The sequence below is a fragment of the Lissotriton vulgaris genome, chromosome 7, assembly GCF_964263255.1.
Source record: "Lissotriton vulgaris chromosome 7, aLisVul1.2, whole genome shotgun sequence".
Classification (NCBI taxonomy): Eukaryota; Metazoa; Chordata; class Amphibia; order Caudata; family Salamandridae; genus Lissotriton; species Lissotriton vulgaris.
In genome coordinates, this window is record NC_141695.1 from 604,346,284 (window position 1) to 605,499,716 (window position 1,153,433).

Genomic DNA, 1,153,433 nt, shown 5'->3' on the forward strand with positions numbered 1-1,153,433 from the left:
CTGAACCAATGGAGTGGTAACAGCCTTTGCTCTGGTGGAATGAGTATGCAATCTTTCTGGGGGCTTCTTTTTGGCAAATCCTAAGACATAAGACAATCCATCTGGAGATGGTAATTTTTTGCTTCAGTTTACCTTCCTTAGCACCACAGAAACTGAAGAAAAGTTGGTTATCCAGTCATTAATCTCTGGCCCAATCGATGTAGAAGATGAGAACCCTTTCTGGGTCAAGGAGATGAAGCTGTTCTTCCTCCTTCCAGGGATGAGGTGGTGCGTACAAGGAGGGCAAGATTGTGGATTGTTGTAAGTGGAAGGGCACGACTATCCTGGCCAAAAATGAATTTTGCGTTTGGAGGACCAGTGTGTCTGGTAAGAATGATGTATTTGGTATAAGACAGAGAAAGCCTGAAGTTTGTTAACTCCCCTGGTTAATGTTATGGTGGAGAGAAATACTGTCTTGATGGTAAGTAAACAAAGAGGAATACTGTGACTTGGAGAGATTGCTGATTAGGCCAACGTAAGAATGCAAGGCTAGCTGGACTAGTCATTGACAAAACAGGAGAACATACAATAACTGTGCATTCAAGCGTTGAATGTTTCAGGAAGAAACACCAGACTAATTTCTCCCAGTGTCTTCAGTAAACAGATTTGGGTGATGGATGCCTGGCTGCTAGGAGGCACCAACCACTTTGAGAGGGGGCAGATCTAACGCCATCAAATGTCGCTGCTCAATCTAGTTATGCATGTTAGGGTACAAAACTGGGCCCTTCTTTGGCAAACGGAATCTTCCCAAAGGGACAGGTGGATCAGATAACACATGGTTATGGCCAGAAGTTCTGAGTCCACACTCTGTTCGCCCAGTCCAGTGCCACTAAGATGACTTGGGCCTGGTCCCTCTTGATTGTTTTGAGTACTCTGGGCAGGAGAGGCATACAGGAGTCAAATGAAACTTGTCTCCCTAGGCTCTCATCAGCAGATACTGACAGCACAGAACTGATGGCATTGAGCAGTTTCCAACAAGGTGAACAAGTCCACCTGAGGAATGCCCCCACTGGGCGAAGAGGTCCTGGACTATATGACAGAAGACGCTATTTATGGTCTGCAAGATAACCCTCAATCAGGCTTTTGGCTCTGACATTCAGAGAGACGCAAGCTGATTGGTGGTGATCCATATCACTTGAGGGTTAGACAAGATCACAGTCAAGCAAAGGAGGTGATACCCTACTTCCCCCCCCTTGTTTGCGGACATATTAATTCACTGTTTTCCGTCAAGATCTGAACGGACCAACCATGGATGGAGGGGAGGAAGGCTTTGAGTGACAGCTGTTTTGCATACAGTTCTAGCAGGCTGACATGAAGAAACTGTTTTTCAAGAGACTAGAGGCCTCTTATCTTCAGAATCTCCAGATGAGATCCTCACCCTCCAGTGGAGAAGTGTGGCTCACTGGTTAGAGGTGGCAGACCCGGACGCTGAGATCAGACCCGGGACCAGGGTTCAATTCCCGACAGGGCAGGGTCTTGAGCCCAAAATGTCCACGGACTCGGTAATTCTCGCTTCGGTGCCTACTGGAATCACAGGTTCACACTCTGCAACTCTGGGCAATAGCTTGCTTAATCTCCACTACGGCCCCCGCGGCGGGATGCCTGGTTTTCACCTTGGGGATACCCAGTAGGGGCTATCTCACAGGGAAAAACCAGGACGGGTTCCCAATGCAAAGCGCTTTGAGACCTGGCGGTGATATTGTGCTATATAAAAACCCATCCATCCATCCATCCATCCATCATTACCATAGCCACGGTTGGTGGGAGAGTGATGGCCATGCTAAAACTCCAGTTTGTTTCATTCACCCACCAAACCACCTCTTCCGCAGTGCTCAGGGACATTACAATAGAGTGACAGATCTCCCCCATACTGTGGCAAGAGCCTTTGGAAGCACCACTGAAAGGCCATCACCTGCCAACATGCATGTATGACCAGGAGAATGCAGTAAGCCAGCAGACCCAGGAAACTCTCAAACTTCGCATGCATTGTTGGACTAATGGGACCATTCCTGAACGTCAGCAGTCCTCTTCGGTGGAGCAAAGGTGCGGAGAAGAGTAGCGTGCAGCACTATTCTTAGGAACTGAAGTTGTTGGGAGGGCCTCGGGTGAGATTAAGGCGTGTTGATCAAAAAGTGCAGGTCGAACAGCAGGGATACTGTTGCTGCAGTCGTGTAGCTTGAAGGAAGGGAGTTGCCTCTTTCTATGAGCTGAAAGATCCACTGATCTGAAGGAATGGCCTTGCAGGCCTAAATAAAGGACACCTGCCATCCCACAGGCTCCAAGCGGGCTTGAGGAATCAAACTAGGTCGGCTTGCCTGGTGGAGTGGGACACAAGGAAGAAGAGAAGGAGAGTTGCTGGGTGCATCCTTGCCTCTTTCCTCTGGCTCTGCCTCTATACTGTTTAACCAGCAGGTTCTGCTGCTGTTGGGATTGGGACCGGTAGAATTGGTACAGCTGAAAGGAAAATCCCTAGAAAATATTGAAATTGGGATAATCCTTCATAGGAGGCAGCGATTAAACCCCAAGGAGCAGGTTGTTGCTTTACTGGTCTTGAATCTTCGCAGTGCTAAATCTGCCTTATCCCCAAACAGGCGAATCCCATCAAACAGGAGGTCCATGAGGTTGGCTTGGACATCAGAGGAGTAGTTCAAAATATGGAGCCAAGCGTGCCTGTGGATCAAGACTGCAGTACCCAGCTCAGGCTACGGTCTTGGTGGTGTCTAGTCCAGATTTAATTGTGTGAGTGACACATTCAGGCTCTCCTGGACCACTTCTTGAAAGTGCACCTTCATCTCATCTGGTACGTGAAGCACCATTACCTGAGCCATATTGCATAGATTGTGAGGGGGAGCGCTAGGAGGTGAGTCGCATTCAGGGACTTTAATGTCATACAGCCTGCAGAAAATGTCTTTTCCCCCCAGGACTCCAAGTGCTTGGACACTGTCTGTAGGGACGGTTGGAAAGGTCCCAAACGAGTTTCCGGATGGGCATCCATGTGACCAGGCTTTCAGGTGAAGGATGGGAAGAAAGGAATAGAGGGTCTCCCAGGGCATGACAGCAGAGAGGAGCCACAAGCCTACTGACAGCTGGAGCGGAGGTGGGACTCTCCCACGCCACCAGGATGGGATCCAGGAGGGATTCATTGATAGGGAATAAGGGTCTGCCTGTAGGAGGGCTTCTGTGAGGATATGGGACTGGACTTCCACTTTCTGGAGTTGAAGACATCACCTCTAGCATGGGCGGACCAACTGGTGAATCCATTACTACCTCAGAGGATGTGTCCAGCCCACATGCAGATAATAGGCCCATTCCCTCCTGACCTGAGTCATTGCTGTCATCGTCACCCAAGGCATACAAGTTTAAAGGGTCTTAGTCCAATCTGATAATGTCATTAATCCTGCTCCTATATTCCACTCCATTCATAAATCTCAGTGTTTCCTTACCTGGTCTCTGTTATGGCGCAAGCGTGGGGATAGGCACCTTAGGTGGAGCCAGACACACAGTAAGTGGATGAAAAGTGTTGTACCAAACAGCCATATCAAAGGAAGGCTGATGGTCAAAGTGTAATGGAACTGAATGGCATTGGGGCCAAAGGCATGAACAGCTGAAAGCTGCACGGCACCATGGGCCCTGAAGGCGCACCGACTGGCATCAATGCTTTGGCAAAGATGGAATACATGCCATTAAGAAATGCTGTCAGATCAGAGTCGGGGACTCTGGAAAGGCTAGCACCAGTGACTCAGAGAGGAGGCTGCAGTGTCAAAGGGTCAGAGAAGGACAGAGGTGGAGATTCAGCTGGCTCTGGAGCTAGGTCCAGTGGGGTCACCTGGAGCGGGAAGCTCATAATGGGATCAACCGACTAGAGCTGCCTCAGAGTTTCTCGTTCCAGAACAGGGCCATAAATGGTTTCACCTCCTCCTTCCCCTCCTTAATGCCCTTTGGGTGCATGCGCCAGAACGCTTAACAAGATGGAGTTGTGGTCCGAACGAAGGCACCAGAAGTAGATGGAGTAGGGACCAGTTATGGACATCTGTCCATGATAATCATTAAAGGGCTTCAAGCATGATCCCCTAGGAGATACCGGTAGGGCTGAAGAATACATGTCACATAAATAAAAATCTGTACTTATGTGTTGGCACTGGGGTGAGCACTATATGGCTTCAGTGACCTCATCTGATGCCATTTCCTGTGTGGGTACGAAACCAGCTCTTCAACAGTCCCACTATTCATCATCTTATTATGGAACTCATTGACAACAAAATTAGCACTGATGACGATGCAACCCTGGAGAGACTAAGGGCCTGATTTAGAGTTTGGTAAACTTATTATTTAGTTACAAACGTGACTGATATCCTGTACGCCTTATTAATAGTGACATAGGCAGATGTGACATCTGAAACGTTTGTAGAGAGTAACATATCTGCCAATCTCTAAAACAGTCCCTATCAGAGTTTATTAATCTGGAATATGCCACTACCTAAGAGAAACTGAGTGTTCGTTTTACTGTGGAACTCCTCAATTAATTCACCAGAATGAAGTCAGAAATAAAAACAGTTGCTGACATGGAGATGAGATTTATTTTTCATTTTGTCACATTGTTGTATCAATCATATAGGCCCATAATAAAGCAAGCTCTGATGGACATAGCATGTATCACAAGAAAGACTGCTCACCGCACACACCTCAGGATGAAACTGCTGCTCCGTGCGAGTGTGACAGTACTGGCACCCATCTCCATGATCACACTTACTTGGGTCTCCCCATTCGTCACCATGTTTCACGCTTGGGCACGGGGATGACCTGTTGAACATCAGTCAAGTTAAAAGTCAGCAGAGTGCAAGGTCTGATGCAGGTGAAAAGTACAAAGTGTAAAATCTGCAGGTAAAAGAATGTGCCAAACTACCTTCTAACACAAACAGCAATAGCAACAACAGCACCTGTGTGCTGTCAGACATTAGATGAAGTGTTTTTGTCTAACTAGTCTTGCCAGGTGCTACATTCTGTCCTAACGTTCATTGAAATCCTAATTCATGCGTTCCCTAAATCTCTCACCGTAGCTTAAAGAGCTCCTAACCAATAACAACAACCTATATTAACTCAGTGTTCCATGTTTTGCCTAAATGTGCCTGACAGTTGAGCTCATCTTTGTCATTTTCCTCTCAAGTTTATCTCAATCAATCTAACTAGGAAGCCGTCTTGTCCAAGCTGCAGCCTGATATTTCTATGGGCTGTTGAAGGAGCGCTAAAAGTAAAGCCAAAAGCTAGGCAGATTTCTAGGACACTTCAATGCTTTATGATCATTTGAAAGCCAAACAGGGACTATCAAAATAATACCTACCAGTGAAACCATATTTCCAATGTGGGTACTTCAGGTAGATCCACATGCTGTTTACAATATGTTGCTGTATCTAACGGAGAATCCAGAACATGTTTGTTTAGTCTCACGCTTGTCAAGTGACACCTGCTTCGCTACCTTACCAGAAGCACTAAGTTGTTTTTTTTACCAGCATATTAGACATGGTACAAATATCCAGTGCATCTTGGCATGTCTGATATGCTTTCTGCAGCGAGAAGTGGATGGCAGCAGCAAGCACGAGCTAAACAACGGAGGTGGCATTGGTACTTTTTTGGGGCAAACAACAGTAAGTAGTAACAACCCAGAAAGATGCGAGCACTAAATAAGTAAACATAGCTCAATGAATATCTCAGAGTTCAGGCATATGCATGGAGTGTAAAGCCGTTTGACAGGACCAGAAAAAAACGCAAGACTAGGTAACAAGTATCTAAACCCGTTTTACCTTAAAATCTTTGTCTTCGCCTTCTAGTGGAAGCATATTTTGGGCTTGACAGAATCAAGGGACTGCAAGGTGCTTTGTGTGACTGCGTGCAAGGACTAACGTCAGGTTGTAGTGTATTTATATAGTCTACTACAATAGAATACTGCCTCAACACAATGACCAGAGAAGTTACTCTGCTAAGGAAGGATCCTTTTTTTAAAAAAAAAAAAATGTTTATTAGATTTTCAAATATAAATATTTGGATGGTCATTAACCGGGACTCTTCAGATGACAACACAGCACAGTGGAACAGTCACACATAATTATAACGGCCATGCTAGGACCTAATACTTCTTTTTAAAAGTATTTTCAATCCTGCTTCACAACGTAAATACTTAGTAAAGGTGCACAGCGTTTTCCTCAACCATGGTATACGAATTTAAGGTTGGGTAATAAGATTCTCACCCAATTACTTCTCCCCTAACTTCATTCCTCCTCTTCCATTGCTCATTCAGAATTCAACATGTCTGACCACCCTAATCTCTTGGGAGTCTTTTTGTAATTAAACATTTCAACTCATTTTGTCGTTTTAATTAATTGCATCAGAGCCACACGATAAAGGTAAGTGATGTACACTTGGGTAAATTCTGCATAGTCTGAGAGGAAGTCACCGACCTTCCATCGGGAGTCAGTTGAGATGATTACAGCAGGTCGGCACCCTTCATAAGGTGTGTGTCCCCGGAGAAGGGAGCTGGATAAAGGGGAGCAACCTTTCTAAGACAATATCTTGCGGTAAAATGTAAATAAAAACAAAGGAAAGTTTTTTTGTCCTTGTAATCCTGGTCCTACTTCAGGGGAATCTCCACTGAAAGAAGTAGTAGACAAAATAGAGGTTGGATTGATCGTAACTGTACACAGGCCCTAAACAAACTTAAACAAGCCCTGGGTAGTAGACCTAGAAATATGGAGACAATTAAAAACTCACACCATAACTACAAATTGGTTCTTAAGGCAAAAAGATTTAAGCTCCAAGAGTTAGCGTGGGGTAAGTTATCCAAGGCAGCCGATACAGCGAATAGTAAGTTATTCTGGAAGACTGTTAACTCACCGTTCCTAAAGAATGATTCATTCCCTGAATTAATCTTGTATGTAAATTGTGACGAGTGGGTGAAACACTTCTCTAGTATTTTTAATCAACCTGAGTGCGATTTATTTTATTTGCCAAATATAGAAAGAAGTCAGTGGCCGGTGTTGCCATTAGATATCACCATTGAGGAAGTCCATGATGGATTGACCGGTAGTAGGGGTGGTAAAGCACCAGGCCCAGGTGGGTTTCCCATTGATTTGTACAAAAGCGAAATAGCTCTATGGAGCCACATTTTAACCAGAGTTTTTAAACTTAGCAGCAACGGAGACCATACCGCCATCATGGGGTCAATCTGTGATATTCCCTATTTTTACAAAAGGTATTAAAACTGAAGCAAAAAATTATCGTCCTATTCGCTCTTGGATTCCTCAGTTAAAGTGATGAGCAAAATACTATAGGTGAGACGAGAGGGCTGGGTTACCGAAAATGAGATCCTCTCTCCAGTTAAATATGATTTTAGAAAAGGGCTGGGAACCCTTGAGCAATATATTAACTTAGAACTCTTGCTAAGTAAATATATACACGCTAAAGTGTGAAGATTATATCTGTGCTTTGCAGATCCTAGCAGTGTGGTTGACCTGGTTGACCACTCTATTTTATGGCCAACCTTGCCTAATCTAGGTGCCCCCAAAGAAATAATTTTTTTCTTAGAAAGGTTGTATTAGAAACTCTCCAGCAAGGTGCGACATGGTCAACGGGGAGAGTGTACACCTCACTTTGAGGTCAAAAGAGGCTTTCACTAGGGATGTGTTTTGGCACTGTTACTTTTTTCCCTTTTTATAAATGAAGTAGACCAAGCCCTTAGTTCGGTACAGGCAAATGCACTACAAATAGCTGGCAACCCCGTCCCCGTCTTACTTTATGTAGACGATGCGATGCTGCGCTCCAGAATCCCAGTTGGCCAACAGCGATGATGGGAAATGGGCGAACGAATTTGCTAATGTACATTCCAAGAGGGTCAAGAGTGCCCATGGGATCTTTAGATGTGCAGCCAAGCTAGGCAACTGTCGTATTAAGGATATGGTTGACCTATACAAGGCCAGATTTGTCACCATAGCCCTTTTCCGGCGGGGTTTGGAGCCATAATCATATACAGGCACACCAGCTTGAAGAAAACTTTTTTAAAATGCCTATTGTGTTCACCCCCATCAGCCTCCACCGAAATTACACACTGTGAAGTAGGCATTAATTAACTGAACGGATCTTATTGCCTTGCGGCCATTACTTGTACGGAGATCCATTTGGACTAAAGAGGAGACCAAATGTACCCAAACCATCATTAAAGACGGTCTACTCTTGGATAAAAGTTACAATATCCCCTGGCTTCAATATATACGGGATTGGTTTAGTAATTTATTCAATCTTCCAATCCAGGTGACCTTGGCTTTGTGACATTTATATCTAAACAGGAGATTAAAAACACATTTTTAGCCCATCATAAAGAGGTTTGAAGGAGAGTGATTGGGAAGTAACCCACTCTCGTATTTTATCAACAGCCAGAGGTCGGAAGAGGTTTCCAAGATTACGTGACAGTAGTGACTAGGCCATCACATCGCTTTGTTTTGACTAGTTTGAGATTAGGCATAGTACACCATTTAGTTTGCTTTCCCACCACGAAAATATGTCAGTCGACATTATGTCCCTGTGATGGGATATCCAAACAAAGCACCACCCATGTTTTGCTATTTTGTAAGTTCTATTCTTTTTTAAGACGATTTTATCTGAAACCTACATTCTTAAAATTCAATGTGAGAAGAACCCATGCTGCAATGAATATGTATTGATTACCCTTAATGACCCCAGATTATGTGGCTTCTTATATTCTAAAATCAATTGATGCTAGGAAATATATCATACTTGTTAATTAATTGCTTGTGCATATGATATTTTTATAAACATATTGCTGCTAGGAAATGTATTATGCATTACAATTAATTGGACTGTCATAATCTTTGGATGTTTTATTCATGTGTGTTTTAAAATGTTTTTGCTTTTATGGTTGCTGCAGAACCGAATAAAGCTCTTTTTACTTCACTTGACATTTCAACTAATTTTGACATTTTAATTAATTGTATCAGAGCCACACGATATAGGTTAGTGATGTACAGTTGGGTCAATTGTGCATCCCCTTCATGGCGTTAGGCAGGGTATCAGCGGTTATCAGTCAGAAGTTATCTAGGTCTCAGGGCTCCCTGCCGTGTTGAGCCCGCAAGAAGGTCTGGAGCATGGTCGCCCAGCGTGCCATGTACTCCTTCGCCCCCTCATCTCTGCACATTCTTTTCAGTTGCACTTCTTCCGCAGGCACTTGCTCCATAATGTCCAGGTGCCATTTAGTGAGCGCCGGGAGACCGCCAGTGTATTGCTATCCGGCGCTTGGCCAGTAGTAAGCCTAGGGTTGTAAATATATGCAGATTTTTCCGTGTTTGGGCTTGGGATCTACCAGGGCTTTAAATGGGCAGGTATTGTCCGGCACGGCGTACTTGCTCGTCTTTAATTTGTGTGCGTGAGTACCTCCACTTACTCAGCAGTCCTGTAATACATTTAATAGGATAGTGTTGGCACGTCTCAGGAACACACAGGTACTCTGAATAGTGAGTACCTGCACTTTTCTATATGCATTTAAAGCTCTTGGATCTATGCCAAAATGGCCTTGTCATATGGTTGACGTGAGTCTAACGCAAGTCACACTTTCAAGCTTTAGGACCACCTCGCTCCAGTACTGCTGTATGTTACTACATGTCCAGGTCATGTATAGGAACGCGTTCCTTATTCACTGCAGCAGGGACACGGAGGTGCTGGCTGGGTAGGAAGGTGCTCTGGAGCCTAGCAGGCATCAAATATGCTATAGAGATATCTTAAGGGCACTCATTTGAAACTCCATTGCTTGCAACCTCCCGCACTTGCGCAAGCCATTGCCCACCTGCGTCTGTCAATGGGGACGGGAGACCGTCATCCCAAGCTCGTTGAGCCTGCAGCGTGCCAGTGATTTATCGTTTCCCAGTACCCTGTATAGATGGGACATCAGCCTCCTCTCACTTCCCCACCCCTTCCTCCAGGAGAATCTCCAGGGTGGCGTAGGGGTCCAGCATCTCCGGAAAGCCGGTCCACACCTCAGGCCATACCCATCAATTTGGCAAACTCCAGAAACTGCCCTGCTCCGATCATGAACGTCTCTGCCACTCCTCGAAAGTAATACTCCTAGTCTGAGGATTAAGATCTCACATCACAAGGCACCTCCATCTTCCATGCAGGGTCAGACTGGGATCACAATTCGACCCGGGCACTCTCAAAAAGTGGCCCACATTCCTGAATGGATAATTTTTTGGGTAGTTTTATTTAGCATGAACTCGGTCCAAAATCATTGGAGTTATTACCATGAGCACCAACTACATTGCACATGTTTAAATTCATTTTTATTTTAGGTAGGGTTAAGTGATTAGCCCAGTATCACTGGAAGTTGAGGTGACGCCATAACTCAAAACGTACAAACGGGTTTCTACATCAGGACCTCTGAGACCATAACGCCACAACTTATGCTTTGTTTTCCTCTGGGAAAGGTGATTTCACAGCGAAGGCTAAGCAAACACTCCTCCTCCCCTCCACCAAGACCTAAACGACACTGGGGCCGAGGTGACAACACATGGCCCTCAACACGGCCACTTCTCTTAGTCGCTTCCTCCCCATCCCATTATAGCCTTTGGGTAGGGCCTTGCAGGCGAGGAGATCCAAAAAAACACGAGACTGCTACTCCTACTCCAGCGGGGCTTAGGTGAGAATGCCTCCCCTCCCCCCCCCCCCACGCCCCCCCCGATTTACAGAGGCCCTCAAAAAGCAGCCCACAGGTGACCCTGAAGCACCGAACCATCGCCTGACTGCCCGCCTTCCCAATCAGACCTGGTTTCCACGCCGGCAACGACATCGCTTCCCATATACACATCAACAGTTGCTCCGATCGATTGGGCGTGCACTACTAAAGAACATTTGTCTCTCTCTCTCTCTACCGTTCCCCACGCAGAGTCACCTGGTTTACCAGATTAGGTGTTTGTGGGGGCTGATGTACTCCTCTTATGGGTGGATCAGTAAGGCACCACCTGGCAGTGCCTCTTTCATCAGTGTGGTTTCCCATTCGGGCCCTCAGAGCATCACTTCACTCCATGCTTCAGCGGTGAAACTATATAATCAAGTTCCAGATTTGTGTATAGAAGTCTAACCCAGTGCAAAAAATGTATTTCAAAGTTCATTGCCCTGAGGACCTAAAACATGAATTCCCATCCTAAGGAATCAAACACTTTTTCAATATCAAGTGCCACAAGGGCACACTGGTCTTGGTGTCCATTCAATTCATGCCATGACATTGCCAAGGCGCTGTATACTCATGATTGTACTGCTGTCCAGTCTTAAAGCTGCATTGAAACTCATATATCAGAGCCCCCCATGCTGGGCATCAGTCAGTAGGCCAACGTTTTGTCGAGGATTTTTGTATCAGTATTTAACATGGACAACGGACAATACACGTCAGATTTGTTTTGAGTCGTTGCCGTGCTTTGGCACCATTACAGTGGTGGCCTCTCTCAGAGTGTGGTAGGCGATTATTGTCCTACAATACGGTTGGTGTAATTCAGAGGGAAAACCATCCCCACCACGGGTCTTACCCGTAGGGATCGTTGGGATCGCGGTCTTCATCTCTCACATTGGATTTCCAGTACCAGCGCATCAATGTCCGTTTAGGAGAGCCAAGCAAGCCAGTGACCCAAAAAATGCCCTGATCTGTGACAGGTTAGGAGGTGCCGGCCTCCTATAGAGGCAGATTAAATAGTCTGCCAGGGATTTATTTATACAAAAGGGGGTGGTGATGGACGGAGCATCTGAATCAATCAAACACTCGCACACAGTCAAAAGATCTGGGTTTAATCCATCACCGTTCTTTAGCCCACTCTGCCACCCCAGTTCAGACATGGCTATATGCAAATCAGTCTGACCCTGTGCCTCATGGGAACAGTCCAGCCCGAACTGCCAAGCCATGTCTTCCCTGGACCGGAAACAACCTTCCGAGGACCGGTTTCTGGCATTCCAGCCGTCTTCAGCCCGGCTTGCTTGAATCCAGTGGCAAAGTGAGCAAGGGACTCACGTCTGAGCATACCCTGCCACACTTATGGCAGCCAAAAGCGGTACAAAAGGGGCTGGTGATGGACGGAGCATCTGAATCAATCAAACACTCACACCCAGTCAAAAGATCTGGGTTTAATCTGACCCTGTGCCTCATGGGAACACTTATGTCCATCACCTCCCCCTGTTGTACCGCTAAACTGGTGATGGTTTCCTTGATTAAAAAAGCTTGCTGGGGTGGCTCGAGTTTTACTGCCACCGCCGAAAAAGCATGGAACAATCTACCATTCCACCTTAGAAATGAAACTAAGCTCCTCTCCTTTAGGCGAGGAGATGAAAACCTGGTTATTTACTTTATAGTTGTTTCACTCCATGGGAACCATTAGGCAGTACTCAGCGGCAGGACCCCTTAGGGTAACAGTCGCGCTCTAGAAATTTTAACATAACATGGTCTGGACGGCAAATATGTTCTTGAATATTTCGAATCTAAGGTTGTCAGAGTCTACTTGTTTTCATTTTTGTGACCCATTCTGCAAATTTAGTGATTGAGAATGAAGATCCTATTACTGTATGTCTCTGCATCAAATCCCTACTGGGCATCGAAGTCTCCTATGTCTCAAAGTCATTGTTTCGCTAGACTTTGAATTATGTCTCTTTGTGGATGTCAACCTGTCTCTCAGGGTGCGCCTGGAACAGTTACTACAGTGGTGACATTTGTCTGGAATGTGAATGTTGAGAAGTTAAAGTATGTACAGATCATGGGGATCAAATGTTGCCTTTATTCTTCCACAGGTAGGACATTAAAGAAATAAAGATGCATTTGTATTAGCCTAAAATAAAAAAATTCCTATAAAATAAAGACAAAAAAACTCTTAATGTCAAAACATGTCAGGTGAAGCAGTTTATAATAAATCTGAAGAGGGGACCATTGTGCTTAGGCATGTAGTTGGACACGACTTGATATAGATGGTGTAATGGTGTCCCTAGAGGAACCACAAATGGACTTAAGCTCTGGAGCAGTGAATGCCTATTCCCTGGAACTTTATTACCAGATACAACTGGAACAAATCACGAGGAACCAGTGCACACATGGTTGTACGACCTAGTGCTTTTGCCTTCCCAGGGGTTACGAATATACACTGCACTTGGTCAGTGGCCAACAGGGGAGAGGGCCCTTGAATAACACATTGTGCTTCTTCATTCAGTAAAAAGGTGCTTGGAAGCATGTTCAGTTTCTAAGCTACTCGCCTTAAAAATAAAAATTATCTTCGCAAGTGGAAATGGGGTCTTTACTCTACACACGTTTCTTGCAGGATTGCGAACCGACAGCAGCATTCAATGAAGACAAAACGTACAGCTATTCCACAAGCAAGGCACACAAAGAATGTGGGCAAGCTGGTGCAATCTACTGCTATTACTACACATATAGCTTAACTCTTTGCGCATATTAGGAGAGGGGAGATTAAAAATGGAAATTAACCACAAGTAATACAAGGAGAATATAGGGAAAAAGCCATGTGGAAACGTTCTACAGGAAAATGTCATTACCATGCAAGCATCTGTTTGTAGCATGTAGCGCTGTAGTTTTGCAATGTTTGGAAATTCCTGCCATTTAGTGTTGGATTTGGATATGATGAGTTGCTCTTCGAAGAAGCTTTGTGTCACATGAAGTTGTAGGACTCCTCCCTTAGTGTTCCAATGCTCATGGACACCGAATCAACCTGTTGATTGTTTTCCACTCAGCAGGTGAAAGTGGAGTGCCGAAAGTACTAGAGATGTGTCCTGCAGTTTGTAGAAAAAGAAATTATGTTTGTATTGTATGAAACGTGCTATCATCTCTCTTCCAGGGAAGAAGGTGGGTGCATGTGAATCTACGGCACTACATGCTATAATCAGATGCTTAGAGGGTAAGGAAATTTTACTTCTAAACCTACACTGTAGGTATATGCACTGAAGTCATGACAGTAGAATATTTTCACCTATTTGAGGGGACCCAGGTACACTTTCTTCTTGAAATATTTAGAGTCAATCTGCAGATGGAGGTATACACCTCAATCCCAATAAACTAGCAATACTTCCATAATTAGCAAGGCAGGGCAGCTTTTACTGTATTTACTGAATTGGAAAAAGGTATTTAATGGAGTGAGACCACATTGTAGCACCTAACTGAAGGCAATGCAGTATTTGAAATAACTCTATAACCTACATATAGAAGGAATAGTGAAGTAAGAGTGCCTGGGAGGGCCAGAGTGCAGAAGCTGCAGAGAAGAAATGCATTGCTGCTTCAAGATGTCGATTCAGAAAAGGGGGTGGTGATGAACAGAGTGTCTGAATTAAGCAGACCACTCTTACCCAGTCCAAAGATCAGGGCTTGATCCATCACCCTTAAAAAAGGGTGTTGGATCTAGCCCTGATCTCTTGACTGGGTGAGAGTATTCTGCTTAATTCAGAAACTCCCACCCTAAGGCTGGAAGGGTATACTCAGATGTGAGTCCCTTGCTCATTGCACCATCAGGATTCAAGCAAGCCGGGCCGACGATGGCTGAAATGCCAGAAACCGGTCCCCGGAAGCTTGTTTCCTTCCCAGTTTAAGAATTGGCTTGGTAGTTTGGTTTGCCCTGTTCCCATCATGCACTGGGACAGGAACAGACTAATTTGCATATAGCCAGGTTCTGAACTGGGATGGTGCAGTGAGCTAAAAAACGGTGTTGGATAAAGCCCTGATCTCTTGACTGGGTGAGAGTATTCTGCTTAATTCTGAAACTCTGTCCATCACCGCCCCTTGTTAAATATTTTGTCCACCCTAAGGCTGGAAGGGTATACTCAGATGTGAGTCCCTTGCTCATTGCACCATCAGGATTCAAGCAAGCCGGGCCGACGACGGATGAAATGCCAGAAACCGGTCCCCGGAAGCTTGTTTCCTTCCCAGTGTAAGAATTGGCTTGGTAGTTTGGTTTGCCCTGTTCCCATCATGCACTGGGACAGGAACAGACTAATTTGCATATAGCCAGGTTCTGAACTGGGATGGTGCAGTGAGCTAAAAAACGGTGTTGGATCTAGCCCTGATCTCTTGACTGGGTGAGAGTATTCTGCTTAATTCAGAAACTCTGTCCATCACCACCCCCTTGTTGTTAAATATTTTGTCCACCCTAAGGCTGGAAGGGTATACTCAGATGTGAGTCCCTTGCTCATTGCACCATCAGGATTCAAGCAAGCCGGGCCGACGACGGATGAAATGCCAGAAACCGGTCCCCGGAAGCTTGTTTCCTTCCCAGTGTAAGAATTGGCTTGGTAGTTTGGTTTGCCCTGTTCCCATCATGCACTGGGACAGGAACAGACAAATTTGCATATAGCCAGGTTCTGAACTGGGATGGTGCAGTGAGCTAAAAAACGGTGTTGGATCTAGCCCTGATCTCTTGACTGGGTGAGAGTATTCTGCTTAATTCAGAAACTCTGTCCATCACCACCCCTTGTTGCTTCAAGATGTCTGCAGCTTCTACTTCCCAGCATGTACTGTCTGGCAGTTTGCCTCAAAGCCTTAGTTGTTCTTGAATAATGATATGCTATATATATCATACTGAAAAATATATTAATTGCATTGACAAATGGGGCAGAGAGAGGGTTGGTTATGGCTTTATTTAGGATATAAATGATGCAGAACTGGGATTACAAGTAACATTTTGTAATGCATCGCAGGATCCTCACTGATTTTTTTTATTAAATCGTTTTTACTTGTTTTTAACAAATAAACAAATCTGCCAGGTCATACAGCAAGGTTCAATAACAGAGCATTTTGAATGCCATTCAAACATGTGCATTGTGTATTCACTGGGGCTGTGCCTGGTCAGAATGTTTCTGTGACGTGTTCCAGTCTGGCTTTATTCAAAATTGCAGCACTGAAACAGCCCTGCTGCAAGTGATCGATGATGCGCTGCATATACTGGATTCGGGGGAATCGTGTCTTCTGATTCTATGTCAGGACTGGAGGCGAGGATTATGCTCAATCTTTCTTCGCTTTTAATCATCAAATTTTCACAGCAGCTATCATTAAACTTAACAAAACTACATTTCCCATAACCAGGAAATATAAACAAACAGTCTCTGAATAGTCCTTTCTCTGTGTTCACGACATCCAGCCAATAAATCCTGCTGGTCCTTTCTCAACTTCCTCTTTCTTCGCTGCTCGGCAGCTGGAGTTAAGTGCCCTGATTTTCTCTTATTGTGGGGGACATTGTGGGCGTATTCGTGCAGCGTTTGAGGGGATTGTGTTTGCCTAATGTTTATTTAAAACGGCACAGATTCCCTCGTTGGGCCGCGGGAACGCTAGTGCGCTCCTTATGCGGCCTTGCCTTTCCCCTGCGACCACGGTGCGGTCCTCCGCCCGTCAGAGGGCGCTGTGTCCGCTTCGTGACTCAGTGTTCTGGGAGCACGGTGTTTCAATCAGCAAAGCTCAGCGCTTCCACCACAGCTACGTCTGAGCCTGGTAACTGCCTGCAATGGCCCGGTGCTGCGGCCCGGGTCTGTATACATTTTTCCCCCTTTTTACCGCGACGCCCGCACTCCGGGTAGGTAGTGGTGCGAGGCACCAGAGGTGGTTTCCCTGAAGCGCCCGGTGGCACGGGTCAGTAATTGGTAGTGTGGGGCTTTGGGGCCTGATCCCGCACTTGCACCTGGGCAGGCAGGGTTTTTTCCCCGTGATATTGTTGGGTGTGCTAGGTGCCTTAGGGGTTGACAGCCCCGTGAAAACGTGTGCCGCGGCCACTGCACTCCCTGAGAGACCCTCAGACAAGAAAGGGGTACAACTTGTGCCAGGGACTATTGAACTCCCTGAGAGAACCTCAGGCAAGGAAGTTGGGACGCTGTGGTGCGTGCTATCTGCCTGGGTGTGCGCTGGGCATTTGTGGAGAGATGGAGCAGGACTATTATGAGGAAGAAGACTCTCTGTCTTACCTCCAGTGGGATGACGATTTCTATACTATTCTATCTACCGGGCGGTCAATGAACTCATGACCCCCATGGAGCAGTGCTTACCTGATAGGATCGATCAGATGTGCACGAAGATGGCGCAGATAAACATGCCGGGGACATCTCAGGCGGCTGTGGGGGTACGGGCCGCAACGGATGGTTCAGGTTCCCCACCGCCTAAAAAGCAATGCACAAATGGGGTGGACAAGGACGCTTTTGAGCATCTAAAACAGGCCTTCCTAGATCATACTGCCCCAGTGGTTCCCCCCTAGGGCGCTCCCCCTCCGGCAGAGACCCCTCACCCAGCCTCTCCCAAAACGCAGCACATGGACTCGCCTGAAGTATCTGACTATGAGGCAGGCTCCTCAAGGTCATGGCGACCGTCTGGGTCTGCGGACCTGCCTAAGACAGGTATAGCGGACATGCTGGATCCGGACGACATAGTACATCCGCGATCGGCGGAATGGGTTCCTGCGGAGAAGGCGGCGTTGTATGTAGCGTCCCGTCTCTGTAAGCCTTTGGAAAATGAGGCCAGAAGTGGGCTTAGAGCAGAGTGCCCTCGCCCCACTCTGGATGGCAAAGTTTTGTTTAACCCAGAGATAGAAAGCAAGATGGCCACGTTCTTGGCGAAATTCATTAAGAACCCCAAGAAGGGGATCGATAGATCGTGGCGAGCATGCCAGGATAAATTACTGAATGCTATTGGTCCGATGACCAAGATATTAGACATGGCTGAGGAGGCGCGTAGCTCAGGGGCCCTGATCGATCCGGAGGGTTTGTCAGCATGGGCGCAACGCGCCATATGCTTCATGGGAAATGCCAACTGTGCGCTCGACAGAGCGACGCAGATCCCTTTTAATTAAGGTGGACCCCAAGTTGGGCGATCTGGCCTGTTCTGAGGCAGGTGCCTCAGCGCAAGGGGGTTGGTTTGGTGAACCCTTCAAAAATGAGTTTGGGAAATTTGTTGCAACGTTTACCTCACTCGATAAGGCGCAGGCCAGCATTAAAAGAGTCTTTAACCCCCCGGTTTTCCGCGGGGCCGGTCGGGGCAGGAACCGCCCGCCCGGCCGTGGCCAAAATCAACAGCCCCAAAGCAGGGGGCAAGCCTCTGGATGTGGCCAGTACCAGAAGGACCAACAATACAATAACTTCTACCCAACCAGGGGTCAGCGGTTCCGTGGCCATGGGAATTACAGAGGTCACGACGGAAATTCCACAGGTGAGTGTCGCGCCTGCGAGTAAGGGGCAGGCTGGCGATGTTTTTCCCCGCTTGGGAAGCGCTTACTGGCGACGCCTGGGTGCTCCAGACAGTGAGGGGCTTCCGGATAGAATTTTACGGTTCGCCCAGGCAGGCCGTTCGGCCACGACCGATAGTGTTTGGTGCGGCGGATGCCGCTTAGGTGGACAAAAGTCGCTGAACTGCTCCAGGAGGGGGCGATATGTCGCACGGAGGTTCACCCGACTGGGTTTCTCAGCAACATATTTTTAGTGGACAAGGTGGACGGGGGCAAGAGGCCCGTGATCAACCTGAGGGAGTTCAACGAGTGGCTGGGGTACAGGCATTTCAAAATGGAGGGCATGCACTTGCTCAGGGATGTGCTCCAGCCACTTGATTGGATGGTCAGATTGGACCTGAAGGACGCGTACTTGGTGGTACCGATCTGCAGTTCATCTGGCAGGGACTAGCGTACGAGTTTTGCAGCCTACCGTTCAGCCTTTTCGCAGCACTGTGGTGCTTCACCAAGGTGCTCAAGCCGGCGGTGGAGTACTGGAGATCGTGAGGGGTCCGCTTGATCGTCTATTTGGACGATATGCTCATCATGGCTCAATGCCCCGAGCAGCTGCAGGATCATCTGTGGATGGCAGTCGACCTACTTCAACAGTTGGGGTTTGTGATCAACGAGAAGAAGTCTCTGCTTTCCCCAACCCGGCAAGCCACCTTTCTGGATTTTGTCATCGATTCCGTGGCAACCACACTCAGTTTGCCTTCTAGGAAGGTGGCGAAAATACGTCACGAAATCCGACAAATCATGGCCAAACAAGGAGTTTCATTAAGGCAGATCGCCAGGTTAGTCAGACTTTTCTCGGCTTCCATTCAGGCGATTTTCCCGGGGCTGTTACATTACAGGGCCTTGCAGCGTCTAAAGGCGCAGCATTTACGAAAGAGCATGACGTACTCACAAGTGGTCCCTTTGACGGACGAGGTACGAGAGGAATTAGAGTGGTGGCTAGCGCACATGGAAGCCTGGAACGGAAGAGCAATCTTCAGTTCAGCTCCCGACTTGGTGATAGAGTCGGACGCAAGTCGATCCGGTTGGGGAGCAAGGTGTGGTGAATTCTCCACCGGAGGAAGTTGGTCTCGTCAAGAACAACGGCTTCATATCAACTGCCTCGAGCTTCTTGCGGGCTCCTTTGCGGTTCGGTGTTGGACCAAGGACAGGGTCCAAGCTTCAGTCCTTTTGAGGATGGACAACGTGTCAGCGGTCAGGTATATCAATCACCTGGGCGGGACACGTTCCAAAGTTCTAGAGACTTTGGCGTAGCATTTGTGGGAGTTCTGCCTCTCCAATCAGGTGTCTGTCACAGTGGAGTACCTTCCGGGAGTCGAGAACTCTGTGGCAGACTGGCATTCCAGTCATCTGCGGGATGCCAGCATTTGGAAACTGGACCCGGAGACCTTCCGGAACCTACAGGACCGCTGGGGTCCTTTCTCCATCGACCTGTTTGCATGTCGGTTGGACAGTGTTAGAACCGGAGGTCTCTGGTTGGCAGCTCCACGTCAGGGCAAGGGAACTACTTCTTTGAATAACCCCTGCTCACCCTCTAGGTAGTGTGGCGCGAGCAGACAAGGCTAATCCTCAGGGCGATAGTAAGTTTAGCATTCATGATCACACACAGTAAACCCACTGACCCACCACAAATGGACACCAGTCATATGGTTGTATCAAAAATACGTATACTTTATATAAAAGATAGATTCAAGCAGGATTATCACAAGACCAGAATAACGTTTAGTAACTCGAGGTCACCAGATTACAATAGGCAAACTTAGTCTTTCAATGTTCGTTGGTTAGCAAGTTACGATGACAGGGAAATAAGAACGTTGCGGACCCTGGATCCGATATGAACTCGAGACGGAGTTCAAGTGTACCTTGCTGGTGGAAGTCCGAGGCGTTTCAGGCGCGCCTACTTGTGAGGGCGGACCCCGAACGAGGCCGACTGTTCTCCAGAGGATCTCTCCGGCTCAATCCCCCTCGAGGAGCGTGGTGAAGGAGCTAGACTGTGGAGGGTTGCGGCGATCCGGAATCGGTACAGCTCACGGGGCGAGGCGCCGTTCAGGCCGGCGGGGCGTACTACTTCTTAGCACGCAGGGTCTGACTCGTGGATCTGTGAGGGGATTCAAGTTATCAGGCAGACGGGTGCAGCACCGAGGCTTCCGGTGCGGGGAGGCCTTTCTTGAGGTGTGGCACGAGCCTTGGTATGCAGGAGCGCAAAGCGAGACAGTCGGGTACGTTACGACGTACGGACCGTCGGAGGCTATGAGATGCTCTCCGTGCAGATTCCGGCTGGAGAAGATGAGAGGTGCGAAGCTCGCTCCGTAAGCGGCGAGGTGACAGGAGAGCAGGCGGCCCGGCACTGAAGCAGGAGCGGCTCAGGAATGAGCGGGACTCTCTACGGCGGGGCGACCAGGCTCGGAGCTGTCACGACCTGGGAGAGGGCGAAGGCACCAGAGTCACAACTCTGGCGAGGGAATAAGAACTGAGGCCAAACAGCAAACGGGCAAAAGCAGATAGAACCCAATGGTCCTAGGGTTCCGTTCAGGGGGCAAGCTCTCGATCAAGCCCTTGGAGATCGTTTCTGGTACAAGTCTACAAAGTCCTATCTGGTCCTTTCCTCTCCGTTCTCAGCAAGGAACCACTGCAGGCCAGTCTTACAGGATACAGACTGGTTCCCGTCCTTCAGCTTCTCTTGGTCCTTCTAGTCAGGCAGAGGTTCGTCGTGGTCAAAATTGAATCTGATTTGTAAGGAGGGGAGCTCCTATATTTATACTGCATTTCTTCTGTCTTTGCAGGCCAGGGGGCCTGAGCCTGGTTCAACCCAGTTCTGAAGTACTTTGTTGACAGGACGCTGCAGTCTTCTTTCAGGGTGCAGGGCAGAGACATCAGACGCTCCGCAGGAGGTGGAGCCAGCATTGTGGTGGTGGAGCACAACCCTATTCAGAGTCAAGGACTACTCCCCCCACCCATCCTGGTGTAAGCATCTCATTCACTCTCCTGAGCACCCGACTATCCCCTGGGAATCTCCCAGCCCTGTCACTCACACAAACCAAGACAGCAGATACACATCCTGGCAGAGGCGGGCTGAACAGTTAGGCGAGCAAAGGCTAACTTTCTAAAAGTAGCATTTCACAGGATATTAAAATAAACCTTACTAAAGGAAGTATTTTATTATTCTGAGTTCAGGCATACTAAACTCGACCTGCTACCGTGTTCCCTGAGCCTACCGGGACTATAGCGTGTAATAGCTCCGACAGCTCATCTGGCCTAAGAGAACCAGTAGCCCTTCAATAGTGAAGAACGAGAGAGGCGGTAATTCACTACTAGGACAAGCCACACTCTAGGCCTGTCCTACCTTTCGCTACAATGCACCCTGCCCGTAGGCCTACCATAGAGGTGACTGATATGAAGGTGAGGGAAGGTTCCTGGGACTGACAAGTGTGGGCAATTGCAGAGTCAGCGTGACAGTGCAGGACTGTACGCGGGGTCAGCAATGGCAGACCCGGGACATATCTTACGAGGCCGCTTCTGTGGGTGGCGCAACCAGCGCTGCAGGCCCACTAGCGGCATTTGTATCTACAAGCCCCGGCACGCCTCGTGCACTTTACTGGGGACTGATAGTAAACCAAATACTCCAATCGTGGACATCAATTGTACATACACTTTACATTGGGAGCACTTGCACTGCGGCACGGATTGGCCATGGCGCAGTGCCCTGAGCATCGAACACCAGCAAAACATCTGAGGCACATCAGCAAAAAGTGGAAGGGAGACTCATGCCAAGGTGCCAGGTCTAACAGACAGCCAACTCCCCCGGTTCTTCAGTTGGAGGCCGGATCCGTTGGCGGTGGCGTCGGATGCCTTTTCTCAGGAGTGGAGTCAGGAGAGAGGTTATGCGTTCCTGCCCTTTTCCATGATAACTTGAGTGGCGGCGCAGGTTCGCAGACAGAAGGCCTCAATTGTGTTGATAACACCGCTTTGGAGGTCGCAAGTGTGGTTTCCGGTTCTACTGGAACTTTCCTGGGATTCTCCAATCCGACTCCTCCAAATTCCTCGTCTCCTGTTGAGTCGGAGGGGACTCCTCACCGGTTGGTGAAGGAGGGCTCGCTCCACCTGATGGCATGGCGGATTACAGGCAACGTTGGAGACTGCCTGGACTTTCGAGCCACGCTGAACTCTTATTGTCCAGAGCGTGGGCTGACAGCACCTTCAAACGGTACAGATCAGCCTGGACTCGTTGGGTATGTTGGAGTATGCCACGGGAAGTGGATCCCGTGGTCGCTGATTTAACTAACATCTTAAACTACCTGGCGGAGCTGGCTCAGAGAGGGTTTGACTATAGGTCGGTGAATACCGTTCGTTCTGCTATCTCGGCTGGGCATGCCCCGGTAGACGGTGCTGCAGTGGGTGAACACCCTTTTGTGTGTAAACTCCTTCGGGGCATAAGACTTTCTCTTCCCCCAGAACCCCGGTACTCAATCCTGTGGGATGTCAATCAGTTCTTAAACCTCCTGTTGTTGTGGCAGCCGAACCGTTTCCTTTCTAGGAAAGAGTTGTCAGCCAAGTTGGCGGTGCTGCTTTGTTTGGTTTCGTGCAGAAGAGTTTCGGATGTCCGGGCTTTGGACATTTCCGCAAGAGTTTTTTCCCCAGATGGGGTTACCTTCACAGTGAGTAGACGCACAAAGTCTAATATGCGCACGATCTCTTATCCGGCTTTTGCGGAAACACCAAAACTTTGTGTGGTACAGTGCTTGAATGCCTACGAGGAGGCCACGGAGGAAGTTCATCCCCCAGGCGAACGACAACTCTTGATTGCCCTTAAGAAGCCTTTCAAGGCGGTCTCTGCACTCACCATCGCCAGATGGGTGCGGTGGGTAATGCAGGAGGCGGGCATTAACTGACCTGTTTTTGGTGCGCATTCTACTAGAGGTGCGATGGCTTTGAAAGCTTTTAGCCTCGGGGTGCGCCTGGAAGACCTTATGAGGGCAGCGGATTGGTCGTCTGACTCCACCTTTAAGAGGTTTTATTTTAAGCCGCCGACTAATGTGGCTCAGGTGGTGGTCGACAAGCTTTGAAGGAGCATAATCCTCGCCTCTCGTCCTGACATAGAATAGAAATTTGCCTAGCCAACGAGTAGGTAAATTTCAATTCTATTAAGGACGCGGAGGCGAGGATTATCCCTCCCAGCAAGCGCGTGGGTTGATGTCCCGCCCCGTATGAATGTAAGTAATCCGTTTTGCTGGCTTATACCATTTGTAAAGATTTTGTACATATTTCTAATGTACTATAGTTATTTATATGGGATGGAATGTTTCATGGTCTTCAACTGTTTTTGATGCATGTACTCCTGTTGAGGGGTAGTATGTGATCATTGTGGTTTTCTTTCAGGAAATGAGAATACGAAGCAATCTGGATGAGAAAGGGAGTGATCCTCCAGCGAAGAAAGAGGAAGTTGAGGAAGGACCAGCAGGATTTATTGGCTGGATGTCGTGAACACAGAGAAAAGACTATTCAGAGACTGTTAGTTTGTTTTTATTTCCTGGTTATGGGAAAGGTAGCTTTGCTAAGTTTAATGAAAGCTGCTGTGAAAGTTTGATGATTAAAAGCGAAGAAAGATTGAGCATAATCCTCGCCTCTGCGTCCTTAATAGAATTGAAACTTACCTACTCGTTGGCTAGGCAAATTTCGATTCTTCTTGACCTCTCTGCAGCCTTTGACACTGTTAATCACAACATCCTCCACTCTGCAACAGAAAATGGGCGTGGAAGGCACAGTGCTTAAATGGTTTGCCTCATTCCTCTCGGACAGATCCCAAATGATCAAGATTGCGAACAGTCTCTTGTCTCCACTGGTGGTTGATCAAGGCATCCCTCAAGGTTCTATCCTTGCACCCACTCTGTTCAATCTCTATCTGGAACCATTAGGGAACCTCCTAAGCAAATCTGGAATCCATCTCTATGCAGATCACACCCAAATCTACCTCAGGGTGCCTTCCTCACAAGATCGCTCTCTATTCAACTCTACTCTTAACTCTATTCACGACTGGATGTCAGTTCACCAACTCATTCTCAATCCCTCCAAAACTGAATTCCTCCTCCTATCTACCTCCCTCTCCCGCCTCCTGTTCAATCCTGGATGGATCAGCTGAATTTACTCAACAGTAAACCCATATTTGTCGACTGCGCTAAATCCCTAGGTGTCATACTGGACAATAGACTCAACCTAATCTCACACATTAACTCCATTGCCAAGAACGCACATTATCAGCTGCGCCTTCTGTGGGGGTTTCGTCGATTCTTCCCGGAGTAAGACCTAAAAACCTTGGTCCAATCGCTAGTTCTCTCCTGACTGGATTATTGTAATTCTCTTCTGACTGGCCTACCAAAATCTCACCTCTTCCCCCTCAAATCTGTCCTCCATTCAGCAGCCTGCTTCCTTTCAGGGTCCAAACGAAGTGACCACATCACTCCTATCCTGTCTTCTCTCCAATGACTTCCCATCGAGGCAACAGCTATTTACAAAACGGCCTGCATCACCCACAAATCCCACAAATCCTTGCACACTTCCAGCCCTTGCTATCTGGTGAACAAACTGAAACTGTCTGGAGACTTGAGACCTTCTCGGAATGCCGAAAAGTTTCTGCTTGAGCCCCCCTCCTTCAAAAGGGAAAAACGAAGTGACCACGTCACTCCTATCCTGTCTTCTCTCCAATGACTTCCCATCGAGGCAAGAGCTATTTACAAAACGGCCTGCATCACCCAGAAATCCTTGCACACTTCCACCCCTTGCTATCTGGTGAACAAACTGAAACTGTCTGGAGACTTGAGACCTTCTCGGAATGCAGAAAAGTTTCTGCTTGAGCCCCCCCTCCTTCAAAAGGGGGAAAATAAATAAATAAATAAAAAAATCGATGGCTCAATCGTTCTCAGGTAATGCGGTGAGAATCTGGAACTCGCTTCCTCCATGCCACCACCTCCGTCCAGATCTTCAAAGCTGACCTCAAATCCCTTCTATTTCAAGGACACTTTCAGGACTAATTCCTTCACTCTCAGACCCCGCCAGGAAGTTTGTTAGTCATTGTAAATTGCTGTGTTTGATTTTGTGTCAACTCATTTATGGTCTTCGTAACGCTCCTACTACAGGGGGATAGGGATATGGATATGGATATGGATATATATATATATATATATATATATATATATATATATATATATATATATGAGTCCCAGCCTGTCAATGAATGACAGGCAGCAGCAGGGTGCAGACCTCACAGCGTCACAGCAGACAGTTAAAGGTAAAGCTCTCCAATAATCCAAACTCGAGTGAGTAGCAGGTTCAAAACATTTAATAAGAGGTAACGCGTTTCACTCCACTGGGGAGCTTGATCACACAAAAGCACTCATAAAAGTGAGGATATATATACAGCATGTGGGAGGGGCTTGATTGGGGAAAGGAAACGCCCAAAAATAAAAAACAGAAAAATAAATAAAGCAACAGTGTCTACATTATCCTACATGTTTGAGTTCACATGAGAAACAGCATGTACCACATGAGATTTAGCATGTTAAAGGTAAAATAGTGCAATGTGATAAGGGATAGAGTCTAAGAAGTGAATGTCAAATAAAACAGAAACAGCGCTGCTCAATGAAAACTGATTGCGGTTGAATGACATGTAAAATAACATGGGGATCACGACATAGTGCCATAAAAAAGTTACATGGGAACAACAATAGTAAACCACAGGATCAGAGACGCGCTGAAGACAATAACGGCATAGTGCCCGAAAAAGTTATCTGCACATATTAGTCATTAGAACATAAAGGAAACTCATCACAAAGCAATGAATGGTCATACGAATAAGGGTAAACGTGGCGTGGAGTAACATACTGCATGAGACATGTGGGCCAAGATAAGGGCAAATAAGGAGAATACAAATTGCTAAAAAAATATAAGTGAAAAAAGTAAAAAAAGAAAAAACAAAGAGCCCAACCACAGATGTGAGAAATAGCAAGTGAGAGGAGAGGGAAGACAACAGAGCAGATAAACAACAAAATAATATATGGCGGCGTCATATGAAAGTGAAAAACATGGCGACAAATCCTAGTCAAGAAAAATTGTAACAAGAGTCTTGATTCAAAGGTTACGCCATGTTAGACATTTGGCAAATAGGCCAACAGACAAACAGTTACGCCTAAACTGAGCAAAAGAGGGAAAAGCTAGAGCATGGATAGAGCTACAGAGACCAGACCACCAAACTGTAGAGAAGAAGAAGCATTACAGGAAGCTTTTCAAATCTTCAGTCAAGTTGAGACCATTAGGGGCTTTGGTGTCGAGGGACAAAATGAGTTGGGTTTCACGCTGCCTGAGCATTTTTTCACGGTCGCCTCCCCGGCTAGGTGGAGGCACTGAACAGAGAACCATGTATTGGAGGTCCTTAAGTTTCTTGTTGTGGACCACCCCAAAGTGTCGGGCAACCGGATAGCTGCTGTCACTGTTGACAATGGCCCTGATGTGCTGCAATATTCTTTGGTGAACTGGCAGTTTGGTACTGCCAATGTATTCTAAGTTGCATGTGCACTTGAGTTTATAGACCACGAACTCTGATCTGCAGGTGAGGTATTCCTTAATGGGAATAGGAATGTTACTGAAAGCAGTAACGTAGTGAGTGGCATTGGTGGCAAAATTGCAAGCACGGCAGGAGGTGCATTTAAAGAAGCCCATTTTGGTGGTTTTGTTAGGTTTAGGAGGATTTTCAGGTGCAATTCTATCAAGCGCATCACGCATGGATGGTGCACGTCGGAAAGTAATGGTAGGAGTTTCACTCAGTAATGGGCCTAAGACTGGGTCAGTCAGAATGATAGGCCATTCAGTGCCTATGATGCGTCTGATTTTACGCTCTTGTGAGCTGAAGGTAGTTATGAGCCCGACAGTGCGTTGGGAATCATCCTGGTTATCATTAGTGCCAGTAGTGCGGAGCTCTTTGGGCTTAAGTAATAAGGCCCTATCTAGTGATGAAGCTTTGGCCAAAGCTTGATCCAGTATGGCTCTTGAGTAACCCCTTTGCAGAAAGCGTTGTTTAGATTCCTCGAGGCATAAGGCAGAAGAATCAGGGTCACTACAGATTCTGCGAATGCGAATGAATTCGCCAAATGGGATACTGCGAATGGTATGGGCAGGATGGGAGCTATGTGCGTGCAGGATAGAATTTCCCGCCGTACTTTTACGATGTAGTTTGGACATGAGGGTGTTGTCCCTGATGAACAGTTGTACATCCAAGAAATCAGCTTCGGTACTGCTAAGGTTAGCAGTGAACTTAAGGTTCAGGGTGTTGTTGTTACAATCTGATACAAATGAGAGGGCTTGGTCTTGGGTGCCCTTCCAGATGATGCAGATGTCGTCTATGTAACGCCAGTAATGCGCGATACAAGGCGACCAGTGCGCATGTGTGGCTCTGAGCTCGTGCTCCTCCCACCAACCAACATGAAGATATATATATATATATCCTACTGGCAGTCACCAGTAGGGAGTTATAGTTAGGATTATTTTGAATAGGGAAATCGCAACATTCTATTGTGAATAACTTTGGCGCCGGTTGAGGAATCTGCCTGAAAATTTCCTCAAATTTGCCTGGCGCCGCTCCGGTCCTTCCCTGAAAGTTTGGGGGGGATTCGTCAAGCGGGGGACGAGAAAAAAAGGGGGGGTCCCAAAACGTGTTTTCCCCATGTTCATTTCCATAGGGCGGTCGACCTCACTTTTAGCCCGAACGGCTGAATGGATTTTCACCAAACTTGGCAAAATTGTAGGGACTGGTAGCCCGATGTGCCTTTGCTATGTCTCAAGATATGTGCTCCAGTGGATTTTGAGTAATTTAGGTTAAAAAAAATATATATATGTCTATAAGAGCGCCCCGGTACGCGCACCGGAGCAAGAAACCAGCGCGCTACGCAAGTTCGCGCGCGGAAACCTGATTGGCTCTCGGGTGTCTGTCAATATTCCAAACAGTCCGGAACAGCCGCCATATTGTGTCTCGGTAGGATCGAGACACAAGAGGTGGAAAAAACAAAGGGGGAAATGACCAATAGGGGGCAGAGTAGACCCCCCCCCGACCCCTTAGGTTTGATGTGGGGGCCATAAAAGGGCCCCGTGGGGCAAAAATAATTTTTTTTTCTCGATGTGTGCGCGGGGGAGCGCCCGGTACGCGTACCGGGGAGCGTACCATGGGGGAAAAAGAATGACAGAGTTTTTAAAAAATGTAGCCTTTTTTTATAAATTGGAGGTAGTTCTGAAAAGAACTGTTTTTTTTCTTCTTTTTGTTGTTTTATATATTTTTTTAATGTTTTTTGAACATTTTATACTTTTATTGGCTTTTATGAACAATTTTATATTTTTTTGTTATTTTTATGGGGAGAAACAAAAAACAGGGAATTGTAAACGGCTCAACTGGAGCAAAAAAAAAAAAAAAAAAATCAGGAAAAAATAGTTTTTTGAGGCAATTGTGGTTGTCACCAGCACGGTTGATGAGCTTTATGCTTTGCTCACCATAGGTGATGGTCTTACCACAAAATATACAAGTGATCTTGTATTGCCCAAAATGGGGTTGTATGTTTGGGACCATCTCCCTTGTCACTGGTCCCGATGAAGTGGGTTGCTTTCTTTTGGAGGTGCTGGCTGAAGATTGGGGAGGGTTTGTGGCCAGTTCTCGGACCTCTGCCGCAGCATAGTTTTTGGGATGCCTGCGCTGCATGTAGCGAATCATGGTGTTATTGCCAAATGAGTATTTTTTGTTAGGGTTCCCCCTTGAAAGTTCCATGTTACAGATTAGGCAAGTCACCTTTGGCGCATTCACTTTTTTGAGGCCACTTGGGAAGGAAAAAAATCCCATACAATGTGTGGCTTTGGCCTATAGGGGGTATTCTCTTCTGACAGGAATGTCCTCCTACACTCCTCCTCCTCCTCCTCTTCTTCCTCTTCTTCATCTCCACCAGTGTGGTGTTGTGGTGGTCCTCTTGGTGGTGGTGGTGGCTGAGATGCTCCTGAAGCCATTTTTCAGTCCAAAAAAGTACAGAGAGGTCTTTCAACAGGTCTTCTTCACTCAAGGTACAAAGTGAGAATGAGGAAAAAAGGTGGGGGCTTTCATCATTAGGAGAAAAAAACTGTACACGCCCTGGGGCGCGCCGCAAGACTGCGCTTTCCGGTGCGCTCACCGGAACGCGCACCGGGAGCGCTCCAGGGCAAAAAACAAAAAACAAAAACAAAAAAAACATTAACAATATACATTAAAAAAATAGTATTACATAAATATAGATTATAGGATTCATTATAAAAAATATTACATTTCATAGCTATAGAAATTTGCTATTAAAAAACCTTTGAAATTCACTGAAAAAACCAAAGGTTTCACACCAGTTCTAGTTGGGAATTAGCATTTAAAAAACCCATTAAATTCACTGAAAAAACAATAGGTTTCACACCAGTTATAGTTAGCTGGAAATTTTACTGACATAAAACCATTGCAATTCCCACGTTATAGTTAGTTGGACTCACTATAACTTGCGCGCCTGCAATGCACTGCTGATGACGTCACATATTACATCACTCATGACATCACTGATAACACCATCCTTGTGACAGGCTGACAGACCTCCTTTCAGTGTAATGTAACCCTTGAAACACATATTCAAAAATAGAAACTAACATTTTCACAAAAATGAATACCCATATCAGTTACAACAACCAATTCAGTAATTCCACCATCTATATACACATCCACTCATTCAGCAACAGTTCTATATAGTCACTCATACATATACTCACTCATCATATGTAGTGATACACATATATATCCTGTTACAAACCGACAGTCTTCCTAAAGTTACTCACACACACTCACACATGCAAATAAACTATTTAACATCCATTTATTTGCATATAGAGCTATACACACACTAGCACATTACTTCTAAGGAAACTTACACATACTTACTCTCTTAAACAATCACTTATAGAAACACATACTTATTTAAACAGGAACTCTTACAATCTCTCACTCTCACATATACTCACTTATATACATCAATACTCACATATACTAGATTAAAACATATGTAGTTACTCATAAAGACACTAGTGAGGCAGGCATTCAATCACTAACACACATATATACACACTCGTCCACCCATACAGTCCTGCACATATGCTGTGTTCAAAACACATACAATCAGTGAATCAGTCACCAACCCATGCAGCCACTTATACACAAAGTGAAACACTGATACATATATTTAAATATTTAAAAATTACTCACTAATATATGTATTCACTAAGATACACTTAATAAGCCAGTTAACTAATCAATATTTAATTAAAAAAACATTCATTTACACACTTATTTAAACATTTATTCTTCCATCGACCTTTACAAATACATATATAAAACCTATTTATTTTTCAGAAAGACACACATTCACTGGATGGTGTTATCAGTGATGTCATGAGTGATGTCACTGACCATGTCATGAGTGATGTAATATGGGACGTCATCAGCAGTGCATTGCAGGCGCGGAAGTTATAGTGAGTCCAACTAACTATAACGTGGGAATTTCAATGGTTTTATGTCGGTAAAATTTCCAGCTAACTATAACTGGTGTGAAACCTATGTTTTTTTCAGTGAATGTGTGTATATATATATATATATATATATATATATATATATATATATATATATATATATATATATATATATATATATATATATATATATATATATATATATATATTCACTTAAAAAACCATAGGTTTCAGGCCTTATATAGTTAAGGAATTAGCATTTTAAAAACCTTGTAAATTCACTTAAAAAATCATAGGTTTCAGGCCTTATATAGTTAGGAATTAGCATTTTAAAAAACCATTGAAATTGCTCCTATATAGTTAGTTGTACTAACTATATTAGTTGTACTAACTATATTTTGCGCACCCGCAATCCACTGCTGATGTCACATATTACATCATTCATGACATGGTCAGTGACATCACTAATGACATCACCGATGACATCTCAAATGACATCACTGATGACATCATCCAGTGACTGTGTGTTTCTGTAAAGTTTAAATATGTTTTACATATTGAAGAATGAGTGGATGTATAATTGTCTGGATGAAGGATTTAGTAGGTGCATGACTGACTGTATGAGTGAGTGATTAAATGTGTCTTACTAAATGCATGGGTTAGTGACTAAACTGTCTGAATGTGTGCATCAGTATGTCTGTTGTTGTGTAAGCTGCTGCATGTGTTGATCAGTAGCTATACGAGTGGCTACATGGGTTATTGATTGGTTGCCTAAGTATTTGAATGGGAGACTGAGTGTGTGGGTGGCTGGCTGGCTGGCTGGGAGGTGTGTGACTCTGTGCATAGATGTGTGAGCAGTTGATTCACTAGGTTTATGAGTTCAAGAGTGCATGTGGAAACAGCTATATGGGCGATTGACTGTGTGCATGGGTGTGTTGGTGAGTGAATGGATATCTCAGTGCTACATGTGCAAGTACATATGTAAAACACAGTGCATGTGAGAGTTGGCATATATAAATGACTATACATGAGAGCCAGTGAATGTGCGAGTGGCTATATGGATCATTGTGTACTTGTATCAGTGATTGTTTAAGGGAGTAAGTATGTGTTAGTATATGTTTGAATAAGTAAGGTGTTGTGTGTATAACTGTATAGTTGAGGAAATGGAAGTGTGATTGATTCTTTGCATGACTAACTAGGTGTGTGAGTAACTCCATGGATGAGTGGCAGTGTGTGAGTGTCTGTATAGGTGTATGAGTGCATATGATAGTGTTGTATTGATGAGTGACTGTATGTATGAGTGATTCTATGGGTGAATGAGTGAATGTGTGTGTAGACCTAGGAATCAGTGAGTGCGTATGTAGTAACTGGTATTGGTGTGTCAATGGTTTCAAGAATGGTAGTCTGTATTTAACACTGGGTGCATCAAAGGTTATATTAGAGTGTGAGGAGGTGCATCGTATTATCACATGAATGATATAATCAGTGATGTCAAATGATGTCATCAGGGATGTCATCAGTGATGTCATTTGAGATGTCATCAGTGATGTCATCAATGATGTCACTGACTGTCATGAATGATGTAATATGTGACATCATCAGCAGTGGATTGCGGGTGCACGAAATATAGTTAGTACAACTAACTATATAGGAGCAATTTCAATGGTTTTTTTAAATGCTAATTCCTAACTATATAAGGCCTGAAACCTATGGTTTTTTAAGTGAATTTACAAGATTTTTAAAATGCTAATTCCTAACTATATAAGGCCTGAAACCTATGGTTTTTTAAGTGAATTTGCAAGGTTTTTTAAATGCTAATTCCTAACTATATAAGTCCTGAAACCTATGGTTTTTTAAGTGAATTTGCAAGTTTTTTAAATGCTAATTCCTAACTATATAAGGCTTGAAACCTATGGATTTTTCAGTGAATTTGCAAGGTTTTTTAAATGCTAATTCCCATCTATATCAGGCGTGAAACCTATATTTTTTTTCAATAAATTTCAAAGGTTTTGTAAATGCTAATTCTATTAGCGTATAACGTTTATATATGTTATTATCCTTCTGGGACCACCTGAGCAGCCATCTTGTTTCTCAGGAGAAGTGAGGCACAAGAGAGCACAAAACAAGAGTGGAAAACGCGAAAAGGGGGCAGGGTTGAGACGCCCTGACCCCCTAGCCGTTCTCAGGGGGTCCCAGAAGGACCACCAAGTGCAAAACATTTTTTTGAATTTTTTTTAAATCGCTGGGTATGTGCACGGTACACGTAACCTACGCGTACGGTGCGCGTACCCGCAATTTTTTTTTTTTTTTTTTTGCCCTTCGGGGTCCTTTTGGGACCCCCTGAGAAGGGCTAGAGGGTTTGGGGGTCTCTACCCTGCCCCCTTTTTGTGTTTTCCACTCTTGTTTTGGGCTCTCTTGTGCCTCAGTTCTCTTGAAAAACAAGATGGTGGCCAACACTTCCTGGTTTAGACAGTTTGGAATGTTGACAGTCGACTGCCAGCCAATCAGAAACTCGCTCGCGCATGTAAGGGTATGCGCGCGTACGGTACGCGTACGGTGCGCGTACGGTGAGCGCATATATATATATATAATTTGATCAAATTCAATTTTCTCAACAACTACTGGAGGGATTTTCACCAAATATAGAAAAGGCACTACTGCATACCTGTCCCTACCATTTTCCAAGTTTGTTGTAATTCCGTTCAGCCGTTCGGGCAGTAGCCGTGTCTAAAGGTCCCATAGAAAATGCCATTTGAAAAATTTCAAATTCAATTTTCTTAAGAACTACTGGAGGGATTTTGACCAAACATAGCAAAGGCACATCTGCATACCAGGCCCTACCATTTTGCCAAGTTTGGTGTAATTCCATTCAGCCGTTCGGGCTGTAGCCGTGTCTAAAGGTCCCTATGGAAATTAACATGGGGAAAACACGTTTTGGGACCCCCCTTTCGGCCCCGCTTGACGAATCCCCCCATAACTTTCAGGGAAGGAGCGGAGCTGGCCTACATTCTGGAAAATTATATGCAGATTCCTCAATCGGCGCCAAAGTTATTCCCAATAGAATGTTGAGCGCTAATAGATATATAATTTGCTCAAATTCATTTTCTCAACAACTACTGGAGGGATTTTCACCAAATATAGAAAAGGCACTACTGCATACCTGTCCCTACCATTTTGCCAAGTTTGGTGTAATTCCGTTCAGCCGTTCGGGCTGTAGCTGTGTCTAAAGGTCCCATAAAAAATGCCATTTGAACATTTTCAAATTCAATTTTCTCAAGAACTACTGGAGGGATTTACACCAAACATACAAAAGGCACTGCTGCATACCAGTCCCTACCATTTTGCCAAATCTGGGATAATTCCGTTCAGCCGTTCGAGCTGTAGCCTTGTCAGAATGTCCCTATGGAAATTAACATGGGGAAAACACGTTTTGGGACCCCCCTTTTTTCTCGTCCCCCGCTTGACGAATCCCCCCGAAACTTTCAGGGAAGGAGCGGAGCGCAGCGAGGCAAATTTAAGGAAAATTACAGGCAGATCCCTCAATCGGCGTCAAAGTTATTCCCAATAGAATGTTCGGAATTTCCTATGGTAACTAGGTCCTAACTATATATACCTACTGGCGACTGCCAGTAGGTAATATATATATGCATATTTTTGGCTATTGCTCCGGGGTCCCCGCACGTGGGCGGGACTATTCAGTGCTTATGACTATTGATGAGTATCCCCTGGAAGAGAAGGAGAAATTACTTACTTGTAATCCTAGTTCTCTTCCAGGGGTATAGTCATTCATCAAAGTCATAAGCAGTGAATTATCCCCACCCATGTGCGAGATCCCCGAGTGTGTGTGTGTGTATATATATATATATATATATATATATATATATATATATATATATACACACACACACACACACACACACACACACACACACACACACACACACAGGTGTATGCCCAGATCATAAAGTATATAATGCTTCCAAACCCATACACCTACATATGTATGCATACATACATATAAACATGCAGTCCCAACAACAATCCAAAAGCAGGGCAAACAGCCAAAATTACATCAGTTTTACTTGTATGAAAATAAGCCTCTCAAAACTCCTTGTAATAGAGACCATACAAGAATACTTTATTTTACAGAAAAAGGAAGAACATGTAATTGCAGGCAGTTTGGCCCATAGGCTGCATAAGAATAACTGTCCTGGTACAGAAATTAGATCAGGCACCTCACCTTTAAGGTTTCCAAGATTCTAAACACTTTGCCTTTAAGAACTCCTGGGAAAACTCTGCTCCCAGCATGCCCCACAGGTTACAGTTAGGTCAGTTCTTTTTGTAACAGCATACTAAACTATTTAAACCTGGTACTAACATTGCTCTCCGGGGAGGAGGGTGGGGGGCTTATGACTTTGATGAGTATACCCCTGGAAGAGAACTAGGATTACAGGTACGTAACTTATCCTTCTCTTCTAGGGGATACTCATCAATAGTCATAAGCAGTGAATAGAATAGCATGCCCATACCCCACACTTCGCGGACGAGAAATCCAGCATTAGGAATACAAAAAAAAAACAATGATACAGTTTAAACAGACAATAAATCAAACAGATTTCCCAGAGATGCACTACCAACTAGAGCATCTGCCTGAGCATCTGAATCTAAGCAGTAATGGATAGAAAAGGTATGAACAGACCGCCATAATGCCGCTTTGCAGATTTCTGCTATGGGAATGTTCCTGAGGAGGGCCGTAGTAGAGGCCTTTCCTTTGGTTGAATGTGCTTCAGGTCTTCCCTGAAGAGATGTATTAGCCAACTGATAGGCCAAAGAAATGCAGGAAACTATCCACCTTGAAATGGACCTTTTAGAAGCTGCTAAACCTGTACTAACAAGACCGTAGTTGACAAACAATTGGTCCGTCTTTCTTATACTTTTGGTCTTGTCCAGATAAAACTTCAACACTCTCTTAAGGTCTAACAAGTGTAGGGCCCTTTCAGGAGGAGTAGAAGGATTAGAGAAAAAGGTAGGAAAGGTGATCCCCTGATTAATATGGAAATCTGAGACCACTTTCGACAGAAAACTAGAAAGAGTTCCGAGAACTACCCTATTTGAATGAATAACAGGGTAGGGTTCCTTACAACACAATGCTTGTAACTCGTGGACTCTACGAGCTGACGTAATAGCCACCAAAAAAGCTACTTTCCAGGACAAGTGTTGCAGGGAGGACTTGTGTATTGGTTCAAAAGGTGCGCCCATCAGTTTGGTAAGGACCACGTTGAGCACCCACGAAGGAGAAGGGGCTCGTACTGGTGGATACACCTTTTTTAAGTCTTCAAGAAAATCTTTCACCACTGGCATCTGGAAAAAAGTAAACCCTGCGTGAGTGACTTCCTATATGCCGTAATTGCTGCCAAGTGTACCTTAACAGATGTGAACTGCAGGCCCGACTTAGCCAGGTGTAGGAGATACGGCAAAATGACCTGTTCTTGTCCTCTAACCGGGTCATGACCATTATTCAAGCACCATTTGTAAAAATGCTATCACTTAAAAGCATAGGCAGCCCTGGTAGAAGGTCTTTTAGCTTCCTTAAGGATGTTCATACAGTACGCTGGCAAGTCTAAGTGTCCATACTGCAAAAATTCAGGAGCCATGATGTCAGCCTGAGTGAAGAAAGGTTGGGGTGAAACACTCTCCCCTGACTCTTGGACAGCAAGTCCGGACGGCAAGGCAATCTCCGGTGTGGAACCCCGGAAAGTTGGAGAAGGTCCGGGTACCACCTCTGGCGTGGCCACTCCGGAGCGATCAGAATCATCCTGGAGTTGGTCTTGTAGAACTTAGTGATCACTGCTGGAATGAGAGGCAGTGGAGGAAAAGCATAGAGTAAGCTCTGAGAGCATTTTATCAACAGAGCATTCCCGCTTGAACCTGGTTGGTGAAACATGGATGGATAGACGGGGTATTTGGCGTTTGTTGCGTCTGCGAACAAGTCTATGTCCGGTACTCCCCATATTCTAAAGATCTCCTGAGCCACTTCGGAGTTTCGCACCCAGTTGTGCGCTTCTACGAACTCTCTGCTTACGAAGTCCGCCTGGACGTTAAGAACGCCCGGCACATGGACCGCAGTGATGGTGAGGAGTTGTGCCAGTAGCCATGGTTTGTGCCTTCTGGGACAGAATTCTGGACCTGGTGCCTCCCTGCTTGCGCCGATAAAACATTGTCGTGGTGTTGTCTGTCTGAATCAAGAGGGAGCTCGACTGAAGGGACAGAAAGAAGGACTTGAGGGCTAACTGAACGACCCTCAACTCCAGCAAGTTGATATATCCCCTCTCTGTGTCCGACCATAGCCCTTGAAGGTGATCCATATGAGCACCCCAACCTTGTAGGGAGGAGTCTGTAACTATGGTCAGAGTCGGAGTCTTTTGATGGAAGGGAACACTTGATTAGATGTGACCGCTTTGTCCACCACATGATGATTCCCTGGAAGACTGGGGGAGAGTAATCCGATCCTCCCAACTGCATGAGGCTTGCACCCTCTCATCTACCAGAGCCTGCTACAGGGGACGCATGTGCAATCTGGCATTGGGGACGATGAAGATGCAGGAAGCCATGGACCCCAGGAGCGAGGACAATTGTCTGACCTTCGGGTGGTGTGACTGCAGGAGATCTCGGCATTTCATCTTGATCGATGAAAATCTCTCCGCCAAAGGACACACGTTAGCCTCCATGGTGTCTAGCGACGACCCTAGGTACTGAATTTTCTGGGTTGGATTGAGAATCGTTTTTTTAAAATTTACTCGTAGACCCACCACATGATGAGTCCCTGGCAGACTGGGGAGAGTAATCCAATCCTCCCAACTGCCTGACTCTTGCACCCTCTGATCTTCCAGAGCCTGCTGCAGGGGACGCATTTGCAATCTGGCATTGGGGACGATGAAGATGCAGGAAGCCATGGACCCCAGGAGAGAGGACACTTGTCTGACCGTCGGGTGGTATTATTGCAGGAGATCTAGGCATTTCATCCTGATCGATTAAAATCTCTCTGCCTAAGGACACATGTTTGCCTCCACGGTGTCTAGCGACTACCCTAGGTAGTGAATTTTCTGGGTCTGATTGAGAATCGATTGTTTGAAATTTACTCGTAGTCCCAACTTGTTCAGTAATTGGAGACTGTAGGAGAGATGCGACTGAGGTAGAGATGGAGTGGAACTCTTCAAGAGCCACTTGTCTAGGTACGGATAAATGAATATTTTTCGCCTGCGGAGAAAAGCCGCCATCACTGCAATGCACTTTGAAAATGTCCGTGGAACTGACTTGAGACCGAATCGTAGGATTCGGAACTGAAAATGGCGTAGAGCAATTTGAAAACAGAGAAATGTTCGATGTTTCCTGGACATAGAAATGTGGCAATAGGCGCCCTGCAGATCTATGGAGCAGATCCAGTCTCCTTGATGTAAATGCGGGAAGATTTGGTGTAGGGCAAGCATCCGAAACTTTGCTTTGCGGATGTATTTGTTCAAGATGCGTAGGTCCAGAATTGGTCTGTACTCCACTGATGGACCTCTTTTTTCGACCAGGAAATATCTAGTGTATATCCCCTGGCGCCTCTGACGAACAGGAACATATTCCATGGCTTTTTTCTGCAGAAGACTGTTTACCTCCTCGTGTAAGATGTGATGACACAAGCGGAGTCCTCCGCTCTGAGGAATCGATGGTGGTGGGGTCCTGAAACATAGCAAATATCCATTCTCGACAATATTCAACACCCATTTGTCGTTGGTGATATGTTTCCACTCCTCCAGATGATATGCGATACTTCCTCCTACCAGAGTGGCAAAAGCATTCAGAGGAAGTACTCTCTTATTGTTTTGATGGCTGATTTGAGGTAGAGGTCTGCTCCTGATTGTTCCCTCTTCCTCTCCCAGGTCTCCGTTTATGGAAGTGAGACCTCTAATGCTGCTGGTGACCCGGAGACGACCACTGAGGGGTTTGAACCCTCTGTTGGAAAGGGCGTTTATCGTAGGAGCGAAAGCGCCTGCGAAAATCCTTACGCTTCTCCAGCCCCACAGCGTTCAACGTGTCCAATTCTGCTTTCATCTTCGCCATTTCGTCGTCCGCATGCGGCCTGAAGAGAGAAGACCCATTGAAAGGAAGATTGGTTATGAACTTCGGGTTTAAGGCCAGTCAAACATAACCAAGCGGAACCCCACAAACAGATATCATGAGCGTACACTTGGGCAGCTAGATCAGCTGAATCAGCGGAAGCACTAATCACCTGATTCGCCAGTAGACCTCACTCTTGCAATATTTCTCGAAAGTCCTGCTGATCCTCTTTTGGGAGCTTATCCGCAAAGAAGCCCAGAGAATCCCACTGGGATCTATCATATCTCCCCAGCAGAGCGGAGGCTCTGGCAACCTTCATGAAAGATGCTGAAGTGTTGCACATCCTTCTACCTAAAGAGTCCATCAATTTCCTATTCTTATCCAGAGGTGCTGAGGAGGAAGATATAGATGAGTGCATCTTCCTAGCCGCTGCCACAATGATGGAATCCGGAGGAGGATCAGATCGAAGAAATAACGGATCTTGGTCGCGGGCCTTGTATTTCTTCGCTATCCGAGAGGGCACAGAACCCACTGTTACTGGTGTCAAAAAGGTCTGTGTAGCAAGTTCGATAAGGCCAGGGACAAGAGGAAGCAAAAGCCGGACTGAAGAGCGGTGATGGAGAGAAAAAAAAATTACTGAGGGGGAAACAGTCGGGACCGACATAGTGATGTTCAATTTATTCGCTCCTCTACAGAGAACCTCATTGAACATGCTGAGATCATCAATTGGTGACACTCTGGATGGAGGTGCAGTCGTAAACATTGGAGAATGATCTCTGAGTGAAGACCTGGTGGAAGAAGACCAGGTGGGAGACCTCGGTTGCCTTCTCTTCGGAGAAGAATGAGATGAGTGAGATCTGTCCCTTGATCGAACATGGCGGACATGTGGAGAGCACAATCTGCACGGACTCCTCCTTCTGGAAGAAACCACAGTCGGTGATCTTGATCTTCATGGTGTTCTTCTTGGAGCCCTTGTTATGGGATGGAGAATCCCTTGACAGACAAGAAGGAGAATACGTACGGGAAAAACCCAACCCCAGGCTACAAAGGGCATTAGAATTCCAACGCTGTGCCTCCTCACCAACCACCGAAGAGCCCTCCGGGGAGACCTGGACAATATGTAGTCCTGGAGACGATCCAGACCTTGAGGTCGATCGAGAAGCAGCTCTAACCTTCTCCGAGGCAACAGCAGGCTCTTTATCTCTCGACATCGAGGGCCTCGACGTCGATCTGTGCTTCTCCCTCGACGTCGACCTGTGCTTCTCTCTCGACGTCGGGCGATGCATGGAAGGAGTTAGGGACCTTGCTGTCCTCAACGGCGACCTCACCTTCCTCAAAGAGGACCTCGACGTCGACCGTCTATGGTGTTGTGGTGACTTTGAAGGAAAGCCCTCTAGCCTCCTCGACATCGACTGGTCTCGAGACCCCTTTGCCGTCAGCAAACTTCTCGACGTCGACCTACAGTTAGGCGGAGTGTGCCTCAACGTCGATGGGTGTTTAGACGTCGATCGACCCACATCTTGAACATACCTCGAGCCTGAGGCAGAACGCTTCGCTGTCGAGGCCTTTCTCGACAATGGAGACTCACGCCATCTCAACGTCGGAGACTGTGTAGGCCACTTCTTCGACGGTGATAACTACGTCAACGGTGAACACTCCGGAATCTGCCGTTTCCTCGATGTTGTAGAAGCAGAATGATGCTGGCGTCGATGTTCCTGACGAGAGGAGGGCTCTTTGCAAGCAAGGTCACTTTCCAGCCGGGCTGTTCCTCTCTCAAGCACAGCTTGAAGGCGAATCCTCTCTCTCTCGCGATGTGTCCTCGCAGAAAACTTCTGACAATGATAACAAGAGTCGATCTTGTGACTGGAAGGAATGCAGGCGATACACACAGAGTGTGAATCTGAGATGGCCATCTTCTTTCCACAGGCTGGACATTTGCAGATAAGAGCCAGCATTCTGACAGGAAAAAATGAAGATGTTCTGTCAGAAAATGATGATAAACCGCTGCCAGCACAGGCAAAACTGCAAAAAAAACAAGAAAACCAATTCCTGACAGAAAAGTCAGAAAACTGTTGAGCTCAAGCTCAAGGATCCTCACAGAAAGAGCGGGGGGAAAAGAACTGACCTGTCACTGTGGGGCATGCAGAGAGCAGTGTTCCCTGGAGTTCTTAAAAGCAAAGTGTTGGAAGCCTTAAAGGCGAGGTACCAGTTCTCTTTTCTGTACCAGGACAGTTATTCTTATGCAGCCTATGGGCTAAACTGCCTGCAATTACATGCTCTTCCTTTTTCTGAAAAATAAAGGATTCGTGTATGAAACCATAACAGTGTATAATCTCTATTACAAGGAGTTTTGAGAGGCTTATTTTCATACAAGTAAAACTGATGTAATTTTGGCTGTTTGCCCTGTTTTTGGGTTGTTGTTGGGGCTGCATGTTTACATATATGTATGTATGCATACATACATATGTAGGTGTATGTGTTTGGCAGTATTATATACTTTATGGTCTGGGCATACACCTGTATGGACAATGCTACTTACCAGTATGCATCTGTACTTGGCATGTAGAGCTGCAGAGTTACAAACTGTGCATAGATCGCCACCTAGTGTTGGGGCCGGATGTTTGCAGTTTGTTGTTGTCCTGAAAAGTTCTTTGGAAGTCACGAGATAGGTGACTCCCCCTTTGGACCACATAGCGCATGGGCATCTGCTCCATCCTCAGATTGTTTTTCGCCATTAGGCAAATTGTGGAGCTTTGCAAGAAAAGGAAGGATGTCCATGTAATCTGTACCTAATTAAGATAATACTGGAACAGACAAGGGTAGCCGGGGAGGCGGGTGGGCATGTGTAGACACCCACGGGTAGTTGCGCGCTTTAAAAGTCGCATAAATAAATAAAATAAAATAACTCTGCAGCTCTACATGCCAAGAACAGATGCATACTGGTAAGTAGCATTTTCCGTTCGAGGCATATGAGCTGCAGATTACACACTGTGCATAGATTGGATAGCAGTACCAACTCTTAGCGGCGACGACCCCTATCTCTTGCAGTAGTTTGAAATAATGTTTTGAGAACAGCCTGGCCCACATTAGCTTGTTGTTTGGTTTGCACATCTACACAATAGTGTTTTGTGAATGTGTGCGGTGTAGACCATGTAGCTGCTCTGCAGATGTCATCGAGGGGAATGTTCCCTAAAAATGCCATTAAAGCCCCTGTTTTCCTTGTAGAGTGGGCTTTAGGAGGAACAAATAACGTACGTTTAGCTTTGTGGTAACATATCTGTATGCATTTGACAATCCTTCTAGCTGTCCCAGATTTTGAAATGGGATTACCTTAGTGTGGAGGTGACAACAAAAGGGTTGTGTTCTCTCGATATAGTATAGCAATTCTCTTTTGACATCTAGGGTATGAAGAGCTCTTTCTGCTACTGTCTGTGGCTGCAAGAAGAAAACGGGCAGTTCCACAGATTGGTTGAGGTGGAAGGGAGAAATTACTTTGGGCAGGAATTTCGGATTAGTGCGTAGAACGACCTTATTATGATGCATTTGCAAGAAAGGTTCTTGAATGGTTAGTGCTTGTAGCTCGCGAACTCTTCGCAGAGAAGTAATCGCTACTAGGAACGCAACCTTCCATGTTAAAAATTGTAGTTCACATTTATGTAATGGTTCGAAGGGAGGTCCCATTAGCCGTGTGAGAACAATGTTCAAAATCCACACAGGTGAAGGTAGTACTGTGAGAGGTATTATTCTCTTAAGGACTTCCATAAAGGCTTTAATAGCAGGCACTCTGAACAGAGATAGATGCTGTCTGTTTTGCAGATATGCTGCTATTGCAGCCAGATGCAGTCTAATAGACGTGTAGGCTAAGTTACATCTTTGGAGATGCAGTAAGTATCCTATGATGTGTTGAATAGATACGCCTAGAGGATTAATATGGTTGTGACAATATATTACAAAACGTTTCCACTTAGCTGCATAACATGCTATAGTGGTTGGACATCTAGCTTATTTTATGACATTCATGCAGTCTGTAGGACGGTTAAGATATCCAAATTCTAGGATTTCAGGAGCCAGATCGCAAGGTGAGCTGAGCTGGGTCCGGGTGCCTGATCTCTCCACGGTTCTGTGTTAAAAGGTGTGCAGAGAGGTATCCTTTTTGGTGCGGTACTACAGACAGTTGAAGCAGTGTGGTGTACCACAGCTGTCTGGCCCACGTTGGAGCAACTAGGATGAAGGTCAGAGAATGCTGCTGTAGTTTGCGTACTACTAGTGGCATGAGTGGTAGAGGTGGAAAAGCGTACCCAAATTTGTTTGACCAGTTCATCCATATCGCATTGCCTTTGGACAGTGGGTGTGGATATCTGGTGGCGAAGCTTGGGCATTTGACATTTTCTTGGGTGGCAAAGAGGTCTATCTGAGGTTGTCCCCACATCTGAAAGAATGGTTGAAGAACTTGCATATGAAGTTCCCACTCGTGGGTCTGTTGTGTCTGACGACTTAACAGATCCGCTATGGTATTGTGTACTACTGGAACATGCTGGGCTAGAAGGAATATGTTTTGAGATATAGCCACTGCCATATGTCCTGTGCTAGTTGGGAGATTTGCAGGGAGTGTGTTCTGCCCTGTTTCTGTATGTAATACATGGCTGTCATGTTGTCCGTGCGGACTAACTTGCTTTTGGAAAGCTTTTAGTGCTAGGAATATAGCTAGTAACTCCAGATGATTGATGTGGAGTAGCTTTTGTTGCGGTGTCCACCTGCCTTGCATGGTGTGTTGCAGTTGGTGGGCCCCCCAGCCAGAGAGCAATGCGTCCGCTGTCAAGATTATCTGAGGAACTGGCTCTAGGAACGGTCGTCCCTTGGAAATGTTTTTGGTGTTCCACCACTGCAGAGAGCAATGAGTCCGACAGTCTACCAACACTAGGTCTGTTAATTGACCTTGAGCCTGGTTCGATTGACGTGATAGGCACTCTTTTAGAGGGCGCTTTTGAAGTCTTGCATGGGGCACTATGAAAATGCAAGAGGCCATCATACCTATGAGTTGCCTGAGCACTGGTGCTGGAAGGGAGTGTTGTGGCTGAAACTTTGTGAGAAGAGTTTGCATGCTGGCTATCCTTACTGGAGTGAGATAAGCTAGCGCTGTTGAGGTGTTTAAAGCAGCACCGAGGTACTGTTGTACTTTGGATGGTTGCAGATGAGACTTGGTGTGGTTTATTGAGAACCCCAAGTTGTGGAGCAGTTGGATCCTGGCATGAGTGTATTCCACATACTGGTTGTATGAGCTGGCTTTTATGAGCCAGTCGTCGAAGACCTGGATGTGCTGTCTTTGTAAATGTGCTGCCACTACTGCTAGGCACTTGGTGAATACTCTTGGTACTGTTGTGACTCCGAATGGGAGTACTTTGAATTGATAGTGCTGCCCGTCTATTACAAATCTGAGAATCATCCTGTGAGCCTTGTGAATGGGAATGTGGAAGTATGCGTCCTTGAGATCTAGAGTAGCAAGGAAGTTGTTTTGTAACAGGAGAGGAAGGACTTGTTGGAGTGTGACCATCTGAACATGGTGTGACTGTATGTATATGTTTAGCGGTCTGAGGTCCAGAATAGGCCTTAGAGGCCCGTCCTTCTTTGGGATGAGAGAATATAGGGGAGTAAACCCCTTTGTTTTGTTGGTGCAGAGGAACTGGTTCTATTGTACTTTTTTCAAGCAGAGATACTACTTCTTGCTTTAACAGTGATAGATGTTCTTGTGACATTGGACGCTGTTTGGGTGGTATGTTGGGGGGGGGGGGGGGGGGGAGGTAGATGTTAGTTCTAGACAGTAACCTGACTGAATAATTTGCCGCACCCACCTGTCTAATGAGATGTTGGTCCAGGCAGGAAGGAATTGCTGCAGTCTTCCCCCTACAGGAGTGGAATTTTGGAGGGGAAGGGGAGGAAAGTCATTGGGTAGGGGTGGAGGCAGAGCGAGAGTTGTTGATTTTGCCTCTACCTTTGTTGTTGTTACCCCTGTAACCCCCTATCTGGTAGCCCTTAGTGTATGTGGATTGGCTAGGGGTTTTGTAGGAAGTGGAGGGGCTTTCGGAGGAGTAGCCTCTTGTGTTGCCTCTATATGATGAGCGGCGAAAAGAACGTCTGGCAGCTTGCTGCTGCAAGGCTCCCATAGATTTTGCTGTGTCAGTGTCTTTTTTCATTTTCTCTAAAGACACATCGACATTAGGGCCAAATAAATGTGTCTCATCAAATGGCTGATTGAGGATGGAATTTTGTACCCCAGGTTTAAAACCTGAAATTTGTAGCCATGCATGTCTCCTCAAAAGGGTACTGGTATTGCCTGCCCTCGAGGCAGTATCTGCAGCATCTAGGACACAACAAATGGAAGTATTAGTAATATTTTTACCTTCTTGTAGGAGTTCATTGGCCCTATTTTTATATTTGTCTGGTAGATGCTGCATTATGGACTCCAGTTCATCATAATGTGCCATGTCAACAACGCTTGGGTATTGGCAATGCGCCAAATGTTAACTGCCTGTGACGCTGTTCGTTTACCGGAGGCATCAAGGAGCTTAGATTATTTATCTGGTGGTGAAGCCTCCCCTAATGTTTGTCAATTAGCACGTTTACGTGCATTAGACACTACTAAAGAATCTAGTGGTGCTGGACCTCAAATGTAAGCTGGGTCTGTAGGAGCAGCTTTATATTTTTTCTCAATGCGAGCGTTGAGGACCCGAGCCCTGACAAGATCTTTAAAAACCTCTGTTGCGTGCTTAATGACACCTTTAAGCATTGGCAAAATGGCAGTAGAGCTTTGTGTGTTATCAAAGTGTCTAATAGGAAATCTTCCTCCACAGTATCGGTGTGCAAGTCAACCCCATGGTACTGGGCAGCTCTCCGGACTAGTAGGTTAAAACCTATAGTGTCCTTTGGTGGGGAAGGTCTAGAAGGATATACATCATCTTGTGGGACGTAAGGCACATCAGGGGTGTTATAATCATCCCATGGATTAGGTGATTGAGGGGGAATATTGGTCCCTGCTGGGTCATGTGTACCCCCACCTTTGTCATCAGAGTCTGTATCCACATCATCATCTGGATTAGTGGATGGTGTAGGTGAATGATGTGGTGGAGGTGGTGTAGGAGAAGGAACAGTATGGGGAGGTGGTGGAGAAGGGACCCTTAATGGAGAGGTTGCAATGTCTCTTCTTTGGAGGAGGAGAAGAAGGTGCCGGCGCCTCTAGTGGTCTCTTCTTGGAGGTAAGAGGTAGCTGGCCAGTCTTAGGATCCTTTACAAGATTTTTTCGATTAGGGTCTGGTGTAAAAAGTTCTTCTGTACAGGGCAGATCCTTTGGAGTCGAAGTTTTCCGTTCCTGAGGTTTTTTCGGCATTGAGTCGGTAGCTGGTCTAGGGTCTTTTGGTTTAGAAGCGTGACCTTTCGAAATGTCTTTTACCGGAACATGTTTTTTCGGTTCCGGGTGTTTCTTCGGCTCCGAAGCGTGTGAATTGGGGCCTTTGGGCAGTTTTTTACTGGGCTCAGAGTGCGGTTTTGGCATCGATGAGTCGCTGCCAGTCTTTAGCGCCGTGTGCTTAGGTGTCGGAGCAGTGGTCGGCGTGGTTGAGGAATATGGCTTCTTCTTCGGTGTCGGTATGGGATCGGCACCGGGAATAGGCTGACTCGAGCCCGAGCCACCTGAAGGCTTAAGTAGGCTTCTTTGCCAAGCCCGACGGCGGGGCGTGGGAAGCAGTCTCTCGGTGTGCACCCGGGCTCGAAGGGGAGGGTGTGACCAAAGCCTTTTTTGGGGTGTCGAGGAAGGGTTGGGGGTAGACGGTCTTCCTTACGACCCGTTGAGCTGGAGTGATGTCCTCGACGTCTGAGTCTTCGGCATCAGAGGAGCTGGCACTTTCAAGATGTCGTCGGGGATCGAAGCTGACGAGCGAGCCATTATTCTTTGAGCTCGTAGGTCCCGAATAGTCTTCTTGGAGGGGAAAGAGGCACAAGTGGAAGAGTCTTTGGCCTCGTGCTCCAGTGAGAGGCAAAGGTTGCACACCTCACGTAGATCGGTGTGGGGACCCTTCAACCCACATTGAGGACACTTCTTAAATGGCGTCCTTTCCATGAGCCAGAGAGTAAGGCCTAGGTAGGCCCGAAGGCCTTCGTCAATGACCGGAATCGAAGACTTCGAAGTGGTGAAGAATCGCATCGAAAGCGCGATCGAAACAATACCATCGTACTGGTTAAGGATTGCGCGCCGAAGGAAATTCGGTTCCAAACCGGAGCGCAGGAAACACATCCGAGCCCGATGGAGGAAAAAAACAATCTGAGGATGGAGCCGATGCCCATGAGCAATGTGGTCCAAAGGAGGAGTCATCTATCTCGTGACTTCCAAAGAACTTTTCAGGACAACAACAAACTGCAAATATCCATGTGAATCTATGAAATACACTAATACTGGAGAATGACAGTTTACAGGTAATTAACTTTTGTTCATATGAAAGACACCAATACTGGAGAACCACAGTTTACAGGTAATTAACTTTTGTTCATAGTCATAAGCAGTGAATTATCCCCGCTCACGTGCGGGATCCCGGAGCATATAGCAATAAATGTGTGTATGTACATTCATACATACATATATGTACATACATACATATATGTACATGACTATGAACAAAAGTTAATTACCTGTAAACTGTGATTCTCCAGTATTGGTGTCTTTCATAGATTCACATGCTTGAATATTCCCCGTCGTAGAAGTGGGAGTCCCACGGTACATAATGTAGCAATAACACAACCGTAGTAGAAGTAAGACAAAAAACATAGAGCTTTATAGTCACTTCTATAACATATCAAAGTCCTTATGAATAATCCAAACTCCAGCCAATCAGGCTCTAGCACCCTCTAGAATGTTCTCCTCAGAGGCTCAGGCCCTCAGATTTTCGTAGCACAAGAGTGACAAAGTCAAGTAGAAGAGGAGAGCCTCTGAGGGGAGGAGGGTGGGTCGCATGTGAATCTATGAATGACGCCAATACTGGAGAACTACAGTTTACAGGTAAGTAACTTTTGTTCTTCTCTAGGATTGGGGTGTCTATCATAGATTCACATTCTTGAATAAGAGTAGTATGCAGTGGCACCAGAATAATACATAGTACATATGAATCAATATAGTAATATACAGTACGAAGAGATTGAAACATAACTAAAGAAAAATGGTCCCTTGTATACAGGAGGAGGGAAGCAACAGAGGCTCACCTTACTTAAAAAGATTACATAGAACTGCCCGCCTGTGTTGTCAGCAGCTTCCAGACAGGCGTGCCTTGTAAAGGTGTGCCTGCTGGACCATGTTGCAGCCCTGCAGATGTGTTGAAGAGGAACACCAGCAAATAGCGCAGTAGAAGAGGAAACCTGTCTGGTAGAATGCGCTCGAACAATTGCAGTACATGGTTTTCCAGCTTGCTGATGGCAAAAAAAAAATTGCAGTAGATATCCAGCGTGCAATAGTTTGTTTGGTGACTGGATGCCCCTTTCGCATCCGTCCGTAGGCTACAAAATGTTGATCAGTCTTACGGATATTAGCCGTTCTTTGAAGATAAAATTTGAGGCATCTTTCGATATCTGAAGAATGGAGAGTGCTCTCCGCTGATGTTTGAGGATTAGGAAAAACTTTTTAAGATGGTTGGTTCATTAAGGATGAAATCCAATGGCCCCTTGGTGCGTAACAAGACAGAGTCCTTGGAGAATTGAAGATAAGGCGGTTTAGTAGTAAACGCCTGAATGTCACTGACTCGACATGAGGAAGTGAGAGCAAATAGCAGCGAAGTCTTCCAAGTAATGAATTTGAGATAGACTTTATGGTTTGGCCTAAAATGGGGCTTCATGAGCTGTGTCAATACAATGTTTAAACGCCAAGGAGGAGGTGGTCGACGAATTGGTGGGACCATCCGAAAGAGACACCTGAAGAATTGCTGAATTACTCTAGAGGAGTAAAGAGAGTTGGAACCATCCTGACGAAACCTTGAGATTGCTGCCAGAAAAACTTTGCCAGATGTAAAAAGAAAGGCAAAAGTTGGTCCGGCGTGGAATAAACAGGATGTATTTGAGCATTGTCAGACCATAGACAGAATCTTTTCCATTTGAGCTTGTATGTCTTTACAGAGGAGGCTTGCTTAGCCTTAGCAAGAACTTCCCTACAGTCTGAAGGAATGTTTAAATTTGCTAATTCATAGTGCTCAGGTTCCAAGCTGCTAAGCGAAGAGATGCTGGGTCGGGATGACAAACCTGACCCTGATCCATGGTCAAAATATTCGGAAGCGGGCAAAGCATGATCGGGCCGCACTGCGACAGGAGCAGGAGTTCCGTAAACCAGATTTGTCAAGGTCACCTGGGAGCTATGAGAAGAATGTGACAGGGTTCTTTCCTCATTTTGCGAAGAACTTTGGGGACCAGAGGAATCGGTGGAAAAGCGTAGGCATATATTTTTGACCAGTTCATCAAAAAGGCATTCCCACACAACTCTGGTTGGGGAAGCCAACTTGGGTAAAATGGGCATTTGCGGTTCAGATGGGTTGCGAACACATCCAGATTTGGAGGCCCCATAACCGAAAAATGCGATTCAGTGAGGGTTGATGTAATTACAACTCGTGATTGGTCGAGGTCGACCTGCTTAGGGAATCCGCAAGAATGCTGGACGCTCCTGGAACGTGAACTGCCGTGAGGGTGATTTGATGTTGGATTGCCCAATCCCAGATTTGTTGAGCTTGAAGGGATAGCAAGATGGACCACGTTCCCCCTGGTTTGCTTATGTAGTGCATGCATGTTGTGTTGTCCTTCCGGATCAACACCAAAGCTCCCTGTATGATGGAGCGAAAAGCCTTCAGCGCCAGAAAAATGGCAAGTAACTCCAGAAGGTTGATGTGCCAGGTCCTCTGGTGGATGTCCCACCTTCCTTTTACTGTAAGATCCTGAAGGTGTGCACCCCTCCCTTCGAGAGATGCGTCCTTTGTTAGAGTGAAACTTGGAGCGTCCACCAGAAATGGACAACCTGAAGAGACGTTTTCCTCGAGAGTCCACCAAAACAAAGCTGTTTTCATCTGAGAGGTGACTTTGATCATATCCTTGCAGGATCCTGAGACGTGAACCCATTGCTTGTCCAGTTCCTCCTGGACTGGTCTCATTTTCAGGCGGCAGTGAGGGACTAGAGGAATGCAAGAGGACAACATACCTAGAAAAGACTTCAACTGCTGAACAAAAACAGACTTTAACCGGAGGGAGGCCGCTAGGTTGCAAAGTCGTCGACGCCTTTCTTGTGACACAAAGGCTTTTGCCAGCTTGGTGTCTAGGATGGCTTCCAAGAACAGTCTGTTTTGAGAGGGGAGAAAATGAGACTTGTCCATGTTGAACGTGAGGTCCAGAGACTGGAAGAGGGACCTGCAAAATAGAGTGTCTGGATGCCTGTTCGAATGACCGTGCCTTCAGAAGGCAGACGAGATAATGAAAAATGTGTACTCCTTGTAGACGAAGATAACCTGCCACCAGTGCGAGGACCTTGGTAAACACTTGGGGCCCGGAACGAAAGCCAAATGGAATGACTTTGAATTGGAAATCTCTCCCGGCCACTCTGAATCTGAGGAATTTTCTGTGTCTCGGCAGAATGGAAAGATGAAAATAGGCATCTTTAAGGTCCAATGTTGTCATATACTCCCCTTGGGATAGTAAAGGAAGCACCTCCTGAAGGGACAGCATGCACAATGTTTGCTTTTTGATGCATTTGTTTAGGGCGCGTAGGTCCAGAATAGGGAGCCATTCTACCGACTTTTTCGGTATAAGGAAGAACTTCAAATAGAATCCTCTGCCCTTTTGTAGTTTCGGGACCACTTCGAACGCGCCTTTTCTTAGTAAAATTGTGAGTTGGCCTAAAAGTTCTTTCAGATGGGCAGGAGGAGGACCTTTTGGCGGAGAGTTAGGTGGGATCTTCACAAACTCCAAAGCGTGCCCTCTGCGCACAATATCTAGAACCCATTGATCTGTAGTTATCAGTGACCATCTGGAGTAGAAGCGGTAGATTCGACCTCCAACCTTTGAAAAGGTGGGGGTGTCAGGGATGGCGGATGGAAAAAGTAATTGTTTCTTGGAGGAGTCCTTTCCTCTGTAAGAGGATTTACTTCTGTATTGTCTGTAAGAAGTGTTTGGCTGTTGTCTGTACGATTGTTGACTCTGGGAGGAGTAACGTTGTTGGCTTTGAAAAGAACTGTACTGTCGGTACTGATTGGAACCTCCCCGAAAGGAAGATGAGGAGCCACAAAAGGGCTGTTTTTTTATATTGAAGAGTGCAGAGAGCACGAGCAGTGTTGGTGTCCTTTTTGATCGTCTGAAGGGCATCATCGATGTGTTGGTCAAACAGTGATTCACCGTCATAAGGCAGGTCCTATATTTTCATCTGCACCTCTTTACGGAAAGAAGTGGCCTTTAAGCAGCCCTGCTGCCTGAGGACTGCCACACCCGCCAGTAGACACGTCAACAGCACAATCCGTAATCTCCGAAGAAATCCTTTCCCCGGCTTGAAGAATTTTTATCGCTTCTGCTTTATAAGGTTCTGGTATCAAATCTACAAGGGATGAAATGTCTGACCAAATTTGTCGATCGTAACGGCCGAGGATAGCTAAAGAATTGGCCGCTCGGACCGTAGTTGCCGCCACAGTGGAGAACTTCTTGCCAATAGCGTCAAGGCGTCTACTCTCCCAGCCGGGAGGAGCTGATAATAGAGAGGATTGATTTCTGGCCCAACTTTGTGCTGCCTGAGTAATAATGGAATCAGGCTTCGGATGTGCAATAAGACGAGCAGGCAAATTTGCTTGGGGTTTTGTATTTTTTATCTAGTTGTGGCAGGACAGCAGGCATGAAATTAGGGTTTGGCAAGAGCTTGAGACCGTCCTGCCAAATAAAATCGATGAGGGGAATAGCACGTACTTGTTTCTGTGGTTGCTCTTTAAAATCATACAAAAACAATCCTCCTCTCTGGTGACAACAGGAAGGTGAAATCTTTTTGCCGCCCTTCCCATGAGGAGATGAAATTCACCTATGTCCACCGGTGGAGAATCCAGAGGAGCTGGAGTAGTGGGAGATGGTGTTTGAATCTGATAATTGTCCCATTCCGAAAGGAGGGATCTATCATCCAGCTAACCCTCTTCTCCGTCATCATCGTTAGCCTCATCATTATCCTCCTCAATGACATAAGGAGCGTCCTGGTGTTGTACTCTGGACGCCGATGTAGAAAGCGTGGCAAGAGATTCTGCAGTAAGGGAGGTTGAAGAGGCGCTTGTGGTGCTGGTGAAGCCTGGACTGAGTTTGGAAAACAACGGTAATAGTCATCCAGCATGAATTGGAGGTTGGAAATAAGCGACAAAGGCATCTGCGCCTTAGGAAATTCCGGTGTAGGCTGCTCGGCACGAGGTAGAAAATCCTCGTCTTCCTGGTCATCATCAGAATCCTGGCATTTATTTAGAAGCTCAGAGGGACTGAGAGCAGCTCGAAACCTGTCATCCTCCTCCGATTCATCATCATCAGAGTCAGAAGAAATAATCATCATCTTCCAGCAGAAGTAGTTTGAATTGGCATCAAGGTATCCAAAGAGGAGTATCGCCGTTGAAGTAGAGAACTCGAAGACTTCAAATGAACTAGATCCATGGATGCAGTCGTTGATGCGGTCACCGATGATAGAAGTTGTTGCAGAAGTTGAAGTTATCGATGTAGAAGCAACTACAGCAGTCCTCGTAGACGGAGGAAGCGACGATGAGCTCGTCGACGAGATAGTCAGATTTTGAGGTAAAAACTGTGCAGCTAGAGTCTTGGACGCCTGAGAGTCAGACCTCGGGCGTAGAAGGTGAAGATAGACTCTGAGGTGCAGAAAGCACCCCTTTTGAAGTCGAAGGTCGGTCAGTGGGCTTATCAATATGATGTTTCTACGCCATTTTATTTTTAGGAGAAACCTTCTGAGACTCACTGGCTCTCTTCAAGGATGAAGTAGTCCTGACTGAGAACACACTCTCCACATCTGACAGGGGTTCTCTGAAGTCTTCAACTTCTGCAGTCACAGAAGGAGACGCCTTTCTCTGTCCTTTAGTGTCTTTTGGGAGAAAGTCCTGCAAATTTTACAATCCTTTACCTGGTGTTCAGGGTAGAGGCAATAAATGCACTTTTTATGAGGGTCCTCAGAATGAAGTCGCTGTTTACCACAAGTCCCACAAGGTCTGAAGAGGGACTTCTTGGCTGTAGGCATGATAAAAGTTGTTCTTTGAGAAGAAAAAGAGAAAACTGAGCAGAGCTCAGGGAGACTCCCTTCACATGAAGTGCGGTAGAAAATCTGAGGGCCGGAGCCTCTGAGGAGAACATTCTAGAGGGTGGTAGCGCCTGATTGGCTAGAGTTTGGACTATTCATAATGTCTTTGATATGTTATAGAAGTGACAAGTTTTTTCTCTCTATAAAGCTCTATGTTTTTTTCTTAATTGTACTATGATTGTGTTATTGCTACGTTGCTATGATATGTACCGTGGGACTCCCACTTCAACTACGGGGAATATTCATGCATGGATCAGTCACCCCTCTAGCTGGGTGCCCTATACCAGTGGTGAGGGTACACATGCATGAGCCCTGTACCCCTACAGTGTCTAAGTCAACTCTTAGACATTGTAAGTGCAGTGCAGCCATTAAGAGTATATGGTGCTGGGAATTTGTCAATACGAACTGCACAGCACTATAATGGCTACACTGAAAACTGATAAGTTTGCTATTAAACTTCTCAGCACATTAAACCCACACTGATGCCAGTGTGGGATTTAATGAAAAATGCACTCAGAGGGCATCTTAGAGATGCCCCCTGAAAAATGACCAGCCTCTGGTAGGATCCCTGACTGGTACACACCAGCCTGCCACGAGACATGTTTCTGGACCCCTAGGGTGGGAGCCTTCTCTCCCTGAACCCAGAAACAAAGCCGTTCCGGGGCGGGGGTGTTCACACCTCCTCCAGGCCAGGAAGAACTATCTGTGGCAGGGGAGCTTCATAGGCCTGGCAGCCTTTGTAATGTGACCCCCAGCCTCTCCTGCTATCAGGAGCAGGCCCCCTACCTGTCTCCCCTCCTTTTCAGCGGAAAGACAGGAGGGGAAAATTAGCCAGCACAGAAGGTGTGCCCACCTCCGCCAACCCCACCCCTCAGGTGGGGGGCGTCGAGGTGAAGCCCACTCTTCAGTGTCCGCCATCTTGCAGATGGCAGGCCTTCCCCAATCAGGATTTGGGATTGTGCTCACTCCCCAACATGGGGTGAGCACACCAAGGGTGTAGTCACCCTAAGGTCAGTAGCCCATTGGTTACTGACCTTAAGACCCCTAACCCCTGTGGAGAAGTGTGGCTCAATGGTTAGAGTGGCAGACCTTGATGCAGAGCTCTGGCCCGGGACCAGGGTTAGATTCCCACCTCAGCGGGTCTTGGGCTCAAAAATTCCTCGGACCTGATATTCTCGCCTCAGTTCCTAGTCCAATCATGGGTCCCATGCTGCAACTCTGGGCAATAGCTTGCTTAATCTCCACAACGGCCCCAACAGCGCTAGGATGCCTGGCTTCACCCTGGGGGTGCCCAGGAGTGGACACTTCACAGGGAAAGCCAGGAAGGGTTCCACAGCGGTATGAGTAATAGCGCCACGAAACCGCTTGGTAGCAATGCGCTCTACAAATACTTTACATTTACATTTAAAACACCCCCTAAATACAGTATTTAGGAGGCAGCCCTGAACCAAGAATTCAGACCAGAAAAAACTACAAGAAAAGAAGAGGGACCGAACAGCCATGCTAAAGCTAACAAGAGGAAGATTCCCACTGACTTGGACCCAGCCCTACCGGCCTGCCTCCACCTCGTACCTGCTCCTGCGAAATCCCGGTGTGTCCTGCAGCCAGCAACCTCGTAAAACCCCGGAGGACCTGCGCCTGCCTTCAACCACAAAGACTGTCTCCCATGAACACCGAATTTGTTCATCTCCAACCACTGGCTCCGGCCGGACACCGCAAATCCGCATCACTCTGCACCCACCGTCCACGGCCCAAGCTCGAGTGGGCAAACACAACAAGGAGGTCTGTCCGTCGATCCTGACCCGAGATAGGGCAGCCCTTGACCTGCCTCAAGCCTCCAGTCGACTCCTGCAGCCTAAATCCGGAAGGTCCCCCGCAACCGTGACCAGGAGCTGATATGGAGATCCGACCCTAAAAGGCACCCCTGCACCAGACGCCACAAGGCCTTGGGTGGCCAAAGCGACGGTGCCTAACCAACCCCCACATCCCAACTTACCTCTCGAAGTGGTGGTCGCACCCAAAAGACCTTCGTCCCCGAGCCTGCAGTGCCTTTGCAAACCGGAGGTTCCCCACTGCAAACAGGACGCCCAACGTTGAAACAGCACCATGCATACGGCCGCCCTAGTGCTGCTGAGGGTGCACCTTTGGTGCTACTTCGTTTCCCCATTTGCCCTGAGCTAAAGTCCAGGAGCTTTGCTCCCACAACCAAGTGACCTGCTCGTCAGCAGCCACCAACCAGAGGCCACCAACCAGAGGCACCCTATTCCCCATTGGATAACATTGGGCCTTAGCACTCTGCACCCGGCCGCCCTAGTGCCACTGAGGGTTTAACGAGAGTGCATCCCTGACCCTGGGAGACCTCTGAGTCTACCCCCAGAATCTCAACTCCTACTACTGAATACTTACCCTAAAACCGATAACACTATTTTCCTCCATAGAATAACACTGACTGTTTTTCTTGGAAAAGTTTTAAAGTATGGAGTTTGAAAACTTAAAGAAATTCTTTAAAATTGCACTATTTAATAAAAACGCTTGAACTTACCTTTGTACAGGAAATGTCCCAGTGTAGTATCCAGGTATACTACACGGTGTAAGAAAAGTACCTTACCTGTATTTTACTAAAAGTCCTATTCAAATTATATGTACTGTATTTACAAAGCATTGCATTTCTCAATAACAATACTGTAAGTCAAAACAAAGTGCATATACAATTACAATCCAAACTGTATTACAACTGTATATTTACTGCAAAGTATGATTCACTTACTTGTGCCAGTGGTTCAAGGAAATAAAATAACTAAAAGAATATTTTGTATACAAAAACAATTGGTCTGTCTTTGTGTGTGTGAAATTATTTGCTGATTGAGTGTGTGCAACAACTGCTTAACACTGTCCTCTCATACTGCCTTACTGCTCAACCACACTATCCCAAATAGAGAACAAGGTTCTATCTACTTTTACCTAAGCCTTCCTTTTGGGTTCCACTGGACTCTGCACACTATACCTCACTTTGGTATAGTATATACAGAGCCAGCTTCATACAGGTCTGGTTTCCGAAGAGGGGGCTCCTATCTCTGTCCATTTTCTTCTGCTTCTTTTCTTCCTCCTGGTGTAGATTCTCAAGTTTCCCTCTGAGAAAAATGCTCTTCCTTTCCTTAAGGGCTCTTTTTGGTTCTTTTGACAACATTTACACTCTTTAACGGAGTGTGAGGGACGAGGACAAACAAAACACACAGAATGAGAGTCTGAATACATCTAAATGTGTTTATATGTGATGTGGGACATGTAACAAGCATTTACAATGCAATGGTTTTGCCTTTGTTAAAGTTAGAGCTATTGGCATTGCTCTTGACACTCTGAAGCTCCACTCTGCATTCTGAAGCTCCACTCTGCACTCTGAAGCTCCACTCTGCACTCTGAAGCTCCACGCTCCACTCTGAAGCTCCACTCTGAAGCTCCACTCTGCACTCTGAAGCTCCACGCTCCACTCTGAAGCTCCACTCTGAAGCTCCACTCTGAAGCTCCACTCTGAAGCTCCACTCTGAAGCTCCACTCTGAAGCTCCACTCTGAAGCTCCACTCTGAAGCTCCACTCTGAATCTGAACTCTGAAGCTCCACTCTGAAGCTGCACTCTGAAGCTCCACTCTGAAGCTCCACTCTGAAGCTCCACTCTGAAGCTCCACTCTGAAGCTCCACTCTGAATCTGCACTCTGAAGCTCCACTCTGAAGCTCCACTCTGAATCTGCACTCTGAAGCTCCACTCTGCACTCTGAAGCTCCACTCTGAATCTGAACTCTGAAGCTCCACTCTGAATCTGAACTCTGAAGCTCCACTCTGAATCTGCACTCTGCACTCTGAATCTGCACTCTGAAGCTCCACTCTGCACTCTGAAGCTCCACTCTGAATCTCCACTCTGCACTCTGAAGCTCCACTCTGCACTCTGAAGCTCCACTCTGCACTCTGAAGCTCCACTCTGCACTCTGAAGCTCCACTCTGAAGCTCCACTCTGAAGCTCCACTCTGAAGCTCCACTCTGAAGCTCTACTCTGAAGCTCTACTCTGAAGCTCCACTCTGAAGCTCCACTCTGAAGCTCCACTCTGAAGCTCCACTCTGAAGCTCCACTCTGAAGCTCCACTCTGAAGCTCCACTCTGAAGCTCCACTCTGAAGCTCCACTCTGAAGCTCCACTCTGAAGCTCCACTCTGAAGCTCCACTCTGAAGCTCCACTCTGAAGCTCCACTCTGAAGCTCCACTCTGAAGCTCCACTCTGAAGCTCCACTCTGAAGCTCCACTCTGAATCTGAACTCTGAAGCTCCACTCTGAAGCTCCACTCTGAAGCTCCACTCTGAAGCTCCACTCTGAAGCTCCACTCTGAATCTGCACTCTGAAGCTCCACTCTGCACTCTGAAGCTCCACTCTGAAGCTCCACTCTGAATCTGCACTCTGAAGCTCCACTCTGCACTCTGAAGCTCCACTCTGAATCTGAACTCTGAAGCTCCACTCTGAATCTGCACTCTGCACTCTGAATCTGCACTGTGAATCTCCACTCTGCACTCTGAAGCTCCACTCTGCACTCTGAATCTGCACTCTGAATCTCCACTCTGCACTCTGAAGCTCCACTCTGCACTCTGAAGCTCCACTCTGAATCTGCACTCTGAATCTCCACTCTGCACTCTGAAGCTCCACTCTGCACTCTGAAGCTCCACTCTGAATCTCCACTCTGCACTCTGAAGCTCCACTCTGCACTCTGAAGCTCCACTCTGAATCTCCACTCTGCACTCTGAAGCTCCACTCTGCACTCTGAAGCTCCACTCTGAAGCTCCACTCTGAAGCTCCACTCTGAAGCTCCACTCTGAAGCTCCACTCTGAAGCTCCACTCTGAAGCTCCACTCTGAAGCTCCACTCTGAAGCTCCACTCTGAAGCTCCACTCTAAAGCTCCACTCTGCACTCTGAAGCTCCACTCTGAAGCTCCACTCTGCACTCTGAAGCTCCACTCTGAAGCTCCACTCTGAAGCTCCACTCTGCACTCTGAAGCTCCACTCTGAAGCTCCACTCTGCACTCTGAAGCTCCACTCTGCACTCTGAAGCTCCACTCTGAAGCTCCACTCTGCACTCTGAAGCTCCACTCTGCACTCTGAAGCTCCACTCTGAAGCTCCACTCTGAAGCTCCACCCTGAAGCTCCACTCTGCACTCTGAAGCTCCGCTCTGAAGCTCCACCCTGAAGCTCCACCCTGAAGCTCCACTCTGAAGCTCCACTCTGAAGCTCCACTCTGAAGCTCCACTCTGAAGCTCCACTCTGAAGCTCCACTCTGAAGCTCCACTCTGAAGCTCCACTCTGAAGCTCCACTCTGAAGCTCCACTCTGCACTCTGAAGCTCCACTCTGAAGCTCCACTCTGAAGCTCCACTCTGCACTCTGAAGCTCCACTCTGAAGCTCCACTCTGCACTCTGAAGCTCCACTCTGAAGCTCCACTCTGAAGCTCCACTCTGAAGCTCCACTCTGCACTCTGAAGCTCCACTCTGAAGCTCCACTCTGCACTCTGAAGCTCCACTCTGAAGCTCCACTCTGAAGCTCCACTCTGAAGCTCCACTCTGAAGCTCCACTCTGAAGCTCCACTCTGAAGCTCCACTCTGAAGCTCCACTCTGCACTCTGAAGCTCCACTCTGCACTCTGAAGCTCCACTCTGCACTCTGAAGCTCCACTCTGAAGCTCCACTCTGGCGCTCCACTCTGAAGCTCCACCATGAAGCTCCACTCTGAAGCTCCATTCTGAAGCTCCACTCTGAAGCTCCACTCTGAAGCTCCACTCTGAAGCTCCACTCTGAAGCTCCACTCTGAAGCTCCACTCTGAAGCTCCACTCTGAAGCTCCACTCTGAAGCTCCACTCTGAAGCTCCACTCTGCACTCTGAATCTGCACTCTGAATCTGCACTCTGAATCTGCACTCTGAATCTGCACTCTGAAGCTCCACTCTGAAGCTCCACTCTGAAGCTCCACTCTGAAGCTCCACTCTGAAGCTCCACTCTGAAGCTCCACTCTGAAGCTCCACTCTGAAGCTCCACTCTGAAGCTCCACTCTGAAGCTCCACTCTGAAGCTCCACTCTGAAGCTCCACTCTGAAGCTCCACTCTGAAGCTCCACTCTGAAGCTCCACTCTGAAGCTCCACTCTGCACTCTGAAGCTCCACTCTGAAGCTCCACTCTGAAGCTCCACTCTGCACTCTGAAGCTCCACTCTGAAGCTCCACTCTGCACTCTGAAGCTCCACTCTGCACTCTGAAGCTCCACTCTGAAGCTCCACTCTGCACTCTGAAGCTCCACTCTGCACTCTGAAGCTCCACTCTGAAGCTCCACTCTGAAGCTCCACTCTGAAGCTCCACCCTGAAGCTCCACTCTGCACTCTGAAGCTCCGCTCTGAAGCTCCACCCTGAAGCTCCACCCTGAAGCTCCACCCTGAAGCTCCACTCTGAAGCTCCACTCTGAAGCTCCACTCTGAAGCTCCACTCTGAAGCTCCACTCTGAAGCTCCACTCTGAAGCTCCACTCTGAAGCTCCACTCTGAAGCTCCACTCTGAAGCTCCACTCTGAAGCTCCACTCTGAAGCTCCACTCTGAAGCTGCACTCTGAAGCTCCACTCTGCACTCTGAAGCTCCACTCTGAAGCTCCACTCTGAAGCTCCACTCTGCACTCTGAAGCTCCACTCTGAAGCTCCACTCTGCACTCTGAAGCTCCACTCTGAAGCTCCACTCTGAAGCTCCACTCTGAAGCTCCACTCTGAAGCTCCACTCTGCACTCTGAAGCTCCACTCTGCACTCTGAAGCTCCACTCTGCACTCTGAAGCTCCACTCTGAAGCTCCACTCTGAAGCTCCACTCTGAAGCTCCACTCTGAAGCTCCACTCTGAAGCTCCACTCTGGCGCTCCACTCTGAAGCTCCACTCTGAAGCTCCACTCTGAAGCTCCACTCTGAAGCTCCACTCTGAAGCTCCACTCTGAAGCTCCACTCTGAAGCTCCACTCTGAAGCTCCACTCTGAAGCTCCACTCTGAAGCTCCACTCTGAAGCTCCACTCTGAAGCTCCACTCTGAAGCTCCACTCTGAAGCTCCACTCTGCACTCTGAATCTGCACTCTGAATCTGCACTCTGAATCTGCACTCTGAAGCTCCACTCTGAAGCTCCACTCTGAAGCTCCACTCTGAAGCTCCACTCTGAAGCTCCACTCTGAAGCTCCACTCTGAAGCTCCACTCTGAAGCTCCACTCTGAAGCTCCACTCTGAAGCTCCACTCTGAAGCTCCACTCTGAAGCTCCACTCTGCACTCTGAAGCTCCACTCTGCACTCTGAAGCTCCACTCTGCACTCTGAAGCTCCACTCTGAAGCTGCACTCTGAAGCTCCACTCTGAAGCTCCACTCTGCACTCTGAAGCTCCACTCTGAAGCTCCACTCTGCACTCTGAAGCTCCACTCTGAAGCTCCACTCTGCACTCTGAAGCTCCACTCTGAAGCTCCACTCAAAAGCTCCACTCAAAAGCTCCACTCTGAAGCTCCACTCTGAAGCTCCACTCTGAAGCTCCACTCTGAAGCTCCACTCTGAAGCTCCACTCTGAAGCTCCACTCTGAAGCTCCACTCTGAAGCTCCACTCTGAAGCTCCACTCTGAAGCTCCACTCTGAAGCTCCACCTCCGCTCTGAAGCTCCACTCTGAAGCTCCACTCTGAAGCTCCACTCTGAAGCTCCACTCTGAAGCTCCACTCTGAAGCTCCACTCTGAAGCTCCACTCTGAAGCTCCACTCTGAAGCTCTACTCTGAAGCTCCACTCTGAAGCTCTACTCTGAAGCTCTACTCTGAAGCTCTACTCTGCACTCTGAAGCTCCACTCTGAAGCTCCACTCTGAAGCTCTACTCTGCACTCTGAAGCTCCACTCTGAAGCTCCACTCTGAAGCTCCACTCTGAAGCTCTACTCTGCACTCTGAAGCTCCACTCTGAAGCTCCACTCTGAAGCTCCACTCTGAAGCTCCACTCTGAAGCTCCACTCTGAAGCTCCACTCTGAAGCTCCACTCTGAAGCTCCACTCTGAAGCTCCACTCTGCACTCTGAAGCTCCACTCTGAAGCTCCACTTTGAAGCTCCACTTTGAAGCTCCACTCTGAAGCTCCACTCTGAAGCTCCACTCTGAAGCTCCACTCTGCACTCTGAAGCTCCACTCTGAAGCTCCACTCTGCACTCTGAAGCTCCACTTTGAAGCTCCACTTTGAAGCTCCACTCTGAAGCTCCACTCTGCACTCTGAAGCTCCACTCTGAAGCTCCACTCTGAAGCTCCACTCTGAAGCTCCACTCTGAAGCTCCACTCTGAAGCTCCACTCTGAAGCTCCACTCTGAAGCTCCACTCTGAAGCTCCACTCTGAAGCTCCACTCTGAAGCTCCACTCTGAAGCTCCACTCTGAAGCTCCACTCTGAAGCTCCACTCTGAAGCTCCACTCTGAAGCTCCACTCTGCACTCTGAAGCTCCACTCTGCACTCTGAAGCTCCACTCTGAAGCTCCACTCTGCACTCTGAAGCTCCACTCTGAAGCTCCACTCTGCACTCTGAAGCTCCACTCTGAAGCTCCACTCTGAAGCTCCACTCTGAAGCTCCACTCTGAAGCTCCACTCTGAAGCTCCACTCTGAAGCTCCACTCTGAAGCTCCACTCTGCACTCTGAAGCTCCACTCTGAAGCTCCACTCTGAAGCTCCACTCTGAAGCTCCACTCTGAAGCTCCACTCTGAAGCTCCACTCTGAAGCTCCACTCTGAAGCTCCACTCTGAAGCTCCACTCTGAAGCTCCACTCTGAAGCTCCACTCTGAAGCTCCACTCTGAAGCTCCACTCTGAAGCTCCACTCTGAAGCTCCACTCTGAAGCTCCACTCTGCACTCTGAAGCTCCACTCTGAAGCTCCACTCTGGCGCTCCACTCTGGCGCTCCACTCTGGCGCTCCACTCTGGCGCTCCACTCTGGCGCTCCACTCTGGCGCACCACTCTGAAGCACCACTCTGAAGCACCACTCTGAAGCACCACTCTGAAGCACCACTCTGAAGCACCACTCTGAAGCACCACTCTGCACTCGGTATAATCTTCATGCCTCCTACTTTCCCTGCAGCCAACCATCTCCTCGGATGACGGGCTGCCGGCGATACCTCCCTGCAGCTTGGTTTGACCTTCATGCCCTTTCCCGGCGGGTGCCCTCAATCCCGGACCAGATTCGGGGGCGTTCCCGAGAAGAGGCTTTCGGCTGACGTAGCCAAAAGCCAAAGAATCTCGGGAACGCCCCCGTGTCTGGTCCGGCATTGACGGACAGGCCCCTCATCCAATGGCTAGGCTCCATTTATGGAGCCAGCCAATGAATGACGAGGGCCGACCCAAAGCCACACTACAGTTCTCATTAGGTTTTTGCTGCGCAAAAAAGATGCGCAGAGCGCATCTTTTTGGCGAGCTCCACTCTGAAGCTCCACTCTGAAGCTCCACTCTGCACTCTGAAGCTCCACTTTGAAGCTCCACTTTGAAGCTCCACTTTGAAGCTCCACTCTGAAGCTCCACTCTGAAGCTCCACTCTGAAGCTCCACTCTGAAGCTCCACTCTGAAGCTCCACTCTGCACTCTGAAGCTCCACTCTAAAGCTCCACTCTGCACTCTGAAGCTCCACTCTAAAGCTCCACTCTGCACTCTGAAGCTCCACTCTAAAGCTCCACTCTGCACTCTGAAGCTCCACTCTAAAGCTCCACTCTGCACTCTGAAGCTCCACTCTAAAGCTCCACTCTGCACTCTGAAGCTCCACTCTGAACTCTGAAGCTCCACTCTAAAGCTCCACTCTGCACTCTGAAGCTCCACTCTGAACTCTGAAGCTCCACTCTAAAGCTCCACTCTGAACTCTGAAGCTGCACTCTGAAGCTCCACTCTGAAGCTCCACTCTGAAGCTCCACTCTGAAGCTCCACTCTGAAGCTCCACTCTGAAGCTCCACTCTGAAGCTCCACTCTGAAGCTCCACTCTGAAGCTCCACTCTGAAGCTCCACTCTGAAGCTCCACTCTGAAGCTCCACTCTGAAGCTCCACTCTGAAGCTCCACTCTGAAGCTCCACTCTGAAGCTCCACTCTGAAGCTCCACTCTGAAGCTCCACTCTGAAGCTCCACTCTGAAGCTCCACTCTGAAGCTCCACTCTGAAGCTCCACTCTGAAGCTCCACTCTGAAGCTCCACTCTGCACTCTGAAGCTCCACTCTGCACTCTGAAGCTCCACTCTAAAGCTCCACTCTGCACTCTGAAGCTCCACTCTGCACTCTGAAGCTCCACTCTAAAGCTCCACTCTGAAGCTCCACTCTGAAGCTCCACTCTGAAGCTCCACTCTGAAGCTCCACTCTGAAGCTCCACTCTGAAGCTCCACTCTGAAGCTCCACTCTGAAGCTCCACTCTGAAGCTCCACTCTGAAGCTCCACTCTGAAGCTCCACTCTGAAGCTCCACTCTGAAGCTCCACTCTGAAGCTCCACTCTGAAGCTCCACTCTGAAGCTCCACTCTGAAGCTCCACTCTGAAGCTCCACTCTGAAGCTCCACTCTGAAGCTCCACTCTGCACTCTGAAGCTCCACTCTGAAGCTCCACTCTGCACTCTGAAGCTCCACTCTGAAGCTCCACTCTGCACTCTGAAGCTCCACTCTGAAGCTCCACTCTGCACTCTGAAGCTCCACTCTGAAGCTCCACTCTGCACTCTGAAGCTCCACTCTGGCGCTCCACTCTGGCGCTCCACTCTGAAGCTCCACTCTGAAGCTCCACTCTGAAGCTCCACTCTGGCGCTCCACTCTGGCGCTCCACTCTGAAGCTCCACTCTGAAGCTCCACTCTGAAGCTCCACTCTGAAGCTCCACGTTGAAGCTCCACTCTGAAGCTCCACGTTGAAGCTCCACTTTGAAGCTCCACTTTGAAGCTCCACTCTGAAGCTCCACTTTGAAGCTCCACTCTGAAGCTCCACGTTGAAGCTCCACTCTGAAGCTCCACTCTGAAGCTCCACGTTGAAGCTCCACTCTGAAGCTCCACTCTGAAGCTCCACTCTGAAGCTCCACTCTGAAGCTCCACTCTGAAGCTCCACTCTGAAGCTCCACTCTGAAGCTCCACTCTGAAGCTCCACTCTGAAGCTCCACTCTGAAGCTCCACTCTGAAGCTCCACTCTGAAGCTCCACTCTGAAGCTCCACTCTGAAGCTCCACTCTGAAGCTCCACTCTGAAGCTCCACTCTGAAGCTCCACTCTGAAGCTCCACTCTGCACTCTGAAGCTCCACTCTGAAGCTCCACTCTGAAGCTCCACTCTGAAGCTCCACTCTGAAGCTCCACTCTGAAGCTCCACTCTGCACTCTGAAGCTCCACTCTGAAGCTCCACTCTGCACTCTGAAGCTCCACTCTGAAGCTCCACTCTGAAGCTCCACTCTGAAGCTCCACTCTGAAGCTCCACTCTGAAGCTCCACTCTGAAGCTCCACTCTGCACTCTGAAGCTCCACTCTGAAGCTCCACTCTGAAGCTCCACTCTGAAGCTCCACTCTGAAGCTCCACTCTGAAGCTCCACTCTGAAGCTCCACTCTGAAGCTCCACTCTGAAGCTCCACTCTGAAGCTCCACTCTGAAGCTCCACTCTGAAGCTCCACTCTGAAGCTCCACTCTGAAGCTCCACTCTGAAGCTCCACTCTGAAGCTCCACTCTGAAGCTCCACTCTGAAGCTCCACTCTGAAGCTCCACTCTGAAGCTCCACTCTGAAGCTCCACTCTGAAGCTCCACTCTGCACTCTGAAGCTCCACTCTGAAGCTCCACTCTGAAGCTCCACTCTGAAGCTCCACTCTGAAGCTCCACTCTGAAGCTCCACTCTGAAGCTCCACTCTGAAGCTCCACTCTGAAGCTCCACTCTGAAGCTCCACTCTGAAGCTCCACTCTGAAGCTCCACTCTGCACTCTGAAGCTCCACTCTGCACTCTGAAGCTCCACTCTGCACTCTGAAGCTCCACTCTGAAGCTCTACTCTGCACTCTGAAGCTCTACTCTGCACTCTGAAGCTCCACTCTGAAGCTCCACTCTGAAGCTCCACTCTGAAGCTCCACTCTGAAGCTCCACTCTGAAGCTCCACTCTGAAGCTCCACTCTGAAGCTCCACTCTGAAGCTCCACTCTGAAGCTCCACTCTGAAGCTCCACTCTGCACTCTGAAGCTCCACTCTGAAGCTCCACTTTGAAGCTCCACTCTGCACTCTGAAGCTCCACTCTGAAGCTCCACTTTGAAGCTCCACTCTGCACTCTGAAGCTCCACTCTGAAGCTCCACGTTGAAGCTCCACTCTGAAGCTCCACTTTGAAGCTCCACTCTGAAGCTCCACTCTGAAGCTCCACTCTGAAGCTCCACTCTGAAGCTCCACTCTGAAGCTCCACTCTGCACTCTGAAGCTCCACTCTGAAGCTCCACTCTGCACTCTGAAGCTCCACTCTGAAGCTCCACTCTGCACTCTGAAGCTCCACTCTGAAGCTCCACTCTGGCGCTCCACTCTGAAGCTCCACTCTGCACTCTGAAGCTCCACTCTGAAGCTCCACTCTGCACTCTGAAGCTCCACTCTGAAGCTCCACTCTGCACTCTGAAGCTCCACTCTGAAGCTCCACTCTGCACTCTGAAGCTCCACTCTGAAGCTCCACTCTGGCGCTCCACTCTGAAGCTCCACTCTGCACTCTGAAGCTCCACTCTGAAGCTCCACTCTGAAGCTCCACTCTGAAGCTCCACTCTGAAGCTCCACTCTGAAGCTCCACTCTGAAGCTCCACTCTGAAGCTCCACTCTGAAGCTCCACTCTGAAGCTCCACTCTGAAGCTCCACTCTGAAGCTCCACTCTGAAGCTCCACTCTGAAGCTCCACTCTGAAGCTCCACTCTGAAGCTCCACTCTGAAGCTCCACTCTGAAGCTCCACTCTGAAGCTCCACTCTGAAGCTCCACTCTGAAGCTCCACTCTGAATCTGCACTCTGAATCTGCACGCTCCACTCTGAAGCTCCACTCTGAAGCTCCACTCTGAAGCTCCACTCTGAATCTGCACTCTGAATCTGCACGCTCCACTCTGAAGCTCCACTCTGAAGCTCCACTCTGAAGCTCCACTCTGAAGCTCCACTCTGAAGCTCCACTCTGAAGCTCCACTCTGAAGCTCCACTCTGAAGCTCCACTCTGAAGCTCCACTCTGCACTCTGAAGCTCCACTCTGCACTCTGAAGCTCCACTCTGCACTCTGAAGCTCCACTCTGAAGCTGCACTCTGAAGCTCCACTCTGAAGCTCCACTCTGAAGCTCCACTCTGAAGCTCCACTCTGAAGCTCCACTCTGAAGCTCCACTCTGAAGCTCCACTCTGAAGCTCCACTCTGAAGCTCCACTCTGAAGCTCCACTCTGAAGCTCCACTCTGAAGCTCCACTCTGAAGCTCCACTCTGAAGCTCCACTCTGAAGCTCCACTCTGAAGCTCCACTCTGAAGCTCCACTCTGAAGCTCCACTCTGAAGCTCCACTCTGAAGCTCCACTCTGAAGCTCCACTCTGAAGCTCCACTCTGAAGCTCCACTCTGAAGCTCCACTCTGAAGCTCCACTCTGAAGCTCCACTCTGAAGCTCCACTCTGAAGCTCCACTCTGAAGCTCCACTCTGAAGCTCCACTCTGAAGCTCCACTCTGAAGCTCCACTCTGAAGCTCCACTCTGAAGCTCCACTTTGAAGCTCCACTTTGAAGCTCCACTCTGAAGCTCCACTCTGAAGCTCCACTTTGAAGCTCCACTCTGCACTCTGAAGCTCCACTCTGAAGCTCCACGTTGAAGCTCCACTCTGAAGCTCCACTCTGAAGCTCCACTCTGAAGCTCCACTCTGAAGCTCCACTCTGAAGCTCCACTCTGAAGCTCCACTCTGAAGCTCCACTCTGAAGCTCCACTCTGAAGCTCCACTCTGAAGCTCCACTCTGAAGCTCCACTCTGCACTCTGAAGCTCCACTCTGCACTCTGAAGCTCCACTCTGCACTCTGAAGCTCCACTCTGCACTCTGAAGCTCCACTCTGCACTCTGAAGCTCCACTCTGCACTCTGAAGCTCCACTCTGCACTCTGAAGCTCCACTCTGAAGCTCCACTCTGAAGCTCCACTCTGAAGCTCCACTCTGAAGCTCCACTCTGAAGCTCCACTCTGAAGCTCCACTCTGAAGCTCCACTCTGAAGCTCCACTCTGCACTCTGAAGCTCCACTCTGCACTCTGAAGCTCCACTCTGAAGCTCCACTCTGCACTCTGAAGCTCCACTCTGAAGCTCCACTCTGAAGCTCCACTCTGAAGCTCCACTCTGCACTCTGAAGCTCCACTCTGGCGCTCCACTCTGGCGCTCCACTCTGGCGCTCCACTCTGAAGCTCCACTCTGAAGCTCCACTCTGAAGCTCCACTCTGAAGCTCCACTCTGAAGCTCCACTCTGAAGCTCCACTCTGAAGCTCCACTCTGAAGCTCCACTCTGAAGCTCCACTCTGAAGCTCCACTCTGCACTCTGAAGCTCCACTCTGAAGCTCCACTCTGCACTCTGAAGCTCCACTCTGAAGCTCCACTCTGCACTCTGAATCTGCACTCTGAATCTGCACTCTGAATCTGCACTCTGAATGTGCACTCTGAATGTGCACTCTGAATCTGCACTCTGAATGTGCACTCTGAATCTGCACTCTGAAGCTCCACTCTGAAGCTCCACTCTGAAGCTCCACTCTGAATCTGCACTCTGAAGCTCCACTCTGAAGCTCCACTCTGAATCTGCACTCTGAATCTGCACTCTGAAGCTCCACTCTGAAGCTCCACTCTGAATCTGCACTCTGAAGCTCCACTCTGAAGCTCCACTCTGAAGCTCCACTCTGAAGCTCCACTCTGAAGCTCCACTCTGAAGCTCCACTCTGAAGCTCCACTCTGAAGCTCCACTCTGAAGCTCCACTCTGAAGCTCCACTCTGAAGCTCCACTCTGAAGCTCCACTCTGAAACTCCACTCTGAAACTCCACTCTGAAGCTCCACTCTGAAGCTCCACTCTGAAGCTCCACTCTGAAGCTCCACTCTGAAGCTCCACTCTGAAGCTCCACTCTGAAGCTCCACTCTGCACTCTGAAGCTCCACTCTGAAGCTCCACTCTGCACTCTGAAGCTCCACTCTGAAGCTCCACTCTGCACTCTGAAGCTCCACTCTGAAGCTCCACTCTGCACTCTGAAGCTCCACTCTGAAGCTCCACTCTGCACTCTGAAGCTCCACTCTGAAGCTCCACTCTGCACTCTGAAGCTCCACTCTGAAGCTCCACTCTGCACTCTGAAGCTCCACTCTGAAGCTCCACTCTGAAGCTCCACTCTGAAGCTCCACTCTGAAGCTCCACTCTGAAGCTCCACTCTGAAGCTCCACTCTGAAGCTCCACTCTGAAGCTCCACTCTGAAGCTCCACTCTGCACTCTGAAGCTCCACTCTGAAGCTCCACTCTGCACTCTGAAGCTCCACTCTGAAGCTCCACTCTGCACTCTGAAGCTCCACTCTGAAGCTCCACTCTGCACTCTGAAGCTCCACTCTGAAGCTCCACTCTGCACTCTGAAGCTCCACTCTGAAGCTCCACTCTGAAGCTCCACTCTGCACTCTGAAGCTCCACTCTGAAGCTCCACTCTGAAGCTCCACTCTGCACTCTGAAGCTCCACTCTGAAGCTCCACTCTGAAGCTCCACTCTGAAGCTCCACTCTGAAGCTCCACTCTGAAGCTCCACTCTGCACTCTGAAGCTCCACTCTGAAGCTCCACTCTGCACTCTGAAGCTCCACTCTGAAGCTCCACTCTGCACTCTGAAGCTCCACTCTGAAGCTCCACTCTGCACTCTGAAGCTCCACTCTGAAGCTCCACTCTGAAGCTCCACTCTGAAGCTCCACTCTGCACTCTGAAGCTCCACTCTGAAGCTCCACTCTGAAGCTCCACTCTGAAGCTCCACTCTGCACTCTGAAGCTCCACTCTGAAGCTCCACTCTGAAGCTCCACTCTGAAGCTCCACTCTGAAGCTCCACTCTGAAGCTCCACTCTGAAGCTCCACTCTGAAGCTCCACTCTGAAGCTCCACTGTGCACTCTGAAGCTCCACTCTGAAGCTCCACTCTGCACTCTGAAGCTCCACTCTGCACTCTGAAGCTCCACTCTGCACTCTGAAGCTCCACTCTGCACTCTGAAGCTCCACTCTGCACTCTGAAGCTCCACTCTGCACTCTGAAGCTCCACTCTGCACTCTGAAGCTCCACTCTGAAGCTCCACTCTGCACTCTGAAGCTCCACTCTGAAGCTCCACTCTGAAGCTCCACTCTGCACTCTGAAGCTCCACTCTGAAGCTCCACTCTGAAGCTCCACTCTGAAGCTCCACTCTGAAGCTCCACTCTGAAGCTCCACTCTGAAGCTCCACTCTGAAGCTCCACTCTGAAGCTCCACTCTGAAGCTCCACTCTGAAGCTCCACTCTGAAGCTCCACTCTGAAGCTCCACTCTGAAGCTCCACTCTGAAGCTCCACTCTGAAGCTCCACTCTGAAGCTCCACTCTGAAGCTCCACTCTGAAGCTCCACTCTGAAGCTCCACTCTGAAGCTCCACTCTGCACTCTGAAGCTCCACTCTGCACTCTGAAGCTCCACTCTGCACTCTGAAGCTCCACTCTGCACTCTGAAGCTCCACTCTGAAGCTCCACTCTGAAGCTCCACTCTGAAGCTCCACTCTGAAGCTCCACTCTGAAGCTCCACTCTGAAGCTCCACTCTGAAGCTCCACTCTGAAGCTCCACTCTGAAGCTCCACTCTGAAGCTCCACTCTGCACTCTGAAGCTCCACTCTGCACTCTGAAGCTCCACTCTGCACTCTGAAGCTCCACTCTGCACTCTGAAGCTCCACTCTGAAGCTCCACTCTGAAGCTCCACTCTGAAGCTCCACTCTGAAGCTCCACTCTGAAGCTCCACTCTGAAGCTCCACTCTGAAGCTCCACTCTGCACTCTGAAGCTCCACTCTGAAGCTCCACTCTGCACTCTGAAGCTCCACTCTGAATCTGCACTCTGAAGCTCCACTCTGCACTCTGAAGCTCCACTCTGAAGCTCCACTCTGCACTCTGAAGCTCCACTCTGCACTCTGAAGCTCCACTCTGCACTCTGAAGCTCCACTCTGAAGCTCCACTCTGCACTCTGAAGCTCCACTCTGAAGCTCCACTCTGAAGCTCCACTCTGAAGCTCTACTCTGAAGCTCCACTCTGAAGCTCTACTCTGAAGCTCTACTCTGCACTCTGAAGCTCCACTCTGAAGCTCCACTCTGAAGCTCTACTCTGCACTCTGAAGCTCCACTCTGAAGCTCCACTCTGAAGCTCTACTCTGAAGCTCTACTCTGAAGCTCTACTCTGCACTCTGAAGCTCCACTCTGAAGCTCTACTCTGCACTCTGAAGCTCCACTCTGAAGCTCCACTCTGAAGCTCCACTCTGAAGCTCCACTCTGAAGCTCCACTCTGCACTTTGAAGCTCCACTTTGAAGCTCCACTCTGAAGCTCCACTCTGCACTTTGAAGCTCCACTTTGAAGCTCCACTCTGAAGCTCCACTCTGCACTCTGAAGCTCCACTCTGAAGCTCCACTCTGAAGCTCCACTCTGAAGCTCCACTCTGAAGCTCCACTCTGAAGCTCCACTCTGAAGCTCCACTCTGAAGCTCCACTCTGAAGCTCCACTCTGCACTCTGAAGCTCCACTCTGAAGCTCCACTCTGCACTCTGAAGCTCCACTCTGAAGCTCCACTCTGAAGCTCCACTCTGCACCTCCACTCTGAAGCTCCACTCTGAAGCTCCACTCTGAACTCTGAAGCTCCACTCTGAAGCTCCACTCTGCACTCTGAAGCTCCACTCTGAAGCTCCACTCTGGCGCTCCACTCTGGCGCTCCACTCTGGCGCTCCACTCTGAAGCACCACTCTGAAGCACCACTCTGAAGCACCACTCTGCACTCGGTATAATCTTCATGCCTCCTACTTTCCCTGCAGCCAACCATCTCCTCGGATGACGGGCTGCCGGCGATACCTCCCTGCAGCTTGGTTTGACCTTCATGCCCTTTCCCGGCGGGTGCCCTCAATCCCGGACCAGATTCGGGGGCGTTCCCGAGAAGAGGCTTTCGGCTGACGTAGCCAAAAGCCAAAGAATCTCGGGAACGCCCCCGTGTCTGGTCCGGCATTGACGGACAGGCCCCTCATCCAATGGCTAGGCTCCATTTATGGAGCCAGCCAATGAATGACGAGGGCCGACCCAAAGCCACACTACAGTTCTCATTAGGTTTTTGCTGCGCAAAAAAGATGCGCAGAGCGCATCTTTTTGGCGAGCTCCACTCTGAAGCTCCACTCTGAAGCTCCACTCTGCACTCTGAAGCTCCACTTTGAAGCTCCACTTTGAAGCTCCACTCTGAAGCTCCACTCTGAAGCTCCACTCTGCACTCTGAAGCTCCACTCTGAAGCTCCACTCTGAAGCTCCACTCTGAAGCTCCACTCTGAAGCTCCACTCTGCACTCTGAAGCTCCACTCTGAAGCTCCACTCTGCACTCTGAAGCTCCACTCTGAAGCTCCACTCTGCACTCTGAAGCTCCACTCTGAAGCTCCACTCTGAAGCTCCACTCTGAAGCTCCACTCTGAAGCTCCACTCTGAAGCTCCACTCTGAAGCTCCACTCTGAAGCTCCACTCTGAAGCTCCACTCTGAAGCTCCACTCTGAAGCTCCACTCTGAAGCTCCACTCTGAAGCTCCACTCTGAACTCTGAAGCTCCACTCTGAAGCTCCACTCTGCACTCTGAAGCTCCACTCTGAAGCTCCACTCTGGCGCTCCACTCTGGCGCTCCACTCTGGCGCTCCACTCTGGCGCTCCACTCTGGCGCTCCACTCTGGCGCTCCACTCTGGCGCTCCACTCTGGCGCTCCACTCTGGCGCTCCACTCTGGCGCTCCACTCTGAAGCACCACTCTGAAGCACCACTCTGAAGCACCACTCTGAAGCACCACTCTGAAGCACCACTCTGCACTCGGTATAATCTTCATGCCTCCTACTTTCCCTGCAGCCAACCATCTCCTCGGATGACGGGCTGCCGGCGATACCTCCCTGCAGCTTGGTTTGACCTTCATGCCCTTTCCCGGCGGGTGCCCTCAATCCCGGACCAGATTCGGGGGCGTTCCCGAGAAGAGGCTTTCGGCTGACGTAGCCAAAAGCCAAAGAATCTCGGGAACGCCCCCGTGTCTGGTCCGGCATTGACGGACAGGCCCCTCATCCAATGGCTAGGCTCCATTTATGGAGCCAGCCAATGAATGACGAGGGCCGACCCAAAGCCACACTACAGTTCTCATTAGGTTTTTGCTGCGCAAAAAAGATGCGCAGAGCGCATCTTTTTGGCGAGGCAAAACCTAAAAAGCAATGGCATTTCTGTAAAATATTTCCCCTCTGCCGGAAAAAACATACTGAAAAATTTGTCATTTTAAGTGAAAAACGGACTTAAAATTGGGTAAAGAAACCCAGAGAGTGCTCTGTGATCCACTTTCTATGAGCTGGAAAAACAACTCGGCGGATGAGAGGCTAATTGCCAGTACAGTGCTTCCTGGGATGTAGAAGCTGCTGAAGTCTTAAAGAAACAGCACTTTTTTTCTCTGCAGCTTCTGCATTCTTTTACTTAACTTTTCTCCGTCTGTATGTAGGTTATTTCAGATTATATACAGCATTACATTCAGTCAGATGTTGCAATACAATCTTACTCCATTAAAAGAATAAATTTTTTTCTGAATCAGAAAACTACAGTAAAAGCTGTCCTGTCTTGCTGATTATGGAGATATCACCAGTTAATGGATATTGAGGCGACATTGAAGAAGTAAATAAGAATGTGGGCAAGTACAATGTGATGGATTGAACGCCCTTTTGCCATAGAGCAACGCCAAGTATCTTTGGACCATGGCGCAGAACATGGTCTTGCGCCATGTTTACATGCAAAAACCATGATTACAATTATTATTATTTTTTTGGGGAATTTTATATAGTGCAAACTAGAACGGAGACATGGGGTATCACAGAGCTTTACATGGGCACCAGATTTGTTACATTTTGAGTGATTTGCCCAGAATCACAGGATGTTGAGCGTCGTTGTCGAGACTCAAACAGGATTTTATTGTACAGCCCTGGCAATGAGTTCTTGATAGGATACATGGTCATCTGGGAGAGATGGCTTGCCAGGGTAAAGGTCTGGGTCATTATCTGCTGGAGGATCAATTAAGTAATCCGTCCATGGATGAACACAGGCCAAAAAGACTGCTGGCACCTGTGTGGGCCTACTCCGCTCAGCCCCCGGAAGATTCTCCCCGTACCTCTGACACAATCCCGAAAGTTGCTCACTCAGGGTCTTATCTTATCTAGATTAGACTACAGTAACACCCTTTTTATGGCCGCGCCAGAATCCACCATTAATATCCTTCAGCGCATCCAAAACGCAGCAGCTAGGCTGTTGACAGGCACCTCCCGGAGAACATCGGCTAAACCAGCACTCAGAGCTCTTCATTGGTTGCCTATCCGGGAAAGGATCAAATTTAAGGCTCTGTGCATCACCCACAGATCCCTTCAGGGCAAAGGGCCCCCTATGCTTGGGAAAATGCTCTATCCCTACAAAACTACCAGGTCGCTGCGCTCATCCCAAGGTAACCTGGCCACTGTTCACAGAGTTAGGAAGGCCCAAACTGGAGGGCGACGTTTTTCGGTCACTGCAGCAATCTTGTGGAATTCCCTGCCGACAAGTCTTCGATCCGAACCGACCTACATGAAGTTTCGTAAACTCCTGAAGACACACCTCTTCCCACAAAAGCCATAAGTTCACCCGTCAACCCCCTGAGCTTCCCCTCAGACTTCCACTGCACCCACAGCGCTGGGACGCTCCCGAGCAGCCATGTGCTTTATAAATCTTTTTCATTTCATTACTGGTAAATGGGTACCCCCCATCATCAATATCATCATCATCAAGGTGAGATTATGGAGAATCCTGAGGTGTGATTTGCAAAGGATTTGAAGGTGTAGAGGGGTTGGTGGAGAGGATGGTGGTGGTGGATGAAAAAGACTGGTAGCAACAGACTTCTTTTTTAAAGGAATCTTAGAGTGTCCTCATCAGGAAGCTTGTATTTCTGAGGTAGTTTACTATGAATACAACCTATTTCAGGGTTAATATACAGTCTCTTGTTTGGGATCTTTTTTCGGTGGAACAATGTCTAGATCCGGATCCAAAGAGGCGTCTTTTGGTTTCAGTGCCGGCATGGGCTGGCCTTTCGGTACGGAAGATTTCGGTTACAAAGACAGTTTTGTTTTCGGTGAGGACTTTGGTTCCGAGACGGATTTGTATTTGGAACCGAAGGGCTTCGGATACGATGAGGATTTTTGCAGACTCAGAACCGAGCCGGAAGGCTTAATTAGCTGTTTTGGAGCCTGGCCTGGAGGCGGGGAGTCAGAAATGTACTCTAGGTGCCGACCTTGGCCAGAAGGCAGAGGTGGTGCTGAAGCCTTACATTTTTGTGGGTGAGTTGGTGGGGCAAGGGGTCTTCCGCGCTCACATCAACTTGTCCCTGTGGCAGTTCTTCTGTGTTGAAGTCTATCTGCATGGAGAAGGCTTATTCCTCCTCCGTCGCTGATGCACCAACATCTTCTTGACCGGAGTCTTCACCAAAGATGTCCGGCGTGTCTTCGATGCTTTGACACTGCATCTCTTGACGTTGAGCCAGATGATCGCGAAGAGTTTCATTAGATTAAAATGATCTGGCTGCGTAACAGTCGTCTTCTTTGTGCTCTGGAGACATGCACAAGTTACACACTTTGTGTGAGTCAGTGCCCGGATACTTCGCGTGGCACTGAGGGCAGAATTTGAACGGTATCCGTTCCATTGACTGAGAGTGGACCCGAAGCAGTTAGGCCTGAAGGCTGCCCAAGAAGCTTTCCGATCGAAAAATTGACCGAAACAATAAGCGAAGTGGGAAATGCATATGAAACAATACCGACAAGGATAGAGAGGATTGCGCGTTGAGGGGAACCGAAGAACGGCTTTGAACTGGAGTGCAGCAATACACGTCTGAACATGGTTGCAAAAAAAAAAACAATCTAACAATGGAGTCGACGACAATGCGCACTAGCACCGAAAGGAATCGCCGCCTTACCTTGTGACTAGCAAAGACTTCTTCGAAGAAAAACAACCTGCATACATTCGAAACCCAACACTAAATGACAGAAGTATGCAAAGCAGGTGTATCTACAGCACACATGCCTCGAACATGTATTTTCGGAAATCTGTAGTGGCAATAACTCCTGAAAGCCCCAGACCCCTATATCATAGGTAGCTAACCCTACACATAAATAGCCAGCAAGTGGGCAAGCAGCCTTTTGCTCAGTTTCATAGTTTGATACCAAAGGAAAAGACTATGTTAGTATTCCTTGTAAACTGATTTTATCTGTTGTCAATCTGCGAGTGTCAGGACCCCCTACAAATTATAGGTTGCCCCCAGATATTTGAATTTAGTCACATGTTTAACAGGCGTGGCCTGGAGCTTAGACAGGTCTTGGGCCCCGCCTATGGCTGGACATTTGGACATTACACAAATATTTGGTAGTGTTGATTTTCATGTCTAGTCCCTCCATAAAGGATGTAAAGTCATCCAAAAGACGCTGCAATGCTACAGGTGTACACACATGATGAAAATGTCGGTATACAATGGGGCTGGTATTGGGCCCTTTCCAAATCTGGGGCATGTCCCTGCACCTTAGAACTAAATCCCTTTTCAGGTGGTTTATTTAGAAGGAGAATAAGAATGGTGGAAAGAGTCACCTTTGCCTGACACCCCTGCGCACCCTAAATATTTCGGAACCCTTTTCTATAATTTTCTCCAGCTCACTACCTCTGCAGCAGACCTAGGGTGGATGTGAAGTGAGGCCGTCAACTCTTTGAGGGATCTTGGAACAAGCTGCATCAACCCAGCCCCTGATCCTACCAGGCCCGCATGAGTCGCCCTGTGTAGTGCGCATGACACCACTTCTGAGTGCTGAATCCTTTTTGAAACTGGCTGCTTTGGCCTCGGCTTGGCAGTTCGGGCTGGACTGTTCCCATAAGGAACACGGTCAAGACTGATTTGCACATGGCTGGGTCCAACCTGGGGGTGTGGTGTGAGCAAAAGAATAATGGATTAACCCCAGATCCTTGTGACTGGGGGTGAATGTTTGCATTGTCCAGCATTCCGTCCATCAATTGTTTATTTTGCTTTGGCCTTGGCCTCTAGGCAGGCCTCGAATAAAGCATGATTGTCCTTAACCAGTTGAGATGTAAAGGTTTCTACATTAACAAACTTCCATTTAATGCGAGTGCCCTTGCTCTTGTTTGCATTAATACCAGTAATCCTCCTAGAACTACCTATCAACATCTGTGACGCTGCGACGACGACGGAGTAACGAGTTTCGACGTCGAACGCTGTTGATGCAGCGACGACTGAACACTGTGCCTCGACGTCGATCGCCGGGGCGACGACAGAGTGATCTGTCTCGATGTCGAACCCCCACCTGGCGCCGACGGAGACCTACCTCTCAACGGTGAACGTCGCCTGGTTAACGTCAACGGGGGAACTGATACCTTCAACGACTATGCCTTTGAAGTCGACGGAGAACAGGTTGGGACTTCTCTCGACGTCGACCGGGTTCTTTTCTTCTGCTGCCTCACAGGAGACCTACCTCTTTCAGAGTGGCCATAAAGACAAATCCTCTCCCTCTCCTTGATGGTTCTCCTTGACGGGTTCTTTTCTTCTGCTGCCTCACAGGAGACCTACCTCTTTCAGAGTGGCCATAAAGACAAATCCTCTCCCTCTCCTTGATGGTTCTCCTTGACAACTTCTTGCAATAGTGGCAGTTGTCTGAAGAGTGAGACTCAGGGAGACAGAGGATACACACAGGGTGTGTATCAGTCCTGGCCTCCTTCTTGCCACAGGAAGGGCAAGGGTCGAATAAGGAAGGCATTTTTGACAAAAATAAGCCTTTTCTGTCACACAAAAAAGGCAGCACTTGCACTCTACTGCCAAAAGACGTCGAGTGAAAGTGAAAAAATTGAAGTTCAGATAGATATTTTTGACAGAAAGTCAAAAAAGGCAAGAGCTGAAAATCATGGGTCCTGACTAAAGGAGCCAGAAAGAACAACTAACCTGTCACGCCTGAGGCATGATGGGAAGCTAGGGGTCATGGCTGCCTTAAAGGCACGGTGCCAGTTTTGTTGAAAATGCTTTCATTTTCTATGCTATTGGTTTACAATGCAGCCTTTAGGCTAACAATGTCTACTTCATTTGCAGTTTTTATGCTATAGGAGTGTTTTGCTCAATAAAAAACAGAGTTCAAGTGTTACTTGCCCTCATGTGTTTTTATATGTTTGCAAATACAGTCTTTATATGGGTAATTACATTGTTTAGTCTCCTATTGGGAGCTGCATTAGTATGACAAAAAATGATATATGTACATACATATATGTAGAGCTGTATATACGTGATTTCCATATATACTTTTTATATTATTTCCGGGGTCCCCGCACATGGGTGGGAATATTCAGTGCTTATGACTATTGATGAGGATCCACTGGAAGAGAAAATCAATTCCAGACCCTGGCCCCTTGCCCACAAAAAAGGGGGGGGAACCATTCATAGAGTTGTAGTGATTTGCTAAACACAAATTAAACATCAAATTGTTACTGTTGCTTCCAAATGGGAACAATTAAGAGAAGGGTTCCTTTTGCAATCAGTTATGCCACACACATCTTCTGAGGTCAGGGTGAGGAGATGAACATTGAAGTTGCCTTCCCAGATCATACCAAACTCCTAGAGTTGAGGTGGTCCAGATCAGGGTCCAATTTTGACAGGATACATCTTCTATCCACTGTTGGACTACTGTTGTAGACGTTCACAATACCCAGTTATGAACCGGAGGAGAATTCCAGACCCGATACCTGATAAAAAGAGATATCTGCAATGTACTAGAAGAGCTTTCCATTGACAATAGTTGATATGGAGGTTGCCAAGTCCCCTTTTGAATGCCCATAAGAGGAAGGAATAGCTGGTAGATGGAGTGTTCTGAACCTGTTAAAGTGAGTAGACAAGACAACCCATGTCTCCTGCACACATAGGATTGAGTGGGTGCTCACCAAGTCAGTCCACATATGGTTCTCAGATTTCCCCTTGATTCCAGCCCAGAAAGGAGAACTTGGCAGTATTAATAATTCCGAATAATCCTACCAGGTAGTTGTGTGACTCCAACTCGTATTGCGGTTGAAGCCAAATAATCGAGTCATCAAGCAGATACAGATTGGAATTCCTGTCCCCTCTGAGTGTCATTGAGGTTAGGATCTTGTTGTGGATGAGAAAGTGTGGTAAGTCCACACAAGAATCTGAAGGCTGGTATTGGAGATGGATACAAGGGTAGGCATGGCCCAGGAGAGGGGTGATGAGTACCTCCCAAGGTAGTGGAAAAGCTGTGTTCATGCAAGATGGGTATGGGGGTTCTTTTACAAGCTCCTTCTTGAGTTCATGTACTAGAGATTGCGGAATTACTTGCGGCCTGCTGGAATTATGAAGTAACTTCTGAGGAATGATCCACTGCATTCACTCAGATGGCTGTAAACGGTATTAATAGGGACTTGTAAAATTCAGAGCCAATGGAACTTCTCAGAATACAACCAGCTGGTGCACCATGGCTGCTTGGAGTTGGCGGCAGTGGGTTTGTATATGGGGGTGGTGGCACAGGTAAAAATTCAAACCCCCACATAAAAAGGGTATAATTGAGCTGCCAAACGGAATTAGAAAAATCTGGGGAGGGTCACATAGTGATAGTAATGTCACTCGCCTTTTTGCTGGGTTTTCCCTAAACTCAAAGAACTCTAAATGTGTAGAGTTGATCTGTCATGTACATGCAGCTACCCCAAGCAATTTCCAAAAAGCACTCCTGTAGAGGATTTTGTGTTTGCCAATAGAAACGTAAAGCGGAATAAACTCGACTTTATTTTTTGGGAAATGTTAGGGGCGTGCCACCAGCTGCATTGCTGCTTCCAAAGTCTTAACTTTGCAAGTCCACATGCTCAGCAGGGCTATTGAAATCTTCACAGAGGAGGGATGATGGATGGTGACTACTATGGGCCTTTGAAAGTCTGAACAAGAGTATTCTGTACGAGGATGATGGTGCCCAAGAGCTGATCCGGGGATGGCGGGTTGTTTAGCAGATTTCGGCAATGTCGGTGAATAGGTTGCCATAACTGCAGATGGTCAGATGGTCAGGGCCAAGCAGATGTAGCGGGGATAGCGTGATGGGTCAGGCAGTGGCATCAACATAGTTCGCAAAATGACCAGAGGGTAGTCGATGTACAGCCGGTGGCCAATATACCAATTCTTACTTCAGGGGCTCCTCACCCCTTTGTGGTCGAGCATGCTCTAAAGGAGTCGGGTGGGGGGCACGAGCATGCTGCACAAGAGTTCCGAGGGGTTCAGGGTTGGTTAATGAGAGTTAATAAACTGTGGCACGAGAATAACGAAGGGGCCTGGGCTGCTGAGACTTCTGGGCGAATTAAAGATCATACAGGAACCTACTTAAGCTTAGCAGCTGACGGCTTCTGGACAGTTACACTGGAGGTGAGATCCACCGGTGCCGGACGTTGATGAAGAAATTCACAGAGGCTGCTTCCTTTGCACCCACTTGGTGACCTCTTAATGCTTTATTGGTGCCCTTGCGATTTCCTTAATGCTCTCTTGGTGAGCCTGGTTCTTGACACCCACTTTTCTAGGTATACTGTCCGCTGCTGGCAGAGTGGAGCGGACACCGAAGCGCAGACAAGCCCACTGGCCTAACGCTAGCTTCCTCTGTGTAGTACTCTGTGCAGCAGCCTAGTGCTTGCTGCAGAACTCCTGTTCAACTTCTTGGCTCCAGCATTCACAACAGGATTCACTGCGCTTCCCGGCGTTCACAGCGTCAAAACAATGCTAGTGCATAAGAAGTCACTGCAGCACATGGAGTGTCAGAATCGAAGTCTAACTCAGACACTCTGTTCATCACCACCCCCTTTCTAAATCGTTTTTGGCCACTATAGGTGTGGCAGGGTATACTCAGACATGAGTCCCTTTCTCACTGCTCCATCAGGATTCAAGCAAGCCGGGCCGAAGAAGGCTGAAATGCCAGAAACCGGTCCCCGGTAGCTTGTCTCCTTTCTGGTGAAGAATTGGCTTGGTAGTTTAGTCTGCCCTGTTCCCATGATGCACTGGGCCAGGGACAGACTGATTTGCATATAGCCAGGTTCTGAGCTGGGATGGGGCAGTGAGATAAATAACGGTGATGGATCAAGCCCTGATCTTTCGACTGGGTAAGAGTGGTCTGTTTAACTCAGACACTCTGTTCATCACCACCCCCTTTCAGAATCGAAGTCCAGGCATCACATTTCACAGCTCACAGACTCCCCACATAGCCAGTGTCGCGGTGCGGTGAGGAGCACGCCCCGGCCTGTAGGCTGCACTCAAACTATTTAGACTGCGTCAGTAGGTTGAGGACTCCACCCCTAGCCACGACCTAGGCCAGCTGCATCACCTGGCCCAGTTACTGAGCAAAGCGGGCCTTACTGGCTCCAGGACAGACGTTAGGCTGGCTTAAACTAGCACCAGTGCTGGTGTTGAAAGTCATATATGAAGTCAATGAGCAGAGCAAGGCTCAGCAACTGCCTCCCGACCCCCATCCCCCGCGCCTTGAGACCCTCACGGGCTGCGCTATACAAACCCCTGATTGAGTATGTAGCATCTCTGCTATCTGGAGTGGAACAGACAGCTTACCAAGCAACCAACCCATCTGGTACCATACCATACCCTGAAGTAAAATGAGCTATCCATGAGCGACTGGGCTTTCATACAGAGTATTACAGGGCCAAATTCCGAAGAGAAAAATGGAACCCCCAAGATAACCCGGCACCCTACTATCATATTCAGGACTTGGGGAAAAGAGGGGGCCACACTTGAGGATGTCATGGACAAAATAATGTAGGAACAATTCCTGGAAGCCCTTCCGGGGTCCACCAGAACCTGGATAAAGCAACATTCCAATGTGACTGTCAGCATGGCTACTGAACTAGTAGAAAGGTGTGGTGCAGCGGCCAGGGCAGCTGACTTCGGAGCACATGGTTCACGGTTCGATCCCTGGCTCCGGCGGCAGCTCAGCTGCACCATGTGACTCTAGGCAATAGCTCACCTAATTTCCATGTCAGCCCCCAGCGCTTTGAGATCCGTAAGGATAAGTAGTGCGCGCTTTACAAATATGGATTTATTGACCTAGCATGCACTTTTAATAGGTCTCCCGACTTTAGGGTCACCCAGCTGAGAGCAGGACCCACTACAAACAATTGAAGGAGTTCCACTCCTAAGCCCCTTCCGCAGTCCCTTTCTGAGCCCTGGGTACCCTTTGGACCCCAGGGAAGGGACACTAATCAGAACCTCTGTGCTTCCACTCAGCGGACTGGGGACATATAGCACGTAACCTCCGGCAGAACGCATGGAATTTGGATATTCGAGAGGACATGTTCCCTGGGCAGGGGGTAGTCCCAGCAGATAGAGGAAACTCCTAAAAGTAAATGGGGTGATAACAAAGGTGTTTGTGGATTCAGATTGCAGACACTCAGTTATAAGTAAGGAAAAGGTGAATATCGAGCAGTAGTCATAACATGTATTCATGGGGACAGCAAACCCTACCCTGTAGCTACAGCCACCTTTAATTGGGGAGGTTAGCATGAAAACTTAAAAGTAGGGGCAATGCCTCAGATGGTAGAAGAGATGGTAGAGATGGTAGAAGAGATAATAGGGACCAACTATCCTGACTTCACCTTATTGCTAACCTCCACTGAAGGACAGGTGAGAGAGTCAGTGTGGTGGAGGTAGGCCCATTTCCGGGAGGAAGAGATAGAAGGGGGTAAGAGTCTCAAGAAATTCACACAGAGAGAAACGCCTACATAATAGACTATATGTGTTGGCGAGTATTTCTTATGCTTCCCGCATTTGTTCCTCCACAAAAGATACAGAGGGTAAAGCACCTCGTTTCAGAGCTGACTAATTTTTTATCACTGATGTTTACTGATCAATAAGTAAATATTGCCACGAGAACTAGAACAGCAGTTGCAGGCCTTGGAGTCGTGGTCTGACCCCAAGTGCCAAAGGCATACCTCAGGGGGATCCGTCACAGACATCGGCTTGTGACAGTCCCTACAAGGCTTAAACCATGTAGTTTTCCCTTGAAAACTGGATTTTAAGACTACCTTTGGAAAAAAAAGAAACCAAGGAGTAGCTTCAGATATGCATTTACAGGCGCAGAAAAAAAGGGACTGATCTCAGCTGGCATGGGTGGTGCTTATATGTGGTTCTTCTTGTAACTTCTTTAGCGGAATGACGTCAGTACAGGGCAACACTACGCCACCTACCAGTGCAGAGGAATACTGCTCGAAAAGTGTCTGGATATAGTCGGCACCTGGGGAATATTCACAAGGTGAGGAAGAAAACTAGTTACTTACCTGTAACTACGGTTATCCAGTATTGGTATCTTTCATAGATTCACATGCCTGAATCATTCCCCGTCGTTGAGGCGGGAGTCCCACAGTAAAAATATATACAATAGCAGTGCCTAAAAATTTCTTGTAGTAGGCTGGAAAAGCCCAAAGGCCTAACTAGGCCTCAAAACTTAGCAGCCTATCTACATCATTATGTAAAAAGACCTGAAATAGTAGCCTCAGCCAATCAGCTGTCTTCACCCTCTAGAACCTTCCCAGCTCAGGCAGTTCTCCTCAGATTTTCCCAGCACAAGTGAGAATGAGTATCCATAGAATAGAACTGCCCTGCCGGGAGGAGGGTGGGTGCATGTGAATCTATGAAAGATACCAATACTGGATAACCGTAGTTACAGGTACGTAACTCGTTTTCTTATCCAGTATTAGGGTATCTTTCATAGATTCACATGCCTGAATCAGAGTAGCAAGCAGTAACATCATGTCTGTCGATAGAGGAATGTGGGAGACAAAGAAATCATATATCTATCCCCACTCAACCAGGAAGGTAATAGAGTACAAACTTGTAAACATAACCCATGCATTAAAACCTTCATAAAAACATCATTGATAGGACAGCATTATAAATACTTAAACTTTACAAGAAGAATAAAAGACCATAAGTTATCCAACCTTAGTGAAGAAGATGCTGCAGCACCGCATCACCAACTGCTGTATCATCATGAACCGCCGACTGCAGACAGTAATGTTCGGTAAAAGTGTGTACACTTTTCCAAGTAGCAGCTCGGCAAATGTTCTCCAGCATCACTCCAGCGAAAAGGGCCGTAGACGTTGACATTGTTCTCGTGGAATGCGCCTTGACTTTCCTTGATAAAGGTTTGTTGGCCTTGTCATGACAGAAAGTTATTGTAGAAGATAACCATCTAGCTATAGTTGCTTTTGTGACAGGTTGACCCAAGGTGGCTCTGCCATAAGCAACAAAAAGTTGTTTAGATTTGTGGATGTCCTTTGTCTTCTAAAGATAAAACCTCAGGCACCGTTTCACATCCAGTGAATGTAAGACTTTCTCCGCAGGAGTTTTAGGATCCGGGAAAAAGGTTCTGAGTTTGACCGGTTGATTGATGTGGAATTGAGTTGGTACTTTAGGAATGAACTTTGGATTGGTTCTAAGCGTAACAAAGTCTTTAGAGAATTGCAAGAAAGGGTGAGTAATAGTGAAGGCCTGTATTTCACTAACTCTGCAAGCTGAAGTAAGAGTCAGCAAGATAGCCACTTTACAAGTTAGAAACTTTAGTTCCGCTTTATGAATTGGGTCAAAAGGCCTTTTTAGAAGCTGAGAAAGAACAATATTAAGATCCCACTCAGGAGGAGGAAGACGAACTGGTGGAAAAGCTCGGAATAGTCCCTTAAGGAATTGTTTGATCAACGAGGGTGAACATAAGGATGGTTTGTTGGAACTCTTCCTGAATCTGGATATCGCTGCTAGATGCACCTAATGGAAGAAAAAGCTAGACCAGCCTTAGCCAAAGACAGTAGGTATGGAAGGATGGCTTCAGGAGGAGCCTGAAGTGGGTGAACATCATTGTCTCCAACCCATGAGCAGAATCGCTTACACTTAAAACGTTTTGATGGTACTTTGCGCACGTGCTTGCGACAAGATCGCCCTGCAGTCCGAGGAGATGTTTAAGTCCTTTAACTCTAGAAAGTCAGGAGCCAAGCGTGCAAGTGCAGCGATTGAGGATCCGGATGATGGATTTGACCTCCCTCTCTTGTCAACATCGACACTGTCGGTTTGAGACGAAACGGAGGCTGTTGAGAGAGCAGAAGGAGCTCCTGAAACCAAAATTGCCTTGGCCAATGGGGAGCAATGAGGATGAGAGTGCAGTGTTCCCTCTTCATCTTTTGCAGTACCTTCGGAATGAGCGGAATCGGAGTATAGGCGTACGCAAACATTCCGGTCCATCTCATCAGAAGGGCATTTCCTCTTGACCCCCGTTGTGGGAACCTGCTGGCATAAAACAGGCATTTGCTGTTCTGTTGTGTGGCGAACAAATCCAGCGTCGGTGTCCCCCAAAGTCGAAAGATCACCTCTACTTGATGTTGTTCGAGCTCCCATTCGTGACAGCCTGTGAACGTTCTGCTGAGGCTGTCTGCTAGAGAGTTCCGAACGCCTTGTACAGGCTCTGCTCTGAGGGATATGCCGTGGCACAGGGCCCATTCCCACATCTCTTGAGCCTCCAGCGACAGGGTGAGAGATTTTGTTCCTCCCTGTTTGTTTATGTAGAACATGCTGGTGGTATTGTCCGTACGCACCAGCACGGACAAATTCACAATCCTTGATAGGAAGGCTTGTAGGGAGAGAAAAATGGCCCTCAGCTCCAAGCTGTTGATGTGCTTCTGTTGGTACTGGCGAGACCATCTTTCCTGGATCTGAAGGTCTTGAAGGTGACCTTCCCAACCTTCCATGGATGCGTCCGTAGTCAGGGTGAACTCTGGAATATCTTGGAGAAAGGTGAGGCCCGGCGACAAATTGTGCGCCTTCGACCACCAAAGAAGAGCATGTTTCATTTTGGCAGTCATTTTGATGCGGTCGTCGAATGATCCATCGACTTGCTTCCACTGACGTAGTATCTTCTTGCAACGGTCTCATTCGGAGTCTCGCCATAGGAATGAGGCTTATCGCAGATGAGCACATCCCTAGTAGGGAAGCGAATATCCAAACTGAAAGTGACCTTCTTGCGAATATTTGTCTTGCTAGTTTTAACAGCTTGTTTTGCCGCTCTTGTGTCAGGTACGCCTTGCACTGGCATGTGTTCAAGACTGCTCCCAGAAAGGTCAATTCTTGACGAGGTTGAAGCTGAGATTTTTTCGAATTGAGGGTCAGTCCTAGATTTGAGAAGAGAGAAAGCGTACTCCTGACCGCTTCCATTGTTGAGTTTCTGGTTGGACCTTTTAACAGCCAGTCGTCGAGGTATGGGAAAACTTGCATTCCCTGGGACCTCAACATTGCTGCCACCAGAGTTAGACATTTGGTAAAGATGCTGGGGGCCGATTTTAGGCCGAATGGGAGCACTTTGAATTGAAAATGGACGCCAGCCACTTGAAACCTTAGGTACTTGCGGTGTTTCGGGTGAATAGGGATGTGGAAGTAGGCGTTTTGCAGATCCAGAGAAGCCATAAAGTCCCCTTCGTTGAGACAATTCAGAATGTCCTTCAACGTTACCATGCGAAAACTCTGTTTCTTTAGATATTTGTTGAGTTTGCGCAAATCCAATATTGGACGCCACTCTTCTGAATTTTTCTCTATGAGGAAGAAGCGAGAATAAAACCCTTTCCCTTTCTGAGAAGGAGGGACTCGTTCTATGGCATTCTTGTGTTGCATCTTTAAGGCTTCTTTGAAGAGTAAGTGAAGACGAGGGGGAGGGGGACCCCTGGGCGGCGTTGTTGGAGGCTTCTGCAAAAACTCCAGAGTGTGTCCATTCCTGACAAGATCCAGGACCCACTGATCTGAAGTTATCTTCCGCCATTGGTGGTAAAAGGCGGAGATTTTGGCGCCCACGGGAAGGGAAAGGTGAGTGGCTGACATCCGGCAAAGCTCATTGGCGCTTGTTGGAATCTCGCCCTTGATTGCTCGAGCGTCGTTTCCCTCCTTGCCGAGAGAAAGAACCAGAGGCAGGCTGCCTGTAAGATGCTTGATAGTAAGGTTTGTTGTAGTTAGATTGATACTGACGATTTTGTTGGTTGGAATAATTGCCTCTGGAGGAGTAACCACGGCCTCTTGCTCCTCTAAAGGATCCCCTTTTGTATTGCAGGGTACTAAGTGATTTTGCTGTGTCTGTATTAGTTTTTATAGCCAGCAAAGCGTCATCGATGTGCTTCCCAAAAAGTGAATCTCCATCGAATGCCATGCCCAAGATTTTGGTTTGGACTTCAGGCCTGAAGGTGGTAGCCCTGAGCCAACCTTGACGCCGAAGTACAGCTGCTCCAGCCAATTGCCTGAAATCGGTGTTTGAAATGTCCAGGGCGCAATCTATGATTTCTGAAGCCGCCCTTTCACCCTCCTGCACAATTCTGCGTACCTCCATCTGATGATCCTCAGGGATCAAATCAAGATATTCCGTCAGATCAGACCACATTTGTCTATCATAATGAGCCAGGATAGCCAATGAATTAGCTGCTTTAATGGAGGCTGCTCCATTTGCCGAAAACTTCTTTCCAATTGCATCAAGTCTTTCGCCCTCCTTGTCAGGTGGTGTTGAAATGGGAGCAGAAGGATTTCTGGATTTCTGCTGCGCAGCATGGGATATGACAGAATCAGGTCGAGGGTGACCTATTAAACAAGATGGAGTATCCGATGGTGCTCGATACTTTCTCGATTCTTGGAAGAACTGCAGGAATGGAAGCGGGTGTTTTCATTATGTTGAGGCCCTCCTTCCAAACATAGTCAATAATGGGAATAGCCCTGGTAACTCTGCGATATCCCTCTTTAAAGTCATGTAAAAAGCAGTCCGACTGCTCAACTGTGACGGCCAATTCAAATCTATTAGCAGCTTGCTGCATAATATTGTGAAAACCGCCAATATCTTCAGGTGGAGAATCTTAAGGACGGGGCGCAGGCGGCGAAGGCATAGGAATGACATAATCCTCCCAAGGATCCACAGGTGTTTAATCCGGCAACTCGCCTTCTTCCCTGCTTTCTTCGTCATCATTAGAAGAAGTATCCGTATCATTTTGAGGTGCTGGATCTTGTCTTGGCGACAATGAAGCTCGTGGTGACGGAGGTCTTGGCACGTCAACTGGAATATGCGACCTAGCGGGTGCAACCGTGGTTGGTGGAAACCTCTGGCGATAATCCGCCAACATAGCCTGCAAATCCTGAATTAAGGAAGTTGGCAAATGACTAGTGTCCTCAGACCGAGATGGTCTAGTATGAGGGGATTGATATGGCGTGGAATAAACGTCATGCGTATAATGACCATGGACATCATCTTCATCATCCTCTTGAAATTTAATATTTAATTGAGAAGGGTGACGGGCAATCCCAAAAGGACCGTCATCCTCTTCCCCTTCATCTGACTCCTCCTCCACATATGTTTCCAAAATGTGCGATGGTAAGAGAAATGTGAGAATAATCTTGCCTCTGATACGTTTTCATCTGAAAATGAGTGTATTGTATCTTTGTCGGAGGTGAACTGTGCAATAGATGAGCAGCTGTTACAGAGATTTCCGTCGACGGTCCTGTCAATGACAAAGATTTTGCCATCGACGGGGTCGTCAATGGTGTCTTCGTCGACGAACTTCTCGTCGTCGGGACCGTCGAAAGCGTCTTCGTCGACGAGTCCCTCGTCGTCGGGACCGTCGATGGTGTCTTAGTCGACGAGTCCTTTGTCGACGAGCTCTTCGCCGACGAGGCTGTCGATGATGTCTTCGTCGAATAATTCTTTGTCGACGAGGCCGACGATGGTGACTTCAACGACGAGTCCTTCGTCGACGAGGCCTTCGTCGACGACAAAGTGGAAAGTGTCTTCGTCGACGATGATGTCGGCTTAGTTGACAGAATGGTCGTCGACGGACCAGAAGATTTAGTCGACGAAGCCGTCGTCGACGGAGACGTCGACGATGGCAACTTGTTTTTAGTCAGCAATGTTTTAACAGACATCAAAGGTGAGGTAATAGCCGAAGTGGTAATTGTGGAAGTAGATGAGGAGGCAGAAGTCAAGGTAGTAGTAGGTACAGACACCAGAGAAACAGTCTTAGCCTTGGTTGTACTCACAGTTGTTAACACGTTTACTGCTAAGGCAATATTTTACTGCTCATTTAATTTCCATTGAAATCAATGAAAAGTGCATGACGAGTTACCCTTGTCATTAGCAGCCAAGAGGTTAAACCTGAAGAAGCCGATGCACTCTTTAAGGGTTCTGAAGTTCTCTGAGAGGTTTTAAGATTTTTCTTTCTCTCAGGAGAAGAACTTTCTTTGGATCTAGCTCTCTTGCTGGAGGTAGAGGCCTTGTCCTCATTATCAGTGGAAGAAGACTTCAACCACAAAAGAACCCTTGCCTCCCTATCCCTGATAGTTTTCTGAGGGAAGGTACGGCAAAACCTAAAGTCCTTCACAATATGTGAAGGGTGCAGACAATAAATACAGTCAGAGTGCTGGTCATCCACATGGACCCTCTTCTTGTAGCAGGTTCCACAAGCTTTGAACAGAGCCTTCTTTTCAGACATTTTGAGGAAAAAAGATCAAAAACTGAGTAGGCACTCAGGGAGACTCCCTTACACACGAAGTGCGGTGAAAATCTGAGGAGAACTGCCTGAGCTGGGAAGGTTCTAGAGGGTGAGGACAGCTGATTGGCTGAGGCTACTATTTCAGGTCTTTTTACATAATGATGTAGATAGGCTGCTAAGTTTTGAGGCCTAGTTAGGCCTTTGGGCTTTTCCAGCCTACTACAAGAAATTTTTAGGCACTGCTATTGTATATATTTTTACCGTGGGACTCCCGCCTCGACGACTGGGAATGATTCAGGCATGTGAATCTATGAAAGATACCCTAATACTGGATAATCTGTGGTTAGAAATATCCTTTAGAAATGTGTATCTACAGCAAAACAAGCTACAAATGGGTGGCTCCACTGCACAACATTTGACTTATCAGAAAATAAAATTCTACCGGATGAACATCCTTGAAGAGTAAAGGGCATGGCTGCACATATATTCTTGTGTGGAGTATTCCTGCACAAACCCCCATAGAGTTCACATATGTACTCACAAGTTTGGATGAAGCAGATACTTCAATCGTTCTTAACTAGTTTTCGATTAGGCACAAACACTATTTGTGCAACACTGGTAACACTGGGTAATGCAGATGAAGCTTCCTTGACTATACTTGTGACCTAGAATCAAACACATAGCTCTCAGACTAATTTTAGTGAGCCTGAATGAGCATCTCTACTGGTAACTCTTGTACCTCTACTCATTACCCTAGTTATGGCAGGTAGACTCTTTACATCAGTACTGGTAGAACAAATGAGTATGATTCAAAAATATGATCTTGTTAGGAGCTTCCAGAAACAGCCCTCCCTTAGTCATTCTGGCTCCAGATGACGCAGCAATACTCCATCTATCTGCATTGTAGCTCCTGCATCTGAAATTCAGAGTGTGGTGGTGTCCATTCTCATGAGGCAGATATGCTCTACCTAGCTTTAATGAAGACACTGAATTAAGCAGACAGGTTTCCCTATCTCTTCTGTGAAAGAAGCAAACCAGATTGTGCTTGCAATCTGGATCATACAGATATGCGCTTTCCACACTGGCTGGGCTAGATATGGTAGATTTGACACTCTTACCTGTACTTATGTTTCCTTGGGCTTCGCCTTCTGTCTTTGCTGTTGTGGTAATAAGGGCAGGCATATCCTTGACGACAAAGCCTGGGTGGTTTTTTACATTGCTCAGTCTTGTAGTTTCCTAAGACATATGTTGTGTCTGCAAAAGAATACACATTTGCATATAAATCAAAGGAGTACAAGACAAAAATGGAGGATAAGAGCTTAGTAGTTTTTAGGAGACAATAAAATATACTGATTCGATACCGGGGTTGTACTGATACTGAATATTATGTGTTATTAGCCACTCTCAGTCTCATTGCACCAGCGACCCCCCTGCGAGGGGTGACTTGATAGCACTGTCGTAAGATGTACTTTGTAAAACACCAATATGTTTGACAAAAAAAATTATATACTGGTTCTTACATTTTGGACTTTTCAGTAATGGTTTTACAATTTTCCAAATTTGGTGTGCGGATTTTCCAGGCTGAGTCAAAGAAGAACACAGCCTTTACTGCTTTATGAAAAGCCTGTGATCAGCGTCCAGAACGTTAAGCACAAATAGGCTTGAGGAAAAGGTTTGAAGGGCAACACAAATGGCTTGATTCACCAAAAGACTAAAATGTCCTCCTGTAAGTTCCCATCTTTGTTTGAATTAAGTTTAAGATATTTTGGAATTCACAAAGGTTACCAGGAGTATTCTTGGAATCTGCAGTGGTCACAGTCTCCCCAATAGTACTTCTGAAATTCTTTTGTGAATTTCTCTTTCACATGATCAAACATCACTTCCATGTTCAAGTGAAAATCTATGAGAAAGAGTAAATCTACTTACTAACTTTTCGTTTACTCCATGGAGAAATTATTTTTTTCCCTGTGGAAAACCCACACCCCAACACCACCAATAATTTTGGCATCAGTAAATCTCGGATTCAGGAGAGAGAATAGGATGAGGAAATGTTTGAGAATACTGATAATATCATAACATTAGTGGATGAACTCATACTTTCCATGACATCTTCACGCTTGAATGTACTGTCCATCATCAGACTTGTAGTAATACGTATCGTGTATGTAAACGGGTAGGCTATTTTTTAAAATACAGTAACATCATCACCCTTCAACATAAACCACTTAAATCTTTGATGTGTTGCTCGTTCCTATGAAAGAGATCGGATGTTTACAGACATTGACAAGGCTCTATAAGGCAAACGGAAACACACCAAAGAGCAGATAGGCCTCTGTTGCAAAAAGGTATAATTAATATAAAAGAATTATCTAAAACAAACACTATAGTACAGAATGCATGTAAACATGGAGATTCTGTCTTTGTACTAATTTTATAAAAATATAAAAGATAATTTTTCAGAAATATCTCATTTCTGCTCATCAGTGTTAATCAGGAAAATAGAGCAGAAGAAAAAATCATTACGTTTTTGCTCTTTAAGCTGTAGCTTTAATTATGCTCCATGTCCTGCCTTCCATCCTGGCTGCTGCCCAAACAGTAGGCATTGTGAATTCAGAACTTATTACCGGTGAGAAGTTAAATTATTTCTTTATTTTAGGTCACTACAAATGTCAACAGTAATAAGGAGATTAGAGACAGGCTTTTATACATGGATGGCAGGCTTTCGGGTATTGTATATAAATAAATTAATTTAAGTGTATACGCAGGTTTGTGAGAGCAAAATACATGTTTGCATTTGTAAATCAAATAGTTATGTTTTTAATAAAACGTAAAGGTGCAAATGGCACTGTATATGAGAAGATGACTATTTTGTTGAAACATTTTGGAACTACAGGTTTTTCACCAATGTCTGACCTTGCGAAACGAGCGATCACTTTTATCAAACAGCAATATATTCCCAAATTAAGTATGTTCTTGCTTTGTGTAAGGAAATACCTCTTTTTGTATTGTCACCCCCCAGGTTTTTTGGATTGATGCTGCTGATAGTGTGACTCAGAGTGCAATGTGGGCTACTAATCAGGCCTCAGTGACTGAGTCCTTATCCTTATAAAATGATATGGGGCAGATGAACGACCATTCCATTTGGCGACACGCAATTTGCGACTTGCTAAAAAAAAAAAATACAAGTTTCTTACCTGTACACTGTGGTTCTCCAGTATTGATATCTTTTATAGATCAACATGCTTGAATCTTTCCAGTCATCATGGTGGGAGTCCCACGGTAACAGTAGAAATAGTAGTACTGAATACATGACATAGACCTCCATAGAGAAAATTCAATTCAGCACTATCAACCTCATTTTATAACATCCAAAGTTCAGCCAATCACAGCAGAGACCTCAGAGTACCTTCTCCACAGAGCCACCACACCGTAGATTTCGAGCACAAGTGAGTGTGTGTGTATATATATATCAGTCTTTCATCTGAAACACCCCTTTCAAACAGATAGATGAACGCGGACCCAAGGTTCTTCGTGCGAAAGTGTTTTATTGATCACCATGCATCGCAGCCAGGACGCGTTTCAGCCCCACCTGGGCCTTGATCACATGATATATATATATATATATATATATATTACTCCGAGGTAGAATAGTGAGCCTAACCTGGGGCAAGAGCGGGTCGCATGTGAATCTATAAAAGATATCAATACTGGGGGGAACCACAGTGTACGGGTAAGTAACTTGTTTTTTCTCCAGTATTGTATCTTTTATAGATTCACATGCTTGAATCTGATTAAAGAGTAGTATATCTGTATATGAATACAAACAACAATGAAGGTGGGAAGCGCATAATCCCACCATGACAGTATCAACAAATCCTGTATATATCAAACCAGAATTCGCTTAATACAAGAATAAATAACCATAAAAAAAGACTTCATAAGAATACACACCATAAGTAGATAAGGAAATCAAGATGGCTACAAGCCTCCTACCCTAGGCAAAGAGATTATGGAGAGCCACGTGTCCAACGGCTATATCTGCCTTCTAGGCAGTAATGCTTTGGGAACATGTGGGTCCTCTCCCACTCTGAATGATAAAGGCACCGCGCCACTTCGAACCGGAGATATCTTCGATGCTTGGGGTAAATGGGGATGTGAAATTAAGCCTCAAGAAGATTGAGAGACGATAGATAAACCCCTTTTTCCATAAGAAGAAGAATGTCCTGCAGAGACAACATCTTGAAAGATTGTTTTTTGATCAATTTGTTCAGTAATCGGAGGTCCAAGACCTGCCTCCATTTTACGGTCTTCTTTTAGATCAAGAAAATGTGGGAATAAAATCCTCAATTGCGCTGACGTAGGGGTACCTTTTCTATGGCGCATTTGAAGAGAAGAATTTTTATTTCCCTCTAGAGATCTGGCAGATGACTATGTAATACCTTCGGAGGAGGGGGTAGTTGGAGGATACTGAACAAACTCTAGGGTATGACCGTGACGGAAGACATCCAAAACCCATCTGTCCAACGAGATGGACTCCCAATTTTTTAAGAATTTTGAGCAGGTTGATCTGAATTGTTGTGGGACTGTAATGGCGGGGGCCTGAAGAAAATCTTTGCCTCTTCTGAGAATCCAGTTTATTTCCAGCAGATTGCAGACTTTTACGACCGGCAGTTCGCGAATAGGACTATGCAGTGCCAGACCTGTAAGGATGGCTGAACGCCTGATAGGATGTTTGAGGGTACAGTTGGAACCGCTGTTGGAACTGCAGTCTGGATACATACTGCCCTCGAACCCTGCACCGAAAGGACTGGAAACGACGTTGTCTTAGCGTTGCCAGGGATTTAGCCGGGTCGGTGTCCTTTTTTTTTTATAGATTGAAGAGCTTCATCTATATGATTTCCGAATAGGCATTCGCCGTCAAAAGGCATATCTAGCACCTTAGCCTGAACCTTAGGACGGAAAAGTAGTTGCCTTCAGCCAACCCTGCCGCCTCAACACAGCTGCCCCTGCCATTTGCCGGAATGATGTCTAAGAGATATCGGTTGCAATCTCTATCATCTCAGTGGAAGCTCTTTCAACTTCCGATAAGATATCCCTTGCTTCTTTCTTCTTATCTTCGGGAAGATGTTCTAGGAGCGAAGAGATGTCCGACCACATCTGTCGGTCGTACCTCCCCATAATGGCCATAGTGTTGGAGGCTCTTATATAAGTGGCTGCCTTGGGGGCAAACCTCTTCCGTATGTTGTCCAGCCGACGTCCTTTATCCGGAGGTGTAGAACATGGAGATGCCGGATTTTTAGCTCTTCTTTGATCAGCCTGCATGATTACCGAATCCGGTCTAGGATGACAGACGAGGCTGGCCAGTGAATTATCCGGGGCCTTGTACTTTTTATTCAGCTTCGAGATTACCACTGGGATAGAAGCTGGTGTCTGCATCAGTTTTAGACCCCCCTACCATACGTAATCCACTATAGGAATTGCCCTAATGGATCATTGGGTGCCTAGCTTAAAGTCATAAGAAACACTCAGTTTGTTTAACTGGCATGAGTAGATCAAAGTGCCTCGAGGAAGGATCTTAAAGGTCATGAAAGCGCCTGATGTCAGCAGGGAGATGGGAGTCTGCAGGAGGGGGGGTTGGAGAGGACTGTGTGGGAACCACATGATCATCCCATTCTTCCTGTGTGTCATCAATGTGTATCTCTCTTTCTCTATCTGTTGTTGGTCCACATTTTGTGATTCATCAGGAATAACGACAGGAAGAGGCAAAATCTTTTTTATCTCGTGGATCTAGGAGTCATCTGTCCTGTGAGCCCCACCGGGGCCTGCTGAGGCGGTGGAGGATGGTGGGTAGCATTTGCCTCGGGAAAGCGTCTATAGTAGTCATTTAACATGTGAAGTAAGTCTGTTACGAATGACACTAGAACATTAAAGGATAATTCACTAAAATGGTGAGGATCCTCTTCCTCATAGGGATAACCTCTTGGAAAGATTCTGGCTGCTGAACGGTAGCCGAGCCAGTGAAAGAGTACTCTCCTGCAAGGTATGAGGATGGGTTAATGTCCTCTATGTCCTCATCATCATCAAAGTCCTGACATTTGACTTTTAACTTTGAAGGACTATATGCAGGGACAAACGTGGTGTCCTCCTCAGACTCCTGGAAGTCAAGCAAACGTGTAGGTGGTAGCTGATATTTTTTTGAATTGCCCTGAACTTTAGAAAGTTCAAAATTGATTTTTTCTCCCGTAGATGGTACCATTGACGGTGCCGAAAAAAACCACGACCGGAGGAAAGGAAGACAACGTCGCCGGAGTGGTCGTAGACAGAGAAATTCTCGTCGACTGATGAAGACCATCGTCAGGGTTAACTGCGGGCCTGTCGAAGCAGCGACTGTCAACGTTGTTGCCGTCGCTGTAGCAGCCGTTGACGGCAAAGCAATTACCTCAGGTCTAACAGGAAAAGCTCTCATGAACGACGCAGTCAATGGACGAGAAGAAAGATCCATTACAGGTGTTAAAGAAGCAGAAACTGAAGCAGAAGATGTTTTTAGAGTTCCTTCCGTCTGCTTTCTGTGACGTTTCTCTTCAGATCTTTCCTGCTCCTGTGATTTTGATCTCTTGGAGTCCCCTTGGTGAGAAGAGGAGCTACCTTCTTTCCTTTTCCTGGAGAAAGAGTGGGGCTTTTCCTTAGTATCAAAGCCGGACTCAGAGCTCAGAGAGACTCCCAATCACGCAACGTGCAATAAGAAATCTGTGGCTCTGTGGAGAGGGTTGCTCAGAGGTCTCTGCTGTGATTGGCTGAACTTTGGATGTTATAAAATGAGGTTGATGGAGTGCTCAATTGAAATTTCTCTCTATGGAGGCTATGTAATGTATTCGGTAATACTATTTCCACTGTTACCGTGGGACTCCCACCATTACGACGGGGAAGGTTCAAGCATGTGAATCTATAAACGATACAATACTGGAGAATGGAAGATACAACTGTGTCTTAGACACTGATTTTCAAATGGGTCGCAATGGACCTGCCTCAATATTCACGAGGCAGGTTGCAATTTGCGACCCATTGGGAATGGCCAGCACTTAAAGGGATGGTGGCTTGCTGGGGTCAGCAGACCACCATGTCTGTGACAGCTTTTTAATAACTCATTTTTTTTTTTAATGAAGCCGGTTTTCCTTAAAGGAAAATGGGATGAGTTTCAAAAAGAAAAATTAAACTTTTCAATTATATTTTTTGAGAGTAGGCTGTGGTCCATGAGACCACATTCTGTTAAAAAATATTTGCATCCACATTCGCAAAGGTGAATGGTCTACCACCAACTTTCCGTTGGGGGTAAAATGTGAATGTTTTGCGACCGCATTTCGGTTGCAAAACATTCGTATATGGGACTGCGAGTTGCTATTAGGAAAGGACGCCCTTGGCACGCCCCTTTCTAATAGTGAGTCGCAAACCCTAGGGTTGGTATATGCCACAGACCTATTTAGTGGTCGCAAACGGGCCGACTTTTCATTTGTGACTGCTAAAAGGGTCCGTCTGGCCCTTGCTGAATTGGATTTTACCATAATTGAGCTAACCTATCTGTAAACCCCTAGTAAATAGCGCCCAGGGTAACCGGGCATGTATGTCACAAAGTCCGCCCAGTGATTGCAGCACCCAGCCTGCCATTTGCCGACTGACTGCTAGCCAGACTTTGCCATTTAAAGAACTGACAAAGCCAGACTTCCACTTGGAATATGTGAAGTCACCCCTGTGGCCTGCCTATTGAGTCCTAAGGCAGGATACAACATATTCTCCAGTATTAGGGTGTCTTTCATAGATTCACATGCTTGAATATTCCCCGTCGTCGAAGTGGGAGTCCCACTATAAATAAAATAGCAATAAAAGAATCCTAATAAAGTATGTATATATAAACATATCACATAATTTGCAACACCAGAAATACTTATAAGTACCTAGTTAGCATAACCACATTGAAATACATAGAGAAAAGAAACAACCTGTATAACATATTCATGTCATTATGTTAGTCCAAACTACGGCCAATCAGGCGCAAGCACCCCTCCAGAACTTTCTCCTCAGAGGCTCAGGCTCTCAGATTTTCTACTGCACGTCGTGTGAAGAGTCTCTCCCTGAGCTCTGCTCAGTTTTCTACTTTCTTCTGGTTTTCCAGTGTTTCAACTATGTCTTCAAGTAAGAAGTCTTTGTTTAGACCTTGTTCTTCTTGTGGGAAGTTACGGCTCAACTCTGAGGACCCCCACAAGAAGTGTATATAAAGCCTCTATCCTGACCATGAGGTAGGCAAATGTAAAATCTGCAGGTCTTTTTCCACAAAAACCCTTAAAGATAGGGAGGGTCGTCTCCTTCTTTGGTTGCAAAGATTGAAAGACAAGGACTCAGTTCTATCTGACACAGAAAGCCTGGCGTCAGGTACTTCTAAAGCCGCTTCTAAGCATAGCAGGGTGCAGGATCTGCCTTCCCCCTTCTTGAAGAAAAATAAACTTTCTCTCATGAAGGTTCCTGCGGTGTCTCTTACTCCTCCTGCTACGCCCCGGAGATCTGACTCTCGGGCGTCTTTGGCTTCTTCAAAGCATGTTTCTGTCAAAAAACATGCAAAATCCCATCGACTATCATCCCGACAACGAGATCTGCCGTCTCCGGCTCGTCGACGACAACAGTGACGACGACTTCTGCTTCTAGCTCGTCGACGTCGTCTGCATCGACGAAGGTATGCCTCAGTTTTAAAACTGTCTTGTCGACGATTCCTATAGCCTCGACGTCGAAGAAGAGTATCGTCGTCGTCAGGATCTTCGTCGACGAAGGTTGTGAAGAGTGCCTCCGCGTCGTCGGTGGCTCCGTCGACGAGTGCTCAGTCGACGACTGCTTCATCGACGGCGGGCTCCGTCGACGACACCGGCTCTGTCGACAGAGGCTCCATCGACATCTGTACTGTCGTTGACGACGAATTCGACCCCGTCGACGGTGGTGCCATCGTCCTTCGCATCGCTGCCTTTGGTGCCACTTTCTTCATCTGGGTCTGGTTCTTCCACTGTCGACCCTCTGCATCAACGTGGCCATGTGCCTTTGGACCAGATCAATATTCCAAGTACCACACAGCCTCCATCACCCCAGTTTGCCACAGGTTCCGAACAGGACTCTAGTTCTGAGGAGGACGAGGACGAACACTTCCGGGCAGCACAAAGCCCTTCTGAACTTGTCATAAAATATCAAGATTATGGGGATGATCAGGATGGTTCGTATTTACAAGAGGAGGAACCTTCTACTCAGGTTCCTACAGCGACACTACCACTTTCCCTCATTTCCAATCTCCAATATATGTTGGAAGATTACTACAGGCGATTTCCGCCATCTCGCCATGGCTCTCCTTTGCCTACAGCGCCCGCTCCTGCAGCAGCTCCTGCTGCTGCTCCGCAGCCACCACCAGCAGCGCCATCTGTTCTGGTTGCGACCTCTATTCAGGTCCATGCTACAGTGTACGAGGAGGATGATGATGATGTTCGTCCAGAGCGAGAGGACAGCGAGGTTCAGGATGACGATGATGATGGCAATATGGCAGATTGGGACGATTACTAGATCCAAACACCGTCTCCGCCTCCTGCGACTTCGCAAGTTTCTACCAGCTGATGGATAGAGCGGCGCTCCGCTTTAAACTTCCTATGGTCCAAAAGGACGAAGACTGTTTTCTTTACGACTTTACAAGTCAACCTTTCAAACAGGTCCGGACAGTCCCCATCATCAATTTTATTTGGAACAAGGGTGTCAAGTTGATGTAAACGCCAAATTCCATCCCGGCACAGTTACCTCGTTTGGAGAAGAAGTATAAGGCCCCCCATGGTTCTCCAGCTTGCCTAGTTGCCCAGATTCCGTGGTCACACAGGCTGCCCAGCGCAGTTCCAGAAACCCCTCTTCTCCAATTACATCTCCTCCTGATCGTGAAGGTCGTCGCCTTGATGACATTGGGCGAAAGTTTTCTACTATGGCTTCCACTACTGTGAGGGTTGCGAATTCTCTGGCCATACTAGGACGCTACGACCGACAGATGTGGTCTGACATGTCTGCCTTTGTTGCTCTCATTCCTGAGTCCTTCAGAGCAGAGGCTCTAAAAATTCTTCAAGAGGGGGAGAGAGCATCAGAAGAGATCATTAACTGCTCGATAGATATCGCCTGCACTGGCTTCCGTCAGCACGCAGGGGCAGCTGTTCTGCGGCGGCACCGAAGACACCGTCCGCACGATGAACTCCATCCACTCCAGATCTCCGACCGACCCCTGTCCTCACCACGTCTTCAACAAGGCCGACGCTGTCATCGCACCCCACCTGCGGGACATCATCAACACCTCCTTCGACACCGCTACCTTCCCGGAGAGCTGGAAGCACGCCGAACTCAGCGCTCTACTAAAGAAGCCATCAGCCGACCCCACCGACCTCAAGAACTACCGCCCCATCTTGCTGCTCCCGTTCCCTGCCAAAGTCATCGAGAAGACCGTCAACAAGCAGCTGGCCGCCTTCCTCGAGACGAATGGATCCCTCGACCTCTCGCAGTCTGGCTTCCGGGCCAGCCACAGCACCGAGACCGCCCTGATCGCAGCCACCGATGACATCCGAGCCCTGCTTGACAACGGAGAAACAGCAGCCCTCATCCTCCTAGACCTCTCCGTGGCCTTCGACACTGTCTGCCACCGTCACTAGTGCAGCGCCTCAGCAACGTCGGAATCCAGGAGAAGGCACTGGAGTGGATCATCTCCTTCCTCGCCAGAAGGACACAGAGAGTCCGTCTCCCCCCGTTCAGATCAGAGGCCACCGAAGTCATCTGCGGCGTCCCTCAAGGCTCCTCGCTTAGTCCAACCCTCTTCAACGTCTACATGAGCCCCCTCGCAGACATCGCACGCCAGCACAACCTCAACATCATCTCCTACGCCGACGACACCCAGCTGATCCTCTCCCTCACCAACGACCCCGCCACCGCCAGAGCCAACCTTCACGAAGGGGTGAAAGAGGTAGCCGAATGGATGAAGAACAGCCGCGTGAAACTGAACTCGGACAAGACGGAAGTCCTCATCCTGGGATCTTCGCCCTCCGCCTGGGATGACTCCTGGTGGCCCCCCACCCTAGGCAGCGCACCCAAACCAACAGACCACGCACGCAACCTGGGCTTCATCTTGGACTCCTCCCTCTCCATGACCAGACAAGTCAACGCCGTCTCCTCGTCGTGCTTCAACATCCTGTGCTTGCTACGTAAGATCTTCCGGTGGATCCCCACCGAGACCAGGAAGACGGTCACCCAGGCCCTCGTCACTAGCCGTCTGGACTACGGCAACTCCCTCTACGCCAGAACCACCGCCAAACTCCAGAAGAGACTCCAGCGGATCCAGAACGCCTCAGCACGACTCATCCTGGACATCCCCCGTCGCAGCCACATCTCCGGACACCTGAGAGACCTGCACTGGCTCCCGGTCAACAAGAGAATCACCTTCCGTCTCCTCACCCACGCACACAAAGCCCTACACAACCAAGGCCCAGGATACCTCAACAGCCGCCTCAACTTCTACGCTCCCAAACGCCAGCTTCGATCGACCGGCCACGCCCTCGCCGCCGTCCCCCGCATCCGAAGAGCCACCACAGGGGGACGGTCCTTCTCCTACCTCGCCGCCAAGACTTGGAACTCCCTCCCGACCCACCTCCGCCTGACCCAGGACCACCTTGCCTTCAGGAAGCAACTCAAGACCTGGCTGTTCGAGCAGTAGCGGACCCCCCCCCCCCCCCGCCCCCCTAGCGCCTTGAGACCCTCTGGGTGAGTAGTGCGCTATATAAATGCTGATTGATTGAGGGCAGGCTTCGTTCTACCTCTTTTCGGCAGGAGGTTCAGGCAAAAATCCTGGACATGCCGTATGACGAAGAGTCGTTCTTCGGTCAGCACGTCGATGAAGCATTGCAGACGATAAAAAAGTATACAGAAACAGCTCGTTCCTTAGGCACTTTACAGTTCTGCAAACAGCCTTTTCGGGGTGCGCGCGGACGCAGCACCACCTCTTCCTCTTTTCGCGGTGAATCCAATCAGTACCGTTCCTACGGTCAAGAAAATCAGCGGCACTTCTCACAGTCGCAACAGTCCTCCCGCCAGCAGTCTTCCAGATTGTACCGAGGAAAGTCTTCCTGTAGAGGCTGTGCTTCCAAGAGACAATGACTTGCCGTCCCCGCTGAAAGTTGGAGGTCAAATCTCCCTGTTATTTTCTCAATGGTCCTCAATCACCTCGGACCGTTGGGTGCTGGACATTGTATCAAGGGGCCATGCCCTGGAGTTTGTCAAGCTTCCTCCTCACACTCCTCCGACTGGTCTGCCTCCAGCGCACCTCAAAGAACTTTACCAACAGATTTGCATCATGATCCAAAAAGGTGCCATCGAAGTGGTTCCCAAGTCTCAGAAAGGGATGGGATTCTATTCCCAATTTTTCCTCATCCTCAAAAAGGCAGAGTATTTGGGATTGGGCACTTCGGCACCACATTACCCTGACAGCAGTTCACCTACCAGGCGTCTCCAACATCCTGGCGGATTCCCTCAGCATGTCCGCATCCTCGACTCACAAGTGGGAGCTGCATCCGCCGACCCTGGACTTCATCTTTCGGCATTGGGGTCATCCGCACATGGATCTCTTTGCGAGCCCTGTGAACCGGAAATGCCCGTCCTTTGCAAGCTCACTTCCCCATCCAGAATCGTCCGGGAATGCCCTTTTGATGGACTGGTGCGAGCTATTCGCCTACTCTTTTCCGCCGATTCCACTAGTTCCTCGAGTGTTATCGAAGATGCAGAGACAGCCATGCCACATTCTCCTGATCGCTCCCAGATGGTCTCGCCAAGCGTGGTTCTCGGACCTGCGGCTTCTCTCACAGTGCGAACCCATTCTCCTTCATCCCTGAGCGTATCTCCTCACGATGGACGAGGATCAGATCGGTCATCCAGACCCCTCCTCTCTCAAATTAGCGGCCTGGAACCTGAGCACCTTGAATTTGCCCATTTGAAAATTTCGCCAGCATGCAGGGACATTCTTGCCAATGCCAGGGGTCTGTCCACAATAAAAACCTACAAGCTAAAGTGGAAAAGATTCTGTCACTGGTGCACAGCTGCCAACATCCATCCTGTTCATTCCACTCCGGCTCAGTTACTGCCGTTCTTTCTACAACTGGCACAATCAGGACTTTCCCATTCCACTTTGAAGGTTTTCTTGGCGGCAATCTCTCGCTTCCGGCAGGATGGCTCCTCCCCTCTCTGATCCTCCAGAATCATTCGTCAATTTTTCAAGGGACTGCTCAGGAAGTTCCCGCCCATTCGACGTCCTTTCTTTCCTAATCCTCAGTCTCCAGCGGAGCAACGTTTGCATTCACTGGACGTTAAACGAAGTCTGAAATTTTACATCGACAGGACGGCACCCTTTCGCAAATCTGATCAATTGTTCGTTGCTTACGGACGCATGCGCAAGGGGCGTGCTGTTACCAAGCCAACTATTGCTTGTGGATTTCTTTAGCAATTTCCTTCTGTCATGAAAAAGCTGGCAAGTCTCTTCAATCATCAGTGAGAGCTCATTCCACCAGGGCGATGTCATCCTCTACTGCCCTGTTTGCTGGTGTGCCGATTCACCAAATATGCCGAGCAGCTACGTGGTCCAGCAGGCACACTTTCACGAGACATTACTGCCTTGAAACGATCAACGAAGCCGATACGGCAGTGGGCCAAGCGGTGCTTCACAATCTTTTTAACTAAGGTGAGCCTCTGCTATCTTCCCTCCACCTATATGGTTTATGTGATGATAAAAGATAACAATAATAGCATAACATAGCCAGATAGCGATGATAATGTTATCTTTGCATTTTTCATACCTATGCTTTGCTGATTTGCTCTTACAGCCAGATGTTAGTGCTCACTATTCTATTCAAGCATGTGAATCTATGAAAGACACCCTAATACTGGAGAAGAACAATTGTTACTTACCTGTAAACAGGTGGTTCTCCTGCATTGGTGTCTTTCATAGATTCACATGCAACCCACCCGCCTCCCCTCAGAGGCTCCCTTTTCCTCCTAGACTCTTTTGTCACTCCTGTGCTACGAAAATCTGAGGGCCTGAGCCTCTGAGGAGAAGGTTCTGAAGGGGTGCTTGCGCCTGATTGGCCGTAGTTTGGACTAACATAAAGACATGGATATGCTATACAGGTTTTTTCTTTTCTCTATGTATTTCTATGTGGTTATGCTAACCAGGTACTTATAAGTATTTCTGGTGTTGCAAATTATGTGATATGTTTTTATATACATACTTTATTGGGATTCTTTTATTGCTATTTTATTTACTGTGGGACTCCCACTTCGACGACGGGGAATATTCAAGCATGTGAATCTATGAAAGACACCAATACTGGAGAACCACCTGTTAACAGGTAAATTGTTCTTCGACGTGCAAAACATTTACCTTTACAAGTTTTAACAGTAAAAAAGCTGAACCATCATTTTTACTGTGGAAAAGCTTGCTTGCCCAATTGGCGAGTGCAGAGTTACACACTGACCCTTCAACTGTGCTAACTCTGGAGTGGTGCGACCAAAGTGGGTCATCCAAGGTATCCAACACATTGTTACATTAAGCTTGGGTCGAAACTAAGTTTGCCATGTGCAACTTTAGCAAAGTTGCCACTTTGTTGCCTGTGCCCATATTGGTTGTGACAAGGACTGCCTCACCCCCTTTGTGGGCTGACAAATAGTTGCAGCAAGACCCCCCGTTGACCTTATCGTATCTACAGCATCCTTTGAGCATTTTCACATCCTTAAATCAGGAACAGTTACATAAGAAAACCCTGCAAAGAATAAGACTGCCTAGAACTGACTCAAGACTGCTTTATCTGCTGAGGTAACCGTCCAGACGGACTTCCTACTGGAGTTGGTCGCCTAAAGTGACTCTAAGTGACCTCATTATGACTTAACCCTAACTTTTTTGTGAAAAAGTTTTTAAGAGTCAAATTTATTGAATTTGTCAATGCTCGTTTGCGGTTTAGTGAACTATCTTTATTTAATATACCTCGTAGATTCTATATCTCTGGACCCCTTAAGTGGATTTTTTTGTTGGTGTCTAAAAATACATAAAAATACAGTCTATTTTTATAAATCAGTGTGGAATTTTTTAGTGGCTTGTCGATTTTGTCTTCATTTTGGTGTTGTTTCAATGCTTTACACTTGTTCCTTCTTGTGAGCCTTGCTGCTCAAAGCCACAGATACCAAGGTTGAGATAAAGCGGATGGTAAGTGTATGACAAAGTGAGATTGCACAACCACTCAATATATAATACACCCCATTTCATCAAACTTTACTTCCCTAAACTGAAGTGCGAGTTACTCATCGGCAGTAAAGCTCATCTGGTAGCGACTATCTGCCACAGATTCCTTACCTCTGAATATCCCCAGGCGTCACCCTGGATCCAGAAGATTTTCAAGCAGTACCCCAGCATGTCAGTAGGTGGTGTCGTTCGGCTCTGGGTTGGCCGCATCTGCACCAAAGGTGTAGGGCATGGTATCTATATAGGCGCCACATTGTCGCTCTGACTTCAGTTTCTTTTGCAACTTTCCACACCAGGAGCGCAGAGCCACGATGAGAACTGATCACTGATGTGGGAAAGACTAACGCCTGAAAAGGGTGTGCCTTACTCCTCCACCTCCCTGCACCAGTTTGCATAGCAGGAAGGATGGGAGTATCAGTAAGGAACGAGCAGCTACCATATAAGGATTTACTTAAGCTAAGTAACCTGTTTATTTTTATTGAGATTTATAGCCGCAGATTCCTTACCTCTAAATAGATACCCAAGCAATACTGATTCGTAGGTGGGTCTGCGAACCCGATTAAACCAAAAAAGTCCTGCATGAGTGAATGGGCGAAGTGCCCATCACGACGAGCATAACAGTGCAGGAAGTAATGTTTTGTGAATGTGTGCAGTGATGCCAATGTCGCTGTCTGACAGATGTCCAGGAGAGGAGCGCCGCGATCAAATGCAGTGGTCACAGGCTCGTCTCTGATAGAGTGAGCCCGCAAACCTTTAGAGGGCTGTTTCTTGGCCAATGAGTAGCAATTGTAATGCACAGGACATTTTATCTTGAGATGGTATGCTTCTGCACAGCCTTCCCTTTTTTGGCTACGACAAAGCCCACAAAGAGTTGATCATCCACCCGGAACTCTTGAGTGGACAAGGTAGAATTATTAATGCTCTTTTTGGGTCAATATGGTGGAGTCTCACATCTTCTTTGGAGGGCAGGGGCAGAGCACAGAAAGTAGGCAGGTTAATGCTCTGGCCTACTTGGTAGGGGATGACAACCATCGGAAGGAAGGAAGGAAGCCCGAGTCTGGAGGACCAATTTGTTTGCGTAAGAGGAGGTGTAGGGAGGGTGCACAGACAGGGCTTGCAATTCACTGACCTTCCTGGCCACTAAAAAGGCAGTTTTAATGGACAGCAGCTAAAAGGGAAAATTGTGCAAAGGTTCGAAAGGCCCACGCATTAGAAAAGTGAGTAGATGGTGGAGGTCCAATTGACACATGATAAATAGTGTGGGGAAGACGTGTTGCAGACCTTTAAGGAAGCTGGCTACAACAGGGGATTTGAATCAAGGTGGTTGGTATGGCAACCGCAGAAAGGCAGAGATAGCAGAGTGATACCCTTTTACAGTGGCAATAGCACAGCCGTATTGGGCTTAAGATAGGACAAAGAAAAGAAGCTTGGATAAAGGTGCAGAAAGCTACTGAACGTTGTGGGAAGCACAGCATGACACAAATGTATGCCAGTGGATGGTGTATATTGACTTGGCGGAGGTATGCCGGATGCCAGAACAACATCATAGCCTTTGGTTGGAAAGTCAAAGGCTGTCAACTGTGGCCAGTCAATCTCCACGCATGCAGGTGAAGGGTGTGCAGGTTTGGGTGAAGGACCCTGTACTATTGCTGAGATGAAGATCCTCCCGAAGAGGCAGCTTGACTGGAGGACCGATGGTCATGCTCAATAGCTCTGGATGCTAGACTTTCGGTATCCAATCAAGAGCCACAAGAATGACTTGGGCCCCATTGTTCCTGATCTTCTTTAGAACTCTAGGCAAGGGTGATATTGACAGAAAGGAAGGCGTACAGGAGACTGGTGCTGCGCTCGAGACAACAAGCGCCTTCAAGCATGAGTCACCTTGAAAACTCCAGTGTGCAAAAATGCTGACATTGCAAGTTCTCAACAGTGCTGAACAGATCCAACTAAAGCTCTCTCCACTGCTGAAAGAAACCTTGCACCACCTCCAGATTGAGACGCCATTTGTGATCCGCTAGGCATCTTCTGCCGATTTCATCTGAGGTGGCATTCAGAGATTCCACCAGGCGCTGCACCACCAGGGAAATGTGCAGACGTACCAGCCATGTCAAGAGGCACAGAGCCTCTTAACACAGGGTCCAAGGCCCCAACTCTCCCTGTTTGTTGCAGTACCACATGGCGGTGGTGTTGTCTGTAACACCTGCACTAGCTTTCCATTGATCGAATGAAAAAAGGCTTTTAATGTCAAGAGAATAAAATGTTTATGTGGAGCTCTGAATCCACTGGAGACTTGAGTTCTCGAATTTCCACATCTCCCGGATGGCTGGCTGAGGGCAAGAGTGATTCATCTGTCACACCATTATATCTTGTTGGGGGAAGGGAAAGGCGTCTGCCACTGACCCAATCATGGTTCGTTAGCAACCCCTGCAGGACCTTTGCAGTTCCCTCTAGGAACTGGACCATATCGGAGAGATTCACACGATGCTACGGCTACAGTGCCAGCGGGCATGTATTGCCAGCAGGATACAGGAGCATCAGTCAGTCTTACCGAAATCCAGGATAGAGACGGAAACATCGGTATCATAACCTGAATATCCTGGAATCTCCGCTCTGTAGGTTAGGCCCGTACCAGAATCATGTTCAGAACAGCTCAGATGAAAGGGAGCGCCTGAGAGGGAGTCAGATGTGACTTCGGCATGTTGGTGGTGAACTTCAGTGAGTGCAAGAGGTTTGCCATAGTCTGAAGGTGGTTGGCAACAGCCACTCGTCCAGGTAAGGTAAGACTGAAATCCCAACCTCCACGGATGAGCTGCAACCAGCCCATCACCTTTGCTGTACTACCTTCCAGTCTTACCAGTGCCCCCCTGGTGTTCACAAACTGAAAGTGCTCTTGGTCCACCATGAACCACAGATCGAGTCTGTGGGCCGGCAGGATAGGGATGTGTAAATATGCACCCTGCAAATCCTACACTACCATCCAGTCTCCTGGGACTAGGGCAGACAAAACTTGGGTGAGCATGAGCATTTTGAACTTCTCCTTTTTCTTTTGGAAGAACTTTTTTATTGGTTTTATGGAGCATAACATGTTGGAGCCTGCAGACTCGCCCACACTGGGGGGCAATAAGATACCAACCCTGTTGTTTGCAGATGGCACCTTGTTGATATCAAAGGCCCCAGTTGGACTACAACGCCTTATTGATAGATTTCAAACCTTCTGCAACAACCGGGGATTGGTAATAAACAGCTCGAAAACCAAATGTATGGCCTTTAACTGCCACAGGTCATTTAAGAACGGCCCTTTGCTGGGAGAGGTACCCTTGAAAAGGTGGACACTTTCAATTACCTTGGTATAAGGTCTAATGACCAAATGTCTAGGAGACCCCACTTAGCAAAGATGCTGACGGCAAACAAGCGTGTGTCCGGAGTAATAGGGAAGGAACATCACCTTTCACACACTAGGCCTATAGCTCCCGCCCTTCAAGTATATGACACAAAAGCAGTTAGCTCAGCTCTTTACGGAGCAGAGGTTTGGGGCTTTGACAGACTTGAAAAGCCTAGTCATTTTTTTCATTTCAAATAACTTTATTTCGATTCCACAAAGAAATCATAAAAGTATACATCAATATAAAAAACACAAACTGCAATAAAACCACGGTACATATTTACATAATTCTGGTTTTCAAAAACATTCAATATCGGTTTCTAATAACAAGAGCTGATCTAATAAAACTCAGTACAGCATTACAAATGTTTGGAGTTGACCAAGATCATAAATATTCATATCCTTCTTTATAATAGCATGATCCAAAGGATAGTAGTAATGGTCTAATAAAGGTGCATTACAGGGGCAACAAGGTAGCTTCTCACACCACCCCCCCCTGCTTTGGAAAGGCAAAAAGGAAGTGTAGAGTACTAAGGCGAAACCTTGTCAAGTAGCAACGCCATTGCCAGAGCCTAGTCAATCGGAACATAAATTTCTAAGAGACCTGGTTATGGCACCTAGATATGTTCCCCTCACTCCTCTACTGTTGGATATGGGCAGACGGTCAATAGCCGACATAGCTAGGCTACGCCCTGTACTTTTCTGGGTCAGCATTAGGCGGACTCCCGAGCTTCTTTCCTATGCTGATGCCCTTACCGAGATCCTCCACATAGAATCTGGCTGCAAAATAGGTTGGATGGCTGGCACCAAAAAAAAACCTTGACAGCCATAGGCCTTCGAACCTGTTGGGTCATCCAGGAATCCCAAAGGAGAGAAGAATTTAAATGCCTATATTGGGATTGGGTGGACTAACTGGAGATTTCCAAGCCTAACGTGGGCAAAATAACAGCAGAATTTCTTTCCCACAAACAAGACACCTTGAGCCCTTCTGTGATACAACCCAGGTACCAAGAGATAGAATGTTGTATATACATTTTAGGTTTGGAACTCTTCCCGTTTGGGAGGCGACAACAAAGTGGGCCACCAACAATGGAAAAAATTGTCCATGGTGCATGACCCTTATAGAAAGCATTGCTCATCCAATGTTTGCCTGCCCGGCATATAAAACACCACGGGCTAAATGGCTGAAAGCACTGTCCGCAATTGGGCATATAGGACCACCAGACAGCACTACGCATCTTCAGATATGATTATAGGCCGTTCTTTGAATGCTGTGTAGCAAAGTTCTTGGGACAAGCATGGCTCATAAGGTGGAAACGGAACAAAAGGGGGTGGTGATGGGCAGAGCATCTGAATCAAACACTCACACCCAGTCAAAAGATCTGGGTTTAATCCATCACCGTTCTTTAGTCCACTCCGCCACCCCAGTTCAGACATGGCTATATGCAAATCAGTCTGACCCTGTGCCTCATGGAAACAGTCCAGCCCGAACTGCCAAGCCATGTCTTCCCTGGACCGGAAACAAGCTTCCGAGGACCGGTTTCTGGCATTCCAGCCGTCTTCAGCCCGGCTTGCTTGAATCCAGTGGCAAAGTGAGCAAGGGACTCACGTCTGAGCATACCTGCCACACTTATGGCAGCCAAAAATGGAACAAAAGGGGGTGGTGATGGACAGAGCATCTGAATCAATCAAACACTCACACCCAGTCAAAAGATCTGGGTTTAAGAACGGTGATGGATTAAACCCAGATCTTTTGACTGGGTGTGAGTGTTTGATTGATTCAGAGGCTCCGTCCATCACCACCCCTCAACATCGGTATAATTTGAATTGAAACGAGGATAGACACAAATTCATTGTCCAGCGTAAAACCTATTTGCATTCTCTTGCACAAGCACTTTATTTGTCAAACGTCCGCTGTTATGTTAGGGACATTTTAATAACACTTTAGCACACTGGTCCCTCACTTATATTGACGATGAATTGATTTGTTTTTATACTTTAACTGTAGAAATATATTTGACAAATTGAAATGTGCAACTGATAATATTACCACGTTTTTAATACTTTGAAGATGATGTATGCTTTATCGAACTTATGGCTTCAATGACCATTATGCTGTATCAATTGCTTATGTAAATTGGAAATGCTGTATATTTGCACTGTCTTGAGAAGAACTGCAGTTACACAGAGAGGGTTCCTCATAATCTTGATTCCTTCTTCCCAAATATGGTTGATTATGGGAATGGTGTGGACCGATTTTCTGCTCTGATCTTTAAAATCGTAGAGAAAGCAGTCGGACTGCTTAACGGGCATAGGGAGGTGAAAACGTGTCGCTGCCCTTTCCGTGATGGCATGAAAACCTCTGATGTCTTCCGGAGGGGAATCAATTGCCTGAGGAACTCATGATGATGGCGTAGGGATTACATAATCCTCCCATTCATCCATGGTTGTCGGTGATTTTGGGACTGAATTTGGCGACTGCATCCTCATCATCATCTTGTACTCCTTAGTCTTGTTGGTGCAGGTAAAATATCCTGAGACCTAGCAGCTGGAACAGATGAACTTGAAGTATACAAGACAGATGGAGAAGAAGGCTGTCTTTGAACGAGATCAGCTGCAGTTGGGAAACTAATATGGTAATCCTGCAGCATAACTGCCAAGTCCTGTACCAAGGTCAAAGGCATCTGTACCACCGGTTCCGGACGAGGAAATAAAACTTGATGCCTTTGCACTGTTTGATAAGGCTCATAATACTCCTCTTCCTCATCATCCTCTTTATATTCTACATGAAGCTGAGAGTGGATGCGTGCAGGTCTGAACAGCCCATCCTCAGATTCCTCAAAAAAATGGCTAGGAGGCAAGGGAGAAATGTACGAAGGGTCGTGGTAGCCCCGCATAGATGATAATTTAGATGATAAAATAGGAGTTACTTGTAATGGAGTGGTCCTTTTCCGCATGATCGTCGACGCTTTGACCATGGATGGAGACGTACAGACAGCTGAAGCTGCCATCACTGTTAGCATCGACGTGGTCATCGTTGATGTCATTGACAATGATGTAGTCTTTGAAGGGGGCATCGAGGAGAATGGGACCGTCGACGACAGTGGGAGCGTCGACGAGCGAGAGGCCATCGCCGATGGTGCAGTCGACGAGAGGGATGTCGACGGAGGAGAAACTGTAACCGTCGGTGGTATCATCGACGGTGTCATCGTCGGAGGCGAGTTGACCTTAGTCGTTGAAGGAACAGTCCTTACCAGTTGTTCCATCAACGGAGATAGCGTCGACGAAGTCTGAGGTGGCTTAGTTGTCCACTGAGCCTTTTTTGATGATGACAAAGATCTGACAGAATCTGACTGAGTCCTGGGCTGTTTTAATGCCATTTTAGGTGGCATTTTTTATTTTTCCACAGATTTTCCTTCAGAAGAGAAAGAAGGAGTAGTTTCTGTCCTGTAACTCCAGTTCTGTAGTAGGGGTATCTCTGTTATAGTCATAATCTAGTGAATAGTCCCGCCCATGTGCGTGGACCCCGGCAATCAAAAATAATCTCTTAAGTTGTCAGAATAATGCAGAAACTGCAAAGACACTTAAGAGAGAATTTAAAGACAAATAATGCAGCCTATATCCACAGGCTACACTGTCCATTACTTCAACTAGAAATTCCACCAAAAATCACCACACACAGCCCAGCCTGCTAGTTTCTACCATAGAGAAACCTGCCTCCCCCAGTCAAAGACTCAGGAATGATAGAGAGGAAGGTAGGGACAGACAAGCCCCATAGGCTGCCATTATGTGGCTTAAATAGGATACTGTGCCTTTAAGAGAACTTTCCAGAACTTCTCCCAGTATCCCAGAATGCATAGCAGGTCCCTCTACTTTCAGTTCTTTTTGAAGGCGAAGCACGCCTGACCTGTCGCATTCTTTACATGATGAAAAATCTCCACCGGGGAGGAGGGCGGGCACTTATGACTATAACAGAGATACCCCTACTACAGAACTGGAGTTACAGGACAGAAACTACTCCTTCTGTAGTAGGGGATCTGTGTATAGTCATAATCTAGTGAATAGAATGGCAAGCCCATCCCCACACCTAAGCGGCGGTGGAGAATAAACACACAATGCCACTATTGTGCGAACAAATTCCGCAGCGAAGCCTGTCCAACCTGAGCGTCTGCCCTGGCGTCAGTGTCCAGGCAGTAATGCTTAGCAAAGGTATGAACCGACTTCCAAGTGGCTGCCTAGCAGATTTCAGCAATCGGCACGTTACGGAGCAGAGCCGTCGTGGCAGCTTTGCCCCTGGTGGAATGAGCCTTAGGCTTACCTCCTATGGTCTTATTAGCCTTTTGGTAACATAATTGTATGCAGGACACAATCCACCTAGAGATGGACTGCTTAGAGGTCGCCAGACCTGTCCTGACCAATCCATAATTGATAAACAACTGGTCAGACCTACGAATATCTTTGGTTTTATCCAGATAAAATTTCAACACCCTCCTAACATCCAGAGAATGCCCGCTGGGGATGAAGGGTTCTGAAAGAACGTAGGCAAAGTTATAGTCTGGTTAACATGAAAATCAGAAATAACCTTGGGAAGGAATTTAGGGTGAGTACGCATAACAACCTTGGCAGCATGAAATACAGTATAAGGTTCATTACAACACAACGCCTGAATTTCACTCACCCTGCGGGCCGATGTAATGGCCACGAGGAACGCCGCCTTCCAGGACAGGTGCTGCAACGAAGCCTTATGAATAGGTTCAAAAGGTTCCTTCATCAATCCGGACAGCACCACATTCAATTCCCATGAAGGCGAGGGAAGCCTGACAGGAGGGAATACTTTCTTCAATCCTTCCAGAAAATCTTTGATCACGGGGATCTGGAAAAAGGAAGTCTGTGAAGGGCATTTCCTGTAGGCAGTCAATGCAGCCAGATAAACCTTAATCGAATGCACATTAAGGCCAGACCGCGCCAAATGTAGAAGGTAAGGAAGGATGACATCCTCCTTACAGGTCGTAGGATCATGGTTCTTAGACTGGCACCAGATACAAAACCTCTTCCACTTGTAAGCATAGGAAGTCCTAGTGGAAGGTCTCTTGGACTCCTTCAGTATGTCCATGCAATCATCGGGCAGATTCAGATGGCCATATTGCACTATCTCATGAGCCATGCCGCCAAACTCAAAGACGAGAGGTTGGGGTGTAACATCCGCCCCCCGAACTTCGTGAGAAGGTCCGGCCTGCACGGCAACCGAATGTGAGGAAGGAGAGACCAGTGAAGCAGGTCCGTGAACCACCACTGCCTGGGCCACTCCGGGGCGATGAGTATCATCCGAGCTCTGGACCGGGCCAGCTTGATGAGCACCGCCGGAATCAGGGGAATGGGAGGAAAGGCGTACAGAAAGCTGTTCGTCCAGTCGATCCATAACGCATTCCCCAGCGTCCCTTGCTGGAAGTACCTGGAGGCGAAGTCTCTGCACTTTCTGTTTTCGGCGGTGGCGAACAAATCTACGTCTGGAGTTCCCCACCTTGCGAAGACTTCTCCTAGTACTTCGTCGTTTATGACCCATTCGTGGTTTTCCTGAAGCAGTCTGCTCAGTGCGTCTGCCTGAACATTCTGCACACCTGGTAGATGGGTGGCCGTTATCGTCAGTCCTCTGGCCAGGAGCCAGTGCCAGATCGTCTGCGCCTCCTGTGACAAAGTGCGCGATCTCGAGCCCCCCTGCTTGTTGAGGTAATACATCGTGGTGGTATTGTCCGTCTGTACAAGCAGAGAGTTGGTCTGGAAGGACGGAAGAAAGGCCTTCAGCGCCAAGTGAACAGCCCTGAGTTCCAGGAAATTGATGTGATACGTGGCCTCCATCGGTGACCACGTGCCTTGAATCTGTAGAATCCCGGAGTGCGCTCCCCATCCCAGAAGAGACGCATCCGTCACGACAGTCTGCGTGGGAATGTCCTTGTGAAAGGGAACCCCTCTGAGGAGATTCTCCGCCGAACACCACCACTTCAGAGACTGAAGAGCATGCAGCGACAGTCGAATCTTGTCGTCCCAAGATCCTTTCCTCTGATCCCACTGGTCCTCCAAGCACTCCTGCAACGGTCTCATGTGTAGTCGTGCGTGTGGCGTCAGGAAGATACAAGAGGCCATCGATCCCAGTAGAGAAGACACCGTCCTCACTGTTGTAGATGGAGTCGTCATAAGAGCCTGAGCCTTCCGAAGGAGTGATAATCGTCGCTCTTCGGAAGGAGACACGCTTGCTGACAGCGTATTGATGGAGGCTCCCAAGTACTGTATGCATTGGACCGGAGTCGGGACAGACTTGGCCATGTTGATGTGCAGCCCCAGTTTGTTCAGGAGAACGCACGTCTTCTGGAAGTGTGCTCGCGCTTCCGAGAAGGAGGATGCCTTGATCAACCAATCGTCCAAGTAAGGGTATACGAACACCTTGGTCTTCCTCAGGTGTGCTGCTACCACCGCCATGCACTTCGAGAACGTCCTCGGTGCAGACTTCAGTCCGAATGGGAGTACTGTGTATTGATAGTGATTGGTGCCGACTTGGAACCGCAGGAACTTCCTGTGTTTGTGTGCAATGGGCACATGGAAGTAAGCATCCTGTAGGTCTATAGCGCAAAGCCAGTCTCCCTGTTGCAACTGAGGGTAAATCTGATGCAACGACAGCATGCGGAACTTTTCCCTGCGAATCCATTTGTTTGCTTGTCGCAAATCCAGAATGGGCCTGAACTCGTTCTTGTCCTTCTTGCGAACCAGAAAGAACCGGGAGTACAGACCTCTTCCTCTCTGAGACCGAGGTACGTCTTCTATCGCCCTTTTCCTTAACAGGACATCCGCTTCCGCCTGAAGCTCGCGCAGTTGAAACTGCGAGCTGACCGGGGGAATCGCTGGAGGAGGGCTGGTGAACCGAAGACTGTATCCATTGCAAACAATATTCAGCACCCACTTGTCCTGAGTAATTTTTCTCCACTCTGCCAGAAAAAGTTGTATGCTTCCCCCTACCGGAGTGGGTAACGGATCCGGGGGAAGTAAGTTCCTAGGGCCTAGACCCAACCTGGCCCTTGGGCGCCGGAGCCGACTGCTGGCCTCCCCTGCCCTTCTGCCGCTTCTGGAACGGCTTACGGAACTGCTGCTGCTGTTGCGAGTGCCCCGAAGCCTGCCCTCTTCCTCGGCCCTGTCCGCCGAACCGCCGCTGGAAGGGGCGGTACTGCTTCTTGGTCTCCTTGGGCTTCTCCAGGCCCACAGCGTAAGTGTTTCTGCCTCCGCCTTCATGCGGGCCATTTCATCATCCGCATGCTTTCCGAAGAGGGTCTCTCCGGAGAACGGCAGATTGGCCACCCTCTGCTGTGCGTCCGGTTTCAGGGACGTAAGCCGGAGCCATGCGTGGCGCCGTTGGTTGATTCTGTGGCAGAATCCGTGAGCCGCCAACAGGGAAGAGTCCGCTGCCGCGCTGATTATCTGGTTGGTCACCAGCATCCCCTCACTCAGGACTTCCATGAAGTCTTCACGCTGATCCCGAGGAAAATGCTCCGCAAAGCGCTCGAGGGAGTCCCAGAGGGCGCGGTCGTAGCGGCCCAACAGAGCCGTGGCACTCGCCGCTTTCATGGATGTGGCTGAGGTTCCACAGACCTTTCTCCCCGCCGAATCCATCCACCTTGACTCCTTGTCCGGGGGAACCGTGGAGGACGGAGTAGTGGCATGCTGCTTGCGGGCCGCCCTGACGATGACAGAGTCAGGCGGAGGCTCCGCTCTCAAAAAGGCCGGATCCGAGTCGGGAGCCCGGTACTTCTTTAGCAATCTGGACGGAGCCGCTCTCGTCACCGCCGGGGTGAGAAACAGAGCCATAGCCTGTTCTTCCAGGCCCGGCACCAGAGGCAGGAGAGGACGAGCCAAATGTTTTTGATGGAGTCTCGAAAATGACCGACGTCTTTGGAGTAGGCACCGTCAGGGATATGCCTAGCTTCGCAGCGCCCCTCAACAGGACGTCCTGAAAGGCCACCAGGTCATCTATCGGGGACACTCTGGTGTCCGGCGACCCCGATAGGGTTGGGGAATAATCCCTGGTTCCAGAGGACCTCGTGTGGGAGCGAGATTCGCGCCTCCTATGGCGGTGTCTCGATCTCGTGGATGATCTGCGCCGCGATCTCTCCTTCCTCCCAGAGCGAGAGCGAGACCTGCCCGCTCGCGGGCGTTCCTTCGGTCCCCGTGGAGGGGTCTTCCGTGGTTCCTCACGGGGTTTTATTGGATCCTCCCTGGGTTTCGGTTTCGGAGTCCCCTTAGGAGGAACAGGCAGGGAAGGCAGGGAAGTGGACCTCGGAGGAGGAACCTTCGGCTGCGGGGTAGGCCCATGTGGAGGGACCGGAGGTGGAGGAGGGTCTCCTGAAGGCAGTGGCGGTTTGGACGGAGGGTCCTCCTTAGGAACAGGGGGAGGAGTCTGAGTCCTTGGCCGAGATGGGGTGTACACTTCCGAGTACACCGAGCCCGGTGACCCTTTAGGCGAAGGGCGAGGAGAGCCATCCCCATCCGCAGGCGACCGCTTCCTCTTGTGCCCCCCACTGGAAGCAGCGTGACTCCTGGGACTAGAGTCCCCTTTTCGCCGTTTTGGAGAGGGTGACCTACTCCTCGACGCTGACCGCTGTCTGCTGGACGCCGAGCGACGCTTCTCCGGCGTCGAATGGCGCCTCCTGGACTCCGGCGTCGATCGCCGTCCCCTCGGCGTCGACCCTCTTCTCCTCGGCGTCGACCGTCGACTCCTCGACGTCCACCGTCGTCTCCTCCACGTCGACCTCCTCTTCCGCGTCTTCTCACGTCGCCCTCTCGACGTCGGGCGGTCCGTCTTCGACGACGAACGTCGCCGTCGTCTCGATGCTCCCGACGTCGAGGAGCCCCTCGACGTCGATCGACGGTGTCGCCTCGACGGCGATCGATGGTGTGGCCTCGACGGCGACCGACGGTGTCACCTCGACGGCGAGCGTCGGTGCCGCGTCGACGGCGAGCGCCGATACACGTCACTGTGCCTTCGGCGTCGGAAGATCTCGACGTCGACGAAGACGATGACGTCGACGGTGGCTTCGACGTCGGCTTCTCCTTCGACGGCGAGCCGCGACGGCGTCTCGACCCGGAGCCCCGGGGAGAAGGGGAGCACGCCGTTGTCATCCCTCTCGACGCCGTTGTCGATGCCATCGACGTCGACGGAGAATGGGACCGTTTGCTGGACTTCCTGCCCCCGGGGAGCCCCCCAGGGGCCTCAGCAGAGGCAGAGGGAACCTTCCCAGGCTGCCTAGACCCACCTGCAGCCCGCAGACGCCTATCCTCCAGGCCAGCCAGCCTGATCTTCAATCTGTCCCTCAAGGTCCGAGCAGTAAGCTGCTGGCAGATGACACAATCCTCAGGGACATGATCTTCTGGAAGGCACACGATGCAGACATCATGGGGGTCGCTCTTGGCCTTCTTCCTCTCACATGCTGGGCACTTAACAAAAAGGCCAGGCATTTTGGAGCCCCAAAACGCCTAAAACAGCACAAAAAGGAGAAGAGAACACCAAGAAGTAAACAGCAACACTTTTTAGAAAGCAAAAGTGCAAAAACAATTCCAATAAACCCTTGAAAAAGGGAGAGCTCAATGCCAGGGTCCTGTAAGCAGGAGCCGGAAAAAAGAACTGAAAGTAGAGGGACCTGCTATGCATTCTTGGCTACTGGGAGAAGTTCTGGAAAGTTCTCTTAAAGGCACAGTATCCTATTTAAGCCACATAATGGCAGCCTATGGGGCTTGTCTGTCCCTACCTTCCTCTCTATCATTCCTGAGTCTTTGACTGGGGGAGGCAGGTTTCTCTATGGTAGAAACTAGCAGGCTGGGCTGTGTGTGGTGATTTTTGGTGGAATTTCTAGTTGAAGTACTGGACAGTGTAGCCTGTGGATATAGGCTGCATTATTTGTCTTTAAATTCTCTCTTAAGTGTCTTTGCAGTTTCTGCATTATTCTGACAATTTAAGAGATTATTTTTGATTGCCGGGGTCCACGCACATGGGCGGGACTATTCACTAGATTATGACTATACACAGAGATCCCCTACTACAGAAAGCTCTTTTTTAGAGGTATAGTGGCTAACCTCATTGTGAGACTTTTTAGATGTCTTGCCAGCTCTTTCAACTGGATCTTCAGATCTACCCCTCTTCTTAGATGCAGGTATGCTATCTCCATCATCATCTTCAGACGCCACCTCAGATCTCACTTTCAATTTCTTCAGCCATATCAGTAACCTTCCTTCTCTAAACATTAAGGTCTTTGAAGAAAAGGTTCTACAAATTCTACAGCCGTTGACCTTATGTGAAGGATACAGACAATATATACACTCCTTGTGGGATCTTCGAAATGTAACCTCTTTTTCCCACAGGAACCACAATGCAAGAACAATCCTTTCTTTGTAGAATCAGACATTCTGTACTCACAGTATTCAGCAAAATTGAGAAAACTGAGCTGAGCTCAGGGAGACTCCCTGTCACACAAGTGCGGTAGAAAATCTGAGGACTTGCCTCTCTGTTGAGTGTTCTAGAGGGTGTTGGAGCCTGATTGGCTGTGCTCCAGATTTGGTTCTTTTTACAAAAAGACAAGGATAGGCTAGTGTAGTGACTTTACTGTTCATTATAGCCTATTGTATGATATTTTATTACTGTTATGTATATATTTTATTTGCACCGTGAGACTCCCACCTCGACGTAGGGGATAATTCAAGCATGTGAATCTATGAAAGATACCCCAATACTGGATAAGATGAATTTGCACAAATACATTCTGTCGCACAGAAGGAATCATTATTTCCACTCTTTCTGAATTGCATTTTAAATACGTAAGGCTGCAAATAATTACCTTTCCTTCTGTCCATCATATGTGGGCATTAATGCTATCTGGGCAAACACTGTAACCTCCTTAGAACCTGCTTATTATCGTGAATACTGCAGTCTAAACTTAAAAGATCAGTTAAATTGGTTTGGTGAAATACACAATTTAAGCAGTAGAACGTGATAACAGCAAATGCATAATTTTGTAGAAAGCGCTGCGGCCACAAACTGTGGAATTTCAATAGACTTGCACATAACGTTTAAGTGATTACAGAAACAAATTTTTCCGGATGAAGGAAGAGGGAGCCCAGGCAGTCTGCTAGAATACAATGTGCCATTAGAATGCACAAATGGTTATAAAACACTTGCTATAGCACTAAACATTCACTCCGTTCAGTAACGATTTTTGCACTGAATGCGAACTGCGCTCCGGCCAAAACCCCATGCAAACGTTTCCTCCTAAGGAAACTGAAATGAATACTAAGCTTACCTTGCCACCGAGGTTCCTCCGTGAGAATTTTCTCTATCATGGCATGGCTAGCAGCAACTGCAGACTGTCCTTCTATGCTCCCATCAACCGCTGGCTGTCCGTTCTGTAAAGCATCCATTGCCTGGAGCTCCCTTGAGGGGACAAAGCAAATGTCGGAAAGGTGAGGGCTGCCCTGACTTTTTATATGTATTCAACAAAGGAGGTAAACAGTCACTCATCCTCTGCATCAGGTCACACAACCAAGATGTAAGCAAGCACTGTAGGGTACACCGCATAAGCAGCTTTATTCAGCACAGTGGCGTCATCTCACAGTTCAAGAGCATTTCTCGCCATATAAGACTAAATCGTGTAACTGCAATGAGAAGGCTGACAGCCCCGAGCCATGCTTGGCAGCGCACCTGATGTCATAGACAGGGGAGCGAAGGTCATGGGGTCCATGGGCGAAGGCACAGTGCAGTCCATTCTTAGTACAGTTCCCCTTAGAGTCCGTTTCATGGATACATATTCCAGTTTTGTAATAGCGGAGGTGGTATCTTCTCTCTGTGTCACCCGTGGTTCTATGCAAGAAAGGACAACTGCAACACAAGGGGAAGGGAAAATAGCACGAAAAAGCTCATTACTACTAATCCTAGGTTGTCACAGTGTAAATATTTATCACAGTCAAAGAGCGAATTAGTCCACCATATGCAGGATCCCTATGCACTTTAACACAATATAATTTTCTTCACAAGCATTTTTAAAAATTGACATAGCTTATATTTACGGAATTCGGTTTATTCTTTTAAAAAGCATACAACTAATGACAAATAATGTCACTAATGCGAAAAGAAGAGCCGGCGCCTTATTATACTACTTCACATAAAAAAGGAACAAGTAAATCTAGCTAGAAGGGTACCAGCTTAAAGAAGCTGGAAATAGAATACTGCACCTTTATGGTAAGTAGCTACTCCACTTTCCCACAATAGATTACATGGGCAGTTGATTGTTTGTTTTTACAGTAGGATCATAGTCCTGTAAGTCACAATCCTGATGGCAATGACTTGGGAGGAGTGCAGAATGTTTTTGACATCAATTATCGAGAAATGTGGTTATCAATATCATTTTCGTCTATATAATGCAGCCTTCATTGATGTCAAAAACTGGAGTGATCATAAAAAGGTAGAATAGGTGAGCTAAATAAAATCATACGGAGGCAGGACTCTTTGGCATCTGGCCTAGAGTCCAAATCCATGCATTAGTGCCTAAAGAGTGTTGCATATGGACTGCAAGGTTGCTGCTTTATACGGGTCAAATGAAACGTGTTGCAAAGGCCTCAGCTGCACCTTTCTCTCGCTTAGTACGTTGCTGGTTTTCCGAGAAGAGGCATGTTTTCATTTCGGCAACTCAAGGGGACACAGGAAACTGTCCAAATTGTACTGAATTATATTGAAGCAGCCAGATCAATACACTAACAACTGTCTGGACTTTCGTGATATCTGCTTAAGGTATAAGCATTGGACTCTTTAGAACATTTTAGGGAGAACACAAAATCTTAGGAAGCAAGGGGAAGGAAAGAGAAGAGTGGCATGAAAAAGAAATTGCATCTGGTTGTGGACTTCTGACAACCTTTGGCTAAAAAAACAAGCATTTCAATGCAATGGGTCCCGCATTTGTGAGCATTTAAGCTATTGGCACTGTAAATGACAATGCCTTTTATTTATGTGTTTTTAAAAGCATCACTTATATCAAAGGCATTATTATTTTTAATGCCACAGGCTTAAGCTCTCTCAAATGCAAGAGCACTTTAATGGTGGCCACGCCCCATTTATTTTTTATGCTGCTTTCATATCCAGGTTACATTGATCAGCGTTTAAACAAAGGGGTGCAGCCAACATTAAAGTGAAAGCGTGTTTGGTGCATTCAGCCAAAGTGATAACAAAATCATTTCAAAAGCTTCTGTAGCGCATACGGTAAAGTGACAGCAGCCAGCACTGGTAATTAAATAAAAAATAAGCATGGGCGCCAAAGTGAGAGCGGACCACGTGTATATTTAATAATTAAGTAAGTGCGGCTGCTAACGTGAAAGCGGATAACGCCGTCTATTAAATAAGTTTGGCCGCTATAGGTAAAGTGGACCGCTCTGCAATTTGAATTAATACATTAATATTAAAATAAAAGCAGGCGGGTACTGGGATGTTGTGGGGGGGAGCATTAAAGAAAATAGTGCTCACCGACTTATAAAGCAGACCATGTAACAACACCACTAAAAGGTTTAGTTGTTAAGGGAAGTAACAAATGCAGACAAGGCGATACCAAGGAGGGACTAACAAGCTTATTAACTACTCAGAAACCAGCGTTTACGAAGGACAATGACACAAGCCAATAAAAAATCTGGGCTGGGCTTCAAAGCCACACTACACTACTGCATGCCTCACAGCAGCGCAAGCGCTGCCTAGGCTCGACCTAAAAATAGCTGGCCTCTCTTGGGACCGCAGTTAAGTGTGTTAGAAGGCTTCGGCCGGGACGAGAGAGGCATACGTCAAACACAGATTAAAATAAACAATGTGAATTCCAAGCCAAAGAACTACAATAAAAATCACGGGTTACAAAACACAAGTAGCTTCCATACGCAAGGAAAGAGGGCATGAATTGATGGGGTCATAAGCAAAGGAGAGAAAACTTTGGAAGAAAACTAAAGTACTGGTAAAACTAGGGATAGATTTATACAGCAATTCGGCAAAGGTCAAAGTTAGTGCTCCACCAAGATGGGTTCGAGTTCTATACAGGCTGCTTTTGTGGTTGAGCTAAAAAAATAACACTACACTCCCATATACAATCACTTAAAGGAAAGTCCCTAAATGATCACCCAGTGATCCACAACAAACTTGGTGAAACAGGACGGTTCAGATTCTATCAGGACCAAAGTAATTCGAGTTTTGGCGCACTGCTGAAAATGAAAATTGTGTGTGGTATTCCCCAGATTTTTGCAGTGACTGTCTATGTTGGCCACAGACCTCTATACACTTTACCTCAGCTAACCAGTGGTAAAGTGATTGTTCCTATGTCTTGTTCCACCATGACCATACATTATTGGCACTTTGTGCTTCTTGGAGGTATTTCCACTTAAAACTTTTTTTTTAAATCATACTTTCCGTTCTCTATATTGGTTTTTACTGATTAGTTTGGGGAGTTTAAACGTTACACCTTGCCTCTAAGTTAAGCCTGTAGGGTCTCTGTGCCATAGTTACCAGGGAAAGGAGTGCAGGCTTATTTAGTGATCACCCAGAAAAGGATTGTAGTTATCACTTGAGGTGGGTACTTACCCCTATCAACTAATAATTCCATTTCTTTCACGCACTTGCAGCCGATTGGCTAGCTCTTTAGCTTTTTCACACAATCAGTCAGAAAGAGTATGTGTTCCATTTACTCACAAGCTTCTGCTGTCGCTAGTGTGGTTAGGGACCTTCTTTGGCTGGTTATCTGATTCACAAGAACAAGGGTTCCAAAGTAGCCTCACTGCCCAGGTAGACAGAAAAGATTACTGGCTTAGTCAATCAATCAGACTGTGGTGTTTCTTTAACACAAATGTCTTCTACAAATTAGATGTTGATTTGTTTTCCCAGGGATATGCAGGACTAGCACCGAAAAACTCAACACTACAAATAGCGGGCTGTCTTATTGCCAACACATCCAGATTTAAATATTCATCTGAAAACCAATGCAAGGACCACCATTGTTGCCTATGACAGCTGGTCTTACCAAACCACAAAAAACCTGTGGCCTACCTCTAAAATTATTAATGACAAACGCCATACGAGGCTGGCGCTTGTCCATTTTGTGAAGCTGGTCAAGATTCACTGGAGGAATTTTTGACCTAAATATGGTCTTAAATTCTTTACTCCGTTCAAGACAAGATTTTATTTTGGCCCAGATCTGCTTGATTTGTAAGATTTTGGGACCATAAGTCCCCTCCCTGCCATTAATAGAAGCATAGTGTAGGATTTCACAAGACTGGATCCTTTATAAAGGCAGGTGTCGCCTAGTTACATTCAAGCTTTGGAGATCAGAGAAATTGGCTATACTTAAGAGAAGGGAGTCACTGATCTATATAGTTCTGACCAAAAACTTGGTGCATACAAAGTTAGTGAATGAAGACTGACATATCATCCTGTTAAATTAATATTTTTTTTTTTTACATATTGCGAATTTCTATTTTTTTTAAACAGTTATTTGGGTTCTTTATATTATTTTTTAAAAAAATCATGAAAGGTAAAACGTGCTACCTAATCCAACAATAAACGATATGCAAATCAAAATATTTATGTTTTCATTAAAAAGAGCAGGGTTGAAATATGAAAATGAAAATAGAAGTCATATTTCCCTTTTTACTACAAGACCCGACTTCCAAAAAAAGGGTTTGCTGGGGAGCAACAGAACAGCAGCGAAAATTGGAAGTTCAAAACAATAGAAAGACTTGGAGTTGGTGGGAAAGGAAAAGGGTGAGGAATGGAAGCCATAACGAGAGAACAAGCAGTAACTCGGACAATAGGTTTGATACCTGCACTCAAGTACACAACAGAGTAATAAAAAACCTGTTATAGGGTAAAACAATGTAAACAAACAGTAGCAAACCCAATAGGACTAGCATTGGTTAAAAGGATTTTTGGCTTTGCCAGTGCTCGTATTGTTTCACCCCTGTTTTTGTGAAACTTTATTGATGGAAGAACTGCTGGACTCCGACAAATATAAAAAATTCCCTAAAAGTAAAAGTGTTTTCAAGTTTAAAAAAAAGTAAATTGCCATAAAATAGCACCTCATGAATTCTAATTGAAGCAAAACACCATGAGGAGGAAGATAAAACGAATATACTCCTCGGAGTTGATCGAAGATGCAATTCACAAAGTCTTAAAAAGCCAATGGTGGAAGGTTTCTCAGACAAGGAAGTCAACGGTTGAAGAAGGCTGATCCAAAGTCCCTCCGAGTATTTATAGTATATGTTTTCTGTACACATTAAACCTCAAAATAAGCAAAGCAGAGCACTGTGATGAGGATAGGTCTTGCAACGTGAGACAAAGCATTTTCAAGAGAAAGTCTATTAGTCGTCATCGATTCGACTTCGGCCTTACGAAAAGCATCACAGTTGTTGGTGCTGCATCTCTTTACACTCTTGAGCGTCGTTTGTGGGCGAAGGGATGTATCACCAAGAGGGAGATCAATTAAACAGGAAGAAACAATGGGTTTAGACTTGAGAGAAGACGTAGGGAAGAGGGAGTGGGGAACAGAGAGAGAAACAGCGAGGGGAGTGATGGAAAAGAGGCACAAAGTGAACCCAGTTGACAAACTGAGGGCGGATAGAAACAATGGGCAACGCGGCAGGACAAAGACGAAAGGGAGTGAAAGAGATGGAGAAGATAAAGGGAAAGAAAGGCAGAGGCCGAAAATATGAGGCACATAAGTGATACAATGTTTCAGCAGGTAGACTATGGAACAAGACAGGTGTTGATTTACTGGGACAAATCACAGAAGGAAGGTCAAAGAGGTGTGCACCATGCGCGCAGTGACAAACACTTCAATAAACAGGGCGTTCCCATTGCAGGCACGCTACTCATGCCCAGAAACACCTTTCAAAACACAGGCGTTGTCAAAATTGGCATTAGTAGATCACTTAATAATAATTAACCTCCGAAAGGCACTTGCTGCCATGTCCGGGACTTCATAAAGCAGCAACGTTACTACCACCTCGGTGCAACTCAAGAATGGAAGATTGAGCAGGCGAGGGTATTACTCGATCTGTTCTAAAGCCCTGGCGGTCACAGTTTTCATCTGTGTTTATCCTATTTACCTTTCTTTCTTTTAGTAGACTCGCCCCCCCCCCCATGACCCTTTCATTCCTTAATGGCTGCCTTAATGGCTGCATCTGCATGACAACAGCGGGGAGACTGGCAAAGTTAAAGCGTTTAAAGGTGTGAAGTAAAGTTAACCCCAGCCCCTCTGCCCAGTCCAGGAATGAACAGAGTATCCTGCAAACAAAAAAGAATACAACCACATCACGACAGACTTTTGCAAAAAATGTAGGGGAGAGATGATTCTAAAGTGGGATATGCTATACATAGGGTTGCCACATTTTCAGATGGAAATGGGGACGAAGCTTGTTAGTGGATAGCAATTTATGAACAAATCTGCTGTTAGTCTTTTAAAAAAGAAATCACTCACATCTCAACTTTTTTTTGCTCAGGCAATTTCATTTTAGTTTATAATGTCATCAAACAAAAATGACAGGGGTTTAAAATGAACACAGTGTAGCGAGTGTTAGAGAAAGTATAGTAGTCTTGAGGAGTTCGCAATGCACACTCGGATATTATAGGCAATAATAAGACATCATCTGGAGCACAGTGAATGTGAAGCTGCAATTATGTGGCATAATGCTGCACATTTTGCGATAGCATTACTATATTAGTTTGTAATTTTGACACTTTTTAACACGGTCTAAACATTGATTGCATCTCATTAATACCAGTTTAAAACCCAAACACAGAAATAAGCAACAGAATGGTGACCAGTCACCATTTGCAAAGGTCCTCCCACTGCGTGGCAACATGTTGCTGCGTTATTAGTGACTTTTGAACGTTTAAGCTAAAAACATTTTTTTTTCTGTTAACATCTGCAGATTGTGAGGCAGATGATACTTTGTGGCAAATGCAGCAAATATTTAACTATGCGGAAAAAAACACAGCCATACAGTTGCATACCTCCAGTGGCTCTGGATATATACCTGTATTAACTGCTTGATCTTCGTATTTCGAACAAAAATAACTATGAGCTCTTTTTAAGTTCCAAGATTTTTTTTACTGGCAGTTACTTCAATATAACCGCTGTTTAGGTAACAGACTGGCCAGGTGGCAATCCGCTGGGAAATTACAGCATGGAGTGAAACATGGATGAAAGTGTGGCAGAGCTACTGTGCAAGAGTAACAGGCTATAGGAGTGAGGGAAGGAGCAAGGGGAAAGGTGAGTGTATGAGGGAAATAATCAGTGAGAAAAAGTAACGCTCAGCAAGAAAGAGGAAGGGTGGACACGCATGGAAGAAGGTAATAGACGGGAGAGCTGACAGTTGAAGATTAGGGCATGGAGGTAAGGGGTGCAACTGCAACTGCGGACACTGCTGACATATTGAACCAATATTGCTCATTATAAAGCATACTCATGCAGCTCTGGTAGCAAAGATTGACACTCTAGTGCTTGATGTAGGATTAACTCGGATCAGAAGAAACTGGCAGTTTTAGTTTCAGAAGCCAAAGAAAAACTGACACGAGATCAGAGTGCTCTGGAAGCACTTTGAGAATGTGCAAGACAGAATCTCATTCCTTGAGTACTGGGCCGAAAATGAGGAAGGAAAAGGTATGAGGACCAACATTCAGATAGGGGGCCTCACCGAACAAAGAGCTTTAGCACTGAATTTTTTTTGGAAGGGTTACTAAGTATAACACTTGCAATCTATTACCTGACACAATTCTTCTCAGTTAAACAGGCACAGGCCCATATTATAACTACTGCCATCCAAAGGGCCAGCCAGAGCTATAATAATGTCATCTGATGCTACTACAGAGTTTGCTCAACTTTGTTTCACTTGCCACAAGAGAGCTAACTGTTATACTGCAGACAAAGTGGCATAATCTTGCAATGTGCTAGGCGAGATGACCCCAGCACTGCCAAAAAGTGGGCAGGCAGGGCGATTTTCTTCATGTTCTGCTCCTTGAAGAGGCCATGCAATGCACTATAAGTGAGACTTTCGGCATGATGTGCAGCATTTTTCACAGAGTGAAGGGTTAACTGTAATCATAGTCATGCTATGAAACAGACCATGGCCATGCTGTGACAAAAGCCTGGCTTCCAGTTGACAGGTTGTGGTAGGCAAGCATGCCTAGGTAGGTGTATTGAGCCTCCTATAGGAGACCTTTATTGTTATAGATTCAGCCTCATTATTGAACATTAACCCTTTCCTTGCTGCCGTCGGACATTGGCCGACGGCAGCACCTCCCCCCCAGTGCTAACATCGGCCGACGCGGCCCCGCCTGCGCACGGAAACGCCCGCACCGCGGCGGAATTACTGCCGCGGTTAACGGATTCAACAACATGCAAGAGAGGTTTCTGCACAGTTTGCATCCTGAAGAATTATTTCTAGGTGCCTGTAAATATAATGATCCTGAAAAAGGAGCCATAGTGAAGGAAAGCAATTGCACAGGGTCAAACAGTTTAGACATTATAGATAGCCAGGTTCTTTGGGACAGGGCACCACCATAGCTCCAGACTGGCCTGGATGGCCCATACACAATTGATGATACACAAGTACTGATTTCTGCAGATTACACTCCAATGGTGCAACAATAGAGGAGAGCATATCTGGAAGGTAAGAAACAACTCCCTGAATTACACCTCAAGTACATGTTTTCATTCTAAGCGGACCTGAAAGACTTGTACAATGGGAAATTCGCATCTATACTGATACATCCGCAGTATGGAAATGGGCCGAAGCTCCGACAAACTCTGGAAGCCCTATTTATTGGTCATCCCAGAACTGATTGAAATCCCGACCGCAACGTAGGGGAAAAACACAAAAGGTTGACAGACCATCCGCTACTCTACACAAGCTGAGAGGGCTGCTGCAGCAGTGAAGGCACTCTATGCATCGCTGGGCTTATCACCAGTGCCTTAGGAGACAGCACATTGGTGATTAGTGGCAACACAAATGACCCGGAAACTTTCCTGAATATGGGACTCGTGGCTGAAGCTCAGTACATATGCAAAATAATAAAGCCCACTGGCTGCTCTTAGTTTAACTGGCCTGGGTTATATTGCCTTTTAAGATTCACTCATGGAAACCTCAGGTGGCTGTGCTGTGAGATGCAACATTTTGGGGGGCTGTGAGGGATGCCAATGTGGACTATTGTAGGGAAAGTGGAGGTACATTATGGAGAGTGCTGACTGAATTCTAAGTGTTAAAGCTAATGATTCGGGGAGTGTGTATCAGCATAGTAATTGGGGCACGAGTGCTGCTAAAGAGGGCTCAAACTTTAATCATGACCTCTGCATCAGGGTCTGCCGCTCTAATCATTGAGCCACACTTCTCCACAGAGAGTGGTTTACTCGATGGCAGCCCTCCTAGATGTTTGCCAGCAGTGGCATCCTTGCCCTTTTCAAATTAATACAATTTAATTTTCTTCATCAAAACTATTTCACCCCAAGGAAGCTCGAAAAGATATGGAGATTAAAGATTAATCTTTAAGACATGAGGGTCTAAAGACAGATTTGATCATCATCTGTCTGTAAACTGAAAGACTTTCGGATTATAGGCCACCCTCAATGACCGGCCCTCCCAACTGCATAAAAGACTATACTGGTATGTGGTTAACAATTAAATATAGACTGTATAAGAGGCAGAATATAATCAAGGGATGGACACACACTACTCACCGGAACAGCAGATACACCGTTGAGTTTGATAGACTCACGACCAGTGAGAGACCCAGTTTACTTGGGGTCGAAATCAGTATCCTATGGTATTGCATAGTTGTGATCACCCATTAAAAACAGGTTAAAGCTGACCCCAACACAGTTTTTTGCATTGTTTACTGAGGTATACATCTTATTGTCTGCACTTATAGAAGGATTGGCTATGTCACATAAAGAGTACATTTTAAAATAACAATGTATGTCCTTTAAGGTGATATTCATATGCACTGTAATAACATGATTGTTTTAAACTTTATAAAATGTGTATTAAAATACCAATTATTTAGAGCAATATAGCATTGAAGACAATGCCCTGGAGTGTCTTACCTTTTTTCTATCTAAGAGGGCATAAACAGTCCACATCCCCCTATTTTAGTTATGTTTGAGACCTCTCACTTGCAGATTCCCACAGGGCTTTTCTCTGAGCCCTACATTGTTTACTCTTTATCTTATTAAGTTCCCTTTATTTATACAACCCTTTAGTTTCTCTGCGATGTCCTACACAGATGATATCATAGGATCATTTTCTTCAGCAATGATCTGGGGTCTGCCGAGAGAAATTATGATCTTGCTTTTTCACAGTTGCCTCCTGGATCAAGTCAAATCAAAACTCAATAGTGTCAACACAGAGGGCTTCATCTTTAGGGAACCTTCCATGAATAGATATAGTCTTCACTTTGGTGGGGGAGCTGGACCCTTCGCCCACTCAAGGTTGACTCAGCAAAAAATCCCAAATTCATTTTCAACGACTTTTTCTCATCGTTCAACAGATCAGGCACATTTTCTTCTTGTATTAACAGCATTCTCATGCTATGCAAAACCATCTCTTCTTGCAATCATAGTACTGCTATCAATTCAACTATTTTCTCACAACCAGATAATGGAAGTCTATCTTGGGCTTCCGGCTTTCAAATCATTCAAAACCCTCCTACAAGCCTCATCTGAGGCCTGCCCCCTTTCTTCACAATCTCCTCTCACTCACTGTTATACTGTCTATTGCCTTTGATTGTGAAACAATGTGACTTCAAAGTGTTGTTCCTAGATCTTGGCACTCTCCATAAAGCAGATTCTCTGCTTCTTCACCATTGTATCACTCTATATATTCTTTCCAAAATCCTATGCTTTACAGTAGTCAACTGCCTGCATTCCTAACATTAGGCAAGTACCTCTTGGATGCTGATACTGCTCCTTTCTGGCATCAAAGCATTGGAACTCTCTTGCTCCCGAGCTCCAGAGACTCCAGTCCTCCATAAAAAAAGTGAGTTTTGCATATTAGTGCAGTCTCAACCTCTCCTTCATTTACTGCTCAGCCCCAGGCTGGTTGATTAGGGAAAAAGTGCACTTCACATATTAATTTTAATCATTCATTTCATTCAGTAGAATAAAAACTATAGAAGTGTGCTTAAACTGCACTATTTGCCACAATTTTTCGAACCACTCTGTGAGGTGGGACGATGGAGGAACCCACATATCTTCTAAAAGTATTTTGAACGGCTAATGGGTTGAAGCCAATACAATTGACCTCAGGTGTTTTACAGTGCATCATATGTCATTAATTGTTGGCAAAACTGTAATTATAAAAAAAATTCATGTGAGAGTAGGTAAACTCATTAAATGTGTACTAAAATACAACATTTAATAATTGTTCTACTAGAATTCCTTGAAGGAAAGTCCTAAACTTCCTGCAAAACTTATTAAATACTATAATGAATACATTAATGTTAGAGCCCAGCGTGCTGTGAATTGAGCTGTAATGTATCGGCAAAAAAATAAACCCTATGCGTTATACCACCACAAGGACAGGATGACCCACCAGCAATTTTTAGTCTGACTCTGAATTTGGCTCCGCCTCCAGCATTTGAAGTGTTAGCCCCCCCCGAAATTTGGGTCTAGTTGCGCCCCTGAGCCAGACCCACCGCGACTAAGCGGCGTCCTGCAGTCTGATTTCAGCAGCGCGTGCACTACCCTACATAGCTACCTTAACACATTCCGTTTATTTTACAGGCAGTGCTGCAAGCGCGACCCCATATAAACCGATACCTCAAACATCTGTGTTACCTGGAAGGCTTTGCCGAGAGGACAGTGTAAAGCTGCTTTATTGTGTGCGGTCTAGTCTCCGAAGGAACGCTACCACCTAGCCAGTCTGCCCAGCAAAAATCCAGCCTTCCTTTGTCCTTTCTACCTGGAACAACATGCATTTGCAGAGCAATAGGTCCGGTATTTACTAGTGTTAAAGCTATTGTCCTTTAGAATGGCAATAGCTCAAACTCTTGTAAATGCGAGAACTATTGCACTTCAAAGAAGGGCTGCAGCCATGTCCGGGGCTGCTTGAAAGTGAAAGCGCGCATGGCACGCTGAAAGCATGTCGTGCCTGCAGTAGGAGAAATCCATTAAAGAAAAGAGTGCTTACAGACTAAACAAGGCATACTGTGTCTGAACCTGGGTGGCAAAGTGAGCTAAAGAACGATGATGGATTCAACCCAGATTGTGATTGGGGCGAGTGCCTGAAAAGTTTCAGAACTCCCTTCATCATCTCCTTGTGTTTGATTTGTTCGTCCTAATTGGGTAGGGTATGCCCAGACATGGGTCCCTTGCTCACTTTGCCACTGGATTCATTCTAGCCTGGCTAATGAGGGCTGTTAGCGATAAACCAGTCCCAGGATGCTTGTTTCGGGTCCAGGGAAGACATGGCTTGGCGATTCAGGCTGGACTGTTCCCATAAGGCACAGGGTCAAGACTGATTTGAATATGGCTGTATCTGAACTGGGGTGGCGAAGTGAGCTAAAGAACGATGAAGGATTCAACCCAGATCTGTGACTGGGGAGGAGTGTCTGAAAAGTTTCAGCGCTCCGTCCATCTCCTTGTGTTTGCTAGGTAACAAATGCAGACAAGGTGATAACAAGGAGGGACTAATAAGCCTAACAAGCATTTGCAATGCAATAGGTCTCGCATTAATTAAGTTTGAGCTATTGGCATTGGTAAAAATTGCAACACCAATTGCAAAAAAGTCTATAAATTGTAGGCCCCCCAAAAAAATTGTATTTATTTTTGTAGCAATGGTGGCATGCTGCGCTTTAGATGAATATGTTTAAAAGTAAAGTGCGCCATGCTGCGATTGCTACAATAGTTAATTGTGGATGCGTTAACAATTGATGTGTGCACTGATGGCTGGTGGTGTGCGTGCCTGTAGAAATTGTGCACTGATGGCTGGTGGTGTGTGTGCCTGGTGGAAGTGTGCACTGCCGGCTGGTGGTGTGTGTGCCTGGCTAAAGCGTGCACTGACGGCTGGTGGTATGTGCCTAGTGAAAGCGTGCACTGACGGCTGATGGTGTGTGTGTGCCTGGTGAAAGCGTGCACTGATGGCTGGTGGTGTGTGTGTGCCTGGTGAAAGCGTGCACTGACGTCTGGTGGTGTGTGTGTGTGTGCATGGTGAAAGCGTGCACTGACGTCTGGTGGTGTGTGCCTGGTGGAAGCGTGCACTGATGGCTGGTGGTGTTTGTGCCCGGTGAAAGCGTGCAGGGACGGCTGGTGGTGTTTGTGCCTGGTGAGAGTGTGCACTGACGGTGTGGTTGTGTGTGTGGTTGTGTGTGTGGCTGTGATTGTGTGTGTTGTGTGTGTGGTCGTGTGTTGTGTTTGTGGTTGTGTGTGTGGTCGTGTGTGTGGTCGTGTGTGTGGTTGTGTGTGTGGTGAAGTGTGCGGTCGTGTGTGTGCTTGTGTAGGCGAGACCTAAAAATGAACCACAAGCTCTCAGCACAGCAACAGGTAGCCGTGCAGGACAAACCGGGGATTTCAGCCCATCACATCGATCCCCACAAACAAATGCCAAAAGTGGCTACATCAGAGCCCAACAGGCACCCGCCAGACAGGCGAGGAAAAGCAAGAAGCACAAGCAATGGCAACCCCAGCCAGCAAACTCTGGTAAGGCAGTCTGGAGCAAAGCGGACCACAGAAAAAGCAAAGTATACACCGGCCAGAGAGAAAGCAGCACAGACCTCTGACCAGGTAATCCATGGCATAAAACTATGCCCACCCCAGCCAGAGGGAAGCACAGCAGGACTCCGGCTTCGCATCCCAACCCCAAATCCTCCCAGCCAGAGAAAAGGACCGCAGACCACCAGCCGGACATCAATTAAACAACTGGTAAGTGTGAAAAGGGCATAATTGAGGAGTCAAAGACCAAGAACGAACAGTATGTATCAAACAGGCGGACACACATAGACACCGGCGGACGGGCGCCCAGCAAATAACCAGAAGGAGAAACAAGTCAAAATGCACATGAAAAAAGACATCTGTAGGTTTATTCCCTTTTAACGAAAAAGTCTTCAATCCATATATGTTCGCGCAGTGCAGCTCTTATCTGACTGCGTACTGATGACCCAAAGGAGGTTGTTTTAAGCGCAAGAGGCTTGCGATCAATTTATTTAAGAGCCTTTCAGGTTCACCCAAATGCTAATGAAGGTGTGTAGCACAGTTATGCCACAGTCACACAGTTGGAAAAACTAGTGCCCCGCTATGCCCTCTGAGCTGTCACAATGCACACACAACTATCGCTGTAAACGCCTCTGATGTTTTAAGGGTGAGACACACAGACAATGCTTTTGACCGGTTCCATTTTAATTGAATAACATTCCTATTGGAAGGTGGAATATCTCCAGGCTAATGTACCTGCTGAAGAGATCTGTATAACTAACAGCGTCGAATTCTTAGAGTGCCCCATTGAGTTGACCTGCCTGCTGCTGAGGTTTGCGTGGGTTGCATGCTGGGTGATCAGATGCATATGTAAAAACTGAATCAGGTTTCCTCTTCAGCCGCAGGGTTGCAATGTTGCTTCCTTCTACACTGTATGTGAGGTTTCCGGTCACCGCGCCTACCCAGACTACAAATCCCATCACCCTTTGCGGTGGGACGTATATGGGGGGGAAGCGCCCAGGCATCGGTGCGCGTAATACTGAGTCCGTCCTTTGTTTTCTTTACTGGTTCCGGCTGTTCGGCGTCTGTGGGAGCGGCTGCTTCTGCCACTGTGTTCAGCGGTTTCGCGGAGACGTGGAGGTGTAGATGTACTGTAAGGGGTCTTTGACGTTGGGAGCCGTAGCTCGCGTTAATCCCCCTCCACCATTGTGTTTTGTTCTTCGCACTCTCGCATCGGCTGATGCGAGTCTGATTTTGTCCGGGAGTCTTGCTCTGCTTGTAGAAGCACTGTGGCAGGTGCTGACTGCCGCGTTGGAGATATATAGTCCGTGGAATTGTTCGGGGACTAACCAAACGGAGTAACAGCGGGGCGTGGTGGTGTTCCACACGTCGCCGTGTGTTAGGAATCCGTGTGTCTGGGAATAACAAGTCTGGGGCAGTGAGGTGGTCACAACCTCCCGTCGCCGGATACTTAGTGTGTGTTTTGGATCGTCGGTTATTTGCGGAGCATAGGGGTGACATTAACTTCATGCTGCCGTTTTTCTACATTGCTGTTTGGATGGCTAGGCAGAGGAGCATTGGGGTGGACGCAACCTCATGCTACCTTTTCCTATGAGAAAAGTACTGTTTACCATCTGCACTGTTATAGTGGTATTACCTTTCAGAGTGCTACGAGAGATGCATCTCCAACTCCTAAGGGTTTTATAAACTGGGGACAATGACTGTTAAAGATTCCTAATAGGATACTACAATAAGGGGACAGATTATAAGTTCATTTCCTCATAATGGGGTGTGTGAGAACAAGTATACTGCATACCTAGATTGTGTATAAGGCTGACATGAAATATTATAACATGTGGTTTTCTTTGTAGGAGTATGAACTGGGAGTTACGTTAGTGCTGGAAGAATGATTACAGCTTGACAAGGTAGAAGGTGTTCTAGCGAGAATTATTGAGTGTAGGATTGTATGTTGCCTAGTACTTATCCTTTTACTGTGTTTTGTCATTTCAGAACCCTTGTCCCTGCTGTCCCCTTCCCGTCCCCGGTCTTTCTTGTCCTTCATTTCTCCCTCACCTGCTGGTTCGGACACCCTGTGATTTACATATCAGGGTGTTGGTAACAGCTGGAGGTGGAGCCAGTTACTCATCAGCCGGATCCTGCAAGGCGGGCCTTGACACTGTATACCTAATAAGAATCTTTGGATTGGGGAACAGGTACGCTTGAAGCACGTGGGTTTTTAAAAAATGGACAAGTATGGACAATAATGTATGTGTCTACCGTCATTCTTAAAATATATACTCTTTTACCTAAACAACAGAGACGTATACACTGATGCATGGAATGCACTTACTATCCTTCCCCAGTCCAGCAAGTAGAAGGGGAATCTTACCTGACTCTGCCTCCTTGAGTGATCCCTCCCCGCACCTCTGCAGTCTGATCCCAACAAGGAGCAATCTATTAAAACCAGGGCGTTTCCCAAGAACCTGTACCTGGTATCTGGGCCTGCAGTAGCTGCTTTGAGTGCCAGAGAGCTGGACAGCAGCGGCACGACAATATCACCCTCGGACCAAAGTCTGCGAGCAGCGTCACAGATACAGGAGCCTCAGTTCATGGAAAGAGTAACTGACATACGTAATGCCTTCTGCGCCAGGACTGCCTCATGTGACCCCGCGGGACAACCTTCATAGATTTCTTCTAGTAGTTACTGATAAAGTAGCCCAGACGGTTGAGGCATTTATGTGTTCATTGCAGAACGTTTAAATGTCTGTCTACGCTATACATCCCAACCCGACTTACACTGAGTGAGGTTAGGGGAGCCGGGAGCAGGCTCCACCCCTTTCACAAGAGTTCAACAGTTATTGAGCAGAATAAAACAAAACGGACAGCAGGAAGGTCCATCGGAGCAGCTCTACTCAAGTCTGCATGGCAGCGTAACTAGGCGCCCAAGCAAGCTCCGCAGCCACACAAGTGGTGCTCCAAGGCCTATGAGCGAACAGACAACAAGTCACGGCGGTGCCCGGGGGCAATATGCTCACGATTCTGCAGGCTGAGGGGTGATATTTTCTGCCGAAGGGTGAGGCTGCAATTTCAGATCGCGCAGCACTGTGCTTGCTGTGAAATGTGCATTCCGTGTTAGACGAGCGTGTTCAGACCCTGCCTTGATGGGAGCATGCTGGGAGTTGCCCGAGAAGCAGCAGCAAAGAAGAAGGGAAAAGACAGGAAATGGATAATGTAAGTATAAAAAGAAAGGCAGGAGCAGTGAGTGAAAGAAGAGAGGAGGAGGAGGTGTAAAGAAAAGGAAGATGGGAAGACCAGGATTACGCAGGCAGGAAAAGAAAGGAGACAAGACCAAGACAAGCATTGGCCGTGCGGCTGCCACGAGGCCGCGAAAGAAAGTCTAGCAATAGGCAGAAATAATAATTTTAACCCCTTCCCTGCTCATGACGAGCTCAGCTCGTCATGAGGCACAGTGGAGCTGTGCTTATGACGAGCTGAGCTCGTCATGAATCATGCAATAGTGCAATTTCCAGCACAGTAGGGGAAAACCCTTAGCAGCCAAGGTGTAAAAACAGTCCAGGAACCCTCCAAACTAGGTAATCTGCTCACGATGGATCCCGCGCCATATGAGATCGTTATTTCACTCGCAATTATAGTGTTTAAAAATTATTTATTATTACCACTGTTAATCACAAGGTGTCAGCTTGTAGACAAGCGCACATGGAGAAGGATTACTGAATGAACAATAAAACCAGAGAATGATCATGTTCCTGTGCAGTGCGACTTAAAATGTTTTCAAGTGCAAAGCCAAACTATTTGGAGATGAAATTAAAGCTGAAAGATGCATGATTTTCTGAAGCCTTGTATTCCCATGCGGGGGAAAAGCCATTTTGTCTGAAGCAGAGGAATAAAAGCGCAGCGCCCGCCTGGTATGTATATGGTTGGGAGACAATCACACGCCATATAAAACAAGCAATGGCCGCGCAACAAAGAAATAACAAGCATTGGCGGCCGCGAAATGAAATTTAAAAAAAAAACGCGAGTGGTGCGCACGCACGTCACCGCAAGTGCACGAGAAACGCGAGTTGTCGCGATCAGCTTGCTATAACGCTTATGTGCGCGCACTCTTGTGCGCGTTCTAGCAAACTGTTCGCCCGCAAAAGGATTTCTCAGAGCCCCACTAAAGGTCTTGGCCGAAGCCGAAACCAGCGCATGCGCTGGATCAGGCCGAGACCTAAAAACGACGGGCAAGCCAGCGTTTACGAAGGCCAATATCACATGACAATGACAAATATGGACAGAGAGATGAAGGGGCTTCAAAGCCAACCTTCGATGTTGCATGCCTTGCAGCAGCGCCTGAGCTGCCCAGGCTCGATCTAAAATGGAACAGATGAGTGTTCAAGAATGCCCTGTAACATGCTTAGGAACATTTCTATAGGTAACAGTAACTCAAAGAGCTGAGGTGGTGACCACAACTAGGAAAAGTATTTTCAGTATAGATGTTGAAGTTGTACGTGGATTCAAAGGTACAGCAGTATGGCCTATCATGTCTAGTTCGTACACAAATCAAGCCTCAAACTAATGAAATACTTGTGATTGCAAAGTGAAAACCGAAAACATTCACCACTACCGATCTCCTTAACTCACAACCACTACAACCTTTACGACATACAACCTTTACCTGGTGATCCCAACAGTGATTTAATCTGCGGTCTATTCCAGGTCAATTCTCTCCTCTAGAATGTAAAAATACTTCAAAAATGGCACTGCAAGCCTAAGGAAAAACATGAATTATCTGTTGTGAGGTGCGGCAACAAAGAAGATGGCTGCTGTTACACCATTTGTATAACATTTTTTTTTTAAAGCTGGGGTTCCACATGCATTTTTAGGTTTCGCCTGCACAGTGCTGTGCTTGAGAAATCTATTATCTATACTACTATTATAAAGAGAGAAGTCTGTCTTTTGAGCCAGGTAAACTCGAAAAGTACACCACCAATCTAAACACCCAAGAGATCTATGAAAACCTCTGGGCAAGCAGAAGGACATAGGCGATATAAAAATAAAAAATATACGTCATTTAAAACATTTAAGAATAAAAATAAAGTAGTCCCTAGAAAGTAGCGCCGGCCGCGACGTCTGCGTGATGACATCGGGAGCGCGGGGAGGAGCGGCGTTCAGGAGCAACAGGAAGAGCGGAGGACATGAGCGCGGGGAGGAGCTGTGGAGGACAAGCGGAAAGGAGCGGCGAGAGGCGGAGGAGCAGTGGCAGCGTGGGGAGGAGCGGCGGATGAGGTAGCGGACAAGCGGTCAGGAGCGGCGAGAAGCGGAGGAGCAGTAAACAGCAGCGCGGGGAGGAGCGGCGGATGAGGTAAGTCAAGCAGCCGCGGGTGTGCAGCGAGGGACGGGCGGGGGCCATGAACAGTGAGTGATAAAGGGTGCGCAGCGAGGGACGGGCGGGGGCCATGAACAGAGAGTGATAAAAAAGCATTTTACACAAAGTCGGGACGTCGGGGGAAACAAAGCGTGGGCAGTAGCGGCCGCTCTGCTGCGCCTCTCCTGCTGCCATGCTGCCCCCAGCCCCTTTCTGCCCCGGGCAAGGCCAGGGCGGGCTGCTAGTTTTTAATATAAACTTAAAAGGGACGTACATCTTGTCTTCTCTCTTTGCTGGCTTTTCATTGGTTCCTGTGCGTACCACTTACATTTTCTACATTTCTATTGGCTGTAGCATATCTTACTGCATTTACCAAAGCTTGTTACTTGTCTGCTTCTCTTATCAGTTTCCCGCCACCGAAATACTGGTAACATCCACTTTGGTGGAACTGCCCACAGGCCCCCAATATCTGGGACACAAAAGTTAAAGGAGGTGCAACTGCCCCAACTGCATTGAACCCAGTCACTGCCACGCAGCCTTGAGCCCTCTCACAATACCCCAGGAAGGCCTCTGCTTTTTTTAGGACCCTCACATGAAGCACATGCACAAGCATACATGACAACCAACCCCGAAGGCCGAACTGATTTACATCCAGACTAAAGACCCTAAAAACATAGCCACAAATACCCGCCCACGCCCAAACCCTTAATAACCCTCCCCTAGGTCGTCGCAGAGTTTACAGTTAGTTAGCGGGCCCTAAACCCTTTTTATTTTTTCCACCACGAGGCAACAAGGGGAGGCCAATCCCCTCCCAGGGAGAAAAATAGACTCAACTGAAGTTTGATGTGATGTCATCTTATAGTGAGTTTACTTTTTTTTGTGCTCCTACCCCCTTGTAACAGACTCAAGACCTTTGTAATTTCTACCAGTAATATGCATATAATCTGTAAACAACGATGTACAATGATCCTACAATGTGGAAAACCCAATAAAATGGTTTAAAAAAAAATCCACTTTGATAGAACTATATTTTCATAAAGTTTTGCCTGTTACGATTGCAGCATATTTTTATGACAATTTATCACTCAGAGATTAAGTGATTTGCATAGAATCACAGAATGTTGCGAGGCGCCAAGGAGACTCAAATCAGGATCCCCAGCCCTCGAATCAGCAGCTTTGCCTGCTGTGCCACATCCTCTCCACTCCTGTGTTATCTGTCAGGGAGCTCTTTCCTTTTGCCAGACGACGATTGATGATGACAACTCATTACATAGACGAAACCGATGCACTACCAATGCTTGTTTGCAGCTGCCTTGACTGGAGCAATAAAAAAGTATTACATAATGTTGGCCTTCGTGCTTGCCGTGAAGTCAGAAACTCAAGTGGATTACAGGATAGCCGCTGAAAGCAAAAGGATAAATTCAGCTTTGAGGTGACTATGTTACTCTTAGTTCGAAAGCTCTACCTGATTATCAGGATATGGATATTCCAGCAACTTACGCTTTTATTATGAGCTGCTTGAGAACAAGGGGGAGCTAGGCCCAATGGGACAGGACCCAGGTAGGGCCTTAATATATTTGAAAAAAGAAGAAACCTGGTGTCCTAATTATTTATAGATTCTTTTTATGACAACCACACTATTTTCATTTAGTGATTGGGTTATTTATTCACCCAATTTTTAACAGCTCTTTCTCTTTGAAGGACTTTTACATCCGTAATATGGAACACCACAATGTTATATACATATTTACATATATCACAATTTGCACAGTACTTACACCAATATACAACACTAACATTTTCATGACAAAAACAATACTTTACACAAAACTTTATACAACCATAGATACATCAAGACAAACCAATGTGTTACACAAACTCAAGCGATGGCTCAATTAGATACCATTAAGCATTCTGATACTGAAATCTGAACTTAATCCTGAATCAATTCTATTTCTTTTTGATCCTTTATCCACTTTTGCTACTTTATTAGCAACTGCCGACGCATTTCAAGCCTCACTGGTTCTCTATGGGGCTCTCATCAGGGCATCTTATTTTCACCACATTGGACACATCTACAATATAAATAAAAATGGTGCTATCTTCTGGTGGTGCTACTTTACATTAACAGACATACCTTCCACAAACCTGTCTCGTGGCGGTACGTTGTTTTTTGTGGTGGGTTTTCTTATGGGCACAAATTGATACTGAATCTGTGGGAAAACCGACAACTATCTCTATAACCATGAGACCCTCGTTTCTACGGACTCGCACGGAAGGAAATCACATGTGTGTGACATACCTTTAATCAATAAAGTGAACCGGTAGTGCATTCGTCAACTCTGTGTTATCCTCCTTAGTTCCGCGGAAAGCAAGAACAGGCGGATTTAGTTACAACCACACAAACTTGAATTTACAAACTTAACGATTGATTGACGATTATGTACTCACCTTGTTATTCTTCCTAACAGCGCACTTGCGTCTCCTCAAAGTCTCACAACGGAAGGCGCCGTATTTTTTGGTAAAACCAAGAACGTTATATATGCAATACTATGCCCCTGTGCCAAATTGTACATAGGCAAAACTAACCAACAAATCAATCAGAGGATAACACAACACCGGTCCAGGCAAAAAAAAAAAAAAAAAAAGTGACAACAGCACCAATGGTAGAGCACTTTGTGAAGGCGGGGCATTCTGAACGGGACTTTGAATGGACTGTTTTAACTGCAATGAATGTGTCTAAAAATGTGGCAGATGTCGAGTCACTTATTGTTGAAAAAAGAGGCATATTTGATTAGGAGATTTATTAGTGTTCAATCAGGATTAAATGAAATGTCAGAACTTTCAAGGATATGACGTGAATGTGATATAGAGTTGCATAAGCGGACATACAACGATAATTGAAAATGATCGTTCAACTGTAATCTGTATTATGCATCAAACAAGCTTCTTTGTCAATATTTTTGTGAATAATTTTGTGATCATGTGTCTGTTAAAATATAATCCGGAGATGGTTAAGGTTAATCTTTTAAAATAAGGGTTTGGTGGTAGGTGCCACTTGAGACAAAGAACAGTGTAATTGCTCCTTAAAAAAAAACTTGATTCAGAGAGACATGGTGGCGTAAGTCGGATAGGCCAGATACGCCATCCAGCAGAAGGGTAGTCCTTTTGATATGATCAAGATGCAATAGATGAGGACATTATTGTAACCCAAAAATCTTCATGAACACCCGATAGTCTAATTTTTAGGACATTCCCGCAATGTCTTTGATTCGCTTGAAGCTGTATTTTCGAAGAACATTTATCTCTCTCAATGTCCATAATGGCTAGACCGCCTTACATTATGTTATTTTATTTTAAAAAAGTATGATGTGTTCTTGAGATGCACAGAAGTAGGCAGGAAATTGGCAATTGAGCGTGTGAGGAGTCACGCAGAATGAATAGAACACTACAATCCCCAGAAGGCATACCGGCGTTAGATCCATTTCCGGGGGACTGAAAAATACGGCGCCTTCTGTTGTGAGACTTTGAGGAGACGCGAGTGCGCTGTTAAGAATAATCACAAGGTGAGCACATAATAGTCAATCAATCGTTAAGTTTGTATATTCAAGTTTGTGTGGGTGTAACTAAATCCGCCCGTTCTTGCTTTCCGAAGAACTAAGGAGGACAACACGGAGTTGACGAACGTACTACTGGTTCACTTTATTGATTAAAGGTATGTCGCACACATGTGATTTCCTTCCGTACGAGTCCGTAGAAACAAGGGTCTCATGGTTACAGAGATATTTGTTGGTTTTTCCCACAGATTCAGTATCAATTTGTGACCATACATAAACACACCACAAAAAATAACGTACCGCCACGAGAAGGGTTTGTGGAAGGAATGTCTCTTAATGTAAAGTAGCACCACCAGAAGATAAATATAGCACCCGTTCAGTTTTTTTTCAAATTGAACTTTATTGTTAAAAGACAGTAACGAGAAGTACATTCACTTAAAAATTTGCAAACATTCGTGACAAGAATTTTCAATTCTATTAAGGACTAGGAGGCGAGGATTATGCTTTTCTCATTTCTTTAATGAAATGCTCAGCAGCCAATAAAATGAACAAAAAACTACATATCCCATGAACACCAGGGAGTAACCATAGAGTATAGCGTATAAAAGGTCAACACATTAGTCTGTCTTCCTCTGTCTTTGTGGAAAAATGTCCAAGTTAAAATAAAATCCCAAATACAACAGGAACAACAATTCCAAACAGGCCGCTGTCATCCAGAGGATCCTGAAGAAGGCAGCCGAAGAACCATGGGTCCAGAAACCAGGAGGAGCAACAGATTCCGCCGAGGAACAAACGACATCACTTCTGGTCTGAACCTGGAAAAAAGACACAAAGCCATAATATCCAAAGTAATAATACTGAACAGCAAGTCAGGGAGGGAGAACAAGGAATGAAATATTTGTAACCGCGTGTATACAGTCATAATACATTAGCATACAAATATGAAACACGGGTGGGATAATCCTCGCCTCCTAGTCCTTAATAGAATTGAAAATTCTTGTCACGAATGTTTGCAAATTTTTAATTCTATGTCAGGACAGGAGGCTCCGATTATGCTTTTTTAAAGCTGATCTACCACCACAGAAGCAACACTATCAATTGGTTTAAAATAAAACGTCTTAAATACAGAAGCAGATGACCAATCTGCAGCCTTCATGATATCAAACAGAGTAACACCCATGGAATAAGCTTTGGATGCCATCGCTCCACGTGCAGAATGCGCGCCAAACACAGAAACATGAATTCCTGCTTCAGACATAAGCCACCGCACCCAGCGCGCCAAGGTAGCTGGAGAGACAGGGCGAAAAGGCTTTTGTAAAGCAATCAGAAGCTGACCCTGCATGTCTGAGCGCAAAGAAGCGGTACTCACCTCATAATCTTTCAGGCATTGAACCACACAAAGGTTGGGGTGAGAAGGAAAAGAAGGATAAGAAATAGAAGGAGTATTAGATTTGGTACGTCTGGAGAGACGAAAGGAAACTCCTTCAGGAGTAAAGCTGCGACCCGCCAGATCTAAAGCGTGTACGTCCGACACGCGCTTACATGAGACCAAACATAGCAACATCGTCAGTTTTGCCGATAGTTGCTTGCGAGACAAGGAAGAATTGGAAGGCCAGGCCTCCAAGAATCTGAGGACAACTGAAACATCCCACAAGGTAACATACTTAGGAGTGGGAGGTTTTGCAAAACGAACTCCTTTAAGTAACCTGGAAACAAAAGGATGTTCACCCGCGGGTTTCCCATCGATGTGGGCATGACCCGCCGAGATAGCCGAACGGAAACCATTGATAGTCGAATAAGCAAGACCAGAGGTGGCTAAGGAGGCCAAGAAATTAACAATCATACTGATATCTGCTGAAACGGGATCAACTTGTTGTTGTGAACACCAATCGCACCAACGCTTCCAAGACCCCTTATACCGTTTGTGAGTATTGGGAGCCCAAGCCTCACTAAGGAGCTTGGAAGCGTCGCTTGAAAGGCCCGGGAGCGACCAGCGATCCCCGAGATCCTCCACGCGAGAAGGGGGAGGGAGCCTGAGAGAATCAGGGGATGAGGATCTCCGAGAGGGTCCAATAGGAGATTCCACAATGGGGGAAGGAGAAACGGTGGAGCCGAACACATTTCTAGAAGGACCGGAAACCACGCTTGAGCCCTCCAGAGAGGGGCAATCAGAATCAGATCCGTCTGAAATCGTTTGGAGTAGGCCAATACCCTGGGAATCATTAGAAATGGAGGGAAGGCATAGCAAAGAGTCGATGGCCACTGCTGGAGAAAGGCATCCGTGGCCAGAGCCTGAGGGTCCGGCCTCCAACTGTAAAAGTGCGGAAGCTGCGCATTGAGGCGTGAGGCAAAGAGATCTAGTTGGCAAGGACCCCAACGCCGATGGAGAGCACGGAAGACCCGAGGATGCAGCCTCCAATCGCTGTAATCCCGGAGATGTCTGGAGTGCCAGTCCGCTATCTGATTGTGGCATCCCGGAAGGTACTCCGCAATAACAGTGATCTTCTTCTGCAGACAGAAGTGCCAAAAATCTTTGGCGATCTCCGCCAGGACTTTGGACCTGGTTCCGCCTAGTTTGTTTACATAGCGGACTGCTGATATATTGTCCATCCGGAGAAGGACACAACAACTGGTCTGCAGGGGGGGAAAACATTTGATCGCAAAGGAACCCGCTAGGAGTTCCAGACAGTTGATATGTAGTGTCAATTCCTGAGGGGACCAACGACCCCCGGTCGAGACCGAGCCGCAACGGGCTCCCCAACCCCACCGACTGGCATCGGATTCTATCACTAGATCCGGGGACACACCGAAGAGGGCTCGACCATTCCAGGCCTCCATGTGGTCCAACCACCACTGCATCTCCCAACGGACCTCCTCCGTAAGAGGAATCTGATCGGAATATCCGAGGCCTTTCCGGAGATGAAGAATTTTCAGTCGCTGCATTGCCCTGTAATGTAGAGGGCCCGGAAATATCGCCTGAATGGACGACGCCAGCAGACCTACTACACGTGCCAACGACCTCAACGACACAGTCGGTCTGGAAATAACAGATGTCAACTCTCTCTTGATATAACGCATCTTTTGGTTGGGCAAGAGAAGTTGACAAACCACCGAGTCGATCTGGAAGCCCAGGAAATCGATACGCTGGGCTGGAACCAAAACCGATTTCTGAACATTGATTAGAAAACCCAGAGACTGTAAAAGAGTGATGGACAATTCCAGATGTTGAAGAAGTTTGAGTGGACAATCCGCCATAAGGAGAATATCGTCCAGATAAATAATCAACCTGACACCCTGAGACCGAAGATGTTCCACAACCGGTCTCAACAGCTTCGTGAAGCACCATGGTGCCGACGAAAGACCGAACGGGAGAACCTGATACTCGTACCAGACTCCCTGCCAGAGAAACTGGAGAAAACGGCGATGTGGTTTGTAAATCGGAACCGAGAGGTACGCATCCTTGAGGTCCAGCCGGACCATCCAATCCCCTTCTCGAAGGAGATCCCTCAAGAGATGGATTCCCTCCATCTTGAAATGTCGATAGACGACTCCGCCGTTGAAGTCTTTCAGGTTGAGAACAAGGCGAGCACCGCCCCCTTTTTTCTCGACCAGAAAGACAGAGCTGGCAAATCCCTTTGGATGACGGGCGGTTGGAATAACCGCCCCCTTTTTTAGGAGAGAGTCTATCTCCTCGGAGAGACAAACCTGATCCTGAAGAGAAAAACGTAAACAAGGAGGGGGACAAGTCTGATGCATCGGGTGATAGAATTCTATTCTGAACCCCTGAACAGTTTGAAGCACCCAAGCATCGCTGGAGAGCATGCGCCAATTCTGCAGGAAAAACTGAATGCGACCCCCCAACATCACATCGCATGCACGAATCAGGCTCACCTGTAGAGTGGGTATCCTGGTATTGTCCCTGCTGACCACCGGAACGTCCTTTGCCGTACTGGCCTTTTCCTTTTCTGGAAGGATAAAAGTTGGCTCTCGTTGAGTAACCTGCGTCGTAGGAACCTCTGTGCTGAGAGGAATTGCCTCTCTGGGACTGATTGGCAGAACCACGGCCGAACGAGCGTCCCCTACCTCGTCCGGCCTTTCCAAAAACCGGACGCATGGCTCACCGCAAGGAGGCCTGCGCCTTGTCAATGCCACTGAAGGTGGATACAAAGCGCGTGAGTTCCTTAAGGAATGGCTGACCAAACAGGAGGCCGTCCGCCTCAGGGCCCGATTCTGAAGTGGCTAATTCAGAGAGTCTAGGGTCAAGCTTCAGCAGGATGGACCTGCGACGTTCTGCAGACATTGCACAATTGGCATTTCCCAATTGGCAGATCGCCCGTTGCGCCCACTCGATCATCTCCTTTGGATTCACAAGGGCAGAAGCTTCCTGTGCTCTGTAACCTAGATCTAAAATCTTAGTGAGAGGCCCAAGCAGGTCTAACATCTTATCTTGACAGGACCGCCAAGATCTATCAAGGCCCTTCTTCGGGTCCTTGGCATATTTTTTCAAATACGTGACCATCATGGGGTCAACGTCTGGTGTCTCAGCCAAATGGGCAGACAAATCAGGCCTCGGGCACTCTGAGCGCAAACGGGCACGAACTGAAGCCTCAAAAGGCTGGCGGATATGCGCCTCAATGTAGGCAGCTACAGCCGGAGAAGGCATCCTTGAGGAAGAGTTCGGATGAATGATGTCTGCAGGCTGGAAATTGAGCACCGGAGGACGCTCGGGAGCGTCTACAAAATGTTCCTTACAGACCCGTTTTTTAGGTGGAGGAGAAACATGGTCTGATGATTCGGAAGACAGCACGTTGTCCGAATCAGCATCGTGAAGACAAGTAGTTGTGGATGGCACAGACGCCAAACTTTTCGCTAGACGCTGAAAGTCAGTCTTGTGAGGGTTAACAGGAGACTTCGCTGTTTTCTTGGAAGCAGGCAACCAGCCCTGCTGCTGTGCATAGAGATTGAGATGACGCTTCAAAGGATTAATAGCACGTACTAGTGCTTTGTTAACGGACTGTTGAACACCCTTATCCAACTGTTCAACTAAATCCTGTTCCAAGGAGCCTTCCTCCTCATCAGCATAATAATAGTCGTCTTCAGCGTCATCATAATAGTCAGCCATTCTACACCAAAGGTAGAGGTAAAATGCCCACAAGACGACTAGAGAAAATATGGAGTGTTGGAAAAACACAAGTCAAGGGGGAGTGTATAGACCCCAAAGCAGGCTCAGAAGCAGGAACAAACCTGACTTACTAACAAATAAAACGTGGAGGGAGCCAAAGCCTGCACCAAACAACACTCTAGGCAGAGCCTATGCCAGGAAAAAATACAACCAAAGTCCTGAAAGACCTCGGCGTCAGACGGGGTTAATTTCAATGACAGGCCGTGGGCAAGACGTCAACAAACGCCGTCACTCAACCAGCTGAGGAGAATCCAACCGGAAATGGGACAGCGCGCATGCGAGACTGTCGCCTGCCAGTGAAAACCGCCGAGGAGCGCTTGCGCTCCAAAACAAACGGAACCCCTGCTCCCGCTCCACAATAAGCGCGCGAGCAGCTAGGAAGCGCTCGGCAACAGAAACGGAGGTGAGACACACGCTCCGGTAACAAGGCAAACAGCACGCTAGAAGCAGCGAAACGCGCGTAGAAAAACAACGGAGACCGAGCCCCCAGACGCGCGACACACTGCGCAAAGGCAAAGCACAAAGCCACAGTAAGCAACAAGGCACAATGCAAACAAACAGTAGAATGCCAAGAGTAGTAAATATAATGCACTTAACTGGCTGCGGAGCAGCAAAGAAAGAGGAAGACAGACTAATGTGTTGACCTTTTATACGCTATACTCTATGGTTACTCCCTGGTGTTCATGGGATATGTAGTTTTTTGTTTATTTTATTGGCTGCTGAGCATTTCATTAAAGAAATGAGAAAAGCATAATCGGAGCCTCCTGTCCTGACATAGAATTTTGGTCATTGAGAGAGATACATGTTCTTAGAAAATACAGCTTCAAGCAAAATGGTTCACGACATTGGCAGGTATGTGCGCAAGTGCCAGTAAGGGGCACAGGAATAGAGCGAAAAGGGTAGTAGGTGTAACAAGTCATAACTTGTTTTATTTATTTATATTGTAGATGTGTCCAATGTGGTGAATATAGGATGCCCTGATGAGAGCCCCATGGAGAACCAGTGAGGCTTGAAACACGTCGGCAGATGCTAATAAAGTAGCAAAAGTGGATAAAGGATAAAAAAGAAATAGAATTGATTCAGGATTAAGTTCCGATTTCAGTATCAGAATGCTTAATGATATCCAATTGAGCCATCGCTTGAGTTTGTGTAACACATTGGTTTGTCTTGATGTATCTATGGTTGTATAAAGTTTTGTGTAAAGTATTGTTTTTGTCATGAAAATGTTAGTGTTGTATATTGGTGTAAGTACTGTGCAAACTGTGATACATGTAAATATGTATATGACATCGTGGTGTTCCATGTTACGGATGTAAAAGTCCTTCAAAGAGAAAGAGCTGTTAAAAATAGGGTGAATAAATAACCCAATCACTAAATGAAAATAGTATGGTTGTCATAAAAATAATCTATAAATAATTAGGACACCAGGTTTCTTGGCTGCTAGGGGTTTTCCCCTCCTGTGCTGATGATTTATGAATACTATAGCTTCATGACAAGGTCAACTCGTCATAAGCACAGCACAGGTAACACCCATGACGAGTTGAACTTGTCATGAGCATGGAAGGGGTTAAGAGCTGGGCAGAGGATATCTCAGTTGGAGATACTGCCAGAATTTAAGTTTAACCATTTGTTGGCACAAAAACTCATAATGGCTGATAGCTAGGGTGGTGCAATCAGTTGGGAACAGTATCTCCTCCTGCAGTTACTGGCCACCTAGGAATCAGGGTCCTAGTCGTGTGACAAGAAATTGGCTTTAAAGCTGTTAAAACAGAACGTTGTGGACTGGCATCGCAAAATGCGACTTGTAATTAGTCAAACATGGCATTCTCTCCTTAACCTGCACATATGCACTGTGCTGACATGTCTCTTCTTAAGAAAAGGCAATTAGTGTGCTTTTCTGCCTGCTGGTTGGGTAGGATGATCTGAATACTGTAAACGTTTATCGATGAAATCTAAAGCAGCTACCATACAGGTAACTGCATCTTACTATCAGCTGAAAATGAAAAAGGAGAATGCAGCAGCAAACATCTTATATACGAAACGTTTTTAAGTGTGATGCTGGTAGAATACATATAAGGGCAGCCTACATAACTTCCAAGCATACATCTCCCAACAGACACATGCCTGGAGAATGCCACTCAAACAACCTAAATGAAATGTTCTCAGACGCTGCACTGAGGTTAGGAATTGATATAAAGCGTAGCCACTGGTGATAAAGTTGGCATTGGTGGTTTTAGCAAATTTTCCTTCAGCATGCCTCATGGTTTCCACAGGTTTATCTGATCCCTTGTACTACCAAATGCAATCAAGTTGACAACGGCATCTTCAGTAATTCCTCAGCCAGCCTCATTGCCTCTACAAGTAGTGTAAAGTTGATCTTAAGGATGAAGGTTCCCGATTCTATTGAAACGGAAAAGCACAGCAGGCCTGACATTCATGTTGAGTAGGGTCTCCTCAGGCCGGGATGGAGATATGGGTCGGAAAAATGTTTGAAGGACAAGCTCATTCAGGGAATTTTGACAGAACATTTGGGGCAAATTTAAGTGAGTCCTACGGTACACCATGCCCTGATGTAATATACAGTTAATTGTTCTGAAGGGTAAAGGGCTTGCAGCTCACTTAAGCACCATCACACAGTTATGGATACTGAGAAAACATTCCTCCAAGAGAGGCAATTCATGTCACCAAGTCAGTGGCTCAAAAGGTTTATGCATCAATCTGCCTGGAAGTTGACACAGACCAACCAAGAGGCAATGGGACACATGACTGGAAAAAACAGAGATGCAAAAGGTCCATTAGGTCTTTCAACACTCATTTTCTGTTGAAAATGTCACCTCCAGATCTGTCCCGACAGGAGCCCATGACCACCAGGTAGGGTGTACATGGTCCACCTGCATGTGATCTCATCATCTATCAACCTAATTTCTTTTGAAAGGAATCCATGGCAGACCTCTTACATTTCCTTGTACACTGAGCTTTGGTGGAGGAATTTATGGGAGCTGTTAAGACATCCAGGGTCTCAGCATAGGGCACTACTAGGAGGAGTAGTCACTTTTAGCTCCTGCTGGACATTCAGAGTCAAAAGGCAGCTAGAAGTATCAATATTCAGTATACGGTGTCAAGCATCTATGGAAGACATGGATTCATGGCGAGTCCTAGCTACCCCCAACTCTCTTTGGCGCGATCGAGTATTTTTGATCTTCTACAAAAAAAAAGTGGGAAACCAGGGAGATAGTCTATGTAGCTCTTGCTGTGCAGGTTGGAGATGGTAGTACCAAGCCTGCAGTATAGGTTGCAGGTCACAGTTGGCAAACCCTGGCCTGGACTATAGATGACTGATGGATGGGCTCAACACTGTCCGCCAGGTGTGCAGAAGCAATCTGAGTGCGAGTGAAGGGAATTAGAAAAATACAAAGTTTCAAAGTGACTATAACGGTCATGAGAACAGATGTCTATTTGGATGCCAACGATGCTACAAAAGACAGACAGGCATTTTCTGCAGGTAGACTGGGCAAAAAAAAGATAGTTTTGTGGATTTCCTACTCATGAAAATGCCTGTACAGGCTATCTGGTCAGCCGGTGCCCACCCCGCGATGTGAGAGACCAGCATCACATGCTGTGCTTAACTGCCCTTCCCTACAACAACACTACCAACTGAGAGAGAAGAAGGGAATGGATTGCACCTTTTTTTTCGAACAGAAGACTGCCAATGTTTGATTTACACCCCCTCCAACCTCAAAATAATTGTAGGAAGGCTTTTACTTCAAGAAGGATAACTTTCAGCTCCAGTATGTTTAATGGAAAAATCTTGTCTGTCCCACAAGCCACTGCTGAAAGAGTTCCTCGCAGAAATCCCATCACCTGTACTCCCAAGAGTTGGCTGTAATGGGTAAAGGTCTGTGCTGGCTTGCCAAGAGAGAAGAGGCAGACTGGAGTATACCAGAGGTATTCTCAAATGGGTAGTCAGCATCTAGCATTACAGCTAACACCACGTTTGTATCAAATTACAGCTCTTCATACCACTGTCCTTGATCAGTGAGGAAAACAGTTACAGTGATAAGAGATCTGACAATGTGGACAGAGTGCTAAAAAGCCCCAATGCACTTAAAGTCCCGCTTCTCAAGCATGAACTTTGGGGGCCATAGCACACAAGCGTTACAGAAAGACATATAACTTAAATAGATTCCCACTTGAAAAGATCTGCCTCACTCTTGACCAATCAACCCTTGACTATATTCCAAGAGGCTTGACAAACAGCAGCCTTATCAGAGTACTTGATGTTGATCACAATCTCAGTCCTACTGAAAACCATGTGCAGGATACATCCCAATCTCCTTTCTTTACTTGGGGACCAATATCCTCACTTGTGTTCTGGAAAACCAACTAGTTTAAAGAATTCCCTACTTAGTCTATCAAGGCCAAAATTAGTTTATGCCAAGCAAGAGCATACAGCACTGTATTAGATGCAGGCTAGAGACTCCAGCTTGCAATAAAGAACTCCCTGGTCCCATTGGAGCTGGTAAACTTTCCGAAGGTCTTTGATTCCCTTAACTGGAGCTTCCTTGGCCAGGTACTACATAAAATTAACTTTAGCCTTCACTTCCTGTATCATATTAATATGGTTTACAATAATCTACAAGACTAAATTCGAATTAACACTGTCCTGTAGAGTACTTATTTTTTTTTAAATATGTGGATTTCATGCAATGCTTTGGTGCAGGAGCGGGGGCACAGAAGACCTTGTATACCAACCAACATGAGGATGATGTGCATATAATGGACGGAGCACAGACTGATAGAAATCCGAGAATTATATTGGGAAGGCTACAAACTGGAGGCACACTGTAGTAAATAGATATATGATATGTGAGAGAACTGTGGCAACTTGCTTCTGACCAAACTAACTAATCAGACTAGTAACTTATATCTTGGGGGCAGATTAACTAAGATATTTTGCTGTTGGAAATCCTTAAATATGCAAAAACACCCACTTGCAAAGCAGACGTTGCAATTTCCAATGTACTAAATCCATTTTATGAGTCAGAAGCTTTCTGCACTGTTAAAATAGGTTCTGTAACCCACACCGAATCGCAAGTTGCAAAGGGCATGCCTTCCAAATTCCGTTTCAATACTGAACACATCAATAGTTTGTGACCCAAATTACATTTGCAAACCCATTGACCAGTTACTATCTCCTCCAAGGATGTGGTAACTGATTCGCTAAGGGGAATGGAACTTCTTGCGACCCGTTCACCTTTAGAATTGCGGGTGGCAAATTTGGGGAAACAGGCAGTGTCTACTGACTGTGCATCCTGATTGTAGGAGGTTGGACTTCTCTTTGTAGATGTACCCCCACTTTTTGCCCCGATTTGAACTGCCAGATGCTCGTTTTCAACTCTAACAGTGCACTGAAGCCTGCTAACCAGGCTCCAGGGCGGCTTCATAGAGGAGGTGACCTTTGACAGGAGGATGTGAGGCAGAGTAGGCCCTGAAAAAGTAAAGCAGTCTCGACTTATTCCTCGCGTGATAGGCCAAGAAACTGTCCCAGAAGTGGGCTGAGTCTCTTGGGAATGCTCGCTGGGATGAGGAGGTTGGAAGGGAGGGTAGGGAGCTGGACCTCTCTTTGATATGTCCCACCCCCCTCTTTTGGCCCTCATGTGAACTACTAGATGCTGGTTGCGACTCTGACCATGCACTGAGGCCTGCTAACCAGGCTCCAGTACCAGTGTTCTTTCCCCTAAACGTACATGTTCAATGTAATTCAATTGGCAAGGACTTAAGCACCCTTGTAAGTCCCTGGTAAATGGTACCTATAGTACCCAGGGCATGATACTAAAGAGGGTCCTTATGGGCTGCAGCATGTATTATGCCACCCAAAGGGACCCACACAAAAACTACCTGCAGACTGCCATTGCAGGATGCATCAAAGGGAGCAAGCCCTTCTGAAATCCAAACATTGCACACTCGCTGTGTGCAATGCCCAAGTACTCTACATGTCTTATATTTAAGTCACTCCTACAGCAGGGATTAAAGCCCTAAGGCAGGGTGCATGCATGAGCGGTTATGACCCTGTGATGTCTAGCTCAATTAGCAGATACTGCAATTGATCAGGCAAACCTTCTAAGGTATATGTATTGGGAACTGATCATTACGAGTTCCCCATTTGGATGGTGGTTTTACTGAAACTAATGGTGTTTGGTATCAAACACCTCCCCTTAATAAATCCATACAGGTTCCAGTATTGGATTTAATACATCATGCACTTAGAGGTGCCACCTGAAAGCCTACCAGTTTCTAGTGTGCTGGCTGATGGGTATCTATCAGTCTGCCACCACAGGCACGTTTCTGACCCCCTGCACAGAGAGCACTCGCTCTCAGAGGTCAGAAACAATGCCTGCTCTGGCAGGAGGTTTTACACCTCCACCAGCAGGATGGCTAGTGTTTTAGAATATCAAGGTCAGAAGATTCAAAGCCTCTGCTGCCTTTAGTATGCAAACCCTGCTTCCCAAAGACCTGGGGAATGCCAACCCGTGACCTGGGGCTCATTTGGCTCCAGAGTAGCCGGCAAAATCAGCTAGTAAGGAAGCGTGCCACACTCTCAGGCCAGGTACAACCCTGGGTGGGCCACCTGAAGTTGACAGCCATGAAAGGGTTTTACCATTGCGAAAGTGGTCATATAGGGGGTGTGGTCATATAGGGGGTGTGGTCATATAGGGGGTGTGGTCATATAGGGGGTGTGGTCATATAGGGGGTGTAGTCATCCCAGGGGTAAGTATCCCATTCTGTGATATCCTGGACTCTAATTAATACCCCTAACTCCAGTATTTCGGGGTTCTCCTGAAACCAGGAACTCAGACTCTTCCATCTGAGAACAGAAGGAGGCAAAGAAGAGCCAACACCACAAGAACTGTGGACAAACACTGAAATTGGTGCCAAACCTTGCCTGGTTGCTGCTCTCTCGACAATTGCAAGAAAAGGCTTGTCCTGCTCCTGAGCAGCCTCCTCAAACTCTAGGAGGACTGTACAGTACTTAGTCAACCAAGCAGCATCTTCCTGCATCTGAAGGCACCAACAGCATCGGCTCGGTTTACAGTTTTGCTGGTCTTTGGGTCCACCAAGAGAGCAACTCACCATGAAGAGGTCATCGGGAGTCCAGGCGGTCACCCCCGTCGCTTCACCAAGTCTTGAGAGGCTGAGCCCTCCCGGAGCCTCCCTGCACCAATACCCAGGATACCGGGCCCTAACAAGCACCAAGGCATGTTGTGCGTCCAGCCCCAACACCACCAACGCCAACACCGACTTGCTGACCAGTGATGACAGATTCTCCAAGGTAATCAAAGAGTATGGCCCCGCAGTCTTGCTTTCTCCCCCTCTCCTGGTCACCGAAACCAAATGAGAGCCTCTTGACTAGAACGACACACCAAACAAAACACCTCTGTACCTGAGCCACCCAGCTCGGGCCCACGTAAACCAACTATGTCGCTGTGCTCCAGAGACCCTTGGAACTTTTGTTTCCTTTTTACATTTCCTTTTTTCCAAGCCTTATTAATTTTTTTCAGTCCAACATATTCAATAACAAGGCTGGTCTACTTAATTATCAAAACTCATTTCTTCCTAATGTAGGTCCTGATGAGATAATGTGTTTTCACAACATATAATGTTTTATGTTGGTGCCTGAAACATGCAAGGCATGAAAGAAAGTATTTATGCAAAGCTTTAAGCAACATTTTATGCTGTTTTGCATATATCCATTTTATGACTCAATTTTTTATTTAATTTTTTTCATGTACAGTGATAGATTACAAATGTTTTGGCAGCGTTTACTATATATGGTTCAGCAATATCATGTCAACTTTATTACCCCGTAGATCACCCTCTCTCACCTCCCCCCACCCTCCTCATTATATTTGTGGTTCCAACCGTTGCTTATATTTCCACCCCTCTTACGGGCTGCTTTCAGGGGTCAGCACTGTACATGGCAGTTCACATATTTTCCCTCGGGATTAATTCCATTTCCCCCATATTCGCGTCCACTTTTTAGGGCAACCCCGATGTGTGTAAACTGCTTTTTTTGCTACCATCGCTACGTCCATATCATTCTCCCATTGTGATGGTGCGGTGTTACCCCCGAACCCCAGTTCCGTGCTATATTTTGTTTTGCAATAGCCATCCCCAGTGTAGCCCACGCTTTATGCGCCACGTTTAGGTCTGTTGGTTGCCATACATTTAAAATGCAGCATCTAGGGTATGCCTAGACCGCCACCCCGCTCACTTCCTAGATCTGGTCTAGAACTTGTTCCCAATATGATTGTAATTTTGGGAAATCCCATAATATATGGAAGTATGTGCCGGTCCGCTGCAACGCAGGCAAAGTGAATCCGGTGCGTGCTCCAGTTTGTGTATCATGGTGCGGGAGTAATATACATGATGCAGGACTTTGTGCTGTATTAATTTCAAACGAGACAGGATCGCCACCTCTCTGGCCGTTGCCAATGCATCAATCCAGTCCGAGTCTTCTATGTTCCCCAGTTCCACCTCCCATTTCCTACGTAGGGCTACCGTAGGATCTAGGAGGTTGTTTACCAATTTTCAGTACCTTTGTGATATGACTTTTTTGTCTAGGTGGTCTGTGAGGAGTCTGTCCTCAAGTGGGGAAGCGTCTGCCAATTTAGTGCCCGGGGGGATAGCGCCTTGGAGCGCATGCCTGATTTGGGTGTGTAGGTATAACTCTGCGTCTGCCATTCCGTACTTTTCTTGGAGTGCTGTGAATGGTATGATTTCTCCCCTTACCCACAAGTCACCAATATTTGTGATACCTATTAGATCCCGGTGTTTGAACTCCTTAGTGTTCGCCAAGGTGCCCAGTCATCGTGTCTCCAAGAGTGGGGTGGCCAACGTAGCACCCCTTCCCATCCCAGCGCTTTCTGGGCCGTGTGCCATATTTTGATCGTGTGGGCAGTGGGGCCTGTCAAGTGTGTGACGCCTCTTGTTTGTGTAAAGGGCTCTCATCAAACGATCTACCGGTAATACATCCCTGTTTAGTCGGTAAGCGGGGTCATCGTGTGGTGCGTGCAGCCATTGATTGACAATCACTAGCTGTCCAGCCCAGTAGTACAATTTGACGCTTGGTAGAGATATGCCGCCGTCATACCACCTTCGTATCAATTTGGATTGTGCTTTGCGAGCAGGTTTCCCATCCCATAATAGAGTAGCTACTTCGGCATTAACAGCCTTAAAATAGGAGAGTGGGACCGGGAAAGGAGTATTTTGGAGTGCGTAGAGGAACCTAGGGAGTGCCAACATTTTAAAAAGTGCAGCCCTACCTAGCAGAGTCAGTGGGAGGGACCGCCAGTGGGAAACGTCGGATTTCAGTCTGTGTAATGGCTTCATCAGGTTTTCTTCCATAAAGGTGGTATCCTGGGGAGTGATATATATCCCTAAATATTTAAATCCTCTGGTCACTATTTGAACAGGACAATCTGGGAGGGAGGGTCGTCGCTGGGCCGCGTAGCAAGTAGAGCAGTGACTTTGACCAGTTGATTGTGTATCCGGATTTCTCCCCATATACTGTGAGGATTTCTAAAAGGGCCTTCAGGGACTCCGTCGGGGATGTCACGTATATTAGAACATCGTCGGCATGTAAGGAGATGCGGTCTTCCCAGCCCGCCTCCCATGTTAGCCTCCGGAGTAGCGGCGTCGTGCGTATCCAGGCTGCCAGAGGTTCTAAGATCAAGGCAAAGAGGAGCGGCGAGAGCGGGCAGCCCTGCCGCGTCCCTCTGCCCAGCGCAATCTCCCTCGAGATATGACTATTTGCGACCACATGTGCCAGGGGTGCTGTATAAAGTAGCTGAATCCATCCGCAAAATTTGGAGACAAAACCCATCCTCCATAACACGGCAAATAAAAATGGCCATTCCACCTGGTCGAATGCCATCATCGCATCCAAGGAGAGGATGGCCGTATCATTTTGGAGCAACTGGGTGCGGGCCAGAATCCTGTTGAGGCGCCGCAAATTAAGGGAGGTGTTGCGACCGGGCGTGAAGCCCGATTGGTCCGGGTGGACCAGCGTCGTTAGCTGGGGCTGTAGACGTATAGCCAGTGTTTTGGCCAATAACTTTGCTTCCGCATTTATTAATGATATTGGTCGGTAAGAAGAGAGCTGCTCCGGGGGCTTACCCGGTTTCTGTATCGTCACAATATTAGCTAGACTCTGATCCCTGGGTAGTGTCCCCTGTGTTAGGCAGTCGTTGTACATTGTTACCAGATGGGGGGTTACTTGTTCGCTACCTTTTTATACAATTCCATGGGCAACCCATTGGGTCCCATAGCCTTACCTGTGTGTAGTGCCCCCAGTGCTTTTCCCACCTCCTCTGCCGATAAGTCGGCTTCCAGCGTTTCCATATCTTCTATCTGTAGTGTGGGTAGTAGTATGCTGTCCTGGAACTGCCTACAGTCCTCCTCTGTTGCCTGTATTCGTGGTGTGTAAACTTTCTCATAATGTGTTGCTAGCTCCTCTACAATCAGCTGAGGATCAGTTGTAAGCATGCCGTCCTCTAGTGTCAGTTGGGCTATCCACCTACTCGCCCTCTCCTTTTTTTCCAGCCATGAGAGCATTTTCCCAGTGTTGTCGCCCAGTTCGTATACTTTATGCATTGTGTCTGGGTGTCTTGCTTTAGCCATATCTTCAGCATATGCCCGTAACTCCTGAGCTTCTAGTGTCAATGTCTGCGCTGTGGTTTCGTTGGGGTCTAGCACATGCGCCCTCTCCGCCTGCAGTGCCGTTGCTTCTAGGGAATCAATAATTCGCCTTTGTTCCCGCTTGTGCCGGGTGAAAGTTGAGATTGCTTGCCCCAGAATAACCGATTTATATGCCTCCCAGAGCGTGCACGGGGAATCTACTGTTGCAGTATTTCAGCAAAGTAAAGGTCTGTGGCGTCACCAGGGCCTTTGCAATTTTTCGGTTCTGGAGAAAGCTGGGGCATATAGGGGGTAGATGCGCTGTCTCTTCGGGAGGTGAGTGGTGTAAGTAAGCTGTATCGGGGAGTGGTCTGAAATCCCCCTAGCTACGTGGTCAATTGCTGTGATGTTCTCCGGGGGTATCGCCAATGGGAGTGTGTAGTCTATGCGGAAGAGACTATTATTCGCCCCCGAGTAGAACGTGTATTGCTGTTCCGTGGGGTGTTTAAGTCTCCACATGTCAGTTAGACCCATGGCCCCAATAAAGTCCCTGAGTGTCACATACTGCATGTAGATCCCCACCTAAGATCAATTCGCCCTCGGGCAAGTCTAGTAGAAGTTTACCAAGATCATGTAGTGTTGCCTGGTGAAGTGTCGGGGGAATATATACTGAGACCATATTGTAGATGCGCCCCTCCCATTGACAAGTGAGTGCAGCGAACCTCCCATTATCGTCCGTCCACGTTTTTTTAACCACTAATGGGGAGCTCTTGTGAATCAAGACACCCACCCCCAGGATCCCGAGGAGAACTCCCATGTGCGGACATTTTGAACCCCCATCGATTTAGTGCCTTACAGGCCAGCCCTGTCAAGTGCGTTTCCTGAAGCAGTACAACTGTGGGGGCCTTCCGCTGTAGATATTGTAGGACTAGACCTCTTTTAATTTTGTGTCCCAACCCGTTTACATTCCATGACACCACTGTCAAGGGGGGTAATCATATGAGGTGCCCGGGGATCATTTCCCGTCATTTCGGCGCTCTGCATAGTGTTTGTGGAGTAGAGTGTCATTTACGGTGCCTTTGTCAGTAAACCTGTCCCCTATTAGTGCATCCAGGGCCCATTGCCATCTCAATATCGATCCGAGGAGAGACTGTGTAACTTTAACCTGTAAACCAATTTGCACAAACTTTGCGTAACTTTAAACCTGTGCCCCCCACCCTGCCTCCCTGCCCGGCGGAACCAAAACCATCCACCTCCCCAACTGAGCAGAGGGCTTCCATTCCCGTGTAATCTGCATAACTCGTGAGGGTAAGACCTCGTCGACCGTAAGAAGTCACCCCTCCGGAATTAGTCCCACTATTGCATTTTAGGTCCAATATCTCCTACCTCTTGCAGTCTTCATTAACTGTCCGGTTGTATCCACCTTACTCTGTGGCAGACTCCATCTGTTGCATTCCACCCCCTCCACCCCCGTTAGAGCTAACCCACTGGTCGCGGTCTGCATGTCCTTTCAATGTGGCTAAGACCACCAGTTTAGCTGTAGTTCCTCGTTCTTGCAGCAATCTTCCATGTTGTCCTTCCTAGAGTGTCCATCCACAATGCGGTCTCCCCTCCTCAGGTTCACCGCGGGTCGTGCCTCGATTTATGGGGCCTCTTGCCGGCCGCCAACCCTCCAGCCAGTCCCTCGCCTCACCTCTGGATTCAAAGAACTATGTCTTCCCTTCGGATTCTACTCTGAGCCGTGATGGAAAGATCATTGAATACCTGATTTTCCTGCTTTGAAATTCTTTTTTCACTTCCAGGAAGCTCCTCTGTTGTTGCGCCACTGCCGCTGTGTAGGTGTCTTCCGAATTCTCGAACTTAATCGGTGGGGCAACTTGCGCAGCCTGTAAAATGGCGTTGCAGTCACAAAAGTAAAAAATTGCGCCAAAATGGGCCGTTGTGGATTCCCTGGGCGTGGTTTCCCTCCTGGCACACAATGGCCTGGCCCGTACCACCGAGAAGTAATTAGCTAGGCCTCGTGGTTTTAGTTGGTTTTGAATGATGTCCTCCACAAAGACCTCAAGGGCCGGGCCCCCGGCTGTCCCTGGTACGCCAACCAGGCGTACATTATTGCGTCGGGATCTACCTTCTTGTTCGTCCAGCTTGGCCTTCAGCACGGTATTATCTTGCTCCACCTGGCGCACTCTGATTTGCAGGTCCGCTGTGTCCGCCGAGAGTTACTTTGGCGAGGTCTGCTTGCATTAAGGAAATGTCCATAGAGATTGAGCTCATAGAGGATTGCATCGACTGCAGTGTCGCCATTACATCTTTGAGGAGGGTGATTTCCCCGGCGTCCCCCGGGCTGTGTGGCAGTTGTGCGGACAACTGCGGCGCGTTCCCCTTCGCCGTTTCCGTGCCGTCTTGTTGTAGGCATATTTCTCCAGTTTGGGGGCCTGTGGGTGCGCCCTTGACCCCCTGCCGCTCATTGTTGCTCGCCTTAGGGTATTTTCTGTCAGCCAACCTGGGGTGTATGATCAGGAGTCGGTCCCCTAGGCGTCTAGGTCCCCCGCTCTTCAATGACCCCCTCCCGGGACCAGAGCCGGGCAATCTCCTCTTTCTCCCCCTTTTGCAGATCTCCGCCAGCCTCTTACCTACTGGGGGGGGGGAAGGGAGGATGGCCCAATTGTGCCTCGTGTTCTGGGCTCTGCTCCCCAGCTGAAGGTCTGGTTTGGAGTTCGGCAAATATTGGGGGGCTTACGCCGATGGGTCCTCCAAGTGCAAGGCCGGCGCCAGGTTATTGTTGTGAGTACTGGATCCCCCCCCTGCTGATCAGTCTGTGTGCCGGTGCTTCTCCTTTGTGCCTCGCAGGGCTGTTGGTCGCAGTGGTCCCACGGCCTGCCCTCCGCTCGCTGCCTATGTTGTTTTAGGCCCGGAAGGGGGGGGGGGGGTATGTCCGGCCGCCCGCTCCCCTCTTACCTTCCGGACAGCCTGCTCACTGTTTGCGTGGCGCTCCCGTGTGCTCTCCCACTGGGTGTGTTCCTCGGGGTCCTGGCGTCTGTTACGGGCTCCACTGTTGACGCCGGAAGAAGACGTCTCCACAGCCACGCCTGGCCTCGAGCCTCGGACCTAATTTAGTCCCCGGCCCTGGCGGTTAGGTTAGGCCGCAATTCGCACTGCGGCGGATCTTCGTGCTGGTGGGGTTCTCGGCGATGCAAGTTGGCTCCTCTTGCAGCGGAGGTGCTCCGGTCGTGGATCTCTGTGTCAGGCGCCAGTTTAGGACAGGATTACCAGACGGATTTCGTTGGGAGGCTTGTTGGGTCACGGAGCTCTCCTAAGCTGCCATCTTGCCTGGTTGCTAGCCACGCCCCTTAAATTTATTTATTGAGCCATACGTTTACATCTAAATAATAACATAACATAAAATACGAAAAAGGTAAACATCTCAAGTTAAATATTTAAACATACATAATCCAAGAGGGGACCAAGATATATAAAATGAGAAGACAATATCAGTCACTTCTTAATAAAAATTATGCAAACATACCAGGGAAAGAAAAACATAAAATACAATAATCAATCCCAATGAAGACTGTGTAGGAAGGTGGATATCTGACTATGGTTACCCCCAACTTTTTGCCTGGTGTTTTGCTGATTTTCGACTTAGTTAACCTGGGACCCTGATATTCAGGGCCCCAGGCCGGCTGTTCTCTCTCTAAATTGACTCACATGTACCTTAGGTGCATTTACCAATTGGTACTGGGCCACCTTATCAGTCCCTGTACAGTATACCTTAGGTATCCAGGGCATAGGTGTACCCAGGGCCTACCAGGGGCTGCAGCATGTATTATGCCACCCCTGGCTGGCCATCTAAATCTGACACAACTGGCTGCATGACAGCTGGGGCAAGGTGGTGTAATCACCCTTTGCTTTAGATATAGTATTCCTACATCTAACCCTAAAATGGACACATGTATTCCTATCAGTCACTCCTATGGCAGGCCTTAACAATCCTGAAGGCAGAGTGCTTGGAATTATGTGAGAAGGTGCTCTGGCATGAGCTGAGCCCGTTTGCAGCTTGCGGAACCAAGTCCCAATAGCTGTTCCATGATAACGCGTACCATATACTCTTAAGTGCATTATAATCCTCGCGGTTATTTGTCAACTTTGGTATCGCTTTATCAAAACATGTCGAGTAAGGTGTCATACGAATTGGAATACTAACCCCTCGCCAATTCTGGCGACGGGGTTAGCATTCCACCCTTCTAGAGGGACACGACATGTATGTAACTGTGAACCCCGGTTAAAGTTAACTCTAGCCTGAGCATCACAAAATGGATGCTGCCACCACAGACACAAGTCTGACCTCCTGCTGCTGGGAGTCCTTCCAGCAAGGAGAGCTTGGACAAAGGGTTTCCTCTCAGGGGCGGTGCTAGCACTATCCCAGACAGGGTTTTGTGTATCCCAGGTAGGCAGGGCTGAGAGGAAGGTGACTGCAAGTAGCACCCCGGTGCTCATTATGCATCTGCCGGTTTGAACCAGTTCCAGGGGCACACCAGCCCCTGAGCTGGGGAAAGTCCGGGCAAGGGAGAGGGGTGTAACCACCCCCCTCCTGGTCCCACTCATGGGCAGGACCTAGTCGCGTGCCTGCCCCTTTTTTTAGAATAAAGGTAGGAGCAGGCCCCCTTCCCAAATTGGATAGTTCTGAATCTTGACTACTCTCCACGAAAGGACTCTTGACTATTTCTGAAGACTTTCCCTAGTGGCTAAGGAGTAGCCACCCTGCACCCGCAGGCACCATCTAAGCATCACGGTTTGCTGCACGTCCATCCTCCGGATCAAGACTGCCCAGCTCGACGAGACCCGGATTCCCTGGCATCTCTGACCTCTACCTGCATCATCAGCCCAGCTGAGATTCGTGGGTGTGACAAGACCTGAAGGGACCGGCCATCTTCAAAACTGCACGACGCTTATACAGCACGACTGCCGAGGGATCCTCGAGTGAGTGCTTTAGGGTTTGAGAAGCCCTAACCCTGAGCATCTCCAGCACCGAGGTCCAGCCCCCCAGCATCCACGAGATCTGCGTTGGGGCCTTCTGCTCTTTGCTGCTCACCGCGTTGTCCGGTCACTTGCCTGCTGGCTAGTGGCCCTCCTGACAACGAACCACGACGATTACACCGCTGGTCTGGTTGCTCCAGACGGGCCCTTGCTCCCTTCCAAGAGAGGAGCACCCCGGAACCTCCTGGTCCACTCCAGACGCCATCTTGACTCCACCGCGTGGGCTTGACTTTGCCATGGTTTGTTGCCCCAATCCTGGGCCAAGCATCGCCGACAGCAGACACCTTCGTGGGACAGCTCGCACCTCCAGCCTGGTCGCCGACAACGCCTCCTGGTCTGAGGGACAGCAGAGTCCAGCACCGCCCACTCACCTGGTCGAGGTGACTTCATCCGGTGCCATCCTGGTGCCCACCTAATCACTGGCTAGTGATTAAGAACTGGGTCCCCTCTGCTTTCAGGTCGTCTCCATCTTCGATCCAGGCTTGGATCACTCCTGACATCTTCACTGGTCGCCTGCCAGCAACTTCTTCTTTCAGGCTCCATAGACTTCAACGAGGATTCCAGACGTCTTTTGAACCCTATGCAGCCGCAGCCCCTGGGCTAGGTAACCTGAGCATTTCAGTGCTCCAACGTAGGTTCACTATCTAAGTGTCCAGATCCTTTCAGTTTTCAGTCTATCTAGTCGGATTCGTCCGATAACAGTAACTTTGTGAATACTAGTATCCATAGACTTTGTCCTGCATCCCGCGTGAGAGGGCACACTCTGCACCCGATCTCCCTAGGCCTTCTGCTCCTAACCTGAAGGTTCAGTAGTGTAGTCCCAGCGATCCTGAAGCCTCTGGATCTTGTTACTTACCTGCTAGTATTTCGCATTCCACTTTTAGTGTATATGGTTTTTGGTGCCCCTCGGGCATTTGTGTAAATTGTGCAACTTAAAGTATTTTCATAAGAGTTTTGTTGTGTGCTTAGCTCCCTGACTCATAAAGAGATCAGGGTAGACTTGTTATAAATAAATATCCTTTTATTTTCATAACAACTTGTGTGGTGTCCTTTCACTTGGTGTTCAAGGGGTATATGGGATGGTATAACAGCTGGCTTAACACGCCCTCTAGAGTTTAGCCTAAAGACTGCTCTTGTCCATGCTACTAGGATAGCTGGTCTAGAAGGTTGACTTACAACCAATCATCAATAAGGGTTGTTTGGAATGATACACAGTGATCACTAGAATAGTGAGCACTACATATCAGGCCAACTTCTCACAGACTGGACCACACCTTTTTTAATTTAAGCCAAACAGGTGGACCTCTAGCCTTGGCTACTGTTAATTCCATTTCATATAATTGTCAAAGTAGAACCCAAAATTCATTAATACTTGGACTCGTATTTGGAATCCACACTCGGGCAATACATAAACGAGCAGAAGCTATGAAAAGAGAAATGAAAGGTCTCATACTAACCCATATCTCGTATAACCCCTAAAACTATTTCCTTCTCTGCAATCTGTACATCATGCCCAATCATTGTTATAAGTGCAGAAGTTACCTCTGCCCAGAATAAATTCAGCCTTGGACATGTCACAAACATATGCTTTAAGTCTGCAGCGTACAATTGACATTTTGGACATTTTGATTTAGCCAAAGATTGGGTAGTGGCCCATTTAGATATACATTCAGGAGTATAGTATAACAAATATTATCCAATGCTGTTGGAGTTTTACATTAAGTGATGTAATAGCTGTGTCTATACACTCCAGCGAGTCCTGTAGTCCCCCCCCCCCCCCGAGTGATCTCAATTTGAAAAATCCAACTAAGTTTCTCTGAAACCAATAGTCCATCATCGCTAGCAGGTGCCAACAACTTCTGATAAACTTTACCAATTGTTCCTCGGCCAACAGTCGTTAATAGTGTTGGTAATACTTCTGGGGTGTTTGTCAGCTCTAAAAGCCTCTGACCCCGTACAAAATAGTCCCTTACAGGCAAATACTTAAAGAATGTATTCTGTTGTGATCCAAACTCCTCTTTCAAGGCTTCACACGATCAAAACCCCTGTCCATCAAAAAGTTGACCCAATTCCAAGACACCCCTGCACTGCCAGCTTTTACCAATGGAGTCATGAAATACGCTGGGCAAAGTGGGATTACCCCATTATTTCATATACGAATGCAACACTGGAACAGAGAATTCCTTACCATTCCTGCCATATCCTACTGATGTCCCTTATTATCTTAAACCTGACCCGTTTGTAGTAGTTCGGGTCTACTGTTTTATAAAGAAGGAATCCAGTACCAAGTACACAAGCCAATTGATATGGTAGCCAAATGAAGTTAGTATCAGGCCCATCAAGTAAACTTTGAATTTGGCCGTCAAATGCAGCCCAAAAATAAAGTTTAAAATCTGGAATCTTAAACCCCCCCCCTTGTTTATACAGTAATTTAATGTACCCAAGAGCTCTTCTTGCACGTCTGTAGCCCCAAATAAAGCTACCTATTACGCTATCTAACTGCTTAAAAAAAAAAAAAAAAAAATCGAGCAGAGAAACCGTAAAGGAATTGTCTGAAAAAAATACAACAAAATGTGCTAAGATGTTCATTTTAACTATATTACATCTCCCGTATATACTGAGTGGGAGCCGGTGACAAGTTCGTAATTTTTGTCATAATAGTTTTGAGCAGTGGTTCTTAGTTCAAAGAGACCACTTCTTCCGCTCGACTAATTAGACATACTCCCAAATGTACTGCTGTTGTGATTCCTAACAATTGTGTAACCATTGCGGGCTAATAGTTTAGAATAGTTTGAATTTTGTTCACATTTAGTTTGTAGCCTGAAACGAGCCACAACGCTGTGCTTCTTGCGCGATTTCAACGATATCCTCATCTGGACTAGAAGAAAAAATGGCGATGTCGTCCGCAGTTAGTTTAAGCTCCATACCACTGAGCAAAACTGGACAAATCCTTGTGTTTTGCAACAAATGTCTTCTAAAGGGCTCAATATGCAGTGCGAACAATAATGGGAATAGCGGACATCCCTTCTGCGTACCCCTTCTAATAGTAAAATGAGCAGCGGTAAGGCCATTCAGCTTCAGAGCTGCTATCGGATTGTTTTTGAATTGCTGAGATGAACCTTTGACCGAGATCGAATGATGACATAATTGGCCATAGCGCTCCCCAGGCATCTCAAAGGCCTTCTCTGCCTCCAACATTAACATCCCCATTTGCTGATTTAATTGACCAGAAGTACGAGTTACTTACCTCCGGTAACGATGTATCTGGTAGAGACGATTCTAGCCGCAGATTCCTTAACGTAGAATTATCCCCAGGCGTGAAACTGGATCCGGAAAACCTTTGCCACAGCATCCCTGCACGCAGGTGGGGCGGAATCGCGCGACTCCGCCCAGGCGTCGTCTGCGCACGTGACATCAGCGAGGTCATATAAGTTCCACCCCGGCACGCCTACGTCAGTTTTCTTCTGAGAACTTTTCCGCGCCACAACACGGAGCCACCAGACAAACTGTGGGAAGATGGGAACAGTGTGTGAAATAGCAGAACATTTGGAAAAAGGGATGGTGAGGAACAACACCATAAGGAGTAGCGCCAGACACTGCAGAACCCAAGGGCAGGGAAAAGAATAAAGGACAGAGCCCAGCCCTGAACCACCACCCTGCCAGAAAGTAGACAGTACCCCCCTTGAGACAAGGCACACATGCAAAAGGTCATGAGGACCTGAGCAAGAGTAGAACCCCAACCAGGAATGACGAAGGGGAGTCAGTTACAAGACAAACAGGGAACAAAAACCCTCCAAGGCAACCCTAGCATAGAGTGAGACAAATCCCCCCCCCCCCCCCAAGGAAAAAAGGGGCAAAACACTGCCGGGTGACCCCAACCCAAGGGGGGGGGGGAGGAGGGGAAGGACCCTAGTACAAAGAGGGAGGATGGGAAGGGACGAGAGCAAGGCAAGCCCCAATCCCGAAGCAACCAGGACAGAGGGGCACAGGGGTACCCATAGACCCATCCTTTACTTGCCAAAGAGGAGTAAGTAACAAGCAACAAGATAAAACATCCTGTCAGAGAGTGAAGAATGCACTCATAGAAACATAGCCATCCACCAGAAGGCGATTGTAAAAGGCAAAACCAAAAAGGTCCTCGCAGAACGGGGAGGAAGGGCGGGCCGTGAAGGAATCTGCGGCTAGAATCGTCTCTACCAGATACATTGTTACCGAAGGTAACTAACTTGTACATCTGATAGAGACTACTACACGCAGATTCCTTAACGTAGAATAGATACCCTTGCGATACCGACGGGGAAGGAGGGTCTGCGAAAGGACCCCACCAGCCTGGACATAACAAAGGATCCAACAGGGGACCAGTCCAACAGACAGAGCGAGGAGCCCTTCTCCTCAGGCAAGTGGAACCCCACAATCAGAACACCCCCGACCCCAGAGGGGTGTGGGAAGAAAAGAGAATAAGAAGTCCGTTCACCCCCAACAAAGGAAGCAAGGGCAAGGCCAGGGGAGGCCGAAGCACCCCCCTCCCCCACCCCCAAGGTAACCGAATCTCCAGCCAATTCCAGGTAAGGAAGAGGAGAAGAAGGGAAACCTAGCGGGCCCAAGGAAACGAGGGAAAAGAAGGCGAGCCCACCATAGCCGGAAGTCAAGAGACAAGACAGAGTGGTGCCGGCAGCAGAAGCAGCCGGAAACAGGAAGAATAGCCCGGGGCCCCAGGAGACCGGGCAGGCTACACCTGAAAAAGGGGAGAACATGAAACCATGTCAGCCTCAAAGACAGGCCCCGAAGGCGAGGAAATGCCCAGACATACCACCATGAAGGGTCCACGCGCATGATCTAAAGAAGCATCTGCAACATACATAAATGCCATGGAGAGCAGAGGCCCGAAGGTGACCACAACCCCCTAGCACAGCGCAAGCTATACAACAGCTACCACTACCACAAATAGGGTACGTTAAGTCCCAAGACATGGGAACCCTCTTTGGAAGAAACTTCTGCAGCAGAGGAAAAAACGAAAGAGCTGTGGGGCAGAAATCCCCAGCAGACAGCTTGACAAGCAGCCCAAGGGAAAACCGAAGACCTAATCTCAGGGCCAATCAGCGCAGATAACTCAAGCACAAACACACACAGGCAACAAGGGCCGTCCAGCAGCCAACACGCCAGTCACCGCAAGGAGGACTCGAGTGGCCATAAAACACACAGCACAACAAGGCCGACTCGCCCAAAGGAAGGCCCAGGAACCAGATCAATTCACCAGTCACTGAGGGGGAGAAGAAGGAGGAGGACGATGCCCCGCCAAGAACATCTGGATGGCTGAGTCTGCCGGGGCATGAAACAACAGGGTGCCTTCGGAGGGAAGATCAACCAGTCGTTCCCTAACATTCTCAGGAAACGCACTGTCTCGAAGCCAGGCGTGGCAGCGAAGGGCAACCGAAGAAGCCCAGGCACAACCCAGCACCTCTGAAATGTCCAGAGCGGAGCGAAGGATGAACGCCGCCAGATCCCGGCCATCCAACGCATGATGCCGCAAGTCAATCTGAAGTCTCCTGTGAAGCGGCGGATCCCAAAGACTAAGCTGAGTCCCACAAAGAAGAGGTGGCTCTGGACAACACACATAAGGTGTTAAGGGCCCGCAGAGCAGCGCAGGTCGAGGCGAACATGTTGCGCCCCCAAGAGTCCAACCAACGGGCCTCCTGGGACGGTGGAGATAACAGCGGCGGCAGGGAGGGAAAAGCAGTCTGCAAAAGTGGATTGGAGGCAGAGGAGTGGAGGCAAAGACACGCCGGGTCACACGTTGCCGGAAGGTGCCAGTGCAGAAGGTGATGGGGCACAGGTTCCCTGTGGCGGGGCGCCCCCAAGTCCCCATCAGGGAAGAAAGGAGCGAATACTCAAAGGGAAGCAACAGCTCCCTCCCACCAGAGCCCTGGTGGAGCACCTCCAGAAGATGAACTGCAGGAAAATGAGCAGCCGGATCGCCCTTGCGCAAAATACCCACAGCCATGAACACAGCGCGAGCTAAGGCCGCACCCGTCTCTGTAGGGCCCTGCGGCAGAGAAAGTAGCTCCTCCGTGGGCGACGGCTGCAAACTAAGGCAGCCGTCCACGAAGCAAAGAGGGGCAGGCAAAGGCCAGACCTAAAAATTAGAAGGAGGGACCAAGGAGTGGGGGACCTGGTGCTCCTCCGGCGAAAGCCGCAGCCTCAGAAACGGAGGGGAGCCGCCTTTCAATGACGCCGGGAAAAAAGCCACCACGTGGCGCCACATCTCCAGTGAGGACGACACCATAAGGCACCCAACCTCTGGAGAAGAGGGAACGTCTAAAGACGAGTCCGGGATCCTATGCCTGTCTGGCGCCGTAGAGTCCGCCGCCTGAGGCAGGACGTCATCACCATCAGGTGCAACGGGAGACGCCGGACAGGCCTCTTCCACGTCACACAGCACCGGAGCTGCCGCCTGTGTGGAGGGCCCAGAGGGGGGCGAGGGGTCCCCTTACAGCCTCGACCCATAGCGGGACGAGGGGGATCCACCGACCCCTGAGACGCCGCCCGGGCCAGCAGCTGCCGGCGCTGTAGCGGCGTCACCTCAGCCGTAGATAAGATCGCCGCCTGTCCAGAGGGCCGAGAGGGGCTTGGGGAAGCAACCAGAGCCCCTGCAACCTCCTGCGACACCACAGGGACTCACGCAGGAGTTTGCAGCGAAGCAGAGGCGCCATGGTCCGAAGGAGGGACCCCCGAAGGGCTGCACCCCAACGGCACCACATCCTCAGCGACACGGCGGAGGGCCCCGCGCAATGCAAATGATCCGCCGATGTCCCAGGGGGGGCAGGAGGAGGAGAAGCCAGCGAGGGCTGCAAAGCCGCTGCATATGACTCCATCCGGGCTCTCGACGCCCCCTCACCGGGAAATGGTGGATAGGAGGACGAGACGCAGGGTCGCATCACCCGCGGAGACCCCATGGCCCCAACAGCCCGGAAACCAGCCCTCGAAGACAAACTGCGACACTTACCCACCGGGGAGCGACGCTCGCGTGGCACAGGAGAGGGATGAGGACGACAACGGTGACCGCTTCGAGAACCTTCCGCCGAAGCTGAACAAGTGGAAGAAGGCGACCTGGAGAGACGCGCCGAGAGCAGTTTCATCCGGCGTCCCAGCTGCAACTTCGGCTTCAACTGTTGGCACGCCTCACAATTAGGGGAGCTATGATCCTCCCCTAAACACCACATGCAAATGAGGTGAGGGTCCGTCGCCGACATAAGGTGTCTACATGACGTGCAAGACTTAAAGCCCGAAGGCATTCGCACACTGTTCCACACAGATACCACAAAGGGAAAGACAAAGGGGCCCGAACAGGCCCAGAGCAGAGACCGGATCCGCGTTGCACGCGGAAAAGGAAAAAACTGACGTGCAGGGTTGCTGTGGCAAAAGTTTTCTGGATCCAGTCTCACGCCTGGGGATAATTCTACGTTAAGGAATCTGCAGCTAGTAGTCTATCAGATATGTCATATGCAGAAATTTCTGCATTAATATGTGCTGCTGTGTTCAGCCGGGGACGAAACTATGTTGTTCCAACACTAACTGATGTATAGTCGGGGACAGCCGAGAAGCTAAAATGTTCGAATTATTTTTTGCGTCAGCGTTAATCAATGATATGGGGCGATACAAGCCCATTTCCTCTACCGGTTTCCCCTTTTTAGGGAATACTATAATATTAGTAATTTTCCAGGTGGAAGGAACATCCTCGTCTTTCATGATAGTAGTAAACAATGTAATGAAAACTGGTACCAAAATGGCCTTAACGTTGTTATAAAATTCCAATGGGATAGTATCTTCACCAACCGCCTTACCAGTTGGTAAATAAATCAGCGCTAGCTCAACCTCCCCAGATTCAACATCTCTTTGCAAACATTCATAATCCATTGGATTCAAAACCGGTAGCTCAGACTCCTGCATATAGTCCAGAGTTGATTGTATACTAAGGGGCACTGATTCGTCACATAAGTCAGCATAAAAGAGTCTAAATTGTTCTACTATATCCTCTGATCTAGTCTAAAATAGACCATCTCCCCCTTTTATTGTTTAGATATAGGATCTGGCCATTTGATCGGCAATCTGAGTAGCTAACAGACAACCTATTCTTTCTCCATATTCATATTGTTTAGATTTATATTTGTGGTATCTAGAGGCTACTTTATCCACTAACCCTCGATTAAGTTTGGCTCTAACTTCCACCAGGCGCCAGTATATTCGTTGTGCCGCCGCATTTAAGCACAATAGCTCGCATGTTGTTGCTGTAGCTCTATTAACAACTTATGTTCCAGCTCCTTCACCCTATTAGCCTGATGCTTCTGCCTTAAAATAAACTGCAGTGTGGCCCCTCTGACAAACGCCTTCAAACAATCCCATACCACTGCGATAGCTGCAGTTCCCCTGTTATTCTCTAAGTATTCCCATAAAGTATCCTGCATTAATTTCCCATACTCAGGGTTACTTAAAAGATGTCTAGGAAATGTAAATTCCCTAAGTGACTCCTTATCGCCCTGCAAGATCTGTGTGGTTATCAACTAATTGTGATCCGATGTTATCTTTGGACAAACTTTGATAGTTGATTTATCCAGCATAGTTCTTTTACCAAAAATCATATAAATCTAGGAATGTTTATGCGGGGATGAATAGAATGTAAACCTGGGGTCAGTTGGATTTAGGCTCCTCCAAGCATCCTCCAACTGATGCAAATGAAGGAGTTCTAAAATTGCAGCCCTGGAGGAGCCAAGCAGGCGTTCGAGATGGCCGCATAGTCGCTCGGCTCCGTGAGCCCTTTCGCCCCACACGACTATCCTGGCGTTTATCCTGATCTGAGAGAACATACTTTGATAGGAGAAGAACTGCGAACACCTACCGCATGTTCCCGGAGCTCCGGTGTGCAGCGGATCCTTTGAATAGTCCCCGTCTGCTCCGCGGCCTAAGCGGCTACGAGACCGGGGCGTTGCTTCGGTGGAGTGTCCGGCCACGCCTGTAGCGTCAACGGCTGTTTGATGGCGATGAGGAGCCTGCCGTTGGGTGCCGCTGATGTGAAAGACCGCTTCTGGCGGTGAAGACCAGGTTGCTTGTTGGCGACTCGTGAGGAGCAGTGGGGAGACATTGGACCGGAGGGGGCGCTTGACTCTTGCTCCCCCATCCCCAAATTCTGTTGCCCGGGCATAACCAAGGTCTACCCCCGATATAGGCGGGCGGCTCCCGGCCGGGACTTTAGCCTTTTGGTGGCTCTCCTTTCTGGGGCCTGGCCCACAGTTTGTTTGCCCTGGAGGCACGCTCCGTGGAGCCCTCATGGTGAGGCCTAGTCCCCGAGTGTGGTGAAGAGGGACGGGGCCGGCTGGATCAAGATGGCGGCGGATGCACTTCTCTATGACCCGAGTCCTGATCGGATGGCTGATCTGCAGGTGGGGCTGAGATGCTCGCATCATACAAAGGAGTTCATTTCCCGGGACGTGATAGCTGCTCTAGCTGTTTTGCACGAAACTATGCTTTGCTATGCCCGAGACTTAGGCGGAAGAATGGACGCCATTGTGGTTTCGCCGTCCTTGGCGGCCCCGCCCCGACTCCACGGTACTGCCGATGAACTTGCTGCTGACCCACTGGAGGAAACTTCGGCTTCACGTAGGCACGGGGGACCGCCTGAGGTCTGTGCTCCTGTGCGGGCCGCCTTGATTGCTTATTTGGATGTCACCTTGGGACATTTGCCCGGCCGGCGACTGGAGATGGAGTGCTGTTTCTCTTCTTGGAATGGAATGGTCGTGTCGCAGCAATGGATGGATTGTGTGACTTTCCTCTCCTGGTTGGTGCTGTCGCCTGTGAGCTTTGGGAATCTTCCGGGACCGATATTGAGATCATTTGTTCTTGACTGTTTACACTTTGATGGGCTTGGATTATCGACCTCTTCCATGGTTGCGTCCCAGCCGGACCCACTTGTACTGTACGGACTCTTAGGTTTGTGCTCTAAATTGATCAACGAGAGGACTTCTGCCTGTGTTACTGCTAGACAGGGTCAGGGATGATGTGGGTCATGTCTATTGGTGCTATTATTGTTAGACGGTGCATTGGGTATGTTCAATTGATATTGTATCGTGTTTATACTAGTGGTTGGTTACTCTCCAGTATAGTATTGCTTCCATTCTGGGCTTTCCGTGGTGTAGGGGTGAAGGGCGGGGCTGGGCGACACGATGAGGGCCCTCCTCCGCTTATTTTCTTCGCTTTTCTCCTTTTCTTTCTATATTTCGGGTTTCCATTAGGGCGACAGGCATGCGGCTGGGGGGGTAGGCCATGACCTTCTGCGGGTGTGCAGGGTGGGGGTAGTGGGATGGGTTTTTGTTTGTTCTTTGTTTCTATGGCCCTTTAGTCTTTCTTTCCCTTTTTTAGTGTCGTTGTCGTGCATGCTCTTTGCGATATGTTTGGTGTTGAGGGGCGGGGTTAGGTTTATTACCCGAAGGGGCTGTTCCCACCTTTCTCCTGCTTTGTGTATCCTTCCCCCCCCGATGACTCCTTCGTATCATTGCTGTTTGCCAATATCCTGATTTGCACATTGTGGCAGGACTGTGTAACACCTTTTTAGTTTCTTATTTGAAAAATGAACCTCTCGAATCCGGATTTTCAGCTGTTGTGTATGTATACAAGCTGCGCACTGTTATCCTCTCCCCTGGGGGCCACACTGCTTTAACCACGCATAATGCTTGCTTTACTTCTGTTTAGCGGCCGGCCGGGATGGTTGTAGGCCCACACCTGTAACTACATGCAACATAAATAAAGGTTCAAAAATAAATAAATAAAAATAAAATTGCAGCCCTAGTCCTACCCATTCTAGCACATTGTGCTATATTGGTAGTTTCGATCTTATCAAACTATACAATTAAAATCCCCCATTACTATCAAATCGCCAGCCCAATCCAACAGTTCAGAACATATAAAAATGAACAGTTTCCAGACAAACCATGGACCATAAATCACACATATAGCAGTTTTTAGTCCCCTAATTAGTAATTGAGCGATTGCCCATCTGCCTTTAGAATCGGCTAGTTTACGTATTATTGTTGCTCTACAATTTTTCGACTTTAATATAGCTACCCCTCGAATAGAGACTACCTGAGACGAGCATACCAATAAGTCAAATGCAATCTGTTTAAGCTGCTTTCTATCCCTGAAAGCTATAGGTGTCTCTGTAAGACCCAGTATATGGGGTTTAAAGGCACAAAGCTCCTCCATTACTAACCGTTGTTTCCTGGCCTGATTACGCCCTGCTACGTTCCAGCACATGTATTTAAAGTCAGACATTAGATCCTGGTTGTAAACTAGCTTTATTTGCTTCCCCCCTTTTTTCATTGACCTTTCCCTTTTGTACTTCCAATAATATTCTAACTAAATATATTAAAGTGTGGCTATTTAACCCCCACCTCCCCCGCTAACCTCCCCCACCCCACTGACTGCTCCCCCCAGTCGATCGGCAACAGCCAACTACTATTCTCTGCCTACCAAACACCCCTCCTAACCCACCCCTGTGCCTACAAGAAGGAATCACCTCCTTCATCTGCTGTCCTCAAGGACAGCTTTAATAAGGCCCCCCCTACCCTGAGCCCCACCAATCCATACCACCTACCGCCCCCAGTGGTATGTGCAAATGTAAGAAGGTAGGTACAGTTACAAAGAAAAATAAGAGACCAGAAAAAACTATTTTAAAAACGGTAAGAGTTACGAATCCGGCATAACCAGATAGCAAAAGTAAACATTAAGTGTTCATTTAATCTCCGTTACCCATGCCGTGCCATCTTTACTTTAGGCAATCATTTTCTAGAGTCCCAATGCCACTTAGCTAAAGCGGTTTTGGCCTCTACTTCAGTAAAAAAAAACATGCGGCTGGCCATTTTTTATAATCTTAAGGCGGGCATGCTCTTGCAAAAACACTTGGGAGCAGACTGTTTTAAGAGGATCCATTAGTTGCCGCAGCCTCCCACGTTTATACACTGCGAGTTTGCACAAATCAGACCATACGAATATGGAGATGTTGTCCAACTTAACAGGAGCTGCAGGCCTTGCCTTTAAATAGATTACCTAGAATAGTTAGACCTAGCCTGTTTCCCGTGCTTTATAGTCAGAGGCAGTCTATGCGCCCGCTGTACTTGAGTGTTCATATCCCAATCCGCCAGATCTGAGAATGCTTTTTGAAACAAGATAACAATATTGGCCCGTGTGCAGAACCTTCGGACCCTTCCGGAATGCCAAAGATCCTCGAGTTTTGATGCCGTTGGCGATTTTTGAGATCTTCAATTTTGCTCTGCATAAGCATATTTTGGGATTCCTGTATCTTTTTGTTACAGTCATAGTATGTGTATTAAACTCTTCCACTGCTGTAACTCGGTCCTGCAGTTTCATAACCTCTGAAGAGAGCTTGGTAACCTATGAAGTGACCTCCCCCAGCGCTTGTTTTATCTCACTACTGTCCGCCTTGGCCTGTCGAGAACATTCTTGAGCTTCCGCTCTCTGGGTAGTTAATGCCTGCAGTATTATAGACAATGATGGTTCCTCACAGTCACTCGAGTGAGAGCCCCTTTCAGCGTCTGCCGTGGGCGCGGTTATAGATACAGATGCAGATGCAGCTGCAGAGCTACCGGTCTGCTCCGCATATGAAGAAAAAGTCTCTGGTGCAGTGAGAATCCTAGTTGCTGAAAATACTGGAGTTGTTGAGATTGTTACTGGTGGTATGGTAGACATTGCGTGTGATACTGAAGGACACGGAGAGCCCCCATCCAGACTGCCTCTGCCCCCATCAAAACTAGCAGGACCATCTGTCTGTGGTGTAGAACCCACATGATTGGATGGGTTTCTTATTTGCACAGCATCAGCTTCAACTACCGCTCTGGCCGTTACAGCAACCTCCGTATTGCAGGTATTAGATAGTCTCGAGATGATAGCTTTAACATCGCCCTTTGAGACCACTCCCATACGCAAAGGGCTGATACCAGTACCAATACCAGGCTTTGTGCTGGATGCCACAGAGTCCTTTAATCGTCCAACAGCAGCAGCAACCTGTGGTTTAATACCACCACCCCGGCCCTTGCCTCCTTTAGTTGCTTTAGCCGCTATCGGACCTTTTGCTTTTGTACCTTTGCCCCCACTTAGAGGAGGCAATTGCAAACAAAACAGGTGATGGACCGAATGTGGATCAATGTCACACATTCATCCCAGTCCAAAGATCTGGGCCCAAATCCATCGTTTTTTTGCACTCCACACCACCCTGGGTTAGACAATGGCGATATGCAAATCAGCTCTGACCCTGTGCCCCATGGGAACAGTCCAGTCCGAACTACAAAAGCCATGTCCTTCCCAGAACGGAATCAAGCATCCGAGGACCGGACCGGTTTCGAGGTAACACCTCTCATCAGCCCGGCTAGCTTGACTCCAGTGGTGTGGAGTGCCTGGGAGCCACGTCTGGGCATCCCCAGCGCACTTATGGCGGCAATTGCAAACAAAACAGGTGATGGACCGAATGTGGATCAATGTCACACATTCATCCCAGTCCAAAGATCTGGGCCCAAATCCATCGTTTTTTTGCACTCCACACCACCCTGGGTTGGACAATGGCGATATGCAAATCAGCTCTGACCCTGTGCCCCATGGGAACAGTCCAGTCCGAACTACAAAAGCCATGTCCTTCCCAGAACGGAATCAAGCATCCATCAAATTGTTTTTTGTAATTTTCTCCCCGAGTGTACTGGGGTAGCTCAGACGTGGGTCCCAGAGCCTCCACACCACTGGAGTCAAGCTAGCCGGGCTGATGAGAGGTGTTACCTCGAAACCGGTCCGGTCCTCGGATGCTTGATTCCGGTCTGGGAAAGATATGGCTGTGTAGTTCGGACTGGACTGTTCCCATGGGGCACAGGGTCAGAGCTGATTTGCATAAAGCCATTATCTAACCCAGGGTGGTGTGGAGTGCAAAAAACGATGGATTTAGGCCCAGATCCTTGTACTGGGGTGAATGTAAGACATTGATCTACATTCTGTCCATCAAATTGTTTTTTGTAATTTTCCCACTTAGAGGAGTGCATTTCTGAATGCAGGGCTTCCCCACCTTAGTATTCTGGTTGGTCAGGGTGACTTGCATCGCCGCCCTGTAGGTCATTCTGTGCATTTCCCAAGCAGATTCCAGTTTCAGATTACTCTATATCCACAATATCAGAAGATTCGCCAAAGATTAAAATGTCCTTAGTCTGATTTTCAATGGGGCCTGATCGTTCCGCTATCTCAGAAGTGCCAGCACCAAGCAAATTTCTATCCTCTGTGTTTGCGCTGTTTAACTCATATTGCATATGTATCTGCATTAGATTCTGAGCATTCTCCTCGGAATTAACGGATTCACAGTGGGTCCCCCTGCTGACACCATTATTACTATTATTATCACCTCCATCTGCCCGACTCATCATGTTCTTAAACACACTGACCAAATCTCTTTCTTCGCATGTTTCACAATCTTCTTTTTATACAGAGCCAGATTCGGACGCAAGAGGAAATGGTAGCACAGCGGTATGAGGAGCAAATCTTTCCTCCCCTCCCCAGCCTTCCTTAACTGCTGCATTAAGCAGATCAGCCATCACAAGACCCAGGATGGAGTTCTCCGACCCGCAGGATCGTAGCAAGCTAACTGCTCTACCCGAGCGCACAAGCCGTAAAATCGGTTTGCTTAATTGCGAGTCAGAGCCTGGCCCTGGCCCAGGGGCTGCCTCAAATTCGCAGTGAGCCCGCAGTCCCGGTTCCATTACTGCCGCTACTGCCATCTCCTCCACTGCCGGCTGCAGCCGGGGCCTCGGTAACGCCGCGTCCCTTTACAATGCGTTGCGATCAATACCTCTCTCTTGAGCTGCCACCAGCCCCCCCGTATACCTCCGCCTGATGCCTTGAGCGGGAGGGTTCGGTGTCGCAGGAATCGGCACCCATATCGCGCTCCAACGTGCTGCACGTCCACGAGAATTAGGTCCCGCAGTTGCCCAAACCGGCACATTAGCAGTAAGTTTGCCACTCTATACTTGCTCTATGCTTGCACTGTACTCGCCGATAATATTCCACTTGAGGGGGGGAGGTGGTGGGGGGGGGGGGGAAGAGACACAAAATCTTCAGGGAGCATCCTCAGAAGGGGAGTTGATCCTCCATCTTCCTTCCAACCAATAACTCAAATTATTTTAAATGTTAAGTTTTTTTTTCTTTTCTAGTTTAAGAGCATGGATTTCACTTACTTTCATTAGTTTTATTTAGGTTACTCATATAAAGCAAGATCTCTAGAATGAGACCAATTATATGCATTCAGTTCAATTGCGTCATAATCAGACTTACCAGCCGGGGATGGCGTAAACTCCCAATGCCAGGATCCATTTTAAGGATGTTAAATTAGCCTGTCTGCTTTTTGGCCATATTCAGTATGTCATTATCTTTAGCGGAACTCGTTAAAGTGTCAGTTCATCTAAACAATGACTTTGCTAAAGCGTAAGGCGAAACAAATCTGTTACAAGCCTCATGATATATAAACTTTAAGGCCTGACCATGGATGTTTAAAATAAATCTGCAGTTCAAATTGACATATGTTCATTGTGAGAAGTTGGCCAGATATGCAGTGCTCACTATTCTAGTGATCACTATGCATCGGTCCAAACGACCCTTATGGTGATTGGTTGTAAGTCAACCTTAGACCAGCTATCCTAGTAGCGTGGATACGAGCAGTCTTCGGGCTAAACTCTAGAGGGCGTGTTAAGCCAGCTGTTATACCGTCACATACCCCTTGAACACCAAGTGAAAGGAAACCACACAAGTTTTATGAAAATAAACAGTGTATTTATTAGAATCACAACAGCCCTGTACTCTTTATGAGGACAGGGTACTAAGCACACAACGAAACTCTTAGGAAAATACTTCAAGTGCACAATCAATACAAGTGCCCGAGGGCACGGAAAGTTAGTGGTCTCGGGCGGACCCGATAAGGCAAGTCGGAAGCGATAGGGACTCGGGACCCTTAAATAAGGAGGCTATGCGGGCACCGAAATGCCGAAGTTACCTAGCCCAAGGGCTGCGGCTGCACAAGTCTTTACAGACGTCGGGAGTCCTCGCTGACGAGCCAGGAGCCGGAAGGAAGGAGTTGCTGGCCGGCGACCAGTGGAAATAGTTCGTAGAGATCCAAGCCTGGATCAGAGATGGATGACACCTGAAAGCAGAGGGGACCAAGTTCGTACTACTAGCCAGTAGTCAGAGGGTACCAGGAGGGCACCGGATGGTAGTCACCTCGACTAGGTGAGTGGGCGATGCTAGGCTCTGCAGTCTCACGGACCAGGAGGCGTTGTCGGCGACCAGGATGGAGGTGCGAGCTGTCCCACGAAGATTGATGCTGTCGGCGTCGCTGAGCCCAGGATTGGGGCAACAAGCCTTGGCAAATTTCAGGGCCACGTGGTGGGCCTAAAATGGCGTCTTGAGTGGACCAGGAGGGTCCGGGGTGCTCCTCTCTCAGAAGGGAGCAAAAGTCGGTCTGGCGCAACCAGACCAACAGCGTTGGTTGTCGGACGTCGTCAAGGAAGGCCACAAGCCAGCGGCTAGTAACCAGACAACGTGCTGAACAGCAAAGAGCAGAAGGGCCCCACGCAGATCGTGGAGATGCTGGGAGGCTGTACTTCGGTGCTGGAGCTGCTCAGGGTCGGGGCTTCTCGGACCCCAGAGCACTCACCAGAGGATCCCTCGGTGGTCGTGCTGGTTTAAGAAATCATGCAGGTTTTGAAGATGGCCGGTCCCTCGAGGTCTCGTCGCACCCATGGGTCTCAGCTGAGCTGATGATGTGGGTAGAGGTCAGAGGTGCCAGGGAAGCCGGTTCTCGTCGAGCTGGGCAGTCGGATTCCTGAGGAAGGACTTGCAGCAAACCGCTGAGTTCTTAGATGGTGCCTGCGGATGCAGGGTGACTACTCCTTAGCCACAAGGGAGAAATCTTGAGAAGAGTCTTGAAGTCCTTTCGTAGAAAGTATTCTTGATTCAAAGATGATCTAATTTGGAAGGGTCCCCGCTCCTGCCTTTATCCTAAAGAAATGGGTGGGTATGTGACTAGGTCCTGCCCTAGGGGTGGGACCAGGAAGGGGGGTAGTTACACCCCTCTCCCATGCCGGGCTTTCCCCAGGTCAGGGGCTGGTGTGCCCCTGGAACTGGTTCTAGCCGGCAGATAAGTAGTGAGCACCGGGGTGCCACTCCGCAGTCACCTTCCTGTAAAGCCCTGCCTACCCAGGATACACAAAACCCTGTCTGGGATGGTGCGAGCACCGCCCCGGACAGGAAACCCTTTGTCCAAGCTCTCCTCGCTGGGAGGACTCCCAGCAGCAGGAGGTCAGACTCGTGTCTGTGGTGGCAGCATCCATTTTGTAGAGCTGAGGCTTCAGTTAACTTTAAACGGGGTTCACAGTTACGTACATGTCGTGTCCCTCTAGAAGGGTGAAATGCTAACCTCGTCGCCAGCATTGGTGAGGGGTCAGCATCCCGATTCGTATGACACCTTACTCGACATGTCTTGATAACGCTATACCGAAGTTACCAATGGTACGCGTTATCATGGAACACCCATTGGGTCTTGGTTCCGCAAGCTGCAACCGGGCTCGGCTCGTGCCAGAGCCCAATTCACACGATTCCACGCACTCTGCCTTCAGGATTGTCAAGGCCTGCCATAGGAGTGGCTGATAGGAATTCGGTGTCCATTTGAGGGTTAGATATAGGTATACTATATCTAAAGCAAAGGGCGAGTACGCTCCGTTGCCCCAGCTGTCGCGCAGCCAGTTTTGTCAGATTTAGATGGCCATCCAGGGGTGGCATAATACATGCTTCAGGCCCTGGGTACACCTATGCCCTGAGTGACAGGGTCTGATAAGGTGGGCCAGTGCCAATTGGAAATGTACCTAAGGTACATGGAATCCATTTTAGAGAGAGAGCAGTAGGCCTGGGGTCCTGATTGGCAGGGCCCCAGGTCAACTAATTTGGAAAACCAGCAAAACACCAGGCAAAAAGTCGGGGGTAACCATAGTCAGGTATCTACCTTCCTACATTCATCATGCTGGTTCAAACCAGTTATGCTTTGGATTAATAGAAACTCCCCAAAGTACGGTAAAACTCAGTGGTCAACCTTATATAAACTAAATGATTCGTTGAATTAAAGAGGCCTTCTCATCAGGTTATCACAAGAGGTCCTGAAAGACTGTCATGGCATCCATTCTTATGCTAAGAGCAGATAAAGAGAGGAGAAAAGCTGGAGCTCCGCTGAAGTGTGTTTTCCTTTTTAGAGAACATTGTCTCCTGGCTGAAATCTGAGAACCACAGCTGATCTCCTGCAATAAAGTATGCAGTGAGCTGAGGCCCAAAACTCAAGGCAAGTTAGCTACTCCACGCCAACATAGTATAGTGCGTAGAAGTAGCCTTTAGGGTGTTAGGTTGCTAGGAACATTCTAATCATATTTGAACTATTCATCTTAATCTTGCTTTTAGCATCATGCATTTGTACTATTTTAACTATATTCTGTGTAGTTATTACTCATGTACTAAGCAACAGGTTGAGCCTGTTGAAAGGAACACTTTTAAAAGTCTATAGTATCTTTCCTTGGTACAGTGCTTGAGTGAGTGATAAAGAACGCAATTAAGTTTTAATTACCACTGCATTCCTCGCTCTTTTATGGGACTGTTAGTAACACAAAAAGCACAGACACCACACCAGCAGGTATGTGCAGTGGGGTTATGTAGGGCTACAATAACCTAGAAGTCCCCACTCATTCTATGGTGCACTGAACTCAGTCCAGGCACCAATGGGTGGGAAAGCCAAACCATGAAGAGCTCAGGCAGAGTCCTTATTTATATAACATGTTGACCAACCCAATGCTGCTCCTATTTATGAAAGAATTGAAGACATCTCTTTAAAGAACACTATGACAATGTATTTACAGTCCACAAAACAGACACCTCTCCAATTACTTGCTAACTTTATGCTCATCTTCGACCCTATATTAAGGACCACTAAAAATGTTACTCCTTTGAGTCTAGGGGACTACCATCCCCAGCCGCGGACCGTGCAGGTAAGAGCAGTGGGGCCGGGTGAGAGGGGATTTCAACAGACAATGACTAGGGAAAATTAAATAATTAATTTTCCCTCTACATTGTCCATCGAGATCCCCTGAGTTGCTCTTTAACCACAATCCCACACCCCAAGCCCCCCCCAACCCCAAGTTCCCCTAATATCCCACTGGAAAAATGTTGGGCTTTGAATTATTAGTCAGGAGAAAGACTTTTTGTGCAAGTTACTAAAATTGAACCGGTTCCAGAACATCAATGCTAGAGAGCAATACCCCCATGCTGTTGGAACTCCACTGGCTTATCATGGCAGCCAGTACCATCTACAAAACCAGCTTCATCATCTGCAAGCCATCACAACCAGCATCTCTGCTTATCTTACAGAAAAGCTCACCATCTCTGATGGCACTCAGGACACCTGATGGCAGGACATCAAACTAAGAAGGGTTGAAAGAAATAATTAAAAAAAAAAGAATAAACAAGGCAGAAGGCCTTTTCAATCTGTGCACCTTGGATCATGACCAATATCTCTGTATCCCTCAGGACCGGCCCCAATGCTGCTCCAATTTAAGAAACAGTTGAAGACCCACCTGTTCAACAGTACCTTGCTGTTCCATAATACAGCTACCTCTCTTCTATCACTCATGAACTTATGCTAGTCACTTACTTTATACAGTACTGCACTGACTTTTGGCTAGGTTTGAGCTATACAAATAAGACATACATACATATCTACCTGGCAAAACTGTAGCCAGGAAACCTGGCCTCAAACGCACCATTCATCAAAAGATTGGGGCTTCTCATCACTACCCTGTACCAGGGTAAACTAGCTATAAAAAATGGAAAGATAATAGTGTTACCGCCAAATGGTTGGCATGCAACGGAGGCCAAACAAATGGAAAATTCCCTTCACTGCGCTGCAGAAGCAGGCTTTGTGCACACGCCAGCCTATCCTGCCAGGTAGCGCAAATTGGTTCCCAAGATTTGAAGCTCTAATACCATTCAACTACTGCTCACAGTCCCCATTTGCGATAGTGGCCGGAACATCATTATCGCCTCCCCTTGGTCAAAAGATACAAGTTCAGTCAGGTTTCAAACTGTGAAAACTCAATATTTGGAATATGGTGCCTTGCTTAGCTACCCCATGTGGATTAGCTAGATCCCACTTCCGTTAAAGAGTAACGAGGATACAAAAACAAGGGCAGTTGTTGATGCAATACACATTTTTAAAGCTACTACGCATACTTCTTACATAATAATAAAAGTGTTACGATTTTTTCTAAAAGAATAATGATACTTGGACAATCTATTTATTGTGCAGGATAAATTTGCACCCGAGCTTCACGTTTTATCCAACAAAATCCCTAAGGAGCAAATCTTGACTGTTCAACTGCTGACTTAGCCATTATTACTAGTCTGTACATGGCCAATTCATTAAATTGCGCCGGGTCTGATGCATGGCCATATACATGCCAACAAGCTAGAGACAATCCCACTATCCTTAACCAATTGTGTCAGGTCTTGAGGCCATATGCATGCAGTATGCAAATATCCATAGACCTGGTTGATTCCTGGCACGTAGCAAAATAATTGTTAAACAAATGCATTCTTGTGTTATCCTTTTCATCCAACCAGAATTTCCTGTCCTTACTGCAGTTCAATCGTTATTCTCGCCGCTCCTGTCTGGGGTTTTTGGCAAATCTTGCCTTGCTACCTTAATTAGCGCTCAAAGGATTGCTACTGCCCCAATATCACTGAGTGTCATGATGATGACCCTGCACGAGTACAGTTGTCCATGCCAACCCTTTCAAGAAGCATTAGGCCTTCATTCTCCACACCTGACACAGTCACACACTACTTCCCGTCAGTCCACTCAACCGCTTACGTTGCTGTATACCTCTCCTTTCTACCATCTCCTCTTTTTTCGACCCTTTCCTGTCCATCGACTGCTATCCACTTTATATGGGCCTCTAGCCCGTGTTCTCAATGTTATTGGTTTTAAACGGGTCCTGCGACTTCCCACAACACGCTAATTTTGTTCTATGTACTAGATTTACGCGGCCGGCCCAACAAGGGTTGTAGGCAACATGCTGTGTTCCAATTAGTTTATTAATGCCTTTTTCTATGCTGGGAAACACTTGAAAGCAACGTGGCCCGCCCTAAATGGGTTGTGGGCTTAACGCTGTGTACATCTGGACCTATGTTCTACTCCCGATTTAGAAAATAAAATAGATTTCAAATAAAAAGACAACATATCTCTAACTTTCGACTTTTTTAATTTCCACCCATAAGGGGAAGATGGTGGGGGCTATTATTGCAATCCCTCTATGATCAAGTATTAATAGGCATTGCTGATTCCCACATGCTTCCTTGTTTTTTCCTGGCACTTTTGTACGTATGAACTACACGAGAACTGTTCAGCCACATTTTGAGCTATTTCAGCTTCCTTTTTTGGGTTATAGTTTCATGCCTGAACAGAATACAAATTATATAATTTTGCTGTTGCTCTTATTTCTGTGTGCCGCATCATGTGATGTAATATGATGCACTAGCCATGTAAAGGTCTTGAAAGGTTCCGTTCATTTACACTTCCCTAAATAGGTCATTCGAGTAGTAATGACTAACTTGGTCCCTAAAAGTCAAAGCTTAAAAACGAGATATTTGGCATTTGAGTGAGCCTGCAGTAATATCTACTTTCTTAGTTTCCAGGGACAGCTGCAAGGCTTCCTACAAGGATTGTCTAAATGCCTTTGAATTGTGCTGGCACTAGAGAACTGGCCTGATAAAAGGGTTTCAAAACAAAGTTAGTTATACTCACTCATCTCCTTCTGGGCATAGTCCGGTGGTTTCATCATATTTTGTGCAGTAGATGTCAGGGCTGTAGTTAAAGGTCCCATCGCGGCGGCGTACTGATCTCCTCCGGCGTTGGTTAACAAAGTGCCAGTGAAAGCAGGTGTAGGGGCGATGCTGCGAACACTTGTGCTGCACAAATAGAGGACACTGCTCCGTGCGGAACTCCTTCAGGTATCTGCTGGTCAGCAGAAGAGGACAGTTAGAAACCACAGCATTCTTTGCAAACAAAGCCTCTTGTCCAAACAACCTCTTGAGAAAACAACAACTATATGTATGAAGTGTGAAAGAAATCCTGTCACTGCCATGTAAACTGTAAATTATCTTTCAACCAACATCATACAAAGACTGCAACCGATTACATCGATCATTTAATGCAACAGCAATGATTGAAACTTGATAAATATTTGATCTTGTACAAAAAGAAACATAGTAATATATAAGCCGCTGTAACCCATGCTGCTTCATTCTTTAGGACTGCGAGGAAAAGAAAAACAGAAAATCAGATGACCTGATGACATCTACAATGCCAACAAGCATTAGCATAGCAAATAGGTCTCGCCTTTGGGGCCGTATAAGTGTTTAGCCATGCAACAGTTGATGTTGTTGCATCAAGGATATTATGCTGCATAACTAATACTTATAAGGTCTCAAAGGCGAGACCTATAGGTTATGCCAATGCTTGTTTTGTTTAGCCTGCAGTTTTTTTCCTGTTGTGCATTTTAAATGTTGAGCCATTTGTGGGGACTTCATGTTTACGCTGATGTTCCCCAGTAGAGTACCGCATTCGGCCGTCTTGTGATATGCTTCCTAGGAGTAGCCTCAGCAAGGTATCGGCAGATATGAGCGAGAGAGCGGGAAAGAGATGTTTTTTCATGGTAGAAGTGTGATTTTATTTCCTCTTTGTACACAGGTGGGTATGTGGAGTCACTTTTCAGAACGTGGGACATAATCGATATTTACCTTCGGTAATGTTTCCTACCCCCATAGTGGGTTGTCAGCATTCAATAAGTGTACAATCTGACTTTGGAACTGGACAGCATATGAATGACTTCCATGATGTTGCATCAAATTATAGCAGAGTGTAGCGACTGATTTAGTCCCACTTCCTTCTATTAATATACTACTAGTTCAGAGAGACCACCTAGTGGCTTTCCCCACCGCAAAAAAAAACCTGGGACATGTCCGTGTCCATGTGATGGAAAATCCAAACAGAGCATCTGCCATTTCTTATTATTCTGTAATTTTTATACTGGTTTTAGAAAGTTTTATCTGAAGCAATTGTTTCTAAATTACAATATGTGCAATACAAGAGCCGCGATGCAACTGTTATTTAATTTAGCCTCCCCAGACGTGTGTTACTACCTGGCCACCTACATTTTAAAATGTACATCACTAAGGAAATCAATCATAATATGATTGCATATTATGAATGTGTACTATTTTGTGTGTGACCCACCGCTGAGTCAAACTGTTTACATATGTATTTATTTGCTATGCACTTTATATTGCATATTTGCACTTGTTGAAAGTATCATATGTATACGATAGGATTGGTATTTTGCACTTTACACTAGCGTTTTTGCACAAACTTTTCTTACTATAATAACTGCTGCTACAATGTTTATAGTGACTGAAAAGCCTTTTTGCACTCAAATGAGACATGCTTTGTATAATAATATAATGAAAAATGAGTTTGGTGTATAGATATTGATATAATTTAAACTTTCATCATTTAAAACCTACATAAATGTGATTTTGGAATTGTATTTATGTATGTTGCTATATGGTTGTACTTGTACAAACCGAATAAAGCATTTTGAAACTGAAACTACTAGTTCAGAGTTAGACAAGTTTCAGACCAGTGATTTAATAAATAGAAATTATGAGCACAATAAATTAATTTCATTGCCCGTTTGGTGCAGGAGTATAACGGAACAGAGAAGACAGAATTTTGTACAAAAAGGCCAACACATATCCAACTACTTCCACATTTTGCTGTGTGTACATAAGAAATAATTAAACAATGCAGGCTACCCTGAATTCACATTTGCCCCCTCTCACAGAGAAATTGTGTCTTTGAGTCCGATGAAAGCAAGAGGCTTTCACCCGAAACTTTCAACTGGCACCAAAAAACAGGAGCATTTAATTGACGCCATTCATTCAGACTGCGTGTGGACTAGATTATATAGAAACATGGTATTTACCCAGCCTGGTCAAAAGCAAAGGTAACGGATTTCACACAATTTTGGGGGAAGATGTAAATTACGACGTAGAAAATGTATTCCACTTTTCGAATGGGAAATGCTTTACTTAGTTTCAGACAAAATATTTTTACACTTTATTTGTATTACATAAGTAGAAAAAAAAGTTCAAACTGCGCTACTTTTATTTCAGTGTCGTTTGTGGATAACTTTGCACTGGGGCAGAAGCGTGCACATTTATTTACTCCATTCTTTGCCTTGTAAAATAGGAAACGCAGAAATTGCATTTGCTCCACTATGCCAAAATAAATAAATAAGAGAAATAAGAAAAAAATTACTATGAAGCTATTTCGCTTGGTTTAAATAGTAAAAAACTGAACAGGTGTATACAGCATTTCAAAGGTGAAAGCCGAGACTAAGCTCGAGGCAACATATTTTGTCCCTTTCTAAGTATCAACGATTAAGAAAATTAAAATGACCCTTTATGAACTACAAATGGCTTTGTTACTTTTGAATTGTAATTGCACAATGATTTATAATCCATTTTTTTATTGCAGATTTATATAGCGCGAGCACGACCCAAAAGGTATTGAAGCGCTTTCCATGAGCACATTACACAAGGATCCATTCATCCATTAATATAACTTAAGTGTAAGCAATGGCTCCCGCTCCATTTCGTTCATGCGTGTAAGAATGTGCCTTTCAAATGGTCCGGCGTTACCTTTCTAGTAATAAATTTCAAGTGCGCTATCATTAAACATAGCAAAAAAACGGATTTGTCCTGTTTTGCTATTTGCACCAGATCAAAGATTCTTCAATACATCCGGTCTCTTTCTTCGCATCTCCAAGGGAGATCTTGTTATTGCTCCATTGTTTGAAAATAATCTCGTTTTGTCTAGGGCTAGTGCTGCCATCGTCCCCCCTTAAACTACAAAGCGTTACTGAATAAAATAAAAGTGAATCTCTACCTGCGGTCGGAATTGCATGGGATAAAAGAGGTGCCCTTTGGTGCCCGGGCGATTGCCTGCACGCTTGCGGCTGCATCCCTAAAGGCTGGAGACAAAGGACAGGCGGGTGTGAACGGCCTCTGCCCCCAGCTCCCATAAAGCCGGCATCACCCGCAGACCCTCCCACAGATTAGAGTGCTCGCTCACCCCAGACAGCCTCAGCGTCCTATGAACTTCTTTAGCGGTGTCCGGACCCCTTAAAGAATTTGCACCGATCTGTACTACTTATTTGACCCCGTTGCTTACTTGTATTACTTGTATTATTGATTTACATGATTGTACTGTTTGCTCTTCTGACTTACCTGTTTGACTATGCTCCCTCATGTACCCCTTCTGTGTAAAGCGCTCTTATATCTGCAAAGATCTTGTCCGCGCTATATAAAACTTTCAAAATAAATAAAATAAATAAATTGTCTTTAATGACGTCCTGCAGTTAGGGCCACGTTCCGCTGGAGGGAGTCTCACTCCTGGCAGCGGACTGTGGCCGCACGAGCATTGCTGGGGTCCCTCAGTGGACTTTTAGGAGGAAAGAATATGTTGCATCAGCATCTCCATGAATCACCACGAGCCAAACATGAGGAAATCACGTACAGGGGACGGTCTCCGGACGGCTCCAAGCCGAGCACATCTTGGCAACAAACGGGATTCAAGCAGGCCACGTCTGAGCGGCACAAAGCGCCCAGGGCTGGGATCAGAGGCAAGAGGCGCCCCTGTGAAGCACTGTTGTGAGATGTGAGAGGACCGCGGATTAAGGCGCCTGTCTATTTTGCAGCTCAGCTGACCGGGAAGGGAGGAGAAAGGGTGCAGGAGTTTGCTGCCTTGAAAAAACAGATGCAAGAAACAACAAAGGGCCTTGACTCAACTCAGTAAGGCTGAGTCCATATAACAACAAAACGTAGCAATTGCCAGTACTGAGCACCTCTCCTGAAGAAGAGTTTTTGCCTGACTATATGAATTAAACATATTAAGTCCACTTAGAAATCACAACATCAGTTCATTTATTTGATCTTTTATTTAGAAAACATTCCATCAAAATACTTTTTGTGCATAAAAAATTGAAAAACAACACAGAGGGGAAGAACAGCTATGTAAGGAATTACAATCAAGTGTGACACCAACAAGCACTCAATACTCCCATTCTTACAAACAGCATACAGATATTACCAGACACATCTCACAATCACTCGCAACATCCAAACAACACACCAGTGCTCATAAAAAACAGGTGAACAAAAATCTTAATCCCGGCGTCAAATGGACCAATAAATCATAAACCAATGTAGGGATGATTCGAAGAACTCACTATTTCCTACATCAGACACATAAATCATGCCAATGTTTAATCAATTGCATTGCATAATTTAGTTTGACAAGGGAAAAACAGACAAGGTCGACGTTTTTGTAAGAATGGGAGTATTGAGTGCTTGTTGGGGTCACACTGGATTGTAATTTGTTGTACATCGCAGTTCTTTTCCCTCTGTGTTTTTCAATTTTTTATACACAAGCACAAAAAGTATTTTGATGGAATGTTTTCTAAATAAAAGATCAAATAAATAAACTGATGTTGTGATTTCTAAGCGGACTTATATGTTTCATTCATATAGTCAGGTAAAAACTAATCTTCAGGAGTGGTGCTCAGTACTGGCAATTGCTAAGTTTTGTTGTTATATGAACTCGGCCTTACTGAGTTGAGTCAAGGCCCTTTGTTGTTTCTTTCATCTGTTTTTTCAAGGCAGCAAACTCCTGCCACCCTTTCTCTTCCCTTCCCGGTCAGCTGAGCTGCAAAATAGACAGGCGCCTAAATCCGAAGCAATTGCTACATTTTGTTGTTGAAAAAACAGATGGCACACTGCAGGCAAATAAGTGCAAGGGAAGAGGAGGAAAACTGTAGTTAGGCGCCGCTGCCTCGGACTACAAGGAAGTTAACATAGGATCATCAGCCAACAGAAAGCAAGAAAACAACAGCAATGCCAGACTTAAACCAATCGCAAGGGGCGGGAGAAATTACATGGAGTTGAAGCCAATAGACAGATTACTTAAAGTCTCGCTGAGACAGTGCATGCAGTGCATGCACTGCCAAGGTGAGACTTAAAAATGGAAACAGCCAAAGTTGTAACTAAATTCTTTAGCTGATGCAGCTTGGAATGAAAAACAAACAAAATAAATATTAAAGAGGGTAAAAATTGTGTCTGTATAATTTACGCCACATCTTTAATGAAAGTATAGTTTCCTTCATATAAGGGAAATTAAAGGCAGGATCACATTATGCAAGTTCCATGCCTTGCAGCAACCTTTGAAGTTACTTGCTTTCGGTAATGCTTTTCCTAGTGAAAAATATATATTTAATCAAAGTCCTAAACTTTTACATATCCTAGGAATTACTAGATCCGGAAACTCTTGTAAACCATAGCTCCCTAGAACCATCAGACTTCATCCGCGTCTCAAACTGCCCGTGGACAGGACATCAGAATTCACAAGGCACCACCTGCTGCCCTGGCTATAAATCCATAACCTTTTCACACTCCAAAGCTCCTGAAGGAGGAAGTAGAGAAGGTCAGAAAATGTGAACAGCAAGAAACTTGTCAGAGCCCAATTAAATACCATGTGATCTTATTAGACTGCCAGCATCGCCTAAGAAGGGTAGAAAGGGATTCTAAGGCATCTATGGGAAGATGCAGCACCGACCAGACAAAACACATTACTGAAGGAAAGCAACTTGTTGTTCAAATTGATGCTTTTACCTGTAGATTCCTCACCTTTTGAATGTGAAAAAGCTATGGATGACAACATATCCATAATGGAAGGCATTCCGACATCTTCCTGCTCCTTTTTTAATTTTTTTGCCAAAGCATAAGAGATTTTAATACAAAGACCGTCCCAGAGAAAAATGTTCCGCTTCGTCAGCCTTAACCCTCTTGGTATCAGCAAAGCCAAAGAAAAGCTGGTCCTCTGTTCTATTTGCTCTTGTTCAGACTCCCCCCAGGATATTACACCACAAAAAGGGAACAATTGCGACACACAATATAGTTCTTTTGCAGCATTTATGCAGCACCTTATTTCGTGAAATGTAAAATTTAGGACCTTATAAAAAGGCAATCTGCAGGAAAAAAAACATGGTGTATGCTCTCCTAATCACAACACTATTCTGCAAATCACCAATGATCTAATCGCCTCCTCCAAGACTGAAGAACAAAGCCTTAACCTTTTTATGGCAGGAGATTCCCATCCTGTCGCTGAACTGCACTGCATGCATCTAAAAACAATAAAAATGGGTATCAATACCGGCTTCCTGCGTGACTAAACTGTTATCTTAGGCAAATACTCTATTTGACTGAGCCTCCATTTTGTTAGACAGAAACTAACAGAACAAAAACATAACAGAAAGTAAGGCATAGAGAAGATCGTAGTTTCATTACAATTGTCACGTGTATTTCAGAGATCCCAGTATCAGAAAGAACTGACATTTTCTGTTGAGGTAGGACAAAAACAGGTCGACATGCAGAATCAGCCACAGTAAAACCATCACTTGCATCACCTAGGGATGAAACCCCCATTAGCGATCATCTCATGCTGCCCTGTTCAGTGTATCCACTCTCATATTCAGCACCATTGCCAAGTTAATCGCTACTGGATAAACTCAGTCGTGGAGGGATCCACACCAGAGCCAGCAGAAAACCTTTGAGCAAAAGGTTGAGGACCAGACACCCTCTTCTTGTTCAAATAGGGGACCGCTATGGAATTTTGCAAAAGGGGAATGGACTACTAGACCTCTGACAGTTTGAAAAAAAGGGGAAAGAGTCAGACTGATGGCCTGCAGTATCAGCACACAAATGCACAATCACTACTCCTTAGGGCACCAATGGCCACGCACAATGAATTATTCCAGATGATGAACCCACCCCAGAGAGGAGGTATGAGTTATCCTTATAGGAGGATGAAATAGCTAACCCTTTATAAGGCTGGAAGGGCACATACACCACTACAGAGGTTCTGACCGAATAAGAAAACATTGCTACTGTTGGAAAGAGGCTGCACAGTACTGCAGCCATTGACTCTGAAGACACCATGTAAGAGACTTCATTCTCCGTCACGCATGGAGAAGAAGGAGGAAACACAAGGGCATCAAAACCAACAAGTGGGGAAGTGTCCGAAGAAAAAGTACCACATGAGCACTGAACATCAGGATCTATCCAGAAAGTCCACGGTCTCAGAGACAGTGGATGGCTCTCATTCAGTTCACCCCTATAGTAGGAGGCACTTAAAAAGGGAGAAATGAGACTTCAGGGGACTGAAGGACCGAAGAAGATCCAGCGTCTGCATCAGGTGGTCAGAGACTAACTGGAGTACGTTTGCCTTTATCAATCATTTGTCTAACTGGGGAAAGACATGAATCCCCAACTTCCCTAGGTAAACAGCCATCAACACCTTTGTAAACCCTTGGGGTGCAGTGGTCAGGCTGAAAGGTGATATAAAGTGGCAGCCAGCAATTAGAACACATTGTGAGTGCTGATAGCGCCTGTGGGTCGGCATGACTGGGATGTGAAAGCACATTGCGATAAAGCTAAAGATATTATTCAGTACTGCTGGCTAAGGGCCAATAAGAGGTTGCTCGAGAAAGAATCTTGATCTTTTCCTGGCTGTAAATAGGATTCAAAATGCTCAGGCTGAATAGGCCCAAAACGTGACCTTCTTTGGGACAGTAAAGTAGCAAGAGTAAACACCTATCCCCCCCCTCCAACTCTGGCACTGCCACTATGGATACTTTCTGAAGAAGGTCAAGGACCTCTCCCGCCAAGATCCCAGCATTAGCAAGAGGACAAACTTAGCAGATGTGTGGCAAAGTAAAGGACCAGCCAGAAAACAGAGGAAACACTCTTGAGAAGCCAGTGTAGGCACCGCTGATCTGTGGTGATCTCCGTGGAGAAGTGTGGCTCAGGGGTTAGAGGCGGCAGACCCGGAAGCTGAGTTCGGCCCTGGACCAGGGTTCAATTCCCCGCCTCGACGGGGGTTGGGCTCAATAATTCCACGGACTCGATAATTCTCGCTCCGGTGCCTACTTGACTCACGGGTTCACACTCTGCGACTCTGGGCAATAGCTTGCTTAATCTCCACAACGGCCCCTCGCAGCGGGATGCCTGGCTTTCACCTTGTGGATACCCTGCCGGGGTTATCTCACAGGGGAATACCAGGACGGGTTCCCTAAGCAAGTGCATCGATGCCTGCGATGTGGGCGATTTGCGCTATATAAATACATGTACATTTACATTTACATTTACATTTAACTTAGTCAGGAAAACGACGGAGATCCTCTGCCAAAATGGTAGATTAAGGATGAGAGGGGACAAATTAAAGCAGTTTTGCTGCCGCAGAGCCGGAGCACAATGAATTAGAATGGAGCTGATGTCTGCCTTTGGAACCTCTTTACCACAGAAAAGGCGAAAAAATTGAGGACGCGTTTGCTCTAGCTGAGACAGTGGTCTGTGTCTTTCAGGCTGTGCCCTGGAGAAACCATGAAAGCACAGCTGCTACTCATTAAACTACCTAGCTAAGGAAGTCAGCCCCAAGGAGCAAGCCATGCCCCTGCTTTGTTTAAAGCACTTGGGAGAGGAGTCAGACTTTCCCAGAAGAGTCGGTCTCTTCAAATGGCATATCCAAGACGGAGAATGCCACCTTTTTGTGGGAGAATCCAGCAGAGGACCACTTTTACATCAGCAACTTACTGGACGGAGCGAAAAGGGAGCACTCTATGCTCCCTTGACAAGCCCTGGTCAAGAAGAGATTGGCATCCAGCTCTCGGATGCCCTTAAGCTGCACAAACGGGCATGTGATCGGATACCAAAATGTGTGGGCACCAAACACCACATACATATATCACAGGGATCAGAGAGAAATCTGCTTGTGACACTGGCAAAAAAGCATGAATCCTGACACCAAAGGAGGTGACATTTGACTTCAAGTTTGGAGAAAAGTTGGAAACAATATCGGTCAGAAGTGGGTAAAAACAGAACGGAGGACAGTTTGCCAGGTACTGCCTTAAGTAGGGAAATGTCGTGCAGGGAGGCTGGTAAATTATTGGTTTGGGGGCTTTCCAGATTGTCTTGCTTCTGAAATATTCACAAGCTTAGAAATCTACAGGAAGACGTATATACCAGAAGTTGATCAGGTTAAATATGCATACCCAGTCATTAGCTAAACTCCAGATGTCATGAAGACCATCATCAAAGCTTTGGAAGACAATGCTTTCAGACCAGAAAATGCTCCAAACTTGCTACCATTAAAACCAGTCTTACCTTTCTAAGGTGAACCCAACAAGATTAAGGGAACTTGAAAACAAACTAAATGTTGATAACACTCCTGATGTCAACTGTGTGGCCTAATGTATATTTAAAGAATTGGTAACAATAAGTTTGCAGGCAGTTAAGCAGCCAAGCCAGAACTAAAACTACAATTTGAAAGAATCGTAGTAAACACAGTAAGAGAAAACAACTTCAGGAGAAAGCATCAACGACCCGAATACACAGATTTCAGTAAAAGGGTAGTTTAAAGAGAGCTTTGGAAAGTGAAGCATGAGAAACATAGGCCAAACTTCAAAAGGAAGCAGCAGCTGGTAACGCTGCAGATATCAACAGGAGCTAAGCAATCATAAGGTTGGTGGTGTGGAAGAGGTCCCAACTCTTTCATGTCAGCAAGACATGTTTGTGGACAGTTTGATGGCTACACACTATTAATATACGCTACACAGTGGACTGATATGTGATCTTTTATATATTAAAGGGGATTTCAGTTGTAAAAGCAGAAATGACAAATTGTGAAAATTAACTAGCTTTCATATATAATTTTACAAAAAGCTTTAAGTGGGTTGAAAAAATAGGAGACGAACCAAAAGGGCATGGCTTCATCCTGTAAACTAAGCTTCACAGCATACCACTCTCCCCATACAACTGCAACCTGTATACATGACCACTGCACAGTGCCCTCTGCAGAAAGGCCAAGGACGGCATGAGCATGTATTCTAAACACCTTTTTGACCCACTGATGGATACTGAGAGAAACTCAGACTTCCTTCAGCCATAACTCCTTCGCGAGCTCAATATAAAAACCATGTGGCGACTCAATTCAAAGTAGGCATTACACAAGAGAAATATGCGGCCTGAAAAAGAAATACCGTTACATAACATCATGGAAATAACAAACACTCCTCGGGAATGTAACATTAAATAAAGTATGTGCAATTTAAACAGTAACGACATAGATTACTTTAACGTTTTTTACACTCGCTGTTCAAAAATCGAACAGTTTTTGCCTGTAAAATAAGGACTTGAATATAGGGTATGAAAAGGAATCGTTTCAAAAGTCCTTTCTTAATTTCTACTAGGTCGGAGATCCGCCCCACATAAAGCCCTGCTTTTACACTCGTTTGGTTGCAAGAGTCGAGTCAAGTAGCTATGTAAACAGCTGTCACTATTGCCCAATGTACTGATACTCCTATTAGCAATCTTGGAAAGGAGTAAGACTGTGTTCACACACACTGCAATTTAAACATGAAAGTTATCCACCAGGAAAAACCTGCAGTTGTGTTTTTAATGTTTCAAAGATAGCACGACTGATATTTCTGTCTCAGGTGTTTGTTTCTTTTTTTTGTTTGTTTTACTATGGAGACAAGCGTTTCATTCTTTTAAAAGTTATTTTTAACATTTTCAATCATATAAGAGTGCGTGTCAGCAACATGATGCTTACAGAAATTACAGGCTACCATACAGCACAAAAGCATGCATCTGGCAGCGGGCTTCCCAGCGCGACCGGAGCAGAACTCTTGCATCCCCCCTTCCATCCCAACAACACCCAGTAGACCCCCAGAGAGGACAGCCATTAGCGGTGACTAGGGTTACACCATAGAGTCCCCCTGAACGTAGCCCTGAGGGGTAACCCCTAGCTTCATAAATTACTTTCTCCGCCCCCAATACAGACATCCATTCAAATAATCCATTGTGCTCTCGTTGGCAATACAGACGGCCCGCAACCCTGTATGATGTCTATCTGTGCCACAATCAGCCCTGGCATGAAGAATATCCGTTTTTAGGTCGAGCCTAGCAGCGCGCATGAGCTGCTCTGCGAGGCTTCATGTTACTACTCTGTGTGGGTTTGACTCCTCCCACACATTAGATTGGCTTTTGCATTTGTCTTTCAAGAATGAAAGCACGCAAATGGCTAAAGGTGGGTGCCTGTCCCACCTCTTTAGAAATGGTCACACTCATGGCGTTTTGCCTTCGGGAGCAAGCAGCAGCGCACAGGGCCTCAGCTGCAGTGTTTGTGGATCAGGTTACTATGTAAACAACGTTGTTATTTATGTGCTTGATTTAGAATTTTTTTACAGCGCGTGAACCTCGCCCAAGGTATTGGAGCTCGTTTTCAACTCCTTTTCTAACGGGACAGGGAGTGCCGATTTTTAGTGCGATTTATGCGCTTTACTTGTTAAAAATAAAAGTTACATTGCGCAAACTCCAGCCCAGTGTGGTTTAGTTCATGTTTTGTTCACGCTATTGGGGGCGCTCATTATCCCCTGAAATGAAGTCCCGCATTCATGTTTTTTTTTTGTAGGTGCTGTGTATAAAAAGAAAATTCACAATGCGGGAACTGCGTACCAAGGAATCGGATCGCTGTTTCAACTGTTAACATTTTTATGGGATCTCCCACACTTAACATAGCCAATTATGAACACTGAACAATGGCTGATTCTGCATTCTTTATCGTGATCACTCACATGTGACACAGCCTACGCTTTTCAATAGAACGGTGATGGATTCGGCTTTATGCAACAGGTTGTTTTGCGCGCAAAAGAACATTTGATAGTACAGTACCCAATATAATGTGCTGCATTTCCTAAATACTTAGAAGGTCCCAAAGGCGTCCGAGACCTATTGAACTGCCTGGAAAATAAGCATTGGCATGGCCGACATCCCCAGGGATACTGAGGCGTACAAACTGGGATTATACTGTACCGCTTCCCCGATTGCTGTGTCGAGTTCCCAGAGGATCATGTCGCAACACACCTGGATCTCCCGATACCCCAAGATAGTATGATAGAACTATCACTTGGCTGCATCGCATCCAATACGGGGAGCCGTTTTTTTTTGTTTTTACTGCGTTTGGTTGCTCTGTTTTTTACCCCTGATATCCTTGCCTGACTTATATACTGTTAAGTGCTCTGATACCCCCGGTGGTCATGTTCGCACTATAGAAAACATTTAAAATAAATAAGAAATATTTAACAACCATTTTGTTCAATTGTTGACCTTGACATTAACAAAAACAGAACTCTGTAAATCATTGCTCAAAGCTTTGATGATGTACAGAGAACTCCCGCTGATGAACTAAGTGCAACCAAGTATTTCCAAGAGGCCTCAGAGATGGCATTTTCCTTGTTTATTCCGTCTTCTCTTCCAAAGAATGTAAATGTCAGATGTGTTTGTCTCCTTAATATGTACACAAATTACAATTTAAATACTACTATTTTGTTTTATTTCTTTTATAGCGCTTTAGCACTACAGTGTTGCTAAAGTGCTACTAAAGAAAAAGAAAAATAGTGGTATTTAAATTATTTGTGCAAGTGTGATGTGAAGGGCTCGGACATCCTGCATTGGGATGAGAAGTGACACTACCCAACCCAATGCAGGGTATCAGAACACCTTACATCACACTTCCAGATTATACATGGAGAATAAATCATGTGTGTGAACATCTCTATAAAGGATGTTACATAACACAGTGAGGGTTACAAGGTGTAGGTACCACATGTCCTTCAGAGCTCACTCTGCTATATTAGAAAGATTACAATTTATGAACTGCACCTATTGTCACCAGTGGGTCAGATAGAACAACTACCCTTCCTGCAAGTGAGATCAGCACTGTCTCAAAGCATGAAGCACACTTTCACGATCACTAACAGATTAACAAAGCCATGCAATAATCAGTTTCACAAGCCCCAGCCACGCTCAAATTACTGAACAGAATGCAGCAAGTGGCGTGTGCCGAAGCCACTTATCTCCGCCCAACATTGCCTCCACTACTACTTCGTTATATCCCACAAAAAGCAAACAACCGTTTTTTCGTGCTGCTCGCATTTGTAAAGCTGCGAGCCTGCGACCCAAAACGGTCTCTGTGTGATGGGACGTACAGTTAAGTGTGCGTGCTTCACAGGAGACACTGCAAGCTTGTGGTAGCACGGGTGAGCGCACCTACAGGAAACACTGCTTGCAACTCTGCTGTGAGGTTTGTATACAGAAGAGCCACCCAGCTGCAAAAGTGGGGACCGAATACAAAGTGACGCAAGACCAAGTGCAGATAGGGCCAATGAACGGAGACAAATGCTTTCTCTGCATCTATGGAAATGAGGACCAGTGTGGGGCCACAACCCCTCACCCGCATCAAGCTAGTGTTAACAGCCTCTGCAAGTTCAACCAAATAGAAGTACGAGGCATGAATCCAGGTTTAACTGGGTGGACGAATGATGGGATAACTGGGTTGATTGAGCCTTTGTGCCAGCATAGCCGCCAGCAGCTTAGTCTCTATATTAAGAAGTGGGATAGGGCGGTGTGACCCGCTCTCTCCTGGGCCGGCCTGCTTTGTAAATTACAGCGAGGATTACATGCTGGAGGTCCGGAGGCAGTCACCCCTGGGAGCACGAGTTTTCAAACAGTCACAATAGGTGCGGGCCCACCAGCCCGGCCAGCCTCCTAAACAATCGTACAGGTAGCCTATTGGGCCCTAGGACTTTACCACTCTGAATTGCAGTGAACACCCTTGGCAGCTCCTCCAGCGCGAAACCAGCCCCCAACATCTGCATATCCTCCCACTAGACACCTATGCAGCTTACCACGCCCAGATTCATGGGCAAAGTCTCCACAAGCGGTCACCGTCTCTCCCATCAGGCTGACAATTTCCCCCACCCATCTCGCCTCTTCCTCCCTATGGCTCATCCCGGCCAGGAAGTGGCCAGACTTATCCCCCACATCATAAATCCTACTCTGGGTTGCCAGGTAGTGGCCACGACCTGCAAATTTCACCATCTACGATATATTCCTTCCGCGCATCACTCAGCCGCCGAATGGCAGCTGCACCAACCAACGTGGTGGCCCTATATATATATGAAGGTCCGCATATAACACTCGAGAGTGAGCTTCCTATCTGCCACAGTACGCTTCATGCGGGCGACCAGGGTCTGCATTTTGTCACAGAGGACATGATTAGTCGATTGAGTCTTTGTTCTCATCAAAATATCTCAGAATCCAGTCTGAGTTGTCCGATGGTCCCCAAATCACGCATCTCCCGAAGAGTTACATACCCAGAGCCAAGACCCGCACAGACTCCCTTCACCCAGAGTGACCAGCAGGGGTGACTGGTCGAAATACACCAGGTGAGATGCTCAGCTCCTCTTATGCAAAAGACACACAATTGATGGACAGAATGCAGAATAAATCAAAATATTCATCCCCAGTCAAGAGACCTTGGTTAAATCCATCATTCTTTTGCACACAATGCCACCCCAGTTTAGACCTGGCCATATGAAATTCAGCCTTGACCCTGTGCCTCATGGGAACAGTCCAGCCAGAACTGCCAAGCACGGTCCACCCTTATGGGCAGATGGTCGCCCACAGGTACAAATATGTAGTCCAGCCTAGACAATGTCCCCCAGAGTAGAAGGAGATCCCCCCACAGCATAGGATGGCAGTCTCCATGGGCGTTCGCATACATTTTCCCAAGGGGGGGCGGGCAAAATGTTAACATCATCACCATCCTCCGACATGTGTGCCAGGGGGGTCACAAGAAACACCGGGGCACAGGAGGATCCATGGGGGCAGGGAGCAGGCTGCATATGATCTCATACACCATAGGGTTGTTGTGCCACAGCCATCTTTCTTTTGTGGCACCCCAAATTCCATACCCACCCTGAACCCTAAAATTACCCCCTAGCACCCCAAAACCCATACCCACCCTGAACACTAAAATTACCCCCCTGGCACCCATACCCACCGACCCCTAAAATGGTCTCCCTGGCACCCCAAAACCCAAACCCACCCTGAACCCTAAAATTACCCCCTGACACCCCAAATCCCATACCCGCCCTGACCCCTAAAATTGTCCCCTGGCACCCCAAAATCCATACCCGCCCTGAAGCCTAAAATTTCCCCCCCCCCTAGCACCCCAAAACCCATACCCACCCTGAAATATATCCTTCCGTGCAATTGACTTCATTGGAGTGCACCTTCCATTTTCTATGTAAATGTTGTTATCTACATATCCTTTGGCAGCTTATGTTGGGGAGCAGTTGCACCAACAGATAATTGAAACAGACAGAATTAATGTGCTTGACCTTGGTCTGCTGCAGTGTGTTGCAGTGTGCTGCCAAGGAGGGGCAAGCGTCCCGTCTTCCCCCCCCTGTGGACGCCCATGGCAGTCTCCACAAATCAGCAAGTCCATCGGGCAGGTAAATTGCAACAGTCCAAGTGTCTGTCAATAAAGCCCTCACCTAGTATTGGAAGTGTGTTGCCCGCCTTTAAGAGTATAACGCGGATTCTGTCCAAGGAAGTGATACTCAAAGTACGGCCCTCCTGATCTTTACATGGAGCTCCTGGTTGAACAGCAGCACTAGGCTGCTGTTCACTTTACAAAACACTAATGCTCATAAAGATATTAAATAAATGGAAGTATTTATTTACAATCAAACCGAATTAAAAAACAAAGAAGCACAGACGCTGTAGTGCACCACTTGTCTTTACAAATTGAAGTGTTCTGAAAGGTATTTTGCAACAAAAATGTAAAAATAGGATTAATTCCCTTCAAAATTAACATCAACTCCAAATAAAAACATTGCGATTCTTTTTTATTTTTTTTATGTGACAGTTTTCAAACATGAATTTAGAAACATTTATGTCCCAGCCTCCCCACCCCACCACCTCCATTCCCCCGGACAATAATGGCAAAACGCAAAGCAAACAAACAATTGCCCAGGATCATACAGTGTGGTGAAGTGCAGAGCTGGGATTGCTGCCAGGTGCGATTCAACCACTAGATTTACATGTCACTCCCCGATGCCCACCTTACACCTCCCAAGCCCTCGACTGCCACCATGCAGGAATCTGTGCAGCCCTCGGTCACACCACATATTAACTTTGTGGCCCATTGGAAAATGTGTGCGAGTACCCATGGTCTAAGGTATCCCTCGTAGTCTTGGAGGTGCATACACATTTATGTGGCACTACATGCCCCTGGCACCCTAGACCCCAAGGACAGTTCAAACTATCTGCACACATCCGTAACCCTAAAAAGAAGAGTCATCAGTGTCAAAATGGCCACACAGCGGGCCCCTGATGCGACACCCAAATGACCAAGAAACACACGGTCCTCGCCCAAGAACCTACATTTCGTGCCCAGCAAGTGGGTAACCTGCAGGAAGACAATTTCCAGGGCCATACGTTTGATGAACTGTGCCACCACTCTGCTTGATTTTGCTCCACAACCCATGCACATAAGGACTTTGAGACCATGTCCTCGCAATCAGCTGTGATCTAGAAACTTGTCACAGGGTGTCCCCCAGTGCCCTTCCCACCCCTATTGCCACCATTTCCACTCCTGCACCATCAAAAGCTGCATGCACTCGCACAAAAAGCAACACCCCCACCCAAACAAATGCATCGCTTTCCCCACATTTCCTAGACATAAGCAACAATGCCAACCACACAACGCAGGAAAAGGCGAGAGCTGCAACTCCCAGGGCCACATCAATCAAGGTGTAAAAAGATATTCTGGGCTTGTCACCGGTCAATCCAGGACTGCTCTCCTCCCAGCATCCGGGGCCCAACTAATAAAGGGGCTCTGCAGGAGTCAAAAAAAGGAGAGGGTCTCAGGCAGTCCAGTCACCCCGCCGTCAGGTGGGGGCGCTGTCTTAACACGACCAGAGCAGCTTCCAGCAGATTCAGCAAGGTGTCCAGAACCAGACTCAGACAGCCTCGCGGCCCACAGTCATGAGAGGGCGAGGTGGCAGTCTCCACAGCGTGCTAGCCACTCATTTGGGGTCATAGTCTTTACAGGAGGGCAGAATTGTGAGCCTCACCTCCTGCCGCCAGCTTCACGGCATGGACGCCACAGTGCAGCTAGGCGATCATGTGGGCCTTTGCCGTCAGTTTTAGGCTGGGGCCACGATCCTCAGGGGTTGTCTGATGTCACCAAGCCCCCACCCCCAAGGTCAGCAGTATGTTGTCAAGTGCCTCCAGGACCCCAGCCTATGCCCCTATATCACAGGATGACTGGGCAGTTGGGGGCCGGTCCATGGGAGCTCAGGCAAACATGCCTGGCTCCATTGCAGTCGACAGCAAACTGATTTATTGCTTCTAAAATGCAATGCTTAAATAATTATACGCGACACTGCTGGTAAAGCTGATTTCTGTTACTTTAGTTTCTCGTGTGGGATGTTGTACGTGAGGGGGGGGGGTATCTTCTGTAATGTGTAAGCGAGAAATGGAAAGGAGGTTAAAAGAATTTGTTTTGCAATCCACCTCAAAGAATGAGAAGTCGTCTTTACTCCTCCGTAGTAAAATCCAATAACGGATAATGTTCACATAGAAAATCATGGCACTCTGCATGAATGCCGTACCATTAAGATTATACTGCTTGATTTTTCAGCCAACGGCACATGCAAAAGTGGGTATGCATGCTAAATGACAGCTATTTTTAGACCAGGATTTGCATACTTTTTAGGTATGGTCTAGAAGCTGGTTTAGCAAGCCACCCTCATAATAAAACAACGTAAGCAGAAAAATATATACATATATATTTTATTGTTTTCACTGAAAAAAATCTAAGGTTACAGGGACCTTATAGTTAGGCTGACATTTTACTCATACAAAAGCAGAGACATTCACCAGGTATTGTTAGCTGGGCTATCTCCCCACAATGCACTGCTTATGACTTCACATATTATATCACTGATGACATAGTCAGTGACATTACTGAAGATATCTTAAATGACATCACTGATGACATCATCCAATGATTGTGAGTGTTTTCTAAAAGTTTCTGTGTTAGGAATTTATACTTAAGTAAGTGGCTGTGGGAATGCCTGTGTGGGCGTGGGAGTGGGTGTGTATGTGGTGTATAGAAGAGTGAGTGGGTACATGAGAGACTGTATACGTGAATGGGTGAGAAAATGGGTGTGTCAGTGGGTGTATGATTAAGTTACTGACTGTGATTATCATTATGATTAAGTGGGTGTAATGGTGAATACGAGGGTGAATGTGTGGATGTATGGGTGAGTGTATCAGTGGCAGTAAATGAATGAGAGGGTGAATGAGTGACTAAGCAAGTAAATAAGTGTTGGTATAGTTGAATGACTGACTGTGTAAATGGGTGTATCGGTGAGGGAGTAACTGGGCGGCTGAGTGGCTATGTGAGTGGATGTGAGTGGCTGTATGAGTGAGTGAGCAGGACAGGTTGTATGGGAGAGCATCTGTTGGTCTCAGTGACTGTATAGGTGACTGAACATGTGTTAGTATATGTATGAATAAGTGGGTGTGTGAGTAACTGTACTGGTGAGTGACTGGCTGTGTAAGTGACTGTATGGTGAGTGAGTAGGTGTGTGAGTAGCTGTAGGAGTGACTGATTCAGTGTGTGAGTGTTTACGTGTGTGAGCGCGAGAGGCTGTATTGGTCAGTGAGTAATGTGCATAACTGTATAAATGAGTTAGTGGCTGTATGGCTCAGTTAGCAGGTGTATGTGTTTGTATGGGTCTGTGAATGGGTGTGTCAGTGGTTGTGTCAGAGTGGGTGTATGAGATATTGTATAGAGGTGTAAGTGTTTCTGTGGAGGATGCCAACAGTGGTTACATTTAAGATGTCATGAATGATGTAATATGACACGTCATTGCAGAGGTGTATGTTATAGTTAGTTCAGCTAAATATAACTGCTGAATTTCTCTGGTTTTCTACGAGTGAAATGTCAGCCTAACAACAACGCCCATGTAACCTTTGTTTTTTTCAGTGAATTTCTATGTTTTTAAAAATTCTATTTCCTAACTATAAAAGGTTTGTAATCTTTTGTCCGCCCCAGTGGATTTCAACGAACGTTTTTGTAAGTATCTCAGTAAAACTTTAGTTTTTTTTTTCAAATTTCTTTTCCAACATTGTGTGAATTTTTTATTTTATGTACCATTTCAGTAGTAGTGCTTTCAAGAATCCTTCAATATTTTGAAAGCTTTTTTTGTTAACTGTGTATTTTTCTAAATACTCTATTGTTTGACTTAATAGTAAGAATATATATTATAATTTTGTTCATATAAATGTAAGCCGTTTGATTTTTTTGTATATATATATATTTTAAGTGGTAGTTTTTTTTTTTACATTTTATAGAACACTTCTAAACTGTTTTTGAAACAAAACCTATTGGCAATTGTTTTAGTTATTGAAAATGTTAATGTATTTTTTTTAATTGTTTCAGATTTGTCAAAAATGTAGATAATGAAAACCTTTTTATATACAACACTATTTCAGATTTTGTTAGTAGGGTGCACATATTACAGGTGCACAGGGTACAACAATATATTTATTTTTAAACATAAACTTGCTCGAATTGTTATTTCACAAAACAGCGAATTTGTCGATCAGCACCGCGGATTCACTCGGCAACCCCACAAAACATCCTCATTTGATTTGACACATAGAAACCACACCTTTTTTCTCCATTAAACCACCAAAAACATCAAACTCTATTGGAAGATGGATGACATAACTTGGGATAGTCAGATGTTTTCAGTGTTGTGACAGTCACCAACTATTTACAATGGTTGCAACATCAAAACCTGCTCCTGCTAGAGAACCTGTTCTGCTGGAAAATAAGGATGATGAAGAACAGGCTGCCCCACAGAGGAAGGAAAGAGACATTTGTCGATACCTCACTATACCATCAGGCGAAAAAAATCTTTCAGCTAAAACGGTCAAATGCAATATATGTGGCAAAGAACTTTCTTGCGAACAGCAAAAAGGTACAGTCACGGCACCTCTTTAATGCGGAAGCATATCAAGACAATACACAAGAAAAAGTACCAGAGGATGCTGCATGAGAAGGAAGCTGCATCCCATACTTCTGTTTCATCTGCAACTGTTGCGACTCTATCCACCTCAGTAACCATAGCTGCTCTGGCCCCCAATTTGGGGCCCATGACTACCCATTGCTTACAGTGTCTTATGCCTGTTGGACTAGACACAACATCTGTTGCAGAGTATTTACACGCGGTTAATACTCATCCTTGCTAACTTTTTCTTATTACCATCCACATTTGATGCCTGTATTTCTGATGTTGATATCCAGTCCGTTGACATGGAACTGATTTCAGAATAGTTCAGTACTAAGGTTTTTTAAAGTACATTAAATTCTTCAACAACAAAATTATAATAAATAGTTTTTTAAAAAGGGTTATTTTTAGAACTAACCAATAATCAAAAAAAGAGCTCTGTTCTTGGACTCATTTATTCATTGTAAATATGGAGCATTAGTGTGTGTGGATTAGCATATGCATCAGTTAGTGTTGGCATGTGTTTCTGTGTGTATGAGTAAGGGTCTCAATATCTCAGTGAGTGCATTAATATGTTAAAGAGTCTCAGTGAGATACTAAGACACACAGGGTGTGTAAAAGTATGTGTATGCATTAATTAGTCCTAGAGTGTGTCAGGGTATGCATCAGTAACTATTTCAAATATGTTAGTGAAAGGATTAGTGTCTCCATGGTTGCGTCAATGTATAGATCAGTCTAAGGGTATCTCAGTGTGTGTATTTAGTGAGTCAGTGTTTTGTCACAGAATGCATCAGTGTCTTTGTGTGTGTATTAGTGAGAGCCTGGGTGTGTCAGAGTGTGTAGGACGGAGTGAGTAGGTCAGTTAATATATCAGTGTGCCCATGGTATGAGAGTGTATGGATTAGTGAGTTGTACAGGGTTTGTGTGTAGGACTCAGTTATTGCTTTGGTGTCTTCATAGGTGTGTCAGTGTAGGCATTAGTGAGAGCAAGGGTGTGTCAGAGTCAGTATGTTACCGGATTAATCGGTCAGTTTATGTGTGTCATTGTACATATTAGTGACTTCTAGAGTGTGTCACAATATGTATGATAATGTGTCAGTTAATACATCAGGGAGTGCATGGTGTTTCAGTGTATCTATTAGTGAGACCTAGGATGTGTCAGTGTGCATGAAGGGGTATATCACTTATTGCATCAATGTGTTCATGGGTGTGTCAGTGTATATATTAGGCAGACCTAGGTTGAGTCAGGGTGTTTAGAAGTACGTGTGAACGTGTGTTTGTGAATGCATTAGTGAATCCATGGGTGTGTAAGAGTATGTAGTAGTTAAGTCCTAGATTGTGTGAAGGTGTTTATGAGTAACTCTTTCAATGTGTTAGTGAGCAAATTGGTGTGTCCACGAGTGTCACTTTATTAATCAGTTAGTTCCAGTGTCTCTTTGTGTATGAGTGAGTCAGTGATTTTGTTAAAGAATGAATCAGTGTGTGCATGGGTGTGTTAATATATATTAGTGAAACCTAGGGTGTCTAAAAGTGTTTCAGTCAGGGAGTATCTTAGTTAATGCATCAGTGTACACATGGGTGTGTCAGTCTGTGCATTAGTGAGGCCCAGAGAGTGTCAGTGTGTGTATAAGAGAGTGGATATGTGTATAAGTGAGAGGGTGAGTAAATGCGTTGGTGTTTACAAAGGTATTTTTACTGTATGGATGAGCAAGTTCTACAGCGTCTGTTACAGTATCTATTGATACATTTTACAACAATTATATACAGAATCGATTACCAAAACATCTTCAAAAATTGAATCCGTTGATCTGTTATAAAAGAGAAGAAATAGAAGTACATGTTATTAAAACATATTGAAAAGTTTCTACGTACATTCTAAATTACTGAGAAACAAACATTTGTGTTAATAAACAAGCAGTATACAACTGTTGCACTATAAAACACATTTCTTTAATCATATTTTCTGTTCTCAGCTTTTATACTTGTACATCGCATGCAATCTACTGTATAAATAATTGTGGTTCAACAATGGGGGAAAAACCATGCTATAGCTTGTAGGGGGAGAAAACAAGAACTGCACAGAATTACACCACAAATAAGCCATGCCATGCATCACACTCACTACAAACACTTAGGTTATTCTAACTTAAGGTACTCAACTAATATAAAAAAATATATTGAAAAAAAATGATATGATATTGAAATAGTTCAGTACTCGAAATAGATCGAATGCATGTTCAAATGTTGGACTCCATTATGAAGATCTCAACCTTGCTAGGCCGTATTATATCTTACACACCGATAATACATACAAAACAAACACTGTATACTGCTCTTTAAATGACATTCTTACTTAAAACCTTGGTTGAAGAAAGAAGAGATATGAATTTGGAAGTTTGAAAGGTAGTTTTTGTATGAAAGTGAACTTGCTGTCATTGCATTCCGTTTATCAGTTAATTTTTTTTAAATACATAGTGTAGGGTCCTGGAGGTATACGAAGTCATCGTGAAAGCTAATAGTGTTGTGTATGTTCGTCCAGAAATTTTGATTTGTCTTGCTTTGAAGTTTGCAATTTCAATTTTTATTTTTGATCCATTAGCTTTGCATTGTTGTAACAGCAATGTAATGTCTTTTCCACTCCTTTGAATCTGCACAGTAGACATACAATCTGATCTACAATTTGAGCAGGTCTTGTTTTAAGTTGCATTTTTCCTTAGCCGGTTAAAAGACACATTTTAACAATCTGGTAATGTTAAGTAGGTAAATCATTCCAAATTGATTTGAGTAACAGTTGCAAAGCAGCAATCCTCACAGTGATGGTTCTAAGTGTAACACAAACCAAATGATTAATCAATATTAACTACTTCTTCCAAACATCCAAAAGTCACCATAATAAATTCCTGAACTTCTTGTCGACTGTTGAGAAAATATTGCAGATCCACTATGAACGCCAACCACTTCATGACTGCCTGAAACAGAATGTACTACAGTCCTATCGCTACATAAATGTTCCAGGAAAGTACACAGATGAGAGTAGATTCTGTTGTCTCTCTTATGTTGAATTTCATCTACAACATACGGTAAATGGAGAGTACATTGAGAACTACGTTTGCATTGCAGTTGACACACTTACTGTTTTCCAGCTGAAAATCTACAACATCACCGTCAATTTTCAAACACTTTCCTTATCTTGTTTTTGCTACTTTAGAGCAACATTCGTTGATTGCTTACTCAGATAGGATAGGTTCTTTGTTTCTCATAAATAGGATCGTATGCTATTTAAGGAGCATATACACTTCTTTTCATTAAGATCAACCAAAAACGAACCAGACAATGTTCTATCTCGCGACAATTCTTCAGATGACATACCGTCTTAAAACACAGTATTTTCAATATGAATAAAATCTGCATCTGCACTTAAACCTTGTAATTTATGGATAGATACAGCAGACTCTAGAGAATATGGGAACTGCTGATGCCGCACATACCAGTCTTCCACTAGCAAAAATATACAACGCATTGATCAATCTGTTTGATGGCATTAATCTGGTCAAATTTTATAGCCAAGTATTTAAACCTCATTCCTATTTGGGAAATGAATGAAATGAATAACTTTACATATCGCAGCATTAACTGATCCTTCAACATTTTAATTATGCCACAAAATTACTCTACAGTTTTTACACACACGTAAACACTCTAATCCAGCAGACTTACATTTTTCTAATGAATGGATGCGAACGTCTCATTCGCTGTACAACTTACATTTTCAGCATCATCAACATTACTTTAGTAAATATTTTTTGATAGGCATGATGTTGCTTTTTTTTTACCATATTAATATCTACTAACTCTTGCCATATTTTTCTACTCTTTGTTGGAACACCATTTACTAAAATACTAAGAGATTCTTTAATATCTTTAGTTAGCCCTATAGTTTATATATTCAGTTTAAAATATAAAGGTAAATAGCACAACTCTTCCTATTAGTCCTTTCTGGAGCTCAGTGGAAGGTAATTTTCGTGTCTTTGGCTACATACAAACTATGGCTTGCAACACATGTATAAACTGTATTAGAGCCGATTCATAAACATGTCATACTTTAAGTTCTTCTAGATCAGACACCAATTGAACTTATTATATAATATGCCTCTAGCTGGAATTTTATTATTCTCGAACGCATTAAAGCAGTACTTGCATATAATGTGCTGTGTGGACAAATTATATCTTTCCTCACCAAATAAATATGCACCAAATTCTTGCCACTTATCATTGTTCTCTTTTTCAACTTTAGAGTACACAACTACATTGCAGGCGGCGTTTGTAGTGAGTGCGTCGATAACAAATACAGAGTTTGGTTTCTCAGAGCAAACTGCGTTTAGATTTGCAAACGGTTAGGTAAAAAGTTCTCAGTACTAATTTCTGTATCCTGTTTTTCTACACCTCCAGTAAGCAACTCTACTGTTCCCCTAAACTCCTCCTACTAGACCAAACAACTGAAGCGGAATATCTTCACAAACGGTTTCTACCTCTGCTAATGTACCATACAATAAAACTCTAGTCATCTCCCCTAAACATCCGGCAGGCGATTTCACATAGCAAAGTCTTCTAACCAAAGTACGTATTTTGGAGTGGTGAACAGCTAACATCCCGAAACAATGAAAGCTGCTTCTCCAAACTTTTCTTGGAAATCATGCCAATGAATGCCCTGTAAATTAGTATATTTTCTCACTTTGCATGGATCTAATCCTTGCAAAATTTCAATTTTCGGTTTGAGACTTCTGGATGGTAAGTCACTTACAGAATGTTTAAAAATTGAATTGACTCCTGATGAATATTGCACATAGTACTACAGCTCCATTTGCATACTGGGGCATGTGTATACATGTGGTACAAAAGTGGTTGGTGATGGACGGAGCATCTGAACCAATCAAACACTCCCACCCAGTCAACAGATCTGGATTTAATCCATCACCGTTATTTAGCCCACTCTGCCACCCCAGTTCAGTCATGGCCATATGCAAATCAGTCTGACCCTGTGCCTCATGGGAACAGTCCAGCTTGAACTGCCAAGCCACGTCTTCCCTGGACTGGAAACAAGCTTCCGAGGACCGGTTTCTGGCATTTCAGCAGTCTTAGCCCGGCTTGCTTGAATCCAGTGGCAAAGTGAGCAAGGGACTCACATCTGAGCATAACCTGCCAACTTATAGCGAACAAAGTGGTACGGCATGTGTATACATACCTCGCAGCTCTTCAGCCACCACTTCCTCTACATTCCTAGGAACCATCTCCTCTTTTGCAACAGGAATACCATCTTTTACTTCTTAACAATGACCAGTTAAATCAACTGCATGCACTACAAGTGTGTTTTCTTGGAAATAGCTTTTTTCCTTAAAATAAGCTTATGTTCTAGAGGAATGCTTCCATTCACCTTTATAAAACGTGCAAAAATGAGTTGTATTATTAAGCCATTTTCTAACAGTTCTTTTCTCCATACACAACACGGTTTTGTCTACTGTCCTCATTCTATTCAATATTAATACTTTCCCCGTCAGAGCAAATGCTTTCTCAACACCGAGTTCCTTTTTCAACAAATTATTTACTACTCTCTTCCGAAACATTTTAGCTCCTATCTCCTAAAACTGTTTGTCTCCATGACAAAGGCCCTGATTTCTTAGAGCATTTTCAACTTTCAGAATTAAGTACTGCTTGTTTTTCCACTTGATGAGTAAACATTCATTTTTAGACAAAACTTAAGCCACATTTTGCATTTTACAGCACATTTTTTGAGAAACTGCATAGTACTCTTACTAGCTTCTCTTTTTCTTCCTAGATTATTCTCCTTCTTATTTGGTTTGTCTCTTTGGATCTGCAGTTCATAGTACGGTTTTCTCTCGTCTTTCTCTCTTGTCAGGCATTGTAAATCTTTTTCACAAATACAATCAGATGTCTGTAAAAAAAAAAAATAAACAATACATTAACATCGACAACAAATAACTTTATTACTAATTTACTGACTGCCTATTCTTTAGTCTAGGGTTCCTAACCAGTTATACAAGACATTTGTTCCTTTAATTTTGTACTCTCACCTTCCACAGTACAAAGATATATCTCTGTATCCATTTTCCTCTCTTGGATATATGTATTATAGATATACATGACTGCATTAATATGTCTGTGTGTGTAACACTATGTATTACTCTGTCTCAGGACGTCTCACTGTATTAATGTGACTAAGCCAATCAATGTATCCACATATATCTCAGTATAAGTATCAGTGTGTCACAGAATATCTCACTATCTGTATAAGTGAGTGTGTCAGTGTTTCACTGTGTCTATCTGTCTCTCGTGGTATCGGTGTATGTGTATAAGTGATTGTTTTACTTTATCACTCAATGCATCAGAGTGTTTATGAGTGTATCACTGTATGGATCAGTGTCTAAAATAGTGGCTGAGTGTATATATCATGAGTAAGTCAGGGAGAGCATCAGGGTATGCACATGTGATCTTGTGTATATATCAAAATACCCAGGATATCTTACTTCGTGTTTAAGTGAATGTGTGAGTGTATCAGTGAATGTAAGTCTGTGTGCATGGCTGTATTAGTGTACATTTCCAACTGTGTCACAGTGTGTAATTGTATGTATAAGTCAGTACATAAATGATTTTAGTGAGCGTTTTTCTATGTACATACCTGCTCAGAGTATTTATTAGTCTGTTCCAAGGTGTTTGAGTGTCTATATAACTATCTGAGTCAATCACTGAGAGTATCAATGTGTCCATGACTGTGTAACTGTATGCATACATGTCTCCCAGGCTGTCGCATAAGTGATTGTCTTAGTGTATTAGTAAATGCATCACTGTGTCCATAGCTTCCCTATAGTTGTACTCTACAGTTTGTTCATAGTTATGCAAAACAACTGTCCTTTTATTCTTTACCCTTCTTTGTATAGTACACACTTATCTGTCTATCCATCGGCCTCTCTTATACATGGGTATTCCAGATACAGTGAACATATTGTACTAGATATTCATGAGTGCACATGTATAACTACATACACTACTGTTTCACTTACTCTAATTTTGTGTCTCACTGAATATCTGGTCCTGTAAATACCACTCTTTTTGTTTGCTGGGTAGGTTTTTAGAAATGTTGCTATCAACTTTATAGTGGTTGGCCCTAAATGACAGTGTATGATTAGGACCTTTCAGTACTTCTCTGTTTGATATACCTGTATTACAATCCCATCACTTTGTACCTCTGTCTATAAGTAGCTTACTGCAATATAATTGGGTAATTTAATTTCTCATTATATCTTCCACTGTCTCCACATGTCCTACAAAATACTTCAATATCTTTCTGGGTACCTCAGCTAACATATGACTATTTAACTAGTTATCTAACTGCATACATCAATATCTCTGAGTGACTTAGTGCAGACATCAGCTTCCTTCTGACTCTGTAAATATATGCATCACTGTACCCTTTGCCCTGTTACTGTATGCATAGCTATATCAGTATCTGTAAAAAGTATAAGTATTTAACTATGCCTTGATGTCTTAGCAAAAGTATCAGTGTAAAGCAACATATATATATATATCCTTGCATAACTGTATACATAATAAAATGACAGAATATCTCACAGCATTCCACTCCTTGTGTCACTCCCTACATTAGTGTATACCTGTTTTCTGTTTATTCACAACTGTTTACGCAGTCCCTGACCAGTATACTTTACGCCGGGACACCTCTTGGGGTAGCCATGCGCTATAAAAGAGACATTACATAACATAACATTTTCTTTTAGCTTTCTCAAATATCCAGCTCAGTTTCATCTACCTTACTGGCACTCACACCTTTTCTATCGATGTATTTAATAGTTGTGCTTAATTCACATACCTGTTAAATGCAATTGTTGGGGAGTGTTTTCTTTCTCAGCATCAACTTGACAAACGTGTCTCAAAAATGCACACAAAAACCAAGCAGAAGAATGGTAGACCACTCTCATACAAAGCAACCATTAATGGCACCCTATTCAACTTTGCTCTCAAGGTTACAGAGGCTGCAAACAAACAGAAGCACTGCTTTGCTTTAACTTCACTTCCTTACTTATCATACACCTTCTGAATGGTCACATTTCTTAACCCTTTGACTCCTAAATAGAGCCCAATTTGGTAGAGGTTTTGAGCGGCCCTGCAGATCCACAGAGAAACCTGCAGCGCTCACCATGCCCCCATGTGTAACCTCGAAGTTAATCCAAGTGGCAAACCAAAATCTTTTATTTTTTTTATTTTTATAACTATTCCTAAACACTACCACTTACACACCACTGCCTATAAATCCCTACATTTAGACCCAAAAATCGTCAAGTCTTTCATAAACAATGTCTCCTTACATTGACCATTATAGGAGTTTTTGCTTCCTTCCCCCCATACTTCTGTAGGCTGTTTTCATGGTGACCAAAAAAGCAACATTCTCTGCTAGCAGTAGCTCATAAGTTCAAAGTAGTCTCTACAGCAGCGTACTAACTCCTAAACCCAAGTCAGCAGGTGTGGTTGACTGCATGCAATTAGAAACATATCCCATATAGCCACTCACATATGCACTTACTTTAAATTTAAACCACATTTTAAACAGTGCCATAATTGCAGCTTCCAATCAAATGTAGTATTTTAAATTGTACTTACTAGGGTCTCTTCACTGACTTCATTTTGAAAACTGCCTCATTCAGCTGCAGCCTTCTCCCGTCTTGTGTGTGCTACTGCTCCATCCTTCAAAATGGTTAGTGTGTGGATTGTAGGTCATAGCTTTGTGTTCTGGGCTAGAGAGTTTGCTAGAAAGAGTGGAATTAACAGGGGCCTTGGCTTGCCTAATGTAGATTTTACTTGGTTTGGCCAGAGAGGGTTAAAATGGCAGCAATTTCATCCATTGGTTGAAGCATTATGAGTACCAACATCCAGATCTCAAAATGGAGAACTGTGGTGGCAATGACCTGCGCACACTGACTGGGGTAGGACTGGAAATCCTAATGCAGAATACCTTTGAACAATTAATATAACTTTTTCATCACACCGTCTTGGTGTTTTCTAACATATGCCAGAGGCAGACATGAAAGTGGTCTTCTGAATTTTTTCCAGGCAGAGAAAGTCACATGTTAAAACCGGTTCAGCATTTCTCAGAGACCATAACATGGGCTCTATCTACAAAAATAGCCTGCACTTCAACATGCATGGAACAGGAGAGATGAAATTCACTTCACGGACAAATTTATTTCTGAGCAGCTTCAAACTCTGCATCCGCTCAAATGTATATGCGCACATGAACACAATGGCTCTTCTAGGAGCCACCTATGTCCTAAACAGTTGTTCTTTTTAACTTGGAATACTTTTTTTTCATTTTTGAATCCAGGAAGTCGCAAACCAAACACCCACATTCAACGAAAAACAGCAAGTTCTGAATGGATCTCACAGTGGGTATAACAGGGTCTAATTGGCTAAAATGTTAGGTGCATAAGTGTCTCAATGCATATTTTAGCGGTTGTGTCTGTATCAATACATCAGTAGGTGTGAGACTCTGCATTAATAGCGTAGTGGCTCCGAAAGTGTCTATATAGGTGTAACTGGATGCAAGTGTGTTTGTATGGGTTTTGGAATAGGTGTAACAGTGTATGAACAATATTTGAACGGGTGTGACACTGTCCGTATGGATAGGTTAGTTGCTGAAAACAGGTTTATATAGCTGTAAGTGTTGATGTGAAAGTGTCTGTATGGGTTGGTGTGTCAGTGTCTGCATGGTTGTAGGAGTGGATGTGAGAGGGTCTATATAAGTAGGTGTAAAAGTCTGCATGGGTGTAAGAGTCTCTGTATGGGTTTGCGAATGACTGCAACAGTGTCTGTATAAGTGTAAGAGTGGGTGCTAGGGGTCTGTATGGCTATCTGACCGGATGTGACAGTCTCAGTATGGATGTGTGTGAGAGAGAGAGAGAGACTATATGGGTATGTTAATGGGTGTAATAGTGTCTGCAAGATATCTGAATGGGTGGGAAAGGATCTATGGGTATGACAGTGGACGTAAAACTATGTTGGTGTACATGTGGTTGTGAGTGTCTGTATGGGTTTGTGAATGGGTGTCAAAGTATCTATATAGGTGTAAGTGTAGGTGTGAGTCTCTGTATGAGTTTGTGAATGGGTGTAAGCGTCTGCATAGGTATAAGTGTCTGCATAGGTATAAGTGTCTGCATAGGTATAAGTGTCTGCATAGGTATAAGTGTCTGCATAGGTATAAGTGTCTGCATAGGTATAAGTGTCTGCATAGGTATAAGTGTCTGCATAGGTATAAGTGTCTGCATAGGTATAAGTGTCTGCATAGGTATAAGTGTCTGCATAGGTATAAGTGTCAGCATAGGTATAAGTGTCTGCATAGGTATAAGTGTCTGCATAGGTATAAGTGTCTGCATAGGTATGAGAAGGTCAGTATGGATATGCGTGTGTGAAAGTCTGTATGGATGTAAGTGAACGTGGAGGCTGTAAGGGGACTGTCAATGTGTGTAATTTCTGTACGACAGCTGAATTGGTGTGACACTGGTGTAACTGTGGGTGCAAGTCTCTATGGGTTTGTAAATGGGTGGGAAAGTCTGTACGCGTTTGTGAATGGGTGTGAGAGTCTCTGTATGGGGTTGTGAATGGGTGAGAGAGTATCTTAATGGGTGTAAGAGTAAATGTGAGTGTATAGGTATGAGAGTGCGGGAGTCAGTATCCATATGGTATGTGAGTAGCTGCGAGAGGAAGAGTGTATAAAATATATACATTTTTTCCCAACTGGGCTAAATCCACGGATCTCCAGTGGAGTTACACGGGGCCATACTGAGCCCCGCGAGGAATTCACAGACTTCGTGAGTGGCCCAAAAAAAAAAATTTTCACATTCCAGACCCCAGGACACATGCTTAGCCCTCCTTTATACTACATAAAGGGGTCAGGAAACCTCTCACCTGACCCCTTCATTCAATTTGCAAACAAATTTTCAGCCTTGGGGACGCTTTATCTATATACAAAATAACAGCTGCAACCTTTCTGTGAAGGAGCGGCCAGCAAATCCGGACTTTGCTGCAGCACGTTAATTCGCCGATAAATGTCCCTATCTACACAAATGTGCTCTAAAACAACTGAATAGATTTACAGCAAATAAGGGAAAGCATGATCGGCGTAACCAAATCTACCTTTCTGCAAAATTCGGTGCAAATCCGTCCAGCAGTTCAGGCTTTAGGCTTGTTCAAAGGTAAAATGGAAATGAACATAAGGAAAGCGCTTTTGGGACCTGCCCTTGTTTTCAGCCTCTGCTTGTCGGGCCACCCTGACACTTTCTAGACATAAGCTGATGTGAGTTTCCAATGTTTGGGGGAAATTTCGTGAAGATTCGTCACCTGGCACCAAAGATATAGGCAACTGAAAAACAGCTAACTAACTACCTACTGATGATCACAATTAGGTTTAAAAAAATAAAAAGTATATATATGCTCCGTGGCACCAGTAACACAGTGCACTCACCGGCGGGTGCTTCTCATACGAGGGTGCTCTCCTCCCACAAGACTTCCGTCTGGACATAGAAGGTCTATACCGAAACGCGTCAGTTTTGTTCGTGCAAGTTTGCTGTGAATAAATATCGGTGAACAGCCCCTAAGAGTGCTTTTTGCTTCCAGACAGAAGTCTTGTGGGAGGAGAGTTGAGCGGTGTATATATATATATATATATATATATATTCCAAGGATATCCGAATCCAAATGCAGAGTTACCAAAGCTGCAGAAACAGATACTGGCCCAAAATAGGTCCAAAAGCTAGTTCTTTATTTTGTGCTGGTTTTTCAAATCGTCATGACGAGTTTCGTGCTTCCCCGAGCGCTTGATCACATATATATACATGCTCACACACAAATACATACATTTAGGGAGGTGTTCACACTCAATGGATTTGGCTGTTTAACTGTAACTCACCTTTTGCAATCACCCATCACAGCATACTATCCCAGCCACTGCATCAGCCCTTTTCAGCGACTGACTCTTGCAGAGTTTTGGCAATATGTAGAAAGAAAGGAGAAAATACTGCAAGCATTTAGCTGCAAGGTTTAGGCTGCAGCATTTTGTTCCTTTTCATTTATGCATAATGTGCTTTCAAGGAGTTTCTAAATGATTATTTCTACAAAAAAAAAAACATAAGCATGTGATAATGAGCCCATAAATGTCTATTCTTCTGTTGAAATAAGAATACCACTTCGTCCTTTTGCACATAGAAAAAGACCATGTGCAGCACATGTAGCTATAGAAAATCTGGCAATGCTATTTAAGGTGATGCCTTTTAACCTCACCCTTTGATCCTTCTATGCCCCGCCTCCTTAATCCTTTCACAAAGGGTTAAGTGCACGTGCTGCACTTCATTTTTCCCAATTTAAATCGTAGTAGTCACACGCACCCTGTCTTGCAGGGTAACCAAGATCTTTCTGTAGACAGGAAGATGTGACCTAACTATTACATCTTAGGAATTTACAATACCTCGTAAAATATTTTTCTTGGAGAGACTGCATGAAGTTTCAGCAGCACATGCATAATCCCTTGTCCCATCGCACTGGCACTGGACAATGCAAAGTACAAGTTACACACAGATGTCTGCGGCAGGTACATTAACCCGAAACGCTATACAAATCTCAAGTTTTACATCTCTGCAGCAGGTGCATTAATCAGACAATCAATATCATTTATCTCGGAACATATGACCTGCAGATTAAGATTTAGTTTGTCAAATTGACAAGTATTTTTTTGTTTTGTAAAAGCGCCCCATGCCGTGCTTTCACTTTAATATCGACCACGCCCCTTTCCTTAGATGCGGCTCGGCTAAAGAAAGGGGTGCAGCCGCTATTAATGTGAAAAAGCAGAACGGGCTGCTTTTACAAAAGAAAGTATTTGTTAAGTAGCACAGCGCGTGCAGAAGTACGGTGTTGTGCAGGGAGCACTCGTCAAAGATCAAGCGCAGCGTCCATGATCGGGCGCCGTGGGTCAGGAAAACAGGGTGGGTTAGGGAGAGCCTGTCATGCCTGCAACAGCAGCTAGAATAATGACATTAAAGAAAATAGTGGGAGGTTACAAATGTAGACAAGGCCTACGTCCTGTCTTCCTCCTACCCCTTTACCCTATCCCCTTACCCTTCCTGCTCAATTCACCAGGTCCCCTATGTTCTTTAAATGCTTTTCTTGATACCTATGTAACTTTTAACTGATGTAATTTGCAACATTATTGTCCCTCATGTAAAGCGCTCTGATTCCATCGGGTCTAGCCAGCGCTATATAATAACTCATCAATTAAATTGGTTCCCATTTAGAAGTCTTTCTCTCTTGGTCTACCTCCCTAGCTCCTATCCTCTCTCCCCTGAATCTCTCATCTCGCCTGCTAGTCTGCCTAGCGCCCTGTCCTTAGTGCACTTTAACTAAACACTCCTTCTCCCCTTGTTGGGGAAAGATCCAATATTTATACTCTGGAGTCTCAGTGGACCCGCTGAGAGAGTCCACTGCGCCAAGGGAGCCACTCACAGATGAGGTATGGTATGGCACCCCTTGCCAAAGCACTCCCTCTCCCCTTTTTGGGGGAAGGATCCAGTATGTAGGCCTTGGAGTCTCAGAGACCCCTCTGAGAGAGTCCACTGCGTAAAGGGAGCCTCCCGCAACAGAAATAGGGAAGTGATACCACTTCCCCTGGGATCACCGCTTACCTGACTTTGGGCGTTGCTTTGACTCGTCTACCAGTTTGAGTCCCCGTCGCCCTTCCACGCCTCTCTCCATGCGATGTCCTTTACTCTCCCCTCCTCTTTCCCGCCTTCATTACCTGTCTACTTCCCCAGCTCCTTCCCCCCTCCCCTCAATTTTTCCCCTTGCTTGCTTTTCCCTTTTCGTATTTGTGCTTATTGTTTATCTTGACCTTACAAGTAACTATGTTGCCATGCTCTAATAACTGTGTAACCTTTGTAACAATGTAACCTGTAACTATGATCTGATGCTCATGTAAAGCGCTCTGTTACCTCCAGGTCTAGCCAGCGCTATATAAAACCTTTAAAATACATAAATAAGCCTATTCATGAATCAAAAGCAACCATTTAGAAGGACAGTAACAGCAACCAATTGAAAAGATGGGCGGAAAATGGGCAGAGCTTCAAGTCCATACCTGAATACAGCATGCCTTGTAGCGCATGTGCTGCCCAGGATCGACCTAAAACACCTAGTTGGGGTCCCTGAGATTGGAAAATATGAGTATGCAAGCTAAGCACTTGAACCTGTTAACTGGACTAAATGTGCGTGCTAACTCCGTACTGGAATCTGGTATACCAAATACATTTAAGTGCACAGTGAACCCATCTGCAGAACAGACAGACTGCGCCAGGTCTTCAGTACAGAAGTCTAGCAGGGTATAGTACGTAAGCAGAGTGCAGGAATTGGGTGCCTATCCTGCTGCTGTGATGGTAGGACGCACTGTGAATTGGGGTAAACGTACTCCACTGTGGCTCATTGGATGGCTTAATTGCGTAGTAGAAACACATCTTTGGGCCAGAGTTGAGGTGTTTTCTTTCAAAGACGCTGGATATTTGGATTTTGGAGCTAGTGTTTATAAGGGACAGTGGACGATAAGAGTCCACATATTGCGGATTCTTGCCAGGTTTTAATAAGTTGATGAAGAGGGCTTCTCTGGAGTAAGGTGGGAGCCAGTCCTCCCATGCCTCCACATATACAACTTGAAGTTTGGATGCCAGAATATTAGCCCAAGCTTTTTAAAATTCACCCGTAATGCTGTCTCCTCCCGGTGCCTTGCCTGTGTGGAGACCTGAAATGGCCTCAATAATTTCATTAAGCTTAATGTTCTCCAAGAAAGAGGTTACCTATTCAAGGTCAGCAGTGGCAATTGAATACAATGTGAAAACATTCATAATCCTTTGTGCATTATAATTTAATGTATACATTAGACTTTATAACTGTTGTATTACAATGGGCTATGGATTATGAACCTAACTTACATTATACTGAATTGCCACTGCTCACCTTGAAAGTTTTGATAGATTTGTTAATGTGTACCAAACAATATATAATACTACAATAATCAAATCACTACTGCCATATGATTTCCTATGAAATTAGAAACCGACCCGTTTTATTCATTTGGTTTTTGTATTAATCTCATCGTTCCAAGATGGCGGCTTAAAACTGTGTCAGGACGAAATAGAAGTCATATGTTTGAGTAGCTTGTATCTAAATTGTTGTATTATAATGCGCAAAGGATTATGAATGTATTCACATTGTATTCAATTGCCACTGCTGACCTTGAATAGGTACATATAGATATGAGTTTGCACTAATCAATCTTCATTAACTAAATTCATCACATTACCACTGCCTATGTGATCCCCTATTGAATTACATCAGAACTGAGCTAGTCAAACTGATTTATGTCTTGATTACACTTGCCATTCCAAGATGGCGCTTTTAAGACTGTGTCAGTATGGAATATACATTTCCCGTGACAGAGTAGTTTGCATATTATTTGGGATACACATCTGTTGAGGAATTTATTGTTTTAACTAATGAGATAAGATTTAAATATGTACATACACATACAGATTGCACAAAGTATTGAGTGATCGATCCAAGATAGTGGTTACGGTCATTTTGGAAGAGTAAACATTACAGCTACATCCGGTAATGGTAAAACTGAGTAGCTAAACTTTTAGTCTAATAATGAGATAGATAAGGATTGGTCCAAAAGGGCTGAAATGGGGTTTTGCTCAAAGATAGTACAGTTTAAATATGGCAGGACCTAGTTTGGAGCCACACCCGACACATACTCTTTTGACGCTTTAAGTACACGCCCTCACCAGTGCATGGAGTTTCTCTCCTTCGGGAAATGCAGGTCTACACGCCGTGTTGGAGGCTTTACAGGGGGGTTTGCCCGTACTCTGGTAAGTTATTATTGTAGGTTTAAGTATTAAACTTAGTGACCTTTTATTTTGGGGCAGGTTTTCAATACTTTACTAGGTTTCGCAGTGTTATTAACTTAGTAGTGGGATTTCGTAGATAATAGTGGCCCACATTTGGGACGTAACAGGCATTATCCCCAGCCACAGAGGCAGTTTACATGGGCTCCACGGGCTTGCAGATTTTAATTGCTGCAGCCAATTGAGATGCGGTGTCTGTTAGCAATGTACACTAATATTATGTTTATAGGCTTATACTGAGGACATTATAGAATTTATATAGCTGACCATTTTGGTTTTATATAGGTGACGCCACTGAGAATGTATTATAACGGACACCTTAGAGGACGTACTTGAAAGCAAAACGTCATTACAGCAAACCTATTAGCAACAAAATGGCACACTGTAGTGAGATCCATACTGGGATGTACATGGGTTTGGCATAATTTATAAAGTTTGATACTAGAACAAAATGACATGAGTAAGATACATTAGGAATTCTGCTTGTTTTTCCCCTAGAGTGAAGATCTCCGATTTACAGGTAACTTTTGTTCTTGGGTGACGGAGTATTTAGAAGCATGGGCATATTATGGCTGCACTGCACTGGGGTATAGTGCATAAACATATGGCCGCATGATAGTTCATGACTGTCTTACCATTTCTGTTGCAGTAGTGTCAATTGAAGGATAGGAATGCGCATGTCTTTATCTCCGATAGTATGTCAATGTTTTGTAACTGAAGGCCATTTAATTAAAATTTTCTGTGCATGTGATAATTATTATTACAATGTTACATTGAGAGGAGTACAGGAATATACTGAAATTGAAACTATAAGCATGGTTTTCTCTTGTGTCTCACAGTGTGGGAGCACACCTGGCTAATGTCTTAGTGGACAATTGTAATATTTGAATGTAATTGTAAAACGAAACACTTACCCAAAGATGAAACACGCGTTGGCTGGTGCAAGTACCAATTGATTCAAGAAAAGAATTAAAGAACAGGACGACTGTCGGATGACTTTCCTTAGTCTTACAATCGCATGTGCTCAGAGCTCTTGTCTCAAGAACAGCAATAGTAAATGACATGTACAACTCCAGTGGGAATACAGAAGCCAGAAACCAACAAGAATAGCAACTCCGTGACACTGTATAAAAATAGCAATGATTTGAGGATGCATTGGTGTGAACGCAGGCAGACACCAGCGCACCGCACAGTCCAGTTCAGCTCACTTGGTGTCACTTAAGATTGTTTTGAGTGGGCTCAGTGTGCTACTGGATGGGGATGACCTCCCTTTCTTAACTTTGTTGATCCGCAGGCAGCTATTTGCGTTTTAGGTAAAGATGTACGATTTGTTATTTACAATAATCTGGAGGCGAACTGGATAGAACATAGGGATACTTTCTTGCTGCAGCTTGTGCTTAAGCAGAAGTTATAATTGTCTTGTACTTTTTGAATGAAGTGCGGATAGATGGAGAACATAGCGCCTTCATAAATAAGGGGCAGCCTCTCTTGGATCAGGCGCAGAGCAGTGTTGCGGTCTCAAGCGGTGTGCTCGCTCCACCGCAAATATAGAGGTATCAGCACAAAGGCATTTACGGAGGGGTTTGACAAAGTCAGTAATGTTGCCAGCATTTGTGGACTCGGGAAGGCCCACAGGCCAAAGGTTATTACGCCTAGATCAGGCATCTAAATCCTCATTTTTTGCTTGAATGACATCTAGGATTTCTGTATGCCCATTCATTTTTCCATAGTGCTATTTGTGCAGTCCTCCACCTCTGAGATATGAGAGTCAGCTGTTGCAATACGTTTCTCCTGCTCTGCTAGAGCAGAGGCCATCATATCCACCCGCTGTGTGATAGTGTATCTTATTATAGAGGTCAGACTTTGTTGCTATTTGAATTAGAAGGGACTGTATGCCAGGTTTAGTATTCTCAGCAGACATTGTTCAGGCCACTTTCTTGGCATTATAGCCGAGCTTGGTATATGTTCAGCTCTTTCCATTCTGCATCTCCAGCCAGCACGACTCCCTGCATGTCACGGTTAAAGACTCTAAAAGGTGCGTCAAAAGCACGTACTTCGCATTACTGGCTGCTCCACCATCCCTAGGGAACCTAGTGGGGCCACGGAGAGTGAATTAGCATCGTACCGCAGCCACTGATGGCATCCAGCCCACTAAAGCAAAGCTCTTGGTGTGAGAGGTGGAGTTGGAGTGCCATTCACAGCTGCACAGGCCAAGCACTGAATGTAGGAGACCCATTAGTTCGTATTGAAGGAGGACAGTGGGCCCGTTGTCTAGCCAGAGGGGGGGTCACACTGACTTGGCATACCCCCTTAGGCTGATGGTATCATGAGCTGTGGCCTGCCCCGGCAGCACAATCTCCACACAGGGTGGCATTAGCAGGAAGCAGACTGAAAACAGATTGCTCACCCCTTAGTTTCACCGTAGTCTCCAGGTACCTGGTATGCTCTACTTCGCCACCGGAGCCTTATGGCCAGCCCTCATCTGAGCAGTACCTGTGATCAGCACTGCACAATAGATGTTGGGTATCAGTATTGGGCTGTCTGGCCTATGCACCATTCAGTGGACCCCCTTCCATCCTCTAGGGAGCCCGCTCTGCCCCTCGACCTCGTCTCCAGGCGTGGGTCACAGCCACCTCCCTGTAAGCGGGTGTGTTCCTCACCTGCAATCGGAGTCATCCAGCCGAGCAAAGGCTTCACAGTGGCTCCACCGCGAGCAAGTCTGCACCGCTCCCAAGGACCCAGATTGGGCCCCACGGCCTACCCCAAATCAGTGGGCAAACACCATGGGCCCGCGAATCACCTCTTGGCCCTGGTGTGCCTCCACACCTCCTCCGGACTGACACAGTCCTCCACACTATCCGCTTCGGCCCAGCCAGAGCTGCTGCAAGAGCCTTGCGATCCCGTCACCACACCCAGGCTGGATTGGGGTGAAGGCAATAAGACGTGCAGCCACCATGTGTGCAAGCAGAGAGCCACAAGCCCAGATGGAGATCCAAAAATTTATCAAGTTGAAAAACGCAGGCCGATAAAAGGGCAGATGCTGTTGAAACTTGGAAATTAATCAGGATTTTTGTGCCTAGCACGAGGAGCCTCACGCTAGTGCAGCAATCTTGTAGCCCGGTACTCTAGCGCCCACCCTTCTCTCTCCCATTCACTAATTCTTATTCACATACACTCACAAATGCTCACTCACTTATTGATTTTCATGCTCACTATCATTCTCAGTCACTGATTCACAGACACTGACTTTCAGACTTTTTCTCATTCAACTCAGTTACACTATACCACTCACTTTAACTCTCACACTCACTCTCTTCCTCACCCATACTAATCACTCACTCACAAACACTCTCATTCTAACACAGATGGTCACTGACCCTTTCTCACACGGTCACTCTCAAATGCATACAGCAACATCTTTGGAATTGTGCTTTACTTGCCTTTCCTCTGCGGGTCACTCCTCCATCGCAGCAGCAGCAGGTTAGGAATCCTGCACTTGACATAGGACTCAGCAAGACATGGTACAAACCAGGAGCTAGGCAGGCAGATGGGCATCTGCGATTGTAGTGATCATCATTAACGCAACCACCCAGGAAGACTACCACCCACCATATTTAGAGACCAAGATCGGCTCGGCAGAAATCTGCATGTATACAAACGAGGGGCTGGCAGGACAGTATTGTGACACACAGCAAACCCTATGAAGAGCACAATGTCATAGTATAGAAAGTCATGAGCTTTGATTAGTACGGGTTAACATGGAAACCTAAGATGCATTGATTTGGAAAAGAGTAGATTAACTATGTGGGACACTGCATAACAGCAGTAGGTGTTAAATCTAAGGAGTTAGTGGACATAATTTGCAAGCTTGACACAAGAAAACACGGAAGAATTGACATTTCTATGAATGGCGGAATTCTACAGCAGATGTATATGTATATGTATGTATAAACCGTTTTGTAACGCGCTCTGTTACTGGTGAGTATCCTGGCGCGGGGAAAAAGACAGATCGGCAGAGAGCAAGACATCGGGGGATCCTCCTAGACTGCACTCTTGAATAAGTGGGTTTTCAGGTGTTTTTTGAAGGCAGCCACTGTCGGCGTGGAGCGTAGATGGAGAGGGAGGGCATTCCAGGCCCGAGCCACCACAACAGACAGCGACTGGCCGCCCAGTCTGACACGTTTAAAACGGGGAAGGGACAGTTTAAACAGAGAGGCGGATCTCAGGGTGCGTGCCGGGATGTACCTTGTGAATCTCTTTCTCAAGTACGAGGGGCCCTGGTTATGAATTGCACGAAACGCCAACACCAAAGATTTAAACAGAATGCGTTGCGCTACGGGAAGCCAGTGAAGCGAGCGCAGCTCAGTGCGAACGCTCTTCCACCTGGGGATGTTAAATAGTAGGCGTACAGCCGCATTCTGAATAATCTGGAGGCGTTTAACCAGGTATGCCGGAATGCCACTAAACAGTGCATTCGCGTAATCGAGGCGAGCCAGTATGAGCGCTCTGGCAACCGACTCTCTGGCCTCCCTAGGGAGCAAGGGGAAAAATTTGCGGAGCATTTTCAGAGTGGCAAAACAGGTGCCTGTAAGTTTTTTGATGTGATGCTCAAATCTGAGATCCTCCGTAAACCAAATACCCAGATTTTTTGCTGGTCTCCCCATCTCTATTGGGCAAGGGATGTTAGAAGGCCAAAGTGTGCTCTTAAATGAGGGGGGAAAGGAGCCATAAAAGAGCACTTCGGACTTGTCCTCATTGCACTTCAGCTGGGCCTGTGTTAGCCAGCGAAATACCGAGGACAAACACTGATGGACTGTAGACGTGTCCAGATGGTCGTCTGGCCAGGTAAACAACAATTGGGTGTCATCAGCATACCCTAAGATTTTAGCCCCAAACTGTTCAGCTAGGTATACCAAAGGTGTAATGTACACATTGAATAGTAAGGGGCTAAGTGTGGACCCCTGCGGGACCCCTGTAAGCAAAGGCTTTTGCTCAGAGGCATGCGGAGGCATCCAGACCTGCTGGGTCCTATCAGATAAAAAAAGAGGACAGCCATTCCAGCACCACTCCCCCAATACCTATGGCAGACAGCCGACCGAGAAGGAGATCATAGGGGACAGTATCGAAAGCGGCAGAGAGGTCCAGTAAAATTAGGACCGCTCTGCCACCTCCGTCTAGGCATTCCCGAATTGCCTCGGTCATCTCCACCAGGGCCGTCTCAGTGCTATAAGCAGCCCTAAAGCCCGATTGGGCAGGGTGGAGGGCATTAGATGTTTCGACAAAGCTCTCCACTTGTTGAAGAACTACCTTCTCACAAATTTTTGTGAGAGCAGGTAGAAGGGAGATGGGTCGGTAGTTTCCCGGAACCGACACATCCAGTCCTGGTTTCTTCAAGAGTGGAAGGAGTTTGGCGTGTTTCCAAACCTGGGGAACCGCGCCTGCGGCCAGGGAGAGGTTCACCATCTGCGTGATCTCACTGCAGACTGTAACCGCCACCTCCGAGAGCACTCGGGCAGGGCACGGGTCGGCAGGAGAGCCCGATTTTAGGGACTGGAGAAGATGGAGAACATCACCCTCCGCAACTTGTACGAAGGTGGTAAGTTGGTGCCCAGAGGATGAGGGAGAGGTTGAACAGGGGCCAGCTACAGAGCATTCGGCAGGAAGTGCCTCTAAAAGGCCCTGCTGAATCTTCGCTATTTTAGTTATAAAAAAAGTGGACAACTCCTCGCACCATTGCGCAGAGGACGGGAGGGGCATAGCTTCCGCAACAGGGGACACAAAGCTTTTAACAATCGCAAAGATCTCTCTGCTGTTGTTATTGGCCTTGTTAATGCGCCCAGCATAATAGTTACCTTTTGCATCCCTAATGGCTGCATAGTAGTCTTTTTGAGCAAGCCGTAGGGCGGACTTAGCCTCGGGCTGTACTCTCTCCTCAGATCTGAAGCAATGCTGGGTAACACTCAAAAGTTATGGAATTTGCAGTCAAGGAATATTGAATTTGCTTGAGACGTGAGCTGGTGTTTCAATCTGTCAAAGAAAGTCTGGAAAAGCTCCGAATTCCTGGTACAGTGAACACAAATACAAGTTCAAAGGCCCTAGGCATAGCACTAATGCAGGCTGATGGCAAGAATTGCATTTACGTCAAATGCACCAAGTAGAGCAGAGTATAACCCATTCCAGAGAAGGTGGCTTTGGTAGTGCACTGGGCAATCAACTGGCATTAGTTTCCTGTGGGGACAAAAACTGACTATAAACGTTTGCGGACAATTTTCAAGAGGAATAGGTTTGAGAGAAGCAGTCTCCGTTTGAAAAAGTAAGTGGGCTACAGGAATAAGCTTTCGTGTTTTTAGTACATTTCAGGTGTGAAAAAATGTGTGTCATGTTTGGTAACTGAGGAGGAGAATACAGAGGAGGTTGAGAAGATCTGTTTACAGGAAAGCATTTGCACCATTTGAGGTGGTGCTATTCTTCAAAGTCAACGTAAATGCAAAAGATTTGGTGGACAAAGTTTCTAGATGTAGGAGGCTAAGCTGGAAGAATAAAACCAGTTTATCCTTAAATTAAACCCTAGTGGAAAAATAATAAGGAAATAATTAGCTTAGAGGAAGGGGCTAATTTCTAAAAGAAAGATTTAAAAGGCTGACAAAGGAATTGTTTAAGACTAAGGAGAATAAAAATATCAATTTCTAGTGGCTTGGGCTAGATCTGGATGCTGAAAGGCTAATAAAGGAATATTCGGAATGTTGCAACAGCGACAACATTTTCAAACCATCCATTCCTCCTATGCAGTGTAGGGAGTTTGCAAAGCCTTGTGGGAAGAAGTGGACTTTAATTTGATGGGTTCTTTAAAAGTGGGGTATCTATACAGTGGACATGAAGATGTCTCTTCATTTGCTGCACGCAAATAAGTGGTTTTTGCGCTAATACTGCCCAGATGGGACTATTGTAATGCCCTTTATTTGAGCATTAACAAAGGACAGTTGTGTCGCCTCACAATGCCTACTATGGTCTGGGTCCGGAGGGCATTAAAGCTTTATTTAAACACTATGCTCCCACTAGGAAATTCAGGTCAGCAAGCAAACATCTTGTTATCGTTCCCAGGTTCAAAAGGATGAGATGGGGCGGGAGAGCATTTTCATTTGCGGCAGCTAAACGGTGGATGTCCCTCCCTGATGAAATTGCGGGCAGAAATCGCACACGCTCTTTCGAAAGGTTTTAAAGACCTGGCTGTTCCCTTAGATGTTGGTCAGAGTGTGCCTTCTCCTGCTTGCACATTGCTCTGCGGTTAGCGCCTTGATGCCCTTGGGCTAAGTTAGCGCTTTAGAAGTTTTATATTTATCCATTCATTCATTCTATTCATTAGTGGATTTACTCTCCAGATAACCGGACATGCAATGGTTTGGAGACATCAGTTTGGGAAGGTTCATAAAGTTTTTAAGAGTATTTTAGCACATATGTTTTCCTAAGAAAATTGATTGAATATGGTGTGCACTTCTGCTCTGATAAAATTGAGGCGCACTTTGAGAAATATGAGGTCTCACACAGGATGTGCATTTTAAGGTATAATGGAGAGATTTAACCCCAAGTTTAAGTAAAGGACTCAATTGGTGAGTGCAAGGGATTTGCCCTGGGAAAAAAGTGCTACAAGAAAGGGTGTTGGCATACAGAATGTCCTTCCATCAAACGACCAAGAAAACTCATTCAAAATTGTTATGGGGCAAAAACAGCAAACTGGTTCTAGAATGAATGTAGTCATGAAAAGTGTGTGTTGTTGTGTCAGTGGAGGACCGGAGATGTAGAGTACTAGCTATGAAAATAAAAGGCAGAAAAATTATGATGTGCGAAAAGCAGTGAAAGAGATGGAGGTGAATGCTGGAGAGTGGGTGTTAGACTGGACATCCATAGGGTGGTCTGCCCCCAATCTGTTTGCTTTTTACCTCCACGTTTTACTGCATCTCTTTGTTGGTCTTAGGACTCTGAGCTCTTTACCACTACTAATCAATCAAAGCATTTATATAGCGCACTACTCACTCAGAGGGTCTCAAGGCGCTAGGAGAGGGGGGTCCACTACTGCTCAAACAGCCAGGTCTTGAGTTGCTTCCTGAAGGCGAGGTGGTCCTGGGTCAGGCGGAGGTGGGTCGGGAGGGAGTTCCATGTCTTGGCGGCGAGGTAGGAGAAGGACCGTCCCCCTGTGGTGGCTCTTCGGATGCGGGGGACGGCGGCGAGGGCGTGGCCGGTCGATCGAAGCTGGCGTTTGGGAGCGTAGAAGTTGAGGCGACTGTTGAGGTATCCTGGGCCTTGGTTGTGTAGGGGCTTTGTGTGAGTGGGTGAGGAGTCGGAAGGTGATTCTCTTGTTGACCGGGAGCCAGTGCAGGTCTCTCAGGTGTCCGGAGATGTGGCTGCGACGGGGGATGTCCAGGATGAGTCGTGCTGAGGCGTTCTGGATCCGCTGGAGTCTCTTCTGGAGTTTGGCGATGGTTCCGGCGTAGAGGGAGTTGCCGTAGTCCAGACAGCTGGTGACGAGGTCCTGGGTGACCATCTTCCTGGTCTCGGTGGGGATCCACCGGAAGATCCTACGTAGCATGCGCAGGATGTTGAAGCACGACGAGGAGACTTGTCTGGTCATGGAGAGGGAGGAGTCCAGGATGAAGCCCAGGTTGCGTGCGTGGTCTGTTGGTTTGGGTGCGCTGCCCAGGGCGGGGGGCCACCAGGAGTCGTCCCAGGTGGAGGGTGAGGATCCCAGGATGAGGACTTCCGTCTTGTCCGAGTTCAGTTTCAGGCGGCTGTTCTTCATCCATTCGGCTACCTCTTTCATCCCTTTGTGAAGGTTGGCTCTGGCGGTGGCGGGGTCGTTGGTGAGGGAGAGAATCAGCTGGGTGTCGTCGGCGTAGGAGATGATGTTGAGGTTGTGCTGGCGTGCGATGTCTGCGAGGGGGCTCATGTAGACGTTGAAGAGGGTTGGACTGAGCGAGGAGCCTTGAGGAACGCCGCAGATGACTTCGTGGCTTCAGATCTGAACGGGGGAGGCGGACTCTCTGTGTCCTTCCGGCGAGGAAGGAGATGATCCACTCCAGTGCCTTCTCCTGGATTCCGACGTTGCTGAGTCGCTGCACTAGTGTACGGTGGCAGACAGTGTCGAAAGCCGCAGAGAGGTCTAGGAGGATGAGGGCTGCTGTTTCTCTGATGTCGAGCAGGGCTCGGATGTCATCGGTGGCTGCGATCAGGGCGTCTCGGTGCTGTGGTTGGCCCGGAACCCAAACTGCGAGAGGTCGAGGGATCCGTTCGTCTCGAGAAAGGCGGCCAGCTGTTTGACGGTCTTCTCGATGACTTTTGCAGGAAACGGGAGCAGCGAGATGGGGCGGTAGTTCTTGAGGTCGGTGGGGACGGCTGACGGCTTCTTGAGTAGGCTCGCTGAGTTCGGCGTGCTTTCAGCTCTCCGGAAAGGTAGCGGTGTCGAAGGAGTTGTTGATGATGTCCCGCAGGTGGGGTGCGATGACAGCGTCGGCCTTGTTGAAGACGTGGTGAGGGCAGGGGTCGGTAGGAGATCCGGAGTGGATGGAGTTCATCGTGCGGACGGTGTCTTCGGTGCTGATCGGGGTGCTGATCGGGGTCCAGGCGCGGAGGGTGGTGGTGGGTGGCGGTGGTTCGGTCGTGGCGTGCGTCGGTTGAGTGCTGAAGCTGTTGTGTATGTCTGCGATCTTGTTGTGGAAGTAGGAGGCGAAGGAGTTGCAGAGGTCTTGCGAAGGGGTGATGTCGTTGTTTCCGGCGTTGGGGTTGGAGAGCTCTTTGACGATGTTGAAGAGTTCCTTGCTGTTGTGTGCGCTGTTGTCCAGTCGTTCCTTGAATGCGGTTTTCTTGGTGGCGTGGATGAGTTGGTGGTGTTTTCGGGTGGTGTTTTCGGGTGGCGAGCTTGAGGGCAGTCATGTTGTCCGGAGTTGGGTCTCTGCGCCAGGTTCTCTCGAGGGCTCGGCAGTTCTTCTTGGAGCTCTTGAGTTCGTCGGTGAACCATGGAGCTTTCTCGCTACCGGGTCTGCTAGGCGGGGTCTTCAGAGGGGCGAGGTCGTCTGCGCAGTTGCTGATCCACTTCGCGAGGTTGGTGGCCGCCTGGCTTGGGTTCGTTGCGCTGGTGGGAGGGTTCATGCTCAGGGAGGTCGCGAGCTGGTCGGCTGTGATCTTGTTCCAGCTTCTGCGTGCAACCTGTTGCTGGTGGTGGTGGATCGTGGTCCTTCTGAAGCTGAAGTGGACGCAGCTGTGGTCCGTCCAGTGGAGTCCGGTGGCGTGGCTGAAGGCAATGTCCTTGCTGGATGAGAAGACGGGGTCGAGTGTGTGTCCGGTGTAGTGGGTGGGGGTGGTGACCAGCTGCTTGAGTCCCAGGTTTGCGAGGTTGTCCAGTAGGTTGCTGGTGTTGCGGTCGTTGTTGTTCTCCAGGTGGAAGTTGAGGTCCCCGAGGAGGACGTAGTCAGCGGAGCGGAGGGCGTGCGGGCTGATGAAGTCGGCGATGTCTTCGCCGAATTGTGTGCGTGGTCCCGGGGGTCTGTAGAGGAGGGTGCCTCTGAGGGTGGTCTTGGGGTTGATGTGGACCTGGAGTGCAGGTGCTCGGCGGGTGCGAGGGTGTCGTCGGTGTTGGTCGTGATGCGGATGGTGTTTTTGTGGATGATGGCGATGCCTCCTCCGGTGTGGTTGATGCGGTCCCTTCGGATGATCTTGTAGCCGTCTGGGATGGGGATGGCGATGTCAGGCGCTGAAGAGGCGTTCATCCAGGTTTCCGTGAGGAAGGCGACGTCCGGTGAAGTTGTGTCGAGCAGGTTCCAGAGATAGACGGCGTGTCTGTGGACGGAGCGGGTGTTGAGCAGGATGCATTTCAGGTGGCTGCTGCTGTTGCTCGTCTTGGTCTTGGTCGGTGCTGGAGTAGTGCAGGTCCGGATGCAGGTGAACTTGCAGGAGTTGCAGCAGAAGGGTCCGTGGGTGCGTCTCGGGGTGGCTCGGTAGCATCCCGGGACTAATCAGTGCTTAAGTGAACGTGCTTCTTCCCTAAACATAAGTGCAATTGGCACATACCCGATTGGCATATTAAAATGACATACAAGTCCCTTGAAAAGTGGTAGACCATTTTCCCAAGGCCTGTTAAATGAAATGCTACTAGTGGGCTGCAACACTGATTGTGCCACCCACAGAAGTATACTTTCAAACCTAGCTCAGGCCTGTCACTGCAGGGCCTGTGTGTGCAGTTCACTGACACTTCAACTTGGCATTTAAAACTACTTGCCAATCCTTAAACCCCCCCTTTTAATACATGCAAGTCACTCCTATGGTAGGCCCTATGGGTAGGGTGCATTGCAAGTAAAAGGTATGACATGTACAGTTGTCGTTTGCTTATCCTGGTAGTGACAAATAGCCTATTTTGTTTTTTTCTACTTTGAGGCCTGCCCCTCTTATAGGTTAGCATAGGGAATACCGTTATACCTTATTAAGTGGTCATTCCTGATCAGAGAGGAGTCGTTTTCTCATGTTTTATATCTTTGGATTCGTAACAATAAATCCTTCCTGCTGGTGCAGTTGGTTTAAACCAGTTTTAGAAATGCCCCTTTAAGCAGTGAGAACGAACACCACTGAGTCGGAAGTACAGGTACACATTTCTGGAATTACGGGTTGTGACAGTACACGTGAACAGGGTAATTAAGGACGAGTTACAAATCATTATTTCCCCGGGCAGGCACACAGGACCCACAGGGGCGCCTTTGAACAAATGTTGGATGCTGACTGAACTTCAAGTAAAAATAAGAGATTACACGAATAAGGTAGGAGTGAGGAGTGTGTTGTTTGGCATCGGGCAAAAGGCTTGTGATTGGAACAGAGAACTGATTCCATTCTATTGGTTTTTCCCTCTCCTAGACACTACGGCGGGGACCTCCGTATATAATAAATGAACCCCACCTAACTGTGACGACTCTTGTAAGGTATGCACTTTGCAGCCAATACAGATATTAGAGCGATAACATGAGGCTAGCTAGTACAAAAGAGGAATTGACGCTACCCTTCTTTTCTTTTTTATTCATATTTTGCACAAACCCTGCAGGAAAAAGTCATAAAGCCCTGATGAGAACACGCAAATTAAAATAGCGAGTTCGAAACGCGTCGGCCAAATGGAGACAAGCATTTGATAACAGCTAGCAATGAGATGCTCCTTGAACGACTGAAATACAGATTAAGTCCTTCAGTCTCACTTGTATTATCTATGACATTGATTTTTTTCTCCATCTGATTGTTAATATACTTCTTTTAAAGAAAGATAGTGCAAATAATGAATACTTTTGTTGGTGCACAAACTATTGTGCAAATGTATATATGAAATGTTCAGATTCACGTTCTGTTTATATGCGATGTTTTTTGATTAAGTATATGTTGTTTGAATAAGTGTATGTCAAATGTATATGGTATGTCTTTTTCGTACAAATTAATTTCTAACCTAAAAATCAAAAAGTAAAAGGGTATAAATAAATAATACCAGACAAATCTTGAAATATACTTTATTTGTCACTCCAAATAAGGAGAAGTCACTAGCTCTTTGTATGGTCAGCACTCATTTTTCCAAAACTTTTTAGAAAGAAGGCATTTCTCTCAACGTATTGCTCTGTGTGTCTGATAGCCTGACTCCAATACATGTTTGGGTTGGGCTGGGCTGGATGACAGCTACATTTATGCATTCCCTCTAGACTGCCACAACACAGGTCACTCAACTGCATCTGTATTCATCTGCATTTGGATGGGTCTTCCAGGGCTAGGAGGGTTGAGAGGGTCTCACACTCCAACACACAAGGTACTGATAAACCCTCCACCGATAGCCAGACAGAACCGGGATGAAAGGGATCCTTATGCACTTCAGAGAACTCCTTTGAAGCCACGCCACATCAAAGGCAATTTTGGGAATAAGTAGAGGGGCTCTGGCCCCCTAAATACACTTCTGGCTCTACATCTGAACAATTCCCAGAAGGACTGCTGTGCTGCCAGGAGGGACTGACACTTTGCCAACTGCTTTCCTGTGTTGGCCTGCTGCTTGCTGAGTGTTGTGCTGCAGGAAAGACTGCCACTCTGCAACCTTCTTTCGTTGAATGGCCTGCTGCCTGCTACCTTTTGTTGTGCTGCAAGTTTTCCAAAGGCTTGCCCCTTGTTCCTAAAAGTGTCAGGGCCAGCAAAGACTTTTGCCATACCAGCTCTGTTATGGGACTTAGTCTGTCCGTTAAAACATCCTTAAACTCCGCATTCGACTTCTCTAAAGACAAGTGCTCCACCTTGGGAGGCCGATGCTCCATGTCCCCCCCACGTTCTCGCCCTGTGCATAGACTCCAGGCTACAGCAGATCCTCAGGTTGGGTGCCAAGTGGATCAGCTGTATTCCCCTAGAGTGCATTGCCTAGGCAACGAGGGGTGCAGCGACTGCATCACCCCGCCCCTGTCGCCTAGGTCCATTCAATACCAGCTTAATGCTACAGGCAATTATACATTTTGTGAGATCGTGTATTGACCATTGACTGCATGTTGCTTTAACTACATTTGCAAGCACGGTTTCATTTTGTATTTACCTGAACCTGCCTTTCAGCTATATACGCAGGCAGGCTCAGGTTACTTGCGCACACATAGATTGTTTACGTTTCTCACTTCATCAAGCAAGAAAGATAAGCTGTTAGGACAGATGTGTGGGACTTGTACAGTGTCTAAGGATGTGAATGTGAAGAATTCTGCCTCAGCTTTCATCAGAGCCTCGCCAGCTCCGTTGAGTGACATTGACGCAGAAAGTGTAGCCAGCACCTAAAGCGCAGAATAAGGGAGGGGGAACTTCTAGAAGTCTCTCTCTGTGTTAATAAAGAGTATAAAGACAGAGGACTCTCTGCACTTTTGACAGGAACTCTCATGGGAGGGGATGCTCTGCATAGGGCTATTGTGTCAAGTTGAGACCTCCCGCCGAGTCCGTCAACAGGTTTCCCAGTCGTGCTGGCAAGCGCGATGGAAAACAAACAGCCAGTGTAGTATTCCAAGTTCTAATGGCTCATTCTTTTGTACATGCAGTTATCTTTCTATGCATTTATTCTTGTGTATATACATTCACTATTTGCATTTATTTTACATGAGCATTACTACCATTTGATATATAGATACTTGCTGAAATAAATATTCTCATTTACTTGGCAAACTTTTTTATGTTTTATTTTCGTATTCTGAAGTGTGTGTAGAGTCCTATTTTGAAGTGTTCTCATTGTGTCCAGGCATTTTGAAGTGTTGCTCAGGTGTTCTGAAGAAAAAACAAGACATTTTGGTGTCACAAACAGGCTACGAAGTGAAAGGGGCAGAATGTTTGGCAGAAAAACAAAACTGTATAAAGTAGGTTCCCAGATACCAAATGAAATACCACGATGGGTATTAGTTCCATATAGTTAGCTTGCTCATGAGTGGTCATTTAGCTTTCCCAGCTTACAAACATGTTATAATGACATTGATTAATCAAACACGAAATCCCTGATTTCAGGTGCTGGGGCAGTACGTGAATTGGGCGAGTTAGGGAAGTTGAACAAGACTGAGAGGTCCTCCTGGTCTGAAACTCGTACTGATAGTGATTCCAAGAGAAACAGGTTTATGGCATCTCTGAAAGACGGCGTGTCAAGGGAAGAAATTGATGGCATTGATACCAAGAGTATGTAGGTGATGTATTCGAGGCAAGGGTTGGATAAAAAAGGAAGTAAGTAGAAAGGTGAATAAGAAAGACAATAGGCAGGTGAAGGAGGAGGGAGAGTGATCGTGCACCTGGGAAAAAGAGAATTATGTATGATGGGGGTAGGGGTGTATGAGTTATGACCAGGCAGACAAGGAAAAGAGCAGAAGCGGGGGAAGAGGAGAAGCTTCCTGAAAATTATCAAAGAGTTTATCAGAATTTGACAAGGGCAAAAGTGCGCAGGGCGAATTCAGATTAGGGAAGTGGTCAAGCACCGATACAGGGGGTCTCGCAAGGTTAACAGACCCCTTGTTAAGATTAAGATTTATTGCATGATGCATTGTTATTTTTGAACAGACCTTGGACAAATGCAGAAACTCCATTAATGTGAATGTTGACACCAGCTTTACAGTTTCAGCCTCACATGGTCACTAACAACATCTTGTACTGGAAGACAACTCCCGGAGCTTTGGCATCATATCGGGCCACCCTAGAGGCTGCAGGTCTTGATTTACATGCTTTACTGATGCACAGACTGAAATCCAGAGATCTAGCTTTAATTGAAACTGGGGTTGGAATTCAGATTTCTCCAGAGCATTTTTGGATTGATTGCACTCCATCTGGGCTTGCCTTAGAAGGCATCCAAATTCTGTGAGGGATAATAGACTGATCACCAAGGCGAGATAAAAGTGATGGTGTTGAACAGCAGAGACACGGATTTCGTAGTACAACTCAGAGATAGAGTTGCCCAGATTATAATCATGCCAGTTTATGGAGGAATTGTTAAGAAGGGGACTATCCCAGCCCTTCTTACGGTATGAGGAAAGGGAGGGTTTGGCTGCACTGATAACCCAGGACCAAAGAATTGATTTCATTCCCCAAGAACACCCCTCAACCTGCTGAGATCATAGCTACAGGAAAAAGACAACATTCTAGTTGTAATGATACCTGGAGGAGAAATGGAACAGGTGCCTGCAAGAATGATAATACTTGTTTGTTCTCTGTTCTTCTGGAAATCAACATGGTGTGTTTGTCTCATGAATGCACTATCCGGACTGTGTTCGGGCATGTCCGGAGGGGACCTGGAGGGTCCAGGGATGCCCACGGCTAAGAGACGTATCCTCCAGTATCAAATTATGACATTACAGCAGCCGGAGAAAGTGGACATATTTGGCGCAAAATGTGCTCAACATATCCCCTTTCTGTATGCAGAACATTAATAGTACCCTCGACATTAGCTATTCTTGTTTAGTTGCAATACCTACTCCTGTTGATGTTCTGCTACACATTTTTAATATTACCAACACTGTGGAGGTGGGGGAGGAGAGCGATGTCAGAACCCACCTCTCACTAAAGGAATACTGTAAGTTTTGCCCTAAGGTAACCGGAAATCTGTGGAAAAATATGACTTGTATCATAACATTCGATATCTCGGTTGGTGACATCCGTTTCAACCTTACATGTGATCCTGCTAAAATAGGCAAATGCCAGCAGCTAAAGCTTGATGGTTCTATAAGTAACATCTCTAAAGAGCAATGTGCTTTGTGTCAGTTATAGAGCGATAGTATTGTACCACTGTAAATAACAATATGTCTTGCAAACACATAGGGCAGTGGTTCCCAAACTTTTTTGACCCATGACTCCCTTTTTGGCAGTTGGCTGTGGCTCCCCACCATTTTTTTACCCACGCACCGGGGTGCCGCGGCGCACCCTTTGGGAACCACTGGTCTACATGAAGAATCAAGTCTAGACGTGATGAAGGATTCAGAGAGTAGCCATCACTGTCATAAAACTTTATTTGCAATCACAAAGATCTTATAAAGTACATCTCAATGCATAAAGCACTCCCTCTAAAAGTAACCAGGCTAGAGAAAGGTTCAAGGAGCTCTGTGGCGTTACAAGAAGTTTACGCAAGGAAGTTTACGTGAGATGGGCTCTGATCATGGGCATCCGCAGAAATGTTTTCGGGGGGCATTTTTAACTTCATCACCATCCCCCTTGCACCCTTTCCCCCTCTGCCTTACACCCTTCTCCCCCCTAGTACCCTTCTGCCCTCTGCCTTGCACCCTTCTGCCCTCTGCCTTGCACCCTTCTGCCCTCTGCCTTGCACCCTTCTCCTCTTTGCCTTGCACCCTTCTCTACCTTGCACTCTTCTCCCCCTCCCAGTTGCACCCTTCTCCCCTATGCCGTGCACCCTTCTCCCATCCTCCTTGCACCCTTCTCTACCTTGCTCCCTTCTCCTCTCTGCCTTGCACCCTTCTCCTCTCTGCCTTGCACCCTTCTCCTCTCTGCCTTGCACCCTTCTCCCCCTTGCACCCTTCTCCTCTCTGCCTTGCACCCTTCTCCCCCTTGCACCCTTCTCCCCTATGCCGTGCACCCATCTCCCATCCTCCTTGCACCCTTCTCTACCTTGCACCCTTCTCCCCTCTGCCTTGCACCCTTCTCCCCTCTGCCTTGCACCCTTCTCCCCTCTGCCTTGCACCCTTCTCCCCTCTGCCTTGCACCCTTCTCCCCTCTGCCTTGCACCCTTCTCCCCTCTGCCTTGCACCCTTCTCCCCTCTGCCTTGCACCCTTCTCCCCTCTGCCTTGCACCCTTCTCCCCTCTGCCTTGCACCCTTCTCCCCTCTGCCTTGCACCCTTCTCCTCTCTGCTCTCTGCCTTGCACCCTTCTCCTCTCTGCTCTCTGCCTTGCACCCTTCTCCTCTCTGCCTTGCACCCTTCTCCTCTCTGCTCTCTGCCTTGCACCCTTCTCCTCTCTGCTCTCTGCCTTGCACCCTTCTCCTCTCTGCTCTCTGCCTTGCACCCTTCTCCTCTCTGCCTTGCACCCTTCTCCTCTCTGCCTTGCACCCTTCTCCTCTCTGCCTTGCACCCTTCTCCTCTCTGCCTTGCACCCTTCTCCTCTCTGCCTTGCACCCTTCTCCTCTCTACCATGCACCCTTCTCCTCTCTACCATGCACCCTTCTCCTCTCTACCATGCACCCTTCTCCTCTCTACCATGCACCCTTCTCCTCTCTACCATGCACCCTTCTCCTCTCTACCATGCACCCTTTTTCCCTCTGCCTTGCACCCTTCTCGGCCACCCCCTTGCACCCTTCCCACCCAATGGAGGGGGCTGCCACCTGGAACAATGGCACCATTTCAAAAGCATGATGGTCTCCCCGTGCCTAAAAATGAATGTGTCCATCTGTAACGCAACTGGTGCTAATGTAAAGCGTTCTGATGCCTTCGGGTGGAGTTTGCGCCATATAAAACTGCAAAAAAATACTTGGTATGGGGCCTTGTGCTGCTTTTGGGGAGCATTGAATCAGATGACGTAGTAAAATTACAAAGAGCACGGCGCAAGAGGCTTTTCACATCACCATAAATTCATAAACAGCCTCTGAAGACGTATAGCCAGTAGGCGCTTTATACAGCGCTATATATGAAGCAGTGTGTGGTCCGCGGTGCGCTGTGTGCCTACATGAAACAGTGGAGATTGGGAGGGATTTATGAGACCACATTGAGGCCCTCGCCCAGGACCATATATGTAAGATGACGAGGGCACACAAGGGATTCACAGGAGGATTTCCTCGAGGGAGCAGAGCAGGAACACAAAACTGAAAGACAACACACTACACTCTCCAACATGCAGCAGTCATGAGTGACGACCCCTCAACGAGGAGTGAGGCAAAGACAGAAGTTGGCAGAGTGCGGCTGCATCAGGGCATAAGGCGCCCACAAAACGCTCTCCACCAGACCTCTGACCCTCTACCCACCCAACGCTCTCCACCAGGCCCCTGACGCTGCACCCACCCAACCCTCTCCACCAGGCCCTTGACACTGCACCCACCCTGCACCCACCCAACGCTCTCCACCAGACCCCTGACCATGCACTCACCCTACACTCTCCACCAGGCCCGTAACCCTGCCCCCACCCACCCAACGCTCTCCACCAGGACCCTGACCCTGCACCCACCCAACGCTCGCCACCAGGGTCTCACCCTGCACCCACCCACCCACCCAACTCTCTCCACCAGGCCCCTGACCCTGCACCCACTCACCCAATGCTCTCCACCAGGACCTGACCCTGCACCCAACACTCTCTACCAGGCCCCTCACCCTGCACCCACCCACCCAATGCTCTCCACCAGGACCTGACCCTGCACCCACCCAACGCTCTCCACCAGGCCCCTGACCATGCAACACTCCCAACACTCTCCACCAGGCCCCTCAACCTGCACCCACCCACCCAATGCTCTCCACCAGGACCTGACCCTGCACCCACCCAACGCTCTCCAGCAGGCCCCTGACCATGCACCCACCCACCCAATACATCAAATACAACAGCAAGTCTCCAAAATAAATATCCAAAGCGAATAAGTTGAATGCACATAGCAGGAAAAAAAATGGAATACGTCCAATAATAACCTTACGAAACTTTATAGTCTCTTACTAGTTAGAGTCCAGTTTCAAACAAGTTTCAAACAAGTTGCCACACAGAGTTAATCAGATAACAGTTAGTTCATCCAAAGAAATAATAAATCTCAACTCAGAATCTGAAGTATGCTTCTGCACTGTAGGACGAAGCACCCAGGTCCCACATAGACATAATGAACAAGTTACTTACCGTCGGTAACGATATATCTGTAAGAAACAGTAGTTAGTATTAGATTCCTTACCTTAGAATATCCCCAAGCGTCAGACTGGATCCGGAACTTTTTGCGTAGCAATACCCCTGCGCGTCGTTAGGCGCCGTCTCTGGCTCCGCGTCAGTCGTAGTCTACGCCGGAATGACGAGTACTTAGACACCGCCCATGCGCGCTGACGTCAGTTCTTAGACACAGCTTTTCCGCGCCAGATACGCAGAGCCATGCTAGAACCAACACTGGTGCCAAGAAACTAGGGCCCTGAAGGGGGATGACCTTAACCCTAGGTATCAGTTCGCAGAACGGGGAGGATGGGTAGGGCGGTAAGGAATCTAATACTAACTACTGTTTCTTACAGATATATCGATACCGGAGGTAAGTAACTTGTTCATCTGAAAGAAACAGGTTAGTATTAGATTCCTTACCTTAGAATAGATACCCCAGCAATACCAACCCCGGTGGGGGGTCTGCGAACCAATACTCACACCAGAAAGTCCTGGAGGACGGAACGGCCAAAGAAGCCATCCCTCCGGACTTGACTATCCAGGCATTAATGCCTCGCAAAGGTGTGCAGCGAGGCCCACCTAGCCGCCTGGCAAATGTCCTGCAGGGGGACTCCCCGACGCAGGGATGTAGTAGCCGCCGTGGCCCGAGTGGAATGGGCTCGCAGCCCAACTGGAAACTCCTTTCTAGCCAAGGAGTAGCACGCCTTGATGCATAGAACGACCCACAGAGAGATGGTCCGCTTATGCACCGCCCGTCCTTTCTTCGCACCCATGTAGCCAACAAAGAGTTGGTCATCCACCCGGAACTGGCGTGTGCGATCCATATAAAATGAGAGCACGTTTTGGGTCCAGACGATGGAGCCGCTCTTCATCCTTTGAAGGATGCGGAGGCGGGAAGAAGGAGGGCAAAGTGATGGACTGCCTGATGTGGAAAGCAGAGACTACCTTGGGCAGGAAAGATGGTTTTGTACACAGCACCACTTTGTCCGGATGCACAGACATGAAAGGGGGTTTGCAAGATAGAGCCTGGAGCTCACTCACTCTCCTGGCAGAGGTGATGGCAACCAGGAAAGCGGTCTTCAAGGTGAGAAGACGGAGAGGACAAGAGTGAAGCGGCTCAAAGGGAGCGCACATCAGGAAAGTAAGAACCAGGTTCAAGTCCCACTGAGGCATCACGAAAGGGACTGGTGGAAACATGTGCGTGATGCCCTTCAGAAAACGAGTTACTATAGGGGACTTGAACAAAGAAGGTTGATCAGGCAGCCTTAGGAAGGCCGAAAGGGCAGAAAGGTAGCCCTTGATAGAGCCCTGCTGGGCAAGAGAGAGAAGGAAGAGAAGAACTTCAGAAAGAGGGGCAGAAAGGGGATCCACAGCCTTTGCTGTGCACCAGGCCACAAATCTGTTCCACCAGCAGGCGTATACCGACTTAGTGGAGGGACGCCTGGCTGCCAGAACAACATTAAAACTTCAGGAGGCAAGTCAAATGGCCTCAACTGCTGCTGCTCAATCTCCAAGCATGGAGGTGGAGACTGGACAGGTTCGAGTGGAGGACCGTCCCCTGCTGCTGCGACAGAAAGTCCTCCTGAAGAGGCAGACGGATCGGGGGACCGACTGACATATTGAGTAGCTCGGGATACCAGAACCTTTGAGCCCAGTCCGGAGCCACAAGGATGACTTCAGCCCGGTCGCGCCTGATCTTCTTCAGCACTCTGGGTAGAAGTGGTATAGGCGGAAAGGCGTATAACAGACCGCAACTCCACTCGCGACGAAATGCGTCGCCGAGCGAGTGCCGCCTTGGAAATTCCAACGCGCAGAACTGATGACATTGCGCGTTCTCTTCGGTGGCGAATAGATCTAACCAAGGCTCTCCCCACTGCAGAAAGATGCCTTGCGCCACGTCCGAGTTCAGACGCCATTCGTGATCCATCGAGCACCGTCGGCTGAGTTCGTCCGCCCTGGCGTTCAGAGAACCTGCCAGGTGGTGAACCACCAGGGTCACGCCCGGATGTTCCAGCCACTGCAAGAGCCGCAGAGCCTCTTGACAGAGGGTCCAGGACCCCACACCGCCCTGTTTGTTGCAGTACCACATGGCGGTGGTGTTGTACGTGAACACTTGCACTGCACTCCCTCGGACAGAGGGGAGGAATGCCTGCAGCTCCAGAAGGTTGATATGGAGCTGGGACTCCGCCGGAGACCAGAGGCCTCTGATCTCCGCCTCTCCCATGTGGCCTCCCCAGCCCTGGAGGGACGCGTCCGTCACAACCACGTGCTCCGGTTGGGGGAGGGAGAGGGATCTGCCATTGACCCAATCGCCACCACTGCAGCTGTCTCGCAGCGCCCTCCGAGATCAGGACATGGTCGGACAGGTTGCCCTGATGCTGGGCCCACTGAAACTTCAGGTCCCACTGCAGAGCCCGCATCCGCCACCGGGCGTGATGTACCAGAAGGATGCAGGAAGCCATCAGCCCCAGGAGCCGCAGCGTCAACCTGACCGAAACCCGGGATAAAGGCTGAAAGATTGGAATCAGAGCCTGAATATCCCAGACTCGCTGCTCGGGAGGATAAACCCGAAACTGCGCCGATGAAGAGGAGCTTTTGGGAGGGGCACAGGTGTGATTTCGGCACGTTGATGGAAAACTCCAGCAGGTGCAGGAGATCCGCCGTAATCTGGAGGTGGTTGACGACTGTTTGGGGCAAGCCCGCCTTCAACAACCAGTCGTCGAGGTAGGGGGAAGACACACCCCTAACCTGCGCAGATGAGCTGCGACCACCGCCATCACTTTCGTGAACACCCGTGGGGCGCAGCACGGTGAACTGAAAGTGCTCGAGGCCTACCGTGAACCGCAGGTAACTCCGGTGGGCCGGCAATGTGAAAGTAGGCGTCCTGCAAGTCCAACGCCACCATCCAGTCTTGCGGGTCTAGGGCAGCCAAGACCTGAGCCAAAGTCAACATCTTGAACTTCTCCTTCCGGAGGAAGCCGTTGACGTTCCGTAGGTCCAAGATAGGGCGTAGGCCCCCCTTTGCGCTTCTTGGGTACCAGAAAGTAGTGGGAGAAGCAACCACACCTTACTTCTGGCCCAGGAACGCGCTTGATGGCCCCCTTGGCCAAGAGGGCCGTAACTTCCTCCGGCAGAAGTCGCAAATGGTCCCCCGACTCGCGGTGTTACTGCGGTGGCATGGCTGGAGGGGTCGCCTCGAAGGGGAGGGAGTAGCCCCTTCGGACGATTTGCAGCACCCACCTGTCCGATGTGACTGTGCGCCAGTGGAAGAGGTGATGGCGGCCCCGGCCCCCCACTGGCGTCAAATGGGCCTGAAAACTCGGACTAGGAAGGTTTTGAGGCGGATGCTGCGAGAGCGGGTGCAGACTGGCCTCGCCTTTGACCCAGACCGCCTCCCCGACGGTTTCCACGGCCGCCACCGCGCTGAAGATTCGGTTGCGGCGTGAGGCTAGCGGTCCGTGTGGGGACACCCCTTCCTTGGCCACGAAAGGAGCGAAAGGCACCCATTTGCTGGCGTGGGCCGAGAGGCCCAAGGACTTGGCCCCAGCCCTGGAGTCCTTAAAGCGCTCAAGCGTGTGGTCTGCCTGGTCGCCAAACAGGCGACGGCCATCAAACGGCATGTCCAGAAGTGTAGCCTGGACATAGGCTGAAAAATTGGCGCACCGTAACCAGGCGTGGCGTCGGACCGCCACTGTCGTGGCCATCGTTCTGCCTAGCGTATCGGTGGTATCCAGTCCGCACCGGATAGAGTACAGTGCCGCATCTTGACCCTCCACTAGGGCTTGGGCGAGTTTAGCCCTGACCTCCTCAGGGCATTGCGGCAGCACGTCCGCAACCGTGTCCCACAGGGTGTGGGTGTAGCGGCCCAAGAGGCATGCGGTGTTGACTGACCACAGTCCCAGACTAAGGGACGAGAACACTTTCTTGCCAAATTGTTCAAACCTCTTGGATTCCCTGTCGGGAGGGGCCGACGGGAACGCGGTCTGGGAGTTAGAAACCTGGATAACCAGGCTCTCGAGGTTGGATGGGTCGACAGGAAGCTTGGGTCACCCGGAGCCGGGCGGTAGCGTCTGGCCACGTTCCTGTCCAAAGGCTGTCCTGAGGCGGGCTTGGACCAGGTGCCCAACAGAACGTCAGATAAGGCCTCATTGAACGGCAGCAGAGGCTCGACCGAGCTTGACTGCGGTTTGAGGACCTCGGTGAGGAGATTAGTCCTCATGGCCGCTGAGGGGAGCGTAAGGTTTAAGGCCTTAGCCGCCCGCATCAGGACTACGCTATAGGCTGCCCCCTCCTCCGTAGCCACGGTAGGAGCGGAGACAAAACCAGTGTCTGGAGAGAGATCCAGGCCGCTGGCCTCCCCAAGCTCCTCTGTCCAGTCCGCTTGGTCCTGACACTCCTGTGTCAGAGGGTCCTCAGACCCCTCCCAGTCCTCTTAGTCACCCAATGCCTGGTAGCCAGGATCAACAATCGAGGCCCGTTCGTTAAAGTAGAATGTACCCATAGCTGTCTCGTATGGCGCCCAACGGGGCCGTGTCGACGGCTGAACAAGATCGATAGAAGGAATGGGGCCGGCTTCGATCGAAGTCGGCGCCGGTGGGGACACCCTTGGAGACGGCGCCGGCGAGGTCGTAAGGTCGACCGGCATCGACCGGATCCAGATCCGGCTGGGGCCTGCGGCGCCGGGACCGAAGTCGCCGGCGGGGCCGAAGCCGCCGGCGGCGGTGCCGAAGCACCCGACCCGCTAGGCCCCGGAGCCGGACCCACAAGGCCCGAAGGCGCCGTTAGGCCCGGTGGAGAAGAGAGCGACCTCATGGCCATGAGGTACTGCTCGATCTCCTCCCGCGTCGCATCTTGCTCAGGGACCCGAAGGAGTGGGGCAGGATGCGGCGCTAGCGACTTCTGCGGAGCCGCGTGGGTGGTGCCAGCTAAAACCCCGGCCGCGTCAGGCGAGCGTCGGGGGCGGTCGGAGGAGCGATGACGCCGCTCCGACCTCTCATGCCTCTTACCCGAGGAGGTACCAGAAGACCGATGCCGACTTCCGGAGCTGCGAGGGCTCCGTCCCCGTGACCGATCCCTCGACCTCCCATGGGACCAGGACCTCGAATGGTGCGGGGCCGACTGCCGGAGCTCGAACCGCTTGCGGGACCGCTCCCGCCTAGCCTTCGACGTCAGGGCTCGACAGTCGGAACAGGAACGGTCGTCGTGGTCGAGGCCTAGGCATTGCAGACACCAGCGATGGAGGGTCGGTATTCGACATCAGTCGACTACACTTCGAGCAGGGTTTGAACCCGGGCATCCCTACCGGCACCTGAAGAGTCGAAAACGACTTGAAGATCAAAAATGATCAAAAAAGTTTTAGTCAAAAAGTGACTAAGGGGTAGAGCTTCTCCGGATCTGCGCTAGCTGGCGCGGAAAAAAGAAGAACTGACGTCAGCGCGCAGTCTAAGTACACAGACGATGTCATTCCGGCGTAGACGACGCCGACGACTGACGCGGAGACAGAGACGACACCTAACGACGCGCAGGGGTATTGCTACGCAAAAGTTTCCGGATCCAGTCTGACGCCTGGGGATATTCTAAGGTAAGGAATCTAATACTAACCTGTTTCTTTCAGATTGAATTGATGAGCATAACCATGAATTACCATGGAGTAGAGACTGACGCTATTGCAGCAACAATACGAAGGTAATACATTCTATTTTACTGCTTAGCACATGGCCCCATGCTCCTCCTACTGCATTCTTTAAGCATAAGGCGTCAGGTTTAATTTTGCCTCATGTTCTGATATGGCAAAAAAATAAAAAGTGCAGTGCTGTAATGAAAACACTTACGGCTATTTTGCCTAGCAATAAAAACAGGTAATATTGTGTTTGGTTCCATGAACACTTAAACCAATTTTTACAATACCTGCAACGGTCCCAGACAATGTAGCAAATACGCACTGCTAGAGAAAACATTAGTGCTTGTTCTATTTAAGGAATGACATATGCGTACCAATAAAATTAGGTTTGAAGGAGTTTACAGAAAATGATTAACTATTACAGTGAAGTTGTACTCAGGAGTTCTGAGCTGAAAATCTCAAGCCATTTGCAGAAAAGCTGACATTACTTTTTTTATTTCCATGTTACTAGTAGACCCAAAGAGCACCAATCACGTTACACAAGGATACATTCATGTATTCTATTTTGGTAGACGCTGGGAGATTAAGTGATTTGCCCAGAATTACAAGATTCTGAGCTGACGTCGAGGGTCGAAACCGGTTCCCCAGCTCCAAAATTGTCAGCTAAAAGTTTTACTGCATTTTGAGGATAATTATATTTTTCTCAGACCCACATCCTGCGCAGCACCCCTGGCTTCCCTTCACGGCGCACCAGGGTGCCGCAGCGCACACTTTGGGTACCACAGACATAGGGTGTGTTGCTAGTCACCTTTGGCATGTTACTTTACCCAAGGGATGGCTCTGTTCATGTAGCAATACATTCCAGCGAACCCAACTAGTGGACCATGTGCCTTACACCAATAGGACTTACGATGTTTCCTTTGCATTCAGCTTTAAGTTCTCACTATGCAAGAGACGCATTTCAATTGTCTAAAGACCGAGATTCTGAAATTACTTTATCTAAAACTGAACAGTCTAGCTACATCCATAGTAGGCATTCCTGGGTTGACTGTGTGTAATACTAGAATAATAAAGTTTGTATGTAATGATGACTCATATAAATGAAACTTCTACTCCTTTCGCTGAATTGCTATTGGATGTTCAGGGAACAAGAAAAGTCGCTATATAAAATAAAGCTGTTATTGACTATTTGCTTTTAAAAACATAACCATGGCTGTGCAGATTTTGATGGATGGTGGTTTCAATTTGTTTGACGACTAAACATCCATCCATTTGCACCTTAATACATTTCATGAATTAGTCAATGGAGTAAAGCACGATGTGGTCATGGATGGTGGGATTGGTTATTTGGATGGTTGCCTGATTTCAGGAAACATCGCTATACTTTTAGTGTCATTTTCTTTATAAATCGTATTCTGAAATCTTTTTGTTGCTGCATGCAATGTGTGCCTAATCTTATATTGTCCTAAAACCATAACTTTTACACCAATATGTTATGCTAATTATTAGTCAATGGTTAAGGAGTGGAGTTTAATGCTACAGGCAATTCTACATTATGAGATTGTTTATTGACCATTGACGCCATGTTGCTTGAACTAAATGTGTGAGCACGGTTCCACTTTGTGTATGTCTGACCCTGCTTTTCAGCTGTAAACACAGGCAGACCCGGGTTACTTGCACACACACACACACACACACACACACAGATTACTTAGGTTGCTCACTTCACCGAACAAGAAAGATAAGCTGTTAGAACAGACAATGTGGGACACGTACGGTATCCAAGGATGTGCGAAGAATTCTGCCTCAGCTCTCATCAGAGCCTGGCCAGCTGTGTTGCGTGAGCTTGATGCAGAGTGTATAGCCAGCACCTACAGTGCAGCTGAAGGGAGAGAGAGCTTCTAGAAGTCTTGCTGGCTTAGCATAGATTATAACGATGGAGACCTCTTGGCGCTTTGAAAGAAACTCTCCTGGGAGTGGACACACTGCCTAGGGCATTTGCGCCAGATTGGGACCTGCTGCTGAGACTCAACAGGTTTCCCAGTCGGAGTGGCTAGGATGATGCTGAACAGACAGCCAGTGAAGTATTCCAAGTTCTAATTATGCTTGTATACACGGAGCTAACTTTCTATGCATTTATTCTTGTGTATATACACATTCACTATATTAATGTATTTTACATGTGCATGATTGCCATTTGATATATGGGAACTTGCAGCAATAAATATTCCCCTTTACTTGGCAAATGAGTGTTGAGCTTTGTTTGTGTTGTATTTTGGTATTCTTAAGTGTGTAGAGTCCTATTTTGAAGAGAGTTCCCGTTGTGTCCTGGTATTTTTAAGTCTTGCTTAGGTGTTCTGAAGAAAAAAACAACACAGGCAGAGTCCTAATACCCTTGTTCTCAGCGCCCGGAGCAGGTACAAGTTCACAGCAGACCTCGGAGGTCCGGTCACTTTCGTGGTCCCACTGAGAGGCAGAGGCGTCTGTAGCGGGACCGTATTGCTGAAACTCCTCTGTTTGCACCTGGGTAGTAGAAACCGGTCAGAGATACAGTGACTGACCGATCCAATTCAAGTGTTCTTTCAGCACTCTAGAGTTTGCTAATCTTGCATGGTTGCCTACTTTAAACAACATGCTATGAATGAGAGTCTCCCTTCGACATTCAGGAACTATTGGACCCAGTGATTCTTAGTATTCTTCAAATTTACATATCTTGAGAAATATATGTGATATTTTTATCATTTTGGTCTCATTTAGCTATTACTGACCTGTATGGAGTCTTTTGTGGTGTATTAATTGTATTACTGTGTGTAAATACTTTACACATTGCCTCTTTAGATAAGCCTGACTGACCTGTACCAAGCTACCAGTGGGGGAGCACAGGTTTTCTTTTAGTGTGTACGTAGCTTACTCTGACCAGAGAGCTGGTTCTTTTCTGGGGTGGGTGCATACCTCAGCCAACCAGGAATCCCATTTCCAACAGTGGGCGAGGATTAATTAAAGCATCTGTGGTGACTGTGAAATAGGCAATTTACAAGACCTCTGCAGGGGGTAAACTGTTCAAGAATGCCATTAAGACAGGAATGGAAGAGCATGGGACATGTGACATTGTCATACTTGGGCAAATGTGGAAGGTGATATGGAATGTGCCAGGGATTAAGGAATCTCAAAGTTGGAAAGCTTGAAGAGGGATGTAGTTGATGAGAGGTTTGCTCATTGTTTAGAACAGTATATAAAAATTAAAAAATATATTTTAAAAAACAAAAAAAGGACAATACATAAGAAACCAGCTTTCTTGGGGAAAAATCAGCCTTTATCTCTTTTTGATTTAAGGGACTATTGTCTATGTTCTTACTGCAGTTTGCCTTTCACTAGTATTGTACTGTTACACACCTATGTTGTTCTTAAACCCATTCAATTGTTTAAATACTATTAGATCACTTATGTTTTGGTTTTCAACTTTACTTTTAGGTTAAGCGGTACGGGTTTGCATTTTATTAAAGGGAAAAAACAAAAAGGGGAAGAAGTGTGCTATTCTTCTTCTCCATGTATGGTGAAATTCCAACTTGGAATGCTTTCAATCAAACGGGATTGAACAGGCTGTTGCAGGAGAGTGTGGCTGGGGTATCAATAGTCATTTCAAACCTATCTTTGCCCAGTGTGGTATTTTTCTGTACTGTTACATTGACTAACAGCTGACATGCTCACAAAATTAATAACACTGGATCTGGCTTACAGTAATGTCAAGTTTTTTTAAATGGTTTCAGGTATTACTAAAACGATTCCAATATAGAGAAAATGTCGGGCAAAATTAATGGTTTTGTTGACAAGTGCAATAGGCAACCAGGTAGCTTTTTTTTGCTATACCTGACTTCTATCGCACAACTCATATCCAAAAGAGAACAAGCAAAAGCAATGACCAAGCTTTTAAGTTGAATTCAACAAAAAGTTAAACTTTCAAAGCACTGTTCCACATAGATCATGTGGACATCTACAGCCCAACATTACACTTAACTGCCATCAGTAAGCCATGGATTGGTTCTAATGACTTTTGCCACTCTGCCATCTACAGCATCTAAGATACCTTCATTCACACACTACAAACCAATTGAAAAGGTGGTGGAGTTGGTATTGCAATAATCAAAACGCATACAAATCTACGGATGGGTACACTACACCAATCAAACCCTGTACATTATGTGAATTTCATTTCACCATTGTTGATCCTTTAAAAGCATATATTCGAGCTCTTGACTGCTCACCAGCCACCACTGGTTAGTTATTTGAGAACCTTGACATGGTCACAGATCTATCTGAAACCAACTCAACCCACCACAATGGGGACTTCAACCTAAATCCCACCAGTCAATTACGGAATAGGCAATCTCCCAGTTACTCTCACACCAATCACCACTCATCCAACGCTCTGAAGCTACAAAACGCAAAAACCAGTGAGTTTGATATTAATTTCTGACCAGCAATCCATTCTTCTTTACTTTAACCATGGACTAATATGCACTATGATGAACATCCACCCTCCAAAACCTATGGATGGATCATATTGCACATCCATGCAAACTGGTACAGCTATTTTCGTTGTTTTTGTGCTTTTTCTTTTAAATCCTATTTGTTTTGCATTTCAAACATCAACAAATTTTTCATGAGTATCTTGAAGGTTGGTACATTCTTCAATAAAATCATGGGACTTTCCAAACTACTTAAATTTCCGTTAATTATACATTCTTAAATCGACTTTTGTCACATTATCAGTGTTCCATCAAGTTCAAAACTACTTTATTCCCAATGAATTTTGTGCTTCGGTGGGGGTGGGGTTTTTCAAGAGCAATGAAGAACCCAACTTATAGTTAGCTCAGAGTACATTATCATGCCCCATTCTGTATGTGAAGACCCTGATCACTTCTGTCCCCAGGGTAATTTGTTTTGTGCTTACAGTCAGTTCACTCAGAAGTTCCCTTGGGAGCTAGATTTTAATTAGACACCGCTTGGGTTAGATGTACATTCTTGATATCTATAGGTTTAAGTACACAGTCTACTGGGTTGTCGGATTGATCAGTTTCCATGTCATCTAATAGAATAAAGGATCCCTTTTTTAACATTATTGTATCATTTTGAAACATCTTCCGAGATTGGTTATGCGACCAAGAACAGGGCATGCTTATAAAAAAAAGGTATAAACATAACACCCCAGAGAATCTTAATATCTACACTAGAATGAACACACTACCTCTTGACAACAAGGCCATTTAAAGGCCATTTAAAAATACGATTATATCACTAAAGCCGCATCCTAAATTTCTACACACCATGCCTACCCACAACTCACCCCACACTCTCAGCCATACTCGGTAATATTTTATCTCTGAGATGACTACCATCAGAGATAACATCACTACTTTACTTACCGCCCACTATCCTTCACTAGCACACGTTCCTCCACTTCTCGCTCCAGTTAATCCACCACAATGGCCAATAGCCCCTTAAAGCCAGGGATCCCCAACATCTTGTTGGCAATGTGCGACATTGGAGCATAAAAAGAAATGGTGAGCAACATCTGAAGCACAACAGAAGCTTCTGGAAGAAGTGTGCTGGTAAAATTATTGAAACTGGATATAAAACTGAAAGGAACATGATATAATTACATTGCACTTGCACTTTATTCTTGTGATAATTTGTGTGTACTGCTATTAATTTGCTATTGCTAATTCTGCTTTTGTCAAATCTCAGAGATTAGGCACTTGCCATCTTGTGAGAATTCCTTTTGGCCACTTCATCAAATTGAGACAGGAGCACTTTGCTCTTATTACTGTTTTGCACTTTATCATGTTTGTATTTTATACAACCTGTCAAGTTTGTTTTAACAGCTGCTACTATGACATGTTGCCTATCTTTGCATTTCATCCTTTTTAGGTCGAGTTTACTCGAACCTATTACTGCTAAACCAAAAAATTTCTAACAGGCGGATTTTCAACAGTTCATGAGAATAGAATCACGTGACAAGCTCCTCATGCACGAGCTTGCCGGAGCCTTCCCCCTGTTAGCAGCATTTCTCCTGCACTCGGCCCAACCCCCTCCCTCTCCATATGGTGCGCTCAGGCCAGCATCTCTCCTCCCATAATTATTCATTCACTGGAGGGCCTGCGTCTCGTCACCCTTCCTCCCCCTGCCAGCAGACTTCAAAGGCTCCCCCAGCGTGCGCTCGGCCGGCCTCACACCCCATCACCATATGCTTGTTTTTACTATTTCTTTTTATAAGCATGAAATCGATTTTTGCTCAACTCGTATGAATTCGACACTGCCCTGACTTAGAGGAGACATTCCCACTAGATACTCTTATGTAGCTCACCGATGTGGTTATTGGTTTAATATATATGAATTCGACTTCCCCTTAACCTGCATGAAATCGCACCTGTTTTGCTACTTATAAGTGCTGTTTTACATCGAAAAGGTTTTAAATAACCATAAACAAAGTATTCGAATATAACATTTCTGTTCTACGCACCCACATGGGTGGATACTACTAGCGATATGCCGTTTTATTAAAGCACCTGAAAAGCAGCAACAAATGTTTGGTGGGCGAACCTCACGCACTGCGTTAAGGGGTGCTGGATCTCTTGAATACCTCATGCACGCCCGAACCTTATCATTTATCAGAGAAGGAGTTGATATGGTGGGGCTGTTTACCTTGCACAATCTTTAGTGTTAGGCAACTCCTATACACAAGCACAGTTAAAGATAACTTACCAAAGTCCAATCCACCTCTAGGGGCGGGGCACGATGTCGCTTGACAAAGCCTGATCGCCGAAGAAAGCTTGCGACACCAGGGCACTGAACAATTAACATGATTGATTTACAGAAGAGAATGGTCGAAAACTGCGCTGGTTAAGAGCTCCTCCTGCCCGATGTCTCTGTTGGTATATCCGGGGTCATGAAAGACTCAAGCCAAGCTACGCACCAACAGCATCGGAGACGTTACCGGTCACCACCCGACCCCACGGAACTGCAGCAGGAACGCAACTCGCTAACAGCAAGCCCTGGCATAGGTGTCCCCCCCTCCCCCCCGTGGTGCTCAAACCAAGCAGCATGCACCTGCATGCAACAGGATCGACAGCTCTTTTTTGCATCTCTCTCGGGCCGTAGCCTTTACTTCAAATAAATAGGTCACAGCCCAAGTTACTCACTTTTCTCTTGGATACGGCCAACCAGAAAATGTTCAGCAATCAGAAACGTTCCAATGATTATACTATTTGTTTCCACAGAGTAGGCATAGCAAGCCTGAATTAATGAACAACAACATATGTGCTTTCCAGGCAGACAGGCTCATGCAGCCAACAAAATGCACCAGTATAACCAGGTGCATCGGTCTATGACCAGGGACCATCCCGATCCCGTTCACCTGGTTGGGGCACCCGTGGCCGCAACCAGACATACTCCTACCTAGAAAACTATTTCAGTTCATCAGTGGACAAAACCCGGGGTAAGGCTAGAGGTTCCTACTTCCAGCAGGCCAGCACTCGCCCCCAGCCACACCCTCATACTAACCCTACCAGGGCTGAAACCACCGAGTGCCAAAAAAATCTGTTCTCTAGGGTGGGCTTTTGCTTTATGTGCAGGGACAAAAACATATGGTAAGAGAGGCTTTTCGACCGGAAGGGATTATATAATCAATGTTGCCCAACAATTGATTCGGTCACAGAATGAATGGCAAGCTTCCTCCTAGCCAAGCCCAGGACATTGTCTTTTTCCAGGAGGAAGGTAAGGCCTTAACAGGCCCCGGGTCTGTTAACAACTCACCCCTACTCACGGGTATTCCAAGAGCCCTTGCTGGTGGCAACCATGGCTAGGCTAGACAACTCCTGTCAAAAACGCAGGCCTTGCCCATTAAGTTGAATCGATGCAGTGGAAGAGGTTGATCAAGCTAACGAGATGCCATCAAACACACCCTGTAAACTAAGTGCATTAAAAGAGAACTTGGCATGCAGTCAGCTGGCTATTGTGTCAGCCTTAGAGCATTTCAGCTCTGAATAGTTGTGCAGCAAGTCTTGCCATAATCTGGTAATATGAAAGCTACATATTGTCAGGATTTAATCTACAACTATATCTGCAGCACGAAAAACAAACCAGGACAAAGCCAACAGATCGGTCATTTTTTAATGTCCTGATTCATTTTGGGAGGGTCAGTGAATGTGTGTGTGTGCGCGCGAGTGTGTGTTAGGACGAGTCAGTAGTTGATTGGGTGTGCACGTCGCTACATAGCTGCATGAAGCGATGAGTGAACATGGTTTGACATGGGTAAAAGAAATGTTTGCATACTCCGGTTGCAAGATTGGCCAACAAGTTCCATTTAGCCATGCTCCCTCTAACTTACCCTGTCATCGCTGCACACACTCACATTAGAAGCATAGGCCTCTGTTCCTTAACCCACCAGATATACTTACAACCCACAATCCACACCTTAACTTCTATGCAACTGGCAGAGCAAGTAAAAGGATGCTCACTATATTCCACTTGTTGCTGTTATGAAGAAGTACTGCTACAAGATGGAGGGCTGAGCCTACGCTTAATAACCAGGGACATTGAGATCAACTGGGAATTATCCGTATTGGCAAGCATTGCGCCATGCCAGCTTCTGGTCCCACCACTCCAGTGTGCTTCCACCAAAAGAGGTGCATGCGTAACTAAAGTCTCATCAACACGCCCTTGGCTGCATCACTATCTATCGCACTCCATCCATCCATCCATCCATCGCCCTCTCTGTCTATCTATCGCACTCACTCTATCACCATCACTCTATCTATCGATCGCCCTCACTCTATCGCCCTCTAACTATCTATCGCCCTCCCTCTATCTATCGGTCTATCTATATATCGCCCTCACTCTATCGCCCTCTATCTATCTATCTCCCTCCCTCTATCTATCTGTCTATCTATATATCGCCATCACTCTATCTATCGCCATCTCTATCTATCTATCACCCTCCCTCTATCTATCGTCCTCTATCTATATATCGCACTCACTCTATCTATCGCACTCACTCTATCGCACTCACTCTATCGCACTCACTCTATCGCACTCACTCTATCGCACTCACTCTATCTATCCATAGCATCAACACAGCATCACTCAGCACCACCACAGCATCACTCAGGGGCACCACAACATCACTATGTGCCATCACTCGTCGCCACCACAACATCTCTCAGCACCACCACAGCATCAATCTGTGCAACCATTCAACAAAAACAGGTTCAAATATGTTCTCTAAACGTTTCAAGCTTTATTACAAATGTCACAAAAAGATGTTAATATTTCACTTCTGTTCTGGGATTTTCGTCACAATAAAATACACTGAACATAATCTTCACAAAAGTTATTTACAAAAGTTTAAGCTATTGCCATTATAAATTACAATAGCTTTTATTTAAGTATTAATTATTTAAGAAAAATAAAATCCATTGTTATTTGTAATATCAATGCATCTAAGTCACGTAAATACAACACATATTACATCACAAATGCTATAGGTGTCCCATTTGTGAAAGTTAAAACTATTGGCATTGTAAATGACAAAGCTATTAATTTCGCTATTTTCAAAACCAACACATTAATAATAAATGTGTCATTTACAATACCAGTAGCTCAATCTTTCCTAATGCGTGACCTATTGCATTGCAAATGCTTGTTTTATGGGTGATTGAGCTTTTAAAACACTTTATATTGCAACATCTACTTTTGGCGCGTCATGTGACCAAGCTCCGCCTGTGGAGCGAAACGCGTCGAAGAGAGCATTTGCTCTGTGATTACTGACATTAAAATCACTGCTGATAACACGACTGACGGTGTAATGGAGCTTTATTAAAAAAATTGAATTTATTTCAAGGAGAAGAGGTCCGCGCCTGCTTGAGCCCGCGTTGACAGCGGCCAGGATTACTTTGATATTCGTCACCGGACTTTGGTTGTTTCCGGTTTCGCTGGACCCTCCCAACTCAAGAGGCACAGCGTTTCTTCAGACAGCTACGCTTCGGTGTATTTTGACTTCAACTCGGATGAGTTTTTCGTCTGCTGTGCCCCCCGCTAATCAGTGACTTTCCGTTTGAGACGGCATTGGGTTGCTGCACGGCGTGGTGTTCGTGGAATCAGCGAGGTCGGCCAAACCTACGTGAGCCCTGAACGCAGACTCCGGTAAGGCACCCAGTGCTAACAAACTGTGATTTGTCAACTGTAGATATTTTAAGCGGGTTTTGGGATAATTCTCCCGGAATTTTACACAACATGCTCTTGCCATCAAGCATGAAGCGGCTTAATTCCAGAAAAAGCCGAGAAATCTAATATCTGTGCAAACATGATTTCCAGCGACGCGCTCAGAAGTAGAGACAGCGGCTGAGGCTCTTTACGAAAACCTACCGACTGTTAATGATACACCGCCCATTGCTAATCGTGCAACTTCTTCTAACAGCAATGTCAGGGACTTACTAAAGAATTTGGAGAAACTACTCCGTAATGAGTTATCTAAATGGTGGAAAAAAAGTCACTTGAGAAGTATCGCGGCGCCAATCGTGTTCCAAGGGGACTCAGGATATTAATTGTTCCTACGTACGAGAACCCGGATCCTAAGAGGTTACAAGAGTGGGCCGATAACAATCTGCAGGCCTCTAAAAACATGCTGCACATCTTAATTAAGTATGCCCAAACTGATAGAGAAGCTTTACTTGTGGAAATAGATCGTATAAATGGACTGCTAGAGGCTACCGGTGAAACTGACCTTATAAATAAAACCAGAAAGGAGATCGAAACCCGTTTGAGCAAATCTGAGGAGTCAATCCAAGAACGCAAAATACATAAATTTGCGGGTGACCAGCGAGACTATGCCACTAGGAGACTATGTCGCATTTTCACTTTTGCAAGGAAGTACGACTCCTACAAACGGAAGGCCATGTCCGGACAGCAAAAATCTGGACCAGTAGCTGGACAATCGACAAATGTCAGTGTTGACCCTACAGACTCAGACAATGTGTCCTTGACGTCCCACAGCGGGTCAGACGATAGCCGGTCAGTTACCTCCTTGGACCCAAATGAACTGACAGATTTTTCTGTCATAGACGAGCTGAATTTTGTCAGCGAGGACCGGAGGTACTCCCTGCTCCTCCGCAACAACAAGGCAGAGCAGCAGCCAAAAGCGCTGTATCAGGAGGCACAATACCAAAGCGAGGCGCAGCAAGGGGCAACACGCGCAGGAACTTGAACAAGTAACAACAAAACAACAAAATACTGTTATTAATCTGACAGACCTTGTTCTATCAAAGGCGGAGGAGCAGCTTCTGTCATAAGGCTGGTCATATTGCACATCTAATGATTTCTCGTACACTCAGGCACGCATAGACGTTTTTAAGTTCATTAGAAAAATTAAACTGATGAAATATTTCCAACTTCATCCTATGCAAGACAACAAAGAAAGTGCCAACAAAGAATCAGATTCAGCAACAACGCCGCTGCAAGTAAGGAATCTAGAAGGCTTGCAATCTCTGTTATCACTAGCCCATGAAGATAGCTCGCAAGGATCCCCCTCTGTTAGTCAAGTAGTCACAGTCAACAAGCCAGTATCTAGCCCTTTTCGGAGTAAATCGACTTTTCTACCCCTAATGCCTAAGGATGCAGTAGATCTTTTCAGTGACAGAGTTGTCACTAAATTGAAAAATCTGAACAGGGTGACTTTGGGAAGAAAGAAACAACAAGATTACAATAATAAACAATACTTGTCACTAATAAAGAAAATACAAGATAATCCATCTGCGATTGTTAAAAACGCTGACAAAGGTGGTAACACGGTTTTGTGGGCTAAAATTGACTATCTTAAGGAAGCCACAAGACAATTGGGGGACCCCACGTGCTACACTAAAACCACCAAATTTGCCATGTTGAAGAGCAATGAATCCACCAGGAAAACCATCTACCAATTTATTTTTATTTTTTAAACTTGTAAGGCGCAACAGCTACCCAAAAAGGGTTTCCCGACGCCGAGACACAGCACAAAAGAAGCGAGGGTATCCAAGGACGTTCCTGATTATTGCTCAAACAACCAGGTTTTGATATTCTTCCTGAATCTGGCATGGTTTTCCTCCTTGCGGATGTAAGGAGGGAGTGCATTCCAGAGGGTTGGTCCAAGATGAGCGAAAGATCTGCCACCCATTCTAGCAAGTTTGAACCTGGGTATGCAGAAATTGGCTGCTGATTGTGACTTAAGGTTTCGACTGGGGGTGTAGGGATGGGATAGTGCAAGTAGATATTTAGGAGCATTGCCTGTTTTTATTCTGAACATATAGTTCAGTGCTTTAAATCGGATTCGATTTTCTACCCTGAGCCAATCAGGCCACGTCGGTAATTTGAGACACTGGTGGTTTTAGGAATACCACACAGCAGCCTGACAGCTGAGTTCTGGACGAGCTGTAGTCGCCGTACTACAGCTTGATTCGAGCCTAGGTACAAGATGTTACCGTAGTCAAGCCGGGATGTAATGAGGGCGTTGACTACGGTTTTTTGGGTGGAGATAGGCAACATCCAGAGGATTTTCCTCAGCCACTTCAAGATGGTAAAGCAGAGGCCAACAACTTTGCTGGCCTGTTGTTTCATGGAAAGGGAGCTGTCAACAATGACCCCTAGATTGCGTACCTGAGTGCAGGAGTGGGGAAGTTTCCCATCTGGGAATGCCAGTGGGTAGGGTTCCACAAGTCATGTTTTTTCCCTGAGAGGAGGATCTCCGTTTTATCTCCATTTAATTTTAGCTGGTTCCTAGTCATCCAGCTGAAGATGTTTTGGAGACCTAGTTTGAGGGGAGACAAAGATGACGGGCTAGGTTCAGACAGGGAAAAAATGATCTGCGAGTCGTCTGCGTAGGTCATGAGGGCGAGTCCTGATTTTTCCGCAAGGTCAGCCAGAGGTCTAAGATAAAGGTTGAAAAATAATGGGCTCAGAATGGATCCCTGGGGCACTCAGTGTGGGGCATTAAACACTCCGGAGCATGCTGATGAGGATGTGATTTGGAACGTCCGACATGCCAAAAACGACCTGATCCAATCAATTGCCATACCACAGATTCCATATTTTCTTAACGTAGTTAAGAGTATTTCATGTGATATGGTGTCAAAGGCTGCGCTCAAATCTAAAAGAATGAGAGCAACCGTTTTACCATCGTCAAGGAGTTTGCGGATGTTTTCAGTGACTCCTAGCAGGGCAGTTTCAGTGGAGAAACTGGCTCTGAAACCGGATTGAGATGGATGAAGGAGGGAGTTTTCTTCAGAGAAGAGGGTTAGGACGGAGTGAATGTGTCTTTCAACCAATGGCAAAGAAAAGGACTCCTCACCAAGGAGGAGGCCAAATTTCTAAGCGTTACACATCCAATCACCCCAGTTTTTTACCTTCTTCCCAAAATTCACAAACTTGTCACCCCTATCCCCGGACGCCCTATTATTTCGGCACGTGGGAGTATGAATGAAAATGTATCCAAATATGTTGACCTTTTCCTCCAACCCCACATGACCTCACTTCCTTCTTATCTTAAGGACACTACAGACTTTTTAGTTAAAATCAAAGATGTCAATTGGTGTTCTGATTTCTGTTTTTTGGTGATGGACAGTGAATCTTTATACACGAGTATTCACCACTCTCAGGGTCTTGAGGCCACTAAATATTATTTAGACACACGCAATGCAGTCCTGCGAGACCACAATATCATGCTGTTGGAGATGACCAAGATTTGTTTAACCAACAACCATTTCCAATTTGAAAATGATATTTACCATCAGGAACGAGGGGTTGCTATGGGCTCGTGCTTCTCCCCCAGCTATTCATGTTTACATGTTGGCTGGTGGGAGGAGCACGTGCTCCAGGGAGCCCATCGCCACTGGCTCCCACATCTAGCCCACTATTGGCATTTTATAGACGACATATGTGTCATCTGGAAGGGCTCGCAGGTACAGGCCCAAGCTTTTGTGAATGAGATTAACATCAACACTCGTAACTTAAGATTCACCGCAACGATTACATCAAGCTCGGCTGAGTTTTTAGATGTACATATTTACATTGAGCAGGGCAAGTTGTTTACAAAGCTTTATAGGAAGGCAACGGCTGGGAATTCTATTTGCCACGCCCGGAGTGCCCACTCATCTCACACCATAAACAGTATACCCTTTGGCGATTTTATTCGCATTAAGAGACTCTGCAGTGATCCAATCACATCTAACCAGTGCTAAGCGGAGTCAGTTCAAAGGTTTCTTCAGCGCGGTTACAATTTAGATCTTTTAAACCGTGCACTCTTGAGAGCTTCATCTCGCTCGAGAGAGGAATTACTGATTCCTAAGAACGTGGCCATATCCGATTCAAACTCAGTTGTGAACGTAAACTGAGACGGATCATTAATTCTGAATGGCCTATCGTCTTAACAGATGTAATTTTAGGTCCCATCTTGCCCAAGTTACCTGCAATTACCTTCAGGAGGGCTCCCTCCATGAAGGATACACTGGATAAGACTCAGCCTGAGTTAACACCCAAACGCACTTGGCTGTCTAAAACAGGTTTTTTTAAGTGCACGTCATGCCGCGCAAGTACTTTTGCGAAAAATGGCACGCAATACAAATCGGCGTTCAGTGACAAACCTATCGCCATTAATGAATATCTTACCTGTCGCAGTGAGTTTGTTATCTATAAATTGACATGTACATGATATCTTTCTTACATTGGCAGCACTAAGTTGCCGGCTAACCAAAGTATCCTGCAACATGTGCGAGCCATAGTCATCTCTGACAGCAATTATCCAGTGGCTCGCCACTTCAAAGCTGTTCATGACAACAAACTAAAAGACCTGCATTATACGCTTTTGTGTTCGGTCCCCAACCCCGGACGGGGAGGCGACTGAGAAAAACTTCTCAGGAAAAAAGAAACTTACTTCATTTTACTGCTAGACTCTAAGGCACCAAATGGATTAATATCATTGATGAATTACATAACTTTTTGTAAATAGGGCATCTCTGTTTTCATTATTCTGTTTCTGTAGTGTATTTTCCTTTTGTTGGTCATACTAGAAAAGGAAAGTTCTTTGAAATTGTTGATTGCTAGGCCCACACATTCTGTTATGAATTGGTAGGTCGAATAACTTTGTGTCTCAGCCGTCATAGTCACTTTTTTTATAGTTAGTTATTTTTTCACCCATTAGACACTAGCACTTTAGTTAAACTGGCATGTAGCAGCTTTTGTGCATTGCTCTCCATTGTCAATTCATATTTGAAGTTGTGGCCATAGTGAATGCATTTGCACTTTAACTTTTGATGAACTCTGCTTTTAGCGAATCTTTTGTACATTTTTTTCATTGAATATTGCATTTGCACTTTATTCTTGTGATAATTTGTGTGTACTGCTAATTATTTGCTTTTGCTAATTCTGCTTTTGTCAAATCTCAGAGATTAGGCATTTGCCATCATGTGAGAATTCCTTTTGGCCACTTCATCAAATTGAGACCGGAGCACTTTGCTCTTATTACTGTTTTGCACTTTATCATGTTTGTATTTTATACAACCTGTCAAGATTGTTTTAACAGCTGCTACTATGACATGTTGCCTATCTTTGCATTTCATCCTTTTTTTATTGGTGATTGAGCTTTTAAAACACTTTATATTGCAACACCTACTTTTGGCGCATCATATGACCAAGCTCCGCCTGTGGAGCGAAACGCGTCGAGGAGAGCATTTGCTCTGTGATTGCGGACATTAAAATCACCACTGCTAACACGACTGACGGTGTGATGGCGCTTTATTAAAAAAGTTGAATTTATTTCAAGGAGAAGAGGTCCGCGCCTGCTTGAGCCCACAATGACAGCGGCCAGGATTACTTTGATTATATATATATATACATACATATATATATATATATATATATATATATATATATATATATATACACACACACACACACACATATACACAGAAGCATTATTTGCACTAATAAGCGTGATTTTGCACACATTTGGTTTTATAGGCATTTATACTAATATGTTTTAACTTCATATTAAACAATTTTATAGAGTTTTTTTAAACATAAGATGTTTACATAACCTATGCGTTATATTGCACATAACAATCTTAGGCATTTATGCTGTTATAATTTTTCATCAAATACAAAGGAATACTGCGCTTTAAATTATCATTGCAAAGATTATGAAAATGAGAATTAAGTCTCTTTACACACAATTTTTAGTTATTTATTGCGTAATGTTGCACATTGTTTTATAATGCATTTATGCAGCAATATATATATATATAACTATACAAACCAGAACCTAGCGAATGTTTAAACTGGTCGCTACTGATACATAAGGACATAAGGTCAACAGAAGTATCTTCTCACTGTTTATCATCACATGATTGTAATGGTTGAAAAAAATGAGTATTTAAACATGTACCAAACTGCAGTGTCGCTATGTGATCAAGGTTACTAGTTAACCGAAACGCGTCACGCCTGGAATACCATTTGAAAGAGCTAATAAATCTTCCCACTAAATACATCTGCTGCTTCGGGGTCCTTTTGTCTGTTTGGTGTGGAAATCGCCGTGTGAACAGAAGGTGTCAAAGGGTAGAGATTATATATATATATATATATATATATATATAGTATTTTTTTTGACACTGAGGAAGCCGAATAGGTGAAACGCGTATGTCAATAGGGATGACAATTATGACTCATGTGAAAGTTTGAACATGTATAAAAAGCGTTACTTTGTCTGGTCAGATGTTAGTGAGCAAGGCGGAGGTTGCCGCCGAAACGCGTCTGAGCAGAAGTTGATGTAAAATAAACACCCTTGAACTAAGATACACGGAGTCAGCGCCTTCTTGGATGGTGAAGTTTGATTATATATATATATATATATATATATATATATATATATATATATTTATTTTTTTTTGACACTGAGGAAGCCGAATAGGTGAAACGCGTATGTCAAGGGGGCATGGGGGTCTGCCAATAAACCACTTTGGCTGAACAACGACTTGGAGTGCCGTCCTTTTTTGACCTCTGAAAGAATCACGGAGGTGTGTGAAAACTATATATATATATATATATATATATATATATATAGGGTCACAGACCCGAAACGCGTAGAGTGATTGCCTTTAAACTTTCTAATTAAAAGGCTTTTGGGAGATTAAAGTGTTCGTGTGCTTTCTTCGAGGGATTTTGAAGGTACTTTTGACATACATACACACAAACATCTATAGATATTAATAATATGCATTTTAAAACACAGTATACCAGGTATTCAAAATTTCGTTTATAGACAAATTGAATAATGGCCCGTTGCATTTTTTAAGTCACATGCGGCCAGCACGAAATTGGCAAATTTTGATTGGCTTTTAAGTTTTGGGTTGCTCCTTCCAATACATTTTGGGAATATATAGTGCCAAAACGTATTTTGTAAGCACATTCGACCAGTAGGCTGGTAAGTATCTGAAGTATTTAAAGAATGTTTTACAAAGGAGAAATAGGATTATTATTTTTTGAGAGCCACAAACCATGCTTCTGAAATGGCATGTCAGTAACATCCCTAAAAGTTGTTAGGATTTAAATACCATCATGCATGGAAACTCTTCCATTCATTAAATGTTGGAAAATGTAGTGGCAAAGAAGCACATTTATGAGACTTGGCCGGATTTAACTGAATGCATGTACTGGGATTTATGTAGCACATCCTTTGCCAGGTAGATATAGTGCAATATACATTATAAGATTCTGTTGGGAGTTACAACAAGATCGTGTAGATCAAGTGGGGGAATCTACACATCTGAACTACACAACTATAATGCACTTCACATATTTCCAATATTAGGCACAAAATGTTATAACATATGCCCAACATAACACATTCAGCCAAACACATGAGCAAAGTTTAGAATCCAGGCCCCTGGGCTCAAAAATTGGTGGTTTACCTATAAGACTGCAAAGCACAGCTGTGGCAAGCAGGGGTACCATAAATTAATGCAGATTCAACTTTCAGGTAACATTTGCATAATGCATAATTTGCAACACTCTAGCTTGCAATCTCAATAATTCCTCACATATGCACATTTAAATACATCGAGTTCTCCTACTAGTATGTTACAAGTTTCTAGAATGCCTGCTAGCAAATGCTGTAGATTTTCATTATTCTCCAACTAGCAGACTTTGCAGTGGTCTCTGGTGCCAACAATCTTCCATAATTCTATTGTCAACACACTTTGCAAACTTACTTTAAGGCAACCATATAGACACCTGCAAATTCCAAAATTCCCAGTTAGCATGTTTTTAAATTTCTTTAAGACACAAGCAGCCTTTCTTTTGCTTTAAAGCGGCTAGTATGAACACACTGCTACTTTGAATTTTATAATGCTTCATTTAATATGAATGAATGTGTGATATTTGCTAGCTTTGTTCTAGCAGGGCCACGGCTCACATGCTCTAATGGAACTTACTCTAAATTATAAATTAGTGGGTAACAATAGAGCGCCCTGCGGGGTGGAAGAGAGGTAGGTTGCAGCTTTCCAAGCATGCTGCACACCTTTCACTCCACAGCTAGCGTGGTCTCTGCCATCACCTAAGGGGCCATTTACTGGCTCAAATTGAATTGGATTTTCGATATCATAAAGGGATACTCTACACTTTAAGGGTGACTTTTTGAGATTGGGTGTTGTTGCTAATTACCGCAACTATAACCCTAACCATTGGTAAATTAGGCTACATGGTCCTGAAAAAGTGTTGAGATACATAGGGAATTTTCAAGGCATGAAACAAGTTGACTGACATTCCCGCTTTCCTGTGAGCTGTACTGAATCATTGTCTCTAACACAGCACCCCTTGTTTTTAACAAGAGGTCCTATGTATTACATTTTTCAGTGTCTCCCTTGGGTATTTTTATACCACACTTACACCAATCTCTACACACAGCACCCTCACCCACACTTCATCACAGCGTCTTATTTTAAAAGATTTCCAGCAAAAAGCCCCCTCGAGGGCCTGTTGGGCATTGCAGCACCGGCCCAATGAGGAGCTGCCCAAAGATGAAGCATGACACCCATCTGGGTGCGTGAGGGCTCTTGCTTCTGAGCAATCAGATCCCCTACGATCTGCTTGCTCAGACCCATCGCAACCTACTGCATGTTCAGCTACCTTTTTTTCTTCTTTTAGGAACTGCATACTCCACTTGTATACATACTAGAGAGAAATAGAAAAATGTAGTACTACACTTTCAAGATTGTGTACAGTATCTATTAGTGGTACTCTATTGCTGTATGATAGCATTATCGAGCTAGACCTTTTCTACAGAGAAACATGAAAGGGCGCCACTTAATCCCACTATTTCCCATATGATGATCATGCTGACTATGACAGGGAGGACTTCTCTAGTAAGCTTGTGGCTTTTGATAAATCATCATTTGTAACTAGAGTTTTCCGTCACATTGTCTTGAGCCCCGGGATCCGGGAAAATAGGTTTCCCTGCCTTTGCATGCACCTGGAAAACAGTTGTTAGCATAGCCAATAAAAGGACGGCATCAGAAAAGGCTACGCATGCTCCCTTTCACAACTAAAACGGTTTGTGTTGTCTACCACTAGAAAAAGAAAATGAGAACTGGAACCACAAATAAGCAACATATTAGGATGCCGCAAGCAATATGCAGCTCATCAGCTACATTTTTAAATTACTGTGTTTCACCCTCAGCCTTCTGCTATTTTCACTGTTTTTTCCAAAGGTGTTCTTGGCCTAACTTCATTTCTCAGTCGCTGCACTTGTAAATGTTTCAAATTAGTTGGGGTACAGTCTCTACTGAAAAACAAACTGCTGGCCTTTGATACTCATCTATCAACCAGCATCACTGCTCTCTTTCTTCTCTAAGACACCAGAATGTCTAGCCTCCAATCACCTCACTATTCATTTCTTTTCTAACAACCAACTTATCCCTTCTAAACTGGCTTATATGCCCTATATTCAACAGACATGGCACTCATACATTCCCTATGCCAATCACAATGGCAAATCGTCAGTGCTCATTCTTCTTGACCTATTGGAGCTTTTGATACAGCAGATCGCCCAACACTCATCCTCCTCCCCACAAATGGCATTAGCTCAGCTCTTCAATGATTCTGCTCATTAATAACCACGAATTATCAGTGGAATGGAATTCCAAGAGATCCCAATCAACCACTTTTCTTCTAGGAAATTCTAAATCGTCTCACGGCACTCTCTCACTTAAGGACTACATCACCTCGTTCGGTTTCTCCTACCACCTCTAGGTCTACAACAGCTAAACTATATCTCCCTTCCCTCCAGTCATGCGACTGTAGTTCTCTGGATGGCTCTCAGGTTGCTCATGCAGAACTCTTCAAAAATAGTGGTCCTATACTTCCACTCCTCTGCGCCTCTCCTCCCATATCGTCACTTTCCTCCAGACATTCTGACCTATGCCAATTAGTATAGATACATAAGTATACTTTCCAACCTATCTATGAGTATGGAAGCCTTTATGTTTATTAATACTAGTGTCAGGGCAGGACAATACCAAGTAAGGACAAATATACCTGCGTTGCACACTCCACACTACCTACAAGCCAATTAATTATCCTGTGCTCATCAATTTAGATTCCAAAACAACCTGCTGTGGGCTTCCCTCAATATTCCTTCTCTCTAGTGGGCGAGGTGATTAACTTTGCTACCAGGACCTTACTTGACTTCCACCACAGACTTTCGACCTGAATTTGAGCGACTATTCTAAAAACAGAACCTCTAAAAACTGCTGATAACGATTTCAAACTTGTTAACGATATTCCCATGCACTACATTGCCAACACAATGATCTGCTGCACACCCTAGAAGAATTTGCAAGTGGCCAGCCAAAACTTGTTGGTCACACTAAAACCACTTTCTATAGCATCCAGATTGCTATATCTTCTACAGCACAATCACTGGACCACACTACCTAATACATGCAAACTACCACACACTAAACGAATTTAAAACTAAATGGAATTGTCATCACATGAGATCCGAAAGAAAGAACATGTAAAGACAAATTAACTTCTGTAACTCAATCTATCTGGGACTGCCTGCTATCACCTTGAAATAATTCTGAAAGGCGAAGAATGGATTTGTCTTCAGTAGCTCCACTTGCTCTACATCAATAAGAGACTAACCTTCAAACATGCATGTAAATGCAAAAGACCTATAACAGAAAAGGAGCCAGTTTTAATCATCAACTTCCCCAAAATAACCAGGGTATCACGCTATGTTCAAAATGAAAGGATGCTCCTAATATTTTAATAATTAACGATACTACAAGTAAGCAGAGTCTGAACTGCCCCAAGCCCCACATGCACTTCATTATCACCTATTTTCAGTCATGCACTGTTCACCAACACTAAACTGACACATGCATGCTAAATTCAATTCACTTTCCAGTAGAAACCAAAAACTACAGATGAGATAGTGCATGCACATATGAGTACACTAATAGGTGTAACATGCAATTAGTTTTTCAGACAAAATCTAGGAAGTGTTTGAAGAATAACATAGAACTCAAAATTGAAGAGTTTAATACAGAAAAATACAGGACTTATGCATTTGTCCACATGAAGGTCGAGTTGGAGACAAGAATGTCGAATTACTAGGAATAATGACTACTTTGCCTCAATACAGAGCTTGCATTAGAGTTGATACAGACGTGCATACTTGCCACTGCTTTTTTCCTCGCTACATGATCAGTCTGATAAAGTACACTTTTACTTGCATTGAAAAATCATTTTGTACACCATTAGCTACTTGAACGAGTGGTGGAGAGACTCATTTGAAAAAACGCTTGAAGTGAATCACTCATTTCTCTAACCCTAAAACCCAAAGCCGAAACTCCTTTACATCGTTTTAGATATTAAAATTGGTGCAGTACTATGTGTTCCAAACCATAATCACCTGGTCCAGTGATGCATGGAGCCATGCTCCTCCGAACCCTCAGAGACCATAACCTCCAGATATTGTTAGCTCCGAGTTCCGAATCCAGCCAATTACCAATCCTCAGGACTTGTTCTTCTGCAGCACAGGGTAAGACTACACAGCGAAAAGCTTACTACCACGACTGGCAGGGCATGGCAGGGCAAGGCAATAGCAAGTAAAGACAGATATGCTTGTGACTGCCTACAAGCCAATTATTTATCCTGCACTTTAGGTTATTAAAACAGCCTTCTAGGGGGCCTCCCTCAATAGTCCTCCCTACTGGGTAAGGTGCTTAACTTTGCTACCAGGATGAACATCACACAGCCACTCAAAATGTGTAAAATAGTGTGACAAAACACCTATGGGCTCTTATTTCCCATAAACAGAGTAGTGATAACTATCATAATTCATGACAAGACAGTTAAGAACAGTTAGCGTTACAGGTGCAACAGAACCGTTTTAGGGGTTCATTCACTACAAAGTACCACTAGATCAAGTTGTATGGAGTTTGAACACATAAGTGTCAAATTCTTCGCAGTCATACGTCATCAGCATTAACCTATTAAATAGTATGGGTTACACGTCAGAGCTGAAAGAGCAGTAGAGCTTTTCGAGGATTTTTTTTAAAAAACTGCAAACTGAGCAGCTTGGCGTCAGAATACATGTTTCACTATCATATTGAATTTTCAGGAACCCACTAATTGTCTAATGAAAGAACATTATTCAAGATTTGCAAGACAAAAAAAATAAGATGCAAAGTCAAGAACTTCACTGGCAGCCCACGTAAAATTAGATGCCTAAAACGAATTCTCTTGAGTATCCCGCAATCTTTTCCATTGGCAATAGAATAATTTCTCCAATGCCCTTCAAACAAAAGCGCCTTCGACGCTTCGACAACATAACAGAAGAGAGTTCAAAACAGACCAGGTTAGATGACATACATCAATAACTAGGTAGTACCAATGTTGATGACAAAAATCAATTAGGTAGGTAAGGGAACAATGGCTACTTAAGGGTTAGGTGGCTGGGAGTCTCCATTGGCAGAGGTAAATAATTGGCCTTTCTTGGATACCGAAAAGAGGGAGACGGCACCTGCTTTGAGCCCTAACACCACCTGCTGTGCAGTGCACTCTGAAAAGGGGGGCGGGGTCCTTGCCCTAGGTCTGAGACAGGTTGCCTGTGGAGACCGTGTAGCACGAATGTTACCAGACTGATCTGGTGGAGTCTGCCAAGGACCCGTATTTTTCCCGCGCAGAAGCGCTGGTCACAGCTGGATGGAGGTGGCCTGAACCGGAAGGACGTTGCCTCCTTCTGGATCCTCTGTCGCTCAATAACGCTCGCTCCCTCTGCTACCGCCGCTGCGCGTGACGTCAGCCGTGCGCGCGGGCCCTGCTGGTTACGTACGTGTAGTGCTGGGGTTTCTCTGGCTGCGCGGGTAGAGCGCCGCCGACTGGGGGCGTCGTAGAGCCTGCGGGAGAGCTGGGCAAGGTACCCCGCGACATCTTCCTCCTCCCTGTGCGCTCCGCGGATCCGTTTTATTATTCGCTCAACTCGCTCCGAGCGCCGACGCCACGGCGCCTGCGCCAACGCCATTGTTTGATGCCCCCCCTTCCCTCCCCGTGTACAGCAGACTACGGACCGCTGGGGCTTGTGGTCCAAAATGTGACTGGAATTCTGATTGGGTGGGAGAAGAAAACTGTAAAACCCAGAAAGGTAGTGCCGTATGGACTCTGAGGAATTGGCTGTGGATCTAGGGTGGCCAACTGGCATTGGTGCAAATTCAGGATGGCGAGTGTAAAAATTCAGGACAAGGGGTCAAAATTCAGGACAGGTGGTCAAATTTCAGGACAAAAATTTGTGACAACAGGTATGCTTTGCAGACACATCAGTGGATGTTATACAATAGCCTATAAATAAATAGGCAAGGAACATAAGTACAAGTCACTTCTCCTGCCCTGTCACTCTCTCCTGCCTGGTCACTTTTCCTTCCCCGTCACTGCTCCTTTGTCAATTCTATGTCAGTCCACGGAGGCTCAGATTATGCTTCTCTTCACTTTACTGACATAAACAGCAGCCAATAAAAACTTTAAACTGGCATGACCCCGGAAGGACAACCCCCTCCAACAGTATGCACCAATCACTATCAAGTCCAATGTATAACTGTCCATGTTTATCCATACGACCTCCTCTTTCTTTGCTGCTGCAGCAGCGAGTTAAGTGCCCTTTACCTTTCTACTTTATGGTGGTTTATGGTTGGAGGGCGGTGGTTGTGAACGGCGCGGGTTCGTGCCCTTGGCTTTGTAAATGTTGATGTGATTTCATGCCTTAGCGCTCCTTGACTGCAACGTTGTGCTGTGTATCCCTCGCACGCATCTTTCGCGTTGCGGAGGTGTGTTTTATGTATTCGCCTTTGACTCAGGTTATTTTGTGACCCGCTCGGGTCTGTGCCGCGCGTTTGTTTTGCCCGGTGTCCGCGAGTCGGCGGTGCGCGTGTCTCGCTCGGTAGGGGGCGGTGGAGCAGGAGGAGACAGACGCGAGCCTCTCGCGCTCAGGAGGCAGTCAAGTTCGGCCCCACGAGCGACGCGCATGCGCGAGGAGCCGCTTTCGTTTTCAGCAGTGCCGGCTCCTCGCACATCGCGCGTCTTTCCGACTGCATCAATCCTGGTCTCAGTGAACGCTTACCGGAGCGTGTCCGGATCAGAGCCTTGCTCTAGGGGAGCGTTTGTGTGAAAAAAGGGGTCTCCTTCCACCTAAATCTTGGCCTCTCAGCGTGGTGAACTTTCTGGATTACTGTGTGTGTGTGTGTGTTTGAGGCACCCCTGGGCTGCTCCCCCCTGTTGAAGTTCCTCCACACCTCCCTGCTTTAGCGCTATGGCGTACTACGCCGAGGAGGATAACCAATGGGCAGAATATAATGAGTACGAAGAGTATGAGCCACAGGAAGAACAATTGGAGGAAAATTTGGTTGAGGCTCTGGATACTCATGTCCACGGGTCAGTGAATAAGGCATTGATCAAGGCTCTCAAGCCTTTTACTCACACCCTTCAGAAATATGGCAAGAGGAAGTTTAAGTCAGCCCGACAGGGTGATACCTCTCCTCAAGCCTCGGCCCAGGTGTTAGCACAGATGGCCAGGAATGTTATGAAGGATCATGGCTCGATGGTTATGGATACGTCTGGGGATTCGTCCCCGACCCCACCTGTCACTTCTGATTCTGAGGTGGACTCGGTGACGTCCAGGAAGAAATCGAAGAAGGTGAAACACACCGCCTATAAGGCTGATAATAGTCAGGCGCCGAAGAACCTTCTGTTTGATCCAAACAACATTGTACACCCTAGGTCCACGGAGTGGGTGCCGTGCCCGGAGGTGGCACACTATGTGGGTAATAACCTGCAACAGGGTTTCGACAGTAGTGTCAGAGCCACGCTCAGATCTGAATGTCCCAGGCCATCCTTGACGGGAAAGGTGGCAGATACGCCGGACTTGGACCCCACGATGGCGGCCTTTATGAGAAAGTTTGCGAAAGATCCGAAAAAGGGATTAGATAGAGCCTGGCGAGGGTGTCAGGACAAAATGTTGGACGTAGCTGGACCCCTCACAAAGATTCTGGACGCAGCAGTCAAGGCAAAGGATAGGAAGGTGCCACTGGATGTGTCAGAGATCCTTGAATGGGCACAACGTGCCATGTGCTTTTTAGGGAACGCAAATGTGGCCCTGTCTACGGAGCGGAGACGCTCCTTTCTTATGAGAATCGACTCCCAGCTGGCGGAAATGGCCCCTTCCGAACCTGGTTCTCTCGCCAATGGTATGCTTTTTGGAGACAAATTTGTTAGAGAAATGGGCAAGTACATTGCCACCTTCTCCGCGCTGGACCGAGCGCAATCAAATATCAAGAAGGTTTTCCACACTGGTGTTTTTGATAGGGCCGGACGCCCACGAGGTCGAGGGTCCGGCCGAGGTTATGCACAGACCTCACGTGGAGCAGATCAGAGAGGCAGAGGCAACAGACGCTCCAACTTCTACCCCTCCCGCGATAGAGGAGGCAGGGGCAAAGGACAGAGAGGATCCTATCGTGGCCAGCAGAGTGGTTCTGGAGACAACTCCTACTCAGGTACGACTTTTGTGTCCGTCAGAACATATGGTGGGAGGCAGACTGTCTCTTTTTCTCCACAGGTGGCGCACGCTCACGAGCGACCCTTGGGTGTTGCAGACAGTACAGGGATTTCACATAGAGTTCTATGCCTCCCCGATCCAATGGCGGAGACCGAATGCCCTGCATTTTTCCCAGACAGAGCAGAGTTTCATCGACGTAGAGATATGCTCTTTACTCCAGAAGGGCGCGATTGTGGAAACCGTTCCACACGACCTGGGCTTCGTGAGCACTGTCTTCGTGGTCCCCAAAAAGGACCAGGGGTATCGGCTAGTGTTGAACCTCAGGGAATTCAACGGCTGGGTGGTGTATCGACACTTCAAAATGGAAGGTATACACCTACTGCGCGACATCCTCCTAGAACAAGATTGGATGGTACGCCTGGACTTAAAAGACGCCTACCTGGCGGTGTCCATTTACCCCCCTCACCGGCGTTTTCTACAGTTTCAGTGGCGCGACCGGTGGTTCGAGTTTTCGGCCATGCCCTTTGGGCTGTCGTCCGCCCCATGGTGTTTCACCAAGCTGATGAGACCCGTGGTACAGAACTTGAGGGAACGGGGCGTTCGCCTCATTATTTACCTCGACGACATACTGATTTTAGGTCGGTCGCCGGAGATGGTGTCACTCCATCTGTCCTGGACGATTCAACTTCTTCAGGACTTGGGTTTCCTTCTGAATTTACAGAAGTCCATCTTGCAACCTTCTCAGGTGATGGAATTCCTGGGTTTCCAGGTCGACTCGGTGAAGGCTCAACTACTCTTGCCCCTCAAGAAGAGAGTGGCTATCAGGAAGGAGTTGAGGAGAGCGCTTGCCTCTCCGACAATCTCCTTGAGGATTTTGGCGCGCCTGGTCGGACTTCTAGCGTCATCTATCCAGGCGATATTTCCGGGCCCTTTACATTACAGGGCCTTGCAGCGTTTGAAGGCATTGCACTTGCGCAAAGGTCTGACTTACGCTCAACAAGTTTCCCTTTCGCCAGAGGCTCGTACGGAGATGAACTGGTGGTTAGAGCTTATGGATGCGTGGAATGGCAGAGCCATTTTCGCGGCCACCCCGGAGGTGGTGATAGAGTCAGATGCCAGCCGCTGGGGCTGGGGAGCCCGTTGCGGCTCGGTGGAGACGGGGGGTCGATGGTCCGGCGACGAGCTGAGTCTCCACATCAATTGCCTGGAACTTCTGGCGGGTTCCTTCACGATTCGCACTCTGTCCCCTCAGAAAGTGTCATGCTGCATTCTCCTACGCATGGACAATGTGTCCGCGGTGCGATACATAAATCGCCTGGGAGGCACCAGGTCTCGCCTCCTGGCGGAGATAGCGAAGGATTTCTGGCAGTACTGCCTGGCCCATCAAATTTCAGTGACGGCGGAATATATTCCGGGGTCTGCCAACGTGACGGCGGATTGGAACTCTCGGTACTTGAGAGATGCCAGCGATTGGAGACTGCACCCTCGGATCTTCGGGGCATTGAACCACAAATGGGGTCCGTGTGTGATGGACCTTTTTGCCTCTCGGCTCAACCGGCAACTTCCCCTATTTTACAGCTGGCGCCCGGATCCCTTGGCGATCAGCTCGGACGCCTTCCTTCAATCGTGGACGACTGGCATTCTGTATGCGTTTCCTCCGTTTATCATGATCCCGAGAGTTCTGGCTCAAGTTCGGAGGCAGAATGCGGAACTGGTCTTGATCTCACCGTGCTGGAATGCTCAAGCGTGGTTCCCGGTGGCAATGAGTCTCACCTGTGCACCGCCAGTGCGGATTTCATCGTTTCCGGATCTTCTCACGGACCCGGTGGGTCTCCCCCACCCGTTGGTCCTTCAGAATCAGTTGTCCCTCATGGCGTGGAGACTTTCCGGCGACGTTGGCAAATGCCGGGAGTTTCACAAGACACTCTCTTTTTCTTATCTCAGGCATGGGCACTTTCCACCCACAAACGATATGAGTCAGCTTGGAGACGATGGGTTGGTTGGTGTAACGAACGGCAGGGAGATCCGGTGGGATCCGATATCACTGTCATAGCGAATTTCTTGTCGGAACTGGCAAGATCTGGCCTGGCTTATCGAACAGTGAATAGCTTCCGGTCGGCGATCTCTGCGGGGCACCCGCATGTGGACGGTAAGCCCGTTGGGGAACACCCTTTGGTGTGCAGAGTAGTCAGGGGGGTCCGCTTAGTGAAGCCCCCTCAACCCAGGTATACTGAACTCTGGGACGTGTCAGTGGTCCTACGTTTTTTGGCGGCCTGGCCGGCTAATGAGGGTCTGTCTCGCAAACAGCTCTCAGCTAAACTTACACTTCTCCTCTGCTTGGTCTCATGCAGGCGAGTGTCGGATATTCGAGCCTTGGATTTATCAGGTAGAGTATTCACTCCCACGGGAGTTTCTTTTACGATCTCTAGACGTACGAAGACTCATACAAAATGTATTGCATATCCTGCATTTCCTCATCACAGTAAATTATGTGTAGTCAAATGTTTGAAGGTATATGAGGATTGTACTAGAGAATTTAGAACTGGTTTTGGTCAACTGTTGATTTCATTACAGAAACCTTTCCGCCCAGTCACCAGTGCGACTCTGGCCAGGTGGGTTACCTGGTTGTTGGACCTGGCGGGTATTGATACCTCTAAATTTGGGGCTCATTCTGTGAGAGGGGCTATGGCCTCAAAATCCTTTGGTGCCGGCTCTCGGCTTCAAGATATCATGACTGCGGCAGATTGGTCTTCTGATTCCACATTTAAAGTGTTTTATCATAAGCCTATTGTGGATGTGGCCTCGGTGGTGGTGGATGAACTTTAAACTAGCATAATCTGAGCCTCCGTGGACTGACATAGAATGAAAAATTGTCTAGCAGACGCGACAAAGAATTTTCAATTCTATTAAGGACACGGAGGCGAGGATTATCCCACCCAGGCTTGCAGGATGGTATTTCATGCAATATTGTATGGTTGATGAATTATTGTACCCACCCGAATGATTGTTATTGGCTTGTTGTATTTCCAAGTTTGGGAATGGCCATTACGACTTATGTTCTTGTTTCAGGTGATCAGCACAAGCAGACATGAGATGAACAGTCTATGATCTGGATATCTATGACGAGGTGCAGGAGATGCCTTCCTCGACGTTGGATGCGATGATTGCCACGTTGGCCTCCGGTCTTGTTGGACTGATGATGTGTCGCAAAGAAAGAGGAGGTCGTATGGATAAACATGGACAGTTATACATTGGACTTGATAGTGATTGGTGCATACTGTTGGAGGGGGTTGTCCTTCCGGGGTCATGCCAGTTTAAAGTTTTTATTGGCTGCTGTTTATGTCAGTAAAGTGAAGAGAAGCATAATCCTCGCCTCCGTGTCCTTAATAGAATTGAAAATTCTTTGTCGCGTCTGCTAGACAATTTTTCATTCCCCTGCTCTGTCACTGCACCTGCCCGTTCACTACTCCTGACCATTCACTGCTCCTGCTGCTGCCTAATCACTGCTCCTGCCCCGTCACTTCACCTGCCCCATCACTTCACCTGCCCGTTCACTGCTCCTGCCCTTTCACTGCTCCTGTCCAGTCAGTACTCCTGCTCATGCTTGATCACAGCTCCTGCCTCATCACTTCCCCTGCCCCCTCACTTCTCCTGCATCGTCACTTCTACTGCCCCCTCACTTCTGTCCGTTCATCGCTCCTGCCCTGTCACCTCGCCTGCCCCATCACCACTCCTGCCCCATCACCACTCCTGCCCGGTCACCTCTCCTGCCCGGTCACCTCTCCTGCCCTATCACCTCCCCATCCCTGTCGCCTCTCCTTTCCTCTCGCCTCTCCTTTCCTCTCGCTTTTCCTGCCCTGTCCCTTCTCCTGCCCTGTCCCTTCTCCTGCCCCGTCACTTGTCCTGCCAGACACTGCTGCTGCCCTGTCCCTTCTCCTGCCCTGTTCACTGCTCCTGTCCTTTCACCACTCCCGCCCGGTTACCGCTCCTGCTTCTGCCTGTCACTTCTCCTGCTTCGTCACTTCTCCTGCTTCTTCACTTCTCTTGCCCCGTCACCTCTCTTGCCCCGTCACCTCTCTTGCCCCGTCAGCTCTCTTGCCCCGTCACCTCTCCTGCCCGTCACTTTTCCTGCCTATCACTTCTGCCCCGTCACCTCTCCTTTCCTGTCACTTTTCCTGCCCCGTCACTGCTCCTGCCCGTTCATTGCTCCTGTCTGGTCAGCACTCCTGCTCATGCCCGATCACTTCTCCTGTCCCATCCCTCTCCTTTCCTGTCACTTTTCCTGCCCCGTCACTGCTCCTGCCCGTTCACTGCTCCTGTCTGGTCAGCACTCCTGCTCATACCCGATCCCTTCTCCTGCCCTGTCCCTTCTCCTGCCCTGTCCCTTCTCCTAACCCGTCACTTCTCCTGCCCCGGCACTTGTCCTGCCAGACACTGCTGCTGCCCTGTCCCTTCTCCTGCCCCGTTCACTGCTCCTATCCGATCACTTCTCCTGTCCGTTCACTGCTCCTGCGCGGTTACTGCTCATGCCCATGCCAAATCACCGCTCCTGCTCCGTCACTTCTCCTGCCCGGTCACCTCTCCTGCCCCATCACCTCTCCTTTCCTGTTGCCTCTCCTGTCCTGTCACTGCTCCTGCCCGGTCACCTCTCCTGCCTTGTCACTACTCCTTCCCGGTCACCTCTCCTGCCCCATCACCTCTCCTTTCCTGTCACCTCTCCTTTCCCGTCACAGCTCCTGCCTGTCACCTCTTCTGCCCTGTCACTTCTCTTGCCCTGTCACTCTCCTGCCCAGTCACCTCTCCTGCCCCGTCACCTCTCCTTTCCTGTCGCCTCTTCTGTCCCATCACTGCTCCTGCCCTGTTTACTCTGTGTACAACATTGACAAGTTACACAAGGGGGAAAGTTCCCCACTGTACTTTGTTTGGGGAAAGCTCCTTTGTAATCTCCAACTACGATCTCACTGGCACATGATATGCTAAAGGTGGACGGCAGGTGCATTGTCATTCGAAAGGGGATAATCGGCCTAGGTCGGAATGACAATGGGCCTGCCCACAGTCTGTGCGAGCTCAGGAAGGGGCTGCAGCAGCCTATCAAGTTCAACACAGAGCAGTGCGAGCTGGCCCTTGAGAACTTTTAATCTCTTGGGGCTTCTCGCAGGGAACGGTGTAATTAATGTCCAAAATTACGGACAAAAGGTGTCCGTAAAAGGAATGATTACGGACAACGGACATCACACCAAAATGACGGACGGTCCGTGAAATTTACGGACGGTTGGTCACCCTATGTGAATCCCGGGATGTGTAGTTCTCAATTTATACTTTCTCCCAGCAGTCCTTGTATTTCTAATGCTTGTGTCTATCACTGTGAGTGATGGTTTATTTAGAGCTGTTAAGCATAGAAGATACGGAGAGAATGTTGCCTAAGGGGGGGGCGGGGGGCGCTGTTGACTTGGGCACTAAGAAACCGGTTTCGAGTTTCAACGTGGGCTCAACATCCGGTAATTCTGGGCATTCACTAAACCTCCCTGTGCCTTAGAAAATAAGCATTGGCAAAGCCAATAGGTCTAGCTTATGCAAGAGCTATTGGCTTGCCCAATGTGTTTTTTAGCCATGTTGTACACCAGCGTGGCTGCTGTTCAGCATGGTTAAAGTGACAGAGTGGAGTGGAGCAAAGTGACATAGTCTGGAGGGTCGTGGAGTAAAGTAGAGTGACGTGGAGGGGCGTAGAGTGGATGAAAGTCGTAGATCAGCACAGAGTAGTGTGGAGTAAAGTGTTTTGGAGTTGAGTGGCCTACTGTTTAAATTTAAATTACCCTTAGATTTGCACAGACAAACCATTTTACCGATAAAAAGACACAGCGCACAAATGATAATGTGTGGAAATGGCATCACCTAGTGTATTGATTTATTTTGATCATATTAAAATATTTCTTTCCAGCAAACTTCGAAATTACAAAAAGTGCTTCATTTGTGAGTTCAGAATTCTGATATATTTTAAAATATGTTCACATCATATTTACAGACATTTACATTTTGTTGTGTTCTGTAAAAAAATGTCCTTTCACACCACCAGATCATACGTAAATTCTGTCACTTTAAAGTCAAAAGTAAGAAAACAAAACACCCAACTCATTTGAAAGACAGAATGACATTTGACTGCTTTCTTTGAATGCACAGCAAATGTGACAAAATAAGAACAAAATGTAAAGGCCTGTTTACAGAGAAGGGAGTACTCGTGGAAGAATACAGGAAACAGGCTATGCTCTATGGGATGGATAAAGACATGCTGGACAGCCTGAAACAAATAAAGCCAGCAAATAGAAAGTAAGCAAATGTGATATACAAACTACAAAGCCAATAGTAAGCAATGGGCGGAATACATTCCTACAGAAGCTTGCGGAATGTCCCTGAGAAGTCCTTGAAAACCAGACAGCGTAGGCTTTGACCTAAAAAACGAAAGAGCCATGTTGTGTGCCATAAGCATTCAGGGCTGTCTTTGTGCAGTGAAAGTAGAGTCCATAGTCCTTGTGCGCCCAGTACTACTGCATGTGTATCCTGCATGATGAGTCAAAATCCAAAAATGACTCAGAACCTATATTTTGTACACCTCGTGCATTCAATTCAGATTATGCACTGAACACTTGCTCACACGATGTGATGCAAATATCTCTGTGTAATTAGTGTAAATATTTATTTTTATTTATTTTAAAGGTTTTATATAGCACTGGCTAGACCCGGAGGTATCAGAGCGCCTTACATGAGCATAATTAACAATCAGAGGGGGGAGAGAGAGAAATCAGAATGGATTCATTCTCCCTGGGCATATTTAAATAAACAGTTAGAATCCATTCCTTGAGATTAAGGGTGTCTCCTCCACAGTGGGGAACACCTTTATGTTTTTAGGTCCCCTCACACAACAACAGGCCCCTTGATGTCATGCTTCATCATCGGGGTCATCGTACCCCTCTACGGGGTACGGCGTGCTGCGACCTACGAAGACGTGGGAGCACTTGTTAGACTATGTGTGGTGTTGGTGAGGGGGTATTTTGAATAAATGTGAGTGTATTGTGGGGTTTGGGAAATAGTGATAGTTAAAAAGAACCTGGCTCGTGGGGTGACTAAAAATTATTTAATAAGGCCCGGGCTGGTGCTGTTAAAAATGAGGGTGGGAGGTTACTACGCTGACAATGTGCGTTACCTCCTTTTTGTGTGCGTCGACATGTTTCGGTGCCAGAAGCACCTTCAGGACGGGGTGCACAAATCCCCACCTTAATCACGTTTCTCTAACTAATACCAGAATTTTCTAATAAAAGTGAGGAAAAATTACAGTGCAGGTAAAAGTAATGTACCAAGCAAAAAAAAGACGTTGTCTATTGATCAACCTGTAAAGGAAAGAAGACAAAAACATTTTTTTCTGGTGATCTCTCTCTCCATATCCTTAGGTAAAATGTCCAGTGGTTACAGGTGACATACTATAGCTGTATTCCAGTGCTTATAGTGGGATAAAAAATATTTTACAAAAAACACACTAGACTCACTGACACACAACATAGAGCACACACACTTAATGAGGAAATTTTTGATCAGATGTTTTCAAATCATTTCCTGGTCATAACATGTTTTGGAGTTGTAGATAAACCTCATGAGCCAAAACGTCAGGATCTGGTGTGCTAACTAGCACGATTTCTACGAGGAAATACCTCCCGATCGATCCCTACGTGGCTCCGGCTTTACATGAGCATCAGATCATAGTTACAGGTTACATTGTTACAAAGGTTCCACAGATATTAGAGCATGGCAACACAGTTACTAGTAAGGTCGAGATAAACAATCAGCACAAATACGTAAGGGAAAAAGAAGGCAAGGGGAAAGATTCAGGGGAGGGGGTAGGAGCTGGGGAAGTAGACAGGTAATGAAGGCGGGAAAGAGGAAGGGAGGGTGAAGGACACCGCATGGAAAGAGGAAGGGAAGGGCGAACGGGAGACACAAACCTGTAGACGAGTCAAAGCAACGTCCAAAGTCCAGTAAGCTGCGATCCCAGGGGAAGTGGTATAGCTTCCCTATCTCTGTTGCGGGAGGCTCCCTTTACGCAGTGGACTCTCTCAGAGGGGTCTCTGAGACTCCAAGGCCTACATACTGGATCCCTCCCCAAAAAGGGGAGAGGGAGTGCTTTGGCAAGGGGTGCCATACCATACCTCAGCTGTGAGTGACTCCCTAGGCGCAGTGGAGTCTCTCAGCGTGTTCGCTGAGACTCCAGAGTATAAATATTGGATCTTTCCCCCACAAGGGGAGAAGGAGTGCTTAGTCAAAGGGCACAAAGGACAGGGGTCTAGGCATACTAGCAGGCAAGGTGAGAGATTCAGGGGAGAGGTGATAGGAGCTAGGGAAGTAGACAAAGAGAGAAAGAGTGCTAAATGGGAACATATTTAAATAATGAGTTATTATATAGCGCTGGCTAGACCCGAAGGAATCAGAGCGCTTTACATGAGGAACAATAATGTTGCAATTTACATCAGTTAAAAGTTACATAAGTATCCAGAAAAGCATTTAAAGAACATAGAGGCCAAGGTGAATGGAGCAAGGAAGGGTAAGGGGATAGGGTAAAGGGGTAGGAGAAAGATAGGACGTAGAGACGAGGGGAAAATCTGCCCAAGGTCCGGCAAGGGGGGGGGGGGGGAGTCCACAATCCATCTCCTCTTTAGCTATATGGTAGCTCCACCGGGTAGCAGCCAATTTGCTTGGTCTCCACAGTCTGGGGTAAGTTCCGTAGGTTCCAAGTCCTGATGTATAAGCCGGTTAGGGGATAAGTTCAAGGTCTGGTCAATGTCCAATTGTTGTTCCAGGGAAGTAAAACAACGTGGAGGGGACCACTATGGAAGCCATCTTGGGGTCAGGCAGGGGACTGTACACTGGTACACTGGTGGCCATCCTAAGGTCAGGCATCTGGCCGTTCGTCAATATCCAGGACATCGGCTGCCAGAGAGTAACAAATCCAGCATGCACACACCATCGCACGAGCAGACATGCACAAGCACACACAAATGTGAGCACACACTCATATGCGCACAGACGCACGCACACACACAATCACATATACAGAAACATCCAAAAACGCAAGCACACATAAAATCCCATGCTCTAGTACAAAAACACCCAAGAACATGCACACACCATCACATGCACAGACATGCACAAGCACACACAAATGCGCTCACACTCTCAAGCACACAGAGACTACCAAAAACACAAGCACACATACAATCACAAGCTCCAGAACAAAAATACCCAAGGACATACACACAAGTACATGCGTACACACACACCATCACACGCACAGACATGGACAAGCACACAAATGTGCGCGCACACACTCATACGCGAACATAGGGCGCACACAAGCACGCATACAGAAACATCCACACGCACAAGCACACATACAATTCCATGCTCTAGTACAAAAACACTCGAGTACATGCACACACCATCACAAGCACAGACATAGGCACACATACAGAAACATCTGTGCGCACAAACACAAGCACACATAGAATCACATGCTCTAGTACAAAAACACCCAAGTACATGTCCTAAACCAAACTCTAATGCCAACCTATAAACCAAGGGAGTAACCAGAAGAACAAATTACCTCTACATAGAACCATATACTGAATGATATTTACCGAGCAGTGCAAATTACCCCAATCTTTACATTTAAGATTTCTTTCTTTGCAGCTGCCCAACTTACTGTTACTTTCTTTGCTGCTGACTAACTTATATTTCTTACATTTTCACTTCTGTTTTTTCCTTCTTTGTTTCTTGCTTTTATTTCCACCCGTCTTCCTTCTTTACATTTTTTCTTGCAATTAATTGTAGCTTTTTTCTTTCTTTACTTTTTCCTACTTATTTTATATTCCTTTTTTTACCTTTTTCTTTTTTGTTATTCTGCCTTTGTCCTTTTGTATAAAAAGTTATTACTTTATTTTATTTTTAGAACCAAGAGGAACTCAGTTGCAGGTAAGTAACAGTTTCAAGAATAGCAGTGATACTTTTTAAGATGCAGTAGGAATTGTTGTGCAAGGCAGTATACATGCTTTACAGTAATAGAAATACTTTTATATTGTCAGTCAGAAACAGTAGAACTCAGCAGATGTAAAATATAGACTTTTAAATGCAATAGGAGAAAATGCAATGCAATCCTACGGGAGGAAAACAGGTATATGCGTTTACAGGTAAAAACACAACTTACTCTTCCAGTCTTCAGGGGTTTAGACCAATACTGGGCAAGGTTCAGTGTAAGGTGGATACTGCACTAAAAGCAGCACTGGGGCGGCCGGGTGCAGAGGTCACTGGGCCCAATGTTAGTCAATGGAGATTATTGAAGGTAGATACCTGTGGTTCCTGGGCACAGGCCCCAGGGTTTAAGGTGAGCACACGGGGGCACGAGGCTGCACCAAAGCTACACCACCAGTGGCACAGGGGCGTCGGAGTGTAAATCAGCGCTGGGTGCCCAATGTTAACGAATGGAGGATCTTAGTCACACAAAGACGCTGCCAGCTCGGACCAGGAGACTGTGTGAAGGTGACCATCTGCTGGATAGGTAAGGTGCGATGTTGAGGGAGATCGGGGCACTGTTGGTTGGGCTCCCCAAGGCCGAGGGCTGAGGATGCAGGGATAACTTTTGGTGTTGGATTTTCTTCACCGGTCGCAATCAGGGGGACCCTTCGTTTAGAGGCTGTAGATGACTTTGTGGGTCACATGGAGGATGTTTTCAGGAGGGTTCCATTACTGTGCGGTCTCGAGCTATATTACAAACATACAGACTTATCTCATTGGCCAGTATCGATTCTACCTTTTGAGCATTGTATTTTCTCCATAGATCAATCAAAGTTTTTAAGCAGTGCATTACCATTAGTTTGGGTTGGTGCGCACGTCTCGTTTCATCAGCCTGAGTATTGTAGATTCAGGAGACTTTTAAATAATCTACACGTTCGTGGTTATTAACTAAACGTTATCCTCTCACAGTGTAGCATCAGCGTTTTTTCATTGAATTTCCTTGGCGATGTCTTGACCTGAAGAGCCTCTGTGTTGCATTTTTCAGCTTATTGTCTGGCATCCACTGGTTAAGAACAGACGCGGCATGCATCATTTTCATTGATAAAGGACCAACAATTGGCATTGTTTGCATAGATCTTTGCAGAATATAGGATATCAAGTTGTCAGAGTTGTGGCTTTTCCTGACGAAGGCACTTCTGGTGTCGAAACGCGAGTAGAAACCATCAAAGTCAACTGAGTTTGTGCCATACTGTTTGTCCTTTCAGTCCTAATGCAAAATCTTTGGAATTTTTAACCTTTGTCTGAATATGTATCAAACTATCTAATTACTGATGGAGCAAAATAGATTAGCTCCTGCTAAAAAATATATTAACCACCTTTTGATTGTCTTTTGCATATTGAATATTTAAATTACATTTTTTGGATGTGGTAAATGCATGCGGACATGAGCCAGCTAGTATGAGTGAGTTTTTATTGTAATGTGTATTAATTTGTAACAATAATATCATGTTTTGTATTTTGGGATAAAAAGTATCTTTGGTTCTTTCATTCCATGTTGCAAAAGTTGTGCTGATGAATAAGCAGTTAGTTGCCTTAAGTCTTTGCACTAAGATGACTTTGTGGGGTCCAGGATAGGTCAATGACTGAAGGAGTCGAAGTCTGGATCGCTGGGTAGACATCATTGGACAGGTGAGCTACTCGGGCCGTGGGTGTTTGGTGCAAAGTGGGCAGGCGTGACATATCCCCCTAGATTCGCAGTCCTTGAAGTTGGAATTTTCTGGACAGGGCTGCTGTCATTGGGAGATCTTTGTTAAAAGGTGTCAGTCTTCCTGGAGTTCTTGGAAGTTTCTGGCCACAGGACATGTGTTGTCTTCTTTGCAGGGTCTTGAAGCAGGAGACAGGCTGGTAGGGCTGGGGCCAAATCAGTAGTCGTCTTCCAGGCCCGGCTGCACAGCGTCTTCTTCATCATTTTCTTCTTAGGTTGCAGGAATCAGAGGGTCAAGGTTCAAGTGTGCCCCAAAAAACTGAATTTAGAGGTGTTACTGGTAGCCAATGGGCTACTTGCCTTTATGGTGACTACACCCTTGGTATGTCCCCTCCCTTTGTGGAGGGCGCATCCCCTAACTTGATTGGTTAGTACCCTTCCAATCAAGATGCAGGATTTCCTAAAGAGGGGGTCACCTTGATCCTGGGCACCATAGGGGTGATCCTTACTACTAATTTTCCTGCCAACCTTGCTGCCAAAAGGAGTGCTTGGTCAGAGGAACGGTGTTGTAATCTCCTTCTCTTTCCCTTCCCTACCCCTCTTGGTATAACCCTGCCCACCCTTCCCTGTTTTACCCAGTGGACTCTCCCTTTGGAATCTACCTTGGAATGTTGATTATGCATTCTAGTCTGGAGAGTTGATGGCTAATAAAGAAGTTGCTGAGATCTCACCTCTTCTTCTGGTGATCCCTTTTCAACACTGGAGACGATCCACTGCGTAGGGGGCAGTTTAGCCATCTCTCCTTTTGTGTACTCTATCCATCTGCAGCAGTGTGATTATGGTGGCAAAGCGGTGGGCAAACAGAGTACATGTTTTGACTGAAGAGCCCTTGTTCACCTGCTCCTGTGAACGTTGCTGAGGGGACCCCATTTTGTCTGGAGTCTCTTGTCGCCCTGCTGACTCCTTCGCAGCTGGGCGTAGAAGCCTTCCTGGTGCTGGACCCGTCTCCCACATTTTTGCTGTGTTATCGTGCTCCTGTAAACTTAGCTGACAGGATCTTCACTCTGGAACAGTCTTGGTGGGTTGAGAACTGGGATACTGACAAGAGTGCATGTTTGGGAGAGGATCTCCTTGTTCATCTGCTTATGTGAACGTGATAAAAGGATCCTCACTCTGGAGCAATCTCTGAGAGCTGACATCTGAGATGCCTGAAAAATATTTCCGCGTCCGGAAAATATTGGAGGAGTCCTTGAGCCAGCTTCTGTCAGCGTTGTGTGTGTTCCTGTCATGCTGCCAGTCCCTCGCAGCTGTGCGACGGAACTCCCCCGGTGCTGGACTCAGTTCCCACAACATTGCAACAAGTCAGTGTGGAGGTTTGTGAGCAGCCATCAAGAATTCTTTCTGTGAGCCACAGCAAGTATTCTATCAGCATTCGTTCCTGACTAACTTCGCCTCATGGTAATGCCTCAGCGAGCTCTATCGGCTTTGAAGGAACCTTTTGTTCTGACATGGTTTTTGGCTCTATTTCGGAGTTATGAAGACTTTAAGCTTGCTCACACCTATAATCTGTGTTCTTACCTTGTGTTGGCCCTTTTAAGCCCTTTTTTCCAGAGCTAGAAGAGGATAGCTGCTTTATATGATGATAGATCCCTTATTCTTGACTCTAATCCATCTATTGCCTATTGCTCCTGCAATGAGATCAGCATTTGGCAGTAATTCAAAATTACATCACAGTGTAGCCCGGCTCCTGCTTATTATGGTTGGAGCTGATTCAAAACTTTGAGCGCGAACATCTTTCTGAAGGGAGGGGCTGTTTCTCAGATGAGTAAGGAGTAGCTAGGCCCCAGCCCTTCTGGCTGTGTATGACAAAATTAGATTTTGCCCAAACAAATTTAAAGAATCTGATTTATATAGAATGTTTAAATCATTCCTTGGATTTAGAAGAATTATTTTCATGAATTAGGAGGTTTCTTTCGAAAATAAAAAGCACTTGAGGTGCTTTTTAAATGGAAAATGTATTTTTGCAAGATTGATGATGCGTGTTTCTTGTTTCAGATGGCTTTGTCGTGTGGGGGCCCTGGATGAGTGTCATTTTCTTATTTTGGAGTGCTGTGTTTTTTTTGTTTTCGGAATGATTGTTTCCCAACCCCCAAAACCCCCGAGGCTGAATCCAGGATTAGAAGCAGACGTACCAGGCTGAATCCAGGATTAGAAGCAGACGTACCCGGCTGACCAGACAGGATGGTGTGCGTCCTTGGCACCGGATACAGATGAAGATTGAGAATCATGGCCTACAAAAATGAACTATTTATACCTTTTTAAAGTGACTGACCCTTTTTAAATCAGAACAGAGACAATTTATAATTGGCTGCCTCAGCAGTCAGGTTCAAACCAGATACTTAATTTTTGAAAAAAATTTCATTGTCCTGGAAAGTAATTCCTTGGCCTGCATTCTTGAGCCTTGCATTTTTCCCATGTTTCTATTTCAGATGGACATTATGCCACTTTTGCAGTTACCATATACAGGCCCCACTTAAAAAAAAAGTCTCACAGTCCTGTTCATGGTTTTGATGTTTATGCAGTGCCACATTCATTTAAGATTCATATATATTTTGCTTTTAGTATGCTACGCTATTTCATTATTGATACACTTGTTTATCTTTCACCTATTTCATAGTTTTCCTGTTTTCTGCAAAACAGTCTTGTCACCAGACAGAAAGTAATGTTTTAAATGATGGTGCACACATGTGTTCCACAGCATGATACAATGAGGAACTAGGTGCAAACTGTTTCCTGATTTCGATGATTTGTGATCTTTACCTATTGTCTTTGGCATGGTTCAAATTTAATTCTATGATCTTGTAGATAATATATACACCGCACTTAGATAATTTTCTTTGACTTATTGCTTGATATGCATAGTGCTACACCAGCTATTTTGTAGGAATGGGGTTATCTTTGATTTCCTGTTATTACATTTTCACTTTGATTCATCAACTCTTATTTAGAACAGTGGGATTAGTTCCAAGGGTGGTCACCCTAGACTTTAAGTTGTCCTGGGAGGTGTGTCTTTTAGTCAGGTTATGTCCTACATCTATTAGTAATGTTTGCCCAGACCTTGAGGACCCTTTGTCATGTTTATTTGTCAGATTTCACCAAATTCTTTCTTAAGTTGACCGGAGTAGGTAGGCCTCATTTAGGCCTGTTGTTATTTTTATTCCACACACATGGCCCTACACCAATAGATTTCATGAGTTATCACTAAGAGTTGAGGCACATTTAATTCTTAAGTTGACCAAAGTAGGTAGGCCTCATTTAGGCCCTTTGTTGTTTTATCATTAGAAGTTGAAGCACATTTAGTTCTTAAATTGACCGAAGTAGGTAGGCCCCATTTAGGCCCTTTGTTGTTTTCATTTCACAAACATGGCCCTTCACCAATAGATTTCATCAGTTATCACTAGAAGTTGAGGCACATTTAGTTCGAGGGTGCTTTGGTTAGTTTCTGTTGTTATCAGATCAATCTTAGTTACATTTCAGCATTCAGGTCAAGGGTGCTTTGATTTGTTTTCAGTTGGTTGTTAGATTTGTATTTCCTACATCAAGTTTTAGGTGGAATTTCCTTGTCATTTATTTTAGGGAGTCTTTTGGTTTTTGGTTTTGTTGATAGATTATGTTGATGTTTGTTTATTAGTTTGTTGTTGTTTATAGATGTTCGCAAGATAAAGTCTAGGGTGGAATGTTCTGACATGGTTTTTGTCTCTATTTCGGAGTGATGAAGACTTTAAGCTTGCTCACACCTATAATCTGTATTCTTACCTTGTGTTGGCCCTTTCAAGCCCTTTTTTCCAGACCTAGAAGAGGATAGCTGCTTTATATGATGATAGATCCCTTATTCTTGACTCTAATCCATCTATTGCCTATTGGCTTTGACATAATTATGTGTCCTTTCATTATCCTGCCTATAGTAGAGGGTGGATCCTGTGGTCCTGACTTTATATTACACATTGGTATGGTTTGTGTAGGTACTCTGACAGACCTAAGGGTTATTTCATCCTTCTCAGGCCTACAAGGCCCAGAACTAGAGAGACTCCATTTTGCTTTCTGTCCCTGCAGAGCTGAGATGCTTGAAGGGTAAAGGTAATATTTTAGTTTTGAGCTGTTGTTCGTCCTAAGCGAACCGGAGAGAACCGGCCAGAGCTGAATCTAATCAAGAAGTGTCCCTGGGCTCAGGTCTCTAGACGAAACAAGCAGCTGATCACTGTGGGAGCGTCTAGAGCAAGGAGCCCGGTGCATGGACCTGGTGGGAGGAGGCTACTGGCTGCAGCTTTCCACTAGAGGAGAGGATTCCATATTAGCGAATTGCAGGAGAGGAGGAGTGGTCAGTTTGGTTCTTGAAGAGTGAAGAGTAGAATGTTTGCTGGAGCTGAAGAGTATAGTTCAGTTCTATTGGTTTTCTGGAATGGAGAAAGAAGGCAGATGATTGCTGAAGCTGGAGAGAGCAGTCATATGAACAAAGTTGGAACTATCAGCTGGGGCTGCCAGTTTATCAGAATGCATTAAAGCAGATGGAGGAGTTGAAGCTGCTAGCTGAAGCAGTTGAGCCAGAGGAGTGAAGCTGTGGTGACGGAGGGAGAGAGAGAGAGCCCTGATCCCACCAGAGAGAGAGAGAAACATTCCTTCTAATAGGTGAGGTAGTCTGAATTAGTCTGCTTTACACTTACACCTTAATCTTGTCTTTATTACCTAGGCTATTGTATGTCTAATCCTTTTTCTTACAGCGGTGTGTTACAGTTCCTGTTAGTTACAGAGACCCTGCAGATAACCTTGTCCCTGTTATATGTCTAATCCTTTTTCTTTCAGCGGTGTGTTACAGTTCCTGTTAGTTACAGAGACCCCGCAGATCTGTGTATGTGTCTATTCCCATTCTATTGTTATTGTAATAAAGATACCCCAGTTCTTAGTGAACCAGTCTGCATGTGTTGTTCTTATGATAGAGAGCGTTTAAATCAGGGAATAACTCTTGCATACAGTGTGTGTCTCTTGTTCTTAAAGCACAGGTAACCTTTCCTTCTAGTCAGGTGTTACAGCCAGAACAGATGCTGCCCCTGATCAGGTAAGTAGCCACTGAATAATTAGGGAGAGAGAGGAGCCCTTGGGCTAAAAGAACATTGATACACTAAGTGATTCGGCCATCCCATAATATTATTGTAGTAGCTAACCTTTAGTGAATAGTGAGAGAAACTTCCCAACATAGAGAGAGAGAGAGAGCTGAAGGTATTCATAGGAAAGTGATCGTCGTTGGTAAGCGGCGTTAAAGAGAGCATCAGGTGGAAGCCTGATGTGTATGTCCGCCGGATTGTGGACCGGGCTGTGAGTTAGAGAACACTGGGGAGGACACCAGTGCTTAGGTCCGCCGGATTAAGGACCGGGCTGTGAGGAAGAGAGCACTAGGGCTGCAGACCGGTGTGTAGGCACGCAGGATTGCAGAGGTGCCGAGTGAGCACTGACTGTAGTCAGTGTGTAATGGTAAATAATCAGAATTGCCCCAGGGTAGATTAGTCTGGACCCATGTGGTCGCGAGACTATGAGGTATGAGTGTGGTGTAGGGCATGGACGTCCTTAGTAATCAGTGAGTATTCCTAGTAATCCCTATAGATTTAGTGGTGTTTCTAATGATATGAGCTTCTATATTGCGAGTTCCCCATCCTCAGGTAGGTACCCAGGTGCCTGGATAGATGAGTCCTGAGGAGGGAGGTGGTTACGTTTTGGCCAGGTTGGTGTTGCTATGGTGAGCTGGTCCTATCTGGTTTGAGAATCTGGTCATAACACCTTTCCTGTCAGCTTGAGCTTACTGCCTGCGAGTTGTGGATACGCTGCTCCCCGTACGTTTGCACCCCATGGTCTTTTCTCCTTCATGCGCATGTGTCAGGCAGAGCCGCAGTCAGCCTGAGGTCCCTACCTAGTAGTGAGCGGGCGGTTTTCTGCTGGACCCACCGGTGTGTGAATGATCCTGGAGCGGGCCATTCAATGTTGAGACGCTTTGTAGCGTGTACAGTTTCGGTGGAGTGAGGCTTCGCATCCTCCGCTTCAACCACTGAAATACACGCTTTGAGCTCGCAGGACACTTTCTGCCAGCCCTGTGTGTGACAGCACCACCACACAGGACTTAAATGGGGTGAGACTTCTTGTTGTTGTGTGCTTTTGCCCAACTGCTCTGGGTGCATTTCATCCTCACTTTTTAAAAGTGACATTTAAGTAGTGTGCAGTACCCCACAGCTGCTTGTGCGCATTGCGTGTGAACTTCCAGCCCTTTTTAGGTCTCGCCTACGCAGCGCGCGTGCGCAAAAAGACCTTTAGCCGTCGCTTTGGCTTTTCAGCTAAAAACGTGCATGTGTTCCCTTGCCTTCAATGGCAACGCGTGCACGTGTGGCGATTCACTTGCGGGAGCGCACAGCGCCATATGTTATCAATTGTCGATGCGCCAGCCGCTTGCTCTCGCAAGTGAATCGCTTAGGCCCCCCTCCTGCTGCGCGTGCTTGTTCAACTAGGGGTGTTATCACTTCACAATGGGTTAACAGAGATATCTAGAGCTGCTACTTGGGCTGCAGCTAACACATTTGTGAACTATCATAGCCTCCAGGGATTTGGACAAACTATTTTAAAATCTGTGCTGTCTTTAGAAGTTGTGATTATGTTTTATCTTTCTCACGTTTTTCTCACTAATAAAGCTGGGCTTGTGTATTATTATTGAGATGGCCCCATTCTTTAAGGAAGATTAAATGGCCATCGGGGCTTTGGTAAACCTCAAAGGTAATGGCTGAAATGAGGCTGAGGGATGTAGGGATAATTCCCCTGTTACTTACCAATGTTCATTACAGAGAAGTAAACGGCATTACAGGACAGTGAGCTAGGCAATGCATCCAAGGTAGGTGGACAGTGGCCATGCCATGGGTTAATTGACAACTAATAACAGTAATCATGTCTGATTATTGTATATGATCTATAATACAAAAGTAGGTACATGCATGTGGAAAGCTTGTCGCGCATAGTATTTTTAATGCCCTTTATTTGGATGTTGTCTTTGTTTTCCTTATGGTTTTTTTCGGCTTCTGCAGAAAGAACTTAAGTCCACGCAGTGCTCATCGTTCCATTATTAAACGTTGCCTGGATGTGGTAGAGGTGACGTCAGCCGGTGCCTCGGGAGTCATCTGAGGGAAGGGCTCCCACTTCCCCTTGGCTCGCGCCTCCTGTCAGCAGAATCCGTTGCGCAACGCACTGCCTCAGAGGCTAAATGCGTCTCGTCTGTTGACCTACTACGCGAGGTGACCTCCTTTCACGCCATTAAGTTAAAAGCATCTAATGGCGTAGCCACTTAGCTTACGCAGCAAGAATCCTGCGGTTTCCAACAGTAGTGAAACCCTTACTAGTTATTCTGTGTTTGCAGACCTTTTTAATGCACTAAAGTGAAATAAAGCACTCTGCTGTGTTTGGGGGTGCTTTTAGACGCCAATCTATAAATAGGAGCAGCTCGGCTCAGTTTGACACATATCATGTAAGCATGTCAGAGCGTTGTGGCGGAGCCTGCCCTTGCGCAGCACTGATGCTTGGGCCTATGTCCGAAAGTGGCCCCTGCTTTAATTTTAAGAACCCCCGAGTAAAAGTAATGTGAACATAGCGCAGGTTAGGAGGCCAGCTTTATGGGAAAAGTGCTGCGGGCCTAGATCTGAAGCGGCCTTTCATCCTATTTACACTTCAAGCCTTGATTCAGTTTCCTGAAAGTTAATTCCCTTATTACCTTGGATGAATGTCTGGAACAGCCAGTCAGAATCTAGTGCGAGGGTAAACGTTTTATGACCTTGCCACCTCAGTGGAATGCAGATGTACAACAGATGTAGAGAGAGTATCTTGCAGCCAGGGCCAGACTGGGAACCTAAAGCAGCCCTGGCAAATTTGCAGTCTACCCGGGGGGGAAGGGTTTGGGGGGGGGGGAGTTCTAGTGTGAAACACTGCTGCTTCACTAAACCGGCCCCCAGCGCTGCCGAAATTGCAGCACTGCTCGAAATCGCCCCACAGTAACAAAAATGCCAGCCCTGCTTTATGGGAAAGGTGTTGCAGGCCTTGATCCTAAGAAGTCTTTCATCCTGGCTACACTTCAAGCCTCAATTCAGTTTCCTGAAAGTTGGTTAATCCCTTTATTATCTTGGGTGAATGTGTGGCACAGCCAGTAAGAATCTGATGCAAGCTTAATAGCAGTGAATAAAAATAAGCATTAAAAAAGCCAATAGGTTTCACCTATGCGAGAGCTTTTTGTAGTAAGTTGGACAGAAGGCGAAGGTGATTTCAGACGAGAGGCTTTATTGTAGTCAGGTCCTGCGCAGCAGCCGGCTCAGGAAACCATCAGGCAGCAACTGCCTTAACATTTTCATACACAAACTTCTATATTCTGAAGTGGAATCTTCACGGCCAGAACATCATGGCGTGAGCATTCCAATCAGCAAAGCATGAAAACCAGAACACTACATTATCCTTCTCCTTATAAATGAACGGAAGTAAGGAAAGAGGAGACAAAAAAAGACAAGCATTGGCATAGCCAATCGGTCTCGCTTTTGGGACCTTATAAGTATTTAGTTATGCAGCAAAATATCCTTGGTGCAACAACATCAAGTGTTGCATGGCTAAACACTTATAAGGGCCCAAAGGCGAGACCTATTGGCTATGCCAATGCTAGTTTCTATTAGATGCACCCAGGGCGAGGACCTAGCTGTGTTTGTTGTCTGTGTGGAAGGCAAAATTGACTGCTGGGGTGTTCATTTCGTCCTCTTAAGCCGTCGGCCTCTGCTCGCATTAACCCGTGCCATTTTAAGGACCTTGGTCAGCACTTATTTCCTTTTGTACTGCACGATGACAGCTGTGGCGAGCATGAGTCAACCCTCATCGTTCCTTAATGAAAATGGGGAGCCGGAAATACACAGACTGGGAAAAGTTGTGTGAGTCGTACTTAATTAACATTGGGGGAGATCGTTTCTCCCCATTGCGTAAACAGCCTATCCTTCTACACAACTTGGGGGTATACGGGCGGAATATTTATGAAACATTGCCTGAACCAGAGAATGAAGTTTAAGGGGAAGCTGTGGCCATGGATATATTTGCTAGTACCATGCTCAAGTTTAGTACCCATTTTGGGGACAAAATCAATGTAGTGTTAAAACGCCACAGGTTCTTCTGTAGGTCGCAAGGGAAACAAGAGACCGTAACTAATTACATCGCAGCTTTGAGAGGTCTAAGCAAACTGCGATTTTGGTAACCTCACGATTCTTTGATAAGGGACCAGCTGGTATGTTGCACGTACAGCATGTGTATTCAAGAAAAACTGTTAGCCAAGAACCCCACCCTCAGGGAGGCAGTGGCCACTGCCCAGTCTGTGGAACACACTGCCAAGTGCATCAAAGAGATGAAAGCACCTATGGATCTAGTAGCTAGTGTACAGGAGAGTGACGAGGAAGGTGAAATTTGCAAAGTAAAAGGGAAGGAAGGGTTGCATAACAAAACACAACTTCTAGAAAGGAAACTTGGATGTTTCAGGGGTGGCAGCAGCCATCATTTAGCCAATAATATCCAATGCCTAGCCAAGAGTGTGACATGTAAGAAGTGCGATAGAAGGGGGAATTTCGCTATGGTGTGCAAAGATGGGGACCCCAACAACAGAGAGGGAGGTGGTAAAGAAGGGGTCTGTGTCAAAGAAGTTAAATCTGTCACTCCCAATGAAAAGAAATAAGTCTTCCAGGTAAAAGACATGATCAGGAGTATTAACTTAATCTATCCTAAATGCGAAGTACTGCTCAAGGCTTTCACCATGTATGCAGATTTTTGTTCACTGTCTACCCTTCTTAACCATACTGATCTTGTGAGCATGCACAGGCATGGGAGTATCCCATTAATGAAGCCAGATATCTCACCCACAGGCTACACCAAGGAGCCCATACCCATGGTTGGAATGAATGAAGTGCACATTGAGTTCAAGGGGAGGAGCACAGTGGGGAAGGTCTACATTGTGAAAACAGGGTCTAATCTTTTGGGATAGCAGCGTCAGAAAGAGTTAGGAATAATCCTTGATCCTAATAACCACGACCAAGTGCTTTTGAGGGAGGTCATCCTATCCGGGGCCAGCATATCCAAGGAGTTCCCCAAATTGTTTGATGCAAAACTGGGCTTCCTTCATGATTTCCAGCAAAGGATCAAACTCAAAATTAATGCCAGACCCACTGTGCACAAGTTGTGCACAGTGCCACATTTGATGAAGGAACCCCTAGAGAAGGAATTGAACAGGTTATGCAGCATGGATGTCATACAACCCATTAACACCTCTGTGTTGCCCGCACCTATTGTGATCGAATCCAAGGCCAACGGAGAAGGGATTTACTGGGATAGCACTGTATCCAGATTACTTTAAGATGAACTCCATGGCTATACGACTGACATTCATCCCTATACCAGCATGACTAAGTTGGAAAGGGTTTTGATTGCTCAGCTACAACCCCCACATGACGTAAACCCCAGCAAACGGCTGGTCTGATGGGTTTTGCTGTATAGCCTATGTATTTCAGCAGTATCTGTTTACACATGCGCCTACCTGGTTCACAGTTTTTCTCATGGTCAGACACCATTCCAAGACTTGGTCTGCTCTGTTATGTATTTGGTACTTTGTCAGCAGGGGAAGGAGCAGACAGGTCGTTTAAACTTCCCCTGGACCCTCCACACACCCTTCAGTTTTTATAATATAATCTCCATTTCTAGCCAGTTTTAATCAACAGTGATTCATCACTGTGTTAATGTCACAAATCATGGCTATGTAATGTTTGGCTATATTGTGAATTTGTTGGGTTTTAGATATAAGCCCTTATGTTTTTGTAAATAATATATGTTTGTGATTTACACTTCCTACTCACTTGTCTATCTTCACTTCAATTTCCAACACGTCACCTTCCTGGCTCCCCTCTCTGCTCTAGGGGCACTTTTGAAAAGAACTGTATATTATTATCAACGTATGTACGCTCAGTGTGATTAAATAACACTGCGTGTCAACTAATAATAAGTGTTTTGGAATAATTGTCATTGATTGATATATTTTGTGTGTTTACTTATTGTTTACTGGGACCACTGTTCCTATGTACTGGTGTGCTTCTTGGCGGTAAAACACTTTACGTTTTTTCTGTGGGGTTTGAATTTCACCATCCACACTGACCACAAGCACCTCACATACATGTTTACTTTTAAAGACATGGAACACTGTACGCCCCATCATCTGCAAATGGATATTGGGCCTGGAAAACTTCTGTTTCAAGGTGGAATATGTCCTAGGGGGTGAGAGCAAAATTGCAGATTTCCTATCCAGAACACCGTTGCAAGGGGAACCGCCAGAGGAAATGCTAGACAGTCCTATCATGGCCATGACAGACCCTGCCCTAACAGAAGAAGAATTAGAAAAAATCATGGAAGAGGATAAAGTGTTATGTAGGCTAAAGAAGATAATAGTAAAAGGGTGACCCAACAAGTGCCGAGAAGTCGAAGAAGAGATCCGGGACTTCTGAGAGGGCAGGTTTGAGTGGAGCATCGTAGCAGGCAAGGTGTATCGCAAGGATAGAACTGTGCCTCCAGTAGGACTGAGGAAGAGAATTGTGGAGTTGGCCCACGACGGTCATTTGGGGCAGAGCATGGCAAAAAACAGAATTAGAGTAAATTTCTGGTTCCCCAGGATGGACGCTATGGTAGAACAACAGGTGAAGGATTGTCTCAGTTGTGCCAAAAGTGACAAATCCAAGTCCACCCGTGAAGCCCCTGTCAAACCATGGAGTAGACTTGCCATGGACATAATTGGATCCACGGACAACCTAGGGATGTACCAGAAATTCATGCTGGGGTTGGTGGACTACACATCACACTGGATCATGCAAAAATGTGTCCTTTGCACTAACACTAAAACGGTCCCAGACTTTCTCAAGGACGTTTTCTCAAGGGAAGGGATACCATCAACCCTGGTCACCGACAATGGAGTGCAGTTCACATCACAACAGATGAAGGACTTTTTGCAAAACCTCAATATTAAAGATGAAAGAACTGCACTGTATTTCCCTAAGGCATATGGCATGTTTGAAAGAGTCAATAGACTAATAAAAGAACACATACAGCTAGCTGTAGTGAACGGTCACAATGTCAAATCATCCTTACATGATTGTTTATGGGCGTACCACACCTCACTAAATCTGATATCAGTGGTGTCCTCGTTTATACCCCTCTGGAGAAGAGAACCTTTCACAAAGTTGAACCACATGTGGTTGGGGGAGTGGGAAGGGTGGTTGGTTCCAATCCCAAGGAAGCTGGTGAGAAGGTGGAACGTCACCAAAGCAAGTACAAGAGGTGGTACGATGAGAAGAATGGGGTCAAAGCTCCAAAGTGGAAGGAAGGGGATTGGGTACAAGTCAAAAGGTGTGTAAAGGAATCCAAAAGCAAAAGCAAATTCTATCCCCCATGCTGTGTGTCTAAGGTTTTCAACAGTGTGGTATTTCTGGAGAATGGGCACATGTGGAGTTGTGACATAGTTATCAAATGTAGCAATGTTTTGCGTTATGTAAAAAAGGGAGGTATGTTGTAATCTCCTTCTCTTTCCCTTTCCTCCCACTCTTGGTCTAACCCTGCCCATTCTTCCCTGTTTTACCCAGTGGACTCTCCCTTTGGAGTCTGCCTTGGAATGTTGGTGATGCACTCTAGTCTGGAGAGTGGTTGGCTAATAAAGAAGTTGCTGACATCTTACCTCATCTTCTGGTGATCACGTTTTCAACAGGTTGCATTTCCACTAGCTGGAGAGGCCCTAGTCAGCATAACAATGGGCAGGAAGCCTTTGAGGCTCACTGAATGTTGTTATTGGGGGTATGTATGAAGCACCTCCACCCCAAGCATGCTTTGTTCCTGACCCACAATAGCACAAGGGCTCCCATCTCAGGGGGTCAGAAACATGTCTGTGTATGGCAGGCTGGTGCAGACCAGTCAGGTGCACACTAGAAAGTGGGTCGTTCTCTAAGATGCCCTCTGAGTGTATTTTGTAATAAATCCAACATTGGCATCAGTGTGGATTTATTATGCTGAGGAGTTTGATACCAAACTCCTTAGCATTCAGTAAAGCCATCATGGAGCTGTGGCATTCATAATGACAAACTCCCAGCCCTTGAACTCAATATGGCTCCATTGTACTTATAATGTCTGTGAATGGGCACAGACACTGTAGGGGCATATTGTTCATGCAGCTATGCCCTCACCTGTGGCATAGTGCACTCTGCCTTGGGGCTCTGAGGCCTGCTACAGAGGTGACTTACCTATGCCTTAGGGCCTTTGGTACCAGTGGTACCTTTTACAAGGGACTTGCATGTAAGCTATAGGTTTGCCAGTTGTGAGAACAAAGGTGCCGTTTTGGGAAAGAACACAGGCACTGGGAACCTGATTGGCAGAGACCCAGTGTATACTCAGTCAAAGTGCATTAGAAGTCTGGCAGAGGTGGGAGTTACAGCAACAAAAACCCACTTTCCTACACATACGAAGCACACTTTTGGGGAATTCTGAACTGTGGTGGAAACAAATATTTGAATACGATCAAAACAAACCAATACACTAGGTAATGCCCTTTCTACACATTATCGTTCGTGCACTGTATAGATTTATCAATAATATTGTATGTCTGTGTAAATGTAATGGCCATTTAAATTTAAATGTGTTGTCTGTAATGACATTTCAGTACAACACATTGCATACTCCAATCTACTTCACTCTATTCTACTCTATGCCAGGGGTGTAACACAGGCCCCCGCAGCCCCCGCATTGCGGGGGGCCACGCTCTCCAGGGGGCCCCGGGCCGGCACACTCATTTGACTTACACATGCATGATTTTAATGGTGCGCTGTGCGCACGGCACGCCGCATGCCCGGTTGTAGGAGAGTAGGGTCTGCAATCCTATGGTCACCCCAGATTTTTGCTTTTTGCTTCACTGGTTTATGACTTTCCTTGGCTGTGGGCCTGCTAATCAGACCCACAGCCTAGCTGTTCTCTCTCTAAATTGACACTCATGTACTTTAGGTGCATTTATGAATTGATATTGGGTCACTCTTGTAAGTCCTTGTACAGTGTACCATAGGTACCCAGGGCATAAGTGCACCCAAGGCCTACCAGGGGCTGCAGCATGTATTATGCCACCGCTGGCTGGCCATCTAAACAGACACAACTGGCTGGTAACACAGCTGGGGCAAGGTGGTGTAATCACCCTTTGCTGTAGATATAGTATACCTATATCTAACCCCAAAATGGACACATGTACTCCTATAAGTCACTCCTATGGCAGGCCTTATCAATCCTGAAGGCAGAGTGCTTGGAATTATGTGAGATGGTGCTCTAGCATGAGCTGAGCCTGTCTGTAGCTTTCGGAACCATGTCCTTATAGCTGTTCCATGATATCGCTATACCATATACTCTTAAGTGCATTATAATCCTCGCGGTTATTGCTAACTTTGGCATAGCATTATCGGAACATGTCATGTAAGGTGTCATACGCTTTGGAATACTACCCCCTCGCCAGTTCTGGCAACGGGGGTAGCATTCCACCCTTCTAGAGGGATAAGACATGTATGTAACTGTAACCCCGGTTAAAGTTAACCCGAGCCTCAGCATCACAAAATGGATGCTGCTGCCACAGACACAAGTCTGACCTCATGCTGCTGGGAGTCCTTCCAGCGAGGGAGGCCTGGACAAAGGGTTTCCTGCTTGGGGAGGTGCCAGCACCACCCCAGACAGGACTTTGTGTATCCAGATAGGCAGGGCTGAAAGGAATGAGACATGCCTGGGGCACACAAGGTGTCCCTGTGCATACCCCGGTTCAAACCAGTTTGCTGGGACACTCCAGCCCCAGCTCTGGCGCGAAACCGGACAAAGGATATGGGGTGTAACCACCCCCCTTCCTGGTCCCACCCATGGGAGGGACCTAGTCGCTAGTACAGCCCCCTTTAACAGAATAAAGGTAGGAGCTGGTCCCATTCCAAATTAGATTATCCTGAATTGAAACTTTACAAGAAGAAACTCTGGACTTCGACGTTCTGCTCCACAGAAGACTGAAGAAATCTCCCTTGTGACCAAGGAGTGACCACCCTGCACAAGCAGGCACCATCAAGCGTCCTAGCGGTTAACTTTGTTGTCCTTCCTGCTGGAACCAGACCTCAAAGCTCGACGAGACCTGGACTCCCAGACCTCTCCGACATCTACCCACACTTGCAGCACAGCTGACACCCATGGGTGCGACGAGACACGTGGGACCGGCCATCTTTGAAGAACTGCACTTCGCTTCCAGCACGACTTCTGAGGCACCCTCGAGAAAGTGCTTTGGGGATTGAGAAGCCCCAGCCCCGAGCAGCTCCTGCACCGAAGACCAGCCCTCCAGAATCCACGAGATCTGCGTGGGGCCCTTCTGCTTGATTGCTACTCAACGCGTTGTCTGGTCACTTGCCGGCTGGCAACTAAAACCATGAACAAAATCATTCACGAGTGCGTCGAAGGGACGACACTCCTGAGGGAAGTGCCGCATTCCGGATCCTAGTTAGCTCGGAGCACAGTGAGCTATACTTCGACAGCACCACCTACAAGTACGAACTTTTTCTATCAGCAACACACCTGAGTGCGATCACGACTACCATATAAGGCGTTTTACTTCCGTCAGAGGCGGGACCGATGCCTTCTTAATCGGCACTTCACTCTCCCGCGCAGCGGACGCGCCTGAAATGCGAGGCGCTGGCGCAGCGCGCTGAAATTCATTTTTAAACCTGCTATCTGGCATATGTGTTTTAAATAAAGCATATTTCTGTGCTATTTACCTTGTTGTTGCTCGGTCATCGCCCTGGTCCACCACGGCTTGTGCTGCTTGTGTGGAGGGTGTTGCTGACCTTTGGCCCGGCCCCTGAGGGCGTTTTATTTCCGCCAGAGGCAGGACCGGTGCCTTCTTATTCGGCACTTCACTCCCCTGCGCAGCGGACGCGCACGGCGGACCGCCGGCGGGTCGCCAAAGGCGAGCCCGTCTGCGCCCCTCCGCCCTGGTCCATCGCCAGGAGCCGGGACCTCTGGCCGATAGATTTTTAAATGGCCCCGTATGCTCGCAAGGAGCTGTTCGCTCTTAGGAGCTATGCGAGATGCAGGGCCCATATGTGGCACCCTGGTTCTCTATGTGCACAATGCGACCAATGTGGCTTCAAGGCCTCAGAGGGTCACCTAATGCCAACAGCCAAAGTCTCGGGGGTCAATGATTCCACTAAATTGAAGATAGTGAGCTTAAACTGTAGGTCCCTATTGAAACATTATGAAGATGTTTACGAGCTATTTATCGACCACTCCCCTGACCTCCTATTTTTGACTGAGACCTGGACTACTGTTGACACTCCAGCCGTTCTAACTCTGGCTCTTCCTCCAGGCTACCTAATCTGTGCCCAACATAGACCTACGGGAAGGGGCGGTGGTATTGCAATAATTTTTAAAAGCATCTATACTTGCACCCTTAACTCCACATGTGTAGATAACTGTGAGAGTGCGATTTGTAAGGTGAGGGTCTCTGACACTTTTACCCTTACAGGTTTGCTGGTATATCGCCCTCCTGGGCCAGTGAGCGCCTTCCAGGACTCACTGGTTGCACTCATCTCGGCGCTAGCTCTTCGATCTGCAAACTTCACGGTATTGGGGGACCTCAACCTTCACCTTGAGCGCCATGATGCACCTTCTATCCAAAAATTCCTAGGTGACCTGGAGGCATGCCAGCTGATTCAGCTAGTCAATGGGTCATCACATCAGGCAGGTCATCTTCTGGACCAAGTATTTACTAACATCCAGGAAGTTAAAATCACTACTCCTAGCCCCCTTAGCTGGACCAACCATTTCCCAGTCTTTATTTCGATTGAGATTCCAGTCGGCCGCAGAGATGCGCCTCCCCCTTTACGGGGGAGACGCCCATGGAACAAACTGGATAATGGCCTGTTTGAAACCAGACTGATATTATCATGCTCAGTCTGGCATAGCAATATCGATTAGGCCGACATAGCCTATAGGGAATGGATAAATGAGTCACTTGACTATTTTATCCCTATGAAACTATCAAGGCCTAAGCGTGCGCCATCCCACCCATGGTATTCTGAGGCTCTTGCAGACAAAAAGAGGCAATGTAAGCTATTGAAGCGCATCTGGAGACGATCATATGATCATGTGGCTAAAACCAACTTTAGATCTGCCACTAAAGAATATCATAAACTTATTAAATCATCTAAAGCGAAGTACTACTCTGACCTGATCAACTCCAGTACCAATCGCTCCAAAACTATCTTTGCCTTAGTGAAGGACCTGACCAAGGCTCCGGAAGGTCCAGGTAATCTGATAGCATCTGATGCACAGTGCGAAGAGCTATCTTGTTTTTTCCTGGACAAAATAAAAAGGATTTATAACTCTTTGCACTCGGATGGCCATATTATGGCCTCTGGCCCTACCATAGGTCCTATTGCCTCTTTGAACCCGCTTCAAATCTTACCATCTATCGAGCTGACAGAGATGGAAGCTCTGGCTTCCAGGGTTAAGTTGGGTTCCCCGGAAGACCCGGTAAAACCTGACCTGTTTAGAACTTTCCAGGAGTCCATCTTGCGGGAGGGGCTAACGCTGATTAACAACTCTCTCCAGTCAGCAGCCGTCCCCAAATCCTGGAAACATGCTAAGGTAGTTCCCCTCCGAAAGAAGCCAACGTTAGACCCCGCTAGGCCAGATAGTTACCGACCGATTTCCCTACTCCCATACCTTGCTAAGATCACGGAAGCTCATGTGAATTCCATTCTGACCACTCATCTGGAATCCAACGGAATTCTAAATGACTCTCAGAATGGCTTCCGTGCCAAACATAGTACGGAATCGGCCCTACTGTCAGTCACGGAACATCTAAGGGAGGTGCAGGACCAGGGCGAGACCTCGTTTGTGATTCTGCTGGACTTGAGTGCGGCCTTTGACACGGTCTCCCACAGGATCTTGTTGGAGCGATTGTGGGAGATCGGAGTCAGAGGGAGTACCCTGGATTGGTTCGCATCTTTTCTATCCGACCGTTCCTTGCAGGTGCATGCCCTGCCGTACTCGTCCAGCAGGCACTCTGTGGAGTGTGGGGTCCCGCAGGGCTCGGCGCTTAGCCCCACATTGTTTAATGTGTATGTCCGCCCTCTGGCAGTGTTTGCACGAGATCGTGGAATCAGGCTGGTATCGTACGCTGACAATACTCAGCTTGTTTTCACCATCTCTAAGGATACTGAGTTAGACCAAAGGAAATTCCAGGAAGACATCCTGGCCATCTCTAACTGGCTGTCCCAGAATTGTTTTCAGTTAAACTCCTCCAAAACAGAGGTACTTATCATTGGCAAGGAAACTCAGATTTGGAACCATCACTGGTGGCCCTCCATATTAGGACCTCCACCTATTCCTAAGGAGGAAGTAAGAAATCTGGGTGTGATGTTGGACAACTCACTTTCCTTAGAGTCACATGCCAAAAAAGTGGCGGGCACCTGTTACAGCCGCTTGCATGCTCTTAAACACATTCTTGGCTTCTTTGAGCCTCCCACTCGTCAGGTCATAGTCCAGGTGGTAATCTTATCACATCTAGACTACTGCAATGTTCTCATGCTGGGCTCTAACCTGACAGTGATTAATAGTCTATAGAGAGCTCAGAATGCGGATGCCCGTACTCTGTTTGCCTTGCCTAAAACCTGCCACATCTCCCCGACTCTTAGACGCTTGCACTGGCTGCCTATAAAACAACACATCCAATTTAAAACTCTGTGCATTACTCATAGAATCTTGTATGGCTCCGGTCCACGAATTTTGCAGGGACTCTGTACCCTCTATGTCCCCACCCGTACCCTCCACTCAGCGGATCTATCCCTTGCCGGCACAATCAAAATTTGGAGAAGTAGAGCTGGTGGCCACCCCTTTAGGTACCTAGCCCCGAAGCTATGGAATTCGACCCCCCTAAAGGCTCGGGCCACCACGAACCACATGCTTTTCAGAAAACAGATTAAAACTTGGCTGTTCTCCTCCATCTAGCTTTTTCTCACTGGCCGCGTTCTGCATTTCCTGTTATGTCCATAAGCGCTGGGACGCCCCGTAGCTGGGGTAGCCATGCGCTATATAAGCAAAATTAACATAACATTAACATAACATCCTGGTGGTCGAAGACGCCTCCTGGTTCACATGGCTGCAGAGTCCAGCGTCACCTCTTCACCTGATCGCAACGACATCATCTGGTTCCTTCCTTCTTCCACTCTGGTCACTGGCTAGTGACTTTGAACACTGTCCCCTCTGCTTTCAGGTCTCCATCTTCTTCGATCCACCCTTGGATCACTCCGGACATCTTCCTCCTGGTCGCCTGCAGCATCTTTCTCCAAGGCTCCATTGACTTCAACGCGGAAACCCGACACACTTTCACACCTATGCACCCGCAGCCCGTGGGTGAGGTAACGAGAGCATTTCGGTGCTCATAGGTAGATTGACTCTCCTAGTGTCCAGGTATCCTGTAGTTTTAGTCTCAACCAATCGGAACTGTCCTTACTCACCTATTTTGTAAATTGTTCGTGCCCATTGACTTTGCATTGAAACCCGCGTGTGTGTTCTAGCACTGCACACGCGTCCCGTGGGCCTCCTGCTCCTTATCTAAGGTTGGGATAGAGTAGCCCCAGCGATTCTACAGCCTCTGGGCATCCTCATTTCTTCGATCGTTCTACTTATATCATTTACTTAGTATATGGTTTGCCGTGCCCTTAGGGCACCATTGTAACTTGTGCGACTTCCTGTATTTTTCTGAAGAGTATTGTTATGTGCTTAGCCCTATGATCTCATAAAGAGTTCAGAGGTGTTTGTTAGTAATAAATATATTGTTTATTTTCATAACAACCTGTGTGGTGTCCTTTCATCTGGTATTCAAGGGGTTATATGTGGTAAAACAGCTGGCTTCACATGCCAAAAGAGTTTAGCCTAAGACTGCTCTGTCCATGCTACCATTAGGATAGCTGGTCTATAAGGTTGACTTACAACCAATCACCATAAGAGTTGTTTGAACTGATACAAGGTGATCACTAGAACTAGTGAGCATCATATATCAGGCCAACTTCTCACATTGGTGTGCAGCGGTTGGGATTTGAGCTTGCTGTTGTTTTTACCAAATATAATCTTGCGATATCTTTTGAAAGATCACATAAGGTACCATAGGCACATATAACAAGCTTAGAAATACTCTGAGTTCTACTGAACCAGCTGTTGTAGTAGAAAGGCCTAGCACTCCCTGACTACAACTCTTAGCAAGGGATCAGTAGGAAAACCCATAAGTGCACACACCACACCTCACTAGAAAGCATGTCTATCACAGGAGAGGCCACAGTGACTCCCCTTGTGATTAGTGACCCTCCACAGGTCCTTTCCAGATATGCAGCACTCAGTTTCCAGGAGATGAGACAATTGTGTACCTCCAGGAAACTGAAAACAGGGTTCCAATCCTACCCTTCCTTTTCTGTTAGGGTTCTTAGAGACCTATGATGCTAGAAGGGCCTCTAACCCAGGCCCCTCAGATCCAGCAGATGGAAACATACCCCCCTTAGAAGGGAACCCTGACTCTAACCTCCCTGAAACAGAAAATGTAGATGGTAGGGAAGATGGAAACACTTCTAATGGAGAGGTAGACAATGGCCAAGCTTTAGTCAGCAGACTTACAAGGGCCAACTTAAGCCTACATGGGGATGGGTTTGGGGGAGCCCCAGACCTAGCCACAAGCAGGCCTAACCTTGGGAATAGAAGAGGTAGGTCTCAGTCCAGAGACTCTAACAATTCTATTCACTCCCATGTCTCTCATGCGTCTGCTCAGAGGGGGATGACTTCCCCTCAGAGGAGAGAACACGAGGCAAAGATGAAGGAAGTTAATCTGAGGATCCAAAGGGAAGAACTTGCCCTTGCCAAGGAGAAACTTGCTTTTGCCAGAGAGCAGAAATTGAGTGGGATAGAACCCACTGGTGGCAGCAGTATCCCTAAGGATAAAGACAGGAGTTTTGATAATAGACACCTGAGTAAAATAGTGCCCCCCTATAAGACAGGGGATGACATCCACAAATGGATGACTGCTCTGGAGAGGGCCTGCAAAGTACAGCAGGTACCCCGGGGTCAGTGGGCAGCTATATTGTGGCTCTCCTTTGAAGGTAAAGGCAGAGATAAGCTCCTCACTGTTAGAGATGAGGATGCTAATGACTACCAAGTCCTGAAAAATGCACTGATTGATGGGTTTGGCCTAACAACTGAACAGTACAGGTTGATGTTCAGAGACACCCAGAAAACTCAGGCTCAGGATTGGACTGACTTTGTTGATTGTGTCACTAAGGCTTTGGAAGGCTGGTTACTGGGAAGTAAAGTTACTGATTATACAGGATTGTACAATCATATAGGGAGAGAATACATCTTAAATAATTGTCAGAACCAGTTGTTGCATCAACACCTGATTGACTCCGATCTGACCTCTCCCCAAGAATTGGGAAAGAAGGCAGACAGATGGGTCAGAACCAGTGTTAAGCATCAGAACGAGAACCAGGGTGATGGCCAGAAGAAAGCAGACCAAAAGGGTAGTAATCAGAATCAACAAAATGGCCAGAAGTCTTCAACAGGGCCCCAACAATCTAAGGAGGGTGGGTCCCAGAATCCCCCACAAGAAGAAGAATGATGGTCAGAAGAAACCATGGTGCCAATACTGTAAAAGTAAGACTCACTGGTTTAGTGAGTGCACCAAGAAAGGCTCAGCTCCTACCACTACTGCCCCTAAGGCACCTGCACCCCCTAGTACAGTTAGTAGGGGTAGTGTACCCCCCCAAGGCTATAGTTGGGTTAACCCTGGGAACTGAGGTGGGTTCTGACTTAGTCAGAATACCTACTCAGGCTGTTCTTGTTTGTAGTGGGGACATGGATATGACCCCTACTGTAAGTCCCAGTACTCTGGGCAAGTTCAGGCAAACGCCTTTGATCAATGGAAAAATGGCTCAGGCCTACAGGGACACATGTGCCAGTGTCACTATGGTGACACCAGCCTTTTTGAACCCTGATCAGATCATACTAGGTTCAGACTACCTAGTGACCAATGCTAGCAACGTCACTACCAATCACAGTATGGCAGTTGTTAACTTCTCCTGGGGAGGGGTAACTGGCCTCAAAAGGGTTGTAGTTAGTTCAGACCTCCCAGTGGAATGTCTTTTGGGCAATGATTTGGAATCCTCCTTATGGTCAGAAGTGGAGTATAGGACTCATGTGGAAATGTTAGGTTTGTCAGCACATGTCCTTGCTGTGACCAGGTCACAGGCCAGAAAATGCCCAGCTGAACAGGTGCTGGATCCTGGAACAATGGAACAGACACTACCCAAGAGGAACAGAAGTAGGGTTAAGGCAGTGCCTTCCCCCCTGCCTCAGGTTGAGGATGATCAGCCCTCTCAGGAGGCTGACCCAAAGACCCCAGAAGGAACTGTCCTAGAAGAACTTGAACCTGAACAGGTTGAGTTTCTTGGGACAGGGGGACCTTCCAGGGCAGACTTGAGGCAGGCACAGTTAGACTGTTCCTCCCTTGAACCCCTCAGACAGCAAGCTGCTGCTGAGGCTGCAGGGAATGCTACAGGTACCCACAAGGTGTACTGGGATGAAGGACTCCTATACTCTGAGGCAAGAGACCCCAAGCCTGGTGCTACCAGGAGGCTGGTCATCCCCTTATCTCTTAGAGGTTTCCTTCTTACCTTGGCCCATGACATTCCCCTTACAGGACACTTAGGCCAGAACAAGACTTGGGACAGGCTTGTCCCTCACTTTCACTGGCCACACATGTCTGAGGACACAAAAGAGTTTTGTCGCTCATGTGTCACCTGTCAAGCCAGTGGCAAATCAGGTGGCACAACAAAGGCCCCCCTTATACCAATACCTGTGGTGGGGGTACACTTTGAAAGAGTTGGGATTGACATTGTTGGACCAATGGACCCCCCAACAGCATCTGGACACAGATTTATACTGGTGATAGTGGATCATGCCACCAGGTATCCAGAAGCTATTCCCCTTAGGACCACTACAGCTCCTGTTGTGGCCAGGGCCCTACTTACAGTTTTCTCCAGAGTGGTGTTTTCTAAGGAGGTTGTCTCTGACAGAGCTGAAAACTTAATGTCAGGATACTTGACTGCAACGTGGAAGGAGTGCGGTGTAAATTACAAATTTACCACTCCCTATCAGTCAGTCATAAGCTTTTATTCGATATGCAAGATATCTTGTAAGCACATTTGAAATACAAACATTACAGTTTTCAAAAAAAGAAAAACATTGATACAAGAAGCCAGTATAAAACTCGTTAGAAAAGATGAAAGGACATGAAGTGCCCGTTAATAAATTAGCTAAAAAATGAATTAAACAGCTACTGACAATCTCTTACAACGAATAAGCCAAAACTGCTTTAAAAATTTTGCTGTTCCACACACTATAGGGGGGGAAGTGTCCGTGGTTAGGATACGCAAGGCTACTAGGTGGTTACGTGTGCCCATATTTCGACAAAGAGGTTTCAGCCAAGAGCTCCTAGGCCTTGCATAATCCGGGCATTCGAACAGGACATGCGCAATGGACTCAACCCTGCTCGGGCAGCATGCACAATTAGGGGAAGTACGGGGCGCTGATGTCCATTTCGATACCACAGCACCTAACGGGAGGGATCCAACTCTGAATTTAAAATAAAGGGCTCGGTCAAGGGGGAGGGTGATCATGTCCAGGTACGGTTCAAAGGCCACAGTATCTTTAATTTGTAAAAAGGCAACAGTGGATTTGCAGTGGTTAGAGTTTGTAATTAGACGCTCCGAAATCCATTTCCAGTAATGCGCCTTAACAACTTCTTTTGGAGGGGCTGAACGTGATGACCAGCAGTCTCCTAGTCCGATCTTCTCCAGAAGGTTTTTAGTTTCTCTTAACCATCTTATCTTAGCCCAACCCCCCAGACTCATTATTTCCCCCAGGGCATCAGCATAGGATTTTAGTTCTTCGGCCCTCCAGATTCGTGTCCATAGTAGGAGCGGGCGAAGCTGGGCCTGGTCTTTGATATTTTTACAGCCCGTGTCCAACCACACTGGTACAGATGGAGTGCTCAGTGGAACGGAGATAATGGATTTCAATAGCTTGCTCTCCGCTGTCACTAGGGCGTCCATTCGGCAGTGGCCCCACAATTCTGCCCCATACAAGGCTGATGACACTACTTTGGCCTTGTAGATGTCGATTACTGGGGTAAGTGATCTCCTAGGTGAGGCCCTGAACTCCCTCATGAGAGCTCCTCCTACTCTCCTATGGTTGAGGACCATTTTATCAATATGATTTGCCCAGGACATCCTATCCGTGATCCGATTACCGAGGTAATCGAATTCGGCTACTTTCTCTAAGGGGGTCGAGTTAAGTGTAGGTGGGCGGCCCAATTTCTTAGGAGGATTTAGGACTAGGTATTTTGTTTTGTCCACATTTATTGTTAACCCTTTTGCAGTACAGGACTCCTGAAATCGCGTTAGCAATTTCTGCAGGCCTTGCGGGGTCTTCGAAATCAGGAGCGTGTCGTCCGCAAAGAGTAGGGTAGGGATGCGGACTCCTCCGAGACAGGGGGCGTCGGCTGGTTCTTGCTGAAGATGCTTTACCACCCCGTTCACATATAATGAGAAGAGGGTGGGAGCCAAGACACAGCCCTGTCTTACGCCCCTGGACACTGGTATCTTCTCAGTGAGCTCTCCGTTTTTACCCCAACGGACCTGTGCATAGGTATGGGTATGAAGGCTAATGAGAAGGGACAAGATGTAAGGGGGTAGTCCCAACTCATAGAGTACCCTCCAAAGCTCTTCCCGGGGAACCAGGTCAAAGGCAGTCTTCAGGTCTATAAAGGCCAAATAAAGACTACCCTTGCCTAGTTCCACCACCTTCCACCCCAGTAGTGCCAGCCTAAACACCTGCTCTAATGTCCCCATACCTGCCCGAAAACCTGCCTGAAAGTCTGATAAGATTTTATTCTCCTCCACCCAATGAAGTATCCTTCCAAGGATAGCTTTGCCAGCTATCTTTTGGGTGGAGTCTATCAGACTTATAGGGCGGTAGTTCCCCGGTGTTTCCCTACACCCTTTTTGTAAATCGGGACCACCACTGCCCCTTTCCAGGATTCTGGCACTGCCCCTCCCATCATAATATCGTTTAGGAGAGCTGCTATAACCCTTGCCCACTCCGATGGGAATGCCCTCATAAGGTCCCCCGGAAGGCCGTCTGGGCCCGCTGCCTTACGGGGTGCTACCCAACCTATAACCCCCTCAATCTCTAGGGGAGTGAAGAGATCATAGGCATGAGGTTCAATTTCTCGTGTAAGGTCCATTCCCACGATCAGTTCCCCATCTGGAGGGAGGTATAGGTTCCCAAAGTGTTTTACCCAGTTTTGGGGCGGGATGTTGCAGGGTCTCACCGATGCATCAGGTTTATTCCGTGTGCTTATGAGATTCCAAAAGGCCCTTGAGTCCCTGATCTTACTAGCCTGGAGCAGGTCATCCCAGAATTTTTCTTCCCACTCCCCCCTAGCAAGTTTAAGGGATTTATTATAGGCCTTCCTTGCTTCATGTATCACACCTCGGGACCTAAGTTTAACCGCCTCAACTAGCCTTGTCTTGTGATCCCTACAAGTTTGGGTATACCAGCCATCGACTGGTTTTTTAAATTCTTTGTTACCCGACTTGTTTGGGTACATAGTAAGCACGTTAGTTAAGGCTTCTACCAGGGAGACAAAAAGCCCACTTGCTCTACCCACCCCTTCTAGGGAGGTTCCGAGGGTTGTTACCGCTTGGTTTAAAAGGGATTGAATTTCCCCTACCTTTGCCTCGGATAAGACCAATTTCGCCCATTTTATTCGTCTACCACAAGGGGAGACTTCGGACTCATCCGGGGATGCGGCTACCAGGTTAATATTATCCCTCTTTAAAGTGCGCCACCACTGGACCATACTTAAGGAGAGTGAATTATGGTCACTTTCAGTCGAGGGGACCACCTGCATGTCCCTTACATAAGGCCATAAGAATACATCAATCAGGAAGTAATCTAGCCTAGAGGTGTGTCCTGGTCTATTGTATGTGTGGGCACCCCCCCTATCCGAGGGTGTCCTCCCGTTAGCTGCCCTTAAGTTAAATTCAAGGCTCAGTGAGTATAACTGGAGCGCGACTTCTGTCCACCTTCTAATCGGTGGGATTTCTAGTACCGGGATCCCCATCCTGGAATCCTCCTCGTCTTGGTCGAGGGAGACGTCCGAGCCCAGAGGCTCGAACGTACAGTTCATATCACCTGCAACCAATGTACGTGTTTTGTGAGGGGTATTATTTAGCAAGGTCTCGAGGAGAGATATTACAGGAGACTTTCTCCCACCCTTGGTTCCCCGGGCATAAACATTATAAACATTTAAGACAATTCTTCCCCTTTGATCTATTAGGGTGATGTTTTGTATGTCCGGGGAACCTGTGGGGAACTCCACTACTCTGCAGTCTAAGGAAGCCGCGACCCAGATGAGAAGGCCGCCCGAAGGTCGCCCTCTCCCTGTTTCCGAGACTTGTGCAGGGGAGGAATAGGAAGAAAATCCCACCCTATGGACCGGGACCAAGCTCCATGTCTCTTGGAAGAGGCACAAGGAGTGCTCATCAACCCATGCAGTAAAATCCGGTAGAGTCAGTTTTCTTGCAATCCCTGCGACATTCCAGCTGAAAACCTTAAAGACTAGGTCCGTCACAGCTGGAGTGTCGTTGGGCGCTATAATGCCCCTATCTAAGGACCTCTTCTCAGGCATCTGAGGGGATGAGGGACCTTGTGGGGAGGCTATAGAGACTCCTATTTCACTTGTGAGATTTGTTTGGGTGAGTGATACTCCTGCTGGCTCTACTCTGCTCCCAGTTTCCAGTCAGTGAGGCCCTAATGCCCACAATTGATTCTCCCTAGTGCCCCCCGAGACCCCAGCCCAGTTTTGACCAATAAAAGGGGAACCAAAGCTTCCTTCAGTTGGGCTAACAATTTGCCTGGGGTAAAAATTAGAAAGATCTACCACCTTAACCCCCGGGGCCCCCATACTTTTAATAGGAGTACAAATCGATGGAACTACTCTTGGGTCTTGGAAGTTTATGATTATACAATCCCCCTCCTGCGTTTTTCTCCCCTGCCCTACCCAACCCACTCTGCGAACACTTAGAATAATACCATCCACACCCAGCGGGATTGGCTTATTTGCCTTCAGCCAGTGGATACACTTATTTTTACGTGATTGGTGATTTTCCACCTGGCCATCCTTTAAAGGGGGCACGTTAACCATGACAGCAACGAAAGGTTGGCAGTCTGGTGGGAGGTTTACTGGGGGGATCCGTCGCACTGGATTGCTGGGGACCGTTGAGGGGGTAGAGGGGGCAGTAGATTGGGATGCAGACCTAGGGGCTTTCCCTGTCGCTAGCCCGTGTGATATGCTGCGTGCCCCTGGTTTTTGGGAGTCTTCCGTTTTACCACTAGCTGACTGAGGCTGCTTTTGTAAAAGAGGCTTAGGCTTATTTTTGTCAGGTTCTAAGTGTGTTGAGGGTCCCTTGTGTTTTGGCCCTGATTTGGGACGGGGAGGAGATTTAGGAGCTGCAATTAATGGGCTATTAGGGACAACTTTTTTTGGACAAATTGGTGGCTTAGGGTCTCTCTGAGGTGGTGATTCATTCCCCTTAGCGCCCAAGTCCTTGTTTTCGGTCACTCTGGTTACTTGTTTAAATGTTGTCTTGAGTGAGTGAAACCCATCGAGGGTTGATTGCTCTAATTTGTCTATCCTCTCTCCTAGACCCTTGACTTGTGATAGTAACGGTTTCAAGAGGCTGTATACCTTCTCAAGGATGTTTTCAACTGTTACTAAGTCAGAGAGCTTAGAGGCCTTGGCAGTTTTAACGTCTGGGTGTAGCCCCTTGGGAGAGATCTGAACATCCCCGTCTATGTCAATTTCATTCACTATAGAAGTACCCCTTATGGTTGTCGTACCCGTTCCAGAACGATTTCTTGCTCTTTGATAAAGGGCGGCCTGTCTCACTAGCCTACCCTTTTTGCGTTTTCGTGGCTTTTTACTTATGGGCCTATTCTCCTGCCTAGTGTCGGGGGTTTGAGTGTTGGGGAACGCCCTAACTGACTCCCCTTCTGATATAACTATGGCGGGAGCGAGCAGGTTTGGGGACTCAAAATCACTGATAGCTTCGCTTGGGAGATTGGATGATAGTAGTATGGACAGCTTGCTGGGGCCATCATCTTCCACTGTAACTATAGGGAGAAGAGCAGCCAGATTTTCCAGCCTATCTATGTTTTGCTCTATGCCAACCAACTGAGGGGGGTCTGTGAGAGCACCAGGCATACTAGGTGGGGAAACAGATTGGGCCCGGATACAGGCCGGTGTAAGCGACTGAGCGGCAACCCCCAGAGATGAGCGTCTTGAGGGGAGGTATACCTCAGATAAACGTCGCTCAGACATGGCAATCTCCTTTTCAATCACCGCCGCCACCCTGGTGATGAACCGGTCCATAGTTCCTATAACAGGGCTCGCGGCATTTGACCCCTTATCAGCTTCGCTCCTAAGAAGCTTTCCAGAGCGAGTAGACATGGTTTCAGGAAACAGAACGGGCGGACACAGCAGGCGAATGTACTCACTGTTAACAGAAGTAAAGGGACGTGGCCCAGCCCAGCCTTGACAGCCCCTGACTGCCACAGACTGCCCGCCCTTTGCTCGGGCTTCGCTCGGCGTCCCGCTCGCGTCCCGCGGAGCGCCTGATAGAGCGTTAATCAAAGAGCGTTGCAGGCGGGGGGCGTGGCTGGTGGTGGGCGCGTCCGCTCGCGCACCTGTGAGAGCAGGGACTCCTGGATCTACGCGTCCCTGCTACAGCACCAACGCCGGTTTGATGTTGCTTCCAGCGCCTCCAGGAGCCCAGCACCTACAAGATGCTTTCACCCTCCTTGGTCCGCGAAGCGGCACCCGCGGAGCGGGTGCGGCGAGGGGCAGCGGCTGGAACACAGAGGGCAGTCCCAGGATCAGCGGGACGTGTAATGGCTCCCCAACACACCGCTACTCAACTTCAGCACGCAGGTAGGGTCCCGGGGAACACTGGAGACACGCGCCTTTTCTGGCTGGCCAGGCGGGGGGCGTGGCTGGTGGTGGCCGCGTCCGCTCGCGCACCTGTGAGAGCAGGGACTCCTGGATCTTCGAGTCCCTGCTACAGCGCCAACGCCGGTTTGATGTTGCTCCCAGCGCCTCCAGGAGCCCAGCGCCTACAAGATGCTTTCACCCTCCTTGGTCCGCGAAGCGGCACCCGTGGAGCGGGTGCGGCGAGGGGCAGCGGCTGGAACACAGAGGGCAGTCCCAGGATCAGCGGGACGTGTAATGGCTCCCCAACACACCGCTACTCAACTTCAGCACGCAGGTAGGGTCCCACTCCCTATCACCCACAGTGCAATGGGCTTGTGGAGAGATTCAACAAGACCCTGAAAGGGATGATAAAAGGGTTACCTGAAAAGCTTAGGCGAAGATGGGACATCATTTTACCCTGCCTTCTGTTTGCTTACAGAGAGGTCCCACAGAAGGGGGTTGGCTACAGCCCTTTTGAGCTTCTGTTTGGGCATCCTGTAAGAGGACCCCTATATCTTGTGAAGGAAGGATGGGAGTTACCTCTCAAAAAGCCTAAGCTTGACATAGTGGACTATGTACTTGGTCTCCGCTCCAGGATGGCAGAGTACATGGAGAAGGCAACCAAAAACCTTGAGGCCAGCCAAGAACTTCAAAAAGCTTGGCATGACCTAAAGGCTGTCCTAACTGTTTACCAGCCAGGACAGTAGGTGTGGGTGTTGGAGCCAGTGGCCCCAGCAGCTCTCCAAGACAAATGGTCTGGACCCCACTCCATCATTGAGCAAAAGGGACAGGTCACCTACCTGGTGAACCTTGGAACTCCCAGGAGCCCCCACAGGGTGCTGTCATGCCTGTCGTGTAAACGGGAGAGTGTAACACTTGATAAATCTTATTTTTGAATCCACTTTTTGTTAGCGTCCTTTACCGACCAACTGCAGAGGAAGAAAGACGTGGTTGGCAATGGTTGGCAAAATTACATACAGGGCCCTTGAAGCATGCGCAGTCAACGCGCATGCGCAGAGAAAATGTGTTCAGTTCTTAAACCCGCCCCAAATGCTCAGGAAACGCTTCGCGTTTAGCCAGCTGTTCCCTATCTCGTTCCGGGTCACAGTGAAGGCGTCCCAGGAGCTAGTGGTTCGTGTTTGGAAGGAGTTCGTGTCTTCCCGTGTTTCTGAGCCTGATTTTCGTATCGTGAGTCCTAAGAAGCGGCTTGCTTCTTAGATATTGTTCTCTTCTTGTTAAATGCTTTATTGTTTAGGCCACTTTTTTGACTATTGCGGTTTTGCAAGCTAATTGGTATACAGCTTGCTAGGTGTGCACACCACGTTTCTAGTCACTCAGTTCTGAGTGGTGGTTACATTGATATTGCCCTACTGATCCTTGTGAGCTTAACAAGGGTATTTTTGTACGGTGTTCTGAGGCAATTCCAGGGTTGTATCCTCAATTATTAACGGTGAGTCTCATGAAGAGAAGAGATACATTAGCCGAAGTATTAATTACGCTTTACTTATGGTGTCTCTTTACATTTAGAATTCTGTGTCATCTGATAGACCATATCAAGGCTGATATCGGAGTACAAGTTTTTCTACTTTATTTCATTATCGTCTCCCTCCACTGTCTGAAGGTACATCACATCACAATCCTTATATAGGGAACATTAAGGGGAGGGATTGTTTTCACTCATTGTTATTGTATTTTACTACAGTGCCAGTTAAAGAAGATCAAGTATCCTCTGATTTGGAGAAGATTGTGGAGTGCTGTTGTTCTTCCCCTTCCTACCCTTGTTTTGTTCCCCTGTTTTCCCCCGGTTACCTTTTGGGTGTTAGTGCTTAATCCTGACCCCCGGAGGGTGACAGGGGGAGGCTGGGTGTTTAGCATTGTGAATCCAGGACACTTCTGAGACAAGAAGGTGCGTGCATGACAGAACGCGAAGCCCCTATAGAATTGTCTCCCAAGTGCCATGGATCTCACATTATGGGATGTAGCAAATATGGAAGGGAATCTCCAACGAGCAACCCAATACATTTCTGACAGACTAGAGGCATTGAGCGCTCATAGGGGAGAGGGAGCAGGTTCCAGCACTCAGACTCCTGTAGTTCAAGTTGTAACACCCCACACTATTCCTCTAGCGCCCCCTGAGCGATTTTATGGAGACCCTTCGAAATGTTTTCCAAACGATCAAGCTAAGGTGGCCTTTGTTCTTTCATATATAGGAGGTTCAGCAGCAAACTGGACAATTCCCTTAATAGACAAAGATGATCCCTTATTATTGGACTATGACGCCTTTCAAGAGAATTGCGTAAAATGTTTCATAAACATTCGTTTACTCACGCAGCTGATACAGAACTGTTAAACTTGAAACAGAGTTCAAAGGATCTTATTACCTACATTTCCACATTTAACAGATTGGTTGTAGAGGCAGACTGGCCCGCTGATAAACGCAGTGCCCTTTTTTTTTACAAAGGCCTAAGAGACGAACTCAAGGATGCGCTAGCTCATGTAGTAGATCCCTCTGGTACATGTCCTGAATTAAGCGATCTGGTGGTGAAACTAGACCATAGGCTGGGGGAAAATGTAGAGACAGGGTACATTATGAGTACCCTAGATTTAGCAATAGAGAAAAGAAACGGGAGTCTGAGGCAAAACCTGAGGATCCAGAACCTATGCAAATAGGCAGTATTAAAGGGCCTTTAAGCGAGGCTGAGAAACAAAGACGTAGGGAGAATAGATTGTGCCTCTATTGTGGCAAGGCTGAACATGTTCTGAGGGAATGCCCAGTAAAACCCAAACAGTTCCGCAAATCGGAAAACTAATAGACCCGAGGGTAATAGAGACCTTACCGCCGGGTCCTTTGGTTCACATGGTCTCATCATTAATGACGAATGAAGGACACTTCTTTATTATTTCCAAATTGTCCTGGCTTGCTAAATCTATTATCCAACCCATCATGATTGATTCAGGAGCCTCGGGCAACTTTATGGATCATCAATGGGCAGTTACCCATTATATCCCTAAGGTTAAAAAAGGAACCACAGAGGAAGTGTATACTATAGATGGTAGTCCTTTGAAATCTGGGCCTATCACGCATTCTACCATCTTTTTGGAATTGTACATAGAACCCACACACTGGGAAACCCTTGTTTTTGATTTAATTGAATCTCCTCAATTTCCAGTGGTATTGGGGCTTCCTTGGTTGCGTCTCCATAATCCCCAGATAGACTGGCAAAACACTAGCATCACCTTTGGAAAAGAGTGTAGACAACTCACATCTACCATCAGTACAGACCTTCCTGATTCTTCAGATCAGACACATGAAAAGCCCGTACAACAGACAATTTCTTTGGTCTCAATGATCCCTTAAGAACCATACTCCGTAGAGTAGCCTGACACCGTTTTACCCCCTGTTTATCTGGAATACAATGCAGTTTTTGATAAAGAACAAGCAACCAGCCTACCCCCCCATAGGGTATACGACTGCTGTATTGATTTGCAGCCAGGCGCTCGTATACCAACCAGTAGGGTGTACTCACTTACTGAAAAAGAACATCTGTACCTAAGGGAGTACCTTGATACCATGCTAGATCTGGGTTACATCAGACTCTCTAGATCTCCAGCCTCTTCAGCATTATTTTTTATCCCTAAAAGGGAAGGAGGTTTACGCTGCTGTATTGATTATAGATCGTTGAACGCTATTACTATCAAAGACAAGTATCCCTTGCCACTCATCTCCTCTTTACTCGATCAAATAAAAGATGCGAAATGGTTCACTAAATTAGATCTACGTGGGGCCTACCACCTTGTTTGTGTTAAAGACGGAGATGAGTGGAAGACGGCGCTCTGCACCAAGTTCGGTCTTTATGAATACTTAGTAATGCCCTTCGGGCTTTGTAATGCTCCTTCAGCATTCCAGTTTTTCATCAATGAAGTGCTGAAGGAGTATCTTGACAAATGTGTCATTGCGTACATTGATGACCTACTTATTTATTCTAAATCCCTTGATGACCATATTGTACATGTAAAAAATGTCTTACATCAGTTGCAAAACAATTCTCTCTTTTGCAAACTAGATAAATGCTTCTTCCATAGTCACCAGGTCGCCTTTTTGGGGTTTATTGTATCGGCTCAAGGCCTGCGCATGGACCCACAAAAAGTCAGTGCTGTTTTGCGGTGGCCCCCTCCCAAAAATGTGAAGGAAATCCAACAATTAATTGGATTCTCGAACTTCTATAGGCGCTTTATACACCAATTCTCAGATCTTGTAGCTCCTATCACTCGCTTTTTGCGAAAAGGGGCCCCTTTTCATTGGTCTGAGGAGGCTGACAGGGCTTTTAACGTTTTGAAAAAGGCATTCACACAAGCCCCCATTCTGAAACACCCTGATCCGTCTAGTCCTTATGTGGTGGAGGTGGATGCCTCGCAAGTAGCTGTAGGGGGTATCCTTTCTCAAGCAGATGCTAACACTGGAGAACTTCATCCTGTAGCCTACTATTCCCACAAGTTGACTCCAACTGAGGTGAACTATGGCGTTGGGGAGAGGGAACTCCTAGCAATCAAGAAAGTGCTGAAGGAATGGAGACAGTACTTATTGGGCACAAACCACACAGTTACTGTATTGACAGACCATCGCAATCTACAGTATCTAAAGTCTGCTAGAGCATTGTCCATGCGACAACTGAGATGGACACAGTTCTTCAATGAGTATGATTTTAGCATACATTTCAGGGCTGGCAGACAAAATGGTAAAGTAGATGCTTTATCTCGTCTGGGGTTTGAGCCATTCCCAATTGATGATAGGCCTCCTTGTATCATTAATCCTCAAAGAATAATCGTAGTACTTACTACGGAAGAGGACTTTATCATTAAGTAAAGAACGCCCAACAAAAACCTTCCTCTCAAGCTGTGTTACACAAACAGCAATCTTTGGTCAGGTCAGGCCTTCATTATGTGCAAGGTGGATTGTTCATCCCCGCGATACCCCTTCAAACTCAGGTGTTGGAATGTGCCATTCCCATGGTATAGCAGGACATCCAGGATATAAGAGAACATGGGAGTTGATAAAAAGATATTGCTGGTGGCCTCATGTAGCTAAAGACGTACAACAGTATGTTCGGACTTGTCACGTCTGTGCTCAAGGGAAGACATCACACGAAGGGTTAGTGGGCTTGTTACTTCCCCTTCCCACTCCTTTGGCTCCCTGGCAGTCCGTATCAATGGACTTTATCGTAGAGCTACCACGTACACAAAGGTGGAATAACACTCTTTTAGTCGTAGTGGACATGTTCACCAAGGCGGCTCATTTCATCCCATTAAAAAGTTTACCTACATCCTCTGTTTTGGCAGGTGTCTTTCTACAGGACATAGTCAGACTTCATGGTCTTCCCTCTATCTTGGTCACAGATAGGGGCTCTCAGTTTATATCCATCTTTTGGAAACAGTTATGTAAGTCTCTGAATATTGAAGTCCGCCTCTCCTCTAGTCATCACCCCCAGACAGACGGACAAACAGAGCGGGTGAACCAAAGCCTTGACTAGTTCTTGCATTGTCAACTATTGCAAGAACAGAAAGAATGGGATGAGCTGATTTGGTTGGCAGAAATGTCATACAATAATAGTCATCATTTTTCCACTCTATTCACCCCTTTTTATGCTTCATACGGGTTCCATCCTAAGGTCCTTCCCTTTTCTCCCTTGAGGCCTTGTGCCATTCCAGCTGCACAGGATTTAGTTTCACACCTCAAAACCGTACATTCCACCATCCATGACAACCTCGATAAAGCCAAGTCCGAGTACAAGAAGGCAGCTGACACACATAGACATGCAGGACCCGCTTATCAAAAGGACGATAAAGTCTGGCTATCCACCAAACATTTGGCCTTAAAGGGAGCTTGTAAATTTAAACGCAAGTACATTCGTCCTTTTCCTGTTATCCAAGTCATCAATCCTGTAGCTATGAAGCTGAAATTCCCACCATCATTGAAGATAAACCCTGTCTTTCACATTTCCCTTTTAAAACCTGTAGTGCCAGATACCCGCCTTCAGACGACCCCTCTTCCCATTACGGTGGATGCTAGTGAGGAATACGAGGTGGGAGCTATTATTGACTCTAGAAGAGTTCGTCGTCGCCTCCAGTATCTTATACACTGGAAGGGCTATGGCATTGAAGAAAGATCTTGGGAACCTGCCAGCCAAGTACATGCGCCTCGTTTATTGCGTGCTTTTCACAGGCGATTCCCCCACAAGCCCAAACCGGTGGGGGGCGTTGTGGGAGGGGTGTTCTGTCATGCCTGTCGTGTAAACGAGGAGAGTGTAACACTTGATAAATCTTATTTTCGAATCCACTTTTTGTTAGCGTCCTTTACCGACCAACTGCAGAGGAAGAAAGACGTACTTGGCAATGGTTGGCAAAATTACATACAGGGCCCTTGAAGCATGCGCAGTCAACGCGCATGTGCAGAGAAAATGTGTTTGGTTCTTAAACCCGCCCAAAACGCTCAGGAAACGCTTCACGTTTAGCCAGCTGTTCCCTATCTCGTTCCGGGTCACAGTGACGGCGTCCGAGGAGCTAGTGGTTCGTGTTTGGAAGGAGTTTGTGTCATCCTGCTTTTCTGAGCCTGATTTTCATATCGTGAGTCCTAAGAAGCGGCTTGCTTCTTAGATATTGTTGTCTTCTTGTTAAATCCTTTATTGTTTAGCCTGCTTTTTTGACTATTGTGGTTTTGCAAACTAATTGGTATACAGCTTGCTAGGTGTGCACACCACGTTTCTAGTCACTCAGTTCTGAGTGGTGGTTACATTGATATTGCCCTACCGATCCTTGTGAGCTTAACAAGGGTATTTTTGTACGGTGTTCTGAGGCAATTCCAGGGTTGTATCCTCAATTATTAACGGTGAGTCTCACGAAGAGAAGAGATACATTAGCTGAAGTATTAATTACGCTTTACTTATGGTGTCTCTTTACATTTAGAATTCTGTTGCATCTGATAGACCATATCAAGGCTGATATCGGAGTACAAGTTTTTCTACTTTATTTCATTATCGTCTACCTCCACTGTCTGAAGGTACATCACATCACAATCCTTATATAGGGAACATTAGGGGAGGGATTGTTTTCACTCATTGTTATTGTATTTTACTACAGTGCCAGTTAAAGAAGATCAAGTATCCTCTGATTTGGAGAAGACTGTGGAATGCTGTTGTTCTTCCCCTTCCTATCCTTGTTTTGTTCCCCTGTTTTCCCCCGGTTACCTTTTGGGTTTTAGTGCTTAATCTTGACCCCCGGAGGGTGACGGGGGGAGGCTGGGTGTTTAGCATCGTGAATCCAGGACACTTCTGAGACAAGAAGGTGCGTGCATGACAGATGCTTCATGTTAACAGGCTCAAGGCATATGTTGACAGGGCGGACATGGGCTTGCTCATGGCCACAGATGAGGGACAGGAGGAAGAGAGTGACCCTCTCCCAAACCTGCTCACTCAGAACCCTGATGATGGGTCAGTAGATGGTGTGGTCTTTTCTGACAGCCTCTCGGAACATCAACAGAAGGATTGCTAGCAGGTTCTTCAGTCCTTCAGACATATGTTCTCTCTGACGCCCAGTCAGACAAACTGGTGCACCCATGAGGTGGACACTGGTGACAGTCTGCCTATAAAGAGTAAAATCTACAGGCAACCTGACCACGTCAGGGACTGTATAAAGAAAGAAGTACAGAAGATGTTGGAATTGGGAGTCGTTGAACCCTCAGAAAGCCCTTGGGCTAGTCCTGTAGTTCTAGTGCCAAAGCATCACACCCAGGATGGTAAGAGAGAGATGAGGTTTTGCGTAGATTACAGGGGTCTCAATGCTGTTACTAAAACAGATGCCCATCCAATACCCAGGGCAGATGAACTCATAGATAAATTGGCTTCTGCCAAATTCTTGAGTACATTTGACCTGACAGCTGGTTACTGGCAAATCAGGTTAGCTGAGGAGGCCAAGGCCAAAGCAGCATTTTCTACCCCAGGAGGTCATTACCAATTTGTGATGATGCCCTTTGGTATGAAAACTGCACCTGCCACTTTTCAAAGGTTGGTGAACCAAGTTCTCACTGGGTTGGATGACTTTTGTGCAGCATGTCTAGATGATATTGCTGTCTTTAGCTCCACCTGGGAGGATCACCTGATCCACCTGAGGAAAGTTTTGGAGGCCCTGCAGAAAGCAGGCCTCACTATCAAGGCCACCAAGTGCCAGATAGGGCAGAGTCAGGTTGTGTACCTGGACCACCTTGTAGGTGGAGGCCAGGTTCAACCATTGGAGAGCAAGATACAGGCCATAAAGGACTGGGCTCCTCCAACCACCCAGACACCGGTCAGAGCTTTCTTGGGCCTGTCTGGTTACTATAGGAAATTTGTCAGAAATTATGGGACCATTGTGACCCCACTTAATGACATGACAAGCAAGAAAATGCCAAAGAAAGTTCAGTGGACAGTTAGCTGTCAAAAGGCATTTGATGACCTGAAGCAGGCCATGTGTACTGCACCTAACCTCAAGAGTCCAGACTACTCCAAAACCTTCATTGTCCAAACAGATGGTTCTGAGTTGGGCATGGGAGCTGTTCTATCTCAGCTGAATAATGATGGTAATGACCAGCCCATTGCTTTTATAAGTAGAAGGCTGACCCCTAGAGAGAAACGTTGGTCAGCTATTGAGAGGGAGGCCTTTGCTGTGGTTTGGGCCCTGAAGAAGTTGAGGCCATACTTGTTTGGAGCTCAGTTCAAAATTCAGACAGACCATAAGCCCCTCTTGTGGCTAAATCAGATGAAGGGTGAAAACCCCAAACTTCTTAGGTGGTCCATTTCCCTACAGGGGATGGACTTTACATTGGAACACAGACCTGATACTGACCATGGCAATGCAGATGGGCTCGCCAGATATTTCCTCTTAGAACAGGAAGACTCACCTGGTCAAGGTTAGTTTAATGTCCCTAAGTTTGGGGGTGGTTATGTAGGAGAGTAGGGTCTGCAATCCTATGGTTACCCCAGATTTTTGCTTTTTGCTTCACTGGTTTACGACTTTCCCTGGCTGTGGGCCTGCTAATCAGTCCCACAGCCTAGCTGTTCTCTCTCTAAATTGACACTCATGTACTTTAGGTGCATTTACCAATTGGTATTGGGTCACTCTTGTAAGTCCTTGTACAGTGTACCATAGGTACCCAGGGCATAAGTGCACCCAAGGCCTCCCAGGGGCTGCAGCATGTATTATGCTACCCCTGGCTGGCCATCTAAACAGACACAACTGGCTTGTAACACAGCTGGGGCAAGGTGGTGTAATCACCCTTTGCTGTAGATATAGCATGCCTATATCTAACCCCAAAATGGACACATATACTCCTATAAGCCTTATCAATCCTGAAGGCAGAGTGCTTGGAATTATGTGAGGTGGTGCTCTAGCATGAGCTGAGCCTGTCTGCAGCTTTCGGAACCATGTCCTTATAGCTGTTCCATGATAACGATATACCATATACTCTTAAGTGCATTATAATCCTCGCGGTTATTGCTAACTTTGGCATAGCATTATCGAAACATGTCGTGTAAGGTGCCATACGCTTTGGAATACTACCCCCTCGCCAGTTCTGGTGACGGGGGTAGCATTACATTTGTCAGGACATGACATTGAGCGCACACATAATTAAAAATGCGCGGGCGCCTAACTCTCAGCTGCAGGACAGGCCTTGGTCAGGTGAGTGAGTCTGCATCCCATCCGACGGTCCGAGCAAGCCTAGTAGGCAGGAGGAGTGGTTCGGGGGGCCGGGGGGGGAGGGCGAGGACCGTCTGAGTCTGGGTGGTGGTGGCGGGTTGGTATTGGCGCGCGCGCATACCATTCCTGATCAATGCACAGCCTTTCCCCAGTACATACACAGACACTTTTAGATCAGTGTAATGCTCCAATCAAACCATAGGCTGGCGAGCACGACGACAGAGACTTGTCTGAACCAAGCACTTAGGTCGGCTTCGGACAAACCCTTAGTCTGCAATAGTGTTTTCACTTTTCAAGACACATACCCACTGCCCCAGAGCAGTGCACACTGACAGTGCTGCAGGGAAGTGCCTACATCCCTTGAGGTTGCCAGTGACTGTGAGCAGACCGGGACGGGACCACAGGTATTCCGTGTGCAAAGGTCGACGAAACCCTGGGGGCAGGTGGTGGGGCGAAGGTCGGGGTGTCGTAGCACGAGCCAGGGTCATCTGAGGGATTGTAAGAGCTAGTCCATAAATCGTGTTAGGTTTTAATTTACATTTAATATTCCAACACTTAACTGCCTTGGACGTGGGTATTTAAAGCTACCAAATATATATTGCACCCGTTCGCATGGCCATACGGGTGCAGATCTACAATACAGACGTGGAACATCCTTTGTTTTTGGGAGTAGTGAATTATGTATAGTAAATACAAACAGCAACGAGGTCTGAGCTTTCAAGTTTCTCGGGTACAGGCGTGGGTAACTCATCCAGTCTAGAAGTTAAGGTTGCATCGTGGGACATGTAGTTCATTTTTATACCATTAAAAAAGATTGAAAATAAAACCTGGACCAGGTGAGCTACTCGAGCAATGACCTGGGAAACAAAGCGATCGAGTTTCCCATGTTTTCAAGAAAAAACAGGACAGGTCTTTCTTGATCTTTTGGGATTTGTAGTTCTGTTTTATTTCATTACAAAATCAGGACTACAAGTAACTGAATACCAAAAGTAAACCAGGACTGTTTGTTCTACTCACAAATGGCCTTTGGAAACCTTAGGAGGTTTAAATGTATTTTAACTTCACATCACCTTTATGAACCAACACTAAACTGGCTATTTAACAACTCTCTCTCAGCAAAACACAAGCAAGCACCCATGCAGAACCATGAAAATCCCATAACTAAGGTAGGAAACTCAGGCCACCCTTCCCCCCACCCACCCTCTTTCAACACGAGCCCCTTGAGATGAAGCAATATCCTGAATGGAAGTAATATAGTGCTGTAAGACCAGACCAGCTCGAGAACATGTTGCACCCCGAAGACCTACAGTCTGCGGCGTTAATTTGTTTGACTCCCAGTGAAATCGTTGAAAGTGCTTATCTAATGAATGCAGGAGAGGGAAATGCAAGCGCTATGGCAACAACATGGAAAGATTGTCAGGGAAACTCCCTCAAAAGGGGGCTGTAGTTTTTAACTTCACAGGTTGAAAAGTTTGACCGAGAGACACTTTGAGACCTGCCCCTCCTGCACGGCTGCCCTTTGCCGTTGGACACACAGGGAAATGCAGTAACACGCATTGGCATAGCCTTTCGGACCTTATAGGTGTTTAGCCATGCAATAGTGTTGCACCAAGGATATTGTGCTGGATAACTAAACATTTATAAGGTCCCAAATGCGAGACCTATTGGCTATGCCAATGCTTGTTTTAATAGGGTCGTTCAGCTGTACATAATATCTTTTTGGTTATATATAAGGTAATAAAAATGCTTATAACACTTTTATATTATAACTTTTCAACATGCTGCACAGCAGCCACACTGCTCTACGACATAGCTTAAAGACATTGGCAAAGCCAATAACTCTTGTTAAAGACTTATAAGGTCACAAATTTCAGGGGCGTAACACAGGCCCCTGCAGCCCCCTGGGTGCGGGGGGGCCATCACCCTCCAGGCGGCCCATCAGCACTGCACCTCTGCTGGGGAGCTCTAGATTGAGTCCGGAGGGGGCCCCTTCACGTACCCTGCAGGGGGGACCCCTCAAGGTTCGTAACGCCACTGCTCTACGCCACTTTGCTCCACTCTACGGCACTCAAATCCACTCTACATCCCTCAAATCCACTCTATGCCACTCCACCCTAAGACACTCTATGCCACTTCACTCGACACCACTTGTGTCCACTCTATGACACTGCAGTCTACTATACTCCTCTCTATGATACCCCACTGTAGGAAACTCTAAACTCTACGCCACTCTACTCTACACCACTTTACTCCTCTCTTTGCCCCTCCATGCCACTCCACTCTATGACACTTTATGCCACTCAACGCTACTCCACTCTACTACACTTTATTTCAATCTATGCTGCTCCCTTGTGCTGTTTGCCATGACAATCTGACATTATATTCTATGACACTCTACTCCACTTTACGCCACTCCACTTTAAGACACTCTAGGCTACTTCGCTCCACTCTACAGCTCTACTTCCCTCTACGACACTGTATGCCACTCTATACTACTTTACTCCATTCTACTCCACGCCACCCTAAAAGACTTTACTGCACTCTATGGTACACCACTACACTCTATGTCCCTCCTATGCTCTTCGGTTCCACAACCCTCCACTCTACACTCCTCCATCCCCCACCAAGCCACTCTAGGACACTCTGTGCCAATCCACAACACTTTACTCCACTCTATGCAAATCCTGCACTTAACTCTACAAAACACGCTATACCATCCCACTCTACTCCACTTAATGCCACCCCATTCTACAACACTTTATGCTACTCCACTCTTTGGCACTCTGCTCCACCCTACTTCACAACACTCCACTCTCCTCTACGCCACTAACTTTTAGACATGCACGTATGAACTCGAGCATTACCTTTCGTGCGAGAGGTGTGTTACGTCAACATCTAAACACGTTGGGGTGCAAGGTTATATAAAGGTGGTAATAATTTACAGTTTGTCACTAATAGCAGCCATCCTGTGTTTTTCTTACTTTCTCAAAGCTTCTCTCTTTTTGAAAACTCCGTTCTTCCCACGCCTTTCTCCACCCCCCATTCTCCTTCTAACTCTGTGTTCTCTAATTTATTATTTGAGACTGTTGTGCGCCCCTTTCGCCAGGCTGGCTCCCGCCTCCCACATTATCTCAATAATCCCTCTCTGTCATTAGTGTGTTCACTACAGGGCACTTGCTAATGGTATGCTCTCGAAAGTTGTTTTGCCACCGCCCCAAACATAACGGTGGGGTAGTTTCAAAGTGTGCCACGGAGGACCACTATGTCTGAACCCTTCACTTAACCGCATGCGCGCTAGCGGAATTCCGCTCTCATGCTGTGATTTTGTAAATCGCATGTTACGTGACGAGCTGGGCTCGTCATCAGCATGCGAGGAGGCTACGCCATGACGAGCCCAGCTCCTCATCAGCGTGGAAGGGGTTAAACAGTTTCCTCTCTATACTGTTATCATAATGCATTTCCATCTCGAGCCTTTCCGCACTGAAGAGAACAACAGATTGAGGAGACATCCACGTTGACCCCTGTTGTCTGTATAATTAGATTAAATAACCGAAAACCAATCCTTCCAACTGCATTTATTTGTATAGCATGTTCTTTTATAGTTTTTAGCCGCGTAGTTGTCTCTATTGCCTGAGCGTACTCTATATATATCCTTTAGCTTGTATTGCATTCTACACTCTGCTTTGAGCTGCTGCTTTCATTTCCTGTGCTGAGCTTGGTGTCAAAACGTGGATACAACCATGTCCTGTTCTCGACCAATCGTGGTCCTTTGCTTTGCTTTTAACTGATTGGCTCTTTTGTGTTACAATGTAACCAATCAGCAGCCAAGTTTAAAGACCAATCAGACGCCAGATCTTTGACCAATCAGCATGGGCTCGCCAAATTGGGTTGGTAGTGTGTGACGTACTGTATAGACTGTGAGCACGAGCCAATTGGAGGACGGAAGCGGGTTTTGCTAGTTTAACGCGCTTTATAAGGCGGCATTGCGCGCATTTCTGCTCAGTATCTGATCCAAACCGAAGGCGGGCGTTTTCTAAGAAGCGTGATCTGAATTGAATTTGTGCGCAAAAAGGATTGAGCGGTTCAGGAACTATTGGTGCGCAGTTCACAGAACACAGTTCGAAGCAGTTACTGGTCAACTGAAAAGGTGAGAAGCGGTTTTCAAGGAAATGAGTCGTATTGGTTTAGACTGAATTAAATGATGACTGAGCGAATATAATATACAGAAGTACGATTAAGCGGTGGCATATGCTTGTAGACTATATAAATCCTAATTGTCACATATACCCGTGTTTATGTGGGATTGAGATTCCTTCTTCCCAAACCGATGGCGTATCTGTTGCTAATTGTCGGGAGAGGGGGTGTCTTCGTTTTGGATGACGTGGAGGGTAGTCTGACGCGGAGAGAGGAGTTGCTGACAATACTTGTATTCTCTATTCCGCGTACTCTATGCCCAGGCGTTTTAACCGAGCTTCTAATCTATAGGTAACTGTAGGGTCTAATAAAGTACGATATGGTGACTAGAAAGGAAGAAACGGTTGACTGTCCGGAAGTGTGGTGGGATCCATTAGGTCTAGTTGGGATGTTAAAAAAAAGTATTTTTCGTGGGCGGGGAGTGTCTGGAGAACCAGGCCCTTACTGACGTTACGTGGTGTCATGGCTGACATTGGTTTGAGGAATGGCGCTAGTAAAACCTTCGAATTTATTGAAATCAATGCCTTAAAGTGAACAAAAAGTAGATTCTAAATACCCCTCAGTTGAGCAATAATAAGCCAAATAGTTTTAAATTTAACTCCTCGTGTATATGGTATCGTATCAATTTACACTCCGCAATTAGATAGTACGTTGGTCTAGGTCTGTAAATGTAGCGACTGCAGTCCGTATGTTTTTATTACACACACACACCTAGTATCCATCCATGCCAATAGTTAAGTCTTCTTTACTTTCTCACTTGCAGTTTCAACAGAAGGCATGGCCAGAACAAAGCAGACTGCTCGTAAATCCACTGGTGGGAAAGCCCCCAGGAAGCAACTGGCGACCAAAGCAGCAAGGAAGAGTGCTCCCTCTACCGGAGGTGTAAAAAAGCCCCATCGTTACAGGTGAGTTCAATCTTTCAACTTGTATGAACTATGATAGCGGCACTTATTACATAATTGGCCGGCAATCTTTGGTTTGTTCAATTTTACATAATTGTCCAGGTCTGTTTCAAGCAAAATTACAATGTGTACCTTCAGTAGCATCTCGTATCTATTGGTGTGGTCTGTCACTCGCATCTTGCTTGCTTCTGCCCATACCGCTTATTTAATGATCCGGGCAAGCCTTCCGTTATATTACATCTGCACACCAAGGGTCTTAATGGCTTTCATAAATACAAGGTTTATGTGCTGCACAATGGCGTTTTGATTCGGCAACTGAATAATAAAGATGGATACACGCTTGCAAGTCAAATAGCCGCCCCCTTATGTTTGTTATTGAAGGCCAACGTTAATAGTATTAGGTACAGGTTACCTTTCGGTTGTTGTCGTATAACTATGGTCGGTCTGGTAACTTTCGGAGGGAATGGGAGCAGTAGTTAACTCGTAGTCTAAGCGGAAACTGCTGTTAATGGCCCCTTCACGCCAGTCTTTACTTTAATCTTTCGTAGGCCTGGTACTGTCGCCCTCCGTGAGATTCGTCGTTACCAGAAGTCCACAGAGTTGCTGATCCGAAAACTCCCCTTCCAGAGGCTGGTGAGGGAAATTGCCCAGGACTTCAAGACTGACCTACGGTTTCAGAGCGCAGCTATTGGCGCCCTGCAGGTGAGATTAACTGCACTGTAATTTAAATAGGGCTTTTAATGCGGCTTAACACTGCCTCGGTTCAGTACCGTTCTAACTGGCTTTTTTGCTGTTCCAAATTGCAGGAAGCCAGCGAAGCCTACCTAGTAGGTCTGTTTGAGGACACTAACCTGTGCGCTATCCATGCTAAGAGGGTTACCATCATGCCAAAAGACATCCAGTTGGCTCGTAGGATACGTGGCGAACGAGCATAAACATGTTACTAGTAAAACCTGTAAAATATATTTTTTAATTTTACGTGAGCTCTTTTGTACGAAATTGTTAATTTAGCTTTTTTTATGCGAAGTGTTCAGCATTTGTCGTGCTTTTCGTGCATGTTTGTCGTTCGAAAATATGGGTACTATGCCTTTGGCCATGTACAGGATCCTCTGCAATAACTATCACTTAATTGTGGTGTAACTTTGGTGCTGCACTGGCAAACCACTTGGATTTGGGCCTTCAAAAAGGGATGCCAGTGACCCTTCAGGTTCTTGAAATGTAAATAATGCAGCTGTAAGACGTGTGCATTTATAATCTTTTTATATTGTAGCTTTGTTTTATTTTTTTTAAATTAAATGTTTTACATTACACCCCACTCTTGTCTTGGTGTGCAATGATATCTGTCTGCAAGGTAGGGATAAATGTCAAGTGTAGCTGTGAACCGATGCACTGACGTTATTGTTGGGTTGCATCTACAAAGCTTGCATGTCGGCAAAGCATCGTGCCGTTTTGGAGAAACAAGCCTGATTTTCGAAGTGGAAACAATGCTTCATTTTTTTAATGGTTAATTTGTTGTACCGTGTGGACCTCCTCATGTAATCTTATTCCTGTCCAGCGTTGGATCGGTTTTACTAATGCATCTCGTGGTCTGTGGGTTTCTATTTAAGGAAAGGCGGGGGTGGTTTGTGGAAGTTTGGAATCGTGACTAAACTCTAAATGTGGGTCATTCCTAAGACACAAGTCATCACCATCACCTGGCGGTCTTGTTGTAGTTGCCATGGCAACTACAAGAGCAGGCCACAGGGCATTAACTCGTTGCTACAGTAGTTTGAATCTATTACATGTTGGTGTTGTAATGATACAGAGGAAAAGGGCCCGGCGCTGCATGGTTTTAAATTCTTGATGAGCTTTAAGGATATCCCCCCTCCCTCGAATTTACAGGAATGCATTTGGGACAATAGAATATTGTGTGGAAGTTGGCAGATACGTGTATGCACACATGAAAACGTCACCGTAGAGCTGTAACTGCCTTCTGCCAACGGCTCCTAACGCCATTTCCTCCATATTCACCGAGCTTTGGAGGCACATGGTGTTTCTGATTTTTAATTGACCAACAAAAAAGGTTCTCGGGTGCGTGTCTGTGTGCAAGCGTCCGAAACGCGTCAGATTTGCAGCTCTAATACACTTACCAGTGCCGGACTTCTGGGATTCGAGCCGTCTTTACGCCGGTGAGGACATGCGGAGAATGCCTGCTTTGGCTCCCTTTTTAGGTTTTGCCTCGCCGAAGATGCGCTCTGCGCATCTTTTCGGCGCAGGCGAAAACCTGTTGAGAACTGTAGTGTGGCTTGGTTCGGCCCTCGTCCTTGATTGGCTGGCTCCGTAAACGGAGCCTTGCCATTGGACGAGGGGCCTGTCCGTCAATGCCGGACCAGACACGGGGGCGTTCCCGACATTCTTTGGCTTTTGCCGACGTCACGCGACGCCGGGAACGCCCCCGAGTCTGTCCCGGCATTGAGCCGGCACCCGCCTTCCTGCTTGCGTGAGTGCTTTGTTTTTTTTGCCGTGTGTGTCTGTTCCCGCTCCCCCCCCCCCCCCCCCACCCTCCGCTGTCAGTGAGTCCGTGTGTGTCTGTTCGCGCCCCCCCCCCTCCCTCCCTCCCCGCTGTCAGTGTGTCCGAGGAGCGGGAGAAGAACGAAGGAGCTGCCCTGCCATTGGCTGAGGCGGTCGAGCCCCCTCAGTGCCGCCGCGCTAGGATTGGTTCTTGAGCCGCCGCGTCATCGCTGGAGCCGCCCTGAGTTTGCCGAGGAGCGATTATGTGTACAGCCGGAGCGGCTTCGTGAACTCCACCCTCGGTAATGCACGGTGTCTTTCTACTCGTTTTAAAATGAAGATTGTAAAGGTAATAAGTGCGATCCATCGCTCCCCGTCTACAATAGGTAAGGGATGGACACTCCCTGACGGCAAGAAGGGTGCCTCGCAGAAACCAACGTTTTATTGGAATACTCTGCAACGGATTGTATAAACTGGCCTTCGCAAAGGTGGGCGGGGGCGTCTTGTCCAGGCTAGAGGTCTCCTCTGATCTTTCGAAGTGCCCCCTGGCTGGCATGATGTGGTAAATTCTCTGCTCCAAAAAATGTGCTACGTGTTTTGAATTTTCAGAAGATGGCTGTGTGGCATGTTATGTGCGCACCAAAACACGGAAAATAAATGTTGTTACACCCCAGTCCGTTTAAAACCAGGCCCCTGATTATAAATAGGCTGGAATCTCGTAGAAACAGATTTGGGTGCCATTCCGTCGGAGCGCCTTGCATAAACTCTCATTCATTTAGGGTTGAATGTAGTATTCGATGAAATCCTCAAACTACGCGTGTACACTCACCGCAACAGAAAGGACGTGTCTCAAAGTAGATCGCTCTTTTTCGAGGAGACCCTGGTGACATATGGCAAACACCGTGACGTGCAATGTAAGGTTTCGCACAGTTAGAGGGTTGGGATGCGGCAATCAAGGTGTCACATTTGAGTGCTTAGAGACTTGGGTTCATTTAATCGAAGTGCCTGAATGCTTGTTTGATTTCAGATCCGACAATCCAGGTTACTTTTTGCGTTGTCTTTCCTCTGGCTAGTAGTAAGCGCTGTCGATGGGGTGTAAGATTGGCGTTATCCATAGTTCTTTACAGAGGGCTTTTAAATACCTTTAGCCCTAACCACGTTTTTATGAGGATGATAAAAATGGGAGTTATCTCTAGTATGACCTAAAATGCCGTCTCTGGGAACGTACTGTTTCAATGAGGTTTGAGTGCTTTGTATTGGAACCGTTCTGCTGGCCAGGTACGGAGCGCTCTCCAAGATATAACAATAAGTTAATATCTTGGTCTTGGTTTCTAATATTAGCAAGAGCAGAAATGACGTCATTAGTGCTTTCGGTTTGTGGGCGCAAATCACTAAGTCTGTCTGACACTCCCCCTGAGAGCGCAAACCTGCTGCAGTCCTGACGTGGGCAGGGCGGGCACGGTACTGTAGGCACAGGTCAGCCATTGTTCCTTGTTTGACATGCATCTTCATGCCAGGCACACATCGCGACATCTTAATCCGGGGGCTGAGCTCTCACTGAGGCTTTGGTGTTTTGTACGGGCGCTTGTTGGGCCAGTTGGAATCAAAGGCCAGAATGCTAATGTGGGGACGCGCTGTGATCCGGCCGCTCTTTTGTCTGCTATGAACTCCCAGTGACCCTTCCTTCCTCCGAGGCCTGCAGAGGGACGGGGACCCTCCTGCAGACGCAGCTGAACAACATCTAGTTGTCATCTCACCTCAAAGTAAATGTACTACAGTGCACGATATTAAGCGGATTCCTTTTTCTGGCACCCTGGACACACCTTAGTGCACACACCCGTGGATGTGAGGCTCGTACGGAACACCCTTAGACACGGCCTCGCTACTCGCTCTTAACGTCCATTCTTAGAGACATGGGCATCTTGCCGGACGATGGTAAGGACAGCGGGCTCACACAGTACACGTTTTATGTCTAGGCGCTCACATTGTACACTCTGTCCAGTCCCGCAGACAAGGCTCACGCTGTGAGATTCCAGGACTGTGAGGTTCAAACTGTACCAATCTAGTGACGTGAGGCTCCCCTGGCACAGTCATGAGAACACGAGGCCAGCTCCGTAGAATCCTGCAAGCCAGAAGCAGCTCACACTGTACCAGCATGCTCGGGAGGATTATACAGTGACAAGGAGTGCGCGTGAAGGCCCCTGCACAAGTCTACGCACTTGAGGGTCACACAGAACAACTTAAGGGGGGACGGGCTTCTCCTATATAATCATGTGGACATAGGCCGACGCTACTCACTTATTCAGGTAAGTGCGGTTAGTTTTGAATGTGTATATGTTTTTTTACGTTCTATGTTAATCTTTCCTCTCTCTCCCCCGTGAGCCCGTTCTCGCCCCCCCCTCCCGCTGCCGAGCTCCGACTGAGGAGGGGCGGCGGCAGAAAGGAAGGAGGGCTGCAGGCAGAGCAGAATTCAATCTCTATCGCACTTTTTTTATTACGCCTCTTATTCTCCCAGAATAGCGCACATTCTTCTTTCACTTTCATGGCAAAAACGCGTTTGAATGTGATTTATTCATGTCAACTGAAAAAGGAGAGAGTTTTCATATTATCCAGTCGTTGCCTCGCGCCCTCGGGTGACTTTCGGAAGAGGGGTGGGTGGGGGCGATTGTCCCATGTCAGGCGTGAGACGCTCCTGCTGTGTTAGTTTTGTCATGGCTTTCAGGCGCTTGCTATTGTGCCTTCTGTGTTAGAAATGCTGGACCACACATCCCAGAATGCAGATGAAAAAGAGCCCTCCGTAAACTGTGCACACACATGTTAGGTGGTGTTTGATGGGGGCCTTTATCTCGAGCCATTTGAGTGAATTGTTCCGGGGAGTGGGTGGAGACGATTACCCCCTGGATCAATCCAGACCGATTTTAGATAACGCTTGTCTGAAATTATTTGTTACTCGTAACATTGGAGGAGGGTGCTAAAGCGCAGTACTGGGAGCTCCGTGTACTCATTGTCATATAGCGCCTCTCTTCACGGTTACTTTGCATAAAGAGCAGACGCGTCTGCATTTTTTTGTTTCGTAAGGATTGTCTGTCGGGAAGTGTGAGGAGGGAACTTTCTTTAAGTGCAGTTTCCGGAGATTCTTGGGACTTCCCAAGCCAGGGGGGATCCCTGCCCTTTCGGGATCCACTTAACGAGCGCTCATTTCTTGGAGTTGACCCACTGTATGAGGGGGCGCTTCCCGCCTCTACCTCTCAAGGTGCCTGGACTCCCTTTTAATGTACCTGTGCCGCCCCCCCCCCCCCCAGCCACTGGAGACAGAGGCGCTGTGTGCGCTGCCTGCTGGGCTGGGGGCGGGGCTCCCCACGGCCCCCAGGCAGAAGGTTCAGGTATCACGGCTGTAAACAAAGCGCCAAGTGTCCCCGGCGCTGCACAATGGGCGGCTCTGATTGCGCCATTTGTTTAAAATCAGAGCGCTCCCTGCTGAAAAACACATAAATCACTCCTTCCTCTACACCCCTTTCACACACTTGCACCCAGACACACACATCCCCATCTCTCCAGAAAATACAGCATTCCCACCTCCCTCCAGCGCACACAGACATTGCCTCGTTAATCTCCACAGAGAAACCCCATGGTCCCACAATGCTGCAAACCCCCACACACCACGCCTCTATATACATGCGCACCCCCACACACGCTGAACACATGCTCCAGGCTCAGGGCTGCCGCCCCTTGTGCTCCTTCAAGCTCACCCCTTCCATAGAAACCGCTCCCTCAGCATAGGAGATCACACATGCATACATTCTATAAATGCTCCCTTATATGCATCCAATGCGTGTATAAGTCATTTTACCGGGCTGAAGTTGCTCAGCTGGTTGTGCGCCGGCAGGCCACGGGTTTCGAACCCAGCCGGGCATATTCGGTCTTTTATTTTCATGTGCTGTGTAAAATTGCCGCAAGTAACATGGTCGATAGTGACATCTATATGGTAAGAGCTAACACCGACAAACCCCACGAGAAAAGCACAGAAACACCAATTTTCCGTTTACCATGCCCCCCTATGTCCCCACCCCTGACGTGGGGGGCTGTGATACATCTCTATACACAGCCTCCTTACAGCAGCCCCGGAGCAGCACCCCGGGGTGCATGGTGGAAGCTCACCTCCTCACACAGTGCATCGCCATGTGTGATCGATAACGCATTAGCAGACCAGGTCTCTGGAAAATCTGTTTATTCCCCGTAGTAGGAGGCTACGAGGAGAGGAAGGGAAGCCGGGTGCACTCTAGATGGGGGGAGTGCACTGTGCAGGGGAGCCGGGCTCCATGTCAGGGGCAGGGTGAGGACACCGCTTGTGATGTTTGTGTAGATTACACCCACAATCGAGCACTGCACCGAGGGTACATTAAACCGTGCATACCTGCTGAGTGGGGGTGATGCGTGTACAGCAACCTCTGGGGAAGACAGTTGTGTGTGAGACATTGGTGGGTGAATGATGTATTAGAGTGCAGGGAGTGAATATGATTCCCATGGCGGATGCACCCTAGGCCAGGAAGCACCGCACTGCTGCCCCTTATCCGACATTAATCCTGGCAACCAATACACCTTTGAAGCACCTGTGTCCCCGGTTTTGACTTTGGAGTCACCCTGCAGCTGAAGCAGTTACTGCGATGCTGCTTAATGTTGGCAAGCGGACTATTGCAGAGACCCTAATCAAGGCCCGCTGCCACAAGGTGTCTGGCTAGGGACAGCTGGCGGGACCAGGCGAACGTGGCACATCACAGGCCCTAACTTGCTCCCTGCCAGACCACGGAGGAGCCTACTGACCAGAGTCTAGGTGCGGAGAGTTGTGAGCACCGTGAAATATATCCCTGCCCACTGCTGTGCCTGAGGCCCGGGACACTCACCATACACACTACTCGAATCAAATGACTATCCAACCGGTGTCCCAGGGGGGACGCAGTACCTACGGCGCTGCTACACCACCGGGCCCCTTTTCTTCTAGCATCTGTTGCGGGGCACCTCGCCCTGGGAGAGGTGGTTCAGGGAGTAGGGGCGGGCGTCTCCAGGTGCAGGTGCGGCTCCTGTAGTCTAAGGGCAGACCCCTACAGCTCTGCTGGGGCCTACCTGCTCTGCTGGCCGTGGGCTGCGTTGCTATCTTGCTCCTAGGCGGCCTTCTCAGACAAAGCGGGCACTGGCTATTTCCGACTGCCCTTCCTGGTGCCTGCTCTGCGCCTTGTTGCCTACCTACACAGTGGAGACTGTCCGGTCGCTGGATCCCTGGGAGCTGTGCTCAATGGCCCATGACCAGAAATGTACTGCCACTGGACCCTGGCCACGCAGAAAAGCCCCTCCCCACCATCCTTACTTGCCGCAGCGCCTGGCCTTCTCCTGTCATTCCTGTGTCGGGGGGGGGGGGGCTCGCAGTGTGTGGGGGGGGCTCGCAGTGTGGGGGGGCTCGCAGTGTGTGGGGGGGGCTACAGTGTGTGGGGGAGGCTCACAGTGTGTGGGGGGCTCGCAGTGTGTGGGGGGGGCTCGCAGTGTGTGGGGGCTCTGTGTGGGTGTGTGGGGGGGCTCTGTGTGGCTGTGTGTGGGGGGGGCTCTGTGTGGGTGTGTGTGTGGAGGGCTCTGTGTGTGGGGGGGGCTCTCTGTGGGTGTTTGTGTGTGGCATTTGCGAGAGATTAAGCTATTGGCATTGTAAATGACAATGCCATTTATTTATGTTAAAAAAACATAAATAAAAATAATGTCAAGAGCAATGCCAATAGCTCTAACTTTAACAAAGGCAAAACCATTGCATTGTAAATGCTTGTTTAATTATGTGAAAGTCAGGATTTGGTAGTCTGGTTGCTAGAATCTTGTCGGGGAGCTGCTCGCCTGCTTTGATGAACTCATTGTGGCAATAAGTCCGACAGACTTTCGGTCCTTGCTCAGGCCATGCTTGTTTGTGCATATGATGGAACCGGATTGACCTAGAGAATGTTTCAGGGTCCCATATTCTAGGCTCGCTGATTACACTATGGGCGCCCAGTTTCAGTTAAACAGGCTTGCATGCCACACATTGAACAGCTAACTTCTGACAATGATACTCTTCACTGTGAGTGGCATCATTTTGTTTTTGCATAGTTCTCTAAAATGTAGTTCATTTATTGGCACAGCTGCTAGACCATTTATTTTTTCAATGTATAATTTTTAATTTTGATATGCACCAGCATTTTTACATATGACTTAAAACCAATGGCTATGGCAAAAAAACATGTTTGGGCTTGCTTGCTAAGACCAAACCTATAGGTTTTGCCAATGCTTGTCTCCCCATCAAAGGCCACGATATGAGCAATATTTTTAGCGGCTGCATGAGTACAGTGGGCTCCTAGATGGACCAAAACTGTTAAACTTAATTCCTCTAAAACAGAAGTTCTCTTGTTCGGAAATCTAACATTCTGGTCCCCTAAATGGTGGCTTGAGAAACTAGGTCGCCTTACAAATCCGGTTCAGAAAGTTTAAAAACCCAGGCGTTCTGTTTGATGACCTGGTGACATAATGAGCAGGTAAGGGACTTTGCACAGCCTATAAGGCACTGTTTGGCTTTGGCCCAGGCTATCTCAAAGACCAATTCAGATTGTATGTACCAGGCAGGTCTTTGCAGTTCTGCTAATCCCCAATCATAAACTGACCTCGGTGGCAGGAGTAGTATCCTCTGTATAACTCAAAACTGGAGTCGCCTGCCACTCGAGAATGAAAAAGGCTATCTCTCATCGGCTTTAGAAAGGCATTAAAAGCCAGGCTATTTAGGCAAGATTAACTTCTTCTTTTACTCTTTTGTCTGATCTTACTAAACTCCTGGATAATGTGTTCTGAAGCAAATATATTTTCTTATCGTTGTTATGACCAACCATACTTCCACCTGGACACCGGTTACGGCGCACAGTGTAGGATGTGGATTCAGGTGATAACTTGATCTTTGGAATGTAACCAAGCAGATTCAAGAAATGCTAATGGATGTCAAGACTACACTTATAATTTGATGGGACGTTTTACATTGAAACAAATTTGGGTGCATCCTGATTAAAAAGTTTTTAAATTTCATGTCTATGGCACCAGCAGCAGCTGATGCTTTTCAGTGTGTGAACTAGTTATAAATAAGGGATAGTTGGACGTGCTGTAGCTGGTGTTAAGCTGCTACATAAACTGTCTTGCATTCTTACACAATTGTGTTATGTTTTCTCATGCAACTATGCGAATGCTAGTTTTTTTAACCGGTTTTTTTAACAACGTAATCAAGTGCTTCCCATTTCTCTGTGAATATCAGTCTAGTCTCATCCTAGCAAGGTTAGCCTTCCTACTGTAGTGTAACTCAACTTGTTCCAATCGACTTGAACCCAGGTGCTGAAGCAACAATGTGCTGATCTGTCTAGGCTGATAAGAGCCTTCCAAAATAAAATAAAAAAACGTTTATAAACTAGCCCTCAAACCAAAGGTCTAAAAATTCCTTGCTTACTGAGATGTATCTCCACCGCGGGCCTGTACTTTTTTTTTACCTTTATTTCCAGTTTCACAACATTACAAATAAATCAAACTGCAAGTTATCCGCTACATGTGCCCCACAGTGTATTTACATTCCCCACTGCAGTGACAACCAAGGTAAGGGATACATTTTAGACCAAGTCAATGAGCCATCATAGAGTGTACTCATCAAGTTTCTGGTGACTTGGAGACCCCTCAAGACGGACGCGTGGCCACTAGAATTAACAACGCCATTTTTTTCAACAGAAACACTCTTTGAATGCTCCCTTCCTTTAACCTGGAGCTCCACCTTGTGGCCTAATCCTGAACTTCGTCCCCCTATGTTTGTTTTATCCTACAAATTTTTCGATCTGCCCCTCGTATGCCTTTTTATGGTTTTTACTTTTGATGTTTCTAACTAGCGCCAGTTTTTCCTCTTTAGTTATCTTACACTGCCAATCGTGTAGTGATTTTTCTGTCAACCTCAATACAACCTCCTATTTACCTTCCCTTCCTAGCCCTCTTGGTTTTCTCATCTGATTACACTATGGCCCATGACCTCTTGTGTATCTGTGCTATGATTATTTGATTCGCTGGACTGTTTTTTTTTTTTGACAATGCACCCAACTTGAGAATATCTGCAGTTTTAGCCGGAACTTTTGGTTCTGAGCCTAGCGATCCTCACATTGTGTAGCTTTGCGGCGATTGATTGCTTTGCTGGGGATATTTCAAAATTGCTTTAATTTTGCCCCCCCCCCCCCCCCCATATGTAGCGGTGATGTGATTTGTTGTTTCGCTGCACTTTATTCTGCTCACTTCCTTTGTACTTTACTTAACTCATATTCTCTTAACTCCGGCCCCTTTCTCTCATATCATCTCACTTTCCCTTTTCTTGGTTCTTTTCCTCTGCTGAATTCTCCCCTTACCCTTTACCAACACTGCGTCCTTCCACTCCTCCCTTTCCAAGTCTCTCCCTCCACAGCCTCAACCCACTGCCTCTCCCTTCACTACTCACGTGACTATCTGATTCCCCTATATTTTCCTTTGCCCAATATGCCTCCTCAATATCCCTTCCCCCCTCCCCGTATCTTTCTCTATCTAAACATGGTCCCAACTCCTGGTCCATTCCGTACCCCATCTTTCTAAACACGCTAGAAAAAACTCAAACACAACCTCCTCATTCAAAATCCTGAACACTTTTTGTTGACAACTATTACAGCCCTACCGCCCCCATTAAAACGAATTACACCTTCTACTCCATACGCCCCTCTAAATGGAATTTTTTTTTCTCCACACATCTCCCAGTCACTAAAACCTTCAAAATACCCCATGGCGACAAACTTTCCACCTCCCCCTCTCCAACCTTTTGTGGGGAAATCAACATCTCCATTTTTAAAACTGGTATACTTGGAGACCCCTCAAGATGGACGCGTGGCCACTAGAATTAAACTGCTCCCTTCCTTTAGCCTGGAGCTCCACCTTGTGGCCTAATCCTGAACTTCGTCCCCCTATGATTATTTTATCCTACATGTCCTGTAAATTTTTCGATCTGCCCCTCGTAACATCCTCATCCAAGCGGCTGTACCCCATCTTAACACCTTCGCACTCAATTTCAGATCCTTGGCCATCCAACTTTCCAATTCCACCAACTGCCTCCCATATCCGCCACCTCCTCTCTCCTCACCGTTCCCGCCCCACCTCTCCCGCCCCTGACCTTTCAAATGACACTATACATACGTTGTCACCCATCCCCTCTTTCCTCATTATGACCTCTCCTCACCCCCAATCCCCTTGCGCCCAACCATTCCCCTCCCTATTACCCCACGCTCCTGGCCCTCTTTCAGTCTCCCATTCCACCAGCCCCCTCACTCCACTCCCAACTCATCCTCACACCCGCCGAATCACAATATTCCTCACCCAGATTCCCCTTCCTTTCCTCCTCCACCCCCTCATTCCTCCCCTCTCAATTCAGCCTCACATCCTCTGAATCGCACTACCCCCACACCCTTCAACTACAGCCCTCCCTGCTCTCCTGCCGGCTTCGGCTCATCTCCTCCTCAGAACAGGCCTCCTGCCTGCATCTGCTCACTGCCTCCTCAGAGCAGACCCCCTTCTGCAGCTAACTCCGAACCCCATGTGTCCTCCTCCCCACACTATTTCCCCCCTCACTCTTATCTCAAACTCCCTTTGCAACATCGAACTTACCATCTCAACTCTTACCAGAGATCTCTCTAGTCTTAGGAACGATTTCCTCAACCTCAAATCCAGCGATTTCCCCCTCCCCGAAGAAACACTGCTAGCCCTGGTCTAATAAACCCCACCACCAAACCGTAGAAAGCAACTCCCTTGCTTTGCCGGGTTCAAAGACCACTCCGCACCACTTGCACCCTCTCACCGGGAGATCCTGCCCTCCATACTTATCAACCACGAACACGCCTCCCCCCCCCCCCCCTCCCTTCACAAGCATCCCCGTCATATTGGGGACTAGTCGTATTACCCTTTTACCTAGACCCCCCCCCTCATCTCACCTCCATCCATGCACTCCCATCTCCCAAACCCCACACCTGCATGCTTGTTAACTGCTGCCCGACATGCCATAGAAATCTCTGAAACTATCCATCGACATTGCGTTCCTTACAGAATCCTGGCTTAATGACCACTCTACAAGCATTCTTGACATACTCTCTCCCCTGTGCTACGCCATTATTAGGAAAGATAGACCCATCCGAAAAGGAGGTGGTGTAGCTATCATCTTTAAAGACTAACTACAGCTCTCCCTTATCAATAACGCAGAATCTGCCTCCTTTGAATACTTCGTAGCTGAACTCCAAATTCAGGGTCGTCCCTGCCTTCACAATATATACAATCCGCCTGGAAATCGCTACCCATTCATTGAGCTATCTAACCTTCTAACCCAATCCTCAATTTCCAAATCTAATAACATCTTCCAGGGAGACTTTAACCTCCATTGGAATGATACTAAAGATCCCTCAATCTCCCTCCTCTCTGACATTCTTGAAATTAACGACCTCAAACAAATCTGTCAGTCACCAATCCACTCCAAAGGAGCCACCCTTGACGCTATCATAACCAGCAAAGATCTAGCCCTCCTATCTAACATCATTCCCATTGACTGATCAGAAATCTCCGTCGTATCCCTCCGGACTTACTTGAATCCAAACTTCATGCCCAGCTTCTCGCTATCCCTCCCTTAACACGAATGAACTAACCGAACAATACAACTAAGCTGTCACTGCTACCTTTGACCTTCTTGCCCCTCTCAAACTCAAAACAAAAATATCCCCTCAATCATGGTTTAACACAGACCTACATAATGAAAGACGTAGACTCAGACTGACTGAAAGATTATGGAGACAGCACCCCTCTCCTTCTAACCTGGCCCGCCTCAGACTTGCTAGATCGTCCTAAAAAAACACATCTTTAGACAAAAAACTTCCTTCAGGTCACAACTAGATCGAGCTCAGAATAGGCCAAGAGAACTATTCAACATAGTCCGCAATCAAACACATCACCCCTTCCTGCACCTCTATTATCTACAGCTCCCTTGCCACCAGCTGTGTCCCCACTTCATTGCAACTAGGCCAAATCACCCCCATTATCAAAAATCCTTTGGCAGACCCAAATGACCTCAATAACCATTTTCTCATCTCAAACCTTCCCCCTTCTTTCTAAAGCTCTGGAAAAATGTGTCCTTCTCCAACTAGATAGACACATTGAACACTTTAACTTACTAGACCCCTTCCTATCTGGCTTTAGGAAAGGATGAAGCACTGAAACTGCCATGCTAAACATTGATGACATCTGCCACTCACTAGACAATCGTGAATCTAGCCTGCTGATCCTCCTTGATCACTCTGCTCAATGTTCTTAAGAGATCGATTCGGCCTGAATGGTACGACACACAAATGGTTCGTCTCATACCTACAGCACCGTTCTCAACAAATCAAATGCCTATCTAACCCTACCTCAATCTCCTTAGGAATTCCGCAATGATCCATCGTCTCTCCCTTTAACCTTTTGATGGAACCCCTCACACTCAGTCTTAAACAAGCCGGGATCAACTACCATCTCTATGCCAATGACACCCAACTCTATTATAAGATTAAAACTCATGCTGACATCCTTCACCTCAACAACACTCATCGATTCAAGCCTGGTTCCACATTAACCACCTCAAACTCAACCCTAAAAAAACTGAAATTATTCTCTTTTCCCCTAAAAATAACCAGCTCTCCATTCAGAATTTGATCTCTGACCTTACCGCCCTCAACTGCTCCTTGTCCTCAGTCAAATCACTAGGGATCTCTCTTGACGACCTCCTAACCCTCAAGGCACACCAATAATTCTGCCAAAGGAGCCCTCTTCACTCTCCGCCACCTTAAGCCCTATCAATGATTTCAAACTAGCAGTCCAATCCCTTGTTCTTTCTCGCATTGACTATGGCAATGCCATACTCGCTGGAATTCCCAAGATCCACCTAGCACCTCAAATCTGTGCTTTACCTTGCAGCTAGGCTTTCCTCAGACTGCAAGCGATTCAACCACATAACCCCTGCCCTTGAAACCCTTAAATGGCTCCCAATTGAAGGTTGATCCACTTACAAAACAGCCTGCATTACTAACACAATTCTCCATCAGAATACACCGACCTACCTCATGAGCAAATTCACTAAAGCCGGTTGCTCCCGTTCCTTGAGAAGTATTAACACCCTCCTTCTTATTCCCCCCCCTTTCTAAAAAAGAAAACCACCCAGTCTTGATCCTTTCACGGCAACGCTCCTTGCATTTTGAATGCCCTTCCAACTGACCTTCGCTGCAACTTTCTACTCTAGTTTCAAAAAAGAACTCAAACTACATCTCAAATACTGGGGACCCTAATCCTTATCTGTTCTCTTCCACTGACTACAACTGTCTGACCCTAAATGCATCTGCCCTCCCTTTTTCAGCCTTACTCGCCCTTTCTCCTCGTCACGTCCCCCTCCTGGTTTAGCACCTTCACTCCTCCTTGCACCCCCCTTCCCTTGTCGGCCCTCATCCCCTCCAACCCCCCCCACCCCCCCCACACTTCTGCCCCTCCCTCTTCTCTTCCTCACCAACTTAACGGACCTCTAACTGCCCTATCCTGACTGCAATTTTCCGACTCTTTTTCTACAATTTGTGCCGGTTATTTTTTTGATTATCACATCCACTTTTTGTTGTGCCTTTTCCCCCATATTTATTATTTTGAAATCTGTCAGGTGGAGACTTATATGTTTATATACATTGATGCTATGTATGTCCCCTTTTTTCTTTTATTGACCTTCTTGTCTCTAAAATGTAAAGCGCTCTGATACCCCCGGGTCCAGCCAGTGCTATATAAAATAACAAATCATGCCTCCACGGCACACAGCAGTGCACCCAAGGTGCCCATGTCTTCACTTCCTCCACCTCTGAACCCGCAGCCTATTCTTCATGGTTTTTAAATGTAATTAGCAGTAATCCCTACGTTTTTATATCCTCCAACACTTTCTCACCTGAGGGAGACAGGTGCATATGTTGTATCTACGCTACCCCCTACTTGAGCACACCTTTAACTCATGTTATATGGGGCTCACTAGTGCCAAGCTAGCCAATAGCCACATGCCTCTGCCAGTAGGATTGTAAGTTGCAAAAACGTATAGGGCATCTTCCACCCGTTTGTCCTCTTCACTATCCCCAGTAAACATGACCGTGGGGTGAATGTGTCTTCAAAAGCCTTAACTGGTTCCACTCTCTGCACTACTCCCCTCCAGTACCCATGGACCTCATTAGAGCCAGGCATGGTGTAGGAAAGAGGCACCCTCCTACTCGCAGCTGGCACACTTTCGACCCCTCGCCTGCCCGATCAATCATATTCAGTTCATGGGGTGTCACATGTCCGATGGAGGTAACTGAAATGTAAAAGTTTGAACTTATTACAGGAGACTGTGTGGACCAGTGTACATGCATGATTCCAGTTTGTCAGGAATGGCACCCCTATCTCCACCTCCCATGTCACTCAGGCTCTGAATGGTGGCTTTGTCATGTCTCTGAGTGCCTTATAGAAGAGAGTGATCAGATGCCTACTTTCCCCTCATCTAGGCAAGCTGCCCAACAGCGTCTTTGGGAAGCTACACGACACCACACCTTCCTGGCTGCCATAGTGCAAGGAGTGTCCCACCCCAACCTGGAAGGCCTGAAAACTGATGAAGTCTCCAGCTTGAAGGCAACCTCCAGCTCTTCCATGGCCAAATCAGTGTCTATATGGCGAAATGGTGCACGGTCCCATAGCCCTAACCCTCTGTCAATCTGAGCCCTATGGAATCTTTTTTTGACCTCTGCCTCCCATATTGAGGCCTTATGGTGCTTCTGAGCACCCCCCCCCCCCCCCCAATATAAACCAGCATGCCAGAGTCACCTCCCAACATTCCCTGCAGGAGTCTTTAATCCCAATTATCAGATTTGGCTAGCGACCGGGCCACGTATTGTAGTTGTGCTGCATAGTAATACAGCTGCTTATCTGGGAGGGGAGAACTATGCCTCCCTCTTCCATATCTCATTTTAGTACAGGCAGGGCAACCCTACTCTGCTTTCCTGCCTAAACCAGAGTGCCAATAAGCTGTTCAGTTTCTAAAAAATTTCGGGACCCAGCGGTTGCAACGAGTTCTGTATATAAGCATTAAGGGATAAAAACACATTGGTGATAGCTGCCTGATCCTTAATGACAAGGGTAGTTTATTTCAAAACCCTACTGACCCAGTGAGATCCTGCAGAACTCTATATTTCACAGGTAATATTGAGCCACCTTATGCATGACCATAACAGAAGCTGTCCACCCCCCCTCGATGTCAATGCTGCTCCCGAGATGTAAATGCAAGGTCCCCCAGTGGGAATAACAGAGTCTTCCAGATGTTGACTCAGAGGCCAGACACCAAATGCAGCCATAAGCCTCATCAGCTGTGCCTCCCTGGGGAAACAGACACAGACCAACCGGTCGTCTGCGTATAAGGAGATTGTGTGATTAGACTCTCCCACCCATATGCCCATGGTGCTAATTGCCGATGAAGCAGGACAGCCAGAGGTATAGGGGCCAGGGTGAACCTGCTTGGTGTCCCTTTTAACCGTCCAACTCGGACAGTGCACCCACCATCCCGCGATGGACCCTAGGATCTGTGTACAGGAGTGTCACCCAATCCCGGAAAGCAATTGCAAATACCATCCCCCCCATCACACAATGCCAAGCTACGGTATCAAACATGAGTGGGAGGAAATAAATTAGTGAGGCCCTTAATGAGCCTCATAACTACGAGAGACTTAAACATCGAAGGCTGGTCTGGCAAACAAAGGAAGCAGATAAAGATGACATGTAAAACTTCAAGCTGTAATCAAACCAGTCAACGAAAAAAAAAAAAAATGTGGAAAAGGGCACCCATAGTCCAAAACTGATACGGTGAAACACAGATTGTTTTTGTATGTATTTATTTTTGCAGTTTTATAAAGTGTGCATTCGACCCGAAGGTATCAGAGCGCTTTACCCGAGTACCAATTGCATTACACACGGACACATTTTTTAGGCATGGGGAGATTAAGTGTGTTGCCCAGAATCACAGGATGATTGAGCCTCCCGCCAGACTCTACTCTGGTTCCCCTGCTTCAAAGTCGGCAGCTCTAGTCAAAGTGCTGAATAAACAGCACAAATGTGCCACCCTGCACACTTCCACACTTCCCGGTGTGTTCCCTCACTTCAAGAAATGACATCTTGTTCCAAAAATAACACAATTTGGGCAGTGTCCTCGCCAAAGAGCTATAGCAGTGACAGCTTTCCGCTCCAGTTCTCTTACTGGGTTTTCCTCCGCACTGCCCTCAAGTTGGGTATGCCTGGGTGTGAGCGCACCACAGAGTGAGCTTTTCCCCGCAATGCCCTCAGGCTTAGCACAAGCTTTCCTCGGCAGAGACCTCAGCCTTGCCTCCAGGGCAAGCTTCGCTCAGCGGCGCCCAGGGAGTGTGCGCGCCTCTTGGCTGTTCAATGCACCACGCACTCATCCCCCCACGCCAGCAGTCAGAATGGCTGTAAACTGTAAATGTGCCGCTCGTGCCCCAGAGGAAGATTCCACCCCTTACTTGGCTTCATGCTCTATTGCGTTTGAGTAAACATTTTAACACAAGCGCGGTCCTAAAAAGCTATCACGGCGTGTGAATAAACGTTTTAACACAAGCGTTTTCCTAAAAAGCTATTGCCACGCCATTGTGGGAATGAAAAAAAAAATGCTCACCGAGCAATTAGAAGACAGTGTGTCACGCATAGGAGTACAAGATCCAGTGGGCGTGGACAATGCGGTAACCCGGAGGGACTAAGAAGCCTCCTTTTCAATCATGAGCCAGTGTTTACCATGGAGGATGACGCCAGCGAATGAAAAAATAGGCGGGGTTTCTGAAAGCTTCAGAATCTGTGTTGATTCCAAGAAGCCCTCGAGTGGCAAGAGCAGTGCATGTGCTGTGCTGCTAACGCCAGGCTAGACCTAAAAAAACCTTTGTCTCATCGGTTGAGGGCGACATGTGAAAATTAACTAATTCCGTATCCTGACAGCCTGGAGTCCGTGCCTTCTTTCATGGATGTCCCTGTGAGAGCTGGATTTTGTCTTCATTCAAAGCAGCGAGGGTGGTTGTCACGGAACACCAGTCGTTTGTGGTTCTCCCCTTTGATCGCTAGTGTTTGGAGGAGTATGGAAGTGCTTGCGGGCGAGCCCCCAAATTGGCAGCCAGGAGGAGGAACAAGGATGGCAGCAGTGGGAGACCAAAGTCACGTAGCAGGGCGGTTTCTTGACCGCCAGCGAGTGGGTCTATGTCACCCCCAGCAAGAAATGCCTCAACCGGGAATCTGGCTCCATTTGGTGACTGGGCACTGCAGACACGGTGAGCTGTGTTTGGCGTACTCCTTGTTATACATCGGTCCCATTCAACCCGGAGTTTGTACCCGTTTTGAAAATAATTTTCATGCTGCTTGCTAATTCAGACATTGAAAACTTTTACCTCTGGCCCTGATTACATTTACTTATGACACTGACTTTTGCAACGTCCTATTTACCGGTCAACCTCTGCAATATGACGTTAATCGTCTTGTGGCATTATGGGAGCAGTATTCCCTTTGGGTTTCAAGCACGCGCTTGGAGACTGGCATTGAAGTCATTAGTTCACGCTCAGTGTACAAGATGACCTCATTGCGTGACTACTATTATCCTGTCCATATGCCCTTCGGTGATTGTTGCACTTGCTACGTGACTTAAAATTAACACTGTTCAAGCAGAGGTCATAGATCGCGAGCTGGAGGATTTGCCATGAGCCTCCGTAGACATTCCTGGTCAGAGGCTGTTTTTCATTTTGATAATTTAGTGACTCGCAGCAGCACAATGTTTTGATAATTTAATATATCTTGTTTTAACTCAGGTGACATGAGATGAAATACTTGGCGTTGCGTTTATATAATCTTCCCTTTAGTGCGTGTGTTGTACAATTTATGTATGCAATCCATTTTTGCTTGTTATGGCAATGGTATAGAGAGTGCTCGGCATGCACTGAGCGGAGACACCGGTGAAACAACTTGCTGAAGGACTTGGAGTCTCCGTGTTTTAAAATAAACCGGAGGCAGAGGTATCGGACCCGAAACATTTGGAAGCATTGGTGATCTGATGAGCGGCAAACATAGTGCAACATTATTGCAATTTGAGGTTGAACTGTGGCAAAAAGACATTGGTGAAAAAGCGCCTGAGAATTTAATTGGATTTATAGGCTTTGAACTGCTAACGCATCCAATAATTAATTTCGTAAAAGGATACACAGTTTGTCCAAGGGGAAAAAAAATATACGAGGATTGGGATATGGACTGTCTGTCTCCTGAGGGGAAAAAAAAAATGTGAATCAGTTTGCCACTCACAGCCTGCTTTCCTTACCACAACAGGCCCGGGACCTCTTGGCCTGATTTGAGGTTCCTGCTGGGGCATTTTGTACAGACTTCGTGCAGTCGTGGCCACCGCTTCACGGGTGTGCCGCTGATCCTGCCCACACAACTGAGGGACTGCAAGTCAAGGACTGGGCACACCTGCAGCCTCTTCCCGCAGCGGCTACGCCCACTAGCCTGGGAGGTTTAAAACTAGGCTACTCATTCCGAGACGCAGGGACGCGCGCGGGACTGAGCACGGACCGGGACGGGCCAACCCCCCCTGGCCCGTTTATTCTTCCTCCTTCTAGTCTTTCCCCTTCTTTGGCAAACATTGAACTTATCAGCGCCTGACGATGACCACGAGGGAAACCAGGAGTAAGAGCACGTTGGCCGCAACTGGTGCTGCCAAGGGCGCACTGGATAATTACTTCGTTAAAACAGGGTCACTACTGATCGACAAAATCACGATCCTGGAGAGGCGAATCTCCCAATAAATAGACTGGGTGAGAAGATCCTCGATGGGCCCCCTGGCACAGGCAAAGAGCCCAGAAAATAGACCCAAGCATACCGAACATCCTGAGTCCAATACAGGGGTCACTAATGAAGGTGAGTCCACTGTGATTCCTGATCTGATTAATTCCAGCTCGCACAGCAGTTTGAAGGATCTCAGTGACGTTGTTGACCTGAGTCGACTAAATCTACCACCTGTCCAACCCCACTCCAACTTGCAGCTGAACCCTGAGCATGACCCTGTGATGGATACCAGCAACTACAGAGATCCGCTGCAAGGGGTAAGGGAAGGGGCAATTCCTAAAAGGAAAAGAGGGACACAAAACAAGGGGGGAAGGAAGGCGAAAACCCCGAAGCCCAACCCTACTGTAGAGATTACTAGTCCCGGACTGAGTACAACGGGGAACTCGCGTACAGTCACAGCTGAAGCCATGTCCAGCGAGATTCCTGCTGTAGAGTTATTGAACCCCAGTATCACAAATCCCCTTGAGACCTCTTCAGTAGATATCACTCTTGCCGATATTGGTTCTCTCCTCAGGTTCCTTTTAAGCCCCCTAGAAGCACATTTAATTAAAATGGAAGCTAGGCTAGCAAATATAGAGAAATCAATGGTCCAACTCTCTGATAACTTTAAATTACATAGCGTAGTAGATAATAAGGGGGGTAGAGGAGGGACAGAGACGAAGATCAAGAAGGGTGCCTCGGCTATTAAAAAGCCAGGCAATAGCGTAGTACTCCCTGCCCAACTGACCAAACCAACTCCCCCTCACAGCATGACTACGCAGCCAAAAAGCAATGCTGCCACCCCATACCAGTCTACAGCACAACCAGAGAAACTACTCCCTTCCCTAACCACGTCCAAGCCCTCTACGGATAATACCCCTGCCCCTAGCCAACCTCTTGAAGCAGCAGTACCCACTGTGGAGGTATTGGGCAATGCAAATAAGGCAAGAACAGTGAACTGGCCGCTGGAGGCAAGCCCGTACACAGTTATCCTTGCGGGGGTACCAGAGTTAAAAACCAACTTCAATGAACCCACCGCTTCACTAAAGAACAAGGTGGTAAGTTGGCTATCTACGTTTAGACCTCTTCCGCAAGGTACCATGAGTGAGGTGCTTATGGTAAGAAGGGCAGCCTGGGTGGGTAGCACAAGAAAATCCATTAAAGGAGACTGCGTCCTGATTAGTTTCAGAGATCCTATGATTGTCTCCCATATTTGTGGATGGTGCCCTGATGACCAGGGGAGCAATATACAGTCCCTACCCCTCTCTTTCTTTTATCCTCGATTGAGAAATACATGCGAGGAGGAGGGTTGGGGGTGGGAAACCAGAGGGAGAAGAGATTTCTATCCGCCAAGAACTTCACATCAACCATATTTCATGCCATATATAGAGGAGGAGGGCTGGGAAACATGCTATGGGAAGGGAGGTGCCTGGAGGGGTAGAGTGAGAGGAGCCTATCCCCAACCTAGAGTTCATCACCCTACACATTTTCCCACATTCAACAGGTACAGCCACCTAGATATGGTAGATTGACAGTTTGTGCGTGACCATAGTGAGCAACACCGGAAGACGGAGGCAGATACTAGATCTCCCAGATCCATCTCGGACCAAACGTTAGAGTCCGGGTACCCCGATGTTCCTATTAACAGCAAAGAGGATAATTTGACTACTGCTCAAACCACCGCTGGTTCCACCCCCATAATCTGATAATAAAGGACTGTATGAGTAGGGAAAAGGGACTGTCCATCCCCTGGCTTAAATACTTGAAGGGAGGCTTGGAAAGCATAGGATGCGAGGACCTGTTTCTGACACCTACCCGTATAGTAGAACTGGACCAGGTCATAGTATAAGAGATGCTTCTCGAACATAGAGCCAGAGCTCGAGAGGTAAAGGACAGAAATAAACATTCTGTTCAGGAACATGTTACAGTAAGGTCCTGTAGAGGTCTGTAGCCCTATCTCGCTCTCATATACAATGCCCAGGACAGGTTTTTATTTACACGTTTTAGACTCAACTTTTTACACCACCTTTTAGCTGATCCGGTGGGTTTTATTAATCAAGTTGAGTCAAAGGGGCCCTGCGGCTGCGATCAGCGATCTCCGCAGGTGATATTTTGTGATATGCCCATTTTATCTTATGCCCAGACATCGTTTTGTAATTGTTCTGCTCACAAAAGCTAACCTCTGACATGTGAAGGAAGCCCTTGAATTTTTAAAAATGGCCCGAGATCCCCTGACTCTCTTGTGTGATACACTTTTTAAGAGCTGCAGTTAAACTAAGAAACACAAGAGGTATTTGCTGACTAAAAATGAACTAAAATTGCACAAGCATTGGGTGGATGGTGGGTTTGTTTTATAAATAATATAAACAATTAGCAGTACTGTTTTCCCTATGAGGTGTTATTTAACATAACTGTCAATATTGTCTTTTCTAATCTGTGCTTTTATGGTGTTACTTAAATGCTGAATAAAGAATATTTTTGACTTTGACAAAGGCTTCTAGCAAGCCAAAACGCATCTCTCGTCTCATGGGTTGAGGGGGACCTCTGAAAATAAACTAATGCCGTAGCCTGGGGTCCGTGCCTTTCATTGATGTTTGTGTGAGAGCTGGACTTTGTGTGTGTGTATATATATATATTATCTACTGGCAGTCACCGGTAGGTAGGTATAGTTAGGACCTAATTTCAATAGGAAGATAGTTTTTTGATGCCACTAACTATGGCGTAGTTCGACGACTCCTCGTGAAATTTTCAAAATTAGTTCAATGCTCAGTTCAGCTGCTGTCTTGAACATTTCGGGGTGATCAGTCCAGCGGGGGCTCAGAAAAGGGGGGGGGGGGGGGGGGGTCCCAAAACACGTTTTAACCATGTTCATTTCTATAGGAAAATGTAGACAAGGCTACAGCCGAACTGCTGAACGGAATTTCACCAAATTAGACAGGTTGGGGGACGCCGAAATCACCTTACTTTGCTGCTGTTCACGGAGGAAGAAGGAGGAAGGACCGCTACAACTCGCGGAACCCGCTTCGCGGGTCCCGCATCGCCGCTGCTGTCACCGGAACCACAGGTAGCTGCTGGGCGTGTGAGTGTGAGACAGGGCTGCGAGTGTAGGAACCGGGACTCGCTTTCCCAGGAGTCCCGGCAATCCTCAGGCCGAGTCACCTGGCCCGCTCTCCCTGACCGCCCCGCCCAGCTGAAGCACCTTAAGAGACCCTCCCTCCCATAGCCAGTGGGGACGCCGAAATCACCTTACTTTGCTGCTGTTCAAGGAGGAAGGACCGCTACAACTCGCGGAACCCGCTTCGCGGGTCCCGCATCGCCGCTGCTGTCATCGGAACCACAGGTAGCTGCTGGGCGTGTGAGCGTGAGACAGGGCTGCGAGTGTAGGAACCGGGACTCGCTTTCCCAGGAGTCCCGGCAATCCTCAGGCCGAGTCACCTGGCCCGCTCTCCCTGACCGCCCCGCCCACTCAACATCTGACCATCGCTCATAAACAGCAGTGATCTACGCTGCGCGGGAGCGCCCGGGGTTAAGCCCGGGCAAAGGGCGGGCCCTCTGTGGCCCTCAGAGGCCCGAGGAGACTGGACTGGGCCAGAAATTCTGGTCGCGTACATATAGCACCCACCCCATCTCTCATTCATTTTGAATACACGGGTTATGTCCTGCCGTGAAACACGAAGTATGGCCGCTGCAGGAGCTAAAAAACTCACAGGGACCCTGGATGATTTCATCACCCGCACTTATCGACGAAGGGATAATTCTCATGGACAGGAGAGTTTCCCAAGACCTGGCTATGGCCAAGCGTTCTTCCCTTGGCCTCATTGCTGATGCTCAGACACCGAAAACGGATTCCCGTCGAGAAGCACAGGTCTTAGTACATCATCCCGGACCGAACGAGGACTTGGACACCCTAAATATTGCCCAGGACCTGGAGGCTTCACCTAACCTTAACATATTGACTGAAAGTGGAACGCAATGTGGTGAGACAAATATTAGTCACCCTATAGTCAACCTAATAGAAAGAGCCCGGGTAGAAGGGGCAATCCCTAAACAAAAACGTAAAACCAACACCTCAACGGTTGCGAAAGGGAAGAAGGCTATTACCTTACCTAACTCTCGTAACGTTGAAAAACCTTCAGTCAGTCTACCTATCCCCACAGAGGGCTTACCTCCCAACAACCCTGGTTTACTGCTGAGTCTCCCAGACGATACCATAATTGACCAGAGTCTGGAAGAAATCTTGCAACTTAGTGGTCCTACAGGTACAGGTCCTACAGGTCATTCAATAATAACACCTCCACTGGAGGAGCCCGGTTCTAGTTTTAATAACACAGTAATCTTTAATATGTTAAAAGCCTTACTAGAACCCATAGAGGTAAGATTACGCTGTTTGGAAACGGTCCTAAAAAATATACACAAGGACATAAGTGCCCCTAGCTTCACTTTAAATAAAAAGCCCACTCAGGTTACTAATTTACCTAAACCCACAAAGTCGATAACGGCTCCTAATAAAGCGTTGGAGACTAATAATATGACGGCTAAGAAACCCAGTAACACTTCAAATCAAGCAGGTTCTAAACCTAAATCCCCTGCTGTAGAGCAAATTAAGAAAACAGACACTATTCTGACCTCCTCTAAAAACAATACAATTTCCCAGCCCACACCCGGCGATGGTCTATCCCAGGCCCCCAATCTCGATACACAGGATATGGGCAAGGTTAGGTCGCGTAAAAATATTCACCTCCCCCCGGATGCCGCACCCTATGTGGTTATCCTTACCGGAGTTACAGAACTTCGTTCGCCAGAAGAAGAATCCTATCAGGCTCTCAAAAATAAAGTCTGTCACTGGCTAGCGAATAATTATCCCCTCCCACCAAACATACCTACCGACATCCTAATGATAGAGAGGGCGCCCTGGGTAGGAGGCAATAGGAAAAATTTGCAAGGGGACTGTGTGGTGGTTACTTTTGAAAATCCGGAGGTAGTAGATTTCATTTGTAACAGCAGGGCCCCAAGATACCAGGCGAGCAGGGTGACTGCCAGACCCCTTTCGTACTTCTATCTTCCCCACAATCAAGCGGATAATCGTTGGAGCTGGCTTAAAGGTTCACACGATCGCATTCCTAGACAAAGGCTTAATTTTCCCTGGGACATACATCCCCCAGTCAGGGAGGAGGGATGGGGGGTGGAATTTGGTGGGGACTAGAGGAGGTAGACCACGTCAAGGTGGCCCCTTGCATGGCTCCCAACTCATCCATCCCTATTATTACCAGCAGCCACTAAATGGCCCATCTAACCCCTTGCATTTCCCTATAGCAAATCGCTTTGACTGTCTGTCAACTACAGATTGGGTGGACTGACATACCCAGGGCTTGCCAGGGGAATGTGGTGTTCGTGGGATGTGGAGGTGGAAAGAAGGTGGGCAAGGTGATGGACTGCCCAATGTGGAAGGCTGTGACTACCTTGGGCAAGAAAGAGGGTTTTGTCGGCAACACAACCTTGTCCGGATGGACAGAAAGGAAAGGAGGTTTAGAGGAAAGAGCCTGGAGCTCACTCACCCTTCTGGCAGAGATGATGGCAACCAGGAAGCAGACTTAGGCATAAGAAGACGGAGAGGACAGTTATGAAGCGGCTCAAGTAAGTTAGAACAAGGTTCAAGTCCCACTGGGGCATCACGAAAGGAACAGGAGGGAACATATGAGTGATGCCCTTTAAGAATCTGTTCACAATGGGGGACTTGAACAAAGAAGGCTGATGAAGGAAGGCTGAAAGGGCAGAATGGTAGCCCTTGATAGTGCCCAGAGCAGAGCCCTGCTGGGCAAGAGAAAGAAGGAAGAGGAGAACCTCAGAAAGAGGGGCATGGAGAGGATCCACAGCCTTTGCTGTGCACCATGCCACAAATCTGTTCCACCTGCAGGCGTATACCGACTTTGTGGAGGGACGCCTGGCTGCCAGAATGATATTACAGACTTCAGGAGGCAAGTCAAATGGCTTCAACTGTCGCCGCTCAATCTCCAAGCATGGAGGTGGAGACTGGACAGGTTCGGGTGGAGGACCGTCCCCTGCTGCTGCGACAGAAGGTCCCCCTGAAGAGGCAGGGGGATCGATTGACATACTGAGTAGCTCGGGATACCAGTACCTTTGCGCCCAGCCGGAGCCACAAGGATGACTTGGGCCCGGTCGCGCTTGATTTTCTTCAGCACTCTGGGCAGAAGTGGTATAGGAGGAAAGGCGTACAACAGACCGCAACTCCACTCGCGACGAAAAGCGTCCCCGAGTGAGTGCCGCCTTGGAAATTCCAACGCGCAGAACTGATGACATTGCGCTTTCTCTTCGGTGGCGAATATATCTAACCAAGGCTGTCCCCACTGCAGAAAGAGGCCTTGCGCCGCGTCCGAGTTCAGACGCCATTTGTGATCCATCATGCACCTTCAGCTGAGCTCGTCCGCCCTGGTGTTCAGAGAACCTGCCAGGTGTTGAACCACCAGGGTCAGGCACTGATGTTCCAGCACTGCCAGAGGCGCAGAGCCTCCTGGCAGAGGGTCCACGACCCCACCCCGCCCTGTTTGTTGCAGTACCACATGGCGGTGGTGTTCTCTGTGAACACCTGCACTACACTCCCCCGGACAGAGGGGAGGAATGTCTTCAGTGCTAGACGAATCACCCGCAGCTCCAGAAGGTTGATATGGAGCCGGGACTCGGCCGGAGACCAGAGGCCTCTGATCTCCGCCTCTCCCATGTGGCCTCCCCAGCCCTGGAGGGACGGGTCCGTCACAACTACGTGCTCCGGTTGGGGAAAAGAGACGGATCTGCCGCTGACCCAATCCCGGTCCGTGAGCCACCACTGCAGCTGTCTCGCAGTGCCCTCCGAGATCATGATATGGTCGGACAGGTTGCCCTCATGCTGGGGCCCACTGAAACTTCAGGTCCCACTGCAGAGCCCGCAGCCGCCACCTGGTGTGATGCACCAGAAGGATGCAGGAGGCCATCAACCCCAGAAGCCGCATCGTCAACCTGACCGAGACCCGGGATAAAGGCCGAAAGATTGGAATCAGAGCCTGAATAACCCGGACCTGCTGTTCGAGAAGAGAAACCGGAAACTGCGCCGAGTAGAGGACCGCTCCGATGAAGAGGTGCTTCTGAGAGGGGCACAGGTGTGACTTCCGCACATTGAGGGAAACCCCCAGCTGGTGCAGGAGGTCCGCTGTTGTCTGGAGGTGGCTGACGACTGTCTGGGGCGAGCCCACCTTCAACAACCAGTCGTCGAGGTAGGGAAAGACTGAAACCCCCAACCTGCGCAGATGAGCTGCGACCACCGTCATCACTTTCGTGAACACCCCGTGGGGAGCTGGTAAGGCCGAAGGGGAGAGAGCACAGTAAATTGAAAATGCTCGTGTCCTACCGTGAACCGAAGGTAGCAACCACACCCTACTTTTGGCCCAGGAACGCGCTCGATGGCCCCCTTGGCCAAGAGGACCGTAACTTCCTCTTGCATAAGTTGCAAATGATCCCCCGACACGCGGTATTGCGGTGACATGGCTGGAGGGGTCGTCTCGAAGGGGAGGGAGTAGCCCCTTCGGACGATCTGCAGCACCCACATGTCCGACGTGACAGTGCAACAGTGGAATTCGTGATGGTGAACCCTGCCCCCCACTGGCGTCACATGGGCCTGAAAGCACGGACTAGGAGGGTTTTGAGGCGGATGCTGCAGGGGAAGGTGTGGACTGGCCTCGCCATTGTCCCAGATCGCCGCCACGGCAGTTTCCACGGCCGCCACTGCGCTGTGTATTAGTCTGCGGAGTGTGGCTGGCAGCACTTGTGGGAGCGCCCCTTCCTTGGCCACGAAAGGAGCGAAAGGCACCCGTTTGCTGGCGTGGGGCCGAGAGGCCCAAGGACTTGGCCGTAGCCCTGAAGTCCTTAAAACGCTCGAGCGCATGGTCTGCCTTGTCGCCAAAGAGGCGACGGCCATCAAACGGCATGTCCAGAAGTGTGGCCTGGATATCAGCCGAAAAGTTGGAGGTCCTCAACCAGGCGTTGCGTCGAACAGCCACTGTCGTTGCCATCGCTCTGCCCAGTGAGTCCGTGGTATCCAGCCCACACCGGATGGAGTAGCATGCTGCATCCTATCTACAGGCTGACCTGTTGCGGGCTTGGACCAAGTGCCCAAAAGAACGTCCCACAAGGCCTCATTAAACGGCAGTAGAGGCTCAGCCGAGCTTGCCTGCGGTTTAAGGACCTCAGTGAGGAGGTTAGTCCTCACGGCCGCGACTGGGAGCTCCAGGCCCAATGCCTTGGCTGCCTGCGTCAACACTACACTGTAGGCAGCCCCCTCCTCCGTAGCCACGGTTGGAGGGGGAGACAAAACCAGTGTCTGGCGAACTGTCTAGTCCACAGGCATCCCCAGGCTCACATGTCCAGTCCTGTGGAGACTGGCACTCCTGTGCCAGAGGGTCCACAGACCCCTTCCAATCTCCCTCGTCGCCCATCACCTGAAATTCAGTTTCAAAGGATGGGGCCGGTTCGTGGAAATAAAAGTCTCCATACGACGTCGAGAGTGGCGCCAGAACCGAATCGAGGGCAGGATCGGGGACGGGTGTCGCCGGGAGCGACACCCTTGGCGCCGGCGTCGGTGAAGTCGATCCGGAAGCGGATCCAGTGGGGGCCCGCGGAGCCGGAACCGAAGTCGCCGGCAGCGCCGGGGCCTGGAGCACCCGACGGTGTCGGAGCCGAAGTACCCGACCCCCTAGGCCCCCCAGCCGGGACTGCTGGGCCCGAAGGCGTCACAGAGCCCGGCGGGGGAGGGAGAGACCTCATGGCACCGCTTGATCTCCTCAGGCGTCGCATCGTGCCCAGGAACCGGAAGGTGTGTTGCAGGTTGAGACGCCTGCGACTCTGTCGGAGCCGCATGGGTGGTGTCACCCGAACCCCCGGCCGCGTCGCGCGAGCGTCGTGGTGGGTCGGAAGAGCGATGACGCCTTTCCGACCTCTCATGCCTCTTACCTGAGGATCTTGATCCCGAAGACCGATGCAGACTCTCGGAGCCACGAGGGCTCTGACCCCGCGACCTGTCCTTCGACCTCCTATGGGACCGGGACCTTGGACGGTGCGGGCCGACTGCCGGAGCTCAAGTCGCTTGCGGGACCGCTCCCGCCTAGCCTTAGACGTCAGGACCCGGCAATCGGAGCAGGTTCGGTCGTCGTGGTCTAGGCCTAGACACTGGCGATGGGGGTCGGTAACCAATATCAGTCGGCTGCACTTGGAGCAGGGTTTGAACCCGGGCATCCCTACCGGCACCGGAGGAGTTTAACGACTCGAGAAAAAACAGATCAAAAAATCAAAAAAGTTTAGTCAAAAAGTGACAAAGGGGTAGAGCTTCTCCTGATCTGCGCTAGCTGGCGTGGAAAAAAAAGACCTGACGTCAGTGCGTGAGGGCGGTGTCTAGGTACTCCGGCGACGTCATTCCAGCGCTAACGACGCCGAACGCGGAGCCGTGGACGACGCCTACTGACGCGCAGGGGTATTGCTATGCAAAAGTTTCTGGATCCAGTCTGACGCCTGGGGATATTCTAAGGTAAGGAATCTATCACTAACGTGTCCCTTTCAGATATGTATGTTACAATCTACGATCTATACATTGGCATCTGCGAAGTACAAAAATAAATAGCCAGTGTTCAGGGCAACCAGAGCAATACCAAATTGGGTCGCCTGTTGGTTTAAACAAAAAGTTTTCTTGCAACTCATACGGCCCTACATGCTTGCATGCATCAGCTACACACTTCAGTGATATTCAGAAAGTCTGCAGAGGTACACATTTTCCAAGAACCCCCTTACCATCTCCCTGAAGGACAGTCTACAGTTCTCGTTTGGATTCATAGAGCTCTCCTGCCCTCCGTTGACCATTTATGCTGAAAAGCTTATTCTTTCCTTTAGGGCTCACATCACCTTTCTAGCCCCTCTAATGAGCAGGTATGATTGCAGATATATGCAACACCTTGATGCATAAGCCTTCAGCAGCAAGGTGCTGGACATATAAAAGTTTTCCTTATTACCAAATAAGATAGCTCCCAGAATTGGCAGTAATCTGCAGAGGAGCTTAATCTTCTATTAAGACATTAAGAATTTCATATGATAGTATATGTTGCTAAGAGAGCCAAAACACCTGACACTTTGCATCAAAATTACTAAAGTATAATGCATGAAGCAGAAATCCTGTGTTGTCATTCTTATGCCTTCAGTAGAACTGCTGATCTGTGTTTCTACAGGCCTGTATATATTGTGCAGCCAGAGAAAGGGAAATTACGTTTTTGAGGGTATTAGCTGTTGGGCTCACTGATAGGGCATTTTGGACCTTCTCAACATGCTGGGTACCCCATCACGGTGGCCCACTACATAACTATTTCCACTCTTTCAATCAGTAGTCTGGACCTGCGTCTAGATGGAAGGATTATACACAATATTATATCAGACCTATGCTGTAACTGTTCTCGAGAGTCAATGATAGACTTATTTTCATTTCAACCATTTTTTGACCTGAGGATCATAAGGGCTAGAAGGCCGCTGGCAGTAGTATCTTCACTGCAGACCTAAAGATGGTAGGAATGCTTGGTTTTAAACCCATTGCTTCTGTTCTAGAATGTAGTATTTGGGATTGTTATTATCTTTTGATAGTTGAATGCCTAGTTTAAATTATATTTTATCCAGCGATTTTATTTTTTAATATTTGTACATTTAATACTCTATAGTCTGCACTGCAGATACATTATTAATAACATTCCTCACTTGAGGTTAATGCCAGAGAGTCGTATTGAGGCATTGAAATTACTAGTCCCAAAGGCAACCGAAAGCAGGCATTGCCTCATCAATTCACGATGCTTCCTTCACCATGCCCTGTTCTGTAAGGATTTCCTGATGCATGTGTGGCATCCGTGTGTATCAGCTGCTTCACAGTAAACAGCCCACATCCTCTGGGTATCCAGGTAGTACTGGCTGAAGGACCACTCCTCAGACGAACCACTCTGTGTGTTTAAATCCAGTAGCTGGGGAAGCAAAACATTTGGATATATGATTACCAAATCTTATTATATTTTTATGGTTATTCAAAAACGGGGAAAATGTTCCATTGATTTCTGAACTGACAAACTAAATGTATAACCAATTTTCAGTTCTGGTCTCTGATGGTGTATCAATAAGCTACAGAGGGCTGTGGGCTACAGCAATTTAATCCAACAAAATATTTAGGTATAATATTTAACAATTACAAGATACTGGACGGATCCAGTGTGACTGTTCTTGCCAAAAAAGACATGGACGTTCAAAATATGACATCAGCTGCATTTTTGGCTCAAGTGCAGCTTCACAATAGCTTCTATAATTACTTTCACCCCTACTGTGTTTTATGACCATTAAACCAAGAACTCACCAATTCTTTTTATTATTTCTTCACATTCATCTGAAGTGTTTGTCTGGAACACCAAGCAGTTGAAGGTTGTGTCTGGTGGAAAAGCTTTCGACTCTCTATCAAATAAAAAAAAAAGCTTTGATAAGTATTTTTTATTAAATAATTCCTAATTCTGTTTTGGGGTGGTGACGACAGAGGAGCTGAAAACACTGCACCGCCACTTAATGACAGTGCAACATTTTTCCACAGTTGAAGTTACTTACCTGTAACAGCTGTAATCTGCCTTAGAAAAAGACCAGTGTCTAATTGCTCATGCACCTCATTGGATAAAACTAACTTCAGCCAACAAGGTGAAAGTGCTCTGAACTCAAGCACCCCAAACCCCAATAGATCAGTATAGGTCATATTTCAAGACACAAACCTGTGTAACCAAGAGGTGAGCCTCTAAATGGGGAGTGTCACGTGCATTTATAAAGGATAACAACCCTGGAGACCTATAGTCACAGGTAGGTAACTGGTTTTTTCTCCAGCACTGGATCTTTAATAGTCACATGGTTATTTTAATAGATTATGAAGGTCTGTCTCACTGATAAATCCCTTGCTGCTTCTGTATCTAAGCAGCAGCGCTTTGTGAACATGTGGTGGTTTTTCAGGATGGCCCACCCGCAGGTATAAACTAATACTTCCACTTCCCTTCTGGAATGCATCATGACTGCCACCAGAATGCAATTGCCTTTGGCTTGACAGAAGTTGATGGTTGAAGCTTTTTATCTTGCAACCCCCTGATTGGCCAGCGGAAAACCCTTGTTTGGGTAAGTGAAGTAAACAAAAAACTGATTTCTATCCCTGAGAACAAGTTATTTACCTTCGGGAACACTCTTACTGGTGGATACTTTATCTAACTTCAGGTTCCTCCTCTTTAGTATAAGCCCAGGCAACAGACTGGATCCTGAAGATTGTTACAGCACGGCCAGTACATGGCAAGCCAAGTAATTTCTTGACTTATACATCAGCACCATTCACTGAAACACGCGTCAACACCAGCACTTCAGCTGTTCTGACACCAAGAAATATTCAAGCTCATGCATTGATTTCTGTGGATGTATAAAAATATTGAGTAAGAGGTAGGAAAAATGATAGGTGGAAATGACTAGTACATGTATATAAATGGATCATGGAGTAACTAAAATAATATTACCATTATAATGATCATATAATTGTTTAAGGTACCAATTATAGGGGTGTCCTATTACGACTGACCTCATGTGTGGGTTTTATCTGGATCATGGTAGTGAGAGAGATGAGTGAAGTCTGAATAGGTTATGTGTTTTATTTGGTCGGGGTGGGGTTGATGATGATTAAATCATGATTTTTCTAAATTTGTTGATGTAAGCTAACCAATAAATAATTTTGAAATATTTCCAGTGTACTTCGTTTTTGATTGATTTATCTTGTTTTCGATTCTATACGCAGATCTGTTGTTTTGGAGGTGGGTTTCTTTATTCTTTTTGTGTTCAATTTCTTCATCCCGCTCATCTATTCGCTCTGTGGGATACCACTGCTTTATAGTTGGAATGTGTCAGGAGACCAGTTTATCAGGGTGCAGGGTAGTATATAGATGATGCACAGAGCCCCTGCAACTCGCTGATCCTCCTGGTCGATGTAATGGCCACTAGAAAAGTGGTCTTGATGGTCAGTAACCGAATAGGGGATTTGTGCAACAGCTCAAAGGGCATGCACATCAGGAAAGTGAAGACCAGGTTAAAATCCCACTGGGGCATGACAAATGGCCTAGGAGGGAACATGTGTTGCAAACCTCTGAGAAATCTCCTCACAACAGGTGACTTAAATCAAGAAGGTTGGTCTGGCAACTGCAAAAATACAACGATGGCTGAAAGATTGCCCATAAATGTGGGCCAAGGAAAGAACAAATAATAAGAGTTCAGTAGGAGGAGCAGAGAGGGGAAATCAATGCTTCTGGATACACACCATGCCGAACATTTGTCCCAGCAGCAGGTGTATACTGTCTTGGCGGAGGAGCTGCCAGAATCACAGACTTCAGGAAGAAGGTCAAAGCTTGTCAGCTGATGCCACTCAATCCCCATGAATGAATGTGGAGGGTGTGCAGGTTCAGGTGCAGGATGCTGCAACTGAAGATCCTCCTGAAGAGACAGCTTGACCAGAGGACCAACTTTCATGCTCAACAGTTCGTGATACCAGACTCTCCATGCCCAAACTGGAGCGATAAGAATACCTTGGACCCTGTCGTTCCTGATCTTCACAACTCTAGGTAGGAGTGGTATTAGCAGAAAGGCTCACAGGAGACCGGACTTTTACTTGAGATGAAAATCGTCTCAGAGTTAGAGCCGCCTTGGAATCACAAGCGTGCAAAATGGATGAAATTGCGTGTTCTCTGCCGTGGCGAATAGATCTAACTAAGGTTCTCCCCACTCTTGAAAGAGACTCTGCATCACCTCCAGATGGAGATGCCGTGATTTGCTAGGCCTCGTCAGCTGAATTGTCTGCCCTGGCATTCAAAGAGCCTGCAAGGTTTTGAATCACTAGGGAGATGCGCTGGGGCTCCAGCTGTGTCTAGAGACATAGAGCCTCCAGACAAAGGGCCTCCAACCCCACCGCCTTAATTGTTTCAGTACCACATAGTGGAGGTGTGTCCAGAATGGCTCAGATGACAGGGAACATCAGAGATGGAGTCAGGTGTAACTTCTGCATGTTTATAGTGAACACAGGTGAAAGAAATTGGACCGCCAAAATCTGAGGGTGGGCGACAACTGCCTGGGCCACCTCCCCCAGATGGCCTACCCAGCCCAAGAGTGATGCATCTTTCACTATAGTGATTTCTGGCTGGGGGAAGGGAGAGGGGTCTGCCTCTGACCCAATCGCAATTCATCAGCTACCACTGCTAATCTGTTGCATTTCAGATCTGGACCCTGTCAGAGAGACTGCCCTGATGCAGCACCCATTGGCAATTCAAGTCCCACTGCAGAGCCGGCATATACCAGCAGGCATGCTTCACTAGCAGGATGCAGGAGTCTGAGGCCCAACTGCCGTTGAGCCTGTCTCACCAAAACCTAAGATAGAGCCTCAAACTTCTGGATCATAGCCTGAATATCTGGACTCACCGTTCGAGAGGATAAGCCGAAACTGCACTGTGTCCAAAACCGCTCTGATGAAAAAGAGCACTTGAGAGGAAATCAGGTATGACTTTGGCACGTTGATTGTGCACATCTACAAGTGATGGAGTTTTGCCATGGTCTGGAAGAGGGAGACGACGGCCTGGGACAAGCTCGCCTGCAACAGACAATCGTCAAGGTAGGGGAAGACTGGAACCTCAGACCTATGCTGCAACCACCACCATCACCTTGGAGAACACCCGAGGGGTACTGGTGAGGCCAAAGAGCGCACACCGAATTGAAAGTGCTCAAACACCCCCACCGTAAACCACAGGTAATTTCTGTGGGTGGGCAGGACGGGGATGTGAAAATATGCTTCTGGCAAGTTCAATACCATCATCCATTTCCCAGATCCAGGACAGACAGAACTTGAGTGAGTGTGAGCTTTTTGTATTTCTTTTGTTTGAGGAAGAGATTGAGAAGGCATGGGTCAAGTTTAGGTCAAAGGCCTCCCTTCTTGGGCACCAGAAAATAGCAGGAATAGCAACCACATGATTTCGGCACCCTCTCGATAGCTTCCTTGGCCAAGAGAGCTGACACTTCTAGGCAGAGTAAGGAAAGATGGTCCTCCATCAACCGATAGTAAGTGGGTGGATGGGTACCTAGTCCCTTTGTACAATTTGCAGTACCTAACGGTCTGATGTTATTGACCTCCAGTGGAGCAGGTGACCCCCATTGAATGCCTGTGCTGGTCGAAAGTAAACAACAGGGTTTGGAGACTTCCAGGGTGAGTGGTGGGCAGGCCCAATATCTGGTTACCTGCCCCACGGTCTAAGGGAGCCGTGTACTTGGGCACGAAAAGGCATGGAAGCTTGTTGGCTTTGAGGATATTGATGCGGTTGGAAACCCCTTCTATGGCCAAAAAAAGGGCAAAAGGCAGACTGGGGGTGTCGAGAGGCCATACAGAGAACCAAGAACCTGGCTGTAGCACTGGAGTGTTTGAGCGCTCCAGCGCTAAGTATACCTTTTCTCCAAAGAGAGAGGAGCCAAAGGACATTTCCATAAGCGATACTTGACAACTCCAGAAAAACCTACGTCCTCAGCCTGGCGCCAAAGGGCCACCACTGAAGAAATCACTCTGCCCAACGTGTCGGTCATATCCAGCCCACAACAAATGGCAAACTTTGCTGCATCCCTCCAGTCTGCAATAGCGTGAGAAAATGTGGCCCGGGACTCCTCCAAGACCATAGATAGCACTTGTGCAACCAATTCCCAGATCATTTGGATGTAATGGTCCAATAGGCACCTAGTGTTCACTGACCGCAGTGCTAGACGGGGGAAGAGAACGTCCTCTTACCAAAGGTATCCAGCGTCTTAGTTTCCCTATCTAGTGGAGTGGAAGGGAACATGTCAAGGTTGATTCTGAAACTGGAATCCTGGACCACCAAGCTCTCTGATGTGGGGTGCTGGGTGAGGCAACTGTGTTTATCTGGAGTAGGGCGATGCACCAGGCAATCGTTCTGTGCACAGGAGCCCCTGTACAAGGCTTGGACCAGGCTCAGGGGTAGATGTCAGTGAGAGCGTCAGTAAAAGGGAGCAAGAGTTCGGAGAGGGCAGTCTCCGGCTGAAGCACCTGTCAAGAAGCTCCTGCCAAGACGTTAATCTTGACTGCCACTGAGAGCAGCTGACGGTCAAAGACCTCAGGCGCCCTACGCACCACTACAACAAAGAGGCCCGCTCCATAGCCATACTAGTTGGGGAGACCAGGCTGGTGTCTTGTGAGGTGATTAACCCACAAGCATGCACCAGATCTCCATACCAGGTGTCCTCTGTATCATCCAATGGGTAGCAATATTCATCAGGGTTGCCATACCCTCCTGTAGGAGGCTGGCTTAGTATATGGTGCACACTTATTCAAGTGGTGCATCTTGCATTAATCCAGGCAACCCTTATGGTGATTTTAGAGGTCTTTTATAACCGTAGAAAGCTCTCAAAATGGTAGCTGCGGAGAGCAGCCTTCAGGCTTATCTTGAAGTAAGTGTTAAGCAGCTTGTTTTACCAGTTTAATCTATAGTGTAGATCAGATGAAAAGAAACCACAGTGTGTAGAAAAAAGTATATTTATTACACCACCATATCACTATCACATTGGTATATCTCCTACCCAGAGACATCAACACAATACACAAGAATACGTCAAACGCATCCAGGTAAGTAGCACAAAATATAGTAGTCTCCAGGGGAAGACCACACCATATATTAAAAAAGCGGAACGCAAATAGCAAAGGAGAACGGGACTCATACCAGCAGACCCAGAGAAGCCGGAGACACAATGAACCACCCAAGGTAAGTACCCAGGAACCCTTACGGAGGCTGTGTGCAGAGTGGAAACACAGCTGCGAGCCCAATGGAAGTCAATAGAGTGGTCGTGGTTGCAGTTTTGAGGAAGGACCCTTCCCAGAGGACCCTGTAGAATACCATAGGAGGACTGAAGGTTGGAGAGCCGCCCCACCCGTGAATGCCCTAGGAACCGGGTTACCTACACCAGCAAAAGCCAGGTGCAACTGAGTGGAGAGACGTCGGAAAGCTCCGTAGACGACAATGGAAGAGAAGAAGATGCCTCTGGAGAAGTTCAGGAAGGAGTCTGGTGGAATCCAAGGGTGGATTCTAGAAGTGAAGAACCTGCAAGCAGAGGGGACAGAGTCAATGCTACCCGGAGATGACCAGGAGGCACGCAGACAATATGCTTACTGATGTCGGGAGGTTCTGAAGAGTCGACAGTGACCATGTCGCTGTAGCTTTGAGGAAGACCAAGGGCTGTCCCATGTCAGGTGTTGTGGACCACGTGGTCGGTGTCCAGTGGGAGCACCAATAAGCCTTGGTAGCAGCAATTGGCGTGGAAGACGAAAAAGCAGCAACTTTGGGACCACCAAGGTTCAAGAGACTCACCAACAGCAGGAAAGTCAGAGCAGGCCCAGAGCAAGCAAGGGAGTCCACTGCAGCAGTAGAAGCCCCTCTGGAGGATCCACGGGCCGAAGGTGCAGGAGTCGCAAGATGGCCTCGAGCAGCTCACCATAGATCAAGGCTCACGGTGCAGAGGATGCGGTGAGGACATTGATCTTGGATGGAAGAGAGGCTGGATGTTCTTGTAGCCCGAAGATCTCTGGAGTGCAGAGCGAACAAGCCTTGGCAATGGTTAGTGGGCAGGGATACTGGCCTCAAAATTGCAGTGTCATGTCCTTTAGGATAGTCCTGTCATGTATGCCCTCTTTTTACATACATTGTCACATCCGCATGTCCATAACGAACAAGTTACTTACCTTCGGTAACGATATATCTGTAAGAAACAGTAGTTAGTATTAGATTCCTTACCTTAGAATATCCCCAGGCGTCAGACTGGATCTGGAAAGTTTTGCGTAGCAGTACCCTTGCGCGTCGGTAGCCGTCGTCTGCGGCTCCGCGTCAGTCGTCGGTGCCGTGATGACGTCGTCGGAGTACTTAGATGCCGCCTCCGCGTGCTGACGTCAGTTCTTACGATATGAATAAACAGTGGTCCTAAACCTATTAATCAATAGTAATTGACAAAATCCATTCGGTAGTAGTTCGGATAGCGATTCAGAACGCCCTAGTACCAGTACGGGCACATCTAACAACATAACAGCTACCTGAACTCTGTTGACAGGAGCTTTGGATGTACCAACAGATTTAAAAAGACTATAAGGTAACTACTGGTGTCTATTTATAGCTTTATCTTGCCTTAAAGTGAGTTAGAATAGTGGATTGATGTTGCCTGTAATCCCTTAGGTAATATCAACCCCCTTCTTGGTACATACATCGAAGTTTGTGCCCACTCCTTAATTGGATGACTGACGCATCTACATTTAAGGTAATTTCTTCACCCATTGTGACTCATATGTATGGGTTGTATGGACGATTTATCTATAGATTAAGTCTAGACGCACTGTATAATTTTGTCTTACAGGAGCACGCACTATTATATAAGGATTCATACTTTGTTGTTTTTCCAACTTAGGGTAAGCGTAAGGTTTCCCCTTTTTATGTTTTCTTTGATTGAATCAATATTGCCACTACCATTGGGTAATTAAAAAACCCCTTTTATTATTACAGGGAGATCGACATCCCCTGGTTGCACACCACTATGTCCTGATGAAGACTCGCATGCCCCAGGTTCAAATGACCGGTTGGCCTTAAGTCGAGTCGAAACGTCGACAACCACCCCCCTTTTTGTACCTTGGACCACATTTTTTGACCCAATATAGTGCTCATTTAGGACATAAATGTCACTGTTTAAAATCTTGAATATAACAGTTCCTTAGCATTTTCTATGTGACCAGGTACTCAATACGCCAAACCAGAACACCGTTATTGATGGATAAAATATTTTGGATTTGTGATATTTATTGCTGTGAATTTTCCTTTCTTCTCTTATTCACTTAACACTCTGATCACTCTCTTTTTGCACGCTCCATTTGGGCAACCTATCCGTTGGTTTTATTTATTGAAACATTAATGTATAAAATGATTTCCAAATATGAGACAATGAATTAAATACATTGTATCTCTGCCTTTGTTCGTAGTGGCTTGCTTTGTGTTTTCTCATGTAAGACTATTGATTAGAATTGGAGCAGATTCGGGTGAATTGCTCTGGAATGTTTAAATGATTGAACAAGGATTGATTTTGTCAATTACTATTGATTAATAGGTTTAGGACCACTGTTTATTCATATCGTAATATACCCAGGTCCATACCTTATGGGCTACCCCATTTTTCTTTAATGGACGTCAGTTCTTAGACACAGCTTTTCCGCGCCAAAAACGCAGAGCCATGTCAAAAAACAACACTGGTGCCATTAAAACTAGGGCCCTAAAAGGGGATGACCTTAACCCTGGATATCGGTTCGCAGAACGGGGAGGATGGGTGGGGCGGTAAGGAATCTAATACTAACTACTGTTTCTTACCGATATATCGTTACCGATGGTAAGTAACTTGTTCATCTGAAAGAAACAGGTTAGTATTAGATTCCTTACCATAGAATAGATACCCCAGCAATACCAAACCCGGTGGTGCGTCTGCGAACCAATAATCACACCAGAAAGTCCTGGAGGACGGAACGGCCAAAGAAGCCATCCCTCCGGACTTGGCTGTCCAGGCAGTAGTAAAATGCAAACGTGTGCAATGATGCCCACGTAGCTGCCCGACAGATGTCCTGCAAGGGGACACCCCGGCCCAGGGCAGTGGTAGCTGCCGTGGCCCGAGTGGAATGGGCCCGCAGCCCAACAGGGCTCCTTCCTTGCCAAGGAGTAACAAGCCTTGATACACAAGACGATCCACCGAGAGATGGTCCGCTTGTGTACCGCCCGTCCCTTCTTAGCGCCCACGTAACCAACAAAGAGTTGGTCATCCACCCGGAACTGGCGTGTGCGATCCAAATAGAATGAGAGCGCACGTTTTGGGTCCAGACGGAGGAGCCGCTCTTCCTCGTTTTAGGGATGCGGAGGCGGAAAGAAGGTGGGCAAGGTGATAAGACTGCCCGATGTGGAAGGCCGTGACAACCTTCGGCAGGAAAGAGGGCCTAGTCCGCAACACAATCTTGTCCGGATGGACAGAAAGGAAAGGAGGTTTAGAGGAAAGAGCCTGGAGCTCACTCACTCTCCTGGCAGAGGTGATGGCAACCAGGAAAGCAGTCTTCAAAGTAAGAAGGCGGATAGGACAGTTGTGAAGTGTCTCAAAGGGAGCGCACATCAGATAAGTAAGAACCAGGTTCAAGTCCCACTGAGGCATCACAAAGGGAACAGGTGGAAACGTGTGTGTGATGCCTTTCAGAAAGCGAGTTACAATAGGGGACTTGAACAAAGATGGTTGATCAGGCAGCCTCAGAAAGGCCGAAAGGGCAGAAAGGTAGCCCTTGATAGTGCCCAGAGCAGAGCCCTGCTGGGCAAGAGAAAGAAGGAAGAGCAGAACCTCAGAAAGAGGGGCAGAGAGAAGATCCACAGCCTTTGCTGTGCACCATGCCACAAATCTGTTCCACCTGCCGGCGTATACCGACTTAGTGGAGGGACGCCTGGCTGCCAGAATGATATTACAGACTTCAGAAGGCAAGTCAAATGGCCTCAACTGTCACCGCTCAATCTGCAAGCATGGAGGTGGAGACTGGACAGGTTTGGGTGGAGGACCGACCCCTGTTGCTGCGAAGAGGCAGACGAACCGGGGGATCGACTGACATACTGAGTAGCTCGAAATACCAGTACCTTCGTGCCCAGTCTGGAGCCACAAGGATGAGTTGGGCCCGGTCGCGTTTGATCTTCTTCAGCACTCTGGGCAGAAGTGGTATAGGCGGAAAGGCATACAACAGACCGCAACTCCACTCGCGACGAAAAGCGTCTCCGAGCGAGTGCCGCCTTGGAAATTCCAATGCGCAGAACTGATGACATTGCGCGTTCTCTTCGGTGGCGAATAGATCTAACCAAGGCTCTCCCCACAGCAGAAAGAGACCTTGCGCCACGTCCGAGTTCAGACGCCATTCGTGATCCATCATGCACTGGCGGCTGAGTTCATCCGCCCTGAGCTTCAGAGAACCTGCCAGGTGTTGAACCACCAGGGTCACGCCCTGATGTTCCAGCCACTGCCAGTGGCGCAGACCCTCCTGGCAGAGGGTCCACGACCTCACCCCGCCCTGCTTGTTGCAGTACCACATGGCGGTGGTGTTGTCCGTGAACACCTGCACTACACTTCCCCGGACAGAGGGGAGGAATGCCTTCAGTGCTAGACGAATCACCTGCAGCTCCAAAAGGTTGATATGGAGCCGGGACTCCGCCAGAGAACAAAGGCCTCTGATCTCCGCCTCTCCCATGTGGCCTCCCCAGCCGTGGAGGGACGCGTCCGTCACAACTACCTGCTCCGGTTGGGGAAGGGAGAGGGATCTGCCGCTGACCCAATCGCGGTCCGTGAGCCACCACTGCAGCTGTCTCGCAGTGCCCTCCGAGATCAGGACATGGTCAGATAGGTTGCCCTGATGCTGGGCCCACTGAAACTTCAGGTCCCACTGCAGAGCCCGCATCCGCCAACGAGCGTGATGCACCAGAAGGATGGAGGAGGCCATCAGCCACAGAAGCCGCAGCGTCAACCTGACCGAGATTCGGGATAACAGCTGAAAGATCGGAATCAGAGCCTGTATATCCCGAACCCGCTGTTCAGGGGGGTAAACTCGAAACTGCGCCGAGTCGAGAACCGCTCCGATGAAGAGGAGCTTCTGGGAGGGGCACAGGTCTGCCGTCGTCTGGAGGTGTCTGGGGCGAGCCCGCCTTCAACAACTGAAACCCCTAACCTGCGCAGATGAGCTGCGACCACCGCCATCACTTTCGTGAACACCCGAGGGGCGCTGGTAAGGCCGAAGGGGAGCACGGTAAACTGAAAGTGCTTGTGGCCTACCGTGAACTGCAGGTAGCGCCGTTGGGCCGGCAGGACGGGGATGTGGAAATAAGCGTCCTGCAAGTCCAACGCTACCATCCAGTCTCCTGGGTCCAGGGCAGCTAAGACTTGAGCCGGAGTTAGCATTTTGAACTTCTCCTTCCAGAGGAAGCCGATGACGTTCCGTAGGTCCAAGATAGGGCATAGGCCCCCTTTGCGGGCACCAGAAAGTAGTGGGAGTAGCAACCACACCCTACTTCTGGCCCAGGAACTCGCTCGATGGCCCCCTTGGCCAAGAGGGCCGTAACTTCCTCCTGCAGAAGCCGCATATGATCCCGCGATACGCGGTGATATTGCGGTGGCATGGCTTGAGGGGTCGTCTCGAAGGGGAGGGAGTAGCCCCTTCGGACGATTTGCAGCACCCGCCTGTCCGATGTGACAGTGCGCCTGTGGGAGTGGTGATGGCGAACACTGCCCCCCACTGGCGTCACATGGGCCTGAAAGCACGGACTAGGAGGGTTTTGAGGCGGATGCTGCGGGGGAAGGTGTGGACTGGCCTCGCCGTTGTCCCAGACTGCCTCCACTGCGATTTCCACGGCCGCTACCGCGTTGGATGTTAGACTGCGGTGCGTTGCTGGCAGCACGTGTGGGGGCGCCCCTTCCTTGGCCACGAAAGGAGCGAAAGGCACCAGTTTGCTGGCACGGGGCCGAGAGGCCCAAGGACTTGGCCGTAGCCCTGGAGTTCTTAAAGCGCTCAAGCGCATGGTCTGCCTTGTTGCCAAAGAGGCGACGGCCATCAAACGGCATGTCCATGAGGGTATTCTGGACATCAGCCGAAAAGTAGGCGGACCTCAGCCAGGCGTGGACAAACCCCCACCGCCATGGAAATCGCCCTGCCCAGCGAGTCCATGGTATCCAGCCCACATCGGATAGAGTACAGTGCTGCATCCCGCCCTTCCGCAAGGGCTTGAGCGAGTTTGACCCTGGCCTCCTCCGGGCAAGCTGGCAGCACATACTGTTCCCTCTGTTTGCGTTTTATGTCCAAATCGCCTCCTCTCATTGTAGTTTTAATTTTTTCTACTATGCACCATTTTAGTTCATCCTCTTTATGCCTTTCTGTACTCCAGTGATCAACCAGTGGGGCATTTTTCTTGTGATTCTTCAGGGCAGATCTATGTTCAGATAGGCGTAATCTGACCTCTCGACCAGTTTCGACAATATATCCCTTCTGGCACGGGCATATTATTAGATATACCACATTGGATGTTGAACTAAAATGGTGCATAGTAGAAAAAATAAAAACTACAATGAGAGGAGGCGATTTGGACATAAAACGCAAACAGAGGGAACAGTTTTTCATGTCCAAATTCCGAACATATACCCATGGCCTTAACAGCAGAGAAGAGTGGGAAAGACTAGTCAGATAACATCTAACTAGTATTGAAAATCTCTTTTCAGTATATTCAAAAACTTTTGAAGTTGTGATATTTATGTCTGTTATAAACTCTTTAAGACTATCACATTTATTGTTAAAAGAACTGGACCATGTGAAATATAAAATGCATCAAATATATGTATCTATGTATGCCTTTCTGTCCGAATATAATGACTGAAACCGCTATTGTATTTATTCAGATGTGTATGCCATTACATGTAATATTGCCACTGCTTAGATCCAAAAATGGCCTTTAGAATGCAACAATTTAATGTGCCGCAGTTTATCCCTTAAGAACTGTTAACAATGATGAACAAATAATATCAATAACGTATAGGTAATATAGATGAGATGTATACCTCTATGTTTCAAATATTTTCAAATACCTGTCAAAATAATGTAAAAGGACGCTCTGTTGTAATAGCTACGAGCATGTACCAGTAATATAATTCTTTATATACTCCATGGTAGAATTTTTTCTATTATGAATTGGCTCGCATCTATACAAATTGCCAACCGTCTAATATTAGTTGCATCTTTACATGCTCAGAACTTAACAACACAAGCGTTTTTCATGTATACACAAGTGTGTATTGTACTCTGTATCGAAATTAATATCAGATAACAAATGAAATGTCTCATTTACATGTAGGAAGTTTCGAATTATTGACTAAAACTACCAAAATGGCGATCGTGTTTTTGCCAGGTTATACAATATACAGAGTGGTGCACGTGAACATATACATACGGGCATTATACCGAAACCTACTAGATCTGTTAATTTTTAACATCAACTAATATGCCCAATACGCACGATACTCCAACTAGAACTAAGAAATCAAATATTCAAATGGCGAAGTACGAGATACGAGCCGACATTTCGGGGTACCTCGACACGAACAAATATAATACAGGGTCTGTAAACAATTACCCATCTCATGAACTTTACCTAAGGGATCTTTAAACTGATTAAGTATGTAACTTTTGTACACTAGCAGTTAGATGAGCTGTTCTACGTGTTTTGTCCGTCTTCGTATGTGTACAGAACCAGCGACGAATGAACTTAAAAAACTATCAAAATGGCGCTCCGAAATCATGTAGCTTTGGCCAAATTAGGTTCAGGTGTAGATAATTGTTTAATTACACACTACCGCCCCACGTATAAATAGAACCGCTATCCCACAGTCTCCATACTGACGCTGTAGACCGGGGAGACCAGGCAGGCGGTTCGTCCTTACGATATTGAAGGTAAGAAATGCGAGGCAAATGGGGCCATGAAGCGTGTCTGAACCAGGGGTAGTGGCAAGACTATCTCCCACTACGTGAGAAAAAATTAGCTTGAGAGCGCATTGTTTAGCTCCTTTTAACTTTTAATTTATAACCATCCAAAGCCTCTGCTGGAGCTAAGTGCATTTCAAAGAGGGAACCGAATATATGGTTCCTTTTAAATGCCCAAGATTGTATCTTTGCTCCTGAATCGTTTTTTTAAAGGAATAAACCCCCCTTTTTTTGAACTATTTAAGACAAAATACAATGAAGCATCCTCTAAATCATGCAATTTGTATCTATTGTCTATTTAGATAAAAATGTTTGGCTTCAATTAAAAAAAAAGTGATAACCTCGACAATCCCTACACAAACCAAGAAGAGGGAAGCCGCCTTAAACCAGCAAAACCGGCGACATACAACGCCTCTTGGTGTAAATGTCTTATGATATACGACTCTACGATCAAACCATAAAGTAAGCCTGATATCATGATGTTTATTTTAAGCACCCGAGCAGTAGCTGGATGTGAAATTTATACTGAGTATTATTCCATATATAGGTCCTTTGACGAAATAGCGGAGACGTATAACACTACATAAGGTTACCCCATCTCCAGGATCAAGACTGGTACCGCAAATTGAAATATGCGATAAATGTAAGAAAATTATTCCTTGCAGCTTAGACACCTAAAGATCCTTAAAAACTTTTCTGTAATAAAACTTAAAATCCCTCATTTGATATATACTAATCTATTTTCCATATACCTTTTTAGATTGAACAATTTTAATGTAGTCCTGAGGAAGGTGTTTCATCGATCAAAGCACCGAAACACGTCGACAATACTGGCTATTTTTAACTGTTTTTCTACATGTTGATATATTGAAATATATTGAAATATACTTGTGATTTATTATGATATATGTAGGAAATTTTATGTACAAGACTTTGTCTATATTATGTTATTTGATAAAGGATATTCTTTTAGTAAATATGGTTTTTAATGAATATTATCTCTTTTGATATAATTTATGTTATGTTTAGTATATATGCAACTGAGGACAGAAAAGTTCTATAGCCTACCTCAGACTTACCCTGGAACATTTCGGTCTGCTGCAACGTTTTATAGAGTGGGTGCTGGGAAGCTACACAAACCCCTCTGCCTCAGTTCAGGTGAATAGACTAAATTCCCAACCATTTCTCAGTCAGCAGGGAACCAGGCAGGAATGTCCACTTTCGCCACTCCTATTTGCCCTGTACATGGAGCTAGTGGCTCAGAGAGTGCGCAACGACCCCCCCATATCAGGGATAAAGTTTGGAACAGACGAACATAAAATAAGTCTGTATGCTGACGATGTCGTCACTACCTTGGAGAAGCCAGGAGAATCGCTGCTGGCGTTCTTGACTGAATTTGAATATTTTGCGCAAGTGTCAGGCCTCAAGGTCAACATCGACAAGTCTCAGGCCCTCAACCTATCCCTGAGTCCCGGGCACCTTGGCACGACTCTAGCAAACACATCACTTCCGGTGGGCCCTAGACACAATCCCCTATCTTGGGCTGCAGCTCTCGGCTGATATACAATCCACTAACTCGACAAATTTTACGGCGCTGCTAAGACAGATCCGGGACTGCCTACGAAAGTGGAGGCCCCTCATGCTTTCATAGTTGGGCTGCCATAAAGATGACAATACTACAGAAGATATTATAAATATTCCAGACTCTCCCGTTGGTTCTCCCAAAAGGGGTATTGCTCTCCATGTAGAGAGACCTGGAGTGATTTATATGGCAACCTAGGATGTGTCGTGAGCTAAGCGACAATCCCCAGGTTGAGGGTGGGCTGGGAATTCCTAACTTGCAGGACTACTATTGGGCGGTGCAGCTGCGACCGCTGGTGGAGTGGTCGAGACCACTCGCTATTTATGGATAGATCGCTGGCCAGGCAGTCGCTCAGGGGAGTCCATTCTTAGCTAAGGCGGCTAGACACCAGAATCTATACATCTCTAAGGTGACGCAGCCAACTCTACTGGCATGGGATATGGTCGCTGTCTCTCGAGGACTAACAACTCTCCCTTCACCAATAGTAAATTTATTTATTTATTTGAAAGTTTTATAGAGCGCGGACAAGACCCTTGCGGGTATCAGAGAGCTTTACAGTAAAAGAGTTCGTTATATCATACATTAAAGATATGCAGTACCAAAATACATAACATCATAGAGAAAACAAAAAGTAAATCAAACAGGATGCAGAGCAGGAGCGGTCTGATGAGTGATGGTAGTACAGTAAGGATAAGTAAGTCAAATATATAAAACATCTACTGAGCAGACAAAAAGCAAAGCAATATGGTGCATAGCGAGGGCGGACTGTTGAAGCATGGTAATGGCCACTATATTGATTAGGTTGACAAGTTTGCTAAAGGGTATGGAAGTTCTCGCGGAAACATGGGACTTTGTTTAAGTTAATTTTGCCATAAGGATGTCTTTTACTTCCAATTTGAAGGATGAGGTGGAGGGGTTCAGTCTTGTTTCCGGGGGAAGGGCATTCCAAATCCTGGGTGCCATTCCGGAGAAGGATAGTTTATAAGTTTTTCTCTTGTTGAATTTTTGTGGCTCCAGAAGGAGGTTTTCCGCACTTCTTGTCGATCTTGTCCCACCAGATATTGTGAGTTTTTGTGTGAGATAGCTGGGTGCATTGTGATGTAAGGCCTTATGCGTCATACATGCTATTTTCAGGTGAATTCTGGCTTCAAATGGCAGCCAGTTTAGAGATTTTAGGTCAGGGGAGATGTGGGCCCTTCTTTTCGAGCTAGTGATGAGTCTCGCTGCCGCATTGGTAGAGGCACTTAGGGGAGCTGTAGTGGCTTTGGGGAGACCGCATAGCGAGACACTTCCATAGTCCAGGCGAGGTAGAACTAGAGCTTGAACCGCCATCTTGAAGTCATTGGCAGGTAGGAAGGGTTTCAGCTTCCTTAGTGTATTAATCCGAAAGTTTGCTCCCTTTGTTGCGTTACTAATGTGTTTCTGCATATTGAGGTTGCAATCCAGAGTTATGCCCAATGATTTTGCTGAATCCACAATGGTTGGTTGAACGTTGAGTGCTGTAAGGTGTTTGATCCAATCGTGCATTATGGTGACTTTGGTGGTGGGGCAATTAGGAGGAATTCCGTTTTTAAAGCATTCAATCTGAGGTGATTCTCTGCCAGCCATGTTTGGGTGGTCTTCAGAGTAGTGTTAAGCAAATTAATGTCGTCAAGGGTGTTGATCTTAATGTACAGTTGGGTATCGTCAGCGTACATGTGAAATTGCACGTTGGACGCTTGTAGCAGATCAGTAAGTGGTTCCATGAATAAGTTCAAAAGTGTTGGGGATAGCGAGGAACCTGAAGGACTCCTAGCGTAACTGTTATGTTATGTTATAACCTATTTGTAAAGCGCACTTTGACCAAGGTTTCATGGCGCTATTTCGAGCAGTTCTGAGTTGACTGTTCTGACATGAATTCAGTAGGGACGGTTTACTCATGTACCTGTATGAACAGCCATGTCTTAAGCTGCTTTCTAAATTGAAGCAGATCGGGGCAAGAACGGATCTCCCATGGGAGTGAGTTCCATAGTTGTGGTGCCAAATATCCAAAGCGACACCCGCCATGCCGCTTGCGTTTGAATTTTGTGCTCACCAGCAAATTTTGATGTTTAGAACGGAGATCACGGGTTGGAGCATACCTCAGGATGAATTTGTTAATACAGATAGGGCTATAACAATTTAGGGACTTAAATGTAAGACAGGCGGTTTTGAAGGTGGCCCCTTTGGAGCAGTGGGAGCCAATGCAGCTTTTTTATCAAAGATCTGGCCGATTGCCACTTAGGCTGCTGATAAATCAGTCTTGCTGCCTGGTTCTGTACAAGCTGGAGCCTCTTGATCTGATAAAAGGGTAGGCCTAGATAGATTGAATTCGCATAATCTAGATGGGATAAGACTAGGCCAATCACAACTTGTATCAGTGCTGCCTGGGTGAGCAAGTGATGTATCTTTTGGATCTTTCGTAGTTGAAAGAAACATTTAGAGACTACTGTACCTACTTGGGTGTTTAAAGACAGATCTCTGTCAATAGTCACCCCCAGACTTTTTACGGAAGAGGAGGGGTTAGGGAAAGACCCTAGTTCTGCTGGCCAATAATGAGGGCCCCAGGAGATACAACTATCTCCTATCAGCAATACCTCCGTCTTTTAGGGGTTCAGCTTCAGATGGTTATGATCCATCCAATTGCGGATGAACACCATAGTATCCTGAAAGTTGGTAATGATTCAGTGGAATTGTCTAAGGTGAAGGAAAGCTGCAGATCGTCTGCTTAGTTAAATGTTGTTACTTTCCTCTGTTTTAAGGCTTTGATCAGGGGAAGTAAATAGATGTTAAACAGGTGTGGGGATAGGGAAGAACCCTGGGGAACCCCACATGTTGTATTCAGCCCTGGCGCTGTAAAATTTGCCAGGCGAACAGCCTGGGTTCGGTCTTCCAGAAAGGAGGTAATCCAACTCAAAGCTCTGCCCTGGAAGCCTGCGCGTCCGACACAGTCCACCAGGATCTTATGGTCCACCATGTCGAACGCGGCAGACAAATCCAAGAGAACCAGAGCCTGGGGGGTTCCGATGTCAGCCTCCCTACGAAGCTCGTCCAGGACTGCCAAGATAACCATCTCAGTCGAATGCCCTGGACGAAAGCCGGCTTGGTGGGAATCCAAATGTCCGGACTGTTCTATAAAGGCAGACATAGATTTTGCAGCATGTGCCTCCAAAACCTTGGCTAAGTATGGGAGCAAGGAGATGGGGCGGTAATTAGATGGTTCTGATAAGTCGGCGCCAACCTTTTTTATCAGAGGGACCACAGTGGCGCCCTTAAATGATTTTGGGACGCAGCCTTGAATGAGTGATGAGTTTAAAAGGGATAGAGCAGGTTAGGGAATAATGGAGAATACTTCCCTCATTATATGTGGGGGCAGCAGTCACGGGGGATCCAGATTTAACTTTGGACATCAAAGAGGTGAACGATTCGGCATCGATTGTAGGGAAACTGTCCATAGTGCAGGTATTCCTGAAGGAGTCAGGCGGGATCACAGCTGATGGAGAGCATGTAATGCTAGCTTTAATTGCTGTAATCTTTTCTAGGAAGAATGTGTTCAGTTTATCACATAATTCCTGTGTGGGGGTTGGTTTAGATAATACTCTATCAGGATTGGAAAGTTCATCCACAATCGAAAAGATCTCTCTCGATTTATTGGTGGACGTTAAGATCTTAGAGGAGAAATATTCTATCTTGGCTACCTTAATAGCTTTGTTGTATTTTACCTGTTCTTGTCTATAAAGGAGCTTGTCTCCAGGGTCATAGCGAGCTCTCCATTTTCTCTCCTTCTGGCGGAGTGATAGTTTCATCTCCTTTAATTCGGGAGAGAACCATTTATGAGCTTCTGCTTTCCGATTTATTTTGATTTTTTTGGGGGGGGGCAAAGTGATCGCTTGCTGGAACTCGAACGGGTTTGGACAGGGTGTCGTTAATCTTGAATTTTTGAGTCCGGTTTTGCAGAAAAGGGGTAAACCAGTTAAGAACTGATCCTGATAGACCCATCTGTGGTTCAACAGATCTATCAAGTTCTCGTATTTGACCGTATCGAACGCTGAGGAGAGGTCTAGTAGGATAAGAAGGCATGTTCCGTTTTGATCAAGTATTTGTACTGCATCATCAATGATGTGTGCCATGGCTGATTCCGTGCTGTGATTTGCACGGAAGCCGGATTGGTGTTTGTTAGGAAGGTTGAAGTGATCGTTATGTTTTGTCAGTTGGTGGTGAACACATTTTTCCAGAAGTCTGTCCAGGGTGGGAATATTGGAGATAGGGCGGTAGTTGTTTAGGTTTGTGGGGTCACTTGTGGGTTTCTTAAGGATGGGAGACACCTGCCCCACCTTTAGGGAGTCAGGGATGCAACCTTGTAGAAATGAACTGTTGATGATTTTGGTCCAGAGAGGTAGAAGCAATGGGGCAAGTTCTTTAACGACATTTGCGGGGAGAGGGTCGTTGAGGTTGATTGGCAGGCTTCAGGGCATTGAGAAATTTGCCTATAGCGTCTTCATAATAGGTGTAAAAGGATGACCATGTAACGTTGTTTTTTAAAACAAACTTTGACGGGATTTGTTGTGTTGAACTTGGGGGTAGAGGGTAGGTTATGGTGAGAGGGCAGGAGTGAGAAATTAGATCATTGAGGAGGTCTTTCTTGACGTTCTCAGTCTTTAGATAAAAATGGTTAGAAAAATCTTCACACGTGGGTTGTGGGTGAGTTAGTTCTTGTGGACGATGAGGTGGGTCCTTAGATTGAGTTTTGATGAATTAAAAACGTTTCTTTGGTCGATTTCTTGCCTGGTGAAGTTGGTGGCTGAAGAAGTCTGCTTTGGTGAGCTTGAACTTTCGGTAGTAAGCATTTCTATTTCTTTTTAGAGTCATGAGAAGCTTGGCAGATGGGACCGATCTCCAGTTACGTTCAGCAGTTCTGAGAGAACGTCTATCCTCGTTAAGAGGACCATTGAACCAGGGTTTAGAGTCTTTTGTGGAAACTCTTTTTAGTTGCAGAATTCACCCCGGGGCTTGATGCATCAGATTTTGCTCGCTGGACTAATGAAGGCTGCGCTCAATAGGACATCTTTTCGATGTGGAGGGCCTACTCCCCTTTGCAGACTTTTGTAAGGCGCACGGTCTCCCAAAAGGCAGAACGGTACCACTACATGCAGGTGAGACACTGGGTATCTCAATTTCAAAACCCTTTATTCGATCTTACTCATAAGATCATAAGAGTGTATACAGTAACAGTTTATAAAAGACATTGTAAAAATTATCATAAACCCAAGTATAAAAATAATGCAAACATTCATTATATCATAAAAACTAATTCATCAATATGTATACAATAAAAACATAAGCCACCCTGCTATATCTTAAGGGTCCAACTGCTTTCTCTTTTTCAGACATGCCCAGAAAAATGAGGCTAGAGAAAAACAAATATAAGAATTCTGCAAGGATTTGAGGAAGAACAGAGCTACACAGCTAAATTTAAAATTGTGACTCTTACAAACTGGTACAATACATTTTTGTCGTTCTTGACAATAAAAACCACAAAAAAACAAGATGTGAAGATCATTTTGTGGGGACTTGTTGTCACAAGGACATACTGAGAGATCGGAATGTTTATATTGCTTCCCTAGAAATCCTATCAACTGGATCATATTAAAGCAAAATCTCAGTAAAATGTATTTGTGGTGTGAGAATGTGACATCAGCCAGATACAGAAAACTTGCCTCCATCTACACAGCCTTCTGGGTGTGGGAGTTTGTTTCTTTTTCAGATATTGAGCCCTCAAAATGAATATCTCAACCAGTGTTTGCTTAGACATGGACTTACAAGTAGAGGGGTCTTTAAAAAGGCGGCTTAAACCAATGGCAGATAATTCTGACTCCACATACTGTAGCCCTTAACTGTACTGTAATTATCTGACCTTAAAATGAGAGTTATCAAATTTTGCATGAGGGGGACTGTCACCCTGCGCCAGATAGAGTGCCACAGTAGGAGTGGTGCCATTTTAATTGTGTCAATGATGTATGGTAAAACCAGTTCCATGTGTAAAACATAGTTTGAGTATGACTGTGGAACGGAAGTAAAGGACTTAAAAAATATGTTCTCTATGGACTGCAGAGTATCACAGGGAGCCGTCCCCCATATCGCTGCACCATATACTGATGCCGCCTTAGTTTTGGCACGGTAAATGTTTTCATTGGGATCAGAGGTTTGACTCCCAGCCTTTTATAAAATGTTTTCAGTGCCATAAGGTTTCTCTGCATGCCCAATACTCTTCCCTCTAATCATTTAAACTATGATTGATTTCTATCAAAAAGGACTCCTAAATAGGGGAACGAGTCCACTACCTTACCGGAGTCCATAAAAAAAAGGAGGTCTGTCTTGTTCCTGCCCCTCCCCCGCAATGATAATAAAAGATTTGCTCTGGTTGACCTTTAAATCTAATGATTCCATGAAAGTTGCATACGCAGATTAAGATACTGGAGCCCCCTCCCAGTTCTCGCCATCAATACGGCGTTGTCCTCGTAGGCTAGCATTGGTAACCACTGATGGTTGGTATCACACCCAGAGATACGGGGTAATGCAGAGAACCCTTACTACTTTAGAAAAGTGGCTGCTCAGGAGACACACGAGAATATATGATCAAATCCCGCATTCTTTATCTCCGCGGGGAATCACAACGCGGTCGTTATCACGACCGTGCTGTGATTCCGCTTACCATTACTCCGCAAGTCGTAACGACTTGCGGAGGGGGTGCGCTGGAAGTTGGAATAGTATAATTTACTATTCCAACTCCAGTCTGTGCGGACACTAGGGAAGGTGTTGGATTTTAAATCCAACACCTCCCCCCCTCTCTGCAAGTCATTGTTACAACTTGCAGACTAATGGTATGTGGAATCATAACGCGGTCGTGATGACGACAGCGTTGTGATTCCCCGCAGAGATAAAGTTTCGTTGTTACCGTTGCTTACCGACACAAGAATGCTCACCTTGTCACAGATCTTTACAAACACCTTAAATGCAACCCCAGACCAGGAAAATCCCCCACACAGCTGAGAAGGGGAACTGGGCAAGACGTTAACAGACAAGCAGTGGACAGAATTCTATTATAGAGCCCCTGGCTCAAGTTACTTACCTTCGGTAATGATATATCTGTAAGAAACAGTAGTTTGTTAGATTCCTTACCTCAGAATATCCCCAGGCGTCAGACTGGATCCGGAAAGTTTTGCGTAGCAGTACCCCTGCGCGTCGGTAGGCGTCGTCTGCGGCTCCGCGTCTGTCGTAAGCGTTGCTGGCGCCGGGATGACGTCAGAGTACTTAGACGCCGCCCTCACGCGCTGACGTCAGTTCTTATACACAGCTTTTCCGCGCCAGAAACGCAGAGTCATGATAAAAACCAACCCTGGTGCCATGAAACTAGGGCCCTGAAAGGGATGAACCTGAACCCTACATATCGGTTCGCAGAACGGGGAGGATGGGTGGGGTGGTAAGAAATCTAACCCTAACTACTGTTTCTAACTGATATATCGTTACCGAAGGTAAGTAACTTGTGCAGCTGAAAGAAACAGGTTAGTGTTAGATTCCTTACCTTAGAATAGATACCCCAGCAATACCAACCCCAGTGGTGGGTCTGTGAACCAATGATCACACCAGAAAATCCTGGAGAACAGAACGGCCGAAAAAGCCATCTCTCCGGATTTGGCTGTCCAGGCAGTAGTGTCTAGCGAACGTGTGCAGCGAGGCCCACGTAGCTGCCTGACAGATGTCCTGCAAGGGGACTCCCCGACCCACGGCAGTAGTAGCCGCCGTGGCCCGAGTGGAATGGGCACACAGCCCCACAGGAGGCTCCTTTTTAGCCAGTAAATAACAAGCCTTTATGCACAAAACAACCCATCGAGAAATGGTCCATTTGTGCACCGCCCGTCCCTTCTTAGCTACCACGTAACCAACAAAGAGCTGGTCATCCACCCGGAACTGGCGAGTGCAGTCCAGATTGAATGAGATCGCACGTTTTGAGTCCAGACTGTGGAGCCTCTCTTCCTCTTTTGAGGGATGCCAAGGCAGAAAGAAGGTGGGCAAGGTGATGGACTGCCCGATGTGGAAGGCATTGACTACTTTGGGCAGGAAAGAGGGAAGTATTCTCAAGACAACTTTGTCCGGATGGACAGAAAGGAAAGGAGGCTTAGAAGATAGAGCCTGGAGCTCACTCACCCTTCTGGCAGAGATGATGGCAACCAGGAATGCAGTCTTAAGAGTAAGAAGTCGGAGAGGACAATTGTGACGTGGGTCAAAGGGAGCGCACATCAGATAAGTCAGAACAAGATTAAAGTCCCACTGAGGCATCACGACAGGGACAGGAGGAAAAATGTGAGTGATGCCCTTCAAGAATTTATGTACAACAGGGGACTTGAAAAGAGAAGGCTGATCAGGAAGCCTTACGAAGGCTGAAATGGCAGAGAGGTAGCCTTTGACAGTGCCCAGAGCAGAGCCCTTCTGGGCAAGAGAAAGAAGAAAGAGGAGAACCTCTGAAAGGGGGCAGAGAGTGGATCCACAGCCATTGCTGTGCACCATGCCACTAATTTGTTCCACCTGCAGGTGTATACTGTTTTTGTGGAGGGACGCCTGGCTGCCAGAATGACATCACAGACTTCAGGAGGCAAGTCAAATGACCTCAACTGCCGCCACTCAATCTACCCGCATGGAGGTGGAGGCTGGACAGGTTCAGGAGGAGGACTGCCCTCTGCTGCTGCGACAGAAGGTCCTCCTGAAGAGGCAGACGAATCGGGAGATCGACTGACATGCTGAGTAGCTCGGGATACCAGTACCTTTGTGCCCAGTCCGGAGCCACAAGGATGACTTGGGCCCGGTAGCGCCTGATCTTCTTCAGCACTCTGGGCAGAAGTGGTATAGGTGGAAAGGAGTACAATAGACCACAGCTCCACTCGCGACGAAAAGCGTCTCAGAGTGGAAATTCCAAAGCGCAGAACTGATGACATTGTGCGTTCTCTTTGGTGGCGAATAGATCTAACCAAGGCTCTCCCCATTGCTGAAAGAAGCCTTGCGCCACGTCCGAGCTCAGACGCCATTCGTGATCCAGCATGCACCGGCGGCTGAGTTTGTCCGCCTTGGCGTTCAGAGAACCTGCCAGGTGTTCAACCACCAGGGTGACGCCCTGGTGTCCCAGCCATTGCCAGAGGCGCAAAGCCTCCTGACAAAGGGTCCACGACCCCACCCCGCCCTGTTTGTTGCAGTACCACATGGCGGTGTTGTTGTCCGTGAACACCGGCACTACACTTCCCCGGACAAAGGGAAGGAATGTCTTCAGTGCAAGTCGGATCACCCGCAGCTCCAGAAGATTGATATGAGCCGGGACTCCGCCGGAGACCAGAGGCCTCTGATCTCCGCCTCTCCCATGTGGCCCCCCCAGCCCAGGAGAGACGCATCCTTCACCACTACGTGCTCCGGTTGGGGTAGGGAGAGGGATCTGGCGCTGACTCAATCGCGGTCTGTGAGCCACCACTGCAACTGTCTCGCAGTGCCCTCCGAGATCAGGACGTGGTCGGACAGGTTGCTCTGATGCTGGGCCCACTGAAACTTCAGGTCCCACTGCAGAGCCCGCATCCGCCACCTGACGTGATGCACCAGAAGCATGCAGGAGGCCATCAGCCCCAGAAGCCGCAGCGTCAATCTGACCGAGACTCAGGATAAAGGCTGAAAGATCGGAATCAGAGCCTGAATATCCCGAACCCGCTGCTCGGGAGGATAAACCTGAAACTGCGCCGAGTCCAGAACCGCTCCGATAAAGTGGAGCTTCTGAGAGGTACACAGGTGTGACTTCGGCAACTTGATGGAGAACCCCAGCAGGTGCAGGAGGTCGGCCGTAGTCTGGAGGTGGCTGATGACTGTCTGGGGCGAGCCCGCCTTCAACAACCAGTCGTCGAGATAGGGGAAGACTGAAACCCCTAATCTGCGCAGATGAGCTGCGACCCCCGCCATCACTTTCGTGAACACCCGAGGGGCACTGGTAAGGCCGAAGGGGAGCATGGTAAACTGGAAGTGCTCGCGGCCTACCGTGAACCGCAGGTAACGCCGGTGGGCGGCAGGACGGGGATGTGAAAATATGCGTCCTGCAAGTCCAACGCTACCATCCAGTCTTCTGGGTCTAGGGCAGCTATGACCTGAGCCAAAGTCAGCATCTTAAACTTCTCCTTCTGGAGGAAGCCTTTGACGTTCCGCAGGTCCAAGATAGGGTGTAGGCCCCCTTTGCCCTTCTTGGGAACCAGAAAGTAGTGGGAGTAACAACCGCACCCTACTTCTGGCCCAGGAACATGCTCTATGGCCCCCTTGGCCAAGAGGGCCGTAACTTCCTCTTGCAGAAGGTGCAAGTGATCCCCTGACACGCGGTGGCATGGCTGGAACGGTCGCCTCGAAGGGGAGGGAGTAGCCCCTTCGGACGATTTGCAGCACCCACCTGTCCGAAGTGATGGAGGAGGTGATGGCGAACCCTGCCCCCCACTGGCATCAAATGGGCCTGAAAGCTTGGACTAGGAAGGGTTTGAGGCGGATGCTGCGGGGGTGGATGTGGACTGCCCTCGCCGCTGTCCCCTGGCATCGCCACGGCGGTTACCACGTCCGCCGCTGCGCTGGATGTTAGTCTGCGGCCCGTGGCTGGCAGGACGTGAGGGGGTGCCCCTTCCTTGGCCACGAAAGGAGCGAAAGGCAGAAGTTTGCTGACGCTGGCCCGACAGGCCCAAGGACTTGGCTGTAGCCCTGGAGTCCTTGAAACGCTCAAGCACACTGTCTGCCTTGTAGCCAAAGAGGCGACGGCCATCAAACGGTATGTCCAGGAGGGAATTCTGGACATCAGCCGAAAAGTAGGCGGACCTCAGCCAGGCGTGGAGGCAAACCCCCACCGCCATGGAAATCGCCCTGCCCAGCGAGTCCATGGTATCCAGCCCACATCGCATAGAGTACAGTGCTGTATCCCGCCCTTCCGCAAGGGCTTGAGCGAGTTTGACCCTGGCCTCCTCCGGGCAAGCTGGCAGCACATCCGCAACCGTGTCCCACAGAGAGTGGGTATAACGGCCCAAAAGGCAAGCAGTGTTGACCGACCGCAACCCCAAACTGACAGCTTCTTACCGAACTGTTCATACCTTTTAGATTCCCGATCAGGTGGAGCAGTCGGGAATGCGGTCTGGGAGTCAGAGGCCTGGATAACCAGGCTCTCTGGGGTGGGACGGGTGGACTGGAAGCTAGGGTCACCCGGGGCCGGGCGGTGGCGCTTGGACACGTTCCGATCTACAAGTGGACCTGTAGCGGGCCTGTACCAAGTGCCCAACAGAACGTCAGAAAGGGCCTCATTAAACAGCAGTAGAGGCTTCGAAGAGCTTGCCTGCGGTTTAAGGACCTCGGTGAGGAGGTTAGTACTCACGGCTGCGACGGGGAGCTCAAGACCCAAGGCCTTGGCCGCCCTAGTCAGCACCATGCTGTAAGCAGCCCCCTCCTCCGTAGCCACGGTAGGAGGGGAGACAAAGCCAGTGTCGGGCGAAGTGCCCATGCCAGAGGGTCCTCAGACCCCTTCCAATCCTCCTCGTCTCCCATCTACTGATAGTCAGGTGCAAAGGGTGGGGCTGGATCATAGAAGAATTGCTCTTCTCTCGGCGTCCAATGCGGCGTCGAGCGACGCCGGATCTGGACCGAGGGAGGGACCGGGGATGACACCCTGGGGGTCGGTGCCGGAAGAGGGGTTGTAAGGTCGACCAGCGGCAATCCGGACCCGGATCCGGTGGGGTCCTGCGGCGTCGGGACCGAAGTCGCTGACAGTGCCGGGGCCAAAGCACCCGACGGCGCCGAATCCCCCGGCTTGCTTGGGCTCCCAGTCGGGGCCGCTGGCCCGAAGGCACCACAGCGGGACCCGACGGAGGAGAGAGCAACCTCATGACCATGCGGAAGGCATTGATCTCCTCCAGCGTCGAGTTCAGCCCAGGGACCGGCGGGTATGGGGCTGGCAGCGGTGCCTGCGGGTCCGTCGGAGCCGCGTGGGCGATGTCGCCCAAACCCCCGGCCACATCCCGCGAGCGTCGAGGGTAGTCGGAAGAGCGATGTCGTCTCTTCGACTTCTTGTTCCTCTTACCTGAGGACTTGGAGCCCGACGAATGGTGTCGACCTCCTCCTCGACCTGGACCGTGAACGGCATGGGCCAACTGCCGGAGCTCGAGGCGCTTACAGGACCGCTCCAGCCTAGCCTTCGACGTCAAGGCCCGGCAGTCGGGGCACGACTTGTCATGGTCGGCCCCAAGGCAATACAGGCACCGGCGATGGGGGTCGGTAACCGACATTAGTCGGTTGCAATCGGCACAGGGCTTGAAACCGGGCATCCCTACCGGCACCGATAGTCTTACGAATCGAAACAGGATCAAAAAGATCGTAAAAAGTTAGTCAAAAAGTGACTAAGGAGTACTGCTTTTTCCGGATCTGAGCTTGCTGGCCCGGAAAAAAGAAGAACTGACGTCAGGGAGCGAGGGTTGCGTCTAAGTACTCCGATGACGTCATCCCAGCACCAACGATGCCGACGACGGACGTGGAGCCGCAGACAACGCCTACCGACGCACAGTGGTACTGCTACGCGAAACTTTCCGGATCCAGTCTGACACGTGGGGATATTCTAAGGTAAGGAATCTAACACTAACCTGTTTCTTTCAGATACTCTGCACGCAACATGGCGAGCACTGAGACTGCAACAAAAATCATTACGTACTGGTACTTAACCCCTCACGATTACATAGGGGTAACCCGGCACAGAGTCCTCTGTTCTGGAGGGGGTGCGGTGGGAATGCTCACACATCAGTTGTGGGAGTGGCTGCATCTTACCCACTATATGGTATCGATCCCAGATGATCTTGACCTCCACTTTAGCACTCAAATACCCCGCTTTCCTAGCTACACACTACTGGGCCTCCCTAACCCACTGCACGACCTCTGGGAGCCTTTCCTGAAACTGTTGCTCTCAGACTTTACAGAACTTACTTGTCCACGATACCAGAGACTTTTACGATTAGCTGAACGACCACAACCTGTGACATCAACCGACGAGTCATAACAAAATGTCTGACCCTCCATGGAATAATTAGCATACGACACGACCGAACGAATGTACCAACCCCTTATTGGCATAGAGGAGGGGGTTGGCGGGGGAGGGGTGTTTCTCTGTTGCTGTGTTTCTCTGTTGCTGTTCTTCACAACTGCTTATACTTTTTGCTGTAAATCTAGTAAGAAGCATGGAACATGCGGTATTTGTATGTTGCTTTTCTGTACTTGAAAACAATTAAAGATATCTGAACATAAAACATTGTGTACCTAAAGGTACAATGCAGGCTGAAAGGCTTACATTAAGAATGAAGAACGAGTGATTTGTACCTGCTAGAACATGGGAGATTCTCCTTACCACAGTGCATTGTACTGGCAGTTGCCTTCAAAAGCCAGTTCTTCTTTACGGATGGTAATAAATAGAGGTGGGCTGGTTGTTTGACTTCAATGAAGATTCATAAGATGCAGATCCACTGTTCTGTATCTTAGGATGGTCACTGATAGTCCTAAACGTTTGAACTGAGTAGGAAGCTATCCGATAGAATACAAAGTGGTTATTGGGCAGTAAGAGAAACAAATGCCTTAGAAATCTGCTGTATAGACAAGAACTTTACATTTCTTTCAAAATTTCTTGTCAAATGCTAGCTTCTGACTCAGTATCTGATGCTAGACAATAAGGTCTTACAAACGTATGTACTGATCTCCATATTGCAGCCTTACAGATGCCTGAAAATGTGGACATGCCCAATTCGGGCTATAGTTGCAGCCTTCCCTCTTATAGAATGGACCTTGGATCTACCACTCAAAGGTCTGTTAGTTAGCTGATAACATAAAAATACATGCTACTATCCACCAGGCAATAGATTGTCTGGGAATAGCTAGCACTTGTCTAATTAATTTGACCACAGTTAACAAACAATTATTTAGTTTTCCTAATATTCTTGATTTTGCCTACTACATTGTGCCATCGGGCCAATTCTTACTAAATGGGCAGCTGTCCCGTACTTGTCACACTTTAGGACAGAGAGGAACCTGCCACGCATCCCGTACTTCATACAATCCTTAATATGAACAATGGTCGTCACCTCATTACTTGGCTTTATAAAGCCATTTATGAACTAGCAGTGAAGCCCCTGGCAGCCATGCTCCAGAATTGTGGGAGGGTACTACACAATAGAAAGTGGAGCCGAGCGCTGGGGTTCCCTCAGAAGATCTACGGCAATTCCTTATTCAAGAGCATACAGTTCTTTATCCTTCATAGGGCCTAACTAACCCCATCAAAATTGAATCACTATTTTCCTGAGATACAAATAGGTTGCCCACGCTGACACAACCCGACACAGACTGTACACAGCAGAATAGGGCGCCCTACGCTATGAGGAGGTCGGCGGTTTGCGTAAGATGCCCTTCTCTCCTCAGTAGTCCACCATCCTAATGTATTTCCAACAGGAAATGGCAAATTTTAATCTTCCGCCATGAGCACGCAAGGAGCCCTTACTGCCCACTAACAATCCGACAACGTCACCCTCACCGAAGGCTTGCAAACCAGAAATCACACTTACCTCTCGCTTGCTCGCTCTCAAGGCACCCCACTGCACTGTAGCACTGTCTGCTCCCTCCCTACAGTTATTAGGACCAAGTCCTTCCAACCTCAGACAAGATTCCTAAACCCGTCCTCCTACCTCCACCCCACTCGCCCAGATGATCCCCAGTTAACGCATTGTGACGCAGCATGGTTTTTGATGATCAAAGTACGATGTACACCAAGTGCACTTATGTGATAATCGGCATTAAACAATGTAGATGTCGTACTTCGTTTTTGATGTCTGATATCAGCTCAATTGAATACAAATTGTTAACTTAGTTAAAGTGAGCCACTTTTGGTAAGAAGGGAGGGGTGAGTCCTTAAAACCACTCTACTAGAATGAAAAATTGGTAAAGGGTTCTTCTCCGGACAGGTCTTGTAATTCACTAACCCTTCTTGCACAAGTGGCTGTAATTAAAGATGAAAGATGCTGCAAAGTAGCTCACCGTTTTGGCTCAAATGATGGACATATTAGCTACACAGCACTAAGTTGAGCTGCCATGAAGTAGATGGTTTCTTTACTGGTGAAAAAATATTCGAGAACTTAAAAAAATCTTTCATGACTGGAATCTTAAAGAAACATAACAGCTTTTTCTATATGCAGCTCGGTGAACCTTTTTTTCTAAAATCTGTCATTTTGATATGGCAAAATGGAGCAAATATGGAAGTATCGCATTCTACTGACATGAAATGGAATTGGGAACTTTGCTACGGCACAATGTGCAGAAAAGCCCTTACTTTAATGCAGAACACGATCTAGTGGATGGGTGTTTTGCCTCTTTTTGTGTCTCCTTACAGTCAGATGGCTATTCAGGTGGCCATACTGACTGATCTCAGGAGTCAGGCATCCAAATTCAATGACTGAAGATTCAGATGTTGGATCTGGCCTTGAAGTCTGGTTAGAAAATCTGGTCTGCAAGGCAATCTTCTGTTTTGTATGGGTGCCAGTTGTAGAAGGTCAAGGTACCAATATTATTGTTAAGAAGAATGCACATGAGTAAGGTAAGTGCAGGAATTTATTGAAATAGATCCTTCAGCACCAGCTTCCAGTCTCTCACTTCAACATTCTAAAGTGAGCTCTCTCCCAACGTTCTACAGATGGAATGTACCAGTGCGTGAGAAGGAAATGGGTGGAAGGAAGGGAGAAAGATGGAAGGAAAAGGACGAAGGACTAGTGGAGAATACTTTAAGTTACAACACATCTCCCTTTGAATAAGGGAATTAATATTGTAATAACATAAAGAGACAAGATAAACAACTTATAATACAATTAAGTGTCTATGCTAGTGATACATTTTATAATCTGCTTGCCAGGATGGCAGTGGGCGAGACCTGGGTTCAATGGAGACCTGTGCGTTGGGTGTTGATCCGCCTTGGTGTACTTCACTGGACAACACAGAAGATTGTACTTTGGGGCAGCTTGCTACATTGTCCATGCTCCAGGTGCTTCCATCTTCCAGCTCTATGGAATTTTTGTTGACTCGTTTTATTCTCAAAGGTTTAGAAAATGAGGACATTGTGGCTCCAGAAATGTTAGGTTTTTCAATGATCACCCATTTCTGGTCATATCTAGATTTGTACTCCAGTTGATGCCTCTCCACTTTTCCTAGAACAGCTTTCTTGTCCACCCAGACCGGACACCCTACATTGAGCCAGTTGGGTGTGAGTTTGGAACCTGGGTTACGCCCTTTCAGAGAGATAAAAGGAGCAATTCCAGTGACAGCATGTGGTGTGGTGTGATAATGACCATAACATCTTTCTTATGGCTTCTTCCACTGGTTCACGGGATGCTAAGGCCAATTGTATGGTGTCCTTTATCATCCTATTAGCTCTTTCTACCAATCTGTTGGATTTTGGGCAGTAGAGCGGAGATTTGAGATGGGTTATGGATAAAGTAGTCATAAACTGCTTCTTTTCATCTGAGGTGAATTGAACCCCATTGTCTGTTATCGGTGGAGAAGTGTGGCTCAATGGTTAGAGCGGCAGACCCTAATGCAGAGGTCTGGCCCGGGACCAGGTTTCAATTCCCACCTCGGCGGGTCTTGGGTTCAATTTCCTCGGACCTGATAATGCTCGCCTCGGTGCCTATTCTAAACATGGGTCCCACTCTGCAACTCTGGGCAATAGCTTGCTTAATCTCCACAACAGCCACAGCAGCACTGGGATGCCTGGCTTCACCTTGGGGGTGCCCAGGAGTGGGCATTTCACAGGGAAAAGCCAGGAAGGGTTCCACAGCAGTATGTGTATAGCGCCAAGACGCCTCAGGGTATAAGTACGCTATACAAGTACAAATTCATTTCATTTCATTTCTGTTATTAGTCTACTAGGTATGCCCTCCTTAGAGAAGGTGTCTCAAAAGAATTCGATCAATGAAGACGTGGTGATGTTAGTGATCATTTTTGTGGATATCCAATGAGAATGATAATCAATAAGTACAAACATGTACTTTTGCTAGTTGTTGAGCAAATTAAGTGGACCAATAATGTCCAAGCCTAACTTGTCCCAAGGCTTGGTGGGAATTGATACAGGCACTAGTAGGGATTTGCGGATAACCTTGGTTTTGTCGCTGGTTCCACATTCAAGGCAATCTCTAACCCTTTCCTCTACCATAGAATCTATTTTTGGAAACCAATAGCTTTTTCTGATTTTGCTGTTTGTCATGCTTCTGCCTGGATGACCTTCGTGTGCAATTTGGACGATGCGCTCATACATCTTTTTTGGAGGTATGATCCTACTACCTCGATAGATGTGGTCATTTATGATATATGGCTCATCCTTCACCACCCAGAACGGTTTATGGGTCTCTGGTAATTCTTGAAGACTTTTCGGCCAACTTCTGCAAATTGTGTTCTTCAGTTCGGAGAGAACTAGGTCTTCCTTCACGCTTTTCTCCCATGTTGATGGCTGGAATGTCGATTGAAAGAATAGTTTCATCAGGAGGAATCACTTGCGGGTTCTCATCAGTGACTGGGAGTCTATAGCAGGCAAGGGCCTCCTTTTCAATAGTGGAATAGTTGTGTTCCGCTTCCTTCAAAGTTCTAGATGCAAAGACTATTATTTTTTTCTTGTCCATTGACATACTGTGTAAGAGATGCTCCTAACCCCTTCATGCTAGCATCAGTAGTTAGCATTGTGTTGACATTGGGGTTGAATGTGTTTAGAACAGGTGCCTCTATTATAGCTTGCTTAATTTGCATGAATTCAGTATGGAGCTGATGGTTCCATTCGAACGGTGATCTTTTTTGAGAAGTTCTCTTAGAGAATGAACTTGTTCAGCAAAGTTCTTTACGTATTTGGACATGTATTCAACTAGCCCAATGATAGATTTAAGTTCATCTTTATTTGTAGGAGCAGGAGCCAGTTTGACTGAGTCTATCAGGCTTGCCTTCGGTTTGATTCCTTCACCCGATGTGGTGTGGCCAAGGTAAGTCAACAATTCAAAACCTATTTTGCATTTGTCTTTTTGAGTAGTAAATCCTGCCTTGCTAAGTCTTGTTAGCACCTCTTCCAGGACTTTATGTTCTACTTCAGATTCTCAGTAAATCCGGATGTCGTCCTGGAAACACATTACTTTATTGATTCCCTGTAATATATGCTGCATTATGCGCTGAAATATTGCCTCAGCGGATGCTAGGCTGAACAGCATTCTTGAGAATTGGTAAGCTCCGAAAGGAGTTATGAAAGAGGTGAGAGATTTGGAATCAGGGTGGAGAGCAACCGGATGGTAGGCTGATGAAAGGTCGAGTATGCCATAGAATTTTGCACCTTGCATGTCTGCGAGCATTTCGTTGATGTTTGGGAGGGGGGTGTCTGTCCACCCATATGTTGGAGTTTAAGTCTCTGAGGTCCACACATAAGCAGATGCTTTTCCCCCCTTCCTTTGATGCTACAACAACGGGCACCAAACATTTGACGCTTTCAATGCGCTCTATTACTTTGTTGGTTTCCAATATATCAAGTTCTGTTTTAAGTGGTTCTCTTAAGACTAGGGTGAACAGACCTGGCTTTATGTACAACTGGTTTGTGTTTAGTTTTGAGTTTGATTTTATGTAGAAAACCTTTTAACAGTCCTATTTTATCGGTGAACACATCAGGAAACTTCTCACACATTTCTTTGCCAGTGTTTGATCTCTCTACCAGGTAAACTGGTTCAGGCGTGTTTGGATCCAGCTTGATCCCTAAGTCTCTGGTGTTTCCACCCAAGTAGATTTGAACCATTTTTAGTGATGTATACTTTTTCTAACGTGGATCTGTCCTTGAAGTCAATGTGCATAAGAAGCATGCCAACTAAGGGTATAGGGTCCTGATTGTATCCGCCCGGACTGATATCAGGAGGCATTAAATTGTATTCCTTGCTTCTTGAATTCATTTGTAACGTGGCTTCATTGATGAGGGATATGGGGAACAGGAATCAGCGAATACCATACACGGAACATTTCAAGTAGAATTTCACATTTAGGATATGTGTTACTAGTACACCCAGCTTGGTTAGATACTTGGAAAACAAGGTCTTCATTGTGAACTGGATCACTTGTCACCATATGAGTGACTCTTTTCTGGAATGCTTTGCAGACTTTGGAGAAATACCCTCTTTTATTGCATTTACTGCAAGTGACACTTCTAACTGGACAATTCACATTATTCTCTAAGTAGTTGGGATTACCACACCTGTAACACCTATATTTGTTTTCATTGGAATGTTGATTCTCTGACACCGTAGATGAAGATTTGGGCTTAGAATCCTTTGCAGAGATGGGCATAAAGTCCTTTGTGGGGATCTTATTTATTTCATTGTCCAAAACTTGTTTGATTCCAATTGCGTCTTTCATCTCATTCATGCAGAAAGCGGTATGTTCTATGCTCTTTGCTATATCAATGGCATGTTTTAAATCGGGCGCTTCGCTAAAAGTCTTTCCTGAATCTTCTTGTCTGATATGCATCTAGCTAGTTGATCCCTAATAAGAGATTCTGTTAGAGTTCCGAAATCACAAGTTGAGGCTAGCCCCCTCAGGACGGCAATGTAGTTATTCACCTTCTCTTTTGTACCTTGTGACCTAGAAAATAATTTGTGACGTTCTAAGGCTACGTTGATTTTTTCTCCAAATTGTGCTTCTAGTTTCCTAAGAGTGATTTGATATACATCTTGCTGTGCATCCCCTTCATCCTCTTCATTAGGATTTATATTTTCAACTATGGAATCAGGAAGATCATCAAATATTTCTCTGCCATGTTTTCCTAAATTGTGCAGGAGAATATGTTGTCTGCGTACTGCAGAAAATCTGTCACCTCCTATAGCAATCAAATATGATTCAAATTGGTTAACCCATTTCTTCCATGGTATAAGGTGTTCTCCTGCTTCATTAAGAAATGGGGGAGGTTGAGACACAGCAAAAGCGGCCATAGTAGAGTGTTTGGAGAGGTGTGAAAAATAAAAGAAAGAGGTAAAAGGGAAAATAGAAAAGAGCAGTGTTAAAATAACAACAAAGTAGCGCTAAAGATAACACTATAGATTATGTCAAATATGAGGAAAAGTAAATTTTGTTATTTACACAGTCCTCTGTAAAGCTGCCAAATGGGTTTATGAAGTGAACAAAAAACAAGGAGCATAAAGTGTGAGTTCAAAGCTGTGCCTGTCAGCGATATAACGATGAACTACTGGCAGTATAACTGATGGCAGGCGGTGTTGCATGTGTTGTAAGTAGAGGGTGTCATAGTGTGAACACCCACATTTTTTTTTAAATTGGTGAGCTGTGCCTGTCAGCAAAGAGAAAACGCTGGCAGGCTGTGGAGAATGGCACCCTCTTTGGTGAAGGGAAAGGATCGAAATGGCCTGCCACATCAGCTGCACAAAGAGTAGCTGAGGAGAAAGGGCAGGAACCCGCCTCTTGATGCTCGACGCTCAGAGACTTGAAGTGGAGCGGCTGCGTCAGCTGCAGGAAGAGCCAGCTGAGAAGGGGCGGGAACCAGTCTGTTAACGGTCGACACCCTGCGGCCGCAGAGCGGAGCAGCCGATGGGTCAGGGGTCGGAACCAGGCAAAGTAACTCACAGCCTCATCGGAAAAGCACTGCTGAGGGGGACGCGGCGGTGCAGAGTCTTTCTTAGAAGTTCTGTCGGCGAGACTGAGGCACAGAACAATCACAACTGTCAATACAGAGTATCAACGAATGGTGATGTGGAGAGGTGAAGCGGATGTCAAGCAGTCACAGCCACAACAGCGTAGAAGATGGACAGAGGAAACAGACGAAAAAACATGTCGGCTTACATCACTCACCGCAGCTTCAGAATAAGGCTGCCCATGTCAACTCACAAGAGCAACAGTTGATGAATGCGAAAGGTGAGATCACGCAGTAGGAGAAAAGATCAGGCTGCAAACATGTCACAGATGAAGTCTCAAATAATGAAGCAGCAGTCCTGAAGAAAATTGGTGGAGATCTGTGGGTAGCTGGTGATAGCAATTGGGTAAGGATCCAAAATCGTCCCCAGCACGGTTGACCTTGTCACCAAAATGTTAAGAAGTCACACGAGTAAGGTAAGTGCAGGAGTTTATTGAAATACATCCTTCAGCACCAGCTTCCAGTCTCTGACTTCAACATTCTAAAGTGAGCTCTCGCCCAACATTCTACAAATGGAATGTACCAGTGGGTGAGAAGGAAAGGGATGGGAAGGGAGAAAGATCGAAGGGAAAGGAGGAAGGACTAGTGGAGAATACTTTAAGTTACAACAATTATCTCAAACAATCTGGTGCTATTAGAATCGTGTTTGTCCTTAACCTGCTGATGTTTGACAGGTATTGATGATATGAATGGGATCAGACAAAAATTGTAGACAAATGGCATACATCATATAATCAAAGGACATTGCCCAATGAGTTCAGTTCTGGTGCACTGGATGCAAAGTCTCTGCAGTTTTTGTTTTGTGCAATGACAAACAGGTCCAAGGATGAAGCATTCCATTGCTTGAAAATGTCTTCTACAACTTCACTGTTCAGTATCACTTCATGGTTTTTCTCATAAGGTCAGGAAATCCACCTCTAAGAGTGATAAACAATGCCAAATGGCTTGCGCTTGCAGAGATAGTTGCCTTGATCTGGTCTCCTCCTTGTTTTTTGGTATAGCACACAGTGGTGGTATTGTCCATCTGAATAATGACATCCCTTGCGCTCAGAGAAAGTAGAAATGCCTTGAGTGCCAAGTGAATAGCTTTAAGTTCCAGAAGTTTGATGTGAAAGTTACTTTCTTTGTAGGTCTATAAATCTTGGATCATCAGATAATTCACGTGGGCTCCCCACCATGACAGGGTTACATGCATGACTATGGATTGCATTGGAGCAGTCTTTTGGATTTTGATGCCCACTAACAGAATCTGACTGCTGCATAACCATGCTAGTGAGTCTACTGCCAATGTTGTGAGATGAAGGGTATCTTCCCAACTTCTCTTTTTTGAGGCCACTGGTCTTCAAAGCACTGCTGTAGAAGTCTCATGAATATTCTTGAATATGGAACTACGTATATGCAGGACACCATGGATCGTAGGAGCGAAGCTGCTTGATACACTGTTGGTTTGTTGGAATTTCTCAGTTCCATGCATTTTCTCTGAAAAGGTAATACTCTTTCCTCCAAAGGATACACATTTTTGATCAACTTGTTATTGAAAATTGGGTTCTGGGTTGAAGGGGATGAAACCCTACTGAAGCAGCAAACACAATCTCTGTCAGGGTGAAACACAAACGCACCCCAAAATTAACCTGTGCTTAACCCTCTGGAATCTTGGCACAAAGCAGTCAGGTTTAACTTACAGGCAATGTGTAAAGTATTTTTGCAGCACTTCAAACACTAATAAAGTGAAAACACAACACAAGAAAAATCCCACACCAATTTGGGAAACTAGAGTAAAATTGATACCAAAACAACAAAAATCCAATCAGTAGAACCATATATATGCAATTTTAGAGGTTTTATGTAAAGCGCTTAAAAGCACCAAGCACCACTCGCAGCAATCTGGTCTTGCGAGACCTGGTGAAAGTCACAAGTTCAGGCTGACCGCAATGGAGCGCGGGCAGAATACAGGGACCAGGTTAGTCTAGCTAAAAGAGTTACCTTGAAAAGTCTAGCACAAAGAGTTCCTTTCGTGTACAGAAGGGGCTGTGCAGTACTTAATTTGTAAAATATAAAGTTGCTCCACTTGCACCGAACTCTCGCACTCACCAACGGGTGCTGTACGGCGGGGGCGCGGGGAGGGGGGGGGGGGGGGGGTGCTCCCGCCAATATTCGCGCTGCACGCCTCCTCGCCACTTCAGAAAAGACACAGCACTCGCGGGGGAGTCAATAGATTTATTTTGACCCTTAACGCACCAGACGCGTTTCGGCAGTTGCCTTCCACTACGTTATGAGGGCGGGCCTGAAACGGCCATGTTTTATGTTCACTTGTGACCACATTTCCTGTTACCAAACTTAGAAAAAGGACCAATCACTTTGCATTACTGCTAGCGCCATATTTGAATGTCCAACAAATGATAGCATTCGCAATTACATAAAGTTACATCGGGATTATCTCCTCCGATTTTGGCAGTGTCCGTCGACTGTTTATATAATACAATCAATTCGGCACATGTATATTTACGACGCCAAGTACATCAACATAATAAATGATAAACAATAAATAAACAGTCCCCACATCAGACCCTGCATGGGCCAATCGTTCCGCTTGTCTAAGTACTCCTACAAGAAACTCCCCGGACATATCTGTTGCCCAAGCAATTCAGCCCTGAATGGGCTCAAGCACTATTAACTCCATTTCATACATGGTCCTATTCTACACACAAAGAAGTGAAATTTAAATAAAACTGCATTGGATCCCTCAGTGATAAATACTCGGAAGAAGAAAATTGCTATATACAAAGGGGTTGAATTCATCATTCGCTCTTCTCAAATCGACAATAAGCAATTGATCACTTATTGGAAGTACAAAATTAAATAGCATTTTTAAATACATATTCTATCTATCCAGTACTAGAAGATATTAACATACCAATCTGAATTCATTAATTTAGAGTTTATGCGTGGCAGAATAGCTAAACCCAGGGCAGAATGGTCTTTAAGGGGAGAGAGCCCTCTACCCCAAATGCACTGTCAGCTCTTTATTACTATTTAGCCCCCCGGGGGTATTGGTACCTAGATGTATAATGTACCTTGACTCTAGCCTTCTTAGCTTCGTTACTCTATCCCCTCCTCTCAGATTCACTGAAACATGGTCCATCGCAAAGAAAGTCAATAACCCGCTGTTGTGATGCATTTGAAAATGTCTTGCAACGGGATAAGTTACATCCCGATTTCTTACAGCTCTTGTATGTTCTGATATACGTATTTTTGTTTGATGGATAGTACTCCCGATATATCTTAGTCCACAAGGGCACACCAGGCAGTACACAGTATACGGGTTGCTACATGTTAAGAACTTTCTGATCCACCTAGGTTTCTCCGTCCCTACTGCTTTGTACAACAGAACTTTCTTACTATTTTTACATGCTTTGCACCTCCCACACGGGTAACACCCCTGAGGTTCCTCACCAAATGGTCTTGGAGCTACTCGTACAAAATGTTTTTTTGTTAAAGGGTCTGTCAGAGCTCTAGGTCTTCTAAAGGTATGTATCGGACATGTAGGTATATCCATCCCAATAATTGGATCCGTCCGCAATAGGTTCCAATTTTTCTTCAATACTGTTCTTAACTCTCCCGCCCCACTAGAGAAAGTTGATATCATTCTAAAGTGGTCTTTTTTCTGCACAACATTTTTTTGTTTCAAAAGATCTTGCCTAGACTTTCCTTGCACTCTATAGAGAGAATACCTTAAGGATTTTTTACCATATCCTCGTGCCTTAAACCTCCTTATGCTAGCTTCTGCTACCTTCTGCACTTGCATTAAAGTCCTCATCATTGGTACAATTTCTCTTGGTCCAGAGTAACTCCCCATAGGGGATACTGCAGATCAATTTGGGGGGGGGGGGGTGGCTACTTGTAGAATGCAAGGTAGAATTCCCTGCCTAAACTTGCGCTACAACCGTGTGTTGATTTTACCAATGTCAATGAAAACCTCCAAATCAAAGAAATGCACACCTTTCGAACTTATTTCTGCTGTAAACCGCAAGTTATTCTCATTCGCATTCAAAACATTTGTGAACATAGATTTCTCCGATCCTCCTCATACTAGAAAGAGATCATCTATGTATCTGTACCAGGCCACTATTTTCTGTGTCCACTCCCCATTGGCAGAGGCCCAGGCCACCCGCTCCTCCCACCAGCCCACGAAGAGATTCGCATAGCTGGGGGCGAAGCAGGTGCCCATGGGCATACCACTGAGATGTTTATAGTGCTGGTCCTGGTACAGAAGGATGTTATTTTCCATACAAAAAGTTATAAATTATAACATGGAGTTGTGCTCTGTAAAATTCACAGAGCATGTGTCTAGAAAGGACTTCACAGCTTTTATACCATCGAGATGTGCTATGTTTCTATATAGGCTGGCTATATCCATTACTAGCATGCAGTCACCATCCCACCAATCAATTTGTTCGACATGTCCCAGAAAATCCTTCGTATCTCTAATGTATCTACGTAGGGTTTTCAGAAAATCAGATAAAAAATTGTCAATAGATACAGAAATATGTTCAAGTAGACTTCCTTGTGAACTACAATTGGTGTCCCTGGGGGTTTGGTGTTGTCCTTATACACTTTCGCCAAGTGATCAAAACTAGGAGTCATTGGATTCAAGCACCTCAAATACAGGTACTCCTCAGATTCCACCAGGCCCTTTACATACCATTTTCTTAATAGTTGATGACAGTTCGTAATGCTGTTCAGGTAGACTTTCTTTTCAATTTTCTCATAACAGCAGGGGTCCGATAGTTGACGTAGTGCCTCCTCATTGTAGGCCTCATAACTTTGGAGCACTACGTTCCCCCCTTGTCCGAAGGTTTCACAATAATATTGGTGTCTGCTCTGATGTTTTCTATGGCTTTGACTTGCTCTTCAGTGAAATTCGATTTGTTATTCATGAATCTTGTTCTCCGCTTCATCAATTCTTTAGATACTGTATCTACAAACACATCAATGTTGTCACTCGGCATCTGTGGTAAGAAGGGCGAAGCCGGCTTGAAGGGACTCTCACCACTGATTTGTTCTATCCCTGTTATTGCCGAAATATCACCCACATCCATGTTCTCACTTTCCATCCCTAGTTCTTTAAGGGCCTGTAGTGATGGTAAATCATGTTCTATCAGAATGTCCGTATTCATCTCCGGTTTATTTTTCCCTATGTGTTTCTTAGGTCGCAGCTTGTAGAATTTATGTAGCTTTAGTTTTCGTGAGATAGTCCTAGTTTCAACACAAATTCTTAATTTTTAGTCAGCGGACATGCAGCGGAACGATAGGCCCATCCAGGGCATGATGTGGGGACTGTTTATTTATTGTTTATCATTTATTATTTTGAAGAACTTAGCGTTGTAAATATACATGTGCCGAATTGATTGTATTATATAAACAGTCGACGGACACTGCCAAAATCAGAGGAGATAATCCCAATGTAACTTTATGTAATCGCAAAGGCTATCATTTGTAGGACGTTCAAATATGGCGCTAGCAGTAATGCAAATGGATTGGTCCTTTTTGTATGTTGGTAACAGGAAATGTGGTCACAAGTAAACATAAAACATGGCCGTTTCAGGCGCGCCCTCAGACCATCGAGGAAGGCGACTGTCGAAACGCTTCTGGTGTGTTGAGGGTCTAAATAAATTTATTGACTCTCCCCTGCGAGTGCTGTCTTTTCTGAAATGGAGAGGAGGCGTGCAGCGTGAATATACATATATATGTGCCAGGGCCCTTGTAAGGAGGGCACTGAGCTTACACAACTCATTGTTCCTGCCAGCACTGGCAATGACAGTACCAACATAACTACTAACCATCACACTCCTAAAAGTGTAACAATTCAGACTATCCCAGGCCACCCAAAGCTATACAAATACCTTGGGCGGCAGATATAAGTAATTTTTATTGTATATTCCATTACTGAACAACTGTTCAACCCAAATTTGATGAACAGGAACACCATGTGGTAGACTGTCATAAGTGTTGTTGTTGATAATTAAGTGCCGGAGCCAAGCACAGGGAGCCACTGGTTCAAATTAAGCACAAGGGCTGGAAGGAGCAGGGAGAGTTTAGCAGATGTTCGTCGATGTAGCACAAAGTGTAGGTCGGGCATTATGGATGGTCGTTGCTGTAGCAGGAAGAGTCTGTTGGGTGTCCTGGACGGTCGTTGCTGGAGCTGCACTTTGGCATTCACCGCAAGCTGTCGGTGCAGTAGCGCAAAGTGCAGAGCTTGCGTTGCCAGAGATTGCTGGCAGTCACTGTGGCACAAAGAGTCAGGTTCACCATAACTTTGCGTTGGCGGGCGGCAAGATTTTGACATGACTGAGCACAAAAATTCAGGATTTCTCCTTTTCATAAGGAGAGAGCTCAACTGATGTCACATCAAGGACTGGAGGTGCACCTCTTGACGTTCAGGAACTCACTCCAGCAGAGGCCAGCAGGGATCAGGCAGGTGCAGGCAGCAGGTTGGCTGGGAAGTTGCAAGGACCATCTGGAGCTTTTTATGTCACTGTAGCTCAGAACAAGAGGTCAGTCAGCTGACTCTTGGAATCACTTCAGCCTAGAATAACGGGTGAAGGTCAAGTCTTCTGTCTCAGCAAGAAGGGCGGCAGGCAGCAGAGTAGCTGGGCAGCGGAGTAGCAGTCCTTCTGACAGCAGTCTTTCTGTAGTAACCACAGGTCCATAGTCTTTCTGTTGTAACCACAGACCCAGCGTTGGGACTGAGGGTTCAATATGTATACCTGGTGCTCAATTTTAAGTAGGAGAAGGTTCTGGAGGTTTCCACCCCAGGTGTCTGGAATTTCCTGCCTCCCTGCCCCCAAGTTGTCTGGGGTCAGAAAAGACTAGTATCAAATAATTTGTAAATGTGCTCAGGCACAGCCTTTTTGATGTGCAAGTGTGGTAGGTGACCGCTCCTCTCCCTTATCAAGCCAGAAACGGTCCATCCTGCCATCATGTATTTTCCATTTGTCTCACTCTCAGGGAACAATACATAAAGACCAACTGCCAGTTACACCTAGTCATGTGACCAATACTGCAGGCACCAAGTGGTTAAAACAAAAAAATGCCAACTTTCTAAAAATTTAATTTTCAGAGTTTTGACTTAAAATCCAACTTTACCATTAAAGAGGGTTTAAAAATACAATTCCTTAGTATCTAGCTTTGCCTCTAGATATGTAAGACATTGTAAGTCTTTGATACTGATCTGTCCATGTTGACTTGAAGATCCAGCTAGGAAAATAGCCTAACTGAGTTTTTGAAGACCTATGCTGCTTTCAGCTGACAGCCATCTTTTAGTAGCCAGTCACCAACGCAGGGATAAACAAAGTTTTCCTTCTTAGAAGGGCTTCAACTACTGCTATGCACTTTGAGAAGATCTGTGAAGCTGATTTTAGGCCAAAATGAGGCATGGCGTATTGATAGTGCCATTGTCCCTTTAGAAATGTCCTGTGATTGATGCTGTAATGTAAAAATAAGCATCCTAACAATCTATGGCCAATCGTTTTGTCTGATTTGCATTTCTATTGCCTGCTTGTATAAAGTAAAGGAAAAACAAGTTTTTTCTTTGAATAATGACAGCTGATGTTTTGAAGCTGGTCTTGGAGGAACTGGCTGTGGAAATGTGCTGAAACAAACTGAATAGCCTCACCGTATTATGTTGAGCAATCCCCTCTTCCTGGATATTAAGTTCCACACTTCCAGGTAAGATTTCACCACTCCTTCTACAGGAGTGGGTAACTGAAGGGGCTGTCAGGCCATCACAGTCTATTTCGAGACAAGTTTCTCCCTCTGGAATGTGTGGTCTTCGGTTGAGTGCTCCTCGTTTCCAATCCCACTTAAGGTATTGCTGTTTTTTTCATTAGCCTCTGATATAGCGTTTCTAATTCATTCTTCATACGAACAACACTTTCTCTGTATGTTGTGAGAAGAGTACTGAACCAGAAAAAGGCAAATTCACAATTATTAACTGCACTTCAAAGCTCTAAAGATGAAAGGTGCAACCATCAAGTACTCTTCATGGAAATCTCATTGCAGGAGTGGATTGCGGCAAGGTCAGCCCATGTGATGATTACCTGGTTAGAGACAAGAGAGCCTGCCTTTAACATCCCTATAAAATCTGAGACAAAATATTTCATGCTGTTCTATATCTCTCTGGGATACCTGTCCAGCAGGGCTACAGCCTGTGCTGTCATTCTTTTTTTTAAAGCCTTTATTTAACCATTTTTCTGAGTTATAGTATAAGAAAGGAGAAAGACAGGATTCAAGACACTGGAGCATTTGTGTATAAAAACATATGTCGACATGCACAAAAATTATGATTGCAATATAACGTTACTGGGAAACAAAAGAAAATGATAGTGGGGTTATATTATTTGTATGGTGGGAATATGCCAAGGAAGGATGGGGAAGCAATAGCGGATGAGAAATCATGCATTAGTATCTTGGTTAGTGTGACCTGAGGAAAGGACAGATTTTGGTGCTAGTGAAGTAAACTCCAGGGAGTCAAAGTTCAGGGTGATGAGATATGAAAGTAGAGGCTGCCAAATGTCTTTAAAAAAATATGAAAAATGTTGGTTCTGTAAACAAGAAATCAATTCTGTACCCAACAGAACCAACATTTTTCATATTCTTCTACACCCAGGTTCTGAGGGGCACTGGGTTACCCCATTATACTAGATGCCAAATGTCTTTCGGCCGGGCAGAGGATGGTTGTAATGAGGCATACACCTCACTAGTTAGATCATGCTTTGCAGCCAGGCCTTTACTGTAGGGCATGTGGCATTGCCCCACTGGAGTGCAATCTCTCGTTTTGCTAACAAGAGAGCAATGACAGCAAAGCGGCGATGTGTTATAGGGATGGGTGCGACATTGCCCAGCAATACCATGGAAGGTGAGGGATCCAGTGCTAGGGCGATCATTCGGGATAGAGTACTAAACACAGTACATCGCAATAACTGGACAGGTCCAGGTCAGGCGTCGGAAGTCTGCTTCAAGGGATCAACACTTAGGACAAAGTGATTACCTAGAGGGGGGTCAATCCTGGCAAGTCCTGCTGGAGTGGTATAAGATCTATGTAGGAATTGGAAGTGAAGCAATTATTGTTGGTGGTTAGGGGAGACTTATTTAATCTGTGCAAAACTGAAAGGCAGCCCTATACTGGCATTCTTTAAGTGTGTGGAAGCCATGCCACACATTTCCCATCAGTTGTGTCTAACCTCTTGCTGTCTCTCTTGAGAGGAGCAGCTGACTGGTACAGATGGATGCTTACGACTCACTGCTGTAACTATAACTGAATCTGGCTTACTATCAGCCCTGAGAAACTCTAGATCTTGCTGGGGTGGTTTATTTGGCCGTTGATGCTGAGTTGTTTGTTGGCGAGTGTTACAATATTTTTACATTGAAGGCAGAGATATTCTTCTCGTCGTCTATCTTGAATAACTTGATGCCAAAGACTAAAAGCGTCTCCTGTGTCGAGGCTGGGTCTCTGCTGACCCATCCTTTGATTACGAACATGATGGTGTAGAGCTTCTCGACGGCGACGCCAACGTTTTCAGTCAATGTTCTATGACACTGAGAATGGTGACGATGTTTGTCTCTGCCAATTGACCTCTTTCCTCTAGATCTCCCTCCCACACTCAAAGAGACAATTTAGGGGGCTGATCTTTCAAGCCATTACCTTTTTTCCTTCCCTTATGCCTTGCATTATGCATGAGCCTGATGTCTTCACTGTCCTTGAGTGTTCTCTGAACATTTTCTTATAAATGTTGCAGTCTCCGACAGAGTGAGAGACAGTGTGGCAGACAACACAGGCTTTTGTAAATGCCTTCTTCCTTCTACATGAAAAAGCACTTGGATTGCAGGGAAGGCATTCTGCCGAAAAACCACAGTCAGAATCAAGAAATAAAATCAATGCACTCGACAGGAGATGGTTTAAAATAAAAAAACTTTAAAAAACATTGAGTTACAAAGATGAAATATACTTCCTCACAGAAAAGAACAAGGTTTTCAGGAATCCTTCTCTTACGAGCCGTAATAGGGAACTGGATCAGGGAAGCAACTGCTAGTGAAATGCACTGTAGGAAAGAGAGCCTCCTAGGTTATACAAGCATTGGCGTAGCCAATAGGTCTCGCTTGTGGGACCTTATAAGTATTTAGTTATGCAGCACAATATCCTTGGTGCAACAACATTAACGTAATGGGTATACTGTCTATTGCGGCTTAGGATGCAGGTGCAGCACACGCCGCAATTCTACAAAAACACATTTAAAACATTCCTGCACTATGTGTCAGGCACCATGTGGTTTAGGAGGGGCACTATAGGTGCCCCCCAGGGCCCATAGCAGAGGGCCTGAGGGGCCCCACTACTGGCCCCAAAGTCACTTTTTGCCTGCCATGAAACAGCCAGAGGAAAGAGACATTGTAATTCCTATGGCGGTGCCTGAGCAGGCACTGCCACTATTGTAGGGACTGCAGTCCCTCTGACGGGCTCCTTGAGTCTGTTGGATGAGTGGCGGACAGTCTCTCCGCCAGCCCACCATCCGCCCACCATCGTAATGCGATGTGCGGACCTGCAGATGGGACCACCACCGATGGCCTGACAGTGGTGGTGCCACCTCCATCGTAATCAGGTCCATAGTTCCACTGTATTTTCACTAGCACTCTGTCCCTCACTGGCCTCATTTCTATCGCTCATCAAAACACCTCTGCTCCTCCCAACTAGGGGTGTTGTAGCCCACACCATGGACCTCACAGTTTGGGTGTGAGTAGGGGACCCAATGAAGAAGCATGTCACCAATGGGCGAGTGAGGGTTCTCGTTCTAAGAAGGATCTCTTCCAATAGAGCTTTCAATACAGGTAACAGTTCCTTGCTATGAACTAGCCTCTAGCCCTCTTTGTATGACAATATCAGTCGTACTTAAGTGTGAGTTGCATGCAATAGTGGGATTAGTATGTACCTGGTGGGGCCAATCCCTAGATCCCCAGTGTGAATATTATTCTTTAGATACTTTACCTACAGTAACTGCAAGCCACTGTGTAATGTGGCAGCCATCTTTGAAAGTTTTTCTTTCTTACTTTTTCAATTTGAAAACGTAAATGCAGGAGCTTTCTTTTGCAAGGCACACATTTTCTTGATTTCTTTGGATCCGCAACCTTTTGCAATTCAATTTCGCTACAATACTTTTTGTTACAAATTTGAGGTTTTACAATATTTTTTAAACAACCTTTCAGGAAAACGTCTTTCACGCCGTACAGCTTGGATACCCCACAAGTTGGCATTATCGCTGTACAAGAAACAGACACAAGTAAACAATTTACAGCATAAAAGCTTTACATATTTTTATAGTTACTTACGTAGCACAAAGGGCAAACATATTTGCTTTGTCCAGACGTCGTCCGACGCTTGAGATCTCTGGATAGGAGTGACGAAACAGCAGCTAGAGTTTAATAATGAGAAACAATTTTATGGAGAACCCCTGGAATTGCACAGGTTTGATCTTAAGTGTTATTCTCTCCAGTCCACTATGCATTTTATGCTATGATGGACACCCAGTTTTCCCCCATTCCTCGCAACTTGGAATATCTTTGAACACTTTTTATTAAAACTTTGCATCACTAAGGTCATGCTTATGAAAGGCCCGAGGTTTTCCAATGTCTGAGTACTTACTGGATGCATAAAGTTTGCATAACCTGGGGGTGGGGGGGGGATGCGTGATAATTACCTGAATTTACGTTACTGCATGTCATTCCCTACTATTGGGATGCAGCTTGTAATATTATCGCGTCCTCCTCAAGCCCACCTGTAATACGGGCTTTAAATAACACTATACATCATCAGTTAGATCGCTAGTTCCCATTAAGACAATTCAGCAATCACTAAATAAAGATCAACCTACATGTGTAAACTGATAATACTGCTACGTCTTGTCTAAAACTGCTTTGCATCACCTTCTTTGTTCAGAGGATTTCTGCACTTCTTTAGTTGCTCTCTCTTTAGGGGATCACTAACATTTTCCAGCCCTGCAGTTGGCTCCAACATCTTTTTCATGGATTTATGTATAACATTAAGAAGTCACAGCCGAGATCTCCAATAGCCAATGCCTGATCTGCTTAAACATAGCAACAAGCATCATCCTTAATATTTACACATGGCAGAAGATTTAAATTCAGGGTAATTCAGCTAACCACTGTGTTCTCTTATATAAAGAGATTTAAATTCAGATTAATTCAGCTAACCACCATTTTCTCTTATCTAAGGAGATTTCAATTCAGGGTAATTCAGATAACCACTGTTTACTCTGATATAAACAGCTGACTTTGCAATGATTATTTAAATCAGTATAACAGCATTCATAATGCATGAGCCAGGGTTACTTAACTAATGGTCCAACTATGGAAACCTAGGAGCCACAATCGAGTATAGCTTCTCGAATTACACACTGAAAGTGACTTGAGATACTCAGTTAGGTGACCTAGAAGGTCACATTGTCCTGTGAGGGTCAAATGAGACTGCATACTGATCTTGCTTTTACAAGAGTAGTTAGTTAGCTCACTCACCTGTACCGAGGACCAGTTACATGACCAATTCGCAGTATATTTTGTCCTCTTTTTTAACAATAACGTAGGACAAGTCTCTCTCTACACATTCCCTTAGTTATGTTAGAAGTTTCTATTTATAATTCTGGTTTTCCTGAATGCACCTTTGCTTTCCCACCTGAAGTCTGCTCACGCCGTACCATCACATCTGTGCTTGCAACTACAGGTACGCTAGTGCCTTCTTGATTCTGCTTACACTTGGAATCCTTCTCGGTCTGGACTGTTCCCATGAGGCACAGGGTCAATACTGATTTGCATATGGCTGGGTCTAAACTGGGGTGGCAAGGTGAGCAAAAGAACGATGGATTTAACCCAGATCTATTGACTGGGGAAGAATGTTTGATTCGCTCTGCATTCTGTCCATCATCCGTGTCTTTTGTTAACATTATAGACTGTGCATCATCCTCCAGCATCTGCGTCAATGCGAGTAGGACTGATGTTGGGGATAGCGCTGAAGCTAAATCGGACACCTGAGTCAGTGCTGATCATAACGTAGGTTCAAGGGGCACAGAAGGTGTCGTGGGTAGAACTAATGGCGGAAGTCTAAAAAGAGGCTCCTGCAGCTCCTTGAGGGTCAAAGGTTCACCAGAGGGAGCTGGTAAAGTGCCAAAGATCCACCACATAGCCTCCCTGAAAGCTTTGACTTGCTGTGATGTCGTAGATGGACCTGCTAACTCAGGGTGCGTGGAGACCAGACTCAGTATCGGCTACGATTGAGATTGGGAGCAAGACCGGAAGGCCCTTGTACCCTCTCTGGTTTGAGAGTGGAAAGAAGGAGCAGTTTCCAGCTTAGATTTTTAGTGTTTTTTTCTTTGACTTACCCACAGACTGACCACAACAATGGCCTGTTGCGGAAATGACTTAAGACTTCATTTTGACTTCAACCATTCAGAGCGCAGAGCCTTCTTGTGTTTGGCTTTGTACCCCCATACAGCCTTCGGGTTGATCTGGGCACAGATGCCATGGGACTTGTGGTCATGGTCTGACCCAAGGCACCATAGACTTCGTGAGGGTCTGCACAGCTGGTTTTAGGGAAGTGACATTTACCTTGCTCACAGGAGACATTTTGATGAAAAGTCTGGTCAAAGACCAAGAAGAAGCTCTGTGTCCACACCTGATGGCACAGAAAGGAAGGAACTCATGTCAGCCCACATGGGTGCTTTTATATCCGGCTTGACTTGTCACTTCCAAAGAAGAACCATATCAGCACGGAGCTGCACAACACAACCTACCAGCATGTGGCATACCTGCTATGAAAGTTTCTGGATCAAGTCTGACACCTGGCGATTATTCACGAGGTGAGGAATCTGTAGTTAGAAAACGTAGTCACAAACAAACCTTAATTTCCTGCATAACAATACCATTTTCTTATACAAGAGGAGTTATTTCAACTTTTGACACCCCAATCAGATTATTCCTCTCATCAATAATACTGTGTGGGCCAAAAGAAGGAATTACGCTTATTTTATAAATTCCCTCCTAGCTGCTCTTACTTCATGATCAAATCATTCAGAATTGCTCCTTATAATAGGTGGATTGTTAGGCCTTTTCCTTTTCTAATGTCCCATTTTGCTAATTATATTTATGTGTTAAATTAATCAATTACTTCATTTTGCACGAGCCAAGTGCAGTGCCACCTCCTATATATCCAACAAATTTCATCACAGCACATATCACATTAATGAGGGATGCCAAAATGATTAAGGAGGGGAGACACAGCATTCTTAGATTTGAGGTAATTCACATTTGGTTAAAAACATCCACCCTAGAATCAACTTTTAAAAACGATGCTGCAGATAGAATTATAAAAGTATGTAACCCTTCCAAAGTATCATCTCTTGTGCTGAACACTGCATCACACAAATCCTGGCAATCGACTGTTCCACATCCTTCCTGACCTGAAGTACACAATTTTTCCAGACATTTTCCATTTGCTGCACTATATTTGTATTGTGCACTATGAGCCTCTTCCCATACTCAGATCAGATAGATTCCTTTTGCCCCTGGGTATGCCCTGAAGGTTATGACTTGAAAAATTCCTCATGTTGAGGTATTTTTCTTTAGAGTCATTTCTGAATACCCTGATTACCCTCACACACATCTGCCACAATGCATCTGGGACTGTTATGCCATCTGGCAAACAACCCTTTCTTAGTGAAGAGCCACCCTGGATTACTACATGGCAGCAAGGCTTCCTCCCCTTTGTTACAACCTTCTGCCCGTCAATATCCCAAGGCCGCCAAAGAAACCAGTCGTGGTCACAGCTGTACTGTGGGAATATCCCTTTACAGTACTTTCGACCCAGCCCCCAAAACAATGTTGAAACTGGCACTACCTGGAACCACCAGGCACTCTTAAGAGATCCCAGCAAGTCTGCCACCACGAGCTTTGGAAGGGCATGCGTGCAGCAGTGCACATTCATGCATTCAAGTTCAGGGTAAGACAGTAGGACAACCATTTACCGCAAAGGTTTCCCCCCACGGATAATTTTGAAGCTCCAAAGCTAGCCCATGAGCTCCTCCACAGAGTTATTTACTGCATCGTCTGCTAAGCACCACAGTTCTGTATAATAGACAAAAGCAAGGGGATAGGGGGCGGTAGGTGGCGCATAGGCAGTATGGCCGCACTCTAGTGAGGCTCCTGCAGCCTGGCGCAGATATCCGCCAATTATCCTGAGTAAAAGCTCACAGAAACAGGTGTTTTAGTGGTACATGGCGGAGGAAGGTGAGAGGGAGCTCCGCTGCAAGTTAGATAGTATGGTTGCATATCATTTCAATGGAGATTCTCCTGAAGATGAACTAGGATTATATGTCCAACTAGCTTACCCATCGTGCGTTGCTGCGATCTCAGAAGAAAGGAAATTCAAGGAAACTCGTTATGATAACATTAAATTTACATTGTGTCATTGTTATTGAAACTTATTCATTTTTTTTAAAAAAACATTTCGAAGTGTGGCTTAAGCAGTGCCCCCCCGATTGGCTTCCAATCTTGATTCTGGTTGCTTGTTCGTTTGAGAAGAACGGGCTTGAGCAGTGGGTACTCGATCGGCTTCCAATCTTGATTGTCGTTGCTCGTTCGTTTGAGAATTACGGGCTTGAGCAGTTTGTATCCGAACAGCTTCTAATCTTGCTCGTCTATTTCTGAAGCTCGTAGTGCTTTTTTCTTTCGTGCTTCTGATGAAGATTAACCAATTGATTTCCGTTTGGGGGTCATAACTGTCGACGATGCTCACAAATTTGCTGTCTATTTCAGTATTCAAAAGATTATGAGGGCCATCGGGGGGCTATTAAAAACATTTTTTTTGACAGAAACCTTCGCGGGAGTGTACTCAACAACTTCCCAAAGTTTCATGGCGATCGGATGAATGGTGTAGTAATGCATAAAGGACAAACAGACAGACAGACATACTTTCGTTTTTATGTATATAGATGATAATCAGAAGTACTAGGCAGAATGGCTAGCCCATCCCAGAATTTGCGACAGAAGAGATAAAAATAAAAAATACACAAGTTTAAGCGAAAAGATTTCTCAAAGAGACCTGCACTACTTGGACATCTGCTCTAGAATTTGAATCACTACAACAATGTCTCCAAAGGTGTGAGCACACGTTACTGCTTTGCAGTTCTCAGAAATTTGAATATTTTGCAATAAAGCTGCAGTAGCTGCCTTACCTCTAGTTGAATGGGCCTTTGGCCTACTGGGTAAAGCTTTGTTAGCTTTCTGATAGCACAAGAGAATGCAAGAAACTATGCATCTAAACGAGATTGCTTTGATGTGGCAAGACCTGTCCGCAATACAATATAGTAGAAAAATAACTGTTTAGGCTTGAAGTCTTTGGTCTCATCTTGATAACACTCTTCTACCGTCCAGAGAGTTGAGGGACATCTCTGCATGTGAAGAGGGATTATGAAAAAAATGTTGGTAAAGTAATGATTTGATGAACATGAAAACCGGAAACCTCCTCAGGGAGGAATTCATCAGCTCACAGAGCCTGTAAGTCACCAACCCTGTGTGAAGATGTTATTGCAACCAAGAAAGCAGCTTTCCAGGAAAGGTGTTGTAGAGAAGCAACGTGAAAAGGCCCAAAGAGAGAGCTCAGAAAAACATAAAAGAACAATATTTAATTTCTAATAAATGTGCGAAGGGCATTTTCTGTATGCAGTCATTGCTGCTAGGTGGACTTTAAGGAACAATTAAGTTGTGCTTTGGCCAAATGAAGAAGATATAGAACCACAGTTTCTTCTTGGCAGGTATTATGGTCTAAAGTGTTCTGTGCACTCTACATGCTGAACCTCTTTTAATTAAAGGAATAGGAAGCTCTTGTAGATGGTCTTCTAGCAACCTTTAACACAACTGTACACTCCTGAAAAAGATTCGAGAGGCCACATTGAACAACTTCAAGAGCCAGGATGCGATTTATTTTGCTTTTGAACCTATGTGTAATTTATTTATTTATTTTATAGGTTTTATATAGCGCTGGCTGAACCAGAAGTATCAGAGCTCTTTACAGGAGTATAAATTAGTTACAGTCACAGGAACAAAAATCAGCAAACAATCAACAGCAATGAATAATAACAGGTTACAAAAGAGTGACGATTTGTAAACTATACAAATACAAGTATACAATCAGCATCAAGTTACAATACTAAAAGGAATGATAAGACGAGGGGTCAGGGTTTAGACCGCCAATATTTGTTAAGGAGGTGCACTCTGAGGTCCTTTTAAAAGCTGAGATAAGAAGGGTTGCATCGCAGGTCTTTGGGGAGGGCATTCCAGGTTGCTAGGGGTATTGACAGAGAAGGAGCAGGATTGGGTGGATTTCTTTTTTAACAAGGGTGGGACTAGGAGGAGAGCGTTTGTACTTCTCAGAGCTCAGGAGCTGCCCGCTATGCGAAGTTTGCTGGCTAGGTAAGGCGGCGTGTTTTGGTGGAGGGCTTTGCGAGTAATGCAAGCATTTTTGTAGGCAGACCTGCCTTCGATAGGGAGCCAAGAGTATTGAGGACTGGGGAGATGTGGTCAAAACGTTTGCAATCGGTGATGAGTCTAGCTGCGAGGTTGAGAACAGATTTGAGAGGAGCTAGGTGGATCTTGGGGATTCCAGTGAGGATGGCGTTGCCGTAATCAATTCTCGAGAGGACCAGTGATTGAACTACTAGTTTAAAGCCTTCAGATGGAATAAAGGGCTCGATTTTTTTGAGATGGCGGAGAGTGAAGAGGGCTCCTTTTGCTGACGTTTTGATGTGAGAATGGAAATTAACGTTATTGTCAATGGAAATACCAAGAGAATTAACTGAGTTGGACAAGGAGAGAGAGCAGTTGAGGGCACTGAGGTCAGAGATCCAAATTTGGACGGGGAGAGGGTTGGATGTAGGGGAGAAGAGAAAGATTTCATTTTTTTTAGGGTTCAGTTTGAAATGATTTATTTGGAACCAGGATTGAGTATTGTGAAGGGTATTGTTTAGGTGTAGAATATCGGCGTGGGTTTTGATCCTGTAGTACAGTTGAGTATCATCAGCGTAGAGGTGGTAGTTGATTCCTGCTTGTTTGAGGATGAGAGTGAGGGTTTACATAAAGAGGTTAAAGAGAGATGGCGAGAGGATAGATCCCTGAGGGACTTCTAGGGATACAATAGTGGGGCTAGAAAGAAAGTTGTGAATTTTGATTTGCTGTGTTCGTGCTGTAAGTAGGATACAATCCATTTGATGGTGGTACCAGCACGGCCAAAACGATCTCTGAGAACATTAAGTAGTGCAGAGTGGTTGACTGTTTCAAAGGCTGCAGAGAGATCGAGGAGGATGAGTAGACATGTCTCACCATTGTCAAGAGAGTAATTAATCTCATCAACAATATTTAGCATGGCAGTTTCGGTACTACAGCCTTTTATGAAGCCTGATTGAAGGGGGTCAAGTAGGTTAAAATGTTCAATGTGTTTGTCTAGTTGTAGCAGGACACATTTTTCGAGGGCTTTAGAAAGAAAGGGGAGGTTGGAAATGGGGCGGAGATTATTAAGTTCATTGGGGTCAACATAGGAGTTTTTAATATTGGGCGAGTTTGACCAAGCTGAAGAGAGATAGGGACACATCCCGTAGCCAGGGAGGTGTTGATGATTTTGTTCCAGGATGGTGCAATGATGTGTTTTATTTCCTGGATAATGTTAGAGGGGAGGGGGTCTTTGGTGTGGGAGGAAGGCTTAAGTGTAGAGATGATGTTAAGAACTTCACGTTCAGTGACAGGGAGGAAAGAATGCCAGGATGCATTATTTTTGGGGAATGTAGCAGTGGTTCTGTGTGTCGGGGGTAAGGAGAAGCGGCCAAGAAGAGGGGGGATCGCGGTGTATGGAGAGGGCGGTGAAGGATTTAGAGATAGTGTCAGAAGAAGGAAGAGGGATGGTTGTGGTAGGAGTAGAAGGAAAGGATTGGTCAATTTTGGAATTTTTTTCGGCGAAGATGTGGGCGAGTTCATCATATCTAGCAGTTGAGGAGAACAGGATGGGCGGAGCGGCGGAGGTTTGGTTACGAATGATGTTGAATAGTTCTCTAGATCTTTTTTTGGCCATATCAAGTTGGGTACGGAAGAAGGATGCCTTTTTGGGAAAAATTAGTTTCTTGTATGCTGATCTAGCTTCTCTAAGGAGTGTTAGGTTAGCAGGAGAGGGATGATGCCTCCAGGTTCTTTCCATTAGTTGAAGAGAACGTCTTTCCTTATTGAGCTCAAGGTTAAACCAAGATTTGGAAGGGATGTTGCTTAGATTTTTAAGTTTGATTGGGGCAATTTGGTCGAGGACATCAGTGACAGCTTTATTATAATGCTCAGTAAAATCGATAGCATTTTGAGAGGGAGGGGTGAGGCACAGTTGGGCTTGGAGTTTGGACTCAAGAACACCAGGGGGATCTGTTTAAGGTTTCTAGTCAATTTCTTTGGTTTGATGGACTGGGTCGGAGGAGGAGGAGGAGGCGTGGTAGGGATGGTGAACAGTATGAGGTGGTGGTCAGACCAGTCAATAGGGATGATGTTGGTCAGGCAGGCCTGCTCCTTATTAGAAATAATGTCATCTAGGATGGCTCCTTCGTTGTGTGTAGGGGCCTGACAAAGTTGCTGGAGGTCATTGATCTCGAGAACATTGGAGAGAAGGGTGGTTGTGGGGTCTTTGGAGTCATTTAAGTGGAGGTTGAGGTCTCCAAGGAAGAGATTTCTAGAGTTGGATATAGAGGATTGGGTTAGGAGGTCAGAAAACTCATCAATGAAGGGATGAGGATCGCAAGGAGGGTGGCAGATGTTGTGCAAACGGATTGGGAGCGAACCTTTAATTATTAGTTCAGCTTCAAGGTATTCAAAGTAGGAGTGGTCGGGGTTTCTAACTATGGAGAGCTGAAGTTCATTTTAAAGATTATGGCTAAGCCGCCTCCTATTCTATCAGGTCTGTCTTTCCTGAGGATAGAATATACGGGGGGAGTGTCAAGCATGCTTGTAGAGTAGTCATTAAGCCAAGTTTCTGTGAGGAACGCAATGCAATGGATTTGCTTAGGATGAATTCAGAGAGGGGGGAATGTTCTTAGTTGTCGTTGGAGGGATGTGGTCTGTTGTGTGGGACCAGTGGGGGAGGGAAGAGGAGAGATAAGGTTGTGGGGCGCAAGGTGAGGTGAGGTGGGGGACAGGAAATTACCTCAGGGTGAGAGGATAACAATCTTACAAGGGTGTGAAGAGTATGGATAAGGGTTGCATCAGGAGTTAATGGTCGAGTGGGAAAGGGTGGGAGGGATGAGGGGTTACTGGTGGCATTGGGTGGGTGGGCCGAGGGGTTAAGGGAGGGAGATGGAAGGTCTTGGGCGGGGGGGCATGGACAGGGAGCCAGGGGGAGGGTAAGGAAGTAAGCTGCAATGGAATGGAGGGAGGAGAGGGGGTTAGGAATAAACTTGGGGGATGGGGAGGACGGATTGTTGGAAAGTGTGAGTGATTGGGAGTGGAGGTGTGCGGGGGGATGTCAGGAGGTGGGTACATGGTGGCATTGGGTAGGTGGGCTGAGGGGTTAAGGGAGGGAGATGGAATCACTCAGATCCTCTTCCAGTAGAGCACAGGGTGCAATCCCACATTGTCAGATAATGTTCTTAGCCTGATGTCCAGCCTAAGGGTGAGCAATGGGGTTCTTAGAGGGAACCAATCAGCTGTCACATAAACCTCTTTACCACCACAGTTAGCGTGTTCACACCCAAATAGCCCCACAGTGTCCCACTATACAAAGCTGCCCCTAGGGCCTGAAGTATGCAGAGCAGGTTGTATAGGTACTGAGAGTCCAGTGATAATTCCACTTGCTTGTTCCATCTTTAACCTACGCTATGGGATGTAAGATTGCCATCTCATATGCTCTGTTAGTGTCATGCCTACGTACACAAAAGTGCGCAAGCATTCTAGTGGGACCCCTGATAGCAATTGCCCTAGTTGTGAGTCCCGGATTCAGGATCATATACGTGGTCTTGCTCACATTTATCTGTAGGCCTCTCATCTTGCAAAAACACTTAAATCCTTCCAGCAATTTTTGGAGTCCCATAGGGGATTTGGCGAGAAGAAGGGTCTCATCAGCAAACATGAGGGCAGAAACCCTCATGGTTTCTAATCTAGGTGCATCATTATCACACTAATCTAAGAAATTAACAAGCCCATTGATATATGATGGAAGAATAGAGCAAGTAGGCAACCCTGCCTGACTCCACTAGTGACAAAAAAGGGTTCAGTCAGCTTGCCTGCATTACCCCACCCTACCTGCGCATAATTTCTAAGGTGCAGTCTCACTATAATGTCAATTAGATAACTGGGCACCCCCATCCCAGCAAGCACCAGCCAGAGTGATGTTTTGGGTACCAAATCAAAAGCGGACTGCAGGTCTACGCAAACAAAGTAAAGTTGACCCCCAATCCCCACTGAGAGGAACAGTCTTCCAATAGACCATCTGTAAACTGAACACTTGATCAATGGTGCTAATGAACTTTAAATCTGGCCTGGAGAGGGGACAATATTTCCTTGGCTGAAATCCCGTCATTATGTGTGCCCAGGATTACTCTACAAAACAACTTTTGTGAGCTTTCAATCAGAAGTATGGGTCTGAAACTTACGGGCGAGTCGCATGATCCCTTTTGAAAAATGGGGAGGATTCGGTACTGCCCATGTTGGTGGAATGGGTGCACCTTTCATGATGGCTGTAAATATTGCTGAGAAGTATGTGCTCCAAATACCTATCTCACTCAAAAACAGGTCAAGAGGGATCTTGTCTAACCCAGGTTCTTTTTTTGAAACTATTTCCCTGATGGCCTGACTTATTTCCTGCAATGAAGCCATGTGGACGTCAGGTTCTTCTGGTTATACTACAGACCTGGGGATTTCAACTTTAAACTTGGAGACGCCTCCCTTACAACTCCGTAAGACTGTCTTGACTCCTCAGAATCCAGTGAATTGTCTTGGGGGGGTCTGGTCATCGCCTATTCGTGTGTATAAATTATAAGGAGTAGTTTCTGTCCTGTAACTCCAGTTCTGTAGTAGGGGTATCTCTGTTATAGTCATAATCTAGGGAATAGTCCCGCCCATGTGCGTGGACCCGGCAATCAAAAAATAATCTCTTAAGTTGTCAAAATAATGCAGACACTGCAAAGACACTTAAGAGAGAATTTAAAGACAAATAATGCAGCCTATATCCACAGGCTACACTGTCCAGTACTTCAACTAGAAATTCCACCAAAAAAACACCACACACAGCACAGCCTGCCAGTTTCTACCATAGAGAAACTTGCCTCCCCCAGTCAAAGACTCTGGAATGATAGAGAGGAAGGTAGGGACAGACAAGCCCCATAGGCTGCCATTATGTGGCTTAAATAGGATACTGTGCCTTTAAGAGAACTTTCCAGAACTTCTCCCAGTATCCCAGAATGCATAGCAGGTCCCTCTACTTTCAGTTCTTTTTGAAGGCGAAGCACGCCAGACCTGTCGAATTCTTTACATGATGAAATATCTCCACCGGGGAGGAGGGCGGGCGCTTATGACTATAACAGAGATACCCCTACTACAGAACTGGAGTTACAGGACAGAAACTACTCCTTCTGTAGTAGGGGATCTCTGTGCATAGTCATAATCTAGTGAATAGAATGGCAAGCCCATCCCCACACCAAAGCGGCGGTGGAGAATAATACATAACGCCACTACTGTGCGAACAAATTCCGCAGCGAAGCCTGCCCAACCTGAGCGTCTGCCCTGGCGTCAGTGTCCAGGCAGTAATGCTTAGCAAAGATATGAACCGACTTCCAAGTGGCCGCCTTGCAGATTTCAGCAATCGGCACGTTACGGAGCAGAGCCGTCGTGGCAGCTTTGCCCCTGGTGGAATGAGCCTTAGGCTTACCTCCTAAGGTCTTATTAGCCTTCTGATAACACAATTGTATGCAGGACACAATCCACCCAGAGATGGTCTGCTTAGAGGTCGCAAGACCCGTCCTGACCGATCCATAATTGATAAACAACTGGTCAGACCTACGAATATCTTTGGTTTTATCCAGATAAAATTTCAACACCCTCCTAACATCCAGGGAATGGAGAGACCTCTCCGCTGGGGATGAAGGGTTCTGAAAAAACGTAGGCAAAGTTATAGTCTGGTTGACATGAAAATCAGAAATAACCTTGGGAAGAAATTTAGGGTGAGTACGCATAAGAACCTTAGCAGCATGAAATACAGTATAAGGTTCATTACAACACAACGCCTGAATTTCACTCACCCTGCGGGCCGATGTAATGGCCACAAGGAACGCCGCCTTCCAGGACAGGTGCTGCAACAAAGCCTTATGAATAGGTTCAAAAGGCTCCTTCATCAATCTGGACAGCACCACATTCAATTCCCATGAAGGCGAGGGAAGCCTGACAGGAGGGAATACTTTCTTCAATCCTTCCAGAAAATCTTTGATCACGGGGATCTGGAAAAAGGAAGTCTGTGAAGGGCATTTCCTGTAGGCAGTCAATGCAGCCAGATGAACCTTAATGGAATGCACATTAAGGCCAGACTGCGCCAAATGTAAAAGGTAAGGAAGGATGACATCTTCCTTACAGGTCGTAGGATCATGGTTCTTAGACTGGCACCAGATACAAAACCTCTTCCACTTGTAAGCATATGAAGTCCGAGTGGAAGGTCTCTTAGACTCCTTCAGTATGTCCATGCAATCATCGGGCAGATTCAGATGGCCATATTGCACTATCTCAGGAGCCATGCCGCCAAACTCAAAGACGAGAGGTTGGGGTGTAACATCCGTCCCCCGAACTTCGTGAGAAGGTCCGGCCTGCACGGCAACCAAATGTGAGGAAGGAGAGACCGGTGAAGTAGGTCCGTGAACCACCACTGCCTGGGCCACTCCGGGGCGATGAGTATCATCCGAGCTCTGGACCGGGCCAGCTTGATGAGCACCGCCGGAATCAGGGGAATGGGAGGAAAGGCGTACAGAAAGCTGTTCGTCCAGTCGATCCATAACGCATTCCCCAGCGTCCCTTGCTGGAAGTACCTGGAGGCGAAGTCTCTGCACTTGCTGTTTTCGGCGGTGGCGAACAAATCTACGTCTGGAGTTCCCCACCTTGCGAAGACTCTCCTAGTACTTCGTCGTTTTGACCCATTCGTGGTTTTCCTGAACCAGTCTGCTCAGTGCGTCTGCCTGAACATTCTGCACACCTGGCAGATGGGTGGCCGTTATCGTCAGTCCTCTGGCTAGGAGCCAGTGCCAGATCGTCTGCGCCTCCTGTGACAAAGTGCGCGATCTCGAGCCCCCCTGCTTGTTGAGGTAATACATCGTGGTGGTATTGTCCGTCTGTACAAGCAGAGAGTTGGTCTGGAAGGACGGAAGAAAGGCCTTCAGCGCCAAGTGAACAGCCCTGAGTTCCAGGAAATTGATGTGATACGTGGCCTCCATCGGTGACCACGTGCCTTGAATCTGTAGAATCCCGGAGTGCGCTCCCCATCCCAGAAGAGACGCATCCGTCACGACAGTCTGCGTGGGAATGTCCTTGTGAAAGGGAACCCCTCTGAGGAGATTCTCCGCCGAACACCACCACTTCAGAGACTGAAGAGCATGCAGCGACAGTCGAATCTTGTCTTCCCAAGATCCTTTCCTCTGATCCCACTGGTCCTCCAAGCACTCCTGCAGTGGTCTCATGTGCAGCCGTGCGTGTGGCGTCAGGAAGATACAAGAGGCCATCGATCCCAGTAGAGAAGACACCGTCCTCACTGTTGTAGATGGAGTCGTCATAAGAGCCTGAGCCTTCCGAAGGAGTGATAATCGTCGCTCTTCCGAAGGAGACACGCTTGCTGAGAGCGTATTGATGGAGGCTCCCAAGTACTGTATGCATTGGACCGGAGTCGGGACAGACTTGGCCATGTTGACGTGCAGCCCCAGCTTGTTCAAGAGAACGCATGTCTTCTGGAAGTGTGCTCGCGCTTCCGAGAAGGAGGATGCCTTGATCAACCAATCGTCCAAGTACGGGTAGACGAACACCTTGTTCTTCCTCAGGTGTACTGCTACCACCGCCATGCACTTCGAGAACGTCCTTGGTGCAGACTTCAGCCCGAATGGGAGTACTGTGTATTGATAGTGATTGGTGCCGACTTGGAACCGCAGGAACTTCCTGTGTTTGTGTGCAATGGGCACATGGAAGTAAGCATCCTGTAGGTTTATAGCGCATAGCCAGTCTCCCCGTTGCAACTGAGGGTAAATCTGGTGCAACGACAGCATGCGAAATTTTTCCCTGCGAATCCATTTGTTTGCCTGTCGCAAATCCAGAATAGGCCTGAACTCGTTCTTGTCCTTCTTACGAACCAGAAAGAACCGGGAGTACAGACCTCTCCCTCTCTGAGACAGAGGTACGTCTTCTATCGCCCTTTTCCTCAACAGGATATCCGCTTCCGCCTGAAGCTCGCGCAGCTGAAACTGCGAGCTGACTGGGGGAATTGCTGGAGGAGGACTGGTGAACCGCAGACTGTATCCATTGCAAACAATATTCAGCACCCACTTGTCCTGAGTAATTTTTCTCCACTCTGTCAGAAAAATTTAATGCTTCCCCCTACCGGAGTGGGTAAAGGATCCGGGGGAAATAGGTTCCTAGGGCCTAGACCCAGCCTGGCCCTTGGGCGCTGGGGCCAACTGCTGGCCACCTCTGCCCTTCTGGCGCTTCTGGAACGGCTTACGGAACTGGTGTTGCTGTTGCGATTGCCCCGAAGCCTGTCCCCGTCCTCGGCCTTGCCTGCCGAACCGTCGTTGGAAGGGGCGTTACTGCTTTTTGGTCTCTTTAGGCTTCTCCAGGCCCACAGCCGTTAGCGTCTCGGCCTCCGCCTTCATGCGGGCCATTTCATCGTCCGCATGCTTCCCGAAAAGGGTCTCCCCGGAGAACGGTAGATTGGCCACCATCTGCTGTGCGTCCGGTTTCAGGGACGTAAGCCGGAGCCATGCGTGGCGCCGTTGGTTGACTCCGTGGCAAAATCCGTGAGCAGCCAACAGGGAAGAGTCCGCTGCCGCGCTGATAATCTGGTTGGCCACCAGCATCCCCTCACTCAGTACTTCCATGAAGTCTTCACGCTGCTCCCGAGGTAAATGCTCCGCAAAGCGCTCGAGGGAGTCCCAGAGGGCACGGTCGTATCGGCCCAACAGCGCCGTGGCACTCGCCGCTTTCATGGAGGTAGCGGAAGTTCCACAGATTTTTCTCCCCACCGAATCCATCCACCTTGACTCCTTATCCGGGGGGACCGTGGAGGACGGAGTGGTGGCATGCTGCTTGCGGGCCGCCGTCACAATGACAGAGTCAGGCGGAGGCTCCGTTCTTAAAAAAGGCCGGATCCGAGTCGGGAGCCCGGTACTTCTTTAGTAATCTTGATGGAGCCGCCTTCGTCACCGCAGGGGTGAGAAACAGAGCCATAGCCGGTTCTTCCAGGCCCGGCACCAGAGGCAGGAGAGGACGAGACAGGTGCTTTTGATGTAAAGTCTCAAAAATGACTGACGTCTTCGGAGTAGGCACCGTCAGGGATATGCCCAACTTCGCAGCGCCCCTCAACAGGACGTCATGGAGCGCCACCAGGTCATCTATCGGGGACACTCTCGTGTCCGGCGACCCCGATAGGGTAGGGGAATAATCCCTGGTCCCAGAGGACCTCGTGTGTGAGCGAGATTCGCGCCTCCTACGGCGGTGTCTCGACCTCGTGGATGATCTGCGTCGCGATCTCTCCTTCCTCCCAGAGCGAGAGCGAGACCTGCCTGCTCTTGGCCGCTCCTTCGGTTTACGTGGAGGGGTCTTCCTCGGTTCCTCACGGGGTTTCGTCGGTTCCTCCCGGGGCTTCGGTTTTGGGGTCCCCTTAGGAGGAACAGGCAGGGACGGCAGGGAAGCGGACCTCGGAGGAGGAACCTTCGGCTGCGGGGTGGGCCCATGCGGAGGGACCGGAGGCGGAGGAGGGTCTCCTGAAGGCAGTGGAGGTTTGGGTGGAGGGTCCTCCTTAGGCACAGGGGGAGGAGTCGGAGTCCTGGGCCGAGATGGAGTGTACACCTCAGAGTACACCGAGCCCGGTGACCCTTTAGGCGAAGGGTGCGTGGGGCCAGCCCCATCAGCCGGTGACCTCTTCCTCATGCGTCCTCCACTTGAAGCAGCGTGACTTCTGGGACTAGAGTCCCTCTTGCGTCGTTTCGGAGAGGCTGACCGACTCCTGTACGCAGAGCGACGCTTTTCCGGCGTCGAACGCCGTTTCCTCGACTCCGGCGTCGACCCTCTTTTCCTCGGCGTCGACCCTCTTTTCCTCGGCGTCGATCGTCGACTCCTCGACGTCGATCTCTTCTTCCGCGACGTCGTACGCCGCCTTCTCGACGTCGAGCGTTCTGTCTTCGACGATGAATGTCGCCGTCTTCGTGATGCTCTCGACGTCGAGGAGCCCCTCGACGTCGACCGGTGCCTCAACGCCGATCGACGGTGTCGCCTCGACGGTGATCGACGGTGTCGCCTCGACGGCGAGCGTCGATGCCGCTTCGACGGCGAGCGCCGATGCCTGTCACTACGCCTCCGGCGTCGGTAGGAAGACCTCGACGTCGACGAAGACGATGACGTCGACGGTGGCTTCGACGGCGACTTCTCCATGACCTTCAACGTCGAGCCGTCCCGCCGTCTCGACCCGGAGCCCCGGGGAGAAGGGGAGCACACCGCCGTCATCCCTCTCGACGTCGTCGTCGATGCAATCGACGTCGACGGAGACCGGGACCGTTTGCTGGACTTCCTGCCTCCGGGGAGCCCCCCAGAGGCCTCAGCAGAGGCAGAGGGAGCCTTCCCAACCTGCCCAGACCCACCTGCAGCCTGCAGACGCCTCTCCTCAAGGCCAGAAAGCCTGATCTTCATCCTGTCCCTCAGAGTCCGAGGAGTAAACTTCTGGCAGATGGTACAATCCTCAGGGACATGATCCACAGGGAGGCACACGATGCAGACATCATGGGAATCACTCTTGGCCTTCTTACTTCCACATGCTGGGCACTGAACAAACAGGCCAGGCATTTTAGGGTCCTAAAACGCCTAAAACAGCACAAAAAGGAGAAGAGAACACCAAGAATTAAACTGCAACACTTTTAGAATTCAGAAGTGTCAAAAAAATCCAATAAACCCTTGAAAAAGGGAGAGCTCAATGCCAGGGTCCTGTAAGCAGGAGCCGGAAAAAAGAACTGAAAGTAGAGGGACCTGCTATGCATTCTGGGATACTGGGAGAAGTTCTGGAAAGTTCTCTTAAAGGCACAGTATCCTATTTAAGCCACATAATGGCAGCCTATGGGGCTTGTCTGTCCCTACCTTCCTCTCTATCATTCCAGAGTCTTTGACTGGGGGAGGCAAGTTTCTCTATGGTAGAAACTGGCAGGCTGTGCTGTGTGTGGTGTTTTTTTGGTGGAATTTCTAGTTGAAGTACTGGACAGTGTAGCCTGTGGATATAGGCTGCATTATTTGTCTTTAAATTCTCTCTTAAGTGTCTTTGCAGTGTCTGCATTATTTTGACAACTTAAGAGATTATTTTTTGATTGCCGGGGTCCACGCACATGGGCGGGACTATTCCCTAGATTATGACTATAACAGAGATCCCCTACTACAGAAATATGTTTAACCCAGTCGCTGGCCGCAGTCTTTTCCATAGAGCAAAATCCTACCTTACTACTGGAGGATACCAGATTCCAAAAAGAGTGATGATCCTCTGGTCTGGCACCATCTAAAAGACCTTCCCAGATTCCTCGCTCCCATTTTCTTTTGACATCGGATACCGCTTTTTTATAGGACAGACTCGAGTTCTGTCCCAATTAATTAATTAATTAAATTACCTTTCTCCCTGAGAAAAGCGGGATAGGAAATGCAGCGTTTGTAGTTTTGTGCGGAGTTTCTATGTCAATTAGCGGGCCACGTGACAACGCAGCTGAAAGGGAGAAAGGTAATTTAAGTGAGCGTTTACCAGAACTGTGCAAAGCCATTTTAGTAAGTAAAGAGTGAGATTGGAAAGCAGTTTCGCCGAGGGATAAATGCACAACAAGGATGGTGATGCAGTCTCTCGTTTTTAAACAAACGTTGCCACGGTGAGCATGAAATATCAGAGGCCTTTTGAACGAGTCTAATCAAGGATTGCAGGGGAGGGGGCACTATTCCAGGAAAGAACGAGTGTTCAGTGCTGTTGAACAAAGTTTAGATTGGGAGTAGTAACAGTTGAATATCGGGAACGTTTGAAGTGTTTTACATATATAAATCATGGCAGCAATAGAATGTGCTCTGAGATAGCGATGGAAAATAATGCAGATACTATGTTGTTGTCATGCACAAAACGTTGTTGTTGGAAAAGCATTGTTTTTGTAAAACATGTTTACCATTTAACTGACAGGTAGAACTTCTCTTTTGTGTACTTTAGACACCCCCAAAGAAGGAAGTTTTCTCCCGAAATGCATTGAGTGAATGAATAAACATGTGGCATAAGGAAACAACAATTCTCCTGTGATTTTTACAAAGCCAAAAAGCCAAGGAAAATGGATAGAATGAATTGAAAAGAAAGCAGAGCAAAGAAAGGATAAAATGGAATTGGTTGAAATTAAGGAACAAATAATATAATGATTACGAATTGAATTCATTAAATTAATTACAATAGGTTGTGCAGCTATGGAGACCGTAAATGAGTCTCCTCTACGTTTTTTATTCCTGGCTGTGCCACATCGCACAATTTGCGCACCATCTTTTCCATTATACACCAAATCAATCCTGCTTTGCCAGTGGTGGCCGTCTTATAGGATGCCACAAAGGCATTGGACTCTTTAGGATAGACTTTTCTCTTCACCCTGCTAGGCCGGCTGGGGCTCAGCCCTTCCTTTATTAGTTAAATTAAGCTACTATACACACTCCCAGCAGCACGCATCCGCATAAATGGTCAAGTTACAGAACCTATACGCATCACCAGAGGCACCAGGCAAGGTTGTCCTCTGTCTCCTATGCCTTTTGCCATTGCCATGGAGCGACTCGCGGCATGGCTGCGGAAACACCATACAAGGAGGGGCAATGGGTTCTCATTCCACGGTCTGGTTACATCTATGTATGCAGATGATGTTGCACTTTATATTCACGAACCTCAAAAAAACCTTGCCCCCATGACCAGAGAGGTCATCCGATTAGGTGTTTACTTCGGGGTACAGATCAATTGGGCAAAATTAATCCTTTCTCCATTAAAGGACGCAACCCATACCTTCCACATGGAGTACCCAATACAGTGGGCAGCTGGCCTGACCAAATATTTGGGCATCTGGCTCACAAGGGAAACTGAAAAGCTGTGGAGAGCAAACTATGGTAAAGCAATGGACTGGCTCGAATCCAGAATTCTTATTTGGAAAACCCTCCAACTCTCCCTAGCAGGAAGAATCGCAATCCCCAAGATGGTGGTCCTGCTCAAATTCCTGATGGCACTCACATCTCACTTTTTTCAGAGACTGCGATCTAATATGATCTTGCTCTTCTGGGCGGGCCGCCAACCATGCATAGCATACGAAACACTAACACTGCATTTCTCTCGCAGTGGCATGGGCGCCCCAAATTTCAAACTGTAATTATACTCAGCTCAAGCCAGTTTCCTCCTCTTTTGGCTACACTCCACACTGTTCCAACCACATGTCGCGGTCAAAACTGACCTTGCCTCCCCGTGGCCACTGCAGACGGCAATATTCCTTCCTTACACTGCCCCAAAGGGAGATATTGACACAATAGAATGCATGCGTGGGGCCCGGGATGGGATTATAAGACACACAGGAGTTAAGACATTATATGCTCCGGTGATGCAAATGGAAAACAACCCCTCATTCCCCCCGCTACAGACGACTGGTATGGCACGCCACGCTGCCGCATTAGGCATTAGCACCAATGCCGATCAGTATCCCAATGGTCACTTTGTAACCCTCCCAGAAAACGCAACTCCACTAGATAAATTACTATACTTTCAAATCAGAGCTACATGCAGGAACGCTAATGTTTCCTTCCCCAATTCCCCTCCAGAGCACTACACTAGAATATATTCACACTGTCACTTCTACGCGCTAACTGGTTACAAGACTTTACGCATCGACTCTCGCAGCTTCCCCAGTTGACACTGAACGGCACGTCTCGCCTGGATGTCTGAACTTGGAGATGGACCCATGCCTGAATAGTGGCTATACTGCTGCAATCAATCTCAAAAACTCTCCCAATTATCGTTTACGCCTCATACATTTCTAATATTTACATAGATTGTACTGCACGCCCAGAGCTCTCTATAAAATGGGCATGACTGCAGACGCTAATTGTATGAGATGCTCCGCTCCTAATGCATCATTTGCGCACCTAGCTTAGACGTGCCCCAGAATCGCGTCTTTCTGGTGTGACATATACCCCATCACCTCAGACACTCTTGCACTAGACCCCATGACTTGCCTCTTAGGGTATGTCAAGAAGATCCCAGACGCTAGCCGAAGATTGGTCGCGATGATGTTGCTTCTTGCCTGGCGTAGGGTGGCAATCCACTGGGATCGGAAGACGGCACCATCTCCCAAGGCCTGGCTGGTGGACGCTGCACATTGTCAGACCCACTTAACCGAATACTGAAATCAAATGCCTCCCGTAAGCAGGTCACACAATATATGGGCTCCCCTGGTGACTTATTTACAGCGGACTGACTAAGACAATCATACTTCTGACAACACTGTAACAGACTCATGTGCGGTCAATCTAGCGATTGTTGAAAATGATAAGCGGCGTGTCAGCTTGATCAACGGTTCTTAGGCTCAACGCACTCAGCTGGTCATTTACTGGACCTTTTTAGGTTTTGACTAGCCAATGCGTACGAAGTACGCATGGCTAGAAAAAACTTAATGATGTGTGTGTGTGAGGACTGGACCGTCCCCACTCTCTCATTGGCTAGCTCCATAAATGGAGGATAGCCATTGGGAGACGGGCCTGTCCGTCAATGCCGGACCAGATTCGGGGGTGTTCCCGAGAATTTTTGGCTTTTGGCTACGTCAGCTGAAAGCCTCTTCTCGTCAACGCCCCCAAATCTGGTCCGGGACTGAGGGCACCCGCCTTCCTGCTCCTGTGCGATGGCGCTTTAATTACTCACTCCTGCCTTCGCCTCACAGGCTCGCTTTCAGCAGCTATCCACACTGAAGTCCCCGATACTCTCTCCTCTGTCACGAAGGCCTGCTTGCATCACCGCTGCGGCCCCTCCAGACTTCAGCTCACACTACACTGAGCAGGGCCTAAAGTACTGCACCATGCGTGGCTCACAACAGCTCTGCCACACAGGTCCGCTCCCAGCAGCAACACCGCTCCAGCACGCCCCTGCATTTCGGCCTACCAGCGTCACCGCCTGGCCCGGAGAGGATCTCCACTGCAGCCGTCGCACACCAGGACCTTTCTGCAGTGGAACGGATGAGGGGGCCTACGGCGGGGGTGGTAGTGTGAGGATTATGCAAGAATATTACAGGGCTGGCGGGGAGCACTGGGGAAGCGCTATTATCCGGCCATCTTGCCAGGCCACGCCCTCCCTAAAATCTATTGTTTATTCAGAATGGCCAACAAATATGCAAATAACACACTCTGAAATGTATTACATGTAAATTGAGCTTATGCATTTTCCTTGTGGATATCCTGAACGCCTGAGTTTGTTTTGCTAATCGGTGGGTCACTTGAACATCATTACCTAGAGAATACATCAAACACTTTCATTCCATCCCAAATTGATCGCTGCATATTCTCTCTGTTAGTTGATCAAGTTCACCGCTTACATAATCCTGCACCGTGCCCACGTGGCGGGCCCGCACACGTGCGTGCGGCTGGCAGAAGAGGCATGGCAGGGATGCTGCCCGCCGAGCTTCACGCACCTGCAGGGCATGGCTGCCAGCGGGCGCTGGTTATATATAGCCTGCACATGGCAGGCCGCGCAGGACTTCTGTGCTGACATGGCAGCTTCGCACCTCATCCAACTCACCTCCGTGGGCACCCTAACTGGTGATGCATACCGCCTCCTGCCTAACTGCCAACCCCCCTGCGCCATTATGCCGGATTTATTTCTCGGCTGCCAGTTGCGGGCCGGCCAATGGGTAAAGTTTGTGATTGTTCACCGGACCCAGAGACCTCTCTCTCCTGTGCCTGGCTCCTTGGCGGATTCTGCCTGCTGTGTGTGTAAAGTGTAAAACGGCGCACATCCCACGCCGCAGCGTTCGGCATCCCGCCTAGTGCTTCCCTCCGCTGCTGGTTCTTAGTGCGCACGAAGATGGCCCAGCGCCTCAAGGCTGGGTCTGGGCACAAGTGGGTGAGGGAGGGCTCAACCATCAGGCATCATGCAGGGCATCCCGAGAGAACGAGGACCCGATGGCTGGGCTGCCTCTGTACACCTGCATCTCTGGGATGCCGACCCACAGGGCTAAAGAACAACCCGAAGCCCTGTGCCAGCAATAGGCGCTGTGAAGCACAACTCAGAGCCCAGGGTTAAATTCTGGGCGTCAGTGCTGCCAAGAGGTGCCAGGCCACCGCCTGCGAGTTCAAAGCCTTCTTTTTCATTTTAGCTATTTCAGCAGCTTACAGTTTTTCTAATTTCTTTTTGCCATGTTCAATAAACAGAACACGTATCATTAGTTTTTTCTAAACACGCGCCGGCAGTCAATTAGTTTGGCATTTAATCTTTTATTGGGTGAATTCTGCACCATGGTCGTACTTTCTCTCTCCCTCTCTTTCTCTTTCTCTATGTCTTGGTCTCTATCTCCCGCCTTAGTGTTCTCTCTCTCTCTCTTTTTCTCTCCCTCTCCACATTTTAATTTATCAATATTTCTTTCGTGAAAATATTAACCCGAAACAAGTATATTTCCATATCTATTTAACTAATCAAGGTACATTTGCAGTTGTACACCGCATGTATTTTAGCGCTAGAAAAACTTTATATAAGGCATCGCTCATGTGCGATACGCTCCCAGACATTAGCATTTTAGTACACTAGCGTTTGTACTAAGTAAAAAGTACATTAGGAAACACTATCCTTTCTAGGCCTCACTTAAGACAGCGTGCACAGGCTGTCACCTGCAATAGGTATTTTAATATACTACAAGGGGCTTAGAGCCCATCAATTGATTGACATTCGTTGGGTTCATTGCCACTCTTAATTGATCAGCGTGTGCTGGCTTCACTTCTTTAGGTTTTGACTGGCGATGCGCACGTAGTGCGCATGCGCCAAAAAACCTTATGTTTTGTGTGTGCAGTCGGGTATCCGCCCCAGTCTCCCATTGGCTAGCTCCATAAATGGAGGCTAGCCATTGGGAGACGGCTCTGTCCGTCAATCCCGGACCAGATTCGGGGGCGTTCCCGAGAATTTTTGGCTTTTGGCTACGTCAGCCGAAAGCCTCTTCTCGTCAATGCCCCCGAATCTGGTCCGGGATTGAGGGCACCCGCCTTCCTGCTCCTGTGCGATGGCGCTTTAATTACTCACTCCTGCCTTCGCCTCACAGGCTCGCTTTTTTCAGTAAAATGCTTTGGTGCATTAGCAAGATGGATCTGTCTGGAAATCACCGGCGTTGGAGGGACAGATCAGCGACATTACATCAGGCACTAACAAGACAACAATTGTCCAGAGACTGAATGGCGCTGTCAGCACCTCATAAGTTAATCACTTTAGCTGGATTCACAAATCTCTGCTAAAGGAATCACGTATGGGGCGATCTTGTTCGCCGATACTCATATCGCGTTCCCCCATTGTCACAAGCACCGGTTTCAGTTTTAACAAAAGAGCGCGCCTTTACTCTGTGGGCAAACACGAGGAATTGTTCCTTTCAGCCCATTTGCTTTCATCGCCCCCAGGCTATTGGGATTCTGCGGTGGTTTCAGCGTGCCGGAGCTTTTGTCAAAATGTTTCTGCTGAGTTGCTTTGTGCCGCAATTTCTTCATATAATGATCCTGTTGAGTGGAAGAAATGGCTCCGAAATGATAGGTAATCTCGCGCTTAATTTTCTTTTCTACCCGAGTCCTGCGGGTGACTTGGCTTGCAGGGTTGCGGCGCGGCGCCTCGCCTCTCGAGTTCAGCGGGGGCAATGGATGGCTTCTCCTTCTCGTCGGGGACTTTCTGCGTCTCAGTTTCCCACAATTTCAACTGTATGGCGAAATGCTGACGAGAGAGTAAATTGTAGTGGGCTGCCTGTGTTAATCGTCGGGGTAATTACATGCTATTAACAAAAACAATTCGCACACGCGGTGTGCATTTTAGTTGTTGTTGGAAAATATAATTTTCTGACGTTGATAAAAACATGGTTCCTTCATTTCTCGTAAACAATAATAAATTAGTTGATATAAAGTGTTTCTGCAGTTTCACAGATGGTAATATTGCTAATGGTCGGAAAGTGGGTTATTCATTTGGTACAGGAGGCACCCTTACCTAAATAGTGCTCTGTGAAAAGCTGCTCACCACTTCTGTGGCACAAGCAGCAGGCAGCTCCCAGAGAGATGTGTTTGAAGTTGCTCGGGGTTAATGATTTCAATAGTGTTAAAGTGCAGTTCGATTGTGATATTTACAGTTTTGTTAAGTAGTCATTAAATGTCACTCATAATTAAAGTACAATTCTGAAAATGTCACACAAAGCAATCTGAAACCTTGGCAGCTATGTGGGTGGAAGGATGAGTGTGTTGAAGGATGAGTGGGTGGAAGGATGAGTGGGTGGAAGGATGAGTGGGTGGAAGGATGAGTAGGTGGAAGGATGAGTGGGTGGATGGATGAGTAGGTGGAAGGATGAGCGGATGGATGCGTGGGTGGAAGGATGAGCGGATGGATGAGTGAGAGGATGGATGAGCGGGTGGAAGGATGAGCAGATTGATGAGTGGGCGGATGGATGTGTGAGCGGATGGATGAGTAGGTGGAAGGATGAGTGGATGGATGAGTAGGTGGAAGGATGAGCGGATGGATGAGGTGGTGGAAGGATGAGCGGATGGATGAGTAGGTGGAAGGATGAGCGGATGGATGAGTGGGCGGATGGATGAGTGGGCGAATGGATAAGTGGGCGGATGGATGAGTGGGGTGATGGATGAGTGGGCGGATGGATGAGTGGGCGGATGGATGAGTGAGCGGATGGATGAGTAGGTGGAAGGATGAGCGGATGGATGAGTGGGTGGATGGATGGATGAGTAGGTGGAAGGATGAGTGGATGGATGAGTAGGTGGAAGGATGAGCGGGCGGATGGGTGGGTGGAAAGATGAGCAGATGGATGAGTGAGAGGATGGATGAGCGGGTGGAAGGATGAGCAGATTGAGGAGTGGGCGGATGGATGTGTGAGCGGATGGATGAATAGGTGGAAGGATGAGTGGATGGATGAGTAGGTGGGCAGCTGGAGGGAGGGACGAGGGAGCGGATGTATGATGAGGTCGGGGGGCGCCTGCTTTGATAGATGAGTGGGTACCGGAATGGACAAGTGGGCAGCTGGGTGGGTGAATGAAGAGATTGGCAAGCGCATGCGTAGATAGATGAGCGGGTGGATCAGTGGCTGGGTGTTCAGATGGGTTAGATGAGTGGTTGAATTTGCTATTGTAAATGACAATGCCATTTATGTTAAAAAAAACATAAATAAAAATAATGTCAAGAGCAATGCCAATAGCTCTAACTTTAACAAAGGCAAAACCATTGCATTGTAAATGCTTGTTTTACCAATACCTTCCCTTACGTTCCGTACTCCTATCCAGATGGGCTGGTCGGAACACCTTTTAGTTTCCATGTCCGTTCCGGATGTCACACCCACGCGAGAGCTTGAAGAAAGGATTTCGATCCGTCCTCTAAGGATTCCTATTAGGCCGCCGTAAGGAGATATCATAAGGCCATCCAAGTTGAGCGCGCAGCTTTTTTCGCAGAGCAAATCAGCAAGCGCACCAATCCAGCCAAGAGCATCTTTTATATACTCTGTAGCCTTAATAATCAAAAGGATGCCGCCGGATCACTGAACACTTTTGATCAGCAGTGTGAAGCGCTGGCTGCCTTCTTTGTTAACACCTTGGCTGCTAAGGGTTTTCCCCTCCTGTGCTGAAGGATCTAGATCCCCATTGTTCATGACAAGGTCAGCTCGTCATAAGCGCACAGCTCCACTGTGCCTCATGACGAGCTGACCTTGTCATGAGCATGGAAGGGGTTAGGAAGATAGAACATATCTACAAATGCTTCCCTACGATCCTCCCTGGTCCCAATGAGGTACCATGTAATCACACCAATGCTACATGAAATGCGTTACTTACCTGTAACAGCAGTTATCCAGTATTGGTGTCTTTCATAGATTCACATGCCTGAATCATTCCCCGTCGCCGAGACGGGAGCTCCGGTACATAAAAAAGTAAAGTCCTATAGACATACATAGAGAAAATAGGCCTAAGGGCTTCCCCTTAGCAGCCTTTCTTCGTCCTTATGTAAAAAGGACCAAACTCTCACCGTTAGCCAATCGGCTCCGACCTCCCTCTAGAACCTTCCTGGGAGGAGCCTCAGTCCCTCAGATTTTCGTACGCACCCAGCTAGGTTGGCGTAATAGTGTTAGAGAGGGATGTGAGTCCTTCCAGGGGAGGCGGGAGGGTTGCATGTGAATCTATGAAAGACACCAATACTGGATAACTGCTGTTACAGGTAAGTAACGCATTTCTTATCCAGTATTTGGGTGTCTTTCATAGATTCACATGCCTGAATCAGAGTAGCTAGCAATTATATATGCACATTTGCAAAGCAAGTAGTTCTGCAGTCATGTCAGACAATATACAAATCATCAACGACATGGTAAAAACAGCGGAAGCAGAAACATACAACCATAATGGATGTGCATACCTGGATGGTGGGATGTAGGAAGGCTCACCTCACTGAAAGAGATGGCGCAGCACCACCTGGCCCACTGCCGCATCCTTCTGAAGCTCTATATCCAGGCAGTAGTGCCTGGAGAAAGTGTGCGGAGACTTCCAGGTCGCCGCCCGGCATATGTCCAAGATTGGCACTCCAGCGAATAGCGCCGCTGACGTGGACATCGCCCTGGTAGAATGAGCAGTAACACGATCAGTCAAAGGCCTTCCGGCCTGGTCGTGGCAGAATGCAATCGCCGAGAAGATCCATCTGGAGATACTCTGTTTCGTAAGAGGCAGGCCCATTCTTGGGCTGCTGTACGCCACGAACAGTTGTGTAGACTTTCTGAGATCCTTGGTTTTATCCAAGTAGAACTTTAGGCATCGTTTGAGATCCAAAGAATGCAGCGCCCTTTCCGCCGCTGTGGAAGGGTTCGCAAAGAAGGACCTAAGGACAATCGGTTCATTGAGATGAAAGTCCGAAGGCACCTTTGGTATAAATTTAGGGTTCGGTCTGAGCACCACCTTGTCCTGTCTGAATTGCATATATGGTTCCTGAATGGACAATTCTTGTAGCTCGCTAACTCTCCTGGCCGATGTTAGGGCGAGCAAGAGCGCCGTTTTCCAAGAGAGGTGTTTGATGGATGCCCGATGAATGGGTTTAAACGGATGTCTCATGAGCTGGTTGAGTACCAGATTCAGTTGCCAGGTTGGAGGGACTTTCCTAGGCCTCGGAAAGGATCTGTAGAGCCCCTTCAGGAATTGTTTGACCAGCCTACTTGACCACAGAGAAGGTCCCGAGAAAGTTCAGGTGAACCTAGAGATAGCTGCTAGGTGAACTTTAATGGATGCATGTGCTAGCCCTGACTGCGCCAATTGTAGAAGGTACGGCAATATCTGTTCAGGGGTGACGTCAAGTGGCCGCAGGCCCTGGTCCGAACACCAAATGCAGAACCTTTTCCACTTGAGCGAGTAGGTTTTGTTCGTACTACCTGCCCTCGCTTTCGCCAGAACCTCCCTGCAGTCCTGCGGGATATCTAGGTCGCCGAACTCTCTGTGCTCAGGAGCCAGGCCGATAACTTGAGCGAGCGGAGGCTCGGGTGCTGTACCTGTCCATTCGACATCGTTAAGAGGTTCTGGTGTCGCCTCAGGTGAATCGGAGGTCTGATGGAGAGGCGAAGCAGATCCGAGAACCAGTGTTGTCTCGGCCAGAACGGAGCAATCAGGATCAGGGTGCAAGGCTCCGCTTTCATCTTCCGGAGGAGCCTTGGGATCATCGGAAACGGAGGAAAAGCGTACGCAAACACGCTGAACCAGCCGATGGAAAAAGCATTTCCCAGTGACCCCTGTTGGGGATGCCAGCTTGCGTAGCTTGGGCATTTGGCGTTCCCCTTGGTTGCGAAGAGGTCGATTTTGGGGACACCCCACTGAGAGAAGATGTGAGCCAGAGTGTCGTCGTTTAGTTCCCACTCGTGGGAGAGGGATCTCTGGCGGCTGAGGGTGTCCGCGATGGTATTGTCCTTCCCTGGAACATAGTCCGCCTTGAGCGAGATTCCGTGCAGCACCAGCCAGTTCCAGATTTTCTGCGATTCGCGTGATAGAGAGAGCGACCGCGTTCCCCCCTGCTTCTTCAGATAGTGCATCGTCGTGGTGTTGTCTGTTTTGACGAGCACCGGGGAATTCTGGATGCGTGGCAGGAAGGCCTGTAGAGCAAGATATACCGCCCTCAGCTCCAAAAGATTTATATGGAGCAGTTTCTCCTGATCCTCCCATTTGCCGCTGATCCGAAGGTCCTGGAGAACAGCGCCCCAGCCCTCCAGGGAGGCGTCCGTCGTGATTACCAGAGGGGCCGGCGGAAGGAGAAACGGCAAGCCAGTCGTAAGATTCTTTCGACGTCTCCACCATTGAAGACCTTTGGAAATGCCTGGCGTTATCCGTACCGTGTCCTCGAACGAGCCAGTACTTTGAGTCCATTGTCTCATGAGAGCTTCCTGCAAGGGGCGCATCCTGAGTCTGCAGTGAGGGATGAGCAGTATGCAGGAAGACATCATTCCGAGTAAGGAGGTGTAAGTCCGGACTTTGAGGCGTGTCTTTGCTGCCACAGCCTTGGCCAGGGACAGTATCTCGTCCGTCCTTTCCTTTGAGGGGAAGGCCCTTGCGCACTCCGTGTCCAAGGTAGCCCCGAGGAAGGTAATCTTTCTCGTCGGAGTAGTGCAGGATTTTTTGAGATTGAGGGTCAATCCCAGCTTCTGAAAAAGAGTGGTGCAGGCGTTGGAGGACTCGGCTGCGCCTTCAGGTGAGGGTGCCTTTACCAGCCAGTCGTCGAGGTAGGGGAAGACTTGGTGACCCAGCTGACGTAGAAAAGCCGCCACCGGTGCAAGGCACTTTGTGAAAATCCGCGGCGCGGATTTGAGGCCGAACGGTAGGACCTTGAACTGATAATGTCTGCCTGCTACCTCGAACCTCAGGAACTTTCTGTGACTTGAGGATGGGGATGTGGTAGTAGGCGTCCTGGAGGTCCAGGGAAGTCATGAAATCTCCCTTTTCCAGCGCGCCCAGGATTTCCTGGATTGTCATCATCCTGAATGATTGGCTCCGTAGGAAGGTGTTGAGCGCCCGGAGGTCCAAGATGGGTCTCCACTTGTCTTCCTTCTGTCGCACAAGGAAGAAGTGGGAATAAAATCCCGTCTCCTTCAAGGATGCTGGAACCCTTTCGATCGCTCCTTTGTGTAGCATGACGGACAGTTCCTGGAGAAGGAGGCGTAGGTGCTTGTGCGTCCGTCTCAGGGGAGGCGTATTGGGAGGGATGTTTGTGAATTCGAGAGAATGTCCAAATCGTATAATTTGCAGGACCCACCGGTCCGTGGTAATTTGGTGCCAATTGGTGAGGAAATGGGTCAGTTTTCCTCCAATTTGAAAGGATGGAGACGGTAGTGGGACTGGCTGGAGTAATCAGTCACTGGTGGCCGCCAGCGCCCTTCTTGGTATTTTTGCCTCTGAAGGTAGATCTGCCATAGGAAGATTGTCTACCATGTTGCTGTCTGTGCTGGAACTGATTTCTGTTATTGTACGAGTAAGAGGACCTGTTCTGGTAGGAACCCCTATAGGAGGACTGACCTCTGGAGCGGCCGCCCCGAAAGAACTGGTTTCGTGACTGCAGGGTGCCCAGTGCCCTGGCGGTATCGGTATCATTCTTTATGGCCTGCAGTGCCTCATCGATCTTTTCACCAAAAAGATGCTGGCCGTCGAAGGGCATGTCCAGCACCTTCGATTGAACCTCCTGGCGGAAAGATGTAGCTTTTAGCCAGCCCTGACGGCGGAGAACCGCAGCTCCAGCGAGCTGACGGAACCCAGTCATGGCTGCATCGATAGCACAGTCGATTATCTCTGCAGCGTAATTCTGACCTTCCACAAGGAGAGCCTTGACCTCGCTCTGGACTGCGTCGGGCAGTTCTTGTACGTAAGGGGCAATGTCCTCCAAGAGTTGGCGATTGTAGCGCCCCAGCAGGGCGATGGAGTTGGCCACCTTGATTGTCATTGCTGACGTAGTCGTGAACCTCTTTCCAATCGTGTCCAGTTTCCTGCCTTCCTTGTCAGGAGGCGCGGGGAGGATGGGTTGCGGGAGTGTTTCTGGGCCGCCTGAGTCACCACCGAATCCGGTTTAGGGTGGCCGTTGAGGCAAGCCGCCGCCGTAAGTGGGGCTTTATATTTCTTGTTCAGGCGTGGCACCACCGCGGGCACAGAAGCGGGCGTTAGCATCAATTTCTTGCCCTGGTCCCATAGAAACTCAATAATCGGAACAGATTTAGCCGACTTTTGGCTGTGCTCTTTAAAGTCATGCAAAAAGCATTCCATTTCAGTCGATTCCACGACCATATGAAACCTCTTAACCGCCCTGTCCACCAGTTTGTGGAAGCCGCCAATGTCTGCTGGCACCGAGTACGCTTGGCGTGAGTGCGGCGAAGCCGGAGACGACGAAGCTGGGGAGGACGCTACATATTCATCTTCGTCATGCTGGTCCGAGTGGACGTCTTGGACCTCTCCTTCCTCTAATTCTTCTTCCTCCTCCTCCTCTTCTGAGGATTCCTCCGCCTGAGGTTGGACCTTGTCACGGGGTCTCACCACCTGAGGCCGGACCTGTTCGCGGCTGCTTTGGGCGGGAGGGTGATTTGGGGCGGACGCCGGGGCACGTGTGACAGGTGTCTGAATCCCACCGTCCGCGTCCGGGAAGCGTTGTTTGTAATCTTGCACTAGGTACCGCAGGTCATTGACAAGGGTCGCCGGCAGGCATATCATTGGGGTGACCTCCGTGCGGACACTAGTGTGGACGGAGTGTTCCTGATAAGCGAACTCCTCATGCTCCTCATCAGTACTTTGGCATTTGACGTTAAGGTCCGAGATAGAGGTAGCGGGACCTGGCTGGTCCTCCTCTTCAGACTCCTCACTTTGGAAGATTTCCTGAGGTGGCTGCTTTTCCACTCTGCTCGGAGACGTTGATTCCGGGGTAATCTGCACCCTGGTAGTTTTGCCAGACATGGACTGCAATCCTGCCGCGGTGGAGGGAGCCGTTGACGGTGTTAACGAGAGGGCCGACACCTCGACTAGCTTGGATTTCTTCCATGGCGCCGTCAGCGCCGTCTCCGTCGACGATTCGCCCGTGGACGGAGCTTCTGTCGTCAACGATGACCTGACCGAGGACGGGGTAGTCGACGGCACCTTTGTCGTGGGCGACGATTTCGACGTCGATGATGTCGTCGTCGATGCACACATCGACGGCGAACCCGGTAGCGGAGCTTTCATCGACAGCGCCGTTGAAACCGGCGTCTTCGGCATCGACTCCTTCGTCGACGGCTTAGTGTTCGAGCCTCCCGTCGACGTCTTCCTTGTCGACGGTGGGTTCTTCGGTAGCGATTTTGACGACGATGGGCTCGTCAACGCTAACGTCGTCGGCGGGGACTCCGTCGTCGACAAGGTCTCCGTCTTCGACGATGATTTCAGCAGAATGATAGAGGAAACAGGTCTACCTGAGGACGAGGATGTAGTCGTGGTTGCCGCCGCTGAGGGCGACGACGCTGACGTCGTCGACACGGTGGTCGTGACCGAGGTAGTCCTCTGGTCTAGTGTCTAGTGGTAGACTGAGCAGGCTTTTTGAAAGTTTGATCGTCTCGAACAGACACTGAAGATGTCGTAGATCTTGCCTCTGAAGACTTCTTGTGTGCCTTCTTAGGAGAAGTGTCTGTATGGCCAGGGGAATGTACCCTGGGCCTCTTTTTAGAGACGTTCGAGGACATGGAAACACTGCCTTCTGAAGATTCCAGAGTGTCTCTGTCCTTAAGCCTGTCGAGCCATGCGAGAAGGCGAGCCTCTCTATCCTTCACAGTCTTTTTAGGGAAGGCTCTACACCCCCTGCATTTGTCAGAGACGTGGTCAGGGTACAGGCAATACAAGCACAGATCGTGCTTATCATCCGCATGGATCCGTTTCTTTCCACATGAGGAGCAGGCCTTGAAAAGGGCTTTCTTCTGCGATTCCGACATGGAAGAGGCCTTTTTCTGCGATTCCGACATGGAATAAGGCAGTGGAAGGGAAACACGTACTGTAAGAACAGTGCAGTGAAGTAGCTTATTGCAGATTTGAGATCGAAAAAGCACTTTCAGAGAAAGTTTGATGATTTCGAAGAAAACCTGAGGAGAGCTCAGGCTGGATACTCCCTAGCACAACGTGCGGTAGAAAATCTGAGGGACTGAGGCTCCTCCCAGGAAGGTTCTAGAGGGAGGTCGGAGCCGATTGGCTAACGGTGAGAGTTTGGTCCTTTTTACATAAGGACGAAGAAAGGCTGCTAAGGGGAAGCCCTTAGGCCTATTTTCTCTATGTATGTCTATAGGACATTACTTTTTTATGTACCGGAGGCTCCCGTCTCGGCGACGGGGAATGATTCAGGCATGTGAATCTATGAAAGACACCCAAATACTGGATAATAGAGGCTTTTCCCACCATTCCTCAGAACTTATTGCTCACCCTTTGTTCCAAAGTCAAGTCGCGCTCTCCTGTCGATCCCCTAAAGCCCAACCAATTTCGGAAAATTCTTCCTACTATTCTACACCCTCTGTAACAGTAGAACAATGCGTCCTTTAGTTCAGCGGTCGTGCCTACAGCTTGGAAACAGGCCAGGATGCTACTGCTGCATCAAAAACCTTCCTTAGACCCTAATAAGCCAGAGAACTTCCGGCCAATCTCCCTGTTACCCTGGGATGTAAAGATAATGGAGGCTTATGCAAACTCTCTCCTCATGGAATTTTTAAATGCCAATACAGGTTTGGGCCTTTCCAAACCGGCTTTCGCCCCAACCTCAGCACAGAGTCAGCACTCTTGGCTGTGACTGAACATCTTTGGAAAGCTTTAGACGTTGGGCAGACGTTGGCACTAATCCTTCTAGACCTTAGTGCCGCGTTTGTCACAGTGTTTCCTGTCATCTTGCTGTGTCGCCTGGAGGAGGCAGGAGTTACTGGCTCTGCTTTGCAGTGGCTGGCCTCTTTTCTTGCAGATAGGATGTTCCAGGTGATTGCTCCTCCCTTCATCTCCAGCATCCGTCCCATAAGTCAGGGGGTTCCACAGGGCTCCTCCCTGAGCCCTCTGCTTTTCAATTTTTATATTCAACCTCTGGCCGGAGTAGCCAAGAGCAGAGGGCTGACCATGGTCTCCTATGCCGACGACACACATTTGGTGGTGGCTCTCTCATGCGACACTAAGCAGGACACCCTGAAATTTCAGGGTGATCTCGCGGCCGGCGCCGAGTAGATGACCGCCAATGGTCTCCAGCTGAATGCCAACAAGTCGGAGGTGTTGTTGGTGGGCAGAGACCACGGTCTATGGAGTGAGCTCTGGTGGCCTAAGAGCCTAGGCACTGCCCCTCTCCCTAAGCAAGCAGTTGAAGAACCTAGGGGTCTGGATGGATGCCTCACTTAATTTTCGAACTCAAACAAAAAAAGTGGCAGGTACCTTCTTCGGACTACTGCGGGGACTCGACCTTATTCTGGGCTTCTTCGATGCCCCTACTAGGCAGATCATCATCCAGGCCCTGATTATGTCACGACTGGACTATGCAAATTCACTGTATTTGGGAGTTAATAAGTCTGAAGTTCAGAGGCAGCAGAGAGTCCAAAACGCGGCTGTAAGATCCCTATTTGGTCTGCGCAGAGTCTGCTCAGTGACAGGCGCCATTCGTCATTTACACTGGCTACCTGTGGCTAGGCGCATCGAGTTTAAGACTCTTTGTATAGCCTTTAAAACTCTGAAGCTGGCATCTCTACTAAAATCTTGACTGACCTGCTTTTACCTTATGTCCCTTCTTGCCAGCTTCGTTCTGTGGGACAACATCTGGAGGGTTCGTGCTGGTGGTCGTTCCTTTCGGAACAGAGCAGCCATCCTCTGGAATTCTTTTCTGGCCCATATTTGGGGGGTCCACTAACTACCTCGAATTCAGGAAATCTCTCAAAACCTTTCTCTTCCCCATTCCGTAGGTCCCTGGGCCTTTTATGTTCTGTCACCTCTCTGCTGGTTAGCGCCGGGACGCCTCTTTGCTGGGGCAGCTGTTGCACTTAATAAACCTGTTAATATAACATAACATAACATAACATAACACATACAAACCTTTATGTTAATATGACACAGTGAATTCCGATAGATCAATCCTGAAGGTCGTTGTTATGCTGAGTATTTGTATTTGTTGTCATGCGTGCTATCATTAACTGGCAAAGCTCACTTATCCATGCCGAAGATGCCTTGAAATTATTGTCCCTTCAAATGCCTAACTTGTAATGCTTATTTTCCAGAATAAAGTTAAAAATATATATATATCTCCACCAAGCATACTTTTCTGCTCCCACCTCTGGAGGATGGGTGTCATCCAGTCCCCCATGTGCCTCAGATGCTGTGAATTGGAGGGGACCTTCTTTCACACAGTTTGGAGTTGTGGGGCCAACACTTACTGTTTTTGGGCCTCACACTTGCCAAACTGGGCATTGCCCAAACGTGGAAGGAGACCTCCCCGCCAACAATGGGTGGGTGGAGGGCAGTCATTGACAGATGCATGGGGCTGAAATCGTAGTGTATCTGGCGCGTGGCTGCCTACAGAAACATAGGAAAATATGGTCCCTTTGGGTGAGGTATCGCGGCATAGACTTGCCCCCCCTGCGCCATCAGACCCTCTATAAACCCGGCAATCACATCAAGCTGGACCATATACAGCAAATATGAGTTGTTCTGTCATCTTTACACACACACATCTAGACACACTACTTACAGTGAAACACATAGTAACTTCTGCCAAGTTTTAGTTATAGGGCCTATACGTTCACAGGTTAATTTGTTGTTTAGATATAATTGGTACGATCTCATTCAAACTGTATCCATTAGATATGCTCCGGGCACTGCCTGATATGTACCATTAAACTCAATAAAATTTGTTTTAAAAATAAATAGAGGTTCCTCAAATTTTGGAACATCTGGTTATGTGCCTCTGAGATCGCCCCCAGGGGCTTCCTCATGCCCTCTGACAAATCCAGGTAACACAATCCTTCCATACCTTCTGCGAACTGTCTATAAATCTTGCAAATAAACTCTTGGGAAAGCTTCATGCTACTCCATTTGACCCCACGCTGGATACTTGTGACTCTCAGTCTTGCGTCAAACAGCTCACAGGAATGCAAAATGCTTCTATAGTGGACAGACTCAACTTGAGAATCAGGGCATTGTGATCACTATCAGAATGGGGAAGCACCATCATATCAATCAAGTATGGCCATATTTTGACATCCAATATTATGTTGTCAATTAGACTGGTATGGTTTGATCTAGTCTATGTATGTTTGCAAGACCTGTCAGAGCAAGATCTACCTTCGCAGGCCCTAAGGTCCTAATTTAATAAGAGGGCTTTAATTTGTACAGCTACAGGATACCATTTCTTAGTGGAGGGGATCTATAATTCCAGGATTGACCAGACTGCATCCTCGTCTGCCATAAGTGATTGGTTAACGATGCACAGGTCTTAGAACTGGTAGTTAAAGTCACCCCACAGACGTGGTCGTTAGTGCGGCGGGTGAGCAGTGCATAGCGGAGGGGAGCAGCGAGAGAGCTACGAGAGCTGAGAGCCACGAGCCGTGGGAGAACATCATCGAAAACCGCGGTCTTGAGATGAGCCAAGGACGAGCTAAAGACGCGAGGGAGGTGCCCTGCTGCCTGGTGAGTGTGTGCAGACAGCGGATAATTACTGCAGACTTAACGACATAACGGCAAAATGGTAAAACGCTAAACGCCGGCCGCCCCTCTCCACCCTCTCCGGTTCTATCTATCAGCGCTACCACGTCTCTTAGATTACAAGTGCGACTGCGAAACCTGACAGTGTAGCGGCCGGGGGTGAATGCTTTTTTGAAGCAGCGAGCACCCCTGCTGCAGTAATCCCCCTCAAACGGGGCCGCCAGTGGAGAGAGCAAAGCAGAACAGACAAGAGCCGACGGAGTTTGGAGCCACATAACTGCCGTGAGCCGTGCACTGATCAAGTGAGGCGGGAGCCGCAAACCTTTTTCCCGGGCGGATGGGGCTGTGAAATCCGCTATCCAGAGTGGCGGGAGCTCCTCCCCTCTGAGCCCCCAGTGCCCCAAAGACCCCCTAGGTGCAGCTGGTGCCTATTGGGGGCAGGAGGTGTTGCTCGCTGCAATTCCGGAGCAGTTTGGAGCCCATAGGCACCCCCTAGGATTGGCAGTGCAGGGCCCCTGTGTGGGGGAAGACACAATCTCTTTTTTTTTCTGGGTGGCAACGGGCTGTTAACTGTTTGTTGACGCGGGAATCACTAAATGGCTACTATGAGCGAATGACTGGAGGCTTAGTGGAGGCAGATAGAACCAGCAATAGCATTAATGAGCTCAGGTGCCCAGGTCCCCAGGTGAGCCTCAGATCACATTTGCAGAATAAGCCAGGGGCGTCCAGAGGATTTCGTTGTGCTCTGCTGAAGTGACTGTGTCCTTCTCTGAAAGCCCCATAGAGGGGGTTAATTTCACTCCAAGTAACTACTTTTAATCACACCTTAAGCAATACTGAGCGCTTCCAAAAGCATGCGCTCAGGAAGAGAAAGGGCAATGGGCCCCCCAACAAGGCGATCACGGAAAGCTCAAGCACCCCAGAGTACTAAAAAAAGCCAAAGCACAGCCTAAGGAATCGAACCAGACGCTTATTTCACCAATAGCACGGATGGTCGAAAAATCCTTTAAAGTCCCGCACAAATTTGATTTCTTGAAAGATCCTACTGGGGCTATGATGTCAAGCCAAATAGATTCAGAAACAATTAATCTACAAGCCCCCATCAGGCCTATAAGTAATACGGAAATAACCTCACTTCCTCTTGAGCAAAAGCAAGATTTTGGCATAAAAGCAAAGAATGCAGACTTAGAGACCAATAGATCAGAGCATGCTACAGACCATACGTCGAAAGAAATTACAGACGCTGAATTATTATGTTTCACTTCGCACTGTCAAATGGTAAATGTCATCGGCCAAAAGGATTACAAGGGTCATACTCATCCGGAAATTATTGAGGACTCAAAAATCGAGTTGGCGCTTGAAATACCGTCTGTGACACTTGAAAAAACAATAGCTCCCAGAAAATTACCAATCGAAGTTAAGGTTGAAATAAGACAAAACAATGTTCAAAGTCAAGTCTACCCATTTGTTAATTTGTCGGTAGAAGGAGTCACAAGAGATAGCTTAGGAACAAATATCGATGAAAGGAATCAGGATAGTTATTTGATAACACAAGAACATACATTTCCTTTGCCAGAATCAACAATGATGGAAAAAAATTAGAAAGTTATACATTTGGAAATAAACCGTTCTGATCAGATTAAACAGATAAATAATTCACAAATCCAACTACCTATCCAATCAGCTGAGCAAGAAAAAACAACATCAATTGGCAATTGGGCAAAAGTAATATTGGACGAAAGCTTACAAGTTCCAGTAGCCTTGACAAATAAAACGGAAATCTTTCAACTTGATATCGATAACAGGTCAAATTACAATGCAGAGGACAGGGAAAAGGAGTCTCTTGGTATCAAATAGAGTCCTGAAGGGGAGCTCAACACAAAAACTATAGAAAAACATGACTTGGTGTCCATTTGAGACATCTTTTATCAAACTTCAACACTAACTCTTGAAGCATTGACTCTCCAGTCAAATACAATGGACATTCAAATAGAAATACTCGGTACAATGGCACAGGCGGTGGCTGGAATAGACCACAGACTAGCTGATCTAAATAGTCTGATAATCAGAGCACAATCCGACTCAGCAACTACCTATTTGGAATGTTCATGCGCACCAATGATAAATAAGTTAACATCAATTCCAGAAGTCATTAATACTATATTGGAAGACGTGAAAGCCAACCTTCAGTTGAAAGATGCTAAGAAACCAAATAATAATGTAAATACGGACTAAAGAGTAGAAAGCAATTTTATAACAACAACAGAGTTAACACCTAAAAAGGATTTAGAAACTCAGGAAGGATTATTTCCTCCAAAAATCCTGAGAATTATATTCCAACACGAGGTGAACTTTCTGTCCAACTTTCATCAAACAAGACTGAAGATCAAGGGATTAATGCAGAAGATTTAACACCCTACACAATTACAAAAAGACAGAGGAAAAAACTACACAAAGCAAGACACAAAATTAAGACGGAGAATCAAACAAAGACACACTCTCTGGCGGAAATGTAGCAAATGAGTCTAAAAGTGAAAAATGTCATGCGGAGGAAACCACTGGACAACAAAAACCCAACACATCTGATGACCAGTTTTCATTAGGAACATCAACAAACATCCAGTACTTTGATATCTTTGTGAAACCAGCCAAATTTCAAAGAAAATGAACACCTGTAATGGCGAAGATTTAGTAAGTGACAATGTAATGCTTTCACCTATTGAACGAACCAAGGAAAGGAAGAAAGCGCAACCAGACAAGACACCAAACAGCAGCAGGGGAGCTGCTTTGAGGAAAAAATAGTCAGGGAGGACATACAACGGAGCACACTGAAGAAGGGAGAGCATATAACAAGTCCGCTAAAAGAGGGAAAAGCCAATGCCCTGTAAGTTTTAAAAGAAGTAGAGCATACAAATTGCAGTAACCAGGGCCAACATCACTTTATGGCGATCGTCATATAGTGTCGAATTTAAATGGGAATTCAAAGCAACCAGCTTGTCATCTTCCTTGCTCTGGTCGAATACAACCAAATAATAATGCAGAGCATGAACCGGTGCGACATTTGGAACAATAAGACCCAATTGAGGATGGAAATCCATTATCAAAAATAGACCATTAAGTTATAGTAAGACAAGGTGAGCACAAAAGCTCACCAGGAATCGATGATCAATCCAGAAAGGGAATTGCCTGTCAACGGGTCGGAACAACTGATTCTCAAACCTGTATACGAATCCCGAGGTCAGCAAGATATGTTGAACAGAGGCAATCTCTTGCGTCTCTTTAAATCGATACCTTCACTAGCCAACATGTCGTCAAGTGACATTGATTGTGTTGGTTTCCTACATAATCCTGATGGTTCTCAGCCACTAACAATAATAACTAATGTCATCCTCTATAGCCGAAGAAATTATAAACGAGCAAGAAACCTTTCGCAATTGGGGGATAATTATTACCAAAGTCAAACCAAAGGAATACCCGATACCATTGTTAACAGTAGAAAACCGGCCATCCGGCGAAAAAGGAATACAAGGCATCCCGGTTTTCTCAGTATTAAAAAATCCGCAAGGAAAAACAAACTTAGATGTCGAAAAGCAACGGGTTGATGAAAAGTCAGAAAATTCCAGAGGGATAAATGAGAAATGGATAACTATGGCTTGCATGGGAAAGATAACAATTGACATAATAAACAAGACAAATAATATAAAAATGTAAAGAACGAAAGTGATACATTAACATTCTGTTTGTGGAATATAAATGGAATAAGCAAAAAACTAGATAACTTTACTCAATCATCAATATTCAATTCCTACCAGATTATATTATTACAAGAGACCTGGGCAATCCATCCGTGCCCTCTACAGGGATATAAAAGATACTGCAAACCAGCGAACAAGCTCCACAAACATGGCCGTCCATGTGGAGGCTGAGCGATTTTCATATCAATAGACTTGAAAGCAAAACATCTGCAAATGGCGTCGAAAAATGGCAATGTTCAAATGGTAAAGTTAGAATATATAACACACAATCAAGTACAAATTATTAAGTTGGTTAACTTATATATCCCTCCGACAGGAATCGCAAGGAAGTCTTTGTGTTCTACGCTTACTAGGTATCTATTGGAACAAATGATTGACAATCCTTTTGCAGAGCTTATAGTTATGGGAGATTTTAACCTAAACCTGCTGGTTCCATTTACAAGAGACGATGACACCCAGTCACAAGATCTACAATGGCCGATCCCAGAGCAGCCAATGGACACACCTACAATAAAAACTAAGCACAAAAGATCAAATCTAAACTTTGTCAAAGATATCGAAGCACTGGGGCTGCGTACATTAAATGGGAGATTTCAAACGGACTCGCCCCCAGCATGGTCTTTTTACGCACAAAACGCAAAGTCCTGAATAGACTACACAATGGTTTCATTGAGCATCTTTAATAATATCACTTCGTTCTATTTCAGGAAACTGGCGGAGAGTGACCATAGCCAGCAAATATTCACTACATCATTTAAAAACATGAAGCACAAAGTATATCGGTCAACGCAAGGGCAGGTTGAAACTATAATTTACAGGAAATTAATTTGGAAGCCAAATATAAAAGAACGTACCAGCGAATTAGCACAAAAGCTGGTAATCGAATGCTTTCAGGATAAAACTGCCTTTTTCGCAATTGATCAGTGGGTAAGCTTTACACGAAAAATAGTTCAGCCACACGCCCTCTTTAGTAAACCAAGGGAAAATAATTCTAAGCAAAAAGAACAAACTGAAACTAAAATTAATTTGACATATACAGTTCGGAAAATGAAACAGTCACAAAATGAACTCTTGAAGGAGTTAACCAAGCTGCCAAACAACAACGAAATACTAATCAATATAAAATTAATAAATAAAAGTTTGAGGAACCTAATCTGGAATGAAAACATTAAAACCAAGCAAGATCTGTGGATCAAAAATGTTTATGCCAGTTATCAAGCTAACTCAAGGGAGTTTTGGAAAATAATAAATAGCTTAGCAAGACCAGATTAAACTGTGGTGTTATCTGTACTAACTGAGACCGAATGGGTAAACTTTTTGGGGAACCATCTAAATCCGGGTTGCAAAGCAACGGAAAGATACGACCATAGAGAGAAGGAGACATCAGAACCAGAATGGCAAATGAAATTGATATAACACAAGCTCAAGTGGTTAACTTAATAAAAAAAACTAAAAGATGGGACACCCGGTCCAAATGGTATCCCTTTTGCCCTCTACAAGGAGGATCCAGGCATATGGGCTGAACACCTAACCAAAGTCTTTAACGAAGTGGTACGGAGAGGCACAATCCCCGAATCTTGGAGACGCTCACTTATATCCCCTATCTTTAAAAAGGGAAATTGGGCCCGCCCTGAGAACTACCGACTAATAACACTACAAGACACGAACGCAAAACTGTTTGCGGGGATTTTGTTGTCAAGCCTATCGGACTGGGTAAAGGAAAATAAAATTCTACTGCTCAATCAAACAGGCTTTATTAAAGGCCTAGGTACTGAGGTAATATAAATTTTATGGTCAAGTTATGTTCCCTAGCGCGTACCCCACCGACTCCATGTACGAGTTAAAGTGCATGTAACTTCCCTCCTGTACCAGCTATGAAGACGCAAATACATCTGCGTCCAACGTTAACTTGACCTCTTTCAGACCCACCATGAATGGGTTGGATGGTCCGTTCCTAAGTATGCTATGCCAACGTCTTTTTGAAGTGTACTCCTACGTTTTTCAGCCTGGCTGAAAGTAGGCCCTGAATCTCTGCCACCGAGCCTTTTTTTCTGGCTTCTGACTGCGAGGGCCCCTGCCCAAGCAGCCCCCGTATCCGTGAACTCTGACTTACTTCTAGCGCGGCCCTCCGTGCTCAGCTCAGCCTGCTGCCTGCCAAGATTGACTATAACCTTCGAGTTATCTGTTTCCCTCCCCGAAAATACATTCCAGCCTGCTAGTTTCAGTAAACATCCTTCCTCAGCTACAGGGCTAAAGGGCCGACCTGTCTCTGTGCAAGTAATTCATAGCTCCGTTACCATGCTTTCATGGAAGGCCCCTCGCCCCACGCTTCTCATACAGACACTCAGGCGCTTATACACGCACTCACAGCAAGTATAGAATAGCTTCTGCTCTAGAGACCTTTCTGCCCAGATAGCTTAGTTCCTAAACATCAGATATCAGATATAATAGAAGCACAAGTTGATCTGACATGCCAGACTTCTGTCTCTTTCCGTCAGTGTAAATGTCAGGCCCCCTGCACCCCGTCAATCACACGTCATGCAGCTGCGCGCGCATCCAAGCTTCCGATTTCTGCTGACATTGCAACATTCTGTTAGCACCACCCCTTGGTGCCACCCACTTGCGTCACCTATCAGTGACGTTTCTAGTACACACCTCTAGTTCACGCCTAGTTTACGCCTCTTGATGATGTACATGCACCACGTGTATATTGTTATCTTGTCTTCTCTCAGCTGTTACGCCTCTTACATTGAACATTATGATGTAAATCAAGTATATAAGCTATGTATTGTCAATAAACGAGAGCGCGCTCATCTATCCCTTCTGACACCCTGTGTGGTGGTCAGAACACGATATCCTGATTCCTTTATGAGGAATAAAACCCTTAGAAACTCTTACACCACGGACTCTGTTTTCCTTCATTCTGATTGAGTTATTATTGATTAAGTACTTACCTGCATAGAAATTAAGAGAGTAAATTAATTATTTACGTCATTTTGGCGCCCGAACAGGGACCCCTCCCCCACCTCACGCGCCGGTTGGCGCGTTGCATACTGTGTCCCCTGCCATCAGTTAGATGGAATACACGTGTACTGGCAGGATTTCCTGCATCTCCCTCTGACCCACGGAGGTGACGAAGACTGCAATCAGTGCCCAGACGAGGCGGTGAGGAGTGCGGAGGATCCCGACCAGAGCCCAGCCGAAAGAAGCAAGGTCCGAGGTGTGAAGAGGCCCACCAGTTTTCCGAAGTTTTCCGAAGTTTTCCGAAGTTCCGAGTCGAGTCCAGTCGAGTTTTCCGAGGCCTTCTGTTTTCCGTGCTTCCCGGTGAGTACCATTGCTGGGTCGTATCTAGACGGGTTTGGGTGCGCAAGTCCGGTCTGCACTGTTTTTAGGCAGTGTATCTGTACTGTTTAGCAGTATATCTAGTATTCCGAATTTCTGAAATTCTGCACTGTTACAACAGTGTATCTGTACTGTTGAGCAGTACATCTAGTATAGAGGGGTAATCATCTATGTTTTAAATGTTTTTGTAATTAATGTCGTGGTATGAATGTGATTGTTTTTGTGCATTATTGTGTTTTCTTGTATAAATAGTTACAGTCGACATTGAGTATCAAGGATCAAGCATTTCAGTATCAAGTAGGCACAATGCCGTTTTTCAACAAGTTAAAGCAGATAGGAACTAGGAAAGGGATGTTAGAGGAAGAGATTCCAATCCCCCCTAGGGACACTCCAGGTAATTTTATGTACAATAAACATGGCATAGACGCCATCTTGTATCTAGAGTTATGGACCGATTATACCAAGCACCTAGAGGAAAGATACCGATGGCCAGTTAACGGAACATGGGATGCCGAGTGCATCATAAAGGTAGAAGAAATATTACGGAAAAAGAAAGCCAGACAATCTCAGAAAGACGCCATAGAATTTTGGCGTAAGGAATCACGTAAGCGTGCTGAAAGAGCGCTCCGTAGAGAAGACAGACTTCAGGAATCGGAAAAGGCCCAAGAAAACGAATTAGTTGCTGAGGGAATTCGAGTAAAATTGGAACAAATAGATCGTGTCCAGAATAGCCAAGTGAACAACATGTATCTTTTGGCCGAGGGTGCCCCTGACGCCATTTCAGAAATACCGAAAAATTTGCCGTCACCATTGGTTCCAACTAAAGTAATGCACAAGACTACTAAAGACATATTCCTAAATTCCTATCTAGATGATGCAGCACCAGCTTACACCAATCTGCCTGTTCGTGCCCTGCCTGCAGACAGGGACGGGGGTGGTACTCCACCCCCAGGTCACGTTCCGCCGGTACCGCAACAGACTTCTCCTGTTCCGCCAGCCCCGCCACTTCCCCTACTCAAAACTGACCTACCGAAACCACGTTTGCCTGATCCACCTAAACGACAAGTTCACGTTCAGATACAGACTCCGCGGAGAGATAGTGCCCAGGCATCCGCCTCAGGAGGTGCGACAGCGGGTCTACAGACCCCGCCACCGACACACAGATTGCATTTAAAGGACACGCAGAATCCTTTCCAGTCTCCCCACTACTCATCCCGGCTTGAGGCATTGAAAGATAGGATGTCATTCTGCAGATATGATCCAGTACCCGGAACAGACGATCTAATGGTATTAGCATCACTGCGCTTAAGATCTGCCACCGATAGCTTGTTATGCTGTGTGGGAATGCAGGATGCCCTCGACAGACTATACAAATTCATACAGACAGGGAAAGACCCCGACAGTGTCCAAGCTGCCATGTATAAACAGAAAGTTGACATTCAAAAACAGATATTACGATTCTTCATTAATTGTGTAATAAGAGAACGAGACAGGCCCGGAACAGATCAGAGTGAATTAGACGCATTGAACAAGTGGGGCCAAAATATAGCAGAAGCAAAACATGACAAGGGGACTTGCATAGCCGCTATGTCCCAGAGAATTAGAAAGGCAGTATTAGCTGCACACCAGGAAGAAACTGATAAAATTTCCTCCGAGGAGGAAAATGAAGATGAGACATCAGGAAAGTCTACAGACATTATAGCATATGTAGGTAGGGGAAACTACCTTAGGAAAGGTGTCCGTCCGGAGAGCAAGAGAGTTTTCTTCTCTGCCTTAACAAATCCGAATTCTGCTGAGCATCAGTTCCAGGAAACTGATAAACGGCTTCGAGACCGAGTTGGGTACCATGTACTCAATTCTATGGATGAACAAGAACTAGCCCGATCAGCTGTATCATGGGCCGAGAATGCAGACATATATAATGATGATACCGTAGCACAGACATTTCTGAACCTCTCCCCCGACGAACAGAAATTAGCAGGTGTATACATGATTCAGCACCTTCTCATCAAATACAGAAAACATTATTCTGATCCAGGTCCCTTACACGAAACACTAGAAACACTACTGATGGATAGATGGAGAGGTCTAAGCACCAAATTAATTCAAATAATTCTAGAACAACGACGCAGATATGATACCTTTGTAAGCTCTGAATATGTTCCCGCTCCCCCTCCAGAAAGGAAAATGTACCACATGCAATACGGGGGTGGTATTGAAAGTCAGAACCCCTTACGAGAAGTGCACCCTGTTATGGGTGAGGATAAGGTTTTGAAACGCGTGTATGTACACACGCCTCTGACTAAATTAGAACTGTTAGAAATGAAGAAATTAGTTCCGTGCCATGATAAAGACCCTGCAGGTTTTCATAGGGAGCTCAAAGATATGTTACTGATGGGAGACTACACGTATGATGATATCATGAAAATGTTGAAAGTATTACTGCCTACGGGTATATTCGAGAAACTGAAGGAAAAGGAATGGGAGGTGGGAGACACAAAGATTGCCTGGGCAGAAATAGAAGAAGAAGAGAAAAAAAGGGTTCCAGGGTTAGGCCTTGGGGACAAAACTAAAGCATTACCAGGTTTGATAGTACAGGTCTTGCCCAGATTATTGACAACTAGAAAAGAAGATTGGGACGCAATCTCGTCCTGTAAACAGAAACAAGATGAAGATACTAGCGATTTTTATTCAAGATTCGAGAAATGTTTTATTATCAATAGTGGCCTCCAGCCAAGTAGCGAGTCGTACCCACATCTTTTTGTATCGAAGTTAGTCGAGAATTCCCTACCGTTAGTTAAAAATAGAGTGTATAAAGTATGAAAGACACGAAAATGAAAATGTTAGTAGCTCAGACGGTCCCATCCGACAGTCACAGAAAAGGTACGACCCAGACAAATCACACTACGGCTCCCGTTAAAGGGACATGTAACTATTGCAAGCAGCCAGGTCACTACGTACACGAATGCCCAGTCCTGAAACATAACATAGCGACAGGTAAAACTAAAGAAAGACCGCATCCACCTAGACAAGACCATAACCAGCATCAGTCTACACAGAATACACAGCCTATGCATGCATCCGCACAGACAGCACAGACCGTAGCAGTACCACAGCCACAGCCCATTGCTGCAACTCAGCAAGTTTCACAACAGATGTACCAGTATGCCCAGTCTGCTTACCCCGAATATTCCCGATATACATGAAACAGCCTAGAGAGGGAAGGTGGCTTGCCTCTTATTGAGATTCCCGTAGATCAAGAAGGTCCTTATGTACATAGTCAAGTATTAGGAAAAGACAGAAAATTCTTAATTGACACAGGGGCAAGTCGCACGACAATAAGTCATGATGAAGTTCCAGGGGCACCCCTCTCAGGCTCACAGAATGTTTCCCTGGGTTTTTCAGGACAGCCTATTGTAAATGAAGTATCAGAACCCGTTCCCCTGGCTGTGGGTCCATTATCACGCGTTACAGACCTGTTACTCACAAAATCATGTCCGGAAAATCTGTTAGGAATTAAAACATTGAAGGCTCTAGGAGCCATAATCTGCTGTTCCCCGGAGGGAGTTAGACTCTTTCTGCGGGATTTCAAGGGTCATTACGTTCTCCGTGAGTTTGACGTCAGATTGAAAAATGTACCTGATTACTTGTGGGCAAAAGGCCCAACTGATGTAGGATGTATGCACATTACACCATACCGCGTTACACTCAAGGCAGGTGTTGTATTACCCAGAATAAGACAATACAAGTTACCACCCGAGGCTGTAGTGGCTTTACTGAAAATCATTGAAGAGCTCATTGCCCAAGGAGTGGTCGTCGAGACCGACTCCAATATCTGTAATTCACCCATCATTCCGATTCTTAAACGTACTGATCCCAATGCCCCGCCAGTATATCGGCTGGTGATTGATCTTCGAGAATTGAATAAATGCATTATTCCACAGTATCCTGTGGTCCCCGATATCTCATCCTTATTGACTGCCATTGATTCAGAAGCAACGTTCTTTACTGTAATTGATCTCAAGAACGCCTTCTTCAGCGTGCCTATTGATCCAGAGAGCCAATATCTCTTCGGATTCTGTTTAAATGGACGCAGTTTCAAATTTTCGCGCGCACCTCAAGGATTCACAGAAAGCCCCAGCATCTATAGTCAAGCACTGAAAAGACAACTAGATTGTATTCAAATGCCAGTTAACACCGCTTTACTGCAATACGTCGATGATCTGTTGATCACCGCACGAAGTGAGCCCGAATGTGAAAAAGCATCACTGACAGTTTTACATTTCCTGGCCGACAAGGGACACAAGGTGTCTCCTTCGAAGCTACAATTCTGTGTTCAGCAAGTTGTGAACTTGGGTCACTTGCTGTCCAAAGTGGGGAGACAGCTCACTCCCGATCGCATCCAGTTAATTGCAAATATGCCACAACCCCAGACACAGAAGGAAGTGCGGGCCTTCATAGGCCTCACCTCGTACTGCAGACAATGGATTCCCCAGTATGCATTTCTAGCTAAACCACTCATCCAGTTAACGACACAGGAGGCAGCGACTTCGACTGCCCTCCCTTGGACTCAGGAACATACACAAGCTTTTGAAGACTTAAAGAAAGCCCTATGCCAAGCACCAGTATTAGCGACACCATGTTACAGCAAACCGTTTACACTTTTTGTTACAGAACGTGATGGTACAGCATTGTCTGTCCTCACTCAAGATCAAGCAGGTTCACATAAGCCTTGTGCTTATTTCTCTAGTACATTGGATTCAGTAGCACAAGCACTCCCTGCGTGCTTAAAGTCAGTAGCAGCAACAGCGTTAGCAATAAGACAAAGTGATTCAATTGTTTTAGGTCATCAGTTAACAGTTCAAGTTCCACATTCTGTAGAGGTTTTGTTAAACAGAACCCAGACTCAACACTTAACTATAGCACGATTGACAGGTTATGAATTAACACTATTCCAGCCACACATAGAAATCAGACGTTGCAGCATCCTGAATCCAGCAACACTGTTACCTACAGTTATGACAGATCCAGCCCCACATGATTGTATAGAAATAATTAATGCAGTAACTAAGCCTAGACGAGATTTAACAGATGTCCCATTGACAAATCCGGACCTGACACTTTATGTGGACGGTTCATGCATGAGAACAAGTACAGGAGAATTAGTGGCCGCGTATGCCGTGACCACTGAAACTGAAGTTAAAGAAACACATCGTATTGATACACTGTCTGCTCAAGCAGCAGAGCTCATCGCTCTGACCCGAGCTTGTATTCTAGCCAAGAACAGAAATGTCAACATATACACAGATTCCCGCTATGCCTTCGGAGTTGTACACGACTTCGGAGTCCTCTGGCAAGAACGAGGTTTCCTGACCTCTCATGGGGCCAAGATACAGCATGGCCCCCTCATTCAAGCACTGTTAGAAGCAATACATTTGCCCTCGGGCATATCAGTCATGAAGTGTAAGGCACATACTAAAGTCACAGATTCTGTTTCCCAGGGTAACGACCTGGCAGACCAGACAGCAAAACATACAGCACTGACTCACACCCAGACTACTGATGTGACAAAGACAATAGTACCGACACAGTGTATGGCAGTTAGAGATCCCGCCCTAGACGTAATTGATATCCAGACACATGCTACTCCAGATGAAATAAAGAAATGGACTGAACTAGGAGGGATTCAGACAGATCAAGGTTGGGTGACGAAGGGAAAATCTGTATGGTTTCTCCCCGACTCAATGGTTCAGGTCATGATAAATACAGCACATAGCCCGGCCCATCTAGGAGAGAAGGCGATGTTAGACAGTTTACAGAATCTCTGGTACAACAAACACTTACGAGCAGCAGCAAAACAGAAAGTGCGTACTTGCATGATCTGTTGTCAGTTCAATCCAGGTAAAAGCGTCCCTGTTGAGCAAGGTGGATTTCATCCTCCCGATCGCCCTTTTGAAGTCCTCCAGATGGATTATATCCAGATGAATAGCTGTAGAGGATTTAAGTATGTCCTTGTAATTGTTTGTGCTCTGTCCCGTTGGACCGAAGCATACCCAGTCCCAGATTACACTGCTCCGACCACTGCCAGACAGTTGGTTCGTGAATTCTTCCCACGGTACGGTTTGCCCCGTGTCGTGTATTCAGATAACGGACAGCCATTCTCGTCCGAGTTGATGAGACAAGTTTCCCTCTTACTAGGATATCAGTGGAGGTTCCACTGTGTCCGACATCCCGAAGCAGCTGGCCTTGTAGAAAGGCATAATCAGACACTAAAAATCCGCCTTGCCAAGATCTGTCAGGAAAAAGGGGTCGACTGGATAGTCGCCCTGCCCGTGGCACTATTCTACATGAGAATGGTCGCCCACTCAAGATCGGGGCTATCCCCGTACGAAGTGGTCTTTGGCAGACCACCGAATATGTGGGGGACGCCCATTCCGAAAAAGATCACTGATGTTGATTGTAACATGTTGACAGATTACCTTGCCTCCTTGATGTCTGCACTCCAATCATGTCGTTCACAGGTTGCCGCAGCCTTCCCTGACAATGCCGATGTAAAGGCGCATGAGGTCCGTCCAGGGGACCTGGTTCTCGTCCGGAATTTCGACCGGAAAAGTCCGCTGGAGCCCCGCTGGAAGTCTCCAAAGACCGTCCTCCTTACCACAAGGACCGCTGTGAAGATCGAGGGGAGAAAGGGGTGGGTCCACACGAGTCACATCAAACTATGCAATGAACTAAAAAACGGACTGAAACAGGACTCTGACTCGTCCACCCCCACCAAAGACTGTGTTGAAGCACAAGACGTTACCGTCTCTAAACGAGAAAAGACTCCCCAAGAACAATACCGAATGAAACTCCGATCTAGCAAGTCAGACAGTTTAATTGTTTAAGTCCTCCCCTAGGTGAATCGGTTAAATAGTTTCTGACATGTATCCCCTAGATCGAGATAGAGAGAGAGAGAGAGAAGCAAAGAAAAGTACATACTGTAAATCACTGCGTAGTCACTGCATAGTGACGTTGTTAATAATGTTCTTTCTAAGTATTCTAATTATTATTGCCAGCCTTCTGCTACCTATATATTGGCCTATTTTCAGGCGTGAACAATCTGCTTACAATGTCTCTGCTGAACACACTTTTAGTGAACTTCCTGCACATGAACTCTCTTACAGACTTGCGCTGCGCAACAATACATTCATTAGTATGTTACACCACTCCCATCAGACAAATAATGCCACCGACTGTTGGATATGTGGCCGACTCCCTCCCTATCAGAATTACAAGGGAGCTCTGCCCCTCTTTCCGTACCCATTCACTCACAATGGCTCCTGTGGAGCATGGTTTAAAATAATTAATTCCTTAGATCCTGATATTGCTGTTTTCGATGGGGGCTGGGTTTGGGGAAACTTGAACTTAGTCCTGCTCAACGTCTGTTACCCTGATAAAGAGGGACTTCCCACTCGAATAGGAACTGATCTAGAAAATGAAGTATATGGATTAGGTAATTACACAATTAGCCTTATGATCCTTACTGTTGAATCTGAAACAGCCCCAGTTTTGCCCCATATGTTAGTATTACCAGTCACAGGTGAATTATGTATTAGCAAGAAAGGCTCAGTACACGTAGGTCATAGTAAATGCACTACTGTGGTCGAATTCAGTGACCATGGTAAATCATCCTTCAAAGCTATCAGTCACTCCTATTTTGTTTGTGGTCATACCGCATACATACGTCTGCCTCCAGATTGGGATGGTACCTGTTACATTGCATTCCTTCTGCCACCTGTTTTTTTAGCTCCCCCCGATTACCATAGAAATACGAATCTAGTACCAAATAGACCCAAAAGAGATATTCCCCTTGTCGACTACACAGAAACGGCATGGGAACAGTACACTGATTTCAATAAAGGATTCTTTTTCTTCCTAGGACCTGTCCAAAACAGTAAATTAATACGCAGATTAACCAGAACACTTGAAGCAGTAGTACATGAAACTGCCTCCGCCTTAGGTAACTTAACAGAGGAGCAATCTGCTATGCGGGTTGTTGTCCTTCAAAATCGTCTTGTGATTGACGTCATCTTGGCAGATAGAGGTGGAGCCTGTAAGGTCATCGGGTCGAGTTGCTGTGTTTTCATTCCACAAAACGCACCATCTGTCTATCAAGCTATTACCCGTTTGCATAAAATTGCAAATCAGATACATCAGAATCCAGGCACCTGGACTTGGTCCGGTTGGTTCTGGACAACGTTAACAGCTTGGGGATGGAAGATCTTATCATTCCTAGGCATTGGCCTTGTTATAGTATTCAGCTGCTGCCTGTGCCTACAGTGTGGGCCGGCGATCTGTGGACTGTGTGCCACATCCTGCATTGAGCATTCCAGTTGTCTCTCAAACAATCAAAGAAAGAAAGATGAACATATAATGTTACAAGAACAGACTGATAGATTCATGAGGATTGATATATCATGAAGGGTCCGTAGGGAACAAGGAGGGAATGAGGTAATATAAATTTTATGGTCAAGTTATGTTCCCTAGCGCGTACCCCACCGACTCCATGTACGAGTTAAAGTGCATGTAACTTCCCTCCTGTACCAGCTATGAAGACGCAAATACATTTGCGTCCAACGTTAACTTGACCTCTTTCAGACCCACCATGAATGGGTTGGATGGTCCGTTCCTAAGTATGCTATGCCAACGTCTTTTTGAAGTGTACTCCTACGTTTTTCAGCCTGGCTGAAAGTAGGCCCTGAATCTCTGCCACCGAGCCTTTTTTTCTGGCTTCTGACTGCGAGGGCCCCTGCCCAAGCAGCCCCCGTATCCGTGAACTCTGACTTACTTCTAGCGCGGCCCTCCGTGCTCAGCTCAGCCTGCTGCCTGCCAAGATTGACTATAACCTTCGAGTTATCTGTTTCCCTCCCCGAAAATACATTCCAGCCTGCTAGTTTCAGTAAACATCCTTCCTCAGCTACAGGGCTAAAGGGCCGACCTGTCTCTGTGCAAGTAATTCATAGCTCCGTTACCATGCTTTCATGGAAGGCCCCTCGCCCCACGCTTCTCATACAGACACTCAGGCGCTTATACACGCACTCACAGCAAGTATAGAATAGCTTCTGCTCTAGAGACCTTTCTGCCCAGATAGCTTAGTTCCTAAACATCAGATATCAGATATAATAGAAGCACAAGTTGATCTGACATGCCAGACTTCTGTCTCTTTCCGTCAGTGTAAATGTCAGGCCCCCTGCACCCCGTCAATCACACGTCATGCAGCTGCGCGCGCATCCAAGCTTCCGATTTCTGCTGACATTGCAACATTCTGTTAGCACCACCCCTTGGTGCCACCCACTTGCGTCACCTATCAGTGACGTTTCTAGTGCACACCTCTAGTTCACGCCTAGTTTACGCCTCTTGATGATGTACATGCACCACGTGTATATTGTTATCTTGTCTTCTCTCAGCTGTTACGCCTCTTACATTGAACATTATGATGTAAATCAAGTATATAAGCTATGTATTGTCAATAAACGAGAGCGCGCTCATCTATCCCTTCTGACACCCTGTGTGGTGGTCAGAACACGATATCCTGATTCCTTTATGAGGAATAAAACCCTTAGAAACTCTTACACCACGGACTCTGTTTTCCTTCATTCTGATTGAGTTATTATTGATTAAGTACTTACCTGCATAGAAATTAAGAGAGTAAATTAATTATTTACGTCAGTACGACAACAAATATCCTAGCCCTATCGATATTAATGGACAAAACAATTGCAATGTTCAGGAAAGGGTTAACCGTCCTGATTTAGACAAGAAGGGATTAGTTTCTGGCAACCGCATAAACATGACAACTTTGCTCCCTCAGAATAAGAGTGTATCTCTAGAGTCGTGTGAAAACAATAGACAGCTATTTCACTCAGTCAATTGTGCGTACTTAGTTTCACCAGAGTGCAGAGAAAAGAGAGACAGGCGTTTCCAATAAAAAGGTGTAATTTATTGACAAGTCTTCTTTCTCATGCAAGAGAAATGAATTGCCATAATTGCAATACTTAAAGTAAAGTAAAGTGCGTACAGTAAAAAGAGTATTATGAAATAATACTGTAAAAGCATTGATATGGTTTCTTAGTCATAAGATACTTTAAAATGGATAAAATATATACATACATATATACATTGACTAACGTACTCAACTGGTGGTTCTAAATACGCCTACCCCGGTGTACCTGACCTAAGCCTAATACGTGGGAAGGAGTAAATAAGTAGCAGTTTAAGTTAAGTTGGTTTTGCCAAGAATCTGACTCAAGAATTCTCTTTAAGGATTTAGTCAGGTACCTGGGTAATAGAATGCAGGAGGTCTGGTATCTCTCTTTCAGGACTCGATATACTAGCAGCCCGCGAAGGCGGCTGAGAACACCGGAGCTGGATTTCTCGGCAGGAGAAAAGACAGCGTCTCTCTCAGTGCGTCAAAAGGGAGGGGCAGCGTCCGTGGGCTCTCGCATCAGCTGGGCTCTCGGGCAAGTAGATAGCTGCTCGGCTCCAAAACCACCACTGTGTGTTTGCTTAAGGAAACGTTGGTATATTTATACCTGAAAGGTGCCGAGTTAGACGTAAGGTTTGGACATAAGACGTCAATAAAGATGTCACTAAGAACTGACTGTTCCTTTAGTGTTCGCAGGAGTTCAATGACAAATCAAAACAAAAGCAAATGGGGATTTCCCAGGTTGCTGGAGGTTTGGTGTGTCAAAAGAACTCAGTGTGCTCTCTAGGAATCTAAGGAAGTAGCTTTGCCGTGCCTTGGACTGCAAGGGCTATTTACTAAATATGGATCTGATTCTTATGCCATTATAGGGATATTATTGATTATAGCCGTACAAGGGCATAAAATAGCAATATTGATTTAGGTTCCTAGATAAAAACACAATACCCACTCCACGATCTAATGTCCATCATTACTAAAACTAAGCAATAGTAAACATTTAAAAGTGCATGTGTATTCCAACCCACCCCAAAATACATTTTTGCATTTGAAATGGTGTATGCGAAATACACGAAAATGATTATTGGTACTGTACGCTTTTCAAGCAGTGTAATCATTCAGTAAAACATGCTTATATATATTAGCTGAACGATTTGCGAAAATTACACATGAAATGGCTCTTAATACAGAAAAGAAGGTCGAGACCATTCCATCACATATAAATACAGTTGCTGTAAATGTGCTAGAGGCTGAGGTAATATGTTGTCTCTAGAGTTCCTAAAAATAGAAGCTCTGTTCTTTAAGAATAGTTCTACTAGTACATGTGCCAGAAAAAAATAAATATTTTGGAAGTTTTTTTGAAAAAAAAAATTCGCTTTCAGGGGAAAAAATAGTTCCAAATGTTTTCAGTAACTTTTGTTTATCAAAGCTGAAGGCCGAATTCAGAGTTCAGGGGAACGCTATGTGCTCGTTGCTTAAAAAGTTATTCTTTCTGTTCAGGGGAGAACATCATTTCAGACAAACTCGCAAAAAATTGGTCTACGACATCAGGTGAAAGTTCGACCAAGTTTGAAAGTGCCTCAATAGTGCAGTCGTGAGAATGATTGCTATCATCGATGTCAGGATCAGCAATGCTCACAGAAGGTCGTATCTGGGTGATGCTGCTCTCATCTCGTACTTCACTGCCACCTAATCGTAGTGGTGAAGTCTCAACGAATGCCGTCATCAGAATGGGTAGCCGCTGGAGACAACACGATGCATGAGCTGTTACAGGACATAGCAAAGTATCTGTATCCAATGGTACTGCTGATGGTGGTGTAAGACAGACGTCCAACACGCATTCTTCTCCGCATAGCATACATTGAAGCACAGGTAGGATGCAATTTTGCCAGATTGCTCTGAATGAAAGAAACCAGGTCATATTCAGATCTCTTAGCCGGGCTAATCCAAGGACTTTAGGTATGCGGTCCCGATAGCGTATAGCTAGGATTGATTCTTCCATTGTTGCTTGAGTCTTGTCTGCGACTAGGCTTGCCATATCGGAGCAGAAGGGCCAAAAATAAAATTCCTGCTACGAGTCCCAAAAGTAGTGGTAGGCCGCCAAAGACAGAATGGACAAAATTGGGAAAAATGCCCAGAACTGTTTTGAAGGGTGTTAACAGTCCCGAAAAAATTGTCTTAAATATATGTGGGATACCACTGGCATCAGACATATTTAGGATTTGGCTTAGCATTTCTACGAAATGCACGGGGCAATTTGTTGATAAAAGGGTATGTATCTCTGCCGTTGTCCTTGCAACCAGAAGATCATACGTTTCTTTTGATGACGTTAAAGGCACGGTTGTCTGTAAAAGAACAGACTTCATTCTGCTTAAAGTATCAATTCGAATAGAAGAGATATTCAAAGAAGGCCAAATCGTCGCCTCCGTATCTGGAGAGCTGTTTGGATACAATACTTGCATACAGCAAGTGACCATGGAACTAACGCTTACGAGATAGGCTTTCCCTGGCACCATGCCACAACAGCTGTGGTCCATTATTAGAATATAGCTCCCGTTAGAAAGCCGTCTAAAGAAAGGCTATATTTGTGTTGCAGGTGTGCCGTGCTGGTGACATGAAAGGTTATTTGTAGTCCCCTTACAGGCCCCATGCAAATTAATACCTTGGCACAGAAGTATACCGCTTGGTGATTGTTTACAATTGTTACCATTAAGAAATACATTCTGTTTATTTTCACTATAACATGTGTGTGTGTAAGGCAATTTCCTTGATGACTTAATGTACCCTTTACCCAACCTTTCATACTGGCCCGCTGGTATATACTCTTGGCAGTTTTTAAATTGGAAAGTTGTTATCGGAATTGTGATTATTCTGTGTATTATCCATTCAATGACAGGTCTTTCTGACATTGTCAATGGTAATCTCTCAAGTTTTTCAATGCTCAGAATCGTATAGTCTGCTCCTTTTTGTGCCAAACTGATTTGTTTATCAGTAAGGTTAAAGATAGAGAATAATGACGTTGTGTTTATCAAACGCCATGGCACGTACCCTGAACGCAGATTTTGCAACGTCTAGCCTAGCTGCACAATAGAACGTAATTGGGACTGACCGTGTTGTAACATTAGTAAGTCCTGATCTATTATATCGATAGCAGATGATACAATACTGTCCAGTGAATATATTCTGAAGGACAGAGCCATTAAACCCTTGTCCACAACAGAAAGTGATTTTTCCAAATTAATACAATCAATTTCTCGTATTTTCTCTGCTGTCTCAATTTGAGTTACTTTTCAAGCTTCGTTGTATGCAGCGTATATACCGGCCGCTATGAAACGTTTTTGACGCTGTTTGCGTGGTCCCATTATGAAATCACGCAAGTCAGCACCGTCTTTAAGTAAAGTCAAGTGTTGCTTAATTTCAGCCAGTGTGGATGTCTGTAGCCATTCAAGGCATAGTTTCCCTACACTGTATGTTGTTACTTTCCCTGGATGTTGTCTCTGGGAGTATCTAGGGTCTGGTCTGGTCATTTTTAACCCCTGTTTTTTGTTCAGGAATCTATCTTGACAGTTATTTGTGTCTGTTGGCCAGATCAACCACTTTTTCCATTCAGGATGTGTTCTGTTTTGGTGTAAAATATTGGATACGTCTATCTCAATATCTGTAGTGGTATTACTATCAGGTATTGGCTTTGGAATAAACGGTTTGTTTAAGTCTTTAATCTTAGCTAGACCAAGACAAGTAGTCTGTTGAATGGTGTCATTCAAGAATATTATTTGTTCCGGGATCATGCAGGCTGTAAATAATGCTTCTAAATCTTGGACCTGCCAATTTTTTGTACCCCAGATAGTTTTCGTTTCAATGTTGTCTTTCCAGAATTCAAAACCAAATGTAATCATTTTTTCATAAAATGTTTCAGAATAAATCAATTTAGTATTTGTCAACATTGTTTTTATCCCTGTCTTATTTAACAGTTTAAAAAAACGTTTCTGCATCACTTGTGTTAAACCCTGAGAAGTATGGGAATTTCTCATAAAATGTTTTCGAACTGCTTTTAGGCGGAGTTGCACAATGTTCCCATTGGTTATACTTAAAAACATTTCTAGGTTGTGCACATGCATGTAAATAGTGATGTGCAAAGTGATTGTAACAGTACATTTGTTCATAATTCGACGAACCCTGTAAGTAATCATATTCTGTAAATTTTGCTGACATTACTAAATCTGACATCATATTATTTATGCTTTCAAAGTCCCAATCATCAGAGAATGTACTTGGTTTTACAAAGTCACTTAATGAAACCTTGAACTGATGTGGATATTTCACGAGTTCAACCGGGCCATAGATTTCGTAAATCGTTTTGTCCCAAGCTACCCCACCGGGTATTGGAATGGCTGTGACATTCACAGATGATAGTTCTCTTTTCTTGATGTGAGATGACTTGTTTGGCTTTAGGACCAAGTTGATGTTCTGACTTGCTGGGTCCATTTTACTGTATTTTCCCTCAATGAATTTTCACAAACAAAGTACCATGATGAGCCAAAGCAGGAGGGAAAGTACACCTAACACAATCCAAAATTCAATCCATGGAGAAATCAGATAGGTTTCTTTGAGTTGGTGAAATAGTTCAGTTAATTTGTCTTTGAAAGTTTTTGTTGTTGGCATTTCTTCAGGTTTGCTTGGATCTTCAGAAAAGTTATCGAAATTAATGAAGTAGCCAGATGCAGTTCTGTCAATAGTTGGAATTGCTTCCAAATCTTCCTTTGTTTTTTCATTTTTTCTTTCATTAGCATAGTCTGAGGCTACATCGTTGTAGACAGGTGTTTCTTGACAAACTGTTTCAATTTGGGTTTCAAGAGGCACAAGTTCCATGGCATTGTTGCATAGTCCTTTTTTATTCACTGAAGGTTTATCAAATGTGATTAGTCTCTCAGTTTGAACCTCTTGGATTGTAGCAAATTTTGGTATTCTGCTATTTCTTGGGAGTCCACTGGGCCTACTACTTATTATTGGCCACATGATTGTGGTTTTACCAGGTTGATGGATATAACTCGGTTCTCCTTTTTACCAGCAAGGGGCGGTAGTACAACTGATCTTGTTCCGCTGACAGCTAAGACAGGTACTGCTTTTCTGTAAGAAGGCCCAAATTCCTTCTTCACCGCGATCTTCTCTCTGACCAGATCCACAATCTTTGGATTCCAGACAGGCCTTGCTGGGACAGGTGATTTATCTTCAGTGGCTGTTGGCTGCTGTTTTAACTTTATGTTGCTCAGGTCTTTTCTTGTTTCATTTAAGTCCTGTAAAACAGCCAAACAATCTTTGATATCAAAGCATTTTTTTTCTACCACTGAAGTCTGACTATCTAAGTCCTGAATATGCATTCTAGTACCGAACAATAGTTCGTACGGGCTGAAACCTTTTAGAGAATTTCTTGGCAGATTATTAAGACTACGTTGGACACTTGTTAAAGGTTGGACCCACCCATCACCCGAACCTAATACCCTCGCCGTTATAGATTGCTTTATGTCCCGGTTTTTTCTTTCCACAATCCCATTTCCCTCAGGATGGAAGGGACAAGAGTATCGCAATGCAATGCCCATGCTGTTCATGGCCTCCTAAAAGCAGGACCCTGGTCAGAATGTAGCATGGCAATTGCGTATGTGCCGATAAAGACTCGCAAATCTTTTATAATAGTTCTGGCGTCAGCCGAGCGCTGGTGTCTTTATTTTTAAGTGAATCTAGTCTTAAAAAGAAATTAATGGGACGCGGGATTTTATGTATAGATAGCCTTATGCTAACTACAAGAATGGCCATGGCAATACTCCGGTCGGTTCACTACTGCGATCTCTGTTGCAGTTTGGACAGCTCTTTGCAAATTTGTAATGTTTCAGCTTCATCCCCGGCCACCAGTATTCTGTTTGTAATTTTCTCATAGATTCCTTGATCTCTTGGTGCCTTAGACCCAATCCCATGTGTGCATCCGCTATTAAGAAGATTCTCCTGTTCGTGTTAGGAATTACTCTATCCCCCACTCCAGGGATTCGAGCAAAAGGAACGGAGTTTGCATCAATTATGTATGTATAATTGAGTGGATAGTTCACGGGTAGTGCTGCGCAGTCGCCTTTTAAAGACTATTTTACCGCCAGCATGGTTTCCCCATCTATGTATTTTTCTGAACGCTTTTTTGTGGCTACGGAAGCCGGTTGAGTTGCTTCCACTGTGGCTGTATTAGCCAATGAATTCCCTGCAACGTGAACGCCATCACGTTGATGACTCAGTATATGTATCACGTGAGTCTTTCGTAGTTCTTTCTGCAAAACAACTACCTGTTCCCAAAGCTTCTTATGCTTTATTGTGGCACCTGTGTCATCTTTGTAATCGTTTTGAACCCAGTTCTGCAAGTCATTATTGTAAGATTTGACGCAGAAATGTGAATCGCACACTATTAGTGTCGGGAATTCACGATCGGCATTTTCAAGCGCCATCTTTAAAGATCTGATTTCAGCTCGCTGAGCCGAACAGTTTCCCAGTGATTCAGTTTTTGTTATTTTTGGACTGAATTTACCACACCACCAGCGACCTTTAACAATCGCGCATGCTGCATTGTAGGATTTATTATCCGCATCGTAATGTTGTGCAAATCTGTCCATATCGATTACACAAGAGTACTGTTGGAGAGGCAGAATTTCGATTGGCAGAGGATATTCTTCTTCATATTTTAGATCTTTCAGTTTTTTCATGTTTGGGTCAAAATAGTATTTCACGTCTTCTGCAGCAAGAGAATTTTCCAACTGTATCCATTTTGGATCTAATGCCACTGTTTTTAGATTACCTGGGCTTAATAACGCCTCAAGGGCTGATTCTGCTGTACAAACAGTTATTCTTTTGCTTTGGGCTTGGGCTCTTTCTTTTGCTACAGCAGTTTGAACCGCATTTACAATATTTTCTGTAAGGCTGAATGTTTTTTCAGCTTGTGTGTACAAATGTGATTTGTAAGCTATTGGTACCGTTTCGCCCTCATTAGAGGTGAGGTTCGTGAATCCACATCTTCCAGGGATGACTCGGATTACAAGGTTGCGTGTGTTGTCGCGAGTTTGTAATTTTGTTTTAGCTAACATGTCTATTTGCAATGATCTCAAAATTTCTGTGTGTTTCTGAGTCCAATTGATTGGTTTAAAATCAGGTTTTATTAATTCATAGAGAGGTTTAACCCTCTCTGCATAATTTAGAATGTAAGTTCTTCCAAAATTCAGGAAACCTAGTATTGATTGTAAGTTCTTCAGCGTTTTTGATGCTTGGAGTACAGCGCACTTCTCTAAGAAGTTGTCTGCTAGGCTTTTGCCTTCACTTGACATTTCATATCCTAAAAACAGGACAGTTAGGTGGGCAATTCGTGACTTTTTAAAGTTGAATTTGTAACCCTATGCTGCGAACACAAGTATTATGGTGTTCACTCTTTTCAAGTGCGTATCCAGGTCATCATCTGTGAGATAGATGTCATCGACATAAGATAATGCCTCATCATCATACATTTGTAGTAACTCTGTTACCCTTGCTGAGAATAATCCTGGGCTATTTTTGAATCCCTGTTGGAGTCGACAGAAATTTTTCTGTGACCCCATTATTGAGAAAGCGGTTAAATACCTGCTTTCAGGTGCAATGTTTTGACAAAAGAATCCATTAGAGATGTCTAATGTTGTTTTGTATTTATTGTGAACGATGTTATTCATTAGTGCTGCACTGTGTGAGTTTTGTACTGCAAATGTTTTGCAACATGAGTTAAGGTGTCTGTAGTACAAGACTAGACAATATGAATCGTCTGATTTGGAGACAGGAAACAAAGGATTGTTCATTTGAGAGGTGCATGTTTCGATCACCCCTTGGTATTCAAGTTGATCTAAGATCTCCCAGACTTGTTTTTTTAGCTTCTTGCTTAATTGGGTACTGCCTTTGTACAGTTGGTTGAAATTTTAACTGGATTTTGTGAGGAGGGGAGTCCTCATCCCATCCTACATGATTTTTATATAATGCAGGAGCTTGAGCTACTGCCCATTTTTTGCATATGTGTATTTTCTATGAATTGGAATATGATTTGAGAAGGCAGGCATAATCATTTCTTCGCCATGAGGGCACTCCTTGACAAACTCTGGTGGCCAGTCTTTCTCAGCTAATAGGATGTCATAGCCTTTTGAAAGGTTATCCCAAAACAGACCCCTTACTTTCCTAGTCTTATCTCCCTCTATACGCAATGTTATTTCGTATATTTTATGAGGTTTGCTAACTCTGGTATCTGCAGTTTCCACCTGAATGTATTCATTCGTGTCCACTGTCTCCAGATGATTCATCAGGATCTTGCGAGCTATGGCCACTTCTGCTGCGCTGTCTAGCATTGTCTGGGCCCACTCTCCGTTTTTCAGCTGTGTCCTCAGTATCCTCGGCATGTTTTTTTTTTTTTTAAATTTTTATTTTTGGTGTTGCATTCTCATGGTGTATATTCACAATTTAAACGTACTGTAGATCAGCTTCAACATTCAGCCGCCTACGATCAATAGAGCAACTTTTAAATTTTTCCCCCCCCCCAACATAAAACTTGCTACTTCAGGGGTTGCATTGTACAAACATGAACTGTAGGCCATTGTAACCAGTATCTGCATGCAGGTATTCGGCAATACTATACATAGTCTCTGGCGATAGTAGTCCTTTGATCCTCAAATCCCCTGATCCCGGACTCCTGCAGTGAACCTGGGCCACCCGCTTCCCCCCTCACATCAATCCAAGTCTTCATCGTCCCCTGAGCTGTCGCCATCCTCCCCTTCGGGCAAGGGCTCACAAATGTCCCCTCTGTATGAGTTCCACTGTGACCAAATCCTGTTCCATTTACGTGGATTACGTCGCTGTTGATATACTGCCCTCTCCGTCACCATGAGCACATCCATATTCCTGCACCATTGCGCCAGCGTCGGTGTCTCTAGTGCCCCCCAATTCTTCGCTATATCCCGCTTAGCCATCATAACTCCAATGACCACCCAGCCCCTGGCATACAACGACAAGTCTGTTGGGCCCCATACGTTCAGGAGACAGATTCTGGGGTCCGGCGTGAACGGGCTCTGGAGGGCCTGACTGATTGTGCGTGCGACCCGCCTCCAGTAGGCCTGTATGCTTGGGCAGGTCCATATAGTGTGGAATAGTGTGCCTTCCCCCCCACATTGTCTTAGGCAATACGGGTGTTCTGCCCTGTGCATTTTATGTAGTGTGGTGCGGGTGTAGTAGACCCTATGCAGTATCTTGAGCTGGACCAGCCTGAATCGGGTGGAAATACCCGCCTCCCTGGGTGATGCCAGGGCTGCGTTCCATTCCGCCTCATCTAGGTCTCCCACCTCATCCTCCCAGTGCTCCTTCAACTTCCCAAGGGGATCCGGCAGGTTGTTCATCAATTTGCGGTAAGTGAGTGAGGTTGCACGGGACTCCATGTAGTCCGTAAGCAATCGGTCCTCTAACGGAGCCGATTCCGGCAGCGTGACCCCTGGTTCCAACACCGACAAGAGTGCGTGCCTGATTTGTATGTACCTGTATGTTTCTGTGACCTCCAGGTTATATTGCTCCCTCAGTGTCGCAAAGGAGAGCACGCCCTCCCTCGTCCAGAGGTCGCCCACCACGGAGATCCCAATAGTGTCCCACTGCTCAAACCCTTTTGAACTGTGCAGGCTGCCGAGTGCTTTCATGTCCCACAGTGGCGTGAGGCCCGTGATCACTCCCTCCCATGCCAGTCGCCGTTGCGCTTTGTGCCAGATGGTCACTGTGTGTTTGGTAGGTCCCTCAAGCTTCCGCACCAGTCCTTTGTTGTAGAGTGGGGCCAGAAGGGTGGACGTGCCCAGCTGGCTCCTGTCAGCCTCGTATGCCGGGTCGTCCTGTGCCGCGTGAACCCATTGGTTGATCACCTTGAGGTGAGCGGCCCAGTAATACAGTTCGAGGTCGGGGAGGGCTATCCCTCCACTGTACCAGTCCCTGGTCAGCCTCAGTCGCGCCACCCTAGCCGGTTTGTCACCCCACAGAAGGCCGGACAGCTGAGCCGCCACGTGGCGGAAAAAGGATACGGGGACCATCGCTGGGGTGTTTTCCAGGACATAGAGGAAGCGAGGCAGTGCCATCATCTTGAAGAGCGCTGCTCTACCTAATAGTGTTAAGGGGAGATTCTTCCAGTGGCGCACGTCCGCCTTTAGCCTGTCTAACTGGGGCTTAAGATTCAGCTCCATGAAGGTCGAGTGATCCCTCGTGATCCATATCCCTAGATATTTAAAGGAGGTGTGTTCTACGATCAGTTGGCAGTCCTCAGGCAAGGCTGGAAGGTCGCCCTGCACCATGAAGATGATGGACTTGGACCAGTTAAGTTTGTAGCCCGAAGCCGTACCGTGGGTTTCGCACAGTGCCAGTAGGACCGGGATGCCGTTCTTGAGGTCCATGAGGTAGACGAGCATGTCATCGGCATATAGGGATACTCTATCTTCCCAATCACCTCCCCATTGTATGCCTCTCAGCAGCCGGGTGGCCCTGATAATTGTGGCTAGGGGTTCCAGCACTAGGGCGAACAGCAGAGGCGAGAGCGGACACCCTTGTCTCGTGCCCCGTGCCAGCGGAAACTCTCTTGATATGTGGCCATTTGCGGTCACTCGCGCCACTGGTTCGGCATATAGTAGTCTGACCCATGATATGAACGTCGGGCCAATACCCATATGTTCCAGGACCGCAAAGAGATAGCGCCACTCCACCATGTCAAACGCCATTTTGGCATCTAGTGACAGTACCGCCGCTGGTTCCCCCAACCGTGGTGCTCGCGCCAGTACCCCGTGCAGCCGTCTCAGGTTCAGCGCCGTACTCCGGTGCGGCATGAAGCCCGACTGATCCGGGTGTATCAGGTGTGGCAGGTGAGGCAGGAGCCTGGTGGCCAACAGTTTCGCCAGGATCTTACTCTCCGCATTGAGGAGGGAGATCGGGCGGTATGAACCGCATTCTTCAGGGGGTTTGCCGGGTTTGGGTATCGCAACAATTGTGGCCGTGCGTTGGTCAGGAGGCAGTCTCCCTCGTTTCCTACACTCTTGGAACATATCAAACAATGGAGTGGATAGCGTTTCGGACATCACTTTGTACCACTCTATTGGGACTCCGTTGGGGCCTAGCGCTTTCCCCGGGTGCAGTGCTGTTATGGCCATCTGTATTTCCTCCGCTGTCAGGTCGGAGTCAAGCTCGTCCCGTTGGTCGGGGGTGAGAGTGCGGGTCTGCACTCCCAAGAGCGAGCTTTCTGCCATCTCCCGTGTGACCTCATACTCAGGGGTGTACACGGAGTGAAAGTGGTCTGCCAGGAGCTCCACTATTCTCGCCGGACTGGTGTGTGTCTCGCCATTGGGGTCTTTCAGCTGGAGTATGGTCTTCTGACCTCCCCGCTCTTTCTCCAACCACGCCAGGAGTTTCCCTGCTTTGTCGCCTATATCGTACACCCGACTCGCAGTTGCTGACATTTGTTCCCTCACTCTGTGGCGCAGAAAGTCGGTATGTCGTTGCTGGGCTATTCGGAGCGCGTGCTGCGTGTCCCCGTTTGGGTTCCCTTCGTGGTCCTGCGTTGCCTTGGCCAGTTGTCCCTCTAGACCCACCCGTTCCTGACGCTGCGTGCGCTTATGTTGTGCTATCACTGAGATCGCCTGCCCGCGGAGCACCGTTTTGTAGGCCTCCCACAGGACCGTAGGCGACGCCACTGATCCCACATTTTCGGTGAGGTAGGATCGCGTACTTCTTTTCAAGGCCTTGGCTATATCAGGCACCCCAAGGTATCCCGGGTAGATAGGGAAGATCCGCCTACTGGCCCGTTCCTGACTGGAGAGAGTCAGTGTTAGCGGGGAGTGGTCTGAGACCCCTCGCGGTCTAATCTGTGAGTCGGTGAAGGTGAGGTGCCCCCCTCCCAACGTCAGGAAATAGTCGATCCGCGACAAGCTGTCGTGAACCGTTGAGTAGTAAGTGTAGTTCCGGTCCACTGGGTGGAGCCGCCTCCATATGTCCACTAAGCCTTGCGCTGTTATGAAGTCTTGCAATTTAGAGTGTGCCGGTGTTTGTGTACGTATCGGGTACCTATCTAGGGAGTCATGAGCCACTGCATTAAAATCCCCGCCCAGCACAAGAGTCCCCTCTGGGAGGTCTAATATGAATTTGCCTAGGTCCGGGAAGGCGACAGTGTGCAGCGCCGGCGGGATGTATACCGACACTATGTTGAGTGGTTCTCCCTCCCATTGTCCATGTACCGCTGCGAAGCGGCCCTGTGTGTCCGTTGCCACTGATTGAATTACAAACTTGGACGACCGGTGAACTAGTATCCCGGTGCCTCGGGACCCTCTCGTGAACTCAGAGTGTGCCACCATGCTATAGCCCCTCCTGTCTAGGGCCCTAGTGGCCGTGCCTGTGAGGTGCGTTTCTTGTAGTAGGACCAGGGCGGGATTCACTCTTTTGATACTCTGCAGGACCAGCCCTCGCTTGATTTTGTCGCCCAGGCCCCTTACGTTCCATGACATGAGGCGCAAGGGGAACGCCCCCCCTACATTAGTGTCCTCCCCCATTGCGTGCGGGTATGCGGATTGAGAAGATGTGCGTATGGAGGACCAGGAGGTCCGTGTAGTGACTCTGCGTGCAGTATCGTGACAGTGGCATGTTGTGGTTGTGCGCCCCCTTGTAGCAATCTTGACCCCTTGTAGAAACTAAGAACCATAACCCCATCCTACCCCCAACACCCCCCCTCCCTGCCCCCCTGCTCAACGGACTCAAAACTGCCCGCCCCCCCAACTCAGCAGAGTGCTTGATCCCCCCCCATAACATAGTACTTGCTCGCTGGGGTGAAGGTTTCTCCGTGGTTGGCGGCCCCCTTCCTCAGCTGCGGAGGCCCTTCCGCCCAGTGTCCAAAGCGGCCTTGTCAGTCTCTGTTTTCAGCGGTTCATCCAGTCGTCAGCAGTGAGTCACAGCCCCCCGTCCGCACTGTCCTCATGAAGATCAACCAAGGGGGAATGCACCTCCGTGTCTTCGTCGTTGGTGTGCGAGCCCTGCCGTGAGCCAGCATTACGGTGTTTGTTCTGCCTGTTGGAGCGACGGGGAAGGCCCGTCGGTCTCCATCCCTCCAACCAGTCTTGCGCCACCTCTGGGGAATCAAAAAACCAGGTCTTGTTGTCAGCCACGACCCGAAGCTTTGCTGGGAAGATCATGGAGTATGGGATTTCCCTGGCTCTCAGTTCTTTTTTGACCTCAAAGAAGGTCCTCCTCCTCCGTGCCACCTCGGCCGTGTAGTCAGGAAAGAATGCGAGTGTCGCATTCTGGATTTTAATGGGAGGCGAGTTCCTTGCCGCCTGTAGGATGGCATCTCGATCCCTGAAATTGAAGAGTCTCGCTATTATTGGTCTGGGGTTAGTGCCAGTTTTATGGCGTCCTCCTGGCACCCGGTGCGCCCTTTCCACTGTAAAGAAGGCCGAGAGTCCTTTGGGCTTCAAAGTCTCTTTGATCAGGTTCTCGACGTACAGATCCATCGCCCTCGTGTCTTCCGATTCTGGCACACCTATTATACGTATGTTATTTCGTCTTGAGCGCCCTTCCTGGTCATCAAGCTTTTCGCGCAGTTCCCTGTTTTCTTTAGAGATGCGTTCCATGCTGATCTGCAGTTCAGACACGTCTTCGACCAAGGATTTGGTCACCACTTCCATGTTGTTCACCTTTTCCGTCATTTTATGAAAGTCCGCCCTTATGAGCGTAATCTCGGCTGAGATCGACCCCACCGTGGCTTGTACCTGCGTGAGGGCTCGCATCACATCGTCTATTGTCGCCTTCTTGCCCCCGGGCCCGTCGGTCGTTTTACTTGATTGTGATTTGGCCTCCTGCGAGGGAGAGCCGGGCTTCTCATATGCGAACCGGTCCAGGCGTGACTGCGCCGCCACGTTTTTAGGTCCTTTGCCTGCCATGTCGTCGTCGCCTGGGCCGGCTTGGTGCCGTGTAGTCGTCGCACTCCAAGTTCCACAGGGGCTGCGCCTCACAGACCTCCTCGGACGGTTAATAGGGGCTGTTCCGGGGTCCGTTCAATGTGTAGGTGTGGGGTGCAGCCTTCGAGGGACTGTCCATGCACTGCGTTCAGTAAAGGCGTCCAGCCGGACCGGATCTTCCTTGTGTGGAGGTGAGAAGCCACCTGCAGGGTCTCGGGCTGTTGTGCGGGGTATGCAGCTGATCTGCGTGGCCCTGAGGGAACTATCACTGCCCTCTTTGAGTGCCTCACGTGCCCCCTTCTCTTTGCGGCCGTCGGGCCCCTGCTCGGGATCTCTGGTGTTGATGTGGGGCCCCGTGCCGGCGCCAGCCAGTTCCTGCCGGGGAACGGACGGGCGCCCCGTGCGAATGTGCTTCAGGTCTCAGGCCTCAAGCCGGGCGTGGGCGACCTTTAGGTTCTCTGCGGCGTCTGGGCTCGCTGCCGCTCAAGGCTCCCTTGGGGAGTTGCTGCGTGGTACCGTGAGTCAGCGCGGACTCCGCCGGCCAAGATGGCGGTCGCCGGCCCGGGTTCCGCCTCTCCGTGTGTCACCCTTCGTCCACGCCGGGCGTCTGCGATCTCTTTGCTCTCACCTCTAGTGCGCCTCCCGCCAGGCCCCTCCTGCTCGCGATGTCCGGCGACGGCGGCTGGGTGCTCCGGTCAAACTTCCACCGCCGCACTCCGTTGCTGGGCACTTCCGGTGTTCCTGCGCCCGAGATGGGCCACTTCCTCCCGGCCTGCCACGCACTGTAGTCCCCGGTCCGGACGCTGTGTACAGGCCCCTCCTGGGCACTGCCAGAACCGCACTTCCCGACCTCGGATCGAGGTCCCGCTTGCACGGTATGTCGCCGCTTGGTCCTAGGCTTCCGTGCCTTCCCGCTTGGGAGGTTACAGGAACGGATGGATGTTCGGATTGATCCAGGGAGCCGCCTCAGTCACGGAGCTCTCCCTCTAGGCTGCCGCCATTGTCGGCTGCTAGCCACGCCCCCCATCCTCGGCATGTTTGATTATTTTAATACTCGCTACCTTCTTTCTTGGAAATTGTAATTTTTTACTTTGAGCAGGTTCCTTGTCTTTGGACTTGACGTGCTCTTCCCTGTGTTCTGACCGTCCTCTTCTTTCCGATTTCTGCGAGGAAGTCTGAAAAGATCGAGAGGGACGTGTATCAATATCTTGATATCTATCAGGCTTTTTTAAATTATCCCTATTTCTAAGGTTGTATCTTTTTTCAGAGGGCTCCCTCTGGGGAGACTTGTGTCCTTGGTCCGGAGATTTTTCTCTCTGCAGAGGAGACCTTCCTCTGGACTGGAATCTTTTTTCTTTGGGAGTGGATTGTTTATTTCCATCCCAACTCTTTTTTGGAGTGTTTATATTATTTTTAATAAATATCTTTTCAGGATTTTCAGTTAGTTGGGGTTTTACCGGTTTCCCACCCAAACTATCTCTACCTAGTTCTTCATAGGATTTTTCTATGATTCTGGCAAGTTCAATTGGTTGGGCTGTTATATCTGTTTCTTTCAATTTCTGGCGGATCGCCACAGATGCTGCTTCTCCTTTTATGTTGGCTAATAATATAGCCAAGACCTGCTTGAAGTCTTTCAGTAATTTCATACCCAGAGTTAAAGCAGGTTCTTGACCGTATTCATTTTGAATCTGTCTTAGTTCTTCTGGTATTACCGCCATGGACGGAACACCATGTGTTTTTGTGTAAATGGAAGCAAAGACTGTGCCCCAATCCTCCACTTGTGGTGCGATCCCCATTGGAAGGCAGATAGGCAGAATTCTGTGTTTCTCACTAGGGGTAGTATTCGGAAATACCGCCTCTATTTGAGTTATCTTTTGTGCTAGCCAGAATGGAATTTGTTCCCGTTTTGCGGGTGTTTTACCAAGACATGAGTGTATGTTCTGTGGTGTAATTTTGTTTGTGTTTCCCTGATGAGGGTTCAGCTGTGGAATGTTAATAGCTGGTTGGACTGTTGAAGTCCGCATTACATATTGGACTAATTGTCTATGTATTTTAATTAGTACTTTTAGCTGGGCTAAAAGTTCCCGGTCTGACATTTTTTCGATGTCTGGATGTGGTGTGTAGCTGGCTAGAACCGGCCACGTTGCTCCTGGTCTACCTAGTGGACCGAGCCTGGTGATGTGATCATTATGTTTTAGGGCGCCTTTAAACCAGAGCAGGTGCTCTTGGTAATTTAGTGGGATTTCAACTTCCTCAAAAGGAGTGTATTCATCCGGAGGTTCCTCTATTTTGTAATAGTGGAATTCGTGTGTTACAGTGTTTGCTGCTGGAAAGTTTATCCATGAATAGAATACCTCTGTCTGCCGATATTCATGGGCTTCTACCACGAATATGACTGTACCACCCCGTGATGTCAGTCCGTTTTCTATAAGTTTAAGAGTTATAGTTTTTTTATGTTGACCGGAATGAGTAAAGCATTCGGGTCATTCTGTAGGAGACTCGTGCCATCCTCTAGGAGTCGAGCTGCTATTCTAGCTGCCTCCCTCTCTTCTTCACTTTCCACCATTTTACTGGCAAAAGGTTTTTGTTGCAGATCAAGTTTCAAGGAAACAAAGATTAGGTGCACAATAACTAAACCAAAAACTATACATAGGAATCTCTTCCTACTAAGTTTCGACTGATTTTAACCTCTTACCCACTCCAGACGTCTTTTGGAGTATTTACGGGAAAAAGGGTCTGTGTGAAAAAGCACGACTGAGTTACTCCGTAGTCTTGCGTTAGTTTTATCGCCTTACCAAACGTTGGGCGCCATGTAGTGTAGTTCCTATATTCCCAATAGGCTCTGCGCATTGGAATAATATATTCAGCAGTGTAGACGTAGGACTGAGGTCGACTAGGTCTCTACTGACTATATTAGACTTAAGGTTTGCCAGCTAGCTCAGAGGTCACTAGAAACTTTCTTGAATAAACGAGGAGGAGTTTAACCTCCCTGGATAGACAAGAAGGGATTAGCTTCTGACAACCATATAACATGACAACTTTGCTCCCTCAGAATAAGAGTGTATCTCTAGAGTCGTGTGAAAACAATAGACAGCTATATCATTCAGTCAATTGTGCGTACTTAGTTTCACCAGAGTGCAGAGAAAAGAGAGACGGGCGTTTTCAATAAAAAAGGTGTAATTTATTGAGCAGTCTTCTTTCTCATGCAAGAGAAATGAATTGCCATAATTGCAATACTTAATGTAAAGTAAAGTGCGTACAGTAAAAAGAGTATTATGAAATAATACTGTAAAAGCATTGATATGGTTTCTTAGCCATAAGATACTTTAAAATGGATAAAATATATACATACATATATACATTGACTAACGTACTCAACTGGTGCTTCTAAATACGCGTACCCCGGTGTACCTGACCTAAGCCTAATACGTGGGAAGGAGTAAGTAAGTAGCAGTTTAAGTTAAGTTACATTTTTGCCAAGTATCGGATTCAAGAATTCTCTTTAAGGTTTTAATCAGCTCCGTACCTTGGTTATAGAATGAAGGAGGTCTTGTATCTCGCTTCTCAAGACTCGATCTCCCAGCAACCCGCGAGGGTGACTTGGGAACACCGGGGCTGGATTTTCTCGGCTGGAGAAAAAGACAGCGTCTCTTTCAGTGCGTCAAGGGGAGGGGCGGTTTCCGTCGGCTCTCTTAACAGCTGGGCTCCCGGGCAAGTAGAACGCTGCTCTGCTCCCAACCACCGTGTGTTTGCTCAATGCAACGTTGGTATATTTATACCTGAAAGGTGCCGGGTTTGACGTAAGGTTGGACATAAGTCGTCACCGAGAACTAACAGTTCTTTCTGGACTCTAGGAGTTCTTGTGCAAATCAAAACAAAAGCAGGGGGTTTTCCCGGGCTGCTGGAGGCTTGGTTTGTTTAAAGAACGCGTTGTGCTTTCTAGGAGTCTATGCGAGTAGCCTTGCTGTGTTTTGGACTGCATGGGCTATTACTAAATATGGATATGATTCTTATGCCTTTATAAGGATATTATTTGTTATAACCACACGAGGGCATGAATCAGGAATATCAAATTAGGGTCCTAGATAGAAATACAACACCATCTATCCCCCTGAAAAAAGCAGGCAACTGATACTGTATGTAGGCTGTGCAAATCTGGTGAGGAGAATTTTATTCATCTCCTGTGTCTCTGCTCTGAACTGAGAAATGAAAGAGTAACCATTCTAAAAAGTCTATTTAATGAAAGAGGGGCGAGAACTTGCAGACAGGCACTGATCCTATGTCTTTCCCCAGAAGATTTACCTTTTAACTCAGCTCTGGCAACATTTTTAACGAAAGTATGGAAAAAACTAGAACTCTATGAAACAAAAAAATAATAATTATTTTATATTCTGCCCTTTTAAAAATTTTATTGATGGCTTTGTAACGATTTTATCAAAAATACTTATTCTTATAACATGTGTTGCATTTTAACAGAATTGTTGCTGTTTGAACTGTATAAAATGGATTACTGAATGATTTTGTTTTATTGTAAGATTTTAATTAATCAAACAATAAAGGATACTTACTTACAAGTCTCCCCGCACTATTTTTCTTGCAGTGGCTGGGAGTATGGCTAGATGTTCACTCAAACGATCTATGACGGTAGATTTTATCTTATTACCAGTGGTCTACTATAAACGTTATAAATATAATAACCAGGAGAAGCAGCCAAGCTGAGGCATAAAATGTCTGGAGAATCCACCTTAACCTCTCTTATCGGTCCCGGGATGGTAGTTTTGACTCCGGTCATAGGACCTCCAGAGGGTCTGCCCATGCCTTCGGTCACAGCTGCCTTAAAGAAATTTACATATCCTGCGCAGTGTATTGACTGCAGGGACCATGTCTCTTGAAAGAGACAGAGATCGTAATCAGGAGCGTAAAACCTTTGTTAATTTATCAAACTTTGCAAAATGCGTCCTTTTTTCACTGCTCACTGTTTACTAACAACGTTTATGCTTTTAGGTTGTAGGCACTGCACTAACAACATGTATGCCTCTAAACCACAAAAACAAATCCGAGGGTTCTGCATCAACATCAAAATCTTTATGAATAAATTCTTACCCTAATTGGGCTAGGCACACGTGCTCGAAGACATTGTTCTTACTTCCATTGGACTATCATTTGTTATGGTTCTTTTTTTGTGCAACTGTCCCTGAATATGCGATCATTCCTGTTTTCTACTCCTACTTGATGTTGATTTTGCATCTATGTCCTTCCTCCCATCCTATTGTAAAGCGCTCTGATATCCCTCGGGATCTTGTTCGCGCTATGTACAACTTTATAAATAAACACAGGCCCCTGCAGCCCCCAGGGTGCGGGGGGCCTCGAGCTGCAGGGGGCCCCCTCATCACAGAACTCAGGCATGAAAGCTCTGGATTAAATCCGGAGCGGGGGCCCCCTGTGTACCTGGCAGGGCGGCCCCCTCAACTTTCGTTATGGCACAGATCGCAATGATCAACCAGTTGGCACTGCTCTGGGCTGTTTTGGGGTGTCATACCTGCTACATTCCAAGAGATAACATTGATTTGAGAGGCTGTTTATGAGACTGCCCTAGTCTCTTCCTCAGTTAAAATCGGGGAGTCAGGGTAGGAGGACGAGGCAATGTCAACTATTTGCAATGGCATTAGGTGTTTATTAATAGCACCTTGCAATGAAATGTCCCCTGGTGAGCTAAGAAGAGAAGTACTCTTGATATACCCTCCATGAGGTTGGTAAAATCGATAGTGTGCACTGCCAACTGTACACTATTTAAGAGTCAATCTACATCTGCTAGGGATTCATAGTGGTTGGAAGTTGGAATTTAGGGGATTTCACTGAAGGTCATCTCTGTTGGGCGTACGATGGCTGAGGTCTTGCCGTATAATCTCTGTGGCTGATGGTGTGATAAAGAACCCAACCGGGCAGCTGGCCTGTAAAAGTAGTCCCAAGGCGGTAGCTCGATGATACTCCTTGCTAATACATTATTGCCTTCATAACCAAATAGCACTTTTTGGGCCCTGGAAAGAAATAAAAAATTGACTACAACAGTCTCCACCCCGATCTACCCTACCAGGCGCAATCCAAGAAACGTTTGAATGAATAATATGTTATTGGCCTGCAAGTCTCTATGCTGCGGGAGCCAGCTCAGTGTTTTATTAAAGAGCTCCTCATATGACTTGCTCTGACCTGCACGCAAATGCTTGACTCTAGTTAAGATTGCTAAGTAGGAGCATGATTCTGAAGTAAGGTTCACTATTGGTAAGTTTGGGCTTCCCATAGGACTGATAGATCCAGTGTTAAACCGTTCTTCGCTTATGACAGAACCGTTTCGTCACGCGCCTCGGGTGAGCTGTGCTAGTGACGGAACGGTTCCGTCATGGCCCGCCCGCCGCGCCTGCGCGTTCTATTGAGCGGGCGCATTGGTGACGGAACCGTTCCGTCACTAGCACAGCTCACCCTAAGCGCGTGACAGAGCGGTTCCGTCACATGCGCAGGTGAGCCGCGCGGCCCCCCCAACCCCCTAGCACTGCGGCAGAATTGCCGCCGCAGTGAAGGGGTTAAAGGAGAATTTCACCCTGGTGTGTTCCCTGCTTTACTATAATGCGATTTTTCTGATAGCATAGGAGGAGGCAAGCGGTCAGCACCAGTCCGATGGTTCTAGGGTCATCGTTCTGGGGTCATTGTGCCTTGGGAGGGCGCGGATCTATTAGCACTAGGACACTCCTTAATCATTGTAAATTTGGCAACCCTAGTGTTCCCGCATTTTGAGGAATTTACTGTTGCAGAGGTCCCTAATCCTGTCTTAGTACGGCCAACTCACTCTCAATGGCTGCCAGACGGTCAAAGAAAAGGGGAAAGTGTGCTCCGAATTATGTCTGACTTTATTCATGCAATCCTCAATGAACAGCTCTACCATTCAGGCTTGGGCGTGGAGACTTCTCCCACAGGATATTTATGGAATGCACTGGGCAGAGCCTTAGTAGGGTACATAGGAGTAGGGTGAATGTCACTAATGGCCTGTTTTGTCTGGTTGTCTGGTTCTGTTAGCTCTCCCAGCAATTTTAGAAGCTCCCTTAGTGGATGGTGCAGTGTCGGATGCAGAGTCTGCAACACAGTCACTAAAGACAGGGCAGTAAGGGGTAGGCAGGGGGGCTATATAGTGTTATGTGAGGATGGAACTAGTGCTCCGCCCTACCATGGAGATTACCCCGATTGTAAGGACAGGCAATGTTCCGTAAGCTCTATCTCTGTACTATTAACTCCCAGGGCCCTATGGAGCATCCTGTCTATGAAAGTGCACTTTGCTGGGTACGTAGCAGCAGGCAAAGTTTCAGTGGCATTCCTATTTCCCATCCTGTCAAAAACAGTGGCTAAAGCCGTTGAGCCCTCAGCATAAAGAGCCAAGTGAAGGCTGTATCCAACAAGGAGCCAGTCAGTTAATAGGTCCCTGTGGAAGATATCAGCAATGTTATTAATTAGTCAGGCCCGGATCTATGACGTTACAACGCGTCATTTTACAACGCGGACAGTTACAACGCAATTTTTACAACGCAGGATCCATTACAATGCATGCCTTTACAACGCATGTCATTACATAGCATATACTATTACAACGCATGCCATTACAACGTAAGTATAGGTAAGTATATCTTTTTTTAAATAATGTAATTAAGTTAATGTTATTAATTGAATTAAATTAATTTAATTTTATTAAATAGAAAAAAGTAATTAATGTAATTTAATATAATTATTGTAATTTAATAAATATTAAAATTGTAATTAATTTACCGTATTTAATTTAATTTAATTAATGTAATCTAAATAAATTAAGTATTGTAAATAATATAATTTAATTTAATATATTTAATTTAATTTTAATAATTTAAAAATAATTAATTTAATTTAATTTTATTAATGTAATGTAATTAATTTATAAATTGTAAATAATATAATTTAATTAATTTAAAAAATGTAATGAATTTAATTTAATTTAATTATTGTAATTTAATTGATTTATTAATTGTAAATAATATAATTAATTTAATGTAATTAATTTAATTAATTAAATTTATTTAAAGTCGTGATTTTGAAAAAAAGTAAACCCTAAAAATACCCCAATACCCCAAAAACCAAACCCAGCCCTAAAACCTAAAAATACCCCTGTACCCCAAAAACCAAACCCAGCCCTAAAACCTAAAAATACCCCTGTAACCCAAAAACCAAACCCAGCCCTAAAACCTAAAAATACCCCTGTACCCCAAAAACCAAACCTAGCCCTACAACCTAAAAATACCCCTGTGCCCCATAGCCCTAAAACCTAAAAATACCCCTGTACCCCAAAAACCAAACCCAGCCCTAAAACCTAAAAATACCCCTGTACCCCAAAAACCAAACCCAGCCCTAAAACCTAAAAATACCCCTGTACCCCAAAAACCAAACACAGCCCTAAAACACTTTTTTTTTAAAATTACTTAAATTAATATATATTATTTATTTTTAAAAAATACATGAAATAATATATATATTTTTTTTAATATTAATTAAATAAATTACATAATGTTAAATCAAATATAAAATTAAATTATATACTTACCTATACTTACGTTGTAATGGCATGCGTTGTAATAGCATCTGCTATGTAATGACATGCGTTGTAAAGGCATGCATTGTAATGGATCCTGCGTTGTAAAAGTTGCGATGTAATGGTAGTGCGTTGTAAAAGTTGCGATGTAACGGTGCAATACCGTCAGGCCCACCCTTATAAACTAGTTTGATAGTTTATTTTGGGCATTTAACACTACTAAATCGTACTAATGCAAAGGGGGGAAGGATAAGTTACTTACCAGTAATCCTAGTTCTCTTCCAGGGGTATCCTCATCAAAGACATAAGCACTGAATATTCCCGCCCATGTGCGGGACCCCGGAAACAATATAAAAATATATATGTAAAAAACACATATATCTCGCTCCGTATATTTGTACGTACATATATCATTTTTTCACACCAATGCAGCCCCAAAACCAAGGCTATACAATGTAAACACTTATATATGCACAGCAATTAGTAAGGAACAAAAAACACATTAGGCCAAATAGTCCTTCAACTTTGTGTTTTAATGAGTAAAACCACTCATAAATCCTGAAAATTGCTCATAAAAGACATTGTCAGCCATGGGCTGCATTGAGAAGTAATAACACAGAAACTGAAAGCATTTTCAGCTAAAAACTGGCACCGTGCCTTTAAGGCAGCCATGACCCCAGGCTTCCCATCATGCCTCAGGGGTGACAGTTAGGTCAGTTGTTCTTTGCATAACCCTGAAGGCAGGGCTAAACCACAAGTCAGAAATGTACAGCTCTCATTTACCTGGGGAGGCGGGTGGGTTGCTTATGACTTTGATGAGGATACCCCTGTAAGAGAACTAGGATTACAGGTAAGTAACTTATCCTTCTCTTCCAGGGGATCCTCATCAATAGTCATAAGCACTGAATAAAATTGCAAGCCCATCAACCACCTGCAGGTAAAGGAGAAGTACATAACCCAACCGAAAAAGACCAATCATAACAGCCCAAAATTTAGCTGCTAAACAGATTCCGCAAGGAGGCCTGGCCTACCTGGGAATCTGCTCTAGTGTCTGAATCAAGACAGTAATGTCTGGTAAATGTATGGACGGACCGCCAGGTCGCCGCCTTACAGATCTCAGACATGGGCACATTATTGAGAAAAGCCACAGTCGCAGCTGTGGTGGAATGGGCCTTAGGAGAAAACCCAAGAGTTTTCTGCGCAAACTGGTGAGCAAGCTTGATACACGAAACGATCCACCTGGAAATAGACCATTTCGAGGCTGCATGACCTGTTCTGATCGATCCATAGTTAACAAACAGTTGATCAGAGTGACGAATAACCTTGGACCTATCCAAGGGGTTGGGAAAGAAAGTGGGCAGAGAAATGGTCTGATTTACATGAAAATCTGACACCACTTTAGGCAGAAAAGAGGGATGCGTACGTAGCACCACTCTATTCAAATGGAACACCGTATAGGGTTGAGAGGAACAGAGAGCTTGAATCTCGCTCACCCTGCGAGCTGACGTGATTGCCACCAAAAAAAGCTGCTTTCCAGGAAAGATGTTGTAAAGTAGCTTTATGAATGTGTTCAAAAGGCGGACCCATTAGCTTCGATAGCACCAGGTTCAACTCCCAGGGAGGAGAAGGAGGACGCACTGGAGGGTACACTTTTTTTAACCCTTGCAGGAAGTCCTTGACAGATGGTAACTGGAAAAAAGAGGTTTGAGAAGGTGACCGCCTATAAGCTGTTATAGCAGCTAGGTGCACCTTGATGGAATTAAACGTTAAACCTGCTTTATCCAGATATAACAAATAAGGAAGAACTGCTTCTTCCTGACATTGCACAGGATTATGACCATTCTGTATACACCACATATAAAATCTCTTCCACTTGCATGCATACGAATGTCTTGTGGAGGGACGTTTTGCCTCTTTCAGGATGAACATGCAGTCCTCTGGCAACCCTAGATGGCCGTATTGTATGACCTAAGGAGCCATGCTGCAATGCTCAGTGACAGAAGGTTGGGATGGTGGATCCTCCCGTTCATCTTGGACAACAGGTCCGGCCTGCTTGGTAGCCTCTTGTGAGGAGTCACTGACAGGTGAAGCAGGTCCGTGTACCACCTTTGCCTCGGCCAGTCTGGGGCGATGAGGATCATCGTTGTGCACGAGTGTGTCAGCTTGCTCACCACCTTAGGAATCAACGAAGGGGTGGAAAAGCGTACACAAAGTCCCCTGACCAGTCGATCAAAAGAGCACTCCCTCTCGATCCTGGCCGGTAGAACCTGGAGGCGAAGTCTCGGCATTTGGTGTTTTGGTCGTTCGCAAACAGGTCTATGGTGGGACGACCCCAGGATTGAAAGAGCTCTTCTACTACTGCGTCGTGGAGGACCCAGTCTTCCCTGTCATCGAAATGATGGCTTAGAGCGTCCGCCCTCACATTCTGCTCTCCTGGGAGGTGAACTGCTGTGATGGACAACTTGAGAGCCAGAAGCAAATGCCAGATCCGCTGTGCTTCCAACGACAGAGTACGTGAGCGTGTTCCCCCCTGCTTGTTCAAGTAGTACATCGTGGTGGTGTTGTCCGTCTGTACTAGTACTGAAGCTTCTTGAATCGAGGGAAGGAACGCTTTGAGAGCTAGGTGGACTGCTCTCAATTCCAGGATGTTGATGTGGTAGGTACTTTCTTTGTGAGACCACAGACCTTGCACCTGTAGTTGACCCATGTGCGCTCCCCAGCCCAGAAGGGAAGCGTCCGTGATCAGTGTCTGTACAGGGGGAGGTTGATGGAACAATACTCCCACCTGCATATTTTGCTTTTTGGTCCACCATGGAATGGAAGCTCGAGCTGCGTCTGAGATAGTGATGTGATCGTCCCAGCGAGCCGATTGTTGTTCCTACTTGTCCTTCAGATCCTGCTGAAGAGGACGCATTCGAAGTCTGGCATTCGGGACCAGGAAGATGCATGACGCCATCGACCCTAGCAGGGAGGCAATCCTGCGCACTTTCTGAGCCCTGTTGCGAAGAACCAGCTGACATTTCTGGGTTATCGAAAACTGTCTCTCCTCCAAAGGAAACACTTTTCCTACCTCGGAGTCTAGCAGAGCTTCTAGGAAGTGAATCCTCTGGGTGGGCTGAGAGACTGATTTTCTGAACTTGACATGAAGCCCTAGTCGCTGGCAGAGCTCTATGCAAGTCTGGAATTGACTTCTTACGCTGGCTGGGGAAGGACCTTTCAACAGCCAATCGTCCAGGTATGGGTATACGAAGACCCCTCTGCGTCGTAGAGCGGCTGCTACAACTGAAACACACTTCGTGAACACCCAGGGAGCCGACTTCAACCCAAACGGCAGGACTTTGAACTGATAGTGGGAGGTCCCCACCCGGAACCGAAGAAATCTTCTGTGACGGGTGTATCGGAACATGAAAGTAGGCATCTTGAAGGTCCAGCGAACACATCCGATCTCCCCTCCTGAGATGTGGATATATTTGGTGCAGCGCCAACATGCAAAACCTTTCCTTTTTGACATGCAGATTGAGTGTTCGCAAATCCAGAATGGGTCTGTATTCTGCCTTTTGGCCCTTTTTTCTGACCAGAAAATAACGGGAGTACACTCCTTTTCCCCTTTAAAACACTGGCACTCTCTCGATGGCTGACTTCTCGAGTAGAGTGGCGAATTCTTTTTTCAGAAGGTGCAACTGATGATTCGATGTTGCCATCGGGGGACTGGTGGAGGCCGATGATGACTGAAACGAAGACGGTATCTATTCTGAAGTGTAGACAACACCCATCTGTCTTTTGCGATGTTTTGCCACTCTTTCAAATGACCCGCCAGGCTTCTCCCCACTGGAGTGGTCCACGGCGCTGGGGGAAGGTAAGACTCATTGCTTTGACTGGGCTTTGCCGGTATTGTTTCTCTGGCATTGATTCCCTCCTCCTCTGGAATTACGCTTTCCTCTATATTGGGACTTTTGCTGTCCCTGCTGGTCTTGACTCTTCTGCAAGTGAGGGGTTTGAACCCGCTGCTTTGAAGAGCCCTTGTTGTAGGAGCGATATTTCTTTTTGAACTTCTTTTTCTTCTCAAGCCCTACCGCCTTGAGAGTGTCCAGCTCTGCTTTCATGCGCTGCATCTCTTCGTCCGTGCTCGCTCCAAACAATGAAGTCCCTGAAAAGGGCAAGTTCACAGAGGTCTTGACCTGCGGAGTTGTTACGGGAACTCCCAGTTTCAGAGCCCTTCTACCCAGTATGTCCTGAAAGGTAAAGATATCATCGATCAGAGATATCCTTGATGGAGGTGAGTCCGTCCTAGCGGGCGAGTAGTCTCTATGGGAGCGTGTTGGAGAAGAAGAGGTAGTAAGGGATCTTCGTTCTCTCCTTCTGCTCCTAGATCTTGATCTACGCCTGCTGGATCGCACCCTGGAGAGTGATCTTTCCTTATGGTGAACCGAGTAGCGTGATCTTTCTCAGGGCCTCACCGGAGAGCGTGACCGTTCTCTAGGCCTAGAGATCGGCTGCTGTATTCGAGACGCTGTCTCCTTGTCTGTAGCCCAGTGATGTAGTGGTCTATATCATCGCGGTGAAAGTCTGAGGGCAGGTGACTTTTGTGTTGTGTCTCTCACTGGAGAGCGTGCAAGAGGTGTTACATCCTTTCGCCCATGTGGAGGAGGTGTAGGAGACCGCCTTGATCCCTCGATGCCCGATGTATAAATGATCACATCAGGACCGGAAGAAGGGCCTGACGAGGAAGACATGCTCACAGGATAAGCCGGGGATCTTGTGCGACTGCAAGACCCACGATGCTCTGGTGTTCTCTTCCTCTTGGCAGCGTAACTGATGCTCACTGGAGAGCCCTGGTCACCTTCCGCAGCTGAAGCTGATCTTGAGGACCTCTGAGATGTGGGCCCATGACTCGAAGACGGAGCCGGCCGACTCGACGTCACGGTGTGCTGCGCCACCACTGGCTGAGGCTGCGCAGAGGAATGGTGAACTTGTGGAGACTGCACTGGAGTCCCATGCCTCGACGTCGAACACCGGTGAGGTGACGTCGACGAAGGCCGATCACTGGGCGCCGACGGAGGATGCTTGGATGCTGAGTGCCCTCGACTGGACTGCGATGGATGTCGCGACGTCGAGCGTCGATGTCACGTCAACGACGGTGAAAGTCTCGACGTCGAGCGTCGATGGTGAGACGCCGACGGAGGATGCCTCGACATCGAGCGTCGATGATCAGACGCCGACGGAGGTTGCCTCGATGTCGAACGCCGATGACTAGGCGTCGACGTCGAAGACTGGACCTGAGGCTTCGACGACGGAGGTCTCGACGTCGAGCTGCTATGCTCCAACGTCGCCCTCTCTCTCGGCGCTGCACGTCGCCCGGTTGACGGCAGCGGAGGTACCTTGACTCTCGACGCTGTAGTCTTCACCGTCGAGGGGAGTTGACTCGTCGTCAGTGGAATCTTCGACGCCGATCCCGGCGCCGAAGGAGAGCAGGTCGGGACCTCTTTCGACGTCGACTGCGTCCTCCGCTTTTTCTGTCTCTTTGGAGACCTACCTCTCTCAGAAAGTCCATAAATTCAGATTCTTTCTCTGTCCTTGAGAGTTCTTCTTGACAAGGACTTGCAGTGATCACAAGTTTCTGCGAGTCAGGGAGACAGAGGATACACACAGGATGTGTATCAGTCCGAGCCTTCTTCTTCCCACAGGAAGGGCAGGAGTCAAAAAGCGAAGGCATTTTGACAAAAAAATTAACCTTTTTTGAGCTAAAAAAGGTAGCACTATCTCTCTAGGCAAAAAACTGTCGAGTGAATACAAAAATTGTAGAAAATCACCAAGTATTTTTGACAGAAAGTCAAAAAAAGGTAGGAGCTGTTAAACCAGGGTACTGACAGAAGGAGCCGGAAAAACAACTGACCTAACTGTCACCCCTGAGGCATGATGGGAAGCCTAGGGTCATGGCTGCCTTAAAGGCACGGTGCCAGTTTTCACCTGAAAATGCTTTCAGTTTCTGTGTTATTGCTTCTCAACGCAGCCTATGGCTGACAATGTCTTTTATGAGCAATTTGCAGGATTTATGAGTGGTTTTACTCATTAAAACACAAAGTTCAAGGACTATTTGACCTAATGTGTTTTTTGTTCCTTACTAATTGCTGTGCATATATGTGTTTACATTGGATAGCCTTGGTTTTGGTGCTGCATTGGTGTGAGAAAAATGATATATGTACGTACAAATATACGGAGCGAGATATATGTGTTTTTTACATATATATTTTTATATTGTTTCCGGGGTCCTGCACATGGGCGGGAATATTCAGTGCTTATGACTATTGATGAGGATTCCCTGGAAGAGAATGCCAAGATCTGATTATGAACCTAAAATTCTGGGACTAAAATTCCATCCCGGTAGAGCCCTACCTAACACCCAATTCTGCCTGACAGCCCAACACAGAGTGGTCTACTAGGCTTTCCCCTCCCTTAATAGATTGAGGGCTGACCACTCGAGACTATAGTAATACACATAAAGACAGAAGTAATTCCAGGTAGTTTATTTAGGCAACCAGAAGTACATCCTCAGTAAGAAATCCCAACTGAAAACTCCTGTTCCAACCGTCCTCCTAGAATACCCAAGGGTGAACCTGACTACATCACAATGCCACTCAGAAGGCTTGTAATGTAAACTGCTTTGCCCATTACAACACATATTTCCTTCACACAACTCAAATAATAAGAATATAAACATACAAGAGTTTAACAGGGAAATGATTACACAAAAATAAAAGAATATACCGAAAATAGGACACAATATATTATAAGTTAAAGACAAGAATGATTAGAACTAACTTTAAAAATGTATAATGAACAGGTCATATAGCCTGTTATGGATTCACAAGTTGACAACAAAGTCATCAAGTTTCTTTGGCTTGTTAACAATCCTTCCAAAACAACTCATGCTGCTTCCACAGGGGTACTTTCCATGGGGCTTTTCAGATACAATAGGATTATTTTTTGCCGCAAATTGCTGCTTTACAAAGCAGTGAGCATGACACCTGAATCGGCACCCACATTATCATTCACTTCACTTGACCCATCTACAGTGTTGTCAACATCCAGCCAATCATCACCATTGAGATTGCAGCCCGAAGCATTGTCTGATGATGAACATTTTGCAATCCTACTCATGTGCCAAACATTCCCATAGCTAAGTTTAACAGAGTTGCAAAAGATCTCACATACACATGGTTGTGAAAGCCTACTCTAACCCTTTCCAACATTCTTTTCTTTCCTCACTCTAACCCAATCACCACATTTAAATTCTATAGTGTTAGAACCATGTTGTTTGTCATACCAATCTTTGTATGATTTTTGGGCTAAAGTAATTTTCTCTCTGGCCCATTCGGGAGACCATTTGGCTTTTTTAGAGGAATCCTACCAACACATTTCCTTGCCAACAGCCAGTATTCTACGCATCATCACAAATGGGCTTTTGCCTGTAACGAGACTGGGGGTGATTCTATAGCCCAAATAAATGTGTAGATCGCAACTTCCCAATTAAGTCTATTGCTTTTTGACAATTGTATCCAACCCTTGAGCACTCTATTAAAGCGCTCCACTAAACCATTACCTTCAGGATGATACACTGAAGTGGTCCTGTGCACAATCCCATTACGCTCAAGAATTATTTTTTAAAGAAGAGACTAATTGTGGGCCATTCTACGTGATTATGTATTTTGGTAAGCCCTCACTCATGAACATTTTGTCCAGGAAAGTAATAATGTCAGCACAGTCTGCATTTCGTACAAACTTGATCACATGCCATTTTAAGAAGTGATCAACAAGAACTAAAATGTATTTGTACTCTCCATCAGCACCTTCAACTGGTCCCACAACATCCACACCTATACTTTCCCAAGACATACTTGGACTGTCAATAGGACACAAAGGCTTTTTGAAGGTCTTGAAACATTTATCTGAGTTGTTACACTGCATGCATTCACAAACTAGAACTTCAATCTGTTTGTTGCGACAAGGCACCAATAATTACATTTCATTCTTTGATCGGTTTTAGATACACCAAGATGACCTTCATGGCTTAATTATAGTATCTTGGTCCTTAAAGTACTTGGTGGAACTACTTTTCCACATCTGAAAATGAGGTAATTTTTAACACCCAGCTCATTCCTAACCTCCCAAAACATTCTTTCTTCGGCTTGGAGATTACTTTCACTAGGCCAACTATTTGTTACAAAGCTAACTATTTTTTTTAAACAGTTATCATTACTCACGTGGAGCTTCCACTCATCAAGTGAAATACCTTCCAAGCCACAATCAAACAGCAAAGCAATTTTGTTATCTTCATACAACAAGTCATCATCCGAGGGTGGTAAAGGCAACCTACTCAGAAAGTCGGCCACCTTGTTCTTGATACCAGGCCAGTATTCCACATCATACATGTAGTCTAATAGTTTCACTGGCATTCTGCTTAACTTTGGAGAAGCATTCTGTAAGCCTGTGCTAGTCAAATTTTTCATTTGAGGCTTATGATCAGACCTTAACAGAATGCCGAATTCCCACACATACTGACGGAAGTTATTGAGTGCCCAAGCACATGCTAAAGGCTCACGTTGAATTACTGAGTATTTTTTCTCTGCTGAAGTAAGTGAGCGTGATGCAAACGCAATCACCCACTCCTTGCGTTCCTCTTCACAGTGAGAAAGCACCGCACCCAAGCCTTTATTGCTGGCATTGGTGGTTACGATTATTCAGGATCAAAACTCTTTTAAAAAGGCGCACAGCAGATTTAGTTTTTTATGCCGGACTTTTCATCATATTAAAACGAGTTGCACACCTTTGCTTTCACCTAAGATTCTCCACAATTCTAAACTTGAACTTAATCATGGCGTGCTCAATTGAGTCGTGCCTAGCCCAAACAGCATGAAAAGGACTTTTGACACAAATCATCCCAGATAAATGTTGTCTTACTTTTGAGCAACTGCCGGATGTGATAAGTCTTTTTTGAAAAGTTTTTTTGATAAATTTCGAGTAAAATTCTATGTGTCCAAGAAAGGCTCTAACAATGTCTTGACACCTGGGACAGGTTGCCTCCTTAATAGCATCCACTAAACCCTGCTTGGCTTTAATACCATCCTTACAAATGCTGTGACCAAGATACACTACCTTACTCTGAGCAAATTTACATTTATTGAATTCAACTGTCAGTCCCTTGTCATTCAGAATTTTAAAATCTAATTTGAGCCTAGCATCATGTTCCGACTTACAATTGCCCATATGCAGGATAGATATCTTCCTGAAAAAACATAACGCCATCAATCCCTATAAATATATTGGCCATAATTCTCTCTCTGAAATAGGGCCGCGGCAGATGCTAAACCAAATGGTACTCTGGTGCACAGCCAAACAAAGTGGTGAATTTCTTGCTATCAGCATGCAGGGTTACCTGATGGTAGGGAGATTTAAAATCAATCGTAGAGAACCAACACATCCCATCCTCGTCGCCACTTCTGTAGTAATCCACATGAAGACAGAAGTAATTGCAGGTAGTTTATTGAGGCAACCAGAAGGACAGTAAGAAATCCCAACAGAAAACTCCTGTTCCAACCATCCTCCTAGAATCCCCACGGGTGGACCTGATTCTATGTCAGGACCGGAGGCGAGGATTATGCTGTACTTTCTTTATTTCAATAACTCAGCACTTCAACATTAACAACAAAAACTACAACATCCATCATTTTTGTAGTCCCAATGGTAAACTCCGTCCTCCAATCAGGGATGTCCTTGGTCCCTGAGGGCATACTGTCACCAACACTCCTCCTCTTTCTTTCCTGCTCAACCTAAGATAAGTACAGTTTTTTCCCTCGCTTCAAGGGCGGGTGGCAACCGTTGCTTATTTGCATGCTTTGATGGGTTTTGTTGACGTTTGTTACTATTTGCCTAATTTCCCATGATTTCTGAGTGCTGTGGCGAGTTTTATGGGTTTTAATGCTCAAGTGGTCATGATGTACTGATTGTGTCTACTTTGAAGCTGTGGGCGACAGTGCTGCGCCGTTTCCTTCCTTTTTAGGTCTCGCTCGAGACCTATTGCTGTGGAGTTGGCTCTCAAGGGAGATAGACCGGGGCACGCGCACAGGTAGGCAGGTAGGCACGCACACGCACACCCACACACATATCCCCCCCTCCACCACCCCCACTCACCGGGCTCTTTCGGCGTGTCCCTCTCCCTCCGCAGCGGGTCAGTCTCGGCAGCACGCAGACTCGGTGGTCGGCGTGTCTTCTCCGGCGATCTTCAGCTTGCGCCGCTACAGCTGATGTGCACGCTCACGGCGACTGCGTCTCGTGTGCTCCCACCACGCTGTTTCGCGCCCGCCGATCCTCAGCTTGTATTTCTTAAGTAAATGAATCAATTTATCATGGCTGATGTGTTCTGCGGCCGCCTGTCTCCGCGCGCGGCTGGCCGGCTGCGTCATTACCCCGTGCGCCTCCCGAGCCTAGCGCCATGTCATTGTGTTTGACAGCCATCTCATCCCCCTGTCACAAGTAGTTTGCTGCTAATCACATTCCCACCGTTTAATGTCGATGGTGCCCGGAAGTGCATAATATTCCTGCACATCCACTTTCTAATTTTCTTGCAGGAATTATTCGGTCGTACATCTCGGCTGAAATGGAAAAAGGGGGGGCGACCGAGGTGCAGAGGAGGGAGGGACGGAGCGGAGGCTGCATGTGTAGGTAGGTGCATGATGATAAGGCGGATGCGCCGGTGAGGCCTGTGAAGGCTCGAGGAGCAAACTGTTGCGGGTTCTTTAAGCTTAAATTGTGTAATCAGCACCGGTATATTAAATTCCATTCATTGGTGTGGGAGTGATTTGTCACTTAACACGCACAAGAAAAAAATATTTCCTTTCAAACATTTATAAATAACTTCCAAATGAAAAGGTAGGTTGGTGTGCAACTGCGTGTTACCAGCACCCCATGCTTGTGTGAATAACGGTCACGCGCCATGTTTTAGAGAACACGCTCCCAAAGGTCATGCGCCTCTTAAAGCGTCTTCCATAGAGGACTGGCGAGCTGAGTTACGTTTGGACCAAAACTTGCGTAGGTTTCACTAAACTAAGTGGGGGGGGAAATTATGCAGCGTATTCTGTTACTGAATAATCGTGTTTTATGATGTTCACACACACTGATGCAAGAATGCTCTCAAACTCAATGGAAGTACAGACATTTTTAAAAGCGAATACGAGGAGTCCACCAGATTATACTGAAAATATTATTCCACCACAAATAATGGTTTTGTCTCGTCTGGTAGCGCTACGTTATTTTATTAACGCCTCCTCTCTAACTCCAAGAGCCAAATAATTAGTGTCTGCTACAAGCGTTGCATATAGAGCCTGTGGGTTAAAGGAAAGTACTGGCAGCCTGTGAGTTAAAGGTGTTCACGGCACCTGCAGAGTCTGGCAGGCCAGATGTTAAGAAGTGCAGCGGCCTCCTAGGCAGTCCGACAACCCCAGGGTGAACGGTGGAATCCAGTGACCTGGGCGTTAACGCTGTGCAGACGGCCCGTGGGCTCAAGGTATGCACAGCATCCTATAGATTCCCCCAGCCTAAGAATGAGAGGTGGACACGGTCCCTGCAGAGTCCGCGGCCTCAAGGTATGCATGCACAGGCAGCACAGCACCGACATCCTATAGACTCCGACAGCCTAAGGATGAGAGTTCGGTAACCTTACAGGTGGACACCTGTGGAATCCGGCTACCGAGGGTTAATGGCAGGTTAATGTTGTGCACACGGCCCTGCAGAGTCCGCGGCCCGTGGGCTCAAGGTATGCATGCACAGGCAACACAGCACCGACATCCTATAGACTCCGACAGCCTAAGGAGGAGAGGTGGACACGTCCCTGCAGAGTCCGGTAACCTTACAGGTGGACACCTATGGAATCCGGCTACCGAGGGTTAATGGCAGGTTGACGTTGTGCACCGGGACCTGCAACGTCCGGTTATCCTGGACTGACTATTCACGGGCAGGGCCCGGCAAACCGTGGGTTAAAGTTTTGTTTGCACAGTGCCCTTCAGAGTCATGCAACCCGTGTGGTAAAAGTGTGCTTCGCCCCGGTGCATTTCGGCATCTCGGTGCTCACAGGTTACTTTCCACGGGGCCCCTTACCACTGGAAGAAAGTGTAATGTCCCACCCTACGCACGGGCCCTCGCCGTCCTGATTGTGCGCCCTTCCCCACAGCCAGGGCCAATCACTTCCGAGTGCTCCTCGCTTGATTGGTGGGGGGCCAGCCGCGACACAGACGTCCATTAGCGGGGTGATCCGCTATCCGTTCGCCAAGGAGCAGCAGCAGCAAGGGGCTTTCCCCGCCTCCGGCCCCTCGGAAGACTGCGGGAAAAGTAAAGCTGGCGACCCGGACTACAGTCGGAGGATTCTTGTCAGAGATGGGTCACGTCTTTCTTTCACTGCTGTGCTCTCCTGGGCTATCCGTCTCAGTGCTCACAGGTTCCTTTCCCTCAGCAAGCATGCTGCTCCCCCTTTGCCACCACATTTAGTTCGCCATATTTTGGATAAAATTATTTTTTCCTATAGGCAGAATCTGGGAGCTACTATCCATTCAAGCGTGAGCTCCCCACCCCCTCCCCCCCTCATTGCTTGTGTGCGTGAGCTCCTCCCCCCTCCCCCTCGTTGCTTGTGTGCGTGAGCTCCTCCCCCCCTCGTTGCTTGTGTGTGAGCTCCTTACCCCCCTCCCCCCTCGTTGCTTGTGTGTGCGTGAGCTCCTCAACCCCCTCGTTGCTTGTGTGTGTGTGAGCTCCTCCCCACTCCCCCCTTGTGGCTTCTGCGTGCGTGAGCTCCTCAGCCCCTCCACCCTCGTGGCTTCTGCGTGCGTGAGCTCCCAACCCCCCCCCCTCGTTGCTGATGTGCGTGAGCTCCTCACCCGCTCCCCCCCTCGTTGCTTGTGTGCGTGAGCTCCTCACCCCCCCTCCTCCCCTCGTTGCTTCTGCGTGCGTGAGCTCCTCACCTCCCTCGTTGCTTGTGTGCGTGAGCTCCTCACCCCCCTCCTCGTTGCTTGTGTGTGCGTGAGCTCCTCACCCCCCTTCTCCCTCGTGGCTTCTGCGTGCGTAAGCTCCTCACCCCCCTCCACCCTCGTGGCTTCTGCGTGCGTGAGCTCCTCACCCCCCTCCCCCCCTCGTTGCTTGTGTGCGTGAGCTCCTCACCCCCTCCCCCCTCGTGGCTTGTGTGCGTGAGCTCCTCACCCCCCTTGTTGCTTGTTATCATTATCATTATTATTATTATTATTATTATTATTATTATTATACATAATGATAATAATAATAATAATATAAAGGGGGCAGATTTTATACTGTTTCTTTCTTTTTTTTAGTAAGGGTTAGAGAAACGTAGTTCAGTACTTTTTTCCACATGTACAAACAGAATCCCGGCGTCGCCGTGGGGAGACTGTGTACCAGGCTGCACACATAAAAACCTCCATTATTTACGTGCAGTGCGAGGGAGACCATTTTAATCAGTAATCCCCTGCTGACCGTTTGGGAGTTCAGATTAAAAATAATGTGCCTGTCTGAACCTTACTGTAGATTGGCGAAGGGCGTGCCGGGGGGAGGGGCTGAGCCGGGGGAGGGGGTGCACGTACTTCAAAATGCAGGTGGAAAGATGGAATGTTCACTTCAGCATCCTGCTTAGTTCGGTTGAAATGTACTTTGCAGCAGTGTCATTCGCCTTTCATTGTCCTGACATTAGCGGAGTCGGTAGTCTTTCCTCTGCTTCTATTGCGCGGCGCAGGTTGTCCCGGCCAAGAGTAGGTGTTTGGGCGACACTATTTAGGCGTCGTCAGTCTTATGGCTCCGACAGACCTCCAGTGTTGCCACACAATACTCGTGGCCGTTCCTGTTTAGTGGTTATTGTGTTCGTTTAATTGTTCGATTGTTAATGCGTGTTACTTGGAGTTGCGGAAATGATGTGTTTTTGTTTTGTGGGTTTGGTTTGTGTATGTTTGCGGGCGCTGTGCTTTTTCGCTGATTGGTCTGTTCGCCGTGACTATTTTGGGTAAGAGTGTGTGTGTGGCTCTGTGTGTGTGTGTGGCTCTGTGTGTGTGTGTGGCTCTGTGTGTGTGTGTGTGGCTCTGTGTGTGTGTGGCTCTGTGTGTGTGTGTGTGTGTGTGGCTGTGTGTGCGTGTGTGTGGCTCTGTGTGTGTGTGGCTCTGTGTGTCTGTGGCTCTGTGTGTGTGTGTGGCTCTGTGTGCGTGTGGCTCTGTGTGTGTGTGGCTCTGTGTGTGTGTGGCTCTGTGTGTGTGTGTGTGTAGTGCTGTGTGTGTGTGTGTGGCTCTGTGTGGGTGCAAATGCAATAGGTCTTGCATTTGTGAGAGATTAAGCTATTGGCATTGTAAATGACAATGCCATTTATTTATCTGTTTTCAAAACCAACACATAAATAAAAAGTTTGTCATTTACAATGCCAATAGCTCTAACTTTTGCAAAGGCGAGACCGTTGCACTGTAAATGCTTGTTAAGGTTTGGTGCCGCGGGAGCTTCCTCGCTCCACTCGCGGCCCCTCAGAGTGGTGCGGTGCGGCGACATAACTGACAGGGGGCGTGTGTCCGCGTCTCTCTGATCTCGGTCGCGCTTGCTGGGAGATCAGGGAGCGCCGACCGTTACCCGCGCCGCACAGCCCCCAAAGCGCTGGAAGCCTTTACGCCTGCTGACAGCGGGTCCGTAGTGATTTTCTGGGTATCCCCCCCTTACGTCCGCATCGCGGGTCGGTAAGTGGGATCAGTGAGTGCCGCTTGAAGCTTGGAAGCTGCTCCAGCGCATGTTTGGCGCTAGTGGGGGACCCCCGGGGCGGGCCCAGCTGCGTGTGCCCAAAAGTCTGTGCTTTGCCACTTGAAAGTGCACCCTTGTAAGGTAGTTTTGCTATTAGCGCTGTAAGCGTTGGGGTGGCCTCTCCCAGGCTTTCTTCTTCTTTCTAAACGCAACCTTCCTTTAACCGATCATGGAGAAGTGCACGGAGGAGGAATCAGTGCAGGTCATCCCACTCTATGACGACTTTTGGGATGCGGTGGAAGCTTCCATCCACCAGGCGGTGAATGCGGCCATGGGGCCGTTTGAACAGCGTATCATGCAGTACGCTTTCGCGTTTGATGCGCAGTGCCCTAACAAACGCAAGAGTTAATCTTCGGATGACTCGGGCGCTTTTGACCGCCTTAAAAAGGTGTTCTTGGCCAGGGCGGAAAGCGAGCAACATCCCATCCCCCCAACTTCCCCAACTCTGCCACCATTACAAGATGACGACGACGGCGACTCCTCCGACGAGTCTGCAGAGGAAGCTGGTCCATATAGACCCTGGCGCTCCATGTAGCCAGGGTCTACGAGGGGGAAGACCAATCCGACATGTTGGTCTCAGACGACCTTGTGCATCCCCGATCTTCGGAGTGGGTTCCCTCTAGTAAGGTCTGCACGTTTGGGGCGGGGCGCTCACGTAAGCCCCTGGAGAAAGAAGTGGGGGCCTGCCTAAAGGCTGAATCCCCGCGCCTGGCTCTTCCGGGCAAGGTAGCCTTAACTCCGGATGTGGACCCTAGAATGGCCACCTTACTTCAGAAGTATATTAGGGACCCCAAGAAGGGGATTGACCGTTCCTGGCGTTCGTGTCAGGACAAGCTCCTGGACATTGCTGGTCCCCTCACCAAGGTCCTAGAGCTTGCAGAGGAGGCCAAGGCCTCTGGTAACCCCCTCTCAGCCGATAGAATTTCCTGTTGGGCTCAGTGCGCGATTGTCTTTTTGGGCAACGCGAACTGCGACCTTTCGACAGAAAGACAACGCTCTTTCCTGATCAAGGTCGACCCGAAGTTGGGGGACCTTACCACATCTGAGGCGGGTGCGTTGGGAAACGGCGCTCTCTTCGGGAAACCGTTTGTAAAGGAATTGACAAGGTTTGTGACAACCTTTACTTCCCTTGATAAGGCGCAGTCGTATTAAGAGGATCTTTAACCCCAAGGTTTTCGTTGGGGCCGGTCGAGGCAGGGGGCGCTCAACCGGCCGCTTCTACACACAGAGCCCTCAAAGCGGCAACGGCAGGAAGCAGCAGTACACTAGACGGCAGGAGTTCTTCCAGTCTCGCCGGGGCTCCAGAGGTCGAGGTGGAAGAGGAGGAGGCAGAGGCCACACAGTGCCTAAATCAGGGGAGCCTCCCTTCTTTACCCCCTCCCAAGGTGGGCGGCAGGTTGGCTTTTCTCGTCGACAAATGGAGGGATGTTACCTCCGATGCCTGGGTACTTCAAACCGTCCAGGGGTTCCACATCGAGTTTTACGGCTCGCCTGTGCAGGAGGTCCGACCTCGTCCGTTGGTTTTTGCAGAAGACCAGGTGTCCCTCATAGACAAGGAGGTGGCAGATCTTCTGCAAAAAGGAGCGGTGCGTCCTTCACATCTCCATCCCAGAGGGTTCTTAAGCAACATTTTTATGGTAGACAAGTTGGATGTGGGACAACGACCGGTAATCAACCTAAAGGAGTTCAATCAATGGTTGAGTTATCGTCATTTCAAGATGGAGGGCATCCATCTGCTGCGGGACCTCCTACAACCAAACGATTGGATGGTCCGCCTGGATTTAAAAGATGCGTATTTGGTCGTTCCCATTTTTCCCCCGCACAGTCGCTTCCTACAGTTTGCGTGGAAAGGGCGGGTTTTTTAATTCGCCTCTCTTCCCTTCGGTCTGTTCTCGGCCCGTGGTGCTTTACCAATGTCCTAAAACCAGTGGTGAAGATGCCACAAGCCAGAGGGTTTCGACTCATTATCTATCTGGACGACCTTCTGCTTCTGGAAAAATGTCCAGTGCGGCTCGCCAAGAATTTGCAGGACACAATAGATCTCCTTCAAAGCTTGGGGTTCGTTGTCAACACCAAGAAGTCGGTCCTGACCCTGCTGCAAAGGTTGACCTTCTTAGGGTTTGTAGTGGACTTGGTTTCCCGCACCCTGAGCCTGCCCCCTCGAAAGATTTCCAAGATCCGCAGAGAGCTTTGGCGGTTGTTGGCGCGCAACTCAACTTCGCTCCGTCAAGTGGCACGTCTGGTGGGTCTTTTAAGTTCCTAAATCCAGGCAATGTTCCCGGGGCCGCTTCACTACAGAGCGCTACAACGCCTGAAGGCTTCGCACCTTCGCAGGGGACTTCAGTATTCAGACCAAGTCCCGCTCAACGACAAAGTTAGAGTGGAGATGCAATGGTGGCTCAATCACATGGAGGCGATATTCGGGTGCGAGATGGACCGAGTGATAGAGTCCGATGCCAGCAAATCGGACTGGGGCGATCGGTGCGGGGACTCATTTACAGGAGGAAAATGGTCCTCAGACAAAGGCCGGCTTCAAATCAACTGCCTGGAGCTGATGGCGGGGTCCTTTACGATCCAGTGCTGGATGAAGGACAGGGCGTCTTGCCATGTGCTCCTGAAGATGGACAATGTATCGGCCGTCAGATACATCAACCGTCCAGGGCGTTGGCGAACCTGGCGCAGGATTTTTGGACTTTCTGCCTGTCCCACAATGTCTTGGTGACGAAGGAATATCTCCCGGGGAGGCCAATGTCATAGCAGATTGGTACTCCAGGAGTTGGCTGGACATGAGTCTCTGGCAACTGCATCCTCCGACCTTCCAGAATCTTCACAACCTAGGGGGTCCTTTTTCGGTTGATCTCTTCGCCTCCCGCTTGGGCCATCAACTTCTGCGCTTCTTCAGCTGGAAGCCAGACCCCTTGGCGGCGGTGACGGATGCCTTTCTCCAGGACTGGTCCAAAGAGGAGGGGTACGCCTTTCCCCCATTCGCCATGATAATGCTGTTAACGAACCAACTTTCTTGGGATTCTCCAATCCTTCTACCCCTCGATCCTGGTCTCCTGAAGAATCCACAGGGCGACTTTTACCCTCTAGTCCAACAGGGTCGGATGCCATTGATGGCATAGCAAATTTCGGGTGGAGAATCTCTGGCCTATCGTCAGCGGCTCAAGCCTTGCTGGGAGCACCTTGGGCGGACAGCACTACCAAGCTTTACAAATCTGCATGGTCCAGGTGGGTCCGTTGGTATGTTCGGGGAGGTCATGATCCCTTGGGGTGCGAAGTGGTGACTATTATGAATTTCCTTGCCTCTTTGGCGACGCAGGGCCTTGAGTACCGCACTATTAATTCTTATAGGTCGGCGATCTCCGCAGGAAATCTCTCGATCGATGGTCATCTGGTGGGGGAACACCCTCTAGTGTGCAAACTATTAAGAGGGGTCCGTCTTTCTCTCCCTCCAGAGCCCAGGTACTCTTCTTTGTGGGATGTGAACAAGGTTCTGCGGCTTTTCCTATCCTGGCAGTCTAATAGGTATCTTTCCCGCAAGGAGCTCTCAGCTAAGCTGGCCATGCTTCTCTGTTTGATATCCTGTCGGCGCGTGTCAGATGTCAGGGTGTTGGATGTTACTAACCGTAGTTTCACCCCGGAAGGGGTTACATTCCATGTTACACTTCTGACTAAATCTGACTCTAGGGTCATTTCCTATCCGGCTTTTGACAAGTCCCCGAAGCTGTGTGTGGTTCGTTGCCTTAAGGAACATGAGGCCATGACGGAGGAGTTCCGCCCTCCGGGTGAGCGCCAGCTTCTCATTTCCATTCGGAAACCTTTCAAGGTGGTTTAATCACCAACAATTGCTCGCTGGATCAGATGGGTGATGCAACAATCGGGTATTAATATCTCGCAGTTTGGAGCACACTCAGTGAGGGGAGCGATGGCCTCCAAATTGTTCACTTTGGGCGCTAGATTAGAGGACATCATCAACGCTGCAGATTGGTCCTCTGACTCAATGTTCAAAAGGTTTTATTTTAAACAGGTTGTGAATATGGCATCGTTGGTGGTGGGTAAGCTTTGAACGAGCATAATCCTCGCCTCCGGTCCTGACATAGAATGAAAAATTTCCTAGTAACCATGACGGAAAGTTTCAATTCTATTAAGGACGAGGAGGCGAGGATTATTTCCGCCCGCGTCTTGAGGAGTCTGCGCCCGACCCTAGTGGAGTTCTCTTCACGCTGGCGGTCCCTTCCATCGTATGGGATAAGTATAACCTTTTGACATCTGTGGTGCAACTCTGATATTGCTAGTTTTATCTAGTTCTGATCTGCACCTCTAATATTGATATTCTTATTGATACTGTTTGTTTAATCTAGTTCTGATCCGGATGTGATGTTATCTTTCAAATGGTAAGGATCGATTCATTGGTTTCTTTGGCTTCTCCTAGGATCTGAAGGCTCCTAAACGGACTAGAGTTTGCTTCGCGGCTGGATGATCGCAGTCAAGAAAGAGGAGGAGTGTTGGTGACAGTATGCCCTCAGGGACCAAGGACATCCCTGATTGGAGGACGGAGTCTACCATTGGGACTACAAAAACGATGGATGTTGTAGTTTTTGTTGTTAATGTTGAAGTGCTGAGTTATGGAAATAAAGAAAGTACAGCATAATCCTCGCCTCCGCGTCCTTATTAGAATTGAAACTTTCCGTCATGGTTACTAGGACATTTTTCATTACATCACAATGCCACTCAGAAGGCTCGTGATGTGAACTGCTTTGCCAATTACAACAGCGACACCTCCAGTTGATAAAGCAGAAATAGTTTACATGGCGCCAAAGCCTTCCCAACACTAGGTGGTAAGCAGTGAGATTTCCACAGACAAACACAAGAAAATATGTGGAGAAAGTAGCCAAAGCTTTCATAAACTGTATAAAGGATGTGATAACAAAGTTCCACACCAAGATTGTATGCCCCACCCAGCGGCGTGAAGCAACCAGGAGAGCTTTAGGAAGTATGCATTGGCACTTAATTAGTCGAGGAGCTAAATATCAGATGAAGCCCATAAACATAGTAGGGTGCAGTATTATAAAAGTACCTTTTACTCAAGTGTCTCTAACAATGTCCAGCAGCAGAGTCAAGGGGGTAAGCCCTGCGTGCATGGCTCGCACGTGACCCACAGGGATGCGAAAAGCTTTGAATAACGCTAATCTCCAACAGCTGCAAGTTCATGGAGGGTTTATGGGAAATGTGGTCCCCAGTGGCCATTTCCCCTAGGCGGCTCAACCCTCAAACCAAATTCGATGGCCTGGAAGCCAAGTTGAAGTGGCCTCTGTTACTGGGAGTCAGGAAAATCACTGCACAAAGCACCCCGGAAGCAGGAAAGGTAAACTCAAGTTCGGCGCAGCTCGCTCACCACAGGGCTGGGACGTGCTTTAAATAGCGCTAAACTCCAACAGCTGCAGGTCCAGGGAGGGCTTCTGGGACATGTGGTCCCAAGCGGCCTTGTGGCTCACCCCTCAAACCAAAACCGATGTCCTGGAAGCCAAGTTGAAGTAACACCAGTTACTGGGAGTCTGGAAAGTTCACTGCACAAAGCACCTCAGCAGCAGGAAAGGTACATTGAAATTCAGCGCAGTATTTAGTACCACATACAGACAAGTATGTAGTTTATTGTTTCTGTGATCGAATACACCCCACGGCAGCACCAGCCAATTCAACAGAACCAGCTCCATCTCCCTGCTTTCCACAACGACCACCCGCTCCAGTCTAGAATACTATGACCTCAGGAGCTGGTTGCTACTTAACTTGACATTACATTGAATACAACATATCCACTTTCCTCAAAACAATATACACATAATGGAAACAAATAGAGATGGCATAATATTGCTAATAATATATAGCTAGAGATAGATGCATTAAACACCTTTATAAAGTATGTATGCTAAGAACTAATTTAACTTGTTACATTTCTAATACTAGTAATACATTAACTGTTCATTCAAATCTAAATGGTCAAGAACTATTCGCACAGATAGTCTTCAAACTTCTTGGGCCACAACGTGTTCCTTGAGCTGGCCCTAACGTCAGCCTCCTGAGTCTCAAACTGACACGCTCTCTTGATCCAGACTTGCCTTTCCTACTCACTACACTTTGTTCCTGTCATAAGATTCCACTTTGTAATATCCTCCAACACCACTGAATACTTCTTCACTTCATGTATCTTCTTGCACTCACAGGCAAGGCAACATCAGCTATTGCTTCACTAAAGACTGCATTGACTATCCCATCGTAAGCTGAACAATATAGAACAGCCCCCTTCAATTAATTGCTCCAATTTAAAACTGCTGTTTTGAAGTATTTACCGTTTTAGGCACTGCTACAGAATAGTCGCTGTACAACTGATATCTAGATGTATGCACTGTCCGTTTAACAATGAAATGTTAATAAGGTTGCTCTAAAAATAAAACAGTACAATAACTGATGAGGAAGAATTAGGGAGAGAACTCGGGATACTGGTATAAAAGGTGCAGAAAGAAGGGAACTTATGTCGATATGCAGGGGTGGCACTCATATGCGCCTCCATCGTGACTTTCATGCGGGAACAAAGTCAACATGAAGCCACACTGTGGCATCTACAGGCACATGGGAACAATACTATTAAATCTTTCAGATCCAGTAGTGCCTCGGGATATTCTAAAGGCTAGATGTTACACTGTTGCAGTAGCTGCCATTGCTTTCACAATGTTGATACCCACATCCTGACATTTCATGTTGCTTGGGAGTCTGAGACCACCTGTGAAGGTTGATTGTGAAGTCTGACAATCACAACTCTTGAGTGAACCTGTTCGTGCCGCTCTAGTGTTGCTGTTATTAAAGGAATGTTTAACTGGGTCAAACAATAACATTTTCTAGGAATCGACTCATAGTGTTGTCGTTTGAATTTTTGGGACTATATTCTTTGTAGCATTTCAGATCCAAGGCACCAGGTTCTTTCAAAAATGGTAATGCTGAAGACACTAAGTGGCTTTGAACTTGTAAGTTGGTCTAGTGTTTGATGTATTTTGCCCCAAGGGCCTTGCTTCCAAGGGACATTTTAGGTTTGATGTGTTTTGATAAGATAATAAATATGAGCACCAGTTTTTGTGGGTCCACAACCTGGGAATTCGGTATGGTCCTTTCCCAGGATCCAAAATGTATTGTTCTAACAATGCCTGTTTAACACCTGAAGTTTAGTCACTGGTGCTAAAGATAGACTTTGGGCAGCTGACTCCGAAAGCAGCACATCACTGTAATCAGGCTTCAACACCACGCTTGAAACATTCAGAAGTTTGAGCTGCAGATTTTCAGCTTGAAAACTGCACAAGCCTAACGTGGAGTTTCACTTTTGTCCAGAGGCAGACACATGGTGAGAGCTCATCAACAGTGATATTTCAAGCAGAATTTACAACGCTGTTTTATTCCAAAATTGCAGCAAAACAGTCCAATAATATGGGGAACACAAATCTCATGATCACTGATGACCTGTACAGCCACAGAGTCCCAAAGTCTGAAGAACCCAAAGCACAAAAAGTATGTGGTCTGAAACCCTGCTCTAAAAACGTGTGTTTCTTTTTCTATGTTGAAGAAGTGAAAACACATGCAAAGCATAGGTTGTCTCCCAGATGTCCTAATGAGGTTTACAACCCAGAATGGCATAAAATAGAATTTGAAGATAGCAGATATGTTGTAAGGTTTTGTGGGTGTCTGGCTCAAACCATTAGGAGCCATACTAACTGTTGGTTTGGCCCTAAAAACGCCCAAAAGATTATTTTCCCAACCATGATTTGTCAAAATAGTGAAAAGTATGTGAGACTATAAGACATAAGTTTGATGGATAACGGATTTGGTCTTGTAGAGGTTTTGATTCTCAGTTGTTTTGCCAAGGTGGAGAACCTGAGGCCCTCTAAATAAATCACTGTGGTAAATTGAAAGAAAACAACATCTATTGCTCACCTTGTAGGTTTTCTTTTCCTTCACAATCACTTCAGTCTCTTTGACATCCAACATGACCTCCTATAAAACACAGACATTTACTGACTTTATTAAATCAACAGGGGTTTTGAAAAAGAGCAAATATATCAGCAATGGACTACCTTTACAAGGAACTACTGCTTGTAAAAATAACTTGGAGCTATCAATTCTGAGAAAGAGGAACATTAATATTAGCATTAATTGGTATTGTAGACCTTCAGTAAATAAGCTATATTACCTAATATCTTGCTGCCTAAACCTATTAATTGACTGCAACCTTTCAACAGCTAACTCCCATGACTGGACACCCTTGCACATCCTCACTCTCTTGAGTGGAAATATGCCACACACTCCTGGAGAGGAGGAAAAGCTATCACAAGTTCACTTCTGAAAGTGAAGTGGTCAGCCACACCCTAAAGTCCATGAATGGATAGCTTGCCACACCTGTATTCTAGTGAAGATCACGCCTGCTAAACCCATCCTCCATCGAGTGGAGAAGAACCTGCTGCACCATTACTTTATTAAGTGAAGAGAAATTGCAACATCATTCGCCACCCTCACTCCAGAGTGCAGCCTTCCACAAGTTCAATACCAATTAAGTATAGTCTGCAAAACCCTCAGTAAAATGAATGAGAAGCCTGACAAGCCTTACTCAAGAAACCCAAGGGACCTCAAGAACTTCCGGCCCATTTCCCTGCTTCCGTTCCCGGCGAAGGTCATCGAGAAAACCATCAACAGACAGCTGACCCACTACTTCGAGGAGAACAACATCCTGGACCCGTCCCAGTCTGGGTTCCGCAGCAACCACAGCACCGAAACTGCCCGTATCGCCGCCACCGATGACATCAGGGCCCTGCTGGACAACGGCAAAATCGCGGCCCTCATCCTCCTGGACCTATCAGCCGCCTTTCGACACTGTCGCCACCGCACCCTACGCACACACCTCAATTACGCAGGGATCCGAGACCAGGCTCTGGACTGGACCAAATCCTTCCTCTCCGGCAGTACCCATAGCGTCCGCCTCCCCCTTTCCGTTCCAAAGCCTCAGAGATCATCTGCGGCATACCCCATGGATCATCCCTCAGCCCAACATTGTTCAACGCCTATATGGCTCCGCTCGCCCAAGTCGCCTGACAGCACGATCTCAACATCATCTCTTATGCCATCACCCAGCTGATCCTCTCCCTCACCAATGACCCCACTGCCAAAACCAACCTCCACAAAGGAATGAAAGCTGTCGCCGATTGGATGAAGAACAGCCATTTGAAGCTGAACTCGGACAAAACAGAGGTCCTCATCCTCGGCTCCATGCCCTCAGCCTGCGACGACTCCTGGTGGCCGACCGCACTGGGAGCAGCACTGACACCCACCGACCACGCACGCAACCTGGGGTTCATCCTCGACTCAACACTGTCCATGACCAAGCAAGTGAACGCCGTCTCATCCTCCTGCTTCAACACGCTCCACATGCTCCGCAAGATCTACAGGTGGAGCCCCACCGAAACAAGAAGAATGATCACCCAGGCCTTCGTCAGCAGCAGGCTGGACTACGGAAACGCCCTCTACGCAGGAGCCTCGGGCAAACTCCTGAAACGTCTACAACAGATACAAAACGCCTCTGCACGTCTGATCCTCGACATCCTCCACCACAGCCACATCCCCCCCTCCCTGAGAGACCTGCACTTGCTTCCCATCAACAAGACGATCACCTTCAAGCTCCTCACCCACGCACACAAGGCACTCCACAACACTGGACCAGCATACCTCAACAGACGACTCACCTTCTACACCCCAAACCTCCATCTCCGCTCCACCGACCTCGCCCTCGCCATTATCTCCCGCATCCGAAGAGCGACCACCGGTGGCAGATAGTTCTCCCACCTTGCCGCCAAAACCTGGAACATCCTCCCCATCCTCCTACGGCAAACCCAGGACCTACTGACCTTCAGGAGGCTACTCAAGACCTGGCTCTTCGAGCTGTAGCAGCACCCCTCCCCCCCTAGCGCCTTCAGACCCTCACGAGTGAATAGTGCGCTCCACAAATGTATTGATTGATTATCCCCCTTCTGTCAGACCATCTTCTCCTCTCTAGACATTCCTGGCATGTGCTTATACTTCAAAAAGAACCAGGAGAAACACAAAACGTTCTTGTATTGTACCTTGGGAGGCAAACGCTGCTCTAAAACCATCAAGATGCCGCGGTCCAATACTTCCTTACCGCCATACTGCAAAGAAGAGAGGAGAAAGTGGGTGTTATAATGAGAAGGCTCTATTATCCCTCCACCCTCCCCAATCCAAATCTCCAGTACTTACCGATCCAACATTGGCTTGGCCCAGGTATCGCACCCTGTACAAAAGCCTGCCAGAGAAGGGAGATAATGTTACAGACGTTGGACACACTGACCCAATCTTAAAAACTAAAGCCTGCATCCTTTGCAGGCAGTCAGATCCACTGCCAGAAGAACTTGATAAGACGGTAGAGAGGCAATGTATCACACCACCATTGGGCACCATGACAGCGAAGAAAAGCTCTCTCAGTTATATCAAACTTTGCAACCAAAAAAAACTGGTAGGTAAAATTCACAAAAAGTATTAAGCGACTATACATATTTTATTTATTACTTAGAGCCATTACTTGCAAATTGAGTCACCTTGCCACAGAACATGAAATGGTAGAGATATAGCAAACGGATATGCCATACTAATGGCAGATTGTGCACTATACAAGTGCTAATTAACAAATAACAAGGACACTTTCCATACAGTGCAGTCTGCAGGCCTTAGATGTGTTTGTTGTAAGGTGATGTACTATATACGCATAAGACTGAAGTCCTCATACAAGCATGAGCTCCTTGCAGTCTATTCATAAGCGACAAGAACCTCAAAGTGTATGTTCAAGCACCCAAACTTACTTACATGGTCTGCCTTTGTTGCCCAAATTCCTTGTATGATCTGTGAATGTGCCCTATCCTTAATCATCTGTCCATGTACCAACGATCTGCAATTTGCATCAGATTCATACTGATGTCTTATCCTGAGCCCCTGGCCAATCAAATAGCTTATCAATGAATGTTAAACTCCATTTATGTATTAAAGGTTTCTCATATATTGTTGACACAATGGAGCCGCAAGTTTCTAATGCGGTCTGTTCATGTGCTCTAAGACTGACACAAAGTATCAATGTCCGGCACTCTACGTAGTGTGTGTCCTTGGATCCTAATCTCTGCTCAAGTGACTAAAAGGTGGTTCTGTTAAATGGCCTGGCCAGGAAGGTAAGTTGAAGTCCTCTCAAAAGGGAGATAGGAAACGAAAAAACTAATAGAGAAGTAAATGACAGACATAGAGAGGGATAGGGGTTGACGAGAAAAAGTATACGTGATTATACTCATCCTTTATTCGGGAGGCAGCGGCAGCTGACATTCAACTCAACATCCACCGTCACAGAGTATGGAAACACATTCCATTAGTCCATGCACAGAAAGACTAGTGAAAGTCATTCTACAGACTCACAGATCCCCAAAGTCACTCAAATCCAATATTTAGAATGTTTAAACACTGAAAACTATTTTGCCTGCTACATCAGCCTGCGCACCTTTGGAGCCCTATCTTAATGGCCACTATGAACTGACAAGATGATGTCTTATGTGGCATGCAATAGATATACAACTCTTGCTCCCTTACTGAACTCCCTAAGAGTGCACTACATCATACTGTATCAACCGTTCAGCAGAGCAAACACCCACCCATGCACTAATCTGCCCTACAGTTCATAATGTAGAACCACCCCATCAAAGGCCATCCTGGAGCTTTGTCCTGGGCCCTACCAGCCATGCTCAGACCAATGACACGATTCTAAATCACAGGAAATCAACCCTTCAATACCTGCCATCCTGAAGGCAACGGTCTTCGCAGGATTCTAAATGCCTGGGTTCTTCCTGCAGCTGAAAAGAAGGCACCTTCTCTCTCAGAACCTTCAAGTATGGCAGCAGTGGTCGGTAGACACTTCCATCATGCCACTTCCAGCGGATAAGTCTAAAACTCAATGGTGTGCCCTTCAAGTTGCCCAGCACTGTCCCAGCCTGGAAGGGAAAAGAGTTACAGCTGTGTTTATAAGATGCTGTGAAAAACCAAGATGGACACACAGGGCGAGGCTAGTTGTAGCATGATAAACAATCTGCTTCAGAGCAGGTCCACAACAATCACACCTGACATAAAGTGGGGTGCAAGATACCAGTTACTCCTCTATCAAACACATGGAATAAATTTGTGAAATACGCTTTTCTCTTCAACTGCCATAGCATCTACCACAATATCGCTTCTATCAAGAATCGTGCATAGGTGCAAAATAATTTCATGTGTAAATCTCATCCCCCAAGTTAATGTGTTGCCCTGGACTGAAGAAACGTGAATCATGCAAGGGAAAGACTAGCAGTAGGTTTAGAATCACTTGGATCTATACAGTGACGTACTGAGGAGGGATTGCCTGTTTGGTACTGAATCCTCAGCATAGTAGCATGGCTGGGTCAGAATATCTGGTTGAACAATGATTTACAATATATAATTTGTATAGTAGCAGACAAGTAGAGGGCAAGGTTGGTTGGACCCTGTATTCCCTGCATGGCCATATGCATGGGCCATGAATTGCTAGGTCTGTATAGCAGCAATTCTGGTGGCTGCATGGGTTGTGTGGGGGAGAACAGCAGGGTTGGTTGAGCTGGACACTGAATTCTCGGTACAGGTCTTGATGGCAACATGAATATATGGAACAGGTTGGTTGAATCCTGGATACTTATGTAGGAATGTACTCCGGAGGGATACTACCAGTCTTTAATGTGTCTTCTACCCCCGAGCAACAACAAAATATGAATATACACCCCACCTGCCCTTTGACTGCGTAACGCAAGGAGATGCCGTTGATTTCATCGATGATGTCGCCTGTCAGCACCACTTCATCCACCTCCGTCTGGCTCCCAGGTAACACCTCTGACACAAATATCCGCCCTTCTAAATACCTGGAAAAGGGTTCACAGTATTTAATTTGAGAAAGAACCAAATGGCTGAAGTTCAGGCAAGGTATCCAGCTACACCCTAAAACATTCAATGAGATAAGGTCGCAGGTACAGAGAAGGTAAAAAGAATACCCAGCAGGCTCTCAGGGTCCTGAAGCAGTCAAGGGTTAATGCGCAGTGCTCCGAGTCACTTACCACTGGCCCCCAGTTAGTTAGAGAAAATGTGCCACTAAGGGGCTATTAACCTAGAAAGTATGTTGTGAAACACCACATTTCTGCCTTAATTTTTAAACGGCTATAGGTGCAATGTGGTCTAATAAGCAAAAATGTGATAACTCAGGAGCACTCCCACTCTACAGGTTAGTGATTATGATAGTCACAAATATACATTCCTACATTTATAGTTTTTAACCTGCCTAATCCACATCAACTAGAATGTATTCTCCATTTGTAGTCTCCAGTTTCCCCCTCAATTTACAATGAGGCCACATTAAGATGGCTATAGTACAGAAAATATGTGTGGTGCCTTAGCTGCCATTCTATATGACACACATTCCAAGAGAGGCATGCTAAGATTTCAGATGGAGGGGACCTACCTAGTGGGTTCAACCTCTCCTTAAGGTATATCCTTGGGAGAACAGATCTAATTTTCATGAGTGGGGAGGCCCAATGTTGTCTGCTTACCCATTATTTTCAAGAACATGAACACCTGACATGCCTACTCTTTAGGTAAAGGGGATAAATAGTGGAGATTGAGCACTTCCTGATCAACTGCTTTCTGGTCAGGACATTCAGTATAGAAACCCAAACAGCCATATTTCAGAACTTCCAGTCTGTGTGGCTGTGAAGGAATGGCCCAGTATTTAGGCCACACATCCTGCTCACTAGGCGCATCGCAAAAACATACGCTGTAAATTCAATGAGTGAGTGAACCAAGTTGTCTCTTCAAATTATCATCTATTATCTTAGAGACACATCAAAATTAGCTGGTTGATTGGAGGTTTAAATACTTGAGCTATGTAGCTATGCTGGGAGAGATTAGAGTTAGACTTTTCTTTATATGAAGCAAATTGTACATACATTTGAAAGAGCATACAGATAACGATCATACTTTCCCATCCATGTTCTTTCTCACTCATGCCCATGTAACCATGTTACACTACATGGGGAGAAAATTTCAAGAGTGAAGTGTCTGTGCGGGTAGCCGAAGTCATAGCACAGCATGTCTGTGACAGGTGCAACACTTGAGAAAGCCACAAATGCGGACTTGTGTGCCTGGATACCAGATGGAGGTTGTGCTCCATTATACAGCGAGCAATACACAACAATATTCACCTGGCAATAGTGGCTTTAGCAGCCACCTGTCCAGAAACCTTGCCTCCAGGGGACACAAAAAAAAAGAAAAGATCTGACCAATGCAAATTCCTGGTTCAAACCAGAAAAGAGGACGTTGTGAGGATGATCTCTGTTTCGATGGAAACACAACAACAATTCTGAAATGAAGGAAGGCAGGGTTTGAAAGCCACCATACCCCTTCAACAATTAGATGCAGTGCTTAATTTGAGTCAGTGGTTTCCTGCACTTAATTATCAACACCGGCACTAACGACCATCTGCCACATGGTAGCGCTATTTGTGTATGCCACATGGTAGTGCTATTTATGTAATTTGGAGACTGAGCACAACAGTTGTTTATTTGTTCAATAAGCCCAAAAAATAATGACAAATATAGGCTGCCAAAGCCATTTTTATAGCCTTTAGGGCCCTGAAATAGCCAGAATGTGCACACTTCAAGGAGTGTGATGGTTAGTAGTTGTGTTGCTACTGTAATTGGTAGTGCTTCCAGCAGCAATGGGCTGTGCAAGTGGAAGTGTCCTCGTGACGAGTGCCCTGGCGTTTTTTTTTTTAAACAAATTCAGCATTGATAATGTGTTTTTTCAAGGTTATGAAACACTTTGCCATTAGTCACACGTGTCTAATCTCGGGGTGGTTGAGAGTTCTTTTCATGTTTTATTTTAAACAGACCCCCAGGATATAGCGGCATGGATTTGCAAATTTAGCGGCACAAATATGCAAATTTAGCTGCACTTTATTTTACTCATATGCATTCATTTTCAGCCTTAAATCAATGGAAACTGTTTTAGCAGAGTATTCCACTTTGATTAGGCAATCTGGAATATGGAATAGAGGAAGCAACCCACAGGTGAAGGCTGTTATCCCTTGGAATTGCAGTTCTTTATCTGCCAGTTGGGCTAAACAGAAGTGTGAGGTCTAAAACTTTGTGTCATATTTTGTGATGTCAATTCCTTTGAGGTCATTGGTCTTGATGCCACTTCCTGTGATGCGATGTGCCATGTCGCGCTCAATGATGTCACTCAATGTGATGTCACGCGCTATGCTGCCTAACTTGGTTAGACCCCCCCCCCCACTTCTGTTTTTTAGGACCTGTGCCCTCCTAAGAAGTGAAATAAAGACAAGACAAAACAAGACAACAGGCCTCCTCCATCCGTGTACCCAGAATCTGGGAGAACATCCCTGTCTCCATCAGGGCCACCCCAGCGCGGATGCAATGCAGGGATTGAGTGACAGGCACTCACCCACACCTGACCCTCCCTGCATGTCTGGTTTCTGCCCCCAAAGCTCTCCTGCCTCTGAAGTCATGGCTCCTGCCTGAGATCCGAGGGGCAGGCGCAGAGTACAAATGATGCGGAAATGAGTCCTGTTCCTAGGAGGGCCGTGCCAGGGCTTACAAGCCCCGCTGAGAGTCTAGACTGCGGACGGAGCCCCCCGTGCAACTCACGACACCAACAACGAGGCGCTTCACAGGTCGTAACCAGGGGGCCCGGCCTGGAAAGGATAAAAAGAATGCGGCCCCCCCTTCCAGCCATAAAAGAAAAATATGCCCCTAACCCATGTATATTGTTTATAAGATAAAGTGCTTCTTCTGCTTAATTCACGTTTTATTGCCGCTTGTTATCAGACATGAACCTGAATATGATTGGTCTTCCTAGATATATTTCTAAGACCTCCTCAGGAGTTGGCAGGGCTGACCTTAACCTGGATGTAGGGAGTGCGCTGCTTCTCAGAGCTAACTAGTGGTGTGCATTCCCAGACAGATAGTTTATCACAAACATTGACTCAAACCCTGGCGAAGAGAGTACAAGCGTTTATAGTGGCTGTGGAATTGCAGTCTACTAAAGTTGTATTTCCTTAAATTGAACCACCATCTTTGGGCTTTAGGCTACAAACGCACGCCCACTCAGGGTTAGGTACACCCACCTTTTCTTTACCCATGCCATTTTGTTTCCTACAGTACATGAGGAAAGAATTCTTTCAAACACTTTATTTCTGGATGTCATTGCCTGCCTCCCAAGAGTTCTTATGTGGTCTTATGAGTGTGAAGCGAGGGTTGATGGGACGACAGAAGATGAACAAGTAAAATAACTGATCGACTCTATTATATCCTTGCTTCAAAACCACCTGCCCCCATTCCTAAAAGCAATCTGGTCGCTGGTGCTTGAGCCTCTTCTTGGGGTCTGGCCATGCACCCTGGTGTCTTTGGAATTGAGACGGCTCTTGTGGTTAATGTGTGCGGGATACTTCCATTGCTGAGGTGTGCAACACTTCTTTTTCTCACATGCTACCAGTTCAATATTTTACCAGCTCGCCTGTAGCTTTCTTTACATTTTGTTTTCTAAGAGCGAGTAAAGATATCTAGTTATAAATCTCCAGGAAGTTCACTTATCCTTCCTTGCCTCCCTCCTCCCCCCACACACACGCAATTCCCTTTAACATAAACCGGTCTCCGAGTCCGGCCGGAGCACAAGCAGCAGTTTTGTTCAGCGAGTCTCGCCTGGACTAAGGATCGTAGTGTTGAGGGCTCTGCGTCACTCTGGGGGTCCTGCTGTATCGGTGTCTGCTATAAATACAGCGCTCTGCTTTCACAGTGCGCTGCCATGGTAACTCCAGTCCCTTGGCGCAAGGGGAGCTTGGCATAATGACCTGTGAAGTACTGGGTGCGGCTGGCAGAGCTCAAAAACTGACTGTGTGTGTCCCAGGAAGCTGCTGACACACACGAGTGGGGGGGAGGGGTGGCGGCGCACAGCCAATCAAACGCATTGTTTGTTTTGCTGTCTCCCGGTAGAGACACCTTTTTCTAAATATCGCGGCCAATATGGTAATTATCGCGGCCATCTGCCGATTTCGCGATTTTTTCGTGAATCGCGAAATCGCGATAAGCTGGAGGGTCTGTTTAAATCTCTGGGCTTTAAAGTAAGTGGTGGATCTTGAAATTACTATTAACGTTTTTAGGTCTCGCCTAGGCAACGCATGCGCTGTTTCTTTGAGACATGCTGTATCTACTCTGTGGGCTAAGTAAACGCCCATTGCTGCCTGTTGCTTTTAATTGGTTCTTTGTAGTGCCTCTCGTAAATGCATGTTTTTTACTGGTCACTTTTTTGTATTTGCCCCTCTTTTTGTTGCTTGGTTTCCTCCCATGGATCCTGCCCCTTTTACATGTACAATTCCTCTATTCTTAATGTATGTGCTCGTCAGCACACTTTGTTTTAGTTCAGTTTGGCTCCTTTTCGGGTTCAGAATGGCGACAGAGATGCTCCAGTCTTGTTTCCTCTACTTTATATTTACTTCCCAAATCTACAGTTATTCATAAGTACCGACGGCTGTAACAGACAAACACGGCACTTCTATGCAGGTCAGATGACCGTAAAATTAAGAGATGCAAAACAACAAAAGTGGGCCTGCCATTAGGGTAAACGGAGACATTAGGAAAATACTGCAGTCTTGGATGCCTATACAGCCCACATGTCCTTCTTTAAACGTTGTTTGTTGTCATGACGTCCCCCACGGCGAGGAGCTTAATCCTCCTTTATAGTTTGCTGCTAGTTATTATTCACTTCAAGCATTTCTTAGAAGTGCCTGCGCCTCTAAATCCTGGCTTCAGCGATCTGCCCGCCTTCCACACAGACCCTTTAATTTACAGCAAAGTGATCGACCAGAGCTGTGCTGAGCGAGGATGATTCTTCTGCGAGTGTCATTGTTGCTCATGTTGACTTGGACAAGTCTAGTTTTTTTTTTATAGTGGAACATTTGGCTAATCTTGTATAAACATTTTAAACAGTTCCTTTGAATGTGGTCTTTTTCTTAATTTGAAACAGAATCCGCACTTAGCCATTATGTTTCTTTATCATGGAGAGTCAATTCTGTGACCCTTATAAGTTTTAACGAGGACAAGTTCATATGTACCAAAGCATAAGGTCCTCTTGTGTTATCACACTGTGGGACAAGTCCGTCTAACTCTGCCCCGCTCTGGAACTCTGCCCATTCTCTTTCACTGTTGTGCAGTGCTGCCTGGCTCTGAATGAAGTACATGCCTGAGCTTTTTAGAAGGAGCTCGGAGCACCATGCATGCAGGACCAGGCCTCTTCGGTGAACGTGCATTCTACTTCAGTATTAAGATCTAGTTTCTGCTAACATGTGGTGGGGCTGAGAGGTGAGTAATTTGCCTGTCACTGATGCTGCCTGTGCTGGAACAACAAGGAGTCAGCAAAATGAGGGGTGCCCACTGATTTCTGGTAAAATTGCAAGTGTCATTCGACTGATGTGAGTGTTTGCTGCCTTTGCAAATGCTGCTGTTTATTAGTTGCCTGTCTTGGCTCTGCTGGTGAAGAGATGAGCGTCTCTCTGCTAGTTGCCTTTCACATGCATGCTGATATTGTATTGTGGCCTGTACCGAGGGGTGCATCCTCTGTTAAGGCATAGGCGTGGTTATATGCTTCCTGGTAGTCTTTGCTCTAGCCTGTACTGGCTGGGATTGTGAGGGCTTTGTTATGCTGGGGCTTAATTTAATGTAAGTCATTAATGGGGTTAAGTCAGTGTCAGCTGACTTTTGTGGTTGTCTGTACAAGTGTCTGCCTGAAACCTAGGTACTGCCTTCTCTCATGTCTGCTTAGTCTGTTTTGCCTGTATTACTTTCACAACCTCTGTAGAGGCAAAAGAGGGTCTGCTAGCTGGGCAAAGCTTATTTACGGTTAGGCGTTTTTGCTATGCTTTCTCAAGATTACTGCTTTACTGAATCTGGTAGAAGCAAAGCCAGGCCCAGCTCACACAGTGCTGCTGCATCACTCCCGCTCCTGTCTTACCTTTGCTTCTTCCCTGAGTGCTTTCTCCTTGCTTTTCTCCCATTTTCCATTGCTTTCTCCCCCCACATTTTCTCCTTGCTTTTCCTTGTTTTATTTCATCTTTTATTACAGACTGACCATAAAGGTTTAGCAAGGCTTCAAGTGCAACACATGTTGAACTTGTGCTGCAGCTCTCATAATAACTTCCTTGGAAGTTATGTTATCTAAATTCTGTATTAAATTCAGGTGAAGCAAAAAGCATTACCTGACTTCCCCCACACACCCACTGCCCCCTCATCTCTCCCTCACACTCCTCTACCTACTCATCTGGTAATTCCACAGCCCCCTCTCATCCAACCCTCACACTCCCTGTCTCCTCTCTATACTGCATGCTAATACACGCTGCCTTCCTATACCTCCTCGCGATGTGCACTGGTCGACCTCTAGCCTCCGTGCCCCTCCACTCATCTGTATCTTGTACTCCCTCTCACGCACTCTTCCCACCTCTCTAATGTGGTTCACTTCAGGTCTTCGAGCACTGTTTCTTTCCTGTGGCTTTTCAGGATGCACATCTTAAACCCATGCTCTCCTCCTCTTCTTGGGGTGTCTTCTGCTTACAAAGACGCTGCCTCTATATGAGTCTATTTACAAAAGACAATGGTCCCTATATGTGGACAGGATAGTAAAAAATAATAATCATACACCTAATAAGTAGTATGTTTCTTTGTCCAGCCGGACAAGAATTTTATTTTAAATGATCAAGTTCATAGAGAGAGTTTTAAGACCAAGATAACAAGTGGGCACAGCCGTGACCCACAACATTTAAGACAAAACAACAAAGAAATGGCCAAAAAGGCAAAGCGAAAATCTGTCTGTATACTATTGTTCAGTGCTACAGACTCAATCTCTTAAACATAACCATACCATTGCGTCAAACAATATAGCATTCATCATATTGCATATGGGGTTTTTTGCAGACGACGTTTCGATGCCTTTTTAAATTATGACATCATCATCAGGACAAGAATTATCAGCATTATTGTTTTGCTCAACAATTATTAACACAATGCCTATTATCACATTAATGTCGGTTTACTTGCTGGTTGTCTCGTTCTGGGTTATTGAGGAGAAACCGCGGGGCTAATGGCATTCTTTCAAAACAATTCCGGGGCTTCCATCAAGGTTGTGTGGAAACGCCAGGAGTGGAGCGCGATGGCTCAATTTGTATTGGCAGGAGCACTGTGGCTAATACGGGAGTCCGATGGAAGTGAGCTCAGAAACAGAAAAAACGCAAATGAGACTCAAATGTGCGACAAGATGGAGAGGAGGACCTGCAGGAAGAGGTGGCTTAGGGACTTCATTCCTAGCTGTTATCCAATTGAAGATGTTCGAAAGCTGTGGAGTGGGCTGCCGCCCAGTTTCAGACTGCTTCCCTCGCCGTTGCATTATGTGGTGCGACCTCTGATGCATGACACCGACCACCTGCGGGAGCTAGCTTTTACTGTGTAATAATGCTTGAACATTGACATTCCTGCAGGTGCGTTTACTAGTACTTGGATCTCGCGTGCTCCGGGTGTCTCTGTGGCTTAAACGGTAACAACTGACGCGCAGACATGCGCCATTGCAATATACTGTTTGACCACGACATATTCTATGTGCAATGAGAGTTATATTGAGGCGCACTAGGAATGTAGGTGTCTCTGTGGTTATATACTGAGTGCCTTTTCTTGCTCTGATTCTTAATGCTGGGAAGCCGGGGCTGGGGGGATGGGACGTTCTACTGAACTACACGGTCTGCACTCTCGTTGGTCTTCTGGCGGGAGTTGTGTGCCACTGCGCCCCCTTGTATGGGAGATCCCCACACTCTTTTATATATACTGTTGGGTTTTTTGGGGGGGGGGGGATTGGGGACAGCTTTGGCAGGTTGGAGATGCTGAAGTGGGAGGCGGGGGGACGGAGGGTTTCTGGAGTTCTGGGGAAGGGTTGCTGGGGTTCCTGGTCTATGGTGGGAGGAGTGGGTGGTTTGTAAAGAGGTTGCAGCACTGCTGGTTGATGCACTGTTTGACTTACGGGGTGCTACCAATTAACATTAGGTCGATAATGTGCTGCATGCAATGTGCCCTTGGCAGGCCTTTGGGATGGTACTATGGTTTTTGGGGCATATTTCAAAATTGGATGCATGGATAGGGGGGGAAAACCTACCTGTGTTACTTGGAATGTCAGAGGATTGAATCGTCCAAGTCAAGTCAAGTCAAGTCAATAAATTTATATAGCGCGCTACATACCCAGAGGGTCTCAAGGCGCTTGAGGAAGGGTGGGGACTTACTTGTCAAATATCCACGTTTTAAGTTGCTTTCTGAATGCTAGGTGGTTCTGAGTAAGGCGAAGGTGAGTGGGAAGTGAGTTCCAGGTTTTAGCTGCCAGGTAGGAGAAGGATCTACCTCCCATGGTGGTTTTGTTGATGCGAGGTACAGTGGCAAGGGCCTGGTTGGAGGATCGTAGCTGGCGGGGGGGGTGTAGAAGGATAGTCGTGTGTTGAGGCATTCGGGTCCGATTTCGTAGAGTGCTTTGTGTGCGTGGGTTAGGAGTCGGAAAGTAATCCTCTTATTGACGGGGAGCCAGTGGAGGCTTTTCAGGTGACCAGAGATGTGTTCTTTACGCGGGATGTCTAATATGAGCCTAGCTGAAGCGTTCTGGATGCGTTGGAGTTTTTTCTGGAGTTTTGCGGTGGTCCACAAAAAACTAGACAAATGTTGGTGTTCCTGAACAGGCATGGCGCTCAGGTGGTTTTTCTTCAGGAAACACATCTTAAGGGAAGGGCGGCAGAAACTGTGGGTAAGCAATGGGCGGGTGTTAGACTGGCGAGCGCTTATTCATCCTATGCACGAGGTGTGATGATCCTGATCAAAAAAAATGTACCGTTTGTTATTCAGCACGAAGAGATTGACAAAGATGGTCGGTATATTATAGCACATGGTAAATTATGCGGCACTCTGGTGACCCTCCTTAATGTATATGGTCCTAATGTTGATGATCCTGACTTTTATGTTATGCTTTGGAACAAAATTTACATGCTGCCTCCATCGGCGGTGATATGCGGTGGGGATTTGAATGTTGCTCTGGACGGGGAGATGGACAAAAAACAAGATAGGCCCAGTGTGCGAAAGAGAGCGGCTGACGCGGTGTGTGACGGGATGAGAGGGCTGGTGAATGCGTGGCGTTTGCGACACCCTGGCAGGCGGGAGGGCACTTGTTACACGTCGGCCCATGACACATGGTCAAGATTGGACTATTGGCTTGTGACCAGAGATGTTTGCGGATGGGTAATGGATGTGGGACACCTGCCGCACACAATTTCAGATCATGCCCCGGTCCGCTTGGAGATGCGATTGCCGGCGCATACACCGGCTCCTTTCACTTGGCGTTTATCGCCGGGGACTTTGACAGATCAGGTGCTGCGTGAACGTCTTAGGGGGATCATTGAGGAGTTCTTTGATAAGAATGTTGGGTCTATAGACAGTATGTGCACGGTGTGGGAGGCCTTCAAAGTGACTGTACGTGGGGCATGTATTGGTCTTCAGTCCGGGTTCCTTAAGTCGCTCAGAGACTCCATGTCTAGTCTGGAGAGAGACTTGTCGAGGCTTGAACGTCAATTGGAAGAATGCCCGGATGAGACCTTGCTAGCTGCCATTAGATCGAAAGTTACAGAATATAATGAACTGGCTGATCAGGAGGTGAAGTTCCTGTCCAAACGCACTAGGGCGAGATACTATGGCGAAGGGGGAAGACCAGGGAAAGGTTTGGCGGATCGTATAAGGGAACCCTGGGCTAGACACTGCACTGTGCAGGAGATAGAAGATGGGGAGAACATCGTGACTAGCACGGCTGGCGTTCTGGACTGTTTTACCAAATATTATGAACAAATGTATGAATATAAGGAAACGGCGGAAGAAGGGGAAATAGCTCAGTATTTTGAGGACATTGCATTGGTCTGGCTATCGAGGGGGCAGCAGGAATTCCTTATGCATCATATCACGGAGGGGGAATTTAGAGATGCGATAGCAGCCCTTCCAAATGGAAAGGCGGCTGGTACAGATGGGCTGCCATCCGAATTCTATAAATAATACGTTGATCTTCTGCTTCCGCATTTGGCAATGGTGCTGGAGGAAGCGGTGGAACAGGGCCAGTTCCCACCTACAATGAGAGAAGCACTGCTTGTGGCGCTGCTGAAGCCAGGCAAACCTCTTAACAAATGCGAATCATACCGACCTCTGTCCCTCATGAACACCGATGTCAAAATTATAGCTAAAGTACTGGCGACCAGGCTGCGATTACTTCTTCCAGTCATGGTACTACCGGACCAGTCAGGATTTATTCCGCTCCGGTCCACCACCCACAATTTGAGGGCACTGTTTGCGGTCCTCCATCTGCTCTAACCGGACTTGCCTGCAGTGGCTGTCATGCTCGACGCCGCAAAGGCCTTCGATTCAGTTGCATGGCGATACATGATGGCAATATTACATAGGATGGGGGTGCCCTTCTTTTTTACGTCACTGATAACCCTTCTTTATACTAATCCCATAGCGCGAGTGAGGGTCAATGGACACGTTTCGGGCTCGTTTCCTGTGCAAAGGAGGACGAGACAGGGCTGTCCGCTTTCGCCTTTGCTATTTGCTATCGTGATGGAACCCCTGGCTTGCATTTTAAGGCAGAGGTATGCGGGCGCAGCTTTGAACTTCCCTCTTCGGTCTTTGGCGGTATCTATGTACGCTGATGACATGGTCCTATATGTGCGTGAACCTGCTCATTATCTTGAACCTATACTCAGAGAGTTCATTCGTTTTGGTCATCATTCCGGGCTCTCCATCAACTGGGAAAAATCTGTCATGCTCCCTCTCACAGATGCTACTCTCCCCTTTCCCTTAGAATTCCCGCTGGAGTGGGCGACAGAAGCGGTGCGTTATCTTGGAATCTGGATGCACCGGGATAGCCAAGAAATTATCAGGGCTAACTATGGGGTGGCTATATCCAAGTTGGAGGATCAGGTGGCACGTTGGACTCGGCTGCCTCTTACCCTGGCTGATCGTGTATCGCTAATTAAAATGGTGGTGCTACCGAAATTTTTGTATCTTTTTGTTAATATCCCACGCCCGTTAAAATCGCACTTTTTTGCTAGGCTTCGGTCCTTATTGATCACTTTAACCTGGGCTGGTAAGAAACCGCGAGTGACGTGGGAAGTCCTGATTAAGCCGTATGACTTGGGAGGTTTTGCTATACCGGATATGAAATTGTATTACTTATGTGCTCAGGCGCACTTTGCCATCTACTGGCTCTCAGCCCCTCCGTATACCCCACACGTGGCGCTCGAAGCCAGTGCAGTTCTGCCGAATCCGCTGAGGGCCATGATAGTAAATACTCATTCGGTGTTCGAGAAGGGCGAAGTGGACACAGTACAATCCACCGCCAATGCATGGCGGGAGCTGGGTAGGCGAGCGAACAAGTTGCCGTTGTACGCCCCTGATATGCCACTGCTGTATCACTCGGAGATCTCGGTGTCGGGTGAAATTGGGGGTTTGCAGGTCCTACAGGGTGCCGGACTACATACCATGGGGAATCTATTCCTCAGGGTCTCATTCCTCTCCTTACAGGCCATGACGGACAGATCCACCAACGCAGTTATGTCCACCTTTATCAATGTCAGACTCAGGGCTGCAGTACATTCCTTATATCCTACATATCCAGAGGAACCACCGGCACTCGGTGCCTTGCAGTTGCTCTATACTACTACGAATAGGGTCAAGCTACTCTCTAGGTTATACCGTGCTGCACAAGAGGACGAAGGGGGAGGTGCAGTGCTGGCTAGGACCAGATGGGACGGGTGCCTTCCAGAGCCACTGACTGATGAAGAGTGGACTGAATGTTGCTCCATGACTGGGGGGTATGCGGCGAATGGTAATTTTCGTCTCCTTCATTACAAATTTGTGCATCAGTGGTACTATACACCAGTGCAACTGGTCCGTTACAGTCTCCGTGCCACTGCACAGTGCGTTTGTTGCGGTGAGGATGATGCTGATTTTGTGCACCTAGCCTGGGGATGTGCAAGAGTGTATGACTTCTGGGGGGCCGTGACTGCAGCACTAACTACAATGACGTTAACTGAGGTTGTGTTGGATATACGCCTGTGTTTGCTGGGAATAGCCTCTGGACTGCCGGCGAAAGTGCGACGCTTGATTGTGTTGGCGTTACAGCTAGCTAAACGGAGAGTTGCTATGGTGTGGGAGGGTAGGAGGGCACCTGACGTTCAACTGTGGCTGAAGGATATGGCATATTGCAGGGACCAACTGACTTGCTACTATGAGGATTTGCCAGCGGCATCACAACCAGCGGACATATGGACCCCATACACAATGTATATGTTATCCCTGGCTGATGACGACAGCACTGGTAATGAAAGTGGGGGTTCATCGGCGGGTGGGGGAGGATCTATGTGATTACCGGCATATGCAACCTTACTGTGAGGGTCTCTGATGTATATTACCTGAACTCTAGCATGCGGGAGGCCCTTAAGAGCATGACTGTTATACTGGGTCGACAATTCCTTTGACAACCAATGGTTACCGACACATGCAGGGCCTAAAGGTCAGGGGCTACACACCATATTTGTTTGCTATTATGCTTTTCGGCAAGTTATGTGTTGCTTTACAACTCTGAGATGTACCACAAGATCTTACTGTGACCAGGAACCGGGAATGTTTGGGTGGGGGGTTGGGGGAGGGCGTTGTTGGGTTTTAAACAAAAAGTCATAAAATTAGACCGTGATCTGATATATGTGCCATGGCGGCAGGACTTGAGTTGTGTCTGGCAAGTTGGCAATTACTGACTTTTGCGTTTTATCAAATGGTATTCCTACATGCCGTAGGATGAGGGCTCTGTACTATTTGATACTGAACTGATTGCAGCCGGCCCTGACATCGGGTTGTAGGCACACTGCTGTGTACATGTCTTATCTGCAATAAAGGTTTCGCAAAAAAAAACAAAAAAAAAAAACCCATAAACTATTCTCAAAAGTAATTTATTTATCAACATATTTATAAAATAATAAATACAATTTTACAAATACAATAGAAAACAACAAGATGGAAGATTCCTCTGGGGACCATGGATGTCGACGACAGAGCTTAGAAAATAAAGCACAAAATAAGGACGTGTGCAATGTGCATATGAAAGGACTGAGGGAGAGAAACAGAGAAGGAAAAACAAGCCAGAGAGAAAAGGAGAGGGAAGGAAAGAAAGGGAGGGAGAAAAGGATTGAGAGATAGAAGGAAAGGAATGAAGAGAGTTAGAGAGACAGAGTGAAGAGAGGGAAGTGAGAGAGAGAGAGAGAGATTGTCGCCTCTGCGCATCGATTAGCAAATAATTAATTGGTGCTATCGGAGTGTGCAGCAGTTGGCGGACTGCACGTGCCTATCAAAACCCCGTCGATCTCAGATGTGTTGCAGAGTCCCGAGTCCTGAATGGTGGACATCACATCACATTGTGCGGGCATCTTACAGATGTCGTTGAGTCAAATGGCGGAGACCACATTAGCTTCTTCGGGGATCTGATAGGTGTCGTTGAGTCGTGTATGGTGGAGACCACTTGAACTTCTGCGCGGCCTGGCATATCTCACAGATGTTACTGAGTCGTCAATGGCAGAGAGCACCTTAGGGTTTAGTGCCGCTAAGCTTGTGGAACTCAAGGTAGTGGCACGTGGTGGTAGGCTCCTGATGGCCACATGAGTTTGGGGTGGCAGTAACTCTATGCATATGAAGTCCGCGCCAAGGGGATGGTAGGCTGCTGACGGCTATATAGTTAAGGGTGCGACTAACCTTATATGCACGTTTTCATGGAGTCTTTATGGTTAAGACCTGTGAACCGTTCGTCAGCTAGTGAGCACCATCAATAAAGGTTGTAAAGTTGTTGATCTATTATATTTGCGTGTTCACATGGCCTGTGCTACATGTGCCAGATGACTGTGGTGTGTGTGCAAACCAGTCCTCAGGGAGTGGCCGTGAGATGTTGAGAACTAGACCACAGACCTGCACACCAACAGCGAGTTCGCCTGCGACAGGTAGCTATGTGGGCCAACGTCGGACCATAATCGGAGTGGCGTGGCGTGGCGTACGACGGAACAGGGCAGGGATAGACACAATGACGTGGATGGCTTGTAGTACTGCATCTGAGTTGAGTGGACGGGCAGCAGCTGTCGCTGTGCGAGCCTGGGTCCGAACTGTTCATAACTCACACTACAGAAGTATTGAAAAACTATTTTGTGGTTCAGTCCCAGGCATTTCTGAAAACAAATCGGAGTTATTTCTGTGAGTGATACCTCTTTTAGGCGCTCCCTCTCCCACATTAGGAGGTAACGTACCCTTTTTTCACATTTACCAACATACCCCCAACAACTTTCTTGGGCCCAGAAGTATCCCTGTGGGGTTGAACAAAGAAGAATCTTAGTCATGTATAGATTTACATATAAAAAAAATTATTTAAAGAAAAGAACAACAAAAAAGACTGAAGGGGTGCTGTGGTCACTGCCACGAAGTTGAGGTCACTGCTGTTCAGGACTCAGGACACAGTTAGATATGTGGGATTTATTTGTGTTAAATAGGGTTAGTGGTACCAGAAGCATTGAGAGTGTAGGAGCTTGTGATGTGTGATGTGGATGGGTCGCACTGGGCGCAATAAGTCTTGCGTACTGGACTGAGTCATGTGGAATCAGGACTGTATTTGAATTGTGAGGACTGCTGACCGAAGTGTAGGTCAGAGGTAGCGATGAGGAAGGCCTACAGCCTCGTGCATACGTTGGTGGTGTCACGGCCTGTGTAGTGCAGGTTCAGTGGCACCACTTGTCGGCAGACTTCAATCTGAAAATACTCCCCACTAATCGAAGGGAGTGAGGTGCTGTGGTTGTTGACACGAAGTTGGGGTCACTGCTGTTCAGGACTCAGGACACAGTTAGACATGTGGGATTTGCTTGTGTTAAATAGGGTTAGTGGTACCAGAAGCATTGAGAGTGTAGGAGCCTGTGATGATGTTTGATGTGGACGGGTGCACTGGGAGCAATGTGTCTTGCGTACTGTACTGCGTCATGTGGAATCGGGACTGTATCTGAATTGTGAGGACTGCTGACCGTAGTGTAGGTCAGAGGTAGCAATGAGGAAGGGCCTACAGCCTTGTGCATAAGTTAGTGGGGTCACCGGCCTGCATAGTGCAGATTCAGTGGCACCACTTGTCGGCAGATTTCAATCTGTATATACTCCTCACTAATGGAAGGGGTGAAGTGCTGTGGTCACTGCCATGAAGTTGGGGTCGCTGCTATTTAGGACTTAGTTACACATGTGGATCGGCTGGTGTTACAGAGGGTTAGTGGGACTAAGTATCGCCGGCCTTGGATATGGAAATTTGGTTGTGATATGTAAAGAAGTTGTGGTTGCGCTCATTCAGGACTCAGGAAACAGTTACACATGTGGGATCGGCTTGTGTTGAATAGAGTTAGTGGCAGCACCTGTCACCAGCATTCCATATGGCAATATGTCTCAGTGATCAAAGGGAGTCTGGTGCTGTAGTTGACTTACGGAGTTGTGGTCAGTGCTATTTAGTACTCAGGACACAGTTGGACATGTACGCTTGTGTTGAAGACGGTTAGTGGTCTATGTGCCGACGGTCTTTCACAGTGTAGGTTAGAGGTAGCGGTGAGGAAGGGCCCACATCCACGTGCATACATTGGTGGCCCCTCAGGCCTGCGTAGTAGAGGTTCAGTGGCAACACGTTTCACTGGCTTTCCATATGCAAATATCATTCACTGAGTGAAGGGAGTTTGGTGGTGTGGTCGGTGCCACGAAGTTGGGGTCGCTGCCATTTTCGGATTCAGGAACCAGTTACACATAAGGGATTGTCTTGAATTGAACAGAGTTAGTGGCAGCACGTGTCGCCAGCTTTCCATATGGCAATATGCCTCACTGATTGAAGGAGTCTGGTGCTGTAGTTGTCTCACAGAGTTGGGGGTCACTGCTATTCAGGACACAGGACACAGTTGCACATGTGGGATCGGCTTGTGTTGAAGACGGTTAGTGGCACCATGTGTCGACGGTCTTTCTCAGTGTAGGTCAGAGGTAGCGGTGAGCAAAGGCTCATAGCCATGTGCATACGTTGGTGGCCCCACCAGCCGGTGTTGTACAGGTTCAGTGGCACCACATGTCGCTGGCCTTCCATATGCAATTATCCTTCACTGACTGAAGGGAGTCTGGTGCTGTGCCATTCAGGACTCAGGAACCAGTTACACATGTGGGATCGGCTTGCGTTGAACAGGGTTAGTTGGCACCACGTGTTGCTGGTCTTCTAATGAATTCTGCCTTAATAAGGGTACGTGGCAATGACTTATGGTGCAGTGAGTTAGTAGCACCTGAAGCACACAGTGTGTGTGCAGCCTGTGATGATGCGTGGTCCAGATGGGTCGCACTGGGAGTAATGTCTTGTCTAATGAATTCTGCCTCGATAAGTCCACATGGCGATGATTTATGGTGCAGTGAGTTAGTAGCACCTGAAGCACACAGCGTGTGCGCATGCTGCAATGAGTGGTGGTCTCGGTGGGCCGCAGTGGGAGCAACGTGTCTTGCAAACTGGACTGCATCAGCTGCAATCACCACTGCATCTGAATTGTGAGCCCTGCTGTCCACACTGTAGATCGAGGCCAGTAGTTAGCATAGACATTGAGCAATGCTTTTTGTTACTTCTTCTTGACAAAATCCGAGGACATAGAGTACAGTTCTCTGTGCAATTAATAAATCAAGGCTGAATTCAAGTTGTGAACCCTGCTGTCAGCAGTGCAGATTGAAGGCAGTAGTTAGCATAGACACTGAGGAATGGTTTTTGTTACTTCTTCTTGAAATAATCTGAGGACATAGAGAACAGTTATCTGTGCAATTAATAAATCAAGGCTGAATTCAAGTTGTGAACCCTGCTGTCCGCAGTGCAGATCGAAGACAGTAGTTAGCATGGACATCGAGGAATGCTTTTTGTCACTTCTTCACAAATTCCAAGGCTATAGAGTACAGTTCTCTGTGTAATTAATAAATCAAGGCTGAATTCAAGTTATGAACCCTGCTGTCCGCAGTGTAGGTCGAACGCAGTGGTCGGTACAGACATAAGTCTGCGGCGTTGTGGCGCTAGGTTTGCAGGGGGCTTGTGTCGAGGAGGCCCGCGGTCATGGCGCAGCCACTTGCCAGGGTGAGGGTCGCCGCTCTGGCAGACTCATTTGTCTTTGCTCACTCACTTAGACATTTATCCACGGCCTCATACACCCCCCATGCACCCACCCACACAGACACTCAGGGAGCTATACAGATACTCATGCAACAAATCAATAATCTATATAGACACTCATGTAGCTATTCAGCAACCCATGCAGTTGCTTACACACCAACGGAGAGACTAATACAGACTTTCACACAGTTTAGTCACTAACCCATGCATTCAGTAAGACGTTCAATCACTCACTTATACAGTCAGTCATGCACATACGAAATAATTCCTTTAGGCACTTGTAAATGCATTTATTCTTCAATACACCTTGGTATGTGTATATATATATATATATATATTTTTTTTTTTTACACTGACGAAGGCGGCAACGCCGAAACGCGTTTGTAAGCTGATCGATCTGCAGAAAGGTTCTGTGAATAAAATACCTGGCGAACCCACGCTATACTGGCTTTGAGTGCTCTTATTTGAAATATCCCGAGGATTGGGGGATTTCTGCGTTTTTCAATATATATATATATATATATATATATATATATATATATATATATATTCACTAAAAAAACATAGGTTTCAGGCCTTATATAGTTAGGAATTAGCATTTAAAAAACCATTGACATTGCTCCTATATAGTTAGTTGGACTAACTATATTTCGCGCACCCGCAATCCACTGCTGATGATGTCACATATTACATCATTCATGACATGGTCAGTGACATCACTGATGACATCACTGATGACATCTCATTTGACATCACTGATGGCATCACTGATGACATAATCCAGTGACTGTGTGTTTCTGTAAAGTTTAAATATGTTTTACATATTGAAGAATGAGTGGATGTATAATTGTCTGGATGAAGGATTTAGTAGGTGCGTGACTGACTGTATGAGTGAGTGATTAAATGTGTCTTACTAAATGCATGGGTTAGTGACTAAACTGTCTGAATGTGTGCATCAGTATATCTGTTGTTGTGTAAGCTGCTGCATGTGTTGATCAGTAGCTATATGAGTGGCTATATGGGTTATTGATTGGTTGCCCAAGTATTTGAATGGGAGACTGAGTGTGTGTGTGGGTGGCTGGGAGGTGTGTGACACTGTGCATAGATGTGTGAGCAGTTGATATACTAGGTGTATGAGTACGAGAGTGCATGTGGAAACAGCTATATGGGCGGTTGACTGTGTGCATGGGTGTGTTGGTGAGTGAATGGATATCTCAGTGCTACATGTCCAAGTAAGTACATATGTAAAACACAGTGCATGTGAGAGTTGGCATATATAAATGACTATACATGAGAGCCAGTGAATGTGCGAGTGGCTGTATGGATCATTGTGTACTTGTATCAGGGATTGTATAAGAGAGTAAGTATGTGTTAGTATATGTTTGAATAAGTAAGGTGTTGTGTGTATAACTGTATAGTTGAGGAAATGGAAGTGTGATTGATTCTTTGCATGACTGACTAGGTGTGTGAGTAACTCCAAGGATGTGTGGAATGTGTGAGTGTCTGCATAGGTTTATGAGTGCATATGATAGTGTTGTATTGATGAGTGACTGTATGTATGAGTGATTCTATGGGTGAATGTGTGTGTAGACCTAGGAATCAGTGAGTGCGTATGTAGTAACTGGTATTGGTGTGTCAATGGTTTCAAGAATGCTAGTCTGTATTTATCACTGGGTGTATCAAAGGTTATATTAGAGTGTGAGGAGGTGCATCGTATTATCACATGAATGATATCATCAGTGATGTGATCAGTGATGTCAAATGAGATGTCATCAGTGATGTCATTTGAGATGTCATCAGTGATGTCACTGACTATGTAGAAATAGAGAGCGACATGTGCGTTTCCATACTAGTATCGATGCCCGGATGGCTGGCGCAAGTCGCCTATTAGTTTCCATTCTGTATAGTTACCAAAATAAAGAGACGGGCGCTGGGAGCAGGAATCACAAGAACAGAGTTTATTTCTCATGAGGAGAGCCTGTCATTTCAGACACGAAACAAGGTGTCATCGGGAGGTGCTCTAACAAGTGAGCTGAGACTCCGTCTTTTATACCTTACAAAACACTTGGCGTTACAATCACAGCATTGTGAAACAAAGAAAAGATATCCCCATAATCCTCGTGTCAATCCTACCCCACATGTGTTCACAATAGGGACCCTTGACTTGCTGATAAGAGGGGAGGGCAATCACGCAGCTGAGTGTTCCGTCAACTGTTTAGAATGTGTGCGCCTGATCATAGCCCAGGGGGTGGGGTGGCCAGGATCAATAGTGGGTTCTTTGAAGAGGAGTGACTTCATACAAAAAGGGCAGTAAATGGTATCTCCTGGCTTAGGCGATGGCCTCGGACATGTGTGGCCAGTCGGACTCGGGGGAAGGGGTCATCAAAGGAGAGGTATTCATGCCGCGTGGACAATCGAATGCGGAGGGAGGGCTTGGCAACAGAGGGGCATTCATGGAAGGAAAGGAGGTGTTGGTCAGGCGCGGCCGTGACTACCAAGGACAGGATCTTGCAGAAGGAGGTTTATGACTTGCCCGTGTGAGGGAGAAGGGGAAGGGGGAGCCAGGGTGTGCACAGGGACAGAGTGGCAGAGAGAGAGAGAGAGATCTTATGACCCATGCATGAGAAAGCGGTGGTAGTCAGGTGCAGCTGGGGAGGGTTAGGTCAGCTGGGGCGAAGGTGACCTCTTCAAGAGTGAATGGGGGGTTTGCGTGGGTCAAGCAGAAGGGCTGCCTTTCAGGGCAGGGTCGTACAGAGGGAGAGGGTTTCATTAATCCATGCATGTGAGAGTGAGAGAGGGGGTTTCAGATACGCGCAGAAGGGAAACCGGTGATCGTAATGAGCAGGAAAAAGGGGGCCAGGGTGCTTAGAATGGCTGTCATGTACGCATGGGTACAGGCCTTTGCTGGCAGAGTGATGCAGTCAATGCTTTACGGTATTCATGGTGTTATGCAGGGAGAGGAGTGGGAAAAGGGAAATGAACGTTGCTTATGTACATCAATATTTCTAATTTTCTACAGTCGCCCCTTTTTACATAGCAAAGTTCATTTTCGTAATTGATGAGGGTACATATAAACAGGGGCGGTTGAAGGATTAGCATTTGTCAATACTAACATAGGGCATATAATCATGGACAGTTGATGTGTTTGGCAGAATGCAGCACATAGGAGATTGCATTTGTCGGTTTCCTGTTATTTCAAAGCATTACATAGCATAAATGTTTCTGACTTAAAAAATGTGACCAATAAGCATTTTGATCAAGTAGTTGAGGGCGGAATTCGGTTCAATACACAAGATCTCTTCGTCACAGTGTCTTTTAGTAGTGAGCCATCACTGGTAGGCTCTAGTCCGTGTCCTTTCGTTGGCGCTGTTGAGTACCGGCGGTGGAGCTATAGGTCCAGCTCGGGTCTATCCTTACGCGTTGCAGGGTGCGGTCAGTCCTCTGCTGTTAGACCACAGTCCTGTTCCCTAAACAATCCGTTCGGCGGCGCCTTATGCTCGGCACCTATATTTCTGTGGCAACACCCTATTCCTATTTGAATGCAGTTCTTCCTTTTGGCAATAAGTCACGTGAAAAAGAGGGTGTGTGTCGTTCAAATAGTCGATAGGAGAGAGAGTGGAGTTGGGTCGGAGTTCCTGGGATACACAAAAGGGACCAAGGGAGCAAAGGATAACAAGCAGGCAGGCCCATCAATCGGGCCCAAAGAAGGGGGACGGAGACTCCAGGCACACGTGGGTTAGCAGGCGGAGGGCTTCAGGGCAGCCCGTCGAGTTTCATTTTCCACGTTTGGGATTGCTGTCTCGTCCCGCATCTAGTTGCTCTGCGGCTCCACCTTTGGTCGAGGTCACACGTGTCTCAAGATCTGCAGCCAGGCTGTGTGTCACGTCCGACCCTTCTCCTTCAGTGATCATGAATCTTTGAATAGGTACAAAACAAGCTTTTAGAGAACTGGCAGACGAAGACATTTATGCATGTAAATTCCTCCCTTAATCCTACGCGTTTGGGAGATACGCTCATCGGTCACAGTCAGAGGTCTATTACCAAGCAGTGCATATGTCGGCATTCCTACTGAGTTCATGCCAAGTTTATTCATCGTCCCATTTATAATTCAAGTGAGGACAAATAAGATTCCCATCAACTGTGCATCTCATCATATTCAACATTTCGGAACATTTCCCTTCAAGGCTGGCTAACCTTTTCAAAACAGGGCGGGGGCGCTATCATCGAGAGTCAGGTAAAACAAGTTTTTCTCGAGGGACGACAGTTACTCATGGTCATCATATTTATACCCGGGACAGCAGCTGGGGTCTATCAAATGGGGCGGGGATGCTTCGGGCGCTCGCGCTTGGGTGCAAAAAGAAGGGGAGGGGGTAGTCTGGGCGTTGGGGGTCAAGCTGAACATTGGCGTTCGACTCTGATGAACAGAAAAATAAGGTGCCATTGACATACAGTTCCCCTATAAAGGCCAGATTGGGGGACCTTAGCCGTCTTACCTGTCCTTTCTTTCTCAACCAATTCGAGTTCATTCATTTTACAGAAAGGAGAGGTAGTAACATGGCGATATACAATCATTTTAGTTTTCAGTCAATTTCGCTGAACGCCTTCGCGTTCAATAATTACCCAATCAGACTGGTGCCTGCGAGGCACGATTTTACCATCAAAAGGAAGAGGAAATAGGGAGACTCTCATATACCGAGAGTCGTCCGCAATCTAAACGAGCCATTTTGGTACACGCATGACATGTAGAGAAAGAGAGAGAGAGAGAGACAGAGAGACAGAGAGAGAGAGAGAGAGAGAGAGAGAGAGAGAGAGAGAGAGAGAGAGAGAGACGTGTACAAAAATAGGTCATTTAGTGCGTTCATAACACAGAACAGTAGGGGGTCAGGTAACGGAGAGACGTAAACAAAGAAAGAACACAAACCCCTACAGTACACACACACACAAACTCAGACGAAGGAAGACAGTACATGCATAAGACATTCACAACAAAAACAGAAAGCAATAGTTGGCCAACAAGATCTATATATTTTTTTTTATTTTATATATCCTATTTATCTTTTTACTATCCTATTTACCTACGTCCTTAGCTCTTTCTACCTTTCCCTCCCTTTTCCCTCTCGCCTGTTATCTTTTCGAGCGTTCTCAATTGCCAATACTTACACCTTGGTTAGTCGATCAGAAATGAACCTGGTTGCGCTATTTACCCATGGTTGGATTTTAAACCATTCTCCAGTTTCTTCCTTTGGTCGGAAGTTCTTCCGGCTGAGGCAACGGCAAGTATTGATCGGGAGAACAGTCGGACAGCTTGGCTAGATCTATGAGAGTGTGAGAAGGGGGGCAGTACATTTTGAACATCAGCAACACTTCTAACTTCCCAGATGGGTGCAGTCTTGGTAACCCTCACCCGTGCACTTTTCTTTTGTCCTTTCCCTACCTAGTCAAACGTCTAGTTACATTCTCTAACGTGTTATTTCTAGCCAATTTTTCGTCATACAGTACCCGTCAAGTCTCTATGTCAGTCCATCCTCCCAGTTGCTATCTTCTGAGGAGGTACAGTCATGTCAAGTCTACGTCCTTTTTTTCTTTTTTTTAAGAACTTATTGTCATAAGGACCATGCTCATATTCCCTTCTTCCCTTTCTCGTCGGTGGTTTGGTCGTCGTCCTCCCATACTTCAGCCGAGGTTCCGACGTGACCTGCAGAAGGGAGGAGAAAGAAGGGGGGGGGGCAGCATTCAAACCACATCAGCATGCAGTAATCCGGAAATGTTTTTTACCTACCACATACTCGACCTATCTCCCCGTAGTGCATTTCTTTGCTATCTCAGCGTTTAAGCCTAGAGGGATCAGAAATGTCAGATAGATAATCACTGACGATCTGCGTATCTACATGAGTTACTTGGTCGTAACCCCGTTTGGCTGGGTGCAAGGGTGGCGGTCAGGTGGCATATCTGTGGTGTCGCTTTAAGGCTTCTAAAAACACTTTTCCGGCTGCCTGTGACGCATAATGTAGCTGCTAAATATCGGGTCCTTTTTAACCTTCAACCTTCATCATACTTTCTCGTTGCTCACAGTAGTAATACATTCAAAACTCATTAATGCAACCGCTACAGCTATGCTTTCTTTTTTCAAAATACTTTTAATAAAAAGTGCTGGTGTTTAAATACAGGTCTATAACCCAGTGGGCCGGCCACGGAGCAGATTGGAACTGTACATAAGAAGAACGAAGTTGGTGGCAGTTCATTGCATAAAGTGCGGCAGTGCAATAAAATCGTATAGAACCTTACTACAGAGTAAGCATGATGCATGTCAAGGATTCAGTTTTCAATTAATTCATTAATTCATTATCCAGATGCTCGTTCACTGTCTAAATTACACCAGTTCATCGTTCCCATTCATAATAAGTACCCACCCTAAGTCATTTCATTGTCAAAACACATAATCAATATCTGTATTGCTTTCTTCTCTAAGCACATAATCGCTATCCATCTTATCGACTTTCATTGTCCGAAAATGCATACATATCTCAGAGCATCACTTATTCGAGCAATCCAGGTGAACAGGGAGTTCGAAAGTTTTCGTTTCGTGTATCGGCGCCATTTTGGGCAAGGTCAGGCAGGTTCCGGTATAGTCAGAATGTCTCCAATGACTCATGGTCGGACCAGAACCTTCCGTTGGCAGTTCAAAAAGTTTTTCGCAATGTGGTAGCAGTCTAACAAATGGACCATCAGTCAAAGAGTGGGGAGGGCAACAACAATTCTCCTACCGGGTCATTCTGGTGTTCCACCGGAACTGAACAAGTCTGTACCTTGGCTGTGTTTTAGCCATTTCCAAACTGAGGCTGGCGCCGGCAGGAGTGTGTCGATGTCGCGGGTCCCAGCGAGGGGGACGGGGGCACCCATGCAGAGGGGTCGGGGGCCCCCCCGGCTCTCATAGAATCTTCAAGGTTGAGGAGAGGTGGCATGGGGCGTGTGCCCGCCCCGGGCAAAAGACCGCTTTTCGATGTGGACCCTCTTTAAGTAAGAGCGTTGGGGTGTCGCTGGAAGCCTCCACCTGGAGGGAGGTGGGGGAGGCTCGTTCGCGCCACCTCCCCCTTCCAGCGACCCCTCGCCGATCCTCGGCTCCGCCGTTTCGATATTGGCCGTGCCGGCTATTGAAGATGGGGGGGGTCGGTGGCTGAGGCAAGACAGCCCCCCCCCCTTTTTGACATGTGGTGGGACTACCTCCAACTCTCCAGGAATTTGAAATGTGGCGGGACTACCTGTAACTATCCAGGCGTCGGCATGTGGCGGGACTACCTGTAACTATCCAGGCGTCGGCATGTGGCGGGACTACTTGCACTTGTCCAGGCGTTGACATGTGGCGGGACTACATGTAAACGCCGCCGTTCTTGCTTTTGGCTTCGGCCTTCTTCGCGGGCCGGTCCAGGCGAGAGACAGAGAGGGGGGGGGGGGGGGGGTGGTCGGTGGCTGAGGCAAGACAGCCCCCCCCCGTGGCCTGCAGGCCATCACGGTTTTCTGGGCCGTCCGCCCCACAGCCTCCCCTTCCGACTGCGGCCAGGCGAGCCCCGCATGCCTCGAGGCCTCGCCTACCGGATGGGCGTAACCGCGGACCTGTGGCACTTCGGGAGTTTCCGGAATGGGGGTAGGTACCTATTGATTTGTATCTATTTCATGTGACCGTTATCTGGGCGTGGTGGGCAATGAGGCAGACATGTTTAGGGCAGGAATAGGCATTGGAACCTAGTTACCTCGTGGCTTGCCTTGGTGTCAAGCTTGTCTTCCCTCGCCATTTTTATGTTTCTTATTACGGGTTATTTCTAACGTTTCTTATTTTATTTTTAGCGAAGTTGATAACTCCTCAGTGGCCTACTGATTTCGCTCAACTCCTTTTCTTGCATTTTTATGCCATAGCCTATTATAAGCTATAGCGACTAGTCCACACTTAATGAATAGGTCCTTATTAGGTGTGCCTTCCAGTGGAGCTGGATGGTTCAACTCTAATAAGCGGTCCGGGCTAAAACAGGCTACCAACCAATGGGGAGAAGATAGGCATGACGGATTACAACGGGGACAAAAGTCTGCACTACCTATCTTATCACGGCGGGCAAAGACTAGACAGAATATTTCTATTCTCCGTTGGTTGCAGGCGGTGAATACCTCAAAAGAACCAATACCGAACACTTAATGTACGGTCAATCAAAACAATCAGTGGGGAGAATAAGTGGGTACGAAAAGTTTGCGTTACCCACTCTTTCTCTACCTGCAAAGAGAGACCTTGTTCCTCCCTGTTTGCAGACAAAGAATCTCCAGACAATAATCCACGAACGGCAGTTCGGGAAACAGTGGGGGAGGAAGATAGGCACGACGGATTACAATGGGGACAAAAGTCTGCGTTACCTATCCTTCACTGCTTGCAAAGAGAGAGCCTGTTATTTTCTCCGTTTGCAGACGGTGAATCTCCAGAGGGTTTCAACAAAGCGTAATACTAGTATTATCCAAACCAAACAATTAATTCACAATTTGTCGCATTTATGCGACCTTACCCGGACCGGACCGCGTGGGCAGTTCTTCGCCTTCCTCCTTCCAGCGCCCGATCGTTCTCTTACTCCATGATTTTACCGCGGCAATCCTGTGGGATTCCAGTCAGGACAGTGGGTCACTCGAGAGAGGTCCGTTCGGAATTGGTGAAGTTCATTCAATCGGCAGCCGGACGAGGGCCCTCTCAAGGCAGGTATACTCCGATCATTTAGATGTTCACCTCATCGTCTGGATCTCTCTCATTGGACCTTATGTCACTGATGGACCCCGCGTTGGGACGCCAATTGTAGAAATAGAGAGCGACATGTGCGTTTCCATACTAGTATCGATGCCCGGATGGCTGGCGCAAGTCGCCTATTAGTTTCCATTCTGTATAGTTACCAAAATAAAGAGACAGGCGCTGGGAGCAGGAATCACAAGAACAGAGTTTATTTCTCATGAGGAGAGCCTGTCATTTCAGACACGAAACATGGTGTCATCGGGAGGTGCTCTAACAAGTGAGCTGAGACTCCGTCTTTTATACCTTACAAAACACTTGGCGTTACAATCACAGCATTGTGAAACAAAGAAAAGATATCCCCATAATCCTCGTGTCAATCCTACCCCACATGTGTTCACAATAGGGACCCTTGACTTGCTGATAAGAGGGGAGGGCAATCACGCAGCTGAGTGTTCCGTCAACTGTTTAGAATGTGTGCGCCTGATCATAGCCCAGGGGGTGGGGTGGCCAGGATCAATAGTGGGTCCTTTGAAGAGGAGTGACTTCATACAAAAAGGGCAGTAAATGGTATCTCCTGGCTTAGGCGATGGCCTCGGACATGTGTGGCCAGTCGGACTCGGGGGAAGGGGTCATCAAAGGAGAGGTATTCATGCCGCGTGGACAATCGAATGTGGAGGGAGGGCTTGGCAACAGAGGGGCATTCATGGAAGGAAAGGAGGTGTTGGTCAGGCGCGGCCGTGACTACCAAGGACAGGATCTTGCAGAAGGAGGTTTATGACTTGCCCGTGTGAGGGAGAAGGGGAAGGGGGAGCCAGGGTGTGCACAGGGACAGAGTCGCACACAGAGAGAGAGAGATCTTATGACCCATGCATGAGAAAGCGGTGGTAGTCAGGTGCAGCTGGGGAGGGTTAGGTCAGCTGGGGCGAAGGTGACCTCTTCAAGAGTGAATGGGGGGTTTGCGTGGGTCAAGCAGAAGGGCTGCCTTTCAGGGCAGGGTCGCACAGAGGGAGAGGGTTTCATTAATCCATGCATGTGAGAGTGAGAGAGGGGGTATCAGATACGCGCAGAAGGGAAACCGGCGATCGTAATGAGCAGGAAAAAGGGGGCCAGGGTGCTTAGAATGGCTGTCATGTACGCATGGGTACAGGCCTTTGCTGGCAGAGTGATGCAGTCAATGCTTTACGGTATTCATGGTGTTATGCAGGGAGAGGAGTGGGAAAAGGGAAATGAACGTTGCTTATGTACATCAATATTTCTAATTTTCTACAACTATGTCATGAATGATGTAATATGTGACATCATCAGCAGTGGATTGCGCGTGCGAAAATTTAGTTAGTACAACTAACTATATAGGAGCAATGTCAATGGTTTTTTAAATGCTAATTCCTAACTATATAAGGCCTGAAACCTATGTTTTTTTAAGTGAATTTGCAAGGTTTTTTAGACGCTAATTCCTAACTATATAAGGCCTGAAACCTAGGGTTTTTTAAGTGAATTTGCAAGGTTTTTCAAATGCTAATTCCTAACTATATCAGGCGTGAAACCTATATATATAATCCTATTAGCGGATAATGTTTATATATGTTATTATCCTTCTGGGACCACCTGAGCAGCCATCTTGTTTCTCAGGAGAAGTGAGGACAAAGAGAGAACAAGAGTGGAAAACGCGAAAAGGGGGCAGGGTTAAGACCCCCTTACCCCCTAGCCCTTCTCAGGAGGTCCCAGAAGGACCACCAAGTGCAACATTTTTTTTTTCTTTATTAAAATCGCGGGGTACGCGCACGGTACGCTTACGGTGCGCGTACCCCGCGATTATTATTTTTCTTTTGCCCTTGGGGGTCCTTTTGGGATTCCCTGAGAAGGGCTCGAGGGTTGGGTGGTCTCTACCCTGCCCCCTTTTTGTGTTTTCCACTCTTGTTTTGGGCTCTCTTGTGCCTCAGTTCTCCTGAAAAACAAGATGGTGGCCAACACTTCCTGGTTTGGACAGTTTGGAATGTTGACAGTCGCCTGCCAGCCAATCAGAAACTCGCTCGCGCACGTAAGGGTAAGCGCACGTATGGTACGCGTACCGTACGCGTACGGAGCGTGTACGGTGAGCGCATATTATTATATTTATTTTTATAGAGCGCGCAGCTACCCGGAGGTTTCCCGGCGCTAAAGACATTTTAAGCGAGAATACAGTAGGGGGACAAAAGGGCTTATAGGAGGATTATTGGTTGAACAACCATGTTTTTAGGTTCCTACGGAATTGGAGGTAGCATGTGTCTGTGCGAAGCTGGATGGGGAGGGAATTCCAAAGAGAAGGGGCAAGGTATGAGAAGTAACGTCCACCCATTCTTGCTCGGTTAATCCTGGGTACCTGAAACTTATGTTGGTTTGAGGAGCGGAGGGTTCTTGGGGGGGCGTATTGGTGAACAAGGGTGCTCAGGTAGGATGGTGCTTTACTTGCCTTAATTCTGTGCATAAAACACAAGGCTTTAAATTTTGTGCGACTTTCGATTCAAAGCCAGTGAAGGTTACGTAAACCAGAGGAGGTGGAAGATTTTTTTGGGCAGTTTGCAAAGCAGCCAAACCGCTTCGTTTTCTACTGTTTGAAGTTTCCTTGTAACTTCCTTACAGGCTCCTAGGTACAAGATGTTGCCGTAGTCCAGTCTAGATGTGATTAGAGCCTGGACTACGTTTTTTTGTGTGTCCTGGGGGAGCATCCATATGATTTTCCTAAGCCACTTGAGGATGGTAAAACAAGTGGCTGCAACTCTGACCGCTTGTTGTTTCATGGACATTTGGTAATCAAAAATGATGCCATGGTTGCGGGCGGTTTTGGAGGGAGAGGGTGTGGGTCCCATCTGAGGTGGCCAATGTTGGGGGCCCACAAGGCAGTGTGTTTACCAAACAGAAGCAGTTTGGTCTTTCCTCCATTGAGTTTCAGTTTGTTATCGTGCATCCAATTGGCAATGTTGTTAAGGCCGGAGCAGAGGGAAGACGGGTTAGAGTGTGCATTAGCGGAAAGTGAGTAAATGAGCTGGGTGTCGTCAGCATATGAGTAGATCGTCAACCCAGATTGTTCCGCTAAAGTAGCAAGGGGACTGATGTACAAATTAAATAATATGGGGCTGAGAATCGAGCCTTGGGGAACCCCAAATTGCAAAAAATGAAGTTTTGAGGAGGATGAGGAAGAGAAGACTTGGAAGGTTCTGTCAGTAAGAAAGCTTTTGAGCCATGCAAGGGCAGTTCCAGAGATGCCACAGACTTGCAAGGTGTTAAGGAGGATGGTGTGGGTAACCGTGTCAAACGCGGCACTGAGGTCGAGTAAAATGAGTGCCACGGTTTCCCCGTTGTCAACTTGCCGGCGTATGGTCTCAGAGACCCCTAAAAGAGTCGATTCGGTTGAGAAACCTGCCCTAAATCCCAACTGGGATGTGTGAAGGAGGTTTCTTGTTTCCGTAAAGTGAGTGAGTTGAGTGACAATATGTTTTTCCAAGATTTTAGAAAATAGGGGTAGAAGCGAGATTGGGCGGAAATTAGAAGGGTCAGCTGGATCCGCAGTAGCTTTCTTCTGCAGGGGTGATACCATAGCATGTTTCCATGCCTTGGGGACTTTGGCTTCCCTTATGGAGGAGTTAAGGAGCTCCAGAATGAGAGTGACGGAAGGGGTGTCGAGTGTCAAAAGGACTTGTGGGGGAAAGGGATCCAGAGGGGAACCAGATTTGATGGTTTTGATGATTTCACGTAATGTTGACAGGTTGAGTAAGTCCCAGTTAACTAAGTGCTGAGAGGAGTCACATAAAGATGGGTCTGGACTAGCATTGTCAGAGTGAGAAATCATTTTGGGAGATTCAGGTACTATTGAAGAGGAAGTTGGGTCTTTGAAATCTGCGTAGATTTTAGCTATTTTGTTTATAAAAAATTCTGCCAAAGCATTGCACTGTGAGGAGTCCAAACATGGGGCTTTCGGTTGACAGGTAGAACCAGAGAGTTCTTGCACAATTTTAAAAAGTGCTTTGGGGCGGTTCTGAGCATTCTCAATTGTTAATTTGGTATATTCAGCTCTGGCTATTTTACAGTTAGCATGATATTTCGTAGGGCAGCTTTATATAATAGCTTTATTGAGGGGTCGTAATGGGCACGCCATTGGCGCTCTAAATTTTTACATGCAGTTTTTTCTAACTTAATTGAATCCGTAACCCAGGGGGCAGGGGGGTGATGTGAGTTCTGCTTTTTATTTCTTTGTGGAAGGCATACATTGATGGCAGAGCTAAGCCAGCTATGAATAACTGCTGCCTCCTCGATGTTTGTTATGGTGTTGAGGGGCCTAGTTTCGTCAATGTGCGTATTTAGTTGGGTAGTATCGAGTTTTTTCCAATTTCTCATCACCCTAGGTCCTGTAGGGGCAGTCTGAGAGGTGACAGGCAGGGGGACAGTTGAATGAATGAATGAATGAATGAATGAATGAATGAAAATATTTGTAGAGCGCGCGATGGCCGAACGGCTTCCTGGCGCTGGGAGCTCTGAAGAACCGAACAGACAGGGCCAGGAGGTTTAGCAGGGGTAGGCCAGGGCAAACAGAAAAGTTTTCAGCGCTTTACGGAAATGAGAAAAAATAGGGATCGAACGCATAGAAAGAGGAAGAGAGTTCCAGAACCGGGGAGCAAGAACAGAAAAACGGGTTCCACCAGTGCGAGATTTGTGAAAGCGGGGAACAGTGAGGAGGGCAGAAGATGATGAACGGAGAGTGCGGGCAGGGGTGTGACGGGAAATCAAAGAATTGATGAAAGCCGGTGCAGAGTGATCAAGGGCCCGATAAACAAGGCACCCTAGTTTAAACAAAGATCTCTGCAAAATGGGCAACCAGTGAAGGGATTTGAGGACGGGAGTGATGTGATGGGTTTTGGGCAAGTGAAAGATAAGACGGGCGGCCTGATTCTGGATAGCTTGTAAGCGGCGGGTTTCATAGGCAGGGATGCCAGCGAACAAGCTATTGCCATAATCAAGGCGGGAAGTGATAAGGGCGGAAATAATGATTTTAAGGGAGTCAAGAGAAAAGAAACGAGAAATTTTCCGAATCATTCGGAGGGAAAGAAAACAGGAGGACACCACGGCACTGACCTGGCCGTGCATGGACAGGTCCTGTCTGACCTTGATGCCCAAAGTTTTAACAGAGGGAACGGGGGTGGGAGGGGGGCCAAGAATGGGAGGCCAGAAGGCAGGGGACCAGGGACTGGATGAGCCGCCAATCAGGACAAGCTCAGTCTTATCTGGGTTGAGCTTGAGGTGATTGGCGCTCATCCACCCAGAGATAAAGACCATGGTGGAGTGAAAAAAGGATAGAGAGTGAGAGGAAGAGGAAAGATCAAAGACGAGCTGGAGGTCGTCAGCGTAGTTATACACAGAGACCCCCAGCTCAAGAAGGGAAGAGATAAGAGGGTGAATATAGAGATTGAAAAGAAGGGGAGAGAGAGAGGAACCTTGGGGGACCCCACAGGGCACCGGGAGGGGAGAAGCAGAGAAGCCGGGAAGGTGAACAGCTTGAGAGCGCCCTGTCAGGAAGGAGGTGATCCAGGAGAAGGCAGAACCTCGTATGCCCGCTGCGCTGACACGGTCCAGAAGAATGTTATGGTCGACCGTGTCAAACGCAGCGGACAAGTCGAGGAGGATCAAAGCTTGGGGGGAGTTGACGTCGGCCTTGGCCTTAAGCTCGTCGAGGACGGCCAACACCACGGTTTCGGTCGAATGACCCGAACGGAAACCAGCTTGGTGAGAAGCCAGAAGCTGGTTCTGTTCAACATAAACAGAGAGACAGGAAGTAACGTAAGATTCAAGAATTTTAGCAAGATAAGGGAGAAGAGAGATAGGTCTGAAGTTAGAGGGAAGAGAAGAGTCGAGACCAGGCTTTTTAAGAATGGGGGAGACAATAGCAGATTTGAATGAAGAAGGGACCAAACCGGTGGAAAGAGAGGCATTAAGAAAGGAGAGAGGGGTATCAGGACAGGAAGAAAAAAGGGTTTTAAGAATACGGGCAGGGGCACAGTCAGTGGGGGAACCAGACTTGATTTTGGTGAGCAGAGCTAGGAAGGAGTCCAAGGGAGGGGGGGAAAAGAAGAGAAGGAGGATTTAGGCGCAGGGGGAACAGAGTGAGGAGGAGTAAAAGGAGTGACCAAGATGTTAGATTTGATTTTTACAATCTTCTCGATAAAGAAGTTGTTAAGAGAAGAGCAGAGGGCCTGGGAGGGAGTGAAGTGAGGGCAAGCACGATCAGAGGTGGCCAAGTTGTTTACCAAAGAGAAAATTTCTTTAGCTTTGTTGGCCGAGAGCGCCACTTGTTCAGAGAAGTACTTGGTCTTAGTGGCCAAAATGGCCTGCTTGTACTCCTTAAGAAGGGTTTTGTATTTGGCCTTATGGTCAGGGCAGTAGCTACGGCGCCAAAGGCGCTCTGAGCGTCTAAGCTCCAGTTTAAGAGTCTTGAGCTCCGGGCTAAACCAACGGTGAGCCTCGTGAGGGCGGATGGATTTGACTAGCTTGAGGGGGGCTACTAAATCACATGCAGAAGAGAGCCAGTTACCAACTGCAGTGGCCTGTGAGTCAAGGGGAATACCAGTGAGGTCTGGGGAAGAAGAAGCAAGGGAGTGAGAGAGGGAAGCCAAGTCAACACGATTCCAGCTACGGGAGAAAACATTCTTGGGGCGAAGGGGCTTGTGAGGGGAGCCAGTAGTGATAGAGAAAGAGATGAGGGAATGGTCAGACCAGGTACATGGGAGGATACTGGGGGGGGAAACTATGTCCTGGGATGACCAGACTTGGTCCAGGATGTGTCCGAATTTGTGGGTGGGAACCAGAACGTGGGACTTAAGGTTGAGACAGAGGAGAGTGGCCGTGAAGTCCTTAGATGCTGAGTCCTCCCTGGGATCGCCAGGCCAGTAGTTCAAATCCCCAAGCAAAAGGACAGAGGAGTTATTAACCACCAGCGTGGCGAGAAGTTCCTGCAGGGAAGCCACGAACAGGGGCATGTTCAGGGGAGGGCGGTAGACAAGAACAACGGTGAGAGGTGCCGGCAGATTGGAAGAGCGAGCGACCAGGAAGTCCACTCCAGCGATGGGTGCTTGGGGGAGAAGCTGGAATTGAATAGTGGATCGGACAATCATGGCAACACCCCCCCCGACCTTGTCCGCGGGGCGGTCAGCCCGAAGGACATAGTAGGAATGGGGAAGGATGGCAAGAATGTCGGGGAGGGAAGCCTCCGAAAACCATGTTTCTGTTAGGAACAGAAAATCAGGGGAGTCTGTAGTAAGAAGATTAAACAGGTCAAGTTGGTGTTTGCCTGCCGAGCGAGTGTTGAGGAGATAAGCAGAAGCAGTGTGAGGGGGAGGTGAGGGTCCAATGGGGAGGGGATCGATGTCTGGCGTAGGGAGGGGAAGAATTAGGTGAGGAGACACAACACGGTCTGAGCGGGGAACATAGATGTCTAAAGCAACAAGATGCTGCATGAGGGTGTGGGGGAGAGGCACATCAATGGTGTAGGAGAGAAGCTGAGCAGGCGTGTATGACAACAAGGAAGCAGGGGGTGTGGCCCCTGGTCCCGGCCCGTCGCGGACGGGCGCAGACGGGCTTAACTTAGGCGCAACTTCGGCGCGCCTTCGTCGCGCCCGCTGCGCTCGTCCGCTGCGCGGCCGGGATAATAGTGCCATAAGTAGGAGACCGGAAGTAGCAGGGCGTGGCAGGGGGTGGAGGGACAGAGGAGCTGCCCCGCCAACCAGAGAGCAGCCCAAGATGTAGCACACGCCCGTCCCCGCCCTCGTGACCTGCCCGTCAGAGGGGGAGGGAACGCTCAGCGTGGGGCGCTCTGGAGGCGGCTAACAGGAAGTCCCAAGAAGATAGGGGGTGCGCGGTGTCCTCAGCGCAGCCCCTGAAGCAGAAGCAGGGTAAGTAAAAAGTGTCCAAGCACTTAATTAAAAAGATCGTTGCGCCGCGCCACGGCAGCGTTGTTGCTCCCGGCGAAGCCTCGGGAGGTCTGGTGATTCAACAGAGCTAGGCGGAACTAGCCCGGCAGGAAGAAATTGCCAGGGAGGGAGGGACAGAGGAGCTGCCCCGCCAACCAGAGAGCAGCCCAAGATGTAGCACACGCCCGTCCCCGCCCTCGTGACCTGCCCGTCAGAGGGGGAGGGAACGCTCAGCGTGGGGCGCTCTGGAGGCGGCTAACAGGAAGTCCCAAGAAGATAGGGGGTGCGCGGTGTCCTCAGCGCAGCCCCTGAAGCAGAAGCAGGGTAAGTAAAAAGTGTCCAAGCACTTAATTAAAAAGATCGTTGCGCCGCGCCACGGCAGCGTTGTTGCTCCCGGCGAAGCCTCGGGAGGTCTGGTGATTCAACAGAGCTAGGCGGAACTAGCCCGGCAGGAAGAAATTGCCAGGGGGGGAGGGACAGAGGAGCTGCCCCGCCAACCAGAGAGCAGCCCAAGATGTAGCACACGCCCGTCCCCGCCCTCGTGACCTGCCCGTCAGAGGGGGAGGGAACGCTCAGCGTGGGGCGCTCTGGAGGCGGCTAACAGGAAGTCCCAAGAAGATAGGGGGTGCGCGGTGTCCTCAGCGCAGCCCCTGAAGCAGAAGCAGGGTAAGTAAAAAGTGTCCAAGCACTTAATTAAAAAGATCGTTGCGCCGCGCCACGGCAGCGTTGTTGCTCCCGGCGAAGCCTCGGGAGGTCTGGTGATTCAACAGAGCTAGGCGGAACTAGCCCGGCAGGAAGAAATTGCCAGGGGGGGAGGGACAGAGGAGCTGCCCCGCCAACCAGAGAGCAGCCCAAGATGTAGCACACGCCCGTCCCCGCCCTCGTGACCTGCCCGTCAGAGGGGGAGGGAACGCTCAGCGTGGGGCGCTCTGGAGGCGGCTAACAGGAAGTCCCAAGAAGATAGGGGGTGCGCGGTGTCCTCAGCGCAGCCCCTGAAGCAGAAGCAGGGTAAGTAAAAAGTGTCCAAGCACTTAATTAAAAAGATCGTTGCGCCGCGCCACGGCAGCGTTGTTGCTCCCGGCGAAGCCTCGGGAGGTCTGGTGATTCAACAGAGCTAGGCGGAACTAGCCCGGCAGGAAGAAATTGCCAGGGGGGGAGGGACAGAGGAGCTGCCCCGCCAACCAGAGAGCAGCCCAAGATGTAGCACACGCCCGTCCCCGCCCTCGTGACCTGCCCGTCAGAGGGGGAGGGAACGCTCAGCGTGGGGCGCTCTGGAGGCGGCTAACAGGAAGTCCCAAGAAGATAGGGGGTGCGCGGTGTCCTCAGCGCAGCCCCTGAAGCAGAAGCAGGGTAAGTAAATTTATTGTGTAAGTTATTGTGAATTCTACCAAGTAATGGTCAGACCAGGGGATAGGTACATGTGGCTTACATGCAATATTGTCAAGATTGGATCAAGTAGATTGCCGGCCTTATGGGTTGGGCCAGAGTTACGAAGAGTAAGGTTTAATGCTGCTAGGTCAGATATGAGGTTGGTGCTGGTGTGACAAGAGATATCATTAAAGTGGATATTTAGGTCTCCGACTATCAGAAAGTCAGTGGCATCTAACAGGAACGGGGCAATGAGCTCAGGAAAGGATGCGGCCCAGGTGCTAGCTGTGCCTGGAGCACGATAGATTAAAGCACCGGATAAGGTGAAATTTGGGGATAGTAGAAGCTTGAAGGATCCCGCTTCGCAGTTTTGGATGTCAAGGTCTATCCATTTACAGGTGTAGATATTTTGAAAAATAATTGCAATCCCACCTCCCTCTTTATGCAGTCTATTTTTGCTAATGTAGGTATAGTTAGCGGGTAGGGCTTCTGCAATATCTGGCCCAGAGCTGTTGTTTAGCCAGGTCTCAGTAAGGAAAAGTGCGGCTGGTTGTGATGTAGTAAGTAGGTCAAAAATATCCTCTTTATTTTTGGTAATGATCTGCAGTTCAGACTAAAAAAAGAGAGTTCATGGTGGGGTGGAGTAATATTTTGTGTAGGCCGTGACGGTGGAAAGTCGGCGGTCTCCAAATTAAGTGCGGAGGGTATGGATAGGAGGCTTAAGTTGCAGTTGGTGCATATTGAGGGGGCGTGCAGGCAGCTAAGGGCAGTGGCTCGTGAGCATTGTACAGAATTACAGGCAAGAAGAGTATCTCTGGAATAGGTAATGGGGGTATTAGAGGTTAAGGCATAGTTTCTGGCCCCTGGCCCCGTCAGGTCGCGGACGGGCGCAGACGGGCAGGACTTTGGCTTGACTTTGGCGCACCCGCTGCGCGGCCTAGGACACATGGGATTATATGGACAGGGGCGGAGTCAGCTGCAAATCGCTGATTTGGTTGGGGGTCAGGAAGTCGTAATCACTTCCTCCGTGGGCTGTTCGCCGTCCCTCCACACAAACCAAACTTTTGGCGGTGGACCGGGGACACGAACACGGCGAAATTAGTCAAGTGAGTGCATTCAATTTTAAAATAACATTAGTCTTTAACACAAGTTAAAATCGTGTAAATTGAGCCTTTACCAGCGCTCTAGCAAACGTGGTCTCCTTGCTGGTTTCTACGCTCAGCGAGTCAACAGAGCGACTGAGGGGGCGGCTTTTAAGCCTGTGGGGAGTCAGCTGCTAATCGCTGAATGTTTGGGGTCAGGAAGTCGTAATCACTTCCTCCGTGGGCTGTTTGCCGTCCCTCCACACAAACCAAACTTTTGGCGGTGGACCGGGGACACGAATGCGGCGAAATTAGTCAAGTGAGTGCATTCAATTTTAAAATAACATTAGTCTTTAACACAAGTTAAAATCGTGTAAATTGAGCCTTTACCAGCGCTCTAGCAAACATGGTCTCCTTGCTGGTTTCTACGCTCAGCGAGTCAACAGAGCGACTGAGGGAGCGGCTTTTAAGCCTGTGGGGAGTCAGCTGCTAATCGCTGATTGGTTGGGGGTCAGGAAGTCGTAATCACTTCCTCCGTGGGCTGTTCGCCGTCCCTCCACACAAACCAAACTTTTGGCGGTGGACCGGGGATACGAACGCTGCGAAATTAGTCAAGTGAGTGCATTCAATTTTAAAATAACATTAGTCTTTAACACAAGTTAAAATCGTGTAATTTGAGCCTTTACTAGCGCTCTTGCAAACGTGGTCTCCTTGCTGGTTTCTACGCTCAGCGAGTCACTGAATATATAATTTGCTCAAATTCAATTTTCTCAACAACTACTGGAGGGATTTTCACCAAATATAGAAAAGGCACTACTGCATACCTGTCCCTACCATTTTGCCAAGTTTGGTGAAATTCCGTTCAGCCGTTCGAGTTGTAGCCGTGTCTAAAGATCCCATAGAAAATGCCATTTGAAAATTTTCAAATTCAATTTTCTCAAGAACTACTGGAGGGATTTGCACCAAACATAGCAAAGGCACATCTGCATACCAGGCCCTACTATTTTGCCAAGTTTGGTGTAATTCCATTCAGCTGTTCGGGCTGTAGCCGTGTCTAAAGGTCCCTATGGAAATTAACATGGGGAAAACACGTTTTGGGACCCCCCTTTCGGCCCCCGCTTGACGAATCCCCCCGAAACTTTCAGGGAAGGAGCGGAGCCGAGCTGGCCAAGATTCTGGAAAATTACACACAGATTCCTCAATCAGCGCTAAAATTATTCCCAATAGAATGTTGAGCACATATAGATATATAATTTGCTCAAATCAATTTTCTCAACAACTACTGGAGGGATTTTCACCAAATATAGAAAAGGCACTACTGCATACCTGTCTCTACCATTTTGCCAAGTTTGGTGTAATTCCGTTCAGCCGTTCGGTCTGTAGCCGTGTCTAAAGGTCCCATAGAAAATGCCATTTGAAAAATTTCAAATTCAATTTTCTCAAGAACTACTGGAGGGATTTACACCAAACATACAAAAGGCACTGCTGCATACCATTTCGCCAAATCTGGTGTAATTCCGTTCAGCCGTTCGAGCTGTAGCCTTGTCAGAATGTCCCAATGGAAATTAACATGGGGAAAACACGTTTTGGGACCCCCCTTTTTTCTCGGCCCCCGCTTAACGAATCTCCTCGAAACTTTCAGGGAAGGAGCGGAGCGCAGCGAGGCAAATTTAAGGAAAATTACAGGCAGTTCCCTCAATCGGCGCTAAAGTTATTCCTAATAGAATGTTTGGAATTTCCTATGGTAACTAGGTCCTAACTATATATATATATATATATATATATATATATATATATATATATATATATATCTAAATAAATAAATATATGTCGGAAAATTTCTCTCACAAGAAATCAGAGGCCAGAGGGGGTTCAGGAAAACAGCACGCTTTATTGAGGTAATGTCAGTGGCGGCGAATGCATTTCGGCGGATGAGCCTTCTTCAGCGCCCACACTGCTATGAGTCTTTCACCTCTGAATCCCACCTGCATGAAATAGGCGCTTGCAGCCAAAAACTCCTCCCCCTAATGCCGTTGGCACACCTGTGACAGTTCGCTTTCAGTCCTTGGAACTTCACTTCCCAGCATGCACTGTGTCGGCAGAACTGGGTTGGTGGCGTGAGGGAGCGAGTATGAAGACAGTCCGTTCGTGCAAGCTGCAAGTGGGTTGTGAAAGGGGCCTCCCATCAGCTCAACGTCCACAGTGGCTTCCCTTGGCCCCCTTGTACTGCTACAGCCGTTCTCCTCAGGTAAGGAAATGGGTGAGGGCTGTCAAATACGAGACATCACGCCCTGTTAAGATATAATACCTTTGTCTGCCCACGTCCGCCTTGGGATCCTGGCGGCCTCCAGTTATATTGATATCTCGATTGCAATGTCACTGCAAGCAGCGAGGTGCCAGAAGTAACGGGGGCTCTTGAAGTGGCAGGGCCTGCTGTGCTGCATATACATATATATGTATAACAAATTTAACCTTTACAGAAACACACATTCACTGGATGATGTCATGAGTGATGTTATTTGAGATGTCATGAGTGATGTCATCAGTGATGTCAGTGACCATGTCATGAGTGATGTAATATGTGATGTCATCAGCAGTGCATTGCGGGCGCGCAAGTTATAGTTAGCTCAACTAACTAGAACAGGCGAATTTCTCTGGTTTCAATGAGTCAAATGTTCAACTAACTTCAACATCCCTGAAACCTATGTTTTTTTTCTATGAATTTCTATGATTTTTTAAATGCGAATTCCTAACTATAACGTCTATAAAACCTATGTTTTTTCCAGTGAATATATATATATATATATATATATATATATATATATATATAAATATTCACTGAAAAAACCATGGGTTTCAGGGACGTTATAGTTAGTTTGACATTTCACTCGTACAAAAACAGAGAAATTTGCCGTTATAGTTAGTTCAGCTAACTATAACTCACGCCCCCGCAATGCACTGCTGATGACGTCACATATTACATCATTCATGACATGGTCAGTGACATCACTGATGACATCATCCACGTGAAAATCTGATGCACCTCCTCACACCATAATATAATACAGACTACCATTTTCAAAGGTTTTTTAAATGCTAATTTCTAACTATAACGTCCCTGAAACTTATGGTTTTTTTAGTGAATTTCAAAGGTTTTTTAAATGCTAATTTCCAACTATAACATAGCAGTCACGTTTTCAGAGTGGTGTAGAAAGGTGAGCGCGGCCTCCAGACACCTTTTAGATTTACTGGAGGGAACAGGAAGGGTAGTTAGCCCCCAACGTCAACCTTGGGGACAACTACCCCTTTTATTACCTCCAGTAAGTACCACACAGCAGGATTGCTAACTTGTTACATCAGGCCCACCCCCTCCCAGCACCACATTGCAAATGCGCCCCCTGGCGAATTGTTAATTGGGGGATTATGTCCCCTTGAATCCGGAGGGTCCCTGGGGGCCAACTAGCCCACCAGTTACCTCCAGTAAGCACCACAGAGCTGCGTTGCAGAGAGGAGTTCCGGAGGATGAAGTCCACTTGTGAACTGAGAACCTCAGGACACAAGAGGACCTCATCGCCCCACCAGCAGTGCACCAGAAGCCGCGTTTGCAGAGTGGTGTATTTATAATGCAGCAATCCCGGCTGGGTGAAGGCTGTCTACTGAGGCGGTCCGAGCACGGGTAGCCGGCAACCCCACATTTACAATATCTTTCTTCCCTGGTTTAGAACAAAAGCTCGGACACCCAGGCACAGTGCAAAAATATAATTTTTGGGCTCCAAAAAACAACACGTTTCGTCTTTCGCCTTGATCACGCTCTCACCAAGCACATTTCATTTCTGCCATTATAAACAGTGCAAGAAAACAAAAGAGAAAAGGGACTGATTCTAACCGAAGTAAGTATCTCAGTACACAGTCCATGAATTGTGACAATTGTATTGTTTAGTTGAATATTTGGTTTATAAATCAGACCATTGATCATATTAGTTGCATTTATTTTGGATTACATATGTATTGAATGGATCACTGAAATAATATCGACGGACAAAATATCGAGTTGCCAAAATATCGTGGACAAAATATCGACAGTCAAAATATCGAGTTTGTATCTACAAACAGGTAAGTACAAAAATATCGTTAACAAAAATATAGATGTAAAAAATATCGACTTTATTAAAAACAGTGTTAAATTAAATTAATATTAAATTTTAATTACTAAAATATACTTAAAACGACTTAAATTAAATTATAATAATTAAATAATAAATGAAAATAATAAAAATAATTTTTTTAAATCTTATTTGTTGACCCTGAACCCTAAAAATACCCCTTTACCCAAAAACCCAAAACTGACCCTGAACCCTAAAAATACCCCTTTACCCAAAAACCCAAAACTGACCCTGAACCCTAAAAATACCCCTTTACCCAAAAACCCAAAACTGACCCTGAACCCTAAAAATACCCCTTTACCCAAAAACTGAAAACTGACCCTGAACCCTAAAAATGCCCCTTTACCCAAAAACTGAAAACTGACCCTGAACCCTAAAAATACCCCTTTACCCATGAACTGAAAACTGACCCTGAACCCTAAAAATACCCAAACCCTAAAAATACCCCTTTACCCAAAAACCCAAAACTGACCCTGAACCCTAAAAATACCCCTTTACCCAAAAACCCAAAACTGACCCTGAACCCTAAAAATACCCCTTTACCCAAAAACTGAAAACTGACCCTGAACCCTAAAAATGCCCCTTTACCCAAAAACTGAAAACTGACCCTGAACCCTAAAAATACCCCTTTACCCATGAACTGAAAACTGACCCTGAACCCTAAAAATACCCCTTTACCCATGAACTGAAAACTGACCCTGAACCCTAAAAATACCCCTTTACCCATGAACTGAAAACTGACCCTGAACCCTAAAAATACCCCTTTACCCATGAACTGAAAACTGACCCTGAACCCTAAAAATACCCCTTTACCCATGAACTGAAAACTGACCCTGAACCCTAAAAATGCTCCTTTACCCAAAATTTATCAATATTATTTAATTAGCAATTAATTATTAATTAACAATAACAATAAAGTAAATATATTAGAACATTAGCTGTAATTATTTTAATAATTAATATTATTTTTTCAAAATTAATTACTTAAAAATTACACAAAATTATATATATTAAAAATGTACTCTAATTAATGTAATTAACTAATTACAATTAATTAATTAACAATTATTTACTAATACAAAATATGTTCAAAATTATATTAATTAATTAACTAATTAATATTAATTAATTATCAATTAATTATTAATTAAAAATATTAACAAACATATATTAATTAATTAATTATTATTAAATTACTTCCCACCCTATTCCCCTATAAACCCACAACCCGCTACAGAATTACATTACGCAATTATTATAAAAACAAAATTCATGTAATAAAATATTTTATAACATTAATACACACTATTCACACATATTATTACATAAAAATACACTATAAAATATTATATATTATTAAAAAATCGATATTTTTGCTATCTATATTTTATACAGTCGATATTACTTCACTTACCTGAAAAACAATATTTTTGTAGTCGATATTATGTCCAGTCGATATTTTGTCCAGTCTATATTAAAAACTCGATATTATGTCCAGTCGATATTTTGGAGTCGATATTTTGTCTCTATACCGTATTGAATATGGCAATATGGTAATAATTTCGATACCGTGTTAAGATGGCTGCCACAGTATTGAACTGAGATACCCAGAGGAAGCGGTTGACATCCAAAATAGGACACAGGCCTTTGACCTTCTTGGGTACCAGAAATTAGAGGAAATAACAACCACAACCTACTTCTGGCACAGGGACTCGCTCGATAGCTCCCTTGGCCAAGAGAGCTACAACCTCCTGAAGGAGAACGACCGACTGATACTCCGATATGCGATGGAGTGTTGGTGGCACTGCAGGAGGGGAAGTCTCGAAGGGGAGGGAGTAGCCCCTTCGAACTATCTGCAAAACCAACCTGTCTGACGAGATGTTGTGCAGGTGGGGGAGGTGATGACGAATCCTGCCGCCAACTGACAACTGGTGGCCCTGAAAGGTCGGACTAGGAAGGTTTGGAGGCAGCTGCAGGGGGGGCATTGGTGGACTGACCCACCCACTGGACCCCGGACCCATGACGCTGGGTCCCACATCCCTGGCCTTGCAGAGGCTGGGTGGCTTGTGGGGCCCTGTGGCTCTGGTTGGAACATGTTGGGGCACCCCTTACAGACTGCGTGGGGCGAGAAGCTGCTGCAAGGCCCAAATACCTGGCCGTAGCCCTAGAGTCTTTGAAACGCTCGAGCACGTTGTCCACCTTGTCAACAAACAAGCGACGGCCATCAAAGAGCATGTCCAAAAGGGTAGATTGAACATCCCCGGAGAAGCAAGTGGTGCTCAGCCAGGTGTAGCGCCTCAGAGCTATTGACATGGAAATCTTCCTATCCAGCGAGTCAGCGGTATCCAGCCCATACCAGATGGTGAACTTCGCTGAGTCTCAACCCTCAGCAACAGCGCGGGCGAGCACGGCTCGGGCCTCCTCCAGGCACTGAGCAGCACTTGGCAACCGTGTCCCATACCAAATGTGTGGAACCGCCCAAGAGACATGCGGTGTTCTCCGACTGCAGTCCTAGGCTTGCGGAAGAAAACATCTTCTTTCCAAGATGGTCCAGCTTCTTGGATTCCCTATCTTGAAGAGCTGTAGGGAAAGTGCTTCCTTTCGAGGATGAGGCTTGGACCACCAAGCTCTCGGGGTAGGGTTTTGGGAGAGGAAAAGTGGGTCGCCCGGGGCCGGGTGGTGGCATTGGGCAATAATCCTATTCACTGGAGGCCCTGTGCTGGGCTTGGACCAGGAGCCCAGAAGGATGTCAGTGAGGCCTCATTGAAAGGCAGCAAGGGCTCCGAAGAGGCAGCTGCCAGCTGAAGCACCTCAGTCAGGAGCTTAGTCCTGACTGCCACCGTAGGAAGCTCAAGGCCCCAGCCGCCCTACACAATACCACAGCGAAAGAAGCTCCCTCCTCCGTAGCCACGGTAGGAGGAGAAAGCATACCAAGTTCTGGGGAGGAATTCAGAACACTGGCATCACTCAACTTCTCTCCCCAGTCCGGCTCTTCAAGCTGGTCTGCCTGAGGATAAACAGACCCCTCCCTGTCCTCCTCACCCTCCTCTGGCTGCCACTCAGGGCGATAGGGAACGCCAGGGTAGAGCAGCGGTACAAAAGTACCCTTCAGGGCTGGTACGGCTCATTGTCCAAGTTGAGAGGGAGGCTGGGGTCAACGCCGGCCAGGGGCACAACCGGCATCAGAGGCGTCGTCAGAGGAATTGGGGTCGGGGGGGGGGGGAACTGTGAGGTCGACCGGCGGCGATCTGGATCCAAGGCTGGATCCCTGGGGGCCCACGGCACTGAGGCCGGAGCCGCTGCATCGGGGGCCTGGAGCCCCCAGCTGAGTCAGCGGGGCCCGAAGGTGTGCCAATGGAGTCGGGCTGCCCAAAGATGGAGTGGACGGCTTCTTAAAATGCACGAAGCTGGGAAGGGGACGTTCCAGCTCCCAGAAACGGAGGGAAGCGCAGAGCCGTCCAAGCAGGCTCCGAGGGCGGAGCCGGAGAACGTCAACACTCCATGTCCCGCACTGCAATGGCCGGGGAGAAGGTGAAGAGCGATGATGCTTATTCGCCTTCTTCTTGTGCTTCGACTTACCCGATGACGAAGACTTCAATGACGAATGGTGGTGATGGCTCCGCGACCAGTCCTGCGACCTTTCCCTCGAGCAGCGCAGAGCCGACTGCCGGGCCTCCAAAAGCTTTTGGAACCGTTCCAGCAAAGACTTAGGGTTCAGGGCCCGGCAGTCAGAGCACAACTTCGGGTCGTGGTTGCGCTCCAGACACCAAAGGCACACGAGGTGCATGTCGGTGACCAACATCAGCTTGTGACAGGAGTCAAAAGGCTTGAAACCGGTTCGACGACTTGACATCCCACGTGCGCAGGAGTCGCAAAACTTCAAAAAATATGCTGACAAAAAGTAAAAAAATTAGTCAAAAAATTACTAAGGGTACCGCTCTCTTAGGATCTGCGCTGGCTGGCACGGAAAAGGAAAAACTGACGTCAGCGCGCAGGGGGGCGTCTAAGTGGAAACCACAACATCATCCCGGCAATCATGACGACGAATGCAGAGTCGACCGATGCCACCTACCGACGCGCAGGGGTACTGCTGAAAAACAATTCTGTGGATCCAGTCTGACGCCTGGGGGTAATTCTAAGGTAAGGAATCTATAACTAATAGTCTCTTTCAGAGATATATATATATATATATACACACACACAAATATACTCATACAACATGTCCTCTCTCATTGAAACACCGACTAACCACTACGCCACTCCAGTGTTGCTGATATCATTAGTTTATTCATGTGCTACCCGGACACAGACCAGCGTGTTTCGACCCAGAAGGGTCTTGATTACTTCATCATTTTAGAAAACAACTGTGTATAAAAAACAATAGTAATGGAGGAGAGACCAAATACGGATCAGTAAAAATAAGTCTTTAAAGTACAAAATACAGTTGACCAGTAACAAAATATTTACGTTTGATTAATACATTTCAACAATCATTGTTTTGCAGTGATACTACATTAAACTTTTGCAACTGCCTTCAAGATTATTTTCCTCACTTTTGTTATCAAAACATATACCATCATTTTCTTAGTTGATTCACTTCTTCGATTTTGTCATCATGGATTTAATAAAAGACTAACAGTTTTAACCAGGGTATTTATTTTGTGAGGCCAGTACGTTCTAAATCATAACATTTCATAAAGTAATGAAAATACGAATCTGCAGTCCAAAAACCAATACCACATTGCTGTCTCTTGTGATTGTGAATTAGAAACTTAAAAAATTCATTGTAAACCAAATGCTAGCAGGCGTAAGGTGCATTGCATTTCATTTGTCAATATACCCACTAAGTATATATCTGTATGCATTTGCTAATAAACTTGGTAGAGTTTGATGAATTTTTAAACATAGAAATGTTTATCCACCTCCGCTCCTTCCTGGGGAGATTTGGAGTGTTCCATAAAGCTAGGGGCAATAAAAAGGGGAGAGGGAAAAAATCCCATAATATTGTATTCCCATGTTTATTCCCATAGGAAAGATTGGGAAGCACTACAAACAAAATGATTGAAGGTAAAGACACCAAATTTAGTAAAGAGTGATAACTTTACTCAGAAAGCATGCTTTTCAATATTTGGAGTAAATCCATTCAGCAGTTTGAGAAATTTGTATTTATGAGGTGCCTGGGTGGTCATGAACGGCTTAAAAATATAGTGATATCTAGAAGGTTGGTCTCGTGGGAGCTTCGAGTTACCAAATATTTTAATACCATGGTGTTCTGATTGGACAAGGGAGCTTTTACTTCTGTTGACCTTCTCAGTACTGAGAAGTCAAACTGGCTGGCCGCAACTGGAATAATATATTGCAGCTGCCATTACTGGACTTGGGGAATTTATTTACTATGTCTTGAACTGTTTTTAAAAAAAACATACACGGGGCAAGCTAGAGAATAAAAGTATTACAAAATTAAGTGAGGCCCTCCCATAAGGTACTACAGTACTACTGAGGGAGGTACTGCAAGACCGTGTTGTGTAAGCTTCATTAAATTAAGCATGCATGGTTCTGCGGTAACATTTATAGGAAACATTGGGTGGTATTACTCTGGTGCACTTCAGTGCAGTAAAAAACTCTTTAAAATGTGGGGAGAGAGTTAACGGGGAAAATCACGGCCAAGGAGGGTTGGCTACAGTATCTTGTGAGAGGTTAAGTTGGGCACCCACTCTTCCCACTGCGCATGGCCTTTGGCCATAAGCAGTGGGAGTTGGCCGCCTGCAGGAGGGTGGGCTCAAGGTCTGTCCAGAGGCCAGGTCCTGCAGTTGAGCACCCCCTCCTCCATGTGCACGGACTTCAGTTGTGCTCGGCAGGAGGTTGGCTAATGGTCGTAACCTTTCACAACATGCTGGAGATGAAGCATATATATGTATTCATCCGCATTTAGTACATATTATACTTCTTTTCTGCTACTACTCAGGTGCGTAAGAAATGTAATATCTCTCTAGACATTATTGCTATCAGCAATTTACTAAACATTAAATACCATTCAAAAGAGTACTGTTACATGACCTAAACGACAGGACCAGTGTGAAAACGAGTCTCTCCCTTTGGAGCATAGCTTGCGCCACACTAAAGAGGTCATGGATGGCAGCAAGGAAAAGTGATTCCTTCGTTGTCTGAAAGCTATATAGTAATTGGAAAGTGTTTTAATTAGCTTCAAATAGTATATTTAGTTTTGAGCAGGTTCAGGTTGTGAATAGGCATCAGCGTGTCTTTTTTAATTTAACCAAGGACAAAGAAAGAAAGATTTGCTGATTTAATTACTAATTTAAACAATGTATTTCTCTCTGTAGAGAGGCAGGATGCTTATCTGACACAATGTGACAAACAAAAACTGCTGGTCAAAAATAAAGCTTTGAGGCATATTGCTGTATAAAGCACTTTCGGCCTTGCAGGGTTAGCGCTATCTATCCCAATGCAATTCTGCATATCGTCATGGATACAATATCTGCGGCCCACTTTTGTGAAAGTGGTAGATTTGTATAAGGCCACCCACAGCAGGGTCTGTACCTGCTTGTGTGGATTCTGCACAACCCCAGCGGCTTTACCTGTAAAATGAGTCCAGTTTTGGAAGCCATGAAGCCATTTTATCATTTGCTGTTTTCTGCATGCTCTTTCTTATCACTAAATTCTATTGCAAGCATTATAAAGCAGCAAGTGCTTTCATGGAAAGGAATGTGCCACCTTTGCACAACATAATCTCACTCATGGAAATTTCCATTAAATATGATCAAACATGGACATTTGAAGAAACATGTAGTTGCACTGCATGGAAGTTGTAACTATGGTGTGTAAACACATAATTCTTTGTGTTGTGCTTAATATATGTTTAACCCTATACTAACCACATACCATTCAATGTTGAAGAATTTGGTGCTCCTCCCTTTACTTTTTGAGTGTATTCATTACATTTATGTGGAGGAATTCTCACATTTATTGGTTGTGACCAGAATAGGCCTTGTAACAACGCATGAGATACATCGCATGCCATTACAACGCGGTCATTACAACGACTGCGTTGTTACATCGCATACCATTACAACGCAAGTCGTTGCAATGACTTGCTGTAGGGGGCGTGCTGGATTTTTGAATAGTATAATTTACTATTACAACTCCACTCTGTGCAACAGCAGGGAAGGTGTTGGATTTTAAATTCAACACCACTTGCGTTGTAATGGTTTGCAATGTAACAACTCATGCCATGTATCCCATGCCTTGTAAACAATGTTTCCCTGTGACAATGCTACCACAATCTCAGCATTTCTAATATTTATAGTTAGCAATGGTTGTTTTGTTGCTGATATGACTCCACTACCCTTCTTGATTTGTATATGTTTTGTATGCTTCTGATTTAAAATCCCACCCCATCTACAACCATATCATGTAATACTATATGGTTTCTAGCTAGATTGTTGTGGACTTTGCACTGTAAGTTAGTCAGTGCTTGGAGCAACTCACACTCTGAGCATCATCTCCTGCTTAAAAACAGAAACATCCTCTGCTTCATGTTTAAAGTACGTCTATCCTCTGCACCAGTCTCCGGTAGATCCCAGAGGTAGAGAAAGGCAGAGGTATTATAGACCATGCAGCTCCCATGTAGTCTCAATCCCATTAAGTGCAGCGCTACTTAACCACTCCACAAGTATAACATATGTAAAGACCTTAAGATTGTAAACCTTAATGTCCGAGGCCTCAACCAACAGTAAAATGCTGAGATTCGGTCCCTGCTTGAGAACTCCGGAGAGGGGTGGGGGGGCATATGCCTGGTGCAAGAAACACACCTCCTACCAAGGGATACTGCAGGTATGCGCTCCCGACGGTTTACTCACCAGCTCTGGTCCTCAAGCTCAACCAAAAAGAATGGAGTCACCATCCTCCTGGTTATAAAATTCAGTGGCAAGATAGTCTCAACTATTTCAGAGGTCAAGTGGTGCCTATTAGTGGTTAGGGTTTAGTGGGGATGGGATAAAGTAAGCTGGGAGAGATGCTGGAGGGGATGCAGACAAACAGGCTCACTAGTCCACTTGCTATGGCATTTCCCAGAACTGATTCACTTCTGGGAATGTGTTTCAGATGACATAAGCGGGCATTCGATACCACTATCCCGCGCTTTCTGGCATACACCATCCTGGGTCTACTGAACCCTCTAATGTTTCCCCTGCGCTCCTTGAAGGGTAGACAGATAGCCATAGCGCTGCTAGCAGCGCATCAAGTAATCTTGGCCAGGTGGGGCTCATCGACTATCCCTGACCACACAGCATGGTTACACAAACTTTGGCCAACACTAGCGATGGAACACATGTCTTTAGTAGCAGAGCACAAGAGGGAGGCATATGCAGCACAGTGGGCCCCTTTCATTCATATCCTCTCTACAGAACTACGGGAGATCACATGCCCCATATATTGCAACTACTCCCAACATGCGCGGTGGGACCGCCATCACCAGCCCAGGCGGAAATCTTAAAAAGACCCATGTCTTAAATAGGCCTCCACTTTACTCATGGCTTAGGCGAATTGTGACTGATACAGAGGATGGGTGGGTAGAGGGAGGGACCAGGTGGGGAAGTTACTTTAATTGTTTATGTTGAGTTGTTTTGACCTCATACTGTACGATCCATCTATTGCTGCCTGCCTCCGGGTTTTAGGTGCAAAGCTGTGAATGACTATATTCTATGACATACGTTGCCGGCCAAGGGTTGTAGGCACTCAGCTGTGTAAAGACGCAACGGATCTTCTTCAATAAACAGAATCCTTCCATAAAGTAGGCCTAAAAATCTCACGCACCTCACTCAAAACCTAGGCCAAACTACTTCTAATACTTTATTCAACTATGTACTTCAAAATGGGATTCCATTAAAAATCTGAGCACTTTTCAGGGGTATGAAGGATTATAGTTCTACATCACAGAGCAAAACAACCAGGCAAACATGACAGTGTTCCTCTTCCATGTACGTGTTAGGGTGGGGCCCTGGTGGGGTGGACGTGTAGGCTCTTTAAAAGACCAGTCGGGTGAACATACAAGTGTGGACTCTCAGCAACAGAAATAAGGACAAAGCAGATATGGCCTACAGCACCCGTCCCATTATCCAGGGTGAACTTTGTATTTCTGTGGGAGACAACATGGCCAAACCTCAACAGCTGTACCAACTGGGGTAGGCAGCCCTGGCACACACTGCCTTTCCCAATACCTTGTGCCTGATGCCTACTGTTTTCTTGAGTCCGAATTACAGACCTTTAGCATTGCTGTCTTTGTTTTGCCTACTTCTGAAGCTTTAAATACAATATTACAGCTTCCCTCTCACAGCTAAGAAGCCAAACCCTGAATGAGGATGGAGTTGGAATAGTCCCTTTCCTGAGCATTTTTGTGCACAATGGCAATAATGCCTTAAATTTGCAGAACTGTCTAAAGGCGATGCAAGTTATTGGCGGGGCAGTGTGTAAGACCGAGGAGCATGATAGAGGGAGGTGTTTAAAGGGGATAGAAAGAATAGCAGAGCAAATAGAAGAGGGGACAGCATTTAGAGCAAGAAAACTAGTAAGAGGCATGTAAAAGGTGAGGGAAAGGATGGAGATAGGAGAAAAAACGGATTGTGTGTAAAACAGGAGCAGGATAGTGGGAGGTGTGTAAAAAGATGGAAAGGAAAGGAGGCAAAGAACGAGAGAAGAAGCAGAATACTGTGAGATGTCTAAAGGAGAGGGTACAGATTATAGATGGGAAGGAAGCAGAACAGTGAACAAAGGAGACACAGGAGGAGATGTGTGTAGGAGAGTCGGATCTGCTTACTATGGTTACCCCCACTTTTTGCTGGGGTTTCACTGTTTTTCGACTTTAGTCTGGCTGGAGCAATACTATTCAGGACCCAAGCCTAGCTGCTTCCTCTCTTAATTGATTGTATGTATTTTAGGAACACTCCAGATTGGTTACTGGGTTACCCTTGTGAGTCCCTAGTATATGGTACCTTAGGGACTAAGGGCATACATAGGTACCCCAGAGGCCTACCAGGGGCTGAAGAATGTATCATGCCACCCAGGGAAGCCATCCAAAATGGCACCACAGGTCTGCTACTGCAGCCTGGGTAAGGTGGTGCATGTACCCGTAACTAAGATATAGGTTACCTATAACTAGCTTTAAATCACTGACACATATAAACCTATAAGTCACTCCTATGGCAGGCCTTATCAATCCTGAGGGCAGAGTGCTTGGGTTTGTGTGAGAGGTTGCCCATGCATGAGCAGGACGCCTCTGCAGCTTTCGGACTCAATTCTCTGTAGCTGTTCTGTGATGCAGCCAGACCATACACTCTTAAGTGCATTATAACCTCGCGGTAAATGCTAACTTTGGCTGCATGGAAACATGTCTTGTTTGGTGTCAAACACTTTGGAATCCTACCCCCGCCAGTCCTTGCGGCGGGGGTAGAATTCCACCCTTCTAGAGGGAGAAGAAATGTACACGCTTACCTAACCGGTAATAGTTTGAAAGAGCCCCAGCTTCACAAAATGGATGCTGCAGCCACAGACAGGAGTCTGACCTCCTGCTGCTGGACAAAACTCCGGCAGGGAAGGCCTGGACAATAGGTTTCCTGTCACAGGGAGGTGTAAACACCTCCCACACAGGCTTTAGTGTATTGGAGCTGGGTGGGTGCATTCATAGAATGTTTTTCAGACAGTGCTGGAGGCACACTTGGTGTCCTGTGCATACCCCAGTGTTCTGACCGACTTTTTCGGCCCTCCTTTGAGGGAAGATGATTGGAAGTGACTCTAGTCTATTAACATTCTAGTGCAAGGATTAGAACTATAGACAGGGCCTATTCATAAGGCACAATAATGCACTTTCGTACCCTTTTCCTTAGATCAGGGCTTATAAACGTATATTAGGGGATAGATTCATTAGTGTTGGTGATAATCCGTCCCTATGCAAGAGTGTTAGTATACCTTCTATGGAGTTATGCTTATTTCGGGCCTTGTAGGCCTCAAACGGGAGAGACTCCATCTTGCTTTCTGCCCCGGCAGCTTGAGATGCTTCTAGGTCAAGTGTAATGTTTTAGTTTTGAAGTGTTGTTCGCTTGGAGAGAACCGGCTCAGGCTGGCCCTTATCGAAAGACTGTATTTTTCTCCACTCCGAAGACACAACATCAGGCCGGCCGGCTGGGAACGTGTCCTTGGTACGGGGAGGTACAAGAATTTGGTGGGCGGCAGGTTACTGGCCGTAACTTTCCATGAAAGGACAAGCTTCCATATTAGCGAAAGCATGAGACAGTCAGTCAGTCAGTCTGTAGGCTGCAGCTAGCCGTTAGCATCAATGCCATTAATTATTTCCAGGCAGACCGTCGCCATTTTGAAGTCCGAGAAAGATCACGAAGCTGATACTCTCTTAGAAAGATTGGAGAGGAGAGAGGAGTAGTGCAGAACGGCCACAGAGAGAGAGAGAGACAGCAGCTAATAAAAGGAAGGTTCCAGTGACTTGGAGGGAAGCAGAGAAGACAGAGCATAGCGGTGCAGACGTGTACTCGTGACTGCTGAGGTGTGATTCTAAGACGAGCCAAGGCACAGACGAGAAGGGAACCTAGATGACTGCCGAACCCCGACTTCGCGTCCATAAGGTGACTTCTGCCCATATTCTATAGTGTGCACATTCTAACCTTTCACTTTTCTTTGCAGGATATATGTTATAGTGTGGTATTGTGTTTTTATGATCATTGTAATAAAATACCCCAGTTCTTAGTGAACCAACATGTGCCTCGTATTCTTGTTCAATCAGGGTAACCTGTTCTTCTAGTCAGACATTGTTTTCATGAACGGATGTAATTCCCGGTCAGGTAAGAGGTGACTGAGCAATGAGGGAGAGAGGGACCCCTCGATGTGAAGAATAGATTGCACATTTCCTAATTTGGTAAGTTGTGGTAATTCCTAAAATTGTAGTATCATATCCCGAGTAGCCAATGAGAGATTCCTTCCAAAGGTATTCATAGGAAAGTGATCGTCGTTGGTAAGCGGCGTTAATGAGAACACCAGGTGGGAAACTGGTGCATAGGTCCGCCGGATTGCGGATCGGGCTGTGAGTGAGAGAACACTAGGGAGGACACTAGTGAATAGGTCCGCCGGATTGTGGACCGGGCTGTGAGGGAGAGAACACTAGGGGGAAACACTAGTGGGAAGGCACGCAAGATTGCGATTTGCCGAGCGAGCACTGACTGTGGTCAGTGTGTAATGGTAACTAATCAGAACTGCCCTAGTGTAGATTAGTCTGGGCCTAAGTTGCCGCGAGACTAACTGGTATGAGTGGGATATTGTAGAAAACCTATGCATGTATATTGCTAAGTCCCCATCCTTAGGTAAAAGACATATATATATATATATATATATATATATATATATATATATATATATATATATATATATATCCATTATAAATACGTTCTAAGGAGGGAGGTGATTACGTTCCGGCTGGGTTGGAGGTGCTCTGAGGAGCTGATCCTATCTGGTCCGAGAATCCGGCCGTTACATCGAGTTCAAACCAGTTGCAGGGGCACTCAGACCCTGTTCTGGTGAGAAACTGGACAAAGTGAAAGGGGTGTAACCACCACTCTCCCCAGACCCTCCCATAGGTGGGTTCCCACAGTATGTCCAACCCCCTATCTTAGTATAAGTATAGGATCCCATTCCTTTGGACTTCAGATTACACCTGGACGAAACTCTGCAACATATATCCTGGACCTTCGACATTCTATTTAGACTAGAAGACAGAAGAATCTCCTTTGGGGTCAAAGAGTGACTCCCCTGTTCAAACAGTCACCAAGAAGCATCTGGCCGGTCTGCATTTCCAAGGCTCCCGCCGAATTTGCGACTCAGGACACGGACTTCCAGACTTCTATGAGGCAGACAAGAGATCCCAGCAAAGCTGATACCTGCAGCCCTCACGAGTGACGTGGAACCAGAACTCCTGGACACGTGCACATTTGCAAGTGCATCGACTTCCTGAGCTTTCCCGAAGTTGTGCATTGAGCTACTTGTAGTCCAAGCCCTGAGCACCATCTGCACCGAAGATTGTGGGCCTACACTCCACGAGTGTCCCGTTGGCCCGCTACTAGCATTTCCGCTTGAGGCTCTTTTGCAATCCCTTGTCCGTCGACTGGTGGGTCCCCACGAAGGTAACTCTTCTGTTCCTTGGGCTTTCCTGGCTGCTCAAGACGTGCACTGACCCCCACCAAGTGGTGAGTCCCTCAGACCTTACTGGTCTGCACCAAAGCCAATCTTTGATTTCTGTGTGGGTTGCTGTTGGCAAGGCTTGTTGGGTCCAATCCCACTGCAGCACTCGACATCCTTCGTGGAACAGCTCGAATCCAGCTCCTGGTCGTCATCGACGCCGCCTGGTCCTCGTGGCTGAAGAGTCAAGCTTCACCTCTTGCACCTGAAATCACCCAACATCGGTGGGCATCTTCTTATCGCCTTCCTAGTGACCCAGACTCTGTCCCCTCTGCTTTCAGGTTCTTCACATCTCCGAACCACCCTTGGATCCACCCGGACACTTTCCACTTGGACGCCAGCAGCATTTTGCAGCAGCTCTCCATTGAAATCGACAACGAAACCTGACACAAAAAGACACCTATGCACCCGGCTTCCTTGGGTGAAGTACTCCGGTGCTCCCGTTGGTGTTGACTCTAGAACCTCCTAGTTCTAAAGGGGTTTGCTCCAAGTCCTCTTCTAAGTGTCCTTAATCTTTAAAATTCAAACAGCGACTTTCCCCATCGAAGCTAATGGTGATTCGCGGCTGTGTTTAGACACTGCACGCATCCCCATGGGTCCCCTGTGTCACTACCTTGGGTGGTTCCTGGTGGCCCCAGTGGTTCTAAAGGCTCTAGGCCTTGTATCTATGTCAATCGTGGTTCTTATACCAATTTTTTTAATATATGGTTTGGTACGCCCCTAGGACTCAACGTATATTGTGCTAATTTACTGTATGCTAAATAAGTTTACTGATTGTACTTTGGCTCTAGCCTCATAAAGAGACTAGAGGGATGAGTTTAAAATAAATACATATATTTTATATATATACCTGGTATGGTTCTCCTTTCATTTGGTCATTCATAGATTATAGACTGATAAAAACAAGCTGCTTTACATTCCTTCAATACTTAGCCTGAAGGCTGCGCTTCACAGCTACCACTAGGATAGCTTTCTATATAGGTTGTCTTTAAACCTACCATCAATAAGGGGCGTTTGGACTGGCGCAAGGTGCCCACTAGAATAGTGGACAGCATATGCCATGCCAACTTCTCACAATGTGTAAAGGAGCTGAAAAGAAATTATAGAATCTTTCTCTTATTCTGCCACTAATTTTCATAGCTTGCAAACTTGCATAGTAAATCCTTGCAAGTTGCACGTAAGTTTAGCTGCAGCACACAGAGAACATTCATTGCCGCACACAAAGAAACAAAATTAGAGAGAACATTGCTTACAACATTATCTGTAATGACGCACATGCAATTACAAATATTTTACATCACTATAGAGATATCAGACATCACATTATCTGTTCCACTTTGGCATAGACCACTATAAATGTAATATAATTTATTGTTTTGAGCATGTGTTGCTGTTTAATTACATTTTGCTTTGAGGTGTTATTTATTGGCATAAATATTCAGAAGTCATGCGCCTTGTTGTTGGTTGTGCACATTATGGTTTGCAATAACTGCCTTACTGGATGTCTTTCTGAAATCAAATCCAACTTCTTGAAAAGTCTTCAGAAAGCAGTGCTACCTCAAGTCATTACTAGATGTGCATCTGCTTTTTGGCAAGGTCCGGAGTATGCAAAAACCACAAACCTACATGAATGTCAGATGCAACTGCTTAAAAGATCATTCACAAAGATGAGGGGGTGGTTTAGACATGTACATTTGCATATACACGTTTGCTACTCCAATGATTTGTACTTGTTTTCTATAGGCTAAAAACATATTCCAAAGATAGTTTATGATGAGTCAACATTGTAACTTTCAATAACCCCCCCTCAAAAAGGTACTTTGACATTGTATTAACATGTGGGTAAATATACAGATACATTGCAGTGCATTTCAGTATTTTAAGTCAACCATCACCCCAGACCATTCATATAAAAATCTGGCCCACGTGCGTAAAGTTCATCTTAACAACATTCCAGCAGTTTAAATATCTTATTACCTCTGCAGGACACCATACTATAAATAGGTAGAAGCAGTCACTGGACTAGACCGGCCAAACCAACCTACGAATCCTAATGGTTTGCTTTGCTTGTGCTCACCTACAGAACTTATCCAACACCGCTTCATTGCTTGGCACGCTATTACATTCAGTTGTTTGCTTGAACTCTTCGTTGCTCAGTACTCTGCTCACTTGTATTCGGGCTTGGGCACCCAGCATCCCCTCTGTCTGCTGGTCACAGCCCGTGCCCAGCCACTTTGAGGTTAGCGGTCCGACCTGAGGACATCAGGATTATACGAGCTTTTGTACAGCGGCCCCAAACTGGCTTGCTCCCAGAGGATCGACTGGCCTCTCAACTCAGCTCCTGGTGGCCTAGTGATCTACGTTGAGTCCACCCTGCTGCTTTGGGGGATTTCCCCATCCTGTCACTGAGGCCAGCCTATCCCGGGAAGCCTGATGTGGCAGGGAGGTCAGGGGCAGCCTGCTTTGGACTGATGATCCCTTGGCAACCAGTGGGGACGCAAAACTGGATGGAATTATTGCATCTTTGCCCCGTCAATCAATCAATCAATCAAGTACTTGTAGAGCGTGCTACTTACCTGCGAGGGTCCCAAGGCTCTGAAGGGGGGGGGGGGGGGGGGGGGGGAGGGGGTGCTGCTCAGCTCGAAGAGCCAGGTCTTGAGGAGTCTTCTAAAGGTGAGTAGGTCTTGGGTCTGCCGTTTGTGAGTAGGGAGGGTGTTCCAGGTCTTGGCGGCGAGGTAGGAGAAGGATTTGCCGAGGGAGGTCGTTCATTGGATGCGGGGGACAGCGGCGAGGGCGATGCTGGCGGAGCGGAGCTGGCGGGTGGGGGTGTGGAAGCTGAGTCTGCTGTTCAGGTAGGCTAGTCCAGTGTTGTGGAGTGCTTTGTGTGCGTGGGTGAGGAGCTTGAAGGTGATCCTCTTGTCGACGGGGAGCCAGTGTAGGTTTCTCAGGTGGGGGGTGATGCTGCTGTGGCGGGGGCGTTTGGGATACGTTGCAGTTGTCGTAGGTGTTTGGCTGGGATTCCTGCATAGAGTGCGTTTCCGTAGTCTGGTCTGCTGCTGACGAGGGCCTGTGTCACCATTCTTCTTGTTTCGGTCTGAGACCCAGAAAGGTTAGTGGATTGGCAAGCCTGCTAAATTCACATTTTTGCAGTTGGTATGGCAAATGTAAATTGGGGTTATTTCCAGCCTTCAAATCATAATCATTATATAGTATGGTGGGTGAAGGCGGCAGCTGGTAACTTCCTAAAAAAAACCTTCTGAACTGTATGCATACCTGCTTCTACATTCAAAGCTAATAGCTATATATACCATCAAGACCCTTGCCAAAAATACAAGATCGCTGAAGCTCTTATGAATCACAAAGTTTATAACCAGAAGCAAGACTCAAATTTCACCAACAAATCTGTGCCTCTTTTAGCAAGTAAAGAAGATCTCATTATAAAATTTCTTTCACATTTTGCCTCAACTAATACTTCCTCTCAGCCCTCCGGCTCTGGAGCAGAGTCTGTCCCTTTGCAAACAACAACTTCGGATTATATACCTGATACTGTTGTAGCAAAGGCATCCTTAGACTCTTTTTTAATATCACAGGATAATAAGAGTCGCCCTCATTCAATTCTGGTTTAGGTAAACCAGGAGGTCGCCGTCACAACATCTCACTCAATTCATATTAATTTGTCAACCGACAGGTTGCCTTTTGGTCTTAGTCAAACAATCAGGTTTATCGGTGCCTGCTGACTCCTCTTCATCGCAATGAACTATAACGGCGAACTCCAGAAAGATGGCTGCTCCTTGGAACAAAATCACCTATGTCACTGAGAAAACAGACAACAAACAACTTGCATTACCCACTTCATCCAGTCAATTACGTTGTAAAAGTCCTCTCTCTTTCCAAAAGCCCTTCAGGAATCGGAATAACCAGGCCCTCTAGATAAATGCAAGGAGTAAACCCGTTGCACGGGAGAAACATCTTGCATACTTCTGATACCAGAATATATGACAAGAGGGCAACACAATGTTTTAAATAGAGGGAACATTCGCAATAGCTCAAATACCTCACAGGTTAAATCGGTTAAATACTGAGGAAATTGATCATATTAAGTTAGTAGGCTGGGCTGTACCTCCAGACAAAGTCTACAAACGTCACTTGGACAAACTGGAAAGTTTTAGATATTGTTTTGAAAAACAAGGAGACATTACGCTCATGGGGGACATTTATGTCCAAGCCAGTCGAAGCTATACACTCAGAACCTTTTAACAGTGCTACGGAGTTCATGAAGGCGAAAAACACGTTCAGTTCTATCCGAAAAGGCTCCAAGGTGCTACCACCACCAGCACGCCTATAAATGATTGAACCGTTTAAATGATCTTTGAGAACAGGTAGACGTGTGCAGTTTTATCAAAGCACAAGCCAATTGCAGTATAAGGCTGAGGATTGGGGCTGGCTCGCAACAACCTTAGAGAACAATGAAGCACTCCATGATAAGAGGGCCAATAGGGTCGGCCAATGCCTATAATCAGTTCATGAAGATAAGAATCAAATACTTACCTTGCTTTTTTGGGAACGTCGTAGGTTTGTCAAAATTACTTACAGTGCAGATTGCTCTTTTTTTAAATGTATTTTTATAGCAAACAATATTATTTGCATTCAAGAATCGTGGCATTGCCCTTCGTCTGCCCTTCCAGGTTACTCAATCTATCATATAAATGACACAAACGGGAAGAGGTGGGAGTAGAACAAAAGGGGACTTGTGTCTTTATCTTGAATACACTTGACTGCACGGCCATCTCACTAGACACGGGATGTGTCAATATTCAGGCAACACAGCTCAATTTGAAACAGAGAGGAGGCCTATTCCCAATACTGAGTCTAAATCGAGGACTATAAAGAATTTGCTTTCAGTCCTCAATGCAATCACCACTGGACAGTTAAACGTGAATACCATCCGAACAGCTAACTTCAAACTAAATTTAGCATGAAATATAGAGGATGATCCATCGTACACCCACACATTGTATTTGGGGAATCCTTTTAACATGTGGGGGAATATACATCTATACTGCAGTAGATTTTAATATTGAGATTGACAATATAGGTTATTACAAGTGGAATTTCACTTGCCCCCCCTTCCGCACTGCGAGAAATAGCTTTTATATTACAAAGTACAATTGTATTTAACGCCTGAAATAGACATTTTTAGCAATGATTATACCAAAATGTCATTCGCATTTTCTTTTTATTAATTGCAAACCGTATATGTGAAATGCATCTCCGCTGCCAAAACATTTTTCTCCTAACATACATAAATTTCACATGACAATTTCCAAAATAATTATGTTGTATATCAATATGATACTCAGGTTGGACAACACATTATTCTCACAAAGCTGTTCCGAATGCATTTTGGGATATACAAATCCCTTCGTCAATGTTGCTGTCAAAATAAAAATAAAAATTACAAACTGTTTAAACTGTAACACAGAGAGGATCACCAATATATATACCACTCCATACATGCCAACCACGTGACCGTTATCTTGTTTCTTTCACTATAGTAGATTGCTATTCACGCGATGCTGTGATATTAATAATATACATGCATTGTGCTGTTCCATGCAATTTATGCAGGTGTGCACACCCTCATATCGAACCGCACCATCAATGTAGTTATACACACTAAACTGCAGGTGCTAGTACAAACTTTGTCCACACGCATGCTCAAGTATACAATTTAACCAAGAGAAAAACCGAAATATTGAAGCTTACTGAGCGTAAGTTCCAAACCTCATGAGCGTATTGAACGTATGTCAGACTGGCTGGGTTATTATAGAGTAACCTTAAACAAACCGAATCCTCGTTTTACAATTCATACTCAGGATGCTAGCACAAACGAGTCCTTGCTACCATAGCAATTAAAATGCCTGAGTTCTGTTGTGGTGTGTATCAACTTTGTATACTTGTGTGTGTACCGCAAAACCTATGTTCGTTGCATTAGCAGTCCTGCCAAGATTCACGCAACAGGTGTGACACTCACGCATTTCAGTGTGGTGATCCGCATCACCTCACTGAAATGCGTTGTCACGCATTTGCCACCAGTGCCAGGCGCGCCACCAGTGGCGCCTGTGCCCGGCCTCTGACTGCAGCTCTAGACGTGCTGTGCTGCCTGAGCCCGAGGCGAGTTCCTAAATAGTTAACTGCTGTCAGCCTCTGTGGAGTGGCTGAGAGTGCACACACTGCATGGGGAGGGAGGGGCTGCCCTCTCTAAGCAGACGCGATACTGCTGTCAATCACCGGCCGTGGCACCATGGGGGCCGAGATAATATCCGGATGTGCCAGCGGTAGAGAGTGCCGTCACGTCCGGACTCGGAGGAGAAGCAGGAATTTGAAGTGCAGGCAGAAGGAGAGACTCTGACTCTCTCTCATGCCCCCATGGCCGCCCGCCGTGGCCCGGCAGGACTAAAGAGGGGGCAAAAGTGATCATCGATTGCGGCGGGCAGGCGGCCGGCTGGCTGGCTGCGCCCCGCAAAACACTGCAGACTGCACCTTAGCAGCTGTGCCGGAGACAGTCAGCTCTGCCAGGCCCACCACCAGGATTGCTAGCGCCAGCAGTCGCACCGCCAGGGGCCGAGGAGTCCCGAGACTGTTGTCGGTCGACTCGAGTGTCCAGCAGCTGCCCGGCTGATGGTCCTGATGAAGACAGGCAAAGTGACCCCTCAGTCGGGTCGTCATAAGTAAGTGTCTGAGGGATGCGATAAATCCTCCCTTTCAGCTATGTTATGTTATGTTAGCCGGATTTATAGAGCACACAGATGCCCCAGCAAAGGGGCGTCCTAGCGCTAACAGGACAAAAAAAAAACGGTCAGAAGCAATAACAGAAGCCCACAACACAACAACACTAGGGGTCTAAAGGAAAAAGAAAAGTTTTTTACAGCCTTCCTGAACGACAAGAGTCCGTCAATCGCAAGGATATGGGCAGGAAGGGAGTTCCATAACTTGGCAGCAAGCACTCTAAAAGAACGGCCGCCAATCCTGGACCTCTTAAAGCGCGGTACTATGGCCAAGTGGAGACCAGAAGACCTCAAGGACCGTGATGGAACATATAGCGAAATGAGGTGCTTCAAAATCTGAGGGGAGGAGTGTTTCAGGATTTTGAACGCAAGACAAAGAGACTTGAACTTGATTCTCTGAGCAAAAGGAAGCCAGTGGAGCTTGTGGATAATTTTTTTGGCTGAACAAAATCTAGGTAGGCCAACCAGAGCTCTGGCAGCAGCGTTCTGAACGCGTTGAAATCTAGAGAGTTCAGCCTGATTAGCTCCCAATAGAAGAGAACTGGCATAGTCTAACTTCGACAGAATCATAGCTTGTACAATAAGCTGTCTAGTAGGCGCATCAAAGAATTTAAAAATAGATCTCAGCTTACGCTGGGTCCCGAAACACATGGCAGCAACCTTTTTTTGTGTGGGTGGTGAAGCTGAGTTTAGAATCGAACCAGACTCCTAGATTTTTGTAACCTCAGTAACAGAGATAGGAGTAGGACCGAGCTCAGATGGCCACCAGTTGTCGCCCCATAGGTGACTTTGTTTCCCAACAATGAGCACCTCGGTTTTCTTGGAGTTCAGTTGAAGGAAATTATCAGTCATCCAACGAGCCACAGAAATAAGCCCCTCACGGAACTTAGCAGCCTCAAGATCGGAAGCCCCACTTATTGCAAACGCCAGCTGCGTGTCATCAGCGCAGGACACCATAGTCAGGTTCCCACGCTGGGCGACAGCAGCCAGCGGCTGCACATAGAGGTTGAACAAAGTGGGGCTGAGAGCCGATCCCTGCGGGACTCCCTGGGCGATCGCATAAGGTTTGGATTCAAAAGGTGGAGTGGCAACCTTGAAGGTAAGACCAGATAGAAAAGATCGAAACCATTCAAGTGCCATATTGTCGACACCCGCCTCAACCAGTCGCTGAAGTAAAATATTGTGGGAAACCGTGTCGAACGCGGCACTGAGATCAAGAAGAACCAGTGCCGCAGTGTAATTAGAATCAACCAGCATGCGAAGGTGTTCAGCCATAGAGAGAAGCACAATCTCGGTACTATGACCGGGCCGAAACCCATTCTGCGATGGATCTAAGATATCGGCAGACTGGAGATGGTTAGATAAAATGGTGTTAACATGGGCCTCGGTCAATTTAGCTGCCCACGGGAGGAGGGAAATAGGGCGGTAATTCTCCAATTTTAATGGGTCTAGGGCAGGTTTTTTTAAAATGGGAATCACCTGGGCCTGTTTCCAAATGCCAGGGACGGAGCCTGAGGATAGAGACAAATTGATGAGCTCACATAAAGGAGGGAGGCAGAGGGAGGCAGATTCTCTAAATTGAGCAGGTCGTAGTTGAGAACCTGATTTAACTTTCGCTACAAGTTTGTTAAAATCCTCCATGGAAAGCTCTGGGAGGTAGGAAAGAGATGAAGTAATTTTCGAAACAGGTATCAGTTTCTGCGAAGACCCTGTGGAGCTGGGAAAGGCACGGTAGATACCCTCCACCTTACCCATAAAAAAAGCAGTCAAATCCTCACAATGGGAAGAAGAGCAAATCTCAACAGCTGATGCTCTGCTAGTGGTAAGGTCCTTGAGCACCTTGAAAATAAGTTTGGTTGGGTTGGTACTGGTACTAAACTCACGAGAAAAGTAGGCGGCACGAGCCCTACAGATTGCTCTATGATATTTTTTGATAGCAGCAAGGTACTGAATTTTTCTTTCAGGTTGATATGATTTACGCCAGGCTCTTTCAGCTTGTTTGCAAGATTTTTTTAGGAGCCGGAGCGAATCATCATACCAGGGCCTGGAGTCGGTACGCCGCTGTTTGCTCTCAGCGATAGGAATCAGCCTATCCAAGGCTTTAGTCAGCCAATTGCAATAAAGATCATAGCCAGACTCCACATCAGTGAAAGGGCCCAGGGGAAGCGCACCGAGAAGCTGATGGAAATCGTCCAATTTAAATTTTTTCCAAGGGCGTCTGAGAATAGTAGGGTTAGAGGCTTTGAAGGATGGATCATTCAGCGTAAGATGCAATTCAATTAAGTGGTGGTCAGTCCAGGCCATAGGCCTCGGAGACATCACCTTAACCATTGTCAGGTTAGTGAAAAAGGGGTCCAAAATATGACCACCAACATGTGTGGGATGTTCAACTAATTGAAATAGCTGAAGAGCCTCCAGATCGGCAAAAGTGTTGCTGGCCCCCGGAGGGCAAGGAGAGTCAAAGTGTAGATTTAGATCACCGATAATGCTAAAGTTAGCAGCTTTTAGGGCCAGAGAACTAACTACATCAGGAAGAGCAGTCCTGAAAGCAGCATCCGGACCCGGGGGCCGGTAAATGAGCAGGCCAGAAAAAGTAAAATGGTGGCTAACAGAGACGGAAAAATGGGCGCTTTCGCAGCCAGCTATATCTATGGTCTTCCAGGTACACGGATAATAAGATTTAACAGCCGCCGCAATGCCACCACCTCTAGAGTTACGATTAAGGGTGTAGATGGTATACTCAGGAGGGAGTGCCAGATTAACCGCTGCCAGAGCGTCGTCATCAAGCCATGTTTCTGACATAAAAAGAATGTCAGGAGTCTCCTCCATTAATAAGTCATGGATGTCCAAATGATGCTTAACCATAGATCTAACATTGAGATGGCATACCTTAAACATAGGGGGGGTCATGCACCTGAGAAGAGCTAGAGTTGTTGGAAGCTCTTAAGCTGAAAGCAGAAATAGGAACAGGGGATGTAAGAGAAAAAGCACACCCAGGGCAACGAAAAGGGCCGCACAGAGGATGTAAAGATACATCAGAACAGGGGGACAGAGTTGGACGTAGGCGGAGTAGCTCATCTCTGGTATACATACTTACAAGAGAAGGGGAAAACGCCGCAGAAATAACAGAACTGTGGAGCCCTGCCCTAGCACTTCCTAAGAGCTGACGGGCGCAGACGGGCAGGACTCTGGCACGACTCAGGCGCAGTGAAGGCGCGACCGATGCGCGTCACCGCTGCGCGCTAGAGGGAAGGTTTAAGAAGGGCGGGCGGAGGAGAGCTGCACAACTAGAGCGCTCGGTCAGGCTCCTCTAGAATGGCGCGTCCACACCCAAGATGGCGTCTCAATACAAGCAACAGGCTAAGAGCCCACAGACCCGGACCCGCTAAGCAGAGGTGATTGTAGCGATTATGGTGCAAGTAGGGGCCAGGAAACCCTATTAAAATCAGGGGTAAATGAAATAAAAAATAACCAAGATAAGAAAACGGGCAAGTTAAAAATGCGCAGAGCGCAGCCTGCAGAAGCGTTACCGCGTGCGAGTCCACAGCACGCTACTGCTCCGAAGTAGTGTCCTGACTGACCCCCTAGAGGACCAGCCTTAAGAAGGGCGGGCGGAGGAGAGCCGCACAACTAGAGCGCTCGGTCAGGCGCCTCTAGAACGGCGCGTCCACACCCAAGATGGCGTCCCAATACAAGCAACAGGCTAAGAGCCCACAGACCCGGACCCGCTAAGCAGCGGTGATTGTAGCGATTATGGTGCAAGTAGGGGCCAGGGAACCCTATTAAAATCAGGGGTAAATGAAATAAAAAATAACCAAGATAAGAAAACGGGCAAGTTAAAAATGCGCAGAGCGCAGCCTGCAGAAGCGTTACCGCGTGCGAGTCCACAGCACGCTAATGCTCCGAAGTAGTGTCCTGACTGACCCCCTAGAGGACCAGCCTTAAGAAGGGCGGGTGGAGGAGAGCCGCACAACTAGAGGGCTCGGTCAGGCGCCTCTAGCTGTGTTCATAATAAACTGAAAACTGTTTTCTTTAAAAAATAAATGGATTTGTCCATCCCTTCTTATCCGCTTCCGGTTATGTAGTAGTTGCGTTACTCATTGAAGCTCTGGCATATGCACACTAAAAAAAACTACATAACATATCCTGGGACAGAGACAGCAACATGGAGTTAGAGTTAACCTGTTTGGAATCGGTACATGTGGGCCATTTCTGACCTAAAGAGATCTGCATGAGAGTGTAATGCACCCTGGCAGACAATTATAGAGGGTTGATATGCGTCTGTCCATTCTAACTTACTACAGTGAGAAGGCTTAGAAATTGGTGAGGTTACACGTAGAAGTTGATATGGGGAGCAGAGTGCTCTGCAAGGGTGTGTACATAAGAGATTGGAAGGGGTGAAGCTCCCTCTGCCTCAGCATTGTACTTCAACGATGATAAGCTACTGAGATAATAAGGTGAGATGTGCCCTAGGAGAGGGATATTACCTTGGAGTAATGTGCATTAGAAGAATCTGCAAGGGTCAAGTTCCCCCGAAAAAGACTGCCTCAGTACTGAGATTCTGTCGGGTTAGGAATGGTAGGCTCTCTTTTTCGGTTCTACCAGCAAATAATGGAACCAGCTCCCGTTGGCAGTCTGGGCCAATTCTCAAGACTCAATGTTCAGGCCCTAAAAATCCACTTTTGTCATCTCACTAGTGGGCCGGTTATGGGCGTGCCTCTGCAGCTTTAGCTCTGTGACATTTTGTGGAGTAACTATCCCATTCAGAAATCTTTTATTCCTTCATTCAAACTTCCTTCTCACTCTTTGGTTAACTGGTTAGATGTCAAGTCATTCAATACAGAGAGCCAGAAATCGAAGCATTCGGTTCAACCTAGTGAAAGTCCACCCGTGACGGTGACGTGTCTTTATGTAACATAGCAACTGTGCATGTGTCTGCATATGTACACAGAACTTTAATAAAGTACTGCTGCTCAAAAACATAACTTGTATATTATCATGATTATGTATTTGTTTACAGTATAGTCCAGTAAAAGGAGGGCGCAATAGAGTTTGTGTCCTTCCATTTGTGGTGCTCTGCAACAGTTTCAAGAAGTTCCTAGAGTTTCTTGTTGCTCAAATGGCTGTAATTTCTGATATTTAGAAGTTTCCCTCGTCTTAATTGCATGATTTTTGCTCGCAAGAAAGTGTCACTCATAGTCGTTGAAATGTCACTCATAATTTCACTCAAATGTTTAAAATGTCACACATGGCAATCTGAAACCTTGGCAGCTATGCATTAGATGCTGAAAAAACATGAAAGTACTCGACCAGAATTCCAATATCAAAATCTAAACCCTTGCAAACACATAGCCTTGTTTGCAAATCACCAACGCTCACCTGCTCAAAGGATAGATCCCCTCAAAGTAATGCGCGCAGTATTGAAAACCGAGTCAACTTTCATGGGTGTAGCTACCACCTAAAATACTATCTTGAAAGTAAACACTAATCATACTATTGCTGGTGCACAAGTGCGGCCATTTTGAACTAAGAATAAGAATCGCTTCACCTCCTTATCGATAAGCCTTGTGAATGTGTAAAATACATCAACTTTCCAACTAAGACACCAATGTACAACCAGAATACACACTGTAAATGATTCTTTGAGCAGATACAATGGGGCAGCATGTCAGCTCAAGGCAGCACTTCATACAGCATGCGCATCATTATAGAGTTTTAACATTGTTAGTCCGCTTAGACAACCATATTCTGTTTAGGAGGTGTTTTCAGTATTGTAGAATTCTTTAATATGGTTTGCAACATCAGTTGGCTACAGAGTATTTCACCAGAGCGCCGATTATTTATTTCCTAGTTCAAAATGGCCGCACTGGTGCACCAGTGATAGTATGATCGGTTGATTAATGAGTCCTACCTTAGTGTTACTTCTATGATAGTATTTTACGTGGCAGCTACACCCGTGAGAGTTGACTCGATTTTCAAAAGTATGCGCAATACTTCACAGGATTCAACCTTTGAGCAGATGAGCGTTGGTGATTTGCAAACAAGGCTATGTGTTTGCAAGGGTTTAGATTGTGATATCGGAATTCTGGGCGAGTACTTTAATGTTTTTTCAGCATCTAATGCAACGAACATAGGTTTTACGGTACACACGCAAGGATAAAAAGTGGATACACACCACAACAGAACTCGGGCATTTTAATCGCTATGGTAGCAAGGACACGTTTGTGCTAGCATCCCGAGTGTGAATTGTAAAACGAGGATTTTGTTTGTTTAAGGTTACTCAGTTATTACTAGGGGTGGGCGGAATTTACGTAATCGCATTACGCACATCTCTGCGAAACAGTAAAAAATCTCTGTGAACACGCAGAAATTCCACGAACACGCGGAATTGCTTGTTCGCAATGCTTTTGTACTGTTCACAATCGCTGTTTGCGTGCTCGGGGAGAAATATCTTGCGAACACGCATTTGAGAACGCGAACAAGCAAAACATTTTGCAAAGTCGCAAAACGCAGAATTTTGGGCAATTTTGCGTTCTCCGCAGAAGGCGAAATTACCCCAAATCTGCAAATTTCGCAAGTGGAACGGAATTTACTGCCCAGGCCTAGTAATTACCCAGCCAGCCTGACATACGTTCAATACACTCGAGAGGTTTGGAACTTACTCTCAGTAAGCTTCAATATTTCGTTTTTTCTCTTAACTAAATTGTATACTTGAGCATGCGTATGGACAAATGTTGTACTAGCACCTGCAGTTTAGTGTGTATAACTACATTAATGGTGCGGTTCGATATGAGGATGTATACACACCCATGCAATTTATGCTGATCAGCACAATCCATGTATGTTATTAATATCACAGCATCACATGAATAGCAAACTCTACTATGGGGAAAGAAACAAGATAACTGTCACGTGGCTGGCATGTATAGAACAGTATATATATATTGGTGATCCTCTCTGTGTTAAAGTTTAAACAGCTTGTAATTTTTATTTTGACAGCTCCCCTGACGAAGGGATTCGTATATCCCGAAATGCATTGGGAACAGCTTTGTGAGAGTCATGTGTTTTACAACCCGAGTATCATATGGATATACAACATTATTATTTTGTAAATTGTCATTTGAAATTTATGTATGTTATGCGAAAAATGTGTTGGCAGTGGAGATGCATTTCACATATAAGGTTTGCAATTATTAAAAAGAAAATGTGAATGACATTTTGGTATAATCATTGCTAAAAATGTCGATTTCAGGTGTTGAATGCAATTGTATTTTGTAATATAAAAGCTATTTCTTGTAGTGCGGAAGGGGGCCAAGTGAAAATCCACTTGTAATAACCTACATTGTTTATCCATGAGGCAGGCAACCTCATCCCCGACCAGCACGCTATCAATGTTCAAGTTATAAACAACAGTTAAACTAGCAGAAAAAAACATATTTATAACATGAGTGTGCATTAATCTATATTCATAATATTGAGATTGAACCATCACCCCAGACCATTCATGTGACTTTTGTAAAAATCTAACATATGAACATGCATTAAATTCATTGACACAACATTACAGTAGTTTAAGTATCTAAAGATCTTTCCATGACACCCTACATAAATAGGTAGGAAGCTTCCAGGAGATATCCTAATGAAATAAACTCATTTTTGGAGTCTGTGGACAGCTGTTAGACTATACTTGTGTCATGGCAGAGCACTTTCATTATTGCACTTCTATTGATATTATCACAACAATAGAGGCTGATCATGCAGGTAAACAGGGACAAGCTTTCCATTCCCCACCTACACATCAAACCTTTTAAGTTTTAAGAGCTCTTGCGAGGTGCCAACACTTAAAGCGCCTTTCCTGGACTGCCGCAATAAGTGATCAAATTAATTACTGGATTGCTGTGGAGAACAGCAAGAGTGTAATAAACACCTCGTTAACCCTGGATTCCTGCACTAAGACCCGTTTGATATATGGGCATATACATCAAAATATTCATTGATTCTTTAAAGCCAGAAGTCTAAGGCTCTCCCCGCCTCACTTTGGGTGCCAACCATCGGCATCTATGGTTTAATCACAAGCTTAGATCTTTAAATAACTTAAGTTAGCATTGCAAACAAAACTGAACCCTTTCATTTGACTTTGTGTATGGCCGGCGAAACACAACTGTAACTATAACAAGCAGATATTAGGGGAAGCAAAGAGTCTATATAGAAAATCAATTGTTAAAAACCATAGAAATTAGCTAGTCAGAGTCTTTAAAAATATTTTGCCACAACATACATTTCACTTTGGTAATGCCATCTCAGAATCAATTTAGGTCACCCATATTGAGACATTATATATGGTGCAGATCAAGGGCTAGGACTTCCCATTTACACTTGCCTATGCAGTCTCTATTGTGGAATGGGAACTAGTGCAGACCAAAATTAAAATCGTACCTAACACTAATGGCCACTCAGAAGCAAAAAAAAAAATGTTTAATCACTATTTGGGATATCTGGTCGCGCTGGACTGGGACCAAGTCAAAAGTTCAGGCCGACTGCATTGGGGCGCAAGCTGGCTACATGCACCCAGTTAGGCCCGCTGAACAAAAGTATATTAATCATGGTTGTGGAGTGATGCCTGGATATGATGTTTTGAGATGGGACAATGCTGCGGTGCAAAGTTTTGATGTATTGGCGTTGAGAATCCTTCCAGCGGGGCATGTGATGTGAAGGCTGGTGTCGAGGATGTGAGGTGCAGTGGAGACTGCTTTGGTTCCACTGAGCGGTGAAGGTGCGATGCGGAGGTTCGTCATCATCAGTGTGCCACCAACAAGAGATACGAGGAGCTTGCGCAGAGAAAAGTGTAGTACAGTGGTGGTTTTGAAGGTGATGAGTTGGTCCCAAGATGAAGGATGCAGTAGTCTTTTCGACGGGTGCAATCCATGCAACAGTGGTGATATGTCGGTTCTGCTTGAAGATGTGCTGTTCAGCCGAGGAGATGTGTTGGTTCTGCATCGCAGAGCATAGGATGCACCGGTTTCCCTGGAGACACACCTTAGGCCCACTTCAAAGGGTCTAGGGATTGGAAAGGCACCACTTGGCAGGGTGGACCCACAGATGGTAGAGTCTTAGTGATATAAAAGACTTCAAACCAACCAGCTTCTGCACTGGAGACTACAAATCAAGAGTCCAGCCAGCTAGCCCTCTGAGTCACTCTGGGTTCAAGTGATGCAGGTCCAATCCCCTCACCCAGGCAGAAGGCAGCAAGCAACACGTCAGCACAGCAAGGCAGGAGTACAGCAAAATAGCATCCCAGCAGAGTGGCAGTCCTTTCAGCAGCACATCAGTCCTTCTTCCTGGCAAGAGTCTTCACCGTTCCAGAAGTGTACTGAAGTGGTGGTGTCTGAGGTCCAGTATTTGTACCCAGTGGTGGCCTTTGAAGAGGGGTAGACTTCAAAGACAGGTCTTTGAAATGTACAGAGGCCTTTCAAGAGGGTGAGACTTGCCCTGCAATGCCTGCCCAGACTACAGACTCACTACAGGGGGTATGCAGCCCTTTGCATGAGGACAGGACACAGCCTATTCAGGAGTAAGTGAGGCTTGGTTCAGGTCCTCCCTCCCATCCCCCCAGGATGGCCCATCAAGTCACACCCAAGCTCCCATTATGTGTGGCGGGGAAGGGGGAATACACAAAGCCCAGCTGTCAGCCATCCTAGACGTGATCAGAGACAGGCAGCAGGCACCAAGTGGCTAAAGTCAGAAAAGGCCAACTTTCTAAAAGTGACATTTTAAGAATTGCAATTTAAAATCAAACTTCACCATACGTTTGGATTTTACATTGTGATTCCAGAGACATCAAACTTGAATCAGTTATGCATTCCAATTTGAGAATTATCTTATAAAATAAAGTAATCCAAATGTTATCCTATGGGATATATAGGCCTTGCAGTAGTGAAAACCTAACATTGAGATGGCATACCTTAAGAGTTTTTCACTTACAGAAGTGTAAAACTGAGAAGAACATGTCCTGCCTTTTAAATACAAAGCACCCTGCCCTCTGGGTTGTCCAGGTTCTACTTTAGTGGTCACTTATATGTATACAAAGGTTTATTTTGCCAGGTTGCAATTACAATGTAAACTGCACACAGGCTCTGCAATGGCAGGTATGAGACATGGTTAGAGGGCTACTTAAGCGGGTAGCACAATCAGTGCTCAAAGCATACTAGTACATTTTAAATTAAAGGCCCTGGATACATGTAGTGCACTTTAATAGGGACTTATAAGTAAATTAAATATGCCAATTGGGTATGAGACAATGTTACCATGTTTATGGAGAGAGCACAAGCAACTAAGCACTGGTTAGCAGTGGTAAACTGTGCAGAGTCCTATGGCCAGGAAACAAATTCTAGGAAAAGTGGAGGAGGAAAGCAAAAGGTTTGGGGTTGACCCTGCAAAATGGGTAATTTCCAACACTAGCAGTCACTGGTAAATTCAGGTGGCTACAAATTTGTGGCTAGCAGACTACTTCTAAAGTGAAGGATTACATGTATGCTTGCAAGCAGCAGTTGTTTGAAGTGAGGTGAGCATCTAGCTGTGCTAATTGACTGTGCTAGAAGGAAGAAGCAAACATCAGTGGCAGTTGTATAAAATCAATGGATAAAGGAATTTGACCAACAAACATGTGTGTGTTTTTGGTCAAATTCCTTTATCTACTGGTTTAACGTAGAGTAATATTTTATTACCATACGTAAAGCCAACCGCCTGCAGGTTGCCAACCCCATTGCCAGGGCCTGTATCCAACCCATTAGTCAAACCCCCCTCCTTGAGCCAATTTGGGCCCTGGGGACAAAAGTCATTTGTAAAAGGGGAGGGGCACAGGGCCCAACTCTCCGAACTCTGAGGGCCCGGGCCGTTAGTGGGCAAATCGTGCATGCCCCCCTCCCTGAGCCAATAGTTGCTCTGGGGACCCCATCTCCCTGGGCCATTACTTAAATTTAGGAGAGGGGCACAAAAACCCCCTCCCAAGCACTAAAAGGCCTAGGAGTCCCTCATCCTGGGCCAGATTGCCATAAAAAAGGGGATGATAGGCCACCAGGCCTTCTCTCTAACCCTTAGTAGGTCCCATGACCCCATCCCTCCGGGGTATATCTTTTTATTGAAGGGGAGGGGATGGGGCTCCCTCCCTGAGCCTCTTGTGCCATGGGGACCCCCATCTTCAGGAGCCCCTTACCCTTACTTTTTTGTGTGCGCGAGGGCACGAAGCAGGTCTTACCTCGGAAGAATCATTGGTGAACTAAGCAAGTGTGAATAATATAAGAGTGGCCGTGTTCCCAGGTGACACATGGTGGAATTGGGAAAGTTACGCTGGTGTGTGCCAAGGGGGCAATTCGGAAGGAGGGACCTGCGTGGCAAGAGGGCTCTGGCAGGATTGAGAGCTTCCTGGATAGCAAGAGAAGAGACAGTGCAGCCCCAGCTGTGGAGTTGGAGTGCTATAGTCAGCAATGCTCAGATGAGCTGAGTAATACAACTAATAGGTTAGACAGACTGGTTTGGCTCAGCTGTCTTATAGCATGGCTGATGTGTCGCAATCAGAAAACTACACAATGTGCAAAGAACAAAACCTAACACCCAACAGGGTTACACAATTAATCTGTACACAACACCGCAGCCCTCCACCGGGAGGGCCACTCGACAGGCCTGTGCGAAACTGCAGAAGTGAAATGAAGATTTAGTGGGAGAAAGATCCAGAGTGGAGCTGGTAGCGGCTACACACGGTTCAAGAGCCGCAATATAGGGTAAAACCAACAGCCTCCATAGAGGTGATCTTACTCCCAAATTGACTTACACAAAGTAGTTGACAGAGTCAAAGCTGCTGAGACTTTGATCAGCGACATGCTGGCGGAGGTGAAAATGCTTAAAGATTGAGGGCCATATGTACAAAATTTGGTAAGAATTACGATTACCAAATCACAATTCCAAATGTGCAAAAATATACACCTCTTAAATATTCCTAGAGGGTCGCAAATCAACCTACCTCATGAATATTGATGAGGTAGGTCACAGTTTGCGACCCATTAAAAATTGCAGCCATCACAGTCTGTGAATGTTTTTTAATAAAGCAATCTTTATTATTATTTTTTTTTTAATGCAGCTCTTTTTTCTTAAAGGAAAATAGGATGAGGTTCAAAAAATAAAAATTCAACATTTAAGTTCCATGGGAACACGGCCTACTTAATAAATTATTTATTTTAACATTCACAAAGGGGAAGAAGTCCCTTGGGGACTCCTTCCCAATTTTGAATCCTTACCACCTCCTTCGAGGTGTCCGTAAGACATGAATGTTTTGCAAACGTAATTCGGTTGCAAAACATTCATACATACCACTGCGGTATTGCATTTGGAAGGGATGCCTTGAACACGCCTCTTCCAAATAACGAATCGCTAACGCAAACTTGGTATATGTACATTACAAAGTACTTTTTCTGCAGTCGCAAATGAGGCAATTGTGCGAAATGGCTTGTTTCTGACCACAAAAACGGTTTGAAAATATGCCCCTAAATGTCAACAGTGACCAGAACCTTGGAGTACAGGCCAGGGGACGCCAGAAGGGTGATCCGGCAAAAAATATATGCAGTTGCTGGAGTTTATGGAAAGCGCTAAGGGTAACTCGACAGAACACTTGCTATAAATATGGATCCTTGAGAAACTAAAACCATTGGGTCTGTCAAAAAATTTTGCAGTGGAAAGAGCTCATAGGGCTTTGACTGGAAGGCCTTTCCTGGGAACCCCTCCAAGGGTACTCATACCACAAATTTTTTATCATGCAGATAAAGACTGCAAATTGAAAGCAACCTGGGAGGCCTGCACCATCCATCTTGAGAATCACAGAATTTCCCTTTACTCAGACTGTACAAGCAAAGCGCAGTAAGAAAGTTGTTTTTGGATGTTAAACCAAAGCTTAAGGAGAGGAACCCCACATACTAGTTGATGTACCCTGCAATGCTCAGGGTAATTGCCAATGGTAAAATCAACTTTGACAGACCAGAGGAGGTTTGGGCAAGGCTGGAGCTCTGGGACAAGGTGCTGCAATCAAGGATGGGTGCTTCCCAGACCCGCTCAGTCAGGAATGGTAACAAGGGGTAGAGCATGTGTACCCCTGGGAGTGCACCCTCCCTTGGATTGGATGACCAAGGTTAACTGTGCCGCAGGACAGGAGAGGAAGCTGAAACATCTTTGAGTGGATCCAGACACCAAAAGCATCCCCAAAATGTCTTGAGAAGTCAGTGGTGGTGGAAATGGGGGTCACAACAGGATAAGTGGAACCCAAAAATGATCAGGGCTGATGCTGCTGACATGGTGTGCTGGTGGAGCTAAAGATCAGGCGCACCAGATTATGTGGCATAAATTGCATAATAGACTTAAGGGGGTCTGAAATGTGTTGATGGGCTCTGTAGGAGCAGAACTTACTTTTAAGGCAGTAAATGTATAGAACTGTTCAGATGCTATCTAATTGGTTGTTCCTTGATAATTTGGGCATTCCCTACATCTTATCTTATTGTAGCTTGGTTATTGGGGAACCTGCGCTGAACACATTGTGGCCCGGTGAATGGGCAGGGATATATTATGTTACAATGTGGTTACCCAGGATGTGCTGAAATGTTTTTTTCTAAGGTTTTATCATATAATTTGTGGTCTGTTCTGGGTAATTTTCCATATCCTAGATTGTAAGTTTTGCTGCATGCTGAATGTGGATTCTCTGCCAGCGGGCAGCTCTTAGGGTAGGCCGTTGGAGTGGGTACTTTGAAGGCTGCTGATGCCTACAAATCATAAAACAATTACATGAAATGTCTAAGCCCTTAAGGGCTATTTTCAGCGTTCTAGAGTGTGATCCTTAGGAAACATGAGTTATAACATGGCTTCAGGAGACTCATCTCATAGAAGTTGAAGAAGCAAAAGCTTAAGAAAAGGAGAGGACAGTTGTACTTGTCCACGTACTCTGCCTATGCCCGGGGAATGTCCATATTTGTGGCGTAGGAGTCTTTTTCTGGCTTACTTAGATGCTGATATGGCGGCAGGTACGTTCTTATACAGGGAAAACTAAATGGGAAGAGATCTCCGTATCCTTAATATTTATGCAACAAACATTAATGACAAAGTACTTTTTTTAAATACAGGACTTTCTGGTGAGCATCAATGCAGTTGCATGTCTGGCCACAGTACATCCATGAACATCTGCAGATTGACTGATCCGATTCATTCAGTAGAAGGCACGAATGAAGAGCTCACATTAGTAATGGTTAATCTTGAAAAAACATCAGACACCTCTGACTAAACATATGTGATGAAGGTGTGAAGGCATATAGGTCCTGATTTCTGTGGCAGGGTACGGCTTTTGTACACAAATTTCAGGGCCAGGATCTGGAGTGGAAAAATAGTACTTACAGATTGGAGAGTGGCCCACAATGGGGTTGCCCACTATCGTCTCTGCTATTTGCACTGACATTAGAACCTTTAGTGGTCATGCCCTGATTTGGGGGGATATGGGGAGAAGAATTGGTCATCTGGATGCTGATGTTTTGGAAGGTCATCTATAAAATCTGGATGCTCTCACAGGTTTCGCATGGATATCTTCCAGGGATAGCCATTGCATTTTTTTTTTTTTTTTTTAGATGAGTTACCCCATACCTTCCTGACAGTAGCGTTCAATTGTTTTCTTTCTCACTGTGGCTGAGCAGTTATTTCTGGAGCGGAGGCATGTCTGTCTCACCAAAGTTCAATTCAGATTTTAGAAAATCAGGATCCTGTTGTGGAGATATACATTGTTTCAAGAGCATCCGAGTGGCTGCTTTCAATCAATCAGTGACACTTATAAAGCGCGCTACATACCCGTAGGGTCTCAAGGCGCTGGGGGGGGGGGGGGGGGGGGGGGGGGGCGGGGGGGCGGGGGGGGGGGGGGTCGGGGGGCGGGGGGGGGGGGGGGGGGGGGGGGGAGCCGCTACTGCTCGAACAGCCAGGTCTTCAGCTTCTTCCTGAAGGAGAGGTGGTCTTGGGTCAGGCGCAGGTCGGTCGGGAGGGAGTTCCAGGTCTTGGCGGCCAGGTAGGAGAAGGACCTTCCTCCTGTAGTCGCTCTTCGGATGCGGGGGACGGCGGCGAGGGCGTGGTTGGCTGATCGGAGGTGGCGTTTGGGAGCGTAGAAGTTGACTCGGCTGTTGAGGTAGCTCGGGCCTTGGTCGTGTAGGGCTTTGTGTACGTGGGTGAGGAGGCGGAAGGTGATTCTTTTGTTGACGGGGAGCCAGTGAAGGTCTCTCAGATGTCCGGAGATGTGGCTGGTTCGTGGGATGTTGAGGATGAGTCTGGCTGAGGCGTTCTGGATCCGCTGGAGTCTCTTCTGGAGCTTGGCGGTGGTACCGGCGTAGAGGGCGTTGCCGTAGTCCAGTCGGCTGGTGACGAGGGCCTGGGTGACGGTCTTCCTGGTCTCGGTGGGGATCCACCAGAAGATCTTCCGTAGCATGCGTAGGATGTTGAAGCATGCCGAGGAGACGTTGTTGACTTGCCTGGTCATGGAGAGGGAGGAGTCCAGGATGAAGCCCAGGTTGCGTGCATGGTCTGTCGGTTTGGGTGCGGTGCCCAGGGCGGGAGGCCACCAGGAGTCGTCCCAGGCGGAGGGAGAGGAGCCCAGGATGAGGACCTCCGTCTTGTCCGAGTTCAGTTTCAGGCGGCTGGTCGTCATCCACTCGGCTACCTCTTTCATCCCTTCGTGCAGGTTGGCTCTGGCGGCGGCGGGGTCGTTGGTCAGGGAGAGGATCAGCTGGGTGTCGTCGGCGTAGGAGATTATGCTGAGGTTGTGTTTGCGTACGATGGCCGCGAGGGGGCTCATGTAGACGTTGAAGAGGGTGGGGCTCAGAGATGATCCTTGGGGGACGCCGCAGATGACTTCGGTGGCCTCTGACTTGTACGGTGGTAGGCGGACTCTCTGTGTTCTCCCGTCGAGGAAGGAGATGATCCATTCCAGCGCCTTGTCCTGGATTCCGACGTTGCTGAGGCGCCGTACTAGGGTGCGGTGGCAGACCGTGTCGAATGCCGCGGAGAGGTCCAGGAGGATGAGGGCCGCTGTTTCTCCGTTGTCCATCAGGGCTCGGATGTCATCGGTGGCGGCGATGAGGGCGGTCTCGGTGCTGTGGTTGGCTCGGAAGCCGGACTGTGAGGGGTCGAGGGATCCGTTCGTCTTGAGGAAAGCGGCCATCTGCTTGTTGACGGTCTTCTCGATGACTTTGGCTGGAAACGGGAGGAGCGAGATGGGGCGGTAATTCTTGAGGTCGGTGGGGTCCGCTGTTGGTTTCTTGAGTAGAGCGCTGAGTTCGGCGTGTTTCCAGCTCTCGGGGAAGATGGTGGTGTCGAAGGATGTGTTGATGATGTCTCGCAGGTGGGGTGCGATGACAGCGTCGGCCTTGTTGAAGACGTGGTGAGGGCAGGGGTCGGTCGGTGATCCGGAGTGGATGGAGTTCATCGTGCGGATGGTGTCTTCGGTGCTGATCGGGGTCCAGGCGTGGAGGGTGGTGGTGGGGGGTGGTTGTTCGGTCATGGTGTGCGTTGGTTGGTTGTTGAAGCTGTTGTGTATGTCCGCGATCTTGTTGTGGAAGTATGAAATCAGGGAGTTGCAGAGGTCTTGCGATGGGGTGATGTCGTTGTTTCCTGCGCTGGGGTTGGAAAGCTCTTTGACGATGTTGAAGAGTTCCTTGCAGTTGTGTGCGTTGTTGTCCAACCGGTCCTTGAATGCTGTTTTCTTGGCGGCGCGGATCAGCTGGTGGTGTTTCCGGGTGGCAAGTTTGAAGGAGGTCCTGTTGTCCGGTGTCGGTTCCCTTCTCCAGACTTTCTCGAGGGCTCGGCAGTTCTTCTTGGAGCTCCTGAGTTCGTCGGTGAACCATGGGGCTTTCTTGCTGCCGGGTCTGCTGGGCGGGGTCCTCAGTGGGGCGAGTTCGTCCGCGCAGGCAGGGCTAAAGATAGTTTACTCTGCGATGTCAAGCTGGACAGTTGCTGGTGGTAGCAAGGATTTCGGAGCTAGTCTTGGCTACAAAGTTTCTAAATTCATCTAAATTGCTGCTTGTGGAATTTCCAGAGGAATGTTCAACTCAGCTGCTCCTCTAGCTGAAAGGTTGTACTGTTGTTAATGGAGAAACATGGGCGGGAGATGTACCTGGTGAGGTCCATGTGTAGGATGAATGAGTATCAATTGAATTGAAATAGGAGATCAGGAAAGAGTCCGTCTTTCTCCTTTCCATATTATGATGGGAAGATGTCAAAGATCTGTGAGGAGGTGTTGGAATTGGTCACATTTTCCAAAGTAGGTTAGAGAACAAAAAAAACTTCAGATGAAAAAGAACAAGAAATATCTAATGTGACAAATACACCGACCTTGACGATTGACCATGTCCCTGATCTCAGGAACATGTTTGACCTACTCTATAATATGGAGGATGAAAATCTAACGAACACACAAATGTTAGACATACTGGAAATTCAAACAGACAAAAGAGTGGACAGTGGGCTGAAAAGAAAGTCCAAATACTGCCCTGTCCTGTCACCAGGAAATAGATTTGACCTTTTCTCTGATGCAATTATTGAGGAATTAGAAAAGATTCCTAAGAAGAACAATTTAACCAAAAGAGAAAATCTCACCAGTAAGGAGAGAAAGGCAATGGAAAAATTGATGGAAAACAGTGAAGTGACAATAAAGCCCACTGATAAGGGAGGAAATATAGTACTAATGGACACAGTGGATTATAAAAAGGAAGCCATGAGACAACTAAACGATACAAAGAATTATCAAAGACTAAAACAAAATCCATTCAACAAAATGGTTTTGGAATTGAATGAAAATCTTACAGAATGGCAGAAACAAGGTCTACTCAGTGATGAAGAAGTCACATTTTTAACAAAGGACCTCCCGACAATACCAACTATATAGTTTTTACCAAAAATACACAAAACACTAGACAATCCGCCAGGGAGACTTATTGTTTCTTCATGTAATTCCATATATGAAAATGTATCAACATACATAGATCAATTTTTATCTCCAATAGCAAAGAGTATGAGCTCATATATAAATGACACTGGGGAATTTCTCAGAACCCTATCTGACATTACGTGGAGTGAGGACTTCTTGTTAGTAACAATAGATGTAGTGTCACTATATACATCTATCAGACACGAAATAGGCTTGGAAGCATGTAAATTCTTTTTGAAACAACGCAGCATTACAGAACGCAAACATTCAGAAATGTTGATCAGAATGATCGAAATTTGCTTGGTTAACAACGTCTTCACTTTTAACAAAGAACTATTCAAAGAATGTTGTGGTACAGCAATGGGCATTTCATTTTCTCCTAATTTTGCCAACATCACGATGGGATGGTGGGAGAGAGAATTGGCATGGGACTCTGAAAACCAAGAAGAGCTGGATCGAATAGTGTTGTTGCTCAGATTTATAGATGACCTATTCCTGATATGGAGAGGCACGGAACAGGAATTTGATCGATACTTCTCCAAATTAAATAACAATGGAATAGGCCTCTCATTCACCAGTACCAGAAGCAAAAAAGAAATAGAGTATTTGGACACAAAAATGTATATAGAAAACAATGAGATCCACTCTACACTATTCCGCAAAGAGACAGCAACAAACAGTATATTGCACGGTACAAGTTTCCATCCCAAAACACTCCTGGAAGGCATCCCCTATAGGGAGTTTATCCGAATGAAACGCAACTGCTCCAAGCCGACAGATGCCACAGATAAAATTGAGAAAACTGCAAGACGATTAAAAACAAGAGCCTACCACGAAACAACACTGAAGAAATGCAAAAAACGGGCAGAAGGTAAAACAAGGGAAGACACACTGATCCCCAAGAGGAAAGAAGAAACCATCATCATCAAAAAGCTTTATTCGAGGTTTGATCTCATAAAAGCATGGACATGCATTTAAAATACAGTATTAAAAATATAACCTTATAAAATACAGTTTTTAAGTAAAATTTGTACAAACATAAGCAGTTGATCAAAGAAGGGGAGCACAATAACTTTTATACACAATTGCACAAATGCCAAATTGAATGCCACAACATGTATACTCTAAAGAAGGAGGGCCCTCCGTCTTATAGACCATGCCCACCCCAGAAAGAAGAAACACAATCAGAACAACAAGCACCAAGATTCATCACAACATACAGCAAGGAAAGCACGATCATAACCAATAAAATCAAAAAATACTGCCATCTAATCTCAGGAGATCCAGACATTGGCAAACTGTTGGGTCCCTATCCAAATGTGACTTACAAGAGAGCAAGATCACTAAAGGACATGCTAGTGCATAGCCATTTCCAAGAGAAGCAGCCCACGAATTGGCTAATGAATCAACAGAAGGGATTCAAAAAGTGCAACACATGCAAGGCATGTAAAATTGGGAAAAACATGAACAGCATTCGAGATCCCAATGGCAATGTGGACAATATCGAACAAAACATCACCTGTACATTGCAGTTTGTTGTGTACGTAATAGAATGTAACTGTGGGATGCAATATGTTGGCAGCACGACATGCATGGGGAAGAAACGCATACTTGAACATATTCGAGCTGTCAAGAATGGAAATATTGCATATGGTACAGCTAAACACCTTGCCCAATGCCAAAAGGGAAACTGGAAAGCAATGACTATGCAATACACATGATCCCCCAGGAGAACGAGGAGGGGACAGGATCAAGAAATTGCGTCAAATTGAATTGAGGTACATCATACAACTCAGAACGAAGTATCCCCGTTGGATTAACTTCGACGAGGAACTTTATGTTCACCCTGATTAAAGAAGGACATACAAGCGGGATGAAGATCTAAACAGGTGCCTCCAAATTGAACATGGTGTAGAAACACACCCACAGAAAATGGGAAATATGGGTACTATACCCAACACTGTAAAAATATGTAAATAATGGAACTTTGCAAAAAGATAATGTCAAACAAAGCGCTAACTCAGGATAAGGTGTACTATACACTGAAAATAGCGCAACATTGCCATTGCTGAAATAAAGTGTACATGATAGAATAATAGTACTATACGATGGACAATGAGAGATACATGAAATAATAATGTAATCACCATGAATACCCCATTCACACAATGTCCTTTTGTAAATATATGTATAAAGTTTTATTTCAAACACTACAAAATCCCATAATGACTCATTGTGGCAGATATGGGTATTTAAAGTGAAAGAGAAAAGGGACTCACTGACCGTGACTAAGGCCATCCAGAGTGAAACGCGTTGGTTGAGTTGGTGTGTGGTAAAATAAAATACCATTAAGTAACCTACTCTGGAGTGCCCCGTCTTTTGTGAAGGAGTTACTGTTTGGGGCCAGGATCCGGCCCTAACGCTGAGCACCCGCTGTGGAGCGCTTATATATATATATATATATTCATTCACACGATCTTCAAACCTCCACATGCAGCGGCGAAAGAAGAGGCAGACCCCACGTTATCCTGGCAAGATGTTATTTATTTCAGAATGCCTTTCAAAAATGCAACGTTTCGAGTACTAACGTACTCTTGATCACACACCAGATTTAAGTTCGGAAACTTCTTTTATCTATGCAGTTCTGACCCACCCTATAGGGCCACACCTACCACACGTGGGTCACATGGTTCTACCTGCTGCTAGGTTCAAGCAATTTAAAGTCACAGTACAAGTATTAGCTATGTCTTTGATCTATTATTGCATCAAAAAGACCAAACAACTTGTTAAGAAATGCTTAATATACATTTTGTCACAATCACTGACAATCCATGTCAATATATATATATATATATATATATATATATATATATATATATATATATATATTCAATCAAAACAGGTAGCCTTAACAGAAGCTCTGCCACACGAAGTTTTTCCAATGCGCACGTTTATTTGAATCCATTTCACTGCTCGCTTCCCAGCAGATTTCAGAGTCTCCTTCGAACATAAAAGCCTGATGCGTTTCAGGGATGACCCTTTCCTCAGAGGCAATGTTCGTGAAGGTCAATCAAACAGTTCCTGGTAGTGTCTACTCAAATAGCTCTCACCTGCCTCTATGGGCGTGTCTCAGGCCCACTGAATCCTGGGCTTTGTAGTACACTGTCCTTTAACCCACAGTGGGGCTGCTTCTTCAACCTTGCAATTTGAAACTAATGTTCTCCCAGTGGTGCGAGGAGGGCACTGGAACCTGAATGGAAGCGCACTTGCAGCAGTGAATTCGTGTCCAAGGCAGCACCACCTGCGTTGGCGCTGCTCCTGCCTTCGTTCCATGACTGCAAGCTCTTACCAAAAGCCTGCATGGACCCTCATTCAAGGTGGGACTTGCTTCCCGACTGGGCAACAGCCGAAAATATTCAATCAAACAGGTAGCCTTAACAGAAGCTCTGCCACACAGTGTACTACAAAGCCCAGGATGCAGTGCGCCTGAGACACGCCCATAGAGGCAGGTTAGAGCTATTTGAGTAGACACTACCAGGAACTGTTTGATGCGTCCACGTCATCACAAACTGAGGAGTTGAGTGAATGAAGGGCAGGCCCAGAATCACATTTTCCTCAATCAGCCACCAAGACATTGCAGTTTTCATAGCAGTCGAGATTTGCTTTATGTTGTTGAATGACCCCTTGGATTGAACCCATTGAGTGTCCAGTTGCTCCTGCAGTGGGCGCATACGAAGACGGCAATTTAGAATTAGTTCAATGCATGAGGACATCATCCCGTGCATTTATTTGTACTTTCTGACAGAAATTGACCTTTTTGACGATAGAAGGCGTGTCATAACCTTTCGAGAGTTGGAAAAGCTTTGCCGAGATTTGTAACGATGCAAGCTATTGGGAAAGTCAGAGAATTGGAAGGAATGAGAGAGGACATTTCTAGATTGAGGTGGAGAACCAGAGACTGAAAGAGATTCCGGCAAGTTTGAGTAGAGTTCCTGGCTGCCTGAAACGAAGGAGCTTTTATCAACCAATAGTCCAGGTAGGGAATACCTGGAGACCTGAGTGTCTCAGAAAGGCATGCCATGCATTTGGTGAAGACTAAGGGAGCCGACTTCAAACCTAAGGGAAGCACTCTGAACTGATAATGGCACCCCGTCACTTCCAACCAGAGAGATCTTTGTTGCTTGGGGTGAATGGGGATGGGAAAATAAGCATCGAGAAGATTGAGAGATGACAGATTATCGCCATTTTTCCATAAGAAAAAGGATGTCCTGCAGAGACAAAATCTTGAAAAATGGTTTTTGATTAATTTGTTCAGTAACCGGAGGTCCAAGACTTGCCTCCATTTTCCTGTTGTCTTTAAGATTAAGAAGAAGAGGGAATAAAACCTACGATTGCGCTAACGAAAGGGTACCTTTTCTATGGCGCGTTTGGAAAGAAGAATTTTTATTTCCCTCTTGAGATCTGGCAGACGACGATCTAGTACCTTCGGAGGAGGGGTAGTTGGATGATACTGAAAAACTCTAGGGTATGACAGTGACGGAAGACATCCAAAACCCATCTGTCCAACGAGAGTGACGTCCAATTTTTAAAGAATTTTGTGCAGGTTGGTTGGAATTGTTGTGTGAATGAAGTGGAGGTGGTCTGGAAAATTCAGTGCACATTGTTAGAATCCTGCTGTCTTCCGGCCGATTGCAGCCTTTTACGCCTAGTGGGCCGCGACTAGGACAATGCAGTGCCGGACCTGCAAGGTTGGTTGTACGCTTGATAGGTTGTTTGAGGGTAATGTTGGAACCGCTGTTGGAATTGCAGTTTGGATGCGTAATGTCCTCGAACTCTGCGCCGAAAGGACTGGATATGATGTTGTTGTAACGTTGCCAGGGATTTAGCTGTGTCGGTGTCCTTTTTTATAGATTGAAGGGCTTCGTCTATATGATTTCCAAATAGGCATTCGCCATCAAAAGGCATTTCTGGCACCTTAGCCTGAACCTCAGGAAGGAAGCTGGTTGCCTTCAGCTACCCCGGATGCCTCAACACCTGCTCCTGCCATTTGCCGGAATGAAGTCGAAGAGATATCCGTTGCAATCTCTATCATCTCAGTGGAAGCTCTTTTCCCTTCCGACAAGATATCCCTTGGTTCCTTTTTCTTATTTTCAGGAAGATGGTCTAGGAGCGAAGAGATGTCTGACCACATCTGTCGGTCGAACCTACCCAGAATGGGCAAAGCGTTGGAGGTTCTTATAGAAATGGCTGCCAGGGCGGCAAACCTCTTCCCTATGTTGTCTAGCCGACGTCCTTCGTTATCCGTTGGTGCAGAACATTGAGATGCCAGATGAGAGCTCTTCTTTGTGCTGCTTGCATTATTACGGAATCAGGTCTAGGATGACCGATGAGGCATGTGGGGGAATCATCCGGGGCTTTGTACTTTTCATCCAGTTTCGGAATTACCACTGGGAGAGAAGCTGGTGTCTGCATCAGTTTAAGACCCTCCTGCAATAAGTAATCCACTATGGGGATTGCCCTAATGGATCGTTGAGTGCTTGGCTTAAAGTCATATAAGAAACACTCAGTTTGTTTAGCTGGCATTGGTAGATTGAAGCGCCTCGAGGCACGTTCTAAAAGGTCATGAAAGCTCCCGATGTCAGCAGGGAGAAGAGTCTGTAGGAGGAGGGATAGGAGAGGACTGTGTGAGAACTACGTAATCATCCCATTCGTCCTGGGTGTTCACATCAGTGTGTATCTCTCCTTCCTCTATCTGTTGTTGGTCCACGTTTTGTGAATCATCAGGAATAAAGATAGGAGGAGGAAAAACCTTTTTCCCTAGTGGGTCTAGGAGTTACTTGTCCTGCGTGTTCCATAGGGGCTTACTGAGGCAGTGGAGGCTGTTGCAGAGCATTTAAGAAAAAAGTCTCCCTCCGACCTACAGTTATTTTACATTGATATTATTTCACTTTTCATATGTGAGCCATCCAAAAAATATTCAAAACACAAACCAATTCACAAAAATATCTTTTTCATTTCTTTTATCAAAAATATTGTTATCTTCTTATTCTCTTTTTTTAAACATATATAAATTATTTTTCTCTTTTTTACAATTTCAGAAGAGCAATACATAAATTATTCAAAATCAAAATATATATATAAAGAGAAGATCAAGAGACATAATATACACAACACATTTTGACCCCGCAAGAGGAGACACTCAACCAACTCACACACACACTTTCATACCATGGAACCACATTCCCCAAAAACACATTCAATCAATCTGGGAGGATCTGCGACGGAATGATATAGTAGTTTCCATAGACTATATCCAACAGCTGCACAAGGCAGGATCTTGATTAGGCTGTAGTCGACGTGTTTCGGTGGTTAAACAAAGATGACATGCCACCTTCTTCAGGACCAGCCAGAAAACAAGGAGAAGTATCTACTCAGCCCGGGGAAAATAACCACCTAAGGAAATATAAATATACACTATAAAGGATGCCCACTCGAATAGCAAGAATAAATCTTCTATTATTTACATATCTACGGACCATCAGAAGAACAATGTTTACCTTTGCTTTGACCCTAAAAGAGGATTCCAAAAGGAAAAAGAAAGAGACTGTGTGCAAACCAAAAAAGCAACCAATTACATAACAAAAAGTTTTTTTTCCCCTTACCTACTCAGGGCGAAATGAGCTTAATACAGCCACTGTGTTTACAAACCATCACCAAACACCCACGTGAGGTATACATAACATTTTGTAGAGAACCTATCGGATCTACCTCAACAGTTACGTGTTTTTTATCCATAGACACTTACCAAAATGATGAATGGATTCAAAAAAGCTTAAAACTCAACAGGTTAGAAGGAGGTACACCTTTCCTTCCGTTCTGAAGTGTGGGGATAAAGGTTCATATGTTCTTTATCCTATGAGACAGTTAAACAGATGGTATATCCTACAGTTTTTATCCACTCTAAAAATATCCCTGTTTTCCAAACCAACTTAATTCAAGGTTAATTTCTAAAAACAGATGTAATATGGTCAGCATGATTGAATATAATCCATATCTATAGCCCCACTTCCACCCTGTTTATTGGAGAGATTAATCACTAATAGGTGTATAGTGTTTGGAGAGAAAGGCAGAAGAGGGATCTACTACCTAATATTACTCCTCAAAACTCATATGACGTCATTACATAATTTTATAATGTCAATAATCTCATAGGGACCAAATCCCATGATACAGGCATTTCAGATTACATACCTATTATTTTGCTCTTTCTACCACGACTATTTCATGTAGCATATATGGCCATGGATTTATTCAAATGACACCTTGTGCCAACGTCTGTACAGAGAAAGACGTAGTTTGAGATTTATGTCTTAATAGCTCATAACATGCTTGATTTAGGTTCCAGATATATATACCTAACAAGGCAAGGAGATGCTGATCCCAGCTATTGTCTCAATCTGGTTCGTGTTTTCTTAAATGCCTCGTGGTCACAATAATACACACCTATAAAACAAGAGAACACCTCACTCAGTGGGTCTTTTCACAAGATGGATGTATAAGAAGGACTGCCACCGAGTACATATTTACCTGAAAGGTGTTTGATATCATATAAATATATATATACATATATATATATATATATATATATATATATATATATATATATATATATATTCAAACTGCGTTTGTCCCCAGGGCCTACCGGGTCCAAAACAAAAGAAGCCGGAAAACCAACGCGTTTCGTGAGCTCCCCACTCACTTGATCACGGTACAACCGGGGAGCTCACGAAACGCGTTGGTTTTCCGCTGTGACAACATGCTGTAGAGGTTTAAATAATAAATCTACTGGTTTCTGAAAAACGAATTTGACTGCAGTGGCGGCTTCTTTTGTTTTGGACCCGGGAGGCCCTGGGGACAAACGCAGTTTGAATAGGTTGCGGTTTGGTTCTACCGCGTGAAGCGACGCACTTGCAAGCAGCGCTAAACACAAGAGGAAAAACGGAACCATCCTGGGAGCATATATATATATATATATATATATATATATATATATATATATATATATAAAGACTGCTATACTATAGGCTTGTTATACATTTGTCCCCGAGCCCTGAAAGAAAAAAGACGGCAAAAGGATGCTCCCTATATTTGATCTATAGCTAAACCCACAAAAACTGCAGAACATCAGAATATTGACAGAAAGAGGGAAGGAGGATACGTGGCATATTGACACTGTTAGATAGATAACTAAATAAAGACATTCCCCTTCATGTACTTACTATATCGCTTCTATAACATTTGATGTACTTTGAGCTTAATATTCCTCCGGTCCTTCTTTCAAACCCACAACAACGAATAAACGGTGCTCATTGCATTAACACCACAGTCCAACTCAAAGAAAATATAGAGCATATATAACTGAATATTGGAAGCAAGGGGAAAACTCTGTACCATATGCCCACTGCTGGATCAGTAATTTAGTTAAGAAACGCCACACATGACGTCTACCCTTAAACAAACCCTCACCTCTATGTCCGAATATCCTCCGTCAGCAAGCGCAGCATTCGTCGTGGGTTAAGCACACCATCAGAAAGCCAGCAGCCCCCACTCGGTTTAAGTACCGTATTCAATCAAAGCCGACTAGCCGCGCCTGCCAAGATTACAGACACCTGTGAAAATGCTAGCAAGACCGGAAACTGACTATGCCCGACCTAAGCAATATCGCCGCCATCTTGGAACGGGACAATTATCAAGAAAGAAGGAAAAGAGACTACCGCCAGATTATTAAGATACAGCATGTGTCCTGGTACTTGCACTCAGAATAAAAACTAACCTGGGTAATAGACATTCCATCATCTACCCTAAGTAAATTAAAGGATTTTCATCTTTGTTTAGCCACCGAAACGTGTCGACTACAGCCTAATCAAGATCCTGCCTTGTGCAGCTGTTCGATGTAGTCTATGGAAACTACTATATCATTCTGTAGCAGATTCTCCCAGATTGATTGAATGTGTGTTTGGGGAAAGTGGTTCCATGGTATGAAAGTGTGTGTGTGAGTTGGTTGAGTGTCTCCTCTTGCGGGGTCAAAATGTGTTGTGTATATTATGTCTCTTGATCTTCTGTTTATATATATTTTGATTTTGAAAAATTTATGTATTGCTCTTTTGAAATTGTAAAAAAGTGAAAAATAATTTATATAAGTTTAAAAAAAGAGAATAAGAAGATAACAGTATTTTTGATAAAAGAAATTAAACATATATTTTTGTGAATTGGTTTGTGTTTTGAATAGTTTTTGGATGGCTCACATATGAAAAGTGAAATAATATCAAAGTAAAATAACTGTAGGTCAGAGGGAGACTTTTTGCTTTGATGTTTTTGTATTTTCCCTCTTCTCCCTGACCTTTTATTGCTTTTTCAGATGGGGTCCCCCTTTTTCTGCGCAGCATTCACGGTTCTTTAACTGTGGGACTTCATAGCACTTAATTTAGTGCATACAGTAGTGGTGAGTAGATCTGTTGGACCATCTATTACTCTATTGCTTTGGCACTTTGTGAGGTGTTGGTGTATTTTGTCACATTTTCACCTGTCTGTATTTTTGTTGTATATCACGGATTAATATTGGGTGTATGGTTTTGATCAAAACTGTGGTTTTGGGTTGTGTGCTTGTACAAAATTGGTGGTTACGTTTTTGCTTAAGTAAGAAAAAGAGGACTATTTGAGTTTTTCAGGTAAATAATATGGTGGGCCTCAAGACATTCGGTTTCACCGACGAAGATTTCTCTGCACTAATGGGCCAGGTAATGTCTACTGATAATCCACCTTTACATCAGGGTGAAAATACAGAGTGGAACAATCTCTTGAATCTGAGAAAGATGTTAAAACGTATGGAGTCTCACTCGCACTTCATGCGCGAATACTTAAAAGCAGGTATCATACCATCAGGTTTAAGGGTACAGAACGTGCCCACTCTGTTTGTAGAAATTCGCAAGTTCCTGGAGCGGTGGTCGCATATTGCAAACCGCTGCTCCAGGGACTGGATGCTCCTGATCATAGAAACAGCAAAAGAAATTATGGCAGTTTTAAATCAGGAGATCCTTGATTTAGAAGAAAAATTTAAATCTTCTACTGCTTTGGAAGAAGCCACTGCGAGACTTGCGAAAGTCAATACCGACATGCAAGATTTTGAAACCTACCAAATGAACAAAAATAAACTGAGAAATTAAGAAAGGACATCAGATGGTACACCCAAGAAAAGGCTTATCCATATGTTCAGACTACATATTATCAAGACTGGAATCAGGGAGCTGGACAGTATCAGGGATATCAAAGAAATAATTACCAGGAAATGGGTGGGGATCGCTTTGATACACGCCCATATAGGGGTAGACAAAACTATCGCACATTTCGTGGTCAATCTCCTTTTTTGGGAAGGGGCCAGTACAGAGGAAGGAACAGGAGGTGGGCACCAGAGAGAGGAGATCCTGCCCAAGCGGTTGCTCCTCATCAGCAACCATACCTAAAGACCCAGACCCAACAATATTGGTGGTAAATAAGGATACCCCCAATGTCAAATCCAGTGTTACAGACATGCTACCTGTTTTTAATCTCTCTACAATGGAACTGAGTGCGGAAGAAAGATCTGTGCTCAGTCAGGGCCTTTCGTTTGTTCCATCTACATCTCCTAACATTTTTAAATTACATGAGGATTTGTACTCCTTTTTTCGCAAAGTTAGACTGAAAAAGTTCTTTTTTGATCGACCTTTGGAAATTAATGAGGAAAACCAATCACATTGTAAACCCCCATCTCAATTTACGCCTACTATTGACATGGTGGGACCAGAGGTCAAGATATTTGAACAAAATGTAATCAAAGACATTACGCGCATTACTAAATCTCCACATAAGGTGCGTGGAATTTGTCACAAGTGGAGAATGATGCAATTTAAAAGATCCAACAGACTAAAAGATCTGATAGTCAAACCTTGTGATAAGGGTGGGGGGATAGCTTTAATGCGGCAATCAACATATGATGAAAAGATGTTTAAGATGTTGTCTATCCCAGAACATTACAAGAGAGTCCACCCTAGAGAACTTGCCAGACTTAAAACTATTATTGAAGAGATGACCGGTAGAGCCTTAGATCAGGGTCTCATATGCTTGGAGGAATTCAATTTCCTCAATAAAACATGTCCAAAAACACCAGCTCTTTATGGACTACCAAAAACTCATAAAGATACTACGGACCCTCCCATGCGTCCCATTATCTCCTCCATTGGCTCGTGCACTGAGCCATTGTCGAAGTTTGTGGATGTATATCTTTGTCCCCTAACACAAAACTACGCATCCTACATTCGAGATACAGGTGATATCATCAGTAAAATCGAGGGGACCCTGTACAATCAGACCAGTGAGATCCTTGTGACGCTTGACATTGAAGCTTTATATACTAATATCCCTCAATGTCAAGCGTTACAAGCGGTCGCTGCATTGTTACATAGATCGCCGGGTATCAGACCAGATAGTTTTATACTTGAATGTTTGGAGGTGGTTTTAATGAACAATTATTTTGAGTTCAACGGTAATCTTTACCAACAGCTGAAGGGCACCAGCATGGGAGCTTCCTGTGCTCCCAGCATAGCAAATACGTATATGGGGAGTGGGAGATCAAACATATTTTCAATGAGGCGGCCCCATTTTTCGACCAGGTCGGCATGTGGAGACGCGTTATTGATGATTTTGTTTTGTTTGGAGAGGTGACAATGAGTCACTGAATGAATTTATACAGTGGCTCAATGCGAGCGATGTCAATCTGAAATTTACCTCTAACAGTAGCCCCAATAGCGTAGAATTTTTGGACATCCTCATCTCTGGTGTTAGTGGCTCACTTGAAGTGAGTTAGTTCAGAAAGCCCACTGCGAAAAATACGATTCTGCAGTACCATAGTTTCCACCCGAACTGTCAGAAAGACTCTATTCCCTTTGGGGAATTTCTGAGAGTCCGTCGTAACTGCACTAATATAGCAGAGTTTCACATACATGGGGATGCCCTAAGAGAACGTCTTTTAGCGAGAGGGTACCCCCGGAGGTTGGTTCGTCATGTCTGTGAGAGGGCAAAATACTACAATCGGGATGCCTTGTTAGAGGCCTCCCCGCGTACACCCCAAAATCGTGTTGTATGCGCAGTGAACCACTCCTCTTTACATTTTAAAATCAAAAACATCATCTGTAAAAATTGGAAAATCTTTAACAGTGATGTAGATGAAACGCAGTTAGAACTACCACTTGTAGCATATCGAAGGAATCGCAATTTGCGAGACATGTTGGTCCATACTAGACCAGTAACTCCAACCAAGCGTGAGATAGCAATCACAGGACTTCCTGCTGTACATGGAAATCATAGGTGTGGGTCTTGCCATGCCTGTGACGCAGCAATTGTTACTGACTCACTTAACCATCAAGGTCATAAGATCAGCTTAAGAGACCTTACAAATTGCAGAAGCCACAATTTGGTATATCTGCTTATGTGCCCCTGTGAATTAGTATACATTGGGGAGACTGCACATGAGTTTCGGGTGCGTTTTAGTGAACATAAATCAGCTATACATACCAAGAAAACTGCAGCCCACATCGTCCAACATTGTATAGATAAAAATCACTCGGAACAAGACATTAAATGGTGTATCTTGGAAAAGATCAGAAATACAATTTGTTTTCCAATGGACATTAGACGCAAAAAGAGAGAAACCTATTGGATTTTCTCTATAACAGTGTAAGACGTGGTCTTAATGAGGATATACAGTGGATTGTAGACTCATCCTTGGTAAGCTAGTGGATAGTTGTCAGAAAGCTGTAGTGGTAGAACATGGGAGACATTACTGTAATTGGGGCCTTTGGTCAAATGCCTTGAAAATCCTTTAATTTACTTAGGGTAGATGATGGAATGTCTATTACCCAGGTTTGTTTTTATTCAGAGTATAGGGTTTTGATTTTTCCAAAACAATCGCCTGTTTTTGACAAGGTGAGGTATCTAAGCTGAGTAAGATATGAGCATCACTAACATTATGAATTCTTACTTTGTTGCGTAATATTTTCACTAGTCGCGGCAGAAAATGTTATAATCACTCCTATTATAGTTTTTGAATCTCCTCTTGCCGTAGAATGTATACGTCTAAGTATATCTGTACCAAGACACACGCTTTATACAATCTGGCGGTAGTCTTTCTTTTTTTTCATTTCAGCAGTTGAGGTATCAAAACTGAGTGAGATTTGCCCATTACCAACATTACTTAATTTTTCTTTTTGCGCACTAATTTGATTAGTTGCAGTAAAAAATTCAAATATCACTCTCATTATGGTTCTCAAATCTCCGTTTTCCATTGAGTGCACACGTTTAAGTATATATGCACCAGGACACATGCTGTATCTTTATAATCTGGCGGTAGTCTCTTTTCCTTCTTTCTTGACAATTGTCCCGTTCCAAGATGGCGGCGATATTGCTTAGGTCGGGCATAGTCCGTTTTCGGTCTTGCTAACATTTTCACAGGTGTCTGTAATCTTGGCAGGCACGGCTAGTCGGCTTTGATATAACACGGTATTTAAACCGAGGGGGAGCTGCTGGCTTTCTGATGGTGTGCTTTACCCACGAGGAATGCCGCCTTGCTGACGGAGGATATTCGGACAGAGAGGTGAGGGTTTGTTTAAGGGCAGACGTCATGTGTGGCGTTTCTTAACTAAATTACTGATCCAGCAGTGGGCATTTGGTACGGAGTTTTCCACTTGCTTCCAATATTCAGTTATATATGCTCTATATTTTCTTTGAGTTGGGCTGTGGTCTTAATGCAATGAGCACCGTTTTTTCGTCTTTTTCCTTGTTGGGGGTTTGAAAGAAGGACGGAATAATATTAAGCTCAAAGTACATGTAATCCCTGGATAACCTCGGGATTGAGTACTGTTCGTAGAACCAGGACCAAAGACCTTAATGAGGCACCAACAGACCAGAAGTATAGTTAAAGGCTTTATTGGAATAACAATAATGCTCCAGATAAAGCTCTCCGAAGTCATGAACCAAGAAGAAAATCGGGTTCTAGTCACCCAACGTAAACCTAGGGACTCACACCGTCCTCCGCATGAATGCCATTCCTGGCACTTCCCAACGGAGGGCACCGTGCTAAGAAATGGCCGACAATGCCACTCGAGCTTGTCTGTCCATTAATACCATTGACCAGTAAGCAACTGGTCTTACCATCCCCCGCAAAAATGCTGGTCCCGGCACTCGCCAACGAGGGGTACAGTGAAAATGTTGTGGTCAGAAATGCCACTTTGTTCAGGGTTATTAACTCCTGGGGTAGAGTGAGGGACCTCGGCTCCACAGCTATGACAGTCGTCTTAGCCAGTAATTTTTCCGTGAGCCTGGGCTGAGAGGGACGCTGTATGAAGCCTCGTCGTATTTAGACCCTCATAACAGGTTTAGTAACATGCCCTCGAGTGTTTAAGTACAGATGATGGAATGCGCAGGAGCTGCCGCTCTACTTACGCTATATTCCCGTGCAGTCCGGCAATGTAAACAATGGCACCAGCTAGACCCATGACAAGGTTCCCAAAGTACTCACGCTCCGGTCAGGTCGCGTAGGAGCAACCGCTCGACTCGCGTGTTCCCCGCACCTCGGCACACTTGGGAAGGTTGTTGTCAATGGAAGGCTGTTCCTTGCCTCGCAGCGATTCTCCGTGCATCAGCTCCGGCTCTTCAATATCCGACGCCGTTCTCGGCGTCCGCCATCGTTTTATGCGCTTCCTGGTGTGCGCATGTGCCGCGCACTGCATGTCGGGATTCGTAGTCCATTTGTGGTCACTGCTGGGGATCATAGTCCGTTATCGCCCGCATTCACGGTACCGGTTGCGATGTTCCCGCTTGTTGCTCCGTATCCTCCCCACGAACCATGACAGTACATCCCTCCTCACACAGGGGCCCCACAAGGGCCGGGTCTCGCAGGATACTTCCTGTGGAAAGAGCAACCAGACGTGGCGCCGACACACCAGAGACCGGTTCCCACGACTGCTCCTCGGGACCAAACACCTTCTACGCAACAAAGTACCACAGCTTGCCCCTCCTCCACCTGGAATCGCGAATGCCCTCAATCTCGGAATTCGCGATCAGCATCCCCCTGAACATCCACTGTTGACGGGGGCCTCCTGGAAACCAAAGGTTTCAGTAACGATATGTGGAACATAGGATGGATCCTCATGGAAGAGGGCAATGAGAGCTTCATGTTCACCGGGCTGATGCATTTTTCGATACGAAAGGGGCCTATGAACCTTGGATGGAATATGCTGTGTTTCCGGAAGTGCATATTGCGGGATGAAACCCACACGTAGTCCCCCGCTGTGTACAACGGACCAGGTCTCCGATGTCGATCCGCCTGAGCCTTGTACCTCGCCGTGGATTCCTCCAGACACCTTCGGGTGAGCAGCACCGTTTCCTTGATGTGAGCTGTTCTCATGGTCGTCTCGGGTAGGCCTGTGTTCCCTGCCGGATGCACCAACGGGAAAAAGTGAAGATGTTGTCTGTAATTGCTGTAAAACGGTGACACCTTGGTGGAACTGTGTGTGGCGTTGTTGCAGGCTATTTCGGCCAGCCATAGCTGATCAACCCATTCCTCCTTACCCTGATCGATAAAACTGCGCAAGTACTGTTTAAGGGTCTGGTTGAGTCTCTCCGTTTGGCCGTCCGTTTGGGGGTGATAGCTCGTAGACAAAGCGGATGTAACGTGTAACGAGGAGCACCAGGTTTTCCAGAACCGTGCTGTGAACTGAGATCCCCTGTCCGACACAATCACACTGGGCAGACCGTGTAGCCTTACCACCTCCTTCAACAATACAGAGGCCAGCCGTCCGGCCGATGGAACCCCTTTACAGGCTATGAAGTGCCCCATCTTGTTGAGGTAGTCGACCACCACTAGAACGGCGGTATACCCTTGGTCCACAGGTAGCCCCACTATGAAATCAAGGGAAATGTTCTCCCATGGCCGCGTGGGTGTGGGAAGGGGTTGTAGCAAGCCTTGTGGTCTGCGATGATCGGTTTTCATAGCTGCACAGACGTCGCATGAAGCGACCCACTCCTTCACGTCTTTCCGTAGACTTGGCCACCAAAACTGTCGCAAGAGGCAATCCGCTGTTTTCTCTGGCCCCAGATGGCCCGCACTAGGCGACTCATGACACCACCCGAACGCTTGTTTTCGAAGTCTTGGAGTGGGTACCAGGATGCAACACCCCTTAATAGGGATACCATCCTTCACCTGCCACTCCGCGTGGTGAAGAAGCCATTTCTTCCACTCGAACGAGAGCACGCCCATCTGTACCCCCTTTAGGAAGTTGCCAGGCTGGATCGCCCCAATCACGTTCTCGGGGTGGATGATCGAATTCACCGGTGCTGGGTGTGGTGTCGGGATCGCGGATTGGCGGGAAAGTGCGTCTGCTTTCCTGTTCTCTACCCCAGGCCTATACGTGATAACAAAGTTGAATCCAGAGAAGAAAAGCATCCACCGCGTCTGCCGTGGTGAGAGATGTCTGGCCGCTGTCATGAATTGGAGCTTTCAGTGGTCCGTGAAGACCGTAACCACATGTCTAGCCCCCATCAGGAGATGTCTCCACTCTGAGAACAGGTCCTTGATGGCCTACATCTCTTTCTCTGCTATATGGTAATTCCTCTCGGCCTCATTCAGCTTCCTAGACATGAAGGCCACCGGATGGAGCACACCAGATCCAGAATGTCTTTGCGACAGGATGGCCCCCAGAGCCACGTCGGAGGCGTCCGCCTCCACAATGTACGGAATGTCACTGTTCGGATGAGCCAACAAAGGCGCGGTCCCGAAGGCGTTTTTCAGTGCAGAAAAGGCTTCCCCCGCCTCCGGTGTCCACAAAAACGCCTGCGATTTTCTCAGGAGTTGCTTGATAGGGGCTACCAAACCCGAAAACCCATCAATGAACCTCCTGTAAAAATTGGCAAAGCTGATGAAGCTTTGCACCTCCTTGACGTTCCTAGGGGGGGGCACTCCTTTACTGCCTTGACCTTTCTTTCCGCCATGGTCTGACCATCTGGGCTCAACATGACTCCCAGGAATTCCACAGATGTGACATGGAAGTCGCACTTGCTGAGCTTACAGAATAACTGGTTCTCCCGCAAGATCTGCAGCACGGTAGAAACATGACGTATGTATTCTTCCTCGTCATTGGAATACACCAGGATATCGTCAATGTAAACCACGACGTAGACATCCAGGATTTCGTGTAGGGCGTCGTTCAGAAAAACTGAAATGCTGCAGGGGCGTTGCAGAGCCCAAACGGCATCACCATGTATTCATAGAGCCCGAACCGGGTCTTGAACGCCGTTTTCCATTCATCCCCTGTTCTCATGCGCACTAGGTGGTGTGCTCCCTTCAGGTCTAGCTTGGTATAGATCCTGGCTGTCTTTACTTGCTCTAACAACACTTTGATGAGGGGCAAGGGATACCGTTTTTTTACGGTAATGGCGTTGAGGGCCCTGAAATCCACACAGGCGCGGAGTTCCCCATTGGCTTGCGGGATGAAGAACAGGGGAGAGGCCGCCGGGGATTTCGAGGGGCGTATGAATCCAAGACTTAACATCTTGTCCAGGTATGAGCGTAGATGTACATTCTCGGGTTCGGACAACGCATACAGTCCAATGGGTACACTCGCCCCCGGAACAAAGTCGATCTGGCAGTCATAGATCCGGTGTGGGGGTAGCACCTCGGCTTGGGTATCATCAAACACATCATTGTAGGCCTGGTATGCATCAGGAAGGCTGACGGATTTTTCTGTAGCAGTGGCGATGGTTAGAGACGTGTTGCATGCCGACACCGTCTGTTCTGAGGACATACCGCAACGCTGCACGCAATAAGCGGAGTCCATGTGTATTTTCTGCGATACCCAGTCAATAGAGGGGTTATGTTTCTGGGGCCAGGGTAACCCCAGGATGACGCCATACTGTGGAGCTTGGATGTGCTGAAGTCGATGACTTCAATGTGCTCCTTTCCATACCTCACTCGAACATCACCGGTGTGTTGCTTGATGAGCCCTGATGCCAATCTTCGCCCGGCTACAGTAAATACATCCTCCGCTGTTTCCTTGTTTTGCAGATCAATGTGTATGCGATGTGCTTCCTCTGCATCCATAAAGATACCCGTAGCTCCAGAGTCCACCATGGCTTCCACCGAAACCCACTCCGCCCCTACCAGAAGGCGAATGGATATGAACAGATGTCTCTGGCATGGAGGCTTCGACAGCTGCAAGGAAGGGATAAAACAACAACTCCCAGAAACCCCCTCTCTATTCCTGGAGTCCTTCAGTTTTCTGCCACGCTATTGACTGTTGCTGTTGTCGTTCTTGGGTTCCTGAATCGACCTGTCTTCGGTTTGGCCGGACACTCCCTTACGAAGTGACCTTTCTTGCCACAGTAAAGGCATAGTCCTTGTTTGCGACGTGACTCTTTTTCAGTGGCCGTTAGGCTGGCTCTTATCGCCCCGATGTCCATGGGTTCTGTGCGAGTGGAAGGAGGTAGATCCATGGAACCTGTATGCCCATGTAAGGGCAGTTCTTTGTCTTTTTTTCTTGTGATCGCCCCGGCGTTCTCCCAGCCTGTGATCCAGACGAAGGACCAAGCTGATGAGATCCTCACACGTCGCAGGTTGTGGGTCGATTTGGGCTATTACGTCCTTCAATTCCTCACTCAGACCGTGGCCCTCGGTTTCTGACACCAAACGTCGGAATGAATTCATATAGCGTACCAGCCCAGTGCTGCCCTGACGTAACTCTAGCAGCTCCCTGTCCGCCGTGTACGAATCCGCTCTCCTGTCAAACACCTTTACAAACTCCTCTTGAAAGGATACCCAGTCATGCAGGAGGGGGTCGTCTTGGCTCACCAATGGCACAGCCCATTGGGCGGCGTTCCCTGCCAGATAAGAAATCAGAAAAGCGACTCTCGCCTGATTAGTGGGAAACGATTTCGGTTTGCACGAAAAGTGCAGGGCTACTTGAGTCAGGAAGACCTGTACTGTGCTCGGATCTCCGCTGTATCTCTCAGGTGTGACAAGCGGTATAGACACTGGCATCTCCACCATTACAGCAGCAGGTGGTACCACCGCGGGAGTCCCGGCATCAAATGGGTTTCTCTGCAGGTTGTCCAACCTAGCCCTTATATCCGCGGTCTCTAGCCTAGATGCGGCTAGTTCGGTCTGGACGGCAAGAAGAGCTGCTAACACATCGTCCATTGAGGCCATGGTGCTTAACCCAACCGGGAGGCTGATTATGGATAGATAGGTCGGATATTTTGTAATCCCTGGATAACCTCGGGATTGAGTACTGTTGGTAGAACCAGGACCAAAGCTCCTTAATGAGGCACCAACAGACCAGAAGTATAGTTAAAGGCTTTATTGGAATAACAATAATGCTCCAGATAAAGCTCTCCGAAGTCTTGAACCAAGAAGAAAATCGGGTTCTCACCCAACGTAAACCTAGGGACTCACACCGTCCTCCGCATGAATGCCGTTCCTGGCACTCCCCAACGGAGGGCACCGTACTAAGAAATGGCCGACAATGCCACTCGAGCTTGTCTGTCCATTAATACCATTGACCAGTAAGCAACTGGTCTGCAAGAATGCCGGTCCCGGCACTCGCCAACGAGGGATACAGTGAAAATGCTGTGGTAGAAATGCCACTTTGTTCAGGGTTATTAACTCCTGGGGTAGAGCGAGGGACCACGGCTCCCCCAGCTATGACAGTCGTCTTAGCCAGTGATTTTTCCGTGAGCCCGGGCTGAGAGGGACGCTGTATGAAGCCTCCTCGTATTTATACCCTCATAACAGGTTTAGTAACATGCCCTAGAGTGTTTAAGTACAGATGATGGAATGCGCAGAAGCAGCCGCTCGACTTACGCTATATTCCCGTGCAGTCCGGCAATGTAAACATTGGCCCCAGCTAGACCCACGACAAGGTTCCCAAAGTACTCACGCTCCGGTCAGGTCGCGTAGGAGTAGCCGCTCGACTCGCGTGTTCCCCGCACCTCGGCACAATTGGGCAGGTTGTTGTCAACGGAAGGCTGTTCCTTGCCTCGCAGCGATTCTCTGTGCATCGGCTCCGGCTCTTCAATATCCGACGCGTTTTATGTGCTTCCTGGCGTGCGCACGCGCCGCGCACTGCATGTCGGGATTCGTAGTCCGTTCATGGTCGCTGCTGGGGATCGTAGTCCCGTTATCGCCCGCATTCACGGTACCGGTTGCGATGTTCCTGCTTGTTGCTACGTATTCTCCCCACGAACCATGACAGTACATCAAATCTTATAGATGCGATATAATAAGTACATGAAGGGGAATGTCTTTTTTTAGTTATCTATCCAACAGTGTCAATATGCCACGTATCCTTCTTCCCTCTTTCTGTTGATATTCTGATGTTCTGCAGTTTTTGCGAGTTTAGCTATCTATCAAATAGAGTGAACATCCTTTTGTCGTCTTTTTTCTTTCAGGGCTCGGAAAGAGGGGACGAATGTATAACAAGCCTATAGTATAGCAGTCTTTATATATATATATATATATCTATATATATATATATACATATGAGATATCAAACACCTTTCAGTTAAAAATGTACTCGGTGGCAGTCCTTCTTATACAACTATCTTGTGAAAAGACCCACTGAGTGAGGTGTTCTCTTGTTTTATAGGTGTGTATTATTGTGACCACAAGGAATTTAAGAAAACACAAACCGGATTGAGACAATAGCTGGGATCAGCATCTCCTTGCCTTGTTAGGTCTATATATCTGGAACCTAAATCACGCATGTTATGAGCTATTAAGACATAAATCTGAAACGACGTCTTTCTCTGTACAGACGTTGGCGCAAGGTGTCATTTGAATAAATCCATGGCCATATATGCTACATGAAATAGTCGTGGTAAAAGAGCAACATGATAGGTATGTAATCTAAAATGGCTGTAATCATGGGATTGGGTCCCTATGAGATTATTGACATTATAAAATTATTTAATGTGAGTTTTGAGGAGTAATATTAGGTAGTAGATCCCTCTTCTCCCTTTCTCTCCAAACATTATACACCTATTAGCGATTAATCTCTCCAATAAACACGGTGGAAGTGGGGCTATAGATATGGATTATATACAATCATGCTGACCATATTACAACTGTTTTTAGAAATCAACCTTGAATTAAGTTGGTTTGGAAAACAGGGACATTTTTAGAGTGGATAAAAAGTGTAGGACATACCATCTGTTTTATCTGTCTCATAGGATAAAAAACGTTTGAACCTTTATCCCACAACTCAGAATGGAAGGAAAGGTGTACCTCCTTCTAACCTGCTGAGTTTTAGGCTTTTTTTAATCCATTCATAATTTTGGTAAGTGTCTATGGATAAAAAAGACACAACTGTTGAGGTAGATCCGATAGGTTATCCACAAAATGTTATGTATACCTCAATTGGGTGTTTGATGATGGTTTGTAAACACAGTGGCTGTATTAAGCTCATTTTGCCCTGAGTAGGTAAAGGGAAAAATGAGTTTTGTTATGTGATTGGTTGCTTTTTTGAATTGTACACAGTCTGTTTCTTTTTCCTTTTGGAATCCTCTTTTAGGATCAAAGCAAAGGTAAACATTGTTCTTTTGATGGTCCATAGATATGTAAATAATAGAAGATTTATTCTTGCTATTTGAGTGGGCATCCTTTATAGTGTATATTTATATTTCCTTAGGTGGTTATTTTCCCAGGGCTGAGTAGACACTTCTCCTTGTTTTCTGGCTGGTCCTGAAGAAGGCGGCATGTCATCTTTGTTTAGCCACCGAAACGCGACGACTACAGCCTAATCAAGATCCTGCCTTGTGCAGCTGTTGGATATAGTCTATGGAAACTACTATATCATTCTGTAGCAGATTCTCCCAGATTGATTGAATGTGTGTTTGGGGAAAGTGGTTCCATGGTATGAAAGTGTGTGTGTGAGTTGGTTGAGTGTCTCCTCTTGCGGGGTCAAAATGTGTTGTGTATATTATGTCTCTTGATCTTCTGTTTATATATATTTTGATTTTGAATAATTTATGTATTGCTCTTCTGAAATTGTAAAAAAGAGAAAAATAATTTATATATGTTTAAAAAAAGAGAATAAGAAGATAACAATATTTTTGATAAAAGAAATTAAAAAAGATATTTTTGTGAATTGGTTTGTGTTTTGAAAAGTTTTTGGCTGGCTCACATATGAAAAGTGAAATCATATCAATGTAAAATAACTGTAGGTCAGAGGGAGACTTTTTTGCTTTGATGTTTTTGTATTTCCCCTCTTCTCTCGGACCTTTTATTGCTTTTTCAGAGGGGGTCCCCCTTTTTCTGCGCAGTGTTGCAGAGCATTTGCCTCAGGAAAGCATCTGTAATAATTATTTAGCATGTGACTTAAGTCTGTTACCAACAACACTTAATAGATGGTTCCCTAAAATGGCGAGGATCCTCTTCCTCACAGGGATAACGCTCTTGGAAAGATTCTGGCTGCTGAACAGTAGCAGAGTGAGTGAAAGAATACTCTCCTGCAAGGTATGAGGATGGATTAATGTCCCCTAAGTCCTCAACACCATCAAAGTCCTGACATTTGACTTTTAGCTGGAAAGGACTACATGCAGGGCCAAAAGTGCAATTATCCTCAACGTCCTGGAAGTCAAGCAAACGTGTAGGTGGCAACAGAGCAGTTTTTCAACAATCCTGAACCTTAGAAAGTCCCAAAGCGAATTTTTCTCCCGTCAATGGTACCATCCTTGAGGGTTTTGGCTGAGAAGTTGCGGCAGTATTTGCATTCCCTGGGCTTATGGTCAGGGTAGAGACAAGGTAGACATTGCTTGTGGGCATCTTCTGAGAAAAGTCTAGATTTGTAACAAAACTTATAGGGCCTAAACAACCATTTTTTATCAGGCATTTGAAAGTCACAGGAAGAAATACCTTGAAGCTGAAAGGTAGAGGTCTAAAGTTGAAAAAGCCAACTGTCACTGAGCAGAGCTCCGATAGACTCCCTATCACAAGACGTGTGGTAAGAAATCTGAGGCGTGGTGGCTCTGTGAAGAGGACTATTCTGAGGTCTCTGCTGTGATTGGCTGAACTTTGGATGTTATAGAATGAGGTTGATAGAGTGCTCAGTTGACTTTTCTCTCTATAGAGGTCTATGTAATGTATTCAGTACTACTATTTCTACTGTTACAGTGCGACACCCACCATCACAACAGGGAGGATTGAAGCATGTGAACCTAGAACAGATACAATACTGGAGAATGGTGTCGTCTGTGTTTTTCTTTTGTTGAAGAACTCCTTTCTCTGGATCTTCCTATTTCGGGGCAAACTGCTTTTCAGAGGTAGCATGAAAGGATGACATCTCCATTCTTCAACTTCCTTTCTTCCTCCGCTCACATATCCAGCTGCATTCCTTTCAGCTTGAGTCTTTCAAAGCCCTTCTGGACATTTTCTTATGGGCGTCACAGTCTAACAAAGTGCAAGACAACTAAATAAACTACACAGACAATGTGAGGGTCAAAGACAGCCTTCTTTCTCCCAGAAGAGGGCCACGTCTCAAAACATAATGCATTTGAAGAGAAAGTTGTCAAAAATAAGCCATAGAAATTACTTCACTCGAAAAAATTATATTAAAGACATTAGGTGAAACTGAAGAAAATGATTCAAAATCACTTTTTAGTCAAATTGCAGAGTTGTGAAACTTCATATGTGTTCCCACATCCTACTCACAGGAGCTGGACAAAACAAGCATTTGCAATGCAATAGGTCTCGCATTAGGAAAGTTTGAGCTATTGGTATTGTAAATGACAAATTTTTTATTTATGTGTTGGTTTTGAAAAATAGTGAAATAGCTTTGTCATTTACAATGCCAATAGTTTTAACTTTTGCAAATGTGACACCTGACATTAGTTGTGCAAGAAACGCTTGCAAGTAGGACTGGAGTCTTGATATTTTATACTGTGTTAATGTCATTGTCTGTTTACATTGATCCTGCAGTTAGTTTGAAGTGCATGCATTTTCACCCAGTGGGCATACCTTATATTTTTTGTCTCTTTCCAAAATACCTGTGTCTCAGTCACAGAAGTGTGTATCAAGCGTAAGTGTTGTGTGAGGAAGAATGTACAGAGTGAAAAATAATGTACTGAAAGAGGATAGTGGAAAATTAGAATTGAAATGTCGCCATATCTCAAAATGGGGCGCGTGATACAGAGACAGCAAGAAGTCGAAAGGAAGTATGTTTTTGTTTTGGAAAGCAACGCAGATAAAGGGGTGAGAGAGAGAGCCTCCAAAATAGTTGTTATTTCAGTGTAACGAGAATTAGAGAAGTAAAAGATAGAGAAGCAGAGAGATTATAAGCTATTACAGTGTGTGATGTTTTAAATCATGAACGGTTTAAAGTTGCTAAATTGAAATGCCATATTTAAAAACAGAAACTGGATAATATGAAACACAGAACCTGTATAAACGGAGATTGGAAGCAGGTGTGAATGGGAGAGAGAGTCACTCATTTACATAGTCAGTTCTGTTTACTGAGGAAGTGAATTAGGAGGCTAGTCCAGGGCTGAGGGGACAGGAGAAACTACGATGCAAAGTGGTAATCTTTTGAAAGTAGCACTTGGTCCCAGTGCCTTTTTATATGAATCATACTTGTTGTCTGTTGACCTGAGACTGTGAAACCAATAGTCTATAGTCCTCTTTCAGGACACATTCTGTGTTCTCCTTGTGGCCTCTGTACATTTGGAATACTGAAAGACTGACGTGTGTGTACCTCACTATGATTGTCAAACTTAACAAACATTGGCAAAGCCAGAAACTTTTGCCTATTTGACCTATTGACCTTCCCAATGCTTTTTGCCAGTGTTGTGTCCATCGGGAAAAATAATTGTTTTTTTGCCCATTCTGTGTAGAATTGGCCAAAGAAAGAGGGGGTGGGGAGGCACAATGACTGCTGTGTCATTCTCCAGGCATGCATATGTGATATATTCATGTGCATATATCACCACACATGCGTACGCCTCGGGAAGGATGTGGGTGGAATTTTACGTTGTTTTTCTACCAATCCAAAAGTTTAGGTGCCATTTGGAACAGCAAATAAAGAAAAATGTAATTTGAGCTGCGCAAAAGTGCTTGTTGCATTGTGCAGTGACCTGGCAGCAAATGACAGCACCTTACTCTACAAAAAAATAAAAGGACAGCAAATACTTTGGGGAACAATAGAGGATTGGATGGGAAGGAAGCAGTAGAGGGTTGGCAGTGAGTAAGCAAAGAAGGCTCTTATGGCTGAGCTCGTGCCGGGGAGGGGAGGAAATAAATAATAGAAAAGAAAAGCCTGAAAGGGGTGGCGAAAGCAATGGACAAGCTTGTGGGTCGTGTTGAGAAGCTTGGAGCACTGAGGGTGGAGTTGAGTGTTTCCTAGGGGCAGGACCAGCAGACTGGGTGAGAGCTAGAAAACATGTGCATGCTCATGGAGTGCTGAATTAAAAAGAACGAGCCTGCACCAAAATAAGCTATTGGAATTCTAAATGACAATGCCTTTTATCTATCTGTTTTGATAATTAACACATATATAAAAGGCATCATCATTTACAATGCCAATAGCTCAAGTCTTGATCATTCCTTCAATCTCTGTCAGAAACACAGTACAACCTCGACCCTTAATGTATCTGCCCCGCTCAGGCCCCGGCTCACATGGCCTTGTCAGATATGTTGTACATTCTACTTGTGTATCAAATAAAATAAAATCATAAAACATTGATTGAGCGCACATATCACTCAAAAGTCTCACTGCGCTAGTGGATGTCTCTGAGAGGATAAGATTTTAGATGCAGCTAGATGTCAAACAACCATGTCTTTAGATTCCTAAGGAAACAATTGTGATCACTTAAGGTGCGTAGGTGTAAGAGTAATTTATTCCAGAAAGACGGCACAAGGTAAGAGAAAGATCTCCCTCCACCTGTAGTAGTGCTTATTCTAGGAGACACAAGAAGCGCTTGATTGCTAGATCTCAGGATTCCACATGGTAAATACCAGGTTAGTTTTTTTAGCCCTAAAGCTGGACCCTTTACGTACATGTTCTTGTGCGTAAGACAGTGTAATTTAAAGCGTATATGTTTTCGTATGGGCAACCAGTGCAAAAGCTTCAAACTGGGGGCCGATGGAAATCTAGGTGGAAGATCAAGTACCAGTCTAGCTGCAGTATTCTGCAGAACCTGCAACTTTGTTAAAAGATTTTCGTTGGTGGAAGCCAGTAGGGAATTCCCATAGTCCATACGATTGATGATAAGTCCTTAGACTAGGGGTTTTCTTGCTTCCAGTGAAATCCACTTAAAAATGTTACGCAGGCTACGCATAACTCCGAAGCAGGCACCAATAGTCTTATTGACATGGTCTTTCATTGACAATTTGTTTTCTAGATGGAAGCCCAACTTTCTCACTGACTGAGTTGGAGTAGGACAAGGGCCACTATTCGGGTGTCCAATACTCATCAGCCTTACCAAAAAGCATTATCTCGGTTTTCCTACCATTCAACTGAAGGTGGTTAGTGCACATCCATTTCTCAATTTGAGACATACAGTCTTTGTATCGTTGTATGTGTGTGTTAGTGTGAGGACGTTTGTGTGTATTTGCGTGTAGTAGATAGTAGGTGTATGTATTATTGTGTGTGTATCTGGGTACATGTTCATGTGTATTTGTGTTTTTGGGGAGATCCTTTGGTATATATGTGAGTATTTGTTTTTGTGTATGTGTGTGTGTGTGTGTATATGTGTGTAATATCTGCGTAAGCTTAATTGTGTACTAGAGAGAGTATGTGTGTGTGTGTGCGTGTGGCTGTGTGTGTGTGTGTGAATGTAACTGTGTGTTAGGTTGTGTACGAGTTTGTGGAAGTGGAAGTGTGTGTGTCTGTCTCTCCAAGTTCTTTCTGCACCGGCTTGCCTCGGCTGACTTTTCCTATGCAACACCAATACACCAATAAAAGACTGTGTGTTATATCAGCACTGGTGGTACGGCCTTACAGTGAGGGGCGGGTGGAAGGCACAGGGTGGGCAGCCAACAGCATGCCGTGTACAGTGTGGTAAGGGTGGACCCGTGCCTGCAGCAGAGAGCGCTCCTGCGCACCGCCATGTTTGCAAGCCCTCGCCACTGATGTTGTAACCACACAGCCCCCAAATAAGCCGCCTTAGAAATATTCATAACATGCAGCATCTCCGAGGGGCAGGAAGATGGTAGGAGTAGATTTCTACAAGTCCTAGCCCATGTGATTAGCGAATTAATTAATTCTGCACGTCCCTTAAGAAGCAGGGCGTCGTCATCAATCTGCCAATCAAAAAAGACTCTATCAGACTTGATACCCGAGGAGATCCCAAGAATATAATATACAAAGGGTTAGCAGTCTCTATTCTTGGAACTGCTGTCTCTTTCAGAGCGGTACAAAAGGGGGTGGTGATGGACGGAGCATCTGAATCAATCAAACACTCACACCCAGTCAAAAGATCTGGGTTCAATCCATCACCGTTCTTTAGCCCACTCTGCCACCCCAGTTCAGACATGGCTATATGCAAATCAGTCTGACCCTGTGCCTCATGGGAACAGTCCAGCCCGAACTGCCAAGCCATGTCTTCCCTGGACCGGAAACAAGCTTCCGAGGACCGGTTTCTGGCATTCCAGCCGTCTTCAGCCCGGCTTGCTTGAATCCAGTGGCAAAGTGAGCAAGGGACTCACGTCTGAGCATACCCTGCCAGGAGTACCCTGCATACCCTGGAGTGCAAATAAACGATGGATTTAGGCCCAGATCTTTGTACTGGGGTGAATGTAAGACATTGTTCTGCATTCTGTCCATCAACTGTGTTTTTTGCAATTTTCACCCCGAGTGGGCTGGGTGTACTCTGACGTGAGACCCAGGCTCTCCACATCACTGGAGTCAAGCTATCCAGGCTGAAGAAGGCTGATAGCCAGAAACCGGTCCTTGGATGCTTGATTCCGGTCTAGGAAAGACATGGCTTGGTAGTACGGGCTGGACTGTTCCCATGAGGCACAGGGTCAAGGCTGATTTGCATATAGCTATTGTCTGACCTAGGGTGGTGTGGAGTGCAAAAAAACGATGGATTTAGGCCCAGATCTTTGTACTGGGGTGAATGTAAGACATTGTTCTGCATTCTATCCATCAACTGTGTTTTTTGCAATTTTCACCCCGAGTGGGCTGGGTATACTCAGACGTGAGTCCCAGGCTCTCCACATCACTGGAGTCAAGCTATCCAGGCTGAAGAAGGCAGTTAACAGTTAACATTCGGGAATGTCCACGTGGTTGCTGGTAATAACAATGAATTGTACTAAAATGCCCATAAAGAAGTTGTGATCACGTTGGTGGTAAGACAGTGTAAACAACGTGGGAGTGTATGAGCAATTCTGGGGACAACATACCGTGCAGTACAGTTTTGACAGAAACATCTGACAGCATTAAATAGTATCAGTGCGTTATGACACTTTGCTAATCTAAATAATTATGTTGGGAATAAACATGCTGAAGGTAGTAACTTGGATTAGTATCTCTGCCTGTGTGAATGTCCACTCTCAAGCGTACAGTGAAGTCAATTTAATGCGCTATTCAACGTACAGTGCAGAACTTCTAAGTAGCTGCAATGAAGAGTTGGCGTGCAGTAATGTTTAAACTAGCAGTAATGGGGTCAGGTGGATTATAATTAGGAAGCGCGCCTGTCATTATCCACTGCACCCTTCTTGTCAATGTAAAGTAAATATGACCCCAGCCCACCAAGGCCTTTTACCAGATCATGGATGAGCTGCTCCTTTAGTCCCACTCCTCGGCTGGTTCTAATCTCGTGTACGGGATCCTTGGGAGCCTCCGTCCTGCTGATGTTCCTGTTCCTCTGGAGGATGCTCTCGGCCAGCTCCAAGTAATCCGGCCAGGGACGCTCCGGTCGCCTCCGGTGAACTGCACGGGAAGACACCGCAGGGGTCCCACGTAGGGAACAGAGGTAGGAGCAGAACCTCTGGGGGAGAGGCACCTGACAGAAGGCCCGGGTAAGGAGCTCCATTCACGCACCAGCTCCATGTGGCCCTTCTCCTGTTCTTCTCCCCTGCCGGTCTCTCCTCCTCAGAGGTGCCCCTCCAGGCTGCCTGATATGTATTTCTATTTCGTTCCTCCAGGTTCGCCGGAAATCCTGCAAAGAGGAGTGTCGAAACATTATAACACGTGGCTCAAACCCAGCTTGGGGTCTTCCGAGGTCCTATTTACCTTGTTCACCGGAACAGTGATGAAGCCTCCACTGTAGTCCACTCCATAGGAATTACTATATTTACAGACAATGCTCTGTATTCAGCATCTCTGGTGCTCTGCAGGCGATGCTCTGCATTTTATCTGTGTTTTCGCTCACTCACCTACTAGGAGCAGCGCCACATCCCGCCCAGCGCAGCAGGCTCTGCTTCGCTTCCGTGGATGGGCCGGCATCCCACACCCCTCCTTCCGGCCTTGATTGACCCGGAGCCCGCATCAGTGAGAGTCCTGGGCTGGGGAAAGGAGGGGGCAGGAAGGGAGTCTGGGTTCGAAGCAGCGCCGGGAGCGGAGTGTAGGCAGGGGTGGGGGGGGGGGGGGGTCGGGCGGGGAGACACTGCAGCAGCGTTGCATGGATTACACCAGGTCCATCTAGCACGAGATCATCTGCCTGAAAGGTAGGGGGCTTTGAGGGAGGGGCTGGGGCGAGGTCACTGACCTAAATTTATGCTGTGATTGGCATTCCCTGCACTCAGCCTGGGGCGTTTAACAACCCAGTGTCCTGCCCCAGTTGTGTGTCCCCGCCCCCTTGTTTGGGGTCTTGGTGGTGGGAGGGGTCCAAGTGTGGTGGGTGCTGCGCGGTCCTTTCTTTCACGTAGCGCCTCAACTTTCCCTGCCATATGTGTGGGACCCCGAGCATGCTGCCGCAGAAGCTGGGCAGATAATCGATGTTCGAGGGCGGGGACATGATATGTGCAACGCACAATGTGGGTGGAGAGAACGTACTTCAGGGAATTGTTGGTTGCTCGAGGTCAGGGGTGAGTAGGTCACCCGCCCCTGTGTTTATTTGGTGCATGGTGCGGGAGCTGAAGTCCCGGGTCCCAGGAGGGGGCCCGGGTGAAGAGCAGCGGATAGCACTGCGGGCGCCCAGGCCTAAGGGGAGTGCCCCACGGCACTGGCAGAGGAGCTGGAGTGCTCCGGAAAAGCGCTGCAGTCAGCTGCTGAGGAGGAGTCCCCCCCCTGCAGACCGGGTGAGTGGGGGATTCTCCATTAGTGTAATGCTTGTGCCGATGAAGGCACAGCGTAGAGATGTATTTCCTGATCGAACCCGCCGTTCTGGGCCGCTTCAACGATGGGGCAAGAATTTTTTATTAAGAAATAACAGAAAGTGAAAGGGCATGCTGGCTTGAAGGAAGGGGGACAGGAGATGTGCACGTACACCTGCTTAAATCGCCGAAAGCTCTGCGCGTGCCTATCTCCTGTCCCACTTCCAAGGCAATTCCCTAACAATAAAGCTTGCTGGCGACAGCAGTGCTTCGCACTGCTTACGGCAGGCGCGACCTAAAAAACTGATGGAATGTCCAGTAGTGTGCATGATGAACAGGAGTCTTTTAGGGTCAGGACATTTTTTCCCTCACCATTTAATGTAAATCTAGCAGGTTTATTTTTTCCTACTTTTTTGATACACTTTCATCTCTTTCTGCATATCCAACTGTTCAGAGGTTCATCGCCTTATTTTCAGGAAAAAACACTTTAGCCTTGTTGAGGCTGTTACTGGATGCTGCTCACCAGGAGGAGAGATAGGAACTGAGACCCTATGTGACATTTCAATGGACAATACATCCGTGGAAAGTGCTGCGAGTAACACACACTGGGAATTTTTCTAACGTTTATGAGCTTAATGGAGATATTAGGATGCACAAGTTCCAGACTCCTATCTTGCCTGGGCACGTTCTTCTAGAATTTGGTCCTGCTGCCTTTTCACTGTCCTTGCAATTTCTCATTGTTTCCCCGTGACATTCAAATAGTACTCTTGCATATTCCTGGTGCACTCTACCAGCAGTCTTCAACCTCTGCTACTTGCAAATCTTTCTCTGCTCCTTTTCACAGCTCATTTTTATCCGAACATTTATTCTGCAGTCCATCCATTATCCAATCTCCTCCAAGTGGCTGTGACAGCTTACAAAGCAAAAAGCTTTACAATAAAAGCTCTCATGCTGTAGTACTGGAACAAGAATGTCTGTTGGTATATCTTACCTCAGCTCCATTCCAAGCTCCCTGCAAGGCACAGTCTCATAAGTGTGACACACCTGTAACACAAAAAAATAATTTGTGAGCTAGTTCCTCCACTAGCTATAAGAGCTAGCAACCAAAAAGAAATAATTCACACATTAACTAAAAGAACTGTAACCTAAAAGTTAATGCACTACTCTTTTCGTTTACAGGAGTACATCAGCCCTATCTTCAATAATCAGGTCATCTGTGAGCCTGGGGCATCGAGAAAGCGATTCCAACAGAGTAACTGCTCTATAAGAATTCCTACTAGCTGCTTTGGAAGTGATAAACAAATTGGCACTTAATTGTAATCACTTTCCCACTGTAGTAACTTCTGTAAGCCACTACAGTGGAAAAGTGATTTCAATCAAGTTCCCTTTTGGTTATCAGCACAACTTAAAATTGCACATCATTCCCTGTTATAATATCTGTAAACAGTCTATGCTCCACATTACTTTTTTGTACCTTTTATCAGAAATATGCTAAAATGTTTTTAATTCCATTCATCAAATCGAGGGAAACGGACAAATTGCATGAAGACATTTATTTTTCTGAAACAGATGGAGGATGATGAAACATGCTTTCATGTAAGCCTATTTTTAAGGGCAGCTGTGCGATCCAGACGCCCTACGCACTTTAATTCAGCACACAGCACTTGATTTAAATTGTTTTGATAAATGTTAGCACGGGATACCCAGATTTATACTAAACAAAATGTTCATGTGATTGTATGGATAGAATCTGTTTTATATTATATTACATTATAATATATTGTATTATTGTTGTATTTGATACTTTTATGACTGAATATTCAGCTGAATAAAGTTGATCTGATTCTGATTTCTATATGAATTTCAGTTATTTTGCATGTAAATACTTTATTAATAGTATACTCAGATCTTTAACTGGTACACAACACCAACCAGCAAGCCACACAGTGATTAAATCAGAGGCATCTATGACTAAAGATCCCCATTGCCAATAGTCACTTACGCGAACAATTCACCATGGTACCCACAAATCCTTACTGGCATCCAAAAAAAAAAAAAAGTAGGTTATAGATAATATAGATTATAAACAAATCTAAAAGGTTTACTATCTCAAGACAATACACTTCCTATTTTGGGATACATGGATTGAAAAGGGAATAATGACCATTAAGCAACAATGCGGTTTAGGGCTGGGGGAGGGACGCGGGACTCCATTGTCCAATTAATGGGTCACATCAATTTGCTTCAAAGAAAAAAGGAACTACTAATACCGAACTGAATTTGCACTTTGAAAAATTAATTTACAGACTATATCATCCATAGTCTAATATATAAATGAACATCCAACCTAATGGCCTGAGCAGTCTTCCAAAGTATCCAAATACATCAGAGACAACACTATGAGCCAAGGCACTATGAAGGCCATTCAAAGTACAGCTTGAATATTTAATCATATCTGTACTCAACTAAACTTGTTGTAAAATCTGGAAAGGAACAATTATTTTCACATTAACTACCTAGACACACGCGATACAGACTTCACCAAGCTTTATTTACTTGAAATTAGTACTTGATGCCGCTAAAACAAAGAATGATATACTAGATGATGTGCTTTTTCTGATGCCAAAGCCTTCTCCACTACTGGTTGGACATCTCCAAGAAAATTACCCTCTTCGTCCAGGAATGAAGGTCCTTGGCAAAGGAGCTTCTTCTGTCAACTCTTGGTGAAGATACACCTACCTCTAGTCAAGGAATCAAACTGATTGACACACTTCTATCAATTCCATCAATGTGAATAACATAAAATAAACTTCTTCTGCCCAGCCCAGCCCAAACTCCCCCCTCAACAGCTACTCAAAGAAGGAACTCCATCTGTTGGAGTCACAGGTTGGAAAGCAAATTCTTCTACTCCGATAGACCATCAGCAAGATGAAATACTAGGTGTATGCCACTAACAGACTTTCAAATTAGCTGCACCACTCTCCAGAACACAAGAAGTCTCCCATTATGCAACACAAGACGTTCCCAAACCATACTGAAGAATCAACACTGCACACTTTATCTCAGTCCTTAAGTTATTAAGCATTTATCATGGTCTCTGTATGTACTTTAACAGAACACTGTGCTGTTACGATATATTTAGGGTTTCCCGTTTTCACTTAAAACAGATTATAACCGATAAAACAAAAACACTAAATTGAAAATTAGTATTTCACTAGAAACTTGAACACAACTGATTTTATCGCACTTTAACTCCTTTGCCACGTTCTGTAGCTAAACAGTAGAAGTGCAGTCCCTACCCCTAAGCACTTTTTTTGTGATGGATCCTCACACGGAGTCCTACTAGAACCTTGGTAACCCACCTAATATATTATGACTATCCATAAACCCCCAAGACCCACAGGGACTTATAACCTGTCCTGTTTTGGGAGCATGGCTCACTCATTACTACATATTGCTGCGGAGGGGCCAGCAGGTTTGCAGCTGAACTCTGGGCATTGGCTCAGTCCAAGGCAAGTAACACCTTTATGAGGTTATCATCATTCAATGACGGAGAGAGTTTTGTTTTCTGAAACCACAGGTAACAGGATGGTGTAAATAAAGATTACTGTGCATATGGATTCCTCCAGAATAAATGTCCTCTCATACAAATACTTCCCCAAACACTGTTGTTGTCGGGTTTGTATGGTGATAGTCTGAAAAGCATGCCTATAGCAGTAGTATGCCCGCCCTTATACAAAATAATCGGGGCAATATCACGAACATCTATTGTGCCCAAGTGCAGGCCCAGGAGTCCATGCACTGGTTTTGGGGAAACTGCACTATTTTTAACACATACCTTAACCCAGAAGATCTATAGGTTAGTGCATCAGCTGTTCACAGTAAAGCCAGAGCCATTTATAGGCAGCCACTGCTGTGTGTTTCCTACTATCTGCTGTAGACAGTTTCAGAACAAAAACACAAGTACTTATACTTGATCTGATCCTGCATACTGATGTAGGATGTGCTCTAGATACAATGCGGGGGATCACCTACTTCAGCATTCTTTCCTAGCGCCTTCATGTCAAAATGAAGTTAGGAACGTATAATGCCGAAACAAGAATCGCCACTTGGCAGCATCACCTGTACAAACCACTGTGGCTCCATTTATTGGAAACATATTGAGCTGTGATCACTATTTACCCCCAAGATCGAAAATGCACTAGAACATAGCACAATGCACAGAACACAAAGAGAGAGTGCCTTATGCAATTGTCACAACTTTCCCTCAGGATGATAGTTAATGTGCTGCTTTCAAATAAACAAAGACCCACCCACGTGCTTTGTAAAACTTGAAGCCTTGATATCTTTGCGCTGGCATTCAAATAAACACAAAAACCCATAGACATGGCGCAACAATGTAAAACAAACTTAAGTTACAATGTCAGCTGCACAAACGAATAAGCAAAGGTATCCTGTAGGTCATGAAGCTCTTTACAATGTCAGGTTCTTCTTCAACCACCCTACGTCTAACAGAATGCACAGTAAATATTTCCTTAGATTTCTTCCCTCCGACTACTTAGGGCAAGATTAAACACTAGACTATAAATATCATGTCCCAAGTAGAAAATCTTAATTTAGTAGTCCCTTGCCATTTGTCATAAGCACAATAGGGGAGCAAAACAGTGTGTTAATTGCGAACCATTTACCCAGTACAATCAAATCTTAATGAGGTGCAGACATATCTACACCCATTCACATGCTTCTCATTGGGTCTGATTGGACTGTTGGGAAGAGGTATCTGAGTTCTGGCAGATAAGACTGGTGGGGAGGTGAGGAAAAAAAGTGAAGTTACTTGAAAGAGCACATTCAAGTAAGGGATCAAAGAATGGAATTAGCCGCAGGAACAAAGCGAGGAATATTTGAGAAGAAGAATGAACAAAGCAAATAAAAGCTCATTTCTTTATAAGCACCATTGTTGTCATTATGTAGGAGCAACAAAAGAGTAAACAGAGAAAACTGCAGATTTTGAAACACTGGAAACCATTCGGAAACAACCCGCAAAAAAAAAAAACAGAATTTACAACAAATATAAACTAGAAATAGCAAAGCATAAATATATAATTTCTTATTAAAGCTCCGCCTCCTCCCCCCCTTGATTCCACTGGTCTGAGCTCATTCATCCTCCAGGTTTACAACATGCATGGACTGATAACCCTCCTCCCAATGGATATCAATTACATCATTTATACTACTAGTCACACTACCTATCTGTATAGCATGATGTGATATCCCTCTTATTATTGTATGTACTGTGATAAAAATGCTGGAGTAAAAAGAATAGTGTTGTTCGTCCTTTGAATATATTATGGGCTTGGTGTTGCCATGCTAACAACATATGGCACTGTGAACCAATCCCAGAGAAACATCAAATACTGTTTGTGGGAAAAGCCAAAAGCGTAAAGGTAACAAAATAAATCCTGCGGAGACACAACAAACAGCTTGAGTTTTACCAAACAAGTGACTGCTGTCTAACACGAAACAAGGGACATGAAAAGTCTAACACACATCTAGAGTGGTTGAACACATGCCAAAGGGCCAAAAGCAGAGACTGGAATATTATGTCTTTAGGGAAAAGCCCAAAACTGATTTGCATATAGTTTATTCCATTGCCCAACAGCATAAACAAGCTAAGACAAAGGAATAGGAGGGTGCCACACTTAGGCAATCAGAATGGTAAGACAATCAGGCAATAAAGTGAACAATAAGACTACTGCTCTAGCCTGCACGCATGACACAAGCAATACTTACCTTCCGTATTTCTTCAGCACAATGGTTAGGAGGCCGTTAATGCAATTGTAAACACTTACATTTTACCAACAAAACATATCAAAATCTCATATTAAGGAGTGTGCTGGTTGACATCTAAAATAAATACATAACTCTGAAATTGGCAAGTTACGACTGTCAAATATATGCTTCTTCCCACTGAAGTTTGAACGTGGATGAATTATGGTTGTGGGGGTTGGGATAAATAACTATGCAAAGTCACAGTTTTTTACTTTTTATATCTCAAAGTACATTTTTTCAAGTGAATTTCAGATTTGATACGTTTTTTCTTATATTTGAGGATTATCAAAATTGTGGAAAAGTTCTGCAAACTGCTTTTCACAATTCCAGGCATGTAATTCCTTTTTTTCCTCTGAATCCAGCACTGTTTTAGACTATGTTTTGTTGAGAATTGGGGAATATTCCACAACTCGAGTGTGCGCAAATATTAACCAATCCGTTTCAGTTTAACTATGCATGACTTTTCTAACAGTACCGATTCACCTAAAATTGACGAATCAGCTTTTTCCCCACAGTAACTGAAAAACTAATAAACAGTTTTACATCCTATATGCCATGATCTCTTTTTAGATCTCGTCCTATTCCATTCCGCAAGGAATGAATAGGACGAGACTATTGGGGCTAAACTAAGAGCTAAACTAAGCTCTCAAAAATGCGGATTTCCAGAAGTGCATGTGTCCCGTGCACGCGCTTCTATCTGCCTGCCTCGCATCACCACATCAAAGCCAGCCATCTGTTGCTTCCCCTGAAGCTTCCCCCAGCGTGCGCTCGGCCTCAGGCATTTCTCCTCCCCTAATTATTCACCGCCCACGGCCGGCGGTACTTTCACTTTCACGGCCGCCAGGCCGTGTCTCGCATTTCTCCTCCCCCCTCCCAGTGTATTAAACTTGTTTTGCTTTCCTTTTCACCCGTTTTCTCAGGTCGTCGCTTATAATTTTGGTCACAGCCTCGCTCGTAAGTTTTCCTTATAGAATTCCTCTTTTACTATGTTTTTTGTGTGTCTTGAAACTTCACCGTCAAACATGATCCCATCTCTTATTCCTCTGTACCTATGATTTTTTTAAATCTGTTTTCTAGTTTTGTCATTCACATCGATTCCTTGAGGATAGCCTGCACATTGGTTGAGGGTCCAGGTATACTGTCACGGGATCACACATCATAAACAGTGTTTTTCCCCAAAATACACACAACGAGCACAACATTTGACCGTTATTGCATTTCTCGCCTCATCCGACAATCAGGGTGCACGTTCTAGTTCTCATAGACTTGGCACGTACGTGTCTGACTGCATCTGGTACAGAACGCGTTCCTGGTAGTGTGTGGACTTCAGAGCATACTCGCTGAAGGTAAAAATATAATCGGTTTCTGATCTGGCACTTCATAGACTTGTTTGCTCTTTGTAATCTCTGTCGCTTATCTCTCTTCCTCCTCGTTCTCTCGTTCCCTCCCCATTTACTTCTCCCCCTGAGCCCCCTCTCTGTCTCCTTCTCGCGGCCTCTCTTTTCTTTGTCTTGCTGTCCATTTGATTCTTTCCCTCTTCTCGTTTTCTCTCTAACCCCTCTATTTTCCTTTTATTTCTCACCCACCCTGTTATTTTCATTGTTTTGAGCTCCGTGTTGTCGCTGGCATGTGCCACAGGTGCCAGTGCTCATTGGTTGTTCATTGTACAGCCGGCCCAAGTTCTTGGTGCTAGTGCAAGAGCGCAAAGTTAGTGTTGTGTGATACTAGTGATGGGACTCGACTCTCCTGCTGATGGCTATAGGGATCAGTGGTGGTGCTGGGTATTGTCGACTCCACTGCCTCTTGGTGTGACTGTTCCTGCACGCACCTTCATTCAGTGAGCATCGCAACGTGCGTGTACGCCTGGGGCGCACTGGACATGTCCTCATGCACCTTCATGGCACTTCATAGACTTGTTTGCTCTTAGTAATCACCTCTGTCGCTTATCTCTCTTCCTCCTCGTTCTCTCGCTCTTTCGTTCCCTCCCCATTTACTTCTCCCCCTGAGCCCCCTCTCGGTCTCCTTCTCGCGGCCTTTCTTTTCTTTGTCTTGCTGTCCATTTGATTCTTTCCCTCCTCTCGTTTTCTCTCTAACCCCTCTATTTTCCTTCTATTTCTCAGCCCCCGCCCTGTTATTTTCATTGTTTTGAGCTCCGTGTTGTCGCTGGCTTGTGCCACAGGTGCCAGTGCTCATTGGTTGTTCATTGTACAGCCGGCCCAAGTTCTTGGTGCTAGTGCAAGAGCGCAAAGTTAGTGTTGTGTGATACTATTTATGGGACTCGACTCTCATGCTGATGGCTATAGGGATCAGTGGTGGTGCTGTGTATTGTCGACTCCACTGCCTCTTGGTGTGACCGTGTCTGCACGCACCTTCATGCAGTGAGCATCGCAACATGCGTGTACATCTGGGGCGCACTGGACATATCCTCACGCACCTTCATGCAAACTACACAATGAAAACACAGTACTTTGCTTCAGGCACAAGTTGCCTACATTGCTATTTGCACCATCTCAGTCCCTCAGCCTTCTAAAGTTGATATATTGAAAACACCACACTTTTAACTAAAACATAAAGGTCTTTGTATCGATTTAATCCACAATTAAAAGCTCTCCAATTGTTGGTTACATCAAACGCTCCCCTTTCTTCTTAGGCACCGGTTGGGTCACATAGCTTAACAAGCATTTTTTGTGCCTTCTTCTCCTCTGATTGTACTTGTTTTTCGCGCCTTCTGTTCCCCTGATTGCACTCAAGTTTATCAAGTTTATTTTATTTATGTTTTGGAACTCTTTACAGAGGTTACATAAAATCATCCAACATTGACATTTGAAGCATTATCAACAATTTACAAAAAACAAATCCAATATATATCCCAAAAACTTTATAGGTCTCAACCATTTGAGGCGATGTTGTTTTAAAGCCGAACAAACGAATAACACATGATTAACATCCTGTTTGTTTTTGTTGCAAAAATTACACATCACTGATGAGCCATACCATTTTGATAACAAATTATTTAATGGGAGTAAGTCTTGCCTCAGGAGGAACAGAAATCGGCGCATCCTATGGGGGAGGTTCCAGTAAACATAAGGTTGAGAAATCCTAATTTGGTAATGATTAATAGCCGGTAGTGGGCCCCTTTTTGCAGTAAGGGCCTCTTTATCTTAATCAAAACTTAGGTTCCATGAGGCGAATTTTAGAGTCTGTTTTAACTGATAAGTGGATAAAGAAAAGAGTGTCAATTCATTCAATTTCAAAAGTTTAACTGCTAATCTAAAATTCTTGACAATAGTGGAATGCTCTTTTAGGGGTCCTAGATGTTCTTTTTGGATAAGGTTTCCTAAGGTACCAGGTTCACCATTCGCCAGGATGGAGACCCACCGTACTACCCCAGCAAGACCCTGGACCCAAGTGCTTCGTATACCAAATTCCAACCTAAAGGCTGCTATATTACACGCAGTATTAACCATACACAATTTCCGTAGGATTTTCCCCCCAGTAGTATTCAAAAAAAAACCAACTTCCCACTTCGAGTAATTCTATGCCATATAGTAAGGTAGATGGGACTTAAGCTCTAAAAACCTCCAATAGGTAGGCGAAATGCCTCTGTCCTGTAGATCTATAGAGGGTATTTAGTCCCCTCTCATGGGACATTGCCTTCTGGATATTGTTAGCTATATGGGCCTTATTGCTTAATGTACTAGATACTATTTTCCCCAAGAAAGTATAGGAATGGACAACTTCCAAACCAAGGCCCCCTATATTCCAAAAAAAGTTCCCATATTTTTGCTTTTTCCTTCCTGTAATGCACATGACTTTACTCTTGGATATATTTATCCTTAAATGGTACGATTCTGCAAATCCCTGAAGCGCGTGCAACCGATTATTCAATCCAGTGGGGGTCAAATCCAAGATTAGTATATCATCTGCATATAACAGACATACTATCGGTTTGCCCCCCAGAGTCGGGGCAATACCATCACTTGACGATAAGTTTTGCGGAAGGTCCGACAGGTATAACGAAAACAATAGTGGGGCCAAAAGGCATCCTTGTTTTAGCCCGTTGGCAGACGAAATAGCTTGAGAGAGACCTCTTTCCTCTCCCAAGAGCACTCTGCACCATGTATCGGAGTGAAGCTCCCGAACCAACTTTAAAAGCTCGGGGGGCATGCCTAGATCCAATAACTTTCTCCACAGCAGAGGGCGATCCACCTTATCAAAGGCTGTGGAGAAATCTATGAATGCTGCATATATTCTCCCTCCCCGGAGCGTGATGTATTTCTCCGATAAAACTTGTAGAGAGGTCAGGTTATCCATGGTGCCATGCTTTTTCAGGAACCCCGTCTGCTCAAGAGGCAAAATATTATTCTCGGCTAACCAATCATTGATTAGTTTCAAAAGACATTTAGAAAAAACTTTGCCAACAGCATCGAGGAGGACAATCTGTCGATAGTTTTGGGGTTCATTTCTGTCACGCTTCTTATACAGGGGGACCAGGATGCTACCCTTCCAGGAAGGAAGGATAGTGGTATGCAAAAAGCAAAATTTAAACACCGGGAAAAGAATCTTACTCCAGATGTCACTATTCTGTTTTAATACAGAAATGGGGAGCTCGTCCGGGCCCATTGCTCCAGACGAACGCATACCCTTGATGGCTAATTCAATTGTTTTTTTCGGAGGGTGCAACAAGGCTGGAATTGTCCCAAATAGGAAAAAAGAGAACAACTACCCTTCCATTTCCACGTACAAGTTCAAGATATATTCTACCCATTTTTGTTCTTCAATCGGGACAGGTAAGGATCTAGATCTAAGACCACATCCTTCCCCGATCAGAGACCAGAATAGCCTAGGTTTGCCATTAAAGACAGCCTCCCGCAGTTTGATCCATACAGAGTCCTCTCTTTACTTTTTTAGCTTAATTTTTAGCCTTGTCCTCCTTCTTTTTAGCAAAGCCAGGCTATGATGTCTTAATGGGCAATACCTCAGATATTGTTTTCTTATAGGTTTATTAATTTCTACATTATGCAACTTCTGAGAAATAGGAAGCTTTTTAATATGGTCTTCCTTTGATGGTTTTTTTGCGACGATAACACCTTATTCAGGAAGTTAGCGAAGCAAATTAATTCGGAACCCTTCCAATTGATCAGGTCATTTACTGCACTATCTAAGAGGCTCTTAATGCCCTTGATTGCTTTAAAATTCCAGAAGCATCTCCCACTATGGACTACAAAGTTAACCAAATTACCATCAAAGGACCAATGATCCGTAAGAGGGGGATTTAAATCTAATAGGATGGTTATTATTTTGATTGCACTCGTTTTTTCTTGCCTTCTGCTCCCCTGATTTTTTTTTTTTTGTAAGACGTTTATTAGTAGTATATAGAGCGGTACACAATGCAGAGCCTACAACCCTCGGGGCCGGCTGCAACATTTCGATGCATTGTAAGAAAGATAAAACAAAAGAAAGGTATACATCTCTTCCGACCGTAACATCAGAATAAATGACATTAATTGCATCATTCGCATCACGCATGCTAATGGTTCAATTTTACATTCAAATGACGTCTTGTTTTATCGTTTTATAAGTAAAGAATTTAACTCTGTAAACTTAACAGTTCTTATCAGTTTGTCCCAAATAGGTGGCTGTGCCATCGAGTAACATTCCGGTGTCTACTGTACTGAAACTCATGAAGTTCACGGACAGACCCTGTAAGTGTGTCATTGGGATAGGATTAGTTATTACACGTGTTCGGTCTATCCTTGTCGTGATTCACACCACCTACTCAGAGCGGCAAATCTCCACTGATTATCAATGTAGTGGGTGATGTGCTACATGGATAAATAGTATAGCCTAATTGTTTACTGGGGAGATGCGACTTACTGCAGGCCTTGCAGCTGGTCAGGCGTCTGAGTATGCCTCCCGGGTGAGACGTTTAGGGAAGAAAAGGCTATATATGAGAGACAAGAGACCAAAATTAAATAAACGGGGGGATTTATGCGGGAGGGAGTGGGGTGGAAGAGTGCACATGAGGGAGCGATGTCGTGGAAAGAACCAGGAAAATATTATATCATGTCATGGACTAATGAATCTTCGTGTGGGTGGGTGCTCGGACCCGCGGCTAGCGCGTCGGACATATGTTACAATCATTATTCGATGCGGCTGGGGGGGGAGGCTAGCTTCTTCCGATCTGTAAGCAGCACATCACCAGCGCCCCGGGCGTGCGGGCGTCATGAGGGGACAGTATTGTCCGTGTCCTTAGTATCCCCACACCTTCTCCACCTGCGTTTCCCAGTATGTGGCGATCCCTAAGTGAGCCCTCTGGTCGTGCCCTCCTTCTGGAGGGAGCTCATTATGTCATCCCAGAGTTGTGCAATTGGGAATTCTCTTAAGCCCGCTATCTCCTCTCGGAGTAATGCAACGCTTTCCGCCCTAGCCCAGTTAGTGAAGGAAACATACCAGTACTTAGTGAGTGGTGGTTCCTTCCTTTTCCAGTGTTTGATGAGCAACCGCTTGGCAGTAATAAGGCCTAGATCCCAGAACCTGGCTTGTATTTTATTGAGTTTATTTCTTTTGTATAATCCTAGAATGCAAGCCTCCCATGTGTGCGGTAGCCCTGAGCCAGCGCTGCGCGTCAGGAGAGATGTCACCTCTCCCCAATATGTGGCAAGGGAAGGGCAATGCCAGAGCATGTGCAAAATATCCGCGCCTAGTAGGTTGCATCTGGGACAGGTAGTGGTGTTGATCATGAAATACCTGTTGATTTTGTCCGGCGATAAGTATGCCTGATGTAGTATGTAAAATTGTATTGTCTTGAAACGGGAGTTACGTGGGATATTCACGGGGCTGGCTAGGATCATGGTCCACTCCTTGTCCGTCCAGTCCCTTCCTTGGAGGGCCGCCCATTTGTCCCGTAGCGGTTGTGTAGACCGCTGTGTGTGCATGAGGAGGGCCTGCGCCAGCCAGTGGATGATATGGGAACCGTTGCCCATAACATGCAAGTACTGCATTAGGTGGTGTATCAGTGGTTCCTCCTGAATATCGCCACAGGACTCCGTGTATGCACGTAGAATAGACGCATGAAGTAGGAACTGCCCTGCCGGCAGACCCGTGCCTTCCATCAGTTCCTCAAATGGGAGCATGGCTCCATCCGCATAGAGGTCGCCCATGGTTTCCACCCCAGCCTAAGTCCAGCTCTCTAGAATGCGCAGTGTCACCATTCCGCTCCTCCTGGGGGTACCCAACAGGGGAAGCGCGGGGGCGTAAGGCTTGACTTCCCGGGTCAGCTTTAGGCTACGGAGGAAGCATTTGCGGGCCACAGCCACATGTAATGGTAGCGGGCGAGGTCCCTTAGTCAAGGGATGAAACAACGTGCATATTTGCGTGTGTGTCCATACGTAGGTAGCGTTGGCTGTGTCATCTAGGTGTGTGCCGCTCAGCCAGTGTGTCACCCATTGTAGCTGAGCCGCCAGATAATACAGCTCTAGGTTAGGGACCGCCAGCCCCCCTTCTGTAGTTGGGCAGTAGAGTTTCGCCAGAGCCACTCGAGGGCGCCCAGTGTTCCAAATCAGGTTGCGGACCATTGATTCTAGTTCACGGAATACCCTTGTGGGAACATACTGTTGGATATTAGCGAAGTGATAGAGCAGCCTAGGTAATGCTATCATTTTGGATAGTGCTATCCTACTGGGTACATTCAGAGGCAGTGTCTTCCAGAAGGCCATCTGAGCGCGCAGCGAGGATATAGCCCGCACCAGGTTACCCTCCAGTATGTTCTGCGTGTCCCTATAGATGTGCATTCCGAGGTATTTAAATGTGGTGGGATACCATGTAAGTCTGACTCCTCCGAGGCGCACGTCGCATTCCTGTGTGTCCGGACTAAACGAGTACACTCCGGACTTCGCCCAGTTGACCTTAAGTCCCGACACCTCTTCAAATGACTGGAAAATTTCCGACAATAAGCCCGGCACAGCTGTAAGGTCGCGCACATACAGAAGCACGTCGTCTGCGTAAAGTGAGACTATATGTACACCGTCAGCCAGCGGAATCCCCCATCCCGTTCCCCTCATCCGTAACAGCGCCGCTAGGGGCTCTATGGCCAGAGAAAAGAGAAGGGGCGACAGGGGGCAACCCTGTCGGGTCCCTCTGCGCACCTGAACTGCCTCCGAGAGCAATCTGCCCGTTCGTACTCTTACACTGGGCCGTTGATAGAGTAGCCCAACCATGTCTGCATACGCATCGCCCAGGCCGAATCTGTCCAGCACCGCCCGAGATAGGGCCATTCCACGGAATCAAAGGCTTTCTCGAGGTCCAGAACCAGACATCCCGATCTCGGCCATTGCAACGTGGCGGCTTCCTGTATTCGGAAGAGGCGGCGAATATTGCGTGAGGTGCTTCTTGCAGGTACAAAACCATTTTGGTCGTGATGGACCAAGGCTGGGACCACAGTGGCTAAACGCCGGGCTAATAGAGAAGTGAAAATTTTGTAGTCGGTGTTTAACATGGCCAAAGGCCTGTAGGAGCCCATGCATGTTTTTTCCCTACCGGGTTTCAGGAGTGAAACCAGGGTAGCCTCATTAAGTGTAGCCGGGAGTGCCGAGTCGTCTATTGCAGCATTGTACATTTTGAGCAGTTCCGGGATCAGTGTTTCCGAGCATGTTTTAAAAAATTCGGCGGGTAGGCCATCTGGGCCAGGTGATTTGCCATTGGAGAGAGCGAAAATAGCCTCGCGCATTTCCTCCTGTATGAATGGCGCCCCTAGTTCCCCCCGCTGTGTATTCGTAAGGGAAGGCAGCTGGATATTCGCGAGATAGTCTGCTATAGTCTCCGATGAGACCCTCAGCTGCGACCTGTATAAGGCTTGGTAGTGGTGCACAAAGGCTTGGTGTATTTTACTCAGAGTGTACACTACCTCCCCTTCGGTCATTCGGATGGCAGACACCGGCTCTGTATGGTTCTCTTGTTTGACTAGCCAGGCCAACAGTTTCCCGGGTTTGTCACTGTATTGGTGCACACGCGCCGAGTGGGCTGCATAATTGATGTGGCGTAGTCGTTCCAGTAATGTTGTGTGTTCCTCACGGGCCTCGCGAAGTTGGTCATCTGCTCCTGTCACTGCTTCCTGCTCCCGGCGGAGCTTGCCTTCTGCTCCCCTGATTGCACTCGTTTTTCTTGCCTTCTGCTCCCCTGATTGCTCTCGTTTTCTTGCCTTCTGCTTCCCTGATTGTACTCGTTTTTTCTTGCCTTCGGCTCCCCCTCTCCATCCATCCCCCCACTCCATCCATCCATCCATCCCCCCACTCCATCCATCCATCCCCCCACTCCATCCATCCATCCCACTCCACTCCATCCATCCACCCCCCACTCCATCCATCCATCCACCCCCTCTCCATCCATCCATCCCCCCCACTCCATCCATCCACCCCCCCACTCCATCTATCCCCCCACTCCATCCATCCATCCCCCCACTCCATCCATCCATCCCCCCACTCCATCCATCCATCCCACTCAACTCCATCCATCCACCCCCACTCCATCCATCCATCCCACTCCATCCATCCACCCCACTCCATCCATCCACCCCACTCCATCCATCCATCCCCCCACTCCATCCATCCATCCCCCCACTCCATCCATCCATCCCACTCCATCCATCCACCCCCCACTCCATCCATCCATCCATCCCACTCCATCCATCCCCCCCCACTCCATCCATCCATCTCTCTCCATCCATCCCCCCACTCCATCCATCTCACTCCATCCATCCCCCCACTCCATCCATCCATTCTTCCACTCCATCCATCCATCCCCCCACTCCATCCATCCATCCATCCCCCCACTCCATCCATCCATCCCACTCCATCCATTAATCCATCCCCCCACTCCATCCATCCATCCATTCCCCCCACTCCATCCATCCATCCCCCCACTCCATCCATCCATTCCCCCCACTCCTTCCTTCCTTCCATCCATCCCCCCACTCCATCCATCCCCCACTCATGCCATCCATCCCCACACTCCATCCATCCATCCACCCATTCCCCGCACTCCATCCATCCATCCCTCCCCCGCCCCACACTCCATCCCTCGCCCACACTCCATCCCTCGCCCACACTCCATCCCTCGCCCACACTCCATCCCTCGCCCTCTTGCCCTGCCTCTATCTCTCACCCTGCCTCTATCTCTCGCCCTCCCTCTATCTATCTTTCGCCCTCCCTCTATCTATCGCTCTCACTATCGTTCGCACCACAACATCACTATGCGCTACCACAGCATCACTGAACGCCACAGCATCACTCGTCACCGCTACAACATCATTCTGAAGCATCAATCTGTGCAACCATTCAACAACAACTGATTCAAATATGTTCTCTCAATGTTTCAAACTTTATTACAAATGTCACAAAAAAAGTTAATATTTCATTTTTCTTTGCTTGTAAAATTTTCAGGAAAGAATCCAATAGAATTGTGAACCGGATAAAGAGACGTAGGACATCTTCCACGCTCAACAGTATACCCGGTATCATTTGCCTTAGTGTAAATACTTTATTTTGCAAGTTTTTTTCTTTTGCAGTAGTGTATTATTAGGTCCTGACAAAAGCCAGAAGGGAATATCCCTAGGAAATGGCAGAAACATGTTGACCACTATATCATCTATTCTTGACATTTATTATGTCAAACTGTCATACACTTTGTTTGAACATTGACACCATGATTGTTCCCTATTAAAATTATTCCTTGCTGTCATGGTAGCCAATTTTAAATTATACACTTTTGTTTACACATTTTCTCACTGCAACTAAATATCCCACACCATTCTATCCCTCCTTCTTCATTCCATGGTTGGATCCATCGCTGGTGGTCTCTTGGAAGTGGATAATAACACATCATTCCAACAGGTGTGCCTCCCTATCCATATGAGTATCCACTAAAGTCCCAGATGATGATGTTCCGCCAGTTGGGTGGGCTGATGGGATTCATTACCTGTACACAGTGATACTCTTGTCATTTCAGACACATAGTTTATTTACTCTACAGACCACTGACAGTCACATTTGTTTGACACTCTTAAGCTATACCCTATATCTTACCCCTAACCAGCTGCTTACCAATACTCTACTTCCCCCCTTCACTGCCAGCCCTTATTTTCTCAATCAAATTATCTGCTTCCTCCACATGACGTATAATGTGCATATGGTTACTCCACATTACACGGAGTGAAGCGGGGAACTTCAGCTGGGCACGGGCCCCCAATGAATTAAATATTGCCGCCCTCTTACCAATTCCCATTGTTTAGACGCTGTTATGGATGAGACATCCGAACGGATCATAAATGTGGAGAAGGAAGATGATTTTATGTGGCCTGTTTTGAGGGCCAGTGATAGAATCTTTTCTTTAATGGCATAAGTTAAGAAGTTCACCAGTATTTTCCTGGGATGCTCTTTGCCTGTTTTCCTCCTATATGGGTCACGATGGACCCGCTGAATATCGGCTAATAAATCCAAATCCACTTCGGGCGATTCCTTTAGCACTGTTGTTTTTAAGAGCGCTACTATGAATGCCTTAATATCACTGCCCTCAATATCCTCAGGAACATTCAAAAATTTTAAGTTGTTCTTTCTCGTATGGCTTTCTAACCTCTCTATGTCATCCCTCATCTCCCGATTCTGTTGGGCAAGTTTATCAAAAGCCATTGTGGTGGCACCTATGACCTCCTTAATTTTTGGCAGCTCCATCTCTAGTGCATCCGTCCTCGATGCCACCTCCTCCACCTTCCGAGCCAGTATCTCACAGGAAGCCTGAATCGCATTCTGGTTTGCTTCTGAGATGGTGAACCGTTTTCCAATATCCTCTTTTAGCCCTAGTAATATATCCACCAATGTTCCAGGAACTGTCATTGCAACTGGCGTTATGGGAATATTGTCTGTGCGATTCACTACAGGTATGTCATCCTTAGGTATTGCTATTGCTGCAGATAGATCTTCCTCTCCTAAATTGTCCTCCCCAACTTTCCTGCTGTCTTGCAACGCCTGCTCAGCCTCACCATCTTGTGCCACGTCTTGAATAGCCAGAGCTGAGAAACTATTTGACAGTTCTATTGTTGGATGTACTATATCCTCTATAGGGGAAGAAGTAAAGTAAGATGGTGGGTCTATAGGGTCTATTGAGCTAGAAGGGCTGGGTGTGGAAGGTATGGGAAGTACAGGAGGCGTGGAGGCACTTATTATGTCCCCCCCCTCGCAAGGCTCTCCACTGCTACCTTGCCTGTCATTCTTGTAGCACTAATAGTGTTTTTAGCACTTCTAATACTTTTAGGCCTATTGCTTGTGGTATTACTTGTGGTATTACTTGCGGCGCTACTTGTGGTGTTCACGATGCTAGTAGTAGTTGCAGTGCCTGTGGTGGTTGTGGTACCAGTTGCTGCCATCTTTTTTCCCTGATCTGTACTACTAGTGGATAAGACTTTATTGTACGATTTTAATGATGGTGTAACCTTGGGAAATGATGGTGTAACCTTAGACAGGCTAGAAAACCCTCCCAATGTACCAGCTCTCACTTTCTTATTTTTCCCCTTACCTTGGGGAGTATCCGCCCCACCAGGACTTATCTTGCCTCTCCTGACTCTAGCCTTCAATTGTATCACCGGTGGAGTAATTGATGATTTTGAAGAGATTGTTACAGCGTTCGTATTCGTGTTCACAGCTCGATTCCGCAATGTGTAGCGAGTTACTCCAGCCCGGGAAGCAGTGGTTTCAAGCTCACAACCACGATCACCCAAAACAGTTTTTTGGCTGAATACGGACACTAGCTGCACGTGGTCTCTCTCCTCCATGCAGGAGACCCGATCCAGGTACCAGTGCTGGCGATAAAAAACCTGTTTTATACATATTTGTGTGGATTTGTATAGGTCTGAACCCAAAGCCCCCCCACAGTTACTTGCACCGAGGATGTATAGCTTGTCTTTCAACCGCGTGCATCTACTTGAATATTTGGTTGTATTAAGCAGCTTACCGGTGGTGAAGACAAACCTGACAGTACCGACAGCCTGGTAAACTTCCCTTCCAGCAGACCCAGACCCTCCAGGCCAGGAAATCAATCTCCTGTGAGCCTGTGTTCAAGATCTAACGGCTCCAAGTTCCTTACATCACGCCGGCACCGCCGACTCACCGCTACATCCACCCTGGACCATCCGCTCTACTGCAGGGGGACGCCTACGGCCGTCGCAACTGGTGGAGAAAAGGAATCTCAAGCTCAAACTCTAGTAAGTTTTTCCCTCTAAGCTCACTTAAATGCACAAAACAGCCATTATGTGCCGTTTATTTCTTCGAGGTAGCTCGACCGAGAGACCGCAAAACCTCCAAGGAACAGACGTGTTAAACGCTAGCACTCCGTGGACGCCATACACAGAAGGAGGAGGGGCTCTGTCACGGCCGTTAGCTTCCGGCCGTCATGTCCTCCCTGACCTCTGACCGGACTCAGAGCGCCCTAGCCTGCGGGGATTTACCGGGCACTGGGCGGGGAAGGGAACCAAGTAGAGGGAGGACACACCTTCTATGTGTACTTTCCAACCCGGGCTGCACTCGGTGTTGGTTTTCTTTTTGTAGAAGTGGTGTTATCTCCAGCACAGGACCCATACCCTATATCAGGATATCCCTGTCCAAATATGTGAAAAGAGTTTTTTTGTTGTTATTTAAACCGGGGGGGGGGGGGAGGGGATTGGGCACCTAGGGTCCGGGAGAGCACTTTTTTTTTTGCAAGAAGCTTTGCTTCCTAAACAGATATAAAGTTTGAAAGATTCCACTAAGATCTTTGTTTATTATCTTGCAGGGTAGAGGTTGGGGAATAACAGGGTGACAGATGTAAATTGAAGCTAAAAAGCAGAAGTTTCAATTGGATTATTGATCACGGGTAGAGAGGAGGTGGAGTGGATAAGAGGGAGAAGTCCAGTTTCACATGTTGGCAACAACGCTAAAGATTGGCTGATTAAGTGTACATTTTCTTGTTAAAAAGAGTTGTTCACAGAACGACATTATCTGCGCTGCGAAGGCAGCATGATGCACTGGAGTTTTTTGCTTCCATGCAAGCAGTGCGGGGTTGAATGATTTAATTCTGTGCAGAAAGCAGGGCAATTTGTTGAGATATACACTGGAGTAATGTCAAATCTTTGACTTTTCGAGGTGAGTTGGGCAGAGCATGGAGAGTGCCTTTGATGGGCACCTAGAACATTTTTAGGGCTCACTATGGGAGTTGTGTTCCAATAGTATAGTTTGAAAGACAATTGATACTTCCATACAGCCATAATTCAATGCTGCTTTATTGCAGGTTTGTCTCAGAGATCTCTGTGGCTCAGAGTTTAAAATTGCAGGTGCAATTTGAAAAAGTTCCTGTACCAGGTCCATGTTCTTTGTAGCAAGCTCTCATTGCTTACTCACTCTGAACCACTCCCTTTGCACACAGGATCTCATCCCCCCACCACACTCAGATTTTAGGAATACACTATTTTCCACAGGGCAGCACCTTACAGCAGACCGGTCATGATCTGTGGCTCAAATTACATTCCAAACTCACTGATGCTGTGATCTTTCAAAGGATGAAAGGGCTTTCCATCTCAAACTACATGTCCCAATTTTCCATGGAAGTCTCACTTTGTGTGATGGCAGAGGCCATTTGAAGCCATTTGGGTATTTATATGTTTTTCTGTGGTTCACGGCCTCCTTGGTAGGCAATCAAGATACTTTGTTGCTACTTTTGGGTCCTGGATCCAGTTATTGTGGATGCCTTAGAGACTTTTTACTTTTTCTTGAAGTGTGTTTGGAAAAATGGAATCTGAACAGAGAAGTGTTCTAAGTAAGTGCTGTAATTTTTGGAGAAACAACAACATATTTCTACAAGTCTTGCTATTTTCGAAAGACTTGTGAGGTATTCAGAATGCACATGTTTATGTTTTAGAAACACATTAATTTGTATTGAATGCGAGTTATAGAACGATGCATTTTTATTATATGACAGAATGCCTCGGGTATATATTCTAACCGTTCTCTGGCAGCCAGTCAAGAATCGAAATTTGCCTAGCATAGTAACGGTAAGTTTCAATTCTATTAAGGACACGGAGGCGAGGATTATGCTTTTCTCTCTTCGCTGTTTATTCAAAAGTCACCGCATAGCAGCCAGAAAAGCAATTAACATGAAAAGATATCTCACATAATACCCAACATCGGGTAAATAAGATCAACAGAAAAAACAGAACATATTCAGGGAACTCCATATCCCATCAGTCCATGAACATAGTCCTTCTACAGTGTCCATAATCCTTAAGGTAGTCCGTCCATCTTGTGGTCTCCTCCTCTTTCTTCACGCGAGCATGCCACCTCATCCGCAGTCTTGCTTTGCGCATCATTGCCTAGCAGGAAGAATACAACAGCGTGAGCGTTGCCAATTCCGCCAGAGGAAAAAGACCAATCTTTAAGAAACACCACATGTCAGTACCATAAATCTAGGTGGAGTAGGATTGGAGAATCCCAAGAAAGTTCCAGAAGAACCGGAAACCAAACTTGCGACCTCCACCAGGGCGTGACCATCACCACGTCCGCCTTCTGGCAGCGCAGATGGGCCGCCGACCTCACCACCATCGAGAACGGGGGAAAAGCGTAAGGCTGTTCCCGGCTCCAATCTTGGAGGAACGCATCGGTCGCCTCCGCCAGAGGATCCGGTCTCCAACTGAAAAACCTCGGCAACTGAAAGTCGAGACGGGACGCAAACAGGTCCACCGAGAACAGGCCCCACATAGTCTTCAACCAGTGAAACACCCGTGCGTGCAGCTTCCAGAGATTCGAATCTCGCAGGTACCTCGAGTGCCAATCCGTCACCTGATTGGCTTGGCCCGGGAGGTACTCCGCCGTTACCGAAACATGATGGGCTAGGCAGTAATCCCAAAAATCTTTCGCCAGGTCTGCTAACGGCCGCCCAGGTGGTTGACATAGCGGACCGCCGATATGTTGTCCATTCGTAAAAGAACACATGACTTCGCCAAGTCCTTGGTCCAACAACGGACCGCGATAGAGCCCGCCAGAAGCTCTAAGCAATTGATATGGAGCTGCTGCTCCTCTAACGACCAACCGCCGCCTGTGGAAAAATCCCCGCAGCGGGCGCCCCAGCCTGTTCTGCTTGCGTCCGATTCTATGATCAGATCCGGAATCGACCCGAAAATTGCTCGGCCGTTCCACGCCTCCATATGGGAGAGCCACCAGGACATTTCCCCTTTCACCTCCTCCGACAGAGGAACCGACTGCTCATAAGATAGGCCCCGTCTGAGGTGGTAAGCCTAGAGGCGTTGCAGGGCTCGATAATGAAGCGGCCCTGGAAAGATTGCCTGAATCGATGACGAGAGAAGCCCTACTACCCTGGCAATCTGACGTAGGGACGTGTGAGACTTGGCGATCGTCTGTCGAAGCACGTGCCGAATCTTGGCCATCTTCCGAGAGGGAAAGCACCATGAACCCTAAGGACACCATCGTCTGGGAGGGTGTGAAGACAGACTTGTCCTTGTTGACAATGAATCCCAGACCCTACAAGAGGGAAATCGTCTGGTTGAGTTGAAGCATTAGCTTGGTGGGACATTGGGCCATAAGCAGAATGTCGTCCAGGTAGACGATCATCCGGATTCCCGGACTCCGAAGGACTTCCACTGCCGGGCGTAGCAACTTGGTGAAACACCAAGGGGCAGAGGAAAGTCCGAACGGAAGGGCCGTGAATTCAAAAATCTGGTCCCGCCAGAGAAACTGTAAGAATCGACGGTGAGGCGGGTGTATGGGAACCAACAGATAAGCGTCCTTGAGGTCCAGCCGGACCATCCAGTCGTTGGGCAAGAGCACGTCTCTCAGGAGGTGGATACCCTCCATCTTGAAGTGATTGTAAACCAACCAGCCGTTGAACTCCCGGAGGTTTATAACAGGTCTCTTTCCCCCATCCGCCTTTTCCACCAGGAATACATTGCTGAGGAAACCTGAGGGGTGCCTCGTTGATCGGCAAATGGCCCCTTTGCGTAACAGCTCTGAGACCTCTTCGTCGATCAACCGCACATCTTCTTGCGAGAAAACAATTGGATGGGGCGCTTTCGCCTGGAAAGGCTGATCGTAAAATTCTATATGGAAACCTCGCATGGTCTGAAGAACCCATGCGTCCTCCGTGATGGCCCGCCAGGCCTCTAGGAAACAAGCCAACCGCCCTCCTATGAGTACCTGATTCGGATGGATTACACTCACCGTGGGAACTATTGTTTCCAGTGTCGTTCCTGAAGCCACCTTTGCCATGAAAACGTTGGTTCTTGGTGGGGTAGAAGTTGTTATGGTTGGCTGAGGAGTTGTACTGGCCTCTGCCGGAGCCTTGTCCCCTATTGGGTTGGTTCTGTCCTCCACGGCCGGTCGTGTGGCCCCTACTACGACCGGCCCCCCTAGAAAAACGCTGCTGGAACACCCTTTTGATGGTGGACTGGGCTTTGTCCAGGGAGGAAAAGGTGGAAACGAACTTCCCCAGTTCTTTTATAAATGGGTCGCCAAACAGGCCGCCTTGCGCCACCGCTCCCGCCTCAGAAGAGGCCAGATCCCCTAACTTGGGATCAAGTTTGATGAGTAGCGAACGCCGGCGTTCAGTGGAGAGCGCGCAGTTGGCATTGCCTAAGAAAATGATTGCCCTCTGCGCCCAATTAGACAACACGTCAGGGGCTATTGTAGAGCCTGACGCCTTGGCCTCCTCTGCCATATCCAAGATCTTCGTCAGGGGGCCTATAGTATCCAAAAGTTTATCCTGGCATGGCCGCCAGGAGCGGTCGATGCCTTTGCGGGGGTCCTTCACAAACTTGGCCATAAAGGTGGCCATCTTTCCGTCTAGTTCGGGAGTCATGGCCACCTTCCCTTCGAGTGTCGGACGCGGACATTCTCCCCTCAGGCAACTAAGTGCCTCCTTCTCAAGAGGCTTGCGGAGGCACCCCGCCACGAACCTCGCGACCTTGTCGCCCGGCGTCCAGGCAGCCGACCTCGGATGGATGATATCGTCCGGGTCCAGCATACCTGAGGCGTCCTGAGGCAACTCAGTCGGAGTACCGGACGGGCGCCAAGACCGCACTGAGTCCTCCTTGTCGTCGGTGTCCGCTTGGGAGAGCCCTCCCGGAGACGAAGGGGCTGTCCCCGTATGCGCCAAAGGGCCCGGGGTCGGGAGCGATGCCGGGGCAGGGTCGGTCGCCTTAGCCAGAAACGCATCCCTAAGGCGTCCTTATCCACACCCGGCTCACCCCCTGAGCCGCCGTCCCTACAGGCCTTCTTGGGTGCTGGCGGGTGACCCTCCCCCAGGGACTGGGAACCCGCAGGGGCACCCCCTGGTGCGGGAGCGAGTTTCGCGCACTCTTCCGCAATACGGGCCGAGAGGCGATCCTCCATGGGCCCCACTATCTCCTGCACGCACCTGTAGATAGACTGATCCACTGCGTCATAAAATTAATCACCCCCCAAATACTGGTGGATTTCCTCCTCCTCCTCAATGTAATACCCTTCCGCCATATTGCCTATTTGCTATGTCGCGGAAAAGGCGGAAAGTTCCAACTGGTAAGAGGGACCAGGGGTATGGGCCAACCGGAGGTTAGCAAAGGCTTTTGTCGCTGGTAAACCAGGGCGTCTAGTGGCAGCACTCCACCCAGCGCGCTAACCCTCTCAGCAGAGACCGGGTCAAGGCCACCTCCCTGCGCGCTAAGAGTAACGCTGGCAAGCGGGCTAACCGCCCGACGTGCTGAAAAAATATTACAGCCCGAAGGCGTCAAACGCGGTAATCCGCTAAGTACAGACCAGTTAAGGGCGTAGATCAAATTGGGGCAATACAACCCAACAGGGCGTCAAGGTGAGGCGGCAGAGTAAGGCTCCGGCGTGGCTCTCCTCCTCGGCGCGGCTCCCGTCTGACGGGGAAACCACACCGAGGAGGAGAGAGACCCGAGGCCCCCTCTAGCGGTGAGGAGGTAACACCGCAACTCTCGGGGACAGTCGCGTCAGGGGCGAAGCGTCCCCGCGACGAATACCAGGGCTCTGAAAGATAAACGTGCACAAATATACCAACCAAGAGCCCCTAAGCCCAACTACAAACATATATATAGTGTCTAAAACCCAAAACACCCCCACATTGCAATAACGAGGGAGAGCATAGGAAAAAGCACTTAACTGGCTGCGAAGCAGCGAAGAAAGAGGAGGAGTCCACAAGATGGACGGACTACCTTAAGGATTATGGACACTGTAGAAGGACTATGTTCATGGACTGATGGGATATGGAGTTCCCTGAATATGTTCTGTTTTTTCTGTTGATCTTATTTACCCGATGTTGGGTATTATGTGAGATATCTTTTCATGTTTATTGCTTTTCTGGCTGCTATGCGGTGACTTTTGAATAAACAGCGAAGAGAGAATAGCATAATCTGAAGCCTCCGGTCCTGACATAGAATTCTTTTGTGCAGTATACAGGCACAATATTTTTTTCTTTTTCAGCTACAGGCTGGCTCTCTACTTGCAATAGCTCAAGATTCATTTTGTACATGGTAAAGTAGTTATTAGTAGGAAGACCTATATCAAGCTAAATAAAATTCCCACGCTTTTGATTCCTACTTTTGTGACAGCATGGTACACTTCATGAATTCCCTTTTAACCCTTTCCCTACTGTGCTTTCTGAAAGAGTCATGTGGAGGGCCTGCTGGAGACCAATGTCATTAAGAGGTATGAAGTGGCTTTGAACTCCAGCCGTAAATGTGTAGATCAGGAGAACGCACTCTGGCTGGCATAAGGCAGCTATTTTACATCCCATAAATATTTAAATAGTACATGGTAACTGGAATCTAACTTCGTCAATGGTCTACTAAAATCATCTTATCTGTACGCTCTGAATTTGATTCTGTTCAAATTTGACATTCAAAGATTACATGCTAACACCAATGTTACATTTGTGTCGCAAGTGACCACTCTACAGTGTAACTTGCAAATATTGCAATAAGAAACCAGCCATATCCTATGTATAAGGGGGGCAGCTGCTCAGAAGACAGGGGTACAGACAGCAGTGTTATTAGAGTGTCATATATAAAATGTAACATATAATAACACACAGCTATTTGGAAACAAACATGTACTTCAACACATGACATGTGCCAGGAACAAGACTTAAGGCTGCAGAAAGAACCAAACAGATTTATAGTGCAAAACAAGGTGAACAAGCCAAAAAAGATAGAATTTCTCAGTCTCCGTACAGAATGTGTTACTAACCCTGTAGTGCTGTGGATTCACAAGCGTGGACATTTGCAAGTTATTTTTCTTCTACAAAGTCTTCACACTCAAAATGTATCAGGACTCCTCCCTTAGGACACAATGGAACAGGACAAAGATTCCACCTCAAATGTGTTTTACTCTCAGCGGGTGATTAATAATTAAGTAGAATGGAGCGATGCTAAATAGAATAGTAAGTACCAACAGTAAATGTGAAACTAGAGTGAATTGAGGAGGAGGGAGGGCGTATGTGAATCTATAATAGCAATACAAGCAACAGACAGTTGGATACAAGGGAACATTTTCTGTTTGTAGCATATGTTTCTGGAGATGCACAGTATAGACTATTAAACAGTGCTACTTGTGTTGCCATTTTCTGAACTAGAGCCAACAGCAGGGTCAACTTGGTCATGCCTGGTTTCTGAATAGAAAACATGATGGTCATGTTGTCCACCTTTATGAGGACTTTGTTCCCTCGAATCCGGATGTAAAGCACCATAGATGCCAAGTGGAATGCTGCCAATAAGCAGTTGATTTGGCAACCCTGCTGTTGCATTAAGCTACCCGAAACCATCATGTGGCTGAGGTGTGCCCTCTAGCCCATGAAGGAGGCATCCATGCTAATGGCTGCAGTTGAGGGTCAACAAATGGCATGCCCAGAAACAAGTTCCTCTCGTTCCATCATTTTAGTATTACTGAACACTGCTCCACCAACACTATGCCTTCCACTTGAACCTCCACTTGGGACTATTGCTTCACTAAACACTCATGTAGTAGGCACATGTGCAGTCTTGCATGAGACACAATTCCAATGCATGAAGCCACCATCCCCAACAGTTTCAGGAGCATCTTTACTGTGATTAAATAAGATGTCTTTAAAAAAGCTGTATCGTTTGAAATGCCATCACCCTCTCTTGGGTAGATAGGCTTCCTCTTTCGCAGTCTTTGGTACAGCTTCAAGTCAGTCAGTCAAGAAAGCTTTATTATCGGTTAAAAACCATAAAAGCACATGTATACAATAATTTGGGACAAGAGCATACCATTATACAACAATACTATGCACTCAAGATAACGAACAACACTCCTAAAATGGTTTAAAATACAATATTAAAAGCATGTCAAGATCCTATACAGATTAAAATAAAACAAAAAAAATAGAAAAATAGGTCGGTCCCTGCGCGTATTAGTATTAAGGATACCTTCTGGATTACAGTAATTACGCTAGCGCAGTTGGAGCAATTTGGCATTTCTTAATTTTGGCGCCTCTTGTGCACCACATAGACAAAAGGTATCTGGAGGTTGCAAACACGATCAGGGGGGTGGTGTCGTATTTTAGTATTCTAAATACCTCCCTATAATCCCTGAGACCCCTGGACTTACATAGTTGGACGATCCAGTTAGCTCTGGCCTTAGAGTAGAAAGGGCAGAAGAGTAGACAGGGCAGAAGAGCAGAACGTGCAGATCCGTCTCTTCACTACTTTCACACCTAGGGCAAGAACTCAGTGCATGGGGAGCGTTTGACCACTTGTTTGTCACAGCCCCCACTGGGAGTATTCCATGTCTAAATTGGACATATAACTTCTTTGCCAGTGAGGGCTGGATATCGTCTCAAAATTATAGTTATCCTTGACCTCCAGTAATCTATTGGTCAGCCTACCCAGAGATTGATTTGATGATGTGAGGTCCATTCGGTATTGCTTGAGTACAACGACCAACGACCTCTTGGTGGTCAGGGCGCACGTTTCCTCAGGAAAGAGCCACATGTCTCCCCTACCCAGTGCATGACAGAGCTGCTTAACATGTTTTAGCCAGGGGATTTTTCCCACGCCCCTTATGGTCAAAAGGTCCCTTAGGTCATCCCTATAGCTTAGGAGCTCTGGAGTAGACCAAAGTCGCCTCCAGTACAGCAGAGGGCGATTTGAGGTGACTTCCTGTATGGGGGCCAAACCTAGATCTACCCGTAAAGGGGTCAAAGGTGTGCTCTGGGGAAGTCTCAGTAGGCGCCTGATAAAACTATTCTCGGTGGTGGTCAGGGAGGTGGCGCTGACGTGGCCCCATAGCTCTACTCCATAGAGCGCCCCACCTCTCGCCGGAGCTTTGTAAATTTCCACTGGTGGTCCCAAGGATTTAAATGAACACTCATTATAAACCTTTAGTATACCGCCAGAGGATTTGGCCAGCTTCATATTTGCCTTGGCCATATGCGACCCCGAAACCATCCTGTCGTTTAGTGTTACCCCTAAGTAGTCGAAAGTGGAGACTCTTTCCAACACCCAACCCTCCATATGAGGGTGGGGGCAGTTGGATGATTTTGCGTTAAAAACCATCTATTTGGTTTTGGAAAGATTGATCTCCAGATTTCTAGATCTACAAAAGGAGCAAAACGCCTCCAGTATTCGCTGTATACCCATAGAAGATTTTGATAGCAAAAGGGTATCATCAGCAAACATCAGGGCTGGTATCTTGCAGGCTGCTAAACTAGGAGAATCTAGATCCCTCGCTCCCATTAGATGTTCAATCAATCCATTGAGGAACAAGGAAATAGCGTAGGGGCCAGCACGCACCCCTGTCTCACACCCTTTTTGACCGGAAAGCGAGCCGAAAGCTCCCCATACCTCAACCTTGCAAAAGTGCCTTGATGCAGACGTTTGAACAATTGGCACAAATATACCGGAGCGCCCATCTCTAACAATATCGCCCAAAGCTTATCCCTCTGTACCAAATCAAATGTGGATCGAAGATCCACAAAGATCAAAACTACCAGCCCCCACGGTCACTGTCTTCCAGTAGACCAGCTGGAGTCTAAACAGTTGGTCGATTGAAGAGACCTTGGCACGAAAGCCCGCTTGGAGGGAGGTTAGGATGTGATGTTCGTCCATCCAGCTCTGCAACCTTGATAGTAAGAGGCGGACAAACAGTTTCAGCAAGACATCGATGAGACTAATAGGGCGGTAGTTAGCCGGGTCGAGAGGGGAAGCCTTTTTATGGATGAGGATGATCTCTGCACACAGCCAGGTTGGGGGGGGATCTTCATGCCATGTAAAATGGCATTAAAGTATAGCAAAATATAGGGAACACATACCTTCTGCTCGCTCAAGAATAGATCTCCCGGGATCCTATCCAGACCGGGAGCCGTCCCGGAAGACAAGCTACTAAGGGCCGCCTGGATTTCGAGCACAGTGCAAGGTTGATAATCGGGATCCTTTGCATCCGATAATGCTCGAGCAGATGTACTCTTCATTGGTGAAAATAAATCTGCTGAGGATGCGGTGTCAATGTGGGAAAAGAGAGGCTTAAAGTGCGCTATCCAGACCTCTTCGCTCAGGTTGGGTATTATAGCAGACGACCCCTCTGACGAGCCTGATCTAACTATGTTCCAGAAGGCCCTGTAGTCGCGTCCGTCCAGGGCTTCTTTTATGCTTTCCCATCTCAAAGCCTCCCATTCTGACTTGGACTCTGTAATTATACTTTTGTAGGTGTTTCTAGCCCCTCTAATACTCAACAGAGAACCGGTTTTAACCTCCCTAACAAGAGCACATTTAGTCCCCCTACAGTTATTGTTAAACCATTGGGCCTTGTTTTTTGTCCGTGACCTCTTGTTGACTGTGGTGTAAAAATAATCGGCCAGAGAAGAGGTTAGTGTGGATATGCTCAAACCATTTCATTGGGCCCCGGTTGGTGAAATAGTCAATCTACATTATTCAAAGCACTAAAACTGTTAGCTACGGGTATATTATATTCTACTTCCTGTACACCATGGTGGAAATAAGTTGGTGCAAGCCCGCCTGGTGCTAAATCCCGTGAGTGGAAATACCCCAAGGGGAGAGGATTGATTGGACCCAGGTTACGAGGACCTTCCCACTCAAGGATGTGATTGACCACTCCAGGATCCCTGATATTAACAATCACAAAATCCCCTCCAATATCTTTGGGTTTAGTCCCCAGCCAGCTAACTCTTCTAACAAATAAGATTTCCCCATGGCCCGATCTTATTAATGGTCTGTATCTGTTCAGCCAGAAAATAACTTTGTTCTTCAACTCAGGGAATGTTTCGCCTCGCTCACCTGACAGCAAAGGAACTCCTGGTAAAACCACCACGTACGGAGAAGCCTCAGGTGGTAACTGGGGGCAAGGTGGAGGTTGTTGAATTCCATTGCCGGAATCTTTCATAGCAGGGTTTTGAGGTGCCAGAGCCTGGTCTGGCCGCTGCTTACTAATGGCTTTCGGAGTAAGAGGTGGGTCTCGGGGAATCAGGCTAGCTGTATCTGGGTGAACCCTGGGTGGAATAACAGGTTCGGGAACAGTAGTGTCAGGGGTACGTTTACGCGTATTTAATGGAACCAATCCCTGTGCCAGGTTGTCTAATCAAGGACCTTCATTTAGGCTATAACCTTGGGTTGCATGCTTGGTATTGCCTAAAACCACTTTCACAGTATTATTCCCAGTTGGAGTGGGTAGCTGTTCTCCTCCTCCACTTTTATTATTTATCAATGAAACTACTTTATCAATTCTACTCATCAAGATTTTCAAATGACAATTGATAAGCTGTTTCATTTGGGCTTGGAAATCAATTAATAAATGAGTAGCCCAGACCGGAGGTGCTAAGGTGGAAAAGAGGGGGCCTGACTCTGCCTCTGGAGCATCTAGGGTAGATATAGTTCTCTTAGATACTTTAAGTGATTTCGGCCTCTTAGTTCAAGAGCGAGGCTTTGATGCCTTTGTAGCTGCCTGGGGAACTGAAGACGATGCAGGATTAATAGGAGAGCTAGCATCTGGCACGATCTGCGCACATGGAAGCTCAGCAAAAGAAGACACTAGCATCGAGTCGGGAGAATTAACAGAGGCTAAAGATACGTTCCCGGTTGGCAAAGAGGGGGGCATAACAGGTGTAAGTGAAAGACGTCGTTCAGTGTTCTCTATAGCCGAAGCAACCACCCCTATTTTTTTTGTAACATTTTGTCGATGGCTGTTAAACTCAGGACTGGGGTTGATGAGGCTGCTTTTTGCCTTGTAAGAGGGCGAGAGATTGGGGGATTAGTTTTGCCCATGGTACTCAGCATGGGATTCTTGGAGATTTATGTTTACAGAGACTCAAATTAACAGTTCCAAATACATAAAGAAAAGAATAAACTAATCACTAAAAGGTAATAAGGCCCCAAAACACAATTTCAATAGTCAGTATAAAAATTTCACTTTAGAGCCAAGCTTTGACTGAATAATATAGTGATTACCACAACAAGAGGGTCCGGTCCAGTCTCTGCTCATCCAGCCAAGAGGGGTAGCCCTGCCCGGCCTCCTTTGGCCCCCGACGGCACGCACTTTGCGACCCACCGCGCGCGGCCTGCGGTGCGGGAAGCTAAAGATAAATATAAGCCCTCAGCAGGTGAGGTGGGAGGGTCTTCCGGTATGCTCCGTGGCCCCCGCTGGTTCCTGGGCTCTGGAGTCCTCAATTGGCCGCCCACAGCAGTTCACAAGACAGCTCGGCGTCTTCCGCGAAGCGGGAGGCGCAAGGAGTAGATGTAGGCAGGTAGGTGAGGTGGGAGGGGCTGCCAGTATGTTCCGTGGTCCCCGCTGGTTCCTGGGCTCTGGAGTCCTCAATTGACCACCCACAGCAGTTCACAAGACAGCGCGGCGTCTCCCACGAAGCGGGATGCGCAAGGAGTAGATGTAGCCCGGCAGGTGAGGTGGGAGGGGGTGCCGGTATGTTCCGCGGCCCCCGCTGGTTCCTGGGCTCTGGAGTCCTCAATTGGCCGCCCACAGCAGTTCACAAGACAGTGCGGCGTCTCCCACCTTCAAGAAAAAGTTGGGTTTGGAGAAGTAACTTTATCACATTGAAAGTGAACGCTAGTATGGGCAACAGACACTGACAGTTGAATGTGAGCTATGCATTGTTTTTGGCGGCGGCTCTCCTTAATCAATCATCCAAATACAGAAATACAAGGCACTGGTATGCCTCTGCCAAACACTTGATGAATATTCACGGGGCTTTGGGAGAAATGTGAAATGGTGGTGGTGTCCACTTACAGTTAAGTACAGACAGTGGTGACTCCTGGACGTATGGGGGTGTAGTAGTGGGTGTCCTGGAGTTCGAGGGTCTGAGGTGGAGTCTCTGTTCTGGGGCATTGTGAGTTTAGAAGAAAAACAATTTGCAAACATCTTCTTCCAACACTGGATGGCAGGAGTATGCTGGGCATATGCTTCTACTGCAAGATATACAACAAACCAGAGATTCTCTTCTCAGAAGCTTTTCAGAACGTTTTAGTAGGGATTTTCTGTCACTAACATGCAAGCAGGCATTTAGTCCATACACAAAAATAATTTTCACTTACAAATATCTGCTGCTGCAACAAACTGCTTCTCAGTCATAAAAAGATAAATCGGGTTCAATGTATTTTGGACAGTCCAGGCACCATATTTTAAACTAGGGCAACTTTAATAAATGGTAACATTTAATAATTTTCCTATATGATGCTTACATTCACAAACTCACTTTTTGTAAGAATTTGGTTGCTTTTTACAAATCTGAACTATGAAGTTACCAAAACAAACATTTTGAAACATAATGGTATTGCCCTGTTTTTTTAAAAACTGCCCAGCCTTTGCTCAATTAGATGTCCATCTCATCCTGCTGCTAGATTAATTTTGTATATATCATTTATAATAAGTCTTCTCAGATAAATGGGATTAGGCTGTTTGAGCACTCTAATGCAAATTAATAAGCTATATAGATTTACAATTAACTTTCAGTTTATTTTATTGTTTTCTTTATAGTTAATCAATTTACTTAGAACAGACAAAACAACTACAAGAGCATGGTAGTCAGTTTTGTGCCAGCTAAGAAAATACAAGTGTAATTTGCAGTTAGATTGCCTTTTTGCCATGAAAAATAATTATCATAACCTGTTCTCACATAACACTTCTTACCACATTGTTGACATTTCTAAGGCTGTAAATGACAGTGTTTCTATTACTCAATTTGATGGAACAGACTTTGCCAACCTTGAAATAACGGAAGGTGGATTTGGTGGACTTCAAACTTTTTTATTTTTATGTTTTCTTGCTATCACGGTTAATATAAATGAATATGCCTTCAGATATATAAATAGCCACTGGATCTCAAATGCAATCAACATTTTACATGCAGGTCAATAAACCTGTAGTTTCTTGATCAGTGACAGAACAATCAAGGAGGGAGAGGAGTTGGCCTAACAGCTAGGGCTGTCGACCTCGAATCTGGGGAACTGGGTTTGAGTCTCAGCAATGACGCTGAACATCCTGTGATTCTGGGCAAATCACCTAATCTCCCCGTGCCCAACAAAAATGAATTTGTCCTCATGTAATGCAACTGGTGCTATGTAAAGCGCTCTGATACCCGATTCTGGTCAAATTGGCGCTACATAAAACTCTGTTAAAAAAAGAAAAAGTTAGTCTTAACCAGTTCTCTTTCTTCATCAGTTAAATATGCCTCTAATTGTAATGTTCCCCAATGAGATGGAGTCAGCCAACCTATCTATATTTTGGTCAACACATGATGACAGGCTGCTGCACATATAAAAGAACAGGGGTGGCCAACACCGGCGGGTATTTTCTGTAAATCTGGCAAAACAGTTCAGGCTGCACTGCAAAGACAGGAACATGCATATCCACTGAATGGTAGAAGCTGGTAGCTATCTAGGTCTATTTTTGTTTGTGCACTGTACTAAAAATATTTTGGGTCTGATGTGTCAGGTAAAAGAGTAGCATGTGTCTCAGTGAACTCAATTGGTATAGCAGCATATTTTAACCAGTCTTTGTCCCTAGCAAGAGAGCATTTTATCCAGGACATTGACAAGAGCAGCTGTACTGTCATGAGGTGTGTACATCTTTTTGGAATATCCAGTAGCGTCATTAGTGAGATTTGGCACAATCTTCAAAACTATGTACGATATTTCAGACCAGTATGGTTGTAGAGTGGAACAAGGCAATGCCAAATGTAGAAAGTTAGCTTAGGGAGACCCACATCTGCAACAGGTATGACCAGCTGTAGAATCCAGCTTGTAGTTAAGGAGGTGTGTAATGAAGGCTGAATTTAAAAGTTAGTAGTTTAAGTCTATGGTTCATGGATATTTTTTGGGGGGGAGGGGGGTATTCTCATTCTGACAACTCTCTTGCTGGTATTGCTCTCGTCCTTCAGTTGCCAAGAAGGAGAGAAGACCATTTCCACACAAGAATCTGTTTCCACTTCCATCACCTTCACATGTAAATCGAGGCGAAGAGGAGCTGGGACAGACAGCATATTTGGCTTAATCATCTGACCTGCTGAAGAGCTGTCTCCACTCCACCAATAAAGCCCAAACCTTCTCCGAACTCTTAGGGTCACAGGCCACATCGAACTGAAACTCCTTGCCTGATACAACCCTAAGACGACTAGAACTATAACCATATAAAAGTATAGCAAAAAGAGGGCCAATTTTTTCTTTTTTTTCCCCATGCTCCCATCACCCTGTGCACCCCAGCTCTCTCAGACAACCCCCTTTCCTATCCCTGGGCGATAGAATCCCCCCTTCGCGACACCCCTTCCAAGGAGAGAAAATTACACTTGCATTTAAAGAGAAAAAAACTGAAGAAAACCCAACTACTTATAGTAAGATTGTATTGATGCATCTATGCTATTTCACCTCTTAAGGGACCCGGACAGGACCCTACAGGCCTGAACTGGAAGCTGATTCCTCCATCTGAGCCTTTAAAAAGGTGTCCACCTCTTCTGGGTTGTTAATATTGTGCATCTTGTTTCGCCACATTATTTTCAATATCGCAGGAAACTTCATCTGGACCTGGGCGCCTATACTCCATAAATCATTCATCCTGGTGCCTAGCTTCCATAGCCTCTGTGCGGTTCTCTTGCCAATATCCGATCTCACTTGGTAACTAACGTCCCCAAATTTTAACAACCGTTCCTTCAAGCACGTCCCAGCACTAGCTCTTTAATGGCATAAGTAAGAAAACGTATCAAACTTTTTCTAGGAGTCTTCCTGGCGGGATTGAACTCTAAGGGATCCCTATGCACTCTTTGGATCTCCTTTTCAAGATCCGGCTTATCCTGGAGTATCCCCTCACTAAGAAGTTTGCATATAAAACTCTTAATGTCACTTTTTCCGGAGCTTCCGGAATATTGAGAAGTCTCACATTATTCCGCCTGGTCTGAGTTTCAAGCCTCTCCAAATCCTCCTGTAATTGTTGTACGTTGCGCTATTCCATCTAGTTTTTCCTCTAATACCCCACATTTTTGTTGGATACCTTTTTGGTTACCCTCGGAGATCTCAAACTTCGTGAGAATGTCTTGCCTCAGGTTGAGTAGCATCTTTTACAACTGATTCTCTGGCGGCCCTTCATCCAGAGCGCAGGGCTTCACGTGATTTGGATTACCTGCCCCAGACGATCCATTACTATCCTGGGATTGTCTGAGACTTAGACCTAAACCCCCCCATCTTAGGCATTCACAACCAAATTGGCCAACGGAGAGAAGCGATTTTCAAGCGAGAGCACCACTGTTTGAGACTGTGTCTGGATTGCACAACACCCCAAATACCCCGAATATACGCAGCAACTTGCTCCATAATCCAGAAATAAGAGCAAAGAGATGGTGTGGGTTTTGAAAGTTGGCGGACTTCTTTTGGCCCGCATCGCTTGATTTTTCCCACAGCTTTAAGCACCTTTTTTTTTTTTTTTTTACAGGGCACAGCTACCGTCTTCCGCACCATCAGCTCCTTTATTCTCCCACTTTTACCTTTTCTCTAAAGAACCAACCGCAATTGGTCCCAATTCCTTAATTGTGGTGCTTGCGATTCTCTGTGAGCCGGGGTACTAACTATATTGGCCTTCTCTCTAGTACCCTGTTCAATATTTTCTCCAGCACTCTCTGCCCCCAACTTTTCCTTTACAGAAATCTAGAGGAAAAAAGTACCTGTGGGGGGATCCTTTTCCGTCAGCCCCTGCTGTACCTCCTTTGCTTTCAGGAGCTGCACATCATTCTCTCTTGCATCCCATCTGCCCAAGAAGCTCTAGCACCAAGCCACCAGAGCCTTTGACACACTGTCTATCTCCCAGACGCAGCCCCGCTGTGCTGCCTACACCATGTCCAAGCTGGAGGCCGGCAAATGCAGCTGCCGCATGAGACATCCGCCAAAGGGCCGCCATCCAGCACCAGATCACCGGATGGCTCCCCGCGTCAGTGCCCATACAGATACTGCTGCTCTTACATCAGGTAAACCTCCTTATTCAGCGTTGCATATCGTTTTTGCAAACTTTCAATGGGTTTGGCTTTCTCCATTAATGTTTTCTCTCTCTCTCCTCCGTCTGGGAGCTCCCACAACTGGCATCAGCCCGCCATGTTTCCCCCTTGTTGCAAGTTCTAGGTTCATGGATATTTGTGACATCTGCAAGCAACACTGTTACCAGCATTAATCTGGGATATCAATTAAACAAAAATGAGCCTTCCATCTGTGCCTTGTAGGAATACAGATATCTTCCGTTTTCACTAATGTTTATAGTCCAGAGTAGTGGCAGCAGGCACCGATCTGGGGTGACGGGGCGGTGGGGCGTAAAAAACAGAAAAAGACACTTCTCTTTGTCGCTCAACAGGAAGCAGCCAGGCTCCCCTGAACCAATCACAATGCTGCATTGCAGTGCCGTGATTGAATGAATGAATGAATGAATGAATGAAAGCAGTCTTATAATGCGCAGACTTAGCCATGGGCATCAAGGCGCCAGATTGGTCTGAGCACCGTACTTCGGCGCTCAGACGGGGACTGGGGGTCTGGGTATGTTCTCCACCCAGGCTGTAATGCTGCCTGGGTGGAGAACATGCTAAGTGTGCATGACTGATTCGCTGGCCAGACAGCCAGCAAAGCATCATGCGCACTTCAGTGTGCCCACCACTCATCCCCCGTCCTGCTTTGTCAGCAGAGAAGTCCCGTCCACCCCATGCTGCTAAAGCAGGACCAAATAAAATGATAACATCAAGTTATTATCATTTTATGTTTCCTTTCTTTTACTGCCGCAAAGCAGTGGGGCAACACTCCTCTGCCTTAAGGGAAACACTGGTCTAGAAGCCAATTTTTTGGTTTCTTCAGATGTTTTTAGAAAAAGTAAGAGGAAAATATTTGGAGGGCTCGTCAGTTTGAGCCAGGTTCATAGCTTGCATAGTTATATTGAGCACAAAATACATGACTAAATCCAACATAGTGGTTCGTCCTTTCTCTTGAAATTGCTCTATATTTTTCCTCTCGTTGAGTTCCAAGACAATAATTCAGATTCATCAAGTGCGTCAGTCACCACTTGCTCAGCATGAAGCTAAGGCTTATTTAGAGCCGTTGATGCTGGGGAATATGCATGTATCGTTCAAAGTGTGCATTACTTTAGAACCAGCAGTAAACTATTTGTACTGTAGCTTTGTCACTAAATCCTTCTCTGCTACCGTATATAGTGGGTGTGAGTCTGTGTGGCACCAACTGACTGCAAATTGGGCCTGTGCAATGTAGAAATAAAGCTCAGCATCTCGAACAGAATACCCCCTGAACCCCAATCAACCAACAATGTCCATCATCCACCTATTCATATGACTTTCCAAGGTCTCCATCTCCAAGTCATATTTAGCAGTAATTATCACTTCCCTTTATCTATACATTTTTCATAGAACCTGGACAACATTATAGTGGGTATTCCATCTAAAATTGCAATGTATTTAAAGTAAGCGGCATAAGCACGTACTGCATCCAGTTTATCTGAAAACCAAAGAGTGACCTAAATAGCATTACTTTGCGTATAACTGGCGACATGTATTCTTTTGGGTGTTTTATTAACCCCTTCGACGCTAATGACAAAGCCAGCTCGTCATGGGCGTTACCTGCGCTGCGCGGATGACGAGCTGGCTTTGTCACGTTACGCAGGATTTTTGAAAATGCCGCGCACAGTGGGAAAAGCCGCCGCAGCGATGCGGTTAAAAACAAAATATCACTAGCATACCTAGATACTATTAGCCAGCCAGGGGCAAATGGTATTCATAGTATTCCTGTAAAAATGACAAGCATTGACTCCATGGCAGTAATAAAAAGCATTGGCAAAGCCAATAGGTCTGGCGTTGGCCACCAGCCTTTGTGCAATTCTTATTTTGTGAAGGTTTTTACAACACTTTAATTTTTGGGAATGTGCCGAGCCCTCAATCTAAAATAACAGTTTCAAATGGACACAATCTGATCAGGTATGCTGTGAAATGGCAGCAGTCAGAAAAGCAAAAGAAATAAAGAGCAAGCATTGGCCTAGTCAATAGGTCTCGCCTTTGGGACCTTATAAGTGTTTAGTTATCCAGCACAATATCCTTGGTGCAGCAACTGTTGCATGGCTGAACACTTATAAGGTCCCAAAGGCGAGACCTATTGGCTATGCCAATGCTTGTTTGGTATAGCCTCTTTTAGCAACAATTCTTCCAACCAATGTGCTGCTGATACACAAGTCACCTCTTCCCCACTCTGATGAAACACTGCTGTATCATAGGTACAGTGCGATGAATAGCACCGCACTCCCTCGTGTTCAGCACTCAGACACTTGCCTTGCATTCATTCATCTATCTATTCTACTGCGTCATTTGCCGGTTCTAACAACAACAAAAAGTTCCCAGCTCACATCGATTCAAAGTTAGTCAAATAAATAGGCAAAACCACACCTGGCGCAAAGCCGCGGCAGATCCTTTGCAGATGTTAACTAGTTCTGCATTCAGGCGCTAAACTGATTTTAATGAGGTAAGAATACCAAGGTCGCCAATGAACTGCGGAAGGGTTCCAGTGTGCAGCATCAAACTAACTCTAAAAAAGTTAATTGAAACACTGTGGTCAAAATGATGTCCTTTATTATTCATGGATACCCCGGTTACCCAATAAGTACTGCCCCAAAGCAGCAGCTATTTCAAGCAAGCACACTTTTGTTTTCGTTTTCTTTTCATTTTCGGGATCTGATGCTTACAGTGCCCCCTAATTAGACCCTTACATCCAAAACATGTCATTAACAATTCTGCTTTACAGAGCTATTTGGTAATGGAAAGAGCGGTTTCTAGAGGTTCAACCCCAAACTGACGGACCAGTTGCAAAACGTAACCGGGCTCGCGGAGACTCGTTTTATAACATTAAGAGTGCGCAACAAGCTTTGCTCACTGCTGAGTGCAACACTGTATGTGGCACATATACTTACCCTCAGACTTCGAAAGGACTGTGTTAATAAAACAGCGTAACCGTAGTTCTAAGCAGGATAGAATCATTGTTCCTCAGGAAATATCCCCTCCTCAGGGTCTTGCTGAGATCCCGTGACACCCTGAGGAAGGGGACACGTGGTGGCTTGAAGCACTAGAATTGGCAGGGACTACAATAACTATTTATAAAAAAAACAGTTACGGCTAGAGCGGTCGACCTCGACGTCTGGGCAACGATGCTCAACATTCTGTGATTCTGGGCAAATCTCTTACTCACCCCGTGCCTACCAAAAAAAAAATGAATTTGTCGGTCTGTAACAAAACTGGTGCTTATGTAAAGCGCTCCGATACCTGATATCCTCGGGTCTAGTTGGCGCTAAATACAACTTTAAATTAAAAAAAAGATTTTTAAAGGAGAAACTCCCGTTTTGGAATCTGTGGTGAGTGAACGCTTAGCTGGCCGTTTTAATGGTCCTACAACCTCTTACCGGACCCCATCATAAAGATACATGGCATCTTACACACAGTCTCAGCTTCTCACATGCCAACTTGAAGCTGTTAGTCACACCACCAATCAAAAGATAAACATCGGAGTCGGCCCTGATCCGTAACTGCTGGGACCCGACTTTGGGAATGCCCAGACAGGTCAGATCTGCAACAGGCCGTTTAAGGACAAATGAATGTTCTGAACAAAATCGGCGCCTGGAGCCCTGGAAATGCAGTCACCTGGCCAGCCTCTGACCTTACTTCCTGAGTGTCCTTGCATACATTAATCCTGAACAGAGCCATCTGACTCCGAAGTTTAAACAGGTAATAGGCTCCAACCTTAAAGCACTGACTAAGTCACATAATTCGGTATCATGCTCTTAAGTCGACCACAGCCTGTTCGTATCGATCCCTTTGTTCCTATACGGGGCTCACAATTATTTCAATGATCACAGAGAACATGTGTGTTTTACTCACAGTCGAATGACTGATGAGCTGTTCAGTGAAAATACGAGACCCGGAGGAATACAAAAGGTTGTCGGCGTGCGGTGTTCTTTGCTTTTATGAGAATGATTCTCCTGGGTTCCCTGGGCTTCTGTTGTGTCTGTGAGACCTATATCAGCTGTTTGTGAGAGTGATCCCATCTGATTCACTATGTGAGGACGCAGATTGTGGGTGCGTGTCCGTGCTGTTTGTGGCAATGATACTCCCGCTGGCTCTCTGTGTACATGTCTGTGAGAATGACACACTTGGGTGTCAGAGTCAGAAAGATGCACTCTCCGGAACCTTGTATACATCTATCATGATTATGAGAGCAAGGCTTTAATTCCGCGTTCGCCTCCCTGCAGTATATCACGATGCGAATGAGACACCCGGGTGTCCTGCATGTCTTTAGTTTTAGAGAATGAGTTCACGTTGTTGGAGGGCATGCAGAGAGCAGGCAGCGTTTTCCTTGTGGGCGTGAGCGCGATAATTGATACTATATGGCGGCGCTCGCTCCCGCAAGGAAATCGCCTCACGTTCACGCATTGCCATTGAAGGCAATGGAACGCGTGCACGTTTTAACCTGAAAAAGGCAATCGATGGCAACAGGTCTTTTCCTAAGCAGCGCATGCGCGTTGCGTAGGCGGGACCTAAAAAAGGGAAAGTAAGAAAGAAGGAAAGAAAAAGGCAAAAAAACTAAGAAAAAAGAAAGAAAGAATGAAGAAGGCAAAAAATAAGGAAAGAAAGAAGGGACAAAATAAATTAGGAAAGGATGGAGAGAAAGGAGAAAAATAAAAGAGTATAACTTAATACAAGAGAATTTCAAATGGGGGGACACTCATGTGAAGGAGACTGCAAGCCCCAGAGTTGTTGGGAAGGCGAAGAGTTTTCCAGCGCCAGTTGGGCGCCTTAATAAATCTTGTATCTTTCCCGTGCGACGCGCTCAAAATGTGCTCCTCAGGACACACACAGGCACATGTCCGGGAAAAGACCGAGCCAATCGTAGGCCCATCTGCGTCCGGAGGAGGCTGGCCCACCCTCTTAACATCCACTCACAAATGTATCAAACCTCCTGCAATAAGGGTGAGATGCCTCCTTACAATATTCTTGTGTTAATTCACTATATATCTATTCCTGCTCGAGTTCTGGCACGATGGGCAAGCAAAAAGCCACCGATACTCTTGCAGGAAAGAGGAACAAAAGTTTCAAATGAATGCCCAGTCACTGTTCATAAGCCCTAAGTAAACACCAAGCTGCAGTACACTAATTGAGGAGGTAGAAACTTTGCTGGGAGTAACAAAGTCAAAGGACAAAAACAAGGCAAATCCTCCACGAAGGCTGTGCCCATCTTTGGCAAAAAAACAGAAAGTCAATTTTCAAATCACAACTAGAAACCAACCTGCCCGGACGATTTAAACTTTAATGCGCCCCTAGAGGCTATTGTTGAAAACATTGCTGCTATCAAAACTGTCAAATGTGCTCCTATACCCTGGAGCCAGTCATTATATTTACAAACAGCTTTTAGTCTCTTTTGGAAGGCCATTTGTTCAGTGGCCTGGAAGAGACACTAGAAAGAATATTTGAAGGAGGGAAATGGGTGTAGCTTTTTGCACAGATCGGGGCTGAAAAAAACTGCGAAAAACCATATTTATGTCCATCAACCTGCACAAGACATTCAAAGCATGCATAAAACTGGACATTCAAAGCATGCATGAAACGGATTATGATTATTTGGGCATTAGGTTGACATTGAATATGTCCAGGCTCCATCAAGTCAGAAAAAGTAGCTTAAACCTGTACGAACAAGTATCTGGGATACTGAGGAAATACAATTCAGCAAAAACATGGCAGTTATCACCAGCCCTAAATGTGTATCAGATCAAAGCAGTAGACAGTGCCCTATATGGGGTTGAGTCATGTGGACACATTCTGCTGACAACCTTGGCAACTGCCGGAAACAATTTTATAAGATCCTTGTTGAGTCTACCATAGAGCACACCTTTGGTCCCTTTGTTGTGGGACACAGGCATAAAATCCATTAAGAATAAGGCTAAATTAAGGACAGTTTTATACCGGCGGAGATCACAGTCCTTGAAAATTTCTACAATGCTTTCAAGGAAATAGTACACTTGAACAAGGGAAAGACAAAGTGGTTATCCAATCTAAAGGTATTCCTGTCACAACTCAACTGGGCCTAGAGGAGTATTGGGGAAGCAAGATCCAATGGAAACCCCAAACTAGAGATTGTGTAAAGGAAACATTCTGGGCCCACAACTGGGGACGAGTAGTAAGCAGCTAGTGTCTAAGAACCCTTACCTCAGTTTTTATGGCTTTTAAAAATCACTGCGGGTTAGAAGATTTTCTTGAGTTTATTATGGCTCCAACAGCTAGACAACTGTATATCAAGTTCCGTCATGGCACTCCAGCTGTCAATTTTTTTTGCACTAAACGGAGAGATATCTCTGACCTGAGTAATGTGTGTTCAGGCAGATGAAACAGAATTGCAGTTCCTATTTTTTTCTCAGGCTATGAGCGCCTAAGGAAGCAATGGATACTGCCAATTTGTAGGCAGCTTGGAATTAGACAGTGTGAAGTGGCACTTAGACTCTTGCTTGCTGAGACTAAAGTGTTGTTGCCAAATTTTTACATTGTAGCTGCGCTATAAAAGCAACGTTGTTGAGCTAATTCGAATAGGAGGTACTTTTTCACTTGTTTGCAGCACAAGGTAGAGTGTCTTTCATTGTACTGGCAGCAGATCAAAGAGGGGTTATTCTGCACTTTCAATTAAATCTGATGCACTTTAACACCACTCTTGGTTGAGCAAGCCATATATGATGCAATGTTTCCTTTATTTGGGGGGTGGGGATTTTATTTATTGACGTTTTCAAAAATAGAAAAACATTCAATGCCAAAGGAGCACAGCCACAGTTGTCCAATTAGTAGGTGATCAACAAAGTTTCAAAATGCAGAATGCCCATAACGAACAATAGTTACTTACCTGTAATCTGTGGTTCTCCAGTATTGGTGTCTTTCATAGATTCACATGCCTGAATCATTCCCCGTCGTCAGAGTGGGAGTCCCACGGTATATAAAAAAGCAATAATATGCCTGTAATAACCAAAAAAACTTGGTAATAACCAACCAGGAAGTAAAGTAGCCCTCAGCTACAGGAGCAAAAGCTCCCACACTCATGACTATCCTAGTCATTATGTATAGACCAAACTGCAGCCAATCAGGCGACAGCACCCACCAGAATGTTCTCCCCAGAGGCTCAGGCTCTCAGATTCTCGCCCAGGAGTGAAAACAACATAACTGCCTGAGGGAGCCTCTGAGGGGAGGTGGGCGGTTTGCATGAGAATCTATGAAAGACACCAATACTGGAGAACCACAGATTACAGGTAAGTAACTATTGTTCTTCTCCAGTATTTGGGGTGTCTTTCATAGATTCACATGCCTGAATCAGAATAGATAGCAGTACACATAACCTAATGCTCATAGACGCTAACAGTATCATAGTATACATGCATAATGATAAAATGCAAAAGACATGGTAAAGCGTCTAAGAAAGAGCATAAAGGAGGCGGGAGAACAGAGGCTCACCTTATTGGAAAAGATTGCGAAGAACTGCTCTTCCCACCGAAGCATCTGCATCACTTCCCGAGTCCAGACAGTAGTGCCTCGTGAACGTGTGCCTGCTAGACCACGTTGCAGCTCTGCAGATTTGCAGAAGAGGCACCCTAGCGAACAGGACAGTGGAAGAGGAGACTGCCCTTGTAGAATGCGCTCTTGGTATGGCCTGTAAGGGTCTTCCTGTCTGTTGATAACTGAGTCCAATTGTTGACGTGACCCATCTAGCAATAGTCTGTTTTGACACTGCACAGCCTTGGCGCAGTCTGCCATAGGCCACAAACAACTGATCTGTCTTGCGCAAAGCTGATGTTCTTGAAAGATAAAACTCGAGGCATCTCCTGATGTCCAAAGAGTGCAAAGCTCGCTCAGCCGGAGTTTGTGGATTTGGAAAAAATGTCTTGAGGATTACCGGCTCATTTAAATGAAATTCCGATGGGACTTTGGGCATGTACCTTGGATTGGTACGCAGTACCACCGAATCAGATGTAAATTGTAAAAAGGGCGGTTTAGACGTGAATGCCTGAATGTCACTGACTCTTCTGGTAGATGTTAAAGCCAATAACAAGGAGACTTTCCAAGTAATAAACTTAAGGTCAACCTTATGTATCGGCTCAAAGGGGTGACGCATGAGCTGGGCTAGCACCACATTCAAATGCCAAGCAGGAGGCGGTCGTCGAATTGGAGGAAACATACGAAATAGACCCTTGAAAAATTACTTGATTATTCTTGAAGAAAACAGAGTTCGATCCGTCCTGACGGAATCGGGAAATGGCTGCCAGAAATACTTTCAGGGTTGAATGCGCCAAACCCGATCTAGCCAGTTGCAGGAAAAAAGGTAATATTTGCTCTGGTCTAGCATGAATGGGATGTAGATCAACAGTCTGGCACCAGGCACAGAAACGCTTCCACTGGAGTTTGTAGGTCTTAATAGTTGATGGTGCTCTGGCGTTAGCCAACACCTCTTGACAATGGTGAGGAATGTCTAAGTGGGCGAATTCATTGTGTTGAGGAGTCAAGCTGACAATTTCAGAGAAACTGGGTCCGGATGGTACACCTTGCCCCTCTGAACTGTCAGGAGACTCGGTATTCGAGGCAGTTGTATTGGCCTGCACTCCGAGAGGAGGAGAAGCTCGTGAACCAATATTGCCGGGGCCACCTTGGAGCAATCAGGATTAGACGACATGGTTGACTCCTCATCTTCCTGATGATCATGGGGAATTAACGGAATTGGCGGAAAAGCGTATGCAAATATTCAACACCAATTCATCGAAAGGGCATCCCCGCAAGAGTCTTTGTGTTCGAATCCAGCTTGCAAAGCGTTGGCATTTCCGGTTCTGAGCTGTTGCAAACAAATCCAGGTCGGGATGACCCCACTCTCGGAATATCTGATCCAGGGATGGTTGATGCAGTTCCCATTCGTGATTGGTTCCGGCAGACCTGCTGAGTGAGTCCGCTAGGACATTGGCAACCCCTGGGACATGGACCGCCGACAGATTGATGTTGTGATCTAGGGCCCAATTCCAAATCTCCTGCGCCTGATGGGACAACCGGGCCGATCTTGTGCTTCCCTGCTTGTTCAGGTAATGCATGCTGGTTGTGTTGTCCATTCGTATCAACACCGTAGAGCCCTCCAAGATCGCCTGAAAGGATTTCATGGCGAGAAAAATGGCTCTTAATTCCAGCAGATTTATGTGCCATTTTTTCTGTTGAATGTTCCATTTGCCACTGACTGTCATCCCTTGGAGATGGGCGCCCCAGCCCTCCAGAGAAGCATCCGTGGTCACGATGAATCTGGGTCCTTCTGTCAGGAATGCGCATCCCACTTTCAGGTTGCCATCTTGCCCCCACCACTGGATGGAGTTTCTCATCCGAGGAGTTATGTTGATGACGTCCTCGAATGAGCCTGTTACTTGCACCCACTGACGACTGAGTTCCTCTTGCAAGGGTCTCATTCGCAGGCGACAGTTGGGGGTGAGAGGAATACAGGACGAGATCATCCCGAGGAAAAACTTGAACTTGCGAACAGAAACGCACTTTCTTGTTAGCAGTGATGAGGACATCTTGCGAATCTTCACCTGCCTTTCTTTTGATATGAACACTTGGGCGAGTCTTGTGTCCAGCGTGGCGCCCAAGAACGACTTCCTCTGTGATGGAGTTAGGGGAGACTTTTTGAAATTCACCGAAAAACCCAGGCTCTGGAATAGTGCCAGACATCTCTGAACGTGAGTTTTTGCCAAGTTGATGGAACTGGCCTTGATAAGGCAGTCGTCCAAATATGGATAAATTTGAACTCCCTCTAATCTCAGGTGTGCGGCCACCGGGGCTAACATTTTTGTGAAAACTCTGGGGGCCGAACGTAGTCCAAAGGGGAGTACTTTGAACTGGAAGTCCCTGCCAGCCACTCTGAACCGTAAGAACTTCCGGTGTCTGGGAAAAATGGGCACATGGAAGTATGCGTCCAGAAGGTCGAGTGTTGCCATGTGATCCCCTACTGAGAGAAACTGGAGGATTTCTTGAAGCGTCAACATTCTGAAAGATAATTTCTTTAGGTACTTGTTGAGGGCACGCAGGTCAAGGATGGGGCGCCATTCCCCCGACTTCTTGCGGATCAGGAAAAATCTTGAATAAAATCCTGTTCCCTTCTGATGTTGAGGTACCCTTTCTATTGCTCCTTTCCGAATCATTGAGTGTATTTAGGAAAACAGCTCTTTGAGATGAGCTGGAGGTGGTCCTCTTGGGGGAGAATTTGGAGGGGCTTTGACGAATGCCAGAATGTGACCTCTGGAAACCACGTCCAGGACCCATCTGTCCGTAGTAATCTTGGACCAATTTGAGTAATATCGGGATATTCTTCCTCCAATTTGTTTCAGGCTGGGACAAAGTGGTGGCAGGATTTGTCTCTCACTTGCTCTTATTGTTGTCTCTTTCTCGATAAGAGGTTTTTCCTCTTGATTGAGAGTAATTATTTCTCCTTTGGCCATATGTTTGTTGGTGGTATGGCTGGTATCTCTGATTTCCCTGGGTGTTATTGTAGGAGCGTTGCGGAGAATAACCTCCTCTGTTCGAGAAATTGCCCCTTCCTCTCGCGCCACGAAAGGAAGACTTTCGAAATTGAAGAGAGCCCAGCGACCGTGCCGTCTCTGTGTCTTTCTTTATGGCTTGTAATGCCTCGTCAACATGTTGACCAAAAAGGAATTCTCCATCATAGGCCATGTCCATGATCTTTGTCTGGACCTCTAGACGAAAAGATGTAGCCTTTAACCAGCCTTGCCTCTGGAGAACAGCTGCTCCCGCCAGCTGCCTGAAACCTGTGGCTGCCACGTCCACTGCAGCATCAATTATTTCAGAAGAAACGCTCTCTCCCTCCAGTAGGATCTTTTTTGCTTCAGATCTATCCGGTTCTGCAAGCTTCTCGATGAAAGGGGATATGTCAGACCACATCTGCCTGTCATACCTTCCAAGTATTGCAAGTGAATTTGCGGCTCGGACCGTGGTTGCCGCAATAGTTGACACCTTCTTCCCTATTGAGTCAAGATGTCTACCGTCTTTATCAGGGGGAGCAGAGACCTGTGCAGATGGATTCTTGGCCCTTCTTTGTGCTGCCTGCGTGACTACGGACTCCGTTTTAGCCTGGCCAATCAGGCATGCTGGTGATGAACTAGGTGCTCTATATTTTTTATCTACCCTAGGTAGTACTGCGGGTAGAGAATTTGGTGTAGCCATTATCTTTAGACCTTCCTTCTATATAAAGTCAATGATTGGAATAGACCAACTTTGTCTTTGTGGCAACTCCTTAAAATCATATAGGAAGCATTCGCCTTGTTTAGCTTCCATTGTGATGAGGAACCTTTTCGTAGCTCTATCCATAATCTTATGAAAGCTGGCAATGTCCACCGGTGGAGAATCTGCCGCAGGCGGGGCCGCTGAGGAAGGGGTTTGTGCCTGATAGTCGTCCCACTCAGACGATACTGACTTGTCGTCCAATTCACTGTCCTCTCGTTCATCTTCCCACGAATTTTCACCCCCTGCCTGATGGGATGGTACTGGTGAAGAAGGGAGTGCGGGCCGTGCTTCTTCAGTTGCCATTTGAGAAACTGATTCTTGAAGTCCTAAAGTTGCTGTAGATGTTCTTGGCCTAGGCGTAGAGACATGAGAATCACCCGATTCTGAAGGTGGAAACCTGCGATAATAATCGCTCAACATATATTGGAGGTTCTGGAACAAATACATAGGCATTTGCATGCCAGGTGCAGACACAGTCTCCCGACTAGCGTGCTCCTGGAAATTCTCCTCCTCCTCCTGATCTAAATTTTGAACTTTTATGAACAAATCCGAAGGGCTCCTGGCCGCACAGAGAGTGTCGTCCTCGTAGGATTCTTCTTCCTCAGAATCCAACAATTTATCTGGCAGTTTTAAAGGAGACAAAGTTGTGGAGGATGAACCACGCTTCTGTAGGAGCGAAGCAGTGGTAGCCGGTGATGGCAAAGGTATTGTGGATGTTTTTGCTGACCACACTTGCATTGCCGTACAGGTTGACAGTGGAGGCGTCGATGGAGCCGCCGATGCGGATGACAAGCCTGATTCCCTCTGCGTTGTCAGATCCGTCGTCGACGGAGCGCCCGTCGACGATAGCGGTTTCATCGAGGATGAACTCGTCGACGAGGTTGTTTTCTTCTTCGTCGAAGGTGTCGACGTCAACGGAATTGTCTGCTTCATCGACGAGGAGGTCGTCGACGTATTCATTTTCTTCGTCGACGGTAACTTCATCGAGGGGGGTGTCGTCGACGGTACTTTCGTCGTCGAGGACGTTCTCAACGGTAACTTCGTCGACGAGGATGTCGTCGACGGTAAGGCCTTCTTCGTCGACAGCAAGAAATTCATCGACGCCTCAGTCGACGACGAAGAGCTAGTCAACGGTACCTTCAGGATTCCCGTTGACGGTGGAGCGTCGACGATCGATGGGACTATCTTCGTCGACGGGATGGGTCTAATTTGTACATGAACCAACGTTGACGGTGAGGAGGCTGAAGACATCACCGTAGCTGATTTTGGTGAGGAGAAAGTCACTGTTGGAAGAAGTGGCCACATGAAGAGATGGCGACGATGAGGCTGCTTTTGACTCTGCCGTTGCCAGAGGTGTAAACTGAGGTGAAACCTTTTGAGCAGGAGCTTTGGAAACTGTAGATTTTCCAGATTTTCCTGAGGGCACAGATTTCACAGGTGGAGACACCTTCTTGGAAGTAGTAGGCAAACCGGAATCCTGAGAGGATTGGGCCTTCTTCAACATTTTCACCCTAGGAGAAGCCACCTCAACCTCAGTCTTTCTCTTCCTTGAGGAGACAGAAGACCCTGAGGCAATGCTCCCTACCTCTGAAACAGGGTTATTCTTGTCCTTTATCCTCTGAAGCCACAGGAGAAGACGACCCTCTCTGTCCCTGTGGGTCTTTTGAGGGAAGGTTCTGCAGATTTTACATTCCTTCGCCTCATGATCCGGATACAGACAGTATATGCATTTTTCGTGAGGATCCTCCTTGAACAGCCTTAGCTTTCCACAGGAATCACAAGCCCTAAAAAGGGATTTAGAAGTAGACATCCTTTGAAGGTTAAAAAACCAACTAAAGTAAGAAACTGAGCAGAGCTCAGGGAGACTCCCTTCACACGACGTGCGGTAGAAGATCTGAGAGCCTGAGCCTCTGGGGAGAACATTCTGGTGGGTGCTGTCGCCGGATTGGCTGCAGTTTGGTCTATACATAATGACTAGGATAGTCATGAGTGTGGGAGCTTTTGCTCCTGTAGCTGAGGGCTACTTTACTTCCTGGTTGGTTATTACCAAGGTATTTTGGTTATTACAGGCATATTATTGCTTTTTTATATACCGTGGGACTCCACTCCGACGACGGGGAATGATTCAGGCATGTGAATCTATGAAAGACACCCCAAATACTGGAGAAGTAACAATTACAACAGTAGGGACGCTATAAGTGGGGCTCGCATATTCAAATAGATGTATACATTCCCATCCAACAACTGATGCATGCCAATTGAAATAGATAAATACACTCTAGCACTTCAGCTGAATGGCAGGGTGGATACAGCCATAACTTTACTCTTGGGAGGTTAAGTGATGTCATTTGGTGTTGGCCTTTGAGTGTTAGAGGGCTCCGCCTCCATCTCGCCATTTGATGGTAACAAGAAGTCTTGTAAGAGAAGGAAGGAGAGTAAGGGCTCCCAGATATCTTTGGGGCAAGAGTGTATGGGCATGAGCTCCCAGTAGTTGGTTAATTGTTCTTGGCAGTACGTGACATCCTGAAACCATGTCTTGTAACTAGGACCGGGCTTACTTGCCCAGTGTACCACAACTCTATGGTTAGCAAGTAATAATAGCATGGCAGTGAGGCGGTGACAGGAGGAAGGCGTGTCCGCCACCTAACAGAGGAGCTCAAACAAGGGGGAGTAAAGTGGCTGGTGCCCAGTGATATCACGTATAGCCTTATAGACTTCCCTCTAAAACAGTGCCACCTTCGGGCAAAGCCACGCCAAATGGATGTAATAGGCCAGGGGAAAACCACAGTGCAGACAGCTTGGATCAGGCATTAAGCCAATTTTGAATAACTGAAACAGTGTGCGATTGGTCGATGTAGGAATTTGAAGTGTATGAGCCGATGTTTGTAGTTAGAGGAAAGGTAATGCAACAGCTCACAGTAGAATTCCCATTGCTTGTCAGTTTTGAGGGGGAGAGGGGAGGGGGGTCGATGTCAGCAGCCCAGGCCATCTACGATGTTGGAGTGGTAATCATCGAGGTGCTTTGCATTCTGTTGTATAACCGTGCAATAAACTTATGTGAGGAAGGGGAGGCTTATATGAGCTCCAACGCTGTGAGGATGGGCGATGAGCTGGAAAAGTGGCATGAATAGCACAACAAGCAGTCTTAAGTTGAAAATAAAGGAGTGTATCCAATGGGCTCGGTCTAGGGTCAGCCTCAAATGAAGCGATGAACCGACCGTCAGGATATAAGTTTGAAAAAGTTCTAATTGGGCGCTTCTGCACTCGCAGCACAGCTCCCCAGTCCTGGAGTGACAGGATCAGAGGATTAGGAGCGACTGATGCAGAGGGAGTGTATAAACACTCCAGGCCCACGTGTCTACACAGTCCACCCCAAGCCCAAAGGGCACACTCTACCGTGTCTATTTCAGATTTTCGTGCTATGTAGGGAGCAAGAACTACTGTAGTAAATGGTCAGGGGGAGGCATGGTCATGTTCAATAGCAGTATGGGGTTTACATGGCGTTGGGTGAAGCCAATAATGTAGACATTGCACCTGAGAGCAGCAGGCGTAGAGCAACATATGTGGCTCCCCCCCCCCCCACCAGCGCAAGTAGTAAGGTAATGAGACCCCAGATGGGAAACAGCCTTTTCAACGTGGTTTTTACCACTTTGTACCTGTACCACACTTTTTTTTACCAATCAGGTTTTTAGAAAGCATATGCTTTTACAACGTATACCTTTACCACGCATCCATCGTTTATATATAAATATAAACATAAACAATGCGTGGTAAAGGAACCAGTTGTAAAAGTATACGAGTTCTAAAAAATGTGCGTAAAAAAATAGTTGTAAAGGCATATGAAGTACAACCTCCCATGATACTCGAGGTTGTTTGTGCGCCCAAATAATTGGAGTGAAGATGGATTTAATACGTTGTGCGGTGAGCGGTAGTGGAACGTTAAGAAATGCATATAAAAATGTAGGGAGTACTATCATATTTTCAACAGCAATAGGCCCTGTAATCAACAGCAGCAATTTGGACCAGTTAGGGACTCTGTCCCCCAACCAGTCAATCACACAACCATAATTAGCTTGCCTTAGCTTTTCGAGGTCTTAGCTGAGCCATATGTGGAGATAATATACCAGTTAGAGGCCCACATAAAAGGATACTCCGTGGGGAAAGGCAGTGTTCCGTCTGTGAGGGGAAACAAAACAGATTTGGCACACTTTACCTGTATACCAGAGTTCCCACCGAAGCGTACCACCTCGGGTGGGAGGGGGAAGGAGGAGGAGGAGGAGTTTACCTGCTGTCCACATTAATTAAAGATAGGGGTCTGTAGGAGTCACACAGGTTAGCCTTTTTGTCCAGTTTTAATAGCGCGATAACCACAGCTTCCGGTACCGAAGGCGGTTGATATCTGATCTCAAGCGAGTCAAGAAACATAGTGAGCAGGTGAGGGACCAGTAGGGAAGCACATTACGTATAAAAGGCAGTAGTAAAGGTCAAGTGCCTTGTCCCCAGGAGGGAGCCAAAATCTGTTCAATTTCATCTGCAGTGATGGGCGAATCAAAGTATTCTCAATGTGCATGGTCAAGCCAAAGTAGCTGTATAGTGTTAAAATAGGTTGTGAGCTCGTCTGGGCCAAGCATCGGTGAGGCCTCACACAAGCGAGAATAGAAAGACATCATTGTTTGGAGTAGGTCAGACGGGGAAGAAGTAGGCTTAGATTCCTCATCCAGTAGCTCCACAACATAAGTGTAGGTTCGCAGTTTACTGAATAGACTTGCAAGGGACTTACATGGGTGGTCACCCTCGCCGTATCTCCAAGCCTTGGCACCCTGATGAACGTGGCAAAAAAGTCTACAATGGCACCACAAATCTACCAAAACACTGTATCTCGAAGTGCATCAGGAGGCAAATGCCAGGCGAACGTGGGGGGCACTATCTGAAGAAACCGCAGCTTCAGCAGGACCAAGGCATGGTCCGACAGAGTACAGGGAAGGTGTGTCACGCTGGCGGTCCATGTCTGAACCTCCCTGAAGATTAGCCAGTAATCTATCCCGGGCTAGGCTTTAAAATGAGTAGTAACATAAGTGCTTTCCGAGGCGTACCCGTTTGCCTGCCTCCGCTCAGAGTTAGGGTGAGGCTGCCTGGAGGTCTCGAATCAATCTAAGCGAATGTCAAGAGCCACATTAACACCATCAGTGCTGCAGCAATTCCCCCTCTGTGCTACTCTTGATTTATTCCCATTGTTCATGACGAGCTCAGCTCATCATGAGCAAACGACCAGTGTACTGCATGACGAGCTGAGCTCGTCATGAGCATCGAAGGGGTTAAAATCTCCACCCCAGATCAGTGCATGAGGGCGCAAATTGGAGACCCATCTCCTGTTCACAGAAAAAAACTCAGGGTAGTTAGTATTTGGGCTGAATATGGCTGCTAAGATTACAGGGTGTTTGTCTAGCAGACCAGCCAAGTGACGTATCTCCCCACAATGTTGATGAGAGAGTGGGACAATTGCCAGGGAAGTCCCTGCAGAGTAAGACGTGACGCCTATGGCGTAGTTGGAGAATGTGGCAGCTCCTACATCCTGAAAACAAAAAAAAACTGGAGAAAATCCTTTGACCCAGTTGGTTAACTGTGTGTAACAAGGCAACAATGTCTCAACTGGTAACTTAGTTAGACAAATTCATAAAGAAAACATGTTAATTTCACGCAAAGGAATGCAAGGGAGACCATAATAATTAAGAGGAAACATATAAATGGTCTGTATTTCAGTAAGGGAATGAGTAAATATGGGAAAGGTACATGCGCTCCCTTTTCTTCCTTTACACTGCTATACAGAACTGACCGAATCTCAGTAACCTGATCCTGATGATGACCTTAAGTTTTACAAGCTGAAACGCAGTCGACCATTCAGCGCATCTTTGGGCATTATCTTGGTTTCTCAAAACAGTTGAAACTTTTCATGAATTATCTATTGACTGTTCCACATCCATTCCTCAAATTGTTTCTTGCGCCACCTTTCACTGTTACTTCACATTTGTCATGTGTCACCTACACTGTTCACCTTCTACACAAGCACGTATGTGCACACAAACATTTGGGTTACACTTGCATAAAATGTAATGTAGTACTGATATAACGACTACTACTTAAATAAAGGCCATTTATAGGTTTCCTCTTAATTACTGTGATCTCCCTTGCTTTCCTTTGCGCAAAATGTACATGTTTTCTTTATGAATTTGTCTAACTAAATGATTACCGGTTGAGACATTGTTACTGCATATATATCCTGGCACCATCTGTAACGCAACCCCAACGCCAATGGGTTCGCCAAATGTGTCTCCTGTAGGAAACGAATATCTGCATTGTGCCTAATGAGAGAAGCATGAACTAACTGTGTTTTCTTATAGTCATTAAGACCGCTTATATTCCACGTGACACAAGTGGTAGTAGTCATGTTATTAGCGTAAAGTGGGCAAGTGATTGGTGTGAATATATTATTGTGAAATTAGCAATGTGTGTAATTGGAACATGATGTGTGTGTAGTGACTGGATCCCAAAAACAGCAACAATATACCCTGAGAACAAACATGCAAAATAAACAGACCCCCACCCCCTACCATAGGTTGAGGAAAACCATCCCATACCCCACCCAACAAAAATTCCCACAATTCAGAAACATGATAAGGAATCATTCCTGAGGGCAGAGAGAAGCCAGGTGAACAAACCCTACCAGGTGCGGCAGGGCGGCCGAGCCAATATTGCAATGGGCGAGATATTAAAATAAACAGGATATGGGTCCCCTCGTGCAACTTAATGTGAGGCAAATGCCATGGTTTGCCGAACAGTGTCAACTAATGAACATGAAAGTTGAAGGTTGCTCATGGGTAGAGATCAGTTGAAAGGGTACCACCTGTTGTGAGCAGTATTTGCCAATAAGCTGCAGGAGGGGGCGCTTTTATTAATTGTCGCTAAGTGAGTTTCTATCTCCAGCATATGGTGAAGCCCTCTGGGAGCGCTTATTCTTGGTGATGTTTTAAGCAAATGTCAAGGCAGAGTTGGCATCCGAGAAGAAGTGCTGTTTGCCCTCCCAGGCTGCCCGTAGCTTAGCAAGGTAGATTAGAGCATAGTGAATTTCTGCTTTTTGCAGGATCCTTTTAGCTGGCAGAAACTCTCAGAGAGCAGCCTGTACCAGCAGCGTGTAATCGGGATAAAATAACAGATTGTTCCCTTGCAATTGGATGGATCCGCGATCAAGATAGCATTGGGGACCCGGTAGTTGAGCAGGCGTGCAGCTATGGGATGAGCTGACGCTCCCGGGGGCGGCCTGGGACCCAGCAAGCGATGCACACACTCCACAATATGTACAGAAGACAGCCCATCTGCAAAAAGCTCCTGGAGCATAGTCTTGATGTAGTTTTCCATTTTTGTGATGTTGGTAGACTCCTGTACTCCGGAGGCTGTTGTGCCGGGAGTGCACCTCTAGATGTTCATTTTTGGCCTCTATAATCTCGAGCACTCTGCCCATCCTGAGTAGCTGCTCTATGGATTCCAACTGTGCGTCATCCAAGTCTGACACACAATTCTCTAGATGATCGATGCAATCTTCTGGTTTGTCAACTCTGTTTAACCTGTGTAGCGGGAATTCCGTTCTCCTACAGAACTGTGCATAGAGACCTGGAACCTCGGTGAACTAGGATGGCCCAAAACTCACCTCAGTACTCAAAATCCCCTTACCGAGCTAGCTACAGTGTCTAATTGGTCATAACAAACTCCCAATGTTTAGACAAACCAGAACATGATTATAAGAAACAAAGTTATCAGCATAGTTACTAGTCCATAGAAAGTGATTGGTGACAGCATGCTAAGATGCTGTAATGAATAGGAATTAACAATACCTAATTCTCACCCTCCCTATTTAGCATAGTATTTTATATCCAATGATCCGAGCACGGTCAAAAGTAATGTAAGACAAGACCAGAATAGGGGCATAAACATGAAAGCAGAGTTCAATAATAATGAGCTAAGGCAATATTCAGAAGCAAATGCGAAGGCCTTATAGCGGCCCAATTAAAAAGGCTTAAACTTATTAAATCAAGGCCCACATTCAACCAGTTCAATAGGGCCGGGGCTTGACAAAAGTGTATGTACGCAAAAAGTACCTTTTTGTAATAAAAAAATTGCACTCAGGAACGTGCAAGTAGCAAAGGTTCCGACGGTCCCTAAGGACAGGACTGAATACGCAAAAAATGCAGCAACAGCCTCCAGCATGAAATCACTGTCATCATCCGAAAACAGATCAGCCATCCAATCAAGTAGTGGGAAAGAACATACGTGCTGATCCAGCACTGGATCCTCTAGCATTATCAGAGGACAACTCGGTGGGTTCTCATGAAAGCTCTATGCCAAGAATTCATGCGCTGCTGCCATTATGCCCCAACAACCCATTAGTCCATGCATCGCTGCCAAGGCCATAATCCTGTCGCCAGAACAAACCAACTCGTGAGCAACTACGGGGCTCATCAGATGATTAAAATCGACATCAGGAGACAGTCTTGCAGAGACACAAATCAAGGGCCCAGTCGAAATCGCAGCTCAGGCAATGAAACACAGGCTGGACACAAGTAAAATAGGAAAACCGAAACGATAATCCAAAAGCCGTGCTTAAAGTCGCAAGCGGCAGGGTGCCATAGTAATCAAGCATCCGGTTGCGAAACACTGACAGGAGGGGCTGTGCGGCCACTAACGCAGGACGGGCATCCATGTTTAATAAAACAAAATATCACCAAAACGCCTGCAGCTAATGCTAGCAAAACTGGGAAGCCATCAAACAGGCTTGAAAACAAAGAATGAAAGAAAGCAGGGATGACTCCAAATATTTTCTCGAAGGAAGTCACAAGACCACTGCTAACTATCTTAAAAAAAATGAGCGTGGCCAGACGTGGAGGAGGCGTTTTTGATGAACCAGCTCGCTGAAATGTAACGGCAAATCAGTATTTAAAAGCGCCTGCACCTCTGTGCGCGTGTTAGCAATGTGAAGGACAAATGTTTCTCGGGCCGAACTCAGGGCCACTACCTTTTGAGAAAAAAGGGCTCTTATTCTACTCATACCATTGAAGGAGTAGTTTCTGTACTGTAACTCCAGTTCTGTAGTAGGGGTATCTCTGTTATAGTCATAATCTAGTGAATAGTCCCGCTCATGTGCGTGGACTCCGGCAATCAATAATAATCTCTTAAATTGTCAAAAAATTGCAGAACTGCAAAGACACTTAAGAGAGAATTTAAAGACAAATAATGCAGCCTATATCCACAGGCTACACTGTCCAGTACTTCAACTAAAAATTCCACCAAAAACACCACACATACAACACAGCCTGCCCAGTTTCTTTCACAGAGAAACTTGCCTCTACCAGTAAAAGCCTCTGGGATGATAGAGCTGTCATAATGTGGCTTAAATAGGATACTGTGCCTTTAAGAGAACTTTCCAGAACTTTTCCCAGTATCCCAGAATGCACCACAGGTCCCATTTACTTTCTATTCTTTTTGAAGGTGTAACACGCCAGACCTGTAGCATTCCTTACATGAATAACTTTCTCCACCGGGGAGGCGGGAGGGCGCTTATGACTGTAACAGAGATACCCCTACTACAGAACTGGAGTTACAGGACAAAAACTACTCCTTCTGTAGTAGGGGATCTCTATTTATAGTCATAATCTAGTGAATAGAATGGCAAGCCCATCCCCACACAAAGCGGCGGTGGAGAGAAGAAGATTAACACCCCTACTGTGCGAACAGATTTCGCAGCGAAGCCTGCCCAACCTGAGCGTCTGTCCTGGCATCAGTGTCCAGACAGTAATGCTTAGCAAAGGTATGAACCGACTTCCAAGTGGCTGCCTTGCAGATTTCTGCAATCAGCACGTTACGGAGCAAGGCTGTCGTGGCAGCCTTGCCCCTGATGGAATGAGCCTTAGGCTTACCTCCTAAGGTCTTATTAGCTTTTTGGTAACACAATTGTATGCAGGACACAATCCACCTAGAAATGGACTGCTTAGAGGTAGCAAGACCCGTCCTGAATGATCCATAATTGATAAACAATTGGTCAGACCTACGAATATTTTTTGGTTTTATCCAGATAAAATTTCAACACTCTCCTAACATCCAGGGAATGTAGAGACCTTTCCGCTGGAGATGAAGGATTCTGAAAAAACGTAGGCAAAGTTATGGTCTGGTTGACATGAAAATCAGAAATAACCTTAGGAAGAAATTTAGGGTGAGTACGCATAACAACCTTAGCAGCATGAAATACAGTATAAGGTTCTTGGCAACACAACGCCTGAATTTCACTCACCCTGCCGGCCGATGTAATGGCCACGAGGAACGCCGCCTTCCAGGACAGGTGCGGCAACGAAGCCTTATGAATAGGTTCAAAAGGCTCCTTCATCAACCTGGACAGCACCACATTCAGTTCCATGAAGGCGAAGGAAGCCTGACAGGAGGGAATACTTTCTTCAAGCCTTCCAGAAAATCTTTGATCACAGGTGTAGGAAGGTGGATATCGGACTATGGTTGCCCCCAACTTTTTGCCTGGTGTTTTGCTGTTTTTTCGACTTAGTTGACCTGGGGCCCTGCTATTCAGGACCCCAGGCTCACTGCTCTCTCTGTAAAATGGTTTCCATGTACTCTAGGTACATATCTAATTGGATACGGAGTCACCTTATCAGTCCCTGTACAGTGTACCTTAGGTACCCAGGGCATAGGTGCGCCCAGGGCCTACCAGGGGCTGCAGCATGTATTATGCCACCCCTGGCTGGCCATCCAAATCTGACACAACTGGCTGATCAATCAGCTGGGGCAAGGTGGTGTAATCACCCTTTGCTTTAGATATAGTATCCCTATATCTAAACCTAAAATGGACACATATATTCCTATCAGTCACTCCATGGAAGGCCTTATCAATCCTGAAGGCAGAGTGCTTGGAATTATGTGAGATGGTGCTCTGGCATGAGCCGAGCCCGTTTGCAGCTTGCGGAACCAAGTCCTAATAGCTGTTCCATGATAACGCTATACCATATACTCTTAAGTGCATTATAATCCTCGCGGTTAAATGCTAACTTTGGTATAGCATTATCAAAACATGTCGAGTAAGGTGTCATAAGAATTGGAATACTACCCCCTCGCCAATTCTGGCAACGGGGGTAGCATTCCACCCTTCTAGAGGGACACGACATGTATGTAACTGTGAACCCCGGTTAAAGTTAACTCGAGCCTCAGCATCACAAAATGGATGCTGCCACCACAGACACAAGTCTGACCTCCTGCTGCTGGGAGTCCTTCCAGCGAGGGAGGCTCGGACAAAGGGTTTCCTGCCTTGGGAGGTGCTAGCACCACCCCAGACAGGATTTTGTGTATTAGGTAGGACAGGGCTGAAAGGAATGAGACATGCCTGGGGCACACAAGGTGTCCCTGTGCATACACCGGTCCAAACCAGTTCCTGGGGCACTGCAGCCCCAGAGCTGGCGCAAGACCGGACAAAGGAAAGGGGGTGTAACCACCCCCCTTCCTGGTCCCACCCAGAGGAGGGACCTAGTCATAGTGCAGCCCCCTTTAGCCGAATAAAGGTAGGAGCTGGTCCCATTCCAAATTAGATTATCCTGATCAACTTCACAAGAAGAAACTCTGGACTTCGACGTTCTGCTCCACAGAAGACGGAAGAAATCTCGCTTGTGGGCAAGGAGTGTCCACCCTGCACAAGCAGGCACCATCAGCGTACAGCGGCTTCCCTTTGTCGTCATCCTGCAAGGATCCAGACTTCAGAGCCCGACGAGACCCGGATTCCCAGACCTCTGCGACCTCAACCCACATCTACAGCAGAGCTGAGACCCGTGGGTGCGATGAGACACATGGGACCGGCCATCTTGAAAGAAGCAGCACTTCGCTCCAGCACGACTTCAGAGGCATCCTCGTCCAAGTGCTTTGGGGACTGAGAAGCCCCGACCCCGAGCAGCTCCTGCACCGAAGATCAGCCCTCCAGCATCCACGAGATCTGCGTGGGGCCCTTCTGCCTGGTTGCTGCTCGACGGGTTGTCTGGTCACTTGCCGGCAGGCTAGTGGCCTCCTAGACGACGAACTCCGACAACTTTGCTGCTGGTCTGGTTGCTCCAGACTGGCCCTTGCTCCCTTCCAAAAGAGGAGCACCCCGGACCCTCCTGGTCCACTCCAGATGCCGTTTCCACTCACCGCGTGGGTTGCCTTTGCCAAGGCCTGTTGAACCGAATCCGGAGACGACACCGCCGACGGCGAGAGCCTGCGTGGGACAGCTCGTGCCTCCATCCTGGTCGTCGAAAACACCACCTGGTCCACGTGGCTGCAGATACAAGCGTCCACCTTCACCTGGTCGCGCCGACGACAGCTGGTTCCACTCCTGGTTCCACTCCAGTCACTGGCTAGTGACTTTGAACATTGTCCCCTCTGCTTTCAGGTTCTTCTCTTCACTGATCCACCCTTGGATCACACCGGACATGTTCATCCTGACCGCCTGCAGCATCTTTTCCTCCAGGCCCCATAGACTTCAACGCCGGAACCCGACACGACTTGGCACCTATGCACCCGCAGCCCGTGGGTGAGGTAACACAAGCATTTAGGTGCTCAAGGGTAGCTTGACTCTCCTAGTGTCCAGTTCCACAGCCGTTTTGGTTCTATCTAGTCAGGGACGTCCGTACTCACCTTTTTCAAAAACTGTACTGTCCATAGACGTTTGTACGCATCTCGCGTGTGAGTTCACACTCTGCACACGCGTTCCGTGGGCCTCCTATTACTTACCTCCGGTTAGTATAGCGTGGTCCCAGCGATCCTACAGCCTCTGGACAGCTCCATTCCTTTGAGTGACTTTCACATTCCACTTACTTAGTATATGGTTTGTCGTGCCCTAGGGCACTATTGTAAAACGTGCAACTTAAACGTATTTTTCCTAAGAGTTTGTCATGTGCTTAGCCCTCTGACCTCATAAAGAGTTCAGAGGTGTATGTTAGTTAATAAATACTTGTTTATTTTCATAACAACCTGTGTGGTGTCCTTTCACTTGGTATTCAAGGGGTTATATGTGGTAAAACAGCTGGCTTCACATGCCAAAAGAGTTTAGCCTAAAGACTGCTTTTGTCCATGCTACCATTAGGATAGCTGGTCTATAAGGTTGACTCACAACCAATCACCATAAGGGTTGTTTGGACTGAAACAAGGTGATCACTAGAACTAGTGAGCATCATATATCAGGCCAACTTCTCACAACAGGGATCTGGATGAAGGAAGTCTGTGAAGGGCATTTCCTGTAGGCAGTCAATGCAGCGAGATGAACCTTAATGGAGTAAACATTAAGCCCAGACTGCGCCATATGTAGAAGGTAAGAAAGGATGACGTCTTCCTTGCACGTCGGGGTCATAGTTCTTGGACTTGCACCAGATACAGAACCTCTTCCACTTGTAAGCATAGGAAGTCCGTGTGGAAGGCCTCTTAGGCTCCTTCAGTATGTCCATGCAATCTTCAGGTAGATTCAAATGGTCATATTGCACTATCTCAGGAGCCATGCCGCCAAACTCAAAGACAAGAGGTTGGGGTGCAACATCTGCCCCCCGAACTTCGTAAGAAGGTCCGGCCTGCCCGGCAGCCGCATGTGAGGAAGGAGAGACCGGTGAAGAAGGTCCGTGAACCACCACTGCCTGGGCCATTCCGGGGCAATCAGGGTCATCCTCGCCCTGGACCGGGCCAGTTTGATGAGTACCGCCGGAATCAGGGGAATGGGTGGAAAAGCGTACAGAAAGCTGTTCGACCAGTCGATCCATAGCTCATTCTCCCGCATCCCCTGCTGGTAGTACCTGGAGGCGAAGTCTCGGCATTTGCTGTTTTCGGCGGTGGAGAACAGATCTACGTCTGGAGTCCCCCACCTTGCGAAGACTTCTCCTAGTACTTCGTCGTTTATGACCCATTCGTGGTTTTCCTGAATCAGTCTGCTCAACGCGTCCGCCTGAACATTCTGCACACCTGGCAGATGGGTAGCCGTTATCGTCAGTCCTCTGGCCAAAAGCCAGTGCCATATCGCCTGCGCCTCCTGCAACAGAGTGCGTGATCTCGAACCCCCTGCTTGTTGAGGTAATACATTGTGGTCGTATTGTCCGTCTGCACAAGAGAGTTGGTCTGGAAGGACGGAAGAAAGGCCTTCAGTGCCAAGTGAACAGCCCTGAGTTCCAGGAAATTGATGTGATACGTGGACTCCGTCGGGGACCGCGTTCCTTGAATCTGCAAGTCTCCGGAGTGCGCCCCCCAGCCGTGGAGGGAAGCATCCGTCACGACGGTCTGCGTGGGAATGTCCTTGTGGAAGGGAACCCCTCTGAGGAGATTCTCCGCCGAACACCACCACTTCAGAGACTGAAGCGCATGCAGAGACAGTCTTATCTTGTCGTCCCAAGATCCTTTCCTCTGATCCCACTGGTCCTCCAAGCACTCTTACAACGGTCTCATGTGCAGTCGTGCGTGTGGCGTTAGGAAGGTACAAGAGGCCATCGATCCCAGTAGAGAAGACACCGTCCTCACTGTTGTAGATGGAGTGGTCATAAGTGCCTGAGCCTTCCGAAGGAGTGATAAGCGTCGCTCCTCCGAAGGAGACACGCTTGCTGACAGCGTATTGATGGAGGCTCCCAAGTACTGTATGCATTGGACCAGAGTCGGGACAGACTTGGACATGTTGATGTGCAACCCCAGCTTAATCAAGAGAACGCACGTCTTCTGGAAGTGCGCTCGAGCTTCCGAGAAGGAGGAGGCCTTGATCAACCAATCGTCCAGGTACGAGTAGACGAACACCTTTTTCTTCCTCAGGTGTGCTGCTACCACCGCCATGCACTTCGAGAATGTTCTTGGCGCAGACTTCAGTCCAAATGGGAGTACTGTGTATTGATAATGATTGGTGCCAACTTGAAATCGCAGGAACTTCCTGTGTTTGTGTGCAATGGGCACATGGAAGTACGCATCCTGTAGGTCTATAGCACACAGCCAGTCTCCCTGTTGCAACTGAGGATAAATCTGATGCAACGACAGCATGAGAAACTTTTCTCTGCGAATCCACTTGTTTGCCTGCCTTAAGTCTAGAATGGGCCTGAACTCGTTATTGTCCTTCTTGCGAACGAGGAAGAACCGGGAGTACAGACCTCTTCCTCTCTGAGACAGAGGAACGTCTTCTATCGCCCTTTTTCTTAACAGGATATCCGCCTCCGCCTGAAGCTCGCACAGTTGGAACTGCGGAATTGCTGGAGGCGGGCTGGTGAACCGAAGACTGTATCCATTGCAAACAATATTCAGCACCGATTTGTCCTGAGTAATTTTTCTCCACTCTGCCAGAAAAAATTGAACGCTTCCCCCTACCGGAGTGGGTAACGGATGTAGGGGAAGTAAGCGCTCAGGGCCTAGACCCGGCCGGGCCTTTGGTCGCTGTTGCCGACTGTTGGCCTCCTCTGCCAATCTGGCGCTTCTGGAACGGCCTTCGGAACTGCTGTCGTCGTTGTTGTTGCTGTTCCCAAGGTTGGCCACGCCCTCTGCCCTATCCGCCGAACCGCCCCTGGAACGGTCGGTAGGACTTCTTAGTCTCTTTGGGCTTCTCCAGGCCCACAGCCGTGAGCGTCTCAGCCTTCATGCGGGCCATTTCGTCATTCGCATGTTTCCCGAACAGAGTTTCGCCAGAGAATGGCAAATTGGCAACCCTCTGTTGGGCGTCAGGTTTTAATGACGTGAGGCGGAGCCAAGCGTGTCGTCTCTGGTTAATCCCATGGCAGAAGCCACGCGCTACCAGGAGGGAACCATCGGCCGCCACCAACATCCCCTCATTTGTCGCGAGGCAGGTGTTCCACAAACTGCTGGAGGGATTCCCAGAGTGCGCGGTCGTAGCGCCCCAACAGGGCAGTCGCGCTCGCCGCCTTCATAGACGTAGCAGACGTTACGCAAACCTTCCTCCCAGCAGAATCCATCCACCTGGATTCTTTATCCGGTGGGACCGTGGATGACTCGGAGTGGTGGCATGTTGTTTACGAGCCGCCGTCACTATCACAGAGCCCGGAGGAGGTTCCACTCTTAAAAAGGCCGGATCCGAATCGGGAGCCCGATACTTTTTCTGCAGTCTCGAGGGGGCCGCCTTAGTAACCGCCAGGGTGAGAAAAAGGTCCATGGCCGGATCCTCCAGGCCCGGCACCAGTGGCAGTAATGGTCGAGACAGATGTTTTTGGTGCAGCGTCTCGAAAATTACCGACGTCTTGGGAGTGGGCACCATCAACGAGATGCCCAACTTAGCTGCACCCCTTAACAGGATGTCGTGAAAGGACACCAGATCGTCCACCGGTGATACTCTCGTCTCTGGTGACTCCGACAGAGTCGGGGAGTAGTCCCTGGTCTCTGAGGACCTCGTCAGGGAACGAGACCTGTGCCTCCTGTGGCGTCGTCTCGATCTCGTGGATGACCTGTTGCGTGATCGTTCCCTCCTCCTGGAACGAGAACGTGACCTCCCAGTTTGTGGACGTTCCGCAGGTTTCCGTGGAGGTGTTCTCCGTGGCTTATCCTGAGGTTTCGGTTTAGGCGTCCCCTTAGGTGGGGTTGGAAGGGGAGGACGTGACGTCGACCTTGGCGGAGGAACGGGAGGCATCTCCGACCAAGGGACGGGCCCCGGAGGCGAAAGCGGTGGTGGTTGTCCTGAGGGAGGTAGGGGCGGAAGTGGAGGTTTGATGGGAGGATCCTCCTTAGGGACAGGGGGAGGAGGGGCCTTTGGCCGAGGTGGTATATAAACCACTGAGTACACCGAGCCCGGTGACTTATTCGGGGGAGGGGACTGTGAACCAGCCCCTCCAGCAGGCGATCGCCTTCTCTGGCGCCCTCCACTAGAACCAGCGTGACTTCTGGCACCAGAACTCCTTCTGCGCCTCTTAGGAGAGTTGGAACAACTCCTAGACGTTGATCTCTTCCTCCTCGACGCCGAGCGTTGTGTCTCCGGCGTCGAATGTCGTCTCCGCGACTCTGGCGTCGATCGCTGCCTCCGTGACGTTGAACGCTCCTTCCTCGACGCCGAACGCCGCCTCTGCGACGTCGAACGTTCAGACCTCGACGGCGAACGTCGGTTCTTCCTGGACGCTGACCGCTCCTTCGAGACGTCGAGGATCCCCTAGACGCCGATCGTCTTCTCAACGGCGAACGGCGGTGTCGCCTCGACGGCGAGCACCGACGCCTGTCATGCCTTCTTCGACGTCGATGGTTCGACGCTGACGTCAACGACGAAGAGGCCGTCGACTGGGACTTCGACGGAATCCTACCTCGGCCCTTCGACGTGGATCTTTCCCGTCGTCTCGACCCGGAGCCCCGGGGAGATGGTGAACATACCGTTGTCATCCCTCTCGACGTCGTCGTCGATGCAATCAAGGTCAACGGAGACCAGGACCGTTTTCTGGTCTTCCTGCCTCTGGGGAGCCCCCCAGAGGCCTCGGCAGAGGGAGCCTTGCCAATCTGCCCAGACCCACCTGCAGCCTGCAGTCGTCTGTCCTCCAGACCTTGAAGCCTAATCTTCAGCCTTTCCCTCAGAGTCCTTGCAGAAAGGTTCTTGCAGATGTCACACTCTTCAGGGACATGTGCTTCAGAAAGGCAGATGATGCAGACCTCGTGTGGATCAGTCTTGACCTTCTTCCTCCCACATGCTGGGCATTTGTCGAAAAGAGCAGGCATTTTAGAGCCCTAAAAAGCCTGAACAAACACACAGGAGTGAAGGGAAAGCACCAAGACACAAACTGAAAACACTTTTAAATCACAAAGTGCACAAAAATCCAATAAACGCTTGAAAAAGGGAGAGCTGAATGCACCAGGGTCCTGTTAGCAGGAGCCGGAAAAAAGAACTGAAAGTAAATGGGACCTGCGGTGCATTCTGGGATACTGGGAGAAGTTCTGGAAAGTTCTCTTAAAGGCACAGTATCCTATTTAAGCCACATAATGACAGCCTATGGGGCTTGTCTGTCCAGGCCTTCCTCTCTATCATTCCAGAGGCTTTTACTGGTAGAGGCAAGTTTCTCTGTGAAAGAAACTGGACAGGCTGTGTTGTATGTGTGATGTTTTTGGTGGAATTTCTAGTTGAAGTACTGGACAGTGTAGCCTGTGGATATAGGCTGCATTATTTGTCTTTAAATTCTCTCTTAAGTGTCTTTGCAGTTCTGCAATTTTTTGACAACTTAAGAGAATTTTTGATTGCCGGGGTCGACGCACATGAGCGGGACTATTCACTAGATTATGACTATACACAGAGATCCCCTACTACAGAACTCTGCTTTCAAGGTTGGGATGCGCGGCCAGATGGAAACCTCTGAATTCCCATGTGTAGGAGGATACAGAACGTTTTTGCAACAGACCACACGTTCTGATACTGTTACCACATAAGCGATACCTTTAATTAACCCACAACATTCTTCGTTATTCAACAGTAAATAACTACCGTTCGCCAGCAAAGTGAACGTGGGAACTATAGCGGAAACCGGAGTCCCTTTCAAAACACAGGCTAAATTAGGCAGATCCTGGTTACAAGAACCGTGCAACTGGATGTGTCTGCATAATAATAATAATAAATGATCAGGTGTCTCTGTGCATTCCTCCCCCTTAAGATAAACTTCCTTCTCGTCTTTCAGGCACCTATAAGTGAATGGAATCGACCATGCTTCATGGAGAAACGAGCTACCTAATGGTTCATATCTCCCTATCGCAATATATCGCATACAATTTGTAAATTTGTACAAGGCAAATGGCAATGTGATCAATCCGTGGATAAGCCACGTTGCAGCAGTGGCCTCAGCTACAGAGAACGGTAAAGACTCCAACCTCTCAATGTGTAACATGGAAAAGGATGCATCACGCATTGAAAGCATGCGTTGCTTGTCCGTTAAATTAAAAGGGGCAAAGAGGGACGACACGTTCATGTAATTCCAAGGCACCCTACTAGCCTTAAGCGTTTGCAGGGTCCACGTAAATTGCATAATGGAACGCAATTGATTTTGACCATGGTAAAGCACAGACACTTCATCATGCACAATATCAACAACAGAAGATACAATATTATTCAACGTGTAAATGCGTGAAGAAAGCATGTTAATACTATTATCTACAACTGCAAGCACCTTTTCCAAATTAGCTTGATCAATAGCCCTAAGGTGCTTAGCAGCCTCAACTTGAGAAGTTTTCCAGATTTCATTGTAAATCGCATAAATCCATCTTTTAGATCTAGCATTAGCCGGGCCCTTTATGAAATCATTCAAATCTACATCATCGGTCAGTTTGGATAGATGTAACTTAACTGCAGCCAATGTAGAATGTTGAAGCCAATTCTGACACAATTTGCCTACTGAGTAAGTGGTGACAGAATGGTCAGTATCAAAACGGGGATCAGGCCTGACTTGTGTAAATCCTTCAGTTAAACCCAGAAAGCGACGTTGGCAAGAATCAGAGCTTCTGTGCCACATCAGCCAACCCTTCGGATCCAAACTGGATACATTAAAGGATGAACTGTGCAACAGTGTTTGCAATTCTCTAATGGAAAACTGTGTAAAATTATTCCAACCGGAATATTCTTCTAAATCAGGGATAGTAGGTGTATTTAATTTTTTAGAAGTAGCCAATCCAAGGCATGTGGTCTGGAAAACGGTAGAATTCAAAAACAACATATGATTTGGGATAAGACATGCACGGTGCAAAGCCTCAACGCCTTGTACCTGCCAACTTTTAGAACCCCAAACTGATTTAAGGGCAATGGTTTCCTTCCATAGCTCATAGCCCTCTAACGCTAAATTGTCGAGGAAGGACTTCGAATACAACAATTTAGTATCGGTAAGTCTAACTTTGGACATGGGCTTTTGTGTCATTTCAAAATAAAAGGACTTAGGATTTGATTGATTAAAGTCGGTAAAGTAAGTGTACTTTTTCAAAAATGTACTAGAACTGCCTTGTAATGGCGCTGGACAGTGTTCCCACTGTGTGTAATTAACAGTACTCCTTCTGGAATTCGTTTTATGTAACTAATTGTTACCAAAATGTTGGAAGCAAAACAAATCACCATAATTAGCAGATTCTAAATACAAATCTTCATCATCAAAGGCAGCATAATATTTTAAATCAGAGAAAAGTGATTCGACGGCCTGTATATCCCAATCATCAGAACGTATGTTTTGTTTCACCACATCCCCCATGTTCACTCTGAGTACATTAGGGACATTAACCACTTCAGTAGGGCCATGGATTTGAAATTTAACTGCATCCCACACAATCCCATCAAGAACAGGCCAAGCAGTGATGTTAACAAAACTCAAGTCTCTCTTTAGTCTGTGTGCAGAATGTGACGCGGAAAGCGGGGCCAAAGTTCCATTAAGATGTCGAATGCATGTTCTCTCCTCGACATAGTATCCATCGATAAGACTGAAAAAATAAAACACAAAGCCAACTGACATAAAAAGGTCAAATGAAAAAAGTACCAGCAGAATATATGTCCAAGGGGGGATCAAAAAATGCTTTTTAAATAAAGTGGCATAAACTGCAAAACGTGAGGGTTTTTTCAAATTCACTGAAACAGAGTCAAAGGAGAATCTGGACTCTGTGGCCAAACGCATTTGCAAATCAGGCATCGGTAAGTCAGCAGGATAGGCGTAGTCTAGGTCATCAATGTTATTAATAGACAAAGTACTTATTAAAGGATGGGAAACAGCAGGCATCTCGAGGGCCACTTCTGGCTCTGCATTATAAGTAGTGGCCAAAACAGAATTTCTCACAATCGAAGGACAGGAGACCGCCGGTGTCATACTATGAAGAATCGGCCACCCTGTGTATCTTGACATTGTCAATAGAGATAAACCTGTTTTCCTTACGACCTGGAAGTGGTGGTAAAATGACTGTTCTTGTGCCCTTCACACCAAGAACGGGAACCGGAGCTCGGTAGGAAGGACCAAATTCTTTGTTATCGATCTTCTCTCGAACCAGTTCTCTAACCCGGGGTAGCCAGCCAACTACCGGGATCTGCAACGCATCATCCGATGTGGAGGGCAAATGTTCCTTTGCAAGACGGTCTCTGGTCTTTTGTAGATCCTGTAAAACATTGCAATGTTCATCTACGTCAAAGGCCGTGGCTTGAGCCATGCAGTCTAGACCGTCAAGGTCAGGGACATACATCTTGATACCAAAGAGCATTTCATACGGGGTCCGCCCACCCAGAGACCTTCTAGGGAGATTATTAAGAGCACGCTGCACGCCATTGAGAGGGGCCAACCAGTTTCTGCCAGTGCCTATAACTCAAGCTGTCAAAGATTGCTTTAAGTCACGGTTCATATGCTCCACTACACTATTACCCTCAGGTCTGTACGGAGACGAAAACTTGACTTGGACCCCCAACGAAATCATAGCATCCTTATATGCCTTAGAGGCGAAAGCCGGACCCTGATCCGAATGGAAAGTTCCACAGGCAAAAATCCATACAAAGACACGCAAATCTCTTATGACAGTCCGTGAATCAGCGCTGCGATGGGGCCATACCCACACAAAGCGTGTGCATGAATCAACTGCTACTAAGATGTACTTATACGCAGTATCAGAAGTAAAAGGACCGCAGTGATCTAAATAAACACAACCCAGTGATTTATTAGATATGTACAACTGAGTCCGAGGCGGACGCGCAGCATTCGAAGGCTTAATCTGCTGGCAAATGTCACATTGAAGTACATATTCGCGCGTCTGTTTGTACAGTCCCCGCCACCAGAAGTGTTGTTGTAAATGAGTTACAGTGGCTGAGACGCCCGCATGCGAGACGCCACACCTTCATGCGCCGCTGTAATCAACGTAGCCCTGCGATCCAAGTTGGGAATCAGCCGTTCCCCAACTTCAGGGATTTTCACATAAGGAACCTTGTCGGGACTTAAGTGGTAAGTGTACTTTGAAGGGAACCCCGTAGGATATTTACCTCCCTTCTCAGTGGAAGCTACTGCCGCCAAGATGTCATCATCTATTTTACTTTTAGACCGTGTAACTGCTGCAACTAAATATTTTGATACTGCTGATTTCGCCGCTTCATCAGCAAGCGAGTTACTGACAGCGTGAACTCAAACACGCTGATGGCCAAGAGTATGAATTACAAACACAAGTGGCAACTGTTCCTTAAGTTCAGCCACTCGGACCCAGATCATCTTATGTTTTATTGTGCTACCCTTGGAATCACGAAATTCATTCTGAATCCAAAAGAACAAGTTCTAATTGTAAGACTGGACACAGTAGTAAGAATCACTTAAAATCAAAGTCGTCACACTAGGATTTGCATACTCCAATGCAAGCATCAGAGCACGAAGTTCTGCTAATTGTGCGGTGCAGTCCCATAGAGTCTGCGTGTGCACGACACTGGACTTGAACTCATCGTTCACCATGGCACCGACCACAATGGCGCATGCGGAAAAGTAGGCATCTTTAGAGCCATGCGCAACCTGCGCCGAACCATCAGTGTAAATGATGCAATGGAAATCCTCCAAAGGCCGCATTGCTAAAGGAGCTGGATGATCGAATTCATACTGTAAGTACTCCTGTGACCGTAATGAGGCGTCAAAAATAAACGTGACATCCTGGGATGTCAAGGATGCAGCCCATTGAATCCCCCGAGGTGCAAAGCTTTAGAATTTGGTACACTGGCTTTCGTAACTGCCTCCAAGGCAGGACACGGGGTAACAACCAACATGCGTTTTCCCTGTGACAGGGCACGTTCTTTAAGAATTGCCATCTGCACAGCCGTCAACACTTTCTCCACAGTGGAAAATCGCATTTCAGCCAAAGTGTACAAGTGTGACTTGTAAGCAATAGGTACTGTGTCTCCCTCATTAAAAGTTAGGTACGTGAAACCTACTGTTCCAGGGATAATTCTTATCACCAGGTTGGTCTGGTTATCACGAGTCTGTAAGAATTTAGAAGTGAGCAGATCAGCTTGCAAAGACTGCAGTATAGCTGAATGCTCAGGCAGCCAGCATGATTTGGAAAAAGATGGTTGTATCAAAGCGTACAAAGGCTTGATACGCTGGGCATATTCCGGAATGTATGTCCTCCTGAAATTTAGGAAGCCCAGTAAAGATTGTAATTTTTTCAGTGTCGTTGAAGCGCGCAGCTGTGCGCATTTCTCCAGGAAGTGAGGAGCCAAACCTTTTCCTTCATTGTTGAGCTCGTAGCCCAGAAACAACACCGTGTACTCTGCAATGTGCAATTTTGCAAAGTTAAATTTGTAACCCATATCTGCAAAGTTACAAATTATTCCGTTGCCTCGACACAGATGCTCCCAAAGTTCGTCGTCTGTGAGATATAGGTCATCCACATAAGAACAAGCATCCGGGTTGATTCTCTTCAAAAGAGAGACTATGCGGGCAGTAAAAATCCCAGGACTATTCTGATAGCCCATAGGTAAACGCCGAAACTGTTTTTTGACACCGCCGCAAGTAAAGGAGGTCCATTGGGAACTTAGACCATCCAATCTATGGGCATAAAAATCATTGGAAATGTCAAGCGTGGTCTTAAACCGCTTACGCACAAGACTATTCACTAGGGCAGAGCCGTGAGTATTCTGTACTGCACAGTTACAGCAATGCGAGTTTAAATGCAAGTAATCCAACACCAAACGATATGAACCGTCAGGCTTGTTTCCAGTAAAAAGAGGGTTATTCATCGGTGACGCACATGTTTCAATTACACCTTGATATTCCAATTGTTTAAGGATTGCCGCGACGGAAGCTTTGGCTTCACGTCGTATGGGATATTGAGGTTAAGGCTGTGGCTTAACCTCTCATGGCACGGGGACAATTTATCCAAACCACATTGATTGCGGTACACAGCCGGCGCTAGAGCCAGAGCCCACTCTTCTGCAAAATGCAGCGCATCCTCTTTCGAGACTGTGTTCGCGAAACTGGGGAGGATTACCTCCTCCCCTCGCGGAGCTGGGAGCACAAAAGGTGGGAACCAGTCAGCCTCGGAAAGCAAAGTGTCATACGTAGACAAAAGATTCTCCCAAAATACCCCCTTAATGGTTCGCTGTATGTCACCTTCGATTAACAGGACAATTTCAAAAAGTCTATCAGGGGGTGCAACTCTCGTATCAGCTGTCTCTATCACAACATAAGAATCAGTCGCTGTCACCTTTAGTAGTGGACAGAGGGCCTCTCTCACTATGGTAATCTCCGCCGCGCTGTCCAGCAAGGTCAGAGTCCACGTCAGATTCCGAAGCCGCGTTCTCACAATCTGTGGCATATCGATGCGCTGTTTTATTTTATTTATTTATTTGGGTTCTTGTATAGCGCAGGAATCGACCAGGAGGGTATCTCCGCGCTTATGGTTTTCCAAGATGCCAGATCAGAAACATAATCATAGGGAGGCCAAGATCTTATATGGCTGCAAACAGATAATTTTTTAAGGCTTTCTTAAAGGTCTGTATATTAGTAATGTGTCTTAAGGCAAGGGGCAAGTTGTTCCACAGAATGGGGCCCTTATAGGATAGGGCACGGCCCCCTTGTCTTACCTTCTTGATCCGGGGGACTTGTAACAATGAAAGGTTACTAGAACGCAATGAACGGATGGGGATATATAGCTGAAATAGTTCAGCCAGCTGTTAAAGCCGCGACTTTCTTTTTGGCAAACTGTGGTCTCCTCGGAGTCGAGTCGTCCTGCTTTCCCTCACAGTCTTTCAGGCGGGGCTGTCCACGTCCTTGCTGGCCACCCCGACCCCTGCCGCCCCCTCCACCACCGGTCGACGAGGCCGATGTGTCCTGAAAGGAACGAGGAGAGCGCTGATCAGATGCCTGAAATCAATCAGGAGTTTTAATCGTCGCGCGATCGCGCAAGTCATAACGTTCTGTTTGCGCAGGCAACGGAGACGCAGAGCGCGAAACCTGTGTTTGTTGTTGCTGTTGCTTTCCCTGTTTTTGTTTTTTAGGACAATTCTGTTTCTTGGACTTGGGCTGAACATCTGTTTCCGAAGCGTGTCCCTGGGGTTGCTTTTTCTCCTTAACAGAAAAAGGTTTAAGACCTTTATTATTGCGACCCACGGTTTTATAAGCCGCCACAATAATTCTCGCTAACTGTCGGGGTTTATCGGCATCGGGAATTGCTGCCAAAGCGTTCGCTACCTGAAAGTTCACTGCACCCCCCTTGACATTAGCAAGGATCAGATCGCAAACCACATCAAAGGAGCCACACAGGCGCATACCCAACTCAACCGCAGACTCCGGTCCGTGATCCTCTTGAACACGTTTAAGGACCGTAGGCAGCACAGCCATACACGGAGTGCCGTAGCACCTCGCATAGACCTCTGCAAAAGTCTTTCCCCAGGACTCACAGTCAACTAGTTCAGGGGCCAAATCTTTCGGCAAACTAAGTGTTAGAATCCTGTGTTTTTCACCAGGAGTCGTATTAGGAAATACAGCTTCCAGCTGGTCAAATTTCTCGGCAAGCCAGAAAGGAAAATCATCCTTATCCTGGGGCTTCTTGCCCATCACAGCATTGACCATCACGGGACTGAGTTTCAAACTACTCTGTCCGGCTGGAAGTGCTGCACCTCCCGGAGGTCCAACCGGACGATAACGGCCCATGTAGTGCACTAAGGCTCTAATCACGGCAATGGAGACCACATGCAGTCTCCGAAGTTCAGCTACGTTACAATTGCCGTGCAGAGGATGAGGAGTAAAACTAGCCAAAACAGGCCAATTTGCGCCTGGAATGGACAAAGGACCTAACCGCGGAGCGGTCAAAGAGTGGGGTAGGGTGCCACCAAACCAAACGATGCTGCCAAACATCAATAGGAACTTCCTGTGCTCTGTACGAAGCATATTCATTCGGTACAACAGAGGGAGTGTAAGAGTGGAACACACCAGAATTAGCGTCGACCTCCGGAAATGTCACCCACGAATAAAACAGTTTGTAAGGGTAAGCTTGATCCGCACTCACCACCATTATCACAGCCAAGCCTTCCAAAGGCACATTGTAATTCCGCAAATGATCGCGCACCGCAATGTGACTATGCTGCGGAATGTCCACAGCAGCCATGACAGCACAGGAACTAAGGAAAACAAATAAACTTTATAGCACAACTGGGTAGTAATTCAAGGAAACCGTTTTAGTAAGATTCAAGCTTGAAAATACCTATTTCACAAATAGGTAGGTTTGTTCCGACACCACCGTCTTCCGGAAACGACAGCGAAGGGGTTAAGGATTGAATGATATACTACTCGAGTGTCATGATATAAGGCCACCAACGTATGGGCGCCATGTAGCGGGAATTCCGTTCTCCTACAGACCTGTGCATAGAGACCTGGAACCTCGGTGAATTTGGATGGCCCAAAACTCACCTCAGTACCCAAAATCCCCTTACCGAGCTAGCTACAGTGTCTCATTGGTCATAACAAACTCCCAATGTTTAGACAAACCAGAACATGAACTTAGAGTACCTCAGGTATCGTGGAACACATGAACACTCTTTCGCTATATAATCATTTCAAACCAGAACGTGGAGTAAATGAGGACACGTGCATGTTTGAAATATTTATTTACTAATGCAGGGTTCTCAAACGCAGTATCTTATATAACACAAGCAAACATATTATAAGAAACAAAGTTATCAGCATAGTTACAAGTCCATAGAAAGCGAACGGTGACAGGATACTAAGATGCTGTAATGAATAGGAATTAACAATACCTAATTCTCACCCTCCCTATTTAGCATAATATTTTATATCTATGAAGGTCTCATTTGGGTTTTAGCAGGGCGGGCCCATACCTCAAAATCTCAGTGGCAGAGGATCACATCATCTTCCACCAGCTCTCTGCATGCGAAGCACCATCAAGTGTGTTACATGTGTTTTCAGCAAAGCAATATAAAACCCGCTTCGAGCCAGATTCTGGCAGCAGCTGCATTTATGTTATGTCTAGAAAGGTGCGAAGATCAGACTTCACAACAACACTGTGTCGAGATATCCGTGGAAGCTTCAGCACTCACTGTGCAGACAGCGTACCAAGCAAAGTTGATATCAGAGCAATAACATATTATTTCTCAAGTAAATCACAACGCTCTTCTAGGTTGAAAGCTAAAATAACAATTATGTGTTGTGTGCAAAAGTGAAGCAAAAGGAAAAATGGCTTTTAAACATTTAACAAGCTCATGCTAACTTAACATACTATATAGAAAAGAAGTAGCTACATGACACCTGGTCCGGACGGGTGGTGAGGATGTCAAGTTCAGTGCCTATGGACTTAAGGCTGGATCACACTTCCACCAAACGTTCGTTCACATCAATGTCCTGCAGTTGATCGGGGTCAGAGAGCTCCTGGAGCTTCTCGGACCGTGGCATCTGATCCCCTAGCCTGGTAAGGCATCTGTTCTCAGAGGGGAGCGTCCATTGATTAATATCATGTTTCTCCACAATGTAAATTGGTACTAGGAACAAGTAAGAGCCAATGCAGAGGGCAGGTGTGTGAGGAGATGCAGCTCCGGTGCCAGCTGTGATGAACAGGGCAGGACATGTGATGACACAGCTTATGCCTCTCAGCAGTGCGTTAGGGTCCCGCCACACCAGATCCATCTCCAAAGCCAGGGGGCACAAGCAGGCCCAGGATCAGGACCAAAGACCACGCAAGACTGGGATGGGTTCCCCTAATATGGTGCAGCAGCAGTTGGAGGAGTCACACCCAGAAGAAAATAGGGGCCCACGCTCCGGAGCAACACAGCCCCGCTGTATTACCTCCAATTTCGCACACCTAGACCTCAAATAAGGATCATGGTTCCACAAGTGAGCAAGAGTAGGAGCGTATCTAATACAATGAGGCCCCCCGTGGCTGCAACAGACCCGACGCAGTAAACGCACCAGCTACGTAGCTGTACAGATGGTAGCCATGTAAAGGATGGCAAGTTGCAGCACTATTGCTAGTGTCCTCTGTGTCCAATGCACTGCCTCCCAGAATGATTGGGGATATGCCCCGCCCCCTACACCCATCCACAATGGCCTGGCAGCGTTAACTCTGGGCCTCCACCAAGGAGGCTGCATTCCCTTGTCCGGGTCCTCGCTCACCTTATGTTCTAAGAGCGGGGAGGGGGGTCCGCCACGCACAGCCCCCTCCGGTGACAGCAGCTGATGTAATGCTTCCTTAGTGTTTGATGTTTTAGTGTACTATCATAACTTCAATATGCCAAAAATGTTGCACTGATTTAGTAGCTACATCATTGCAATTTTATGAGTTGCTGATGTCTCAATATTTTTAGGGTATACTTTTAGGGTTTTGTGAACCGAAATAAAGGGCATTAATATAGTTTCAAATGGACGCAAGTTGATCTGCTATGCTGAGAAATACCAGCACGATACAAAAGGGGATGATGGACGGAGCGTTTGAGCAAATCAAACACTCACCCCCAGTCAACTGATTTGGGTTTAATCCATCACCATTCTTTAGCTCACTCTGTCACCCTAGTTCAGACATGGCAATATGCAAATCAGGCCGACCCTGTGCCTGCCTGGGAACAGTCCAGCCCGAACTGCCAAACCAGGTCTTCCCTGGACCGGAAACAAGCATCGTGGGACCGGTTTCGGATTCATAATCCTCATCAGTCAGGCTATCTTGAATCCAGTGGCAAAGTGAGTAAGGGACTCACGTCTGAGCATACCCTGCCAACTTAGGGCGAACAAAGCGATACAAAAGGGGATGATGGAAGGAGTGTTTGAGAAAAACAAACATTCACCCCTAGTCAACTGATCTGGGTTTAATTTTATGAGTTGCTGATGTCTCAATATTTTTAGGGTATACTTTTAGGGTTTTGTGAACCGAAATAAAGGGCATTAATATAGTTTCAAATGGCCGCAAGCTGATCTGCTATGCTGTGAAATAACAGCAGTCACAAAAACAAAATACTCCAAAAGAAATTGACAACAGCACTGGCAGAAGATGGGATATGATAAAGATGGAATATTAATCAGAAGCATCCTGCTATCACATCAGGCTCACAAAGGCAACAGTAAAGCAAAGCAAAATGCAGTCACTCCAAGTGAAGTTAACGAGTGGCTTGAGTAGGCCGACCCACTGTCCCATGCTATATGCTGTAGTGGGTGTAAACAAAATGTGAATGACACAAATAGATGAAGCAAGGCAGCTGAACGCTCCTCTATGAAAGTATATCATACGTATTTTAGACAAATCAAAAGTTCTTAGCTAACGCCAGACCGAAAAAAAGTGTGGGGGTGGTATTTGAATCCATCTGCTGCCCCAGAGTATCACAATGCCCATTATTGTCATCTTCGCCACGGTTCCAGAGTATAACAAGTCAAACGATCAGAGTAGATACACTCACCTCTGCCCTGGAAAGGGAAATTTTCAGAAAGACTATTCTAGAGGACCAAAGGCCTTCATGGAATTTAGGGCACTGCCACTGTGTCCATCATGGGGGTTCAGCTGATAAATTAAATCAAATAAGCTGCATTAACTATTCAGTCGTCCTTACAGGCATAAATCCAGCCTGGACAGGTAAAACAAACCTGTTCACCAGTAGGGTGCATGACTTTAATTTTTAACAAGAATTGTAGCATTTTGCCCAAATTTATAAGGAACAGAAGTTATATATATATAGCTCTGCATGTTATCTCTACAATGCAGCCATACCTCAAGGCCTACAACCGCTGCTAAAAAAAATTGCTATACGTACAACCCTGCTCATGCATGCTCACGGAACGCCCGTTCTGCGTTCATAACAGGTGGGACAGAATAGAACTTCGACCCCCATTGTATATGGGTCACACAGTCCCCCCTCGAAAATGTGGGTGCACGCATCAATCTATATATGTCCCCCTTGACACCACAGGCAGAAGCTTGTGCGGCAAAAATATTTTCATATGCCGATGATACACTGCTTCTTTTCACCTGTGATAAGGGAGCAGACTTTGAGGGTGAGAAGATTTGAATTTGCCTCACTAAGGTGTTTAAGTGGCTAAGGAGAATTCAATTGAAATGTAATCCAGAGAAGTTTGAATGTATCTTTTTTGCCTCCCTGCCCTCTGAAGAGTGGAGATGCTGGTTGCCTGGGGATATGTCACCTCCTCTCTCTATGCAAACCACTGTAAAAGATCTGGGCTTCACGATGGAAGGCATGCTCTCGATGAGATCCCAAGCCCAGTAGGTAGTAGGCATCTGCTTCGGCCTACTTCGAATGCTGAGAAAATGTCTTCCCCCTTCTACCATTGGATTCCAGGAAAACCTTGGTCCTGACTTTGGTCACTTTGAGACTGGACTAGGCCTTCCTGAGTGTCTTCTCAATTGCTTGCAGGTGGCTCAAAATGCAGCCACTAGAATGGTACTCATGCTTAAGCCCAGGACTCATATCCCAGCATCTGAAGGCATTACACTGGCTTCCAGTAAAAAAAAGAAGATTAGGTTTAGGCTCTTGTGTGGTTTTTCAAGGTAGTGGCGCTGGCTAGATCAGTTGGTCTCTCCGCCTGGCAAGTCTGCGAAGCAATATTTTCCTATGTTTCCTCATTGGTTGTCCATATTCAAGGAACTTGTATTAATTATTACCGCACAGCAAATATTGGATCATGGAAGTTGCTGCATCCATGAAGTGGAGTGTTTCATTACTCCACATTGGCTCACTGAAGTTGCTGTCATCGAGGGAGTGTGTTATTACACATTATCAGATTGGCTCACGGCAGGGTAGAAACAGAGGGATTGTTTGGTCTACCCCTTCGGCATTGTGTGAAATCGACACAAGCTAGTTTTTTTTTCTAAACTAAAGGAGCGTCTTGGGTTAACCCTTTCGGCACCTTGTGAAATAGAAAAAAGTTAGACATTCCTCATGTTATGGTAAAAAAAAAAAATCTTAACTGTGGGGCACATGTGCATATTTATGCTAGAAGAGAACTTCTATCTTTTGAAAGAGTACTGCAGTCAGTTTAGATGTGTACCTTATCACTGTGATACAGACACTATTGATTCCTCATAAGACAGACAACGGTGACTACTTGTATCATTTAATTTTTTTTGTTTTTCTCTTGGTCTTTTACATTTAAAAAATCTAAATATGTCAGGAATTGTACCACCTCCATCTTTTCTATCGTCTCCTGGTGAACCACCCATGGCTTGCGATATATGGGAACCAGTGCTTTGGCGTATGTTGGAGTGCTTGAAGGGGAAGAGTGATAACAGGATAGGAATTTGGCTCTTTTCAAACATTCTTTAGGTGGTATGGGTTTAAAAGAATTAAAAAATCTTCCAGCTATTGATAATCCTGGAAATATTAATGTGTATCTCTATGCAGCCAAACAATTACGTTTGAGGTATGGTAAGAAAACCAACACTGTTATGAAGAGATTTATATCCTACTCTAGGAAACAGTTGGCAAATGAATCCACTGAAGAGTATGTCTCTGCGTTAAGATCACTAACTGTCACATGTGATTTCAAACATATTTCATATGAGCAAGTACTAAGAGACCAAATATTAATGAGGACTAATAATAAGAAAATACAGGAAAGGTTATGGACTACTTCTGATATGTCTCTTAGTGCTGCTATTGATATTGCAAAAAGCAATTGAACATTCTGAGAAGATTGTACAAGAAATAAGAAGTAAAAGTTGTTTCCAAACATTTTGTCAAAAAAAAAACGTATCTTCCAAATTTAGTAATGACAAGTCCAAAGATCCAAGACAAGTTAAAAGAGGTCCTTATGCATGTTATAGATGTGGTAGCAGGGGGCATCTAAGGAATTCTAAAAATTGCCCAGCTATTGAAAGATCCTGTTTAAAATGCGGAAAGAAAGGACATTTCAGCAGAGTATGTAGATCAACTTGCAGGAGAGTACATTTTGTGAATTTCGCTGATGATATTGACAACTCTGAGAATGACGAACATGATGTGAATACTATGTTGAACTTAGATGAAAGTGATACCAAATTTCGTTCTTGTAATGTCACAATCAATGGTGTGAGCACTCATGTATTGGTAGATTCTACTGCTTTGGTATACTATTTTGTCCCATGATGTTGTCAACAGAAACGGTCTTAAAGTAAAGTTACATAACCCAGATATCAGTCCTGGTGGATACACTGGTCACAAAATTGGTTTGGTTGGTTTCTTTTGGGCAGACTTCGTTTTCTCTGGTCATTTCACACTTGGTACATTTTATGCATCAAAGAAGGGTCAATCGCTTTTAGGCCTCCCACATCAAGAAGAGATGGGGATTAAATTAGATCCTAATGCTGATCCCCAAGTGTTTAATATAGGAAATTTCAATTCTAGTAACTGTGATTCCACTAAAGTCACATAAGAATTAAAAGAGTTATTTCCTAGCGTGTTCAATGACAAGTTGGGTACTTACCAAGGATTTAAACATTCCATCAAAATCATGGAAAGTGCTATTCCTGTGCGTCACAGAGTGAGAAATGTTCCTCTTTCTTACAGAAACAAACTTAAAGGTAAGTTGCAAAATTGATGTAACAAAAACATTATTGAATCTGTAGAATCATCCCCATGGGTTTCTACCATTGTGATTTCGGTCAAACATTCTGGGGAGTTGAGATTATGAGTGGACTTGCACAGTTTAAATAGTGCCATTTGGGTAGATGCTCATCCTCTCCCATATTTACATGAAATGGTCTCAACTCTAGCAGGTGCCAATGCTTTTTCATGTTAAGACCTCGCTAGCACATACCATCAGTTTGTCTTGGGTGATGAATCTAAGAACTATACTGCATTCATTACACCTGAAGGATTATTTTGGTTCTGTAGAATGCTATTTTGGTTGGCAGTTGCGGCTTCAGTGTTCCAGAGACTTATGATGGAAACTTTGGAAGGTTTATCTGGAGCTGTTGCAGTCCAAGATGATATTCTAGATGTTGGTAAAGACCACAAGGAAAATGATCTCAATCTTAAGAAAGTTATTTCTGCTTTGTCATCTAAAGGTCTCAATTTACACGCTGACAAGTCCAGATTACAAAAATTGGAAGTAAAGTATTTTGGGCACAACATTAGTGGGGAAGGTATTACACCCAAGTAGGGCCATGTTGACAGCTTAATCAATGATCCTCGTCCTAGTTCTAAAGAACAATTGGTGTTTCTTAGTTTAACCAAATTCTATGCAAAATGTATCTCAAACTATGCTTCTAAGGTGGACCTTTTCAGGGGGTTGTTACAGAAAAATGCTGTTTTCAAGTGGACCCAAGAGATGAGCACTGCCTTTTCCATGTTGAAAGCATGTGTTATCAATGCTCAGTGTTTAAAACCATTTGTGATTGGTAAACAAAGCATTGTAATGGTTGATGCCAAAAATAGTGGTTTGGGGAGTGTACTTATACAAAGAGATAATGGCAGGAAATGGATAGTTGCCTATGTATCTACAGGTTTGCGTGATGCTGAGAAAAATTATTCTGTAATTGAAATAGAACTGCGTACACCCTTACTTCCACTAATAATGGATCTGGATATTCATCGTACTGATGACCACGCGGCCCTACGTCCATTGCTGTACTGGATCCGCGTGTGGTCAACAGACTATTTAGTAGACTATAGAGAAGCGTTAAAGGAAATTATGAAAATAAAAAATTTAACAAAGCTGGTATGGCTGAACCATATTGAGGACTGGCTTGTCAAGCTGGGGCTAAGTCATTACTGGACAGATCCTGAGTGTCTTACTTTGAATGGCAAAAAGCTGTTGAAAGAAAAATACTGGCGGTTTGTCGCAAAACTAAAGTCACATAACTGGGACTTGGGGACTTTAACTGTCAAGTTTCTTAACATGAAGGCAGAGAGTAGATTCGAGCCATTCATGGACGAGATCCTACCAGCTCTAGCAAAATCGCTGTATTTAAAATTCTGTTATGGCGCACTGCAAATCAAAGTAAACACTGCGAGATGGACGTGCAATGAAGGCAATGCAGGGAAGGTTGATCGAGTCAGATGCAAATTGTGTTGTATTGGGGCTAAAGAGGATGAAGCGCATGTACTGTTCTTCTGTTCTGCCTACACACATGTAAGGAAAAAATGGATAAAACCTATCTGCCGTCTCTTGGGTTTCAGGCGTTTTAGTGAGGCAGAAAGAATTCTTAGAACCGAAACAACCCAATCCATTGTCTTTAGTGTAAGCAGGTACCTTTTTCTGTGGAGATAGTACGAAGGAGATTGGGCCTTAAGCTCTAATGATATTCGGCAAGATCTGTACTTGAACTAATATGACAGCTGGAGTTCGGGTGTGAAACCACGAGTTGTGTCGGTACTGCCTATAATTTTTTACTATCTAGTTCCTTTTTCTTTATTTGAAAAAATGAAATAATATTGTCTATAATAAGTATGTCCTAATCGAAATTGTCTGTAATGTTATGATTTTAAATGAAATATTTTTAGACTTAAAATTTTTATTTATTGTCTTAAAATCGCAAACGCATCTGATTGGCCCTCAATTTGCAAAATGAACTCTGAGAAAATGGGTGCGGAAATGTAAATTCTATTTTGTTTTTACATGTGTTTGTATATCTTTTATGGTTATCTAACCGAAATAAAGATATTTGAATTGAATTGAAATAGAGCTTTTAGCCTGGGTTTGGGGTGCTGAACATTTCAGAACTTTCTTATGGGAACCAAGTTTATTATTACCAAAATCCTCTAGTATACATGATGGCACCAGGTGCGGCTAGGTTGGTAAGGTTAGCTTCCAGACTGCAAAATTTTCGTAGTCAATTGGAGTACGTGAATGGGAAAAATAATGTACATGATGATTGCATGTCGAGGTTGCAGTTAGCCACTGGTTCCTCCGAGAGAAATGACAAAGTAGAATGGTAAGTAGCATTTACATACAAGGATATTATTTTGTTTGGTAATTCTTGTTCTATTGTTCAAGAGGATAAAAGTTTGGTTGAAATGGAGAAAGATATTGAACTCAAGACTTTCGCTGAGTTTATTGTTAAATGATGGCCAGAAGAAAGGAGAATTCGAAATGATTTGTCTGTTAATTTCAAAGTGCGTGATATGTTGCTGGTTGGAAATGGCATGGTTGTTAGGCTGAACAGAGGAATACATTTATCCCCCTAAGAAATTCTATTATTGGTCTAGCACATGAAAACATTTAGGAATTTCCAGTACCAGAAAACGAATCAAAGAATGTTTTTGTTGGCCATATATTGATGCTTGCGTTGAGAAGCAATTAACGGTGTGCCAACAGTGTGCAATGAGTGATAAATCCGCAAAAGCTCTTTGTGCTGAGCTGCAACCCATTCAGATCCCTGATGGTCCATGGCAAAAATTAGGTCTTGATATTATTGGACTGTTTGCTGTTTTGCCTAAACAAAATTCATATGGTTTGGTTCTTATTAACTACTATTCCAATGGCCTGAGGTCAAGATGGTCCAGAATGTTACCTCTGTGGTTGTAGTAGAATTTCTGGACAGTGTATTTTTCAGGGAGGGAATTCCCCAAGAGTTGGTCACCGACAATGGACCACAATTTGTCAGCAGATTCTTCGGAGATATCTTTTTAAGTGTGGTGTGCCGAATAGGAGAATCGCTGTGTTCCATTCTGAGGCCAATGGTCAAGTGGAACGTTTTAATAGAGTTGTTAAGGAAGTGCCAAGAGTGGTAAGAAGTGAAAAATTGTGTTACAGTCTATGCTACTGCCTTATCGAACAGCTCCCAATGCTATTACTTCAGTTAGTCCTTTTGAAATGCTTAAGGGGCATAAACCTGGGTCAAAATTAGTGCCATGGTGGTTAAAAAACAAGCGCAGTAGTACTGGTAATGATGTGGAGTTGGATTTTAAGGTAATTAGACGCAAAATGGAGGAGTAAAAATCCAAAATGAAGCAAGACATGGGTTGCAGAAGGGTTTTGTCAGCAAGCAAAAAGTAAACGTTGGTGATGTTGTGTACATTGAAAAAGCCAAAGCTGATGGAAAGGGGAAGAGTATTTGGTCGGACCCCATCCATGCAAACAAACTTTTAGGAATGCTGTGCGTGTTGAGGGGGGTAGTGTATGGAACCTCAACAGAGTGTCCTTGTTTACAGGTAATATTGCAAGTTGTGACATTTCTGAGAGCAATGTATTTTTGGATCTAACTAATCCTCATCATTTTCGTGTTGATGACATCACAAGGCAGAAACCTGATAGAATAAGGCGTCCCCTGCTAAGTTTGCAGATTATGATCTTAGTAAAAAAAATATTATATATATATATATATATATATATATATATATATATATATATATATATATATATATATATATATATATATATATATATATATATATATATATATATATATATATATATATATACCTGCTTATTCCAAACTGACAAACACGTCCCTCAGCTCCGGAACGTGACAGAAAGAAGGAACGAAGACCCAGGATGCAGGTGAGTTTTTTTTATTGATCGCACCTCGTCAGCATAACGTTTCGTCCTACGCAGAGGCCTTGGTCACAATATATATATATTACGTTCTATGTTTCCTTCCCGTTTGAAGAATACACGCAGGCTGCTTCTGAATGAATAAGTGATTTTATTTAAGGCACAATATTAGCAAATTAGCAGCTTCATATATTAACACCATCGATGCTAGTGTTATTTTCCTCCTGTGCTGGCACTCGTTTATTCCCATTGTTCATGACGAGCTCAGCTCGTCATGAGTGTATGGAGGTGTACACCATGACGAGCTGAGCTCGTCATGAGCGTCGAAGGAGTTAAATACGATGAGATGCTATTGCAGTGGTATGAAAGTGGCATATTGGAAAAGGGAGAATTCTATGGATTGCGGTGTAATTATCCCTAAAAAAACATTTTATATCTCCTACCCAAACTTCACAAAAATCCCGTATCACCACCTGGCAGGCCAATTGTTTCTTCTATGGGGTCGCAATTGGAAAAAACATCTAAATATATAGACTTCTTTTTAAGACCCTTTGTAATTTCGCTGCCAGCTTATCTGAAGGACACCATGCACTTCTTGAATATGATTAATGATTTATCTTGGGAACCTGACTATTTACTGGTTACACTTGATGTGACTAGTTTATACACAGCTATCAAGCATGGCATAGGGATTCAAGCTATGAGACATTTTTTGAGAGACAGATCCATAACAACATTGCTCCATACTGAAATGTTAATTGATATGGCTTACTGCTGCCTAACAAATAACTTTTTCTACTTCAATGATAAACTGTACAGAGAAACTCAGGGCACAGCGATGGGCACCTGCTTCGCCCCCCCTACGCGAACTTGTTCATGGGCTGGTGGGAGGAGCAGGTGTCCAGTAGCCAGGGTGACCAGGGGGAGCGGGTCATTTGTTGGACTCGCTTCATAGATGACATTTATGATATGGAAAGGGGACGAGACCAGTGTAAAATGATACATATCTACCCTAAATGAGAACGATTGGAATATCAGGTTAACATCCCATGTAAGTAAGAAAAAAGTAATATTCCTTGATGTGGTAGTAGAAGTACAGAATCAAAAACTGGTAACAAAGCTCCATAGAAAAGAAACTGCGGGTAACAGTCTCCTCTTTGCCTCAAGTGCTCACCCTTACAGTTTAATTCAAAGCATTCCATATGGAGAATTGCTTCGAGCAAAAAGAAATAGTAGTGCCATGGAGGAATTTGAGGCAGAGAAACTTGTGATGTGTGACAGGTTCAGTGACAGAGGGTATACGAAGAAAACAATTAGTCAAGCCATTGAACGAGTTAACAAGGTGCAAAGAGCAGACCTATTGATACCCAAGCAGAGGTCTGTGGATGAAGAGGAGAATAAGGTGAGGTTTATCACCACCTATTCAGGTCAGGCTTACAAGGTTCGCCAAATATTGACAAAAAATTGGCCAATCTTAACAACTGATGCCTATTTGAGTCAGTATGTCAAAGATACCCCACAGATCACCTTTAGGAAAGGTAAATCATTAAAGGACGAACTGAGCAGAAATGCAATATCATCTAAGTCTAGAGGGAAGAACACAGGCTCAGGAGGTTTGGAGTGCTGTATGAAATGTAAAGCTTGTAAAGGAAGCAAAAACTGTACGAGGATTAAGGTACCGAATAGTACAAGAATGTTCACGATCAAAGGGCCCTTTGATTGTAATACTGAATTTTGTGTTTATTGTCTCATCTGCCCGTGTCAAAAACTATATAACGGTAGTACGATACATAGGGCGAAGATCTGGATACTAGAACACAAAAGAGCGATCAGGAATAATAATGAACAGTATCCTGTTGCTCGTCATTTTAAAACAAATCATGATCAAAATGACAACCTGCTAAAATATGTGGTGTTAGATGCAGTCAATCAATCTGTGAGAGGGGGAGATAGACTACAACAATTGAGAACATTAGAATCAAGATACATCATTGACTTTGAAACATTACAGCCAACTGGGATGAACTGTAATGAAGAACTAGCAGTGCATCTTGGGTGAGAAAGAGATAGAACAATAGATCAAATCCGATAACTTCTTTGAATAAGAGTTTTTATAACTATGTAAATATAAGTAGTTTTTAATCATCACATAGACTTGTTATTTTCCTGTTTGTTTGTGCAGGAACTTAGGACCCATTGAAACATCTTGGAATACTGTCAAACCTTTAAACTAGTGGAAATTATCGAATGTTGCTCGTGAGAGGATTGCCCACTTGGGCTAGACTTGATTAACTGTGCATAAGCCCACTGGGGCGAGATGAAGTATACCTATAAAATCATGGACATGTTTGAATTGTAGTAATGGTTTTAGCTGCAACAACGAATATTTATCAATGTATTGAAATTGCGGCTCTAAAAATTGATGTGTATTTAACCATTCCAATGTCTGCCAAAGCCAATGCGCTGAATGTGCAGGACAGTCCTGTTTCTATGCAAACTAACTTGTATGTAAATAGCACCAAGCACAAATTGTTTTTTACCGTGACCAAGCCTTAGTGGCGAAACGCGTCTGTAGGCAGCTACCAGATTTTGTGCCTTAAATAAAATCACTTATGCATTCAGAAGCAGCCTGCGTGTTTTCTTCAAACGGGAAGGAAACATAGAACATAATTTGAAGGGTGTCCGGTACCCGCACACGCTCGCCGCAACTTTGAAACCAGAACAGCCGGTGGATTGTTTATATATATATATATATATATATATATATATATATATATATATATATATATATATATATATATATATATATATATATATATATATATATATATATGGTTTTTTTTCCGGCCACCAAGGTTGCCCTCATGAAACAGTCACAGAAGGAAGGGTTACCGCACACGACGCCACAGGTAGTCGGCTGTCAGCAAGTCGTACTCCTTCACAACAGCCATACCCGTTTCGAGCTGGAAAAGCTCTTGTTCACTGGCAAAATGATGAGAAATGAGCTTGTCATTGTGAACAGCTGATTTATTATTCAAGAGCCCCGTCCATGTGGGCGTTACCACAAGCATGCTGGTAACAGTAGTCCGGATATGCCTGAGGACTCGAAAGTTCGTTAAGGCAAGTGTGCTGACTTTTCATCATTTACAATAATACTCCCGTTTGGGCAGAAGGTCGTTGCAGCATGCTGATCAGCTTCCCAAGGTCAGCCTGTGGCTCTGGTCCCCTCCTTTCCTGCGAGTGTTAATGATTACCAACACCCAGGATCCGCTAAACGCAGCGGGGCAGTTCCGCGACCGGCACAGCTGCTAAAATTTCGTCCACCAAGGTTGCCCTCATGAAACAGCCACACAAGGAAGAGTTACCGCACACAACGCCACAGGTAGTCGGCTGTCAGCAAGTCGTACTCCTTCACAACAGCCATATGCGTTTTGAGCTGGAAAAGCTCTTGTTCACTGGCAAAATGATGAGAAATGAGCTTGTCGTTGTGAACAGCTGATTTATTATTTAAGAGCCCCGCCCATGTGGGCGTTACCACAGGCATGCTGGTAACTGTAGTCCTGATATGCCTGAGGACCCAACAGTTCGTTAAGGCAAGTGTGCTGACTTTTCATCATTTACAATAATACTCCCGTTTGGGCAGAAGGTCGTTGCAGCATGCTGATCAGCTTCTCAATGTCAGTCTGTGGCTCAGGCCCCCTCCTTTCCTGCGAGAGTTAATGATTACCAACACCCAGGATCCGCTAAACGCGGCGGGACAGTTCCGGGACCGGCAGGGCCGCAAAAATTCGAACCCCTGGCAATCTTTGAGGCCCAATGGCAAGCCAGAATCAGCAGGAACAGTGCCAAAGATACAGAGCATGATGTTATTAAAGGACTTGACCTCGTCTAGTATCGTCAATGGCCTGGGGAATTCGGGGAGCATCAGGATCCACTGTGGAATAGCCTCCTCAATCGAAGATCAGGAGTTAGACTGACTGGCACTGTTAAGCCCTTGTGACTTCTCATTAGATACAGAGTGGTGGGATAGAGTCCCGATTCACCTTCTTATACTTCTTGGACTACGACTTATAGAATTCAATGGAAGACTTTGACTGTGTAGACTACTTCTCACTGGAGCGGGTTTGCGCCCTCAACATGGAGTAGGAGCAGGACTTACTCTAGGCCCATGACTTATTGTGCTTGGTGACATACAGTTTTGCAGTCCTGGTTTGCCATTAGGTGCATGAGGGCAAAGTCCTTGCACAACTGGGTCATGCCCTAAACTCAAGCGTCAATGACACAACTCATGCACATCTATGGCAAACACACTATTGTTTGAAGCTTGTGGTTTTAGGAGGAGTAATCAGTCCCTTGCACACTCTGTTTAGTTTTGAGGGCCATTAACAAGCTAAAGAAAGAGGGAGTAGAGCTCCAGTTCAGAGTTTGATGGCACAGAGAGGAAAGAACAGAGGCAAACACGCAGAGGTGGCGATTATATGCGGGTGTACTCGGTCACTTCTGGGACACAACAAAGCTTATGTGGAGTCACACAGCGCCACCTAGCAGTGCACAGGAGCACGGCTACGAAATGGTTTCTGATTCAATCTGGTATTTGGGAATATTCTAAAATTGAGGAATCCATCAGAAATGCTATTACATAATGGGCAACACCTTTTAAAAAATATATTCATGGATAGGGTTGTCTCAGAATTTACAGGTGCTCTTCCTATATTGACTAGAAATTAAAACACTGCAACAAATTGAACTTTAAATATCTTAATATAATAAGGCGATGTAAGATCTTTAGATGATTTAAAATTGTAAGCCCAGAATCAATTAAACAGGTCTTTTACCATCTAATGAACCAGGAAGACAAAGGTGTGAGGGAAGATTTGGTATCATTTAACAAGGCCATATCAATATAAATAGATTTGCTATATATATATTTTATACTTTGTATACAGATTTTACAAATCAAAATTAAAAGAAACTAAAATTTAAATTAACTCACAAAACTTACTCCTAGGAAAATGTAATGAATGTTTAAAATACATATATCTTTGTTTAAAATGTCACTTACTGGCAACAGCCAACTCTCGTCCAAGAAACTGCAGTTCTATAAATGCAAAAAGAAAAAAAAACTGTAGCATTCAAGTCACTAAAACAGATCATGTGCATATGAAAACTGGCTGTAGAGACAAAGCAAGTTCCACATGGGTAATTTTCTCTACAGAGTTCTAGACATGCTAGGTAACTTAGGGCCTGATTACAACTTAGGCGGTGTGGGAGCGGGGCTGCCACACAGTCATCCCGCTTCCAAACAGCCAAAGCTGTGTGAGCACCGCCCACCAGATTATGAGTTTTCTCATGCCTGGTGGGCATTTCTTAGGCAATTCCACAGCAGTGACTCTGGTGCTCCCATTGCATTGCCCATTTTCAAAGGGAGTTCCTGCACCGCATGGACTTTGCAGTCCATGACATACAGTAACTGGGGTGCATGCACACAGGGGGGCAACAACATGGGCCCGCTGCATTCATCCCATGGCCCGGAGACAAAATGGGGCCCTGTAAGGCCCCCTTTGTTTGCTCTCTGCCACAGTTTTCATGGCTGGCTCACAGCCATGAAAACCGTGGTGGAGACAAAACGCGTACTGTGAAAGCAAATTGGGTCCTCAAGACTGCAGCAACAGCGCCAGGGATCTCTGATGCCTGGCAGTTGCGGCGGTCCCATGATGGTCAAACCGCCCAATAATGTAATAGGGTGCTTGGACCACTGGTGCAGCAGTTCCTGCACCTCCACTGTGGCTACTATGGTCTATTGGACCACCATAGACATAATTAGGCCCTCTGTCTTCTGCATCAGAAAGATACAGAGGACTAGGGGTATACCAATCAGATGTCAAGTGTATGCCTCCAAACGCAGGTAAGGATGCAGTAGAACTGTCCATATTGTAGGCTAGATCCTGAACGTAGCCAACGTTGTCCCATCCAACTGGAATTTCCAATAGTTACTCCAATGGAGAAGTCTTCCAATTGAAATACAAGCCTGTCTGTTCAAGATCACATTCACACTCACCCACTCCGATTACTGGATTCCATGAGTCCACAGAAATTTACCTCCAGGTCCAGTACGAAAGACATCTCAGAAACGACCAGCATCAGGGAAAGGAAAGGCTCTATAAATAAAGATGACAGAGTTTCACTGTTCTTCTCTCAAGTCATCCATCAACAAGCAACTTATATACCCAATGAAAGACATTTAATTATGAAATGAAATCTACTTTATTAGCTGGGTCATGTATGTCTTTTGTTGCAATAGCTGAGTATCAAAGCAGGTCCTCGATTTTTCCCATCTGTCTCTCATATATGATCTATTGTACACGTTGCACCTTTTACAAGGTCCTGTCTATTTCTAGATGTAGAGTGTAAAACGGTCAACTTAGAGTTCAGTTAGGCTACATGATGGAACCCTCTTAGTGAATGTTGTCTCCAGGATCACAGAGATATACCCCTAGCTTCAAACACCATAATACTCATGGGAACGACAAAGGAGTAGTCTTTCACAATGAAGGACTTTCAACAGCTGGACGCCGAGGTGGACAATGGCCCCCTCCTGCCCACCACCACCCATCAAAAACACTGAAGCACTGGATTCCCAGGGTAAGCAAGATAGCGCAGAGGACCACGGACCCAGACATGGTCTATGCATGAAAGCAACTAATACAAATTCTAGCCGAGAGCAGAGAGGCTATGCTATCTTTTGCAGCAAAAGTAAAACAGATACAGAATTAAAAAGAAGAAACTGCTTAAGGGGACATGTTTACAGATCAAGGTCAGGATCTGCAAATATATATGTATTTTTTATTTGAAAAAACAAAGGTTTAAGATTAGTTATAGTTAGAAAAACGTATTATTTCTATACAAAACCAACTTAAAGTACACAAACATTAGACATTCTTAAGTTATAGGGCCAGATGTACGACGGAAAATTGCATGCGCAAACGGTTTTGTGACCAGTTTGCGCATGCAATTTTCCTCTGAGCCATATATTAACACTATTTTGCGACTCGCAAAATAGTGTTTTGCGACTCGCTATTAGGAAGGGGCATTCCCTTCCTAATAGCAACTCACAAGCCATGTACGACCCTTTCCCCTACACAAATGCAGGAGGAAATACTTTTTAGTGGCAGGCAGTGATCCCAGGGACCACCACCTGCCCTTAAAAAATGAAACAATAACGTTTCATTTAGTTTTTTTTTTTAATGCATCCTCTACTTTTTCATTCACAGAGGGATAATCCCCCGGATAGCTTAATTCGAGATCCATTCCCTGACCTAAGCGGCACCTTTAACTGGGAACGTGTTCCTACTAACCACGCCCCCTGGTCTGTCGTCATTAGTCCTGATCCAATCGAGGACAGGGTTCAAGAGACGACGACAGACTGGAATCTGGAAGACGCCGAGTGTCGGATCGAGGGAGGAATAGCGAAAACGAATAAGATACCGGGAACAGAATCCAGGAAATGAAGCTGGAAACAAAAACAAGTGACCCGATTCCAGTCTTCACTGCCGAGCGAGACCACTGGACCGGTGGAAGAGTCAGGAGACCCACGGGACCGTGCAACCTCCAGCCACACTCCAGGAGGAGTGTGGCTCTCCCAGGTGAGTGCACGGATTACAGGGTGGGCTGGGAGGCGGGCGAAGGCCAGCGGGGAGAAGTCCAGCTAAACCCCATAGAGCCAACACCAGTCCCCTCTCTACACACCTACACTAAGCCTAGTGAAAGAGCACCGGGTGTCTGCTCACTCCTTTTCCCTTTATGGTGATGGTGTTAAAGAGGAAACAGAATCTTACACCATTTTCTTTTCTGTTTGTTCTTTCTTATTTTTGAGATTATTGTGGATGAAGATACTGAAGGAAGAAGATTCTCGCAAAAGAACCAGAATTCATGGTAACTGTGACAGACCGAGAAGTATTGTACAGAGACTTTAAGTAGGAAGGAAAGCCCTGACGTAACCTAACTGGACCTATAATAATAAAGAGCATTGATAATTCTCCTGTTGTGGACCTTTCTGATTCGTCACACTCACAGCATTTCGTTTTCCTTTAAGGAAACCCGGCTGCATTTAAAAAAACTGCTTTATTTAAAAGCAGTCCCAGGCATGGAGGTCTGCTGAGCTCAGCAGGTGACCATCCCTATGAGGGCCAGCCATTCCCAATGGGGCTGCAAATTGCGAGTGCCTCATTAATATTCATGAGGCTCGCATTTTGCGACCCCATTGGTAATCGCAATCAGTTCTCAGACACTGTTGTACATTTGAAATTGTGACTCACAAACTGCGACTCGCAATCAAGCGCAATTTGCAAATCACAATTTTAAATGGTCGCACATCTGGCCCATAGTTCCAACTTTAAGTTAAATTTTGCACTCCACCCAAAACGTAATGTAACTCGCACACCTCCATAGACAATGTTGTGAACTCACTAGCCACAGTTAATTAAATGCCTCGAAAATGAATGAGTCTCGAGGAGCATAGTGGCGTGGGGACAAGTGGCAACCAGAGGAGTGGAGTGGCAGAGTGGAATAGAGTGATGTAGAGTGTCGTGGTATAGAGTGCAGTACTGAGGAGTGGAATGATGCAGAGTGGAGTGGAGTGGGCTGGCGTGTCGTAGAGGGAAGGAGTAGTTTCTGTCCTGCAACTCCAGTTCTGTAGTAGGGGTATCTCTAGTATAGTCATAATCTAGTGAATAGTCCCGCTCATGTGCGTGGACCCCGGCAATCAAAAATAATCTCTTAGTTGTCAAAAAATTGCAGAACTGCAAAGACACTTAAGAGAGAATTTAAAGACAAATAATGCAGCCTATATCCACAGGCTACACTGTCCAGTACTTGAACTAGAAATTCCACCCAAAACACCACACATACAACACAGCTTGCCCAGTTTCTTTCACAGAGAAACTTGCCTCTACCAGTAAAAGCCTCTGGAATGATAGAGAGGAAAGCCTGGACAGGCAAGCCCCATAGGCTGTCATTATGTGGCTTAAATAGGATACTGTGCCTTTAAGAAAACTTTCCAGAACTTCTCCCAGTATCCCAGAATGCACAGCAGGTCCCATTTACTTTCAGTTCTTTTTGAAGGCGTAACATGCCAGACCTGTAGCATTCCTTATATGAATAACTTTCTCCACCGGGGAGGCGGGAGGGCGCTTATGACTATAACAGAGATACCCCTACTACAGAACTGGAGTTACAGGACAGAAACTACTCCTTCTGTAGTAGGGGATCTTTGTGTATAGTCATAATCTAGTGAATAGAATGGCAAGCCCATCCCCACACCAAGCGGCGGTGGAGAGAAGAAAATTAACACCACTACTGTGCGAACAGATTTCGCAGCGAAGCCTGTCCAACCTGAGCGACTGTCCTGGCATCAGTGTCTAGACAGTAATGCTTAGCAAAGGTATGAACCGACTTCCAAGTGGCTGCCTTGAAGATTTCTGCAATCGGCACGTTACGGAGCAAGGCTGTCGTGGCAGCTTTGCCCCTGGTGGAATGAGCCTTAGGCTTACCTCCTACGGTCTTATTAGCTTTTTGGTAACACAATTGTATGCAGGATGCAATCCACCTAGAAATGGACTGCTTAGAGGTAGCAAGACCCGTCCTGACTGATCCATAGTTGATAAACAATCGGTCAGACCTACGAATATCTTTGGTTTTATCCAGATAAAATTTCAACACCCTCCTAACATCCAGGGAATGTAGAGACCTTTCCGCTGGAGATGAAGGATTCTGAAAAAAACTTAGGCAAAGTTATGGTCTGGTTCACATGAAAATCAGAAATAACCTTGGGAAGAAATTTAGGGTGAGTACGCATAACAACCTTAGCAGTATGAAATACTGTATAAGGCTCTTGGCAACACAACGCCTGAATTTCACTCACCCTGCGGGCCGATGTAATGGCCACGAGGAACGCCGCCTTCCAGGACAGGTGCTGCCACGAAGCCTTATGAAAAGGTTCAAAAGGCTTCTTCATCAATCTGAACAGCACCACATTCAATTCCCATGAAGGGGAAGGAAGCCTGACAGGAGGGAATACTTTCTTCAAGCTTTCCAGAAAATCTTTGATCACAGGGATCTGGAAAAAGGAAGTCTGTGAAGGGCATTTCCTGTAGGCAGTCAATGCAGCGAGATGAACCTTAATGGAGTGAACATTAAGTCCAGACTGCGCCAAATGTAGAAGGAAAGGAAGAATGACATCTTCCTTGCATGTCGTCGGGTCATAGTTCTTGGACTTGCACCAGATACAGAACCTCTTCCACTTGTAAGCATAGGAAGTCCGAGTGGAAGGCCTCTTAGACTCCTTCAGTATGTCCATGCAATCTTCAGGTAGATTCAAATGGCCATATTGCACTATCTCAGGAGCCATGCCGCCAAACTCAAAGACGAGAGGTTGGGGTGCAACATCTGCCCCCCGAACTTCGTGAGAAGGTCCGGCCTGCACACAAGCCGTATGTGAGGAAGGAGAGACCGGTGAAGAAGGTCCGTGAACCACCACTGCCTGGCCCATTCCGAGGCAATGAGTATCATCCTCGCCCTAGACCGGGCCAACTTGATGAGTACCGCCGGAATCAGGGGAATGGATGGAAAAGCGTACAGAAAGCTGTTCGACCAGTCGATCCATAGCGCATTCCCCAACGTCCCCTGCTGGTAGTACCTGGAGGCGAAGTCTCGGCATTTGCTGTTTTCGGCGGTGGCGAACAGATCTACGTCTGGAGTCCGCCACCTTGCGAAGACTTCTCCTAGTACTTTGTCGTTTATGACCCATTCGTGGTTTTCCTGAATCAGTCTGCTCAGTGCGTCCGCCTGAACATTCTGCACACCTGGCAGATGGGTAGCCGTTATCGTCAGTCCACTGGCTAGAAGCAAGTGCCAGATCGCCTGCGCCTCCTGCGACAGAGTGCGTGATCTCGAACCCCCCTGCTTGTTGAGGTAATACATCGTGGTCGTATTGTCCGTCTGTACAAGCAGAGAGTTGGTTTGAAAGGACGGATGAAAGGCCTTCAGTGCCAAGTGAACAGCTCTGAGTTCCAGGAAATTGATGCGATACGTGGACTCCGTCGGGGACCACGTTCCTTGAATCTGTAAGTCTCCGGAGTGCGCACCCCCAGCCGTGGAGGGAAGCATCCTTCACGACGGTCGGCGTGGGAATGTCCTTGTGGAAGGGAACCCCTCTGAGGAGATTATCTGCCGAACACCACAACTTCAGAGACCGAAGAGCATGCAGAGACAGTCGTATCTTGTCGTCCCAAGATCCTTTCCTCTGATCCCACTGGTCCTCCAAGCACTCTTGCAACGGTCTCATGTGCAGTCGTGCGTGTGGCGTTAGGAAGATACAAGAGGCCATCGATCCCAGTAGAGAAGACACCGTCCTCACTGTTGTAGATGGAGTGGTCATATGAGCCTGAGCCTTCCGAAGGAGTGATAAGCGTCGCTCCTCCGAAGGAGACACGCTTGCTGACAGCGTATTGATGGAGGCTCCAAAGTACTGTATGCAAAGGACCGGAGTCGGGACAGACTTGGACATGTTGATGTGCAACCCCAGCTTGTTCAAGAGAACGCACGTCTTCTGGAAGTGCGCTCGAGCTTCCGAGAAGGAGGAGGCCTTGATCAACCCATTGTCCAGGTACGGGTAGATGAACACGTTGTTCTTCCTCGGGTGTGCTGCTACCACTGCCATGCACTTTGAGAATGTTCTCGGCGCAGACTTCAGTCCGAATGGGAGTACTGTGTATTGATAATGATTGGTGCCGACTTGGAATCGCAGGAACTTCCTGTGTTTGTGTGCAATGGGCACATGGAAGTACGCATCCTGTAGGTCTATAGCACACAGCCAGTCTCCCTGTTGCAACTGAGGATAAATCTGATGCAACGACAGCATGCGAAACTTTTCTCTGCGAATCCACTTGTTTGCCTGCCTTAAGTCTAGAATGGGCCTGAACTCGTTCTTGTCCTTCTTGCGAACGAGGAAGAACCGGGAGTACAGACCTCTTCCTCTCTGAGACAGAGGAACGTCTTCTATCGCCCTTTTCCTTAACAGGATATCTGCCTCCGCCTGAAGCTCGCACAGTTGAAACTGCGAGCTGACCGGCGGAATTGCTGGAGGCGGGCTGGTGAACCGAAGACTGTATCCATTGCAAACAATATTCAGCACCCACTTGCCCTGAGTAATTTTTCTCCACTCTGCCAGAAAAAATTGAACGCTTCCCCCCACCGGAGTGGGTAACGGATGTAGGGGAAGTAAGCGCTCAGGGCCTAGACCCGGCCGGGCCTTTCGTCGCTGTTGCCGACTGTTGGCCTCCTCTGCCTTTCTGGCGCTTCTGGAACGGCCTTCGGAACTGCTGTTGTTGTTGCTGCTGTCCCGAAGGTTGGCCACGCCCTCTGCTCTGTCCGCCGAACCGCCTCTGGAACGGTCGGTAGGACTTCTTAGTCTCTTTGGGCTTCTCCAGGCCCACAGCCGTGAGCGTCTCAGCCTCAGCCTTCATGCGGGCCATTTCGTCATCCGCATGTTTCCCGAACAGAGTCTTGCCAGGGAATGGCAAATTGGCAACCCTCTGTTGGGCGTCAGGTTTTAACGACGGGAGGCGGAGCCAAGCGTGCCGTCTCCGGTTAATCCCATGGCAGAAGCCATGCGCCGCCAGGAGGGAAGAATCGGCCGCAGCACTGATGACCTGATTCGCCACCAACATCCCCTCGTTTAACACCTCCTGGAAATCTTCCCTTTTGTCGCGAGGCAGGTATTCCACAAACTGCTGGAGGGATTCCCAGAGTGCGCGGTCGTAGTGCCCCAACAGGGCCGTAGCACTCGCCGCCTTCATAGACGTAGCCGACGTCCCATAAACCTTCCTCCCAGCAGAATCCTTCCACCTAGATTCTTTATCTGGTGGGACCGTGGACGACGGAGTGGTGGCATGTTGTTTACGAGCCGTCGTCACTATCACAGAGTCTGGAGGGGGTTCCACTCTTAGAAAGGCCGGATCCGAATCGGGAGCCCGGTACTTTTTCTGTAGTCTCGAGGGGGGCGCCTTAGTCACCACCGGGGTGAGAAAAAGGTCCATGGCCGGATCCTCCAGGCCCGGCACCAGTGGCAGTAATGGTCGAGACAGATGTTTTTGGTGCAGCGTCTCAAAAATTACCGACGTCTTGGGAGTGAGCACCGTCAACGAGATGCCCAACTTAGCTGCACCCCTTAACAGGACGTTGTGAAAGGATACCAGATCGTCCACCGTTGATACTCTCGTCTCTGGTGACTCCGACAGAGTCGGGGAGTAGTCCCTGGTCTCTGATGGAAGAATGTGCAAGACCTGATTTGGCCAGAGACAGAAAGTAAGGTAATATCTTATGAGAAGCAGAAGAGAACGGATGAAGGTTCTCTCGGTGGCACCACAAACAAAAAACGTTTCCATATTACGCGATAGGTATTATTTGTACTCGGGGCATGGGCTTGAGTTAAAATTTCCTTGCAGTCTTGAGGGATATTTAAACTCTGGAACTCTCTGTGCTCAGGAGCCACGCTGTCAACTGAAGTGAGCTTGGATCCGGATGCACCACTTGGCCCTGGGACATCGTCAATAGAGAAGGAATGGGACGCAGGTGAACTGGTCGATCCTGAGAGAGTAGGAGAAGCTCTGTGAACCAGAACTGGCGGGGCCCCGCCGGTGCTATTAGAATCATTGTGCAGGGTTCAGTCTTGAGTTTCCGGAGTTATCTCGGAACCAGAGTAATTGGTGGAAAGGCGTAAACAAATGCGTCCGTGGTCAGAACCAAAAGACTGGAGCAACTTTGAAAGTGAGACCTTTCGCAATATTGTTCCTGATGGTCCACCAGTTGGCCGCCTTTTTCATAAGAGGAGTGACTATTATTCTGTTGTCGATTGATCCTTCTGCTTGGCGCCATTACATGTCCAGCTGTTCTTGCAAAGAGCGCATACGAAGTCTGCAATGCGGAATTAAGGGAATGCAGGATGAAATCGATCCTAGGAGAGATTTGTATTGGCGGACAGACGGAGTTTGTCTTTTCTGCAATTGAAAGCCTTGCAGCAAGTTGTATCCAGAATGGCCCCTAGGAACTTGGCCGACCTGGATGGAAGAAGAACTGATTTGTCTCTGTTGAGTTGAAGACCCAGATGATTGAAAAGCTGAATGCAACTCTCGACTGCCCTTGTAGTTGCTTGAGAAGATGGAGCCTTTATCAACCAATCGTCCAGGTAGGAAAAAACCTGCAGTGACTGCTTTCTGAGAAACGCTGCAACTGGGGCCAATACCTTTGTGAATATCTGAGTTGCGGATCTGAGTCCGAAAGGTAGGACCCTGAACTGAAAGTGGCTCTTGGCTACGGTGAAGCGTAGAAACCTCCTGTGTGCTGGGTGAATGAGAACACGGAAGTATGCGTCCTCAAGATCCAGAGTTGCCATATACTCACCAGGATTCAGGAGACGCAAGATATCCTGAAGAGATACTATCCGAAATGACAGTTTTATGAGATAGGTGTTGAGCTCCCTCAGGTCTAAAATTGGGCGCCATTTTTCTTCTGTCTTGTGAACAAGGAAAAACCTGGAATAGAACCCTTTTCCTCGTTGGGATAGAGGTACTGGCTCTATCACTCCTTTGATGAGCAGTTCATGAGCTTCGAGATGTAGAAGATTCAGATGTTTTGATTCGGTGGCGCGAGGGGATCTGGAAGGTGGCAGGTTGAAGGTTTTGAAACTCTAATGTGTGGCCAAATTGGGTGATATTGAGGACGCACCGATCCGATGAAATGATCTCCCAGTTGTGGAGGCATTGTGATATCCTGCCAGCCACTGATGTTACAAGGAACAGTAGGCAGAGCCGGGAAGCCGCTATTGGCGTTTAGAAGCATCTCTCCCCTGACGTCCCTGTCGTCCTCTTGATGGCTGACTAGAGCAAGACGGCGATTGGCCTTGGCGTTGAGAGTACTGAGGTTTATACGACTGTGAAGATTGCGAATAGGAGGAGTAGCGCTTTTGGTATCCTCCCCTGTAAGTCGAAAAGCCTTTCCCTCTTGCGCCCCGGAAGGGAACCTTGCAGTATTGCAATGTCCCCAATGACCTTGCTGTGTCTGTGTCTTTTTTGATGTCCTCTAGAGCGTCGTCCACATGCTTTCCAAAAAGCATTTCTCAATCAAATGGTAAATCCAGGATCTTATTAGGAACTTCAGGGCGAAACCACGTAGCCCGAAGCCAGCCATGCCGTCTTAGAACAGCAAACCTGCCAAAGCGAGAAAGGCATTGGTGGCAATGTCCATAGCACAATCTATAATTTCTGAAGACCGTTCTCCTTCCTCCAGGATCTTCCTCGCCTCCGCTTTGGAACCATCTGGCAGTTGATCCATAAATGAAGATAAATTGCACCACATTTGGCGATCATATCGCCCCAAAATTGCATGTGCATTGGCCGCTCTAACAAGAAGACTGGACATAGAGGAAAACCTGTTTCCCACATACCTACGGCTTCAGCTTTCTCCGTGGCCGGGCTTTGCTCCGCCAAACAGCACAGCAGCACCAGCAGCTAAGGGCCGGGCCTTGCTCCACCTACTCCCCGGCCGGGCTTGGCTCCACCGGGTCCCACCCACCACCAGTGACGCCCACAGCAGCGCCAGGAGGCGCATAAAGGCAGCGCCAGTGAAGAGTCCCGTGGGGGAGACATACCTATGGCTTCAGCTTTCTCCGTGGCCGGGCTTTGCTCTGCCAAACAGCGCCACAGCACCAGAAGCTAAGGGCCGGGCCTTGCTCCGCCTACTCCCCGGTCTGGCTTGGCTCCGCCGGGTCCCACCCACCACTAGTGACTCCCGCAGCAGCGCCAGGAGGCGCATAAAGGCAGCGCCAGTGCAGAGTCCCGTGTGGGAGACATACCTACGGCTTCAGCTTTCTCCGTGGCCGGGCTTTGCTCCCCCAAACAGCGCCGCAGCACCAGCAGCTAAGGGCCGGGCCTTACTCCACCTACTCCCCGGCCGGGCTTGGCTCCGCCGGGTCCCACCCACCACCAGTGACGCCCGCAGCAGCGCTAGGGGGCGCCTAAAGGCAGCACCAGTGCAGAGTCCCGTGGGGGAGACATACCTACGGCTTCAGCTTTCTCCGTGGCCGGGCTTTGCTCCGCCAAACAGCGCCGCAGCACCAGCAGCTAAGGGTCCGGCCTTGCTCCGCCTACTCCCCGGCCGGGCTTGGCTCCACCGGGTCCCACCCACCACCAGTGACGCCTGCAGCAGCGCTAGGAGGCGCATAAAGGCAGCGTCAGTCCCTCGTCCCGCGGGACACGCGCGGGCACATGCCGGGAGAAGCCCGGGACAAGGGCGGGACAGTCGGCGACAGTCCGAGACTGGACGAGGCCGGGCTGGGCCACGGACTTTGATATTCCGTTTCCATCCAACCTTTCGAACTGTGAGTGACTATTTTATAGCCTAACAATGTCTAGATTACGCTCCTCCAAAACGTCTATATCTGCTGGATCGATTGAGAATTATATGGTTAAGGTCGTTGAAAAAATTAATTCTGAACAGCGAAAGTCTATAGGCCAAGTTAGTCCACTTCCCTTACTTACAAGCAATTGCACTCTACCTGAGATAGTTGAAGTAGTGCCAGGGAATGTCCAACCTGATCAACTGGGAGGCGATATTGATAGAATTGCACAACCCATACAGGAGGTGACGGATAATCATATCCCCTCTATATCGCAAGATTCATCACAAATAATATCCTCAGTTCCCTCAGTATCCCCACAAACGTCCTCACCCTTGCGTAGAACTGTGAGGGCCTGTAGAAGGACCAGAACAAACGGGTAGTGTATCATAGAGTTAAGAAGTTGGGCGTGACTGCTGATAAATCAAGGCCCATTCCTGTTACTCAAATGGAGGATGACTTAATCAGCCTGAAGTCATACCAACTTGATTCCCTGGTAAACCTGTTCGCGCTTAAACTTGAGGACATGATTAAACCACTGGCTGAGAAAGTAGAACAGGTCAGTAAAGAAGTATCTAGATTGGGCACACTATTGAGGTGTCAGCAAGCGCAAGTGTAAGTAGTGGGGGGGGCATTACTCAAGTACCAGCGGCTCAGCCTCCCACTCAGCCATGCCCTCCGCCACCTACACTGCAGGTCAATACTCTACCTAATATTGCAGGAGTTCCTTTTGAGCGGAGGTTAGGAAAGCAAAAACCTATTGTTAATCTACCCCCAGATTGTGCTCCATACATAGTAGTGTTGACTAACGTCCCTGGTATAGATTCACACATAAAGATGCAAAAGGGGAAACCCGCGATTCTCTAAATCATAAAGTGTTAGCCTGGTTGAGTAAATATTGTGGCTTCCCTGTTGCTTTTTCTAACGACATCATATCAACACGAAGAGTAGAGTGGTTGGGTAATTCAAGAAAGTCTACCAAGGGTGATTGTGTGATCATAAACTTTAAGCATCCACAGCATGTAGCGACTGTTTTGCTAAGGGCTGCTTCTTTGCCATCGACAGATAATTCTGTATGTGCACGCCCCCTTGGTTTCTTTTATAATCACTTGAATGACATCATTAAACCGCAAGGAGCACAACATTATCCACCAATTTCTCTTTTTATGCAGGGTAATGTGCCATATCTTTTTCCTGGTCATCATAACTCAATGCCCAAAGATTCTTATTGTTATAACTTGTGTCGACCAAACTTTCCAGCTGATCCAATTCTGCCTTTATTCAATCGTTTTGCACCCTTAACTTCTTTGGAGGACAATGATTGACTGGTAAATCAATCACGGACCATCACACAAGTTTGTAGAATCATGACCTGGAACACTGCTGGAATAAGGGGCATAGTGGGCAACGAAACTTGGATTGACTTTTTGAAAACGTTTGACATTGTGGCTTTACAGGAGACCTGGGACCTCTCGAACAGTTTTTTCCTTGATGGATATAGACATTTTTTCATTCCTGCTACAGCCAGTTTGGCTGGAAGACCGAAATGAGGGCTATTAACTCTGTTTAAGTTAGAGCTAAAAGGAGAACTGTCACAGCTTGATTCAGGTTGTGAAAATTGTTTAATTATTGAAATGAATTCCCCCGATTCATCCAATATTTTATTTATAAATTTTTATAATGCTAAAGCTACAGAGAGCACCAGACATTATCTGGACCAGATAGATACATTTTTGTCAGTCTATAGAACTAAAGTAAATTGCTTTGAGATAATTCTATTTGGAGACTTTAATATTCACCCGTGTGATTACCCCTGTGTCAACTTATTAGATGATGGCCCATCCGGTTCCACAGTTTCACATTTTGAACATTCAAAAAGGGGGGAGGCTCTTGAAAAATTTTTGGCTGTTTGGAACCTATATGAATCAGGATGCAGGGAGGGTGATTTAACTGTCCCAACTTTCAAAGGCACAGGTGATGGTATAATTATTGATTTTATCTTTATGTCCTGTAAAATTTTAGATAAAGTCTTAAGATATAGAACTGAGGTTTCGGTTTTTAGCGACCACAACCCAGTCCTGATGGAGGTTCTGTCTAGGGGCTTGTTACCTTTTAAAACAGTACTTCATAAGGGAGGTCAGCGAGTGATTGCGATAGATCAAGGACGCAGATTAAAATGGGAGAACATAGAACCAGAGGCAATCTTACAGAATGTTTTGATTAGGGTAGAGGACGATACAGCTACGTGTTTAGACCCACAGGCTGCTAGCGAGCAAGTAGTTAGTGCATTTGGTAGTATTTGTAAACAGATCAATCAAACTCTAATGGTGGAAAAAGGTCCCCCTAAAAACTCAGGGAAAAGATGGTTTGATCACTCTTGTTCAAAGGCACACGCTGATTTGTTAAAAGCCCTGAAGTCTAATAGAAAAGATCGCGTACTAATAGCCAAGCTGAGAGCAAACTACAAAAAGGTCATACAGATCAGGAAGAACACTGTGAAAGATAATGCTTGGTCACAGTTACTCTATCCAGAGGTGTTAAAGAATAGCAGCCAATTTTGGAAAGTGGTAAATCACCCCTTATTCTCACCGGTAGAGAACTGCCCTCTTGAGTCCAACATTGCTGATGAGGCTTGGATTACGCATTTTAGTAACATATACTCTAGTACCGCTCCTCAAGAGTCATTAAATATGACAGTTGAGAGAGACAAGGGTATTTGTATTTCTTTCGAAGTCTCAGACGTGGAAAGGGCAATAGATCAGACCTTGAGAAATAAGGCTCATGGTCCTGACGGGGTTCCCGCTGATATTTTTAAATGTGCTCCAAAATTATGGTCGGAGATACTGTGTAAGGTCTTCAATAAACGAAATCATAATAACATCCCAGCATCCTGGAAAGAGTCCATTATTGTCCCAATTTTTAAAAAGGGTGATCGGTCAGATCCAGCCTGTTATCGACCGATCTCCCTAACAGATTCGTCAGTTAAAATTCTGGGACGGGTCATCCTTTTTAAATTACAGGATTGGTTTGAAGAGAAAGGGATTCTGTCAAATGTTCAATATGGTTTCAGATCCAAAAGAAGCACTGTGGATCAGTGTCTTAACTTACAACTGTTAGTGGACAAATATACCGTTGCTAAGGATGGGATACTATACCTGGGGTTTATGGACCTTTCGTCAGCTTTCGACCTTGTGAACCGACCAAAATTATGGAAGATTTTAATTGGATTGGGCCTCGATCCAGTCCTGGTAAATTTCTTGGCAGACTTACATACTGATCTGCGAGCCTCTGTCAGAGTAAATTCAGCGGGACGCTGTTCCAGCCATTTCCACCCAGAAAGGGGGGTTAGACAGGGGTGCATAATGGCCCCTCTCTTGTTTACAGTTTATATAAACGCTCTTGAACCTGTACTCAGGGGGGCAATGGCAGACATACCGCATGCAGGAGACCTGGGTATACCGGTTCTCTTCTATGCGGATGACGCTGTGCTTCTGTCACGAACCGGGGTGGGGCTTCGAATACTGGACTCATTCGGTTGCTTCATGAATTCCTTAAAATTTATGTAAAATAATCACAAATAATGATAGTTGGGAGAGGTTCTCGAAAGAAAAGTATTAAAACTTTTTTCTGCTGTAATGAGGAATTGAGCAGAGTCCCCACCTTTCCGTACTTGGGTATTATTTTTGAGGAGAGGGGGAAATGGGGTCCACAGATTAAAGTAAGAAATATCGCTTTTGCTAGAACCTCTATGGCAGTCATGTCCTTTAGCAAAAAATTAGGGCTAGGCCCATATCAGCTCTGTTAAACATTTACAAAGCAAAGTGTCTGGAAGTTGCTACGTATGGCTGTTCACTATGGGGATACAGTACTACGGACTGCTTGCAAATCACCGAAAATAAATTTATGAGATCAATCTTGTCGGTGCCACAGTCAACCCCTTCATTTTCAGTGCATTCAGAGTTGGGTGTTGGCTTTATCACAGATATGTTGAAGGTAGCTCTATTAATAACTTGTCCGAAGACTTGGTTGAACGATGAACTCTCCCTGAATCATGCTATTCTTAAGGATTGTTTTGGTTTAGACAACCAAAATAAAATTAAGTGGTTGTCCTACGTCAAACAGGGTTTTCAAAAAATTGGAAGACCTGAGCTCTTTCACTCCCCGGAAAGCATAATTCGTAGGGACATCGCATTTACGAAGGAGACTATGTTACAGATGCTGTCTCTGGAAAGGGAGGAAAGGGAGCTCAGAAAAAGCACAGTTAGATCTTTTATCATGGTTGCTAATCCCCCTGGCCCTGAACTTTACTTGGTTCTAGTGAACCGACCTTATCATAGGTTTCTTTTAACGCGTTTTCGTTTAAATTTGATTTATTTAACATTGATCATGATCAGGCACCGCTGTGTTCATGCAACAATTTCTCAAAACAAGATACTATGCATTTTGTAATGTTCTGTGGCCATTATTTAGCCGCAAGGAGGAAGTTTCTTGTACCTATCCTTAGGGAGGCAGGCTTCATTTAAGTGAGGCTTGCACTCCTATACCTGCAACTATTAGACAGTCCGAGGGTTATTTCTCATGTCGCTAGTTTTTTGGTAGGGGCAGTGAGGGAGAGAAGTAAGATAATGAAACTTCGTGCCTAAATGTACTCCTATAAAAATGCACTTTTTGTATATATTGTCTTTTTAAATAAGTGACCTATCATAACAGCTACCACTCTGTGAATTGATAGTTTTTAATGTTTTTGAATTTTTAAAGTTTTTTAAATCTGACTGGACTTTTTAACATATTTAATATATTTAAAAAGTGTGAGTGTAATTGATTGTATTTTGTTCACCATTGTCTTTTTATGATATTGAATTATCGAATAAAGTATTTTGACTGACTGACTGACTGTTTCCCACATTGTCTAGGCGCCGACCCTCCTTATCTGGTGGTGTGGTAAGGGGCGCAGATGGATTCTTCGATTTTCTTTGAGCCGCCTGGGAGATAACAGAGTCCGGCTTTGGTTGACCAACCAGGCAAGCGGGACTATCTTCAGGAGCTTTATATTTTTTCTCCAGCCACGGAAGAACAGGGATGACTGTAGCTGGAGATTTTATCACCTTTATTCCTTCACTTCATACATGCTCCACAATCGGGATAGAACGGAAGGATTTCCTGTAAGGCTCCTCAAAATCATAAAGGAAGCATTCCGATTGTACAGATGGAATGGGAAGACCAAACCTCTTGAAAGCCCTCTCCATAAAATTATGGAAGCCTCCGATGTCTGCTGGAGGAGAATCAATAGAATCTGGTGATGGTGAAGCAGGATCCGGAATGACATATTCGTCCCACGCCTATCTGGGTCCGGGACCTGATACACATTCCGATCTTCATCTGATGAATCATCATCATCATGCATAGTCACGATCGTACGGCTCCTAATACCGGGTAAACCGGAGTGGGATCGAACAGCGTATCGTCCCCTGGCGATGTTAAACATTTGACTATAAGATACTGAGCGGTATCTTGGCCGGTCGCCTGATGGTGCACATGACAACTCTGGTGCACGGGGAACAGTCTGGGTTCATTCCTACCCGGAACACGGCCATGAATATTCGGAGGTTATGTCAACTGATGCATGAGGTGGCAGCAGGGGGCGATGAGGAATGTGTACTATCCATAGACATTGAAAATGCCTTCGATATCCCAGAGTGGCCGTATCTGTTTCTGGTTTTGAGGGCCTTTGGCTTAGGTGAGGGGTTTGTAACCTGGACAAAGATTCTCTACACTCGCTCGACGGCCAGGGTTCGGACAGGCGGGGGCGATTTCGGCTGCTTGCAACATGGGCCGGGGGACGAGACAGGGCTGCCCGCTGTCTCCCCTTCTGTGCGCCCTGGCAATGGAGCCACTAGCGGCTCGCGCACGGACATGGACACTACAGGGCCCTAGAGGGGTTGGTTCAGATGCATTACATTGCCTTATATGCTGACGATTTGTTGATGTTCCTTGTCAATACTACTGATGAGCTATGGGAGCACGGGAACGGCTGTGGCGAGTCGCAGGACTCAAAGTTAACTGGGCCAAGACCTGTCTGTTTCCGGTGCGTGGGGGGCGAGGCGATCCTCCTGAGGGGATTAATGTCAAATGGGAAGGCAATTGCTTACATTATTTGGGGGTTAGAATTTATTATGAGGCTGCTGATTTATTTGAGGGTAACATAGGGCGAGCCCTGCGAACTACCAAGAGTAACCTTGACTTCTGGGGGTCTCTACCTTTGTCGGTTGCGGGACGAGTGGCACTACTAAAAATGATAACCCTCCCCGTTTGCTTTATTATTTTGTCACACTGCTGCTCTGGGTACCTGGGAAGTGCTTTACTCAACTCAACTCCTTGGTTTCGAGCTTCCTATGGGATCGGGGAGACGAAGAGTGGCTCTGCCTACTATGATGTGTCCAAGACAAGAAGAGGGCTTCGCAGCACCTGATTTTGAGGCTTACTATCATGCGGCTCAGTTCCAATGGCTCACACAGCGGATGGCAGGGAAACTAGGAGTCGAGGCAGATCAGAGAGGCAGGGATCTGGAACTTCCCCACCTGATTCGGATTCTGCTACAGCTTACGGGGTGTGAAAGAGAGGTGCCCAGAGAGTTCTGGGTATTGCAGCAATGTTGGTATAGGGCTCTATGACGCAATAAAGCGAGCCCGGTATATGCGCCCGAGATTCCAGTGTGGTTCTGCGAGGAGCTGCCTCACGGAGGGGATTGGCAGAGACTACACGAATGGGAGGAGCTGGGGATCTCATCCATTCCAAGATCTCATGGAAAGACACGAACTGCCGGCACAGGACTTTCTTCTGCACACAGCAGTGACGGCGGCTGTCGCAAACACTGGAAAACAGGGTTGGAGGAACCACAGGTCTTCCTCCCTTGCCAATATGTGGTCACCTCCACGGGTAAGATCAAGGCGGTTACGTGTTTATATCAGATACTGACACAGGGCTTAAGGGCTCCTCTAGAGGAATTGCGCACTAAATGGGAGGCTTATCAGGGAATGCCTATAGAGGCAAAACCCTGGGAGATACTACTGGAACAAGCATGGAAATGCTCTTGAAACGCGAGATTCCAACTCATCCAATTCTATGTGTTTCATCGGGCGTCCTCACTCCTTCCAAAATGAAAAAATTTTTCGGCTCCCGCACTGCCTGCCCGCAATGCAGACTGGAAAATGCAGCATTTATGCACGTGTTCTGGGATTGTCCATTGTTTCAGAGGTATTGGGGAGAGGTTCTGGCCAAATTGACAGAGTTGACGGAAAGGGAACTGCAGCATACCCCAGCGGTGTGCCTGTTACACTGGTTCCCCCACACTGCCCGCAACAAAACCACCAGTAAGTTCCTGGATCTGGGGTTAGTCCTAGCCAAACGTGAAATCACTAGTCATTGGAAGGCGGACACAGCCCGCAGTGTTGTGCGCTGGGTTCGGGAATTTATAAAGTGGGTGGACTTCCAGGGGACCCTCCGGCTCCAACTAGCTCAGAGAACTGACAATGACAAAGTGTGGGACACGGCGAGAGCCTGGGTGGCCATGGTAGATCTGCTTAAAAATCCGACTGACTATGATGACCGATCCTCCCGGCTATGGGTGTCACCCTTTGCTACATGAGAACACAGCCGCAGGTCGCAGGGTCAGAGGGTAGGTGGGGAGATCACTAATGTGGGTGCATCCTCCCGGGTGGAACATGGATCACTGCCATAGGGAATCTAAAGGAGTGTGTGGAATAAAAAATGTGCAACAAGTGCACTGTTCTGGAAAGCAACATGTCTGAGGGGAGAGGGAGGTGGGGCTAAGGGGGGGGGGGACCAGGGTGGGGGGGGAGTGAGTTGGGGAGGGGGGGGTTGCGTGCTTTGCTTTCTGATTCGATGAATAGATGCCGACAGTGCTTGCATAATTTAGGGGCACCACGATTCAGCCACTTAGGGCTATGTCACATGAGGGATGGGAAAGGACTCCTACATTAGGAAGGACCACTCTCCTCGCGACGAAGAGCAAGGCGGTCTAGACGAGATGCGAGGCTATGATAGGATGTGCCAGATAAGAGACCCTGTGGTTTGTTGTTACTAAATGAAGTCAGAAATACTGACTAAAACAAGACGTGATTCCGAACTGACAAAGGGATCCTGAGCCCGTTTCGAAACTGACCCGAGAGTAAATTCCGGTGGCTCCTCCGTGTTTAACTACTTTACGTAGTTGCCTTATCACAGGTACCACATGAGCATAAGAAACAGATGTAGACAAGTTTCCAGTTGTTCTAGAAGTCTTTTAAATTTAAACAAAAGCTTCAAAAAATTCAGATTACAAATCAAATGTCAAAATGTTCTGATGAAGGTGTGACTATTAACGAACACCGAAACGCCGCGTCGACCCTTTCTTTTGACTTTTTTATCACAGATTCTTTCACTATGTGGAAAATTTATTTTAATGTATCTTAATAATCTAGATTGTAACCCTCAAGGGAGGTTTTATAATAAACTGTGTTTTTTATATACATTTCTTATATCTTTGGTGGATTTGTTTATAATATTTGGATATACAGTATGAAAAGTGTTCTTTATATTCATTTGCCATCATAATTTAATTGACAGATTAGGACTTCCCACAGACCTACCTGCCCCCACACGTCTTGTTTTAGTCAGTATTTCTGACTTCATTTAGTAACAACAAACCACAGGGTCTCTTATCTGGCACTATTCTCCCCCTCCCCGTGTAAACAACCAGGGGAACCTTCCAATAAATGTGTTATGATAGGATGTGGTCACAACTGTCCGTTGGGTTTTGCAGGTAGAATGTATTTTATAAGATTGTATGTATGCTGCATCAGAGTGAAATATGAAAAACCAATAAAGTCTGTTTAAAAAAAAATCATGCATAGTCACGATGTTGTGGTGACTTTCTATTGGTTCCAGCTCCGGAGGTTGAGGTAACTGAGGAGCCACTGTAGCTGAAGAAGAGGTCGGGAGTGGTGGAGGCGTTGGTTGCATGGATTGCTCAGAAGTCTGAGACGGAAACCTTCTCTTGTAATCTAGCAACATAATTTGTAAGTCACTAATGAGTGAGGATGGCATGACCACCATACCCTGCTGTGACTGCTCCTGAGGTCTGTCTCGTGGAACGTAATGTTGTTGTTCCATATAATAATCTTCAGAATCAGAGTCCTGGTACTTTACATGAAGTTGGGACGGGCTGTAAGCAACCCCATAAGGACCTTCCTCTTCCTCTGAATATTCTTCCTCCAAGAGCAAAGCCGGAGGTAATGGTGTCACTCTACAAGGAGATGTCATTTCAGGAGTGATTTGGTGTCTTTTTATAGAAATCTGAACTTTTTGAATCGTCGACTACGTCGTCGAAGGAATCGCCTTCGGAGAAAGGATCGTCGACGACGATGGGCTGATCGCCGACAGTACCGTCGACGAGCTCGACGTCAGTACCATTGCAGCCGTTGTCATCGACATAGTTGTCATCGACATCGTTCCAGTCGACGTCATCATCGTCGAGGTTGTCAACATAGTCAACGACATTGTGACAGGTACCTGTAGCGTCGACGAAGTCGTCGTCGGCAAAGCTCTCGACGACGGGCCCATCGACGGAGCTGGGATTGACGGCAGGTGAATTTTAGATGCCGTTGTCGACGTACCCGATATAGTCGTCGACGGACGTTTTTTTCTCTCAGATCTTCCCTCCTGTGGTACAGAAGCCAGTTTCTTGAACAGTTTTTCCTTTTCAGGTGGTGGAGAGGAAACAGAAGGACCGTGGACCACCTTCTGAGTTGGAAGTACCTTAGGAACTAGTCCCTTCCTCTCCTTTACATCTCTGTGAGGAGATTTCTTGGGACTTGGCCTGTCACTCCTATCAGAGGTCTTTTGTAAAGCCTGAGCAGGAGGTTCAGACGAAGTTGAAGTGGAAGACCTACCCCTCTTTTTAGACCTCCTTGAAGATGTAGCTGAGGAGGAACCATCACTGTCACTGGATAGAACTTCTTTCCGTGACTTAATTTTCTGCAACCAGGTCAGCAGACTTTCTTCCCTGACTCTCAGAGTCTTGGTAGAGAAGGTCCTGCAGATTTTACAATCAGTGGCCTTATGATCAGCGTACAAGCAATAGATGTAGTCTTTATGCTTGTCCTCAATGTAAAGCCTTTTCTTAGAGCAATTAGCACAGGCCTCAAATAAAGCTTTCTTTTTCTTGTCCGACATCCTTGAAGAGTAAAAGATGAAAAATCCAAAGAGAAATCTGAGCAGAGCTCAGTGGAGACTCCCTTAGCACAACGTGCAGTAGAACATCTGAGGCTCTCTCAGGAAGGTTCTACGGGGTGAGGCTAATCTGATTGGTTGTTACATGGTTTTGGTCTCTTTTGCAAAAAGAGGTGGATATGCTACAAAATGAGATGAGCCCCTGGCCTTTCTTTCTCTTTTGTACCTACTGCTATGTTATTTTTTGATTTACAGAGGCTCCCATTCAGACAACAGGGAAGGAATATGCAACTTACTAGTATGCATCTGTTTTTGGCATGTAGGGCTGCTGACATTCATATCTTGTGCATAGATTGCCGCCTAGTGTTGGGTTCGGATGATTGAACTTTGTTATCTTGGAAGAGTCTTCGAAGTATCACAAGATAGGTGACTCCTCCCTTGGACTACAGTGCGCATGGGCATCTGTCTGAATTATTATTTTTTGCAGTATACACTTGGACTAGGAGTATTCAAGTCTCCGTTGTCATTTTTAAACATCCCCGTTCAGACGTTTGACATCATTGTGACTCAATATTCGCCATTATAGGTAATTATGATTCACTTGCTCTATGTAGACTGTAGTTATACACTACTGTATTAAATCGTAGTCACTATCATATACATCATAGTCTCGATGCCTCAGATTCGTTGAAACTACACCGTTAATTAATCTTTAGATCTGGCTCTCTATTGGACTATTTTAGACTGTCATGTTTATTTCTTTTTATCCTCCTTTCTTCCACAATGATTGTTTTGCATATTCTATTATATCCTGAGAACTAAATTCCATCTGTCAGGTCATGTCATCTGAGCGCTCATTGTGTTGAAAGAAGTTATATCCTCCATAGCACTTTTTTTGATACTATTGCTTTATATGTGTTCTTGTTTATTGAATAGGAATTTGATTTGGAGTAAGAGTTGAATCTTTGACCTGCTCTACAAGATATCACCTCTTCTGTTGTATGACTACGTTACATAGTCTCACTTGTAAGTTTATATCATTACTTACATCTCTTTTTCTGATTGACAATGTCAATGTGATATATCAGTATTCTGTATATATGTGGTATATCGGTATCCTGTATATATGTATTATGCCAGTTTCATCTTCTAATTGGTATAATAAATAAGATGCACTTTAAGTGGGCACATTTATCAGTATGCACCTTAATAGACAAATACTGTACAATCGTGTAATATAATTTGTCAATTCTTTGACACAGTGTGAATAAATGAACAGACTTTACCAGTTTTGTATGTAAGGAGGTCAAGCATATTTTAGATGTTGTCATTTATGAATTGTATATTGCCTGAAATTGTATTTGTAATGTATTTGATGAATTCAGAATATAAGAAACTATATAACTGATATTGGTTTTTCTCTCTCTGTAAACATATTTTCAGATATACCATCGATTACTCCTGAAGAAGGCGTTTTCTGCCGAAACGTGCGTCCAGTTTTCTTAATGTCTTTCAGTAAATTTTGACATTGATTTTATATTTTTACTACTTGTGTATACATGCTGCTAATTTTTTATGTATAGATCCAATTCTGTGTACATATATGTTATCATATAGTCTGATTTCTGTTCAGTTCCTATATGATTTTTAACTGTGATCATTAAAAAACATGTTTTTTATATAATTTTGTATTCCCTTGATTGTTCCCCATACAACTGGTATAAGTGTATTGTTCACCTCAATTGTCCACGGCCTAGGTTTTACTCACATACGCATGGGCATCTTCTCCATCCTCAGACTGTTTTTCGCCATTGTGGCAAAGATGGAGATAGCTAAGTAAGACATGGCCATGCCAGAGATAATGCTGCAGCTGCTACAGGCACCAGGGAGGAGGGCGGGCGATATGGATTCAGCAGCCCTACATGCCAAGAACAGATGCATACTGGTAAGTAGCATATTCCATTCGAGGCATGTGGGCTGCTGAAATCATATCTTGTGTATAGACTGTATAGCAGTATCTCCTCTAGCGGTGGCTACCTGTGCCAGCTGCAGCAGTTTGAAAAAGAGTTTTGAGGACAGCCTGGCCTACAGCAGCTTGCTGTTTTGTTTGCACATCTACAGAGTAGTGTTTTGTGAAAGTGTGCATGGTGGTCCATGTGGCTGCCTTACAGATGTCTTCAAGAGGAAAATTTCCTAGCAAAGCAATGGATGCCCCCATTTTCCTTGTGGAGTGTGCTTTTGGGGGGATGGTTAAAATGTGTTTTGCCTATTGATAGCATATTTGAATGCATTTAACTATCCATCTGGCTATTCCTGATTTTGAAATTGAATTTCCTTTGTGTTGTGGTGCAAAAGCAACAAACAGTTGTTTTGTTTTCCTAAAGGATTTAGTTCTGTCCACATAATAAAGTAGAGCTCTCTTTACGTCTAATGTGTGCAGGGCTCTCTCAGCTACTGACTGTGGATTTTGAAAGAACACTGGCATTTCTATTGACTGGTTGATATGGAAGTTGGATACAACCTTAGGCATGAATTTAGGGTTTGTTCTAAGAACCACCCTGTTGGCACGTACCTGCATGAAAGGTTCTTGAATTGTAAGTGCTTGTAATTTGCTCACTCTTCTGAGTGAGGTGATGGCAACCAAGAATGCGACTTTCCACGTTAAGAATTGTAGTTCGCATGAATGTAAAGGTTCGAAAGGAGGGCCCATGAGTCTGGTAAGTACTATTTTCAGATTCCAGACTGGGGAAGGGGGTGCCTAGGAGGAATCACCCTTTTTAAATCCTCCATGAAAGCTTTGATTGCTGGTATTCTAAACAGTGAAAGATGTTGCCTGATTTGAAGGTATGCTGCTATAGCAGCGAAGTGTAGTCGTATTGAAGAGTATGCTAAGTTACATTTTTGTAGATGTAGCAGGTAACATATAATGTTTTGCATTGAAGCGTCTACGGGGTTGATTTGATTATTGTTGCAGTAAATAACAAATCTCTTCCATTTAGCTGCATAGCACGCTTGTGTGGTTGGTCTTCTTGCTTCCCTAATGATGTTCATGCAATCTGGGGGCAAGTTAAGATATCCAAACTCTAAGACCTCAGGAGCCAGAACGCTAGGTTCATTTGATTGGGATCTGGGTGTCTGATTTCTTTATGGTTCTGAGTTAGAAGATGAGGTGCAAGGCACAGTGTTTGATGGGGAACTACTGAGACTTCCAGGAAGGTTGTGTACCACGGTTGTCTCGCCCATGTGGGAGCAACTAGGATTAGTGTGAGGGAGTGTTGCCGCAGTTTGAGTGCCACCAGCGGGATCAGTGGTGCTGGGGGAAAAGCGTACGCAAATCTGCCTGACCAGTTCATCCATATCGCATTGCCCTGTGACAAGGGATGTGGGAACCTGGCGGCAAAGTATTGGCATTTCGAGTTTTCTTTTGTGGCGAACAGGTCTATTTCTGGATGACCGCACTCCTCAAAGAATGGCTGGAGAACCTGGGGGTGAATCTCCCATTCGTGTAGTTGGTGGCTCTGCCTGCTGAGCAGGTCGGCAACCTGATTGTCCTTCCCTGGAAGGTGTTCTGCTAGGAGAAAAATGTTTTTCGGAATCGCCCACTTCCATATGTTCTGTGCCAGATGAGATAGCTGTGGAGAGTGCGTTCCTCCCTGTTTCTGGATATAGTACATCGCGGTCATGTTGCCCGTCCGGATCAAGACCGTCTTGCTGTACAAGTATTTCTGAAATGCTTTTAGGGCTAGGAATATTGCTAGCAATTCCATTTGGTTGATATGCAGCTTTTTCTGTTTGTTTGTCCAGAGCCCTTGTACTGTGTATTGAAGGAGATGGGCTCCCCAACCTGTCAGTGATGGTTAGTACTAGTTGTGGACCAGCTCTTGGAACAGTCACCCCTTGGAAAGGTTTTGTGGGTCCCACCACTGCAGAGAGTTGTGAGTGCGACTGTCTACCAACACTAGGGGCCAGCTGTAGGAGCCCTACCGGTCGGTAACGGCCGAATTCGGCCATTACCGACCGGTATTAGGGTTTTCAGATGTAGGGGGCCTATATTTTACAGATTCTGTAAATATACTGAATCGGTAAATTTACAGAATCAGTAAAATACCTAATCGGTATATTTACCGATTCGGTAAATCCACATGTGGGTGGCACTCCTAAGAGTGCCACAGGCCCTTAAGAATCGGTATTTTACCACCCAATCCTATTGGGTGGTAAAATACCGAATTCAGGTGTGCATGCACATCTGTGCATGCACATCTGTGCATGCACACCTGTGCAATGTGACACACAGCCATGCCCTTAGGGCATGTCTGTGTGCCACATGGTACACAAGTCCGGAATTGGGGTGCTAGAGGGTGTCAAAGTGACACCCCCTGCACCCTTGCAGGATTCGGTATTTACCGATTCGGTAAATACCGAATCGGTATTGCCCATTGATTCCTATGGGCTTCAAGGCCCATAGGAATCAATGGGCAATACCGATTCGGTATTTACCGATTCGGTAAATTCCGAATGTTAACGATTCGGTAAATCAAATAAAAAAAATTGCTACATCTCCCTCCTTCTAATTTACTGATTCATAAATACCGAATCTGTAAAATTCGGTATTTATGAGTCGGTAAATTAGAATTACCTACATCTAGCCCTAGGTCTTTTAGTTGTCATTGAGCCTGGCTCCATTGCCGTGCTAGGCATTCCTGTAATGGGCGCATTTGAAGCCTGGCATAGGGGACAATGAATATGCAGGAGGCCATCATGCCTATGAGCTGCAAGAAGACTTGAGCTGGAAGAGAGTGTTTTGGCAGGAATTTGCGAATGAGTGTCTGCATGCTGGCTATCCTTGCTGAGTTTGGATATGCCTTTGCCACTGAGGTGTCTAGAGTGGCTCCCAGGTACTGCTGTGTGTGGGACGGTTGCAGATGTGATTTTGTGTAGTTGATTGAAAAGCCTAAGCTGTGTAGCAACTGGATTGTTTGAGATGTGTGTGCTGCACACTGTTGGTACGATTTTGCTTGTAAGAGCCAATCGTCCAGATAAGGGTACACATGGACGTGTTGCCTTCTGAGATGTGCTGCTACTGTCGCTAAGCATTTTGTAAACACTCTTGGAGCCGTGGTAACCCCGAAGGGCAAAACCTTGAATTGGTAGTGTTGACCTTCTATTGTGAACCTGAGGTATTTTCTGTGGGCCGGATGGATGTGTATGTGAAAATACGCATCTTTGAGGTCTACTGTTGCTAGGAAATCTCCTTGTTGTAGCAACAGGAGCACTTATTGTAGTGTGATCATATGAAAGTGCTCCGATAGTATTTATTGATTTAGGGGTCTGAGGTCCAATAATAGTCTGAGGGAACCGTCCTTCTAGGGAATAAGGAAGTATAGGGAGTACACTCCAGTCCTTGCTGATGGAAAGGGACCTGCTCTATGGCTCCCTTTTCTAGCATGCAGTTCACCTCTTGTTGTAGCAGGGTGCTGTGTTCCCTGGACATTGGACGATGTCTGGGTGGTATGTTTGGAGGTGTAGAAGTCAGTTCAAGGCAGTAGCCAGACTGGATATTTTCTCTCACCCACCTGTCTGAGGTAATTGCGTTCCAGACAGGCAGGAACTGTTGGAGTCTGCCTCCGACCGGTGTTAAGTGGTCTGGAGGTAGCGTAATGAAGTCACTCTTTTGTGCAAGTGGAGGCTCTGGTGTTATTGCCTCCACGTCCTCTTCCCTTATTATTGTTACCTCTGTAACCTCCTCTGGTTGTGTTCTTCTTAAAGGAACCTTGTGTGTTACTTTTGTATGAGGCAGATGTTTGTGAGGTATTTCCTCGTGTAGTCGCTCTGTATGAGGAGCGGCCAAAGGAGCCTCTATGTTGCTGAAATTGCAATGCCCCCATTGATTTTGCGGTCTCTGTGTCCTTTTTCATTTTATCCAAAATGGTGTCGACAGCAGGGCCAAATAGAAAATTCTGATTAACAGGCTGGTTAAGAATGGTGGACATTTTTAAAACCAGAAATACGCAGCCATGCATGTCTGCGTAGTAGGACGCTAGTGTTGATTGACCTAGCTGCAGTATCTGCTGCGTCAAGCGTGCATTTGATGGAGGCGTTTGTTATGAATTTTCCCTCTTGTATAAGATCCTGTGCTTGTGCTTTGAAAGGCCCAGGTAGGTGTTGCATTAGGTTTTCTAGCTGATCGTAATGCGCCCCGTCGTAACGAGCCAGTAGGGCTTGTGTATTAGCAATCCTCCATGAGTTGGAGGCTTGTGCTGCTACCATTTTGCCTGATGCCTCTAGTATTTTTTATTCCTTGTCGGGGGGAGGTGCTTTCCCAGTTGTTTGGGAGTTGGCTCTTTTCCGTGCGTTGGCCACTACCAGGGAGTCAAGTGGTAACTGCCCTCTGATGTATGTAGGGTCTGTAGGAGCTGCCCTATACTTTTTTTCTATTCTGGGGTTGATTACCCGTGCCCTGGCTGTATCCTTAAATATGTCAGGTGCATGTTTCAGAACTCCCTTTAACATGGGAAGTGTTTTGACACATTTTTCTGATGTAGGGAAGGTGTCAAACAAGAAGTCTTCCTCAACAGGGTCGTTATGCATATCTACGTTGTGGAATTGTGCTGCCCTGTCTATGGGTTGGTTAAAGACTACGGTGTCATCAGTAGGTGACGGCTTAGTAGGATAAGAGGGTATATCAGGGATGGGATGGGTGTTGTAAGGGTCTGTTGGCTCTTCCCATGGTTCCTCTTTTGGTTCAGGATCTTGTGGGAAATCATATTCAGGCTGTGGCTCATCCCCTGTGTTACCTTCATTGTCCCCGAGTTGAGAAGGAGAATAAGGAGAGTAGGGAATAAAAGGAGTAGTAGGCATGATAGGCTGAAAAGGAATGAAGGGTCTAGAGGGAGAAGTCCCAAAGTCCTTTTTCTTTAATGGAATAGGGGACTGAGGCTCAAAGTCCAAAGGCCTTTTTTTCCTATGCAGGATGGTAACATTACCAGTCTCTGGATTAATGTATATTTTTGCCTGGTCGGCAGAGGGATCTGAGGGGAAGAGTTCTTCCTCTACAGTCCTGGGTTGAGTGTTCGACTTTGATTTTTCGACGACTTTTGGCTTAGTAACCGATTTTTTCGTCTCGGGTCCTTTTTTTCGGGTCGACCTTAACTTTCGGTTCGACGCGTTTCTTGTGCTCCGTAGGCTTCTTTGGAGGAGTGTCTTTTTCAGAGTCGATGTTCTTTTTCGGATCGACTGGTGACTTAGGCTTTTTTGGATGACTGTCCTTTCCAGAGTCGATGGTATTCTTTGGATCGACTGGTGTTTTTGGAGCCGGTGTCTGTGGGTCGACAGGTTTTTCTGGCCTCGGCGCGGGTTTAGGTACGGCGCCCTTTGCCGGGTCGACGAATTTTGGAGCCGAAGGCTTGTTCGGTTCAGTGACCTTTTTTAGTTCGGCGCCCTTTGGTTGTGTGCCCTTTTTCGGTTCGACAACCACTCTTGGCTCGACAATTTTGGGCTGTGCGGCCTTTTTGGGGTCGACAGTCTTTTTCGGCTCGATGCTCTTTGGCTGTACGGCCGTTTTCGGATCGACGCCCTACGGGTCGACGACCTTCTTTGGCTCTGGAACCTTCTTTGGGACGATGGTACTGGCCCTGGGGTTTCAGAAGGTTTCGGTTTCGGAGCGGGGCTTGCGAAACCAACTTTTTTCTGATCTTGGCTAAGGCCCTTTGGCGATGCCTTGACCGGAGCCTTTGGTAACGGGGTAGTTGGTGTCAGGGGCAGGGTACTCACGATTTGCCCCGGTGGGATGTCGTCATCAGAGTCCGAGTAGTCCTCGACGGTGACGATCTCCAAGTCCGAGTTTTGAGCTTCTTGTAGATCCTGGTCATCATCGAAGATGTTGTCCGAGTGCCTGTCGCTGCATTTCTTGCCTAGCGGCACGTCAGTTTCGAATAGTTTTCTTCGATCGAAACTGTGCGCAGGCTGGACAGCTTTCTTCCTTATGGTCTGGGGAAAGGCATTTGTTGCATACTGAGTGCTTATAAGTATGTGGGGAACTTGGATTTGCATTGAGGGCACCTTTTAAACGGGCTTCTTTCCATCGACGGTCGGCTCACGTGGCGTCGAAAAGGCCCAACGGCCCGCGTCGACGACCGATTCGAGATGGAAGGCTGGATCGAGTAGAAAGTTACTGAGCGAGAACAATACCGTCGAATCGAAGGCCTTTTGGCCTTTAGAAAAGTTTTGTTTTCGATTCCAAAGTTGGAGTATAGGAGTTTGCATCCGAACCCAATGGCGGAAAAAAAACAATCTGAGGATGGAGAAGATGCCCATGTGCACTGTAGTCCAAGGGAGGAGTCACCTATCTCGTGATACTTCGAAGACTCTTCCAAGACAACAAAGAGCAATCATCCGGACCCAACACTAGGCGGCGATCTATGCACAAGATATGAATTCAGCAGTCCACATGCCTCGAACTGATACAAGCTATGGGAATCTATGAAAGTTCCAATACTGGTGTAAAGGGTAGTACGCCATCAATACAACACCGCAGGTGACTTGCCATAAGAAAAAGCTGTTGGTTATTAAAATCGGACATCACAAGAAATAGTAGTCATGATTCCAAATTAATTAAGGAATGCAGAAAACAATAAATACATCCCCAAAAGACAGGTAATGCTGATCAGACTGAACTATGCATATCAAGAATATCATAGGAAGACAAAAAGATTACAATTAAGTCAAAAACCCTCCTATTATAAAGATGTCTTCCAAGATTTTGTATAGATTCATTGGCGGCCTTGTTGGTGACCAAAAACGGCCCAACCCCTTAGGACATATTGTCTGAAGTCAAGGACAACAAGCCATCATCAACATTTGGCGGCCAATTTACAGCATCACAATATGGAGCAGGGGTAGGAATTACCTGCAGTTGAGGTAATATTTATGCCTTTACTAGACAATGTTCATTTATAATAAAGGAAATACTCGCAAGCAAAGTAGCATTCAAACAATGCAAACACATACTCTGAGTCAGAGCAATGCTTTAACTTGCTGAAGCACCCGATTACTCCAAGAGATCAAAGAAAACAAGTTACTTACCTGTAACTTTGGTTCTCCAGTATTGGTAACTTTCATAGATTCCCATAGCTTGTATCATTCCCCGTCGTCGGAATGGGAGTCTCGGTAACCAAAATAACATAGCAGTAGGTACAAAAGGGAAGGAAGAAGGCCTAGGCCTCATTCCCTTTTGTAGCATATCCACCTTTTTTAGTAAAAGAGACCAAAGTAAAGCAACAACCAATCAGATTAGCCTCACCCCATAGAATCCTCCTGAGAAAACTTCAGAGCCTCAGATTTTCGCAGCCGTTGTCTAACATTATAACAAAACCTGCTGAGGGCTGAGCTTTCCCAGGGGAGGAAGGTGGGTGCATGGGAATCTATGAAAGTTACCAATACTGGAGAACCTAAGTTACAGGTAAGTAACTTGTTTTCTTACTCCAGTATTGGAACTTTCATAGATTCCCATAGCTTGTATCAGAGTAGCTAGCAGTCATAAACACATTTTGCTCCCTCAATGTCATCTCTTGCTCTCTTTTCTCTATTATCTTATTTATTTATTTTAAATTACATCAAGCTAAAACATTAATCAACAGTGCAATAACATTAAGATACATAGCAAAATGTGCCAACAACAATATAGAAAGGAAGGAGGGAAGAAAGGAAAGCTCACCACTCAATGGAAGAGGTTCCTTAGGACTGCCTGGCCTACAGCCGTGTCTTCTTGTGGCGAGGTCTCCAGGCAGTAATGTCTTGCGAAGGTGTGCATGCTGCTCCAAGTTGCAGCCGCAGACTAAGCCATGGACCTTGTAGAGTGTGCTCTGACTCTGCTGAATGAATGACGGAACTGTGTCACACTGGATACCCACCGAGCAACACCCTCCTTGGACAGGGGTATGCCTTTGCGGGGAGCACTAAATGAAATGAACAACTGAGAAGATTTCCGAAATTCTTTAGTACGGTCTTCAAGCATCTCTGCACATCCAGCGAGTGGAGTGCCCTTTCCGCCGGCGTAGAAGGCTGAGGAAAGAAAGCCTTCAGAATCACTGGCTCATTCAAATGAAAGTCCGAAGGCACCTTCGGTATGACCTTTGTATTAGTCCTTAGAATCACTATATTTCTCTTGAATTGGAGGAAAGGTTCCTGGATTGTTAGAGATTGTAATTCACCAAATCTTCTTGCCGAAGTGAGAGCTAGACGGAGCGCCATCTTCCACAAGAGGAATTTCATATCCGCTCGATGAATCAGTTCAAAGGGATGCTTCATCAGCTGGGTGAGAACCAAATTCAAATGCCACGTAGAAGGCGGAGGCTTCACTGGAGAAAAGGCTCTAAATAGGCCTTTGAGAAATTGTTTGATAATTCTGGCTGACCAAAGGGAAGGTCCAGATGCAGTGCGTCTATAGCAAGAAACTGCCGCTAAATGAACCTTTAACCTCATCCATGCTCCCACGATTCCCCTCCGGTGCTGGGGCCCAATGTTAATGGGTGTGGTCATGACGGAACGTTTTCGTCATGAGCACAGCCCAACCGATGCTCATGACGGAACCGTTCCGTCATGAGCATCGAAAGGGTTAAGGATGAATGAGCCAGTCCTGCCTTAGCCAAAGACAGGAAATAAGGAAGAACCTGGTGAGGTTGAGACGAAAAAGGGTCAATACCTTCCTGCTGACACCAAATACAAAATCGTTTCCATTTCAAACAGTGTGTCTTGTTAGTAGAAGGAGCTCTAGCCTGAGAGAGAACCTACCTTATCTCTTCCGAAAGATCAAGAAACTCTTGCTGCTCAGGAGCCATGCTGACAGGTGTAAGGAGCGAGGATTCGGATACCCGACCTGGCCCTGGGACATTGTGAGAAGATCCGGGACCGTGGAGGGTCCTGAGAGAGGAGGTGAAGCTCCGTGAACCAAAACTGCCTTCAGCCAAGCTGGAGCTATTCGGACCATCCTGCACAGCTCAGTTTTGATCTTCCTGAGTATTCTCGGTATTAACAGAATTGGGGTAAAGGCGTATACAAATGTGACTGACCAGGCTATCAAAGCGCATTCCCTAGGGATCCGCGATTGTGTCGCTGGCTTGCGTAAAACTGGCATTTTTTGTTCTCCAGGGTGGCAAAGAGATCTATTGAGGGTTTGCCCCACCGGTGAAAAATCTCCTCCAAGACAGACTGGTTTAGTTCCCATTCTTGGAAGGTGTACTGCCTGTAGTGATATACCATGTAGGATCGCCCACTCCCAAATCTTCTGGGCCTCCTGCGACAACAGAAGAGATCTGGTACCCCCTTCTTTGTCTATTAGTGCACCGCTGTGGTATTGTCCGTGCGGACGAGAACCGCTGAAATTTTGCAACCATGGGAGAAAAGCTTGCAGTGCTAGACGAATCGCCCTGAGTTCCACGAGATTGATATTAAGCAGGTGGTGCTAAGGTAACCAATGTCCGCTTACATGCAAGTCTTGAAGCACCGCACCCCAGCCTTCCAGCGAGGCATCTGCAGTCACTACTTGAGGAGCTGGATTGATTACGAAGGATAGACCTTGGGATAAATGTTCTTCCTTCGTCCACCACAAGGCTGCCTTTTTAATTGCCGCAGTGATCACTACCTTGTAGTCGAAAGATCCGTGTACTTGCTAACATTGCATATCGAGCTGCTCCTGAAGTGACGGCATCTGCAACCTGCAGTGGAGTATCAGAGGAATGCACGAGGAAATCACTCCTTGTAGGGATTTGTAACTGCGTACTGAAAGACACTTTCTTTTTCGTAACAGATGAGCCATGGACATCAGTTTCTCTTGCCTTTCTAAGGATGGAGAAGCCTTGCTGAGAGATGTGTCCAGGATGGCTCCCAGGAATAGTGCGTTTGTGGCCGGGCAGAGAGACTACTTCTCCTTGTTGAGAGTCAGGCCTAGATTGCTGAACAGATTTGTACATGCCTTGACTGTTTCTTCCGCTGCACGCCTGGTTGGGGCCTTCAGCAACCAATCATCCAGGTAGGGGAAGACTTGAAAATGTTGCCTCCTTAGGAAAGCTGCCACCGGTGCCAGCACCTTGGTTAAGATCCTTGGAGCAGAACGAAGTCCAAAAGGTCTACCGAGGCTCGCCAGGTAGGCGTGTCAACGCAGGAGAGCGGAGAGGCTGTCGGCAGCGGGTGCGCGGTGTGCGAGCGCTGCCGTGCTGGGAGCCAGAGGAGGGCGGGGAGCGAGCTACATGCTTGGCGAGGGCACAGCGAGACAGACGGTCGTCCTGTAGCCGTGGGGGAAGGATGATTGAGACTGGTGAGACTCACGGTAAGGCAGTACTCAGCACATGTGAGGGGGGGCACAGGGATCGAATGGGGCTGACCGAGAGGTAATTTGAGAGTCAAACTCTCAAACCACCACCGCCGTTCACTCCGGTGAGCGGGTTGCTTCCTCTCTTGTCCCCCCGCCTCCCCCTGATGCGCTGACTGCTTGGCGTTGCTTTGCGTTTGTGTTGCAGCCCAATGCGCCTAGACCCACAGAGTTCCTGAGCTCCTCTCCGAGTCCTCCCCATCGGCCTAGTTCCTGTAGCCCTCACGGCTTGCTGTGCTCCCGCTGCTTTCGCTGGGGCTCCTGGCGGGCGCCTTAGCCTCCTAGCGCTTAACTCCCCCAGTCCTCCCTCACTCGCTGTCTGGCTGGTCACTGGAACCCACCAGCTCTGGGGCTGCTCCCCTTGCTTCCATCCCATAGTTAGCGCAGGTCCTGACTAGCCCACCCAGACCCTGTTGGCTCCATTTCACCCCCAGGCCTTGTGGTGCTTGCACGCGCCTCCTAGAGTTTGCTTAGCACGCAGCCCCAGTTGCTCTCGGACTCCGGTCCGACCCGGAGAGGCGAGGTGGTGAGGTGGTGTCAGCGGGTGGGGTTAGGGTTGGGGGACCCAGTGCAGGAGGGACGAGGCAAGGAGGGGGATGCCACATACTAACATAGCTTCACAACGCACAGTCTGCACACAGTCCCAGAAACCAGAATCTTAACAACTCGTTGCTGAAATAAAGCTGCAACAAAGCACCACCGGTGTTGGACCTGGGAGCTACCAGAAGAGTCCAAGCCCAAGCCCTCGGGAACAATGAGACCAGGAAAAGAAAGGAAGTACACAGCACCTAAAAGAAGGAAAGCTAAACAACCTGATGTCGTAGAGGTCTTGGCCAACGCCAACCACAGTTTAAAAACTCAAAAACCCCTAAGCATACAGGACTTCTTTAGAAAAACGTCATCAAAGTCCATGGAATCGCCACAACCATGAGCGCAATCTTCGGAGGCAACCACCATTAATACCCTGGCGCAACCAGGGTTGATTAACTTGGCCCAACCAGGGTCGATTAACTTGGCCCTGGCACAACATTGGGCACCTGAAACCGCGAGGGTAATTGAGCCATCAGAGGTCTATATTTATGGGTCTACCTGTACCGACCACAACAGTAAAAACTCTCAACTCGTCCACTCCCCATCGGACAAGTTTTCAGTGTCTCCAGCAGAGGACCTCTGGTCTTGTCAAGCACCGCAAGCCCAGTTGGGGAACACTATGTGCTCAACAGAGGTCCAATTAATGCCGCCCCAACCTACTGTTATCTGTGTAGCGACCCCAATCAAGCCTCCTGTGGCCTCTTTTCACCAAACAACGATGGCACAAATTCACTGGCAAGCCAACCCGAGCACTCCAATAGCAGTCAACAATCCTCAACCCCACAAACAATAATCTCCACAACAGCACCACCAGCCCTGAGCCCCCCGTACATGCTATTTTCGCCTTCTGGACACACAAAGGACACATCGCAAAGCCAGCCAGTACTGCCTGCCCAGAACGATCAGTTTATGACGGACCGGTCTCTTTTTTTCAAGACGTGTCAAAGCTCCCCCAAGTCCAGCCCTATTCCAAATGAAAAACAAAACACTGAAGAAAACACCGGGACCAGTGCTTGGCCACAACTTTTAAGGACCCTTCAGCAAACAGTTAATGCACTTAATTATCATTCGATAAAACTGGAGGTGCAGGTTGACCTATTAAACACCCTGGCACTATTTACGTCTGGGATCGACAGCAAACTAGACAAACTTAATTCCTTAATTTTAAGGGCGCAAGCCTCCACGAAGCTTGCCCAATCAACCTGCTGTTGCTCCCCAATTATAGATTCTCTTTCTCTGCTCCCAGAATGCCTAACCACTGTCATAAGGGAAGTAAAGCTGTTGAGGGGAGGAAACGTTTTTACCAAACCTCCACCCCCTACACAGCAAGAACATCTAAAACCCATTGAGGTTCCTGCTAAGCAGAACACAAACATAAATGAAGGAGAGGCGCCAAACACAGGAACATTTACTGGCCCAACGAAGCTGAACAGTCATTCCCAGAGCGCTCAACCACAATCAAATCTGACGGCTGAAAACGGTCCCCCTTTGTGGCCAATTGGACTTACTACCAGGCATGATCAACTTGAGCCTGTGCGAACAAATATCCCGGTTTCTCAAACCGAATCAACAGCGGCGGCTCTCCCAGGGCCTGTTTTACCTCATAGTAAGAGAGAGCGTAAACGTCACCGCAAAGCCAGAAATAAACTTAGGGCAAACTCCAACATGGTCCACCAGGAACTTTTTCCTATCTTCAAAAAAGTCGAAAATAAAAAATCCCCCGTCAAAAACAGTGCCGCAGAGCAAAGGACTATCTCCAAGGGAGGCACCCGGGAAAAACTCTCCCAAGAATCAGCGAGGAGCCCACAGGACCAAAGCAATCAAGCCATGGCCCCAGAAACAACCGAGGGCAGTGCCCACACAGAAAACACCAGGGTGAGTTCAGAGATGGCAAGCGTAACTGAGCCTAAGACGACACCAGAAAAATCCAGGCCACCAATGGCTCTCATTTCCCCTGGAAAAGAAAATGCAATGTCAAGATTCAATTAGTCCAAAACCATCTGTAACGATCCTACAGCTCCGACCAGTCAGTTTACATTCGAAGAGGGCTTCGCAACGTCTGTCACAACAGTTATATGAAATCGAACCAGACAGGATAGTCGAAAATCCAAACATTAAGCATTCAAGAGTTCCGGAGTCACTCAATAATGACCTATCGTGCAATCAGATTCTATTGGACCCGAATACAAATCTAAAGGGCGGCACGACATTCTCAACAGATCCAATCTGTTAAAACTAGCAGAGGGAATTTCGGGACAAGCCGAACTGGCCACGAACAACATAGAATCCATTGAATTCCTCCCTCCTCGAGGAAACCAACCTTCTGAGGTCACTGTGGTGACTTTCATCGGCCAGCTGGGTAGGAGTTTTTCTCGGACAGAAGTCCACCCTGCAGAGTGTACCCCTACTCCACCCCTAGGTACCCTACTTCCCTGCTAACAAGACCGACTTGACCCAGCTATCTGGCAACAACCAAAAAGGACGCGTGAGACCTTATTCGGTCTTAAAAAATGCCTCAGGGTCCGACGTTGAATCAAAAGGCCCCGAAAAAGCCGGGGACAATGTAGAACCTAATTATAAGTGGGGGTGGCTGCCAGCAATCCTTTCATCAAAACACTCAAACTGACCGCCTGTGGGTGAAACACTCGCAGAAACACATATGGCCGAGATACCCGCCACCCCCTCTCAACACACTCCCCAAGGATGGGAAACCGGAAACAGTTCTGAACTTTTGGAAGACGGGAGGGAGTGACCCTCCCGGCCGTATTTATTAAAAATATGAAACAAAATTAAAACATTAAAATAACAGTTTCATATTATGTACAATTTCATTACCACATTGCGATGTTTGGCTAACCTTAACATATTCTCTAATACAAAGGTTCTCCTAGCCGAACTAACATTCTACAAAACATTAACTTGAAATTTTGAAATTGTACATCCTAACGTTTAAGGGCCAACGGCAAGGTCGTAACCGGTGTCAAGATCCCTAAACCAGAAATATCCCCCTCACTTATGAGGGGCGACCGCACAGAGGTGTACCTCAAGTGCAACTACCAATTTCCCTTGACTTGACGGGGGCCCCAATAAACTCGGCGCCACTTAAAGGTCGTCCGAGGACTCGTGTGAGGTATCTAGAAGGTAGCGTAGACCCCCTCCCAAACCCCACACAACTTACCACATCTGCCGTCGCAGATATCCTGGCCCCGGGAAATTCCCCAGGAGGGGGCTGTAGCCCCTCCTACCCAGGAAGGGGCCTTGACCGCCTTTCCTTTCCTTTCGGCGTCCCATCCTTAGAAGGGACCGCCGACCCGTTGAGGGGCCAATGGCCACCTCCCTCGAGCGCTCCCATCCGTAATGGGTGACGCCCACTCATAGGGATCTACCAATTAGTGCTCACCGATCATGACCTTACCGCCCGACCAAAAATAAATACGACAATTTTAACTAAAATCACTCAATTACCAACAACCATAAACATTTCACGTATGATCACTGATCATTACTAGTGCAGAATTACTTTATTCACAAAACATACTGTAGCTGACCATTCTTTATTGCATACTCAAAATAATACGACAATCACCATCACCTGCAAGAAATAGAATCACCACATCAAAACTTTATTCAAAACAACTGGCTGTCTTCAGGGGCTGGTGGGTGGGTCAAAATTGGCTCTTCGTTCCGTCTCGAGCTCACGTGTAGCGAGGGGGTGCAACTTCAGAGCACAGGAACAAGAGGATGCGTTCTTGGCTTGTTGTTCCTTTTATCCGTCTTCAGGGCGGGCGTAAAACCCGCCCCTGCCTGCCCCTAGGGCGTGGCCGTCCGCGTCAGTGTCTAGGCCAGCCCACTCTAGGGCGGGAAAAAGCGCGCCCCGGCTACGCCGCTGCGGGCATACCAGCCGAGGCTCGCCTCCCGCCCAAAAAATGGCTTCCCGGGGGGCTCGTGGTACTCAGCCATACGTTCGGGGGGACCGAATGGTCGCCCCTTTCCATATGGCCGAGATACCCGCCACCCCCTCTCAACACACTCCCCAAGGATGGGAAACCGGAAACAGTTCTGAACTTTTGGAAGACGGGAGGGAGTGACCCTCCCGGCCGTATTTATTAAAAATATGAAACAAAATTAAAACATTAAAATAACAGTTTCATATTATGTACAATTTCATTACCACATTGCGATGTTTGGCTAACCTTAACATATTCTCTAATACAAAGGTTCTCCTAGCCGAACTAACATTCTACAAAACATTAACTTGAAATTTTGAAATTGTACATCCTAACGTTTAAGGGCCAACGGCAAGGTCGTAACCGGTGTCAAGATCCCTAAACCAGAAATATCCCCCTCACTTATGAGGGGCGACCGCACAGAGGTGTACCTCAAGTGCAACTACCAATTTCCCTTGACTTGACGGGGGCCCCAATAAACTCGGCGCCACTTAAAGGTCGTCCGAGGACTCGTGTGAGGTATCTAGAAGGTAGCGTAGACCCCCTCCCAAACCCCACACAACTTACCACATCTGCCGTCGCAGATATCCTGGCCCCGGGAAATTCCCCAGGAGGGGGCTGTAGCCCCTCCTACCCAGGAAGGGGCCTTGACCGCCTTTCCTTTCCTTTCGGCGTCCCATCCTTAGAAGGGACCGCCTACCCGTTGAGGGGCCAATGGCCACCTCCCTCGAGCGCTCCCATCCGTAATGGGTGACGCCCACTCATAGGGATCTACCAATTAGTGCTCACCGATCATGACCTTACCGCCACAGGCCGGATAGTTGACCGGCTATCCGGACCCCCCACACACTCCTACCTAAAGGTCATGTCTTAAAGTCCCCAGCCAAGCTATCAGGTCTCCTATGAGTAACTCGTTCCCCACCCGGGACAAATGAACACCATCACCCGAATACATACTGTCCCCTTTAATACAACCATGCGAAATAGAATGCAGTGTACTTGAACGGAACAATCGACTCACTTTATTATTAATCTTCCTTACTGAATGATTCAGAGCAGACACTGAAAGAGCCCCTCGCCACACTTTTCGCGGTATCATATGGGACCATGCGATTGTGCACCCTGGAACTCTTCTCGCTAACCAACTTACAGTGGAAAGCATTGCCTCAAGAAGTAGTCGTCTACCAGTGGACACCAAATCGTTGCCCCCAAGATGTACTATGACTATAGCCGGCGGTGACCTCGTCCGCCCTAACAAACCCTCAAAAAATGATTGAAACTGGTCAATACAGAGCCCGCCCTTTCCGTAGAAGGACACACTGTACCCGTATTCCCCAGCCACGTGAATCATGTCACCTGCTTTGAATACGTCCGCGGCCCGCCTCACGTATGAGTGGCCCACGACCCACACCTCCTTTTTCACAGCCGGTGATGTCTGACCGCTGACCCGGTGTTGGGTCGACTGCACAGTCCGCCCCGCCTCGTAGGCTTGCGCAACTGAAAACCAAAGAAAACAAGAAGCGTGAGTACATCATTACAGCTTCACAACATGTGCAACCGCACATACCTTTTATAACAGTTCGAGGACCAACGCCCCACACGTTTAACTTGTTCGACATTCAGACCCCTGGCTGTAGCCTCTGTAGCAGCCCCTATCCGAAAGGAATGGGTCCCAAACTCGCTGGGGTTCAAGCCCGCAGCGGAGATTGACATCCCAAGCACCCGCTGAAACTGAAACCTCATCAGTGGGGTGGTGTCAGCGTGTCGCAACAAAGTCCCCCCCCCATGATGCCACCCTTTGCGCTAAATATTCCTCTACGCAACTTACCGGGCACATGGAGGACCCGGGAATCCTTTGTATGATTATGCAGTCCCCCATCGCACCCTGGTCGGTCTTGGACCTGACAAACGAGATGGACATTGTCTCCCCTCTGACCTGAACGTGCTCTCGGCACAGTCCCCCCGTCACATCCCGCTTGTTCCTCGCCACTAGTTCGCTTACCCGCATAGCCCCATGGAATGCCAGCGCAAAAGCGGCTCGGAATAACACTGTTTCATACTGGGATGAACACGTTGAAGGGAGTACAGATAATAACAGGGCCAGCCTATCCAGACCTATCGGGCGCCTTTCATCTACTCTGCGACCCTCAAGGCGTTGCCACCCACGTAGCGCTTTTTGTACAACGAAAGACGCTGTCGGGTCCTGGATCCCATAAGCCCTAGCCATAAAGGAAATGGCTGCCCGATGCCTCTGGGCAGTAGCCACAGATTTGCCTGCCTGATGTAAAGACAGCAGGAAATTTACTACCCACTCCTCCTGGCCCCAAAGCTCCCCTCCAGCAGTCCCCAAAAAGGCCAAATAGGAACGGAACGCCCCTTCATATGCCTTCCTTGTCCTGGGTGCTAAACTCTCTCCCACGAGGTTTCGTAGTTCGGGGCACCGAGAGACCAGAGAGCTTCGGGAAAGGGTGCCGCCACCGGGTCCGCTGTGGGCAGAAAACCCCAGAAGGCCTGCATACGGAAACGAGAAAGCGCATCAGCCGCTTGGTTCATCACCCCCGGCACATGTCTTGCCTTAAATAGGACATTCAATTGCATACACAACAAGACAATTTCTTTCAGCAGCCTCAGGATCCATTTGCATCGTGCCGCCTGGCTATTGATACACTCAACCACGGTCATGTTATCAGACCAGAATACCACAGAGTGATCTCTAAACCCCTCAGGCCAAGTTTTCAGGGCCACCAGAATGGGGAACAGTTCAAGAAAAGCAATGTTACTCGTCAACCCATCCTCATGCCACCATGACGGCCATTTTTGAGCCGACCATTGTGTGCCAAAGATGGCACCAAAACCAATGCTCCCTGCCGAATCTGTCCACAGCCCCAGCTCCTCGGAGGACACCGCCGGTTTGTTCCAGACAACTCGACCATTAAAATCCGCCAGAAATGCCAACCAAATGCGCATGTCCTGGCGAACCTCGGCCGAGAGCCTCGTGCGATGGTGACCCTCCTTCAGGCCGACCATGGCCTGAGCGATCGAGCGGGAAAAGGGGCGGGCCATCGGTATTACTCTCAGGGCAAAATTCAGCTGTCCCACCAATTGTTGTAATTGCTGCAACTTAACCTTAGACTGACTAATACACGTCTCCAGGGATGCCCTGAACCTAAGCACTTTTCCTCTTGGTAAACGAAAACAACCCTCCTCCGAGTCGAGCTCGATCCCCAGAAACTCGAGGCAAGTCGAAGGACCCACCGTCTTACCGGGTGCCAATGGCACACCAAAATGGTTCATTAAGACACAAAATTCATTCAAAGCCCGACCACATTCCGGATCCCCGGCTGCCCCTAGAAACAAAAAGTCATCGAGATAATGCATAACCTGATGAAACCCCGTCTTCCTTGTGAAGACCCATTGCAGAAAACAACTGAACTGCTCGAAATAGGAACAAGATATAGAGCACCCCATTGGCATACATCTATCCATGTAATAGTGTCCCTGAAACGTGAAACCAAGAAGACGCTGATCGTCTGGATGTACCGGGAGCAACCGGAACGCTGACTCGATATCAGATTTCGCCATCAGCGCACCGGGCCCTAGGCGATTCAAAATGGCTACGGCCTCATCGAAAGATGCATACCGTACTGAACACACTGCCGGGTCTATCGCATCGTTTACGGAAAGACCACGTGGGGCTGATAAATTATGTATCAGCCGAAACTCACCCGGGTCCTTCTTGGGGACCACCCCTAAGGGGGAACAAACAAAGTTAGCAACCGGTGGCACATTAAACGGTCCGGCGACTCGACCTCGAGCCACCTCTTTCCCAATCTTCTCCTGTACCACGGTCGTGTGCTGCAAGACTGATATTTGGTTTTTACATTTCGCTAAACCCTGAAACTCCCCCACTGGGATGCGGAAACCATATGAAAACCCGTTCCGCAACACCCCAGCGGAAGCGTGGTCCGGGTATTCGCTGAGCCAAGGAATCATTGCCATGGTATCAATCGGAGTAGGTAAAGGCGCCCCTCGGACTATTTCAGACCTGTTTGGCGCCTCCTCTACCCCCGTTATCACCCGTTTTGGCTCTGCACATGGACTCAGGATGGGACGCTTGCCCACACCCGCTACATTCGTGCCTAAATTTGCATGACCCCTGGGGCCTCGTACATTTACCCCTGTTAAAGTTCCAACAACTCCCCTTTTTACCTGTGGTGCCGTTCGGCCTGGACTGGTATTCGTTACTCGCGCCTGATCGAAAGGAGGTCCCAGAATATTGGCGGGAGGACTCCCCCACACTACTCCCTACTAATGGCAAATTCAACATACCAGTATCCGCCATTTTTGACCATGACACAGAATCGTAACAATCCCAAGTTAAGTTTTTATCATGTTCTTTCGCTTTTCTGAAAATATTATCGTAACAGAACCACTGATTGCCCCCATGTGACACGGAATACCCCATGATCCGTGACTGATAAATCGGCAATTCAGACAGTAATTCGGGCCTACGTTCGCCCAGGATGGATGTAAAAATCCCCCACGCCTTGCCCCAATTGCCAATGTTCTCATTTACCTTGAAGGCGGCCATCTTTGCGCGCCAAACACTCGGATGCATGAGCTCCTTTTGGCTCTTAACATATTCCATCTCATAATGATCGGTAAGTAACGAGAAGATGTTTACATACTCATCTGCCCATATCTTCTCCTTAATAGCTAGAGGGACATGTTGACCCAACTTTTCCCTTCTTGACGGGGCAGACTCATCCCTCGCAATCGGCAATGGCCGCTTACCTGAACCGGAAGCTGTATCTGCGGCTGAGCCTATCCCAGGTGGCTTTCCTCCTGCCGCGGCCGGCGTGATGACTGGCGATGCTGCCTTAGCCGCCTCCCTTGTTTCGCGCAGTTGCCTCATCAAAACCCGTGCGTCGTCAGCCGTGGCGCCCTCGTTATTTTTACCCAACCACGCTGCTAATTGTGCTGCCAGCTCGGGCGGCATATCCTCCCCGGACACGGGGGTGACCACCACGGGAATCGGATTCCCCTCCGCCGGCACCGGAGTTGGCTCTTCGAGTGGGGTACGGGGAACCGGGGTGTCCCCTCCAGCTGCTCCCCTTCTGGGCCTCTTGCCTTTTCCTCCCGGAGCTGCTCCAGCCAACGGACGTTTCGGTCCCTCTTCCCCATCTTTCTCCGCCATTCTCTTCTTTAAGTCGGTCACCTCTTTCATAAGAACACGCAGCATCTGGTCGGTAGTCATTCGCTTTCCAACTTTCTTAGGCATTCTCCAACAGAAAATCTGTAAAACAAACAAGAAAGATTAACACGTTCAAAATTGGCTCTTCGTTCCGTCTCGAGCTCACGTGTAGCGAGGGAGTGCAGCTTCAGAGCACAGGAACAAGAGGATGCGTTCTTGGCTTGTTGTTCCTTTTATCCGTCTTCAGGGCGGGCGTAAAACCCGCCCCTGCCTGCCCCTAGGGCGTGGCCGTCCGCGTCAGTGTCTAGGCCAGCCCACTCTAGGGCGGGAAAAAGCGCGCCCCGGCTACGCCGCTGCGGGCATACCAGCCGAGGCTCGCCTCCCGCCCAAAAAATGGCTTCCCGGGGGGCTCGTGGTACTCAGCCATACGTTCGGGGGGACCGAATGGTCGCCCCTTTCCACAATCCCTCTAGAAATCCCCTCTCAGCGGCAGACACACAGAACAAAAGAGACAACAAGCAAGAGACAACGGGAGAGCCCGTGTAATAGAGCTCTCTATTACACGGGGTTTGATTTTTTGCACGTGTATATCAGTCTTAGTAAAGAAGGAATGCATAGGTTCTTTTGTATGTCGTTCTTTTAGATGCTCCCCGACGAAGGACAACTGTCCGAAATGCATTGGAGCAGGAGAAACAATTTTGGATATATTGTTACATATTGAGTATGTGTATTAACATACTAAATTGAGTACAATGGATTAAAACCTTTTTGTTTAGGAAAACTCATTAATCCTGTTTCTTTAAACTTTGGAGGCAAGGATCGCCATATAGTGTGCCCTAAGGGATGCTATCAGTTTTCAATTGATAGCACTTCATGTTCTGAGAGTACCACTCGTCCATCGGGCAGAGGACGATACCTGGGAGCACCTACTCTACCCATTGAACATTTCCTTTATAAAGAGTTGACCTACATCTGTGCACTTGTCCATCAACCTCTACGTCATAAGAAGGAGGACACAACATGTAGAGGATGCGGGTTAGCAATAGAAACATTCTTGCATGTGCTCTGTATCTGTCCCTCATTTAATTCTCAACGCAGGTGTCTGCTCAAGCCAGAATGGAACAGGTTGGGAGTTCGGACTTGGAGGAATGCCATTATTGCTGCTTTGTCTCTAGATAACATTGTCTTAAATATAAAATTGGCAAAATTTACTCAGCAAGCATACCGCAATCTAGATAAAATGGACACTGCTAAGGCCTCACTGCTCATGGTCTAGACTGAACATGTATTTTAATAGAACTTGTAACGACTGGGAGGGCTAATCTACAAATTGAAATGTTTTAACTAGCATGCTTACGGTCATAGTTTATCTTACTACTCTTTTAATCAATTTTTATTTATAAAACTGTACATAATGTGTTTTGTGTAATCTTTTAAAGATATGTTTTATATCTAAATAAAGGAATTATTACCCTGAAAAAGTTGGAACTTTGAACTGGAAGTGGCTCTTGGCTACTGTTAACCGTAGAAACTTCCTGTGAGCTAGATGGATGGGTATGTGAAAATACGCATCTCCGAGATAGAGACTGGCCATGAAGTCTCCCGGATTGAGGAGACGTAAAATATCCTGAAGAGACACCATCTGAAAGGATTGACTTATGAGATAGGTATTTAGCTCCCTGAGATCTAAAATGAGGGGCCACTTCTCCAGCGTCTTCTTGACCATTTGGAATAGAATCCTTCTCCCTTCTGAGAAAAGGGGACCGGCTTTACAGACCCCTTGAGGAGCATCTGATGAACTTAGAGCAGGAGAAGACGCAGAGGTTTCGAAGGCATGGCAGCAGGGGGCTTGGAAGGTGAAAATGAACAAACTCCAGCGCATGGCCACCTTGAATGAGTACCCAAAGGTCTGATGTTATCCGTTTCCAGTTGTGGAGGTATTGGGGTTCAGGAGGCAGAGCCAGAACGCCGCTATTGTCGTTTAGTGGTGTCACCCCCACTGGGGATTCTGCTTTCCTCTAGAGTTAGACCTAGAGAAAGAGGAGGTCTGGCCTTGTCTTTGATTAGACTGACAATAAGACTGAGGCGTCGAACCATAAGAAGAATACCGTTGCTGCTGGTATGAACCCCTCCCTGTAGGATGTGGTACTCTTTCCCCTGGCTCCACGGAAAGGAACCTTCCGATATTGTAGAGTTCCAAGAGATCTTGCTGTCTCCGTATCCTTTTTTATGTCCTGGAGAACATCATCAATATGTTTGCCAAATAATGCCTCACCATCAAACGGAAGGTCCAAGATTTTGTTTTGGACCTCCGGCCAGCACCATGTCGCCCTGAGCTAGCCTTGGCGATGAAGAACAGCTGTGCCTGCCAGCGAGCGTAAAGCCGTCTTGGCAATATTCATTGCGCAGTCTATCACCTCCGCTGATGTAGCCTCTCCCTCCTGCAAAATCTTTTTCGTTTCCACCTTGGACTCCTGTGGCAGCTGGTCCAAATATGGTGAGAGGTCGCACCACATCTGGCGATCGTATCTGCCAAGAATTGCCAACACATTAGACGCTCTAATCAAAAGACTCGCTATCGAGGAAAACCTTTTTCCCGCATTATCTAGGCGTCTGCCTTCTTTATCAGGAGTAGTGGTCAGGGGCGCAGAAGAGTTGCGTGATTTTCTTTGAGCCTGCGATATTACCGAATCCGGTTTCGGCTGACCTATTAAGGATGCTGGACTATCATCAGGGGACTTGTATTTTTTCTCCAGGTGTGGCAAGACTGGAATGACAGTAGCCGGGTTCTTCATTGCCTTTAACCTTTCGTCCCAGACATGGCTAACAATAGGAATGGAATGGACGATTTCCGTTAGGGTTCTTTAAAGACATAAAAAACCACTCTGTCTGAACAGAAGGCATGGGAAGTTTAAATCTACTTGAGGCTCTTTCCATTAGTTTGTGAAACCCCCCAATGTCCGTCGAGGAAGAATCAACTGTATCCGGAGTAGGAGAAGCTGGGTCCAGATTCACGTAGTCATCCCACTCCACACCCTGGTCAGGCCTGTTGTTATCGTCGTGATCCTCGTCTGAGGAATCATCCTGTACCCCCAGAACCACTGGAGGTACAACCGGCTGGAAACCTGTGGCTGTGATACCATCTGGGATGGTGCTCTTGGCGAAGCCACCAAAGAAGCTGGTGGAGCAGACACATCTTGCACCTCAGAAACTGAAGGAGGAGGAGGAGGTTGAGAGAATCTCTTCCTATAGTCTAACAACATGCCCTGAAGATCTGCCAAGAAGGAAGACGGAACAGAAATCATCTCTTGGCCCGCGTCTTCCTGACGATGAAAATACTGCTGGTAGGAGTGCTCATGAAGGTATTCACCTTCAGAATCAGTGTCCTGGCGTTTAACCAGAAGCTGTGAGGGGCTATTGGCATAGCCAAAAGAATCATTTTCATCTCCCTCAGAATCTTCTTCCTCTTCAAGCCACAGTGCGGGAGGCAAGGGGGCAACCCTCCTTGGAGATGTCATATCTAGCGTTATTTTCCTCAGTGTGGATGAAAGAGAAACCCTCATCGACGGGAGATCCACTGACAACGGGTGGATCGTCGACAAAGAGATGGGCGTCATCAACACTGCCGTCGATGAGACCGTCGACACTCCTGCCGTCGTAGTGGTCATCGCCATTGTTGTAGCCTTCGTCGACGACACAGTTGTCGCCGCTACCGTATTCAACACACTCGTCGACGATGCAGTAATCGCTGTCGACGAACCCTCCGACACTGAAGTCGAAATCTGGAGACTTGAAGGTACCGTTGATGAGCCCGTCGACTGTGGAACTTTTTTTACCAGTATCTTTGCAGTCTTCGTAGACGGAGACTTCTGCAGCGTCATCGACTATTTGGTATCTCTGTCAGACTTCTCAGATGTTAGAGAAGATGGCTTTTTGAAAGCTTTAGCAGACTCCACCACTGCTGTAGCTGAAGGTAGTCCTTCCCTCTCCTTTGCACCATGGTGAGATTTGCTAGGACTCCAGCTCTCAGACTCAAGCTGGGTCTTATTTGAGGCCTTTGCGTGACGGTCTGTAGATGGTGAAGGGGAACCCTACCCCTCTTCACTTATCTTCTGGATGAAGTGGCAGATGATGAATCCTCGCTGTCAATTGACAGTGTTTCCTTCCTCGACTTCAGCTTTTGGAGCCAAGTGAGGAGGTGACCCTCACAGTCCGGGAGAGCCTTTGTTGAGAAGGTACAGCAGATTTTGCAGTCCGCTACCTTGTGGTCAGGGTACAGACAATATATGCAGTCCTTATGCCTGTCCTCCACATACAACTTTTTCTTGCCACAGGTGGAACAAGCCTTAAAAGGGCTTTCTTCTCCTTGTCAGACATTCCAAGATGAAATATTAAACAATTCTGAAGAAAAAACTGTTGAAACTAAAGTTGAAGTGAGCAGAGCTCAAAGGAGACTCCCTTAGCACAACGTGGGGTAGAAAATCTGAGGCTCTGAGGTTCTCTCAGGAGGGTTCTATGGGGTGAAGCTAATCGGATTGATTGTTGCTTTACATTGGTCTCTTTTACAAAACGAGGTGGATATGCTACAAAAGGGAATGAGGCCTAGGCCTTCTTCTTTCTCTTTTGTACCTCCTGCTATGTTATTTTGGTTACCGAGACTCCCATTCCGACGACAGGGAATGATACAAGCTATGGGAATCTAGGAAAGTTCCAATACTGGAGGAAGAGTAACAATACACCTAACTACAACTGACATAACCATTTGCCTCTAAAAGAACACTGAGAAAGCTATGCAACTTGCATACTGAACTGCTTCGAAGAAGCATGTAACAGATCTGCTTCCATACAGGAAGACACCTCTTTTAATAATAGCCGCTTGAGCTGAAGGCGCACCCACAGAGGCCAGGAAACAAAGGGTACTTCCAAACTCATTTAATTCAGTACGAACTAAAAAAGAAAATGGTACTGAGGTTATAACCACTAATCCTCACCAGAGTACACGTAGTAATACTGAAACCAAAAACTGGACATATACAACGTCCTAATAAGGCTATTTCCTGACCAACATAGACATATATCCCAAGCCTAGTTATAAGCAAAGCACACAGACAGAAAATGTAGGACTACAACTCTGTAGTTCTCAGTCTTTCATGGAAGCATCTTAATGCTGCATCTACCTAATCACCAAAAAGACAGGCACCATCAAATGTTATATCGGCCAAAGCCGGCTGGACAGCCTCTGAGAAACCCAAAGATGCCAACCAAGCTCGACATCTTAGCGCCACTGCAGATGCCATGGCCCGACCCACAGAATCCGTTGTGTCCATGCCATAATTTATGGTAAGCCAAGCGGCCTGCTGGACATCTACAATCAACTTACCTACCTCAGCACGGAGGTTATCCAGAAGAGATGGGAACATGTTCTGTTAAGAATCCCATAAGGCATTGAAAAAGCGCCCCATCACACAAGACGTGTTGGTGGCTCTCAGTGCTGAGCAGGCTGAAGCAAATCTATGCTTACCACAAGCATCACGACTCCTAGCATCCTTCCCCAACAGAGTCTTAGGAGTAGAATCTACATCCTGTGAAGACGCTGCAGCCTGAGTCACAAGGCAACTGGTGGAAGGGCGTCTATGCAAACAAACTGGGTTCCGGTTGCAGGCAAATGTCTACGTGCAACATCACGGTCCACTGAGACCCCCGACTCAGGCTTGGCCATAGCACCTAATAAAACGTCAAAAAGGGTCTCACTATATGGAAGAACAGACTCTCCTCCTGTAAGTCCCTGCCGAAGGATTTCAAACAAAGGGTCTGTAGACCTCTGCACCGTGGACAGTGACAAGTCTAAGACTGCAGCCACTTTCCTCAGGATGTCTGCACCGGAGGAACTTGCCTCCGTGGCAAGACTATGTAGAGAAAGCAACCCAGAGTCTGGCAAAGAACCCAGCCCACTAGTCTCACCAGCTCTCCTTCACCTGAAACACATTGGTGCCAGAAATGGGGAGTAAAGGTCGAGCCACAGTCGATACAGGCGGACCTCCCAAAGCCTCTTCCTGGAAAGGGACCACAAATTGTACAATGCCCTCAGTTTGCACAGCCGAATCCGTATCAAACGCCGTATGACACCGAAGCGGCGACTTCACCTGAAGAAGAGGTGACTTAGACCGCCGCCACCAGACCGGCGTTGTAGGCAACGATCCCAAAGAACGAATACGAGCAGAAGGGCTAGTGGTTTATTAGATGAGTGGCAGCTATGCCACACATCTTCTATCCCACATCGTCTATGTGTTTGCTTTAGTGATCTGGTGGTGCTGGTATTCCAGAAGTAGAAACTGGTTTCTTTCTTACAGAAGTCACTATAACAGTCTGGTTTAGTTTTTAAGTCAGGATCATGATATGGGGCCTGGTATTTTTAAGCAAGTTTGGCATGGTTGATTTGACTGTTTGATACTGCTGAAGACAGATTTCCTACTCTTACCAAACCAGGAACTTAAGAAAAAAAGAGGCTAAGGAGCCACTCTTGTTTGTAGCGTTTCCAGAAACATCAACATTGTTGATTGTGGTGCTTCTAGAGGAATGTTTCCCTGGCTAAACCTTGTGAATGGTAGAAACGTCATCAAATCGAGAGGTGCAAGATGGAAAAGCTGGTGTCTAGGAAGTAGTGCCATCTGAGACCGAGAAGGTGGTCTTGACGGAGATCTGAACAGTCTTCTTTTTCAGGGGTTCGATGAGAGGATCCGCAAAAAGGTTTGCTTTTCCTTGGTGGAGACCTAGAAATAGGTCTCAACAGTTCTAGGAGATCGCTGCAGGGGTTGTAAAGGTTCCTCAAGCTTATCCTCAAAAGACATTGTTGGTTTTATTAGCTAAATGGCAGTGGATGAGGATCCGGGGTAAGTGTTGTAGTTTAGATGGCTGAGGCCTATATAAGCGGTCTTCTTTGGAGTTGAAGAAGTGGAAAATCTAGATGTAGCTATACCTAGTTGTTCTAGTGGCATTAGCTGCAGAGAATGTAGAGGCAATTATGATGATGCCAAAGACACAAACGACGGTGATGGGGCACAAATAAACTCTACTAATTTTGAAGGAGTTGAAGTCAAAAGTAACCTTTTGGAAGTCAATTGAGACAGAGACATCACATGATATCTAGGAGGTCTTCTGATCAATGGCAAGTTTATTGACATTGAGAGAGGATCAGTTTCAACGTCACACATGGAATCATCTACAGGGACAGTGTTTTGGATGCTGCCATCAAGGTTATCGGTGTTGAGAGGTGAATGTTTTTATTAATTTTATTTATTTATAAAGTTTTGTATAGCGCAAACATTACCCAGGTGGGTATCAGAGCACTTCAGTCAGGGTAGGTAGGATACAAAAGTGGGACAAGGACAATAGTTACAAATAGGTTCAAGGTGTGAGCAGGAAGATGTCGCCATTAAATATTTCAAATTGAATTGAATATGTTCGAATGTTGAATGATGTGTACTCTTCAATAAAGAACTATGTTCATGAAGTCCTTCTTTAAGCATTAAGCCCTCATGTGACAGGAACAAGTAGGAGCTGACGGCGTAGACATCATTGCCGTTGAGGTAGAAGGACGAGCGGGATGTCATTGATGTTCCAAAGACAATCTAATTTCAATAGATTATCATTTGCTGGATTCTTTGTTGAAGTAAGTTGCTTCTCTGAGGCGGCATGAGAAGATCTCGTTAGCCTTCTCTTTTTCTCCTTCCCACACATATAATGAGCCCCCTCAACTTGTTTCCTTCTCGGTCCCCTTAAGGTCCTTTCAAATTCTTTTTTTTTTTTTTTTTACAGATGTCAGTCTGTCACCAAGAGAGAGCTTGGTTAACACATCATAGAGGCCTTGTAGGGGGTCAGAAACAGCCTTTTCTCCTACATGATGGGCCCTTCTTAAAGAGAAAGGGTGTTTTTGTGGATACATTCTCTCAGGAATCTGCAAAAAAAGGGTTTTACTAAACAGAAATGAGTTAAAAAAATATATAAACATTGAGTAAAGCTGTAAAATTCAGATATTTGTTTCAAGTTTTAATCAGACATAGGAGTATGAAACCTCTCAGGTGCTCTGTAGGATCTGCTCATGTGAGCTGGTAAAAATAAGTCTCTCTATATAGAAACTACCAGTAGAGTGCACTAGGGGTAGAGGAACCTCCTGGACTATAAGAGACAGGACACTTTTCCTATCTAAAGCCTGCCTATCATGTTGCATTTTATTTTCCTTTCCTTCATACATTTTCACCTTCCTGCACTTTAAATACAGCAATGCAGGCTTGAAACAGTTGGAGTCTTCATAGTCTCCGAGGAAAATTAAATTGAGCCTCTGATAGGGGATCACCTGGTGTGGCTTATCATAACAGATAAACACAGACACCCTGTGAGAATTTTAAATGAAAATGAATCTATGATAAGTGCTCCAGGGTCCAAGCAGGTAGCACAGTTTTTATGACAATCACTGAAGATCATACAATACAGAACATAACTTTCTGGTCATACCAATGACAGCCATGAGCAAAGCTTGCCAACTTCAGTCAAGAGAGTTGCTCCAAACGGGAAACAGTTCTACCACAAATGAGCCATTAACACAAGGAATCAAGTAGCTACATTTTCACCTAGAACTGAATAAAAGTCACTTACCTCGGAGGTCTTCATTGCCCAAAACAGAGCCATGCAGGTCGTACCACTACAAAAAAGATAAGAGTGAAAAAAACTCTATAAAAATGGATTCTTATTAATTATATGAAATAATTGCTTCTCTAAAGTGCATATCTATACAATATTAAATTATTATTCACAGAACAGGTACACTATAGCTATAAGTACAAGCCTTCACTGGAGAGTAAGAAAGGTGCCAGGTGGGGAGGGAGAGGTTAGTGCCACAGCTCTGGGCTGTCTGTTGATTAGCCAGGTAATCAGTTTCTTCCTGAACTCCCGATGGGTTGGGGCTGCTCGGAGGTGGAGGTAGTTCCAGTGTTTAGCAGCCAAGTGGGAGAATGCACCGCGGATGCGCATACTCTGGACAAGTTAGAGCGACGCAGAGTGTAGTAGTCTGGTGGGTTGGAGAAAGTTTACTCTGTGATTGAGGTAGGATGGGCGTGTGCTGTATAGGGCTTTGTAGACGTTTGTGAGGAGTTTGAACTGACATTGTTTGTTAAATTAGAGCCAGTGAAGTGCTTTGAGGTCGGGTGTTATGTGGGTTTGCCTAATGATGTCAAGGACGAGCCTTACTAATTTTCTTCAACATGCGAAGGATGCCGAAGAGACAGCATTTGCCTATTATCTAATTCTGAGCTTGCTCTTGAGTAGGACGCCTAGGGTTTTAGCGTGTTGTTGTAATGACCTACTTCTCTGTATGTTTTGGTGTTTCTGTCAGTCACCAGGCCATTACTTACCACATCCTTTCTCAGGATCCAGAAAGACACCACATTTTACAGTACTTACCCAAGAAAGGAATAAACACTGACAACATATAAGACCATTGCAGAGGAACTTGCAAATAACAACAAGTCACAACACCTCCCCATCCGAGAGGGTACGCAGCAATTCACAACACCTCCCCATCTGAGAGGGTACATAACGCATGCTCCTCCAAGCAATGTATTAGATAGAATAATAAGAATTTAGACATCCCTGATGGGAGCCGATTTCCCTCCCGTATCAACAATTACCCATTAGAGGGGAATCGCCCATCCCTCTGTAAGTACTTGGTAAAAAAGGGTCTCGACCTTCCCTCAAAAGGAATGAAGACAAATTATATTCTCCAAGGGTTCTTTATTACATGATAATAGGATGACAAAAGAAAGAAATAACTAGACATCACAATAGACATTTGTAGCAATCACCAACACATACATATACATAGAGCCTGAAAATAAAAGACATAGTTAGATACAATAAGTACACATGGAACACCTCACCATGATCTTAGGCGTCTTTTCATCTGAAGAAGAGTCCGTCTCTCTTTCCCTCTCTGGTTGGGTCAGGACTCTCTGTTGCACAAACACGACTGCACCGTGATGTATCACCAGAACGCCAAACCACCAGACCAGCATCTCAGCATCTCTCCATCTCTCGGACCCCCTTTCTCTAATATAGAACTCTATCCTCTATCGAAGATTTTGGGAGAACCCACTTACATTTCTCACAAGATTCCTGTACCTTTCCACACCAGGCACCCAACAGCAGCTGGCCAAGCGTTTTGTTATGACGCCAATGCGAAGAAGGCACATTCCTCTTGATAAGAACTGGTCTGCTCTGGTTCACTGCCGGTGAACAACACATGTAATCTCAAATATAACCTCTCACCTACAGAGGCTCGGAAGATGGCTGCAGTTCAGAATATGGAGTTGCTCAAGCATAGGCCTCTACTACTTGGAAAGCAGAATGATATTAGACCACGTCAAAGCCAATAGGCTAAAGTCATAATTCACCTAACTCAAATAACATTATGCACTTAATCCCTCAGTATCCACTATGGAGCACCTATGTGCACCATCACCAACAACACTGCACCTCGACATCCCATACCTTCTATTCTTTGGCAAGATTATTCTAATGCAAGACCTTCCGACATTAAGGCTAAGGTAACATAGCACACTAAAGTCAGTAGACAATGGTGGTGATAAAGGGTCATCACAGATCATCAGACCACTAAAGTGGCTCATTCACTACAGTTGTGTGGGTTGGGGTGAGGTTCAGCTGGTCACCAGGTGTCATTCTAGGGGGAGGTGGTGCCTCCGAAGAAGAGTACCTCGGTTTTGTCAGTGTTAAGCTTTAGGCACTAGATTTGCATCCAACTGTGGAAGTTAGCTTTGGAGCTGGAGGGGTCTGAGGAGAGGGACGGGATGAGTTGAGTCTCATCCGCGTAGGATATGATGTTCATGTTGTGAGATCGGACCAGGGCGGCTAGCGGGGCCATATAGGTGTTGAAGAGATTTGGGCTTAGGGATGATCCTTGAGGGACGCCACAGATGATGTCCTTGGGTGCCAAAGAGTATGGTGGGAGATGTGTAGGAGGGTGTAGTGAGATACGGTGTCGAATGCTGCGGAGAGATCGAGGAGAATAAGGGAAGCGGTCTCTCCCTTGTCCATGAAGCCTCTTATGTAAACAGTGTTTGCTATGAGGGCTGTGTCCGTGCTATGGTTAGCACGGAATCATGAATGAGATGGTTCCAGAAGTTTGTTGGTTTCTAGATGGTTGTTAAGATGGATGTCTTTTTCCAGGACTTTGATCACTAGTTCTTGAGGTTTTCAGGGTCTGCAGAGTTTTTTTCTGGAGGGGTTTGACCTCTGTGTGCTTCCAGGCTGCTGGGAAGTATGCTGAATGCAAAACAACAGTTGATGGACAGAATGCAGAACAATGTCATACATTCACCCCAGTACAGAGATCTGGGCCTAAATCCATCGTTTTTTTGCACTCCACACCACCCCAGTTCAGACATGGCCATATGCAAATCAGCCTTGACGCTGTGACACAGTAATAGAGTCCCACTATTCTGGTGCACTAAACTAGTGAGACCCTGCCTGACCCGGATTTCAGAATTTCTGGCAGATCATTACAATGTCTTTCTCAGGAGACCTCGTCACAGGGTCGTGTGGTGTCAGGAATCTGACTGACTCCACTCAACCCCAGATGGGAGTTGGGAGTTGGGAGATGGGAGATGGTGGGGTAAAAAAAGTAAGAGGCACAGCATGCTGCTGAAAGCTTGAACCTAGGTGGTACGTCAAGTTGGTGTATGCATTCTGCAGGCTTGAGCTTTCAGTTTATTGAAAGTGCCCAAGGTGGGAAGGAGCTATGCTTGTGCTCTGAGGGTCTATGAAAGCACTCTCCAGCAGGTGGGTGTGGGTCTGTAAGAGTGTATCTGTGTGTGTGAATGAATTACTGTCCTGGGGATTGTGTGGAAATAACAGAGAGTGAGTGACATAACTGTATGTGATTGAGAATGAGTGAATAACTATATGACTGAGAATAAATGCCATTGAGTGACTAAGTGAGAGAGAGTGAGAAACAAATGTGTGTGTTTGTGTTACGCTTGGGATTCTGCTACTCACCATGGCATCCTGGAAGTTTTTCTTGGCTCATGGAGCCACCCAAGGTAAAATGTTGGCATACTGGAGGTACTTCTTGGCATACAGGGCATTCGTGCATAATGCAGGCACACTGCAAGTTATTCTTGGCATAAGGGGCACCCATGGCAGAATGCTGCTGGGACATTGGAGAAAATTCTAGGCATATGGGACACCTGTGTAAAATGCAGGTGTTGGCATACTGTAGGTACTTTTTGGCATTAGGAAGGTCAGCATGACATATTAGGGGGATAGGGCAGGCAACCACAACACAATAGTGACCCATCATACTGTGGAAATCTGGAATCATTTCTGGTAGCATAAGCTGAAATCATCTTGGTTGTGGCATCCATTTTGTTGGCTTTGTAATTCTCCCATCCTCTGCTGCTCATCTTTTTCCCTGCCTGTGCTGTCTATTTCAGTTGATTTTCTGACTCAGCTAAAAGCAATATGCATGCTAAAGAGTTTGTAGCTGCCAGGACACCTGGTCTCAGACTCAACGGTCAATCTCTTAGTGCTTCCATAAGCACTCCTGCTCCCCCTCCCACTTTGCTAACTAAGTGATTTCCAATCTGCCCATGTTTGTCTGTAACTATTCCAGTGTAGGCCTGTACCTTCTATTTATTTGTACCCACATGCTTGCCAGTGCAGAAAGAGCTGTATATAAGACCTGTGTTCTGTGACTTCAATTTACTACCTCAGGCAGCACTTGAGAGTGCTGTGTGGACGTAGTCCCACTCATGAGTGATTAATAAACGTATTACTTGAATTCAAGCTTCAGTGCCAATCTCTATTTTGTTGGTCTATGGACCCGTGGACAGAGAAGGGTGACCCCTGCACCGGCGTGCTCATTAAAAGGAACATTTCCACAATACTAGAGGTAATTTAGCACAAATGGGTCACCCTTGGTATATGGATGGCATCAAGGGCAAAATTCTAGCACTGGCATATTGAGTGCAATCCTTGGCCTAAGGGGACAACCTTGGCATATGGGGAGCACCCATGAGAAAACGCTGGCTTAAACTCAGTAGAGGTAATCACTGACATTGTATCCTCTGCACATTTCTTTAAATAAATGGGGCTAACTCCTGGGAAGCATCAGGTTTCATTGGCTTAACACACCATAAAAATGACTGATCTTTTTATTGAGTTTCATGTCAGAGTCTATGGCCTTTAAAGCACATTTATGTGAAAATTAGGCTTTCAAATACACTATGACTGCATTTTGCCAGATTATTACAGGGAAAGAAATAAGTCCTAGAAGGAGTCCGGATGGTCTACATGAATTTGGGACAGGTAATATGCCACTCTATTTGCAAAGATCACCTGCTTCTAATGTCATATTATAGATTAGACGAAAGTCAGAAGTATGATCATTGTGGCAGAATGGCACTGGCTGAAGGTGAAATTCATAAATTGAGTCAATGCCAAGCTGGTACGTTTTTGGATGAACTATCTTTGCTGGTGGGGCTTCCGTTGGAATTACTATTATAGAATGACATTTGTTTTCCATTTCATTTGTACTGTATAGAATGACATATGATTTTATTTAAAGAAAATGGACTTCCTGTGAATTCTGGGAGTACATGACGTGCCTACAGGGGAGTGCTCTGTAGAACAGTATGGTTGAATTATGCAACAGGGTGCTTAGGAAGGGACTGCAATGGTGAGTCTGTGAAATTCTGATTGGAAAAATACTCTGGGAGTATTGTAAAATGCTTAACAAAAATACTGGGAAATTCCTTAAAGACTGACGAGTAGATACAGATATTTGAAGCAATCTTAATTAGGGTCAGATGTCCAAGGGAGATGGTAATAATGTGAACAGCACATTAGGTCCAAATGACAAAGAAAATACTGTTTTTTTTTTTTTTTTTTTTTTTTTGTGTCCTCATCTTGCGATTATTGTTATGTTTGTGAAGTATCAGGTATCTACCTCTTTGCTTATTTCCTTCACTGCCCCTTGATCTCTCTTGATTGGGGAGTTTTGACCACTCGTTGTTTCAGAGGAGTTTCCTTTACTCGACACATATCAATGCCTCTGGCTTGGATCTAGGGGAGCTAGCCAGCTTGGCTACTCGACAAGTACCGTACTTGTCCACCAGAAGACAAATCGCTTTAATCATAGGACTTAAGTTTGTTTTTATTTAGGGTTTAAGAAAATTTCAAAAATATCCCAAAACTTAAATCTTTTGCTTACATTTCCTAGCTTATCGAGTTTGTTGATTCTTATTGCCGAGTTTAGCCATTCTGCATGGGTTGGGCTAGAGGCTCCTATCCATTTAATACATATTTCTCTCCTTGCGAGAACTATTAATACAAAGAGAAGATTCTCCTGCTCTTTAGTAAGACCCCCTTCATTACCTGAGTCCAAAATCCCAAAAAAAGTAAGAGTTGTACTTACAGTGAGTTGTTTGGACAGGATAGTGCTCGGGGTCTTACCGACTTGGTCCCAAAATTCCTTCAATTGGGGGCAATTTTTAAACATATGGATGTCGTCTGATTTCTCTTCCCCACATTTAGGGCATTTTTTTATTCCAGCATTTTTGAATTTGGACAGTTTTTTAGGAGTCCAATATGCCCGATGGATTGTATACAGATGATTCCTCTTCAAAGCCGCGGATTTCAAGGTTGACCAGCATTTAGCTACCGATTTTTCCCATATTAGATCCAAATCTCTTATTTCAATGTCTTTCCATATTTGAGTTTCCATGTTAACACTAACATCGTTGGCCGTTATCAGAGCCCAATACCACTTTGCCACTTCTTTTGGTATTCGCGTTGTTGTGATCATGTCATCTTCCAATTTTTCATTACCCTGTATACTGGGTAGAGTTCTGGACCAACTTGACATTTGATAATATTTGAATTTGGATAGTGTGTTGTTCGACAGATCTTGAAGTTCTGACCAAGTTTTTAAATTTGGGCCATCAAGTATTTGTCCCCAGTACTTGATGTCGGCTCTTTTCAGTGCTAGTGCGAGAGTATCTTTTAGGCATTCCGGGGTTCCGGGGGATTCCCAGATAGGAGCCCACTTACTATAGTATGATATATGTAGAATGCCTCTAATTTGTGTCCACATCTTTACTGCATCTCTCAATATCTTAAGCTTTATTTTTTTGAAATATTTGGGGTGTCCAAACTTAAACAAACAGTGTGTAATCCTCTGATTTTGTGATTGCTTGTAAATAGATTGGATAGTGTTCATGGTTTTTCAGTAGTGGTTTGATATTTTTAAATTGAAAGGCTCGGCAATATTCCACTAGGTCTGGACTGGCCAACCCGCCCTCCTTCTTGCTCCTCCTCATCTTTTTCCATGCAATCCTTATGCCCTTTTTTGCCCAAATAAAGCTTGTTATGTCTCTTTGTGCTCGAGCTAGTTCCGCTTTTCCGAACTCCATTGGTATCGTATTAAATAAAAAGGTAAACTTTGGCAAAATGGTCATTTTGATTATATTCGATCTCCCAATCAGGCTCAATGGTAGAGAGGTCCATGTCTCAAGTAATTTCCTTACGTCCCCGGCAACTTTATTCAAATTCCTGTTTGCAATTTTTGCTATGTCGTGATTTATTAGAATTCCTAAATATCTGATTTCGTTTTTTATAAAATTGTTTTGAAAAGCCGTATTCCATGTCATAATCTCTGTCTTTGTTTGATTCACTGAATATCCTGAGATTTTTCCGAATGTAGTTAAAGTTTTCTCGATATTTGCTTTAGCTTTTGGATAGTCATCAGTAAAGATCATTAAGTCATCGGCGTAGAGAGCGATTTTCTTCTCCCATATGCCATACTTGAAAGGTGTGATTCTTTTATTGTTTCTTAGTTTATTTGCCAATGGTTCAATATATAAATTGAAAAGTAAAGGGGAGAGTGGACAACCCTGTCTCGTTCCTCTGGTTATTTTTATGTTTTCTGTTAACCTGCCATTAATTAGGACCTTTGATCTTGGGTCTTTATAAATCTGATTTATCATACATGTAAAGTGGGGTCCAAAGTTGTTCTTAGTCATAACTTTCTCAAGAAAGGTCCAATTGACCCGGTCGAAAGCCTTTGCGGCATCAACAGCAAGTATAGTCAGAGGAATTTTCTCACTTATAGCAATGTCCATTGCGGTTAATAGTTCTTGTGTTACTTCATGTAAGTGTCTTCCTTTAAAGAAAATACTGTTGACCAGAACATGTATGCAAAGACAAACATTGGTTTAATGCATACAACGAGGTGAGGGGCAGAACATCAAAATCGTGAGAAACAGGCTGTGTGTGTCTTAGCCCTTTTAAATGCTAAAAGTACAGATTAGTTTAGTGTAACTAAGCAACGCTAACCATTCAACGTAAATGGTTTCATGTGCCAGAATGATTTTGGATTTTAGCAATACACAGTACTGGAATGGTGGCTAGATATTTCTTTTCATGAAATATTGCATATATAATATATATGGGTGTGTGCCGTATTTTGTAATATTACGATTATTCATTAGGTCGAGCTGGTAAAAGCAATGCGAAGCATTGCGTCCAGAGAAGTATCTATGTTGCCCACTTTCTGGGAATCTGAGACAGGGGATGTGCACGCGCAAGCCCTTGGCGATTTCACCTTGTGGGCGCGCACGCCCAGCCCGGCGACGTGCACATCTCCTGTCTCACATTCACAGTAAGTCAGCCTCTCGCACACAGCCACAGGCATGCACTCGCACACACACACACACACTGCATACACACCCGCACACAGATAGACACACGCACACACAGACACACTCGAACACACACAGACACATGAGCGCAAACGCCCCCCTCCACCACTCACCGGGCTCTTTCCGTGTGTCCCTCGGCAGCCAGCATTCAGCGTGCAGGGTTCCAGGACGTTCTCCCAGCAGTTCCTTCCTGTTTCTTTGAAGGCCCCGCCCACGTCCCAATGAAGGCTGCCTGACTTCCGCTATGCATAACGGGTAGCATTAGCACTCAGGGGCATCTCAGACGCATAGCCGGTAGCATTAGCACCTCTTTTTTTAGTTTTTTAAGTGTTTGGCCTCTGCACAGTTAACGCGTTTGGTTTGGACCGCCCTAGCGTTACAACGGGCGCTGTGTTGATTGTAGACCTTTAGACCTTGCTGGTACTTAAACAATATTTGTTTATGCAATTATCCTGTTCGGATGTCCTGCTGCCAGAGCGGAGGGGGCAGTAGTGCCTTGTTGAGACGGGGAGGGAACAGTAATTTGCACAATTTAATTAACCTCTGGTTAATAACCACGCATCAGGTTCGTGTCTGTCAGGGAGGAAAGGACTGTTAAAGGAGAAAGCTTGGGGATTCTTTTTAACAAGCCCGTCAGTAATTCCTGCACAGGCCTGGTCTCCACGTGAGGTCTGCTTCCTTATGCAGATCCAGGCTTGGCTGGATTTCAACGGACCATGCTGTTAATACAACACACCACATCCAGAACAGACGCAGCAAGCGGCCCCTTCTAAAGAGGCGGAAAAACTGCTGACATCGAGCGCGCGCGCTCTTGCAGGGGCGCCACAACTGTACTCGGGGCGAAGTGTCGACGGCAGCCTATTTTGTCGGCCTAAGTATCAATTCCCCTCAAAGAGGCACCTGTGAGCCGGATGGAACGGACTCCACGTGATGTCATCAATGGCGGACGGCGCTGGGGCCAAAGCCGTGGTCTGGCCGGATGTGTTATTGCTGTGGGCTTGGCGCCCGGAGATGTGGAGACGCTGGGAACTAATGTACAGGGGAGGTAATTAAGGCAATGCATTCTGAAAATGGTCTGCATTGCTGATTTCACCATGCAGAGGTTGTGAACCAGGATTGAGAGGATGCGTGTGGTGTAACAACTCAAGCAAGCTGAAAAGGCTTATCAAGATATGAAAGTGCGGGGCCTCGCGCCTGGATAGCTGCCCTCTAGTTGTAAGGTCAGTTCTCTGTGCGTACCTGAACGACACATGGGCTCACCTATGGGACTGACATTGGACGTCTGGGATCTGGTGCAAGGGCTTCCATCTGATGCATACAATTTAGTCCCGGGATTGCAGTATGACACATAGAATCTGATCCCAAGTATTTCAGCCCCTTCACCCTCACCCACCCCCACCCCCTCACAAACCCCCTTACCCTCACACCCCATCACACCCAACACACCCATCACCCTCACCCTCACACACCCTTGCACTCACACCCCCTCACCCTCACACCCTTTCACCCCCCTCACTCACCCTCACACCCCCTCACCCTCACCCCCTTACCCTCACACCCTCACACTCCCTCTCACACCCTCACACTAACCCTGGGCGGAGAACTACGCTCCGTTCACGGAGTTTGCGAATTTTTGGCAACTTCGCGGCGAGCGCGAACTGTCGACTACTTCGCAATCTACAGCGTAGCGTAATAGTTTTTCTTCCTCGCGCGCTCAATAGTATTCTCGCATGCGCGGTAATGACTTACCGTGGTTCTGCGTCCGCTTTCTCGCTTTTCTCTCCCGGTCGCGTTTGCTACGATGTTTGGAATCCGTCCGCACAATCCCATGCGACTTTGAGAACGCGATTACGTCATTGGGACGCGAGATCCTCCTTGCAGCGTCATCTTGGTAAGATCGTGTTTCCGAACGCGCAGAAACTGCAATCTGGCACAGAATATCTCTCGAGCATGTTAAAATCTTCTCAAAAATGTTCATTTAACCCCTCAGATGTGATTGTGATTGTGAATCTGGTTGTTGTTCCACGTTTTAAGCTTTGTAGAACTGGTGGACGTTCCTTCCGTGTGTTGGCCGCAAAACTCTGGAACTCACTCCCTGGCCACATTAGTGCCATAGATAACTTACTTAAGTTTAGGAAGGCGATTAAAACCCTTCTGTTCACCTCTGATTGCTCGGATCCCTTTCTTTCGGTTCTGCTGTTGTTTTGCGTAGTGTTGTGTTTCCCTGCCTATCCTAAGCGCCGGGACGCCCCTTTGCTGGGGCAGCTGTGCGCTATAGAAGTCTGCCTAACATAACACAACATAATATAACATTTGGCTGTATTCTTTTGGGCTAGGAGTATTCTTTTTGTTTCTACTCTTTTTTTCAAGAGAAAGGAAGTGCCCCTGAGTCTCCAACTTCCTGTTCCTGTCCACCAGGCTCCTCAAAGTTCTTTGTCCATGTGGTGTTCACTTTCATTTGGAATTGGAGCTGGAAGGATCACTCTTTGTGTATGTCTGCTGCATCATAGCATTTAATTGGATTTATTGAGGAATTTTGGATTTGAACTTTTCTTTTACAAGTAATTTTGAGAATTGAGAATTGGTGTACTGTAAATGTTTGTTTGGTTTGGGGTTTTTTTTAACTACAGTTTTCTGTGCTTCTCAATCTTTCTTAAAAATTATTATGGAGGGAGGCCTGTACTTTCATGATGGGCCAAGTTGTATGTGTTTGAAATTTCATCCAGTAGGCCTAGAGGTACCCATGGGTCCACCCATGTTTCTGTTGTGTCTGTAAAACGTTATGGATGGCATTGGATTTATTTGCATACTCTGTTGTAGTGGAATTTAATTTTTTGTGTGAAATTAGGTAGCCATAGTAGTTCATGTAGGCCTGCTTTAGTTCATTTACTTTCTGTGGGTGGCTTGGCCAGGTGGTGGTGGCCATTTTGTGTTTGTAGCCACTGTGTTTTTGCCATAGGCCTCCAAGCTTGTGGCCTACTCTGCCAGTAGGCCCAAGGGTACTACTAGAGTCCTCATCATGGGTGCATGAAAGTTGTTCAACTGTTATAGGGGTGTTTAAGTTGTAAGTGTAACATCATGTAGGTCATGGATGGCTTTGGATTAAATATCAAAATGTGTTTTTGGTGTTGAATTGCAGGTTTTGGGTGTGTGTTGAATAATATGGCTTTTTCTGCGCACTAGGTAACCCTAGAATTCAGCTCGCGTAGTTTTGGTAACTTTGCACAGAGCTACAACGCGACCTTACAGTTTTTGTCTTCTTCGCGCGCTCAATGTGCGTGCTCGGGCACGCGATCACAACGTATTGTACAGTTCGCACTGCCGAACACGCCGAATTTGCATTCTCGCGAGCAATATCTCTCGAGTTGCCTAAAACGTTCCCGAAAATGTAGATGCTGTTCATTTTGCTAAAAGAAACTCCTCAGGTTGTCATTTGCTTGTAATTTTTGGAGCATGGACCACTTACTGTTTCTGTCCTCTATGTACTTTGCTGTTTGAGGGTGGCCTGACCATGTGGGCGGCTTGGCGGCCATTTTGTCAAGCCAAGCATTGTTCTTTTGCCATAGGAATGTATTGTCTGTCTTCTCTTTCTTTTCATGTTTTTGGGGGTGGCCAGGCCATGTGGGGGCGGCCATTTTGTGTGACCTTCCATCCTGGTTTAGTTTTTTTGCCGCAGGCCTACAAACTTGTGTGATTTTTTCTGCCAGTAGGCCTAGAGTCCCAGAGATAGTCAGCGGGGATGCTTGATGTAGCGGTTTCCATTTTGTCTGTTGAATTTAACATCATTTAGGGCATGGGTGGCAATGCATTGAATTTTCGAATGGGGTGTTTGGGGTGTAGTTAACTGTTTGGGTGAAAACTCTAAATGGCTTTGTTGTTTGTGTTGTTGTTGTGTAACTTTCAAACCTTGTAGCCATGGGGATTTTCTTTTTTGCATTAAGCTGTGATGGGTAACAGGCATACTCTTTTTTTTTTGGCTATATAGGGTATTGATAGACCTGCTTGAGTTTCTTTAAATTTTATGTACTTTCTTGTTGGTGGGCTGACCGTGGGGCTGGTGCCCATTCCCATTTGGTGAAGCCTTGCATTTTGCTTTTCCCATAGGCCTGCTTTGTCTGTTTTTTATTTTGATTCCTTTTTTATTTTTTTATTCATTTTCTTTTTTTTATTGTGACCGCCTGTCCATGTCGTGGCGGCCATTTCCTGGTACTAGTAGTAGCAGGTGTTTTTGCCATAGGCCTCCAAGCTTGTGGCCTACTCTGCCTGTAGGCCCAAGGGTACTACTAGAGTCCTCATCATGGGTGCATGAAAGTTGTTCAACTGTTATAGGGGTGTTTAAGTTGTAAGTGTAACATCATGTAGGTCATGGATGGCTTTGGATTAATTAGCAAAATGTGTTTTTGGTGTTGAATTGCAGGTTTTGGGTGTGTGTTGAATAATATGTTTTTTTCTGCCCACTAGGTAACCCTAGAATTCAGCTTGCGTAGTTTTGGTAACTTTGCACAGTGCTACAACGCGATCTTACAGTTTTTGTCTTCTTCGCGCGCTCAATGTGCGTGCTCGGGCACGCAATCACGACGTTTTGTACAGTTCGCGCTGCCGAACACGCCGAATTTGCATTCCTCGCGAGCAATAGCTCTCGAGTTGCCTAAAACGTTCCCGAAAATGTAGATGCTGTTCATTTTGCTAAAAGAAACTCCTCAGGTTGTCATTTGCTTGTAGTTTTTGGAGCATGGACCACTTATTGTTTGTCCTCTAGGTACTTTGTTGTTTGAGGGTGGCCTGACCATGTGGGCGGCTTGGCGGCCATTTTGTCAAGCCAAGCATTGTCCTTTTGCCATAGGAATGTATTGTCTGTCTTCTCTTTCTTTTCATGTTTTTGGGGGTGGCCAGGCCATGTGGGGTCGGCCATTTTGTGTGACCTTCCATCCTGGTTAAGTTTTTTTGCCGCAGGCCTACAAATTTGTGTGATTTTTTCTGCCAGTAGGCCTAGAGTCCCAGAGATAGTCAGCGGGGATGCTTGATGTAGCGGTTTCCATTTTGTCTGTTGAATTTAACATCATTTAGGGCATGGGTGGCAATGCATTGAATTTTCAAATGTGGTGTTTGGGGTGTAGTTAACTGTTTGGGTGAAAACTCCAAATGCCTTTGTTGTTTGTGTTGTTGTGTAACTTTCAAACCTTGTAGCCATGGGGATTTTCTTTTTTGCATTAAGCCGGGATGCAGGCATCCTCCTTTTTCTGGCCCTATAGGGAGGGATGTAGGCCTGCTTGAGTTTATTGTTTTCTGGCCTTTACCCATGTACCTGTGATGAGAGTGCCCACGTGGAGCTGTGGTGGTAGTAGTAGTGTGCTGTTTTGTTTTTGACAAATTGGCCTGTGTCTTGCCATTGTTCCTGTTGGCTTACTACTTTTCACATCCCCATTGCTATCTGCTGCAGGTCACTGATGCTACATCCCTCCTAAATGATGCACAAATTAAGGATAAACAAGTTCCACTTCCACTACATTTGCATTTTAGTTCTTTGCTTTTCTTACTCTTACTGGTTGTACTAATACTTTTAGCTTTAATTTTAATTACTACTAGAACAATCCACATTCGACTGATGTTATTCTGCCTTCTTTGCTTGTAGGTGCACAAAAGACTGAAGAGGAGGTGTCTGTCATCATTCATCGATTGTTCTACTGCCAGACGGACGACCTTCTGTACTACGTCACGTGTGGTGTGACTAACCTGATCAGACATCATTCTCAGCAACTTGTTCAACTGAGTGCTGCTGCTGACATCTGAAGAAGATGGGCCCAAAGAAAGCAGGTACCATGTCCTCCAAGACCAAGAAAGTTGCTGAGAAGAAGGAAGAACAGAAGAAGGAAGTGACACTTAAGTCTGGTGTTGACCCGAAAACCTTTTTTGGGAAAAAAAAGTACGCCTGCAGCAGCAGTGACCGGGGTCCAAGCTGGGGCCAGCACCTCCGCATCAGTGGGCCCAAGCCACCAACCCAGGCCCAAGCAGATGAGTGGGGAAGAGGTAGCCAGCCTGATGGTGGAAAGCAAAGATACTGAGCCTGACCTGAACTTATCGCTATTTCAAAGTAGTACACATTCCACGCAAGAGGGAAAACAGCAGAAAAGTGGTGAACAACAACCAGCGCCCGCAATAATAGATGTTCAACCTGAGCAACCGCCCGCAATAGTAGTTGTTCAACAACCACCGTCTGCAATAGTAGATGTTCAATGAAAAGAACAACAACCATCACCTGCAATAGTAGTTGTTCCACAACCACCGCCCGCAATAGTAGATGTTCAACGAAAACAACAACCACAACCACCGCCTGCAATAGTAGTTGTTCGACAACCACCGCCCGCAATAGTAGATGTTCAACGAAAACAACAACCACAACCACCGCCTGCAATAGTTGTTGTTGTTCCTCCCGAAGACGGGGCAGTTCAGGAAATTGAGCTTGATGCAGAGCAAGAAGAGGCAGCACCTCATGCAGGAGATCTATTGTTTTCCAAATCCCCACCAAGGAAAAGGAGGGTTAGTCCATCGAGTTCTTCGCCAAACATCCCTTCTGATGATCTTGATCTCAATTGAAAGCCACAACAATCTGAGCATGAGAGGGAGAGACATCCCAAGAAGACCATGCTAGGGAAAAGGAAGGTTCCAGGAAGCCTACCACTTATGGAGTGCGATGTTGAGCAGCCAGATAATGATGGTGATGATGAGTCAGACCCAGTCATCACAAGCATTACTCCTGGCCCTGAGGACATGGAGACCAACATTTTAACCCTATCAAGAATGGCTGCGACTAGGGATGTAGCACGCATACCACCAACACAGGCCACACCAAAACTACTTCCAGCTTCCATTTTTACATTTGCACACAGCCAGCAGCGTCCTACATCCAGCACAAGTTCCACCTCAGCAGAAGTAGGTAGTGGTACTACTGCGCAGCCACATAGTGAAATTCACCACACAACCTCCAGTTCATCCGGCATTGGAAGTGGCACCTCTAGCAGGAGACAAAAGTTAAGCTCCCCAGTGTGGGACTTCTTTACAGTTAGCGCAAATGAGGAGAACATTGCTATATGCTCCATTTGTCATTCCTCTGTTAGTCGTGGTAAGCTTGGTACAAACTATGGTAACGGAGGCCAAATGACCCATATGAAAAAACACCACGCAATCAAGTGGGAGGACCACCTACGTATCAAGTCAAGTCAAGTTTAAATTTGTATAGCGCACTATTCACCCAGAGGGTCTCAAGGCGCTTGAGGGAGGGGGCGAGCTTTACTTATCAAATATCCAAGTTTTTAGTTGTTTTCTGAAGGAGAGGTGGTTCTGTGTAAGGCGGAGGTGGGTGGGGAGAGAATTCCAGGTCTTAGCCGCTGGTGGATCTTTGGATGCGTGGGATTGCGGCGAAGCAGGAACCATTAATGTTGGTGGGGAAGCAGTAGAAGGTCCACGGGTCGAACAGGAAGAAGAGGGAGACATTCTATCTGGTAGTGGTACATTAAATACCCCTGTCCCACTCCCCAGCACTGCAGTGGTAGATCCCACATCCTCCGCATCAGCAACATCTCTGTGGCACCAGAGTAAGAGTAGTAACCCGGAGATACCAAGGAGTACGGGTGCGAAGTCTGCGACGCGAATGACAGCATCGGGGAGAACTGAAAGAAATACCAAGCAGCGTACCATTGTTAGCATGTTTAGACAGGAAGGAAAGTACGAGCGCAACCACCCAACAGCACGTTTGTACAATGCTAAGCTTGCTAAAATGTTAGCTCTGGACATTCTCCCTTTTTCTTTTGTTGAAGGGGTGGGTTTCCTGGAATTTGTGACAACCCTCTGCCCAAAATGGAATGTTCCCAGCCGCTACTATTTTGCCAGAGTTGCTGTTCCAGCACTACACCACGACGTGCTGGAATAGCTTGGAAAAGCCTTGCAGCAGAGTGCTGTGCATAGTATCCACCTGACAACAGACATGTGGACCAGTTGCCAAGCCACTGATTACATGTGCATCACTGCACACTGGATCTCTTTTTCAGGTGTTAGAGACAAGATATCTACAGGCCTTGACACCACTGAGATTTTTAATGATACTCGCAGACATGCTACTGTAGCCATGTTTGCTATGGAGAAATCGCATACTGCTGGAAACATTTTGGATGAGTACAACAGCAAGGTCTTTGAATGGCTTCGACCAAGAGGCCTCAATATTGGTTTTGTTACCACCGACAATGGCAGTAATGTAGTTAAGGCCATGGAAGATGGTCGCTATTTCAGGGTCCTGTGCATTAACACTGCATTAACATTGTGGTCCAAGACTTTCTGAAAAATGAAAGCAAAGTCAGCAACTTACTGACCATTTGCAGAAGAATCTGCACGCATTTCAATCATTCTTTTAAAGCCCGGAAGCAGCTATGGGTCATTCAACGTGAGTATAAAATGCCAGTCAAAGCACTCATCCAGGAGGTACCAACACGTTGGAACTCTACTTATTACATGCTTGATCGGCTGTTTGAGCAGTACATAACACTTAATGCATATGTCAGTACAATGTCAAGAAGATCAGGGGATCCAACTGTTATTAAAGCCATGACAGTTGAGATGTCGCAATGGGACCTCATTAAATGCCTGACAGATATGCTACTTCCTTTTGAGGTCTTCACACGTGCAGTCAGCAGGGAGGACTGTACTATGAGCTAAGCTATCCCATTGTTGTACATGCTAGAGCAAGAGCTGAAGGAGGTGTCTGAAACATACGAAGGTGTTGAAGGAAAACTTGAAGCATGTAATTTGGCGAAGTCCTTAGCCGGCCGCTTATCTGAGAATACAAGGATTCAAAACAAGATTGTGTCACATCAACATTACAGCCACAAATTTTGGATCCACGGTACAAATTATTTGTGAACAGTAATGCAGTAATTCCTTTTTCAGAAGGGGATGTTTCCAAGTACAAAACTGTAATAGCCGAGGAAGCCACTGATTTAGAAAATGAACGGCTCTCAATTAGAGGCCTGCCAGTGCCAGCCCCGGACAGTGCAAGTACTACTGAGCATCCTACAGAGTCAAGTTCTTCTTCCCAGCATGCGAGCAGTGTGTTTGCTTCCCAGCAGTCACCAACACAAACAATAACAACAACCGCACCAACAGGATCTGATTCATCAGACACAAGCAAAAAAAATAGCTGCTTGGTTTCTACAGAAAGGGATGGGTAAGTCCGTTGCTGTCGCAAAGCAAAAAGAGGACGAGCAAACCCAAGCACCAATGAACATTGAGCGGATGGTCCAGGCCTATCTGGATGACACAACAGAGGTGTTCATGGAGCAAAGAAAAACCAAAGGGGTGATAGACGGAGCGTTGACAATACAAACACTCACCCCCAGCCACCCCCTTTTGTACCGCGTTCATGGAGCAAAGCCCATTGGTGTATTGGTATAGGACAAGAAGCCAATGGCCAGTGCTCAGCAGGCTGGCGATAAAGTATCTAGCTTGCCCTGTTGCAAGTGTCTCTTCTGAGCGTGTTTTCAGTGCTGCTGGTGCCATTGTGACTGTGAAAAGGACCAGTCTCTCGCCCAAAAGCGTGGAGAGGTTAAGCATGATCAAAATGAATCAGCACTTGATACCACCAGACTACAAAGTACGTGAATCAGAGCTGGAAGAGGAGAGCGAGTCGGAAGAAATAAGTAGTGGGTTACAGGACCTACTTCTGTCAGAAGAACCACCAGGGTTTGAGGACAAGCTCCTCTTCCCTGACAACTAGGCTTTGAAATTGTTACATTCTCCCTTCCTTCATTTCTCCCTTCCTTATTTGTGTGTATCTATCTTTCTGACTCAAACTTCAAAACCAACACCATCTTCCTTTCTCTTTTAATTACCTATTGGAGTTGCACATCTGAGCATTTACTGTGCACTCCACTCATCAGAGTCCTGCTCCATCTTACTGACTCACCCTAAATACATTTCCATCTTGCCATACATTGGCTGGAGATGGACAATAGTGCAATAATGTAGCCTCTAACAGTCCCTCCATAACAAGTGAAACGTACGTGACTATAGCCATCTTCTGTTTTGTTTCCAATCTGAAATGCATCACGGTCTTAAGGCTACACCTCTGTCTGCAGGCATACAAAACTCTTCAATGTCAGAACTTGAGCAGGGCTCAAAAATTAAAGTAAACTCGTTATCACTTTTAGAAGACTCTGCTGCATCTGTGATCTGACAGCTACAAAGAAGAGAAAAACAGGTATATGAAATGAATGATGCCATACATTGCATTGGCTGCTTGCTGACTCAGAGCAAATGTGCATGAAGTAGAAATATACTAGTAGTTTAATATAATAACAAAGTACTTGTGTCTCAAGTGATGGTCAATGTTTCCATGTTGTTTAATAATATGTATCCAATTGTACTCCTACTACTGCAGGTGCAGTCTGGACTTAATCATAGTCACTCACTACAGACTGAGTTGCTGTTGGTGGTCTGTTGGAGAACACATACACGTGCCACACATGATGATGATGATGATGATGATGATGATGATGATGATGATGATGATGATGACCACTATACTATCTTTGCACGCTGTCAGTCAGTTTGATCAGAGATGATTGATGGAATATGTTCAGGAAGTTGAATACAAAGTAAACACACAACCAATCAACAAGAACCACAGCAGACCTAGGCTGCATGTGTGTGCAGTGGTGGAATAGAATAGTGGTATGATTGACTGACATTGGCGCATTGATTTAAATTAATCACTTGTTTTGGAAAATGCTAGGTTGATGTATATGCCTTTTGTCTGAAACTGTGAAAAATGTAGGTAAATGGAGTTTGGGCCACAGACTCACGGCCCGGTGTTGTGGTGTGGCCCTGTAACTGTTCTGTGCTGGCTCGTATCTTGTTGTTCTTTTCGATGACTGCTGTGCAACTAAAAGAGTAGAGTTAATCAATGTATCCAAGCAGCCTCAGTCTGAAAATCTTCTAGCTCACGAGTCTTGTCTTTTTTGCACTACACCGTAATTGATTTTTATGTTTTCATTCTGGTAACTTATTTTGTAATACCTCATTTCTTCTTTCATCAACACTTACAGGCCGGCCTTTCACCCAGCGCTATTATACGTGGAGCAACAACTCACACTTACCTTACCAATCCTCCTCATCATCATCCAGCCAGAGGCACCCAAGAATGATATAATCAGTCACAGTGTCCATGGAAGGGAGGAAAAAAATGAATGACGAGATACAACTACACATTTGGCCCTGGATAATACATCAACTTTAGTATCATTTTCATTTTTTTCTTTGATTCCTTTTTCCTCTTTATTTATTTTACGCTTGTGTTTGGTAATTGATTGTTCACTTAAACTATCTCTTAATTTTCTTTGCTAGCTTTCAGCCTGCTACAGCAGGTATTACGGTTTCTCAGAGGGCATACAGCCTAGGCAAAAGTCATTTTCATATCATATATAAGAAATACTTACTTTGAATTGTGTAGTAGTAGTTAAGTAATTACCACTTATTATTAACCATCAAGTTAATAATAAACCTTCATCATGCATCCATTTCGTTTTTACATTTATTGGGTAGTTGTGGATCAGCAATCATCGTCTTCATTGTTTTGCTTTTGTTGTCTCCATGCGTACTGTTTTTCTTTGTCAAACCTTTCCCCAAACCCCCGTTCCCATCCATTCATCAAACCCTGACCCTCTTCCCACGGGCTGTGTGGTTTTATATTGAGGTGTGATGTTACTACATTAAATTTACACCAACAATTGATCACACGCTTGCTGGGGCAGATGTGGTGAAAGCAACACTAATGAAATCAAATGTCAACGAGGCAGGGCGAGGATCTTCTTCTGCTTGCCCACCCAAGCTCACTTTATTTACTAGTGTACAAGGCAAATAATTTCCCAAAGTGACCCAACGAATAAATGTAAATCATTGCTGGCATTGTTTGAATTTAATTTTAGAGCATTTAAGTTTACGATTTGTATTGCGTTTTAATGACTCCAACGCAACTACAGTAATCTTCTTCTACTTGGCACAGTCCTCGACACCATTGATTTCCTTGAGTTCGTTTAGCAGTTGCAATATTGTTTGTATTTTTAGTCCGTATTATGTACTGTAATTTTCTACTTCTCTCACATTCTCTCTCAGGCAAATGACTGTCTCTTTGTTTTTGTTTGCCAATGCTAGTGCCAGTGTCTAGTCTACTACTACTATCACACATCCACGGCATATTCTCCGTTGTCTTGGGAAACCATGCAGCCCTTGCGGTGCCAAACGTAATCATCATCAATCACAGGTAAGAAGATAAGTTTGCTGGAGGTATAATGGAGGAGAGGCTGGTAGTACTAATAGGACAAATATAACGGAGTGAGGGGTACAGCATCTATCTGTTTGCAAGTTACACATGTGGTCAATTAATAAAGTATTTCAATCAAAGACTGGCCGCTGCCCTGCATCTAGAGTAAACCTTGTGACGTACAACAGTAACCCCACCACAAAACAACATCATATGTGTAAGTTGAAAAAATAAATAACATTTATTCATGTACAAAAAATATCCTCCTAGTCCTCCTATCCCACCCCTATCCCCACCCTTACTCTTACCCCAACCAATGTACAAATCCAAAGAATGTCCCACAAAAATAACATCAACACCCAATTCCCACCCACCAACAAAAGTATTAAAAAAGGGGCAAATCAACAGGGTCCATTACAATTGGCGGGCTTTGAGGTGTTTGTCCACTATAATCTTGACGCGCTCCTCTAATTGGTCCTCCAGCTTGGCCACCCAGAGGAGAAGTTGTTGCCGAAATGCACGGCACCTACATTTGCATCCATGCTGTGTGGGGGTGGCAGATGTTAATTGCCGGCGATGAGCGGCTGCCTGGCCGCGGCGCCGTACTCCTGCAGGTGGGGCCTTGCTGGGGCCAGACGCATTGGAAAAGGCAGCAGATGCTGCCGCCGCCTCTTCCTCCTCCTCCTCAGCCTCAGCCACCAGCTTGCGGTACTTCTCCACAATGGCCTGCAGTTTCCTTTGCCGGGCCCTGGCTGCCAAATCCTTCCGTGATGGTTTTGGGGAAGGAGTATGAGTATCTATAAAAAAAGAAACATAATTGTAACTGAAACTCTTCAAAATTAATTCAACAGTACATTGTGGCATAGTAGCACTACCAAGCGCAGTACATACAATTGGTGTCAACTTTTAGTATCTATCTAATCTATCCTCCTGCTTCCCCTGCCTGTAGCATTTGTTGAAGTTTTTTCCGGCATTATACTTGCCCTAGTACTGGGTGGCCTTGAGTACACATAAGAACAAAAGTCTTTTTTGTATCTCCTTTTACTTTTTCAAAGTAAGACTCTGCTTCCAGTGACAGTCTTCACCTATGATGAATGCAATACATTTAGGGGGCATCCACCAATTAAAAGTAAATGTCTATCATTCTTTATTATCAGCTTAGCTGGTTTCACTTTCACCAGCAAACACCCATGCGTCCATTCCTTCCTTGCCTTGGGTTTCATTGACACAAACTCCACTCATGATTCTTGCTATCCACTGTATCCATGCACTAACCCTGGGCGGAGTTGGCGGAGTGGGGCTTCGCGGAGCTACGCGAAGTGGGCGAGAAACTACGCCCACCTCCACACTCCGCGTAGCCCCACTCCGCAAACACCACTGGCCGCCAGCCCCGCCACCCGCCTCCCTCCCGCCCTCCCTAAATACTTTCAAATAAAGGAATCAAATAATTTAAAAAGCACTTACCTTGCCGCCGCGTCCCCGGGGCTCGCTATCTTCCGTCTTCTTTAGTAATGCGCATGCGCGGGCGGCCGCGCATGCGCATTTTCTCGCGAAAATGCGCATGCGTGGCCGCCCGCGCATGCGCATTACTAAAGAAGACGGAAGACGGAAGATAACGAGCCCCGGGGACGCGGCGGGCAGCGGCGGACAAGGTAAGTGCTTTTTAAATTATTTGATTCCTTTATTTGAAAGTATTTAGGGAGGGCGGGAGGGAGGCGGGTGGCGGCCAGCTACGCTCCGTCTGCGGAGCGTGCGTAGTGCCGCCTGGCTACGCCAGCTCCGCAAAATGCGGAGTAGGCGGCACTACGCACACTCCGTGCACGGAGCGTAGCTGGCCGCCCACCGTTACCATGCACCCATATTGTTTTGCCCAACCAGGCCTGCATTTTCTTTGACCTTCCAGTTCTACCCATCCTTCAACAACCCATGCATCAGATTCATATCAGCCACATGAATTAACCTTCCAAAGTATCCTTCTATGGTAGTTAGTCTTATTATTACATCTCCATCTCTTTAGTCCTTCCTCCTTAGTTCACTTCTTTCCCTTTTTGTTCAACACATCCCTCAAGGTCATCTGATCTGACTTTTAGTCTTCTCCATAACTTTCACAGCTGAGTTGGAGTCTGATGGAAGAGGCCTTGTTTACTCAACTCACACTGGTAATGCTACAAAGGGTGTCTTCTTCAACCATTGTATATTGTCCAGTACAACTTCAAATTCATACTTTCTTAATAAGTCTCATAGCACAGTGAGGGAAATGTCCCCCTTCCACCTAGTAATGCAAATAAGTAATGAATATAACTTATCACCGCCCACCGCTGAAGTTTCCTCCCCCACTGATGCTCCTGCAGGTGCCGCAGCCAGTGTCCCCTCCTGGATGTCAATCGCATCGCCGCTGGCTCCGTCGGCACTGGTGGTGGGTAGTGATTGTGCACTTATAAAAGCAAGTACACCTTTTTAGATGCCTGCACACCTCCCCTTACTTTACTAGTTGTACTTTTTTCACCAGGAAGGAAGATTGAAAAAACAGTTACGTACAACATGAATCGTTGTGTAACTAGTCCAAATTGCGTCCTAATGTACAGCAGTCACATTAGAAAGAGTTTAGTTTTAATTTATTAGATGGTCCCTAGGGTCGTCTAATCTCTACTCCTACTCTAGTCTTTGGAAAGTTAGCCTGAGCCATATAACCATTATAGATCCGGGTCTACTGCTTTGCCCATGTTACCTCGCAGCTTGTTGCACAGTAAGAAAGACACCTTTGAGGCCACATGAGTGTTGCATAAAACTAAAAAGGTTGACAAACCAGTATTGTTAGTCCCTTTTGCTTATCCATAATGTTGCACTTTTTGCCATGACTGCTAAAAACTGGCATAGTTGTATTCACTGTCTAACGTGCAACATTTTTCTCATAGGCAGATGAGAAGAGAAGAGAAGATTGCCTTCTACGAAACAAGGGATTGGTAGAGATTTCGAAAGATGCATGTGTAACCAGTATACGTTCAACGGTGAGGGGTCTCCCACAAATCACACATTTCTCTATCGTGCACTAGATGTACAACATGTATAGTATTTAATCTTCATTTTGCATGGTGGAGCAGGATGTTTTTCATGGAAATACTTACAAGTTACAACAATACAAAGCTTGTTATTAAAAAAATAAAGTTTTTGAACTTGCACATAGACTCTGTGGTATATTTTGAGTGTCTGGGGTGTTGTGGACTGAAGCGAGTGAGTGAGCGAAAGGGCCTTCTTCTGTTCTGGCCTGGGTTGTGTAATAAAATCATTGGGTATATATATATATATATATATATATATATATATATATATATCTTCATGTGGGGGTCGGGAGTGGGACAAATGACTATGACCGAGACACTTAGGTAGGTAGACGGTCATTGGATTGTGGGTTCTTCTGACTGAGTTCTGTGACTAGGGTGTAAGGTCCAACCTCCCTATCACCAACATCAACATCCTATTTTCTTGTGCATAGTTCTGTATGTGCAGAGAACAATAACCACAACAGTAGTAGTAGTATACTAACTGAACAAAAATTAGTAGGCAAACATCTGGTTGTGCATTTTGTTGGTGGGAATTGACAAAGACTGGAGATTACAGAGGACAACGCAAAAGACAGGAGTGGACCCAGTGGCTACAGCTATTCTATCACAGTTTTATTCAAAAGAATACCTTAACTAAAGAGTGGCCAGCAGGGCAAGCTTAGCTACACACAGTCTAATAGTAGTAGCACAGAGAATCTTAGGGCAGAGGCAGTTTGAAGGAACTGAAAGTCAGGGATGGCATTGGATACCCAAAATTTGGAAAACAAATTTAAGACCAAAGAAGGTTTTGCTAACATTGAATTAGGAAGGAGGCTTAATAGGTTGGAAAAAATAAGGTGCGTTAAAAAGTTAGGGAAATATAATTGTTAATAATATAAGCACTGTAGGACTTACTGGGGCCAGCAGTAGGCTTCTCGGTAGAGGAGCACTCCTCTTGTGGTTGTCCCGCCAACTCGGACCCCGTCTTCTTGCCCTTGGGTGGTGCTGATCATGTAAGAAATAATAAAGAAAGAGAAACATTAAGTGCTGTGAAACAAAGACCTCATTCAAAAATCCTATCAAACATTTTAGGGAACAACAATTCAAATAAAATTGACTTCGAAGTATAAATGACTACTGGCTTGCAGGATCCACAGACCGTCTACTTATAGAACACTAATCAAATGTTCCATAAACATTCTGATTGCAGAATATACTAACAAAGCCAGTACCACCTGACCTACACCACCTATTCAAGAATCCAGACGGGCCAATTGTTCAGTAAGTCGGCCATTCAATTTTATTTTTGCCCGCAAACATGCATAGATGATGAGATGGAGGACACATGCATAAATTTGTGCATACACGGAATTGTTGGTTGCTTGCGTCATATGAACTGCCACCGACTCACCTGACCATGCTATTGCTGCTAAGCCTACCACTCAGTAAACAAACTTCAAACCGGTTCTATGGAGGGGTGGGGTAAATAAGAACTAAGCATTCAGTGACAGAGGAGGCGTCATGCAGACCGTTAAAAAAATATGAACTAATACTATCCATCCACCACTATTTCACTGAAGGACAATGTAAGGACTAGACTCTAGCAATAGCATTACCTAACTTCAGTTCTCTAAAAACTCTAACATCAATAATCAGCAGCCCAAGCTAGCGCTAAGTTACAAACCAGTAAGAGAAGTGGCGAGCAGCACCTGTGTCATACAATAACAGAAGATTTTGAGACGGAATTGATCTGCAATGTAACTAAGCGCACCAGTAATCGTGTTACTTATTTGTCCAAGAATTATACACAATACTTATACTACTATAATATATATTAAATTATTAATATTACTAGCTACTCACCAAGCCCCACGACTTCGACACCTAGCAGCTCCAACAGGTCCTGCTCCCTGTCCAGAATGTCTGCCCACGGGTGGGTCAGCTGCTGGTGGGTGCGCCGGATATCCGAGCGACGGTAGACTGCCCGGCGCACCTTCACCCACTGGCGGTGACGCTCCTCTGGGAGGTAACCGGAGCCTGGCCTGCCGCCTGCTGCCAAGGTCAAGGGGAGGTGGCGCTGGAAGAAAAAAACCAGGGCGGCCACCTCCGCCTCCCTGAAAAGATTCCGGGCCTGCACCCCTGGAGGTCTGATTCTGCCGCAAGGCAGCCGGCTCTTGGGCGCAGGCGCCTTGCCCTTCGAGCCGGTTCTGCTGCTCCCCTTTGCCATGGTTCTGGGGTGGAGGTGGAAAAGAAAAGTTAGAACAAAAGGAAAAAAAGTTAGGGGGAAGAAGTAGGAGCTTAAATAAAGAAGTAAAATAAAACAGTAGAAAAGTTTTTTTTAAAAGGTGGAAAAGTAGAAATAAAATACAAAATATAAACTTAGGGATAGAGAGAGATAGATGATAAGTAAAAAAAGTAAGAAAAACTGTGAAAATAGGTAAAGATTGCACAGATATAAGGTGGATAGAAAACTAGGCCCAGAACCATAGCATAGAGTGTGAAAAACAAGATGGCCGCGCCCATCGCGACCACGTGGGTAAGTTCGCGCCCGATTTCACGCGAACACACACTTTGTCAGCGTGAACAAGTAGATGTGTTCCTGAACAAGACGTGCAACGCGCGAACACGTTATACGCGACCCGGAAGAGGAAATAGGGGACGCAAGAGGGCGGGACAATTGAAAAAACAAGATGGCCGCGCCCATAGCCCACCACATGGGTAAGGTCGCACGCTACAATCCCCCGAACACGCAGACAGCACCCAGAACACGCACAACGTGCTCCTGAGCAAGAAAAACGGCTCGCAAACGGGACCAGCAAGCTACTACGCACGCTGGCGTAGTGCGAGAACGTCTTTGCATAGCTTTGCGTAGCGCGACTACGAGTACTACGCCCAGGGTTACCTCACACCCCCTCACCCTCACACCCCCTCATGATAAAGCATAGCATAACAAAACATAGCATAATAAAACACAACAAAACATAGCATAACAAAACCTAGCATAACAAAGCATAGCATAGCATAACAAAGCATAGCATAGCAAAACATAGCATAGCATAGCAAAACATAGCATAGCATAGCAAAACATAGCATAGCATAGCAAAACATAGCATAACATAACAAAACCTAGCATAACATAACAAAACCTAGCATAACATAACAAAACCTAGCATAACAAAACCTAGCATAGCATAACAAAACCTAGCATAGCATAACAAAACCTAGCATAGCATAACAAAACCTAGCATAACAAAACCTAGCATAACAAAACTTAGCATAACAAAGCATAACAAAACATAGCATAACAAAACACAGCATAGCATAACAAATCAAAGCATAGGATAGCAAAACATAGCATAACAAAACATAGGATAGAAAAACAAAACCTAGCATAGCATACAGCATCACTCAGCACCACCACATCATCACTCAAGGGCACCACAACTTCACTATGCGCTACCACGGCATCACTAAACGCCACAGCATCACTTGTTCGCCACCAGATCACTCGGCGCCACCACAGCATCAATCTGTGCAACCATTCAACAACAACTGGTTCAAATATGTTCTCTCAATGTTTCAAGCTTTATTTCAAATGTAGCAAAAAGATGTTATTATTTCACTTCTGTTCTTGGATTTTCTTCACAATAAAAATACACAGAACATAATCTTCACAAAAATTATTTACAAAAGTTTAAGCTACTGCCATTATAAATTACAATAACTTTTATTTAAGTATTATTAAAAAAAATAAAAGCCATTGCTATTTGTAATATCAATACATGTAAGTCACGTAAATACAACACATATTGCATTATAAATGCTATAGGTGTCACATTTGCGAAAGTTATAACTATTGGCATTGTAAATGACAAAGCTATTAATTTCGCAATTTTTAAAAACAAGACATAAATAAAAAATGTGTCATTTACAATACCAATAGCTCAAACGTTCCTAAATGCGAGACCTATTGCATTGCAAATGCTTGTTTTTCTTATATCTGCATGTTTTTGAAGGTTCTGGACACCTTTGGTATTTTGCTATGAATGGAATGAGTGATAGAGAAAGAAAGAAATGAATACAGAGTTTTTAGGGGTGTATAAAGAAGTGTTTGTGTCAGATTTTACCTTACAGAGTCATTGCACTTCAATATAGTTGCATATCTGCACTGGGACTGATGTTATAGTTCTATTATTATCTTCACAATAACAAATAAAATTACCCTTTTCCAGAATCCACTTCAAGACATTTCAGCTGAAATGGTCCTTCTGGTGAAATCTTTGAGACCCATCAAGACTGGGATTCCTCACTTGACCAGAGTGGGGATAAAGGGTAAGTCTGCTGGGAGTACAAGAGGGCATGTGGTGCCCTCACTAATGGCTTAACAGAGAAGACAGTTCTAGACCTTCCTGGGCACTGTTTGCTACAATGCTTTGCAGGCTCATGTACTGCTCATTCCACTCCCCTCTTTCCCTACACACCAGTGTAGCTCAAGTTTTTTTGTGTATAGGTTGGAACAACTAATCCTAGAACCTCTCACAGAAAGCTGTGCGTTTACTGTCATCTATCTAAGCATAAGCAAGCATACCCAGCCTGTGTGCTGCAAGAAGCAATGTTTAGACAAAAAAAGGACAGTAAAAAAACAGTGATATAAATCACAACGGGGGTAGGGAACAAAAGGAAGGGAGACTACAATGATTAAATTGGAGTGAAAAAAGGTTATTATTTGTAAGTAGTTATAGCAGCACTACAGTACAATTTAATATATAATGACCATAACACACAAAGTGAGCACTGGACGTGTTTAGTGATAGTGAGAAGCGCAGTGACACAAGAGTGATGACAACAGCGTGAACGGCGATAAGAGGTAAGAGGAATGTGGTCAAAATGTACAAAGAGATATATACAATGTTGATGTTTTAAGATTCAGACTAAATACAATAACCACAACAGCGCCCAAGTTCTATGCTGGGTAGTCGCTGGTTTCCCACTCCCTGATTGTCCTGTCCCAGACACTTTACTTACCCCAGTCTAGTTCAGCACTACTTTCAACCTAATTACCATTGTCCTGAAGATGACCTGAAATCAATCAGGTTGAAACACAGTCGACTACCCAGCATAGAACTTGGGTGCTGTTGTGGTCAATTTATTTAGTCTGCTGTTGTGGTCAATTTATTTAGTTTATTTAGTCTGAATCTTAAAACATCAACATTGTATACATCTTTTAGTAAATTCTTACCACATTCCTCTTACCCTTATCACCGTTCACGCTATTCTCATCACTCTTGTGTCACTGAGCCGCTCACTATCACTAAGCTTAACTCCGATAAAACGGAGGTGATGGTGTTTGGCAATCTCTCCCCAGCCTGGTCTCCCACCTGGTGGCCTGATGCCCTGGGACCACCCCACTCCCCAGTTACCAAGGCAAGAAATCTCGGAGTTTTACTGGATATATACTCACTCTCAAGCACCATGTTAATGCAGTTGTATCTTCCTCATTTTACACCATGAGAATGATTAAAAAAACTTCTACCCTATCTCCCCATGAACATGGCAAAAACTCTGGTCAGTGCACTGCTCATGTCTCGCATAGACTATTGCAATGCGCTTTTAGTCAATGCTCAGGAAGGAGTCCTAAAAAAGCTGCAATTGGTGCAGAATGCTGCGACCAGACTGATCACGGCCACCCCCAAGTATACTTCCATATCTGGCACAATTGAACAGCTTCACTGGTTGCCGGTAAAGAAAAGAACTAAATTCAAAGTACTATGCATTGCGTATAAGGCAATCCACGCTCAAGGCCCAGCCTTTTTAAAAGATGCACTCTGCCCCTATAAACCTGTCAGATCCCTTCGATCTTCTACTGCCGGTCTTTTGCAGGTTCCCAGGACTAAGAAGGTCTCCTGGGGAAACAGATCCTTTATAGTGACCACTACCAAACTATGGAACAGTTTTCCAAACCATATTAAAACTTGTACTTCCCTTCTCTCATTCCGCAAACAGATAAAGACCTGGCTGTTCAAACAATAACTACTCATGGACTAGTTCAGTGGACACTCAGCGCCGAGATTCCCTCGGGTATTTGTGCGCTTAACAAATTTCCCAAAATAAAATAAGCACGTCCAAGGCTCACTTTGTGTATTATGGTCATTGTATATTTAATTGTACTGTAGTGCTGCTATAACTACTTACTCCAATTTGATTGTTGTGGTCTCCCTTCCTTTTGTTCCCCACCCCATTGTGATTTATATCACTGGTTTATTACTGTCCTGTTTTAATGATTTCCAGTTGAGACATTTTTTGTTGCATACTTTACCTAGTCTCAATTAAGTTAATGGGTCTTACGCCTGTTTCCGTCTCTTTAGACAAAAAAAGGGCAAGATTATATCCACCTGCTCTTACCAGACAGAGATGCGCTCTCTTTCCATCATCTGTGTCCGGGGATCAGCTCTTGAAGAAAAGTTGTAGCCACAGCATCTTTAAATAACTTCTTTTAAGTAAGCAATGGAATATGGAACACTATCATAGTCTGCAAGTGTAGGCAATGGATATTATAATGCTCCAGGAAGTGCCAGCAGCATGTTAGCTATAAGAACTAATAACTGAGGTTCATTAAAACTTGCTCTCGTTGACGGTGTAGAAGGCAGTGGTCATGTTAACGACGCCACTGTCTCAGTCAACGTTGGGACATTGTGCAATTCTAATGTCAGTGACTGAAATCTTTCTGGTCGACAAGGATGTCAACTGTTCATCAGTTTAACTCTTATCAACTACAAATCTTTTTGAGAGGTCTTAAGTATCTTGGTCAACAATGCGTACGTCAATGTGGCTAATATAAATGCTGTAGGCTGCTCCATCAACGATTTTTTCGGTCGTTGACAATGAAGATTTCTTTATAGGGAACAAACTTAACTGCTTGAAAGTTTCAAGTAGGAGCCAACGTAGAAAGAACTTTACATCAAAAGGAGGTTTTTTCTACTTGTTCTTCCAAAATGGCCAAGGATAACCTCCCTTCTCCATCTTTTAAAAGTTTTGCAGAAAAAAGTATTACAGATATCACATTTTTTTCAGTTACGGCTGGGATGAAGGCAATACAGGCATTTTGATTGTCGATCATCCATAGTTTTTCCACATTCCTTTAATATCCTGAATAGAGATTGCTTCTGAACGAGTTTAGCAAGGTTGATAATAGAGGCTTATGAAAAAGTGATTAAAATGTTCTGGACAGAGCTTCTCCACTGCATTCTTCACTGTAACATGCAGTCGAAAATCTGGCAGTTGAAGCTTCTGAAAAGGAACGAGCTGGGAGTGCTGGTCTTAGATTGGCTGTAGTTTGGAACATTTATAATGATGTTGATACGTTGCAGATAATCTATGAAATCTCTGTGTTATTGAGTGTAAGACTCACATTGCTGTAATAACATTTTTATTGGGGGTTCCCAATCTGACAACGCAAATATTTCAAGCATGTGAATCTATGAAAGATCCAATGCTGGAGAAGGATAGGTTACTTACTTGCAGTCCTGTTCTGCTTCGTAGGAATCTTCACTGAAGCCACACTCTAGATAATTCTGCCTTGTCTGCGTGAACCACTAAGCACGTCATGATATATATAGATAGATAGATATATATATATATTTTTTTTTAGCTCCAAAGGTTGTCCACCTGGTGAGTAGCACTCGATCAGCAGCTTTGTTTATTATAAGCTGGGATGAGGATCTGCTTGTAGGAGCTGCTCCGTAATGAAATTGCTGGACGCATTTCGAAGCGCCATATGCTTCTCTTCAGAGGCTTGAACGGAGGCGGTATATACACACACATACACAAGCCATCATGAAATGTATTCAGTTGTTGATGTCCATCTGATGTCTTTAGGAGAAAAACACCCTGTGATTGCCTATTAAAGGCTCAAAATCTGTTTCTAGGACAAAACTATGACTGAATACAGATTTAAAATCTACTATGCAGCTTTACGGCTCAAGACAGTGAAATTTTCTGAAGAAGGGAAAGAGGAATGCAGCCTGATGGACTTATATCGTAAAGGGATGAGAAACAGTACTGCCCATTTCCAAATCCATGAGGCTTGTCTACACACAGTGCACCCTACTTACTAGCAGTTTGCCACAAACAGCTAGTTTTTCTTTAAGTCTATAGGTAAAGATTCACTTTTCAATGCCCGACAATAAAAGGTGGGGAGGAAGGTGGGTTGTTTAACACATCAGTGAAATTCATACGATGCAGAAGCAGGACTACTAGTATGTAACCTTTTCTTCTGCATCATAGAATCTTTATTGATAGTCAAACACTGAAAAGAATAGTCAGCTTATCCAAGCCTCTATTGGAGCTGTTGGGCGGCAGGAAAAGTATGCCCCATTTAAAAAGATTTCCTAATGTTTCTTGGCCCAACTTCGCATCAGCCTGCGCATCAGAATCTAAACAATTTTTTGTGAATGTGCAATGGGACTTCCAAGTAGCTGTTTTACATTGGTCAGCTATAGGTACATTTATGAGCCACACTGTAGTAGCTGTTTTTCCTGTGGGTAAGTGTGCTCTAGGTTAGTCCGGTAATGGTTAGTTTGTTAATTGATAACAGTATGATTCAAGACGTTATCCATCTAGCTATAGTTGGTTTAAAAGTGCTTGTAATATTGGACCATAATTATTAAAGAGATGAGATGTTACTCTCAAATCTTTTGTTTTATCCTGGTAGAATCGCAATACCTTTCTAACATCTAAAAAGTGTGGTGCCCTTTCTGCAGGTGTTGAAAGATTGGGGAAAATGTAGGGAGAGTAAGAGTTTGATATGAAAATTGGAAACAACTTTATGGAGAAACGATGGGTAATTTCTCATCACTATTCTGATAAGAGTGGAAAATGTATGGTTCAAATACCAAAAGTGCTTGTAATTCACTTGCTATCCTAGCAGAAGAAATAACTATGTTCCACGATAAATGATGTAATGAAAATGTATGTAGAGGTTTAAAATGTGACCCCATAACTTTTGGAGAATACTGTATCTAATTCACAAAGTGGGGAGGGTTGTCGAACCAGAGGATACACTGTTTGCAGTCCTAAGAAAAAAAAAAGCCTTTGACAAATTCACACCTAGGCCACAGACAAAGTACGGTCACAGAACACATCTGGTACTAACAAGCATCAAAGCATCACCAAACACATTTCCATGCACAGCACTCGGAGTAGACTTTGTGACCGCTGTGCCTTTAACGAGGCCGGGTCACCCCCTTCGCTCCCCACGCCTGCCGCTCCTGCCTCCTGTGCCTGGATAGAGCGACCCAGCCGCCGCTGGGCCGCCCGGACCTCTCCTCCCGCCCTCTTGCCTGCCGCCGCCGGCCTCTGTGAAGTGAGCGACCCAGCCGCCGCTGGGCCGCCCGGATCTACCCCGCCTCCCACGCTTGACCCTGGTAGCGTGTCCCTGCAGCCCGCCGTCCAGAGGTCCCGCCGCTGCCTCCCTGCGGCCCCGCCCACCACCAGCCCATTGGCCGCCCCGCTCCCGCCACCCAGCTGACCCGCCCACCCGGCTCCTTACTTATGACACCCCCAGAGCGACCGCGCGCAGCGGGAGCGCCAACAGAGCGCCGAAGGTGCACCTAAGGTAAGCCCGTCTGCGCCCGTCCACGCCTGGACCCCGCCCAGCGCCAGGACCCCAGCCCACCCGCCGACCCCAGCCCACCCGCCGGACTTATGACGCCGCCACCCTCTACGCACTCAACGCCGGCCGAATCCCAGGATGCTACCGAGCCACCCCGAGACGCACCCACGGACCCTTCTGCTGCAACGCCTGCAAGTTCACCTGCATCCGGACCTGCACTACTCCTGCACCGACCAAGACCAAGACGAGCAACAGCAGCAGCCACCTGAAATGCATCCTGCTCAACACCCGCTCCGTCCACAGACACGCCATCGAGCTCTGGAACCTGCTCGACATAACCTCACCAGACGTCGCCTTCCTCACGGAAACCTGGATGAACGCCCCTTCAGCGCCCGACATTGCCATCGCCATCCCAGACGGCTACAAGATCATCCGAAGGGACCGCATCAACCACACCGGAGGAGGCATCGCCATCGTCCACAGGAACACCATCCGCATCACGACCAACACCGACAACACCCTCGCACCTGCACTTCCAGGTCCACATCAACCCCAAGACCACCCTCAGAGGCACCCTCATCTACAGACCCCCGGGACCACGCACACAATTCAGCGAAGACATCGCCGACTTCATCAGCCCGCACGCCCTCTGCTCCGCTGACTACATCCTCCTCGGGGACCTCAACTTCCACCTGGAGAACAACAACGATCGCAACACCACCACCCTGCTGGACAACCTCGCCAACCTCGGTCTCAAGCAGCTGGTGACCACCCCCACCCACTACGCTGGACACACACTCGGCCCCGTCTTCTCATCCAGCAAGGACATTGCCTTCAGCCACGCCACCGGACTCCACTGGACGGACCACAGCTGCGTCCACTTCAGCTTCGGAAGGACCACGATCCACCACCACCAGCAACAGGTTGCTCGCAGAAACTGGAACAAGATCACAGCCGACCAGCTCGCGACTTCCCTGAGCATGAAACCTCCCATCAGCACAACGAACCCAAGCCAGGCGGCCACCAACCTCACGAAGTGGATCAACGACTGCGCAGACGAACTCGCCCCCCTGAAGACCCCGCCGAGCAGACCCGGTAGCAAGAAAGCCCCATGGTTCACCGACAAACTCAAGAGCTCCAAGAAGAACTGCCGAGCCCTCGAGAGAACCTGGCGCAGAGACCCAACTCCGGACAACATGGCTGCCCTCAAGCTCGCCACCCGAAAGCACCACCAACTCATCCACGCCACCAAGAAAACCGCATTCAAGGAACGACTGGACAACAACGCTCACAACAGCAAGGAACTCTTCAACATCGTCAAAGAGCTCTCCAACCCAAATGCCGGAAACAACGACATCACCCCTTCGCAAGACCTCTGCAACTCCCTCGCCTCCTACCTCCACAACAAGATCGCGGACATACACAACAGCTTCAGCACTCAACCGACGCACGCCACGACCGAACCACCGCCCCCCACCACCATCCTCCGCGCCTGGACTCCGATCAGCAACAAAGACACCGTCCGCACGATGAACTCCATTCACTCCGGATCTCCGACCGACCCCTGCCCTCACCACGTCTTCAACAAGGCCGACGCTGTCATCGCACCCCACCTGCGGGACATCATCAACACCTCCTTCGACACCGCTACCTTCCCGGAGAGCTGGAAGCACGCCGAACTCAGCGCCCTACTCAAGAAGCCATCAGCCCACCCCACCGACCTCAAGAACTACTGGCCCATCTCGCTGCTCCCGTTTCCTGCAAAAGTCATCGAGACGAACGGATCCCTCGACCCCTCGCAGTCTGGCTTCCGGGCCAACCAAAGCACGAGACCGCCCTGATCGCAGCCACCAATGACATCCGAGCTCTGCTCGACAACGGAGAAACAGCAGCCCTCATCCTCCTAGACCTCTCCGCGGCCTTTGACACTGTCTGCCACCGTACCCTAGTACAGCGCCTCAGCAACGTCGGAGTCCAGGAGAAGGCACTGGAGTGGATCATCTCCTTCCTCGCCGGAAGGACACAGAGTCCGCCTCCCTCCGTTCAGATCTGAAGCCACCGAAGTCATCTGCGGCGTTCCTCAAGGCTCTTCCCTCAGTCCAACCCTCTTCAACGTCTACATGAGCCCCCTCGCAGACATCGCACGCCAGCACAACCTCAACATCATCTCCTACGCCGACGACACCCAGCTGATCCTCTCCCTCACCAACGACCCCGCCACCGCCAGAGCCAACCTTCACGAAGGGATGAAAGTGGTAGCCGGATGGATGAAGAACAGCCACCTGAAACTGAACTCGGACAAGACGGAAGTCCTCATCCTGGGATCCTCACCCTCCGCCTGGGACGACTCCTGGTGGCCCTCCGCCCTAGTCAGCGCACCCAAACCAACAGACCACGCACGCAACCTGGGCTTCATCCTGAACTCCTCCTTCTCCATGACCAGACAAGTCAACGCCGTCTCCTCGTCGTGCTTCAACATCTTGCGCATGCTACATAAGATCTTCCGGTGGATCCCCACCGAGACCAGGAAGACGGTCACCCAGGCCCTCGTCACCAGCCGGCTGGACTACGGCAACTCCCTCTACGCCGGAACCACCGCCAAACTCCAGAAGAGACTCCAGCGGATCCAGAACACCTCAGCACGACTCATCCTGGACATCCCCCGTCGCAGCCACATCTCCGGACACCTGAGAGACCTGCACTGGCTCCCGGTCAACAAGAGAATCACCTTCCGCCTCCTCACCCACGCACACAAAGCCCTACACAACCAAGGCCCAGGATACCTCAACAGCCGCCTCAACTTCTACGCTCCCAAACGCCAGCTTCGATCGACCGGCCACGCCCTCGCCGCCGTCCCCCGCATCCGAAGAGCCACCACAGGGGGACGGTCCTTCTCCTACCTCGCCACCAAGACATGGAACTCCCTCCCGACCCACCTCCGCCTGACCCAGGACCACCTCGCCTTCAGGAAGCAAATCAAGACCTGGCTGTTCGAGCAGTAGCGGACCCCCCTCCCCTAGCGCCTTGAGACCCTCTGGGTGAGTAGTGCGCTATATAAATGCTTTGATTGATTGATTGTACTATACAAAATTTCAAGCAGGCACATCATCGGGAGGTTGAAACACTACTCGATCATAAACGTGCCTTTGTTACCCACACTACACGATCATAAACGTGCCTTTGTTACCCACACAACACACAGTTAACCACAAAACAATATTAAGTTCAATTACATAATAGGACCGTAGGAATTCACAAAGCATGCATCTAAAAAGCCATTGCAACTATACTTAACCTGTTAGAAAATTAAATCGCCCATCAAGACGTTCCCCCTATGATGCTCATATCGAACGGCCTAAAGAGGTGTTGTTTTTTTTCCTCGCTATACTCCAGATTAACCATCTTACCTCATTAAAATAGCAGGACTACTACTAATATTAGGCAATCGGGTAGTTATTTAGTCAAATTTTCATTAGCATTAAAAGGCTTACAAAGTTTAACTATAAAAGCTGAACGAGTATATTGAGAATGGCCTGACAGTGAATCGAGGGTAGTCTACCTTAATAATGTTATAGTTTTACTTATCTTTTGCATTATTGTCATGTAACAGCTTTTATACAATAAATACCCAACAGCAGAAAAAAGTGTAAACCTTTTGTGTTGTAACACTTTTCTTCAACTTTTATTAATCCCGTTCTGGCAACAGTTCCGCGTTCTGTCATTTTGTACGCATCAGTTGTCAGGGGCGTATTTAGAAAATTCAACACGACTCCTATCACAAGTTGCTAGCCAAATAGAGCTGCACCCGTTTAGCCCTGACAAACCAGACTTTAGAACGAGTCTTATAACTGAGCTGTTCTTGGATGACGGTGTCAGGCCACTTATTACCATAGACAATATACAGGGATACCTTGCTATGCATGTACAGTTCCTTCCATAGCTTCGGTGCAGTTTGTGTGGGCAAACATCAGGTCTCATGTATTATCAGTACTTGAGTCCCAATGTAGCGTTTCATCATATTTATGTTCTTGGAGGATTCTTTGAAGAACTGGGTGGAGTGGGCTGTAGATTCTTCATTAAATTCCAACAGTACTAACATGTCCATAAGTAACTAGGTCAGTTCTTTTTTACCAATCATTCAGGAAAGCCCAATTAGCATGTAATATTTCTGTTCAGACAATTTCAAATACATATATAGTTTCTGAAAAAGTAAGATTTCAGTCTCCTCATGAGAATTAAGATAGCAAATTAACGACCTACGGTTTAAATGCTGATCCAAACCATTCCGCTTAGCCACCTTGTTCAATAGCTTCCCGTCCGCCACCTCCAGAAACTCACCTTGCAGGGAACGGGAAGAGTAGAGGCTACTTTCTCCATGGCCAGGTTACGGATGCTGGGGGTGAGCAGGCCTCTGCATGAGGGACAGCAGCTCAGCTTCTGGCAACACTGATTGCACACCAACTGTCCAGCCTGACACTGCAGAATAGGCGGCAGCACATAATAAAAGCACACGGGGCACTCGAAGAGGGCCGTCAGCTCAGCGACCTGAGCAGGCAGGGTGGCGGGCCCAACCGAGGAGGTACCAGCAGCGGCAGCTGAGGCGCCGTGGACCGTGGATGGCAAAATCCCTGCTACAGAGGGGGCCGCTCCGGCCACCGCCACAGCCAGCAGCGGCTGCCCCACTTTGCTTCCCGCTGCCACCTGCCTTCCCAGAGTCCAGGCCTACCCCGGCCGAGGAGGGGTGGTTCATGGTGAACAGCAGACAGCATTCGGCTCTCAGCTTTGGACGGGAGTCGCCGCGTTCAGTCAGCTCCGCCTGCCCTACCTACGGAGTGGTATTGCGAACTACCCCCACAGCACCCAAAAAGCTTGAGCCTGCTCTAACATGGCGGTAGCAATACCACGTACACAGATGAGTGGGGGCTTGGGAACAGGAGAGTTCTACCATTGGACGAGAAAGTGACGGAGCCTCGTTCCGTATAGGAACCTATGGATGGCACGTAGACGACGCAGCCCTTGATTGGAAAGAAGTAGTTGAAATGTAATTGTTCACATTGCATTGCAAATGCTTACGTTTGAAACGGAGCGTGGCGCAGCTTCACGGACACCGCGCTCGGTTTGTTTATATATTTCTTAACTTCAACACTGAGCGCGGTGTCCTTGATGCGGGCGCTGCCCTCAGTGCTAAAGTTAAGAAATCTATCAATAAACCAAGCTCGGTGTCCGTGAAGCGGTGCCGTGCTTAGTTTCAAAGTTAAACTGAGGGAGACTCGCAGAGCGTTTCCCTTGTGAGAGCGAGCCAGGGGCACCATGTTTTTTTAAGTTAATTACAAACATATGGTGTCAAGCTTGCTCCCGCAATGGGAGCGCCAAACGTGCATACGTTAGTAAAGGGTCAAAAAGGTTTTTATCTTGGCAATGGGGCGCTCTGCTATACAATAACGCTAAGACTCGTGAAGAGTTTGATTTGAGTAGAGTTCGAGGTGCAAAGGGGCGGGGGAATGAACTCTGTAACCCCCCAGTGAAGTGTCAACCTGGGCTAACACTGTATCAGGGCAAAAAAACACAGATACCCATGCACACTCTAAATAAGTAAAAAATGGAGTTAGAAACGGATTAATGGAAAAGTGGAGACAAAGGCATGCCAAATACAATTGTAATTCAAGTATTGAGACAGGATAGATCAACGTTGTCGTAGAGTGTCTCTTTAATGTTCCGACACAAGAAGGACCAGCAGACACGTGTTTCGTCGTATGTGGCACAATTTGCCTACGACTCTTCAGGGCTGTACAAAATTAGGAAATGACCGAAGGTCGCTCAGTCTGTGATAATTCCAAACTGACAGGGCTCAGCACCGGATAAACATAAAGGCGATGAGGTAACGTTTCCCGCACGAAAGTCCTTTGTGCGTAAGTGAACAAGTAAGTTGGCGGTAAGCCTCGAGTTTGGGGTTTCAATGGAAAATTCACGGATAAGTACTAATAATGTTCTATCAGATCCCCTCGGTCTTCTGGGCGTGGAAGGGATGAAGCACGAGGCCACGTGCAGAAAGACGGGTGCGTCAGTCAAGTGTTGAGTTCCGAGTGAAGACAAAGCGCGGTGTCCGTGAAGCAGCACCGCGCTCAGTTTCAAAGTAAAACTGAGGGAGACTCGCAGAGCGCTTCCCTTGTGGGAGCGAGCCAGGGGCACCATGTGTTTGTAACTTAATTACAAACATATGGTGTCAAGCTCGCTCCCGCAAGGGGATCGCCAAACATGCATATGTTGCCATTGAAAGCAATGCAACGCGTGCACGTTTTTGGCCAAAAAAGGGAGTCAATTACAAGAGGTCCCTTCCTATGCAGCGCTTGACCGCCGCTTAGGCAAGACCTAAATACAGTGACCATATTGCTACACTGTTGCCATCTCCTGGCTCCAGTATATACATTTACATAACATGTCCTATCCGTGTTACATCTTCACACGCAATTTATTAATTGTATATGCTAATTTCAACAGGAGATTCATATATCATTCTGGCCCAATCTAACAACTCTGGGTCCCCCCGCCCACCCCCCAGTTAACCAACAGGGCATCACAACTGGTATCTATTCTGGATTGTAGAGTAAGCATCTACTGCATTTTTAACAGGAAACATTAAACATCGATCTATTTTCAGTGTCTAGTTCCTAGGTTGCCCTGTACATGTTGTCTGTGCATCTTATTTCTGTGGCTCTGAACAGTGCACTAGCTGTGCTGTGGTGTGTTAGTAGCATAGGTGGCCTGCGCCGTTGTCTATTGTGTGTCATTTGCAGGGTCAGCTGCCAATTAAGCGGTCCCATCCCATAATTTGAAGGCCTACCGCAGCATATCCCAGGCTATTGCTATGGGAATTTCACTGCCCTCGTTGCTCCTCTTTTCGTATTGCAGCGCTTTCAGCTAGGCTCCACTTCTCTACCTCCTCTTTCCATGCCTCTATCTTTGGCGGTCTAGTTGCTTTCCACCTCTTCGTGATGTGTCTTTTAGCTGGTATTAACACTAAATCCGGATAGTGCGCCTGAACCTTGTATCCCTTTGGGTGTGGCTATAGCCACAGTATGCAGCTTTTTGCTGTGGTCCATGACTGCCCACCTACGACTTCTTCCAGCATTTGGCCTATCTGCGCCCAGTAGTTTGTTAGCATCTCATTTGGCTTGCAGAGCCCCTAGCGGGGAGGAATGTGTCTCTCTAATACCTGCGTATAGCCATTTTGTCAGATGTCTACCATTGCCCATAAGGTGTAGCACATGTACTTGCTCATTTTTTGGCGGTTCCTGTCCGTCTGGGGCCCACACCTGTTTAACATAATCTGCCACCCTGGCATGTAGCAGAAAGAGGGTATCCGGTAGACCATGGGCGAATATAGCACTTTACTACGTGATGCATTACATTGCGTGCTATTACAATGCTGTCATTACAACGACTGCGTTGTTGGCAAGCGATGCATTTACATCGCAAGTCTTTACAACGACTTCCACTAGGGGGCGCGCTGGACTAAGGAATAGTATTATTTACTATTCCTACTGCAGTTTGCGCAACAGTAGGGGAGGTGTTAGAATTCATTTCCAATACCTCAGCGCCCCCTAGTGGAATTTGTTGTAAAGACTTGCAATGTAAATGCATCGCGTACTAACAACGCCATCATTGTAACAACTGCGTTGTAAAGGTATTGCGGTGTAATGACCGAGTTGTAAAGGTTGCTTCCCACCATGGGCATATGCAAAGTCTGAGTGTGTCAGCAGGGTTCCCTCACTGAACAGAGCCACCACTGTGGTTACCCCTCCATCGTCCCGCCCAGCCAGTTGACGCCGCGTGACTGTGCCAGTTGTTATGGGAAGTCCCAAAAGCGGGGTATTTGGCGCACACGACAAACATTGCCTTGTACATTTGAACGCATGTTTCCAATACCGTATGGCTACTTTCAGTAGTCGTCACTCAACACTGTCAATTGGGTGTGTACCATGTAGCATTGCATGCAACTTTCCCTGTGCTAGCATTCTGGGCATGTAGGCAATTTCCTGCAAGTTGAGGCCAGCTAGCCATTATGAGAGCTATTGCAACTGACTCGCCATACAATAGGCACTAAAATCCCGGGCTCTTATTCCTCCAGCTGTTGTCGGGAGTTGTAGCTTCTTCAGGTTTACTCTGCGCCTACCTACGCCCCATATTAACTCTGTCAGCTGGTAGTCCAGTACTCGAAACAGCTTCATAAGGATGAATATTGGGAGCGCTGTAAAGTAGTACTATACCTTTGGTAGCATGACCATTTTCGCTATGGCCAAGTGGCCCGTGGTAGACAACGGTAGCGTTGTCCAAAACGCTATGTGTGAACGTAATGTGGCCATTGTGATCTGGATGTTGCAGTCCAGTGTATCCTGTTGTGTTCTGTATACCCTCACTCCCAGGTACTTGAACTCTGTACGTTATTGCCCCCAAAGTTGATTATATGCGGCACATTAATGGTTTTGAAAGGGAATGCTACTGATTTGTCAAAGTTTATACATAGTCCCGACGCTCTGCTGGACTCAGCAAAGAGTGATGCAGCCTCCGGAAGCCCGCTACGTAAGTCGCAAGTATATAATATTAGATCATCTGCATATATTTTAAAGCTGCATGGATCGTCAGACCAATCAGAATGTCCCAGGCCTGGGCCGAGAGGCGCAGTTTGTGAGTGTTAATATAAAGACCATGAAGGAAAGCGGCCATTCCTGCCTGGTGCCCCTACAAATTGCATAGTCACTAGAGATATACTTGCCCGGTCTGACAGAAGCAGTCGGGGCAACTAATAATAGCCTGACCCAGTTTATATATTCTACTGGTATGCCGTACCGTTAGCATGTACTCCTAGTATCAAACGCTTGTCAGAGGTCCAGTGAGAGACAACCTGCGCCTGGAAACGGACTTAAAGGGGCCCACATCAATTGGTATAACCTATTTACATTGGTCTGCATGCACCAACTTGTTGAGATATGGTAACAATCGCGATGCTAAGCTCTTGCTCAGTATTTTGTACTCAGTATTCAAGAGTGATAGGGGTCTATATCCTGCAATGTCAGTGCCAACCCTCCCGGGCTTTGACAACAATACCACCAATGCCTGGCTTGTAGTCGGAGGTAGCGCACCCTCTTCTAGTGCTGCTGCAAACATTTTACTCAATTGCGGTGCCAGCTCCTTAGCGTATGCAGAGAGGAACGCTGTGGGTAGGCCATCCAGTCCTGGGGTTTTATTTAATGGCAGGTCCCTGTTAGGTCCTTGGATCTCCTCCTCCGTGATTGATGATGGTAACTCCTCTCCATCTACCTCCTCCAACGTGGGCAGCTTTACTCCTTGGAGGAATCCCAAAATATCCTGCGTGTGTGTTTGCGTGGGAGCACTGTACAAGTATTTATATTATTTTTTTAATGCCTCATTTATTGTTAGTTGATACGTTATCTCGCCCCACCCCAACTCCCTTGCGCTGTAGCAAGTAGCTGCATTGCGGTATAAGTCCAGTAGAGTCAAGTACATGAGAGAAGATCAGCAACAGAGAGTTTGGGAAGAGGAGAGAGAAGAGAATAAAGGGGAAGAAATGGCTACACACCCCGGGCCAGAGGCTCGCCCTTTAACAATATACATTATACATAATAACATCCGCACCCACAAAGTTACCAACAGCAGCCAGCTCCCGCATCAGGGTAGACGGAGCATTTTCGTCCTGGTTTTTCACCGATTCGACAGTATAGGCGCTCTTGTTCTACTCCACTAAGTTTTTTTAAACTTTTTAAAAAATATATTTTTCTTGAAAAATTTCGTGGCAGACAACACACCTGGTTTTTATATAATACATTTGCAAGTTACATCTAGCACCGTACTTAGGACTGAGGCCGAAACACCATACATATTAAGCATAATTTTCACAGTCACTTTGTCTCCGTATTTCCAATTCCACCACAGGCGACACCCAAATCTCCCCCCTATATGAATTCCACCGGGACCATTTCCTATCTCACTTCTTCGGGCACCCCCTAGCTACAAACACTTCCTTTTCAGCTACCATGCATCTGTCAAACTCAGTTTTCCAGATCGCCACTGCCGGCGGCGTCACTCCGCCCCAGCCCCTCGCTATTTCCCTCTTAAGTAGTGTGTAGCCCAGCGTTGAGAACTGCTGCTCAGTCTCAGTAAGGTCTGTATCTTGCCATATAATAAGCAAGCCCAAGCGGGGCGTCAGAGTGAGCGTTTTCCCTAGGGCCGATTGCATATGGGCTGTGGCTCCGTCCCATAGTCTCCGCACCAGCGGGCAGTCCCATACCATATGATAAAAGGTGGCAGACTGTCGGCAGCCTTTCAGACACAGGTCACCTGGTCGAGACCCAATTTTTGCTACCGTTCTCCCCGTCAGGTATGAGCGATGTAGAATACGAAGTTGAATTAGCCAAAATCTAAGTGTGATGGCAGCCTCCCTCGATGACATCATCGCCTGTCTCCAATCCTCCTCATCAATCGGCCCAAGGTCCCCTTCCCATCGCTCCTTAAGCTTTACGAAGGAATCAGGCATATTATTACTGAGTTTCCTATATGTCAGGGAGATCACCTTGGAGCGCAACTGCCCGTCCATCAGTGGATCTTCAAGAGGGGATGATTCAGGTATGTCCTCACAGCTGGGGAACGCCGCCTGCAGAGCATGGCGGATTTGTAGATATCGAAAGACCTCACCCGGCGCCAATCGATAGGTCTTTTGCAACTCCTCAAACCTGAGGATCTTACCATTTTTAACCAGGTCGTGGACTGTTGAAATACCAATAGCATCCCACTTGTCGAACCGTGGGTGAAGACAGAGCATACCGAGTTTCTGGAAAGACCACAAAGGTGTCGCTCTAGTAAGCACTCCTGCCCCACCCAAACGGGAATTAGCTTATTTCCAAATCTGCACCGTATGCTGAGTAGGTCCTATATAACGCGGTTTCCTAGTGGAAGAATAAAGAGCCCCAAGATACCCAGAGCGATCCATCTGATATCTGTCTAGGGCGCAGGCGGGGTCATCTGGTGGGGCGTATCGGCCCCTATTTACAGTCCCCAATTGTGAAGCCCTATAGTACAGCCTTATATCAGGCAATGCGATGCGATGCGATGCCTCCATCATTCCATCCATTCATAAATTTCTGAAGCGCGATCCTCGGGGCCTTAACATCCCAGAGCAGTGTGCGTAGTTCCACTTCTACTGCGACAAAGTAAGTATCTGGAACCTTATGTGGGCAGTTCTGGAGAATATATAAGAATCGTGGAATGGCCAACATCTTAAAAAGAGCAGCACGGCCCACCAGTGGCAGTGACCTCTAATGCGTAACATCAGCTCGCAGCTTTGCCAGCGGGGGTGCCAAATTGCGGCTAAAAAAAGAGAGCCCGGTCTGGCGTGACGAAGACTCCCAAGTACTTAAAGCCATCCTCCGAGACCACCAGTTCACAATCTCTTGGGAGGCGGGGGGTCTGTACATGGGGCACATATAGCACGGATTTGCTCCAGTTAATGGCGTACCCGGAGCACTTCCCGAAGTTTGTAAAAATGTTAAGGACCATATGGATGGACCTACACGGATATGTAAGATACAGAAATATATCGTCCGCATAAAGAGATATTCTGTCTTCGCAGTCGTGGGACCATCATATACCCTTTGTCATTACGTTGCGTCGAATCCATGCTGCCAAGGGCTCCAGCATGAGAGAAAATAGCAACAGCAACAAAGGGCATCCTTGTCTGGTGCCTCTCCATAGGGTGAACGATACTCCATTAAGTTTTAAATGTATCTGTCCAGCGCCACTTTTACTCTGCACCGTTACTGTAATTGTTCCATCAGGTCCGGGCGGCGCTACTGCGCGCACAGCAAGATGGCCGCACTGCTGTGAGGCTCTGCCTGACCGAGCCACAATCCGACTATTATCTGCTAGATCGCATGCCCTCGGAGGTCGCTGGGACCATGTGTGGGTCCGCGTTCACTTGCTGCATCCATTGGTGAGGTTTGTGGCTTTGCTGGGTCCCTACCACTGGGGAAAAAACAACTAATTTACCGAGAAGCAGTGAGGCGTAAAATGGTGGCCGCTGAGAGGCAGTAGGCCCGCTCCAGGTGTGGGGCCTGGGATCTTGTCTGTCTCCCTGCGCGGCCCCTCCTGAGCTACGGGGGGCTGCCCTCTGTGGCAGCTGTCATCCGGCTCCCTGGGTCCCGCTGGCGGAGCGCCGAAGGCACGGTGGGCTGTTTGGTGTGGCGAACACCTGCAGTGCCAAGGCCCGGCCGCTGGGGCTGAACATGCGACGGAGATTGCTGGAAGTGCCGAGGGACAAGAGTTGCGGCTGCGAGACTACTTAGCGTGGTGGAGGACCGGATTAGCACCGCCCGTAGGTGCTGGCTGTGGTGAGTGGGGCTGGTCCCGGCTGAGGCTCGGGCTGTGGAGGCGGGATCAGGCCTTGGACTGGGGCCGTGTCCCGTGAACTGCGGCCACGGAGGGCCTGCTTCTGGCGCGGCTGCGGGACTCGGAGAGAGGAGCCGGCTGGAGCCTGCTGCGGTGGTGACACTCTGAGGCCTACATCTGGGAGCGCGAGAAAGGGTTTTCCACGCTGCGTGCAGTAACTGGCGGCAGCTCTATTTACCCTCGTCGGCCGGGGGTGCGCCTGCACAGATCACAGCTAAGGACGGCGGGGGACATCGATGCGCCCTCTGCTCCTTACTTCACAGAGGCCTAGCAGAAACCTTGTTCAGTAGCACGACCGGCCATTAGGCGAGATCGCAACTGCAGCGGTTTGTTTAGACACAGCAGGACATACAGAAAAGCAACAGGCCCTTTGCTCTCTGTGCCCTTAGAAATCCTCTTACTCTGCATGAGCACTGGAGCAGCCTATTCACTATAGGCCTCCAGTCCCTGGCGTATTGGAAATTGAGACCGGCTTGAGCAGCGAGGAGCTCCCCTGCTTCTGTTTCAGAGATACTCAGAGCTTTCCAAAACTGCACGTGTGCGCTGCCCTGCGGCCTGAGTGGTCTACCTACGAGATTGGCCCGAAGTGCATCTTTGTGACAGGGAACTTCACTGGTGGTACAGCTTTGGGTGCTGAACGGGACTCTGGTGAATCTTCTGAGGCCTTGGGGGGAGCTGCCCAGGAATAACCGTGCCCTGCTGTGGGAACGTCGACCTCGGTAGTGCCCAATAGTTGCCTGTATCCACCTCACGCTGACTCATATATTCAGTATTAGGACCGGGAACATAATAATGGGGAGGACGGACAAGAACCAGCCGCGTCTCACCTTCGAGTCGCGACGGGCCCCCAAAACTCTGTGGAAAGCTGCTTCTGACTCGGAGAGAGACACACAAATGTACGTGCCTCCCACGTTAGAATCCACATTGGTCACCATGCAACGCACTCTGCAATCTATTGAAGGTGCAATGGCCACAGTGAACCATCGGCTTGACCACATGTCCTCTCAACTTGAGAAACAAAGCGCTCGAAATGGGGGAGGTGGAACACAGGGTCTCTGCAGCGGAGGATGGCCTGTCCACAGTCTCAGATAAAACCTTGAATACGGAAAAAGTCCTCTCAGTCATCCAGGCAAAGAACGAGGACTTAGAAGCGCGGTCCCAGCGCAATAATATACATATTACCGGGCTTCCGGAATCGACAAATGTGGGGAAGATAGAGACCTACATAGAACACCTAATCACAGACATCTTCGGTACTGAACATTTATCCAGCCTGTTCATTGTGGAGCGTGCCCATCGGAGGACAACAAGATTTTCTCTTTACCGAAGGCCGCAATGGACCATGCTAAAAAAACTAAAAGGCAAGAAACTGGACTCTACGGCGGCGCCTGAAGAGGAGGAGTAGGGGGGCACTTCGTAATCAGTTATTATTGAGGATGTTTCTGGATTTCTCATCATAGTCCCTTGCTCATGATGTGATTTCTGTATGGTCTCATTGTTTCATGCTCATTTAATGTTTATGCTTATAGTGCATTTGAATGCAGGTGACGAACATTTTGTATAACTGTTGTTGATGGACATGTTTTATGGTCTCGTTAACTGGTTGTCAGTTGGCTCAGCTGCCTTTTTCCTCATGGTCAACGATATTAATTACTGCACGGAGTCCCACTCTTCTTTTATGTCCTAGTATACATTACCATAGCCATAATTAGCACTAGTGGTCTCTCTTACTTTACAGCAAGCCTTTTTTTCCCCAGTGTCATGGGTTTTTGGATATGGGATGCGTTGTTCTGACATTGCTTGCTTCGTAAACTCCTACTCTGTGGGAGTGTTGAGCATCTGTGCCCCCACATATGGGTGTGCCCAGAGTTTGGTTGACTATTGAAGGGGGGGTTAGGATGGGTGTTGGGATGGTTGGCGTGCTGAAGTGGGTGGGTGGTTGGAGGTGTTTGGGGTGGGGATGGAGGAATGTTCTTGGTTCTTTCCCAGGCACAGAAGAGATGTATATAGCATTAGCCACTGCTCGTTGTTGATCTGTTTGCGGCCATTTATCAAGTGTCTACATTTATTGAAACCCTGTAATGAGTAGCATTATTAAGTTCCTCACATGGAATATACGTGGCCTTAACACGCCAAGAAAAATCAGGCTGATGTTTGCAAGTTTGGATCGCATGGAAGTGCATGTTGCCTTACTTCAGGAAACTCACTTGACCGCTGCTTCGGCAAAAAACATAGGTGCGTGATGGGCGAGTGTGAGAGCGTCTTCCTCCTACTCCTCGTATGCTAGGGGTGTTGTTGACCTTAGTGAACAAGCATTTGCAATGCAACAGGTCTCGCATTTACGAGAGTTTGAGCTTTTGACATTGCAAATGACAATGCCTTTTATTTTTAAAATATAAATAAAAGGCATTGTCATTTACAATGCCACTAGCTTAAATTTGTGTAAATGCAAGACCTACTGCATTTCAAATGCTTGTTAGAAAAAAGGTTTTAAAACTCCCAATAGAATTATATTCAAGGTTTACTTTATTTACTTAAAGTCAAACTAATCCAGTCTGCCACCTGCAGTTATAAATATATATTAACTCACTACGTGGAGAGATTTTCAGCCTGGATTATATGCCTGCTGTTGGATTTAATCTGCGGACTCAAAAAACACGGGCATATTGTAACAATGAGGCTATCTTCTATTTCTATTGGACGTTTAAAAGTTGGTCTGGATAGCCAGGGAACAATACTCCACGTCACTATTGTAAGTCATTTTTACCATTACCCTAATATGACTTCACGTGCATCACATAGGGTCTGCACCGTACTGGAGTTCTCTCCTTGCTTGCAAGTGAGCCATTAAAGTCTGAGTAAAAACATAAGAGGCACTATATTTAGCCGCACTTCTAAGAGAATAGAGCTGTGGGTTCTCCTATAGCGAGTGTGCCAGGTGAAACACCAAGGGATTATTAACACCTGATAATTAATGTTAAATGGAGATGGTGGGAAATGGAAGGTGGACAGACAGGTGAGGCAGAGAGAGAGTAAATGAAAAATCCATGAGAACCTTAGAGTTTTACACATGCAATTAATAGGACGGCAAAAAGAGAAGAGAAGTGAGGCAAAGTAGAGGCAAAGAAAATGAGAAACAGAAAAATAAGAAAGGAGAACTACGTGCAATTATTCGAAGGATAGCTCGAGATCAAGGCATGGATTGGAGAACCAGTGGGTCGGAAGAAGTCTGGGGTGATAGCTTCCTGCTAGTAATGTCAACATGTACACACCATAACACATATTTTCTAATTATTTTCTTTGGTACTAAAAGTGCAAGGCGGCTTGATGGCTTAATAAGTCAAGTGCTTGTTATTAGCATAGGGGTTAAACTGGAAGTTACAAGCTCAAATTATGGCAGGGCCAACAAGCATTTTTTATTTTCACCAGGCCAACAATTTGAATACGTTAAAAGTGGAGAACAGTGCCCTTTGCAGACCGATGCATCATACCAACTGCCCTCCCCCTGGAATATAAACATGTAGCTCATGTGTGCGAAATTCCCACTGCCCCATCTATGAAACATTATTTATTTATTTCACTTATAAAGCGCACTATCACCTTGAGAGGCAACCTGGCGCTAGCAGACTCGAAGACGTCCCACAGCCGCCCCTTAAATGTGAATTCCTGTATTCCCAGGAAACAACCACTGCCCGCGCGTGAACCTACTTGGTGTTACCTGCCCTTTGCTCGCACCAACTCTTAAACAGGCGTGGCACTGCCGCTGCCCTCCTCCAACTCCAAACCCTGTACCGTGCATGGTCGGTTTAATCACAACCCCACGTAACAACCAACCCACCCGCCCCGCCCATAATGCAGGGTATGTTGAGAACACTGCACCGTGCATGACATACCCCTGCCACCCCAGTCTTATCACTATAACCACGGCTGGAAAAAACAATACAAAAAAACGATACATAGATGCAATCCAGCGTCATAAAAGTGATGGAATACGTTACGGTACAAAAAAAGACTATGTGTGAATAGTAACCTGGACTTACCGTGGTTTCCATCCTGATAAATAAGCCTTCAGATGCGGGGTCCTACAATGTGGTATTCAATATGCCTCGAGGCAACCATGCGAATGTTGATAGATGCAACACACGTGGGATAGGAAGGCGGATGTTTCGGAGCAACCGTAGTGATTGAAAAAAGTTTAGAAATAGTCCGACGGAAGTCATGCGACAGATCACATGTTTCCGACTGCCGCTAGGGATCGTAGTTTGATTCCGAAGCTGGTTAGTCTACGTCTGTAAACAAGCGAGGGTCAGCGGCTGCTACCCTTGACGATCCTTGGAATCTCTGAAGGGACTGCCTGAGGTCGGGTCTCTCTTTCACGCAGCCCACAAGGCTGCTTTTAATGTGATGAGTAATAGTGCCTGCAGCTTCTCATTTTCCCTTAACTAAATCCTAAACAAGCAATAATTCACGGTTGCGGCCCGGGGGCAAAAGCAGGAAGTCAGGCCTACTTGCCCGTGACATAGGCAGGGCCTGTGATGCAGCCGGAAGAGGCTGGTCGTGCTCGTTTACGCTGGGCTCCCATGAGGAAGGGAGAGCCCTGCTGTAGTGGTGAAAGTCCTCAGAAGTCCGAGAGGCGGGGTTTGTTTCTGCAGAGCTCCCGTATGCTGAGGGAGCCCTGCAAAGCGTCGCATTGGAACCCCGAACAGGCCGCTAAGAACAGTCTCTGCACAGCAGCCCGATGAGCGGGGCTGCATGCTGGCAGATGTGAACGGCGTTAGAGGCACGTGTACGATGCGCCACACCGGGTAAGTTTGCACGTTTTCTCTGGGCGGAGGGGGGGGGGTTGGGGGGAGGGTTGTGCCGGTCATGCCAGGGAGCCGGTTTTAGGAAGCGCGTGTACGGTGCGCATTGACGGGCCGTGGACCCCACGCAAGAAGGAAGAGGAAAGTGAAAGTTACTCCACAGAGGCTTGCAAGGGAGATAGGAGATGGGCGCAGCGCGTGAGTGTACGTGGTGGGCGCAGCGTGTGAGTGTACGTGGTGGGCGCAGCGCGTGAGTGTACGTGGTGAACGCGCGCGTTCGCCGATCCGATCTGTAGCCTGCGCGTGCCCTTCTACTGTCCCCCTTGCAAGCCCTTGAAAGCAGACTCTACGACTATAGGTCTCGCAATGCGACAGCGCTTCGCGCTACGTCAAAGGTGCAAGACCTAAAAAGGGGGCCCCCTTTACAGAGATTAGAACAGAAGTGGATGATGGCGGCCGGCTTGTGATTGTGCATGGCAGGCTGGGAGGCTAGAGTCTGTTGCTGGTAAATATTTATGGGCCTAATATAGATGACCCCTCGTTCTTCTCAGATGTGTGTCGCAGGATATCATCATTTCCCCCTGCTGCAATTATTTGGTGAGGGGATTTCAATTTATGTTTAGATGTCACTAAGGACAGGCATGGAGTCAGAGAGGCCCGGTCCAAAAAAGACGGCGGATATGTTGTGGGGACTCATAGACGCTGGCCACGTGCATGATTGGGGCGCTTGCGCCATCCTGCTGCCCGCGAGAGCGCGTTCGCTTTGTCGGTGAAGGGTTCTTGGTCCCGCATTGATTTTTGGTTGGCCTCTGAGGCAGTCTGTACCAGGATAACGGATAACGATAATTTTGCACGAGGCCCGCTCCTTATCAGACCACTCGCCTGCACTCCTGGAGCTATGACTACCGGAATATCAGGCGCTACCCTTTGCATGGAGGCTCCAACCCTCTGAGCTTAAAGATCCAGTATTTAGGCAGACCATAGCGGAGGCAATCAGGAATTATTTCGTAGAAAATGAAGGCACTGTGGAGAGTGCGGGTGTCCTCCGGGAGGCCATTAAGGTCACCATTTGAGGAGCCTGTATCTGGGTGCAGTCTGGAGTCCTGAGGGATATCCGACGTAGGATGCGGAAACTGGCAGCCGACATATTAAACCTGGAGCGCGCTTTCGACGCTGATCCCTCTGCCGACAAGCTAGCAAAAATAAGGGAGCTGGTAACGGAGCATAATGAAACTGTGGACCAGGAGTTACGGCACTGCTCACGGCGCAGAATAGTAGGTATTATGAGGAGAGTGGACGGCCTAGTCGCTCTCTTGCCCAGAAACTGGCAGAGCCCCGAAGCCAGGAACCTATCACTGAGCTCATTGACAACAATGATGAGCCTCGTCACTCGCAGGAGGAACTCTGTGACTTTGTGCTGAAGTTTTATAAAGATCTATATGCAGCTAGGGAATCCCCTTCCACTGAGGAGACGCATGATTATCTTGACGATGTAGCTGTTGGATGGCAGTCCAATGCACATCGTGAATATTTGGTGCAGCCCTTTGATGAGGAGGATGTGAGGAAAGCCATTATGGCCCTGCCAACCTGTAAGGCCGCCGGGTCGGATGGTTTACCGAGCTAATTTTATAAAGTGTATGCGGCAACCCTAGCTCCAATGTTATTAGAAGTCTACGCAGAGGCCTAAGACAATGGCATGTTGCTGCCCTCTCTCCGGGAGGCCCTTCTAGTCACCCTGCTAAAGCCAGACAACCCCCCAATAAGTGTGGATCGTACCGACCTCTCTCAATTATTAACATTGACACAAAGATATTGGAGAAAATGATAGCCACCAGGCTACAGCCTTTGATACATCTATTAGTGCTGCCAGATCGGTCCGGCTACGCTCCACATCTCATAATCTGGGCACGATGTTCTCCACACAGCACTACTTCGAACCAGATTTTCAGGCTGTTTCGGTGCTGCTTGATGCAGCAAAAGCCTTCGACTCTGTACACTGGTCCTACATGTTCACAGTCCTGAGCAGGATGGGGTGTCCCCCTTTCTTTGTGCAGTGGCTTAAGGGCCTCTACAGTGGGCCTGTTGCCAGAGTGCGAGTCAATGGCAGGGTGTTGTCATTATTTCCTATAGAGAGGGGCACGAGACAGGGCTGCACCCTGACACCCATGCTCTTCTCTCTAGCACTAGAGCCTCTGGCATATAAACTACGTCAGAAGCATTCGGCTGCTGCATTAAGGTTTCAACAGCGTCCATTGATGGTCTCCCTATATGCGGACGACATGATGCTCTATGTCAGAGAGCCCTCTGTATACCGGTCACCGTTACTCAGGGAATTTGTTCAATTTGAAAGATTTTTGGGACTCGGTATTAATTGGTCCAAATCAGTGGTCTTTCCACTGACTGCGCATACAAAAGAAATAGAACTTGACTTTCCACTGTCCTGGACCTCCGATGCTGTGAAATACCTCGGGTGTGGATACACCGGGACCCCCGCGGTGGTGATAACGGAGAATTACAGGCGATCCATTATGCGCATTACTGAGCAGGCCGAAAGATGGTCGCATCTCTCTCTATCGTTGGTTGATAGGATAGCCGTTGTAAAAATGGTCTTCTTGCCCAAGATGCTATACTTCTTCATCAACATACCCATAAAACTGAATATAGCGCTGTTCCGCACGCTGCAATCGGCACTGTTGACCTTCGTTTGGAGGGGGTGGGGGGGAACAACCCAGATGTAGATGGGATTTATTAGTGCAGCCCTTTGATCAGGGGGAGGGGGTGAGGGGGGGGGGTTTGGAGGCTCCGGATCTTTGCCTCTATTATCTGTGTGCACAGGCACACTTCACCCTTTACTGGCACTCCCAGCAATGTTTCCAGCCTCACGTGGCTATCGAAACGGATGCTGTTCTCCGTGTCCTGTTGCAAGCGATGGCTCTCTCGGGAGGATCGGGTGGGCCCCAGACTGAAATAAATCCTCCGTTGTGCACGTCATGGGCCTGGCGGTCACTGGCTTCCAGAGCGCAGCTTTCTTACCTATATCCTCCACTACTACCCCTAGCGTCTCATCCGGAGGTGTCTGCGGCGCAGGAGTCCTCTGCCCCGAGGGAGCTTGCGACGGTGGGCATCGTCAGGGTGGGTGATCTATATAGGGAGGGTCACTTTAAAACTTTGCGTGAGGCTAAGAATGGGGTAGACCGTAGCTTTATGTCAAACTTCACGTATGTCCGGGTCCGTCAAGCTATACGTGATGCGTATCCTGAGTTCACTGCGGAGCCCACGGCACTTTGTGCACTGCAGGCCTTATTAACAGGGGAGAGTTGCAAGGGGCTTATAACTAAACTTCACAACTCCTCCCTTCCGGAACGAGAACTGGAGGAACACCCATCATGCCTGCGCTGGCAAACTGCGATAGGCAGCCCCATCACGATGGAGGTCTGGACGGCATGCTGGCAGATCACAGGCCATCTCACAGCCAATTGCAACCTTAGAATTATACATTTTAGATACCTACATCAGGTATACTACTCTCCTCTGAAGTTATATAAATATGGCCTGAGAGAGACTGCGAACTGTGTACGGCTTGGCGCTGCGAATGCAGATTTTTATCACGTTGCGTGGCTGTGCGGTGGCTTGTTTGCCTTTTAGACTGAAGTGGCTCGCATTCTGACGGAAGTGGTGTTGTATGCCTGATCTGTGCCTCCTTGGTTATGTTAAATGCCTGAAACCAGCTAGCTGACCTATTGTTGCGATACCACCCTATTTGCAAAGAGGGCGGTGGTGCAACAATGGGGATCGAGGTCCGCCCCTACTATAAAGCAGTGGCTTCGTGATTTGGTTTATTGTAGAGATTAATTGCAGGTGCAAGAGGAGGAGTTACCGAAGTCCTCCCGCCCTAAGGACTTATGGGCCCCTATCACATCCTATCTGATGTCTCACCCTGACATATTCTAAATGTGCTGTTTTATGTGCTGGAGTTTTCTGATTGAACTGTGACATCCCGGAATCTGAAGGATTTGTACTGTTACCTCGACTGATTTCCTGGCCATCAGGCAGGTGACTAAGGGATTGTTCTTATTGGTTATTTGTACAACGTGCAAAAATGTATTATTGTATTACGGAAGAGTAGCGATAATGTAGATCTGTTGCCTGGAAGGGGGTTGGGGGGGCGGATAGTTCATGGGTCGCATGTGCTCGATTCGTCATGTACAGTTTTGCATTCTTGACTGTATGCTTTGTCTTGAAAGTAATCAATAAATCTTTAATAAAAAAATAAAAATTATTCCACCAGGTCCTGGGCTGTTTGTGGTGTCAAAGAAGGGAATAGTGGTTGGCTACACTCTGAGCCTGTCGCTGGCATTCCGTCCGAGGAAGATTCATGCCTGCTAGTTTCTCCTGTCGTTCTTAATGCCGCCGGTGTTAGCAATGTTTCCCACCTGCTTTCTATCTTCTGTTCAAGGGTGGGTGCTCTCTCATCCATTATCTCTGTCTCCCAGTAGCCAGTTGCACTGTTCAGCTATGACCCTGGCTTAATTTCCGGGGCTGTCTGTGTTTGTCCAGTATTGCCAGGTTCGGGAAGTTAACTTCTACCCATAGCCAAGCTGTCTTTACATCCTCAAAAAATGGCTGACATTATCATGTAGGACCTTGAGCTTGGCTGGGAATATTAATGCATAGCGTAGGTTGAACTGTTGTAGGTGCTGTCCAGGAATAACGAGATCTTTGAGTTTTCATAGAGGAGAGGCGTCTTCTCTCTTGCTTTGCGAAGAAGTGCGTTCCTGTCCTTGTAATTCAAGATTTTTGCCACTATAGGCCTCAGTGGTAGTCCAGGGGGACGCATTCCTGGGGTTTCTCTGTGGGCTCTTCCCACACTAACAATGTCCGTTTGGCCTTCCGGCGCCACCTCAGTGCGCAGCCAGTGTTCGATAAATTGTGTTGGGTCTCGGCCTTCACTTTTTTCGGGCACCCTACTATGCAAATATTACTCCTGCGTGTCCTTCCTTTCGCATCATCCACCTAGTCTTGGAGCTCTTTTACCTGTCGCTTTATCGGTGAGACCGCTTCAGTTTGCGCCTTTCGCCATGGTGTAATGTCGGACAGGGCTGTTGAGTGTGTCTGGACTCTCTCAGCTAGCTTTTTGTGTCTGCCCGGAGTAAGCTCGTCTGTGGTGAGTGTGCCCAGTTGCTGTTCCAGCACTGACCTGGATTCACATATTTCCTTGAGAAAAATATCCAGCTTATTTGGGGGTTGCTCTGCTTGTGTCGGAGTATCTGGTATTCCTCTTGCATAAGTGGAGAGTCTCTTGATAGGTTGGAGCTAGCTTCTCTAGGCGGGCCCTGCTCCACTTGTTTCCCTTTTGGCCTTCCCATTCTGGCTCCACTGGGTCCGCAAACTGGCAGCTTGGAATATCGGTGCTTTGATCATGCAGTGGGCCTTCCGCGCCCTGTAATCGCTGCCCCTATGTGCTGCTGTTCCTGTTTCTGCACAGCTCAGGCAGGTTGCGTATTTATTCCGGTAGGTAGCCTCCAAGCCTTGCATGTCAGTGCCCTCGGGCCAGTGGAGCCGTGGCATACTCCTGCCGTCAACCGCCTTCACTCCAGGTCCTCACCTATTACCTGGAGCTTCTCTTTGCACTCTGTTTGAATGGAACTTTATTTGGACCTGCTAGTGTCCCTCCAGTTTGTCTGTTTTTTTTTGGGGGGGGGGGGGGGTGGGGGGGGGAGAAGAGGCTTCGCTTGGACCCAGTCCTACATCCCTGGTAGCTACACTTGTTCTGGCCTCACTTCCCTTTTCTTGGTTGGGTGCGGCCCCTGCCTCCAGTGCGCCCCCACGATTCCCACTGACGAGTTGCTCACACAGGGCAATCAGTACCTGCAGTCTTTCTGGGTGCTGCTCCAATGCTGGAACTTCGTCCACGGGCTCCCGTAGTCATGCCTACAACCGCAATACTACTCCGTTGCAGGTGCTAGGCCGCAGCCTCACGTATCTTCTGGCCCAGCCTCAAGCCAGGCTTCCTCCTGCCGGCGCTGCAATTTCATGGCCCGTTCCGCGAGAGAAGGGTCTGCTGCATATCTGTCTGCACCTCACTATGTGGCTGCCTGTTTTGTCTACGGCCCCGTTCTTCCTGCTCTGAAGCAGGCATTTCATGCACCTCCAGCCACCCCAGGTCGCAGCTAGCAGCGCCACGTGGCCCAAGGCCCAGCTGCAGGACGGGCTCCCGCCCGCCGATTGGGCGGTCACCCCCTCAGGCCGCCACGTAGCTTGGATGTTTGTGGGGCAGAGTCCTGGCCGCGTTCTCGTCGCTCCCCGATGGCGCTCCCACATGCGGCCCTGTACCTCATCCGGCCTTCTTAGGCTGCAGCCTGCGGGCCCGCGTTTTTCAAGACCCGGCCACGGGCCGGCCCCTGACCACTGGCGCATCGGATCCGTAATTCAGCCCGCGAAGGGCCTCGGTACTTCAGTAGGGTCCTCAGTGTGGCCGGTCGCGGGGCCTCCTGCTACTGTTGCTCTTGCTTCTGGGGCCTAGTGTTGTTCGGACGCCTTCAGAGGCCCCAGGCCACCACCAGCTGCGCCGCATGATCCATGGCCCAGCCGCCTGACGGGCGGACAGTCGATGTGGTAGCCATGCATTTCAGGCCCGTGTTTGGGGGGGGAGTGTATTGATGCCCATCGCCTGGGTCCTCCGCCGCCCTGCCACCTGGATGATTGAGAGGTGGCGCTCCAATAGTGTTTATTAACCATTCCCTGGTGCCGGTGGTCGTGCCCTTACATGTGGCGTTGTATATCTTCCAGTGTTTCTAGGCCGCAGCCTGCGGCCCTGCGTAGTTTGAGCCCTGGCTACGAGTCGGGCCTCCGATTATCGGCACATTAGCTCCGAGAGATAAATCTGCAATTGAACGTAGAATACAGACACTGCAATATCAAATACTGATAATCACTTCATCGGAGTTCAATTAAAACCAGAGAAACACCCGGTCATTCAGCGGTTTTTAATCATAGTGGCTTTGTTTGTCAAAAAATGTATGTTGAATCTACCGGCATGATTTAGTTCCCTTCAGAAACCAACCACAACAGCCTACAACTGTTTCGCCCCGTAGGGATTTTTCAAGACAGATGTGTCATGGGAGGGTGGTCCCAGTGAGCATGTAGTAATTGCTAGTCTCGCTCGGTCGCTGGAGCTTTTGCAGTCAAGTCAGTAAAATTCTCTTCCAAAAGCTTCGTAACTGCTGTTGGTAGATGGAAGAGTGTTCGAATAAGCAGAGTATTATCAGGACAGGTCCCAGATGTGGTGTGTCTGTACTAGTTCAACTGTGGTCTGTAAGCCTCAGCCCAATGAGTCGTAGGGGGGCAAAATGTGCTGACTGCTCATCTATACAACTAATTCATACTTAAAGATTCAACAACGCTATTGAAAAACAAACAATAAAACAACAACGTTTAGAATGCCTGGCACCTGAACTGCACGCATGGACCAAGGCCGCACAGTAACTGCCGCTGATGTTACAGCGTATGTACACCTGACCAGAAACACTTCATCTGTGCCAACAGATATGTATACCTCAGCCACATGGCAATTACTAATGTGCAAGTGTTTTCCTGACGTTTAATAGTACTTGTGCTTTTAGGACTGAGTTCTTACTTACTAAAGAATCCGGTTCAGATGCTTTGATTTTAAAACTTTACGTGAACAACAGCATTTTTAATTCTTAAACTTTCAAGTTGACACAAACAGTGATCATTTCCAGTCTACGACCTGTGACCCCTAGTGAGGTGGCATTAAATGGTTATGTACTAAAGAATTCATAATCTGGAAGTTTTTATTGGTGCATAACGATTAATTGTGAGTATATATGGAAAGTTAATCTTTTTGAAATGTGCCGGAGCTTGTTTTCAGCAATGTTATTTGAAATCCTGCAACTCTGCCTTGTCACGTGCGGTCCTTGATCCAGCTGCTCTCATTACCTCATGCAAGCTTCCAGCGAGGGAGGTGGCAAAGACATTTCTAGAGCAGTAAATTGTATTACACCATGGGATTTAGTCACTCAGCAGAGGATATTTGACTCCACTACGTTGGTCAGCTGCACATCTCGCTCACAAACTCTGAATACATACTCTATTAAAGTTAAGCCCACCATTCCTGACCTAACGAGAGGTGGAAGTGGATTTGTTGATCTACATTGCTAGCAGATCAGCAGAATTTCAAATACAGATCTTAATATGCCCTTACCAAAATGTTGGGAATATGCGGTTTCCTTTCCCAATACTTGCTTGTGTTAATATGTTTATTACAATTACTTTGCACAGCGGGAATCCCGCATTTGTAAATTACCCTCCCTGGCAGATCTAAGGTAGTCTCCAAATTAGCTCAACCTTGAGAACAACGTCCAGGGGAGGGTTGGGGAGATTCTATTAGGTTTCCCTGCTCTGCAGATCGACAGGCTAGCAACACAAAAGAAATCGAATCTCGGACCAAACATCTTTTGGCTCATGTCAAAATAAAAACCGGATTTCTTTTATTAAAGTATTAACAGTGACGTTCAAGTTTGTGTGTTATTTTATAGTTGTGTCTACGTTCCTAAACCAGCATCACACTTCAGGAGTAATCCTTGCCTGAATAACCCCAATCGCCGCTCACCTATCCTCCTAAGCCAGTGTCAAAGTCAAATAGAAGAGGTAATCTGATTTTCAGTGAGCAGCACATGTCCAGAGAGAACAGGCGTATTGCATGTTCTTGTGGCAGGGGTTGCCCAGTACCACCCTAGGTGCAGTTGGACTAGCCAGATGTCAGTTTAATCCCACACACTAAATATACACATACAGCAGATGCAGAGGGCTTTCCTCAAGCACAGACAGCATAGACGATAAGTGCTTTCAAACACAACCTGTAAATTATAGGCAGCACCAATCTAAACCTCCTCCACCAATAGACTTGGCATTGTGCCTGCAGGGTTGGCAATGCAGGCTGAATGTACTGATCTGCCATGGCTGTGAAGGGCTAAAAAATTAGTCTTCTATTTCTAAAAGTACCAGTCATCAATTTGTTTGGTAGACCACATATCCACAGCTATGTTGTGTCAGTCAGTCGCATGCGACCATAGTGCTTCTGAAAGGTCAGTTAAACCACACCAGTTGCAAGCCAAATATGCCCTGCACTTATCTCTTGAACTCCAGATTACTCGCCGCACCTTTGTAGCTGGCACATTAACCACTGGCTTTTTCATTAGCTGATATATAGTTATAATATTGTTAAGGCCTACCTCTTGTAGTTTAGGGGTGCTAACCAGGTGACGGAGGGTGGTACCCAAGGACTTCCTATTTAGTGACAGACGTAGGAAATACCGGCCCCTGCCCTGAGCACTCAGCAACTTCTCACAGGAGTTGGTCTTCTCCACCATAACAGACAGCTGTGGCAACCTGTAGAAGAAAAAAATATATGTTGTTCTAGGTCACAATACTACACATCACAACCTCAGCAGAGCACAAAGAATCCAAGTCACTAAGCGTTGGCAGCATTCTAGTGGCAGATTTGGGATGAAGTTCAAAATGTATCCAAAAACAGTAAAAACAGGTCCAGGAATTGGTTTGCGGAGAAAGGTATTAGAAACTGAAAGCGTGTGCTACTGGGACTATTCGTTAGAAGTGCTTGAAGCCCAACCGCCACCAAAGCAGGTCTGTCTTTGTTCCATTACCTATACCTTAGAAGCAGCCTGTGCACCTGCTGTTGAAGATTTGTGACTATATTCTGTAGCTCCACCCAAAGGCCATTTGTTTGTCGCCATCTTTCTATTTCTTGTATGAGAGTTAGGTGTCCTATTCCAATGATCGTTTGGAAGGACTATTACAAGACACTTAACATGAAACAAAAACTGTCCCAGAAATGATGGAGCTCATGACCTTTAACATCTTGTGATGTGGCTTCGTGCAAGATTCCATAGTTCCTTCAGTGTGGATTTTCCTGGTGGCCTGGGCTTATTCCACAGAACAGGCAGTACAGTAAGTCAGTAATAATATAAACAGCATAGTTATTTACTGAATACTCCCAAACAGAAAAATATGAAATACTGGACACAATGTTACACACTTCCAAAATAAGGAAATATAGAAGTGCGATTACAGATGGTTCTATAAAGAAAATCCTCTCTTCTGAGTGGCTGACAGCCTTATAACTCTTATGCTTCTCCCTATATTAACTGTCCCTCACCAGATTCTATGTCAGGACCGGAGGCTTCAGATTATGCTTTTCTCTCTTCGCTGTTTATTCAAAAGTCAACGCATAGCAGCCAGAAAAGCAATAAACAAGAAAAGATATCTCACATAATACCCAACATCGGGTAAATAAGATCAACAGAAAAAACAGAACATATTCAGGAAACTCCATATCCCATCAGTCCATGAACATAGTCCTTCTACAGTGTCCATGATCCTTAAGGTAGTCCGTCCATCTTGTGGTCTCCTCTTTCTTCGCAGCCAGTTAAGTGCTTTTTCCTATGCTCTCCCTCGTTATTGCAATGTGGGGGTGTTTTGGGTTTTACGCACTATATATATGTTTGTAGTTGGGCTTAGGGGCTCTTGTTTGGTATATTTGTGCACGTTTATCTTTCAGAGCCCTGGTATTCGTCGCGGGGACGCTTCGCCCCTGACGCGACTGTCCCCGAGAGTTGCAGTGTTACCTCCTCACCGCTAGAGGGGGCCTCGGGTCTCTCTCCTCCTCGGTGTGGTTTTCCCCGTCAGACGGGAGCCGCGCCGAGGAGGAGAGCCACGCCGGAGCCTTACTCTGCCGCCTCACCTTGACGCCCTGTTGGGTTGTATTACCCCAATTTGATCTACGCCCTGAACGGGTCTGTACTTAGCGGATTACCGCGTTAAACGCCTTCGGGCTGTAATATTTTTTCAGCACGTCAGGCGGTTAGCCCGCTTGCCAGCGTTATTCTTAGTTAGCGCGCAGGGAGGTGGCCTTGACCCGGTCTCTGCTGAGAGGGTTAGCGCGCTGGGTGGAGTGCTGCCACTAGACGCCCTGGTTTACCAGCGACAAAAGCCTTTGCTAACCTCCGGTTGGCCCATACCCCTGGTCCCTAGTACCAGTTGGAACTTTCCGCCTTTTCCGCGACATAGCAAATAGGCAATATGGCGGAAGGGTATTACGTTGATGAGAAGGAAACCCACCAGTATTTGTGGGATGATGAATTTAATGATGCAGTGGATCAGTCTATCTAGTGGATCAGTCTATCTACAGGTGCGTGCAGAAGATAGTGGGGCCCATGGAGGATCGCCTCTCGGCCCGTATTGCGGAAGAGTGCGCGAAACTCGCTCCCGCACCAGGGGGTGCCCCTGCGGGTTCCCAGTCCCCGGGGGAGGGTCACCCGCCAGCACCCAAGAAGGCCTGTAGGGACGGCGGCTCGGGTGGTGAGCCGGGTGTGGATAAAGATGCCTTCGAACGCCTTAGGGATGCGTTTCTGGCTAAGGCGACCGACCCTGCCCCGGCATCGCTCCCGACCCCGGGCCCTTTGGCGCATACAAGGACAGCCCTTTCCTCTCCGGGAGGTCTCTCCACAGCAGACACCGACGACGAGAAGGACTCAGTGCGGTCTTGGCGCCCGTCCGGTACTCCGACTGAGTTGCCTCAGGACGCCTCAGGTATGCTGGACCCGGACGATATCATCCATCCGAGGTCGGCTGCCTGAACGCCGGGCGACATGGTCGCGAGGTTCGTGGCAGGGCGCCTCCGCAAGCCTCTTGAGAAGGAGGCATGTAGTTGCCTGAGGGGAGAATGTCCGCGTCCGACACTCGAAGGGAAGGTGGCCATGACTCCCTAACTGGACGGAAAGATGGCCACCTTTATGGCCAAGTTTGTGAAGGACCCCCGCAAAGGCATCGACCGCTCCTGGCGGTCATGCCAGGATAAACATTTGGATACTATAGGCCCCCTGACGAAGATCTTGGATATGGCAGAGGAGGCCAAGGCATCGGGCTCTACAATAGCCCCTGACGTGTTGTCTAATTGGGAGCAGAGGGCAATCATTTTCTTAGGCAATGACAACTGCGCGCTCTCCACTGAACGCCGGCGCTCGCTACTCATCAAACTTGATCCCAAGTTAGGGGATCTGGCCTCTTCTGAGGCGGGAGCGGTGGCGCAAGGCGGCCTGTTTGGCTACCCGTTTATAAAAGAACTGGGGAAGTTCATTTCCACCTTTTCCTCCCTGGACAAAGCTCAATCCACCATCAAAAGGGTGTTCCAGCAGCGTTTTTCTAGGGAGGGGCGGTCGTGGTAGGGGCCTCACGACCGGCCGTGGCGGACAGAACCAACCCAATAGGGGACAAGGCTCCGGCAGAGGCCAGTACAACGCCACAGCCAACTATAACAACTTCTACCCCACCAAGAACCAATGTTTTCGTGGCAGAGGTGGCTTCAGGAACGACGCTGGAAACAATAGTTCCCACGGTGAGTGTAATCCATCCGGATCAGGTGCTCATAGGAGGGCGGTTGGCTTGTTTCCCAGAAGCCTGGCGGGCCATCACGAGGGACGCATGGGTTCTTCAGACCGTGCGAGGTTTCCTTATAGAATTTTACGATCAGCCTTTCCAGGCGAAAGCGCCCCATCCAATTGTTTTCTCGCAAGAAGATGTGCGGTTGATCGACAAAGAGGTCTCAGAGCTGATCCGCAAAGGGGCCATTTGCCGATCAACGAGGCACCCCTCAGGTTTCCTCAGCAATGTATTCCTGGTGGAAAAGACGGACGGGGGCAAGAGACCCGTTAAAAACCTCCAGGAGTTCAACGGCTGGTTGGTTTACAACCACTTCAAGATGGAGGGTATCCACCTCCTGAGAGACGTGCTCTTGCCCAACGACTGGATGGTCCGGCTGGACCTCAAGGACGCTTATCTGGTGGTTCCCATACACCGCCTCACCGTCGATTCTTACAGTTTCTCTGGCGGGACCAGATTTTTGGGATTACTGCCTAGCCCATCAGGTTTCGGTAACGGCGGAGTAACTCCCGGGCCAAGCCAATCAGGTGGCGGATTGGCAGTCGAGGAACCTGCGAGATTCGAGTCTCTGGAAGCTGGACGCACGGGTGTTTCACTGGTGGGAGACTATGTGGGGCCCGTTCTCAGTGGACCTGTTTGTGTCCCGTTTTGACTTTCAGTTGCCGAGGTTTTTCAGTTGGAGACCGGATCCTCTGGCGGAGGCGACCGATGCGTTCCTCCAAGATTGGAGCCGGGAACAGCCTTACGCTTTTCCCCCCCTTCTCGATGGTGGTGAGGTCGGCGGCCTATCTGGGCCGCCAGAAGGCGGACGTGGTGATGGTCACGCCCTGGTGGAGGTCGCATGTTTGGTTTCCGGTTCTTCTGGAACTTTCTTGGGATTCTCCAATCCTACTCCCCCGGTTTACTCGTTCCCTTCTCAATCCAGACGGAGAGCCTCATCACCTCATCATGCAGGGTTCTCTCCACCTCATGGCATGGCGGCTTTCAGGAGACGCTGGTCGCTCCCAGTACTTTCGGGCTCGGCTGAGTCGTTCCTGTCTAAGGCGTGGGCCGACGGTAAAACAAAGAGGTACCGCTTGGCCTGGTCCAGGTGGGTTCGTTTGTGTCTTCGACGGGACCTGGATCCCCTGGTCGCAGGGGTCGTACCCATCTTAAATTTCCTAGCGGAGCTGGCGGCAGATGGGCTGGCCTACAGGACCATTAACGCAATACGTTCGGCGATCTCGGCAGCGCACAAACCACTGGATGGGGCCCCTGTCGGGGAACATCCTTTGATTTGCAGGCTTCTTCGGGGTGTATGTCTTTCTTTACCCTCGGAACCGAGATATTTCGTCTTGTGGGACGTAAATGTGGTTTTGAACCTTTTCCTTTCCTGGCAGCACAATCGCTATCTTTCACTGAAAGAGTTATCGGCAAAATTGGCTATACTTTTGTGTCTAGTGTCTTGTCGCCGGGTTTCTGATGTGCGTGCCTTGGATATCTCTGCACGGATGTTTTCCCCTAAGGGGGTTACGTTTACTGTGGGGCGCCGTACGAAGTCCTCTACGAGATCCATCTCGTATCCGGCCTTCGTGGGCGTTCCCAAGCTCTGTGTGGTGCAGTGTTTAAAGACGTACGAAGACTTCTCGCTGGAACTTCGCCCCCCAGGTGAGAGGCAACTTTTAATTGCTCTGCGAAAACCGCATAAGGCGGTGTCTTCCCCCACTATCGCCCGTTGGGTACGGTGGGTGCTCCAAGAAGCTGGCATTGATACTAAACAATTTGGAGCTCATTCAGCGAGAGGTGCCATGGCCTCGAAGGCTTTCTCCTTAGGTACACGTCTGGAGGACCTGATGCGTGCGGCGGACTGGTCCTCCGACTCCACTTTCAAGCGGTTTTATTTTAAGCCTGTGGTGGATATTGCAAGTTTGGTGGTTAATCAGCTTCGAACAAGCATAATCTGAAGCCTCCGGTCCTGACATAGAATCGAAATTTGCCTAGCATAGTAACGGTAAGTTTTAATTCTATTAAGGACACGGAGGCGAGGATTATCCCACCCGTACTTCCTGCGGAGATCCCTCCCTGTATGACTGTAAGTAATCTGTTTTTTCAGTTAAATGAGATCTTCTAGATTTATGGTACTGACATGTGGTGTTGCTCAAAGATTGGTCTTTTTCCTCTGGCGGAATTGGCAACGCTCACGCTGTTGTATTCTTCCTGCTAGGCAATGATGGCGCAAAGCAAGACCGCGGATGAGGTGGCATGCTCGCGCGAAGAAAGAGGAGGAGACCACAAGATGGACGGACTACCTTAAGGATTATGGGCACTGTAGAAGGACTATGTTCATGGACTGATGGGATATGGAGGTCCCTGAATATGTTCTGTTTTTTCTGTTGATCTTATTTACCCGATGTTGGGTACTATGTGAGATATCTTTTCATGTTTATTGCTTTCTGGCTGCTATGCGGTGACTTTTGAATAAACAGCGAAGAGAGAAAAGCATAATCCTCGCCTCCGTGTCCTTAATAGAATTGAAACTTACCGTTACTATGCTAGGCAAATTTCGATTCTGCAGAGGAAGATAAGTTAGCCGTTTCATCCAGCATTGTTCAAGATCACAAAGGGGAGAAGTTGCAAACCCTCTTGTTCTGTGGGTTAGGACTCCCCTACTGAGCTCACTATAGCATTGGCCGCAGCTCCACCTTGGACTGGACTGGCAGAATGGTGGTCCCCAACCACCGGGGAACATTCAACATTCTCCATGTGCTTGCCCATGCTCCACCATCTGTGTATTTTTTTGGACTGCAGTGGACCCTGCAACTTTTCAACAGGCGTAAACTACACACGGAGGGCCTTCTATGCTGAGGAAAATAAGGATTAGTATAAATACAGGTCCCAGGAAACCGCATTCTCTCTACTTTAACCTTATTAATGGATAGGTTGGGCTGGTAGCTTATTTCCCACTGCAAGCCTAAGATCAATATACAACACAGAGGCTTTCGCTCCAGCGTCACAGTTCTGTATCAAGCAGTCCTCTTCATGTAGGCAATACGGATTTAAACAATAGTATTCCTCAGGAATAGTACGATTCAGCCACTGGTACGATTCTCCAGCTAAGAGGAAATTGACTCAAGTGGCTAAATATCCTGCAGAGAAAGAGGACACAATTGACAGTCAAGTTGCTGTATTGTGTGCAGATTAAATCATCTAGTTTCGCAGAAGTCACATAACAGCAGCCCTGCTGAAGAGAACTAGCGCAATCCAAACCTCCTGCCAAGTGGAGGGGGGACTCACTTGACTCAGTCATCTGACATTGTGAAGAACAACTCACCTGACACAGTTATACTGTTGAGAGCACTCCTCCAGACAGCTCCAGTAATCTCGTTTCTTAAAACCCAAAACTGGCTCTATAAAAACATGAGAGAGAATGCATCTATCATTGGGCATGTCACATTTTCTCTGGATTTTGCAAGCGGAGTCATCCCTCCTCATCTACGGTCTACACACACCAGGTTGTTGGGTACACTGTTCCACCTTAACTGGGGTACATTCCATGACCATTGTTGGGTTATGTTTACAAGCCACAACTGGGCAAAATCCTGCTCTCTCTCTCTCTCTCTCTCTCTCTCTCTCTCTCTAGTCTTCAAAGCCACATTTGCATGGTTGTTCTGAGCCCCTGCTGTACCTCCAAGAGTCCCCAATTATGTGATTCCTCTTTTCTTCGCGATCTGCATTCCCAAAAGGCTTTGCTGGCCGGGTTTTAAATATGGGCAATTTCGTTGGTCTTCACAGGCAAATTCCAGGTTTTAAGTTGGAAGAATTTCCTAGATACTGGCTGCATTTTCCCCAGTCATCGTTGGTCATGTATAATTTGGTGATTATTGTACATGTTCCCAATCCTTTATAGGAGCCAAGTACTCAGACTTTTTTTGATGAGGTCTGAAGCACTGCAACATTTCCGGAGGTTCCATGTACCCAGAGCTCCTCTGATTGCCAAAAGTACCCTAGCCTTTTATAGAGCCTAAAGTACTTGGACCTTTTCTGACCACCTGACCCTCAAAGGCTCCTGACCTCTGCTAGGGTCCTACAGTACCTTAACCTTTTCTGGGGCCCAAGTAATATTTGCAGCTTAAGCTATTTGTACTTTCCGCAGCCACAGCTGCTCATGTGTTTACTGGCGTCAATACAGTAGTGATTATTGGCCCTGTTCAGAGTCCTTTGCTGGGGCCAGGAACCCAGGCTGCTGCTCAGGACAACTACCCGGACTGCCTCTGGGACCATCTGCGAACTCATAAAGGTATTTTACCTGAGATCACAAACTACAATCCTCATTGGGGACATGGACCAAGATTTTCACCGGGTCACAGAATGCACTCCCCCTGGGTTGTCAGTGGTTGATTTCCCTTCAGACCTTGCTGCCTGCTTTCCCCTGGTTTGCTGTTGGCCACGTTATATGATAATTTCCGGAACCTATTCCCCCCCCTCATCACCATCTATCAGTTTTTGTCCAAGTAGCTCTGGTCCCATTACGCCTGGTGACTGTTGGTAGTGTTGCTTGATCTGTGCTAGAGAGTTATCAACCAGCATAATTACAAAACGTGCTCCACTAATGTAGATTGTTTGTGGGCTCTATTTCTAGCTTTACTCTCCTGCACCTTTGCTGGAATTCATACCATGATCATCGCTGCCCTCAGACATCACTCAGCACTTTTCCATTAGTCACTGGATAACAATCCCCCAGTCATCAAGGACAAGCATTCTGTAGGCAAAGCTGTTTACTCTTCCCCCTTGGTTATTACTTGCTCCATTCTCCTGGTTCCTAATTCGTTCTGTGATGCCTCCTGTAGGTGCCATGAATATTCCAGGGCCTTGACCGCTCCCCCTTCAATATGATACACACCTTCCCAACAAATATTTCATGGAATTATGGCTGTGCATGAATTACCCGATCTAATTAGGTTAATTATAACTACTGTATCACATACAATCTTCAATCACAGATTAGACATAAGGTGCAATCATTTATAAGAATATTCTGCCCATAATAAAAATTGCAATACAATATTTCGAGAGAGCTTGGTGGTATAAACTGATCTTTTGGCACAGGTGATGACAATTTGAATTATTTGTTAATATAGAACCCCTGGATATAATCTAACTAGAAGCCAAACTTCCTTTGATTATTTGGGTGCACTACCACCACAGGTTTCCGCTATGCATATCCCATTGCAACACTTTAACCATACATTTTACATCTCCTTTAGATGAAATAGGATTCTAGGTCAGGACTGGAGGCGAGGATTATGCCTTCTCTCTCCACTTTATTCACAACAGCGAAGATATAACAAAAAACGACATTTCCCATGAAACCCAGGGAAAATGTAGTTGAACAAGAAAAACCAGCAACACCTGGCAACAGACAATGGCCAGCACAGTCCAATGTCCAATCAGGGCCCCGGAAGCCCCTACATAGTCCTTCTACAGTGGCCTCTCCTCCTCTTTCTTCGCTGTTGCACAGCAAGATAAGTACCATCAGTGTTTTTTCCCTTTGAGATTGTTGTTTAAGGGTTTTTTACTATGTACTATGTAAAAGCGCTGCTTTGTTAAAGATTGGGCTGTGTGGCCGGCTTATGTTTCGTGCCGTTTCGGCTTTGTGATACGTTTCTCTTCCCGAAAGATTTTTTCGTCACGGTTTGTTTCTTCCTCTCCCGCAGCGGGGGTCCGGCGGGGAGAGGAGGTGCCGCGGTTACGGGTTTCCCGTACCTACGCGGTGTGAACTGGCATTGCTCCCTGGTCCTCCCGCCTGTAGAGGGCGTGTGTGTGGGGGGTCGGGCGCAGCGCAACGTTTGTTCTCTTCAGAAGAGGTTTAAACGTCGCGCGCACGTCAGTTGGGAGCCCCGGCTGAGGCAGAACGCTGTTGTGGTGTATTGGCGGCATATATTTCATAATGTTTGCCGCGTTTTGTGCCCCACGCTCTGACACTGGGTTTCTGTGTATTGCCAGCAGGGCCTGTATTAACAGCTTTAGCTGTCCTACGCCTATTGGTCTGTATCTGAGGTGGCACAATTTGTTAAGGGACATTACCCAGCCGGCTGCCCTGCATAAGAAGGGTTGTTTGATTTGTTGCCAGTAGTCCCTGGGGTTCAACCCGTTGACCAGCGGATCTCCGCTACCTAAAGTGTAGGCTGCCACCCAGTCTTGCAAAGCCTTTCCCGCCCAGGCCAGGGATATCCTCCCTTTTAGTTCCTTGAAATGGAATACTATGACGAGTATCAGGATGAAGAGGGGGGACCCTCTCGCTGACATGCCCTGGGGGGACGGCTTTTATGAGGCAGTAGATACTTCCGTCTATAGGACGGTGGACCAGGCCATTTCGCCTCTAGAAGATAGGTTAACACGCCAAATTGACCAGGCTTTTGCGAAGCTTTCCCAACAATTTGCTCCTAGCCCCTCCCAGCCCTCGGCTCCCCAAGATTCCCTCGGCTCCCCTCCGCCTAAGCGTTGCCGTGATTCGGGTGTGGATGGGGATGCTTTTGACCGTTTGAGACAGGCCTTCATGGCCAGCAGCCCTCATCCCCTTCCCCTCCCGTCGGTTCCGCAACCGTCTCCCTCTCCAGGCCAGGTCCCCCTCCAGCGCCCTTCGCCGTCCCTGGGACATCCCAGGAGCCCCCTATCACGGCTGACATATTGGATCCCAACAACATCGTACACCCGAGATCCTCGGAGTGGTCCCCTGCCGATAAAGTGGCAGCCTATGTAGCCGCCCATATCAGACGCCCTCTTGAGAAGGAAGCTCGCAACTGTCTACGGGCGGAATGCCCCCGCCCTTCTCTTGACGACAAGGTGGCCCTTACGCCAGAAATTGATTCCAGGATGGGCACATTTCTCCAGAAATTCATTAGAGATCCTAAGAAGGGCATTGATAGATCCTGGAGGGCATGCCAGGATAAGCTCCTGGATGCCTTGGGGCCGATAACCAAAATTCTGGACATGGCCGAGGAAGCCAAAGAGTCTGGTTCCATCATTAACCCAGAGACCCTTTCGGGCTGGGCTCAGCGAGTGGTGATTTTTATGGGCAATGCCAACTGTGCCCTGTCTACTGAACGCCGCCGATTGCTCCTTATCAAAATCGACCCGAAGCTGGGAGATTTGGCGGATTCGGAGGCGTGGGTGTCGCCCAGGGGGGCCTGTTTGGTGAGCCTTTTGTTAAAGAGCTCGGTAAATTTGTGAATACCTTCCAGTCTCTGGACCGAGCCCAATCAACAATCAAGAAAATGTTTCCCCGTGTTTTTCGCGGGGCCGGCCGATGACGGGGCCGCTCGGCCGGTCGCCAGCAGCAACGCCAGACGTCTCAGAGAGGCTCCGGAAACTATCAGGACCAGTCCAGGTTCGGAAATTTCTACTCCACACGAGGAAAAGGGGGTAAAGGACGAGGTTATCGTGGAGGAGAGGCAGCCTCTAGCCGAGGTGAGAGTTCTCCCTTCTTCCCTACAAGACATAGGAGGGAGGTTGGCACAGTGTTTTCAGGTGTGGCTTACAATCACGAGCGATGCATGGGTTCTGCAAACTCTGAGAGGTTTTCACATAGAGTTCGAGGGAACTCCGGCGCAACACTCGTTGCCACGTCCCATCCAGTTTTCCGCTCAGGACTCCCTCTTGGTGGACGAGGAAGTTTCCTCCCTCCTCCGCAAAGGCGCCATTACCCGCACCTCTCGGCACCCCCGGGGTTTTGTAAGCAATATTTTCTTAGTCGACAAGACAGATGGGGGGAAGAGACCGGTGATAAACCTTTCCGATTTCAATCAATGGCTTGTTTATCGCCATTTCAAAATGGAAGGGATACACCTTCTCAGGGACATCCTCAGGCCCTTCGATTGGATGGTCCGCTTGGACCTCAAAGACGTCTACCTGGTGGTTCCGATTTTTCCTCCCCACCGGCGGTTCCTTCAATTCCTCTGGGGTCCTCACACTTACGAGTTCACTTCCCTCCCCTTCGGCCTCTCGTCGGCCCCTTGAAGCTTCACCAAGGTGCTCAAGCCGTCGATAGAGTTTTTGCGGTCCAGGGGTGTCAAAATGATCGTTTACCTCGACGATCTTCTCTTGATGGCGGCTTGCCCGGGCAAACTGTTGGAACACTTGTAGATGGCGGTTTCTCTTCTTCAAGACCTTGGGTTCATGATAAACGAGAAGAAATCTCTGTTGCAACCAACCCAGACCATTACGTTCTTGGGATTCGTCATAGACTCGACGGATTCAACTCTCAGTCTTCCGAGCAGGAAGGTCACTAAGATTCGTCACGAATTGCGGCGTGTTCTGTCCAGGCCCCAGATCTCCCTCCGGCAGCTGGCTCGAGTGGTGGGCCTTTTGTCCGCCTCGATTCAAGCTATTTTCCCAGGCCCTCTTCACTACCGGGCTCTCCAACGCCTCAAGGGACATTTCCTTCGGAAAGGGTATCCCTATTCTCACTAGTCGGCTTGTCCACAGAGTCTCGGGCCGAGATCCAATGGTGGTTGGATCATATGGAGGCGTGGAACGGGAGAGCTATCTTCGGGTCCGCCCCGGACATGGTTATAGAATCAGACGCCAGCAGACTGGGTTCGGGGGCCCGCTACGGAGACCTTTCTACAGGCGGGTTGTGGTCACCCGAAGATCAGAAGTTACACATAAACTGTTTGGAACTTCTGGCGGGGTCTTTCGCAGTGCGGTGCTGGACAAAAGATTTAGTACAGTCTTGTGTGATCCTCAAGATGGACAATGTCTCGGCGGTCCGGTATGTAAACCATCTGGGGGGCACGAGGTTGAAGGGCCTGTCGAATCTGGCAGCAAGTTTTTGGCAGTATTGCCTCAACAATCAGGTCTTGGTCACAGCGGAATACCTTCCAGGTCGGGACAACTCAGAAGCAGACTACCAGTCGCGCCACTTCCAGGACTCCAGCCTTTGGCGCCTGGATCAGTCGGTGTTAGAGAACTTACGCGGCCTTTGTGGTCCTTTTTCGGTGGATCTGTTTGCCTCCAGGCTGGATCACCAGGTGCCTCGTTTCTTCAGTTGGAGGCCGGATCCCCTCGCTGCAGCGACAGATGCGTTTCTCCAGGACTGGAAAACGGAACAGGGTTATGCGTTCCCCCCGTTCGCAATGATCACGAGAGTGACAGCGCAGGTTCGCAGACAGGCGGCAGAGCTGGTGTTGATCACCCCGCTGTGGAGGTCTCAAGTATGGTTTCCAGTTCTTCTGGAACTTTCTTGGGATTTTCCAATCCTTCTCCCCCGGTTTCCCTCCCTCCTCCTACACCCGAGTGGCTCTCTTTATCCTCTAGTGTCCGCGGGTTCATTGAGGCTAGTGGCGTGGCGGATTTCAGGGGTCGCTGGGAAACCCCTGGCCTTTCGAGAGAGGCTGAATCCCTTATCTCTAAAGCGTGGGCAGACAGTACTGTCAAGAGATATAGATCAGTGTGGCTCCGATGGACTCGTTGGTGTCTGCGACGGGGTGTCGATCCCTTGGGCTCAGACGTGGTCCACGTAGTCAACTTCCTGGCCCAGTTTGCCTCGGAGGGCCTGGCTTACCGGTGTGTTAACACTTTCCGGTCGGCTATTTCTTCCGATCATCTTCCTGTGGTGGGGACACCAGTGGGGGAATACCCATTGGTTTGCCGTTTGCTGCGTGGCATCCGTCTCTCGTTACACCCGGAGCCCCGCTATTCTGCACTTTGGGATGTGAATCTTGTCCTTAATTTGTTCCTATCCTGGCAGCACAATCGATATCTTTCTAGGAAAGAGTTGTCTGCGAAACTGGCCATGCTCTTGTGCCTCATTTCTTGTAGGCGAGTGTCAGATCTGCGTGCTTTGGATATCTCTAGCAGAGTCTTTTCACCGGAGGGAGTGACGTTTACTTTACTTCGGCGCACAAAGTGTCATACTAGGTCTATTTCCTATCCACAGTTTGCGGACTCACCAAAACTGTGTGTGGTAAATTATCTTAAGGCTTATGAGGAAGTCACAGAGGAGTTCCATCCGCCAGGAGAGAGGCAGCTTCTCATTTCTCTGCGGAAACCCTTTAAAGTGGTTTCTTCTCCCACCATTGCTAGGTGGGTTCGTTGGGTGATGCAGGAAGCAGGCATCAGCCTTAGCCAGTTTGGGGAGCACTCAGCGAGGGGTGCTATGGCCTCGAAGGCTTTCAGTCTTGGTGCGCGTTTGGAGGATATTCTTAAGCGGCAGACTGGTCTTCAGATTCCACATTCAAGCGGTTTTATTTCAAACCAATCTTGAATATGGCAAACTTGGTTGTGGGCAAGCTTTGAACAAGCATTATCCTCGCCTCCAGTCCTGACATAGAATGAAAAATTTCCTAGCTAACGTAATGGAAAGTTTCAATTCTATTAAGGACTCGAAGGCGAGGATTATCCCGCCCTTGACTCCTGGGGGAGACCCCTCCCCGTATGTCAGTAAGTAATATGCTTCATTGATTATTATGATAGTTTTATGACTGTTAACTTGGTTTTCCTGCACTGTCTTGGTTGGATGTTTTCCTCAGTGCTCCCTCTGGTAATATGTTTCCTCTTGCCCCCAGGCTCGGATTCCAACAAGCAAGACGCCTGATGAGTGGATGAGTGGCTGTCTACACGCTCAGAAAGAGGAGGAGAGGACACTGTAGAAGGACTATGTAGGGGCTTCCGGGGCCCTGATTGGACATTGGACTGTGCTGGCCATTGGCTGTTGCCAGGTGTTGCTGGTTTTTCTTGTTCAACTACATTTTCCCTGGGTTTCATGGGAAATGTAGTTTTTGTTATATCTTCGCTGTTGTGAATAAAGTGGAGAGAGAAGGCATAATCCTCGCCTCCGAGTCCTTAATAGAATTGAAACTTTCCGTTACGTTAGCTAGGAAATTTTTCTTTCCCTACCCTACCAGATGGTGCTATTTATTATTTTTTAGCCTGTTGGTGTGTGAGGGGTATTTAAACAACACTGTGTGCTCCCCACCACTGTAGGGATCACTACCACTACAAAGAGTGGATTCCTTTTGTTTAATAAAGGTGCTATTTATTGAACATTCATAGGATACCACAGATGTAAAGCAGCCTCTTTCTGATAAAATCACTTCATAGGTTGGGTTATCATGTTGGCCCAACCCTGTAAATACCCTAAAATGAACCTCAATATATCTCTTCCCAAAATATCTTGCCACAAGATTAAATCAATTTATCTAACAAGCATTGGCAAAGGAAACAGATCTTGCCTATGCGATTTGTACAACAACACATAGAAGTTTGTAAAATGTAACAATTTGAGGTTATTTTCAATTGTTCCAGAATGCTCTCCTTATATGCACATACATGCATAAGTGTGAAAGCAAGATGTGATGGTTTACTTTCAAAATAAAAATCAACAATAAATAGCAGAAAATTTTGTAAAACTATTGAGCAATTTTAAATATAATTTACCTGAGCATAGTTTAGTAAAATGTGCTTGGTGCATGCCAGTATATTAAACAAATACATATTAATGAATAAGTAGTGTCAAATCTACATGAGCAACATAAAAATAAAATAGGGGCCCGCTTTTTAAAGCAATTCACAAAAGTGAATCGGCAGGTGTATGTCCTTGCACTGGTGTAAATTTCCAACATTCAGGAATTCGCAGGAGTTTACAGAAGTAGGTCTGAAAAGAGTTTCCTAGCCAACGTTTGTTACTTCCATTTTCTTATGTGCAAATATACATGCAATATACACTCATGCAAAAATCAGCCGAGTATTGCATATTCACTTTCTCTAACCCCATTATTTTGCCCACCCTGGGATTTGTTTTGCTCATGCCTTTGTTAGGAGTACATTTCCAACCTTTCCCAGTTCAAAAACGACTGGAGCGATGTCAGTGAATACCCTTGTACATGTTCGTTTGTGGGTTTGCAAAGAGTCTTATGGCATTCCAAACCTGGAATTCCCATTTCGCTCCTTATTTTAAGGCCACTGTAGGTAGAGTTATAGAAATGTGATCAAATCAGAGCCTTGCTAGAATCTAAATCCTGATATAATGTGAGCCCCAAAAATCAGGGAGCTTTGATATAATAGGAACGCGACCATAATTTGTCAACTCACTGAGTAGCACCAAAAAGGGACAAGTGAATTTATTTTTATCAGACAAGTATTTTTCTGAAGCATCCAGTCCCTTAAACAATATGTGATTTACAAAATTCTACCCCTGAAACACTGTACCGATTCCAGAATAGAACACTGAGGAATGGCAGCATTCACTCCCCTCTCACCTCACCAGGAGTTTCTTTGCGAAACTATGAGAATGGCAGTCTGCTCTCCCCAGAAACCCTTTGCAAAACGTTATGATAAAGGGTACCCCGCACGCCACTCAGTCTCCAGTAGATGTACTTAGGGGCTCAAAGGCACAGCACAGTATGCCCTTCACAATCCCAACAAATGACTGCAGACATCTCAAAGATAAACGGACGCCAACACTTCCTTCAGATACCTGAAAGGGGCATTTTTCTCCCCCAACCCATCATTCTCCAAAAGAATCACATACTTACGTATCAGGCCTTTACGCAGGATCATCTCCAGGACCTCACAGAAGGATGAGAGGTGCAGTGAAGTGTCCGTGATGGGGTCATTCCCTGCTGCCTGCATGCTCAAGATGCTGGCTGCGGAGAGACATACAAAAAGGGGGAGGGAGAGACAGAGATAGAAGTGAAGCTACACAGAGTTCACAAATCACAATTGCAGGAATGCACAGTAAGTAACAAGCCAAACACCAGCTCCCACTCTCACTGTAGGTACATCAGCGTGTGATCACAATCTGGAACCCAAAGCTGGGGTACTCTCTGGAACCCAAAGCTGGGGTACTCTGTTTTTGGACTGGGGTTTTGGGCAGTGTGCGAGGTGAAACACCACAGTGAAAGAGGATAGCTGCTCGCAGACCACACTGTCAGAACAAACGTCTGCCATAGAGTTCCAAGGGACAACAATTCACTCTTCAGTTCCATCAGTTTGAATATTATGTGACAGTGTTTAATGAGTCTCTCCACAGAGAGACCGCTTCAGTCCCCATTCCTTCCTGAGAAGAACATGTTCATTGGTGCCTACAGAGCCCTCTTCGTTTCCAGGTTGGAAATTCTTCTCTTGGACATACGTCTTTCTTCCTACCTGTACTTACATCTTTCTTTGGTTTCTGCTGAAGTTTCGGCTTCCACCAAGATCATACTGATCTCCCAGTCTGAAACTTTATTATTAGGATTCTCAACTGGGGTCCTCACCAATGCAAGAATCTATTCCCAAGATGTCCTGCTGAACTTCCTACCTGCTGGGTGGGCCCACATCACCATAGGCAAGTTACTGCTTGGTCTGTTTCTGGGACTTCCAGGAGTGTCTGGAATCGCGACCCAATTACTTTTGTGTTCCACTCAAAATTCTTTGCTTCCTTTCCACTTGGTACATTTCTCATGAACCTCTACTGCCCTGCTCTTTGGTGAACAATCCAATTGGGTGATACCAGTAGAAAGGATTATTTCAACTAGAATATTTTCTCCTTAAAATAGGAATACAGCTCTCCACTTATCCATACGATGCCCCCTAATATTTTGCCACACTGGTTTAGAGATCAAACAGGGCAGAGGTGTTTCGCCATTCTGGATCTGTGCCTTTTCAACTTCACCAGGCACTTCTGGGTTAAGGGGACCTGGAATAAAATCTTTTACAGTGGCATCAAAGCACCACTTTGAGAAACATTTTTAATACTAGATGGAAGCAGGAGAGACAAGCTGTAAACTTTAGGTCAGTACAGAACAAAAAAAACACAAGTTAATATTTCAGTTTTTATTATCTTTTATCCCAGGCTTAAATCAGAGTAGACATGATGGTCTTAAATTAAAGGATTACGTTACAGTTTAAGACGATGTTCGGACAGTCCTAACACAGTCATTCTTGGCTTTAAACCGTTTTAACACAGTCTTAAACGAGGGGGGGGGGGGACCTAAATCAAGTGCCATGCATTTACTTCATACACATTACTTTAGCTTCATAAAGGTGTGATGGAGGGAGGAACCCTATCAAATTAGCATTGGGACAGTCAATTCTCAGCTGTAATGTACCAACAAATGTAAACTCAGGAATTCACAAATGCTGTTTGCATGCATTCTGTAAAACTGGATACCAAACTTGAGACCTTCAAATAGAAGCGACAATCACAGCATCTGCCTTCTATCTACTTACCTAAGATAAAGTTATTCTGATCATCGCAAATGGTGGGAACACATAACCGTTTTCCTAGCTACAGTTCTGAAGGAAGGTGTTGGTCGCTGCTGCATGCGGATCTAGTCTCCAGCTGAAGTCATTGTTGATTTGCTGATCTGGCTGTGATGTGAACAGATCAGACGAAAAAGGCCCTCAGATACAGGGCATGGAATATCTAAAGATCCAGTTTCCACACGCTTGTATTCTGTAGATATTTTAAGCTCCAGTCAACCACAATATTCTTCTTTAAAGGATGATACTTCATGTTCCCCGACACCTGATTCTATAGGCAGAAGTGCCAGACGTCTTCGGCTATTTTTGTCAGAAGACGACTACGTTCCACCCAGATGGTTCATGTTTGGCACAGAGGAGATGCAGTCTATCTTATGTAATACAAAACATAGTACTCTCTCTTCAGTCCATTTGATTGCAAAGGACCCACTCATGAGGTTCATGCAGTTGATGTGTAACTTGCGTTCCTGTTCTCACCATCCCACTTCTGTAGATAATTTTCCACATCTTGCACCCCTAGCCTGTTCTGAGGACATCTGACTAGAACCAGTGCCAGGTCTGGTCTCAGACAGGCCCTCTCAATTCACACTTCCATATGTGCCAACCACTAACTGATCTCATCCTTGGCCACTTCAGAAAAAAGTACTGATTCACAATAAGTGAGGCCTCATCCAGTCAGTCAGTCAAAGAAACTTTATTCGGTTAGTTAAAACCATAAAAGCAGAACAACGTACATGATACCAAGTTAAAATACAATTAAACATGTATGAAAAAAGGTTGCAACTCCTTCATAAGAACACAATAAAGACTTTTTGTAAAAAATTTACCAGTTTTAAAAGCGAAAGATAGATATGGTAAGTATCCATTTCAGCGTATTTAAGTAATTTCCAACAAAGTTTACAAGTGTCAGATTTGGAGATTCATAGTAGCAGCAGTTCTTAGTTTATTTTGTCTGGCAGCTGCTACCAGAAAACAGGCTACCCCGTATGTGACCTGTACCGAGTTCAGCATCTGTAGGTATAATAATGCTGGCCGAACCTGGACAAAGTTCAGATCTTTCAGAATAGGGACCAGGAATTTTTTGCGAGCCACCAGGTAGTGTTCACAGAGCATAACTAAATGGAGGGTGTCCTGTATAGAAAAACGATCACAGGTACAGGGGGGTAAGTTTTCTGGTGAACCCCACTTTGATTGCGAGCCAAGCACAAGGTGTATTAGGTTGAACCTGAACCTTATAAGTAAAAAGCGATGATAGGGCTTGGTGACATATTTCAAATAAGGTTCCATGGCTGTAGTTGAAGAAAGTTGGAAGAGTAAACGTACCATTGGTTTGCCAAGTTCAACCATTTCCCTTTCACACTCCAACAAATTTTGAAAATGCAGTTTGACCCACTTTATATCCTCTTTTTTTAGATTATGTGGCAGAGAGTACATTTCTGGACGTCCTAGCCTCGCGCATGCCGCTCTAACATACGCCAGCCACAGGATGTTATTGGCTTTGTCCAGAGACATACAGTCTTTGAGAATACAATGATTTAGGCTGATTTCCTCGTTTGTCCAGGTTTTAACCCAGCATAACACTGGGGACATTTTTAGGAGGTCAGTAACGTAGCCCAGACCTATTTCGTTATGAATTGTATGTATAGGGGATGATTTTGGGAGTGATAACAAGGCTCGTATGAAGTTGTTTTCTGCGATTTAAATACCTGGGCTTGCAACATAGCCCCATATAGCAGCTCCATAGGAGGCAATAGCCAGACATTTAGCTTTGTAGATACGAGTCATCGCTTCCATAGGTCTTGAGCCCAATCTTTTGGCGAAATGCAGAAGGGCTGTGGTGGATCTAGAAACTCCATTCTGTTTTAGCCTAATTTGTGCGCCCCACGTTCCTTTCTCATCGAAAGTGACGCCCAAGTAGCAAAAGAAAGGGACCCTGGAGATTGGTGAGCTGTTACAGCTAAAGGACCTGATCTTCGTGTGTTTCTTTCGCGAACCGGTGACCATGACATGGGATTTGGCAGTGTTAATCTTAAGGTCCAGTGCTTCCATAAAGAGGCCAAAATGATCTAGTAGTTTTTGGAGGCCTGTGCCAGTCCGAGCTAAGAGGACGGCGTCATCCGCGTATAGGAGGACCGGGATAGGTACCCCCCCCCCCCATACGTGGAATATCCGGGGTGACTGAGTTCAATGATTTCCCCAAGGAGTTGATGTACAGTGTAAAAAGGAGAGGTGCCAGAATGCAGCCTTGTCTGACACCTCTCCCGGACTTAAACTTCGCTGTACACCTTCCATCCCTGTTCACCCTAACAGAAGCAAACAAATTTAAATGAAGATCGTGCAAAAAATTAACCAGAGTTGTGTCCAAACCCATATTGCGCAAAATAATCCACAGTTTTGAGCGGTTGACCAAATCAAAGGCGGATGATAAATCCATAAATCCCAAGTAAAGAAGCCCCCCCTTCACCACAGTGTACTTACTAATAATAAGGTGAAGGTTAAGACATTGGTCCATAGTCCCTCTGTGTGCTCTGAAGCCATACTGTAAGTCCGACAGGATCCCGCTCTCCTCAAGCCAATCCCCGAGCCTTTGCAAGATGACTCTGCCCAGGATCTTAACGGCAGAGTCCAGCAAGGAGATTGGCCTGTAGCAGGCCGGGTCCCCCCTGTTCCCCTTCTTGAATATAGGCACGATGATGGAGGTGGACCAAGAGGAAGGGAAGCCAGCTGTGGGTATTGCATTAAAAACATTCGTTAATATCTTTGACCAAAATTGTGGGTATTGGATGTAGAGATCTGCAGGGACCCCATCAGGGCCCGGGGCCTTGTGTTTACTTGTGTCTTTGATGGCCCTTTCGACCTCCAAGGTGCTGAATTCCATAACCAAGTTGGAAGAGTCATGAGCACTATCAGGTGAACCAGATGCTGTGGATTCGTAGATCTTTTCAAAGTGGCCTAACCATCTGCCGTCTTCTATCACACAATCCATGTCAGTTTTCCCATCTTCGGAAAAAAGGGCTGGTTCACAGTGGCCCAAAACTTTTTACTATCTCTCAAAACATCCAAAGATAATAGGTTTTCCCACGCTTCCTCCTTAATTTGAGATTTGCGATTGAGAACTGCGGGTTTATAATCCTTCCTTAGTTTGGCCACTAAAAGCCTGTCCCTTGGTTTTTGTTTTAGGGCTTTCAGCAGGGCACTGTGTTTCTGCGAGCATTCCTTGGTAAACCATTTATAAGTTTTCTTGTTCCTTTGCCCAGCAGACCTTAACTCCAAATTCTTGGAGATCTTTGCACAAACCTCCTCATAGGCAACCACAACCTCAGATCCCCGGGCAGTTGGATCCAGGCACACTGCCATGTCGGCTTCGGATTCTTGGGCGAGTAACTGGAAAAATTGTTCGGGAACTATCTGCTCCCATTTTAGGCGCCTTCCCTGGTCTTTAGTCTTCAAATCCTTTGGGGCTTTCACGTCTGTCGATATACGGGTCCGAAAACAATCTAGATCCAACAACAAGAGAACAGGATTGTGATCACTGAAACTAGCAGTGACCACCGTATACTCGCGTGCCTTTGCCAAAACCCCAGATGAGACAAAGATGAAATCTATGATGGTGTTGGCGTCTTTGCCCACAAAAGTTGGGGCTCTGGGATCCTTCTTACTTTGATCAAGTTCAAATAAATTTAAGTTCGCTAAGAGAGACTCAAGACACTCACCCTCAATTGTATGGACAAAGTGGGGAATGGCTTCTGTTGGTAGGCCCCCATATCTATCGTTAAGACAATCTCCCTCGCAGGGGTGAATGTTAAAATCGCCCAGGATTATAATCTCTGGGGCAGGGGTGCAATCATATCTATAGGCCGACAAGAAATTTAATAAAGAAGTCAAATGTTCATTCACGCAGGAGGACTCCTTTGAGTTATAGAAATTAACCAATAAAAAAGTTTGGGAATCAGGTAGGGTCCACTCCACGACTAGCATATTCGCGGATACGGTTTCTATTTGTTTAAATACTCCTACCAGATCCAAGGAACACAGTGTTAGTAGGCCACCTTTTGCTCTTCCTCTTGCGCCAGAAACTGCGGGAGTGGAAAAACTGCAAAAGCCATCCAGTGCAAAATTTGTTGTGGTGTCCCATGTTTCTTGAAATCCCATAATGTCGTAATGTTTTACAAACCCTTGCCATATAGGGTCTAAAGCCTTTGAATTTAAACCTGCCACATTCCAGGTAAGAATTTTACCAAGCGCCGATGGAGCGGTGGGGGGGGAATAGGTATACTCTGACTCTCAGACTCCACCAGACTGTTATCAGGGGTAGAAGGAAGATTACCTATGGGCAGGTCTGTTGTTGCCACTTCCTCGCAGGGAAAAGTTAAAATGGTCTGAGGTCCCCTTCCCTTTGGGGGGGCCCTGTATATGTCAGTCAGCCCAATCTGTGGTTGAGAGGCATTCAAAGCGATTCGCCATTAGGAAATGCAGGGGATTAACAGGACCATTCAGCTGTTGGAAGTAATGATAGGGTTGAATGAAATGCGGGCCGAAAAAAGGGCCACCTTGCGGTGGTCTGCCACCTCTGTTCCTAACCAAATTCCATCCCCCGTCCCAGCCCTCCTCTCGACCAGGGGTTTGTGAGTCCCAGGGAAGGTTGGATTTCTGTCTGGGTTTACGGACGTTGGGACCCTTAAACCAACTCCATCGGTTGTCAACTTGATTTTGTGGGAGATAGAAATACGAAAGGTCTGGCAGTCACCGTGCTCGCCTGGTATCTGGGAGCCCTACTGTTACAGATAAAGTCTACGACCTCAGTGTTCTCGAAGGTAACCACTACACAATCCCCTGGGAGATTTTTCCTATTATCTCCTACCCATGGAGCTCTCTCTATCATCAAGATGTTACAAGGAATATTTGGCGGAAGGGGATAGTTGTTGGCTAACCAGTGGCATACTTTATTTTTTGAAGCCTGATTCGACTCTTGTTCTGATGCGGGGATTTCCGTAACCCCAGTGAGGATCACCACATAGGGGGAAGCATCAGGAGGGAGATGGATATTTTTTCGAGCCCTACATTTGGCTTTATCAGGTGCTTCGGGGTTTACAGGCTGGGATAAGCCATCCCTGGGTGCAACCTGAGGAGTTGGGTTGTTTTTAGAGGGAATGTGGGCGGGATCGGTTTTCTTAGTTCCCTCTGCTGCAGGGGGCTTAGTATTAGGCACAATCTGATTTGAAGTATTACCGCGATTCTTCGGCACCACTTTATTAGTCTCCAAAGTTTTGTTAGCAGTCGCCTGAGGTTTTGATGATTTAGTCTGATTAGGAGCCTGGGCAGTTTTGTTATTTAAGGTAAAACTAGGTGCGCTTATGTCCTTGTGTATATTTTTTAGGACAGTTTCCAGGCAACGTAGTCTAGCCTCTATGGGTTCTAACATGATTTTTAACATATTAAAAATCGCGGAGTTACTAGTATTTAAACCGTCCTCCTCCTGTGGTGGTACTGTGGGTGAATTTCCAACATCAGCACTAAGCTCTAAGATTTCCTCCAGACTTTGATCAATTAAAGTGTCGTCAAGAAGATTCAAGGGTAGACCAATCTTATTAGGAAGTGACCCCCCTGTTGAGCTGGATGGAGCATCTGGGAGCTTATCACCGTTAGGGGGGTTGGGGGGAATCTGGACCTTCTTTCGTTTGGAAGTAGTTTGTTTATTGCCCTTATGTTTTTGCTTGGGGACAGCCCCTTCAATCCTGCCCCTCTCATTCATAGCAGCAGTAGTATCACAGGTGTTTGACTCGTGAAGTTGTGTTCCACTCTCTATTAAGAGGTTTAGATTGGGTGAGGCCTCCAGGTCCTGGGCAGTGTTTATGGCATCCGTGTCCCCGTTTTCATCATGACTATGTACTAGGGCCTGAATTTGTGGCCGAGAATCGGTGCAGGGTGTCTGAGCCTGTGCGATCAGGCCCAGTGATGAGCGCTTGGCCATGGCCAGGTCTTGTGATACTCTCCTGTCCATGAGTATGATTCCCTCATCGATTAGTGCATGAGTGCGGGTGATAAAGTCGTCCAGAGTCCCAGTCAGTTTTTTGGCGCCAGCAACAGCCACGGCCATGCTTCTAGTTTTACGAGTGGACATAACCCGTATGCCCAGGGAATCTGGGCACAGATAGAATAGAAATTCTCAACCAAAGTTTATGGCCCAGCCCGGCCTCTTCTGGCCACTGAGGGCCACAGAGGGCCCGCCCTTTGCCCGGGCTTAGCCCCGGGCGCTCCCGCGCAGCGGGGTTCGTCGCTTCTTAAGGGCGTCAATAGAGGTGGTGGTTTATGCAGGGCGGGGCGGTCAGGGAGAGCGGGCCAGCTGACTTGGCCTCGGGATTGCCAGGACTCCTGGGAAAGTGAGTCCCGGTCCCAGCGCTCGCAGCCCTGTCGCTCGCACACTCACCCTGCAGAGGCCAACACTAGGAGGGTTCCGCGAGGTGCAGTAGAAATCCTTCCCTTAGGCAGCAGCAGCCGGTACCTCCTTTGGCAGCACAGTGAGAGTCTGTATGGCGTCCCAATAGGCAGCTTGGGCCGTGTCCTTTTGTGCTGCAATGCAGGGCGGGGCGGTCAGGGAGAGCGGGCCAGCTGACTTGGCCTCGGGATTGCCGGGACTCCTGGGAAAGTGAGTCCCGGTCCCAGCGCTCGCAGCCCTGTCGCTCGCACACTCACCCTGCAGAGGCCAACACTAGGATGGGCAACGTCGGCGATGCGGGACCCGCGAAGCGGGTTCCGCGAGGTGCAGTCGAAATCCTTCCCTTAGGCAGCAGCAGCCGGTCCCTCCTTTGGCAGCACAGTGAGAGTCTGTAAGGCCTCATCCAAAGCGTGAAGCTTTTAGTCTCTGGAGGGCTCCGTAGTGGAAAGGGACCGGGAAAATTACCTGTATCAAGGATGAGAACAGGCCAGCTATTCTCAAGAACTGTTTTAGTGACATTCTGGGTCTGGACAGAGCCCTCATGGAGTATTCTGACCATCTTCTAGGAAAAAGAGGCTTAAAGTGGCCCTGACTGTGTCTATAACAAGCCCAAGGAATGTTACCGCCTAAAGTGGGAACAATGTGGATTTCCGCCTGTTGAAAATGAACCCCACACCCTCCAAGAGACAGACTACCTTCTTCAGTTGCTAGGTCAGACTCTCCTGGGGATCATACATGATAAGGATATCATTTAGGTATACTGTAAGGCAAATGGCTCGCATCCAGAGTGATTCCCTAACCGGTTTCAGGTCATTCATTAGAGATCATTCTGCTGACAAAATACCAAAAGGGAAGAGGTTTTTTTATTTACCTTTATCAATTGTCTGGGAATACAAGACACAGCAAGCACATCGTTGTTTACATCTGGTGTTACAAAACAATGTTAGATTGATCGGCCAGTAGAGCAGATTTGACAATATTTACCCTCATTTGCACAGCCTTCGCATACTTCATGATACCCAAAACTGTTCCTGAATCCCACCTTTGCCCCTAATCCCAGACCATAGCACATATAACATGGTTCAGGTATGTCTTCTTCCAGTTCTTTACCATAGTATTCCAACAATGGGGTCAATATCTTACAAAACTTCCTCTGGCATCCTTGCATCTGATATGTGACTTTTCTGCTACCATGTAGAGGTCCATGGCTTTTATTAATTCCTTAACAGTTGGTGCATCTGACAACCACCACTTCCTCGCTATATCTGTCTTGGCTACTATCAGGCACAGGTTGGCAAAAAAAGCTTGGCCCTGGGGAGGTCTACCATAATTAGCACACCCGGGAGTATATATTTAGGATCAGGCTGTATAGTATCTTATTATTTTCTCAAGTTCACTTAGTATATCTCTCCAGTATTCCTGTATCCTTGAACACTCCCATAGTGTGTGTATGTATGCTCCCCTTTCCGTTTGGTATCAGAGACACTTCAGATTTTCTGCCCTACCCATTTTATGTAGTCAGCCCCCGTCGTAGTATACGCAATGTAAAACTTTATATTTTATTAATCAGAGCCGGGATTTTTACAAATGGAAGAGTTTTGAACTCAAACCCCTGAAACTTCTCCAAATGAACTCAATTGCAGGAATCTGCGATGGGGCTTGAATATCAGGACCAACAAATATGTGTCCTTGAAGTCTAAACATACAAAGAAATCTCCCAAACACAAAATATCCCTGTAGAGTGGACTCCCCTCTATATTGAAGGAGGGATATACTAGCAACCTTTTGAATTCTCTGTGGTTTATTACTAGGCAGAGACCTTCGTCTTTTTTTTCTCCACAGAAAAAGGCTGCTAACAAAACCCATGGGATATATGCAAGATAGCCTCTTTTGCTGCCAATTCCGCCATCAGCGGATTAGAAGCTACCCCTCTTCTGAGAAGAGCAAAGAGGTCATGTAGGGGGGGTATCTGTCTGGGGAGTTGTAAAAGCCTTTGTGGAAGCCATTGATAGCTTGCAGGACCCACACAACAGCGGTTAGTTTCAGCCAGCTGTGAGAGAACTTTGCCATTCTGCATTGATTTTTGCATGGGAAAAAATGGAAGGACTTACTGCAATTATTTCTTTCGATGGAGTTCCCTCAGGATAATCCTCGTTATCCTGGCTCCTCTAGAGGGGCAGAGGCCTCTAAATGGGGTTAGGTCTGGCCAGTGTCATGATAGAGATATAGATATATACATATACACATATACACACACATATATATATATATATACACATACATATATATATATATACACGCATACATATACATATATATATATATATATATCATATATAGATCAAGCCACTTCGGTGGTGAAACTCGTTATGGCCGTCAACAAATAAACGCACTAATTTTGCACATAGCTTGGGTTTGTGTCTGCTTGTTTCCTGCTCACGGGAGTTCCACGTGGGAAGCGGTCTTTCTGAGCAGTTCTCTGGATATATATATACATACATATACTTACATATATACACACATACATATACATATATATACACACATACATATACATATATACACACACATACATACATACATATACACACATATATACATATATATATATATATATATACACACACACACACACACATATATATACACATACATATATATATACACATACATACATATAAACACATACATATATATATATATATATATATATATACACACACACACATACATACATATATATATATATTCGAAACGATTCCCACCACTTCCAAGCAAACGCCAGGCGAAGAAGGAAACTCAGGCCTCAGCAGCAAATGTTTCAGGCAAGAAGTATTTTATTTGTCACCTCTCACGACAACGCGTTTCGGGCTGTGCAGCCCTTGATCATATATATATATATATATATATATACACATATATATGTGTATATATATATATATATATATATATATATCGTCGGTGGTTACCCAACATAGTCAATTACTGGCGTTTTATAGACGATGTTTGCATAATATGGAAATGTACTGTGGAAGAAGCCAATGCATTTGTGATGGACATAAATACAAATGATTTGAATCTCAAGTTCACCTCTACCATCACATCCAATCCAGCTGAGTTTCTTGACGTTCGAGTGTTTATACAGAACAACAAAATCGAAACATGTCTCCACCGCAAACCTACAGCAGGCAATGCGATCCTGCATGCCCAGAGCGCCCATCCAGCCCATACTATCAGAAGCATCCCCTATGGGGAGTTCATTCGCATTTGCAGGATTTGCAGTGACAAAGAGTCACTTGATATCTGTCTCAGCGAGTCCAAAGAACGTTTCCTCAATAGAGGTTACTCTGATAAAATCCTAGAACAAGCGCTTCAGAAAGCATGTTCCATTGGACGTAGTGCATTGCTTGCAACAAAGGCCCCTAATGTTCCTGTAACTGATTGTAATGTAAGAATGATAACTAACTTCAGCACACAGGAACGGAAGATCAGGCGCATTTTGTGCACTGAATGGCCCATAATTTTGACTGATGTCATTCTCGGGCCATTACTTTCCAAAACACCTAATATAACATTCAGAAGGGCGCCCTCTATGCGTGATGCATTAAACAGGCCTATGCCAGAGGGTCCACTTAAGAAGAGCCTTATCCACAAAACAGGCTTTTTTAAGTGCACCTCGTGTCGTGCCTGCACATTTGCGAGAAACAGTACACAATATGTAACTGCTTTCAGCACAACACCTATAGCCATCTGTGAATACCTGACCTGCAGGTCGGAATATGTTGTGTACAAATTAAGATGCTCTTGCAATCTTGAATATATTGGGAGCACTAAGCTCCCAGTACATCAACGCATTCTTCAGCACATTCGTGCCATCATCAACAGTGATAGTAATTACCCTGTGGCTAGGCATTTCCGTGCAGTACATGATAAAAAACTCAAAGACCTGGAGTACACTGTTTTATGTTCGCTGCCTCAGCCTACTCGAGGTGGTGACCGGTTAAAGTTACTCAGACAAAAAGAATCTCATTTCATACTGTCTTTAGATACTAAGGCCCCAAATGGCCTTAATTTGACGGAGGATCTGAGTAACTTCCTTTAAATATACCTCTGTGCTGACTCATTCCCTGTCTTTTCATCTTATTGGTGCTCGCCTTTCTCTTATAGCTTATTATTACCATCTAGCTATTTCATCACTGTTGACCTTTTTGGGTGTGCCTGTCTTGGATTAGTCACCGGCTGGTGACGATCTTTTGTACATATTATCTGTAAATAGATATGTAATGCATTTAGGAACTGTATACTGTAATATATGATTGTTTATATATATGTATACTAGCTTCTCCAAGCTCATTTTTCTAAATATACCTAGTTTCTAGTTATGTGCTTTCCCCGAAAATAGATCTTTTGTTTTATTCTTTGGTTTATTTTATCACAATACTGTTTCTTTATTATGTTTTTTTAACACGTTTTAATTCACCACTTTTCATATGTTAGATCATTTGACCTGAGAGACAGTCTATTCTAGTTAATATTCTATATTGTGATTAATGCTTGAACATGAAGTGAACACTGTGTTGCAATAGTGGGTTTGTGTATATATATTTTTTCAGTGTATCTTGGTAAACGCCACTTGAGTTTTCCATTATTGAAACAGGCACCATGCCGGTATTTTGTTGATGAAGGATTGTGGTGTGATTTTTCCCCTGGAATGAATTATTCAACACATCTAATTTCCCCACTATAAGATGAATTATGTTTCCAGTGTTTACTTTCATTATCCTTTCACAAATGTACATTTGTATTCATGTGTGTGAATAGTATTCTGTCTTCCTGCAGTTTTTGTGCACTTGCAACAGATATAATCTTTTCACTATTTTTATTTTCACTTTGCAAAGTGGGTGTATACACTTTTTTGTATTGTCCTACCTTTATTCACACTATTTATATGTTTGAATTGGCTCTGAGCGCGCTATGTGAACAAGCTCCCTAGTGGAGTGAAACGCGTCATCCTTTAACGAATAAATCGCCACTCTGCAACTCATTCGAGGTTACATTGTGTTCTTTTGACCTATATATATACATATATATACATATATATACATATATATATATATATATATATATATATATATATATATATATATATATATATGTCCAACTCTCCTCCGAAAAGAAGAAGTGAAAACGCACTCCCAGTGTTAATTAGTTTTCCTTCGATTTATTTTCCAAATGGCATTCAGTTATTCAGCACAAAGCACCGACGCGTTTCGCTGTGCACTCACAGCTTTCTCACGGTCAATACAACAAACATTAGTGAGCCCCTCCTATTTCAATAGGGTGCCGCCAAAAACATTTACAAAACGTGTGTTTATAATAGAGGTGACGTGGGAATTGTAGTTCTTATTGTCGAATTGTAGTTCTTATTGTCATCTTGACTACTATTTTACAATTGATACAAGTTAAACCAGTGATTGTTACATATAAGTTATATAGTCACACTTTTTATCCATCGAGTACCTGATTGTTTAAAAACGCATAATTAATGCACACTGAATTCTATTGTCCATTCTGCGCCAGGGGTCTGCCAAACTGGGGACATATATATATATATATATACATATATACACACATGCATATATATATACATATATACACACATACATATATATATATATATATATATATATATATATATATATACACACATACATATATATATACATATATGCACATACACACATATATATACACACATATATATACACATACATATATATATATCTCTCTCTTCAACCAAACTCCCTCCAAGGAAAGAGAAGAGGCCACACGGGGGAAACTTCGGAGCCAGCTTTATTCGGAAATCACACAGAATTGCGGATGCATTTCGCCGTCATAGCCTTCTTCAGCGCCAGGAGTGTGATCAGGATGTAGGCAAAATATCACGGGTTTAAAATACCCAGCCCCATCCTGATCGGTGTTCAGATGCTCCTCCCCCAGGTAAGTCACATGTGCTAATACCTTTCGTAGGCTGCCAAATTGATGGCGCCTACAAGTCCCAGAGTGCATGGTTCTTAACGGGTCGGTATTGCGGGGGTGGAACAGCGTCATAGTTTGGCACAATACTCCAGAGTCCGTGTGATTCCGAATTCTGCTTTCTCCTCCAGTCCCTCAAGCTGCAGCACCCTCCAGGCAACAGGGATCCATTCCGCGTGGGCAGGTATGTAAATACACCTCGCCAAAGTGCAGTCAATGACCACACACACCGCTCCATCTCCTCCCGTGCCTAGAGGTGGGCCTTGGCAAATCCAGCAACCTGGATAGAAACAAATATCCGCCGAAGCAGTGTTGCAGCAAAAACCAGGGCCAACTAGGTTATATATATATATAAAAGATAACCAAACTCACCCACTTCTACACCAATCCAACAGCACCACCTCCCATCCTTTTGGAGTCCCCTGCTCCCACACCCCCATTAGCAGGACCAACTCATCCCCCACACCCCAACCACCCACTACCAAGCCTCAGACAATGATCCTCACTAATGCCAGCTCCCCCAACTGCTCTGCTATTCCTCTACACTCCATTGCCTTCCCCTACTAAGAACCTCCCAAAAATCTCTTGAAATTCTGAGCTGAAATTAAATTGAGCTGACATTCTCAAACCAGTTCGTATCACCTCCAACCTTGAGCTCAAGTGGTCCTAACACCTAACTCACCTCCAGACTAACAATTCCCTAATCCCCAACTATCACTCTGATCCTATCTCTGCTTACACATAGCTCTCACACCTTTCTGGAGATCCACACCCATCATTAATCACTTCTCCCAGCCCAATAGGCTAGTCAGACATGTATCAAGCAACAATATACTCTCCTTCCTTGATACCTACAACCTTGCTTTTGCCGTTCAGACTCTTCCCGCCACACAAATCAAGACTATTATCACCCACCCTATCAGCACATCCTACCGTAGCACTAGGTTTATTAACATAACAAACCTCACAAAAGTTACTAACGCACATATGTAAATGTAAATGTACATGTATTTATATAGCGCAAATCACCGACCCGGTATCTAAGGGCTTGCTTAGGGAACCCGTCCTGGTATTCCCCTGTGAGATAGCCCCAGCAGGGTATCCACAAGGTGAAAGCCAGGCATCCCACCGCGAGGGGCCGTTGTGGAGATTAAGCAAGCTATTGCCCAGAGTAGCAGAGTGTGAACCCCTGAATCGAGTAGGCACCGGAGCGAGAATTGTCGAGTCCGTGGACATTTTAGGATTCAAGACCCGCCGAGCCAGGAATTGAACCCTCGTCCCGGGCTGACCTCTGCTTCCAGGTCTGCCTCCTCTAACCAGTGAGCCACACTTCTCCTGTCCATGTCTTCGACCGCCTCTAAAGCAACCCTAAAATGTGCGTTGCTAAACAGCTGTGAAGCATTCAACTGATATGGATGACCTTATACTCAACTTGGGCCTAGACATCCCCATGCTCACTGACACCTGGTTGAATGAATCTTCTAATCCTATCCTAGACACTCTAGTTCACCCCCCCGCCCCCAACCGCTCTAGTCATGACATCATTTGACTACACCGCTCAGGACGTGGACTAACCTGTATATACAGAGTCTTACTCTCTATGAAACAATCACACACAATATACCTTCGTTCCTGCAAATACCTCAGGATAGACATCACCACTAACAATGCAAGGTGCTCCCTCCACACGTTTAATCACCCACCAGGAGAAAATCACATGTTCATTGTTACTGTGCTCAGTCAACTTCAAGTAAGTCCGTTGAGTTATTCAAGGAAGAAGCTATTAAAAAGGTAGGATCAGACTGCGTTGTCCTCCTTTACTCAATTAACAGTTCCAGTACCTCCCCATCAACCCAGATTCAGAGATAGGTTTGCGTCATGGGGCCTGTCTGACCACCTGAGCCTACTGATTGATAGGTCACAGGTGGGGTTCCACTCAGCCCGAAGTCAAACGCGCAACCAGTGAAAACCCTGATCTATCCCACAGATAGGCAGTTACACCATAAACAGGTCCGAGGAGACTGGCCCCAATAAAACACGTTTGTCCAAAGGCGCGTTCCCAAAATACCACAAAGTCAGATACCACACGTAGTTAGGAACAATCAGACAATCAGGGAACAGTATGCACACCACACATAGTGATCACACGCTCACCATGCCAGACATCTGGACACATACATACTGGCCCACTCTAGCTCTCTTGGAGGTTAAGAGCCACCTGTGTCGCCTCTTAACAGATGACTGTATTTTTGGTTTATGACCCGCCCCAGACCTAAATGTTTTCCCAGAATTCAAAATTGTTTTATTGTACCTCACGAACTGTTTTGCCAAATGCCTCGTCTTAATTTTTTCAAGGTATATTCATATCTGAGCAACGATTGGGTGGTTAGGGACCACCAGTTGAATATTGCTGAATTTATTTCATTGGTTATCGATTTTTTTTATCATTTTTATCATCCTTACTAATTATATTGTGGATTTCATCTCTATTTTCGGGCTGATTTGTGCTAGACAATAACTACCTGCTTGCCCATTACTGAAGAATGTCTACCAGACCGACATTAGCTATACCACTACAAGATGGCGACTACCATTTTGGTGGGTGAGCCCCGCCTTTGGATAATCACATGGTAGAGATTAGTAGTATTAATATCGCGGAGGTGCGGCCAACGGGTGTTTTCCCATATACACAGAGGACTTTCCCCAGTGGTGTTTAATATTGAGGTAAGCGGCGATACTTGCGAGGTGGAGTATAGCGATGAGTAGTTTTAGCAGAGGGGACTAATACACATAAACCCTACTGTTATCTTATGTAAGCAACAATAAAAATGAGGGTTTATAAGCAATTTGATGGAGGTATAGTTTTAAAGAACTAATCTGCCGTAACTAATATATTCACCCGCATTAGAGGTCTTAATGTGGTACTGTTGACTGTGGTAGTGTTCCGTGCACGAGCGAGTAGTACACCTTAATACATAGAAACCTAGGCTATGTGTTGTCTATATGTAGATCGGTAACACAACAAAAGATACAATATAGTACCTGTCAGAATTAAATCGATATTTGATTTAATTTCCGATAGTTTGGATGGACCAGATAAGGATTTTTGGGCATTGTGGGTAGGGTATGGGTTCTCAGGTTATAGCTATAAATTATTGCTCTCATGTTGTAGGCAACAGTGGCCCACCTAAACTTAACAAAGGGTTTCTCTTCACACCAACGCTGAGATATCTTTTGTCTAGCAATCCTTATGCAGAACCTGTTAAGGAAATATATGCAGGTAATTTTGGTTGAGTATTTTCCCTATATTTATCAAACTATGATGGGAGATGGCCTAACAATAATGGGGCATATGGCCCTTTTTTTGTAGATTTTATATCATTTTTTTAAGTCTCTTTTAGACAGAACTTGCCTGCGACAAAAATACAGGTAATTATTGTCCACAATAATTCACAATAATATTTTTTTTAATAGATTTATTGGGGCATACCGCATGATGGGCTTGTTTTAATCATACTTATGTCTGTTTTTGTAGGGTATTGAGGAGCCCATCGAAGGATAACACATACAGAAAGATTAACCTTTGTCCCAAACATTCAGACTCCTTAATGTTTTAATAGGAGTCTCCGCTCTTATGGAGAAAAGGTATTTTTATTTCAACGCTAAAGGGTGATTATTTCAACTCTTCTCTATGAATTATTGATATAAAGATGTGGATCGATGAAAGGGAAGGATGTTTCTGTTTAGGAATTGTTAATGTCACCAAAATATAAATGGTTTTTAACTGTGGGTGGCATTATTACTAAGAACCCATCGAAATGGGCAGATGCTTTACAGTTTGACACACTACATCTTTGTTAGAATTTGAGAATTAAGTCTATAAAAGTATTCAGGTTCAACAGATGATTTGTTTCAGATTGGTGTTGTATCAATGATATTATGAATTGTCAATTGTTTTCTCCCGCTATGTTTTGTGGTTTTATGAGGTTTTAACAATAATATTTTGCCTCATTTTTTTCTTTTTTTGACTATTTATCTCTACGTGCATTGAATGATTGTTATGCTCTTTTTTTAAACATTGAATATATGTGTACATATAATGAATCTTTATGTATTATGATTTTAATGAATACATATTACATTTTCTATAGGAAAAACTAGCCGTTATATTACGTGTGTACATACAGACATATATACACATACATACACACAATTATATTTGGAATTATGTTTTGGTGATTGTGACGGGGTGGGCGCGCAAAACCCCGTGGTAGGGGATCAGACTGTGCATTGGTGGTCAGCCGCCCCTGTTTCACCTACCTCCATTGCCTCCATGCAGCCCCCTGACAGCCCGGACAGAGAGGACTGGAAGGCCGGGGATCCGGATTATTGGTGGCCGACGATCCAGGAAGACGAACCGTACACCTTTAAGGGTTGGGAGTCCTCCATGGTAGCCACGCCCCTCTCCTTCGACGTGGCGACGTCAAAAGAACCCCGGAAACAGGAAGGGATGGACAACGTTTTCCCTGAGTCGAGTGGACGAGAGGAGAAAGCCAGCCGTTGCCCCGAAGGAGAGGATATCCTGACGAGCCCAGCAGACGAGACCCTGAAGAGCCCAGCAGACGAGACCCTGAAGAGCCCAGGAGACGAGTCGAGGAGGCCAGGAGAGCCGCGGAGGAACGAGCCGCCCCGCCACACGCCCACGGGAGGGGTGTGGCTTAAACAGGTATGGGGCATATGGCGGGTTGGATGGGACAACGCACCCTGCCCCCAGTAGAGTAACTGTACAGCCCCTTGTACAGCCGTCCCGCTTCCCCTACCTCACGAGCACAAACCCGTCACAAACCCTCCTTATGTAAATACACGCGTGCACTGGTTTCCCTCACCCCCGGTCCCTGAGAGTTAGTGTGTATGTGGTCCTAATACTCCGTTTCTCTTCTCCACACGGTACTGGCGGAGCTGCCTTCGGGAGAAGATCGGACCCGTGATCTCGGCACCCTGGATTCTCCCCGGACTACAACCTATGACCCCGCAGCATTTGCCCGAGAGCGCCTCACGAGTCGACAAAGAAAGACTTATTCCAAAGTTATCAAAATAAAGCCCTCCCTGAAAAGTCTGTTACCGTATTCAGCCTCTCCTTCAGTAGATCCGACCCTTCAGACCTCCCCTAGGTCAGAAGTAGCCAGTCATAGCCCGGGGCCCTTCCCCAACCCCGTACAGTGATATTGGCTGATCCTTGGTTTGCATGTTTGATAGTTGAACTGCTAAGTTGTCCAAAGGGGGTTTTACTTTTGACTTTCAGTCTAAGAACTTACAACGCGGGGCACACTGTTATGGGAATGGAAAGCAGAGCCAGGGGGGGTGGAGGCATTGAACGGGGGGGTTGGGGGGGTTAGCACACAAGTCATGATGCTACATACCGGGGAATGCCTATTGAATGAAGGAGTCTCTCAGTGCAGTATGTGAGTGGAGACGTAACGCACTGAGAGTAGCGCAGAGGTGACTGAGATGATTAACTCACCAAATTCATAAACATTTGGTAAGTTAACTGATCAAACTTGGTAAAACAGGAATGAACATCAGAGTAGATTAACCAGACCACATAGCCGGGAGTATTATGAAAAGCTCCCATATTTTCTCAGATCTTGGAGATTTTCTCCTCAAAGAAGTTGGACAGTACACCCCACAATTGCTTTGTGTGCTCAAAGGTCTGAAAAATACATGACGGGGAACAAACAACTAAATAAATCTCTTTGGAGGAGTTGCAAGGTCCCATAATCTTATCTTCAAAGACATTATCCTGGGTCAATTGTACCAGCTTTTTATAAGATTTTAGAGCAAACTGGAGCTCATATTTGGCCTCCAGGGAACAACTTGCTAGCTTTTTTAGCCACCTTTGGCTTCTCTCAAGGGAGCAGTATAACAAAGGGCAGATGGACGAATTGGTCACTCTGAAGTCGGGGCACAGTGTGTAGAGCAGAAGTAGCCCACTCAAGATGGCTCTTATTGTAAGTGCTCACTCAAATGCTCGATGGAGTCAGTTTCAAGATCCTAAAGTGTCCATAAAATTATCATCTGCCTATGCTGTTTGAGGAACGTTCTCGTCTCATGTAGCCCAGTGGGAAACTGAGCTACACGAGACGAGAAAGTTCCTCAAACAGCATAGAGGGTCACATTCGTGCGCAGGCCAAGAACAAAAGCTGGGGAGGTTCAGTGGCTGCTGGAGAAAAAGTGATTTGGGTGGTGTGGCAGCCTTGGGGCTCCAAGAATGAGACTCTGCCCTTGCCATGCAAAGTGCCACTTTCTGTAGGCCTGGGCCCAGGAGGAAGGCCCTGAAGGACACCTGAAGCAGGGCTGAAGGAGTAAAATGAGAGGCAACCCCAAGTGTCTCCAGACCCCCGGCATATGCTGGCCTTGACTGACTCAGATCCGCAAGGGTGATTGAGAGGGTAAAAACGTTGCCAAACATGGGCAAAGACAAATCTGCAAAACCGCCTCCCTCCCAGACCCATATGGAGCAGTCTCCTCGTCCCCCACACAGGTGCAACCCAGTGCCGCAATGGGAAGGGCAAACACAAGGAGATAATGGACAGAGCGCTGAAACTTTTCAGACACTCACCCCAGTCACAGATCTGGGTTGAATCCATCATCATGCTGTGCCTCACTTTGCCACCTCAGTTCAGACCCGGCTATATGCAAATCAGTCTTGACCCTGTGCCACATGGGAACAGTCCAGCCCGAACTGCCAAACCAGGTCTTCCCTGAACCAGAAACAAGCATCCTGCGACCGGTTTCTGGGTAACATCCTTAATCAGCCAGGCTGGCTTGAATCCTGTGGCAAAGTGAGGAAGGGCAGCAAAACCGCAGCAGAGGCGCACCCGGTTCAGGCGTGGACCCAACGCACAAAGGAGGACATCCTCATCGTCTAGAGAGACTGCAAGAAGTATGTCTGGCTCTCATGTGAAGGAGAGGCCACAAGATCTCTTGCAGGAACTGAAGCTGGGTGAACAGACACCCCGGAGTCGATCCCCAACCCCACTGATGGAAGTAGCCAGAGACACAGATTTTTCTTGCAGTCCAGCAATATAAACTGATGCTCCCAAAAGAAATGCTAGCAGCCTCATGTCAGCCTTGCTGGCCATAACGAATTCCGGACTCCTGAACATTTCTGACTCCTATAATATGGAAGGGTACGACACTCTGTCCTCACACCACACTAGTTGAACTTGTTCTAGTTCTTACTGTTAGGGAGACAGATGCTTCAAGAGAAGAAGTATGTGGAGGGGGAATAGTGGAGGGGACAGTTTGAGGATTTGTTTGCATGCTTTGGTTTTATTTTTCCCGGTTGTTCACGACACACAACATGTATACACCACCCGCACACTGACCTTGGACCAGAGATAAACCATTACTCTCCGGCCATGGTCTTAACAAGCACAGGCCTGAGAGCGCCCCAGATCAGCAATCACAGTCCCTCTAAAGATAGCACCCGCTGCCAGCTACTACTGCTTGCATTCCAGGCAGCACACTGGACCATATGGCTACCCACTCGACGGGAAGCGATTGCCTTCTCCCTTCTCCCTTCTTTACCATGCGGCCGGCCCTCTCTGGGTTGAAGGCAACATGCTGGGTTCAATTTCAGTCGGTATGCTTTCATTCCTGGTCTCGTTACCATGGTCTGATCAGATGTTAGCCGGCCCGTTGGGTTGTAGGAGCCAGTGTCCTGTTTTGTCCTGCATCGTGCTCGGCCAATAAAATCAATTTAATACTAAAGATAGAGACACCCCACCTTGATCTGGAACCCCTGCGTATCCGCTCCTGGAATGTCAATGGACTCCTGGACAAGGTGAAGCGCTCTGCGATCTTCAAGTTTTCACACCAGTCTGCCGCCAGCGCCCTTATACTGCAGGAAACCTAGGTTTCACTGCCCATTCCTAGCCTGCCAAGGGTTGGACAGGGTGTTCCATGCTGGATTCACATGGGGGTCCGGAGGAGTAGCAATCCGGATCTGCTGTTCATTCCCATACGTAGTTACTCTGGATTACACAAATCCCAGGGACGTTTTCTGGCCCGCACCGGAAAAGTGGGGGTGGGGGAGGGGAGAGGGGGGGGGGGGGCGAGAATCTTCAACCTGATCACTGTCTACATTCCCCCAGCAGTCCTCGAGCTCTCCCCTCCATGGTCTTGCAGTTCTGCTGTAGTCTCTCCCCCAGGGACTAACTGTGCTCGGAGGAGACTTCAATGCAGTCATGGACCAAGTCCGAGATGCTACTGCGTCCCCTCCTCTCGTCGACGCTCCGGCGCCAAGAGACTCACGGATTGGGCCTCCCAACTTGGCCTAAGCGATGTCTGGAGAACGTGGAATCCACCCATACGTCTGCGGCCCATCACACCCACTCATGTATCCTGTTTATGCCCGCCCCAACTGTCGCCTTGTAGCAAACATCCAAACACTTGCCCGGGGAATATAGATCATTCACCCTTACTCATGGGCCTGGGGGGACCTACTGATGCTCTTCGTCCTATCTGGCAAATTAACGCCTGGTTCCTACAACATAAAGAATGCAAAAAGCCTATATAACACAAACTTAGAGAATACTTCCAACCTAATGAGGGCACGGTCAAATCACCAGGCACGCTATGGGCTGCCAGTAAGGCCACTATCAGAGGCTTTGCCAAGGGCTATATTTGAAGGATACACCAGGCTCGGGAAGAACACCTTTCCCAACTGGAAGCCCATGCAATCCGGTTGGAAAAGGCACAGCACCAGGAGACATTAAATCCTGCCAGCTCCAACTCATACTCAAAGAAACTCGTCATATCTCCCTAGAATCGGCCAGATGTGGAGGTCCTCCACAGCCCGTGTCTACGGATGGGGGAACAAAAATGGTAAGCTCCTTTACTGGCTGGCATCTCGCCCTGTGGCTAATCAGATAATTCACGAAATCATAGATGCAGAGGGTATCACTCAACAGGCATCTGAGGCGATAGCCCAGACATTTGCTCTTTACTACAAACGCCATTACTCCAGAGAATTGATATCGGGCTCGGATTCAGAATCCAACTTCTTGCAGGATGCTCCATTTCCACGACTGCTGGAGGCGGATATTCAGATGCTTGACCAACCCATCTCACAGGAGGAGATAAGCCAAGTCATTTTGGAGCTGGCTATGGGTAGACTCCAGGCCCTGACCGCTACTCAGCAGAGTACTACTTGGCGATCAGGGAGATCCGGACACCATAGCTTCAGACTTTGTATGAGGAGGCTGTGAAGAGGGGAGGCTTTCCGCGAGACACTGGCATGGCTACAATTGTGGTCATCTCTAAAGCGCAGACTCCCTCCACTTCTTGCTCTAACTATCATCCGATTTCACTTATAAACACCAAAGTCAAAATGTGTGCCACAATCCTCGCTGCCCGCCTCAAGAACATACTTGTCATCTTAATACATCCTGACTAGTGGAGGTTCATGCCACAACATAGTACGAGGCATTGCCTGAGACGCCTGCACGTGGCCTGGCCCACCGTCATCTCCTCCCACCATACCTAGACCTATTACTGATAGGCTTTGAGAAGGACTACGACACGGTGGACTGGCGCTACTCAGAAGCCATGTTGGTAGGAGCAGGCTTTGGCCCGTACTTTAGAGGGTTTGAAAAGGCGTTATACTCCAAGCCATCGGCCCAGTCCTGATCAACGGGGTTCTTTCAGAAGAATTCCCTATCTGCTGAAGAACGAGGCAGGGCTGCCCCATCTCCCCCCTACTTTTTGCATGCGCAATAGAACCACTAGCCTGACTAATTCGATCAATGCCCAAAACCATGGATGGCGCTGGAACTCATCCCATGAAGAACATATCGCCCGATAAGTGGATGACATGCTTCTGTTCATGGCATATCCCATTCGTACGGGCCTCTGCTATCTGAGAATCCTAGAACTCTTTGGGAAAGCATCAGGCCTGAGGCTCAACCCGGCCAAATCAATACTGGTTCAGTTACACGTTTCCTGAGAATTGCTGGACTGGCAAACAAATATTCCAATCAGACACCTTACATTTCGCTACCTGGGATTTGGAGGGATTTCCACCCGGAGCTAACTTGGTCCCTCACCTTGCCCCATTGCTAAAGAAGACCAAAGATTACCTTCAGAAATGGCAGGCTCTCCCTTTGAATCCGATGGGGAAAATGGCCTTACACAAGATGAAGATACTGCCCGGATTCCTATAGGTATTACAGAATGAAAACAAGTTACTTACCTGTAACTTTAGTTCCCCAGTATTGGTAACTTTCATAGATTCCCATGCTTTGTATCATTCCCCGTCGTCGGAATGGGAGTCTCGGTAACAAAAATACCATAGCTGTAGCTACAAAAGACAATGGAAAAAGGACTAGGCCTCATTCCCTTTTGTAGCATGTCACCCTCTTTGTATAAAAGAGACCAAACTTTGGCATCAGCCAATCAGAAGTGCCTCACCACTTAGAACCTTCCTGAAGAAACCTCAGAGCCTCAGATTTTCGTAGCCGTTGTGTACTTAGACACCATATCTGTTGTAGGCTGAGCTTTCCTCAGGAAGGCGGGTGGGCGCATGGGAATCTATTAAAGTTACCAATACTGGGGAACTAAAGTTACAGGTAAGTAACTTGTTTTCTTACCCCAGTATTGGAACTTTCATAGATTTCCATGCTTTGTATCAGAGTAACAAGCAGTTGGCAAGATGATCACATTTTGCATCGTAAATTATAGCAATAGACAACATGACATTAGATACAAAATGTGAAAGACGGAAGGTGGGAAAGAAAGGAAAGCTCACCCTTAGTGGAATAGGTTCCTCAGGACAGCCTGTCCTACTGCCACATTATCTTGTTGCAGAGATTCCAAGCAGTAATGCTTGGTAAAGGTGTGAACGCTGCTCCAGGTAGCAGCTCTGCAAATATCCTTAATCTGCACCCCCGCAAAGAGGGCTGTTGAAGAAGTCACAGATCTCGTGGAATGTGCTCGGATCTTTCCAGTCAGAGGTTTTCCTGCAGCCTTGTGACAATGTAGAATGGCACTTGTGATCCATCTCGAAACACCCCGTTTATATAGCTGAAGGCCCTTACCAGGACCCCCGAAGGCTACAAATAGTTGAGGATTACGATTGTGTGTGTGTGTTAGTGTAACTACGTCCTGAGGCGGAAGCCGGGACTCACTGTGCATTCTTTGTAGAATTCTTAATTTTAAAATCGACGCATTTTTAAAAGCATTACGAAAAATCTGTCATCAGCACTTTATTTACCTGCTCACTTTGCTGTATTCTGGCGCTTTTAACTACCCCCTGAACACAGACTCGCTGTTAAAAATAGGGGATCTTTTGGCTGCTGATCACGCTTGATCTCACCCCTCGCAGTCGATTGGACGCTGCTCGGGGGGCCGCCATCTTAGGTGAGGAGCCGGATCAGGGTCAGCATTCCTGTGCTTCGCCCCTCCCGCCCTCCCGCCCTCCCGCCCTCGATCACTACAAAAGCCCTCTCAACCCACACCACGAATGATTACGATTGTGTGTGTGTGTTAGTGTAACTACGTCCTGAGGCGGAAGCCGGGACTCACTGTGCATTCTTTGTAGAATTCTTAATTTTAAAATCGACGCATTTTTAAAAGCATTACGAAAAATCTGTCATCAGCACTTTATTTACCTGCTCACTCTGCTGTATTCTGGCGCTTTTAACTACCCCCTGAACACAAACTCGCTGTTAAAAATAGGGGATCTTTTGGCTGCTGATCACGCTTGATCTCACCCCTCGCAGCCGATTGGACGCTGCTCGGGGGGCCGCCATCTTAGGTGAGGAGCCGGATCAGGGTCAGCATTCCTGTGCTTCGCCCCTCCCGCCCTCCCGCCCTCGATCACTACAAAATGGAGCCCCCATTCTGGTGGCGCAGCGGACGGGCGCAGCGGGCGCGCCGGCGGCGCGCCGAAGGCGCGCCAAAGGCGAGCCCGTCTTCGCCCGTCCGCGCCCGCCCGGGCCCAGGGGCCACAACCCCTGGCCCCCTCATCACATACCCTGTGAAAACACTCAGGGATCTGCAGTTTTCCAACTGTCCTCTACCGCCTGGCGTGCGGGAGCGCACTGCCCTCCTGGAGATCACTAGTAAGCTACCTGACCCTGGCACCCACTCGGACCATGGTCTTGTCCATTCTTGTCCTACGGCCCCCCCATTGGCACCCAACAATGACACCCATCTCCGAGTGCTCTACCTTAACACTCGTTCCATGGTGAAGCACCAGCTTGATTTATTCTTGCTGCTCAACATGGATAAACCCGACATCTTGCTCCTAACGGAGACCTGGCTTACGCCGGACTCCCACCCGGATATCCTGGCGACCCTCCCACCGGACTATTACATCCTCAATGTAAATCGCCCTCTTAGTCGCCCGGGAGGGGGAGTAGCGGCCATCATACACAAGAACTTAAGATTCCTCACCTCCGCCTCGCTCACCCTACCAGGGGTAGATAACATAGTTATCAGCCTGGAAACCTCTGGGGGCGCTCTGGCGATTGTACTCTTCTACCGCCCCCCCCCCAGCCAATGCCATCATTCCCATTGTCCTTCAGTGAGCAAGTAGCTGACCTGCTCACCCACCATTCCCGACTCGCCGTATTCGGCGACTTCAACTACTGGTTTGACGATGACCAAGCCGGACCCCACGCCACCGAACTGTTCGAAATCTTGACAAACCTAAATCTGTCCCAACACATCTCTTCCCCTACTCATATTAAGGGCCACATTCTGGACCACATCTGGACTCACAACCTCGTCCTATCTTGCCCAGTCATCTCCCCCTGCCTCTGGTCTGACCATCACCTGATCGACGTCACTATTTCAATTAAAGGGAAACTCAAGGCTCCTCCCCTCCCCGGGGGACTGAGTCGCAAATGGAATTCTTATGATTCTCAGGGATTTATTGATCACTTGACCAACACCCGCCCCACTACCCACCCCGAATCAGATATTGATTCTATGCTGGATGGGATTACCACCTGGCTGTCATCAGCCAGCGACACATTCGCCCCTCTCACCAAATTTGCCCATACCGGACATGGCAACTCTCATCGCTGGTTCTCAGAGGAATTGAAAGTACAGAAACTTAAACTGCGTCACCTGGAACGAAACTGGAGACGGGGCTACTCCAAGGAGGACCGCACCGAGTTTGTGAGGGCCCGTAATGAATATAAAAACGCCATTACTAAAGCAAAGGCCTCACACATCTCGGAAAGAATCGACACAGCTAGTAATAAATCTAAAGAAATCTTTAAAATCTTTAACGATTTCTCATCTGACCACAGAGTACTTCCAACCCAGGACCCCACCCAAGAAACCTGTAATTCGCTCAATTCTTATTTCATTCAAAAAATTGCAAATATCAAGAATGCTATTCCTCTCTCCACCCCTGTTAGCCTCTCTGACTCCCCCCCTCTTAACCCTTGCTCCTTTACCCAGTTCCCACCAATTACCGCCAGCACTCTCTCTGAGCTCACCACTCGTGTCAAATCTGGATCTCCCAGGGACTGCTGCCCCCCCCCCCCCCAAGTTCTTAGGGCAACTTTTTCTGCTCTGCCTGATTGTATCCTCCCCCTTTTGAATACCTCCCTCAGCTCTGGCACGGTCCCCAGGGCATTCAAGGAAGCCATACTGGTCCCCCTCTTAAAGAAGACAGGAGCCGACCCCGCCAACCCTGCCAACTATAGGCCCATTTCTCTTCTGCCTTACATCTCTAAACTTCTCGAGGCCTACGTCACCTCCTGCCTCTCGGCTTTCGTCGAGAGCTCCGGGTTCTTGGTACCTAACCAGGCAGGCTTCAGACCGGCTCACTCAACCGAAGCAGTCATTCTAAAAGTCTTGGACACCCTTTGGGAGAATGCCGACAGAGGGTCCCCCCAGGCGCTGGTCCTTCTGGATCTATCGGCCGCCTTCGACACGGTGGATCATGACATCCTTCTCCACCGTGTCGGACAGGCAGGCATCAAGGGACCCGCCTGGGAATGGATTAAGTCCTTCCTCTCGGGCCGAGCTCAAACAGTCCATCTAGGCCCCTTCACCGCCACCCAGGTCCCCACTACCTGTGGAGTCCCCCAGGGCTCCTCCCTGTCTCCATTATTGTTTAATTTATATCTGCGCCCACTTATCCATTCACTGAGCTCCTGGAACTGCACTGTCCTCAATTATGCTGACGACATGCAAATCATTTTTCCATTAGATTCCCCGGATGCTGTACCCAACTTTCAGGGAGCAATGCTGCATATCCAACAATGGATGATTCCCAACCAGCTCAAATTAAACCCTGAGAAGACGGAACTCCTCCTGCCTGGTACTAGCCCTCTATATTGGGGCCCTCACTTCTGGCCTAAGGAGCTTGGCACCCCACCTAAACCTTCGAATTCGGTAAAAAGCTAGGGCGTTACCATCGACAATGATCTCTCCCTTAAAACTCATGTTGGTACCACCATCTCTGCCAGCATGTTCCAGCTACGTAAAATTCGCAAGATTTCCCACTTATTCTCCCACGAATCCCTGGTGCAAATTGTCATCTCCCTTATCCTCTCCCGTCTGGATTTTTCTAATTCAATTCACTGGGGGCTACCTAAGTCCCTCCTCCATCGTCTCCAGTTGGTGCAGAACCAGGCAGCCAGACTTATCTGCAAAACTCCCAAATGGCAATCCGCCAGGCCTCTCCTGGCCAAGCTGCACTGGTTGCCTATCGAACAGCGAGCTGCTTTTAAAATCGGCTGCCTGGTATACAAGGCCCGGCAGTCCAAGGGCCCGGCCTTCTTAGAATCCCTTCTCAACCCTCATTGCCCGGTTCGCAACCTCCGCTCCGCCCATCTCCACCTTTTCACCACTCCGATGGCCAAACTAAAAAAATTGGGTGGCCGTAGATTCAGCTACTTGGCACCTAAATTATGGACCTCCCTCCCTCTCCACATTAAAACTTCTGGCACCCTACTAAGCTTCCGAAAGAGCCTAAAAACATGGCTCTTCTCAAAACTCATGTAAACTACGACTCCCACCCTCAATCTCAATCACAGCGCCAGGAAACCTTCGGTGTCAGCGCGCTTTATAAATACAGCATAAGATAAGCATAAGATAAGATAAGAGAAGATTTTCGAAAACCTTTAGTACGTTCTAAATAGAATTTCAAGCATCGCTGCATATCCAACGAATGCAATGCTCTTTCTGCTGGCGTAGAAGGTTGAGGCAAGAACGCCTTCAGAATGACCGGTTTATTCAAGTGGAAATCCGAGGGAACCTTTGGCATGAACCTAGGATTAGTCCTCATGATCACAGTGTTTATCTTGAATTGAAGGAAAGGCTCTTGGATGGTCAAAGCCTGTAATTCTCCAACACGCCTAGCCGACATGAGAGCAAGAAGGAGAGCCAATTTCCACAAAAAAATATTTCATGTCAGAATGATGGACTGGTTCAAATGGACCCTTCATGAGTTGAGAAAGGACCAGATTCAAATGCCATGTAGGAGGGGGCGGTCTCACCGGTGGATAGACCCTGAACAAGCCCTTGAGAAATTGCTTGATAATCCTGGAAGACCACAAGGAAGGACCGGATTCTGGCCTTCTGAACCGTGACAAAGCAGCCAAATGGACCTTAATTGATGAATGAGCTAGTCCCGACTTAGCCAAGGACAGCAGATAAGGTAGGATCTGATGAGGCTTGGAATTGAAAGGATCAATGCTTTCTTTCTTACACCAACAACAAAATCTTTTCCACTTAAGGCGGTAAGTCCTGTTCGTTGAATGAGCCCTTGCTTGGGACAGAACCTCCTTAATTTCTCTTGACAAGGGCAGGTTCATAAACTCTCGCTGCTCAGGAGCCATGCAGTCAGGTGTAACGACTGTGGATCTGGGTGCCAAATTTGTCTGCCGGACATCGTGAGAAGATCCGGCAGAATCCTCAAAGGTAAGGGAGGAGCTATCGACAACAGATGGAGATCCGTGTACCAGAACTGCCTCGGCCAAGCCGGGGCTATCAGGATCATCCTGCACGGTTCCACCTTGATTTTCCTGATCAGTCGTGGTATCAGAGGAATGGGAGGAAAAGCGTAGACAAATGTCCTCGACCATGCTATCGAAAGAGCACTTCCCAGTGAATCTCGATGGGGAAGCCTGCTTGCGTAAGACCGGCAATTCTTGTTGGCCGGGGTGGCAAAAAGATCTATGTCCAGTCTGCCCCACAGGCTGAAGACCTGCTCCAAGACTCTCTGATTCAATTCCCATTCGTGGCTGACTGAGGATGACCTGCTTAGTCTGTCGGCGTTTTCGTTTAGGACGCCCGGCAAGTGTTCTGCCTTCAGCGATATCCTGTGAAGGATCGCCCATTACCAGACCTGCTGAGCTTCTTGCGACAATGGGAGCGATCTGGTTCCTCCTTCCTTGTTTACATAGTGCATGGCCGTGGTGTTGTCCGTCCTGATAAGCACTTGTGAACCTTCCAGGCGAGGAAGAAAAGCTTGCAGAGCCAGTCGTATCGCCCTGAGCTCCAACAGGTTGATGTGGAGGCGTTTCTCCTGGGGTGACCAATGACCGCTGACATGTAGGTCTTGCATCACTGCTCCCCAACCCTCCAATGACGCGTCCGTTGTCACCACTTGTGGAGACGGGTCGTTTGCGAAGGATAGACCTTAGGACAAGTTGTTTTGATCTGTCCACCATAAGGCCGCTTCTTTCATCTCTGGAGTGACCGTCACCCTGTCCTCGAATGAACCGTGGACATGTTTCCACTGATTGTCTAGTTGCTCCTGCAAAGGACGCATTTTTAGTCTGCAATGGGGAATTAGTGGGATACACGACGAGATTACTCCCAGTAGAGACTTGTAGCGGCGTACTGAAAGACACTTTCTTGTTTGTAAGTCTTGGGCCATGGTCTGTAGTTTCTGCCTCCTTTCCGGAGTAGGGAAAGCTCTTGAGAGCTTCGAATCCAAGACGGCTCCCAGGAAACGAGCTCTTCTGGACGGGACCAGGAAAGACTTCTCGGTGTTCAGAGTGAGTCCCAAGTTCTGAAACAAATTGGTACAAGCTTGGACAGCCTTCAGCGCTGCCTCCCTGGACGGAGCTTTCAGTAACCAGTCGTCCAGATAGGGGAAGACCTGAAAATTGTTTTTTCGCAGGAAAGCTGCTACTGGCGCCAGCACCTTTGTGAAAATTCTTGGGCCTGAGCGGAGTCCAAAGGGTAAAACCCTGAATCAATGAGTTTGCCGAACAATGCCTCTCCTTCAAAGGGAAGATCCATGACCTTGTTCTGGATCTCAGGCCGAAACCAAGTAGCCTTGAGCCATCCTTGGCGACGGAGTACTGCCGTTCCAGCCAATGAACGGAATGCCGTTGTTGCAATATCCATTGCACAGTCGATGATTTCCATCGACGTCACCTCTCCCTCCTGTAAGATTTTCTTTGCCTCAGACGTAGACTCCGGAGGCAGCTGGTCAAGGTACGGGGTGACATCACAACAGAGCTGGCGGTCGTACCTACCCAGGATCGCTAGGGCATTAGCCGCTCGCACCAGCAAACTTGCCATCGACGAGAATCTCTTCCCCACGTTATCCAACCTCCGCCCTTCCTTGTCCAGACGAGTTGTTAGTGGAGCAGAAGGGTTACGTGATTTTCTCTGTGCCGCCTGCGAGATCACAGAGTCTGGCCTTGGGTGACCTGTTAAGGCCGCAGGAGCATCATCGGTCGCCTTGTATTTTTTATCTAGACGCGGTAGCACAGGGACCACCATCACCGGGTGCTTCATAGCCTTTATGCCCTCTTTCCATATGTGATCCACAATAGGAATGGACCTAGTTGTTTTCCGAAAAGGTTCCTTAAAATCATATGAGAAACAATCTGTAGAAACCTTAGGCATGGCTAATTTGAATCTTGCAGCAGCTCTTTCCATCAGCTGATGGAAGCCCCCAATATCCGCTGGTGGGGAATCCGCCGGGTACGGGACTGGTGATGAGGGATCCGGAATGACATTCATCATATTCCGTATTGGTAATAGAGTCATGATCCGATTGCTGATCCTCATCAGAGGAATCATCATGAGCCTCTTGTAATACTAGGAATCCTGATGGAAGGATGCTTGAGGCTGAGGGGAAGCTTGAGCCGGAAAATTAGGCGTCACAAATGAAGCTGAAGCCCCTGTAGGCATGATCCGCGTCACAGAAATGGTAATCCTCTTTTCTGAGGATAATATCGTTGACGATTCTGTCGTCGACGGTTGTATCCGCGTCGACGAGATTGGTGTCGTCGACGATGAAACTGTCGACACGCCAGCCGTTGTCATTGTCAGAGTAGCCGTCGTCGATGCCCTCGTCAACGAGACCGTCGTCGACGCCATCATAGTCGTCGACGCCATTGCACCCTTCGTCGTCGCCGGCACCTTCGGATTCTCCGTCGGCGGTGAGGCCCTCGCTGTCAGCTTTGTCGACGAACCCCCTGTCGACGGGATTGTCGACGACATCAAACCAGATTTCGATGTTTTCGTCGACAGAACTTCCGCCGTCGACGTCTTCGTCGTCGAGGACTTTGAACTCCTCTCAGAAGACTGGGATGAAGGTGTTTTGAAGGCTGTGGCAGTCTTCTCACCTGTAGAAGGCATAGTTGGTCCTTCCCTCTCCTTTACACTTTTGGGAGGAGATTTGCTGGGACCTGGGCTCTCAGACTCACTAGGGGTCTTTTTTGAGGCCTTTGAAGATCTTTCCATAGAAGGAGAAGGGGAACCCCTACCCCTCTTCACTGACCTTCTCATAGAAGACATTGATGCTGCATCCTCACTGTCACTTGAGACAGTCTCCTTCCTGGATTTAAGCTTTTGAAGCCATGCCAGGAGCCTACCCTCACGGTCCCGGAGGGTTTTGGTTGAAAAGGTGCGACAGATCTTACAGTCAGCAGCCTGGTGGTCAGGATAGAGGCAATATATGCAGTCTTTATGCTTATCCTCCACAAAAAGCCTTTTCTTGCCACAGGTGGAACAAGGCTTAAAAAGGGCTTTTTTCTTCTCAATTTCCGACATCCTGGAAGGCAGCAACAATCCTGAAGTGAATCTAAAAGATTCTGAAGAAAAATCCTGAAGTAAATCCTTTTGAAGAGTAGAAGTTGAGGAGAGCTCAAAGGAGACTCCCAAAGCACAACGTGCGGTAGAAAATCTGAGGCTCTGAGGTTCCTTCAGGAAGGTTCTAAGTGGTGAGGCACTTCTGATTGGCTGATGCCAAAGTTTGGTCTCTTTTATACAAAGAGGGTGATATGCTACAAAAGGGAATGAGGCCTAGGCCTTTTTCCATTGTCTTTTGTACCTACAGCTATGGTATTTTTGTTACTGAGAGTCCCATTCCGACGACTGGGAATGATACAAAGCATGGGAATCTATGAAAGTTCCAATACTGGGGTAAACACCTTTCCATCTCCTGCGCCAATGGTTTAACGCCCTGGATAAAATGACAACCTTGTTCCTCTGGGGAAACTCAAGACCGCGACTGGCACTGACCCACTGCCAAAAAGCTCCGTAAGACGGTGAGATGGGAATGACCAACCTCTTTCTCTATTACATGGATGCACCCCTCTTGGCGATTAATGATTGGTTCTACCAACTAGAATTGGAAACTCTGGGGGTTCTCACAGATCTAAGCAATGCTTTATGGATCGCCAATCCCATACACTATCCCTGCTGGGGCTAGAGTGTTCCTCCCTTCTTGGCACTCAGAGCTACAGTAAACCCGATGGCGATGGGAAGCCAAACTCACACTTCAAATACCTTTGCGGCGGGGTAAATGGATAGGAGACGTGGAGAGGCTGGAGGGGTTCCAAAAAGGGGACCTTATTGGTATCACTCAGATTGGTGGTGTTGGGAAGGGAGGTCAACTCCGTACCTTTCAAGATCTGCAGAACACGTCCTGCCTCATTATCACGCAATTTTATAAATACCAACAGATTCGGCATGCCATCATGATGTGCACCCCCAGGGGGTACCACTCTTCCTGAATTCAGTCCTTTAGAGGCTAAGCTCCTTATGGAATAGCTGGGGGGGCGGGGGGGGGGGGGCAGGGTCTCCCAGATCTACAAATCTCTTGTCAATAACTCCCCCACCAAATTAGATCGTTTGCAAGCCCAATAAGAACGCCCTTATTGCCCCCCAGGTGATCACTATCTCGGCCAGGCTGAGTCTGAACTAACTCTACTACCTTCACTGCACATATCTCACCCCAACAAGGTTACACCGAGCGGGGTATGTTCAAACTGCGAGCTGCCCACGATGTGCAGAGGTGCCCGCAGACTTTTATCACATGACCTGGTCCTGCACTTCCATATCGAAATACTGGGCGGAGGTGCTTGGTGAAATGAATGGGGCTCAGAGTTGGGAGGTTCCACTCACGACCAAGTCCTGCTCCTAAGGGTACTGGAAGGCAGAGGAGGCAGTGTCTAGATGGAAGAGCTACCCGCCCTACAATTTCCCAGTGGCGCAAAGAACTGGATTGGTGCACCACACATGAACAGCCGATGTACGTGGCACGGGATGTCCAGCCGAATACAAACAAGTGTGGGGTAAATGGCTGGGCCTACTGGGTTAGTAAGCGGGAAAGGGATATGGTGAGCTACTTCGTTGAATTACTGTTCTGGATGTATTACTATTCAAAATTATTGTAAGAGCGGACCTCTCCTCATATCATGAATGGTATATGCCAAGCAGTGATGGTCCCTATATCATGAACTGTTGTGTCTATCGGTTTGCTTATTAAAACCCAATAAAATGGACTATAAAAAATATATATATATATTTATATTTCACCCGTGGGTATAGAAATGTGGGACTACTATTAACCCCTCTTCCAGACATGCTTCTCCTTTGGCACCTTAATCCTAAATTGAACTAGGAAACGATTATCCCAAACTCGGTGAACTAGGTCTGCACACATCAGAGCCCACATCAAGCATGAGAACATCTTGATGTGTAATGGCGGCAACCTATTGAGAGAGGTTTAATGCCGGTAAGAAATGCAGCCTGGCATTATTAGGGAGCTCTGCCTACACATTATAATCACCTAGTAAATGGAAAAGGCCTTTGATTCTGTAAATGGGATATACCTGTTCGCGCCCTCCTTCACTGTCTCAACTTTGTGCCTAACTCATTGCTTAAATAAAACTGCTTTACACAGATCTCACTGCTGTAGTACGGGTGGAGGCGACCGTTCAGAGGCCATACGAAAACAGTAGGGCGGGGGGGGGGGGGGGGGGGGAAGGGGGTATTTGTTGTTTCCTCTCCTTTTCGCCATCACTGTGGAACCACTGATAGTATGGCTTAGATTAAGTGTACACAAATATGTGGATTTGAATGGGGTGAGGGAGTGTCCGTCAGAGTGGCATTGTATGCAAATGATGTTTTAATCTTCCTAACTGACCCCGAATTCACAGGACCATGCACATTCCATATCCTCGATCTTCAGCAAGACATTCTGTGGAATCGATAGTTCTCTGCATAGCCCTATCAAAATTCTTTAAGTCCACATACTAGGAGGTATTGCAGCGGCCAACGTCAAAAAAGTATAGGACTTCGCACCAATATATTATTCATGAACGGTGGACCAACACCCAGGGTGATCTGGCATACAGGGGAGGAGGGTGTTTCAGAGAGCCTTGACACTCCAACCAGCAACTAAGTTAGTTGTCAAACTATGGAAAACCAAACCAACACAGATGGGGTGGGTTGACAGACTTGCAGAACAAACAATGCTCGAAGGTGGGGGAAGCACTGCGACAGGTGACAGCTCTAGAGGATTTTCGGCAAAAGGATCTAATAGGGATCACAACACTGGGTGATATAATGGATGGCACTGAAAACCTTCCAAATATTATAGGCCAAATTTAACCTACACCACAATTTATTCTATTGCTTTCTGTAGCTCCAACATGCACTAACACCATACATTTCGGGGCTGAAGGACCTCCCAGAGTTTAACCTGCTTGAAGGCAAACTTCTCATGGGGGAACTCTGAGACCACAGAGTGAGTACATTTTACAAATTCCTGACAATCAGTCAGATTCCTCTCATGTTCTCCAGTCAGCTTGGGAGACAGATCTGAGCGATCTCACAGACGAGGCAGGCCTAAAAATAAATACCAAAACATTGTCCACAGACTTGCAGGTCTAGTGATTTGAATGTTCTAGTCCACCTAACTAATGCGCTTAACCCATAACTCTTCTCAAATGGTGTAATTCTAGGCAAACATTTTATGTTAGCGTCCAATTTTTCCTTCGTTATTACATAAGATCTTCAAATATGGGAGTTCAGCATTTCTGCTGTATAAATGAAAACTCTTTCATTTTGTTTGATTTAATAGATTAAACTTTTGCTCCATGTATAATAAACATGTAGGGGTACACATGACCCCTAACTTGTCTTAGTTCACTTATAGCTTTGTCCTCAGGGCGGGGGTAGAAATGTTTCTCAGTTCATATAGAAACACACTCACTTTTAATAAATATATTACTAAAGCATGATGTGAAAGCACACTGTCATTTACATGCAGACAATTTTTAATAAAAATGGCCCCAAACTTTCTCACTGGCATGCCGTTTTACTGATAAAACTATATAAAGTACAAATGATAATATGTGGACATTGGGGCAAATATTTATAATCTGCACACGAGGTAAAATATTCTAATTTGGTGTGATCATTATTAAAATCTTGGTTTCCCTCTCATTTCAGACTTGGAACAAAGTGTTTTTCCAATTACTGAAATATATTTTGAAATATCTATACAGATCATTTACAAGCTATTTAAATATTGTGTAGCCAGCACGGTGTTCACTCTACAAAATCCTCTAGATTTGCAGTCCAAGAAAGAACAGGAAACACCAACGTTCCTGATAAAATAATCACCAATTTATAAGACATAAGCTCACATTTGACCACTCTCTTTGAATGAACAGCAAATGTGACAAGATTTAAAGGTGTCTTTATTGCTCATTCACTTTCTTAATGAACAGAACACCTATTATTTGCCAACTGGAGTTCTCTCGTTAGGCCAGTAGGCCCTAAAAAAGCTCACCTTGATAAAACTTCACTTGCCATAGCGAGTGGGAGAGTAAATTTCTCGAAGAGTGTGAGAAACAGGCCGATGATGGAGCATCCCCTTAAACTCAGCCATAGCTGCAAGATTACGACTTATCCAACCAAAATATCTATAACGAGTACAGCTCACAAGACGCATGAGTGTGGAGAATGGGCGTGATCGTCTCGCCCTCTTGCCTCGGGTGCTGGGACGAAGAAGGAGACCTCTTACATTAGATGCAAGATTGTAGCAAACTTAAACCATTCTAAAAGGGAGTCACAGTCTGTTTGGGTTCTGTACTGGGTGGAGAATACCATTTGACCCTAAGCTCGTTCTTCTACATATAAGCGAGAACCTTGACTGTGATAAATACAAAATGGCACTACTCTGACTACCCTTCCTGCCCCCAACCACTCCCCTCTGTCAGTCTAAGAATGCAAAATGGTCCTGGATCACATCATGCTAATTGAAAAATCACTGTATACAGTCCCAGAATGCCCTTGGAAATCCACCAAGATTTGGCAGGCACAGGTGGAATATCAGGGGATCAGTCTTGTACCGATTCACTCCTTAACCAGAGTGCTAGATGAGGAAATTAGAAACTTTAGGGGCTACATTTCCTGGCCTCTGGACTGCCATATAGCTCCTGTTTAGAGAAATACCAACATGGGATGTGACTGGCTAGATGGGAAGTGAGGGGAGGTGGGGGAGGGGGGGGGGAGTTGGGGGGGAGAGGAGGAAACACGCTTAATCGTTGTTCTTTGTTATTTTATCAAACAAGGAAACACCAATATCGACTACAAATGTAATATCTACTACAAATGTCAATGTCATTGCTCCTGTCAAAGATCAATAAGAGGAAGCACCCGTGGGAGTGCTGGTGGACGGAGCACAAGGTAACACAAAAGGTGACCGAGTGTTAGACGGAAACATGCAAATAGCCAGATGGGACGAACACTACTTTGTAGTGGGATAGGCCTAGGGTGCATTCAGTCCCAGATGGGTGTAGAGATAACCGAGAATGCAGCCACCACTATTACCAGAGACAGTTTACAGAGGAGCACAGATCAATTAACCAGGCCCCCAGCCATAGGAAATTGTTGACAAATCTATGGTGTAAGGGGTCTTCTGTGTATAGGAATAGTTTGATTGGTTCCGCCCCTTATTAATTCAATAGGATCACTCCCCTTTATGATTCACAGCCTGGTACCAATAGCACACATATTTCTAAAACACTAGTTAAATTGCTTTCTCAAGTGGCCTCCACATTATGGTCCACAGAAGCCACTAATATAGGGCTTGGCTTCGCCACAAACCCAGTAAAAATCAAGGGCAACCTAATAAAGCATCTGCAATGTATCCTACAGTATCCTCAAGCCAAAGGAAATGGCAGGGATTCAACCATTGTGGACTTGCTTAAACAAGGTGTTTTATTGCAGATTATTAGCAGATGTACTACATCCATTCTTACTATAAAGAAGTTGTGAAAGAGCAATGTGTCCCAGATTTGGGCACGATTTATGTGTAATTAACAGTGCGACTATCCTTCGTTTTCCTGTGGCCCCTAACTGCGCCACCATCCTTTCCTGTAACCTTACCAAACCATAATGGTTTATAGTGGCAAATGTGTGTTCCGCCTTGTTTTCCGTAACCACCCACACAAAGAGTCCATTCCTCTTCAAGCTCTTATTTGACAGATCACAACTTGTGAGGCAGGGGATACCCCAAGGTTTTACAGAGCCTCATCCTAACCTTTCCCAAGCTTTACAGAAAGGTTTGGACACTTTGGTCGTTGCCAGGGGATGTATTTTAGTACAATATATTGATGATCTATTATTGGCTTCTGTTACCCCCGATAACTCCAAAGCCAACTTCATATAACTGGCTAAGAAAGGAGTCAAATGAGAAACTGCAGTTTTGCCTTCCCTGGGTGAGTTATATTGGTCATGAGATCTCTGCCGGAAAGCACCACCTATTCTCAAAAAAGACATCTGTAAGGTGCCCTGTCCAGTGATGGACTTTCTTGGGTATGCGTCAGAACTACAAACAATGGATCCTCTGGTACAACACTATAGCACATCCCTACCAGAATTATATTTTATAGGACACTTAACTCATTTGCACCGGCCTAGAGAAGCTGAACATGCTTTTGTACAAATAAAAAACGCTCTTTCTCCAACGTCATCTTCGTGCAATGAAGCACCCTAAACCCAGCATCTCTAATTCCCATCAATGAGTAGAGAGAACTTCATGACTGTCTCATGGTAATCAAGCATGTAAAAAAGCCTTGAAATGATCTACAGATGCATCCATACCAAATTGTGAATGATTATATTTTGTGGAGAGTTCATGCCCAAGAAATTGTATTGCAATTCTAATTGCATTTATATAGCGCTTACTACCCCCGATGAGGCGTCAAAGCAATTTTTGGCGAGTAGCACGCAACTCCAGAACCCATAAAGGATTAGTGGTGAATTAGCATAGTGAAAATATGAAATTTATTTGAGTGGTGGATATGTAAGTCAGTTATTTAGATTGAAAAGGATAGTGGAGGGATAAAAGAGGGTAAAAGGCTTGCCTTTATATAGCGCTTGCTCCCCCTGATGGGGAGTTGAAGTGTTTTTTCTTTTTCAGTGAGTAGCACGCTACTCTAACCCGTACAAAGGCGAACAGGTTGCAGGACAGGCTACTGTATATCAAATTGTAGAAAGATGCCTCTTGCCTAATGTGAGATCTGCCCGGGTTGCTCAACTTGTTGCCATTATTGGCAGATTCTGCAGCTATGAATTCTGCCTAGGTTCAAATCAGTGATGCTGCTATATATGGTGCATAGACCGATTTGTTTCTCTTACCCTCCCCACAGTATTTTTCTGTTATAGTAGAAAGCCTCAAAAAGCAGGATACCGAACTGGACAAAACTGAGTTGTACAGAGACCCTGAGGGAGTATGGCAAGGTAGCTCAGGGTGTGCTCACACCAAAATGTCTACACCCCAATGTTGCACGGTTATATCATATCATGGAGCTGCACATGTAAATAGGGGCTGGGTTGATAGATGCTACAAAATCTCACTGGTCTGTGCCTTCTTTTCTTCTACTGCCCAGTACTATTGCCCCTCCGGTGTCATCTGAGAGTCCCATATATCAGGAAAAGGATTAAGACCAACTCCACTGGCCACTCTCTTCCTTGAGGCTCTTTTGCCTGGACCCATATGGATTTCATTCAGAAACCAAATTTGCTACTTCTTAAATCGATAAGAGGCGGGACTCTACCGCTCGGAGACCTGGCTGGTGTGTCGGCTGGGCCCCGCATTGTGAACCCTGGCGAAGACGAGGGCTGGGGCGGGGGGCGGGGGGCCGTGGAGGGCAGAGCCGCAGCCTGTAGAGAGGCAGAGAGTGCATGGCCACATAAAGTGCAGCCTCAGAAGTGGATCGGCTGCGGGTGGTAAAATCGCAGAGACTGCTTGGCCCATGGCGAGAGCTGAGGGAGAAGGCACATCAGGCCAAAGGACAAACACGATGGACCAGCTGGTCGGACCCACGAACCACGGAGTGGTGACTAAAAGAGCTGTGCAATGTTTGCAGCTTGTCAATTGTTAAGCAGTGATTCGTTATGCGGAGCTACTAGGGGCCTGCCCTGGGGATAAAGACTGATTCAAGCCAGAGAACTGTGAGATCGTGTTTCACACCATACTGGACCCCACCCCAACTACTCCTGGCCTAATTGCGGAGTGAAGGGAGGAGGCCGTGCACTGGGGTCTTGCAGGGGTGCCTGCTTGGGGACCTCCTATGCCCTGTGCTCTGAGTGGCACAACTGAAATGATATCCTGACATCGCCTCAATCCAAGACACACGTCTATGTAGCTATCCGGAGTTGGAGGCATAAGAGGTGGTTTCCCCAACTACCGGAGGCACTGACGAAGGGGGACTGGAGCTGCGCAGGGTACGAGACTGGACACCTGCTGCTCTGATCGGCTGCAGCCTACCCAAACTGACGCGGGATTGCAGGGTTCATGATTAAGCCAAAAGGGTCTGGATCCCGCTCAAACTAATACAATGGATAAATATGCTGTGCCAAAGATAGGGACGGATGTACCAAAGATAGGGACGGATGTACAAAGTCAACAGCCTGAAAAGACTGAGGCAGCAGAACCGACGCTAAGCGACATCATGGTGACTATAACTGATCAGAAAGGGCTACTGAACCAAAGATCGATGCAGTCACTATAGACGTGAAGTTATTGAGAGCAGATTTCCCAAATATTTCCCATAAGGTCTCTGCAGCTGAAACTAATATCAACCAGTTACACTATAAGCCGAAGCGACTGCAAGAACAAGTGCAACTCCTCACGAAGCAACAAGCAGACATGGCGTTGAGACTGGAGGACCAGGACGGGCGCTCTTGAAGGAACAACATCAGGGTCGTGTATGTTCCTGAAAGACTGGAGGAAACAAGTGTTGACCTGTTCCTGGAGGACCCACTGCTTAAAGAAGTGTGCCTCAAACGTCATTCGAGCTTTTTTAACAGTAAAACATGCACACAGGGCACCTACTCCAAAACCCAGACCAGGTGCACCACCGCGTACAATAATGGCCAGGAACTTGACTTATCGGGACAGACGGTATATTACAGGCTGCCCATTCGCATGAAGACCTCCACTATGAAAATGCTGTGGTGCGGTTCTTCGGGACTGCATGCTGCGGGTGCAGCGCCAAAGTCGGAACTTTGAGACGTAAAGCGGGAACTGCGCAGTAATACCGTCAAATACATGATGTGTTATCCGGCAAAGCTCTGTATAGTGTACAAGAGGAGATTGTGGAACTTTCACACACCAGAAGAAACCTGGGAATGGCTAGAGTTGGCATATAAATGGACGATCACCTCCACGAGACAGGCGGCTGGGGAGGCCGAGAGACTGGCTACAAGGGGTCATGACTGAGGATAAGGACCCACAGAGTTGCGACTGGGCTGGTGGAGGAGAATGACATGGCTGCCCTCAACTATACTGTGGACTGGGGCCGAGCTGCAGTGTACATACCTACGAAACGTGAGGCGTCTGCACATAGCCTTTATAAATTGACCTTTGTGTGTGGGAGGTGGAAAACTGACCAGGGATTTCAATAGATAATGAGCGGAATATATAAATAGACGTATGAATAGGGGGATTTAAAGCAGGTATGTTTGAGGGACCTACTCAACGGTGCTGACCCACACTACTGATGGGTATGTTGTTTCTGGGGTGACAGGCACTCTGCAAGTTGGGGCGGGTGGGAGATTTGAGCCCACAGAGCAGGGTATTAGGGAAGAGGGAATGCGACAACTGAGGATCTTGTTTCAATTCTCATATTGCGTTGATTGTTTTACATATTATTTTTTTCTATTCAGCAGCCATAGCTAAACAGGAATGGACATGGGAGGTGGGGGAGGGAGGTGCAGTGCTCTCCACCCATAGTGTACATGGGCATCGATTGAGGCTCTGCCATGATGAACATCATGACACACTCCCCTGACGTGGAAAACCCACGCGGCCCAAGCTATAGTAGATCCCATGACAGCAACACCCTGGAAGTCATGACATGGAACGTTAATAGTCTTGGTAACAAAATAAAATGCACTGTGGTCCTCCAGGATCTACGCAAGCATGCCCCAGATATAGTGCTGTTACAGGAGACACATTTAAAAGGCCATTATAAAGCCCTGGACAGATATGGATAGACAATGCTCACACATGCGGGATTCACATCAGACTCATGAGGGGTAGGGATACTAGTCGAATCTTCCCTTCCATTTGTCCCGGGCTGATTTGTCACACTGATCGGTGTGAGGAATGGCATGGTCCTCAATGTCTGTTCAGGATATAAACCACCAAAACTCCATAACGTCACCTTACCTTACATTATTACTTGGGATGCCATTGGGCATTCTGCTACTGGAGGGTGTGGTGGGGGGGTACATGAATGCCACCATGGACCTGGGATGGGATAGAGTAGAGTATCGAGATCAGAAAGGAGAACAGGTACAAAGCCATTACGAGCCTTTGTAGACAGGAAGGGACTGCTAGAAATATGGTACAAACATAATCCCAGTGCAAAGCAATTTACCTTTTACTCTGCATTTCATGGGGGTACTCCTATCTAGAGCATCTCCTGACACACACCACTAGTGTGGGTTTCTTCTGGAATGCAGTAAACAAGGCACATGGTATTTCAGCTCACTCACCTGTGGAGGTGCTGCTTCAGTGGCCCGGCAGAGACAATACATTACAGCCTAGATTGGACCGTTGGTTCTTTCAAGATAAAAATATGCAAGGATAAGATAACGGAGCATATGGAACAATACTACCAAGATAATGTGGGGATGGTGAACTCCGCATGTACTACATGGGAGGCCTATAAAACAGTGATAAAGTGGTATGCCCAAGCCCTGGCAGGGGGAGAAGGAAGGAACAAACATTAAAATTTGAAGCCCTGGAAAAAGAGATCGTAGGGCTCGAAGCAACGGTACTGGGTGGCAGTATCCCTGACCCACTAGTCAGCCATCAAATCTGGCTTAAGCAACAAGAAATTAGACATAGTGGAGGACAGGGCTCAGGCTCAGACAAGAGCGAGGCAAAGACAACTCTAATATGTGGGTGACAAGGCTAATGAAATGATAGCCTGGTTGGCGAAACGATAAAGGAAAAGGAGCTGGAACCTGGAGATTTGTACACCCCAGGGAACGATTCATAAAACAGGTGAGATTGCAGCCACATTCACTGACCACTATGAAGCATTGTCCACTTCAACCCAGTTAGGACTGGAAATTACTGTACCGAACTCCTGACAGACATCTGCCTCCCTACACCGTCGGTTAATGTGCGTAATGAACATGAAAAGGACTTAACAGTTGAAGAAATACCTCCCAGCAGCGATGATGCAGCGTTGAAGGAGGGGGTGAGCACACGGGCTCTGCTGGCTCCCCTGCTGGCTCCCCTTTGGTGTGAGGCGATAACGGTCTGTCCGGTTTAGGGGGAAAAGGGCAGCAATTTCCTCAAGAGGTGGCCACCCAAGACTTGCAATCTAGCAAGGCCACCAAACTTAACGGCCTGCCGGCCGACATGTATAAGGGCGTGGCTGCTCCATTGGCATAGCATATGCTCAGCATGTTTCAGGAGGCAAAGACAGTTGGCAGACTTCCAGAGGACCAGCGGCTGGCCACAATAGTGGTTGTTCCTAAGAAAGGCAAGCCCCCTCCCTCTAAGAACTGCTACTCATACCAGCCAATCTTGGTATCAAATATGGAAGCTAAGGTACTGGCAAAGGAAATTGCGACAAAGTTTTGTGGCGGGATAACCTCTATAGTACACCCCGATCAGTCAAGTTTTATGCCCCACTGAAGTACCAGATTTAATTTGAGGCACCTGTGTAGAGTTCTGCATATAACTGCTGACAAGTGGAAAGAGAAAGACGGACTGTTGTCATTGGACGCACAGGCGCTGTTTGACAGTATTGAATGGCATTACCTGTTCTTAGTATTATAGAGGTTCAGATTTGGCCCACGGTTCTGTGCCTGGATAAGATTTCTGTATATCGTCCCTCTGGCGAGGGCATGAGTCAATAGGACTGTGTCTCGTCCTTTTGCCCTACACAAGGGCATGAGACAGGGATGCCCACTATTCCCTATGCTTTTTGCGTTGGTGCTGGAGCCTTTAGAGAGCGAATAGAGAGTTACCCCTTAACTCAAATCAAGGGATGTAGGGTTAACCAACCAGTGAAAAAAGAGAGATTCCCTTCAACAAAGCTAAATTTGTAAACACAATTAAAGTTTGGAAGCGAAAACAATTACAAAATTTGCATGTATAAAAAGAACACAATTTATTGGTTACACACTGATTAAAAAAGTGGACGGTTTAAAGTCCACTTGACACAGATTTAAAAGAAATAACTTTAAAATACCTGACATTCAATATTGACCAGCAAGATTGATACATAAAGACAGAAAACAGTAAGACATTGAACTTGTGCAATACTAAGTGTATATTCCAACTCAATTTCTGACACCAATGTTATGCACACTACGGTACAGTGTATCAATAGGGATATCCGAGTCGTGAATTATACTGAAGAATGCGTCGACACGTTTCGGTGGTTTCCCAAAATTCTATCCACCTTTATCAAGACTACAAATGGTATCTGTCGTAGTACAGGGGTCAGTATAATCTCCCTAAAAAAGAATATTTTTAAATGTTTAGAATTACCAAGTATCAACTCTAACTCATTGTGTATCCATTTTTAGGGAGATTGTACTGACCCCTGCACTATCACAGATACCATTTGTAGTCTTGATAAAGGTGGATAGAATTTTGGGAAGCCACCGAAACGCGTTGACGCATTCTTCAGTATAATTCACGACTCGGATATCCCTGTTGATACACTGTACCGTAGTGTGCATAACATTGGTGTCAGAAATTGAGTTGGAATATACACTTAGTATTGCACAAGTTCAATGTCTTACTGTTTTCTGTCTTGATGTATCAATCTTGCTGGTCAATATTGAATGTCAGGTATTTTAAAGTTATTTCTTTTAAATCTGTGTCAAGTGGTCTTTAAACTGTCCACTTTTTAAATCAGTGTGTAACCAATAACTTGTGTTCTTTTTATACATGTAAATTTTGTAATTGTTTTCGCTTCCAAACTTTAATTGTGTTTACAAATTTAGCTTTGTTCAAGGGAATCTCTCTTTTTTCACTGGCTGGAGCCTTTAACCGTCTGGGTCCGGCACGGCCCATTGGTGGCAGGCATAATGGTAGAGGGTGGCTGGGAGGAGAAAATCTCCTTATATGCACGACGATATATTACTATACGCCACACGCCCCCGCTTTACTGTCAGCAGGTTGCTCCACATATGCCAACTGTTTGGCAGCTTTTCTGGGTGTCAAATCAAATGGGACAAATCCCTCCTATTCCTACTGTCGGGGACCGTCCCAACCCTACCGGCCAGCAGAAGATCCCTCTAAGTAAAAGATAATTTTCAAATACCTTGGCGTATTAATATGCAGGAACAGTAATGAGTTCATGGCAGATAATCTACTTCCGCATTGCCACGTCTATTATACATCCTACAGAACACTTCCTACAGAATACCATAAAGTGGATAGGGAACTACAAAAGGTTTTAAGGGATGGCAGTAGCTCCAGGATACCCCTTCATTAATTACAGGGAGTAGTATTCGATGGGGGCATGGCGAACCCAGATATTAGAAAATACTACTGGGCTACCCAACTGGTTACAATTAATGATTGGGTGTTTACGCGACAGGAGAAACCAGCCTATAGGGTGGATCGTCACACAATAGGACAGGGGGGATTTCCAGCGGTGTTATACAGCTTACAGAACAGTTGTCACCACACAGTCGTTCGTGTCTGACGGGAGGCCACAAAATTCCTCAGTTGGGGAAACAAGGTGAAGGGGAGGACACCACTATGGCATAGTGATCTAAGGGAGGTGGGGAATCTAAAGGTATTCAGTAAATGGAGCCTACTTGGGGTAGACAACCTTGGGCATTTATGGAGGTGCCATGCCATAATCTCCTTTGATGGCTTACAAGCGGAATATCAAGATGTCTGCATCCAAAAAGTTCCGTTATTTATCATTCGGGCATGCGCTGCAGGCTCACATCCTTGAAGGTAAACAACTGCCACAATACACACCCCAATAAGACAGGCTTTTGCTGGACACAATGCCAGACAAAACCATCTCCTTAATATATCGAAAGATTATGATTTATGAATAACACACCAGACCTGCTGTGTGCCTTGCAAGAGACATTACAGGCAGATGTGGGAATGCTGGAAGGCAATGATTAGCTCGAGACACTCCCATGGAGGTGGCTATAAGGGCATGTTTCCGTCTAATACAACTCTGTATTCTTCACAGATCCTACACCTCTAGAGCCCTCATACACTGACTAGGTCACTGTGGCATCGACCAATGAGCCAGGGGTGTGAGGTGGTGGGCTCCTTCTTCCACATTCTGTGGGCCTGTCCAAAAATCCAGCAATACTGGGGAGAGATAACACAAGTTATTTCAGAAGTAGCAGGCCAGATGATCCCACTGGAGGCTACATTGCATATATTGTGTGTGACTGGGGAAAAAACATGGCTGAAATATCGTAAGGCATGGCTGATGGTTGAGATAAGGAATATTGGCATGGGGCGGAAAGACCCCTGCAGGTGGTGGATTGGAAGTTGGATCTTGACTGGTGCTGTGCAGCCGATAAAGTGGTATTCCGGAGCTGGGGATGCCCACAGATATGGGAAAAAGTTTGGGGTCAGCGGGTGGGGTACAGGGGATGTTAAAGGGGCCTCTTGCTACCAGTATTGTGTGGGTGGGCTGTGGAACTGGGAGATGTGCTGCACTAGGTAGGGCTATTGATGTCAAACATAATGATGATGTTTTATATCCGCATATCTAGTCTTGGGCGCAAATGTCGAGGTGGGATCTCCTGTACTCTTTGTCGTTCAGTACTAATGTATGATCATCTCTGCGTTGCTGAGCACCTGTTTAATAAGATTTACAAAACAAAAAAAAATCATTGGGCTCATCGCTCAGAGTCAATCGGGGAAGCTGAGAGAAATAACAGCAAGCTTACAAATAAAAAGCAAATATCTACTCAGAATCCCAACTGACGAAGCCCAAAGCCTTGCCTCTACCTCTATGGTCCAAGAGAGCCATCCTGACCAAACGAACCAGACTGAGTGCCTGTGAGATAGTTTTGCTACATCCTACAATGTTCCCTTCAAATACTGAGAAACAAGTAACTTGGGTAACTGATGGCCAAAATGAAAGTGATACAGTTTTGGAGACCACACGAAGCAACATGCGTATCCAACTGGCAGGTTGTTTCAGAAATAATGAACAGAGTATTCACAATTCATCTGCAGCAAGTAAACCTTACCCAGGCTACCCAGAGACTGGGTAGCCAGCCGGTTATGTGGTGCCTGCCATCAGACACTCTGCAGAACATCCTCTCTCAAACAAACAGTAGGACGCACAAAGAGGTTTTCTGAAACAAACAGATTATTTTCCATTTTGTTTTCTCAACTATATATGGTCATCAAAGAGATAAACATAATGGTCATGTATTTGAAGTAACCAATGACACAGCCATTTCTTTTGGCCTGATCACTGACCTGCTGGATGCCCACAAAACAATGCTCCAACTCAACTGAATGGCCTTGGACTGTTTTTCATGACTAAAAAGGGGATCGGGGGGGGGGGGGTTTGGGGGGGGGGGAATCCATTATAGCTTCAGAATGTTGCACTCATCTCCCCAATATCTCCTTCCGTATCTATGAACAAATGCACCATATTTGGAGTAGTGCAAGAAAAGTTCATTAGATTCAGAGTTGCTTAGACTTGGAACGGAACTGGCCTCTGATTTTGGATAAGTGAGGTATTTCAGAAATGAGGACGGAGGATTTTTAAAATACTTATAGCAGTGATTTTTGTCATACTAATTCTTTATATTTATAATAAATTAACCCCTTGTGTGCTGGTGACGAGCTCAGCTCGTCATGAGCCACAGCGCAGCTGCACTCATGACGAGCTGAGCTCGTCACGGCCGTTGGAACGTTGCACACAGGGATAATTTCCCCGCTGTGCTGAACGTTCTAAAAACAGGTGGGGCCGTGACGAGCTCCGCTCGTCATGAGTGCAGCTGCGCTGTGCTGTGCCTCATGACGAGCTGAGCTCGTCACCAGCACGGCGGCTCCGCCTTCCCCCGCACAGGAGGTAAAAAACCACCGCAGATAAGGGGTAACTTCCATTAATAAAGGTTTCGCCTTATCCGCTTGAAACTGTGGGAGGATGGCAAGAAAAATCTAACAAAGAATATAAACTGAAGGGGTTAGGATACTTGCCATCGAACGGTTATCAGCGTTTCACCTCACGAAAAAACAGGGGAGCCCGAGGATGTAAAATGTTCATATATCTTTCTATTTCTACACTTGAACAAAGATGGAAACGATAAAATGTCTAGTTATGTAACCTGTTTCAGATGACAAAAAGTCCAAAATATGTGACTGCCGGGCACAGTAGTTTAATACATGTAATATGTTTCAGAGAATACATCCAATTGCTCTACTTGAAGAAAGTTATGCTGGGTGATTTATTATGCAGCATTCATATTTCACTGAAGCCCTGATGAAGCGCTTGCATGAGCGAAATGAGTTTACTGTCTATGATGTTTCTTCTTATAAAGAATGGCTGAATAAATGATATTTTAAAATGACCTCGGCTGTAAGCATCTTGAAGGGTTAATGTTTTGGACTTAGTTATTTGAAACAGGGTACATAACTGGACATATATTATCACCGCCTCTGTTCAAGTGTGTAATTTCAAAATCTGGGCTACTGGGCAGCTAAAAGGGAAGTGATCTATGATTTGCTGTGATTGATGTAACGGTATTTACTGCTGGTGCTGTGTCTATTAACAATTGTGAATTCACTTTTTACACCTATTTAAAGCACACTGAAGTCTTAGTGTTATTGCACATTTACATAGATTCTGAATGTACTGGCATTTTGTTATTACATGTTGTACAGTGCACATTTAGCCTGACTGTTCTAAAAAGCATAGCCTCCTCCTGATGTTATCACTACGAAGCGGAAACCACAACAATTTGTGAAGTAATCTGTTTTACTCTGGGTTACTGTATCGCAATTAAGGTCTTCCTGCATTCTTTCCATGAGACAAGTTTTGCACCTATTTATTAATGCCTAAATGTAGTTTCAATTGTCCCATGTGTTCTTTCCTCCACCAAATGCACTGAGAAAATGCAGCACTGAGATTTTAGCAGTGCATGCTTCAACTGACTAGGGGGAAGAAGCTGTGGTCCACTGATATGGTAATACTGTACTTAGCCAGCAAGCATCAAAAACAATCTATTTCTACATTAAATCTAGAGTGCTGTCTTTTAAACTAGGTTCTGGAAGGTTATCGATGAGCAACTTAAAGTCAAAAAGAATGATTCTGCAAATTCCACATGTTTAGTCTACGTGAACAATTGCTACCTTTTTTTATATTGAAGGCCACACTTAATTGAGATGCAGCACGAGCTAGAGTCACGGCACCATGCAAAAACGAACTGCTCTCCCATTTGCGGCCAAGGTCTTACATAGTATTTACTTATTTATTTATGTTCTTGTATAGCGCTGGAATTCAACCCCCGAAAGGGTATCTCCGCGCTTACGTTTTACCAAGCAGCCAAGACCTAGTTCTGAACTGTGAAAGAATAGGGAGAGAATCCCAACAGGCGACGAATAAAAATGTTTTCAGGCACTTCTTGAAGGATTGAAAATTGGAAGTATTTTTGAGAGCAGGGGGCAGTGAGTTCCATAGGATGGGGCCTTTGTAGGACAGGGCTCCCCCTCCCTGCCTAGCTTTTTTTATCCTTGGAACCTGGAGTTGTTGCTGACAGCTGGAGCGCAGGGTACGACTGGGTTTGAGGGTTTGAATAGTCATATCCACCCACCCCTATACTGTAGATCTCATACATCAAGGTAGTTGCATTGCTGAGCTAACAACCTTTACTGGGCACAGCTTCTTTCATTTTGCCAGAGTATCAAACACTACAGGGACCGTGTAATTGAAAGAACGTTGTACTGATACTGGTGCTAACATCAGTTGCCGTACATAGTATGAGAATTTCCAACTCACAGCATTCAAAAACTCCTACGTTCAAGTGATCACGGAGGCAGTTTGCCTCACATCAACCTTTCAAATCTGTGAGTGTGTGTGCTGCGCTGGTGGACAGGTTAGAAGTCGAGAGGGTTCTCGGGTCCCTTGCATCATTTAAACTGATAAGTCAACTCATAACATATCTCTTTTGTTGCAACAATAAAGATTATGCAACAGAGACAAAAATGTTTGCAGTAATGCCATAAAAGTACGAAATGTAGCACACAAGAATGATTATCTGCTACTTTGCCTACATCCCTCCAATCAATTTTGATAGCACAGTCGCCCTTTCTTTGAGCACCTTGGAAGGTAGAAATGTTAATAGGACTCTGTAAGCAAGATGTGGAATTTTCACACTTAATCTGTCGCCAACCATGAATGACAAGGGAGTAGTGGACTTATTGATATTACACCTGAGTTTCAAAGGATAGACTCACTTCAATATTCCTTGAGCCTTGCCATGTATGCTTACTTGTTTTAATTGTATGCACGTTTTTTCTTTGTCTATTATTTATCACTGTATGATCACTTACAAGCACTATGTTTACACAGCATTAGAATTGTGGATGCTTGTTCATGTTCTCGCTGCTTCATTCATTGTATTTTGAAATTGATAAATCGCTTATATATTGTTTTTTTAAATTCTGTAAAATAAATATTATATATATATATATATATATATATATATATATATATATATATATATATATATATATATATATATATATATATATATATATATATATATATATATATATCCCCAACAACAAAGTTGCCTGTTGTGAAAGAGCCCACACAGGTAAGTTTCATTCTGCCACACATTTATTGAAAGAACAGCAATGTCCATGCAGTCAAAAGGGCCTTGCATTCGTGAAACTTCAGGGAACGTGTTTCGTGCATGTAAGCATGTCCTCACTGGAGGAAGAAACAAAGCACTACAATTACCAGGAGGCCACTGTGGTGGCCACGCCCACTGAGGTGGGAGACTTGTATATATTTGGTACCGAGCAAAAAGCCATGACTCCTGCTGAATGCGACAATCGCAGACCATGAAGAAGTGCTTACAGGCACGAAACGCGTCGGCTGAACTTTCACGAATGCATTGCATTGCAAATGCTTGTTCTTGGATGCACTTACAGGAATCAATGAAGGGTTTCTAGCTTTTTAGTTTTTGTCACTGTTACTACCATCTGCTCATCTCTTTACCTTTACAATCGATATCACAGTCTTTAGCGGCCACAAATACATATTACGTAGCCGGAGGTAGTATGAAAGTAGAGCCTAATAAGCAGAGGTGGTATACAAGCTTATCTCTAAACTTGATGCTTTTTTTCTGCTAGGATGAGCATTCTCACTGGACCAAAAAGTACTAATTTAAGCATGTCCTTCATCATTGGTTAATTTTGCTTGTAGCCACACTTCCTGTAGACCTTACAAACATGTCAATGGCTATAATTAAGCACTAGTCATCTTCATCGGGCAGATGAATGAATGAGTGAATAAAAGGGTACTTGTTAAGGTCACAGACGCTCACAAAGAGCATCCTGGCGCTAGCGCAAACCCCTCAATTCAACCATTGTAAAAGTAAATCAGTCTAAAACACCTAAAAAGAAAGTAAACAAAAGACAGAAAGAACAAAGAACTATAAGCAAAAGCAAGGTAGATTAGGCGGAGACACAGAACATCCTGGGCTGAGAAAAAGTAACAGGTGCGGAATACGATTATGTGACTTCTGAGAAAAGTATAGAGAAAATCGCTTTATCACAAACCCCAGTAGGACCATCAGAACAGGAATTACGTGATTGGATTAAAACTTTAAAAGTAAAAGAAAACGAACCAAAAGTATTAGGATGTGGCTAGACTAAAAATCGACATGGAAGAATTAATAATTGGAACGATTGGTACAGATAGATTAAAAACATACCAAGATGATAATGAATTAATGTTTATGTGTAAAAGCATTACTTGGAAAACTAAAAATATGCATGACCGATTTGAAGGATTGGCAAGAGAGTTGGATATGGATTTTACAAAGTATAAAGCGTTGCGAAAAACCCACAGAGTAGATTTTACAGAGAAAGACATTGAAAACATGAATACCGCAGGAAGAATAACTCGAATAAATAAATTGATTGTATTGCTGAGAAAATGGGGAGACATCGGCAAGTGGAAAGTGATATGGGCAAAGGAAAGACAAGAAAGTAATGATAAATCAACATTACCGTTCACAGTAAGGGAAAAAGAATCCGTAGTAAATTAATTCCCTATGAGAGAAATACCAGGAGGAGGATAGGTCCTTGGTCTAGACAGGATATATTATCATTTATGAATGATTTTCCCAGATTAAGAGAAAACCCAGTCGAGTGGTATCAACAGGTGGATAGATTTGTGAAAGTTTCAAAGGTATTATGGGAGGATTTGGATGGATTGTTTGACATAGTAGTACCAGCAGATCTATGGTATGAATGTAAAATTACTGTAGACTGGCCTAAAACTGAATATCCACGAGATAAAGTAACAGGTGCTCCAGGACCTGAAATAATGCAAAAATATAAACAAGTTATAGTATTCCTGAAGAATAAAATCCTACCAAAAGAGACCGATTGGGTAAAGATTGACAGAACATTGCAAGAAGCGAAAGAATCAGTACACGCGGGACTGTTATTAGTGTTTCAAAAGTACAGTGGATACGAGGAGCTGAATGAAAAAGATACGAGTCATTTTGTATAACGATTTGTGTTCGGGTTAAGACCAGAAATAGGGGACATGATCAAGCCTAATCGGATGGGATGTCAGTCCTGTTCCGTCGATGAGGTCTTGAGACATGCAAAATACTGTAGTGATGAAATTGAAGTAAAACAAAGAAAGCTTAAGGAGAAAGTGATGTGGGCACAAGTAAAAGTTGCCGAACATCAAGTAGCTCAATTAGAAAATAAAAATGTAGAAGGAAATCAGAGCAAAATGAAAGGAACTTTCAATAAAACAAAATTAATGGGGAAATTCGGATGAGCTAAAGAAGAAATATCCATGTCATAATTGCGGCAGGATAGGGCATTGGAAGAAAGAGTGTAAGTATCCACCAAAGGTTAAGGCAGGTTCACAAGTGCAGAGTGAGGTAATTCAACAACCATCGCCACAGCAGCAGATAGATACTCAACAAAGTCAGGTGCCGCAACCTCCACTTCCACACAGTGTAAATCTACAGAAATACAGCGCAGAGACAGGATTCTGCGGAGGAGAACAGGTAATAAGAAATCCAATTGTGAGCAGGAGTCCACAGTATTGGTTGAAGGAAGATGGGAGTGTGTCGGACGACAGTTTCTGACGGTGCCTGAGAGAGGGAGAAGAGTGCGTACCTGGTGCTACTCTGGATCAATCTGGTCCTTTTGTGAATGGGAAGGTGAATGATGTAAATGTGACTTTCCTAGCGGACACAGGTGCTAGCCGCTCTACTGTTAGATCAGTAGAAGTCCAAAATCTTCCTCTCTCTGGAGAACACATCCAAGTTGTAGGTGTAGCAAACAGACAGATCAAAACATCCCTAACAAAACCAGTTGAAATAGAAATTTGAAATTTCAAAGACATGCACTGATTTATGGTGTGTGACAGTAGTCCTGTTAACCTTCTTGGTAGGGACATTCTGTGCAAAATGAACTGTGCCATTTACTGTTCACCAGATGGCATTGAGCTTCAAATCCCAGATGAGGATAGCTTGTATAAAATGACCATGTCACTGATAGAATCAGAGAAGAATAGTAGGTTTCCTGTGTTTGATCGGGAGAAGATTAGGTTAATAAAATAGTTGTTCCATGTTGTCCAATCGTGCCAAACCCAGCAGTAATTCTATATCAGATTCCACATGATGCAGAATGGTACACAGTCATTGACTTATGTAATGCGTTCTTTACTGTTCCCTTACATCCTGAGAGTCAGCCAATATGTGGAAAATAAGAAAAATTGATGTACATAAGCGACGTTCATTTCCCTTTTCCCACTCCTCTCCCTGCAAGCACCATGAATACCGTAAAATATTGACCGCATCATTCTGCCAGTAAAGGCCCGTACCCATATGTACATGACAGCCATTCTAGGCACCCTGGCCCTTTTTGCCTGCTCATTAGAATCACCGGCTTCCCTTCTGCGCGTATCTGAACCCCCCTCCCTCTCTCACATGCATAGACTATGAAACCCTCTCCCTCTGCGCGACCCTGCCCTGAAAGGCAACCCTCCTGCTTGACCCACGCAAACCCCCCCATTCCCTCTTGAAGAGGCATCCTTCGCCTCAGCTGACATCGCCCTCCCCAGCTGCACCTGACTGCCCCCGCTCTCTCATGTACGGGTCATAAGACCTCTCTCTCTGTGCGACTCTGTCCCTGTGTACACCCTGGCTCCCCCTCCCTTCTCCCTCACACGGGCAAGTCATAAACCTTCTTCTTCTGCAAGACCCTGTCCTTGGGAGTCACGGCCGCGCCTGACCAGCACCTCCTTTCCTTTCATGAATAACCACTCTGTTAGTAAACCCTCCCTCCGCAATTGACTGTCCACACATGTCTGAGGTCATCGCCTAAGCCAGGAGATACTGTTTACTGCTTATTGTATGGAATCACTCCTCTTCAAAGGACCCACTATTGATCCTGGCCACCCCACCCCCTGGGCTATGATCAGGCGCACACATCCTAAAAGTTGGCGGAACACTCAGCTGCATGATTACCCTCCCCTCTTATCAGCAGGTCAAGGGTCCCTATTGTGAACATATGTGGGGTAGGATTGACACGAGGATTATGGGGATGTCTTTTCCGTGTTGCACAATGTCATGATTGTAATGCTAAAGTGTTCTGTAAAGTATAAAAGACGATCTCTCAGCTCACTTGTTAGAGCACCTCCCGATGACACCTTGTTTCGTGTCTGAAATGACAGGCTCTCCTCATGAGAAATAAACTCTGTTCTTGTGATTCCTGCTCCCAGCGCCCGTCTCTTTATTTGGTAACTATTTAGAATGGGAACTAAGAGGCGACTTGCGCCAGCAGCCTGGGCATCGATAGTAATGCGGGCTCCTGTTCCACAATTGGCGTCCCAACGCGGGGTCCATCAGTGACATAAGGTCCAGTGAGAGAGATCCAGACGATGAGGTGAACATCTAAATGATCGGAGTATACCTACCTTGAGAGGGCCCTCGTCCGGCTGCCGATTGATTGAACTTCACCAATTCTGAACGGACCTCTCTCGAGTGACCTACTGTCCTGACTGGAATCCCACAGGACTGCTGCGGTAAAATCATGGAGTAAGAGAACGATCGGGCGCTGGAAGGAGGAAGGCGAAGAACTGCCCACACGGTCCGGGTAAGGTTGCGTAAATGCGACAAATTGTGAAATAATTGTTTGATTTGGATAATACTAGTATTACTCTTTTGTTGGTACCTCTGGAGATTCACCGTCTGCAAACGGAGAAACAACAGGCTCTCCCTTTGCAAGCAGTGAAGGATAGGTAACGCAGACTTTTGTCCCCGTTGTAATCCGTCGTGCCTATCTTCCTCCCCCACTGTTGTCCCGAACTGTCGTTCGTGGATTATTGTCTGGAGATTCTGCAAACAGGGAAGAACAAGGTCTCTCTTTGCAGGAAGAGAAAGAGTGGGTAACGCAAACTTTTCGTACCCACTTATTCTCCCCACTGATTGTTTGATTGACCGAACACTGATTGTTCGGTATTGGTTCTTTTGAGGTATTCACCGCCGGCAAACAACGGAGAATAGAAATATTCTGTCTAGTCTTTGCCCGCCGTGATAAGATAGGTAGTGCAGACTTTTGTCCCCGTTGTAATCCGTCATGCCTATCTTCTCTCCACTGATTGGTAGCCTGTTTAGCCCGGACCGCTTATTAGAGATGAACCATCCAGCTCCACTGGAGGGCACACCTAATAAGGACATGTTCATTAAGTGTGGACTAGTCGCTATAGCTTATAATAGGTTATGGCATAAAAATACAAAAAAAAGAGTTGAGCGAAAACAGTAGGCCACTGATGAGTTATCAACTTCGCTAAAAAGAAAATAAGAAACGTCAGAAATAACTCGCAATAAGAAACATAAAAAAAAAAAAAAAAAAATGGCGAGGGAAGACAAGCTTGACACCAAGGCAGCCACGAGGTAGCTAGGTTCCGTTGCCTATTCCTGCCCTAAACATGTCTGCCTCATTGCCCACCACGCCCGAATAACGGTCACATGAAATAGATACAAATCAATAGGTACCTACCCCCATTCCGGAAACTCCCGAAGTGCCACAGGTCCGCGGTTACGCCCATCCGGTAGGCGAGGCCTCGAGGCATGCGGGGCTCGCCTGGCCGCAGTCGGAAGGGGAGGCTGTGGGGCGGACGGCCCAGAAAACCGTGATGGCCTCTCCTTCTCTCCTCTTCTGCTGCCCTGCAGGCCACGGAGGGGGGGGCTGTCTTGCCTCAGCCACCGACCACCCCCCCCCCTCTGTCTCTCGCCTGGTCCGGCCCGCAAAGAAGGCCGAAGCCAAAGCGAGGACGGCGGCGCTTACAGGTAGTCCCGCCACATGTCAAACTCCTGGATAGTTTCAGGTAGTCCCGCCACATGCCGACGCCTGGACAAGCGCAAGTAGTCCCACCACATGTCAACCCCTGGAGAGTTGCAGGTAGTCCCGCCACATGTCAAAAGGGGGGGGGGGGGCTGTCTTGCCTCAGCCACCGACCCCCCCCCCCCATCTTCAATAGCCGGCACGGCCAATATCGAAACGGCGGAGCCGAGGATCGGCGAGGGGTCGCTGGAAGGGGGAGGTGGCGCGAACGAGCCTCCCCCACCTCCCTCCAGGTGGAGGCTTCCAGCGACACCCCAACGCTCTTACTTAAAGAGGGTCCACATCGAAAAGCGGTCTTTTGCCCGGGGCGGGCACACGCCCCATGCCTTCTCTCCTCAACTTTGAAGATTCTATGAGAGCCGGGGGGGCCCCCCCGACCCCTCTGCATGGGTGCCCCCGTCCCCCTCACTGGGACCCGCGACATCGACACTCCTGCCGGCGCCAGCCTCAGTTTGGAAATGGCTAAAACACAGCCAAGGTACAGACTTGTTCAGTTCCGGTGGAACACCAGAATGACCCGGTAGGAAAATTGTTGTTGCCCTCCCCACTCTTTGACTGATGGTCCATTTGTTAGACTGTTACCACATTGCGAAAAACTTTTTGAACTGCCAACGGAAGGTTCTGGTCCAACCATGAGTCATTGGAGACATTCTGACTATACCGGAACCTGCCTGACCTCGCCCAAAATGGCGCCGATACACGAAACGAAAACTTTCGAACTCCCTGTTCACCCGGATTGCTCGAATATTGACGCTCAGAGATATGTATGCATTTTTGGACAATGAAAGTCGATAAGATGGATAGTGATTATGTGCTTAGAGAAGAAAGCAATACAGATATTGATCATGTGTTTGGACAATGAACTGATTTAGGGTGGGTACTAATTATGAATGGGAACAATGAATTGGTGTAATTTAGACAGTGAACGAGCATCTGGATAATGAATTAATGAATTAATTGAAAATTGAATCCTTGACATGCATCATGCTTGCTCTGTAGTAAAGTTCTATACGATTTTATTGCACTGTCGCACTTTATGCAATGAACTGCCACCAACTTCATTCTTCTTATGTACAGTTCCAATCTGCTCCGTGGCCGGTCCACTGGATTGTAGGCCTGTATTCATACACCAGCACTTTTTTTATTAAAAGTATTTTTGAAAAAGAAAGCATAGTTGTAGCGGTTGCATTAATGAGTTTTGAATGTATTACTACTGTGAGCAACGAGAAAGTATGATGAAGGCTGAAGGTTAAAAAGGACCCGATATTTAGCAGCTACATTATGTGCCACAGGCAGCCGGAAAGTGTTTTAGAAGCCTTAAAACGACACCACAGAAATGCCACCTAACCGCCACCCTTGCACATAACCAAAAGGGGTCGCGACCAAGTAACTCATGTAGATACGCAGATCGTCAATGATTATCTATCTGACATTACTGGTCCCTCTGGGCTTAAACGCCGAGATGGTAAAGAAATGCGCTACGTGGAGATAGGTCGAGTATGTGGTAGGTAAAAAGATTTTCGGATTACTGCATGCTGATGTGGTTTGAATGCTGCCCCCCCCACCCCTTCTTTCTCCGCCCTTCTGCAGGTCGCGTTGGAACATCGGCTGAAGTATGGGAGGACGATGATCGAACCACCGACGAGAAAGGGAAGAATGGAATATGAGCATGGTCCTTATGACGATAAGTTTTTAAAAGACGTAGACTTAACATGACTGTTCCTCCTTAGAACATAGCGACTGGGAGGATGGACTGACAGAGACTTGACGGGTACTGTATGACAAAAATTGGCTCGAAATAACACGTTAGAGAATGTAACTAGACGTTTGACTAGGTAGGGAAAGGACAAAAGAAAAGTACACGGGTAAGGGTTACCAAGACTGCACCCATCTGGGAAGTTAGAAATGTTGCTGATGTTCAAAATGTACTGCCCCCCTTCTCACACTCTTATAGATCTAGCCAAGCTGTCCGACTGTTCTCCCGATCAATACTTGCCGTTGCCTCAGCCTGAAGAACTTCCCACCAAAGGAAGAAACTGGAGAATGGTTTAAAATCCAACCATGGGTAAATAGCGCGACCAGGTTCATTTCTGATCGACTAACCGAGGTGTAAGTATTGGCCATTGAGAGCGCTCGAAGAGATAACAAGCGAGAGGGAAAAGGAGGGAAAGGTAGAAAGAGCTAAGCACGTAGGTAAATAGGATAGTAAAAGATAAATAGGATATAACAAATATAGATCTTGTTGGCCAACTATTGCTTTCTGTTTTGTTGTGAATGTCTTATATATGTAATACATGTACTGTCTTCCTTCGTCTGAGTTTGTGTGTGTGTGTACTGTAGGGGTTTGTGTTCTTTCTTTGTTTACGTCTCTCCGTTACCTGACCCCCTACTGTTCTGTGTTATGAACACACTAAATGACCTATTTTTGTACACGTCTCTCCCTTTCTCTATCTCTCTCCCTCACTCTATCTCTCTCCCTCACTCTATCTCTCTCCCTCACTCTATCTCTCTCCCTCTATCTCTCTCCCTCACTCTGTCTCTCTCCCTCACTCTGTCTCTCTCCCTCACTCTGTCTCTCTCCCTCACTCTGTCTCTCTCTCTCTCTCTCTCTCTCTACATGTCATACGTGTACCAAATGGCTCGTTTAGACTACGGACGACTCTCACTCTCTATGAGAGTCTCCTTATTTCCTCTTCCTTTTTATGGTAAAATCGTGCCTCGCAGGCACCAGTCTGATTGGATAATTATTGAACGCGAAGGCGTTCAGCGAAATTGACTGAAAACTAAAATGATTGTATCTCGCCATATTACTACCTCTCCTTTCTGCAAAATGAATGAACTCGAATTGGCTGAGAAGGAAAGGACAGGTAAGACGACTAAGGTCCCCCAATCTGGCCTTTATAGGGGAACTGTATGTCAATGGCACCTTATTTTTCTGTTCATCAGAGACGAACGCCAACGTCCAGATTGACCCCCAATGCCCAGATTACCCCACCCCCCCCCTTCTTTTTGCACCCAAGCGCGAGCGCCCGAAGCATCCCCGCCCCATTTGATAGACCCCAGCTGCTGTCCCGGATATAAACATGATGACCATGAGTAACTGTCGTCCCTCGAGAAAAACCTGTTTTACGTGACTCTCGATAGCGCCCCCGCCCTGTTTGAAAAGGTTAGCCAGCCTTGAAGGGAAATGTTAGACTGTTAAAGGCTTGGGTTTGAAAGGCAAGTCTACACTGGAAGCTCCAAAATGTTGAAATTGATGAAATGCGCAGTTGATGGGAATATTATTTCTATACATTTATGTCATGAATAGACGATGAATACACTTGGCATGAACACAGTAGGAATGTTGACATATGCACTGCTTGGTAATAGACCTCTGACTGTGACCGATGAGCGTATCTCCCAAGTGCGCAGGATTGAGGGAGGAATTCACCTGCATAAATGACTTCTTCTGTCAGTTCTCTAAAAGCTTGTTTTGTACCTATTCAAAGATTTGCGATCCCCGGAGGAGAAGGGTCGGACGGGACGTACAGCCTGGCTGCAGAACTTGAGACACATGTGACCTCGACCAAAGGTGGAGCTGCAGAGCAACAAGATGCGGGACGAGACAGCAATTTCAAACGTGGAAAATGAAAAATGACGGGCTGCCCTGAAGTCCTCCGTCTGCTAACCCACGTGTGCCTGAAGTCTCCGTCTCCCTTTTTGGGCCCGATTGATGGGCCTGCCTGCCCGTTATCCTTTGCTCCCTTGGTCCCTTTGGTGTGTCCCAGGAAATCTGACCCCACTCCGCCCTCTCTCCTATCGACTATTTGAACCACACACCCTCTTTTCCATGTGACTTTTTGCCAAAAGGAAGAACAGCATTCGGGTGGGAATAGGGTGTTGCCACGGAAATATAGGTGCCGAGCATAAGGCGCCACTAAACGGATTGGTTAGGGAACAGGACTGTGGTCTAACAGCAGAGGACTGACCGCACCCTGCAACGCGTAAGGATAAATCCGAGCTGGACCTATAGCTCCACCGCCGGTGCTCAACAGCGCCAACGAAAGAACACGGACTAGAGCCTACCAGTGATGGCTCACTGCTAAAAAGACACTGGGACGAAGAGATCTTGTGTATTGAACTGAATTCCTCCCTCGACTAATTGATCAAAATATTCATTGGTCACATTTTTGAGAAAGTCAGAAGTATTTATGCTATGTAGTGCGTTTAAATGTTAGGAACTCAACAAAATGCAATTTCCTATGTGCTGCATTCTGCCAATCACATCAACTGTCCATGATTATATGCCAAATGTTAGTATTGACAAATGCTAATCCCTCGACCGCACCTGTTTATATGTACCCCCATCAATTACGAAAATGAACTTTGCTATGTAAAAAGGGGCGACTGTGGAAAATAAGAAAAATTGATGTACATAAGCGACGTTCATTTCCCTTTTCCCACTCCTCTCCCTGCAAGCACCATGAATACCGTAAAATATTGACCGCATCATTCTGCCAGTAAAGGCCCGTACCCATATGTACATGACAGCCATTCTAGGCACCCTGGCCCTTTTTTCCTGCTCATTAGAATCACCGGCTTCCCTTCTGCGCGTATCTGAACCCCCCTCCCTCTCTCACATGCATAGACTATGAAACCCTCTCCCTCTGCGCGACCCTGCCCTGAAAGGCAACCCTCCTGCTTGACCCACGCAAACCCCCCCATTCCCTCTTGAAGAGGCATCCTTTGCCTCAGCTGACATCGCCCTCCCCAGCTGCACCTGACTGCCCCCGCTCTCTCATGTACGGGTCATAAGACCTCTCTCTCTGTGCGACTCTGTCCCTGTGTACACCCTGGCTCCCCCTCCCTTCTCCCTCACACGGGCAAGTCATAAACCTTCTTCTGCAAGACCCTGTCCTTGGGAGTCACGGCCGCGCCTGACCAGCACCTCCTTTTTTTTCATGAATAACCCCTCTGTTAGTAAACCCTCCCTCCGCGATTGACTGTCCACACATGTCTGAGGTCATCGCCTAAGCCAGGAGATACTGTTTACTGCTTATTGTATGGAATCACTCCTCTTCAAAGGACCCACTATTGATCCTGGCCACCCCACCCCCTGGGCTATGATCAGGCGCACACATCCTAAAAGTTGGCGGAACACTCAGCTGCATGATTACCCTCCCCTCTTATCAGCAGGTCAAGGGTCCCTATTGTGAACATATGTGGGGTAGGATTGACACGAGGATTATGGGGATGTCTTTTCCGTGTTGCACAATGTCATGATTGTAATGCTAAAGTGTTCTGTAAAGTATAAAAGACGATCTCTCAGCTCACTTGTTAGAGCACCTCCCGATGACACCTTGTTTCGTGTCTGAAATGACAGGCTCTCCTCATGAGAAATAAACTCTGTTCTTGTGATTCCTGCGTCCAGCGCCCGTCTCTTTATTTGGTAACTATTTAGAATGGGAACTAAGAGGCGACTTGCGCCAGCAGCCTGGGCATCGATAGTAATGCGGGCTCCTGTTCCACAAATATTTGCGTTCCGGTTTGGAGACCGTATTTTAGCATGGTGCCGAATTCCGCAGGGGTATAACTGAGAGTCTATCTATCTTTAATCAAATGCTAAATAAATCATTAGAGTTTAAGCATGCCTGGAGAATCAGTTCTTGTTCAGTACATTGAAGACCTGTTAGTGGCATCCAAAACAAAAGATGCATGTGTGTCAGACACAGTTGCATTACTAAATCATTAGGTAGAAGAAGGACATAAGGTGTGCCCCTCAAAATCACAGTTTTGTCAGAAAGAAGTACAATATTTAGGCCATTAGATTGCTAAAGGAATTAGACAAGTCACCATAGAAAGAATTAAATTGATACAAGGAATGCAACCTCCAAAAACTCAGAGACAAGTGAGAATGTTTCTAGGAATGGTAGGTTACTGTCGACAATGGATTAGTGGATTTTCACTAATAGCAAAGCCTTTACAGAGGTTGACAAAAGCTGATGTGAAAGATCCCTCAGTACTGAATAAAGCGGAAAATGGAAGCTTTTGAACAACTAAAAACCAGTCTATGTGAAGCACCCGCATTAGGAATGCCTGACTAATGAAAATAATTTGAACTCCATTGCCGTGAGAGAGAAGGATGTGCACTATCAGTTCTGATTCAAAGACATGGAAAACTGAGAAAGCCAATTGCATATTTTTCTGAAGTTTTGGATCCAGTTGCAAGGGCATTGCCTGGATGTTTAAAAGCAGTAGCAGCCACAAGTGTAAGTTTGGAACAAAGTGAAGGTATAGTGATGGGATTTTCTTTGAGAGTATATGTACCTCATTCAGTGGAGATTCTCCTCACTAGGACAAAAACACAGTACCTCACCAATAACAGAATCTCATTATATGAGAAAACAATCCTATGTGCAGATAATGTAACAATTTCATGATGTGTGAATGTGACTCAATCTACACTGCTACCTGATGTTATGGATGTGGTGAAATGAAGTTGATCACAAATGTTTGGATGTTCTTGAATGTTGTACCAAACTAAGGCCCTACATCAAGGATGAACCATTACCTGAATCTTATTATTTAATGTGTGTCGATGGCTCATTGTTAAGAACAGATGAAGGTGCTCGGAGTGCTGCATATGCTGTATGTACAGTGGAAGATGTCCTGGAAGCATCTTGTCTGAAAGGAATCCGTTCTGCTCAAACAGCAGAGTTGATTACTGTGATTCGATCATGAGAACTGGGAAAAGAGATATGGGTCACCATAGGGACTGACAGTCAGTAGGGATTTGGGGTTGTCCATGATTATGGTCAACTGTGGTCCCAAAGAGGTTATATGACTTCTGCAGGATCCCACATATGAAATGCTGAATTTGTGAGAATGTTGAATGATGCATTTCAATTACCTGACAAAATTGCTGTGGTGAAGTGTACAGCTCACAAGAAAGTAGATGACTATGTGACCAGAGGCAATAGGTATGTTGATTCTATTGCAAAATACTGTGCCAAAAACTTTGCGTCTATAAAATCGGGATAGACAAACTGAACATGTTTCAAGTCCTTTAAAGCTACCCACAGTAGTTGAGACTTGGCAGGAAGTGAAGCAGATGCAGGAAGAAGCTAGTGAAGATGGGAAGGACAACTGGTTAAAAGCAGGATGTAGACAGAGAGAAGAGGATGAAATTTGGGTTTATACAGATGAAAGACCAGTAATGCCTGATACATGATTTCAAATATGGCCCGAATGTTCCATGGTCAAGCTCACATTGGAAGAGACTCGATGATTAGACTGTTCAGACAGACATGGTGTAATCCGAAGTTTAGGATGATTGCTGAAAGCCTGTGTCAGAGATGTCTTGTTTGTCAGCAATTGAATCCAAGAAGAAAAACAGTTGTGAGTTTAAGAACCATAGGACGGGAGGGAGGTCCATTTACCAGAATGCAGTTGGATTTCATAGAACTTCCACCTTGTAACAGACTTTGATATGTACTTGTGATTATTTGTCTGTTTTCACGGTGGGTGGAGGCTTTCCCAACTAGGAGGAATGATGGAGTAACTGTTGCAAAGCTACTGTTGCGCGAGATAATACCACGCTACGGTTTCCCAGTAACTCTTGAGACAGATCGTGGAACACATTTTCACAATGAATTGATGCAGATGATTTGTGAAGCACTGGAAGTTCGTCAGAAATTACATTGTGCCCACAGGCCAGAGGCTTCTGGGGTAGTTGAACAAGTAAATGGAACAATAAAAAAAACAGAATTGCAAAAAAGTGTTTGGCCACTGGACTGAAATGGTCAAATGCTCTGCCACTTGTTCTAATGACCTTGAGGAGCATTCCTGATAAAAGGACAGGATTAAGTCTACATGAGATTTTGATGGGAAGAGTGATGAGACAAGCATTTGTGCCAGTTGATAAACTGTTGACTATTAATGATGATATCATACTGGATTACCGGCTGAAGACGGCTGTAATGCCAGAACCCGGTCCTGGGAAGCTTGATTCCGGTCCAGGGAAGACATGGCTTGGCAGTTCGGGCTGGACTGTTCCCATGAGGCATAGGGTCAGACTGATTTGCATATGGCCATGTCTGAACTGGGGCGGCGGAGTGAGCTAAAGAACGGTGATGGATTAAACCCAGATCATTTTACTGGGGGTGAGTGTTTGTATTGTCAACGCTCCGTCCATCATCCCCTTTGGTTTTTCTTTGCATGCCAGCCACACCATCCGTGTGCCTGAGCCTGAAAATCTACAGGAAGAGGGTGAAAGCATAACTGACTCAGACTCTGAAGGTGAACCAGAAAAAGATCCAGATACTGAAGCTCGACCTGTTCATCGACATCTGGAGATATCAGATACTAGTTCTGCATCTGAAGGAGAAAGTGAAACTGTTAAAATACCAAATTCTAAAGATCGACATGTAAGTTGAGATTTGGTAGAAACTGATACCAGTAAGGACACTGAGCAAAGTGAAAATAAAACTGGTAGTCAAGAGAATACTGAAGGACAGTCTGAAAGCTCTGAAAGCAGGAATAGAAATCTTGAAACTGGTGAAAAGGAAATAACTCACGATGAGGTTGAGCTTCCAAGTACCATTTATGAGGAAGTCCCTAACAGAGTGAAAGAACTGACCAAAGAAAAATAAGTTCAGAGAAAGAATCAGACATTATAAAGTTCACCATAAATAAAACTAAAGAGAGATCTGAGACTGATGACAGTGATGATGAAACTCAATTAAGGAGAAGTTCGAGAAAAAGAGCTTGGAGAGTGGAACGAAACACTGTTGAACCTGAAATAATAGGAGTTCGAAAAGGAGATAATTGGCCTAAAGGAACTGATGGACTGACATTTAAACTGGTTAATAAAGCAAATATACCAGAAGATGAAGTAAATGAAATAACCAGTCAAAAAGAGTTGTTGGGAAAGAAAATAGAGATTGTGCAAAAGCCAAAAAGAGTGAGGAGACCAAATCAAAAATACAAGTCACCTGAGTGGACCTATATGTTATTGCCTCCAATAAGTGAAGTAAATAGCAGCCAAGAAAACTTGAGTTGCCAAGGTGAAGAAAAAGAATGTGAGTAAACTGTGACTCAAAGAAAGAAAGGAGATATTTGAAAATGTATTTTGGGAAACTATGGAAAAGAAAACATATGAAAACAAGTTTTGAAATCTTGATGGAAAAGAACATTGCAAGTGTAAAACAAAGGTAAAAGAGAGACAATTTAGAGGTGAAAAGATTGTGAAAAATCGCTGTATAAAAAAATGGCTACTAATGAAGTAACTCAATCAAAGTGTTCTATTTTAAGAAAATGGTGTAGAATGTGGTTATTATGTACTGGGTTATTAATGTTGTTATGGTTAATTCTTGCTATTATTATTCCTTTTAGATCAGACTTTGAAAAATTGAAAGCAAATGAGTATGAAAAAAGGATAATGGTTTGAAAAATGAAAAATTGCATGTGTATAGGCCTGAAATTCATCAAGATAACTCAATAATTGATTACTCACGAAACACGTTTTAGAGATTACTATCGGAGTATGTAAGGACAATGGATGCCAGCGACTGCTATGTCTGTGTGAAGTTGCCAGCATCTGTGTCTGAGGGTGTTACCTATCATCACCTTCCATTAACATATGGAGTTACATGTAGTGTATTAACAAGTTTATTTTATAGAACAGGGAAATTAGAGTATTATTCTTCAGATTATGATGATGTATTTGCCAAATTAAAGATTGTAGCTGAATTGAATCAAATTAAGCCTGCTAAAGTTTTGGGAGAATATTTTTGGAAAACACAATAATTGACACATGATTATGCATTCAAACAGAATTGGACTTGTAAAATGAGAAATGAAGAAAAAGTATTTTTAAATATGGTTGAGGAAAGAAGACTACAATACAAGAGGAAAGAAAAAGTGAAACAAACTAAATCCGCAATGTGGACGTTTGAGGATGATATTATTGAGGGACATAATGTAAATGTGGCTATAAGTATAGATACACAATTATTAGGGAAATGATGAATTCGGAGAGACAACACTGTGTATGACAATTATTTTGTGGGAGCAAGTCAATGTGAAGATACTTATATCAAAAGGGGGTTGGGGATTTAAAGGTGGTAATGACCCAGTTTTTCCTGGCATTTATTTTCTTTGAGGGAACAAAGCTTATTATACATTACCAGACCATTGGTACAGGTCCTATTACATAGGCTTGGTCTTTCCTAAAATGTTCCATGTAGATAGCAGTACTAATGGAATTCATGCAATAGGTAAACCTTTAACTCGTAGAATAAGAGAAAGTGTGATTGAAATAATAGGGTGATGTTTTTGGAGCACTGATACCAGCAGTGGGTCTATCCTTTAGTGCAAACAGATTTCGGAAAGTGCCAACGATAGTGGATTGTTTATCAAAAGACACAGCTGGAGGATTTTTAATGGTAAACACTGAAATGGTTGTTATGAGAAGTATGGTGATGCAAAATCAACTTGCTCTAGACATAATTGTGGCAAAAGAAGGAGAAGTTTGTGGAATTTTAAAAGGTGCAACACTGTTGTACCTACATTCCAGATAAAAGTCGAATCATTGAGAGATATATTACAAATCTTACTGAGTTGCATAAGGAAGTTGGACCACTGGACGTTGATGGTGTTCTTGAGAAACTTGGTAGAAGTTTTTCGGCAGTTAAAAATTGGTTTTATGAAATAGATAGATCTATTATAGGGAAAATACTAATTCCAGTAACAGTAATAATAATAATAGTTATTTTAGTTTTAAGATTAAGTTTTCAATTAAGAAAGACAAGAAATGTCAAAAGAAAGTGATTGAAGAGAAACAAGACAGAGAACGAGAAAAAGGAGATATTGAGATGGAAGAGTTCAAGGAAAAACTTTTATCAAGATAGAAAGAAAGTAGAAGAAACTAGAGTGTAACTATACTAATTAAAATAATTTGAAACTTGTTGGGATAAAAATTTACAAATTTTTGGGAGTTATTTGGTGATAAATGACCAAAGGAGGGAGTTGATGTAGCAAGGTTGTAAACAAAAGATTTTGTATACCCCTTGTAAAATCACTTTTCCATAACAGTAACATGGATTAATTGTGTGGTTTTGAAATTAACCAACATAGAATAGAATGCACATACACAAACATATGTGGGGTATTAAATTGCATGTATTGCAAATCATAATCTACTAATTCTGTAATGCGTCCTGTTTAATCTGTGCGCATTTGTTATAAACAAATTGAAAATCGCATTAATGTGCTTTTTGTCTGTCTTATTGTGGCATAAATGATGGAGATTGGCGAGTAATCCATGCTTATAGGTCGCTTAAAAGCTAGGTAATGACTAATTGGGATACCTTAGTATGAGGCAGGTAAACAGAAGGACTTTATTTCTAAAATTTACTTAAATGCAAGTGGTGGTTTGTGCTTTTAGGTGCTATACTTACCTTAAAGCTTTGACACTTCATATCTATGGTCCTACTGGTTTGAATTCTTTTGTTTTGGTATCAAATAATGTATTACATTTTCCTCTAATTTTCTAAATTCGTGTTGTGTTTTCATTGTATTACTGTTTGAGTGCTACATAGATACTCTACACATTGCCTACAAGCTAAGCCTGACTGCTTTTGTGCCAAGCTACCAGAGGGCTGAGCATGTGGTAATTTGGTGCGTTTAAGTGGTTCACCCCGAGAAGGAATGTGGCTGTTACTCGAAACGAGCTCACACCACCCTCAACCAGCAACCCAATGTGTCACACTGTTTGTCTAAAGCTTTTAATGATTACCCTAACACGAACTCCCTGATGAGGATCACGAGTGGGACGAAGCGAGTTAGCAGGGCTGATATATTGGTCGTATTACAAGATTATGTGACCTATCAATGAAAGCAATTGTTGTATACTTGGTGAACTGGGCTGGAATTCCTGCACTGAACCCTTGAGCAAAAACTGGAATGCCTTCATTATATAATTATTTGTGGATTTTGAACAACAAGGAATGGGTTTGGAATGCTGAAAAGGGACACAGCTTTAATAAACAACATTGGCTCCATTTGACACATTTCCACAACACTTCCCCCAAAGTTGCTTTTTTTTTACTAGTTTGCAGATGGAAAGTTTTGGGGTGACCCTTCATGCGGGGGCAGAGAAAAAAGGGGGTCCTAAATCCTAAAACACATTATCCCCATTCATTTTTTCATAGGAACTTTAGACACTGGGACTGCCCAAACCGCAGAGCGGATTTACACCAACTTTGTCAGAAGCATAGTAATTGTAATTGCAGTGATATAGCGCTTTCTAACCCTGATGAGGCGCCAAAGAGCTTTTCGACGAGTAGCACACTACTCCAGAACCCAAAAAGGATTAGTGGCAAGTTGGTATATTGAAATATGAAATTTGTTTCAGTGGTGGACATGTGAGCATGTTATTTAGGTTGAAAACGATTTTTGGAGGGACAGAAGAGGGAGGGGTTTGCATTCATATAGCGCTTGGTACCCCTGATGAGACATCCAAGGGCTTTTCTAGGAGTAGCAGCCTACTTCGGAACCCACCTAAGATTAGTGATGAATTAGTATAGGGAAATATGAAATTAATTTGACGGTGGACGTGCAAGTCAGTTAGTTAGATTGAAAAGAATAGTGGAGGGATAGAGGAGGGAAGGGTCTAAAAAATGTTTATTTATATTGGTAGATCATAGCAGCAGGTTTGGGATCAGTGCATGGGAGGGAGTCAGAGGAAAGGGTTATTTTGGGGGATCACGGTAAGGGTAGAGTAGGAAAGAGTCTAGAAAAACTTATTTTGGGGGTCATAGTAGTCAGAGGGTAGAGGATATATTGAGAGAGGTATAGGGTGAGATACATTGTAGTGCAATGGAGATGCTGAATTATGTTCCCAAAGATCATTCCCAATCCTTCCTGACCCTTTAAGGATGTCATTTGATTGCTGAATCTTCTTCTATTTCATTCTCGCCACTATCTTGTGATGCACTAATTGTCCTCGTATTGTATTTACCTTGACTGCACAAAGTTTTTCTTGATCTGTGTATATGTATTTACTTCAATTGAACGACCATCTTATGTAAAGAGCTCTGATACCTTCGGGTCTAGCTAGTGCTATATAAAACCTTTTAAATAAATAAATAATAATTCTTGTACATTTAAGTTGTATTAAATAAACTCAGAATGTACTTTAAGCTAATGTATTGGTTTTTATTTATATATACACAGACACATTATATCAAACACAATCTGACCTGTCGCAGAAGGAGCACTTGGCAAGTTGGTGCCGAAGTCGAGACCAGGACAGGGTCCCGTATTTAAACCACTCGCAAAAAATAGTCCGACACTCCGCTTGGTAGAAAGAGTTGGATTTATTTAGCACACTGTGATCGCCTACGTGTTTCGAACCAGATGGTTCCTTCTCACGGCAGCGTTAAACAGTTGTCCTACTTCACTTTCATTATTTATATATGTAAAGCATAATGGTGCATTCTGGGATATGCAGTTCTGTGCAATTTTTGACTTACTCCAAAGTGTCTTGGTACGTGCAGTCTTGTCATAATTTTACAACTGACGTGTAAATTACTACATTAACAAAAATTCATGCTTTCGTTCACATTACAATGTATATCCAATGTGTTAATATTTAAGGCTGAGTGCCCGACTACCAATTGGTACATTTTTAAGCATGCACATTTTCCCATTCTATGCAATATTATGGCGACTGGGCAGTGTTTTGTGCTGTACATATAAGTGGATCCCAATTGTCCTCATTATAAGGCTATTTGGTTTAGCGCTTCATTTATGTGTGGAAGCAGTTTTTATATCTAGGGCTGAGTGCCCTTGCCACTGCCATGTATCAGTCACCACTAACGCCCACTTAAATTCACACCGATCAAGACAAGGTTACTAGTCATTTGTTCCACACTGCAGAGACAGTCCATATCTATTATTGATATTCATATTTTCCATATGTTGCAGTTTAAGCAGTACTTGTTGTTTCATAGAAATTGTCATTCAGTAATCTAAAGATGGAAATAAAGTTCCTCATCCCCATTCAATCCAGTGGGTTGTTTTGAATCGCATGATTAGTTTGGATTCAAGTCTTCGTAGCTTTAGTTTCCTGTTTCCGCCTCGTTCGTGCTGCTGGATCACTGCCAGGCCAAAGAATTGAATATCCTTCCATGTCTTATTGGTATGGCTGGTGAAGTGTTTTGCCATTGCATACGCAAGATCTCCATTTTGTATAGCACGGATGTGCTCCAGGATTCTCTTTTTCAGGGGGCACGTGGTACTTCCAATGTACCTCTTGCCGCAGTAACATTGAAGCATGTATACTACGAAGCTGGTCTCGCAGGTTATGTGTTCCCTTATTGTGTAGATTTTGTCTGCTGGATCTTTTATAGTTTTAGTGTTTTTTCCTATCTTGCAGGCCTTGCAAGTATTGCATTTCACAAATCCATTTTTCTTTTCTGTTAGTCAGTTATTTATTTTTTTGATCTCAAAGTGGCTGTGTACCAGATGATCCGAGAGGTTTGGAGCTCTCCTATGGGTTATTAGCGGTCGTTCTCCTACATTTTTGCCTATGTCCGGATCTTTTTGGATCAAATGCCAATACTTGCTTAATATTTTTTGAATTTTGTAACTTTCCTTGCTGTATGTGATGATCATCCTTGGCGGTTCAGTTGTTGCATTTGTCTCGTTGTTTCTCTTTTCGGACTTTGTTAGTAATGTTTCAGCTCTTGTTTTATTTCTGGCTTTTGTTTCTCCTTTTTGGATATCTTGATATTTGTATCCACATTGTGTAAACCTTTCTTTTGTTTCATCAAAGTTCTTTTCCATTTCACTGTCCTCTGAACAGTTTCTCTTCATTCTTAGTAGTTCTCCATATGGGATACTTTTCTTCAGTTTCTCCGGATGGAAACTACGTCCATGCAGTAGACTGTTTGTGGCTGTTTTTTTCCTGTGTGTTGTCGTTTGTATTTGGTTGTTCTTCACATAAACCTTGGTGTCCAGGAATTCCACCTCTTTGTTGCTGATGGTATATGTAAATTTTAAGCCTACTGTGTTGTTGTTTAGTTCATCAAAGAACGTTTGAAACTCAGATCTTGTTCCTCTCCATAATAAAAAGATATTTCCATCTCTAGATTACTGAACGACAATTTCTATGAAACAACAAGTACTGCTTAAACTGCAACATATGGAAAATATGAATATCAATAATAGATATGGACTGTCTCTGCAGTGTGGAACAAATGACTAGTAACCTTGTCTTGATCGGTGTGAATTTAAGTGGGCGTTAGAGGTGACTGATACATGGCAGTGGCAAGGGCACTCAGCCCTAGATATAAAAACTGCTTGCACACATAAATGAAGTGCTAAACCAAATAGCCTTATAATGAGGACAATTGGGATCCACATATATGTACAGCACAAAACACTGCCCAGTCGCCATAATATTGCATAGAATGGGAAAATGTGCATGCTTAAAAATGTACCAACTGGTAGTCGGGCACTCAGCCGTAAATATGAACACATTGGATATACATTGTAATGTGAACGAAAACATGAATTTTTGTTAATGCAGTAATTTACACGTCAGTTGTAAAATTATGACAAGACTGCACGTACCAAGACACTTTGCAGTAAGTCAAAAATTGCACAGAACTGCATATCCCAGAATGCACCATTATGCTTTACATATATAAATAATGAAAGTGAAGTAGGACAACTGTTTAACGCTGCAGTGAGAAGGAACCATCTGGTTCGAAACGCGTAGGCGATCACAGTGTGCTAAATAAATCCAACTCTTTCGACCAAGTGGAGTGCCGGACTATTTTTTGCGAGTGATATATATATATATATATATATATATATATATACACACACACACATACACATACACACTCATACACACACACACACACACTTCATCCCCAATAGTGAAGCAATTGTAGAGGATTATAAAATTTACTTCTTCATGCAGTGACCTACATGCATGTTAAGCATCGAAAAATATAACCATAAGTAATATGAACATTTGTTAAGCAGAAATAATGAAAATCTATATATATTTATAAAAAATATATATATATTTTACAGATTTATGCAATGGCATACACATATCTATCCATGTGCTGTTAGCCACCTGATGCACACTTCGGCATGGACACGACCCCCCTCATGGCAACATGGCATCTCGCAGCTAATGGCTTGCCGCAACCAGGCTTTTTGCATAAAACCATGGGTGAATGGCTTTTGGATGCCATACGGATAATCTCCTGTGGGCAGATTTATGCTAAGGGGCACTTGACAACGACATGATCATAAAGGAATTGCCTGATGGCATAAGGCATAGCTAGTCGGCTGTGACCTTGATGACCTAACAGAAGACGACCCATGCTTAGAGCATTTTCCCGGCAGGCCTGCACAGAACAGCAGCTGGCTCCTGGGGAGCTAGGAATTGCAGTTGGAGTAACTCGGGTAAGGCAAAAGTGATGCTCCACCCGATTTAGTTTAGTGTACTGTCATCAATATCCCTGAATAACGGAGTATGACAAAATATAAGCTGGGCACTAATCCAGTGACGTCTCTGTGAAAAAGTCTGGATTGCAGCCCTAAAAAAAAGGGCAGGGGTCCGGCACCAAAAAAGTACTATTTGCACTTCTGCCAAAAGTAAAATAAAACTCTTTAAAACAAATGGAGAAAACAGCTCTAAAGTAAAAGATTGGCTTAATCACATGTGAAAATTTATAGCTTATACTGCTCCCTCTACTACTGAATTCTCCGAAGCCTCCGCAATTAGTCAGGACTTAATGCCAGCAACCACAGAAAATATCGGGCACTGCCAAAGAAATGGGTTGTTGCAAGGTACAGAAACATCTCTGCAGCTTGCACTAAAGAATCAAACCCAAGATAGCACCCCCACAATAGAAGCCCAGGGGGGTAAGAAAGGGAAAAATATAAAGGAGAACTTGGACAATGTTTGCAGTGTCTCCCCAGGTGTGACAGGGTCCATGCATAACGAAAGTAGTCAACCATACAGGATTCATCTGGCAGAACCATGAACCTCACTCTTCGGCAACAAAATCAAGCAGTGGCAGAAAAGTTCTTCCCTGTCATCAGAAAAGCAGGTAAAGCTGCCACAAATGCTAAGCCAGGTAGCTGTTCCGGAGAGGACAGTGTGGCAGTAAAGGGTAAGAGTTCAAGAGGAGGGGCTCAATTAATCCTCCAGACAAGGGGTCAAGGCTTGGTTCAACTGCCTCTAAATATGGAGAGTTTAGAACTCTGATACGAATAGGAAATGGTGTAAGAAGGTAATGCCCCTCCAAAAGGACTTTCCAGGGTTTCCCAATTGGTCAATGAAGGCAGAGAGAACCGCTTGGCGGATACAGAGATTGAATTCTTTAAAATATCTTGGCTGAAATTCAAGAGGTCAAGGCTTGTCAAAACTACCTAGTTCAAAGCCTTGAAGTTGAAAAGAAACATTAGACTTTTGTGGCACAGCTGGAAGCAAGGACAACTAGTACATTGGATCTTGAGAACAGAGAAAAGTAGGTATCAAAAAACAATTCCACCCTTCAGAAGGAACTTACCTCTGTGGAAAAATCGGAGAACCAAGAAAAGCACTCCAGGAGTTCCAACCTTACATTTGTTGGCAAACCAGAAAAGGAGGAAAGGAAAGCTGAGACTGCTATTTAATATAAAGATGATCTGATTCACACTCAAATTGTGGATTATACAGCACACTGTCAGTCATGGAAATCTTTGCATTTCATGGTAACACTTAGAGCAGTAGCACAGTGTGCATTATTTTCACCTAGCTATAGCTGCACACAAACACAAGTACACACTGCCTTAGAGCCAAAAGATCTCAGTAGAAAACGTGTATGTGTGTAAAATACTTTCTGCCAATAGTCGCTTTCTACAGTTCTATTGTATGTTTTGTCCTTTTGGCTACTCAAAAAAGTTGAAGGCCAGAATCAGACTAGCAAACTTCACTTACACCAAGCTCACACCCCAGTAATAGAGATCCTTTACTGCTGGCAATACCTAGGTATTGCACTCTCAATGTTTTGTACTATTCATCTTAACCATTTTCCATGGAGATCTTTAACACAACCCAAGAATGGAAGTACAAGGGCCATGCTTCTCCTTGTCTGCAGAAGACACTTGGGCACTGCCTGCTGTTGTGACCTTTAATTCATTGAGGCGATGAGGCGTAATGGCCACAGCTGCCGCCCATGCAACTCTACTCTGTCCTTGCTCCACTGTCCAGCCTCACACTTATGTAATCCTACTCTCCTTCCATTGTGTTCCCGTGGTCTGTCATCTCTCTCCCATCATTTAGAATTTGTTTTGTCCCTCATTTTCATTCTATTCTCTCTTAGACCATTCTCTCCATGCCCTGCTCCCTCGACCCTCTAACGCAGCTCTTACTGTCTATACTGTAGTCCTCATCAGCTTTCTTTCCACTTTCCCTCTACTCTGCTAATTTTTCTCTACCCTTTCGGAGCTGTTTTTGATTCTCTCCTCTCAATCCCTGGTTTCGTTTTCCTATTGCCAATCCTATCTCTTTTCCTCTCCATCACACCTAGTGTGCCTTCTCTCCCCTGCTGTATTTGGGTGTCTCTATTCTCTCCCTTCTTCCCTGTTCCATTTCATCTTTTTTTATCTTATTGACATTCCTTTCAGCTCTTTCACTTCTGGGCCTGCTTTCTTTCGTCTCTCACCTAGACCAGTACACACTCTCTTTTTTCTCATTTCATTCAATAGGCTAACACTGTAAAGGATTGAATAAATTAATAAAGGATGAGGCCCCAAAGACATTTTGATCTCTTCCTTCAACATTTAAATTATTTTTAGGGTGGTTCATATAGCCAGTCATTGTACTGTTAGGTGCTTTACCTCTCAAGGTTGAGAATAAGGAAATGGAGGCACAAAATAATGTAACAGAAAGTTAGAAACACACACCAAGAATTATCATCGAATACCCCCCAGGAGGAACAAATCGAAACAAAATTGCTGTTATTTAACGCAAGTACAATTCCAACTCTAGAACATCCACATAATCAAGGCATTAATGATTTGTTCATGAATAGGCAAAGACTGTAAAATAAACTTTAATTTTACGTGTAGTGAATTTTGAATGCATTATTTCTTTTTTAATAAATGCAGATTTTAAAATTAATCAAAATTGCTAATATTTATTTTAAGTATTTAAGAACTCACATGCTCCATACTTTTAAAACATGTGTTTTATAAAAACGATTCTAAATTTCACAGATCAGAGTACAGTAACTTACGGTCTTTGGTAATGCCTGGTTCAAACAGGTGTCCCTTTCTTAAATTTAAGGGCAAAGAAAGCACCCTCAGTACTGTCGGTAGGTACACTGTCCTGACTCAAAAACCCTAGGCGCAGGCCAGGTCATTATGGCAGGTTTTATTTAGTGATAACAAGTATGAATGGATCCATGAATTAGCAATGTCACTCTTTCCATGCAAGAGTACTGAGACTGCTCGTGGTACGCCACTGTGTCCACGCCATGTCATTTTGTGTTTTGTGACACTCAAAGTAAATTTCAAGGTGCGTTAGTAGAATAGGAGGAGAAGGTAGGGCCCTGTAGTGGAACGGAGTGAGGATAGAAGTGGGGGAGGGAGGAGGGAGGAAGAAAAGATGGAGTTGGGAAAGCAATGAGGCAAGGAGGGCATAGAGGGGCCTGAGGAGAGAGCTTTATATTATGTCACGTTTGTGTCACTTCAAAGCCCTGAAGGGGCAGCCATCTTCACCCTGCATTAGGAATATATATGGAACTGCCACGAAGAATTGTACTTTATTTAGACAGCATTTGTATAGCGCCTACTATCTCGGACGAGGTACTGAAGCTGGGCAGCTCGCTGCCAGGGAACTCAGGGCTGGCGGTTGGTTCAGTGATTATTAATTGTCTCATAATGTTAAAACTCCTTGGCAGTTCAATGCAACACACTGTCCCAACATGGGGAGGATGAAAGACTATCTCAACCTTATCCGGAGTTAGAGCTTCCCCTGTCCCTTAACTGTTAGCTATCTTCCCAATCAGAAGGCACAAAATGAGGTAAAAGATTGGGGGCCTCTGTAGTCTACGCCCTCAACCATGTCCCTGTTCAACTACGATTAGCTAAGCTCCTTGTACACCAATAGCCTCCTTATTTGATGTCTTTCATTCCCAGGTTACATGTAATGCACTTAACAGAGGCAATGAACTCTATTATTTGAGAGGGCGTTGGCTTTAGCCCTTTACTTCAGAGTGGTGTCATTACCGCCCTGACGAGGAGAAGCCATATTCTCCCTCAGAGATTTGCTCTGGGCCTGTAGTTCACAGAATTGTCATCTATTACTTGAGAGATCGGTCTTGTTATTCCAGCTGCTTTTGAGACATGACCGATTTACAAAAGGGGGTGGTGATGAACAGAGTGTCTGAATTGAGCAGACCACTCTTACCCAGTCCAAAGATCAGGGCTTGATCCATCACCGTTATTTATCTCACTGCCCCATCCCAGCTCAGAACCTGGCTATATGCAAATCAGTCTGTCCCTGGCCCAGTGCATCATGGGAACAGGGCAGACTAAACTACCAAGCCAATTCTTTACCAGAAAGGAGACAAGCTACCGGGGACCGGTTTCTGGCATTTCAGCCTCTTCGGCCCGGCTTGCTTGAATCCTGATGGAGCAGTGAGAAAGGGACTCATGTCTGAGTATACCCTGCCACACCTATAGTGGCCAAAATCGATTTACAAAAGGGGGTGGTGATGAACAGAGTGTCTGAATTGAGCAGACCACTCACCACCCCTTGTTGTTGTTGTTGTTGTAAATATTTGAGACATGACAGCACTGCTGTGACCTCGACCATGAAAGCCCTTCAATGGTGGCCGGTGCTGGTCAGAATGCATACAGTTGAAGGCATTGTGTATTATACACACTGTGCTGTATGCATCCGTCTGGCCATGTCACCGAAATATTGAAACCCTGCATGCTGCCCGGATGCCTGGAGCCACTAGCCATTCAGCTGCCAAATCCAAATAGCGCGGAGAATTCAACCCAGGGCTTTGGCTTCCTTGGCAAAAGGAACTGCAGCCACGTGTCATTTCCATGAACTTCCGGACTGGATCAGGAAGGCCACAATGGCACTGGTAAAATGAGCACCAGTAACAAAAATTAAGAGCCTTCGCTGGCAAATTAAAGCATACATTAAGCACTGGTGCTATTGTCAACAGGGCAGAGGTTGAGCAAAGGAATGTAACTCTGTAGAAGTTTAAAAGCGTACACGGTTTACAACATCTGATGTATTAAGTGGAAGCACTTCAGTGTCTAAAACAAATACAGAGTTTTGAATTCTAAAGAGCCTTTTCATATTCTAACCTGGTATTTGTTGCATGATTTATTTCCCCCCTCTATAAAACAACAGCTAGAAAGCTTATGATGATGTTTCTGACCTGATTCATGCTACCAGCTGGAAGGCTGGTGTCTGAAGCAGGCATATTAAACCAATCAATGAGCCTCCCGGTGATCAATGCATGCCAACATTTGTTATACTGTTCACAGTCGGTTCCTTCTTTTGGTCCTCTGTTGTAAGGAACACGATGAGGCCCCCTCAGTGAGGGTTCTGTTAAAGACAATTGTTCTTTTCTTTTTTCACCCTATTTTCCTATTTGTGGCTTTTTGTTGTGGGATCATGTATTTATGATTTCAAAGTCGTTGTCACTCTTTTGTTGTTGTTCTGTATTTAATTAAGAGGTACATGAGTGACCTACTAACCCTGACTCTCTAGTTGTTTATTCCCATTGTGGGGGCGCCTGCGCCCCCCAGCAATTGGCTCAGTTGCGTTTCGCCACCCCGGCTGCCATTGCCAACCAGATCTCATTATACCTAGACCAGTCCGTGGCCCCTTTAATCATAAGTAATAGCCACCTGGGCTCTACAGGGACCGGCGATCCCACTACTGTTGCCATTGTAAGTGCTACTTTGGTCCAGAAGGGCACTATATTCGGGCATTCCTACAGAATATGGTAAAATGTACCTTCCCCCTGACATCCCCTCACACAAAGGGGGGATAGGCTCCTACCCCATGAAAACAGGTGGGTTCGCAGGTAGTACACCCGATGCAAGATTTTTAATTGCACGAGACGGAACCTAGTCCGTATTGAAATTTTGCGGGGGCTTTGCAAGGCATCATGCCAATCCTAGTCTTCCAGGCCCCAGACGTCCCCCTCCCATCTCTCCCGCAGGGACACCAATGGGTCAGGCATGTTCTTTATCAGCTTGTGGTAGAAAGTGGATGTGGTTTCTCTGGGATGGGGTCGAGGAGGAGCCTGTCTTCCATAGGAGACTATTACGGGATCGAAGTGTCTGCGTGTATGTGAGTACACGCAGGGCGTATGTAAGGCGCAGATAGTGATAGTGTTGGGAATCGTGTAGTTGGTACTCTTTTTCAAGATAGTCAAGGGGTCTAGGGGCATTCCCTTTCCATACATCGCCGAGGTAGTCAATCCCAATTCATTTCCATCCCTTGAAGCCTGTTGGTCTTGTCACCTTCGTTAGCTGATCTCTGAGCCAGAGTGGGGTCCTACCCGTCTGAGTGCCTGCCCACCCCAGAAATTTATTGGCCTCCCTCCAGCACTGTCAGGCTGCTTTCTTAATGTTTTCAAAAGCAAAACCATGAAGTTTTAAACATGTGATACAGCAAATTATTCAGAAAAGGCAACCCTCCTACACCCTCCCCCTCTCTGGATGACTAATCTACTACCTCTTTGTCTCCTTTGGCCGAAGCCTGGGCCACCCCCTCCCATTGAAATAAATACAGTTTTGTTAACTCCTTCCCGGGCCACTGTATTGTGCGCCCCAAAGGCATCCTTGTAGATGGCATTGTAATTCACCACTCCCTCTAAAATTATGTCAATGCTGCAGATTGTGCCTTCAGGTCGAGCAATAACTCGCCCTTCCGGCACATGCTCAGCAGGACATGTCCACAATTTGTCACGTTTATTGCTGCACATGTCCACAATTCATGGTGTTTATTGCCGATCAGCAAGTCGTCATTTGTTTCTACCTGCTCGGCGTTTTTTGCTCATCTTGCATCTCCCTCAGGGTGGTAGGGCGACGCTCTTTACGCTTATCAACACCATCCGCCCCTGCTCAGGAACATCAAACACCACCTCTAGAGTGTCCAGTTAGGTCCCACCCTCGAACGCGCTGGGGAATTTTGGAGACTACAGGATGCATAAGAAAGTGCTGTATAGTGCTATAAAAGAAGGAGGTGTTAAAATCAGAGACTGGTTCGAAATATAGGTTTCCTCCGATAGGTCATATGAAACCTCCAAGCGACGAAGGGAATCCCGGCAAATGCTACCTTTATTCCAAGCTTCCGGTGGACAAGCAAGGATTCTACAATCCGCTAGATTTAGAACTTTGTTTAAGGGAGAATTTAAGATGTTCAATGATATTCCGACTGCTCAAAACTACTTGCATGAAATTCGCACTATGAAATAATGATGGGTTTTACAAATTTGTTGTTTAAAGTATGAGATTTCTTCTTTCTAGAATTTCTGATTTTTTTTCCTAAATGTCTTACTTGCAAGCTGCTTGAAGGAAATAAATTATGTGTAGGGCTGGTATCTGTAGGCTAAAGGGGGGGCAGTCTGGGCCATTTAGGGTCCCTAGCAAGGTGCAAGCATTGCTTTGAAGCTAAAGAGGGCAGACATGACTGGGCTGCGAGGTGTGACAGGAAGGTTTTGGTTTCAGAGTTATGGCTGGGTGTAGGGTTGGATGTAGTAGCTGAAGGTGTGGTAGGAAAGGTGGTAGTGGATGGGCAAAGTTTTTTGTGATGGAGCCAGGGATGTGGGAGGGGGTGCTTTGATAGTTTCCAAATGAGGCGTGCATCTATGGGGTAAAAAAATTGTTTCTGTAGGGACGGCTAAGCCAAACTAATGAAGCGGCTAGTGTGGATTGCTGACGTTTTTAGTTTCAGAAAGTGAATATGTCTAGTGTGACACGTGGCTTGAACTGCATATTCTTTCAGTAAATGTAAATGGGGTAAATAACCCATAGAAGCGCCGGGCAATTAACTGGCGCATTGAGCAGAAGGCAACTATTGTCCTTCTTCAGGAGAAACAACTTTTTTTAATCCAAAATCCTTGGTTAATTGGTCTCCTTTTTAACTAATAGGACTTTCTTCTGCATCTGCCTTTGTTAGAGGTGTTCTCGTCAATAGGAAGTTTGAGGTTTGGGAATTGCAGGGTAGCATCTGACCGGTCTACATGATGGCCAGTGGTAGAAATTAAAATTAACCGAAAGAGGTATTCAGTAGTCTTTTCTATGGTTCAACCCCAAACGATCCTCAGCCACTCTATGATCTATCGCTTCAGCTATTAAACCATCCCAGGAATATAATAATTGGTGGGGATTTTAACTTTTCTCAAAAAACAGATGTAGTTATTAGTAGGTGGGCAGTTCCACACTGCAAACCTAAGGTTGCATGGGCAGAGGATTAAGGGTGAACATAGTTAGATCATTGGCAGGCAGCCAACTCGAAGTACACTTTCTTTCCTTCCTTTCATTGCTCTGCTTCTAGGATAGATTACTTTCTCATGTCTAAAGATACACTGATTATCACCTCTTTTTCAATCATCTCTAATTATTTATCAGCTCATGCTGCTATAAGCAAAGATATGTCCTTCTCTGACAAACTGGCTCTGCTAAAAAAAAACTTGTCTTTAAACAGCATTTTTAGAAGAAAGGTCTTTTATCAAACAAATTATGGCACAGGCTATTCTTTTTTTGAGGAAAACAAACACTTTTCTTCCACTGAAAATATCTGGAAAGCATTTAACTGCTTCGCAGCGGCGTACGTTCCACCGCGGTGCGGTGGAATTTGACACGTGCGTAGATCGGACGGACCCCGGCAGTCAAACACGCCCCGGCCAGCATGGAAGCAGCTAGATTGACCATGCGGGGGTTGGGTGGAGATTTTTGCTGATCAAGCCAATTTCAATAAGTTAAGGAACAGGAAATTTAGGGATTTGACCGAGGCTTTTCATCCAACAGAGTTGAAATTCTCGAGAAATATTTTAAGGAGTGAGAAATTGCGATGTGCAAATTGTAGCATTTTCTGCAAGACAACTCAAATAGGAAACCATAAGGGCAACAACTGTTTGAGGAAGGAAAATTAAGTAAAAAGGCTGTTGGTCTGGAGGGTCACAACACTGTAAGCTAAAAATGTCACATATCTGCAGAGTAAGGCCTCTCAAATTGAGGAACTATTTCAACAGCTCTTTTACAAAGCAGATCAACATCTAAGTATGAATGATATAATGGGTTGCTTGGACAGATATCGCCTTCCAAAGTTGACAAATGAGCATAACAGAATCTCACTCCCGTTATGATAATGGGTGCTGTCAAAGCTCTGCCTAGTGGGAAAACTACAGGAGTGGTAACAGATGCTACTTATGGAAGTAAAAGATTTTCTGTAGACCTTGTTTAACAATATTTTGAAGGGGAGCTCTGCTCCCTCCTCTTTTCGTAAAGGACTCCTGGTTTGTTTCCCTAAGAATCATAAAAATTCAGAAGACAAGCTCATTCTGCTCAATAATGCTGCTTAACATAGACTAAGATTTTTATGAAAATAAGTACTGCAAGGGTAGCAGAAGTTATGCCACTTTTAATAGGAAACAATCAGACCAGGTTTATTCCTGGGTGAATACTTTATTAGAATACACATTCTCTAACTGAAGTGATTGATTAATTTTATCAAAGCAGGACTCCTGCAGCAGCTTTTGAACTTGTGAGCTAGAAATATTTACTTCCGGTAATGGAATTTCCAACACAGCTCACAAGGAAGGTTAATTGTAGCAATATTCGAGGGGTCATATGCCACAATAACTCTAAAGGGATAAGGTGCTGAACCCCTTTCAGGTTACATGGGGTACAAGGAAGGGGTGCCCCCATCGCCATCTGTATTTGCTCAGGTCCTATCTTTCCCCAAGTAAAGAATCCAATAAAGATATTGTATTCTTGTGGCTTTTAAAACTAAACAGGAACAACTATTTCAATGGCTACAGATTCCAAATATCCATGCAGAAACCCTTATTAAAATGCGTACCTGAAGAACTGGCAGAAGCCACTATTAGACTGGAGAAGTGCAACCTGTGAAAAGTTGTGGATTGGTACATAAAATGAACTCTGATCCCTCTGTAAGTAGTTTTGCACTGTCTCCCCATACCTTAAGTTGGCATATCTACAAATTACATCTATGTTGAAAGCATACTAGTCACTGCATATTTAGCCAACCAGGGAATTATTTTGAGTACTATTTTAACCTACTGCGGGGCATAGAAAACAAAGACATGGGGTAAATTGGTTCCAATCTGAAAGGACCAATTTTAAGGACCCATTACACGCCATACTAGGTGAATAGATACAAGAAAATAAGACGAACTTAACCAAAGAACAGTGTTTGGAAGTTTCATTTCTTAGTTCTAATTTTCTACGTGGTCCCAATTTTTGACAGATGCAACTTTTCACTCGATGGGTGGTTGTTATTACATACATGGAATGTAAATCTACCAGAGCAATGCCCTAGGTGTTCCAAATTAGGCAGCTGGGTCCATTTTGTCTGGGAATGCAATAGGGTGAAATCATTTTGGGAGGGGGTTTTGTGATGCAAGTGGATCTCTCTTGGTAAGGTATACTCAGCAGACTTAAATGCAAGCTTATTGGGTTGTGTCAAGCATTTGGGAATTAGACCAGCTTCGGCACACGGCTGGTAGTTCATTGCAATGTTAGGGGCAAGATCAAAATTAACATATACTCTAAAGTGTATTTTTATTCAAAATGAAGAGGGAATGCATTTCATTAATGTTTGGAAGAAAGCCGATCTATTTATTAAAAACTGAAATGGAAGTGTAATGAATTAAAAAGAGTCCAGATATTCGTAACGGATCTGGGGAGCAGGGGAGAACTCTGCTGCACACTCATTAAAACACTGCACTTTCACTCTGGCAAATTACTTTATATGCATTTTACGTTATATTACTAGTATTTGTCGAGTGAATTAATTTAAAGCATTGTATTTTTTTTAATGCATTTTAAAATGAATTTAAAGCATAAAGTGCATCATTGTATGTTAAAAATATTTAGTTCTATATTGGCAAGAGACTGTAGCAGTTTTTGTATAAACATAAAGAACTGTGCACTTTTGAACTATGCCAATAGCACTTTAGACAATACTTTTAGGAATCGAATGTTGGAATAAGCTCCTTGACACCAATTCCTGTTTGTGATGTAGTAAGTTTTATGATGCAGGAAATCATTATATATATATAACCACGCCGAACCGCCACCATTTCCTGCAAGGCACAAGCTGTGTTAACCAATGTGACTTCACATACAGCGGATCACTGAACGGGCGCAAGCTGTTAATTGGTGACTTCACGAACAGCATCTTCCAGTACTTACTTTGAGGTTGTGTGCCCAAGTGCGTTGTGGGAATTGTTGGCTGGATGGTAGGACACAGGAATGCTGCTTTTTTATTTTCACGAAGACATCGGGGAATGGGAAGTGAAGCTGCAGGCACGGCCCACTGGGGGCAGTACGTACGTGCAAGTACCTGCAGCATGTGAATTTGGAGCACCGAGACTGGGAGCACCGAGTTCATGGGAACTCCCCTACCTTCGCAGTGCCTGCGCCAATCGTAACGGGGCATTGCGCTTTTAAAAGTGGACAGCAGGAAATCGTGAGGAAATAGGCATTTGATAAAGGCACTCCAGCCGAAACCGGTCATGCCGCCCCTTAGCTGCTGGTAATAAAAGAACGTGTTCCTGTGAACCTGAGTGGACCTGCTTCTTTCTGCACAGAAAGGATCGTGTATTGTGTATATATATATATATATATATATATATATATATATATATATATATATATATTTTAACAGGTTCTGTTTCTGCCTCCATGCTCGCTCACTTCCAGCGCCCTGCCCTCCCAAGCAGCACAGACACGGACCTTGGATTCAGTGCTATTCTTTATTTAAAAAGTTACGTGCTAGTCGCCATAACGTTTTGGCTCAACCCGGAGCCTTGTTCACATGACAACGTGAAAGTGCAAGTTACACCCTTTTGTACGTCACTATTCCCCTTGCACGTGATGCTGGAGAACACATAGACATAGAAAGCAGACATCATGGCACCGGCAATACATCGATAAATATTAAAACATTACATTATTGACGTAGGCGTTTGAGATCAATTTTCATAATAGTGCAAAACATAATCACATTTAATATCCTTGCATTATAAATTAAGCATTTCATGTGTAAATTTTACATGTCTTGGTATTAATCAGAAATTCCCACGAGCCCGTGGAAAATCTAGATTCTAAGAGGTGGCTAACTGTGTATGGAAGATCAGTCACATTTATGAGCAAAAAACGCCAAAGCATATATTACCGGCATGGATTGCATTGATTACAGATAAATAAAATGTCCAGTGCTGACTATATAAATAATTTTTATAGAATTCATAGGTATGTGTCTGCTCAGTTGCAAAATACCGGGATGAATCACCAAAGATCATGATTTCTGCATGTAGTATCAAATACCCACTGCAGATCCCTGCAGCTGAACTTATAAAAGGGAGTGCAAAAAGTGCAATAAAGTGCTAAGTGATTAAATAGTGCAAAAAACATTATAAATGTTTAAAATAGATCAGGTAAACAGCAGGAATCAATATATATTAACACAGCGTGGACGGACTGAGCCCAGTCTAGTCCAAAAACGTAATCACTGTTTCTCAGTAATCATATATAATTACCAGATATAAACATTTTTTAAGCAACAGAGTTCATTATAATAATGGGGTCAACTAGGAAAAAGTAGAATATATCAAATTCAAGTATGATGTTGATAAAATGTAAACATGTCACAGTTCCAGAGGTATCAAGATATAATGGGTCACATCAAAATAAATCTAAAAAATGCATATCCTTTTATTTCACAATTATAAAAGCTCGACATCGTTACTTAAAACCTCCTAAGATAAAAAATAGTACATAAGATAATTAAAACCATAACTTCCAAATGATAAAACCATCTAAAAATCATGGAAAAACCAACTTTATATATGTACAGGAATTCACAGTAACTATCAGTTGTCCAACTGGAATTATAATGTAAATACGAGCATTTAATCAAATATTTATCCCAACACAGTGTACAAATCTTCGGTGACATTGAGACCTCCCGGGGCCTTCGAATCTAAGCGGAGTATATATTTTGTTTCTAATCTGCGGAGCGCAACCTCCCTGTTGCCTCCTCTCCTGCTTGCTGGAACAGCGTCAAAACAAAGAATGTTAAGTCCTTGTTATTGCTCTGATGCACCTCTTTAAAATGGCGCGCCACCGGGTAGGTCTTGTCCTGATTGGAAATTGCCCTCAGGTGCTGTAAGATGCGTTTGTGCACTTCCAACTTCGTACTACCCACATACCTGAGAGCGCAAGGACACTGGAGTACATAGATAGCATACTCTGATTTGCATGTTAGGACCTTGTCAATTTTGTGCTTTCTATCACTGAAACTGTCTTTGTATGTTTTAGTGTTGACCCCATGTGTGCAGTATTTACTAACTTTGCATTTGAAGAAACCACCATTGTTTTGTAACCAGGATAGATATATATATATATATATATATATATATAAAAATATATATAAAATTCACTGAACCCAGGGCGGCGAGGTCTTGACACATGTGCGCACAAGTCGTTCTTGGATAATATTGTTCTCAATTCAAATAGCAACGCTCAACTCCCCTTGGCCCACCGCTCACATGTCACAATGAAACAATACCAATAGGAAAGGAGCATATCAGAAGGGGATACGCTCCTTTCCTATTGGTATTATACTTTTTTTTTTTTTAAAGGTCCTGTTGCTAACCTCCCCTTGCGCACATCAGAAGGCAGAGCGCAGCTTGCGGTGCTACCTTTTGGAGGGGGGGGGGGGCGCTAGGCTTGGCTGAAGGATGTGTGCTGTGTGGGATTGGCTGCCTCCAGGTGGGCTGGTTGCACCATGTTGATTCCTCCGGGTGGCTTGGCTTTACGCATGGTAACAACATATTACTTTACATTAAAAAGGAATGTTAATTCACTGGAAAAAAATAATGGTTAAGGTAACCTTATAGTTAGCTGAGATCTTCAGTGTCAACGTAATGTTTTATAACATACAAAAACACTGAAATTCACCAGTTATTATTCACCAGTTATTAGATCTGATAACTATAACTCATGCCCTAAGGTAACTATAACTTGCACCCTGCCCATGCACTGCTAATTACCCCGCATATTACATCACTCATGACATCTCCTCTGACATCAATAATAATAATATCACTGCAACATTTCCAATAAAAAATGTTATGAGTAATCGGTGCTTGGCGGGGGTACGTTTGAAAAATCACCTTGTCACCTAACTATAACATTACTTTATCCATTTATTTTTCAGTGAATACATATAAAACACACAAATTGCACTTTTCATAAGTAGGGGGGGGGGGTCTACAGTAGTTAAACCTTGAGCGGGTTAAACTCGATATTTGTTTTTGTTGGAAGTACAACTTGTTTGATGTGGTTCTGCCAGAACTGCTAAAATATTTTTAAATAGGAGTTTTTTGTCGGTCTTAAAGTGTGAACGTGTTGGTTGTGTAAAGGGCATCATGTTGTGGCCAAGCGCTAATCTATCAGTGTGTTGGTTAGATGTGTTGGGTATTTTAAGTTAAAGTGTTCTACTCCTGTACTCATCACTTGGCACATCCAGAAGAAAATGTAGAATTGGAGTGTTGCTTGAATTCTGCGGGGACAGTTGCTTATGTTGTATTGTATTGTAAAGGCTCTTCTTGTAGCGATCGCTACCATCGACACAGTCAAATGTAAAAGATTCTGTACTGACCGTCCCTTACGGAAATACTACAAGTCCCAGAAGGCCAGCCGGCGTTGGGGGTTGAATCAATGGGAGGACCTTATATAAACTCCACCTCCGGAACACAACGGGGCTTGTCAATCTTGTTCCGTATTCTCTCGTAGCAGTTGTGGGTGTTCTCTCTTTGAGTGGATTTCCTGTGTACTACGCTGATGAAAAGCCTGCGTGGTCAGAGATGCTGTTCTGAACGACGCCGACGAAGAGCCAGCGTGGTCATTCCTCTGATCTGCACGACGCCGACGAAGAGCCAGCGAGGTCAGTCGACGTTGGAGCAATCAACGCCGACTAAGAGCCAGCGTGGTCAGGATTCCAGGAGAGTTCTTGTTGCAAGCCGTATTCTGTCGTGCAAGTATACCTGAGGAGTGCAGGCTCGCCTCCTGTTCTTTCGTTTATTGCTATTGTTTGGAATGGTCCTAGGGCGTATGCCATTATTGTTTATATACTGGGAATTCCCGTGTTCTCTGTCAGGGTTTTACTGACTCTACCTGCTACTTGGGCTACACCGTTCCACAAGGTGTATTGTGGTTCTTACAAAGCGTGGCTTCTAACGCTTAGTACTATTAGCCCTCCTTATCTACCTTTGTCACCTACAAACTGTTGTAGGTCGAGAAGTGAAGCTAACTTCTCCGTACTTCTGGCAATCTTTTCGCTAGTGCGCAGTGCGTATTCTTGGATTCATTCTCGGATACATGGGGTGGAGAAACTGGTGAGTGTGGCATCCAAGGGGGGGATTCAAAGTTCACACAGTTACCTTTGTGGCATTAATCTCTTGCTCTCTGTCCCCTCCTCTACCTGCAGTGTCCCCGTACCAGTAACCTCGTGGTGTAACGACCAGACGATACCAGAAGTACCATTCCCCCGATGCCAATCCACCTCCCGGCCCCTTCCCGTACAGGCTCGAATAGTGGGTATATTCCATTGTTGGGGTTTGTGCGGTGCGGAGTTGGGAGGACTATCGTCTATCGTCTCTGCTGGCCATCAGAGTAAGGTTAGTGGCGCTTGCGTATTCTTGCGCTGCTCTCAATCCCGACAGATTGACAAGCCCAAGAGTACAGCCCAGCCTAGACGATGGATACTAATACTATTCTCACTTCCTTGTTGGAGAGCTTTACAGAACTTCAACAAGAGGTCCAAACCTCCCGTGCAGAGAACCAGGCTTTATATAAAGAGGTCTCTGATTTACGCAAAGACATGTCCGACCTTGCACACAAAGAGCCTGTGATGAAACCATTGATCAGGCCGGCTACCTTGCAGCCGCCTTCTTCCTTCCAAACAGGGGGTTCGTTTGCAGCCCCATCCACTTCTACCGAGACCACTCCCACGGTCCATATAATCCAAAATCATGGAATACCTCTAGCTCCCCCCGAAAGGTTTTATGGAGACCCGCGAAAATTTGAGACATTTTTGAATCAATGCCGTCTACATTTCCTATGTAAGCCTATGGTTTTTCAGGATGAGGCTTCCAAAATAGCCTTCATGATGTCCTACATGGGAGGGAATGCGTCCAGTTGGACTATTCCTTTGCTGGAAAGGAATGACCCTGTTTTGCATAATTTTTCCGATTTTTGCCTAGAACTCCGTAAATTGTTTGACAGAAAGTCCCACATGTTTTCCCTAGATCATGAATTAATGACCTTAAGACAAGGGTCCCAGGATCTGTTATCCTACATAACCACATTTAATCGCCTTATCGTGGAAACGGCTTGGCCGGCTCAGAAGCGGATCTCCTTGTTTTATCAAGGGCTCCGGGGAGAACTGAAGGACGTATTAGCACAGGTGGCGCAATTGCCTTCTACCTGTGAGGAATTAATAGATTTGACCGTCCAACTAGATCACCGGTTGCTGGAACGAAAAGGGGATAGAAACAGGGGGGATAATAGATACTCTTACCCCCTGGTCAAACCTCGGCAGGGGGGTGAAGAAAAAGTAAAGACACCAGAAGGACCGGAACCCATGCAAATTGGGGGAATACGTGGTCCTCTCACCAGGGAAGAAAGGGACAGGCGACGGAGGCTCAAACTTTGCCTATATTGTGGCAAAGGAGGGGACTTCATTAATGACTGTAGAGCCAGGAATTACGTTCCAGGGAAAAATCCCCTTCCTCGAGGGCAGGCTGCTCTTAGTTCCAGTGAGCCGGCGGAAAACTGAAGGTCTCGGATCAGATAGAGACCTCTGATTTGAGACGACCTCTTGATACGGTCTCCCCTTATGTCGCAAATACCCTACACCCTGCAGTCCCCCATATGAACGTGAGTGTTTCTTTATGGATAGCTAATCAGGACCCTTTAAGGCTCGATGCCTTGTTAGACTCAGGGGCAACAGGGAATTATATCGATCAGAGCTATGCCTTCCGCATGGGTATCCCCTGTGAAAAGAAACCTATACCTGAAACCGTTAAAACAGTGGATGGTACTGTACTGACTTCAGGCCCTGTCACGTACCATACGCTTGCCTTGTTAATGAGATTCGGAGAAGATCATTGTGAGTACATACAGTTCGGCCTTATTGATGCCCCACAGTTCCGTCTCATTCTAGGTATGCCCTGGTTGAACGCTGCATAATCCTTTGGTAAGCTGGGCGTCCCGTACAGTATGTATGACGTCCGAGTATTGTAAGGAACATTGTCGTGAAGGGATAAACCATGACTTCCCACCTGATCCCTCACCCGCTACTTTCTTAGCAAGTGCATGTTCAGTTGATTCCTTTTGCTGTGCCACAGCATTACCCAATGAGTACAGTGATTTTCACGCCTTGTTCGACAAGCAAAAAGCTACCCAATTGCCTCCTCATCGCACCTACGATTGTAGGATCGACCTCATTCCGGGTGCGGATATCCCTTGCAGCAGGGTGTATGCCCTGACCGAAAAGGAGACGCTATATCTAAAAACCTATATCGAGGACAATCTGGCTTCTGGGTTCATTAGACACTCCACCTCCCCTGCCTCGTCACCCATGTTCTTTATACCCAAGAAGGATTGTGAGGAGTTGCGACCTTGTATTGACTATCGAGCCATCAACAAGGTGACAATCAAGAACCGTTATCCTCTGCCCCTAATTCCAGTGTTGATGGATCAGTTGAAGGGAGCTTGCTATTCCACCAAACTCGATCTCCGCGGGGCCTACCATCTTGTACGCGTAATGAAGGGGGACGAGTGGAAGACTGCGTTTAGAACTAAGTTTGGTCTCTATGAATATCGAGTGATGCCTTTTGGCCTATGCAACGCCCCAGCCGCCTTCCAGTTCTTTATGGACGAGGTGTTAAGGGGGTGTTTGGAGTCATTTTGTGTGGTTTACATTGATGATATATTTATCTATTCTGCATCTCTGTTAGACCACATCACCCATGTAAGAACTGTGTTGGAACGGCTACAACAAAACTCACTGTATGCCAAGCTGGAAAAATGCCTTTTTCATGTTCAGCAAGTTGCCTTCTTAGGTTATGTTATCGATGCTCAAGGGTTTCGAATGGACATGAGTAAGATTAACGCCACCCTACCACAGGTCAGCTTCACCCTGTGGCATATTACTCTAAGAAGCTCACACCGTGTGAAGTTAATTATACCATCACTGACAAAGAGCTCTTAGCCATCTAAAGAGCGTGTGAAGAATGGAGACACTACCTCCTAGGGGCGTTACATACTGTCGAAATCATTACAGATAATCGTAATCTGTTGTTCTTAAAAACAGCAAAGGCTTTGACTCCTCGTCAACTGAGGTGGACCCTCTTCTTCTCAGACTTTGATTTTGTAATCAAATATAGACCGGGGACCCGTAACGGAAAAGCAGATGCGCTCTCCAGGTTGTAAGATGAAGAAGCAGTAGTTCCTACGGAACCCCCTTTCATTCTTAAGGGGACCGAATATTCGGAAATGTCTATTGCCTTAATCACCTCTGAAGATTTTCTAGACGACGTTAGAGTCGCTCTAACTGACCAGGATATAGCTGCTTGGGTGCAAGAAGAGCCTGACAATCGATGCGAAAAGGATCAGTTAGCCTATCATTTCCATGCCTTGTATGTACCCTCAACTGCGTTGCAACGCAAAGTCTTGGAATGGGCACATGATTCTGCTTTAGGGGGACACATGGGCATTCACAAAACCACCGCTAACGTGGAACGATCCTTTTGGTGGCCTGGTGTCAGAGGTGATACTAAGGAATATGTAAAGAACTGTGCAATCTGTGCACAGTGAAAAGCCAGTCATATCAAACCACCAGGACTGTTGCAGCCATTACTGATTCCACCCAAGCCATGGCATACCCTGTCCATGGACTTTATTGTGGAAATGCCCCCTTGTGAGAAACAAACGGTCGTTCTGGTGGTAGTTGACCATCTTACAAAAATGGGACATTTTATCTCTTTACCTGGTCTGCCTTCCTCCAGTGAATTAGCCAAAGTCTTCCTGCAACACATAGTCCGACCACACGGATTGCCGAGTGTGTTAATCACGGATCGGGGAACACAATTCACCTCTCATTTTTGGAAGGCTCTATGTACCATTCTGCAGATAGATGCTTGTCTCTCTTCCAGCTACCACCCACTAACGGATGGTAAAACGGAACGTCTAAATCAGACGCTTGAACAATACCTGCGATGTTTTACGTTGCAGAACGCCACTGATTGGACCATCCTTTTGTGGTTGGCGGAATTCGCCTACAATAACGCTGTACATTCCACCTTGGGTTGTTCTCCATTCTTTTGCCTTTATGGATTCCATCCGAACATGCTTCCCTTTGATTGGCCGGCTGAATCCTTGGATCCTGCCATCCATGAACATCATGCTCATCTTCGGGCGATTCTGATCGAGGCTCGGAACAATTTGGAAAAAGCCCAAACAGCCCAGAAGCATTTTGCAGATAAGAGACGAACCCCTGAACCCGAGTATAAGGTGGGTGACAAAGTTTGGCTTTCTACGCGCAACCTGCATATTAAGGGACTTATGAAATTGAAGCCTAAATATGTCGGTCCCTATGGCATTTGTGAGGTAATAAATGCGGTAGCCATGAAACTCTTGTTGCCAGTATCGTGGACGATTCATCCTGTGTTTCATGTGTCGCTCCTACGTCCTTGTCTTCCGAGCGTGCGGTTGTCTGAACGTCCTCGTCCTGTGGAAATCGAAGGACACGAGGAGCTATCCATCCTGGACTCTCGCATGGTCCGTGGCAGGATTCAATACCTGGTTGATTGGAAAGGATTTGGCCCCGAAGACAGAACCTGGGAGCCTGTGGACCATCTACATTGTCCCGAATTGGTTGAACAATTCCATGAGCGGTATCCCGGGAAGCCAGGACGTCCGCCGGGACGGCGGTCCACGAGAGGGGGTTCTGTAGCGATCGCTACCATCGACACAGTCAAATAAAAAAAGATTCCGTACTGACCGTCCCTTACGGAAATACTACAAGTCCCAGAAGGCCATCCGGCGTTGGGGGTTGAATCAATGGGAGGACCTTATATAAACTCCACCTCCGGAACACAACGGGGCTTGTCAATCTTGTTCTGTATTCTCTCGTAGCAGTTGTGGGTGTTCTCTCTTTGAGTGGATTTCCTGTGTACTACGCTGATGAAAAGCCTGCGTGGTCAGAGATCCTGTTCTGCACGACGCCGACGAAGAGCCAGCGTGGTCATTCCTCTGATCTGCACGACGCCGACGAAGAGCCAGCGAGGTCAGGATTCCAGGAGAGTTCTTGTTGCAAGTCGTATTCTGTCGTGCAAGTATACTTGAGGAGTGCAGGCTCGCCTCCTGTTCTTTCGTTTATTGCTATTGTTTGGAATGGTCCTAGGGCGTATGCCATTATTGTTTATATACTGGGAATTCCCGTGTTCTCTGTCAGGGTTTTACTGACTCTACCTGCTACTTGGGCTACACCGTTCCACAAGGTGTATTGTGGTTCTTACAAAGCGTGGCTTCTAACGCTTAGTACTATTATCCCTCCTTATCTACCTTTGTCACCTACAAACTGTTGTAGGTCGAGAAGTGAAGCTAACTTCTCCGTACTTCTGGCAATCTTTTCGCTAGTGCGCAGTGCGTATTCTTGGATTCATTCTCGGATACATGGGGTGGAGAAACTGGTGAGTGTGGCATCCAAGGGGGGGGGATTCAAAGTTCACACAGTTACCTTTGTGGCATTAATCTCTTGCTCTCTGTCCCCTCCTCTACCTGCAGTGTCCCCGTACCAGTAACCTTGTGGTGTAACGACCAGACGATACCAGAAGTACCATTCCCCCGATGCCAATCCACCTCCCGGCCCCTTCCCGTACAGGCTCGAATAGTGGGTATATTCCATTGTTGGGGTTTGTGCGGTGCGGAGTTGGGAGGACTATCGTCTATCGTCTCTGCTGGCCATCAGAGTAAGGTTAGTGGCGCTTGTGTATTCTTTCGCTGCTCTCAATCCCGACACTTCTATAGCGCATGGCTACTCGGGAGCATCCCAGCGCTTAGGACTAACCAAAGGGAGGTAGATTGCAGAAGATACGGAAGCCCAACTCATCTAGACCTTGGGGAACATGACAGTTTTTAACTTCTTTCGAAATGCAAGTAGGTTAGGCTCTTGACGAAGAAATGGAGGAAGAGCATTCCATAACCTAGCTGCATTTTGCGAAAAAAGACGGCCCCCTGTGCGGGCCCTATTAATCCTGGGAATTACTAAAAGGTTTTGCTGGTTCGAGCGAAGGTTCCTAGATGGTTTGTATGGCCTGATCATGTCATTTAGGATGAAGGGGCCCCTCCCATAGAGTCTTTTGTGGACCAAACAAAGAGTTTTGAAGTGAACCCGCTCCCTTATTGGAAGCCAATGCAAGGTGCGCAGCGCGGGTGCAGCTGATGTACGATGGCTGGTACCCATAAGTAACCTCGCTGCGGCATTTTGGCCAACCTGGAGTTGCCGAGTGACTGAAACAGGGGCTCCTAGATAAAGCGCATTTCCATAGTCCAGCCTAGATAGAATAAGGGACTGGACTATGGTTTTCTTAGCTGTTTCGGGTAGCTGAGGAAGGATTTTGCGGATTGTCTTCAGCAAACCAAAGCAAGTGGCCACTGTTTTTCTTGCCTGGGTTTTAAATGACAACTCCATATCCAACCAAAAACGAGGCTTTTTATCTCGGTCTTTGGAATGGGCCCAGGTCCCATACAGGAAGGCCAATGTATCAAGTTGTTAAATGTGGCTTTTTTTCCTAGTAACATCAGCTCAGTTTTCCCTCCGTTTAACTTCAGGTGGGACGAGTCCATTTCGCAACCGCCTCCAGGCAGTTGCAAAGATTGGTCGGAAGGGGCTCCACCTGGTTTAGGGAGACAACTAGCTGAGTGTCATCAGCATAGCTTACTAACTGGACTCTAAAGGGGGCCACTACCTCTGCCAGGGGCGCCATGTACACATTGAACAGTGTGGGGCTAAGGGAGGAGCCCTGTGGCACCCCACACTGTAATGGTACTGGACGGGAGCGGCTGTTCTCCGAAAAGACCTTAAAAACTCTATCACTAAGAAAAGATTCGAGCCTCATAAGGGCCTTGCCCGTGACCCCAATCCTTCCAAGGCGAGATAAAAGGACACGGTGGTTTGACCGTGTCGAAGGCGGCGCTGAGGTCCAGGAGGATAATGGCCGCGCTGCCACGCGCGTCCAGAATCCTCAACCACCCTCAACAGTGCTGTCTCGGTTCCCTGTCCTTTCCGGAATCCTGTTTGAGTTGGATGGAGCAAATCATGGGTCTCTAAGAAAGATGCCAGCTGTTTATTCACCCATTTTTCTGTAAGCTTACTGATGCTAGGAAGATGGGGCGGTAGTTGGAAAAGTCGTCAGGGTCGAGGTTTTTTTTTTAGTAGGGCCCTGACCATGGCCAACTTCCAGTCTTGCGGTACCATGCCTCACTCAAGCGAGGTGTTAACTAAATTGGTGATATGCATGCTGATATGGGGTAGAGCCAGGTTTAAGATGGTAATAGGGGCAGGATCAAGCGGAGAACCGCTCTTTATGGAATTAATAAGGGGGGGTAAAAGTTCTGCACTAAGGGGGGGTGAAAAAAGGTGAGGTGGGGCAAAATGGAATCAGCATCACCTACCGAAGAGGGAGTTAGTTCAGTCATGGGTAGGGGGGGGGGGGAGGGAAAGAAGGATCTTTTGGATTTTTGTGGCAAAAAAACTTGCTAGTTTATCGCAACGAACACCAGATTCCTCAGAGGATGATGATGATGACGGCGGGTCCGGGGCTTTTAACAGAGATTTAGCTATCTTGAACATCTCTCTTGGGGCGTTAGCAGATTCCTCCATTTTTTCTGCATAAAAGGTAGATTTAGCCATGTTAATGGCAGATTTATATTTCTTTATAGTGGATCTGTATTTATTTTTCTTCTCCTCATCGAAATGTTCCGTATGTTGCCTTGTCCCCGACGGTAATGTTTGCCAGCCTATAAATAAAATAGAAACTTAACTTTATTCAACTGAAAGCTATTTCTTTTTCCACTATCAATCATAAAAAAAGGGTAGTGAAGTACAGTAAACAATGAACGAACGAACCACGATCTGCCAATAGGTTGTCTAACTCTTTTTCACCTATTATTATTAAAATTAGGTTGTGGGGAACAATTGTCAGAGAACGAGTTTACTTGAAGCAAAATAAGGGCTATCATATTTATTTTGCTACCATGGAAAATCCTTCTCCCACACATCTGAATTTGTTATCTATTGTGTTACGCTGTATCCGATTTCAAAGTACCAACATGTTTCAAAAATACCTACCCAAGTTTTAGTGAAAATATAGTGACCTTTCGCATGACAAGTCGAAAAAGCCGTTGAAATTAGCGGCAGGGCGAAAATCGCTTCACGGCAGGAAGAGTCTGCACGCTGAAGCAAAGAAGCATCGTTTACAAAAGTTATAGTAACCTACAACCGGGTTTCCACAAGCCAAGCCTCATTTAGGACAGTCAGGTAGGTGTTTACCAGAGGCGTATCGCACAATTGCTAACTTGACAGTTGATCCCTCTACCTCCCACACTTGAAACCACAAATTCTAAAATAACGATCGCCATACAAACGTATTGACTCTCCGATACTGTCAAGCCAAGTACTGTAAATCCTTCACCCTTCTCACCTTTCAGTGTGCTCACCAGCGGCTCCTTCCCCGACATGGTGCCACACGTGCACCTGCTGCTCCGGACAGCGAGAAACCCCAAGACACCGACTTACCCAGAGCACGTCCCCTCTCTTCTCTGCCCCGCCCCGAACACAACAAAACACCCCCCACCTACACCTTCTGTCAACGCCCCCCACACCTCCAGCAGCCACACCCTCTAAAGACTGTTCCTCCTATTGCTCAACTCACGTGCCATTTGTGCCGCTCCCTTTCATGGTCATTACGTGACTATAAACACAAAAAAGGGACACGTTTTCAGATTCCATGCTCCTCCACTACACCACATCGGCGGTGACAGTGTTTTCCTTTCTCTCTTTCCATGCACATCAATATCGAACACACCTCCTTAAACACCCATTCAACAAATAGTGTTTGTCTAACCGCCCAGAGCTATTCTAATAAGATTGTACTTGTATTTATATAACGCTTACTACTCATGAGGAGGCGTTTACCGATTGTGACAGTTGTTAATCGAGAGGCTGCATTTTAAATATTTAATGAGATTAAGACGGCTTCTGCAGAGATTTTTGTGTACTAGGCAATTTCCCAGAGGTAATAATAATGGTAAAATAAAGTGTGGTTAATGCGCTTGCTGTCAAGATCTCGTTCACCGTTTTGACTCCTAAAGTAACATTGAGCATTAATGTGCCTACTGTGAAGCACTCCGTGTAATGTACAGATGACAGATTTGTCTTTTATATAGATAGCTCTGTGGGTTGCTGATTTTGTCACATAACTTTTGGTTACTTGCAGGTCATCAGCTAGAATGCTGTGAATATAGCAGTAAGCTATGTATGAACCACCACCAAGGAGCTGCATGCAAACTTCAAAGCGTGGGTTTAGAACTTTATTGTTCTTTTCTAAATCTTTCATCATGCTAAGGTTGCTAAAAGGCTTCCTTTGGGAAGCAATAAAGACGCATTAGTGTAGACAACAGGAACCACTGCTTTAAATGGGGAAAATAAGTGCAGGTACGCATAAAAATAGAAGTGTTGCAAGTGGGCGGAGCAAGGGGCGTGGTTAAGGGCAACATATCATCATACATAGAAACTTCTGTACCAGTCGCAGCACATATTAAAACACATGCAAATGTGTTTATGTAAAAAAAACACAGATTAATTTATAACGCAATATGAAAGTCGTGATGGCGCTTTCACCCAAATGGTTGCTGCGCACCTGATTGACAGTGCAAGGTCTGTCTAGAGACCCTGTCCTGTTAATCACAGCGTGACACAAGCCCTCTCACCCCCCCTGCAGTTTGGGGACATTCAAATGGGCGCTGCTGGAATCTTCACCAGCAAATCTGGAAAAGGATACTTCAGCGAGTTAATTACAAGCTGCTAAGGCTAAGCAGAGCGGCCTCTGCCCTGCATTGGATCAGAAACTTAACCTGAGCATGCCGAGCCGTGTATCAGGGAACTGGTACACTCCCTGGCTACAGAGAAGTGCCGGGACTGAGTGCAAAAAACGTCGGAAGTGCCGGTACTCAGTCCCGGTGAGTACCGGCCCATTTAAAGCACTGGTTACATTTTAAAATCTGATTTTGTGTTTTTCCCCAGACCATGCACTGCTAACATGTAATGCCTATCAGTAGGGATGATATGTGACTCTTATACCATATAACCCTCATTGTCTTACGTACCAATTCTGGTACATTGATTTACATACTTTTTAAATGTATTGTCTCTCTATTGTGTGTATGTGTGTGATATAAAGTGGTGACACCCTAGCACTATAAAAGAAATCAAATACAAAATAAATTAGTGCTATTTAAATAATTGGTGTAATTACTCATATACTGTGCACAACAAGGAGCTCCAGGGGGTGGGAATCAGAACAGGTCGCCCCCCACTCAATTACTACTACTCAACAAAGGACCTGCTCCTACTGTATGTGTGGACCTCAATCCACAATCTATCGCCAGTGGACTCAACCCTGCTTCAGGAGTCACACTCCTCCAGCCGGATCCATCTGACATTCTTACAGTGTATGCTTATTTCTTACATACAGCAGGTTAAACAAATTCAAAACCATTCCCCCAAATCATAGTTTCTCTTAAGAACTTGAGATGTGACAACAAGCTGTGTGCCTTTGTTTCCCTCCATTTAATTGGTTTCTAGGTTTTAGGCTCCAGATAGTTCACAGCCAACTCAATCAAAAGGAGAGCTGATGGCCCTTTAAATTAGGCAATTGGTTTGAGTCCAGCTGGAAGTGAAAATAAGAAAGCACCTGCACCACCTGCAGGTTATTGGTCTCAATGGAAAGCAGACAAAGGGCGGAAGCTGCTAATGTGTGCCAATACCAGCAAATTACACCAGGAGAAATTCATCATATTTCACTGGGGCCAGCCCGGATCCAGGTTCCAGCTCAATGGCTGCAGGTTGGGATTAAACTGGAAGCTCTTCAATTCCTGGACTGATAGTAGCATGACCCACTACACTTCTCAAGGTCCTGTAGGTAGACAGTTATACAGCGAGAATGCAGTAATCATCAACAATGAACAGTCGTCAGAACTTATAAGAGCATCGGTTGCAGCTTGCAAGAATAGACGGCATGTACTTAAAATGATTGGTCATATCAGCTACATTGAGACCTGGGACAGTGTTACCCTTCAGATATACTGCGTGGTCTGAACTGCAGGGCACCCTTTTCTGAAAATAGATGGGGATATAGCACCGTGGTTCAAAAAAGACCTTGCACCCCAGCACCCAGACACCCTCAGGGGTGACAGTGCAGCGCTCTACAATTGAATGATTGATTGATAGCTGCCGGCCACCAATGGGCCCGAGGGGTAGAAAAAGCAATCCTGGATTTCACTTCCAACAGACCCAGCCTCAATCTAAACAGGGGCCTTCGACGCCCATGTAAGAAGGGTGCAGTGTGTTTCCCTCTGGAAAAATGCCTGGGGTTCCTAGGAACCTTCGTGACCCCCTCCCAGGGGATGCCATTGGTGGTGCACTCACTGAGTCACCTCTTATTTGACACAAAATCAGTGTGCCTCCTGATTACTAGTTTTGGCTTGCGTAATATGGCATGGACGGAGAGGCAAAGATGTTTTCCATTTACATGAGAACATGCCAACATGCCACTGGGTAAGCCCCACTCCCTTGGGGTCATGCCAGCCCACATTTAGCACTGGTAAAATTCAAATTACAGAAATAACTGCATAGGCATCTGCAATGCCTTCTGTAATACCAAAATACCCTTCAGGCCCATTAGTAGCCGGCAGCTGTCAATCAACCATTCAATTGTAGTGTGCAGCACTTTCACCCCTGAGGGTATCTGGGTGCTGGGGTGAGAGGTCTCTATCATGTCGTGTACGATGTCTCGTACAACCAATGGGACGCCCAAACCCATGAGCACAATTTTGAATTGTAATAACCCATAATTTTCCACGCTTACCCCGAACCACAAATAATCCACTAATATATTAATTTTGCCTATCACCACCAACTAGTGCCCAGCACACAAGTTGCCTACTTTGATCCAAGACAATGTGGAACAAGACCTAAATATACAAAAAATGGGGGAATAATTATCTCAGGAACATGTACAAGGCTTTTGCTTCCTCACAGGAAGAGCTATCACAAACCTATCTGCAATTCTTTTGAATGAGATTAGGTCCTTTTTCCAGCCAGAGCAGACATAATAACTTTGACAGATATATATCCATGTAACTATATGTTTTATTCATTAGACATATTCATATAGAAATTGCATAATGTATGCTACAGTAAAGTAAAGGGAATACATCACTGGGCATGAACCCGTTTATCAATTCTGGGTTTTTAGTAGCTTGTTATTATGTTCTATTTTTAAATAGTACTCTTAAGCAGCCTGTTGTCTGTAAATGGTGTAAAAAGTTCAGCTTGGACTTGGAAGTTAAATGTCACTTGTGGAATGCAGCACATAGCTTGCCATCCACTAGTGTGACAAGGTAAACATGGCTTCAGCCCTACCATTGTAGCCTGACTGCTGCAGTTTAAACCTGCAGTGCAACCTGTTAAAATAACCCTTTTTGATAGGTAAAAACCTCGCTTTTAAATATTAGTAAGTAGTTCACAAGGTAGGGTACATGGTATTTAAAATTGAAATGTAGAAAATTATTATTACCATGTCCCTACAGTGACACAGCCCTAAAATATATTTTCACACTGGCAGGCCTAAGTGTCCTATGTAGAACGCCATGCTACAAACTACAATACTAATACTGTATCACAGGAATGTGATCAGCTACAAAACATGATTAAACCACTGTTTTAATAGTATTAAAATCCCAATTCAATGGTGAAGTAAGATCTTTAATAAATATTAAGGAAAAGTAACTTTTAGAAAGTTACCCTTTACCTGCCTGCACTATTAGACTGAAAATTAATAGAAGCTTTTTCCAGCTCTCGGACTGTGCTCAACCATGAATAGGTGTGAAAAAGGTGTGCAATGTCTCCTATAAACATACAATAGGCAAACTGAATTGGGCAGAGAGGATTCCTCTGAAAAGCACATTGTATGCAGGGAGGGGGCTGTGTGCATACTTTTTGACACTAGGGTCAAATTCTGCTTGACAGGTCTGTGAAGGCACATGTAATACTTTTTTAAAAATAGTTTTATTTATTGAGTTTAAGCTTAAAGTACATAACAAGTGACAGTCCCCCCAACGGAGTCATTCATGGCGGAATATCTCGCTGTCCCATTCCTCCTGACATAGGATAAAAGATGCTGCATTCATGTCATATCAGGAAATACATTCAGGAACAGCGGTAAACTAGTTTCTCTATCTACATCCGTTCCTCCTGTGGTACAGAGACTGGTATCGTCTACTGTAAATCCCTCCACCAAGCTATGGTCCAGCACTACATGCAGTTATGTGGGAGGCCTGTCAGGGTTTACGGTGCTTCTTCCGAGATACGAAAGGTTCCCAAATGTCTTTTGATCGTGTTGCCAGATGCATCAGGTCCCAATATGCTGTCAGTTGTTCCTGGCAATAGGAGACATCCGCAAGCCAGGCTTGTTTGGACGGACTCTGTCGTCTACCCCAGTGTATCAGTACCCAACGCGTAGCCTGCAGCAGCAACATCGCCATGAGGAGTCAGTACATGGTGCTTGTCAGTAAAGCATACAGTGCAGGCAATGTGGTGGTTGCCAGGGGGAACTGAGGTTATAATTCATGTATGGCGGCACAGAGAAGGTAGTATATGAAAGTCAGCAACAGGGTGTGACATTGTGTGTGTGTGAGATGTCTTCTACAGCAATAAAGGTCACCCAAAGTTGATGTCTCTGATATTTTTCAAACCTGCCTTGCCAAGGATCTCCAGAGCTCGTGGTTCTTGTGTAACTGATATGAGTGGGTGGAATACCAGGGAGTGTGCTGGGTAGTATAGGGACCCTAAGTGGAGCAATCTATTGTGTTGAAATCGGTCCTAACAACATGAGTGCTGCAAGAGGAATAGCATTCAACATGAGTGGGCTGGCATCTCATGTTCAATCGCTAAGTGTGATATGTAATCTTGGTGGTGGTGTATGCAGAAACTGCCAATACATCCCCTGATGGGGCACTCCGGGGGTGATCAATGATATGATTCACTACTCAGGTAGAAGTTTGGTATATTTATTTTTACTACATTAGTCCAATATCTTTAGACTGATATTAGCAGCATATCAGAAAACAGCGTACATCCATGGAAGTTAACATATGAACTTTTTCTCCAATGCATTTCGGGCTGAAATGCCCTTGATCACGGAGTGCTGTGGAGGAAGGCAAAAAGGAAATGGGTGAGGGGGAGGTTTCAAGGCTGTGGGTAAGGCGTCGGGATTTACTCGTGCTTAAAGTGAAGGGAGTGTGGATGTGAACGTTATCCAAGTGAACTAAATGGTGCTCGGTTATAGGATAGGATAGGATGTGCATTTGTATAGCACGAATTGCTGCCCGGAGGCGTCCAAGCGCTAGGAGAACCGAATACCTACAGCAGGCCTCGAAAGAGAATTAGGGGTGAAATTAGCTAGACTGAATGAAATAAATAGGTCTTTAGTTGTCTGCGGAAGGTTGAGAGGTTAGAATTAGCTCTAAGGTGCAGTGGGAGGGCGTTCCAGGCTCTTATTATACGTGGTGAAATTAGCTAGACTGAATGAAATAAATAGGTCTTTAGTTGTCTGCGGAAGGTTGAGAGGTTAGAATTAGCTCTAAGGTGCAGTGGGAGGGCGTTCCAGGCTCTTATTATACGTGAAGGAATGGGATGTGTCGAGGAGATTTACCGCGTGAAGTTAACGTAGTGAAAACAGGTGTGCAGCGAACGCTTAACATAACTCTAAAATAGCGAAGGGACTTACTTCATGGTAACGCGTAGCGGAGACCGCTATCCATACGGTTGTCTGGTCGCTGTCTCATGTGTTCGTGTATGGGGGTGATTAATGCGGTGCGTTTAGAAAGCGTCAAGGGACTCATGCATTAAACAAAGGACTAAGATCGCGGGAGACTAGTGGGGAAAGTGGCGCGGCCATGTTGGAGTGGGGTAAACGTTCAGGAGGCTCACGTAAAGTGCATGGGGTGTGAAGAAAGAGGGGTGGGTAGAATAAGGAGCACAGTAAAACAGTTAAGCAATGTATAATCAGTACTTTAGAGATAACAACTATATTCAATGCGGTCATTAAGACCATGAGGCTTCAAGGTCTGTAATCGATAGATCCATTCAAGTTATCTTTTTAACAGTAGTTTATGATTATCAATCCCTTCTCTTTTGGGAATGATTTCCAGTACAATGAATTTCAGTTGTGCGATGGTGTGGCGTGAATCAGCAAAGTGCATGGCAACATTAGATTTCTCCAGTTTCAACCGTATGTTGGACTTATGTTCGTTTAAACGTGTTTTTATTTTTCATTCTGTTTTGCCAACATATAATTTACCACAGGGGCATTTTAAGGCGTAGATCAAGTTTGTGGAGTCACATGTGGCGTCAACTTGAAGTTTGATATTGTGACCTTTCATAGGGTGTTGGATACTATTGCCTTTGATGACACTGTTGCAATGGTTACAGTTTAGGCAAGGTTGGGTTCCGCGGTGATGTTTAGAAGTTTCTGTAGGTTTAGAGAGAATCTCTTTGATGTTCCTGCTTCTGGTATGAGCAAATATTGGCAGTTTCTCGAAGATGCCCCGGAAATCAGGTTCCATCTGTAGTATAGGCCAATGCTTAAATATGATTTTTTTGTATGAGGAGCTGGCTGTGGAAAACTTAGAGACTAGCACCATGCGTTGTTCTGTCTCCTTGTTGGTTTTTAGTAGGCTGTCTTTCCTAGAGATTTTGGCTACTCGAGTCTGTGCTTCACAAAGAATGTTCTCAGGGTAACCTCGGTTGCGGAACCGGTTATGCATTTCCTTGATGCGTGTGTCAAATGTGGTTTCATCAGATACAATGCGTTTGACGCGCAACATTTGAGAAAATGGCAGGTGTTTCTTCAGGGAACCTTGGTGAAAACTGGAAAAATGTAGGGAATTGTTGCGGTCTGTGCTTTTCCTGTGGAGGTCTGTAACCAAGCCTTGGGGAGTGATTTTGATGTGGACATCCAGAAAGGAGATATCCTTGTCACTGATTTGCCATGTTAGGTTGATTCGTGGATCCTTAGTATTCACTTCAGTGAGTAGTCTGTTAAGAGAGTCTTTGGTGTCAGACCACAATATGAACAGGTCATCAATGTACCGAACGTACATTTTGGAGTTGTTTTGGAAACTGGGATTGGTGTATATATGATGATTTTCAAAATTCTCCATGTACACATTTGCATACGTGGGGGCAGCGCAGTTTCCCATCGCCATTCCGGATAGTTGTAGGAACCAGTTGGCGTCTAGTTTGAAGTAACTGTGGTAAAGGATGAAGATCATAAGTTCCATTAGGAAAGTTTGCATAGATGTGTCGATATCACTGTTAAGTAGAACATGTTCAATGGCTTCAATTCCCCCTAGATGGGGTATCGAGGTGTACAGGGAGCTGACATCAGCAGTACAAAGAACAAGAGGTTCACTGCTTTGAAATTGAATTTCTGATAGTTTCACTAGAAAGTCCGTAGTGTCTTTAATGTAGCTAGCTGTTTTGGTGACGAGAGGTTGTAGGTACTTATCAATGAATTTGCCGGTAGTTTCATGTATCGATCCCTTTGTGGACACTATGAGTCTGAATGGAGGGTCCATGAGATTTTTATGTATCTTGGGACACATGTGGATGGTCGGGCTTTTGGGATGATCAAGTAACAGGTAATTTTTGGTGCGTTCTTCAATGGTGACTGCTTGGTGAGCTTTATTGACAAGGTCTTTCAAAATGTTCTGAAATTCTTTAGTCGGGTTGTTGTCCAGAGCCATATAGGTCATGGAGTCTTGTATATGCTCATGGAGTTTTTGTATGTACATTTCGGTGTTCAAAATTACTAGAGCACCGCCCTTATCGGCTTTAACACATTTAATTTGCGGGTTATTAGCCAGTGATTTAAGGGTGTCACGGTCTTTGTTGGTAAGATTCTGTAATTTCCTGGGTACTTTGAAATTGATCTTCAACAGGTCATTGCGAACCAGGGTTTCAAACAGATCGATACACTTGTGGCTGGTGGGTGCTTGGTAGGTACTGGGAGGTCGTAAACCTTTGAGTTCGTCCTCTTTCATTGTGGTCGTAGCTGGTAATGTATTGTCGAAAAAATGTTGTAGTCTTAATTTTCTAGTGAACTTGAAGGTACTCACTTCGAGTTCCAAAAGGTTAGTAGGTGTTGTCGGAATGAACGATGTTCCTCCCTCTAGTAGGTTCATTTGGTGGGTGGTTATGAATATAGTTGTTATCTCTAAAGTACTGATTATACATTGCTTAACTGTTTTACTGTGCTCCTTATTCTACCCACCCCTCTTTCTTCACACCCCATGCACTTTACGTGAGCCTCCTGAACGTTTACCCCACTCCAACATGGCCGCCCCACTTTCCCCACTAGTCTCCCGCGATCTTAGTCCTTTGTTTAATGCATGAGTCCCTTGACGCTTTCTAAACGCACCGCATTAATCACCCCCATACACGAACACATGAGACAGCGACCAAACAACCGTATGGATAGCGGTCTCCGCTACGCGTTACCATGAAGTAAGTCCCTTCGCTATTTTAGAGTTATGTTAAGCGTTCGCTGCACACCTGTTTTCACTACGTTAACTTCACGCGGTAAATCTCCTCGACACATCCCATTCCTTCACGTATAATAACCGAGCACCATTTAGTTCACTTGGATAACGTTCACATCCACACTCCCTTCACTTTAAGCACAAGTAAATCCCGACGCCTTACCCACAGCCTTGAAACCTCCCCCTCACCCATTTCCTTTTTGCCTTCCTCCACAGCACTCCGTGATCAAGGGCATTTCAGCCCGAAATGCATTGGAGAAAAAGTTCATATGTTAACTTCCATGGATGTACGCTGTTTTCTGATATGCTGCTAATATCAGTCTAAAGATATTGGCCAAATGTACTAAAAATAAATATACCAAACTTCTACCTGAGTAGTGAATCATATCATTGATCACCCCCGGAGTGCCTCATCAGGGGATGTATTGGCAGTTTCTGCATACACGACCCATTTCATAATTCTTTGGTGTTTGGACGGACAACACCACCCTCGAGAGCACCCTGAACTTTGCAAACTTTTTCTCAAAACGTTGACTAACTACACTGTGCACCTCCCACCTCTCCTTTTTATCATGGTGGTGGTACCAGTGCTGCGCAAAATGGACTTGAGCACAGAAGTAATAGAGTTCCAAGTCTGGTGTGCTGAAGCCCCCTTAAAGATAACGTAAAGGCAGCATGCCCCACTGAAGCCTGGGTTGTTTTCCTGCCCATGCCACAGTTATAACGTGTGTTCTGAGTTTTTAGAAGAAATGTTGCGGTGGCACAATAGGGATGTTAGTAAACAGGTAAAGAAACTTGGGTAGTATCACCATTTTAATGACATCCATTTTGTCTGCCATAGACGGCAGTAACCTAGACCATCTGTCTACTTAATCTTCAAGCTGTGGATCACCCTACTGTAATTATATTGAAACACCAGATCTGGATCTTTATGGATCCAGATCCCTAAATATTTCATAGGATCCGTGCTCCATAGTAAGGGCAACTCCAGTGTATGGGGTTAGTGTTTGTAGTCAAGGGGAAAAGAATGCATTTGGACCAATTAGTACTCCGGCCCGAATAGTGACCAATTTGTATTTATATTTGTGCATAATGGGTACCAAGTGAGTGACGGGGTTTTCACGTGTAACACCATGTCGTGAAATACCTAGGGGCTGCAGTGTAAATTGTAGTGTGGAAGTTGCATGTCTTTAGCGGAAGATTCACAATAGTGGCTCTTGACAACTGCAAACAGAAACGGGGTAAAGGACATGCCTGTCTAGTGCCCTATGGGGATTTATCGCAGCAGATGCAGACCCATTAATATGTATCCGAGCAACCGGGTCAGTGTATGTAGAAAAGTAGGATCTGCTTTTATGGTGACCCCCATGTTTGCCTTGTGCTAAGCTATATTTGACTAATCTGACTGGGATCCTGCTAATCAGATCCCCAGTCTATCTGCTTTCTCCCTAAATTGTATTGCTCAATATGCAGGTACACCCCAGATTGGATACTGGGATACCCTCATAAATCACTATTATATGATACCCATCTACCCAGGCCATAGGTACCCCAGAGGTCTCTCATGGGCTGAAGCATGTATTATGCCACCCATGAGAGACCATTCAAAATGGAACTACAGGCCTGCCATTGCTGCCTATGTAAGCTGGTGCTAGCACCACTTACTAAAGATATAGGTTTCCTGCAAAATATGGCTGCCAAACTCGCCCTCTCCCGCCCCTACCACAGCTCTTCCACGGCAGCGTTACAGGAACTCCACTGGCTGCCGGTCCATCTACGTGTTCGCTACAAAGCAGCGTGCATTGTGTTCAGGGCTATCCATGGCCTGGGCCCAATCCCTTTGCGGAGAATGTTTGCCTGGTACCTTCCATCCCGAGCTTTACGTTCCTCTTCATCCAGGCTACTAATAGTTCCGCGCTTCCAGAGAGTGAGGATGGGTGGCCGATCGTTCAGAGTAGCGGCGGCCAAACTCTGGAACTCCCTGCCAATATCCCTGAGAAGTCTTGAGGATCTCTTGGCCTTCAGAAAGGCGCTGAAAACCTACCTCTTCCCTAGGACAGGCTAAGCTGCTGAATTTGCTGGATCATAGGTCAAAGCGCCAGGATGCCCTTGGTGGTGACAGGTTTGCGCTATATAAGTATACCACAATACAATACAATACAATCTAGGGTCACTGCACTTAAAACCTATAAGTCACCCCAGAGCAGGCCTTTGCAATCCCGAAGGCAGGGTGCTTGGTTCCGAATGAGAGGGTGCCCTGCATGAGCAGGACACCCCTACAGCCTACGGAGTCCATTCTCCCTGGTTGTCAGTGAAGCAGCCATATACTATATAGAGGTGCACCGCGTAATTACGCGATGACCACCTCGAAAACGGCTGCAACGAATCCTATCATGTTTGGTATTAAACATGTTGGAATCATACCCCCACGTGTGTGGGAAGTATGATTCGTAGCACTGGAAGAGCTCCCCATTAGGCTCTCAGTGTTCCTGGTACCAGCCTTCTTTTTTTTATAATGTACTTTTATTGATAATTTGCTCAGTACATTGGTGCCAGCCTTCTTGACCCGGACAGCACAAAATGGTTGCTGCTGAACAAACACGATTCTGCTCTCCTGCTGCTGAGCCAAGTGCAAGCAGGGGAAGGCAGAACAATAGGCATCCTGTCACAGGGAGGTGTGACCACCTTCCAAACAGGATTTAGTGTATTGGGATGGGGTGGGTGAGCTTGCCAGCGCCATTCAGTCTACATGAGGGGCACATTTGGTGTCTCTCTGCATAGTCCAGTTCAAACCAGTGCCGGGAGCCATTGGCTCCTGCTCTGGTGCAAAACTGGACAAAAGACATGCAATAACCGAACCCCTGTGCACTGCATCAACTTATTTATTTTATTTTATTTATTTATTTCATTTCTAAAACTCTCTGTCACCTAACAGGCATCCTGGCGCTGGCAAACTCAGAGTACATAGTGGGAACCTGCAAAAAAAGACGGGGGGAAAACACCGGGAAACAGCACCTAGATTTTCGGAAACAACCATGTTTTTAGTCTCCTTCTGAAGAAAAGGAGATCACTAACTTGTCTCAGTTCCAGAGGGAGCCCATTCCGAAGTCTGGAAGTGGCGACCATAAAGGTTCTGCCACCCACTTTGACTTTCCTGAACCTCGAGGTCTTGAATTATCTCGCCGAAGCGGAACGAAGGTTTCTGGCTGGAACATACCACTCGAATTTCCTCTGCAAAGAGACAGGACCCACCCCATGAAGGGCTTTAAACACTAGGCAGAGGGACTTAAATTGATTTCTCTGCCCCAGCGGGAGCCAATGCAATTCTGCCATGGCCCGAGAGGAGGAGGACCTTCTAGGCCAGCCCAATGCCAGTTTGGCTGCCGTGGAATGAATCCTAAGAAGTCTTTCCAAAAGAAATGTTGGAGATTCTAACAGAAGTTCATTGCAATAATCCAATTTGTGCAACTAATGCCCATGCCTGGGGGGTAGTAAAGGAAAGAGTTTCCGCAAAGATCTGATAATCGCAAGGCAGCTGCCCACCATTCTGGTAACCTGAGCCTCCATAGACAACTTGGTATTAAACATGATGCCCAGGTTGCAAACCGTATCAACTGGTCTCCCTGCGGTTGACATATCGCTAGGCAAAAAGTTACTGGGCAACACAGAGGGAACCCTATCCGCCGAGCAGTAAAGCGCCTCAGTGTTGCCTGCATTGAACTGCAGTGAATTACCCTTAAGCCACAGAGCCGTATCACGCAAGCAACAATGGAACTCCTTTACAGTTGCAAAGGCCTGTTGACTTCTTTCCAAGAAGATCTCTGGGCTCCAAGTAGCTCCAACCTCGGGCACCTCCAGCAACCAGAATCTTCAGCCACACCACATCGTGTGCATCGTGGCCTGCATCTTTTGGTAAGCTTCTTGAGGTACTCCCGCGACTCCAGTGCCTCCGGCCTGTGGCTCCATATTAGGGTCATCGTTGTTTCGTTTGGGCTCCCCTGATTGCATGGGGCCTGCCCTGACTCCCCTGCTCTTGGTGAGTCCCTTGCAACTTGCCGGTTCTGACGTTGCTTCTTCTTCGGTTACTGCATTGGTTGCATTTGCCAAGGCTTGTTGGTGCTCCCGCCGGACACCGTCCCCTCGGCATCCTTCGGGGGACAGCTCGTGCATGGCTCCTGGTCCTCTTCAGCATCGCCTGGTCCTCACAGCTGCAGAGTCAAGGTCATCTTCATCCACCCTGCAACACCCGACATCTGAGGGCATTCGTCTTACAAGTCTCCTGGTCACTCCTGGATGACATAAACTCTGTCCCCTCTGCCTTACCCTTCCTGCCTTCCAAAAAGAGGAGCAGGAAGTGTAAGACTGTACCTTCCCCCCAAACTGAGAGTAAGGATCAATCTCTTGAGGGAGATGATCGGAGCCATTGTGATGGAACTGCCTCAGATGTACTGGAACCTGATCAGGTTGAGTTTTTGGGGGCATGGGGACCTTCCAGAACAGAATTGAGTTTGGAGCAGCAGACCTGCCCCTCTCTTGAACCACTCAGGCAGCAAGCTGCTGCTGAGGCTGCTGGGAATGTCAGTGGATCCCCCAGGATCTACTGGGATGAAGGACGTCTGTACTCAGAGAGTAGAGACCGCAAGTCTGGTGCCACCAGGAGGTTGGTTATACCCCAGAAGTTTAGAGGCTTCCTACTCAACCTTGCACATGACATTCCCCTGGCAGGACACTTAGGGCAAAGTAAGACTTGGGACAGGCTTGTCCCTCACCTTCACTGGCCCCACATGTCTGAGGACACAAAGGAGTTTTGTCACTCCTGTGCCACCTGCAAAACTAGTGGCAAATCAGGTGGCATCACAAAGGCCCCCTTAATTCCACTCCAGGGGTGGGGGTTCCTTTTGAGAGGGGTGGGAATGATATCATTGGTCTCATGAACCCTCCAACAGTAGCTGGGCACAGCTATATTCTAGGGGTGGTGGACCATGCCACTAGGTACCCAGAAGCTATTCCCCTTAGGACCACTCCAGCTGCTGTGGTGGCAAGGGCCCTTCTATGATTATTTTCCAGAGTGGGCTTCCCCCAGAAGGTCTTAACTGACAGAAGTACAAACTTCATGTCAAGTTATATTACTGCAATGTGGAAAGAGTATGGAGTGAATTACATGTTCACCACACCCTACCATCCTCAATGCAATCGGTTGGTTGAAAGATTCAACAAAACCCTAAACGCTATGATCATGGACCTCCCAGAAAAGCTTAGGCGAAAATGGGATGTCCTACTGCCCTGCCTTCTTTTTGCCCACAGAGAGCTCCCTCAGAAGGGGGTTGGCTACAGCCCTTTTGAACTTCTGTTTGGGCATCCAGTTAGGAGTCCCTTATGTCTGGTGAAGGAGGGATGGGAGTTACCTTTCAAACCTCCCAAACAGGACATAGTGGACTATGGACTTGGTCTGCGCTCCCGCATAGCTGAGTACACAAAGAAGGCAACCAAAAACCTCAAGCAAACCAAGAACTCCAAAAAGATTGGCATGACCAAAAGGCTGTCCTGACTGTTTATCAGCTAGGTCAGAAGATGTGGGTGTGGGAGCCTGTGGCCCCAGCAGCTCTCCAGGACAAATGGAGTGGACCCACACCATACTTGAAGGTCCACCTACTTGGTAGACCTTGGCACTCCCAGAAGTCCCCATAGGGCGCTTCATATGAACAGGCTAAAACCTTTTGTTGACAGGGCTGACATATACCTAGGAGTAACCATGCCAATGCAGATGGACTCTCCAGATGTTTCCACTTAGAAAATGAAGACTCAACTGGGCAAGGTTAGTCTCATCTCCTTACATTTGAGAGGGGTTAGTGCAGGAAAGTAGGAATTGCTTCAATGGTTACCCAAACTTTTTGCCTGGTGCTAAGCTGTATTTGACTAGTCTGAATGGGATCCTTCTAATCAAGACCCCAGGATATCTGCTTTCTCCCTAAATTGTGTTGTTCAGTACGTAGGTACACCCCAGATTGGATACTGGATTACCCTTATAAGTCCCTAGTATATGGTACCCATTTACCCAGGGTATAGGTACCCCAGAGGTCTCCCATGGGCTGAAGCATGTATTATGCCACCCATGAGAGACCATTCAAAATGGAACTACAGGCCTGCCATTGCAGCCTGTGTAAGCTGGTGCTAACACCACTTACTAAAGATATAGGTTTCCTATATCTAGGGTCACTGCACTTAAAGCCTATAAGTCGCCCCTAGAGCAGGCTTTTGCAATCCCAAAGGTAGGGTATTTGGTTTTAAGTGAGAAGGTGCCCCTGTATGAGCCGGACCTGCTTGCAGCCTACAAAGTCCATTTTCCCAGGTTGTCAGTGAAGCAGCCACATACTATATAGAGGAGCACTGCATAATTACATGATGACCATTCCGAAAATGGCTGCAATTAAGCCTATCATGTTTGGTATCAAACATATTGGAATCATAGTCCCACACCGTAACTGGTGTGGGAGGTATGATTCCAAGCACTGGAAGAGCCCACTTTTAGGCTCTGTGTACCCAGTCCCAGCTTTCTTGACCCAGGCAGCACAAAATAGTTGCTTTCGACCAGAGACATGATTCTGCCCTCCTGCTGCTGAGCCAAGCTCGAGCAGGGTGAGGCAACACAATAGGCATCCTGTCACAGTGAGGTGTGGCCACCTGCCAGATAGGATTAAGTGTATTGGGATGGGAGTGGGTGCACTTGCCAGCGACACTCATTCTACATAAGGGACACATTGGTGTCCCAGTGCATAGTCAACTTCAGACCACTCCTGGGAGCCATTGGCTCCCGCTCTGGCGCAAAACTGGACAAATGACATGGGAGTAACCTCCACCCTGTCCAGACCCTCCCCTGGGAGGGCCCCCTGAATCTTCCCAACCCTTTCCTTAGGGTACTTAAGGCCTTACCTGGGTTTAGGTCCCTAGATTCAATGTGGGATGAGATTCAGATCAGAAACCATGTTAGGTACTCACCTTCTAGTGCGAAAAGATTCCACAGGAGCAGATGCTGGTTGCCAAATCCCCCCTGCGTATGTCAGCACAGTTCTTAAGTGATCTGCGCTAAACACCCACATGGGGGAAAGTGGAATGGGAGAGAAAGAGAGACTGCCTTCGGTCTTAGGAATCCTGCCTGCACCTCCTTAATAATGCTTGAATGTAAAGATGGAGTGTTCATATAGGATTGTAGTACCACAAGTAACCTGCATTCAAATAAATAATTGCTTATTATTATAGAACAACTCTACTAAACCATTTTAGAATATTCACCACTCATTCACTCAATCTCTGTGTGCATCTGAATCCAATAGAAGGCTAGCTGCTCTCTGTGTAGAATGCTGGAGTTAAAAATTCTTCTTGTTCTTGAAACCAGCTCTTTTAAATGGAAGAAGAATTCTAAAAGGTTCGAGTTGTGCCCAATGAAATGAAATGAAAATAAATTTATAACGCGCTGATCTCAGCCCAATGGGCATCAAGGCGCCTAACGTAATATATTGAATGACCAGGAGATGCTTAATAATAGGCTTTCCTAAAATACCAGGTCTTAAGAGCTCACTTAAAGAGGGGCAGCGATGAAAGGGCCTTGAGCTCACAGGGGAGGGCATTCCAGAGTCGAGGGGCCACTGATGCAAAGGCTCTTCCTCCCCATCTTGTCTTTTTAGTGCGAGGGGTTTCAAGGAGGTTCTGTTGTGAGGATCTGAGGCATCTGCTGGGTACATAGTTGGAAAGCAGAGATCCCAGGCCGTCGGCCGGTCCTGCCCTAAGAGCCTTATGAACTAAGCAAGTGATTTTAAAAGAAATTCGTTGCTCAATGGGTAGCCAGTGAAGGTTCTTTCTGGCTAGTGTAGCGGAAGCAGAGCAAGGAAGGTCCAACACAAATCTCGCCGCTGCATTCTGTGTTACTTGCAGGCGCTGTACCAGTCCCTTGTTAATCTCGGTGTACAGCGCATTGCAGTAATCCAATCGCGATCCTACCAGTGCTACTACTGTTTGTTTTCTTGCCTGCGGGGATAAATAGTGAGTGATTCGGCGGAGGATTTTTAAGACTCCCCAGCAGGTAGCTACAGTTCTGTTGATCTGTAGGGTCATTGCCAGCTCGGTGTCAAAAATGACCCCCAGGTTCCTTGCCGACTGTGAAGGAGTCGGACAGGTTCCCAGTGATGTCGGCCACCATTCACTCGACCAGGCATCCCTGTCCTTTCCGAAGATCAGGACCTCGGTCTTGTCGCCATTCAGCTTCAGGGAATTAAGCGTCATCCAATCGGCGACCGATTGCATGCAACTCCTGAAACTGAATGCTGAAGTGCTGACCGACCGGGACAGGGACACCATGATCTGAGTGTCGTCTGCATACGACACTACCTCCATCCCCTGAGCTTTTACTAGTCTAGCAAGTGGGGCCACGTAAATGTTGAGGGTCGGACTTAAGGCCGACCCTTGTGGCACCCCACATTGCAAGGACTTTACAGGGGAGAGGTATTTGCCCAGTTGAACCCTCTGCTCTCTAAGCTCTAGAAAGGAGGATAGAAGGTTAAGGGCAGGCCCCTCCACCCCCAGCTCCCTCAGTCGAGATGTTAAGACTGAGGGAGATAGGGTGTTGAATGCAGTGGTCAGATCCAGTAACACCAGCAGCGTGGTCTGTCCTTTGTCCACATTCATCCTGATGTTATTGGTCACTACAGTGAGTGCGGACTCCGTGCTATGTAGTTTTCTGAAACCATGTTGGGTCTGATCAAGGAATCCAGAGGAGTCCAGGAAAGCAGACAGGTGAAGGTTCAGGTGCATCTCAAGCATTTTGGCCGGGGCAGGTAGTAAAGAGATTGGTCTGAAGTTTTTTAACACTGTAGGATCCAGAGAGGATTTCTTCAGTAACGGCCTGACAATGGCCTTCTTCCAAGCCGAGGGAAATACACCTATTCATAACCTCTAAGAGGGGGGGAAGGAAAGTGTCCCTGCACTCCTTCAAGACTTTAAGCGGACATGCATCTAGGGGAGATGAGGACTTCGTCCTATTCAACAATAAGTTGAGGTTTTCGAGAGTGATGGGAGGGAAATTAGTGAGGATCTTGTCAGGATACTTTGACCATGTTTCTAAAATTGACAGATCCATGTCTGTGTGTGTTCCCAGTAACTTCCTCTGTATTTCCAATTGAGTGGAGATATCTACAATTTTCGTATGAAAGAAGCTTGAGATGTTATCACAAAGCTCCTGTGAGCCTATTACTGGATCAGGTGTCTGTAGTGAGCAAAGGGAGTCTACGATTTTAAAAAGTTCCCTAGATGAGGTCAAGGATGTTGTAATGTTGGAGAAGTGATCTTGTTTGGTTTTAATAACCGAGGCCTTATATTTCCTTAAGGAATATTTGTACACCTCTCTGTCCTTGGTGTCCCATGTCCTCCTCCACTGTCTTTCCTGTCTCCTACATCACTGTCTCATCAATCTAAGTTGCTTCCCGAACCAAGGGGCAGAAGGTTTACGCCTCGCTGAGTACCTAGGAGTGGCAGGAGCTAGAATATCCACGGCCCCAGTAATGAAGTTGGCTAGTTCAGACGCTGCCTTCTCTGGGTCTGAAGTCAAGGAGATTGATCCGAAAAACGGGGCCAAGGAATCATTGGAAATATTTTTGTAGTTTCGTTTAGATTCTCTAAAAGAGTACTCATTCGTGGATGGCTCTATACTAGAGGTGGTAAGTACAATAGGTACTGTCAAATGATCAGTCCATACTAGCAGTTCCGGTGGCCCTGTACTGATCCGGGAATCATTGGAGAAGATTCCGTCCAGCGTATGACCTGCTCGATGTGTGGGTTCCTTGACCAGCTGTGTAAAACCGCAAGCATCTAGAGGGTCGACCAAAGATATAGTGTCTTTGGATGTAGTGTCCTCTAGATGAAAATTGAGGTCTCCTAATATGGTAAAGTGCGGTTTGCCAGCGTACGGTTCTAGTAATCTAAACAGATCACTGCTGAAATTTGATCTGAGCCCAGGGGGCCTATACATCAGAATCTCTGTGAATGACGAGGATGGCGATGAGGAAAGAAAGAAATGTAGTGCCTCAAAAGGGTCTGGGGATTTTGACAGGGCATTAATTCTGCAGGTTAGATGTGACCGGTAGAGGATAGCCAGGCCACCACCACTACGCTTAACTCTGTCTAATCTCTGTAGAGCATAGTTCTCTGGGACAGCTAAGAGGAGATCATGCCCCGATGTGTCTGTGGCCCATGTCTCCGTAATAAAAACCCATGCTGGTTTCCTAGCTGTCACGAAGTCGTGAAAATATATGTTATTTTTAATTATGGAGCGGGCGTTGATCAGATAGCCTTTCTCGAGATAGGCCTCATTGAGCAGTAAGCGTGTAGCCTGAGCATGGTTACTGAATTTAGGAGTGGTGGATGAGTTATACATACATGTACCACAAAAATACCCTCCCGAAAAGCTTCCGGAGTGTATCTGTGATGACATGAGAGCAAACTGGGTTTCATAACAAGCAATTCTTGGAAGGAGTATGAGCGCATTACCTTAAAAGAAGGCTCAGGCCCACATGGCTAACAGGCACTATTGGGTTCCCCTTGTGCAGCCAGGCCTCAGCGCGGACGGGCGCAGACGGGCTGAACTCTGGCGTAACTCCGGCGTTGACCCGGCGATCCTGCTGCGCGACGCCATGGCCTCTTTTAAATGTCCGTGCGGAGTCCTTGTGACGACTAGAGCGTCCAGGTCACCTTCCGGCGTGCCTCGGCTGTACTAAGATGGCCGCCGCCTGGCTTCAAAGTATAACTGGAGTGTGCAGAGTTTCGTGACCCGCCAAATAGCGGTTCGTTTAAGCTTTAGAACAGCTTTTTTTACAGTGCAAGTATGCGGCCAAGTATTAAAAAACAAGGGAAATGCAAAATCATAAGGAAATGAAATGTGAAAAGCGGATAGTTTTAAAATAGCCTCAAATTCGGCAATGCAATATGGTGCTATCTGCCTAAGTCAGAGTAACCAGAGCACTGGTTTGCCCTCCTTTAAATGTCCGTGCGGAGCCCTTGTGACGCCTAGAGCGTCCAGGTCGCCTTCCGGCGTGCCTCGGCTGTACTAAGATGGCCGCCGCCTGGCTTCAAAGTATAACTGGAGTGTGCAGAGTTTCGTGACCCGCCAAATAGCGGTGCATTTAAGCTTTAGAACAGCTTTTTTTACAGTGCAAGTATGCGGCCAAGTATTTAAAAACAAGGGAAATGCAAAATCATAAGGAAATGAAATGTGAAAACCAGGTAGTTTTAAAATAGCCTAAAATTCGGCAATGCAATATGGTGCTATCTGCCTAAGTCAGAGTAACCAGAGCACTGGTTTGCCCTCCTTTAAATGTCCGTGCGGGGCCCTTGTGACGCCTAGAGCGTCCAGGTCGCCTTCCGGCGTGCCTCGGCTGTACTAAGATGGCCGCCGCCTGGCTTCAAAGTATAACTGGAGTGTGCAGAGTTTCGTGACCCGCCAAATAGCGGTGCGTTTAAGCTTTAGAACAGCTTTTTTTACAGTGCAAGTATGCGGCCAAGTATTTAAAAACAAGGGAAATGCAAAATCATAAGGAAATGAAATGTGAAAACCGGGTAGTTTTAAAATAGCCTAAAATTCGGCAATGCAATATGGTGCTATCTGCCTAAGGAAGTCTTATTTCAAGAATAAGAAGCAAAGTGCTCTTGAACTCTTTAGTTAGGCTTTTCTAAACTCATAAGTTTTATACATTAATGTCACTTTTATCCAGGAACTCAAGATTATTGAATTTCAAATACTAAGTCTACATTCATAGGCAGATGAAACTTTAGGAAGCGTATTCTTACTGTCATTTTCACTGGAAGATGTGAGAGAAGACTTCCAATTTCAGTAATTCGCTGGAAGACGTAGATGCAGCACAACACCCTATGAGACACTAGTCTCCAAAAAAGGGAGGATTTCCCTCATTGTGCACACGACTCGCCAAAAGGGGGAGCCTAAAAACTGAAATAACAATTCTCCACAGAACAAGTGCAATGCTGGAACGCTGCTCTCTTCTACAAGAGTTCAGTTGAAGTACGCGGATTGAACGGCACAGGAGCAGGAGGAAAACACCAAGCTAGGCAGGAAGACTAGAGCGCTGACTCTGGTCCACATGGCGGCCGCCATCTTGAGAGATGGAAAGTTCTATACAAGAGAGTCTGTGCAATAGCCTTTGGAGGAACAACCTAGAATGCAAACGCTGGAGAAACCAGCAAGGATACTGGGAAAAATGGCGCCTTCTCTGTCTGGGTGAGTAGTTCAGAATGCTGGCAATCAACTTCCTGACACACCATTACTCTTCTACCGCCAGGGCACCCTGGACTTCACTGGACTTCGTTTGGGCCTGATTTTGTCTCCCTTCCAGTCTGCTGCATTGTCTGTGCCTGTGCATTATACAGCAACCTTCCAAGGCTTGTGAAGCATCAAAGACACTTGAAGGAATCTCCCTTGGAGTGAAAGAGTCACTCCCTTGCATTCACAGGAACAACAATTCGTAGGCACAGCAACTAAGTCGACTGGTCTGCTGATCCTGAGCTCCTTCGGACTCCAAAGGCTCTGCAATACAGGTCGGTTTTTCCCAGCTCCCAAAGCCGACCCTGCCATCTCACTAACTTTTAGGCCAGTATCCCTTGTGGGGGTTGCAATAACCCAACCCCTGTGCACCACGTCAACTTGCAGTTGCAAAGGCTTATTGACTTTTTTCTAAGAAGATCTTCGGACTCCAAGAAGCCCCAACCTCAAGCACCTTCAGTGATCATAATCTTCAGCCACACCGCATCATGTGCATCGTCACCTGCATCTTTTGGTGAGCTGCTTGAGGTCCTCTAACAACGTCAGTGCCTCTGGCCTGTGGGTCCACTTGAGGGTCATCGTTGTTTCTCTCGGGCTCCCCTGATTGCTCCGACCTGCCCTGACTCCCCTGCTCTTGGTGACTACCCTGGACCTTGCTGGTCTCGACGTTGCTCCTTCTTCGATTCCTGCGTTGGTTGCATTTGCCAAGGCTTGTTGGTGATCATGCTGGACACCGACCCCTCAGCACTCAGCACCCTTTGTGGGACAGATCGTGCATGGCTCCTGGTCCTCCTCAGCATTGCCTGGACAGCTGCAGAGTCAAGGTCATCGTCATCGTACCTGCAACAGCCGACATCGGAGGGCATTCATCTTCCAAGTCTCCTGGTCACTCCTGAGTGACATAGACCCTGTCCCCTGTACTTGCAGGTACCTCTCATCTTGAATAAAGCTTTGGATTCCACCGGACACTTTCTCCTCTTCCATCAGCGGCACTTTCCTGAAGTCCTCTATTGGGTTTGACTGCAGTTCCCGACAACACTTCAAACCTATGCACCCTGCTTCCCTGGTGTAGGTAACGTGAGAACTAGGGTATCCACGGGTGGGGTGGCTCTCCATCGATCTGTCTTCCACAAGGTTCCTTCAGGGCCCACTGGGAAGGGTCCTTAAATTTAAAAAATCCAACTGCGACTGGCACTTAGAGTTGAACAGAGCATGCGGCCGTGTTCCCACAAGGCACACGCTCTCCGTGGGGTCCCTATCTACTCACCTTGGGTGGTTCCTTGGGTACCCAGCACTTCTACGTCCTATTGACCTGGTCTTGACCCGAGTCATGGTTCTTATACCCCTTTCTTAGAATATGGTTTGGTCCCCCCGGGTCCACTATGTATTTCGTGTTATTTACTGTGTTTCGTTGCTAAAGTATTGTGTGCATTGAGCATATTTCTATGTGTTAGAGAGTATTATATAATAAATACATATTTTTATAAATACTTTGTGTGGTTCTTTTTCACTTAATCTATACTATAAGATTGCATTCTGGTAAAAAAAAAGCTGCTTTACACTCTTTCTGGACTGAAGGCTGCTTTCCACAGCTACTACTTAGAGAGCTTTCTAAGGTTGTCTAGGAGCTCTTAAATCACTACAAGGGTTGTCTGGGCTTGTGCTGGGTGCCCACTTACATTAGTGGACATCATATACCAGGCCACCTCTCACAGTGTAGAACAAGCGAATCCATTGCAAGATGGTCGGTGGGATGTCCACTGGGCTCAGAATTGTAAACTTGTATTCCCATTCAATAAAATCAAAGGCTTTAGCAGTGTTCAGGAAGACTGCTGCCATCTTCAGGGAGGTGTTCAATTGATGCAATATTACAAAGCTTGTACGTAAATTATGTGTAATGAAGTGGGCCGGTATAAATCCAGATTGAAGTGGTAGCACTAAGCTAGGGAGAAGTGGCTTCAGTCGGGTTGCTAATATTTTAGCAAGGATCTTTACATCTGTGTTGAGTCGAGAGAGTGGTCGTTAGGACTTTAGTGCCTTATTGGGCTTTAGTAGAGCAATAATCAGTGCCTCACTGAGGGAGGACAGCAAGAGCCACTTACTGTATGCTTCTTCATTTAGTGCTTGGAGATGTGGTGCAAGGATAGAGGCAAATTCTTTACAGAATTCACTTGTCAAGCCATCAATGACTGGGGCGTTACCGTTGGAAAGTGTGCATATGGCATCTTTTATAGTAAAAGGTTGAGCAAGATATTCTGGCAGGCCAGAAGATAGCAAGCCAAAACATTATCATCTAGATAGTCTGGCATGTCACCTGCTAAAGCAGAGTTTTGAGCTCCATATTGGCGAGTGAGGCTCGCCTGGATATCTGGTGTGCCATAGTGAACCATACCATTAGAAGATGCATTCTTATTGACCTTGGAGTGGGCCCAGGGTTCCTTCACCTTAACAGCCAGACTGCACCCCAGGCGACCCCCCCTCTCCATATGTCCTTGCCACATAGCGCCTGGACAAGTACTGTATTTCTTGTGCAGCTGTGTCAATAAAGTTAGTTAAATCTGCTTGTGAATAGCAGCAAGAATACAGGGGTAGGGATTACACTCATAGTCCCACTTAAAGGTATGCAGTGTTTGCCATATGGCCTGCATTTGTGTATGTCATAATTTCAACAAGCCAGCCTACTTACGGATACATACCCCCCTTATTGTGACCTTGAAGGCCTCCCAGAGTGTAGCCACACCCTCTATAGAGCCGTCATTATCAGTAAAGTACGCGTTGATGAATGAGCGCAACTTCTCCTGGAACACGGGGTCCAAGAGGGCCATCGCCTGGAATTGCCACTTGAACTGTGCAGCGGTATGGGTAGGGATCTCCAATGTGAGTAGCATTGATGCATGATCTGATAATGTCTTTGGTAAGTGTGATACCTTGGATGCCCAAGCACAAACATCCCGGGTCGCCAACCAGTAGTCCAGTTAGGATTATGATCCATGGACAGAAGTAAATGCACCCTCTCACTGAGTGGGATGTTAGAGTCTCCAGAATTCTACAATCCCATGTTCTGCCATTCCAGCCTGGGGAATTTTGGTGGAATGTTTGCCATGCCAGTCCGTCGATACCAACTCGTCAAGCACTGGGTCCAGGTTTGTATTCAGCTCCCCTCCCCATGTAATGGTGGTTGTTGTGAGCTTAAGGAGCTGGTTCCAATGAGCCACGTAAAAGTCAGGGTCATCCACATTTGGTCCATATATGTTCACTAGAGTGACAGGGGTGCCACAGAAGACTCCCTGTACAATCGTGTATCGATCCTGGTCATCTATTAAGGTGTGTGTAATAGAAAAGGAGGCCCCTTTTCTAACTAGGATCATGACACTCCTCGAATAAGAGGAGTCATAAGAGGCTATCCTATGTGTAGCTCAGTGTGTCCCCCTTGTGTGTTCAGCTTGTCGTGTCAAATGTGTTTCTTGCAGAAATGCCTGGATGTGTGTTGTGGTGATCTAAATAAGCTAGCATCTGTCCTGTCTTTCGCTGGTTGTTAAGGCCCGGCACATTCCATGTAAGAGCGAAATGTGACCCCAGGGTGGGACTGTCATGTTATCATAGTACAAGGGCACAGAACTAAGCACAGCATTTGTGATGTACGGTCTACAAGTGTTTTACAACAGTCCGCAACATTACAGTGGCAACATAGACAACAAAAACCCATCACACCCTCCACCCAAATTAGCATCCCAATCATGCCAACGACATTCCCACAACGCAAAAACAACAACTGAAAATGATACATGGAATCATGTGTCCAAGTAATAGCAATTTCCCCAGGCATCAATAACTCTTTGGGTGCTCCTGCAGAGGGCCACCAGAAGCCCAATTCAGCCTCCAGAGGTGGCCAGGGGAAGAAAGGAGAGATATGGCCATGATGGCTGAGTGAGGGGGGATGTAATAAACCAGGACTCGCAGTGCTCTGAAACAGGGCTCCAAGTATCAGTGAGCTCAGACAGTCCGGCAGTCTATGTTACAGAGAGAATCACAAGGGTTCAATGTTTGTTGTCATCCATAGCAGATTCTGATGGACCTCCTTGGCGTGGCAAAACATCTTAAGACGTTCCATTGCCGCCTTTGCACATATGTACTGGGGCCCACGGTGGTCAATGCAGAGGCATGCCGGGTAGAGAGTAGTGTAGGTTATTCCTGTATTTTGCCGTTGCCTCTCAATGAGCAGAAATTTTCTGTGGGCCACCTACACTGCTGATGTGAAATCCGGAAAAAAAACGATATTGTTGCCTTGATAGGTTTGTTGCCCTGATAGGTGAGATCCCCCTCTCAAGGGCCAACCGGCGGACTGCGTCACAGTCTCTATAATTCAGCAGCTTTGCTAAGATGGGACACGTAGGGGCCACCGGAGGTAGGGGCACCATGAGAGAGCAGTGGACTCTCTCCACCACCAGCAAGTTAAAGAGATTTTCAGAACAAATAAGAGCGGTCAGCATAGTCTCCACACATTGTTGCCCCCACCGGTGGTCGATTCAGGGATACCACTGATTCACAGGTTATTGAAACAGGATTGACACATAGCATTTTGGGCTTGTTTACAGTGAGGCAAACAGGAACTATTGAAAATGTGGGTAGGGTTGGCTCCGGGAACTTTTAGGCAATTGGTTAAGGCATGCCCAGGAGTCATTCTAACCCATTAGCTAGTGCCAGCCATAAATGCGGCATCCCCTGACAGCCTCTTCAGAAAACCAAAACAACAGTCCCTTGCACACGCCGACTGTATATATTATGTATCATTAACAATAATAAAAAGCACTCTTGTTCCTTCGTTGAAACAATCACTTCAGTTTAATCATGAGATCCTTAGCCAACACGTGTTTCTTTGCGCTTAATTGTTGTGCGCAGCGACTTCTTCAGGGCTTTAATCTCTTTGTATGGATCCTCAGTTCCGGTTGTATTTCCGACCCGGAATGGGTTCTAGTTCTCCAGTAAAGGGCAACAGTGATTACTGTGTCCAAGATTTAGTGTATTCCAGAATTATTTTCTTAAGTGTGGATCTTGTGTGTATAAGTCATAAATCTGTCTTGAAGAATGACGACGTGATATAGTAAAATCACTCTTTGGGGACTAAGTGAGTCCCTCTTGCCAGCAACCAAGTCTTTGCTGGTGGAAACGCCCTTTATTCCTGCGGACAATTAAGCACGACGACACACATGTTGGCTAAGGATCGCCTAGATTAAACTGAAGTGACTGTTTCAACTGAGGAACAAGAGGGCTTTTTATTATTGTCAATGATCTATAATATATACTGTTGTCGTGTGCAAGGGACTTTTGTTTTGGTTTATCAGTGGTTATCCACACAGTGGGGAGGAGGGTGGCTCTCCCCACCCTTATGCACCGCAATCATAATTGTACACTAGAATATACTCACTGCGTATTTCCCAGGAGCGCCATTACCCTACACAATCCACCGACCAAGGAAGATCAAAAGAGGACTTGGCTTGCTGTCTGTAACTTGAGAGGAGCCCTGAAAGACTGGACCTGCTCCCTCTTGTACGCAGGACAAACAAGTTGACTCCATGGGTCATTTTACTGACCTCCTGTGTTTACCGAGAGGCACCAAACTGAATGAGGCCTTTCCTGGAAATACCAAGCTGACCAGTGGCATCTGTACTGGACAATGCTGTGCCTGACACCATGTGACTCTATGAGTGTTTCTCCTGAAGAGTACTTCTGTGGTTGGTTGGGACTTAAAAAACTAAGGGCCTGATTTTAAACCATGCGAACAGCGCGTGGGTCTGCCAGGGCAACAGGTTTAATCACACTGTTGCCCTGGTGGAAGTACCGCCCGCCAAATTTACAAATGACTGCCTAGATGGTAGTCATTTCTAAATCACTAGCAGCCCGTCCCGACGTTGTCTGGGTATGAATTGCTGCCGACCAGTAGTATATTGTTTTGTAGGATTTCGTTTTGATAGCATTTCTTATCTGTGACAGGCCTGTGAAACGCTCCGATTCTCAGTGCACTGCTGATGCACTTAAGAGTGCACGTTCAGTAGTGTGTGAACTCGAGTTTCCCTACTTTGTTTTTCCTTGCAATATTATATAGCGCGAACTCGACAACATGGCATGAGCACAATTTACATTACAGAAGAACACATTAATTCGTGGTAGGCACGGGGAGACAAAGCGATTTGCCTGAAATCACAGGGTGTTGAGCTGATGCCGAGATTCGAACGTAGCTCCCCAGCTCTAAAGTTCGCAATTCTAGAACTTGTGGTGGAAGGTGTGTCTAAAAGTGTATGTCGGTGCTGGCCATCAATGAGAGAGACCTGTGCATTTTTCAAATGGGTAGTGAAAAAATATGAGTATGTTGCTGGGGATGTGGGCCACCGTGCCATCAATGTACTTACCGGGGGAGGGTAAACTCTCATTATTCCGCAACCTTCTTTCCGCATAACATCACTCCGCATACTTTCATTACAAAAGTACCATGACTCCGCAATGCCATTATAACGCATGGCATTACATTTTATATGCTTTTACCACGCATACATTTACAACAAAATTCGTTGTAAATGCATGAATGGTAAAAGCATGTTTTTTTTGTAATGTTTGGATAAGGTAAGTATGGGTATAGGGGAATATGTTTTGGGGTACTGAGGTATATGTTTTGGGGTGTTTGGGTATTTTAAGGGTTCAGATATAGTTTTGGGTTATGGGGTACAGGGGTAGTTTTAGGGTTTAGGGATAGGTATGGGTTTTGGGGTACAGGGGTATTTTTAGGGTTCAGGGCTAGGTTTTGGTTTTGGGGTATAGGGGTATTTTTAGGGTTCAGGGGTAGGTTTGGGTTTTGGGGTACAGGGGTATTTTAAGGGTTCAGGGCTAGGTTTGGGTTTTGGGGTACAGGGGTATTTATAGGATTCAGGGCTAGGTTTGGGTTTTGGGGTACAGGGGTATTTTAGGGTTCAGGGGTAGGTTTGGGTTTTGGGGTACAGGGTTATTTTTAGGGTTCAGGGCTAGGTTTGGGTTTTGGGTACAGGGGTATTTTTAGGGTTCAGGGGTAGGTTTGGGTTTTGGGGTACAGGTTTTTTTTAAGGGTTCAGGGCTAGGTTTGGGTTTTGGGGCACAGGGGTATTTTTAGGGTTCAGGGGTAGGTTTGGGTTTTGAGGTACAGGGGTATTTATAGGGTTCAGGGCTAGGTTTGGGTTTTGGGGTACAGGGGTATTTCTAGGGTTTAGGGATAGGTTTGGGTTTTGGGGTACATGGTATATTTATAGGGTTAAGATAGGTTAGTGTTTTAGGGTGTGTGGGTATTTTAAGGAGTAATGGTGGGTTATGATTATGGGGTGCAGGGGTATTTAAAGGGAGCAGTGTGGGATTAGCACACAATATGAGACATGGTATGAAGGGCGTAATGTACAACAAGCCCCCAGCGTTTGTCACGCCCCCAGCACACGCCCAAAACACAACGCAGACACGCCCACAAGGGACTACTTTGCTGGCACGGTTCTTTTACCTTTTAAATGTATATGGTGGGCATCTGCATAGCCTATGTCCTTCTGCTGCAACTGCGATTTCCAACGCTGTATTGGGTGTTGTGATTGGTGCTGTGGTTCCTGAGATTACTCGCCTCAAAGGTTTGGGCTCTCGCTTTATTATATTAGTATGGATTTATTATGGCATGAACTGCCTTCACAGCGGCTCCTGTCAATATATTTTACTGCTTGCAAGCCGAATCCTTTTTAAAAAAAAGAAAAAAAATCCCAAAACAGGAAAAGAAAAATGTAATGCTCCTCTCACTGAAGAACCGGAGCCTTAAGGGCCCGGCGGCGCAGGGTACGCCTAAATCTTCGAGTTCTCCTGCCTGGTCGAACAGAGACACCGGACACTCCGTTGGCGTAGAAGATTGTATTTTATTAGCTGCAGCCAGCACAGTTGTCCCTGAAGTACAGAAGGTATGTTCAAAGGAGACTGCTCTCGAACTCCGTGGCACACGGGTTTATATACATTTGAGATACACAATGAACAATCCCAAGACATACAAATCAGACAAATGCGAAGGGTTCGGAAAGCAAAGTATTACGTAACTTCAAACAAACTTGGTTGTCGGCTGTATTTGTTAGCCAACCCTTTAAGCTATTCGCAAATGAACCCACACAATCCAACTTGCAGGTGAAGAAACACATTTGTATGTTTAAGAAGGACAGTTGTGGCATCTGAGAGTCCATAAAGGAAATGGCGAAGGACAGCAGATAAGATAGCCTCAGGAAAGAATGGTGCGAACCTACAGACAGTCTGGATGGGGATTAGTTAATTAGACATGGATTGTTGTGCTCGGTCAGACCCTGACACTAAACCTGTAAATAGAGGCGAAAAGGTTACTTAGTATGTGAATGCAGGGAAATGACAAAGAAATACCTGGCTGGCTGTGCTGCCTGAGCGAGGGCAACACAAAATGGAGGCAAGTCGCAAAATGGCAGACGAACACGAACAAAATCGCGAAATACAGAACCTCATCACCATGACAGGCTTCTCCCATTGTGGGGAGAGCATTATAATGGTTTTACTGTTCCTTACTGCCAGGTTTTACCTGGCTGTAAGGAACAGTAGAAAATGACTACAGGTCCGTCCATCTAAATTGGGTGGCTGGGCATGTAGCCGTTTCTCCGACGTCCCTTGATCCTCAGGGTCATTGGAGAAGTTTGGCCATGGCAGAGGCAGAGTTGTCTTCGTTGTCGCCAAACATAAGGACCAATTAAATTTGGCAGGCGAAGCACTACATTGGTGGGGAGGGAATTGAATTGCACCAATATATAAATAAGGCCCTTTTTTAAAAGGTATTTCAAGTCAGAGTTGTTAAAAATACAATAATCACAATATTCAGATAAAAACAGAAAAAAAGAAAACAGAATAAAGAGTGGAAAAGATAGAATATCTAGAACCAGAGAGATAGATAGGATAGAAAAAAATACATAATTATTCACAATTAAAGGGTGAAAAAACCCAGCAGAAGCTGATCCAGATCTTATCAAACGTTTTCAACAAGGAAAGACCTCTCACTTTAGCCAAGGCTACCTCGGACTTATAGATCCAGTGGTTAATTTGTGCCGGTGCTGTCTGGTGCTTAGCACCGGTACTTATTTCTCAGGACCGCATGCACGCGTAAAGTATTTCAAATCTGCTGCCCACCTAAATGTGAGCCACACATCACATTACCGCCAGAAACTAAAAGTGCCTGGGCTGGGTCTTGACGTAGGTCACCAACACCATCACACCCCATTTCCATTTTGCAGTCATTCATTGGTAGCGCGCAAGAGTAATGCACTACCAATAAATGATTGCAAAATATAATATTAGCTTGGCCCCGTCCCTCCTTGACGAATCATGAAGTTTGTGCCCCGAATCGGACCAATCAGTAGTTGTTTTCACCCGTCGCCTGCGCAGCACACTGCGCAGCTGCAGCGTTAATCCTTATCACAGAGGAGACAAGCAATCAGCGTTGTAGTGTCCTGAGGTGCAGGGTTGCGTTCTAGCCTACCCGCGCGTGTAAGGACACGTTAGCGCGAGCGTGTGTCGTCACGCGCTCGCTATAAAAATAAAGGGGCGTGGCCACTGAGTTAGTCCGGAGCCGCGATTAAACCAACAACTGGCTCCGTGTGTTCTTGAATGTTTATGCGCAGCTATAAACAGCGCCAGCGCCACCAAGAACACCACACTGGCGACGAGGGGCTTATTGACCCCATGCTCTGCTGCATTCTGGAAGGCAAGGTCTGTGAGCTGGGTTATCTAGGCCCAGAAAGACCACGAAGGCCTCTTGTGAGCCTGCTGCTGGCTCCAAGAGCTACTTGCTGCTGCCGGTAAGCCTGAGGAGCCCCACTTGTACCAGCCATCGTGGAAAGCCCCTGGCAACACAGAAAAGGAGACCCTCACCGCCCCCTGTAGCTGACCCACTCCGGAGTGCCACGTGAGCCCCCCACTGAGGTCAGGGCTGTGCACCTGGCAGGCCTCCATCTGTGAAGAAGGGAGGGAAGACGGCCACTCGAGTTTGCCCGGCGCAGTCATCATTGACCCCGGCCAACCCCTCGCCGATGCCCCGTGAGGTGGGTGTACAGCGCACGTGCCGCAGAGAGCGCCACGCACGCGCCAAAATGGCGATGATTCCCGCCATAGAGCCATTTATCGTCGACGAAGCTCTGTCATCCCTCACTCCGCGAAGGAGAGACTGGGTGGACCGCCTCCAAATCTATTTCGAAGGGGCAGGCACGGCCCGGGAGAAGCGCAGAGGATTACTCCTTCACCTGGGAGGGCAAGATATCCACCGCATATACAAAACGATAGTGGAAGCCACGCCCAAGACATACCACACCCTCCTCAATGCCTTGAACGCACACTTCAAGCCTATGGCAAGTAAAGACTACGAGCGGTTCATCTTCCGCCAGGCCAAGCAGGACGCAGAAGAATCACTGGACGCCTTCCATGGGAGGTTGAAAGAATTGGCCAGCACGTGTGAAATTCCAGGACGAACAGGAAGAAATCTGAGGACAAATAATCCAAGGGTGCTACTCTTCCAAACTCAGAGTCACCATCCTCCAGGAAGATGGCAAACCGCTGGCGGACATCCTAAAACTAGGGCGATCCAAGGAATTATCGCAGGCCAGAGCGTTCCATATGTAAGCAGCCCTCCATCGGCCCATCAAGACAGAGCAAGTCAATAAGGCAGAGACGGCGAATGTCGTGAGGCCAAAAGTGCGCCAATATGGTGGCAAGAAACAGCAGGACAAGCACAAGGAATGTGGATACTGCGGAGGACCGCCTCACCGCATGCAAGATTGCCTGGCTAAAGGAAAGAGGTGTAGCGCAAGTGGGTGGATGAACCACTATGCGGCGGTATGCAGGTCGACGAGATCAAAGAAAGAGACTGCGCAAGCAGTCGTGGAGGAACGACACCAGTGACTATCCGGTCCACTATGTGTTTGCGATTGATCAGCCACGGCAAAAGAAGCGACGCCTGCCAAAATGCCGAATCAACATTAATCAGCAAGAAGTGAGAGCCACGATTGACACAGGAGCATCCATTGAACTGATGGCAGCCAACGTGTATAATCAGCTTAGCAATAAACCCCCCCCTCCGCGAAGCAAGAATCAGGGTATTCGCATATGGCCAGAAGACGCCCATTCCACTTATAGGATGTCTCAAAACGGAGATGCAACATCAAGGCCTCAAAGTCCCCACCACAGTATACGTCACAAAGGAAGGCAGCGGCATGCTGCTTAGTGGACAATCAGCAGAAGAGCTGAGGCTCATATCATTCGCCATGACAGTATTGGAAGATGAACTAGAGGCCATCTTAGAAGAGTTTGGGGACGTCTTCAAAGGCATCTGATGCCTAAAGGGGAAGGAAGTCTCTCTCCACATTGACCCCTCGGTCCAACCGGTGGCATTGAGACATAGACCAACCATTGACGACATCCTGGGAGAGCTGAACGGCGCGAAATGGTTCTCAAAGATGTACCTCCGGTCGGGGTATCACCAACTGCCACTACACCCGGACTCTCGATACCTAACCACCTTCTCCACGCACGTAGGCCTCCGGAGGTACCAACGCCTCAATTTTGGGATCTCGAGCGCCGCTGAGGTGTTCCAAAACACCATTCGCGAAGTACTCAGTGGTCTACCGGGAGTCTTAAACTTGAGTGACGACCTACTCATCTACGCATCATCAGTTGAAGATCACCATCAGAGGTTGAGGGGAGTCCTACAAAGTATCAAAGAGTCTGGTTTGACCTTACATTGGGAGAAGTGTCAATTCCTGAGAAACAAGATCAGCTTTTTTGGTTACACATTCTCAGATCAAGGAATCGCCCCGGACCCCGAAAAGGTGAAGGATGTCCAAGAAGCCCCACCAACATCTCTGAAACCAGAAGTTTCCTAGGCATGGTAAATTTTTGCGGGCGCTTCGTGCCCGATCTTTCCAACCTCACCAAACTTTTGAGGGAACTGACGAAGTCCACCACGACCTGGCAGTGGGGCCCAGAGCAGGAACAAGCCTTCAATGCCACTAAACAGGCTCTATCGACGGACACAGCACTGTCATACTTCGACCCGACCGAATCCACCAACCTCGCAGTGGACGCCAACCCATATGGACTTGGAGCAGTGCTCACTCAACTACAAGACAATGGAGAATGGGCCCCGATTGCATACGCGAGCCGCTTTCTAACAGACATGGAGCAGAGGTATTCACAGATAGAACGGGAAGCAATCGCCATCCACTGGGCCTGTCGACACTTCCACGTTTACGTGTATGGCCATTCCTTCACTGTGTCGACGGACCACAAACCACTCATACCCCTATTCCAAGGCTCGGTGTCCAAACCTCTGCCTCGGATCGAAAAGTGGATACTCCAGCTCCATGGCTATGACTAACGGGTTAAGTACAAACCTGGCTTGTCGAACCCGGCCGACTATCTCTCAAGACTTCCCCGAAAGGCCACACAGAAAGAAAGAGAGGAGGTGGAAGATACCGAAGAGTACGTCCCGTTGGTACTAGAGAGAGCTCGGCCCCTGCCAATGAGTCTGGAATCTGTCATGGAAGCAACCCAGAGAGATGAGTGTCTACAACTGGTCGCCGCAGCGGTCCAAATGAACGATTGGCGTCCGATACAAGCCACCTTGAACCGGCGGACGCCACAAGCAAAAGGGGCAGTAGAGTTCATGATGCGGGTCAGAGACGAACTATCAGTCGACAGCCAGGGGTGCCTCTTGCGAGGACCACGACTGGTGATGCCTTTCAGCATGGCTCAGCAAGCTGTGGACCTGGCACACTGTGGACAACAAGGCATGGTAAAAACAAAGAGTAGGCTGAGGGCCAAAGTGTGGTTCCTAGAAATGGACGCAATGGTGGAACAAACAATCCGGACTTGTACATGGTGTCAAGCAGCCGTGCAACCTGACCGCCCTCACCCGATCATCACAAAGGAGAACCCCAAAAGGCCGTGGGAATGCGTAAGCGCTGACTTTGGACACCTTCCGGACGGGCGCTATGCGCTGGTAATCATTGACGACTTCACAAAGTACCCCGAAGTGGAAATCGTACCAAGCCAGGCAGCCTCGGAAGTCATCACCAAATTCGAAAAAAACATTGCCACGCACGGAATATTTGAGGTGGTCAAAACAGACAATGGCCCACCTTTTCAGGGACAAGAGTTTGCGGACTACCTACAGAGCTGGGGAATCAACCACCGGAAAGTAACCTCCCGCTGGCCCCAAGCCAACGGGGAAGTGGAGAGATTCATGCGTACGCTCATCAAAACAATATGCATCGCACATGCAGACGGATCACCTGTGGAAAGAGCCATATACAGTTTCTTGAGGGAGTACAGGCAGACACCCCATCTCACCACCGAAGCTGCCCCCGGCCCAGCAACCATGGGCCGAGCAGTGAAGGACACTCTCCCAAACCACCCCGATTGGATCCCCGCTAGAGTGGATGTAGGCAAGACCCTGGCGAACCGGACCCGATCCAATGATCAAGCCAGTGCCAGGAGAGGGGCTAGAGAATCGGACAGCCAAGAAGGGGACAGCGTATTTGTCAAAGACCGATATCCAGGAAGCAAGTTCCGGCTCCCGTTCGAGCACAGACCCTGGACTGTTCTATGCCGGACTGGCACCATGGTGACCGCACAGAGAGGATCAGAATTCGTCACTAGGAACATTTCGTTCTTCAAAAAGGTACACCCCGGAGCACGAGATTGTCAGGAGCCAGGTCACCTGCCAGCCAGGCCCAGCCAGCAAACTGACGAAGATTAATATGAGCTACCAAGGCAGTACCCCACCGAAAATGAGAAACGAATGGAGCTGGACACCCAGCCGATGGTGGAGACGCCTGGGCATAGCTTGCCCAGCTCTCCCGTGCAGTCTCCAACAAGTGGGGCCTCGCCGAGAGTGACACCGTCCGTGCCACTATCCCGAGGGGAGCAATCCAGGTATGGATTGCGCCGGAATCCTGCCCTGTCATCCCGGCTAGCTGATTTCATGGTGTGACCATCCAGAGACTGAAACCAAGAGACTGGTAACAGACCCTCGTTTTTTTCTATGATGCTGTTTGTGTTTTGTTCAAATAAAGGTTAGAAGGAATGTAGTATCCTGCGGCGCAGGGTAGCGTTCTAGCCTACCCGCGCCTGTAAGGACACGTTAGCGCGAGCACGTGTCGTCACGCGCTCGCTATAAAAATAAAGGGGCATGGCCACGGAGTTAGTCCGGAGCCGCGATTAAACCAACAACCGGCTCCGTGTGTTCTTGAATGTTTATGCGCCGCTATTAACAGTGCCAGCACCACCAAGAACACCACAAACGTGTCGTGAAGCAGGCCTCCTCCCTCACAGATTAATTTGAACTAAGAAGGCTGTTCCTGAGTCCAGGTAAGTAACGCCTTTGAACAGCGTTATATTTGTTTATAATTTAAGCTTTGAAATGTATGATCATGCTAAATAATGTTTTATAGTGTGGGGCCCATGGCTGCAGCTCTTCCTCTACTGCTGCGAGCTTTTAACTTTTGCAGCAAAATTTTTTTTTAAGTTAAAAGCCAGAAGCAGAACTGCACCGTGGGCCCCACACGATAAATCGTTATTTTGCATAATAAGCAATTTGAATGCTTTATAGACAAATATAACACGGAACCCTAGTACATAGCTGATGGAAGAAAAGCAAGACTATCTCAACATGCTACTAGACGAAAAATTACCTCGAGTTGCACGTTCAGGTAATCTTGTTTTTCTGTAATCAGCTGTGTTCTACTGTTCAGTGTTGTATACACAGCATTCAGATGTCTTATTATGCTAACAACCATCAGCACAAATTAAGTACTGTGAGTGGAGTAATCTGAACAGAAATGTGATGCTAAAACCATGTCTGCCCTGCTGATCCTGGAGGGGTACCAAGAGAAAATACGAGGCACAATATCTATTTGGATAGCGTGTGCGAGTATGGAAGTGATGCCACAGTAATGAGTGTAGAAGTTAGCTCAGTTAATTAATGCAACCATTGATGCTGGCTTAGTGCAACCACAAGATCACAGGGTTGGATTCCAACAGATGCACTCAGCTGTTTATCTTTCCTTCTGTTATTAGCGCCTGGAGACAGGACAAATCATAATGTTCGGCATATAAATATATAATTTATTGTTGCTGCTGTCTTTTCACAGTGAGCTTCTCAAGGTGACAGTTCTCCTGGCTAAGATAAAACATTGATTTATTATGGCTCCACAGGAAGAAGAAATAGTGCTGTTTGTGGTACAGCTTGGCATTCTGTATCGGAGGAGTGTGCAGCAAACCAGGCTCTTTATGAGGGGGTGATTCCTCAAAGATGCGCCTGATCACTCTGCCAGAAGACAGTTTGAAATGACTGGGACTAATACCTGTCTCCCGAGCCATTCTTATAGCTTTGGGGGCCTGGAATAGTCTGAATTGTCACAACTGTAAAAGTGTGATGTTAGTAGCTGTGTTTGTACCGTCATTGGCAGCTGAATGGGGCAATGTGTGGTGCAAGCTGCAGTGGCCTCCCAACGGGAGCCCCGGCACTTATTTTTTTTACAAAGTAAGCACTGAGTGTGGGTCTCCTTTGTGGGGTGTAGGTCGTCCCTGATGGGGCTTTAGACACCCATGTATGTGATGTAGTTTGGCTTCCATGAGCGCTGACCCGACCTGCTCGGCCACCTCCTTTAGGCATTCAGACACCTGGCATTGGAATGCGATGTGTGCCTCGGTGGGTGCTTCCTGCTGTGTGGTCTGTGCAGGGGCTGGGGTCTCCTCTATGTAGCTGGGCCGCCCTTTCTCCAAGAGGTGGGTTGCCTAAGATATCCATGAGCTGTTGTAGGGCGTTGGTGTCGAAGGTGTGGTCGTCCTCTCCATCATCACTGATGAGTCTTATGGTCTGCTCTGCTGGAGGTCTTTTCTGTCCCTCTGCAATGTGAAGGGGAGATACATGTTGACATTGTGTTGACATGTATGTTGGTGCATTGTTCTTGTTTACATGCAGACTGTATTTCAATGTACATTGTGACAGTTTGGGAGGTGCTACATATTTGATGCGGGACAGGGTACATTTTGACTACATGATGGATGTGAGGTTGTACACGTACATTTCCATCTCACAGTTTCCTGCTATGTTAGATGTGATTGGCCTGTTTCTGCGCATTATCGGTCCCACTTGTGTCCTCTGTTCTGCAGTGTCGGTGTTGCATTTTGTACCACATTGTTGTTGGATGTGCTGTGAATGCTATGTGTGTGTGCTGCAGTGTGCCACGGGGATCAGGGACATTATCCTGAGTCATTGTGGGTGTGCAGTGTGCTACACATCGTTGTGCATGTGTGCCATTGTGCCCCTCTCCCCCGTCCCCCAGTCCCTGGTCGTACTCACCCTGTTGATGTTGTGTCGGGTCCTATCAAGCTATGTCCGTACTCCCAACTCCTTGCACCATCTCCACACTGATGACTGTGGCCTCCATTACCTCCAGCTCCTCCTGAGTCACAGGACTCCCACCTCCTGTCGCCGTTGCTGCCTTCCTATTGGCAGCGGGTTTGTGCTTGGTTTGGCTTTTCACATCATGCCAGATCCTCTTGGCCTCCTCGACACTCTGACTGCATTCACGTTTGTCATAGTGGCGTTCAGTTGATGGTAGTGTTCTGTCACCTCTGTGACGCTGATCTGGTTTTCCTACGGACTGCACCCCGTCTGCCTCTTCCTCTTCTCTTTGGCCTTCCCCGGCCACGAGGTTCCTTGCTGGCGATGTGAAGAGTTGCGTTAAGCTAATTTTGGGGTCAAACAAAGATACCTGCAATTAATGAGTTAGTCAAATGAGCTACCGGATTCATAATAATGTAATATTAGCATCTCTTAGAAGAATTACTATAGTAATAATGGACAGTAGTAGCAGTTTTCAGCACTTTGACTGTACCTTCAATGGGACTCTAATAGAACATTTCAGCAGGACTGATATGCTAATATAATATTGGGACAGTGCCAGAAGTTCTCTGCAGATATTAAATAACTACTTACTTGCATCACTCTCCCATCTGTATACTTGTAACGAGCAACAATACAAGCTATTCCTACCTGTTAAATATCTCATGTTAGAATATAAAGCACGCAGCAGACAGCATGCTTTTTAAAACCACACCGCATGTGTATATGTCACAAACTGATCTAACTTCCTTGAAATATCACCGCACAGACTCTGAGCCTGATCACCATCTTCCTCAGCCCTCAATCTTCATTACATCCAGAGACTCCAACCTGGAGCTCAGGAACCCTCAGCTGGACTTCCTCATTCTTGTACCTCTTTTAGTATGGCTGGGTATCCAAGGTGTTGAGATAGCTCCCACGTCTGAGACGGTGCCTTGGATACACACTTCAGTGAATGTTTTTAGAAGGGTCGGGCAGTTCACTGGGTTGAATGATGCAGGTATATGTACATGAATCTGGTTCTCAGCACTGACAGCATACAACTCACCTCTCAGTTGTGCAGGATCCATAATTCCATGCATACATGCCAACATGCGTGAATCAGCTGCCCGACGTTTGAAGCTTCAACTGGCTTTATTGTAGATGTCTCCCCCCTGAAATTGCTGCTGCTGAAATATATGTCATGGGGAAAATACTTTCTCCCATTTTCTTGTTAAATCTCCCACCTTCAAAATGTTTGCCTGTATGCTCATGCTACCGCCTGGATGAGAGTCTACCTGCATTTGATGTGAAGACAATATGCCTACTGCAGAGCGTATGCTGTATGGCAAGGAGAGAAATAGGGTGGTAATTAAAATGGTCCGTGGTAACAAGAGTTGATGTCTTCCTTTCCCTTTCTTTAACTCTTCCTTTCATTCTTTCTCTCTCCTCTGTTCCCGTCTGGTGTCTTCCCTCTGCACAATTGCTTAGTTCTCTGTCTCATTTGCACTATGTTTCTCTCTCAAATTGTTCTCTTCTCAACTTCAGCCAATAGTCCCTCAGCCCAGTCTGGTCAGTTTCGTATCCAGATTAATTATGACGTTATGCTTGAGTTTCTTTACAGAAAACAGCAGAGGTACAACACGGAGTGTAGATGCAAGCGTACCTCTTAAACATGCACATAACGGGCATACGCATTTCAAACGTTCTTCACTTATACACATGGGGTATGCAGTATAGGCTGCACCTTTGAAAAACACCCTCATTCCTAGCACCGACAGCGTTCGGATCACCTGTGGGGGCATCCCCCATCCCCCACAACACCGGTGCAGAACTGCAAGCAGCAGGGCCCGCCTCCTTCACATAGTTACAGGACGTAGCAGCGGAGGCCGTCGTCACAAGATAAGTACAGGTTTGCTAAAAACTGGGCAATCCTGCTTTACACAAAAGGTGCAAATCACGCGGCGGGCGTGGCCCTCTCAAAACACGCACAGCACGGGGCGTGTTGGAGAAAACGTCAGGACTGGATCAGGGCGTCACGTATAACATGGGGCCCACTGGTAGCTTCTGTGTATGCACACATTCTTAAGTGTCGCAGGCATCCACCTCGATATTTGATAAATTAATTAGAACACCAGGGATAGTTACCTTGACATAGAGTGTATTTGACTCGTGGCTTTAATATTCATGTTTGGAGTCTGGCAGCAAGCCTAAGAGCATACAAGGTTCTCAGCAATCTGCTCTGCATGACTAAAACTTGTAAGTCATTTATTTTATTGTGTATTATTCATTGAAACACACCAGCATCAATACAAGTTGTGTTTGTGGCGCCTTCACCTCCAGGTTAGTTAATTGAAAAACGTACAATTATTCACTGGAGGCGTTGTGGTTTGAGCATAGTCAAGTTTACTGGCAAATCTCACTGGTCAGAGGCATGCAGGCCACAGATATATACAGAAACCTTCAGCTATTCTCTGGAACTGCTTTCTCTTTTTCTGTAGTCCCCGAGCCACATTTCCCGCATTGGCACTTGCAAAATTCAGCCGAGCAAGCGAAGCACACTCACAAATCAGAGTGCTGGGAACCGTATAAACAGTAGTCGAAACATGTAAACGACATCTTCTTGCTGTGACGTAACATTTCATTGCAGGAACATCATGGAGGAATCCTTCTGGCTTCTGTTCTTAACATGTAACGTAACTGGTTCTGTTGTACAGCGCTCTGACACCTTCTGGTAAAGTCCGCACTTTATAAAAATCACCCATAAATGAATAAATATAAACGACATACTCAGAACTAAAGAAACGACCTAGAGAACAGAATTCTTGGGTTGAGGAGGAGTAGGATACCCAGTGTCTCTCAACAATTCCGAAATCAGTGGATGCTCGCCAATCACTCTATTAGCAACTGGGATGTGACCAGTGGAAATAGCCGATCTGTAAGCATTTATAGTACTGTAGAACAATCCATCTGACCCCATGAAAACAAGAAAATTGGTAACACAAGTTATATCAGCTGCACCAGAGCCAAATCCCCTTCCATGCATCAGTTTGACCTCCTGTTTCAGCATGATTTGTATCTCTTGTGAGTTGAAGTGGACCAAGCTTTGGCGAAGAGCTGCATAGCCTAGTCCTGGCATTTGTCAATGTCTCCACGCTACCAATCTTAGTTGATGAATCATTACCAGTGGATTTTGTTGAAGAATGAAGAAGAAGAAGAAGAAGAAGAAGGAGGAGGAGGAGGAGTTTCCAGTAGATGTGGAAACTAGCTCTGTGTTATTCAGAGACGAGAGATCAATACTATCTCCTTTGCTAGTTTTCTGACTTGCAGAGCCCGCCTCAAAATCATGGAGAACGGAAGGAAGGCATCATTTTGGCTCTTCCAATTGTGCAAGAATGCATCTTTCGGCATTGTCAATGGGTACAGCCTCCAGCTGTAGAACAATGGTAACTGGAAAGTCAGACAAGAGGCGAAGAGATCCAAGAGGCATGGAACCCATCCCACTGGATATGGAGCCCTTGGCACAATGGTTGCGCACCTACGGAAGAACCTGGGACAGTCCTCTTAGTGTGGAAATACACTATATGTCGATGATGCCATTGTCTATGTCTGGGATATACATGAAGGGGTGCAAGATATTGTACACGAACTGCACAATTTTAAGAGTGCCTTTGACCTGGGGGTAAATTGGTCTAAACCATGCCTATTCTTGTTACGGCTGAACTGCCTTCCATATGCTATCAGGGGAGACAAACAGAGGATTAAATGGGAGGCTCATACGCTTCAATATTTGGGCATTTATAAATATCACACTGTTCCTGATCTTTTCAAGGTCAATTTAATGAGAGCAATCGCCACTCTCCGGCCCAAATTGCATTTAGGAAGAGTCTCCCCTTCACCTTACAAGGCCAGATCGCGTTTCCCAAAATGGTGATGCTCGCAAGACAACTCTATTACTTCGCAATCCTGCCCATTATGGTTCCACGCAGAGTGCTCTGCGTACGAGATGTGATCCTGTGCGATTTGCCCTGGAATACCGGCAGGCAGAGGGTTGTTCTTCCAAAGTAGAATTGCCCACTAAATTTTGAGTACTATTATTTTGGGGCCCAGCTACAGTGGTCGGCTGTGTTTGGAGGAGACACGCTACATAAAATATGGAAACTTTTTCTCTAGCACATTCTTACCAACCTCCCTGCTGGGGCACTTTCTCACGCATAGACGCTTAATCCTCAACCACCTATGGAGTGTTGAAGTCGCGGAAACCCTCATTCACTAGCTCGCAAAACCACTTTTCACATTTGGCAATAAAAGGCGGCTCATGCCATTTAACAACAAACCATTCCAGATAGAACTGTTCCCCCCTTGCTTCCCTGTGCCAGCAGTGGGAGCAAGATGTAGGGCATGGATATTTGCAAACATTTTCCCAGAGGCCAAAATGTGTAGTCTGTGATGTGACTGAGGGCTGCACTGATACCAGCAGGCAGGCGGACAGGGTGGTGATAAGGTGGGAATAGGGAAGTGAAGCATATACATCTAGTGGCTGAATTGCATTCACCATGTGAAAAGAGAAAACCTATTATTAAACATGGCTACTCCACTATACAAAATTGTGTGATCCTACGGAATTGTTTTATTTCACTTTCTCTCCTTTCTCTTCATTATTGCATCTAAGGGGACAAAAAAATATAGGTCTTCATGATTTGCACTATAAAAAACCTTCTGCTGTGTTGGTTTAATAAAGTATAATTCATGTTTTTGCAATTCTTAGAGTGTGAGGGGATGCATTACATCAGCAATACTCAAAGTACGGCCCGGGGCCTTTACATGTGGCCCCCAGTCTACAGTAGCGCTGGACTGCTTTTTATTTGATTTAGCACTAACATTAAAAAGATGTTGAACAGGTAAGCATTTATTTAACGGTTAATTTAAGTTAAAGAAAGGAAGTAGCTAGGTTGTACTGCACAGATTAACTTTAGGAACATCTTCATTGTTATAGTCATCTTTCAGCAAAAATGTAAAAACATGATACAGTCTCTTTAAAATTAAAAAAAAGTGTATTTCATTAACATGCAGAACCGTTTCACCGTAGCGAATCAGATTACATCAGTGCATTGAGAAATATTTTTTTTAAGTGATAGTTTTCAAACATAAATTTAGAAATATTAACTCGTCCCCCTACCAATACAATGCCAATAGTGAACTGAGAGGCAAGCCAGTTGTTTTGTGCACTCTTTGGGTGGACTGGGTTTCTATTATAAATTATCAAAATGTTCCCACATAAGCTCTCCAAGACTGCCCCATTATAATATATTCAACGTAACATTCTCCACAGGTACTATCTGACACCATCTAGGATCCACAAACTATACCCTATGGCATCACCCACCTGCCCTGCTCCCCAGGCTAACATAATACACATGTTCTTGGATTGTTTGCCGGCACAAAACTTTTGGGATGACATTTATGCAATGCTACTGTGTGTCACAGGTCGACCTGATTAATATGGCAGTTGTGTCTTGGGCTTTTATAGACGAAGAAGAGCTGGGGGGCCATCACCCGCTTCATTGATCTGGTGCTATTGCTGGCTGGGCGTGCAATAGCGATGAGGTGAAAGGCAGTGTCGCTCCCAGGGATCCCACATTGGCAGACAGCATTGATTAGGTGGGAGAGGGTGGAGCCGGTGGCACTGTGGCTGGAAGAGGTCCGCAAACTATTTAAACGTCCCTCAGCAGCAGCTTGGGACGAGTTCCTGCATAAACTCTGGACTGACACCGACAACAATCCCCATCTGTAATGGGGGAATGAAGCCTCTCTATGGCTGCACTAAACAAGCATGTGTACAAAATACAGACAATTCGAAAGCATGCTCACGAAAGATGCAGCATGTACGCCCAGACCCCCATCTACTCTACTAAACCGAATTCTGGGACAACTTATAGCAGTGATGAAGGCCACCAGTTTGAAATGCGGGTGCTTTTATTTTCTGTTGAATATTGTATTGTATTTCCTTTACTTACTCCTGAATCATAATTGAGTATATTATGCGCTGAACAGCTACACAACTCAATGAAGACGGTTTAAAAACAAGCTGGCCACAGCATATTGATTTTTCAGTGACTGTTAGCCATGCTGAACAGCAGATCTGCTGCCAGAAGACATGGCTAAAAGACATTCACATTGACAAGGCCAATATGGGCATGGCTGAAATCTAATGGCTTTGCCAATGCTTGTTCTGTGTTGATGGGGCTTTGCTGAATAAATGTGGAAGTGATAGTGAGAAACAGTTTAGGAGCTTTGAAGCGAAGCAAGGATGTGGCGTACTGGCCATAACTGCCGACAGGTGAGCTGGTGAACCATTTTCGAATCTCGGGGTCGGCTGAACAATTGGTGATTCTGGGCAAATCACTGACGCTTCTCCCTGCCTACGACAATTAATGTGTCATTGCGTAATGTAACTGGTGAGCACTGAAAGCACTCCAATACCATTGGCTTGTGTTAGAACTATGGCAAGATGGAGGATGGAACAAGTGCTCCAATACGATTGGATCTTGCAAAAAATAAAAAGCAGCAGCGACAAGGGAGGTAGTGGGGGGACGGGTCAAGCAGGGAAGCAGGAGGGGATGGGGAGATGGGCAAGCAACAAAAGGAAAAAAACCTTAATTAAAGCAGGATCCGCAATAAAAAATGAATGTGTGATTGTGTAATGTAACTGCTGAGCATTCAAAGCGCTCCAAAACCATTGGCTTGTGCTCCTGTTAGGGCAAGACAGACGATGGGATGAGCCCTTCAATACCAATGAAATAAATAAACAAGTGCTATTTGTGTATTTACAACTTTGTAAGAAATGCATTTGTTTAAGTACACATGCATGCATTTTAGTGGTATGTGTGTATGTGTACAAGGCAGACGGCCTGAAAACAGAAGTACTCCTGTGGAGTGCTTGAAAACAAAGAAAGAAATAGCTCTGAAAACCAGGAGCAGAGTAAGGAGGCATGTATTTGGTCCATGTGCTATGGGAGGACCTCCATGACAAGGCTGACGTGGCAGGCAAGCAGGGAAGAGTGGTTTGGAAAGAACTGACCAGACCATACACACAATGCGGATTCGGAGCACCAGATCTGTAACTCTATTACTGCTGTGCGCAGGCACAGCACGCACACTACTGGCTACACCTGCATACACACATACCTCACATAGCAGTAGAGTACGAAAGTGAACACCAGACCCATCTGGTTACTTATATATCGGAGCCAAGACGTAACACCCTAAGAGCTTAAAAAAAATCCAGTTTGCTGCACATCAATGGCGTGGCACATGCTAGCGAAAAGACTGCATAAACTCCCAACATATGCACCAGCATTGCCCATGAATTACCACCCGCACATACCTGTGATGCAGGAAAAGAACATGATAAAATTACTTGGGGAAATGGGCTTCTGTGTAATGGGTAGCATATTCTCACATGGGCAATTCATATCACAAACTGACGCTTCCCTTAGTGCACACCACACACCTTTAAAGATATTTGCGTACCTCTGACTGCGAATGGTCGTGAAGGAACTCTACCCCACATTCCCTAACGAGCCACCAACACATAACGCGCTTCAAATTCTTTTAACATGACCCACACGCCAACGCCTTGTCATACACCTTTACAACGTGGCCCTACATGAACAATTCTGAGGACAGGAAAAAACTCTACAAAGATGGGAAGAAGCACTGGGCAACCCCATTGCCAAGAAAGATTGGGAATATAGTTGTACACCAACACAAATGCTCACGATAAATTATAACTTGCACATTATACATTTCAAATTTATACAACAAGCATATTATACGTCGGTGTAATTACACAAATATGGTCTAAGGATGGATTACAGATGTCATAGATGCAGTGCTCACCGGGCCGATTTCCTACATATGGCATGGGCATGCCGACAGTTCAAATCAAACTGGCAAATGGTGACCAATATCCTCACAGTCATGCTGACTGAACATATACCTAATGTGCCCCAAGTCTGCCTATTAGGGATTTACAAAATCAAACCAGCTAGAAGATGCAAATTTCTGGCCGTGGCACTACTACTAGCTAGGAAATGCATAGCTCTGTGATGGAGGAGTAGACGGACACCACAGAGCAAAGACTGAATCACAGACATGACATATTGTAAGGAGCGACTGGAAATGTATGCAGAAGAAATACCAGACTTAATTAGATGCCCAATTATTAAAGTCTCAAAAGTGCACCCATGGTATATGTCCATGCATTAAGTGCAGATATATGGCTTTCGTGAATTTATAAGAATTTACAGAAGTAGGCCAAGAAATAGTACTCCTATGAAATATTTGTGAACTGCCTTTTAGCATGAGTAATTATGCATGTGTAGATTTGCGCATGCAAAAATCTGAGTGTTTGCAAGTTCACTTTCCCTCCACCCACTTTTTTCCAACCCTGGAAGACGTTTTATGTCTGCCATTGCCAGGAGTACATTTTCAACCTTTCTCATTATTGGAAAAGATTAGAGAAGAGTTGGTGAAGACCTATAAAATATGGATGTTTGTAGGTTTACACAGACTCAAAAGGGCATTCCAACCCTGAAACTATTACTTACCACTACCTTCATCCCCAGTATGTAGATCTGCGGAAATGTGGCAACATAAGAGAATTACTAGTATTCAAACCCTACTATTGTATGAGCCCTGGCATAATCGGAGAGGCTATATCAGACTTCTTATATAATGTGATTGCTACCATAATTTGCCGCTGCATTACATGGCACAAAAGAAACAAGTGGATTTTGTTACAGGACAAGTAGATTTATAAAGCAACCTGCCCCATGGAAGAGTAGACATTTTGTTAAATTCCACACCCCTGTTCGTTGCTGCCTCCTCCTCTGGACTCTAAACAACAGCAAGACAGTTGGGCTGTCGAGACCAGTCAAGCTCCACTAAACCAATACAGCCGTGCTGCTTGCTGAAATTGGAACCAGAAGCTAGGGGACCGGAGCAAGCTGACACGGGGCTGCTACAAGGTCTAGGGTGGAAAACACTTTCAACTTTAACAAAGTATATTTGAGCTCATTTATACAGGAATGTGGACAGCCATCTTTGCATATTTGTCTACAAAGTTATCATAAATGAATTCAGAAGGATATACCTCTGTACGTCGAATGCGCTACAATGCTTTCCATTAGAACGCGGTCGTTACAACGACTGCGTGGTTAAAACGCAAACCATTACATTGCAAGTCGTTTCAATGACTTGCTGTAGGGGTTTCGCCGGACTTAGGAATAGTATAATTTACTATTCCTACTCTAGGTGTGCAACAGCAGGGAAGGTGTTGGATTGTAAATCCAACACCAGCGCGCCCCCCAAACGACTTGCGATGTAATGGTTTGCGTTGTAACAACTCGGTTGTTGTAACAACCACGTTGTAATGGAATGGGTTGTAGCGTATTTGATGTAAACAATGTCTCCCATTCAGACCCTGACCTTATTGCAGATTTCTTAGTAATCATTAACGGAGATGGCTAACAGAAGAATCTATAGGCTCAAACATAACTGCTTTTGAAACGTTCTCTAACTAGTGTCTTAGATGATCTCTCTTAATTAGTGACACATGCATTACCCACAGAGTTTTGGGTACTGACCCCACTTTGAACCCATTCTTAGACCTCAGGTCTTTTAAGCATACCAGCTTTTGTGTGGACACTTATGTATGAAAAGCTTCAGGCAGATGGAGTAGTGTCTTTCTCGCTCCCGTTTATTTTTGGTTCTCCTTTAATGCTTGCTCAGGGGCAATCTCGTACCTTCTCATAACCTCATCCTAAATGGATCTCACTTTCTTTGTTTCATAAACCGTATTATGCACCTTGTTAATTGTCTGTTTAGGTCTCGCCTGAGCCAATGCGCTTGCGCATTGCTCAAGCGAGATTATAGTAAGGGGAAAAGAACAGTCTACCAAAACGGCGGATCAAACACAGTTCATGTGATCTGTGCTCGTGCACAACGCCAGCCACGTCACACACCACCATTTGTCTGTGCCTCGCATCAGAATTCAATGGCTGCCGCTCCCCCCCCCAATCAGACTTTAAAGGCTGCCGCTCCCCCGCCCCTGAATCAGACTTCAAAGGAATGCGCTCCCGCTCCCCGCCACAGCAATGCCGGGAGCTTGTCTCCGCCTGCTCTCCCGTGTGCTTGCATCTTCCTTCCTTGGCCCTGGGTGTTTTCCGTGTTCTCCCATTCAATGCCTTCTCAACCCCGTACTTGAATGCTTTCCAAGCCCCAGCCCTCGCTGCCTCTATCATTAGACACTCTCCCTGTGTTTTACTGTTTCCCCTTGCTTTTTCCCGGCTCCATTGTTCTGTGCTTTGATAAATTGAACACGCTTTGCAGCACTCAACCCTGCGTGTTCTTAACTTCAGTCTCTGTGCTGCTGCACCACATCACTCCAGGACACCACCACATCACTCAGGGGCACCACCACATCACTCAGGGACACCACCACATCACTCAGGGGCACCACCACATCACTCAGTGTAAAAAGGGTGGGAAGCAACCAATAAACAAAGATCCTTAAGTATTGCCCCGCGGTGTCGCCTCTTTAACCCACAAAATATTAATCAATGAACAGGCAGGCGCTGGAGACTGGAAGGCAGGAAACAAGGGTTTATTCTCTCCGGAGGAGAACACATCAGTTCGGACAGCAAGTATCGTCACGAGGTGCTCTAACAGCATCTCTGAGGCCTGGCCTCTTATACACATGTTTACGATCTTTATTACATGTCACACATTCTTGCAATGCTTTGAAGTATGAAAGGACATCCTCGGAATCCCCGCTTCAGGCCCGTTCCCACACATATTTACAGTTAGAGTCCCCACCCCGATCACAACAGGTGATGAGTATCGCACAGCTGGACATTCCGCCGATTCCCGGAATGTATGAGGTCGATCGGATCTCATGGGGTGGGGGGTTTTGATTAGTTCAAGGATCCTTTGATGGGGGAGGCTTCCTACTGTACAGGAGGAAGGGGGCAATAACAGTATCCGCAGGGCCAGGTGGCGGCCTGGGAACGAGTGAGACAAACGGGCACAAAGGGAAGGGGGGTGTTAACAAAGGATCCGGGACCATGAAAGGAATGGAGGGATGTGCCGCGCTGGGAACAGGATGGGGTTCCGAGGCAGAGCTGCGTGGTAGAGGGGTTTATGACCCAAGACATGTGAGAGAGGGGCTGTCAGCGTGCGGGGGGGATGCTTTGCGAGGTCAGGAGAGAGAGAGAGAGAGAGAGAGAGACGCGCTGGCTATCAGCGAGGGGCAGGGAGGCCGTGGTGTTCAAAATGGTTGCCACTTACGCGCACGAGTGGACTCAAAAAGGACAAGATGGCGCCGATAATGTTGACGTTTGCGGCCTAACTTTTAACAGTCCTCCCTTTTCAACATATCTAGCCAACTTGCCTACTCAATGTCAATCTTCATCAAATTTCTAACCTCGGCATCATATAATGCTCCCATGCGTTCGTTTCCAAAGTCCACAGTCTTAGGGCAAATACAATTTGTACATAATGAACATAGAGGTGGCAGGCATTGAATTCCTAAGCATAGACCACATATTGCTACTACAGGAATCAAGATAATGGTAAACAGTCTCCAGCCCCAGTTCTTAACAGTGCTCCAGAACCATCCACCAAGTGACCATTCTTCCTGCTCCTGGTGGACTTCTGACGAGAGTCTGTGGAGATGCTCGATGGCTTTATATACTGAGGGTGAATTGTCCGGTATGTATGTACAGCAGCTGGACCCAATAATGCGGCATGCTCCACCACGGTCCGCAAGAACCACATCTAGCACAAGGCGGTTCTGGAGTGCCACCAAGCGGACCGCTTGAAGCTCGGCAGTGTTGTTAGCAAGGATACCAGCTGTGATGTTCATTGTTGTCTCAACTGCCTGAGTCAGATGTCGGATGGCACGGCTGTTTGCCATCGGGCCCCAGAGTGGAACAAGTCCCTTCATAGCATCGAGGAACTGTGCTCCTGTTGAGTCGGCTTGTTCAATGTCCTTGGCTCATTTTTGTCTGTGATGATTCGCTGGAGCCACATACGTCGGAGGAAGGATGAAGGAGATGAAACAAGTGCCCCACCAGCCTTTGGGGAGCCAGGTGTAAGCCTTTGTGCCACAAACGAAATACATATTTGGAGAGGATACAAAGGAAGGTGGATCGGTGGAGTCCAAAGTTCTGGTGAAACGGCAGGCGCTGCGGCCTACCAGCTGTGTCCCAAGCCCTTCTATGCACATGTGGCCGGTGACGTTGATGACTGATAGGGCCACAGTCAGAGTGGCAGCCGTTCGTTTCCGCAGGTAAGAGAAGGTGGGTCTGGTTGGATTGTTGAACACCTGCATTTCAATTCGTTCTTTAGCAGGGATGTCCATGTGGATTGAGTCGTTGGAGGTCTGCGGGCAGAAGTGTGTCTTTGTTTGGTTTCGCCAGACCCCATGATAGAAGTGTGTCATGGTTTTGCCGGAGGTGGCATTGTCTTTATAGCTTTCGTGCAGGAGGATCAGCCAAGCAAGGCAGGAGCCGTGAACTGAGAAGGGTGAAGGGATGAAAGGTATCGAGTGTCCGGTGGCGTGGGGTAGCATCCCACAGATCCAACAGTTGGTGGCGTTGGTGGCAAGATTGTGCTGGTGCAGCAACTGTACAAATGAGTTATTCCAAAACTCCTTTCGCCTCTCTCTGAGTTGAGGAGAGAGCGAAATCAGATAATGTTCCTTCATGGTGGTAGGCTGAGCAGTGGTCAGGAATGTTTCATGAGCAGGTGCATTTTCTTCCACAATCCAGAGTGTGGTCATGAGGAGAAAGCAGAAAAGGATTGTGACGAAAAGTGCAATTGTCTTTGAGCAGTGGAGTCTGTCTGTTTTTGGGTTTCTGTGGTGGGTGTTTCCTGTTGCTTCCATCATCTTCTTATTTGACGCTTCCATCATCTTCTTATTTGGCGCTTCCATCATCTTCAAGGTGCTCGGTAGCGGGCAGAACCACAGACTTCGTTTAGCTTCTCTCCAGGTGACCCTTGGTGGTGTTTAGGTCACCGTTCTGAGATTTAACTTAGTCCGTGGTCTACTTAGCCGAAGCTCCCTCCTTTCGGCGCAGGAAATACCCTTCTCTGGATGGCACAGTGGGATCAGACAATTTTGAAAGTTCAAGTGCTTCGGTGTCAGGATAGCAGGTTAGCGACGGTCGGTCCTTGTTCAGGAGCTCTTCTTGGTTGTCGATGCTTTCTGTTGTGACCAAAGTCGAGGAGACCCTCTTGCAGTGGTGTGCGTGCAGCCAGTGCCGTTTCCCCTCCACACGAAGAGCCGTCCGGGTGGTGAGCAATACTTGCCAGGGGCCCGTCCACCGGCGTTCCAGACTCTTCGCCCGCTGAAAATTCTGGATCAAAACATATTCCCCCGGTTGGATGTCGTGACCCGGACCCCTGGAAGCATCGGGGATGGCCTGCTGCACCTGCTGATGAATGACAGACAGAGTTTCAGTCAATTTATACAGATAATCAGACATTAGGACGTCTGGGACGTCATGAATGGAAGTCGGTTTTGGTGCAGACCAGACGCTCATGGGTCGGCCGAAAACGACCTCGTAAGGTGTCAAGTGGTGCTTGGTGGGGGTGGAACGCATCGATAGCAATGCCAGGGGGAGAGCGTCTGGCCATTTCAGTCCTGTGGTAGCTACTATCTTGGCTAGTTTAAGCTTTAGTGTGGCATTGTGTCGCTCGACAAGTCCAGCAGACTGGGGGTGGAAAACTGCGTGGAACTTCTGCTTGATGCCCAGCCCCTTTATGATGAGCTGGATGACTTCGGCTATGAAGTGGGGGCCATTGTCGCTCCATAAAATTCAACAAAGGCCGTAGCGAGGGAAGAATTCCTTTAATAGTACTTTTGCAGTGGCCATGGCGGTGTTGTCACGGGTTGGGTATGCCTCCACCCACTTGCTAAATGCACATACCACAACAAGTACGTATTTCAGGCCTTGGCATCTGTCTAGCTGAATATAGTCCATCTGCAGGACCTCAAACGGGTGATTTGGGACCCCAAACCCTCCCCGGGGTACTACAGTTCCTTTCCCGGGGTTGTGTTGCAGGCATATCAAGCATTGTTGGACCAGACGTTTGGCGGAGTCTGTGATTTTATCATTGTGCCAAACTCTGGAGACAAGTTCAATCATGGGGGCTGATCCTATGTGGGCGGGGGAGTGTGCCATAGTCAGTATGGGAATCAGGTAGGAGTCAGGTAGCAACCATTTGTTTGTGTCCTTTGTCCGCCAGCAGCCTTCGTCGTCTTTTAATCCCACCCGTGTCCATTCAGTCAGTTCGTGTTGTGTGCTAGCCATTTGAATGTCTCTAATAGTGAAAACATGCGTCGGGGAGGGCAATGTCTAAGCAGAACGGGGTTGTCGTAAAGGAAAACTCGAACTCCGTCTTGAGAACATCTAATTGTCGCTCGGAAGTGTTTCAATAAGTCAAGTCCCATAATGGCGTCAGGGCTATTGGAGGAAAGTAAAAACGTGGTGTCAGTGGTGTTGTTTTCTAAGTCGAAGAGGATCGGAGCGGACAAAGGGTTAGTGGAGGGCGTTCCATCGAAACCTGTCGATGTTATAAGTGAGCCAGACAAGGGTGCCCTTGGAATCAGTCATTTAGATAACGCACTACGTGTCGCCCCGGTGTCCACCAAAAATGGGGATTTCATGCCCAGGACCTTAGCAGTGACGTAAGGACCTTGCTGGTCAACACAAAGCTCGACTGGATCCCTCCCTTGTCCCGGGCTGTCCTATGCGAAATCGTGGGCGTTCTCGTAATCGGACTGCTGATACTGATTTTGTCGGGGTCGATCAAATGTGTTGGGTCGGCCTGATCTGTCCTGGCTAAGGTCGTTGGTGGGTCCCCGTCTCTGGTCCCTCCCCCTTTGTTTATTCGTCTCGTCTCTAGCTTCTCGGTTTTTGTTCATTTCGTAAAGGACCGGGCACTGTGATTTCCAGTGACCGTATCCTTTACAGAATGCGCATTGGTTTTCATCTAAGTCCCTCCGACCTGCATAGGGCGCAGACGTACGTTCTCTGGAGGGCGAATCTTTAGGAGCTGTCGACTGGTAGTTTCCTTTGGGGGGTTCCTTACTTATCGCTACTCCCTGCAGCTGAGCTATCATGACCCTCTCTTTCAACTCTTTCTTCTTTTTCTCTGTTGCTCTATCGTTTTCATTTTTCTGATGTTCATAATATTGGGCCATCTGGAGGATAGCCGCAGGTTTGGAGGCTGCCCAACTACTCTCGCTGGCCTGCAGTTTCTGGGAGACATCTGGTGTCAAACCCTTAACGTAATTCTGGACAAACAGATGGTGTCCGGTGGCAGTGGTCATGTCCTGGCCGCTGTAATCGGAGAACACCGTTTCAAACCGGGAGAAGTAATCCGATACATCCTCCTGGGGTTTCTGGCGACAGGCCGTTACTATCGACCAGTCCACTTTCTTTTCTGGAATCAGGGTTTTTAATTTCTGTACGATTTTGTCTGGGAGGTCTAAAATGGATTTCAAAGGTTTTTGTCCAGGTTCTCGTTGTTTATCAATGCCATCGAGTTGTGACCAGGTATGTCCAAACAGCTCAAGGTGGTCGACTTTCCGGATTTGCTTCCACACATCAGCCGGTAGACATAATCCGAAGAACAAGTCGATATCAGCCAGGGTCATAATCGTTGAACCTAGGGCTGTACCTAATTCAGTATAGAAGGCAGTGAGGTTTTTACGTAGGTCAGGCAGAGATTTGCGGAACGTCAGAATCTCTTGCCGGTCCCACGGCTGGTAGACCCAGTTGTACACTACCCTTCCTTTTGCATCTTTGTGGTTTGCATCATCGTTAGTCCCTTCACCTCGTGGAGGAACCCAGTAAGGGGCAGCTTCTCGTATCGGCATCATGGCGTTAGATCGCTCAGTTTGTGGTTCGGTTGCTACGGATGTCGTGGGTTTAGCTCCCGATCCTTGTTCAGTGAGGTGGCGGAAAACCTCAAGCGTTCGCATAAGGAGGTCCGTCACATCACACTCGCCCTCATCCCCGATATCGACCTTCCGATATAGAGTCGTTAGGCTCTCGGGACCTTTGTCTCGATATCGGTCCTCGTATGCGTTCAAGGCATGATAGCACAGTCGAACGGTAAAATGTCGCCTGTGACTTCCTGTATACGAGTTAAACATATCCGTGATATACTCTTCATCTTCCTTTCTTTCTACCAATGTCCTTGCTATCTTGTCAATCCCTGCTCGCTCATCTTTGCTTAATCTGTTTGTTCTTGCAGAACCAGCCCTTCGGGTCTCAGGGTCGCCTAACGTTGTCGTTTGTGTAGTATCTAATGCAAGGAGTTCGGCCGGCACAGAGGCCATGGGGGCCGAAGCGGTGGCGCTACTCTCGTTTGTGCCTGGGGATGGTGGGTGCCGTGCTAAGGGTTGGGAAGGGGCATATGGAGGGGGCATGTAGATGATCGGAGGACCTAACAACAGATCATCATTGGCTCGCTGTTTCGAGGGTAATTCAGGGTAGAGCGTGGAGGGCGTTCTAACCGGACACTGGTTTGATGTTTCTATCTCTGGTTTCTGATTGGCTTCCTCTCTTTCCTTGATCTCTTCTTCTAGTTTCTTAGCAGCTAGGTGGGCTGCCTTTTGCAGCTCTTTTCCCACCCTACTCTCATTTCTCTTCTTACGCTGTTCGGTTTCTTTGCGCCACATGCCGAAACTATCAAGCATAGTGGGCGTTGTCTTGTTTTTACCAAGGGCTGTTTCTAGCGCGCTCATTTTATCATCATCGAAGGATCCTATCAGTGGCCACTGACTTTCTCGATCCTTTTTCGTATATTTATGCCACAGCTTGCTATAAGCTATAGCGATCAATCCATGCTTCATGAACATGTCCTTATTAGGGGTGCCTTCCAGTGGAGCCGGATGGTTCATCTCTAATAAGCGGTCCGGGCTAAACAGGCTACCAATCAGTGGGGAGAAGATAGGCATGACAGATTTCAGCGGGGGACAAAGGTCCGCACTACCTATCCTTCACTATCTGCAAAGACTAGACAGAATATTGTTATTCTACGTTGTTTGCAAACAGCGAATATCTCAACAGCAAAATCTTATTCTAACAATAAAAACAGGGAGCTACCCTTACAATCAATCAATCAATCAGTCAATCAATCAATGGGGAGAAAAGACAGGCACGACAGATTACATCGGGGACAAAAGTCCGCGTTACCCACCCCTTCACCGTCCACAAAGGAAGATAGAGTATTTCTACTCTTCCTCGTTTGTAAGCAGCGAATATCTCAAAGAGCGACAATCGTTTCGCAATTTTGTCGTTTTTACACGACCTTACCCGGACCACATGGGCTGTTTCTCGTCTTCCGCGTCCAGCGCCCGATCGTCCTCCAATCTCCGATATTGCCACGGCACTCCTGATGGTTCCCAGTCAGGACCGTAGATCACTCGAGAGAGGTCGATTCGGAACCAGTGAAGTTCGGATGATCGGCTGCCAGTCGTGGGTCTATTGGGCAGGAGCTCTCCCGATCGTTGCAGTCGTTCACTCTGTCGTCAGGACCTCTCCCACTGGATCCACGTGTCGCTGATGGGCCCCACGCTTGGGACGCAAATTGTAAAAAGGGTGGAAAGCAACCAATAAACAAAGATCCTTAAGTATTGCCCGGCGGTGTCGCCTCTTTAACCCACAAAATATTAATCAATGAAGAGGCAGGCGCTGGAGACTGGAAGGCAGGAAACAAGGGTTTATTCTCTCCGGAGGAGAACACATCAGTTCGGACAGCAAGTATCGTCACGAGGTGCTCTAACCGCATCTCTGAGGCCTGGCCTCTTATACACATGTTTACGATCTTTATTACATGTCACACATTCTTGCAATGCTTTGAAGTATGAAAGGACATCCTCGGAATCCCCGCTTCAGGCCCGTTCCCACACATATTTACAGTTAGAGTCCCCACCCCGATCACAACAGGTGATGAGTATCGCACAGCTGGACATTCCGCCGATTCCCGGAATGTATGAGGTCGATCGGATCTCATGGGGTGGGGTTTTTGATTAGTTCAAGGATCCTTTGATGGGGGAGGCTTCCTACTGTACAGGAGGAAGGGGGCAATAACAGTATCCGCAGGGCCAGGTGGCGGCCTGGGAACGAGTGAGACAAACGGGCACAAAGGGAAGGGGGGCGTTAACAAAGGATCCGGGACCATGAAAGGAATGGAGGGAGGTGTCGCGCTGGGAACAGGATGGGGTTCCGAGGCAGAGCTGCGTGGTAGAGGGGTTTATGACCCAAGACATGTGAGAGCGGGGGCTGTCAGCGTGCGGGGGGGGGGTGAGAGAGAGAGAGAGAGAGACGCGCTGGCTATCAGCGAGGGGCAGGGAGGCCGTGGTGTTCAAAATGGTTGCCGCTTACGCGCACGAGTGGACTCAAAAAGGGCAAGATGGCGCCGATAATGTTGACGTTTGCGGCCTAACTTTTAACATCAGGGGCACCACTCACGGGCACCACCACATGTCTCAGGGCACCACCACATGACTCAGGGACACCACCACATCACTCAGGAACACCACCACATCACTCAGTGACCACACCACATCACTCAGGGACACCACCACATCACTCCGGGGCACCACCACATCACTCAGGAGCACCACTCCATCACCCAGGGGCACCACCACATCACTCAGGGGCACCACCACATCACTCAGGGGCACCACTCAGGAACACCACCACATCACTCAGGGGAACCACCACATCACTCAGGGGCACCACCACATCACTCAGGGACACCACCACATCACTCAGGGGCACCACCACATCATTCAGGGGCACCACCACATCACTCACAGACACCACCACATTACTCAGGGACACCACCACATCACTCAGGGACACCACCACATCGCTCAGGGACACCACCACATCACTCAGGGACACCACCACATCACTCAGTGACACCACCACATCACTCAGAGACACCACCACATCACTGAGGGGCACCACCACATCCCTCAGGGACACCACCACATCACTCAGGGGCACCACTCACGGGCACCACCACATCACTCAGGGACACCACAACATCACAAAGAGATACCACCACATCACTCAGGAACACTACCACATCACTCAGGGACACCACCACATCACTCGGGGACACCACCACATCACTCAGGGACACCACCACAGACTCAGGAACACCACCACATCACTCAGGGACATCACCACATCACTCAGGAACACCACCACATCACTCAGAAACACCACCACATCACTCAGGGGCATCACTCAGGGACACCACCACATCACTCAAGGGCATCACGCAGGGACACCACCACATCAGTCAGGGACACCACCACATCACTCAGGAACTCCACCACATCACTCAGGGACACCACCACATCACTCAGGGACACCGCCACATCACTCAGGGACACCACCATATCACTCGGGGACACCACCACATCACTCAGGGACACCACCACATCACTCAGGGACACCACCACATCACTCGGGGACACCACCATTTCCATCAGGAACACCACCACATCACTCAGGGGCACCACCACATCACCCAGGGGCACCACTCAGGGGCACCACCACATCACTCAGGATACCACCACATCACTCAGGGACACCACCACATCACTCAGGGACACCACCACATCACTCAGGGACACCACCAAATCACTCAGGGACACCACCACATCACTCGGGGACACCACCACATTCCTCAGGGGCACCACCACATCACTCAGGGGCACCACCACATCACTCAGGGACACCACCACATCACTCAGGGACACTACCACATCACTCAGGGACATCACCACATCAGTCTGGGACACCACTACATCACTCAGGAACACCACCACATCACTCAGGGGCACCACCACATTACCCAGGGACACCACCATATCACTCAGGGACACCACCACATCACTCGGGACACCACCACATCAGTCATGGGCACAACTCAGGGGCACCACCACATCACTCAGGGACACCACCACATCACTCGGGGACACCACACATCACTCAGGGGCACCACTCAGGGGCACCACCACATCACTCAGGGACACCACCACACCACTCAGGGACACCACCGCATTACTCAGGAACACCACCACATCACTCAGGGACACGTTCACATCACTCGGGGACACCACCACATCACTCTGGGACACCACCACATCATTCAGGTACACCACCACATCACTCAGGAACACCACCACATCACTCAGGGACACCACCACATCACTCGGGGACAATACCACATCACTCAGGGACAACACCACATCACTCAGGAACACCACCACATCACTCAGGGACACCACCACATCACTCAGGGGCACCACCACATCACTCAGGGACACCACCACATCACTCAGGAACCCCACCACATCACTCGGGGACACCACCACATCACTCAGGGGCACCACTACATCACTCAGGGACACCACCACATCACTCAGGGACACCACCACATCACTCAGGGACACCACCACATCACTCGCGAACACCACCACATCACTCAGGAACGCCACCACATCACTCGGGGACACCACCACATCACTCAGGGACACCACCACACCACTCAGGGACACCATCACATCACTTAAGGACATCACCACATCACTCAGGGACACCACCGCATCACTCAGGAACACCACCACACCACTCAGGGACACCACCACATTACTCGGGGACACCACCACATCACTCAGGGACACCACCACATCACTCAGTGGCACCACCACATCACTCAGTGGCACCACCACATCACTCAGGGACACCACCACATCACTCAGGGACACCACCACACCACTCAGGAACACCACCACATCACTTAAGGACACCACCACATCACTCAGGGACACCAACGCATCACTCAGGAACACCACCACATCACTCAGGGACACCACCACATCACTCGGGGACACCACCACATCACTCTGGGACAGCAACACATCACTCTGGGACACCACCAAATCACTCTGGGACACCACCACATCACTCTAATACACCACCACATCACTCTAATACACCACCACATCACTCTAATACACCACCACATCACTCAGCCCAACCACATCATCACTCAGCACCACAACAGCACTGTCCTTGCTTGCTACCAATAAGCATTGCCAAAGCCAATAGGACTCGCATGAGGAAAGTGTAAGCTATTGGCTTCGTGAATAACAATGCTATTGATTTATATATTTTCAAAGCCAACACATATTAAAAAAAAATTGTCATTTACAATACCAATAGCTCACACTTTCCTAATGCGAGACCTATTGCATTGCAAATGCTTGTTTTCTGTTTATTATGACAACATGAACACACACTGCTGTTTTCTTATGTGGTGTGTCGTTGCACTCTCAAGGGTGTATATCAGCCCCTTGTATGTCTCGGGTCTCCAGTATCACAGTTTCTTCCACTGCATCCCATATGAGAGCATAAGGTGACCCTGAGTCCTATAAAAGCTATATTGCCTGTTCATCTAACGTATTAATACACCTTTTCCTTCCTCCACATCAAAATGCAGTACCAAATCCTGTATCTTTTTTTGCAATCAGTCAGATGACGAGCTTCCCCTTCAACATGTACATCTTACATTTACTAATCTAAAAATGCTTTCCCTCGTAAGAAATTTGGAATTCACTAAGAATTACGGAACTACTGCTGGAAAAGGTCAACTGTTGCAGTTTCCTAAAACAACTACTGAAATTCTCTGTGAACTCAGACAAAAAAAAAACATTTTTTTACTCTAAATGTAGGCATGATCTTATTGGTGTAAACTTGCCACATTTCTGTGGATTGAGCCGACTGAGGTTACTGCAACAGAAAGCGCTGCTGGGTGGTCATGAAAGAGTAAAATCTGGGCAGCAGGAGCTGAATCTATGCTCTTATAAACAAAAAAACAATGTTAACAAAGGCACTGAGTGGCTACGCCCTGTGAAGCATGCACCGAGACTGTCACGGACTCCTTGCCTCTTTGTTAGATATTTACCAGAAAAACCTTAATGTGCCGCACCCATACCGTCTCTGCTACCTGCCTGCTACAAAAATAGTATTTTCTCAACGTCACTCAGTAGCTACTCTGGTGTGTAAAACGCTAGCTTAATTTTAGCCCCATTCTTCCAATAGGCTTGGTAGCCGAGTCCAGCCGCCAAGACCTGAGTGGAAACGAATATCAGCCATGCCAAACATTTTCAAACCAGACCCACGCTGCAGGAGGCCATGACTAGAATAGAAGTGAAAAAGACAGGGGAGATACCCTTAAGCTATGAATAGGGACAGGGTGAATACACAGGAAAAACTAAAGTCCCTATCAATGTGTGAACTAGTTTGGATCATGGGTATTATACAGTATTTTGACTTATGTCAGAGTCAGGGATACATATAATCATGCCCTCTTCAGTAAAAAAAAACAATAATATAGCTTTAGAATGGAGTCAAAAATACATACAGTCTTCAATTGTTGGAGTCAGTATCGAAAGGAAAACTATTGGCAAACTAAAAGGGACATATACATTTTTTATTTCATAAACCCATACAGGTACAGTTAAAAACAGTTTGTTTTAAAATACAGTTATAATCATATATAATATGTAATACAAGAAAACAAAAAGACGACGCTGCGTTTCGGTGAGTTGGTAATCATTCACCTTCTTCAGGACAGTTTTCTAAGATCGGAAGTTGCTAGGATTTAATTTCGCTAGCCATTAGCAGAAACAAAATGCTAAAACGAAAATAGGGTTTTGTAGATGTCCCTCTTCGTGCTCGGGTTTTTATATCAACCCTTAATCTGCAGACCAATGGATATTTAAAACGTTCGTTGGTGCCACTGATGTATTATAATTCATGAGTTCAAAACATGATCCAAGGAAGGGAAAACTGGTACATGTAAACCAACAGATAAGCCGTGATTGGAGGAATAAGATTAAAACCAAGATCGTCCCAGCCGGTTTCTCATAGACACGGCTGATGGGCTGATGACGTTGAAGTGGTAATGTTGCGACAAGTAGATTAAAAGCCTGTTAAAAATACTCTGGCCTTCCTGCACCAACAAACAGCTTCCTGGTCAGGATCTTGGTTGTATTGTAGCGCCTGACTCTCTCAGGGTAGCGAAGGAGAGCAGTCCATAACCTACTCATGGGAGGAGGTGTGGGCTAGTAATCTCCATCCACTGGCATACAACAACTCTCAATAAATTACTGCTCAGTCAGTGCTTTTTCTTTAAAAAAGGAAAACTTCATTTATTACACACACCACTGAATACTATATGTTAATGCAAAATATGTACATCCAGTAGATGGAAGTACCATTGGTGACACCCTAATTATACATGTCACCCCTAATGAATTCTGAACCCCTCCTCCACCTATACCAGAGGCCACATCCCAATATAAGCGGTGTCATTTTAAATAAAGCAGGCCTATTGGCTCTATCAAAATGTCACCACATTAAAACATAACACAGACCTATTGAAGTTGTCAAGGTGCATCTCATCAGTAAAAACAGTCATCGCATGTCTGAAGGCACAATTGAACCCAATGGAATCCATAATGGTGTTTGAATGCATTCATCTTTAATATACCCATTTCGATGTTCACAACTAATCATTGTCAATAAAGTATTCTGATTCAAGCATTTTAAAAAACATTTAAAAACATGTGTTAAAATCTTCTCTTTACATTAGTCAGGCTACATAACACAACCATAAGACCAACCACAAAGAATCCTCACACTCCAGAGTCGAGAACAAAGGCTGCAGCTCTAAAGTGATTTGAAAATGCTGAAAACCTCTTAATTGATCATGTCTGTAAGGTCCAAAGAAAGTTAGCATTTGTCCATATAAAATATTCCTTAGGGGGTTCTGCACCTCCTGCAGTGCCCCACAACACACTTATCCAATGTTGGTGATGTCCGTGCCCATTGTGGGACTCCAGAGAAGTATGTACTGTATGCAAAATAGCCATAAGAAGGTATTATGGGGCACCCCTTCTTCACAGAGAAAAATGTATAATTAATTAATCAACAGCTGCTCCGCTTGGCAACGTTGAAAGAAGCCTTGCGCTGCTGACAATTCTTTCTTCCTAACTTTTTTCCTTTGACCTGTTCCCACCCGGGATACCCCAGCCACTTTACACTTGGTGAGGGCTTCGCAGGGAGACACAATGCCTATGCAGACCCAGCTATCTCACCAGGGCACATGGGAGCTGGCCAAGTCTCTGGCCATCTCCCGCCCATGGTGGGAGAAGTGAAATACCCTGCCTGCTCTCCGGGCTGGGAGAGGAGCGGGTAAAGTGAATTTCCCCCCACCCCAGACACAGGCACGAAGGGTCGGCAACGTACCAAGCCCTAGACTTCCCGGTTTTTCTTTTGGTCTCTTTCCCGGGGGATGGGATCCCTGGACAGCCTTATGTCAGCCCACAGGGATTAGGTCCCCAGGGCTGAAGTCTGGCTCATGGAGGGGGGCCCATGCATGCCCCTCTCCATCAACAGTTAGCATAATAATGTTGTGCTGACCCCAGGCCCTGGCCTGTGAGTTTAGAGATAAATATAGCAGAACCTCTTGCTCTTTGTTTTTTTCCACAGGGTCAAAGGTTACATCTTTAAAGAACCATAACTCAGACCACATTGGGCTGATGTTCACCATCTTTGACTCATGTGTGTCATCTAGACAACAGGTCTCCTGGCCTATAAAAAGTGCATACTTTGCTAGGAACATGCTTTTCTAGCTCCTTCCGCTAGCCTTCTACTCTGCTGTATGACTTAAAGGGCACTTAGGGTAGAAGTGAAATCCAGGTCTTCCCCCAACTAGTCCTCAAGGGGCATAAAAGGGCCAGCACCATTGGACCATGAGAGATTCATCTAGTTCTGGGGGTCAACTGGAGACCAAATCCTTAGCAGGGAATCAGGTCGCTTCTCCTTTCAGCTATCCATTACTCTGCTGTTATCGCCTTCCAGGTCCAGGGTCTTGTTCTTTTGGCGTACAGTGGTTGTCACATTTATGCCTCTGGATGGGGGGGACTCCTGGCCCCTTTCTAAACAATAGGGTAAAAGTATGCAGTGGTAACGTAACCACTTTTGCAGCAGTTTCTGTATGCTCTATTGCAAACAATCCCATAGTGTCCCTCTGCCTAAATCCAACATGGCAGAATATTCCTTTCCTTGTGCAGGGCTCTGGTGCCCACCCAGAGTTTTGGACGTGGAAATAAGCAGACCCTCATCTGTGGTCCCTCTAAACCAATCCTGGGAGCTGCATTTGTCCCAGTGGGAATGGAAGGAAAAAAGAGGGGACAGACCCAGGTATTAGCTACATTTAATTGTGTTAGGGAGAGCCCCTTTGAAGTTAATCAAGTTACTTGGCACAGCACCTAGGCCATCCTGTCAAGAGAAGGGCACCAAGGTTTTTTGCCCCAGTCCTGGTAGCAATTTACAACTTACTATAGGGGAGCTATACAGCTGCTAGGTGAGAGTTGAATATTTACAGAAATGCCCCTAGACAGTAATTTTTTTAAGTGCCCTTTGCTTAATAGATGGACAAAATTCTATTTCACCATTGAATTGGATTTTGAACTACTATTAAAATGAGTCCTTGAAATATTTCTCTAGTTGCTACCAATCTGAATTTAGCATTTATTAAATGTAAGAATATAGCCCAGTGCTTCTCTATGGAAGCAGCCATCCTTGCTACAGTGAGAAAAGCTTTCTATTTTTTTCAGAGAGGATAGGTGGAACATTAAACTTTTACATGTCCTATTTTTAAATACTATGCACCCTGCTCTATGGTCAATAAGGACTACTTAGGCGTCGCTTATTAATATTTAAAATTAAGTTTTAAGCCTGTCAAAGGGGGGTATTTGGAATTTGCAGTTTAAATCTGACACAGATAATTTACGTGTGTGCAATTATCAAGCTGTGCATGACTGTAGTCTCTAAAGTGCAGTGCGCACACATGTTTGTGTTGAACCAGGTCGGAATCCCTTACACTAGCTGTGCTGCAGCTACCTTATCTTAAAAGGCAGACACTCTCAGTAAACACTCCCAGTCCAATTAACATGGATTTACCGTGAGTCCAAGTGGATGAGACTCACCCAGAGTAAGTTTCCAAAAAACGGTGATCAAAAGCAAAATCCTTGGGCATATGACCTTTGACTCTGTTGGCATTTTATGAAGCGCTTTTAGAGGGTACGTGATCCAATTTAGGGTGGATTATTTTAGGAAGATAGAGAGTACATGTAGATGGATGCATGTATAATTACCAGTTTGCTGCCCAGATGTGTATAAATATTCTCAGAAAGATTTTTGGAGGCATTTTGTTTTTAACTCTCCTCTCAAATTTTGTAACATTCTTGCTGTGTCTAAATAAATGGATGTGCTGTGGCTGGAATTTTTTAATGCAAGTAATAACAAATAAGGGATTTATGGCACAAGGTCATTTTTTCAGTGGCTCTTAACTGAAAGTCAAGGGACGAGAGAAAGGTATCTGAGAATTTTCTACTGCTTTAGTAGTTACGTAAACTTCCAAAACAGTTTAAAAAAACCACAGAGCAACCGAACTAATCCCACTAACTTCAGCCATTTAAAATGCATCTGCCCTCAATTTGTGAGATTGATTAATACTTACTCTAGAACGCATGGAGGGCTGCATTAGACAGGCAGTGAGCAATCCAATCAATATGTTCTTACTGGATGATGCCTATAAACTGGTTTCTTGTTTATTTATAGCGAATTATAAGCTTTGGCATCAGGACCACATAGATCATAACTGTTAACCTTGGAGACTGCTAATTATGGTCTATGCAAAAACACCCAATTTGCTGTTGCAATTCCGGATCTTATGCAAGCCATGGTTCGGATGTAGTATTTGCATTGGTAATCAGTCAGAATATTGAATTTTTAATACTGACATGGCAAAATATCGAGTCTAACATACAGAATGGACATAATATCGACTTACAAGAATGTAGTGGCGCAGAATATCGAAATGCAGGTAAGAAATATAGTTTTTAATAATATTGAAGTTAGTAATATCGACAGTCATTATATAGTTGTTAAAAATATCAATTTTTATAGTGTTTTAAGTGTTAGTGTATGTGTTAAAAGTATGTATTATTTTTGTAATGTATGTTGAATTTTTTTTTAAATAATGAATTTTAATTCAATTAATTTTTGCGTAATCTAAATCCGTAGCAGGTTGTGGGTCTATAGGGGAATAGGGTGGGAAGTCATTTAATTATAATATATTTTCTAGAAATATTTTGAAATAATTATATGTTAATTATTTTTTGCGCAATTTAATTCTGTAGCAGGTTGTGGGTTTATAGGGGAATAGGGTGGGAAGTAATTTAATTGAAATTAATAATTGTTATTGTTAATTAAGTTAATTAATTTATTATGAATTAATTATAAATTGATTAATAACAACAATTAATTGGTAAATATGTTAATTGTGTAAATTTGTTTATTAATTAGTAATGAATTAGATATTAATTAATAATTTGTAAATATGTTAATTGTGTACTTTTTTGTAGGAGTGGGGTGGGGGTTGATAGGGGAGTAGGGTAGGAAGTACTTTAGTTTTAATGTAATTTTTATTATTTTTTATATTATATTTATTAAAAGTTATTTTTTAGTGTTCATTTTGTGAATTAATTTAGATTTGATGGTTATTCATTTTATTGTTAATTTTAATAGGGTAATTGAATAATTTTTAATAATTATATTAATTTATTAATATTTCACAATATTGTAGGTGGCATTAATAGGGGGAAATGGTGGGAGGTAAATACATTTTGAAAAAATATTTACTTGTTAATTAATGTTAATTATATTGCTGGAGTGGGTATACTAAATTATTCCCCTACACTATCCAACACTTTCCCTACTGTTACACTTGGTGGAGTGGGAATATTAAATCATTCCCACCCACTATCCAACACTTTCCCTACTGTTGCACTCACTGGAGTAGAAATAGTAATTTTTACCCTTCTGCTATCCAACACTTTCCCTACTTTTGCACTCACTGGAGTGGGAGTAGTCATTTTTACCCTTCAGCTATCCAACACTTTCCCTAATCTTTCACTGACTGGAGTGGGAATAGTCATTTTTACCCTCCCGCTAACCAACACTTTCCCTACTGTTGCACTCACTGGAGTGGGAATAGTAATTTTTACCCTTCCGCTATCCAACATTTTCCCTACTGTTGCACTCACTGGAGTCAAAGTAGTAATTTTTACCCTCCCGCTATCCAACACTTTCCCTACTGTTACACTTGGTGGAGTGGGAATATTAAATCATTCCCACCCACTATCCAACACTTTCCCTACTGTTGCACTCACTGGAGTAGAAATAGTAATTTTTACCCTTCCGCTATCCAACACTTTCCCTACTTTTGCACTCACTGGAGTGGGAGTAGTCATTTTTACCCTTCAGCTATCCAACACTTTCCCTAATCTTTCACTGACTGGAGTGGGAATAGTAATTTTTACCCTCCCGCTAACCAACACTTTCCCTACTGTTGCACTCACTGGAGTGGGAATAGTAATTTTTACCCTTCCGCTATCCAACATTTTCCCTACTGTTGCACTCACTGGAGTCAAAGTAGTAATTTTTACCCTCCCGCTATCCAACTCTTTACCTACTGTTGCATTCACTGGAGTGGGAATAGTCATTTTAACCCCTACGCTATCCAACACTTTCCCTACTGTTGCACTCCCTGGAGTGGGAATAGTAATTTTAACCCCTACGCTATCCAACACTTTCCCTACTGTTGCACTCACTGGAGTGAGTACAGTAATTTTTACCCACCCGCTATCCAACACTTTCCCTACTGTTGCACTCACTTGAGTGGGAATAGTAATTTTTACCCTCCCGCCATCCAACACTTTCCCTAGTGTACCACTTGTTAGAGTGGAAATAGTTATTTTATCCCCTACGCTATGCAATCTTTCCAGTAATGCTATATTTAATGTAGTGTAAAATATTATTTTGTAAAAAATATTTATCTTAATGTTTTCACTTATTATATATAATTTATTTTTATATTTATATTATAGGTTTATTTATATATAAATCCAATTCCTTCTAATTAAATGCACACTTGGAATCACAGGTTTGCCCAGTAGCTGTTTATTATTTGCTCGTTACTCATTTAGTCAATAGACTTGTTAACACGAACAACAAAACCACTCATGTGAAAATAATTAAAGTTCATTGAAATTCATTGAAAACAACAGAGGACTTTACTCTACACTATCCAACACTTTCCCTACTGTTACACTTGGTGGAGTGGGAGTATTAAATTATTCCCACCCGCTATCCAACACTTTCCCTACTGTTGCACTCATTGGAGTGGGAATGGTAAATTTTACCCTCCCGCTAACCAACACTTTCCCTACTGTTGCACTCACTGGAGTGGGAATAGTAATTTTTACCCTTCCGCGATCCAACATTTTCCCTACTGTTGCATTCACTGGAGTGAGAATAGTCATTTTAACCCCTACGCTATCCAACACTTTCCCTACTGTTGCACTCACTGGAATGAGAATAGTAATTTTTACCCACCCGCTATCCAACACTTTCCCTACTGTTGCACTCACTGGAGTGGGAATAGTAAGTTTTACCCTCCCGCCATCCAACACTTTCCCTAGTGTACCACTTGTTGGAGTCGAAATAGTTATTTTATCCCCTACGCTATGCAATGTTTAAAGTAATGTTATATTTAATGTAGTGTAAAATATTATTTTGTAAAAAATATTTATTTTAATGTTTTCACTTATTATATATAATTTATTTTTATATTTATATTATAGGTTTATTTATATATAAATCCTATTCCTTCGAAGTAAATGCACACTCGGAATCACAGGTCTGCCCAGTAGCTGTTTATTATTTGCTCATTACGCATTTCGTCAATAGACTTGTTCACACAAACAAAAAAAACACTCACGTGAAAATAAATAAAGTTCATTGAAATTAATTGAAAACAACAGAGGACCGTACCCTGGGTAACACAGCAGACATTTTGCAATATACAATTTTAAGCGCATATTGCGTGGGCAGTGTGTCATGCTCAAACCATTTCATCACTTTAGTAATAAAAACCTTATTCCATTATATTGGACTTTTTCCAGTTTACACCATGTAAATGCATTCTTTACAGCAAAGCAGTTTGACTTCCTCAAAGGTCTCTTATCGTATAGTGCAATCATGGTATACCGATAACAGATTTTTAAAAGACATGCTTATTTCCTTATACTGGTAGGTGTTACCAATTCCTCACAAGTCTGATAATATATTCATCCAACTCATAGCTGTTCCGAATACTACATATGGGACAGTTTGTTAGCTTAAATATAACTGTATATTAGCGCTAGTGGCTTTAAACACACATATTATTCTCAATATATATATATATATATATATATATATATATATATATATATATATATATATATATATATATATATATATATATATATATATATATTTATGTCACAAAGGGAGCGGCACACCAAATTTCTGTTTGAAGCCTTTTAATCAGAGCTTCGCCCCACCAACGCGTTTCAGCCTCACAGGGCTTTGTTCACGGTCAGTAAGTCCTTCTACTGTGAACAAAGCCCTGTGAGGCTGAAACGCGTTGGTGGGGTGAAGCTCTGATTAAAAGGCTTCAAACAGAAATTTGGTGTGCCGCTCCCTTTGTGACATGAAACTAATTTCGGGTCAGGATCCGACCCCTGAGCAGAGCACGCGCTGGCGAGCGCATCGCAGGTCTGCTGGATCACTTTGTGGCACAATATATATATATATATATATATATATATATATATATATATATATATATTACCTACTGGCGGTCGCCAGTAGGTATATATAGTTAGGATTTTTTCTCTATGGGATTTTTGAAAATTCTATGTCTAATAACTTTGGCGTTTGTGGACGGAATTGGCTGAAATTTTCAGGAAAATGGAACATTTTGTTTCTGAGCAGCCACTGATAATTTGGGGGGGTTTCATCAAGGGGGGGCTGAGAAAAAAGGGGGGTCCCAAAACGCGTTTTTCCCATGTTAATTTCCATAGGGCGGTTGGCCTCACTTTTAGCTCGAACGGCTGAATGGATTTGCACGAAACTTGGCAAAATTGTAGGGACTGTTCGCCCGATGTGCCTTTGCTAGGTCTCAATATATGTGCTCCAGTGGATTTTGAGTAATTTAGGTTCAAAAAAATATATATATCTGGGCGGAGCCTAACCACACATCTGATCTGATTGGCTGTCAGCACTTCATCCAAGAAGTGTTGGCAGCCATCTTGGGACCAATATACATGATAGCACCTCATTAAAAAGCATTGTAGTTAATAGAGGGTTTTAGGACTTTAGTTACATTATAAATCATTTGTTCATGGTACCATACTCGTTTTAGGAATTGTGGTGGGTTCTAAGGTGATTTTACCATGTGAAAAAAACCTTCTGCTGTGATATCATGAATATTGTTTGAAAGAAAACTAATATCTCATGATTTTCCCACAGTGGTTTGGAAGGGGATCTATAAGCTAAACTGAAAGCATATTTTCTGTAAATTCACATTATCTTTCTCAGTCATGTGAAAATGAAGTCTGACATTCTCAGTAAAACATGTACATCCAACAAGGACAGAGACTGTCAGTTGATTCCTTTGTGTTCTACTGCAGCCTCCTAGAGTGTTCTAAAGAACAACTAGAGCGCTAACAGTCCTACTTATTACAAAGGTATGGCACACCTGAAGCCATCTTGATTGGAATAAAGTGGTAACTCTTAAAACATTTAATTTAAAAAGAAACAACATGAGGGGGTATATTTTGCCATAGAAAGTATGATTAGTGCTGCAGAATGAAAATTTAGGGCACATTTTGAGTGACTTCTCAAATCCTTTTCTATTTCATTAAAACATTCTGACATGAAGTCTCCCAAAATGGCCACCAGAGACAAAAGAGCCCAAATGTAGCCCAAATATCACCCAGATGTAGCCCAAGTATAGCCCAATGACAGAATGTCCCAGAGTGTTCTAAAGAACAACAAGAGCGCTAACAGTCCTACTTATTACAAAGGTATGGCACACCTGAAGCCATCTTGATTGGAATAAAGTGGTAACTCTTAAAACATTTCATTTAAAAAGAAACAACATGAGGGGGTATATTTTGCCATAGAAAGTATGATTAGTGCTGCAGAATGAAAAATGAGGGCACATTTTGAGTGACTTCTCAAATCCTTTTCTATTTCATTAAAACATTCTGACATGCAGTCTCCCAAAATGGCCACCAGAGACAAAAGAGCCCAAATGTAGCCCAAATATCACCCAGATGTAGCCCAAGTATAGCCCAATGACAGAATGTCCCAGAGTGTTCTAAAGAACAACAAGAGCGCTAACAGTCCTACTTATTACAAAGGTATGGCACACCTGAAGCCATCTTGATGGGAATAAAGTGGTAACTCTTAAAACATTTAATTTAAAAAGGAACAAAATGAGGGGGTATATTATGCAATAGAAGGTATTATTAGTGCTGCGGAAAGAAAAATTAGGGCACATTTTGAGTGACTTTTCAAATCCTCTTCTATTTCATTAAAAAATTCTGATATGCAGTCTCCCAAAATGGCCACCAGAGACAAAAGAGCCCAAATGTAGCCCAAATATCACCCAGATGTAGCCCAGGTATAGCCCAATGACAGAATATCCCAGAGTGTTCTAAAGAACAACTAGAGCGCTAACAGTCCTACTTATTACAAAGGTATGGCACACCTGAAGCCATCTTGATTGGAATAAAGTGGTAACTCTTAAAACATTTAATTTAAAAAGGAACAAAATGAGGGGGTATATTTTGCCATATGAATTATGATTAGTGCTGCAGAAAGAAAAATTAGGGCACATTTTGAGTGACTTCTCAAACCCTCTTCAATTTCATAAAAAAATTCTGACATACAGTCTCCCAAGATGGCCACCAGAGACAAAAGAGCCTAAATGTAGCCCAAATATCACCCAGATGTACCCCAAGTATAGCCCAATGACAGAATGTCCCAGAGTGTTCTAAAGAACAACTAGAGCACTAACAGTCTTACTTATGACAAAAGTATGGCACACCAGAAGCCATCTTGATTGGAATGAAGTGGTAAGTCTGAAAACACTCAATTTAAAAAGGAACAACATGAGGGGGTTAATTTTGCCATAGAAAGTATGATTAGTGCTTCAGAAAGAAAAATTAGGGATCATTTAGAGTGACTTCTCAAATCCTCTTCTATTTCATTAAAAGAATTCTGACATGCAGACTGAAACATGCACTTTGAATACCAGCAGCAGACATCCCTGGTGAGCAGTAGCTTTACTACAGTGATCTAATATGTAACTAGAGTGCTAACATTCAGAATTTATGGCAAATGTGTGACACATCTGAATGCCTTCTTGATGGAACCAAAGTAAACAAGCATTGAAAATGCAATAGATCTCGCCCTCGTTTAAGTTAAAGCCATTCTGTTTGTAATGAGGTGGCTTTTTAGCTTTGCTTTTATTAGTGTTTTTTCAACTTTCATGTAAATAACATGCATCTGTATGCATATAAGTATATGTATGCATGCATTTATGTTTGTATTTATATAGATATACAGATGATATATGTTTATATATGTATGTATATATATATATTCACTGAAAAAACCATAGGCTATAGACCATATATAGTTAGGAATTAGCATTTACAAAACCTTGAAAATTCACTGAAAAAAACATAGGTTATAGACCATATATAGTTAGGAATTAGCATTTACAAAACCTTGAAAATTCACTGAAAAAACCATAGGTTATAGACCATATATAGTTAGGAATTCACATTTACAAAACCTTATTTTACTCACACAAAACCATTGAAATTCCTTATATAGTTAGTTGCACTAACTATATATCGCGCACCCGCAATCCACTGCTGATGATGTCACATATTACATCATTCATGACGTGGTCAGTGACATCACTGATGACATCACTGATGACATCTCAAATGACATCACTGATGACATCTCAAATGACATCACTGATGACATCACTGATGACATCTCATTTGACATTACTGATCACATCACTGATGATATCATTCATGTGATAATACGATGAACCTCTTCAGACTCTAATATAACCTTAGATACAATCAGTGTAAACAGACACTCACAGACTGTCACTCATCCATGGAGTTACTCACACACCTAGTCAGTCATGCAAAGAATCAATCACACCTCCATTTCCTCAACTATACAGTTATACAAACTTTACTTATTCAAACATATACTAACACATATTTACTCTCTTATACAATCCCTGATACAAGTTCACAATGATCCATACAGCCACTCACACATTCACTGGCTCTTATGCACAGTTATTTATATATGTCAACTCTCACATGTACTGTGTTTTACATATGTACTTACTTTGACATGGAGCACTGAGATATCCATTCACTCACCAATACACTCATGCGCACAGTCAACCGCCCATACAGCTGTTTCCACATGCACTTTTGAAACCATACATCTAGTGAATCAACTGCTCACACATCTATGCACAGAGTCATACACCTCCCAGCCACCCACACACACACTCAGTCTCCCATACAAATACTTGGGCAACCAATCAATAACCCATATAGTTACTCATATAGCTACTTATCAACACATGCAACAGTTTACAGAACAACAGACATAATGATGCACAAATTAAGACAGTTTAGTCACTAACCGATGCACTCAGTGAGACACATTTAATCACTCACTCATACAGTCAGTCATGCACCTACTAAATCCTTCATCCAGACACTTATACATCCACTCATTCTTCAATATGTAAGACATATTTTAACTTTACAGAAACATACAGTCATTGGATGTTGTCATCAGTGATGTCATCAGTGATGTCATTTGAGATGTCATCAGTGATGTCCTCAGTGATGTCACTGACCATGTCATGAATGATGTAATATGTGACATCATCAGCAGTGGATTGCGGGTGCGCGATATATAGTTAGTGCAACTAACTATATATGGAATTTCAATGGCTTTGTGTGAGTATAATAAGGTTTTGTAAATGCGAATTCCTAACTATATATGGTCTATAACCTATGGTTTTTTCAGTGAATATATATATGTAATTATATTTAAAATTATGTTTTTAATATTTTATAATGAACCATATTAATTATTGTTAATATTATTAGTTAATATGTAATAAATGTACATTTTATTTATTAATTATTCATTTTTAAGTTTTTAATTATTTTTAAGTATGTTTTGCTTAATTATATTGATTATTTAATACATTTATATTACTTTTAAGACATTTAAAAACGTCGATATTTTAGCAAACTATATTATTGACAACGATATTTAGGATTCAATGTTTTTGTACTTATCTGTTTGTAGATAGGAAGTCGATATTCTGTCATTCTATATGTTTTCATCGATATTTTGGTAGGTCAATATTCTGCTCCTCGATATTCTGTAAGTGATCCTTTTAATATTGTTTACACATGTATAACATATATTATTTGCTTTTTAACAGTGTGGTAGCGCATCAGTTATTCATATATAAGTATTTGTATGGATTATAATATTTTACAGAATTTAGTGAAGGTACCACTAGATTAATGTTAATTCTTGCATGTTACATCATTTCGCAAGAGGCCTGCTCTTTCCAAAATAACCAGAAAAGTGTATTCAAGTTGGGTACAGATATGTATTTGGCAGAGAGGAATCTGCAACCTCCTTGGTTTGCGCAAGTTGTAGCTGTAAACATCTTCAGCGAAGGCCACAGGCTCTTCGGAGGCAGCCTGGCCTTATTGGCTTATTTGGAAACCATACAACTAAATTCAGAGACAGAAAGCAACCTTGTCGAAGTACAGAACAATAGAGTTGTTTTTAAGCCATGGTATATGAGCTGTAAGCTACATCAAGAATCTCAGATATGAATAGTTGGAGCTAAAACAGCTAAGGTAAGGGCTAGAATGGATGGGGAGGTGAAACAAAGACTGATTTCCAGAGGCAGCTGATATTATTTAACAGTGGTGGGGTGGGGGGGCGGGTTGTGGGGGTAGGGGGTAATGCAGCCAGGGTGAAGTACATGCAAAGTGCGAATGATGGTTTGGCCGGACCGAAACGGTTTGCCGAACGATCATGAGCACTTAAGAGAGTGCGAACCACTCCTCCTCCAGCTCCTCTGTGAGAGGCCTGCCCGCCCTGCCCCTACCCAACAGAAAAATAAAATGATAATAATTATGAGTTATTATCATTTTATTTGTTCCTTTTTGACCTGCTCAGTGGGGTGACCCTCCTCCTTCTTAGTGGAGGAGCCGCTCCTGCTGATTCCCATTCAACTGAATGATCATCTAGCAACTTGTCACAGTGTTGCAATTCTATTTCCTATTGTGCCTATTAATGACATATATTAGCACTATTTTGTTTTTTTCATAGTTATGTCTATACACATTATCTGAATAGGATTAGGAGTAGTTTATTAAAGTTTTGAAATACATCCATACAGTGAATTCTTGTGTGTGTGTGTGTTCATTCCTGGTCAAAGCCGATTCTGAGCTTATTTTATTTTTCAGTTTCACATAGCACAAGCTTGGCCAAGTGCACTATGGCACTTTACCTGAGCACCACATTATATTAAACGAGGTAAGATTCACTTTGTTGTGTTTTTAGGCACAAAAGATTATGTGATTTGCCCCGGACTTGAACCTGATTGCCCAGTTGCAGTGTCAGCAGCTCTATCCACTAGAAGACATCTCCTACACTAACAACAAATAACCCTGTAAGTCTAACAGGGCTGATTATTGCCCACTAAGCACCATCAACATGTAATGCACAGGTGATTCATAGGTCACAGTTCACTAGGTTTCCTGTCTCAAGTAGGTAAATTGGCTAGACCTGCACTTTGCCCGGGGTCCTAATCCCTTTCCATATTTTGCATACACTGCAAAATACATATTAGTGCTGTCCAGATCCTGACATCTTTTATGTTTAATTCCTTAAAAAAATCAGATTTTCTACTGACGTCAATCAATTCTGCTTCCAGGTTGTATGAATTTATCCTGGTAAGATCATCTTCCCAGCATTCTAAAGATATGAGCATCAATTGCTGTATGGAAGCTCTACGTACCTCTACCATAATGAATCCCTAAATCCATAGATTTCCTTCTTGGTAAATTATCCTGCATTTTCCCTAAGCACTCATCAAGTTAGGACTGATTTTGGACCTGCAGACCAAATTTATATTGCTTTGAGGCTGTTCTTATGAAAATACAGCCAATGGATTAGACTCAATCTTCCCTAATCCAAGATCAGGGAACAAATTGTTTGTGAATCTTTGTAATGTAGTCTTAGGCCAAATCTGATTGAGTTTAGCGCTTCCCATGAGTTTGTGAAAATGTATCTAGCCATCTAGAAGCCTTTAGGCTCTATGATCACAAGAAAGGGGGAAAAACATCTTTCTCCTTTTAACAGCCCCACTTTATCCATGATAGAACAACTAGTATGTATGTATGTATTCATGGGTATTTATAGAGCCAATCTTAGCTGTAAGTTGCAAGAAACTGTTAAAGAGCATCCACTTGCACTCCAATTGAAATCTGAAACAGTTTATTAATAAAAAAAAAATAAAGGTCTGTCAATCACAGATTAAGTTATCCAAAGGGTCTGCCAGAAAACTGTGTTGAAGCATGCTTGACAGGCAAAGGCAAAGAATACATTTACAGAAGTGTTCACACAAGTCTGCATTTGACAGAGGTAATGCATTCAAAGCCGGCCGGACCCAAAGCAGTCTTGGCAATTTTCTCAGACTAGTCCCTGGGGAAGCACTGTCTGGCCCTGGGAGGTTGAAAATTTGTGCTTGCTGCTTTTGTTATTGGAGTCCAATATTGCATCGCACTGCAAACCCGGCCCCCACTGTTTCCAAACCAGCCCCCACCCTTCCAGCCTCCCAGGGAAACACCGATGCCTGGTATGGCCTGACTGACCCACAGGTGTCCAAAGACTGAGATAATGAGAAATGAATAAGACGACCTCCAGATTACAACAGGCATGTAAACACTTGGACTGTGCAAGCGAATCAACAATTTTTCATCTCAGGAGGCAAGATGTTCAAAGGAGGCTTCAAACACCAGGGAATAGAGACTTCCTTTAGACGTTTGTTAGCATGAGCAGAAAACAAGACTGAAGCAAATTATGTAATGTTGCACAGTCCCTTTGTTAGGGGTGGTCGAATTCATTGACCCACTATGACGAGTGTTCAGCATTTAGTTCCACATATGTAAAGAATTGCATGTTTTTATACAGTCCCTAGTAGAGCTCCTTGGGTTCTGTTGTGCCTTGTTCGATAATTTGGAGACGTTCCCTGACGAACTGAAAAGGAAGTCTCGCCCACGAATCAACGCTTGGCAAACTGAATGGTTTAGTGACCACGCCCCTTCTCTCAGCGTTCTGCTGTGTGAACCCTCGTAGCGTTTTCTGGTATCTGATTCCCTGCCTGTCTGAGTTCCTGAACCTTGAGTCCTGAACCCTTTCTCTTGACCGTATTTCTGTCCTCTTACTGCCTTTATTTCCTTTCCCCGGTAATTCCTTTCCCCGGGGATCCCTTTCCCCGGTAATCCCTTTCCCCGGGTATTCCCATTCCCCAAGGGTGGAGAGTTTCCCTCGCGCTCCACTGCTAGGTCTGTTTACGACCTCTCATGGTTCCGACCTCTAGCACTGTCAACTGTCTTTGTATTCTTGTGCTTGTGAAGTACTGACCTTTGTGTGTTTGTTTAGTCCGTGCTCGTTCAGCTCCGTCTTCAGTTTACGAGCTGAACGACACGTCTTTGTGTTTTCTGATTGTTTATGTTACACTGACTAATTGGGAGCTTCGTTTCGCTCTGTCTTAAGTTTATGAGCGGACGGAATTATTCTTTTGAGCTTGTGTTATATGTTCACCCGCTCCGCTCTGTTTTAAGCTTAAGAGTCGGACGTGGTTGTACTCCGTGCCACTTTGTCTTCAGTCATCGAGAAGGGGTTGGAGCCTAAGTCTGGCATGTGACACGTGTCACTCTGTCATGTGGCATATGCCACATCTGATGTGACATATGCCATAGATTTTCTACTTGGTCTTTCATTATTATCAGTTGAGCATTTCCAAAGGACTATGTTTCACTCTGCTAAAATAAATAAATTGTTTAAAAAAATAAAAATAATATTAAAAAATAATTTCCCGAGGTGGGGTTTGAACCCTGGTCAAAACTCACTCAAAGCCCCTGTACATTCACAGTGAGCCACCTACTCTGCTGAAAGTTCCCCAGCCAAAGGCATCTATGTTATAGAATAAGGATGTCAGTCCTTCCTCTATTTCTATTGTCTTTGGACTGTAGATACCAGAAATCTTCTCTCGATTTACATTCTTTAAATACAAATAGCCCTTCCTTTCATACAGTCTGCCACTAGCCCCATGCATTTCCAATTCTTACACAATCATCCCCAAATTCTCATTCCACTAAATAAGTGATTTCTTTCATAGCAAACCTGTCCCCCCTATCCACGTGCCACACAGGATGCCATTATCAATGCCTGACATGCACTATGAGTAAGGAGGCCATAGTTCTCCCAGATACTGCTAGGGGGTCATTTACAAAGGCACAGCTTTCATTTGTGGAATTTAGAAATAAAATGGAAAAAAAAAAAACGATTTTCCCCAGCTGGGGTTTGAACCCTGGTCAAAATTCACTCAAAGCCCCTGCACATTCACAGTGAGCCACCTACTCTACTCAGACACTCTGTTCATCACCACCCCCTTTTCTAAATCGTTTTTGGCCACTATAGGTGTGGCAGGGTATACTCAGACATGAGTCCCTTTCTCACTGCTCCATCAGGATTCAAGCAAGCCGGGCCGAAGACGGCTGAAATGCCAGAAACCGGTCCCCGGTAGCTTGTCTCCTTTCTGGTGAAGAATTGGCTTGGTAGTTTAGTCTGCCCTGTTCCCATGATGCACTGGGCCAGGGACAGACTGATTTGCATATAGCCAGGTTCTGAGCTGGGATGGGGCAGTGAGATAAATAACGGTGATGGATCAAGCCCTGATCTTTGGACTGGGTAAGAGTGGTCTGCTTAATTCAGACACTCTGTTCATCACCACCCCCTTTTCTAAATCGTTTTTGGCCACTATAGGTGTGGCAGGGTATACTCAGACATGAGTCCCTTTCTCACTGCTCCATCAGGATTCAAGCAAGCCGGGCCGAAGACGGCTGAAATGCCAGAAACCGGTCCCCGGTAGCTTGTCTCCTTTCTGGAGAAGAATTGGCTTGGTAGTTTAGTCTGCCCTGTTCCCATGATGCACTGGGCCAGGGACAGACTGATTTGCATATAGCCAGGTTCTGAGCTGGGATGGGGCAGTGAGATAAATAACGGTGATGGATCAAGCCCTGATCTTTGGACTGGGTAAGAGTGGTCTGCTTAATTCAGACACTCTGTTCATCACCACCCCCTTTTCTAAATCATCTCCTTACTCATAGTGCATGTCAGGCATTGATAATGGCATCCTGTGTGGCACGTGGATAGGGGGGATAGGTTTGCTATGAAAGAAATCACTTATTTAGTGGAATGAGAATTTGGGGATGATTGTGTAAGAATTGGAAATGCATGGGGCTAGTGGCAGACTGTATGAAAGGAAGGGCTATTTGTATTTAAAGAATGTAAATCGAGAGAAGATTTCTGGTATCTACAGTCCAAAGACAATAGAAATAGAGGAAGGACTGACAACCTTATTCTATGACATAGATACCTTTGGCTGGGGAACTTTCAGCAGAGTAGGTGGCTCACTGTTAATGTACAGGGGCTTTGAGTGAGTTTTGACCAGGGTTCAAACCCCACCTCGGGAAATTATTTTTTAATATTATTTTTATTTTTTTAAACAATTTATTTATTTTAGCAGAGTGAAACATAGTCCTTTGGAAATGCTCAACTGATAATAATGAAAGACCAAGTAGAAAATCTATGGCATATGTCACATCAGATGTGGCATATGCCGCATGACAGAGTGACACGTGTCACATGCCAGACTTGGGCTCCAACTCCTACTGCAGTCATCTGCGTCTCTGTGGTTCAGTCCTGCGCTGTCTTCAATTTTATGAGTAGGACTGGGTGTGTTCCCTATTGTGTGAGCCTGACTATTGTGGTAGCCTGGTTCCCATTCCTTTCCCACCTGTCACATGGCCTCTTCAAACTTATCCCCGTGGCTGCTCATTTGTGTCCTGACGCTCACGATCGTGGGGTAAGTGAAACTTCATGTTGAGCACTTGTTTATTAATCTGGGAGGTTATCTTCAAAGTATAGCATTATTGTATGTTTGTTACAGCTTTCTCCTGCCTTCGAGACTGCAGCTATAAAAGTCCAGCTGGGGGAGAGTTGGTATACTCCTTGGATTTTTCCCCCCACACTTTTTGGGAGCAGTTGGCTTTTGAGTGTGTTTTATTTCCACTCGGGTCATTGCTGTTTGGAAGTGTTGGGGACTTTCGTCTTCGCTCCTGTGGAATTTGTCTCCTCCCCATCGGGGGAGGAACCTTGACACCCTTCCTTGAGTGCTATTTCATTTGCACACTTCTCAGGGCGTATTAATAGACATGAAGTCATTCACTTCCTGTCCCATATCATAACATTCTAATTATCTCTAATCAGATTTCAAGCCCTAAACATCATTAATCAATGTTTTTAAAGGGTAAGATAGTGTTATGCTCTTGCACCATGTTAAGCTGCTGACAAGGCAATACAGCCTCACACAAGGATGTAGATTGGTACGAGTGTGAAAAGATAGGAAGCACAGTCTCTAGATTCTTCATTCTTCAGCCTCCAATTTTTTTTTTCTGCCATTACTAAGCACCCTTGCATGTAATACCTCCTCACTTTTATGAATTTGATCAATTTGCTCATACATTGTAAAAGACATTGAAGATTAAACATCTTGTCTTGTTGATAGCACAAACTCCACCATTGACATCCAGGATAAAATCAAGAGGGATCACTGACATAATATAGAATGACAAAATATAGACTTACCAAAATATAGTCACCAAAATATAGAATGCCAAAATATCGAATTCCTATCTACAAACAGGTAAGTACAAAAATATCGAATCCAAAATATAGTCTGTAAAAAATATAGTCAGTCAAAATATAGAATTTTTTTAAATGTCTTAAAAGTAATTTAAAATTAATGAAATAATAAATATAATTAACTAAAACATACTTAAAAATACTCAAATAACCTTAAAATTAAGATATAATTAATTTAAGTTATTAATAAAAAATGTACAATATTTTACCGTAGGATAGCAGGAGGGTAACATTTAATATTACCACTCCAGTGAGTGCAACAGTAGGGAAAGCGTTGGCTAGCATAGGGGTAAAAAATACTATTCCCACTCCAGTGGGTGCAACAGTATGGAAAGCGTTGGATAGCGTAGGGGTAAAAAAAACTATTCCCACTTCAGAGTGCAACAGTAGGGAAAGCGTTGGATAGCGTTGGGGTAAAAATTACTATTCCCACTCCAGAGAGTGCAACAGTAGGGAAAGCGTTGGATAGCGTAAGGGTAAAAAATACTATTCCCACTCCAGTGAGTGCAACAGTAGGGAAAGCGTTGGATAGCGTAAGGGTAAAAATTACTATTCCCACTCAAGAGAGTGCAACAGTAGGAAAAGCACTGGATAGCGGGAGGGTAAAAAATACTATTCCCACTCCAGTGAGTGCAACAGTAGGGAAAGCGTTGGATAGCGTAGGGGTAAAAAATACTATTTCCACTCCAGAGAGTGCAACAGTAGGGAAAGCGTTGGATAGCGTAGGGGTAAAAATTACTATTCCCACTCCATAGAGTGCAGCAGTAGGGAAAGCGTTGGATAGCATAAGGGTAAAAATTACTATTCCCACTCCAGAGAGTGCAACAGTAGGGAAAGCGTTGGATAGCGGGAGGGTAAAAATTACTATTCCAACTCCAGAGCGTGCAACAGTAGGGAAAGCGTTAGATAGCGTAGGGGTAAGAATTACTATTCCCACTCCAGAGAGTGCAACAGTAGGGAAAGCGTTGGATAGCGTAAGGGTAAAAAATACTATTCCCACTCCAGTGAGTGCAACAGTAGGGAAAGCGTTGGATAGCGTAAGGGTAAAAATTACTATTCCCACTCAAGAGAGTGCAACAGTAGGGAAAGCACTGGATAGCGGGAGGGTAAAAAATACTATTCCCACTCCAGTGAGTGCAACAGTAGGGAAAGCGTTGGATAGCGTAGGGGTAAAAAATACTATTTCCACTCCAGAGAGTGCAACAGTAGGGAAAGCGTTGGATAGCGTAGGGGTAAAAATTACTATTCCCACTCCATAGAGTGCAGCAGTAGGGAAAGCGTTGGATAGCATAAGGGTAAAAATTACTATTCCCACTCCAGAGAGTGCAACAGTAGGGAAAGCGTTGGATAGCGGGAGGGTAAAAATTACTATTCCAACTCCAGAGCGTGCAACAGTAGGGAAAGCGTTGGATAGCGTAGGGGTAAGAATTACTATTCCCACTCCAGAGAGTGCAACAGTAGGGAAAGCGTTGGATATTGGAAGGGTAAAAATTACTATTTCCACTCCAGAGAGTACAACAGTAGGGAAAGCATTGGATAGCGTAGGGGTAAAAATTACTATTCCCACTCCAGAGAGTGCAACAGTAGGGAAAGCGTTGGATAGCGTAGGGGTAAAACATACTATTCCCACTCCAGAGAGTGCAACAGTAGGGAAAGCGTTGGATAGCGGGAGTGTGAAAATTACTGTTCCCACTCCAGATAGTGCAACAGTAGGGAAAGCTTTGGATAGCGTAGGGGTAAAAATTACTATTCCCACTCCAGAGAGTGCAACAGTAGGGAAAGCGTTGGACAGCGTAGGGGTAAAACATACTATTCCCACTCCAGAGAGTGCAACAGTAGGGAAAGCTTTGGATAGCGGGAGGGTGAAAATTACTATTCCCACTCCAGTGAAATTAACAGTAGGGAAAGTAATGATTTAATATATTATTAAAAATAAATTAAATATCAATACCAATAAAACATTTATTGAAATTAATAACCAATTTAATATTATGTAATAATTAATTAGAAATACAACTACATATTAGTTATTAAAAATTAATAACCTATTCATAATTATTTAACAACTAATTAATTTTCAATAACAAAATCTAATTAATAATAAAAATTAATACCAATTAAAAATTAACAGTAAATTAATTATCAAAACACAAAAAGTATTTTTAATATGTAATAATTACAATTACATTACTTCCCACCCTATTCCCCTATACACCCACATCCCACTACAGAAAATACATTAATACAATTATCATATTTATCAAATATTTAATTAATACAAAATAATTAACAATTAATAAAAATTAATTGCCAATTAATAGAAATTAATTACCAATTAAAAATTAATTAACAATAAATTTAAAATCAATACCAATAAATGAAAAAAATGATTTACTTAATTACAATTAAATTACTTACCACCCTATTCCCCTATAAACCCACAACCCACTACAGAAAATACATTTAGAAAATTAACATAATTAACAATTAATCAATTAATACAAATTAATTGGCAATTAATAAAAATTAATTACCAATTAAAAAATAACAATAAATTCAAAATGAATACCAATAAATAAATAAAAATATTTAATTAATTACAATTAAATTACTTCCCACCCTATTCCCCTATAAACCCACAACCCGCTACAGAATTAAATTATGCAAAAATTAAATAACATAAAATTCATTACTTAAAATACATTAAACATACATTACAAAAATTAATATACACTTTTCACACATATACTAACATACAAAACACTTGAAAATAAATTGATATTATTAAAAAATCGATATATTTAATGCCTATATTGTATACTTCGATATTTTGACTTCTATATTTTGAAAATCGATATTACTTACCTTAAATTCGATATTTTTAACCACTATATTGTGTCCATTCGATATTTTGTCCATTCTATATTTTTACTTCAATATTATGTACATTCTATATTTTGGAATCGATATTATGACTGTTTACCAATCAGGAGACATTCTGCTTTGTAAAATCATAGGTTGTTGGGCCACCAATTAGCCAGAGATCAAATCTAAGGCAATTGCAGTTGAGTTGGCTTCCTCCCAGTACAATTTCTGGAAATTGGTGATTCGTTTAAATGGATAGTGTACCCAATTGGTCTATTAGTTGAAGGGGGTAAGTGCCCACCTCAAGTAATAATCATAATCCTTGTCAGGGTGAACCACTAAAGTTGATAAATATTTATTTTTATTTCAGAAGTTTTGTGTAGCGCTAGCCTGACTGGAGGGTATCGGAGCGCTTCACATCGGTTACATAGCAGAGGAAAAGGTAGCAGCACAAAATACAGTAAGGCAAGACAGTTCAGCAATAAAAATCAGAATGACAATGCGGTGGAGGGTCCATTTCAAGATCTTGATTAATATCGAATACGGGAAGGGAAGTGTGAATCTCAAGGCTCCAGCTGCTCTTATCTGTTCGTTAGGGATCGGTCAAGGAAAAGGATTTTGAGCTGACTTTTGAATTTAGCGAAGGACGGAATAGTTCTGATGTGAGGGGGAATAGAGTTCCAGATTTTAGGTGCGTTGCCAGCGAAGGACCTGGTGGGGGTTTTCTGTTTTTGTGATATTTGCGGGATGAGAAGTAAGGTGTTGGAGCTTCTGAGAGTCCTGTTCTGGACAGCTTTTTTGAGTTTGGCCGCCAGATATTCGGGTTTGCCTGTGTGAAGGGCTTTGTGTGTGAGGCAGACTGTTCTGAAGTTCGCCCGCAGTTCTATAGGAAGCCACTTGAGTTATTTGAGAGCAGGAGAGATATGATCAAATTTCTTTACTCCAGTGATCATTCTGGCAGCTACACTGAGAGTTGTTTTCAGGGGAGCAAGATGTGTTTTAGCTATACCGGAGAGTACTGCGTTTCCATAGTCTAGTCTTGACAGCACCAATGCTTGGGTGGCTTGCTTAAGATCTTTGGGCGGGATAAAAGGTTTTATTTTGTTTAGAAGCTTCAGGTTGAGGAAGGCACTCTTCGCTGAGATCTTTTTTTTTTTTTTTTTTTTTTTTAATTTTTGAAACCTTTATTGTGCATCAGAGAAAAACAGTTACGGGCCCACAACCACACGGGCCGGCCTCGAAGCAATTAATAGCACAAAAAGTGAGGATAGGACAGTCCAGTAGTCCCAAACAACAAAATGCGATACGTGTCCAGGAAATGGCATATGGAAAGAGGGACCGCCGGGTAAAGGAGGAATTAGGTTAATTTTATGTTTTGTAGATAAGAAGGATCAGACGTAAACAATTTATCAAAGCAGATGGCAGGCAACGAACCAGCAAATCAGCGAAAGTACGAGAGAGAATAATTGAAAAAGCAGTAGAAAATAATATGCTTCAGGATGATACCACGAACAAACAATACATGCTGGTGATCGCCCGCCCCACGGACTCAGTACTCCCACATCCACAATAATAAAAGAATGAGCAGCAAAAAGAATAGTCCGCGCTACCCCTAAACACCCGTCTGACCCAAAGAAAAAGGAAAAAAGGAAGAGAAACCAAGAGAAGGAAAAATTAAGGCCCATAGAAACTGAAACCAAACAAAATCCCCACCCCAACCCCCCCACCCTGCACGCATGCGGAGGCTACGGCCTACCCCCCCCTAGCAGTGTGCCTGTCGCCCAGAACAAAACCCGAAATTTAGAACAGAAAAAGGAAAGAAGAAAAGAAAAGAAGGAACGTAATTCACAGAAGACCGGAGGAGGGCCACAGAGATAAAACCAAAACTACAGCACACATCACTCCGGCCGCCCAATCCCATACCCCGCCACCAACACGATACCTATATTCAATGACCCCGGCAGTCCATCAAAGTCCCAGCAGTACGAGAAAAAACAGTCCGAACATAAGAGGCGACAACCTCAACCTTGCCCCCTGCGATGCGAGGCAGCGACATAGTCCAGCCGCATGGTAGACATCTTGAAAGAGGCGAGCGAGCAAAGTGACCACATCCGAGCGGGGGGGTGTCCATCAAAGTCCATCCGGAACACAGCCATGTAGATGACAATGGTACAGGAACCACCCGGCCAGGGCAGTGGCAGCAGCTGCAGAATAACGTAGGAAGCATCCCCAACAGACCACAAAGGAGTATCCAAACATGGCGTCCGTAGATAAGACCCCATCTCCTGAATCAGCACACAGACATCCGGCCGCTGCGTTTCCATCTCCGACAGCGTTTCGAGGATATCGAGATCACATACCTCCAACTCCTCCGAGCACACCTGGGCAGGTAGTCCACAGAAGTCGGACACAAGATGCGGCGCAGCGTCCCGCACTCGTGAATGTGTCCGGTCTGGTAGAGGCACAACAGAGAGAACAGCATCTAGACGGTGCCCTAGGTCACAGGCGTTGTCACGTAAAGCAGTTCGAAAGGTATACAGGGCTTCCAAAATGTCCGCAATCCGCACCGGTGCCTTAGGAGGGAAGGATATAGCAAGCCCCTGTTTACGGGGCTCGGAAACTCGTGGCAGCCCACCAGACCGGACACCCACGTTTCCATAGCAAAGCCGAGCACCTCGCCGGTGCCCCACATAGCTTCGCCGGGTCGGGGGTACAAAGGGCACATAGACCATCGTGCACTGTGCAAGTGTAAACAGAGCGTCAGCAGCGGCCGTGTCACCAAGTGCAGTCCGGGATCGTGAGAAATAAGTTGCGGTTGCTCGGTCTTCAAAATGGCTCCCACCGCATCACACCGCGAGGCAAGAGGCGAACAAAGGCATCTACAAGTCTGGGCGGTGTTACATTGTTGCGATCGCAGCCGGCATGCCCCCCGCGTGAAGAGGAGCAAAGCGAAGCAGGATATAAAGTAGCAGAGGGAAGACCCAATTCAGCCGCTGCACTCCGTAGGTCGGCTCGGCCCCGTCTACTGTGGCCGCTGTTGTTGTGGGTGAAGGCAGCCGATCCCGGGGAACAAAGACCCTTCAGCGCCAGGCAGCGTCCGGGAGAAGGCGAGATCGTTACACCGCTTCCACCGCAGGGAGCGCATAGAGAGACACACCATCGGAGTCGGGGTCCTCTCCCATGCCCGAAAATTCGACTCAGGAGCAGGATGGATGCCAGGGTAGGTCTCGGGACGGGAGGAAAGCGGAAGGGTCGGCGGAGCCGAAGGATTAGGCGGCCATCATGGTTGCAGGCTAGGCTCCTCCTCCTCTTCGCTGAGATCTTAATGTGCTTGGTCATGTCCAGTTTTGAGTCTAGTGTAAAGCCAAAAGATTTAACAAAATCAGCCAGGGTGAGGTTCCCGTTGAGCGCATCAATGGCTTTTATCCACTCGACCATTTGTGAATTTTCTTCTTTGTTTGAAATGAGGAGGAGTTTGGTTTTGTCCGGGTTCGGTTTTAAATGATTATTGGACAGCCACAGTTGCACTTCTCTTAGTGACTCGTTGAGTCTTTGAATGTCTTTGGCTTATCTATCGTCTGCATATAGGTGGAAAGGGAGGTTAACTTTTCTGAGGAGGGTGGTGAGGGGTTCCATGTAGATTTTGAAGAGTTGAGGGGAGAGCACTGATCCTTGGGGAACTCCCCTGTTGACGGGATGGAGGTCGGACTCAATGCTTTTGATTTTGATTCTCTGGAAGCGGTTGTGGGGAAATGAGGAGAACCATTTGAGGACCACCTCTTCTAGACCAGCCCTTTCTTTGAGGGCCTTGAGGAGAAGTTTGTGATCTACTGTTCGAATGCTGCCGATAGGTCTAGGAGAATAAGTAGGCAGCATTGGTCTGAGTGCAATGGTTTGTGAATATCATCTATTATGTTAAGGATTGCGGTTTCAGTGCTGCAACCTTTCCTGAATTCCGAATGATGGGAGTCGAGAAGATTGGTGTTGTCCAGGTGTTGGGTTAGTTGTTGGAGTACACATTTTTCTAAGATTTTGGAGAGAAGAGGAAGGTTGGAGACGTGTCTGAAGTTGTTTAAGTCATTAATGTCTTGGCCAGGTTTTTTTAGCAGTGGGGTGACTTGTCCCACTTTCAGACAATCCGGAACAATACCAGTTTTAAGGGTGTTATTAATAACCCTGCACTAGAGAGGGGTTAAGGAAAGTTTCAGCTTTTTAGTGAGTTGAGCAGGTAGGGTGACTAGGGCGTGTGAAGAGGGTTTGGAGGTGGAGATGAGTTTAACTATCTCTTCTCCTATGATGGACTGGAAGAGAGACCAGGGTTTAGAGGTAAGAGGGGGGGCGCTCCCCAACACCTCACCTTGGCTGCTATAGGGAAGTGAGACATAATTAGTGTCGAGGGATCATTTGATCTTGGAGATCTTATCATTGAAAAAGTTGGCGAAGTTATCGCACCGTTCTTTGGAAGCCGGCCCTAGGGACGTATCAGGTTTGGACATTTGATGCCTGATGAAATTAAAGAGCTTCTTGGGTTTGTTTTTTGCGCTATCAAGAGTGGAGCGGAAATACAGATTTTTTTTTCTTGATATGTATGTTGTAATTCTTCCGGACTGTTCTAAGTTGTTCGCGATGAGTGGTGCTGGGCATGGTCCTTCAGCGTCTTTCTGTATCTCTTAGTTGTCTCCTTTCATCATTGATGTCTGAGTCGAACCATGATCTGGACAGAATAGGATGACTTATTTTTAATTTCAGGGGAGCAAGTTGGTCAAGCAAGGTTACCATGGCCGCGTTATAAAGCGAGATGAGCTCAGTGATGGGGAGCTCAGAGTCACTAGGTAGGAGCAGAGTTAGCCTCTCTTCCATGGCATCCAGGGGAATCTGGGAGAGATTTCTGGACCATTTGGGGGGGGGTCAAGGACCGGAGGCAGGGATACAAGTCTTTGGTTGATGTGGAATAGGATCATGTGGTGATCCGACCAGTCCACTGGAAGAATATTGTCGATCGTAATTGCATCCTGGTGGGCGATGATGGCATCCAGGGTTGCACGTTTGTTGTACGTTTCTTCTGAACAGTGTTGGGAAAGATTATTGTCACAGAGGAGGTTGTTGAGAGATTGAATTAGAGAGTTATTGGTCTCATCCCAACGTAGGTTGAGATCACCCAGGATTAGGACGTTGGTGTCTTTGATTGCACACTGGGCAATTAGGTCGGATAAGTGTTCTCCAAATGTGGGGATGTTGCCTGGGGGGTGATAAAGAAGATGACAGACTATAGGGCTGATGTCTTTAGTCTTAATGGTCACAGAAAGACATTCAAATGAGCTGTACTTGCAGGAGTCAGTTACAGTGATGTCTACGTCGTCTCTGTGGATGATGGCTATACCTCCCCCTCGTTGGTCTATCCTATCTTTGACGATGATGGAGTAGCCAGGAGGCACAAGCATATCTAAACAGGGGGTGGAGGTCTCTTTTAGTCATGTCTCTGTGATGAATGCAATGTCTAGGTCATGGGAGAGGATGGTTTCTGCAAATTCTGTTGCGTGTTTGGGAGCTGATCTACAATTCATGAGTAGACAGCTAGAGGATAGACCCTTTTTGCTAGGGTACTTTCCTGGTGGGGCTTTAGGTATGGATGAGAGGGAGGGCGGGGGTCTTTTAGCTTTAGAGGGGGGTGTTCTCTTCTGAAGCCTGTGATCACTTGTATTTTGGATTCAAGTGAGACTGTGGGAGGAGAGTCGTAGGTGGCAGCTAGGATCGCTGCTTCTTCCTCGGACATTGTTGCTTTGGTCCTGGAGGGTCTATGCATCTGGGACCTTGCAACCATACTTGGAGGACTCGGTACCCTGGACATGGGGGATTTGGTTCTGGTGCGGGTCTGTACCTTGTTCTCCAAGACGGTTTTATTGAACCTCGGGGGCCGGATAACGAGGATGGGAAAGGGCTCGCATTGGGATTTTGGGAGGTTAGAATTGGTCAAAGGAGAGGCCCTTGTAAGGGATTGCTCGGGCATTCGAGAGAGGGTCTATAACATGGTCTCCACAACAGTTTTACTGGGCCTCCGGGGCCGGAGATCGAAGGCGGGACAGGATTCAGACTGGGAATTTAAAAGGCTAGAGTTGGTTGGAGGAAAGGTCCTAGTAGGGGATTGTTCGGGCATACGAGCCTTGTCTAGGTTGGTTATAATTTCGCCAAGGCTTCTGAATATTATTTGTAACTGATTCTCTAATAAGATCAGTTGGTGCAACATGTTTTCCGGGGGAGGAGGCATGTCATTGCGGGTTGGGACGGCCCTTGAGGTGGTGGGCAAGATCGAATTGTGGGGTCTAATGCTGGTTGGGTCGCCTAGATAGCCACTGTTCATGACCCTAAGAGGGGGGTCGGGTTGCGAGCTCTTCCTCTGAGGTTCTGTGGGAGTGGGGAGGGGGTTTGAAGGCCGAGTTCGAGTGATGGTGAAAGGATGTAGGGGTGGCTGAGTCTGAGGGGGTGTAGGGATAAGAAGAACCTCGGGAGATTGAAGTTCGCCGTTAGTAGGAACGGGGAAGTGAGAGGGGCTCCTAGCTGGGAGGCTGAAGGGTCTCACCAGGAGGATGGGAGTAGGCATTTGTGACCTCTGGTGGGTTAGGGAGTATGGGGACGGGGGTTGAGGCAGAGCAGATCGAAGAGAGTGGAGATGGACGGAACGGAGAGCAGGGAAGAGGAAGTCGAAGGCCTCAAGGTTCTCATTATTAGCCTGTATCAACACTGTTCCATTTGAATAAATGGTCACTGTTGTGTTCCCATTTCTAGTCGCCTGGTTCAGAAGAGAGGTCGTAAATTTACAGCTATGTGTGGTGGTCGTCTTTTTGGATATGTGGAGTTTTAATCTAAGTGTAGTGATCCAATTGTACGGTCTATCCGTATGGAAGATGAGATCCATCTTCACCTGACCTTTGGAAGAGCAGTGGTAGGTGTCTACAAAAATTGTTTCTGGGTGTTGTCTGATAAGATTATTCTCCTTGCTTTGATGGAGAGCTTGGGGGGGAAGCTAATTTCGAAGGCGTTCACGCCATGCGGTTTCGTGTGGGTCGGCATGGGAGAGTCGACAGGGATTGGGATACCTCGTGGCGTTGTTGGGTTACATGAGATTGGAATGCACGTGGGGTCCATCGCAGCCATGGGAGACGAGGGACTGCTAGGTAAGGGGCAGCTGAGTAGTGGAGAAAGCAATAGGCGGTGTGGGATCACATAGCCACCAAAGGAGTCAGAGGGATCTCAAAGGACTGGTCAAAGGAGAGGAGGGAGCATAGCGAATACATTGGGAGAGAAGTTGCTGCGAAAGGAAGGAGGGGGTGAGAGTTAGTGAGGTTATAAGCTACTGAGGGAGCTCACTATGTGGCTTTGTTATCCCATTGGGGGGGTCACATCATCGCGGATGCTTCAGTATCTTGATCAGACTCTCTGTGTGTATTTATTGGAACGTCAGGGTGGCCATCTTAGAGTGGGCAAAGCATTTGAAGCACTAGAGTGTGGCCCGCGATGTTGTGTGGAGGCAGGTCTTTGTCCTGGAGGCCGTTTCCAAGGCTGAGCAGTCGTCCACTGTGGAGCTGTTGTCCGACGAATGAGGTGCTAAACATATAGCGCTTGGCGGGTTCTTTCATGACGGGATCCTCATTGGACCGCTTGCTGTCCTGGACACATCGGGCAAGGGATGATTCCACCGTGCGTGTCCGTTTGGCCTGCTTCACTCTGTTCAAATCCTGGATTGTTGCGGTGAGTCGTCCAGCTTCTTTAAGGGTTGTTTACTTCACGGATGGAGGGGGGTTTTACTGCGATGGTGGTGGACCCCGAGTCCGGGAGCTTGGTTTCAGAGCTCCTTCTCCCTCAGCCATGTGTTGAGATCAGGTGTTGGTGAGCACAGGGGGACACAGGCGTCTGATGTTTGTTGGTGTGTCTTAACAAAAAGGAGACCAAAGACCCAGTATTCAGATTACCACTGAAAAGAAATGACAGAGATAATGGCCGTTATTCCATTTAGTCCAGGACCCCTAGGAATGCTGAAGGATATTTTGGTTATGGCCAGCTGTAGGGGACTTGTCAGTTAAGATGAAAAAAGAGATGCCTTAAGGTTTAGGGCTCACTCTCTGAAAAACGGAGTGGTAATCTGGATCACAGATCTTCTATAGTGAGATTATTCCTCATGGGTGGCGGCCATCTCAGGGACAGGCGTAATGGACCTTGGAATATCAGTTCTTTATGGTGGACAACCCCCTGGTAGCTATGGCACAGAGCACACAGGGTTAAATGAGAGGCAATTTGTAAAGTATATATGTTGTACTAAAACAGTAATAAAGTCAAAATGCAAAACAACGAAAATCCAAAACCAAATTAGAAAAATAAAGTAAAATGTAAACAACAAACTGGCACCAATATGACAAACCTCAAATAAGGGAAACCACAGACATTCATTTTTAAAGTTTTAAGTAGAATTAACACCAAGAAGAACAACTGCTGAAAATGTATGAAACTGCGCTAGATGATTCCACCCTTACAAATACACAAAACGAGGCCCTGCTGGATTCCCTACTCAAGCCTGATAAACAACCCGACCTCTTAGGATCCTTTCGCCCATTAGCACTCCTTAATACCGATTATAAAATCTTTGCTCCGCTGCTGGCTAGGCGCCTCTCTCCCGTAGTGAAAACATTGGTACATCCTGACCAAAATGGTTTTGTTCCAGCACAGTGCATCTCCCTTAATATTCGCAGATTTTTTAGGATACAGCACTATGCAATGCATAGATGGCCTAGATCAGGCTGCCTGGTGCATTACCTGGAGAAGGCCTTTGACTCTCTGGAGTGGCCATATGTGGCACAGTCTTAGGCAAATTTGAACTGGGCAATCACTTTCTCAATATGGTCAGACTGTTGTACCAGTGGCCTACTGTTCGAGTTCGCACCGCTAGGCTGATATCAGACCCCATCAGGGTGAGACGTGGGACGTGTCAGGGCTGCCCCTTGTCCCTGTTGCTGTTCTCCCTGGCAATGGAGCCATTAGCGATTGGTGCTCCGGAGGGATGGGCATACAGTTAGGGGATGGGTTACATGCTATTTCCCTATACGCAGATGAACTGTTATTATACCTTCGGGATGTTACCGCAATCCCGACGTCCATTGCAGATATACTCAGAACTTTTGAGGAAATATCTGGTCTCCGGGTTAACTGGGCCAAGTCGGGGATCTAGCCCTTCAGTACTGGTGTTGCAGAAGAAGCCGTGGTCCTCAATGACTCGCTGATCACATGGTACCCCACCACATTCAGATACTGTAACCCGGCAGGGCTAGCAAGGAGGGAAAGAGCCGACAATTAAGATAAGTTTGCAAAAGGCAGTATTTATTTGTTGGTACAAGGTGAGATGGCGTAGCCAGAATGAAGTCCGTGGTGCTGGGGAGCTAGGTTGGGTGGTTCCTTCTGGTCACTCGTCTCCCACAGCTCTTCTGATTCTTCATCTCTCGTCACCGGACGTGCCCCAGAAAGAAAAGATAATACGGATTGTTTTAGGCAACCATTCGGTGTACTGCCATGAGTTACAGGGAAGGGAGTGAGGGTATTGCACAAGCACCAGCACCAGCACCAGCCACCACCAGTGTAAACACGAAAAAGCTGTGAGGAGCAGTAATCCTCGTACCATAACCCGTGAGGTATTGACAGGAAGGAAGACGATACCGCAACACTCGTGACCGCCCAGTAGCAGCTACCCGTTCCCACCCGTTGTGAATAAGAGGCCCCCGGAGTTTCCTCCATACCTGTTTTAGCCACGCTTCTCCGTGAGCGTGGCTGGGCGGAGCACGTTGTTGTTGGCCTCCTGGCTCTCCTCCCGTTGGCTGCTCTGGATCCTCTCCGCCGGTCGAAAATCCCTCCGGCCGATCGTTAGTTCTCCAGTCCGCTCTGTTTGCTCTCTGTCTCTCTCCATCTTCATTCCCGGCTTCCGCACTGGGTCCTTCCGTATCCGCCCTTTTCTTTGGCGTCGTCGGTTGTGATAGGCTGACAAAGGCTGTCGTCACAGGGGCAGACACCGTCTCTGTAAGGTCCGGATCTTCCATAAGGGGTCCGCTTTAGTCCTATGAAGGAGATTGACAGTCACTCTCTGGAGCTACTTCGTAGGATCCAGTGACCCCGTGACAAATCTCCCCCCCTAGCTTTCCCTGCTCGGGGAAAGGGGATAGCGGAAAAGAAAGTCAGCGTTTGTCTGCTCCACCCCCTTCCAATGGCAGACCTCAAAGTCATAAGGCTGAAGTGACAGGAACCAGTGAAGTATGCGGTCATTCCGGCTCTTGTTCAGTTGCAGCCAGGTCAGCGGGGCATGGTCTGTGTAAAGGGTGAAGCGACGGCCTTCTAGATAATATCTGAGTTTGTCAATACTCTACTTAACCGCTAAACATTCCTTTTCTATGGTGAGGTATGAGATCTCCATAAGGATTAATTTGCGGCTCAGGTGCAGTATGGATTTTTCTCGGTTCTCTTCATCCAGTTGGGATAAGACGGCACCCGACCCCACCCAAGGCGTCTGTCTGCAGAAAGAAGGGTTTCTCAAAATCGGGGGTTGTTAGTACGTGGGCGGAAGTCAATGCAGTCTTGAGTGTTTGGAAGGCGGAACAAGCCTGGGGGTAAGGAAATTTCAGGTGGGAGGAGGCAACCGTTTTTCTGAGTAAGTCAGTTAGTGGAGCTGATACCGTGGCAAAGTGGGGAATAAAACGGTGGTAATAGCCAACCAACCCTAGGAATGCCCTTAAATCCCTTCTAGTGGCCGGTAGGGATTGGGACTGGATTGCTCTTACTTTCTCTTGTTGTGGAAATATACCTCCCTCCCCCAGGACGTAACCCAAGTACTTGACCTGGGTGAATGAGACTCTAGATTCTTTTGCATTTATGTGCAAACCTGCGTTTTGTAAGGCTCCTAGGATCAACCCAAGGTGGTGTAGGTGGGTATCCCAGGTAGGGCTGAAGACGATTATATCGTCCAAATAAGCTGAAGCATACTGGAGGTGTGGAGCTAAGAGGGTGTCCATGAGGCGCTGAGAGGTCGCTGGAGCACTGTGCAGACCGAAGGGAAAAACAGTAAAATGGAAGAGGCCATCAGGGGTCAAAAGGCTGGTTTTTCCTGATCTGCGGGGGAAGGGGGACTTGCCAATACCCCTTGGTGAGGTCAATGGTTGTTATATACTGAGCCTCACCAAGGCGCTCAATCAGTTCATCCACCCTAGGCAGAGGGTATCCGTCTTGTTTGGACACTTTATTGACGGCCCGAAAGTCTATTCAAAACCTGGTGGTCCCATCAGGTTTTGGAACTAGGACTACTGGGGAGGACCAGTTGCTTTTAGAGGGTACAATGATCCCCGACTCTAACATCTGCTCCACCTCTCTTTTCAATATGAGGCGGCGGACTTCAGGCACTTAATATGGTTTCTGTTTTACCACAATCCCTTCGGGGATGGGAATGGAATGGATCGCCAGGGAGGGTTTGCCTGGCTGATCCGAGAACACCGTATGATTTTCCATAAGAACAGCTAGCACTTCCTCTTTCATTGTCTTGGTGAGATCAGGGTTTATGACGGTATGGTCCACGGTGCGGAGAACCGGGGCAAGGGTGGCTACCACATGGGAGGATCGGGGTGGCGGACCCAACCATTTCTTTAAGATATTGATATGGTATATTTGTGTTCGGGTTGGGGAGAGCCACAACACATAGGTGGTTCTTCCGATCTTTCGTTGGACTAGATACGGCCCCAGCCATTCCTTTCGGAGTTTGTGGGTCGAAGTAGGGAGTAAAACGAGTGCCTAATCACCTACCGCCAGCTCTCTCCATTTCTTCCCTTTATCATTCATAAAAGGTCTTTTGTTTGTTCTGGGCCCTTTCCATGGTCTCATAGGATAAAGTCCTTAGTTTGTGTAGTCTGGTTTTAAGTTGATTAGTATAATCAAGCCGTTCTTGTGCGTCCTGGGCCCCCTCCCGTTCCCAGCTATCCCTAGTAATTTCGAGAAGGGTGCGGGGTTTCCTGCCAAAAAGAAGCTCAAACGGGGAGTAGCCCAAACTGCTCTGAACCTGGCTGCATAGAACAAACAGAGCCAGGGGAAGCAGCTGGTCCCATTGCTTCCCATCCCCTGTCAGTAGCTTTTTTAGGGTTACCTTAAGGAGGCCATTGTACCACTCCACCAAACCGTCGGTTTGGGGTGATAAACCGAAGTGCTAAGGTGTTTAATGTGCAGGAGCTTACACACTTGTTTCATCAAGCGGGAGACAAATGGTGTGCCTTGGTCTGTTATCAGTTCCCGGGGAAAGCCCATTTGAGAAAAGAGTTCTACTAGATACTGAGCAATCGCTGCTGATGTTGCAGCCCTTAAAGGAAATGCCTCCGGGTAGCGGGTGGCGTAGTCTACGACAACCATGACATATTGAAATCCTCTTGTTGATTTGGGAAGGGGACCCACTATGTCTACCCCTACTCGGTCAAATGGCTTCCCGATAATAGGCAGGGGAACCAGTGGAACTTTTGGAGATAGGTAGTTAGTTTATGACATATTCTACATTCTTGGCAAAAGCGTTTCACCTGAGCATACACCCCTGGCCAAAAGAAATTTTGGATAATAGAGTCGGTGGTTTTCTCCGTCCCCAAATGTCCTGCCAACAGATGGGCATGGGCATAAAACATAACTTGGTCTCAGAAATCGGTTGGTACGATCATCGGGGGTGGGCTTTTTCGGTCCCTAGTCTATAGAGAAGACCCTTTTGTTCGACAAAACAGGGGTATGTACGGTTGTCCTTGTTTTTGTTGTCTTGGGCATTCTGCCATGCCTGAACCAGAGAGGCATTGTTCAGTTGGGCAGTCCGGAAATGGGTGTCAGTGGCCCAGGGCTCGGAGACTAAGAGACCCGGTAGGGAAGGGCCTGCCCCGCTATTCTTCTGTAGTGATTCTGCCATAAGGGTGGAGAAACAAACGTTGTCTGTACCTATAATAAGGGGTTCAGGTAGCTCTGGGAGGACCCCTAACTCGCACTGGACGCCTACCCCTTTTTCAGTTGTGACAGTTACCCTGGCTAATGGATAGTTCCTGACGTCCCCATGTACACACCTAATCCCTACTGTGCGTCTCAGGAGGATACAGGAAGCAGGTATAAGGTTTTGTCTGACAACGGAATGGCGGCAGCCGGAGTCTAACAAAGCTCACATTTTGAGTTTGTTCATGCTGTTATGGGACGTATGCGAGGAGGAGGCTCTGAAGTGGGTTTAGGGTTCCTCTTCTCAAGTTTAGCTGGGGGCATTCTTTTGGCTCTGGCATAGGAATTGGCCATTTCTATCGCCTGCTCTAGGGTTAGCCCCACATGCTGTCTAAGCCATCTTTGGGTTCCGTATGGCAGAGCTTCAAGGAATTGTTCAAGGTAAACCTTGTTCATAACGTCTTCCATCGTGGATTCCGTGGGTTTCAACTAAGCATGGGCGAATTTTGCGAATCTCGCGTTCGCGAATTTTGCGGATTTGCGAACTCGCAATCCGCAAAATCCGCGAATTCTCGCGAATTTGCGGATTTTTTTTTTTTGTGTGTTTGCGCGGGTTTCTGCCAGTTCGCGAGGGTTTTGTACAATGTCGCAAATTGCGAACTTACCTGTCGGGTCGCAAGTTTCGCGAACTTGTTGTTTCTACGTGTCCAGCCTGTTTGGGACACTCTTCTTCATCACTGCCACTCTCTGTCACCACTGCCACTCTCTGACTACTCATGCCACCCTCTGGCCCACCCATGCCACCCTCTGTTTCATCACAGCACCCTCTGGTTGTCCAGTCAGTGTACATTATTGTGGCAACGCAAGCACACCTTCCCTGCCTCAAGTGACCTGAATTAATTTGGGGCTGATTAATGTGTCACAGAATATTTTTTTAGCTGGCACCTGCTTCCTTAGTGCTTCCTGATTAGTGAACTTTTGCACTTGCTAAGTGCTTTCATTGTTGCAAAATTAGTTACAACACCTGCCCTGCCCCAACTGACAATAATGAATTAGGGGCTGATTAATGGATTTGAACTGCCAGCCTGGCTCCTGCTTGTCTCCCTTAGCTGTAATTCAGGACCTTTGTGGCATATGTGTAACTATTCTGAGGTTCAGAGCAGGGTCACATAATAGTTGCAACTGGCAACTGAACTCTGGAGGGGCCCCTCAGCAAGCACTACAGGAAATGGCTACTAATGATGAGCCTGAACTTTTGAACCTGGTAAGTAGTTACTTTCAGTTTGCTAAAATCGTATTTCTGCAATTTTGCACTTATTCGCGGGGCGCGAACTCACGCGAACTCACGCGAACAGTGCGAGCAGTGCGAGCAAAATCCGCTGCTCGCGGATTTGCGGATTTTGCGGGAGATTCGCGAATCTCGCGGATTGCGAATTTCCCGAAAATCCGCAAAATCCGCGAGCGAAACGGATTTTCCGCCCATGCTTAGTTTCAACCATCTATCCGCTGCATCCTTAAGTTAGAAAAAAAAGGGTTTTAGGTGTATCGGCCGAGAGCCCTCTTTCTTGTCTGAACCGCAATCTATGGCTCTCATCGTCCACTCCCATTCTATCCATGATAAACTGCTTCACATGTCCCATCTTTGTTGGCTAATTGATAAGCCGCTTGGGCTTCCCCTAACAGAAGGGGGGCTAAGTAGAAGGGCCAACGTTCTCCCGGCCATGCACTAGCCCTAGCAGCCCTTTCGAAGTTCAAAAAAAAAGAATGGGATCATCTCCGGCGACGTACTTTTGTAGCGGAACAACAGCCCCGGGGGAGCGGCACTCCGACCTTGTCCTAGTGCAGCCAATAGCTGGGCTTGTCCTTCGGCTAGTTTAGTTAGATTGTCCGCCTGCGTTTGAATCTCAGATGAGAAGACCGCTCGGTCATGCTCTACTTGTCCAGTCAACTTTTCCATAGCCCATTCAAGTTTGGCCTGTCCTTCCCTCATCTGATTGATTAAGGCTTCCATCTTGGCAGACAGAGAGCTCCTATCTGGCTCGCCACTTGTAACCCAGAAGGGCTAGCAAGGAGGGAAAGAGCTGACAATTACGATAAGTTTGCAAAAGGCAGTATTTATTTGTTGGTACAAGGTGAGATGGCGTAGCCAGAATGAAGTCCGTGGTGCTGGGGAGCTAGGTTGGGTGGTTCCTTCCGGTCACTCGTCTCCCACGGCTCTCCCGATTCTTCGTCTCTCGTCACCGGACGTGCCCCAGAAAGAAAAGATAATACGGATTGTTTTAGGCAACCGTTCGGTGTACTGCCATGAGTTACAAGGAAGGGAGTGAGGGTATTGCTTTCTGCACCAACCACCACCAGTGTAAACACGAAAAAGCCGTGAGGAGCAGTAATCCTCGTACCATAACCCGTGAGGTATTGACAGGAAGGAAGAAGATACCGCAACACTCGTGACCGCCCAGTAGCAGCTACCGGTTCCCACCCGTTGTGAATAAGAGGCCCCAAACTTTCCTCCGTACCTGTTTTAGCCACGCTTCTCCGTGAGCATGGCTGGGCGGAGCACGTTGTCGTTGGCCTCCTGGCTCTCCTCCCGTTGGCTCCTCTGGATCCTATCTACCGGTCTAAAATCCCTCCGGCCAATCATTAGTTCTCCAGTCTGCTCTGCTTGCTCTCTGTCTCTCTCCGTCTTCATTCCCGGCTTCAGCGATGGGTCCTTCCGTATCCGCCCTTTTCTGTGGCGTCGTCGGTTGCGATAGGCCGACAAAGGCTGTCGTCACGGGGGTAAAACACTGCCTCTGTAAGGTCCGGATCTTCCTTAAAGGGTCCGCTCCAGTCCTGTGAAGGAGATTGACAGTCACTCTCTGGAGCTACTTCATAGGATCCAGTGACCCCGTGACAGATACCTCGGGATGTTTATATATCGGATGCCTGATGATTTGTTTGCGGGTAATTTGATGAGAGCAGTCTCCCCCCTCCGGGCTCAAATGCAATTCTGGAAGACACTTCCTCTAAATGTCATGAGCCGTATTACTCTGGTGAAAATGATTATGTTACCCAAGCTGCCCTACTATTTTTCAAATCTCCCACTCTATGTTCCGCCTCAGTTCTTTCGAGAATTAAAACGGCTGCTCCGGGATTTCATATGGTCTAACGGGAGACCATGAATGGTTCTGTGTAAACTATTTGCCCCCGCTGGTCAGGGCGGGTTGGCTGTTCCTAACATGGAGCTGTATTACTTGGCTGCTCAACTCCAATGGGCGACGAAATGGCTCGATGGATGGGGTTTGGAAGACATGGCTACCACGGCACATCCCTGGACCCACTCTCAGATCTACCGTCTGTTCCACCCTGTTGCGCAACCTTCAAGGTCAGAACAAATACATCTGGGTTTGGCGCTGTGTTGCAATAACAGGAGCTTATATCTTACTTGCGCGACCCTCCTATATGCCTCTGTTCTGCCGCTACTCGGCACTCCACGGGGCAAGTTAGATACATCAGAAGCAGCTCTGACAACTTGGCATGCCATGGGAGTAGCCACACTAGGGGACCACTATAGTGATGGGACGGTATTGCCGTTTGCAACACTAGCTGAGGATTCTGGGTTGCCAGTAGGCCAATTCCTCTTACACGCTTCCCTTCTGAAAGCACCTTCGGACGCCTGGAGGGAATTGACGACGGAACCACCAATGCATCTTCTACTTCAATATTTATATGTAATGGGGGCGGGCTCCCATGTGGTGCATTGGTTAGTGGAAGGGCTCCTATACACTCTCTTAAGCCAATGGCACGGCTCCGAGTTGCTTGGGAGACGGACAGAGGCCGGCCATGGACAGATAAAGAATGGGAAGCTGTGTTAGCGAGCACCAGGCACATACCTAGAAACTCCAGATTCAAACTTATACAGACATACATCATGCAAAGGGCGTATCTCTCGCCGGACAAGATAAGTAAATATTTTCACATTACCATTTCTACATGCCCGCGCTGTCAACAGCTAGGTGCAGACTTGCTACACATGCTCTGATCGTACGCATCCCCGCAGAACTACTGGCGAGAGGTAGCCACAACACTAGCCTCATGTACAGACACGCCCCTGCCGTTGTCATGGGAGATCTGCTTGCTGGGACTTTATGCCAGATCCCAAAAAAAAAAGATTGCCTCAGGATTTAATAACGGCAAAAAAGTTAATAACAAAGGGATGAAAACGTGCCAATCTGCCATAGGTTGTGAGTTGGAGGCGATGGGCGCAGGCAGAGAGCAGGGCGCTCCACAGGGAGGAGACGGCCGGGCTTTGCAAATATCCTATAGCGCAGGGCTGGGATACTATGCTAGTGGCTCTTCGAGATGGGGCCACAGTGAGTGAAGAGGAGGTGCAACCTGCTGATGTGCGATAGGCATTGTAGCGCCCAGTGGTCTGATCGCGGAGAGCTGCTGTGTCCGGCTGCACAGTTACCTTTCCAGGTAATATTCGGTACCCTACTAATACTCACCAAAACCCCGCGGGCTGCTGGGGGGGGGGGACACTTCATCTTTGTGTTATAGCTACACACAGTCACACATCTTTACTGGGCCCTGAACTAGGCGAGTCATAATAGATTGGGGAGTAGACAATACAATGTTATGCCAAGACCGGTAACAGCGATTCGACTCACACAGTTTGGATGGCAGTTTGTAATGTTGTTAGTTTGAGTTTTTTGAATTTATGATTATTTGGGTAAAAAAGGTCTTATTGGTATTTACGAGTACTCTCTTATCACACACTGTCGATTTATAATATTGTATTCACAATGTTGTTCAAGCTCGACCGAGAAGCAGTTGTAATGTGATGATAGAGACTGTATATCAGACATTATGGTAATAGCTTAGACAAGAAATGATCTGATCATGCTACGTATGGCCCTGCAATGAATATAACAACCATGCTGCGGCAATGTACATGAACGGCAGCACACTGAGACCTCCTCAAGTGTACCCCAAAATAATATATGTGGCTGTAAGCAGGAACCTTAGCTTGAGCAGTTGGTCTTAGCTTGATGTTGTTGTCAACTGTATTATTGTACGTTATTTGGGATTTGTAACTTTGTGACGGATAACTGAGAAAGCTGTACAACAAATATGATGTCAGTTATGATAAAATCAGAAAATACCAATAAAGATATTTAAACAAAAAAAGAACAAACTGCCAATGATAGTCAATGGTCGCGGTAGAGCAAGACCTAGGTGCAATTTGATGCTGACCGCAATGCAGCACACATCAGATACATCAACCAGGTTCCTCCTGGGCAAAAGATTTTACCTTCTGACTTAGTCCTTTAAGTCCCAATTCACCTCAGGAGTACAATTCAAATGCTCCCTAGGACCTAAGGGGAGGTTTTTAAAGACTCACTCTGTAACAGCCAGAAGCCAACAGCAGGGTCCAGTTCAGGTCCAGTTGCTGTTGGTAAGCAGGGCAGTTGTAGGAAAGGCCTCTTGTATCTTCATGTATCCCTGTAGCTTGAACAGGAGGCCAGCTTAATGTCTCTTGGAGTCCACTTCTTTGTCCTGAATACAAGAAGGACAGCAGGTTCGGTCCTTCAAGGTTCTTCTCAGTTTTCAAACAGAAGGTTCAGTCCTCTTCTGATCTTTCACACATCCAGGAGTGTCTGGAGTTGGATGCCTAGAGATGACACATTTATGCTTGGCAGGAGCTAGTTGGTGAGAATGACCCATGGGCATAATGTAACAAATGGATTAAAGGTGCAAGGGGCAAACCCTAACCACTTGAGGCATTTTCAAGACTGTGGACATTTTCGGCCTCACCAAACCTGGGCACTGAGGACTGTGTGTGTGTGTGTGTGTGTGTGTGTGTGTTGAGAGTGGACTATGGTAATACTAGAATTCTCTCATTTACAACAATAAAATCCAGTTTGAAATACGTTCTGTACCAACAACAAACTCCGAGACAGAAGTACGGTAGAACAAAAGTTGAATTTTACATCAAGCAGCTACTTGATACACAAGAATTGTTTCGGCATCTTGTAAACGCCCTTTTAAGTGTGCCCTAAGTGCTATATGTAGTACCAATTCACACCTATCAAGCAGGATTAGACTCTCCAGCAGGAGTCTTAATGTGATTGGAACCCGCCTCTCTGGGCAGACCAAGGAAGGGGGCAGTTCTGGGTGTTAGCTACATCTGCTTGTTACAGGGTAGGCCTCTTTGAATCTAAAAAGAACAATTGGACAGAAGGCAGAACAACATCATACATTCACCCCAGTACAGAGATATGGGCCTAAATCCATCTCTTTTCTGCTCACCATGCCATTCCAGTTTGGACCCAGCCATATGCCCCATGGTGGTGTTCGTGGTAAGTAGAATGGGCTTTGCCAATAGGGCTGGAGTGCAAGCATTTGCTGGTGAATATTCTTATGTCCTCATTATCCTGACTGTAGATTGTGCAAGCTTCTGTCAGGTGGGTGTTGCAGGCACCTTCAACCTGAGAGCGAAAGCTGTTAAGAGTGAATCAGTTGTTTGTGGTCCTCTAGACAAAGTGCAAACTAAGTAAAGCTGGGGGCACTGAAGAAGTGGCAGGAAGTAACATAGGATGGCCCATAACTATCATATGTTGACTGAGCTTAGTCTTATGATTGGAAGTGGACCAAATTGACCAGAATGACAAACGTAGAGCATCATCCACTTGTAAAATGAGCGCAAATCCTAGATATTGTGATCTTCTGCATCCCATCAAACCTCTGAACTTTCCCTGAGGACTCGGGTCGGTACATACAATGGATATTGTGTTTAATTCATAAACCTTTACATAGTTCTTGTTCTACGGTTGCTTTGCTACTTCAGATCCAGATGGAGCAGTTCCTTAGCCAGAGTAATAGTTCACGCTAGGCACAGGAGTAGGCTTCAAATTATTCGCAGATCATGCATACTACTGCTAGTCCATTAACATAAGAATAAAATGCAAGCATTTGAATGAAATCTAATTGCGCATAAACACAGTGCCCCCATGACATGGAGGTGGACAAGCAGAAGAAGTGGCCTTCATACTTTCACCGATATTGAAGACTTGGCAAATGGCACATGAATAACAATGCTGTTGGGCAATGGAAGGGAGGTAGAGAAAAACAGTGGTACCTGAAGAACGACTCATGCCGCAGCTGCGGCCGCTGCAGGTATGAGCAGTGGGGCGGTGGGAAAGGCTATGGGGGGATTTCGAGAGACGACCACGAGGGAAAATTGATTATTTATTTAATTTTCCCTTGTGGTTGTCTCTTGAAATCCGACCCCTCCCCCTACCCCCAGCCGGCCCCACCGCTCTTACCTGCAGTGGCTGCGGCTGTCATGCGGTCTCTGTTGGCAAGGATGGAACTGTGGTAAATTGAGCAAAATTTGTGAGCAATGCCCTCATCTACCTATGCTTGTCCTGCCACATCCCATCAGGGTCTGTTTTGCATTCACATATCAGTCATATGTTTTTTTCACTGGTTGGAGCATGTTCTTGTAATTTGGCAAGTCCCTTTAAGGCGAATAAAAGGCTTCTCATCAGCCTATGACACATATACATTAACTTCAAACTTGGGAGACAAAACAGCTTTATAAACAGTTTGAACAACAAATGCATCACCTTCGGATACTTAGTTCTGAGTGAGATGATGTGCACCGCATTTAAAGAGAAACACTTTGGAAGGCAGCTGAAGAACGTCAAGCAAACCTTTTACATTAAATCCATTTTGATTAGGGCTCAAGCAGCTCCAGCAGAGGTGAGGAAGTCTTGATGCGTCTAGGGAAAAATGAAAGCACGAGCAGCTCCAATCAACTTTGAATCAGTGAAAATAGTTACAGTTGTATGGGCAGTTAAGCTACAAGCACAGGTAAGCAGCTATTAGTTGGGCTACTTGAGCAAAGTGCACTAAACACCACCTTTCAACAACTTGGTATATAGTGCAAACACCACAGCATGCAACCAAAGTTCCTTTATCATTTCTGAGATATGAATCATCACATAATATACAAGAACACAATTTGGTAAAGTTCCATCAGTAAGATCAGTGCAAGGTTTGGTGAAGGGGCATGGTTACTAGACAGTCATGTGGTTGCCCATCGAGTGCCGTGGGGAAAAGAAAAGCAGGGTTCAACACAGGGCATTGCACCAATGTGACTTGAGTGGCAGATAATAGCATGATAGCCTAGACACGGAAAGCCACTGAGTTTTAGTGGTCAATACCAGTGCAGTCACAGCTCGAGAGACAGCAATAGTGAGCAGTGACCCCCAACACATTGCATTTCAGATGCTGCCGCTGGATGGTAGCCGCAGCCACCTCGCTCGGACACGGGGATATCTCCGTCCCAACAGCACTGAGAGCAGAGGGGTGATAAGTAGGCAGTTCCTTTTTGTTGCCAAATATCTTATATGAACACTCCCAAAGCAAAGCTCTCCATCTCATGACAATATAACGTGAAAGGCTTGGCATACACAGGCTAACTTGAAGCAGGTGCACAGGACAATGCTTGTTTTAAACATACACGTTTATTCTGCTCTTTTAGACCTAGGTAAGAGTTCAGGGGTGCCTTTTCTATTGAAATCTGGTAATGATTTCAGATAATATTAGCATTCCCCAATACAAACTGAAAATAATAGTTCACCTTTCACAAAAAGTGCCTGCCTGGGAAATGGTAACAGGTCTGGATACAACTAATAGCAGCAACTTTTCCCTCCTGAGGTCTCTCTCCTTTACTTTGTGCTATTTGCATTCGACTGCATTTTTAATTCGTATATTTTAATCGCTTGATTCAATAAGCATTTGGAGACTTCCTTTAGCGCTTCCTTGCGCTCTGTGTCCCTTTCCCCCCTCCCTCTGCCTCCAGACTGCTCTCGGCCGAGTATCGACGCCGAGGGCTGGTTCCCGGTTTTTTGGCGGCCATATTGGGTGTGGGCCAGGCGGGTGACGCGCTCTAGCAGCGCTTAAAAAAGGAACAGCTTAGCCCGTGCGAGTGACAACTAATAGCAGCAACTTTTCTCTCCTGAGGCGGAAGCCGGGAGGTCGCTCTCCTTTACTTTGTGCTATTTGCATTCGACTGCATTTTTAATTCGTGTATTTTAATCGCTTGATTCAATAAGCATTTGGAGACTTCCTTTAGCGCTTCCTTGCGCTCTGTGTCCTTTTCCCCCCTCCCTCTGCCTCCGGATTGCTCTCGGCCGAGTATCGACGCCGAGGGCTGGTTCACGGTTTTTTGGCGGACATATTGGGTGTGAGCCAGGCGGGTGACGCGCTCTAGCAGCGCTTAAATAAGACGGCTATGACTCCGCGCAGCGGACGCGGACACGCCAGACCTGCGCCGGAGTCGTGCCAGAGTCCCGACCGTCTGCGCCCGTCCGCGTCTCGGAGGCGGACGGCGTGGCGGGAGCTGCTGGTTCTAGGCTCTCTTATTCGGCATCGGATCTTCTTACTCTTAGGAAAGGCAGGGCCGCGTGTCATGTGGTCTTTCCGGGGCACCGCAGAGGCAAACGCCGGTGTCCTGGGTGTGGATGGCTTCCTGGCAATTCCTCGGCGCTCGGGGCCTCCAGCCCCAAGACCACCGCTAACTATAAATGCCTTTTACTTAATACTCACTCTTTGAGCAGACATGCTCTGGATATTTTCGAGCTGTTAACTGTTGAAAAGCCTGTTTGTCTAATGCTTACGGAAACGTGGCTAGGTGAGTCCTCCAACCCTGATATTGCGACTGCAATCCCTCCTGATTACATGATTTTTAGACATGATAGACCTATCGGGAGGGGTGGAGGGGTGGCGATTATGGTCCAGAGATCTGCCACCTGTGTGATTATCCCCATTGAACCCATTTCTGGTTGTGAGTCCTTGGCCTTTTCTATCACCCTATCTTCCCATCAATCCTTTTCAGGGCTACTTGTCTACAGACCACCAGGCCAGTGTGGGCCCTTTTATGAGGAACTGCAGGGGCTAATTTCGGCACTCTGTCTCAAAACAGAGCACTGTATTATGCTTGGGGATTTTAACATACATATGGAGACCGAGATGGACGGTGATACGATTAAAATCAATGATGTCACCGCCCCCCTGAGCCTTATTCCCTATTTGTCTGTTCCAACTCATAATAAGGGCCACACTCTTGATCAAGTGTTTTCTACTATTCCTCTTGTTATGGCCAGTCCCGTCCCTGTCCTTTGGTCAGACCATTTTCTGATTAGTTTTCAGATTCTGGGTACCAGTAATTTTCCCTGTGTAACTTCCAATCACCTTAGGCAGACTAGTCGGGCATACCATCGGGTGACTCCTGAGAGCCTAGCTCAGGCTTGTTTGGAGCATCCCTGCCCTCTATCTGGTGACCTTGAGAGGGATCTCGATTTACTTCAGAAGTGGCTAGTGGAACGGTTAGATGAACTTGCTCCGCCCATTGCGCCCCGGAAAACTGCTGGGCGGACCTTTGCTCCCTGGTTTACAGAGGCTCTCGCACTGTCCCGGCGCAATTGCAAAGTAGATGAGAGGCTCTGGCGTCAGCAGTACGATCCTGGGGCCAAGGCTGCCTATAGGGCTACTATCAAGGTCTATCATGCGGACATTTCGGCCGAAAAAAAGAATTATTTCTCTGCAAGAATCGAGACAGCTTCTAGTTTCTTCAGGGAAATCTTCACCATTGTGAAGGAGTTCATCAACCCTAAGGCTAATGCATCACATCATGAGTTCTCTGAGCCATGGACGATTTCTTTAGCTAGCTTTTTTACCACGAAAATTAAGCGGATTCAAGACTCTTTCCCCCTTTTGGGCCCTAGTGCTGTTATCATCCCGAGGGACCAGCCAAATTCGACAGCTGGACTGGGACCCTTTCTCTCTGAGTTTTCTTCCCTCTCTGAATCTACCTCCCTGGACCTCCTGGTCAAACTCAAGTCAGGTTCACCCTCCGACCCCTGCCCAGCTAGCTTTCTGGCTAGGACAGCGGAGGTTCTGAACCCGTTGATTAATCCCATCTTGAATCTGTCATTGACTAGTGGTGTGGTCCCTACGGTTTGGAAACAGGCGAAGGTTGTCCCTATTCTTAAAAAGTCTGGCCTTGACCCCGAGATACATGCCAATTACAGGCCAATTTCCATCTTGCCTGCTCTCGCTAAGATAGTGGAAAAGCATGTCCATACTATGCTCTCCACTTTTATTGAAACCCATAGCCTGCTGCACTCCACCCAGTCTGGCTTTCGATCCAACCTAAGCACCGAGACAGCACTTTTGGAGGTCAATGAGGCCATTAAGGAAGTGCTGGACGCTGGAGGAAGGGCCATGTTGGTAATGTTAGACCTGTCAGATATTCTTGCCTTGACCAGGTTGACTGACCACAAAAGGGCGCTACCCAACAGGCCCCCCAAATTTTTTTTCCTGGGGAGGTGAACAGGGGGGTGAAGGGACCTGCTTGTAAGAATAACACCCGGGTGCAGGACTCCCCTAATAAGAAAAGGATATCACTTGGAAGCCTGGGGGGACAAGTAGCCAATTCTCTAAAGAGATTGACGTGTACGAACTCGACTACGGTGGCCGTGTGTGCCCCGCCCTCGACACTAGTACCTCTAAATGTTCCGTAAAGCCCCGACCCTTCCCAAGTCATTGTAGTAACCACATATGATGGGGTAGGAACATCGTGTACTCCACCTATGAGGGTCCTCTCTTGGAATGTGGCGGGGATCGCAAATAAAGTGAACACAATGGATCGGGATCTTCTGATAGACGGCAGTGATGTTTGCCTCTTTCAGGAGACCTGGGCGAGGGAACCCCTGAGTAGATCGGGGTATGAAATTTTCAAAATTCCGGCCAAGTGGAGCGGTATAGGGAGGCCTTCGGGTGGCTTGGCGATCTGGGTAGCAAGTCACATTGGGTGTCAGGCGGAAAGTATGACTACGTTCTCGCAGGACATCCAGTGTGTCCTGCTCAGATGACCTGGCTCAGTAACCTGGGCAGTTATTAATGTATACTCACGGCCCGTTGCCGTGGCCAAGGAGTCATCTACTTTAGATGACCTCTCATCCTTTTTGGGTCAGCTTCCAGGTGATTACAAGATAGTGATGGGTGGGGATTTAAACTGCCATTACGAACCTCTAGCAGGATTAAAGGAGGGTGCCCTCACTACTGAGGACGATTTCTGGGGAGTCCCACCATCTTCATCCCCACACCCCAAAACCTGGTCCCCTCTGGCAGTACAGATTATGTCCCTTACTCTGAATTATGCAATAAGGGCCTGTAATGGGCGTACCCCGTCTGATACCCCCTCAATGTGCACCTTCAATAGGAAAGAGCATGAGTCTAGGTTAGATTACATATTCATAGACATTACTATGTGGTCTAAAGTTCAGGATTTCAAGGTGGTATCCAGAATAGATAGCGACCACAACGCGCTTCTACTGGAGGTGCAACATCCTGCACCTGTAGATGGTCCTTTATCCTCCACCACTAGCGAGGACCCTGGGAAACTGCTCCTCACTACCAACAGGCGTCGTGTTAAATGGCGGAATCTGATAAAGGGGGAATATGCCATGAACAAGATATATGAAATAGCACTCCCCAGTTTCAAAGAAGTAGATGATCTCATAGATCAACCGAGATCCATAGATTACAACAAGAAATTAGCGCAAATTCATGCGGAACTTGTGAGTGGTCTTGCTGAGGTTTTCCATCCAGTGGTTCCACCACATAGGAAAAAGACTCGAACCCCGACCTGGTATAACTCGATCTGCAGGAAAATTAAGTCTGAGCTAATTGCTACCATAAAAGCGGGCTCGAATAAGGTCAAGGTTGCAGAACTCAGGAGGGATTATAAAGTGGCAATGAAAACTGCTAGGGTAGAGTGGGATTGGGACCGCTGGCATGACTTATCTGAAGCCCTTGACGCTAAAGACTCGAGGAAATTTTGGGCTCTGGTGAATAATGGGACAGGGGAACTTAAATCAGCAGTGGAGCCCAACATTGCCCCCTTAGTGTGGGAGGCACATTTTGGGTCACTCTACCAAGACACCACCTCACCGCCTGATGGAGCGGAGTTGGAAGCTTCCGCTTCTTTGGAAGCGGGCCTGGAACTTACGCTTGGTGAGGTGATGACTGCAATGGAGCGATTAGCGATGGGGAAGGAGCCTGGTTTAGATAGATTACCGGGGGACCTGTTCAGACACCATCCTGAAATCTGCGGTCCGTACCTCCTCATTTTGTTTAATGCCATCTTAGGAGGCATGGCGATCCCCTGTTCTTGGCTGGGGGCAGAGATTGTACCCATATACAAAAAGGGCTCTCCTCTGCTCCCGGCCAACTACAGGCCGATCAGCCTTATAGACGTCCCCCAAAAGCTATTCGCTCGTCTAATCCTAAAACCACCTGCTAGATTGGGTGGAGGCCAATGATATTCTGAGTCCCCTTCAGGCTGGCTTCAGGAAAAACACGTCCACCATGGACCAGATCTTCCGCCTTGTTCTGCTTTACTGGAAGACGGTAACGATAGAGGGGGGAAGGCTGTACATGGTGTTCGTGGACCTGAAGTCAGCTTTTGACCTAGTCCCACGCAAGAAACTGTGGGAGGTACTGGAAAAGTTAGGGGTACCCGCTCAGATATTAAACATCATAACCAGGCTCCACGATAACAACTATGCACAGGTCAGGTGTGGGAGCGATGGTAGACTGTCATCTAGGTTCCCTGTGCGTAGAGGGGTGAGGCAGGGCTGTGTCCTGGCACCGACCCTGTTTTGCCTCTTTATTAATAATGTTATAGCCCATCTAGAAAATGTCAAGGATAATGATACCCCACGTTTGGCAGGCAGGCGGGTCCCGGCAATTATGTTTGCCGATGATACCCTCCTTCTTTCCAAATCCCCAATGGGAATCCAGAGGATTTTGGATGGGTTTGGTCTTTTCTGTAGCCAACATGGTCTAGAGATCAACACAGAAAAGACCAAGTTCATGATATTTAATCCACCTAAAAAAGCCAGACCCAATCCGACCCTGGGTAATGCTAGCCTTGAGAGGGTAACCACCTTTTTGTATCTGGGAGTAACGTTACAGGAAAATCTATCCTGGGACCCCCAGATAATAAGATCACGGCTCAAACTGTCCCAGCTGTCGGGTGCAATACTAAAAGTGGTAAATACTTCAACTTATAAGCCCATTAGCCCGGCACTTGAATTGTACAAAACCCAAGCTAAGGCAGCTGCAACATATGGGAGTGAATTATGGGGGCATAAAGTAGGCCAAGAACTAGCAAGAGTGGAAAACAATTTTCTGAGACGCCTCTTGGCTCTCCCTCGAGGCACACCGCTCTTGCCTCTGAGATTAGACATGGGCCTCCCCTCTATTACTGAGGAGCTAGAGTCAAAGCCGGTGAGGTTCTGGCATAGGCTATGGTCCACCAACGAACTTCATCATTACAGGCAGGACCTTATCCATGTCATGAATCTGAACCAAAGTAATAAAATCTCTTGGCTCGCTTTTGTTAAAAAAGAACTTCTCGCCTTGAATCTATCTGAGCTCTGGGAGGACCCTGAACAGGGCTGCCGAAGGGTTTCACGCAAAAGCCTAGTCCGAATGTTTAAAGAAAAAAGACTTTCACTCCTGCTGAACGCACAAACCAGCGGCACTCTCACAGATCGGTTCCTGGAATCCAAAAATTCCTATGTTTTTGAAAGTTTTATGGACCTTATTTTTCCTATCCTTGCGAGGAAATTATTTGTACAATGGAGGCTAGGTACACTGCCCATTAGAACATTTACTCACAAATGGCACAATGGTGTCCAAGCTGTAACACTCATAAGGAAGATGAGCTTCATATTATGTTTGTCTGTTCTGCCTACAGTAAATCTAGGAAGTACTGGTTAGCGCCCCTCTGTAGAAACTTGGGGTTCAGTAACCATTCACACGCTTACAGAGTAATGAAAACCAGCACTCTCACCCATATTGTGTTTGCAGTAGCCAAATTTTTAATGGCAGTTTGGCAGATCAGGAAAAAAAAACCCTCTAATGTGTGGACATTGAGGTGGCTTGCTTCTAACCTCCCTTTTCCTTCTGAGGTGGGAAATCTATCAATTTTAAGACTGTATGAAATGTGTTTTTATGTAAGTAATGTTTTATTGTTTTATGTACTGTATCTTTTATGGTCTATATGACCGAAATAAAGAATTTTTGGATTGGATTGCTAATAGACATGAACTGCTGCCCTGAGTGCCAAACTGTACTGATATCTGCTCCCTAATGCTGATTTTTGTTGTCGTAAGCAAACACGGATCATGTGTGTGCACCATGATTTTGCCCTCTTCCACGTATTGTAGTCTTGATGTACCAGGACATGTGCCCAAAGCGCTACCCTCATAGTGATGGAAGGTCACTACCTTCACCAGGACTTTTTTTAACCTATTTTTTTGGGGTTTTGTCAGAGCATTACAGAAACATAATACAAGTGTAAGGACCTGCATTATTAATCCACGTTTGGTGGCCCCCCTATGGTCACTGTACATATAACAGCAAAATATACTTAATTTGAAGTCATGACAGTTTACAGGTTAAAATATAAAAATTTCAGGATAACACAAGACAATTATCGCCCACCCATGTGTCCGAACCCTGTATGCCCTCAATCCAGTATAGAAAGACCTTATCGTACATACAGAATTTTTTGACAACACCCCTCAGTATCTTAATTCGATTCGTCATCCACCCATGTAAATTTAAGTGCAGGGGAGTTGAAACAAAACGCTAATCTCCTAGAACATGGTGTTGGTTGGCCAATAGGGTGCTACCCCTCCCTCCCCGACCAGGGAGACCAACCTGAAACTTTTCTAACTCATTCAATAAATTGTTCATTTTCATGACGATGGGGGTTCAGCACTGTTAGAACTGGCTATTTCTGGTAGGCTAAGGCTGACGCCAAAGCCAGGCAGAAACCACCATTCTAGTCAGGGCAAGGAAGTCACACGCCAAGATAACCTCTGCTCACCCCCTTGGTAGCTTGGCACAAGCAGTAAGGCTAAACTCGGAGGCAATGTGTAAAGCATTTGCGCCAGCGCACAACAGCAACAACATACTAGGCACACCACAAAAGAGACTCCACACAAGGTTATTATAAAAATAACTTTTGTATTGTAAAAACACATCAGATAAAATCACACACATACATGGTGCCAACTGGCACGGGTAATATTCACATGGGATTATTTACAAGACAGGGCCACATGGGCCACTGTCAGATCGGATATAGTACTTCTAGAATAAGAAATAATAAACATAAAATGGTAATCACAAAGATCACAACCAGTATCCACTGGTAACAGGAACCAGGACCTTACTAGGACCACCTGTACTAAAAAGGACAACCACCTAAGAATAAACACATTTAGGGGTATACCAGAACACATTACCCATGATGCATGTAATACATTCAGAGAAGTAATAAAGAGAACACATTATGCCTAAAGCATTCAGAGGTGTTAAGATTAAAGCACATGATGCAATAAAATACATTCAGGGGTGCAGCGCAAGAAGACACATGATGACTAAGCATTCAGAGGTGCAGCGCATGGGAAGAAAGACACATGATGCCTAAAAACATTCAGAAGTGCCAGAACAATACAATAGCGCAAGAACACACAGTAGGCAGTTACCATCCTAGACATATCAGATAACCACATTGCGCACAACTTACATAAGCCACCACCTGTGGCAGTCCCTAGGCCAACTGGCCTTGTTGGGGCTAAGACGCCCTGAGTCTCAATGTCAGGGTGCGCTGCCATGCAGCGCCAGTCTCAAGAAAAGAAAGCCTAAACGTAGCAGCTGGCACTAAGTGCTGCGCAGCTGTGAAGGCCTGACACCACTGTGCCCTCTCTGTCCCACACAGGGACTCTCTCCTGAAATTGCGCCTAAACGGTGCAGCTGCCCACTAATTGCTGGGCAGCTGGAGAATCAGGAAAAACTGTGGCAGGGCCTTCAGTAGCCCCTCTGGCGAATTGCGTCACAATGGTGGAGCCACACAGGCTCTGAATCACTCGTGTCCCCCAAGGGCCTCACTGGGCCCAAAAACATCAGGTGGGCGGTGAGCTCCTCTAGACTCCAACAATAATGTGCCCTGATAGAGCCTCCGTGGCTCTCGAAACAACTGGGGGAAGACACGGGCCACAGGAGCCATTGACATAATCGGGGGCGGCCCACTGCCATCTGGGGCCGCCCGGAATATACGTCTGCCGTGGCGGAGCTCTCAAGCTCCTAAAATCATGCCCCAAATGCTGGAGCGGCCCGCTGCCAAGTAGGGCCGCTCTTCGCCGTCACTGTGCCTTCAGCAGGCACCCACAGTGGCCCACACGGAGCCCCCCAGCCCTTCGACTCACCGGGCTCTCCTGTGCGGGGCTCCTCCGGGCGGCGGCTTTGTCTTCTGGGCAGCGCGGGGCTCCTCTTCCACCACGGAGCCCCGCCTGCAAGCTCAGCTGCTCTCTGCCGCTCTCCTCTCAGCGGCGGGCATCTCCGGTCTCCCTCTCCTCACGGGAGACCGGAAGGAAACGTCCCTGGCTTCACTCTCTCGGGGCTCCCTCTTGGTCACGGGAGCCCCACAGCGGCCGCCGCCATCTTCTCTTCACCTCTCCCAAGGCGCTGGCCAATCCCAGCGCGGCTCGTCGGGACAGCCTCCAGCGCTGCACCAATCACAGCGCGGCCTTTACTGAGGGGGCTCGTCGCGCTGAGCCAACCAGGGCTCTCTTCCTTCGGTTTCTCCTTCGTCCCGGGCAGCGGCGGTGAAGTGGCGGCAAATGCCGGCTGGGCACCGGCCTCTCCAAAACAATGAATCGAGGTGGGCACTCGATCGGGCCACCAACAAAAACGCTCCCAGCGCTGCAAGTGGCAAACGAAGCGCTGCCAGGCGCTTCAGGCAAAGACACCACCATTAAAGCGCTCCCTAGCGCTAGGGGGAAATAAAGCGCTCCAAAGCGCTAGAAGGGCCATGAACCAGCGCTCTCAAGCGCCAGGGGCCGGAATCCAGCGCTCCCAGCGCTATGGACAACACAAAGCGCTCTCAAGGGCAAATACAGCGCTCCCCAGCGCCACGAACAACAAGTCCAGCAGAGTCCTTCAGGAAAGGGGAGTAAAGGGGACCCAGCAAAAGGTCTCCAGAGTCCAGGATAACAGCAGTCCATCCAGGGTAAAGCAAAGTCCCCCCATCAGCCCAGGCAAGGCAGAGGGGTCCCCCAGAAGTCCTCCAGGCATCCAGGGGCTGGGCAGCGCCCGCCCCTGGTAGATTCAAGTCAGAAACAAGGACATTTTGGAAGGGGACACAGCCCCTTCTTATACACAGAAAAGTCTTTGAAGTCCTTTGAAGTCCTTTGAAGCAGGCAGTGTGAGAACCAGCCAGAACTGGTTACAGGGAAGTCCCCTCAGTATCAGGGACAGAGGTGACAGTCGCCCAGCGGGAGGTGGAGCCAGCTTTGTAGTTAGGCAGGCACAGCCCTTCACTATCAGGTGCCATCTCCTCCCACTTCCCTGGCAGCAGATGCTGCCTTTCATCCATGGGCTGACTCAGACAACCTCCTGGGCTCTCCAGCCCCTGTCACCCTCAAACCAGACAGTTAATCCACAAGCAGGCCCAGGCACTCTGGGCCAGGCTCACCAGCCAATCACATGCCATCAACCACTTACACAAATATGCCAACTTCCAAAAGAAGTACTTCTAGACTAGACACAGTCATGCCGCATACATCATTTTGCAGCATTCATTCTCACGAGTTCATACATACCAAACTCGCCCCTGCACTCCCCACACATCAGGAACTACCATGGGCATACATATTCCCCATTCATTCCTATGGGAGGGCAGGTCACTCACCACTCATTCACAGAGAGCTCAAGCACTTTACACTGTACCACAGTGAAAAAGTGCGCAGAGGCCTAAAATCACCAACACCAGGTTCCATAAACAGGCTAGGAAAAAGCAAAAAGTCTAGGGGTGAACCTGCCCAACGGGCCGGGTCCAACAAGCACAATCCCCTGGCTTATCCCCCCTTAAAGCTAATGATTCTGCCCTGCCCCATTTAATTGTCGCCACGCCTCAATGACCCAGTCAAATCAACAAGATGACTTTCCAGTGCCTGGCAATGGATCATGCTTACTATGAGAAATGCCAAGTATATAAAATGATTCAATGCGCTCCCAGCCTTTTTTGCTTATACAGTCCCAAAACGTCGCACACCCCGTAATGCCAGACAGCGCATCCACGACCTCTCGTCATAATTTAGCTGCTTCTGGAGAACTCCAAAACACACGTGCCATATCGACATCGGGCTACTGACATCAACTGCAATTCGAAGGAGATCCAAATATTCTGTGTAGCCTCGCCGGGATAAGATAGGTCCAATGTAAAATGTTATGTTGAATATACTAAAACTTAGCATTGCGGTACTGCCTTCACCAGGACTTAAGCAGCACGAGTGTAGTGGTGACTGCATACTGTGTAGTGATCAGTAATTTGAACAGGTCCTTTTTTAGGTCAAGCCTAGACAGCACATGTGCTGTCGCAAGACCTGAAGTATTCAGTAATCTGAGGGAGCTCTCGCCTGCTGCTTACCATTTCTTCCAGGCAGTGTTGGTCTTCTTTGCTGCCGTGTAATTGGTTTAGGCAGCCAACGTCACTTTCGTCTTTCTCCTGTGCAGCACCGACCAAGTACTGGTTTGTTACGCTTAGACAGCGTAACTGCTATTTGGGGAATTCTTTTTTGTGTTTTTGCATTCCTTCATGCTTGTGGCAGTGCTAGAGGCACATCTGTGTCGTCCTCCCCTCTGTCGTCACCCCCTCCAACCCCCGCCCGCGTGAACACCCGTGGACTTCCGGCCTCGAGGTAAGGAAGGCTTCAGAATTTCACAATAAAGTTTTAAGGAAGAAGCGCAAGTCCGATTTTAAGATCCTCTGCTGCCTGCTCGAAACCTCCAGAAGTTACTTGAGAATATTCGTTTTACTGGTGATGAAGTGACAGCACTAGTTTATAGCAAGGATTAAAAAAAAAACAAGCAAGTCCCTGAAATCGGTCAGGTTTTTACCAAAAAAAGAGTTTTAAATGTATTCATGTTAAATTGTTTTGCTTAAAATATCAGGGAATTTTTTAGAACAGTGCTTGGGAAGGGAGGGGCTTGGGTGGAGTGGGGGTCACTGATAACAGCAAAGGAATGCTTGACACAAATGAGGCATCAGTGCGGCAGTGATATCAGAAGTGCCTCCCGGGAGGGGGTCTGTCTGAGGAAGCCCCCACTCCTTACCAGCACAGGCTGTTTCCACAGACCCCACTGCCTCGCGAAGGAGCACCAGCACCTTTCACTTCTTCCTGCAGCGCTCCCAGAGGAAGCCAGCCGCAGGTACTATGCTGAGCTCTGTTTATTCATGCTTTGTGGTGTAGCGCTGTATACCACGCGGGAATTTCCCAGCTCTGATCTCAGGTGCCACTGTGTTTCAATGAAGCATAATAATGTTTCATATTTGTAATGCACGCATCAAGGCTAATCAATCAATCAATCAATCACATTTATAAAGCGCGCTACTCACCCGCTAGGGTATCAAGGTGCTGGGAGGGGGGGGGGCGCAATACTGCTCGAAAAGCCAGGTCTTGAGGAGCTTCCTGAAGAAGAGATAGTCCTGGGTGAGTCGCAGGTGGGTTGGAAGGGTGTTCCAGGTCTTTGCCGCCAGGTAGGAGAAGGATCTTCCTCCGGTGGTGGCTCTGTCCTAACCTACCAGAACAATAGGTCTTATAATTATGTAACCCACTGGCCCTAATTTATCCACTACTTGACGGATTTGAACCTGTGATTAGGAGGTTACAAACACCTCTTCATCAAGTGAGTATCACCACTAAGGAATCTTAACGACTCTTGCGCCCATTGGCAGATTGGAATGGCAGCAAGGATATTTTTTATTTTTGTTTAATACAGCGCAAACTCGACCCAAAGGGATTGTAGCGCTTTATATCAGCACCAGTTGCGTTACAGACGGACACATTAATGTTGTTATGCACCTGGACATTAAGTAATTTGCCCAGAATGTATTCATTCCTGTTTATTTGTGTTTCCTTTCCTTCCCTCCATAAACAATAGTCGGTGCCTGAAAATGGACCTGAGGATACCTTGTTATTAGGTGAACCTACAGACCTTTCTCCTCACCTCGACTTGCCCTCAGCGCTGCTCTGATCAAATCCTGCTTTGTGTGATCTTGTCTCAAAAGTACCTCAGGCACCTGCCTGTTCTATAAAGAGCTCTGCGTGCAGTAAGCACGTTGTGTGTAAAACGCTGCACAGTAAGATACAGAATGTTCAGTGGTGAAGCACATAGATCAATTAACAAGCATGTGAATGCTTTAGGTCTCACATTAGTGAATGTTTGAGCAATTAGTATTGTAAATGGTGATGACTTTTATTTATGTATTTTGAAAACCTGCAGGCGGTACGAAAACATGCACTTTGTAAGTCGTTCCTTAGGAGAAGGAAGGCTGGCAGTAAAAGAGGCGCAGCAACTGTCAGCCTTAGTTCTCATAAGCAGCGACTATAAGTATAAAGTGCTTGTTTTCGCACCTCCTGCAGGCTTTCAAAACACATAAAAAGGCATTGCCATTTATAATGACAATAGCTCAAAGTCTCGCAAATGCGAGAACAATTGCATTGCAAATGCTTGTAATATGTGTCACTGGAGTAAAGCCTAATAGCTCACTCCCTTAAGTTCTAATGCTGTATGCTTAACTCAACCCTGGCTTCATCAGAATGGTGTGAAGTGCTGCACTGCGGAGAAGTGGTGTATTTGCACTGGGTGTATGTGTGCCTGGGGAGGGTTGCATACAGGGACAATGCAGTCCTGAGTATGCATGTGCTGGAGGTGCATGTGTCTGAGAGTGGTACAGTACCTGAGGGATGCAGTGCTGTGAAGTCTGTGCAGGATAAGTACATATGCTAGGCGTATGTGTACCTATGACTGACACAATACATGAAGTGTGCAGTGCATGCAGGATAAGTGCATGGGCTGGGTGTATGTGTACCTGGGAGTGGTACACTACATGAAGAGTGCAGTGCGTGCAGGATGTGTGCAAGTGCTGGGTGTATGTGTCCCTGTGAATGCTACAATACAAAAAGGACACAGTGCCGGGACAGTGCATACATGCTGTAATCATGCATTGCGTGTATGGGTGCTTTGGGATGGTACAATATATAGAGGGTCCTGGGTTCCATTTTGGAAGATCCATCATCCAGACCTGCATGGTGAAACATGGAGTGGGGGTAAAGACATTCCCTCAGAAAGATTTGTGGATTGCTGAATTCCTGTAAACTGGGTACGACATACACTGGGGAGGGGAGGACCAGGCCTCCTCAGTACACTTCAAAGAGTGCTCTTTGATTCGGTGAGAGATCACAATGAAGGGCCTGGGCACATCTCAGTAAGGAGATGGGGCTGATAAGAGAATCATAAAGAGTATGGCTGGGAGACCTGTGATAATCTTTTGATGTTCATATCACTGTGGCTGACATCCAGGTGTGAACTCTTGTCACTCCCATGGCCTGTGTTGTGGGACTATCCGCTTCAGACACATCCCTGCTGAGACAGAATGCTTTTCAAGAGAAAGAGGTAGAAGAGGAGTATGAACTTCAAAAGAAGCAGAATGCCACCATTAAAACTTCAAAGACTCAGACCCTAAGTCACATTTGTAGTCTGGAACTGGACTATAAGAAGAGGAGGTTGAGACCCCAAAAAGTGTCATCTGCCAAGAAGCCAGACGGACTGTGTGAGAAGCGGAAGCTCTGCAAGACTTCAGCCTGTGACTATAACTGGGGGCCAAGGCCTGCCAGTTTCCATGATGGACGAGGCGACCTCACCCAGGAAATCCAAGACCACTTGTCTTGGAGTATCAGTGCCTGCCTCCTTGCCAAGACCAGTGTGCGCTGTGAGGAATAGAAGAGCATTGGAGGGAGCAAGGTCCAGGGGAGAGCCCTGTTGAGTGGACTCCCTGTGCGAGGTGTGAGGAAATGGCTGTTGCACTGATAGAGTTGTTGCCCGTGTGCAAGACTGGGTCGCCCCCTCCCCCCCACAGGCCAGGAAAGGCTGCCGTGAAGATAGACAAGGTAAAGCTTGCTATGCAATATGCGCCAAACCCTTGCGCAGAGATGGTACGGCGACTCCATCTGTCAGAAAGGGCCACTGTGGTAAAGACTGCCATCCAGTCAGGACCGAAACCTTGTGCAGTAGCGGTAATAAAACCTTGTATGCAAGGAGGTTCAGCCATGGTGAAAGACTGCTGTGAAAGAAGGGCTGAATCCTTGTACAATAGGGGTTCGGCCACCCCGTATGCCGGGACGGGCTGCTGTGGATAACTTTAACTGTGTTGACTAGGCCGTAGCCAGTGGACAACAAGCAGTGGTGACCCATAGCTCACCAGAAGCAACAAAGACTGCCACAGATTTGACCTCTTAGGAGGAGTGAGGATGCTGTGGGAGCCCCGTCACCAAAGTGGGACCAAGATCTGGATCGTCAAAGCAATCCTCCCTATCTGGGGTGTGTGAACAAAGGAGGAGCCGCAGGAAACCTCCGATTGCTGCAGGAGCGTGTCCACAAAGGAGAAAGCATGTGCCCACTGAGTGCAGCCGCTGAGTCTGTGTGTGGCCAACTAACCTGACTTGGACGGGAGCTGCTGTGAGCGTCCCAGGATGGGGTGCACTCTGGGACTCTGAGCCCTTCACATCTGTTAGAGCAGGTAGGAATCCAGACGCAGCAGTATGCAGATGACACAGTGCTCCTCGATCAAATGCAGATAGGCCTGAGGATACTCTTGAATTTGCTGGCCAATTATTGTGAAGTCAATAACAAAGATTAATGTCGCAAAGACAAAGGTCATAATCATCACAAGGTAAACCTATAAAAAGAGGAGTATGGTTTATTCAAGAAAAGAGAATCAAGACAGTGGACTCCTCCAAGTATCTGTGGGTGTGGCTTGCCAGTAGAGATTGCATATCACCCCACAGTGTTGCTCAATAGGCAGCAGAAAGCACAATGACCTAGGTGTTCTATGAACTTCAAAAATCAATGGTGAATCCCTACCTCCCCCCCACCAAGGGTGGTGGCTGGCAAACTATTTCCAACAATTGCGTATGGGGCGCTGCCATTTAGAGATAAACTGGAGAACTGGCTGGATAGGGTGCAAATTACTTGCTACAGAAGGGTATTTGCCCTACCGGAATGCACAATACATGCTCCAATTGGCCTAGAATTCAACTTGACTAGACAACATCTGAAAATTAACGCAGAGCTTTTTCAAAATTATTTATTTATTTATTTATATTTATTTGTTTGTCCTCATTCGCCTTTTAACCATTGTAGACAAATCGTCTGTTCATAACTCAACGATCTGAGCTGGCACAGGCTCTTTTGGGAGATTCTCTTTCGATACCTTCAGCCTGTAGGGGTATACTTCCAGACTGGCATGCTACTATCCCTCAAAAGAAGAGGTTTAGTTTCACTCTCTCTTGATCTGAACGATCAAAAGGACTCTTTCGATGTCTACAGGGGAAAGGCCCAGCATAGTCCAGGGAGTATCCACTAGGCATAATCATCGGACCTGCCCTCCATTGTCGGAAGAGAGAAAAAAAAATCTCTTTAACTATTTCCATTGAAGCAGCAGGTCCCAATATGCGATCTTCTTTCGGCTACCAAATCTAGCCAAGTCCATCTTGGATGTTTCATATAGGGAATTCAGCCAATCTGAATATTTAGGAGGGTCCACATCTACCCACTGTTTACAAATGTGTCTCCTTGCCAATAAAATAGCATAAAATAAGAGAGCTCTGGCTGAACCATCAATGTGACTGTTAATGCCAAAAATAATCAAAGTCAGGTCCAATAGAATCAGTACTTTCAGAATTCTCTCCATTGTTGTCCGTACTTCTTTCCAAAAAATGACAATTGAGGGGCAGTCTTTGAACATGTGTAGGTCAGAGGCTTCTGTTAACCTACATTGTTACATTTGACTTGGGAACCCTTAAGGAATCTTGATAGCCTAAGGGGAGATAAATATGCTCAATGGACCATAAAAATGTGATTCCTCTTCAACCAGGAGGGTTTAATTAGGCTAAAAAGCTTTTTAAAAGAATTCTGCCATAATAAGTCACACTGTACCCCTGGCATATGTTCACTCCAGAGCTTGTTAGCCAACTTAAACTCCCCATCCACCTCCTCTTCTATAGCCCAATACCAGCATGACACCTCCTTCCTCCCTACTGGTCTTTCCACCAACTATTGCTCTAGGCTGTTTCCCTCACCAATCAATTTATTCTGTCTAATCCGGGACTGAACCCAACTTTGTAGCTGAATATATTTAAGTCTTGAGAGGTCGCTTCCCACTCTCATCTTTAGATCTTCCCATGAGATGAACTTTTTATTACTAACCAGATCTCCCCATACTTCTAGTCCAGCATCTTTAAGTGGGATTGCCAGCTTGCTCCGAAGGCAATCTGGCAACCATGGAGAGTCCCACAGTGGTGCGAAATTGGAGAAATAGTTGAGCCCTGTTAGACTTCCTAATTTTGCCCATATTCTGGCAAATCCCTGTAGGATACTTTAATTTGACTTTTTTTTAAAAAAATGTGGTCGCCGAATTTAAACATGAAACCCTTCTCTGATAGGCCTGCCCCTTTTAACATAGCCAGTAACATATCTCCCCCGTGTAAGTAGGCATTTTTAATTGGATCCGAGAATATGTACATTGAAAAGCTCATGCATAGTAATAAAGATCAGGTAGCGCCAGACCTCCCTTCTCCCTCCTGCGCCTTAGCTTCTTCCATGCTATCCTGGTGGATCTATATGCCCAAATAAAAGAATGTATTCCTTGTTGAAATTTTTCTATAATATGTTTGTCAAGGTGCAGAAGAATTGTGTTAAAAAGAAAAGTGGCTCTGGGTAATATAGACATTTTAACAAGATTTACCCTTCCCAGGACAGATAGAGGAAGATGGTTCCATATTTCCATCTGTTTACAGCACTCTTGCCGAATTCGTGTCAGGTTAACTTCTGCTAATTTCTCAATGTCTTGTACAATTCTTAGTATTGCATGTTATGGCTTATATAATGTACCGAGCTTGAGATGTTCCAAGTCATAAGTTCTGTCTTTCCGGCATTTATCACGTATCCTTGATTTGCCCAAAATACTCTGCCAGTTTGTCGACTGCTGAGAAGGTTTTATCTAGATCAGCTGATAGTATTAATATGTCGTCCGAATACAGTGCCACCTTCCTCTCCCAAACCCTGTGTCGAAAAGGCTCAATATCCGGATCGTCCATATGCCTCTGTATACATGTCGAACAACAAGGGGGGAGAGGGGGCAGCCCTGTCGAGTCCCTCTGGTGATACAGAATGCCTTAGTAAAAGCGGTACAAAAGGGGGTGGTGATGGACGGAGCTCCGTCCATCACCACCCCCTTTTGTACCGCTTTTGGCCACCATAGGTGTGGCAGGGTATGCTCAGACGTGAGTCCCTTGCTCACTTTGCCACTGGATTCAAGCAAGCTGGGCTGAAGACGGCTGGAATGCCAGAAACCGGTCCTCGGAAGCTTGTTTCCGGTCCAGGGAAGACATGGCTTGGCAGTTCGGGCTGGACTGTTCCCATGAGGCACAGGGTCAGACTGATTTGCATATAGCCATGTCTGAACTGGGGTGACAGAGTTGGCTAAAGAACGGTGATGGATTAAACCCAGATCGTTTGACTGGGTGTGAGTGTTTGATTGATTCAGATGCTCCGTCCATCACCACCCCCTTTTGTACTCCCTCATAAAACTAGCGGATCGGAACAGCCTAACGAGATCGCAGCGAATTAGGTAATGTTTTCTTTTATCCCCCTGTGCTCCCCTAACACCCCCCCCCCCCCCCCACCCTTTATGGTTAAACTGATCAAGGATGCTCTACCACTGGAAGAGGAAACCGAGTTCCTTATAAAGGAAATAAAAGAGTCCATAGGGATAACTTTCATCTGAATCCAAGCAGGACAAAACCTAGAAAGATCCTTATCAACTTTCTCACATATGCAATAAAAGAAAACATTCTGAACTTGGCTCTAAAGTCAAAATTGTTAAGAGCTAAGGACATCACATTTGAAATTCGCTCTGATCTGTCAAGGGATACCCCAGAAAGGCAGTGGGAGCTCGGCAGAAGAATGGAAAGTTTCAGGAAAGCCGGGCTGTGTTACAACTTAAATTTTCCTGCATTTTTAAAAATCATGTATAAAAACAAGATGCACAATTTCAGGTCAGTTCAGGAGGTAGACGAGCTATTGGCCACCATTGGCGCGGGGGGCCTTTAAGAGAGAAAAGAAAAGAAAATGACGAATAAATAAGAATAAAAATAAATGAATTAGGGAAAGAAGATTAAAAAAAATTACACACACATATATATATATATATATATATATATATATATATATATATATATATATATATATATATATATATATACCACTCACTGTAGATTTATAGCACTATGGTTTTTTTCTCTCTTTTTCCAGATAGATAGAGGCACTTTGTATGGTAATACTCATATTTAAATAGGGCGTAGAGGGGGGTAGCTTACGGACACCAAACCTGGACCAAAACTAGTCCAGAATTAACGCAGAGCTTTTAGCTTACTACCTAAACACCAAGCACGTACAGACTTTATGGGCAGTAATAAACTCACCACAGTCCAGATGGCATCAATATTTGAACACTTCACTGGCCGACTTAGAAGCAAAAAATATTTGGGCAAGCACCCTCCCAGCTATCCAAATATTTAAACTGCTCTTAAAACAAATGAAATTAATATCTGTGGCTCGGGATGTGGGGTCTTTGAAGGGAAAGGAACATGGTAGTTGGGCAGCCATGTTTTAGGAATCAGGTGTTCTTCCAAACTACCTTTCTTAACCGTTAGGTAAGGAAATGAAAAAACACCTGATTAAACTCAGATTTGGACTGATCCCCTTAAAAATGTATTGGTATGTGCAGTAGGAACATGATGATAACAGGCAATGCAGACTAGGGGCCAGATGTAGGTGGCCATTTACCGGCCGGTAACGGTCGATTTCCGCCGTTACCGACCGGTAAATGGGTTTTTGGGATGTAGGGGGCCAATTTTACCGAATCGGTAAAAATACCGAATCGGTATTTTTACCGATTCGGTAACTTCTAGATGTAGGTGGGACTCTTCTGAGTCCCAAAGGCCTTTCAGATTCGGTATTTTACCACCCAATCCAATTGGGTGGTAAAATACCGAATCCAGGTGTGCATGCACACCTATGCCATGTGACAGACAGACATAGGGCATGTCTGTGTGCCACATGGCACACATGCCTGTATTTGGGGTGCTAGAGGTTGTCAAAGTGACACCCCCTGCACCCTTGCTGGAATCGGTATTTACCGATTCTGTAAATACCGATTCGGTAATGCCCATTGATTCCTATGGGCTTCAATGCCCATAGGAATCAATAGGCATTACCGAATCGGTATTTACAGAATCAGTAAATACCGAATCTTAACGATTCGGTATTTACCGATTCTGTAATACCTACATCCCCCCCCCTCTATTTTACCACTTCTTAAATACCGAATCGGTAAAATTCAGTATTTAAGAAGTGGTAAAATAAAATTACCTACATCTAGGCCTAGGTGTCAGAGAAGTAGAATCGTTGATCGCCATTGTCTGCATTTGTGAACAGTTACTTCTGTCCGTATAAAAGATTCTGGCTGCAACCTATACTTCGAGCATTAAATATTCTAACATGCAATGATTCTGTACACTAATGCGTGAAAGGCAAATCAACACAGCTATTTGCACACTTTCTTCAAATTGTTTTAAAGTTGTGATTTCACTTCTACAAATGTCCACAATGAGACATTCGAAATACCCGCATCAGCCAGACCTGTCAAATTGGATTGTCTATTTGTCTTCAGGACCTGATGCATATGGCACTTTGACGGACCCATGTTTGAAAGTCCCTCTAAAATACACTGCCTTGAAGCCATGAACAGCACTTTACCCACTTTGTAAAATCCCCATGCATTGGCTCTAAGACGGGGCTGAGGACCTTTTTTATTTAGATTATTAGGCCGATCTCTCATAAGCACTTTAATTCGAGAATATACAACTGCTGCAGAGTTTTACTAAACCATGTGTATACATTTGAAACAAAGAAGATTTTAACCGCAGGAACTCATAGGTTGACTAGTTTTAAAATAGATATTTTGACTATTATTGCAAGGATTTTATTTAATTGCACAATAAAAACAAATTCTGAGTCTGATTCACTTCTGCCGGAGCGGTTAAGACTTGTTTTGAGCCTGATGTCCCTGGGGAACTTACTGCTAAATCAAGCATGTGTGCGCTGGAACACTACTAATGTTAAATAAGACTCGCAGTGAACTCTTGAGACTCAGACTACTAGTGGGGTGCACCCTGGAGCTTACCATTAGTGAACGGGGAATAACCACAGTCACTAACACAAAGAGTCAGTGGGACAGAGAACTGTCGGAGAGAAACTAGAGCCCCAATCTAAAGGGAGGACTGTGTCATTGTGTGTGTATGTTGCATTCTCCCTTTTTGTAGGAAAGCGTAGAGATAAAACTTCTCTCCTGTCTGTAATCATCCTTCCCCCCCCCCCCCCCCCAACCCCGCCCATCGAGGGATCCTTGGACTGCTAGACCTGCTTATAACTGAGACTCAAGTGCAGAAGGGGTACTTGGCACTACTGCTCAAAATCCATAGTAGCCCGGGCCCTGGAACATCAGAAATAAAAGGCCTCAACCACCACGGTCAGGTTCAGTAATCCCTGTGTCCGCCGTTGCCCTCTGAAAGGGTTCTGACGGAAACTGGTTAATGAGAAATTTTAATCCTTTTGAATGTAAATATTAATCCTTTTATTTTTTGTTAATCCAAACATTTTTATATAAAAACATTTGCTTGATTTTATGAAAAACATAGCAATAATAAATGCAGTGCAATCACAATGATGAGATTCATCAAATAGGCACACATTACATAATTTACACTAAACCATAGTAGCCCTACAATTTCTGCCAAATATATTAACCCAACATTTTTTATTCTGTTATCAGAATCAGCTTATCATCAGTAAAGGTGGATTACATTAGCCACCATGAAGGCTAAATTGTTAGGAAGTAACAAGTATTTATACAGGTTTTTAAAATAATACCGGACCATAAAATATGGTACGAAGATGAGCAGGACACTACATAACATAAATAAACATACTAAACACACATACTGAAATTAAATAGACATAGAAGAAATTCTGAAAATCAGAATCAGCAAAAACTGCATATTGTGAACATACTTGTCCAGGCATGTATCATGTGCACAATCAAGTCACTGATACAATTCCTATGATTCATGTGTATATGTAGCATGCAGTGTAAATATAAAAAATGTCAAGCATAACAATCAATCAATCAATCAATCAATCAATAACATTTGTAAAGCGCGCTACTCACCCGCTAGGGTCTCAAGGCGCTGGGGTGGGGGGGGGGGGGGGGGGGGGGATTGGGTGGCTGCTACTGCTCGAAAAGCCAGGTCTTGAGTTGCTTCCTGAAGGAGAGATGGTCCTGGGTGAGTCGTAGGTGGGTGTGGAGGGTGTTCCAGGTCTAGGCCGCCAGGTAGGTGAAGGATCTTCCTTCCGGTGGTGGTTCTGCTGATCCGTGGGACGGTGGCGAGGGCGAGGCTGGCGGAGCGGAGCTGGCGGGTTGGTGTGTAGAACGTGAGGCGGTTGTCGAGGTATTCTGGGCCCAAGTCGTGGAGAGCCTTGAGTGCGTGGGTGAGGAGTCTGAACGTGATCCTCTTGCTGACGGGGAGCCAGTGCAGGTCCCTCAGGTGGGAGGAGATGTGGCTGTGTCGGGGGTTGTCCAGGACGAGTCGTGCTGAGGCGTTCTGGATGCGCTGGAGTCTTTTCTGTAGTTTGGCAGTGGTCCCAGCGCAGAGGGCGTTCCCGTAGTCCAGATGGCTGGTGACTAGGGCCTGGGTGACTGTCTTCCTGGTTGCAGTGGGGATCCAGCGGAAGATCTTACGGAGCATGCGGAGGGTGTTAAAGCAGGAGGAAGTAACGGCGTTAACTTGCCTGGTCATCGTGAGGGAGGAGTCAAGGATGAAGCCCAGGTTGCGTGCGTGGTCCGAGGGCTTGGGAGGGGAGCCCAGGGCAGGGGGCCACCAGTAGTCATCCCAGGCGGAGATGGATGGGCCGAGGATGAGGACTTCCGTCTTGTCTGAGTTCAGTTTCAGGCGGCTGAGCTTCATCCAGTCCGCGATGTTTTTCATTTAGTCCTGGAAGCTGGCTTTGGCGGAGGCGGAGTCATTGGTGAGGGAGAGGATCAGTTGGGTATCGTCGGCGTAGGAGATGATGTTGAGGTTGTGCTTGCGGTGCGATGGCTGCGAGGGGGGCTCATTTAGACATTGCAGAGGGTGGGGCTGAGCAAGGAGCCATTTAGGTACGCCGCAGATGATCTTGGAGACTTCTGCGAGGAAGGGCGGGAGACGCACTCTTTGGGTTCTGTCGGAGAGGAAGGAGGTGATCCGTTCCAGGGCCTTTCCTTGGATCCCGGCGTGGCGGAGGCGGGTTGTCAGGGTGCGGTGGCAGACCGTGTCGAATGCAGCCGAAAGGTCGAGCAGGATGAGGGCGGCGGTTTCTCCGTTGTCTAGCAGGGGTCCTGATGTCGTCGGTGGCTGCGATGAGGGCGGTCTCAGTGCTGTGGTTCGCTCAGAATTCGGACTGTCGAGGGAGCCGTTCGTCTCGAGGAAGGCTGTCAGCTGTTTGTTGACGGTTTTCTCGATTACTTTTGCGGGGAAGGGGAGGAGCGAGATGAGGCGGAAGTTCTTCAGCTCTGAGGGGTCTGCGGTGGGTTTCTTCAGGAGGGCGCTGATCTCTGCGTGCTTCCAGCTCTCTGGGAAGGTGGCGGATTCGAAGAAGTTGTTGATGATGTCCCGAACTTTGGGTGCGATGATGGAGTCGGCTTTGTTGAAGATGTGGTATGGGCAGGGATCGGCTGTGGAGCCCGAGTGGATGGTGTCCATCGTGTGGGTGGTGTCTTCCGTGCTGACCGGGGTCTAGGCGTGCAGGGTGGTGGTGGGGGCATACGTTTGGCAGCGGGGTACGAGTTCTTGGCGCCAAAGCTGTCGTGTATGTCGATGATCTTACGGTGAAAGAAGGTGGCGAGAGAGTTGCAGAGGTCTTGTGAAGGCGTGATGTCGTTGTTGCTGGCGTTGGGGTTGGAGAGCTCTTTCACGATGTTGAAGAGTTCCTTGCTGTTATTGGTGTTGTTGTCCAGTCGTTCTCTGAAGGATGACCTTTTGGTGGTGCGGATCAGCTGGTGGTGTTTGCGGGTGGCGTTCTTGAGTGCGGTCATGTTTTCCGTTGACTGGTTGTGGCGCCAGGCTTTCTCGAGGTCACGGCAGGACTTCTTGGAGTCTTTCAGATCGTTGGTGAACCATGCAGCTTTCCTGCTGTCCAGGTTGCTAGGAGGATTTTTTAGTGGAGCAAGGGCATCGGCGCAGTCGGTGATCCACTGTGTGAGGTTGCGGGCTCCTTCGTTGGGGTCTGTGGTGTTGGTGGGAGGGTTATGGCTCAAGGAGGTGGTGCGTCGGTCGGTGGTGATCTTGCTCCAGCATCTACGGGGGGTTAGACGCGGGCGGTGGTGGGTCGTTGTTTTCCTGAAGTTGAAGTGTACGCAGCTGTGGTCGGTCCAGTGGAGTTCGGTGGTGTGGCTGAAGGCGATGTGGTTGCTGGAGGAGAAAACTGTCAGGATCACGTAGCAGCGCCTACCTCATTGCTGGACTACATGCCCCATAATGCCCTGTGTGTTTCACTGGTCTATAAATGAGGGCGGGACCGGGAGACTATGTGCGTGATTTTGTTTTTTTTTTCTGTTTCCTGAGTATCCGGCGTTTGAGGAAGGTTTCCTTGCTGTGCTTTGCCCCTTGGTTCCGAAGTTTGTCAATTATCAGCTCGGTTGTTTCAAGCAAAGTGCTTGCCTAGCACCTTTCCTCTGGATCCCTGACTTCCGGGTCTGACTCTCATCGTCCTTCCGTGTCTGCTGGTGAGCAGGCTGTTCACGGGCTGCAGACAGAGGTTGTGCTGAGGTTCCAGTCGTTGTAGCATGAGTAAAACGCTAAGCTGCTTCGTGATTAACTGCTGTAAACCCGACGTGGGTCTTTTCTGTGGCCACGATGGGTATTTCTTTTGTTGTTTGAATTGTGAGCGGAGCGCCGCAGCTGCTCTGCGCGTTACCGTTACGAAGTCCCACAATAGCTGGGGGAAGTTGGAAATATCATTTGCAAGTGCCAAAGCGGAAAGTGGTGGAAGGCTCCACACTTTACCGTATTTGGAGACTGGTTTCAAGTACGTTAGTTTTCAATTGCTAAAGGACACATGAAGAGAACTATCACATCGGAAGGTAGTAGTAGGAGGCTACATCTTACCGTATGTTGACCTATGCACTTTGTTGTTTTCGGATCGGGTGAAAGGAACCCTTTTCAGATTATTTTGGATTTAAGTGTTTGCTAAAAGAGAAAGGAGAAGTCTTCTCTTTTATTCTGGGAATAGTTTTCAGAGGAGCATCTTTACTGTATGAACATAATACTAGGGGGGGTGCGTTCTTTTTCCCATTACTAAGTTCCTATTGGTATTGCACACACGTGTATGAGTCTGAGGAGTAACTTGTTTTTTCTATTATTCAGGGATCAGGAACGTATTACGTTGTTTGTATATATCTGCATACAGCAGCAGGAGGGCATCTTTAGATAACCTGAACCAGGTGAATAGAGAGACATTAGTGAGAATGAAACGAGAGTAGCATTTCATATGTGTAGTATAACGTTGGTGTGTTTTCTCTTTCAGCTATCCCTTCCCTGCTGTTCCCTTCCTTCCCTCCCTGATTTCTTTATTTCCCTCGCCCGATCACTCGAACACCTTGTGTATTTAGTTTTCAGGGTGTTGGGGAGCCTATATTGCTGCGATTGGACCCTGCGGAGTTCTTCCTGACAAAAACGGGGTCAAGCGTGTGTCCGGCGTAATGGGTGGGGGTGATGACCAGTTGCTTGAATCCGAGGTTGGCGAGGTTGTCTAGAAGGGTGGTGGTGTTGTTGTCCTTGTCGTTCTCCAGGTGGAAGTTGAGGTCTCCTAGGAGGATGTAGTCGGGGAAGGCGAGGGCGAGCGGGCTGATGAAGTCTGCGATGGCTTCGCTGAAGTGTGAGCGTGGTCCCCGGGGTCTGTAGATGAGGGTTCCTCTGAGGGTGGTCTTGGGGTTGACGTGAATCTGGAAGTGAAGGTGCTCTGCGGTGGTGAGGGTGTCGTCGGTGTTGGTCGTGATGCGGATGGTGTTTCTGTGGGCGATGGTGATGCCTCCACCAGTCTGGTTGACACGGTCCCTCCAGATGATCTTGCAGCCGTCCGGGATGGCAATGGCGATGTCGTGGGCTGAGGTGGGGTTCATCCAGGTTTCCGTGAAGAAGGCGACGTCTGGTGCTGTTTTGTCCAGGAGGTCCCAGAGTTCAACGGCGTGTTTGCGGATGGAGCGGGTGTTGAGCAGGATGCACTTGAGGTGGTTGTTGTTGGTGGCTGTTCTGGCTGGCTCGATGCAGGACCGAGTGCAGGTGAAGTTGCAGGCGTGGCAGGTGAAGGCTCCGTGGGTGCCTTTCGGGGTGGCTTGGTAGTAAACGGCCGGTATTGAGTGCGAGGAGGGTGGCGGGGGCATATCTCCGTCGGGTTGGCTGGCTCCTGCGAGGTCCAGGGGTTCCGGTGCTGGGCGCGGTCCAGGCCTGGACGGGCGTAGATGGGCTTGCCCTTGGCACGCCTTCGGCGCGCAATCGGCGCCTGCTGCGCGTTGCCGCTGGGTGTATGCTCGGTCCCCACCATTTATGGCGAAATGGGAGGGAGGAGTAGCTGGGAGGCGGGAGCAGGCTGGCGAATGGGGAGCGGGAGAGAAGAAGAAGGGGGCGGGGCCGCAAGGGAGCAGTGGCGGGGAGCGGAGGGGGGGTGGGAAAGAGCAGGAAAAACGATGCGGGGAGAGTGAGGACAAGCCTGGCGAGCAGGGCCCAAGGATAGGCAGCAGGCAGAGAGGCCAAGAGCAGGCAGCAGAGGCGGGTTCAGGGCACACGGGGGCCGTGCGGTGAGCGGAGTGAGTGGGTCTCAGTTTAGAGTTTTGATTACTAACTCCGATCTCTATTTACAATAGATTTGGAGTCAACATTTACTTCATATAAATAGTACTACGAAACATAAACAAGCATGCATGCGTTTAACCCATGTTTTTGGCATTTTTGAAAACGAATTGAGCTATATTCAAAATAAGTATTTTAGACTATCTGTACCAATGTCTGTTATTATATGCACAATACAAAATAAAAGCTATTTAGTCTCTAACCCTGTTGTGAAATAAGCAATCAACATTAGCTCAAATAATAGGCAATGGACAATGAAACAACAAACAGCACACCAAAACCATCAGCTCCAAAGGCAAGGGGGCGGGGGGCAATGTTACACAAGCAATATGCGTCTGAGCAAATAGTAAAGCATCCATCAGCTAGGGCAAAGGAATGTGAATACCTGCTTACAATTGCGGTTACTTACTAATGCTCTGCAAGCTCTCGGAGAAGCACTACACTGACTCAGTTTTGATCATCCTAAGCAGCTTGACTGCTGTGCTTAGGTCCCTTTTTCGGAATGAATAACAGTTTATACCAGTCACAATCATGCGCTTGCGCAGGCTTCTAATCCCTTCCTTGCACCATGCTTTACTCTTGAGGGTTTTTTATTTACAGGTAAATGTGCCTACAAGAGATTCATTTAGGCGCATTCAGTTGAACCATTCGTGCAATGATGTAGCAAGGATCCAACGGGTAATCTACAGTTAAACAATCTACAATTCAGTTTTTAATTTCTTCTTCATAAATCAAATTATAAAATATGAATTTAGAAGGTACAAAAGATTAAAGCAACACAGAAATGACAGAGGTTTACGAAAAGATTCTGTGCTATTGATACCTCATTAAATCATTAATGCAAACATCCATTTCAAACAAAAATATATAAACAGAACAGTGAATCTGAACAAAACAAAAACACTTGCTAAAGAGAAACCAACCAATGCTGTTTGTTGTCTAATTTGTTCATTACCTGTAAATACTTAACCTTTCCCCAATCCTTTCTTTTCCTTACTCTTGAGGGTGACCTTGCGCCATGCCCCGATCAAGGGTGTGGGGGGGGGGGGGGGGTATTACTGCCTTTCATCTCATAGTAATTGCGCATTTAGTGAGAAGGTCAAGAAGAACAGCGGGTGAGGGAGGTGAAGTCAGACCTAGGGCTAACGCGCCAGAGGCCTCCAGGACCTACAGGGAGAAGTCAGATGGAATGAGGGGAAGTGAGGGGGTAGTGGAAACAGAGAGCTAGACAACCAGGGCCAGTAGGGACTAGAATATACACCCCATGTCCCCCTTTTGGCTTCGGCAGGTAGTTGTACCTTGGCACTGGAAAACCTTGGCTCAGGATTGATCGAGGGTTCTTTTGAAGTAGCCAATATCCAGAGTAGGCTCAACCCCTTCCCAGGAGCCTAAAAAGCTGAAGCTGGGGGTCAATGGTCAATAGCTGACAGCGAGTTGTGGCTCACCCATCCACACCTACCAGGACAGCAAGCATTGCAGCCACAGCATGTGATGGGGAAGAAAGGATCCAATAAAAAACAGGCAGGAGGAAAAAAAATAAACACTGCGGTGGCAGAGACACCTTCGTTAAACTGTATCGACACCACACAAGGATGGTCGGTAGGCCGTCAGAAGGGAAAGAATTGCCATAATGGTGGTCCTGGGATGCCTGATGGCAGGGACACCGAAGGGCAATGGAGAGAGCCAGAGGGGATAGTCACAAAGCACTTGCAGCACAGGCATGGATGGAAAGGACCTAGGTTGTTACACTTCGAGAGTAAGGGAAGCCTAGAAGCTGCCATGCGCACTCAAGCAGTCTTCACATCCAGTGCATGGACAGGAACCTACGTCGAAATGTGCACTCAAAGATGATTTATGCTGTTGCCAAACTAACTTAAAACTGGGATCACCGATTTATGATTGTGTGATTGATTTATGACTGATGCTTTTGCATGATTTATGGTGCATATCAAAGATAGATTACTTTTGTGATGATTTATGACCATCTCATGATTTATGACAATGTTAACAAACTGGGGCCTTTCAACCTCCAACCAGGGTCTCAGACTCTTATTGAAGGGCGGTGTGGGGGAGGGGAGGGACAGCCAAAGGCCGATGAGACCTGGTAGCCCGTCTGGGACATGTTAGCTGGAAGCCACTTTGGCCTTTCTGGGCATTTACAGTCTAGCGGGGCACACATCCCCAGCAATTCAGGCTAGCTAATCCAGTTATGACAGTCAACATCCTGATCCCCTTCGCTATGAGCCCTAGCAGTATGGGCCACGTAGTCTAGACAGCATAGTCATTCAGACAGAGCAACCTGCTCCTTGCACGCAACCCTTGGGATTCTTGAAGTGCTGCTCCACCCACAATATCCTACTCGAATTCGGCCTGGGAGTCCTCTACCCAAAGAAGCTCCTTCTCAAGCGTCCATGTGCACTAACCTCAGCATGAATGCACTAACCACGTGAGGCTACTTTGATAGGCTCCAACTCAGTTAGAGGATAGAAGGCCGTTCACGGTTTTGATGATGATGATATGGAGCTTATTAAGCGCTCGAATGCCGAGGCGTCTTGGCGCTGATGAGTGTAGGCAGAAGAAGGGGCTGAGCTAGATTTACTCGGGAGTAAACAGCCGGGTTTTCAATTAAATAGTTGTGAATCCTGTCAGCTAGGGAGCAACGAATGGCACTTCTTTTAGCATGGAAACCTGGAGGTGTCATGAAGGGATGGGAGGGTGGACTGTACCCCAAGCCAGGTCCGAATGCAAAGTATTGTGGTTGAGGAAGGTTCTTATAGAGTCTGGGTAGGAGATGAGCAGAGGACATACTGGCATAGACATAAAGGTCATATGGTCATGTCATGAGGAGGTGAACAGGAGTACAACCTAACCCCTGCGTTGTAAAGGACCATTGCATGAGCCATTGTGACATATCCTTGGCATTTTGAACGGCTGGAGCTTGCTGCAACGTTAGATGTGACCTGTCTAGCGTGGTGTCTAGACGCAGTTCAAGTAGCCCCACAGGATTCATGGAATATGGACCCACTTGGTAAGCTGCTCCGAAAACCGATACAGAAAAGTGGGTTCCTCTGCATTAGAAGCGTAAATGCTTCCAAGCAGCACAGAAGCCAATCCAACCTGCCCTCTACTCGGGCAAATCTGCCCTCCCCATCTATCTGAGCAGCTCCCAGTTCAAAAATGGACTCCCTCCCTCGCCTAGATAAAGGCCCTTATCATAAGTTGAGAAGTTAGTAGAGAAAATTTGACGCAGTCAGCATTTCTGAAATTTGGCTTTTTCCCTGAGCATTATGGGAGATCTCTAAAGAAGGGCAGTGTGGATCCCCTTACACCTTAGGAATGAGTGGATTCAGTAGCATTTGTTAGCGTTATGCATTCTCCAAATGCTCCAAGTGATCATGGAGAGGCTCTCTGGTTGTGCCACGGTGAAGCATAGTGAATGTGTAATTGTGCGCAAGAACAAATGGCATATTGCCCTACAATGCTTTCAGGAAAGGAGCAGCATTGCCTCTGAAATTACTGTTGAAGGGGAGAATGGGCCCGCTCAGGCCCTGCCAGTGGAAAACTCAACAATAAAAAGAAGAAAGCAAAGCACAGAGGACAACTGGCCAAACGTCCATTAACTTCATCAAACCTAAGCGAATACATCTTTAGTGTGCTGGGCAGTCAGTGACAATGTACAGCCCCACTTGGATACCCCATGAGCTCCAGCTCTCGAAGCCAAGAGTCATCCACCTGAGGGGTCACCACTGGAAGAGACTCCACGTTGTGAAGTTGTGTCAGTTGAGACAAACTTTCATCCTTGTCGGAACGTGTCATTTGAAATAAAGATCGAGCCCCTGGTAGACGCATGGAAGGAGCGTACTGCAACAAGTGTTGATCGTCCATTGTCCTGGGCCTTCTCCCACAAAGGAGTAGCGACAGAGCCTACGTCTCACCAAGCTTTGCTTTAATCTCCTGCAGGGCTTCAACTTACAGGGCATGTCCGCCTGAGGCAAGGTTCCCTGTTGCTCAGCCCAGTACCAAGCTGCTTCCAGTTCAATAAAGATGAGGGTGCCTTGACCCACTCTCATCCTGAGCTTGGTAAGAAAAATTAGTAAGTATTTCAGTCCCATATCTCAAAACTTCCTTTTCATGCTCAGAAGAGGTGCTCGCTAGTTTAAAATCCGGAAAGATGAGATGCTGGTGATTATCCATTTCAAGGTGTTCATTTCGCCTTGGAGTGTGCAGTATTTCATCTCTGTCTTTAAAGTGCAATCGCTTGGAAACTCTATCGGCCTAGGAGAGGTGGCAGGAAGAGGTCTGCGAGAAGGTACTCAGTGGGTTCTTTCAGAGGAGAAAAAGGGGGAGAGCTTGTGCAGAATTACAAAGGTCTTGACTCAGTTTTTGAGCAATTCAGTAAATAGTGTCTTTCCAAATACTTGGGCATGCCAAACTCCCTGATATTGCTCTGCCTCTCACTGTGTTCCGCGTCCTCCGTCCGGCCCTCTACAAAGCGCACTCAATCTCTTAATTCCTGGAGCTACTACTGAATGGTACATAGAAAGGCGGGCCCAGCATCCGCCACGCCAAAGGTATAGCGGTCGTGCCGGCCCCCACTGGCCATACTGGGGCGGGCCTGTCGCGCGCAGTGATGACACGACAGGCGTGCCTCGCCACTAATAGGTCGGTGTGGATGTATGACGTTACAACGCATACTTTTACTCCGCATACCATTACAACGCGGTATTCACAACGCATACCATTACAACGCATAGCGCTTTGGGGTGCTGGATAGTGGTAAGTATAATTTACTATTCTAACTCCAGTCCCCGTGGACCCTAGGGAAGGTGTTGGATAGTAAATTAAACTTACCTCTTATCCTAGAGCGCCCCCCAGCGCAATGCGTTGTAATGGTATGCGTTGTAATGCCTGCGTTGTAGTGGTAGTGCGTTGTAAAAAATGCGTTGTAACAGGTGCATACCGGTCGGTGTTTGTGCGCGACCCGGAAATGATTGAAAACACTTCCGGGTCACACATTTGGGCTAACGCCAGGCCGGTTACAACTGGCCTGGCTGGCATCATGGCAATAAAAGGCTGGGGAGCGGCGGAGTCTGTTTCTTTGCTCGCCGCTCCCTCAGCCTGCCATTAGTCACATCAGCTTCGCTAGGAATGAAAAATGAAATATTATTAGTCTGATTATTGTTTATGGTATGTTTAGTTATACCTTTATATTAGAGATATGTTAAGGTTAGCCATCTGACATCTGTACTTATCAATGAATCAATGTAATGTAATGGTTTTCTGCGAAATTTGTAAATGATGCGTATTCATTTTGTTTTAAATTTTATGTAAATAAATACGGCCGGGGGTTTACGACCCCCTAATCCAAAATCTTCCCATGTTATTCTCTTGATATTAATAAGGGAGTAGGGGTTCTAGGTAGTACCAGGCCATATGCCTTGGGCTGCGGTTCTTGTGTGCCTTCTGACTCAGTGACCCATTCTGCAAGCTGCTTATGATCCTTGCACAGCAAACTGACATTGGAGGCAAAGGTGTCTATTTTTGCCTAGAGTGAGGTCTTAGTCGCCACAATTACCTCCAGGATTGAGTGTAGCTTACCCAACCCCTCCATTAATGGGTCCGCTGCTGGCTGGCCCAATGCTCCTCTAATGTTAGAGCTCCTGATTGAACTGACTTTGGTTTTCCCATGGTGTCAAAGTCTGTGGTGACCCTCGATTGCAGAATGCCACAAGGAGGTCAAGATTACAACACACGGGAAAAACTGTTCTTGTGTGATAGGGCTGCTGGAAGTTCTAAGTTTCTGGAAATTGCTGCAGATTGCTAACAATTGCTGTCAGGTCTGCTTGCTGCCGCTGTCTACCCCCTTGTGAAAGGAGAGTGGAGTCTATGGGGGCCACCCAGTGACAGCTGAGTAAGCAACACGGCTACCAGCTCGCATATGAAGCGGTAGTGGATTCCCCTTGGGCCTTGTCCCCACCACTAGGGGTGGCCGTGACAGCTCAGTAGGTGTCCGGGGGCTCCTCCACTCACGCCTCTGCTCAGGTGCTCATGGAAGTCTTAGGGATGCACCAACCCCCATTGCAGCTCACTTTCAGATCCAGGGACAGAGTGTTAAAGGAGCAGGCACTACCCTCCCAAGCAGGGCCGGACTGGGAACCAAAACCAGCCCTGGCAAAGTGCTCTGCAATACCCCCTCCCCACCCCACCCCCCTCCTCCTGGGTGTTAGGGGTGCGACCGCGCTCTTTGCCAGGGCCGGTTTTCAGTAGATTTTGTTACAGGGCCGTTTTTGCTGCTATGCTGCAAAGACGGCCCTGTAACAAACCCTACCCCCCCCCCCCCCATGGGATTGCCCGATGCCCGCAACGGCCAGGCCGGGCCTGGTCCCAGGCCACCGTCACGCACCCAAACTGCTCCATGCAAAACGCCCTTGTAGCACAGCAGATTATTGATCGGCGCCATCACTCCCTTACACCAGGGACGTCAAGCCCCAAGGAAGAATGTCAGTGCGTGGGAGGGTGAGCAGCAGTTCTAGAAGACATGGGTCCTGGTTCCGAGGAAGCAGGGAGGTCTGCCGAACACGCCAGGGCCAAGCTCAGGCAGCCCCATAAACTTCAAGCGTAGCTCCCTTAAGCAGCATCTGCCATCTAAGCACTGCAGGCCAAATCCACAAAAAATGCATCATGCTGATATTTCCCATTTTACCATAATCATGTACTAGTTCTGTATGTGTTCTTTTGCATTCACTCGTTTTTTGTCATTTGCTGTGAGGAAAAATGCTCAAGACGAACAAACTCAGCCCCTTATAGTCGAAAATTATAATTGTATTGCCCATTGAGCCCACCAGGATTTTTTTGATTTTGATCGCCTGCATTTTGGACCTTTACTATGGGGGTGTCTCACTTCCTGAGCATCACTCACAATTCATGGTAATTTTGGGGCGAGTGCGTTTTAAGTCAGTTTCTGCCTTTTAAGATAAAGTTGCTGCAAGACAACTAGGGTAAGGTGGTCTGGATGGTTACACATGAGCATGTGTGCATATGCACATGCGCTCATGTGCGGGCAGCATGCTTGAGGCTACCATTATTCACAGCCCAATAATGGTGCAAAGCATGCCTGGCACAAAAGGGACTGTGCAAGGTGTGCTGCTGACCTGGGACAGGTCTTATAATATACGTGGGCATTCATAAACAGGTCAGTAGGGTTTACTGGAAAATCTGTAGGGTTTTCACTGGGTTATACATATAATTCAGATCTGCCCTGAGGGCCACAACTGTAATGATGACTGGGTCCCTAATGCTGATTTTACTTGTTATAGGCAAACACGGATCATGCATGTGCACCATGACATAGGCATGTCTTACTGATTCTTGCCCAAAGCGCTACCCTCACAGTGGTGAAAGGCTGCTGGCTTTACCAGAAGGTAAGCATCAAGAGAGCAGTGGTGCCAGCATAACGTTTAGTGAGCAGTAGGAATGAATACGTCGTTTTTACCTGTGTCACTAGAGGGAGACCTAAAGGCTCACTCACTTACTTAAAATTCCACTGCTTTGTGTTAAGCTCCCCCTTGGCCTACACTGGTTTGATATGTAATGCTGAGCAGTACACGCGTTGGCCTATTAGTGGTATAATACAGGGATAATGCAGTATTGTGCCTTGTGTGTATATTATCTACATGTGCTAGGTGCATGTGTGCCTGTGGCTGGTACAATTAAACAAGGATTTAGTACTGTGTAGTACGTGTATACATATGCTATATACATATGCCTGTGAAGGATAGAATACATGGAATATTCTGAGTTCCATTTCGGGATACACACAGGAAAGAGGGATAGCCAGGCCTGCATGGTGAAACATGAGGAGAGAAAGTAGAGGAATTCCCCCAGACAGATGTGTGTATTGTTACATTCCTGTAAGCTGCGTGGGGCACACTGAAGGAAGCCTGGCTCTCAAGCACACTTCGAAGGGTGCTCTTTGACTTAGAGAGAGATCACAAGGAAGGGGATAGGGCTGATAACAGAATTATAAGAGTAGGGCTGAGGCCCTGGGGTAACCCTTTGATACACGTATCACTGTAGCTGACATCCAGGTGTAAACCTCTAGTCACTTCGATGGCCTGGATTGTGGGGCTATCAGATTTGGAACTGCTGCTTCTTTGACAGATTGCTTTCTGGAGGAAGAAAGACCAGAACAGTGGGCACTTCAAAAGGAAGCAGACCCCCAACATAAACTTCAAAGATTCAGACTCTAAATTAGGTGTCTGGAAATGGACTTTAAGAAGGGGAGGTTGGGACCCCAAAAATTGTCAGCTGTCAAGCAGGGAGTCGGGCTGTGTGAGAAAGAGAAGTTCTGAAAAACTTCTGCCTGTGATCCAGACTGGGGGCTACAGCCTGCTAATCTCCCAGCTGGGTGATGGGACATCACCTAGGGAATCCAAAGCCACCTGTCCTGAAGTTTGGAGCACAAGTGTGTGCCCTGTAAGGAAGAGGAGAGCACTGGAGGGAGCAAGTTCCATTGGGGATTCCTGGTGAGTGGATTACCTTAGTGTGGTGTGAGGAGATGGCTGCTGCACCAATCGGGTCGTTGCCCGTGTGCAATGTACATCGAAAGTCAGCATCCCCCATATGCACAAGAAGGGCCACCTACTAGGGAGCTGTGATTGCTGCTGTATCGAATAGATCATCGTCCATGTGCAGCGTTAAGTCGCAACCTTGTATGACAGGTGAAAAGTTCTGCTTTACTGAGTAGGCTGTAGCCCGTGTGCGTGTTAAGTGGCATACGTGGTTGGCTCTATGAAGAGTACTGAGCATGCTGAGCAGGCCGTAACCCATGTGCAGTGGAGATACATTGATCCCATAACCCAGAAGGGTCCACCGGAACCAAACAAGAAGTGTGGGTTGGTTTGGATTGTCATCAGAAGAGAGAGGACGCCGTGGTGATCCGGGTAGGCCTGAGCAATGATGGAGGACCAAGGTCAATAAAATTCCCTCCACCCCCATTACCGGTGGGAAGAACCAAAGAACGTACTCGGCTTGGAGGAGCAACAAGAACACCCTGGCTATTGCAGGACAATGTGTGGGGAAAACTTTGGGAAAGCTGAGCACAGCCTGGCTGGCTGGGTTGCCTGAGAAAGACTTGCCGGAGACAGCCTCTACAGCTCGAGCACCCATAGAGGAAGAACACTCAGAGAGTCTGAGCACCCACAGATGGGGCGCACTCAGAGAGTCCAGTTTCTCGGATTGTGCTAGTACGGGTAAGACTGATTTGGGGCCAGATACTTGCTTGCTAGGTAGTGCTGCAGCACTGGAATACTCAACTTTAATACAAAGTGCGACTTAGCCTGAATGTCACCTATAGTGAATGGGGAAAAACCACTATCTTAGCTTGAAGGGAGTGGACTCAGGGACCTGCCTATGAAACATTAGAGCCCTGACCTCAGGGACTAGGTGTATTATTTCTGAATGGCAACACCAAAAGATGATGGACAAAATGCTGAACATTGTCAAACATTCACCCCCAGTCACAGATCTGGGTTAAATTCATTGTTTCTTTGCTCATATGCCACTCCAGTTTTGGACCTAGTCATATGCAAATCAGTTTGGCCCTGCTCCCCATGGGAACAGCCCAGCCCAATCTTTCCAGCCCAATCTTTTTGTGTTGCTGTTGTTTATGAATGGCATATTTTACTTTGTGGTCAGTATAAAAAACTACTTTTTTCATGACAGCAAGTATTTAACAGGACAATCATTTACTGCAGCACGCAGGCATGTAGAATTCCATGGCCCAACGCCCAGGACGTATTGTTTGTGGTTAAGGGCAACAAGTTTTCATGTGTATGTTGTCCTTGAGACAAGTAGACCCAACCCCCTGCAGCACAAACCCTTTGGCTGTCAGTTTACAGTATGGATCAGGGAAAGGCACTGTCTGCACTTAAGGTAATATTTTTGTCCCTATGTTAATGCTGTTCAAACTTGTATTTATGGTTCATTAATTGAAAGCCTATTTTATTAGGGTGAGTGCTCTAAGTGAATGTTGTAAGCTCTGACTGCACTACTGACAAATGGTTCCAGTATAAAAATCTGTACAAAAATGCCAGCGAATCAAGAAGTAGTGGACACATATTAAGCCCGGCAAAACCCACGCTTAGACTATCTCGCGGCAAAACGAGAAACGGACAAAAACAATTCCGGCCTCGAGGACGCCAAAAAAAGGTAAGTATGTGTGATTAAACGCGTGCAGAGCATAGGTTTTTAACTCTGCTTAACAGAAAGATTAATGAGGTCCTACCATTACAGGCTGCCATTGAATGCTAGCAATCTTCCACACTTTACACACGGCGAGAGACCTTGAAACAAGTAAGTTCCGATTTTGAGTGCAACCAAATTTAGTATCGAATCTCCAGCCTAGCGCAACACTTCTAAACCTTAATTCCTCCTTTTCAGGGCTATCGCTTAAAAAACAAAGAGTGTATACTCCTCCCACCACTAGAAACAGGTAAGTTTGAAGTATGATTGCCAACAGAAATGATTGTGTCATTTCAAATAAGAATATAAAGGTGACTAAAGAAGCATTTGTTGTTTATGCAGATTGTCCAACGTCGAGGTAATAGAGAAAAGCTTCCTTCATTCGAGGTAAGAGGCATACGCAAATAGTGGTAGAGCCATCTTTCCAAAACACTTGCTATTAGTTTCTAAAGAGATGTTTTGTTTATTTTTTCACAGCTTCAGTTCTGAAGAGAACTTAAAATCGGTCATAAGTTCGAAACGCGTAGACCATATTTGTTGAGCCATAAGATTATAAACACAGTTTTGATTTGCTCCAAATTCATGTGATTATCAGAATAATTGTCTATGGCCATTTTGTGAATAATGAAACTTGTAATGTATATGTAAATAATTTGTACAGAGGTTGTGTATGTATGTGAGTGAATGACGGATGGTTGAAACAGTGATGAGTATGAGAATTTTTGGGAATGTGGAGAAAGTGTAATATTTTGATTATGAAAAGAAATTTTTGTATGTGGAAAATATAGGTTGAAAAGATAAAATTGGTGAAAACTAACCAAACAAAAAATATAAAATGAAAAAAGAAAAAGAAAGAGATGTATTCTGCCTAACAAAGTGTGGTTGTACATGTTGTTATAATCCGCATGTATTGAAAGAGTAAGGAGACAAGTAGTGACAACAGTATTGGTATTTGTTTCGTTCTATATTGGCCAGTCGCTTGGCCTTACTGTGGAGAGCCCAAACCCAGTGATGGTTTATTGCTCACCATTATAACAAACACTGGCAAAAGCAAAAACATATTTTAGTCTCAAAAAGCACACACTGCCACAGTAGTTACTGACACTGAACAAAACGACTTTGTGTGCCAATATGCTTCTTGTGAAAGAGCAGAATGCTGTAACTCACAGTGAAGCCAGGCAATACAGAGAGAAAGAAAGAATTTTAATAAACGCAAAAGGTCATGGAAAACGCCTCAGATCAAATTAGGGGCCCAATTATTAAAGAAAGTCTCAAAAGTGCACCCATGGTATATATCCTTCCATTAAATGCAGCTAAAGGGCTTTTGTGAGTTCCCAAGAATGTACTGAAGTAGGACAAGAAATAGTACTCCTAGAAAATATTTGTGAACTGCATTTAAGCATAAGCAAATATGCATGTTCACTTTACCTCCAACCACTTTTTTCCCAACTCTGGAAGCAGGTTTACGTCTGCCATTGTCAGGAGTAAATTTCCAACATTTCTCAGTATTGGAAAAGATTAGATAAGAGTTGTTTAAAAGCCTTAAAACATTCATTCATTTCAAAACTTTATTCGATTCAATGCAAAGAATCATAAAAGTAGAAATACATTTACAACAAACAGTAAAAATTCATTATAAAAGGCAGTTTTACAGTTTATGGCACTATGAAAATTCATTGGCAGGTAAAGTCACATAACCATATTATTACGTTAAATTAATCATCTCTGGGTAGTACATAATTCATCGAGCAAGGGTATTTTTAGGAACAAGTAAAAAAGAACCACGGTGCAGGAATATAAAGTGTACATATCAAGTGGTCTGATTCTTGGGGCAAAATTTTAGCCATACCGTTTCCTAATCTGGAGTGATACGCGTATGAAGTTCAACATTGCACAACAGACTGTAGGGGATGACAGAGATATTAAGAAATCATAACCCTCTTTGTGATGGCGTATTTGTTTTTCCTTGAGAATCGGTTTGAGAAACCTGGTTCTCGGGTCTTTATATAAGGAACAAAAAAGAACAAGATGCATTGTGTTTTGGCTATCTTTGTTATTACAGTTGCAAGGGGGGAGTTCCTCACACCAGCCCCTCTGTATAGGGAATGCAAAAAGAAAATGCAAAGTATGTAGCCTAAATCTTGTCAAGTAAAAACGCCATTGTACATGGTTTGTGAAGGTCAGATAAAACTGGTGCTGTAAGGCAGCCTTGGGGGCATAGGGGCTGTCCATGCAATTTACAATCGAAGATTTCCAGTAATTCGATTTAATTACATTTTTAATATCTCCCTGTATATTTTCAGGATTGTCAAAGGTATCACCCAAACCTATTTTATGAAACATTTCATTTACGTAGGATAGCCAGGGGATTTGATTCATAGTTGACAATTTTAAACAGTCCTGGATGATATCCTTAGTGAGCTGTAAATCCTCCGATAACCATATTTTGCCCCATAACAATAGAGGCGAAAGACGAATAATGTCACTTACATAATTTAAACCTAGTTCATTATGGGCGAATTTGTTTGAGGAGCCTGATGGGATGGCCAAGACACGTTTTAAAAATTTGTTTTCCATAATCTGTACCGTGTCGGGGCTATCTGTCCCCCAGACCCCTGCCCCGTAGGTGGCAATCGACAGACATTTGGCTTTATACAGAGTTTTTAAATGTGTAATGGGTTTTTGGCCTAATTTGCCACAGAAGCGGAACAATCCCTCTATTGAGCGACTAGCACTCTGGACTCGTGTCTTCATTAACGGTGCCCAACTTAATTTGTGATTAAAAAGGTTTCCCAAGTAATTAAAATTTTCAACCTTGTCAATGACGGAGGTACTCACTGCAAACTTTCTGCTCTTGGTGCCCTTCGGGCCACAGACCATGATAAAAGACTTAGCAAAATTCACTTTAAGATCTAGGTCCAACATAAATTTGTGAAAGGCATCAAGGCAGTGCTGCATACTATTTGCAGTAAGTGTCATGAGTACAGTATCGTCGGCATAGGAAAGCATTGGAATGCTTCTGCCATTGACTTTTGGGAAATCATGGCAATGGTCCAACAAGTATTTTTCCAGGCCATTAGTATATACAAGGAATAAAAAAGGAGCTAATATGCATCCTTGTCGGACACCCTCGGTCGAGGGAATGGACTTGGTTTTCTCTCCCCCTGGCCCAAACCTTATGGCCACCGTAGTAGATTCATGAAGTCTGCGAAGAAGAGTGACCAGGGGTTCCTCGAAACCCATTTCCTCCATCATTTGCCACAACTTACTACGACACACAGTGTCAAATGCACTTGATAGGTCCATAAAGGCAAGATGAATTGAAGATTTTCTTGCCTTTGTGTATTTCCCAATAATTAGGGCTAAATTAAGGCACTGTTCAACAGTGCCTTTGCCTTTTCTAAATCCATATTGGGAATTTACAATGAGACCCACCGAATCCGCCCATGATTCTAATCGTGCTAAAATAACCCTGCCCAAAATCTTACATGATGCGTCAATTAAAGAGATTGGGCGATATCATCGGGGATCTGATCTATCGCCCTTCTTAAAAATTGGCACCACCACTGCCTCCTTCCAGGATGCCGGGATATGGCTAGTGACAACTGCTTTAAAAACATTCAACAACACAGGTGCCCAGACTTTGACATTGTGCTTAAAAAAAGTCCAAAGGTACTCGGTCGGGGCCAGGTGCTTTTAATGATGTGCCTTTTAATAACGCATCCTCCACTTCTTGCAGAGTCAACGATAAACTCAGGGAAAGGGAAGATTGGGGAACCACAGGTACCCTTACATCTCCTGACGATATCACGCTTGGTTGGATTTTATGAGGATTAAAAATGTTCCCAAAGTGAGTTTCCCATGAATCACAGTCAATCTCCATCACAATATTATCCATATCATTATTTGCAAAGAGGGGGATTGATGACTTCCCAGAAAAGTCTGCTATCCTTCAATTCTGTTGACTTTTCTAAGTCTTCCCAGGCTTGATTTTTTAAACCCAACTTCCTTGATTTAATAGCTTCTTTATGAGCTAATCTAGCTGCTCTAACCGATTCTATATCCCTAGGTTTTTGTTTTAACGCTGCTTTCAGCGATCTCTGTGTTGCTGAACATGCAGCATCAAACCATCTGGGGCCTAACTTTTTATTTTTACCTATTGGTTTTATTAGGCGCTCAGCTACATGCTCACATAGGGATTCAAAATTACCTATAACCTCTTCTGGACTGGTTGTAGGTATGAGGCAGGCCTCATATTCAGCACTATATCCATTTAGGATCTCTGCCTCAAGACCCACCGCGTCTATTTTGCCCCATTTAAGGGTGATACCTTGATTTTTACTATACTTTACTGGTTGCTCCCAGATAGAATGTTTGGGTTTAACCGGACAAAACAAGGTTAGAATTAAAGGATTGTGGTCACTGGCAGCATTAGGTATTACTTCCAACTTATCGACATAGGAAAGGTGCCCACTAGAGACAATTACAAAGTCGATGAAACTCATAGTGCCCCTAGTTCCCTGAAACGTCGGTATAGGCACAGAGTTTGGGCCAACCCAGGGCTCCAATATGCATAAATCATTTAAAATAATGATATTATTTAACGCATCCCCCTGAGGTGTGTGTTTGAAATGTGACAGCGGTTGATCATGTGAGTCTGTCAAACCACACACCTTTGAATCACCATGGGCACATAATGAGCAGTTAAAATCTCCCAACCAGATAACAAATAGTTGGGGTTGTTCTTGACGTACCCCAGCTATGGCCCTTTCTAGTTCTGAAATTACAGTTGTCTCGTTGTTGTCAAAGATATTGTAGTACCAATTGATCAACAACAATGGTTCAGGGAACAAATTAACCAGCATCAACACTTGAAACCAAGGTGAATCAACTATTATAGAGGCCGCAAGTTTACATAATTTTAAGGAGGTTGCTGACATTAAACCACCTTTTGCCCTGCCCATTTAAGAGGGTATTGCTAAGGTGTTAAAAGCTTGAAAACCCTCCATACTCTGGGCAGTTCTACTCCATGTTTCCTGCAGGCACAGGATGTCACAGTCCCCCACAAAGTCCAGCCATGCCTCGTCCTCAAGTCTTGATGCAAGTCCAGCAATATTCCACGAGATTAGGCCCATCTTTTGATCATTTTTGTGTCTCATGTCTGGTTCTGTTACTACTTCTAGATTGTTCCCAAAAAGGATTGGACTTGAATCACATTCTCTGGCAGAAGATACCTTAAGAGCTTGAGCATCGGAAGTTTGGTCATCATCGGTGGGAGCAATCTCCAGTGAGTTGTCATTGCCACTTTCCCCCTTCTCCCACAAGCTAGGTTCTCCTATTGCTGGATTATCCATAATCCTAGGAGGATCTTGTGATGGTCAATCGATCTCTTCCATACCTACAAGTGGGTTAAAGCGATTTCTCAAGGGGACATTATTTGGGGGCCATCCTACATAGTCCTCTCCCTGATACCTTGGTCTTAAGTTGTTATGCCAAGCTTGCAGGGGGTAATTGTTATTACTATGGATTGGGCCCCAGGAGAAGGCATCACTCTGTTGGGAGAGTCCCCAGTTGTTCTGGCTTGGCCATATAGCCCTATTTCTGTGGGTCCACATAGGATACATTTCATTGTTAAATACCTGCCTAGCATTCTTGTAAGGGAGGGTTTGGGGTACAAAATTCAGACTTGGGTAGAAATACTCCAGACCTATACACTGGATATCCCCAACTCTAGCAAATCTCGGTTTACTACAGATGATATCTTTTACCCAGGTGTTACTAAAATTGATCAGGATACAATCCCCCTCGAGATCCTTCTCACTCGGGCCCACCCAGGGGACTCTACGTACACTAAGTATATTTGTTTTAGAGTCAGAGGGGAGTGGTCTGTTAATGTTAAGCCAATGTGTTATTTTGTTTCTTAGTTCCTGGGTAGATTCTGTTTTATTAGGAAGGAGTGGGGGTACTCCGGTAAGTATTACCATAAAAGGGGCTGAGTCTGGCGGCAAGTTCAAGGGTGGTGGTTTCTTTCTATATACTGTCTCACTATCAATACTTTTTGTATTTTTTACGGAACCCTGTAAACCTGTTTGTTTTCGCCCTTGGGTACTTCCCTGTTTGGGGGTCGCGGCTTCCGTCGTTGATGCCACGTTGCCCTTTTTTTGACCAGATGTCCCTACAACATCCACCAAAACAGGTTTAGAACGGGGTTGTGGTATAGGTTTTGTTCGAACTAGAGGGACCGGTACCACCTTAGGGTTAGCAGTTATGGGTGTTTTAGCGTTTTTGTTCATATTTTTATTCTCACTCCCCTTTTTTGGGTCACTATTGTTGACATTACAGTTTTTATTCTTGTTGCTTATACCCCCCCCTTCAGGCAATTTATTCTTACTTGCTAGAGTTTCAAGAGAATTAGTATTAAGAGAAATAATGTGTTCCAGTTGATCTAACTTCAGATTAACAATCTGAATTTTCTCTAAAACAGGTAACAAGAGCATCTGAACTAGTTTCTCAATTTCCCCCAGAAGGCGGTCATTGTTGTTGGTATTAAAGGAGAAAGTTTTCTGTCCCATGTCAGCTAATTGGGGACCCTTTTGCTTAGTAGGGATTGTTAGGGTTTTAGATGGTACTGACTTCGCTAACTTTGGTTTTGCCCCTTTCCTGTGAGTGCCACCTCTCTTACGTTTATTTGGGTTATGGGGTTCCTGCTGAGATACCACTGTCTGATCTTGTGTAAGGGTAGGCCCATTATTACTTAAATTACTCGGGTTGCTATCTATAACATTTACCCCCGTAATATCTGGTGAAATGGGTATGGGAGTAAGTGTAGATGCTTCAACTTGGGAATCCCCTGGGTCTGCTATCAGGACTGTCTGTGACTCAGGGATTATCTCTAGATTTGGGCTAGCCTCTAAATTACTATCAGAACAAAGTAAACTTTGCTCAGGAGTAGGTAGTTTAGTAGGGGTAATTTTCAATGCAATATTCCCCAGGGACGAGCGTTTTCCTGTAATCAGGTCAAGTGATAGACGCTTTTCTGTGAGGGCAATTTCCTTTTCTAAAATTCCAGTTGCCCGGCTTATAAAATCATCCAATGTTCCAGTGGCTTTACCATTGTTTGTTTTAACGGTAATCTGTCTGCCCTTCCCTGAGCGTGTGGACATCATGAGAGTTAAAAAAGGCACAATTTGTAGTGCCAAGATTTATAAAAGAATAGTTAAAAAATTGATAATGGAACAATCTGGGATCGATAGTAAAAAAGAAAGGGAGGTAGCCCCGACCCGACCTTGTACGTCCTTGGACGGCCTTAGACGGCCCCGCCCTTGTCCCGGGCTTCTCCCGCTCGCTCCCGCGAAGCGGAGGTACTACACTCTTGATATACTACAGCTATGTTTCCAATTGGTGATAGGCGGGGGGCGTGGCCAGCGGGGAGAGCAGCCCAGGTGTTACTGGTTGGGCGCGCAGGGGCTCCTGGTCACTGGAGTCCCCTGCCTTGCTCGCAGCCCCGCCGGTTCACTTGCCTGACCCCCGCGCTCCTCCTCAGCTCCCGGTGCAGCCCTCTGATGAAACGACGCGCTGCGGGACCCGCGAAGCGGGTCCTGCGAGTCGTGAGGTCAAGAAGAGGAGGGATAAATCCACAGGGCAGCTGGTCCGCCGCAATCCTCCAGCAGGCAAACAGCAGGTCGCTACAATCCGTTTAAAGTGTCCCACAGGCGTTGGTGTGGAAGCAGCTTTTGTCTCCGTTGGCGGGGGGCGTGGCCAGCGGAGAGAGCAGCCCAGGTGTTACTGGTTGGGCGCGCAGGGGCTCCTGGTCACTGGAGTCCCCTGCCTTGCTCGCAGCCCCGCCGGTTCACTTGCCTGACCCCCGCGCTCCTCCTCAGCTCCCGGTGCAGCCCTCTGATGAAACGACGCGCTGCGGGACCCGCGAAGCGGGTCCGGCGAGTCGTGAGGTCAAGAAGAGGAGGGATAAATCCACAGGGCAGCTGGTCCGCCGCAATCCTCCAGCAGGCAAACAGCAGGTCGCTACAATCCGTTTAAAGTGTCCCACAGGCGTTGGTGTGGAAGCAGCTTTTGTCTCCGTTGGCGGGGGGCGTGGCCAGCGGGGAGAGCAGCCCAGGTGTTACTGGTTGGGCGCGCAGGGGCTCCTGGTCACTGGAGTCCCCTGCCTTGCTCGCAGCCCCGCCGGTTCACTTGCCTGACCCCCGCGCTCCTCCTCAGCTCCCGGTGCAGCCCTCTGATGAAACGACGCGCTGCGGGACCCGCGAAGCGGGTCCGGCGAGTCGTGAGGTCAAGAAGAGGAGGGATAAATCCACAGGGCAGCTGGTCCGCCGCAATCCTCCAGCAGGCAAACAGCAGGTCGCTACAATCCGTTTAAAGTGTCAAGTTTCAAGTTAGGAGGTTTACACAGACTCACAAGGGCATTCTAACCCTGGAACAATTGCTTACCACTACCTTCAGCCCCAGTATGTAGATCAGCGGAAGCGTGACAACTTAAGGGGATTGCAAGTATTCAAACACTACTTTGGTATGAGCCCTGGCATAATCAGAGAGGCTATATATCAGAGCTCCTATATAACGAGATTACTGCCATAATTTGTCGCCGCACTACAAAGCACCAAAGGGGCAAGTGGAGTTTGTTATAGGACAAGAGGCTTTATGAAGCAACCTTCTCCGTGGACAAGCAGATATTTTATTAAATTCCACACCCCTGTGCAAGCATTTTGGGATGTCAGACTGTGTTCACTGTAAATACACGAATAAATGATTGTGGGTCTAGGAAAACTGGTGGGTACCTTTACAATTGTGGAGATATCCTGTGGTACTTGATTGATCTTTTCTTTCTTGTCATAATGTCTTCCTTTGTTAGTCAGGCCTAACTCAACAATTTTTTCTTAGACCCACAATCATTTATTCGTGTATTTACAGTTCGTATGGGGAGTGTGATTGTATATGGTCTTTAAACGTTCCCTTGGACCCCCTTCTAAAATGTTTGTAATATAGACTGTGTTCACTCCCTTGTGTCTACCTCTCCCCGAGAAGCCTTGGACTGCTCAACCCCTGCTACCACTGAGATTCTAGGAAGGAGTACTTGGCCCAGGTGCTTAGGACCCATAGCATGTCAGGGACAGCAGGAGCAAATGGCCACCTCAACCCCTACAATTGGGCCTAGTATCCTCTGCTTGCCCCTTGGCCCTCTGATATTGCTTCTTGTGATGGGTCTCATCAGAGCTGGAGGCGCTGGCCCCCTATGCCTTTGAGACTCAGTTTGAGAAATATTTGGATTTAAATGTCCCTGCCCTTCCAGACACCATGAGGCAATGGGGCCTGTGGAGTGCAGGCAGGAGGGTGCTCTGTTGACTGGTAGCAGAGGGACTAAGCAAGGTGCCCCCGCCTGCAGGAGATGAGTTCCAGGAGCTAGGTTGAGGAGAAGGCTGGTGCTGGAAGCCAGAAAACCAAGCTTCCAGTAAAGTGTTCCCATCTTGAAATCAGGAAGCCTGATGAGAGTCCTCTTAATGTCTTAGGCTTCCCACCACGAGCAAAACAAGCCAATGTTTGATGCAATTGGCACACCAGGCTAAAGATATGCTGGTTGAAGATTTGACCTTTGACCCCATAAGAGAAATGGAGCGCAAGGCGCTCTGCCGCTATTTAAAAAAATACCCCCGTGGTGGGTCAGGGCCCAGGGATCTGCACATAACGAATGCTTATTTTTTACTGGTGGAGCCGGTGTGGATGGGAACTCTTCCTCTGAATTGCACAGCCCCTTCACCCCCCTCCCCTGGGAGGCCCTATTTCCCCCTGGGCAGGCACACTAATTAAGGGGCCTGGGGCCCCATCCCAAGGTCCAGAACAACACAGAAACAAGCAGTCAAGCAGAGGCCAGTGAACGAGTGGAGCGATGCTGCACCCCGCACTGAAGGTTTGCCACCCCTTGCTCCAAGTGCCCATGACGGGGGAGAGCGCGGGAGACATAGCATGGCAACAAACTACCTGCGAGAACGCAGGTGGGGAAAGCATCATCACACCAGCTCTCGCGCCGGCAATGGACTGTGCTGGCCAAACAGGGAGCCGGCTCAGCAGCAGAGGCGTGGGCTCCCCATACCTCCTGAGTAAAAGAGAAAAGATAAAAACCAACAGAGCCCTGCTAGGCGAGTCTACCCAGAAAGGAAAAACCAGCTGCTAGTAAAGTATGCACGAGCTCCAGAGGTGGGCTCATGTACATATCCAACAATTCTGCGGTGGTCCCAAAAGGGCAGGGACACCACCTCCATTCATGTAGTAGTGTTTGGTGGGCTGCAGATGGGCACCAGCTTCCCCATAATCTATTTAAAAACATATTGAGTCTCCGGGGTCAATTAATACATTACCCCAGAAGAGGTTTCCATATTTTGTAAGGCACTCTGAGCTGGAGTTGTATGCTCTTCAGTTGGAATGCGGGGACCTCTTGTGATTGTTCCGATGGTCGCATTAGACAGCCTAAAGGGAGTAAAAGAAAGACTCTAACACATATTTGATGCTTTGAATACAAATGCTTCACTGAAATATTTACTAACATAGAAATGTTTATATTCATAATGAATGCATTTAAACATGATTTCATAAGACGTGATTATTATGTTTGGAGCTGTGGTGGCCCCTTGACAAAGCCAATAGGCTTAACTTATATACTGATGTGATCACACCTTGGCAAAGCTAACAGCCCTGCCCTAAATCCCCTTACTTTGTGATTTAGCATCAGCTATAGGTTGGGGTCATGACCCACTAGGTGTCAAATGTGATACATCGGTGTAGCCACATGTATTTTCATCTACCTGCTGTATAACTTTGTCATTTTACATGAGTATTTAGTTGTGTGTGTGCAATAAATGTATGTTTCCTTTTTAAAAGAAAAAGTACTGACTGGAAGATGTTGCGTGCTAGCGAATGAAGATTACTAGCTAACACCACCACCCGAGAAGACAATTCACAATAATTTCCATACCAAAATATTGCAATGATGCATATTATGAAAACATTAATACATAAAGCCATGGAGTGGAACACCCTTTTCAATATGTCCATGTAGGAAGGGGGAGGCTCTAGTTGGCGCAGTGGCGACACTAGCGACAAGCAGGGACTCTCTCTTCCTCGTCAGGGCTGAGGGTTACCTTCCAGACAACCTCTGCTTACCCTCTAGGTAGTGTGGCTTAAGCAGTCGTAGGCTAATCTTTGGGGCACATAGGGTTAAACACTTGCAATATTACACCGTCACAACCAACCCACCACACAATGAGACCAAACTGTATTCGGTGAAAATATCTCTTTATATAAACTTCAAGCAGGCAAGTGAATACAGTTATCAGACTTCAAAATAGCGGTTCCAAGTTACTTAGTTCAAGTTGCCACAGTTCTTTCTAGCAATAAGTGTTCTTTAGGGCCTTCCGGCCAGTTCAACAAAGTTCTTGTGGAGCGGGCGGCTTCCAGGGGAGCTGTCCCACGTCGCGTTGCCTTCCCGGGGTCGCTGGTCGTTGCGGCTCTCTGCCGAGCAGGTCACGGGTCATCCGGGGCAGTGGTGCTTTGTGGCGGCAGGGTCCTTTCCTCGTCGTTCGCTCTGACCCTGTAGGCGGCGGCGGTGTGGTGATGGCAAGTGGCAGTACGGTCCTCAAGTGCAGGACGTACCCAGCCAAGTGCCGGTGCAGCTGTGCGCTCACAGCTGAGCTGTCGGGCAAGTTACCGACCCAGAAGACTCTCACAGGGCGACTGTCCGTCTTTGCAAGTGGATTGGCTGCTCGTGGTGCAGTCAACTCGAGAGCTCGGACCGGACGGGTCCTCCTTCGCTTTGCTCTCGGGCTCCCGGTGCAGTTGCGGTCACGGTGTTCGGGCCAGCGGCGGCTGGTCCTTACTTTGCTTTCGCGGTTGCTTTGGGCCCCGGTCACGGTGGTCAGGTGGATGTCGTTGCCTTGGAGGAGATTCCTCCGTCGGTACTGCGGCGATAAGCAGCACCCACAGTCGCTTTCTTCAGGATGTAGCGCCCACTGGTCCTGGGGCGCTGGTCAGGGGGCAAGTTCAGAGCAAGCCCTTGGAGATCGTTTCAGCAGAGTTTGGCACAAAGTCTTGTCAAGCAAAAGTCTTCTCGTAGTCTTTCCTTTTTCCTCTCCTTCGGCAGCAAGGCACCAGACACAGGCAAGAGACCGTACCCTTCCTTGTCCTTCACGGTCCTTCTCGTCGGGCAGAGTTCCTTCTGTAGCCCAAACTGGATCTAACTTTCAAGGAGCAGGGCTCCTTCTTTTATACGGTATTTCTTTTGTTCTCGCAGGCCAGGGGGGCCTTTGCATAGCCACTTTCAGTCCTTGAGTACTCCGGTGGGTGTACTCCGGCTTCTGCTTTCAGTGTGAGGGGCAGGCGCATCAGACGCCCCACAGGAGGTGGAGCCACCATTGTGTGGACAGGGGCAGCCAGAAGCACCTTGTTGATGGGGCTTCGCCCGTCCTGGGCCAGGTGTCGGCTGAGTCATCAGTCGCTCCCCAGGAGGGTGGAGCCAGCATTGTGGTGGTAGAGCACAGCAAGATCCAGAGTCAAGAGAAACTCCTACCTCCCACTAAGGTGTAATCTGCTCATTCACCACCTGTCATCCCCCCAGCCCTGTCACTCACACATCCCAGACAGTCAGATACACATACCAGCAGAGGCGGGTTGAAATGGTTAGGCAAGCAAATGCTAACTTTCTAAAAGTAGCATTTGCAAACCCAGGATACTAACATAAACTTGACTACAAGAAATATTTTATCATCCTGAGTTCAGGCATACTAAACACGACTCGCTACCATGCTCCCTGAGCCTGCTGGGATTATAGGGTGTAATAATTCCAGCAGCTCAGTCTGGCCTAACGGAAGCAGGTAGCCTTCAATAGTGAAATACGATTTTGGTTGTAAGTCACTACTAGGACATGCCACACACATCAGGGCTTGTCCTACCTTACACCTGCAATGCACCCTGCCCGCAGGCCTACCATAGGGGTGACTAATATGCAGTCAAGGGAAGGTTCAGGGGCTGGCAAGTGGGTGCACTTGCCCAGCTAGCGTGACAGTACGAGACCGCACGCGGGTTCTGCGGTCGCAGTTCCCAGACACATCTTTACGGCTGCTTCGGTGGGTGGCGCAACCAGCGCTGCAGGCCCACCAGCAGTATTGGCATCTACAAGCCCTGGCACTCCTGGTGCACTTTACTAGGGACTAACAGCAAATCCAATGAACCAATCATGGACATCAATCACATGTACAATTTACAGTAGGGAGCACTTGCACTGCGGCACGGGTCAGCCGTGGCGCAGTGCCCTGAGTATCGGAAAACCAGCAAAACATCGGAGGCACATCAGCAAAAAGTGGAAGGGAAACTCACGCCAAGGTGCCAGGTCTAACATGTGTCCCCTCCAGCTGAAATGTGGGGGGAACTACCCTTCCCCAGGGAGTTCCACATCACTAAGGCGGAAAAATCTGGACAGACCGTCCGCGTTGGCGTGATCGGTGCCAGGGCGATATTCCACCGTAAAGTCCATACTCTGTAGAGAAATGGACCACCTCAACAGTTTCGGGTTCTCACCCCTCTTTTGCATCAACCATCTGAGGGGCCTGTGGTCCGTCTGAACTCGGAAGTGAGACCCAAACAAGTAGGGTCTTAGCTTCTTCAGCGCCCAGACCACAGCGAATGCTTCACGCTCTATTGCACTCCACCTACTTTCCCGTGGAAGTAACCTCCTACTTATGAAGGCTACGGGTTGGTCAAAGCCCTCATCAGTCATCTGTGAAAGAACAGCCCCTACACCATGCTCTGAAGCGTCTGTTTGCACTATGAATTCCTTGGAGAAATCAGGAGCCAGGAGCACGGGCGCCGTGCACATGGCAGTCTTCAGGGTGTCAAAAGCCTTCTGACAGGTGTCAGTCCAAATCACATTCCTGGGCTGCTTCTTCGAAGTCAGCTCTGTCACTGGGGTCACAATCGTGCCATAGCCCTTGACAAACCTCCTGTAATACCCAGTGAGCCCCAGGAAGGCTCTCACCGCAGTCTGGGTCTTGGGGGTCACCGCGGGCGGAAAATCCGTTCCGCTCGCGGATTTTGCGGATTTTCGGGAAATCCGCAATCCGCGAGATTCGCGAATCTCCCGCAAAATCCGCGAGCAGCGGATTTTGCTCGCACTGCTCGCACTGTTCGCGTGAGTTCGCGGCTTCCCAGTACAACTTTGCGCCCCGCGAATAAGTGCTAAATTGCAGAAATACGATCTTAGCAAAACTGAAACTACTTGCCAGGTTCAAAAGTTCAGGCTCATCATTAGTAGCCATTTCCTGTAGTGCTTCCTGAGGGGCCCCCCCAGAGTTCAGTTGCCAGTTGCAACTATTATGTGACCCTGCTCTGAACCTCAGAATAGTTACACATATGCCACAAAGGTCCTGAATTACAGCTAAGGGAGACAAGCAGGAGCCAGGCTGGAAGTTAAAATCCATTAATCAGCCCCTAATTCATTATTGTCAGTTGGGGCAGGGCAGGTGTTGTAACTAATTTTGCAACAATGAAAGCACTTAGCAAGTGCAAAAGATCACTAATCAGGGCGCACTAAGGAAGCAGGTGCCAGCTAAAAAAATATTCTGTGACACATTAATCAGCCCCAAATTAATTCAGGTCACTTGAGGCAGGGAAGGTGTGCTTTGCTTTGCCGAAAATAATGTACACTGGACAACCAGAGGGTGTGGTGATGAAACAGAGGGTGGCATGGGTGGGCCAGAGGGTGGCATGAGTAGTCAGAGAGTGGCAGTGGTGACAGAGAGTGGCAGTGATGAAGAAGAGTGTCCCAAACAGGCTGGACACGTAGAAACAACAAGTTCGCAAAACTTGCGACCCGACAGGTAAGTTCGCAAATTGCGAAATTGTAAAAACCCTCGCGAACTGGCAGAAACACGGGCGAACACAAAAAAAAAAAAAATCCGCAAATTCGCGGGAATTCGCGGATTTTGCGGATTGCGAGTTCGCAAATCCGCAAAATTCGCGAACGCGAGATCCGCAAAATTCGCCCATGCTTACTTGGGGGGTTCCCAAGCCAGGATGGTCTCAATTTTGGGTTGCAAGGGTGCTACCTTGCCACTCCCTACTTGGTGTCCCAAGTACACCACTGAACCCTGCCCAATCTGGCACTTGCTTGCCTTGATTGTGAGGCCTGCTCTACGCAGGGCTATCAACACTTCCCAGAGGTGTTGCAGGTGTCCTGGCCAGGTGCCACTGAACACCGCGATGTCATCCAGGTAGGCGGCACTGAACTCGTCCAGCCCAGCCAACACCTGGTTGACCAATCTCTGAAAGGTGGCAGGGGCATTCTTCATCCCAAATGGCATAACCCGGAACTGGAAATGCCCATCTGGTGTCGAGAATGCCGACCTCTCCTTTGCCCCATCGGTCAAGGCGATCTGCCAGTACCCAGACGTTAAATCAAACGTGCTGAGGAACCGGGCAGCCCCCAGCCGATCAATGAGCTCATCAGCTCTGGGGATGGGGTGCGCGTCAGTCTTCGTGACTGAATTGAGTCCTCTGTAGTCCACACAGAACCGGAGTTCGGGTGTGGCTCCCGGCTCAGCAGCCTTTGGGACCAAGACCACGGGGCTGGACCAAGGACTGCTGGAAGACTCAACCACCCCAAGGGCAAGCATCTTGGAGACCTCCTCCTTGATGCAGGCCCGGACCCTGTCAGTCACTCTGTAAGCCTTATGCTTCACAGGTAAGCGGTCTCCAGTGTCCACATCATGGACGCACCAGTCTGTGACACTCGGAACCAGGGAGAACAGGTCTGGAAACTGCCCCAGCAGCTGGCGGCAGTCTTCCTGTTGTTCGGGGGTCAGGGTGGGTGAGAGGTTAACTCCATCCACTGACCTGTCTTTCTCACAGGCCACTAAGAGGTCAGGAAGAGGCTCCGACTCCTCCTCCATTCCGTCATCAGTTGCCAACAACATGCCCACTTCGGACCTTCGTAAGTGGGGCTTGAGGCGGTTGACATGTAGGACCCTTAAAGGGTTCCTGGGCGTCTTCATGTCCACCAAGTATGTCACTGGGCTCTTGCGCTCCACAACCTCAAATGGGCCTGTCCACTTATCCTGAAGGGCACAGGGCTCCACTGGGGCCAGGACATACACCTCTTGTCCAGGCTGAAGCTTGACCAGAGTGGCATTCTGGTCGTACCACCGCTTCATCTCCTCCTGGCTCGCTTCCAGATTTGCCCGGCAAGTAGTCTGAAGCGCCTGGTTTGGTTTCTGAAGGCCAGCATGTAGCTATATACATTCTGGGGAGGTTTCCTGGGAGATTGCTCCCAGCCTTCCTTTACCAAACTCAGCGGTCCTCTCACGGGGTGACCGTACAGTAGCTCAAAGGGGCTGAACCCTAGGGACTTCTGTGGTACCTCGCGATATGCAAAGAGCAGGCATGGTAAGAGGACGTCCCACTTACGCCTCATTGGACCTTCTAGGCCCATGATCATGCCTTTCAGGGTTCGGTTGAATCTCTCAACCAACCCGTTACCTTGGGGATGGTAAGGCGTGGTGAACTTATACGTTACGCCACACTCTTGCCAAAGGGACTTCATGTACTTGGATATGAAGTTGGTCCCCCCGTCGCTCACCACCTCTAGAGGGAATCCTACCTACTCGTGAGAAAATTCCCATCAGTGCACGTCCCACCACGGGGGCCGTCACTGTCCTCAGAGGGATAGCTTCAGGGTACCGGGTGGCATGATCCACCAAGACCAGGATGAACCTGTTGCCCATGGCTGTCTTGGGGTCCAGAGGCCCAACGATGTCAATACCCACTCGCTGGAATGGCGTACCGACCACAGGGAAGGGTTGGAGGGGAGCCTTGTTCTTCCCTCCGGTCTTCCCACTTGCCTGGCAAGTCGGACAGGTTCTACAATGAGCGTCTGAGCTCTTGTGCATTTGGGGCCAGTAAAAGTGGGTGACAAGCCTGTCATAGGTCTTGTCCATCCCCAAATGTCTTGCTAAAGGCACATCATGAGCCAGACCCAGTAGGAAGGCTCTGAACTTCTGGGGTACCACCAGCACACGGGCTGACCCAGGTTCAGCAGCCTTAGGCTCTGAATACAGGAGGTCGTTCTCCCAGTACACATAATGTGTTTTGGCCTGAACACCATTGGCCTGGTCTGCAGCCTGCTGCCGCATACCCTCGAGAGAAGGGCATTCTTTCTGCTCCTTGCAGAATTCCTCCCTGGAGGGTCCTCCTTCTTGCTGCCAATGGGTCAGCTCAGGCAGGTCCCCTAGTTCGGCGATCTGTTCCCGTGTAGGCTCCAGGGCATCCCCCTCAAGGTCTGCCTCCTCCTGGACCGTGGGAACTTCAGGGGCCGGTTTCCCGCGCCCCCTGCGCCTTCTCCCTAAGGCCGGTTCCTGAGCCTCTCCTTCAGGCCCCAGGACCTCTTGATCACCCCTACTGGCTGCCATTGACCGGGTGGTCACGCACGCCCAGTCAGGCAGACCCACCATCCGCAGGTGAGTCGTTTTCTCCACCTTTTCCCAAGGGGAGTGCTCCAAGTCATTCCCTAGCAAACAGTCAACAGGCATAGTTTTTCTTACACAGACCTGCAGAGTACCAGAGACCCCCCCCCACTCGAAGGGAACTTGAGCCATCGGACACTGACTCTCTGAATTATCAGCGTTGATAACCCTACAGTAGGCATGGGGTACAACCTGCTCTTGAGACACCAGGTGCTGCCTCACTGCAGTCACACTGGCTCCTGTGTCTCTAAGAGCCTCAGCTTCCTTGCCATTGATGATCACCACCTGCCCATATTTCTTAGTGTTAGAGGGCAGGTAGTTCGTAGGGATCATCTCACTGTCTCCTAGCGAGACCAGGGTCATGTGAACGGGATCTCCACCCCCCGGGACCATCACTTCTTCTCCTAAGTGAACACTAGTCACTTGACGGGGCGGAGCACCAGTGGGTGCGGGTTTTCCAAACAGGCGACACTTGGGGTCACTGGAGATATGCCCAGGCTCGCCACATTTGAAACAATTGAAGGGCCCCTTTGGAACAGGTTTACCTGTCGGGGCCCCATTCTGCTTCGGGGGTGGGGGAGGCTGAGAACCTTGCTGCTGGTTCCCCTGGGAACTACTTTGGGGGCCTTTTTGGAACCCTTTCTGTTTCCCCCCCTTGTCCCCCCCACTCTTCTGCTGGGGACCCTGCCCACTCTTGGCGGAGTCTCCCACGGGACCCTTGTGGACCCTGGTGCTGAGCCAGCGGTCCGCCTCCTCAGCAAGCTTCCTCGGGTTGGACAGCTTGCTATCGATCAGGTGTTGGCGTAACTCAGGAAAACAGTGATCAGACAAGTGCTCCCATGCAATTAAATCAAAGAGACCTTGAAAATCATTCACTTTGCTACCCTTCACCCAACCATCCAGTGCTCTGCAAAAGTAAGTCACATACTCCACATACGTATTCCCAGGCCGCTTAGTACATCCCCTAAACTTCTGTCTATACATTTCAGGGGTAAGCCCGTACCTGTTCATTAAAGCTTCTTTCATGTGGGAATAGGATCTCTGATTTTCAACTGGCAAATCTAGCAAGGTATCTCGCCCTTCGCTAAGGAACCTTCCCCACAACCCCGCTCCCCAATCCTTGTCAGGGACCCGGTGGGAGGACATGGCTACCTCGTATGCCCTAAACCACTGTCCTATGTCATCCCCCTTAAAGAACTCCTTAACTACGTCCTTCGGGATGTGCACTCTTGACTCTACCTGCACTGGCGATGTGCTGCCACCAGAGGGAGGACGATCCAGGCCTCTCTCCTTCAGACTCATCTCCCTCATTTTCACTTCGTAATCCATTTGGTGCTTTCGCTCTTCCAGCGCCATTCTTTTTGTTTCAAGCTCCAGTTGGATTTTTAATTCTGCCAGCTTTCTCTCGTGATTCCTTGTTTCTTTCCTATCTGCCAGCTCCTCTGGCGACAGGCCTTTACCAAAGCTGTGCACGCTGTCTTGTCTTTCGAGATCCACCAGATCCCCAAGTGCATTCTGCTCCTCCGTTGCAACTTGCTCCGCGAGGGCGTCTTGATCTTCCGGGGCCTTTCTGGACTCTACCCAGGCTTTCAGGGCCTTGTAGAGCTCTGGCTTATTCCTGCAACCAGTGTGCGGAACCTTGAGTCCTGCAAAAAAACTTACGTTCCGTTCTGGAGTACGTATCCAGCTTCGCGGCGTCCCACTCGACCTCCAACACCTCCGAGGTTGTGGACTCCGCTCCATCCAGGCTCTTCGCGCCCGGCATGGTTCTCACACTCGGAATCTTCTTTTCGGCAAAATTCAAAAGCAAAGTCTGTGGCTAAGTAACTGGACTGTAATCACTGTGCAATGGTCAGAAGCTCAGGTATAAATATTGCAAATGTAGATTCGAAAAATCCTCACCGCTGCGTCCAATGTAGGAAGGGGGAGGCTCTAGTTGGCGCAGTGGCGACACTAGCGACAAGCAGGGACTCTCTCTTCCTCGTCAGGGCTGAGGGTTACCTTCCAGACAACCTCTGCTTACCCTCTAGGTAGTGTGGCTTAAGCAGTCGTAGGCTAATCTTTGGGGCACATAGGGTTAAACACTTGCAGTATTACACCGTCACAACCAACCCACCACACAATGAGACCAAACTGTATTCGGTGAAAATATCTCTTTATATAAACTTCAAGCAGGCAAGTGAATACAGTTATCAGACTTCAAAATAGCGGTTCCAAGTTACTTAGTTCAAGTTGCCACAGTTCTTTCTAGCAATAAGTGTTCTTCAGGGCCTTCCGGCCGGTTCAACAAAGTTCTTGTGGAGCGGGCGGCTTCCAGGGGAGCTGTCCCACGTCGCGTTGCCTTCCCGGGGTCGCTGGTCGTTGCGGCTCTCAGCCGAGCAGGTCACGGGTCATCCGGGGCAGCGGTGCTTTGTGGCGGCAGGGTCCTTTCCTCGTCGTTCGCTCTGACCCTGTAGGCGGCGGCGGTGTGGTGATGGCAAGTGGCAGTACGGTCCTCAAGTGCAGGACGTACCCAGCCAAGTGCCGGTGCAGCTGTGCGCTCACAGCTGAGCTGTCGGGCAAGTTACCGACCCAGAGGACTCTCACAGGGCGACTGTCTGTCTTTGCAAGTGGATTGGCTGCTCGTGGTGCAGTCAACTCGAGAGCTCGGACCGGACGGGTCCTCCTTCGCTTTGCTTTTGGGGTCCCGGTGCAGTTGCGGTCACGGTGTTCGGGCCAGCGGCGGCTGGTCCTTACTTTGCTTTCGCGGTTGCTTTGGGCCCCGGTCACGGTGGTCAGGTGGATGTCGTTGCCTTGGAGGAGATTCCTCCGTCGGTACTGCGGCGATAAGCAGCACCCACAGTCGCTTTCTTCAGGATGTAGCGCCCACTGGTCCTGGGGCGCTGGTCAGGGGGCAAGTTCAGAGCAAGCCCTTGGAGATCGTTTCAGCAGAGTTTGGCACAAAGTCTTGTCAAGCAAAAGTCTTCTCGTAGTCTTTCCTTTTTCCTCTCCTTCGGCAGCAAGGCACCAGACACAGGCAAGAGACCGTACCCTTCCTTGTCCTTCACGGTCCTTCTCGTCGGGCAGAGTTCCTTCTGTAGCCCAAACTGGATCTAACTTTCAAGGAGCAGGGCTCCTTCTTTTATACGGTATTTCTTTTGTTCTCGCAGGCCAGGGGGGCCTTTGCATAGCCACTTTCAGTCCTTGAGTACTCCGGTGGGTGTACTCCGGCTTCTGCTTTCAGTGTGAGGGGCAGGCGCATCAGACGCCCCACAGGAGGTGGAGCCACCATTGTGTGGACAGGGGCAGCCAGAAGCACCTTGTTGATGGGGCTTCGCCCGTCCTGGGCCAGGTGTCGGCTGAGTCATCAGTCTCTCCCCAGGAGGGTGGAGCCAGCATTGTGGTGGTAGAGCACAGCAAGATCCAGAGTCAAGAGCCACTCCTACCTCCCACTAAGGTGTAATCTGCGCATTCACCTCCTGTCATCCCCCCAGCCCTGTCACTCACACATCCCAGACAGTCAGATACACATACCAGCAGAGGCGGGCTGAAATGGTTAGGCAAGCAAATGCTAACTTTCTAAAAGTAGCATTTGCAAACCCAGGATACTAACATAAACTTGACTACAAGAAATATTTTATCATCCTGAGTTCAGGCATACTAAACACGACTCGCTACCATGCTCCCTGAGCCTGCTGGGATTATAGGGTGTAATAATTCCAGCAGCTCAGTCTGGCCTAACGGAAGCAGGTAGCCTTCAATAGTGAAATACGATTTTGGTTGTAAGTCACTACTAGGACATGCCACACACATCAGGGCTTGTCCTACCTTACACCTGCAATGCACCCTGCCCGCAGGCCTACCATAGGGGTGACTAATATGCAGTCAAGGGAAGGTTCAGGGGCTGGCAAGTGGGTGAACTTGCCCAGCTAGCGTGACAGTACGAGACCGCACGCGGGTTCTGCGGTCGCAGTTCCCAGACACATCTTTAAGGCTGCTTCGGTGGGTGGCGCAACCAGCGCTGTAGGCCCACCAGCAGTATTGGCATCTACAAGCCCTGGCACTCCTGGTGCACTTTACTAGGGACTAACAGCAAATCCAATGAACCAATCATGGACATCAATCACATGTACAATTTACAGTAGGGAGCACTTGCACTGCGGCACGGGTCAGCCGTGGCGCAGTGCCCTGAGTATCGGAAAACCAGCAAAACATCGGAGGCACATCAGCAAAAAGTGGAAGGGAAACTCACGCCAAGGTGCCAGGTCTAACAGTCCACAAGTGGTCTGGAATAATGATTTTGACACAATAGACAATTCACAATAATTTCTAGTGTCCCTAAAGCATATGGCATATATTGTTGTTTCCTTGTGTTAAGCATATATAGAATACATTTTATACAGATCATATTTTTTTCCCCTTTGTGGTGTCCCAATGGCTATAGCACTGGTGCCGGCGTGTGTTTCGGTGCTGGTGATCAGCCGACCACCCACCTTCTTCGGAGCACACACTGATGGTCTATGAATCAGTACCCATTAAAAACAGGGAAAGGAGGGAGGAAAACATATTGGCCATGATTATATAGATTCAATCTAGAAGGAAAACATTCAATTTTAAAACAAGCAAAAGCCTCAAAGTGAATTAGAAAGACCACAAATCACTCAACCAAGCATCCTCACGTCAGTACATTCATTCACTCACTTGTAGTGGAATCCCCCCCACTGTGTCCCTATAACATAATAGTACAAAGATCTCATTCTTCATACTGAGAGGTGTTCACCAACCAAGAAGTATACCTTATAACCGTTCACTTCATTGTGCCATTGTTGATTATCACCTTATAGCCCTTCAGTGTTTTATTTTTGGGGTAATTTCCCATTTTAAAACTGTGTGTGGGTAGAGGGGCCATGCAGGTTGACGCCCAATTGGTGTGTGGTAAAAAGTTAATAATGCAGAAAAAGACGCCTTGTCTACAAGCGAGCCCCCAAACTGTGTGGGCAAATGAGTAGGGAACTGTTCTCCTGAAGAAATTATGGAATAGTTCCCATCCAATGCGGGAACTCACAGTGCTAAGATGAAATACATGAAAACTGCACAGTTAAGCGATTAAAAGCATACAAGCAGCGCATGGCTTCAATGGATGCACACTAGGCAAGCTTCAGTTACCTGTGAACTGAGGTATGCACCTGTTACAACGCATTTTTTACTCTGCACTACCACTACAACGCAGGCATTACAACGCATACCGTTACAACGCATGGCGCTGGGGGGCGCTCTAGGATAAGAGGTAAGTTTAATTTACTATCCAACACCTTCCCTAGGGTCCACGGGGACTGGAGTTAGAATAGTAAATTATACTTACCACTATCCAGCACCCCAAAGCGCTATGCGTTGTAGCGGTATGCGTTGTAAATACCGCGTTGTAATGGTATGCGGAGTAAAAGTATGCGTTGTAACGACATACATCCGTGAACTGATATCCTAAATGTTAAGGCTTCAAGGATAGGCCGTTGGAATGAAAACAAAGATTTCCCGAGTTGCAGGAACCTGCAGGTCCCATGTAGAATGACAAAATGAGTATCCATAACTAAAAATGTAACAGGGGAGAAATGCGGCAATAAATGACATTTAAAAACAGCAAGCCTTGGGGCCAATGAAAGAAGACATTTCTGAAAGGAGAACTCCCAAGTTGGAGTTAAAACGGGCCCCAGAGCAGACCACCTCCATTTTTCTCACTTGTTAAAGTGTTGTGTCTTCAAAAAAGGCATAAGCGTCATCACACTCCTGATCCGGCATTCGCTCCCGCTGCAAGTGAGAGTGCAAGTACCTAAACAATTACTCCTCCGCGCTTATGAGGGTGTTGGAGGACACAACAGCGTCCCAAACGGAAATGGGGCTTGAACAATGAGGCTCAGCCATCAGCCCACCTGAACTGTGGACATCTAGTATAATGTGGTGACCCAGTGCCCCTCAGAACCTGGGTGTACAAGAAGGTGAAAAAGGTGGTTCTGTCGGGTACAGAATTATTATTTGGTTTACTGAATAATACATTAAAAAACAAACAACAGTAAGTAACAATACTCCAACCTTTCAGTAATAATCAATGAAAAGGGGAGAGAAGAAAGGACAAACACCATGAATCCAAAATTTCATTTTCCAAGTCGCACCTGAGTGTTTCATAACTATGCTGCCCTATTGATGGGAATTACCACCATCTAGGACCTTACGTCAGTCATTCCTCTGTGAGTCCAACCTACAGTGGACCACCCCCTGAAGACCTTTCTTTCATTCATTCCGGCTGTCCCTTGTATCACCATATCACCTTGTCCTGAGGAAGACCCGTGGTGCTTATTAGTCAATCACGCACCCTACTGGTTCAAAATGTCAATGTGCTTGTGATAATCCTGACCCTACTCTCTCCGCCCCACGTGAAATGTAAATGTAAATCTCAAGTGGTGTGGAGCTTTATGTACCAAGGGATGGATGTCCTTTGAATGACCAGTTTCAGCAAATCTGTACAGCACTGAAGCAACAACAACGGAGAATCCAGGGTATAGGGCAATAGTGACTGCACTTATCTATAGTGTAGTCTTGTATATTCCACGATATTGAGGACAACCACGCAATTCGAGATGACGGCGCTCTATCTAGACTAAGGGGGATTTGACACGCCACAGAAATTGGACGCGGAACATATTACAGACAGACAATTTCTTGCCAAATATATGGAGGATTATTACGGAAATTACCCAATATAGTGAGGTGGTTATCCCCGCACAAGAACTGGATGATTGAATAATATATCTCAGGACCTAATAAATTATCAAGTATAGATGGACTAATCAATATAGGAAAGAACAGACACGCAAATCGCCCTCAATGAATATAGTTCCCGGGGACAAGATTGGAAGATTAACAGCACAGTCAAATTCACCACTCTGTTGCCCTGAAGAAGTCCTCTTGAAACGCGTTGGCTACGTATTTGTTGAAGAATAAGAATAAAGAACTTTTAAAGCCCTGCTGAACGGATTCTGGAAAAACTTCCTTACATTTGTTTATCTATTTGTTTTTTATTGACCTTTTGTGGAGAGTGCTGGGACATAGTGCTTGATTGTAATCTGTACAGCACTGTATATATTTTGTTCACATTTAGCACTTTTTTCGCACCTTTTTCACCATATCACTTGCGCCGTTGGAACAAATTGTGTGTTCATGAACTTTGACAGTCTTCTAAATTTAATCTTGACCCCACAAAGGGCAAAAGAATACATACACTTATCCTTAAATACAGACTTTGATTTATAAAAATGTTGCCGTTGTTTTTGTTTTTGGATTCATGGTGTTTGTCCTTTCTTCTCCCCCCTTTTCATTGTTTATTACACATTCTTCACCTGCGCTGTGGAGAAAGATAGCGGCCATTTGAGAGACCATGTAATGCCCCCGGCTTCACTAGAAGATTGAAGGAAAAGACATACAAGTAGCACGCGTGAAGCCTGAAACAAGCAACGAAATAACCACGTGGTATTATGGCAGTCCAAGCACACCGTTACTGGCTCACTCTTCAAGTGAAGCTGTATATGGGTGTAATAAATACAACAAAAGCATGTAACGAGGAGGAAAGTGGCATAAGGGCCAATATTGGAGTGGTATGAAGGGCAAATTAGAAATGACCTATAACCGAAGGGCAGTCCCAACAGGAACATTAGTCACAGGGCCGGCTTAAGTGCTGGTGGCGACAATGTTTGTTAGCGCCCCCCCAATGAGCACCTCTGCCATGGATTCCCTCACCACCACCCTTTAACAGTGCCACTCAGGTCTCCATAACCACTGTTCTCAGATTCATTTAGTTGTTAAGCACCACTCATACCTGAATAAGGTGTCAGAACACTTTACATCACACATACATTGCACAGAGACAATCATATGTGTGTAAATCAGTGTATAGGAAATCTTACATAAGACAGAGGTCTACAAGGTGTAGGAGTCACATGTCATCCATACTGGTAGGCAGTACAGTTTAAGAGTCCTTGGTCTGAAAAAGCACAAATTCAGAATTTAAAACGTAACATCATTGTTAGGGGTTCTCTTTCATAAGAAGAATTGTTTTCTACCCAAATGAACCCTTTTCACAAGATTAGGATAATGAAAGACTGGACAAAAAACATATAGCTCTAACATATACCTTGCAGTTTGCAGCAGCTATAGGGTAACAGTTAATAGCTCAATGTTCTGTATTAGGATTTTGACTTATAAACCACAAGTAACAAAAGGACCTCTCTTACAGAAGCAGTAACCCACTGACTTATTTACATTATATGCACTTTGTTATCTGCATGGTACACGTTCTTAGCAGCAGGCATTTTAACCCTCTGCCCTACCTTAGGATGAGTCAAAATTTCCACTAGACAAACCTCCGGTCTCCATCCAGGAAGACGATTAATTACCGGACTTCTCTTGACATTTTAATTGATGTCTGAAAGTTGCTGGAGGTCATGAGCGAGGCAGTAGGTGCTTTTAAAATGATAATACACATTTCCAAAAATGACGCCCCCACCCCAAGTTAACGTCCAGTGCGGTTGCACTGATCGCGCCGCCCTACAGCCGGCCCTGATTAGACACATCTATCCACAGACCAACATTTAAAGGGAATAATAATGATGAAATAAGGGTCCAAAATTTCTAAAGGGTAAACCCTAGCCTGAGAATTCCACCTGGAATGTAGGAGAGAACGGCAAAATTGACTATCTGTACTCACTGTAAAGCATTTTTCCATGGTATACGGTCATTAAAACCTTTTGTTACAGTATCAAAATGGAACATCCAGAAAACTTCTCTCTTTTTCCTATATGTTGTGCTACCTCTGTTAGGTATTTCAGCAATTTTTATAAGATTGTCCACTTCAGTTGACTTTCTCCATGCTTGAATTCTATACTGTGATATATCAGAGGTGCATGCAACCTATTATTCAGATTGCAGACTTGTGTTCATTGTGTCGCGTTCTGAATCCGATGCTGGATTCTCCAACATATCCCAAATTACATGTAGAAATAATGAAGTAGACCATATTTCGAGTTCTATAGTTAGCATGCTCTTAAGGCTCACAGTTTTTCCCCCCATATTTGATAGTATCTGAAACAATGGCAGTATTGCCTACATGACATTGACCACAGAGCTGGTTGCCTATAATAGGATTAAGTCCGGTGATTGATTTCAGCATGAAATGGAAGTTTGTCTTCGATCTTGCTTTTGACCAAACTATCTCTCAGGTTTCTACTGCATCAAAACACAAATAATAGCTTGGGTTAGTAAGTCCTTCATCATTTATGCTGAGAATATGCCACTGTATGATAATGACTTGTCTGATTTTGTCATTTATATTAGAGTGTCTAATTATGCAGATTAGATTGTCATTCTTATCTTGTTGTCTGTTCTCAAACATGGGAGTCCCACTTATGGTTTGGCTCTCTTATAGTCTTCTTCAACTAGCCTTCTCGGGTATACTCTCTTTAGGAGCTTGTCCTTCAAGAGTTTCCTTGTTTTAAATTGTTACTGATTCTTAGACCATCAGTATGTCTCCTGAAGAAGGTGAGTGGTCGGCTGATCACCAGCACTGAAACGGGTGTCAGCACCAGTGCTAGAGTTATTGGGACACCACAAAGGGAAAAAAATATATGATCTGTATAAAATGTATTCTATATATGCTTAACACAAGGAAAGACAATATATACCATATACGTTAATGACACTAGAAATTATTGTGAATGGTCTATTTTGTACAAATATGTTTTCCATAGCAATGTTTTGGTATGTATGGTGTGTGTGATGTTAGTAGTGAGAAATATACATTTTGAAGAGTGGGAGGTCATAAAGTGATTTATCATATATTGATGTACTGAATATATATGTGATATACAGGGTATAAGAGAAAATACATTCTTAAATATAAATAAAACATATTTGAAAATGTTTCTCTTGCTTTGAAAGCTTTTTCTGTGGCCTGTATAAATTGCTGACTCTAATGTAGAGCATAACTTGGAGGTGGATTTTCTTTTCATTTTTGTGCTTGGTTTATTTCCGTATTCTGCTCCAATATTATCATTTGTTTCTGGGGAACCCCTTCACTATACAATCAAGCCCTCATGCATTATTCCTATTTATGCAATTAAATTCTAATAAGAAAATCATTGTTGCTTAAAATATGAAAAGCAGGAGTGACATTAATCAACTTAATTGATTGAAAGAATGTGCTATTTACATACTCATGAAAATTAGGCGTGTAATAGATCAACTGACCAGTAGAATATAGCCATTTCTATTCAGATCTTTTAGCTGAGAAAACTATGTTTGTCATGTTTACAAAATAGGCTGTTTTACTGCAGTGCATGTTTAAGATACATATCTCTTTTAAATGAGAAATACTGAGAAATACTGCAAGATACTTAGTGCTTGACCCATTGGCATTGTATGCACTGGACTTTTGACAGACTATCTGAGAGTTTCATTGTTCTATCTCTGTTAGATAAACCGTCATTCTCATACATGCCCACTGCCTGTTCTCGGTCTCTTGAAACTATGGTGTATAGCACTTTTAAGGGATCAATATATTGTTATATTTAAATATTGCTTATGAAAATAATGCCTGCTAACATTTGAAAGTATTTTGCTTTTTCACTCCTAAATCTAAAATCTGTTAGGATGCCTGCCCCCAAAATATTATCTAGTGGAATGTTATAGAGTTTATTAGCAAAAATAGAAATCAATAGTCTGTCAATCACAGATTCAGTCGGCCAGAGGGTCCCCCAGCAAACTGTGCTGGAGCAAGCTGGACAAGCAAAGGCAAAGCACAAATTCATAGTACATTTGGGTTTCTCATGAGTAACATATTACAAAGGCATCATACTGGTGTCTGAAGATTGAGATCATGAGAAAGGAAGAAGACGACTCTCAGACTGTAAATATTATTGAAGCATTTCGGCTGAGCAGGCTAATCAACACTTAACCAACTAAGGAGCCAACATGTGAAACGGAGAGTTGGTACGTCAGAGACAATCACTTCATTAGGTCTCGCCTGTCGATGCGCATGCGCATCGAGCTTGCGAGACTATGGGGGCTTATCCACTCTTTAACCAACTTGCAAGGAATCGTGGCGATTCCTTGCAGTGCATGAGAAATTTAAGCTCAATGCACATGCGCATTGAGCTTAAAAGCGCGTGCACATGCCCCCAGCCGCCTGCCTTGCCTACTCTCTCTCTCACAGCCTCCCCCAGCTCCGCCCCCTCGCTTCTTGATTGCACGGCCGCTAGGCCGTGCCTCCCCTACTCTCCTCCCCCCTCCTCCTCCTACTCTCCTCCCCTGCCTGCTGTGTCGCACCTCTCCCCTCTCCCCGCTCCGCCCCCTCCCCTGCCCGCCCACCAAGGGACGTGATGCATCTTTACGGCCGGGTTGCGGTTATTTGCATGCAGGGCCCGATTCTATTTTTCCACACAGTCGTTTTGGAGTGAGTTAATTTTCGTCTTTGTCCACGTTAGCATAAAGATGACAGAACAGCAATAACTAATGGTATAATAAAAACGGGAGAAACTAAACGCTAGACGGCAGAACAAAAAGCAGGCGCAGTTTACAGGAAATCAAAGACGGCGGAAAAGAAAAGAAGCGCTTCTGTCCTAGAGCTCGAAGCGAAAACCCCTGAACCCAGAACCAGGTTTTCTCATTAACTTTAGTTTGGCACGCAGCCTCAGTTTGCAGAGTCATAGATGCAAACCATGTATTATATTATTGCGCTCTCCATAGCTACACAGTCCTGGACGGCTGCATTGGCCATTGTTGGTCCCCCGGGGCAAGAGCTGTGCCACCCTTTGAGGATCCCCGCTGGCTTTGTAAATAAGCCCCGTCTGGGTTATATATATGCCATTTGGCTATCATTAACATCGAGCAGAAGACCTTTCTGTGCCTCCCCTACTCTCCTCCCCCCTCCTCCTCCTACTCTCCTCCCCTGCCTGCCGTGTCGCACCTCTCCCCTCTCCCCGCTCCGCCCCCTCCCCTGCCCGCCCACCAAGGGACGTGATGCATCTTTACGGCCGGGTTGCGGTTATTTGCATGCAGGGCCCGATTCTATTTTTCCACACAGTCGTTTTGGAGTGAGTTAATTTTCGTCTTTGTCCACGTTAGCATAAAGATGACAGAACAGCAATAACTAATGGTATAATAAAAAACGGGAGAAACTAAACGCTAGATGGCAGAACAAAAAGCAGGCGCAGTTTACAGGAAATCAAAGACGGCGGAAAAGAAAAGAAGCGCTTCTGTCCTAGAGCTCGAAGCGAAAACCCCTGAACCCAGAACATAATCTTCACAAAATTATTTTACAAACGTTTAAGCTATTGCCATTATAAATTACAATACATTTTATTTAAGTATTAATTATTTACAAAATTAAAAGCCATTGTTATTTGCAATATCAATACATCTAAGTCACGTAAAGACAACACACATTGCATTACAAATGCTATAGGTGGCACATTTGCGAAAGTTAAAACTATTGACATTGTAACTGACAAAGCTATTACTTTTGCTATTTTCAAAACCAACACATAAATAAAAAAAGTGTCCTTTACAATACCAAGTGCTCAAACTTTCCTAATGCGAGACCTATTGCATTTCCAATGCTTGTTTATACATTTGTTAGCATGATCAGAACAACGTGGCTGAAGCAAGTTCCAATGACATTCATTTAAATTATAGTCTACAATTACTAATAAACTTCTGAGCTCCACTACATGAATGTTTGCCCCTACACATTTAAACACAAGAAACATTTTCAGGACTTCTTTCTTTAAGACTTCGCACACCTACATCAAATAGGTGCTGCAGCTGTGTGGATATTCACAGACGCGAAGTATTCCCATGCATGACTCTCAATTTTAGCCAGTTCACTCCATTTCACCGAGAGCATGTTGTTTTCTTGCACTTGCAGTTCATCTGTTTAGCATTACAAGTGTGGACTTAATGAACTCCCAGCAGCAACAGCAATGTGCTTTTGACCAATATAGATATTATGATGTTTCAATGTCTGCGATGCCACGTTTTCGCAACTCACCAACACGGATGGTAGCGGTCACTCAACCACATATTGGAAGACGAAGGCATGTCTCTGGCTACAGATGCCAAGTCGTGAGTAAGTACAAGAAAGGCTTAAGGGGCAGTGGAAAGAGAGAGGAAACCGGATTGGTGGGGGTACTAAATGAGAGAAAACACATTATTTGTGAAATAACCAACATTTCTGAAGTCTTTCCAAATAGAGAGTGTGTGTGTGCGTCGTTTTTGTCTGTGTGTGTATGAATTCTTGTTGAATCCAACAGACACCGACTGAAAGCATCTGTGCCCAACTATTTATGGCAAAAAACATTTATTGGGGGGTGGGGGTGTTACACCCCAAACATACCCCCCCGAACAATCTTTGTGAGCACAACACTACAGTGTAAAGGTCAAATGAGATTTATTAACTCTCCTACGTTCTCGTCGGCGTTAAAAAATGACATCAATTATGACAACAAACATGCGCCTCTAGCCACGCAAATTAGAATGGGAAGTAAATGTTTTTTTGCAGTGATATGCCTGAACATCCAAATGAAAGCAGACTATTTTTAGACCATTCACCCTAACTAGTATTCTTCATAGGGGTGTGCCGCGCGTGCCCTGTGTAATGTTCTCCGGCGCGAGGTAGCGGTGCAGTCTACCCCCGCTGGAGAGGTCACGTTAGCGCTGGCGCGTGTCATAAGGCGCCAACTAGATAAATAAATGGGGCGTGGCCGGCAAGTTAGTCGGAGCTACACAGAAAGCAGAGAAAGGTGTCCTGCATGTTTATTAACGCCGCAGCGCTACTACCACGTGCGCGAGCGGCCCCCACACCCCCACCACACTGGCGACGAGGGGCAGAAACGACCCCATGTGGTGCTGGGTAATCACCTTAATTGGTTGGTGATTAAGGCTTTCCCTGTGCCTTTGATCTGGGCTCTAGGCCCACATAGTGTGTGTGGGCCTTTTGCTGGCCTACTGGGTGCCCCAGGGCGAGTCTGCTGTGTCTGTGGCAGCCCCTGACGCCCCTGAAAGTGCTTTACATGCGAGGTATGCCTTTACTACACACCCGGAGGAGCCCACACCTGAGTGTGCCCTGGCACCCTGTTGGAAGAGAAAGGTCAGGAGAAGGAGAAGAGAGTGGGGAGAAACCACGCAGAGGCTGTGGGCATACAGGCCACAGGAGAAGTCACGGACAACATCACCGTCGGCCAGGCGGCTGCGAATGTGCCCAGGAGGTAAGCAGTGCACGTGCCGCGAGGTATGACTGTGTTTGCGCCAAGATGGCGTCGATCCCTGCCATTAAGCCTTTCGTGGTGGATGGAGCCCCCTCCTCCCTTGCTCCGCGATGGAGAGACTGGACCGATCGCCTCCAAATCTACTTTGAAGAGTCGGGCATAGCCCGGGAAAGGCGCAGAGCCCTACTACTCCACCTCGGAGGTAAAGACATCCACCGTATCTACAAAACCCTAGTAGAAGCCACACCCAAAACTTCTCATGCTTCTCACTGCCCTAAACGCGCGTTTCGAGCCATTGGCGAACAGAGTCTACGAGAGATTAATTTTTTGCCAGGCCAAGCAAGAAGCGGAGGAATCCGTGGACGCCTTCCACAGACGGTTAAAGGAGCTGGCCAGCACGAGCTGATTCCGCGACGAACTGGAAGAAATTCAAGGTCAGATAATCCAAGGGTGCTACTCGTCCAAACTCAGAGTAAACATTCTTCAGGAAGACGGCAAACCACTAGCGGATATCCTCACCCTGGGCCGATCAAAGGAACTGTTGCTAGCCAGAGCCTCTCATATGGAAGCGGCCCTCTACCGACCCATCAAGACGGAACAAGTCAACATGGCGGAGAAGGCGAACGTGGTGAGGCCGAAAGTGTGGCAAAACACAGGGAGAAGACAGCCGGACAAGCAGAAGGAATGCGGCTATTGCGGAGGCCCACCACATCGCATGCAAGACTGCCCGTCAAGAGGAAAGAAGTGCAGTGCATGTGGGTGGATGAACCACTTCGCAGCGGTATGCCGATCTGCAAAATCAAAAAAGGAAGCAGCACAGACTGTAGCTGAAGAACGAGACAGCGAAGACATGAATGACGACGGGTGACTACACGGTCCACTATGTGTTTGCAGTTGATCAGCCACGACGGAAGAGACGGCGACTTCCAAAGTGCAGAATCAAAGTCCACCATCAAGAGGTGAGAGCCACTATTGACACAGGGCCTCGATTAAACTAATGGCCGCCAATGTATATCACCAACTAAGTACACGCCCACCCCTACGCGAGGCAAGGATCAGAGTATTTGCGTATGGCCCGAAGACACCCATCCCACTCATGGGATGCTTCAAGACTGAACTACAACACCAAGATCTCAAGATCCCCACTACAGTGTACATGACAAAGGAAGGCAGTGGGATGCTAATAAGTGGGCAATCAGCTGAAGAGCTGGAGCTAATATCCTTCGCCAGGGCGGTACAGGAAGAAGAGCTAGAGACCTTCATGGAGGAGTTCGAAGACGTATTCAAAGATATTGGATGCCTGAAAGGGAAGGAAGTCTCACTCCATATCGACCCTCAGTCCAACCGGTGGCGCTGAGGCACAGGCGCATTGCATTCCACCTGCGGAAGAAGGTTGAGGAAGAATTAGAGGCACTGGAGAAGCAAGGTATCATTGAAAAGGTCAGCGGACCCACCCCGTGGGTGTCCCCGATCGTAGTGGCACGGAAACCGAAACAGCCAGGGCAAGTCCGCATCTGTGTGGACATGCGCCTCCCAAACGCTGTGGTGAAGAGGGAACGTCACCTGACCCCGATCATCGACGCCATACTGGGAGAACTGAACGGCGCAAGGCGGTTCTCGAAGATGGACTTCAAGGTCCGGTTATCACCAACTACCACTACACCCAGACTCCCGATACATCACCACTTTCTCTACATACGTCGGTCTCAGGTGATACCGACGCCTCAATTTCGGAATCTCGAGTGCAGCAGAGGTGTTTCAAAACACCATCCGTGAAGTCCTGAGCAGACTCCCAGGGGTTCTGAATGTAAGTGATGATCTACTCATCTAGCCTCATCAATAGAAGACCACCACAAGAGACTGCGGGGAGTCCTCCAAAGGATCAAAGAATCCGGATTGACCCTACACAGAGAGAAGTGCCAGTTCTTGAAGAACAATATCAGCTTCTTTGGCTACACCTTCTCGGACCAAGGAGTGGCCCCAGATCCAGACAAAGTGTGAGATGTACAAGAGGCCCCTGCACCATCTAATATCTCTGAAAGAAGGAGTTTCCTGGGAATGGTGAACTTTTGCGGACATTTCGTCCCCGACCTATCCAACCTCACGAAACCCCTCAGGGAGCTGATGAAATTCTCCACCACTTGGCAGTGGGGCCCAGAACAGGAGCAGGCCTTCAAGGCTACCAAATCAGCCCTATCAGCCGACACAACACTGTCATACTTCAACCCGACCAGATCCACCAACGTCGCAGTGGACGCCAGCCCGTATGGGCTCGGAGTTGTGCTCACACAATTGCAAGGAAATGGTGAATGGGCCCCGATAGCGTATGCAAGCCATTCACTGACGGACATGAAATAGAGCAAGAAGCGATCGCCATCCACTGGGCCTGTCGGCACTTCCACGTCTATGTATACGGCCATCCATTCACGGTATCCACAGACCACAACCCACTCATTCCCCTGTTTCAAGGGTCAGCATCCAAGCCTCCACTGAGTATTGAAAAATGGATCCCATACTGCAGGGATATGACTATCGGGTGGAGTACAAACCAGGCTCATCCAATCCAGCGGACTACCTCTCGAGGCATCCCCGAGCGGCCACCAAAGCAGAAGAAAAAGATGAGGAAGACACTGAGGAGTATGTCTGGCTTGTGTTGGACAGATCCCGACCTCTGCCTATCAGCCTTGAGGCTATAGTCGAAGCCACCCACAATGATGAATGCCTACAACTGACCATTAACGCGGTCCAATCGAATGACTGGCGCCCCATCCAGTCCACCATGGTCAGACGGAAGCCGCAAGCAAAGGCCATGTTGGAATCAATGGTGCACGTCAAAGAGGAACTTTCCGTCGACAGCCACGACTGGTGATGCCATTGAGCCTGACTCAGCAAGCAGTAGACCTCGCACACCGGGGACATCAAGGCATGGTAAATACCAAGAGCCGGCTGAGAGCTAAGGTGTGGTTCCCAGGAATGGACACGCTGGTGGAATAGACCGTCAGAACATGCACATGGTGCCAAGCGGCGGGGCAACCAGATCGCCTTCATCGCGTCATCACGGAAGACAACCCCCAACGGCCATGGGAGTGCGTGAGCATAGATTTTGGACACCTCCCGGATGGACGCTATGCACTGGTAATCATCGACGTTTTCACAAAGTGCCCAGAGGTTGAAATTATGGGGAGTCAGACAGCCACGGAAGTCAGCACCAAGTTCGAGAAGACTATTGCTACCCACGGAATATTTGAAGTGGTGAAGACAGATAACGGTCCACCCTTCCATGGACAAGAATTTGCAGACTACCTAAAGACCTTGGGAATTCAGCACCGGAAGGTGACCCCACGCTGGCCTCAAGCTAATGGGGAGGTAGAGAGGTTCATGCGTACTCTCAATAAAACAATGCGCATAGCGCATGCCGACGTGTCCCCACTGGAGAGGGCCATATACAGTTTCCTGCGGGAATACCGTCTGATGCCCCATCTCACAACAGAGGCAGCCCCGGGACCGGTGACCACGGGACGTGTAGTGAGAGACACCATCCCGCATCACCCAAGCTGGACCCCGTCTCCGATCGATACTGGAAAGACTCTAGCCAATCGGACCAACTCCAATAACCAGGCCAGCGCCCGACGAAGTCTGTCATTCAAGTGAGAGACAAGGTATACTTCAAGGACAGATACCCAGGGATCAAATTCCGGCTTCCATTTGAACATAAACCTTGGACAGTCATCCGCAGAACTGGCACCATGGTAACAGCACGAAGAGGAACAGAAGTAGTCACTCGCAACATCTCTTTCTTCAAGAAGGTGCATGCCAGAACTCCAGAACTGCCGGCACCAGACTACCGGGAGACCAGGCCAGGTCAACCGGCGGCGGAAGAGGGCCCAGAAGGACAAAGAATGCCTCCCACTGAGAATGAGAACTTGCTAGACCAAGACACTCTGCCACTACCGGCAACGCCAGCGGGGAGTCTCCCGAGCTCTCCGGCGAGATCCCTGGAGAATGAAGTCTCGCAAGGAATTACCCCGTCACTGCCATCTTTGCGGGGGGAACACTCCAGGTATGGATTGAGAAGAAATCCGGCTCCATCCTCCCGGCTGGCTGACTTCATGGTGTGATGATCCGGGGACTGGAATTATAGTGACTGGTAACAGATCCAAATGATCATTTTTGTTTTATAATGTTTGTGTGTTTAATAAAGGTTAGAAGGAATGTAATGTTCTCCGGCGCGAGGTAGCGGTGCAGTCTACCCCTGCCGGAGATAATATAAAGGGGGCGTGGCCGGCAAGTTAGTCAGAGCTACGCAGAAAGCAGAGAAACGTGTCCTGCATGTTTATTAACGCTGCAGCGCTACTATCACGTGCCTGAGCGGCCCCCACACCGCCACCACACTTTAAAGCCCGCTGGAATCAACAAGAGTGAGAAACCTCCTTCTTAGGAGATTCCTGGAAGATTCCGGGCCACGTTCTACGGGTTCTGCTGCACTCTGGGCCCAAAGGCCCAATAACTGCTCCAACACTGGAAACAGGTCACGGCCTTACTTCGCAGTCTTAAACAGAAGAACCTTGTTGTTCAGGTGCCGGCTCCATTTAACATCGGTCCCCGTAGTTGCCACATGGTCCCCATATCTTCCTGTTGAATCCAGTGGTAGAAGTGGAGGGGGATCGATGGGCACGGCGTGCCCCTACTTCTAAAAAATTGTTCAGTCCGATCCCCTACTTCTTGCTTTCAAAAAGAGTCCCGGGACGGCAAGAATAGTCCAACTTTAAAACTTTTTTCATTCGCTTCCCGGGGCTGCTTGCACTTCTCTGTGAACTCCAGAGGCTGCAGCAGCCCCTCCCTGAACTCAAACAGACCGAGGAGGCCCATTGTCATTCCGATTGAGGCTGATTACCTCTTTCGAATGACAATGCGCCGCCCTCTGCCTTTAGCATATCAAGTGGCCCTGAGATTAGAGTTGATGATTAGAGATGAGCTTTCCCCAGCAGGGTACTGTGGGGAACTTGACACCAGTGGCTATCTTGTGACGAGTTGTGAGTGTGTGTGTGGTTAGTGGATGGAGGCGGCAAACTCAACCCCGGAATCTAGCCCCTGGCGCTGTTAATGTTCTACAGATAAGTGTGAATGCGTGGCTTGTTATCTTCACAATCTTTTTTTTTAATTTAATACATTTTTATGTAGCGCGGACTTTATCCGAAGGTGATTGCAGAACAACTTCCTCAGCACCGATCAGCCTCCCCAAGTGAGCTCCGTCGATATCTTGCAGACAGGATGCTGTGGCACAATTGTATCAGCAACTCCTGGCACATACTTTTAGTAGGGGGCTCACATGTGCGAATTTAATTACGTGTTACCATAGTGACTACACATCAGCCACTATGTCTGTTTTCCTTCTCTCACTTCAGGGTGCTGCTGTAGGCTAACATTTATTCTAGTCAGGATTTAATTTCACCAGTGAAATGGGTTTCAAAACTTAGAAACAGATGCACTGGTGAAGTGCCACGGCGTGCTGCGCGCAGCCTGCTGTTTCCTTTAGCAACCTGCGGAGGTGCATTAGAAGAGCCAGGAGTGCAGCGAGGAATCTGTGCACCATTATAAGAGAAGGGTTGGAATTGTCTGTATGACTGCAGAACGCCATGCAAACCTTTTTACTGTCTTTTTGTGCTTGGCTGAAAGTCAACATAGGCAGGCCCTGGTGAGTTTAAAGTATTTGGCATTGCCCTGGCTGAAATGTTAAATGGCTATGTGTGTGTTTTCAAATGACGTGATTTGAAATACTTTCTTCTCATCGCTTTGCAGAGCAAAAGAGCGAGAACTGCGTTAAACACATGAAGTGCAAAATAATGTTTCTTTGTGAATAATTTGAAAGAGCTAGCAATGACACGTTTTGACCTCTCAAGAGTATTGTGCTGGTAGACCCATAAGACGTATCATAAAAGTACCCAGCACCAAGCTTTTTTAACTTTTTCTCTTTTGTTTAATAACACTGTTCATTTTACGCTACACTATTGGTACCAGGCTTATCCTGTCCAGTCAACAATATACCATGCCTCCCTTCCTCTTTAGCTTATGCCTACTTATGTTTGCTCACTAATTGATAATTGGTGTCTTCATTTTACACCTCACCATTTTCAAACTTTACCAGCCAGCACTGCTTGACACCTTTGTCAATGTTGTACACAGAGTGAAGTGAGCTGGGCAGGAGCAGTGACCGGACAGAAGAGGCGACAGGAAAGGAGAGGTACTAGGGCAGGAGAGGTGACGGGGCAGGAGAAGTGATGGTGCAGGAGAGGTGACGGGGCAGGAGAGGTGACGGGGCAGGAGAGGTGACGGGGCAGAGAAGGTGACGGGCCATGAGCTAGAGCAGTAACCGGGTGTGAGTGGTGAAAGGACAGGAGCGGTGAAAGGACAGGAGCAGTGAAGGGGGCAGGAGCAGTGAAGTGGGCAGGAGCAGTGAACGGGGCAGGAGCAGTGAAGGGGGCAGGAGCAGTGAAGGGGGCAGGAGCAGTGAAGGGGGCGGCAGGAGCAGTGAAGGGGGCGGCAGGAGCAGTGAAGGGGGCAGGAGCAGTGAAGGGGGCAGGAGCAGTGAAGGGGGCAGGAGCAGTGAAGGGGGCAGGAGAGGCGACAGGGCAGGAGAGGCAACAGGGCAGGAGAGGTGACCGGGCAAAAGAAGTGACGGGCAGGTGGCATGACAGGCAGGAGACATGACAGGCAGGTGATGTGACGGGTAGGTGAGGTGATGGGGCAGGAGAGGTGATGGGGCAGGAGAGGTGATGGGGCAGGAGAGGTGACGGGGCAGGAGAGGTGACGGGGCAGGAGAGGTGACGGGCAGGAGAGGTGATGGGGCAGGAGCATTGAACAGGACAGGAGCATTGAACAGGGCAGGAGCAGTGAGCGGGGCAGGAGCGGTGAGCGGGGCAGGAGTGGTGAACAGGGCAGGAGCGGTGAACAGGGCAGGAGCGGTGATCAGGGCAGGAGCGGTGAACAGGGCAGGAGCAGTGAACAGGACAGGAGCAGTGATAGGCAGGAGAAGTGAGGGGCAGGAGAAGTGACGGGCCCCCAGACCCCCTGGCCCCCGCACCGCCCACCCCTCCCGCATTTCATACGACGCCTCTTCCCTCTCAGCCCTCAACCCCGGCCAACCACCAAACTGCTACTAAGCCGCTCCTGGACTCACCCATGGACCTTTCACCTGCAATTCCTGCAAGTTTGCCTGCATTAGGACCCTCACCAAATCCACAATCACCAAACAGAACACCGGCTCCAACCATCCAAGCATCCTTATCAACACCCGTTCTGTCCACAGTCACGCCATCCAACTTTGGAATCTACTTGACACCACAGCTCCGGACGTCGCCTTCCTCACAGAAACCTGGATGAATGCCTCTTCAACACCCGACATCGCCATAGCCATCCCTGACGGCTACAAGATTATCAGTAAGGACCGCACCAACCAAACAGGAGGAGGCATTGCCATTGTTCATAAGAACACCATTCGCATCTCAACCAGTTCCGATGACAACCTCGCAACCGCCGAACACCTCCACTTCTAGATCCACATCGACCCCAAGACCACACTCAGAGGCACCCTCATCTACAGGCCACCAGGACCCCACACACAATTCTGTGATGACATCACTGACTTCATCAGCCCACACGCCCTCCCCTCTGAGGACTACATTCTACTAGGCGACCTCAACTTCCACCTGGATAAGAACAACGACAACAACAGTACCACCCTTTTGGACAACCTTGGAAATCTTGGACTCAAACAACTTGTCGACACCCCCACCCACTGTGCCGGACACACGCTCGACCCAATCTTTACATCCAGTAAATACATCTCCTTCAACCACACCACAACTCTCCATTGGACAGACCACAGCTGCGTGCACTTCAACTACAAAAAGACTACAACCCACAACCACCCACAACAAATTCCCCGCAGAAACTGGAACAAAATCTCCACCGACCAGCTTCTCACATCGCTCCACCAATACCCCCCTGCCTATTCATCAGACCCAAACCAAGCAGCCACCAACCTTGCACAATGGATCACCCGCAGCGCTGACGAAACCGGTCCTAGGATGTTGTTTCCAGTCCAGGGAGGACCTGGCCTGGCAGTTCGGGCTAGACTGCTCTCATTGGGCGCAGGATCAAGACTGATTTGCATAAGGCTGGGTCCAAACTGGAATGGCGAGCAAATAAACAATGGATTTAGGCCCAGCTCTCTGCACTGGGGTGAATGTATGATATTGCTCTGCATTCTGCCCACCAGTTGTTCTTTTGGCTATATTATGATTGAGCAGCTAGCTGGCTGACATGAATATGAAGGAGCCTTTGTGGGTTTCCGTGTGTCTAGATTCGCCTGAAGAGTCCCTTTCTCTTCTGAGCCCTGCTTAACACATTTGTATAGGAGGAGCCCTGCATTCATAACCTCAATGTTTGAGACAAAAAATAATCATGGATTTCTGAACAATGAGCGTAAAAGCATTAAGGTAACATGTTGTTCCTGCTTATATTTCACATGCTTTACATAAACCTGTATTCCCTATGAGTGTTTGCTTTTTCCTGAATTAAACCTCAAATAAACATATCCATTCTTTTAATTAAATAATGTTATAAGCTGTAACGGGTCAGTGAAATGCTAAACGTACTAAAAATTGGTATGTTTTGCTATTTCTAGCCACACCCCTGACTCCGCCCACTGATTCAATCTTCGGTTATTCCCGCCCCCTGATTCTCCACCCACAGTTCCCCTACTTTTTTTCCCCACTTCGACCACTGGTTGAATCCTAAGCGTTTTGGGTAGTCATAACTTAAAAACGGTTATTGGGGTCTAGATATGTTTGTGACCTTTTTGAATCATTGGTACTGTGTGAGCTCTTTAACTGCTTTCCCTTTTTTTCGTCTCAAAACTAAACACAGTGGCAACTGGCAAGGGCTGCCAAGGGAAATAGCTCAGAACAGTATAAACAATGATAGCCCAGTTTTCCCTGCACACTCATTATAGAAAATCTCACTCCAACAAAATAAAGCGACAGGGAATGTGCTGTTTTCTTATTTCTTACTGAAGGGGCCAGCAAATGTGACTTTCTTATAGAAGACAGCATTACTAGTGACGCTTCAATGGTGGGTTAGTCTACCACGGGCCTCAGTGCTGCATTTCACTCAGCAGTAGGCATAAGTTATCAAAGCAGGGGGGAAGCTCTCGAACTAAGTACCGTCTTTGTAATCACATGTCAAAGAGGCACTCCAGCGTGGCAGGTTCAAAGATGGCTGCCAAATCAGAAAGGCTTCATGGGGATGACAACGCTCTCTCAAAACTTTGGGGCAGGCCCTGGATGAAGGAAAGCCACAGCTGTCAGGGCCTAATACCCACAGTAGTAGCCTCTCTGTTCACTTCATGGTGTAGGAATGTCGTGCTTCTCTCCAAACAATGCAAGGATACCCTATGCGAGGCTGCAGGCAAAAGGGGCTCCAACCCTATTTTAAAGCATTCCATGCTTCCAGGTTCACCAGAAAATAGGGACTGAATCTTCCTCCAAGTCTAAATTCCTCCTGCCTCCAGATTTGTCCGAAAGTGGTGGATGGTTGCCTAAAGTGAATCTCCGGCTAGGGCTCTCTTTCTGACACACTGGAGGTGGGCTGCATCCTGACAGCAAATAGAGTGACCAACTGTCATGGGTGCAAATTCAGGACAGTGAGTGTAAAAATACAGGACAAAGGGTCAAAATTCAGGACAAAAATTCAGGACAGTAGGTCAAAATTCAGGACAAAACTTCAGAACAAAAGGTAAGTTTTACAGGCACATCAGAGTTCTCGCACAATAGTATATAAGTAAGCTCATCCATATTCAAACATATTCAACCATTTGCAAACCTATCCATCATGTATCCGTCTATCCATCATTTCACTCATCCATCTCTTCATCCACCCTTTCCCTCATCCATCCACCCACCTTTCACCCTATGCATCCATACACTCATCCATCCAATCTTCCACTCATCCATCCATCCTTTCATCCAGCCATTTACCCATTCACCCATCCAGCCATCCTTTCACTTACTCATCCATCCAGCAAGTCACTCATCCTTCCACCCATTCACCCTTTCAGTCATCCATCGATTCTCCGTTTCTTGCTCCAATCAACCCTTTCACATAACCATCCTCCCTTCCATCCATCCACTCACCAATCCATCTACTCATCCATTCATGAATCCATCCATTGACCCTATCATTCATCCATCCTTTCATCCATCCACCCTTTCACTCCTTCACTCATCTGTCCATCCTTTTGTCCATCTACCCTCCCTTTCCCTCGCTCATCCATCCTTACATCTACCCTTTCACTCCTTCTCTCATCTGTCCATCTTTTTGTCCATCGACCCTCCCTTTCACTCATTCATCCATTCTTACATCCACCCTTTCACTCCTTCACTCATCTGTCCATCCTTTTGTCCATCTACCCTCCCTTTCACTCACTCATCCATCCTTACAACCAACCTTTCACTCATCCGTCCATCTATTCACCCTTTCACTTATCAATCCATCCATCATTTTACTCATCCATACACCCATTCGCTCACCTATCACCCAGCCTTTCAGTCATCCATCCATCCTTTCACTCATCCACCCTTCCTTTTACCCATTCAGCTACCCTTCCACCCATACATCCATCTATTTATATTTTCTCTTATCCATCCTTCCACTCACTCATACATCCATCCTTTCTCTCATTATCCATCCATTCACCCTTTCATTTATCCATTCACCCTTTCACTAATCCATCCAGCCATCCACCCATCCCTTCACTTACTCACTCGCCCACCTTTTCATATTAATTGTGAACTTAGCCTTTGTCTGCAGAGTTGCAGACAGAAGAGGCCCATCAAGAATGTCACCCTTGCTGTAGTTCATAAAGCAAGGGGTGGGGTAGAGGTATGGTTCACTATGCCCCTGCACATAGGCAATCTGAAAAAGTGTAATTTGTGAGTGATGCATGATGCACAGTGCCAGGATGTGAGGTAACTGTGACATGGTGCTGTTTCCAGGGTTTTAAGTGGGATGAAAAAACTGGGGGGTCTCTCCAAAGGGGGTTGTCGATGTAATTAAGGGCATGGTTTAAAACACCTAAGCTAAAAATCTGTGCTTAGTATAGTGAACCGCCCGACTGATATTTTGCATCTTCTGGCATTGTATCCAGATATAGAACACAACAAGTAACATTACACCTATAAAAAGCCGTAACTATTGGCTCTGTCAATGGTTGTTAGTTGCATAAAATACAAAAGCAGCAACCATGGCTTCCTTGAATGTATTAATGCATCAGTTCTAAAATTATGAGACTATGAAAGAACTCTAGCCCCTTCTTCTTAACTTCTTTCATCAGTTTCTTTTCTTGAACTGGATTCTCGCCTAGCAGCATTTGCGTTTTTGCACATTTCTTCAATCTGACAGTATACCCTGCCCTAGACGGAGGCTGGGGAGGCCCACCACATGCTTTACATCCCAGACTGGCCCATTGTCATTTTGTATGTGGCAATCAGCCAGCATACAGAATAACAAAGGACAGGGTGGGGCTGCGCTTGTGCTCCGAGGAGGGGTGCAAGGCGGCCCGTCAGGGAACTAAGGCTGCATGCAGGGGAACAGTGCTGCTCCCTGCAATGTCCAAAATTACGGACAAAAGGTGTCCATAAAAGGGATTATCACGGACAACAGACGTGAGGTCCAAGTTACGGACGGTCCGTGAAATTTACGGACGGCCGGTCACCGTAACAGCAAAGCTGAAATAAGGGTGTGGAGAGAAGATGATGTGTCTGAAACACAAGAGACTTTTGTGAGGCCTGCCTCGTTAGAGATTTCTGAACGGGAGCACCGCCTAAATATGCCCTCTTACACTAAGGCTGCTGTCGATTCCGCATATTTACAGAAGCCACACCCCTCACTATCTGTTTGCAGAAGGAAACTTAGCAGCTGGCTAACAAAAAATGGTCGTTATCAGGGCGCGAGTCCTAAAAAGAGAAGTGGGGGGGGGGACGCTGTCACCGGAAGTGACGTCACGACAGGAAGTGACGTCACGGGAGGTGCGCTCCGATCTCGTCCCAGTGGCCTGAGAGTGAAGTACAGCTGTTTGGCAGGGGCGACAGCGTCCCCCTGGTAAAATAAGTGGGGGGACGCCGTCCACCATGCTTGGAGCCATTTGGTCACCCAGCTCATTTGCACACTGCCCTCTCTGCACTTCAGCTGAGACACTGCTGCTGCTAGGCGAGGGGGGGGGAGGGGTGGATGTCTGGGGGTCGGTGGTTCCCTTAGCTGAAAAATTATGGGCGCTCGGGACCGAGGACCCAGGGCCGTACATAACTTGGTACCTATGTCTAAAGAGCTGCTTCGGTGCGCTTTGTCCGGCTGCCTCGGAGTGACCGCGAGTGCCGTGAGGAATCGAAACTAACAAGTAGGTCTTGTGACGCATAAGGGTAAACTCGCGGGCAGAAACGCCTTGCTTCCGAGGAAACGAAACCGGGAGATGGCCCAGGGAAGTGTATTGAGGAAAAGGAGCAGGAGGCGGTATTAAGGATGTGAGGAACGACTGACTTTAACCTTCCTCCCTTGCTGCTGTGTAAAGTGTCTTAAGGAAGGGCGATATTTGGGTTGTAAACTGAGAGGACTTTAGGCTGGAAAGGCATGTTGCAGGTGGGCGGGACTGCCGAGTTGCAGACCTACCCATTCATTGGTTGAGGTCGGATCTTGGCGTCTATTGGGTACCCTGGCAACGGTGCACCTGGTAGGTGCAGGGGCGTGGTGACCGGCGTGCTTGGTAACTTCCGGATTCAGCCAGCCACTCGCCCACTCGGAAATGCTTTGTTTACTTTGTGCGCGCCGCGCTCCCATTTTGTAATGGTGGACTCGGTTTTGATTTAGCAGGGTGGACAGCGTCCACCCTGAAAAACCCTCGGAAATAAGTGGGAGGGTTGCCGTCCACCCGCGTGGCACCCCGACTCGTGCCCTGGTCGTTATGAATGTAAACAAGCCTACAGGGAAGAGGTGTGGTGCCACGGCCAGGGCGACTGACTCTGGAATCTGGGCATCACGATTCGATCCCCGGCAGCAGATTAGCCCAGCACCATGTGACTCTGGGCAATAGTTTGCTTAATCTTCCCGATGGCCCCCAGCGCCTAGAGACCCTTGCGGGTGATTGTTTGCGCTTTACAAAGGTGGATTATTATATTATTACAGGGAAGTGTAGCAGGCATCTAGTTACAATATAGACCTGTGTAACAAGCAGTGGTAAAGCCAATAAGTCTTGCTTTTTTTAACTTATTTTGCCAATGCTGTTCAACATCAGAAAACAAACATTGGCATAGCCAACAGGTCTCGCCCTTGGGACCTTATAAGTGCTTAGCCAGAGCTATTGGCTTTGTCAATGTCATTAAGATATGTTCTAGACCAGTGTAGCTGCTGTGCAGCATGTTGAAAAGTTCTAATGAAAAAGTGTTAGAAGCATTTATGTTATCTTATATATAACCAATAAGACATTATGTACAATTGGGGGCACCACGTGGCGCTTGACCTTAATGGCCGCGCTGTAGTCCGGCTCCCGCCGACCTGGGCGGTGTATTACACATAACCCCCATCCTTGCAGGACAAACTAGCCACAATCATCAGCGGAACGTCTAGTGCTGCTGCGGACCAACTTTGGAGGCTCTCCCACACTCAGTTACGGAGCGGGATGACACTGAAGCTGGAAGCGAGACGGAGGGGCGAAAGTGCTAGAGCGCGGGCTGGCAGTTCCAAACTACGCGAGGCCGCGGATTTACAGGCCTGATCCCGTTGCTGCCGTGATTGCTGCGAGCTGGGGAAAGCGAGGAGGAGCGGCCCAGGGAGGACGAACCCTTGGCGGATAACACACTGATGTGAGTGCGACCACTGGAGGAGCAACTACTTGAATTGGAGCACTGGGAGAGGGCGAGGCACTGTGGGCGGCCTACAACCTAGTACTTGCGGTGGAGCACTTGGGCACTACATAATTGAAGAGGCGGAGGAGACACATTGTCTGGGCAGAAGGGCCTGCCGAGGGTGATCACTGCTGAGTTCACTAGCTCGCAGAGGACATTGCATGCAGCGGCGGCGCTGAGGACACTGGCACTACCGGGCGGGCTGCTGGACGCCATTTTGAAGGGGAGCTGTTGTGGCCTATCCATTGGCGGCGATAAGCTGGGACAGCGCTTGATTGTCCAGTGGGGGCTGCGGCTGTCCTGTGAGATTGGGAGGCCGCACTGTGGACTTGCTGAATTACTGCTGCCCTGAGACCCAGACTAGGGAAGGGTGAAACCCGGACCGGTGGAGTCCCATCGGAGTGTGGAGGAAGGCGACAAGAGCGAAAGGGTTCCCCAACTACGGCCTTCACGATATTCCCACACGGGGCGCGCTTTGGCCCCCCTGGCGCCTCATCATGGGGCGTACTGAGCCCAAGCAGGCAAAGTTATCTTTTGTTGCCAGAAAGACGGTCGGCTCCAGCTCCAGAGATCGCACTGACCCAGATACCCCTGAAGCGTGCGAGGATGATTGGAAGGCGCTCCTGGTGGGCATGCAACAGAGCCTCACCTCTATAGATTCCAAAATGGATGCCATGAATAACCGGCTGGACAGAGTGGTGGAGAAACTGGATAAGCACGAGGAACGGCTGAAGGAGGCGGAATACAGAGTGTCGACATTGGAAGACGGAGCAGACACCACAAAACAACACATGCTACAGATGGACAAACTATTGAAAGTCATTGCGGATAAAAATGAGGAGTTGGAAGCCCGCTCTCGAAGAAAAAACGTGAGACTACTAGGCCTAGCCGAATCGACCAACACTGGCAGGCTGGAGGACTTTATGGAACGCCTGCTGGGGGAACTATTTGTAAAAGACTCTTTTTCCGCCCACATGTCGATTGAGAGGGCGCACAGATCCTTGGCGGCGCGACCTCCACCTGGGGCCCCACCTCGGCCTGTGATCATGCGTTTTTTAAATTATCGCAATCGAGACACTGTGCTGCGCCTGGCCCGAGAGAAAGGGGAAGTACGCTATGACAACACCATTCTGTCGTTCTACCCGGACTTCACACAGGCAGCGCAGGAAGCCCGGCAAAAGTTCGCGGTGGTAAAGAAAAAATTGCAGGCCAAAGAGATCACATACGCCATGCTCTACCCTGCGAGACTGAAGATCAACCACTGGGGAAATCAGCACCTCTTCAACTCTCCCCCGCAAGGTGAAGACTATCTGAAGCGGGACCGTAGCGCTGAACTAAGGGAAGACGTCATGGTGATGTATATTCTTTGTGTGTTTAAAGGTTGAAACTGACATTGCCGCCTGGGCACTCGCCGTCGTCCCGTCATTGAGTACTCCGAGGTTTCGGGGGACCAGATGGGTGAAATAATACGGTAGAGTGAAGTGCGGGAGGCCCTAGCGGTCCCCTCGGGAGGGCATTCACCTGACTTAGAATTTGCAATCGGGTTGTGGGTGTGTGGATGGATGTTATTGAGTTGTATGGCTGGAGGGAGAGGGAGGGACATTCCTGGCAAGTTGGGGGAGCCGGTGTGGGTGGAGATAGGGGGGGAGGGAGGGCACGAGCACACAGGGGGATTGAGCAGGGTGGGTATGATAATAGCAGGTGGCTGATTGAGTTGTGTATGAAACATGGCCCATAGTACAGGTATTCAGAATGGTCTGAACGTAATGACATGGAATGTTAGGGGACTCAATGACCCTAGAAAGCGGAGGCATGTATTGAGTTATATAGAGCGCCATCAAGTCCACATTGCCATCAAGATGCACCTCCCCCATGGAGGGACATCCCCGTTTGCCACACTCTGGGCCTCTCATAGATGCTTTGCTTCCTACTCCAGTTACTCCAGAGGGGTTGCCATACTCGTCAGGAAAGGGGTGAGGTTTGTTCTGGGAGGAATGGACACTGATCCGGAGGGACGGTACTGCTTGCTTTGAGGGAGGCTGAATTTTCAGGACGTTGTGAGTGCGAATTATTATGACCCTAATATAGATGATGTACACTCCCTTCTTGTACTAAGAGGCAAGCTTAACACGCTGGGAATCACCTATGTGATTTGGGGGGGGGATTTTAATACTGTTATAGAGCCTAGGCGTGACCGTTCCAATGCTGTAGCAGCACATTACACTATCGCACCAGACACGTAGCAGGACATATTGGAGTCTGATTACTTACTAGATGCATGGCGGCCCCTCACCCTGTTAAAAGAGAAGGGACACACCACTCTGCAGTGCACAATACATGGGCTAGATTAAACTATGTGCTGGTAACAAGCGGCATGTCACATTGGATAGGCAAAGCCTTACACCTGGCCCGCGGTGCATTGCCAAAGGGGGGGTTACTTCGGGACCTCAGACGGGATCTGCAAACATTGGAAGTGGAACTGAAAGCTCTGGGAAGGGAAATTGGAGGTGGCGGGGATTCAGGGTAACTGCATGCTAAATTAAGAGAGAAAGTATCTGTTTATGAGGATGCAGAGGATAGCGAGAGCAAATTTTGAGGGAAACATCATAAGGCTCGGGTGTATGGGGAGGGAGATCGACCGGGTAGGGCACTTGCTGGCGCGATACGAGCCCCTAGGTTTCAGAACTATGTAATGGAACTGCAAGACTAACAGGGATATGTGCGGAGGGATCTCCCAGACCAAATGGAAATCATGGTGAGATTTTATACACAGCTTTACACATCGCAGAGGGGCGCCCCACTAGACCTTAAAGACTATCTGGGTGATATAGCATGGGCGTGGCTTGGAGACACACAGCGCAAGTTCTTATCGCTTGACCTGGAGGTCGATGAGATTACGGAAGCCATTATGACCATGTCGTCTGGAAAGGCACTGGGATCTGATGGTCTTCCTATAGACTTTTATAAGACCTTTGTGTTTACCCTTGCACCCATACTTAAGGTCGTGTTCTCCGAGGCTCTGGAGGAGGGCTGCCTGCTGGCCACCATGAGGGAGGCACAGATAATGTCATTACTAAAGCCCGGCAAGACACCGCTATTTTGTGATTCGTATAGACCTTTATCACTCCTCAATAGTGATACAAAAATCCTACCCAAAGTACTGGCAACGCAGCTTATTTTACTCTTAGAAAAACTAGTAAATGTAAATGTAAATGTACATGTATTTATATAGCGCAAATCACCGACCCGGTATCTAAGCGCTTGCTTAGGGAACCCGTCCTGGTATTCCCCTGTGAGATAACCCCAGCAGGGTATCCACAAGGTGAAAGCCAGGCATCCCACCGCGAGGGGCCGTTGTGGAGATTAAGCAAGCTATTGCCCAGAGTCGCAGAGTGTGAACCCGTGAATCGAGTAGGCACCGGAGCGAGAATTGTCGAGTCCGTGGAATTTTAAGCCCAAGACCCGCCGAGGCGGGGAATTGAACCCTGGTCCCGGGCTGACCTCTGCTTCCAAGTCTGCCTCCTCTAACCAGTGAGCCACACTCAGTATTACCTGACCAGACGGGCTTCGTGCCCCATTGGGCGACAGCTCACAATTTACGAAAGCTATTCGCTGTCTTGCAGGACATTGACCCTAAGAGCGCGGCGGTGGTGGTCTTTTTGTACCCCACCAAAGCGTTTGACTCTGTAGAATGGGACTACCTGATGGGGGTACTCCTTCATATGGAGAGGCCCTTTTCTTTTGTCAATTGGGTTCAGCTATTATACACTCAGCCATGTGCCAGAGTCCTCCTTAATGGCTCCAGGTCTGCAAGCTTCCCAATAGCCAGGGGCACGAGGCAAGGGTGTCCACTCTCCCCCGTCTTATTTGCCTTAGCAATAGAGCCCCTGGCTGCAAAGCTACGACAGCACCTTAACCACAGAAGCCTCATATACCCGGCCCGACAGTTGCTAGTGTCGCTCTATGCCGACGACATAACGCTGTATGTCCACAAGCCACAAGACAATCTCAAGCCCATACTGAGGGAAATCACCAAGTTCGGAGCGGTGGCTGGAGTGCAAATAAACTGGGGAAAGTTGGCTGTATTCCCTCTGACCGATCGTACCCGACCTCACCAGTTCGATTACCCCCTGACGTGGGAGTCAGATGACTTTAAGTATCTGGGCATTCAGGTCACCAGGGATAGGAAGGCTCTATTGAGGCTTAATTTCGGGTAGGCCATGGATAAGGTGACAGATAACATTTGCAAGTGGATCAGGATGCCCCTCTCGATGGCTGGGAGGATATCATTGATTAAAATGAACATACTTCCGAAGTTCTTATACTGATTCATAAAATTCCGTACCACCCGGGCGCATTCTTTTTCCATTCGCTCCACTCACAGTTGGTGCGTCTTATTTAGGGGGGTAAGCAAGCACGGCTGAAGCTAACTACACTTATGTTGCCGTATCGTATGGAAGGGGTTGACGTCCCTAACTTTGAGCAGTACTATTATAGTGCACAGGCACACTTTGTGGTATACTGGTTTCACCCACCCCCATATATGCCTCACCTTGCAGTTGAGGATGGATACATGACCCCTGTCCGACGTCTGAATATGTGTATACGCCTTCTAGGGCGCGGAACGTAGATCCCTCCACAGTGGACTGCACAGTCCGAGCGTGGAATTGGTTAGCGAAAGCGGAGGGTGTACAACTGATGTACTCCCCCAGAGTGCCCCTGCGCCACTGCCCGCTAGTGCCTGCCACGGGTGAAAACAGTTGCCAACGGATGTTTGATAGGCTGAAGTTGTGGACATGGGGAGACCTATACCTTGGAGGGAAATTCCGCACGAAAGAGCAATTTTTTGGGGATCAGGCGTACTCTTTCATGGAGATGTTTCTGTACACGCGCATTAGGCAAAGTGTCAAAGCCCTAACACCGGAGTTGCCGCAGGAACCGGAGACATTCTCGTCACTACATTTAATGTTGCAACCCGAGGCTCCTGTACATGTTGTATCCCTGCTGTATAAACGGGTGCATTGAGCCCCACTAGCTCACCCTGTTCGAGCTCACCGGGAGTGGGAGCGGACCTGGACCGCCCTCTGACGGATAAGCAGTGGGAGGCGGCCTGTCTCCAAATGGAAGCTATATCTGGTAACTGCAGGCTTAGGTTGGTTCATTATAAGTTCCTTCACCGACTATACCGTACCCCTGAGCGACTGCATAGGATACACCTTAGAGAGGACGACAGATGTCTGAGATGTGGGCAGGGAGGGGCGGACTTTATGCATTTGGCCTGGGGATGCCCCCACATAGCCGCATTCTGGGAGGAAGTATTCGCAGGGTTTACTAGTATGATAGACATATCGTTATCTCCGACTCCCCTCAGGGCCCTGTTGGGATTGATGAATGACATACAAACACCGCACAAAAAATTCCTGGCAATCAGTATTTCCTAGCGCGACGACAGATAGCATGCAGGTGGGGTAGAGGCAGAGCCCCTAAGTTTAAGGACTGGCTCCATGACATGTCCGTCTGGCAGGAATATCTGCAGGAATACGCAGAGCAACTACCGCTGAAGCCGCGGCCTAGGGACATATGGGGCCTCTTGATATCCTACTTACTAAGGCAGGGCAGCAGTAAGGAGGGACCTGACGGAAACACGCAGGAGGAATGAATGAAGTGGGTCGGGGGACTGGTATATTGTGAAATGTGTGGGAAAATGTGGGAGGGTAACAGAAGAGGGAGGTGCAGGAGGAGAGGGTGCGGATCATCATGGACTATTGGGAGAGGACCCAGAGACATTTTCTCGCTTGGAGAGCGGACATCTGAATATTGACTCAATACCACAACTGATTGGAAGGACTTTGCTACTCCAAGTGTGCGGGGAGGGGGGGTGAGTTGAGTTTGGTAGGGAGGGATAGGGGAGGGGTCAGGGGATGGGATGCGTGATTATGTGAGTATTTGCATTGGTAGGACAAATTGCCTCATTTGAAATTGCATGACATCTAACTATATGCAATAAAGGTTTTTGAAACTTAAAAAAACCATTATGTACAACTGAACAACCCTATTAAACAAGCATTTACAATGCAACGGTTTCGCCTTTGCAAAAGTTAGAGCTATTGGCATTGTAAATGACAACATTTTTATTTACGTGTTGGTTTTGAAAACAGATAAATAAATTACATTGTCATTTACAATGGCAATAGCTTAATCATGGTCCCAGAACTTGAACATCTGTAATATAATAATAAAAAGCACTGAACAGTTCTCATAATAGTGCAGTAAAAAGTCACATACAGATTTGAAGATTGACTGCTACATTAAAAAAGATATACAATAGTGGACTCTGTCATACAGTTTCCTTAAAAAAACACCTATATTGTCTACTTTCTGAAAATCCATCCACATACACACAAATGCATGAATTAAGTTTTCCAAAGTGTGCCCAGTTTGCTGCCTACCTAAAATGCTCCCAGCAGCATCTCTGTTATTGCTTATATTTCTCAGAAGCACGTGGCTACTTTCAGTGAAGAGCGAATACTGTCAAGTGAAAAAGAAACATGAGATTTCATAGCCCTGGGATAGAATATTTTAAAGTTGACAGTGGTGAAACAGCAATGGTGGCTGCTAAAGCCGGAAGAGAGCGATTCACTCTGCACGTGCCCACAATCGACATCCCAGAATAAATAAACCTGCTATGTGTGTGCAAGCCTGGATTAGGCGCACGTGCCCCTTCCGTGCTAGACATGTCTGCTGGGAGATCTGCTGAGAAGAAGACAAGCATGACAGGCCAGACTGAAAAACACCACCCAAAAGGCACGGCAGGAGAACAAAGATGGCTGACATTCCATGTGAAATAGGATAAAAACACCACATCAGGCTGAGATAGCGGCAGGAATGCAAGTTTCAAAGGCACGAACAGCGTTTAAGGATCCTTGAAATCATATTACGCTTGCACGTGCATCTATGAAACATCGGTCTTGCAAAACTGTGCAACTTATTTTCGTGGCACAATCGAAAACGCCCTCTACAATACACACAGCCCCAAAAACAAAAAAACGGTGGTTCTCAGATGCAGCAATAGAAAGCTTTTTAACAACACACTCTCCCCACAGACACACGTCCAATTGTCCCTTTGGTCTGTCATGTGACGCTCAGCCATTGCGCCTCCTCGCCCTCTAATCACCAAAGCTTTGAAATTGTCATTATCCTGCCTGAATTATTTTGCTAGTGCCACGTGCCTGGCCTGCTTTGTTTTCCTTAACTGTGGCACAGAATATCGCGACACTACGACGGGGTGATGTACCCACCGGTAAACTGTTCTACCCATTCTTAAGAAATAGCATTAGCATGCTATTGTAACTCAGCATGTGTGTAAGTTAATCTTAATTATTTGGGTATATCAAAGTATTGGAGCTAAAGAGAAGGCTGGGGAGCAAAATAAGTAAATTGGCCAGGATCACTCAGTGTGTTCGAGTTTTGGAACATTGCACACGAGTGAAACTCTAAGGGTGGTTGTAAAACCCGTTCCCTGTCATATAAACTGTTTCTCCAGCTGAAATCTGCTATTTCCCCCTGTTCTTCGCGTTCATAATGACGCTGCCTGTACATTATGATTTTAGCCTGATATTTTACTTGGAATCGCCAGGGCTTACGAGTGTCCGTCCCTCTGAGACACATTTACGCTCCCCTACACTGCGCGCCTGTCTGTGCCTGCACTCTGGCAGAAATCACTGAATAAATGCCTGCAGAAAGAGCTCTGCGGCGTGCAGGCAGTCACCGTAGGGAACACATTGTTAGTACTTTACAGCGAATATATGTCCAGACGCAGGCGAACGTCTCCATTTCCAAGAAAATCCATGCGGCGAGAAAACAGCCATTTCCACCTGTTTGTCCTAGGGAGTGCTATTTCTAAAGAGTGTTTGATATTTGCATGCCGGCTTTCCTATGTTCCGTGGAAATAAATGCACGAGGAAGGCCTAGTATTTCTTGGATGGCTGATTTCTCTCTCCCCGTGGGGACCACATACACGGAGTTCCTCAGCAAAACCACCTGCCGGACTCTCTACTGTTTAGGAAATCAACGCAGTTGATAAGTTGCTCGTCCATAACAAGAGTATGTGGGTATTAAAAATATAAACACACATATGTATCTAAACGCAGAACGGTCCCAGGAAGTGAGGCAGCGAGATGGATAGAGACGCAGATAGAGAGCGAGACAGAAGGAAGGAGAGATAGAGAGAGAGAAAAGGGAGGGAGATATATGTTGACGTTCTTAAGAGATTGTACACATTGGTCTGCATAGCCATTAAGTCGGTATCAACATTTAAAAAATAAAAATAAAACAAAAAGAAGAATCGACTTTTGAACATTTTTCTACGAATTCGGAGCATTTTATTCGAACTAAAACATGTCCAAAACATGAAATCATTGTGCACACAGTGGCGATCATACCTGGACAATATTGGCATATTGTAGTCACTTGCAGTGGCGTCACTAGGGTTGGTGTCACCCGGTACGGGTAACTAATGGTGTCACCCCCTCACAACTTACTGGATGGACCAGCTCACCCTCTGCCTGCACCATGTCCCCTCTGCCTGCACCATCTCTCCCTCTGTCCGCATCATCTCCCCTCCACCTGCACCATTTCACCCCCTGCCTGCACCATCTCCCCTCTGGTTGCACCATCTCTCCCTGTGTCCACAACATCTCTAAACTGTGTCCACACCATCTCCCCTCCTCCTGCACCATCTCTCCCTTTGTCCACACCATCTCCCTTCCGCCTGCACCATCTCTCTCTCTGCATGCGCCATCTCTCCCTCTGCCTGCACCATTTCCCCTCCGCCTACACCATCTCCCCCTCAGCCTGCACCATACCACCCCCTGCCTCACCATCTCCCTCTCTGCCTGCACCATCTCACCCTCTGCCTGCACCATCTCCCTCTCTGCCTGCACCATCTCCCTCTCTGCCTGCACCATCTCCCTCTCTGCCTGCACCATCTCCCTCTCTGCCTGCACCATCTCCCTCTCTGCCTGCACCATCTCCCTCTCTGCCTGCACCATCTCCCTCTCTGCCTGCACCATCTCACCCTCTGCCTGCACATTTCTCCCCACCGCCTTCACCATCTCTCCCTCTGCCTGCACCATCTCCCTCTCTGCCTGCACCATCTCCCTCTCTGCCTGCACCATCTCCCTCTCTGCCTGCACCATCCCTCCCCCTCCGCCTGCACCCCCTCCCCCGCCTGCTGCTCTTTTAACCCTTTCCTCGTCGCCTTCTCAACCCCCCCCCCCTCCATGGTTTCTCCCTCACAGTTCTCGGCTTTTCTCAAAGTGACTGAAATAAACACATGAAATGTGCTTTGAATTCGTGCACGCGCCGCTGAGGATAAGTTTAAATAGTCATAGAGGAGAGGCGAGGCGGTAAATGTCACCTAAACTTCTTAACACACCTGTTACGCATTTTCATATTACATGTTTTTGAAATAGGAAAACGCATAATGAAAATAACACTTCATAACACTTTTGTATGTTAAAGTGTAATGCTCTACTTCCTAGCATCCTCACTGACTGAAAGTCACATTTTACAGAATTATATCATTTCAGAGAATATTGGAAATTAAAAAAAATAATGTATGACACCATAGATGTGGAATATACAATTTGAAACAACTGCTGAAAGAGGGTTATCATTATGACCCAATAGCTATACACATGGATTTCACCAGATCTGGTACCTTAATTGATTGCCTGGGCACCACAGACATGCTCAGGGCAAAATATCCCTGCCCACGTGAATCACTTGGCTTGCCAGCTCCTAGTTGTCACTGGGCATGCAGTATGCCCTGCAGTCATGCCATGGGCTCAGTATGCTGATTGATACCAATATCTGCACACATCCCCCCTGGGCACGGCCACATGGCTCAGTTCAATGGAGCCAACATTGCTAAAGATATGTAACTTTTTTCATCTTCGATATGTTAACACCAGCAACACTTTGCCGACGTGTAAAACAGAAGATAGTCCCAAACAACCCCTTTGTTGATTTCACCCCTTCCTCTATGCTTCTCCATGGCTCTCTAACATCCTGAATCCAAGAGTAATCCTCATCCTCTTGGGGGTAGGAATCTGCCTTCAGACTGACCGTGAGTCTAGTGGTGGTGCACGGCACTTTGGTGGCCGATTCCCTGTTTCCATTAATACCATGTACCAGAGTAAAATGCTGCCAGTACTGTGAAACTTAGTACGGAACTGGCTCCTGAAATCTGCGGCCTGTGCACACCCTGTAGATCCGAGGTACCGGAGTCTGAATGAAGGAACTCAATCGCTCATTCGAAAATTACCTGCTCCAGTATGACCCAGTAAACACATGCTAATAAGCAGGTGCAGTACAGACGTCATGGCTGGCGAACTCCTCCAGTGTCCCCCTCGGGGTTCCCTCGTCGAGCTGACTTTGGCACAAATCTGGCTAATAACGGCGCCCACTGTCAGTGACGCGTGATACCTGCGAGCTGTTATCTATTGGCAAACATGCAAGTCAGTATGCTGGGAAAAAACAAGTATATCGGGAAAACTACGCACACAGGAATGTCATAGCTGCCAAGGTTTCAGGTGACATGTTTTAAATAATCCCTGTGGTGCGAGCAGTGCTGATTGCCACCACAACTTTGTCACAATGCGGCTCAATGACCCCGATCGGCCCAGCGCCACGCACAGGAAAGTGTGGTATAATTTAAAGGCATATTCTTAATTTTATTAAAAACGAGCGCAGTGAGAGATTCCATTACCTCACTGAAGCTGGTATTGACATTTAGCACTAAGAAAACAAACGGCCGACAGGCCGACACGTGGTGCAGTGCAGCACTTATTACAAATGAAAGAGTAAATGCTAAACTTTTTTTTTTTTTATCACTCACGTTTCCGAAGGGAGAAGCGTCGTCCAGGATGTCCAGTGAGACCCGAGCGGGACCGCCCAGTCGGTGACAGACTGTCCTGGAGGCCGCTGCATCGCGGGTGACTGACTCCTTCCCTCAGCTGCGGCAAGACTTAAATTTGGGAGGGTGTAGCAGCTGAGAGCACACTGCGACCCGGCCCGGCTCGGGCTGATGCGAGATGCAGCAGGAAGCTGCGAGAACCATTGTTTGCGGGCGGGGCGGCGCGCCAAGCCAAATTCAACAACCAGCCCTCCACAAGTTGATTTCCGGCTCCCCGCTCAGTAATCAGGATGTGACGACGGTTCCCCGCGGCGCCGGTCAGCACGTAACCTGACTGGGCCCCGTGGCGTCAGGCTGACACTGTCCTCGCGCCACCGTCCAAGGTAAACAAAGTTGCGGTGAGCAAAAACCTGAAGGGTATGGAGTGGCGGACAGCGTAACCAGATGGTGACGGTGTCACCCGTGCGGTCCGCACCCCCCTAGTGACGTGTTCCAATATAAGGTATCTAATCATTTCAGGGCTGCGTGTCAAAAATGGTTAGCGGTCCCCTGCACAAAAAGGAGCGCACGTTGTTGGTGACAAAGTAGCAACCATTTTAAACACGTCAGGTCCCGGGCCGGCCAGCCAATCACAGCGCGGCCCGGGGAATGACGTCACGGGGGTGTCCCGGGCCGGCAGCCAATCGCAGCGCGGCCCGGGACAAAGGGGCGGGGCTTAAAAAAAGCACCAGGAACGCCCCCGAATCGCGTTTTCGAGAGAAAGCGCGATTGACAGCCTCTGTCTCCCAATGGCTAGTCTCCATTTATGGAGCTAACCAATTGGAAACAGAGGCTGTCCTAACCTCACTATTAATAACAACAGATTTCGATCTGGGAGGGGCTTCGCCCCTCGCCAGGTTACGAAACCTAAAAATAATTAACATAAAAAAATGTCTTCTAGTTTTGTTGTCCTTGCAATTCTGGCAACATCTTCTTGCCTGTTCTAAAGCTTGTTTGTTATAGCATTTTTTCATTTTCAAAAACCTTTATTGAACGCCATCACTGTTAAACACAGCATGGGGCCTACAACCCTGGTCAGGCCAGCAGCGTAGAGGACAACAGGCACAGCAGTATTACCAATGCATAAGTACACAGCAAGCCATGTAAAACCACTTCGGGCCGGCTGCATCAAGCTAAACATTGTACCAGAAACTGATCAAATTGTGAAGAGGCCTACTGGTCATGTGAAGCGTTGGACAGTATAGTGTAATCAGGTGCTTACTAGTTCAATGACCCGGGCCCCTGAGGGATAATACAGCTAGCATATTAGATCAAGGCGTGCAGTCGTTCTGCCACGGAGGCGCCGATCGCCAGACGACTTATGTAGTCCCTGACTCCCTACTGTGACCAATGACCTATGTGTACGTTTGCGTGGAGGAGAACACGGCCAGAGTGGGCTTAGTAAAAGGAAGAGAACAGTAACAGTAACTGTACAGGTCGTGACGTGTCATGGGATGTAATCGTCTCACGTGTTCCAAATAGAAAGAGTGGGGGATTAAGGGGGCCGGCGGGGGAGGGGCCGCTCGATAATAGTGGTGCCCGAGACCACCCACAGGGACGAAGCATAGATGCCTTTCAATCAAAAGTTGTAGGGGCCTCAGCTTCGGGGGGCTAAAGCAAGTGAATTCTAAGCGCATTTAATAGGATATCAATGGCTGCCAAATGCGATAGAATTTCTTTTCAGTGTTCGCCATGTTCTGTGAAAGTCTCTCCATGGCCAATATATGCCACACTCGGACAAAACACTGAGCTATGGAAGGGGCCGTGGTTTGTTACCATTTGCACGTTATGAGTTGTTGCGCTGCTAATAGTAAATGGCTTATAAGGGCCCAATCTGCCCCAGTAATTGCCGCTAGAGTAGAGGGGTGCATACCCAGAACCACCACGTGTTGCAGCAACGGAATCGGGTATCCCCCACCACGCCCTTAATGTGGCCCAGGACCTCTTTCCAGAAATTAGCTATCATCCGACATGACCACCATATGTAGTAGAGAGTGCCTTCCTACGTCCCACATCTTCAACAAAGGTTGGATACTGTGCGGTATATGGTGGCCAGCCAGGAGGGTGTATAGTACCATTGTTGCATCAATTTGTATGCCGTTTCACAGGGTGCAACGCTGCGGTATGTGTTGGGGATATCTTGCCATAGTTTCTTCCATTGCTTGGTAGAGATTCTTCCCGGGGTCGCGTTTTGCCACGCGGTCTGGTATCGATGTGTGCGCATCGGAGTCGAGTGTTATAGGTCTTAGATATAAGGCCTTTTGTGCCCCCAAAGGCCAGCACCAGTTTTTCGAACAGAGTGCAAGGGTGTGTCACCACAGCATGGATCTGAGGGACAGCGAGAGAGCCAGTGTCGCAGTTGCATGTATTGATAGCGTGCCGTGCGGGGTAGAGAAAACTCAGACCTACAAAGGACTTGCGGGCTCCCCCTGTAATTAAGGCACTAATTGCACGATACTCCCTATCGTTCCATCCAATAAACGCCTGCTTTAGCAAGCCCGGACGGAATTCCGGGTTGCACGTGATAGAAGTGTGTGGGGACGGAAAAGTGGTAAGTCTCTTTTTGACTGCTATTTTGTCCCATATGTCAAGGACTGTTTTGGTTGGCGCTGCGATATACGCACTCTGGGGTCGGCATGTTTAGGTAACCAAGCAAGGTCCCACAGTGGTCAGCACGCCACCGCTCGGTCCATGTGGAACCTATGCTTCTCACTCTCCCGCACAACCCACTCAGAGATGTATCTCAGATGCGCTTCCCAATAGTATTTATGTAGGTTTGGGCATGCCAGATCTCCTCTATCCCACGGGCGCATCAGAAACAAATGTGCTACCCTCGGTTGCCTCCCATTCCACACAAAAGCCCGCAAGTCTCCCTGGATACGCTGAATATCTGCCTGCGTGAAAGGGGTCAGCAGTGTCTGAAACAGACAGAGGACCCTTGGCAGAACATTCATCTTAATGATGTTGATGCGTCCCAGCCATGCAATAAGAAGAGGTTTCCATCCCTGAAGGTCAGCCAGTACAGATCGGCGTAGTATCACCCAGTTTACAGGCGACCAGGAGGCAAGTGTGGAGGTAAGCTGGAGCCCCAAGTACGCAACGGAGTTCTCCGTCCACTGGAAGGGGGTCAACCCTTTCAACATTATGGCCCCAGGGGCCGGGATATTGATGTTGAGGGTGAACGATTTAGAGAGGTTGATCTTGAAGCTGGAGACAGCTTCAAAGGTTTGCAGATTTTCGACCTCGCATGTAAGCGACACTTGGGGCTCAGTCAGTGGGAGCAGGAGGTCATTTGCAAAGAGGGTAATCTTATGGATTTGGCCTCCAAAGGTCAAGCCCTTGATCCCCTCTAGTTCCCTCACTCATATGGTCAAAGGCTCTACTGCTAGCGCAAAGAGGAGGGGCGAGAGTGGGCACCCCTGCCTCGTGCCCTGATGCAGAGATATTGGCCTTGTGGCCCGTTCATTGAATCAGTTGCAGGCTGTGGGGGCCACATACAACGCCATGATCTTTGAGATAAACTCCCATCCCAGGTCTATTTTACTCAACATGGCACGGAGATAGGACCAGTCTACCCAGCCAAATGCCTTCTCTGCGTCGAGCTAGAGGTGGCATGTAGGGATATTCAGGCGTCAAGTTTTTTTTAACAAGGTGCGCTATGCGACAGACATTGTCCGCGCCCTTCCGGTGACGGATAAACTCCTCCTGGTTAGGGTCAATGAGGCCCGGCAGATGGGGCTCAAGGCGTGAGGCTAATATTTTAGTGAAGATCTTGGCATCAGTTTTGAGCAAAGCTATTGGGCGGTAAGAAGAACACTGCGTCGGATCCTTATCCGCCTTAAGGAGAAGGGTGACCTCCGCCATTGACATGGTGGGGGTGAGGCCCGTGTCACCCGTGAAGGAATTATACACTCTCAGGAGGTGGTCCTGCAGCTGCTGGAGGAAGACACAGTAAAAATGTACAGGCAGCCCATCCGGCCCTGGGGCTTTACCTAGAGGGAGATTCTTGACGGCTGCACCCAGTTCCTTCATGGTAATGGGGCTATTTAGGAGGGGTGTGTGATGCGGTGACAGGAAATCCCATTCACAAGCAGCTAGGTAGGAGTGGAGTCTTGTGGGAGAAGGGTCTTCCAGGGAATACAGCCACTGGTAATAAGCACGGAACGCCTCCGCTTTATTCTTTTCAGCCATTGCCCACGTGGCATCGCCTGTTTGAATCTTGGCAATGTGCGCCTTTGCCTGACGCTGCCGCAATTTACCAGCTAGAAGCCTGCCCACTTTGTCCCCCCTTCATAATATTTCTGCTGCAGAGACAGCAAGGCCCGCTCTGCATTACCCGTGCGATGCGCACGCAACAAGCCAGGCATCAGTGCTAGTTGCAGTTTCGTGCGGCGGGTGGGGCCTCTCTGTCTGCACGCTGTAACAGTTTAATCTCCACAGTGAATTTAGATTCTACCAGCTTCGCTCCCCTCCCTCTGGCAATGGCAATGGACATTAGTATACCCCGGATCATTGCTTTGAACCCAATACCACAAGGTGTGTAAAGAGATCTCAGGGGATGCGTTAAGTTAAAAGTATTCTTTCATACCCTTCAGTATCTCCTCCACATCAACCAGGTCTCGCAACAGATTTGAGGGCAGGTGCCAGTCGGGTGGGTCGGCCAGATGCGTAGTTCCATTTTCCCATGTGAGCTCCAAGTGTGCATGATCAGAGATAGAGATGTCAGAAAGCTCCGTAGAGTGTAAGCATGTGAGGAAAGATGGCGTGATGAAGGCGTAATCAACGCACGAGTAGGAAGTGTGTACGTGTGAGTAGGAGTAGTCCCTGATGTTTATACCACCAAGTGTCAAGCAGGCCCCATCTATCAATGTCCCTCTTAAGATGTGCTGACATTACCCCCACATTTTGATATGTTGCATTACTCCTATCCATGGCTGGATCCCAAACTAGATTGAAGTCCCCGCATACCACCATGTCTCCATCCACTCCTTGGAGTTGTTCAGAGAGTATGAGCCGGATGTAGGTGTTTTGGGGGCGGCGTTTGGGGTGTAAACATTAAGAAGGGTCAACTGCCGCCACCCCGCAGCAGCTGTACCCTCAAGTAGCAGCCCTCCCCATCCCGGGTCACATTCGTTACAGAGGTACAATAGTTAGTCTTACATAGGACTCCCACCCCCAGAGTCTTAGAGTTTGCATAAGCCCAATAGCGGAGGGAACACTTCGGATACGCCATGCAGCCCACATCTGCCTTCATCAGGTGGGTCTCCTGTAATATGTCTGGTGCTGTATATCCTGTTGAGTCGTTAAGCCTAGGCCTCTGACCCCCCCTTTACTTCTCAATGTGCCTGGGTCTCCTGTAACAGCACAACGTCAGGATCGTGGTGCAGAATATACCCCCATATTTGCTTACGCTTGTTTGAAGAGTTCAAGCCTCGAACTTTTAGCGAGAGCTATTTAGTGTCCCCTCAAGGTAGGGGGTGATCATGGGGGGCAATCCCATCCGTCATAGAGGGGTTAACTGTGCTAAATTAACAGGGTCAGCATTGCAAGCGATATACCACATCCCCTAACCAAGCGCCTGCACTCCCACCGCCACAGGGTTGCGTGTGCTCCCTCCCGCTGGACTGTCACCAATGTAGCCCACCCACCCATAGAAAGAGGAGCGCCAGCGAACCTGTGGTTCCCCTCCCCCGCCAAAGACCACATGTGCTTCACTACCAATGTTATTAGTGGCGTCCCAGTCAACCAAGAGTAACACCAAGGAAAACATAAAAATCACCAGAGGGCCAACTGAGCCCAACAAGTCCTTCTGCTGACAGGGAGACTGGCACCGAGGCACTCGGGTACCGCAGGAGGATTCACCCTCTGTAGGAGTAAGTTCGGGAAGGCGGGTCATCAAAGGCACAGTTAGAGTTCAGAGTACTGTCAGGGCAGGCCCTGCACATCCACAGGACCCACCAGTTACCTCTCTGGGTATCGGACCAGGGACCCTCCACCACCCTCCACCGGATGGCAGTGCTGCTAACCGGCGAGGCTCACTCTACACTCTGCGTGTCGGACAGATAGCATAGCAGGTGTGTGCAGAAGGCCTACCATCTTGTACTGCCCCTCAAGCCCAGGTGTTCACACGTTGTTAAGTGGAGCTGTGCCAAGGTGCAGTGGGCATATGGCATATATTGCAGTTAGTTGCCTCAGAGAGTCTCAGCCTTAGAGAATGTCTCACCATTATACAGAGCCAGTGGTGGAGTGCGCCGGTGAGGGGCCCCTGCTGAGGCTATGCAAGTGGTTAATAGCATCCTTTCTTGCCTCCTGGGACGATAGGCTGGCTTGTTGTTAATTTGGGCGTCGTGGAAGAACGGTGTCCCACCGAGGCTTAAGATCACGGCTCGAAGAAGAGGAGCTGCCATCCGCCTGGTGGTCATCCAGTATTTCCAGTAAGGCCTTGGCCTCTGCCAAGGAGTGCAGTGATCAGCACTTGACCTCCCACTGAAACAGGAGCACGAAGGGGTGGCCCCACTGGTAGCGGGTGCCTTGTGCTCTGAGTTTGTTCATAACAGGATTAAAATCATGTTGTTTACGGAGGGTGACGGTGGAAAAGTCCTGATAAAGTTGGATTACATGCCCCTGGAATCTGATCTCTGCCTTGTTGTGGTCCACCTGCATGATAGCTTCCTTCTCTGTGTAGAAGTGCACCCTGGTGAAGATATCCGGGCCACTGTCCTTACGAAGCACTCCCCGCGGACTCTGTGGGCCCGATCAAGGGCATGTGGAGAAGCATCGTAGTCCCCTCGCACCATCTGCAGGAGCTCAGCAGTGAACGCCATTATGTCTGCACCTTCAGCACCAACTGGGACCTCCCTTATGCGAATATTGTTGTGGCTGCTCCTATATTCAAGGTCCTCCTGCTTGGTCTGAAGTTCTATGTGCTGGTCTTCTAGGGTACTAATGCGCCGCAGCAGCATCTCGTGGTCTTCGGACCGAGCGTCCACAGTCCACTCTAGGGCTGCCACCCGGTCTCCAACTTCCGTTACCTCCCTTCGAATATCATGGAGACTAGACTTAAATTCCTCTTTGAGAGAAGAGATATCGGTGTGTATCTCCTGTAAGAACTGGTCCATATAGCCTTGTGTGCTATATGGGCCATCTGGGCTGGTGTTGGGGCCGTGGACTGCATCGCCACGTCTGGCTGGGTGATCTTGCTCCAGAGAGTTGTCACCGGGGTCTCCTTACGGGCCTGAGAGCATGGCATAGCTGGAGTCCAGAGATGCCGAACTACATGGTCTCACACCGGAGGCTGCTGCTGCAATGTAGCTTTTCCATCCAATGCACTGCACATAGGTGGTAGGATCAGCACTTCCCATGCCATACGCTCCTGCACTCCTCTCCGTCTAGTAGCTCTAGTCCACGATCACAGAACTCATAGCCACTGTGGGAGGGGAGTTCGGTTCCAAGGCCCACCACCCAGACATCTTCCGTGGACTGAGGGAGGAGAGTGTTGCCGTTCAGGCCAATTCAGCAGGTGTGCTAGCAAAACAGGTCTCAGAGCCTGCCTGGTGGGAAAGGAAGCAGGCCCGCCATGGGCGTCCGCCTAAGGGTGCCAGCCGCCAAACTTCTCCGCAGCAATGCAGGACCCAGTGTAGCGAGGTGGCCCATACCGGGCTAGCAAGCGGGAATAGAGACTTCGGGCGGGGTGCAGCAAGATCCTAGGGAAGCTTATGAGGTTTGAGGGCCGCCAAATACTCCATGGGGAGAATGATAAACCCCGAGCTCCAGCCCAAAAAAGGCCACTGATAAGCACCCCTCGTTGTGTAAATTCAGGCAAGAGAAGCACCAACCATGAGAAGTTGGGCTCCAGTGGCCCCGGGAGCAACACCAGCACCCCATAAAGTCTGCCCTGGAGGGATGGCGCGCACCTCCAGGACGCTGTTCTGATTTGCCGCTGCAGCAGTGTGCTTGAAAGGGGCAGGCTTGAACGAGGGCCCGCCGGAAGATGGCAGACTCTGGTCCCCTCCTCTGCCCTCAAAGGTCCCAGGACACCAGGAAACACCTTTCTGCCCGGGTGCGGGTCGCCCTCAAGGAAGCCGCAGAAGGGTCCGGAAGGCCCTCAAAGCGCTCCAGCACTGCTGGGGCTCCCCCAAGCCTGTCCACTGGCCTCCGAGTCTCTTCTCTACAATGATGGCCATCATTCACCTCTCTGCATTGCAGTGGGCCTCACTGCGGGGTGAAACCCGCAAGCATGCAGGACCTCGTCGCCCCCAGTAGCCAAGACAAGCCTCAGATCCGGCGGCGGCTGATGCGGACAAACTCACCACAGGCACCCGCTGGAAGATGGCGGCTGCCGTCTTCCCCACAGCATCTCACAGTCTGTCAGTCACAGGGGAGCGCCCATTGGTTTAGGCACGGATGCGGGCCATCCCAAATAATGTCGCAGCAGAGGTCAGGAAGCTCCCAGGGCATCCAGGCACAGTTGTCGCTTCCACAAGCCAGTTTGCGGGCTACCGGCGATCAGTATCAAAATGGCAACTGCCAATCACCGCTGTCCTCCTTGGGGCTTCTCCACCGCACTGTGCGGGGGATCCAGTCGATCGGGACACAATTTACTTGCAGGTAAGGCCCCACTGGTTCCCTAAGCCATGACAAGTCTCCCAGCGAGCCACTGCTGCTCCAAAGTGTTTTAGGTCAGCAAGGTGGGGCCCGGGGAGACGGAGCCCCTCAGAGGCACGTCTTACTCCATCGCACCCGTGGCCATGCCCCGTTATAGCTTTTTTTTATATGGGTGGAAGTGGTGGGGGGGACATAAATAACGGGAGGGTGGAGGTTGACAAATAGTACCTGCATTACAACCAGAGCAGCGGAGGGACACTAGAGGAGAATCAACAGATGCCAGATTCGAAGGGCAGACTGAGGTGGTGTTGAGTGATTCCGAGATGGTGCTGAGGTAGGGGTGTTCTGGGTACGGAGGTGATGCTCAGGTGATGCTGAATGATACTCAGGTGGTATTGAGTGTTGCTGAGGTGGTGGTGTGCTGGTGCGGAGGTGATGCTCAGGTTGTGCTGAGTGATGCTGAGGTGGTGTTGTGTGATGCTGTGGTGCGAGTCATGCTGAGGTGGTGGTACTGCACTGGGGCTCTGGTGGTGCTGAGCGATGCTGAGTTAGTGCTGTGCTGAGGTGATGCTGTACTGATGCCGAGGTGGTGCTACACTAATGCTGAAGTGGTGCAGCATTGGTGCTGAGTTGCTGCTGATAGTGGGGCTGCGATGGTGGTGAGGTAGGGCTGCATTTTTGGCGGTGCACTGATGTGGAGGTGGTGCTGTGCTGATGCTGAGGTGGCGCTGCGGGGGTGCTCAGGTGGTTTGTGCTGATGCTGAGGTGGTGATGAGTGATGCTGAGGTGGTGCTTAGTTTGTGCTCAGGTGGTGCTGAGTTGGTGCTGTGCTTGTGCGGCGGTGGTACTTAGCTGGTGATGAGTTATACTTAGGTGGTGTTGAGTGATACTGAGGGGGTGCTGAGTGGTGCTGAGGTGGTGCTGAGTGATGCTTTGGTGGTGCTCAGGTGGTGCTGTGCTGATGCTGGGGTAGGTCTGAGTGATGATATGTTGGTGCTGGTGCTGTGCTGAGGTCATGCTGCGCTGATGTTGAGGTGGTGCTGGGCTGATACTGAAGTGGTGCTGCGTTGGTGCTGACTTTCTCCTGAGGTCGAGCTGCGCTGGTGCTGAGGTGGGGCTGTGCTGATGGTGGTGCACTGATGCAGAGGTGGTACTGTGCTCATGCCGAGATGGTGCTGTGCTGGTGCTGACCACGTTTTAATGTTCAAACTTGTATTTATGGTTCAATAATTGAGAGCCTTTATTATTAGGCTGAGCGCACTCAGTAAATGTACGTTCTGACTGCACTACTGACAGTGGTTCTAGTATAAAAATGTGGACACATGGTTTCAAAGTTTAGCAATATGAGTCTATGCATAATGCTCCCAGAATGCTCTCTGATTAGATGCAAATGTTTGCAGAAGCTTGAAAGCAAGATTAATGATTCTTTGCTTTCAATATAAGATGTCCCTAAAAAATTAAAGTAGGAAAACATTTTTTTGCTAAACTACTGTAAAATTTCAGGTACCATTTCTTTGCAGCATCATTTAGTAAAATGGGTTGATATATGCTAGTATTTCCCCAAAACACTCATATTAGAAAATCAGTGTAACCAGTTTCAATAAGATGTTGGGAACATAAAAATAAACAAGAATTGGCAAAGCCAGTAGGTCTGAAATGGTGGTCAGCTTTTTAGCTTTGGCAATGCGTGACTTGTTGTGGCATGGTTTTTGTAAAACCTTATTGATGTGAGAACTGTCGGACCCTCACCATTATAACAAACATTGGCAAAAGCAAAAAATGCTTTTGGTCTAAAAAAAGCACACACTTCCACGTTAGTTACTGGCACTGAACAAAACTACTTTGTGCGCCGATATGCTCCTTATGAAAGAGCGGAATGCTGTCACTCAAGTGAAGCCAGCGATACAGAGAGATAATTTTAATAAACACTAAAGGTCATGGTTAACACCAGACCAAATTAGGGGCCCAATAATTAAAGAAAGTCTCAAAAGTGCACCCTTGATTTATGTCCTTGCATTAAGGGCAGCTATATGGCTTTCGTGAATTCAGAAGAATTTACAGCAGTAGGGCAAGAAATAGTTCTCCTAGAAAATATTTGTGAACTGCATTTTAGCATGATTAAATATGCATGTGTAGATTTGCTCATGCAAAAACCTGATGGTTTGCAAGTTTATTTTCCATCCAACCACTTTTTTCCCAACTCTGGAAGAAGATTTACGTCTGCCATTGTCAGGAGTAAATTTCCAACATTCCTCAGTATTGGAATAAATTAGAGAAGAGTTGTTGAAAACATGCGAGTTAGAAGGTTTGCAGACTCAAAAGGACATTCCACCCCTGGAACTATTGTTTACCACTACCTTCCGTCCCAGTATGTAGATCTGCGGAAACGTAGCAACATAAAGGTATTACTAGTATTCAAACACTACTATGGTATGAGCTCTGGCATAATCAGAGAGGCTATATAAGAGCTCTTTTATAATGAGATTGCTGCCATAATTTGTCGCCGCACAACATGGCACCAAAGGGACAAGTGGATTTTGTTACAGGACAAGTAGATTTATGAAGCAACCTGCCCCATGGACAAGTAGATATTTTAATAAATTCCACACCCCTGCGCTGAGTAATGCTGTGTTGGTGCTGAGTGATGCTGTGGTGGTGCTGAGTCATGCTGAGGTGGTGAATGTGCGCTGATACTGAAGAGGTGCTGCGTTGATGCTGAGTTGGTGCTGAGGTACGGCTGCGCTGGTGATGGTGCACTGATGTGGAGGTGGTGCTGCGCTGATGTTGAGGTTCTGCTGCGTTGGTGCTGAGGTGGTGCTGCACTGATGCTGAGTTAGTGCTGCCCTGGTGGTGGTGCACCGATGAGGAAGTGGTGCTGTGGTGATGCTGAGATGGTGCTGTGCTGATGCTGGGGTGGTGCTCAGGTGATGCTGAGTGATACCTTCTGAGGTGGTGCTGATACACTTAAGTTGTGCTGAGTGATGCTGAGGTGGTGCTAAGTCATGCTGAGGTGCTGCTGAGTCATGCTGAGGTGGTCTATCTGAATAGGGTGTTGACTTACAATGCTGATAAAATGAGGTATCTGATTAAAGAAGCAGGCCAGATGTGTAAATGAGGCACATGACAAATTAGAAGAGCTGGCTGATGAATTAGAAGTTGACATCAGCAACATGAAAAATGTGCAGCGAAATTATGAAAAGGATTTGACACATGATGAAATTAAAGGAATGGGCTTGATTATTTTGAGAGCTCATATTAAAGATTTAATTGAGAAAATCAGAATCTGGAGTGACTTGAAAAAATATTGTGAACGATGAAAAAGAGGGACAGCAAATAAAAAGAGGATGAAAGGGGTGAAAGGAAGGGTGAGAAGTGTTGCAAGTGATTCAGAGATTGGAGCTGGGAAATTTTTTCAATTTCCTTTTTAAAAAGTTCATGGAGGAAATCTTGTACATTTATCGTAGACACAAGCTGATTTGTATGCATTTGCACATCATTTTCAGAAGTTGCAAGACGATTCAGCAAAGTAGTATGATGAAGCACATAAGCTGAAGTAGAATGAAGGCAAAGACCTACATACAGTGTGCATTGTTCCAAGATGAGAATTATTCTCAAAAATCTTTTTAGATAAACATACAATATAAATAAGACAGACTAATCTTTTGTGAATTCAACTTATTTTTTAGTGGTAAACATTATCTCATGATTCACATATGTTCAGTAGAAAGTACCACTATAATTGTACAATATAACAATATAGGTATCCCTATACATTCAAGAGCATGACAGGATACTATATACTTCAAAATAAATCCTTTGCATTATCTACAACATGATGCTTATGACGACTTATGTATGTTGTGTTCATCATATCAATTCTGGAGAAGCGCCACCCAATGCATTTCGGGAAACGACGTTCCCTTCTTCAGGGGCAAGTACCTAAAAAAATATATATGTATGCACAAACTTAAATAACACATTACATGTGTATTTGTATATACATAGTAGATAGACATGGGGGGGGGGGTTGATGATATATAAAAAACCTTCTATCTTGAATAGAATGCGAATTACAGTCATTTACAATATTTACCCAAAAAGAGTATACCATTTCATGTACATGTAGTGCCCATAGAAATACTGAATTATTCCAACTATAGAAGTTCATTACAGACTAAAAAAACTAATAATAAAAGCCAATCATGTACTTGTAATTCTTAATGAAGATCCTGACTGACTACATTGAGTCCGTGATAAAATAATGATAATATCCGGGGTCTGCACCTTAAACTTAAGTAACTGAAATTACATGTCTGTGATACATTAACCAACAACACTTACTAAATGTAAAGGCATATAAATAATTCATTGGTTTGTGCTCCTGAGCATCAAAATACATCCTCAACATTTAACTGCTACATGTTTTATCTTGACATTTTTAATAGGTTGTGGATTGACGGCAGGAAAATGTAAAGCTGTTTGTGTCTCTACAGCTGTTGACACAAATCGGGATGTTATGGCCCCTACTCTATTTAGCATTTTAGTCATTACTCCCCATCATTTAATGTTGTGAATATCTAGGAGTTAGAATCCTTGAAATGGCGCATTATGCCAGTTAGGTATAGGTAAAGTAAGCATGATATTACAAGGGTATCGCCTAATTGCTAACATGTCTCTACGATGTGAGATCATCTAGGTTACGTTAGGATATCATATTTGCCACTCACCTGCAAGACTCAGAAAGTCTAGTTTTGAAAGCCTGATCCTTGGGGTAATGATCGATGATCGTATCTAGATTAAAAAAGTATAATTTGTTCAAAGAGGCTACATTTAACCTTGCTTGAACTAAATTGAGATAATCTTAATCTGACATTGACCAGTAAGTTTATGTGCATACCATCTGATGAGTGCGACCGTTAAAATCGGCTCTCTGAAGCCGAACGATTTTTCATGGGAGCAACTATTCGTGTCTATAATGCAAATAGATCACGATAAATTAATCTTTCTGCTCCAAGGTATGCTGTCTATCTCTATTGTAAGCAACACACCCACGCCTACCTTATCCTGCGAGTTCAGTAGTGAAAAAGGCCTCTCTCTGTGCTTCGTAATTTTCAACAAATTATTAATTTTCTGAAACAAACAAAATACGTTTATGAGTAAGATGTTTGTAAAGATGGAAAGTAGATCATGTAGGTAAATACTGCTTTATTAAAGTTACACCAATATTGACACCGAGGCACGTCTCCTCCTCAGAGCCTCTCGCAGCAACTGTCAACCAACTGTTGCCCTGCCAGTGACCAGGTGGAACACACTGACGTCACAATGGTCATTGGCAGGACGCGCGTGCAGGAGGGAGTGTGCGCGTGTTATACATTGCTAGGCAACCTAATTAAGTAAACATAACACATTTCCTCTTCAATAAGAACAAGAAGGATTGTGGTGACCCGAATGAGGCTTATGGGAGGGGAAAGAGACCTGTTGCTAATCACGAATGAAATCGTGTAACTTAGCTGGCGGTTTGACCACTCTCCCATATCTGCTCACAGTGCGTTCGTCCTCACAACTGACATCCTGAGACGTAACATCTTCATAAACAGAATCATCAGAATCAGAGTTTGTTTCACTGTCGGTTTGATACCTGTACTCTTCCGATGTCTCCTTGCTCTGCCTACTACTACTGTCCTCCACCCGTGAACCATCAGAAGTGTTCTCGCTTCCAGAAGATACATTGTTTGTACCCAAAGATACAATGTTTGTACCACCTGGACGAGACCCTCCCATGTCCTCACGATCCAGAATCCAATCGTAGTCAAACCGTTTCCAAAATATCATAACTTATATACCATCCAAAATAAATGCACAACCAGTTCCTTATTTCACAATCTTTTAGAATGGTGTGCGTGCCACCGCTGTGTATGACACGCTTAATTCTTTAAAAGTTTAAATGTGCGTGTCACTGTAGTAATTAGCTCCAAAATACGAACCAAACCTATTAATTTCGAAGAATGGTGTGCGTGTCACCGTGACAGGATACACGCTAAATTCAGAGAATTTCCTTCTTTCAAAATGGCCGCCCGACGTCGGAAAGTGTTATGCGTTCCACTGACGTCATATACGATCCTCACAGGAAAGCTTCTCGTCAGATGCGTGCAGTGAATTCCTGACAGGAATGCATCGGTGACAGAAACGAAGCCAAAAGGTGAACAGGTCACTTCCTCAAACAGCCACAGCTGCCGCTCAGAAAGAGAAACCTCCGCAACGTTGAATGTAACCCTATTTCACCAAAACTTCACCGCTTCGTCGGTGGATAAAAACAAACAATTGCCTTTCCTTCACACACCAAGTCTCGCACGGTGCCTCCCCCAAGTTTAAAACAACGCCGTTTTTCTTTTCCTTTCCTAGCTTCCACCCTGGAAACTCTGTTCATTAGCACAAGCAGGGCATAAAACACTGGATCCTGGCAGCACTCAAGATATCAACAGTCAGCCGGGCAACATTAAGGACTCACCCGATGCATTAGTGGACAGGACGTTGTCCAATTTACGCTGCCTCCAGGAATGTACAAACTCTATTGAAGGTACCTGATCTTTAGTCTTGTAGATCCAGACCCCAAGGAAAGATGACTTCACTTTTTTTCACGAAATCACCTTCAAAATAAATTCCTGAAGACTCCGCAAGGGACAAACGCTGGTGAATAACTTCAGGCTCCAACGCTGGCTTGCGGAAAAGGAGATGAGAGGATGACTTCAACAGGTAGAAGACGTCCCTTAAACTCGTAACCGATGGCTCCTGGTGGGTTCAAAACGATGTCAGCAATCCCATCCTCGTCACCACTTGTAAAGATGACAAGTAGATCATGTAGGTAAATACTGCTTTATTAAAGTTACACCAATAATGACACAGAGGCACGTCTCCTCCTCAGAGCCTCTCGCAGCAACTGTCAACCAACTGTTGTCCTGCCAGTGAACAGGTGGAACACACTGACGTCACAATGGTCATTGGCAGGACGCGCGTGCGGGAGGGAGTGTGCGCGTGTTATACATTGCTAGGCAACCTAATTAAGTAAACACAACAATGTTCTCACTCTATATATTATATTAAGTTGTCCCTAATACTATGATTGCTAAAGCGCCAAGGCAATGTAATTTTACACTTACCAAGTGTGCCGAAGATACTTTTATTTTCCACGTGTGATCCGTTGCTCCCAAAGGAGCCGCGCAAGGTTACCATACACAATTTAAAGAGTTCCTAGTGAAAAAACGCGTATGAACTCGCTCCGGTCCTTGTGGGACTGGTAGTTTCAGTGTGATCTATTATCATTGGCGAAGCAAAAAGAATAATAACTTAATAAGGCATGATAGTCTCGGTTCCGCCTATCATTTTAGAAAATTAGAATGTGTGCTACAATCTAGGTTGCACTCGGATTTTCGCTAAAGTAAACAGCGGTTTGTAGTGGCTGAAGTATTGAAAAACTTAGTTAGATACTAGGAGTACTAATGTACTTATAATCCTTCTAATTAACGAGTAGTAACCTGTTGATTTCTTAAAGATAGTAAATAATATTTAGGCAAGGTAAATAGTACTATTTAATATCTGAACCGGCGTGTATCTAATTAGAGGGTAATAGTTACCACAAAAACCTCATGCGTAAACAATGAATCCTTAACAATGTACACGGAGTGAACTAGTTATTACTGATTACATATCTATGTCAGGTTCATTGTAAATCCCCTACCTAACTATGATAATACAATATCTATAAGCTATTAACATTCGCTGGTCTGGATGATCTAAAACATTACTAATGTACATAAGCTGAGTGTAGTAATAACTAATACAGAAAAAAATGCTACATATGTAGAAACTTCCCCTCAATAATCTCAACACAAGTTTGCACTACATTCTTGGCATAATTCTCTAGTATGCTGAGACAAACCTATCACATATTGGGGGTCAACAAAATATGACCCAATCATGAAAGAAATATCAAATATTCTAGCAATATCTAGCCACAAAATATAGCACATTCATGAAAGAGATATCAAGTATTCTAGCAATCTCAATAACTTACAATAACATCCAATAACCAATATTACTATAATATGGTGTCCTGCCTTACCACTGGTTGGACAAGTAGTATGTCAAACAATAATGATGTATGTGGGTAGTCTGTAATGAATTATTATGTTGGTCCTTACATATAAAAAGCAACTTAAATATAATCTGTCATTAAGACCTTTTGGTAAAAGTGCGCATAACTGGTGAATCCAAAATGCTCCTCTTTGCAGTAATCTGGCACTGTTGTCATGTCCCTCCTTTTTGAAAACAACCTCTATGATTTGGGCTCTAAGTTGTGCTATGTTGTGTTGTATTTTTCATCTATCCAATGGTTCGCAATAGATGTTACTCTGCTTTTACACCGAATGTTGCTTTTATGTTCTTTAAGCCTGGTTTTAAATTTGCGCTCTGTTTTGCCTATGTACAGCTTTCCACATGGGCACTTTATACAATACACTATGTTGGGGGTATTACAGTCAGCTGAATGTTTCAATGTTATTTTTTTTCCAGAAGTTGGGTGCACAAGACTGTTGCCCGTTATTATATTATTACAATGAATGCAATTTTGACATCTCATTGTTCCCTTATGTTGATTGAGTTCGGGCGGCTTACTAGGAGTCCTCACAATATCCATCAAGTTCCTTCCTCTAGTGTATGAAAATATGGGTCTGTTGTTGTAAATCCCCCTGAAGTCTTTATCATTTTGCAGTAAGTCCCATCTGTTAAGGATGATTCTTTTGATCTTATGTGATGATATGGAAAATTTAGATACAAAGGTAAATCCCTCTTTCTGTTGCCTGGACGTGGTGGTCAGTAGTGATTGCCTGTCCCTGATTTCCAGTCTGTCAATACTTTGGTCTAGGATCTCTGTGGGATATCCTCTTTGCTCGAATCTTGTTCGATGTGTCTGCAGCTGTTTGTTGAATGTCTCTTCATTCGTGCAAATCCTCTTAATCCTCAGAAAATGAGAGATGGGCAAATTGGTGATAAGACTTTTCGGATGGAAACTGGTGAATAATAAAGTGCTATTGCGATCAGTTGGTTTGGTATAGATGTCTGTCACAAATTTCTTCATCTTGGAGTTTTTTGTTATTTTAACATCTAGGTAAGTCACTTCACTAGTGCTGATAGAATGTGTAAACTGGATTCTCGGGTTCTTCTCATTTAATTGAGTTATCAACTTTTCCAAGTCCCTTTGGTCTTTACCCCAAATCAAGAATATGTCGTCAAGGAAACGACTGTATTGTACCAGACCTGAGTTCCATTGTTCATCAGACAGTATATATTCGTGCTCAAATTTGGACATAAAGATATTCGCATATGCTGGTGCCCCAGAGAATCCCATACTAGTTCCAGTCAATTGTCCATAAAAGTTCTCCTGCCATTTGAAATAGCTGTTATGTAAACATAAATGCAACAGTGGGTGTGTTGCTTACAATAGAGATAGACAGCGTACCTTGGAGCAGAAAGATTCATTTATCGTGATCTATTTGCATTATAGATACGAACAGTTGCTCCCATGAAAAATCGTTCGGCTTCAGAGAGACGATTTTAACGGTCGCGCTCATCAGATGGTATGCACATAAACTTACTGGTCAATGTCAGATTAAGGTTATCTCAATTAAGGTCAAGCAAGGTTAAATGTAGCCTCTTTGAACAAATTATACTTTTTTAATCTAGATACGTTCTTCGATCATTACCCCAAGGATCAGGCTTTCAAAATTAGACTTTCTGAGTCTTGCAGGTTAGTGGCAAATATGATATCCTAACATAACCTAGATGATCTCACATCGTAGAGACATGTTAGCAATTAGGCGATACCCTTGTAATATCATGCTTACTTTACCTATACCTAACTGGCATAATGCGCCATTTCAAGGATTCTAACTCCTAGATATTCACAACATTAAATGATGGGGAGTAATGACTAAAATGCTAAATAGAGTAGGGGCCATACCATCCCGATTTGTGTCAACAGCTGTAGAGACACAAACAGCTTTACATTTTCCTGCTGTCAATCCACAACCTATTAAAAATGTCAAGATAAAACATGTAACAGTTAAATGTTGAGGATGTATTTTGATGCTCACGAGCACAAACCAATGAATTATTTATATGCCTTTACATTTAGTAAGTGTTGTTGGTTCATGTATCACAGACATGTAATTTCAGTTACTTTAGTTTAAGGTGCAGGCACCGGATATTATCATTATTTTATCACAGACTCAATGTAGTCAGTCAGGATCTTCATTAAGAATTACAAGTACATGATTGGCTTTTATTATTAGTTTTTTTAGTTTGTAATGAACTTCTATAGTTGGAATAATTCAGTATTTCTATGGGCACTACATGTACATGAAATGGTATACTCTTTTTGGGTAAATATTGGAAATGACTGTAATTCGCATTCTATTCAAGATAGAAGGTTATTTATATATCATCAACCCCCCCACCCCCATGTCTATCTACTATGTATATACAAATACACATGTAATGAGTTATTTAAGTTTGTGCATATATATATATATATATATATTTTTTTTTAGGTACTTTCCCCTGAAGAAGGGAACGTCGGTTCCCGAAATGCATTGGGCGGCGATTCTCCAGAATTGATATGATGAACACCACAGACATAAGTCGTCATATGAAAAGCATCATGTTGTAGATAATGCAAAGGATTTATTTTGAAGTATACAGTATCCTGTCATGCTCTTGAATGTATAGGGATACCTATATTGTTATATTGTACAATTATAGTGGTACTTACAACTGAACATATGTGAATCATGAGATAATGTTTACTACTAAAAAATAAGTTGAATTCACAAAAGATTAGTCTGTCTTATTTATATTGTATGTTTATCTAAAAAGATTTTTGAGAATAATTCTCATCTTGGAACAGTGCACACTGCAAGTAGGTCTTTGCCTTCATTCTACTTCAGGTTTCTCAAATTGTGTAGCTAACACAATTGGTAGTGTTGCACCCTTTAGTTTACAGGATTAACATATTTAGATTGATCAACTGTTGAGTGCTCCTCCATCACTTTGTATGAAGTACATAAGCTGACACAAATTCCTCAGATGTTGTGAACAGATCTGAATTGGTTGCAGTCGTAGACTGTCCTAAGGGGCGGAGACGCCATGCCCCCTCATCTTTTCCCAACATAAAGAGTGTCTGTCAGGCTGAGGAAAAGTCAGCCTGACAGACACTCTTTATTTTCAGGTCAGGCAGCCAGGAGCTAAACATGTGCTAAATGCGCACGCTCCAGGCAGCCTGAGCTGAACTGCGTCTGGCTGAAGATGTCAGAGCTCCTTTGGGTGTGACCACTTCAGCCTGGCAAAGCACCTTGAGGCACTCCTTCCTTTGATGAAGGGGGGCCTCGGACCAGGGCCTTTCAGTTTTAAGCCCTGAAGTACCCAGGGCCAAGTGACATCTCATCATAGATTGGGGTATGGTCAGAAACTCTCACTGACCCCATCCCACTCTGTGACGAATTGCTGCCTTCCCTTATTGGCTGACCTAAGGTCTGCCAATGAGGGAAGGCAGAAGTCCCAAACCAGCTGGGACCTCCGAGGCAGAGCTGCGCAGGTAAGTGTGATTTTTTTAAAATGTTGGCTGCGTGTATGTGTGCATGTATGGATATCGGGGAGTGGGTTTATGAATGGGTTTGTGTGTGTGCGCATGTGTGAATTTATGGGTGTGAATGAGTGAGTATGTGTGCGTGTGTACCGTCTGCCCCACTACCAACTAAAAAATTACCGGATGACACTCATTTGTTATTTGAGCTTGTGGTTCCTGAAGATTTGTGGTTAGCATTTACGGTTGTGGTTGGTTAATTGATACAAGATGGACCGGCTGCAGAAATAGCAGACAAATATAAGGCTGTGATGGAGTATTTGAAAAAAGGGTTCCTGAAAAGGATGTAAATTGGCATAAGATTTTAAGAACCTCAGAAGAGCCAAAGGAGTCAGTGCATTCTATTTATGATAGGCTAATGCACTAGAAACACAGATTAGTCGAAAATCATTAGAAAGATTTGGTTAGTGTTTTAATATTTGCATTTGTGAATTGACTGAGGCCAGAAATCAGTAACCACATTAAATAGAGTGAGTTGTGTTGGCAAACAAAGGACGTAGACAAGATATTGATGCTGGCAAAGAATAGTGGTGCCTACTTTGAAGCAGTCTGCCACTCTGCAAGGACATGTTGCCTGGATTCATTTTCAACTCTTCTGGATTGTTCCAGCTTTTCCAATTAGCCACATTCTACGACTTACTGCCTGGATTTCTTTCTAACTCAACTGGATTGTTCCAGCCTTCCCAATAAGCCACAGGTCTCATGGCCTTGATTTATTCATGCTGTTCTAAACTGGAATGATCCCAGTCCTTACGTCAACCCATAGGGATTGACTGTGATTCACATGTTTCCCTTGGATGGGATGCTTTCACTGTGTCTTGTTTCTCCACATCTTTCCTGAATTTGCTGCCCCCACACTGCGCGGGACGCCTCCTTGAATTTGGGGCTGTCCCCTGTCCTGACGAAGACCTGCTGCGACATATCACTTATGTGCAGCTAGGTTCGAAACGTCGACGCTCAACCGTGGTTCAGCTTCAAAATATCTCTGGTTCCCACAGTTGAGCAATTTACCCTTGACCAGAGATGTTTCACCGATCATTGTTCTCACCATTCATGAAATTGTATATTCTTGTATATAGCTTTATACTTGTATATATGCACCTTATCACCAGCACTGAGCACTTATGTCACTTTGAAACATGTGTCACTATTTTATTGTGTTTTACTTGGACAGCCGACCATACGATATTATCTGATGAAATGTTATAAATTCAATTACAAAATGTTTTGCAAGTATTTTTGAGTCTTCCATGCCTGTGAGGGTGTTCTGATACTCGCGTTTGCTTTGTCTTTGGGAGCGCTAATTTAGTTTACTGGACCCATTAAGTAAATATAAGTTCCCATACTTCCAATGCTTCATGCTTACCTACAAAGCGATTGGTGCTCCCTGAAAGAGCCATTTTAGGTTACTATCTGCCAATAACAGTGGCCTATCAACTGCTATACTCTGAGACAGACGGAGCTGAGGATCCACGACATGCCATGTGACCAGACGACGGCAGCAGGGGGAACAGAAGTGAGCCCAGTCATGCACTGGCCACTGCAATGCTAGTAGATTACCCATTACCATCCTGCTCTCCTCGAGCTGGTAAATGCAAGGAGGCTCAGAGGGATGGGAATCAGACACAGGGAGCAT

General features: G+C 46.4%; 3 protein-coding genes and 2 long non-coding RNA genes across 7 annotated transcripts in view; 2 read left to right on the forward strand and 3 right to left on the reverse strand.

Moving 5' to 3' along the window:
- UNK (unk zinc finger) overlaps positions 1–269,071 on the reverse strand; it is a 670,943-nt gene extending 401,872 nt beyond the window's left edge. Inside the window, exons 1-6 of one of the 2 annotated variants that reach the window (XM_086930733.1) lie at positions 267,547–268,880; positions 184,273–184,482; positions 119,527–119,703; positions 119,129–119,259; positions 90,207–90,342; positions 4,722–4,839 (exon numbers count right to left, since the gene is read on the reverse strand). In XM_086930733.1, coding sequence (XP_086786859.1) covers positions 4,722–4,839; positions 90,207–90,342; positions 119,129–119,259; positions 119,527–119,703; positions 184,273–184,482; positions 267,547–267,596 — 822 coding nt within the window. In that variant the 5' untranslated portion in view covers positions 267,597–268,880. Of the gene's footprint in view, positions 1–4,712; positions 4,840–90,206; positions 90,343–119,128; positions 119,260–119,526; positions 119,704–184,272; positions 184,483–267,546; positions 268,881–268,971 lie in introns of those variants that run through there. The other variant, XM_086930732.1, reaches the window with a different exon arrangement.
- Positions 268,974–288,403, forward strand: LOC147702101 (uncharacterized). Its single transcript, XR_015297501.1, has 2 exons — positions 268,974–269,434; positions 285,494–288,403. It is a non-coding gene; the product is annotated as an uncharacterized LOC147702101 (long non-coding RNA).
- Positions 288,404–326,390: 37,987 nt separating this feature from the next.
- H3-3B (H3.3 histone B) lies at positions 326,391–328,844 on the forward strand. The gene is made up of 4 exons (XM_086930734.1): positions 326,391–326,580; positions 327,391–327,532; positions 328,078–328,231; positions 328,336–328,844. Exons 2-4 carry the CDS (start codon positions 327,405–327,407, stop codon positions 328,462–328,464), a joined length of 411 nt encoding a protein of 136 aa, XP_086786860.1. The 5' UTR covers positions 326,391–326,580; positions 327,391–327,404; the 3' UTR covers positions 328,465–328,844.
- Positions 328,845–358,670: 29,826 nt separating this feature from the next.
- On the reverse strand, positions 358,671–933,576 carry LOC147702103 (uncharacterized). 2 transcript variants are annotated; one of them, XM_086930735.1, is made up of 16 exons: positions 933,353–933,576; positions 835,722–835,832; positions 826,520–826,595; positions 819,984–820,140; positions 760,394–760,439; positions 709,065–709,123; positions 708,028–708,063; positions 619,844–619,896; positions 509,616–509,748; positions 508,619–508,815; positions 507,050–507,095; positions 506,896–506,961; positions 504,719–504,778; positions 406,409–406,491; positions 359,400–359,494; positions 358,671–359,016 (listed from the first exon to the last, which is right to left on the reverse strand). In XM_086930735.1, exons 1-16 carry the CDS (start codon positions 933,387–933,389, stop codon positions 358,982–358,984), a joined length of 1,290 nt encoding a protein of 429 aa, XP_086786861.1. In that variant the 5' UTR covers positions 933,390–933,576; the 3' UTR covers positions 358,671–358,981. The 2 variants fall into 2 exon arrangements, 1 of the variants encoding a protein (XP_086786861.1); XR_015297502.1 differs by lacking the exon at positions 358,671–359,016 and adding an exon at positions 408,898–408,957 and having other exon boundaries at positions 359,452–359,494.
- A 103,329-nt stretch (positions 933,577–1,036,905) lies between these two features.
- LOC147702104 (uncharacterized) lies at positions 1,036,906–1,132,066 on the reverse strand. Its single transcript, XR_015297503.1, has 3 exons — positions 1,131,442–1,132,066; positions 1,085,150–1,085,258; positions 1,036,906–1,037,108 (listed from the first exon to the last, which is right to left on the reverse strand). It is a non-coding gene; the product is annotated as an uncharacterized LOC147702104 (long non-coding RNA).
- Positions 1,132,067–1,153,433: the final 21,367 nt, after the last annotated feature.

Excerpts from the sequence above, each read along its gene's own strand:
- H3-3B (XM_086930734.1), top strand. The coding sequence starts at position 327,405 with ATGGCCAGAACAAAGCAGACTGCTCGTAAATCCACTGGTGGGAAAGCC. Across the intron at positions 327,533-328,077 it reads AAAAAGCCCCATCGTTACAG|GCCTGGTACTGTCGCCCTCC; the intron begins GTGAGTTCAATC and ends AATCTTTCGTAG. Across the intron at positions 328,232-328,335 it reads CAGCTATTGGCGCCCTGCAG|GAAGCCAGCGAAGCCTACCT; the intron begins GTGAGATTAACT and ends TCCAAATTGCAG.
- LOC147702103 (XM_086930735.1), bottom strand. The coding sequence starts at position 933,389 with ATGTCGGGGAAGGAGCCGCTGGTGAGCACACTGAAAG. Across the intron at positions 826,596-835,721 it reads CCTGCGTAAAGGCCTGATAC|AGCCAGTTTTGGGTTTTAAG; the intron begins GTAAGTATGTGA and ends ATGTTTTTATAG. Across the intron at positions 760,440-819,983 it reads GCACCCCTAAACTACAAGAG|TGGTACGACCTGCATGGCTC; the intron begins GTAGGCCTTAAC and ends TCTTTTTTGTAG.